Raw genomic sequence first — 1017137 nt, 5'->3', positions numbered from 1 at the left:
TGACGAGACTGTGAGAATGGGGTCCATTATTGCTACACGACAACGTCAAAAAGTGAGCGATATTACCCCCTCTCTATCTAAAAGTATCATAGCTTTACAACAAATATTAGCAATATCTGGGTAGAAGATCGTCTTCGCCATATTCTTGAGCGTTTGATCCGAAACTTATTGATCACTGTACAAATAGGTTAAAACGAATCAAAAAATGTTTTTTTGCTGGTAAATTTTCGTACTGTTATACCTATCTATCCGTGTCTGTGATAGGAACGACACCTTTTTTCTTACATCATGATGACCAGGCCAAGTCACATTCCGCAGTCAACGGTTTTTACTGTTCGATTTCCTGATTTGGACAAACGCCTGCGCGACTGGATCATGAAATCAATACAAAAGTCTTCAGAAATTGAAAGGATTTGAAACCAGTAGATATTGAATCATTTAAAACTAATGACGTAGATTACTGGTGGCCAAAATAGTTTCTGTTTTACAACATTTCTCTAATTCTAATATTGATTTTGATTCTTGTATATACTCTCCATAATCGCAAATCAGTCCTATGTTGTACGAGATAGGGTAGACGAGTCATTATTCATCTCATTAGTCAGGATGTCGCTGAGTTGCGCTTAAATAGGTTTCAACATTTTTTGCTTCGCTCCTAAGAAGCAATTGAATGAAAAATCTGGCCAGGAAAATATAAATTACTCGCGCTTGAGCGAAGTGAAAAAGCCGAGTTCAATTCACCCTAGCATTGAAGCTAATGCCTTTAGAGACTACTCTTACTGATGTGTTCAACTGGGTGGGATGAATAGGGGTGCTAAGATGAATTAAGGCACAGTTACCCTATAACGATTATGTAATTGACATTTTCAAACTTAGTGGACATAAGCAAACATTGAATCATAGTGTTCATGAATGGAAAAGATACGATTGCATCCCTAGATGGATTAAACAGGTTTTTCAATGCCTTACCCAATCTTTTCATGTATGTCGAGAAGAGTCCATATCCGCATACTTTATCCAACTACAATAGAAATAATATTATAGAATCCGCATTTCGCTACTATATAGCCGAGTCTTCTATCTCGCCCAAGCACATAATTGCCTAGAACTCATGTACCGAACTTATCATATCCATCCTACATATATAACATTCCTAACACTGGCAACGCTATATAGAGTCTGTCGTATTATTATGTTTAGGCCTATGATTTTACTGTTGTTATTTCAGCGTACGCTGGAAATCGTTGAAATGCGAAACCAGCTGTTCCGGTTTTAGACATCTTTGACGTCAATTGAAGCCGGGTTGACCTGAAACAGGTTTCAGTTGCTCAAATTCGAGAGTTCCGACTAGTAAGAAAGTTCATACACATACGGGTCAGACGGCGTTATGCTAATTTGCCGTGATGAGTTTCAATGTTTTACCTCTATAGCAGCGTAGACTGACCCAACGTGGTGTGCAGAATGCGTAGTCTTGACTTGTCGAACTGCGCTTGGAAATTAATTGATTGCAACGCCTCCTAAAACCAAAAATGTGCATCTCTTCCATCCATTTGGTTAACTTTCACATACAAACATTAACTCTTTAACTCTTCTTTCAAACTAAAATATGGTTCCATTGTAAACACGTGTTATTTCGTTGAATTCAAAGAATATTGCTGCTCGTATTTTAATTAGAGGTATGGTTGGCTTGTTTGATTTGAACGAAATGTTAGTTGCTCCCAAGTTTTTCGATGGTACGTAAACGTAAGTAAGAATCTCGCGGGGGTGATAGGATCATATTTGAAGGAAAATAATTCTGTAATTGGCTCCTCTAATTCAAAAAATGTACTTCGTTTTTTTTAGCATTGAAAATGCTTTAGTCGACTATATGGGCCTGGGTCTAGGTGTCAAACTAAAATTTGAAATTCGGTCCGCGTCACGAAAATGTGGCATAATTTTAAACGACTATAGGGTGTCGCAAAATGACATCATGTTGAAAAAGTCATCGGACTCACTTCTTAAATAAATGGTTAGGATATTAGAGCCACTTCTTCGGAGTGCATTTGCTAAAACCCTCCTTATTGGTGGCGACTTTTGATTTTTCGAAAAATGGGCCGATTGTGGGTAACATTTCAAATTTATGACTGTTGAAGTGCTCCTTGATTGTCTTGGATATCCAAAAGGAGAAGTTTGGTGATTTAGTTTGTACAATTCTTGGATTATAAGAACAGCAGAGTCATTAAAACTAAACTAAAAAGGTGCAATTTTTTGGTGTTTTTCATCAAAATTATGTACCTACAAAATTTTAAAAGTACAGGAAACATTTCATATAGTTGAACCGAATACAGGGGTGTAATTTTGTAGAGGAAGGTGTATAGCTACTGCTAATGGAATGAGTTAAGTTTTTGTTATATAACCTTTGACATTTCTAGCTGTTCATCAAAAATAACACTGTTCTACACAATAAAACAATTTAAGTGTGCTTATTCCGCATATTGTTTTTTGGAAAATGATGAAAAATTGCGTTTGGCGGTAAAACATGATGATGAACTCAATGACCATGCGGTAGACTTGGGTGCAACGCCCAACTCCTACTTAGCAGAAGGCAAAATACTCTTCACATTTCCTTTCGATCATGTCCATATGAGCATGTCTAGTGCTAGTTTTCCGTTAGCCAACAAAATCGATACAGTAGAACCTTGTGGCAATCAAAACATAGTAACACATGGTCAATAATTACCAAATGTTAAAATTTTCAATTCTGCCGCTACGCCCCTTATGTATACTCCGAGCGTATTGAAAACTTTTTTCTCGTGAACACATTTTTTAGGTAGGCCGGAAACGCAACTCGAACAAATCTCGACAAACATATGATTACGGTGTAAAAGCCAACTGTCAAAATTAACTTTGAGTGGAAATTTTGGACAAACCGTTACTCGCCAATCACAGATGTTGGGAAAAAAACAAAAGAGAAAAGTTTTCTTTTTCATGAACTGCTGTGAATTGTGTGCGACCAGTAATGGTTTGTCCGGAATCTAAACGACCGTAGCGGATTTGCGTCATTTATATACCAATCGATTCAGAAACGTTCAACTCAAAAATTGATTGCCCCTTTAAATTGGTACACTATTGAAACATCCGTATTATTGTAAATCTATTGCGAAAATGACAAAGTTTTCACTTACGTTTTGTTAATTGTTGATGGATTTTCATGATTCGAACACCAAAAAAATTTAGAATTTAGATTTAGAAAATTGCCAGTAAAAATTGTTATCAAATTTATCTGTGTATTTTATTAGCACACTATTGGAAAATCCATAAATTCGCAAAAAATAGTGAAAACATACAATTTTCACAAATTAGCACAACACTTTCCCTAACACAGACCTCATATCGACACTCATAAACGTCTTACACATTTCATCGCTTGATATAAAAAGAACTGAATTCCTTCATTGTCATACCTACTCTGCTGATAGAACGAGCTAGGTAATCGCGATAGGATATTTGTTATAGCTTTCATTTGATACGAGCCACGGAAGGGGAGCGTTTGTGTGTAGGGGAAGATGGGGTAAAACGCACCCCCGGGGCAAAATGCACCCCTTGATTATATCGAAAACCGCTGAAAATTTCTAGCAAACGGCAACACCCGTCGGAAGTCCGCCTTAGTAAACATACACTGTCAAAGTTTGATAACCGTACATCAATAGCAGCTCGAGAAATAAACAAAAACGTGCTCTTCTCATGTAATTATTGTTGCTCGTGCAACAAGGATTTTCCGCTCTTAGAAATACTGTTTTACTATTATATTAGAGCATTCCAGTTTTATTTCTACCGTTGTTCATTATTCTGTCGCACTGCATATGAAAAATCTACTAAATAATTCACTTTTTGCTAAAATAATATGTCTGCTCCATCGGGGGCAAAATGCCCTCTTCTCTGATTTTGCTGGTTTTTAATCGAAAACAGAAAAAATCGTTCTGAAAACCTACCAATTGCATAATCTAAGGCTATTTAATGGCACACTTTTGTGAAATCTCGTTAGAAAACAAAATTACTTGCTTGTTCGCCGAGCATTATGCCCCGTTGTTGCGGTGCATTCTACCCCGTTGTTATAGTGCATTGTGCCTCATTGTTGTGGTGCATCTTGCCCCCGCACAGGTGCGTTTTGCCCCGCTTATTTTTCAAAAAGTGATTTTTGATGATTTTGAAAAATTGAATTATTTTCATGTTTTTGAATATTTTGCAAAGCGTTATGGTTTTGATTACAGAGGAAAATGTTGGCTACACGATATCATTAATTAAATTCTCCCAATTGATCTTCTATAGCTTAGTTATGATCATATTTCCTTAGGGGGTGCGTTTTATCCCATCTTCCCCTACTGGAAGTATTTTGCTCGCAGTTCCAAGCGACGATGGCGGAACAAAAGCGAGATAGCGAATTGCTGGTTTATGCAGTGCGTTTAATCGTTCAGGTAAAGCTCAAATCGTTTCATACACTAAGAAAAAACTTATAGCGAAATTCATAAGATTTATCTTATGATGAATAGAAAAGTAACAAAACTATGTTTTCATAAGATTAATATGAAAAACATACGACTTTTATGATTACCTTAACATTTTATAAGTAATTGCACACGCCAGTCGTTTGAATTTCATACGAGCATCTTATGATTCTCATAATCATAAGACAAATGTATAATATTGTCTTATGAAAAATCAAAGATACCTTATACAAAATGAAGTCATAGCAAACTGATTTGATAAAATAAATGCCGTTTCATAAGACAATCTTATGTTTTACATACGTGCTACTTGTGGCCAAAAAATGTACGATATTCTTATGAAATTCGCTATATTTTTTGCCTGAGTGTAGGATTCTCGTTCTGTATCACAGTTATTAGCAAACCGGCGTTATTAGGACGAATACATAATGGAAAAAGAATTGATGAAGAAAATTGCTTTTATTAACTTGTATTAAGTTTGTGCTTGTTAATTCTGTACCTTTACCAGTAAATCTTAATATAAGCAAATATTCTTCAAATTAATAATGCACAAACTAGAAGGTTTTTGCAAAATGAATGAATGTGGCAACCCTGACACTAAGCGAAAGCCACACCAAAAATAATGATGAAAATATTTTTATTTGTCGCGCAAAAGGATGGTCTTTCATCTACACCAAAAAGTTGATAAAAGAGATCACCTTGTTTCACAAAGTGCTTATTTGACATGAGCTGCGAAAGAGGAATGTTCGTGTTTGTACGTGTGTGTGTAGCAGAAGCGAATCGCCGGCAAGGTTCGAATAGTTTCAAATGATTCTCGTCCCGTATCACAAAACATTGTTACCAACACATCGTCCTTATTAGGACGAATACATAATGGAAAAAGAATTCAATTAGAAAATTGCTTTTATTAATTAGTATTAAGTTTGCGCTTGTTAATTCTTTACCTCTACCAGTGAATCATAATATAAACAAATATTCACACATTATGCAAAAATCCCTTTTACTAGCTTGTTTTAAATCTGTGCTTGTTAATAATTAATTATGTATCTTTATCAGTGAACAATAACATTAAAAGTAACAACGTAATGTGTGTGTCCCCTGAAAAATAATGCTATATTGATGCGATGGTGGTGCACATAGTATTCGCTAGTCATGTCGCATTTTCAATGTCGGTGGTCGTGTCTGGTACACATCTCACTATTTTTTAATCAATTTTGTGTCGGTTTTTTGACATTTTCAGCGTTTTTTTTCATTAAAAAGGGCACCATTTCACGAAAGAAGAAAAAATAATATATAAGAAATCGAAAAAAAAATAGTTTTAAGCTCTAGGTTAAAAATTACGGGAGATAAGTTTCCGGCCATAGACCCTTTCCAAAAAAGGTGTCTACGGAAAAAGGCTGCACAGCCGCCATCTTGGGACAAAATTACATGAAAAAATTGTTTTTTGTGCGTTTAACATCTAGTATAATAAATCCCATTTGACAAGATCTCGATTAATTTTTTTAAGGACCATCAAAAATTACGTAACGCGTTTAGGGGATGGGGGGTTGTGACAAGTTGTGACATATTGTGACAGGTGGGGGAGGGAGAGTGAGCTAGAACGTTACGTAACATGTTTTAACCGAATAAAAAACTTTTTCAAGGAATTTGTTACATAATAGGGGAGGGGGGGATGAGAAATTTGTGACAATTTGTTACATCGGGGAGGGGTAGTCAATTTTGGGCAATTTTTGCGTTACGTAATTTAGGAATGGTCCCTTATTGAGTCCAGAAAAAACTCCTTAAGTATGTCTATTTTTTCGTGTTCTGTAGTGGTGTAACCCCTTATCCCTAACGTATGTAAGCCTAATGTCCTGCATCCCTTTGATCTAGGTCGAGTTAGCGCGTGGGTGCAATAAAACACCCTTCGCAATATGGAAAAAAAACTTATATGTTATCATTGTTATTTTTATGTATTCTTACCTTTTTCAAATTACTAATTCACCTTTACGCTAATATTGCCACCCTACAGAGTTTTACCCGCGCAAATTTGATATCAGACTCATGGTTCGCGCGACCATTCAGGAACACACGCAAATATGTTACAAAAGCACATCATCGTACAAACGTTAGAGCCCATCGCGATTTTCCAAAGAACCAACGCCTACGAACTCGCAAACATGATAAGGTGAACGTCTTAGCACTCATAAACTTACCAACGCGATCTCAAGCGTCAACCTACAAACTCCCGCGCTCGCGCCATCATGAGTCGGGATCGTCCGGAAGTCTCTACCCAACACCAACAGTCTAGCTCAATTAATCAATTAATAAAAAAATAAAATTGAAAATTAAGAAAAAACAACTCCCATATCCACTAGACAAAACGTTTCATGGCGACATGACCGGGAACTCTAGTGATATGGGGTAACTCACTCCCTGTCAGAATGTGATCCGTACACCGAAAACTAAATGAATGACGGTCCGCGAATATGTGAATGACCGCAGGGTTTCTTCAAGCGAAGTCACATACACGCGAGCACACGCGACAAACACGTTGACATACGAACGCTTAAGCCCTTCGCGATCATCCACGCACACCTACGCCCGCGATCGCACGTACTTGATAGCACTTTGGTAATTATGTGAACGTTTTAGTACATACGAAGTTACAAACGCGGTCTCAAACGCGAACCTGCAAACGCGCGAGATCATGAATCGGTCACGTCCGGAAATCTTTACTCTTCATTCTAGTAACTAGGTCCATACATCCAGTTGTACCAATCAAAATATAAAGCTCATATCCACTAGACCACACGTTCTACTGCGACATGACTGGGAATTCTAGTGATATGGAAGAACCCACTTTCTTCTAGAATCTGAACCGTACGCGAAAAAATAAGTATCAGATTCACGGTCCGCGCGCGATCATTCTGTAACACACGCGAATATGCGAATAGCACACGGTTATAAATAGAATTTATACACGCGAAATTACATACACGTTAGCACACGCGACATACAAACGCACACGCGATCGAACACGTTAACGTACAAATGCTCGAGTCCTTCGCGATGATACATGCTATCGCGAGTCCCTACGCCCGCACATACCTGAACCGCACAATGAATATCACATTCAGAATCACGGCCCGCTACAATTAGCCTAAAGCAGTGTTTTAGTGGGCACCATTCGCATGTCTCGTTTGCACATTGTAGTATGTGATTCTGACGGGAAGCCTAGCTCTACAGCTCCAGTAGGACAACTCTCGAAAAAAGTAGAGCCAAATCTGAATCGCAATATTCAACACCAGAGTTACAAATAATCGAAGCTCTATTTTGACGGCTGAAAATGAATCTGATACGACTCGCGGTGAATAGAAAAAATATTCATTCAAATATCCATGTTATTCATTCAGTTGAATATCGTACAATATATTCATTTCACTAATTATCAAGGAAAATGTTTTCAAATACCGGTAAAGCATATGAAACAACAATGAACATCGCATACATTGTGCCAGGGCCTACTTTGATGCGTTTGATTCCTTGCTGCACTGTCGCTTCGTGTAATAATCGGAGACGAATGAAAATGTGCATGGATGAATGGGCGGTTTGTTCGTTTGACGTTTTCAGCTGCGTCACTGAATATTGAAAATGAATGTGGCTGAATATGATCAATTTTCATTCAATGAATTTGAATATTTTTAACTCTGTTCAACACAACATGAATTGGCAAATTCTTTATTTTGATTCGGAATAAATAATGTCATCCTAACTTCCGGTTTCAACACAATGCAAATCATTTCAAATGTGACCGAATCGAAAGCGAAGAGTGTCGTTCGATAGAAGTGGGAACAAGTAGTACGTTTGAAAAGATCAATTCAATAAAAAAAGTAAAACTTTTTTGGGGAATGACTTTCTGGGAAATGGTGCGTTTTAGGGAATGAAGTTCTGGGGAATGTATATTCTGGGGAATGTATATTCTGGGGAATGTATATTCTGGGGAATAGTATATTCTGGGGGTGGTATTTTGGGGAATGATTTTCGGGGGAATATAATACAGTCGGAATTGACATACATTGAACGAAAATATTTACAAATCTTTAGCGAAAATTTTCCTGTGTTGAATAAGATTCACAACAATCAGCAACCGCAAACCACACGAATATATAGATAATGATACGCATTTCTCGTAAGCAAAAAACCTAATCAAAGAAGACTAAGTACAACATATACCTTTCTTTTGATATGTCATCCAAGTTTTGCATAAAATAAAGACCTGGTGTGATTCATTTTGAACAAGCGTTCGTTTATTTTTTTTAATTGCAACTTTTCCTCATTTCAGAATCACTCAATGTCATGTTGGAAAATTGTCGCGATGCCGCCTCATTGTTATCGAAGAACATCGTGAAACCGGAGTTCATTTTCAAATACCTGCAAAGTTATAACGTACAACTACCGCCAGAAAGTACAAAATCTAGTCTGATAAAGCAGTGCCTCCATTTCTGGCGGGTTAAATATGGAGCACCAGCAGAAGGTACATCCAGCTCCGATCCGCTAGCGGCCATCCTTCCGTCTACCTCAGCGGAATCCAGCTCGTCCAATAGCACTAAACAAAATGTCGGTAATCTGAAAAATCTCGTCGCAACGGGTGGACCAATGGGCAATAACACAAACGGGCCTGGATACGAGACCACTGAACCGGGACTGGAGCAGTACCCGGTAAATCTGTTGGCGTTAGATTACTCAATCTGGTTTTTTCTTAAATGGAACCGTAACTCACTTGATGAGAGTGCATTTTGGCCGAATGCAGTTTGCTCAGTAATGCTCGAAATCAGTGAATCCCAGCAAGGGGTAGAGGAAGTCCGAGGGCAAAAGGACATTATCAATTTAATTTTAAGCTTAAAGTTTCAATACAACTTCCAGTTCGTACCAAACATCATGTTCGATGGCTGTCAGGGACGAATTACGCAAACCGGAGTGCTAGTACTGACCGTCGGTGTGGTGTACACCAACCGAATAGGACCGGATAACCGACAAACTAGTCTAGGGGAGTTTGAAAGTATGATTGGACTGCGGAGGGATCCGCAAGAAAACAATAATTGGAAGATTACCATGCTTAAACTGTATATACGATATAAGCCTGTGGATAATTTACCTGCGCTGGCCAACAGTAAAATGCTTACCGAATGTTTGCTGATTCCACTTAGTCTGGATAGCGTCTGAGTGCCTCGGAGAGATATTGTCAACTTAGTGGTATCGGGGTGCAGTAAAATAAAAATCAAAAAAGTGAGTCGAAACGAATTTAAACCAAGTTTGAAAGGAATGTAAGTCGACAATAAATTTTGTGATCATGAACTAATGAATGTGTCAAATTAAAATGCTTCGAGTATCACATCTACCTGTACAACGATTTGCAAAAAAAGTTTTATTCTCTCCACTCTAATCTGCAAGAAACTGTTGTTGGTTGAACTCGATTATCTCGTGACTTGTATCTAAAAAGAACATAGCTCGACCAGTTATTATTTTTTTTAATAAACTAATGTTTCTTTCACTAAAAAATTTAGAAGGAAATGATCCGGATTGGCCAATTTGGCCACCCATAGCATGGCTGCCATGTAGATCTTTCATATTTCACAAAATTTCGCGTTTCTCAATTTTCGTGTGCGCTAGGAGCACATTTTGCTTCGGAGCGCTGTTTTGAAAAAAATGTGTGTCATATAACAAGATCTGTTTCCAACAATTAAATAAATCTATCCTTTCCTTGGATCAGCTAGATAATATTTTACCACAGATATCTGTGATTTTACTTTGAGTGAGGGGGCGGGCATAGCGTAGTTGGTAAAACGATTGCCTTGTACGCAGCTCAACTGGGCTCGATTCCCAACCCCGCATAGAGGGTTAGAAATTTTTCTTAAGAGATTTTTCTAACCCAAAAAGAGGCGAATGATATTAAGGTTAAAACCTCTACAATCAAAATAAAAATGAAAAAAAAAATACTTTGGGTGAGACTATCTACTATATTCGCTTAATCGGCGTGTGAATTGGAGAATATACGATTGTTCAATTTGAACCTTTAGCCATAGCTACAATCTGATACGAGATTGCGAAAAACCGTTTAAGAGGAAAGTGTGCGTAGCTGGTCAAGCTGTCAGGAAAACAATTTTTTTTGTAAATCGATTGACAGAACTCGATATTGTAGCTCATAGCCCACTTTAGGCTATTTGGGTCTGTTCTACAACTTTCCCCCGAAAACTAAAACACCGAAATTTTTTTCCCAGAAAATCATTCCCTCAGAAGCACCTAGAACACTATATTCCAGAATGTACCCTTTCCTAGAATGAACCAATGCCCAGAAATTTTTGGTAGGACGTAGAAAGCACCCATATTGCTTTGAATTGTGAAAAATCTTCATGAAATTCAATAATCTTATTCAGAATGTTGGCCATTTTACTTACTTTTTACAAAGTGTGCACTGCTAGTAGCATTAGACAATAACTATATTTTTCTATTTCTTTCAGTATTAAAATTTCCGGAAATGATCTAAAAAATGAATAAAAAACGCTTATTCTTGAATAAATTACTCCTAAAAGGTTACCTAAACTCATTAACTGAAATATGTTAGGATACCATTTAGTACGATACTTTCTTACCTTTCCACTAAAACTAAAAGATTTTAGATACAAAGTAAGCTTTTTAAGTTAGAGGTATTTAAAGACAAACAATTTATTTACAGAAGAAAATTAATAACTCTGTGACGGCTGAGATTCGAGGGATGCGTAGAGCAGTGGTGCGAAATTTCAAAATCAGTTGCCTATTTCTGCTTGTATTTACCAGGTAACTGGCATCCCTATCTCTACATACAGAGTTTGACAATAGGCAACATCGCTTTTCCACCGATCGATGGGGGTCAGTTTGACCTAAAAGAAGAGAGAACAACAGGCTTCTTGCTCTTCCTAATTTTATCTATCAGGCCCTGTCGTACTTCTAAAGACAACAAGCATCCATCGTTGCCAGATTCCATTTGCATGTTTTTCACAATTGCTGAAAATAATTGTTCTTCAAATATCGACCCTCTGTCAAGAATTCACAATAGTAGCTGCATATAAAAATTGAATTTTATGTTAATTCGTGTCTCTCTTAACAAAACACGTAGTTATATCGTCATTCAGAGTATTTATTCAATTTGCATGAAATGTTCATGTGTATGAAAAGTAGCCAAAATAAATTCAGCAGCACTGTTTTACATCCCGTTTGAAAATATTATGAACGCTCTTGACTGGCAATGCGACCAATCAGAAGCTGGTTCAATATTGAGGTTAGGACTGGATCAAATTGGCTACGCGATTGTCTTCTCTTCTTTTAGAGTTTTACAACGTCAGAATCGCTTAAAATGTCATCAACAAACAATAGTAGCAGTAAATAAAAGAAAACAATGAACACTTTAACTGATTTGATGTAAACTAAAGTGCTCCTCGTTCGTATTTAAAATTAATTTCGTTCATTTTGTTACAAGCAAAGTTCTTATGTTGACTACGAAAATATGACGTCACGTCACCCTCTTGGTATTTACCGAAACTAACATTCAATGCCTCTCCCATTCAGTAACTTCCCAAATGACTGAAATTTCATGTAGAATCGAATGCTTGAATGCAGAGGAAATATAAATTCCTTCACCAACCAAAGCATGCATTTGTTATTATGTTGATTTGATGGCAAAAATTGGTTGTGTGCACAGCATCGGGTATAATTTAGCACAGCACTAAATTATACACAAAATAAGGTTACGCTTACTTAGCGTACCTTTACAGAAAGGTAAATAAAAGGAAAAGGAATCGAGACGTCAGTCTAATGGCTCCTATGCACGAACAATCTAGGTTACAAGTGATCAATTTATTAAAAGAACTAGTCTTTTTGTAAGTTGTTAGTTCCTGCATGTAGTGATCCTGCCTGCCTCTGCTGGTCTGTGCATATTTTATATCTGGTGCACTTTGGCTCGATAAGCTCTCTCAGAGCTAGCATAGCAACAAAATTCAGAAACCGAACATAAGCGAACCTGAATGTGCTGCGAATTTTAAATTAGTTTCTACTTTAGATTCGTTCTAAATTCAAAATCATTCCAAACCTGATTCGACCATCAAAACTGATTTTATTCGAATCTTCTCGCACCTTGGAAACCGTGGCGCCTCGTTGCGACTTGAAACTACACTATCGGACCCTTTCCACATTACATCGGGCGTTTCTCAAGGGAGTCATCTCGAGCCTCTTCTCTGTGTGTTATTTGTGAACGACCTCGGCAGTGAATTATCGTCTTCTAAAGTCATGTATGCTGATGATCTGAACATCTACCGTGTTATAACAACTATGGTTGACTTTTGTGTATTGCAAATGGATGTCGATAGGATCATTCACTGGAGTGACACAAATGAGTGTGCATATTCAAAAATGCAGCACAATCCCGTTTACACGAGTACATACTCCAATTGAGTTCGAATCTCAATGTACCCTGCTCCCGTAGAACGAGCCGTATCCGTCAAGACTGTAGTTAAGCTACGGTTCACTGCACATTACTCTTCCGTTATAGCTAAAGCCTACGCTGTACTTGGACTTATCAAACGCAACACTCGCGATTTCAATGATGTGTACCCAGTATTCGAGAATATGGAGTGACTATTTGGGCTCCATATCACATCATACACATTAATCGTAGGTACAGAAGAACTTTATTAGGTTTGCACTTCGTCGGCTACCATGGCAAAATCGTTTCCAGTTTTTTCCATATGAAGATAACTGTACCCTCATCAATATCCCTGCGCTGCGAAACAGAAGAATCTTTCTGCAAAACTTGACCTCAACGTTCCGGGAAGATCTTTCTGGAGAATTGATTTTTTTTCCGATGCTCACCACATCGCACGCAGTATGGCCAAAATAATCCTATGGATGTTTGCAGTCAACTCTTCAACAGTGTCTATCATTTGTTTGATTTTAACAATAGTAAAGAATCGTTGATATTAAAATAGGTTAAAGTTTTTAGTGTAAGTCTGTGTGATGTAACATTGTAATCTAAGACTATACAATAGAATTAAAAACTGATTTTAATTGAACGAGGTTATTATATATTACGTATTGTACTGTGAATATTTAAAAATCGAAATTTCAGACCCCCTTCGCCTTTTTTTCTGGATCCACCCCTGCTTTTTTTAAGAGACTAACGTTCTTTGTTCATATATATATTCCTATCCTTGTTTCGTCTGAGCACTCTTATCAAAAAAATTTCAACATCTCAATGAGCTTTCAATTTACTCTCACTGATAGCAGAATTAGTTTTCTGATTGATGTCATAGGACAATTTTGCTGCTCTCCATAACGACCAAAATGACAACAACCTGAGTAATCATTTGTCGAACATCACAACCTCAAGTTTAGATTTCAATTTTTTGCAGACTGTTCGGTAATCGTTCGTCGCTTGCCTTTGCGAAAGCCAAATTGTATATCTGACAGTAAACCATTTGCTTCGACCCATTTTTTTCGAAAACCTTTCGGATACAGGACAGCATTGCTATCGGTCGATACGAGTTGTGGTCCGGGGTTGGTTTTTGGTTGGCCTTCAGCCTCCTTTCATGAGGGACAATGTCACCTTCAAGAAACTTATAAAATAAATTCACCAAGCGTCTCTTGGAAATCTGGCCGATTCTTCAACAAGTTAAATTTGATTCTTTCGTGCCTTGGGGCGTTATTGTTACATGATAAGAAAGCAAGTAAGAACTCCACCATCGAAAACGGCGTTTCGTTCGCGTTATTGTGAGGGGACACAGCGCTGTAAATCTTCTGTGCTTGGCGGAATCCTGACAAACCTTGGTGAAATCTAATATCAAATGAGTTTAATGTTCCACGCTCTCGTTAGTTGTTTTGGTTTCGTAAGCGCCGGGTCGTGCACCAAAGAGGATTCACCGATGTTTCTTTCGTTAGTCCGCCAACAAACCGATACCAGTAGTTACACTTCTTGGCTTTCATCAAACTCTTCATTCGCGTTTCTAAAATCGCGTACTATTGATAGTTAGCGGGCAGGTTTTATACGCGGCGGCCTTCTCCGCGTACACGTCTGAGCACTGTTTGTCGCACCATGGGTTGGGAGGACGCCCGCAGGAGTTCGCGTATGGTACGCGTTTAGTCTGAGTTGGATTCGCGGGATCGAGTATCAAGCCAGCCAGGAACCCGTACTCTTCCTCCGGAGGAAGCTCTTTTGTGGCATCGATTTTGCCGGATATCGCGGACGCGTAGCTCTTCCAATCAATATTTCGTGTGAGGTCGTACAAAACATTGATTGTATTAAGTGGCCCTGTGCGGTTAGCAATAGTAATTACGATTGTCAGATGATCGCTATCGTGAGGATCAGAGACTACCTGTACAGCGCACAGTAGTTTGAAACGCGAAAAACGTGATAGTTTGGAATAACTTCGAATAATATAAATTCATGACATTGGAACGCCCCACCTTTTTAAGTCAAAAGTTTGTTGATTAATCCTCCTATAATTGAGATTCAAAATTTATTTCTCGTGTAATTAGAGATAGCGAGTTGATATATTCTGCAAAGTTGTAGTAACTTCTACAAGAAACTTCACTGAAAGTAGGTCTTAGTCCATCTTTCATTATCTAAGATAAAGAGCATTATTAGTGAAAATACCGAAAAATCCATTTTTTTCATTATAACTTATTTCCAAGATTTTTTGGAAATACAGAATGTTCTACAGAACTGTCACAATTAATGGAATACAAGTAGGTATTGGTGAAGGAAGCAACTTAACATGTTAAGCAATTTCTAAGATATTTACGGTTTTGTTCGAAATGGCGTATTTTGTACTCAAATTACTCATGAGTCTTGAACCATTCAGCATGCATTTGAAAATACAAGAATAATGCTGCAAGATTCTGTATGAATTATTTGTATCCGGTTGGATCCGTGGCTTTGGTAGCAGGATTTAAAGAATATGATTTATTATTTAAAATATTGATACGAAACATATTCGTTATAGCTGTTGAGATGAAGTGGTGGTACCTTTAACGTGTTGGGGATGTTCTGACAAACATTGCCGAAGGCACTGATTTTCTGTCTTTACTATTTTTATAGATACGGAGCAATATTTATGGAAAACCTACTAAAAGCGATTTATTTGTTAATCGCGTATGCAAGGCGTATGGCAAGGCGATTTTTGTTATCATGTGATCATTAATAAGAAGAAAGCAAAGATATTGGTGCCAATTCATACGTATTGCATCAATTGTATTCCGAGTAATTAATAAAAGGACATCCATATGGGTCATTCCACGCGAAATGGTCAACGCACCTGTAATCGACCTTCACGGATTTGAACCAAATTTGGTGGAATTGTTCATCTAGGGCCAATATATAAAAAACCCAAATTTTTGTGTCAATTGAACCACCCCTCGGGTCATGAGAGCACCCCGCGTTTCGACAAATTGCCAAAACTCTAGATTTTCTTTTGATAATAATCTCTGGTTCTATTTACTCTAGAAGCAAACCGCAAGATGGCTTTTGAAAAAAATTATTCAAGGAGTCTAGAAAAAATATTAATTTTTGGCGGCAGTGCTGCCAACTATGCGATTTTTTCAGTTAAATATTAAAAATTAATTTTTCTCCCAATAGATATATTTTTATTTTTAAAATTCTAATGTCATCGTGGTCTTCAGACATGTTTACATAAGATACTTATAATACTTATAATCTCATTATAATTTGAGCGGATCCTGAGATACACCGTTTTGAAGGGAAAAAATCGCAATTCCCCATATAAAAGCGCAAGCGCACAACACTAAAAAACCAACTTGAGTATTCTGAGTTCAAACATGATTTTTCGTGAAGTGGACGAGAAATGATGAAAAACTACGTTTTTGGTTTGTTTCTAGCAGATCAGGGTCGATTTTTATGACCGTTTGAAGATTTTCTCAATTTCGGCTAATAAAAATGGATTTTTATATAAGAAAATGCGAGTTTTTCCCTTAAAAATAGTGTATCTCAGGATGCACTCAAATTATATTGAGATTATAAGTGTTTCTTATGTAAAAATGTTTGAGGAATACGATGGCATTAGAATTTTCAAAATGAAAATATATGTATTGAGAGAAAAATTAATTTTTAATATTTAACTGAAAAAATCGCATAGTTGGCAACACTGCCGCCAAAAATTTATATTTTTCCTAGACTCCTTGAATAATTTTCTTCAAAAGCCATCTAACGGTTTGAATCTAGAGTCAAAAGAACCGGAGATATGATCAAAAGAAAATCAAGGGTTTTGGCAATTTGTCAAAACGGGGGGTGCTCCCATGACCCGAGGGGTGGTTCAATTGACACAAAAATTTGGGTTTTATATATTGGCCTTAGATGAACAATTCCACCAAATTTGGTTCAAATCCGTGAAGGTCGATTTCAAGTTTGCATCTTTTTTTACCACTTCGCCTGGAATGACCCATATTCTAAAAGCAGCATTTACCCAAGTTTTTAAAACACTTCTTTTCAGCTAATTGCACATAATGCTACTTTCGGTACGATAAGTAACCACTAAAGACTGAAAAAAATTTCGCTCAGGTGCTCAACACCACCTTTAGGCGGGCAAAATAATTTAACAAAAAAGCTAAACTTTCGAATTATTCCACTAAACCAATTCACATCTACAGTGAAATGCTAGTACCAAATTACTCAAAAATTTTGTTTTAGTTGTTGAAATTTCCAAATATAGTTAAAATTTGTTTAATGAAGATCACCACTAAACACAAAATAGTTTTTTCCACGTTTTCCTCGAATTTTCAGCTTTGAGCTTCAATTGCCTTTGACAGAATGCTACGAATATTCAAACAATGTGTGTATAAGAAAAGTGTGAGCGTAAGGAAGAAATGCTAGTGCGGATTACAACATACAATCATGTTTTAGTAGTTTTATTTAGATTTTTATAGAGACCGCCTAGAGGCGGTGGTGGGAACTAGAGGGTTAATCTCTGTGTCTTGTGAGAACATTCCATAAAACCTTGCTGAAGATAGCACCACTTTATCTCTTCAGTTCACCTAATGTTTTTGTATCAAGATTTTAGACTAATAAATCGCAATTTATATTGGACAAACTAAGAGAACACTGGAAGTTCGGTTTAAGGAGCACATCGCTGAAATCGCAAAAGCTTCCAAGAAGCTGTTAAAGATGTACCATTTCACTTAAAATCTAAGGAAGCAGAACATACGTTTTCTGAATAACACGATCTAACTACCGAAGATATGAAAATTCAACGTCAAACTTGTAATCCATGAAAATTGGATGTAGTTGAGAGCTTGGAAATTTTCAAACAATCCCCTCCGTCTTTACTCAATCAAGATCAAGGTAACGGATATACATGGCTTTTCCAAATATTACCCGCACGCAAACGATCATCGTCACACTGCAATTTTGCATTTTTCATAAAAATAGTGGAATTCAACGGAAGAAATCGGAAAAGTGTTTAACAATAAATGGTATTATTTAAATCCACCTGCCAGAGCCATGAATACAACCGGATAAAAGTGATTTATAGAGAATCTTATAGCATATTTGTTGTACTTTCAAATGCATACTGAGTAGTCTGCCCGTTTTTGCCCATTCATGAGTAATTTGAATTCAAAGTAGACCATCTTCGAACAAAAAACGTAAATATTTCAGAAACTGCTCAACATATTAAGTTGCTTTTTTCATTGAAATTTGTATTTCATTAATTGTGACAGTTTTGTTCAACATTTTAAATTTCCAAAAAATCTTGAAAAGAAGTTTTAATGAAAAAAATGATTTTTTTCGGTATTTTCTCTAATAATACTCTATATATCAAAGATTATTTAAGATAGACTATTACCACCTTCAGTAAAGTGTCTTTTAGAAGAATTTAATACAACTTTGTAGAGTACACCAACTCGCTATCTCTAATTATGCGAGAAATAAATTTTGAATCTCCCTTATAGGAGGATTAATCATCAAACATTGTCATAAATTATTCATATATCGCTTTAACTAACCATTTCAAAACGATCACATTTTCGCGTTTTAAACCACTGTGCAGCGTTGTCGAGAAGGACACGTCTAAGGCGTTCGGACGCGCTTGAGGGGAAGAAATTCGTGTCATTTCACACTTGTTCAAAATGGTCATGTTGAAGTTGTCATAAAGCTCGTGGAGTGAGGTAGATTGATAATCATCATGAAGGCAACCCCATGCCGTACCGTGGGAGTTAAAAACCTCTACAGCTAAATGCACCGAGCCGGGAAGAGTTCAGCAATATCGCAAAGCGGTTGATGGCCAACTGAGGCTCTAGGGGGATGCAAATTGAGGTGGTCTTTACCTTTAATTCTGGTTTGGTAAGCGAGAGGTCGAATCGATTGCAACATTAGAACTTTTTGATCCCCAATACAAGCACTCCTCCGTAAAATAGTCTTCTCGATCCAAGCGAATAATATTAAAATCAAGGAAGTTGAGGTCTATTTTTGAAGTAAGCCATGTTTCGCATAATGCATCGCATTTCGAATTATTTATTAGAATTTTAAAAGAATCGGAATAACGCTTATGCTATTCCACTGTACAACAGTGATCAGATCCGCGAGCTCGTACGATGAATTAGCCATCGAAGGATACAATCGCTGAAAGGGTCATTTTGCAGTGAACTGCATCAAAAATGGTTTGGTTTCACTGTGGAAAGAAAGCTTATTAGGATGTCAGGGAAATTTATTAAGCCAATGCTGGTTTCATTCAGTGGCTGAGATATGGAACGGTTGGTGTTTTTGATGTTCCGGGTAGTACTGGCAACGCGTTTTCTGAGCTCAAGTTTACAAGACCGGGAGCGACATGTTTCGGTTTTGTACCTTCCTAGAGTAGTTATTTTCGGAGACTTCAAGACACACCTTCTGGCCTTTACAACGAAGCTTACGAGAGGAAATGTTTCTTCGGTTTATATTAATTCTAGGCATAGCAGAATATGTTTCCTCCTGGTGTTCATCACAGTCACCTTCATCAGTAGACAAGTTAGTATAGATGTTCGTAGAAACTGGTAGCATATCTATCTTTAACATTTCTGCCAGAGATCGCTTAGAGCATCTCTGAAGGGAATACCACAGATAACAGACGTTTAGGCTCGATTTGAATCGTGTGTAAATAGCCGCTACTGAAATTCCGAATAAATCAGGCGTCTGAAACACGTTTGGCAATCGTTTGTAGATGTCGCAGTGATCGATACAATGCAGTTAGAGTGCAGCTGTCAAACACGTGTAGCAAATAGTTGCGCAGATGGCAATAGTGAAACACGGATTTCCAACGTTTATCAATTTGAAAGTTTACACAGGTTTTTGAAGAAATTTTGTTCTAGCCTAAACGTCTGTTATCTGTGGTTCAGTTGAAGTTGATTGATTTCATTAATATACAAGGAATTGTTTGAACAGATTGAAACGATACGTGAAAGTTGTATCATTTTCAATATGAATTTATGTTCATAAAAGTTACATTAAAATGACAAAAAAATCGTCGCCGGTAGATGCTAAACATGTCTAGAATATGGTTTGTATTTTGTGTCGATGATTTTGTTAGAGGGAATCATCGCACGTTACTGAAAAAAGTCTGATTTGATCAAACTTATCCCGGTGATCAGATACCCCGTTTTACGGTACATTTTCACGCCGTTTGTTGGATCTTCATGAAAATCAACCAGCTTATGTAGAATATTGTTACAGTACCGCTGATGGATTTTCAAACCCGATTAATGTTCTTGTATTTCTTCGAGATTCGTGGAATCCTGGATCATATACGATCCCAAGCATCTTTTACTCCGACGCACAGTGGTCCCAAATTGATAGAAAAACGAATAGTATGCGTGTTTCGTGGCTTCCAGTTATGTTTTTGTGCTTTGAAAAGTTTTATAAAACTTTTTTACGGTTATTTTGAGTTAGACACCCTAATTTTTATTAAAGTTTAGTGCCAGTTTTTAATATCTTTTTATTGAGCCACCATTTTTTTTTCTTTGGTCAACTTATATAGAAATTAATTTGGAGTAAAGGGGAAATGTATGAATCGCTAGGCGTGGTGGGAAAACGCATATCCGGCACGTTAATATGCATGCAAGCAGTTGAGGATTCTACTTTACTTACCTGTTGAAACCATGCGCATACCAGCGGACCGTCAAGCAATGTTCACCACTTGCATCGGATCTGAAAAAAAATCGTAGAAGAAAAAACAGCAGAAGATCAATCGTTCACAACAAGTGCCTTTTGGAATGGCATTTAGGTTCATTCTCGGTTAGGACAAATTGAAACAGGTGAGATTGACGAAAATATAGGTCGAAAGGATGAATTTGAACGGATAGATGGAAATTTGGAAACTAAAGAACTAAACAAAAATAGCTGTGTTGAAAATGTCAATTATGTCACTACCTCTTTGGTCACCATACAAAATTGTTGGTACAGCTCAACCTGAACGTACGCATTTTACGCTCTGGATTGGTTTTGAGGGACCTAGGATATTTTTGGTCTAAGTGTTTTGCTTAAAAGATGAAATATTTGCTTAGAGCGATCGTGTGGGTTGGAATAGATAAAGAAAGGCAGATGTTGACTGCGCTGTGCGAGATTCTGGTTGAGCGGCTCGTTTGTTTCAGTCCCGTCCGCGTTCAGCCAGCCATGTGATCCAAGCGCTGAAACGAAGATGAAACAATGTAACAAACACCGAACTTTTCTGAGTTTAGCAATATTTTGTTAGATGTACTGTTTATTTCTTGCATATGTTTTATCTGATTTGAATAGATTTATCGTTTTCAACGTAAAGGAAATGTTTTGTTCTGTGACAAACAAAATATTTTCTAAGGTGTAGCAGTCAACCGTATTTCCCTCAAATACATGATTTCGTTAAAACATATTTAAATCGCTCAGAATTGTCTTTGGTGAATGGGTTTGATCGGAAGGTAGTACTGTTATTTATTATCGTCATTTCGTCACTCAACCGAGTTTGAAAGAACACGTAAACTCCTGATCAAGCGAATTCACCGTCAGAATCAATCACATACTAACTAATGCTTCTAATTAATTATGAAATATGTTAAAATCATAGTTTTAACGCTTGTGCTACAATAGTTTTGACATTCTTGATTTCATACTACAGTTTCGTTTGTTTACCTCTCTTATTTTTGCATCGTAAAAACAAGAGATCGTCAACGTGCACTTTAACGCCTATCATACACTGTTATTAACGGTACGAAAATACCGAGCATCCTTATCATTCGCAAATTAGCTCGTTCATGTTTGCTGTTTACATGATTTCCGAAGGATTATCCCGTTTAGATCTTATCCTGTATGAAGGGATGCGCCAGTGCGTGATTTAGTGAAATGCGCTTCGCTGAATCAAGCGCGAATACTTTGTCCAACAGATCCTTCAGCTGCGACACCTTGCGTATTTGGTCGTCCGGAAGGTTTTGCCCTGCTACAAGTTCCTGCTGTAGGTCCCTGTTCGGTTTGATCACCGAGACTACGACGACTTTTTCCTGCAAGTGGAAATTGAGTTTCAGTGATTGTGATGTAGTAACTCTTTGTTGATATTTAAGGTAAATTTCAGTTACCCACTGACTAGATTGCCGAATATAAGCAACATTTTACTAAACTGAAATTTTAGCAAAAATTCCATTCTTAAATTATTTTGCTGAAAACTTCGTAATTTAGAAATGCTCAAATTAGGTTTTGATTTACTATAGTTCAGCAAATTGTAATGTTTTTACTTATTGTTTGAGATGCCAAGTATAAATTTTTAACTTTCGACAAATTAACTGATAATTTAACTTTGAAGTATCAACTTTAGTAAGATATTGTGCTAAAATGGAATATACAAATAAATGATATGTATACTATTCCCCGAAATCATTCCCCAGAATTCCGCCCCCCAGAATATATTATTCCCCAGAATCTCATTTCCCAGAATGTACCATTCCACAGAATTCCATCCCCTAGAATGCATCATTTCCCAGAAAGTCATACCGCAGAAAAGTTTTGCTTTTTTATCGATTTCATCTTTTCAGGCGTACTACTTGTTCCCACTTCCATTGAACGACATTTTTCGCTTTCGATTCGGTCGCATTTGAAGTAATTTGCATTGTGTTGAAACCGGAAGTTAAAATGACATGCCGAAGTCTTTTCCCCAGAAAGAACCGTTTTCAAGAAAACAATTCCCTCGAAATCAACAATCCCCAGAAAGCAGTATTCCAGAATGTACCCTTTCTTAGAAAAGCCTTATCCAGTATGAACCAGTGCTCAGAGATTCATTCCCCAGATATAAAAATTTTCCAGACATTTTTTGGTGAGATGGAAAAGCACCCATATGGCTTTGAATTGTGAAAAATAATAGAGAAAATGAAAAATCTTATTCAGTATGTTGGCCATTTTGCTCCTTTCGAAAATCGCAATGCTAGCAGCACTGGACAAAAGCAATATTTTTACATGTAGGACAAATTGTAGAATTCAGTACAGTACAGGAAGCTCCCCTTCCTAATATCCAAAAGAATGGAAGTGTTATGTAAGTAATATTATATGGTGAAATCAAAACATGTATATTACCAAAGTCGAGGAACTGACGCGGTGTAAAGCTGCTGAAGATTAGCCGCCGAACTACTAGATAGAACCACTTATTTTAATATTAAGTACTTTTAAATATATTAAAGTTTTGTGGCCCGAAGCAGTTGACGGATGATGACTATGTAAACTAATCTGTAATTGCCATCGGCTCAGGCACTTTTACGCGTTATGCATTCACTGACTCACAATCGAAATGTGCCTCGACCAAACTGGCACAACGCGCTCATTCCCCTTACTAAGCAAAAGGGCAGGGAAATTAAACTCATAAGAGCAACTCAAGTTTAAAAGATGGGTATTTGCTTTATAAAAAGTATTCATTTTGCAAACAATCGGTACCAACAGTGCAACACAACCCAACAAACAATTTAGCTAGATAATGGCTTATATAGTTCTTGTTCAGCTTATTCTCTCTGATCAAATGCTTGTTCAGCTTTCGTTGTTTGTTGGGAAAACTTGAAAAATAGTCCCAACCTTTGAGAGACTTCAAAAGGAGAAATTTGATGTGATTGTCTTGTGGGTGGGCCTAAAAGTGCTTTTTCATACATCGTGTACACGGTTCAAGGATAAAATGTCGAGCTAGCAAACATTTCTGCGAATTACAGAAGGTTTACACTGGAAGAAAATTGCAACCAACTCAAGATCCACAATCCGAAGAAAATCAAGCAACCATCTGACAGACGTTTCCGGCTCATCTGCGGATCAAATGCGGGACATTTTCATCAGCAAGAGGGGACAACCCAGTCAGGATTGCAGATAAGTGAAAGATTTCCTATTTTTCTAACCTTTTTATGATTCTACTAGTGCCGTTTTTGCTTCAAAACTCCGATGCGAATCCTGGTTGCGCTGGGCTCGCTCTGTTTACAACAATTATATAAAAATGACTGTTTCGAGAGGCTCGTATCCAGAAGCGCAACCAGCATGTGTCAGTTTCAAGCAAAAATGACATAACAGTCAATGACCACTAGACTGGTTCAATTTTTGACTTTTAGCTCCACCAGACTCTACTGATTCCTTTTATGGCCCTTAGTAATTGTGCAAATTTTGGTACCGATCGGCTGTGTCTACGGACCCTCCAAAAATTTCAAAGTTTATATGGAAAATCGGTTAACATTGGAAATAAATTCTTAAAAAATCACCTTATCAATCAATTAATGAGAACACTATATATTTCCAAAGGTAAGCTTCTACTGAACACATTCGTGGAACATTAAAAGTTTATGAAAATTTGCTGAGAAAAGTTTTTAACTTAAGGAGGAAGCATGACTTCAAAACAAGTGGATTTTATTAATCATAGCAACCCTGTTTGAATAGCTGTATCTGCCATACGCGAGCGGTGGGTGGTAAGTCTAGTTTACACTGGTATAACGATGTAGCTATTCAAACAGGATTGCTATGGTTACTAATAAAATTCACTTGTTTTGAAGTCATACTGCTTCTTTTGTTAATAACTTTTCTCAATGAATTTTCATAAACTTGCAATGTTCCCCGAATGTGTTCAGTAGAAGCTTACCTTTAGAAATATATAGTGTTCTGATTAATTGAATGATGAGGTGATTTTTTGAGAATTTATTTTCAATGTTAACAGATTTTACATACAAACTTCCATATAAACTGAAATTTTTGGAGGGTCCGTAGACACAGCCGATCGGTACCAAAATTTGCACAATTACTAAGGACCATAGAAGGAATCAGAAAAGCCTGGTGGAGCTAAATGTCAAAAATTGAACCAGTCTAATGACCACATCATCCTTTTTTTTGTTTTCTCTAACTAAAATTTGAACCCTTTATTGATCTGCTCGCGAAGACCGTTTCAGGCAGCATCTGTACATCCTTTATACGTGCAGTAGATTTAATTCGCATTATTTCCACGTTCTATGCTTGACTCTTTACTCATCCAGACAGAAACCGTACGTAGGCCAATCTCGTTTTAGAGTCTGACAAACGAATAATCAATTCTGAATACTTCAGAAAGTGTTCCGTTTTCGGGGAATAATTGGCGGGCACATTGGCTGGGGAACCACAAATAATTTTTTAATCTCGTAAGTTATCCTTATTCAGCATTGCTCACTGGTGTTTCCAGATCCGAACAGTTACGCGAGTTGATCATCCGGCGATAGCCAATCTTTTTACCTCTGACAAAGCGTTACCAAGAAACCTCGGGAGTAGTAATCTTCCACACTCGTGCAATCACACCAAAACAGATAGGCATCCCCATGCATTGATGAGCACTGGTTCACAAAACACATACGTGGTGTAGTTTCTTCACTTCAAACTCCAGAGAAGGTTCCAAAACCCGTTGACCAACTTTGCAAGCCCTAATTTCACTTTGTTAGTCTTTACAATTAACACTAGATACCCAAATTCGAAAAAAATCAGACTAACTTACAGTTGTAGCGATACTTCCACGGCCGGCTGTTTGGAGTTCAAATTGCAGCAGTTTAGGGGCAAGTAAATCACTCTCGATGGCCGGCCATCCAGAGTTTAAATACAACAAAAACATTACTAAATATATCTTTCCTCTGAGTATACGTGTACTTCAAGACTAATCGCACCGCATAAAAATATATTCATTTCATGGTCGCATTGCCTGCTTGTGGCGAATCCTAGACCTATACCTGTCCTTTAATCCAACTCTGTAATACCTATGGAAGCGTCGCTGAGTCGGCGGCCTTCCTTAAGTAGGTCTTGAAGATGGTCGTGGCAGGCAATAACGATTCTCATGCTATTGGTTTACTGAACTCAAAAGAGATAAAGTTCATTCCCGATCATTTATCTTACAAGCAAGATGAGTTGAACCAGCTATAGGCAACATGATAATCGTTAGTATGCAATCTACGAATAGCACCGTGCTTCGTAACGCAACGCAACCCCCCTCTACAATTCATTTTGATTTTGATAGATTCAAGGAAATCTTGAAAGAAGGAATCAACACCTATGTTTGAATAAAGCGGGCAACCGAAAGGATCACAAGTTTGCGTGTAAGAGTTAATTGGCAAACACGTTTAAAGAACTGCTCATCTTTGAAAGAAGGAAACAATCCCTATGTTTGAAAAAACTGTTTATAGAAGTGGATGATTGACATGTTATCCGCCTGCAGAGACCGCCGCTTTCGATAACACATCCTCAGCAGCTTTACACCGCTTTAGTTCTTAGAATCAGGTAATGCGCAAACCTTTAGTTTCACCCCAAAAAATGAATAAAAAAATTACCTTTTCCGGGGAATGGGGTATTCTCAGGAATGACTTTCTGGAGAATAAGCATTCTGTATAATGGGTTTCTAGGGAATGGTACATTTTGGGGGATAAAATTCTGCACTCAAAAAAATTATCACTTTGATGTTATGTGAATGATCCTGTAAATGCCTACGTTCCAAAATCTTACAAACATTATGTGATTCCTATGAACGTCATATGGTAACCCGATAGAAGCTATGTGTTTGACACATAATATTTAAGTGATGAAACATTTATCGTTAAAATACAGTTTACGTGGAATACCTATAAGAAAAAATGTATAGGACAAAATGGTTGGGAATTGTTTGCTGTTATCCCAAATTCGTTCGTTAGAATTTCCGTTGTAAGTGTTACTTGTAATATAATTGAATGGTGTTCTAAAAGAATGTTTTCTTTTATTTCAGAGAAGTGTATTTTGTCAACTGATTTATCGGCCGTTTTCAAAACTACACGTTATTTCGTTGCTATTTAGAAATGGAACAACATTATAGCATCCAAATAGGAAAAAAACTAAGGTATAGCGACGATGGACGTTCTTGATCAAACCATCGCGCTGTCCGGCGAGGGGTATTGTCTTACAGGACCGGAAATCTAAAGCTTGAGGAAAAATATGATACGATCGGTGGACGATTGTCATTATATAACAGAAGTGCAAGCAAAAAATACCTTCAGGCACATACTATGACAAAATTATTGTATTTACAATTGTGATACTTCATTTGAATATTTCAATAAAAGGAAAAACTCGGAATATATACTGTTTACGAACAAAATAATTGCAAATACCCAAATTAAAGTTGTAATGATTATAAATAATACACATACAATGTATGTACGGTCTCATGTATTTGTTACATTTGGTTTCATGTAAATGTTACGTTTGCGGTCATGTAGTTGCTACGTTTGGCTTCATGTTATTTTTACGTGAATTTCATTTGAAAATTGTATAAAAATCACGTGACGCTTAAATGATGCATCAGATAATGAACCTGACTCTCATATACCGGACCATCCCATAGAATTTACGTGAAAAGTACGGTGGATGAGATCTATGTAAGTTTTCACGTAAAAGCTACGTTATTTATTTTTTGAGTGTGGTAAATAGCTTTCTGGGGAGTGATATACAACCGAAATAATAACGATTTCAAATTCGGTACTTACCCTTTCCGTAATCTTGTCGATTTCATGTGAGAGGAAGTTGCAGTTCTGATCGAAATGTTGATCCTTAAACTGTCCTTTCCGTATGATCTTGTTCGGTATCTTGCCCTTTAAATCCATGAAAAATTTAAGCATTTGATTATTTGATTTACCACTAAATAAGATTTTGCCAGTATACAATTCATAGATGGTGCAACCGGCGGACCACATATCGATTCCGTAATCGTACGGAAGGCCGAGAATGATCTCCGGTGCACGATAGAACCGTGATACCAGATACGGCGTGATGTCGTTGTCCGTGATCGACGAAGCAGAACCAAAATCGCACAGCTTCAGCACCAGATTGTTGTCGTTGACCAAAATATTGTCCGGTTTGATATCGGCGTGCAAGGTGCCAGATTTTTTGAGAAGTTTAAGAGCAAGTAGTAGCTGTTGTGTGTAGCTTCGTACGGCTTTGATGTGAAGACCCACGTTCTTGCCGTACTTTTTGAGAACTTCACGAAGATTCATGCTGAGCGGTTCCAGAACCATACAGAGATGCTAAAGGACAATAAAAAGTGAATCACAAATAATACACGATATCGGAGTGGTACTGCTAACCTGTTTGTGGAAAAAGTGCCTGTAAAGTCTGAGACAGTGATACCGGTCCTCGGGATCAGTATCGTTAAGTTTTTTCAGTGTTTCCAGCTCGCGAAGACCAGTTTTATGCCTATAACAGAATATAATGAATGAATAAATCAACAGTACAAATATGAATCAACAACTCACATTATTTCATTGTTTCTAATAATTTTAACTGCAACTAGAGCATTTCCACGCGCCTGATCTTTTGCTCGCACGACCGTACTGAAAACGCCTTGACCTGTATAATTAGCAACCACATAACGGTTGTCCAGTACTTCGCCAATTCGTACTCTATAGTATCCTTCCGCGTCGTCCCAATTGTCCGTGAGAGCCGGATTTTCGTTCCCTTGTTTATTAGCAACCACGGTGTTCGGTGAATCGAAATTCGAATCAATGTCCTGCTCGGCAAACATGTCCCATTCGTTCCGTTTGTATCCTTTGTCCTGCTTTGCTCGTTCATCTTCGCGTAAATCTTTATGTTCCTCCGCCGTTACTCTGGTAATCGGAATCGGTGGTGTTAGAGAAACGTTATGTTTGTCACTAGTATCTTTCAGAGTATCCGCTTTGGCTGGTTCTGCAATAACAAAGAAATCATCTGCCCTTTTACGTGGTTTGCTGGTATGATTGCTTGGTGGCTCCTGTTTGTCGACGGGTTTTGCATGAGTTTTGATTTCAGCGATAGGAGCGTGTTTAGCTTCAGGTGGTGGATTGCTGTCCTCATTAACAGCTCCGAGTTTCTGAAAATAAATAAAACTGTTTATTTTCACATTTTTTTTTCTCTGCGAAAAGCAGTCTTTCGTTCCCGAGAAAGGTTTCGTTTTTTTTACGCACAGAGAGTAGAGAACGTAATTAGACTAACTTTCAATTTATTGATCACAAAACTGGAGCTATCTGCAGCTTCTTCTAACGATATATCTTTTATAAACCATGATTTGGTAAGAATATATTGCAATTACCTTCAATAACTCCTCCCGCTGCTTTCTTCGTTTTTCGATAATTTTCTCCTCATCCTCCTCGTCATCTATATTGATGTCGCCAACCTCGCTATCACTGCTACTTTCTTTCTGCTGCTTCAGTCCTTCGCTGAGTGAGTCTTTGTATTTGTCATCTTCCGGTTTACGTTTCGTGCCACCGCGATAATCCCTACCATTACGCGCACCTCGATCTCGATCGTACCGACCACGATCGTCACGTTCTCGCCAGCCACCTCTATCGCGGCTGCGACTGCGGCTACGTCCGCGGAATCGATCTCTGGAACTCAACCTTCGTCCGGTAACGCCTCGTTCCGCAGAACGTCGACCTTCCCGACTACGATCCATTGATCCGCGCCTATCACGATAGCGCTCAATTGATCGCTCACGATCCCGCTGCCTGGCTCGAGCTCTATCCCGTTCGCGTTCACGATCGCGGTCTCGTGCTCTCTCACGATCATAGCGTTCCTGTGCCATTCGGCGGTTATGTTCTACATGCTCGCGCTGTCTTCGCTGATCTTCTCTAGTACGTTCACGTTCTATTTCCTGTTGTCTGGCACGAGCCTTTGCGTCAATCTCACCGCGGCTGGTACGCTTTTCTGACTCGGATTTTCCTTTTCCTTCGCGGCCGACTGAACGGCTTCTTTGTCTTGCTTTTTTGAGCAATCGATTGACATCTTCTGCACTGGAGTCGCCTTCGATGGTAATGATATCGTCGTCCACTTTCCGGCTTTTTCGTTTCTCGCTTGCAGATTTTCGTGATTCCTGTTTGATTTCGCCTTCGTCGTCATCATCGGAAACACATTCTCCAAGCCTTGCCTGAAGTAGTGCTTTTTGTCGCATCAAATCCTCCAGATTAAGTTCATCCTCGATAACAGCAACGTCGGGACTAGGAGCATCTTCCACCTCTGTGGCATCGCTATCGCTTTCTACGGAAACTATCTCCTGTTGAGTTTGTTCCTTGTTTTTATCTATTGATTTGGTCAATATAGCAACCAGCTTTTCCGGATCTGTTGATATCTCCGGTTGTTTTCTTTTTTCAAGAGAAGCTTTCAAATTGCCGTTATCTCTTGTCTTGCCATCGCTGTCTTTTGGTTTCACTCGAATGGCGTGCTCCAATTTGCGTATGTCGATCTTAGATCCATTTTTCGCATTATCCTCATCATCGCCATCAGTATCGCTGACTTCTCCTTCTTCACCACGATGTTTTCGTTTATGTTTTTTGTGCTTTTTAGATTTAGACTTTTCGTCTTTCTCCAAGCGGTTAGATTTTCTGTGTTTCTTATGTTTTTTATGCTTCTTGGACTTCTTTACCTCAGCTAATTTTCCCGGAGAAGCCTCTTCTACTGTAGACAATTCGCTATCCTCGGGCGCAATGCTGTGCAACGAAAAGAGTATTTAGTAGTATTTGTATTTTGTTTAGCACTAACTTATGGCCTTTAACAAAATAGCAAGAAAATTTTAAGCATTAACAAATTTTCTCTAGACATCTTTAATCCGGAACACCGTTACAAGACATCACAAAAGATGGAGTTTTGCATCACTACGCTTGAAAACGTATGTTACGCCATACTTTTAATCGCTTTTTTATACTCACACAACTTTTCTGGTAGCCATCGAGAATGTTTAAAATGATCACTGCAACAAGCGGAATCGTATTATTATAAAGTTTAGGTACTATGGAGTAGATTAGCATCCAAAAAACAATATTTTGTTGAATAACAAGCAAACACTACACGGCCAAGTCATCACAGCAAAATCACCTTGCTTTTTCGCTTACGCTTTCTCCTGAAATTTTAGCAATTTGACAGTTTCTCTACAAAGATAGAAGCAGGGTTGCCAAAAACAAATCTGTAACGTGTTTCATTGGAAACGCGCCTTTCTGTTATTTTAATTCCCAAAGAGAATAGGGAAAGAGACGAAGAGTGAAAATCAGTCAAAACGGCAACACGCCCTTTATGATGATTTCAACACTAGAATTTTGGCAACCGCTTCTATAGGCAGCACTTTAAATGACTCCTATTATATTTTGAAAACAAACCGTATGACGATCGATGGATTTGTTTATCAAACGATGTGCATTTCGAAACAGAGATGAAATAATTCTAAAGCTTATTTTTACTCATACATATACTCTAGAATGCACCTACAATCACGATTGAACTAAATTCTGATGAAAATTCAAATTTCTTTTTTGATAGAAGTACAATACTTATCTCCTCCAACTCAGGCATGAGTAATGTTTATTTACATTGCACGATTGGTCTGCTCAATAAGGTATTTTTGGCTTCACACTATTCGTCTCTTTCCCTATTCTCTTTGTTAATTCCCACTGAGAATCAATGAGGTATATATAGGTGTGGCAGAACACACGATTTGCTAGTGTTGGCAACCAAAAATATGTAAACAATCCACACTGAAACGAAGACCATGGTATAAACTACTATATTAGAGGTTTAAATTAAAAGGGCTGTACCAGTGAATTTTGGTAGACAATATATCATACTTGTCTTGAGTATGATTTCTGTCATTTGTACCATGTCCATTCCGACATGGAGACATGGTATTTCTTACCATTTCATGATGATATAAAGGTATTATTAACTATGCTTCTATTTTCGTACAACGGTTAGATTTACCATAAATATGGTTGTTTTGAAAACTGTTAGTTGGTTAAAAATACTATTGGTGTTTACTATGTTATAGTAATACTATAGTATATGTGATATATGGTCGGTGTTAAGTCAGACCGGACTAAGTCGCAAAACATCAAAAAATGAGTTAATGATAGCACTGGATAAAGAATTTCTTCATCTACATTCCACTTTTACCAGATTTGAAGTATGAAACAATAAACAAGAATTATGGCAAAAATTATTTTCCAATTATAATGTAAAGGATGCTGCGATTCAAACTTTAAACGCGTTTTTCTCGAAATCAATGCACGGTCACTTAGCCCGGTCTGACCTAACACCGACCATATGATCAATATTTCTTTGAATACATTTGAAAGGTTTTGTTTATTGGTTCGCTTATTGATTCGCGCATAAAAATATATGTGAAAAAATCGGGCATAAATATTAATTGTGAAGCTCCACGTCGCACTAGAGCTAGATGCTATTATATTTTTGAGCGCCTTACTTCATTGTTTCAGTATGGAACTGTAATATCGTGACCTAGAAACCAAAATCCATATTACAGAGTTTATAACAAACATATTATAAGATCTTACCGATAAGATTCCCGTACGCCTATTGCTTCTAGGATCAGGAAAATCGAGTTAATGAAGCTTGTTTTTTGTGGTTTTTAGTACATGGAAAATGAAATCATATTAAATCATAGAAATAACTTTTGTTATTATACTCACAGATGATAAAATGCGTGTTAGAAACGCAATCTTTTATTATTGGTTTCGATATTCACTTTCATTTCTAAAAAAACTAATTTCTGAAACAAACAAATGCTCTTGGAGAAACAAATCCTATTTTTCAACAACATGGCGGACACCATTTTCACTACTCGAAACATTACCATATTTATAGTGATTTTAAAATGAAGCCGTGTTCAGTTGAAAAACACTGGTAATTCCTTTTATTATTACCATGTTCATGGTAAAACAGATAGAAGTCTGAAGATCCATTCCAAATTGAAACCAGAATCACAGTAAAATTGACAATTTTAGAGCTTAAATCAAATACACAAAATAGTAAAAAACACATTGAGTGTTTTTCCGAACTATATGGTAGTTTCAAGCATTTTCTGGTAGACTAAACATTATTCATGGTGAATTTAACTTTTTAGTTCAAATGGTTTTTTCTACCATGACTCTGTAGTTAGAACTACCATATCGTTCTTTTCAGTGCAGAAGCACAACGGGTCGACGTCATAGCGGTCACACGATTCAATGGGAGCGGAACGACCGCTATGACGAAAGCAAGTCGATTTATACTGTGATCACTCACACCACTCATGTAAAATTCATCTTACGAATACCAAAGTGCCATCTTCGCCAGACCTGTATATACGACATTGACTGAGAATCACAAAAAATTGTTTCAAAATCGTTCAACACGGGTCCAACTTAAGAGACTAGAATAACAAAGAGACGCCTGATTAATCCAGTGAAAACAATTCAACTAGCAACCAGGCTACAGGTCACAGGCAACACTGCAAATGTGCAAGCCTCACCAAACTTGTTTGTTGCAAAGGCCTTAGCACAGATAACAGACGTTTAGGCTCGATTTGAATCGTGTGTAAATACACACTACTGAAATTCCGAATAAATAAGACGCCTGAAACACGTTTGGCAAACGTTTGTAGATGTCGCAGTGATCGATACAATGCAGTTAGAGTGCAGCTGTCAAACATGTGTAGCAAACAGTTGCGCAGATGGCAATAGTGAAACACGGATTTCCAACGTTTATCAATTTGAAAGTTTACACAGGTTTTCGAAGAAATTTTGTTCTAGCCTAAACGTCTGTTATCTGCGGCCTTAGTATAAAGGTACGCAAAGAGTGTGCAGAAAGTGAAGCCGAAAAAAGTCTACCTATCGAGCAAAATTAGAATCCAACTTTGCTGCAAAGGTATCAGAGATGGATTCCAATTGTGCTCGATAGGTAGACTTTTTTGACTTCACTCTTTGCGCAACTGTTCTTTATAGACTGTGGTTTGTTGTTATTCCGTTTGTTTCTTCTAACCAATATAAAAATCCGATGCGACTTCTGGTCTGCTGAGTTCCTCGACCAGCTAAAACATAGTTATATTCTCAGGAATCGCATTTTGCAGCAGCAAAAACATATTAGGCCAAAATTTATTATTTGCATCATTTGGTATTTGTTACTCTCATGCTGAATCTCGTGCTCCCGTAAAACCAAGCCCTTTCGCTTTAGCGTTTCTAAACACGATGGTATTGTAACAAATTTGGTTTGAGGATATAATTTTTATCTTTAAAATTTTTAGTAATTTTAATGAATTGCATAACAATACTTCCTTAAAAATAATGCAACATAATGCTAAACATTTACGATTGACAACTCTCTTGTTCGTTTGGAATGACATTGACAGTAAAATTGGAATTCCAAACGGAACATGGCGTCTTTTTGTTATTCTAGTCTCTTTAGGTCCAACGTTGACCATCTGTTCAACGGCTATTGGAACGTCGTCCAACGTTGGTCCAGCGAACGTTGCTTCATTGGACGATTTTGAAACTAATCGTTCTTAAGGCATGTTCAGGAGCGTTTTATTTTGTATAGGAGTTTCAAAGTAGAACTGAAACTGAGACATTCACATCCCCATCAGCAGAGCGTTTTGTTTTATAATTTCGAACAGTTTTGTTTTACAATTTTAAACTGTTATACGACGCCGTTCTATGTGTTGCTGATTTTAAAACATGTTCAGAACTGTGTTTTAAATACATACAAAGTTTTCAGCACAGGCACTTAGACCCGCTAGACTGGGGAAAAATAAATTTGAATGCAGTAACGCTGAAGGCATGGCGAGACATGAATTTTGAACTGAATAGAGCACCCGCTAAAACTGCTGCTGGGGACAGCAAGTTCTAGTTTTAAAATTTTCAGTTTTATATTATAGAACTGTCAAAATTTTGAATCTAGAACTGAAACACTTCAAAGTAGAACTGGAACTGAAACATTCACATCCCCAGCAGAGCGTTTTGTTTTATAATTTCGAGCAGTTTTGTTTTAAAATTTAAAACTGTTTGAGCATGTTCAGGAGTGTTTCAGTTTTAGATTCAAAATTTTGAAAGTTCTATTATATAAAACTGAAAATTTTAAAACTAGAACTTGCTGTCCCCAGCAGCAGTTTTAGCGGATGTTCTATTCAGTTTAAAATTCATGTCACGCCGTGCTTTCAGCGTCACTGCATTCAAATTTATTTTTCCCCTGTCTATCGGGTCTAAGTGTCTGTGCTGAAAACTTTGCATGTATTTAAAACACAGTTCTAAACGTGTTTTAAAATCAACAACAAATAGAACATGTGTCTAAATCATTTATCTATACTATTTGGCCACTTCGCAAGAGTTTTGAGGGATAAATTGAGTCTTCTTTTGTACATAATAAGAGAAAGTTAAAGATTTTGTATATAATTCGATCGTCAGCAGCAGTGATGCTATGAGAAGTAAAATTTTCATTAATCGTCAGGGCATCAATCGATTTTTGCTTAATAACTTTTTCCACAAGTGTAAGATCGTTTCGTAGTCTTCTAGACTTTGTTTGCTTGATAAATTTCCTATAAAAATTAGACACGTATTTATTTTTAGGAGGTAACGGGCGACTCTTGAAAGAATCAATTTGTAAACGACGTTTTCCCCATACGAAATCCCATATAAACTTTAAACCGTGGGCGCAAAAATATAGTTTTACCGATCAAACTAAAAAATTGCAGAGTTGATCTGGGAGCTAAATGGGATCCAAAAAGTTACTCGGAGCGAAATTTTATTTTTTTCATGTAACCATGTCCCACTCTATTGAACATGCCCTTAGGGTCTTCTGCAAATGGGTGACATGTGCATATCGGTTTAGATCATATACAAAACGCACATAGCTATTTAATGCAACGCGCATCCTGTCCATGGCGTTTGCATTTAGGTTGACATGTAGTATGTCCCCAAAAAGGAAATGGGGGACAAGATCAGACTCTTAAACAGCTTCAGGTGCGTGTCGATAGGAACGATGGAAGTACATCCATACAGAGTACGAAGGCTTGCATATATTTTGCCGCACTGTTGAGTTATTAGACTGTCCCATCCGCTCTTTGGCGCTTGGAGCATAAACCGGAGATTTTTCGCTGTATCCGTCCATTTTATAAGTTGTCCATCCATGGTGATTGGTGATAGTGGTTAATTCCGAGATAACCTTTCACGAACAACGCATTACTTTTCGACTGGTTAACGAATAGCTGGTTCCGTTGAGACCACTTGACAATCCTTTTGAGATCTTCATTCACCATTCTGATGAGCTCGTCCGCGGGATATCATGGCGACCAATATACAATTGAACATCATCCGCATAGAGTTGAATCGAGCAATATTTGAGAGCAGAAGGTAAGTCATTGATGTGGCAGCAGAATAGCAAAGGTCCAAGCACCGAACCTTGGGGTACACCAGAAATGGAATACCCAATCTCAGATTCCTGGTCATCACTATTTGGCTTCGTTCTTCCAAATAAGACTCCAATAGATCCACAGTAGATACGGAAAAGTTGAACTGCGTTTTCAGTTTAGAGCAAAGTTTACGATGGGGAATGGTGTCAAAAGCTTTCGAAACATCAAGCAGTAGCAATATTGCAATACCTTTTTTTGTCAATCGTGGCCGCTAAGTCGTCATGCACATGCAGTGCCGTAGATTGGATTCTCTGACCTTTCCGGAAGCCTGCTTGGTATTCTGTTAGCAGGTTATTTTCAGTGATGAAGGACGTCATTTGTTGCTTAAGTGCCTTCTCGACTTCCATCGACAGGGCGCATAGAATACTGATCGGTCTGAGGTTTGAAAACGCGTTTAGATGCGGCTTCTTACATAACGGCAAAACCTTGGCATGTTTCCAGCACGCAGGAAATATTGAGGTTTCGATGATCATATTGAACATGTGAGTAATTTGCTGCACAACGAATGTAAGAATGATTTTTATAAAATTGATTGGTGATCCATCGAGTCCAATCGCATTTGATTTGATATCGCATATAGCGTTGACTACTTCCCAATACTGCACAGCTCGAAATGAGAAGTTTGATGTTTTGCGACTTAGTCCGGTCTGATTTAACATCGACCAAGTATATGCTAAAAAATGCATACAAATCACAGTAGAATAAAAGAGAAGGGAATATAAAGTATGCTAACTATGCATATTTTTGTTTCTCAGTGTTGATACGATAAATTCAAGCATAATTTTTGAAAACAGCGAAACTCGAATTTGGCCCAAACGGAGAAAAAGGCGATGAAATTCTTAAAGTTTTGTTTTAAATTTTATTTAAAAACCACACCGATTTTTACACCAAGGATTCAGCTAAAATGCTCACCAAAGGTGACTTTTCATTGAATGGAACGAACATTCAAGACATTCAAAAAGCGTTATGAAGAAAACAAGTTACGATGTTATTAGTATTACGCTTACAGTTTCGTCATTTTAGTTTCGTTAGTTTTGGTATCTTTGTTGCATTTTCGCCATTTCAGGTTCGTCGATTTTGGTGACTAATCTTATCATTTTTTAATCAACTCTATGACTGAACGAAGAGGTCGTATTCCGATGAGGGGAACAATCTTCCAGACTACCAGTCTTCTAGTCTTCCAGTCTTCCAGTCTTCCAGACTTCCAGTCTTCCAGTCTTCCAGCCTTCAAGTCTTCCAGTCTTCCAATCTTCCAATCTTCCAGTCCTCCAGTCTTTCAGTCTTCCAGTTTTTCAATCTTCCAATCTTCCAGTCTTTCAGTCTTGCAGATTTCATTTAAGTTTGTTATGAATTCAAGTTTGTTATGCTGCGCCACGCCGCCGCCGCCGCCGGTAAGTTTTAACAAACGCCGACGCCGAACGGTACACCGGCGTCGCGCCGCCGACGCATTTTTCCACACCGACAATTCGCGAACTCGAAAATCGTTGACTCATAATTATATCCACATATCTAGGAACATTGTCTATGGTCCGAATATACGATGCTAACTGATTCATGATTTATCACATCTTGATCAAAATTGAAAAGTTTTGATATTTTCCCGACAATTATTACACGACACTCGGAATATAATTCATGAATCCATTCTTGCTTCGTGAACGGTTATGATTTCGAGCATATAAGTTACAATTCACCATTCGTTCGCGTGAAATGGTCCACAATTTTTTTTTAAAAAAACACTTCCACTTTCAAGATATAGTTAATGAAATTTATTATTATGTGTCTCATCTTAATCTTTGCACGTAAACAATTTCCCTGGAACACAGTGCATTAATCATGAATTTTTTAACTGATTCATAATTCCTAATAAGCTAGTCACGATTCATCAGATGAGCTCGTTAAACTGTTTATGATATAGGTCATGAAGTAACTAATTTCCCGCATAATCTTAATATATTTACGTTAACAATTGCAAGGAACTCAGACTGTTGGAACTGGCAGCACGGACATTGTTGGAACTGGCAGCACGGACATGGTTGGAACTGGGAGCACGGACATACACGAGTAGGATTTACACATTTAGAAAGAGGAAAGATTTAGAGTGTAGAGAGGAAGAAGTGTCAGAATCAGAAAAAGGAAAAGATTAACAGCGTGCGGAAGAATTTCTATTTCTAAACCTAAACCCTAAAACTTATTGGCTAGTGTAAAACTTATTAACTAGTTAAAACTTAATATCTAGTGTAAAACTTAACCTATCTTAGAACTACTGCGAAACACTGCTGTAAGTAAATTTGATAGAATTGCAATAATTAAAATATAAGCTAATTGGAAATTTATCCTAATCTAGATTCGCGTACGATAGAGTTAGTTTGCACTAAAAGCGGGAGATAGCGTATGCAATTGAACGGATACCGATTTATGTAAGTCTTTATTGTATAACTGCATAAATTTAATCTAAACAAATATAATTACAGCTAAAAGCTGAATCGAAATCACAAATTGTGATTTGTTGTTTGAGATCTGCTAAACAGATTTCGGATCTTCACGCGCCCCGTCTTCTTGTTCTCCGGAACAATACTTTTAGATAAATCGACCAACGGATCGATAATATGGCAACAAATGGTAATAACGAGACCCCACAGAAGCCAACCGGATGTGTTGCTTCGAGCTGTACGAATTGCGACCGTCCGGATAGTGCGGATAATTTTGTGCAGTGTGACAAATGCGACGCGTGGTGGCATATGTCGTGCGCTGGTGTATCGGAGTTGGTTGAAGGTCGTCCGTGGTCGTGTCGTAAATGCACCCCAGATAATGTAAGCATCCGTACGGTACGGCTTGAAGCGAAACGAGCCTTGGAAAAACAAATGTTGGAAGCGGAAAAACGACATCTGTCACAAATGTTCCAACTTAGAAAGGCCCAACTGGAATGTGAGGAAGAACACACGGACCGCAGCCGGATAAGCAAGCGGCAGAGTATCGACCAGGTGCGTCAGTGGATGGAAGAATGCGCTGAACAAGCAGAAGGTGCCGTTAGATTCTCGACCAATCTAGAAACAGCCTCGCTGTCAATGCCAAACATCCCAGTTCGAGGGGAACACGAAAGACAGTTGCTAGCCCGGTAGGACAGTGATGCCACAGGTAGGACAAGTCCAGAGTCCGCTGAGGCATCCTTCGTTACCAAACGTACTTCAGCGTACGTCATTGTCAGCAGTAAATGCAGCTGGCCAATACGGCTACTCCGTTCCAGGTGCCGGTAATTATAAGCAAATCCAACTGGTGGATACCGGTGCGATCCCCAAGGGAACCAACGTTGAGCAAGCCGTAGTAAGCGTTACCCACAACCCCGCAGGTAACCCTTTGCCCCCCGTAGTACCAGGTAAGCCACCACATAGTAAAAATAAAGTGAAAGCCCAACTGTGTTGCGAGGATAATATTGCTCAATTAACCGAGCAGTTCGGGAACATTCGAATTCCCTCAGCATTACTAATGAACCAAAAGAGTGATGCTGTATTCCCAAAGAATCTAACGAGGAATGTGTGTATAGAGCAGGTACAACCGAACCCTTCGTTTGGAACAGTCCCAGTTCCTCAAGGGCTTTTGAATATGTCTACATTTGTTCCAACCCCTTCGCAGTTAGCAGCCCGACAGGTGATGACGAAAGAATTACCGCCCTTTTCGGGCAACCCAACCGAGCAAGCAGCTTTATGACAACTACGCTTGCTTGTGGATATTCGAGTGCCGAAAATTTAACACGTTTACAACGCTGCTTGAAAGGTGCTGCATACGAAGCTGTCCAGAGTCGTTTGGTTCTACCTGAGTGTGTTCCCCACGTGTTGGAGGACCTGCATTTTCTCTTTGGTAGGCCTGAGCTTTTAATCGACGCACTTCTTGAAAAGGTTTGTTCTGTCGCTGCACCGAAATCCGAAAAATTGGAATCCCTTATCGATTTTGGTATGGTGGTACGAACTCTTTGCGACCACTTGGAAGCTGCCGGTCAACGTGAACATTTATCGAATCCTTCCTTGTTGACGGAGCTTGTCGGGATGCTTCCCGCTCACGTTAAAATGGAATGGGGTGCACATCTGAAAAACTGCCGAGAAGTCAATTTGAAAACTTTCGCCAGTTTCATGTCCAGTGTGATGATTTCTGTGGGTAGAGTGACAATGACAAAAGTGAACAAGCCGCCGGAGAAAACGAATCAAAGAACTAGAGGATCGATTAACACACACGCTGCTAATCCAGTAGCCGCCGTTGTTCCGGATAGGTTGTGCTATTCGTGTAGAAAACCTGGTCACCGCATTCAGGATTGTGGAATGTTCAAAGCGCTGCCTATGGAAGAACGTTGGAGGTACGTGAATACGAACGGACTTTGCCGAAACTGCTTGAATGCCCACGGGAAACGTAGCTGTCGCAGCAAGGGCTCGTGTGTCATGCAGGGTTGCGAGTATCGTCGTCATCCTCTACTGCACGCAGCACGAAACAATCAAGTCTTGAACGGCCAACACCAACATTCAGCGGGAAACTTCACGCATATAGTACACGAACAACTCATCCTGTTTCGTATTGTACTTGTGGTGTTACGCGGGAGTAAAGCTACCATTAACACGTTCGCTTTTCTCGACGAGGGATCGTCACTGACGCTTGTCGAAGATAAACTAGCAAACGAGCTCGGCGCTAACGGGATTACGAAGCCTTTGTGTCTGATGTGGACCGGAAACGTGACGAGGATGGAATCAGCATCAAGACAAATTTCTCTGACGATTTCGGCGGTGAACGGAAATAAGGAGTACGAGGTAGAAGATGCACGTACAGTGAAGGAGTTGTCTCTTCCAAAACAAACATTATCATTTGAACGCTTGGTAAACCAGTATCGTCATCTCCAAGGTCTTCCGATTGCCAGCTATGAAGATGCAACACCCAGACTGTTGATAGGAGTAAATAACTTGAATCTGATTATTCCACTACGAACTAAAGAAGGCCTACGTTACGAACCCGTTGCTGTCAAAACCAGATTGGGCTGGTGCGTCTACGGCGGAAAGACGGGTGATGGAACAACACATACAGTGAACTGTCATTCATGCGGTTGCACTGTAACTCAAGAGCTGCATAACACAGTGAGAGATTATTTCGCGCTAGAGGATGTCGCGGCAAAGGCGGTGACCGTGCTTGTGTCAGAAGAAGAGAAGCGTGCCCATCGTATCCTGGAACAAACGACAACTCGTATTGGCAAACGCTTCGAAACGGGGCTGCTATGGAAGTATGACCATATTGAGTTCCCTGATAGCTACAATATGGCTATAAGCCGACTGGAATGCCTGGAGAAGAAACTGTCACGAGAACCGAAGCTTAAGGAGATCGTTCAGGAGCAGTTGACTGCATACCAAACAAAAGGCTACGCCCATCTCGCTTCAAAAAAGGAACTACTCAATGCGGACCTGAAACGAGTCTGGTATGTGCCACTAGGACTGGTGACGAATCCTCGGAAGCCAGGCAAAGTGCGAATAATTTGGGATGCAGCGGCGAAGGTCAGCGGAATTTCTCTCAATACGGCGCTTCTGAAAGGTCCCGATCAACTGACTTCGTTACCAGCGGTCCTGTTACGTTTCCGCCAGTTCAAAGTTGGAGTTACCGCAGACATCAAAGAGATGTTCCATCAAATCTCCATACGCAAAGAAGATCGCCATTCTCAGCGATTCCTCTGGCGCTCGGATCCTTCACACCGTCCGGAGATCTTCTTGATGGATGTGGCGACGTTTGGATCAACGTGCTCACCCGCATCAGCGCAATTCGTGAAAAACAAAAACGCTGAAGAGTTTCGGAAACAATATCCTCGCGCCGTGGAGGGCATAGTTGAAAACCATTATGTGGACGACAGCTTGGAGAGTTTTGAGAGCGCTGAAGAAACCTTGCGCGTCAGTCGAGAAATGCGAATGATACACGATGAAGGAGGCTTCGAACTGAGAAGCTGGCATTCGAACAGTGCAGAAGTGCTAAATGGCTTAGGCGAAACCAAATCAGCTGAAACGAAGACCATCGTTCAAGGCGGTGGATTCGAGCGCGTACTAGGACTACTGTGGAGTACGGAAGCAGATGAACTTCACTTCTCTACAACGATGACGAACGAGATCCAGAACTTGGTGGAAGGCAACCAACGTCTTTGACCCACTGGGACTTATGGATATCCATATCCATGGTAAGATGCTTCTGCAAGACGTCTGGCGATCGGAAATCGAGTGGGATGATGTGGTCAGCGATAGTATCTTTGAGCGTTGGCTGAAATGGACAAGACTCTTCAGCGAAGTTAGCGTAGTGCGCAAACCCAGGTGTTACTTCCACGAAGCGACCCTAGAACACTACGATGGACTACAGCTGCACGTTTTTGTGGATGCTAGCGAGGTAGCTTATTCCGCAGCTGCTTATTTTCGAGTAGTGAATCCTCACGGTGTAGGCGAATGTGCGTTGGTCGCTGCGAAGGCGAAAGTAGCTCCGTTGAAGCCCCTCTCAGTGCCTAGGATGGAATTGCAAGCAGCTGTTTTGGAATCGCGGTTGATGAAATTCGTGGAAGAAGCTCATAGTCTCACCATAGCGCGAAGGTACTTGTGGACCGATTCGGCTACTGTGCTGTCGTGGCTTCGAGCGGATCATCGCAGGTATAAGCAGTTCGTGGCCTGTCGTATTGGAGAGTTAATTACCACAACGGATGTCGGCGACTGGCGAGGGGTGCCTTCGAAATTTAACCCTGCTGATGCCGCAACCAAGTGGGGTAAAGGACCAAAATTGACAACGGACAGTACGTGGTTCAAAAGTCCAGATTTCTTGTGCGAACCGGAGACAAGTTGGCCTGTTCAAAGAATTCGTTCCGTGGACACGGAAGAAGAGTTGCGCCCTTGCTATGCGCACCGCGGAATCATCCTGCCAACGCTGATAATCGATTTGGATCGATTTTCAAAGCTTTCTCGGGCGGTGAGGACCATCGGCCACGTGCATAGATTTCTGGGGAACCTGAAACGGAAGCGACTCAGCGAGAATGCGGTAAATGGAAGATTCAGTTCGGAGGAGCTCAAATCGGCAGAACGCTCATTGATACGGATGGTGCAATGGCAGGCATTTCCCGATGAAATGGCGATAACAGTGCGAAATCAACAGAAATCAGCTGAGCAGTGGGAACCTCTGGACAAGAGCAGCAGAATTTACCAGCTGTCTCCGATCGTGGATGATTATGGGGTGCTCCGGATCGGCGGACGCATTGGGAAAGCCCCTATTATCGACCTAGATGCGAAGTTTCCGGTCATACTCCAACGAAATCATAGGTTTACCACACTATTGGTGGACGACTACCACCGTAAGTTTCGTTATGGTAACCACGAAACCGTGACAAATGAAATACGCCAAAAGGATTATGTGCCGAGATTGAGAGTAGCAGTGAAGCAGCAAGCAACAGCTTGTCAATGGTGCAAAATAAATAAGGTCAAGCCGCAAACTCCGCAGATGGCTCCATTACCGGCAGCACGCATGGCCGCATTCACTAAACCGTTCACTTATGTGGGCCTCGATTTCTTCGGACCGCTACTCGTGAAGATCGGGAGAAGCAACGCAAAACGTTGGATCGCTGTGTTTACATGCTTGACCATTAGAGCCGTTCATGTTGAAGTAGCGCATAGTCTCAGCACCGACTCGTGCGTGAAGTGCGTACGGCGTTTCGTTTGTCGACGGGGTTCGCCGGCAGAGATACACAGCGACAACGGCACCAACTTCCAGGGTGCTAGCCGACTGTTGAGGGAACAGATGCAAGAAATACAAGGAGAGCTAGCAGCAACCTTCACCAATACGAGCACAAAATGGTTATTCATACCACCCGCGACCCCTCACATGGGTGGATCGTGGGAAAGAATGGTGAGCTCTATCAAAACCGCGATGGAGACGGCCTACAACAACTGTCGTAAGCTGGACGACGAAGCTTTGGAGACGTTAGTCGTAGAAGCGGAGGCGATCGTAAACACTCGTCCCTTGACGTATCTGCCATTGACTTCCGAAGAAAGTGAAGCCATTACTCCGAACCACTTTCTGTTGGGGAGCTCAAGCGGCGTTCGTCAGCCAACGGTTGAACCAACGGATTCATCGGCAGCCTTGCGGACCTCCTGGAATCAGATTCAGTTTCAACTAGACGTCTTCTGGAAAAGGTGGACTCGGGAATATCTTCCGACCCTCACGAGGCGCACGAAGTGGTTCGGGGATGTAAAACCTGTCGCCGAAGGAGACTTGGTGTACATCGTGGACGGAGACAGAAGAAACGGCTGGGAACGAGGTCGCGTGCAGTTAGTCATCAAAGGAGCAGATGGGAAGATTCGTCAAGCGATTGTACAAACTGCGAGGGGGGTTGTGCGTAGACCTGTCTCGAGGTTGGCTGTCTTAGAGGTGGATCGTAAAACTGAACCTGGTGGCCAGTGTTACGGGGGGGAGGATGTTGGAACTGGCAGCACGGACATTGTTGGAACTGGCAGCACGGACATGGTTGGAACTGGGAGCACGGACATACACGAGTAGGATTTACACATTTAGAAAGAGGAAAGATTTAGAGTGTAGAGAGGAAGAAGTGTCAGAATCAGAAAAAGGAAAAGATTAACAGCGTGCGGAAGAATTTCTATTTCTAAACCTAAACCCTAAAACTTATTGGCTATTGTAAAACTTATTAATTAGTTAAAACTTAATATCTAGTGTAAAACTTAACCTATCTTAGAACTACTGCGAAACACTGCTGTAGGTAAATTTGATACAATTGCAATAATTAAAATATAATCTAATTGGAAATTTATCCTAACCTAGATTCGCGTACGATAGAGTTAGTTTGCACTAAAAGCGGGAGATAGCGTATGCAATTGAACGGATACCGATTTATGTAAGTCTTTATTGTATAACTGCATAAATTTAATCTAAACAAATATAATTGCAGCTAAAAGCTGAATCGAAATCACAAATTGTGATTTGTTGTTTGCGATCTGCTAAACAGATTTCGGATCTTCACGCGCCCCGTCTTCTTGTTCTCCGGAACACAGACTATTATTCATAGATTCGAGAACTGTTTCATATATTATATTTCCTGATTATATATAATATTAACATGATTTAATCTGTTCCACAATATTTCGCCACGTCACTCGGTCAGTTGCTGCTTGTCTCCAACCTCTCAGGTGCCCGATACTCGCCAGGCTCTGCTCCACTTGGTCCAGCCACCGGGAACGCTGCGCTCCTCTCCGTCTTGTACCTGCCGGGTTGGAGGTGAAAACCAACTTGGTGGGGTTGTTGTCCGGCATCCTCATAATATGCCCCGCCCACCGTGCCCTTCCAGCTTGAGCTATTTTCCGGATACTTGGCTCACCATAGAGTCGCGCAAGCTCGTGGTTCATCCTTCTCCTCCACACGCCATCCTCCTGCACACCACCGAAGATTGTTCTCAGCACCCTTCTTTCGAAGACTTCGAGTGCTTGCAGATCCTCCTCGAGCATTGTCCACGTTTCGCGCTCGTAGAGAACCACCGGTCTAATCAGTGTGTTGTATATGGCGCATTTCGTGCGGTGGTGAAGCTTCCTGGATCTCAAAGTTTTGTGGAGACCATAGTAAGCACGACTTCCAGAGATAATACACCTTCTGATCTCCCGGCTGGTATTATTGTCCGCAGTCACCAATGAGCCTAGATAGATGAACTCGTCAACCACCTCGAACTCGTCGCCGTCGATCGTAATACTACTGCCCAAGCGTTCCCTATCGCGATTGGTTCCGCCAGCCAGCATGTACTTCGTCTTAGACACATTTATCTTCAGTCCTACTCGTGCTGCTTCGCGCCTCAGTCGGGTATACAGATCTGCTACCGTCTCCTTGTTTCTACCGATTATGTCCACGTCGCCAGCGAAGCACACGAACTGTCCGGACCTCGTGAAAATCGTGCCCCGCATGTTGAACCCCGCTCTTCGCATTACACCTTCCGGCGCTATATTGAACAGCAGGCAGGACAACCCATCGCCTTGTCTTAGTTCCCTGCGTGTTTCAAACGGACCCGAGAGGCTGCCCGAAATTTTGACACAACACCTTACACCATCCATCGTAGCCTTAATCAGTCTTGTCAGCTTCCCAGAGAAGCCGTTCTCGTCCATCATTTTCATGTTCCATGTGTGCTTTTAAATGCCGCTCTGCTCTTTGGTTTTGAAATTTCTATTTTCTGTATGCTATTGTGTACAACTGCTAGCAAGCAGTCTCATAGGCGCCAGCATTAGGTACAAGGAAACTACTAGGACATGTAACCCTGTTATTCTTTTGTTAAGATTCAGTGTAATGTTCTAAATGAAACGAAACTGCGCTAAGCACCAAAATACATTACCTAGCCACAATTCATGTCCGTGAAATAATGAAGACAACTATAAGACACGTGACTCTGTGTAAACAATCCGACGGTGAGCTCAAGACTAAAATATCACGATAACTCGAAGATAATTTACGAAAATCGTTGCACATCGTTCAGTTTATGACTTTTTTAGTCAATAAAGTTAATACAAATCAATGTATCATCAAGTTATGAACTAGAATCATAAAAATATTAAACATATTCAGACACCACCACTTACTAAACATTCGAGTATAATGCCGTCTTTGTTTTTTTGCGTGAACTAGATTTGTGAAAACACAAAAATTATTTTTAACGCGAGGTTTATTTACCATTGATTGAATCGTGACATATTTTCAAATGTTTTTATCGATTAAAAATTGGGCAGAATGATCTTGACTTTTCGCGACGCTGGTGCACTGATGTGGTGACGCAGAGGGTAAGATTTCTAGTCTCATAAAATATTCGTCGTGTGATCTAGCCCTGCTCAGGAAATATTTTCACTGTCAGTTGCATCAGCCCGGTATCACAGACAAATAAGACAAATACAGGTGCTATGAAAACTAGTGATACGCTCAGACCATTTTCAATCAGACTTGTTTAGTGATCCGTTTCAACCCAACAGGAGCTAAAAAATCAATTCGTGGAATTATTATGAATGATAGTAACTGTATATTTTGGTTTCGTCAGGATATATATCTGTATGATTCCAGCACATCGAGAATACTTTGCACTCAAGAAAGAAGCAAATTTTACGTTGAAAGAAAATGTAGTGCCACGGAATCGTATGCCTTATCATCGCGGCGATTTTGTACTTATAAGAAGTAAAAGTAAACGCCAGCCTGGAAAATGAAGTAATGTGTATACCTTGAAAGGTGTCCGTACATGATCATTAAAAGTGACATTTCTGCGCAGTAATGCCATTAATAACAGCTCGTGTTAGGGTACCTGATGTCTGCGGAATTCTAAAAGAGCGACGGTAAAGAAGACTAAATAGAAACAAAAAACAATAAAACGCCAACAAGAATTAATTTCCTCAAACAAAACAAAAACTATTTTACCGATGCTGAAATATAGAAAACAATGAATAATTATTATATTAATTAATATAGAACAATGAATAATTATTATGGGTCATAGAAATACAGTCGTTACTCTGCATTCTTTAAATTTGCCCATCGCAATCATTATTTCATGGGAAGTCGTAGTATGCGACATCGAAGTTTTTTTCTATTTCACTGTTCAAATTTTACAACTGTAAAAATAGTTCTACTTTTCATTTATCATCTTGCATTTGGCAAGTGGGCACTATTAGAGCTTCAGTTGAGAAAATAAAAATGATATGGTTGCTAGTAGGTACATCGCATTTTGTGCAATGTGTTCAACAGATGTCGCTAGTAGGTACATTGTGGGCGATGATTTTTTTAGAACTTTCTTCAAGCTGTAACGTCTGTTTGTATGTGCAAGGAAAATTTGGGAAAGGAATTGTACTGCCAAGATTTTTTTTAGTTACATAGACGTCAATATTCGGCACGCCGACACATGCCGGCGCATCGCCGCCCATAGGGTCCAGTAGTCCAACGGCGCGCATCCTGCTAAAAATGTCGCTTACGTCGCCTCCTGCTAAAAATATCACTTTACGTCGCCGCCGATTAAAAATGCATTGGCGCACATATCTAGTGTAGATAGGGTGATGATCTTTGTTCAACGCATTGAGTCAAATGGTAGCGCAACAATAGGGGCACTCTATTCGATTTTTTGTTGTGCTCAAACACGAGAATTTTACTGTTTTCTGCGTATTTCTGTTATTATATTGGTTCTTAACAACGAAGCAAAGCTGTTGATGTCAATTTTCACGCATTCCATTGATTGTAGGGCGAGAAATTAACGAATTAGCGAGGCACCTTGATTAGTATGGTGAAAATAGGCACTTTACCCTATTGTATTTCCCCTAGCACCGCTGAATAAGCAAATTCTGAAATAATTTATTAAGCGTCGAACAGAACTCGACCCGCTGATGAACATTGCCGAAGACACTATCTTTGTAAATTGTCATGATATCAAGATACAGAATAGCTTATTAGTGCCACCTGACGTGACGTGTTAATCTTTCCTTAATCGGATAGCTCTAGAATATTGTTTTTACTAGCGCAGCGCAGTGAGAGTACCTAAAAGCATCGGTCCTTGGCCTTACGAGCAGCTTTGCTAAAAAATCACCCTTCGAAATTGCCATATTATTGAGTCACAGACATTAAAACAATTTGTATGTTCACTAGGGCCACCTAAAGAGTGAAAAAAAATTTAATATATACATCATCAAATATCAAACAGTTTTTTCTTGAAAACTTTACGGAAAACATAATTTTTCTAATTTATCTAACTTTTAATAATAGATAGCACTTAATCTATCACATACTAGAAATTGTAATATCCCTAGCGCCACCTAGTGGGTGAATTCTAAAATGATCTGTTCGCCATCGGGACTAACTAGATCTGCTGATGAACATTGCCGAAGTAACTATCCTTCTAAATTATGAAGACTCTAAGATACATATATAGAAAAATCTCACCTGCTAACTAGCGCTGTCTAACGGGTCTATTCCAATTCAATTTGTCCAAAATCCGGTACCCTTTATCTCTTCAAAGGCATTGATGAAAACATTATCGTCCACATTATTTGAATTTTGAAATACATGATAATCTACCAGAATCCTGTAACGCTTCATTTGCTAGCAATGGATCCTCCGAGCACTCAGGCAAACAATAACAACCCACAAAATGAGGCTATTCGTTTGTGTTAAATTAATTAAATTGTATTAAATTAGTTAAAGTGAAAATTATTTGTATTGAACGAATTATTTTCCAATATGGTCGACAGTGCATCATTCTGAAAAGTTACAACTTCTAATAATTCAAGAACATCTTAAATATATATACTACCTATATCATTCTACCTACAAAAAGAAACAAGTTCGACAACGTATCTATAACGTTGGCTGAATCGGAAAGACTAAAAACGGCATATGGCCTATGACCCAATTTAAAAGTATTCTATATATTGTAGGCTCCCCAGCAATGTCATAATAGGCTCATTACCCTATACATAAGGTACAAGTTGGTGAATACTCAAAATCAAAATTTGCAACCGCTGTTATTTGTCATAATAAGCCAGTTCAACTGAATTCTTTAATAATCCCTTGAGAGGTAGCTATGGAATCAACATAACAACCGGGGGCACATTCCTTCATCTCGAATTTCTTTCACCATTACCCACGCTTCGCTGAAAAACTCCTCGCAGTTTTATTGTTGAAAATCCCACTCAACCACAGGAAATATTTTTTTTTTATTTCGAAGAAAGACTGCTCCTATTCCGATTTCTAATCCCCTTGAGAGCAGCATGTTTCTTTGCCCTTTGTTTCAGCTCACTTTTCAGTCTCATCAATGTTTTGCCTACCCGATCAGATCTGGTGAATGAATAAAATGGAAAACAAAATGGTGCTGCAGTGATGATAGATTGCTGAAACCGCATAGCACTCTTATACAGACTATTTTAACAAATCCATACTAATCCACCTAATGGAACATTATATCAATTTTTTCATTTTGAATTCGATTTAATTTGATAATTATATCCCCATAGAAAATTTGACAGCTGCGAAATTGCATACTCGACCGACGAAATCGGGGATCTTCAAGATCGACCTATTAATTTACCGAATAAATCGGATTACGTCGGATGTATTTGCGAATTAACATATTAATCGGCAGATTTAATCTGTGTAAATCTGGTGCTCGATTTAATCGACTGAGACATCGGTTTGGAACATAGAAACATGATTTAATTGACATATTATTCAACAGACGAAATCGGTTTGCTTATTGACAGCGAGGTTGACAAAACCAGTGGTCTGAAGTTTTTTATTTCAAATATTACTTGAATTGCACGGGCAAAGGAAAATATTCCGATTATAATTTCGGAATACAAAAATTATTCGGTAATCGGCTAGTTTTGGGTAAGTTTCAGTTGCATTGTTTTCCGTTTGTGTTTTTATAATATTCCGTATTCGTATTAGCAACCGTCGAGATTTTGTGACTTCCTCTAACAGCGGAACAGATACTAGACTGTCTATCGGTTATGCATTCAAACGTAAGTGTTTTGACGTTGCCTATTTAAGACTGGTGGAGCTAATTTTTATTTTGTTTTCCAGTGAATAGCTTCTGCAGTGAATGCTGGTGCTAATTGCTAGTGCTAGTTCAAAATACGTACTGACCTCCCTTCATAATAGCTAGCGAGAAAAAAATCACCAATAAATTCTTCTATTCCAATATTCTTTTGTGCTTATTTACAGAAATTCCCGAAGCAAACTAGGTTCCCTTTATTTATAAGTATCGATAAATCGACCCATTAAATAGGGACCTTTAATTTGGAAAAATTGTGCCAGTTTTTCATATGTATTGGTAGCGGGTGTCCTTACGAGTACACTCATATCATTCTTAAACCTTAATTATTCTTTTATGATTTTTAAATTTAAAAAAACCAAATTAAACTCAACCAGCAAACTGACAGTTGTCCTACTAAATGACGTATCTGCAAATATCTCGTTCGCCTCATTGTTAACTGGGACAGCACCCCACACAGCATGATCTGGTACTTTGTCAATCCGCTAGCAACCTGCCATCTCAAGTTTCATCTGCAAACTATGGTAGATCTGATAAGGCAACCTATAGGGTCGTGCAAGTCGCATGGGTTTGGATGTGTTATTGTCCTAAAAGGAAACAAACTAAAAAATGTTTTTTTCAATAGTTTCGGGCCAAAAAATTGAAAAAGGACTGAGATATTAACTCACGGTACTAATCTGCATCAGAATATGTCTTAACCCGCACACCCCTAAAGATCCCTATTGTTTTGCATCCACCGGTTTTGTCGTGTTACGTCGACTGATTTCGTCGGTTGTTTCGTTGACATACGCCCATGTCGAACTCTCATAAGAGTCGGTGCAACAATCTATAAATTCGTCGGTTTTAAAGTCGGGCGATTCAGCCGACGAAAACCGATTTCGTCGTAGGGAAAATCGGGAGGATTTTTTATGGGGTTGTTGCACCGACTCTTATGAGAGTTCGACATGGGCGTATGTCAACGAAACAACCGACGAAATCAGTCGACGTAACACGACTAAATCGGTGGATGCAAAACAATTTAATGGGTCGATTTATCGATACTTATAAATAAAGGGAACCTAGTTTGCTTCGGGAATTTCTGTAAATAAGCACAAAAGAATATTGGAATAGAAGAATTTATTGGTGATTTTTTTCTCGCTAGCTTTTATGAAGGGAGGTCAGTACGTATTTTGAACTAGCACTAGCAATTAGCACCAGCATTCACTGCAGAAGCTATTCACTGGAAAACAAAACTAAAATTAGCTCCACCAGTCTTAAATAGGAAACGTCAAAACACTTACGTTTGAATGCATAACCGATAGACAGTCTAGTATCTGTTCCGCTGTTAGAGGAAGTCACAAAATCTCGACGGTTGCTAATACGAATACGGAATATTATAAAAACACAAACGGAAAACAATGCAACTGAAACTTACCCAAAACTAGCCGATTACCGAATAATCTTTGTATTCCGAAATTATAATAGGAATATTTTCCTTTGCCCGTGCAATTCAAGTAATATTTGAAATAAAAAACTTCAGACCACTGGTTTTGTCAACCTCGCTGTCAATAAGCAAACCGATTTCGTCTGTTGAATAATATGTCAATTAAATCATGTTTCTATGTTCCAAACCGATGTCTCAGTCGATTAAATCGAGCACCAGATTTACACAGATTAAATCTGCCGCTTAATATGTTAATTCGCAAATACATCCGACGTAATCCGATTTATTCGGTAAATTAATAGGTCGATCTTGAAGATCCCCGATTTCGTCGGTCGAGTATGCAATTTCGCAGCTGTCAAATTTTCTATGGGGAATCTATAAATTCGTCGGTTTTAAAGTCGGGCGATTCAGCCGACGAAAACCGATTTCGTCGTAGGGAAAATCGGGAGGATTTTTTATGGGGATATTATTACAAGGTGTCACCGCTCAAACGAATTATTGGTTCCATAAATCTCATGCCAAATAAATCTTTAGTTTCTTCTGGTTTACTCCCTAGAATTTATACGTTTTTATTTGACAATAGGGGCAAAACTTACAAAAATTAACATCTTGTACATATCCTTAGAATATGATATTTTCAAACATTCTTGAGTTTTGACGTTAGATAATTTTGTCTGGCAAACTTTAATCAATTTACAATCTTCAAAAAAACTAAAATCAATGAAATTAACAAAATGAATGAAAAATGTACTGAATTAAATAAATGATTGAAATGCCGAAATGACGGTTTAAATAAAGTAAATAACTAAAACGTAATAACGAAATTGAGAACCATTGTTATATAAAATTCTGAAATGTTTGTGCAAATTCCATTATTCGCAGAATGTGTAATTGATAGATACTTTCTAGTGTTTCTATTCTGTTTTCATATTTTCGTTTTCGTTCTCCTGTTCCTGAGTTTAAGGCTTAAGGTTTTTTGGCGTTTTTACTTTATTGATGGACCTACATTAGTTATCTGGAACCCGGAAAGTTCATCTTGTATTGAAATTCAAAGATGTAAGTTCGGCTACAGTTTACTGAAACAAATATTTATTTTGCGTCAAAAGGCCAATAGTAATATCTAACTTTTGTGCGACGGTTGAGAATTAACCATACTTTGCTATTAATACTACTGTAAAATCACGCTAACAATTAGATATATGGTAGACTGTTCTTTCAAAAAGTTTCATACATATCCATTAGAATTGGCGGCGTCTTTCAGCATTATCACACAAATAGACTTTTGTTTATTTTGACGTAGGACTTACGTCTTTCTTTACTATACTGGGTGTCATTTCAAATTTTTCAAAACGGATGCGTTACGTACACTTTGAACTCTAATAACTTTTCTCCTACTAAAGGAATTACTAATTTTGTTTCATAAATCGAAAGGAAAACGTTCAACGCTTGCTATTGATACCTTGTTTGCTATGTAAAACTTGTTTAAAAAGTTCAAAAACTACTTTTAATGCGAATCAACATTAATGCTAAAACCTATAAATATGGGTGTCACAGTTTTTCTTAAAGCCAGACGTGTGTAAGCCACAGAGCAGAACACACGTACGTGTGCTGCTCAACGAGAAGCTGCATTTTGACCACCAACCAAATCATAGCTACTGCCTTATCGCTGCCAACCAAGAACAGTCGTCGCCCTGCGTGAAATTCATTGCTCTCAGAAGTGGACAGAGTTACTAATTCGCAAGCTGCTCTTCCAGTGCCTGGTCCGTGAGATTGCACAGAATTTCAAAACCTACTCTTCCGGAGCTCAGCCGTAATGGCCCTTTAAGAAGCCAGCGAGGCCTGCCTGGTTAGTTTGTTGGAAAATACCAATCTGTGCGCTATCCATGCCAAGCGAATAATCATCATGCCGAGCGGGAAACGGCGAAATAATATTCACAACAAACGGTCCTTATTAGGACCACAAAATCGTTCTCAGAAGAATTACAATTGAAATTTCCATTTCGTGCTTTGGAAAATAACTTCCCTCTTATCGGGTTGGTTATTTTCTATAATAATATCCGAAAAATGTGCGATAAAACCAATAAACTGACCAATTGGACGGAAGCAATAAAATACCTACAACAATTTGAGTCAGAAAAGTGATATTAACGGAAAAATGCTTCGATCGTTTCTAAGTGTTTGGTAGCTGAAGTTGCCGATTTGTTTTCCAACGTCAATTATTTGCGCTGTGCTGTACGGAACAGATTTTTGCGCGATTTGTTGGGAAATAATGAAAACAATTGTGTAGTAGATTCCGTAGATTTTACCGTAAATTTTGATAGAAATGATTTTGTAAAAGCATTAATTAGCCGTGCTTTGAATGGTGGTTTTTGCAAATCTTTCTAGAACATTAGTGAATGTGGAAACCCTGCTACTAAGCGAATGCCACGCCAAAAAGAATGATGAAAATATTTTCATTTGTCGCACAAAGGGATGGACTACCATCTGCACTAGGAAGTTTATAAAAGAGATCGCATTCCGATATACAATGCTCATTCGATGTGAGCTGCGAAAGGGGAATGTTCGTGTATGTACGCATCTGGTGTATGCAGAGCCGAAAAATGTTTTTTTCGTTTACCAAAATCCGACGAAAATGACGAGCGAGCGATGCTACTTTCTAAACCACTAGAACATTACGAAACCGAAAATAAGACAACGGCCTACGACAAAGCATGCGGGTAAATTCAATTTCATTATTTCCTTCACACATTCGTTTTCGCTTCGAAATTGAGAACGACATTAGTCTCTTCGATATTGCACATAGCGCTGGCCAAACGAAAAGAAACTAGTAATGATATTTATTTGTCGTTGTTCGATTTGGGAGAATAACAAGCTAGCGATGATATTGGACGACTGAAGGGGCAGTGGTGTGCGTATTTCCTGTGTTTGCGGCGTTCTAGTTGCATTTTATGATGCACATTGCTATAATTTCATTTAATGAAAATTAAAATAAAAATCAAAATTACTGATTTGAAATTAAAACGAGATTGAATTTTCGTATTGTCATAAGAAAACGAAAGTCACTACTTCTGCTACTCGCATCCATAGAATCGAAAGAAGAAGGGCGTTGTCTTTATTGTTTCGCTTTGTGTGAATTTAGTAACGAAGGAGGCAGCGAAAAGACGAAGGTGAATTCAGTGAATTTCATCGTTCATTGAATGGGTATGAGAATTTTCGGCCCTGGGTGTATGTAATCGTCTGGTATCACCAAAAATAGTTATCTGCAAACCGTTCTTATTAGGATGAAAATATAATGGAGAAAGAATTTATTTAGAAAGCTCCTTTTAATAACTTGGATTGAGTTTGCGCCTGTCAAGTCAGCTGTACTTTATCAATGACACATATAAACCAATGTTTATCGAATTAATCTACAATGCAAATCTTTCTAGAACATTAGTGAATGTGGCAACCCTGCTACTAAGCGAATGCCACGCCAAAAAGAATGATGAAAATATTTTCATTTGTCGCACAAAGGGATGGACTACCATCTGCACTAAGAAGTTTATAAAAGAGATCGCATTCCGATATACAATGCTCATTCGATGTGAGCTGCGAAAGGGGAATGTTCGTGTATGTACGCAGCAGAAGCGAATTCGGGCAAGGTTCGAATCGTTAGCAAGGATTCTCGTCTGGTATCACCAAACATAGTTATCTACAAACCGTTCTTTTTAGGATGAAAACATAATGGAGAAAGAATTGAATTAGAAAGTTCCATTTAATAACTTGAATTGAGTTTGCGCCTGTCAATTCTTGTATACATTTACCAGTGATTCATATAAGCAAATGTTTATCAAATTAATCTACAAACCCGAAGGTTTTTGCAAGTCCTAGAAAATCAGTAAATGTGGCAATCTCATTCGACATGAAATTTCCAGTAAACATTCATTCAAAAAGTGCATTGGCTCAAATTATCCATGAATGTCATATGATATGCCCAAGTTTAGTCCTACGTCAACACCGCGGTTACGTCCCGGACATTACCCACTCCTAGTTTTTTTACCATAAGAGATTGAACAATGACAACATAACCTCTAAAAATCACTATTTTCCATTTGTCAGTGCATACTTGATTTAAAGTAAATACTTTGTTCACAGAACTTTTAGAACGTTGTATGGCGCACATTTTTGTTGCACTTTTTATCTCGCATATTTGAAAAGTTTTGAACGATTGTATTATTTTTAAAGATATATTATTTTTTCAAAGAAATAATCCTCTCGCAATTTTTTCACTAAAAATTAATAAAGTTCCATTTTTTTAAATTAAATTGACAGATTAAAAATTCATTTGTAATCTTAGACGATACATAGCGTTGAAGAAAATAATTTTTGTTTGGAAAAACGCTTGTAACTGTGCAATCAAAAGAGATAGAAACTTCGTTGCTTCAGCAAAACTGTGCCTTTACAAAAGTTCTAAAAATCTTTAGAAAAAAAGTATTTGCGAGAAATTAACACATAAAAAGATATTAAAAGAAAAGCAATTTCAAGAGTCACTCTACCTCAAATATTTCCAAAATTATAACGCATGAACAATTATGTTTAGTACCTTCACCAACAGGCCCCTTGGCCCCAATGGTGGTTGCTTAAACTAATTAATTAGAGACAGTTATAGGGTAGACGAGCCCTTATTCATCTCATTAGTCGGGATATCACACTCTTTCGCGGATAGCTCGGCTTCCAGTGATTGGAATGGTCTTAAATCGGTATCAACATCTTTGCTTCGTTCCTAAGAAGCGGTACAATAAAAAATCTCGCCTGGAAAATGTAAAATACTCCCGTTTGAGCGAAGCGAAAAGTCGAATACAACGCACCCTTATTCGTCCTACCATTTGAGCCAATGCGTTGAATAGAGAGAGCAGATACTGCTCTGACTAATGTGTTCAAATGGATAGGATGAACAGAGGTGCTAAGATGAATTAGGGCACAGTAACCCTATAGTTTATTCGGAAAAGTTGCTTTAATTTAATTGTTTGATAACTTTGTAGAACATTACCTAGCGTAATTTTACATATCCAAAAAGTTGATACTTTAAACACCTTAATCACAAGGACCACCTTTGTTGCAGCACCCTGCCAGAGCCCGCCACATTGCAACTGTGTTGGCGTCCTAGACGGCAAATAAGTCAATAGGGCAGCAGCATAAACGTCAGTCGTAGAGAGGAAGAAACCAGAGTGTATTTAAGGAGAGTGAATACAACTGTCATGATTATCTGTCAGTAATATTCCAAACGAACCAAGAGGGTGACGTGACGTCATATTATCGTAGCCAACATAAGAACTTTGCTTGTAACAAAATGAACGAAATTAATTTTTAATACGAACGAGGAGCACTTTAGTTTACATCAAATTAGTTAAAGTGTTCATTGTTTTCTTTTGTTTACTGCTACTATTGTTTGTTGATGACGCTTTAAGCGATTTTGACGTTGTCAAACTGGCCCCCATCGATCGGTGGAGAAACGATGTTGCCTATTGTCAAACTCTGTATGTAGAGAGAGGGATGCCAGTTACCTGAAACGAACAAACGACCTCTCAAAATACATGGATTTGACTCGTTTGGAATGACACTGACAAATAATCATTGTTCCAATTTTGACAGTGTCGTCACTCTCCTTATATGCACTCAGGAAGAAACCAGATTAAAGTTTTATCATATTGAATTGTGAGTGAATTATTAGGAAACTATCGATACTTTACTGTGTCAAGTTACCTTTTCGGAGATAGAAGATAAAATACGGTGCAGTGCAGGTAAAAATTAAAACAAAACACGAATTAAAATATTATATGAAGAAAACTGGATTTCACAATTAAATTTCTTGTAATTTAGATTCCGACATTTTCTAAACGTCGTTCAGGTTTCATGTTGTTGATCTAACGTGAGTAAAATACTTAAAATTACAATTAAAATCAATTAAAACTAAATGGCTTAAAATTAGGTGTTTAGTACGGTCACGGTATTACAGATCTGATTGTATTGAGGATAAAACACAGCAGGAAGGAGTAAGCTAAGATTTCTATTGCTAAAACTTAAGATTATTTGTAACACTTTAAAATATAATTCCAGTTTGATCTGTTAAACTAAAAACTAGGAGTGGGTAATGTCCGGGACGTAACCGCGGTGTTGACGTAGGACTAAACTTGGGCATATCATATGACATTCATGGATAATTTGAGCCAATGCACTTTTTGAATGAATGTTTACTGGAAATTTCATGTCGAATGAGATTGCCACATTTACTGATTTTCTAGGACTTGCAAAAACCTTCGGGTTTGTAGATTAATTTGATAAACATTTGCTTATATGAATCACTGGTAAATGTATACAAGAATTGACAGGCGCAAACTCAATTCAAGTTATTAAATGGAACTTTCTAATTCAATTCTTTCTCCATTATGTTTTCATCCTAAAAAGAACGGTTTGTAGATAACTATGTTTGGTGATACCAGACGAGAATCCTTGCTAACGATTCGAACCTTGCCCGAATTCGCTTCTGCTGCGTACATACACGAACATTCCCCTTTCGCAGCTCACATCGAATGAGCATTGTATATCGGAATGCGATCTCTTTTATAAACTTCTTAGTGCAGATGGTAGTCCATCCCTTTGTGCGACAAATGAAAATATTTTCATCATTCTTTTTGGCGTGGCATTCGCTTAGTAGCAGGGTTGCCACATTCACTAATGTTCTAGAAAGATTTGCATTGTAGATTAATTCGATAAACATTGGTTTATATGTGTCATTGATAAAGTACAGCTGACTTGACAGGCGCAAACTCAATCCAAGTTATTAAAAGGAGCTTTCTAAATAAATTCTTTCTCCATTATATTTTCATCCTAATAAGAACGGTTTGCAGATAACTATTTTTGGTGATACCAGACGATTACATACACCCAGGGCCGAAAATTCTCATACCCATTCAATGAACGATGAAATTCACTGAATTCACCTTCGTCTTTTCGCTGCCTCCTTCGTTACTAAATTCACACAAAGCGAAACAATAAAGACAACGCCCTTCTTCTTTCGATTCTATGGATGCGAGTAGCAGAAGTAGTGACTTTCGTTTTCTTATGACAATACGAAAATTCAATCTCGTTTTAATTTCAAATCAGTAATTTTGATTTTTATTTTAATTTTCATTAAATGAAATTATAGCAATGTGCATCATAAAATGCAACTAGAACGCCGCAAACACAGGAAATACGCACACCACTGCCCCTTCAGTCGTCCAATATCATCGCTAGCTTGTTATTCTCCCAAATCGAACAACGACAAATAAATATCATTACTAGTTTCTTTTCGTTTGGCCAGCGCTATGTGCAATATCGAAGAGACTAATGTCGTTCTCAATTTCGAAGCGAAAACGAATGTGTGAAGGAAATAATGAAATTGAATTTACCCGCATGCTTTGTCGTAGGCCGTTGTCTTATTTTCGGTTTCGTAATGTTCTAGTGGTTTAGAAAGTAGCATCGCTCGCTCGTCATTTTCGTCGGATTTTGGTAAACGAAAAAAACATTTTTCGGCTCTGCATACACCAGATGCGTACATACACGAACATTCCCCTTTCGCAGCTCACATCGAATGAGCATTGTATATCGGAATGCGATCTCTTTTATAAACTTCCTAGTGCAGATGGTAGTCCATCCCTTTGTGCGACAAATGAAAATATTTTCATCATTCTTTTTGGCGTGGCATTCGCTTAGTAGCAGGGTTTCCACATTCACTAATGTTCTAGAAAGATTTGCAAAAACCACCATTCAAAGCACGGCTAATTAATGCTTTTACAAAATCATTTCTATCAAAATTTACGGTAAAATCTACGGAATCTACTACACAATTGTTTTCATTATTTCCCAACAAATCGCGCAAAAATCTGTTCCGTACAGCACAGCGCAAATAATTGACGTTGGAAAACAAATCGGCAACTTCAGCTGCCAAACACTTAGAAACGATCGAAGCATTTTTCCGTTAATATCACTTTTCTGACTCAAATTGTTGTAGGTATTTTATTGCTTCCGTCCAATTGGTCAGTTTATTGGTTTTATCGCACATTTTTCGGATATTATTATAGAAAATAACCAACCCGATAAGAGGGAAGTTATTTTCCAAAGCACGAAATGGAAATTTCAATTGTAATTCTTCTGAGAACGATTTTGTGGTCCTAATAAGGACCGTTTGTTGTGAATATTATTTCGCCGTTTCCCGCTCGGCATGATGATTATTCGCTTGGCATGGATAGCGCACAGATTGGTATTTTCCAACAAACTAACCAGGCAGGCCTCGCTGGCTTCTTAAAGGGCCATTACGGCTGAGCTCCGGAAGAGTAGGTTTTGAAATTCTGTGCAATCTCACGGACCAGGCACTGGAAGAGCAGCTTGCGAATTAGTAACTCTGTCCACTTCTGAGAGCAATGAATTTCACGCAGGGCGACGACTGTTCTTGGTTGGCAGCGATAAGGCAGTAGCTATGATTTGGTTGGTGGTCAAAATGCAGCTTCTCGTTGAGCAGCACACGTACGTGTGTTCTGCTCTGTGGCTTACACACGTCTGGCTTTAAGAAAAACTGTGACACCCATATTTATAGGTTTTAGCATTAATGTTGATTCGCATTAAAAGTAGTTTTTGAACTTTTTAAACAAGTTTTACATAGCAAACAAGGTATCAATAGCAAGCGTTGAACGTTTTCCTTTCGATTTATGAAACAAAATTAGTAATTCCTTTAGTAGGAGAAAAGTTATTAGAGTTCAAAGTGTACGTAACGCATCCGTTTTGAAAAATTTGAAATGACACCCAGTATAGTAAAGAAAGACGTAAGTCCTACGTCAAAAGCAGAATTACAAACGAGTTTTTAACGGCGATTCCGAACAACCTTAATTTAACTAATGCGAAAAAATTGACAAAAAGTACTAAGAATGTTAACCGAAGACACCTTATGTCCGCGTCCAATCGCTTTTGTCTTCTTAAATACGGCTTTGGGACCATAGCGTAATGCTGTATCTCTCCAGTTATCCTTATAGCTTATGATTTTTTTTTCGTCAAAGCAGTATTCAAATTCTTGGAAAAGCAAGAGGCCATTGAAAGTTAATCCTCTCAAGACAGATGTCTTCCGTTTAATTCCACTATGATATAATATTACAGTGGAATTGAAAGGAAGGCATCTATCTTAAAAGGATTAATTGTGATATTCTACTAAGTTACTCAAAAAGTTCTGATTTTTGTAACGAAAACATTGAAAGTGTCCCAACCACTTGAAAATGGCTTTTAAGGAATGCACATTTTTGAAATTACAAATTACAAATAAATATTTTGAGTCACATTGGTCATGAAAAAGGTACCTTGTAGTCGGGTCTATTATCTGTCCAATGCATGAACTCTGATTGTAATCCACTCAAACGAAACGAGTATTGAATTATCTACAACCTCTCTACTAATTGTGACTGCCATTGAAATTTCAATTACAGCGTTCTCAGCATAGTACAAATATGGACAACTGGAGCCTACGCTTTAAGTTAGAATAAATATCATACTCGCATCCCCCATCGAGAGGTCTGGGGACTTTTTTCCCGAATCTAATCTGTAGATGTTTTTGGACTTTGTTACGTTATTTTTCACATAAGTTTATACCAATACAATAAATATGCATTTTTAATAATAGCATAACAGAAGAGGTATTTTTAGTTGTCAAATTACATATTTGAACATATGTTTTATTCAACATTGAATAGAGATCAGAAAAGTTTAAAAGACACATGTGGAATGTCTTTTTTTAAATTTTCATCTTCAAGCACCCATTTTATCCAATTAGGCTAAATATTTTTGTGGGATACCCAAGGATTTTATTAATTATGGTGTATGTAAACAATCAGTATACATACAGTATATCAGAATTGAATTAAATTAGAGTTGATGTAGTTTTCATATTGCAACATTTGTAGGGATATTTCTTCATCTTCACTGTCGGGGAGCATGTCATAGTCTCGACACCGGCGCTGAAACAGCTGGGCGTAATGATAGATGACCGACTGAACTTCAACAGTCATGCCGACTATGCCTGCGAGAAGGCGACTAAAACTTTAGCCAGAATCATGTCGAACATCGCCGGGCTAAGCAATAGTAAGAGTCATATCATCGTCGATACTGAGGTACAGAGTCCCGGTCTGGAATGCGGCGCTGGAGATACAGTGGAATCGACTAAAGCTGAGTAGTACGTTTAGGCTCATGGCCATGCGGCTCACAAGACTATCTCATCAGAGGCTTTCTGCGTTATTGCTGGAATGATCCTTATCGGCATCATCCTAGTAGAAGATGACGAATGCTATGAGCGGAAGGGGACCAGGGGAATACGGAAAACAATGAGAGTTGACTCGATGGTCAAATGGCAGCATGGTTGGGACTTATCGGAAAAAGATTCTTACGACCTGGGTAAATAGGAGACATGGTGAAGTAACCTTCTATCTGACGCAGTTCCTGTCTGGTCATGGTTGTTTGAACCAGTACCTACATAATTTCGGATACGCTGTGTCACCCTTTTGTCCGGAGTGCATAAATGTCGAGAAAACGCCGGAGCATGTGGTCCTCTTCTGTCCTAGATTCAACGTAGCGCGAAGGGAGATACCTTCGCTTAACGTAGAGAATATTGTGGCAGAGATGTGTCGAGACGAGGGCACACGGGATACCGTCAGCAGAGTAGTGACACTAATACTGTCGGAACTTTAGAGAAAGTGGCGAATAGAACAGTATGCTAGCAACACCAACTAGCAGGATACAAGCGATGTGGATGAGTGGTTGAAGTCGCGAGCCAGGTCTTTTGGCTCCTCCAGATCGGTTCACGTCCCAACGGGTTCCAGCGCGGCGACAGTCGTATGTATGTGGGCCGACTACGTAGCGAGAAACGAGCACTAAGTTAGCAACACCAACAAGTAGTTTCACATCAGTTAAAAAGTGGCTGGGAAAAGATGCGACTATGTGAGTCCAGTTTTAGCATCTCCGGATCGGAGTCAAGGGGAACTAGAAAAAATAGGTGCAAGAGCACAGTCCCCTTCCGAAGTTATACCCAAAAGTGGTCCCGGGAGGAAGAGGATACGGAGATACAGGAGGTTGAGGTTTAGTCGGAAGGTTTACCGGAGAACGAGCTGCAGTAAGAATCCGACAGTACCACGGCCAAGTCGGTAGTGGTCTCTTTTGAAGATTCCCCCTACGTAAAAAACAGACATTGTCCTAATGTTTCGAGCTTAGTTGATTGGTATACGAGACGCGGCCCTCCGGGCCTCGCAAACAGTTTTCAAATTTTGAGCGAATCCTATACATTTTTGTCTTTCTCATATAGAAAGGTTATGCAATCACTCTGAAAAACGTCAACGTAATCCCGGCCCGGAGGGCCGAGTGTCATGTCCCATTCGACTCAGTTCGTCGAGATCGGAAAAAGTCTGTATGTGTGTATGTGTGTGTATGTATGTCTTCAAGGTGCATGAAACGTCGAGATTTGATGCAAACTCGAAAAAAAATTGACGACGATTCACTTTTTTGGGTTTTGGCACATTTTTGCCTTTCTCATATAGAAAGGTTATGCAATCACTCTGAAAAACGTCAACCTAATACCGGCCAGGGGCCAATTTTTTTTTGACTCTCGTAAGGTTTCTGAATTTTAACAGGGGCGCAGTTGATGGTTTAAGAAGAGGGGTTACACCCCCCCCTCTACTGTTCACTCCCCTCCCTTAAAAATCTCCTTAAATCACCCCTCAGACCACCACCCCATCCAGCCCTCATACCCCTCCCCTTCAACCCCATCGTCTTTAAACCACCACTATATCACAAAGCATACCGTCGTTCGTTCATGGGACTTTCGCCTTCCTCACATACCCACCCCCGCATGACAAAATGAGTAAGCAAGCAGAAGTTGAGAACACTGATCTAATGCTGATTAGGCTAATGAAGTACGATATTTTTTGTTTCAAGTGTTTCACCGTCGACACGTAGCTCATCAATTTCGTGGCTGGCAAGCCATTATGTATAAGTGCAAAGTGTACTAAGAATGTAATGGACATTTACACAATTTTGTTGAACATAAAAAGCCTCCGTGCCATAGTTTAGAGAAATGAGAAAGGCACAATTGCACCGCTAGGTGGATTAAAACAGGTTTTTTAACATTTTAACGACATCCAATTAGCTAGAGATTACTGGGTAGGGAAAGTTATGAAAATTATAGCCATAATACTCAAGTGAGAGCAAGGATGTGAAGTATACAGATCGGAAAACTAGAAGTGGCAGGGTCATTAGAACAGGTTTAATATCTTATGGGCTTAACTTTTGTCTTCTCCTGATGAGGGTCGAGCTTAGGCAGCATAACCCAGTAATCTCTAGCTAATTAAATGTCGTTAAAATGTTAAAAAGAAAATGTGACTAACATAGTTGAAATAAAAAAGGAAAAAAAACCTACACATTTCTTGTGTAAGAAATGTAAAACTGTCTCTTAAAGCCGTTATTGTATATAAACAACATTAGCATGAAGCGGTTAAAAACACATGGTAGGCCGTGGCCGTCTTTCTCACCCCGCCGTCCTCGGCAAATAATTTTCTGTGGGAAACCATCTAATGACAACGATACAGATGATAGTTATAGCGCTACCGCCTATTGAATGGTCGATTTCAGAATGGAGTGGCGAAACATCAACAAATTGTAAATCATCGCGTGAAAACCGACTAAACACGTGCCGAGAAGGGTTGCTGCACAGGCGCGAACCATCAATAATTCGTATGCTGAGAGTCCAAATAGAGAGTGAGCGGTTTGTTTCGTCCAGTCTTTCAGTTTTCCAGTGGTTGCCGTTTTCGTGGTATTTCGCAAATAGAGATTAGTAATACTTGTATCGTTCGATCAGGCACTATAATTAATACAACGTACGTGAGTAAGGCATACACTCAAGTTTTTTTACGCGGTTTTTTTGCGCGGTATTTTTTTACGCGGTTTTTTTACGCGGATTTTGAAATTTACACGGTTTTCATTTACGCGGATTTTGAAATTTACGCGGTTTTCATTTACGCGGATTTTGGAATTTACGCGGTATCCATCAACGAGGTTCCCTTTATCGCGGGCTCTTAAATTTAAGTGGTCTTCATTTACGCGGATTTTGAAATTTACGCGGTTTTCATTTACGCGGATTTTGAAATTCACGCGGTTTTCATTTACGCGGATTTTGAAATTTACGCGGTTTTTATTTACGCGGATTTTGAAATTTACGCGGTTTTCATTTACGCGGCCTGTATCCCCCGCGTAAAAAAAACCTGAGTGTAATCGCATGTCCATTTTTTGGGTATGATCCCATTTCGACACATAGCATGGGACAAACGTTTCGATCTAATATAACTGGTAATCCCCGTTGGTTTACAGTAGAGCATGGTAAAAAGTACATATATTTTTTTGAAATATGCAAATGCACCAAATATCTGTTATTTTTGCAATGAAATAAAAAAACACTGATTGTTTGTACCTTCAGAACATCGGCATATTAAGATTACATTAGAAACTGCGTTTTTTTCTTTTCTAAGTTTCAAATAAATACAGCTGCGTTGCTCATACGAGCGAAAATTACAATGTCTGATCTTTGGCTAATTGTCAATCATTTCTAAAAAGTTTATTAGAAAAATGATATGTAACGAATATCAAAGATTAGATACTGCGTGGACATGATTTTGCCATCCCCGGATTAGTCTACACCTGATTTTGTGAGCTTTTTGATCCGATTTGGTCGGTATTTAGAATTGAGCTTGAGCTTGAGCTTGAGCTTGTGCGACCACCCCTGGCTGCTACTCCGTTATCGATCGGGACTAGCTGAAGTTGCACAGGGAATCAGTATATAATTATGCTTGGGATTAGCGAAACATCTTTCAATGTGCAACTCCTGGTAATCCTAAAGTGTTTCTGATCAATACCGGGAAGGAATTGTTAATCCGATACCTGCTTTTGCTAGAGGCCGTATATACTATTGCGCACTCCACAAGTATCACGGGAGGAGGATATTTTTGTTAGTAGAGTATCGAAGTTGGATATACTTCTTCTTTACCAACGCCAGAGAGGTGACTCCACTACCTGGACTAGATATCGATCCACCAATTTCATGGACCGGGGACCAACGGCTTTACTTCCCTTCCGAAGGAAGACGTTACCACAGATTTTTTTACTTCAGAAAAATCTCAACGACCTCGGCTGGAATTGAACCCAGGCCAAGTGGAATGAGTGGCGGTCACGCTTACCACTCAACCACCGGCGCCGTCGATTTGGTCGGTAGTTAAAAATAGTCAAAAATTGATTTAATACACTATTGAATGATCTCGATTTATTCACATTAGTGTGAACTTTGGAACCCAACCGCTTGTTTGGGGTATGCATATACAGAATATTTTGTGGGTAAAACATATGTCAGGAGAAAATTGAACTTTCCTCTCATAATCATTACTTATTTTCAATCTTTTGACCTTTTACCACATCTATAAATTTGGAGTTATACACGGATATTAAAATTTTAAGAACATGTTGAAGAATAGTTGAGATATAAGAACTTAAAGTAGGCATTCCGACCAAATTTAAGACTTGGTACTTGGGCTGTTAAAAATATATATTTTATTTATTGTTAAATTTCGACAGTCCATTTTACTACAATATGGTATGTTAAAGTTTTGGCAGTTCCGCGAATTGTAGCACTAAAATTTTACAGTCTTAAGAGGACTAATATAGTGTACAAAAGTCCAAAATTCTTCCTAACATAAAGGGTGTTTTTTATCACTATTTTTTAAATTGATTTTTTTCTTTTTCATTAACGACTAAGAGTGAGTCAATTTTTCTTTTTTTATGTTTTTAACGACATACAATTAGCAAGGGACTGAAAAATGAAGTTTATTTTTCAATATTAAGAGCCATAATTCTCAAGGGAAAGCAAAGAGTTGAAGGAAGAAAGTTTAGAAAAGCGTGGAAAGGGTCATATGAGTAATCTTAGAGTTTACCGGCGACTTAACCATTTGTCTGCTACCGCAGGAGTCAGGATCTTTTGGCATTAGAAATGCGAATCACCTGAGTCTGTGGCATGTCCGTACGAGCGTAAAGTAACTTGTTGCTTCATACTGCCGGAATTGAAATAAAATGTGCAAAAAGCTCAGTCGCCTGTTGCACGTATTTGACAATGTATTTGACCGAAAAAGCTGGCCGAGAGTCAAATATATATCATAATGTTCTCTAGTAATTTCTGCATTAGTCAGCACCCATGTTGCGTGTATTTGCTAAAGTTTGGCAACAATGTTAACTCTCAAAGGTAGAGTTTTTTTTAATTCTGCTTGGCTTATTAAAAGTCGCGCGTTGAAACAAAATATTCAGACATTGGTGATTCGAATTGTTCCGACTCAAACATCCTGTGTTTTTAATAAACCGGGGTCGGGGTCATATTTTGGCGTAGATTTACTCATGTATTATGAACAAATATCAGTTTTATAGAACTTAGATACAAAGAAATAAAAAATCCATGATTTTCTTACTTTTCAAAATTAAAAAAGTTCATGTTCCTTATCCGTCGCAGCGAAAACTCTTATATCCTGATACTACCAGACCGGCGAAAAAAAACTTGCGTATAATTGCGCCATTTTGAATGTGAGCTATTTGAATTATTTGATATTTTGGACATTTTTCTCATTTTACTACATTGTCCGTGCAAAGTTCAAACTATTGCAACGATATTGGAAAGCTGGAAATAATGCATAATTCTAGGCAAGATTCTGGTTTAGTTACCTGGGAAATAAAATGATATTTTATTAAACCAGAGCGCTCCAAAGTGCTTCGACACCAGCTGATTCATTTCGAAGCATAGTTGAAGCAAAATATGTAGTTCAATTCTGCACGAAAAGAAATCGATTCATAACGGCAAATAGAGAATGGCTTCAGAAAACTATTTTATTCGCCTGGAAGGTTCCATCGAACGATGGACGTCCTGATGAAACTTTGTAGCGTACACGCTACCAGAAAATAACCTACAGAATAAGTTCTTTTAACTTAAATTTAGGTACTTTTGAGCTGTGCGTCGCTTTCGCACTTATTAGTGTTGTCAAAAACAAAACGAGAGATTCGACTCGGTCGAGGTCTTCCGTGCAGTAAGGTACTTTTAAGTTTTTTGGGGTATACTCAAAATTAGGTAAATTCAACTTATTTTTAAGTAAATTAAACTCAAGGTTGAGTTATTATTTTTGCCGTAGTTAAATGGAAACTACCTTCAACACGGTTTACCTAATTTTACCTTCCTGCACGATACCACGAGATTGAGTCAAAAGTACTGAATTTTAGGTAGTTTTTCGGTGGCGTGTATGAAGCAAAACAAAAAAATCAAAATCAAATAGGAATGGGCGATGTCGATGCGATTGTTTTAAAATCGATTATTCGATTTCGAAAAATCGATTTTACTGATTCAATAATATCGATTTGGAAAAACCAATTTTTCATCCAAAATTCCCACTGAAAAAGGTGCGATTTTTGTAGCACACTCGATATTTTACCTCGGAAAATCTATTTTTTCATCCGATCTTTTTCGGTTCGATATTTCACAACTTCGATTTTTTTAATTAATAAGATCGATGAGGCAAAATCGAGTTTATTTTTCAAAATGCCGATCACTACTTGTCGACCAATTTTGTTCATCAAATAGTCGATAATGTCGTTATTCATTGAAACGAAGCGCGTTAGGTACATAAATCGTGTCGTGTCCCAAGTCTGGGAAGCGCTACCTTCTCTGTGCAAATGCGTGGTATTTTGATCCATCTATCTATCCATATATAAATAAAGGTCAATGTTTTTTTTTTCATAAAACGTTTATTTGACACGGCATTTGCAAAAGCTTTTTTACGCCGGGGTTTTTTTTACATAACATGTTACAAAGGTTCTTAAGACTATCACGTTATAAAAAAAAATTCACTTTCTAATGCTAACACTGAGGATAATCATCATTTTGAATGTTTTTAATTATACTCTATTTTCTTGAATTTCATTGTAAACCTATTGATAGTTTTTCTGTAATCTTTGTTTATTTTTTTTCTTTATTTATATCGTTTTATCTAACTTAACTGCGAAGAAATCTAAATTGTTTGTGGGTAGCAAGGGAAAAAACTAGAAACATTGTGGGGATAATTATATTTGAATATTTATTGTTTTCAGGAAATGATAAATATGGCCCATGTATGGAAGATTTCGTAAAGCGAGGACATCACGAACAGGTACATAGGGTGGTTTTCTTCTGGCTCGTAAGGAGTCTATTAATTGGGATCTGGCTTCACGATATTCAGTGCAAGACCAAACAACATGTTCAATGTCTTCGTAACCCTCTCCGCAAGCACATTGATTATCTTCTGCGATCCCAATACGGCGGAAAAGGTCAATGTTTGTATGTATGTGATTTACGGACTCCCAAATGACTTAACCGATTGCCGTAAAATTTTGTATATAGTAGTCCATTGTTATGGAGCGTGTTTGTGAGCTCTTGGTTGGGAATTATCTACCCGCCAGATGGCGCTTTGGAACAAATTGTGTTTTACTCCTACTTCGTTGAAAGTCGCAGCAACGCGCGACGTGTATTAGCTAGTGTTATATATTATTTTCATTTTTAATGCCATGATGCCAAATATCTACGGGTTATGGCTGAATTATATGCGTTTAAAACCTAATCACTTTTCGTTACATATCAGTTTTGTTGAATTTGCAAAATGCACCCCCTCATCAAAAACAAAGACCCACGTCAAAAATTACAGGAACGTAAAATCTCAAGAACACGGCGGGCAATCGACATTTCCGTTTTTCGATAAGATTCGTCTATCTAACATCGTTTTCAATAAACCGTTGGTTACAACGGTCGTATGATTTGCTGCCTCATCTCATTTAGACAAAATAACACTTAGAAGCATCCAGTCCTCAACCGTGTCCCGATATTACTCGCAAGTGATGTTGAAGTTGTCTCTTTCATCATTGTTGAAGAAAAATGGACCCAGCATGCCATTCGTCTACAAACTGCACCACATAGTAACTTTCATTTTTGATTGAAAATTCCAAAATGTCAAGACATTGTTCAAGCGTATATTTTTGGTATGATATAGTTATTGAGAAAGCTGAACAAATTTCAATAAAAATGATGCAGATGCAACTCAGTCATTAAAAAAGCGTTATCCAAAAATGATAGAAACATCCTTAATATTCAGCTAATTCCAACATTTTGACGTAGGACTTACGTCTTTCTTTACTATACTGGGTGTCATTTCAAATTTTTCAAAACGGATGCGTTACGTACACTTTGAACTCTAATAACTTTTCTCCTACTAAAGGAATTACTAATTTTGTTTCATAAATCGAAAGGAAAACGTTCAACGCTTGCTATTGATACCTTGTTTGCTATGTAAAACTTGTTTAAAAAGTTCAAAAACTACTTTTAATGCGAATCAACATTAATGCTAAAACCTATAAATATGGGTGTCACAGTTTTTCTTAAAGCCAGACGTGTGTAAGCCACAGAGCAGAACACACGTACGTGTGCTGCTCAACGAGAAGCTGCATTTTGACCACCAACCAAATCATAGCTACTGCCTTATCGCTGCCAACCAAGAACAGTCGTCGCCCTGCGTGAAATTCATTGCTCTCAGAAGTGGACAGAGTTACTAATTCGCAAGCTGCTCTTCCAGTGCCTGGTCCGTGAGATTGCACAGAATTTCAAAACCTACTCTTCCGGAGCTCAGCCGTAATGGCCCTTTAAGAAGCCAGCGAGGCCTGCCTGGTTAGTTTGTTGGAAAATACCAATCTGTGCGCTATCCATGCCAAGCGAATAATCATCATGCCGAGCGGGAAACGGCGAAATAATATTCACAACAAACGGTCCTTATTAGGACCACAAAATCGTTCTCAGAAGAATTACAATTGAAATTTCCATTTCGTGCTTTGGAAAATAACTTCCCTCTTATCGGGTTGGTTATTTTCTATAATAATATCCGAAAAATGTGCGATAAAACCAATAAACTGACCAATTGGACGGAAGCAATAAAATACCTACAACAATTTGAGTCAGAAAAGTGATATTAACGGAAAAATGCTTCGATCGTTTCTAAGTGTTTGGCAGCTGAAGTTGCCGATTTGTTTTCCAACGTCAATTATTTGCGCTGTGCTGTACGGAACAGATTTTTGCGCGATTTGTTGGGAAATAATGAAAACAATTGTGTAGTAGATTCCGTAGATTTTACCGTAAATTTTGATAGAAATGATTTTGTAAAAGCATTAATTAGCCGTGCTTTGAATGGTGGTTTTTGCAAATCTTTCTAGAACATTAGTGAATGTGGAAACCCTGCTACTAAGCGAATGCCACGCCAAAAAGAATGATGAAAATATTTTCATTTGTCGCACAAAGGGATGGACTACCATCTGCACTAGGAAGTTTATAAAAGAGATCGCATTCCGATATACAATGCTCATTCGATGTGAGCTGCGAAAGGGGAATGTTCGTGTATGTACGCATCTGGTGTATGCAGAGCCGAAAAATGTTTTTTTCGTTTACCAAAATCCGACGAAAATGACGAGCGAGCGATGCTACTTTCTAAACCACTAGAACATTACGAAACCGAAAATAAGACAACGGCCTACGACAAAGCATGCGGGTAAATTCAATTTCATTATTTCCTTCACACATTCGTTTTCGCTTCGAAATTGAGAACGACATTAGTCTCTTCGATATTGCACATAGCGCTGGCCAAACGAAAAGAAACTAGTAATGATATTTATTTGTCGTTGTTCGATTTGGGAGAATAACAAGCTAGCGATGATATTGGACGACTGAAGGGGCAGTGGTGTGCGTATTTCCTGTGTTTGCGGCGTTCTAGTTGCATTTTATGATGCACATTGCTATAATTTCATTTAATGAAAATTAAAATAAAAATCAAAATTACTGATTTGAAATTAAAACGAGATTGAATTTTCGTATTGTCATAAGAAAACGAAAGTCACTACTTCTGCTACTCGCATCCATAGAATCGAAAGAAGAAGGGCGTTGTCTTTATTGTTTCGCTTTGTGTGAATTTAGTAACGAAGGAGGCAGCGAAAAGACGAAGGTGAATTCAGTGAATTTCATCGTTCATTGAATGGGTATGAGAATTTTCGGCCCTGGGTGTATGTAATCGTCTGGTATCACCAAAAATAGTTATCTGCAAACCGTTCTTATTAGGATGAAAATATAATGGAGAAAGAATTTATTTAGAAAGCTCCTTTTAATAACTTGGATTGAGTTTGCGCCTGTCAAGTCAGCTGTACTTTATCAATGACACATATAAACCAATGTTTATCGAATTAATCTACAATGCAAATCTTTCTAGAACATTAGTGAATGTGGCAACCCTGCTACTAAGCGAATGCCACGCCAAAAAGAATGATGAAAATATTTTCATTTGTCGCACAAAGGGATGGACTACCATCTGCACTAAGAAGTTTATAAAAGAGATCGCATTCCGATATACAATGCTCATTCGATGTGAGCTGCGAAAGGGGAATGTTCGTGTATGTACGCAGCAGAAGCGAATTCGGGCAAGGTTCGAATCGTTAGCAAGGATTCTCGTCTGGTATCACCAAACATAGTTATCTACAAACCGTTCTTTTTAGGATGAAAACATAATGGAGAAAGAATTGAATTAGAAAGTTCCATTTAATAACTTGAATTGAGTTTGCGCCTGTCAATTCTTGTATACATTTACCAGTGATTCATATAAGCAAATGTTTATCAAATTAATCTACAAACCCGAAGGTTTTTGCAAGTCCTAGAAAATCAGTAAATGTGGCAATCTCATTCGACATGAAATTTCCAGTAAACATTCATTCAAAAAGTGCATTGGCTCAAATTATCCATGAATGTCATATGATATGCCCAAGTTTAGTCCTACGTCAACACCGCGGTTACGTCCCGGACATTACCCACTCCTAGTTTTTTTGCAGAAAGGAAAGTTGGTATGAACCAGAGGCCAATATTATTTTCAAAAAGAAGTGGAACAATTTTCAACAAAAACTGGATGCTCAAACATGAAGCTATTTTTTCTTTAATATGAAAATATTAAGGAAAAATATATCTTAGTTATATTAGTTATTTGAAAAAACAACAACCATCGTTTTAATTCAAGATATAAGCTGTCACTGTTCTTCATGACATATCAATTTCTAAAGTCAATAAAGTGGTTCTCAAGATAGTATGGTCTCTGTTGTATGAAAAATACACTCACAACAAATACAGTAAGAATCACTTATATCAATGTAAGAATTGCTAGCACAAACTGGAAAACTACTGGCAATGTGCAAAAAATGCTAGTTGCTTCCTTGCATTTAATACATGAAATAGATAAAAGGAATTTAACTCACGGTGATATATAGTGAATTAGTGACTAAAATGCATTTTAAAAAAGTCACCGTTGGCATTGAAACCATGAATGGATAACACTGGCATATAAACTCTTGGACGATTTCACATTGAATGAAGAAAAAATAACGGATTCACCATGATTCGAACTTGTGCCCATACGCATCCTAGGCACTGATTATTAGCACTGTTTAATTCCTGCAAATGAGAGCAGAGCGTTTAAATTCGTACAATATACAGAACGGAAAACTATAAGTGTAAGGGTCATTAGAAACAGGCTTAAAATCTTACGGACTAATCTTTTGTCTTCTGCTGGCAGGAGTCGAGCTGCCTTTTTACGAAACGCTCATGTCTACCAACCTGTTTAACGGCAAAGACAAATTTGTCCCTCTTTGCCACGAGAACCGACAGTCGGTTGTCATGGTAAAGAGGAACTTTCCACCATTTATTTATTTGTTATTATCATGAGTAACATATTCAGAGTGAATAATTGTCATTAAAGTTAAGAGTAGTCACTTCGATGAAAATGAGTTTAAGTGTATTTATCAGCTTCTTTTTAATTCTTCTCTCCTCTAAACTTCAGTTATGTACATTCTCTCGGAAATAGTACAATTAGAACTTATTCAATACATGAACTACATAAAAAAGAAGTGGAACAATTTTCAACAAAAACTGGATGCTCAAACATGAAGCTATTTTTTCTTTAATATGAAAATATTAAGGAAAAATATATCTTAGTTATATTAGTTATTTGAAAAAACAACAACCATCGTTTTAATTCAAGATATAAGCTGTCACTGTTCTTCATGACATATCAATTTCTAAAGTCAATAAAGTGGTTCTCAAGATAGTATGGTCTCTGTTGTATGAAAAATACACTCACAACAAATACAGTAAGAATCACTTATATTAATGTAAGAATTGCTAGCACAAACTGGAAAACTACTGGCAATGTGCAAAAAATGCTAGTTGCTTCCCTGCATTTAATACATGAAATAGATAAAAGGAATTAATTAAATTAGGAAATAGATAAAAGGAATTAATTAAAAAGGAAATTAAACTCACGGTGATATATAGTGAATTAGTGACTAAAATGCATTTTAAAAAAGTCACCGTTGGCATTGAAACCATGAATGGATAACACTGGCATATAAACTCTTGGACGATTTCACATTGAATGAAGAAAAAATAACGGATTCACCCTGATTCGAACTTGTGCTCATACGCATCCTAGGCACTGATTATTAGCACTGTTTAATTCCTGCAAATGAGAGCAGAGCGTTTAAATTCGTACAATATACGGAACTACATAAAATCTGAAAATTGTTTTTTTCATCATCGGTCAAGTTTTTTTTACCAATAGTGTACATTTTTTTTAAAGTTTGTAAAACAGGATAAGGTTTTCAGCAATGTTGAAAAACTTGTTTTTGGTCATAGTACATTCGAATCTATAAACCGTTGATTGTGAATGACACTTATTTTTTTAACATAGCTTCTTAAATATCGGGGATAGAGCATTGGCATTATCCAGTTAGCGATCCAGTTGATTGGCGAAAGTCTCAATATTAATAACTTGTGATTGGGCAAAAATGGGCAGTCAGTTCTAGTTGAAAATTGGAATCAATTTTTACTTGTCGGATGTGTCTCCAGTAGAGTTATAGATGATTTGAAAAAAACAATTGTTTATCAATTAAAAAGTCCAATATCTTTGAATATACTCGAGATAAAAAATGCAGTAATGAAAATTGTATATTTTCACGATCGGAATAACTTCATAGAATATATGTAACTCGTAGGAGTAATATTTGTAAAGATATCCTAACAAATAAGCTGGGGTCATCCAAATATAACATGCTATAACTTAAGTATTGCACGAAGAGATATAGTGTATTTACCAAAGGTATTCACGAAAGTAATCTTCACAACTTTACCAAAGACGCAGGCTCATTACGTCTACAAAAAAAGAGAAATCTTACCTTTAGGAGGATTATTCACCAAACTCATAGCAGTCAATGATAGCTAGATTTTTGATAAGTATTTCGAAGACGATATTGACGTAAACTCAGCCGTCAACGTAAATAACCAATCACTGTTTGAAACACTATTTTTTATTTTTTTAAATTGCTGAATTATTTCGAAACTACACTAGATAAGCCATGGATGTGATATAGAAAGTTGATAATTTTACGGAACACACCGTGTCAAAATGGTATTTAAAAAGTTATGTTAACCTTTACAGTACCAAGTTAAATTTTTTCTGAAAATTTTGTTTAAATTTTGCTCTCATTTCGTCAATTTTTGACCGAATTGGATGGAACCGGCTTTAAAAGATCTGGAATTTAGTTCAGTTTCTATATACCGAGTAGCGTTCTAATCCGTGGACCGGTTCCGGAGTTAATCCGAATTTCCTTGGGGTATATCCGGCATCCAAGTGGGGTGACGGACGAGTTTTGAAGAAACATCCCATAAATTTAAGTAATTGTGTTTTGAAATGTGCTACATATAACTATTTTCCATTGATCCTTCACAATAGACATGAATTGGACCAATCTTGGCCACCGGAGAACTGTTCCGGGAGAACCTAAGAAAATGTATATATTTTTCTATCATTCCAGCGATTTGGGTTCATAGCTTTATACGAAATGCGAAGTTCTTCCAATCATACGGTTCTACAGCTCCCTCAAGGCCATTCCGGCACCGATTCCGTACGGATGGACATTTGGCGCCATTTTGAAAACCAAGATGGCGGCTTCCGGTTACCACAAAACAGTGAAAACCACAATAAATATGGGTGTTATTTGAAAGAGAACGGTCAGCAAAAGCCGGAAATTGATAATTGACGCCATTTTGAAAAGCAAAATGGCGATTTCCGGTTACCACAAAACAGTGAAAAGCATCATCAATATGGGTGTCATTCGAAAGGGAGTGGTCAATAGAAGACAGAAATTGATTTTTGACGCCATTTTCAAAACCAAGATGGCGGTTTCCGGTTATCACAGTGCAGTGCAAACCACCACCAATAATTGCGTCATTGTAAAGCGCTAGCGATTAGCAAAAGCCGGAAAATGGTTTTTGACGCCAATTCGAAAACCAAAACGGCGGGTTCCTGTTCCAAAGAAACAGTGAAAACCGTCATCAATATGGGTGTCATTAGAAAAGAGATGGTCACTTGAAAACCAAGATGGCGGCTTCCGGTTACAAAACAGTGAAAACAACCATCAATATGGGTGTTATTTGAAGGAGGAAATTTATAATTGACGCCATTTTCAAAACTAAGATGGCGGTTTCCGGTTACCACAACAGTAAAAAGTATTGTCAATATGGGTGTCATTCGAAAGGGGGGGGGGGGTCAATAGAAGACAGAAATTGTTTTTTTCGCCATTTTCTAAGCAAAGATAGTGGCTTCCGGTTTCCACAAAGCAGTGAAAACCACCGTCAATAATGGTGTCATTGTAAAGTGGGTGGTCAGCAAAAGACGAAAATTTGTTGTCCCTAGCGACGATGGCGAATTATCGCCGGATCTACTCGCTCCCCGCGAGAGATCCCAGAAGTCACCGCAGTGTACTTCCCAGGGAGCACCTTTGGCCACCCTGCTTCGCTCTCCTTGACGTTTAGATGTGAAGGAGAGCTAGGCTCGTTCGATTGATCCCTCACAGCGAGAGCGGAAAGGCGTCTTCTGGGTCCTTTATACTTAGCCTGGGAAGCGAGTTGCTCCTTGGCGCTTAGCTTCCTTTTCCGGTGACCCGACACCAAAACACTTGAGTACCCGAACCACGGGTCGGCACTTTTCGAACGGGATTGTCACCGTCGCACACGCGCACTTCACCGCACTGGTTATTGTGGCGGGAAACTGTCCCGAAAAAACAAAAACACTCGGGGCGTCTGTTCGATGCCGTGGTCTGTCACTATCTAAAAACCTCGATGGCCGCCTTCTCCACGACACGAAAAAACAAACACCAACACCAAAAAAACCGTACCGCCGCATAGTTATGTGTAGCATATCCAGCACACTTATTGCAGGAAGAGGAGAGCGGTTGCCTGTCCAAGCCCTATGTTTCTTGTATACAAACATAAAACAAAAATTAGTACACCTATCTGATTACACAAAACCGTTCGACGATTGTAAGGACGTGACCCCTATCGGCCTACCCCTGAGTCGATTCCTAGTCCCACCAGGAGTACTTGCACCAAATTTGAAGCAAATCGGACAAGTCTAGCTACCGGACCAACGTACCTGAAGTTTGTATGGGATTTTTCGACAATTTATATGGAGAAAACCCACTAGCTCGCATTTTCACCGCTAGGTGGCACAGTATGCATCGAATTATCACTGTAAGTGAAAATAAGAAATATAATTTAATTGTGTACAACTTTGTCGAAGACTGCTAGTCAATTCGGCTTTGTTAAAAGAAGTTATTAAACTTTTAGCGAAGTGGTGTCTGAGTCAGTTTTGCATGGGGCCTAGCAGTGCATCAGAATATATTGGCTCAAATGGCACGTTTCCCGTACATAGTCGGGGATTTGTGCCTTAGTGTATCGGTACTAGGTTCTAACAAACTAAACATTTTTGTGGAATAATGAATAGTATGTTCGGAAGAATTGCAATACATAATACGAGTTATGTCTTGGTTAGAAAATTTTAGTGCCACCTGTGACCGCATAGATGGCGCCAACACTAACTTTTCAACGGAGAGAGATAGAAATTAGGTGTCTTCTACAAATATTTACTATAGAATCCATTCGAAAAATTGTTTTTGAAGAAAATTGTTCAAGGAGCTTAACTTTTCGCGGCAGTTATGCCAACTATGCGATTTTTTCAGTTAAATATTAACACTCGGAATACCAAGGGGGTAAAAAGTTACGCGGACTACCAAGGGGGTCTAAAAAAATGGGAACGCTTATTTTGACCGGTCATATCTCAGCCGTTACATAATCGATTTTAAATCTGTCTTCACCAATAGAAAGACATGTCTTTTGTGAATACGTCGAATTAAAAAAATAGAAGAATAGATTTGTCTACCGTAAGTTACAGTAAAAAGAGTATAACAAAGTCAGTGAGAAAAAAAATGGGAACGCTTCTTTGACTTGCCATATCTTAGCTGTTTGCTCACCAATTTTAATTCTTTCTTCACCATTGGATAGGTAAATCTTTTATAAAAACAGTGAAGAAAAAATGATGGAAAACAAATTTGTATATCTGAAGTAATTGTAAAAACAGTAATTGAGAGTCAGTACAGACGAAATGAGTTTTTCTGTTCAAACAATCGTATCACGACCGTTTGTCAACCAATTTCAATTTCCCTTCACCAATGCAATCCTTAGAGCTTCTAGACTTGTAATATATGCAATAAATAGTAGATTTTCAAAAATTACTATACTTTTTCGAGTTTTTAGGAGATAGGATTTTTACAATGTACGTGGCATACGGTTGATTGAAATTCTTTGCGACTTGTTAGTTTTACCTGTTTACTCAATAGTTCTACATATTATACATGGATATCATTATATCAAAATTTTTGCACAAACGTGGAGAAACACAATATTGTATGTAAGTTACTAAATAATAGAGTGTGTTAGGACGATTCAGTAAATACGAAGAAGTTCAGAATTTTAAAATATTCGTCATATAACTTTAAATTTGAAGCGATGACCTATACATTTTAATACAGCAATCGATTGTAATTGATGGTGGCTACAATTTCTGGAGAACACATTTTTATATTTTCTCAAAAAACAGCCAAAAGTACGTAGAAGTACGGAAATTTCATTTAGTTGGCAAATAACGTCAAATTAAAAGTGATGAACTATACCTTTTTATATACCAATCGATTGTAATTGATTTTGGCTACAATTTCTGAAGAGTAGAAGAAAGTACAGCAATTTCAAATAGTTGGCATATAACTTTGAATTCATGTAACATAATTTGGGAACTACTCTCTTAACCACTATTCTCATCAGACCTTACTCCCTCCGATTTTGATCACTGTAGTCATTTCTAAGAGGAAAAAATTCATCGCAATAATACCCTCCATATGGTCGCCGATGGGTCTTCGGTCTTCAACAATGAGAAGTATCATATCAACTGGATTGAAAAATTATGCGTTTCATCCAAGACGAAGAGAATCAAAGGTGGGAGCATTTGTCACTTTTAAGTGTATTAGTTTTTTTAGTTGTTAAATTAAACATGGTGTCCGGGACCCTGGAAGTAAACATAACCATCAGGACGAGTATGTTTAAAAAATTTCTGACATCAGGATCGGTAACAAAGTCGATTATGTCATTTGTTAATGTTTTTCTTCTTCATGTTCTCCGATATAGCGGTTTTATCGAAGGAAAATGATAACCGTACTCATTCATAGAAAAATGTGGCCACCTGGCAGTCTTGCGTTTCATAGATGTTAAATTATTCGGTTGTATTTGTGGCATCGACAGTAGTGTAATTCTGGGTTAAATTTTCAATAGAACCTCATGGCGGGATTTTGTTTTGTTTATAGAGGTTTTAACTTTAGAATCATTCGCCTCTGTTATCGGGTTAGAAGATTCTATTTTAAAAAGATCTCAAAGCCTATGTACGGGGTGCGGAATCGATCCCAGTTGAGCTACGTACAAGGCTACGTACAAGACATTCAATTTACCAACTACGCTATGCCCATCGCCATGATGAGATTCTCTTTGCCTACAATCGTCTTAGGGCGCCAGCGGGTGCTCGTTCAGTGAGCCATTTGCGCGACTTCCCGAGGGATAACTATCAACAGCTGAGATAACAGTATGTCCAGATTTTCCACTCAAATACATTTTGATAGTTGGCTTTTACACTGTAATAATAATGTTGTTGAGACGTTCTATTCGGTTAAGGACTAAGTCTTGTTTACATTTATCCTTTTGCTCTTTGTATATTATGCTAGTCAATACCGTAATCTTTTGGTCTGTACTAGAAAGGTAGAGGAAAATTTTATAGATATGTTGTAATATTCGAAAAATAGAGCAAAAAAATGGAGGCTGTCAATGTTTCTTAGGTCCTTCTGAAAATTTTCCCTCGAAATACAAAATAAGTAATTGTATCTGAAATCAATTACAATCGATTAGTGTACAATAAAGTATTAATCATACCTTGGAATTCGACTTTATTTGCAAACTATATAAAATTTCCGTACTTCTACGTATTTTGGGCTAATTTTTGAGAAAATATAAACAATTGTTCTTTCAAAAATTGTAGCCGCCATCAATTACAATAGATTGGTGTGTAAATAGTGTAGGTCACCCTTTTTAATTTGCAGTTATTTGCCAATCAAACGAAATTTCTGTACTTCTACGTATTTTTGTCGTTTTTTAAGAAAATATAAAAAGTTTATCTTGCAACAATTGTAGCCGAAATCAATTACAATCGATTGGTATATATAAAAGTGTAGGTCATCACTTTGAATTTGACCTTATTTGCCAACTACATCAAATTTCCGTACTTCTACGTATTTTGTCTATTTTTTGAGAAAATATAAAAATGTGTTCTTTCGAAAAATTGTAGCCGCCATAAATTACAATCGATTGGTGTATAAAAAAGTATAAATCATCTTAGAATTCGACGTTATTTACCCACTAAATGAAATTTCTGTACTTGTGCGTATTTTTGGTTATTTTTTGAGAAAATATAAAAATTTGTTCTTTCAAATCAATTACAATCGATTGGTGTATAAATTGCATAGGTGATAGCTTTGAATACTTGAAGTTATTTGTCAACTAAATGAAATTACTGTAGTTCTACGTACTTTTGTCTATTTTTTGAGAAAAAATAAAAATCGTTCTTCCAGAAATTGTAACCAAAATCAATTATAATCGATTGGTATATAAAAAAGTATAGGCCATCGTTTTGAATTCGACGTTATTTGCCAACTAAATGAAATTTCTGTACTTCTACGTACTTTTGGCTGTTTTTTGAGAAAATATAAAAATGTGTTTTTTCAGAAATTGTAGCCGCCATCAATTACAATCGATTGGTGTATTAAAATGTATAGGTCATCGCTTCAAATTTAAAGTTATATGACGAATATTTTAAAATTCTGAACTTCTTCGTATTTACTGAATCGTCCTAACACACTCTATTATTTAGTAACTTACATACAATATTGTGTTTCTCCACGTTTGTGCAAACATTTTGATATAATGATATCCATGTATAATATGTAGAACTATTGAGTAAACAGGTAAAACTAACAAGTCGCAAAGAATTTCAATCAACCGTATGCCACGTACATTGTAAAAATCCTATCTCCTAAAAACTCGAAAAAGTATAGTAATTTTTGAAAATCTACTATTTATTGCATATATTACAAGTCTAGAAGCTCTAAGGATTGCATTGGTGAAGGGAAATTGAAATTGGTTGACAAACGGTCGTGATACGATTGTTTGAACAGAAAAACTCATTTCGTCTGTACTGACTCTCAATTACTGTTTTTACAATTACTTCAGATATACAAATTTGTTTTCCATCATTTTTTCTTCACTGTTTTTATAAAAGATTTACCTATCCAATGGTGAAGAAAGAATTAAAATTGGTGAGCAAACAGCTAAGATATGGCAAGTCAAAGAAGCGTTCCCATTTTTTTTCTCACTGACTTTATTATACTCTTTTTACTGTAACTTACGGTAGACAAATCTATTCTTCTATTTTTTTAATTCGACGTATTCACAAAAGACATGTCTTTCTATTGGTGAAGACAGATTTAAAATCGATTATGTAACGGCTGAGATATGACCGGTCAAAATAAGCGTTCCCATTTTTTTAGACCCCCTTGGTAGTCCGCGTAACTTTTTACCCCCTTGGTATTCCGAGTGTTAAAATGCGATATGATGGATTTTCTCCATGTTAATTGTCGAACAATCTCATACAAACTTCAAGAACGGTGGTCCTGTGGTCCGGTAGCTAGACTTGTTTTATTTGGTTCAAATTTGGAGCAGATATTACTACAAATGTACTCAAAGGTAGGAGTAAATTTTTATCTACCAAGAATCCTAGAAGGAATCAACAGATCGTGGTGAAGCTTCAATTGAATCTAATCTTATATGCACGTATCGAATTATTATGATTAATAATATACCAATGATTTTTTGTTATGGTTTTGTCGTATAACATGTTAGTTATCCGGACACAAATTCCTGGCAGCATTGCTTCTGCTGATTCGTGCTTAACGAAAATTTGCTCCCGTTCGTTTAGTAAGCAGACAACAGTTGGTTGGTGAAGTTTGTTTGCCGCGGATTGTAGCCAACTGGTTGCTGGAGCCGGCAGAACGTGATTTACGAGTTTGTCTGCTGAATCCTAGGACCCAGCTCCTCGCCAGGCTATCGTGACTTGGTCAGTGGGTGGTGGGTGAACTGCCGTGATTTTCGTTACGCACCTGAACAAAACAAGCTGCACGATGGATATTTCATTCAGTTTCCCTGTGGATTTGGAAAGGAGCAGTTCAGTTGGCTGAAGATCGAAAGGAAGTAGATTCGGAAAAGTTGGTTTTTCCTTTCGTTCATCTTTCTACACGGGCCTCGTGGCGTTCGCGAGTGTTAGTTGTTCGGAAGCTTTAAGGTGCTGGCGTGAGCTCTAAATTGCTAGTCAGTGGTGTTGCGGTCAAATCTGATATCGTGCTGTATGGTGTGCTTAAATCTGAAATCAACGCGTGGGTGGAAGGGAGGTATCCTGCTGTAATCGTTACAACAGGTTACCCGGCTTATTAAGTAGCTGAGAGTTCAGCGTTCCAATGTTTTCGTGTTAATATATCCTAAAAGCGCCGATAAATAATTTGGAAGGCATTCTAATTTGATATATAAGTGAGGTGAAGAAAATTTCTTTTATTGCTAGGCCGAGAAATGAAGTCATAAAGAGGGGAGCGTAGATCTGTTCGCCCGCTAGCTATGTGATTAAACGCGTGTGGTGGGGGTTGTATAAAATATGCCATTAAACACATGGCTGCGTGAATTGCGGCATTGTTTGAATGGAAGAAGAGAAACTTAATTTTCTTGCTGACGGGTTGGAATTTGGTGAGTAAATCTTAACTCTGTACTGGCGAATTTTCGATTCAATCAATTTTAGGTTACATGTGATTACTTTTTGATAATTGTGTTTTTTAAATGTATGCGACTTTATTATATTTTCTAGCAGAAAAAAATGATGGTATGTCAGTATACTTTTAAAATTTGTTATCTATACTTAAATTGTACAAGAAAGTTATTTTTTTAAAGCGAATGTCTAAAAACGATGGCTCGTGTTCAGTAAGTTTTTAAAAAACTTCGTGGGATACATATTTTGCGGAAATGATTCATACACGGGCCACACAGGGTAATTCATAAATACCATAATTTATTCGTAGCGGAAAAAAAAACAAAAAAATGAAACGGTTTTACGGATTCTTTTGGTTTGCTTATTCTAGTGTAACACATTTTTTGTGCCCAGTTTTTTTATATTTGAGTAAGTGTTTCCCTGTCAGCTCGCTTTTATTCTCAGCCCTCAACGAGCTCGCTATTAGTGTACGGGCGAAATTTCTTACAAAGAACTCTTATGCTGGTCGTATTCATAGCAGTGTACAATAAGATAAGCATCTATAACAAAGAATCACTATACCGGTTGTATTCTTATTTCTATAGCGATGAACATGTGAATTGAAAATGAACAGGTATCGTAATTTTCGCACATATGAGTAACAGAGCCGCATTTATTTTCCATTGTGAAATTGAAAAGTTCATCTAAAAAGATATCACTCGCATCAGATGTCACACCAGATAGAACCACGCAATGTTTCACTACATCTAAGAGTAAGTGCTGATACGGTTTTCTTCCTTTTGTGCTTGCATTGCTGGCGTTTGTAACGAAGATTAAAACTTCTATATTTTTGCTTTGTTATCATTGAAGTGTTAACATTTTCTGATTTTCTTTAAAAAATACGAATATGGAAATCTCACTAAATTTGTGAAGAAGGATAATTAGTTCGAAACATTAGTGTATTGAATCTTGAGTGTATTGTATATTTATAATATTGAAAAAGCCACATTTTGTCAAGTGAATTTTATCAAGTGGCATAGCTGTCTGCAATACGTATTGTATTTAAATAGTGTTGATAGTGTTTCTATCTGTATCGCATATATTTGACCTGATAGAGTTGCTGATTTTGCAAAGCATCTATTGAATACGGCATTCACGTAAACGAAGTGGTTGAAAGTAATTGGTTCTTGGGTATATCAGTTGAATTGAAAGAGATTAGTAGTTGTGGTTATACCGTTCTCCAAGTTCAAGTGATTGGCAGGTTTCAGGAAAATTGGAAAGAAAAACTGGTGGAAGTATTCCGTTGATTAAAATCAATTGAAATGAATGAAATTACTGGTGCTCTCATCATTGATTGGCTGAAATAAATGATTGGAATTGAAGAAGTTGCGTTGTTTTTCAAGTTTAAAGAAATTGTTGAAGAATTTATAGCAAACTGCAGATGCAGTAGAATTTTAATAGTTAACGTGAACCCGAATGGCGAATGATTATTATGATTAGGATTTTTTCGTAAGTGTACGCCGATCGGTAAATTTCAAACCTTGAGACTATTCATTTTTCTGGAGTATGACACTGAATACGCAAAGAAAATTGCCCGTGGCTGCTACTTCGATATTGACTAGGACCAATCGAGATTGCAAAATCATCGTTAGAAGCAACACATTAGGGAATAACATGATATTTCACATCGCGCAATCTGTTGCTTATCAATAACGGCGCCGACTACGGCTGAATCAAGTTTTGCTAAGAAACAAAGGATTGTTAGTCCGATTTATGCTGCCGCTAAAAAGTGAGGAATCATTGCATCTCCACATGCATCACGAGTTTGTAGAATTCCTCAGTAAAACTGCCAATTGCATAGGCGGCTCCAGCTGGCTAGCAAAGGAGGGGCACGCCTTCCTGACAAAATAGTGTCAAATTTTGGAAACCCCTTCCTTCACACGGTTCGAATTTAGAGATTGACGAATAGTTGGACATACCACATCATCCTTGAATGCAATCAATATTGTTTTTCCTTTGCTAATCTCCAGGGAATCCATTTCGACATTACAGAAACAACGAGATAACATTTTGATATTAGATTCAAATTCAAATGTTAATTTAATTTCAAGTTTTGGTTACCATATAAAATATGAAAGTTTGTTCTCATTTTGCTGCGCCAATGCGTTTATTTTTATCTTTTTGGCGAAACACCAAATTGAATACTTACTTTATCACAAGAAAACTCAACATCTAAATTAGTTTTTATTTTACTTTCACTGATTGCATAAATAGAAATTCTGTTTGATATTATAGAGCAATTTTCTAGTCACGATTTTGCATTTTCTAAATTTATAACGACAGAAGTGATAACAACCAGAGTAATCATTATCTGCAACATCACAACCTCAAGTCGAGAGAGTTTTAAATTCCGCATGATTTTGTGAACGTATTATGCTAGGTAGATGCCATTTCAAAAATTCACACTAGAGGCTCTTCCAGGCAGATACAATCTTCGCAAGAGTAAACAACAAGGTAGATTTTCTGGTTACTTGCATAAACTACTTTACGCCCAACACCACATATAAACTTTGCATTCTTGAAGAAGATCGTGTACAGAAAAGTACCCATACTGCTTCCTTGTGTGACACCTGATTTGTTACTAAACTGAGAAGTTTACTAAAACCTAGCTACCATTATGCTTGACAAATAAAATGCAAGCAGTAGTAGTTAGTAGTCGTTTTAGGGATCATCCATAAATCACGTAGCATTATATGGGGGAGGGGGAGTATTGTATTTTGTGATGATGTGTGACGACAGGGGGGTAGGGGATCATGTCATGCTACGTAGCTTTTTTAAAGGGGAATAACTAACATAGTTTCTTATTTTTTTAAATTTTTACGGGGACAAGGGGGGGGAGAATTACCGTCAAGCTACGTAATTACCAAGGCAGGTATTTAGAGGTTTGTGACGAAATGCTACGATGGGGGAGGGGGTGTTAAAATCACTCAAAAATGCTACGTCATTTATGGATCGTCCCTTATTAAAATGTTCTAATGGTCCATTAGCTCGAAGTCCACTTTTAAATTGGCATTGTTTACATTTCACCGCTTTAAAAAAATTTATCGTTCCACGAAAATTAGATTCCTGCAAAATTAAGGCAATTTAAGTTCATCCTTCAAGGTAAATAAAAAAAAACAACTCTGGATAAACATGTGAAAAGGGCATATCGAAAATGAGAGCCTCTCTGTGTTTACTTTCTCTTCCGTCAATAACTAGGCCGTTTTTACGTTTGCTCCTTAACTCTTAGAATAATATGCTAGACGATATTAGAGTCAATGTTGGAATCGAAAGAGAAAGTAAACACAGAGAGGCTCTCATTTGCGATAGGCCCTCTTCACATGTTTATCCACATGTTGATTCAGTCGTTTGCCATTTGATTGAAATTCATGAAGGCTGGTACATCAGGCTCTGTCTTAGTTCAAATACACATATAATGTTCAAAATTTATACAAAAACGTTTCTTAGGGCAACTGATCTTTAGTTTATTCGTCAAAAATGTGCGGTAAATCCGTCTCCGAGAAAGCTGCAAATGTAAACAAGTGAACCGAGCAAGTAAACAACCTAACAATAGCCTCAAACAACACAAACCTATGCGAAAGCTAATTTCACATAAATCTCAGGTTTCGAATTTTACAATACTACGCGGTTTCTAGCAGATTGCTTGGGTTAATTTATATAATTCTCGAAAAAATGATATGACAAAGGAATTGTTCCTATGGCAAGAAAATCTGCAGTTTTACGACAGATAACACTAACTAACGGAAAAAGGAACTAACTAATATAAAAGGGTTTGTCTCAACAAACGGATTTTACTCTTTACTAGGTTCCACGATGCTCAAGTTACGTTATGGCCAGATCTAGCCTGTATAGTCCATAAGGGGGTGTCTCTTGTGAGTCAATGATTGTCGGTTCAAGTCTTGGTATTATTTAACGGATTTTTTGATATCGGTATCGTCACCAACACATACGTAAGTTACTTATAGTACGATTTGTGGCCAATGTAAAATTAATCACTCGCATAATTTTGCACTGTTGGTCGCGTTTCCTTTATGTGCAGCATAGTTAGCATAATTTTGAATGATTTGTTTTTATCTGTGTGCAGCTATAACTACAAGGACTTGTTTTAATGGTAGAACGACAATGGGGTCCAGCTCATCACAAAAGAGCTGAATTCACAAAATTAGTCCCAGTTCCGCCCACTAGAGACATATTGGACGATACTGAAGTGGAAAGTGAAGAGTAAGGGAGCAGTTACCAGTGACATTGGAAGCATCTTTTCGGGATTGCGATAATATTCCTGACTTATGAGAACTTTTCAACAGAAAAATCTAACTTTCGCTGTCGTGAATGAAATTTTAATTTATGCTATTAATTTCTCACTCAAACAGAAAGGATAATGAAATACGGTATTGTAACTGTAACTGTAACAAGAACTATTAATTAAATTTAGAGATATAAAATGAACATTTGCGTGTAATAATTAACCATTTAGTAGAATGTTGGTTAGTTGTTTTAGAAACTACCACATCATATCACATTTTTTATGTTTATGTTTGTTACCCTTGGTCTCAATGGTGGTTGCTTAAACTAATTACGTTTCAGAACAGTCAATATTTTAGCTTTCATCGATTTCTTCGTCAAGTCCAAAGCGTATGAATCGACGTTCGACGGCCTCGATTCTGTCAATGCCGTTCTGGTAGTACGAACTCCAAACAGCAGAACCATATTCTAGTGTTAAGCAAACCCGTGCGCAATAGAGTGATTTTAAACAGTATACGTCTCTAAATTGTTTCGCTATTCGGAAGATGAAAGCAAACTGTCTTGATGCCTTATCCACGATGTATGAAGTATGTGGTTTGAACGTTAGTGCCGAATTCTTTATTAATCCGAGTTCCTTGACGTGAGAGTGCCTTGGAATTCTCGAGCCGAAGAAATGGTAGTTAAACGGAATCGGATAGCATTTCCGCGTGAACATAACGATTGACCATTTACTCGGATTTAAAACCATTCTGTTTAGAAACTCGGCATCGGTTATATCCCGCATTTGTCGTAATGTTTTCATGTCATCGGTGAAAGAAATGCGGGGTCCTTGTAATTTGATATTGACGCCATTAAAGTATAAGAGGAATATTATTGGACCGAGATTGCTTCCTTGTGGGATTCTGGATGTAGCGAAGAATGGTGCAGATAGACAGTCTTTAATGCTAATTTGGAGTTGCTTTCCATCGAGGTAGGAACAAAACCAGCGCTAAAGTTGTCCATGAATACCGAGTTTGTCCAGCTTTGCTATTGCGATATCATGGTTGATTTAATCGAAGGCCGCAGATAGATCCATGTAAATAGCAACGGTTTGCAATCCGTCTGCGAATCCATCAAGTACAGATGATGTGAACGAGAGCAAGTCGGTCGTTCTCGATCGCTTAGGAATAAAATCATGTTTATTGTCGGCAATATAGTGTTTCTGTTCTATTCTATTCTAACCCTTACACAGCCAGTATTGAAAAGCATCCGGGAAAACAATGCAGATATTCTTTAGTGTTTTTCTTGTCAACATTAATATTTGAAGCATATTATGTGTAATATGTCGCAAATATTAAAACGGCCAGGCCTACTGTGCAGAGTTTGGTTTAAAGATGTTTCAAAATTATACGGCAATTAAATTATTCATTTAATGAATAATCTAACTGACGAATCATTTTGAATCTTGAAGGAGGAAGAAACGAGGACAACCGTACCGACCGTTTCAGTGGTAAAGGGATATGATAAGTCGTTGGGAGTGACTAGGCGAAGAAGGTTAATGTCATTCCTTTGGTCTTTTGGGATGCGACAGAGGTATTTACACCTTGCCTTGGCTAATGAGCCTAGGTTGTAGCGCCTTTAATCGCTGTTATTGTCGGCAATATAGTGTTTGCTGTGAAAGTAAATAGGGTCTAAAATAGCCAGCTCGAATAGTGTTGATACGGCACTTCAACACGAGATCTCCCGATAAATGTCAATGTTCGAATTGTTTCCTTTTTTATGAACTGTAAGCCTGTGCGCTGCTTTCCAGCAGGATGGGAATGTTGAAGTAGTGAGTGATCGCACGAAGACTCGCCGAAGTGGTTCAAGAAGCCTGCTGATGCACTTTTTGACAAAAATGGAAAGAACGCCATCTGGGCCCGGGGAACTAGATGCTTTCAGCTTGGACTCTGCAAGAATGGCAGTACTGTCGACACAAATCCGGTTGATGGTTCGTCCTAGGGAAAGAGTAATATTGGCGGCGGCAGCGACTTGTTGTGGTGGAAGGCTCTCGTCGGAAAAAACGCTTGAAAATTTGTCGGAGAACAGTTGGAAAATTTCCTTAGTGTCAGTGTCTAAAATTCCATTTAATGACATACAAGATGGTAACCCATATTCTTTTCGCTGCTCGTTTACATATTTACAAAACGACTTGGGCCTAGATTTCAGTTGACGCTGGTGTCTAAAAAGGCGCTGTTTGTATTCGTGGTTGAGTTGAAAGTACTGATTTCGTAATGCAAGTGTCTTATGTTTAGAGAATTCTTTATATGTAGCTCGTTTGACATTTTTTAATCGTCTAAGGGCGATGCCTGGGATTGGTGCCAATTGTTTTGGCACATACGGTCGATTAGGTAGTTGAGAATCCAATCGTAGAAATCCATTACTTACCTGGCACCATGTCACGCCAGGGAAGTTGAACTCGCCCAGCATAGCAATATCATCAGACGGGATCGTAGTGATGAAAGAAATGGAAGAAAAATGTGCATCGATCAGGCTGCAATCACGCATTCTGTCAGGTGGAAAACACACGACATACGGGAACAAATTGCGATCGGCAAGTTTCACTTATATCCACTGATATTGCCCACCGGTCATCGTCGATCACTCGTGCTTTTATACCATGACGAACGGCGATAAGCACACCCTCATCTGATGTCTTTTGGCTGTTGGGGGCGCTGCGGTCACATCGAATGATGAACTAAACACCTGGCGAGACGGAGTACGGTTGTCGAACCACGTCTCGGTTAAGGCGATGACGTTATAATAACAGCCCGTGGTCGCGAGAAAATAGCTGTCCGTTGATGAATTTAAGCCACCAACATTCTGGTAGTAAACCTCGATGTTGTTGGAGGACGGATCAGGTTCAGCCCAAAGCGAAACCATGTTTTGAGCGCGTTGGAAGGTCCTTTCATCAATTTCATAAACAGTACTGGAGCGGTTGACAGTCATTTGGTCGACTGTGGGGGGGGGGGGGGTATCGGAGGCATCCCGAATCAACTGCGTCGCGCACTAGAATACGACGATCGTCATCGGCCAGATGCATGGTTCACATCTGGTTACAAGATGTAGGAGCAAAAGGTAAATTACTGCGAAAAATGCATCAGCGCAAGAAGTATTCGGATCAGATGTATACTTGTCATTTGTGGCGGGTTGAAGGAACCTTTCACCCAACCCACACACAGGACCGGAACGAATGATGATCGCTGGCTGCAAGTACTCGACTGTGGTGGGGGATCGAATGCTTCCATAGTGCCAACTGCGGTGCGTCACAGTATGCATTGAGCCCCGATGGCACGATGCTCAAAATATTGACGGTGACAAAGATGTTGCACTAAAGAGATTTCATTTGAGATTTAAAAGAACTTTTTCCCAGATGTTCTTAAAGGTGTTTCGAGTGATGAGGAAGCGACAAGCCTGACCAATAACTTACTACCATTGCCAGACCTGAAAATATCAAATTATTAGTTCTTGTTATTGGTCAGACCAAGCTACGTACGCCAGATCACGAGTCAGGCCCCCCTCTCCCCGCCACACTTGCTTCTAGAATCTAGAATCATCTAGTACTATCAAAATCAGAGCACAACCACTGTGTTGAGCGTGAAATTGAAATAGCAAGATCGCCAATGTGATAATCATGTGCTCTTTCTGACATTGCATAGCCCAGGAATGGCTTAGGAGATTTAAACGATCAAAATCATGCTTTTATTGATCAAATTGTGTATGCTTAGCAAATATGTTTATGGGTCACTTACTTTAGAACGGTATCTCACATTTTACCACAGGATTTTGTTTGATAGGGGGGGGGGCGGGGGACTGTATAGAAAATTTTACAGTACGTATAACTGAACAAACAATTCCCTCTCTGCTCAAATTATCACAGTTTCCGAAAGACGAAGCAATCATTATATTTAATGTTGGTGAGTTAGTTATTCATTCAAATATGTGCCCGTGCTGCACTATGGCCCATACAAACTGGTATGCATTGAAGATCTAAGACAAACGATAACAACGTTACTGTCGCGATTTGTGTTTACTTATATTGCGATTAATTAGATTATTGCAGGGGGTGAATTATGCGGGACAAATTCAATATTCGGAAAGGGGTACATGGAATGAAAAAGGTTGAAAAAACTGGAATATCGAGTGCATTGTTAATTTTTTATTTAATGGAATATTGGTAAAAAACGAGTAAATCATTTAATTATTTCGTTGCTTTATACCCCTGATGAACGACAATGATTGGAGAAATAAATTCTAGGCGTGGGCATAGCGTAGTTGATGAATCGACTATCTTGTACGGTTCGATTCCTAACCCCATATAGGGGTGGAGTTTTTTCTAAAAGGGATCCTTCGATCCTGAAAAGAGGCGAATTACCCTTAGTTTGAACCTTCTATGGTTGTTGAAGTTCACCCATTCAACCGATTATATCCATTATATCCAAATACACGTTACTTCACCTCTTAATACTGTTGTACAACTTTTGGGCCAATTTGTTTTTGTGAGGAAATCCATTTTTTTTCTCATTTCTGCTTCCAATTTTACTTCTTCAAGATGCTCCCGAAGTTCCTGCTTCATGATGGTCCCGTAGTAAAAACTTAAAAAAGTGCGTTCGGGGGATTGAGATCATTTGGCGCGAAATTGACCATCTTAGTCTTGTACCACTCCAGAACATCTTTCGAGTATGGGTGCGTGGCTAAATCCCGATAGAACAGCGTAGGGCCATCGTATCACCACAGAAGTGGAAGTTGACATTTTCGGAAGCATTATTTCAACTTCCTTCCCATTGGCCGTTCGGGTTGTCACGAACGGAGTGCTCCGCATTCCACACTAGCAGATTGCCTGCCAAATCATGTATTTTGGGCATACCTAGACATTTTCTGCTTTCTAGCTTCTTCAGGGACGTCGACCTTATGACGAACAGTGAAGAAAAGGTGCCATCCATAGCTAGACAATGCGTCAACAGCTGAGTGTTCCGCGCATGTAATTTCCCCACTGTGCTCCGGCGTTCATCAATATTGCGGGCTTTTGAACTTTGTGCACAGGTAATCCTTCACATTTTGTTGCAACTTGCACAGAAGGTATAATTAAATGCAATCTTTTCACCATATCTCTCACTGAACTATTGGGATTCCTGTTGGAAGCTTCGATTAACCGCTACTTATTCTTCACACTATAAGGAGATCCATTTTGACCACTTGTTTCTTCCTATCGACGGTCAAACTTTCATTGTGCCGTTTCAACGTACGACTTAGCGTAGATTGGATCATTTCCAGCTTCTTGCAAATGACGCAGTGAAAGAGATCCGAAGATGTCTGAGTCATTGACCCGTACAAACATCAAACATGTTGGTTCTGTAGTTAGAGTTGCCTGATTTGGCTCAAATATGGAGCGGACTCGGAATTGACTCAGAGGTGGGTCGATGGGGGTTATGATTTTGTCTTGTCACTCTACACCGCGATGATTGTTTTTAATTTCTTAAAACTTTAACTGTATTTGATAAGCTGACACCTAAATTTAATTTGTGTTAGTAAATAGACTATGATCAACACTGAAACGAAAATTTGTCTTATTTTCTCTTCCGACGTGCGTAAAAATAAAATGCCATTTCATATGTAACCAATATGAGATTTTATCATTTACATATTAATCAGTTACAGATAGCCAGTGCTAAGCCAAACTAATGTTTTGTTTTCACTAGTTCTCGTCAGTTTAAAATTGAACTCCTCAATCCTGCGCTAGCTTAGTCCTGTCATTAAGTAAGTGTCAGATTCTGATGAGACGAAGTCAAAACGGAAATTGCAAAACTACTTAACACTCGAGAGAAACTCTGGGTTCCAGTCAGTGTGTTATGAGTGAAATTGGCGCTACTATTTTGTAATTTTGCATTTTGTTATATTCTCATCGAGATATGCAGCACACTGGTTTACACATGATTGTATTATGATTTCGTTGGTTTAGAATCGATTTTGAGTACTTTCCGTAGGCATGAATTCACATCGTGAACGGAAAAAAACTAACTACGAATTTAGTTACATAAAACTAGGTACTATTAATGATTTTTATGTTCCCCAGTGATGTCACTCTTATGTTGTAATATTCTGAAATTAAAAAGTACAATGATTTAACCCAGTCATTCTACCATGCTTCTTTCTTTAAGACTTTTAAAATTAATTAATTTCGAACAGCTGCTTGAATAATAAATATTTGGAATTATATTTAGCTTATGTCTACAATGCTGACTTTCGCAATGAAAAATATAGACGGGGCAACTGCTATCAGCATACATTCATCTCCATACTGTCAAGTCTGCGGATGTCAAATGAAATCATCGATTAAATTGCTTTGAAATGGAAGTCAAATAGTTCCACCCAGTGTATGTAGTCCCCATAGGTTAACGTTCTGATTTCACTTTCCACCAGATTACGTATTTTCAGTTCGATCGACAAGATAAAATCGTCAGATACCTCTAGGGGACACATCCATATCGATTTATTTATAAGTTGTGCTTCAGCCTTTTCGAAGCGTGATATTTCGTATGTATAGCGGAACTGACCTACTCATACTTGCAAATTTGTGTACATGCGTGTAATGATAAAAATAAGCATTCGGGTAATAGAAAAAACTAGGAGTGGGTAATGTCCGGGACGTAACCGCGGTGTTGACGTAGGACTAAACTTGGGCATATCATATGACATTCATGGATAATTTGAGCCAATGCACTTTTTGAATGAATGTTTACTGGAAATTTCATGTCGAATGAGATTGCCACATTTACTGATTTTCTAGGACTTGCAAAAACCTTCGGGTTTGTAGATTAATTTGATAAACATTTGCTTATATGAATCACTGGTAAATGTATACAAGAATTGACAGGCGCAAACTCAATTCAAGTTATTAAATGGAACTTTCTAATTCAATTCTTTCTCCATTATGTTTTCATCCTAAAAAGAACGGTTTGTAGATAACTATGTTTGGTGATACCAGACGAGAATCCTTGCTAACGATTCGAACCTTGCCCGAATTCGCTTCTGCTGCGTACATACACGAACATTCCCCTTTCGCAGCTCACATCGAATGAGCATTGTATATCGGAATGCGATCTCTTTTATAAACTTCTTAGTGCAGATGGTAGTCCATCCCTTTGTGCGACAAATGAAAATATTTTCATCATTCTTTTTGGCGTGGCATTCGCTTAGTAGCAGGGTTGCCACATTCACTAATGTTCTAGAAAGATTTGCATTGTAGATTAATTCGATAAACATTGGTTTATATGTGTCATTGATAAAGTACAGCTGACTTGACAGGCGCAAACTCAATCCAAGTTATTAGGAGCTTTCTAAATAAATTCTTTCTCCATTATATTTTCATCCTAATAAGAACGGTTTGCAGATAACTATTTTTGGTGATACCAGACGATTACATACACCCAGGGCCGAAAATTCTCATACCCATTCAATGAACGATGAAATTCACTGAATTCACCTTCGTCTTTTCGCTGCCTCCTTCGTTACTAAATTCACACAAAGCGAAACAATAAAGACAACGCCCTTCTTCTTTCGATTCTATGGATGCGAGTAGCAGAAGTAGTGACTTTCGTTTTCTTATGACAATACGAAAATTCAATCTCGTTTTAATTTCAAATCAGTAATTTTGATTTTTATTTTAATTTTCATTAAATGAAATTATAGCAATGTGCATCATAAAATGCAACTAGAACGCCGCAAACACAGGAAATACGCACACCACTGCCCCTTCAGTCGTCCAATATCATCGCTAGCTTGTTATTCTCCCAAATCGAACAACGACAAATAAATATCATTACTAGTTTCTTTTCGTTTGGCCAGCGCTATGTGCAATATCGAAGAGACTAATGTCGTTCTCAATTTCGAAGCGAAAACGAATGTGTGAAGGAAATAATGAAATTGAATTTACCCGCATGCTTTGTCGTAGGCCGTTGTCTTATTTTCGGTTTCGTAATGTTCTAGTGGTTTAGAAAGTAGCATCGCTCGCTCGTCATTTTCGTCGGATTTTGGTAAACGAAAAAAACATTTTTCGGCTCTGCATACACCAGATGCGTACATACACGAACATTCCCCTTTCGCAGCTCACATCGAATGAGCATTGTATATCGGAATGCGATCTCTTTTATAAACTTCCTAGTGCAGATGGTAGTCCATCCCTTTGTGCGACAAATGAAAATATTTTCATCATTCTTTTTGGCGTGGCATTCGCTTAGTAGCAGGGTTTCCACATTCACTAATGTTCTAGAAAGATTTGCAAAAACCACCATTCAAAGCACGGCTAATTAATGCTTTTACAAAATCATTTCTATCAAAATTTACGGTAAAATCTACGGAATCTACTACACAATTGTTTTCATTATTTCCCAACAAATCGCGCAAAAATCTGTTCCGTACAGCACAGCGCAAATAATTGACGTTGGAAAACAAATCGGCAACTTCAGCTGCCAAACACTTAGAAACGATCGAAGCATTTTTCCGTTAATATCACTTTTCTGACTCAAATTGTTGTAGGTATTTTATTGCTTCCGTCCAATTGGTCAGTTTATTGGTTTTATCGCACATTTTTCGGATATTATTATAGAAAATAACCAACCCGATAAGAGGGAAGTTATTTTCCAAAGCACGAAATGGAAATTTCAATTGTAATTCTTCTGAGAACGATTTTGTGGTCCTAATAAGGACCGTTTGTTGTGAATATTATTTCGCCGTTTCCCGCTCGGCATGATGATTATTCGCTTGGCATGGATAGCGCACAGATTGGTATTTTCCAACAAACTAACCAGGCAGGCCTCGCTGGCTTCTTAAAGGGCCATTACGGCTGAGCTCCGGAAGAGTAGGTTTTGAAATTCTGTGCAATCTCACGGACCAGGCACTGGAAGAGCAGCTTGCGAATTAGTAACTCTGTCCACTTCTGAGAGCAATGAATTTCACGCAGGGCGACGACTGTTCTTGGTTGGCAGCGATAAGGCAGTAGCTATGATTTGGTTGGTGGTCAAAATGCAGCTTCTCGTTGAGCAGCACACGTACGTGTGTTCTGCTCTGTGGCTTACACACGTCTGGCTTTAAGAAAAACTGTGACACCCATATTTATAGGTTTTAGCATTAATGTTGATTCGCATTAAAAGTAGTTTTTGAACTTTTTAAACAAGTTTTACATAGCAAACAGGGTATCAATAGCAAGCGTTGAACGTTTTCCTTTTGATTTATGAAACAAAATTAGTAATTCCTTTAGTAGGAGAAAAGTTATTAGAGTTCAAAGTGTACGTAACGCATCCGTTTTGAAAAATTTGAAATGACACCCAGTATAGTAAAGAAAGACGTAAGTCCTACGTCAAAAAAGTTTTTTGAAACGATTTACGGCCTCAGTACTTATAACCATATACACATGATAGCGTTTATTGTGCTCAACTGCCACACCAATCTAACGATACATTCGGGATTAAATATTTATACCTGGAAAGACAGTTCCGGCGAGTTGCAGTTCAAGGCAAACTGGCGTTCTGCGGCGAGGAAAATGATGAAGGAGGCTATGCAAAACTTGATGGAAGGAATCAAACGAAAGGCCCGAGCATTCACATTCGCTGTAAAGAGAGGTTCATAGAATATTTTTCTTTATTCTGTATGAATTGAACTTGTAAAAGAAACACGATTTTAATTTTTAATAAAAAGTTTGACCGATTTACACACATTCTTGTTTGACCAATTTATGATCGTAACACATTTAATAAATCAAGCGCCATGGTACGCTCTTGGCTCAGGTAGAAACCTTTTCATGGCATTATGCACATTCACTGAATGCTTCGCGTTGCACTGTCCATGCGTATGGAATTCGAGAACTTATTTTACGGCTTGATCTGTAGGGATATCGCAGACTAATCGTAAATTATCACACAACCACAGAAAACGGTGAAAAACGAAAAAATATGTTTGTCACATCTTTATCCGCCATATTGGAATAGCCATTTTGATTTTTTTGATTTTGATACAGATTAACTGAAATTCGTGTTTATAAATCACAAAACCTTTTTTCTCGATTATGGCTGAAATACCAATTATATTTAGTGGAAGTTCGCCAAATTGGATCGGTCATTTTGAATATCGAAACACTTGAGATTCGTAATCAGCGATATCCAAAACCCATATTTCTATGTAATTGTAGCAAAATATTGACATTCTACATCGAAAGTGTTATCAAACCTTTAAATGCGTTTATCTCCAAACATGATTTTTGAAAACTGCGTAAAATCTCATTTGAGAACGGGTCAATTTGAAGACTTTTTCTTTTGACCTCTCGAAAGAAAACCTTTTTCGTTGGAGGAATGACCCAAAAAGTTTACAAATTCTTTGCACTCGCTATTTTTAGTGAAGCCTTAAAGTGAAAAAAGGGCTAACGAATCGATCTCAAAGTTTGAGATCGCATAATGTTCAATTTTAAGTTTTTTTCCGTTTTTTGACATTTTCCAACAAATTTACAAGCCTTGATATTAGTTCTGTGTTTTAGTTCGATCCTGAGGTAGCAGGCTTCACGCAGTTTAGGAATTCCACGTATACCTAGCCTTAGACAGTACGTTACCATGGGCGCCATTTTGTTTTATCGGCTTTAAAAAAATGATAATGAAGAAATATATAAGCTTTTTTTATCCTCAAACTGTTTCCTTCTATGTTTTTTCATCGGATCACGAATAAAAAATCCAAATTCAACTTACTTTTTGGTCATTTGAATGAGAATTTTCTCTTAATATCATCAGTTAGCACGGAGATAACATGTGGCACGGTGTCTTTGTCGAACAACTTTATTCAAAAAAAAAATCGGCATCTCTAAAACTTCGGGATATGAAAGAATGGACCTTTCCCTTTCATTTGAAAGTAAAATTAAAATATTCTGTCTGAGGGTCTAGAACAACTTTTTATTTTAAAGTTTTTTGATTGAAAACATAAGTTTTTATAATGAAATTAATTCGCATTTTTGCTACTAATTGCTACTATAGACATTCAAAAAATACTAAAAGTGAGAATCTGATGAACGATCTCATTGTCTACAACTTCGTAGGATGCTATAAATCGATGTAAAATCACCCGAGAAAGTTATTAAAATTTTATCAATTTTTAGGTGTGCCTATGGATTAAGACAAGGACTTACAAAAAATGTTGGGTTTAAATGAACAGTAAATTCAGATAAATTTCAATGTATACAAAGTCTCATTCTCAGCAGAAATAATATATTTTCAGATTCCTCCGGGTCTTGGACGAAAACGACACGTTATGAACAAGGAGGTATGGAAAGGTGTTGACCAAATTTATTCGATAATCTTATACCTTTTAAAGATGTGGTAACAGATTTTATCATGCCTTTTTCTTTTCTTGTCTCGCTCTAGGAGATAGCTAATGTAAACTAGAATGACTCTTCTACATGATCCTATCCTGCCTGGTAAAATACAATTGGCTTCAATGCAAAGCTTTTTATTTGAATGAACTAAAGTAGACAGTTCGAGTCATTGTAATAAACGACGGATTTTATTGCAACTTTGGGTTGAGAAACCTGTTTGTCTTTATCAACATTAAAAGAAAGATGATTTAAAGAGAAAAAAGCTCTTCGAGTTTTGGATCCATGTTTTCAGCGATTCCCAAAAGTTAACAAACTTGAACATAAATCTCATCGAATTATTTTTCTATCCTTCATGAAACTGTCAATCAGGACACTACTTTATGTAAGGTATGTGCCCTCATGCACAAAAAAATGGTCTTGTCCAAATTTTTTCCCACTTGGGAATTTTGCATAATTCCAGGCGTTTGGTACTTATACCAAAAGACAGTTTCGGTTCATATTCCTCGTCGGCAAACAGAACCTCTGTGCTTACTATCGAGACATCACTCGGTATAAGCCAGTGGTTTAGTGTTCACGCAAGACGTGTGACTTTTTGGAATTTAGTGTCTAACTAGTGCTAATTTGGATACTAGTTCAGATACATAGTCTAACTGGACACCCAGATGGTGCTAGTTACTGACGAGGAGAATCCGAAACACTCAAACAAAAAACCATACTTTATGTAAGGTATGTGCCCTCATGCACAAAAAATGGTCTTGTCCAAAATTTTTCCCACTTGGGAATTTTGCATAGTTACTTCTAGTTATTTAGAGATCTTTGCGAATACACCATGTTTCGTTCGTTTTTATATCTGCGAAGGAGACACCGAAAACAGAATCTTATATGAAAAGAAATAAAGTGTTGTTGACTGGTATGATAGAATATTGAAATTTTCCTTGTAATTTTTCGTGCATTCTGGATTTTCAAGAAACCATTATAGGTCTTTCACCGAAAATTAAAAACATCTGTCGAAGGTTTTCCATTAGTTGTGGTAATATTTACTCGGTGCACTTCTAGCATTACGACAAAGTATAGAAACTTATTTAACGATATACATTTTGTTCGTGATATACTTAAAAACTAATTTTTAATTAATTAAAACCATTAACAGATGAATTCATTAAAACCATCAGCACAGAAAATTTACAATTTTAGCGGGGGTTAAAATATTTCGGTAAAATAAAAAAAAACCTTTTTTAATCTTTTAACAGACACAGAGAGTGTTCAATCAATGTGCATTCGGCGAATGACCTTCAGTGCTAAAGCCCAATAAACAAGCAACAGAAACAACAACACAAATGTGCAATCAATTTCCATTAACAATGTATCATTTGAATAAAATTTTCCTAAATTTTAATTGTTTAATATTGAAGACTGTGCCAGTGATAGTGAATATCCAGGGTCTGCAAAAATTCGGTGTGCAGATAACTCTAAGTGCGCTTGACCAATCCCCTGAGTTCTGATGTAAACATCAAAGCCACTTTTATTCGTAGATCTTCTGGAGATTCGCTGTCACGACATGATATCCTTTCAAGTTATGATTTTTTGAACTTAAGTTTATTAAACTGAACATTTACAAATCATCAATAACTCGGAAACCGTTCGAAAATTGGAAAAAGATGGATAAAACAATTCCGTTTTCGTATGAGCTATACGAAGCACTTTTGACACATTTATTTTGTTATTTAACTTATGTATTATGGAATTGTTATAAACAAATTGATATTTTATTTTTCAAATATTTAAAAGCATGTTGAGTAAAAATCTTAAAGTTGATCTCAAAATACTTTTTAGATATTAGAGTTATGACATGGTAACTTGATACTAAACAACCTGCGGTAGGTCTGTTATAATTGAAATACACTCAAGTTTTTTTTACGCGGTTTTTTTTTGCGCGGTATTTTTTTACGCGGTTTTTTTTACGCGGATTTTGAAATTTACGCGGTTTTCATTTACGCGGATTTTGAAATTTACGCGGTTTTCATTTACGCGGATTTTGAAATTTACGCGGTTTTCATTTACGCGGTTTTTGAAATTTACGCGGTTTTCATTTAGGCGGATTTTGGAATTTACGCGGTATCCATCAATGAGGTTCCCTTTATCGCGAATTCTTAAATTTAAGTGGTCTTCATTTACGCGGATTTTGAAATTGACACGGTTTTCATTTACGCGGATTTTGAAATTTACGCGGTTTTCATTTACGCGGATTTTGAAATTTACGCGGTTTTCATTTACGCGGATTTTGAAATTTACGCGGTTTTCATTTACGCGGTTTTCATTTACGCGGCTCGTATCCCCCGCGTAAAAAAAAACCTGAGTGTATCTTGTAAAGTACTTCGAGATTCATTCCGAAATTGTGGTCTAAGACTAAAAAAATGTTTCTAGCAATTGCAGAATTCATATGTTAAATAATAAAAAAAGATTACATATGTCCTTCCGGTGAGCTCATGCGAAAACGTAACTTTTATTATTAATTGTTTCACGCGTCGAATACTTTCGAAATATCAGCGAGCAAAAAATCGATCGATTATCTTTCGCTAAAGAAATGAGGTTGAGACACGCAAGAAAAAACTTTCGAAAAAATTAAAATTTGGTTATAAATCTGATATGGAATGACTCATATGTAAACTTTGCTGAATATGAGCTACCATTACCCTAGAAATTTGGTCAATATCTGATGAATACATGAGATTTAATAGTAGATTTGCTTTGTTGCAATAATTTCATGTTCATCCTTTATACCGTTGTGTGTCGTGGTTCGCTGTGCTTCGTAAACGTAGGTATTCAAATTTGCTGTGCAATCAATCATCTGGAATTGAATTATACCGGGATGTGGGCGGGAGTTTTTGGTGTTTATGTTCTATGACAAGGGTTTGACGAATAGCACTTGGCACTCCTATTTCTAGGCGTTGCACGGACAATACAAAACAAGTCCTAACAATTTGGCTTTGAGTGTATTACTCCAACATGATTGGCCGACTTTGAAGTATCAATTTTCCAATTGTTTTGCTCAACAAAATCATCGGATATTATTCAGACACGCTGCGGACTAGTGGAATATAAAACCACAATTTTCATATCTGGGCAGCAGCAGCGGTAGGAGTAATTTCTTTGTTCAAACAAAAACTCTTCCGGCACTTAGAAGCTTCGGAAAGATGGAGTAATACATTATTTATCTTCCTTTACTATATGAAGCAGAATATAATTTTAACGAGTATTAGATCCTTTTTTACTCCTGCAGTCGTGTTGCGTTATCAGAAAATGCGCAATTAAAATAGTCGGTATAAAGAACAAACCGATTGTTCCATGTTTTATCAAGTGCGTTTGTTTATAGAACGTGATTTTCAATTAATTGAAAGTTCATTTTATTAGTATGTAAAAATGAATGAGGAGAATTAACGCACGATAGAAATTATGAACCAGTGGCGTGAATTCGTGTTACGTTGTCTATTGCGACGAAATTCGGTTTTATTAGCTTGAGTATTAATTGCAGCATCAATTATTCCGCCAAAGAAAATCTATAAAACGAATGAAATCCAGAAACCAAAATAACAAAATAAATAACATCAATGACGCATATATATATATATATATATATATATATATATATATATATATATATATATATATATATATATATATATATATATATATATATATATATATATATATATATATATATATATATATATATATATATATATATATATATATATATATATATATATATATATATATATATATACTCAAGTTTTTTTTACGCGGTTTTTTTTTGCGCGGTATTTTTTTACGCGGTTTTTTTACGCGGATTTTGAAATTTACGCGGTTTTCATTTACGCGGATTTTGAAATTTACGCGGTTTTCATTTACGCGGTTTTTGAAATTTACGCGGTTTTCATTTACGCGGTTTTTGAAATTTACGCGGTTTTCATTTACGCGGTTTTTGAAATTTACGCGGTTTTCATTTACGCGGATTTTGGAATTTACGCGGTATCCATCAATGAGGTTCCCTTTATCGCGGATTCTTAAATTTAAGTGGTCTTCATTTACGCGGATTTTGAAATTTACGCGGTTTTCATTTACGCGGATTTTGAAATTTACGCGGTTTTCATTTACGCGGATTTTGAAATGTACGCGGTTTTCATTTACGCGGATTTTGAAATTTACGCGGTTTTCATTTACGCGGATTTTGAAATTTACGCGGTTTTCATTTACGCGGTTTTCATTTACGCGGCTCGTATCCCCCGCGTAAAAAAAAACCTGAGTGTATATATATATTTAAAGGTAACCAAATTAATAAATTGAGTGCAATTATTGCTATAAATCATACTAATAGAATAAATCAAGCAGGCAAAAAATATAAATACAATCAATGTAATGATATAATTGTTTAAAATGAATAAAATCATTAAGTGTTGTGTAGTCTATAAAACGGAAATATTCAAATATGAATAGGACAAATGAAATAAAACAATTTTATGAGCAAAGGTTTTAAATCATAAACAAAAAAGCAGTTTTTTTGTTAGATTTCAATGACACCCAATAAGCTTATGAAGAATATGAAGAGATATTTTCATTAATTTTCTTTTATGAGATGATGTCTTCAGTAAATTTATAGCTCTTCCTCTTTCTTTTCGCGAACAATTTTACTGAAGACACTAAGTGTCTATCTCGTATGCTAAGTATATACATTCATTGTTCACTATAGTAATGATCCGTTTAAATATACCAGCCGAATTTTATTACGATGTAAATGAAAAGGATGATATCAGGATATATTAGGTACTTCATTTTCTATCTACCACCGCTAGAAATAAACACCAAACAATTTCAAGTTGTCTGATTGTGTCTTGATCACTTATCAGTGTGAAATCTTTCATTTGCCAGAGCATTCGCTAATTTTTTAACTTATAATCCTTTGATCGATCTAGGCCATATCTCAGAAAACGAGATGCGAAATAAATGATTTCAAGAAAGTGTAAACAAAGTCATTATAAACTCGAGCACAAGATACCTCTTCGAATATTGTACACTTGGGGATTATTTTTGAGGATTGAGAATATCTTTTTTCTATTGCATCGAAATACACCAACTACACCATTTTCGGTAGTTTGCTAAATAATTTCGCTAAGGGGATAGGTGTGTTCATCCGTTCGGGATTTGCCATGATGGTAGTAAGTCTTCAAGCATTCAACCGCATCGTGTTTCAAGTCACAAACCAACGATAATTTCAGGTAGCAGACGGTAGTCGAAACAACACAAGATGAACACAATTGCCTGGAGCTGTTTTAATCTAGGGGGTGTTATAGTTTCCAAATGCAAATTGAAATTTGTTGAATTATTGTCTTTTTCAGAAACTGTTCTATTCCGATAAACCAGTATTGTGGTAGTCTAATACGTCATTCATTGTAATAAAAGCCCAATTTCTGCGGTAAATACGGAACCAAATTATTTCCAGAACTCCGTGGAGTGTACCGTCATTTCACTGATTTAATTATGCATGAATAAAACATTCGTAAATTATTCTATGGCATATCTATTGACTCGAAATGTTGTTACCATAAACAATTAAGGTTTTCGTTGCTCAGATTTCAATAACAACCAACGTGATAGATATATAGGTGGGAGGACCGTGCGTGATGAATCGCTGTATCGAGCTGATTATAATGCAAATTGTTACTATTCTCTGCATTCCTGCATGCCGTAGTTGGCCGATGCATTGTCATTTTATTGATATCAAACATCAGTGATGATGTGTCCGGTGGCACTTTTAGCATCTGCTATAGGTATAAAACAAATGCTTTGCGCCATACAAAGCATAACATTTAATGAGTCCTATAAGGGACATCGGGGCAAGTTGAAAAGCCCGGAGGAAATAAACATTTACTAAGTTGTTCCAAATCTATTGATAAATTAGTCTCTGATATATTTTACAACTCAGTGCAAAACTGTTGGGAATCCGTCGGAGACGAGTTATAGGGGATAGCGCGCAACCATGTTCAAAGTTTCCGAAAAACTAAACTAATGCGTATTCCGTTAAAACTTGTTGGGAGTTAAAAGCAGAAAAATAAAAAAAACCATTTTTTGAAACCACGTTTGTAGAGGACCTCCTCAACTGCTCTTACTTTTATTTTTTTTAATACAATCTTAGTATTTAAATGGACGTTCCTATGCTCGTTTCCCGTTTAAAATCCCTATTTAAAAAAAACATTTCTGGTCTATGCTGCAAATCCCACATTTTTTGTTGCTTTTCTAACGTAAAAAAATCTTAGGAAGTACGGAACCTTAGAATATGATGAGTCGGGGTTTTGATTTTGATTAGAATATGATGAGTCGGGCATTTTGTCTTTTGTATCCAAATTTATCATTTTTGCATGCATATATCTATTGAAAAAACTCTTATTTTTGGAGCAATTTTTGTCATACGTGCCTAGTTGAACGTGGGAAATCGTCAGGAATAAAATAAATGTCGGTTCGTTACACGGTGCCACAGTGATTTTGTACTGTTCAAGTGACCTAGTGTAGGTTGTATGTTCATCTCATCAAATGAAACACAAAACAATGCACTCTTACACAAATTGACTACTTCTCAGTTGATTTTACCATAAAAGATGGCAGCATATTGTCGGAAAACATAACCCATAAAAATCACTGTTTTTCATTTGTCATTTTATAAATATTGATTTTTCGTACTCAAATGCTTTGTTTGAATGGATATGTTGTGTACCCTCAAAATCTTGATTTATAGGAACAAACGGTTTCGGGACTTTCGGCACTAAAAAATCCTGGAATGATTTTTTATGTTGTGATGATTGGACTGGAATGGGGTGAAGTATTTTAGATATTAGGCGCCATAGTACTCTAGAACGAGCAAGGATGTGAAGCAAGAAAGTTTAGAATAGCGTGAAATAGGGTAATATGAGCAAGCTTAGAGTTTTCCGACAATTCAACCCTTTGCGGGCGCTTTTATAATTTGGGTAAAAATTAACAATTTTGCCATTTTCCTATGTTCTCTCAACATATTTATTAAATCAAAGACGTTTAGTCATAACAATGTTGAGCAATTTTCATATTTTTAATGAAAAAATCGCAAAATAATTACAATTTTTGCATTGTTCTCCAAAATTCGCGTAGTACAAAAAACAACGTGACATACCGTTGGAAAGGTATTTTTTCTTCTCTTTAACACAATGAAAAATTCGAAATCGGTTGAAAAATGATCGCGTAGCTAATTTTTTAGGGATGAAAGTTCCGAAAAACAGTTTTATTTACAGTAAATCAAGATTTTGAGGGTATATTAAGTTGACTAAAGGTGGTTTTGCGTTGTGTTTGATCACAAGTTTTAGTACATTCAGTGTAGCGTGTTAGCGATAAAATTCAGAAACAATATAATTTATTTGAGTTGATATGAATGAAAATAAGTCATATAACCCAAATTTCTTGTATTCTAACTAGCATCGTAAAGATTTCATTAGATTTCTAAGATTTTGAACATTTCCTACAAAAAATATGAATAAAATTTCTGAGCGCTAGTTCAAAAGTTATAGAAATTAATGTATTTTGCCCTCACCCGGAAATGGCAAAAATGTCAATCGAAACTTGACCAAATTATATGAAATTTGAAAATTTGAAATTTTTTTTTGAGGTTACTTTGATATTTGTCACAAAATGAAGGATTAAGGCTCAAGAAACCCTTTTTTGCATGTTTAAGAATTGAACCCTTGATAGTATGCGTAGGAAAAATTGTGTTGAGCTTTACCACCGGTTTATCCATATAAAACCTTCTCAAAACTCTAAAAGAAGAATATCAGTCGAATCTCGAGCAAATACTCATGCGTGCAAACACCACATAGCCCCTTGAAAAGACCTTAAACATGGTCCGTGCCAAAATTCACAACCATCAAAACACCATAAAATGGTCTCAAAAACCCATAAATACACCAGCATATGGTATTTTATATGGGATCTACCGGACCATGGTGATGGTGTTTTCATGGGTTGAACCCATTTCAAGCACCCATGTCAAATCCCATGAGCAGGGGGGTATTATGGGCTTTTCGTTTGCTCGGGATCATTAGATCACCATAATTTAAATTATGCCAAAAAGTTTCTGTAAAAACGGACGAATAAACTACATTAAGAATATAATTTGAAACCATGTCCAAGCACAATGTAAGATGCTGATACTCTGAAAACGTGATGTGCCGCGAGACTCACCGTAAAATTAGCAAAACTTTTAAATTGAGCATCAATCATACACTAAACTGACCTATTCAATCAGCTGTCTATTAATAATAACAAGCCCTTAGTATACCAAAATGCGTTCCGATCTGTGTTATATGAGGTGACTTTTTGTATTTAGTGTCAAGGCTTATGCTTTTTCAGAAGTTGCTAATGTGTGTTTAATTTTGTATTGGCCGGGGGAGTTTGGATTTCGAGGGACTTGCTGTGAATTGATGGTTCTACTGTACTAGGTAAAATTGTTCAGACAGGGTCAATCTGGAGGCCGTGTAGTATCCGGAGGCTGCACCGGGAGTTGATCGAATCGGTTTCTGGTCCCATGTCGTAACCGGTTAATCCATTTGATCACTTCATGGTGTTGGCACCGGATGTCGCATTGCCTCTGGACTGTCTTTGTCCGGGGAAGCATGGTGGGATTGTCAGCCTACGGTCGGTCTTTTGGAGTATGTACGGTCGGAGCCGTGGCATGGATCAGGGTTCTTTTGATCAGCATAGGGTTAAACTGGGAGGGAGAAACAGACACTACACACGAAGTGTAAATAATAGCACTTGTCAAGAAGCAAGAAAACTTTCGACAGCCAAAATCAATCAAGGTGGGCGACGCATAAATGAGCAAATTTCTTTTTGCGTGTCATTGATGCAAGCGTGTTACCGGCACATGACTTCAATCGTGTGATGGAAAGGATCTTGGGACAGTATAAAATCAGTGAAAGTTTTTTTTTCCCGGGTGCTTTACATTGATTTGAAGATAAAGTCAGACGACAGTTTGCTTCCAGTACTCGAGTGAAATGGGACAAATTTCGGAACGATGTGTCTAATCTTATACTTTTAAAATAGGATTTTTGTGCCGTTCTTCTCCTTCATTCTACCACGGTTTCCTAAAAAATTGCTTAAACTGAATATTAAAAACCGATACAACATTAAATTCAATCTGAAAAATAGAATTTAATTTTATAAAAATTTAACTAACAGAATCCTTGAATAAGGAAACTCGCCGGTAGAGGCATGTTTATCTGATTTGTGAAATGTTGACCAATGCATAGGTATTTGATAGGTAGATATATATATAGGTACGGCTGCAGCCTTGGAACGTAAATATCCATATAATGAAATAAACGAAAAAACGTTTGATATAACATGTTTTCGTTTTTATATTTCCCCTTTATTTACTACTGAAAAATATTGCCATCCTAAATAAAGTACAGAAAACTGTTTCCACCTTTCTTTTTACATCATCAAACAATTTTAACCGTCGAACTGTCAAATTTAGCCTAGGTTATTTTGCAAATAACTTTCGAAGTGTAAGATTTTAACTAATAGATAGAAATGGAATTTTTTCATGATTCTGATCATCAGATTAAGCTGCATGAGCACCCGAACATTAAAAATATTATGTCGATGTCAAACTTCACGTCGAAGTAACTTGCCAATTTTTTTCGAAACTTTGTTTATATTTATTAGCATGCATCTAAGCCGTTGATGATTTTCATTTTCGCAGTATACTCTCAAAAGAAACTTTAAACTGGAGAACCATCAAATCTGACTAGCAAGGTGTCACTCATTCTAAAATTGTTAAATCAGTCACAAATTTTTAAAACTTTCTTCGCACGATTTACACCATTATTACTTGTCTTTACTATAGATATGAAAATAGCTTTTATGACATGTTTTAAATAGAAAGATGATATAAATTATTTTAAACCAAAAAGTATTTTTGAATTACCAAAAAACGTGCACGTCACAGCATATTTTTTGATTCCATATTCCCATTTCTTGGAGTAGAGAACATTTACAGCGTCGTCACATTTCCATAACTGGTTTTATAACAAGCATAAAATATATTTTAGGCGTAGTTCATTGAGCTTAAAATGTAAATATTATTTGAAATTTTCATATAAAATTAGCGTTTATTTTACATTATAGCAAGATCGCAATATTGTCTTAAAACGATGCTCGAAACTTTTCAACACATCTAAATTCTTATTCATCATTGAATACATAGAAATACAATTTATTTGATTGTGGCAGCACGGATTACCGAAAAATCTATCTGGCTAATTTCAAAATGGCATTAAAATCACAAAAAAACTTTAATAATATTTACTGCTACACCCAATCTAGACAAAAAATCAAGGAAATTCATCGTTCGGAAACATTTTCAAGCAAGCATATGATAACAATACTCTCATTTCCTCGATGAACACTTTTTTGTGGCTCGGAGTGACAGTTTCGTTCTGGCTGGCTATGACATTCACATTTATTGAGTCTGTTTCTCCCTCCCAGGGGTTAAATATACGTGGGTTGTAGCATCTTGTTTTTCCAAATATTCAGTTATTGACATATTGTTTTATTAGTGTAGCATATATTAGACAGCAAACTAAGTTCGTCTTATACAACATGCAAAAATAATCATTTTCTATTTTTTCTTTCGTTGAATTTATTTTCATGCTAACCAATTCATTTGTTATTTTTTGATGATCAACATGAGAATGGAACATATTCATCGTATTTATATAAAAAAAAATTAAAAAAATTACGTTTGTTCTTCGAAATATTAGTAACAAAACTATAATACCAGTACACAGCAGAACTGAAATGATGTATTAAATCAGTTAATGATCTAGTCTGAAAATTCTTTCGTTATTATTTGCCAGTATAGCCATAATTTCTCTGATTCTATTCGACACGGAGTGAGCCAAAGGGCGACGTATAGTAATTAAAACTAGGGACCATGCTACTTGTATGTTTTTCCTAAGCAGCCTTTGTTAATTACGAATCAAGATGCATAAGGTAAAAAGTTAGGATACCTAACAAACGTATACATTAAACCCAAGTAAATTAAATTATATGATGCGCCTAATACGCGTCAATTCCTTGCACACGCAATCGTGGCAATGAATCGAAAGTTTGATTACAATAATGGTATAATAATAGTACACGTATTATAGCTGAACGGGGCTTGCCGACGGGAAAAGTAACCTCAGAATGTACCGCTAGATCTTTGTCATTTTGCAATGGGTCATTGGAAAATTGGTTAAGCTAACACCTACTACGTCCCGAGACTAAGTTGTTTGCATGCGGTGGTTGGACCAAATGCAGACAAGTTTTTTGTTCATGATACCACTGCTGGCCAGTGGGATTTAGAAGGTTAACACACACACACTACTTATTTTCATTTCTTTCTTGAACGTATTTCACGGCTTGATATCTGTAGATGTATCACAGACTAATCGTGAGTTATTAAACAACCTCAAAAAACGGTGAAAAACGAATCATTTTGATCAAAATTTGTTAGTCACATTTTAGTCCGCCATATTGGAATCGGCACTTTAATTTTTTTGATTTTGATATATTGTAACTTAAATTATACATGTTAATAAAACACAAAACCTTTTTTTATTTTGTCTGAAACACCACTTTTGTTATTAGTGAGGGTACGCCATATTGCATCGGCCATTGGGATTTTCGGTAAAAATGTCTTCAGATTCGTAATCAGCGATGTCCAAAACTCATAATTCCATGCAATTGTTACAAAATATTGATATTCTACCACGAATAATTTATCAAATGTGTTCTGAAAACTCATTTATCTCAAAACATAATTTTTCAAAACTGCATACAATCTCATTAGAAAACGGTTCAATTTAAAGACTTCATCTTTCGATTTCTCGAAAGAAAACCTTTTTCAATGAAAGAATGAACTTTAAAATCTCTCTTTGTATTCACTATTTTTAGAGAAGTCTTAGGGCATGTTCAGGAGCGTTATATTTTGTATAGGAGTTTCAAAGTAGAACTGGAACTGAAACATTCACATCCCCAGCTGAGCGTTTTGTTTTATAATTTCGAACAGTTTTGTTTCAAAATTTAAAACTGTTATATGACGCCGTTCTATTTGTTGCTGATTTTAAAACACGTTTAGGACTGCGTTTTGAATATATGCAAAGTTTTCAGCACAGACACTTAGACCACATAGACTGGAAAAAAACAATAAATTTGAATGCAGAAACGCTGAAGGTCTGGCGAGACATGAATTTTAAAATGTATAGAACATCCGCTAAAACTGCTGCTAGAGAGAGCAAGTTCCAGTTTTAAAATTTCCAGTTTTATATTATAGAACTGTCAAAATTATGAATCTAGAACTGAAACACTACTGAGCATGCTCTTAAGGCTAAAAAATCGATGTCAAAGTTTGAGATCGCTCCATTACGTCAAATTTGAATTTTTACCCATTCTTAGGTCATTCTTCCAATAAATTTAATTTACTTTTCAGCCTTATTATTAGTTTTGTGTTTCGTGTCGATCCTGAGGCAGCAGCCTATACGCAGTTTTCAGTGGCGGATCCAGGAGGAGGGTTCTGGAGGTCCGGACCCCTCCCGAAATTTTTTAACTTGTTTTGACGTAGGACTTACGTCTTTCTTTACTATACTGGGTGTCATTTCAATACTTTCAAAACGGAAGCGTTACGTACACTTTGAAACTTAATAACTTTCCTCCTACTAAACAAATTGCTATTCTTGTTTCATAAATCGAAAGGAAAACGTTCAACGCTTGCTACTAATACCTTATTTACTGTGCAAAACTTGTTTAAATAGTTCAAAAACTACTTTTAATGCGAATCAACATAAATGCTGAAACCTATAAATATGAGTGTCACAACTTTTCTCAAAGCCAGACGTGTGTAAGACACAGACCAGAACACACGTACGTGTGTCGCCCATAGAGAAGCTGCATTCAAATCACAGCTACTGCTCTATCGTTACCAACCAGGAACTGCCGTCGCCCTGTGTGAAATTCATCGCTTTCGGAAGTTGACTGAGCTACTAATCCACAAGCTGCTCTTCCAGCGTCTGGTCCATGAGATTGCGCAGGGTTTCAAAACCGATCGACGCTACCATAGCTCAGCCGTAATGGCCCTCCAAGAAGCCAGCGGGGCCTATCTGGTTGGTTTGTTCGAGAATACTAATCTGTGCGCTATCCACACCAAGCTAGCGATCATATGCCGAAAGACATCCAACTGGCTCGCCGCATCCGGACCTAAATTCGGTGCATCCCCCAGAACAAAACAAGCGGTCCTTTTCAGTACCAACCAATCATATTTTAGTAAGAATTTTAGCAGAAATTTTCCCCCAAAAGTGTATTTTCTTGGAAAGCGAGGGGGTATTTTTTCCAGCAACAACTTATCGACCTTGTATCGATCAACAGTAGAATGTGAAAAACTCGCATTGAAAAGTATTGAAGAAAAGCTTACGACTGATTTCAAATATTTAAGATGGGCTTGAAGTCGTCGTATGCATGCAATAAAGGCGATCACAGCACCAAATCGAAGAGTGAACTTTTGTTCTGCAGAGTGGTGGAGCATGGTTTAAATTAAATCGTCAATAAAAATTGTCATTCAATCAAAACAGGGATTTTTGGGCCTCGTATTACAAATAGAAAAATAGCAAGCAAGGGGGCAGGATACATATAAGAGAAACTTTTCACATTCCAGCTATAAGGACTGTACGTTAATTTAGACTAGCGGAGAACATCAAAGTAATTCTATATATGACGAAAATAGTTGCCCTGATAAGGGAGGATTTTTCATAGTTTCGACCAGAAATGCAATTTTGGTTGCGAATACCTTCCATTCGCAAAACACAGTACATCGTCCACTAAAAGGGCGGGCCAACGAACGAACGAAACGCGATAAATATAAAAAGGATGGACTTTCGTTTCGCTACGGTCGAGTATAAAAGATAGGTACAGCCGATTTTTTCATCAGTTTCAGTTCGCACCTAGCGGCAGCAGCGTCACGTCATCATCGCCACTATGACACCGAAAGCTAGCGGTAAGGCAAGGCGCAGAAGAACATCGTGAAAGGAGGAGGCTTCATGAAAAGGATATCTTCGAGTGTATTGCGAACGAGGTCTCTCGTCTGGCGCAAAGTACAGACTAGACTGCCGTTCGTTTGAAGTTGCCGGATGAGCTGGCCAAACATGTCGTATCGGAAGGTACCAATACCCTTAACAAGTGTGCCAGCTCGGAATAAGTCGTCGCCGAATGATACCCACACCCCACCACCGGCCCTTTTCAGGGCCACCAAAATAAATCCTGGTAAAGAATTGAATTGAAAGATATATATGCTGTTTGTTTGCTTCATTAGAGCTAAAAAGATAGGTGACTAATATCTATGACAACCGGGGTTCCGCGACTACACTTCGGAGTTATTTCAGTTTTGACGTAGGACTTACGTCTTTCTTTACTATACTGGGTGTCATTTCAAAATTTTCAAAACGGATGCGTTACGTACACTTTGAACCTTAATAACTTTTCTCCTACTAAAGGAATTACTAATATTGTTTCATAAATCGAAAGGAAAACGTTCAATGCTTGCTATTGATACCTTGTTTGCTATGTAAAACTTGTTTAAAAAGTTCAAAAACTACTTTTAATGCGAATCAACATTAATGCTAGAACCTATAAATATGGGTGTCACAGTTTTACTTAAAGCCAGACGTGTGTAAGCCACAGAGCAGAACGCACGTACGTGTGCTGCTCAACGAGAAGCTGCATTTTGACCACCAACCAAATCATAGCTACTGCCTTATCGCTGCCAACCAAGAACTGTCGTCGCCCTGCGTGAAATTCATCGCTCTCAGAAGTGGACAGAGTTACTAATTCGCAAGCTGCTCTTCCAGTGCCTGGTCTGTGAGATTGCACAGCATTTCAAAACCGATCTACTCTTCCGGAGCTCAGCCGTAATGGCCCTCTAAGAAGCCAGCGAGGCCTGCCTGGTTAGTTTGTTGGAAGATACCAATCTGTGCGCTATCCATACCAAGCGAATAATCATCATGCCGAGCGGGAAACGGCGAAATAATATTCACAACAAACGGTTCTTATTAGGACCACAAAATCGTTCTCAGAAAAATTACAATTGAAATTTCCATTTCGTGCTTTGGAAAAAAACTTCCCTCTTATCGGGTTAGTTATTTTCTATAATAATATCCGAAAAATGTACGATAAAACTAATAAACTGACCAATTGGACGGAAGCAAGATAATACCTACAAAAATTTGAGTCAGAAAAGTGACATTGACGGAAAAATGCTTCGATCGTGTCTAAGTGTTTGGCAGCTGAAGTTGCCGATTTGTTTTCCAACGTCAATTATTTGCGCTGTGCTGTACGGAACAAACAGATATTTGCGCGATTCGTTGGGAAATAATCAAAACAATTGTGTAGTAGATTCCGTAGATTTTACCGTAAATTTTGATAGATTTTGTAAAAGCATTAATTAGCCTGCTTTGATTGGCGTTTTTTGCAAATTTTTCAAGAACATTAGTGAATGTGGCAACCCTGCTACTAAGCGAAAGCCACACCAAAAAGAATGATGAAAATATTTCCATTTGTCGCACAAAAGGATGGACTTCCATTTGCACTAAGAAGTTTATAAAAGAGATCGCATTGCGATATACAATGCTCATTCGATGTGAGCTGCGAAAAGGGAATGTTCGTGTATGTACGCAGCAGAAACGAATTCGGGCAAGGTTCGAATCGTTAGAAAGGATTCTCGTCTGGTATCACCAAAAATAGTTATTTGCAAACCGTTCTTTTTAGGATGAAAACATATTGGAGAAAGAATTGAATTAGAAAGTTCCATTTAATAACTTGGATTGAGTTTGCCCCTGTTAATTCTTCTGTACATGTACCAGTGATTCATATAAGCAAATGTTTATCAAATTAATCTACAAACCCGAAGGTTTTTGCAAGTCCTAGAAAATCAGTGAATGTAGCAATCTCATTCGACATGAAATTTCCAGTAAACATTCATTCAAAATTGGCATTGGCTCAAATTATCCATGAATGTCATATGATATGCCCAAGTTTAGTCCTACGTCAACGCCGCGGTTATGTCCCGGACATTACCCACTCCTAGTTTTTTTTTATTTCGTTTATTTGACACGGTCCATAGCGGTAGCTTAACGGAGCCGTGGATCTTTTATGTGTTTACAATGTGTAAAAAATAAAAATAAAAACAAATATTATTGTTTGTCCGTTGAATCTCGTGCGCGCAACTTTTTATTGCAAGCGGAGACCTTCTTTCGCGGTTCGCCTACTGCGTCATGGGGACCGTTTAATTCTCTCCTGTCCTCCGTATCAAGGTCATCATCGTTAAAAGTGCCTTGGTGCTCGCGACCAGATTTTCTTTCCTGCTTATTGCACTTACGACCAATGTAAATCCGTCGTCATTCTTATTATCTTCATCACCGATGTGTTTTTAGTGTTATATAGTCAAGTGGGAGGGGATAGGTCTTTCGATCCGCATCCTCACCACAAGAACACCGTTAGGTGTACCCGGGAAGAAATTTCTCCACGTATCACGTGTAACGGATTCTACTTCTCCGTATTGCGACATGTATTTTGCGATTAGATCAGGAGGGGTACGTGGTGATAGATCATGTAATTTTACATCTACATAGTCTTTTTCTATATACACGGGAATCTTAACACTCGGAATACCAAGGGGGTAAAAAGTTACGCGGACTACCAAGGGGGTTCAAAAAAATGGGAACGCTTACTTTGACCGGTTACATCTCAGCTGTTACCTAATCGATTTTAAATCTGTCTTCACCACTGAAAAGGTATATCTTTTGTTAACATATTGCACTGAAAAAATAGAATAATAGGGTTGTCTACCGTAAGTTTTAGTGAAATGAGTAAAACAAAGTCAGAGAAGAAAAAAATGGGAACGAAATACTTTGACTGGCCATATCTTAGCTGTTTGTTTACCGATTTCAAATTCTTCTTCACCATTGGACAGGTATATCTTTTACAAAAACGGCGATCAAAATGTAATGGGAAACTGATTTGTATATACGAAGTAATTGTAAAATAGTAATTGAAAGTCAGTACAGACAAAATGAGCTTTTCAGTTCAAATAATCGTATCTCAGCCGTTTGTCAACCATTTTCCATGTTTCTTACACCAATAAAATTCTTAGAACTTCTAGATTTTTAATGTATGCAACAGATAATAGATTGTCAAAAATACTGTGCTTTTTCGAGGTTTTAGGCGGTATGGTTTTCACAATGCACGCGGCACAAGGTTGGTTAAAATTTTATCCGCCTTGTTTAGTTTTACGGTTTGAAATGTAACATGTTTACTCAATATTTCTTCATATCACATATGGACACTATTATATCAAAATGTTCGCACAAGCGTGGAGGAACTCAATATAGTATGTAAGTTACAAAATAATGGTGTGTAGTAGGAAAAGTTTAGTAAATACGAAGAAGTTCAGAATTTTGAAAATGTTCGTCATATAACTTTAAATTAAAAGCGATAGCCTATAGTTTTTTGTACACCAATCGATCGTAATTGATGGCAGCTACAATTTTTGAAAGAACAAATTCTTATATTTTCTCAAAAAAGTAGACAAAAGTACGTAGAACTACAGAAATTTCATTTCATTGGCAAATAACTTGAAATTTAAAGCGATGACTTATACTTCTTTATATACCAATCGAATGTAATTGAATTTCGGCTACAATTTCTGAAAGATAAATTTTTATATTTTCTCAAAAAATAGACAAAAATACGTAGAACTACAGAAATTTAATTCAGTTGGTAAATGTCGTCGAATTCCAAGCGATGACCTATACCTTTACATGTACCAATCGATTGTAATTGATTCCGACTACAATAACTAAACTTACAATTTTTATATTTTCTCACTAAAATAGACAAAAATTCGCAGAACTACAGAAATTTTATATAGTCTGTTTTCTGTGAAAATATTAGAATTTGTTCTTCCAGAAATTGTTTGCTGAAATCAATTACAATCGATTGGTACATAAAATAGTATAGGTCAACGCTTTGAATTCGAAGTTATTTACCAACTAAATTGAATTTCTGTACTTCTACGTATTTTTGTTTGTTTTTTGAGAAAATATAATAATTGGTCGTTCAGAAATTGTAACCGAAATCCAATTACAATCGATTGGTGTATAAAGAAGTATAAATCAACGCTTTGAATTTCAAGTTATTTGCCAAGGAAATGAAATTTCTGTAATTCTACGTACTTTTGTTTATTTTTTGAGAAAATATGGGAATTTGTACTTCCAGAAAATGTAGCTGCCATGTTGTATTGGTGTATAAAGAACTATAGGTCATAGCTTTTAATTTAAAGCTATATGACAAATATTTAAAAAATCTGAGATTCTTCGTATTTACTGAATTTTTCCTTACACGCTATTTTTTTTAACTTACATACAACATTGCGTTTCTCCACGTTTGTACGAACATTTTGATATAATAATATCCATATGTAATACGCAGAATTATTCAGTAAACGTGTTACATTTCAAACCGTAAAACTAAACAAGACGCAAAAAATTTTAACAAAGCGTGTGCCACGTGCATTGTGAAAATCAAACCGCCTAAAACATCAAAAAAGTATAGTAACTTTTGAAAATCTACTATCTATTGCATGCATTACAAATCTAGAAGCTCTAGGAATATCATAGGTGTAAGGAAAACTGAAATTGGTTGACAAACGGCTGAGATACGATTGTTTGAACTGAAAAGCTCATTTTGTCTGTACTGACTTTCAATTACTATTTTTACAATTACTTCGGATATACAAAATTGTTTTCCATTATTTTTTGATTACCGTTTTTTTGAAAGATATTCCTATCCAATGCTGAAGAAAAAATTGAAATCGGTGAACAAACAGCTGAGATATGGCCAGTCAAATTAGCGTTCCCATTTTTTTTCTCTGACTTTGTTTTACTCATTTCACTAAAACTTACGGTAGACATCCCTATTATTCTATTTTTTCAGTGTAATATGTTAACAAAAGATGTACCTTTCCAGTGGTGAAGACAGATTTAAAATCGATTAGGTAGCAGCTGAGATAGTACCGGTCAAAGTAAGTGTTCCCCTTTTTTTGACCCCCTTGGTATTCCGAGTGTTAATTCCAACTTTATCACTTTCAGCCACGTACTTCAAGTTGTTCTGCAAAACGAAACGTTCGGCTTGTGCTATCGTGTTGAATGATATGAGCACTACATTGCGAAGATGATGATACTGTACATACATAACCTCCTTGAGCTTTAGCTGCATCTTCACCTTCAGCAGGTATTCCACTTCACGAAAACTCAATCTTATTGAACAGAATTTAAAGTCAAAGACCGCTGTGTTGGGTCGGAGCAGAGATTTTTTGTCAACTTTACTGGCAAGAATAAATTAAAAGTTTCCTTTGTTCTCGAGACAATGCACACTAGATCGAGAGGTTGCTAGTTGTTGTTCACTTGGTTCGATTGTACGTCTGACTTGGGCAGAAGTAGAAAGTAGACTGTTTTTTTTAACTTGTTGAAACATTTTAAAATAGTTTCTATTTTAATTCGTTCTAAACTCAAAATCATTCCAAACCAGATTCGACCACCAAAAATGGTTTTAGTTAGATAAGGCTACTACATATTTCGTACTGTACAATGAACATATCAAAATCGAAATTTCGAACCCCCTCCGAATTTTTGTCTGGATCCGCCTCTGGCAGTTTTGGATCTCTACACGCACCTAGCCTTCGACAGGACGTCACCACAGGCGCCATTCCGTTTTTCGTCTTGAAAAAATTGTAAATGAAAACGAAAAATTCTCAATTTTGCTTACTTTTTGGTCACTTGAATGCGAACCTCCCTTTAAAACAAGTTTTAAAAAGCATGTTCTGTTCTCGCGACTTTTATTTTTGATCGTTCAAGTACTAAGCAATTAATTTCGCTAGCAGATTTGAAATGGGTTATAATATGATTTTATTCTAATGGTTTGTATTCCATCATTGAAAACCATAATTCAACTTGCCCCGTTGTACCTTTAAATGTTTTTCTGTTTGCTGGTGCGATTCCTGGCATTTTCTGTAATTAATAATATTTGTGTAGTAAATCCAAATATACCGGCATGTCAACAGTACTGTACCAGTACTAATACGATGTAGGAGCATTTATAATGGTACTATAACGAAACACACTAGGCTTTTTGCGGGATACCTTATTATTTCGAAATTCACACTAATCACACTTCAGAACAGATCAAAGTGAAATACACATAGCTACATATCTAACAAACTTTCAAATTATTTTATTCGTATCGTTGATATGGTGCCATAGTTCAATTTATTCCTAATTCGCGGTCATGCTGTGACAAAAACTTAAACCCCTCTCGGTATTTTTCATTGCATAACTTGGATTAAAAATATGTTTACCTTCATGATATGCACGAATGGAACTTCCACTTTTATTTACACTAAACAGTGCCGATCTGCTAGAATAATGAGCTTGTTTTATCTCTATTTATATTGTTAACATTGTTTAGAGAAGCATCTGTTATCTTTATTCATCTCATTATCTCAAATGTTAGAGTGGCAATTGTGGCACATTGATAACACAGGACAAGGCACACATAGAAAAAGAGACTCTACCAAGTTACCTCCTCCGCCAACTAGGTCCGCGCTTTGCTTAGCAGTAAAAATCAATTAAATTATAAAGCCGAAGTTTTCGTGTATAAATATTCAAGAGAAAGTAAATCCAGATTTTACGTTTTACGATTTTTCAATGAAATTGTTGAAAAAAACGCCGTATCCTCTCTTCTTCCCATGCATTTCATCCAACTATGCTAAGCTTTTGGATAAAGTAGACATCGTGATGGTACTAGGGTAAACGAACCCCGATCCATCTCATTAGTCACGGTGCTGCAATATTTCATTATTAATTCGTCCCTCTTGCCATCCTTCCATTTCGTGCAATGTGTTGAACAAATATTCCGAGCTAATTGAACCACAAGAAAATCGGAATTATATTTTGATATCATCGTAATATTTTAATTTGAATTCAATTTATGATTGTATCTAACAATTGAATATTGGTTTCATTCCCAACTACTCACTGCAAATCTTATTTAATACTTCTTTTGCTATCAACCGTGAAAGTACATCTGATGGTGTTTTCAATTTGCTCTCATTGATAGCAGAACATTTTTCCTTATAATGTCGTAGTACCTTTTTGTCTCTCTCCTATATTTTATTTCGAATGGGAACTAAAACCAAAACGGTAACAAACTGTGTAACACCATAATGATGAATTTAGTTTTTATTTTGACCTCTGACCAGTGGCGTAGTAAGAAAATTTTTCGGGGGGGGATATGAAATTTTTTTTGTATATATATGAAAAAATGTTCAAAAACATTCTGAGCAGGAAAAAAATGTTCAAAAACCAACAACTCAGGGAACAGGTTTGGGTAGTCAAGGTAGGAAAGCTAGCTGTTGGTATAGAATAAATGCTCTTCCCCTACGAGGACAATCTAAGCGGCAAACTTCAGACTGTCTAATTTACTGAGCCCTTCAGTTCCCTTGTGCCATTCAGTACCACTTCCTCGTTGAGCTTCCGACTGATTCGCGAACTACTTGGTCTAGTCCCCGACAATAGATCTTGCCTACTCCGACGAAAAGTTCCCCGGCGAGAGAAGTTCGAGCCAACCAGCCAGGTGCTAGGTCAGCTCAACGATTCGGGTAGAGTGGGCATCCGGTTTGCTGGAGCCCCGGCGCGACTGGTGGTTTATCGTCGCGGTCTAAGCGGTCTCGTTCCCGGCGGTGAATCTGACTGTAAGCTAAAGGAGAGGTCCCAGACGAAAGAAGTTCTCCCGATACCGATTCTTATTTGATTTCAATACCACAACTTCTTGAGCCCTTTGACTCCGTAACCGGTGCCATTTAGCACCGCAACTCCTTTAAGCCTTTTAGTTCTCTTCTTGGGCCATTTAGCACTACTTCCTTGATGGTCCATTCAGTCCTCGACTTGTTCGCGAACAACTCGGTCTAGTCCCCGACGATGGACCTGACCTACTCCGACAGAGTATTCCCCGGCGAGATAAGTTCTCCCGAGATCGAGCTAATCAGTTAGGTGCCTAGTTCGGCGATTCTGGTGAAGCAGGGTATCCGATGCACTGGTGCGCCGATGACCCGCGACTAGCGGTGTCTCGTCGCTGTCTATTCAGTCTAGTCCCCAGCGGTGAATCTAGCTTACGCTAACGGAGAGTTCCCTGGCGAAAAAAGTTTTCCCAATATCGATTCTTCTTTGGTTTTCGCTATTTTTCTATCGGAACAACCGGTGGGGTGCCGTAGTCGGTCTGGCAAATCTGCATGGAGCGTGACATCCGGTTCGCTGGCGTTTCGACGACTCATACTCGCTGCTTTGCTGCAGTCTAAACGACTAGTCCTCGGCGGTGGATCTAGCTTATACCTGCGGAGAGTTCCCTGGTGGTGATTGCTCTCCCGAAACCGTTGTTCGATGTCCATTTCGCTGTAAGGCAGTCATGATCTACATCAGCGGTGTTCAACCTTTTAAGTAGCTCCCTGCACGTCACTTCAAACCTCGGACATTCAAAGACTCTCCTCGGACATTCAAAGACTTCAAACCTCGGACATTCAAAGACGCTCCAGGCACAGTGTTGACGTTGCGTGCCCACACCGATGAAGATACTCCTTAAGCAGCCGTGGCTCGGTAGAAGCTGTTTCAGGTTGAAGGTCATCTCTCCGTGCATTCTATTGACCCACGTCGACAGGTTTGGATGAGCCAGTTGGTCCACTTTCCTTTCTCCGTATTATCCTATGCCTGCAGCTACGTCATCATCGAATCGATTCTCATCATCTTCATCACGTTTCTGACATTTCATTGATTGTAGCACTTGATATCCTCCGTCAGGGTAATGCAGATGGGGATCATCTCGGTATCAAGGCATACTGCCTCCGGTACGCAATCGCAACTCGTACGACCAGTAGTCGAAGCGTCCTGTTCAGCTTTTCGCGGTTTCACTTGGTTTTCAGCGCCGCGCCCCAAGCAGTATCGATGACGAAACACTAGATAAAGACCCGACATTTCGCATGTGTAATCAACGTGGTTGTTTAAGCTCAATCAGTCGTCGATTATCACTCCCAATTGCTTCAGTGCACGCTTCGATGCATTCACGTGCCCTTCGATGGTGATCTGTACCCGCTGAACCGCTTTTCAGTTGCTGTCCAACAACAAAACCGTCTTGTAGTGAGCTATTTGCAGCTTGACCCGTTCATCCAGCTCTCGATCGCATCGATTGTCTCCGTCATCGATTTTCTTCAAGTGTCTCACCGTTAGTGACACATCATCCACGAAACCAACGATTTTCACTTTCCTTGGCAGCAGCATTGTTAAGACCCCACACTGATAGAATATATTCGTAAATCGCTAGGAATTTATTTCGTACAAACAACTTTAATAAAATATACGAATTTTTCGTATACATGATGTAGTTCTATCGAAACCCTTTTATTTTTTATTACGAGTTTTTCGTGAAAACCACGAAATGACTTTCGTTGGCTTATTACGAAACAGCTTCTTTCAGCAAACGAGTCGTTCGCTGTTATATACGAATATCTTTATAATATTTACGAGCACCATTCGTCAAACCGTCCACGTCAAAAGAGCAATATGGAGCCATTGTTGCTATTCGTCAGATAATTGTTGTTGTCTGACTATTTAGTAGTCGTATCCGTGTCCGCCGGTTGCAGGAAGATTTCCTGAACCTCTTTCGCTTCCAGTTGATTCAGAATCTGGAGCAGTACAGAATCAGTTGAGCCGTCGTGAACTGCTCGTTGATTTTGTATGAATAATTTTGAGTTTTTCTCTGCCAGATCGGTGCTGTCAAACATCGATCCTAAAAGATCGAATGCGACCAACGAAATCGTTTGTAATATACATAAGCGTTTATTAAAATAAAAGAAACTTTCGTTCATCAAGCGGCCATTTCTTCGTATTACAATAAAAGCGATTTGGCCACATCGATTTTTTTAAATAAAAAAAAAACATCGATCCTAAAAGATCGACTGAAAACAATAAGAGGCCAATAAATACGAAAACTTTTCTAAGATAAACGAAAAGATTTCATGCGACCAACGAAATCGTTCGTAATATACATAAACGTTTATTAAAATAAACAAAACATTTCATTTCATTCACGAAAAATAATGTCGTTATCAACGATAAAATTCGTGCAGTGTACATTAAATGTGTAAAATTTACGAAAACTTTCGTTCACCATACGGCCATTCTTGTTCATGAAATGAACGAAACTGACTATTTACAATGCACGAAAATACTTCGTTGCAGAAAACGACGAATGAATTCGTGCATTGCATGATTTATTATATTCACGAATTTATATTATCAGTGCATCTTACATCCCATTCCAAAGTGTTTGACAGAGAATGGAGCCCTGAGTAACGCCCGCTGCGACTCGCATTGCCGTCTGGTACAGCAGTGCTCTACTCTGGAAGTAGCTCTTCAGGATCTGGCTCATTCTTTTATGGCACTCTGCGGCACTGGTCTATTCGAGGCTGGATGGCTCGGTGACTTCACTGACTTTGGCAGCAACATCAGTTTCTGCACCTTCCTTATTTTGGGGATTACTTTCGTCTAAAGACGTCAGCAGTAGCATCCTGAACATGTCCGGATATGCCAGGATCGCAGCTTTCAGCACCACGGTTGGTATTCCATCCGGACCGAGGGTTTTCTTTGATTTTAGTCACATCGACGCGTCTTTGAGCTCGTCGTTAGTCACTTGCCACTCGACTGTGTTGCCTCCTTCTTCTTCGCCGTACGGTGTCGGTGACCAGGTAGTTGAATCGTGATTCGGGAAGAGACCCTCAACGATTATCTTTAGCTTACCCGGGCATATTTCAGCTCGTGTCGACGGACCCTCGTCTTCGTCATGACGAATCAGTACGCGTCCCCCAAGGATTGGCGTTTATTTCTCAGCACAGCTACTTATGGCAATTGGCTTGCTAAGCTTGATCTCCCGTTTTAAAAAGTCCCTACCTTCTAGATACGTCGCTTGCGCTCCTCCTTACTCTCCGATCTTGTGCTCTGAACCTGCCTTCTGGATCTAAGACAAGCAGCGCATAGCGTACTGAGTTACTCATTTAACCAGTAAGCTGCACGCCGTCTACTACATGGCCCTAGTTTTCGTGATGTTGTAACGTCACAAGCCGTCACAATCCTTCTAGCCGTCAGCCGTATCAACGTACTTGATTCCGTTGTTCGCCGAAGTAACTCAACAAAGAGGTTTTCGTTAAAGGCTTTCGTCTTCCACTTTAGCTTGCCGCCCCACAGTGGCGGCTCTTCAAACAAAAGTCGGACAAAACCTCAAATGTTACTTAATTAGGCTGAAAATCACAATTTAAGCTAATTTTGAGGTGATGAGCTCATTTTTGATGTCAAAAGTCGTAAAATATTAAATGCATTTTTCCATACAGTGTCATTGAACCTTTCTTATAACTATGATCCCGTTTTCATGATAGATTTTCCGTTACAGTTCACCAATGTCAACAATATCATAAAAAATGAAGAACACTACTTAAAAACCATTGTTGAACGTGTTGGTTTACTGTAGATTGTGTAACTATTTTACACAAAACACCATGCGTCTCCATATCAGCAACAAAGCTTTAAAATCTGCTTAAAACTTTTTGCGCACCTGGGCGCAGAACGAGACCATGATATTCGAAAAGTAGAGGTAATTTCACATAGAATGTATACTATGTGACCGTTCCGAACTGATTCCGAAATTTGTACAGAATACATTAGTGAACAAAATATTTTTGATCTGACCACCTTAAACATATTTAAACTAAAAAGTCAAAGTTCCAAGCAAATTTACCGAATGACTTTTACTTACTAACCAAGTTCTTTCGTTCCTCTACACAATGAAACTAGTTGTGCTAAAATCGGACCAAAATCAAAAGAGCAACATGCATTTGAAGTGAACAGAGCAATGGTGGTTTCGAGAATGAAAATCAATAAAATATCCGGACTTTGGTACGTTTAAACTCGTGTTAAAAATCGTGTTCTTATGCAATGATCATAAAATTTTGAATATACATCATTCAATACATGAGAAATTTAGGAAAAATATAAAATATCAATATTTCAAAAATAAATTTTTGAGGTTTTGGCCAGCCTCCGGCCACTGTGCGCCCGTCCTTCTTCGTGCTGCAGCAGGGTTCCATTGGCCGATATGGTAGGGAATCGCCTGGTGGCCTCCATGGGGATACTTCTCTCACACTCTCCAGTCCATGTTCGCCGTCAGTCAAGGACTACATAATGTGGCGAAATTTCTCTCGGTACCTATATCAGTTTCGTGAACTATTAAGCTCCTAGCTCCTCGCTTCGCCGCGATCTACTCGTTATAGTCCTCGGCGGTTGAGCTAGCGTCCACAACGTGCCGACAGGTAGGTGTCCAGTCTGCAGCCAATTTTCACTACAAGGAAATATTTTCACAAGATAACTTTTGCAATTGAAACGTTGAGAATTTCATTTAAAATATTAGGCATATTTTTGTTTAACATATTCATTTTTTTCAAATTTCTCCAAAATATTTCGGGGGGGGGTTTCGTCCCCAAAACCCCCCCCGCTACTACGCCACTGCCTCTGACACTGCTTGGAATAGCAAACGCTTGCTCTTATTAAAGTGTTCAAATATGTATAATGATCAGAGGGACTAAGATAAATTAGAAACCAGTTACCATTGGGTTGTTCATAATTTACTTCTCTTTAATGGATCTTAATCCAGGCGACAACTAAAGTAGGCAACGACTGAGGAAGCTCAGATCCTAATGAGATGAAGTATACGAGAAATGGAGCTGAACCGAAGAAGTGGGTTGCCATTTAATCGGGCATGAAAGGTGTGCAAGTCATAATTTAATTATCTTTTAAGGCTTTCTGGGTGGTTTAACGAAAAAAAAAACGCTTGTCATTTGCGAAATTTCTGCACCGCCAGCTGGTTAGAAAATAAAGGTAACGGAGTCATTAAACTTCGCTTTGTTTGAGAACATTTAGAAGACTGTTAAAACACACATGAATCGAGTAGAAGAAAGTGTTCTGTACTGGATACTGTATGAAAGATGATAAATTTGCGTAGCTCAAATACCGTAAAATTGAAATAAAGGTAATGACTTTAGCTTTTCTGGTAGCTTTCTTAGTTAAACTGCCATTATCCTAAACGCAAAGGCAAATTACCGATTTTTTCGCGAGACCGCTTTAGAATAAAGAGTGTTATGACTAAAACTAGGTCAAACAAGAATGTCAAACTTTCTATTAAAAAATCAAATAAAATTTTCCTAAAAATGGCCATTCTTCTAAATCGCATTTGCGGAACCTGATTTGTTCTACATAAGTGCTTTAAATATCTTTCATACTAGAGTTGAGCACGACGACTTTTCGAACATCGATTTTTTTTGTACAACCTTGTGTGCAGGCTGTTTTAATGAACGATGAAACAAGTGCGTCAGTTGAAGTCGAGGATTTTTTTTTATCGTAACACCTTTTATCAATGATTGACATTAGAGAATAAGATTTAATCGTGAGAATAGTTCATTACTGCTTATTTAACACTTAACTGTTCAGAAAAATGAACATATTCACTTAGGATTCAAGAATATTACCTAAATTTAACATGTTAAGTCAAACAGAATCACTAGGATAGAGAAAGAGGTACAGATCGTAATTGCATAATCTTGGTCTACTTTTTCTATCATAAAATTGTTTGCATCGAGCAAAATTTATCGATAGTGAGGCTGCTCATCTTTACTTATGCCAATTGCCACGTGGTAATTTGCCAGATGACAGCTTTTCATCTTGTCCGGCTAAATTTGAAGTTAGATTCTGTATCACATATTTTTATTTCATAGTTATTCATTGAGCCTTAAATCACAGCTTGAGGCCAATTTGCGAAAATGCATTAAGGGATGAGTAGCATCTGTGATTTACTCACCCACATCCTCGAAACTCCTGATTATCCCTCCGACAGTCGCGACATTATTTACAGTTAGGCTACAGCCAGGAAACGATTTCGCTAAAACTTCATAACGATGTGCACTGAATGCATTGCATTTATGTGCAAAAACGACAATCTGATCGATCATTGCCGCGTTCGTGTACACATAGGCAGAAATGTAATACATTGCTATGCTCATTTTATTCTTATTCAAATCGGAATATTTTGATATCGTTCCACCAATGAATTATGGCTGGCATAAAATTGAATTGCAGCTGTGTGGAATCGGAGCTCGATTGAAATTTGCCTTCCCCTGTCCAATACTGGCGGTGTTCAGACGCCACCGGTTTAGGGTAAATTTTTGCTTGTTCAATTGAGTGTGAACTATAACAAGTGCTAGTTGGAATTTTTATTGGCCATGCACATGAAATGTTTTGCTGATGTCTGACTGGGATGTGTCTCACTCTTACTACAATTTTTCTGACTTTAAGGAAACCCTTGGTAAGCCGCTGGTTATAACAGTCAACATCGTGCTGCAAGTTTTTCCGTGAAACAGCCGATTCTGCATCGGTGCTCTTGAACAAAATCGATACTGTATGAATTGATGGATGTGATGAAAAAAAGATTGTGTTGACTGCAACACAGATTCCAATATGGTATTCCTCGCCTGCACTAACAACAGGATAGCACGACAGGTTAGTTCGATTCCGTACAAAAACTCATTACTCATTGCGATACTGTTTTCGATCTTGAGAATTGTCCAGCGACTGCTGGTTTGCTGAAGACTGTTGATAGTTCGATCGAGCTGGCGTATACCCACCTTCTTTCCTGAGATCTGTCGAAAATGTGAGGTGAAGTCCATCCTCTGATCCAATGTTATGCCGAGGGTATTCGACTCTTTTCTGCACGGAATATGTATTTCGTTCACAGTCACAGGGCCGATTCGCCGATGGTGCCTATCGCGCATATGAACAAAATTAGCATTTTTTAATTGTCATGCTGGAATCGACTGAATGAGCTCGCTTAGTAACGTGTCGTGTAGCACTACGCATTCGGATTCGTACTCAGGCTTGTAAGATGAAGGGTTATGTCATCTTCATTATTCAAAAATGTATATTTCTTTGGCAAGGTATCCCGATCAGAACACGAAACAAAAAGAGCTCAAAACTATATCTCACGTTGTTACTTGTTATATTGTGTGTTATTTTGACAAATAACGAGACCTAATTTATAATAGAATATGTTACGAAAATTGATTCTGTGATAATCTTATTATTTCATTTTGATCGGGATGTGATGGGTACTAACATAAACCCATAATTAGGGTTGGAAAAACCAAGGCATTTAAAAAACCGGTATTTTCGATACTGGTAATGAAAAAACGGTAAAACCGGCAATCTAAAAAAGTAAAACAATAACAAGTGGTATTTACAAACGATAACAAAGTTATCATGCAACACACGTTACTTGAGTATTCCTCGCGTGACGCGGCAGCTTGTTTCTGCATCAGACACATTCCACGCCCTTCTATTGCTTACCTCATTAAAATAAACCTATTGATAAAAGTTGTTCTAGAATATGTTGGTATTGGTTAAGGGTTTCCAAATCTTGAGAATAATAATATTTTTCAGAAAAATATTGCGACGATTACGTTTAATATTCTATTGAATTGACGGGAAAATTATTGAAACATACCACGGTTTGTCTTTTCAGAATTGAATATTTTCTTCTACATAAACTAAAAATCGTAGTTTAACGCTACCTGCTATTTTATAGCACGCAAAAGCCAAAATTCTATCTTGAAAATATGCAATTCTCAGAAACCGCAAATAAAATACACAATTTCGCAAATTTCTTCAGTTTTCCATCATTTAGGTAGTTTAATGACAAGGCGCCTAGTTGATCCATATGACCGCAAAATGTACGAAATTTTTCTACGAAATTTTTTTTGTACTGTAATATTCTTAAATGTTCAAAATGCTGTGTTTCTACTTTCTTTTCCAAAAAATCGTGAAAAATGGCTACTTCTCTTGAGTCATGATTAAGTGTCGCCAGAGGTTGAATTAAGAGGGTAATATACATTGTCAGTTTAAAAATTTGCTAACTATTTGGTTGTGTGGAAATTACCGAAATGAATTTGTTTCGCGCTACTACTAAAGTTTTATCGATGGTTGTCTGGATAGATTTTTTCATTCGTTCACCATCATGTTGAAGATATATTCAAGGTTGTTTTGGTCACTGGAAAGCTCCAGTCAACAGTCTACTCTTCTATGCAACGTATTCTTTTTTACACGAACTATTTAAATTGAGACGATAAAAATTATAAGTGAAACTATCGCTAGCAGGCCCTGGACTCCCCTATTATAAAGTAGAAGTCTAGTATTAAACAACCAAAGCACTAGAAAAATACTCCTTACAGTTTAATAAATTTGTATTCTAATCGAGTCTAAAATATAAGCAACCATTTATATTCGCTAATGTTGAATTAACTAGAAGAAACAAATTTTTAATCGCTTAATTGCCTAACCCCGCCTTTAGCCGGTCTACTTATTTTAAAGCTTAAATGAAAAATCTATTAGGGTAATTTCGGGTGAGATGCCGCGTCAGGAGAGATGCCGCACTTTCTATATCTCGTATATAGGGTCACTTTTATACGGTAATATGATATTGTGAGTTTGTCTTTTGAAGAATTACAACACTGGAGATGTAAAATAATCCTTATTATTAGCTTACAAAATTTTTATTAATTATTTTTTTAGTTGCATCACGGAGTTTCGAAAGTTTTTCAGTACCACATTAAAATTTCGTTTTTTTTAAATTGTTCGATTTTTTTGGTAAATCATGTTTCGGTTGAGTAGCTGGGACCTTTTAGAAAGCATTCTGATCATGAGCACGGTCATCCATAATTTCAGAGGAAAATGTCGTCTTGCGGCATCTCTCCCATACAATTGGGAGAGATGCCGTATCAAAATTGCGGGTGAGATGCCGCACTCGATGGCGGAGGATACGTAGCTAAAATGTATTTTACTTCGAAATGTCATTAAATGATCATTTGCGTCAGGTATGGATTATTAATAAGGTATATACACAACCTAAACGGACCTAAAATAGTGGCATATAGGAATATGTGTCTATTTATTTATATATTTGAACGGGCGATATGTATCTAAGTATTAGTGACTTCGGTTTATTTTTTAAAGTGTCAGGTACTGATTTTAGTAATCGCATTGATTTGTAGTGATGTCAATCTTGGGATAAAAATGAAAATTTCGACGAATTGATGCTTTTTAAAATGAATCTTTCAAGAACAAACCAAAGTTATATAAATACATTGTTGGAAGAAACAACCAAAAACTGCTTTTAAGGAACCCACACCAACATATCACTCGTAAAAACATATAAATAAATAGTACCCTTAATTATGTTACTCCAACTTAACCGTTACAGAAGGTTGCAAAGGAAAAATATTTTTAAAATCATGAATAAAAAAATGTTTCTAGAAACCCCCTTAAGAAAAATGAAGGCGTTGGTCGATTTATAGGTGCAATCAAACTTCATGAAGCTGAAGACCCCTAATCACAAAAACATCAACGATAGTTAAAAAATACTTTTGTTCACCTTTTTTCAGTTTGTGACCAAGATGCGGCATCACAACCGCACATGCGGCATCTCTCCCGCAAAGACCTTTTTTTAAAATTGTTCATGGAAATTTGATGAATTTTTTTTCATGAATAAAGACATTTCACAGTATTTTCGAAACTTGTCGCAATTGATAAAAATGATTTTATCAAATATTGAATGATTAACTTCTATGCAGGATTAATTTTAAGAAATGTGCGGCATCTCTCTCCAAATTACCCTACTTACATGAATTATTAACATTATTTTCTTCACAAAAACCATCTACAAAAATTCTTTCAAGCAAAAAATAGGCACTAAAGGGTTAATGTGAAGCAATGGAAAACAAATAACTTGTAACGTGACAGATCGAAAATTGTAACAAGCTTTTTATGCCACACCAACAGATTGCATAGTAAGTCTAACCTAAAGATTTTCTTACTACTTTGAATCTGCTTTTTAAAAAAGTTTTGTGAAAATCTTAAACATCACACATTATACACAGTTAAACTTATGTAACGTGACACATATTTTCTGCTGTAGAGCAATCCCATCGAGATTGAACCAATAACGTCAAAAATGGTGACCATCTTAGATTATGATGAAACTTTTTACGTTTCATCTGTATTGGTGACTAAGGGCCGATTTATTCACCCTCGTTTAACTTTTAATCCAGGTTCACCAGTCAGGGGCGGATCCAGAGAAAAAATTTCGGGAGAGGTCCGAAATTTTAATTTTGGAATGAATATCTTATACGTCAAAGCCTCATTTAATGAAAATTAGTTTTAGTTGTCAAATTGGGTTTGACATTATTTTTAGTTTGAAACTAATGTAAAATTGAAACTAATTTAAAATTTCTCAACAAGTTGAAAATTTTCGGGAGGGGGGGGGGGTCCCGAGCAAAGTCCAACATCAAAATTACAGCAAATATACAACATATTTTGATATCAAGCATCAAATTGAAATCTTATTTTGATATCAGTTTAAACTTTTTCAGATATGACATATTTTGATCTCATTTTGATGTGCTTACATTTTTAGAAAAAAATGTTTGTTTCTATTTCTTTGACAAACTTCAAATTGATTACTCATTTTGTTATCAATGAAATATTTCACCATCTCAATTATTTGCTTTCACTGATTTCAATTTCAATTTGCTTTCACTGATAGCATAAATAGTTTTCTGTTTGATGTCATAGTGCAATTTTTCTGCTTTCGATTTTGATCTTTTAACCGTTAAAACGACCAAAATGATAACAACCTGAGCAATCATTCCCTACTACATCACAACATCAAGTTTAGTTCTCAATTTGATATCAGACTCTAGTCGGGCCTCCGAACCCCCAGGACCCTCCCCCTGGATACGCCGCTGTCACCAGTACGTTTAAACCTGGCTTAAGTGTTAAGCGAGGGTGAAGAAATCGGTTCTAAGTCAAACAAACCAGTTTTATTCAAGAGTAATATTTTAAAAGGGCGTATTAAATCTTGAATAAACTACTTTAAACAATTATTTCTCGAATATCGCCATTTGTGCAATAAAACTATATTATCTTGAGTTGTAGGGAATTAGTTCTTCTGTGTGAATATTTTTTGGTGCAATTTTCCAAAAAAATATCAAAAAAATGTAAATACGAAAAACCTGCACATCATAACAACTTAATTTTTTTATAACTAAAACCTATAAATCGAGGACTGTTATTGTATTGTGAAGAAGCTGTATTTCAACAACAACTTTAAGTATGCTTTCAAATTTCATAGTATTTGCCAGTCAAAAATATAATTTAATTAAACAATATAATACTGAATATCATTTCAAAGCAAAAGAGCTCTTAAGAAAAATCTTGCAAAATATTTTGATTTTTTCCAACAAAAATATTAAGTAGGGGAATGTGTTCGGTTGTCGGCACACTTTTGTTTTTGGCTCACAACATTACTCCAATTGAACAATATATGAGAATAAGCATACCAATGGAAAGCTAGAGGCCTCAGCTAACAACTTATGAAAGAATTTAATTTATTCTGTCAACTTTAAAAAAAATTATTAACAATTTAGTAAAATGATAATTTTTGACCATTTTGAAAACTGTGGTCGGTTGCTGGCACCCTAAGAAAATTAATTAAAAAGAGAAAAATATGAATAATAATCATCAACATTCAAAGGGAAAAGGAATTTTATTCATTTCAACAACCATCAAAGGCATTATGAACATTCTTCACCAGAGTCACAATATGTGTATGTGAAAAATTAGTGCGAATATTATGCACTGCTAATGCATTGACGGATCGCATTCTTTGCAATTGAGTTCGTTTCAGGCAGTCCATTTTTTACCAAAGTTTCAGATCAGATAGAAGTCTGCCAAAGATGAAGTACTACTACCTAGCGGTGAAAACACGACCAGGTGGGCTTTCTTCATGTAAAAGTAAAACGCTAAACCGGAAGTCGCCTTCATGGTTTTCAGAATGGTGCCAAAGGTCGATCTCTGGTATCTATTCGTAAAGCCCGTTCAAAAATACCCATACTGATTAGGTTATTGAGAGCATTTGCCACAAAAATGGGGTGCCGACAACCGACCATATTTGGGTGCCGACAACCGATTTTAGTAACCTTTTTGAAAACTGATCAAACAAAATTTTGTGGCGAACATTTCGGTGCCATTCAATGTTGAATCACAAAATAGAATAAATTCACATCGTAAATATTCAATGCGCATACTTTTTCGATCGATTTACTTCTTTCTATAACACTAAGTAAATCATCAAAGAAAACTTTTAAGTAGAGTTTCACTTGTTCAAAAACTATATTGGTTGTAGAACAGAACATTCGAGTCTGTTTGCTTCAGCAATCGGCACAAAAATATCGTGCTAATATAACACACAAATATTATTTATCAGAATGTCCATGTCTGGTTTCTGTCAAAAGTTACATAGGGGGCCGGCAACCGAACACTTTCCCCTAGTTAAAATACGCTTTGAACATAATTATCCAACATAAACATTTGTTTTAAATATAATTGCAGTAAAGAAAGTTTTAAATATTGAGGAGAATCTCATTAAAAATTTTTGAAAATTAAATCTTTTTCTTTGCATTTTTTGAAAGGCATATAGGTAGGGTTGTGGTACCGGTAATACCAGTACCGAAAATCCCGGGAATACCGACCCATTTTTGGTACCGTAATACCGGTACTGAACAATTGCCAGTACCGGTATTTTCGGTACCATACAATTTTTTTTTATGAAAATAATGTAGACTCTCTCGGTGGACCTGGTTCAAAATATCGGTCTGCAAGATGACTTTTAATTATATTAATTTCCTTCTAGATAAATCGTTGAGCTAACACCTTTGTGAGCGAATGAGGTGGGGCCATCATCATAATAATTCTAGAAGTTAAATATTACTAGCTCCCGTTGTACTGAACGGTATGTTTAAATTCCTGCTTTATTTTGTCGAAATTAAATTTTAACGATGTTGTACTAAATTTAAAAATATTCACATCTAGTGTAAGAGACAGAAAAAATTTCTATGCATTTGTTATTAGCGACATTCTGATTGGTTTCCATTATTCACTGGGTGGCGCGTAATAAGACTATGGTCTAAGTCATGTCTGTATTTGGTTTGCTCTTTAAACTTTATTCATAAATGAGCGAACAGCGATTTAGTAGCTAACAAATTTAGACTTGGTGAACGACTTCAAATGGGGCGATTTGTAATTATTGGTGATCAGAAAATTTAGCAAAACTCTTACTTACAGGAAAGCAAGGGTTGAAACCAATTTACAGAAAAGCAAGAGAGGAAATGCGAGCAACCTGCTCGGATTTACTGCCATTCTCGCTTTGATTTACTGTTGTTAATAGGGTTTCTTATATTTACACATCTGTTGAAGTCGACATAAGTCGCACCGCTCAGCAGTTAGTGTTTTCAAAGTTTTCAATTAAAAACAATGAACATGTTTTTTTGATCAGCACAAATCAATCATCTAAGAATAAGGTCATCAGTTTGAGCATTCAATTTCACTTTGAAGCTTTTTTCGAATTTAAAAAAAAATCGAGTACCGGTACTTTCCCGGTACTACCGGTACTGAGGGCTTCACTACCGTAGTACCGGTTCTCGCCAAAAAGGGTCGGTACTGCGAACCCTACATATAGGTCTACTATATTGTGTTTAACGGGTTTTTCGATCTGCGCATCAACCAAGTTTCTACAGGCCATTGTTCGAAGCAGCGTTCTGGCCGTCATGGGAGCTCTTGGCTCGAGACGGGCGCCTCAGATAGAAACCATTTTTTGCTGTGGCGTAAACTTGTAACGTGACAGAAAAAAGCCTTGACTATAGGGAGCATATCGAGCTACAAAACAAAATATATGTTCTAGTCGATCTTCACCGTTATCGCTCTGTTCTCATACTTTACGCATGGCCCTGTTAGGCGATTGGTTTGCGGTACCCTTTGAAATTATTACAATATACATACCATGGCTTAACTACAGTTAACTACATCGTACCAGTCCAGTACCCGACTGATAACTGTACATATTCGCTTTAACAAGTTTCGCTGCTTATTCCCGGATCATCGCACTCAGATGTGATAAAGTCAACGCGCGGTTAACTAAAATTCAGAGGGAACGCATGGTAACTCACTGTTCAATGTGTTTGAAGATCGGGGTTAATTATTTGCATGGAAACGCACGGCTGTTCATTCTTGAAAAATGTCAAAACGCTCTCGTAGAAACAGCGGTGATGGCCTCAGGTGGCAAGAGCGTTAAAGTTTGAGCTTTTTCTAAGTTGTAGAATCACTCTGGAAGCTGATCGAACTCGATCAACTTTTTATTCTTCTGTATATTTTTTTGGTCAAATAAAAGAAGCATACCGAACGCTTGGAATGCGTTAGCTTCTCGACGTACTACCGATAAAATCTACCAGAACTCCCAAGTCATTTACGGGCGATTCACGTTGAAGAATACTCTGAGAAACATTGTAGTCGAATTTGATCATGGAACATTTGCGGGTGAAAGAGATGACTGAGCATTTAGAAGCATTCAGTTGCATCATGTTGACCCGACACCAATGTATGAAAATATCTAATTGAGACCGTCAGAATTCAGCATCGGTGGATGTTTTAATGAGGTGGAATATTTGAAAGTCGTCGGCAAATGATAATTTCATACATTTTGTCGAGAGATTCAAGTCGTTGAGGTAGAGCAAAAATACGGAAGGTCCAAGATAACTACCTCGAGGTACTCCCAATTTCTACAACCTTTTCTCATCCAAATAGATAGAAGTGAAGTCAATTCTAAAAAGTGCCGCCGAATCCAAGCCTGTCTAGGTTAGAAACATTATGCCAAACGTCCGTATGCCTAACGTGTTTATGCCTAATGGGGTCCATCCATATATATGCGTGGTGCAGTCATCCAATATGAAAACATGTGGCTTGATGAACAGCTCACGAAAGAAAGAATGGTGCATTTGTTGCTTCTAGATTGATTATCATATTATTCAGTTTAATGATTATATTATTGATGTCATCAAAGATATACGGAAACTGTCGGGGTGGGCGTAGCGTAGTTAGTAAATCGATTACCTTGTACGCAGCGCACCTGGGTTCGAGTCCCGACCCCGCACATAGGGTTAGAAATTTTTCATAAGAGAGATTTTTCTAACCCGAAGAAGCGAATGACCTTTAGGTTAAAACCTCTATAATCGAAATAAAAAAAAACTACGGAAACTATCTGATACGACTGAGAGTTTTTTCGTGTACTGTGACGAGTTTCCTACACAAAATAGGTATCGTCACAAACGCAGCATCCGTACTCTAATGCTGATGCTGGTTCCATTGATACCAAAACTTAATATTTGTTTATTATTTTGCTTTATTTTTCAATATTTGGATGCAATTGTATTGGTAATACATCTAATAGGCTTGAAATGTGTTTGAATCAAAACTGTTCACTTGAATGAAGAAAGTATTCAACTCAACCACGGATCTACACTTGTAAGGAATAACTATCTCGCAAGGTGTTTTTCATTTTGCGGTCTCTCGTTGAAGACATACGGAGGTATGCAATTGTATACAGCACAGCGTAGTTTTTTTGAAGTAGAATACTTCTAACGTTTTAATATGGGGTCCCGTTTCAAAAATTTCAGTTGAGAAATTTTCCCAGGTTTGAAATGCGAATATCTTCCGTTCTACTGGACGAAATCGCAATATTTTTGCACTATCTGATCGGAAATTTGTGCACGTATTTCGTATTAAATTTCGGAATTACTGCTACTACCATAAATAAACCAAAACAAGGATTTTCATAAAATCCTTCGAAAACAGCGAAGAAAATGCGCAATTTGCCAGCATATCCCACGCAGAGTCGTCAAAAAGGAGCATGTAAGCGTTTCAGTACATACGGGAATGTTATATATACAGGTCACGCAAGCTTGTTTTGTATCAGTGGGTGCTCGCTTACCACACGAGCAACATGCTCGTCCGGACGGTACAATGAGCGGTATCATGTTTGCGTTCCCGTACCAAGCGTCATCGCAAGGTTCTTCGTGATAAAATCTAGGGAATCACCAAATCCGCAATTTGGCGTCTGGCTCGTCGTGGTGGTGTAAAATGCATCTCCGATTTAATCTACGAATGCTGATGGTGTACAGGAAAATGTCACCCGAGATGTTGTGACCTACACTGAACACGCCAAGCGCAAAACCGCAATGAATGTCGTCTATACTCTGAAACGGCAGGGACGCACTTTGTATGGATTTGGAAGTTGAAAAGGTAGAACTCACTTGTATCATTATAAAAAAGGCCCTTTTCAGGGCCACCAAAATCATTTCAAAGAATAAGTTTGCATTTTCTGTTTCATGGACTGTTTCTCCCTGGAGAGCAATTTGATTTAAACCCTAAATTATGATTTATTTCAGTACGCAAATTGCAAATATGGTCAGAAAGAAACTGGAGTGAAGTGGAAAACATTTTTACTAGGCGCATTCAAAAAAGGTTTCAATTATCAAACATTTTACCAAAGTGCCGTATTACATTACTCTCTTTACCCTGAGTGTTCGATAATCTCCGTATTGGAAACACAATTTCAATTTTGTTCTTTATCAAAAATATGTGGTCGACCAACGAAAGGGTGGAGCTACGAAGAACACATATTGAGGACAACACAAAAAAGGACGAGCTTACATTGTGCTGTAGTCAAGTATAAAAACTGAGCATGCTGTTGCTCACGCTCAGGTCGTTTCCAGCATCAGCATGCAGCAGTTCGTTTGCAGCATCTCCCGCAAAATTCAAACCGCCGTCCGTTTGCTGCTGTTAGAAGAGTTGGCCAAGCACGCCGTCTTCGATGGCACCAAAACTGTTACCATATACACCAGCTCCAAGTAAATTTCGAACACTGCCCAAACAAAAGGTCCTTTTCAGGGCCATCAATTTATCGACAAAGAATGAAATTGAAGTTTTGTTATTACAAGCATCGGAAAGTGGCTTGTCAAGAGCGTTGTATGGTAAGTGACCAACTTGTGAACGATACCGTCGCTTTCAAGTAGAATGGCACAAAATCAAAAGTTATTTGTGATTTAATGATTCAATTTACAAAAATCGAACGTTTTCTAACCTGCTCTGCTGTTGTATTGAATGAAAACCTTCGATTTTTGCGCTGATTGGAAATAGTTGTGACTAATTCTGTAGAATGTACAATTACTGAAAATAACGGATTTTGTGAAAGCAGTGGTTGGTCCGTACAATTCGATTCCAAGCAAGCCAGACTAGTTTTCGTTGGAAGGTCCACCTCTGACAATAAGTAAACTATTTTATTTTGAATTCAACTACAACTTCCTTGAAAACAGCACAGCTAAAAAACTTTTGGGAAAAACGCGCAAACCTAAATTTTCCACTATAATGGAAGCTGCCTGTGCCCCGCCGCACAGCATCATCAAGATTGATAGTAATTCAAGCCGGGTGGAAAGAGGTTGTAAGGCAATGGAAAACGAAAATTTCATTTATATCTTACTAGAATATAATTGGCTGGTCCTGAAAAGAACTTGTTGGTTTGTGGTTTATTTTGGGTCACAATTTAGGCCTGCTCGATTGCTGATAGCTGTGAATTTCTCGCAGGGCGACAGTTTCTGTTCAGTAGTGATGAGGCTTCCTAACGCCAACCGTGACTGGGGCACTTTTACACGGCCTTCGTTGCTTACTGCTTGCGGGGAGGCTTTCCTCCGGTGGACTTACGAGCGGTATGTTTGGTACGGGCCATTTATCAACAATGAATCGAATTGAAATTTTGTTATTACAAGCATCCGAAAGTAGCTTGCCAAGAGCGTTCGATGGCAAGTGAGCTACTTGTGAACAATATCGTCGATTTCACGTAGAATGACACAAAATAAAAAGTTATCATTTGTGTGTTTGTTTACAGTTTCGTGTTTACTAGGCGCATTCAAAAAAGGTTTCAATTATCAAACATTTTACCAAGGTGCCGTATTACATTACTCTCTTTACCCTGAGTGTTCGATAACCTCCGTATTGGAAACACAATTTCAATTTTGTTCTTTATCAAAAATATGTGGTCGACCAACGAAGGGGTGGAGCTACGAAAAACACATATTGAGGACAACACAAAAAAGGACGAGCTTACATTGTGCTGTAGTCAGGTATAAAAACTCAGCATGCTGTTGCTCACGCTCAGTTCGTTTCCAGCATCAGCATGCAGCAGTTCGTTTGCAGCATCTCCCGCAAAATTCAAACCGCCGTCCGTTTGCTGCTGTTAGAAGAGTTGGCCAAGCACGCCGTCTCAGATGGCACCAAAACTGTTACCATATACACCAGCTCCAAGTAAATTCCGAACACTGTCCAAACAAAAGGCCCTTTTCAGGGCCATCAATTTATCGACAAAGAATCGAATTGAAGTTTTGTTATTACAAGCATCAGAAAGTGGCTTGCCAAGAGCGTTGGATGGTAAGTGAGCCACTTGTGCAGCGATGCCAGATTTAGAGACATGTCTGTATTTTACAGACTTTTGATGGCTCATACAGACGTAGCCAGAGATCTACAGACTTTTAAAAGGGTAATAGTGTTTAGTAAAATTTCACTAGAATAACTGTTTTCGAATACGAGTTATTCCTCCACAATAGAATTCTACTTTCAATCTATTTTTAAAGTTAAATTTTAGTGTAACTAGGATTTACACAACCATCTACAGACTTTTACAGACATTTTAGTTATTCTTCTACAGACATTTCAAAAAAACATGTGGCATCGCTGCACTTGTGAACAATATCGTCGCTTTCAAGTAGAATGGCACAAAATAAAAAAGTTATTTGTGTGATTTGTAGACAGGTTAGTGTAATGATTCAATTTATAAAAATCGAACGTTTTCTAACGTTTCGATATAGGTGCTCCGTTTCAAAATTTTCGGCCAGAATGTTGCCTGTTTTTCTAAAAGTGAAAATCTGCTATTGTACTGAATGAAAACCTTCGATTTTTACGCTGATTGGAAATAGTTGTAACTAGTTGTGTAGAATGTTCAATTACTGAAAATAACAGATTTTGTGAAAGCAGTGGTTGGTTCATACAATTCGATTCCAAGCGAGCCAGACTAGTTTTCGTTGGAAGGTCCATCTCTGACAATAGAAATAAATTATTTTATTTTGAATTCGATTACAACTTCCTTGAAAACAGCACAGCTAAAAAAATTTCCACTGTAATCAAAACTAGTGCCCCCGCCGCACAGCACCATCAAGATTGATAGTAATTCAAGCCGGGAGGAAAGAGGTTGTAAGGCAATGGAAAACGAAAATTTCATTTATATCTTACTAGAATATAATTGGCTGGTCCTGAAAAGAACTTGTTGGTTTGTGGTTTATTTGGCGTCACAATTTAGGCCCGCTCGATTTCTGATAGCTGTGAATTTTTCGCAGGGGGACAGTTTCTGTTCGGTAGCGATGAGGCTTCTTAACGCCAACCGTGACTGGGGCACTTTTACACGGCCTTCGTTGCCAACTGCTTGCGGGGAGCCTTTCCTCCGGTGGACTTACGAGCGGTCTGTTTGGTACAGGCCATGTAGCGAAAAATGCTGATCTGCTACTTCTCTGATGCTGGTAGTAGGACGACGGTTAAACGCTCGTTTGCGTGCCTTCATTCATAAAAGTTCAACAATATTTTCAAAGAATGTTGCAAATTGTCAACTGATAATTCAAAAAATACTCCAAATAAATTATGAATGTGCTAAAGTCGACAAAATCGCATAGAAATTGCTTATTCCAGAGCAGAATTTACCGGTCTAAAGTGTATTCTACTTCACTCCGGTTATGTCTCTGACATTACCCACCCATCTTTTTTCTAACCCGAAGAAAACGGGCATACGGTTGAAATCTTTACAATAAATAAAGCCCCTGCGATTATTTTTATATTTTTTGCGAATTTTGCCTATCGTTCATCATGCCTAATGTCTATTATGCCAATCGTTCATTATGCCTAACGTCCGTCATGCCTAACGTACTTACGCCTAACGTCACGCACCCGTAAATTCACATATTTCACAACTATTGAAATTTATGATATTTTCTGCGAAGTCTTTGATCAGGTTCTTGATTTTACGATTTGATAATAATGGAATACTGAATAATGTATAAAGAACAATGTCAAATATTTTTTATTAGTTTAGATGAAAGGGGTAGATTAGGGTCATCCGTTTCTTTTTTCGCGTTAGAAATATCTTTAACCCTAAATGTGGGGAATGTGAATAGAATCCAGGTGAGCTGTGTATCAGAAAATCACTTGGAACCTCTCTCACCCACAGTAGACAACTGAATAGAGGCAAATCGTGAGATAGTGAGATACACCTCCATCGCACAATTTGTCACTAGAGGATATCTACTCCACACAGTAGGTTTGTTTGAGACGCCGAAACGACAAACACACCAGACAACGAGCGCCTATTGTCGTTTTTGGAATGCGTTGATGAATCTTTTGTGTAGCTACACCACCCTTTTTGGGAAGCTCAGGCGAATTTCCCGTGTGATCACATTTCATTCCGCGGTTGAGTTATTTGTAATGAAAATCCCCCATGGTGTTTATTATTTGTTTGTTCTGAGATCACATTTCACATTGAATTATCGCAGTGTTTCTTCTCGAAAACCTAGACGCGTCAAAAGCTCTTGATACGCATCACCAAGCAAGGTTGGTAAACTTCTATAGACGGTGAGCGTAACTGCATTCCTATATCGTCGCTGTTGTGCTATCTTATGACAAGCGCCATTTAGCACATGTCGAGAAAAACGGTTTTTAAAGATTGAAGTTGAAGATCTTGAAACTTATAAATGGTTAAAACAATTCAAAGAAGACAATTGATGCTTCTATCTATTCTGCTATCTAGTCTCTCAAATATTACGAAGATCGGTTGACTATGTTGCGAGTTTTTATTATGTACATAAACACCAGTCGCACTCACACGTGTCATATGTGTGTATTGATGACAAAATTCGTATGGCGTATCATAATCGTGCATGGAAAATTTTCAACAAATAAAAATATCAATAATTAACTTTTATTTTTATCTTTGGCTTCATTTGGTCTATACACAATCGGTGAAATGCATTTTGAAGGAAATGAGTCAGGGAATCTAGAAAAAATAGCTATTTTTGGTTGCAGTGTTGCCAAATATGCTATATTCCCAGTTTAAAACTTAAACTGCATTTTTATCACGATCCGTGTATTTTTATTTTGGAAATAATTATACCATTGTGTTCCTCAGATAGTTTTACACATACATACATCAAAATATTTTGAACCAAACCCCAGACATAGTCATTTGAAGCAAAAAAATAAAATTTTCTCAGCACTTTTCTCGCTATATCTCAGTAACAAAGCAGAATGTCAAAAATCTGAAAACGTCACTTCGTATATATTTTTTAAACAAACGATGTGGCATATCTAACACAGTTTACCCCAAACTGGCGTTTGTTATAAGATAGCACAGCAGCGATGATATGGGAAAGAATCACAGTTGTGTACACCTGACAAAATGACAGCGTGCTTCGAGTGAATGTTGCGATGGCTCGGTTTGCTGTAACAGACGGGAACATACTGAGAAACCAATGGATGAAATTACCTTTGATATGTGGTCGTACTGTTCCAGCACAATGTATGGCGTATTTATCATGCGTGGATTGAGTGGATTCCGGGAGATATATTTACATTTCGCATGGACTTTGATGTTTCTAAGAATGTGACATGTGGTTAATTCCGGTAAACAGTTATATTTGCTGCTCTGATAATTATCATCGTATTCGCTTCAATAATTGATTGATTGATTGATAACAAGTTATAATCCGATTCGGTGCAGCGATTTCAACTGGGTACTTATTGCCTTCCTGTCATATAACAATTTATTAACTTGGTCGCTCATCCATTTGCAGTGCATACTGTAATGCGCATATATGTCACTTTACGTAATTCCCATTTTTAATAGATACAAGTCGTGTTGAAGCCGGATTATTCTTGCTGCACCAGCAGGTAGTCACGTAAAAATATAATACGATTAATTATTTATACTGGGTTGTCACCCCTTATCTGTAATAGTTAATGAAGCTGGCTGCCTGGCAGCTGAACGGTTGACTACATGAAATAGTTTTGGCGGTTGCTGTGTGAGAACACCATCCATCTACATCGTTAATGTGTTTTCTTAGAAGTGTCGAAGCTTGTAATTACCTATGTTACCATCTGGTGTCCATTATTTCAACAGTTCGGAGATATAACGTCGTTACTGGAGCAGTGTTCCGAGCAATTCTCTGACGCTTCGTAAAATTATCGAAACAGGCTTGGTGTTGCCTCAGCAAAGTAATTGTATGCCTTTATAATATTATGTTAGCATATTCCAAAGAAAATACTAAGATGGCACGTTTCACAGATTATCAAAAGATTTGTGCCATTTTCTTCCTTAGCTTTCTTGCTCTGGGAAGAAACAGACGAGAAACGAATGAATGTTAAAGCCCAAATAAATATGTACATAGAGAAAAGGATATATGCATATTCGCTCAATTCAATTTTGCAGAACCAGAAAGTACACTCGACTGAAGAGCGACTTTTCCACCTTTCATTACTGTAACATATGTTTTCTGCTTGTGATTTAGTATGCTTCGTCACCCATCTTAATGAAATAAAAATAATCGTTTGACTGTATCTTGTAAAATTTAAAACTTTGATACATAGGATGGTGGATCACCGTTCCATCGTGCGTTTCTTCAGGCGTTTAATTTCTTTTTCGCACAAAAAACATTACTCTGGAGCAACGCCATCACAGTGCACTGGAAAGTTGCTCGAGGGAGTGTCAGTTACACTAGTTTACAAGTTTTGCATTAAGCTAAGAAAAATGATTACAGTAGGTATGATTTTTTTAAAGCTGCATTTAAAAAGTAAGGAGCAATTTTTAGACATCTTAAATGCGAGTAAAATTTCTATACCATCTTAATTAGAAATAAAGTAGTACATAGGGAATTAATCACTAAGACTAAAAAGAGAGGGGAGCGGATGTTAACTAAATATAATACGTTACTATGTTTTAATTGTCGTAAGGTTCTACTGTATTGATTTTGTTGGCCATTCGGTTTAAGACTAAGAGAAACGAAAGCAATGAAATTGAAAGACAGATAGGTATTCTAGAGTGAATCAGTTATAAACTTAGAACGGAAAACTAGGACTAGGCATGCTCATATGGGCATGATCGAAATGAAATGTTAAGAGTCCTTTGCCTTCTGCTAAGTAGGAGTTAGAGGAGGTGTTGCACCCAACTCTACCTCATGGTCTTTGATAGAACTTTGTGAAGAAACTTCACAAATCCTCGCCTAGAACGACCATGCGATCATTCTATGACACTTCTGCTAGCATCAAGTCGTGACGTGTGCATTCAATCGACACGAAGCTATCAGTGCCGTGCCAATCCTATTGTGATTGAACTACTTGTTGATTTTTTCATTCTGCACACACGGATGGCTGGTTGCAACTGTACTCGGTGCACGTCAAGACAATATACTTGATATCGTGATAGCCGTCGCCACAAGCGCAGATTGCACTATCCACGAACCCTATACGCCGGAGATTTGCATCCAGCATGTAGTAATTTTTCATTAGTCATCATACGAATGAAGTCACGACCCACATCTATCCCCATGAACCAAGGATTCGTCGATACCTTCGGGACTATCGAATGTTCCTAGTTCCCCATCGCTCCACGAAGTTTAACAACGAGGGTTCTATGACAAGTAAAACTGAAAAAATTGTTTAAAGCAAATTGGTATTTCATAAATGCCACCTTCCTTAGTTAAAGAGCCCGCCTTCTCATTGCCTGGAATGGAGTAATAAGAAGGGCCCCATACCAAGGAATCATGGTCATTGAGTTTACAAAAAACGGTGAAGTTTTGATTGAAAATATCGAAGCCAGTGCACCCTTCGAGGTTTGATTCTTCAGTATAAATGATCTTAGAGCAGTTTGCGTCTCGGAATTTATTACGAACATTGTTTGGTATGTGGTCCGGAATTCCATGAATCTCGTCTTTCATTAATTTCATGAATATGTCGAAGAAAACAATAGATTCAGAAGTATTTGTAAAATGGACATAGGAAAAAAAGGTTTAATATTCTGCGCCATGTCGTCAAAGTATAGGGACATGAAACGGGTCTGAAAATTGAGCTTGACAAGCCTTTCGAAATTTTTGAATAACAACCGGGTTCAAGATATCGCTTCGAATGAGCAGTCGACATGAGATTAATAGAGGCTGTCGTTAGACTATATCACGCTTCCTAGAAAATACAACTAGCTCAGTTTTCTCCGTAGAGAATTCGATACTCAGCTGGAGAGCCCATGCAGATAAACTGTCCAAATTATTCGGTAATGGTCCTTGTAAATCGACAGCTTTGGGTCCCGTAACAGAAACCACGCCGTCGTCTGCAAGTTGCCTTAACGTGCATGAATTGTCAAGACATGCATCAATGTCGTTGACATAGAAATTGTATGACGGGGGTATTTGACATGAGCCCTGGTGAAGTCCCGTGTAGCTAAATCGTGATGTCGATAAATCACTATACGAAAAATGCGTGTGCTTTTTCAACATCAAGTTTAGTAAAAAGTTGTTAAATGTCGCTGAAAGACCATGCTGGTGTAGCTTCTTTGGAAGAATGTTGAAAGAAATTGAATCAAAAGCCCTCTTAATATCTAGGAACACTGATGCCATCTGCTCTTTGCTAGCATAGGCCATTTTTTTTTTTTTTTTTTTTTATTTCAATTATAGAGGTTTTAACCTTAAGGTCATTCGCCTCTTCGGGTTAGAAAAATCTCTTAGGAAAAATTTCTAACCCTATGTGCGGGGTCGGGACTCGAACCCAGGTGCGCTGCGTACAAGGCAATCGATTTACCAATACGCTACGCCCACTCCCCGTCATAGGCCATTTGAATTTCGGTTGAGAGCAACGTAAGGCAATCGTTCGACTCTTTATTTTTGAGAAAGCTGAGTTGTGTATCTTTTTTCATTCGTTTATTTGGCACGGCTCAAGGCGTTAGCTTCACGGAGCCGTGGGTCTTTTATATATTTACATGATATAAAAATAAAAATAATAAACAATTAATACTAAGAGTCTATCCATACGCACGACTTGACATTGCGCGCGGAGATCCGTTTTCGTGTCGGGGAAATATTTGCATCCACGTTAACTGTATTATGAGGGTCATTCATATCTCCATTGTCGTTGCACATGTCCGGGTCATCATCGATGTTACTGCCTTGATGTTTGCGATCAGGTGCTGTTCCTAACTTCTTGCTTTTCGGATCACGAGCGTGAACGTCATTGCTAGTAACTCCCTCTTTGATGGTATTAGCTGTCGAGTTTGCGGTACTTGACGCGGTTTTCTCAGTTGTTATTATTGCTTGAACAGTAGCCACAAATTTGACAACCGTTTGTGGCCCAGGGAATGATATTGGAGACTGAGTGTTGACATTTCTTTCTGTAGATGTGCTTTTCTTAGCGGTTTCTGGGCAGGGTTGTCCGTAATGTGCCGTTTGTTCTGGCACGAAGTGGCACGTGTTAGTTTGTCCTTGAAGTGTATATAGAGTTCGCTGTATAATGGTATCACCCTCTTCTGTTTTGTACTGCAGGGTAAGGTAGGAGGGAATGGGTTGGTCTACCGCATTCTCACTACAAAAACACCATTTGAAATACCTGGAAAGTAGTTCCTCCACGTGTCCTCCGTAATGGATTCCACTTCTCCGCAATACGACATGAATCTTGCCGTTATCCATATACACAGGGATCTTGATTTTAGCGGTGTCACAATCCAGCATGTGTTTCAAGTTGTTTTGCGAAATGAATCTTTTCGCCTGGGCGAATTTGTTGAACGTTATCAGCACCGCGTGTCTGACGTGCTCCAACTAGATGAAGCTGACTTCCGAAAACCGAAGCTGCATTTTCACCTTCAGCAAATGTTCCACATCACCAATACTCGGTCTTATGCGGAAAGACCGGAAGTCAATGGCCACCGTGTTATCCCGAAGAATCACATTTTGTTGATGAGACTCATTCTTGATAGATATCACCACACAAGAATAATAGTAACGGTTCCCTTTGTTATTCAGAAAATGCACACAAGAAAAAAGCAACTGTTGGCGCTGGCTTGGGTAGCAGCAGAGAGCACACTGGTATTGTGACTGATGCCTTTGGTGGTTGAGAATAGACTGTGAGTTGTGTATCTGACAGAAAGACATTTGTTTCGACCCGATTGTCGAGGCGAAACAGGATCATTTTCTCGCACAACTTCCGGATGCAGGATAGCGTTGCAATCGATCGATGCGAGTTGTGGTCGGAGGCTGGTTTTTTCTGGTTTTTGAATGACGATGACTCTCACTTGTCTCCAATCGTGTGGGAAAATGTTACCCTGAAGAAGCTTGTTAAATAAGTTCAACAACCGTCTTTTGTCATTCTTCTTCTTCAACAAGTTGAATTTGATTCTGTTTAGCTCTGGAGCTTTATTGTTATATGATAAGAAGCGAATGAGAACTTCACCATCGAAAAAGGTGTTCCGCTTACGTTATCGTGAGGGGACGCGGCGCGGTAGATCATCTGTGGCAGTGCGAAATCCACACATACACGCAGATATTTGCTTAATTTGACGAACTGGAGCGATTGCCCTGCCTTTCCATAGGAGAAAGACTACAATAAATAAAATCAATAAAATAAATAAAATGAAAAATGAATCAAACGCATAAAGTGAAAAAGGTGAATAAGATAATGAAGTGAATTAATTTAATAAAATAGTGGAAATGAACAAACTGATTCTACAGAATAAAATGAATGCGCTTGAAAAATGAATAAAATTAATATAATGAACAGTATGAATACTGGATGAGGCAAATGAATAGAATGAAACGAATTGAATTCAGATCATTTAAATCAGTGGTTATCAACTTTTTCGTACCATGGACCCCTTAGAAATCATCCTGGGTAAATGCGAAACGCCCATGGATAAACATCGATTTTGTATGCTATCAATATATTATTTTCAGTATGCAGCCATAGTTTTATGAAATACTTGTTATACGTTTAGCGTAGTACAATGTCCAATTTGCAAAATCCACTTGAAAACAAATATTCATAATTGCCGAAGTTTCAGCAATTTTCGAATAACGCGTTTTTTTTCAAAGAGGTTTGCCATGACTACAATTCCAGTCCAACAGATCAACTAAAAGCATAAAACTAAAAACATCATTAGTATATGTACCTGTGGTGTCCTTGAACGATTGATTAAAAACACTATTTTCACCTGAAAAAAAATATTAAAAAATTCATAACATTAATATGAAAATTTTGACGAAAAAATGGAATTGTTCAAAGACACGGCTGTTAATGGGTTACATACCTTTTTGTGCGAAAAATGTCAAGAAAATTTGAATTTACGTAAAGGCATAAAGCAATGGTCTCATTACATCAAACTTATAGTATTTTGGTAGTACATTTTTCAGTGAAATAAGCAAGCATAAGTTTATAAAAATATATTGACAATTGACGGAGTTATAGCTTTTTCCCCGAAGCCCTTTTTTATTTAAGAGGTTTGCGATGATCACGATTGAAGACCAAAAGATCAACTATAACTCCAAAACTTTAAATATTCCATTAGTATATCAGTATACCTTAACGATTACTTGAATAAATAATATTTTTTCCTGCACTCGGGAACGTTTTTCCTAGAAAGAAACTCACAGTTTTAAGCTCTAAAAATTGTATTAAAAATTCTCATCTACAAAACAAAAATTTGTGCATAAAAAGGAATCGTTAAGGTACGCGAAAAATTAATTATGATCAATTGAAAAAGAAAATCGGTTGAATGGTTTTTCGGCAACCGCGATCACGAATAAACCATTTTTGGAAAAACGAGACTTCGAGAAAATCGAGTTTAAAATTTCAAGTTACCACTGCTCTTGGTAGACGAAGTGCGCTTGGATGCGCTGGAATTTTGGATCTATTTCTCGGATATCTATACAAATTTGAGGAAATATTCTCAAGGAGTTTCAGATAAAGTAACTAAAAATCGATTTTTTTTAAATGAAAGGTATGTAACCGCTTAAACGACGAACAAGCTAAAAAAAAAGTTTTGAGATCGGTTGAAAACTTTTTCGGCAATCGTAGTTACCGCAAAGACGTTTTTGGGAAACATCATTTGGAGAAATTCACGTTTAAAGTTTCAAGTATAAGCCACGCCTCCATAAGGGAGCAAGATGAAAAACGCTGTAACTTTGTGTCCACTGCTCCGAATGTTATCCGATGAGATAACATTCTTAAGAACCTGAAGTTTATTATAGAAGAATAAAAAAATCGATTTTTGCCCGACCTGAACATATGTAACCCCTTAAAAGCAAAAATCATTATTTTTTTAATTAAATTTAAATAATGTATAAAATCAAGTTAATGAATAAAATCAAAAATTTTAATGCCATCGTGAACACCCCATTATTTTAAGATGTGTTTACCAGCATCTGAAGAAGTGTCGAAATAAACAATGAACCTTCCAGTGCCTCCTAGGGTTCGCAGTACCGACCCTTTTTGACGAGAACCGGTACTACGGTACTGAAGCCCTCAGTACCGGTAGTACCGGTAAAGTACCGTCACTCGAATATTTTTTTAAAAAAATTCGAAAAAAGCTTCAAAGTGAAATTGAATGCTCAAACTGATGACCTTATTCTCAGATTATTGATTTGTGCTGATCAAAAAAAAAAACATGTTTATTGTTTTAATAATTGCTAAGCGGTGCGACTTTTGTAGACTTCAACAGATGGTAAATGTAAGAAGCACTATTAACAACAGTAAATCAAAGCGAGAATGGCAGTAAATCCGAGCAGGTTGCTCGCATTTCCTCTCTTTATTTTCTGTAAATTGGTTTCGGCCTGCATACCAAGGCTCCTTGCTTTTCTATAAACTATGGAGTTTTGCTGAATTTTCCGATCACCAGTAATTACCAATCGCCCCATTTGGAGTAGTTCACCAAGTCTAAAATTGTTAGCTACTAAATCGCTGTTTGAATCGCAGTATCCTTTACATTATAATTGGAAAATAATTTTTATCATAATTCTTGTTTATTGTTTCATATTTCAAATCTGGTAAAAGTGGAATGCAGATGAAGAAATGCTTTATCCAGTGCTATCATTAACTCATTTTTTGATGATTTGCGACTTGGTCCGGTCTGACTTAACACCGACCAATTAAAAGTCATTTTGCAGACCGTTATTTTGAAACAGGTCCCCCTAGAGCAGTGGTTTTCAACCTTTTTCGTTCCATGTACCCCTTTCCGAATATTGATAGTGCCATAGTGCATAGCATTTCAATTTGAACTCTGTTCTTGTACTCTCTCAGGCAACATTTTTATTCATGACTCACTGAACCAATATGTAAAGGTTTACTACAGGAAAGTTAAAATTAAAGTTAACAGTTACCCCGCATAATTCACCCCTTACATTATTCTAATTCACCCCTGGAGGTGAATTCATCCCCGGTTGAAAACCACTGCCCTAGAGAGTCCACATATTTTTCATAAAAACATTGTACGATAAGGCCGTTGGGAAGGGCGGAATTCCGGATGAATTTCTAAAAGTCTAAGAGACCTGTGAGAAGCAATCCACTCCGTTATCGGGATGATCTGCGTGGAAGAAAAAAAGATGGGTGGGTAATGTCAGAGACATAACCGGAGTGAAGTAGAATACACTTTAGACCGGTAAATTCTGCTCTGGAATAAGCAATTTCTATGCGATTTTGTCGACTTTAGCACATTCATAATTTATTTGGAGTATTTTTTGAATTATCAGTTGACAATTTGCAACATTCTTTGAAAATATTGTTGAACTTTTATGAATGAAGGCACGCAAACGAGCGTTTAACCGTCGTCCTACTACCAGCATCAGAGAAGTAGCAGATCAGCATTTTTCGCTACATGGCCTGTACCAAACAGACCGCTCGTAAGTCCACCGGAGGAAAGGCTCCCCGCAAGCAGTTGGCAACGAAGGCCGTGTAAAAGTGCCCCAGTCACGGTTGGCGTTAAGAAGCCTCATCGCTACCGAACAGAAACTGTCCCCCTGCGAAAAATTCACAGCTATCAGAAATCGAGCGGGCCTAAATTGTGACGCCAAATAAACCACAAACCAACAAGTTCTTTTCAGGACCAGCCAATTATATTCTAGTAAGATATAAATGAAATTTTCGTTTTCCATTGCCTTACAACCTCTTTCCTCCCGGCTTGAATTACTATCAATCTTGATGGTGCTGTGCGGCGGGGGCACTAGTTTTGATTACAGTGGAAATTTTTTTAGCTGTGCTGTTTTCAAGGAAGTTGTAATCGAATTCAAAATAAAATAATTTATTTCTATTGTCAGAGATGGACCTTCCAACGAAAACTAGTCTGGCTCGCTTGGAATCGAATTGTATGAACCAACCACTGCTTTCACAAAATCTGTTATTTTCAGTAATTGAACATTCTACACAACTAGTTACAACTATTTCCAATCAGCGTAAAAATCGAAGGTTTTCATTCAGTACAATAGCAGATTTTCACTTTTAGAAAAACAGGCAACATTCTGGCCGAAAATTTTGAAACGGAGCACCTATATCGAAACGTTAGAAAACGTTCGATTTTTATAAATTGAATCATTACACTAACCTGTCTACAAATCACACAAATAACTTTTTTATTTTGTGCCATTCTACTTGAAAGCGACGATATTGTTCACAAGTGCAGCGATGCCACATGTTTTTTTGAAATGTCTGTAGAAGAATAACTAAAATGTCTGTAAAAGTCTGTAGATGGTTGTGTAAATCCTAGTTACACTAAAATTTAACTTTAAAAATAGATTGAAAGTAGAATTCTATTGTGGAGGAATAACTCGTATTCGAAAACAGTTATTCTAGTGAAATTTTACTAAACACTATTACCCTTTTAAAAGTCTGTAGATCTCTGGCTACGTCTGTATGAGCCATCAAAAGTCTGTAAAATACAGACATGTCTCTAAATCTGGCATCGCTGCACAAGTGGCTCACTTACCATCCAACGCTCTTGGCAAGCCACTTTCTGATGCTTGTAATAACAAAACTTCAATTCGATTCTTTGTCGATAAATTGATGGCCCTGAAAAGGGCCTTTTGTTTGGACAGTGTTCGGAATTTACTTGGAGCTGGTGTATATGGTAACAGTTTTGGTGCCATCTGAGACGGCGTGCTTGGCCAACTCTTCTAACAGCAGCAAACGGACGGCGGTTTGAATTTTGCGGGAGATGCTGCAAACGAACTGCTGCATGCTGATGCTGGAAACGAACTGAGCGTGAGCAACAGCATGCTGAGTTTTTATACCTGACTACAGCACAATGTAAGCTCGTCCTTTTTTGTGTTGTCCTCAATATGTGTTTTTCGTAGCTCCACCCCTTCGTTGGTCGACCACATATTTTTGATAAAGAACAAAATTGAAATTGTGTTTCCAATACGGAGGTTATCGAACACTCAGGGTAAAGAGAGTAATGTAATACGGCACCTTGGTAAAATGTTTGATAATTGAAACCTTTTTTGAATGCGCCTAGTAAACACGAAACTGTAAACAAACACACAAATGATAACTTTTTATTTTGTGTCATTCTACGTGAAATCGACGATATTGTTCACAAGTAGCTCACTTGCCATCGAACGCTCTTGGCAAGCTACTTTCGGATGCTTGTAATAACAAAATTTCAATTCGATTCATTGTTGATAAATGGCCCGTACCAAACATACCGCTCGTAAGTCCACCGGAGGAAAGCCTCCCCGCAAGCAGTAAGCAACGAAGGCCGTGTAAAAGTGCCCCAGTCACGGTTGGCGTTAGGAAGCCTCATCACTACTGAACAGAAACTGTCGCCCTGCGAGAAATTCACAGCTATCAGCAATCGAGCAGGCCTAAATTGTGACCCAAAATAAACCACAAACCAACAAGTTCTTTTCAGGACCAGCCAATTATATTCTAGTAAGATATAAATGAAATTTTCGTTTTCCATTGCCTTACAACCTCTTTCCACCCGGCTTGAATTACTATCAATCTTGATGATGCTGTGCGGCGGGGCACAGGCAGCTTCCATTATAGTGGAAAATTTAGGTTTGCGCGTTTTTCCCAAAAGTTTTTTAGCTGTGCTGTTTTCAAGGAAGTTGTAGTTGAATTCAAAATAAAATAGTTTACTTATTGTCAGAGGTGGACCTTCCAACGAAAACTAGTCTGGCTTGCTTGGAATCGAATTGTACGGACCAACCACTGCTTTCACAAAATCCGTTATTTTCAGTAATTGTACATTCTACAGAATTAGTCACAACTATTTCCAATCAGCGCAAAAATCGAAGGTTTTCATTCAATACAACAGCAGAGCAGGTTAGAAAACGTTCGATTTTTGTAAATTGAATCATTAAATCACAAATAACTTTTGATTTTGTGCCATTCTACTTGAAAGCGACGGTATCGTTCACAAGTTGGTCACTTACCATACAACGCTCTTGACAAGCCACTTTCCGATGCTTGTAATAACAAAACTTCAATTTCATTCTTTGTCGATAAATTGATGGCCCTGAAAAGGACCTTTTGTTTGGGCAGTGTTCGAAATTTACTTGGAGCTGGTGTATATGGTAACAGTTTTGGTGCCATCGAAGACGGCGTGCTTGGCCAACTCTTCTAACAGCAGCAAACGGACGGCGGTTTGAATTTTGCGGGAGATGCTGCAAACGAACTGCTGCATGCTGATGCTGGAAACGACCTGAGCGTGAGCAACAGCATGCTCAGTTTTTATACTTGACTACAGCACAATGTAAGCTCGTCCTTTTTTGTGTTGTCCTCAATATGTGTTCTTCGTAGCTCCACCCTTTCGTTGGTCGACCACATATTTTTGATAAAGAACAAAATTGAAATTGTGTTTCCAATACGGAGATTATCGAACACTCAGGGTAAAGAGAGTAATGTAATACGGCACTTTGGTAAAATGTTTGATAATTGAAACCTTTTTTGAATGCGCCTAGTAAAAATGTTTTCCACTTCACTCCAGTTTCTTTCTGACCATATTTGCAATTTGCGTACTGAAATAAATCATAATTTAGGGTTTAAATCAAATTGCTCTCCAGGGAGAAACAGTCCATGAAACAGAAAATGCAAACTTATTCTTTGAAATGATTTTGGTGGCCCTGAAAAGGGCCTTTTTTATAATGATACAAGTGAGTTCTACCTTTTCAACTTCCAAATCCATACAAAGTGCGTCCCTGCCGTTTCAGAGTATAGACGACATTCATTGCGGTTTTGCGCTTGGCGTGTTCAGTGTAGGTCACAACATCTCGGGTGACATTTTCCTGTACACCATCAGCATTCGTAGATTAAATCGGAGATGCATTTTACACCACCACGACGAGCCAGACGCCAAATTGCGGATTTGGTGATTCCCTAGATTTTATCACGAAGAACCTTGCGATGACGCTTGGTACGGGAACGCAAACATGATACCGCTCATTGTACCGTCCGGACGAGCATGTTGCTCGTGTGGTAAGCGAGCACCCACTGATACAAAACAAGCTTGCGTGACCTGTATATATAACATTCCCGTATGTACTGAAACGCTTACATGCTCCTTTTTGACGACTCTGCGTGGGATATGCTGGCAAATTGCGCATTTTCTTCGCTGTTTTCGAAGGATTTTATGAAAATCCTTGTTTTGGTTTATTTATGGTAGTAGCAGTAATTCCGAAATTTAATACGAAATACGTGCACAAATTTCCGATCAGATAGTGCAAAAATATTGCGATTTCGTCCAGTAGAACGGAAGATATTCGCATTTCAAACCTGGGAAAATTTCTCAACTGAAATTTTTGAAACGGGACCCCATATTAAAACGTTAGAAGTATTCTACTTCAAAAATGCCGTTGGATTGGTTGAATGGCCTCATATGTCCTATCTTCAAGAAGTGCTACAAACTCGAACATAATATCTTCTTAGGCATAACTCAATGCCGCCTACAAGGTAGTCTCTCGTGTTCTATTGAGGACCCTGCGCCTGTTGGCTGAATGCTTTGTCGGTCGATCAACGATCAACGACAGACCATATGTTTACCCAGCGACAAATTCTGAATATATTCCGGGAATACAACTTGCGGACTCACTATATGATTGAGCATGGTTTCCCGACAAAACTGATTAAGCTGATTCGTATGACACTGGGCAAGATAAAATCAAGCGATACAAAGATCTGGTGTGCAAAAGGAACATGACATCGACATCATTGGCGTTGATGGCAGAGCAGTGGAGGAGGAATTGATGCCTTTCATCAGTCAAGCTGCAAGAATCGAACTGACTATAAACTCTCACAAGACAAAGTACATGATAGCTGGTAGAGAACGTGACAGCACGACGTTGGGTTCGAGGTGGAAATCGATAGGGTACGGTACGGTACAAACAAATTCATATATGTTAGAACACTAGTGTCATATGATAACGATGTTAGCCGCGAAGGAACAATGCATGTTGCTTCTGCGAATGTGGTTTACGTAGTCAGCTAAAGCCCCACAGTCTAAGAATAGCACAGTCGCATGAACCCCTAACGGTGCCAAGTATACAACCATGGCCAGCATGGTTGGAAGGCTGATAAAACACGGCACACTACAATGAGCTGAGCTTGTATGACAAGAGAGAACCAGCTAAAGTTATGATCAGCAGAGAACCTGGAAGAGGTCGTGGACTGCGTGGTATACCCCGCTATCGCTGGCGGTGCATTGAGGAAGATGCGCGTGCTGTGGGCGTCCATGGAGGTTGAAAACCGGCGATTCAAGATCAAGTAACCTGGAACTCTAAAATATATTCAATTATGATTCGGTTATCCGGATTATTCGGTCACTAGGTCACTAAGATAATGATGACGATTATTAATTTGTTTACGCAAATTTGGAATTATGGTAGAAGCTTCTTGGCCGCCCTTTCATCTGGGGTCATTTGGGAGCATATATATAGGACTCAAATTGTGACAAACAATTATTTACAAAGCTGAGGCACGAGGTAGAATCTGGCGAGCACATGGAAGTATACATAATTCGACGACCTTGTTATTAGTATACAAATACTACAAATACTACAAATACTACAAATACTACAAATATTACAAATACTATAACAAAATTGTCGACTCTTGTACCATAATGAATAATTACAAGGGGGTTACAAAATAAAAAAGAATGTACTTTTCAAGTGATTTAGTAAAGGTTAGGTTAGGTCAAATACAATACAAAGCCACATTTGATCAAATTAATATACCCTCAAAATCTTGATTTATGGCAAAAAAACTATTTTTCGGGTCTAAAATATTAGTTTCGCAGTTCATTTTTTTGAGAATTCTGTAACGAGGAAGAAATGAGCCTATCAACGGTATGCTATGTTATATTCTTTTGTTAAAAGTGTTATGCGGTATTTTCAATCACAATTGGTTGAAAAATGACAGCGTTTCCAAATTAGAAACTTGCTCGCATGATCTTTCAAGGGGCCGTCCCCATAAAAAAATTCGATTTTTTTGCTCGATTGCGTATACATTTGGAAGCATGTGTATAAACTTTAAAGTGAAAGTTTGAAGATTGTAGCCGAATTTGGAGATAAACAGGTCGTTAGATGCAGAATTAAATCTCTAAATTTTTAATAAAATTGTTGAGTAATTTTCCTAATTTTCATAAAAAAATCGCAAAATATTGGTTGTTTACGATTTGCTGTCCTAAACCCCCAGAGTATTTTAAACAAAAGAATATAACATAGCATACCATTGGAGAAGTCTTTTCGTCTTCTTTGTAGAACACAGAAATTGAAATCAGTTAAAAAATGACCGCTTAGAAAATCTTTCAGCGGCAAAGGTCCCGAAAAATATGAAAACTTTTGGCTATAAATCAAGATTTTGAGGGTTTACAGCATTTCTCATACATTATTTTATGTTGCATTTGATGAAATCTATAACCCAGGTCACTTGAAAAGTACAGAATCACTATGGCACCGTGTTATTTGTAGTACTCCAAAGGCATTAAAAAAGTGAACATTGCGATATTTTAATATGAAAAGTTAATATTTAAAAAACATGCATTAGCCCATTCATGTTTTACTTTTTCCCTGGTGCATATAGGGCTCCAAAACAATTTTTCATCAAAACTGTCGCGATCAAGGAGCATAAAAACCTGTTTTAATTAAGATAGGTTCTTCTTTCGCCGTGCTAAAAGCTGCTCAAAATTTAACATCCGATGCTCAATACAATTCCCTTACAATGATTACTATAATCAAATAGTAAGGAAAAGGTAGTCAAAGACGGTCTTAATTGAGTCTATCAGTTTTCAATAATAATTCGAGCCATCATAAAGATATCAAAAATTTATGTTATGCCCACTGTCCTTGGCAGCACTGTTTCACCGGGATCTATCCAGTCAAATTGTAATTACATCAGTTCTATGAATATTACTTATATGTGCTAGTGCTCAAATGAAATTTAATAGTCTCAATAATTAGTTTTGTAAGCTAGTCTTTCCTTAGCTAAAAATTGATAAACGTTATTGTTTATAAATTAAATGGATTTGATAGGGGTTAAAAGAAAATTATGCTAAACGTTTAGCTAGAGAATTTTAAAAAAAGGTTGATTGCCAGTATCTCACAAAAATAATATTTTAAAATGATTTGTCCAATTCCTTGATCAGTTTTTTTAATATGTAATATTTTATAGAAGGTGTACCAGTAGTCATAAACCAAATGAAGAATGCCCTCTCTTTGCTCAAACAAGGAAATTTTAGGCACCAATTATTGTCATAATTAAAGGACATGAGCGCGGAGCGAACATGTGAACGGAGTCGTAGCCACACCTTTCGCGAGGAAATTTATGCGTTTTTTTTCATTTTTGTGTAGACACTTTCTAATACCTTTATCATATTCGTTTCATGTGAAAAGGTGTGACATAGTTGAACTTTTTTGAAAATTCGTTGTAAAAGGGGCGGCAAATTTAATGTTTGGCCCCGAGCGACAAAACACCTTGCGCCGCCACTGAGGGCAGGTGTGCGGTAAGTTCCTCTAACGTCTATACTAACATCTAACTATACAAACATTTAAGAATATTATTATGCTATGATAAAGGTTAGTCAGATAAATACATAATGCATTTTAATAGGTTTTTATTTATGTGTAAATAGCGAGTCTGATTATGTACGGTACGCTAACTAGGATGAAAGTCATTTTTGGATCATATTCATTTGCAGTAACACCAGACGTCACTTTAAGTAGTAGATGAGTCCTAGGGTTAACGTGCCCTTATTCATCTCATTAGTCACGATGTCACACTATTTCGCTGATAACTCGGCTTACACATATTGGATTGCGCTTGAATAGGTATCAACATTTTTTCTTTGTTCTGAAGAAGCAGATCAATAAAAAATCTGGCTTGGAAAATGTAAAATACTCGCGTTAGAGCGAAGCGAAAAGTCGAGTACAACGCACCCTTATTCATCTCACCATTTGAGCTAACGCATTGAAAAGAGATAGCAGACACTGCTCTAACTAATGTGTTTAAATGGGTGAGATGAATAGAGGTGCTAAGATGAATTAGGGCGCACTAACCCTATTAGGTAATTTCATGTCACCACCTATGTTATATTTTCGGCTGTGAGACTGTCGTTGACCTTGATTGATGACAGATAAATAAATATGAAATCAATGCTTCGGTCGTTCTTTATACATCCAGAGAAATAAAATGAAAAATAGCTTCCCGTAATGGATTCGAGAGTCACTAAAGAAATTTAGCAAAGTTCAGAAGTTATCATCAACTTCAACTTCCATTTTCAGATTGTACTGTAAGAGCATGACACGATGTGCAACTTTGCTAGGAGGTTGGCTTCCATTAGCATAACCAATAATGGATTTGTCAATAATCGTTTAAAGCTTACCCGAGTTGATAAGCTAACAATACTGTTGAACTGATGAATCTAAATGCCATCAGTGGTTCAACATCAAAAAGATTTTGTGTCTTCATGATTGGACTGGATAAGACACGAATAAACATGGCTGAAGTGATAATTGATGGTATGTTGGCATTATCGTAGAGGATTTGTAAATATGGCGTGGGGAATTAAGCTTGTGTCAGTAGGATAAGCACCTCCAAATATAAATAACAAACTGTAAACGTAATTTTGCATCGTTTTCATTCTGTTTTATAAAAATAACAAAAACTTAATTGTTATTTTGTAACATTTAGTGTTATAATTGCAGAGATTTCATGAGAAAGCGCCCAATCATAAAATATGACCATTCGAACAAGTGTTAAAAAATCAATGTTGAAAAATTAAATTAACCATTTTCTTATTTTTTTGTTTTTTTTTGTCAAAAGAAGCCTTGAATGAAAGGAAACATTATTAATGCCATTGCACCATCAACAATCAAATGTTTATTGTTTTAACAAGAAAACGTTTTTTTAGTTTATCGTGAAAAAACTATCAGTGACGAAATTTTTCTATTAACTTTTAAGTTTGCTAGCGAACGATCTCGGAAGCTGTACAAGATGTTGATTGATGTGTTTAGAAATTTCATTTGAAGCATTTTTAGCTTAGGGAAAACGTTGGCAACCAAAGCCTTCACTAAGTTAGAAGATACATTATACTTGCATCTACAATGTGGTAAATCTAAAATATATGATGTTATTTTGGTATGCTGTATGAAATTTCATTGGTACATCCGCAGTGTTGGCAACAAAAATAATTTTTGGCATTTAATTCGATCTATCGAACTTTGAACAGCTATAACTTGTTTTAGAGACATTCCAACACCATACATCCTTCGGCAAAGTTGTTCAGCATATCTTGAGTTGCACTGCTGTCTAATTGTTGACATACTTCAGGAAGAATTGAAGGCTGTAATAATGAAAATGCAAAAAGGTAGGTTTTCCCATACTAATTTCCATACAAATTTCATACGCAGTGCGCTACGCCGGGTCAAAACCAATTGATCACAAATTTTGCACAGTTATTTGGGACCCCAAATGGAACCAAGAAAGTGCTGTACTGAAAAAATGATCATTCAGCCCCACCCCTCATTTAACTGGGCATTGATGTTCTTGGCGAACTTAATGTTAATCACGTCACAAAAAATCCCACATCAAAAATCAGTCTATATGTTTTAATACTAGTAAACAAAGTTAGCAGTAATATGGCTCATTGTGTGACGTGTGAACATGCAATGTAAGTAGTACAGTTAGTATTTACAGTCGAAATTTATGAAGTGTAGCCATTTTATTTTTTTAAGGATCTCGATAATATGGAAAAAATGGATTACAGTATGTTTTATGTCATTATTTTTTGTTATGATTTTTCAACATTCTCTTGGTCAAGTCTCCCCAGGCCTTGGTCAAGTCCCCCTATAAATAACAATAGTGACAGCTGTTAGTGTAGAAAAGTTACTCTTTGAAATTCTTTACTACTGTATGATTTCGCTACAAACTATGATAGCATATGGAAATGAGAGCTGAGTACCGAGTATCTTGAGTAACTTTCTTTGACAATTCAAGCGACCATAATAGTACTACTTGAACCATGGAAAATCCTTACGTTCTCCGTCTTAATTGGTATCTGGTAAAACCAGTTCGCTGGGACACTTGTTTAGCTGCACTCAGATTTTTCCAGAGGAAAAAGATTTCATACGCCCCAAAAACCCAAAGTTATATTAAGTGCAACCTTGCACTGAGCCAATTTCAGCTGATTCCTGATTGCTACACTCTATTTTATCATGCTTCAAATGCAAAGTTGTGGTTAGAGCTCGTGACATTTTATCACAGTCGTTAGCATCTACATCCTATAGTTACTGAACATGTTGCTTCCGCTAAATTTTTGTATGTTTGTAGTTCACTCTTACCTCCTCCTGTCCATTCAAATTGTCTGATACCATAAGCCAGTTTCACCGGAAAACTTTTTTCAATCAATTTCCCAATTTATACAAGTTGTAATTTGCAACTTGTCTGCAGGTAAAATTCATTCCTGACACGTACATTTGGCTTCGTTCTATCGTGTTCGTTGTTTGTCCTCTTTTCGGAATGTCCATTTGAGTTTCCCTTGCTAGTACATATTTAGATCCAGAATATTAGGTAGGGAATTATGCTAGGTGTGTTTTGATCTATTTTTCCAATTCCACAAGGGTAGATGGTTTAGATTAAAACCCGATACGATGTTTACGTGAATAACAACTGAGAGTAGGTACGAAGAGAATTGGAGGCGACAACGATTCTTAGAGGAACAAAATTCGAGAACAAATATGAAACCAACTCAAAGAATGCTTACCTTTCACAAACTTAGCGTAAAATTGAAGAAAATAAGCACAATTGATGATCGCAATGGACGGTCCTGAAATCAATAGGGTAAAAAATGTCTTAAAAAGTTCCATTACTTTCGATAGAATCGGATCTAAAGCGTCATGGTCCATAGACGGCTCCACAGCCCGTTGATTAAGGGGGTGGTAAAGCGCCACCATGACAAAATAAATCAATTTTTGTTTCGATTATAGAGGTTTTAACCTTCAAGGTTCTTTCACCTCCATATCTCTAACAATGTGTGGGTTGGGAATCGAATCCGGGTGACCTGCCTACAAGGCGATCGATGTTCCAACTAGGTTATGCTCGCACCTAATAGAAAAATATATCTTATAAATAATTTAGAATAGAAAATATTGTACATCCTATAACATAGCATGGGTAGAAGAAAAAAATTGTTTAGACTATTCTAGTCTTCAGGGATTAATAAATATGGTGAACATGATGGAGTGTATTAAGATGCTAAGAACACTTTTTGCCCAATCATAGTAGTCATGCCATAGCTAAAATAAATTTAAACTTTTTTCCTATTTCAATGAAATTTTCAGCATGTTTTATTTATTCATTAAAAAGGGCCAGTTCATGAAAAATCAAAATGTCGTCCAAATTTAGGATATTGGTTTGGATACGCACCCGCTTAGGGGGTTACACCTCTGCATTGCACGGAAAAATAGACACTTTTCGGGCATTTATTTTGAGGCAACGAAGAGATAATCCGAGATCTAGTAAAATGAAATTTAAAAAAATAATTATCAAGTATTAAAATTGTTTGTTGAAGTATCGCAAGTTGGTTGCTGTACAGCATTTTTTCGGTAGGGCTTTTTGGTTTCAGTGTTTCGAAAAAAGTCAATTTTTTATCGGTTTAATGACTATACATTGCTAACAATATGCTGAATAGCGCTGTGTAGCAGATGGCATTTGTTCTTTCCCCATTGTGTTTCACAATATTGATAGCATGGCCTATTTAAAATTCATCGCATTTTGAATCTCCCATGAATGGAGTGTCATTGACCATTCCTCTATTAGCTCCGATTCTGGTGGAAACATGAGTAATGTTTTATATTGCTGCTGGAAGTGAGTTTGCAGTTCGTAGCTCCTATCGACGATTGGGTAACAAATAAGGAAATGCTGAAAAATCGGCTGACGATATGTTTTGACACGGAGCATTGTCACCCCGTGCCACAAGCTCTAGAAATACTTCGTATTATCATTCAAAGCTAATCATCGGCAAGAGAATGATATGTGGGCTAATATGTATAGTCAAGAATAAGAGGAAGAGCTCTTTTGCAAAATCCATATTCTTTTCAGAACATATAATTATTTTCGAATTAATGAATGAACATAATTACGATAAAGTCGAATCGAACACGCGTATTTGATTTTTTTTATTTTCCATATACACGGGGATCTTGGTTCTGATGCTATTATTACATTATATTTCTTAAAGTCGATCGAAATTGTGTTATCCTGCTCACTTTTGATTCCTTTGGCTGAATTATATCACTGCGCAACCAGGGACAATGATACGGTACTGTTTGTGCACTGGATACGGAACAAATCTATTGCTTAGCGCTAAGACGTAGCGATTTTTGTTCTTCTACTTTGTGCGAGTTCGGAAAACTGACTGACACATACTGGATTGAAATTTATTGTATTTTTTCATTATGTTGTAGAAAGAAAATTGAACATTGTAGAGCTTTTTGAGCTTAGCGAATTTTTGCAATATATTCAAATTCAAGATTTGAAGAAATTATCTCTTCTTACAGGATTGCAGTTTATATGCATATATGATGATTCGATGCTACGCGATGACATAGTATTTTTTTCGAAAATAAAAGATTTTCGCCTCAATATAACTATAATTAGAATCATTAGGATATCTGTTCGCTATGTATAACGAGTGCAATTTACAAGAATAATATTTCACTATAAACGACGTCGTGTTTTATTGTTCCTACTCATGGGGTGCTCTGGTAAATTTTAGCACCGACTGTTTATTATCAAAAAAAAAAATGTTTCCTTTTAATTTAACAGTTAAAAAAATACATGCATTAGTTATTGGAACTATGTATGACCTTCGACTACACAAGTAACATGTATTCTCATCAAATATAAATAGTGAAAAATGTGTTTCACTGTAATCTCCTCTCCCCTACTTTTTGATTTTCGAGTCATCTATTCAATGGATGTTTCTACATCTTTGATTTTCATTTTTCCCGTAACGCCACCAAGCGATTGTTTGTTAATTCTTTGTCAAGTTAGTGTTTGTACTTATGTTAGTTGTACGGTAGCAAAATTATAGTATAAGTGTTACTTATAGAAATAAATTATGTGATCTATTATTTGGATGTTTGTAATCTGCTGGATTTGAATGAAATGTAGCTCCAGAGTGCTTTTCCCTGCTAAAAACGATAAAACCAATGATACAATGAAACGGACACCGATTGTGAAATCAGTTCGTCAGATATATGATTATAATTTTTGTTAATATCAAAATTATTTAATGCAAGAGATCGTTCTATAGGAAAAATGGTTGTTTATTTGATTCATATTTTGTGAAGCTATGTAGATATGAAATAAATTATATTAAACTTTTATATAATATCACACATTATCTTTTCGGGCAAATAAACGTTCCTACTCATACTTAGCGAAACGTTAGAGTAAATACGAAAATTAATATTGTTAGTTTTATGGTGGAATTGTCCTATCTATACATATACAAGTCAATGTTTGTATGTATGTGATTTATGGACTCGCAAACGGCTTGACAGATTGCCATAAAAATGTATACATAGTAGGCATTTGTTATGGAGCGTGATTGTGTGCTATTGGTTGGGAATCATCTTCCCTTTATTTTTCATAACAGTTGATTTGACCCACCGAATCGTGTATCGGGACATTTTTTAGTAAATTTGTTGTTCTGGTTAAAGGATTTCGGGAATCCAGTCGTTTATACCATTTCAAAGGACATGTAGTGCATCCATTGTTACGACCATTTTTTTTAGCTTTGAAAATGCTTTACTCCTCTATATGGGGCTGGAACTACGTGTAAAACTAAAATCTAAAATTCGATCCGCGTCACGAAAATGTGGCATAATTTCAAACGACTGTAGCGCTGTTAATTGTTGATGGATTTGCGTCGTTTATATACCAATCGATTCAGAGAAGTCCAAAAATTGATTGCAACTTTTAATTTGTATTTCAACTGCACACTGTTGAGAAATCCGTATTATTGTAAATCCATTGAGAAAATGTAAGGAAACAGACAAAGTTTTCACTTACGTTTTGTTAATTGTTGATGTATTTTCATGATTCTAACACCAATCGATTCAGAAAATTGCCAGTAAAAATTGTTATCAAATTTATCTGTCTATTTTATTAGCACACTATTGAAAAATCTGTAAATCCACAAATTATAGGGAAAACTTATGAAATTTTCACAATTTCGCTAACACAGGCCTCATCTCGACACTTATAAACATCTCACACATTTCATCTCTTGCGTAACGAATGATTTTTTTTAGTCACGTAAATAAAAATTAAGAAAAAAATTATCGCTTGATATAAAAGGAAAGTTTCTGGCCGAATTCTTTCATTGCCATACCTACTCTGCTGACAGAACAAGGTAGGTTATCGCTACTGCTGGAAGTATATCTGTTATATCTTTCATTTGATAGGAGCCACGGAAGAGGAGTGTTTGTGTGCACTGGAAGGATTTTGCTCGCAGTTCCAAGCGACGATGGCGGAACAAAAGCGAGATGGTGAATTGCTGGTTTACGCAGTGCGTTTAGTCGTGCAGGAAAGGCTCAAATCGTTTCATAGGATTCTCGTCCTGTATCACAAGCTAGTTATTAGCATTAGTATGGTACAAGCGAAAGAGGGCACTTCTGAGAATGATAAGAAAAATAAAAGGGGCAGTTAAATTTGTATACTGATGGTTTTTAGGAAGGCGTATACGAGGGACATATAGAGGAGATCGCGGATTGCCAGTTAATTTCGAACTGGGACGTTGGTTTGTCTTCCTCGGGCCCGCAGGGTATCCATTACTCGAGAACTAGCAGAACTGTACTCGGTGCACGTCCAAATAATGTGCTCGATGTCGTGATAGCCGATACCACTATCTAATGAAAATATTTTTATTTGTCGTACAAAAGGATGGTCTTCCATCTGCACCAAAAAGTTGATAAAAAAGATCACCTTGTTTTAAAAAGTGCTTATTTGACATGAGCTGCGAAAGGGGAATGTTCGTGTGTGTACGCAGCAGAAGCGAATCGCCGGCAAGGTTCGAATCGTTTCAAAGGATTCTCGTCCCGTATCACCAAACATAGCAAACTGTCTTTATTAGAACAAATACATTATGGAAAAAGAAATCAATTAGAAAATTCCTTTTCTGAATTTGTATTAAATTTGCGTTTGTTAATTGTGTACTTTTACCAGTAAATCATAACATAAATAAACATTCACACATGATGCAAAAAACCCTTTTATTAGCTGGTCTTAAATTTGTGCTTGTTAATAATCAATACTGTATCTTTACCAGTGAACAATAACATTAAAAGTAACAACATAATGTCGCATTTTCAATGTCGGTGGTCGTGTCTTGTACACAACCTTCTAATTTTTGGTGTTTTCCAAACGAATCTAGATCCATCAGGTCGCTTCGGAACAAATTGTCTTTTCCTCCTATTTCGTTGAAAGTCGCAGAAACGCGCGATGGGTATTAGCTAGTATTCTATGAAATTAGATCGATAGGATCTAGATTCGTTTGGAAAACACCAAAAAATGGTCGTAACAATGGATGCACTACATGTCCTTTGAAATGCTATAAACGACTGGATTCCCGAAATCCTTTAACCAGAACAACACATTTACTAATAAATGTCCCGATACACGATTCGGTGGGTCAAATCAACTGTTATGAACAATAACTGGTATACTGGTATATGTTTCGTACTAAAACGAAATTTCACATAGTGTAAATTCGGAATTCCATGAACATTTTTAGTATTTGCCACATTAAAATCGATCTTCATGCCCAAAACATTATTTGAAATAAAGCACTACGTTGAAACACAAGCTAAGTTTAGGCAAGGATATAGTACATACCCAAAATATCGACAGGAAACATGTGGAATAGTTGCATCGTACACCTACTATTACCGCCAGTGCTCGTGACGAAGCTTGAGTATGAAGCTTAGTTATGCAGGTGCTTTTCCCGGTATTTTCAATAGCTTTCCATATTTGCGGGAACAGGTGGGAGCCATACAAAAACACTTTTCAATTTGCACGTACACGCATGTAAGGCACGTCAACTAGGCTAATATTATTCAAATTATGTAGGTGCACTTTGTCCACATTATTCATTCCAAAGAGTGCAATCGATAATCTGTCAATCCACAGCATGATGTAGGGTCCAAGGTATCCCTCTATTTTTCATGTTGACATGTCTTAAACAGGTGGATTCACTTAGCCGAATTGTACACGCCACACATATGCGCAAGCTTTCTCGACTTCAAAGAGCTATCGAATGAGGGGTCTACTCCTAAAGTTAATGCAACATGACCAACGTACGCCGTTGGTTCAATTGAAATTCGAAACATCACCCTGATAGAATGATGTGAAACTATAAGGTGATTTTTTATTCAGTTTGTTAATTTTACAAGACAATAGTTCAATCTGCTTTTCGTATTTATGAACACTAGGATTCCAGGGTTTGTCATCCCGCATAGTTAAAAACCATTTGTCGCATAGTCCGAACAATAATCCTATGTTATGGGATATAGTAACCATTAGAGTTGATACTTTTGTATTGTTCCTACAATTCCTACAAACTTTTATTTTATTTAATGAATATAACCATAGTTCTACAATATCCCCAATAGTAACAACGAATTAAATGGTTAATTTATGGAAGAACAATATCTAGTACTGTAACCGTATGTGATATTGTGCATGTTGCTGGTAATGTTAATAGTTCGAATGTTAAACAAACAATATCTGAGATGGCTTCGCTTATTAACAAAACAGTAAATAGACCTTATGTGAAATTGTTGCAATATATTGTAATGTGTTGGGATCCCTTCTCTTGTAAATACAGTGAAGACCAGTTTTTCTCAGACCCTTGGTGAATTTTAGGCTCATAAAACGTGGACATTGATAAAATCGGGACATATATTTTTCTTTCTTTTTGAGAAACCGAATCTCTTAAGATATTCTTCTTTAGTCCCTAGATATAGCCTCATAATTTTTCCTGATTATTTAGCTTAAATTTCCCTTAAGGGGGTATGACAGCTCAAAATTAAAAACAATTTTTTTGCATATTTCGAATCTCTAAGATAAGACACGGTGTATTTATTAGAAAAACTTTATGCAAAAAAATTCAGCATCTCTGAAACTTCGGAATATGAAAGAATGGACTTTCCCCTTTCATTTGAAACTAAGATCAAAATGATCCGTCTGGGGGTCCGAAGTAACTTTTTTTTAAGTTTTTTTCGTTTTACTACTCGAGCTAGTTCGTATTTCTGTCCCTAGATGGTGCTTTAGACATTCGAAAAACACTAAATGTTAGAATTTGATAGAAAATTTAATTGTCTACAAGTTTGTTGACAACTAAAAATTGATCTGAAATCACCCGGAAAAGTTGTTTAAGATTTTAACGAAGTTATATCTAAGATAGGCCTAGTGGTTTGGAAATATATTTTCTCGCACTTATTTCACTACCAAAAAAATAATTGGGTTTAGTGACATGAATATATTTGACGGGATTCATTACAACTTCTACGTTGACAATTCCAATTGACCTTCTGAAAATTAGGATGTTTGACAGAGAGAGAAAACTATTTGTGCTTTTTGTTCAAGTTTGTAATCTATCCCGATAAGTTCGAAGGAACTACCATTCATCGGAAGGTATTGCTTGGTTACAAGGGTTTGCTTACATTTATGTTTTAGAAAGGACCATACGTCGCATAATTTAGGTTATGATCTTTTAAGTCAGCTATTATAATTCTGTTCAAGACGAAATGTTGGGACACATAGTTTATAATTGAACGCAAACCACAAAAGTAACAGTCCAAATTAGTGGTTAGCGTGAAAAGATTTATTCAAATTTTTCCACAGAGTATATTGTGGCAGCTGGATTTTACGGCCATTTCCTATCAATTATGCGAGAAATCGTTAATAAATTGACCCTAGATTATGTGAAATGTATTACTTTTGAAAACAAAATATGATTTGAGTACAAGAAAAACCTTATATACATACAAATCCACGAATATATCCAAAAAAATATCTTGTTCCAAAAACTCAACGTTTTTTATTCACTGTTTGTCACATTGAGTTAATTTTGAAAAAGATAATCATCGTTTTTAAACAAGCATTGCAATAAAATTCGCGAAATATTGAAATGGTGTTAACAGTTTCATTGAGTTTGTTCAAATATAAAGGTTGAAGTTCAGGACAAGTGAATTTTATACGAAGATGTGAACAAAGTAGGAGTTTCATGTAAGAATAGTTATCAGCCATCCCAGAGAACAATCGAAAAAAAGAAAAAGAAGGCATATATCATGGAAAAAGCTGTTTCTGTGGGAGGAATCACTCACCATCTTGAAAAATAATATTAATGTCATACTAGTTTCATCAACACTTATCTAAGACTTTTCATCCCAAAAATATCAATGGTGCCCTATATCAGGTGGAATCTAGAACTTTAATTTTCAGATAAAAGATGAGACTTTCCAAGCTCTCAAATTCTGCTGAATGCACTGTTCAACTAAACACAAGTATTTGGCAAATGAAAAAAGTGCGTGTGAATTGACTTACAAATCACTAGGGTTTCTGTGAAACTAACTTAGACTTAGACTTCGTTAAAATATTAAGCAACCTTTCCGGATAATTTCAAATCGGTTTTTAGTTGTTAACAAAGTTGCAGACAATTAAAATATCTATCGGATTCTCACGTTTAGTGTTGTCCGAATGTCTAAAGCACCATCTAGTGACAGAAATATGAACTAGTTTCATTGCAAAATCTATGTTTTCACAAAAAACTTCAAAAAAAAAGTTGCTGTAGACCCCCCGACGGATTATTTTGATGTTGGTTTCAAATGAAAGGGGAAAGCCCATTCTTTCATGTCATGAAGTTTCAGAGATGCTGAATTTTTTTACATAAAGTTGTTAAAAAAAGACACCGTGAAGAAAAATATGCTCAAGAAAGGGTTTACTCGAATTCAACTTGGTTCGTCTGTTAGAGCCCATCAAACTATCAACTATCAATTTTCATATGAATCTGATAAAATCGGGTCAAAAACCTGATAAAATCGGGGGTAGATAAATCGAGTTCTGATGAAATCGGGTCTTCACTGTATTTAGAACATAATTTTATTATTTCTATTGTAACCATTTACATAAGTATTCTATATATTTACAATATCAGATAATAGTTCTATCCCAGGTAATAGTTAGTTCCTTCAATTTGCAAAAATATTTCGGTCAAACATATGTAAACGATAGCAATAGAAATAAAAAGCTTTATGTTCTAAATATTTACACGAGAGGGATATATTTGAACAGTCCCACATAATGTCTATTTACTGTTTTGTTCACTAGCGAAACCATATCAGATATTGTTTGTTTAACATTCGAACCATTAACATGGCCATCAACATGTACAATATCACATATGGTAATAGATAATGTTTTACTATAGTTTAACTATTCAATTCGTCGTTACCATTGGGGATATTGTAGAACTATTGTTATACTTAATGAATAAAATAAGTTCATATTGTAGGAACATTTCAAAAGCAACACCTCTAATTTTTTTTATTTCGATAATAGAGGATTTAACCTTAAGGTCATCCGCGTCTTCGGGTTAGAAAAATCTCTTATGAAAAATTTCCAACCCTATGTGCGGGGTCGGGAATCGAACCCAGGTGCGCTGCGTACAAGGCAATCGATTTACCAACTACGCTACGCCCATCCCACCTCTAATGGTTACTATACAAAACAACACAGGTTTATTGTTCGGACTACTTCAAATGGTTTTTAGCTATGCGGGGTTGCTAAAATAAATGTTCAGAATGTTAAGCACATAATTTACGTTATGGTACGAGCACAAAAAAATGAACAAATTAGGTAAATTAATGGTACAATCTAGGGTACTACTGTATTACCTGATGATTACATGTTTCTTTGGACATAAAATTAATAAGTTCACATCCTGTATGGCAGTTTCAAGCATATGCGATATATGTTTTTATTCTCCTATGATCATTATGCCACTAATAATTATCGGTGCTAGCTAATTCCGATTTGCCCAGCTCAAGATGGTGGAATGGGCTCACAATAATATGAAGCAAATTGTGTTCTTTGCTCGATGGAAATAACTCAATTGGATAAAGCGGCAGTACCACTGATGTCAACATACAACTCGACACTTTCCAGATGGCAGGTAATCAATTCCCAAATATTTAATATCGATGTAGCTGAAACCATACGCGAGCATTACAAATGTGATAAACTATGCGGAAAATACCAAAATTGTAAGGCCCTTTACTTTTGCCTATCCTTTTTACAGCGTCGATAAAGTAGTTTCTGCATGCTTCTACTAAATTGATCATTTCACATGTTGCATAAAAGGGTAGACTGTTGGCAACATCCATAAATTTTATCAAAATGTTTGTTTCATTGTCTTACCCCGGCCCCGGTCTATATGTGCACGCTAGAAAAATAAAACAATCAAATAAAGATTTAATTACTTCTGGGGTACTTGTGGAACGTACTGAAAACCTTTTTAACAAAACTGTATATTAACCGTCATTTATATTTCAGTTTCTACCCCGGCATTTTGACTTCGACGCGTACTCCATATTCAAAAGCAAATTTTCGAAATTCTTCAGGCGATTGGCCGAAGTAAATGTCCTCTGCATTTACGCGATACACAAGAAAATGATTTTCTTTCTTTGAAGGGAATTCCAGAAATAGAAATATATGATGGCAATTTTTGCACTGTAAGTAGTACTGACAACTTGCCCCGCGTGCATCACAGCCAACTTACCCCAACTGCATATTTCATAAAAATACATTTAAAAATAACTTTTGTTGATAGGTGCAATATCTATACGGATACTGAAAGCTCTTTTCGTGCACTATCGAAAAATATAAGCATTCGTGGAATAGATTAAAAATTACCTTAAATAACACAAAATAACTCAAAATTAAGAAAATTAACTTAGTATGCTCGAAAACATATTATCTCCCACGACTTCTACAAAACAAAACGTTTTGCAACAAAAACACATTGAATGATATCTGTCATTTTGCTTGAGGTGCATAACGAGAAGCAGCGCTATATATCTAATAGAAAGGGGAAAAAAGGGATTCCGCCAACTTACCCCAACCGCCAATTAGCCCCTGGCTCCCCTATAATAAAATAGAATAAATTGGAATGATTTAACGAAATTTACTTAGCTGGTCTGCAACAGATACACGCTTCAGGCACTAACGTTCAGCGACTTCTTCAGAGTATTCCGCATAGCTGGGTAAGCACGAAAATGAAAGATGTAGTTGACAAAAAGGACAGCGACATGGATCTGTATGACGAGTCTGACTGCAAATCAGTAGGATACTGATACCGTAGATTGAAGATAATGTTTCCACTACGCTGGCTATATTTTTTACGCTCGAACATTGCAACAGTACTTTACAGTCTACAAAATGCACGGTTCACTTCATCACGAGCAAAAAAGATAAAGATTGCAGCGCGAAGGATTGTTTTTTAGCGAAAAACGCGACATTTCTCCACCAGAGCAGAATAACAACCGACCATATTTTATATGGTTGAATATTCTCTCCGATCGTTATTAACTAGAGTAGCACAAATTGAGCTCTGGTATCTACCTCTGGTCTTAACGAATCTTCGTTTGTTTGAAAGCTACTGGTACGTATACTAGCCATCATAACGAGACCCTGGCGTATACTAGCTCTTCTTCCTAAAACATACTTGAGGAACGAGCTGATCCTGGTATAGCTAGAATGTGCTATCGATTCGAAAGTTTAGTTCAATGAATAATTAAATCGAAATAAGTATTTTCTTCCCTAGAGTTTTTAATTGCTTTGCATTCCCGCCTGAAGCAACATTGGATGTATTGTTCAATCTTATTTGTGTATACTCAATCTAGTGCCAGATATTGTAGTTTTTTGCTGAAAATGATTATTTTTATGGATGTATAAATATTCATCATTGAGGAACTTTGTCCTTCAATATGACCATTAATGATGCATATCCACACATATTGATGTAAAATTCATTTTATTATGCTAAATAATGGGTGTTATCATTTTAAATTTTGACATTGAAAATGTCTTACTGCACTATCTGTGATTCAGTGTCATTCTAAAATCTAAAATCAACTAATTTCACGTTTATGAGTAATTATTTTAAACACTAATATATCTGTTACTTGTTACTTGAATTTCCATCTTTTTGCTATCAAACAATTCATAATTAATTGAAAATTATGTTCTATTTCAATATAGTTTATGTATTTCAATAGTACCCTATTGAAAAACTCGTAAAAATGAGTATATATCGAAAAGCGTGACAACTCTTATGAATGAGTCACTCTATTCAGGGCAAAGCCGTCAAAAAGGAGACACAGCGTCTCAATCAAATACCACGAGATTATAACTAGAGGTGCCGCGTGTCTGTTTCAGTTAGTCGATGCTTGCATTCCAAACGAGCAACATCACGACCAGGCTTGTTATTTGCTCACACAATGTGCACAGAGAGCGAAATGCACAGATGAAATACACAGCCCCAAAACCCTGCGATATGCTGAATGACCGCACAAAGAGAAACTTGAAAACGAAAATGAGAAAGATCTGTGCACCAAGAGTTGCATAATTTCGTGCAAAGAGTCGCCTTGAAGAGCTACTTTTTTGTGCCTCCCCTCACTGGCAAGCAGGTAGGAAGGTGTATTTCTGCAATTCGCACACAGTTAAACCGTGTACAACTTGAACCCGTTTCCTTGCTGTGTGCAAAGTTTGTCGCACGCAACGCGACTTGAAACTTTGCATTCAAATGCGATAGGTTCAAGTCGTGTACACACAATGAGTAACAATGTGAGTGGGGAGGGAATGTTGGTAGGGTGGGTTTGGATTGAGTTCAACACTGTAGGATGATTGTGAGTTTGGGAATTGAGGTAAATTTATTTTGAAGCTTTTGTGTGCATTGGGTTGACGGTTTTGAACTGTGTTTTGAATACATAAAGAGTATGCAGCACATGCACTCAGGTTCGATAAATTGTGGAAAACTATTTCGAGTCAAGTAACGACATAATGACACGTTCTGAAGTGGTTCATTTTTAGAATAATAATTTTGACAACTCTGTACCAAACAATGGAAATTTTTAAAAGTGGAACTTACCTTTGCCCAACAACAGGATGTGCGACTTCAAGCCACCTCATGTCTTAAGCGTTTGCTGGACTCGAAATTAATTTTCTTCAGTTTATCCGGTCTTTGATATGTATAGTTGTAAACGGGTTTTAAATTAAGTAACAAATGGAACGGCGATGTAAACCAATTTAAATTTTGATACAAAATTGTCGAAATTATAAAATTTAACGCTATACTAGGAATGTAGTGGTTTTAGTTCTATTCCAGATTGAAATAGCTATATAAAATATAACCCTGCAGAACGTGCACTAACCTTGGTTTTAGTTTTAAATTAGATCAGGTTTAATTTTAAAATTGTCAAAATTTAACCTATTATTGCCCAACCTACTATATATAGTAGGTGCTAAGAATAACTCCTATTACTCAATTAATAACGCAGAACAGGCATTATCAACGAGTTAATATTGTTCATATACTCTTGCAGAATATGTTTAGAGAAGTTAGAGTTGTTTTGTTTATGTTTTGATTTTAATCAATTTTCCCTTAAGGGGTTACACATTTTTGTTAGGATGAAAAAAATCGAATTTTTGCAAATTAGATATTCTGAAACTACATACGCTGAGGAAATTTTTTCTCAAAGTTTCGTTAAGATCGGAATACTACAACTTGAGTTACAGCTATTCATAGACCGCTACCCATTGACCACTCGTAGGCGGTGCGTAGTGTTTGATACGCTCGACCGTTGACTCGCTGCACCGACAGTAAAACTCGATTATCTCGGAGTTGTATTTTGTTGAAAAGTTCACCCGCGGCGATCACGATATCTCAGGAACCGATTAACCGATCAATCTTAAATTTTCACTGGTTGTTCCTTATCATTTCAGCTGCTTTGAGTACAAAAATAATTTTACACAATTTGTGATGCGCGTGAAAAAATTGTGATGCGCGTGAAAAAAAGGTTGGGCAATAATGGGTTAAGATGTGCACGGTATTAACGCAATAATTTATTAAATAATGTTATTTGTTTATCCATCAATCAGTTAAGAAATAAAAAGATTGTTTACCTAAGATCATTAGTACATTATTGAAAATATAATTGGAATTTAAATCATATATTTTGTGGAAGAACTGAATATTTCCTTTGGTGAGCGTAGGCACAGTTCTCAATATGGGTTGCTAGATTGATCAGCTCAATAATGTCATTTTTTCAGTGGACCGATGAGTAGCAAATTGTCATTGTTGTCTTATGACAAGCGCCTTTTAGCACTTATCGAGAGAAACGATTTTTATAGATTGAGATTGAATATTTTGACATTTATATATGTTAGAAGCTTTTCGGAAAAGACAATCGATGCTCCTACGTTTTCTGTTATAATCTCACGATTGATGCGAAGATCGGTAGACTATATTGACAGTTTTTGATTAAAATTTAAACCAAAATCGTTCGCATACGTATCATAAGTGTGTATTGATGACAAAATATGTAGGGTATGTCGCAAATGTGCACAGAAAATTTCATATAAATAAATGATTCGTAAAATTATACGTTATAGATCACTATGCCCAATGTTATACTTTCACATGCGGTAGCAGCAATACCAGGCTATAAAATAAAGGTATTGGATCACCAAGATTCCACAATTTTACTCCTTTATTCGGGAAAAATAATAAATAAAAGTTGGTTTCATTAACACTTTAGAGACAATATATATCAAACAATATTATTATTCACAAGCTACTAGACAAAAAATATATTTTGGTATACTTTCCAAAAATAGTGCAAATCTTAAAAGGATTTTTTTTCAATAATATTGAAAACACATGCCAACAAAGCGCAAATAAAACTATGGTGGGAAAAGTTAGTCATGTTTTGCCTTTCTCCTATAGAAAGGTTATGTAATCACTTTGAACATCGGTAACTTAATCCCGGCCCGGAGGGCCGTCTGTTGTATACCATTCGACTCAGTTCGTCGAATTCGGCAAATGTCTGTGTGTGTGTGTTTTTTTCACAATGGAGAAGACCTTTACGTCCTAGCCCAGTACACGTGCTATTGGTAGGGTCCAATCTACCACACGGGGTGCACTGGGGGCGTGTCGGGCTCGAATGGTGACTAGCCATTAATACCGACTAAACTCCATTGGGCTCCGCCATCATTCCTCCCAGGAACTACCTCTCGGTATTACTTCTGGGGGGATGGCTGTACTAAATGTACTCATTCACTCTCACTCACGCGTTCATACATCCTGTATGAGGCTTACTTGGGTGCTCTCTCAATCGCACTTTGATTCACTCTCAAACACTCCCACATGAGGCTGACTTTTGTGCTCACCTTTTACGTTCCATGCGAGGCTGACTTGTGTGCTCACCTTACTCATTCCTTGCTAGGCTTACTTTTGTGCTCGCCCCACCCATACCATGTGAGGCTGACTTGGGTGCTCACCCTATCACCTGATTCACTCTCAATCGTGCCACTCTATTGTACCTTTGTCACTCCCTCTGGCATCCCATGTGGGACATTTTTCTTAGGCCCCACTTCTGACATACCATGCGAGGCTGACTTGTGTGCTCACCTTTTTCATTCCTTGCTAGGCTGACTTTTGTGCTAGCCTCTACCATACCTGTGAGGCTGACTTTTGTGCTCTCCCTTAACATGCCGTGTGAGACTGACTTGGATGCTCACCCTTTCATTCCTCTGCCACGCCATGAGGCATCGATAGCTAAGTTCCAACATACTACGCTACGACCCTCCCGTCTTGGCATGAGGCAGTCCACTTATACGCCTATACACTCACTCTTCTGTCTTGCTTCGGGGTGGCTGGGTTTACCCCTTACGCGGTTGCCATTCGCTGCGCCAAACCTGCCTCGGCATGAACAGACCATTCACTCCCTTTTTTGCGCTTGGCCTTTTTCGCTCCAGCTAACCAATCACTAGTTAGCCGTGCCCGTCGTCTGTTGCTCGGTTCGCCAGATTACCTGTAGCCTACTGGCAATCTGGATGGTAGCAGCCGAGACTGCGTTCCACTTCTCCACCGATTGACACATCCGCTGAATAAGGGTATCAGGGGTTGTGTCCCAGCCACAGACGTCAAGCATTGCTCTTCTTTCGACGACAAACCGATGACATACGAACAGTATGTGTTCGGCAGTTTCGTCTACACCTGGGCAGTCCGGGCAGACTGGGACCTCCGCGTGCCCGAACCTGTGGAGGTACTGTCGGAAACAGCCATGGCTTGACAGGAATTGTGTCAGGTGGAAGTGAACTTCCCTATGGGGTCTTCCCACCCAGCTCGATATGCTAGGTATCAGCCGGTGGGTCCACCTACCTTTCGAGGAGTTGTCCCACTCACGCTGTCATCTGGCGACCGAGGTCACCCTGGTGCGCTCGCGGGCTCCCCTATTTCCACGTAGCTCAAAGCACTCCTCATCTTCCCGAATGACCAGCCCGACTAGCATCATGCTCGCTATCACGCAGGATGCATCGTGTGATACCGTGCGGTAGGCAGATATCACTCTGAGGCACATCACGCGGTAGGTGCTCTCCAGTTTCTGTAGGTAACTGGTTACCCTCAGTGCTCTTGACCATGACGGGCCGCCGTACCTGAGGATAGATACGGCAACGCCTGCCAGTAACCTACGTCTACTGGCGCACACCTTTGAGCTGTTGGACATCATTCTCGATAGAGCCGCAACAGCAGTCGACGCTCTCTGGCATGTATAGTCGACATGGCTGCCGAAGGTCAGCTTGTCGTCTATAATGACTCCGAGAGACTTCAGACTTCGCTGTGAAGTGATTGCGACTTCTCCCACATGGATAACTGCATGTTGTGCCGACTTGCGGTTGTTGACGATAACTACCTCCGTCTTATGATGAGCGAGCTCCAGGCCCCTCGCGCTCACCCATTCCTCCACCGTGCTACTCGTGTGTTCTGCGGTTAGTTCTACCTCAGGAATTGACTCCCCGTAGACCTCCAAGGTTACGTAGTCAGCAAAGCCGACGATCTTGACTCCAGGAGGCAACTTCAGTCTCAGAACCCCGTCATACATGAGGTTCCATAGCACCGGGCCTAGGATCGAGCCCTGCGGGACTCCGGCGGTAATCGAAACCCTTTTCTGACTGGCGGTCTCGTATAGCAGTACGCGGTTCTGGAAGTAACTTTCCAAGATCCGGTACATACCCACCGGTAGGCTAAGCCGGTGTAACGAGAGCGCGATGGCATCCCAGCTTGCGCTGTTGAATGCGTTCTTCACGTCGAGTGTCACTAACGCACAGTATCGAATACCTCGCCTTTTTCGCTATCTCGGCAGTATTTATCACTGAGTTGAGAGCGTCCACTGTGGACTTACCCTTCCGAAAGCCAAACTGGTTGCTTGACAGACCGTTCGTACCTTCCGCGTACGGGGTGAGCCTGTTGAGGATGATCCTCTCAAGCAGTTTGCCAGTCGTGTCGATCAGACAGATTGGTCTGTACGCCGATGGGTCGCCTGGTGGCTTCCCGGGCTTCGGCAACAGCACCAATTTCTGCCTTTTCCATCTATCGGGGAAACGGCACTCGTCAAGGCATCTCTGCATAGCTAGCCTGAACATGTTCGGGTTCGCTATGATCGCTGCCTTGAGAGCGTTGTTTGGAACTCCATCCGGCCCTGGAGCTTTGTTCATTGCTAGGGATTTAGCCACTGCGAGTAGTTCTTCGTTCGTCACTGGAGCCACCATTTCGACCGTGCCCGCACTGTCTCGTAGTGCAGGTGGCCAGGGGCTTGTGGCTCGAGACGGGAAGAGTACTTCGATAATCGTTGCCAACCGGTCCGGAGACCGTTCTGGGGGTGAGGAGCCCCCTTTGGTCTTGGCCATCACAATCCGGTAGGCGTCACCCCACGGATTCGCGTTGGCACTCTCACACAGGTTGTCGAAACACGCTCTCTTGCTGCTTTTAATAGCCTTGTTAAGGGCCAATTTCGCAGCTCGAAACACTTCACGGCGGTTCTCTCTTGCATCCTCGGTGCGAGCTATTTGCATCCTACGTCTAGCTCTGAGGCAGGCTGACCGTAGAGCTGCAATCTCGGCACTCCACAAAATGGAGGAAAGGAAATGTCTGTGTGTGTGCGCGTATGTATGTATGTGTATGTATGTATGTATGTATGTATGGGACCAAAAATATGCACATCGGTTACTCGGAGATGACTGAACCGATTTCATCAAACTTAGTTTTAAATGAAAGGTACAACATTCCCATAGGCTGCTATTGAATTTCGTTAAATTCCGAATTCCGGTCCCGGAGTTACGGGTTTAAGAGTGCATACATACAGCAAATTCACATTTTTGACTTTCTCCTATAGAAAGGTTATGCAATCGCTCTGAACATCGTCAACTTAATCCCGGCCAAGCCATTTTTTTTACTTACATAGGTTTTCTGTATTTTAACAGGGGCGTAGTTAGGGGCATACGGTTAGGGGTACCTCCACATCACTCACACTCCTTCCCTTAACCGCCCTTCCCTTATCATATATCATGTACCCGAATAAAATTTTCTAGCTCTTCCAGAATAAATTTTAAAAATTAGTGGGTCTGGAAAACCAGTGAAAATTTGGTTTGAAATGATTTTGAGTTGAGAAAGTAATTTAAAACCGAACCCTCCTCCTGGATCTGCCGCTGGTTTAAGTGTTTCAGCGTCGACACATAGCAACTCAAGTTCGTAGCTGTCAATTCATTGTACGTATATGTAAATCGCACTGAATATGTAATAGACATTTCCACCATTATATTAAACATAACCAGCCATGGAATCGTAGTTTGGATAAATGAAAAAGGCACAATTGCACCACTAGGTGGATTAAAACGGTTTTTTAGGAACATGTCCAATGGAAAATAGACTGAGAAAAAAGGACCGGAACGGTCTATTTTCCATTGGACACGTTCCAACAAAAACATAACAGTCTGGCGGTATCTGAGCTAGCTAATGGGACGCAAACAGTGATAATAATATCTCAAGCTTCAACGCGACCCACTGGCGATAAAAATGGATAACGACCGAGATCTGCCCGAGAGGGGACGGTGACTATTTACTTGTAGGAGGTCGAAGAGTTCATTGGTTGGCTATGGCAGTGATCATGATACTGTAGGGAATCTGTGATGATATCATCACCACTCGATAGCAGAGTGGTTAACGCTCCCAACTAGAGACTGGTAGATCATAGGTTCGAGTGCTGCTAAAGGACATATTTTTTTTCAATGTGACCAAAAAAGGTGAATTGTCATCGATGTGGTCATTTTTTCACTGTCTATTTTCCATTGAACACGTTCCTAAAAAAAACTAGAAAAAGGGAAAAACATGACTCACGTCAAATCAAGAAATATATGTAAATTCCATCAACGGCTGAATTTGCTGTTACTAACTGCCGATAGGCTTTGAGGGCAGACTTCAAGATGCTTCTCCATAGCTTTCTTCATCGCCAAAGTCTGACGGTGTTTGAGCTAATGGGACGCAAACAGTGATAATAATATCTCCAGCCTGAACGCGATCCAATGGAGCCAAAAAATAGGTAACGAGTGAGATCTACCTGAGAGGGGGCGGGAACGACTTGCTTAGGAAACGATGAGGGTCGATGGGTCCATTGCATTGGTAGGTATTGGGATGTGGTAGTGATCACGATACTGTTGGGAATATGTGAGTACTGATTGAATTTCTTGAAGATTTTTCCAACGGTGCTAAAAACTGCTTTTTTTCGTTTTCAAAGATGAGTTTTTTCGTTTTTTGAGGCTTTCTCAATTGAACCTTAACAGCAATAGCATCAATTAAGGTGGTCACCAAACTCTGCGCTTGTCTTGGCGAGTATTTCATCAGGTCGTCTATTTTTGCCTTTCTTCTATAGAAAGGTTATGCAATCACTCTGAACGTCGTCAACTTAATCCCGGCCCGGATGGCCGTCTGTCATGTACCATTCGACTCAGTTCGTCGAATTCGGCAAATGTCTGTGCGTGTGTGCGTGTGTATGTATGTATGTGACCAAAAATAAGCACAACGGTTACTCAGGAATGGCTGAACCGATTTCATCAAACTTAGTCTCAAATGAAAGGTACAATGTTCCTATAGGCTGCTATTGAATTTCATTAAGTTCCGAGTTCTGGTTCCGGAGTTACGGGTTTAAGAGTACGGACACACAGCAAATTCACATTTTTGCCTTTCTCCCATAGAAAGGTTATGCAATCACTCTGAACATCGTCAACTTAATCCCGGTCAATTTTTTTTGACTTACATAGGTTTTCTGTATTTTAACAGAATCGTAGTTAGGGGGATACGGTGGGTCCCTCCCCCTCCCCCCCCCAACATCACTCATCACCCTTCCCTAAACCGCTCTTCCCTCATCAAGTACCCCTCTACGATTCCTCTAGAATAAGTTTTCCTAGTGGGTCAGAAAAACCAGCCCGAAGTTTGGTTTGAAATGATTTTGAGTTGATAAACTAATTTAAAATTTCTTAACGTTTCAGCGTCGACATATAGCGACTCAAGTTCATAGCTGTCGATTCATTGTGCGTGTGTGTTATTCGCACTGGATATTTAATATTTCCACCATTATATTAAACAGAACCAGCCATGGAATTGTAGTTTGGATAAATGAGAAAGGCACAATTGCACCACTAGGTGGATTAAAACGGGTTTTTTAAGATCCAATCGTTTGCCCGGAATTCGATCATAAATCGAGCTGGCTAATCGAAATTTTATCTGGGGAATATTGCCCTGAAATAATAAACACGACACAAAAAAGGAAGTTGAGCGGAATAATTCCATTCTTAGCTGACAGTTAATGAAATTTCTCAAGCTGAATAGATTTTATTTTGCTAGTAAACCATACCATCATATTACAATCCCATTGATTCAAGATAATTGCCAACTATTGGGCGTTTTTTGACGAAATATTCTTAAAAATCTATTTAAAACGGGCACGTTATCAGATAAAATTCTAGTTAATCATACCAACAAATTTTCATCTTCACGTTGAATAAACGATAACAAGAAAGCCGGTTGGCGAAATCATTGCATTAACATCCTTCAGTGTCGTTATTATGCACAATAACGTGGTGGAATTTTTGGGTCTTTATATCTTTCCAACACCAACCAGATAGTGATTGCATTCCTTGTTAATTTCATTGAGGATTGACGGGGTACGGACACGGGAGGAGTTCGACTACCTTGTCGCTGCTCACAGTATCCCAACAACTTACCAGACGATGAAACGTGCCTTTGTCGGGTCAGGTGTCATGTCTGCCATTTGTCAGTTTTCTCATCACCCGCTGGTTTGGGTAATTGACATCAGTTGAGAGTGAGAATGCGTATACCACCTAGAGCTTTGCACTAATGACAAAATCATGAGGATGCCAAATAGGGTTACTGTGCCCTAATTCATCTTAGCACCTCAATTCATCTCACGCATTTGAACACATTAGTTAGAGCAGTATCTGCTATCTCTATTCAACGCATTAGCTCATATGGTAGGATGAATAAGGGTGCGTCGTACTCAACTTTTCATTTCGCTCAAACGCGAATATTTTACATTTTCCAAGCTAGATCTTTTATGGAACTGTTTTTTAGGAACGAAGCAAAGATGTTAATACATATATAAGCGTAATCCAATCACTGTAAGCCGAGTTATCAGCGAAATAGTGTGACAACCTGACTAATGAGATGAATAAGGGCTCGTATACCCTATGTACATAAGACAATGGCAATCGACTGCGATACTAATAATGCTTAGGTTACGGAGGATGTTTAATTCGACATTTAATTAGACAATCCCTTCCTAGGAATTTGTTATTGAAAAAAATTGATAAATACAGTTTTTTTAAATACTAGTCCTCGATCTAGAATTCTATATTGGAGGAGCGGAGTTTTGTGCAATTCTTTGATCTTTCAAAAATAATAAAATTGCCTATGTATCTTCGATGAAATATCGAATAAACAACAGTCTGTTTTCAAAGCTAAAATGTTCAACCGGTGCTGGGAGCTTACTTTCAGTGGAAAGTTCGCTAGAGTTATCTTAGCGCTAAAACCGAGAAAAGAGCAAAGCTTCGCGAGAAATCAATCCAAAGCTGAATTCTTTTTTCGCGAATGAGCATAGTGTTTTCTTCGAGGAGCATTTTGAGTTCCGCATCGTTTTTAAACTGCATAGATACAATTTCCCTACGTATCTGATCAAGATCATCAAACATTCACCCTTATTCTTGTTTACGACGAACGCCAGATTCGTTCGAAAGATGTTTGTATTCCCATTTACGACAGCAAAACCAAATGGGCTTACTATTCGATTATCTTTCATAAAGCGTTCCGGATTTCTCTGCAAATTCTTTCAGAAAAAATTCCATTTCAGCAAGTCTGTCCCAACGATGCACTCTGGAATCATTCTCATACTCATACCCATCTGTGCTTGTACCCGCTGGTATGTAGACCGTCTAAACTGACTGAGCTTGAAAAATCGGAGAATCAGATGGCTGTCTACAAACAAATAATCTACCCGACCATCAGACATATAAACTGAGACTCCAGCGCATACAAAATGAGATCTTACAGATAATCCTAAATCTACCGCCTGTACGAGAGCCAGTGAGGTACACGAATTGGCCTCCCGGGGTACCTTAGAAGTTAAATTCCAACAATATTGTGAAGGTTTGGGGGAAGGTGCTTCACCTCGGAAATAGAAACAATGCGCAATCTGAATATGTTAGGTTAAATTTAGTTTTGAAGATAGTACTAGGAAGGATTTTTTTTAATAATTAAAATTACCAACATGCTTGTAAGACAAAACATGACACAAATCTAACCAAACAATAAAAATTATAATAACAAAGGTAATAACATAGAAAGCCAAAGGGATGATCACTTAAGCTGTACAACATGTAAATCGACACAAAATACAATAATAAATGAACAAAAATTCAATAAAAAATCCGTTGAGTATTATTGGTGTCTTGCATGCCAAACGAGCAACATCCCAACAATAATGTCCAGACGGTACAACAAGCGTTGGACGCAATGTAATTTCAGCAGTGTTGGTATTAAACTAAATGTAGCTTCTTATCTTTTATAACCTTTATATATCCGAAATATGAAACGTGTGTGCTACGTTTCATATTTCGGATATACGTGTTACGATTTTTATCACTAATGCATCTGACAGCATGCTTCTACAGTCATTTCTAAAGCACGGCCAGACTCGACTGGGTGTTTGCCTACTGAAAGGCGGGGGTTGGTTGGGGATTTTGATGGGTGGGGACATTGCGTTATGTTAGAGCAATTTCACCATAGCGATCCTTGGTAGTCAACCCAAAATTAATGCTATCTTATCAAGAGAATGCATTGATTGGTTTTGATTTTCATCGCAGGTTTGCGAGTATTAGTATTTTTGATTGATCAAAATTCATTAGGACATGTCCAGCAGCGTAGTATTTCGTATGGGAGCTATGACGTAGAATTGGAACGGAAATAATCCCATTCCCAGCAGAGCGTTTTATTTTATATTTTCGAACGGTTTTGTTTCGAACTTTAAAACTGTTGTACGCTGCCGTTCTTTTTGTTGCTGCATTTGATACACGTTTATATAAATAGTATTAAGCATATACACTATGTAAACAAAGTTTATCCACCAACGCCAAAAAATCAGTATTGGCACAACATTCATGGCAAAAGCGTCAAAGCCTACAATGTTATTTGCATGTTTCATTGTTTATGCACTTAATTATCCAGTACATTATAAAAAATGCTTGCATTTTTTTTGAGAATGTGTACCGTACAACACCCATCTACCGATCAATTAACAGCGATTTCTACTTCCAACGCTCTTTAAAAAACAATGGTAAAAGGCATTTCAATTCGATCTTCGTTTTCAACTAGAATATTTAATCAACTATCAAGAAAAATACACAAATTTGTAAATGAATTGGCAGACAGTGCAAAATAGCCGAAAAGCCCAACAATTCTAGAGTGCCATTCACCGATCACTACAAGTAATAGATATCCATTTGCCGAAAATTCTAGGTTTATAATTTTTTATTACCGACAAATCAGCTCCAAACATGTGTTACAGACTTTGTTCATTCGGTTTGTGTATAATTCACTTAGAAATATTGTCCTTACACAGTTTTATTAACAGTTGGCTTTGAGTTAAGAGAAAAAAAGCGGTAAAATTGCAACGGATTTAATGCAGCATTCAAATATAATTATTTGGAAAAATACGAAAAGATGAATAATGAAAGTGTATATTATATTGATGTTCTACGTACTATTTCCATATTTCACTTTATTTATAATTTCTAAATTCCGTGCAATATTCGAGTCAAAACAATTTCGCCGTCAAATTGATCGGTAAATGGAGGCCTAGCGGTGGATGGGCTCTGCACGGTACTTAGTAGTAAAAAGGCGAGAAAAGTTTATTAACAATTATGTATCTAGTAACATTTAATCGACGGCGCCGGTGGTTGAGTGGTAGGCGTGGCGTGACCGCCACTCATTCCAGTTAGTTTGGGTTCAATCCCAGTCGAGGTTGTTGAGATTGTTCTGAGGTGAAAAAATCTGTAGTCAAGTCTTCCTTCAGAATGGAAGTAAAGCCGTTGGTCCCCGTTCCATGAGTAGATGGATCGACATGTAGTCCAGATAGTGGAGTAACCTCTCTGGCGTCTGGCACGAAGAAGTAGAATCCAACTTCTATACTTACTAACCAATATCCTCCTCCCATGATACTTGTGGAGTGCGCAGTAGTATATAAGGCCTCCAGCAAAAGCAAGTATCGGACTTACATTCTTTCCCTTTCCTTCCGCGATCTACGTTTGGGCCTGGCCGGCGCACAGTGGCTGGAGGCTGGCCAAAACCTCAAAAATTTATTTCTGAAATATTGATATTTTATATTTTTCCTGAATTTCGTATATTCAAAACTTTATGACCATTGGATAAGAACACAATTTTTAACATGAGTGTAAACGTAGCAAAGTCCAGACTTTTTAATGATTTTCATTTCCGAAACCACCATTGCTCTGTTCACTTCAAATGCATGTTGCTCTTTTGATTTTGGTCCGATTTTAGCACAACTAGTTTCATTGTGTAGAGGAACGAAAGAACTTGATTAGTGGATAAAATAAGTTTGGTAAATTTGCTTGAAACTATGACTTTTTAGTTCAAATATGTTTGAGGTCGTCAGATCACAAATACTTTTTTCACTAATGTATTCTGTACAAATTTCGGAATCATTTTGGAACGGTCACATAGAATACATTCTATGGGAAATAACCTCTACTTTTCGAATATCATGGTCTCGTTCTGTGCCTAGGTGTGCAAAAAGGTTTAAGGAGATTTTGAAGCTTTGTTGCTGATATGGAGGTGCATGGTGTTTTGTGTAAAATAGTTAAACAATCTACAGTAAACCAACATGTTATACAATGGGTTTAAATTAGTGTTCTTCATTTTTTATGATATTGCTGTCATTGGTGAACAGTAACGGAAAATCTATCATGAAAACGGGATCATAGTTATAAGAAAGGTTCAATGACACTGTATGGAAAAATGCATTTAATATTTTTCGACTTTTGACATCAAAAATGAGCTCAGCACCTCAAAATTAGCTTAAATTGTGATTTTCAGCCAAATTAGGTAACATTTGAGGTTTTGTCCGACTTTTGTTTGAAGACCCGCCACTGTGCGGCACCAGTATTGATCAATAAGCACTTTAGGATTACCAGGAGTTGCATATTGAGAGATGTTTCGCTACGCCCAAGCATAATTATCTACTGATTTCCTGTGCAACTTCAGCTAGTCAGTCTATTCTCAACCACCAAAGGCATCAGTCACAATACCAGTGTGCTCTCTGCTGTTACCCAAGCCAGCGCAAACAGTTGGTTTTTTTTTCTTGTGTGCATTGTCTTGAGAACAAAGGGATCCGTTACTATTATTCTTGTGTGGTGATCTATCAAAATGACTGAGCCTCATCAACAAAATGTGATTCTTCGGGCTAACACTGTGGCCATTGACTTCCGGTCTTTCCGCATAAGACCAAGTATTGGTGATGTAGAGCAATTGCTGAAGGTGAAAATGCAGCTTCGGTTTTCGGAAGTCTGTTTCATCCAGTTGGAGCACGTCAGACACGCGGTGCTGATAACGTTCAACAAATACGCCCAGGCGAAAAGATTCATTTCGCAAAACAACTTGAAACACATGCTGGATTGTGACACTGCTAAAATCAAGATCCCTGTGTATATGGATAACGGAAACGTGGAAGTACTTGAACGTACTTGCAAAGTGGCCATTAAAAGATTCATGTCGTATTTCGGAGGGTGATACCATTATACAGCAAACTCTATGTACATACCAAGGACAAACTAACACGTGCCAGTTCTGTGAACAAACGGCACATTATGGACAACCCTGCCCAGAAACCGCTAAGAAAAGATCATCTACAGAAAGAAATGCCAACACTCATTCTCCAATATCATTCCCTGAGCCACAAACGGTTGCCAAATTTGTGGCTGCTGTTCAAGAAATAATGACAACTGCGAAAGCCGCGTCAAGTACTACAAACTCAACAGCTAATATCATCAATGAGGGAGCTACTGGCAATGACGAAGGGTTCACGTTCGTGACTCGGAAAGGGAAAAAGGAACAACACATGATCGCGAATATCAAGGCAGTAACCCCGCTGATGACCCGGACATGTGCGACGACGATAGAGATATGATTGACCCCCATGATACAGTTGACGTGGATGCAAATATTTCACCGACACGAAAACGAATCTCCGCGCGCAATGGCAAGTCGCGCGCACGGGATCGGGGGTGGTCGCACAAGCTCAAGCTCAAGCTAATGTACCTAGTTACATTTTATCGTATACAAACAAGTTGCTGTCATTTAATTCCAAGTGCAATATTCATATTCAGCTGGAAGAAATCCCATGGTTTCAAACTACAAAGCTTCGTTCCAATTTGGCAATGAAATAAAAATTTTAATCCAAGATTTTTTTTCGAAAAATTTGGAGTTTGTGGATGACGGCGCTGGTGTTGAGTGGTAAGTGTGACCGCCACTCACCCCAGTGGGTCCAGGTTCAATCCCAGCCGGGATCGTTAAGATTTTCTGAGGTGAAAAATCTGTGATCATGTCTTCCTTTGGAAGGGGAGTAAATACGTTGGTTCTGCTCCATTTGTTGATGGGTCGATATCTAGGGTCGAGATAGGGGAGTCACCTCGCTGACGTTGGTGATTGGCACTCAGTGCGGACAGAGGCCGATGGAAAGTAAGTAAAAGAAAACAATTCCTTGGAACGAAATTTTGTTCAACTTTTTGTCGGTTTGCCTTTGTTTTGACTAGATGTTGACGTTTCTTGATACATTACCCCCATTTGAATAGAATATCAAATTATGTCCGATTAAGTTAAAACATTGCTTCGGTTTCTTTTTCGAAGCAATAAACGTTTAATTGATATCTTGCTTATTGAACAGCACTAGTTCTCCAAGCACACTTTGGTTTGAAACTGTGAAACCCAGTTCCAATATTTTTCAAAAATATTTTCAGGGGCGCCAAAGTTCAGCTAGGTACTTTCGTTTTTCTGCTCTCCGATATAAAGTAGAAAACAAAACATTTCTAGCATAGCGGACACTTCTGATTCCAGAAGGGATGATTAATATTCAGCTGGCTGTCTGTTATACTGCTAGATAATGAAGCAATGATCTCACCACTTTTATCGAATAGTCCAATGCCATCGCTCTCGTTCAGCTGGTCTTTGTATTTAGTGAGTTTTGTACGAACATTATTTTAAAGCTAACCTTTATTTATTGCTAATTTTGTCGATTTTATCACGGATTTTTTATCTTTGAACTTGGTTGCAGTGATTTTGTTCTCTTTAATCTCTTTAGCTCTACAGAAGCTGAGTCAGGTTCAAAGTCGAATCCCAACCGCTGACAGTTCATATATTTTAACAACAGTGTGGGTAGGATCCTCACTCAGTTTCGCCTCGAGCAAATACAAAGATTAAAACATAATTTTCGTTCAACCTCCACCTTACAGTACGGCTCTAACGGCAATATTGACTCACCCCATTGCACAGTTCTTCATACAAAACCACCACCATAATGCTGACGCCAGTCGAATTCAAGCACGATATTGGAATTCTAATGTTCTAAATAATCCCATCGTATTTATCTTCCGATCAGCTGTAGATAGTTTGTACCATCAGGCGAACTAAATGCAGAGTGTCCGATGAAAGTGTATGCCTATATGATAAATAATCTGCTTTAGTCTTTGATTTATGGACCAAATAAAACCCCGTCTCTTGACAATAATTGTTGCACTGATATGCAAACATAACTTTTTCCATAGTTGAAAATATTTGTAGGTACCCTATTTAAAAAAGCACTAGAGATATCAGTATTCCATTCCGGTATGTGTAGAAGCAAGAATCAAGCTATGTATTTTCTTTTGACCTTTCTTATAAAAGAAAGGAAGAGAGACGAGTTGGTTGAAATCAATAATTTGGTGCTATTGTTCAAATGCTGTCAACGTCAGCCTGATCACAAACGTCCAAGCTTGAGACAATCTGTAACACAATCGTTTCAGCCAGAACACAAACAATTGGGATTCAACTGAGTTCATTTAAACTTGTTTGTCTTCAAAAATATTAATAAATTTCAAAATAATGATTTATTGCGATTGACGTGGAAATGAGGGGAGAAGGGTTACCAACTAGCAGTCTTCCCATGAACATCGTCAAGTTTGCACCCGTGTACAAAATTTCGTGCACGCGTTCAACCTCAAACAAGATTTGCCTTTGTGTACAGGTTCGCATCGAACACCGAACCCAAGCGAACGATGTGCAAACTTAGGTTTAAACATCGTGTACGTACACCGTGTGCGTACATAAGAAAAGCACACACACACAACAGAATGAGTCAATGCTAGTGATAATGGGTGAGAGAATGAGAAAACTAGTATCAAGAACCTGTGTGTACGAACACCGCGTACGTACATGGGGTTCGGTTGTGCAGACCAGTACCGTCTTTACGAATGGGCACACTGGATGAATATAGAATCATTCTGAAGGCTGTGTTCCAAAAAATAGTAACCCTCAATTGTTTATAACTCTTCAGCGTGTGGGTAACAATGGATCAGTTGCTCGGATTCGCACGTTGCACCTTATCCTATGTGACTTTTAAAGAGCGTCAGACAATCACTGTACACAAACTGAAAGAAGATGTTGAAATGTGTACCGAATTTCAACATCTTCTTTCAGTTTGTGTACAGCTTCGTGCTAATTTTGCCACCTTGTTGGTTGCCGCTTCTGCTTGGTGCCTCTCGAACTTTCTATCCTTATTTGGCAAGCGATCCGCGCATGTGGCAAGTTTTCATTTCTTCATCACATCAGATTGCATCTTCCACCGACACCAGAGAGGCGACTCTATTATCAAAACCTTAGACTTGCTACTTATCAGGAATCAGTAGCGTCTGGCTCAAATGGCACGTTCCCCATGTTGATCGGAGATTTGTGCCTTGCCAAGCATCGTCTTTTCATCATTTTCCTGATGGGAAGGATTGGGGAAGTGGTAAGGTTAGGGGTAAGGAAAACAACGATACAGAACAATTAAAACAGAGCATTCTGCACCTCCGGAGTGATGCTGAACGATCTGCAGGTGCTACAACAGCAGGAATAAAACTTCCAACCCCCGGAGGGATTTAGAACCTCTACTCAAACAGTGAGCGGATATATCAACACCCCCGAGGGGATATTGAGATAACAGAACGACAACACCCCCGAAGAGATATTGTCATTCAAATACGGCTAAAAAACTATAGCTCTTTACCACACTGGGTTAGGAACAAAAGCATATCCTTAAATTTCAGCTCTCTGTACATAGGTTCATCTATGTATGGAGAACCAAAAAACCGGATGCGCAATTGCATTAATACAGGGCAATTGCATATCAAATGATATGATGTTCCGTAATCGGATTCACAAAGATCACATGAATAATACTCAGCGCGCTGAATAGTAGCCATGTGATAATTGAGTTTGCAATGTCCAGTCAGTGCCCTGACCAGAATACTGCAGTTGTGCTTGGAAAAAATGCAACAAATTTCTTGACATTTTCGGACTCACATCCGGCAGAAAAGCCTTTGTTTGAACGCAAGTTTGCAAGCTAAGCCAATGGTTGGCATGTTCGAATGCAGCCTAAGAGCGAATCTTGTGCTTTATCCAACTTATTGACAGTGGTAGAACTGGTTCTGGACCAACGAGATCAGTCGCAGCGCCAGCTCTGGCCAATTCGCCCGCCCATTCATTTCCAGTAATACCGGAATGACCGGGTACCCATAGAAGGTAGATAGCATTTGAAATGCTAAGTTCTTCGATTTGAGTTCGACATGCGATTACTAATTTCGATCTCGAATCTGCCGAACTAAGTGCTTTCAGGGCAGCCTGACTGTCAGAGCAAAAATAGATTCTATTACCGCAAATTCCCTGTTGAAGTGCGGATTGTACGCCACACAGAATCGCAAAGATTTCTGCTTGGAATACGGTACAGTATCTACCAAGCGAATGAGATTGGTTTAATCTCATCTCATGACAATAGACACCAGCACCGGCTCGGCCCTCCATCAAAGAACCGTCCGTATAACAAACTACGTATTCTTCAAGTTGTCGCTCCATCCAGCCAGACTGCCATTCCTCACGAAGAGGAATTCTCACATTGAAAGTTTTAGAAGGAAAACTACATGTGAGTGTAAGGTTACTGGGAGCAAGTGTATATTCATCCCAAGTAACCATTTGGGGCCACAGTCTTATGTGGCTAGTTACACGATCTATTGGGTTACTGTTCCAGAGCCCAGTAACCTTAAGACGGTATGCACAAGAAAGTGCTTCTTGTTTCAGAAACACATGTAGTGGTTTTATGTTCAAGAGTGCCTCGAGAGCAGCAGTAGGTGTTGTCGAGAACGCACCAGTCATCGCCATCAAGACCATCCTCTGAAGATGGTTTAACTTTGATTGGATTGTCATGACTTCTCCCTTCTGCCACCAAACAAGGCACCCGTATGCCAGTATTGGTCTAACAATTGTTGTGTAGATCCACTGAATGTACTTGGGTTTGAGTCCCCAAGATTTGCCGAAAGCCCGTCTACATTGGCCAAAGGCCATGCAAGCTTTCTTGATCCTGAAATCGATGTGAGCTGTCCAATTAAGTTTTGAGTCGAGAATTAACCCAACGTACTTAACTTGATCTTCGACAATAATTTCAGAGTCAAAAAACTGCAATGGACGAGTTCCGGTTGTAATCCTTCGTTGCGTGAAAAGCACCATTGAGGTTTTATTTGGATTAACTGATAGTCCAACATGAAGACACCACCGCTCAACAACACATAAGGCTTGTTGCATCAAATCAAAAAGTGTGTTAATGCAAATACCGGTAATCATTATATGATATATCATCGGCGAAACCATACGTCGGAAACCCAAGCTCATTTAGTTTTCTCAACAAGCTATCGGCGACAAGGTTCCATAGAAGTGGTGACAGCACACCACCTTGAGGACATCCGCAGACACTCAGTTTCCTCATCTCTACTTGTCTTAACGATGAGCACAGATGTCGGTTGCTAAGCATTGCGTGTATCCAGTTCGTGATATATGAAGGTACTCCATGATCTCGTGCTGCTTCCAAAATGAATTCGAAAGACACGTTGTCAAAAGCACCTTCAATATCGAGAAAAACTCCTAAACTTGATTGCTTTTGTGAAAAAGCTTTTTCAATGTTGTAGACAACATTGTGTAACAGGGTGGTAGTAGACTTCCCCCGCTGATATGCATGTTGCATTGCATACAGCGGGTGCTCGCCCAAGCTACCATCCCGAATGTAGTGGTCGATTAAACGTTCCACTGATTTGAGAAGGAAGGAGGTCAGACTGATCGGTCTAAAGCTCTTTCCCTCCTCATAAGTAACGCGGCCACCTTTGCGAATGAATTTGACAGTTATTTCCATAACTGACATACTTCAAACCCGCCGGATGCCACGCGGCCTCTAGGCTGGTTTTGTTCGGAGAAAGATAATAGAGTTATCAACCTCCTAGTGGACCACAGCCAGTTACTGGGGAGTTCGCCCGGCTCTTCCCAGGCTCCGTTCGCCATTGAGAATATTTTAAACCCCCTCAACAATTTTACCCATAGCACGGGTCGCATGACACTATGGAATTGGGGTTCCCTGTTTGGTGTTACCACCGGAACAGGTAGTCCGTAGTGTAATTCTTAGCCGGTTGAAACAACCACTACCGACACTACACGACTTATCTAGGTTGTTCGCAGAAAGAAGCTGACATTTATGGACAGCTCCCATAGATGGCCGAACAGCCATTGACGTGGAAATGAGGGGAGAAGGGTTACCAACTAGCAGTCTTCCCATGAACATCGACAAGTTTGCACCCGTGTACAAAATTTCGTGCACGCGTTCAACCTCAAACAAGATTTGCCTTTGTGTACAGGTTCGCATCGAACACCGAACCCAAGCGAACGATGTGCAAACTTAGGTTTAAACATCGTGTACGTACACCGTGTGCGTACATAAGAAAAGCACACACACAACAGAATGAGTCAATGCTAGTGATAATGGGTGAGAGAATGAGAAAACTAGTATCAAGAACCTGTGTGTACGAACACCGCGTACGTACATGGGGTTCGGTTGTGCAGACCAGTACCGTCTTTACAAATGGGCACACTGGATGAATGTAGAATCATTCTGAAGGCTGTGTTCCAAAAAATAGTAACCCTCAATTGTTTATAACTCTTTAGCGTGTGGGTAACAATGGATCAGTTGCTCGGATTCGCACATTGCACCTTATCCTATGTGACTTTTAAAGAGCGTCAGACAATCACTGTACACAAACTGAAAGAAGATGTTGAAATGTGTACCGAATTTCAACATCTTCTTTCAATTTGTGTACAGCTTCGTGCTAATTTTGCCACCTTGTTGGTTGCCGCTTCTGCTTGGTGCCTCTCGAACTTTCTATCCTTATTTGGCAAGCGATCCGCGCATGTGGCAAGTTTTCATTTCTTCATCACATCAGATTGCATCTTCCACCGACACCAGAGAGGCGACTCTATTATCCAAACCTTAGACTTGCTACTTAACTACTGGCGCTGTCGTTGAGGTACTAATTGTTGAATATGAAAATGTTAATATTACTTATAATGTACGTGTTTGCTATCCTCGCCTCTCCACAAAACTTGTATACCAAAAATCTACCTCACCAACAATTTGTGCATGTATTTCAAAGAATCTTTCTATTCCTGTAGCAAAAATGCGACTAATTAAAATGAATGAACCTCAAATCGCGCACTTAGATTCGGCATAATATCGATTAATTTCAATGGCTGCAATAATCAATATTGTCATCTGTAAATGTAGTTGAATTATGATTGAGAAAAATGTGGTCTCTTAAAGCTGGTAATTGACTTTTTCCAGTTGCATCATATCAGGAACAGTAAAAAATTCAGAACAACATTGTACGAATTAACGTAACTATTCTAAATCACGTAGTCGTTATCTATTAACAAGTTGAACTTGGCATATTGCTAAAGATTTTTCCTAGATTTTCATAGTGTAAGGACAATTATTGAATGAATCGTCGACATTGTAGTGTTGACGTTTAACCTGCCTTACATAATCATTCCTCATTATTGATGGAGGCACTCTTCAGCCTCAAACAACATCTTACAACTATGAAGGTCAGATTATATCATATGGGAGGGAATAGCGCAGCTGGTAAACCACTTATAATGATAGAAATCTAAATTTTTTTCTCCATATATTTTGATCCCTACAGTAAATAATTCCACATGGTTAAATGATTTGGCTTAAATTTGAAAAATAAATCTCAAGATGACATATAGGTAGCAGGGAGCACCCTGATGCTGGGGATAATTTTTTTATCATCCTACTCTACAGCAGCTTATACTTTATAGGGGCCCCTCAGATCAGCTGTGCCCAGGGGCCCCGAGTGGTCTTAAGACGGCCCTGGTGCAGACGAATATGTGCTCGTGTTTTGGTACGCATTAGCGCGTTTGAGTTTGCCCACGAATTGATGGTGTAGGATGAGCACAGAACTAGAGCGAACATGGTGTTCGATGTTCATTTGGGAAGACTGCCAACTAGTATTGAACAATATTTTGAAAAATATTGATACTGGCATATCGATATTTGAAAAACTAAAATATCGATACACTACAAGTATCGAGAATAAATTATCGATACTCCCGGGAACGATTTTAAAATCAATATTTTTGGTTACATTTTATTTTGTCTCATCGGATTACGGAAATGATTATTGTACTTAATAATTTGAACTAGTATTCAGCAGAAAAACATCTGGAGAAATCGCTATGCTTTGGACTAAAATTAAAAAGCCCAACCATTCTGATTTTTTAACAAAACTTCACTTATTTTACAAGGCAGATTAAGATTTCTGCAACCACCAAGGTTACGCACTTGCTACGAAACTGTTTATAAATATTAGCAATGGAAGAGATTTTGATGCCCTCTAAATTTCTTATGAATTTTACATGCAATGCTGTCATCATTCTTATCAGGTTTTTGGCTACAATAAAACTCAGTTTATGGATAAGGCTTCGTTGTTGAAGACAAACGTAATAATCTGGCAACATTTTGGACAAATTTGAGTTTTTTTTGTATTTGCAAAGTTGTGCAAATTGTTCTTTTTCGTGAAAATGGAAAGATCGAAAAAAATATCGGAACAGAAGTATCGATACCATAAAATATCGACCTGGTGAATATCGATTTAAAATCTCGATCTTCTGGCTCCACAGTATCGATATTTTTTGTATCGATACAGTATCGCCCAGCACTGTTACCAACCAACCAACATAGATATAGCTTACTGGAAGCTGGACTATGCAATGAAGGCACTAGGAGCAATCTTTGTAGCCCATCACTGGTAGCAAACATGAATTGGAAAGTTCGTATCGACTACACGCGTTGTGAATACCTGGTAATCCGGTACGGTAGTAGACGGCGAAACCATGCAACATTACAAAGGGCGAGAACCTGCGTGTGGGAATAGTTTTACATACTTTAAAAAGATAGTGGCTTTTTCACTTGAATGTAGAAGAGTTACCAGAAATATTAGCGAGAACCAGTGACACAACAATGCCAAGAAAATTGAAGTAAAGGAACAAATGGCGCCCAGCTTAGTCGCAGAAAATACTAAGAGTAGTCCGCGCTAGTAGTTTTAGAACCAGAAGTCACGTTTAGAGAACATACCTCCTGAGAATCCTTCATCGTATACACCAGCGGTTCTCATCCTTTTCGTACCACGGACCCTGGGTTGTTGCGGACCCCCACGGATAAACATCGATTTTGTATATCAACACTTATATATCGATATGCACTCGGAAAGTATTTTTTTCTTCGCGGACCCTCAGCAACGACTTCACGGCCCCCTAGGGATCCGCGGATCCCAGGTTGAGAATCACTGGTATGGATCAATATGCTTACTGAGTCCACTCTAGAAATTCTTAGAGAGGATTATTCTCAACATTTACAAAGAGTTATCTGGTGTCTGTAGTTCATTAGGAGGTTGAAAACAGCCTATTTTCTTTCTCCGGACAAACCCAGCCAAGAGGTCATGTGGCATCCAGCGGGTTGAAGTATATCAGTCAATAATTGATACACTCCCTTCTCCCATTACGTAAGCGGTGACTGAAAACAGGTCTCCAAATAAAAGGTGTTTCTCCATGCCGAGGACTGAATTTCAAGCAGGATTAAATAGGCTAGTCGCGCACGAAATGGCGTAGGTTCTACCCTTGCTGTGTTAAGCGAATTTCTGACACAGTGAACGCTTGTTTTTTCGCCAATCGTGAGATTAAAATGATGGTCAGGTCTCTAATACCATCATTTTTCTAGAGTAACACAAATTAATCTTCAGCATACATACATCATCAACTATGTACAGGAAGGAATTGACCTATGTCTTATATCTGACCTCAAAACTCGTGATATTTGTGTACTAGTACTCGACGTGACTGCTGATAACATAAACAGAAAATACATCTTTTATTCGACATGTTTGCCCCATATTGGATATTCACCTCCTGATGATTTCAAAACAGCTGTATTATACTCTGACAGAAATTGGCTTTCTCGCATAATTTACAGTGATGCAAAAACCATCACATAGTTGGGGGCCTTTCAGATTTGAGAGGTGCCGAAATAACAAAATACTTAATTAGTTTAAATCTGCATATACTTATTGAATGAAATTGTCCAACATTTGCACGTTCTCGCACGGAAGAGGTGTTAGATGTAATTCTCTGTCCTGACGGTATTAAGTATGAGTTGGCAAACCGGTTCATTATCTGATAATAAGTACTTCGGCTTTGTCCATTTAAACGTCTCACTAGATATCGTCACATATCGTAACCCAAAATCTACGAACTGGGAGTTTTACGAGGGTTTTGCGACTAGGTTTCAAGCGTATTTTATAACTATTGATCCTCCAAGTGACTTGAATGAGGTCATGCATAAAACAAACACGCTCATAGTAGCAGCATATCAAGAGACTTGTTCGTTTCGAGATATGCGTGCTTCTAGAGGAACCCCTTGGTGTAATACCGCAATTGTGCGGCTGAAAAAGTTATATAGAAGAGCCAAGAACCGCAGAATCAGGTACGGGTATAGGCATTTAAGTTGGCTCGCAAAGTATACATAAATGCCTTTCGATCCTCTAAGTACGGAGCCATCACTACCGACTTCCCCTAAGTTCTTTTCAAATAGTTCTACTTCTTGGGTATTTGCTCGTAGAGTTGTGACTACCGAATCGATCGAAATGGCGATGGGAAGATTTGCTCTGAATAAGTTTCCGGGCAAAGATGAAATCGCTTCAATTCTACTTCAAAGATGATATGAACACTTCAAGCATATTTAAAAAAAAATAATTCGTACTATTCCTTCAGTCTGGCTAAAAATAATTGTAAAATTCATTCATTTTGATGCGAGGTCACGGAGTACCTTAATATATCACGAACTGGATACACACAATGCTTAGTAAACAACGTTTGTGTGCATCGTTAAGATAAGTAGAGATAAGTAAACGGTATGAGTGCGGGTGTCCTGAAAGTGGTGTGCTGTCACCACGTGTATGGAACCTTATCGCCGATGACTTGTTGAGGAAACTTAATGAGGATTTCCTTCATATGGTTTCGATAATAGCTATCATATAATATTAATCATATAATGTATTCGCATTAAAACATTTTTTTGATTTGATGCAGCAAGCCTTATGTGTTTGTGGGCAATGGTGTTTTCGTTTTGGACTATCAGTGAATTCAAATAAAACGTCAATGGTGCTCTTCACGCAACGAAGGATTGCAACCAAAGCTCGCCGTTGCAGTTCATGGAGTCCTAAATTATAAATATTGTCGCAGATAAAGTTAAATACGTTGGTGTAATACTTGACTCAAAACTAAATTGGTTAGCTACAGTCGATTTCAGAATCAAGAAAGCTTGCGTGGCCCTCGGGAAATGTAGACGGGCTTTCGGCAAATCATGGGATTCAAACCCAAATACACTCAGACCCACACAACATAGTTATGTTAAGAAAATCCAATCAAAGTTAAACCATCTTCAGAGAAAATGACCCTAAGGTTAAAACCTCTATAATCAAAATAAAAAGAAAACAAATCTTTCTTAAATGTTCATTGCGAAATGTCTAATATAGTGTGAGTCACAGTGATACATTATTCTCTAGGCGCCTCCGGGGATTCACAGTCACACGCTTTATTTTTAATATTTTCAATGAAAATTCGATAAAATATTGTTCAATTGTTGCATTGTTCTTGGACATTTAATGACTATTCTATCACTCACTGTATCGCCAAAACATATTTAAAAAATGTATCTTTTTATCGGACTAACCTTACTCCGCCCCCCTCCTTTACGTCCTATGGCGAGAATTTATTTTTACTTCTTCGTGGTATAGACACTGCGTCCACAAGTTTGTATAGCTAAATACACTGCTTTTGCGTCATAATTACAGCGTACATAGCAACTAAGTTCCATATTATACGGTACAATTAGTTTATCTTTAGACAGATTATCTTCACATCAAATTAGCAGATATCATATTTGTGTTGTGTGCGGTCACGGTACAACACCAAATAAACTTTGCCCGAAATAAGTAACACGAAACAAAGTTTCAACCTGTCCAAACGGTTGTCATCATAAGCAAAGAAAAGTCCGAGAATAGATTATCAGAATTAGTACACTACTTGCTGCTTCACAACCATAACTTTATTGTGATTCCATTTTCACCAAGATATAATATTCATGTTTTAATCTTCATATCTATTACGCGCTCGGGACTGGTCTCCCGGCATCAGCGTGCAGCAAATAGCAGGGGGCTGGAGTTCTATTTGGTTGAGCCTCGTTATGAATCATATTTGTATAGATTCACTGGTACTGGGATGATTTAGCTGTTGGTTAGGTTTCACCTTGGGACCACAAAAGATGAAACTGAAGATGAAGTTTTTACTCTACTTTCGACACGAGCGAACTGAGATTCGTAAATGCGGAAGATAAAAGTTGCTGGTACTTTATATATCACGAAATACCGGTTCTCAATTGCTGTTTTCCCTAAAATACAACGGATGCTCACGACGAAGGGGTATGAATGGTAGCATCGTTGCGTAAACAATTCGATGGAAATTGCGTTGGTACATGCACCAGCAAAGTTACAAGCAGGGGATTTTGGCAGAAAAGAACAATATATTTAATTTATCGTAAGCGACTTTCGGGTTTTACGATTCTAATTTGAATTGATAGATATTGGCGCTTGTAATTATTTGTAAATTTACAAATTGATGAAACCGAATCGATTTTATCCAGCTAAAGCAACAGAGTGTACCTTTTACTGTGACCTATCAAATATTTAAGACAAAACTTTTTAATCCTTCTATTGGTGTAATTGTTTATTTCGGCCAAACAAGGGCTCTCGAATTTACCCAAATGTGAATCCAATGGATTTTTCTCTCTGGGCGAATTTGGAGAGCAAGGTTCGAAGTAAAAAATACACCACGCTGAAGAAAGCCATTGTCCGTGAGTGGGTCAAAATACCGGCAAGTCACATTCGGGGAGCTTGCGATTCATCTTTTGAACTTCTGTGGTGTGTAATCCACAAACAACAAGCCATAACTGTTAAAGTATTCAAAGTAGATACTTGATATCTTCAGTAAAGTTATTCGCAAAAGTAAGAGCTACAAATTTGCAGAAGGCATCATTTCAATACAATCACTCCCAAGAAAATTTATGAAAATATCTCACTCGTAGGGGGATTAATCAGCAAACACACAATACCAAAAGAAAGGGAATATTGTCTCCATTAAATTCTCCGAAGATACTATTCACCTGAAATTAGCCGTTTTAGCGTTAATAATAGATTACATGTTTTTGGTCATATTTCTGGCAATGGGAAATGATGAAAATCTTTCGTCCGTATTTAACCTATTCATGCCCATGTTGTTTGTGGACAACAACATTTTTAAACAGCTATAACTTTTGATGGTGGCGAGATTTGCTCACAAGAACAAGTAAAGCTCATTAATGTGATTATTACCTTTAATTTGAGTATTAAAAGTTACAAGGATCAGCTCTAGAACTGAAGTTATTGCAATTAGTCTGATTGAATTCCGATGGAGAAGTGCTGCCAGGGACAGTTTACGTTGACAAAGAAAAATGATTTTTTTATATATCTTTGTTATGGTGAAATATTATTGAAAACTGATAAAACTTACCAATTTAGACTGTCGTTGGCTACGTTTTCCACGTAATTGGACTATTGTAAATATACTAGGAGAATTCTATTGAGCATCAGAAGGTACAAATGGACCCGTTTCTAGCACTGCCATGGTAGCACCTATCTTTATGAAAACAGGCTTTTCGTATTTCTTGACCCCATCGTTTTCAAGGAAAAATAGTTTTGAAACCCTACATGCACTAGAAAAAAGTTGGGCATGAAAGGGTTAATGTTAAATATCTCTTTTGATAATAGTCCGATTTCAACAATCAACAATAGCTTGTTCAAAAGGTATTCGTTGAAGCTATCTAAAAATATATAAAGTGTTAATCTATGTTGTCAATTTCGGCAGATAATTCGAAAAAACTGCGAAAAACACCATTTTTACACATTCAAACATTCATATCTTTGAAACTAAACATTAGAATCAAAAACAAATTAATAGTGATAGGACTTTCATTTAAATTTGGTTTGGATAAGATCGGTTCAGCCATTGCTGAGAAATACGAATGAGAGTTTGTCCGTTACATACACACACAGACACACACAGACATTGTCCCAAATCGTCGAGCTGAGTCCATTGGTATATAAGACTCGGCCCTCTGGGCCTCGGAAAAAATCTTGAAAGTTTCAGCGAATTCTATACATTTCTTTTATAAGAAATGTAAAAACAAACTACTAAATTTACACCAAAAAACAACCTTTGACATACACTGCTAAAACGGAATCAAAAGACCTGATATATTTTGTATCTCAAAACCTACTGCCAGCACTAACTGAATAGAAGCAAAGATTTTACTCAGTACCTCCAAAGCAACAACCAGCAACCCCAACAAAAAAAGCAAACGTCGATAATACAACGACAGATAGTGCTGTCATGCTCATTGTGGTAATCACTGACAAAATATTCTATCAATATGACCTTGTCTACTAGACAGAATACGGAAGAGTAGCATATATAGACAAAATAGCGAAGCTTTATATATCGATAATTATTATAGTCGATAAGTCATGACGCTATCTAACCATGCAAACTTTTTCATCTATCGTCATGTTTCGTGCCTTTTTTCAGCTCCCGAATATCATTTTACACTGACACTAGTGCGCCAATCCATAATTCTTATTGGGGTTTTCGATTGATTGACACCGGTGTAGTGGAGTGCACTGGTTTTGCACCATTTTTACGCTTTCTAGCAGTAGTGCAGAAAACTGGGTTTGTTCTATTGGCACTTCTGCTATAAAGTACAAATCCAGTGCACTTCACTACACCGCGGTGCACATCAATCGAAAATCCTGTAAGCCTTATTCTGTTGGTGTACATTTGTCGTTTTATAACTCAAAGTGTTTACTCTTATGTAATCGATCAACAGGTGCCCGCCCTGGTCGTTGATTTATTTATTTTTATTTTATAGGTTTCAACCTTAGCGTCATTCGCCTCTTTTCGTTGGTTGAGAAATCTCTTTTGGAAAAATCTCTAACCCTATGTGCGGGTTTGGGAATTGAACCCAGGTGAGCTGTGTACAAGGCAATCGATTTACAAACTACGCTATGCCCGTCCCCTCCGGTCGTTGATTATCAGGGGAAGATGGGGTAAAACGTACCCCCGGGGCAAAATGCACCACTTGCTTATATAGAAAACAGTTGATAATTTCTAGAAAACGGTAACACCAGTCGAAAGTCCGACATAGTAAACATATACTGTCAAAGTTTGATAACCGTACATCAATAGTAGCTCGACAAGTAAACAACAAACAATAACGTGCTCTTCTCATGTGATTATTGTGGCTCGTGCACCAAGGATTTTCAGCTTATATAAATGCTGTTTAACTATTATATCAGAGCATCCCAGTTCTATTTATACTGTTGTTCTTTATTTTGTCGAATTACATATGAAAAATCTACTAAATAATTCACTTTTTGCTAAAATTATATCTCTGTTCCATCGGGAGTAAAATTGATTTTGCTGGCTTTTTAATCGAATACAGAAAAATCGTTCTGTCATAAAACAAAACTAACTTGCTTGTTCGCCGAGCATTCTGCCCCGTTGTTGTAATGCATTATGCCCCGTTGTTGTGGTGCATTTTGCTCTCGCAAAGGTACGTTTTGCCCCGCTTATTTTTCAAAAGGCAATTTTTAATGATTTTGAATAATTGAATTATTTTTATGTTTTTGAATATTTTGCAAAGCGTTATGATTGTGACTACAGAGGAAAATGTTGGCTAAACGACATCATTAATTAAATTCTCCTAATTGATGTTCTATAGCTGAATTATGATCATATTTCCTTAGAGGGTGCGTTTTACCCCAGCTTCCCCTGTCGGTGCCGAGTACTTTTCTTCTTCAAGGCACGTTTGCGTCAGAGTTGAGAGTGCCATTTTCTTTGATCTACATTTTAATTTTTTTAACACTACGGGATTACAAACTGGACTTTTCAATCTGAAATTAAGGTAATTTTACAACTATATTGAAGTTAGATTTGAATCTATAAGAGGAGATAATTGAATTTTATTAATATTAGGGTTATCAATTGTAGCTATTTTCACGAGTAATAATACAGTTTATTACTTAAGCAAGAAAGATTATTGAAGCAATTAATTATATTAAACTAAGGAGGATAATTTTACAAACTTCTTGAAACTAGGGATGCAGCTCGATATACCAGAGGAAATGATTAAATTTGATTAAGATTAGGGGGTCAATTAGAATTATTTGTTATGAGTAGTAATCCAGTGCGACATTTTTGAACGAGATTAAATTTAGCTATTGAAACTAAGAAAACACATCAGGGAAGGGGTTGAATTCTAATATCTGGGTAGCAGCAACCATATCGAATAAAAATACTGAGAAACACCCTTTAAACTACACACTTCGTTTAGTTTTATATTGTTAAGAGGTAACTTAGGAGTTATTCGTATCGATTCACACCGCATATGGCATAAGCAGGTTTCGTTCACCCTCAATTTAGAAAGATTATCAATTGTTTAAACTTTACATTAAAATATCCCCTTCCAAAATCATTTCCTTCTGTTCTGCAACAACAAAAAAAGTTGAGAAATTAAACAACTGATTAGAAATTTACATCAAGTCACTTTACAATTTTCGAAATGGACTAAATTTAGGTAATTGACTTTTTTTCGTAGCGAAGTTAGCAAATTTTGATCATTCAGAACATGTTGAATGAAGCTAGGTTATGCCACTTTACAAACTCTAGGAATTTACTCGTGAAAAATTATATTTTTGCAAACGTTTCAAAAAGGTTATACTCAGCTATAAGTAATAGCAACCTATCAATATTCTTCCTTGGGAAAAACGTGGGAGAAACGAGATATCCGGCACATATATAGAACAGCGCTAAGATGAACTTTTCAAATTAAACTAAACAATGGGCTTTCAAATTGTAAAGTGTAGTAGCAATTATAGTCGCTACGTTCATAGTCTGGTCGAAATTAAATCCTGGACACTAGCAAACTGATAATTCCGAAGCAAAAACTCCGCTATTCCATTTTAGCGTCACCAGAAATTTTGGTTCCACACACAACATAACTATTTTAAATATGTTAAGAGTTTTTATAAAAATATAGCTTGACTTCATTTGACACTGGAGCTTGAAATTTTAAATTGTCTAACATCATGGTATCGGCTAGTCTATGAATATACGAACTGCAGCAGCAATGATAAAAACTCTCCCTCTAGAGTTCGACTTTAACTATTGTTTTCGTTTCTCTTACAGCCAGTAGCTGCCGCAGTGAACGACTGGGATAATCATTTCAATATCAGAAAACGGAAACAAGTCCGGATGGATCCCATCGGGTGCCTTATCGATGGTTTCATATGCATTCGTATATGAAAGCATACGGTTAGTGTTTAGTTCCGGTGCCAAGACAGCAGTGTCATTCCGAAAGAAGTGTATGCATTGTTTAAACGGATAATTGAAGTATCGTTTACACATTTTTGCTTCTATCAGATTATTGGCGCCGCAGAACGGATATCACTTGTTGTCGTACCACATGGTTGGAAATCTTCATATCCTCCGGCAGTGTGACTTGGTGAGTATATGCAGAAAGATGATTCAATTTTGTGTTCAACCTTGCGAAACAGTTTTAATTAAGGAATGTGGTCGAAAGCTGATTGTGTTATTTTTGTGAAAAAATGCTTCAATCGAGCGACTGTTATTTAAGAGGATAGCCCACCTTGGGTACCGAAAACTAGTTTTATCTTTCAATTTTCAATCGTTTTAAATTCTTTTTATACTCTTTTGGGCGGCCATCTTAAGACCACTCGGAGCCTCTAGGCACTATTGAACCAAGGTACCCTCATAATTGAAAAGTTGTGAACAGATGTATATTAGTATGACAAAAAATGATCCAGCGCTTCAGCCACTTACCCCTTATATCACCTTCTCAAATCGTCGAGATATATAAAGTAAACATATGGAAGCTTGCAGTTTATGGGAGATCACCGACGGTACGACCTGTATGCCTGTACTGCCAGGACAGCACGAAGCGGGACATCGGGTGGTCCACGTAGGTCCCGTGGGAAAAAATTGGTCAGATCTTCCGGTCCTTTCGGCTCCAATTTTGATTTATGCCTGAACAAAGGTGAGAGTGAAGAGCGCTGTTAGTCGGCGTCACAAAGCAGTACAGGAGACTTCTGAGAACGAGAAAGAAGAAAATGAGGGGCTAAATTCTTATATTGATTGATTTTACGAACAAATACATAAGGGACATATTGGGGAGACGCGGGTTGCCATAACATCTCGAACCGGGTCGTTGGGTGGTCTTCCATTAGCCGAAACTTGGCGGAACTGTACTCGGTGCACGTCCAGACAATGTGCACGATATCATGATAGCTGTCGCCACAAGCACAGATACCACTATCCACGAGCCCAATATGCCTTAAATGTGCATCTATCGTGTAATGGTTTGCAATGAGTCGGCACAACACACGAATGAAGTCTCGACCTACATCCATTAGGGTGGCACGAGGATGTTTGAAAAAAACGGAATACCGCAGAACCAAGTTAGAAAAATTCGTATTTCTTCAACGAACTCCTACGCCAAATCTGAATCATATCTGTTGGAGCATGTTTTAGCACAAATGATTCTAAGTTTGTAAGGAGTTTACTACGGGAAAATAATATATTTTCATTGAATTTATAAATATGCCGCGTGGTGCCCCTGAAAAATATATTGTATGCTACATTCTTTAGATTCAGTCACGTAGAACAACTTCTTCTAAAGACACTTCATAGCTATGACAACTGGTTCATGAGTTATTGCAAAATTAAACTTTCGTTGCCCTGAAAGTTATGAAAATAGTGCTGTCTCTGGCTACTCGGCGAGCTGAAGCTTCAATCAAGTGAACCTTGACGTATTTGTTGTGGTCACTAGTTGTACCGTTGGCGATAAGCGGAAATATAGTCCAGATGGTATCATCCGACACATGTGATCTAAAGGGCTTGGGATCGAATTATAACAGAATTCTTTTTATGTATTTTTTTTGTGTACAATAATATACGTTGAGCAAATTAAAATTGAGACGAGACTGAAGTGGGAAAGATTCCCGTTATTTTGAAGCTCAACTGATGTTCATCACATCCCTGTGGAGCTGGAACTGCTATAGAGTGCCCCGTGAACTTAAGGCGGGTTAATTGAGTAAGTGGCTAACAGGGCCGGCGGAAAGCGTGGGTAGTATGGTAGTTCTACCCACTCGAAAATAACCGAGTGGATAATTACCCACTCGAAATTTTGAACCATTTCAAAAAATTTAGATGCGCAACGCATGTATCTCGCACTACACACATTTGAAAACATCGTTGTACTACAATTCCATTTGCATAAACGAACGTGATTTAATGTGAATTTAATGTAAGCGTGTGCATTGCGAAAAGGGAAAAAATCCATACAAATGGACCCCTCACCCTATGCTTTCTACCCACTCGGGCGTAAAGTGTTTCGCCGCCCCTGGTGGCTAATATCTGTCACTTGGGCGAATGACCTATAGGTTAAAGCCCCAATAAACAATAATAATAATAATAATATCTGTCACTATACGCCAGCAAGAGTGTCTCCGGCCATGAAGCACGATTTGATTTTGACCAAAACTTTTGAATGGATCATCCAGGGATTAAGATTGGAGTAGCATCGTGAATATAACGTTAGAACATAACTTTGCCAAAATCAAATAACACGTCAGAAATAACGCCCTTATTACTTTATTTGAAACTAAGAATTCGACATAATAACGTTCCCGCTTTACAAGCATTGAAAAAAAATTAAAATATCAAAAAAATTAAAAATCGAACTCATGTCCTTCAGATTATCTATTTACGACGCTCGCATCTGAACTATAAAACCGCCTATGTTGACAGCTGCCCAATTCGGTTTATAACTGGCATATCACGGTTAACTTGATTGAAGTATCAGCCAGAGTATCCAGATAAATTCAATTTCCACCAACGACGTAGACACTTAAGCATTGTATAAAGAATAACTTTTGAACCAGAAGTTGTAGCCTATTACACTCTTCGGGGAAGTTGTACACGGTACCCGTATCTACCGAAATTAGCATAGCATATATTTTTAGAATACATGGGAACGTGTCTACGAAATATTGAATAATGTGGATCGTTTATCCATGTTAAATCACATACAAACTTTAAACCATTTGTGCTAAAATATAGTGCAACCTATCAAATCAACATTTTGCATGGTGGAAGGAGGTCGTTTAGCGAGTAGTTTTAGATCGGTTCCACTGAATTCTAAAATTTGTGCCACCCTAACATCCATACTCTTGAACCAAGGTTTCGTCGATACCTTAAGGGCTATCGAATGTAGCTACCTTCCTAGTTCCCCATTGATCCACGAAATTTACCCGCTTTCAAGAGTTCTCTGATGAGTAATACTGAAAAATTCGTTGAAACAAATTGGTTTCATAAATGTCATCTTCTAAAGCACCAACCTTAGCTAAAGAGTCCGCCATCTCATTGCCCAGGATGGAGCAATGAGAAGGAACCCACGCCAAGGTAATCTGTAAAGATTTGTCAAATAAAGCATTCAATAGCTCCTATATTTTCTCCAAAAAACACGAGGAGTGCTTCTCATGTTTCATCGAGCGAATAGCGTCAATGGAACTGAGGCTATCCGAAACGATGAAGTCTGCGGGTAATGTCTCAATGACTCCAAGAGTACACTGAATAGCAGCTAGTTCTGCGGCGTAAACTGAAGCAGGTCCACTGAGTTTATAACGAGCAGTGAACTTTTGATTGAAAATACCGATGCTAGTGCACTGCAGTGGACCCTTCGAGGTTTGATCCGTTTGTATAAAAAGTCCTAAAGCAGTCGGAATTTATTATAAAAAATGTCCTGGAACCACTTGTGGGTGAGTGTGGTTCGTGTGTTGAAGAAAACAGTGGATTCAGAAGTACTTAAAAAATGGGTACGGTTGGGATTGTAAGAAGAAGGATTAATAGTCTGCGCTACGTAGTCAAAGTACAGGGACATGAAACGGGTCTGAGAATTGGGCTCGATAAGCCTTTTGTAATTTTCAATCACCACCGGGTTCGAGATATCGCATCGAATGAGCAATCGATATGAAAGTTTCCAAAATCGATTTTTCAGCACGCCCGACAGGACTTCGAGAGTTATCGTATGGGTCGACCGCATGTTCCCTAAGGCGATAGGCAAACAACGATACTGAATTATTTCGAGTTTGACAAAATACATATACGCAGCGGAGCGAAAGCAGAAGCATTCGTATTGCAATTCCGACAGTATCGTTGTTTGATACAACTTAATATGGTCTCCTGGGTGGGCACTTCACCATGTTGTGGTTATTATATGAAGAAAGTTTGGTGGCACTTCTGTTTCTGTTTTAGATACCATAGATACCTTAGATTAGATTACCTTTCGAGTCGAACCAGACCCCCAGATATTTTACTGTGAAGACCTGACCGATATTTTAACCTATCAATAGTAGCTGTCGTTGTGATGGTTCACGCTTCCTAGAAAATACAACTAGCTCAGTTTTCTCCAAGGAGAATTCGATACCCAGCTTAAAAGCCCAAGCAGACAAATTGTTAATGGTATTATGTAATGGTCCTTGCAGATCGACAGCTTTGGGTCTCGTAACAGAAACCACGCCATCGCACAGTGGTCACAATGTGTAAATTCATGCCTTTAATTATTTAGCGGAAAAACTATAAGGTTCTGTGTTTTGGTGACTTCGGAAAAGTTGTTGGGGCTACCAAGGCGGATTTTCGGAAGTAGACAGCCATGTTCCAAAATACAGTGTTAAGACGTTTCTGAAATCTAACTTTTTACTAGTAGCAGATAGACAGTTTCAGTCTTCGGCAATGTTGTAGAGAATATTAATTGTAGCAAATCTTTCATAAGAACTGACTCTCTAACTATAGCCGTTCCAATGTTATGCGGTGTTTTCATGAGGACCCCCTTCAAAATTGGTTTTTTCATGATAACTCTTGTCGTATTTATTTCTCCACGAATATGTGTTCCGAAATGTTTTAGATATTATGAAAATGCACAACTTTGTTGAATATTTCAAGACGATATTATGTTTTTGGAGAGAGTTACAGCTTTTTTATGATTAATATTATCAAACTTCATAGCCAGTTTTCTCAAAAAGTTGCAAAAATATGCAGATAAAATATTGTTATTTTGAAACTATCATAAATCCCCTGTAAAATCCTGAAGGAATGGTTTGTATCTGATAGTATCCTAAGATGTTATGATCGAATGAAATTGTGAGTATATGAGTTTTTTCGGCGACACTCCGATGCCTGGTGCTCATGGAAGGCGTTACACAAATATACAAACTCATTCTGAAGAAGCGTTTATCTGTTACGTAATAAAAGAAAAAATTTAAAACAAAGGAACCTGAGTTATAAATCAAATTAGTTTTCAAATGCTGAAAAAATCACTTACATTTTCTGATCACGCGGTGCGGTGTAATTAATTTGAAATATGTATTCAAATATTGATGGTTACCATGAATATTTGTTTAGTGTATTGTAATCTGTGAAAGTAATGCAACATTTTATTTAGGCAATTTCGTTATCTGTTATTGATTAGACGTTTTATTTCTATTCTATGCTCGAACATTTGTCGCTGTTATTTAATGTTCTGTGAATTAGACATTTCAATATAACATCTTAATGTTTCAAATACCCTGATGTATCTGTTTGTTATTCAACATAAATTTTCTTTTTTTGTGTAGTCGAAATCAGTAAACGTCAGCTGTTTCAGCTTTGGAAAAAAACCAAAGGTGATCATAGTAAAAATTACATGAAATCTGCCAGGCAATTTTCAAAGCTTATCGCATAGTTCCTGATGATATGCCATATGTTGCAAGCGAAACTGAAAGAATTGCCTCCACTGTCTGCAAATATTTCAATAAGTTATGGCTTAGATATCATCGAAGTGAATCTATTGTTCTAAAATACAATACTGATTACTTCAACAGTTCGTTCAGACTACCCGGATACATTTTAAGTAAAATAAACACAAAGCCTATTGAAACTTGTCGAGGAAGAAAAACTCTGCCCTTTTTGGAAAGCACTGACAAAGTGAAGCGCATCAAAACATCAATCTTGCGATCAAAATATTCCTCTGATGAGTTAGCTTTTGCGACACAGATGAAACTTCGAGAGTCAGGGGATTTATCAGCAGTTTTGGTTGTTAAAGAGGCAACGCAAACAACTCCCACTCGGGCTTCTAAAATGCAACGTTCATGGAAGAAAGCACAAGAAACCCGATACACTGAAGCTGAAACATCCTTGATCGTCGAATACAATCTTACGAAAGCGAGTTATATAAAAATTCAGAAATTCATACACTAAAGTTATCGCCGAGAAACAAAAATGTTACCCCGATGAATCATCCATAACTGTTACCGAGTTTTCTGTCGAAGTTGACTTACAGAAGCTTCTTGATCATACGTCAAACCGCATAGTAGAAGCGAACAGCGAAAACCTACAGTATTTCTCGGATGATGAACTCCTAAGGATCGAACTGACCTTAAAGTGAGGATTTGATGGCAGTTATGTTTATCTTATTTTTAAATATTCAATATAACACATAATACGATCGCCCCGATTACTAGCACTTTCATTCGATCATAACATCTTAGGATACTATCGGATACAAACTATTCCTTCAGGATTTTGTAGGAGATTTATGATAGTTTCAAAATAACAATATTTCATCTGCATATTTTTGCAACTTTTTGAGAAAACTGGCTATGAAGTTTGATAATATTAATCATAAAAAAAGCTGTAACTCTCTCCAAAAACATAATATCGTCTTGAAATATTCAACAAACTTATGCATTTTCATAACATCTAAAACATTTCGGAACACATATTTGTAGAGAAATAAATACGACAAGAGTTATCATGAAAAAACCAATTTTGAAGGGGGTCCTCATGAAAACACCGCATAACATTGGAATGGCTATAGTTAGAGAGTCAGTTCTTATAAAAGATTTGCTAAAAATAATATTCTCTACAACTTTGCCGAAGACTGAAACTGTCTATCTGCTACCAGTGACAAGTTAGATTTCAGAAATGTCTTTACACTGTATTTTGGAACATGGCTGTCTACTTCCGAAAATCCGCCTTGGTAGCTCCAACAACTTTTCCGAAGTCACCAAAACACAGAACCTTATAGTTATTCCGCTAAATAATTAAAGGCATGAATTTACACATTTTGACCACTGTGCATCGTCTGCACGTTACCTTAACGTGCAGGAACTGTCAAGACATTCATCAATTTCGTTGACATAGAATTTGTATAACAGGTGCCTTGGACCTGAGCCCTGGGGAAGGCCCATGTAACTAAATCGTGATGTCGATAAGTCATCATGCGAAAAATGCATGTGCTTTTCCGAGCTTAGTAAAAAGTTTTTTTTTTATTTCGTTTATTTGACACGGTAGTAAAAAGTTGTTTAAAGTCGTTGAAAGACCATGATGGTGCAGCTTCTCTGAAAGAATGTCAAAAACCCCATTAATATCTAAGAACACTGCTACCATCTGCTCTTTCCTAGCATTGGTCGTTTGAATTTTGGTTGAGTGTAACGTAAGACAATCGTTCGTCCGCTTGCCTTTGCAAAAGCCAAATTGTGTATCTGACAGTAAGTCATTTACTTCGACCCATTTGTCTAGGTGGGATAGGATCATCTCCTCGAACAACTTCTTGCTATCGGTCGATGCGAATTGTGGTCGGAGGCAAGTTTTCTTGGTTTTTGGATGGCGATGGCCTTCATTTGGCTCCAATCGTGTGGGGTAATGTTAGCCTCAAGATGCTTATTAAATAGGTTCAACAAGCGTCTCTTGGCAGAGTCTGACAGATTCTTCAACAAGTTTAATTTGATTCTGTCTGGCCCTGTAGATTTATTGTTACATGATAGGAGAGCGAGTGAGAACTCCACCATTGAAAAAAGTGTTTCGTTCGCGTTATCGTGAGGGGAAGCGGTGCGATAAATCTTCTATGCCGGGCGAAATCTGGACAAACCTTCTTGGCGAAATCGAATATCCAATGGTTTGAATATTCCACGGTCTCGTTAGTAGTGTTTCGGTTTCGCATACGCCAGGCTGTGCCCCAAAGAGTACTCATCGCTGTTAATCAATCAACGAACAGGCACCAGTAACCACGTTTCTTGGCTTTCATCAATCTCTTCATTCGGGTTACTAACATCGCGTACTGTCGATAGCTAGCGGGTAACCCATTGTTGCGGTAGGTTTTATAAGCGGCAGCTTTCTCTGCGTATACGTCTGTACACTCTTTGTCCCACCACGGATTGGGCGAGCGTCGTTGGATGTTCGCGCCCGGTACTCGTTTCGTTTGATATTAGATCGCGGTGTCGAGTATCATGTCGGACAAAAATTTGTACTCTTCCTCCCAAGGAAGCACCTGCATCGAGTTGATAGTTTCGGATATCGCCGCAGCATAGTTCTTCCAATCAATGTTCCGTGTGAGGTCATACGAAACATTGATTGATATCGATGGCCTTGAGCTATTGGTGAAAGTGACTACAATCGGCAGATGGTCGCTACCGTGGGGATCAGGGATTACCTTCCACGCGCAATCTAACTGTAGCGGAGTCGAGCAGAGGGATGAATGTAATGCGCTTGGGTGCACTGGTGGGAGAGGAATCCGTGTCATTCCTTAGAATTGTCATATTGAAGTTGTCGTAAATACTGTGAATTATGGAAGAACGGTTATTATCATTAGGCAAACCCATGCCGTACCGTGAGATTTAAAGTTTCCTAATACTAGTCGCGGTGCAGCCAGAGATTCTATGATGTCATGTAGCCCTCGGTGCCTAATCAAGGTATTGTGGGGAATATGTATGGTGGTTGTGCCTTTGGTTGTTACTTGACAAGCGGTAATTTCAATGCCGGGTATCGAGGGAAGGTTAATTCTGTAGAACGAATAGCACTTTTTAATCCCCAGTAGTGCTCCTCCCTAGGGGGTATCTCGATCCAAGCGAATAGTGTTTAAATAAAAGAAGTTTGAGTTTATATCGGAAGTTAATCAAGTTTCACATAAAACGAATGCATTGCATATCAAGCTATTTATTAAAAATTCAAAAGAATCTAATGTTGGGATGATACTTTTGCAATTCCACTGTAGAACAGTGATCAAATCCGTTATCTCGTTCGATTAGTTAGCCATCGAAGGATACAATCGCTGAAAGGAGGGGTCATTTAGCAATCAAATGCTTCAAAAATGTTCTTACTGTAGGGAGAAATGCTAATATAAGACATTTAATAGGATCAGAAATATTGAAAGTCTTTATTATCCAGTCCACTATATCCGAGAGTTTAATAATTCCAGTACTGAGAATCTTCTCGTACTGAAACAACAGTTCAGATTTTTGATGTTCCCGGAAGTACTGGGAACTCCTTGTCTGAGTTTAATCCTCCGAGACCAGGAGCTGCTTGCTTCGGTTTGGTTGCAATACTTCCAAGAGATGTCACTTTCAGAGCCCCGTCTAGGGACACCTTCTGGCCTTTACAAGGAATTTTAGGAGAGGAAATGTTCCCCCTTTTCCTATAACACCTAGGCACCCTATTAGATGTATCCTCTTGTGGGTCATCAACCATGCTTTGTTAGGAGGCAAGAGAGCGCAGCGGTTCTTTGAGGATGGTGGCGTAGCTTTCTTTAACATTTTTGCGAAGGAATGCTCGGAACGTTCCGCAGGAGAACTTTTTAGTTTATCCCAGCGTAGTCTGTACGCGGAACATACCGAGATATCATGCAGAATCTCTGCACAGTAAGGACACTTTGAAGCATTCCTACTGCACGAATCATCCACATGATTCTCGCCGCATTTTCCACAGCGGGTCTTATTGCTACAATGGGTGGCTGTGTAACCCAATTGTTTACACTTAGTGAAATTCATGACTCGCGGTACAAATAGACGGACAGGCAATCAGACCTTGTGCAAGAGGATGTAGTTCGGTAAGACGCGGTGTCTAAAAGCCAACCCCGTACTGCAACAGATCTGTAATATACACATAAGGGGTCTGCGTAAGCCGCTTGCAGCAAGTAATATTGTTTGTCTGTTTTGAATTAGTCAACACGACCCTGACCTTGTCTGAATGGACCATTGTTATTTCGGCCACAGTGGAGAAACGTTCTGTCAGATCTTTCGAAATCTGTAAGAGATTCAGCGATTTTGTTTTGGGCCGAAAGAAGATCACAAAGGAATCGTTCGAGAGCTCTGGATATTGTTTGGATCGGTGGGGAGTGGGTAGCCTTGGGAGTCGATTCGACCTTCATTTGACCATCCGGGGAGGGATGCATAGACACCGTCAACGCACGGGGTCAGACGGGAAAAATTAGTAAATGTGTCAAGACAGGTAGATATCACTTATCCATATATTTGTTTCCCACGATGCACCAGTCCAGCTCACTGTGCGAACAAAAAGCTGAGGAATGCGGCCTTGAAAAACAAAACACAAAGCGAAACCGAGACAAAGCATACAGGGTAGACGTGCCCTTATTCATCTCATTAGTCACGATGTCACGCTATTTCGCTGATAGCTCGGCTTACACTGATTGGATTGTGTTTAAATGGGTATCAACATCTTTGCTTCGTTCTTAAGAAGCAGATCAATAAAAAATTTGGCTTGGAAAATGTAAAATACTCGCGTTAGAGTGAAGCGAAAAGTCGAGTACAACGCACCCTTATTCATCCTACTATTTGAGCTAATGCGTTGAATAGAGATAGCAGACACTGCTCTAACTAATGTGTTCAAATGGATGGGATGAATGCATTGGATAGAGATAGCAGACACTACTCTATCTAATGTGTTCAAATAGGTGGGATGAATAGAAGTGCTAAGATGAATTAGGGCTCAGTGACCCTAATTACAGCCCGCACCGAAATGAAAAAAAAAAAACACCCGAACTATCCGTGAGTCATGGTACGTAGGTCAGTACAAAGCTATTGGAAATGCACCATATAATAGTAATTTTTTATTTGAAACCCAAGACTACTATGTGCAATTCCAAATGAGAAACATTTTCACTGCAGTAAGGAAACTAGATATCAGGCTTCCATTTTTGAAAGTTCTAACGCAAAAACTGTTATTTCACAAGAAATTACAAATTTATTAACGCAATTGAAAATCTTTACTAATTCGATGTGCTCTCTATTTCATCACGACTGGCGGTGGAATTAGCTATGCGGTTTATATTTATAGATTCAAGTAATTTTGATTCTTCTCAATGACTGATACCTCTGTGATAGAGCTCGAGTTCAGCAATGTTTGCCTATCGGTCTGAAATTTGGCATCACTGCCATAGAATAGCTTAGATGTTAGGGACTCCGCACAACTTGAAGTATTCACGAACTTATAAATAGGCAAATGTTTTGCAGAAACAGCAAAAAACACCACTGCAAAGTTTTGTAGCCCAAAACACTACTATGTGCCTATCACTGCACAAAGTGAAACTTGAAAACCAAAAAATGGGAATCACACACAACTAAATGAAGAGGAATAAAACAAATGAGAAGAGTGGTACTTTGCACGGAAATAGCGAAGAGCCTTTGCAATTTTTTTTTCATTTTGTCTAAGGTGCATGTCATTCCAGCTTGTAAATACATAATGAAGTTAAAAGAATTTCTTGCTAGCCTGGATAACGCAAGTCGAATGGTTAATACGTGTTTACCTGCTATACTCCTTTTAAAATTACTAATGTCTCATATGAAGAAGATAAGTATTGTACACACATCAAAAGCGAATCTTAATTTTTTGTTAAAATTTAGTCAAATTGTGGTTGCTAGGTGCGCATTATAGGGTATATCTATAAATGAAAGCTAGTTTCAGATTTAAAGGGGGGGGGGGGGTGGAATAAGGGTTTCAGCGTGAAAAAAAAACTAAACGTTTTCAAAATATAATTGGAGTTATCCAAAGTGCTACCAGGAAGCGGATGCCAAAATGCTAGTGTTGAAATTTTAATAAAGGGAGTTTTGCCGTTTTGGTTAATTTTCACTATTCGCCTCTCTCTATACTGTCTGCCACAACCATGAGAAATTGCTATTTGAAACTAACTACAAAATCGTCATTCATCCTGTAGTAGTGAAAGTCATTGACATTACGTGCCATTTATTCCATGCCATTTTTATACATTTTTAGCAAAACCACATTTATTGAGGTATATGAAGAATGCTGTCTCATTGCAAGGTGCATTTAATAGTCTTATTTTATTATTACCGAACCATGTTTTTGCCTTTCTCATATAGAAAGGTGATGCAATCACTCTGAAAAACGTCAACCTAATCCCGGCCCGGAGGGCCGAGTGTCATATCCCATTCGACTCACAATGGAGAAGACCTTTATGTCCTAGCCCAGTACACGTGCTATTGGTAGGGTCCAATCTACCACACGGGGTGCACTGGGGGCGTGTCGGACTCGAATGGTGACCAGCCATTAATACCGACTAAACTTCATTGGGCTCCGCCATCATTCCTCCCAGGAACTACCTCTCGGTATTACTTCTGGGGGGATGGCTGTACTAAATGTACTCATTCACTCTCACTCACGCGTTCATACATCCTGTATGAGGCTTACTTGGGTGCTCTCTCAATCGCACTTTGATTCACTCTCAAACACTCCCACATGAGGCTGACTTTTGTGCTCAACTTTTACGTTCCATGCGAGGCTGACTTGTGTGCTCACTTTACTCGTTCCTAGCTAGGCTTACTTTTGTGCTCGCCCCACCCATACCATGTGAGGCTGACTTGGGTGCTCACCCTATCACCTGATTCACTCTCAATCGTGCCACTCTATTGTACCTTTGTCACTCCCCCTGGCATCCCATGTGGGACATTTTTCTTTGGCCCCCCGTCTGACATACCATGCGAGGCTGACTTGTGTGCTCACCTTTTTCATTCCTTGCTAGGCTGACTTTTGTGCTAGCCTCTACCAACCTGTGAGGCTGACTTTTATGCTCACCCTTAACATGCCGTGTGAGACTGACTTGGATGCTCACCCTTTCACTCCTCTGCCACGCCATGAGGCATCGATAGCTTAGTTCCAACATACTACGCTACGACCCTCCCGTCTTGGCATGAGGCAGTCCACTTATACGCCTATACACTCACTCTTCTGTCTTGCTTCGGGGTGGCTGGGTTTACCCCTTACGCGGTTGCCATTCGCTGCGCCAAACCTGCCTCGGCATGAACAGACCATTCACTCCCTTTTTTGCGCTTGACCTTTTTTTGCTCCAGCTAACCAATCACTAGTTAGCCGTGCACGTCGTCTGTTGCTCGGTTCGCCAGATTACCTGTAGCCTACTGGCAATCTGGATGGTAGCAGCCGAGACTGCGTTCCATTTCTCCACCGATTGACACATCCGCTGAATAAGGGTATCAGGGGTTGTGTCCCAGCCACAGACGTCTTCTTTCGACGTCGAACCGATGACATACGAACAGTATGTGTTCGGCAGTTTCATCTACACCTGGGCAGTCCGGGCAGACTGGGACCTCCGCGTGCTCGAACCTGTGGAGGTACTGACGGAAACAGCGATGGCCTGACAGGAATTGTGTCAGGTGGAAGTGAACTTCCCCATGGGGTCTTCCCACCCAGCTCGATATGCTAGGTATCAGCCGGTGGGTCCACCTACCTTTCGAGGAGTTGTCCCACTCACGCTGCCATCTGGCGACCGAGGTCACCCTGGTGCGCTCGCGGGCTCCCCTATTTCCACGTAGCTTAAAGCACTCCTCATCTTCCCGAATGACCAGCCCGACTGGCATCATGCTCGCTATCACGCAGGATGCATCGTGTGATACCGTGCGGTAGGCAGATATCACTCTGAGGCACATCACGCGGTAGGTGCTCTCCAGTTTCTGTAGGTAACTGGTTACCCTCAGTGCTCTTGACCATGACGGGCCGCCGTACCTGAGGATAGATACGGCAACGCCTGCCAGTAACCTACGTCTACTGGCGCACACCTTTGAGCTGTTGGACATCATTCTCGATAGAGCCGCAACAGCAGTCGACGCTCTCTTGCATGTATAGTCGACATGGCTGCCGAAGGTCAGCTTGTCGTCTATAATGACTCCAAGAGACTTCAGACTTCGCGGTGAAGTGATTGCGACTTCTCCCACATGGATAACTGCATGTTGTGCCGACTTGCGGTTGTTGACGATAACTACCTCCGTCTTATGATGAGCGAGCTCCAGGCCCCTCGCGCTCACCCATTCCTCCACCGTGCTACTCGTGTGTTCTGCGATTAGTTCTACCTCAGGAATTGACTCCCCGTAGACCTCCAAGGTTACGTCGTCAGCAAAGCCGACGATCTTGACTCCAGGAGGCAACTTCAGTCTCAGAACCCCGTCATACATGAGGTTCCATAGCACCGGGCCTAGGATCGAGCCCTGCGGGACTCCGGTGGTAATCGAAACCCTTTTCTGACCGGCGGTCTCGTATAGCAGTACGCGGTTCTGGAAGTAACTTTCCAAGATCCGGTACATACCCACCGGTAGGCTAAGCCGGTGTAACGAGAGCGCGATGGCATCCCAGCTTGCGCTGTTGAATGCGTTCTTCACGTCGAGTGTCACTAACGCACAGTATCGAATACCTCGCCTTTTTCGTTGGATCGCTATCTCGGCAGTATTTATCACTGAGTTGAGAGCGTCCACTGTGGACTTACCCTTCCGAAAGCCAAACTGGTTGCTTGACAGACCGTTCGTACCTTCCGCGTACGGGGTGAGCCTGTTGAGGATGATCCTCTCAAGCAGTTTGCCAGTCGTGTCGATCAGACAGATTGGTCTGTACGCCGATGGGTCGCCTGGTGGCTTCCCGGGCTTCGGCAACAGCACCAATTTCTGCCTTTTCCATCTATCGGGGAAACGGCACTCGTCAAGGCATCTCTGCATAGCTAGCCTGAACATGTTCGGGTTCGCTATGATCGCTGCCTTGAGAGCGTTGTTTGGAACTCCATCCGGCCCTGGAGCTTTGTTCATTGCTAGGGATTTAGCCACTGCGAGTAGTTCTTCATTCGTCACTGGAGCCACCATTTCGACCGTGCCCGCACTATCTCGTAGTGCAGGTGGCCAGGGGCTTGTGGCTCGAGACGGGAAGAGTACTTCGATAATCGTTGCCAACCGGTCCGGAGACCGTTCTGGGGTTGAGGAGCCCCCTTTGGTCTTGGCCATCACAATCCGGTAGGCGTCACCCCACGGATTCGCGTTGGCACTCTCACACAGGTTGTCGAAACACGCTCTCTAGCTGCTTTTAATAGCCTTCTTAAGGGCCAATTTCGCAGCTCGAAACACTTCACGGCGGTTCTCTCTTGCATCCTCGGTGCGAGCTATTTGCATCCTACGTCTAGCTCTGAGACATGTGTGTGTGTCTGTGTGTGTCTGTGTGTGTCTGTGTGTATGTGTGTGTATGTATGTGCGTATGTGTCAAATAATGTCACTCATTTTTCTCAGAGATGGCTGGACCGATTTGCCCCCTTCCCATCGGCTGCTATTGAATTTTGGATCGATCGGAATTCTGGTTCCGGAATCACGGGTTTAAGAGTGCGGCCACACAGAAATTTCTCATATAAACTATAGGAAAAATTAAAAATAGAATTTTTATTTTTGATGCTAAATGTGTTCAAGGTGCATGAAACGTCGAGATTTGATGCAAACTCGAAAAAAAGTTTGACAACGATTCACTTTTTTGGATTTGGCACATTTTTGCCTTTCTCATATAGAAAGGTTATACAATTACTCTGAAAAACTTCAACTTAATCCCGGCCACTTTTTTTTTGACTCGCATAAGGTTTCTGGATTTTAACAGCGGCGTAGTTGATGGTTTACGGAGAGGGGTTTCACCCCCCCCCCTCTACTGTTCAATCCCCTCCCTTAAAAATCTCCTTAAATCACCCCTCAGACCTCCACCCCATCCAGCCCTTATACCCCTCCCTTTCAACCCCATCATCTTTAAACCGTCACTATATCACAAAGCATACCAATTTAAGCTGGGGAGTCGTTCGTTCATGGGACTTTCGCCCTCCTCACACACCCACCCCCGCATGACAAAATGCGTTAGCAAGCAGATAACATTGATCTAATGCTGATTAGGCTAATGAAGTATGATATTTTTTTATTTCAAGTGTTTCGCCGTAGACACGTAGCTCATCAAGTTCGTGGCTGGCAAGCCATTGTGTATAAGTGCAAAGTGTACTAAGAATGTAATGGACATTTCCACAATTATGTTGAACATAAACAGCCTCCGTGCTATAGTTTAGAGAAATGAGAAAGGCACAATTGCACCGCTAGGTGGATTAAAACAGGTTTTTTTCTGTTTCAAACTGGAAATGAAACTGGGTGAGTAGTAGAATGGACGATTCAACTGTATGTTTTGCCCATACTATTGGCAAACTCACACGGGAGCTGGAATGGACGGTCTTTAGAGATGGAAACGATTGCCCGGAAATTGCGGAGCTCAATTCAATCGGTCTGAGCCGCAAATAAAATAACTTATTTATAAGCATTGCACTGTGTATGAAAGAGTGTTCTGCTGGATTTCTTAGACACGACGGCGGAAATGGTAAGTGGTGGTGTATCACGAAACCCCGAGTAAGGTAAAATCTCAGCTTTGTTATTTTATGTTATAGTTTTACCTTTCTCATATGTTCTTGTACAAGAAAGAAATAGATTAAGTCCCAACTTCGCAGAATCATTCCAGTGCCAAACGGTTCAGCTCGATGAATTGAGAAACGTACGGTAGTATATTTGCGTGTATGTACTACATTGTCATTCAAGGTTTCATTTTGTTTTGTAAATTAAAATTGAACGTACACTTGGGATGAGAGTTCCCTCTTTAATGTACCAAATTTTAGCGCACGTTAAAGTTTATCGAAATAATTAGCCTTAAGAATAAACTCGTAATAAATTAGCCCAGTTGTCATTTTGAATTGGCGATTGTAAACAATTAGGTATCTGCTGGTTGGGTATTAGGAATAATTGATGTTTTTGCGATTTACCTGTAATTTAATCGGAATGGTGGACAAGTAGAGGAAAATAAGTCCTATTATTCAATTTATTGCTATATATCTATGATACCGTAATTGTTTTTTTTCACATATATCGCCAGAAACACTGTTTTGACAGTACAAAGAAACAAAAATAAATCAAAATATGGGAACAGAGGGGGTATATGCCGAAACCAAATATTGTCTCCTACTGTTTAGCGAGAAACAGCGCGTACAATAGGAATGTATCCAACAACTAGTATTTTAAAATTGGCTGTAAAAGCCACTGACAATGTCGAAAGTTATAACATTACATAAAATTTTTTGATATATATAATTTATTTCCACCCAAAATAATCGACAAAAAAATTATCACAAGTGTTTGTTCAATTTGGGAGTTGACCGTAAATGACAACTAGAACAACATGCCGAGAAACTTTCAGTTTTGTGCAGATGCCATGGATGTTTAATTTTTCTACCAACGCTGTTTATTTGCGTTTTCCCCAAAAGCTGAATACGATGCGAATTGTAAATGGAGCATACAAAATAAATTTTCCACCCAGCGTTAACACTACTAGAGGTATTGCAGCCAACTGATGCGACTCATTGCAATATTTCTGGTACTGCTGCTGTATAAATATGTCCAAATTCTTCGCCAACCAAGTACGTGCATTTCACCTTTTTGCTATCGGAAACGGTTTACTGCCGTATCTTGGCTCTTTATTATAGGAGTGGTGTGTTGGGGAAGACGGGGTAAGACCGCCGCCTTAAGCTAGGATATTTCTAACGCAAAATGGGAAAAGAATGTTATCTTGTAACAAAAATAAAATATTTTTGTGCTTTTCAAGTGAACTAGTATCGTTTGAAGGTCTCATCACATCCAATACAAAACGGTATTTGAAAACTTTTGTACACCCTCAAAATCTTGCTATATAGTAAAAAACATTTTTTGATAGATCCTCAATTAGATTGTTGCAAAGAGCTATAACGTTTTTAAAATTGTTATTTTTCAATGTAAAATCTGATGGTTTTTAAAATATCGATTACAAATCGAAAAGATGTATTCTATTTTCAACCCATCCCAAAGTTTTTATTGACTTTTAGCAAGTTAAACCATAGTTAAAGATTTTAAAATTGCGACCTTTCTTTTCGGATTAATTTATTTTGAATGCCCCATTTACTCCATATTTCCTCAAAATATTATTTGACTGATATCCATCCCACATATGCACAAACAAACGGTGAAATCTTCATCAAAATCGAAGAACATCAATGTGACAAAGTTTTGAAAAACGGGCTTCTAAGTTAAAAAGTAAACGAATAAGAAAGATAAGATGAAAATAATTCTTTGTTGATATTTGTTCTGGGGTTGGTTGAAAATATGAATTTTAATACGAAGTCTATCGTGTAAATTTTCTAGCGGGGGACCACTCCAACAATTATTACAACCCAAAGGAAGCTGTTTTGATAGATATGGTGACGATCACTGATTTGACTTTATTAATCGGTTCTACGGATGTGATGTATATGCTTCAAAAGCCCCATTTTATGAAAAATCTAGGTTAACTTTTTAACAATTTAGTACACAATTAACAGGGTGCCCCATTTACTCTGTCTGAAGTACCTCTGTAGACGTTCTTCACCTCATTACTTATTTTCACATAGGTTACTTATAATAAACTGAGATCTTTTTTACTAGCTTTTTACGAGGAATCAACGCGGATTTTTGAATTACGTGGTTTAGCGGAAACACAAATTCGTTTTCGTTTCCGGAGCTAGCGTCAATCCGGCGCTAGCTTAATCCTGTCACTAAGTAAGTGTCGCATACTGATGAGACGAAGCTCAAACCCCAAATTCCCTAACTAATTTAGTTGTAGGTTTTGTGTCCGTAACGTGTAAATATGGTTTTAAACATGTTTCTCCATTGTAGAGAAAAAATAGTTTTTATCTGAATTTTTTCTCCACTTAGGAGATACACACCCACAATCCGACGGGTATGGTTCATTTACTTTTAGGTAAGATTTTATCGTCTTTTTGGTAGCGGGCCACGAAATTGCGCATTGCTGTATTAACCCTATATTACCGCAAATGTAGTAAACGGTGGAATGACGAATTTCAGTTGCTGTACATGTATGTGCATCATCCTAGTAACAATTTCGGTTTTATGACGTACTTGAAGCCCTTGTTAAAACTTATAAATCACTTGTATTATGCAATAAACTAGAAATGCTACTTGGGCACAACCAAACACTTTTTCATTATGTGAATGTGTCAACCTCAGATCTGTTCGTATGTAGGACAATTTGGTCGATTTCTATGATAGTATTAGAATCGAGTCAAACAAACCGGAATGCTTGCGAATTTCTACCCGCATTTAGTTTAATATTGAATTGCGGATTTTTTTTACTGGGTACCTTGTATAGTGAAATATAAATTATAGGCAGTTTCCGGATCTGGCACAGTTCTCGAGCCGGACCAGTTCACGAATCTGGACCAGTCTCTGGATCTTGCTGTTCCCCTTATCATGTCTGGACCTGAACCAGGCCCAGACTTAGTGCTTAGATGCAGACAAGTGACTGGATCCGGAACCTCGGCTCGGATACGTGGATCCAAATCGTAGGTCTTGCTTCCCGCACATGGCGGGAAGGATTGTTCATTTTTTATATTTTGATTATAGAGGTTTTAACCTTTCGGTCATTCGTCTTTTTTTCGGGTTAGAAAATTCTCTAAACACTATACGCGGGGTTGGAAATCGAACTCAGGTGGGTTGTGTATAAGGCCATCGATTTACCAACTACGCTATGCCCGCCCCTTGTGATGACATTATTGGAAATGCATATTAATTGTATTGGTATGCACTTTTATGACAAATAAGGGATCAAAGTTCAAAAATATCCACAAATTAGATCCGAGTAAAAGTCTCCCAAAGACTCCTTATACTTTCGGTGGGAGATACAAATATAATGATTCTTTTAACTTATAGCGAAGGTTCCAGTTGTCCACATTTGCTCTATGCTGAGAACGCTTCAGTTGGAGTTTCAATGGCAGTCACAATTAGTAGTATTTTTCGTGGTTTTGGTTTGTATAGAACTCATTAATCCATATCTCCGAAACAAGAATTCCAAGCGAAACAATTCTCTTACTTTGTAGAGAATTAGACGACTGTTCATGATGAAAATGAATAGTTGTTGGGAAATAAGCTCCAATAAGACTTTAATTTGACTAGTATCGATGATCGCGGGTCAATACGTACTGAAAATCGTCTGTTTTAATGAATCTAATTTCAAGTTCCGTTATTGGTAACAAGCCCGTGCATCAGGTTAACGATCCTCTGTATTTTCCTTTAATGTTCGATATAATCGTTCGTATACGTGTATTTCACAAGCAATCCGATATTAAAAATAGGAAATACTTTCGTTGATTTATAACATCTCGAGCTATCATAACTCTTTGTCTGTATAACGTGTTATCACTCGGTAGTTTGCAACCCAAAAATATATCGTGGAGAAGGTATAGCGAAATTAGTCTAAATAATGTCGCAATAAATAGTGATCCGGCCAATTACGCAGATAAGATTAGCTTTTCTAGGCAATACTACCACGAACGGCTGTGTGGAGTTTAAATTGCTTTTGTTTAGAAAACATAGGATACTCTCGGTAGCCGGCTACCCAGAGTTTAAAAAGAACCAAAAACTAAACAAGATCTTTTTCGAGCGATCGTGTTCTCGAAAACTTACTAAACTGCTACGTAATAAACTATGTACAGGTCGCATCGCTTGCATGGAGCGAATCCTAGAACACCAACTTCGCGACACCTATGAAAGAGTCTGATGAACCTTCTGTATAAGATTCCTCAAGCGATCGCCGGGTAAAATCAGCACCGACACGATAGAAACCACGAAAAAATTCGTCGCGTGATTGAATATTATTAAGAAATACAAGCAGTGCTCCTTATAGCCCGCTATCCGGAGTTTAAATTGCTTATTTTGCTAATCGTATTAATACAACAAATGTTAAATTTCCCAAATTCTCGGCAGCCGGCTGCCCAGAGCAATTATTACATGATAACGCTATTGGCACACTTACTAACAACTCTCCCATTCCCGTGATACATGTGGAGATGCAGAGGATTCCTCGGTCTCTAGTAGCAACATGTATCGGACTAACATTCCTTTCTTTCCCAGAAGATCTGCATTCGGACGTGGCCGGCGTCGGTATTGATCAGCATGCAGGGATCAGAATAGATTGTACAATGTGGCTCATCATGTTATTCCCAAGCATGTTGTTCCAATGAACATTTTGCAACCTAATTTGGTTCTGGTCAATAACGGAGTAGCAGCTACGGGCGATCTCTTATGCTTATGCTTATGCTTATGCTAATTAGACGACTGTTCATGATTTGTGCAGTTGCTACCTTGCTGTTGACGTGCGGGATAGAAAAGAAATTTCAATTTCATACCGACGTGTTAATATTTATTGTATAAGAATTGATGAAACATGAGCGCGACGCAGATTTAAATGTGTTCGTATTGCCGTTTGGGAAATTTTTTGTTGGACCGTTTTAGTATTAAACGTTTTGCTATTAGAGCATTTTTCCTTATCACCGTAGAGGTATTGCAGGCGAGTTTTATGGTGCATATCTTGCTGTCTTCATGAAGTACAAGAAGTATTTCGAATATGTTCAAGCCAGGCCCGTGCGCAGGAAATTTTCAAGGGAGGGGGGGGTTGAGTTTTTATCGTCTATTTTAAAAGAAACGTAATGAAACTCTCAAACTTTGAAGATTTTTTCAGAGGCCCGGACTTAGTCATGTAAACCAAACGATTCAGCTAAAATTGGGTAAATGTTTGTTATCGAGAAGGAGTCATCAAAAGATACCGCTGCATAGTGGTCGGAAACCCCAAAAATGTGAACTTAATTTACTAGAGGCCAAACCATCGAATATATTCACAGGGTATCTTTGGACGAATTGTTCGTAGGAATATTCCCCATAACCTGATAAAAATTACAATTAGGCATGACTTACTACAATCAAACTAAAAAAAAACTTTTTATGCTGACGAGGTAGAAAGTTGATGTCTTCGACAAAGTTTTAAAAATGTTTGTAATGAAGAATTTTGTTGAACAACTTGAACTTGTAGGACTTAAAGCTATCGAGTTATAAAGTGTTTTCTATGGCAACACCCTTAAATTTAGTTTTAACATTTTCCATTGTGACTTTTCTTGCAAACCATGTTCCAAACAAATGTGGAGGCATTAAAACCACATAATATGTTGAAGACTGTAAGTAAAATACTCATTCGTTTCAAAGTTATTGAAGATTTTAGCATTTTTTACCAATAATTATAAAATTTTACGAAAAAAATCGTTGATTTTTATATGGAAAAGTAAAAAAAAATATTACAAAGTGAGCTTACCCTTTTCATAGGGTTCTAGAGTGCCACGCATGAAACCCTCTTACCTTTATTATGCGTAGCCTGGACATTGAAAATTGTACCTGCTCGTCCATTTTGGTTTGCACCTTTCTCTCATACGCAGTTGCAGTTGGTGTAAAAAAATTAAAACTCTTTAATAGCTCTAAAACGAATTTTTACACGAGGTGTGCGCCGCGCCGTCGATTTCAGGTAAAATTTTTGCGTTTAACAATATTATATGGTTTTAATACCTCAACATTTGTCTGGAACATCGTTTGCACGAAAAGTCACAATGAAAAAAGTTATATTAAAAAACTAAATTCAAGGGGGTTGTCTTAGAAATCGCTTTATAAATTGATAACTTTAAGTCATATTATTATGGAAATATGGAAAAAAAAATATGGAAAGCTTATGTCACCAACCAATAAATGGCGCCGTGGTTTTTACCAAGTTGAAACTCGATCTTGATATTCTGCATTCGATGGCAATAGGAAAGCCGTCGGTAAACCTGTATGGTTTTGCACAACAATAAAAGAAAAAGCGTCTAGTTTGCTTACTGTGGGAGGGATAATCGCATACATACTCTCTATTTCTGAAACTCTGTAGCTTATTCCCATCTCGGTATAATGCCAGTGTTTCTTCTGCTCCGTACCTTTATAAAGACACTCACATCCACGCGGCTATGTTAGTTCAATATTTTACATTTCTTATAATATATAGAAGAAATGTAAAGAATCCGCTCAAGCATCAATAACTTTTTCCGAGGCTCAAAAAATCGAGTCACATATATCAGCCGGCTCAGCTTGGCGAACTGGGACGATGCATGTAAGTGTGTGTATGTATGTGCACTAATGTCTTTTAAATATTTAAATATCTCCGAAAGGAGTGAACCGATTTTATTGAAATAACTTTTGAATGAACACACACATCTGTCGATTGGTGCATCATGTGTTTTCTTTACTGTGACGTGTGCAATCGTCTGCGTAGCTGCAAGCCGCTGAACGGTGGTTGATGGAATAGGGGATCCGAAAAGGCCAGTACCCTGATTTCGCACAAAAGTAATGAGCGTCTTGAAAATACATATCTGTGTTTTCACCCAATTAAAATCATTCCATAAAATAGGAGCCTCAAGATTTCTAAAATCACGGTTTTACCATTATAATGTTTTTTTTTTCTTTTAAGGATGGCAAAAATGAAACACGTTGAATCTCCTTTCTAAAAATACAAGGAATTGGATTTAGCTGTCAAAATTAATGTTTTAGAACAGCGGTTACATAAATATGTACGATAGTCAGAAAGTCTTACGATTTTCTGTGAAATCGAAGCACTATGGGAAGGTTCCATACAAACAGGTGGCCAAAAATTTTTTGTCTCATATTCTTTCGCGAAAAGCTTGTTTGAGTTGTTAATAATGAACGAAACTTATAATGGACGTATTCAGGTTTAAAAACCTTAAGGGGGAGGAGGAGGGGGAGAGGTGGGGGGTTTGGTGTAAAGTTTCCAAGGTAATTTTTTTTAAATAAAAAAGAGGCACAGTTTTAGTCATTTCAATCACTTTCCATATAATGATACAGTATTTGAACAATATTTTCTTAAATTTTCATTGGTCAAGTGACAGTGAATTTCCGAAGGCACCTCGAAAAAATGCGGTGTGCATCATAACTCAAAATTTACTGGGCCAATCGATTCGAAATTTTTCACAGTTCTTCTTCACATCATTCTTCAGATAACTACAAGACCTTTCGATAAAATTATTATTTCAACTATTTTTACAAAAAGTGTTAGTAGTTTTTTTTAGCGAAAATGGCACTTTGGCTTCAAAGTGTTACAAAAAACTCAAAAAGCGAAAAAAAGGAAAAACTCAGATAACATGTGCTTTCTAACCCTCAAACCAATAGTAACGGAGAGAGAATGCATGTCGCAAAAGAGACATAAATATTTCAATTTATTTATCAAATAGAAGTAAATAGAAAGTAGTTTGAAGTGCATAGGCTATTCAGTGATCATTTCAATGTTGAAATGACCAATGAGCTTTAAAAGAAACGTCGCTCTTTTAGTTGATTGCTATGCCAATATATCTTCTTCATATTTATAGTTTGCGATTAATTGTTGTTTCATTTGGAACTCTTGTTCCGGAGATATAGTATAATGAATCCTATATAAACCAATATCACGAAAACGAAATAGTTAAAACTATCAGAATAGGTATTGAAATACATTTTTTATATAACGAGCGGCCATAAAAAAATTTCATGGTCACAAAACCTGCTTTTGACGATTCCGGGGCTCATTATTATAAGCATGAACATTTTCGAATTTACAAATCATGCTATTTAAAAATTTCAAATATTTGGTTACATTGATCGTGTTAACGGTAAGTTGGAAATTCCACTACAACTCAGTACCATTTATTGCTACACAGTAATGTTGAGTAGCAAAATGTAGTCAGATGAATTATCTTTTCAATAAAAATTGTAGTCCACGCTCATTTCGTTGTGGAATATGAAGCACTCAACCGAAACATGTACTGAAGTATCCTTTTCTGGTCGACTAGTTGAGACTGCCTTTAAAACTTCAAGTGATGCGTTCTCAGTTTAGGGCAAATTCGGGCAACTAAAATCTTCGCTATAAGTTAGAAGATGCATTATCCTTGCATCCCCAATCGAGAATTCCGGGGGACATTGGGGGACTTTTTTCCGGATCTAATTTGTGGATATTTTAGGACTTTGAATCGTTATTTTTCATATAACTCCATACCAATGCAATATATATGCATTTCCAATAAAATAATCACAAAGCTGGCATTCTTAGCTATAAAATGGCGTATTTGAACATATGTTTCATTCAAAATTCAGCAAAGATACGAACAGTTGAAAAAACGCACGTGATATTTCTATTTTCAAAATTTTTATCTTTAGACATCCATATACACAGTTAAGTCAAATATATTTCCGAGATACTCTAAGAATTTCTTAGCTAGAGTATATATAAACATACAGTATAGAATTAGTTTGAATTGGATTTGATGCAATTTTCGATTTTTGGCCACATGCCTCCTCATAGTGCGAAGGGGTCTGAATTACCCCCAGGGTTTTAATAGCCCCGGGTCCCCCTACTTATTGTGGTCAACCTTTATTTTCAAATATGTAGTAATTATACTACTTACACAACAAAATGCGTTTTTCACCGCACCCAGTTGGTCAAATAAACACTAAACAAGCATATCTACATACTTGGATTTGCGAGTCCAGATCACTAATGACCAATTAAAATAGCTTTGACCACATCGGCTACTTATGACGGTTCTTGATGCCCCAGGGAACTCGTCAAGTTTCTAAACTAATATTACACCAATTTTGAACTCTTAACCGATTTTAACAAACTTGATTTTAAATGAACGGTATAATACTCCCATTGACTGCTATTGAATTTCATTCAGCACTGACTTTTGGTTCTAAAGTTACAGCTTGGTTATTGCGGTTACATAGGAATTTCTCATAACCGGTGTAATCGTAATACCTTATTGGTTGAAAATCTATTGAAATGAACATCAAATTACTTCGATTCGCAGGCCTAGATCACTGATGGCGAATCAAAAATTCTTGGAATGTGTTGTCCACTATCGATAATTCGGGACGTCCTGGGTTCCGGGCATATTCTAGAACTAAAGCTACTTCGGTGATGGCTTAACCAATTTTAACACACCTATTGTGTTTTTTTTTGTTTTTTTTTTTTTTACAATGGAGAAGACCGTTATGTCCTAGCCCAGTACACGTGCTAACGGTAGGGTCCAATCTACCACACTGGGTGCACTGGGGGCGTGTCGGACTCGAATGGTGACCAGCCATTAATACCGACTAAACTCCATTGGGCTCCGCCATCATTCCTCCCAGGAACTACCTCTCGGTATTACTTCTGGGGGGATGGCTGTACTAACTGTACTCATTCACTCTCACTCACGCGATCATACATCCTGTATGAGGCTTACTTGGGTGCTCTCTCAATCACACTTTGATTCACTCTCAAACACTCCCACATGAGGCTGACTTTTGTGCTCACCTTTTACGTTCCATGCGAGGCTGACTTGTGTGCTCACCTTACTCATTCCTTGCTAGGCTTACTTTTGTGCTCGCCCTACCCATCCATGTGAGGCTGACTTGGGTGCTCACCCTATCACCTGATTCACTCTCAATCGTGCCACTCTATTGTACCTTTGTCACTCCCTCTGGCATCCCATGTGGGACATTTTTCTTAGGCCCCACTTCTGACATACCATGCGAGGCTGACTTGTGTGCTCACCTTTTTCATTCCTTGCTAGGCTGAATTTTGTGCTAGCCTCTACCAACCTGTGAGGCTGACTTTTATGCTCACCCTTAACATGCAATGTGAGACTGACTTGGATGCTCACCCTTTCACTCCTCTGCCACGCCATGAGGCATCGATAGCTTAGTTCCAACATACTACGCTACGACCCTCCCGTCTTGGCATGAGGCAGTCCACTTATACGCCTATACACTCACTCTTCTGTCTTGCTTCGGGGTGGCTGGGTTTACCATTTACGCGGTTGCCATTCGCTGCGCCAACCTACCTCGGCATGAACAGACCATTCACTCTCTTATTTTGCGCTTGGCCTTTTTCGCTCCAGCTAACCAATCACTAGTTAGCCGTGCCCGCCGTCTGTTGCTCGGTTCGCCAGATTACCTGTAGCCTACTGGCAATCTGGATGGTAGCAGCCGAGACTGCGTTCCACTTCTCCACCGATTGACACATCCGCTGGATAAGGGTATCCGGGGTTGTGTCCCAGCCACAGACGTCAAGCATTGCTCTTCTTTCGACGTCGAACCGATGACATACGAACAGTATGTGTTCGGCAGTTTCATCTACACCTGGGCAGTCCGGGCAGACTGGGACCTCCGCGTGCCCGAACCTGTGGAGGTACTGACGGAAACAGCCATGGCCTGACAGGAATTGTGTCAGGTGGAAGTGAACTTCCCCATGGGGTCTTCCCACCCAGCTCGATATGCTAGGTATCAGCCGGTGGGTCCACCTACCTTTCGAGGAGTTGTCCCACTCACGCTGCCATCTGGCGACCGAGGTCACCCTGGTGCGCTCGCGGGCTCCCCTATTTCCACGTAGCTCAAAGCACTCCTCATCTTCCCGAATGACCAGCCCGACTGGCATCATGCTCGCTATCACGCAGGATGCATCGTGTGATACCGTGCGGTAGGCAGATATCACTCTGAGGCACATCACGCGGTAGGTGCTCTCCAGTTTCTGTAGGTAACTGGTTACCCTCAGTGCTCTTGACCATGACGGGCCGCCGTACCTGAGGATAGATACGGCAACGCCTGTCAGTAACCTACGTCTACTGGCGCACACCTTTGAGCTGTTGGACATCATTCTCGATAGTGCCGCAACAGCAGTCGACGCTCTCTTGCACGTATAGTCGACATGGCTGCCGAAGGTCAGCTTGTCGTCTATAATGACTCCGAGAGACTTCAGACTTCGCTGTGAAGTGATCGCGACTTCTCCCACATGGATAACTGCATGTTGTGCCGACTTGCGGTTGTTGACGATAACTACCTCCGTCTTATGATGAGCGAGCTCCAGGCCTCTCGCGCTCATCCATTCCTCCACCGTGCTAATCGCGTGTTCTGCGGTTAGTTCTACCTCAGGAATTGACTCCCCGTAGACCTCCAAGGTTACGTCGTCGGCAAAGCCGACGATCTTGACCCCAGGAGGGAACTTCAGTCTCAAAACCCCGTCATACATGAGGTTCCATAGCACCGGGCCTAGGATCGAGCCCTGCGGGACTCCGGCGGTAATCGGAACCCTTTTCTGACCGGCGTCGGTCTCGTATAGCAGTACGCGGTTTTGGAAGTAACTTTCCAGGATCCGGTACAGACCCACCGGTAGGCTAAGCCGGTGTAACGAGAGCGCGATGGCATCCCAGCTTGCGCTGTTAAATGCGTTCTTCACGTCAAGTGTCACTAACGCACAGTATCGAATACCTCGCCTTTTTCGTTGGATCGCTATCTCGGCAGTATTTATCACTGAGTTGAGAGCGTCCACTGTGGACTTACCCTTCCGAAAGCAAACCGGTTGCTTGACAGACCGTCCGTACCTTCCGCGTACGGGGTGAGCCTGTTGAGGATGATCCTCTCAAGCAGTTTGCCAGTCGTGTCGATCAGCACTCGTCAAGGCATCTCTGCATAGCTAGCCTGAACATGTTCGGGTTCGCTATGATCGCTGCCTTGAGAGCGTTGTTTGGAACTCCATCCGGCCCTGGAGCTTTGTTCATTGCTAGGGATTTAGCCACTGCGAGTAGTTCTTCGTTCGTCACTGGAGCCACCATTTCGACCGTGCCCGCACTGTCTCGTAGTGCAGGTGGCCAGGGGCTTGTGGCTCGAGACGGGAAGAGTACTTCGATAATCGTTGCCAACCGGTCCGGAGACCGTTCTGGGGGTGAGGAGCCCCCTTTGGTCTTGGCCATCACAATCCGGTAGGCGTCACCCCACGGATTCGCGTTGGCACTCTCACACAGGTTGTCGAAACACGGTCTCTTGCTGCTTTTAATAGCCTTGTTAAGGGCTAATTTCGCAGCTCGAAACACTTCACGGTGGTTCTCTCTTGCATCCTCGGTGCGAGCTCTTTGCATCCTACGTCTAGCTCTGAGACAGGCTGACCGTAGAGCTGCAATCTCGGCACTCCACCAGTATATCGGGCATCTACCGTTTCTTGGCAGTGTTTTTCTCGGCATAGTGGCGTCGCACGCGCGTGATAGAACAGCTACCAGCGCATCCCCGCTTAGACTGTCGGTGTTGGCCTCCAGTCCCAGGGCCGCGGTGAAAGCTTCGCTGTCGAAGTGATTGGACTTCCACCCGCGTACCTGACAGGGATCTCCCGCTCTCGGATGCTGCACACCATAGTTGATCTTAAAGCGGATTGCTAAATGATCGCTATGGGTGTAGCCTTCGTCTACCCTCCATTCCATGCCTGGAGCCAGACTCGGGCTGGCAAAGGTCAAATCAATCCACGCCTCCACTCCGTTTCTACGGAATGTACTAGCGGAGCCATCATTAGCTAGCACAGTATCGAGTTTCGCAAACGCTTCCATTAGCGCTTGACCCCTGCTATTTGTACAGCGGCTGCCCCACTCCACTGCCCAAGCGTTGAAGTCTCCCGCTATTACTACCGGTTTCCGGCCCACGAGGTCCGACGAGAGCCTGTCGATCATCTGGTAGAACTGTTCTATTGGCCACCTTGGTGGGGCGTAGCAGCTGCAATAGAACACACCATTGATCTTGGCAATCGCCACACCCTCGGCGGAGGGGTGTATTACCTCTTGAACCGGGAACCTTCCCGTTGTACAGATTGCCACCATTCCAGACCCGTCCGACACCCAATTGCCGTTGCCGGCAGGGATGCTGTACGGGTCTGATAAGAGGGCGACATCTGTCCTCGACTCCGAGACCGACTGCCACAGCAGCTGTTGGGCTGCTGCACAATGGTTAAGATTTAGCTGTGTGACTCTCACGGCTTCTTCTTATTTAACTCGCCGAAGGGACACGAAGGTCCGCCCATAGCATGTTTATGGGCCTGCTTCTTAGCGGTGCAGATAAGGCACTTATATGCCTTAGTGCACCCCCGCTCTTTATGCCCCTCCTCGCCGCATCGACGACATAGCTTGCTCCTATCTATGCCTTTGCATTCGTAAGCTTTATGGCCGGATTCTAGGCACCGATAGCACCTGTCCACTGAAGGCGGCTGGGGTAACTAATAGGGCATACCGACCAGCCGATCTTCAGCTTCCCTTTCTCGGTTACCTTTTTGGCATCCGCATTCAGTAGCCTGAGGTAGGCTACTTGGGTGCCAGAGGGTCCGTCCCTCAATCGCACAGAGGCCCGCTCGATTGTGACGCCGCAGTGCTCCTTGACGGCTGCGACGACGTCTTCTGCGGTCGTGAACTCGTCCAAGTGCTTGCACTGGAGAGTTGTTTCCGCACCTAGCGACCTGATTTGGGCGCCCTCACCAAGGACACCTATTGTGTGTAATATGCAGTTGGATGTTGCACCCCCCCCCCCTCCACCCCTCCTCTCCTTCTTCTTACACCCCTCTCCCAACTCTCTCACTTCCCTCCATCTCAGACCAACCTCGCACCCGCATTCCTTCCCCGCATCTTCCCCTCCAACTAATTATCCTCCTAACCCCCCCCCCCCCACCACCCGCATTTTATAATATGTTAATATAAATATTTTCACAATGTTATGTTGAACGTGAGAAAGGCACAATTGCATCGCTAGCTGAATTAAAGCAGATTTTTTTTATTAGTTTTCCATTCGCAATATTGTAGATGGGTAAGAAATTGGAACACGAATATACACCAAAGGCAATACTGTTCCTAGAAGCTGGTCCTGATGTAATCCACTTTTTGATAGCAGGTGCCATGCAGCAAAAAAACCCTTTATCCATATAATGCCTTTTTCATTTATGCGATTATAATGGTTGGTTGAATCCAAAATAACTTTTAAAAAGCATGCCTATTATGGTGGTACTTATATACGAAACACATGTGGATTGATTATTCGAAGATGCAGTTTTACCTCTTTATTATCTAGGACTATTTCCGCAAAGAGCTAGAATCCAGAGTTCCTATGATTTTGTTAGGATTAGGTATTAAAAATGCCTTTATTAGAATGCACCTCCTTCGCTTTGTACAAGTCTATGATATAGCAGAGTAAAAATACAAATTGGTGTTCATGATTTAACCTTTCATTGTGGAAAAAACATTTTTAAATTTTCATTTTTTTGTTACCATACTATTTATAAAAGCGAATTATAGTTATTGATACAAATTTATACTCAGTCCGCTGATTGCAGGTCGAGTAGGATATTGTGTGGTATGCTAGCTAATAGGTTCAAATTAGGGTGGTTGAAAATAACTTCTCATTTCCATGAATAGAACAACAAACAACAATTTGACAATCTGAAGTAAAATTCACCAACTTTTTTAATTTCTTCGGTATGCTTTTCTTATTTAATTTAAAGATTTTGTGCGCTTTTTCCGCTTTTTGAAATATGTAACAGACTGAGAAGGAGCTCATACAGAAAATGCGTATCTGAAAATTTAATAGCTTGCTTATTCCCAAAGAAACTTATTACTATTCCATGTACATGTACAAGTACAAGGTTATTTGTTCTCATTTCATATCTTGTCAGCTCAAAAACAGACCTGCCATGTTCTTGGATGATGTTAAGTAAACTTTAAACTTCTCTTGTTGATCGACTGGAAATGTATGTGCAAAGGCTAGCCGAGAAAGAAGGAGCAACGATTACTCAACTGCTATTTCCGCATGAAAGCTCCTCCTCGGATGTATATTTGAACTTCATATAATAGTAAAAACGAGTTTCAGCATAAACAAAGAAGACGTTTTAATGAAATAAGTTCTATAACAAAAAGAATCATCATTTCGTTTGCTCTTTGGCTAAAATTGAACAGTAGTTTCATACTGCCCAAAATGTCCGTAGGTTGAAATAGCGGCATACATACCTATCAATATGTTGTCCGTTGAAGTAAGTAGGTATGAGCATATCATAAACGCGGTAGAGGATGTGCTACTGAATGAAATGGTAGAAGATGACCCATTCAAATAATTGACGACATCGTGAAATTTGTTTTTTTTTGCATAATACAGTTAGTAATGTAGTTCTGAATTAGTTGGTTGAGTTCTAGATAGACTTTATTCCACATTGTAAGATCCCTTGCCGATGCCTTCAGATAGGCTTTCAGTAGGGGACCGACGATCCAGTTTCCCCCTTACATAGGAAGTAAGAAAAAAACAGATTAGACAATGTTGAAAGTACATACATGAAGCTCTTGACACACCATGCACTGAGCCTGACACGATGCCATAAATAATTCACAGCTCGAAACAGCACTTAACGGAAAAAATGTCATTGCTAGTTATTGACATCTCGCTTGTTTATCATTCTATAAATTGGAAATGTGTTGCATAATGGTAATGCACCAAATTCGTTTGCTACCCGATTTAATGATAATTTATGTGGAGCAGAGTTTTGAGTAATTATCGTTTTCACTAAGGCGGGCAAAATGGCGACAAAATCGAAACATATGTTATGTTTCTTATATAAAAACAGTGGCTGTTAAAATGACTTCTAGTTACTATACATAATCGCATTAACATTTATTATTATTTAGTATAAATTTCTCATAGGGGGGTTTTTCAGTGCAAGAAATTTAAATAAACGATTTCTTCTATAAGATAATAAAAATATGCGCAAGAAAGAATTCAACCAACTTTGGCTTGGCTCGTCAGCTAAAGTAAAAACTAAAGGAAACTTGCCGCTACGAAGTAATTTGGGTAGTTGCAAGTTGTTTCAATTGGACAACTTTAAACGCAATGGTAAGACATTTCCACGGTGTTCCTAAAACCGTTATTAACAAAAAAATGACCATAAATTTGTCATACGACATTCGAAAGATACAGTATTCAAGCATCTTCTCAGTGAATTTTAAAATGATCCATCGAGAGATTCGAGAGAAATTGCGATTTGAAGTTTTATGACACGTTTCATAAGGCTACCAGCAAACACCCACGGGTTTGGTCCTATCTCTATAAACAAAAAAAAATTTGTCTACTTATTTAGTACATAGCACTAAAAAGATATAGTAATCAAGTATATCCCCTGCAAGTTTGGAAATATTTCATTGACGGAATCGAAATTTATATAGGTTTGGATGTGGTATGCGGTCATAGATGGGTTTTTTGTCAGACTTCAAGCGTGAATCCATGTTTGTCCATTGAATATTTAGATCGTTTATACGTGTCGGAAAACGTAAGGAAAACCTTACCATTTTATTACATAAATATAATGTACAAAAGGTGTTATTTATATGGTATACTGAAAAAATATGAAAATAGGGTTGTCTACCAAACGTTAAATATAATGCTTAAATTTAAAAAAAATGAATAAAATTGGAATGTTTACTTCAAAAGGCCATATCTCAATGGTTTGTTGACCGATTCTAATTATTTTTTTCATTATTGAACAGGTAGACGTTTCATCGTTAATTTTCATTAAGAAGAATATAAAATAGAGTTGTCTACATCAATAAATAGACAATATAATAGATCTCAACTATAGGTATTATCACTTTTTCGTGAATATCTTTATATTAAAAAAGACAACCTATCAATTTCTATACATTAGTTGAATGCAACGAACGCAAACTACAAATCATGGAAAAATAAAACCATAAATTTAAAAAATATGAATGTATTTGCTGATTCAGTTTTTGTTGGATAACTTTGCGGTTTTTGTTGGAAACTTTGTACAATCGTGATTCGCTGGTTGGGTTGACAGATGTTAAAACTGGTCAAAAGGGATGTTATTAGTACAAGTTCATCTGCTCATATCTCTAACTATTGTCAGTTTTATTGTCGAATTGAACTTATCATGAGAATTTGATATTCAGATGTTTATACAGCAATTGCAATTAACTAGTGTATGAAAATGGATAGGCCGCTATTTTTTAAACAAAAATATTCACCAAATAATGATAATACATCTAGTTGAGATCAATTATATTGTCTATTTATTGATGTAGATGACTCTATTTTATTATCTATATTATTTAATGAAAATTAACGATGAAACGTCTACCTGTTCAATAATGAAAAAAATAATTAGAATCGGTCAACCAATTATTGAGATATGGTCTTTTGAAGTAAACATTCCAATTTTCATCCATTTTTTTAATTTACACATTATATTAAAAGTTTGGTAGACAACCCTATTTTCGTATTTTTTCGGTGCACCATATAAATAACACCTTTTGTACATTATATTTATGTAATTAAATGGTAAGGTTTTCCTTTAAAAACCGCAACACGTATAAACGATCTAAATAGTCAACGGACAAACATGGATTCACGCTTGAAGTCTGGTAGAAAACTCATCTATGACCGCATACCACATCCAAACCGTTATAAATTTCGATTCCGCCAATGAAATATTTTCAAACTTGCAGGGGATATACTTGAATACTATATCTTTTCAATACCATGTACTAAATAAGTAGACAAATATTTTTTGTTTATGGAGATAGGACCAAACCCGTGGGTGTTTGCTGGTAGCCTTATGAAACGTGTCATAAAACTTCAAATCGCAATTTCTCTCGAATCTCTCAATGGATCATTTTGAAATTCACTGAGAAGATGCTTGGATACTGTATCTTTCGAATGCCGTATGACAAATTTATGGTCATTTTTTGTTAATAACGGTTTTAGGAACACCGTGTTTCGGTATTTATGGATACACTATAATACACACCAATCAACACTTCAGTATGCAAGTACCAGTCCATGGCAATTTGAATGTAGACCTTTTAATACGGGTGTACCCCACTAGGCATAAATACGTTAGGCATAACGGACGTTAAGCATAAATACGTTTGGCATAATGGATGTTAAGCATAAAGACGTTTGGCATAATGGACGTTTGGCATAATGGACGTTAGGCATAATATACGCTATGCATAATGGACGTTAGGCATAATGGAGGATTGGCATAATGGACTATAGGCATAAATTATCATATTGAAGTATCCTTTAAGGAAATAACTTTTTGGTAGTGACAGCTTCGGTTGGTTCTTACCACCGAATGTTAGAATTTTTTTTAATTATTCTGGAAGCTGATAAAACTCGATCAACATTTTATTCTATTGTATATACCTAAAGAAATATTGACTCAAACAAAAGATGCAGAACGAATGAACATCGAATGAACGAATGAACAAATTGCACATCTCTAAAATAGGCTAAATACTCTTGTTTAAAATCAATCTATTTTGTATTAAGATATGAATAAATCACATCAACCCCTTCATGCCCATGTTGTTTGTAAACAATAACATTTTAAACTGCTAAAACTTTTGATTTAGGCAGAATTTATTCACAGAAACAGGGAAGACCAGTAACTGGGACTATTATAACTTAGAACTGAAGTTATTGCTATTAGTCTGATACAACTCTGCTAGAGCAGTACCACCAGAGATATTGACAGTTGTCGTTGATAAATAAAATTTTGATATAGCTTCATTATTTTCCATTATTATTGAAAACTGCTAAAGCGTATCTTCGACTATCTTTTACGAGTATATATGAATTTGTTTTTAGGAGAAGGGGTTGAGCACCGGAAGGTAAATATTTGGCAGCTTCCAGCACTGCGAAAGAAGCATCTTTCAAAGCGAGTTTTTTCGCGTTTCTTGAACCCTATGAACGCTAGAAAAAAGTTGGGCATGTAAGGATTAACTTTGATTAGTTCTTCATGTATGCAAGGTGTAATTGTTCAATAAGAAAATATATAACCTAGAAGAACAGCTCATGAAAGAAAGAATGATGCATTTTATTATTCATTCAACGAATATGCGAATATTGCTGGTTCTATGTTGATTATCTCCCATATTCTTAAGCACATCGACTGTATTCTCGAGGCCATCACAAATAGAACTACGGAACTCTTTGATGTGTGTGTGAGAGAGAGTTTATTCCTGTACTGTGATGAGTTATCGAAACGAAAAAGGTATCGTCACAAACGTTGAATCCGTAGCCTAATGTGGATCCTGTTCATAACACTGCCAGTTTCCATTGGATCCAAAACTTAATGTCTGTTCATTATTGTTTTCCCACTTTTTTGTTAACAACTTATTGAGTCAACTTGTTAACGGCATTCAATTAGCAAGGAACTGGAAGGTGAAGTATATTTTTCAATATTAAGAGCCATAGTACTTAAGGGAGAGCAAGGAGTTGAAGGAAGAAATTTTAGAAAAGCATGGAAAGGGACACATGAGCAAGCTTAGAGTTTCCCGGCGACTTGACCCTTTATCTGCTATCGCAGGAGTCAGGATCTTTTAGCATTAGAAATGCGAATCACCTGAGTCTGCGTCATGTCCGGACGCGCGTACAGTAATTTTGTATTTCATGCTGTCGGAACCGATCTACAACTCTTTGCTCTCCCTTGAGTACTATGGCTCTCAATATTGAAAAATATACTTCACCTTCCAGTCCCTTGCCAATTAAATGCCGTTACAACATTCTGTTCATAATTTTGCTTTCTTTTTAAATATTTGGATGCAACTGTATTGGTAATACATCTTAAAGGCTAAAACTTGCTTGTATCAAAACTGAATGGATATTTTCTTCATCTCGTCTAAAGAATAGAAAAAAAACCTAAACCTTTTAAGGGTTAAATATCTCGCATGGTATTTTGCATTTTGGAGTCTCACGCTAAAGTTATGCTAAGGTGTTGGGTGTTGTTACGACTGTGGTTGTTTCTCTGTTGTTACGACTGTGGTGTTTTACCTCCGTGCCCGAAAATAGTGTTTCCTCCGGTGACAAGAAATTTTTTTCCCGAGTATCAAATGAAACAGCGCGACCAATTTTTAGCGCCAAATCATTGGAAGGCTGTTATAATGACAATAGATTGCTTTGAAAAAGCGAGTAACAAGAACATTATAGAGAATCTCCACTGAAGAAGACTGGAACCAACGGTCGAAACGTTTGGACATTACCAAAATTAGTGCTCGCTAAATTTTACATGTCTGAGCAGCCGAATAAGTTATGCTAAGGTATGGTATAACAAAGCGTCATTTTTTCCTAACTTGAAAAACAAGCGAAATCTCTAACAAAAGCCTTGCGATTATTTTTATATTTTGTGAAATATGCCTATCGTCCATTATGCCTAACATACGTTATGCCAATCGTCCATTATGCCTAACTTATATTATGCCAATCGTCCATTATATCAAACGTCCATTATGCCTAACGTACTTATGCCTAACGTATGTATGCCTAACGTACTTATGCCTAACGTATTAATGCCGAACGTCGCGCACCCTTTTAATACTCTATGAACATCAGATTTTGTTAAATTCATTAGGCTCAAAATTTGGGCAAAAAGCTAACAAATTGAGGGGTAGACAAAATCCAAACAAAATGGAGTTATTTTCCTAGTTTAAGTGCTCAATTTAATAATATCTCTTGTTATGAGCCGAAATTACTAGTACTTAAATAGAACTAATATTTCCTATTTCCTCTTATTATTGTTCCTCTTTTTATATAATACTGTATACCTAGTTTAAGTGGTGTAAAACTGTTCCTCTTAGATATAATATAAAAAATCGAAATTGTAATGCCCTAGTTCTAAGAAATTTGAAATGTAAAACAATGAATTTGGCTCTGTCACGTTGAAGCAAACGTGTCCATAAATAAACGAACTGAATGAAAAAGAAGTCAAGAATTGATTCACTGAGTTCGTGCTCAAATTCCGTAAGAAACGACGAAAACAGGACTCTCTTCATCATTTACTGCATCTTCTACACAAAAAAAATCCGTTCATAAATTCATGAGAGCAAGATCACGATTTCGTGAACTAAAGGATTTACGAAAACCGTGACCAAGTTTCTGAAATTATGATTAATAAACCTCGTATTGATAAAATTATTTGTGTTTCCAAAAAACCAGTTCGTGTCGAATATATATATATATATATATATATATATATATATATATATATATATATATATATATATATATATATATATATATATATATATATATATATATATATATATATATATATATATATATATATATATATATATATATATATATATATATATATATATATATATATATATATATATATATATATATATATATATATATATATATATATATATATATATATATATATATATATATATATATATATATATATATATATATATATATATATATATATATATATATATATATATATATATATATATATATATATATATATATATATATATATATATATATATATATATATATATATATATATATATATATATATATATATATATATATATATATATATATATGGCGTTACATTCGAATGTGTGGCATGGTTCCTGTGGTTGTTCCCTGGACATGTTTAGTTTTTGTTGTGATCATTTTTCACAATTTTGGCAATACACAACCGACAGATAAACAATGTTCAGGATGGCAGGAGCTTATCCGCGAATTTTGTGATTTCTCATCAAGTTACCGTGATATTTTATTCATGAGCATCAATAGCAAAATCGGATTTTTCTGTCAGAGTAGCGTCATTTATGTTCATGATTGCAGGTACCATGTCATACCCTCTGGCCGTCTCCTCTGGGTGATTCGCTGGAGGAACGAAAACTTGCAACCACATTTAACCGTGCAATCTCTTCGTTCTTCATCTCCGCCTCTGACAGCCAGAATGTAGGAAAATGCAACTGCGATCTAGTATAGCTCCGAAACAGCTCGGGGAGTCAACACTTTTGACTGCTAGACCACTGCACACATTCTGATTTTTTTTTCATTCTCAGGCACCAAACGAAAACCGAAAAAAAACCTAATCTTGGAACATTTTCATATTTTCTCTCAAAAATATACTTGAGCGAAAAAAATACTTGCGTTCTTCGCGCGTGGTTACTACGATCTTTTTCAGGAGTATTTTCTTAGTTGTTGGACCGAAAACGGGTTCGGTGCGCATACTTTCTCATTGTACGTTTTCCTTGTATGAAAGTTACGATGAGGATTCATGTTAAAAATGAAGAACATACCGTTACGGTTATCAAATAAAAACATACTTGCAACATGGTTCCTCGCCTCAAGGATATGTGAGTTTCAGTAGATTGAGAAAAACTCTTAACAAATGAAAACTTTAAAAGGCCCTTGAAGTGATTAGTTCTCGCCTAAAGCTGGGTCACCGTTGCCATGGTATGCCATCCTTTGGTAGCATGTAACCAACGTTGATGTAACCAGGGCCGTCTTAAGACTACACGGGGCCCCTGGGCACTCTTGAGCTAGGAGGCCCCTACAATTGAAAAGCTATAAGTAGTACGCTGTAGTAGTACGATGATAAAAAATTCCATACCACCCTGAGGCTCTTTTGCAAATTTAAGCCAAATCTGTGAACCGTGTTGACATTACTTTAAAAATAAAGTGGGATTTAAATTATACTGAGAACAAAGACGATTTCAGATTTCCACAACCTGGTGTCGTTGCCGATGTCCAAATATCGTCATGGACTTGTTAACTACGCTATAGTATTCCCAGACGGTGTAATCTGACCTTCATAGTTGGTAGACGTTGGTTGAGGATATAAAGTGCTTCCATCAAGACGAAGAAATGTTGGGGTTGGGTAACGCTACCAAATGTCCGAGGTTCTTCAAATACTCTCAAACACACGCACATTGCCGAGACTCATTTATTCAAATCTAGGGGAATGTCAGGGTTTATGTGTGTAAACACTTTAAAAAGGCCATTTTCAACTTTTTTTATTGGGATTTCATGACGTTTGTCTACACGATGGTTTATTTTTTCTAGATAAGGCGGATGCATTACAGAGCATCATTATTGGTATTGTGTCAGTCTAAGATTGACCATGCAAAATGAAACTTGCCAAATCCGACCAAATAGTGCCGAGTCTTCGTAAGACTTCAAGAAGTCACTTTTGGGCATTTCCATGTGAATTTGTTCATTTACAGACTCAAATATGACATAGAAATAAATATTTTTCCACATCCGCAAATCGCTTGCCAATCAAAGTTTTCAATTTTCTAGTTGGTTGGCTAAGGTTCGGTACCTTCCAAATTTTTTACACTTGGTGTGCCAAATGTTTGTTTGCTGTAGTTAAAAATAAATTGAAACTTGAATCGAAATGTGGGATTGACGTTTCAACTGGTTCAATAGTCATGCAGAGCCTCGTTTTTTACCGCTCTGATGCCCTTTAAACAACTTGATCACATGGGATACGGTGCAATGGGCGATTCCAAGCTGCTACAGATCTATCCTGCCGCTTTACACATACCAATCAAATTGGACGGGTCGTTGACCTAGTTTTCTGCTCGAAGGAATATTGTGTATTTCGGTCGAGAAGTCAGTATCCCCCTTCTGCAAGTCGACACGCACCACGCACCGCTAGTTATCATGATGCAATCGCCTGGTTGCCCGGTTATGCCGGTAGTTGTTCCAGCTAGCCAACTGCTGAATTATCGTAAGATTGATTTTTCCGAGCTGTGTGACTATTTGCTCCATCTGGACTGGTCAACGCATCTAGGTAACAGCGATGCAGATGCAATAACCAGAAACTTCTGCCGAGTAATTCAGGACTGGTTACAGAATAATCTCCCAGTAAACGGGAGTGTTTCCTCGGCATGGAGCACATCGGCGCTGCGAGTCCTTCGCAGAAAACGAAATGCATGCTAAAGCAAACAATCGCCCGCCACGAATCACGACTTTCACGTTGCCAGTGAAGTATACCGGAATCTCAACGCTGTTCTGTATAGATCGTAAGTACAACGAGTTCAAGTAGGCTTACGAAGTAATCCTAAAGGTTTTTTGAACTTTGCAAATTCAAAACAGTGTTCCTTCCAATGTGTACCTCGATGAAAAGGCAGCGTCGTCCACTGCAACAGCTTGTGAATGGTTTGGCAATCATTTCGCATCCGTCGTTGCTCCCTGTTTAGCATCTGATCAGGAAATCGATATCGCATTAGTAACTGTTCCGAAAAATATCACTGTCTTAAGCACCTTTTCGATTTCACCCGACATGGTAATAGCAACTGCAAGAAAGCTAAAAGGCTCTTTCTCCCCTGGACCGGATGGGATTCCAGTTGCTGTCTACTGTCGCTGTGCCGTGGCTTTTGCTGAACCTTTGTCCCGCATTTTCAACCAATCATTTGACCAGGCTAAGTTCCCCAACCTTTGGAAACAACCCTACATGTTCCCGGTGTTCATGGAGGAGAAAACACAAGTGAACACTATATACACAGATTTGAAATCTGCTTTTGGCCGAATTGCCCATGAAATTCTTCTCAAGAAGTTGTACAATTTACGAGCGCCCGACAAGCTTACGTTGTGGCTAAGCTCCTACTTTACGCACAGAACGCCTTGTGTGAAATTGGGCTCTTGTATATCGGCTCCGTTTACCAATAGATCAGGTGTACCGCAGGGCAGCAATCTAGGCCCACTGCTTTTCTCACTGTTTTTAGTGTTAGATTCAGGGTACAAGCTCATATTTTCCGACGATCTTAAGCTGTACTTAGTCATCCAGTCAGCCGAGACTTGCCACCAACTGCAAGCACTATTTGACCGCTTTGTGAAGTGGTGTGGAATGAATTAGCTTACTGTAAATATTGCCAAATGCTCCGTGATAACGTTCCACAGGAAGAACGATCCGTTAATCTTCGATTACAGTATCGATGGGGTTGCGCTACAGAGAGTCGATGCAGAATATGACCTGGGTGTAGTTCTTGACCACAAGCTGTCCTTCAATTCTCATATGACCAACATAATTGCGAAAGCAAATCGCCAATTGGGACTCATTTCGAAGATTTCACGGGATTTTACGGATCCGTACTGTCTAAATTCCCTATACTGCGCATTGGTCAGACCAATCCTCGAGTTCGTCTTGCCGGTTTGGAATCCTCATCACCTAACCCAAGCAACATATTTTATAGTAAAAGAATATTAACAACTAATAATGAAACCAAATCATGTGTAATAATCTAGCCGAGTGAACATGATCTCAACTTTTTCATCACCAAAAAAGCCCCAAGGCGGAGTCAATTTGTAACATGTCATTAAAACGTACGCTGTATTGCAAATCAATTATGCCATCTAGTTTCAAATCGAGTTCCATTATGTTTGGAAAATTTTCGGTGTTGGAATAATGCGATGTTATTTGGGCAAGATAATTTGGAATATTTGAAAGCAAATATTTTGCTCTTCTATACTTAAATTTCACCGACGCATCTAGATTTACTGTGAATTTTTCAATTTTACGTTTACATTTTAAATGTGCCCTCAAATAAAATCAGAAATGAATGAAAATATAACAACAATATATAGCGCTCCAGGCAAATGACGCAGTTTTCGATTGCGCCTACCAATATGCAATTCGAATATGGTGCACAAATTTATGAAAGCATCATGGCCGCCTTCTCGTTGTGGCTGATTCGTTGACAGAAGAAAAATAACAAATACAGATGCATCGATAACGCCATCTCGTTGTTGCCATTTTTTTAATTGTCGGCAAGTATTTGACGAGTTTCCAAGTGTTTTGGTCTTTATATGATACTTATTGCAAACAAACACTGACAGCTGCTATCCACTATAGCATTCAGTTACTTTCAACTAACAGTTATCAAACATTATAAGCTCCACCTACTGAATATCGTTTAGAATCGGAGTAATAAAATGGAAAATAAATCTTTTAGTCAACAAACCTACTTTTTACGGTTTGATTAGTAGCAACAATCTTGTTTGTAGTCTATTAGCAACAAACCACTATCTAAGAAAATGCTTTTATACTTTTTTACAACTGATATTCAACCAAATAGGCTAAATTTTTTCGTAGACTCGTTACATATGTTGCTTGGGTAACTTGGTGTTTAAAATTGGAGAGAGTACTGAAAATGCTCTTAGGAACTTGTCTTGCCGTGAGCCGCAAAATTTACCACCGAGTTGTGACCGTTGCCAGCTGCTCAATTTTGAGACATTAGAATGTCATCGTAGTATCCAGCAAGCTACTACCTTGGTGGCAATTTTAAACGGAGAATGTGATGCGCCTGAATTGCTGCCCGGCTTAGATTTCCGAGTAGTGAGGAGAACACGAGATACGTTATTATTATTGTCGAGGTTCCATCAGACATCTTTTGGATTCCATGAACCAATGATTCGAACCTTTTCTCGTGCTAATTATGCCTTTCAGTTTGGTGACTCCTCGGAAATATTTGCAAACAATATAAGAAGATTGTGTTTACTGTGATTATTATGTGAATTAGTAATAAGAATCAGGTCAGGTACTTATAATTTTACTTAACCCATTATATCCTAGCGTATGAAATTTCATACGCAGATCTATCTGTCGTTTCATGCGTATTTACTGTAGAATTTTGACATCTAATTGCTTCATTATTGCACTAATGGGATCATTGCTCCTCATACTTCATTGTGAAACAATACAGCAGCCAATTTTTGTCATTTTATTTACATTTTTGAAGCGTGTATAGTTGAGGAAAATGGCAGCTGGAAAATAAGCAATACATTTAATTGAATTTTATTGTTAGAATTAGTGCTAATAATTCCACTATGTGACAAAACGTTGTCACAGGTGTAAAAGAAAAAATGTGTGAATTTTTTGCATGAGATATTTTCATTCTCAAAACCATTTTAAGCGGCGATTTTGTGTTTCCCATAATCTTTGATACACTTTATGATGAAATTGAGGATATCACTGCATTTGGCTCACTTTTGAAATCCCTGGGTTATAATGGGTTAATTTTGTTCATTTAACCTTACAACAAGATAGTGGTTTTTACGCCCATTTGAGGGTGGCGCCTGGTACGAGGAGGTGAACTCGAACGGACTTTTGCCCACCCAAATCATTTGAACTATTATGTCCGATGATAAATAAAAGCTGCCCCATGTGCTATGGGATTCCCAATACACACGATACAAAAGTTACAAACATTTTTTTGAAAATTAGTCTATTGAATGGTTTTATATTCATCCTACGTGCGGGGCCCCCAAAATCGCGGGGCCCCTGGCCCAGTGTGCCCATGCGTAAAGACGGTACTGGATGTAACGGTCATTGGATAGCACGTTTTCCATTCTGAATACGCTGATCGACTGAGATGAGTGACGCAATCAATAACATGCAAGCTCAATTAAACAGTGAAACATTGTATCATTGCACAATCACCAATTTAAACAGAATGATACGTGATACCTGCAAGAGTTCAGCACAAAAAGAATAGAAAAAATAAAGTCTTCAAATAATAGATTGAATGTCTTGCCCTTGTAGAATGGTTGGCCTGGAATTAATTCGTTCGAATAGCAATATAGGGTGATGTGCCTATTATAGCAGTATAGCCTGTGCTCTCTTCCAGGCTTCGATTATAAGATAACGGAAAAATCAAATTGGTCCAAATATTGATGCTGTGAATTGATCAGCTTATTTTCTGTACTAATCAATAATACATTTGTTCAAAACTATCACTAAACACTAACTTTTAGTTTAAACAAAATTACCTTCTTGAAATATCGTCTGCTATATAATGAACAGAAACGGCATTCGAATGCGTCATTGAAACTTACCCATATATGAACTAGAGTGACCAAACCATATATGAAAAATTCACAATTAAAGCACTCGTTAAACGCTAAGATAAACCTAGTGTTATTATAGGTTATTCAGAAATACAGCAGTATCAATTGGAGTTGTAAATAAACGAAACTCTATTTTGACTGTTGAGAATGATCCGAATGTGAATTAAATATGTATTTAAATATTATTATCACTTACATTGTTCCAAGTGGGCCCACTTTGATTCGTTTGATTTGTTGTTGCATGTTGGCTGAAGATGAGTTCGGGTTAATATGATGGATTTACATTCAATGAATTCAAATATTTGTAACACTAATATCAATTACCACGATCAAAACATTAAGTCTGCATCCAACACGCAGGAAAGAATCAGCAGTGCGAACAAATTTAAACATATTTAGTGTAATATAATTTTTGGTGTGAGTTATCAATTATTTCAAGTTATCTAACTGATTGCTGATTCTGGACCTGCTGGTAACTTTTCTTCTAACACTCTTTAGGCAATGCGAAATTTCTCAGTCGATCGCCGAAATCGGGTGTTTTGAGATCGACTGATTAATCAACCGACTATGTCAAGAAATTGTTCAAACCGTTGACTAATAGAGTAAAAATATACTCATCACCTTTTGTACAAAAGAAACGAGAAAAAAGTTGCGAATGCACCCAATCTGTCGTATCTTCTTGTTTAATTTTCCGATTTAATTCACACGTTCCATTACTTGTTTCTCTCAATCGATAATTAAACTATTGGTGGTTAGATGGACTGGAAAAGGTGAAGGGACGGTGCTATGTCTCGATCTGAGTAGGAGCGAAAAAACTGGCACACACTTTTTTGTAATTCGTTCTGCTTAAATAGTAGGGTCGAAGAGTTTTTGAAATATTTATAAAAAAATAAATATAAAAATGCAATGTAGGTCTGTTGGATTCAGCGAAGACAGTTGTGTTCCTGGAATCTTCAATGAGAAAATAATAAATCAGGAGAAAATTTGCATTAGGACGTAAGTAACAATGACAGATTCTATTTGGGGACTTTCTTTTCTGTTCATTACTCGTTCATTTCAACGATTACTACTCAACTCTTTGCGTAATATTCTAGTGAAACCGCCAGCTTTCGATATGTATTGGAAAATTAGAGCAACGTGTTATAGCGACGAAAGAGCAAGTAAACAAAGAGAGGCTCTCAATGTTGCTTACGATTCCATTCCATCGAACTGAAAAAATGGAAATCGGTCAAGAATTTTCTGAGGATTAGGTGTGAAATTAACTTTTAACATTGGCAATACCTCCGGGGCTTTAATACTGTAACACGTGGCCAATGCGGCTACAGGCCTGCAAATCTAAATAATTTAACACCCATTTTAATAGGTTTTGCATCAGCTAGGCATCATGGTGGTAACAGTTTATATGGGGATTTATTGCATGACCGCATTTCTCAACCGGTAACTTCGGAACCGGATGTCGGATCAGAATTAAATTCAATAGTAACCTGTGCTGTTCATTTGAAACTAAGTTTAAGAAAATCGGCTCGGGCATCTCCGAATAACCGATGTGCGATTGTTAGTCACATATATACACACGTACACACACATACGTGCACTCACTTTTATCGAACTTGACGAAGTAAGTTGAATGGTATAAGAGTTTTGGCCTCTGTTGAAGAATCGATTTACAGAGGCATAACCTTTCTATAGGAGAAAGGCAAAAAAGTTTTTAGGGAAAATTCACATGTGATCGGATTCTTTTAATCATAACTCCGAAACCAATACTTCGTTCAAATGAAATTCGGCAGTAATCATTATAAATGCTATACTGTTCATTTGAGACTAAGATTATGAGAATCGGGTCATCAATTTATGAAAAACAGGTGCGAATTTAATTTCGGAGCTTGGCCATTTGCTCGAATCTTCCGAAATCTTCAACAGTTCCCAATGTGGTCAATGAGACTTTGATTTGCAATAAGTGATCTGGTCTAACCATTTCCGAGCAATTTAGGACTTATTTTAAATAGTTTTGCATCATTTAGGTATACCGGGATCATATCGGTTTCTATGGGAATTTCGCATGTTACTGCGTACTTCAACGTGATACACAGGAATCAAAACTCCGCTCTCAAAGGAATTTAATATCAGTCAATACGTATACGGAAGATTCCATTTGAGACTAAGTTTGAGAAAATCGAGTCAGACATTTATGAGAATCAGATGAAAATTCAATTCAAGAATTTAGACACTTTGCCGGAGCTTCAAGTTCCGCCGAAGATGTCCTAAGTGATCAATGTGGGTTTGATGAGCATGAGCATAAGCTGAAACTATAAACAAAAGCAATAAAGAACATATTATCAGAAGTTTTGCATCTCTTAGATAACTTCCTAATTTCGATTTATATGGAATTTTCATGCGTGACCACACTCTTCCACCCGTAACTCCGGAACCGGAGATTGAAATTAAATTAAATTCAATAGCAGCCTATGGGAACGTTGTACCTTTTATTTGAGACTAAGTTTAAGGAAATCGGTTCGGCTGTCTCCTAGTAACCGAGGTATATTTGTTGGTCACATACACACACATACATTTGCCGAGCTCGACGAACTGAGTCGTATGGTGTGAGAGACTCAGCCCTACGGGGCTCGGTTACAAAGTCCATTTTTAAAGTGATTCCATAGCCTTTCTATATGAGAAATGAAACAATGCTAGAGCAAACAAAATAATTAAATGTGAATGATTAGTGTCATAAGAAAGGCTATCACTGTTCACACTGTAAGGTGGATATAATCGATTTTTCAATGCGAAATTCGGATTCAGCGACCCAAAATTTAGAAATGTAGTTTTTTATCGATACAGTAAGATTCCGTTTTTGGCATGCTCCCAATTTGGCACACTCCGATTTGGCAACACATGGGTTTCGTTTTTTCCAACATTGTACACAATAGGTCTTTTAAAAATATGCAATAGCTGTTTTTTGTATCAATTGACATCACATTTAACTTTATTTCCAAACATGGGAGTCATATTAACCCTCAAAGGCGCGAATCATTTTTTTTCAAATTTTGTTAACATTGTCTCATAGTTTCAATACATTGCTGTGATATTTTTGAGATGTTTTTCGCAATGTTATTTTAAAACAGCTTTATGCATTTAAGGGTTAATTATATTTTACACTATACACGTCGTATTTAATGATTACAATAAGTATTGAAATGTATTATTTATGTATAATATAACTGGTTACAGTGTAACTAGTTTCCGACGGTGTTTTATAGTAAGACCCAGAGCCTGAGATTTTAAGAGTCAAGTACAGAGGAATGCGCTACACTGCACAATAAGATTAGTTCTGGAGAAAATTTTCAATTGAACCTTAGTAACATTGCGAGCCTCTTTCCCTTCCAATTAATTCGACGTCACTACAAAACTTGGCATTAAATTTTCAGTACATATCGAACGCTGACCATAGTGCGTCCCAAAGCCGTATTTAAGAATACAAAACTGATAGCTCCCAAATAACTTGGTTCAGCTTTATGTAGTCTTTGGTAAATTTGTTAGTTTTTCCCGATTTTTTCAAATGAATGGAATTAGGGTGGCCCTTGTGGTTAGGGTGTTCAAAGTATCGACTGTTCAGATGTGTGAAGTTTACCTGCGCAATGCCCTACATTTTAATAACACAAATAAATTGAAGCAAGTTTGCTGAATAAACAAGGCTATCTATAATATTTGATTTGTTATGATTTATTTTTAAGATTTGAGGTAGGGTGGCTCTTGAAAAATCGGGTTACTTATATTATCTTTTGATGTGTTGATTTTTCACAAATGCATTGTTCTAGAGATTTTAGGAACATTCATTGGAGTACATTTTTACCGTAGCACTGATGTTTCAATCCCTTTTTTTGACAGTTGCAAGTGATTTTTACAAAAAAATGGTTTTCTTCAAACCTAAATATCTTCAAGCATTGTAATTTGATTTTCAATCTATCAATTCAACATGAAAGACAAACGATTGGTTAGCTATGGAGAGTTGATAAATTTATTTAACAATTTAATATTTTTCTCTGTTTGTAAACAAGTTGAATAGAGTATTCCCAAAATATTAAGTCTTGAGGACAAAAGATAGATTGTTTATAGAATGTGAAAGGTGAAATTGATGATCAATTCTCGAAAAAACTATGTTCAAACCTATGATATTCAAATGAATATATCGTTTTAGTCAAGACTGCGATTAGGTTCGAACTGATTTCATTGGTAAGGTTATTCGCTGGACTTATATTCGCAATTCGATTTAGTCGGTACAAGGCTTTCTTCACACTCACTCTTTCTGAAGAACAAATAATAAATCGTGCATCAAATTAAAATTATAATGTTAAAAGTGCCTGTACTTTTTTTCGAAACAGTTTCTGAAAGATCGCTTGTGGTTCATGACTCTTGAAAATTATTTTACTTTTCGAAAATAAATGTATTGTTTTGCCCCTTTCTGTCCCGAGATATGAAAAAAGGTGATTTTTCACGATATGTCAGAAGGTGACGCATGGTAGTTTTTGATTCAACAGGATTCGCAAAATAAATTAATAAAAGTCTCTTAGCATTATCAACAATTGAAAAAATGTGTATTCTGCTAAAAATAGTGCACTTTATATTGTTGAATTTTCAAACCAGCCTAGGTGCCAATATTTTGAGGTAAAAAATAATAAAAAATTAACACCAAATATGAATTCAGCAACGTAAAATTATCCCAATAAGAGATTTTCATCAAATTCGGACCCCTTTTGAGGTTTTGCCCTACTTTTGTATGGAAAGTGATCATTATGCGACGACTGAATTTGCTAAAAACATGAATAAAATTGAATTTTCTTATTTTTTTTCTTTCATCTCATTCCATTTCGCACATGATTAAAAATCCTTGAAACATTTTTGAAGTTATAGATTGAGAATCCAACCTTTAAAAATAAGGTTCCTTTTTTGGCACGGTTCCGGTTTTGGCAACTGGAAAAAATAAAATTGTTGCCAAAACGGAATTCTACTGTATTTGCATTGCATATATCGATGATCGCCTCTCTTAAAAAATGGCGCTACAGTGCGTTGCAGCGAAATAAGATCAGGAAATCACAGAGTTTATATTAGCCTCCAGCACAGTATAGGGGAAATGTGCCCAAAACAGACACGTTAAAGTTTATTAGCAAATTCGACTAATTGATGCTCGCAAATTGAACGCAAACCATGATTTAAGGGGTTATATACAAAGTTGAAACTCAAAAAATCAAAAAAAATTGAATATTCTGAAAGTGCATGCTTTTGAAAGTATCTGTGCGAAATTTCATCCAGATCGGAGTACTAGATTTCAAATTACAGCCATTTACAGCGAGTTGGTTCTTCCACGAATGAAGTTAACACGAAACTTTAAACGCAATTATCTCGGAATGAAATTTTTTGAAAAGTACCGTTGCGGTGAACGTGATTTTTCGAAAATTATTCATCCGATCATCATAATTTTTTTTTGAATTGTTGTATTTACATTCTCGTGTACTTGAACGGTTCCTTCATCATCAAAAACTTTTCTATTCTTCGCAATGAATTTTTGTTTAAAATTTGGAACTCCAAAGAACTTATTTTTTTTGTCAACATGTTTCTTTTGCAAGAAAAATTTTTCTATTGGGAAACCAATCCGTTCAAGTACACCACAATGCATTTTTCTTCCATAATGCTTTTAGTTTTTAGATTTCAGTTAAGCGGTTCGGCTTGGAGAGCGTTCACCGCAAACCTCTGCCAAAAAAGAAACAAATTTGAAACAGAAAGATGTTTAAAATGATTGTGAAAATGAGGCACAAAATCGGCATTTCAAAACTGGGTTGGGAAAGACGGACACCTGGCATGGGTAATATGGACATACGGTATTGGTAACGATGAACATATGAGAAGTGGAGAGTGAGACGCTTCTCGAGTTTTCGACCAATACATTTTGTTTGCTGTTGGTACATCACAATCTAGCGATAATAAAAAATAGCCCAAGGGTACGCAATTTGACGGCATTCTGGTTTCTATTCGCGTAATAAATATGTCCATCTTTTTCCACCGTACTGCATCCGTCGTACCCAACATGATACGAAATTTTAAAAATGTTCCTAAATCATGAACGCCGCATCGAAATTTCTGTTTTTTCAACAGTCAAGTGCTAAATAGCCAGTACATCATGTCAACCTAAAAATATTTTCCGAGATCAACAGCTTTCAGGATTAAATCGTTATTTTCTGGTATCAAACAATCATATCCGTTAACGTGCTCTCGAGATTTTTTTTGTTTTGCTTAAATATCTGATAATGCGCGTATTAGATAATAGCAGTCTCTTTCGGAATCATTTGAAATCTTCTGAAAATCATATAGTATCAGTACCATTCAACTGAATTTTTCACTTTGTGAGAAACGCAATATGTCCATCTTACTCACAGTGTCCGTTTTCGACACAGTTCCCCTACTATACTTATCTGAATGATCACCAGTTTGGCAAATGGCACTCACAATATATTCAACTAAAATCAAAGTATTTCACACGAAATTAAACGTTTAGGTTTGCATTCTTTGACACACTAGCTACCACGCTCACAATCACAAAAGTAATTTATCAGAATAATTTTAGTAATATACTAGGACGGGAAGAACACATCAGGAGGATCAACCGACAAATGGTCCGAATTTGACCAACGCATATTCTACAATTAACAATCAGTTGAAAGTGTCATCCAACGCAAGATATTAGATGAAAGATGTTATCCGTCAACAGATCCAAAACCCGATAAGGCACTTATTGCGAACAAAAATATTGTTATTTGGTACACACATATTACAAAATAGCGCCTCTAAGTAACATGTGCTCATCAAGGGACTGCCCTTCCAATGATCATTCCTAGGGATAGACCGTTTCCATCATCAAATTATGGTCTTGTCAAACTACAAATGGCACACAGTGAGACCAATCCAAAAATGGTGGGACAGATAAGGTGGGACAAAACCTATTTGAGGCCTTAGATGTCATTTTAGAGTAAGCATTTTTTCGTAGGATATGTTCACAATATTATTCTGAAATTTTTTAAATGGAATATGCTTTGGTTGGACTAAAGTTGAGTACCCAAAAGCAGAGCAAAAAAAAATTTCAAAAAGTTTTTTTAGAGGGTCGATGTCTTTGTCAAAGTTGTAGAATATTATGTTTTGAATAACTTCTTCTAAGATACTACAGACATCAGACCTCATTTTTAGGCAAAATTGTTTTTTTTTGCAAATATGACCCAAAAATTAGGTTTGCTAAAAACCTTAATTGATTACTTTAATATGTTCTACAAACTTGCAGGTATCACTAAAAAAACTTTTTTTACGGAACTAATAACGTAAAATCAATCAATTTTTGCTTCTAAAACTATTTTTCATATAAATTTGCTCTATTTTCATCAAATATTTCTGTTTTTTGTGCACTTTTATGCAGCCAAGTTTTGGCAATTCCGATACTCTATTATTCCTAGAATAAATTTAATATTACATAGAAACAGAATATAGTTGGACGCATTGTTTGGATGACCATTCATGTATGTTACTTCGGGCGACACCAGATGGGTGCCGCTTAACGACCTCGATCCCTGGTCAAAGCCACGGGGATCTAGTGAGGGTGGGCTCTACAACAGCCTCTTTTAGGGCGACTAGCTCGGCCGTGAGTAGCGTGCTCGCTCTCAGGGTCGGCTTTTACAGGGATGAACCGATCAAGAGATCAATAATCACGGACGAAGTTCAATTGGACAGATTTTTATTAATTAAACTAACTTACAATGGGTGTGTGTCGTGTGTGGTGTGCCGGCCGGCGGGTGACGGGATGCTGATGCTGCTGCTGCTTCTGCTGGCGATTAGACGGACGATGCTGATGCTGCCGACGTATTTGTAGGTGACGCCGATGCAGTCACGGTTTCTGCTCTCGAGATTGGCTGTCCGAATGCGGACGCCGATACTGCCGACGCTTCGGCGGACGATGCTGGCGATGATGATCAGCAGACTGCTGCCCGTGCGGGGTGTTTTGCTGGTCTCAAACGATGCACCGGCGAGGTGCTTGCGAATGGTGACGATTTCTCCGATCGTTCTTGCCACGTGCGGGGACCTTCGGGTAGCGCACTGTGTGCTATTGTGCTCCAACGCTCCAACGATACCTCTGCGGACAGGCGGGTGGAATCGTAGCGTCTCTGTTCGTGGGTATTGGGAAGCCTCATCCACGGTCATTTAACCGCTTGCACGTGGTTACAGCGGTATACTGCGGCTTCGGTGTAGCTAAAAACTGCGGGTCCTGGTAATAAAATGAAGCGAATTTCGGGGAAGGCGATATTAGAGGGCTACTGGGTCTTTATTCATAAGTTAAATTCGAGGAATTAAATCGTTAACCACGTATGGTTTTCGCTTGCGTTCATACCTGATTCGGGATACCTATAGGCACAAACTATTCTCTTCTCAGGATCACTATTGAACACTTTAAACTTTATCGTGTGGTTTACTTGACGTCTCAAATGTGAAAGAACTTTTACTTTCCCTCGACCCAGTAGCTTAACCTCTTCTCTCTTTTCCTCTCTTTTGATTTCCCTTTTTTATCCTCGCGACAATAATCTCTTTTGGTAGCAGCATCAGAGTAGTGTGCAGTGTGATGTGTAGGATATAACAAATTTTGTTCTTGAAATTACTAATTTTAATCTGTCTTGGAGTGTATCTATTATTTATTAATTATTTTTAACCTAAGCTAAGCTCTTTTTAACGTATTTGTCTATTCAATATATTTATTTAAACCTTTTTTAAGTATCATTCCTTAAACTCTAAACAAACAAGCAACAATAATACAAAATAACGGTCAATTCAAATACGGTTACCATGAGAGTTGTGCCACAACGGTAACACTACCATATACTCTCCCCAAAATTAATTAATAACAAAGGTATTAATTAATTTACAAACTTAAACACTTACGAAACTTACGAAAAACCAGTCCAGGGTTGAGTTGCACCTTTCATGCACTCGATACAAACAAAAACGAACAATTTTGCGTTAGAACATCAAATAGTTGCTTTCATTCCATAAATGAAAGGCTATTATGCGCTTACTCCCGCGGATTCATTAACGAACCTTTTCTTCTAACCAACAACCAAAACAAAGAATTGTTTTGTGGTAGAGGAAAAAATCCTCATCCTACACCTTTAGCGAATAATTAGCGAATGATCTTTTAATTAAATTAAATTACTCTTCTAAGCGTTCATCTCCAGGAGTGCATTTACAACCCAATTCGAGTGCGCAGTCGCAGATAATACCGGTAGAAAAATATCTGCATATCGCGAAAGAAAAACTTTCATTTCTTGTTTTTATTTCACCGATCAGTTATTTCTTCAATTCGCCTCCTGCTCATTTGAAAAGTGTCATTTGACGATACTACTACTCCCCCTTATGATAACATGAGACGATCGAAAAGGCTTTTAATTCGTGTATCATCCATTCGCTGCTCTCTCTCTCACACTAATTTTGATAAAGGTACCTACAACAATGAACAATCATTACTCTCTAAACGACGCGTTGCTTCACAATGGTTTTACAAAGCCTCATCGTATATCAGAAAATTTCAGTGCTTTACGAGTGAAATCACCCTTGAAAAGTGCGGAAAACTATTCTCCGAAAATCTATTTGTCAGGAATACCCGGCTTCAGGTCGGCGGCCGAAAATATTCCGAGATTCTTACCCTGCTCGTCAACCAGCTCATACGAACTAGTGCCACGACGTGAGATAACCTTACACGGGACGTACGCTGGCCCCAACTTGGCATTATACGACTCACCGGCAGAAGATTGGACAAAATTACGTTTAAAGACCCGCTGTCCCACCTGATAAACCGGTGCAGGCTTACGGAACCGCAGATTATACGCTCGGGCGCTTTTCTCATGGGCTTTTTGCAAGTTTTTGCGTACAATGTCATAAATAGCTTGATCCACCTTACATTTTTGTGTATTTCTATCTATTTCAGAAAGGTCATTCGAGTCAACATCTCGCCGATGTTCATCTCCGCAACGAATATGCTCATGACCGAACAATATTTTATACGGAGTCAAACCAGTAGACGAATGCGAAGTGTTATTGATCACGAGCTCTACCTCGGATATTTTCGTATCCCAGAGTCGCTGATCGGTTCGCACATACGTCCGTATGGAGGCATTTATACTGCGATTCAGGCGCTCAACAGGATTGGCCTGGCTGTGATGCCGCGAGTTGGCCCAATGCTTCACCTGATAACGCTCTAGAAAACCTTTGAACTCTTTACTGAGAAACGTTGACGCATTATCACTAATGAGGATCTCGGGAACCGAAAATCGTCGGAACCACTGTTCTTCGAGAATTTTTACAACTAGCGGGGTTGATATTTTTCTCACTGGCACTAAAAGAGTCCATTTCGAGAAAAGATCTAGCAGCACAAGCAGATGCGTGTTCCCTGCTTTCGATCGTGGCAGCGATTGGATAAAATCAATTGCCAATATTTGAAAGGGTTTGGTAGCTAGACGTGGATTCCCCATGGTTGGATGCTGTGACACATTGGACGGTTTGCATTCTTTACAAACTCGGCAATTCTCGACGTATTTCCGAGCCGACGTAGCCATCTTCGGCCAAAAATATCTTGTTCGGATCTTGTCCAAAAGTTTATCGTAGCCGACATGAAGCGCTTTATCGTGTTCGTTTCGGAGAATATCGGTTCGTGATTTCTCCGGAACACAAAGCTTCCACTCGAAGCGATAATCCAACACTTCTGTTTTGGTGGGTATAAATTTATACAACTGTCCCTCTTCAACTTTGTAATCCAAATTGTCCTCGGGAGACGCACGGACTTTGTTGTACATATCAGAGTACCAAGCGTCCACTCCTACTTCAAGCACATCAGTTTCCCGCGAGCGCGATAATGCATCGGGAATGATATTATCTTTCCCGCGCCTGTGCTTTATTTCGAAGTCATACCCCTGTAACTCTATGCTCCACCTACTCAACCTAGATGATGTGCGCCACTTACCCTTCATAATATGGGTAAGAGCAGATGCATCCGTTACGACAAGAAAGTGAGTTCCCTCAATGAAAGGGCGAAATTTTTCAATGGCTGATAGTACAGCTAACCCCTCTTTCTCTGAGGCTGCATACGCCTGTTGTGCCGGAGAGAGCTTTTGCGAGTAATAAGCAATCACTTTCTCCCCATCCTCATGCTGTTGTGTTAAGATAGCTGCGATGGCACTATCACTCGCGTCTGTCTGTACTTGAAAGGTCAAGTTGAAATTTGGGTTCGCCAGTACGGGCGCCGCGATCAAACCCTCCTTTAGTCTGATGAAAGCTTGCTCGGCTATCGGATTCCAAGTGAGAGTTTTCGGTTTCTTGCGGAGAAGATCTGTGAGTGGAGTGGACATTTCGCTGAAACTGGGGATGAAGCGTCTATAATAATTCGCCATCCCCAAAAAGCGACGAAGCGATCTAAGTGAAGTGGGACGCTCATAGTTTATGATAGCTTCCACTCTATCTGGGTTCGGACGCAAGCCCTCCGGAGAAAGAATATAGCCAAGGTATGGGAGTTCGCTCACACAGAATTTCGACTTCTCCAAATTAATTGATAAATTGGCCAATTTTAATCGTTTGGCCACTTCTGATAAGGTTCGGAGGTGTGCTTCGAATGTTTCGCTCACGACAACGATGTCGTCGAGGTACACGAACACATTCGGTTCCAGTTCACCATACCCCAGGACTTGATCCATCAGTCGTGACAAAGTCGCTGGACTGTTGACTAGTCCAAAGGGTAGCCTGGTGAACTGGAACAACCCTCTGCCCAACACCGAGAAGGCCGTATACTTTCGCGAACTGGGTTCAAGTGGTATTTGCAAAAAAGCTTTTGTCAAGTCAATTGTTGACAAATAACGACTTGCTCCCAGTCGGCTCAGTATACGGTCCTGGTGAGGAAGAGGGTAAGCGTCCCTCCGAGACCGGTCGTTCAATCGTCTCGCATCTAAGCACAGACGAATTTCACCTGTCGGTTTGATCACTGGGACTGTGCTAAGTGACAAATCGCTTCGGCTGGGTTCAATAACCTTTTGGGTTAGCATTTTGTAGAGCTCGACATTAATCTTCTTCTGCATCTCCGGTGAAGTGGGATACGGATTGATTCTCACCGGTGGTGAGTTACTAAACTCTTCTTGCAGTTCAATTTTGTGTGAGATAAGAGGAGTGACATCCAGTACTTCTCCCTCCTGAGCAACCTTGAACTGAGCTTTTACCTTGTCGAGCAGCTCTCTCTGCTCTTCCGTGAGAGTAGCAGTACCTTCCTCTTCCCTCGCTATACTCACTTCCTCAATTATCCCCTCATTCTCACTGCTTGATTCCTCTCTCTCCATTCCTTGCTTATCTTTCACTGCTGGCTGAATTCGAAATGCTTTCCAGAAATCTTCATACCCCAGTATCAATCTACGTTTCAACTTGGGGGCAACGAGAGCTGGAATAATTTTATTTTCGTTGTTGAAGGTAACAGGTAAATGTACATACCCTTCAACTTCTATTGATGTTCCTGACGCAGTTTTAACAGACACATCGGTAGGAAAAATTTGAAGTTTTAGGGATTTAATAAGATTTTTACAACCGATTCCCAGCACTGTTCTTTGAGCTCCGCTGTCCAATAACCCTACGATTTCTTTACCCATGACAAATATTCTTGCAAATGGGCGATTGTCAGAGCCGAGTCGAATAAAAATCTCATCAATATCCATGTCGGAATAATATTCTTCTTCCAGGAACGGTTTGAACCCATTCGCCAGTAGATCGTTTACAACATTTTTGGGGTTGGAGGTTGGAGGTTTTGTCGGTGGCAATTCAACTTGCCTCCTCAAGCTGAATTCTTTTCGTTTTTTTGACAGTATGGACAGAGGTGCGTTAAAACCTCGGCAAAACCACAGATTCGACAGAATTTTCTTCTATTTTCTGGACATTCTACATAATGATGCCCTGCTACCTTGCAATTATAGCAAGTGCCAATTGGCGGTCGTTTGTAGTTGTCAGCCAACGCATGCAAAGTACCCTTTGTCGAACCTTCCATTGGATCTCCCGAATCCACATTTTTCCCCTGTCTCCCCTCCTTTGAGTCCTTCGCCCGATTTTGTTCCCTTTCTTCAGCTTTGGGCTTATTTTTGAAATTATTGTTTGCTTTTGGATTGAGTTGATTATTAGAGGAAATTTCACAAATTTGGTTTGTTTTTGCCCGATTCGCAGTATCGGGAGGCTTTTGGAACATACTCCAATTGTTCTCGTCGATAATTCGTCCGAACTTTTTTAATTTGCTTAGGTTTTTGATATTGGTTCCCGTCATTGCATTTTTGTAATCAAAACGCATATTGCGCCATATTATTTCGAATCTCCGACGTTCCGAGATCGGCCTCGTCATCGAATGAAAAAGTTTTTGCATTTCGTGGAAATAATCCACGAACTTTTCCCCCCGAGCCTGCCGACGTGCAGTGGCCTGTATCTCGATTTGAAAATCCAAATCAGGCGGTAAGAATTCGCGTTTGAGTTCGCGTTTTAGCTCAGACCAATTTCGAAATTCGCGATTTTCATAACCATCTATGAACCAGTCCTTAGCGCGACCAGAAAAAAGGTGAATCGCACTTCGGAATAGCTCCCGCTCTGTAATATCTTCCGAATTGCATCTCATTTTTATTTCTTTTAGAAATTCCGCGAGTCTTCGCCCCTGTTCGCCCCTGATCTTTCCCATCATACTTAATTTTCCATTCTGCTACTGGTATTCTCTTTACCTTATCATATTTCCCTTTCCATTTTCTATGCTGTCTTCTCCCTCGCCTAGCTTTACTCGAGTCTCCAGAGCTTTCAGCACTCGAACTACAACCTTTGGAGCTTTCCGAATAAATAGATTCATTTGACGAAGTAGAGGAAAAGCTCGCTCTACGACTCTTCTTTTTATTTCGCCCCTTTGGAAATATTTTCTGATATTTCATTTCCCTCTTCCCCCCTTTTTCCTTACCCCTCAATTTAATTTTGGGTTCCCTTATACTTGCTTCAGAAGCACTCTCTGAGTTCGATTCGTCTCGACTCTCCGACGACGATCTCTTCACGGCATTCAATTTTATAGCAGGAAAGTTTTTGGGACTCAGTTTGAGCGAATCTACTTTCTGCGCAGCTGATAGTGACTGGGTGATTTTTTGTTTCTTGCGTTGCGTTGCGTTGCGTTGCGTTGTGACGATGATTTTGGCGGATTGCACACTGACTTCATCATGTTTGACTGCTGATTATCTAATAAGAGTTGCTTAGGAAGTGGTAAGTAGGAATTCATACCAATCCGACCCATATTAAAACCTCAACAGCATGATAGCCATCATTGCCGGCCGCCCCCATCTCCATCGTTCACGGGGAAGGATAAAGGATAAGGTAGACAGGAAGTGTTGATGCTCCACCTACTTAACGGAAGGACGACGATTCATCAGACTCTTCCATAGGTGTCGCGGAGTTGGTGGTTTGGAAGGGTATCAGGTCTAGGATTCGCTCCAAGCAAACGATGCGACCTGTAAAGCATATTTTATTAGGTAGTTGTTTAGTTAGTCTTCGAGTGCACGATCACTCGAAAAAGAGATGATCTTGTTTAGTTTTTGGTTATTTTTAAACTCTGGGCAGCCGGCTACCGAGAGTATACTATGTTCCCTAAACAAAAACAATTTGAACTCCACACAGCCGATCGTGGGAGTATTGCCTGGAAAAGCTAATCTTATCTGCGTAATGGGCCGGATCACTATTTATTGCAACAGTATTTGGACAGAACTCGCTACTTCTTCTCTACGATATATTTATTGGCTTGAAAACTACCAAGTGACAGCATATTATACTGGCAAAAATAGCGCGAGATGTTATAAATCAAGGAAAGTATTTCTTATTTTCCATATCGGATTGTTTGTGGAATACAAGTATACGAGCGATAATACCGAACACTGAAGGGAAATATAAAGGATTGTTAATCTGATGCACGGGCTTGTTAGCAATAACGGAGCTTTAAATTAGGTTCATAAAAACAGACGCGGCGAATTTTCAATACGTATTGAGCCGTGTTCATAGATACTAGTCAGATTAGTCGTATTGGGGCTAATTTCCGATCAACTATTCATTTTTACGGCAATGTTTTCTCGACTAGATCTGTTTGCACCCTCTCATTCTGTTCGCACCCTCTCATTCTGCGGTCTAAGGACCAAATGTCATCAATAGACTTAGAATCGCGTGGAGGCATGAGATAGGAAACTTGTAAGAATTTTGCTATCCCACCGTTTGACTACCAGAATGGATGGGAGAACAGTAATACTAGCAAATACCGACTACCATAAGAGCGGTGCAAATTTGAACGAGTGACGTAGAGTACTGCACTGAAAAAAGGACCAGGAGTGCGATTTTACGAAGTTTTAGCTTCCGATGGCCCTACATTTTCTGACAAAGTGAAGTTCTTGAATGTTGAGATTTTTATTACTGTTTAGAAAAGCAAAAGTATCATAAAGCTAGTGTCAGGCCTTCATGAGACCTCAAGAAGTCACTTTTGGAGGTATTCGTAAATGTAGATTTGTCGGTAGACGGTTCCAAATATAATAGAAAAATACCTAATTTAACACAACTACAGATCACTTGCAACATAAAAAGCTTTTTGTGAAATTCGACAGCTCCATCTTAGGCCAATTCAATAAATTTCCTGCATGAAAGTTTCCATTTTTTAAAAACGGTTTTTAAGCCAAAGCTTTGGAAGTTAAACCTTGGCGTGGAAGTGCCGGTATATTAATATATTCTGTTACTTAGTGTAGAATTAGATTTCGTCATTTACGGCTAATATACAACCGCCAGAAGAAACTTAAAACGTTGGTACACAATCAAGAAAGGCGAATCAGAAAAGGTATATGTCAGTGATTCACTAAATACAGACTGGAAAGAGGGTAATATGGAAAACCTTAAGGTCCGCCCAGATTAAGTCTTCGGTACGGAACAAAACCTCGGCCTAGGAACTCCTAGCATGTTGTTAGTCGCCTCTTACGACATGGGAGCAGTTCCCAGAGGTTCTATTCTTGGTTGAAATAGTGCAAAAAGATTTCAGCCCGCCGGACACCACACGGCTTGTGACTGGGTGATTTTTTGTTTCTTCGGTAAATCCGCCTCAATTTGCACTCTCTCATTCAAATCTATTAGTAGTTTTTCTAGCTTTTTTCTCCTTCTCATATTCTCTTCCGCTTCCCTAATCCTTTTTTCATCTAGGGCTATTTCCCTCTCCCTCATTTGCTTCTGTTGTTCCGTAGTTTGAACAAGAAAGTCTTTGAATAATGCTACTAATTCTGTGGCATTTTCCCTCTTTCCATTCTCATAATCGCTCAAAACCTTCATTATCTCTTGGGATCTCTCTTTCGAAGATTCCATTTCCAATTTCTTAAATTCCAACGTTTTTCTCACCACTCCTCCTGTTGCTCCATCCACTAACATTTCCTCTTCAACATCTTTCCCTGACACTGTTTCATTGAGTATTTCTATTTCAGTTCGAACTTCTTCCAATGCAAGTGAAATATCCACTTCTAGTGGCTTTGGATCCGATAACCCCTCTTCCGGCAACTTCAGTGCAGGAAACTGTTTCTGAAAAATGTCATTAGCTTGTTTCCCCAATTTTATGATCTCAGTCAAGTGCCTGTGAGCTCCTGACGACTTTGAGAGTAAGAAAATTCGCACGCGGTAATGAATCAAACGTGTCTTTAATTTTGACCGTTGGCGGACATCAGCTTTGGGATTATCCAACACACCACCAATGACCGTCAAAGCTGGACCGATTATAGCAAGCTCTTCCCTTACCCCTCTTCTACTAGGTGACACACTAAAAGCTTCTGTAGCCCTCTCAATTTTCATCTTATCTTTCAACTTTCGTCTTTTAATACTTTCGTGTTCGTCCGTTGCAAACGGAACGTTACGAATCGCAAGCTCGTGCTCGACCTCCTGAATGGAGAGGTGGGACACATCTAAATTTCTGTAAAGCGTTTGTAAATCCATTGTGCTTCTCTCGCTCTTATTTATATACGAAAATTAATATCAATGAACTAATCAATTTTCTAGGGTGTAACCAAAATCACGCAATATCAAAATAAATTCGCTTTTATAAAACAATTCACTGTTTAGATATATTCGTCGAATCAAGACCCGTTAATCAATATAATTTTATCAATCCGAAAATCTCCCGCTATTTGATGTAATCACTGCAAAACTTGTTCGCTTTCGTAAGCGTACGCGCACTAGTAGAATGATTTCTAGTAAATCGATCCCTATTTAATTTTAAGCGGTAGTATGCTTCGTGTTACTATTTTAGCACTTCTCTCAGTTCCCTGCTAGAGCTTTTCACCACGTGCCCTAACTCCTTATACACTCCAGAAATCTCCACTTGTCCGTTCGCTTGAAATCTTGATCAGAAGCTGATTTTAGTTGGGCGCCATTTGTTACTTCGGGCGACACCAGATGGGTGCCGCTTAACGACCTCGATCCCTGGTCAAAGCCACGGGGATCTAGTGAGGGTGGGCTCTACAACAGCCTCTTTTAGGGCGACTAGCTCGGCCGTGAGTAGCGTGCTCGCTCTCAGGGTCGGCTTTTACAGGGATGAACCGATCAAGAGATCAATAATCACGGACGAAGTTCAATTGGACAGATTTTTATTAATTAAACTAACTTACAATGGGTGTGTGTCGTGTGTGGTGTGCCGGCCGGCGGGTGACGGGATGCTGATGCTGCTGCTGCTTCTGCTGGCGATTAGACGGACGATGCTGATGCTGCCGACGTATTTGTAGGTGACGCCGATGCAGTCACGGTTTCTGTTCCGGCGAGGTGCTTGCGAATGGTGACGATTTCTCCGATCGTTCTTGCCACGTGCGGGGACCTTCGGGTAGCGCACTGTGTGCTATTGTGCTCCAACGCTCCAACGATACCTCTGCGGACAGGCGGGTGGAATCGTAGCGTCTCTGTTCGTGGGTATTGGGAAGCCTCATCCACGGTCATTTAACCGCTTGCACGTGGTTACAGCGGTATACTGCGGCTTCGTTGTAGCTAAAAACTGCGGGTCCTGGTAATAAAATGAAGCGAATTTCGGGGAATGCGATATTAGAGGGCTACTGGGTCTTTATTCATAAGTTAAATTCGAGGAATTAAATCGTTAACCACGTATGGTTTTCGCTTGCGTTCATACCTGATTCGGGATACCTATAGGCACAAACTATTCTCTTCTCAGGATCACTATTGAACACTTTAAACTTTATCGTGTAGTTTACTTGACGTCTCAAATGTGAAAGAACTTTTACTTTCCCTCGACCCAGTAGCTTAACCTCTTCTCTCTTTTCCTCTCTTTTGATTTCCCTTTTTTTATCCTCGCGACAATAATCTCTTTTGGTAGCAGCATCAGAGTAGTGTGCAGTGTGATGTGTAGGATATAACAAATTTTGTTCTTGAAATTACTAATTTTAATCTGTCTTGGAGTGTATCTATTATTTATTAATTATTTTTAACCTAAGCTAAGCTCTTTTTAACGTATTTGTCTATTCAATATATTTATTTAAACCTTTTTTAAGTATCATTCCTTAAACTCTAAACAAACAAGCAACAATAATACAAAATAACGGTCAATTCAAATACGGTTACCATGAGAGTTGTGCCACAACGGTAACATGTACGACGGTTTTTTGTAACTATTACTTACAAATTTTGAAATTAAATTGCCAATGTATAACGGTTTCGGCTTAAAACATAAATCTACAGTATGTATAAGGAACAAAAATGTTCGAAATTAAATATTATACAACTTTGCTGAAGTCCTCGATCATCTAAAAAATAGAAATTATAGCACATGATAGAATTATATTGCGAATATTCTTCCAAAGATACTTAGGTTCTATAATATCTAAGGCCTCAAATAGGTATTGTTCTACTTTTATGAATTTGTAGAACTAACTTTAATGGTTAAACTAAAGAAGAAATCCCGGACTAAAAAAAACAAATTTTGTTTAAATGGTTAAGGTCTTCAGCAAAGTTGTCAAATATTGTATTTGGAACAATTTTGTTGAAAATACCATATAGATACTCTAGATTTATTTTTCATCGTTGAAATCGTTGTTTTTAGGCAGTTTAATTTCAAAATTTATATTTTTTTCACTTTTCCTTGTTGTACCCGCAATTGATCCACTCAATTGTTCTACATAACATATATAAATTAAAAATAATATAAACACACTTTATGTTATAAACCGTCGTACATGAATGGTCACCCAAACAATGCGTCCAACTATATCCTGTTTGTATTTAATACTAAATTTATTCTAGGAATAATAGAGTATCGCAATAACCAAGGTTTGGCTGCACAAAACCAGAAATCTTTTTACATTTATATAAAAAAAAAATTTAGAAGCAAAAATATTGATTTTACGTTATTAGTTCCTACATAAAAAGTTGTATTTCAGTGATACCTGCCAGTATGTTGAACATATTAAATTAATCAATTAAGGTTTTTTGCATGGAAAAGTCGAAAACTGATTTTTAGGTCATATTTACAAAAAACAATTTTGCCTCAAACATGAGGTCTGATGTCTGTGGTATCTTAGAAGAAGTTATTCAAAACATAATATTCTACAACTTTGTCGAAGACATCGACCCTCCAAAAAAATTCTTGAAATGTTTTTTTGCTCCAGTACTCTACTTTAGTCCAACCAAAAAATATTCTATTTAAATAGTTGCAGTATAATATTGTGAACGAAGAAATGCTAGCTCTAAAATGACATCTAAGGCCTCAAATAGATTTTGTCCCACCTTTTTTGGATTGGTCCCACTGTGTGGCGTGATTACCCAAGATGACACCAAAGCTATTTACATACATATCACGACAGTTTTCGGTTTACGATTGGCAGGAGCGACATTGCGTAAATACTACACCGCTTCTCAAAAAGAGATTATGATTATTTTTTAGGTTTCCAAGGTGTTCGCCACCAATATTATTATTGTGCACATACAGTGACACAATCTCATATTCGTACACCTCTAGTGGATATGTTTAATATTGTTTGATAAATGTTTGCGCTATTTAATATAGGTATTGTTTCGTAAATGTGGTAGTAGAATCATCATCTGTCATTTTCTTAACATATGTAATCTAAAGTGTGCAAGTTTCCGTACACTACACATAAAAAATCATTACTTTGTGTGAAAATGGCACAATTCGTACACTTTTGTAAGTCAATTAATTTGCATTTTAAGACCTTTATTTTTTGTTTTACTTAGAAAAATAGATTTTATGACTACAGAAAAATGTTCAATGGTACAGTTTTCTCTATACTAGTTTAAGAAATTCTCTCAAATTAACGTAATGGCTAAAAAAAGTAAACTAACTGCCATTATGGGACGAAAACTAATTATTACTTACAAAAATGAAGCTAAATCACTTCATGATATCTTTGAAATTGTTTAAAGATTGCGTCCAACTATTTTAAATGTCGTTAAAAACTTTGATGTGACGAAACGTAGAGCAGATATTACGAAAAACGAACTGTAAAAAAATTACGATGAGGGATAAACGATTTTTATTTTAGTTTGGGAAAATAGAGTAATTAATGTTATATACATGGTAAATAAATTGAATCATAGCTTTTAAGTATAAGTGTGCTCTGGTGCGGTTAGTAATGTATGGAGAACGGACAATTACAATGCCTGGCTTCTGAGCAAGAAGCCGTTCATCAATGAGAAGAACAAAGAATGGTTTATTTACTAAACAACATTGAAACATTTTATCAGAGTGTTGGAAAGATTGTAAACTTCACCTACGAGTCCAAATTCAACATCTTTAACTCAAATGGGTGTTGTTTCGAGTGGAGAAAATGGAACTGAGACCTGGACGTAAAAGCCCTATAACAGCAGCCAAGCGCAGAGACAGTGGAGTTATTGTATGGGGTATTATATGTCCACTAGAAGTGGTAGAAATTGGGTCTTCATTGATCGAATGATGGATCAGAATGTCTATTTTAATATGAATAACTTAAAATAAATTTTAAAGCAAAGTTTCCGTAAAATGGTACTTTTATTAAGAAATGGTGGATATTGGAAATTCGATCAGGAGAAGAACCTAAAGCATAAGGCGTGCATAAAACGTTTCGAGTAAATTTATATGTTTGAATGTTATGGATTCTCTACTGCGCACCCCGATTATTAACTGATTAGAAAAATAAATGGGAGTATTTGTATAAAAGTTCGAAACTATCCGGATTATAAAGAAAATGATCTTAGAAACTACTATTTAGAAGAATGGAATAAAATTTAAGTTGAATGCACACAAAAACTAGTGGTCAGCATTCCAATATGATTGATAACTTTAATTACAAACAAAAACTACTACATTTAACATTTATTATAGAAATTTCAGTTGATTTTTGAAAAAAATATTTGTGCTGTACGAGATTGCGTGTATATTTGACTATCTTTAGAATTATGATTTATTTATGAAAAAATGAGTTTTTATAGTACAAAGATAATTATTGTATCTTCCCTATGCTGTCTAGCAAACTATTTCCACATAAATAAAATGTCTCGTAAACTTATTTTTTTTCTTGTAAAAGGCATATAAGCAATTCGCATAGCGGTGTACGAAAATGAGATTGTGTCACTGTATGCATATACCGTATGCAGATTATCTTGAATTTAATTTATGTTTGCCAAATTTGTCATACTTCGCATTCTTATTTGGACACACTCTTCTTCCCCTTGGAGGTAAACCCCCGGTGCCTTTAGCGCACGCATACGAAAACTGAGAATCGCCAAATTTTGTGAGCATCAACAGAGCTTCGTGATAGCCACAAAAATGGTATGTAAGCGCTTTTCATAATATTACCATAGCAGAAAGCAGATGTGCCTTGGATTAGAATACGTGAAGCGCCAGTCCTTGATCAAAAGATAAGGACACCTAATTTTAAGGAAATTTTTCTATTTAAATTTTTATCTGTCACAACACGGCAGTTAGGCGTGCTATTTTCATACAAATCAGGTGGTGCTTTGAAGAGCAGTGTAAAGGGCGCTGTTCAAAGGGATGCTTTATATTATTAGATGGTGATTGGTTGTCCCTTGGGACTATCCCTGCGTTGTGAGATGTAGACCATCTTTGGTGATTTATACAGCGATAAATTGAAAGTTGTTCGCATACATAATTCTGACCTTGCTGTTAAAGGCAAATGGAACTACTAGCTTGGTCCTTTCACTGATGATATCTGCCACACATCATCATCATGATCAATACTTAACTTATATATTCTGAAAATTTATTTATCTTCAGATTCAGAAAGGCCTTTGAAAAAGTGGTTATCAATTCAAATTTAAATGTAATTTAATTTGGAAACGATGCATATGGTGAAAGAAAAATAAACTGAAACATAAAACAGTTTAGTTTTTAAGCCCATGGCCTCTGTTTAAAAGGATTCAAGCCCATGGACCGGTAATGGGTTGCGAAACAATATGTAATCAAATGAACAAAATCAACTACTTAATCATAATCATTACTACAAACTGCGTTAATAATCACCTCTTGGCATGGTGGTATAGCTTACGGCGATGACTCCACTATAATTAGATGGCGAACTTTTGTTTAATCATAATGCTACCTAAAACGCAATCATTAAAAGGATAAAATTACATTAATTAAGCCTTACTGATGCGGTACACACACCTCAAACGAAAATTTACGGTGCCGTCCGTTGGTGCTGGTTCCGCTCAGGGCTCACTGCCAGAAGCTGTTTTGTTGGGGCGGTTGGCATGTAGGTAGTATGAATTATGAGCATTTAGATAATTGGTAGCTGTATCGTGCACAATAAAAGCGACGGTGCCGTGATTAAAATATAGCCGTGGTGCAACTCAAATTTGCTGCACGAAAGCAAGTTATTTTACGTGCGGTGTTGTGCTAAAATGTTTGCGCAGCGTGGATGACTGGCAAACCTTGGGAGTAATCTGGTTTTTGTCCCAAAAGTTTTTTTTCTTTCAAATATTATTGCATAGCTTGTGTTGTAAAATAATCTTTCCTCGAACACGTTTTCAGGCATCGTTTCGTGGGTAGGTGAAAATTATTCTTTATACCATTCATAAGGCACACAAATTTACCCTCGTTATAAACGAGTTGTTTGTGATTTGACTCACTGATTTCTTTTGAGGAAACTCAGAGTGGTAGGCTTCAAAAAATTGCTGCTTGGCCGTTTCTTTTAGGATGGAAACGTGTCCTTTTTTGGATAGTATATTATGGCACATTCAAAATGAGGAGAATGTGTACTCGAGCCACCGGGGAATAATTACTTGAATGAAACTTAGCAATAATTGCCAAAGTGTTGAATTTTATGGTACAGATATTTCTTGATAGTCATGCACGCTTCCTTCTTTATATATTCTTTCCTCCTTTACATCTACTAAATTTACAGATTTTGTACCAAATTCAGGCAATTCCAGCAAATTCTTTTTAATTTATAAATCATGGGCGCAGATAGTGATAGCTATTTAAAGATTCATTATATGTGCCGGACCTAGGAAGATCCTGGGGTTTCGAACCCCCAACGAAATTTTCAACTTGTTGAAAAATTTTAAGTTAGTTACAATTTTATATTCGATTCAAACTCAAAATCATTTCAAATCAAATTTGACAACCACGACTGATTTTTATTAAATGAGGTTTTTACGTATTACGTATTGTACAATGTTCGTTTCAAAATCTAAATTTCAGTTCCCTCCCGATTTGTTTTTCTCCTGTATATATATATATATATATATATATATATATATATATATATATATATATATATATATATATATATATATATATATATATATATATATATATATATATATATATATATATATATATATATATATATATATATATATATATATATATATATATATATATATATATATATATATATATATATATATATATATATATATATATATATATATATATATATATATATATATATATATATATATATATATATATATATATATATATATATATATATATATATATATATATATATATATATATATATATATATATATATATATATATATATATATATATATATATATATATATATATATATATATATATATATATATATATATATATATATATATATATATATATATATATATATATATATATATATATATATATATATATATATATATATATATATATATATATATATATATATATATATATATATATATATATATATATATATATATATATATATATATATATATATATATATATATATAATTTCGCGCCAACTCGAACAAATGTTGGCAGCACCCTCTCAGATTTTAATGAAACTTTCTGAAGAACTTTGTCACAAAAAGCCACTTTGCATACTTTGTTTTTCTAAAAATGATCTAGACTATATTTTGAAAAGGGTCAAACTTTTTTACCATTCTTTTCGAATGGCTATAGTCTAAAAACGACAAATCCTACAAAAAAGTTTGTAGGAGTGATTTTCACAAAATTAGTCCTATTTTTGAATAAAAATATTGAAATTCTTCATCGACTCCTACACTGAAAAAATCGATTTTAAAAATTCAAAGTCGATTTAAAGATAAATCAGCTTTGAAAGATATGCAAGTTGGGCACTTTCAAGGAAAAAAGTTATTTGAAAAAAGCTTCCTGTCCATACTGATTTTTTTTTCAGTGTATTTTTATCGAAAACTAAACCAATAAAAGTAATAATCATCTCAGAATCCAAAAAAACTGAGTTTGTGAGAAGATATAGTCTATTTTTGCAACTACGTATATTTTTAATAATCAAGAATCCCATTGAAAAGAGTTTCATTAAACAAATACTTCAAAATTACTTCTTTATTTTCTTATTTAGTTCTGAGGAAGGATCAGGGAAAGAAATAACCACCACAACATTATGTATTGAATTTTACATAATAATTTATTTATTTTTATATATAACATTTGTTTTTAAACTATGTTCACGCATGCTATTTTGAACTATTTCTATACAAGGACAATATTTTTGGTTCATTTCTGAATTAGAATACCTTTTCGCCTCTACTTTACCACCAGGAATAGGCACAAAACTGTGGAATTTCCAAGTGCCAGATATTGTTTTGGCGTTATTATGCAGTTCTTCGAGTTCTTCCGACATTTTGTTGTACTGTTCAGTGGATATGTAGCAAAACTTTAATTTTGTTATTTTTGTCAGTTATAAAACTCTCGGGGAGTTGTTATGGTATTTCCATAGTCGCGAGCAAGACTCTTCTTGCCATTCACTTGAGACTGCCACCAGTAGCATCATAGGGACCTTTTCCATGGGATGTTGCAAAAAATGCCATTCTGCGCTTAATTCATACTTTGACTGAATTAAGAAATTTAGAGTGCCCTAAAGTTCTTATACCGCAAGCTTTACGCACCACGACTTCGTTGCATGTGGCGTGTGCAGGTGCTATATACCGAAAGAATTTAAAAAAACTAACATTTCTGCAATGTAGGGGAGCCCGGGACAAGTTGCGGTTGCGGTAAGTTGCCGGAATACCTTTTTCTTCGTTTCTACTAGACATACAGCGCTGCCTGTCGTTGTGCACCTCAAGTTATGTGAAATTATCCAATATATTTTTGTTGACAAACATTTTATTTTGTAGAAGTTGTTGGGCAATATTGTGTTTTCGAGCATACCAAGTAAATTTTCTAAATTTTAAACACTTATTTAGAGTGATTTTCAATCTATTTCTCGAATGTTTATATTTTCGATAGTGCGTGAAAAGAGTAGTATCCGTATAGATATTACATCTATCCATGAATTAAAGTTATTTTTTAAATAGTTTTTTATAAAATATGCGGTTGGGGTCAGTTGGCGGTGACGCACGTGGGGAAAGGTGGCGGTACTATTTACAATGAAAAAATAGTCATCAAATACTTTCATTTTTGGAATTTACTTCAAAGTAAGAAAATCTTTTTCTTGTGTATCTTGTCAATGCAGGGGTATTGATTTTGGCCAATCGTCTGAAGAATTTCGAAGATTTGCTTTTGAATATGGAATACGCGTCAAAGTCAAAATGCCGAGGTATTGAGACTGAAATATATTGGCAATTGTCGGTAATATACAGTTTTATTGAAAAGACATTCAGCATGTTTCATAAGGACCCTTGATGTAATTGAGTGTCCATTTGATTGCTTATTTTCTGGCGTATCCATACATACCGCCAACTTACCTCGGGGCTGGGGTAAGTTGGCGGGTTTTTCCGCGTCGCACATTTTTGTCTATAAAAACAAAGACAATGCAACAAAAACTTTGAAAAAAATTAGGGGGCTTGCCAACAGCCTGTTTAATTCTTATAGCAAAACGAAATAGAAACCCAAAAATGTTAAAAAACAACCTGAGCAGGAAAAAATGTACAAAAACCAACAACTCAGGGAACGGATTTTGGTAGCCACCCGAGCCGCTAATGCAGCTACTCTTGCACGCAACCTGATTCCTCCCCGGCATTACCTTACGGTATTACTTCGGATATAGGTTTTTTTATGTGCACAGCACACACTCGTTGTGCCATTTAATACCACCTCCTCGTTAAGGTTCCGACTTGTTCGGGAACTACTCGGTCTAGTCCCCGACGATGGATCTAGCCTAACTCCGACGAATAGTTCCCGTTACGAGAGAAGTTCGAAAGCGAACCAACCAGCCAGGAGCCGTGGTCAATTCGGCGATTTCGGTGGAATAGGGCGTCCGGTTTGCGAGCCCTGGCACGACCGGTGGTGTCTCGTCGCGGTCCACTCAGTCTTGTCCCTGGCGGTGAATCTGACTGTACGCTGACGGAGAGTTCCCCGGCGAATGAAGTTCTCCCGATACCGATACTTCTTTGGTTTCAATACCACAACTTCTTAAGCCCTTTTGCTCCGTGTCCTTAAGTCCTTTAGTTACCTTCTTGTGCCATTTATAACTACTTCCTTGATGAGCTATGATAAGGTCTAGTCCTCGACGATGGACCTGACCTACTCCGACAGAGAGTTACCCGGCGAGAAAAGTTCTCCCGAAACCGAGCCAATCAGCTAGGTGCCCAGGTCAGTTCAGCGATCCCGGTAAAGCAGGGCGTCCGGTTTACTGATGCCCCGATGAACCGTGATTTGTGGTGTCTCGTCGCGGTCTACTCAGTATAATCTCCAGCGGTGAATCTATCTTACGCTGACGGAGAGTCTCCTGGCGAAAAAAGTTTTCCCAATGCGGATTTTTCTTTTGTTTTCGCTATTTCTCTATCGGAACAACCGGTGGGGTGTCGTGGTCGGTCCGGTGATTCCGGATGGAGTGTGATGGCCGGTTCGCTGGCGTTTCGACGACTCATACTCAGTACTCTGTTGCAGTCTACTCGACTAGTCCTCGGTGGTGGATCTAGCTTATTCCTCCGGAGAGTTTCATGGCGATGATTGCTCTCCCGAAACCGTTGTCGATGTTCATCATGCCGTTTCCGCTGTAAGACGGTCATGATCTACATAATAACTCTATTTACTGCGTTCCACGTCTTTACGTCGCTTGTCATTCTGTAGGCTACATTATCCGGGTTGATGTCCGGTCCTCCCATTTTAAGTAGCTCCCTGCACGTCACTTCCAACCTCGGACATTCAAAGACCACATGCTCCGGTGTCTCCTCGACGTTCTCACACTCCGGGCATAGTGGTGACGTTGCTTACTCGAACCGATGAGGATATTTCCTGAAGCAGCCGTTGCTCGGTATGAGCTGTTTCAGGTGGAAGGTAATCTCTCCGTGCTTTCTATTGACCCACGTCGACAGGTTTGGATGCGCCGGTAACTCCACTTTCCTTTCTTTGGTCAGCTTAATATACACCCAAAATCTTGATTTAAAACAAAAAATCCATTTTTTGGGACTTTCTGCACTAAAAAATTAGCCGAGCTGTCATTTTCCAGCCGATTTGCGATTTTTTAACCATTATGGAAAAAATACCTTTTTAACAGTATGCTAAATGAAGAAAAAAATAATGCGCGATTTATGGACAACAATGTGTAAATTTCCATTTTTTGCGATTTTTTCACGAAAAACACGCAAAGGGTTCAGCATTTTTCCGAAAGTATGTTCTAGTTCTAATGACACTTTGAAATAACTTTCAATTCCGCTTCTAATAACATAATTGATCATCAAAATCGGTCGGGAAATAACGAAACTGTGCAACACTTGAAGAGTCCCTAACAGTATAGCATGGATAGCGGCAATCTGTACAACGAGACGGTTCCCGGTTATAGAGGTAATACACTCCTCCGCTGAGGGTGTTGCGATTGCCAAGATCAATGGTGTGTTCTATTGTAACTGCTACGCTCCACCAAGGTGGCCCATAAAACAGTTCAACCAGATGATCGACAGGCTCTCGTCCGACCTATTGGGCCGGAAACTGGGGGCCAAGCGCTACTGGAGGCGCTTGCGAAACTCGACGCTGTGTTAGCCAATAATGGCTCCGCTAGCACATTACGTAGAAACGGGGTGGAGGCATGGGTTGACGTAACGTTTGCCAGCCCGGGTCTGGTTCCAGGCATGGAATGGAGGGTAGACGAGGGCTACACCCATAGCGATCATTTAGCAATTCGCTTTAGGATCAACTATGGCGTGCAGCATCCGAGGGCGGGAGATCCCTGTCAGGTACGCGGGTGGAAGTCCAATCACTTCGATATCGAAGCTTTCACCGCGGCCCTGGGCCTGGAGGTCAACACCGACTGTCTAAGCGGGGATGCGCTGGTAGCAGTCCTATCACGCGTGTGTGACGACACTATGCCGAGGAAAACCCTGCCAAGAAACGGCATACGCCCGGTATACTGGTGGAGTTCCAAGATTGCAGCTCTACGGTCAGCCTGCCTCAGAGCTAGACGTAGGATGCAAAGAGTCCGCACCGAGGATGCAAGAGAGAACCGCCGTGAAGTGTTTCGAGCCGCGAATTTGGCCCTTAACAAGGCAGCAAGAGATCGTGTTTCGACAACCTGTGTGAGAGTGCCAACGGGAATCCATGGGGTGACGCCTACAAAATCGTGATGGCCAAGACCACAGGGCGCTCCCCACCCCCATAACGGTCTCCGGACCGGTTGGCGACGATTATCGAAGTACTCTTCCCGTCTCGAGCCACAAGCCCCTGGCCACCTGCACAACGAGACAGTGCGGGCACGACCGAAATGGTGGCTCCGGTGACGAATGAAGAACTACTTGCAGTGGCTAAATCCCTAGCAATGAACAAAGCTCCAGGGCCGGATGGAGTTCCAAACAGCGCTCTCAAGGCAGCGATCATAGCGAACCCGAACATGTTCAGGCTTCAGCTATGCAGAGATGCCTTGACGAGTGCCGCTTCCCCGATAGATGGAAAAGGCAGAAATTGGTGCTGTTGTCGAAGCTCGGGAAGCCGCCAGGCGACCCATCGGCGTACAGACAAATATGTCTGATCGACACGACTGGCAAATTGCTTGAGAGGATCATCCTCAATAGGCTATTCCCATACTCAGAAGGTACAGACGGCCTGTCAGGCAACCAGTTTGGCTTTCGAAATGGTAAGTCCACGGTGGACGCTGTCAACTTAGTGATAAAAACTGCCGAGATAGCCATGCAACGGAGAAGGCGAGGCATTCGATACTGTGCGTTAGTGACACTTGACGTGATGAACGCATTCAACAGCGCAAGCTGGGATGCCATCGCGCTCTCGTTACACCGGCTTAGCCTACCGGTGGGTATGTACCGAATCCTGGAAGTTACTTCCAGAACCGTGTATTGCTATAAGAGACCGATGCCGGTCAGAAAAGGTTTCCTATTACCGCCGGAGTCCCGCAGGGCTCGATCCTAGGCCCGGTGTTATGGAACCTCATGTATGACGGGGTTCTGAGATTGAAGTTCTCTCCTGGAGTCAAGATCGTCGGTTTTGGTGATCAACACGGTGGAGGAATGGATGAGCGCGAAAGGCTTGGAGCTCACTCAGCATAAGACGGAGGTAGTTATCGTCAACAACTGCAAGTCGGCACAATATGCAGTTATCCATGTGGGAGAAGTCGTGATCACTTCACAGCGGAGTCTGAAGTCTTTCGGAGTCATCATAGACGACAAGTTGACCTTCGGCAGCCATGTCGACTATACGTGCAAGAGAGCTGCTGTTGCGGCATTATCGAGGATGATGTCCAACAGCTCAAAGGTGTGCGCCAGTAGACGTAGGCTACTGGCAGGCGTTGCCGTATCTATCCTCAGGTACGGTGGCCCGTCATGGTCAAGAGCACTGAGGGTAACCAGTTACCTACAGAAACTGGAGAGTACCTACCGCGTGATGTGCCTCAGAGTGATATCTGCTTACCGCACGGTATCACACGATGCGTCCTGAGTGATAGCGAGCTTGATGCCAGTCGGACTGGTCATTTGGGAAGATGAGGAGTGCTTTGAGCTACATGGCAATAGAGGAGTCCGCGAGCGCACCAGGGTGGCTTCGGTCGCCAGATGGCAGTGTGAGTGGGATAGCTCCTCGAAAGGTAGGTGGACCCACCGGCTGATACCTGACATATCGAGCTGGGTGGGTAGACCCCATGGAGAAGCTCACTTCCATCTGACACAATTCTTGTCAGGCCATGGCTGCTTCCGGCAGTACCTCCACAGGTTCGGGCACGCGGAGGTCCCCGTCTGCCCTGACTGCCCAGGTGTCGACGAATCTGCTGAGCACATACTGTTCGTATGTCCTCGCTTCGACGTCGAAAGAAGAGCAATGCTTGACGTCTGTGGCTGGGACACAACCCCTGATACCCTTATTCAGAGGATGTGTCAATCGGTGGAGAAGTGGAACGCAGTCTCGGATGCTACCACCCAGATTGCCTGTAGACTACAGGTAATTTGGCGAACCGAGAAACAGACGACGGGTACGGCTAACTAGTCATTGGTTAGTTGGAGCGAAAAAGGCCGAGCGCAAAAAAGGGAGTGAATGGTCTTTCATGCTGAGGCAGGTTTGGCGCAGCGACTGGCAACCGCGTAAGGGGTAAACCCAGCCACCCCGAAGCAAAGCAGATGAGCGAGTGTATAGACGTATATGTGGACTGCCTCATGCCAAAATGGGAGGGTCGTAGCGTAGTATGTTGGGACTTAGCTATTGATGCCACGTGGCGTGGCAGAGGAGTGAAGGGTGAGCATCCAAGTCAGCCTCACACGGTATGTTAGGGGTGAGTACAAAAGTCAGCCTCACAAGGTATGAAAAAGGTGAGCACTCAAGTAAGCTTCGCATGGTATGTCAGAAGTGGGGCCTAAGAAAAATGTCCTACATGGGATGCCAAGGGGAGCGAGAGGGGTGTAATAGAGTGGTATGATCGAGAGTGAATCAGGTGATAGGGTGAGCATCCAAGTCAGCCTCACATGGTATGTTAGAGGTAAGTACAAAAGTAAGCCTCGCAAGGTACGAAAAAGGTGGCACACAAGTAAGCCTCTCATAGCATGATAGAGGTGAGAACAAAAATAAGCCTCATGTGGAGTAGTGTTAGAGAGTGAATCAGGGTGTGACAGAGCGAGCACCCAAGGAAGCCTCATACAAGATGTATGAACGCGCGAGCGATAGTGAGTGAGTACATCAAGTACAGCCATCCCCCCAGAAGTAATACCGAGAGGTAGTCCCTGGAGGGACCGTCTGCTGGTCGAAGATTATTACTTTTTCTACGAATTTTTTCTAGAGAAGTTTCCAGATAAGATTTCAAATTCATTTAATACACATTAAGGTCCGGTGATCTGTTAGTCAAATGTTCGTCCACCATTTGCAGCTGAATTATGCACACAATCACGGTATGAATATGAACACAGGTTGCATCGCAAATTTTAGCAGCCCAAAAAGCCAGGCCTACAAAATATTGCTGAAGATTAGTCGGTAGCTGATCAACCATAGTGAATATATCATCACAGTTAGAAAAGTTTTCGAATGCTATCCTGAACAATGGCATATTTTTTCTTCGTCGGGACCGTAGGTAACGGCTTCAGGTAACAAAATGTTTTCGAAATTAAACCATTGATATTTTGGAATTTGTTCGACCCGCGTTAAATACCGAAAAATTTTACCCCTTGTACTTTTCAACAGAGCAAAAATATATTGTAAAAGGACAATATTGTAAAACCTCATAGCAAATAGAATTGCTGTCTGGTCTAGTTATATCCTTAACCTGCGGATAATTTCTGTACTGACTAGAATAATAAAGGTCTATCACGAAAGTGGAGTCAAGCAAGATAACTTTCCGGTAACCAAGGGTCCCATTTGAAGAAAGTAGAGCTGATCAACTTGTTTAACTTTCTTCATGCTCCCCTTCGTTTGATTTTTCATCTACCTTGTCCTGAAGAAAATTAGTAAAATTAATATACTGCAGTTAGCAAAGCTCGCATCAAACCACTTACGGACTTTTCCTCGTCATCGCTCGTTTATCTCATCGATCACAGTACTCTTCAGAAGCTTATCTGCTTCGGGCGTTTCCAGGTACTCCAGAAACTTCTCAGAAATACAATCGGCTATCTCCTCCTGTTGCTCCTCGAATCCAAAGTATTCATACGAGCTGCATGTCTTGCAGTTATACCCGTACATTGCACCTCGAAGCTGTAGCGTCAAACCTTCACGACTCTTCTCCCGCACATGACTGAGTACGGCTCTAGTGGCTGACTTTACCGAATGATGCTGCAGCTACTGTAGTATCGCCTCAATCCATCGTTGTGGGGCAACTTTTCGGCTAGTTCTAGCCACCTTCATTGAAGTGTAGAACCTGATCAGAACACGCTTTTCGATGTAATCATTACCAAGCACGGCGGCAATCAATGGTCGCATCCCCGGTTTGAGACGTTTACTAGGACCGATCAAATTTTGTCCAGGTAGCAGTAAGACTCTTTAATAAAATCAATTTGGATTTCATCTTCACCCCGTTTAACCAAAAATCGATGCTTACGTTTGTTCCTACGACCCACGAACTCTATCGCATAATGCTGATCATTCTCTATAACTTTTCGATAGATCTTATGTGTCACCGTTACGTACGATATAGCTCAGTACAGGACAATTGCGCTTCCTAGCCAAAACTGCAATCTCATTATCCGCTTCAAAAAGACATCGCATGAAAAGAACTTTTGTCGCTCGCAGTGCATCCACAAAAACTTCCCGAATCAACAACGGAATAATCGGTCGATTGGAAACAGCTTTCACGTGCTTGATAATTTGAATCCTGCCCAGGAAACGTTCGCACACGGTTTTTAGTTCGTTCTTTCATATCCGTTGTCCACAAGCACAAATGGTTGCACGTGTCACTTGGAAAGCAATTCGAAAAAGCTACCACAGCGCGGAAATAGTGGTCATAATTTCCTCCGTAGGCCCGGTTCTGCCTTCCGAACGGACAAAAAGCTGCATGCACAGGTTATCACCGTCGATTACCAGTTCACATTCGTTTAGTTCGAACGGTTGCAGATAGCGCTCGGCATTCGTACCGATGTATGTTGTCAAAGCTTGGACACCCATGTTCGCTTCTGATAATAAAATAAAACTTTGGTAATATAGTTCCAATTATTAAACATTTGAATATTTACCGAATATTGTCCAGACGAACTATTCCCTTTGCGCAAAACGACAATATCGCGATCTTCTCCGGCACACCAATCCTGCAGCATGTTGTATTGTTTTTTTTTTTTTTTTTTTTTTTTTTATTTCAATTATAGAGGTTTTAACTTTAAGGTCATTCGCCTCTTCGGGTTAGAAAAATCTCTTATGAAAAATTTCTAACCCTATGTGCGGGGTCGGGACTTGAACCCAGGTGCGCTGCGTACAAGGCAATCGATTTACCAATACGCTACGCCCACCCCATGTTGTATTGTAAGATTATTCGACTGTTATTATATAGGTTCAAATTTTTGTTTCATTATAACAAGCAAACGGATACCAAGGATACCGGTTCGGAAACGAACGAAAACAGCGTTGCCAGTTTCATTTTTTTCGCGATATCGGAGCTGTCAAAACGAAACAGACGAATTGGGTTGTGTAATTTGTTTGTTCGGTGAGCCAAAAATTGATGACCCTTTTGTATGGAACCTTGGCGTATTTAATTTGTATTTGGGTTAATGTAGCATTGCTACTGTAATCAACGTTGCACTACAGCAGTTATCTCGAAATTGCATTTTTCGTCTTAAGTGTCCATGCACGACAATTCCTAATTTGGGAATGTTTGACTAACTTTTCAATTTCGCGTTCGATTACTGTGATCAAAATGTTATTGGACGCGAAATTAAATGTGCTTTCGAAGTATCATTAAAGCTAGGAAAAATGTTGAACCATTTACATGTTTTCCATGAAAAAATCTCGAAAAATAGGCAATTTTAATATTGTTGTCCATAAATCGCACATTGTTTCTTATAAAACAGCATCATATAGCATATCGTTAGAAAAGTCTATTTTTCTTCTTTCTAAAATAATTAAAAATTCGCAAATGGGCTAAAAAAATTCGAGCCCAGCTAATTTTTTAGTACCGAAAGTCCCAACAAATTGATTTTTGCTATAAATCGAGATTTTAGGGGGTTTCTGTCCCATCCCAAAGGACCAAAGGAGTGACATTAACTTTCTTAGCCAAGTCACTCCCAACGATTTATTATATCCCCTTTAAACTGAAACGGTCGGTACGGTTGTCCTCGTTTCTTCCTCTTTTAAGATTCAAAACAATTCGTTAATTAACTTATTCATTGAATGAATGATTTAATTGCCGTCTAATTTTGAAACATCTCCAAACCCAACTCTGCACAGTAGGCCTGGCCGCTTTAATATTTGCGACATATGTAAATATGCTTCAAGTATTAATATTGACAAGAAAAATAATACAGAATTACTGTAGTGTTTTCCAGGATACTGGCTGTGTAAGGGTTAGAATAGAATAGAATAGAAATCGAGATTTTGGGGGGTTTATAACATTTTTCAAACAATTTTTTGTATTGAATTTGATGCGCCCTACCACCTATACTAGGTCTCTTGAAAAGCTCAAAATCGCTGTAGCACTGTGTTGTCACTCCCAATTGCTTCAGTGCACGCTTCGATGCAATCACATGCGCTTCGGCGGTGATCTGTATCTGCTGAACCGCTTTGCAGTTGCTGACCAACAACGCATCCGTCTTGTGGTGAACTATATGCAGTTTGACCCCGTTCATCCAGCTCTCGATCGCATCTATTGTCTCCGTCGTTCTGTGCAGCGCTGCGGTATTGATCTATATGAGGGTGGATGGCCCGGTGACTTCCCTGACTTTGGCAGCAACATCAGCTTCTGTACCTTACTCATTCCTGGGAAATTGCCATCATCTAAAGACTTCAGCAGTAGCATCCTGAACATGTCCGGATATGCCAAAATCGCAGCTTTCAGCGCCACGGTTGGCATTCCATCCGGACCGCGGGTTTTCTTTGATTTTAGTCACATCAACGCTTCTTTGACCTCATCTTAGTCGCTTACCACCTCCTTTTTCTTCGCCGTACGGTGTCGGTAACCAGGTAATTGAATCGTGCCTGAAGACCCTCAGCGATTATCTATAGCTTACCCAGTCATATTTTAGCTGGTGTCGACGGCCCTCATCTTCGTCATGACGACTCAGTACGCGTTCCCCAGAGATTGGCGTCTATTTCTCAGCACAGCTACTTATGGAAATTGGCTTGCTAAGCTTGATCTCCCGTTTTAAAGAAGCCCGCAAGATACCCCCCCCCCCCCTCCCCCTATAAATTCTGCTATATGTTTTTTCTCGCTACCGAATACCTGTGGAATTTTGCAAGGAATGTTCGAACAGGAGGAAACTTCAGCTTGAAGGGGGTATTTCATTACGATTTGCTTAGGTTTTTGCACAACTGATCCGATCACCCTAAGGTAATTGGAATCCCAGTAAGTTTAAGCACATTTTTCGGCTAGACTTACTGGGATGCTGCTGACTGGTGTGCTACATTGAGTTTGGTTTAAATAACAGCTCAGAAGACAAATGTCTTTCGTTTAATTCTGTTATAATAATAAAATGCACTTGTGTTTCATCATCAAACCATATATTTGTATTTTGACTACGGCATACAGTCTTTTTCAGTTTTAATATTAGATTGATATGGACACTGATGAAGACAATACGTCGTAGTCGAAATGCTATTATCTGGTTTGATGGTGAAAAACAAGTGCATTTTATTATTACAGAGTTTCGATTTTATCAATTGTCCAACAAAGGTTTACCCCTAGTTTGGCGTAATGGCATTAGTGTTTTAACGGGTATTATATATGCTTCAGTCATTCCTTTTTCGATAGGGAACTATACCTTAGCTGTGGAACGCAAGCGATCGAATTGTTAACTGATATTCCTCTATTGTTTTTTTTAGACAACGATAATAAACTCTTATCAAACTCGTAGTGTCAGCTATTCAATTTAATTTGAATCTAACAAATAGATAATTAACTTTCAGTGATGAGTGTTAAATTGGTGTAAGGAGGCTTAACAAAAACACTGAATTTATTACAGAATTATATATAAAATGGCTTAAAATTCAAATGATAATGCAAGCGACCGTGCCGAGCGGTTTGCGATTAAAATTGACTGTTTTGCAAATAAATTGTTTCCAACAACTTCCAACGGCTTCCAGGTGGCAGATTTCGGAATTCAAATTTATTCAGGAAACTTTATGAAAACAGACGCCTCGACCTTGTCAAAAACACATCCAAATGAAAATATAACACGCTGTTAAACGGCGTCAATGTTGACTTTATATTAAATTGCTTCAAACACGTTCGGTCTCGGCTAATGGAATATATTCATTGTGTCGCTGTGTTACGATCCCACGTTCCAACTCGAATTCACACATAGAGGGGAACTTTTTTGCCTTTTGCATGACCGGTAGTAAAGTTCATCAATTTTCTTGCTCTCAGGAGAAGCAATATTTTTCCATCAAGCTGATGATTTTTCGGCGAACTGCTACACACCTTTCATTTTGATATGTTTACGAGCACGTGCGTTGTGTACAAGATCAAAATATGTAAGCGGCTTTGGACATCATTTAACGAGTTACTGTGTTGGGATTGAAAATTAATATCGTTATTGTTGAGTTTTTACACGTTAATGGGGATATCCCTATACCACGTGGACACTTTAGGGGGCGTAAGGAACTTGCCAATGGAGAAGGGCCTTATAGACTAGGTGGACTCTTTATCATTCTTTTCTCCTTTCTAAAAAGCTTGCTTTTTTCTTCAACTTTTTTCAATAATATGAGAGACTCAAAGTGCACATAGAAATAACTGTTAAAATTCCGTATCGCTTATGTTGAAAACAGTTATTTTTAAAATGGGTTGCTAAAAGGCGTCACGTAAAACATAGAGAAATTCTGGCTTTAAATAAGAAAATACCTATAATAATTTAGAACAGAAAAGAGACCCTTGCAGAAAAATGCTTCTACTGTTTCTAAATGTGCAAAACAGTTGATATTTTTTGGAGTTGTTTTTAAATGTCAATTATTGCCACTGTACTGAATAGAATACATAGATTCGGGCGCGATGTTTTAGTAAAACACTTTACAATTGTGTAGCACAATCCTAAGAGGATACGATTACCATAAATTTCGATGAAAATGATTTTGAAAAAGTATTCATTACCTATGATTTGATGCGTGGTCTACTTCTTAGCACAGCCCATTTAATGATAAACTACCTCTGGGAGCACAAACCGGAAATCGCCATCTTGGATTTCAACATGGAATCAAACATAAATTTCTGGTACCAACTCGTTAAGACCATATTCCGAAAATATCCATATTGCATGGGTTGTAGAGAATTTCAGCTAAACCGGAAGTCACCATCTTGGATTTCAAAATGGCGTCAAAAATCAATTTCTAGCACCTACTCGTCAAGACCATTCCGAAAATACCCATATTGATTGGGTTATTGCAAATTTCGCTAAATCGGAAGTGCCATCTTGGATTTTAAAATGGCGTCAAAAATCAATTTCTGGCACATACTCGTCAAAACCTTTCCGAAAATACCCATATTGTTGAGGTGCGGGCCATAAGGAGTTTTCCAGACCCCTCTCTTCCATCTTTCCGAAAATCTTCCAAGTCTTTTGCATTCAAATGGACTTAGAATTAATTTCGTTAATTGCGAAATCCGCGCAAAAAAACTTCCAAAAATATTCGAAGTATTTTGCTGAGGGTTTTTACGCGGATTTTCGAATTAGCGCTGTTTTTTACGCTTATTTTCGAATTAACGCAGTCTTACGCGGATTTTCCAATTAACGCGGTTTTTTACGCGGATTTTCCAATTGCGCTGTTGTTACGCGGATTTTTACGCTATTTTTTATGCGGTTTTTTACGCGTAAAAAAACCTGGGTATACATATGAGACAGGTAAGGCCAATTGTCTATAGGAAAACAGCGCTGTTGTTGTAGAATATTTGCTGGTTAGTCGCCAATTTAAAGCTGGGGCGCAACGACTTGGATAGGGCGCAACAACCTGGATGGGGCGCAACTACATTGATGGGGTACGAAAACTATAACGCCACTATACGTAAAGTGGACCGGAAAATGAGCGGCGTGAATGCAAACATAACGAAAAGTACTAAATTGGTGCTTTTTGCTATGAAGGGTGCATTCCACATAAAAATTAATATCCGATTTCTTCGAAAAAAATTTCTCACACCCTTTAACAAAAAAGTGTGTCAATTGTTATTTGTTAAGCTTATTATTCAATAAATTGTACATATACCATAATAACCATAATGATAACTCGTAAACTTTACAATATATGGAAAGAAATTAAAATTAAAGTTGGATTTTTTATTGAACTTAAGAGTTCGGAAATTAGTGTAAACAAATTGAATATTTTTATATCTCGATCCATTTTTTACTTTCTAAATATTTAGAATCATGTTGGAAATATGGTGTAAAAGATTCATATGGGAGTCTGAATACTTCATGAGATATTTCAATAATACCAATAAAGCAAGGCTACTCTATAGTAGACACCCTGTGATAGAAACTTACAAAATGGTTTGTAAATCTGATGTGAATTTTGTTTGGTGATGGCAATGCCCTGTTTTTAAACATACGCCCTAAACGAACCCCCTGGAACTGTTACTGTTGAGGTATTGGGGCGGTAGTCTAGTACATAATATGCTAACTCTTAACATAGGCTTTGTTCAACATGCTGAGCCACCCTAGGGACTGAAATATACCTCTATGAAGCGGTTATATACAAAGTTGTGGCGAAAAAGTGAGCTAAGTTCGTGATTTTTTTAAAGTGCTTAATGCAAATTAAGCACTTTAAAAAAATCAAAGTTCCCGAGAGATCCGGTAGCGCGGTTATCGTGCATTCTGTTCTTTGTGCAGAATAATGCGGAAATGCCTCTTTTCGAAATCAACAGGATGTGTAGCGAAAGTATGAAAATATTTGGAACTTCATGTAAAAATTGTCTTTGTTCCAGTACCGAGTAAATTGGAAGTACTGAGCAAACAGGGAGAAAGTTATCCCGGAAGTCGCTTCTTGTTCTTCCTTTGGTACTATCGATACAGTTGAATTTTACAGTTTTCAACTGAATCGATCATCGGTGTAAATAGGAGCGTGTATTTTCTACTGCTGTTTTCTCCGAAACGATCACATGTAGTACTGGAACAAACCTATACATTGCTCCAAAACAAAAATTAAACCTTGCAGAAAAGTAGTTTTAGAATATTTAAAATAAATCCGAACAGAGAAGATTATTCTTGTGACAGAGGTTGCTTGACTCAGAAAGCAACTTACAAAAATGAAGAGGCATGAAGATATTTTTCGTAATGTCCAACAACGAATATATATTATTTTGTTTTGCTGTATTCCGATGGAAAAAACGTTATGATCGTTTAAATGCGGATATAAAGACTAAATCTTTGATTTTTCCAGAAGCATGAAATTGGTACATAATATAGAATATTTTAATCAGAACAAATATACGACCGAAACAAAACCAATATTTTGGAAACATTGGTAGAGTGGGGGTTTGTCGTTTTCAACAGGGATTAGTAAAATATAAGAAGAAGCCAGCTGGCGGATCCTATCCTAGATCGATACCACAACGGCATCTGCAAGCTGCCCTAGCGTGACGGAATTGACAAGACATTTGTCAATGTCATTCACTTAAAAATTGTAGAGAAGGGGGCTTAGACATGAGCCCTGGGGAAGGTCCACGTAGCTAATTCGTGATGTCGACAAATAACTTTGCGAAAAATACATATGTTTTTCAGACAACAAGCCCCCTGAGTCAGTAAGAAAACTGATGTCATCTGGTCTTTGCTAGCATATGCCATTTGAATTCCTTTTAAGAGCAACGCAAGGCAATCGTTCGTCTCTTTGCCTTTACGAAAGCCAAATTGAATATCTGACAGTAAGTTATTTGCTTCGGCCCAATTGTCGAGACAGAACAGGACCATTTTCTCGATTAACTTCCGAATAGAAGAGAGCATTTCAATCCGTCCATACAAGTTGTGATCGGAGGCTGTTCTTCTTGTTTTTTTTTTTTGATGGCGTGGACCTTCACTTGCCTCCAGCCATGAGGGACAAGGTTACTCTTAAGAAACATACTAAATTAATTCAACAAACGTCTCTTGGCAGATTCTTTAACAAGTAAAATTTCATTATGTCTGGTCCTGGGGCTTTATTGTTACATTATCGTCCGCGGGGGGAAGCGGCGCGGTAGATCTTCTGTGCCGGGGCGGAATCCGTACAAACCTTCTTGGCGAAATCGTATGTCCAACTCTCTCGTTAGTACTGTTTCAGGTTCGGTTTCTCTCATTAATCAGTCAACGAACCAGCGACAGTAAGCGTTTGTTGGCTTTCATAACAATTTTCATTGGCTCAGGTAACCCGCCATTCCGGTAGATCTTGTACGCCGGTGGCCTTTTTCGCGTACACGTTTCAACACTTTTTGTCCCACCACGGGTTGGGAGACCTTCCACGAGAGTTCGCGTTTGGTACACGTTTTCTGAGCTTGAATAGCGGTGTCGAGAATAAAGCCACCTAAGAAGCCGTACTCTTCCTCCGGAGGAAGGTCTTGCATGGACTCGAGTTTACCGGATGCAGGATGCTTAGCTCTTCCAATCACTATTTCGTTTGAGGTCAGACGAAATATTGATTGTACTCGTTGGCCTTAAGCCGTTAGCAATAGTGATTAAAATTAACAGAGGATAGCTGCCGTGTCGATCAGGAATTACCTTCCACATGCAATCTAACCGAGTCGAGCAGAGGGACAAGTCTAAGGAGCTTGGGCGCGCTGGTAGAGCAGGGATCCGTGTCATTTCACCGGTGTTCAAAATTGTGAATGGAGTTATCACAAAGTTTTGGAGTGAGGTAGATTTCGATTATCATTATCATGAAAGCAATCCCATGCTATGCCGTGGGAGTTAAAATCAACTAAAACTAAGTTCAGTGCGGGAAAGAGTTCTGCAATGTCGCAAGATCTTCAATGCCTGGTGTCGAGGGAAGGTTAATTCTATTGAAAAAATAGCACGTTTTGATCCCCAAAAGTACTCTTCCGTAAGAGTGTTCTCGATCCAAGCAAATAAAAATTAAAATCTATTTCTGAAGTACGTCATGTTTCGCATAATAAATTTTAAAAGGATCGAGTTTCGGGATAATGTTTTTTTTAATGCTACTGTTAAACAGTGATCAAATCCGTGACCTCGTTCGAATTAGCTATCGAAGGATACAATCGCTGAAAGGAGGGGCTATTTTGCAGTCAACTGCATTAAGAATGTTTTATTGCAGTGAGAAAGCTTACCAGGATGCTTTTAAGAGGGTGTTCTGTAACAATACGGTCCACAGTGCTGGGAACTTCTTTTCTGAGCTCAGGTTTCGGAGACCAGGAGCTGTTTGCTTCGGTTTTGCACCAGTAAGTACTGTTATTTTGGAGGACATTGAAGAGACACCTTCTGAACATTACAACGAATCTTAGGAGAGGAAAAGTTCCTCCTTTTTCTATTGCTTCTAGGCGCAGCAGAAGATGTTCCCTCCTGGTGTTCATCAGAGTCACCATCGTCAGTAGACAAGCCAGTATAGATTTTTGTAGAGACTTGTGGCTTAGCTATTTAAAGCAGCATTTCTGCGAAAGATACCTTAGAGGGTCCCTGAAGGGAACTCTTCAGTTTCTCTCCGCACTGTATCATCATGTCGGGAGATTATGTTGATTTCCCCCACTGTAAAGATACTTTTCGACACCCCTCCCCCAGGAGTCATCCACATGATTCTCATCGCATTTCCCACAACGAACCTTATTGCTACAATGGGAGGCTGTGTGTCCTGATTGTTTACAATTTTTGCATTTCATTACCCGTGGCACAAAAAGGCGATCATTGTCAAAGAGGAGGTAGGTAGAGCAAAACCGACGAAGGTCGCCCGATAAGAGTCTAAGTTGACGTATGACGTATTCCTGTCAGCTGCCACTGATGTTGAATGCAAACATCCTGTATCTTCCCTGACTGAAGCATGGGGTCTTTAACCCTTGATAAGGCCGAGAGTTTGGGGCTAATAATGAATGTTATATTAATAGAAACACGGTTCTTTCACTTAGTTTAGAATCTACATTTATTTCGTAATAAAAACTGTTTTGAAAAAGGTGGCGATATAGTTGCCACCGCCCGGTAAACACATTTTATGAAACTCTATTTCTTAAGGATACTATAGGAAGAAATCCAAACGAAAGCTTAAGCTAGCTACCGTTATGCCCGTTTTTATGTAACCATTTTTGTTATTGCTAGATTCACTGTTATTACCTCCATCTCTGTTCAGGCCAGTGCTCAGGACTTTTTTAAGGGGGTTGGTTTTATTCGTTTCTTACAAAAGAAGGGTATAGCAACCCTCAAACTTTGAAGATCTTTTCTCAGGTCTGGAGGCCCTATTCTTTTGTATCAATCGACTCAGCTCAACAAATTGGGACAATGTCTGTTATCGAGAAGGAATCTTGAACAGACAGTGCTGCCTGTGGCTCGTGGCAGTGCGGATTACTGCAGTGATTTGTAGTAAGCTTACCGACTAAACCTAAACCTCTTGTTCCTTCCAGCCTTCAACTTACGCAGTCACCGTTAGGTATTACCTCAGTAGGGATTGTGTGTTTACTCTTTTTATATTGTGTTAATTGTTCGTAGATTTCCCATTGCTGTTGTTTTTTGCTTGCTGTCCAACTTTCGCGCTATATCTAACTTGCTGATGTCTACTGTAAATATCGTCACCAGCCGAGACACGAAACGATCCAGAGGTGCTGACCTTAATGACCGACATGTATTTACAACTACCTTTCTTGGTGCTAGTCGTTTCGAATTATCCTATTTAGCTGGTGCTGAGCGGGGTACTCTCACAGGAATAGGAATTTTTGCTTACCGATTCCCGTTTTCGTAAACCATTTAGCTCTCAGGCACTAGGACAGATCACAGGCGGTGGTATTTTTTTGGATGATCTTATCCCGATTTCTCTGACTTAGTGTTGTTTGTTTGTTGTTTTTCATCCATAGCTGAAGTTGCAAGCTCAAAAAGAAGGGAAACATTTCAAAAGTAATTCAAAGCCTTCATTGGAATGGGTTTGAGACAACAATATTGCCACCTATTTAGATTCATTTTATTTTGATCTTTGTATTTTTTGCAACTCAAGAACCGCGTTTTCGGATAAAAAATACTTGTTTTTACAAATTTTGATCACCAACTTAGGTATAGAGTATTTTATTCAAAATCGAGTTAATTGTATTGTCCATGCAGGAAAAGAAAAGGTGACTATATAGTTGCCACTGTCTTATAAAGGGGTAAAACAGCTAACATGAGGACGACCGCGTCACATTCAACCCGATTAGATGGTACATATACACTATACTCCTTTGCAAAAGCAAGCCAGCAATATAATTTGCGTGCTTCAAATTATTTTCCTCCACCAGAAGCTTATCAGGGCTAATTATTGATGTTTCTGTCACCGCCGAATATTGCTTCATCAGAACTCGAAAAATCTGCAATAGATCCAAACATTTCTTGTCTTCGGTCCGGAAAAGTTTACAAATGGCCCGGTGGCGGAGGGTGGGTTCATTTTTAGTCGGGGAGGTGATTTTATTGCGACATCCATCTCGCCTTGAGGCAAACCATTATCAACGAAAGCCGTTTTTGCACGGGTTGTATTATAGTCATGAATGAGGAATATACAGTCGTGATTCACTGGTTGGCCCGCAGCCTATGTCCAACTAACGAATTTGATTCGCTAGTTGGACCAACTGACAAATGTCAAAAACTCTCCAAAGAAGACGTTAGTAGTGTAAAAGATTAATAAATAGATTGTCAAAGCAAATTTGACATGAGATTTTGGCGTTCAGATGTTTTTCAGTTGGACAAAGGTCCAACGGCACGGCACGAAATATTATCTGTCATTCTGCCCGAGACTTGCGCGCTATTCATTCAACTTTCAGCCAAAATATCTTATGAAGGTTGCAATGATGTTCGGAAGGATTATTTGAAAACATCCATACCATGAAAAAATCATATAGGATGAAATACTCTTGCTTATAACACTAAACTTTTGCACTCTCTTCCTTTTACTACGTGATGAAGCTACAATATGCACATATTTGTATCACATATACTTATCTATACATCACACTTACTTTCACTTTGAACACACGTACATATTACATTTTCAATGATAAAGGGCAGCGAAAATTATTTTTTATTAATTTTTTTTTTGAGGACCTCACAAAAATAGGTCTTGCCAAGAACCTTCCAAACAAGTATTCTAAACAAAAAATATTATTTTATTGGTTTTGTGACAACTCAGAAAAGGTATCTAAAGCTCTTGGTATCGGTTTTAATCATACTTCTCCTACAGGTTAAACCATTTAAAATTTTATTAGCCAGAAAATTACTATAGATGTTGTTCCTCTGTCATAATAATAATTTTATAATGAGAGGTTGGTTAACTTGTTTGCAATATCAGCCAGGGTATTCAGATAAATTCAATTTTCTTGAACGATATAGACACTGTGAGTATATAGAATAACTTTTGAACCAGAAGTCGTAGTCTATTACTTTTCTTGGAAAAGTTGTACACTGTACTAGTATCTGCCGGAGTTAGCATTGTACATTTTTTAGAACACATAGGAAACTGTCTACACAAATTTAAATATGAAAATTTGTGCCACCCTAGTAGTCATATGTTTGTTAAACATGTATGTGAAAATAGTTAAAACTGACGAAGCTACGGCATTTATCTTGAAATGTATCCAGTGAAAATGTAATCGTGCACAGAGCATTCGCACGATTGATCTGTTTAGAAATATTTCCTAAATTATGAACGAAGGGTTTTGCATACAAAGATGAATAACTTTTATAAGCATAAAACATTATTTTCATCCTAATTATTAGCGATTTTCCCCAAAATTCCACGCGGCCTTTCCCGCGCTCCATGATACGCCGCGCTTAGCCCATCTGTCATAATATCGCGATTTTGCATAACGAAGGGCTAAATAAATGTGAACCAACAGGTCTGTGCCACAAAAGGAGAAGGGCTAAAGGATAACACATATTGTTCCAGAAAACAGCACTGCGTTATGCAACGTTTTGTGCAGGTTGATTATACCAGGAGCAAGTGGTGCCAAATTCACAACGTTCATTCTGAATTGAAAAGTCCTTTTAGATTACAGAATTGATAAAATTGGTTAAATGAGATAAACTAATCAATCAAATTCTGTTTTAAAAATTGTGCTTGCGTTTAAAACAAAATGGGAGGCTTGTTATTACCGCTACATACTAAATTTCAAGCGCAAATAGCAAATACAATTGCTAGTTACACCAAAAGCTTACTGGCAACTTTACAGCGGCATTTAAGAAGCAGTTGGTGCGGCGTGTACGTTTCAGTGAATCTCTCAATAAAAATTCCAACGTATAGGACGATCATGCAAACGTAGTTAATTTAATCGTGCGTGCAAACGCGAAAAAGACGGGAGCGGACTTGGTGGGCACAATGTCAGAACCACCACAACGAATTCTCTAGACTATAAATGGTATTGGTTTTAAATTTCAAAGCAAAAACGTGATTGGAACACTTCAGCGAACCACCTGTTTTTTTTTCTTTTTTCCAATGCGGGGGGGGGAAGGGCATGTCATGTTTGTTCTTGAACGACTTTTTTCTTCGCTCCAAAGAGCGTTGCAGTAGTTCTGTGTAAAAGTTTGAGCTTAGAGCTGCAAAGAGGCATGAGTTTTGGGCTTCCGAGTTTTGTTTTTTTTTTATCATGAGCTGTATTAAGTATAGTCAAACATTAAATTTCAGAAACAACTAACATACCGCGAGCACAGCACCGGCTGGCTGGCTGGCTTGATTGCCCGTGATTCTCATAACAGTTCGATATGGCTTAAAGCCGCAGGCAAATTACTCTTACGTATGTGTTGGTGACCATACTGTCATAAAAAGAAATTCGCGTTAAAATAATTTACCTAAGAGACTTGTGAACCGACAATCATTGTCTCACCGAAGACACCCCTTTACTAACTGAGCTAACGCGATACATAACAGCGTGATGGCAAAGTGGCATACATAAGTTTCGCTTGAGCGTGAACGATCTAAACGCAGAGCTTCTGCTCGTGCATGCATGGGTATGGGACATTGCAAGATGACGTATGAGTAAAAATGCTCGAAAAATGACAGCTCAGCGAGCTTGTTTACATGGACTTCGAAGCGTGTCATATCTTCGAGCATTTTAACTCATATGACGTCAACTTGCAATGTCCCATACCCATGCCATGCACGGGCCGCAGCTCAATACGCTTGAATCGTTCACGCTCAAGCGAAGCTTATGTATGTCACTTTGCGAAGACACTATCATGTATTGCTATAGCGCAGTTAGTAAAGGGGTTTCTTCGGTGAGATATTGATTGTCGGTTCAAGTCTTGGTAATTGTTTAACGCGAATTTATTTTTATGTTAGTTGGTCATACGTAAGAGTTATTTACCTGCGACGTCAAGCCATACCGAACTTTTGAATGAGAATCAAGTTCCGGGCCAGAGAGCTCCTTTCCCCTCTGCAATCAAGCCAGCCAACCAGCCAGCTGTGCTACTAACGGTAGGGGAGACCGGGGCTAGTTGGCGGTGTTTTCAGTTTTCATTTTTTACTGCTTTGACTTTGGTAGATCTTGCAAAATAGAACACGTTGCATGAAATAGTAGACTGTTGGCAACATCTCTGAATTTTATTAAAATGTTTGATACGTTGTCTTCATTTCTAGAGACAAAAAAAGTAACGCGGAAAAGCCGCCAACGTACCCCAGCCTCGGGGTAAGTTGGCGGTATGCATGGGGTAAGTTGGCGGACTGCCAGAAAATAAGCAATTCATTAGGAATACAATCACATAAGTGGTCCATATGGAATGTGTCGATTGTCTTTTCAATAAAACTGTATAGTATTCGGCATATCTCATTATATTTCAGTTTCAATACCCTGTCATTTTGACTTCGACGCGTACTCCATATTCAAAAGCAAATTTACGAAATTCTTCAGGCGTTTTACTGAAATAATTGTCCATTTCATTGACGAGAGACACAAGAAAAAGTTTCCTCTTACTTTGGAGTGAATTCCAGAAATAAAAATATATGATGACTATTTTTGCACTATCAATAGTACCGCCTACTTACCCCGTGTGCGTTACCAACTTACCCCAACCGCATATTTTATAAAAAAGAATTTAAAAAATTACTTTTGGGTATGAATAGGCATAATATCTATACGGATGCTGAAGCCTCTTTTCACGCACTACCGAAAAATATAATCGTTCGGGACTTTAAATTACACAAAATGTTTAAAATTAAGAAAATTTACAAATTATGCACAAAAACACAATTTCGTCCACAGCTTCTACAAAACATAATGTTTCGCAACAAAAACACATTGGATAATGCGTTTCACATTACTTAAGGTACACAACGAGAGACGCTTTATGTCTAATAGAAACAGAGAAAAAGGGGTTCCGCCAACTTACCCCAACCGCCAACTAGCCCCGGGCTCCCCTATATTATTTGTTTCTGAAATTTTACGTTTGACATATAAGCTGATGAAAAAAATATTAACAAAACTCGGAGGAGCGAGAACTCATGCCTCTTTTTATCTCTAAACCCCAACCCTTACACAGAACTACTGCAACGCTCTAAGGAACGAAGAAAACAGTTGTTTAGGGACGATTCATAAATTACATAACGCTTTTAGGGGGAGAGGGGGTACGACAAGTTGTGACATGTTGTGACATAGGGGGAGGGGGAGGAAGCTAGATCGTTACGTAATATGTTTTCACCGAAGAAAAAAAAATTTCAATGAATAACATAATAGAAGAGGGGGGGGGATGGAGACATTTGTGACAATTTGTTACATGGGGGGAGTCAATTTTGGGCAATTTTTACGTTACGTAATTTATTAATGGCCCTTATCCACAAGCATGACATGCCCGGCGCATGTGCACCGTATTGTCTAAAAGTAAAAAGAGAAGAAACAGGTGGTTCACTGAAGTGTTCCAATCACGTTTGTGCTTGGAAATTTAAAGCCAATGCCATTCTCAATGATAGGTAAGGGACCATTCATAAATTACGTAACGCAAAAATTGCCCAAAATTGACTCCTTCCTCCCCCCATGTAACAAGTTGTCATAAATTTCTCTATCCCCCCTCCCCTATTACGTAACAAATTCCTCGAAAAAAAATTGTTTCGTAACGATCTGGCTTACTCCCCCATATGTCACAACTTTTCGTACCCCCTAAACGCGTTACGTAATTTATGAATGGCCCCTAATCACCAGATGGAATTTTTTAAATGGAGCCTAACTTTGCAGGGATGATTGCTTTCGACGATAGCATGTTTTTGTTACAGCTCAGCAAAACAAAAAAAAAGTAAAATGCTACAGGCTACCCAAAAAAAAAATTTGTTGTTAAAATTTCCAAAAATAGTTAAAATTTGATTACCACTAAACACAAAATAGTTTTTTTTCACGTTTTCAGCGAATTTTCAACTTTGAGCTTCAATTTCCTTTAACAGAAAGCTACGATTATTCAAACAATGTGTGTGTATGAAAGGTGTGAGCGTTGGGAAGAAATACTAGTGCGGATGACAACAGACAATCATGTTTTAGTAGTTTTATTTAGATTTTTAAAGAGACCGCCTAGAGGCGGTGTTGGGAACTAGAGGGTTAATTTGATTAAAACCATAACATCCACCAGCAAAATCTAACATCCGGACGATTAACATTGCTGTCGTTTGTTTTGTTTTTTTGTGACATTTGACGTACTAATGAAAGTTTAATTTGTCTTCAAATGCTGTACATAATCATATACAAATAATAACCTGTCATAATAAAATGAAGAAAAAATTTATTTATGGAGAAAGTCGCAGGGGATCGGTTTTATTCGTAATTCCCCTAAAATTACTAGTCGTAACTCGGTGAACTTATGACACTCAGAAGAAGTTCATGTATGTTATATTTCAACCAAGTGACTGTCTGTTGGTACGGTATGGTTTGAAAACGCGCTACGGAGTAAACAAATGGTTGGCCGGTTCAAGCCCATTCCGCTACCTCCCTGTTTTTTCTGGTTCTTTTTTTTTTTTTTCTAATTACGATATGATGTTCATATCGCGATGTTATATTTGAAAGATGCTTTTTGTTAGATATATTTGAACGACACGTTTTACTACATCAGATTCAATGAAAATTTACAGGTATCTTTCAAATTGTTGTAAAATGACTTATGCAACTAGCATAGCAACATAAGTGGCCTTAATGTTCAGATGTTATCGTCATAAACAGCCAAATTTGAAGGTTAGTTTTGGCTCTTGATTTTTTTGCTGCCTGTAAGCGGAATCGATAGTATTAATTAATAAGGGAAAGTTCCCGGTTATGGCATATCTGTTATTGCATTTTTGACAAAGTTATATTCTAAGCTTTTAGGTTTATGATGGTATTACCAAATACAAATATGTTTTGTGAATTTGTATTTGGTATTACTATCATTATCGCTGGATGCTCCGTTCAAACATTTTTGGGTTCAATCAAAATGCGCTCCAGGTCCGCAGACTCTGTCTTTCTGGTGTTTAATGACAGATATCGCCAAACTTACTCACCTGCAATATACTGCTCATGATCACATATTTGTCATATATTTGGGATTATTAATTTTTATCTAAATGATTTGTGATCATGGGCAGTAGAACTTGCTGCAGTTTGGCTGAATTTTCTATTGAATACTCATTAGCTCTGAGATACTTACTATATCTGAAATTTTAAGCAGAATAATATTTTTTCGAAATTGCTTATGGTAAACGAAATTGTAAACTTTTGGTTGGTTAGTGAACATAAACAGTGTTGAGTTTTAAAATGTTATTTTTGTGCTCTGTATTAATAGCGTCTAAACCATTGGTTTTGCGGTTAGTTCGGAAAATTTTCGTTATTTCCTAACGCGTTTTTTCGATTCCAAACAAATTCAAATAGAGACTTTCTCTATTCCGTAAAGTTGTAGCTTATTCTAATACCAACAAAGGAATTTGTTGAGAACACTTGTAAAGTCATGAAGAGGCTGATCATGGTATGTTGATGTCGAGATTCTATGTATGAATAAATGTTGGGTTAACCAAATCGGTTAAAATATTGTCATGATTTAATCACTGTAGTGTAGTGAGCAGCGTAATGTTTTGTTTGATTAGAAGCACAAGTTCCAGTTTTCTAGCTCCCACTCCCTCAGACCGCCAAAGCTTTAGGGCTTTATGACAAAATCATGATTTTTTCAATATTCAAACCGCAAGTCAATATATTAATGTGATGTTATGTAATATATTTTTGCATTTGCGAAATTGTTTATTAATTACAAATACCTTCAAACTGATCTAATTGACTGACATTGTACTTTGAGGAATCTAATTTTTCGAATTTGCCCAGTATTCTTTTTGTTAACTTCTAATTTTATCAGATTGTCATATCACAATAATTAGTCTACAGTATCGAAATAGTAGGCCTAGGTCGTATTTAATATTCCAAATAACAATTGACTTATTAAATAGAATCAGTCACTAAAAATGATTTTATGGAAACATGATTTTGTGAGGCTAAAAAAGTCACCTTTCTCCTAACGTTACTAGAGGCAAACACTGATTGTCTACCTTTTGAGATACTGCGCGCCATTTGTGGAATTCTGCAGAAACGGTTAGAGATACGATCAAACCGACTAAAAATTCACCCTTTAGGGTAACAAAATTGCCTATTCACCCTGAAAAAAAATTATATTAAAAATTTTTTTTTGTTGGTCGTTATTGGGATTCAATCGCCCTCACCTTTATAATTTTAGCGCGAACATAGCGTTGCTGTCTCTAATATGTACCGTTCGAACCGTTCTGTCCCGCTCCAACGCCCCGTTACCCATACCATTAACTTATAGGGTAATGAGTTTATTTTCACCATGTTTCTATTTGCCATCTTTGTTCAACGCATTGGGCGACAATTGAGGCACTAAATCCGAATTTTCGTTGCGCTCAAACACGAGCATTTCATTGTTTTCAGGGCATTTGTGTTATTAGATTGATTCTAATCAACGAAGCAAAGCTCTTGATGCCAATTCATACGCATTCCATCGATTGTAGGCCGAGTAATTAATGAATTAGTGAGTTACCTTCCTTAATAGGGTGAAAATAGGCAATTTACCCTTTGTAAAAGTGATGGTAGTGGGCCTTCTTGTAGATGGATATACTGGATATATTTTTCCTAGAATTCATTTTACATTCAATATGTTGAACACCCAGAATTGGAACTTAAAATCGCAACGAAAGACGTTGTAACAATGGGAAAAATTGACAAGTGCTCTAAGCATCAGATGCTCGAGAAAACATGAAAACCGAGTGACTGTCGATCGAGCCAGTAAGAGACAAAACTATTCTGTAAGAACAACATTGCTGCATTGCCTTACAAGTTGTAAGTTACAATATTACATCATCACAAAGTGTGAGGAAGTTGATAGAACTGCTGATCATCGGCAATTGTCGCGTCTTCGCGTTTGAATAACTAGATACTTTTTTCCTTTTTTTTATTTCGACTATGTTAGTCACATTTTCTTTTTTACGTTTTAACGACATTCAATTAGCTAGAGATTACTGGGTAGGGAAAGTTATGAAACTTAGAGCCATAGTACTCAAGTGAGAGCAAGGATGTGAAGTAAACAGATCGGAAAACTAGAAGTGGCAGGGTCATTAGAACAGGCTTAATATCGTGCGGGCTTAATTTTTGCCTTCTGATAATGAGGGTCGAGCTTAGGCAGAATAACTACGAATCACCCGAGTTCACTATCATGTGTCCTTGATAAAGGTAGACGTATCTATCTTTACCGTGACAACCGGCAGTTTACTTCACATCCTTGCTCTCACTTGAGTACTATGGCTCTAAGTTTCATAACTTTCCCTACCCAGTAATCTCTAGCTAATTGAATGTCGTTAAAACGTAAAAAAATAAAAAAATAACTAGATACTTCAATGGTTATCAAAGTTGCTAAACTTTCGTATTCTTTAGTTGCTGTTACTATTCAGCTCTCCCTTGCCGAACACCTGAAATGAATGAATGATAAAATACTTTCATACTTTACTTGATGGGCTATATTGTGTCGATTTCGAAATGTATATATAGTTTATTTAGTAACGTTATAGCAGATCAACTTAAAGGACGTGAGTTCAAATCTATGTTTTCTCTCCTTTTTTGTATATTGCGATTTTTTTTAAAGCTAAAATAGCTCAAGCCAGTTTACTGTGCATCTCTCCTTTTTTATGTGTCCATTGCAGCAAATTAAGTTTTCAAGTGCCGCCCACGCATCATTGTGCAGTCTATTTTTTCTTTGGACAGTCTTAATCTTCAAAAAGTAGGGTGACCATATGTCCTGGTTTCCCAGGACATGTCCTGGTTTTGCATTTAGTGTCCTGGTGTCCTGGGAAGTCGAGGAAAATGCTTGATTTGTCCTGGTTTTTCTACTGTAAGCCTACGCCTATATATTTCTATTTGTTCAGTCTTCGATTTTCACTACGCTCCAGAGCGCAGTGACGACCGACCACAACTATAACTGCAACGTATACTTATCCTCAATCGGAATGTGCGACAAACAAAACTTAATACAGTCGAATCTCCCAATTGTACCTTCCGATGTTTTTTTTAATCTTAAGAGTGCCTCGTCAATATCGATGAAACAATGGTTACCAGCGCTTCTTTTCGGCTTAAATCGTCTTTCAATCCGGGACCCGAAGAATTCCCTTTGGTACCTTTCAAAAGACACATCCGCGTTTCTGCTTCTAATTGAGTTATCTTGCTAATGGCTTTTTTCGTCTTACTGGAAATCCATTACATAAAAAAATAACAACTATCGTAGAATAATTTCATTGAGCGCACTCTCGAGCTGGGGATCATGCAATTACTATAGGGTCGATACCAATACCTAATCAATCGCTCTGCTTGTTAACAGTGCAGTGAATCAAACGAACGTTTCTACCTAAAGTCTGCTGTCTATATGTACCGTGCCAGTACTATAAACAAGCAAAGCAGTCGAATAATAAAATTCGTCCCAAGCCAGTGTGAGCAATAAAGCACCGTTACTTTCATTGGTGCGATACCGATCAGTCATTTCAAGATGTTTGAAACTCAACAGCAAAATTGAACAGCAAATTTTCAAATGTAGTTTAAACTATCGGAAGTCGTCGTTATACAAGCCCATACTCGTTACTGATAACGTTTAAAACTTTGGCCATAACGGAAAGCTACGCTATGGAAGACAATCTGCAACACGTCGTTGAGCATGATAATGTTAGGACCAAGGTACCCGTTTATATTGACAATGATAAGATTGATATGCGTCTGCACGATCTACACTTGGGTACTATTAATAAATTTATTACAACCATCATGTCGGAATACGTAATACGTCCTTTAAGTTTGAAACCTAGAGAAATTTTTTCTAGATATTTCCAACGATGTTTGTTGCGTGAGAATACGAGTGACGGAATCTATTCCTTCATATCTGAACATTCAATTCTAAGCAAAACGCATGACCAAATCTCAAATCACGCTGTTCACGTATAAAGGACAGACTCCTGCGTGCCTTACGTTGTTACACAAGAAGACACACTACGAGAAACAACGTACACAAACCTCTAACGAAGCAATATCAACTGCAAGCATACCCATCACACAGAACTTCATCAACATCAACTAAATCACAAACCACCGGAGTTGCACCAACGAATACAGAACCAACGCACAATGTGAACGATCATTGTGATGCGCCTACTACTTCCCAATCCACTGCCAGCACCACTGATAATAAAGTAAATAACAAAGAACACGGATACGCGATCGTGACCCATAGGCCCCACAAACAACTCAAACCAGGTAATCGTGAGAGCCCATACAACATTAACAGCGAGGATAGCAATGGAAACGATAAACCGAGAGAAAGCGGACTAAGTGATCCACAAGCAACAAGAGGCTATGAAGTACATAAATATATCTTCAACAAGAAATAAGATCTTTGCGCAAAGTAACACACGCGTACACAAGATCCGATGGATATACTTTAAAATTCGATTTATTTATTTTTATTTACACATTGATAATATTATAAGACCCACGGCTTAGGTAATGCATTGAGGCGTGTCAAATAAATGAAATAGCTAATGAACGATTACCATGCCTTCACGCCTGGACACTGAACAGCGACTAACCGCCGAGTCTAGCATCCTACATAACAGGGAGTATGGAATGTCGGGCTCAAACCAGTACTGCGAAATTTCAAAATCAGTTACCAACAGTTCACCAACGAAAGCATTTATTTGTTTTTATGTGGACAGTTTGTAGGCAGAAACTGGCTTCTTCTACATTTTCGAGCATAAGTGAACTGCATAATCTATATCTGGTGCACATTTGCTCAATAATCCCTCAAATTCTGTTTGATGAGGGAAACGAACCAAACATTTCATTCATCGCGACGGACATGAATTGAATTTTGTTTTCTTTCAAGTTCACGCAGGGATGTCAATTTTTTCAAACTCGGGCTCAAACTGATATTATTTACTCCAAACTATCCGCAGTTTTCATATAACAATCGTTTAAACGGAGATATTTTTGGTAACAATGGTAGGTTTTGCAGCTCTCAAATCGAGAGATAATGGTTGACATTGGAGATTGCCAGGCATAGCGCAGGGAAGCTACTTGGGATCGTTAATGTTTCTGATTTACGTCAATGTCGTGTTTTTAGTATTGAAAACTCCTCTCCGGTCCTGCACAGACCATCTCAGCATGAAACGTTTGCTGATGGTGGTGTAGCAAGAACTGTCTTTGTGTAAATCCGAAAAAGGTTATCGGTAATCGAATTCCGATGAAAGACGAGCTCTTCCTTCCAGCCTCCCAGAACTTTTTTACTGTCGAAGCTCTGCCTGCCAGACCCCAGAACTTTTTAACTGCCGAAAACATGCGGAAAAGGCAATGTCGATTGAGAGGCGATGGGGGGATGCAGCACCCTTTCGACTGTCCTGGTTTTTTACTCATCTGATATGGTCACCCTATCAAAAAGGCAAGCTAAAATCGTGGCTTCAACAAGCATTGCTCCTAAGACCCGGTGATTTTAAGTCTTTTTTGGCTTTCTATCAGTGAGAGAATTGAAAGCCCGAAAAAGCTCCATCATTTCTGTTTATAATTACAAGTTTATTCAAATTAGAGGATAATTATTGTAACCAGCCGTGCCTCTGAGACCACTTGCCTTTCTGAGGGTTAAAGAATATTATTAATACATATATTTTAAACATGGTATACAACACATAAATGATATGATAGAACGTTTGACAGATGAGTAATTATTGTATTCATCATTAAAGTTGTTTTGAAAAAGGGATATTTTGAAATCAGTGTATCAGTGATTATGCAATGAGAGCAGATGCGTGCCTTAAGAGACATGATCTTCTACAATTAACAAAAAAATCAAAGCTTTTTGAGCGATTTAGTGGAGGGGCTAAGACATGGTCTTTATTAATCACATAATAAAGGTTCAAGTAAATTTCATTAATACCTCGGCATGCAAAAAATGGATTGCGTTAAAATCGTTATCAATATGATGGCTTCATTCGTCAGTACAGTATTAAAATTCGCACAAAAAACGGGTGTTACACGCAAGCCAATGATTAAATTTTAAAAGCATTTATAGTAGGGTAGACGAGCCCTTATTCATCTCATTAGTCGGGATATCACACTCTTTGGGGGTAACTCGGCTTTCAGTGATTGGAATGCTCTTAAATCGGTATCAACATCTTTGCTTCGTTCCTAAGAAGCAGTACAATAAAAAATCTCGCCTGGAAAATGTAAAATACTCCCGTTTGAGCGAAGCGAAAAGTCGAGTACAACGCACCCTTATTCGTCCTACCATTTGAGCCAATGCGTTGAATAGAGAGAGCAGATACTGCTCTAACTAATGTGTTCAAATGGGTAGGATGAATAGAGGTGCTAAGATGAATTGAGGCACAGTAACCCTATGTTTATAAAAGTGCACGACAAACCTACATGATGGTTGAATCAGTTTATTTGTACCCTGCGTGTTTGGCTAGCGTATCATCTACTGGCCCCACAAACATTCAAACTATTCACTATGAACACCATAAAAGCACCTAACAAGAATTATTTTTAATCAGTTTGATTTTTCATTGCGCCTGAGCTAGAAAATATACCACAGAAATACGCCATATGCACCTCAGAGAGCTTGGAAGCGCCCTACGAGTTAGGATAGACTATCCACTACCATCTCATGAGCTCAAATACTCATACCAACGCCACAAAGAGATACAGTATATGCGCCCCAGAAAATCTGAAAGCGCCCGGCAAGTTAGGATAGACTATTCGCATAACGCCCCATGAGCATACTACCTACCCGTTAGCTCAACATACTCATACTACTGGCCCATAGAGCCTGAAAACGCCCTGCAACTTAGGATAGATTATTACCGCCTCATAAGCTTAAATACTCATTTATATGCGTCTCGGAGTGCCGTGCGAACTATGAGAATATCGGACTTGCGCCCTAGGTAGTTTAAGAGAGCCCTGCGGCCTATGCGAATATCAAACTGGTGCCCAAGAGACTCTGAGAGCGCCCTGCGAGCAATATGCATATCATGCTGGCGTCCCATATAGTCGCTGTGAGCTATGAGAAGCACCCCAGCGAGTGCGGAAGCGCTCTCCGAGCTATGGGAATATCATACTAGTACTCCAGAGAATCTTACAGCGCCCTACGAACTATGAGAATATTAGACTAGCGTCCTAGCGAGTTTAAGAGCGCCTTGCGAACTATGTGAAAATGGTAAAAGCACTCGAGAGAATCTAAGAGCACCCTGCAATCCATGAGAATATTAAACTAGCGCCCCAGAGAATTTGTAAGCGCCCAGTAAACTAAGAGAACATCAGACTAGTAACCTAGAGAGTTTGAATGCGCCCTGCGAGCTATGGGAGTATCATACTAGTGTCCCAGAGAATCGAAGAGCGCCCAGCGAGATATGTGAATATCATACTAGCGCCCCATAGAGTCTCGGAGCGCCGTGCGAACTATGAGAATATCGGACTTGCGCCCTAGGGAGTTAAAGAGAGCCCTGCGACCTATGCGAATATTAAACTGGTGCCCGAGAGAATGAGAGCGCCCTGCGAGCAATGTGAATATCATGCTGGCGCCTCATAGGGTCATATTAGCGCCATAGGGAGCTTTAGAGCACCCTGTGAGCTATGAGAAGCACCACAGCGAGTGCGGAAGCGCTCTCCGAGCTATGGGAATATCATACTAGCGCTCTAGAAAATCTTAGTCTCGGAGCGCCGTGCGAACTATGAGAATATCGGACTTGCGCCCTAGGGGTTTTAAGACAGCCCTGTGACCTATGCGAATATCAAACTGATGCCCGAGATACTCTGAGAGCGCCCTGCGAGCAATGTGAATATCATACTGGCGCCCCATAGAGTCATATTAGCGCCCTGTGAGCTGTGAAAAGCACCCCAGCGAGTGCGGAAGCGCTCTCCGAGCTATGGGAATATTATACTAGCGCTCCAGAGAATCTTAGAGCGCCCTACGAACTATGAGAATATTAGACTAGCGCCCTAGCAAGTTTGAGAGCGCCCTGTGAATTATGTGAATATCGTAAAAGCGCTCGAGAGAATCTAAGAGCGCCCTGCAATCTATGAGAATATTAGACTAGCGCCCCAGAGAATTTGTAAGCGCCCGGCAAATTAAGATAACATCAGACTAGTAACATAGAGAGTTTTGTGAAGATCATCTTAGCGCCCTGAAGAGCTTGAGAGCGCCCTGTGAGCTATGATACTACGTATCACACTGAGGCCCTAGCGAGCATGGAACCACTCTTCGAACTATGGGAATATGATACTGGTACCCCAGAGAATCTGAGAGCACCCTACGAACTATGGAAATGTCAGATTAGCGCCCTAGCGAGTTTGGGAGCGCCCTGCGAGCTATGGAAATGTTATACTGGCGCCAGAGAGAATCTGAGAGCGCCATGCGAGCGCTGAGAATATAAAGCTAATCTAGAGAGTTTGAGAGCGCCCAGCGTGCTATGGGAATGTTATGCTGGCGCTCGAGAGAATCAAAGAGCGCCCTACGAGCTATGTGAATATCATACTTGCGCCCTATAGAATCATACTAGCGCCTTAGATAGCCTGAGAGCGTCCAGCGAGCTATGAGAATATCATTATAACACCCCAGCGTGGAAGCGCTCTCCAAGCTATGTGGATATCACAATAGCACCCCATAGGGTCTCGGAGCGTACTGCGGGCTATGAGAATATCAGACTAGCGCCAATGTGAGTTTTAAAGTACCCGGCGAGCTATGGGAATATCACACTGGCGCCCCAGAGAATCTGAGAGCGCCCTGCATACTATGAGAATATCAGACTACCCTACAGAGTTTGAGAGCACCCTGCGAGCTATGGGAATATCATGCTGGCGCTCGAGAGAATCTGAGAGCGCCTCGCGCGCTATGCGAATATCATACTAGCGCCCCATAGTCATACTAGCGCCCTAGAGAGCTTGAAATCGATTTGCGAGCTATGAGAATATTATACTAGCGCCCTAACGAACATGGAAGCGCTCTTCGAGCTATGGGACGAGCGGCCCAGAGAGTGTGAAAGCGCCCTACGAACAATGAAAATATCAAACTAGCCCCTTGTGAGTTCGAGAGTGCCCTACGAGCTATGGGAATATCATGCTGGCGCTCGAGAGAATCTGAGAGCGCCATGATATGCTGGCTGCGAGATATGTGAATATCATTCTAGCACCCCATATAGCCATACTAGCGCCCTGCGAGCTATAAGAATACCATACTAGCGCGTCCGCGAGTGTCAAAGCGCTCTCCGAGCTATGGGAATATCATACTGGCATTTTAGAGAGTCCGAAAGCGCCCAGCGAACAATGATAATATCAGACTAGCGCTCTCAAGAGTTTGAGATTACCCTACGAGCTATGGGAACAAAATGCTTGCACCAGAGAGAATCTGAGAGCGCCCTGCGAGCAATGGGAATACCATACTAACGCCCTAGAGAGTTTGAAATCGGCCTGGAGCTATGAGAATTTTAAACTAGCGCCCTAGTAAGTTTTGGAGTGCCATGCGAGCTATGGGAATATCGTACTGGCGCCCCAGAGAATCCGAGAGCGCACTGCGAACTATAGGAATATTAGACTAACGCCCCAAAGAAGCTGTGAGCGCCCTGCGAACTATGAAAATATCGAACTACCGCCTGAAGAGTTTGGGCGCGCCCTGCGAGCTATTGGAATATCATACTGACGCTCGAGAGAATCTGAGAGCGCCCTGCGAGCTATGGGAATACCATACTAGCTCCCCATACAGTTATACTAGCGCCCTAGAGAGCTATGATAATATCGAACTAGCACCCTAGTGAGTTTGAGAGTGTTTATGCTAGCGCTCCAGAAAATTCATGAGCGCCCTGCAAACTAAAAGAATATCGAACTAGCGCCCAAGAGAGTTCGAGAGCGTCCTGCGAGCTATGGGAATATCATGTTGGCGCTCGAGTGAATCTGAGAGCGCCTCGCGAGCTATGTTAATATTTTATTAGCGCCCCATAATCATATTAGCGCCCTAGAAAGCTTGAAATCGATCTGCGAGTTATGAGAATATTATACTAGCGCCCCAGCGACCAAGGATGCGCTCTCCGAGTATCATGTAGCGCCCCAGAGAGTCCGAAAGAGAAGAATCTGAGAGCGCCCTGCGGACGATGAGAGTTTCATAATATCCTAGAGAGTTTGAGAGCGCCCTGCGAGGAATATCATGCTGGTGCTCAAGGGATTCTGAGAGCGTCCTGCGAGCTCTGTGAATATCATACTAGCGCCCTGAAGAGCTTGAGAGCGCCTTGTGAGCTATGATATTATATATCATACTGGGGCCCTAGCGAGTATGAAAGCATTCTCCGAGCTATGGGAATATCATACTGGCACCCCAGAGAATCTGAAAGCGCCCTACGAACTGTGGGAATGTCAGATTAGCGCCCTGCGAGCTATGGAAATATCATACTGGCGCCAGAGAGAATTTGAGAGCGCCCTGCGAGCGATGAGAATATAAGGCTACCCTAGAGAGTTTGAGAGCGCCCAGCGTGCTATGGGAATGTTATGCTGGCGCTCTAGAGAACCTGAGAGCGCCCTGCGAGCTATGTGAATACCATACTTGCACCCCATAGAGTCATACTAGCGCCCTGGAGAGACTGAGAGCGCCCAATGAGCAATGAGAATATCGTAATAGCACCCCAGCGAGTGTGGAAGCGCTCTCCGAGCTATATGGATATCACAATAGCACCCCATAGGGTCTCGGAGCGCCCTGCGAGCTTTGAAAATGACAAACTAGTGCCCTTGCGAGTCTGAGAGCACCCTGCGAATATCATACTGGCGCCCCATAGAGTCATATTAGCGCCCTGTGAGCTGTGAAAAGCACCCCAGCGAGTGCGGAAGCGCTCTTCGAGCTATGGTAATATTATACTAGCGCTCCAGAGAATCTTAGAGCGCCCTACGAACTATGAGAATATTAGACTAGCGCCCTAGCAAGTTTGAGAGCGCCCTGCGAATTATGTGAATATCGTAAAAGCGCTCGAGAGAATCTAAGAGCGCCCTGCAATCTATGAGAATATTAGACTAGCGCCCCAGAGAATTTGTAAGCGCCCGGCGAATTAAGATAACATATTAGAGAGTTTTGTGAATATCATACTAGCACCCTGAAGAGCTTGAGAGCGCCCTGAGAACTTTGAAAATGACAAACTAGTGCCCCTGCGAGTCTGAGAGCACCCTGCGAGCTATCGGAATATCATACTAGCGTCCTATGAGTTTTGCAAATATCATATTGGCGCACCAGAGAGTGTGGAAGCGCCCTGCAAGCGATGGGAACATCAGACTATCGTCCGAGAGAATCTGAGAGCGCCTTGCGTGACTTGTAAGTATCAAACTAATGTTGAAACGCTCTGCGAGGTGTGGGAATATCATACTAGTGCTTTCAAGTATCTGAGAGTATCCTATGAGCATATCATACCAGTGCCCCATACAGTCTGGGATCGCCATGTGAGTTATGAAAATATCATACTAGCGCGGCAGGGAGTTTGACAATACCCTACGAGTTTGAATAGATTCACAAAATTCCAATTAGTTGGGATCATTAAATTTGCCTTCCAGAATGATAAGGCCAATGGAATTTTTATTTTTTGGCTCAAAAAAAATTTTTTTTCGGTTCCAGGAGCTGGTTAGTCGCCGACTAACCGTGACTAACCGCAACTACAGCACTGGGAAAACTTTCCCAGTTTATGTTTCACCGCCGTAGAAGCCACAAGCATTTTGCTATTGGTGACCCGCTTTGTTATTTTCTAGAAAGAACGTTCCCCGCTAGCAGGATCCAACGGAAAGCGTTCTCAAAATTGCCTCCGACACGAAACATGAAGAAGCAGTACTGTTACAGTCTATAGTACTTTAATGTGCATAACTTCGCTATTTTTCGACAATTTTTTATGATCGAATTATCATCGGACGCGGACGTTATTTTGAATTATTATTAGAACTGGGACGTGTCTTTGGAAAAATGTTTAACCATTTGTATATTTTTCTTGAAAAATTGCAAAGAAATGATAATTTTAATAATGATGTCCCAAAAGCTTACAAAACAATTGCATACTATTCGAAAGGTCTATTTTTCTTGATTGCGAGATCGAAAACCGGCTGAAAACGGCTATTGTAGGTGATTTTCTGGTACTAGTCGTTCCAGAAAATGGTTCTTTGATATAAATCGAGATTTTGACGGCATACAATGCCTTTTCAGACATTGTTTTATGTTGTCTTATATAATATGAGACCTACAATCTATACCTACTAATTCACTTGAAAAGTTTGCTACGTGTAAGTTTGTTTGCTGCAATAATTAGAACATGTTTAGTACAGGTATACCCCGATAGTACGTACATTTTGCCTCGATAGTATGTACAGCAACCGATTTTTGATTGGATACACCTCTCAATCATGTCCAAATTAAGTCATTTTTGGCGAAAGTTTTTAAATTCACACTTAGAACAAAAATCTGAGCTGACCCATGTATATTTCAAAACTTTTTCAAAATGTGGAGAGGTCTAGTGATTAGTTTTACACAGTTTGCACACAAATCTGCACGCAATAGACCATCGCTGGTCATCCGGTTCGCAGGGATGCCAGATACGGCAGAAAATTATCTCGTCTGCGCACAGTGGCACGACGAGTAACATAACCCCAAAAATCAATGTCTTGAAATTCTTTTGTAAGTATTAAATCGGTTTGAATAAAATTATTTATTTATTTATTTATTTATAAATAAATTAATAAAATTATCTCAAAATTTTATGACAATCGGATGCAAAATGAATTTTTAATTCAATTGAAAAAAAAGAATTATGGAATTTAAAACTGATAGCAGAAATGAATTCAGCCACGTAAAATTAGTTAAAAACCCAATTTTTAGCAATAAAAACCAATTTTTATAACTTTTCCACAACTTTGTATGGACAGGTGCCACTGTGCTGCGGGAAGAGCATCCGCTTTGCAGAATTTTCGTTGCAAAGTCACCCAAGGCAAGGAAAGCTAAACTATATCGCATTTATGCCGTGCTAAACTCAAATGTGACGGCTTACGAAAATTGCAATCCAGAGCGTCGACGCTAGCACCGCCATCTTGTAAGAAAGCCGACAAAGAACACCCAATGCAGACAATAACTTTATTGCATTGTTCTTCTAACAGATTGCACCAAACAATTCAAAAGCATGTATTTTAAACTGATTTAAAATTGAAACCACTCTAAAATTGCTAAACAAATTAAATATTTCGAAGGGATGGGTAAACCCATAGAATCCCACCCCTGATTTCGCCACTGAGTGAGTTAGTTATAAAGTTATTATAGTTAAAAATGTACCAAACGTTGTAGTAAAGAAAGATGTAAGTCTCACGTCAGAAGCACTCCTGTAGCACTGAAGTATGGAAGGTTAATTATTTGCCAAGCAGCGATAAAAAATCATCTCGCTTGAAGTAATGAGACTAGAATTACATTCTTATTCTAGTCTCTTTAGCATAAAGCATTTCTTTGATATTTTATCTTCCACTGATCAATATTTTTCGATTGGCTTTACTAAATAGGAGTCCGGAAGTGCTTTGAGGATACAATCTTGGTTATTTTCTTTCTTCTCTCTTCATGGCTTTGGTCAACCGTTTTGTCTACAAGGGGAAACTTTCGCAAATTATTCATCTGCTCAATTCGGTTTCGCTTGAAATGGCAACATAGCTTAGGGTAACTTCTGTCGAATGGAAAACCAGTATTTTGCAGAATAGAGAATTGAAATGAAATGATACCTACCAGCCAGTTTATACAGAACAGATTGTTGACTCATCTCTAATAAAAAATTAGCAAGATCCAGCGGAATGAAAAAAGGCAAAGGTAATTTGCATACAAAAAGCACTTTGTAGAGCGCGCATTGAAAAAAAGGGTTGAATATTCGACCTCAAAAGTCCACCAATAACATTGTGGAGAAATGTTTGAGTCATCGAAATAAAACCGATTGGACTATTTACTTTAGAAACATGTAAATTTCGCAAGGTTTGTAGAAGTTTGCCCGAATTTGTTGTATACTTTGTATGATATGGTTTGGCCTCTCTAGCGATACCGTAGACTATAATACTATCACAATACATTCATACAAATTAAAGTTTGAAAAACTGTTGTGTTATGAAACTTACGACTTTGCTTTAACTGCAAGTCGATGTAGTTACACCAGTCATCGAAACAAATATGTTCATAAATTCATGAACAAAATTACGATTTTTTAAAATGAACCATTTGCAAAAATTGTGACCAAGCTCCGGAAATCATAAATGATAAATCTCGAATTCATGAAGCTATTTGTGTTACCACAAAACTAGTTCGCGTCAAAAAATACTTGAAGATACAACCTAAAGTTTGGTACTGTGGCTGTTTCCTGAAGAGATTTAATTCTTTTATGAATGTAGCTCATAATTATCGGATGAGCCGACAACTAAACGATGTTCATGATTTCAGGAGGTTAGTCACAGTTTTCTTGATTTATGTTTGTTTTTTCGTGATATTTTGTGCAATGTGTCATCTTCACGATTTCGGGAACTTTTCGTAATTTCTTTGTGCGTCGTCGGGATATTTTATTCATGAGCATACTATCGAATTTAAGTCACGTGACAATATGAACTGGATAATGAAACAGTAACCGATCGGCGGTATCTTATGGTGTCTTTATTACAAACACAAATTGTGACCCTGTAAGCGACCATTCATAAATGACGTAGCATTATATGGGGAAGGGGGAGTGTTGTATTTTGTGATGATGTGTGACGACAGGGGATAGGGGGTCATATCATGCTACGTAGCTTTTTTGAGTGGGAATAGAGGTTAACCTGATGTCACGACAACCTTACCCGTTTCATCCAATTAACATCGTTTTTTATTTTTTTTTTTAATTTTTTCGGTGACAAGGGGGGGAGCATTTGGGTCGTTTTACCGCGCTCTCCTAGAGAATTTCACTGGGTGGACTGTCATACCTAAATACTGGATGGATTTTGCAAAATAACATTTTACATTTATTTAAACAAAAATACTTGTGCATAGTATATACACTTCACTTCGTGCAGAAAATCGTTGCGCCCGGGACGAACCTTGGTCGACTTGCTGCTTCGATTAATTTCCGGGATTGGATGACGACGAACTAGAACAGGAACAGCTGACGGGGGTGCTTTCGTCGGTCGGGTTCCAGTTGCGGCGGCAACTCGGCCGTGTAACGCGTGGTGTGCGTTTCGATTAAAGGTCCGGAAGTAGTACCGTGTACACAAACATTCGTGCGCGACTGTGCACTATCGAGTGGGGTTTACTGTCTAGATTTTGAACCAGTCTTTACGACACAATTTGGTAATAGCGTCATTTGACCATAGCTGGCACTCGCGTCACTTCAGTGAACAATTTTTCACAGGACTGGGCCAGGGTAGCCCCACACTATTACCCCACTCGATTGATCCAGCCAGAAATTAACAGTCGTGTAGTGTAGTGAATCGGGCGGATCGTGCTTCGGTTCTTTCGGATCCCACTTAAACTTTCAATCAGACAGATGAAACGCATAGTCCCGGTATTGCGATGGGACGACGCTGCCGCGGGTCTTCACTCCTTGGACTCGGTTCTGCTAATTGATCTGATCTCCACGCGGGGAAATCCTTCTATCCCCTCCTTGCCCCGGAAACTATCCCCACTCCCAATCGATGATATCTCGTAGCATATAGTGTAGCACGCGAAAACAGTTTTTACAAATATGTAGGGGTTGGTACCCCGGTTAAAAGTTTACCTGTTTTTTAGATCGGATTTGTTGCATGCATGACCTTTACATTGTATAATTTTAATGTTCATCTAACCAACAAAAAATGTAAATAGACTATCTGATAAATAATATGGAGTCGATAAAAAATTTAAATAAATAAATAAACAAATAAAAATGAAAAAAATTAGCAAGTAAATAAATTTAAAAAAACAAGTAAAAAAATAAATAAATAAACAAGTAAATAAATAAATAAACAACAAATAAATACGTAAATACTGACGGGCACTAAACGACTACTAAATTTGAAATAAACATCCTTTAAACATATAAACACGGAAGCTATGACATATATTTCACATTTAGATATTTACTTACAATACTTATGAATATTACAAAATTTTCAAGGGGTCTATATCAAGCTGGCCCAGCGACCACGGATTTATCGTGACCGACGAAACACAGGTCACACTTTCCGGACATCACACTGAACTTTATCAAATGAATAACGACTTTCGAGGTCAAACAATTTTCTTTAATCTAATTCTTGCACTTGGCATGATTCCAGTACTAGCTGGTCATGTTAGTTTGATGGCCTCAGGACCGTCACTTCAATCCTGCTGTTGCGCAATCCTATGCTTCATGAGCTCCTCTCTGCACAGACCAATTGGATGCCGGGGTCGATCCAGCAATTCCGGTTGGAGGGTGGCTTTTGATTCACTGGGGCCCCAACGACCCTACACTAGTAGTTTGTCGCGTTTGGTGATTCTTAGTGTAGTCCCCGACGGTGAAGTTAGCTAACCTCTGGAGAGAGATCCACGACGAAAGAAAGTTTCCCGAAACCATTGACGAGCGCGTTATTCTAGCTTCGATGCTATCCGGCTGACTACCGAGGTTCAGTCTGTCCAGTGATTTCGGGTGGAGGATTGAGACCGGTTTACTGCTACCCTGGCGATTCCAGCCAGTAATTCGCATACGGCATGCTCGGAATGCTCCCCGATGGTGAATCTTTTCTACTCCGACGAACAGTTACTCGGAAGTGGAATATCTTTCGATACCGATGTTACTCAAGCAGATACTGAGGTCGATCTTGAAATTCTGGGTGAGGGGTGATTTGCAGTATAGCCAACAAGTGCTCTCGAAACCGTTATCTTGATGCTGATGGTCCGTCAGTAACCCGGCGGTGGTGTGTTTTTACAGAGCAGAAATTTTTCTCAAAAGCACCTTGCACAGAAAAAAATGATCAAAGTTCCTGTTTGGGAACGGGATTGGGTAGAAACCCCGACCAGCTACAACAACGCCGTACCTGGTTCCTTACGACATTACTTCAGGGAGGGATTTTTATGTGTATTACACCCACTCTATGCACTATTTAGTAGTTAGTTCCTACAGTAGGGTGAGCGCCAGTCTTCACAAATGAACATCGAACACCATGTTCGCTATAGTTTTGTGCTCATCTTGTACCCACATTTCGTGTGCAAACTCGAACGTGCTAATGCGTACCAAAATACTGCACAACCGAACCCCATGTATGTACGCGGTGTTCGTACACACAGGTTCTTGATACTAGTTTTCTCTTTCTCTCACTCATCATCACTAGCATTGACTCATTCTGTTTTGTGTGTGATCGTACACAGTGTTTAAACCTAAGTTTGCACATCGTCCGCTTGGGCTCGGTGTTCGATGCAAACCTGTACACAAAGGCAAAGCATGTTTGAGGTTGAACGCGTGCACGAAATTTTGTACACGGCTGCAAACTTGTCGACGTTCATAGGAAGACTGATGAGAGCACCATTCTTCGACACATCAACAGTTTTCGGCCACCCACATAAAGTTCCTATTTCTGTTTGGCTGTACGAAAGCTAGCTGTGATTCGAGAATTAGTGCTCTTCCCCTACGAAGACAATCTGGTCAACAAACTTCAGATTGTCTAATTTATTGAACCCTTCGATTCCCTTATGCCAATCAGAACTACGACTCGGCTCCCTTGTGTCGATCAGTACAACAACTTCATGAGGCCTTTTGGCTGCCTGTTTAGTGCCATTTAGTACCGCAACCCTTTTAAGCCCTTTGGTTCTCTTGTCGTGCCATTAAGCACCACTTCCTCGGTGAACCATTCAGATCCCGGCTTGTTCGTGAACTACTCGATCTAGTCCCCGACGATGGTTCTAGCCTACTCCGATCCAACTAGGCAGGTGCCGAGGTCAGTCCGGCGATTCCGGTGGAGCAAGTCGTCTGGTACGCTGGTAATCGGACGACTCGAGACTGGTGGTGTTTCGTCGCGATATACTCCGTCCCCGGTGGTAAATCTAGCTGACGGTAACAGAAAGTTCCCCGGCGAAAGATGTTCTCCCGCTACCAGTTCTTCTTTCGTTTTAGTTTAGTTTCTCTTGAGCCAACAGGTAGGGTGCCATGGTCAGTCCGGCGATTCCGGGTGGAGCGTGGCATCCAGTTCGCGGGCCTCTGGCGATCCGCATCCGGTGCTCTATTGCGGTCTATTCGGCTAGTCCCCAGGACTCTTTGCCTACTCCGGCGGAGAGTTTCCGAGAGATCGATAACATCTTTTCTAGAACCCTTGAGTTCCCAGCTTTATCGAGATCTACTCGGATGTTTTCCGGTGGTGAAACTTTTCTACTCCGACTGAGAGTTTCCTGGCTGCGGGATTCGACTCGGTACTGTTGTCTGTTTCGTGAGTATGTTAGCTCCCAGCTTTGTCACACCGGTGAATCTATGGTGCATTTGTCCAAATTGCGTGAGCCCGTTAGCTTTCCGCTTCGTCCCGATCTACTCGATATAGTACTAGTCTACTTATTGGACCAACCAGTAGGTGTCGAGGTCAGTCCAGCGGTTCCGGGTGAAGCGTAGCTTCCGGTTCACTAGCATTGCAAAGATCCGCAGCTGGTTGTTTAAAGCAATCTACTCGACATAGTCCCCCCGCGGGCTACCCGGTGGGGCGAATAAGTCGGTTCGATTATTAAAATAATATTGAAATATTCGCGTTGAAAATTTTAAGCTTGCACGCATGCACTAAATATTAAATAGTTTTCCCGATTTTCCATGAAAAATGAATTGATTAAAGAGCACAAAGCATTAGTAGTAATTTGATTGTCCGTCTGGTTCAAAGGCAATTTTATTGCACTTCACCAATAATTTGATTTGACTTCGGCAATTCCTCACGCTGATGTTGTCCTATGTTGATTTGCTCATTTCTCTAAGTCCCTTCACTGTCCCATGTAGTATGTGTGATCAAAAACATCGCAAAATATCATGTGCTAAATGTCCTCAATCGATACAGTCGTGATTCGCTGGTTGGTCTCTTTTTAACCTTATTTAGGTGTTAACTTTTTGTAACGAATAAGGTGTTAGCGGGTCATATTGATCCCGATTTCGAACTCAGTTTTAAGACATATTTTCAACCAAATCTATATGAATTGGCACTTAAACTGTTTGTTAGGGTGTAAATTTTCAGTATCTGTTAAAAATTACCGTTTTTCACCTGGTTGGTCAGCGGAAATCGGTGCCGAATGGGGTCATGTTTGGCCGAATCCGGCGGTATACTATTGTACCCCTGGAATCGGCATCGGAATTGTAGTCCGGGACATCCAAGATCGGTCGTCTCATGTACAAATTTAATATATACATTCTCATTTTTGTTTCGTTGGTGTTTATTATTAGTATTCTGTCGATAAACCTGTGATTTATGATGACGGTTCTGCATACATCTATAGATGCCAAACATGACCCCATTCGGCACCGATTACCACTGATCAATCAGCTGAAAAACGGTAATGTTTACCAGAAACTGAAAATTGAAACTCTAGCAAACAATTTAAGTACCAGTTCATATAGATTTGGTTGGAAATGTGTCATAAAACTGAGTTTGAAATCGGGGTCAATATGACCTGCTAACACCTTATTCGTAACTTTTTTTGTACAGCCAGGAATGAGCGAAAATTTTGAACTCTATTGAAAATCGTTACTCTCCATGAAATAGGAAAAGTCAAGAAATTCTGAACTTCTAAGTGCAAAACTTAAAAAGTTATCGCATTTTGAAAGTTCATTTGGGGTCATATTGACCCCAATACCTAAAGAAGGTTAACTGGACCATTTTTTAGTTGGACCTCTGCTAGTTGAACCATTGTTCAACTAAAAAGCATCTGAATGTTAAAATCTCGTGTCAAATTCAATTTGTCTATCAATCTGATATTAATTAGAGATGTAAGATACATTTTTGGTCCAACTAGCGAATCAAATTCGTTAGTTGGACACAGGATGTGGCCCAACCAGCGAATCACGACTGTATAATATCCGAAAAGAGAGTTTTAAGAGTTATAAGAAATGTGTCATCACACTGTTAGGCGGATTAAAGGTGTTTTTGTCTATTATTTGAGTGGAAATCATTACATTTATTTTGTATGTAGTGTTAACTAATTCATTCGTCTAGCTCTGAGTACCGGCGAAGTTAGCAGAAACCTTACTTAAAGTTTTGTTTTATTTCAAATCATTCCAAAACATGCCTTTTTAACATGTCAAATTTGAGCATACCTTTTATAGTTTATCGAAATATTTCACCTTGCTCGCACACCAATTGCTAATTAACATTATTTTCATTGCTACGATTTTTTTGCGATTTGAATGTTATATATTCAAAATGTTGAACAAGTATGAAATTTAATTTTAACACTCAATTTATGATAATATATTTCAGATGTCGTAGTTTTTTATTTTCGATGAATCGCATATTTCGCTAGACGCATAGTAGTGCAGACGATCAAAATTAAGTCAAAATATGAGGGATCAATGAGAACCGATCTAGGGGCAGATCACTCTAGGAATGTATAACAAATTTGCATCAAATCAGCAAAATTGCATTTTATTTTCATTTTTACATAAACTTTGCACTTCCTCGCAGAAAAGTTTGTTTATCAAACGTCCTACGGTGATCCACTTTGTTCGACGTTTTATTGAATATAGGGCTAGTTTTTTTGTAGTGTGTGGACGCCTTCTACGCAACGCAAAATACATTATGAATTTCTATTTGTATGGAAAGAAATGCATTTAATTTCGCCAATTTTTAAAAATGCCTCAAGAGTGATCTGCTCCTAGAAACCGAGCCAGTATAAGACAAAATTGAATAATGAGTCCTTCTGTTTCGCGGAAAACAAAGCGTAAAATACGAATGTATCCATTTAATCCAGTGATAGCAACAGCTAGAGACACATACAACAATAATATTTTATCGCCATTCCGTGATTCCGCAGCTCCGAGAATGTTGAACATAATTTCTGTAGGTTTTATGCGTTTCTGTGAATTTTACATTTCTCATATAGAAAGAATATACAATCACTCTAAAAACCGATTTCTTAACCGTGGCATGGAGGGCCGAGTTTCATGTACCATTCAACTCGGTTCGTCGAGATCGCAAAATGTCTGTTTATGTGTCTGTGTGAGCGTATGTATTTTTTAATGTGAATTATTTTTCTTAGAGATGGCTTAGTTACACAAACTTAGTTTCACATGACCGGTACAGGGTATCCATAAGCTGCTATTGAATTTTTACTTGATTGAACATCCGGTTCCGGAGTTACCGTTTGAAGTGTGTCCCATATAAGCAACCTTCATAATGCCTTAATGATGTAGCACATATTACAATGGGTGCAGAATTAGTTGAATTTGCGGGTCTAGATCACTAATGACCAATCAAAGTAGCTTTGACCACATTGGCCTCCTATGGCGGATTTGATGACCTCGGAGAACTTGCCAAATTCCTAAGTTAATGTCCCATCTCTTTCTCAGCGAATTCCTTACCGGTCGTCAAACGGTGGGATAACGAAGTTCTCACAAGTTTCCAATCTCATGCCTCCACGCGAGTCTAAGTCTATTGCTGACATTTGTTCGTTAGACCGGCGACGACTGGGTGCAATCAGCCTTCTGCCGCGTGTTTTTGTGAATCTAATTTCAAGTTCAGTTATTGCTAACGAGCCCGTGCAACAGGTTAACAATCCTTTATATTTCCCTTCAATGTTCGTTAGTATCGCTCGTATGCGTATATTTCACAAACAATCTGATATGGAAAATAGGAAATACTTTCCTTGATTTATAACAACTCGCGCTATCATAACTCTTTGGCTGTATAATCTGTTATCACTCGGTAGTTTTCAAACCAATAAATACATAGTAGAGAAGAAGTAGCGAAATCTGTCCAAATACTGTTGCAATGAATAGTGATCCGGCCCATTACGCAGATAAAATTAGCTTTCCTAAGCAATACTCCCACAGTCGGCTGTGTGGAGTTCAAATTGCTTTTATTTGGGGAACATAGGTTACTCCCGGTAGCCGGCTGCCCAGAGTTTAAAAAGAATCAAAAACTAAACCAGATCTTTTCTTTTTCGAGTCCTCGGGTACTCGAAGTCTAGCTAAACAAATACCTAATAAACTATGCTTTACAGGTCGCATCGCTTGCTTGGAGTGAATCCTAGACCTTATACCCTTCCAAACCACAAACTCCGCGACACCTATGGAAGAGTCTGATGAATCATCGTCCTTCCGTTAAGTAGGTGGAGCATCAACACTTCCCGTCTACCCTATCCTTTATCCTTCCTCGTGAGCGATGGAGATGGGGCGGCCGGCAATGGTGGCTATCATGTTGTTGAGGTTTTAATATGGGTCGGATTGGTATGAATTCCTACTTACCATTTCCTAAGCAACTCTTATTAGATAATCAGCAGTCATACATGATGAAATCAGTGTGCAATCCGCCAAAATCATCGTCACAACGCAACGCTATTTCTCAGCAAATTCCTTACCGATTATTACAATCTTGATTTTGAATGACAGCTACAATATTCAAATTGAGTGCTATTGAACTTCAATCAGATCGGACATTTGGTTCCGGAGGTATAGGTTGGTTAGAATGGTTACATAGGGATTTTCCATAAAAACCGATACAATCGTAATATTTCAAAGGATCAAAATTCATTGAAATTGACATCAAATTACTTCAATTTGCAGGCCTAAATCACTGATGATAGAGTGTTTGAATATATTGTCCTCTATCGGTAATTCTGGAAGTCCCGAGCACCGGGCATATTCCAGAATTAAAGTCACATCGATTCTTCGGTGATGATTGAATCAATTTTCACAAATCAAGTCTCAATTGAATGGTATAATATGCGGTTGGGTGTTGCATTTTCCGTAAACAATTTTAAGCCTTTAGATCATTTGTATTTTATTACACGTGGGGCGAACCGTATCCTTTTTTCACTCACGATGATCGCACTAATTTTCAAACCACCGATCTCTGGTCACTGATGATCCGAGTTTTTGATTAAGTTCTTCTTCTTTTACTAAAACTCAGAGCTCCAATATTGATTCGTATTCTTGTACTTTATAATAAAAATGTGATATATTCATTTGAATATTTATATTGATCATAATCAACAATGAAATCCGACTGTTAATGATTGAGAAAGGCACAATTGCACCGCTAGGTGGATTAAAACAGGTTTTTTTTCGTAAGGGCTGCAAGCGCGAAATTTACTGGTGCACTTACGACCACGTAGATAACATTGGGGAATCATTCCATTCTTTCTTGAAGCATAACGAGTTATACGTGGTATTTATTTTATATCCCCTGCACTCGCTGCAGCGAAGCTGTCGAAATTTTAATGCCTTCTTTAATCACCTCGAACCATGCTTGGGGATCGTTCACACAATACCCTAGATGCCTAATACGCGCTTCTCGCTGCAGTTATCGGAAGCAAAGAATTTTTTTCTCGGCTGCTTTCTCGAAGTGTATTTGAATAAAAAATTGCTCGAATAACTTTACATTTCATGTTTATTGTGTATAGAAAACTATATTGCTACACGAATTTGCAAATTTTTCAACGCCCAAGGTAGAATTGTGATAAAAGATGACGAAAATTGAGTCTCAGCGACGACGTGAAAAGTGGGCTAATAGGAAACAATAGACAATTCAAAAACAAAAAAATAGAGCGTTTATTCTGTTCGTTAGAATTGATACGTGATTGATGAATCAACATTTGAAGTTAAACTTTTGTACAAAACTTTAACTAAAATGGAAGGCTGAAAACTGATGCACTTGTTTCGAATTCGGAATATGAGTATTTCAAAATTTAACGTCAGCTTGATATTCGTGCTGTTTCTTAGCATCGAAACAACGATATTTTTACAAATATATAAGCAATTAATCAATTGTAGGCCTAGCAATTAACGAAATAGTGTCTCACCTTGCTTAATAGGGCTAGAATCGGCGTTCCACCACGTGATGTATCAGAGAGTCCTGGAATGGTCGTATTGGCACTGAATCTATAAAGCATTTTGTAACCATTGTAGTAAAATAACGGTTTTATTTGTTCTGCAAAGTAAAGGAGCTAGCAGGAAATATTTGAAAAATGTTCGTACTAACATAGTTTCGCTCGATACACGATGCAATCAATGCAAAGAAAGATTTTTCAAACTGGACAATGACGCTGACCCGTCAGTGGCACAGGATTCTGTGTGTGCCTTATATAAATATATCCACACCCGTTGGCAAGACATTAAATATAAATTATTTGCAATTCATTAGCCTCATCTGTAGTGAATTGGTTCTGGTGGAATCCGAGTAACGAAGCAGCAGGGCACAGAGGTTCGTTGATCATGTGTCTCGTTACACGACAAGGGCCAATAATATTATTCTTGATGTGATAGACCGTGGATAAAATTATGCAGGATGGTAATTTTTAATGTGTGTCACTGCAGTTAGTCCGCACGACATCCATAAAATTTCAGCCTTACAATAAATATTAAAGTTTCATGACATATCATACATAATTTGACTTGTGATATTGTCCAAACAACGAGACACAGTTCGTGACAGTTGAAATAATAATGGTGCGAAAATTTCACGATTGCCATACGGCACATCATTAAATTAATTCGTTGACTACAGATACACTCGATTCAGCTGTGAACCTTGGTTGGTATTCACGGTAGTACCCAAAAGTAAATGGTGATACGAGAAAAATTGGTCAACTTCAACTTGACGCAATTTTTCATTGTGCATTAAAAGTCTGCACACTCCTCATTTTTTAAAGATTTTTGTGTGTAGCATCATGCCTATTGTTTGATTTCTATTCTTCATTTGTGAAAATAACATCCAAGCAAGAGGAGCAACGGGGTAAAATTTTGCTCTCATTTTACGAAACTCTACTCGAAGTCTGAACCGGAGGAAATCGGAAGCCGGAGGCCGCAAACACGACGAAAACAGTGACCCGCTAATTCAAGTAGAACCCCAACCTCTCGATCCGAAATATCGCAAGTAAGCTGGGAGTGACAAGAAGCAAAACGAGTCGGTCAGAGGACAACAGCGGAAACTGTACATGAAGATGCTGATGAATTTTGATTGCGTGGTACAGTTGGAAGTCAAGGCAGGTTTTAAACAGCTTCTGGACTGAAATATTGTACATCGACTGAAAAACGAAAGGTAACAGAGATTTTCAAACACATAAAGCTGTCGAAGTTCGCAAAGAAATATCTCGCACGGCAGGCTATCTCTTCCTGTGCCTTGAAGAGCGACGTTTACCGGGATCATCAGCTAGAACATTTATGTGAAGGAGGGCTTGGAACGTCTGTTGCCTTTCCTCAAGCAACACAATTATTTTGTTCTGTTTTGGTAGGATTTGTCATCTTGCCATTACGGAAAAAGGCTACAGGGTAATATGCCGCGAACAGCGTCCCAATGTTGCCCAAGGACATGAACCTTCCAAACACGCATGAGCTCCGCCCAATAGAAAAATATTAGGCAATTATCAAACGGAATCCATTTATTTATTTATTTATTTCGTCAAGCATATGTAGACTACATAGAATGGTTTTACAATATTTACTTATATACTATACATTATTTCTACGGTTTAGTTCAGATTTGATTTGTTTTCTAGACATGGAAAGGTCAATTATTACACAATTTTCTTTATAATGACGCATCATTCTATTGATGGGGCTATTTTTAGCATAGTTTGTCCTAAAAGATTGTTCTTGGAATAAATTACGAGTTCTTAGTTGTCGGCTAGGTACATAAAATTTTATTTGCGAAAGTAATGATGCGGATTGTACACGTTGAGAAATAATGTCGTTGATAAAGTAAAGCATGGCAAATTCGCGGCGTTCTTTGAGTGTTTGTATATTAATGAGCATGCAACGCGCTTTATACGATGGAAGAGGAAATGTCGTCCAGTTTAGTTTACGAAGCGCGTACAAAATAAATTGTTTTTGGACTGATTCGATGCGTTCTTCGTACAGGACAGTGTATGGGTTCCATACTATGCTGCAATATTCCAAAATTGGCCTGACATATGTACAGTAATGTTTCGATTATATCACGGTCGGTCTGAATTTTAGCGTGATATATTTGAAGCGTGATATATTCAAAACAAAACAAAAAAATTACATTCAAGCATTAATCCATGTATTTATATTAACAAAAAGTATTAAAAAGATAAAGTTAGTCAAAAAGAATAAATCATAGTAGGGTAATGAGCCTATTTTTGCCATGTTTCTATTATCACACTACCCATTTGAAGTCGTTGGTTAGAGCAGCGTTCGCCATCTTTGTTCAACGCATTGGGTCAAATGGATAATTGTTTCCCACACAGTTTCACTTTTCGTATCCCGTACTGTTTATTAAAATTGTTGAACCACCCAAAACTAAACTTGAAAAAATCTGGCGCGTTAAGATTTTGAGCAAATACCTTGACTATTAAATCAGTGTATTCGGAGGGCCTACGATTCAGTTCTCGTTGTTTCAACATCCATAGAAATAGTCCCATATCCAATCGTTGATGTTGTTTTTGCAAAAGAAAAGTATTCACATCAATTCAAGAGAAAACGCATATCTCGGCATACCTACCATATCTTGCGTAACTTGTTTTTTATTATTTTGTTAGATTTTCCTGCGGATAACTAAAAATTAAGCGAATAAAAAAGAAGTCGATTTTTTTACCCGCTGCACCAGACGCCTCCTTAAGGACACGGCAAATAAGTTACGAAGAATTCAAAACAAAAATTGGAATCAGCCAAAAGATGTTTGGCCTATCCTAGTCATTGCAACAACGCTTTTGGTAAAACATGATTTTGAGATTATTCACGTTTAAAGCTTCGCGCCACGCCCTCTGCCCACGGTGAACAGCGTCATAACTTTGCTTCTACTACTTAGGCCTCTATAAAAATTTAAGATATATTCTAAAGAATCTACACTTTAAGATAAAAGAATAAAAAAGTTTGACTTTTTAACCGACCTCATCATATATAAACCCTTAACGCAATAGTCCGAAACCCAATAATAGGCTCATTACACTACATGTAAATCAGCAAATCAATTGTAAAAATATCTTAAAAGTGCCAGGACACAACCTGTGGCTTCAGTGGATCAAAACGTAGTGTGCCTTGTCTGTTTTTCAAAAAGCGTGATATAATCGAGATAAAACCGTGATATAATCGAGGGTGATATAAACGAGTATTGATATAAACGCATAGTGATATAATCGAAACATTGCTGTATTGTATAATGATTTTATTGTGTAAGGGTCTTCAAAATTGTAGGTGAAACGTTTAATAAAGCCCAGCATACTATTTGCTTTATTTATTATTGTATTATAATGTTCATCAAATGTGAGCTTGGAGTCTAAGATTACACCTAAATCTCGTACAATTTTGCATTTTTCTACAAGTTGGTTGCCTAAGTGTATGTCTATGGGAACATTTGAAATTTTTCTGCTGAAGGTTATTGAGTTGTATTTCTTTACATTAAGTTGGAGTAGACTTTTGCTACACCACGTGTGGAATATATTTATTTCGTTTTGGAATATTTCAGTGTCTTTGACATTTCTTATTTCCATGAAAAGTTTCATGTCATCTGCATATATAAGCACTTTAAGATGTTTGAGTATAAAGGTAATGTCATTAACGTACAAAATAAAAAGAAGAGGGCCTAAGTGGGAACCCTGGGGTACGCCAGAGGTGACAGAAATTGGTTCCGAGAGTATATTCTGAAAGCGAACTGTTTGTTGACGTTTCGTTAAATACGATTCGAGCCATTTCAATAGTTTATTTTCTATGCCATATTTTTGCAGTTTGAAGAGTAATAAAGGTATGTCAATACGGTCGAATGCTTTACTAAAGTCTGTCTGTTTCCACATGGTTGCCATTGTCTATTGCATTTACAGTAAATGTTACAAATTCTAAAAGGTTTGATGTTGTTGAGCGGCCTTTATAAAAGCCATGCTGCTTGCTTGTTATTTGATTTTTGATTTGCTGAAATATTTTGTCATTTACTAGTTTTTCGAATAATTTTGGAATGCATGATATAATGGCAATCCCACGATGGTTTCGGATGTCCGATTTAGCGCCTGATTTAAAAATTGGCACTAAAAAGGATGATTTCCATATTTCTGGGAATGTTCCATTTTTCAGTGATATGTTGAAAATATGTAGTAGTGGTAGAGTGAATTCTTCTGCTAGATTTTTTAAAAATATTGGTGCTATTCCGTCCGGTCCAGGTCCTTTTGATGCGTCCAAGTTTTTTAGTGCAGTGGTAATTTCGTGTTCAGATAGTTCGTGGACGGCAATGTCATTTGAAAATTCAGGTATAAATGAAAAGTAGTCGCGGTCGCGGTCTGTTTCGGAATATGAAGTATAGACTTCTTGAAAGAATTTTCCAAATAAATTGCAAATTTCAGTATTGTTATTTCCTACATGTCCGTCAAAATGCATTTGGGATGGAAAGTTGCTACTTTCGTTTTCACGTAATTGAAGAAATTCTTTGGATAGGTCTTGATTTCTGTCTCGATTTTACGATTATATTCTTCATGTGCAGTGTTAATGGCTATGTCGAGTTGGGAGCAAATATCCAGATAGTTTTGCCGATTTGTAATGCTATGTTCTTTCTTGTAAATTTTATGTGCCTTTTGCTTTCTATTTTTTAAATTTTTTAGATGTTGGTTGAACCATACAGGCTGCTGACATTTCCTTCTATACTCAATACAGTTTGCCAATTTATTCTACATAGTCTACGTTTGACTTCTTCGAAGTCAGTTTTATGGTATTCCGGCACTTCCTCATACTTCAAGTCGTTCGGGGAAGAGTTTTGATGAATAAAAATTGAATATTCGATTGCTGTGTGAAATACTTCATTTTTCCATAATGGAGTTAAAGATGCATTAACCAAAAAGTCTTCAGTGCAGTTCGTGAATAAGAGGTCTAAATATGAATTTTGTTTATTTTTTACATGGTTGATTTGGTGCAGGCCCAATTCAGATATTTTGTCAAAGAAGTATTGAAGTGTTTCATTTTCGCCTACGACAGGGAGTAAGATATATTCGTTTTCAATGTCTACGATGAAGTTGGTGTTACGTTGATTAAAGTCGCCATAAATATGCAGTTTTACTTCAGGTTCCATGTTTGACATGATAGATTCTACAGTTTGAAAAAATAGTTCAAATGATTTTTTGTGAGCATTTTCAGGTGGAAAGTACACAGAGGAGAATATGTGCACTTCTCCTGATATTACTGCTTTTGCCCATATATGTTCAAATTCTATATGTTTAATGGTTTCTATTTCTTCTGAAGGAAAGTCTGCGTTTATGGCTATAATGACTCCTCCTCCAGACTTTTTATTACAAAGAGACAAATTACGGTCATGCCGAAATACATTCAATTGATTTCCAAAAATTTCTTCGCTTCTTACGCTTTCATCCCAGCTACTTTCTGTTCCAAGAATTATATTAAAAGAAGATGAAATTAGTTTTTGTTGGATTTCTTTCATTTTGGCTGGGCTTTTCATTCGATTAAAATTTTGGCAATAGACCAAAATTTCAGTCGAATTCTGTTGTGGATGCGAAGAAGTTTTTGGAATATTTAAATTACTTACAGTTATATTTTCTTCCTCTATAGAGGGCGTCGTTACTTCCGAAAATTCGACGTTCCAAATTTATGCATAGCTTCGCGGAGTTGTTGAAGGCGCCTGGTTCTTTCGCTTGATAAAAATTTTCCATAAGAGTCAAGGTCTGCTGCTGCTTCGTCTGGGTTTAGCCCATATTCCTGATAGACTTCGATGAAAATGCGCAGGAGATGGTCAGGAGTGGTCGGTAGTTCTTCGGATGCAAGCGTCATTTTGATGCTGGTCGGCGTCATTCCTTCCACGCAAATAGATGGGTGTTGGTTCTTCATATATGCCAGGTATAGGCGTACAATGTTCATTATTTTTGGTTCGCGAAGTCTAGCCTTTAAAAAGCGACCGTCGCCATTCGTTGATTGTGACGTGAGGCGTACGATTGGAGGGTGCAAGGGGTCCAGTTCAAATTGGCTGTCTGTGTTCGAATGTTGAGATGTGGTTGCCAATGTGTTTAAACTATTTTCGCCGCTGGTAGGTGTCACTTTCATTTGTTTGGGTTGAATGTTTTCGTTAGCTGAACGGTACGGGTTGATGGTGTCACCTTTTTTAAAATTTATGAAATTTGATTTTACTGTTGGTATTGCAAGACCAGCAATCGGATGTTCGGTGGTTGTGGGAGGAACGGAAAATTGTTTTTTCGCCGTGGCAAGTAGTAATTTGTCTGACGTCTTACCACTGTCGTTATGATGATGAATTTTGGCGCGATCGTTGTCACGTTGACTTGACTGCTTACGACGTTTTCGGTTGCGCCTTGCCTTATCAGCAGCTTTCTCCTGAAGTCGTCGAATGCGTTGTTTGGCGTCATATTTTGTCCAATCCTGCTTCCATTGCCATTTATCGCCCAAAAATCGCCAGCCTGGAGACGTATGATCTATTTTCTGTTGGATTACTGTAGCGTGTGATTTTTCCGCTAATTCTTCAGCCAGGGATTTTGATTGATTCATGCCATTTTCTGGTATTGTCATGTTGGAGATTGCAATAGAAATAGCTTTCACTTCATCCTTCAATTCCTCCAATAGGTCGGAATTGCCGAGAGGGTACGGCTCAGAACATTTAGTGGAAAGCAGTTCGTTCTCGAGGTGTGATAGCCGTTCGTCAATTTTATGATTCATATTGTCCGATATTGTTTTGGTCGATTTGCTGATGGTGTCGATCGAATTTTGCAACAAATTGTCACAAGAATGAAAATGCTGACCTAGTTTACTGCATATGTTTTCGTTCTTTTTATGGACGACTTGCATTGACTGCTTTACGTCGTTAAGTAATTGTTCGATGCTACCGAACAATTCAAGACTGTGGCTCTTTAGGTCAGCTGTGGTTCGATGTTGTGTGTCCGTATGTGATTTCATCATTTTTAGCAGCTGATCTTGTAGATAGATCATTTTGCGTGTGTCGACCTCTGTCCTAATAATGTGCTGGCAGTCCGCACACACAGGCACCATAAATGCCCCGTTGACTGTTCGAGCGTAAAAAAAGAAGGCAGTTATTTGCGAGATGCAGTCGAAGGAAAACTGACGTTATGCGGCAAGGAAGTGACCAAGTCAAACGGGCAATTCGCATTCGCTGAAAAGAAAGCTTGAGTGAATATTTTGTCTTTATTTTGTTTGAATTGAACTTGCAAAAGAATCAAAAAAACGCGATGCAAGATAGGATACAACACTTATTATTCTTACAAATGAAAAAAGGATTTAAAATTACCTTGTAGTCGATCGTTTTCGTGCTCGATGTTGCCCATCTACAGGACAATGTCCGACTGATTACTTAAATAGTGCACTAACATTTGTATACCGCGTGTAGTGCTTGTCGAGAAGAGATGAAAATTGAAATCTGCGCAACTTTCCACACTGCTAAAAATCCAGACTATAATTTTATTTATTCCACACACATGATATGAATATGCACAAAAATGTGCTAAACTATAAATTGTATTAATCACACACATATATTTTATGTGAAATCTGCTATGAAACAAATTCCTATGTGGCAAACTTTTATAATTTTGATGTACACCACGAAAATTTCAATAGTTTTCACATGATATTTATGTGCGATAAATGCTGCTACAAATTGCAAAAAATCATGTGTGAAATCAATAGATTCCAATATAACGGATTTTATCAGTGTATGCATAGCATTTTGTTCATATCCTGGAAAAATGAGATACAAGCGTTTTACCAAGAGTTCATTTTTGCTATTTTCAAAAGTGGTGGAGTAAACCCGACCGCCTATGTTTTTGGTTGATTTAGCACAGCTATTACCTAAATTTAATGGTTTTGCCATTCTCATATAAAAAGGTTATTTATTTATTTATTTTGAGAGCAGGGAAAAGCCTGCTGTAGTTGCGTTTCATTCATTCAAACTTTTCTCCAGCAGGCATAAAACCTCCTCATCTTTTGCATCAACAGATTACAAACATCCAAATGATACATATTAGCGCTTATTTCTACAATTAATAGTAACATTAGGCAATTGCTAAATTATAACTAACACTAATATTAAAGCTAACTGGACAAAGAATTAATGAACAATCTCTTGGTAATGCTACGGGACAAGTAAAAGTCAAAAACATCAGAACAGCGATTCAATAGACGACGCATACAGGCGAATGGTTCATTATAGCCGTAATTGGTTCTGGCAAAAGGAATGTGGAAGAAAGTATTATATCGAAGGGTATGACGACGGATATCGAAATTTGACATCTGCAGAAGATCAGAACAATCGATTCGTGACTGCAGTAGATCTGCGATGAACGTTGAAACACTTCACTTTGAAAATCATCAATCTATTCCCAATTACCATATACCATTCGACTCAGTCCGTCGAGATAGGAAAAAGTTTATATATGTGTATGTGTTTTTAGTGTATGTGTGAATATTTTTTCAAAAAAGACCTTAGAATGCAGGAAAAAATGTGTAAAACACATCGTTCAGACAGCGGGTTTAAACAGCCACCACCCGATCCGCTAAAAACCAATGCTCTTGCCCAGAGCCTGATTCCTCCCCGGCATTACTTCGAAACGAGGTTTTTTATGCCAATCGAACTTAGTAGTTTCTTCTAGAGATGGGCCATTCGTTCGCGAACGGTTCAAGTGAACTGGTTCTTCGAAGAGAATGAGCGAACGGAAGTTCTTTTTAAAAGAACGGTAGTTCACAATTCTCTTCAAAGCGAATGAACTGAACCTGACCCAAAGCCGTTTGGCGAATTTCTCAGACCGATTTTTAGGTGAACGAATGAAAATGAACCGACTTGCCGTCCCACAAACCGCTCTCTGTGCTCTCCGAGAATGGAACCGGCGAAGAACGACTCATCACATTCTCTATTTCTCTAGTTATACATCATGAAGAAATCGCTACCCTTGATGAACTTGTTAAGCATACAGGGGTATAATAGTTTGGGCACCATCTGTTTGGTTCCTCTCCAAGAATCGAATGTTTTGAGAGACATTCGCTAGATACAAGTAAAATATCAGCTGAACGGAAGAACGGTTCATCTGAACTAGTTCTTTTTACAGAACTGTTCAGTCGGGAATGGTTCTGCGAAGTGAACTGTTTCGCCCATCTCTAGTTTCTTCCTTCAGTAAGGTTACAGCAGCACTCCTCCTCGATCTGAAACACATAACAAAAAGATTTCAAAACAACATCTCGCGTTTTTTCTTGTTATAATTTTTTGATATTTTAACTACTAACGAGACCAGATTGGTAAGACAGCTTAATACGAAAATTGCGTTCTGTTATAATTTTGTTATTGCTTTCTGATCGGGGCGATACACCACCAGTTCTCCACCATCCACACAAACTTGCAATTTCTGCATGGCAGTCGGAAAGCTAGCTATGGGTCGAGACTTTGTACTCTTCCCCTACAAAGACAATATGGGCGGAAAACTTCAGATTGTCCAATTAACCGAGCCCTTCGGTTCCCATGTGGCATTCAGCACCACTTACTCGTTGAGCTCCCGATTTGTTCGCGAGCTACTCGGTCTATTTCCCGACGATGAGCCTAGCCTACTCCGATGGAGAATCCCCCACCGACAGAAGTTCTCCCGAAACCGACCTAACCAATCAGGTGTCGAGGTCAGTTCGGCGATTCCGGTGGAGCAGAGTATCCGGTTCGCTGGTGCCCCGACGAACTGTGACTGGTGGTGTCTCGTCGCGCTGTACTCAGTCTAGTCCCCGGCGGTGAATCTAGCTTAGGCTGACGGAGAGATCTACGGCGAAAGAAGTTATCCCGATACCGATTCTTCTTTGGTTTTAGCAGCACAACTTCTTGAGTCCTTTGGTTCCCTGTCCGGTACCATGTAGCACCGTAACTACTTTAATCCCTTCCATTTCGCTACTCTTCCCCGATGAGCCATTCAGCTCCCGATCTTACTAAAATCTTGTTTGCGAACTACTCGATCTAGTCCCCGACAATGCATCTAGCCTACTCCGACGGAGAGTTTTCCGGCGAGAGAGGTTCTCCCGAAACCGAACGGTAGATTTCTGCCGATATCGATGTTCATTTCCGCTCCTCGCTTCGTCCCGATCTACTCGATCCAGTCCCCGGCGGTGGACCTAGCCTACTTAACTGACCAGCCAGTAGGTGCTGAGGTTTGTCAAGCAATATTGGGTGAAGCGTAGCTTCCGGTTCACTGGTACCCCAACGGCAACACTGCTGGCTATTCGACGCGGTCTACTCGCTTTAACACCCGGAGATGGATCTAGCCTACTCACGAGTTACCCGGTAGGGTGTCGAGGTAGGTCCGGCGATTCCGGTGAAGCCTGACGTCCGGTTCACTGGCACCTCGACTACCCGACGTCAGTGCTATGTCGCGTACTACTCAATTGATCCGCAGCGATAGACCTAGTCTACACCAATTTGAGAGTTCCCCGGCGGCGGAATTTCTCCTTAAACCTGATTTGTTGTTTCACGGCGCCTTTCTTGCCAATGACGCTACTTTATTGGTCCCTTCGCCACGTCCTCTGCAGCTCGGAGAGTATACTCGTAACCACTATATTGGCAGCATCCCAGATATGCTCGTTGCAGTACATTTCTTCGAAGATATTGTCAATTGTCACACCAGGCATAGCCCTATGAACTTCTTTGAGCCTAGGGCACTCAAAGACCACGTGTTCCGGTGTCTCTTGCACGTTCTCATACTCCGGGCAAAAGGGTGACGAAGCATGTCCAAACCGATGCAGATACTTTCGGAAGCATTTGTGCCCGGACAAAAACTGCGCCAAATGTAAGTTCACCTCTCCATGCTTCCTATGCACCTAAACCGATACATTTTGAATGAGTCGGTGGATCCACCTTCCTTTCTCTGCGTTGTCCCACTCTTGCTGCCCTTAGCTAACGATTCCGCTCGGACCAGTCTCCTTGTATTTCGTACATTTTTCCGCTGGAAGCATTCCACGTCCTCAGCCAGAGTGATGCAGATAGGGATCATCCCGACAATTACGCATACCGCCTCTGCTTGTCAACTTCCTCTGGATCCGCTTTGGGTTCAGCGCAGCAGCCCAGGCCAGTACGCCATACCTCAGTATTGAGGATGAGACACCCGCCAGGAGACGTCTCGTGCTGCCTCGTGCTACTCTATTATTCGGCATGATCCTTACCAATGAGTTAGTTGTTAACTCATGCAGTCACGCATGAAATTCCAATATATATCTGAATCAGCATGTTATCTAAAAGATGCGAACCTTCAGAAAATGTGTTCTAATTTTCTTGAATTTGTAGCTTTAGTTCTCTGGTGCCCAATCACACCTACATTGACCACTTTGAATATCTTCAGTGGAAGCTGAAGCTTCGCGGAAGTGGCCAAGTTCCTGAATAAAATTCACTTCTGTCAAAAAAGTTATACTCGATTTTCTCAAGTTTAGTCTTAAATGAAAGCTACAGAATCCATATTGACTGCTATTAAATTCCATTGGAATCGGAGTTTTGGTTCCTCTGTTACGGATTGAAGTACGCGGTCACGTACGAAGTTCCCATATAAATTTTAATTAATAATTAGGCTAATGAAGCATGATTTTTTTTTGTTTCAAGTGTTTCAGCGTCGACATATAGCTTATCAAGCTCATGAATGGCGAGTTGTTGTTTATAGGTACAAGGTGTACTAAGAATGTAATAAACTTTTCCACAATTTTATTGAACATAACCAGTCATGGAATCATAGTTTGGAGAAATGAGACAGGCACGATTGTACCACTAGGTGGATTAAAACAGGTTTTTCTCTCGGTGAAATTAAATTCGGAAATAAACATTTATATCTGTTTTCAATTAGAAGATCTCATTGTTTAACATGAGAAGAAATTAGATTACCTAGCCTGAGATAAACGTAAATTCCCTTAAAAAGCTTCATCAGATCCTTCAAATCACGCTTACCCTATAAATAAATTTAAAATTTAGAATGTCATTTACACTTACACTGCTCGCAGTAGTTTCGAGAGGGACACCTTGCATGAATTGCATTTTTCTCTTTGATGGATTTATCTACAACGGTAAGTACTGTTCATGCTTTTTATTTTTCTGACAACGTTAATCTTAATGTTCTTTTAATTACGTTCTCCTTTGAACTTGGTCGTACAGGAATCTAATTTCCAGTCCAATTTACGCTGTATCACATCTCAACAAATGCTGCAGTATTTCTATTGCTTTTTCGTAGTAAATAATTAATTTGTGCTTCAGGTTTTCTCCGAAAAAAAAAAATTGATGCGTAGCCAATCGCATACTAAACAAAAGTTCCACGGCACGCGGACGAAAACTTTAATATGTGCGACAAAGGTGTAGGTAGGTACCCCAATGTGCTGGAAGGTATCCATATGCAAACCGTTCATGGTGTGGGCTGCATCTCGGCGCTATTAGAGAGTATTTAGTTGAAGAAGCAAACACCTGAATCACGTACGGATTACACTGTTCGACAAAAAATTAACTTGATTGTTCCGAGAACCGCATATTGTTTTTCGGAAAGAAAAAGGAAAAATGACGATTTCCGTTTGTCTGTATTACATCAGATTTGGTTACTATCAGAATTTGAAGATTTTCAACAGTATCGCTTATACCGTAAACCGGGGTGACTTTGATCACTCGAAACTTTTTTCGTAGATCGCTTATTAAACCAGAATAGTCTACCGAATCATTTTAATTTGAAAAGATTTTTACTCTAAACTTATAAAATACTGATTTGTTATACTTTTTGAGTATATTATTCGGTTTTTGGGTACAAAAACTACAAAAAACTGAAATTTGACTTTACCTTATTTTTAACGAAGCTTCGTAAAGTGTCTATTTTTTATAAAACAAATAAATCTCAGATTTGAGTAAGAGTAATAAATTACAAGCGAGTTTTTATTTTCCTTTAAAGTGGAATGTGCCAAATTTATTTTTAAGAGTTTGCTTAGTTTAAATACAATTTTTTGTGAAATTATTTCAAATTATTTCAAGCTAAAATTCGCAATATTTTTTATTGTTCTATAGTCCAACATTTTAAAATGGGTGGAACTGTGTGTACATTGATAAAGCACTGAAATAATAGAATTTCAGCAGTTTTAAAGGTTTTCAGAATCTTTTATTCTAGTTGAACACAAATTATACGAATTTTGGTTATTCGAATTTTTCAGTATATTGTTGAAGGACTTTGTATAATACCAATTATCATCTATTTAACAATGTGTATCTTTCCAGAATTAGTTTAAACGAAAATTTGAATGAAATTTTTTTTTAATCCACCTAACAGTGTGATGAGACATTTCTTATAACTCTTACCACTCTCTTCGGATATTATATCGTTTGAGAACATTTAGAACTTGATGCTTCGCGATGTTTTTGATAACACATACTACATGGGATAGTGGCAGGACTCAGAGAATCGCTCAAATCAGCATAGGACAACATCAGTGCTAGAAATCTCAAACCAAATCAATGGGAAAGCGAAAAAATGGCCCATAAAATAGACATACAAACGAATAATTGTTAATGCTCTGTTAATAAAATATCTAAATTGTGGTGGGAAAACTGAATTTTCCTGAATTGTACTGAGCCAAAAAAATCGATTTTTTTTTTGAATCGATTTGAAGTTTATACTTTACTCAAATTTCCAACGCGACTGAAAACTAAGAAATCAACGCTTTTTGTTGAAAAGGGCGATACTAGCAGTGATACCATTCAAAGAAAATCAACAGTGAATATTTCCAGACTTGGCTTTGTTTTCTATTTAAGAACTATTGTTGCGTTTCAAAGCCCTCATTCGCATGTATGAAAAAAACCTTATGTTTACATTTGTAAGTATCGCCTTTTTCACAAAAAAGCGTTGAAATGAAATCGCAGCTTCTGATATCACGCTATCTCTGAAGTGCATACGTACTTCGACATAGACTTTTTCTAAAGGTGACTTCCCAGTAGTATCCTTGATTTGAATTATTATCGCTAATCCTAATGCCAAAGAACAAATAAAGACCTCTCGAAAACGAACCGTTTGGGAAAATCATCATCATTACTGGAATTTTCATTTTCAGGAATCCTTGCGATAACCTTCCGTCACCTGCGTTAATGCACTGGGTGCACAGTGCTCTGAAAATCTAGCGAAATCGTCTTAGGGCACCAGCGGGTCTAATTCAGAGCCATCTGCGTGGCGAGTTAAATCTGTAAAGGATACTAAAAATTAATTTCTATTCCATAATTTTCAGTTCAGCAATTCGAGAGATCGTGCTCACCGCAAGCCATGAAAAATAGACTACGTTGTGAAGCGATGGTCACTATTTATTAAAAAATCACGGGTAAATAAAAAATAAAACTATTAAAAAAATTCAAATAGTTTATAATTTTCACAAACTTATTAGGAAAAATTGTTCGTAAAAGCTTTCGTAATATTGTGTAGGAAAAAAGCTGAAAATTTCAGTATTTTCTCTATCTGCAACATATAAACCCTTAAGTATACCAATTAATTGGTATACGAATTGGAATTGGTTCGCCAAATTTTGAAAGAAGTCTTTAAAATAACCCTTTGAAAACTACCTAAAAATTGTTGTAGTTCGATGCAATAAAGAAATCTCCAAAAAAGAAATGTACCTATTAATGTGAAACACAGCGAATAATACATACAATAAAGACCCATTTTTATCAGTCTCATGGTGTATTTTAGGCTGACAAAATGGGGACATTGACTAAAGCGGGCAATTTTTTTCTTTATAATAAACTGAAGCTGTTAAAATATTCTTCCCGTCCCTTGATGTAGTCTGATAACTATTTCTGATTATGATGAATTTTTTATTTTTGCATATTTCGCATATCTTCATGATAAGGAAAACATGCTCAAGAAAGGATTTACTTGTTCGTCTGCTAAAGCCCATCAAACATATGTTCATATTTGGCTGATAAAATCGGGGTTTCAATGTATTATAATAGATATTCAGCATTCGAAAAAGTTTCTTGTGAACGAGTGTAGAACGACTTTGTTTCTATTTACTTGAAATCAGCGGCGTAGCCAGAAATTCGGTTTGGTGGGAGTTTGGTGAAAATCGATCATACTGTCCAAACGGCATAATTCCGAAACCGTAATTTTTGAAGCTTTAAAATTATGCAGAATTAATTTTTCAGAAAATAGTAACAGAGTTCGCGTCTTTAGCGAATTTGTTGAGACTTTATTGTAGTCATGAATATTAGCCTGAGAAAATTCACCATAAATACTTCTTGGACGATATACCGTCAAAATTATTTTATCAAATGAATTCGCTGTTTAACGTTTGTAAAACTCATCGAAGATACTAAACATCCGAAATTGGCGGTTTCAAAATGATGCTATCTTGACCTTAAATTACTGTTTTTAAACATTTGACCTATACATATAATTGGTCATACAACAAAAATCAAATGCTCATCAAAATCGATGAGGACCTGCTAGAGTCGAATGGAAATCGTCATTTTTCATAAATTTCTCTCTACATTCAGAAAGTGTTATCCTCGTTATAATCATAATACGTTTTCGTCTCAACTCGACGAATTCCCAAAAAAACCTGTCTTAATCCACCTAGTGGTGCAATTGTGCTTGTCTCATTTGTCCTGACTACGATTCCATGGCTGGTTATGTTCAATACAATGGTGGAAATGAATATTACATGTTAAGTACTATTTGCACATACGTACAATGGATCGACAGCCACGATCTTGAGATACTATGTGATACTGAAACATCGCTTGAAACCAGCGGCGAATCATGGAGAAAGATCCGGGAGGTCCAGGTCCTGCCGAAAATTTTCAACTTGTTAAGAAATTTTAAACTAGTTTTAATTTTAAAGTAGCAACCCCTCACTGCATACTCCCTCCGGGCCGGTATGATTGTCGATTTTTAGAGTGATTGCATAACCTTTCTATATGAGAAAGGCAAAAATGTACCAAAGTCCAAAGAAGTCAATTTTTGTCAAACATCTCAATGTTTCATGCATTTTAAAGTCATTTGGCATCAAAAATACAAATTTGATTTTGAAAATTTTTCATTTCAGTTTATATGGGAATTTGCTGTGTGATTGCACTCTTCAACTCGTAACTCCGGAACCGGAAGTCCAGTCAATAAAAAAAATCAATAGCAGTCGATGGGAAGGTTGTACCTTTCATTTGAGACTAACTTTGTGCAAATCGGTCCAGCCATCTCTGAGAAAAAGAGGTCACAGTTTTTTTCCACATACACACATACACACACATACATACACACGCAGACATTTTCCGATCTCGACGAAATCAGTCGATTGGCATATGACACTCGGCTCTCCGGGTCGGGATTAGATTGACGAATTTTAGAGTGAATGAGAAAGGCAAAAACATTTTTAGCAAATGTTGAAAGTTATGCATTTTTTTGGTGAGCAGTTCTATGTTTCATAGACATTAAATCAATTTTAACTTCGCTTCCTATTAAATAAAGACCTTTATTACAGTACATTTCTACAAAAACGAGCTCAATTTGAAAAGAAATCTGAGGATTATGATTGATTACAGAACTCTGGAATTTTCTATTGGAATGTTTTCAGGCAGGAATTTGATATTGATGCTATTAAACAACTGTGAAATCAAGACCAATAGATCAGTTACATATCAGGACCCCATTTCGACAATTTATCAAAAGTCCTCATGACGTTTACAACAACAGGTTATCTACGGATCAGATAATTGTTATTGTAATATTGAATTAAATCAGTCTGCATCAATAAATTTTCAACTTCAATCCAATATTTTTTTGGGTGTGGTGGGGGGGGGCGGTGGTTGTATGGTGTTAAACCCCAAAACCTTCTCTTGGCTACGCCGTTGCTTGGAGTTATTTATTTCGCTTTTCATTTTCCGATATGTTTCAGTTCGATCCGATGGTTATAAGTTAGAAAAATTGCAGTCAGAAGGTTCGCACAAATGAACATTTTTGTACTGATAAGTTATCAAGTTCCTTCCAGACAACTTGGAAGTGTTCGGTAATTATTTCTAGCGGTTGTTGATGGTAAAATGAAATACAAAATTCGTTTTATCGAAATAATGTTTAGCTTATTTCAATGGATTATTACTATATTGATCAATAAATAGGCGACAAAGAGTAATCAACAAACAACAACTTTTAAAGTATTCAAAATAGATATTTAAAGTCTTTAGTAAAGTTATTCGCAAAAGTAAGAGCTACAAATTTGCTGAAGACATCAGTTCGATATAATCACTTCCAAGAAAATTTGTGAAAATATCTCACTCATAGGGGGATTAATCAGCAAAAGCACAATACCAAAAGAGAGGGCATATTGCCTCCATTAAATTCTCCGAAGATACTATTGACCTAAAATAAGCCATTTTGGCGTTAATAATAGATTACATGTTTTTGGTCATATTTCTGGCAATGGGAAATGATAAAAATCTTTCGTCCGCATTTAATGTTAAATATTTCTTTTGATAATAGTCCGATTTCAACAATCTATAGCTTGTTCGAAAGATATTCATTAAAGCTGTTTAAAAACATATAAATTGTTAATCGCTATTGTCAATTTCGGCAGATAATTCAAAAAAACTGCAAAAAACGCCATTTTTACGTGAAACATTCATATCTTGGAAACTAAACATCAGAATCAAAAACAAATTAATAGCGTTCATACTGTTTTTAGTTCTTTCATTTAAAATTGGTTAGGATAAGATCGGTTCAGCCATTGCTGAGAAACACGAATGAGAATTTGTCCGTTACATACACACACACACACACACAGACACACACACACAGACATTGTCCCAAATCGTCGAGCTGAGTCGATTGGTATATAAGACTCGGCCCTCCGGGCCTCGGAAAAAATCTTGAAAGTTTGAGCGAATTCTATACATTTCTTTTATAAGAAACTAGCTAATTCCCATCGCGCGTTGCTGCGACTTTCAACGAAATAGTAGAAAAACACAATTTATTCTGAAGCGCCATCTGGCGGGCAGATAATCTCCAACTAATAGCACACAAACACGCCCCATACCAAATACCTACTGTGTGCAAATTTTTACGGAAATCGGTTTAGCCGTTTGGGAGTCTATAAATCATATACATACAAACTTTGACTTATATATATATATATATATATATATATATATATATATATATATATATATATATATATATATATATATATATATATATATATATATATATATATATATATATATATATATATATATATATATATATATATATATATATATATATATATATATATATATATATATATATATATATATATATATATATATATATATATATATATATATATATATATATATATATATATATATATATATATATATATATATATATATATATATAGATAGATAGATAGATAGATAGATGTAAAACATTGACATCAATAACTTAATGTGGGTGAACATGCAGGTTATCAAAGTCACCCCGGAATACGAAAACGGACTTCGATTTGAAATCATTTTTGGAAAAATAGCTGGAAGCGAAGAATTTTAGGTAAAACCCTCCAATCTTGTTCTGCATACATCAGTACATGGTTTAAAAATATTAAACTTGAAAAAAATGTGTTGCATCTAAAAATATGTAATGATTACTTCGAAAAGTGATCAATGTCACCCCGGTTTACGGTACAAATAACCTCCTGTAAGATTAAAAATATATTTATATTTGAAATGAAAAGAAAATTCAATTGCTCGAATGACGTGGTGGGGCAAATCCGACCTCTAAATAGTGGGGTAAATACGACCGCTTATTTTGCTATAAAAATGTTTATTTATCTAATTGATCTATATTTTTATTATTATTTAGCACAATGGTAATGTGCTTTTATTATTTTTTTTTGCACAATGGTTCATAATTACAAACGAAAGACACAAAATCGTGATGAATATAGTATTTGTCGAGCAATTGCTCCGATACAAATGAGAATATCTTTACGTGCTACTGCTCGTGATTTTGACATCCCAAGATTGATATTGAATTTCATTTTCTTCATGTTACAATTCAATAACTTAGCATTCATTGATTTATCATTGAAAAACCATAAAATTTGGGTAATATCTATACTAAATCAACCAAAACTGTAGGCGGTCGGGTTTACCCCACCATTTTTGAAAACGGCAAAAATGACATTTTTGGTGAAACGCTTGTATCTCAAAATTTTTAAAGGTGCGAATAAAATGCTATAAACTGAAAGTTGCCCAGAAGTCTAACCTTTAGTTTGGTATATAAAACGACTTGATCCGATGTAAAATAAGCATTTTACAACCAAAACCCTTTACTAGGTTGGATTTGCCCCACCTTTCCCTACTGAATTTTTAATAAAATTTTATTCCATTTCACATATTCGTATATAATTATTGTTCTTGTAACATTTATAATGTCACGAATTGAAAATAAAATCTTTTAAAGGAAGATTCCATTTTTGGCACGGTTCCAGTTTTGGCAACTGGAAAAAATATTGTTGCCTAAAACGGAATCCTACTGTAATTGAAAAAAGAATTAGGATCGTACGTCAACTTAGTTGTCAGAAAATCTCACTTGACAAACAAAACTTCAAAAAACAACCTGAGTCAAATGGAAAACGCTATTTTTCAAAACTTTCCGTCTACTTCTTCTTTTTTGTGCGGTCTCAGCACACTCAAGTTGTTTTTTTTGTTGAATAGTGTTATTCATTCGAGCAGAAATTAAAAGCATAGTGGAAGAGCAGGTGCTGGTTGTTTTCAAACCGTTGAGCAATAAATCAGCTCCAGCGAATAGTTTCCGTTTCCGTATTGTCAAATATCGGACATCACGTGTTGCTCGCGCAGTTTGGTCTGGTGGTTGGGATACGGGAAGAAAAAAGGGATGTGCTATTTGAAAGTGCACTTGAAATGGAGATTAGCCCATGTTATGGCTGAAGGCTAGTGTCTGTATTTTCTGTATAAATATCACGATACATTTGATTAGGCCGTGCGATCACAATTGGAATACACTGATATCTTCAGGTGAGCTTGAAAGAACAACGAAATTTCATTTATAACCTTCCGTGTTCAAGGTAATATTATGGTTGTTTCATTACTCCTTAAGTTGGTGAGACCAGGTCAGGCAAGTAAAAACCCAGAATTATATCAAACCGCTCCGCCTCATTCAAACTCAACTTGACGTTAACTTGAAGTGATTTCTTCTTTACTTCAAAATTAAATCAAATCTGGAGCATTACTTTCGGCACATCCAGAATCAATTTTGGTTTTTATTTGCTCTCAACTGCAGACATTCGATTAGTTAAATCGTTAGTACCCGGCAAGCACAATACGTCTTATACATTTTTTTTTTCAATTTATCCAATCAATTAAAGCAAATTGAGTAACTTGAGCTTTAAGATAATGAATACATTCCTGATAGAAAAACCCGACTTAATCCAATCCAGCAATGAGATTAGGCATTTTTGATACATATCACTGTTTTAAAGTGTAATTGAAATGAATGTGTATCATAAAATGTGCTTGAGTATTCTGAAGTGAATGTGTGTTCTGTGTAACACAGACACGCATAATTTTTGAAGCACATTTCAGTTTTCACATCATAGTGAAATTAAAATAGTATACATTCCAAAGTTATGTAATTTGGGCATTGCACTAAGTCACCCAAACCAGATGTCTCTTCGCTACCCAAATCATAGTTCCTTCATCGTTTAATAAGCATAATGTTATAATTTAAAATCCTTCAAATCAAATAAACATAATTTATCGATTGAAATCTATCAAAAGAGATCACTCTTGAGCAATACCCACAATCGTGTTAGGCGATTTTTCACGACACGAATCGCAGCTACATGCTGAGGCCGATTTCGTCACTGTGAATAACAGTGTCGAGGGTGAACTGAAATCCGTCCAGCAAACGAAATGCCTACGCTTCGGGACAAATTGATAGCAAGCATACAGAATTCCCAGTTGTTCCCTTTTCCAAAACGTAACGATAGAACAAAGTTTTCCGAATGGATTTCCCATCAGCAAACTTCGATACCTCGAAATTGGACCAGATTGTGTCCTTGGGGATGGAATTGAAATTTTTTATCGATTGTAGCGCCTATGAATGCTTTACAAGCTACATCGGTCGGTCAAGTGTGCATCCAAAAAGAGATGGACTATTTGGGTTTGGCGACAGGCGACCCTTCCTACCTTCTCTCTATACGAAAGTTTTTATGCCAGCTATATACATATATTTATCATATATCCTTTTGGGATCGCTTGTTCTACCTATATCCGACACTCCGATTGCTAGACAATTTTGCCCGAGGGAAGATGTTCTTCGTTTATTCTAGGAATGGGCCTCTACATCACAATTTTATAGAAAAACGTTTTTGGTCGGGCTATTATTATTGATTCGAAGCTGTTTAAAATAGAAGCTGTGAGTATGGTTGGACGTCAAGAGTACGAAGCCTAAAAAAATAAAATAGTTTCTATTCGTCATGATCCCGCGATATACTGCTTGAAAATGGTGATACTGTTTCGGACGAAATGCCGACTAAACATCTAACAGTTTTGTGGAGATAAGTTTCGATGATTTCATAATATTTGGGCATTAGGCGAATGACCATATTGGTTAAAGACACGAATAAACAACACCAACAACAACAACAAATTTTAAGCATCTTTGATCTCGAGTTTCGTTGACTCTGAGCGTGAAACTTCGATACATTGGAAGCTCTAAAATTAGCACATATGAGGGAAGAGAAGGTAACGATGGAACAGCAGGAATTATGAAACATGCACAATTAAATCATAGTGCTTGAGCAGCATCATCTCATTCTCTCATATTTCATGAATTCTAATTATTTACACGTGTTGCTTTATTTTGGAAGACTTCTGATAACTTTATCATTTTTAATGGATATTTGTTTGTTTTATAACAACCAAAGTAAATTTACAATGAAAAATGCTATTTCTACAAAACCCAATCTGATCTGAATCTGAATCTGATCCTCAATTTAACCTTCCGTTGAAATTAGCAAGCCTTATAACAACCCACGAATCACTGTTATATTTGGGTTTGAGGGAATGCCGGGCTCATAATATACCTAAACATCGCCCAAACGATTCAATGATTGACGTGAGTTGCTCTCTGTAATATGAAGTAGGCTATGCTATCGGCGAAAATGAAATAAGTTCCGTAAGCATGTTTTAATATTTTTAGAACACGAGTCACTTATACACACGCTTACGAGTAAAGGTTAGAGTGGCTCGACATATGACATTTTTCAGCACAGCACTTTTTGAGTTTTTTTGTGGTCCCAAATGCATGTGAAAAATTTGGGAGCGGTCGGTAGCTTCCCAGGTTTGCGCATTGCGTTCAAAGTTTGTATGGGATTTTACATGGGGAAATCAATTATTTTGCATTTACATTAAAAAAGGATCGCTATTTCACTGAGTATGAAAAACCAGTTTTATATATCTATAATTCAAACCTTGGTTAACCATTTTGACGAAGACGGTAACTAGTTACGAGCTTTCAAAAAATAGTTATAACGATTTTAGAACTTTTGGCTCAATCCAAATGCAGAAATTCATTATTTCTTCCAACACTGTCAGTACACCACCGACATCGATATTTAAAACCTAAATAAATGAGAATATATTCATCGCAGAGACTTGGTAACTTTAAATTAAATGTTCAGAATGAATTGCTGAGTAACATAGACGTAGTTAGAAAATGAAAAGAAGAGAGGTGGGGGAGGTGCTTGTGTACTTCCCAGTCCACTTTTTAGATAGTTTAGTATAACATAAGGAGTACATCTTCAACGCACGTTCATACCGCCGAAATAAAGGCTAATTAATTAATTAAAAAAATAACTATTAAATAAATTTAAGGGTTCTACTGTAATCTGATTTAAAATGGTCCAACAATTTATAAGTTTTACATATTTTAAAACCCCTATTTCTTAGCCGTTCAGAGTCAGATCCATAGATTCCATAGAGTTTCGGAATTGTTTCTATTGAAGTTTTCGTTTAAGACTCTAGGAACGAATAGGATAGTTACTTCAAACAAACGTATTTGATTAAATTGGGTTAGGGTCACGCAAAACAGAGGTGATGTTAGAAAAACTGAAATTTACTTCAGGTTAGAACCCAAGGCGATTTCAAGAACTAAGTTAGCTTTAGCCTCAAGCACGAGTAACACATAAGTCTTTAGGTGTAAATCCTAAATGTTGTAAATGTTACTTCCCACAGCAACAATTGTAGTATGATTCAAATTTGTGTCTATCAAAATATTAAGCAAGTTCAGTCGCTTACATTTACAAGGACGTAATCATTTATTGTCTTATACAAAAGAGAACTGCGGAGTACACAAGCCCTCCCCACCTCTCTTCTTTTCATTTTCTGACTACGTCTATGTTACTCAGAAATTCATTCTGAACATTTCATTTAAAGGTACCAAGTGTGTGCGAAAAAATAATACATTTCTGCATTTGGATTGAACATTAAGTTTTGAAATCGTTATAACTCGTAGCTAGTTACCGTCTTCGACAAAGTTGTTAACTAAGGTTTGAACTGTAGATTAATAAAGCTGATTTTTCATATTGAGTGAAGTAGCGATCTTTATTAACGTAAATGCAAAATAATTGATTACCCCATATAAAATTCCATACAAACTTTGAACGCAATGCGCAAACCTGGGAAGCAACCAACCGCTAACGAATTTTGCACATGCATTTGGGACCACAAAAGAAACTCAAAAAGTGCTTTGTTTGCTAGTTTCAATCGTTTTGAAGTTTTCCCATACAACCGCGAGCCACTCTGGAAGGTGTCTTTTGCATGTGTATTAGTGCAGGCTTGTTTTAATACCAATACTCTGATAACGTTGAATTCATTTCCAATTGTGGGATTGTGTAGGTTTCTGTGGTGTAATAGCAGCATAATGCATTTTTGTCCTAGACCAATAACGCTTTATATGCCTTATGCCAGTTATAATGCATATTTCACATTAGAATCTTACGCATTAGCATGTAAATCTTACGGCTCGCATTTTGGGTGCATAAATGCTCGAAAATAATTTATTTGTTTAATGGCTTTGTCTAAGTAGTATGAGATTGCTGATGAATGTTTTTGTCTTTGCAGGTACCAAATCATCGGGTGAGTATTTGAGAATATTTGGCAATGTTAATTTTTTGGATGAATTCAATTCTTCGATTTCAGAAATTATAAGGGCATCTTTCAAGAAATAATTGAGATTAACCTTTTTAGTCCAGGAAATGCGAAACGAGGTCATCTGTTATTTTCTTCTGTCGAGTTACAGCGTTTGGATTAAATGGCCACAAACATCTTATTGGAATCTCATGAAGAAGTTTAATTCATATCATTTCATGTGTATAATGTGTACAATACTTCTCCTCTCCACACTCAACCCTTCGCCCTTTTCATACCATACCAGTTCAGTGAAATAAAAAACAACAAATTTGTTTCAGTTTAAAGTATGACTACCAATGATATACTGGCAGTGTTGTCAAAATAAATGATTTTTGCCACATAGCTCGAACCATCGAACTGTGAGCAGCTATAGCTTAATTCGGAGACATTCTAGCACTATACTTTATACAGCTATACTACAACTGTAAAAAAAGTGCACAGATCTTCGGGTCCCCAAATGGAACCAAAAATCTTTGTGCTAAATAAACGCTCATTTTGCATATCCTTATAACCAACCATGGAATCCCAGTGTGTTTGCGATGTAAACTTGTTTGTTTGATATTACACAACATAAAATTATTTTTACAGCTTGAGCTTGTGCGACCACTCCTGGCTGCTACTCCGTTATCGATCGGGACTAGCCGAAGTTGCACAGGGAATCAGTAGATAATTCTGCTTGGGATTAGCGAAACATCTTTCAATGTGCAGCTCCTGGTAATCCTAAAGTGTTACCGGCGTCGGCCAGGCCCGATCGTAGATCGCGGAAGGAAAGGGAAGGAATTGTTAGTCCGATACTTGCTTTTGCTAGAGGCCGTATATACTACTGCGTACTCCACAAGTATCACGGGAGGGGGATATTTTTTGTTAGTAGAGTATAGAAGTTGGATATACTTCTTCTTTATCGACGCCAGAGAGGTGATTCCACTACCTGGACTAGAATATCGATCCACCAATTTCATGGATCGGGGACCAACGGCTTTACTTCCTTTCCGAAGGAAGATGTGACCACATATTATTCACCTCAGAAAAATCTCAACAACCTCGGCTGGAATTGAACCCAGGCCAACTGGAATGAGTGGCGGTCACGCTTACCACTCAACCACCGGCGCCGTTACAACATAATATTATATTTATAGGAAGACTAAGTGGAACAATATTACAGCTATCTTAAAGGAATACAGGCCGATGTAGAACAACGAATAAATCAATTTGGATTTGCATTTTGGAGTAGTAGTACAATTTGGAATTTTTAACGCGAAATATTGAATTGAAAACACATTAAAATATACTTTTCCGAGGGAGGCATATGCTTTAAGAAAATATTCTGAAGGGGATAACATAGTAATTTGCTTCAAAACACAAAAAAACTGTAGTACGAGATTTAAAAATGCAGAACCTAAAGTTAGCCTAGCCAGTACTCATCAAACAAAATATGGGAATATCGATGAAAAAAATCCTTTACGCTGTACCTACCGGTACATCGCTATATGCTATCATGTGTACTGGGATTGAAAAAAAAACGCCAATGAACTTTCAGTGTCTACCCATCCACGCAAAAAGGACTGTTGTTTGCTCCACTGGACGTGAAAAAGGTTGGAATAAGAACGACGTGAAGAAGGTTGGACGTGAAAAAGGTTCGAGGAAATCGATCCTACAGTGCCTGGTCACGGATCTGGCTAGGAAAAGTTGAAATAGCAACAGCGGGCTCAAAATAATCCTGTATTGTGTTCAAGACAGCCGCCGGCAATTGCACTGCAAGCTGTTATCGGCAGTCGATGTCCGACCTTAACGAAGAAATTGATTCCATTAGTTTGGGATGAATTTCACAAGGATGGTAAGGTGCATTATTTATTTCAAAACAATGCCAAAGTTCAAGCGAAGCATGCAGTTCGATGTGATGCGACATGTGCTCGGGTAGATACTTTAAAGGATGATTCAGACGATACATCACCTTCCGTCAACGTCAACGGAACGTCACCGTTCCGTCAGGATAAGTCACATGCAGTTAAATAGAGGTATTCACACACAACATCAACGGCACGGAACGGTTTGACGTACGGCACCTGTGAACGGGCACAAGAGAAAAGTATTAAACTTATCCTGACGGAACGGTGACGTTCCGTTGACGTTGACGGAAGCTGATGTATCGTCTGAATCGTCCTTAATACATAGTTATGGTGGTGGAAATGTATGTTGCAGTACAGATAGATTTTTTCGTTAGAAAATTTCACACAGAAAATTACGTATGGATCAGTTAGGCGGATCATCATTAAATTACCTATATGATGGAAAACTGGAGAAAATCGTTAAATCGTATCTTTTATTTGTGGTTTCGTATTATCAAGGGAAAATGACTAACATGCCGTAAAGACATTAAATAGCAGTGTTAACGCATGTACGGTAGGCAAATTAGGCTCGATGTTTGATCAAAGACATGTTGTCTTGAATTTATACGCATTTAGAACAACATCAGTTGTTGCTTCAAGCTATTCTCAACTCTTATTCGACAGTTTTCACGCCGCCACTCGTGTTATGGCTTGATAAGACCGAAGGGGTTAATTGTGGTTGTCTGACGTATTCTTGATGGTCACATCATTAGCATTTCGGCTAATAATCGACAGACAGCCTCAATTGATTATTAGAATAGAATATTCATGTGCAATGAAGGTATTCATACATTTATCGTTTCATATAATAGGATACCGTCATCGGGGGTTACTTTGCGCCAAAAATAGAACCTTCTGTACATTACACTCAAGAACTACGATCACGCAACTTCAAATCTGAAACTGTTTGATGTTCTACATATTGCAGAAGTACCTCCAAGGTCAGTGAAAAGATCTTTTGGAAAATTGAACATGAGATATAAAGAACTTAAAATTGGCGTAAAGCCGCCTCCACAGGGGGTTACTTTACGTCAAAAAGTTTTTTTTTCCAAAATTATGTTAACTTCTTGATTTATTGTTATGGATTATGCTTGTTATTTATGTGTGAATGCAAATGAATGTCGCTCTCGTAAAAATAAAATGGTATGTTCAAAAACTGCGTACCACGCATCCAATAACCTTGTTTTGAAGCTTAGCTTAGTTGACCGCCCGTGAGTTTTCCGTGACTGATCAAAGCCTGTTGAAATTGCATATTGAACCAATTGTATGATACTTGGGAGTAGTTTATCATACTCAACGTGCAATCTAAAGAGACTAAGATTATAGTATGATCAATAACGTAGATGACCACGCCCATGCAGGTCAATTTTGGGATGGGAAGGAATGTTAGTTCAACACTTGTGACTATTATGACCGAGGAATTCTCTGCATCATCCACAAGTGTCACAGGATTGGATTGGTGTTAGTAGGTAGGGAGATGAATCAGGATATATCTTGTTAGATATTGTGATTTAGCTAAGTACTCACGCGCTTTGTCTTTTCATTTTAGATCAAAGTTTTCAGGTGTGCGACCTCCAGTAGAAATATGAATCCATTCAAATAGCCATTTTAAAAATTATTCTTCCGTGGGGCATAATGAAAGGATGAAGCCGCGTGGAATATGATTGAGGTCTATTCATCTACAGACAATATGATCTTAGCAATATGTACGAAGTCGCTTGCGATCAATTTCCGAGAATTCGAAACGAACAATTTGAACTCCGAACAGCCGGCCATCGGGAGTAATGCTACTTATTATCACTTCAATAATCATTTTCAAAGTTTGCAGTACAAAGAAAGCGTACAAATGTATAAAAGATATCCCAAATGACTGTGAAAAAATTCACTGCGAAATGTTAATGACAAGTTGGCATCTCCACTTCCTATCAGACACGTAATTGGGTTAAATACCAATTGCAAACGACATGTTTATTATGCGTAACAAATATAATAAACACTACGACAGGGGATCCCTCGATGATCCAGAAGAAGAATAGATGGGAGAACAGCAATACTAGCAAATACCGACTACCATATGAGCGGTGCAAATTCGAACGAGTGACGTAGAGTACTGCATTGGATGATTTTGAAGAAAAGACCAGGAGTGCGATTTTACGAAGTTTTAGCTTTCGATGGCCCTACATTTTCCGATAAAGTGTAGTTCTGGAATGTTGAGATTTTTATCACTGTTTAGGAAAGCAAAAGTATCATAAAGCTAGTGTCAGACCTTCATGAGACCTCAAGAAGTCACTTTTAAAGGTATTCGTAAGCGTAGATTTGTCGGTATACGGTTTTAATAAAACAAATACCTAATTTAACACATCTACAGATCGCTTGCAACATAAAAAACTTTTTGTACAATTCGACAGCTCCATATTAGGTCAATTCAATAAATTGCCTACATGAAAGTTTACTTTTTTTAAAAACGGTTTTTAAACCAAAGCTTTGGAAGTTAAACCTTGGCATGGAAGAGCCGGTATATTAATATATGAACCAAATCGCGGACTATTACGTTACATTCAGACGGATATTTCGACATGAATTTCTCTGGTCTAAGCATGGACTGTTACGTTACATAATTGTGGAAGCAGCTTTTAAAGTTGATTTGCATTGTCGAAAAAGTCTGCTCTCCTAGTGAACTATTTTTTAACAAATGTTACATATTTTCTAAGCTTTGGGATGAAAGCTGAAAACAAAATGTCGATAATCATGAAAACCAGCGAATAATACTAAGTTTCGCTTTTGTCAAAATATAACGTTAAATTTCAACTAGAAGCTCATGTATCATTCTTTAGTTTTGGCGTAAAGTAGCTCCCGTGGCGTAAAGTAACCTCCGATGACGGTAATGCAAAAATACGCTGCCAAATTGGTCTCTTTCTAATACGAAAAATCATTGTTGTGTTCCTAAACCTAATGTGAGGAAACAAAATTAAGAAAGAGGACAAGATAAAAGGAATACTATAAAAGTGATAAAAACAATCTGGTAAGATCCCCCTAATATAACATATTTATAACAAAAAAATCAAATAAGTACACTTTCTGTAAGCAATCCAATTTTTTTTATAATGTTTAATTCCATTTAATGGACACATCACATTAAGGCGGGGCTGGTTGATGGAAAGAGGGCTTCGGAATACGGTTTTTCCTGTATAAGAACCTATTAGGGAGGCTGTCATCGGAACTCAATCGAGCTAATACCTACCCAAAACCTAAAACTAAGTCATTTACATGAATAGATACATGTGGGAGTTGGGATGTTTAACACACATATGTAGAAGATAACTAAATTCTGGAAAAAAAAACAAACCGTGGCTACCGTTCTACTTCGAAAAAATCTTTGAAAATTTTCCATGCATCTAAAATTTGGGAACCATGAACCCATACCAACACATTCGAGAACAAGTTTTACTTATATTAACAGATTAATTTTAATGAGGTAAGCGATACAAGTACGTTGAATGTATCCAATTTGTCGTGCTCAGACAATTGGTATATAATATTTGGCACTCTGGGGCTCGGAAAAATCGTCAAAGTTAGAGCAATTTCTTTTTCTTTGTTTTATAAGAAAGGTAAAAGGTTAAACGAAATTACCAAGGAATGATAAAACAAGGCAGGATTGTTCCGAAACCACTTAATTTAACACATTTGTTTCAGTGCACAGTTTAGAGAGATTCCTCTCTAGCATCGAGCTAGGATCAGCTTAGAAAATATCTTGTTTATGTCTGGTTTTAACCCAGCATTCGTTATTTATGTTTGTGATTTACCTGTTTCAGTTGGCGCTCGAATTCGAACAACCGAAACATGGAGATGACTAAACGAGTGAACCAAGCTCATCGCGGACGACTGTTTTAAATCTAAACAAAACGCTCGTAATTTTCGTACACAACAACAGGAAATTGAATTGCATGAAAAATCAAACAAACCGTACCGAAAAACATCTGTTGAACTTGAGACCGAAATAGTACTTACAGTCCGCAATGTCAGTACAAATTGTAGAGAAGCTGGAGGCTTGGCGGGAGAAGGAAGTCGTTTTTTCTACATTTCGCATTTCATTTTACCTTATAGAGGATGTAGTCGTTATAGGGTTTTCATGTGCGTTAAGTAATTGCACAATTACCTAGGGCAAAAGGAAAAATGAAAATTGAAAACACTGCAAACTAGCGCCGGGCTCCCCTATACTTCCACGTTTTCTGACACAATCTAAACAAACAAATGTGCAAATCTTTAAAGTTTTTTTTATCATCATGTTTTATTCAACATTTTTCCTATATGCACTGCTGGTGCCAAGGTCACTTATAGCAACGTAATCGTTTCGGGAACTATTAACACAGAGATGCTCTTCTTAGCACCAAACCTCAAAATCAGCCGGAACGCCAATTTGAATTGCTATATCTCCATCGTTCTCCAACGGATCTTAAACATTATCACGCTCATGGTTATACCCATGTTTGTAAATGTATTACGACGCCGCAATCTTAAAAGTTGGTTAATCTTCCGGAAGTCGCGCTAGTGCACTGAGTGCACGCTGCTCTGAGAATCTAGCGAAATCGTCTTAGGGCACCAGCGGCTGCTCGTTCAGTGCGCCATAAGCGCGACTTCTGGAGGGTTAATATTACGACATGAAAATTCAATTTTCCCGTGACATTTTTATTTACGCATGAAATGTCCAATATGTCTGCTATGCTCATATTCTGCTGGGACATTAGCAATGCTGAAAAAATTCAGCAAAAATAACGCATCAGCGCATTTAGGATAAACAGGTCCAATACGCCCCCTTATGCAAAAATAGCTACATTTTACCATTCGACACTATGATCTCCGCACCAACTACTTTTATTTATTGTTATATTAGTTAGAAATTAGTACCCGTTTCATTTTTTATTAAAAACATCCAGATACAAGTATTATTAAACATTTTTCAAAGATTCCTAAATTCTAGTTTTTTTCTTTCACCCAGGGCAAAATGCCCCTGGTTACAATGAAATATGCCCCACAACAAGAGGATGGTATGCCCCACAGCAATTGGTGAGTATGCCAAACAACAATGCATGGGGTGTTTTAGCCGGGTATGAGCTGCTGTGAATGCATGATTAATTCTACACGCACACATAGTTTTAAGCCAAGTTAAAAACTAAGTAGTAACTATAGTATTCTAGTAAGCTACTTGAAATATTTCTATTAAATCCGACTTTTTCTAATTGGTTGTAATGCTATTGGAAAAGTGGGAGCTTACATCAAAATATCTCTTGTGAAACTTTTGTGTATATTGTTATTTTGCAACATATTAAAAATACCAAACTAACTTAGTATGTTGATTTCATGAAAGGTTATTGTCATCAGTCATTTTAACTTTTTAGATCATTCGGGAATCCTGGGAAATGAAACGAGGGGTTTTTCCCGGTTTGGCGTATTTTACCCTTTTGCCCTGTAGAGAACGTGTGAAGGTAAAAAAAAAGTGAAATTATAGTAGTTATCGACGAAAACTCAACTCCCTCCCTCCTCGTCTATCCAAACCTGCAAGACTTGAAGAGATGTTGAACAAAGACTCATAGAGGAATGTTAACGTTATACACTTTTCTTGAATATACAGTAGTAGAGGAATTGGGGGAAAAACCGATACTATGGGTAAAACCGACACCCCACAACTTTCCCTAGAAATCAAACTTTTGTTCATTTCATAATGACACTTTATTATTAATACGATTATGTAATGCATTTCAAGACAAATTGGGTTTGCGTTAGTTCGCCGAATGTCAAAAAAGTAAACAAATCATACGACAGCAGCGTTCATACTCGTCTGGATGTAAAATTTTGATGGTACCTTTTAAGGTTTTAACAGAACAAAAGCATTTCAAATCACCACATTTTTCAGTACCTAATATTATCGGCTTTTCTTTTGATCAACTGGGTGCATTGAAGACGAGTTTAAGAAATTCAATATTTTTAATTGCTTTTTAATAAAAATGTGCGCTGTTGGTTAGGGTAAAACCGACACGCTGCACAGTGGCTGGAGGCTGGCCAAAACCTCAAAAATTTATTTTTGAAATATTGATATTTTATATTTTTCCTAAATTTTTCATGTATTGAATGATGTATATTCAAAATTTTATGATCATTGGATAAGAACACGATTTTTAACATGAGTTTAAACGTAGCAAAGTTCGGATTTTTTAATGATTTTCATTTCTGAAACCACCATTGCTCTGTTTTCTTCAAATGCATGTTGCTCTTTTGATTTTGGTCCGATTTTAGCACAACTAGTTTCATTGTGTAGAGGAACAAAAGAACTTGGTAAGTGGATAAAATACATTTGGTAAATTTGCTTTAACTATGACTTTTTAGTTTAAATATGTTTGAGGTGGTCAGATCAAAAATACTTTTTTCACTAATGTATTCTGTACAAATTTCGGAATCATTTCGGAACGGTCACATAGTATACATTCTATGGGAAATAACCTCTATTTTTCAAATATCATTGTCTCGTTCTGCGCCTAGGTGCGCATAAAGTTTTAAGGAGATTTTGAAGCTTTGTTGCTGATATGGAGGCGCATGGTGTTTTGTTTAAAATAGTTAGACAATCTACAGTAAACCAATATGTTATACAATGCATTTAAAGTAGTATTCTTCATTTTTATGATATTGCTGACATTGGTGAACAGTAACGGAAAATCTATCATGAAAACGGGATCATAGTTATAAGAAAGGTTCAATGACACTGTACGGAAAAATGCATTTTATTTTTTACGACTTTTGACATCAAAAATGAGCTCAGCACGTCAAAATTAGCTTAAATTGTGATTTTCAGCCAAATTAGGTAATATTTGAGGTTTTGTCCGACTTTTGTTTGAAGACCCGCCACTGTGCGCTGTTAAGATGGTTGTGTTTACATGCGGTTCATTACTAAAGGCTGGGGATCTTTGTGACACTTGAATTAAACTATTAGCACACTATAGTAATAGCAGAAATAATTTCTGTGTATTTCTTTTATTATGTTTATTTCTTATTAATCTCTTTAAAAATAAAAATTGGAATTTTTGCTTATCAGATTCTATCGAAGCTTTTGCTCTTTCTGCAAAAAGCTCATTAAAGCGAAGTTCTAGTGTTCTCTTGGTTTGTTATAGACTAACTTTATCACAATGAGACAATGATCTTTTGTATACCCCAGTAGATCGTTGATGATCAGAGCCCGAAAAATCAAGTCTGAAAAAGGTAGTTTTACTAAGAAGTGTGTGTCACTTATAAGTGAATGAATCAGATTAGCAGAATGTAGAACGTGTGCAAATTTTTTCTTACGAAATAAAATGACACTGAAGGTTGCAATGATATGCGTAAGGATTATTTGGAAATACCCTTACCAAGAAATTATGCTATAGCATAAAATACTCCGTTTTATAGCAATACGCTTTCGAACGCTCTTCCCCTCACTACATGATGAAGCTACAAAAAGCACATGTTTGCATCACACAGACTCACACTTATACACACTACACAGTCACGCATATAACACATTTTTAATAAAAAAGTGGATATAAAATAAATTAAAGGATCTTACCCATATGGGGTGTGGGTTTTACCCGCAGTGCCTACAAAAAGTCACTTTGTTTTCCAAGTTGTGCAACCAATAATTTTTAATGAAATTCATTTTTTGAAGCGCTGACAAAATTAAGCCTTGTTAAGAATTTTCTGAAGAAGAATTCTGCGTATAAATTATAATTTTATTGGTTTTGTGGCAACCCAGAAAAAGTGTTAAGCTTAAGGGGTCGGTTTTAACTATAATTCCCCTACATACTTCCGAAAAAAGTTTCATTCCTAATCCTTGACGAACAGAAAGAGTGTTTTTTTGACATTAAAAATGTCTTACTCCACTATCTGGGGCTAGGTGTCATTCTAAAATCTAAACTATCTCCCATGTAACGAAACTATGTAAGGTTTGCACGCTTATAACTCCGATATTACTAGATGGATTTTAATCATTCATACACCAACCGATTCAGAAACACCTAACTTAAATATTGGTAATAATTTAATATCTCCCCAATAAAAGTAGACTTTTGGAAACTGGTAAAATTAAAAAGTTCACAAAAAACGGGAAAAATACCATTCGTGAGGCAGATTTCTCAGACACAGCCGTCAAAAGAGGGCAGCTTAGTTGCTCAATGAAACACGAAAAGTCATAAATAGAAGCAACGCATGTCCGTTTAAATCAGTTGTTGCTCTTATCCCACACGAGCAACGTCGTCTCCGGGCGATGCAATAAGCGCTATCGATTTTCGGTAACGTTGGCATTTGCACACACTCGCACCTAAGTGACTAAACCATATACCATATTAGTTTATAAATAGAGGTGACGCGTACCCGTTTGAATCAGTTTTTGTTCTTATGTCGAACGGGTAAGATCATGGCTGCAGCGTCTGGGCACTACAATAAGCGGTAGACGCTATGCATTTTCGGCAGCGGTGGCCGTGTGCGGATTTGTCGGGTACCAGCATGGTGTCACAGAATGATTTGCAAAGTGGGTGGGCGGGGTGGTTTGGATTTAATTCAATACGGTGTGTGCTGCTTAAGAGTGTTGCGTTTGAAAAAAATATATTTATTTTTATGCATGCGTGTGCGTTGTAACTTGTTAATCCATGTTTACGGCGCTTTGTAGCTGCGTAGGGTAAAGAGCCAATTGGTTTTCATGTTTCATATTTCGGTTACATGTTTTTTATCAGTAAGGCATCTGACAACGTGCTTCTGTAGTTATTGCACTGTTCAGCAGCGTAGTATTTTATATAGGAGAGTACACTCAGGTTTTTTACGCGGATTTTGAAATTTACGCGGTTTTCATTAACGCGTTTTTTTTTAAAATTTACGCGGTTTTCATTAACACGGCCTGTATCCCCTGCGTGAAAAATCTGAGTGTATTTGCATCGGAAACAATCACATTCCCTGCAGAACTTTTTGTTTTCTAATTTCAAACACTTTTGTTTCGTACTGCACACAACGGAAAATTTTAAAACAGAACTTACCGTCCCAGCAGCAGTTGAAGCGGGTGTTCTTTTTCGATTCAAATTCAAGCCATGTCTTAAGCGTTACTGGACTTAAAATTGTTTTCCCAGTTTAACCAGTCAGAATATCTGTCCTACCCTATGTATTTAAAACACAGTTCTAATTGCGTTTTAAGGTATACAACAAATACGGTTGGGTATACTAATTTAAATTTTAAAATAAATCTGTTTTAAATTATGAAACAAACCGCTGTACTGAAGATATAATTATGTCAGTCCTATTACCACATAAAACACCTATATAACATAAAACGCTGCAGAATTGGTTTAATAATACAATGTTTACACTACAGAGTTATAACACGTTTTAATAATTAGCAACAAGAAAAATGTCACCAAGATAGCATAAAAACCCGTTTTAACTGGTAGTGCGAACGTTGCATAACAATGTAATTTATCAAATAATTTCATTTTTCCACCACTAATCGATCAAGAAATACTTACACTTAAGATTGTTTACTTAAGTTCATTAGTACATTATTGAAAATTTAAATGGAAAATGAAATTTCATATTTTATGGAGAATCTGTATATTTCCGTTGGCGGGCGTGGGTTTCCTCATCACAGCTCTCAATATGGAACTTTTCTTTTGAATATATTTTCTGGACAGACCAGCCTATTTTTACTACATGGATCAGCCAAATAATGCCAATCACCTAGTGAGATACTTGATTAATTAATAGATTACCGTTAAAAGACCTTCAATAAATTATGTTTTAATGGGGAGGGTATATAGCAAATTGTAACATATGAAAACAGGCGAGTGAACAAGAACGTGTGTCGATATGTGTGATAGATAAAAAAGCTATATTTTTAATGTCACCGTGGTCGTGTCCTGTACACAACCCTTTAATTTTTTAAATTTATTATGTATAAAGAGAATGAGATTGCCCAAGTAATTTTCTTTCTACGTCGACTCAAATATTTTTGGTCCGACTGCAATCCGCACATATACTCCTCAATTTTTGAATAAAACATACATACATAAAGACGAACAGCATTGTTGCGACTGTAATATTGAATGCATATATACAAAGCTGCAGTGTCTACATATCCAGTTAAAGATCGTCTCCTTTAAAAGTATTACTTTTTGATTTGAGAAAAATAACATAACAAGGTTCCCAATATCAAGACAAATATAATAAAACAAGTTAGAAAATTGTCCTACAAATATAACTAGAGCCACCATTCACAGTTAGGTTTTTGACGAAATATTAGAAAAAAAAAACAAATTTTTACACTGTTAGGTGGATTTTTGACGTAGGACTACGTCTTTGTTTTCGATATAGGGGTGCACGTTGCAAATTCTACAAAAATGGTATGTAACGAAAAGTGGTCCAATTTTAAACGCATATAATTCAGCCATCTCACGATAAATTTTCAAATTTTTTGCACAAATCGCCCCTAAATACTTCTAAGAATAGATTCCAATAGATAAACCCAAAGATTTTTGATATCATAGCATTAAAAAATTAAATAATATACAACCTTGTCAAAATATCGCGCATTTACACACAGAAGATAGCGCTTCCCAAGCCCTGTACGACAGATTGGTGTACCTAGCGCGCTACGCTTCTATGAATGACGTCATCATCGACTATTTAAAGAACGGACTTGGCCAGACACGCTCAGTTCCCTGTTGAACGGCTGGCGAAGCAGATCACTGCGCTGTGTTTTTTGCATCCAGTGTAGCTGAGTTAGAAGTCCGTTACACTGGCTGTGGAGGGACGCTACACTGTGTCGTCCAACAGGCGACCGCTCCAACTGCTTCCTAAATCCTGCTGTAATGTTGCCAGTAAATTTTTGGTTTAACTAGCACATGTATTTGCTATTTGCGCTTGAAATTAAGTAATGTAGTGGTAGTAATAACACCGACAAACTGACATGACAACTAGAACGATTTCAGTGAAAATTTTTGGCAAATAATTTAAACTCGGAACAGTAACTCCATCTGTATAATGAGTTACACATCATTACTTAACGTGTCTTTCGTAAAAGAACACTAATGTCCTCTAGTAAAAGTCTGGACAAGACATATTCAAACGAGCAGAAGTTTTTCGAATTCAAATGAGCGGAGCATCGTATATTAACGTTTTAAGTAGAAAGTATTGCACGTTTCATTGGAAACGAGTCGTTTAATCATTTTGAGGCGACGCATTGAATTGGCGCATTTGATAATAAATGCTGAAAACGTCAAAAAATATGCATTACCCAAGTTTAATGTATGCTAATTATTTACTTTAACTGAATTTCTCAATAAAACTGACTAAAACTGTGCTTCTAAAGTTTCAGGTTTTTGTATGTTTTTTACACAAAATTGCACCACCTTTTATTAGTGTCCTTCCATAAGAAATACATTGCGATGAATCGTGCGCCGAATAGCGCTGCGAATCTTGCTGCGACGAAAAATAATCGTCGTGTCTCCTTTGGAAAAGCACGGGCAATATTGCGGTATTGACTGGCTTTGTTCTCTGGAGACTCCATGAAAAGTGAATCGAAAAAATTGAATCAACTTCAAGTCGGTTCCGACAGCATGAAGTAACAAGTTACTTTACGCTCGTCCGGGCATGCCACAGACTCAGGTGATTTGTATTCTAATGCCAAAAGATCCTAACTCCTGCGGTAGCATGCAAAAGGTTAAGTAGCCGGGAAACTCTAAGCTTGCTCAAATGACCCTATTCCACGCTTACTAAACTTTCTTCCCTCACATCCTTGCTCTCCCTTGAGTACTATGGCTCATAATATTGAAAAATATACTTCAACTTCCAGTGTCATGCTAATTAAATGCCGTTACAACAACTTCGGGATTTATCATCACATTGCTTAATAAACTATTCCATTTCCGAGAATGAAACGATTTACGATCGGACCGTAGATCTTTCGCCGAAAATGCAGTGTATGTCATTTGCCCTGATTTACCTCATATTTTGTCAAATATTGTTTATATATATATATGTTTACAAAATTGATTCAGCTGTTTATCAAATATTCAACAAAACTAGAACATATATTTCTAAGGTTATAGTTTCCTTTAACTATTTCAAGTATAGCCAAACTTCTTTGAGCCAAGTGCCTTGAAACTATGGTTGTCTATTTTCTCTTGTCCAAACTTCTACTGGAGGAACTCTAGTTACACAGAGTAGCTTCGATGATTATTAGAGAGTTGACTGAAAATTTTGAAACTCTTACTGTCAAACGAACGTCCGTTTGACAGTACGAGTTACAAAATTTTGCGTCGACTCTCTAATAATATCTTGCCAAATTTGAAAATACAGTGTCATGTCAGTTTGTCGGTGGTAATAAGCTTCCCATTTTGGTTTAAACGCAAGGACAGTTCTTAAAACAGGATTTGATTAATTAGTTTAGCTCATCTAAGCAATTTTATCAATTCTGTAATTTAAAAAGAATTTTACGGAACTTGGTGAATTTGGCCCCACTTGCAACTGGTATAATCAACCTGCACAAAGTGTTGCATAACGCAGGGCTGTTTTTTGGAACAAAATGTGTTATCATTCAGCCCTTCGCTATGCAAAATCACGATATTATGGCAGATGGGCTAAGCGCGGCCGTTCCTTTCAATCGGGAAAGGCCGCGTGGAATTTTGGTGAAATGCGCTAATAGTGTCGTGGTGGTACTAGTTGTCTCATTCGCTCTACCCATCATCATCAGCGTTGACTCATTTTGCATTGTACGCTTGGGATCAATGTTTGGGGCGAATGTGTTGGTAGGTAGGGGAACTGGCGGTAAAATGAACACGTTAAGCAAAGTTATTATTTTCTAACTAATAAGTGAATGAGATATTACAATCACCTTATGTTTTTTGTTAGACATGTTTTGTACATATCTGGTAAAAATACTTCGTCATAAACACATTTTTTCAAACATGATTCTTGATTTCTAAACATGTCCAAAAATGAGACACGCTATAAACATGGGTAAAATGAACATGTGGCGGTGGTAAAATGAACAGCTCCTGGTGACCTGCAAAATGTCCTGTATGTATGCAATGCGCAGCGTTGGAAAGCATTTTCCGATCAATGCTAATATCCCAACAAATCATGAGCTTTGCATACACACCTGTGCATTTTGCAGGCAAAAAAATTGTCACGGAAGAATTGAATTTTCATGACGTAATATTAACCATTTTACAATCCTGTGGCATCGAAACACATCTACAAACTTGGGGTTATCCATGGGTGTTTTAAATTTTAGTATCTGTCTGAGAGCAACTAGAAAGCTTGTTCTTTACATGAGATGTGATTATATTGTCTAAAATTTGATTTTTCTTCACCGGTCCGGGTGTTTTTTCCCACACACTAAATACTAAGAAAATAAATATTTTACATTACGTAGTATAGTCCTACGTCTACAGTTCGTGCAACCCCATAGGGCTGCCCCTTGTAGTTTTTTTATGGAAAATGTGCTCAACATAAATTATTTAAGCTTTCCTTCAATTATAAATGAAAAATAATACATAGAACAGCAGATATTTTTTCAGCTTTTTGGCCTAGTTACGCTATAGTGCAGCGTTGATATTAAAATTCTTTTGTGCATGGAACGCCCACTCCCCCTAGGCTACTTGTAGAATACATGTAGAAATACAGAGAGGTAGAAAACGATTAAGCTGCTCGGGAATTGCGGGCCTCCAACGATTTTTTTTCGATTCGACAAATTTATCGACTTTCCATTCATGGATGCAACCGGACTCCACTAATTGCCGAGCCTCACTTTTTGGTCATTAGTTATTCCATATTAATTTACTGTGGTCAGATACTGGTCCTCCTGGACAGCAAGCGTTTTGTTGCTTTTTCGCGTGAGAGAATTATTGTTGGTTTTATAATTACCGTTGCAATTTCCCAAATAAAATGCATGGTGTCAACCAACAAAGGGGAACAGCTACGATAGAAAAATAATGGGGAAAATGAAACAAAGACGGATTCCCTGTTGTCAAGTATGAAATCCACATCGTCGAATGCAAAATCTACAGCATCAATCGCTTTATCAACGACACAAATGAACCAAATTTAAAGTCACGTAAACAAAACAGACAAATAAGCTTCATCATCATCTACGAGCTAACATGAAATTATTTTCTTTTGGAGTGTACGGATGCTACCGACAATAACATTTTCTTTGGTGATTGGTGATTTCGCGGTAGATTGTCGATACATCCTCAATTTCTGATATCGGAAGTTGATTGATACCAAACTTTTACTAAGTACAGGATCTGGAAATTGGCTGCTATCACTATTACAAAGATATACTATAATGCAACTTTCATCACTTCTTAGTTCACTATCATTCTTACCAGAACCAATTTGTATCTCTAAAAGAGAATTAGACAAAAAGCGTTGTATAGTGATTGCTTTATTTGGGAAAAGGATTCAATATAACCTCATAATTTTGCTTTCTTTTATTGTGTTACTTTGTACGATCAATTTTCAGCATTAAGTGGCCGAAAAATTTACTAGATTTTGACCCAATGGGTTATTATGTATTATTATTCAATTCGTTTATTTGATAAGGCACGTTTGCGCTACCCGACCAGGAGGAAATAACACAATTATAACTCATGCTGATATTTTGTTGCGAAAAATTTCCTATCAAATTTTGTTATAAAGCAGAAACCATTAGGTGTTAAAATAACAAAAATTCTATCAAAAAATTCTCTACGAATATCACATTTATAACAAACGTTGATATCAATATAACACGATCATAACAACATGAGATAGCATAATTGACACCAACATAGCTTGTATTACTTATTGTATATTATCAACGATTTTAGCGTGCACGTCTAATAATAGAATGCGAGAAAAATAAAGCATACATTAAGGCGCTTTTTGCTTTGGAAGCAAAAAGCTTCATGCATCAAAAGCTTTTATAGCATTGCCAAATGATTGCATACCTGCTGGCTGATTGTTATTGTGAATATATGACACGCAGATTATTATTTGTCGATATTGGCTACTTTGAACCTGGGTATTCTGAGTTTGATGGGGAAGTTTCCTGCATGAACCAACGACGTTGTTTTCGACTGATGTTTAATGTTAGCATAATATTCCACGCTTCCGTTAAGGGCAAAACGATGATAGATGCAGAAGACGTTTCCAGAACGCACAAATTGAACTTTGCCCAAGCCTAAGTGCTCTTTGTTTTCCTGGTGTCATACGCTTTGTTTTTATTTAGTTTTACTCACCAATACTGTCCATATGACGATAGACTGAATAGCTTTATAATATCTTTTCAGATTAGGAAAGAAGCTTTTTTTAGATTCTAAATAGTGCGCTTTGGTGCTTTTCTTGTACGTTAACGTGTTTTACGTGGTTTTTAGAAATTATGTCGATGCGACATGGTAACTTTGAGCGGATATTTTACGTACATTATTTTACGGAGAATACGACAAATCTTATTTAGGATTCCGCATAGATTCAAAGCAACAAATGTGTTTTGAGGTTTCAAAATATGTCTCTTTTGGGGATTTGTTATTGGCATTTTCGAAATGGGGAAGACTAAACAAACCAGTACAATTATCTCGCACCTAATAAATTGCTAGAAATTGAAATCTTTCACAGAAGTTATATCTATTAACTGCGAATATAACAGATTTATCAGAAAATTCGAGAAATTGTTGATGTTTCTTCGATGGGACGGATTCTTGAATATTTCATTTTTCTATTACACATTTTTTTTCCAAGTTTGATTAAATTTTAAGGAGGAAATTAACAATATCTTTGCATTAAAGTTTTTAGATATTTCAAGGATTATCTAAAACACATTCAAATCACTTGTCAGTTCAACCATTAAATATACTCAAGTAAACTCAAACACTTTTTATGCGGAGGATAAAATAAAAAAGTCGCGATAATTTAGAAATTCAAAAAACGCGCAAAATAGAAACCCACAAACTGGATAAGGTTTAAGTGATCATAAAAACCTGCATAAATTGGAGAAATCGCACTGAAAGTCTTATCACGATCCTCAAAACACACTACGAAAATTTTGGAGATCAGAATAATATATCAGATAGTTTTTTGTGACCTGAAAATTTGTTTTCGCAATATGCAGCATAGATTAGAGGAAAATTAATTATATACTCATTAGAGTAAGCCATAAAAACTAGTTTTAAAATGCTTTTTGATTTCAATTCACGTTTCTTTATTTCATCTGGACTGCTTAATACTTTCTGCATATTCTTCGAAATAAGTTTTATAGGAAAATTATAATCTTAAGAAAAGTTCTTTGATAACTTCACGATTCCAAAGCTTTTTATGATAATGGCTTTAACATTTAAATCATTCGCCTCCTACTCGAAGTTATGTGTCAGACGAGTGTCTCAGAAAATAGGCTATGTCATCTCTTAATCCAACTACAACCAAGTAAGTCAATCAAACACCCCACTGACAAGTTCCCCGACCAATTGCATCTAAAACTTGTCTATGCTCAAAAGGCGGAATTTTGAAAATCTAAATCAAAAAAAAAACAAAAACTTCGAAAATTCGCTTTAAAAAGTTGAATTACGACGCATAAACAGAGACTTCAGTGTATAAGCAGATATACTGTCATTTGTGTAACCGTTAGCGTTCAAAGATATATAACATACTGTAACATCATCGTTGTATGCGTACATTAATATCATATTATTAATCCAATGATAGCACCAGAAGATATAATCTTGATATAAGCTTTCTTGCATTCCTGATCGGTATATCATAAAGATAACACAGAGAGTAATATATATCAACATGAGATATAAATTTGATAGCTTTCTGTTACAATGTTCTGATCGGGTAGCTTAGAGGTGCCAATTTTGTTTTGCTTTTCATTTTAAATTTCTTAAAACTAGGGGATTACATATTGATATTTTGACCTAGGACTACGTCTTTGTTTTCGATATAGGGGTGCATGTTGCAAATTCTACAAATTCTACATACAATTCTGGTATGTAACGAAAAGTGGTCCAATTTTAAACGCATATAATTCAGCCATCTCACGATAAATTTTTAAATTTTTTGCGCATATCGTCCCGAAATACTTTTAAGAATAGATTCCAATAGATAAACCCAAATATATTTGATATCATGGTATTAAAAATTTAAATAATGAACAACTTTGTCAAAATATCGCGCATTTTCACACAGAGGATAGCGCTTCCCTAGTCCAGCACGACAGATTTGTGTACCTAGCGCGCTACGCTTCCATGTATGACGTCATCATCGACTATTTTAACGGACGGATTTCGCGGAACACGCTCAGTTGCCTGTTGAGCGGCAGGCGAAGCAGATCACTGCGCTTGTCCGTTCAAACACTATGCTATCTTTTGTGTTGTGCTCGTTTACAGCACACTTTTATGTATAATTATTCGTACACAAAATAGTTTGTACATGCGAGCTCCATTTGCAAACACGGTTAACATCGTGTCGTGGTATTAGTTGTCTCTTTCGCTCTACCCATCATCATCAGCGTTCATTCATTTTGCTTTGTGCGCTTGGGTTTAATGTTTGAGACGAATAAATTGCACAACGAAAGTTTATTATTTACGTTCGATCAATTCATTGATTCATTTCCCCATCACGTGATTCATTTCCACTCAGCCTATAGTATTTTGATTCCACTAATAGGTACATACTACAAAGCCTATTTATGAATGAATACACTGCCACTTGAAAAACCGTTGCAAAAACGCATCTTGTCCATATATAAAATTGTTTTCTATATTTATAGTTTCGATATATGATTAAGACCACTGCATTTGCTATATTTGTATGCGTACTTTAGGAAAGTAATAATAAAATATAACTAGAATGTTTGGTCTATACATGATTATATTGTCTAAAATTTGATTTTTCTTCACTGGTCCGGGTTTTTTACCACACACAATCGAAAAGTTTTTACAAGCTAATCTTGTGCTATAAAGATTTAACACCAGATATTAGTTCGGTCACAGTTTTCTGTCTTCTTGCTTCAGATCTTCTTAAATAAGTTTAATCGGATTCGATCACCTACTACAAATGAAATGACCTGATAACCAAGAAGGTTTGGTTCAATATGTAATATTGATTGGTTGTGATTAAACCATACGTAAGAAATATGTTTGATTTATTATTACTATAAATGTACTAAGAAAATAAATATTTTACATTAAGTAGTATAGTCCTACGTCTACAGCTCGTGCAACCCCACCAGCTAAAAGCAACGGTGACTAATGTAAATAATATCACCTGCGCGAAAGTTGATTATGCGGTGTCAACATTATCGCGCACTATGGAAAACAACGCGGTCGATAAGGCCGATGAGCTCATTGTTTTAAAAAATCATATAACATCATCATTCAATATATCTATGGAATCCACACACTGATAATATAACTTCGTAAATATAATGAAATCGATCATGCAATGCACGAATTCATTCGTTGTTTTCTGCAACGAAGTACTTTCGTGCATTATAACTAGTAGGTTTCGATCATTTCATGAAAAAGAATGGCCGCTTGGTGAACGAAGGCTTTCGTAAATTTTACACGTTTAATGTACATTGCACGAATGTAATCGTTGATAACGACACTATTTTCCGTGAATGAAACGAAATGTTTCGTTTATTTTAATAAACGTTTGTGTATAATACGAACGATTTCATTACCCTCGTAACAATTGTGGTTTTATGATAGTTTTATAGCCACTGATAAAACCTAGATTGCACTTGTAGCGTGCTAAAAAACTTCAATTGTTACTTGGGTACTCACACGAATTTATTTCGTTCATCTTAGGAAAGTTTTCGTATTCATTATTTTTGCAATCGATATTTTAGGATCGATGTTTGACGACTACCTAAACTAACTAAAAGAATCGATCTGGCAAAATCGATTTTATTTCAACCTGCTCACCTGTATTGATGACTAGAAAGATTGTGGTTTGATGAAATGGACTCTTGATGAACACAAGTTTAAGTAAATTTTACTTATCTAGAAATGATTCGTTTGTTTCAATAAATGTTTGCGTATATTACAAACGACTTCATTGGTCCCACGAATTCATTTCGTTTATTTTAGAAAAGTTTTCGTATTTGTTAGCCTCTTATTGTTTTCAGTCGATCTTTTGGGATCGATATTTGACAACTTCGATTTTTTTAATTTAAAAAAAATCGATGTGGCCAAATCGATTTTACTGTGGTGTGAAGAAATGGCCGCTTGATGAACGAAAGTTTTCGTAAATTTTACTTATTCAGTGTACATTGCACGAATGTTGTCGTTGAAAACGACATTATTTTTCGTGAATGAAACGAAATGTTTTGCTTATTTTAATAAACATTTGTGTATATTACGAACGATCTCGTTGGTCGCACGAATTCATTTCGTTCATCTAAGAGAAGTTTTCGTAATCATCTTCCATCGTTCATCTCTCGTCATTCTCGATTAGTTAAATTTTGTGAGGAGTGAAGTGCATAACGTTAAAAGTTAATTAAGTAGTTAATTTCTCCGGGAAAATTAGTGGCCCTGTTACTAGAATCTTCATCTAACCGATAGCAGCGCAAGAAACCATACAGCATGGCTGTTAAAGCAATCTCCGATGAAGCTCACTTCCAAACCGAACTAGCCGCAGCAGGAGGAAAATTGGTCGTTGTGGGTTTTACTGCAGCTTTTGGTGTGGACCGTGCCGAAGCATATCGCATTTGTTCGATCAGCTTCCGGCGAAATATCCAAAGGCTGTGTTTCTCAAGGTGGACGTCGACAGATGTACCGAAACGGCGCCGTCCCAGGGCATGTCGACCATGCCAATGTTTATTTTCTACCGAGCCAGAACAAAGATTGACAGGATGCAGGGTGCAGACATGAATGGACTTGAAGCCAATATACAGAAACATTACATCGCCAGCTTGTATGAATCTGGAGAAGATTACGGTCATGGAATGTTGGACTTGAACACCTTCATCCAGAAGAACCAGTGCGAATGTTTGAACGAATCGAACGACCACCCGATGGTGAGTGCGCTCAGTTCCAGCGGTGGTCATCTGGTGTCCGATTGTGACGAACAGTTGGTCATTTCGATTACCTTCAATCAGCTGGTCTAAATCAGTGCCATCAAGTTCAAAGCACCGCCCTCTCACGGACCGAAAAAAGGTGAGAATCTTTATCAATCAACCAAGCACCATCGGTTTCAATATGGCCGAATCGCAAGTTTCGGTGCAGGATCTGGTACTGGGGCAGAAGGATCTTGTGTCGGGATCGCCGATTCCGTTGCACTTCATTAAATTTCAGAACGTGCAGAATATGCAGCTGTTCGTGAAGGATAACCATTCTGGTGACGAGACGACCATTATCGATCGTTTGGCCTTCATCGGGTCACCGATTGTAACGACTAAGATGGATGACTTCCAGCGGGTGGCTGGGAAGAAGGATGAAAGGCACTAGATTGTTTGAGCCACCGGAAGAAGGATGGTTAGAAGGCGGTGGATAGGTGCGATGACGAATATGTTTGATCGTATATTTAAAGGTATTTTTATAAATTGTTCAATAAAATAATGAGCAGGAAAAAATGGCATATTATTTTGATATTGCTCCGGCAGAGAAAAACTCAATCTTATTCATACAAAACCAACGAGCAGTTCGCGATGGCTCAGCTGAATCCGTACAGCTCCGGATTCTGGATCAACTGGAAACGAAAGAGGTTCAGGAAATCTTCCTGAAACCGGAGAGCACGGATGCGGCTACTAAATAGTCTGACTGAGACCGTCGTGATGAATTGTTGACGTATTCTACTTCTATTGAAGCTTTTTTGATGTTGACGGTTTGACGAATAGTACTCGTAAATATTACAAAGATGTTCGTATATAGCAGCCAACAATTCGTTTGCCGAATGAAGCTGTTTCGTAATAAACCAACGAAAGTCGTTTCGTGGTATTCACGAAAAATTCGTAATAAAAAATAAAAATGTTTCAATAGAACTACGAACGATTCATCATATGTACGAAAATATTCGTATATTTTATAAAAATTGTCTGTGCGAAACAAATTCCTGGCGATTTACGAATATATTCAATCAATGCAAGGAAGCGCATTGAGGAGTACGTGGTGGAGCTCACAACTGACCTGACTCGTGAGCTAAAAAAATATGCTGCGAAGTTCAGAATTTAAGCTTAATAACCATTGACACGGCGTCTCAATACAACGAACATACCGGTAACCAGTCGTTTTCTGCTCGTGATGCTCTTGACGAAATAAAATCACAAGCCAGCGCTGTTGGCGACGATATTTTAGACGAAGTAAGGGCAATTGCCGCGACAATTAGTACCCTGGAAACCAGTGTTAATAATGCTCGTTTGAAACCTGCGGTGTCTCCCCCCAGTCTGATGGACGAATTGACCGTCGTTTCAAATAAAACTGCTATCTCAGGTTCGCAGCATAATCAAGTGGCAAAAGATGGATGGCGCACACTTGGTTCGAAAAGAGTGTGGCGCTCCGACTGGTCAGAATATGACTTACGTAAACAGCGTCGTATTAAACAACAAAAAGAGAAAGATAAAGCAGCAAAGAGTAAAAAATCGAGAAGAAAACAGGGTACAAGATACAGCAATATCAACAGTAATAACAATAACAACTACAACAACAAAGATAGCAAGTGCAATAAGAACAGGAACCGCAATAAGTACAACAATAACAATAATCACAACTACAACCAAAATAGAAACAACAACAATAGCAACAAAAACAACAGCTACAAGTCCGATAATACCACCAACAACTTCAATAGAAACAGGCACAACATAAACAATAACGACCACAACGGAAACAGAAACAACAACATTAACAGCAGCATTCGTTTTCGAGCTCTCCATCGAGACAGAGGTTTTTTTTTCTAGTCCGTAGTGCTGTGTGAGGCGATAAAGAATAGTGTTAATCCGCATTCAAGGTTATTTTGCCAGTTCGGTTCGGTCCTCAGTCTTTTGTTCGCGTGTGAGGATTAAACAATAGCCAGCTGCATAAGATGGATCGGTTCGTCGTTGGACACCAGTTTAAAGCTAAGTGGTTTTTGTCTTTTGTAACACATTTATTGCTTTCTTCCGTCTGCGCGGGCGCTGACCCCGTGCGTTGACGTTTTATATGGTTCCCTCTCAGGACGGTCAAATGGAAGTTGAATCGGGTTCAACTTCTAAGGCTCCCCCCCGGCCCAAATGCTATCCAGAACTCTCAACTGGTCCATTTGTGGTCTTTTTTCGGCCCAAGACTAAATCACTGAATCTTCTTCAGATTTCTAGAGACCTGAGGGAACGGTTCTCGGCTGTGACCGAAATTTCAAAGGTCCGCTCAGACAAGATAAGGGTGTTGCTAGCCAACTCAAAGCAGGCAAACGATATTGCTTGCTGTGAGCACTTTACGTGGGATTATAACGTGTATATTCCAGCTGTAAAAGTACAATCCGAAGGCGTCGTAACCGATGAGAGTTTGACGTGCGAGGATCTGCTGAAGTACGGGGTTGGCCGTTTCAGAGACCGCTTACTTCAGCCAGTCAAAATACTTGAGTGCAAACGTTTGCACTCAGTAGTAGTTGCGGGGGATGGTTCAAAAACGTACCCCCAATCAAACTCTTATCGGGTGACTTTCGCTGGTACCGCTTTGCCAAATTTCGTCCTCTTGCACAAGGTTCGTCTGCCTGTGCGTCTGTTTGTGCCGCGGGTCATGAATTGCACAAAGTGTAAACAACTGGGTCACACAGCCACCCATTGTAGCAATAAGGCCCGCTGTGGAAAATGCGGGGAGAATCATCTAGATGATTCGTGCAGTAGGCAAGCCGAAAAGTGTCCTTACTGTTCGGAGAGTCTGCATGATATCTCGGCATGTCCCGCGTACAAACTACGCAGGGATAAACTGAAACGTTCCCTTGCGGGACGATCCAAACATTCTTTCGCAGAAATGTTAAAGAATGCTACGCCACCATCCTCAGCAAACATCTATACTCACTTGCCTCCTGACGAGGGCGAGGCTGGTGACCCACAAGAGGGAATATCTACTAGGGTGCCTAGAATTTATAGGAAGAGGAGGAACATTTCCTCTCGTAAAGTTCCTTGTAAAGGCCAGAAGGTGTCCCTTGACGGGGCTCCGAAAGTGACATCTATTGGAAGTGTTGCAACCAAACCGAAGCAATTAGCTCCTGGTCTCGGAGGATTAAGCTCAGAGAAGGAGTTCCCAGCACTTCCAGGAACATCAAAAATCCCAAGTGTTCCTTTGTTTCAGTTCGAGAGTAATCACAGCACTGGAATTATAAAACTCTCGGACATAGTGGACTGGATAATAAAAACTTTCAATATTACTGATCCTATTAAAAGTCTTATGTTAGCTTTTCTCCCTACAGTGAGAACATTTTTGAAGCAGTTGACTGCTAAATGGCCCCTCCTCTCAGCGATTGTATCCTTCGATGGCTAACTCATCGAACGAGGTCACGGATTTGATCACTGTTCTACAGTGGAATTGCAGAAGTATCATCCCGAAAATCGATTCCTTCAAAATTTTAATAAATAATTTGAGTTGCGATGCATTTGCATTATGTAAAACTTGGTTAACTTCCGACGTAGATCTCAACTTCCACGACTTTAATATTATTCGCCTGGATCGGGACACCCCCTATGGAGGAGTGCTTTTGGGGATCAAAAAGTGCTATTCCTTCTACAGAATTAGCCTTCCCTCGATAACAGGTATTGAAGTTGTCGCTTGTCAAGTAACAACCAAAGGCAAAAACCTTTGCATAGCTTCCATATATATTCCCCCCAACACCGCGGTTGGGCACCGACGGCTACAAGATATCTTAGAATCCCTGCCAGCACCGCGACTAGTTTTAGGAGACTTTAACTCTCACGATACAGCATGGGGCTGCCTCTATAATGATAACCGGTCTTCCTTAATTCAGAATCTTTGCGATAATTTCAATTTGACAATTTTAAACACGGGTGAAATGACACGGATTCCTGCTCCTCCAGCGCGCCCGAGCGCCTTAGACTTGTCCCTTTGCTCAACATCGCTGTGGTTAAATTGCACGTGGAAGGTAATTCCTGATCCCCACGGCAGCGACCATCTGCCGATTGTAGTCTCATTCAATAACGGTTCAAGGCCATTGAAATCAATCAATATTTTGTATGACCTCACACGAAATATCGATTGGAAGAGCTATGCTGCCACGATATCCGACAACATCGAATCTACCCAAAAACTTCCTCCGGAGGAAGAGTACAGCTTTTTGGCTGGCTTGATTCTCGACAGCGCGAATCAAGCTCAGACTAAGCCAGTACCCGGCGCGAACATACAAAAACGTTCTCCCAATCCGTGGTGGGACAAAGAGTGCTCAGATGTGTACGCGGAGAAGGCCGCCGCGTATAAGACCTTCCGGGACGACGGGTTACCCGCTAGCTATCGACAATATGCGACGTTAGAAACGCGAATGAAGAGTTTGATGAAAGCCAAGAAACGTAGTTACTGGCGCTGGTTCGTTGACGGACTAACGAGAGAAACATCGATGAGCACTCTTTAGGGCACGGCCCGGCGTTTGCGAAACCGAAACAGTACTAATGAGAGTGCAGAATATTCAAACCGTTGGATATTCGATTTCGCCAAGAAGGTTTGTCCGGATTCCACCCCGGCACAGAAGATCTACCGCGCCGCGTCCCGTCACGATAACGCGAACGAAACACCTTTTTCGATGGTGGAGTTCTCACTTGCTCTCTTGTCGTGTAACAATAAAGCTCCAGGGCCAGACAGAATCAAATTCAACTTGTTGAAGAATCTGCCAGACTCTGCCAAGAGACGCTTGTTGAACTTATTTAATAAGTTTCTTGAGGCTAACATTGTCCCACACGATTGGAGGCAAGTGAAGGTCATCGCCATCCAAAAACCAGGAAAACCAGCCTCCGACCACAATTCGTATCGACCGATCGCAATGCTATCTTGTATCCGGAAGTTGTTCGAGAAAATGATCCTATCCCGCCTCGACAATTGGGTCGAAGCAAATGGCTTACTGTCAGATACACAATTTGGCTTTCGCAAAGGCAAAGGGACGAATGATTGTCTTGCGTTGCTCTCAACCGAAATTCAAATGGCCTATGCTAGTAAAGAGCAGATGGCATCAGTGTTCCTAGATATAAAGGGGGCTTTTGATTCAGTTTCTATCAACATTCTTTCAGAGAAGCTGCACCAGCATGGTCTTTCAGCGACTTTAAACAACTTTTTACTAAACTTGTTGTCGGAAAAGCACATGCATTTTTCGCATGGTGACTTATCGACATCACGATTTAGCTACATGGGCCTTCCCCAGGGCTCATGTCTAAGACCCCTGTTATACAATTTCTACGTCAACGACATTGATGAATGTCTTGACAATTCCTGCACGTTAAGGCAACTTGCAGACGATGGCGTGGTGTCTGTTACGGGACCCAAAGCTGTCGATCTACAAGGACCATTACAGAATACCTTGAACAATTTGTCTGCTTGGGCTATTAAGCTGGGTATCGAATTCTCCACGTAGAAAACTGAGCTAGTTGTATTTTCAAGGAAGCGTGAACCAGCACAACTACAGCTTCTATTAATGGGTCAAACTATCGCTCAGGTCTTCACAGTAAAATATCTAGGGGTCTGGTTCGACTCGAAAGGTACTTGGGGATGCCATATTCGGTATCTGAAACAGAAATGCCAGCAAAGGATCAACTTTCTTCGTACAATAACCGGAACATGGTGGGGTGCCCACCCAGGAGACCTAATTAGGTTGTATCAAACAACGATACTGTCGGTAATGGAATACGGATGCTTCTGCTTTCGCTCCACCGCGAACATACATTTCATCGAACTCGAAAGAATTCAGTATCGTTGTTTGCGTATCGCCTTAGGATGCATGCAGTCGACCCATACGATGAGTCTCGAAGTGCTGTCGGGCGTTCTCCCGTTGAAAAATCGATTTTGGGAACTCTCATATCGATTGCTCATTCGATGCGATATCTTGAACCCGGTCGTGATTGAAAATTTCGAAAGGCTTGTTGAGCTCAATTCTCAGACCCGTTTCATGTCCCTGTACTTTGACTATATGGCGCAGAATATTAACCCTTCTTCTTACAATCCCAACCGTGTGCATTTCATAAATACTTCTGAATCTACTGTTTTCTTCGACACATCCATGAAAGACGAGATTAGTGGAATTCCGGACCACATACGCCCACAAGTGGTTCCAAACATTTTTTAGAATAAATTCCGAGAAGTCGACTGTTCTAAGATGTTTTATACTGATGGATCAAACCTCGAAGGGTCCACTGGCTTCGGTATTTTCAATCAAAAGTTCACCGCCTCCTACAAACTCAGTGACCCTGCTTCAGTTTACGCCGCAGAACTAGCTGCCATTCAGTATACCCTTGGAGTCATTGAAACATTACCCGCAGGCCATTACTTCATCGTTTCGGATAGCCTCAGTTCCATTGACGCTATTCGCTCGATGAAACATGGAAAGCACTCCTCGTATTTTTTGGGGAAAATACGGGAGCTACTGAGTGCTTTATCTGACAACTCTTTCCAGATTACCTTGGTATGGGTCCCTTCTCATTGCTCCATTCCGGGCAATGAGAAGGCAGACTCCTTAGCTAAGGTGGGTGCCTTAGAAGGAGACGTTTACGAAAGACCAATTTGCTTCAGCGAATTTTTCAGTATTACTCATCAGAGAACCCTCGAAAGTTGGCAAACTTCGTGGAGCAGTGGAGAGCTGGGAAGGTGGTTACATTCGATAATCCCTAAGGTATCGACGAAACCTTGGTTCAAGGGGATGGATGTGGGTCGTGACTTCATTCGTGTGATGTCCCGACTCATGGCAAACCATTACACGCTGGATGCACATCTCCGGCGTATTGGGCTCGTGGATAGTGGTATCTGCGCTTGTGGCGACGGCTATCACGACATCGAGCACATTGTCTGGGCGTGCACCGAGTACAGTTCCGCCAGGTCTCGGCTAATGGATACCCTGCGGGCCCGAGGAAGACCAACCAACGTCCCGGTTCGAGATGTGCTGGCAAGCCGCGATGTCCTCTATATGTCCCTTATATACACCTTTGTGAAAACCATCAATATACAAGTCTAACTGCCCCTTCTTATTTTCCTTATCATTCTCAGAACCCTCTTCCACCTGTATCAAAGCATCTGTATCGAATGAGCCAACAAACACGGGACCTACGGCACGAACATAACACGCTTAACTCGAAATGTAGCCGATCCACATCTGAGCCGTACTACGAAATCGTCTGGAAAAACCCCTGCCATCTTGAGGAAGACCACCCGGCGTCCCAGTACATGATTCCTCTGATGAAGGCCACCCGAGTTTGTAATCCATCCGTTGATCTCACGATGCCTGAAACTGAAATAATTTTCTCTCCCCTGCCATCTTTGTCTACCCGCCCTCCCCTGACTCTTATACCCAGAAGTAACACCCCTACCCCTCCCCCCCCCCAATATCATCACGAAGCATTTAGCTCTTCTTGTCTCTTCTAGTTTTAACTATTATATTATATAATCTCGTTGAAAATTCCCAACTCTACTACCCACAAAAATAACTATAATTACGAATCTTTACAAAATTCAATCATGCCCTCTAGTTATTCCTACTTTTAAGGTAGTCGTAAAAAATTGTTCCCCTTAGTTAAACATTATTTGCTCCAATAATCTCACTGATAAAAATGTCAAACCATATTGCCACAAAAACTAAATGAAATAATCTTACGAAAATAATATTATCCCCTTGTGTAGATATATAAGATAGCTATAAAATCGCATTAGTTTCATTTTAAAAAAAATCAATATGTAATCCCCTAGTTTTAAGCAATTTAAAATGTAAAACAAAACAAAATTGGCACCTTTAAGCTAACGCAATGTGCCTTATCAAATAAACGATTTGAATAAAAAAAAATATTAACAGCAGCAACAACAACAGCAACAACAACAATAATCACAGAATAAGCAACTACAATAGAAACAGCAACTACAACAGCAACAACAACTACAACAGAAATAACAACAACGAAAACAGAAACAGCAGTTACAGCAACAACAACAACAGAAACAGCATTTGCAATAGAAACAACAATGGTCTTAACAACAATCAACATAACAATCAACATTATTGTTCATCTTGCTCCTGTGAACGTTCGTGTTTTCGCCAAGTTTAACGCACTTCTCAGAGGCAGACCAGGACAAGCATGACGCAGTTGGTAACAGTACAATAGTTTTAAACAATATTTCGAAAGCCACTGAAATTTTGGTTTACTGTCAAAATTTTAATAGAATGAGGAGCGCCGTAAAGATGAACGAAATCCATAAGAATATATTAGGCTCCTCATTTTTGATAATTCTAGGTACCGAAACAAGTTGGAATGAGGATGTAAAAAGTGAAGAGGTTTTTGGTAGTGACTATAATGTTTTTGGAGATGATCGTGATTTACGACTAACCCAAAGAATGTCAGGCGGAGGAGTTCTCATCGCAGTTTCATCTATATTTAATTCCGATCTTATTGTCTCACCAAAATTCAAAGAATTTGAGCATGTATGGGTTAAAGCACATATCGCTGATGAAATCCACATTTTTGTCTCAGTGTACTTTCCACCGGATCTAGCTTGCAAATCAACATATGATATTTTCTTTCAAGCAGCTGAAGAAATAATCTCTAATTAGGGAGTGGGCGTAGCGTATTGGTAAATCGATTGCCTTGTACGTAGCGCACCTGGGTTCGAGTCCCGACCCCGCACATAGGGTTAGAAATTTTTCCTAAGAGATTTTTCTAACCCGAAGAGGCGAATGACCTTAAGGTTAAAACCTCTATAATTGAATTATAAAAAATCATCTCTAATTTTCCTCCAGAATTAAAAGTTCATATTTGTGGTGATTTTAATCAGCGCAACTTAGATTTTATTCCTGACTCTGAAAATGAGAGCATTCTACTTCCTGTCGTTGGTGAAAACGAAACATTACAATATATGTTTGAGAAAATTGCATTGCTAGAACTCAATCAAATAAACCATATAAAAATCAACACAATCGTTATTTAGATCTGCTATTAACAAACATTAATGAAGATTTCTGTGTTGATGAATCTCATTCTCCCTTATGGAAAAATGAACCGTTTTACACAGCAAAAGAAATTCTCTATTTTTGTGCACAAGAATCATAATTACATTGATTGTGACTTCGAGGACGTCTTCGATTATAGAATAGCAAATTATGAAAATATTAAATATAAATTAAGCAGTGCTAATTGGCAGTCCCTTTTAAAGAATCAAGTGAACATTGAATGTGTAGTGGAGATCTTTTATAATATTTTATGGCAAATAATACAGGAGGAAGTTCTACTCACGAAAAGACGACGAAATCATGCATCCAAAAATCCACTTTGGTTCAACAAGGAAATTATTAATTTGAAAAATCGGAAGCAAAAAGCTCATAAAATTTACAGAAAACACAATAATCAGGATAATTTGGAAAAATATCTTAACATTCGTGACCAACTAACTTTGGCTATTTCTTCGGCACTAACTGTATATAATTCAAAAACTGAAAATGAGATCAAGTCATGCCCAAAAAACTTTTTTAATTACATCAAAACTAAGTTGAATTCATGCAACTTCCCATCAAAATGTCTTTAGATGAGAAAGAGGGTGAAACTTCAAAAGATATTTGTAATCTCTTCGCAACATTTTTTCAAGAAACTTATTCCAACTATTCAGACAATGATCGTGACTTTGAATAATTTTCTTATTTTCCTGATTATTCAAGGGATGTTGGTGTCAGTCACATTAATGTTCAAGATATCTTGTCTGGTCTCAATGATCTAGATGCCACTAAAGGCTCAGGACCTGATGGAATTCCACCTGCTTTCATAAAGAATTTAGCAACTGAGTTTACGTCACCTTTATTCTGGCTGTTCAATAAGTCACTAGAATGTGGCATTTTCCCAAAAGATTGGAAAAAATCTGTTTTTAATACCTATTTATAAATCGGGTAAACATATATCAGATATATTCGCAATTATCGTGGAATTGCCATTCTGTCTTGGTTTCCCAAACTTTTCGAATTCATCATAAATAAAACCATTTTCAACCAAGTCAAACATAAAATAACAAATTCACAACATGGGTTTTTTAAAGGCCGTTCAACTAGTACAAACATTTTAGAATTTGTTGATTACTCGTTAAATGCCATGGATAAAAGAAATCATACAGAAGATCTTTACATTGACTTCAGCAAAGCTTTCGATAAGCTGGACATTCCCATGTTAATATTCAAACTTGAAAAATTGGGAATCGAGATGAGACTCCTCAAATGGATTAAGTCGTATTTAACAGATCGTCAGCAAATAGTAACATTCCATGAGATGAAATCTGAAATAATTAAAGTTACTTCGGGGGTTCCTCAAGGTTCACACTTAGGACCTCTTCTTTTCATTTTATATGTCAACGACATCTCTCTTATTTAAATAAAACGTTAAAATTCTCATATATGCGGATGATATGAAGATATTTTGGGAAAATAGAACTAATAATGACTATAATGTTTTTCACAATGAAACACAAATCTTTTATACATGGTGTTGTAAATGTTTACTGGAATTAAATGTTAAAAAATGTAATCTCATGACTTTTAGCAGAAAACAAATCACGGCTTCCGTGTCAATTACATTAGGTAATCAAACTGTTCAGAAATGCGATAAAATAAGAGATTTAGGAGTTATCTTAGATAAAAAAATAAAATTTGTGGAACATTACAACACAATTGTTCATAGAGCTAGTAATATGCTTAATTTTATAAAACGCTTCGGATATCACTTTCAAGATCCTTACACAATTAAAACTCTTTACGTAGCATATGTTCGGTCTATTTTAGAATATTGTAATATTGTTTGGTCACCATTCATAAAAAAACACGAAGTGAGAATTGAATTAAATACAAAAACAGTTTCTATTATATGCACTACGCAAGTTAAGATGGACAGCATTCCCTCTTCCATCTTATGAAGCACGTTGTATGTTGATAGATATTCAAACATTGAAAGAACGTCGGGACTATGCTATGATCTCGTTTCTAAACGATATCGTCATGCAGCGTATTGACTCATCTTACAGATTGTCAAAATTAAATTTATATGCTCCTACTCGTCAATTACGCAATAGAAATTTGTTCGCGATAGGTCATCACCGTACAGACTATGCTAAATTCGGACCACTAAACCAGATGATGGCTGTGTATAACGAGCATTGTGAAAGTATTGACCTTACCATGCCCCGAACAAGTTTAAAACAGTTTTTCTACTCTTTACAGCATCATAGTACATAGAAATAGTATACAGGATAGAATATAAGCAATTAATATTTGTATAATGTAGTCTACACTTGATTGACGAATAAATAAATAAATGGCGTTGTGCGACGCTACCAGTTTTTGTAACGATAATAAGGAGATTTTCTAGCTATCTTATACATATATGTACAGGAGGGGGTAGTAATATAATTTTCGTAAGATTAGGAGGGCCATTTAGTTTTTTTGTTGTAGTAATACGGTTTGACTTTGAGCAAGGAGATTATTGGAGCAAATAGTTTTTAAATAAGAAGGGGACAATTTTATAGCCATCTTAAAACTAGGAATAACAAGAGGAAGTGATTGAATTTTGTAGAGATTCGGAGAGATACATTATTAGAGCTATTTTTATGAGTAGTAGTAGTAGTAATGTTTGGCATTTTCAACGAAATTATGTAAAATCGGTGGTTAAAACGAGATGCTTCGGGAAAATATTTAGGGGGGTGGGTGAAGGGTGATACTTCTGTGTATCAGAGTCAGGGGAGGAAGGATGCATAAAGATGACAGAGGAGAAAAAATTATTGACTTTCAAGTTCAGGCATCGGAAGATCAACGGCGTAGGGTACAGACCTGCACACCTAGAAAAAATAGTGTAAATTTACGTCTCCTGACCATGACATATACGAGCATCAAAAATGACTTAGTTTTACGTTTGATTTTAATTTTACATGACGTTTAATTTCGTAAATCATGTAATTTTACTCCACATACAGTGTTTGTTCTGAATGGTAGGAAGTGTAATTTTATGTCATTGCGCATGTAAAGTATATGTTTCATGTAAAATTAAATGGAACACGGTAATGTTCTGTCATTTCGTAAATTACGGTTTGTTGAATTGTGTCATGTTTGCAATTACGTCAACGATAAAATTCAGATTTTTTTGGTGTGTGGATGGCCTTTATTAGAAAGAATCATGTACTGAGACACCGGGTAGTCCTCCTCCAGCCGATATGGGTTCCTCCAGACAAGTTTGTAGTACGGCTCAGATGTGGATCGGCTTCACAAATTACGCGTGTAATGTTTGTGCTTGGGTCTCGTGTTTCTTGGTGCATTCGACAGAGATGTTTTGTGTCGCCTTGGTGTCGCATCAAACCATCGTGGGTGAACGGTATTGGCGGAAGAGGGCACTTCAGAGAATGATAAGAAAAATAAAATGGGCAGTTGAATCTGTATATTGATGGTTTTACGAGGGACATATAGCAAAATTTGTTGCAATTTCTTTAGTGAGCAACGCAAGACAATCGTTCGTCCGTTTGCCATTGCGAAAGCGTGTATCCGACAGTAAGCCATTTGATTTGACCCAGTTGTCGAGGCGAAACAAGATCATTTTCTCGAACATGAACAGCATCGCAATCGGTCGATACGAGTTGTGGTCGGAGGCTGATTTTCCTGGTTCTTGAATTCCGATGACCTTCACTTGCCTCCAGTCATGAGGGACAATGTTACCCTTAAGAAACTTATTAAATAAATTCAACAAGCGTCTCTTGGCAGAGTATGGAAGATGCTTTAACAAGTTTAATTTGATTCTGTCTGGGCCTATGAGGCATTATTGTTACTTGATAAGAGAGCAAGTGACAATTTCACCATCGAAAACGGTGTTTCGTTCGCGTTGTCGTGAGAGTACGCGGCGCGGTATATCTTTTGTGCCGGGGTGGAATCTGGACAAATCTTCTTGGCGAAATCGAATATCCAACGATTTGAAATTCCACGCTCTCGTTAGTACTGTATGGGTTTTGTAAACGCCGGGCCATGCCCCAAAGAATGCCCACCGATGTTTCTTTCGTTAGCCCGTCAGAGAACCGGCGCCTATAGCTATGTTTTTTGGCTTTCATCAAACTCTTTCTGCCATAGCGTACTGTCGGTAGCTGGTTGGCAGCCCGTCATCCCGGAAGGTCTTACATGTGACGGCCTTCTCCGCTTACACGCTAAAGAGTGCTTTGTCCCACCATGGGTTAGGAGGACGTCCGCGGGAGTTCGCGTCTGGTACGCGTTTAGTTTGAGTTTGAATCGCGAGATCAAGAATCAAGCCAGCCAGGAACCCTTACTCTTCCTCCGGACGAAGCTCTTGTGTGGACTATAGATATCGCGGACGCGTAGCTCTTCCAATATATATTTTGTGTGAGGTCATACGAAACATTGATTGTATTCGGTGGCCCTGGACCGGCAGCAATAGTAATTACGATTGGCAGATGGCGATGTCGAGTAGAGGGATAATTCTAAACCGCTCGGACGCGCTGGAGGGGCAGGAATCCGTGTAATTTCACCCGTGTTCAAAATAGTCATATTGAAGCTGTCACAAAGCTCATGGAGTGAGGTAGGTCGATTATCGTCTTGAAGGCAACCCCATGCCATACCGTGAGAGATAAAATCACCTAAAACTAAACTAAACCTCGGTGCGGGGAGCAGTTACGCAATATTGACAAGGCATCGGTGGCTAAGGGTTGCTCTAGAGAGGATGGACCTTTAATTCTGATCGATTCGATTAAAGGAATAGCATTTTTTGATTCCCAAAAATACTTCGTAAGAGTCTTCTTGATCCAAGCGAATAATGTTAAAATAGCGGAAGTTGAAGTCTATTTCTGAAGCAAGCCATGTTTTGCATAATGCAAATGCATCGCACTGTACCATCGAGGATACAATCGCTGAAAGGAGGGGCTGTTTTGAAGGTAACTGCATCAAGGATGTTTTCAATGTTTCAGGAAGTGCTGGAACTCCACTTCAGAAGTCAGATTTCTGAGACCAGGAGCTACTTGCTTCGGTTTTGCACTTGTATTTCCACGAGCTATTATTTTTGAGGGCATTGAAGGGACACTTTCTGGCATTTACAATGCAGCTTGGGTGAGGAAATATTCTCCTTTTTCTATTGCTTCTAGGCACAACAGAAAATGTTCCCTTGTGGGAATCAGTGTCGCATTTGTCTTTAGACAAGTTAGTATAGGGGAGATGACCCAATAGTGGATGAACTATGCCAACGCCTAAGCAATTTTAAAAGTAAACCAGTTCAAATTTACTTTTATATACTTTGTAATTTTATTTATATGAAATTTTTATTTATAAATTCTACAACTAAAAAATCCGTACGTGTGAGTTTACTGTTTATTACACCCCAAAACTTATTAAGGCGAGTTTTCGATATTTATGTCACAGCCGAATATCATTCAGTTCGGTTTTGATACTTCTACAACAGATTTAATTTTTTTTGTACCGGAAATAGATCACAAAGGGCCCAATTGAGGAGCCGAGGAATCGTTTTAATTTCGACCTCCATTTCACCTTGCGGTGAATCATTGTCAGGGGAAATTATTTTTGCGCGAGCCTTGAACCCAATGCAGGATAATAGAAGAGACAATAATGGGGAATGTAATATAATAGCGGTACCTAATTGCAGTCGAATGTGCCAACATCAGATAGGGAAACACCATAGCACTATGGGAAGGTTCCATACAAACAGGTTGCCAAACATATTTTGTCTATTTGTCTAATTTTTTCGCGAAAAGCATGTTTGAGTTAATGATGAACGACACTAATAATGGACATATCAATGATTAAAAACATTAAGGGGAAGAAGGGGGGAGGTTGGTGTAAAGTATTCAACGTGATTTTGTTTTCAAGAAAAAAATTGGCGCTCTGGTAGATTTTTTTGGGGAAATTGGCATTTTTGGCTTCAATGTGGTACGCAAAACTCTTTGCTATTAGTTAGAAGATACATTATCCGTGCATCCCCCATCGACATTTCAGGGAGACATTGGAAACGTTTGTCCCGGATCCAATTTATGCATATTTTAGGACATTCAATGGTTATTTTTCGTAGAACTCCATTCCAATACGATATGTTTTTCTAAAAATATTATCACAAAATAAAAGCATTCTTAGCTTTTAAATGGCATTTTTGAACATATGTTTCATTCTAAATTCAGCAATGATACAAACAGTTGGGAAAACACACGTGATATGTCATTTTTTTTATAGTATAGTCAATGTATAGTATAGTACATTCAGTATAGAATTGTGTTAAATTGGAGTTGATGCAAATTTCGATTTTTGGCCACATGCCTCCATAGTGCATAGCCGATAAAATCAATCGAAGCAACTCAGATATTAGATGTAAAACTTCTTGCTTCCTGGCCTGCTACTAACGGTAGGAACCTTTCCGGTAATTTTTTGTGGAATACTTAAACAAACTTGTCCAAAACTTGTCCAGGAACAAGTTCACTGAGGACAAAGCAATATTACCGTGTGTGAAAACGCACTTTTTCTGTTGAACGTACGGAAGAAACTGAGAGAGAATATGCTATAATATGTAGAACGTACGGAAGAAACCGAGAGTGAAAAAGCGTCCTGTCATATAGCAGAGCCTGCTACGATATAGGAAAGTTACATAGGCAAACTGGTAATATTTTTGTTTGGTTGCCTTGAGGAAAAAATACCAGCTGAACTATTTCCGCCGCCTGCAGTGATGAACCACTTCACTGACTGAGCCATAAACCCGCCATGCTGTGAAATTTTCAGCGAAAACATCAATTTAAGCTTTTCAAATATGTCTACAAATAGTCCTAAATTTTCAAAAATGTTTTATTGATATATTAAAATATTCACACAACATTAAAACACAATTACACTGAGCTTTTTTCGATGCTCTTAGTGGAATTTCCTCAGCACACTTAATACAGATATTTTCTTATGTCTATGTCTGACATAGTGGAATTAAAAGTATAGAAGGAAGAAATTTGTGGTGTGCGCTGGTCATTAGAACAGCCTTCATATATCGATGTGGCATGGTATAATAAAGCACGAATATAATAAAAATTCACAATTAATAAATACCAATTCATAATAAATTATTACACATATATGAAGTGATATGAGAAAGATCTTACCACACTCCTAGGTGAATTAAAATTGTTTTTTAACAATTTATTTTTAAAGTACCGTTTAATCACCATCACTTTAACGGATGTGTCTGTATAAGGTGTTATAATCACCATTCAGCTGTAAATTGAATTTTTCACTATTTTCTTTATATGTACTGTGCCCGTGGCTGCTGCATTAGTCGCAATCAGCTAATTACCGTAGGTGCTGTGGATGCTCGTTCTATACGGGAAGTTAGGTCATTTTACGTGCTCTTTGGATCACATTTCCTGGCATGGGAAACCTCACATGTCCATTTCATCCCGAACTTGAATGATGAAAAGTGGCCCCTGGCATCACTCACGGGTGCAAGCGAAAACTTGCAAACGGAAACAAAGCGGTTGTCTGTATCGACTCCATCTGTTCCGACACCGGTAAGTGATCATTGAGCCCAATTTAACCTCACCGAGCTGCTACACGTCCTCGTGGACTCGTATTCTCATTATATGCATCTGACGCCAGTTCGGTTCAAATCAGACAAAGGAGAAGGAGGTAGTATCAATTCCAATCTGTGTGAAACCGCGAAATATTATATAATGTTTCTTGGCGTAACGAGTGAAATGTTATTTTAAAGTCACGTTAAAAAATAAAATAAATAAGTACAATGTTTCTCACAACCTCACCACTCATTAACCCTTTTTGCCTTTCTCATATAAAGAAAGGCTATGCAATCACTGTAAAAATCGACTTTTCAACCGAGGCCCGGAGGGCCGAGTGTCATACACCATTCGATTCAGTTCGTCGAGATCGGCAAATGTCTGTGTGTGTATGTATGTGTGTGTATGTGTGTGTGTATGTGTGTGTCATTTAAACTCACACAATTTTCTCAGAGATGGCTGAACCGATTTTCGCAAACTTAGTTTCATCTGAAAGGTATAACGCTCCCATAAGCTGCTATTGAATTTTTAGTTGATCCGACTTCCGGTTCCGGAGTTACGGGTTGAAGAGTGCGGTCACACAGCAAATTCCCATATAAACTGGTACCACCATGATGTTCAAATGATGTAAAACATATTAAAATTGATGTAACATTACTCTAGTTTACGGGTCTGGATCACTAATGATCAATCAAAGCAGCTTTGACCACATTGGCCACCTACGACGGTTCATGACGCCCCCGGGGAACCCGCCAAGTTCCTAAGCTAATATCACACCCATTCCCCAACGAATTCTCTACCGATTTTTACAAACTTGATTTCAAATGAAATATACAGTAATGCCATTGACTGCTGCTGAATTTCATTCGGTTCTGACTTTTGCTTCCGGAGTTACAGGGGTGTTAGTAAGGATACACTGGAATTTCCCATATAAATCGGTACAATCGTAATACCTCAGAGGCTAAAATGGTCACCAAATTACTTCTAATCGCAGATCTAGATCACTGATTGCCAATCAAACATTCTTTGAATATATTGTCCACGATCGACGATTCCGGAAGTCCGGAATTCCGGGCATATTCCACAATTAAAGTCACATCGGTTCATCGGTGATGACTGAACCGATTTTCTCAAACCAAGTCTCAAAAGGAAGGCAAAATATGGAGTTGAGTACTGCGTCGCAGCTCCTCCCCCCGCCTTGCCCTTACACCTCCCTCCTTCATCACTCCCCTTCTCTTGGACCACCCTCACGCCCGCATTTCCTTCATCCACCCCGTATACCGAAATAAGATGAAGGATTTCTGACGCATCCTCCACTCCCACTCTACTAACCCCCCATTCCCTACACGTTCAAACCCATTCCACCAACCTTTCCAAATTATAATCACATGAAGATAACATTGAACTCATGCTTATTAAGCTAATTAAATATTATTCTTTTGCCTTTCTCATATAGAAAGGTTATGCAATTGCTCCAAAAACCGACTTTCTAACCGAGGCCCGGAGGGCCGAGTCTCATATAACATTCGACTCAGTTCGCCGAGATCGCAAAATATCTGTGTGTATGTATGTGTGTATGTATGTATGTATGTATGTATATATGTATGTATGTATGTATGTATGTGTGTATGCATGAATGTATGTATGTATGTATGTATGTATGTATGTATGTATGTATGTATGTATGTATGTATGTATGTATGTATGTATGTATGTATGTGTGTGTGTATGTGCGGATTTGTTAACAAAATGTCCACATCGGTTACTCGGAGATGGCTGAACCGATTTTTACAAACTAAGATTCAAATGAAAGGTATAATATTCCCATAGGTTGCTATTGAATTTCATTTTCAACCGACATCTTGTTCCGGATTACGAGTTGAAGAGTATGGTTACAAAACAAAATTTGTTGATTTGTCCACATCGGTTTTTTGGAATTTTCTGATCCGATTTTGACAAACTTGATTTTAAATGAAAGGTCCATCAGCTGCTGTTGAATTTTGTGTGGATCCGAGTTCTGGTTCCTGAATTACAGGGTGATACGTACGATCACGCAGCAAATCCCGATTCTAACGAATTCTGCGATGAATGTAAAAAGGTGATTTTTTTCCAAAATGTAAACACAACTGTTGAATTTGTAGATCTAGGTCCCCAACAGTCATTCAAAGTCTCTTTGGCCACACTGGCCACCATCGACGGATACGGAAGCATCCAAATTCAGAATAACGGTTATATTGGTTTCTCGAAAATGGCTAGACCGATTTGATCAACTTAGTCTCAAATGAAAGGTGTTGCGTCCCCGGAAACTGATATTAAATTCCATCTTCATCCGACTTCCAGCTCCGGAGTTACGGGTTGTGGAGTGCGATCACATAGAAAACTCCGATTCAAACCGATACCGCCATGAATGCAAAAAGGTGCTCTTATATATACTTACCAAGTGTAATAAGAATGAAAGACATTTCCATAATGTTATATTGTACGAACCAGCTATTAAATCATAGTTTGGAGAAATGAGAAAGGCACAATTGCACCTCTAGGTGGATTAAAACAGGTTTTTGAGCTACGGTGCTGCTCCTGCCTCTACTCTGCTTTCGGTTGGTTGTTCTGACAAAAATCAAACCCACGGGCCTGAGGATGGTTTTAAAACAACATGACTATCCATCTTTTCCACAGACCAATATGTCTCAAGAGTATTTTTTAAAGGGAGTATGTTTTTGCGCGCGCCATTTTCCAAAAAAATGTGGCACACGTTGTTTGTAAGCATAACGTACCGATAATATGTTGTAGAGAAGTAATCCTAAAATCTTTCAAAATTTCGTTTACAAGATATTTCAAGTTTTGCCCGTCTAGTTTTCCCGTTATCGATCATTTAAACTATTTAAATGGTCTACTTATTTTTGAGTGGCGGATCTACGGAAATTCAGAACGATATGTACACGGATGTGCAAATTGCTGCATATATATTTCATAGACTGGCCCAGAACCCAAAAAATTAAAATTTTCGGAACCCCATTGGGCCCTCCCCGGCGTCGATTCCTAGTGTCCTCCAAGATATACCTTAAGTTTGAACCAAATCGGACAAGTATAGCCAACGAACCAACGAACATGGAGGTTTTATGGGATTTTTTTTATGAAACACGTAAAAATGCTCTAAATAATCAGTGGACCAACATGGTTTAATGTTTGAAGTCAGGTAGAAAACCCATCGATGTCTAGTCTAGTCTAGTCTAGTCTACACATACACAGCCAATACATGTAGGGATCCTGGAAAATTGCAGACGTTCGCCCACAATTTTTCTTGTCATTATTAACGTTTATGGCACATATGGAATATGACACAAGCATTAAAGCGGCCAGGCCAACTGTGCAGCGTACAAAATAAAGATGATTCAAAATTATACGGCAATCAAACTATTCATTTAATGAAGAATTTAATCAACGAATCATTTTGTACCTTGAATAAGGAAGAAACGTGGACAACCGTACACAACCGTTTCAATTTGATAGGGGTTTGATAAATCGTTGGGTGTGACTTGGCTAAGAGTGTTAATGTCACTCCTTTGGTTCCGGGTTCCTGGGATGGGGCAGAGGTTATTAGCCCTGTCCTGGCTGATGAGCCAAGGTTATAGCGCCTTTACTCGCTCTCTGAAATAAAACATAAAACATAAAATGTCCGACGCAATTAGAGACATCAGCAAGAAAGTGAAAGTAAGTACCAATATTCTAGAAAAAAAGATTTCAGGAAAATATGGACAAAACAAAACTGCTAGAGTACATAGTTTTGTTTTGTCCATATTCCCTCCGAAAGACCGCCCTGCTAAGAACAATGGTACCCACCCTCACACTCCCACTTATGCCTCCAACCGCGCTAGACACCTCATGTTCTATTTCATTTCATCGCTTATATTTTGCAAATAATTATCGTTTTTGGGAATAGAATTCTTACGTATAAAATCTAAATTCGTTAACTCCAATTAAGATTACATATACCAACTGAACACAATATGTGTATATTTGAAATACACTGAGCTATACTCTTCTTAGATTGATTTTGCATCAGCAGAAGTATCATTTTTGTTGTCTATTACCTTTTGTCACTTTTGTCAGAAAGTTTGTTAGACACTTTTGTCAGAATGTTTGTTATTTCATACTTTATAAAAATATTTCACAGAAAAAAACCATATCAAACTATCTGCATGAGTTGTAATTCCGTTATTTCACTCTGATCCGGGAGTGCTCAGAAATACAGGCAACCGACATGGGACCAAACTTCGTGGCCTATACCGTGACCCGCTCTAACTCCGTGAAACACCCAACAACGATACAGAATATAGCAATGCTATGTGCTATTCGCCTCGTAGTCGTAGGAATTATATCTACTATCCTAACACTGAATATTCGGAGAAATGGCTTTAAAGTCGATTATATAAATATTCAAAAAATAAATTGCATGGATCTCACCAGCGTGTTAGGACACCCAGCAGCCCGTATAATAGTCTGCGCACCGACATCCCTCCGGTCGCCTCTTCCGGGTAGTCCGCTGTAGGACGACGGCCTGTAACTGAATTTGATTGTTCGTTGCGTGCCCAATCCGGCTGCTTTCCATTGTCGTCTCTTTGTTTGCCAGGGCGGAGAAAAACTCTAAGCAATCGCGATCCCGCAAGATTCCGGAACAGTCTGTGACGCCAACACCTGTGATTGCAAGAACACCCATTGCACACGTACACACACACACACATTTTATATTTCTTTCAGTATCAAAAGGATATTTCAATACCACACTCCGACATTAAACGAAAATTGAAAAAGACCCAATTTTCTGCAACACCTCAGATTCGGATGACCAAGTGTTTCATCAAACTCCGGAAACGGTTTCAAAATCCGTTGATCAGTTTTCCGTGTCGTAATTTCACTACTCTTCAAAATTATCGCTTGATAATTTCGGAAAAATGTTGACGGGAGCGAAAAAATCGACCACCATCGTCAAAGGTTGCTGTGATTCTTCCAGGTAGAAAACCCATCGATGTACACAAACAAATTCAAATCGCTATAATTTCGATTCCGCCAATGAAACTTTTCCAAATTTTAAGAGGAAAAACGTGAATACTGTATACTTCCAATGCCGTATACCAAATATATAGGGGAACCCGGGGCTATTCGGACCTACTTAAGCAAATCGCCCTTTTAGGTGGATAGATGTGAAAAAAGTTACCGGTCAAAGGTCCTAATCGTTAGTTTCAAACCTCAGCTACTTTTTAGTGCCATAAAAGATTCATTTACACTACTCAATGGCAGCGCTAGGCGATGATTTGCAAACCTCTACGTTTTTCCATCCTTTTGCAATGTAGGGGTAATTCGAACCTCCCTACGGGGCCATTCAGAGCGTCGTTTTTCTTTAATTTTTTACAATGAAATTATGTTTACCTATGAAATAAGCAGCAAAAAAAATTAAAGGGTTGTGTACAGGACACGACCACGGTGACATTAAAAATATAGCTTTTTTATCTATCACACATATCGACACACGTTCTTGTTCACTCGCCTGTTTTCATATGTTACAATTTGCTATATACCCTCCCCATTAAAACATAATTTATTGAAGGTCTTTTAACGGTAATCTATTAATTAATCAAGTATCTCACTAGGTGATTGGCATTATTTGGCTGATCCATCTAGTAAAAATAGGCTGGTCTGTCCAGAAAATATATTCAAAAGAAAAGTTCCATATTGAGAGCTGTGATGAGGAAACCCACGCCCGCCAACGGAAATATACAGATTCTCCATAAAATATGAAATTTCATTTTCCATTTAAATTTTCAATAATGTACTAATGAACTTAAGTAAACAATCTTAAGTGTAAGTATTTCTTGATCGATTAGTGGTGGAAAAATGAAATTATTTGATAAATTACATTGTTATGCAACGTTCGCACTACCAGTTAAAACGGGTTTTTATGCTATCTTGGTGACATTTTTCTTGTTGCTAATTATTAAAACGTGTTATAACTCTGTAGTGTAAACATTGTATTATTAAACCAATTCTGCAGCGTTTTATGTTATATAGGTGTTTTATGTGGTAATAGGACTGACATAATTATTTCTTCAGTACAGCGGTTTGTTTCATAATTTAAAACAGATTTATTTTAAAATTTAAATTAGTATACCCAACCGTATTTGTTGTATACGTTAAAACGCAATTAAAACTGTGTTTTAAATACATAGGATAGGACAGATATTCTGACTGGTTAAACTGGGAAAACAATTTTAAGTCCAGTAACGCTTAAGACATGGCTTGAATTTGAATCAAAAAAGAACACCCGCTTCAACTGCTGCTGGGACGGTAAGTTCTGTTTTAAAATTTTCCGTTGTGTGCAGTACGAAACAAAAGTGTTTGAAATTAGAAAACAAAAAGTTCTGCTGGGAATGTGATTGTTTTCGATGCAATTACACTCAGATTTTTCACGCAGGGGATACAGGCCGTGTTAATGAAAACCGCGTAAATTTAAAAAAAAACGCGTTAATGAAAACCGCGTAAATTTCAAAATCCGCGTAAAAAACCTGAGTGTACTCTCCTATATAAAATACTACGCTGCTGAACAGTGCAATAACTACAGAAGCACGTTGTCAGATGCCTTACTGATAAAAAACATGTAACCGAAATATGAAACATGAAAACCAATTGGCTCTTTACCCTACGCAGCTACAAAGCGCCGTAAACATGGATTAACAAGTTACAACGCACACGCATGCATAAAAATAAATATATTTTTTTCAAACGCAACACTCTTAAGCAGCACACACCGTATTGAATTAAATCCAAACCACCCCGCCCACCCACTTTGCAAATCATTCTGTGACACCATGCTGGTACCCGACAAATCCGCACACGGCCACCGCTGCCGAAAATGCATAGCGTCTACCGCTTATTGTAGTGCCCAGACGCTGCAGCCATGATCTTACCCGTTCGACATAAGAACAAAAACTAATTCAAACGGGTACGCGTCACCTCTATTTATAAACTAATATGGTATATGGTTTAGTCACTTAGGTGCGAGTGTGTGCAAATGCCAACGTTACCGAAAATCGATAGCGCTTATTGCATCGCCCGGAGACGACGTTGCTCGTGTGGGATAAGAGCAACAACTGATTTAAATGGACATGCGTTGCTTCTATTTATGACTTTTCGTGTTTCATTGAGCAACTAAGCAACTCTTTTGACGGCTGTGTCTGAGAAATCTGCCTCACGAATGGTATTTTTCCCGTTTTTTGTGAACTTTTTAATTTTACCAATTTCCAAAAGTCTACTTTTATTGGGGAGATATTAAATTATTACCAATATTTAAGTTAGGTGTTTCTGAATCGGTTGGTGTATGAATGATTAAAATCCATCTAGTAATATCGGAGTTATAAGCGTGCAAACCTTACATAGTTTCGTTACATGGGAGATAGTTTAGATTTTAGAATGATACCTAGCCCCAGATAGTGGAGTAAGACATTTTTAATGTCAAAAAAATAAATTTCTTTACAAACTTAATCTGGTATGTCACATCTGTCGATTTGCGGCCTATTTATTTTCTTTGTTGTGGCGTGTGCAATAGTGTGCGTAGCTGCAAGCCGCTGAACGGTAGTTGACGGAATAGGGGGTCCGAATAGCCCCGTACGATCATTTCGCACAAAAGTTGTGAGCGTCTCGAAAATATCTGTGTTTTCACCCAAACAAAAATCATTCCATAAAATAGGAGTCAAGCTTTCTTTTATTTATTTACTTTTAATTGTTGCTTTAATTTCGGTTAAGCGTTTCCACGAATATGTGCGAAAGTCAGAAAGTCTTGCTATTTTCTAAGAAATCGAGGGGGTCCGAATTACCCCCACTGTCCTCATAGCCCCGGGTCTCCCTAAACTAATATGTTTGGTTATAAAGATCAGGACAAAACTATGGGTGTATGTTGAAGCCTTATGAAAATTGACGTAAAACTTCAAATCGCAACATCTTTCGATTCATACTATTGATCATTTTGAAATTCACTGAGAAGATGTTCGGATACTATACCACTCGAATGACGAATTGATGGTCAACTATATGGCCCGGTTGTTGAAAAACGTTGTATTTTTAATATCACTGTGGTCGTTGAGGCATCGCAATTTTTTTTAATTCTCAAAAGCTCTTTTATATTGTGTCAACGTAAGCTCAGACGCCAAATTTCACATCATTTGGACAATTATAGACCCCCGACATCTCGCTTGAAATTTTTTGAAATTGGTACTATGGGAAAATATGGAGAAAAATATATTAAATGTTATAACTTTTTAGGTGGCACACGGTGCCTTTGTCGAACAAATTTATTCAAAAAAATTCGGCATCTGTAAAACTTCGGGATATAAAAGAATGGACTTTTCCCTTTCATTTGAAAGTAAAATGAAAATATTTTGTCGGGGGGTCTAGAACAACTTTTTATTTTAAAGTTTTTTGATTGAAAAAAAAAACGTGAATGTTTTTAAATGAAATTAAAACGCATTTGTGCTACTAATTGGTACTATAGACATTCAAAAAATACTAAAAGTGAGAATCTGATGAACAATCCTATTGTTTACAACTTCTTAGAATGCTATAAATCGACATAAAATCACCCGAGAAAGATATTAAAAATTTATCAGTTTTTAGGTGTGCGCGGGGCCCATGGATTAAGAAGTCGATTAACAAGGACTTACAAAAAAAAGTTGGGTTTAAATGAACAGTAAATTCAGATAAATTTCAATGTATACAAAGTCCTATTCTCAGCAGAAATAATATATTTTCAGATTTTTCCGGGTCTTGGGTGAAAATGACACTTTATGAACAAGGAGGTGTGGAAAGGGGTTGACCAAATTTTTTCGATAATCTTACATCTTGTTGGTTAATGTAGTAACGAATTTTAGCATACCTTTTTCATTTCTTTTCTCGCTCTAGGGGATAGCTAATGTAACCTAGAATGACCCTTCTTCCTGATCCTATCCCGCCTGGTAAAATACAATTGGCTTAAATTCAAAGCTCTATATTTGAATGAACTAAAGTAGACAGTTCGAGTCATTGTACTAAACGACGGATTTTATTGCAATTTTGGGTTGAGAATCCTGTTTGTCTTTATCAACATTAAAAGAAAGATGATAGGAAAAGAAAAAAAAGCTCTTCGAGTTTTGGATCCATGTTTGTTATCTTTTGGGGTAAATTCATTTCATCAGAATTTATAGATGCAGAGTTTTGCTTGTCCTTAAATTTTATTTCCAAATCGAACACACTTCACATAATCTTAGAAAAAAGATCAAAACCAAGTTTCATAATTTCCTTTAAGAAGAAATTCCGGAGTCGTTACTCGTTGAACACGGATCACAACAGAAAACAAACAAGAAAATATCAGGTTGGACCATACATTCAGTAAATTCTCAAAGTAATACAAGTTTATTGAAGATTTCTCTCATAATATGGGATAAGAACAAAGATAACATACCAAGAGGACAGAGTTGCCAGTTCAGTTCAGAATCTGAAGACATAAACAGCAACACGTCTTTCGAGTAAAGCTGATACTTTCTATATCTACTTTTATATTGAGATCGCTATCTTCGTACAATAGACAACACCTTTATTTCTCATTTACTATTGCGATTTCTGTTCAATGTACAGCCATTCCCAAAAGCAAACAAACTTGAACATAAATCTCATCTATTTTTTTTTCTATCCTTCATGAAACTGTCAATCAGGATTCTCAATCGAAATCAAATCAAATGACTGAATATCTAATCGAGTTTGATTAAATATAAAGTTAAAATTTAGGCCAAATATATCCCACAAGCTGGTAACAAGCAAAAAGGTTGATTCAAGATTACATCAAGCATACTCTAGAATGAGTGAAGAAAAAAGAAGAAGAAACAAATATATCTGTGACAGAAAAAACTGTTTCATTCTGCTGCATTACCCAGCATCTTTCAAAATAGTCTTAATTTCGTTCAAATTTTATCTACTCTTCGCTATATCTCCATGCTCCTAAAATATCATTCGTGCGCATAAAACGGTGGAATCTAGAATTATGCTTTTTACGCTTAAAGAATTAAAGAAATATTATCCCAATTTAACAATAAATTCTTATTTAATTTACTACTTTTAGTTAAAACTCGCTTAGGGATTTCATTAGAAAAGTTTCATTCCTGGAAAAATAGGAGAGTTGAGGTACTAGGACGTCTAATGAAAAAATGAGATTTGTAGAGTTAATGTAAAAAAAATAATGTTTCTGAATTTTACCAGTAACGAATCGATTTTTGTTTTGTTCCTAAGATTTTTCCACATTCAACAAGTTACATTTTAAGAAAATTGATTGAAGAATAATAGAGATATATGAACGAAAAATTATAAAATTTAATAAAAATGACAAAAGGCCATATAACCCTAACTTCTCATATTCGGAGAAAAATCAAAAAGATTCCGTTCAATTTTTGAGATTTTTTCACAAGAAAAACTGCAAAATATGTATGATTTGCATCACGGAGCAGAAAAATTATTGAAAATAGGCGATTTTGTGGACAAAATGACCCAGTACCCAGTTTTCTCATATTTTTCGAGAATCAGAGATATCTCCATTTAAATACTAAGGTTATTTCCGTTAAAAAGAGGTATGAATGGTAATTTTCAGAGTAATACTTCAATAGTCATAGAAGTTAATATATTTTTTCTCCATATTATCCCATAGCATCAATTTTAAAAATTTCAAGCGTAGTGGGCGGGTGTCTAGAATTGTCCAAATGATGTGAAATTTGACATCTGAGCTTACATTGACATTTGTCACAATAGGAGAGGGGGGCCTTTTAGAATTCGAATTTTTTTTTTTTTTGCAATGCCCTAGTGGTCGTGTTCTGTACACAACCCTTTACTTTTTTATTTCATTACATATACTAAGTCACTTGGTAAGTACAAAATCACTGTGGTAATGTGTTTTTATATATCAATATATAATTTCTGAGTTAATATGCTATCGTTTAATATTGGAACAATAATAAGCCTTATACATTCTTATACGTACCGTTTATATCCAGAAAATTATGCAATGGCCTTTAAATGGTGCAGACGCTACCGGACGCCCAAAAAATACTGCATTTGATAACTCTTTTTGCATCTGTGGGTTTATAGTATCCCAATGCTACTGTCGGTGTTTTGGTTTTCTCACTATTAAGAAAATAAAGTGTTTTACTTCCTATTATTCTAATCTGATATCATGCCATTTATTTACTTCCGATTACTGTTGGCATAAGCAGGTTCTCAAAAGAAGGATATCAACATAACATACCATATCGCATATGGCTGAAACTCCTATACAGGATGTGCGCTCTTCCATACATTTTAATTAATCTTTGCTATAAACAAAGCTCTATCACAGATACAAAACATCCGTTACGTCTTTATTTTACACATCCATGTAAACTTTATTGAGCTCGTGTTTGCGTTGCGTTAGGAAGTATAGGTTTGTTCGATCGGATCTCAGAAAGCAATATTGTTTGGAGCCAAATTCGTCGAAGTCGGGAAGGCCAAAAGACAATATCTTTTATCTATCTTATAAATTTTATGGTCTATCTTATAAATTTTATGGTTTTTATAAATTTTATGGTTTCGAGGTCCTTTTTTTTACTTTATTTTTATTTACGTGACTTTAAAAGTATTTTTTCATTCGTCACGCATTTCGAGGTCCGGAGTTCTGAACCTTGTATTCCAATCAACCCCACTCGATGAATTAGGACAATAACTGTGTATGTACGCATTACTCAAACATTATCCCATCAAATCTGATGTCAGTTGACCCGAGTCTTTTTCATTTTGATGTTTTATTCTGTAAATATGAACAATTCAAATATTTTTGGCATATTGTTGCTAATAACTTTCATTAAAGTTAACCAACATTCATAGCATCATGGGACAACTTGAACAATCTTTTCAACGACTCCAACCCCCCCCCCTCTACTTAGCCGAAATACTTTTGTACCAAACCAGCATGGTTTCATTTTCGGGTAAACTGTTTTTGCGTACCCGCTTGAATTTACGTCAACTTGCATCAATTGTATGGAAAAGAAAAATCCAAGTGGACGCTAAATATTCGGATTTGTAAACAACTTTTGACAGAATCGACCATGAGATTCCGCTCAAGAAGTTTTTTTTTATATAATTAACTAAGGTGGAATCCCAGTGGAAATAGATTTCCTGTTAAGGGATCCACAGTATAAATTAAATTAAAGTTTAATACTGCTGACGGATGTTTACATTAAATTACAAAACAATATCATTAATTAAATATTTCGTTAAGCCTATGTTTAAAGTACTGTTTCAATCTAGCCTTGAAGATGGCACGATTGTCGATTCTCTGCATGTCAAGTGGAAGTGCATTAAATTTGGTAGGGCCAATAAAAAGAAATTCCAAATTGAGAACGACAAACAAGCTTGGATTCTTGTGTACCGGCTCAGTTTACCAATAGATCATGTATAATGTAGGGCAGAAATCTGGCTCCACAGCTTTTCTCACTGGTTTAATGATATAACTTTAGTGCTAGGTTCCGCATGCAAGCTCATATTTGTCAGTCGAGGACTGCCGCCATCTGCAATCACTATTGTTGTCGAAAGTATCAGCTTACTGTAAACATTTTTAAATGCTCCGTGATGATGTTCCAGAGGAAGAACGATCCATACGTCTTCAATCGCAGTATTCGATGAGGTTGTGCTAAAGAAAGTCAATGAAATCTGTATCCTGAGTGTAATGTTTGACCACAAACCGTACATAAATTCTCATGGGACCAACATGATTGCGAAACCAATTCGTATAGAATTTCAAACGTCGCCTTGAGAACGTTAATCCAGGCATTCTAGAAGAGTGCTCCCAAGAAATTTAAGTCTTACTAACAAACGGAGAAGAAACCTTCTACCTGACGCAGCTTCTGTGGGGTCAGTGTTGTTACAGACAGTGCTTACAGTACAGGTCGGCAGGATCACTTTAAGACCACTCGGGGCCCATGGATACTACGGAGCTAAGGGACTCCATAATTCAACATGTATAAACTGCCGTAGAGTAGGTTGATAGAAAAGTGAACTGCAGAAAGGCCATTCCAACTCCATACAACCCACAGATTTTTTTTTCAGATTTAAGCCAAATCAGTCAACCATGTTAAAATTATCAAAAAAAGTGTATGAATCGAAATATATGTAGAAAACACGCAATACCAGATTTCCATCACTAGATGTCGTTGTAAATATTCAAATATTTTTGACGTTAGTGCCAATACGTTATTTAAGTCTTTTTTGGTGGTATCCATCGGGGAAAACAGATCGAAAAGGTGATTTAAGCGAAAGCAATTGTTTGAAAAAATTCCTCCAGAGGCAGGATTCGAATCTACAACCATTGGGACTCCAGCCCAATGCACAAACCCGTGCTATCCCTGGGATAGGATGGCGTCCCAGAAAAAAATATGATTATCGCATTGGCGATAGTGATCGTACCCTCCTCTAAACTGCATACCAAGCCTCAGGTTTTTATTATCGTCTGATGTCCAAATTTTGCTAATTACTCATCGTACTTGGGTGGGTGCCAGATATAATTGAGACTGTCGATTTCTGGTTCCTTGCCCAGTTAACAGAGGTATGACGGGAGTGAACCCGCCATTCGAATTAAACCATTAATTCATTTTTTTGGTTTCGACGTATGTGCCAACCCGAGCAAACCAAAAGTCCCCTTCTCTATTTAACCTTGTGAAATGCCTCTCCACTCGGTTATACTACCTGCTTATTCAATTCACAATTTCAATATATTACAACTAAATCCCAGAGAACAGAAAATATACTTCTCTTCCAAGCATATTGCAAATTGTTGTTGGTTTTATTACTCCCGCTCCATTAGTTCGTCACAAATTCATTTTTAGTTTTAATCACAGTAATTCATGTATATCATGCTTTTTCCCAACTATTAATACGCGATATGATTAGATATATACTGTAGGGGAGAGTGAGGACACTTGATCTTTGGGGATATTTGATTCCTAGGCCATATCTCATTATCTACACACAAAAAGTTATCACAACATAAAAACAAAATGAAATATTTGGTCGTTTATTATGTTTAAAAAACAAATATAATGTATAACATTTGGTTTGGAAAAGTTGTATAATATTTTAGAAAATATGTGTTTAAATCCATCTCAAAGATCTTTTTACAAATTTTGTGAACGGTTGTATGAGATCGTCGAACTAATTACATATAAATATTTTCTAGCACGATTACTTTCTAAGGGTTTGCCTTTCTCCTATAGAAAGGCTATGCAATCACTCTGAAAACCGACTTTTTAACCGAGGCCCGGAGCGCTGAGTCTCTTATATCATTCGACTCAGTTCGTCGAGCTAGGCAAATGTCTGTGTGTGCGTGTGTATGTATGTATGTGACCAAAAATAAGCACATCGGTTACTCAGGAATGGCGAAACCGATTTTTTCAAACTTCAAACTCTCAAATGAAAGGCTGCTATTGAATTTCATTAAATTCCGACTTTCGGTTCCGGAGCAGGGTTGTTAATACGATACATTTTTCACGCTACTTTATCGGCGTTACTCGTTAACGAAAATGTATCGTCATCGGAAACTCCGTTAACGATAATGTATCGTCGCCTTCATCGTCATCGTCGATAATTGTATCGTCGGATTCATCGTCATCGTCGGTTCATCGGTTATCGCGATACATTTTGCGTTACTTTTCCATTTATTGGAGTTGAAGTTGATCCGGTTAACTTTCAATTGTTCAGAAATAAATACCTATTGAAGGACATTTTTTTTATTTTGATTATAGAGGTTTTTACCTTAAGGTCATTCGCCTCTTTGTCGGGTTAGAGAAATCTCTTTAGAAAAATCTCTAACCCTATGTGCGGGGTTGGGATTTGAACCAAGGTGATCTGCGTACAAGGCAATCGATTTACCAACTACGCTATCTCCACCTCTCTTGAAGGGCATGTTGTTGGCAGTTGAAAATCAATAGTTTTGGACATTTTCTATGCACAGCGGGGTCCAACGATGCGTCAAAATGAAATTATTTAAACGTTTCGGGAAAGTGTATTATATTGAAGGGAAAGTTGTTGGCAATTGAAAATCAATAATTTTGGACATTTCAATACGCAGAAGGGTCCGACGATGTGTCAAAATTGAATTTTTCAACTTTTCGAGTAAGTTTGTGCACAGAAGAGTCCCAGGTGCACAGTGTTTCCAAGCGGCAAAAAGTTGATCAAAATTGTTTTGACCATGAAAAAAACAAATTTTGAGCTATTGTGTAATTAGTAATTTATAGCACGCAAAATTGTAGTGTATTGAAAAAAACTTCTAAACCACTATTATTAGGCCATTCACAAATTACACTACACATTTTAGTGGTGTGGTGATTAACAGATTTTATTATAATTTTAATTTAAACTAGAAGATTTCGGATTTTAAAAAAGAGAATATACATACATATTTCCAATGTTTGATTATCTTTTCTAGTTAGAAAGCTTTTAGCCCCCTCCTCCGTTTCTTCTCTACACTATGTCACAAGATGCTTCATTCTTCCTTCTTTTACCCTTAAATATGTAGTGTAATTTATGATCGGCCTCATAATAGAGTTTTAGTCGTTTTTTTGAATACAGTGAAGACCCGTTTTTATCAGCCCCTTGGCGAATTTTAGGCTGATAAAACGATGACATTGGCAAAATCGGCACATATTTTGTCTGGTTCTGAAGAGACGAAGTCGAAACACAATCATCTGGACTAACATATTTTTTCCTTCTTTTTAATAAATCGGAGCGGTTAAAATATTCTTCTTTAGTCCCTCGACAAAGCCTCTTAACCCTTAACTGATCATTTAGTAAAAATTTCTCTTAAGGAGGTCTTACAGTACAGTATTATTATTTTTGTAAATTTTGCATCTCTAAGATAAGAAAAATATGCTAAAGAAGGAATTTACTCGAATTTGACTTGAACGTAGGCTAGAGCCCACCAAACGATTTTGATAGTGTTTGTTTTACAGATTCGTATTGGTATTCGTCTGCGGAAATTTGCAGCTTCCATACCAAAGTATTGCTTTTTGGGCACTAAAACATTCGATAACTTCTAAGTTGTAAGAGATACAAATAAACTTACATTACAAAAATTCTGTATTTTCTTATACTGAACAAAATCTTGGAACATTTTGAAATTCTACAAAATTACCAGGAAAAGTATTTTTAAAAAGCAATTTTCAGGGGTATATCAAAGAAATCTCTACAAATGTAATTTAAAATCGACAGATAGACACATAGTCTCTTCAGCGAAGTTAATACTTAAGATATTCTCAACAACTTTGCCAAAGAAAGTTTTTTTATTTTCATAAATGACCAAACAAAAACTTGCTGGGATTAATCACCCAACTAATACTTTTTGAATACAAAAAAATATAAATAAACTTTGCTGAAGACACTATGGCTAAAAATGTTTTTCGTGGTTCAAAGAATTTCTTTCACCTTTTTGCCACTTTGGAAACACTGTGCACTGGTGGATCCTCCTGTGAATTGAAAATGTCCAAAACTATCGATTTTCAACTGCCAACAACCTGCCCTTCAATATAAAAAGTTCGCGAAAAGTTGAAAAAAATTGAAAAAATTTCTATTTTGACGCACCGACGGTACATTGAAAATGCCCAAAACTATTGATTTTCACTTACCAATAACTTCTTCAATATAATAAACTCTCCCGAAAAGTTGAAAAAAAAATCCATTTTGAGACATCGTCGGACCCCCCTGTGCATAGAAAATGTGGCTGGATGTTGTTGGCTCGAATCAAAACTTGTCGAAAGTAAACAAAGTTCATTTCATATCGTCAACCTGGCGCCCAGGTGGTGAAATCAACGGGGTGCTGGAGCGTTGCCAAAAAAAATTATTTTCCAGATTAAATTTTACTAAACTTCCCAGTTTAACTCAGCCGGAATGCTGGCTGGTTCTAATCCGTACTCCAGCTCCGGTGACACAACCGATTCAAGTTAGAATGTTTAAGGGGTACCATTTCGATGCGGCTTAGCCGCATAACCGAGGCCTAGGAACCGAAGCGACGCAAAGCCGCTGAAGATCCGCCGGGCGAGGTGGCCACCTACCCGCCGCCGGAAGCAAGCGAACCTGTGATCCACTCGTTTGCCCGGCTTACTCAAAAATAGGGGCTATCCCTAGTTTAAGTCCGACTGAGCGGTAGCGAAGTCGGACAGCGCGCACAAAAGTGATGTGGCGTAGCCACATTGGGTGCTGGACACAAAATAAAATTGGCAGCGCTAGCAAAATGTAAACACAAATGAACACTCCGGATGAACCTATCGTCAATTGACATTTCGACGAGTTTTGATTCGAGCCAATAATATGGGCCCGAAAATGTCCAAAACTATTGTTTTTCAACTGCCAACAACATGTCCTCCAATAGTTATTTATTTCAAAACAATTGAAAGTTAACCGCATCAACTTCAACTCCAATAAACGGGAAAGTAACGCAAAATGTATCGCGATAACCACCGATGAATTATCGACGATGACGATGAATCCGACGATAAATTATCGTTAACGGAGTTTCTGATGACGTTGACGGGTGGTTAACGTTATCGACGATGACGATTAATTATCGATTAACAACCCTGTTCCGGAGCTACAGGTTGAAGAGTGGGGTCAAGCATGAAATTCCCTTATAAATCGGAATAAGCATGATATTTAAAAGATACAAAACTTCATAAAATGTGTTCGAAAATGTTTGAATTTATAATTTCAGCTCACTGATGCCCAATCAAATCCACGCTTCGGGAAAGGTGTTACATTCCTGAGTTGAATTCACATCTGTTTCTCAGAAATGTCTGACTCGATTTTAATAAAATCAGTTTCAAATGAAAGCTAGAATATTCCTATTGAATGCTTTTAAATTTCCTTTGAATCGGAGTTCTGGTTCCTGTGCTACGGTTTGAAGTATGCGGCCACATGCGAAATTTCCATATGAACCGGTAATCGCAAAAATAATTAAAATGAGTTACAAATTGCTTGAAATTGTTGGCCGACACTCTTATACCATTCGGCTCACTTCGTTGAGTTCGGAAAACGTGTGTATTCGTATGTGTGTATGGCTGTGTGTATGTGTGTGACCAACAATTACGCATTGGTTACTCGGAGATGACCGAACCGATTTTCTCAAAACAAGTCTCAAATGGAAGGTATAATATGCAGTTTGGTGTAGTATTGCCCCCCACTTACCCTAACACCTCCATCTCGCACTCGCATCAAGGCATTGCAAAAAACACTCATTTTTGAAATCTCAAAGACCTCCTATTGTGACAAACAGCAAAGTAAACTCAGATGCCAAATTTCATATCATTTGGACAATGTTAAGCCTCCGCTCACTTTGCTTGAAGTTTTTGACATTAGTTCCATGGGAAAATATAGCGTGTACCACATTTAAACGTTCACCCTAATTTTTCAGAATAACTTTTTCTCTATACAAACAAACTGCACCAATTTTTTAGCTTAATCAACGATGTTTCTCGAAATTTAGAAGCCCTGGTGCGTTTTGTTTGTTTGTTATGGTAGTTTTAGTGAAAAAAGTGATGTCCCCTATTTATAAGTTCACCTTACTTTTTTGCCTTTCTCATATAGAAAGGTTATGCAATCACTCTGAACATCGTCAACCTAATCCCGGTCTATCCCCCTATCACACACCATCCTTCCCTAAACCCACCTTCCCTCATCATGGTATAAGTTATTGAAGGTTGGAAAAGCCAGCATTGATTTACTGCAAATGCTTGTCTTGCAAGGGGTGAGTCGCTTAGCACAAATCGAATTGTGCTAACAAACAAACAGCATGGTAGCTTGTGCTGCAATGTGCCTCGATGTGCCACGATGTGCCATGGTGTTCAGTAAAACAAAAGCAATGGTTGCTATGATCATTTAACTACACTTTGTTGATAGTTTTTGAGTTGTCAGAAGTGTGCCTAAGTGTGCCACACATTGTGGTAACGAGTGAAATGATCGTGTATTACTGTGAATCGTAATCTTATAACGTGTTATCGGAAGTGATACAGTGTGTATGGCAAATTGTTCTAAGCGACTCACCCCTTGTTGTCTTGTCTTTGTACTGTGATTGAAGTTTGTCGTGCATTTAAAAAGGTAGTCTTATTAATTACTTCGTCAGGATAAGTGGTCAGCTAAACTTTCGTGTCAATTAGTCACAGTGTGCTTTGTTACTTTAGTCCTAGTAGGCAGGGGATCAAGTTACCACATGTTTTTACAAAAACCTCGTTTTGGTATGATTTTCAAAACTGTTCATATTACTGACAGGACATATTATTCGGGTATATGCACTAGAGATGGGCAAAACAGTTCACTTCGAAGAACCATTCCCGACTGAACAGTTCTGTAAAAATAACTAGTTCACAAGAACCGTTCTTGCGTTCAGTTAAAGTTTAACTTCTATCTAACGAATGGTTCTCAAACCATTCGAATCGGGGAGAGGTACAAAACGAATGCAATACAATTTCTGACCAAGAGCTCTCGCAGAACGTTTGCTGCTTAAATTGGTCTATCTCTGCTAGCCCGGAAAACAACTTGACAGCTCCCATATATTGAATTCATAAGCAAATTTTGTGGTGATTTGGTGACGTCATGGCGGCTCGAATGGAGCAAAATTTGAAAAAGGCGCATCCCATTTACTATTTTCCATATTTCGCTGTTCACATTAGAAACTGTCCTCATTCTCCCTTACTTAAACAGAAACATAGATTCCATTTGGAATTTAAAAAATCCAAAAGAAAATAAATCGATTTTCGGAAATACAAAAAGATGACTTTCAAAATCAAGCCACTACCACTTATATTCGAATTTCCGAAAATCTAAACTAAAATAAACTAATCAACATCTCCTAAGGCATGAAATCCTCCGGTAGAGCCGAGGAAAATGCCAGAATAATTTCGAAAGGATCCATACCAAAACCATCGCAACATCTTCCGGACAGAATTATTGCAAAAGTCGAACAAAACTCTGGCCAAAGTCGAACAAAATTGTACATCCTACATATCTTGTTTATTCTCCCGATCAAAATATTAGAATTCTTGATGTTCTTAATGTACTTGAAACAAGATGTTACAGGTTCACGAATTGTTAAGCTTGGTGATTTACTTTCATTGGCCAAAATATTTACCGATTACAAACTTCACACAACAAGAAAACCAAAATATTTGTAGGGAGGAAGAGAGCCTGTTGCTAAAAACAACGACTTCCAGTTAAATTTATAATAAGATTTATGTAACTTTGCTGACGGTTTCTAATCAGGGATAAATTTATTCTCTAATAATAGTTTTCTTTATCCACATTTTGGAATACGCTTTTTCTAAATGTTGTTCTAGCCGCATTGACGGCGTTCATAACACACGTAACGAAATACGCTTTTCTCTTGAAACTTTTTCGTGTCGTTGTTCGTGGTAGTCGTACTGAGAAGGCATACTAGCACCACCATCAAATCGGTGGTACATATATGAAACAAGCACTATCTGTCAAGTTGTCCCTGGGTTGATCTCTGCATACTAAACGGAGTAGCGCGTTTTTTACGAAGAATAACGACAGAAATAGAAAATATTTTTATTTTGTTTATGTATCGTTCTTCGCCCGGTTCCCTACTGGAACAACACCGAGAGCGGTTTGTGAAACGGCAAGTCAGTTCATTTTCATTCGTTCACCTAAAAATCGGCTCGAGGAATTTGACAAACGGCTTTAGATGATGTACAGTTCATTTATTTTGAAGGGAGTTGAGAACTACCCTTCTTTTAAAAAGAACATCCGTTCGCTCATTCTCTTCGAAGAACCAGTTCGTTTGAGCCGTTCGCGAACGAATGGCCCATTCCTAATATGCACTCTTACTGTTCGACTTGACTATAAAATGGCGAATTTTGCAATTAAATTTTTATTTCATTGAAAAGTTATGAAAAAAAAACAAAAGTGGGATCAAGTGTACCCACTCTCCCCTACTGTATTCCAAGCAGAAATCTTCGCGGTTATGTGCGGGGTACAATCGGCCCTTCGACAGAGCTTGTCCGGCAAAGTTATAAACTTCTGCTCCGATAGCCAGGCTGCCATCAAAGCCCTTAGTTCAGACAAATCACGGTCCAAACTAGTGATCGCGTGCTAAACCCAAATCGAAGAACTAAGCATTGACTACACTATCTACCTTGTCTGGGTGCCCGGACAGTCGGGTATTACTGGAAATGAATGGGCTGACGAATTGGCCATGGCAGGTTCAGCGTTTGACTTCGTTGGCCCTGAGCCCACCCTGCAGATTTCGACATGTTCGATAAGAGCACCGCAGTTCGTCGCTGCTGTGCTATCTTATGACAAGCGCCATTTTGCACATTTCGATAAAAACGATAGAGATTGTTCAAACAAGCGATGTGGCATATCTAACTCAGTTTACCCCAAAATGGCGTTTGTCATAAGATAGCACAACAGCGACGAGTTATGAGAGAAATCTATAGAAACGTGTCGCCAAAAATACGTTTCTAGAACAACCGTGCTCAGGGATTTCGAGAAATCTCCTACATTATTCGAAACTCCACTATGGCATGCTGACCAGCACGTTAACCCGCCACTGCAAACTCAATTATCACATGGCAGATATTCAGCGCGCTTAGTCATTTTCGTGTGATCTTTGTGAATCCGACTATGGAACTTCATATCATTTGATATGCAACTGCCCAGCAGTAGCGCATTTGCGTTTTCGAGCTTTCAGCCGTCCTTGCATAGATGACACCGTGTTTGAACGAGTGAAACTCAGCAACATACTAAACTATGCTATATTTCACCCTAAGGAGAAAAATTCGGTAAACACCAAAATTTCTCACCAGGGCGATTTTTTTGGTAAAACCAGTCTTTGCGCGTGAAGGGCACAAATCCTTACTTATTACATGGGTGCGTTTCGACTTCGTCTCATCAGAAACATCAGGATTTGTGCCCTTCAAGTGCAAAGACTGGTTTTACCAAAAAAAATTTCCCCCTGGTGAGAAATTTTGGTGTTTATCCAATTTGGCGTAGTGCTTTTGCATAGGTCTTCTAAGCCAAGACAAGTTTCGGCTTCACTGTGTCTTATCGGCATAAACAGAACTTCTGCTCAGACAGGACAGGATCAGTAAAGTGGGACATGGTTATATGAAAAAATAAAACTTTGCTCTGAGTAACTTTTTGGGTCCCATTTAGCTCCCAGAACAACTCTGCGAATTTTTAGCTCGATCGGTGAAACTATATTTTTGCGCCCACGGTTTAAAGTTTACATGGGATTTCGCATGGAGAAATCGTCTTTTGTAAAATAATTCTTCCAAGAGTCGCCCGTGACCTCCTAAAAATAAATTGATGTCTGATTTTTATAGGAAATATGTCAAGGAAACAAAGTCTAGAAGATCGCGAAACGATCTGATACTCGTGGAAATAGTTATTAAGCAAAAACCGATTGATTCCCTGAAGATTGATGGAAATTTCACTTTTCATAGCATCGCTGCTTTTGACGATCGAATAATTGCAAAATTTTTAATTTTCTCTTATTGTGTACAAAAGAAGCCTCAATTTATCCCTCAAAACTCTTGCGAAGTGGCCAAACTGTATAGATAGATGATATAGACACATTAAGAGAAGATTAAAACAAAATTGCTCATAATTGAACAACCAACAGCAGTGGTGCTATAAAAAATGAATATTATATAAATGAATGAATTTTTGACTTTGTTTCTTTGTTAAATTTTCTATAAAAGCCACATAACTAATTATTTTTAGAAAGTAAAGGGCGACTCCTGGAGGAATTATTTTGTGAAAGCTAATTTTTCCATACAAAATCCCATGTAAACTTTAAACAACGGGCGCAAAAATATAGTTTCAGGGTCGAGCTAAGAATTTGCACAGTTGTTCTAGGACCCAAATGGTACCTAAAAATTTGCTCGGAGCTGGAATCCAATTTTTGTCCCACCCTATTGATCAGTCGTTCGATTGAAACACAAAGTGTGTTTTAGTTTTAGGGATTTGCGTCAAGCGGCGCAAAGTTAGTGTCGGTTCCTGATGAGACGAAGTCGAAACGCACCCATGTAACGTATTAAAGTCTCTTAGCCAATGTTGTAAAGAGCTTTAGGCTTATTTGCAGACGATTTGATCTACACGTGAGTTTAACTTACAGGCTGTTTGTTTTTTTGTTATTTTTCTCTCCCTTCCAATTCCACTTCCTCCCTCCTCCTTCTCCTTTCCTTCCTCTCAGGAAATAATTAAAAGACACGGCAAGGCACAAATCCTTGACTACATACGAGGAACGTGCTATTTGAGCCAATATATTCTGCTTCCTGATACGTCATGATTTTTCCCAACTTTCAATATGCAACATCATCTATAGACGGCCCCTTAGAGATATATTTAGAGCAGACAATCAAATGAAAAACAGGGTTCACAGGATTTTAAGATCTTTTTTTTTGTTATACATACTAAGAATATCAAATTATGTATTGCGATGACTAGAATATTAGAGAACTACCATCCCCTCCCCAATCCCCCCAACTTCATCCACACATTTGTCTGGATGATAATCTAAAAGATGCGCAGCAACAAATAATAATATAGGAGTAGATTGTTTCTAAATCAAAAATATCGTGGTGATATCTTTGTTATGAACTTATGAAATTCTCAAGTTGAACATTTACTCTTATAGGGTAATGACCCTAAATTTATCATATTTCTTTAATCAAACTATCCATTTAAAGCCGTTGGTCTAAGCAGCGTATGCTATCATTGTTCAATACATTGACTCAAATACTTTGTCAATATACTAGTTCCTAAAAATGAAGCTAACATATTCATTCCAATTTGTAGACATTACAGAGATTAAAAATCGAGTAATTAACGAAATAGAGCGAAACAATAACTAATTATCCACAATAGGCTCATTACCCTACTTATCGTTTATTCCGTCACGCACTTGCTGGTGCTGCTGCAAGTTTGTCTTGAGAAAAACTGACATTTGCGAAGGCAAATTAATTTTCATTATTCATAGCGTCATCGGGCGTCAGCTGTGGGTTGTGCTGGGACGTAATTAATTATTGAAACTTTTATGAAATCTTAAGTGCGATTCTAAAAAGAACCATGTTTTACGGGAACATAAAAAACAATGTTTGTGCATTCATTATCTGCACCGTAACGATACAAAGCAAAAAAAGCGTTGTCGATCACAATAATGTTTAGATCTAACGAGCCACTTCAAACTCCGAATTACATTCTGGAAGCTGGTAAATTGATCCCGAGAATTATTGATAATGAACAGCAAATGGTGCAAGAAAAGCATTGTGTGTCTAGCATTCCCAGTATCCAAGCTATTCACAACGAACGGCAGTAACATTTTGCAATATTAAAATAACAACGACTGAACACACACCATGATTAGCATTGTAAGAAATGCGTAACGTACTCATCCAGGTACATACTCGATAATTAAAAAGTCATTCCGTATAACCTATCCCCGAGAATAAAAACATACGAGCTTTCCTCATCAGCACACTGTGGGGAGGTATGAAGCACTATGCTATAACTGGTCATAACCAACATTTAATTTATTCCCATGTACAGTATTTATGTAGATTAATTTAAAAAAAATTCTAGAACTCATTGTGGTATTGTGGATACTGCTTGCGTTAAGCCCCATCGGTATACTAGATGTTCTCGGTTTGGTGCTTTTAAAATAAAAAGTAGTTGATAAGATTCAGTAACATTTATTCCAGCCGATGGCTGCGTTTTACTCGATGACACACGGCAAGGTTCAGGAACAATAAATTTAATGAAACTAGTGAAATGTGAAATATTTTTCATTCTGAATTAAAATGACATTTCATCGACGATTATTTCGATTCGTAGCGTATTTTAGCATTCGTTCTTTTTAATTTCCTCTATGCTTATACTGTTGCACGGTTTTATGCCCGAAAGGAATGTGCTTACATGACACAACGAATTTCGCGCCAACTCGAACAAATGTTAGCAGCACCCTCTCAGATTTTAATAAAACTTTCTGTATATGAGAACATTGTCACAAAAAGCCACTTTCCAAAATTTGTTTCTCCGAAAATGATCTAGACTGTCTTTTGAAAAGGGTTAAACGTACCTTTTTTTAAATGACTGTAGTTTAAAAATGACAAATCCTACAAAAAAATGTTGTTGGAGTGATTTCCACAAAATTAGTCAAATTTTTGAATAAAAATTTTGAAAAAATTCTTCTTCGGCTCCTACACTGAAAAAATCGATTTTAAAAATTTAAAGCCGATTTACAATAAAAAACATTTTTGATTTGGATTAAGATAGCTCTATTAAGTTCCCTACCTACAGGTTGGGCACTTTCAAGAAAGAAAAGTTATTTGAAAAAACCTTTTGCTTGCCAAACTGAATTTTTTTCAGGTTATTTTAAACGAAAACTAAACCAATGAAAGTCATAATCATGTCAGAATCCAATTCCCCAACTGGTAGTTGCCTGATACATGCAAAAGTATCAGTAACGAATTTGGTATATATTCATATCAAACCTAAATTATGACTGGAAGGCTAGAATACTGGAAGATTGGTTGACTGGAAGATTGGAAGACTGGAAGATTGGAAAAGTAGAAGATTGGAAGACTGGAAGATTGGAAGACTGGAAGATTGGAAGACTGGAAGACTGGAAGATTGGAAGACTGGAAGATTGGAAGATTGGAAGACTGGAAGATTGGAAGACTGGAAGATTGGAAGACTGGAAGACTGGAAGATTGGAAGATTGGAAGACTGGGAGACTGGAAGATTGGAAGACTGGAATACTAGACGACTGGAAGACTGGAAGACTGGAAGATTGGAAGGCTGGAAGACTGGAAGACTTAAAGACTGGAAGACTGGAAGACTGGAAGTGTGGAAGACTGGAAGATTGGAAAAGTGGAAGATTGGAAGACTGGAAGATTGGAAGACTGGAAGATTGGAAGACTGGAAGATTGGAAGACTGGGAGACTGGAAGATTGGAAGACTGGAATACTAGAAGACTGGAAGACTGGAAGACTGGAAGACTGGAAGATTGGAAAGTTGGAAGACTGGAAGATTTAAAGACTGGAAGTGTGGAAGACTGGAAGATTGGAAGATTGGAAGACTGGAAGATTGGAAGACTGGAAGACTGGAAGATTGGAAGACTGGAAGATTGGAAGACTGGAAGACTGGAAGATTGGAAGACTGGAAGATTGGAAGACTGGAAGATTGGAAGACTGGAAGATTGGAAGACTGAAGATTGGAAGACTGGAAGATTGGAAGACTGGAAGATTGGAAGACTGGAAGATTGGAAGACTGGAAGATTGGAAGACTGGAAGATTGGAAGACTGGAAGATTGGAAGACTGGAATACTAGAAGACTGGAAGACTGGAAGACTGGAAGACTGGAAGACTGGAAGACTGGAAGACTGGAAGACTGGAAGACTGGAAGACTGAAAGACTGGAAGACTGGAAGACTGGAAGTGTGGAAGACTGGAGGACTGGAATACTGCAGTTCAGTTATTCATCCCAAAAACGATAAATTTTATGAAACAATTGACAAACTTTTCTAAAATTTATTTTATGTCTGATGCAGTAGCAGCACAATACGAAATTAAGAAAAACTTCGCAAGCTTGTGTAGATTCCAGTCAAAGTACGAATTAGGCGCAGAATGGCATTTTTTGCAACATCCCATTGAAAAGGACGCTGTGATGTTATTGGTGGCACTCTCAATCGAATGGCAAAAAAATCAGTCCTGCTCGCGGTAATGGAAATACCATAACAACTCCCCAAGAGTCATATAACTGGGCAGTTGAACAATCTAAAAATATTACAAAATTAAACTTCTTCTACATACCCACTGAACAGTACAACAAAATGTTAGAAGAGCTCAAAGAACTGTATAATAACGCCAAATCAATATCTGGCACTCTGTTACCGTTCTGGTACTTTTGCCCTATAAACCGATCACGAGCAAGCAAGAGTGGTGAGAGATAGAGAGAACTTATTTACTCTCTATCGTGGTTACCAATATTATGGCTAGCTAAATGGAATAAATATATAGATATGTATCTACTTATCGTCTAAAATCACGTCCATTTCCTTTGCTATGATTAAATGTTATATTGTATAGAATATTTTGTTTGTATCTAAAGTATGTTAAAATAGGAAGCACTAAAAATAAAACTAAACGGTCTAATATGATAAAATAAATAAATATTGTAACAACACTTACACAAAACACACAAATTGGAAAAATTCGCGGAAACAGGAAACGGATGGGAAAGCCGCGGAAAAAGAGCACTGGAAGGTGAAAGGGTTGGAAAAATGAAAGAGAGAGAGAGAGTGAGACTACTGGGCCTCTACAGCAAATATTAAAATCACTTTCGATTATACCATCAAAGAGCTCGGATAGACAAACGGATAGAGTTAAAGTTCAACGGAAAAGTTTTAGTTAAAAAGTTAAAGTTCAACGGAAAAGTTTTAGTTAGCAGGAGAAAATAGTTGCGTTGGTAGAAACTACAACGCCTTACGAAAGGATCAAGACCCAGCAAGTGTTACCCAGCAGCCATTGGAGTGGCTTATTGTCCGGGATCAGCGATTCCCCACAGGGTCCACGGCGTATCCTCAATCAGCGAAAAGCCATTATACGTGGCGATCATCTCATCGAGAAACCGAGAGATACCTCGACGGTTTGCGAAAACCCCACGAACGCGCGGTAGCACCGCGAGGAGAAACCCCAGCAAGCGAGGTCGCCCAGCACGCGGGGCCAGCCAGGCCCGAGTAACCCACCTTAGGGGGCAGCAACGACGAGTCCGTTACGAGTCCACTGACAACGAGTCAACCGTCAACGAGTCACCGCCCACGAGTTTCCCACCAACGAGTCCACCGTTTCCAACCGCAATCCCGCATTCGCCGGCCGGCCAGTTTACTATTCTACATACCCACACATACACACGATTGTAAGTAGATTAAAATAAAAAAGTGTAAAAGATAAGACCGTGCATTTTGATCCTTTGATTGGTGTCCATGTCCGTGAGCCGACCTTGAGCCTCCGAACCTCAAGCTCGTGCTAGCCAGCAAAAGAGACCTTTGGAGTCCACCCCAGACGGTCCCCGTGGCTCTGACCAGGGACTAGGGGCAACGTAATAGCGGGTCCTTCTGATCCGCCAAGTAACAAATGGCGCCCAACTAAAAGACATACCAATCAAGAGGTCAAAACCAAGTGCTTTAGTCAGGGAAAATTAGATTCTTGTGTTAGGGAACACTCAAATTGCTCAAATCGGTGGAAGGCAAAGTGCTCGAGGGGGAACACGTGCACACTAGTTTTTGGGGGAATAGCTTGTGGTTTTCCGTGTTTACTAGTGCGCGTACACTCACAAAAGGTACCATTCGTAATTGTGAATTTACCATTTAGCGGGTTTTCAATATACTTACCGATAAAAACAAAATTTCTTTAGTGGGTCTTGATTCTGCATAATAATCGAAACACAGCGAAAGAGTTTAGTTAAACGAAGCTTTATTCATTATTTATTAAAATAATACTTACTATTGACGTGAACTGTTATTCAAAACACTCAATGAACGAAAGCTCATTCAACATGGATTTGCATTCAATGTACAAGAACTTAAATGTCGCTCATCTATCTCTTGATGAAGTAGAGCATGAATTATTGATCAGGAACATAGTTTGCGCACCCAACGAACACGAGAGTATAAAGAGAAGAAAGCTTAAAGATAGAATGAGGGAAGAGAAGAATTTGGATGCCTTTACGGTAACTTACTCGCCGACTTGGAGAGAAGTTGCGGGGGAAGTTTCCATTATATATTCAAAATCAATTATAATCAACGGATGACTAGATAATCCGAAGACTGATGCTCGTCAGAGAGAAAAGCTCAAAACGAGATTAATACACTACAGGGTAAGAATTTTTCTACTCTCTCGTGCTCCCGAAGCTCGTAGGCATACGCTCGAGATTATGAATATTAGCAAACACATTACACAGACTTTTGAAAATCATTTCTCAGACAGTGCGGTTCGTCATAAGGATGAAAATGAGAAACCAGAGCAGCTAGAACACGACATTAGCCAAGCCTTGGAAGAGGTTAGGACAGAGATTGAAATTTTGAACGAAACCGTTTGTGGAAAGGAATCTGAAGTAGAAGAGGAAGCTAGAGGGGGAGTACAAAAGAAATCGATGGAAGATAGAAAATCTGAAATGGAATCATCTGTTCACAGATCCAAACTAATAATGGAAGAATTATCTAAATATGAACAGGGAAATAAGGAAATAGCAACAGATCTGATTACACACTTCAAAGCCTTTGTAGCTCAAACTACAGAGCAAGAAAAACAGCAAAGGGAAAGGGAAATAGCCATAGAAGAGAGAATTATAAGGGAGGCAAAAGAGAATTTCGAAAGGAAGAAAAAGCTTGAAAAATTACTTTTGGATTTAAACGAAAAATTGAAAATTACACCAGAACCAAAATCACTGGACTTTCCCGACCCCCTTAAGCCGGTCGAGGATAGCAAGGATACAAAGGTTACTGGAAACACAGGCGTGAACAAAGTTAGCGACAGGGATAAACCGACTAAGAAGGAGAAACATAAGGTTTCGTTTCCTTCAGTTTCGGACGAGACTAGTAGTAATTCGGAGGAAAGCTTTAACGAAAATGAACACTATACAAACATTAAACCAAAAAAAGTGCATAGAAAAGTAGACAGAGATAGAGCAAAATCATCTTTCCATACGAAAAATAAATCTCTTACGAAAAGCTCTTCTTCGGATACGTTCGATGAACACTCATCGACCGAAAGCTCAGAATCATATAGTTCTTCCGGACGGTCATTAGAAAAAGAGAGAAGGAATCGGAGAAAGTATAGGAATACGCATCTGAAATCGTTAAAGCGAGTGCCAATTTCAGACTGGCGACTGAAATACGATGGCAAAGACAATGGACGTAAACTAGCAGAGTTTCTCAAAGAAGTCAGAATGAGATGTAGGGCTGAGGAAATTTCAGAGCGAGAACTTTTTCGGGGAGCAATCCACTTATTTGCTGGAAGAGCAAAGGATTGGTTTATTGAAGGGATGGAAAACCGACAGTTTCATAACTGGTCTAAATTGAAAAGAGAACTGAAGCGAGAGTTTCTCCCTCCAGATCTAGATTTTCAGTTAGAGATCCAGGCCACCAATCGGAGACAAACGAGGGGAGAAAGGTTTGTCGATTATTTCCACGACATGATCAAATTGTTCCAATCAATGACACGTCCGATTTCTGAAAGGCGTAAATTTGAAATCATATGGAGAAACATGCGTTTCGATTATAAGAACGCCATGACGGGAGCAGGAATTAAATCGTTGTCCAAATTGAAGCAATTTGGTAGAATTGTCGATGAAAATAATTGGAACAGCTTCCAACGACCCTCAGATAATATTAACAAACCTCGATTTAGTCAAGTTAATGAAATTAACACAGACGCACCTACAGGTAGTGCTGGGAAAAATTTCAAAAATTTTGCAAAGAAAGCCAAGTTCAAAAACGAGCAGAATCCACCTCCAAAAACAAATAAATGTCAAGACGAAGGGAAGGGGAAACAAGAAGGTAGCATCCATCCTATGGAAGGATCGAGCCAAAGTACACTCGATAAACTTGCAGAGCAGTACAAACGTCCACCAATTGGCGTCTGTTACAACTGCAGAGATAAGGGTCATCACTATGGGGAATGCTCTCAAAAACGGCTAAAGTTTTGCCGTCTTTGTGGGTTCCCAGATGTACTCACAAAAACATGCCCTCTTTGTCAAAAACACGAGGAGAGCTCAGCTGGCAATGAATCCTCAAACCCTCTCAATTTTAACGACATGTCAAACAATCTACTGCAAAATGGTTTTGAACCAGTAGCAGACGATGATTACTTAACCGATCATGACGTAGAAGAACTTTTTATTAAGTTTGATGGAGACGCTAGGCCTTTTGTAAAAGTCAGCATACTAGGCAAAGATATTATCGGTCTTTTGGACAGTGGTGCTCAGAGAACCGTACTTGGTATAGGCTCAGAAAAATTGATCAAAGATCTTAAATTAAAAATATACCCATCTGAAATTTCCGTAAAGACAGCCTCCGGAATGCCCATTGAGGTAAAGGGATATGTTAATTTACCTGTCTCATTCAATGAGCAGTGTCACATAATTTCAGCTTTAGTAGTGCCAAAGCTCAAGCGACGACTAATCTTAGGATACGAAGATTTTTGGCGAGCTTTTAATCTCCATCCTTCGTTGTCCGTAGAGGAGTTAGAGCTGAGTGAGATAATGGAAGAGAGTAGCCTAGAAGAGAATGGAGAGACAGTTCTCACCGAAGAACAGAGAAGGAAGCTAGAAGAGGTAAAGAGGATGTTTAAAGTTCAGGTGAAAGGGGGAATGCTCGATATCACTCCTGTGATATCTCACAAAATTGAGATCAAAGAAGAGTTCATGAAAGCCCCGCCGGTGAGAATTAACCCATACCCGACTTCCCCAGATATGCAACGAAAAATTAATCTAGAATTAGATAAGATGCTAGAACTGAAAGTAATAGAGAAGAGTAAAAGTGACTGGGCTTTGAGTACAGTTCCCATTTTGAAGCCCACTGGGGAGGTACGCTTATGTTTGGACGCAAGGCGTTTGAACGAACGGACGAAAAGGGATGCCTATCCCCTCCCACACCAGGATCGTATTCTGGGCAGGTTAGGATCAAGTAAATATTTGTCGACTATTGACCTTACTAAGGCGTTTTTACAAATTTCACTTGATCCTGACTCGCGCAGGTATACGGCATTCTCGGTGCTTGGGAGAGGATTGTTCCAGTTCACCAGGCTACCCTTTGGACTCGTCAATAGTCCGGCTACCCTGGCCAGGCTGATGGACGAGGTCTTGGGATATGGTGAACTGGAACCAAATGTATTTGTTTCCCTCGATGATATTGTTGTGGTGAGCAATACATTTGAGGCACACCTTGAAAGTCTTCGTGAAGTCGCGAAGCGGCTAAAAAGGGCAAACCTTTCGATTAACATTGAAAAATCAAAGTTTTGTTTAAATGAGCTTCCATATTTAGGCTATATTCTCTCACCCGACGGCCTCCGACCAAACCCGGAGAGAGTTGAGGCGATTGTCAACTATGAACGTCCGTCGTCGATACGCTCTCTTCGTAGGTTTTTGGGCATGGCCAATTACTACAGGAGATTTATACTTCACTTTAGTGAGTTCACTTCTCCATTAACAGATCTCCTTAAGAAAAAACCTAAAACGATTAAATGGAATGATTTAGCGGAGCAAGCATTCATTCGTATTAAAGAATGTTTAATAAGCGCTCCTGTTCTATGCAATCCTAACTTTGACTTACCGTTTCAAATTCAAAGTGATGCGAGCGATACCGCCATAGCTGCGATTTTAATTCAGGAACATAGTGATGGTGAGAGGGTGGTGGCATACTTTTCCCAAAAGCTCTCTCCTGCTCAGCAAGCCTATGCTGCGTCGGAGAAGGAAGGGCTTGCGGTGATTTCAGCCATCAACAAGTTTCGTGCTTACATTGAAGGATCCCATTTTGTTGTCGTGACCGATGCTTCGGCTCTCACACACATTATGAGAGGAAAGTGGAGAACTTCTTCAAGACTTAGTCGCTGGAGTATCGAGCTGCAAGCTTATGATTTAGAAATACGACATCGGCGCGGGAGGGATAATATTATCCCTGATGCTCTCTCGCGTGCGGTCGACGCACTGGACGCAGTGGAGACGCAAGATAGCTGGTACTCCACTCTCCTACAGAAGGTGCAAGATTCGCCTGATGAAAACCTAGATTTTAAAGTAGAGAATGGGAGTCTTTATAAATTTGTTCCTTCCAAAACGGAATCGCTCGATTATCAGTTTGAATGGAAACTCTGTCTGCCAAAGGAATCACAGGAGCGAGTTTTGAAAACCGAACATGAACGGTCCCTTCATATCGGATACGAGAAGATGTTAGACAAGATCAGAAAAAAATATTTTTGGCCGAGAATGGCCACCACAGTTCGAGAGTTTGTTGAAAAATGTACGGTTTGTAGGGAGTGCAAGTCTGCAACTACGTCACAGCATCCCGTGATGGGAAAGCAAAGAATTTCCACAAAACCTTTTCAAATCTTAGCCATTGATTTTATCCAATCGCTTCCTCGTTCCAAATCTGGCAATATGCATTTGCTCGTCCTGATGGACATATTTTCGAAGTGGACTTTACTGTTCCCGGTGAAAAAGATTAGTGCTGATCTAGTTATCAAGACATTAAAAGAACAGTGGTTTCGGCGGTATTCTGTACCCGAAATCCTAATAACGGACAATGCTAGCAGTTTTTTGAGTAAAAATTTCAAAGATTTCTTGAGAGAATATAACGTGGTGCACTGGGCCAATGCTCGCCACCACAGCCAAGCAAACCCAGTAGAGCGGTTGAACAGAACCATAAATGCTTGCATCCGGACTTACGTTATGTCGGACCAACGAACATGGGACTCAAAAATCTCCGAAGTTGAGTGTACACTAAACAATACACTGCATTCATCCACAGGGTTCTCACCATATCGAATACTCTTTGGTCACGAGATCGTTGCTAGTGGGGACGAACATCGGCTAGATGTGATCACCACTGAGATCTCTGAGCAAGACAGGCTGAAAAAAAAATTACAAATCGATCAAGATGTCTACGGCATCGTGATCAAGAATTTAAAGAGAGCCCACGAGAAAAGCACAAAAACTTACAATCTTCGCTTTCGGAAGCCAGCGCCAGTTTACACGGTGGGCCAGAAGGTATATAGAAAAAGCTTTTCACAGTCTTCGGCAGGGGAAAACTTTAACGCAAAGTTAGGGCCATCGTACATTTTATGCAAAATCATCTCTAAGCGAGGAACGAATTCCTACGAGCTTGAAGATGCAACCGGGAAGAATATAGGCATTTTTTCTGCTGCGGATCTAAAACCGGGAATCCCGGAATAGGAATAATAAACAGCATCACTCTCATTGTTATATATGTTCATTATGGTTTTCTGATTAATATTCAATGTTATTTGTCAAGTAACGTTTTTTTGTAAATTATATCAGTCTCAAGGTCAAAGTCAGGTCAAAGTCAAAGTCGATGAAACAAATGAAGTTCAAATGTACTGTTGTGGTCCGTCAATTTAAAGTTTCATTGTCTTAATCCTATTTTCCGTAAACTTTAACGCAATCTTTTCCAAAAAGTAATAGCGAGATTAAAATCACACCGATCAATGCAAACTAAACAAACAATGCAAAATTATAATCTTCGCGAAGCAGACTTTTTCTTAAACCGGTTATGCCTGCGTTACCCTCTCGGAAATCGATTAGCCTATTTACGATAGTAGCTACAACCACTTATATTCACTATGGTTGTTTTCCACAATTTAATTTGCCAATCTTCGCAACTAAATTCACTCTAGCTCAGGACAATAGATCCCAAGCCACCGTACATCAGCCATTACAGTTCACGTTTGAGTAGCAGCTTCATTTAGTACATCTCATGCCAGTGGATCGAAGAGAGATCGAGTCTCTTTCTCTGAACAGAAGCAGTTTAGATTATGGGAAGAAGACAAGATCAATTAAAGAGATCCGCGATAGAGTAAATGTCGCAAAACGGTTTATTTATGACCACAATAAACTATTTTGGTAAATTGACATACGAATGTCCCCTTTTGGAGATAATTTCAAAAGCTTTCAAAGAAGCGGCTCAACCCTGGGCAGGGTTAACCACAAGAAAAAAAAATAAATAAATATGATTGATTCATTTTTTTTAGAGGGAGTGTGGGGTGGTGTTTCCGTTCTGGTGCTTTTGCCCTATAAACCGATCACGAGCAAGCAAGAGTGGTGAGAGATAGAGAGAACTTATTTACTCTCTATCGTGGTTACCAATATTATGGCTAGCTAAATGGAATAAATATATAGATATGTATCTACTTATCGTCTAAAATCACGTCCATTTCCTTTGCTATGATTAAATGTTATATTGTATAGAATATTTTGTTTGTATCTAAAGTATGTTAAAATAGGAAGCACTAAAAATAAAACTAAACGGTCTAATATGATAAAATAAATAAATATTGTAACAACACTTACACAAAACACACAAATTGGAAAAATTCGCGGAAACAGGAAACGGATGGGAAAGCCGCGGAAAAAGAGCACTGGAAGGTGAAAGGGTTGGAAAAATGAAAGAGAGAGAGAGAGAGTGAGACTACTGGGCCTCTACAGCAAATATTAAAATCACTTTCGATTATACCATCAAAGAGCTCGGATAGACAAACGGATAGAGTTAAAGTTCAACGGAAAAGTTTTAGTTAAAAAGTTAAAGTTCAACGGAAAAGTTTTAGTTAGCAGGAGAAAATAGTTGCGTTGGTAGAAACTACAACGCCTTACGAAAGGATCAAGATCCAGCAAGTGTTACCCAGCAGCCATTGGAGTGGCTTATTGTCCGGGATCAGCGATTCCCCACAGGGTCCACGGCGTATCCTCAATCAGCGAAAAGCCATTATACGTGGCGATCATCTCATCGAGAAACCGAGAGATACCTCGACGGTTTGCGAAACCCCCACGAACGCGCGGTAGCACCGCGAGGAGAAACCCCAGCAAGCGAGGTCGCCCAGCACGCGGGGCCAGCCAGGCCCGAGTAACCCACCTTAGGGGGCAGCAACGACGAGTCCGTTACGAGTCCACTGACAACGAGTCAACCGTCAACGAGTCACCGCCCACGAGTTTCCCACCAACGAGTCCACCGTTTCCAACCGCAATCCCGCATTCGCCGGCCGGCCAGCAGTTTACTATTCTACATACCCACACATACACACGATTGTAAGTAGATTAAAATAAAAAAGTGTAAAAGATAAGACCGTGCATTTTGATCCTTTGATTGGTGTCCATGTCCGTGAGCCGACCTTGAGCCTCCGAACCTCAAGCTCGTGCTAGCCAGCAAAAGAGACCTTTGGAGTCCACCCCAGACGGTTCCCGTGGCTCTGACCAGGGACTAGGGGCAACGTAATAGCGGGTCCTTCTGATCCGCCAAGTAACAACTCAGAAATTGCACAGTTTTGTGCCTATTCCTGGTGGCTAAGTGGAGGCGAAAAGGTATTCTAATTCAGAAGATGAAAAATATTTTCCTTGTATAGAAATAATACAAAATAGCATGCATGAAGATAGTTTTAAGACAAATGTTATATAAAAATAAATATAAAAATATAAAAATAAATAAATAATTAGTAGGTATGTAAAATTCAATACTTATTGTTGTAATGGTTATTTCTTTTCCTGATCCTTCCTCAGAACTAAACAAGAAAAACAAGAAGTAATAATGGAATATTGTTTAATGTCATGAACTCATTTTAATGGGATTCTTGATTAATACAAATATAATTATTTAGCAACTAATAGACAATACCTTCTCACAAACTGAGTTTTATTGGATTCTGATATGATTATGACTTTCATTGGCTTACTGCCTATGATCGCAAATCAGTCCCATAAAGATGGGAAATCCCATATAAAATGGGACGAATATGTGATCATGGGCAGTTTAGTGTACGATAAAAATACACTGAAAAAAATTCAGTTTGGACAAGGAAAATTTTTTTTCAAATAACTTTTTTTCCTTGAGAGTGCTCAACTTGAATTTTTGACGGTAGGTAGAGACCATAATTATCTATCTTGGAACAAAATTTCTTCAAAATCAAAGGTAGGGTTGACCCTTTTCAGAAATTCTAGATCATTTTTGGAAAAACAAGATATGCAAAGTGGCTTTCTGTGACAAAGTTCTCATGTACAGAAAGTTTCATTAAAATCTGAGAGGGCCAACTCTGAATGCGAAATTCGTCAAGTATCTTAATAGATGGATACATTTTGACCATCTAATTGAATGGGGTGCTCCCACAGTACAGGCAGCTGGAATGCTAGTTTCGTCAGTTTCACCAGCATCTATTGGACAGTCAAACTGCTAAAACATTACCATATTTCTTCGGTTGCATGCATATTAGTGTGATTCATAGTTTGAATCGAAGAATACGCTTTGAACTATAGATGTGGAAGTTTATAGTCATCAGATTACGATTCTAATATAAATATATTACGATTGTAACTATGCATGAAAAACTTCCAAAACCAGACACCACGAAAGTACACTTTTGTTAATTAGAGTACATTGACGGTAGATTATCGTGCTGTCATAGGAAATGCCTTGTGGATTTCACATTAATGCGCGCTTTTATTTCCAAATATTATAAGTGAATCAAAATGTACATGCTACATCTGTAATTTATTGACTCATATGACGTTGCTATACCACAAATGCTGGTTAATTATTAAGCAACGATACCCCAGTGACAGTTATAAGGCGTATCTTAATAATGAATCGTATAATAATCTTAATTGCCCATCGTGCTCTTTTTGACATTACCCGGTCACGAAGTACAAAGTTTCTATTATTTTTCAACAACAGTTTTCAAACCTCCCTAATTCATATATGCACAGGTCAACATCAACGCAATATCCGTTATGCTTCAGCTGCCTTTTGTACAATGTTATGGTAATTCTCGCGAATACCATCCAGGGTGTAAAAAGTTAATTGGCTTGGCTTGGCAAGGAGTAATTTTAATGAGTAGTTTTTATTCCTTCTTGAAACCCTGGACACCCACCATCTGTTGATTGGACCAAATATGCATGATGCACGCATTTTACTTCGTATATATACGAGGCACGTGCCATTTGCGGTTATATCATTTACAGGAATCAGATTAGTTTCTGAATGCCAAAATGAAATGCATCAGCATTTGGTTGAAGTTTCAAAGTTATTAAACCTTCAGCACTCACGCTGTGGTGCTTTGTACCGTCCTTGGAGATTTTCCCTTATCGTCTTGGTGCAATGACATTTATCAATGCCAAACTACTCCTCAGATAACACGTTCTAGGCAAGATATAGGGATTCTGAAAATATTTGTAACAATCGATTTAATCCACCTAATAGTGAGGTGAGACATTTCTTACACATATCACTGTTGAATCATTAATTAGTTTGAGAATTCAGGCAAAGTGTGATGAAGACAGTTTCAAGTTCTGCTCGTATAAAACCTCCAATAAACTAAGGGCATGTTCAGGAGCGTTTTATTTTGTATAGGAGTTTCAAAGTAGAACTGGAACTAAAACATTCACATCCCCAGCAGAGCGTTTTGTTTTATAATTTCGAACAGTTTTGTTTCAAAATTTAAAACTGTTATACTACGCCGTTCTATTTGTTGCTGATTTTAAAACATGTTTAGAACTGTGTTTTAAATACATGCAAAGTTTTCAGCACAGACATTTAGATCCGATAGACAGAAGAAAAATAAATTTGAATGCATTAACGCTGAAGGCATGGCAAGACATGAATTTTAAACTAAATAGAACACCCGCTAAAACTGCTGCTGGAGACGGCAAGCTCTAGTTTTAAAATTATCAGTTTCATATTATAGAACTGTCAAAATTATGAATCTAAAACTGAAACACTCCTGAACATGCCCTAAATAAATTAGGTAAGTGGGGAATAAAAACATAAAATGTTTGATATCATTACCATTCGTAGATGGATTTTGACAATCTTCTTTCTTATATGTTTATATGTACATATCGTGTATGTATTTGCAATTAGTCTCAAATAAAAGGTACAATCTTCCAATCAACTGTAATTGAATTTTTTGTCGAACGGAAATCTGGGTGCGGAGTTACAGGTTGAAGAGAGCACATAGCAATTTTACTTATAAACTGGTACCATTATGATATCAAAATATATTAAAATGGATGCAAAATGAGTTGGATTTGCCAGTCTAGATCAATGATGACTAATCAAATTCGCTTAGACCACATTGGCCACCCAATGACGGTTCTTGATTCCATGTGATGTTGATACCAAATATCTTTTAAATTCATGGAACGTAGAATGGAAATTTTTTCGACGAAAATTGATTTTTCCTTTGGTACCATAAACCGGGGTAACATTGATTACTTTTCGAAGTAATCAATATATATTTTAGACGAAACAAATTTTTTCAAGTTTAATATTTTTAAACCATGTACTAATGTATGAAGAACAAGATTGGATGGCTTTACCTAAAATTGTCCGCTTACAGCTGTTTTTCCAAAAATGATTTCAAGTTGAAGTCCGTTTTCGTATTCCGGGGTGACTTTGATAACCTGCGTGTTCACTCACATTCAGTTATTGATGTCAATGTTTTTCATTCAAATGTTTGTTAAAACTAATTCCGGAAAGATACACATTGTTAAATAGATGTTAATTGGTATTATACAAAGTACTTCAATGTACTGTAAAATTCGAGTAACCAAAATTCGTATAATTTGTGTCCAACTAGAATAAAAGATTCTGAAAACCTCTAAAACTGCTAAAATGGTTTTATTTCAGTGCTTTATCAAAGTAAAAAAAGTTTCATCCATTTTAAAACGTTGGAATATTGAACAGTAAAAAAATGTTGCGAATTTTAGCTTAATATAATTTGAAATAATTGCCAACTAGTTTCACAAAAAATGTATTTAAAATAAACAAACTCTTAAAACTAAATTTGGCACATTCCAATCTAAAGGAAAATAAAAACTCGCTTGTAATTTATTACTCTTGCTCAAATCTGAGATTTATTTGTTTTATAAAAAATAGACACTTTACGAAGCTTCGAAAAAATACGGTAAAGGGGGTGGGCGTAGCGTAGTTGGCAAATCGATTGCCTTGTACGCAGCGCACTTGGATTCGAGTCCCGACCTCGCACCATAGGGTTAGAAATTTTTCATCAGACATTTTTCTAACCCGAAGAGGTGAATGACCTTAAAGTTAAAACCTCTATAATCGAAAAAAAAAGATAGTCAGATTTAGTTTTTTTTGTAATTTTTGTACCCAAAAACCGAACAATATACTTAAACAGTATAACAAATCAGTATTTTATGAGTTTAGAATAAAAATCATTTCAAATTAAAATGATTCGGTAGACTATTCTGGTTTAATAAGCGATCTACGAAAAAAGTTTCGGGTGATCAAAGTCACCCCGATGATCAAAGTCATCCCGGTTTACGGTACTATTTTTTCGGGATGAATGCGATACACCCCTCTTGTTAAGGCTTCATATCACAGATTTGGGTATGTTGCCAAATGGCAACGGCATTTAAGGGTTAAATAGGTTTCAACATCTTTGCTTCGTTCCTAAGAAGTAATACAACGAGTGAAGTGAAAAGTCGAGTACAACGCACACTTATTCATCCTACCATTTAAGCGAAGACTACATATCAAGATGACTTACATCTCTTTCCTTCTCCCATATTAATGAGAAGCGACAGAGGTTACAGCGGCTCTGTTGTATGAAGGTAGGAAGCTCAACGTAAAAGTAAATATGTGTGCGTGTATCACTATGGAAAGTACTACCTTTACCTGGAAGAGGTGCTGCTGCTCCTGTCTTCAGATTCTGGACAGAGTTGCCAGTCTTCTTGGTATGTAGTCTTCGATTTAAGATATTGCGTTGAATAGAGATAGCAGACACTAGTGTGTTCAAATGGGTGGGATGAGTAGAGGTGCTAAAAGGAATTAGGGTACAGTTACCCTATGTAATATTTTTTTGTTTGAATCGTTCCAGTGTCGACACGTAGTTCATCATGTTCGTGGCTGGCGGGTCATTCTATATAGGTACAAAGTGCTATATGAATGTCCTAAACATTTTCACAATAATATTGAACATAACCATAGTTTGGAGAAATGAGAAGGGTACAATTGCACCTGTAGACCGATTAAAACAGGTGTTTTATATGAAAGATAACAAGTTAAAATTTTCAGGTGTTTAGTCACCGAAGACATTCCCCTACCTAGTTCATAGATGTATAGCTGAGCAAAGATTTAAGGGTGAATATAATTCTTTTTAGTTTACAATAGCGAAAATTATTTCAAAAGGGTGCTTACAAATTACACAAACTTGCAGATAAAGATTTCATTCATCGATAAATTAAATCATCATCAACGCTTCCGTAGTTAGAACAAAACTTTTCCTTCTTGCATCGTTGCTCGTATTTATGCATCGTCAACTTAGTTTGTCATTGTACCTTTTGTTTCTGCGCAAGCCACGAGTGCCTATACCGCAACGATACCGCTAACAATGCAGAATTCCATCCAAGTTTTCTTACAGTTCTAGGATATGAATCTTTCAGAACAAGGATGCTAACTTCTTTGATTCGTAATTGAGCTGGTGATTCGTTAAATGGGCACCGTCAATTAAAGCAAAAAGTCATGAAGCACAAAGTTTCTATTAATTATCATACTATTTCCACGTAAGAGGTTGAGAAATATTTAGTAGAATCGTTTAACATCCCAGGTAACCAACAAGCATTAGTGTATGCAGTAAAGTAGCGTAAAATTTGCATTTCAAATGCTTCTTGCAGTACGATAGCATTCGTTATGCATAACTGTTGTTAATCAGCATCCAAAAAACTTGTTAAAAACTTCTTGCCAGTAAGCAGCATTCTGAATGCACAACAGCAGTAAAAAAGCATTTTCATAGCACAGCAGTAATGTAGCCGTATATTTTGCCAAAGGCGATTTTTAAATAGCATTTAAAAAGACTTAAGTGCTTATCAAGTTGCCGTTAAGACGCATTCAGCATGCTTATTGGTTACCTGGGATGTATTGTATTTAAACTTAAACTTGGTAGGATGGTTTTTCTAAAGGCGTTGTTAATTATGTAGAGGCACGCCTAGAATGAAACCAAATCTACCGATCGAGCATGTCAGCGGCTTCCTGTCGTGCAAAGTAAACCAACATTCTTCTTGTTTAGTTCATGCATGCTCGCATACATGGAAAAAAAATTATCCCCAAAATCGTGAATAATCACGTTTTACGTTACGAAAACAGGATCATTAACAAAAATCATGTGTTTTATAATTAGGTTCAATTTCCCTTTAGTAACGCCCGCATAACGATTTTATTAGTGGAAATATTTGTTTTTTTTTGTTTTAGTTGATTCATGATTTTATTCATAGATTTGGGAAAATAATTTCACAAAATCAAAACATTCTATATGTTTTTTCGTGAACTATTTCACGAACCTCGGAATTTTATTCATGAATTCCCCGTGATCTAATTCATGACTCCCAATATATTAGTCACGATATCCAATATCCGTGCTCGTAAAATAGTTCACAAAATCATAAAATATTATTCATGTATTCGTGAACTGGTTCATGATACTAAGTACAATAGTCACGACTTACGATTCGTGATGGTGAAATAGTTAACAAAACACAAAACATTATTCATGTATTTGTGAACTAGTTTATGACACTTAGTATAACAGTCAGGAATGACTGCGTGCTCGTGAAATAAATCACAAAATCATCAAATATTATTCATGTATACGTGAACCGGTTCATGATTCCTATTATATTATTCAAATTTTAATATTCGTCTTCGTGAAATAGTTCACAAAATCATGAAATATTTTCCATGTATTTGTGAAATCGTTCATGATAACTAGTATATTAGTCATGATTTATCGTTCGTGATTGTGAAATAGTTCACGAAATCATAAAGTGTTATTCGTGTTTTCGTGAACTAGTTCATGATTCCTAGTTCATGATTTACGATCTAATTTGTGTGCTTGTTATATTTAGAATATATATTTCTTATCTTTTTCAATTTGATGTAACATGGTAGTGATAACTTTTTCACAAAATTGAGGGTAGTATTCGTGGAATCATTTTTGTTCTACGTAGTTTTTCATGAAATATTCAGCTGCTAACAATCAGTAATAGGAACGAGCAGTAGATATAAGAAAACCATTCGGACCTCGAAACATCGTTATTCATTTGATAAGGTTCAATGTAGTCTTGACAGAAAATGAAAACTGTGTTGAGCACCCCGAATCGTGTTCGTGTTATAGTTCACAGTATAAAACTTTTGATATCATGAACATGAACTCCACCTGTCCAATTCAAAAGTAAGTTTTAGAACAAAATATCACGATAACATGAACAGGAATTACGAAAATCGTGACTATGATTCCTGAAATCATGAACAGAAATCACATCACTCGTTATTAAATTATTAAAAATATGACTAAAATATGACGAAGAAATTACGAAATATGCCATCAAGATCCCAAAATAATGAACATTAATCCCAACCGATCTGACAGAAAAATCCGATAGTTAACTCATGAATAAAAATCACAAATATCGCGAATAAGCTTCGGAAATCATAAACATCGTTTGACTATCGGATGTGTATTCTCAAATTATGAACAAGAATCATAACAGTAACCCAACCAAACATTCGAATGTAACGCTATGTAGCGAACTAGTTTTTTGGAAACACAAATAGTTTCATGAATACGAGGTTTATTATTCATAATCTCAGAAGCTTGGTCACGATTTTCGTAAACCGTTCAGTTCACGAAATCTTGATCTTTTGTTCATAAATTTATGAACGGTTTTTTTCCGTGCAGAATGTATTTTTTATCGGTAGACAAAATATTTCGATGTAAAGGCGAAAAGCTATTGATTTATGTATTTGGCCTTTGAATGACAAATTGAATGAAAAGAAACCATCAAAAGCGTTACACATGTCTTTGCCCTATGGTTGGCTCGATTTTTTGAAACAACTGAAATCACGGTTCATTATAAATAATGTTTGCTACAGTTGACAGTTTCGAATGGATGTGATCGTGACCGTAAAAAAATTACTTTGCTTCACTCTTAAAGCTCACAATATGAGAACGAGTCCTCAAGTATACGATACGAAATCTACGAGTATGCAAATCTTATTACCACAGAAAACAGACATATGAAACAAACTTTCCCGAAAACCTGTGTAAACATTTAAATTAAAATATGTTGAAAATTACCATCGCATACAGGTTCGCATACGTGAGTCACCATTGTATCAAAGTTTACACACAAGTCCCGTATAGCGATTGCTGGCTATTATTTTTGTTTTTCGATATGTTGTTTACTTTCCGAGATATGGGTGATTTTGTCAAAACAAAACGCGTTTTAAGCGAATAACTTTCGAACAAGGCGACCAAATCGCGCAAACTAGATAGAACTAGAAAACTTATAAAAATATCTAACTAAATGCCTTATGAATATTTCTAACAAGCTATAGATTGTCAAAATCCCTTCACGAGCGACGAAGATATTAAACATTTTGTATTTTTATTCCTCGCTTACCAATTTTCACTATCCAAAAATGAAACCGTTACATACAGAGTATTGCTTTACTTGTGTTTTAGGGGCTAAACTAAACCGATTTTGAATATCGGGGTATGGAAACGCATCCACGTGATTCAAGGAATTCATTTCTTAAAACGTTTTGTGAATTACCTCAATAATATATCAATTATTTCTCAAAAATAATATGTAAGTTTTCTTCAAAGGAAAGGTAGATGTTGGAGGGTACATTAATTCATAGATCACCAAGTTATCAACCTAGTAGTGAGATAAAAGATTTCTCATATAATTATATTCGTAGCATCACCGAGAGCAACTGAATCTTTGAATCCCAACATTCTTGCGAAAATTTGGCTTCTTTCGTAAGATTTAAGTTATACAGGTCATGGCGCAAAAATGACTTGTTACGTTATTTACAATTAGGGTGTAAAGAAATATATCGCATAATATACCTATTAGTATAAGGTCACGGCACTAAACATCATTTGCCATTTCTCACACGCCGCCCCTTTCTCACTTACTCTCTCTCCCTCTCTTTCTCTCTCTCTCTCTCTTCTATCTCTCTCTCTTCTATTTCTCTCTTCTATCTCTCTCTCTCTCTGTCTCCCTTCCTTCGTGTTCCTGGTAACTGTCACGACTCACATCTTTCTTGCTTCTCTATCCATTTCTAAGTTGTGTGATAAGATCTTCTGATCATCTGAAATATTTATTAATGTCCAATCACGTGTGCGATGTAATTGTTGAGGTTTGAGAAGACAATACTATTTTTTGTCTGCCGCTATTCTGTAAATAGTTAATTTGCATTTTAGCGTAGAAAAAAAAACAAGTTTAATATTACATTCTACTTGGTAAAAAAATATTTGTAGTCCTGAGAAAATTTTCAAAATGTTTGTATTGTAAGAAAACTATAACTGTTTTCAAATGTTCACACCATCAAGATGAAAAGATGTATCTTTCCGAAACGTTGAACTATGGGTAGGCAGGCGACCAAAAATCGAAAACTTCATCAACTCAAATGTAATTCAGTTCTATTCAGAGCTTTTATATACACTATAATGAAGAAAATTCCTGGCTATCCTGGCCTGGAAAATAGCGCTATTTAAACTTTTCGTATCTCAATGATCTGATTTTAAATTAATCATATGCTCAAATATGTCATGTGAAAAGTAAGAACATCTTTTTGCCTTTCTCAATAGAAAGGTAAGGATAAAGGATGTATTATTGCAATTGCTCTGAAAACCGACTTTTTAACGGAGACCCGGAGGGCCGAGTGACATATATCATTCGATTCAGTTCGTCGAGTTCGGCAAATGTCTGTGCGTGTGTATGTATGTGTATGTAAGTACGTGTGTGTATGTGCGTCTGTGTGTATGTGACCAAAAATGTCACTCATTTTTTCACTCATTGGCTGAGCCGATTTTGACAAACTTAGTCTCAAATGAAAGGTACAACATTCCCATAGGCTGCAATTGAATTTCTAATGGATCCGACTTCCGGTTCCGGAATTACAGGGTGATGAGTACGATCACGCAGAAAATGTCGATTTTAATAAATTCTGCAATGAATGTATAAAGGTGAAAATTTTTCCAAAATATGACCACAACTGCTTCTATTTGTAGTATTAAGTCACTAGCATCCATTCAAAGTCTCTTTGGCCACATTGGCCACCATCATCGGTTCCGGAAGCCCCGGCGGAAGCATCTCAATTCAGAATAACAGTCACATCGGTTTCTCGGAGATGGCTAGATTGATTCAACCAAACTTAGTCTAAAATGAAATGTATTGCGCCCCCGTAAATGACTATTAAATTTCATCCCGACCCGACTACCGGTTCCGGAGTAACGGGTTGTGGCGTGCGATCACATAGCAAATTGCGATTCAAACCGATACTCCGATGAAAGCAAAAAAGGTAAAAATTTCACTAAAATGTCTCTCAAACAACTTAAATTTGCAGTTCTAGGTCACCGACGACTAATCAAACTTTCGTTGACTACATTGACCACCATAGACGGTTCCGGAAGTGCCCGGGAAAAGCGGCCATCTTTCAAAATTAACGAACTCACATCAGTTTCCCGGAAATAGTTGGGCCGATTGTCACAAACTTAGTCCCAAATAATAGCTATAATATCCCCACAGATGTCTATAAAATTTTGTACGGATCGATTCATTCTGTGTTCCCTCCGACCGGTTGTTTGTCAGCTGAGCTGCTTTCGATTTTTCGTGGAAAATAGTCGTGCGATCCATTCCAAATCGTTTTTTTTTTGTTGCCATTCGCTTTTGTCAGTTATAGTGCACTCAGGCATTGTGATTCTCTCTCACTCACGCGAGAAGTAGCTTATCCGATGTCCAACTTTTTCGAGATAAGATGAGTCGCAAAATTCTCCGTCTCCACAAATAGCGTGACAATAATTTTCCGGATAAAATTTATTTGACTTTTTCCTTCTCACCGGAGAATGTGATAAAATTTTAATTTCGTGGAAATCAATTAAAACTTCAAAAAATACATTTAATTACAAAGAAAAGCGGCAAAGAAGTATGATAGACTTGTTTTCCGTATTTTGGAATAACGACAGCAAAGCAGTTAACGCAAAAAGGATACCGTGATAAACTCATTTACTCATTCTCCGGCTGTTTTATTTATCCGGAGAAATAACACGTTGTATTTATGCGGAGAAGTTGTGTGAGTGCCAATAACTTTTCGTGTGAAAATGTGAGTTTTTATTGTCGCAGTAGAAAACTATCCAGGCGCATTTACTCATATGAGCGATAAATGCAATGCCTGAGTGCACTGTTTTCGGATCACACATTTTACATCACTGGTGATATTATAGATAAAAAGCCGATTTTTCGCCCGATTGAACGAACTATCCGTTTGTTCTATCATTCGGTACTACCGCTTCTATACAGTCGAAAACAATAGAACTTCATCATACCAGCTGTATTGAACAAAAGAAAGTCGTGCTGATTGAAGATGTTTTGCTGCGAATGTGCCTTGCCTATCATGCCTGGAGAGGTAACCATTTCTTGTGAAGGATTTTGTCAGGATAATTATCATGCAGAATGTGCTGTGCTGACTACTGCAGGGGTCACCTGCTGCAACAGGACAAGAATATCTGGTGGATGTGTACCCCGTGTACGACGATCATGGACGGCGTTCGCAAGATGCAAGCTTTTCGAAATAAACGCGAGGCGATCACCGATGCTACTTCATTTACCTCTGCTCTTGCGGCTACTGTTGCTGTCGATGTGAATACTGTGACAGACAAATACAGTACTGAAATAATCAAAGAAGTGTCGAACATGAAACACGAAATCCCTGCAATTCGTGAATCAATTACCGAAATAGCTGGTTCGCGTTTTTCTTGCACGGGAACAAGTTCACATCTAGCTCAATCAATCCCGCAAATGTCGTCCACTCGATTGAAACAAGGGTGTAGGGTTGCTGGTTCTTTGGAATCAAGTAATTCTACAAATCTTTGCTGGCTATTCTTTACGCGTGTCAAGAACACAGTGAGTGAGAAAGATATTGCTACTTTGGTCGCAGAATCACTCGGAACTAATGCTGCAATTGTGAAGAAGCTCGTACCTGAATGGAAGGACGAGGCATTAATGCCGTTCATTTCATTTAAAGAAGGAATTGACGCGAGGCTTAGAACAATAGCACTCTCTCCATCAACATGCCCATTAGCACTCTGTTTCCGACAGTTTCACGAAATGTTTGACATTTGGGAGCCCCCCCAGCGCTGAATTTGTAATTAAATTTTGTTTGGAATACTGTATTGTTACCCTTGCATGTTGCTCGATTGTCTGTTTTGCTATATATTGTTATTGTATATGTTAAATAATTTTAAGTAACAGTCTGTATGGCAGAATTAGCCAAAGACGAAGAAATAAATAAATAATGTATATGGTTCCGGAAATATAAACTAAACCGTCCGGTCACATATGAAATTCCCATGTAAGCCGGATCTCATTTTTTTCAAAGGGGGGGGGGGGGCATGAAATTTCAGAAATCGAATTCGTATTTTTGATGCCAAACATCTTTAAACGTCGAGATTTTATATTAAATCGACATTTTGGGACTTTTTTGCTCCTTTTTTCAATTCAAGATTACCGTGGCTGTTTTTTCTTTTGCAAAATTTTAGAACTCGAATAATGATAATTTTAAAACTAAAAAATTCTCGTGTTCATGATTGAGAAAGGCACAATTGCACCGCTAGGTGGATTAAAACAGGTTTTTGTGATGTATTATTGGAAATATATATTCATTGTATTGGTATGAACTATTATGAAGAATAAAGGGAAAAGAAGTCTCCCAAAGACTCCGCTCTCGATGGGGGATCCAAGTACAATGTTTCTTCTAACTTATTGTTGTCCATTTTTGCTCAATACTAAGTACAATTTTGTTGATATTTCAATGGCAGTCACAATTAGTAGAGAAGCGTTGGATGTACTGTGTACGGAAACGTTTGATCTGACTACATTTTTGCCATACACATTACTGTGTAACAGCAAATGAGCCCGAAGGTATACCCGATTTATTCGCCAACAATTAAGACATGTAATGTCAAGTCAAGTGACGAGATGAATTCGAAACACAAAAAAAAAACAAAACTTAATTAAAATTAGGTCTTGTGCCCTTAACGCGCAAAACGGTTTAGTCCAATTTTTATTGCATAATACCAGGCGTTTGGTTTCTTGAACCAAAAGACAAGAGTTCGTCTTCGCTTTCTCGTCAGCAAACCAGAGCTATATTTGGTTCCCGGGACATCACTCGGGACATGTGGCTTTAGGCGTTCACATATGTCGTGTGAACTGTTTGGAATTTTTTGTGTCTAACTAGTGCTAATTTGGGTACTAGTTTGGATACATCGTCTAACTAGACACCCAGATGGTGCTAGTTACTGACGAGATGAATTCGAAACACAAAAAAAAACAAAACTTAATTAAAATTAGGTCTTGTGCCCTTAACGCGCAAAACGGTTTAGTCCAATTTTTATTGCATAATACCAGGCGTTTGGTTTCTTGAACCAAAAGACAAGAGTTCGTCTTCGCTTTCTCGTCAGCAAACCAGAGCTATATTTGCTTCCCGGGACATCACTCGGGACATGTGGCTTTAGGCGTTCACATATGTCGTGTGAACTGTTTGGAATTTTTTGTGTCTAACTAGTGCTAATTTGGGTACTAGTTTGGATACATCGTCTAACTAGACACCCAGATGGTGCTAGTTACTGACGAGATGAATTCGAAACACAAAAAAAAAAAACAAAACTTAATTAAAATTAGGTCTTGTGCCCTTAACGCGCAAAACGGTTTAGTCCAATTTTTATTGCATAATACCAGGCGTTTGGTTTCTTGAACCAAAAGACAAGAGTTCGTCTTCGCTTTCTCGTCAGCAAACCAGAGCTATATTTGCTTCCCGGGACATCACTCGGGACATGTGGCTTTAGGCGTTCACATATGTCGTGTGAACTGTTTGGAATTTTTTGTGTCTAACTAGTGCTAATTTGGGTACTAGTTTGGATACATCGTCTAACTAGACACCCAGATGGTGCTAGTTACTGACGAGATGAATTCGAAACACAAAAAAAAAAAAAAAACTTAATTAATGTCAAGTATGTCTATCCATCAAGAGCAGTATTATGTCAAGTGACACTTTCATTGGCCGCTTGCGTTTCCAACAAATTAAATAATTATCCTGAAAATTAGAACCATTTCTTTTTCGAAGTAGCACTCATTCATCCACATTTTCTGAACGAAAATTCGGAACGAAATAATATTCAAGCTTTAAGGATGACTGGAAAGAGACTGCATTATAATCAACTGAATGGCTTTTGTGCTATCGACATAGCATAGCTTCACACTATTTACGTCAATGCAAATGAAAACTTTGAAATGTCTACCTTTCCCAAGGTCCACCAATAAAGTTGAAACACCAGATAATCTTATACGACGCCGCCAAGAAAAGAACAATGCAAACGAAAAGGTGAATACAAAAAAGAATGAATACTTTAGAAAGTTCATTGCATACTAATTAGCCATTTTTCAGATGACGGGATTTTCAAAAACAATTCATAACTTTCTGATACAATAGTTCTCAAATTAGCACGATTCGGTTTATTTATTTACTTTATTCAAAAATGATTTTTAATTTCATTCTAAATAGTCAATTTTTTCAGTTCCTTCATTTCATGGACTTTATTCGTCTTGTTTATTTTATTCATTTTGAACATTAGACTAATTTCTAGTATGTGATCTTTGTATTTTAATTATTTATATCATTCTGCATTCTTTTTATTCATTTTGTTCATTTGGATTCGTCTAATCTATTTTATTCGTTTCATTCTTTGGATTTGGATCAGTTTTTTTCGTAAATTTTATTCATATCATTTATTTAACTTATTTTATTCATTGTTTTCCTTTTATACATTCTATTCGGGATTTCCAGGTTACAAATGTTTTCAGTTTCTTCATATTCATAATTTGATCAATTTTTCAGAATTTTAGTATTTTTTTATTCATTTCGTCCAAATTATTTATTTGACACAATTTATTCTTTTCTATAAATTTATAACTTTTTAACAACGTTTAATTTTTCATTTCAATCAACTCATTTTCTTTTTATTTTTATTTATTTTATTAATTCTATACGTTTTGTTTATTTGATTCGTTTGTTCTATTTATTCATTGTATTAGATTCAGATTAGTTTTATTAGTTTTATAGTTTATATTTTATTAGATTTATCCTTATCATTCATTCCAATCATTTTATTCATTTTATCCATTTCATTCATTGTATTCACTGGATTCATTAAATTCATTATATCTATTTGATTCATTTGTTTCAATTGGTGCATTTGATTCATTCGAATCATTTATTCATTTGATTCATTAAATTCATTTGATTCAATTGATTAATTTGATTCATTTTGTTCATTTCTTTAATTTTATTCATTTCATAATCAGTCATCCCACTTATTTATTTCATTCAATTTGTTAGTTTGAGTCAATTTAATTTGTTCAATTAATTTTTTCAACTATTTTTAAATATTGCCTGATTTTTCATTTAATGAGCTAATCTAATTTGATTTATGTATTTTATTAATATGATTTATATTATTCATCGTTCATATTTAATGAATTTGAAAACATTTAGTTTTTTATTTTTTGCTTTATTTTTTATTTTGTTCGTTTTATTGATTTTCTATATTTTATTCAGCTTATTCGAGGTTTTATTCGTGCAGGGCTAGAAACTGCAAACTAATGAACGAGTTCTGCGAACTAATGAATGATCCAACATGTTACATGCATGTATAAGAAATGTCTCATCTCACTGCTAGGTGGATTAAGTTGGTTTTTTTGATAAGATGGAATTTAACAACTATGGGATCTCGGCTAAAATATCAGTTACAATCCCATAACAGTTTTTGCAACCGGCCGAGACGGTTGTGCCTCCAGGTGGAAGGTTTTGTTCTCGAGAGAGTGACGGAGTGCGAGACGCTGTATGCGTTTTTGTGGGAGAGAGAGAGAGAGACCAGTTTGTTAAGTGTGAGTCGACAGTTTATACGTCGGAGGCGTGGTCAACGGCATCCTCGGTGTTTTGACAGCAAACCGCGGGTAGACGAATTTGCCTACCGCGGTGGCAGAAATCGACAGTGATCGTGCCTGTACACACAGAAAAAATATATTGTATTGGTGTCGTAGGGCAATTCTAATCGACGAGAGGGGAAGCGTCACAGGTAGACCCATTTGCTCTATTCGTCTACCGCAGAAGTGGTACGACGAATAAGGAAAACAAGTGGCACCGAAAAGTGCCGCATCGACAGTGGGATTTTCTCAGCAAGCCACAGGTAGCCACATTTGTTTACCGCGGCGGTGGAAACGGAGAGAGCGCGCTTGTGGTGGTGATACCGACGAGCAGCTTAACCGGAGAGAGTTTTGAAGTGTTGCAGGTAGGCCTATTTCTCTACTGAAGAAGCAACGCGACGAAGAAGGACAGCAAGTGTCACATTGTCAAACAACGGGCACCGAGTTTACAACGTAACACATGAGGTGTGTTCTACAGGTATAACAGGTATATTTTTCATTCCTTTTTGTGATAGTTTTTCTTGCTAGGTAAAATGGATGAAGAGATGGGAGAACGAGTAACAGACCCTCCCCCTAAGCCTTATGCTGAAAATGTAAATCCGACTAGAATTAAAATTTACCCAGAGTCGTCATCGGGACCATGGATTGTATTTATTAGGCGTAAAGCAAAGGCGCTAAATATCATTCAAATTTCTAAAGATTTGACTTCGCGATTCTCGGATGTAAAAGAGATCGTCAAAGTCAATAAAGATAAAATACGCATTGTCGTTGGTAGTCTCAAACAAGCCAATGCAATTGCTTCTTGCGAGCTTTTTACGCGTGAGTATAGAGCGTATATTCCTTCAAAGGAAATTGAAATTGATGGGGTCATCACAGAATCGAGTTTGACTGTTGATGACATAATTAAGCATGGGGTTGGTCGTTTCAAAGACACCATACTTAAAGACGTAAAAATACTTGAATGCAAGCAATTGCATTCAGTATCACACGAAGGAGATAAAAAAGTTTATCGACTGTCTGACTCATTTCGAGTGACTTTCGCTGGGTCTGCGCTGCCCAACTATGTCATTATCGATAAGATTCGTCTCCCTGTTCGCCTTTTTATCCCTCGTGTAATGAATTGCCTTAATTGCAAACAGCTTGGCCACACAGCCACTTACTGTTCCAATAAGGCACGGTGTGGCAAATGTGGAGGTTCTCATCAAGAGGATACATGCAATGAAAATTCAGAAAAATGTTTAATGTGCGGAGAAAACTCGCATGAGCTCCCTGCATGCCCCATTTATAAATTGCGCGAGGATAAAATTAAACGATCCTTGAAGGAGAGGTCTAAGCGCTCCTATGCAGAAATGTTGAAAAATGCTACCCCTAAACCCATTTTCTTAGAAAACACTTACACATCTCTATTTTCGGAACAGTCTGACTCTGACGGAGCGTGCGAAGGTACATCATTTGTTTTACCCGGAAATCCCAGAAAAAGAAAACAGTCTTCTTTTCCCAAGCTGCCAAGAAAGGGCCTTAAAATTTCTCCACCAATAGATAAACTGCGCCCAAAACCGAAAAATTCCGATTCAAAACCGAAATCAATTCCGCCCGGTTTTGGGAACGTACAATCCAAACAGAACACCATTACTGGAAATAATAAAATTTCGACTTCCTCTGAGGCTCAGCCGGGGGTAGGATTATTGAAATTTTCTGAAATTGTTGATTGGATTTTTAAAGCATTCAATATTTCTGAACCACTAAAGAGTATACTTTCAGCTTTCCTCCCAACAATTAGAACATTTTTAGAGCAGCTGATTGCTCAATGGCCCATCCTTGCAGCGATTGTATCTTTCAATGGGTAATTCACCTCCTCCAATGAAAGATTCCATCACTGTTTTACAGTGGAATTGCAGAAGTATCATACCTAAAATTGATTCCTTAAAAATTTTACTGCATAATTTAAAATGCGATGCTTTTGCTCTATGTGAAACATGGCTTACCTCAAACATTAATTTCAACTTAAATGATTTCAACATTATTCGCCTAGACCGAGACACCCCGTATGGAGGAGTGCTTCTAGGAATTAAAAAGTGCTATTCTTTTTATAGAATTAACATCCCCTTGTTTGCGGGCATTGAGGCTGTAGCTGTCCAAACGAACATTAAAGGCAAAGACATGTCTATCGCTTCTATATATATACCTCCCAAGGTTCAAATTGGACAACGTCAAATTTTTGAGGTAGTGGAATCCATGGCTGCTCCGCGTCTGATACTGGGAGACTTCAACTCGCACGGAGTATTGTGGGGTTCCCTCTACAATGATAATCGATCCTCTTTGATATACAATGTTTGTGACGAATTTAATATGACAGTTTTAAATACTGGCGAAACAACACGCATCCCCAGACCTCCTGCACGTCCAAGTGCATTAGATCTATCTCTGTGCTCGACATCACTTCGGTTAGATTGCACGTGGAAGGTTGTACCTGATCCTCACGGTAGCGATCATTTGCCAATCGTTGTTTCAATTAACAGTGAATTAGGCCTTACGAATTCAATCAATGTTCCTTATGACTTAACACGAAATATTGATTGGAAAACATACGAAACATTAATTTCCACTTCTCTTGCTTCGACAGAAGAGCTACCCCCTACCGAAGAATATGAATTCTTAGCGGGTTTAATTATTGAAGCAGCAGAACAAGCCCAAACGAAATGCAATCCTGGAATGACAATAAATAGACGGCCCCCTAATCCTTGGTGGGACAAAGAGTGCTCTGATGCATATGAAGCTAAACAAGTTGCCTACAAAGAAATTATGAAACAGAAAGGGGGTATACGTGAGAACTTTGAAAATTATTTCATTTTGCAAAACAAATTTGACAGTATACGTCGTGCCAAAAAATCTAGTTATTGGAGAACCTTCGTTAATGGCTTGTCAAGAGAAACATCAATGAGTACTCTTTGGAACACAGCCAGAAGACTGAGGAATCGATACGTGACTAATGAAAGCGAAGATTTTTCGAATCGTTGGATATTTAATTTTGCCAAGAAAATTTGTCCCGATTCTGCTCCTGCGCAGAAAATCACTCGCGATGCTCCCACAAGTAACGATTTCATAGATTCGCCTTTGACAATGATGGAATTCTCAATTGCACTCCTCTCATGCAACAATAATGCTCCGGGACTAGACAGAATTAAATTCAACTTGGTGAAGAATCTGCCTGACCTAGCAAAAAGACGCTTGTTGAATTTATTCAATAAGCTTCTCGAGCAGAACATCGTCCCGCACGACTGGAGACAAGTGAGAGTTATCGCTATTCCAAAACCGGGAAAGCCAGCCTCCGATCATAACTCGTATCGACCGATTGCAATGCTATCCTGCATCAGGAAATTGTTGGAAAAAATTATCCTACGACGTCTCGACAATTGGGTTGAGGCGAACGGCTTGCTATCAGATACCCAGTTTGGTTTTCGGAGGGGAAAGGGAACGAATGATTGTCTGGCGCTACTTTCGTCAGAAATCCAACTAGCTTACGCAAAAAAAGAACAAATGGCGTCTGTGTTCTTAGACATAAAAGGAGCATTCGACTCAGTCTCCATTGATGTTCTCTCGGAGAAGCTACATCAATGTGGTCTTTCACCAATATTAAATAATTATTTATACAATTTATTGTCAGAAAAGCACATGCATTTTTCATATGGCGATTTGGCGACACTCAGAATAAGTTACATGGGCCTCCCACAAGGCTCTTGTCTAAGCCCCCTTCTCTATAATTTTTACGTGAGTGACATTGATAATTGTATTGTCAGCCCATGCACTTTAAGACAACTTGCAGATGATGGGGTGGTTTCTGCCACAGGACCAAAAGCTATAAATTTACAACAACCATTGCAAGATAGCTTGGATAATTTATCAATTTGGGCTTTAAAGCTGGGCATCGATTTCTCTACGGAGAAAACAGAGTTGGTCGTTTTCTCAAGGAAGCGTGATCCAGCTCAGCTTCAGCTGCAGTTGGTTGGTAGAACGATAGCCCAAGTCCTGACTTTTAAATACCTTGGAATTTGGTTCGATTCTAAAGGCACATGGGGAGGCCACATTAGGTATCTAATAACGAAATGCCAACAAAGGATAAATTTTCTGCGAACAATAACTGGATCATGGTGGGGTTCTCATCCAAGTGATATGATAAGATTGTATCAAACAACAATACTTTCAGTAATGGAATATGGGTGCTTCTGTTTCCGTTCAGCTGCGAACACTCACATTATTAAACTGGAACGGATACAGTATCGCTGTTTACGAATTGCCTTAGGTTGCATGCAGTCGACCCATACAATGAGTCTTGAAGTACTAGCGGGAGTTCTTCCTTTAAAAGACCGATTCTGGGATCTCTCTTCTCGTTTACTTATTCGATGTGAGGTTATGAACCCACTGGTAATTGAAAATTTTGAAAGACTTGTCGAGCTTCAACCTCAAACCAGATTCATGACAGTGTATTTCAATCACATGTCACAAGAAATAACGCCTGCTAGGTATGTTCCCACATACGTCAATATACTAGATATTCCTGAATCCACTTTATTCTTCGACACGTCCATGCAAGCAGAGATTCGTGGAATTCCGGATCATCTACGCTCGCGGGAGATCCCTAAAATATTCACAAGTAAATATCAACACATAGACTGCCTTAAAATGTTTTACACTGATGGGTCACGAATCAGTGAGGCCACTGGTTTCGGTATTTTCAACAATAATTTTTCAATTTCTCTCAAACTTGCAGAACCCGCCTCTGTTTATATAGCGGAACTAGCAGCAGTTCACTATAGTTTTCAAATAATTAATACTTTACCCCCGAACCATTACTTTATCCTCACTGACAGTCTCAGCACAATTGCAGCTCTACGCTCAAAGAGGATTGATAATCACGATCCATTCTTTTTGGGGAAGATACGAGAATCTCTGAGTAACCTGACAAGAAAATGTTATAAATTTACCCTAGTGTGGCTCCCCGCCCATTGCTCTATTGCGGGCAATGAGAAAGCTGATAATTTAGCCAAGATTGGTGCACTAGATGGTGAAATATACGAAAGACCCATCGCTTACAATGAATTTTATAGCGCTTCTCGACAGAGGACACTTGCTAGTTGGCAAACATCTTGGGACAATGGAGATATGGGACGATGGCTACACTCAATTATTCCTAAAGTATCAACGAAGGCATGGTTCAAAGGATTGGATGTAAGTCGGGACTTCATCCGTGTGATGTCTAGGCTCATGTCCAATCATTATACTTTAGATGCGCATCTCCGTCGTATTGGGCTCGCTGAGGGTAATCATTGTGCTTGTGGAGAAGGTTACCATGACATTGAGCATGTTGTTTGGTCCTGCACTGAATATCGTGAAGCCAGATCACAATTAGTAGATTCTTTACAAGTCCGAGGAAGACCAATCCATGTTCCTGTTAGAGACATCCTGGCGTATCGCGATCCTCTATACATGGAACTTATCTATCATTTTCTAAAAACAGCGTCTGTCAAAATTTAATTAAATTCATCTCCTCATACTCTCATCCAAGGCTAATCATTCACCAATTAAAGTGTCCTAGAATATTTAGTTTTTAAATTTAGACAATATCAGAAAAAAGTAAATAAATACACCCGAAAATACTAGATCATTATGAAATACAACAATGTAAGGAAAAAAGCAAACAATAAAGTGATTTCAGTGTTAGTTTTATACAAAGTACTAGTATAGTTAAAATTAGTCTTAAGGATTTTTGTAACGTGCTATGTAAAAAAAAGAAACTGGCGTAAAAAGCTTTTGCAAATGCCGTGTCAAATAAACGTATGGAAAAAAAAAAAAAAAAAAATCAGTTACAATCCCATTCCCACAATTTTTAGTGGCTTTTAACAACTACATATTAGATCTCGGCTAAGAGATCTTATTTCTACAAATTTCCATAAGCCCTCATGATGCTTAAAATAATAGGTTTTTAATGTAGTGATCAGACAATGCGCTTCCCAAATTGTTTTGTACAATATTTAATTAAGTTAGCATCAGTTAATTTATGAAATTTCTGAAAAAATATTCTGGACAAGAATTTTCCTAGAAGATATGTATTGGTCCACTTACAAAATGTTCTCTCACTTTTATAATGTTTCAGTGTGATTGCATAGCCTTTCTATATATGAAAATATCAAAACGGATGTAAATAACAACAAAAACACCGGAGCGAATTTTCAAATTTCCGATAAAATGTATGGAGCGCGTTAAAAAAAATCATGTCGTCATCGATCGTAATAGAGATAATGTATTTACATACATTTCCGGTTGAAAACAACGTTGATCAAACACATCATCATTTCACACGTCGATGCACATGTTTGATGCCAAAATGAATTGATACTTACTGTACAGAGAACTGATACTACTCACAAATCCATCTATCCGAAGCGGTACGAAAACAGTTTCGTTTGGTGTGGCTGATCGCTTGGAAGTTCATTAGTTAGCAAAACAAGCCAAAATAAGGGTTATCCCTCCAATTATTGGCCGCATCTATTGCTATGTGTATATTGCATTGCATAAGAAAATTAAACAATTTAAATTGATTTTCCAGGTTACCGAAGTAAATTTTTGAAGCAAGACACACAGAAAGAGGAAACTATTTTCCAATACAACCCACAACTAGTGCCAGTACCTTTATGATGCATAGAGACGGATGAAAATGATATTGCCTGCAGAAATTGATACCAGCTAGGGATTCGCCCGCTAATACAAACAAGTAAACAATAAAACACAATGCATTCAGGAAAGAGCCTACCTGATTGCGTTGTTTGATTGTTTGGAAAGCTATTGTTCAGAGTGCCGGAAGCTTAATGCTGCTGTTTCTGGCCGACTGGCAGATGGTACTCCTTTCGCGTGTATTTCCACGACTGCATATCCGTTTCGTGTAAAGTCGATGAGGGAATTTAATTTAGCCTGTAATTAACCTTGGACAGCCTTTTCCGCCCGCCAGCGCAGTATGGGGCCGTTCTGAATAGGCGGTATTGTTAAATCTATGCCATAGCAGGACACTGCTATTATTCGTCACATCCCGATTAGAAAGAAATAACAAAATTATAATAGAATGCAAATTTCGTTTCAAACTGTATTATAAATTTGGTCTCGTTAGTAGTTTAAATAACAAAAAAAAAAAATTAAAAAGTATCATCACGAGATATAGCTTTGATAGATTCTTATTATGAGCTTCTGATCGGGATGACTTCGCATTCAACAGATCTCTGTATTACAAGTGGAGGATGATTGGATTCGTTCGATTTACCGCTACCGAAGAGAACACATCGTGAAGATAGACGCAAGCAGTGTCATGGGTAATACTTTGTGTATAGGGTGATGAGCCTATTTGCGCCATGTTTCTATTATCACCCTACCCATTTGAAGCCGTTGGTTAGAGCAGTGTCTGCCATCTTTGTTCAACGCATTGAGTGAAATGGTAGCGCAACAATAGGGGCACTCGAATCGAGTTTTCATTGTGCTCAAACACGAGAATTTTACTGTTTCAACGCATTTGTGTTATTATATTGGTTCTTAACAACGAAGCAAAGCGGTTGATGTCAATTTTTACGCATTCTATTGATTGTAAGGCAAGAAATTATCGAATTAGTGCGGCACCTTGCTTAATATGGTGAAAATAGGCTCCTCACCCTATTTGTATGAGGTGCAATTCAGAAGGATACATTACGTTGAGAAATAAGAGATGGCGGTTGGTCACGATTTCCTAACGATTATTATTTTATTTTGACTATCACCTATCACAAAATCTTGATAAAGTCCTCCGCTTAATTTCACTCTATTCCTTTTACCACTCTACTAGCCGTTTGGAACCGTTGGTTAGACCAGCTTCTGTCATCTTTGCTTAACAAACTTGCTCATATAGAAGAACAAAATTTGAAGTTCTCGACTCAAGTTTTTGTTGTGCTCAAAAACTAATGCGGCTCCATTTCCGGAGTATTTTTGCTTTTTGTTATTGAATTCATTTATTTGATGAGGCACTTTTGAGTTAGCTTCTGTTTTGAATAAGAGATTACACTTTGATGTATTTTTTATCGTGAGATTAGGGGCTCATTTAGTTTTATTTTTCATAGTAACACAGTTTAGAATTTTTTAGCAGGAAGATTTTTAAATTTACACAGATAAAATATTTCATGTAGAATTTAGCATTTATACTGCACATAAAGGGTGTGGGACTGTGACTGGTATTACCGAGCTCATTGATGAGTTGCTTTGTAAAATTGACCAAAACAAGATCGTTGGAGGCTTATTCATCGATCTTAAGAAAACCTTTGATACTATAAACCACAGAATTTTGCTAGCCAAACTCGATAGATATGGAATAAGAGGTGTTGCCAACGAATTGATTAGAAATTATTTATCAGAACGAAAAAAAATTGTGGTGATAAATGGCGCTCGCAGCACTCTACGACCGATAGACATAGTAGTTCCGCAAGGGAGTAATATAGGGTCTATGCTATTCTTGATTTTTATCAACGATATGGAAAATTTGAAACTACATGGGACACCAAGACTTTTCGCTGATGACACAGCACTGTTCTATCCACATTCTAGTGTTCAGTCTATTATTAATGACATCGAATCTGGTATTGCTACCCACCTAGCATATTTTAACGGGAATCACCTCTCTATGAACCTGACAAAAAAGTACATGGTTTTTCTTTGACCACGGAAAAAAATTCACAACATGCGGATCCATGTGTCGGAACATAACCATTGAAAAAGTTTCATCATTGCAATACTTAGGACTTCATTTAGACCCATGTCTTTCGTGGGACGGTCATATACAGCATGTTGTAGCTACCAAAGTCTCATTATGCGGCCCTATGAGAAGGGTGTGCCTAATGACTCATTGCTGCGATTCTATTATGCATGCATTCAGTCAATAATTCAATATTTGATTATAGTCTGGGGTCATGCTGCTAAATCGAAATTGAAAAGAATCCAAACATTGCAGAATAGATGCATTAAAGTAATCTACAATCTGCCGCCCTTGTTTTGTACAGTTTCACTAATCACTAATTTACGCCATAGAATTATCCTCATTATAGTATACGCGACTCTCAGTCAATCACATTTGTACACAACACGTAACACAACCAGAAATTCCACCACAATCTTGTATTCGGGGCTCGGGTAGACATTCGGAATACTAGAAGCGCAAACGAAGTATTGAGAGGCAGTGCATGTACGAACCTTGGTCTTGCGAGCATCACATATCACGGACCATCAAAATTTAACGTACTTCCCATAGAATTAAAAGCTGTAACAAACAACATTCTTTTCAAAAGCAAGCTTAAGCAGCATATACTGAGGAACGTAAACGAATATGTCATTTAAGCGTAGCAACCATTCAAACCTGTAGGTTTTTCCAGAATTCTCCTAGTTTTTCCCTGCTTCACAAAATTAAATTTGCTTCAATTTCCTTTTTGTTTTCAACCACGTTATCATTAAGTTAATAATTAAACTTTTGATTTAAATTAGGCTTAATTTTGTGAATCCCTTCAAAGGAACTAAGTTCCACTAGGATTTCACATTATTTTTTCTTGTTTGTCGTTTTGATCTCCGCGTTTCTTTTGACATTAAAAATGTCTTACTCCACTATCTGGGGCTAGGTATCATTCTAAAATCTAAACTATCTCCCATGTAACGAAACTATGTAAGGTTTGCACGCTTATAACACCGATATTACTAGATGGATTTTAATCATTCATACACCAACCGATTCAGAAACACCTAACTTAAATATTGGTAATAATTTAATATCTCCCCAATAAAAGTAGACTTTTGGAAATTGGTAAAATTAAAAAGTTCACAAAAAACGGGAAAAATACCATTCGTGAGGCAGATTTCTCAGACACAGCCGTCAAAAGAGTTGCTTAGTTGCTCAATGAAACACGAAAAGTCATAAATAGAAGCAACGCATGTCCATTTAAATCAGTTGTTGCTCTTATCCCACACGAGCAACGTCGTCTCCGGGCGATGCAATAAGCGCTATCGATTTTCGGTAACGTTGGCATTTGCACACACTCGCACCTAAGTGACTAAACCATATACCATATTAGTTTATAAATAGAGGTGACGCGTACCCGTTTGAATTAGTTTTTGTTCTTATGTCGAACGGGTAAGATCATGGCTGCAGCGTCTGGGCACTACAATAAGCGGTAGACGCTATGCATTTTCGGCAGCGGTGGCCGTGTGCGGATTTGTCGGGTACCAGCATGGTGTCACAGAATGATTTGCAAAGTGGGTGGGCGGGGTGGTTTGGATTTAATTCAATACGGTGTGTGCTGCTTAAGAGTGTTGCGTTTGAAAAAAATATATTTATTTTTATGCATGCGTGTGCGTTGTAACTTGTTAATCCATGTTTACGGCGCTTTGTAGCTGCGTAGGGTAAAGAGCCAATTGGTTTTCATGTTTCATATTTCGGTTACATGTTTTTTATCAGTAAGGCATCTGACAACGTGCTTCTGTAGTTATTGCACTGTTCAGCAGCGTAGTATTTTATATAGGAGAGTACACTCAGGTTTTTTACGCGGATTTTGAAATTTACGCGGTTTTCATTAACGCGTTTTTTTTTTAAATTTACGCGGTTTTCATTAACACGGCCTGTATCCCCTGCGTGAAAAATCTGAGTGTAATTGCATCGAAAACAATCACATTCCCAGCAGAACTTTTTGTTTTCTAATTTCAAACACTTTTGTTTCGTACTGCACACAACGGAAAATTTTAAAACAGAACTTACCGTCCCAGCAGCAGTTGAAGCGGGTGTTCTTTTTTGATTCAAATTCAAGCCATGTCTTAAGCGTTACTGGACTTAAAATTGTTTTCCCAGTTTAACCAGTCAGAATATCTGTCCTATCCTATGTATTTAAAACACAGTTTTAATTGCGTTTTAACGTATACAACAAATACGGTTGGGTATACTAATTTAAATTTTAAAATAAATCTGTTTTAAATTATGAAACAAACCGCTGTACTGAAGAAATAATTATGTCAGTCCTATTACCACATAAAACACCTATATAACATAAAACGCTGCAGAATTGGTTTAATAATACAATGTTTACACTACAGAGTTATAACACGTTTTAATAATTAGCAACAAGAAAAATGTCACCAAGATAGCATAAAAACCCGTTTTAACTGGTAGTGCGAACGTTGCATAACAATGTAATTTATCAAATAATTTCATTTTTCCACCACTAATCGATCAAGAAATACTTACACTTAAGATTGTTTACTTAAGTTCATTAGTACATTATTGAAAATTTAAATGGAAAATGAAATTTCATATTTTATGGAGAATCTGTATATTTCCGTTGGCGGGCGTGGGTTTCCTCATCACAGCTCTCAATATGGAACTTTTCTTTTGAATATATTTTCTGGACAGACCAGCCTATTTTTACTAGATGGATCAGCCAAATAATGCCAATCACCTAGTGAGATACTTGATTAATTAATAGATTACCGTTAAAAGACCTTCAATAAATTATGTTTTAATGGGGAGGGTATATAGCAAATTGTAACATATGAAAACAGGCGAGTGAACAAGAACGTGTGTCGATATGTGTGATAGATAAAAAAGCTATATTTTTAATGTCACCGTGGTCGTGTCCTGTACACAACCCTTTAATTTTTTGTTTGCTTGTTGTGTCCATTACCAGGGGGCTCTCTGTGTGAGCTCTTTGGTATGGGGGATAGTGAATGATATTAAAAATAAAAGGAAACACGGCTAATAGTGTAAAATTATGCGTGTGAATAATTTTGCATTGGCCACAAATCGTGCTCTAAATAACTTACGTATGTGTTGGTGACCATATTGACATCGAAAAAAAGAATTTCGTTAAATAATACCAACACTTGAACCGACAACCATTGACTCACCAAAGACACCCATGACTGCAAAGTGGCGTACACAAGTTTTGCTTGAGCGTGAACGAGCCAAGCGCATTGAGCTGCGGCTCGTGCATGTATGTGTAAACGCAGTTAGTTTTCCTCTGCTCAACACCGTTTTGTACAAAATCGTGTAAAAATAAAGGAACATACAGATTTGCATGATTTTCAGGGTTCATGTTATGTGCGTAATATATAGCGTACATTCGTGAAATATAATTACACGAATAGTTTTTCTGCGATTTTATGAAATAAGCTTAAGTTAATTTTCATATTTTTTTGCTGCGTATGGTGAACAATTTTACAATTATCTTAAAACTAGGAATAACTAGGAGAGATTCAATTTTTTTAAAGACTAGCTAGTACCAATCGCGCATTGCTGCGACTTTCAACGAAATAGGAATAAAACACATTTTTTTTCGAAGCACCATCTGGCGGACAGATAACCCCCACCAATGGCACACAAAAACGCTCCACAACAAATGTACACTACGTATAATTTTTTACGGCAATCAGTTAAGCCATTTGGGAGTCCATAAATCATAGACAAACATTGACTTCTATACAGATAGATCGCCGGGATGATCTCCATCTTCATCACTCTGGCTGAGTACGTGGAATGCTACCAGCGGAGAAAAGCACGTAATGCAAGGAGACTGGCCCGAGCTGATTCGTTGGCTAAATGGCAGCAGGAGTGGGACAACGCGGATGAGCATACCTGGGACGCTGTCAACAGAGTGGTTAGGAGTATACTCTCCGAGAGGAAGTGGCGAAGGGACCAACAAAGTAGCGCCGTTGGCTAGAAAGCCACCGTATAACCACAAATCGGGATTCGAGAAATTTTGCCACCGTGAACTCCCCGATGGAATAGACTAGACTCACCATCAGGGACCAGTTGAGTAGTACGCGACGTAGCACTAGGGTTTGGGTCGTATGGGCACCAGTGAACCGGACGCACAGTGTCGCCTAGCCGGACAAAACCTCAAAATTTTATTTTGTATTTTTCACAATTTAATATTTTTCTCTATTTGTAAACAGATTGAGTAGACTCCTTTCAAAATATTAAGTCTTGAGGGCAAAAGTTAGATTTTTTACATAATTCCAAAGATGAAATAGATGATGAATTCTGAAGAAAGTGTTTTCAAACCTATGTTATTCAAATGAATATATCTTTTTAGTTAAGACTCCGATTTGAGTAAAACTGGTTACATTTGAAAGGTTATTCATTGTGCTTATCGTTGCCATTCGATTTAGTCGATACAAGCCATTCTTCTCGCTCAGACATTAAAAACAAATAATAAATCGTGCATTAAATTAAAGTTATATTGTTCAAATTGGCTGTACTTTTTTTTGAAACAGTTCGGAAAGATCACTTGCAGTTCATGCTACTTGAAAATTAGTGTACTTTCTGAAAATAAATTTCTTGTTTTTTCCCTTTCTGCCCCGAGATATGAAAATGGATGGAGACACATGGTATTGTTTGATTACCCAGGGTCCGTAATATAATTTTTAAATGTCTCTCGTTATTATCAACAATTGAAAAATTCACCGCACCTAATTTTTTGAAAATGAATTTCAGATACAGCTCACTTTGGATTCGTAAATGTCAAATTTTCGAACCACCCTGAGTGCCAAAATTTTGAACGTAAAACAAAATGAAAAATAAACATCAAATATGAATTCAGCGTCATACAATTACCCTAATGTGAAGTTTTCATCAAATTCGGGCCACTTTTGAGATTTTGTCCAACTTTTGTATGGAAGGTTATCACTGTGGGACGTCAGGTTTCACCGGGATCGCAGGGCCGACCTCGACACCCTACCGGTTAGCTCGTGAGTAGACTAGATCCACCGCCGGGGATTAGACCGAGTAGACCGCGTCGAATGGCTAGCAGCGGGTCGTTGGGGCGCCAGTGAACCGCTCCACTCTGAATCACGGGATGGATTTCACCACCTACTGGCTGGCCCTTTGAGTAGGATAGATCTATCGCCGGGGACTAGATCGAGTAGATCGGGACGAAGCGGAGAGCTGGCTCTCGGAAATGAACATCGGTGTCGAGAGAAATCTACCGCTCGGCTTCGAGAGAGCCTCTTTCCCAGGGAATTCACCGTCGGAGTAGGCTAGATCCATCGACGAGGACTAGACCGAGTAGTTCGCAAACAAGTAAGAGTGGAAGCTGAATAACTCATCGGAGAAGTTGAGTGAAATGGAACGAGAGGAAGCCAAAGGGCTCAATAAATTGTTGTGCTAAAACCAAAGAAGAATCGGTATCGGGAGAACTTCCTTCGCCGTGAAACTCTCCGTCAGCGTAAGCTAGATTCACCGCCGGGGACTAGACTGAGTAGACCGCGACTAGACACCACCAGTCGCGGGTTCCACCGGAATCGCCGAACTGACCTCGACACCTGGCTGGTTGGCATGGTTTCGGGACAACTTCTCTTGCTGGGGGATTCTCAGTCGGAGTAGGCTAGGTGCACCGTCGAGGACTAGACCGAGTAGTTCGTGAACAAGTCGGGAGCTCAACGAGTAAATGGCGCTGAATGGTGCGATAAGGGAGTTGCGGTGCTAACTGCCACAAGGGAGCCGTGTCGTGGTGCTGAATGCCACAAGTGAGCCAATCTGAAGTTATGAAGTTATGCACATAAAAACCCCTCCTCGAAGTAATGCCGTAAGGTAGTGTCGGGGAGGAATCAGGTTCTGGGCAAGAACAGTAGTGGTTTTTATCGAAGCGGGTGATGGCAGCCCCAACCCGTTCCCTGCGACATTAGGGTTTCTGTACATTTTTCCCGTCTCGGGGCTTTTTTGAAAGTTTTTTAGTGCTGATAGATAGATAGATAGGTTACGAGAAACCGAGCCCATATTCTATCGGAGAAATGTCAAAATAATATGCTAATAAATACGAAAACTTTTCTGAGATGAACGAAATGAATTGTTCGACCAATGACGAATTTGATCGTTCATAATATACACAAAACATTTATTAAAATAAACGAATCATTTTGCTTCATTAACGAAAAATTGTCGTTATCCACGATACCATTTGTGCAATGTACACTAAATACGTAAAATTTACGAAAACTTTTGTTCACCAACCATTCTTCAGTTCATGATATGAGCTAAACCTACTATTTACATTGTACGAAAATACTTCGTTGCAAAAAACGACTAATGAACTCGTGCATTGCACGATCAATTTTATTACATTCACGAATTTTTATTTTCAGTGCAAGTCTAGGGCACTTTGGCGCCCTGGGGGAGCAGGAATTCACGGCATTTTACCCGTGTTTAGGATTGTCTAATTTAGGCTATCGCAAAGTTCGAGAGTTAAGGAAAACTAACTGATCGTAAAGGTGATCCCATGTCATACCGTGAGAGTTAAAGTCTCCTAAAACTAATCGCGGTACGGGCAGAGATTCTACTATACCGTGAAGCCGTCGGAGCTTATATTGATTGGGTTCGTGAACAAGAATTATTAGATTACTATTTTTGACAATTTGGTACTACAATATCGAGTTACTTCACTGAATATCCCATAACTAGCTCTGCCATTTTATGATATTTTCAACGAAACCTATGAGTTTTTAAAATATGTGTACAGATGTACCTTAATTTTCAAAAGGTTCAAAAGGTCTTGTCTTTCCTTTCGGAAAATCGCGAAAATAACCTTTTTCCTCCTTAAGTAAGTACTTTTAATTTTATCACGAGCTAGAATCCTTGCAAAAAAAAATTATAAATATCTCAACGCAAGTGTTATGATGTTAAAATATCTTAATTATCTTTTCCTTTGATTGAGAAGCACGAGCGGTACAAATAATGTAACTCGATTGTTTCTGTTATAATGCGGAATTTAACGATTTTTCCCCATGATCAAAATGTCACTAACCATAAAGTAAAACCTCAAAAGCCCAAAGACCAAGAAAAAGAAATCGAAATTTGAACTTCAACCTTTGTTCATCTATTTCTGTCGAGTATTCAACCAGAACCATTTAAGCGCCAAATCCCATGAAGTGGAATAACAATCCACCCTTTCTGCAAAAGCGGTAACAAAAAATCAAAGTCAGCTTCAATATGCATTCTAGTACATTCCAGCAAATAGGTAGGGTGATTTGCCTATTGTACATATAAGGAAGAATGTTACAATATTGTAATGAACGATTCGTCAAAAATTTACACATTGTTTAGTATCAATCATTACGTTTTTTCCTAAGAATCTCTAAATGGAATTGAAAATGTAGATTCCAGTGCCTGAGCAATGCCAAATATTGACTGAAGCGCTTCTCAGTTTCAGGCTGAATAGGGTAATAAAATGATCATGATAGAAATAAGCTCACCGCTCTATCGACTTCCACTGAACCACGAATGCTGTGTAATACATATACGAAACATGTGTAGCTTGCCTTAGGTCGACAAATCCAAAAGTTGATTCCGTTCGCATATCCTTTGATAGAACGATTTGATGATGACATGTTGATTGCTCAGACTGCGTACAGACGACTTAATAATTCGTCGTGTACGTAGAAACGCAATAATTCCTATATGATCCCCGTAGAATTGACATTGATTGTTGGTCCATACCATGTTGAAAGCCGAAACAAATTGAAACTGATATCCGGGGTGGATATTTTGGCCTTTATCTAAAACTTTTAATTGAGTTTGGCGTTTATGTCATCAGCCGTAACTTGTAATATCTCTTTATCTGTGATTTTTTCTTTCCTGTCCAAGAGAGAGAGAGAGCAAAATCAAATATCTGGGAATGACAGACAAATAAGACGATAAAAGAGGTTTTCCAAGCATTCGATACCGCCCTACCAGATAGGTCACATTCATTGGCGCTTTATTTCTGGGCAAAGCCACTTGAACTATCGAAGTGAACTTTTGACACAGTCAAGTACATATTATTCTTGTGCGTTAATTATTCGTGGAATCTTGCAAATCGAATTTTATCCATCTAGCAGCTTTCTTTCAATATTATGTATTCATAATTCCCAATTATATAGTGTTTATTTTGCAGAACGTTTCTTATTATTTTGCTGAAACTTATATAGAACTTTTAGCTGCATTTTTATAAATCATCGCGTCAACCCGAAATTAAACGATATTACTGTGTGAATATTTTTTGTGACTTGTGTCCTTTTGCCTCGTGTGCAGGCAGCTTTAAACTGTGAGACATTTTACACCCCTTTGAATCAATATAAGTTTCTCAATAGAGGCGTGGAAAATACCACGCGGTTATCGAAATTACGATATAATCTTATCAGCCATCGCGAATAAGGGTAATTCTATTCACTAGAGACGATTGGAAAGGACACTATCTTAAAGGTTACCAGCAGGTTGCAAAAAATACCTTTTTCTGCCCTTGCCCAGAATAGTTTAAATTAATTATTTGAATCCCATTAGAAGCACATTCTAGGTTTATCCTACCCTCCTTTGGAAGTCGACACTACATTGTGCAATCAGGCACTTACGGTACTTGTGCTTTGCACCTGCCACTAGCACCATAGTTGTGGCTAAAGCAACAGTGGTGGCTATAGCGTTTCCACCGTGCTGCACTCAATGTTAGAGCCGTAACGAAAACCACGTTTCAAGTTATAGCTCATCCAGAGCTAAGTTAACATCTACCAACATAAAAACCACTGCCAGCAGCCTCCCATTTATTGTGGTCTATTATGGTTACTTGTTTCAAGATCGCTTATAATTGTTGTTTGGAAGTTTGTTAGAAAACGTTTTGTAGAAACTGACATTTCGTCATTCTCTACCATTTCTCTAGGCGTATATATGATTACCTGGGGGCAGGGCAGGAAAATTTCGAAAAATGAATTGATTGCTGTTCGAAGCTTCACTAAGCACCTTCTCAAGCATACCACATGCAATCGATGAGTTTGACACAATCGCTGCGAACATTTAGGGGTAAAACTTATCTCTGCTCGGACGAAGCGAGCTTCGCATCTAGTTCGCTCTTTACAATGTTCGAAAAAGTTCACATTAACCTTAGAAGCACACATCGTCGAACACGAGGTAAGCTCTTGGCTCGTGGTTTTTGCGTTTTTGGAACATTTCCACAGAGTTTCGAAGCGATATTCGGTGAACACATATAAAGCGAATGCCTCGTTTATTTGAGAATCGCGAACATCGAAGTTTTATATCGCTTCAAGCATCAGCATCATAAGGCCACCGCGAACATGTTCGCTACGTGACTATCTGTCTTAAAATCATAAACTGTAAATCTTATTTTGAGTATAAATAAAATGGATTATTTTAAGATTATAATTTAGGATTTAGGGATTAGGTGCGTCGCATACCTTACCAATTTATGAGCCACGAGTTTGAATGAGCGTAGTGGTAGTGAAATTCAAATTCTTTTTTTCGGAATACAATTATGTTTACTAGCTACTTTGATTGCAAACTCGTCTTTTCTTCTTCAATCGGAGTATATTTTCCCTGCCAAGGAGTTTAGGTGAAGATGTATAAAGTATGTTTAAGGGGGTAAGGGTTTCAGCGTGAAAAAATGTTTTTTGGTGAAATGACTCTTTTGGATGAAATGATACATTATAATGTACAAAAGTTTTGATCAATTCGCTTCGCCCAAATTTCTAAAAAAAATCGCAAATAGTGTTTTTTAACGCTAAAACCATTACCCCTCTCTTAATAATCTCCCTATCTAAAACAAATTCTTCCTAAAAAGAACAATTTTCGGATGGAATCTCACTGCTGACGTCCGAGTTCAGTTAGACGGCGAACTTCAGTTATTTGCATCCATTGAGGGGTAGTTAGGCGTAGTCCGTTGGCCTTTGTTTTCAACTTGTTGCGGTTTCTAACGTTCTTGCGCAACATTCCTAAATCGGCTAGTCATATTCACTCAATAATATGCGATGATTTGTGTGTTAAACGTTATTTTTAATTTTACCAAATGAATTTATTAACAAATACCTACATACTTGAATCCATTATTATTGTCATTAATTGAATTATAATTTCTTGGCATCTGTACCAAACCAAGAGGAAAGCTTCCAAATGATTTTTATAATATTGTTTTATAAGTTTATTGGTTGATTACCTAATCACAAGAGACAAAATATTTATTTTCAAACATTTTCGACGGAATCTGTTCACTTAATAAATGAAGTGTCAAACTTATTACATGTTCCACTTTTATGAAATTTATTTCCTGACTCCTGTACATGTGTTTTGTGATAAATAATGAGAAGGATATTCCAACTTGTTTGTATTGTATTTGTTAACTAATTACTGATGGAGAAACGCAAAGAACTTACAAACAATGTTCTAGTGATTTTTTTTTTGTTGGAAATCCAAAAACAATTCTGAAAAGGACAAAATTTGGTTTATCTTCTCCATGATGTAATCTTCCCTTATTTGACTTTTACTAATAAAAAATAAAAGAAAGAAATCTTTAGGGCCCCCTGTATTTTTTTTTTGAATCAGTTATAGCCGAAATGCTTTATGTAAGGGAAATCCCGGAAAATGAGAAGCGAAATAAATAACTCCAAGTAGAATGAAAATCGTTCTAAATTCGAACTTTTTCGAATACTGTCTTTCCATTATTATTCGCTTTTTGTCGCATTCCATATTTTGATATATTATTTTGAAGACCCATATTTAAGATCAATACAATAGTAATTCTTCAAAAGGGCTAATGAGACTTTTGTAAACAAACTTATTTCGCTCATTTTTCCGCTACAGAGTTGAATTTTATGAAAAATACACATGAATCAACATCTTTGCCCTTGGTAGAATCGATTTCAAATGTTTTCTGTGTTGAAATGATAACAAATTAAGAGAAATCAGCAAATCAAAAGTTTGTTCACAAATCTTATTAGCCCTATTCAAATGTTGATATGGAATAATAAAATCAATCAAGATCAATTTCGATTTTTTTTAAATTTTGCGGTGGTGTAATCCCTTAAGTGATTGATTTAACGGCTTCTTTCAAAATTTATCGAACCTACTCCCATTCGTTCATTCGTTAGAGTAGTTTATGTTAAAAAGAGTGTACTAAATTAATAGGAACACTTAAATTTAGAAAGTTATGACCCTCGCTCCACAATGCAGTTTGCGATAGAATTGCTCAACTGAAAATTATTAAATGAAATGAATGAAAACAAACATTAGACTATAGCATTTTGTACGCATGCACTTCAGAGGTCCAAGGGTTACAATTTCTGTTCTAGTTCTCGGATCGTCAACACATTTTTTTCGATTTTTTGGCCCAGTTCTCAAGGGAAATCCAGTTTTTAACTTTTTGCATACATATTGCATTGAATGAAGAACTTAGATAATGTATTCATAAAGTATTAGTAATAATTCGATTGTCCGTTCATTTTAAAAGGCTATTTTCTATAACTTTACAACTGATTTAATTTCACTTTCAAAATTTCTCGAAATATCATGTTCTAAAAGTTCTCAACCGATATAATATTCGAAAACAGTTATAAAAATGTCTCATTACACTGGTAGATGGATTCAAAGCGTTTTTTTAAATAAGTGCACGAAAAAACATGCGTCCTTCTAAAACATACTTCTGAATCAAAATGGTTTTACTGTTAGTCGAAAACAAGATTTACAAAACGACCAGAACTGCCAAATATGAATCGGGAATGGTCGAGTTTATTGACATTCCCTATTTATTTCTAGGATTCATCATACACATCATGACGTTATTTATTTAACTGATAATCGATTTTTTCCTTTGAATGGATATCGATATCTTTATCCTCAAGAAACTGACATAACTGGTAGGTGAGGAACATTGCTAAGATAAGCGAGCGACTCAATACGTTGTGTACATTGTGTTTAACTTCATTTTCTAGCCCTAATTTATTTCATTTGAAAATTTATCCCCGCCCTGTCACGAAATCTTGATTTTATCCCTACTGGTAATATATCAGTAGGGTATCTTAAATAAACTTGTTACGTCACTTTTCAGTTAACCCCAGCATCCATAAGCTACACATTGTCACAATTATTTTTCACCTATTCCACCCTTAATACAAGGCCTCTGTCTAGAATATACTTTTTTTTGCATAACTAGTAGGTAGGTATTTGAATAAAGAAAACTAATATCGTCCGGCGAACATGTTAGCGATGGCCCTCGCGATGCTAAATTGATATAATCCTTCGGTGTTCGCGATTCTGAAATACTTCGAGGTAATCTTTTTTCTGTGTTCGCGAACATCGCTTCGAAGCTCCGTGTAACTGTTTCAAAAATATCGATCACACGAACCAAGAGCTTAGCTCGTGTTCGTCGAAAACTATGCAAAAGCTTTTACATATCTTTCCGAACATCAATGAAATGAACAAGAAGCTTCATTTGTCCTCGCCGAAGAGCATGCAAAAGTATCGCCCAAATGTCCGCAATTACGATGGTAAGCGATTGTGATGCGAAGCTTGTGAATTCGAACCAGTAACGCAAAGCTTCGCGCTTTGAAAGTATTCGAACATAGGTTCGGTTCGAATATTTCCTGCCCTGCCTGGGGGTGCGTAAATTGAATTGGTTCGTTAAAAACTCATTTTTTCCGGGGGTGGGCGTAGCGCAGTTGGTAAATCGATTGCCTTGTACGCAGCGCACCTGGGTTCGAGTTCCGACCCCGCACATTGGGTTAGAAATTTTTCATTAGAGACTTTTCTAACCCGAAGAGGCGAATCACCTTAAGGTTAAAACCTCTATAATTGAAATGACAACATCATTGCGAGAAATTTTGAAATCCAAATCAGAGACAAAGCGAAAAAACTGTTCTTTAAATAGGTGGACAATCCCCTTTACTAATGCTTTGTGAATAAAATATTTAACTTTATTCATTCAATACATTTTGTATGGAAAAACTGAATTTTCCTTTAGGGACTATATATGTGCTAGACCAAAAAAAAGTGTAAAAGTTGTATTGCAGTACTTATCATTGATAGCGTTTATTCAAATTTTCATGGCGATCTGAGAACTAGAACTCAAATTGCAGCTCTTGATAACAGGCTACCTCAACGAGATTATTTCGAAATCGTCTTTTTCTAAAGATGAGGCTCACAATAGGTAGTGATTGTACAAAGGATTTAGATTTGAGCCATTACTACTAATCCTAATGCCGAAGAGCAAATTAGAAAGCTCTCAATACCTGAAAATCGTCACCATTGGTGTACCATTTTTTTTCTGCGAAATTCTTCGTTAAATCACTAATTAATGCTTAAAACTAACGTTCTTCAGTTGATTCAGTTACGTTCACCGCAAGCGACGAAAAAGCTACGTTGTAAAGCGAAGGTCATAGTTCCGTTGATTAAAAATGTTCATACGTTTTTGAAAATATTCTTATAAGTACTTTGTAACATTTTATTTATTTATTAACAGATTGAGGCCGAAGTGGCCTGTGCCGTATACAAAAGATTCCTCCATTCCACTCGGTCCATGGCCGCGCGTCGCCAGCCACGCAGTCTGCGAAGGGTCCGCAAATCGTCTTCCACCTGGTCGATCCATCGTGCTCGCTGCGCGCCACGTCTTCTTGTACCGGTCGGATTGCAATTGAGAACCGTTTTCACCGGGCTATTGTCCGACATTCTGGCTACGTGCCCGGCCCACCGTAGTCGTCCGATTTTTGCGGTATGACAGATGGGCGGCTCTCCCAATTGCTGATGCAACTCATGGTTCATTCGCCGTCTCCATGTGCCGTCTTCCATCTGCACTCCACCGTAGATGGTACGCAGCACTTTCCGTTCGAAGACACCAAGTGCGCGTTGGTCTTCACGAGCATGGTCCAGGTCTCGTGCCCGTAGAGAACTACCGGTCTAATCAGCGTCTTGTAGATGGTCAACTTCGTACGACGGCGAACTCTGTTCGACCGAAGTGTCTTGCGGAGGCCAAAGTAAGCACGATTTTCTGCCACGATGCGTCTACGAATCTCTCTGCTGGTATCATTGTCGGCGGTCACCAGTGAGCCCAAGTACACGAACTCTTCAACCACCTCGATTTCGTCGCCACCGATGCAAACTCGAAGCGGGCGGTTCTCATTCTCTTCTCGTGAACCTCTTCCTATCATGTACTTTGTCTTCGACGTGTTGATGGCAAGTCCGACGCGCTTGGCTTCTCTTTTCAGTCTGATGTAGGCTTCCTCCATCTTCTCAAAGTTTCGTGCAATAATATCAACGTCATCGGCGAAGCCAAGTAGCTGAACGGACTTTGTGAAAATCGTACCACTCGTGTCGATCCCTGTCGAACTCTCTTGCAATTGGTGATAGTCGACGGCATAGTATTTGGGAGAGTACCTTGTAGGCGGCGTTCAGCAGGGTGATTGCTCGGTAATTACAGCAATCTAGCTTGTCGCCCTTTTTGTAGATAGGACACACGACACCTTCCATCCACTTCTCCGGTAAAATCTCCTCCTCCCAAATCTTGGTAATCACCCAGTGCACCGTGTTTTAGTAGCTCGCTTGGTATTTGGTCAACCCCAGCGGCTTTATTATTTTTGAACCGGCTAATCTCCTCCTGGATTTCTTGGAGATCCGGAGCCGGTAGTGTAATGTCTTCCGCGCGTGCTCCCAGGTGCGTTACCGTGCCATCCTCGTCGTCTGCTGCATCGCCGTTCAGGTGTTCTTCGTAGTGCTGCCGCCACCTCTGGATCACCTCACACTGGTCCGTGAGAAGATTCCCGTTTGTATCTCTGCACATGTCGGCCTGTGGTACGTGGCCCCTGCGCGAGCTTTTCAACTTCTCGTAGAATTTCCGTGTGTCTTTAGCGCGGTACAGCTGCTCCATCGGTTCGCGATCTCGGTCTTCCTGCAGGCGCTTTTTGCTCCGGAAAACCGAGTTCTGCCTGTTCCGTGCCTTTTTATATCGCGCCTCGTTCGCCCTCGTGCGGTGTTGCAGCATTCTCGCCCATGCTGCATTCTTCTCTTCGACTAACTGCTCGCATTCGCCGTCGTACCAGTCGCTTCTTCGGTCCGGGCCCACCGTACCTAGTGCAGTGGCTGCGGTGCTACCTATGGCGGATCGGATATCTCTCCAGCCATCTTCAAGAGCAACTGCGCCTAGCTGCTCTTCCGTTGGTAGTGCCACTTCCAGCTGCTGCGCGTATTCTTGAGCCACTCTGCCATCTTGTAGCCGCTCGATGTTTAGCCGCGGCGTTCGGCTTCGACGAGAGCTATGCACTGTCGAAAGTTTTGAGCGTAAGCATACCGCAACCAGGTGGTGGTCCGAATCTATATTCGCACTGCGATAAGTGCGGACGTTTGTGATGTCCGAGAAGAATCTACCGTCGATTAGAACGTGGTCGATTTGATTTTTTGTTACTTGGTCCGGTGATCTCCAGGTGATTTTGTGGATATCTTTGCGAGGGAAGAAGGTGCTTCGGATTACCATTCCACGGGAGGCTGCGAAGTTCACACATCGTTGGCCGTTGTCATTTGATACGGGATGCAGGCTGTTAGGCCCGATCACCGGTCTGTACATTGCCTCCCTTCCTACCTGTGCGTTCATGTCGCCGATGACAATTTTCACGTCTCGCAGAGGGCAACCGTCGTATGTCTGCTCCAGCTGCATGTAGAACGCTTCTTTCTCGTCGTCGGGTCTCCCTTCGTGTGGGCAGTGCACGTTGATGATGCTGTAGTTGAAGAAACGGCCTTTGATCCTCAACTTGCACATCCTTGCGTTGATCGGCTGCCACCCGAACACACGTTGGCGCATCTTGCCCAGCACTATGAAGCCGGTTCCCAGCTCGTTGGTTGTACCACAGCTCTGGTAGAAGGTAGCCGCTCGATGCCCGCTTTTCCACACCTTCTGTCCCGTCCAGCAAAGTTCCTGCAGCGCCACGATATCGAAGTTGCGGGGATGTAGCTCGTCGTAGATTATGTTATGTTCCATGTTCCGAGTTTCCAATCGTGATCCTTTATTCATCGCCTGGGTCGTTGCCGATTGTTCTGGGTCGTATTCTATTCTGTATTGTTCGTTATGTGGGTATTTTAAGGGGAGGCTTATAGGGCCTACGCCAACCACCTGTCTCGCCGGTGGGCCATCGTGCCAGGACTGCTTAGGGTCCCACCTGGACACCAGGACAGGTTTACACCTTCCGAAGAAGGGTAACCCCCCCTTCCCTGCCAGCATACGACCAAAGTTCCCACCGGGGTTGGTTACCCGATCTTCACTAAGGTTACTCGTATCCCAGTCGACGCCACGAGGAGGCCAGGGCTAGGAGTTACTGGGCAGGAAGCTAAGCACCGCAAGTGGGGTCTATTTTATGCCTTCTGGTACAAGAGGCTTACGCACTGCCCAGTCATTGACGACCAAACTTTGTAACATCCATACTGTTATTAGTTTGTTTAACCTGCGCCTTAAAAAACGATTTTTTTATTAGTTTAAAGTATGCATTTGAGCCTTAAAAGTGATATAAAATTAAATTCTAAATATAGAAGGCGGCAATAACATATAAATATTCAAATTTTCAGCCATCTTTTTAACGGGCCTATTGTCCAGTTCACGTTAGTATGAGAACCAAGAAGGGAAAACGTATAAAATAACTGTACTTAACTGTGTGTATAACGGTATCCAGACGGCGTACTCGAAAAACTCTGCTTCACTGGTCATTGGCCGGCTAGTAGAGGTAGGCGGGTATAGATTTTTTCGCAGCCGGACCCGATTATTATTTTTGAAAGCTTAACCGAATCCGACCCGTACTCGGAGTTTATAAAAATACAAAACCCAAACCCGATCAGTACCCGGACATGAAAAAAAAAATCCGAACCCGAACTCGATCCGCATCCGACCCGCACCCAAATAAAAATTAATTAAAAACCGAACCCGATTTTCAATAAATAAAATTAACCTATTTGATTCTAAAGAGTAAAAAAGCCCGCTGCTAGCTGGCGGTATTTTCATGTTTTTTCTCTTCTATTTAAGTAGATTATGCATAGGGTTGTGGTACCGGTACCGAAAATCCCGGGAATACCGACCCATTTTTGGTACCGTAATACCGGTACTGAACAAAAACCAGTACCGGTATTTTCGGTACTTTACAATTTTTATGACAAATATGTTAACTCTGCAGGGGGATCTGTTTCAAAATATCGGTATGCAAGATAACGTTTAATTATATTAATTTGCCTTCTTGATAAATCGTTGAGATAACACCTTTGTGTGGGAATGAAGTGGTGCCATCATCATAATAATTCTAGAAGTTAAAGTTTTATTAGCGACATTTTGATTGGTTTCCATTATTCACTGAGTGGCGCGTGATAAGACTATGGTCTAAGTCATGTCTGTATTTGGTTTGCTCTTATACCTTTATCTATAAAAGAACGAACAGCGATTTAGTAGCTAACAGTTTAGGACTTGGTGAACTCCTTCAAATGAGGTGATTTGTAATTATTGGTGATGGGAAAATTCAGCAATACTCCATAGTTTACAGGAAAGCAAGGAGCCTTGATATGCATTAGAGAATAGTAGGCAAATGACATAAAGGTCGAAACCAATTTTCAGAAAATCAAGAGAGGAAATGCGATTAACCTGCTCGGATTTACTGCCATTCTCGCTTTGATTTACTGTTGTTAATAGGGTTTCATATATTTACCATCTGTTCAGTCGACGAAAGTCGCACCACTTAGCAGTTATTGATTTCAAAGTGGCCAAGAATTCCAAAATAAAGAAGGTGCGAAAAATTTCTTCTGTGGAATGAGTCTTGCCATTCCGAAGCAATTTAAAACAATAAACATAATGTTTCAAAGATTTTCTTCGATTTAATTCCACTATGGTTTTATAGTTAGATGCACTTGCACTTCACTATTTAACAGATACCGGTATGTCGATTACTACTTGTAAACTTCTTCAGTGTTTGTATCAGTCTATAGGAAATTACGGGATTGTAAAGTCGTTTTATCTAGGGAAGCGAGTAGGCTGTGGTCGGTGGGTACCTAGGTGCATGAAGCTGACCGTTTTTTGCATGTAGGTAAAATTTCGAAGAGCCATGAATATCCGTTACCTTGGTATCGATTTAATAAGAAAGGAGACGAATGTTTGAAAATTTCCGGGCTTTCAGCTACGTCTAATTTCCAAGGATTAGAGACTTGACGCTGAATTTTAATATCTTCTATAGTTAAGTTATGTTTTTCTGAAAAAGCGTGTTCCGCTACCTTGGTTTTGAAGTGGAATGGTAAATCTTTAGCAGATTCTCTAGAAGCTTTTGCTATTTCCGCAATATGCTCTTTGAATCGAATTTCTAATGTTCTCTTGGTTTGTCCAATATAAACTTTATCACAATGTGAACATGACATCCCCGATTTGCTCAGTGTTTCTATCGGATCCTTTGTGGATCCTAGTATTGATTTTAGCTGGTAATTTTTACTACTGAAAACTAGATCTACACCAAACTTTTTAATTTTTTTCTAAGTAGATAAGCCGTATTCTGGTTGAAATCTACTGCTATCCTTTTCAAATTTTCAGTTGTTTGAGTTAAGGTTGTGAGGTTTTGCTTATGAAGTATTCTAGATTTTTTATTAATTATTGATTGGATGGTTTGCTCTGGATACCCGTTGAGCTTACCTGTTTCGAAAATGAATTCAGTTTCTTTAGTTTTTGCTTCTTCCCCTAATGGTAGAGTAAGCATTCTATGGACCTAAGATTATAAGTAGTAATCGAAATACCGGTATCTGTTAAATAGTGAAGTGCAAGTGCATCTAACTATAAAAACATAGTGGAATTAAATGGAAGAAAATCTTTGAAACATTACGTACATTCCACTAAGACCTCCGTTCGTGTATATATTGTGACAATAAACATGTTTTTTGATCAGCACAAATCAATCATCTGAGAATAAGATCATCAGTTTTAGCATTCAATTTCAGTTTGAAGCTTTTTTTGAATTTTTTAAAGAAATATTCGAGTACCATACTTTACCGGTACTGAGGGCTTCAGTACCGTAGTACCGGTTCTGGCCAAAAAGGGTCGGTACTGCGAACCCTAATTGTGCACTATTGAAAAATATAATCATTCACGTAATAGACTAATCAGAAATAATACAAACTACACAAAATTAAGGAATTTGTTTTCTTACGTTCGAAAACTGTCTGTTATTTGATTTCTACAAAACAAAATGATATATAACATTTGAAAACATATTTTACATAATTTGTGGTAAATAACGAGAGATATCTAATACAAACGAAGCAAAAGGAACTCTGCCTTTCGCAAAGCTTTCATATTACACTAGTTTACCAATTTGAGTTAATTCGGTAAGCTTAGAAAAAGGCGTTTATTATGTTAATTTTGGGTCGTTGAACGCAATTAAATGTATATATTCTTTTTCAAAGAATTTACAACATTAATACATACTTCAAAAATGCTCGAGAAACTTCACAAAAAGCGATCAATATTTTCCTGTTTTATAGCGCAGAAAATTTTTTGACAATCAGCTTCCAGCTCAAAATCTATGGATAGTCCTATTCACCCGATACACGCTCACCTATAGGACAAAATTATGTTAAAATGGAACATTAAGCTTGTTGTAATATTTTTCTACGAGGATAAATTATCATTTTTTAATATTGGTAGAAAATTTTATCAAAATATTCAAAAACGTTTATATGGGTAAGTGCGAATAATGTCTCAATAAAAACCCGACCCGACCCGTACCCGGAATAAATATGTTTAATGTACGCGACTCGTCCCGTACCTGGTGATAACAAAACCTGAACTCGCCCCGATTCCTACGGGTACGGGTTCAGGTCGGGTGTCGGGTAAAATACCCGCCCATCTCTACCAGCTAGCGGTACTTAGAAACAGAAACACAAAAGAAGGAACAAAATACTGAAACCTCGTGGAGGCGAAGGGTGCGCAAGATAACCTTGAACGCGGATTAGCACTATTCTTTGTCGCTACACACTGCTGCACAAAATGGGAATAAAACACTTGTGTTTCGACCGAGCATTTGAAAACGAATGGATAATATAATATTGTTGGAGCTCATTTCAATATTTGCTTGCTTAGCCATGGTTTCCCTAACACAGACGACGGAGCTGATATACTGGCAGCGTGCAATCGTTTTAATGTGCTATAAAAGGAGTCGCGCTATATGTGCAGTTGTTCAGTTGCTTTCGGAATTTGTCCAATATAACAAGTAACCATCCAACGTCTTTCGTGTTCGAGTACCGAAAATTGTCCTTCAATCGACCTTCAAGGGAAGGCAATTTTGTAAAGAATTGTTTGAAATTATTCCACCACTGGCTTTCTGCTGGTGCTGCTGTTTCCACCTTTAAACCATTGCTGATCGTTAGAACATCGTGGGGTCTCGGTGAGCGGCAACATATTGGTGCCGTGACCAGGATACAATCGAACAGTGTGCTGCTCATCGTGCTATTGGATCACCCGTACTTCCTAGCTAACGATAACCACGCACATCAAACAAGGTGATACAAAGAAGCAAATTTTCGTCCGCTTTCGCACATTGAATTGAATAATGGATCAGCAACTAAAGGGTACGCTGCTTTCACGGAGGGACACAATGATAACTGCGCTCAGTCGGGCGGAGGCTTTCATAGCAGATTTCAACATCGAACGCGATCAAATTCAAGTAGCTTTGCGACTGCAGTATCTAGACAATATGTGGGCGACTCTGGAAGCCGTTCAAGGACAGCTGGAGGACATTGAAACTACTAATGAAGGTAAGAAGTTGCTTGCCGATGTTCGAGCAAATTTTGAGCCTCGGCTGTTCAAAACTAAAGCCAGCCTCATCACAAAACTCCCTTCTCAAAATGGGAACGTTTCTCTGCCGCCAGTTGCACATTCCAGTACTTCTCTAACGGGCATTAAACTACCAACGATTACGCTTCCCGAATTTGATGGCGATTACAACCAATGGCTTGCATTTCACGACACGTTTTTAGCCCTTATTCATTCGAATCCTGAGGTTCCAGATATGCAAAAGTTTCATTATTTAAGGGCCGCTGTCAAGGGCGAAGCTGCACAGTCAATAGAATCGATCGCTATTAGTTCTGCCAATTATAAGCTCGCTTGGGAAGCATTGGTGAGTCGATATGATAATGAATACCTCCTGAAGAAACGTCATTTACAGGCATTGTTCAGCATACCATGTATGCAAGTGGAAAATGCAGCAGAACTCCACAGATTAGTAGACGAATTTGAACGCCATGTCAAAATATTACATCAACTGGGTGAGCCAACAGACCAGTGGAGCACAATATTGGAGCATTTACTCTGCATTCGCTTACACGATGACTGTCTTAAGGTTTGGGAGGACCATGCGTCAACACTTACGGATCCCAACTATAGATGTTTGGTGGAGTTCCTGCATCGTCGAGTAAGGGTGTTGGAATCAATCAGCGCCAACCATCATGGATCTTCCTCTGGTTCTTATATACAAGGGCAACAAGAGCAGATACCTTTTCAGTTTAATTCTTCGTCATATGCTACTACATCTAACTTCCATGACTGCTGTTTGGCCTGCAACCAGCCGCATCCGCTAATACGATGTGAAGTGTTTCATCGGCTTTCGTTGTCCGAGCGACAGCAGTTCGTATACTCCAAACGCTTGTGTCACAATTGTTTGAGAGCTGATCACATCGTTAGAAACTGCTCGTCTAGTTACAATTGTAGGAAATGCAATCGTCGTCACCATACGCTCGTCCACCCAAATTCTTCGGACGGCCTGGCGAGTACAGATTCTTCGGTTCATCTCACCATTCAACCAACGACCAGCCCATCCCCATCTGCGGAAACTACTGTTGGACCAAATAAACAAGCGACGATGTTACAGTCCGGAAATCTCCCACACGTTGAGGTGAGTGCATCAATGCGAGGTCAAGCTGAAAATGTATTTCTGATGACAGCCGTTGTGACGATCATCGATTCACATGGGCAACACCATTCAGCTCGAGCACTGTTGGATAGTGCATCGCAACCTAACCTAATTTCCGCACGATTGGCCAGTGTGTTGCAATTGACGAGAAATAGTACCAACGTAACAATCCATGGAGCAGGTAATTTAGCAAAACCGGTACGTCAATCTGTCACCACTGAGATCAGATCGAGGCGTGGACACTTTTCATGTGTTGCCGATTTTCTCGTGATGGATGTTGTAACATCCAGCCTCCCAAAACTAAACGTATCCACAGCAGGCTGGAAAATTCCGAGTGACGTGTTTTTGGCCGATCCGTCGTTTAATCAAAGCCAGCCGATAGACTTAATACTAGGTGCAAAACATTTCTGTTCCTTTTTCCCCAGTGCGGCCCGTATGCAGTTAAACGAGAATCTTCCAAATTTGGTTGACAGCGTGTTTGGTTGGGTAGTATCCGGTGCAGTTAATTCAACCCACGCAGATGACAACTCATTATCGCAACCAGCCCATCAAATCAGTGAAAGAGCTTCGCCAGAGCTCAATTCATTCCAATATAATTAAATTATTTGTTCATGGCGCCGGATATCGTCATCGTCAAACTGTTCATGGTTCATCCTCCTGTTTCGACCACTCATTCTTCAGTGCCAGTTACTACTAGTTAATCGCCAGCGTTCCGTATATCGTATAAAGTCATTTTGGATTCAAAGTTTTGAATTAAATAATTCAAGGCGGCGGGCATGTTGGAGCTCATTTCAATATTTGCTTGCTTAGCCATGGTTTCCCTAACACAGACGACGGAGCTGATATACTGGCAGCGTGCAATCGTTTTAATGTGCTATAAAAGGAGTCGCGCTATATGTGCAGTTGTTCAGTTGCTTTCGGAATTTGTCCAATATAACAAGTAAACCATCCAACGTCTTTCGTGTTCGAGTACCGAAAATTGTCCTTCAATCGACCTTCAAGGGAAGGCAATTTTGTAAAGAATTGTTTGAAATTATTCCACCACTGGCTTTCTGCTGGTGCTGCTGTTTCCACCTTTAAACCATTGCTGATCGTTAGAACATCGTGGGGTCTCGGTGAGCGGCAACAAATATCTTTGTTCGCCTCCATTCTCAATATGTTGAATATATGAAAAAACGAAAGCCACAAGTTGTAACAATTATATGTTATTATTTTTGTTAAGCGGGAGGGGAGTAAAGGTTTCAGCGTGAAAAAAACTCTTTTTTGCGAATTTTTTTAGAACTTTGCGTGAAGAAAATTTATCAAAACTTTTATACATTATTGTGTCTCATTTCAATAACATTCTGTAATTTTTCTATGCAAAAATCAGAGTTGCACAAAATCATGACTATCACTTTTTCTTCAAAATGTACGCAAAGCTTCGGTCACAAATCAAAATGATCGTCTTTTTAAGTTGATAGAACTTGAGCAACCGAAACTGATCATAGTGAGTACCAACAACAGTGACGAGTAAGGATGCAAAATGCCTACCTTTTCTGCGGCTGTAATTTTTCTGCCTACATTCTCATTTCTCTTTCGTCGCTGCTGTCGTTCGCTATTGCAGGACGCCCAGTGCTGTACGGCAGTCTGTAACATGACAGTAACATGTACATGATGTACATGAAAGCAGTAACATGACAAAGAAATACTGCCCCCAGTACAGCCACCAGACGCGAGAGGTACAGCTTCTCTTTCCTTATTTTACACTTTTAATATTTTCTATCTATTCAATATTTTCAATCACAAACGACAAAAATAAATGCGGTTCGTTTGCGCCACGATCGGCATCAACGCTTTCGTGTGCGGGCCTCTCCCTTTGACTACGCAGAGAAAAATGTACAAAGCGAGAGAACAAACTTTACTACGTCACACTCTCACCGAGCAGTCGGAGTACAGCAGCAAAACAAAAATGTATTCTACTGCTCTACGGAAAAATGTACTCGGTTTGGCTACCGTTCTGGCAAGAGCTGTAGTGATGCGTTGCTGTAGAGGGCTGTACGGCTTGTGCAAATGTAAATATACCGAAAAAAATGTAGTTTACCAGTACCTTTGGCATCCCTGGTGACGAGGGAGAGAGAAAAAAAATTGATAAGACGCAGACAGCCGATTCAAGTGACAGCACAATGATAATTTCTCTTTCCTTTTTGTCTACCACGCCAAGCGTAGTTTATATTCACTAAACAATAACCATATACGATTCAATCACTAGACAGTGTTTATTGACCCTTTGCACTTGCTTTAAATTTGATCGAAATCAGTAACATATTGTTAGTTAAACTTGAAGGATACTTATAGCTTATATGCTCCTGAATTGGTAGTAATCCATGTTGTTTTTTGGCCTGGTTTACTGCTAAAATATTTATCAACAGACAGAGCATATTTTTAACTAACCGAACACATCAACATGATCAAAACACATCATATATTTCTTTAGATTTCCTTGCATTTTAACCCTGCCTACTGTTATTAGGGAATCCCATATAATACAGAATGAATATTATATTATTAAATATGACATTACATGAGCAATTTACGCGGCTCGCAAATCTTATCGAATCGGTGACGGAAAATGAAAATGAAACATTTCTCAACCAATTTTCGGTTAGCAACTAAACCAATTGTTTGATAGGTAACGTATTTGAACAGTAATATTGAATTCAAGACTTGCATCGCGCAGAATTTAAAATTTCCTTTGCTGGGCTTAATGATAATAATTTTCAAAACTGACTGTCATCGAGAGGCTACAGTCAAACTGAGTTAACAAAAGAGCGAAAAGACGGAACATTTTTTTCGCAAAGGCACTCACGTAGTGTGACTGACACTATATGTTGCTGTCACAGTGTGAGAACTTATACGGAAAGAGAGTCGAATATGAGTACTTGCGACCGTGTAGGAAGGTTTTCTGTTTACGGTTACCTAATGCAGCACTGGCAAAAATATCCACAAACGACTCGGTGACGGAGCGATGTTAACTGCCATTTAAAAACTACTCAACCGATTTCTTTCGAACTTTGCATACACATTCTATGTTGAAAATACCTAACCCCTACGTTGAGTTTTTGAGATAATTTTTCATTTTTTAATACTTTTACTTCTAGTGGTATCCTGTGATTTTACTGTATGTCGCAAATATCCCATTCTCAGAATTATGAGCGTTTTACCTACCGGACTGGCAGACACTTTGAGGAAATTTCTTCAAAAAAATTGATCTGCCGATTTTCCCAGAACACTATCTCCACCTTTTATACTCAGCCCCCATCACTCGTTTGGTAGTGGGTTACCCCTCAGACTTGGGAACAATTTTTCACTAGTGTTATATCCCCCACATGCTTGTTCATATGTCAGTGTCGCCATCATCATCGTAAATGCGGCCACAGTCCCAACTACAAATATATTTAAAATGACTGTTAAAGCGGGCGAAGCATTATTGTTGAGTATTATGTCTTTTAGTCTATGGTTTTACCCCCAGTTCCCAATGGTGTTCTCCTGTGACCACTGACCACCTCCTTCTACGACAAACTATCGTCTTGTGATAGTCAGTACGATTGGTAGCGGGCAGCTGCAAAATGGTTGATGCAAAGAAAATCGATTATTCAAGTGGCAACCGTTTGTCGCGCTCGAAGTGATAATTATAGTGGAATGACTTGAACAAATTGCTGAAGGATAGCTCATCAAAAACGGTGTCAAGCTCGTTAGATTTGTGCCGGCTATTGCAAAAAGGTAGAATAAAAGAAAATTCGTAAATGCAATAGTAGTAGTAAATACGCGTTTTAATTAAATCTATACCGTTTTTTTTTTCAAAACGTCATATCTAACAAAAGTAAACAAATCGAGATTATCATGCCAATTACAAGCTGAGCCTTTACTCTTTAACATCTGCTAACAAAAATTTGAAAAAATAACCGTAACATCCTTATTTAGTCTGATATCAAAACATCATATACAATTTTCCGCAGCAAAGTAATGATTCTGTAGCATTGTGATGTGTTGCCATGTCGATTGCAGTTAGTATCTTTTTCGAGCAGAATGTGACATCTACAAACGAGAAGCGTTATTTGACAGATGTAATTATACCCGTTTGATTTGTTGCTTCCTTCTTTACCGCACGCGATAGAAAAATCAAGAAAGTGGCGTGGGTTTTTGTAAAAATTGTCCCGTTCAATGTTTGATTGCCAATCAATATTAAATAAATTGTGAGCTTTATTTTAATCTTTGCGGTGGTGTTTTTTGGAAGAGCACGTAAGTATAAAATTTATTATTATTAGTTTGAGATGCCCAGCACAGATATTGGCTACATTATCTCCGAGGCTTTGCAATTTTACTCGGTGCTTGACTCGTAAGTTATGGCATTTCCTGCATTCGTTTAGTATATGGGGAACTGATATATTTACATAACACAAATCATACTCTGGTGTATTCTCATGCTTAAAAATATGCTCGTAAGTCAGTTTGGTATGACCAATTCGGAGTCTTGTTAACACAACAGATTCCGCGGTTTTCTATTGGACGTTTCCCACGCTCTTATGGTGTTTTTCATTTCCCTCATTTTGTTGCCCACGATATGCCACTGTGATAAGCTAGATGTTATAATAGCTTTGTTAATATGTTTCTACTTCAGCAAAGGTTTTTTGAACTGGATAAACAGATTGTTCAGGTGCTGTTTTTGGTAAGGCGGTATTGTTCTCTACGATTCCCACATGACTTGGGATCCAGGCGAACTTAACTTTGTCCTTAACTGGTGTCAACAGTACAATTCTTCGTGAATAATTTGTACTGATGGGTTATCTGAATACAGATTATCGATCCCTTTCAACGAAGCGGCTGAGTCAGAGTATTAGGAAGTTAGTGATTATGTCATGTGCGATGATGGTCATCACATCTTGCTGAATGGTCACTAATTCGGCGGAGTAGATGAAAGTTTGGGTTGGGAGATGGTGTTGGGTTTCGTGGATATTGCTGTATGTAGCACAGCCAACGTAATCATTAATTTAAAATCCGTTTGTATGCACAGGGTTGACGTTGTAGTTAGTTGGGGTTTTCCAGAATGGGACAGAAGGATTAGGCTAATGGATGGTTTTGATATCTGATCAAATCAATAGTTTCTCGTATCTTTTCGCGCAGTGGATGGTTTGGATTGGATAAAATTTTATTCTTACGATAAATGGAAGAAATTCTGATTCTGACAGAATACTTACTGTACTTGTGCGGAAAGCACCAGTCGCTAATCTAATGCCAAGATAATGAATTGAGCTCAGCTGGTTGAGTATTTTTTTGAAACCAGATGCGTATATGATTGATCCATACTCTAGTCTGGACAATACGAGAGTTTGGTGACGTTTAAGGAGAGCCTTTTTGTTGGATCCCCAAGTCGTATTGGAAAGAGATTTAATGATTTTTGAGTTTTGTGCTTTTGATTTTAGCCCTTTCACAGGTTGATGGGATTGACAGCATTGCAAACATCATCAAGCCACAATAGATCCAATGGAGTTATTTAAATATAAGGACATTCGCTCTTTTTAGTTTTTTTTTTGCACCAAGTTCTACTAAAGATTATGTTAATGTTAATAATCCACCAATCATGACTACTTTGGATTTGATTTATATAAGAAGCCCGATATTGATTACAATACGCCTGGATAGTGGTGTATCGAGGAGGCTGGGAGGGTTGATGTGAGCCTTTTTCTGTCCTATATTTTTCCTCTCGTTACCAGCTCACAAGTAACAATCAACCAAAAATAAATATATAATTGAGAAAGGATGAGCTATGTGTGACTGTTGGTTATTCTTGTATTAGTAGTGTTTGAAGTACTAATGTAAATTTGTCATGTGATGATCATAACTTCAGCTATATCTTGTACTTGCCTAATCTATTACATCTCTCATCTCTTCAGCTGGGTCAGTAAAAGATGACGCTCATATCCACCAGATAACACGTTCCATGGCGACATGACCGGGAACTACATTTGATACGAAGAAACTCACTCCCTTCTAGCAACTGAACCGCACACCGAAATTTAGTATCAGATTCACGGCTCGCGCGATCGGTCAGGACCACACGCAAATATGTGAATGGTACCACGGTCACAGAATCGAGTGTATACACGCGAAGTCACATACACGCTAGCACACGCGAAAAACATGTTAACATACAAGCGCTTGAGCTCTTCGCGACCACTCACGCATACCTACGCCCACGATCTCGCAAACATGATTACACCTCGGTGATAGTGAACGTCTTAATACTCATAAATTCTGAAACGCGGTCTCAAGCGGGAACAAAAATGCCCTTGCGCACGCGATTACGAATCGGTCCCGTGCGGAAGTCTGTCCTCGATCCTAGAAGCCTAGGACCATGCCTTCAGCTGGAACAATTAAGAAAATACGCTCATACCTATTAGACAACACGTCTCATGATGACATGACTGGGAACCCTAGTGATATAAGGGAACCCACTCTCTGCTAGAATCTGAACCGTACACCGATAATTATCAGACTCACGGTTCGCGCGATTATTCAAGAACACACGCAAATATATTACGAAATCACGTCAGCATACAAACGTTTGAGTTCCTCGCGATTATGCAAACAACCTACGCCCACGATCTCGCAAACATGAAAACACCCCGGTGATAAGGTGGACGTCTCAGCACTCATAAACTTACAATCGCGATCACAAGCGTCAACCTACAAACTCCCGCGCTGAATTGTTCCCGGCCGGATTTATGTGTGGAGAGTTTTAAAATACCGTGGTGGTTTCAGTATTTTTCCCTTCTTTTGTATTTCTGTTTTCAGTATTTTTCCCTTCTTTTGTGTTTCTGTTTCTGAGTACCATTAGCTGGTCAGTGACCAGTGAAGTAGCGTTCTCTAAGTAAGCCGTCTGGATACCGTTACATACACAAGTTCGGTATTAGTTTACGTTTCCCCTTCTTGGTTCTTTTACTAACGTACACTAGGTAATAGGCCCGTGCAAAAATGACTTGCCCCTGACGGCGGTTCATCTCAAGGTGAGATGGACGTCGAAACAAAATCGGCTCCCCGGCTCAAAGTATATCCAAGCTCAGACACCGGCCCCTTCGTGATGTTCTTCCGGACCAAAGAAACAGTGATATCGAAAATTCGGCCTGGTAAGCTTCGGCTGGTTGTTATCAGTTTGACTCAGGCAAACGATATTGCTGGCTACGGGCCCTTTGCGAAGGAGTACAGGGTGTATATTCCAGCTAACAGGGTTGAAGTCAGTGGGGTCGTTTCCGATTCGAGTCTGAATTGCTAGGACCTGCTAAAATATGGGACTGGCTGTTTCAAAGACCCCATGCTTAAGCCAGTGAAGATCCTGCAGTGCAAACGATTGCATTCAGTCGCAGATGACGGAAAGAAAACATACGCCAACTCAGACTCCTATCGGGTGACCTTCGCCGGTTCTGCTCTACCCAACTACCTCCTCTTTGACAAGGTTCGTCTACCTGTTCGCCTCTTTGTGCTGCGGGTAATGAACTGCACTAATTACAAACAATTGGTACACACGGCCTCCCATTGTAGCAATAAAGCCCGTTGTGGGAAATGCGGTGGGAATCATGTGGATGATTCCTGTGGTAGAGATGTCGAAAAGTGTCTCTACTGTGGGGGAAATCCACATGATCTCCCCTCATGTCCCGCGTACAAACAGCGCGAGGAGAATCTTAGACGTTCCCTTCAGGGACGCTCTAAGCGATCTTTTGCAGAAATGCTTAAGATAGCTACGCCACCCGTCTCTAGGAACATCTATACCAACTTGTCTACTGACGAAGGCGATTGTGATGAACCCCAGGAGGGAACATCTTCTGCTGTGCCTAGAAGAAATAGAAAAAGGAGGAACATTTCCTCTTCCAAGCTTCGTCGTAAAGGTCAGAAGGTGTCTCTTCACGGACCCCTAAAATAACTACTCAAGGTGCAAAACCGAAGCAAGTCGCTCCCGGTCTCAGTAACCTGAGCTCAGAAGAGGAGTTCCCAGCACTTCCAGGAACATCAAAAACCCCAAGTGTTCCCATATCTCAGCCAGAGAAAGAAAACAGCGCTGGCTCAATAAATTTCTCTGACATTGTGGACCGTATTCTTACAGCTTTAAATATTTCTGACCCCCTTAAAAGCATCTTGATTAGCTTTCTTCCCGCAGTTCTTGATGCAGTTCAAGAAATGGCCCCTCCTCTCAGCGATTGTATCCTTCGATGGCTAATTCATCGAACGAGGTCAAGGATTTAATCACTGATCTACTGTGGAATTGCAGAAGCATTATCCCGAAAATCGATTCCTTTAAAATCTTACTACATAACTTGAAATGCGATGCATTTGCACTATGCGAGACATGTCTTACTTCAGAAATAGACTTACACTTGCATGATTTTAACATTATTCGCTTGGATCGAGAAGACTTATGGAGGAGTACTTTTGGGGATCAAAAAGTGCTATTTTATCAATCGAATCGACTTCCCCTCGACACCAGACATTGAAGTTGTCGCTTGCCAAACCAGAATTAAAGTCAAAGACCTTTGCATTGCTTCCACCTAGATCCCCCTAGAGCCTCAGTTAGCCACCTACGGCTTTGCGATATTGCGGAACTCCTGTACACGGAGAAGGCCGCTGCGTATAAGACCTTCTGGGACGACGGGCGGCCAGCTAGCTACCGGCAGTACGCGATGGCGGAAACGCGCATGAAGAGTTTGATGAAAGCCAAAAAACGTAGCTATTGGCACCGGTTCGTTGACGGACAAACGAGAGAAACATCGATGAACACTCTTTGGAGTACGTCCCGGCGCTTACGAAACCGAAACAGTACTATCAGGAATCAGAATATATTGACTTAAATGGTACGTTCCCCGTATGTAGTCGGGGATTTGTGCCTTGCCGTGTGTTTTCATCATTTCCTGAGCGGAAGAAAAGGACAAGGAGGTGTGGGGAAGTAGAATTGGAAGGGTGGGAAAAATAACAGCACAAAAACAAAAATAAACAACAGGTAAGTAAAACTCACAAGTAGTTCAACTTGCCTGCGAATAAGCCTAAAGCTCTTTACCACATTGGATAAGAAACTTTAGTATGTCTCTGAGCTTCAGTCGTCCAAACATGGTTCGTCAGATGATATGAGGTTCCGTAGTCGGATTCACAAAGAACACATGAAAAAGACTCAGCGCGCTAAATATACCCGGTAGCAAAACTGGACAGCAAAATCTTTTTCAAGACATGTTTACGAATATCAAATCCCTTTTGGAGTATCACGGAAAGTATTCCATCTTTTCCGGGTGATTTGTATGGAGCAAAGCTGTCAACTGCCAACTTGACCGATTCAATGGAACCCAATGTGCGTGCTAATGCTCACGAGTCCGAATCACCAGAATCACCAGAATGAGATCTGTGAACATTGCTCAGCTCCGGGGCGATAAAACCTGGAAAGTGCGCGTCGAAGAGACAATTAAGAACATGTTTTTTGTCTGTCGCATAAACAATCTCTGGTTTTTAAGGAGTTGAACTGAAAAACTTTCGATTTCGGGAGAATTTTATTTAACCTGCTAGCCTCGTTCAGACTAGAGACATTAGAGACATTAGACACTCCTGCATGAGTCGAGATAAATTTCTTAGTTGCTGTACGTTTATGCTGGAGATTGATTTGTGCTATTCTAACCATTGTTGATTAGAGAACTGCACATTTCATTTCCAACATAATTTGCACAACAACTAGAGGACACCAAGCGAGTTGGGATATTAACGCATATAGCGAGCCATATCAGGTTTAAATGGGACATGATCATCTGATTCCCACGATTTGCGAAGAAAATAATGGTCCACTGTGTCAGAGAATCGCATAACACAGTAAGGGCAAAACCCAAAATGCTCCGTGCGCGACTGGCACATTTTAGACCCTCCAGTCATCAAGTCCTCGGCACGGAACTACACCTTGACTTAGGGTCTCCTACTTTCAGTTGCCTCCTACGACATGGGAGCAGGACCCCGAGAGCGTGGAATATTCAAACCGTTGGATATTAGATTTAGCCAAGAAGGTTTGTCCGGATTACGCCCCGGCACAGAAGATCTACGGCGCCGCGTCCCCTCACGATAACCCGAAAGAAACACCGTTTTCGATGGTGGAGTTCTCACTTGATCTCTTGTCATGTAACAATAAAGCTCCAAGGCCAGACAGAATCAAATTTAACTTGTTAAAGAATCTGCCAGACTCTGCCAAGAGACGCTTGTTGAATTTATTTAATAAGTTTCTTGAGGGTAATATTGTCCCTCATGACTGGAGGCAAGTGAAGGTCGTCGCTATTCAAAAACCAGGAAAACCAGCCTTCGACCACAACTCGTATCGACCGATGGCGATGCTGTCCTGTATACGAAACTTGTTCGAGAAAATGATCTTGTTTCGTCTCGATAAACGGCTTACGGCACCAGTATGGTCATTCACCGACTCTAAATAACGTTTTGTTAAACTTGCTGTCTCAAATATATATGCATTTTTCGCATGGTGATTTATCGACATCACGAATTAGCTACATGGGTCTTCCCCAGTGCTCATGTCTAAGCCCCCTTCTCTATAACTTTTACGTGAATGACATTGACGAATGTCTTGTCAATTCCTGCACGCAAAGGCAGCTTGCAGATGACAGTGTGGTCTCTATTACAGGACCCAAAGCCGTCGATCTGCAAGGACCATTGCAAGATACCTTGGACAATTTATCTACTTTAGCGCTCTAGCTGGGTATCGAGTTCTCTATGGAGAAAACTGAGCTAGTCATCTTTTCAAGGAAGTGTGAACCAGCGCAACTACAGCTTCAATTATTGGGTCAAACTATTGCTCATGTTTCAACTTTCAAATATCTCGGGGTCTGGATCGACTCTAAAGGAACCTGGGGATGTCAGATTAGGTATCTGAAGCAGAAGTGCCAACAAAGGATCAACTTTCTCCGTACAATAACCAGAACATGGTGGGGTGCCCACCCAGGAAACCTGATCAGGCTGCACCAAGCAACGATATTGTCGGTGATGGAGTACGGGAGTTTCCGCTCCGCTGCGAACATACATTCCATCAAACTAGAGCGAATCCAGTATTGTTGTTTGCGTATTGCTTACGATGAGTTTAGAAGTGCTGGCGGGCGTTCTTCCGCCGAAAATCGACTTTGGGACCTCTCATATCGATTGATCATCCGATGCGATATCTTGAACCCGTTAGTAATTGCAAATTTCGAAAGGCTTGTCTAGCTCAACTCTCAAACCCTAAATCGGGTCCTTGTACTTCGATTACATGGCATAAAATATCAATCATTCTTCATATTATCCCAACCGTGTCAATCTCCCCCATGCTTCTGATTCAACTGTATTCTTCGACACATCCATGAAGGACGAGATTCGTGGAATCCCGGATCACATACGTCCGCAAGTGATCCCAAGCATCTTTCATAGTAAATTTCGGGATGTCGACTACAACAAGATGTTTTACTCCGCCGGGTCAAGCCTCGACGGCTCCACTGGCTTCAATATATTCAATCAAAACCTCATCGCCTCATTCAAACTCAATGATCCTGCTTCAGTTTACGTCGCAGAACTTGCTGCTATTCAGCATACCCTTGGGATCATTGATACTTTGCCCACCGATCATTACTTTATTGTCTCGGATAGCCTCAGCTCAATCTTACTACACAGATGTGGTCACAGATGGTTACATGGTGTGAAGATATTCTTGCTCCCAGCTATATTACACTCACAAGTAGTTTTCCTTATAGGACATTACATGTGAAGATTCTTTCTCGAGAGGAGTGATTGTCTGGCTATATGATGAGTCAACAACAAACGCAAGTGGTCTGTTACACTGATGGTTCTCAGATGACGGGAGGGCTGGTGCTGGTGTCTACTGTCGTGAAATGAGATTGGAACAATCTTACTCGCTAAGTAGATCCTGTAATGTATTCCAAGCAGCAATCTGGGCTTCGTCCGAGCACCACAACCATTGAAGAAATTTACAAACGTGTCGCCAAACAAAGGCGTTTCTAGAACAACCGTGCTCAGTGATTTAAAAAAGTATGCATTTTTCGAAGCTTCACTAAGGCATGTTGACTAGAGCTTTAACCGGCCACTGCAAACATGATTATCACATGGCCACTATTCAGCGCGCTGAGTGTTTTTCATGTGATCTTTGTGAATCCGACTACGGAACCTCATATCATCTGATATGCAACTGCCCAGCAGTAGCGCAATTGCGATTTCGAGTTTTCGGCCGTCTCTACAAAGACGACACCATGTTTGGACGACTGAAACTCAGACATATTAAAGTTTCTTATCCAATGTGGTAAAGAGCTTTAGGCTTAATTGCTGGCGAGTTAAACTATTTGTGAGTTTAACTTACCTGCTGTTTATTTTTGTGCTAATATTTTCATCATTTCTTCCTCAGGAAATGATGAAAAGACACGGCAAGGCACAAATCCTCGATTCCTGTTTGATTTGTTTGTCTCTGACAGGAAAGTGGTCTTTCGGTACCCTGGTCATTCCAGTCCAGCAATCCATTATGTTGAGAGCCAAGGGAGACCGCTGGTCCCCCTTCTCTTCCAGGATCTTCTATCTTGGGAATAGCTCTTTCGAGAGCTAGCACCGAACGGTATAAAATCTATAATCTACTGAAACAAACGTCTACAATATCATTCACTGACATGCTTGAGCCAGTAATTCACGCGGTTACATCCTCGTCATCCGTAAATTTAATCTCTTCGTCTTCCTTCCGATTCCGTAGGGATCTGTTATTTCATCGCAATCACGATTGCTTGTAGTTTAAACGTTTTCCAAAATGGACTACCAAGGATTTGATTTGCTGCTAAGTGCCGCGCATCAGATAGAGATGGCACTATCGCCTTCAAGGTTCAAGGCTCCTTATTCGATGCCGAGCGTTGCACTGTATGAGGAAGTTGAAATATCGAACAACCGTGAACGCCACGTGAGCTATGCCGACACATGTGAATTACCGTCGACGTTGGAAGATGGTGCCGAGTTAGATCACAGAGATCGGAACTGTAAACGCCATGTGAGCTATGCCGACACATGTGAAAGTAGTGCGATCGACAATGGTAAGCTCAAATGACATCCATGTTCAAGTGCTATTTTTAATTATCGTTTTGCCTTTCTCATATAGAAAGGTTATGCAATCACTCTGAAAAACGTCAACCTAATCCCGGCCCCGAGGGCCGAGTGTCATATCCCATTCGACTCAGTTCGTCGAGATCGGAAAAAGTCTGTATGTGTGTGTGTGTATGTGTGTGTGTGAATGTGTGTGCGTATGTGTCAAATAATGTCACTCATTTTTCTCAGAGATGGCTGGACCGATTTGCCCAAACTTAGTCTCAAAGGAAAGGTGCAACCTTCCCATCGGCTGCTATTGAATTTTGGATCGATCGGAATTCTGGTTCCTGAATTACGGGTTTCAGAGTGCGGCCACACAGAAACTTCTCATATAAACTATAGGAAAAATTAAAAATAGAATTTTTATTTTTGATGCTAAATGTGTTCAAGGTGCATGAAACGTCGAGATTTGATGCAAACTCGAAAAAAAATTTGACGACGATTCACTTTTTTGGATTTTGGCACATTTTTGCCTTTCTCATATAGAAAGGTTATGCAATCACTCTGAAAAACGTCAACCTAAACCCGGCCAAATTTTTTTTCGACTCGCATAAGGTTTCTGGATTTTAACAGGGGCGTAGTTGATGGTTTACGGAGAGGGGTTACACCCCCCCTCTACTGATCGCTCCCCTCCTTTAAAAATCTCCTTAAATCACCCCTCAGACCACCACCCCATCCAGCCCGCATACCCCTCCCTTTCAACCCCATCATCTTTAAACCACCACTATATCACAAAGCATACCAATTTAAGCTGGGGAGTCGTGCGTTCATGGGACTTTCGCCCTCTTCACATACCCACTCCCGCATGACAAAATGAGTTAGCAAGCGGATAACATTGATCTAATGCTGATTAGGCTAATGGAGTATGATATTTTTTTGTTTCAAGTGTTTCACCGTCGACACGTAGCTCATCAAGTTCGTGGCTGGCATGCCATTGTGTATAAGTGCAAAGTGTACTAAGAATGTAATGGACATTTCCACGATTATGTTGAACATAAAAAGCCTCCGTGCCATAGTTTAGAGAAATGAGAAAGGCACAATTGCACCGCTAGGTGGATTAAAACAGGTTTTTTATAAGGTTTTACTGATGACACAATTCGTCGTGGTAGCACATCGAGTATTGAGATATCTTTTTTAAAAGCGTTTACATCGACTCCGAAAGAAAGTGCAAAGTTGAAAGAGTTAATGCGATCGGAGAAAGCTATTCGCTCGTGGGCAGCACCAAAAGAACGAGTTGGTTTGGGAAATATCCGAGAAAAAGATGCAGAGCACGAACAATTATTATATTGTAGACGTAGCACTCTCCAAGAAACTTGCGGTAAGCAACGTAATTCGAAAATGAAAATTGAAGGGATTGAAGCTGGCCCGTCGGGACCACGTATAGAGATCGTGGAAAATTCGTTGTATTCTAATTTTAATTATAATTTGGGAACCACGTCCTTTCTGGATAATCCGGCGTCACCAGTAGGTTCAGTCAACTTCATTGAAGATTGCGCTGTTCAAAATGTCTCTGCCGTTGCTTTAAATGAAAGCGATGAGATAGATGATGATGAGGACGAGGAAGATGACGATCCTACATATTTGAATGACCTTTCAATTTTTGAATATTTCGAGCACTACCGAGCAATCATGACAGATGAGGAGGAGTCTGATGATTCAGATCATGAAAAACCGCTTGAAGCGCAGAATTACGGTAATTAAATCATCCGAAATGTATTGAGTACTTTTTTCTTACAGTTTTGTTAATTTATAGATCATTGTGTAAGTCCTTTAGAAAAATCTATGGTTGACGTTTAGGCTAAAAAGGTTAATCTGCGAAAAATGAATCGCGAGCGTAAGGAAAAAGGAAAACAATATACGCAAATAAGTGGTAAGATTGTTCCCAAGAGGGAGATTCGCGCGGGATGCACCTGTCGATTGCGCTGCAGTGAGAAATTCAATGATTTTACACGGACCAAACTGTTAACAAATTTGCTACGTTTAAAACGATCCGGACAGAACCAGTTCTTATCGTCCCACATCAGTGTTGTCAACGTCTCTCGGCCAACGGTACGTTCAACGTTCTTAATTAAATAATGTAGAACGCAATTGCACACATCTTTAACTATTGTCTGTTCTGAAAATGATTAAGTATTCTGAGTTACCGTGACTCACACATATAAAACAGAAACATTAAATAGTATAACAAGTTAGTATTATCACCCTACCTATTTCAAGTCGTTGATTAGAGCAACGTCTACAATCTGTTCAACGCATTGGCTCAAATGGTAGGACGATTATATGCATATCACCCACGCGAATCTTTCTACTTAGTATTTAGTTTCATCAATAGTTGGTTAGTTGGATTTGCAGTTCTAAATGACTAATGACTAACGAGAGACTTTGACCCAAGCCCCTGCTAGGCAACCATTTTTTCCTAGTCAACATCTGCCTTTGTTAAAATCAAAACAGCCCGATGCTTATACGACAAGGGCCATAGAAGTGGCTAGGCCCATCATATGTTGACTACTGTCAAAATCTAGATCTCAGATTAGCAGAAACTGAAAAAGGTTCAAAACAAAAAAATTAAAGAATTTTTGCATTTTTATGCCAAATCTTAATTAACCCTTAAAGGTGAAAATCAATTTTTGACATTAAAAATGTCTTACTCCACTATCTGGGGCTAGGTGTCATTCTAAAATCTAAACTATCTCCCATGTAACGAAACTATGTAAGGTTTGCACGCTTATAACTCCGATATTACTAGATGGATTTTAATCATTCATACACCAACCGATTCAGAAACACCTAACTTAAATATTGGTAATAATTTAATATCTCCCCAATAAAAGTAGACTTTTGGAAATTGGTAAAATTAAAAAGTTCACAAAAAACGGGAAAAATACCATTCGTGAGGCAGATTTCTCAGACACAGCCGTCAAAAGAGGGCAGCTTAGTTGCTCAATGAAACACGAAAAGTCATAAATAGAAGCAACGCATGTCCGTTTAAATCAGTTGTTGCTCTTATTCCACACGAGCAACGTCGTCTCCGGGCGATGCAATAAGCGCTATCGATTTTCGGCAACGTTGGCATTTGCACACACTCGCACCTAAGTGACTAAACCATATACGGTTAGTTTATAAATAGAGGTGACGCGTACCCGTTTGAATCAGTTTTTGTTCTTACGTCGAACGGGTAAGATCATGGCTGCAGCGTCTGGGCACTACAATAAGCGGTAGACGCTATGCATTTTCGGCAGCGGTGGCCGTGTGCGGATTTGTCGGGTACCAGCATGGTGTCACAGAATGATTTGCAAAGTGGGTGGGCGGGGTGGTTTGGATTTAATTCAATACGGTGTGTGCTGCTTAAGAGTGTTGCGTTTGAAAAAAATATATTTATTTTTATGCATGCGTGTGCGTTGTAACTTGTTAATCCATGTTTACGGCGCTTTGTAGCTGCGTAGGGTAAAGAGCCAATTGGTTTTCATGTTTCATATTTCGGTTATATGTTTTTTATCAGTAAGGCATCTGACAACGTGCTTCTGTAGTTATTGCACTGTTCAGCAGCGTAGTATTTTATATAGGAGAGTACACTCAGGTTTTTACGCGGATTTTGAAATTTACGCGGTTTTCATTAACGCGTTTTTTTTAAATTTACGCGGTTTTCATTTACACGGCCTGTATCCCCTGCGTGAAAAATCTGAGTGTAATTGCATCGGAAACAATCACATTCCCAGCAGAACTTTTTGTTTTCTAATTTCAAACACTTTTGTTTCGTACTGCACACAACGGAAAATTTTAAAACAGAACTTACCGTCCCAGCAGCAGTTGAAGCGGGTGTTCTTTTTCGATTCAAATTCAAGCCATGTCTTGAGCGTTACTGGACTTAAAATTGTTTTCCCAGTTAAACCAGTCAGAATATCTGTCCTACCCTATATATTTAAAACACAGTTCTAATTGCGTTTTAAGGTATACAACAAATACGGTTGTGTATACTAATTTAAATTTTAAAATAAATCTGTTCTAAATTATGAAACAAACCGCTGTACTGAACATATAATTATGTCAGTCCTATTACCACATAAAACACCTATATAACATAAAACGCTGCAGAATTGGTTTAATAATACAATGTTTACACTACAGAGTTATAACACGTTTTAATAATTAGCAACAAGAAAAATATCACCAAGATAGCATAAAAACCCGTTTTAACTGGTAGTGCGAACGTTGCATAACAATGTAATTTATCAAATAATTTCATTTTTCCACCACTAATCGATCAAGAAATACTTACACTTAAGATTGTTTACTTAAGTTCATTAGTACATTATTGAAAATTTAAATGGAAAATGAAATTTCATATTTTATGGAGAATCTGTATATTTCCGTTGGCGGGCGTGGGTTTCCTCATCACAGCTCTCAATATGGAACTTTTCTTTTGAATATATTTTCTGGACAGACCAGCCTATTTTTACTAGATGGATCAGCCAAATAATGCCAATCACCTAGTGAGATACTTGATTAATTAATAGATTACCGTTAAAAGACCTTCAATAAATTATGTTTTAATGGGGAGGGTATATAGCAAATTGTAACATATGAAAACAGGCGAGTGAACAAGAACGTGTGTCGATATGTGTGATAGATAAAAAAGCTATATTTTTAATGTCACCGTGGTCGTGTCCTGTACACAACCCTTTTTTTTTGAAATTTTGTGAAACTTGTGTCAGCTATATCACGTTAGTGTGATATTTTTTAGACGATTTTCAGGACGTTGTTTAAAAATAACATTGAGCATTGAAGGTTTAACACGTCGAAATTTGATGAAATCTCTAAAATTTTTGAAGAAAACCTGTCTGATCATTCGGCACAGTTTTGCCTTACACAATCACTCTGATATGCAATCACTTTGAAAACCTACAAAACGTTATCACTCGAGATAGACGTCTGAACTGCCCAATTCAGTCTGTAATGTCTCAGTCCAATCCTTAATTCTGAACTGCGTGATTTGATATGGTTTCATTACTTTTTTTTAGGTAATCAGCTCGAGGCGTTGCTATACGCATATTTACAAGCTTCCAGCTATCGGTGGTACAGTCAAAGTATGCAAGAAAATGCTTGCAGCGACGTATGATGTGGGGAACAGCAAGCTTCGGGTCATGGCGCAAAAGAAATTCCTCGGTTCCGGGGTAGTGGCAGAAGACGAACGATTAAAAAATAGAAGCCAGATACAAATAACCGAAGAACAAAAGCTTCACATTAATCGGCATATAAGATCCTTCCCGGCCACGTCGAGCCACTATACTCGCGAAAGGACCGCAAAATTGTACCTTTCTAGCGATCTCAGCGTACAACGCATGTATAAAAAAAGTGTGCTGAGGATAATATCGCCCCAGTTCACCTGAGCACCTACAGATTGGCTTTTAAGAAAACTAATCTGTCTTTTAGAAAGCCAAAAGTCGATACATGCAGTACGTGCGATAAATTTAACGTTCGATTGAAACTGAAGCCTGAGAAACGCCAGAAAGAGGCTATTGAAAACGAAATAAACATACATCAAGCAGCAGCGCAGTGTGTATACGACGAGAAAAAACGTGATGTTGCAGTGGCTAAAATAAATTCCGAGGTACGAACTTTCTCTTTCGATTTACAAAAACAATTGCCTACACCCAAACTCACTTGCTGGCAAGCCTTTTACGCTAAGCAATTATATACATACAATTTCACAACATTTACAACTCATTTGGGAACAAATTCAGCGGAATGCTACATTTGGGATGAAACAAAAGATCGGCGTGCTCGCAAGAGATTGGTTCTTGTATTCTGAAGGATCTACAAAATATGCCGACATATGTACAAAAGACTGTTTACTATAGTGACCGGTGCACAGGTCAGAATTTAAACAAAAATGTTGTATTTCTTTTGACATATTTTACCGAACTAAGGCATGCAAAAAATATGGCTTTAGAAATACACCATAAATTTATGAAGACGGGGCATTCCCACCTTGAAGTGGACTCCGTTCATGGGGCAATCGAGCGCGCTAAAAAAAAGATAGCTGTAGACATTGAAACGCCACATGACTGGGCTATTTTCATTGGTGCTGTACGGAGATCGGTGCCATTGAAGGTGACGGAAATGGAGCGCGGAAGAAAGGCAATTGTAAAAATTCCAGATTGTTTTGATGCAGATTTAGATCCAACCGATGAGTGAGAATGAAAATTAAAAAAAAAACTTGTTGATAAATATTTTGTATTGTCATTTGTTTAAAATAAACATTTCACTTTGGTTTTTCAATTTCTGATATAATCCTCTGAAAGCATATCCTTGGAATCGAAGCTCATTTGGTTGATAATTTGCTGAACTCCCCCTTAAAGTCTTTAGGCTTAACTGGATCACGGGTGCGCGATCCACATTCAGAATGGCTGAGCTGAAGGCCCATTAATATAGAATAATGCTATGGCGACTATTAGAGGTAAGATATGTTCGCGTTGTTCTCAAATTTCCATGTTAGTTGTACAGTGGCACCATAGATGACTTTCCTTGTGTCCGGAAAATGTTGGGTAGTTTGCGATCCAATTAGGCAATCCATGAGACGTTTCTGATCAGCTGATTATTTCTTGTTTACTTATTCTGACGTTACTCCGAGGGGTGCGACGTCCGACAATATCGATGATTCGATCCAACATCAAACGAATCGGACTAACAAAGTTATTTGTCGGACGAGTTTTTCTGTTCGCAGGAGTAGACTTGTTGACAGAACCCACCGCTGAATTGTCAAACAAACGTCTAATGGATTTCCTAATTGTTCGTTGGTTCAAGCTAAAGGAAACTGACACGAAGTCTAAACACGAATAATGGAATACTTGCCTATGCCGCTAGCAAATTTCTTGTAGATTTTTTATCAACTGAACCGAATGGTACGTAGTTCACTATAGTTGGTTGGTGATCCGTTGAGTGTCCTTTGGTTTTGCTGCAATCGGCCGGCGCAAAAGAGCCCTTAGTCAACAGTATAAAACTCCACCAAATCCAGTTGAAAATTTGTTCGCCGTGTCGTGCCACTGGTCGCCCGACAGCATGTAATAATGATAGCTTAGGAGCGTAAAGCGCTTACTTGTAACATAAATAATATATATATAATGCACATGATTCAATTGATAACACGTTTAATTTAATCGTTTTTTTTTTAATTTCCTTCATGCGCCAAAACTTCACATCTACATTTCCGATTGATACAGAGCATAAGCAAAACATTATATCTACATTCCCGATTGGCAATACAGCATAGGCAAAATATCACAACTACTAATACAATTATCTCTAAAATGACGTTGAAATTGTGCGTACTACATATACACTATCGTACCTTCAGTAAATGTAGATGGAATGATCAAATATATAGACTTTTATATGCATTATCACTTAATTAAAATTTGAAAGTTTTATTGAAATGTTTGCTAGCGGTTTTCTCCGTTTGACGTCTATGTTAGATATGACGTAATGAAAAAACGGTCTAGAAATAACTTTAAGGCGAATATTCGTGATATAATTACTGAGCTAAAACCTACAGTTCCGAAATCTCCCTCGACTATAGGTACTGAAATCTGCAAGAGTACCCATTGATCTCGTGGAAGTTTTGGTACTCTACACATATTCCATTTCCAGTTAGTTCCCAACACACAACCACTTATCTTTCCAAAATACATAAATACAATAAATTCTTAACTTGATTAATTTGTTTTTGATTTCAATATTTAGCTTCCAAGATAGGGATGTTTGTATGTGTAAAAAGATGTTTTTTGTTGTTACTTGGAATTAACAACATAGATAAATACTTTGGAATATTAACACCATAGACAAATACTTTATTTTTTTTTGAGCAGCTTAAAGAAATACCTTTCATGCACAACTTTTTTCTTGGGCATAAAGGGATCCAAAACCATTTTTCCTTGAAAATGGTGGGTTCAAGAAACTCGAAAAACTTTTTTTCATAAAGATAGGTGCTTCCATCGCAGTGTTAGAAGCTGCGCAAGTTTTACCTTCCCATGCTTAATACAATTTTCCTAGAATTTTTACAGTAGTCCAATAACGTGGAAAATGTAGTCGAAGATAGGCTAAATTAATAGGTTTTATCAGTTTTCAATAATATTGCAAAACAACAAAGATATATTAAAATTTCATTTTTCGTCGTCAACGTAATCTATCCCTGGCAGCACTGCTCCATCGGGATCCAATCAGGCTAACTGTAATAACTTCAGTTTCAAAGCTATTACTTGTAACTGTTATAGCGGTAAGCTTGAAGCTAGTTGGTACCGCCACACGGTATTATCTTTGATTTTAGGCCTGAGTTTAGTCCGGTCTAAGACGTTAGTACTTGTTATAGACCTTTCACGTCAAAAAATTTTATAATTTTAATTTGGTGTCTCTAACTATTGAAAAAATCAAAAATTATTCGAACTGCCCATTTTACTCTGTATTCCCCTGTCCTATTTACCTCGATTCTCCATACTTTTACACCATTTGGATGAACTTCGAGTGGTGAATATGAAATAAAGTTACGGCGGGTAGCCTATAACAAAGTTCCAGTAGCCTACCGCTCGCCGGCATCTATTTTAATGTGGCTATTCGCCGTTTTGTTTACTGGGTATGAACTCCAAGAGTTCATTCCAATTTGTCAAAAACATTGTTTTGACGTAGATGAACCTCACAACAGTGTTGCAGAATATACCGATTCATCGATATCTAAACCGATTTTGAATTTCAATACCAATAAAGTTACTAAAATACCGGTTTCTTTTTTCTTACCAAAAAATAACGATTTTCATATAATACGATCAATTAATATTACGTATGGGCCTTTTTAGAAAATGTCTTCACATTTCCATATCAAATCATCCGGAAATTGATTCAGCAATCTGCCAGGTTACTATCAAAATTTCAAATGAAGCTCAACAACCGATTCTGAAATCGATTGAACTCGGTAGGTTTGATTACATAACATTAGAATGATCTATTATTTAAAACCAATAATTTGCAGATAACTTTTGGTTAGCATACATCTTCACACCGATAAATACCTATTTTTTATTTAGAACTATACCGATATTAGATTTGTTCCAGTACCAGTAGAAAGTGGAAGTACTTCGAAGCAAACAGAGAGAAAATCGTTCCTATGTTCTCTTCTCTTTTTTCTTCTTCCGTTAGCAAGCTGGAGTAAAAAGCAAGTATTTTTTGCTTCTGTTTGCTCCGGAGCAACTTCTGTGTACTACACGGAAACGAAAAACTACCTAAAATTCGAATCTCTCTTTTTGTTTTTGACAACACTAATAAGTGCGAAAGCGACGCACAACTCAAAAGTAAGTTAAAAGAACTTATTCTGCAAGTTGTTTTATTTAACCGTGTAGAACAAACTTATTATACAAAACCCTCTGACAACGCTGCTTTAAAGTGAAAAGTGCTCTTCAAACATCGATGACATCTTTTTTGTTTTTTTCCTGTTTTCTCTACCTACCTATCTGTTATGTATTTCATCCTGCCAAGGAATCCAAAAACATCAGCTGTCTCCCGTTTCCCGAGAGTTCGCCGACCAGTTTTGCTTTCAAACTGAAGAAAAAACTACAGTTTAACTTCACCGGGCACAATCATCAGAATGAGATGCAGGAAAATATTTTCATTTTACCGTTCAGTATGAGAAACATTTTACAAATGATAATCGTGTATGCCCAAAAGGTATTTGTGCGGATCTGCGAATCCGGTTTTTGTGGAATAATTCAACCAAGGGCTATGATGTAGCAGCGGTGAAGAGTAAGTCCAATCATACGGCTTCATCCCACCCCGGCAGCAGATGAGCGCTGGCGAATGTTCTCAGCCACCTGGAGGAGGAGGTTCAGCGCGGAAGAAATGTTACCAGACATTGCCGATCTGGTGTCTGGAGTTTCTTGATAATTTCATAGAGATTGGGAGTGCAGATGGGCGGTTGGAATTCTGGGAGGGAACGACTGGTAACTTTAAGGTAAATTGTATGGAGTCACTTGTTTGTTATTACAACTATTGACGGACGTTTCATTGCAGGGTATATATGAAGCCGAAAACACCCACAACAATGGGGTAACTAACATAAAGCTCGCCGGTGACAAAGTGATATTCGCACGGTTGAGTGGACGAATCGATTCTCTGAGACTAGAAACGTACACGCAAGGTTATCAGATCGATTGGGGTTTACGTCTGCATATGGGCGAAGTAAGTCCTATGTTTCAAGCAATTTTTTAAGCTCACGTAGAGCGCAGAACAGATAGATTTTATTTGCTATTTTAAAATACTGTATATTCTAAGTCATTTTATTTTCAGTCTGCAATAAGTATGTCATCAAGTGCCTTAATTCTTATTCTTTTTTAGCCCACGTACGCACCGGTTCGGCAGGAAGCATTAGTTTATTTCAGCAATCCGTCCACAACGTTGCCAGCTCAACATAACGCATCCGAGGAGGAGCTTCGATGTATTCTGGAGTTTCACCAGCCGGGTAACCGGTAACATGTTTGGATGTGGCGGGCGGTACAGTCATGACTGGCAGCCAGGGCCACACTGTTAAAGTGTTCCGACTCGATAGCGACCTAATGCAGTTCACCCTAAACGGCCATTGCGGTCCTATCACATGTATTTTCATAGACCAGTGGCAGGCCGAGATGGGCGCATCTGGTCGCCAGGATGGTGTGCTATGTGTGTGGGGCTTGAACTAGAACAGCTCCTACAAGACTATGGTTACGAGTGTTCAGCAGGCCGTTGGTAAGGGAGTGGATAATTTTTATAGTGTCGATTGTTGATAACAGGGCCATTTAATGGCGCCGCAATTAAATATAGAAAGTTACTAAATACATTTTGATAATAAACAAGACTTCTATTTACATAGCTTTCAATCAGATAATTTATGTTAGAACTAGCTTTTCCTCTTCTATTTTCCCATTACCGCCTTCAGTGACCGCGTGGATGCTTTCGGTCACGGTAGAATCCTTAATTTTTCCTTTTCGCCTGCTACCATTCCTTGACCTTTCGTGCAGCTTCTTGTGTCCTATCAAATGACTACGTTCAACGAATCTTTTTCCACACTATTCACAGCCATGGGGTCGTTCGCCAACATACCTGCGATTATGCTGGGTCAAATGTGCTCTTCGAAGAAACTCCTGCCCGCAGAGGTCACATTTGTACGGGCGTTCGTTTGTATGGATTTGCATGTGCCGAGTCATGTGAGAATATTTTTTAAACCCGCCACCACAGACTTCACATCTGAATTCTCGATCTTTGCTGTGGATAAGTTTGTGCTACGTAGGTTCTTTAGATTCAAGAAACTTTCTACCACAAATGTCGCAACTAAATATTTGATCCGCAAGATTCATATCGATGTGAACACGCTGGTGACGTTTCAAACTGCTGCTTTCCACGTAGCCTTTGCCACAGATATCACACTTATACGGACGCTCTCCAGTATGCATGCGCATGTGGCGAGTGAGTTCAGCACTAGTTATGAATTCTTTGCCACAAATATCGCACTCTCCGAAATCTCCGAAAAACGGGTTATGATCTCAAAAAATCTAACTTATTTTCGAAGCATATGAATTCAATGAAGCGGAATAAGCATATCATAACAACGTACCGTTCACTTATCTCCACCTTACCGTCCTATCACATGTATTTTCATAGACCTGTGGCAGGCCGAGATGGGCGCATCTAGTTGCCATTGCCAGGATGGTGTGCTATGTGTGTGGGACACATTTTGGTTCACTAGTCGTATGGGACGACAATACTGGAGATGTAGCTCGGGAAGTCAGGCTTGACTGTTCCAATTCACAACTAAGTCCGAAGATTATGCTACCTGCCAGTGGTTCGGTAATTTGTGACTACGGAAATCAAATGTGAATCGTTCGTTTCCCACTTGTGGCAGCGGAAAAGTGGTTCGGTCCGGGGAATCGTAATGGGCCAGCTAAAGAAAACAAATGTACAGCAGCAGCCTCTGAACGAAGCCATTGCTAGCACGAGTCTTTGATTTGGAAGGATAGTTGCTGAGGACCATTCTCAGAATAGTATAAAAGTTCTAAGTTCTAACCTCAAAAACAGACAACAATAAAATGTATTTCTTTTAGAGTTGATAATATCCATTACATGATCAAATGCGCTGATGGGTTAGGCTTTGGATTCGGCTATATTCCATCGTCATTGAAGCTAGATCATAGAATCATATTAATTTGACAGACTGCAAGTGTTATTAGTAGCACAAACAGCTAGCAGCCCAGCTAGTATTGTTCTTTCTGCTTGCAACCAACCTGGTTATATTGATGTCAATGCTAAATTCGCTGTTACAACTGTATGATCGCCATACTGTCCCATTTGTTATGGGAATCGCTATTAACATGGGACAGTTATGCTTAGAGCACCAGATTCTAAAAGCGACCAATTTTGGCCAATCACTGGAGACAAAATCACGCGTAACAAATAATAAATTAAATTATTGCTGAGTAATTTTTGTTGTATATGAATAAAACATATCTATTTTCTCGTTACCTATGGCTAAATAACCATTAGAAAGGTTATGAGTTTATGTTGTCGCATTTTATAATCATTTATACTACTTTCAAGCGATCGATTTTCAAGATACGACTCGCACTTTAACCACCCCTTCACCGCGCCATCAAAATATAAATAAGTCATACTCCTAATATTTATTAAAATATTTACTAAATAAAACATAGACCTGATAGTTCCTTTGCAAAAAAACACCGAAGCACAGTGAGTTGGTGTTAATGCTCTATCTTTGATCCTAGTGCTGCAGGATTTGGCCAACATTTATACTATTTTTATTCAATCAACTTCGAGGAAAATGTATCACGTGAACGCTATATATATGGACTTCCAAATTTGGTAATTGTTCCGAATCACACTCGACCTGGCCTTGGGTACAAGATATTTGCTTGATCTCCCACGAGCATGGTCCTGCCGGAGTGTTTGCCTCGCCCGATACCGGGGCAGCCTGCCCTAGCGAGGCTGCCTCTTGTGAATCGGAACCGCTGAACATTCCGATGAGGGCATGTCCAACGGTGTTACCGACGGAGCCGATTGCTACACTACCAGCAGTAGCTGCGATTTGAGCAATTAATCCAAAGGCCTGGTTGGGAGCTACCATTGGTGCAGCGACAGCCGAGTGTGACGCAGGCTGTACCATCGGCTAACTCGATTCCGGCGAGGTGGAGCGGCTGCAAATGGTGCGGACCTATATTGCGATGTATATAATTTCAAGGATTACTAGAGATTACCAATTATCAGAGATCATCACAATGTTTTGTGGCTAATGTTGTAATTCAGCAAAAAAACAAAACAAGTTAAATTGATCGCAACAAATAAAATCGCTTTCTTCAACGAATCGTGGACAAGAAAAATCCAAATGCCAAATTTAATGGAACATTGCCTAATGACGTCAAAACAAAATGAAAGCCTAGCGAGCTTGCATTTAAAAGTAAACCAAATCAAGTTTCTCATACTGTAGTCGAATAAAAAAAATTCTAAGTCTATGTAAACAAGCTCTGCGAAATGTCAAAAAAGTGAGGTTAAACATTTTCATCCAATGTTCTACAGCGAGAGGTTCATTTTAGTTTGTTTACATTAGGTTTGTTCCAGTACATGGAAGTTACTCCCTGTTGCTCCGGAGCAAAAAATTCTTGCTCCTTTTCACTCCGGTTTGCCACCAGAAGAAGAAAAAAGAGAAGAAGATAGTACAGGAACGATTTTCTCCCTGTTTGCTCCGGAGTACTTCCAGTTTCTCCTGGTACTGGAACAAACCTATTGCTAATGAATTTTGTACTGCGATTCACCACTTCATTTACCGCGTTGCCAAGAACTTAAGTGAAAATATTCAAAGCAGTGCTGCCCAAACGCACATTTTAAGTCCCACCATTCTTGCTGAGGTGAAAAAAATATTCAACATTCTTGCATATTTCAAATTTTAAAAAATCATTAAAAAATCATGATAGCTCCTAAAAATCTCATTTTTACGGAAATGTTCTTATCAATGTGTAATCTTTCGATTAAAAATAAGAAAAACAGGTGTTAGGTCGGACGAGAAAGGTCTATTGCAGAAATGGCTGCATCCTGAAGCCAAATGAAAACAGTGTAAAAGGCCGCCATGTTCCTCTTGCATACATCTCAATAATTTGAATCAACTTTTCGACCTTTATGTGCAATATTATGGCCCATGTTGCACACATACCATATGAGGCCAAGTAAGCAAGTTTTATCCCACACGAAAAACAGGTTTAATCGAGTTTTAAATGCCATTTTTTGATGTTCTTTATTGTCCTATCTAGAAGGTGCTACACGCTCATTTCAAAACGCCACATCAAAGAGTTATATTGCAAGTTAGCAGAAGTCAAATCATTTTGAAACAAACCGTAGAACGAAATTCTGGATGCAGAGCTGCATTGAATAAAAATTGTGTTCCTTCGTTAGTTTACTTATGGCTATCAAAATGAGTGGAACTGTTTAATTTGCTCAGCTCAGCAATTTGGATTTAACCCATTTGACAGATTTACTTCACCGAAAATCAGCTTTTGAAATTGTCAAATTCTCAGCTCAATTGCTGAACTTTTGGTATTTCACGCTTGATTAGGTAATCGTGCTAATAATTTGAATTACTTCATTTTCTGCAAAGTAGGTCTGCCAAATTCGATATGCATGGTTAGTGGAGTAGTTGGGTAGGATGGTATAATGAGCCCCACCAAGCTAAAATGTCAGATTTCTATTCCAACGACCACATAATTATCTGAAGCAAATAAATTATTGTATTTGACATTTTTCATGTGCTGCAGAACAGCAACTAATACAAACGTTTCAAAAGAGGTAAACTTCCGCTATTTTTCTATAAGCATTTGATTTAATTTGAAATAGTCAAATTTGACTGAACTGTCTGACTACTAAATATAATGCCCTTGGAGTGGCTAGAGACTAACAATACAATTCCATAACGTTCTCGATAGTATGCACCATTAATAGCAAAATAGCAAAAATAACGTTTTAGCCAATTATGGATCTTTAATAATTCTAATGTTACTTTGTTTAAGCTAAATCGAGGATTCCAAACTTGTTTTAAAAATATAAATCCATCAGACTAATAAATGGCAAAAACAGTGCATTTTCAATTAACCTCATTGTACGGTTTTTTAACATTGCCGTGTATTGCCGATCAGAACGCAGTAATGCAAATGGCAGCATCATGTTACCGGAAGAAGACAAAAATATGTAAAAATTTGTCATGCTCCTCTTGCGCATACTTCGTTATTTTCAATCCTCTCTTCGGCTTTCTTCTGGATAAAAATGGCTCTCTTTACTCACAATAAAGATGACAATAAATAAGCCAGTTTTATCAGGTATAGGAAAGACAAGCACCGTCGAACTATATCTATCCGCATTTTCGATTTCCTCGTTCTTTCCTTCTCTCTACACGCTTGATTCCAATTGCACATCAAAGAGTTACAGTAGAGCGCATTTGGATAAATTGGATCGATTCGAATCGCATTCAGACCAAAGTTATATTAATTTTTGTAGGGGATAGATCCAAATGACTGATAATCGGATATGAATCGTAAAATGCAGTATTTTATGAATTTTCCTATTTGCACTCGTGGTTAACAAATTGAATCATAGTGTTAACAGCTTACTAATTAGCTCCGCAAGTACCCTAAGCCAAGATTAAATATCAGATTTTAAATATGTGTATTGTTTCAATGATAATAAACTCACATAAAAAATCTTAATGCAAAATATTTTTAAATTGATCGCGAACGCAACGGTGATCAATATTTGTTTCGATTGTTGGCATATGCTTCAATTGTTCTGATCCACCGGTACATATATCTACTCTACTTCTCTACTTTTCCAAAATATACCTTGAGCCGCGAATCAGAAAATAATACGACATCAATTTGATTAAAATATTAATTAACTCTAGAAATAATTAAACAGATATAAGATTCTGTCAGTTGTTGTAATGATTATAAGTTTGTTTAAAGGGGAATTGCGTATAAATGGCACAAATAGGTACAGGATGTTCGTAAAAATATATTGCTAGGATGCTTAAAACTCTGATTTCTGTTTTAATGTACTTATTATTTTATTCATAAAATCGTAGAAATTTTATTAGCAACTAAAATCGTTCCAATCTGCATTGATGCATTACAGAAACATATCTAAATTCTCTGTCTGCCACAGTGCAAACAAAAATATGAAATATAACATTTGTGAATATAAAATGATCATTCTGTCAAAGTTTAATTTTTGGTTTGATCTTTGTTTACTTTTATTTAAGTCTCGCTGAAAAAACGCGTACAATTTTAATTCGCAGAGTGTGATCTAACCTTTATTTATAATTTATAATTATTCCGAACTTGTGAAAATTCGCTTCAAACGAATATAAATATTCACCCCCATGTCGACAGGTATCATGTTCAATTAGAATGACATTCACAGTTCATTTTGAATTCAAATTGATATTTCAATTTCAACCAATTTTTTAATCAAAGTTTAAAATTACTATCATGGCATCAGTTACAATCGATGGTTCAATCACCTCAAACTCGACGAGCGCGTATTCAAACTGAATGAAAGCATACATATGTATACCAATTTATTTTCTTTTGTGCATTGAATATTATGGTACTACAAAATTCTATACATCATCGGCCAACTATCAACTATCCAACACGTTAAAGTTCTAAGTTCAGAAGCATATCGGCTACAAGTTAACAAAATTGTTCTCACACGCTATGGAACGAGACATATGACGAAGAAAAGCTATTTTACTGCAAGAAAATATCCGAATGAAAAACAATTTACCATGCTGTCTAATTTACTCATTTTCTTTAACTTGAATTTGTTGTTTTTTAACATTGTCGTGTATCACAGATCAGAACGCAGCCATATAAATGACAGCATCGTTTGGTTAAAGCTTACCAAATATTTTAGGCCGGTTTAAAAGTTAGTTCGGTTTTAAAAGAGTTAGTACGCCTTTGAGCTTACGGCTATTAGTGTTCAAATGAAAGGTAATAGTCACATTTATTAGCCTTACTTGTTTTTGAGAGAAATTCTTGCCTAAACCAAAAGTTATATCTGCTTAAAAACGTTGTTGTCCGCAAACAACATGGGCATGAATGGGTTAAATACGGATTATTACCGTTTTCCTATATGGAGAAATGAGACCAAAAACATTCAATCCACTTTTAATGTCAAAACGGTTAAACTGAGGTCAATAGTATCTTTAGAGAATTTATTGGATGTAATCAGGCCCGTAACACGCTGTTGATCCCCGCCAACGCACGTGAAATCGGAAAAGCCGTTTTCGTTAAAAAATATTTCGAGATGATTGAAATTAAATTTTCAAGTTACCACTACTTTTGGTAGATGAAGCGCGCTTAGAAATGCTGTAGCTTTCGATCCATTGTTTCAAGATCCATGTTCTCAAGAATTGTACTTTCAGAGAAAGCAAAACATTTTTTCAATTTTTTTAAATACGATAAATGTATGCAACAACTGGAACTTAGGCATGGTTCGTTACTTGCAGAATCAAATCAGCCAGATATGCAGTGGTAATGGCAATTACGGTCTCCTTTTTCAATTAGTATTGCATGATAAGTCATAACGAATATTAATTGAATTCTTGTGACCTATCGCTGTCGTGAGAATTCCAAGCAGTAGCAATCGTGAAACCAGGAACGTTTATCAAATCATCAGCTCTTTTGGAGCAACGACTTACACCGCCAACGAGGAAAAAAGTCGGAGATGGTTTCTCGGGTTCTGCCCGCAAAACAAAAAGACGCAAATCAAAACAATCAACAATAATCTTGAAAGTACCGACCTTTGCAGATGATAGTATGAAAGAAAACGTCAAATAATGAAGTGGACTGAATGATATTGATACGTTGAAAATGTTCCACGGCACCGCTGCGCCGCACAGTGGCGGATCTTCAAACAAAAGTCGGACAAAACCTCAAATGTTACCTAACTCGGCTGTAAATCACAATTTAAGCTAATTTTGAGGTGCTGAGCTCATTTTTGATGTCAAAAGTCGTAAAATATTAAATGCATTTTTCCATACAGTGCCATTAGACCTTTCTTATAACTATGATCCCATTTTCATGATAGATGTTCCGTTACTGTTCACCAATGTCAGTGTTCGTTTAATATACCAACTTAAGTCCCGCTTCCGCAGGGACTGTTAAAACTAGAAGAAAGCTGAACTGTGGAATAGGCCCGCACCCTATTCCACTAACTGGACGTGATAGAAAATTGACTTATCACGTCGACCACAGAACAAGAACTAATCTTTATTTATCCAAATAATCTTACAGAGTTGCGTTTATGATTGGTGCAGTGTGCACCGCCTCATGGCTAGTCCCTCTTGGTGTCGAGTGCACCAGGATCGCTGACTAAGCGGGCGTCGGATGACGCCGCTCACCATTTAGACTGCTACACAACGTTTGGATTTAGGCGAGCTCGCCTCGTCGCGTCCTCCAATTCCTGGATTCTTTTGGCGTTTCGCCTCCATCGCCAAATGATGATGGCAATAATCACTGCCAGCACCAGCAGGCCGTCTATAGTGTATCCGGCCGCTTCGTGTGTGGATATTTCATTCTCCACGGTGATATCTGAGCTCGATCCGAATGGCCACATTGTTGTTGGTTGATGTTGCTATGAATGGCACCGCATTGCCGCGGTACAATCGAAGTAGACTCTGGGGTCGGATTCAAATAGTTGAGTGCGCATTTCTCACCGACAATGCGCTCGAATCGTTGCTGGGTGGTGCCTGCTTGCTGACGATGCTCGGGAGGGCACATTTTCCGCTGAGCTGGGCCTTCTTGTCCAGCATTTCGTCGTTGGGTTCGATTATAGCGAAGTTGGGATTGCTGACTTCTATTCGTGTCATGCAGCAACTAATGGATTTTGCAATTGGCTACTTCCATTTTCTCCCCCCTTTGGGGCGAAGGCGTAGGCGACCGTCCCAAATGGCTTGAGGTGGAAGGTCTTCTTCGTGCTCTGATATTTGGTTGACTGGCCTTCGTTCGATGCTGATGTCGGCTTCTGGTAATTCGAGTGGTAGTGGAGCCAATAGCCGAATATTGCGCTTGTACACGTTGGGTCCCACGCGAACCGTGGCGACTCGAACGATTCCGTCTGCACCCGGATGGGTACTAGTGACTATCCCCATAGGCCACTTTGCTACGGGGTTGTTGTCGTCTCCTATGAGGACAATTTGTCCAATTTCTAAATCAGGCTGCCGTTTGGTCCACTTGGCTACGCAGCGCAGGTGTTGCAAGTATTCATCTTGCCACTTGTTCCAGAATTGCAGGGTTTGGCGCTGAATGCGCTTCCAGCGTATTGAAAGGTTCCCGTTTTCGTTCAGTTTGATTGGTATGGGTAGAGCCGTCATGGGTCTCCCGATGAGAAAGTGACCTGGGGTTAGCGGCTGTGGCACGCTGGGGTCCGACCAGACCGCGGTTAAAGGACGAGAGTTCATTATGGCCGCAACCTGGTACAGCACAGTCTGCAACTCCAAAATGTTGAAACAGGCTCCACGGGCTGCTGCGGCAAACAAGCGCTTCGCGACTTTGATATTACCCTCCCAGAGCCCTCCAAAATTGGGGCTTCTAGGTGGAATGAAGGAGAAGTTTATTCCCTTGTCAGCTGCAGTTTCAACCAATTGGTTCTGGAAATTCTCATCATTATAGATTTTTCGGAGTTCAGTGAGCTCTCTGCTCGCTCCGACGAAGTTTCTTCCGTTATCGGAGTAGATTACCTCTGGCCTGCCGCGCAACGAAGTAAATCTCATTAATGCTGATATGAACGCATCGGCGGATTGGTTTTCCACCACTTCTAGATGCACTGCTTTTGTAGAAAAGCATATGAATATGCATACGTATACCGTCATCCTCGTCTTAGCCCGTGGGCTTGGTAAAACCTGGAACGGGCCGCATAGATCGACTCCGGTATGTGCAAAGGTAGGTGATGGAGTCACCCTTGCTCTGGGTAATTGGCCCATTTGTTGTTGAAGTTTCCGGGGCCTAGCACGTGCGCATAAGATGCACTTGTTGATAACAGCTTTGGCTGTTTTTCTGAGGTTTCGCATCCAGTAATACTGCTGGAAATCTGCAATGATAGTATCCATTCCTGCATGGAGGTTTCGCCTATGAATGTGGTCCAACACAATTTTTCCGAAGAAGTGTTCTCGAGGGATCAGGATTGGACTTCGTTGATTTTGGGGCAGATCAGCGAGGCTAAGTCTTCCCACGATCCGAATCAGTCCATCTTTGATGACAGGACAGAGATGTTGAAGAGGGCCTTGTTTGGTAGGAACCCCTTTATCTTCAAGGTGAGCGAATTCTTCCGGATAGCTGAGACGTTGAAGATGCTTGATGATCAGGCGTTCGCCAGCTTCTAACTCACTGGCAGTTATGGGTCCGTTTGAGAACTCCCTGATGATACCGCGGCCCCGGATAGTTGCAGATTTGGCCATGAAATTATTCAAAGTCCGCTGAAGGAAGGCAAAGTGCTTTCGCGTTCGTCGAAATGAATTGTGATGAGGATACCTTGCTATTAGGTCCTCGGCTTCGATGATGATGTTGTCGTTGGCAGAAGAACTAACGGTAGTCATTGGCAAAGCTACGAGTAGCTCGGCGGGTTGGCGATTTTGCAAAACGTAGGGGGTGGCATGCAACCACATTTCTCTTTTCATGTTCAGTAATTTTCTCACAGAGATGCCTCTGGAGACTATATCCGCGGGGTTCTGATCTGTAGGAATGTAGTGCCAATCTCTGGAATTAGTGAGGGACTGGATCACGTTGATCCTGTTTCGCACGTATACTTCGTTGTGGGGAGCATTCGAGTGGATCCAAGCTAATACGATTTGTGAGTCGCACCAAAAGCAAGTGTTTGTGGCACGAGATGGTACAATTTTGCTGATTCGGGCCATCAGCTCTGCTAGCAGTTTCGCGCCTAAGAGCTCTTTTCGTGGAAGTGTGACGTCCTTCAGTGGAGCCACGCGCGATTTTGCACACAATAAATTCATGGATTCTTTTCCTTGCTCATCCTGGGCGTAAGCATAGATCGCACACCCATAGGCCAGGTTGGATGCATCGGAAAACCCGTGCAGTTCCAAGTGCACTGGATTACTAGGAATTACTTGGCGTGGTAGCTCCAAGTCAGACAATTTCGGTAGCGTTTTCTTAAGCTGCAGCCATTGATGTAGTGATGCAGAAGGAATTTTGTCGTCCCATTTTAACTTAACTTTCCAAAGTCCTTGGAGAAGTATTTTAGCGGTGATGATTATCGGTTGCATGATGCCTAATGGATCGTACAGCCTCAATATCTCTGAGGCTAGTTGCCGTTTCGTCATGCTTTCTATTGTATTTACCTGATTATCTGTGATACAGCGGAATGTGTCGTCCTTTGGCGACCAAGCAACGCCCAGGGTTTTTATAATGTCATGATCTCCGATTCGTATTTCCTTCTCTAGATCCTCGTTCGACACGTCAGCGAGAATGTTGACATCATTGGATGCCCACTTTCGCAGGGGAAAACCTCGCTTCATCAAGGCTGATTCTACAGCTTTTCGTTTTTCCAGTAAATCGATTGTAGAATCTCCCCCCATCATAAGATTGTCCACATAGAAACATTGCTGAATGGTGTCTGCAATTTCAGGCTGTTCAGGTCGAATTTCCTGTCCGACCTCGTGAAGTGCTCGGCATGCTAGGAAAGATGATGCCGCTTCCCCGTATGTTACCGTTTTCAACCGGTATGCTTGAATTTCCTCAGACGGCGATTCCCGCCAAAGGATGCATTGCAACCATGAGTCCTCCTCGTGAATGTTCACCTGACGATACATCTTTACTATGTCTGCGGTAACTACCTTGTCGTGGCATCGGAAATCCAAAAGCAGATCAAATAATTCACGCTGAATCACGGGTCCACTGTGTTGGATATCATTAAGTGATAATTGTGTTGACGTTTTTGCGCTAGCATCAAATACTACCCGCAACTTGGTTGAGGTGGAATCTGGCTTAATCACGCAGGAATGTGGTATGTAGTACCCGATGCGGGAAGTGTCTCTAGGGTGGACAGCTTCCATGTGATTCATTGAGAGATATTCCGCAAGAAATGATCGATATTGCTCGTAAATTTCTGGGTGATAGGCTAGGCGATTCTCCAGCGAAAGCAGTCGCCTTTTTGCCTGTTCGAAAGAATGGCCTAATAACTGCGCCTCGCGCTTTAGGGGTAAGCGTACTACAAATTTTCCATCTGGCCCTATGGTTGTATTTTTTCGAAAATGGTCTTCGCAAATATTCACGCTGTAGCAGGGCTTCGCTTCCGCAGAAGTCACCTCTTCCAGCGTCCAGAATTTCCTGAATAGAACTTCTAGGTTCTCACCGTTGTCATTGGCCTCCGGTCTCGATTCGACATTTGGCATCTTTGTTGTATTCGGGTTGGCTGTAACAATCGCCACGGTAGCCTGCCGAAGAGCTTGCAAGGAGGCTAATCCGCCAACTAGCCATCCAAGCGCAGATTCCTGAAATATGGGTCCGCTACCGAGGTTAATAGATCTAGGTCCCATAATTTGAAAGAAGACTCGGGATCCGAGTAAAATTTCCACAACCGCTGCCTACGGGTGGCAGTAGGATTGATTTTTACGACTTTTTTTTCTCTCTTGGGTAATGCTCACAACACGCATGGTTCGAGCCAACTGCAATTAGATACACTATTTCTGGTTCACTACACTTTTCGCTTCGTGTCACTGGGACTCGTTATTCATTCATTCACTTCGATTGGGTGGTCTGATGCCACCCCGCACTATGTGTCGTATTTAGCCTCCTAAGGCTCACTTTCGTTTCTTTCGATAGCCGGCGGCGGCTGAGTGGGAATATCCCGCACTATATTCCACCCAATTTCATCGATGATTGAATTTCTTAAGTTCAACAGCGAGCTTTTGTAAGCGAAGCTCATTTTTCCGCGGATGGCCGCGCCGGATGCCATCTCGAAATGAGCCTCGGTCAATTTAGTAAGTGCCCACGCTTCAGTGGTGGACACGGGAGACGCTTTCACTCTGTTGAGAGTGTCATGCATTAGCAGCATGCACTTCGTAAAGAGCATGTTTAGATTGGCCTGTTCAGTCATTTTCACTAGCTTTCCGCAGTAAGCGGCCTTTTTCTTCACTTAATTTGTTTTTCACCGCATATTGCACTGCGGCTCACTAATTAGTCATTCGGATCACTTTTCTTCGCGCGCGAAGTGAACGAATTTGTACTTGACTTCTATCTGCGCAAATAAGGAGTGATCAGCCGGTGCTGATCACGTCGGGGTCACCAAAAAATGTTCGTTTAATATACCAACTTAAGTCCCGCTTCCGCAGGGACTGTTAAAACTAGAAGAAAGCTGAACTGTGGAATAGGCCCGCACCCTATTCCACTAACTGGACGTGATAGAAAATTGACTTATCACGTCGACCACAGAACAAGAACTAATCTTTATTTATCCAAATAATCTTACAGAGTTGCGTTTATGATTGGTGCAGTGTGCACCGCCTCATGGCTAGTCCCTCTTGGTGCCGAGTGCACCAGGATCGCTGACTAAGCGGGCGTCGGATGACGCCGCTCACCATTTAGACTGCTACACAACGTTTGGATTTAGGCGAGCTCGCCTCGTCGCGTCCTCCAATTCCTGGATTCTTTTGGCGTTTCGCCTCCATCGCCAAATGATGATGGCAATAATCACTGCCAGCACCAGCAGGCCGTCTATAGTGTATCCGGCCGCTTCGTGTGTGGATATTTCGTTCTCCACGGTGATATCTGAGCTCGATCCGAATGGCCACATTGTTGTTGGTTGATGTTGCTATGAATGGCACCGCATTGCCGCGGTACAATCGAAGTAGACTCTGGGGTCGGATTCAAATAGTTGAGTGCGCATTTCTCACCGACAATGCGCTCGAATCGTTGCTGGGTGGTGCCTGCTTGCTGACGATGCTCGGGAGGGCACATTTTCCGCTGAGCTGGGCCTTCTTGTCCAGCATTTCGTCGTTGGGTTCGATTATAGCGAAGTTGGGATTGCTGACTTCTATTCGTGTCATGCAGCAACTAATGGATTTTGCAATTGGCTACTTCCAGTCAGCAATATCATAAAAAATAAAGAACACTACCTTAAATTCATTGTATAACGTGTTGGTTTACTGCAGATTGTCTAATTATTTTACACAAAACACCATGCGCTTTCATTTCAGCAACAAAGCTTCAAAATCTCCTTAAACCTTTTTGCGCACCTAGGCGCAGAAACCAGGATATTCGAAATTTAGAGGTTATTTCCCATAGAATGTATACTATGTGACCGTTCCGAAATTTGTACAGAATACATTAGTGAAAAAAGTATTTTTGATCTGACCACCTCAAACATATTTAAACGAAAAAGTCATAGTTTCAAGCGAATTTATTAATGTTTTTTAATCGCTAACCAAGCTCTCTCGTTCCTCTACATGATGAAACTAGTTGTGCTAAAATCGGACCGAAATCAAAGGAGCAACATGCATTTGAAGTGAGCAGAGCAATTGTGGTTTCGGAAATGAAAATCATTATAAAGTCCGGACTTTGCTACATTTAAACTGATGTTAAAAATCGTATTCTTATCCAATGATCATAAAATTTTGAATAAAAACGTTCAATACATGAGAAATTTAGAAAAAATATAAAATATCAATATTTTAAAAATTTTTTTGATGTTTTGGCCAGCCTCAAGCCACTGTGCGCCGTGGAAAGCAATTTAATAAGATTATTTTTCTCCGATATCTGGTATTGCGCTACATCCTCCAGATAAAAATTAACGATCCATGGTGGAGATGTCGTTTAAAGCTGTGTGTATCAATGAACGCGTAGATTTTTTACAGCCATTAGTTTACCGTTTTGATAAACTTAAGAAAAATAATCAGTAGTAGGCATAAATTCTGAGGAAGGTTTCCTTCGCGAAGAGAATCAGTGCAACCGTGAAAGCAAAACCATCGAAGAAAGCAGGAAGATGATTCTATATAATTAAACATCGCGGAATAGTTGACATTCCAGTTTTGCATCTTCCTCGGGGCTAGATTTGAGCGAAATGGGAAGGTATTGAATGTCACTGGTTAAGCGTTACAAAATTGATATGATTGTTGATATCATTATCATGTTCATCTATAGCTTTTGCTCCACGTGCTTGAAGGGATTGCTTGAAGTGGGTTGTGTGATGTGTTTCGTCGTCACGCAAATGCTTGTTGTTACTCTTCTCATATGTCTCACAAGATAATATTGAAACTCAAAACCAGCGATATTATCTGGAAGCACATTGTAACTTCACGGTTCTAAGATGATATCAAATTCAAATTACGTCCAAAATATTTAGTATTACACACAAAAAGTATCATTACAGTTGAGGTGAACTAGAGTTACCAATTAAGCCTTGAACGAATTAAGGACATGTTGAATCTCGACCGAGACGGAGTTTTAATAATGGATTTAAAGGGTGTGCGGAATCAAGTTGAATCACAGGGTAAAGATAGTCAAAATTCACTCATTCAACCGATCGTTCAGGAATAAAAATAAAACATATGATTAAGGGAGGCGTCTGATGTAAAGTGCTCAAATCGAAAGATATTTTGTTTTGCGATAGTGATAGCAAAGCAAGTAATGATAAGATTTATGTATACATTCATTGCGTACGAAAATTGCGTTCAGTCAGGCAGAGCCACACATACGAACGTTCCAAGAGTAGACGTCCAACCATTTCAACGTTGAGAAGCGCCGCGACGAACACGATAACTCTTGATAAAATTGTTTGACAGAGGAAATTCAATATGATTTGTAAAGTTTAGACTTGTAGGGGGCCATGCATTAATTACGTAAGGGCATATGGGGGGAGGGGGAGTTTCAAAATATCTTACAAATTGTTATCTGAGGGGGGAGGGTTTCGTCTTTTCTTACGTAATATCATAAAACATGCATGACAAATGAAATCAATAAAAGAAATATTTTTTCATAGGAAAAGAAACTATTTCTTATTAGTGCCAGGAACATTTTGTATATCAAACAAAATGAGCACATATTGTACATCATGGTCAAGGAAAGGCGGACCTCGAATTGAAGTATTTTGCAGCGAGAGAATATGATTGTTAAATTAGTTATGGAATTTAATTGATTATTGCCAACGTGAGGAGCGGCTTAACCCTTTCATGCCCAACTTTTTTCTAGTGCATGTAGGGTTTCAAAACTATTTTTCATAAAAAACGGTTGGGTCAACAAACACGAAAAGCCTATTTTCATAAAGATAGATGCTTCCATGGCAGTGCTAGAAGCTGGTCAATTTTTACCTTCTTATGCTCAATACAATTCTCCTAGAATAATTACAATAGTCCAATTACGCGGAGAACGTAGTCAACGACAGTCTAAATTGATAAGTTTTATCAGTTTTCAATAATATTGCACCATAACGAAGATATATGAAAAAATCATTTTCCGTCGTCAACGTAAACTGTCCCTGGCAGTACTGCTCCATCGGAATCCAATCAGACTAATTGCAATAACTTCAGTTCTAGAGCTGATCCTTGTAACTGTTAATACTCAAATTAAAGGCAATAATCACATTAATGAGCCTTACTTGTTTTTGTGAGCAAATCTCGCCTCAATCAAAAGTTATAGCTGTTTAAAAACGTTGTTGTCCACAAACAACATGGGCATGAATGGGTTAATTGTCGATAGTTTTGGAGCAGTCACATCAATTTCTTGACTATTGGTGGTACATTGTCCTGATCGGGAACTGGAGTCACAATCTGCCTTACAAGTTAAAAAGTCGATACCCTTCGCGTTGTTAGGCCAACATCTTTATTTTCAAACTTTCGTTTCAAACACGCAAGGTATCTGGGACATTTTCTGTCATGTGATTGTCAAAGATCTTGTTGGTCGAATAGATCCAGAGTGTGAACTGTGTTTTACTTCAAGAAATTTCGAAGCTGGTCATGTCGGAGCTATGCATACGATAAGCGTTATAGTTGAACTCAGAAAAAATTCACACCAGAAGTGATTATAAATTCTTTTGAGTTCTACATCACAAGGAAATAGATTCAAAGGAAGTGGAACATAGCGAAGCAAATTTTGTGGACCAAATCGGAGTTTTTGAATATCTCCCAAAAGTTATTCTGAAATTTCTACTGGGCGAGATTAGGATGCAAATAAAATTACTGCAGATGATTATATTTAAATGCTGTCCTGAATTTAGTTTTTCTATAAGTATTTTCCTGTCCTGATTGCTCAGTCTGCTTGGGGTGTGCGCGGGGTTCTTCTGTTGTAGATTTGCGTGTTCTGTTTCCTGTTTAAATGTACAAAATAACTTGACTAAGATAATACTGTTACCGTTTTTTGCCCTGAATATAAAGGAGTATACCTTCGAAACGTTGGTATTAGACCAAATATAATTATTGTCGTATGAAAACCGTGACCAAAAAGGCATCTCTTGATTTGAAAATAAAAGTGGTCGTCCTTCCTACCAGAGTTCTATAAGTACCATTTTCGCCATCGTATAATTTAATGAATTACCAATACGATTTTTTTAACTACACAAATCATGTAGAAGAAGAGGGGGAGTTCACCACAATCTTACGAACTCTTATCTGGGGGGAGGCGGAGGTTGAAAAGTTCTAAAAAAGCCTTACGTAATTAGTGTACGGCCCTTACCTGTTCGTGGAACCGCTATTCTAAAACATTATTTTGGCAGCGAAATCTAATTCTTTGTTTTTTTAGAAAGGAGATACAATTCATTATGATGGTAAAACCGTGATTAAAACAACAACCAAAAGTGAAAATATAACAGGTAGGGTGGATGTACCAATAGTCGCATGCTTAAGGAAAATTTTTGTTAAAAAATCGATTAATAGACCTATGGGCAATGTTAATACATTAAACGAAAGCTTTCAGTCCCTACTTCATAGGAAAAATATAAAGATGGATTAATAACCAATTTATGTATTCAAAACCGCTTGTACCACTATAGGAACACATGTACCAATAGTGGTGCAATCGCTAATCTCGGTTCCTATTGTTGCAAATCCCATTGCTTTCTTATGGCACTTGCAACTATAGGTACATTACATCAACTATAGGTGCAAGGGAGCTCAAAATTCTAAGAAAATCATTTTTTTCAATAGTTATTTGAGCAAATTTCAAGGATAACAGTTTTATTGTCGCATAATTTTAGTGCGATGAATCGATAAAAAAATATTTGTTGATGGTTGGTACCTTAGTTAGGCGTATAACCCACTACTGCAACTATTGGTACACCTCAACTATAGGAGCACCCACCCTAAGTGTTTTGGAAAGCTTGAAGCTCCTTTTTTTACCATTTTTTTGTTAACCATTTTTGTTAACGGCCTATTGAGTTAATTTGTCAACAGTTTTTTCGGCATTTAATTAGCAAGGGACTGGAAGGTGAAGTATATTTTTCAATATTTAGAGCCATAGTACTCAAGGGAGAGCAAGGTGTTGAAAGGAGAGTCGGTTCCGACAGCATGAAGTAACAAGTTACTTTGCGCTTGTTCGGACATGCCGTAGACTCAGGTGATTCGCATTTCTAATGCCAAAAGACCTTGACCACTACGGTAGCAGACAAAGGGTTAAGTCGCCGGTGAGCTCTAAGCTTGCATATATGATCCTTCCACGCTTTTCTAAACTTTCTCCTTTCAACACCTTGCTCTCCCTTGAGTACTATGGCTCTAAATATTGAAAAATATACTTCACCTTCCAGTCCCTTGCTAATTAAATGCCGAAAAAATTGAAGCTCCTTCTTTTCGGAATGATTTTGTTTGTGTTAAAATACAAATATTTTCAAGATGCTCATGAGTGGCTATTCGGATCGCCAATTCCATCAGCCGCCGCTCAGCGGCTTGCGTCGGCGCACACGATTACCACGCCATAACAAAGAAAATACATGATGCGCCAATCGACAGCTGTGACTAACCAGATTAAGTTTTTGCAATGCATTTTATGACGGTCTGAATTACCCCGTAGGGAGGTCCAAATGACCCCTATATTGTAAAATGGTGGAAAAACATAGAGTTTTGCAAATCGTCGCCTAGTGCTGCCATGGAGTGATGCAAATGAACTTTTATGGCACCAAAATGTAGCTGAGGTTTCAAACTAACACTTTGGACCTTTGAACGATAAATTCTTTCACATATTTATTTGTTTTATTCATTTTATCCGATTTATTCATTTATTTTATTAATTCATTTCAAGTTTTATTCATTTTACACCTTCATTTATTTGAATCATTTCAACATTTTTATTCATTTTTCGTGCTTTTTTTTAATTTTATTCATTTCAATCATATTATTCGTTTTATTCAATTCATTCATTTTAATTATTTTATTTAGTTTATTCATTTGTGTTGTTCTTTTTTTAATTTTATTCATTTTATTAGTATTTTCCATTCTCTTAATTTTTTTAATTTAATTAATTTCATTCAATCCATTCATTTATTTGTTTTTTTTTTAAATTAACTAAATTTAGTCATCTATTTTATGCATTTTATTCATTTTGTTTGTTTTCTTACAATTTATTCATTTTATTATAGAATCGAGCCACGGTGAGTGAACGACGTCGTGTGTTTTTTCTGACCCGTTTGGACGTTTTTTAGCTGGACAATCCAGCCAGTTCTAATGTGCGGAAGAATATTCCCGCAAAAGTGCCGGCCCGTGGTTCGAGAACTAATGCTTTGATGTCGGGTCGTCGGAAGAGGAAGCTAAGCGCCAAGGTATCCGTCTATGGTCCTGGCATTCGGAAAATGTCGTGGTGTAGGGTCGCCGAAACAGGAAGCTAAGCACCAAGGAACCACTTGCTTCTCCGGCTTAATAAAAAGGAACAGGTAACATCAGTGCCCTTCTCCCTGTGGAGGATCAGCCGAACGAGCCTAGATCTCCTCCACAGATATTCGACAAGGAGAACGAAGCAAGGCGGACAAAGGTTCTCCCTGAGGTAGGTCACAGCGGTGCTTGCCTGGGTCATTCACGGGGAGTAAGTTGGCCCGGCGACTATTCGCCAGTCACTAGGGAGCAGAGTTACAAATATTCAAATTCATTGAATGAAAATTGATCAAATTCATCCACATTCATTTTCAATATTCAGTGACGCAACTTAAAACGTCAAATGAACAAACCGCCCATTCATCCATGCAGATTTTCATTCGTTAAGATTAGATTCCAACAAAAGAGCAAAACTCACCTTCCTAGCTAATTCCCAAGGACCGCTGCCGGAGCAGCCATCTAAAATCAGGACAACTCGGCCGATATGCTCCTGGCCGGACAGTCGCAGTAGACACCATCGGCCCTTCCGCCAGCAACAGCAGAGCGTCAGCATCAGCACCCATGGAGAGTAAGAGGAGAATAAAAGTCGGTGAATTAAAATTTATATTTGTTTGTTTATCCTTTTGTTTCATACGAAAATCCGAAATTCCGGTAAAAGCACCTAGGCCGTCCTGACAAAGGGTCTGTCGGGCAAATCAGAACCCGAGTAGTGGCCAAACCGCTACTTACATTTGGCTCGTTTTATTCATTTTGCTCATTTTACTCTTTATATAAAATTTGTTTATTTAATTCATTTTATCCACTTACTTTAGACTTTACTTCATTTATTTCATTATTTTTAATTTTCTTAATATTCTCTAATTTTGCATATAATGAGCTTAACTACTTTTTTTTTATTTATTTTATTAATTTTTTGTGTTAATCATTCTACTAATTTTAGGAATTTGATTTTTTTTCATTTCTCTTCTATATTTAATTTAATATTTTATTTGTTTTATTGATTTTGTATAATTTATTCAGTTTATCCGAGGTTTTATTCGGCAGAACTTGAAACCGCGTTTATCCTACTTCTAATTGGGTGCCTACTTCGCATGAGTTCTGCAAACTAGTAAATGATCCAACAGTGATAGGTGTACGAAATGTCTCTTTTCACTGATAGGTGCATTGCGCCGGTTTTTGAGACTAGTAATATTATTGAATGAGCATTTAAAACTATTGAATTGAGCAATTGGAACAAGGAAAACAAATTTAAATTTGCTATTTGTACTGGAGGCTTACGCTCGGAGAAGATATTCAGAACGGGGCTTAATTCCAACATCGAGGGTTGCACCAGTAGCAATCATATCAGGGGTAGTGGAGAAAAGACAAACAACGATAACTCATACGTCTCCCAACCTTTGAACGGAACGGATCGTTATATTTCACAGTGGTGTTCGGTGTGTAAATTTTAGTGAGTCAAGGTCATCCTTTGTTCGTTCGTTAGCTGTCGTTCTGCTGGTGCCGAAAGTAAATCCAGCACATTGTTTTCGCTGGTGCGGAACAATCGACGTTGTTTGCAGATAAGTTTTGCTTTATTTTTTTCCCTCGTTTGCTTTCTTTCCTTTTCCCTACTTTTACTCTACCTTGTAATCAAATAATAAGACACATTCCCGTTTATATAACGCTCTGCCCTCGTGCTTAAATGGCCGAGGGCGAAATACCATCTGATGTAATCATGGAAGTCCCTGATCCCCCTAATACTCGCATTGCTCCCCGTATAAAGCAGTACCCAGAAGGTTCCTCTGGGCCATGGGTGGTATATTTTCGGACCGGAGAGAAACCGATTAATATATTAAAACTTTCTCGAGATCTGACTGCTAATTACCCGGCAGTAGCTCAGCTAACACGTGTTCGGGCAAACAAGATACGTGTTCTAGTGAATGATCTCGGCCAGGCAAACGCGATTGCTTGCTGTGAGCGCTTTACACGGGAATTTAAAGCGTACGTGCCTTGTGTGGCCTGTGAAATCGATGGGGTAGTGTCCGAACCGGGCCTGAAATGCGAAGAACTGTTGGAGCACGGGGTTGGCTGCTTTAAGGACCCCTCTCTTGAACAGATTAAGATCTTAGAATGCAAACAATTGTATACCGCAAACACCGAGGGAGGTAAGACTACCTACTCTCTATCAGGCTCGCTTCGGGTGACATTCGCCGGGTCCTCTCTTCCCAACTACATCCTCCTTGACAGGGTTCGCCTACCAGTTCGCCTGTTTGTACCGCGGGTCATGAGCTGCAGCAATTGCAAGCAGTTGGGCCACACAGCCACATATTGTGGAAATAAGAAACGATGCGGCAAATGCGAAGGAGAGCATGAGGATGACTCTTGCGACAAAGAAACTGAAAAGTGTATTTGCTGCGGGGGCCCTTCACATGCTCTTAAATCATGCCCTGCGTACAAGCAGCGCGGGGATAAAATTAAGCGCTCCCTTAAGGAACGCTCAAGGCGTTCTTATGCAGAAATGCTAAAGAATGCTTCGCCATCTGTCCCTTCCGAAAATTCCTTTGCTCTTTTGGCTGGCGTTGAGCAAGAATCTGACGACCCACGAGAGGGAACATCTTTGGTTAACCCAGGGGAATCCAGGAAGAGGAGAAATCCAGCCTCCCCTACATTGCCTCGTAAGGGTGCCAAGGTGTCGTCCACTCAGAGTGCGCCATCTACAACCAATAAATCCAACGGAAGTGATGCACAAAAGCCGAAGCAATTTGCTCCAGGACTTGGAAATATTAATTCTAACAAGGAGTACCCACCACTTCCAGGGACACCAAAAACCCCAAGTGTCCCCTTTTTTCAAACAGATACTCAGTCCAGTAGCGGACTAATGAAATTTTCTGACATAGTGGACTTAATTTTCACAGCTTTCAATGTTACTGATCCTCTTAAAAGCCTTCTGATACGTTTTCTCCCTATAGTGCAAACATTTTTGAAGCAATTGACTACTAAATGGCCCCTCCTTGCAGCGATCGTATCCTTCGATGGCTAAGTCATCGAACGAGGTCACCGATTCGATCACTGTTCTACAGTGGAACAGCAGAAGTATCCTCCCGAAAATCGATTCCTTTAAATTTTTACTAAATAGTTTAAAATGTGATGCTTTCGCATTATGTGAAACTTGGTTAACTTCCGATATAAATCTCAACTTCCACGACTTTAATATAATTCGTCTGGATCGAGAAAACCCCTATGGAGGAGTACTTTTGGGGATCAAAAAGTGCTATTTTTTCAACCGAATTAACCTCCCTTCGACACCAGGCATTGAAATTGTCGCTTGTCAAGTTTTAATCAAAGGTAAAGACCTTTGCATTGCTTCCATCTACATTCCTCCTAGAGCCTCGGTAGGGCACCGAACGCTTTGTAATATCACGGAATCCTTACCGGCACCGCGGCTAGTTCTGGGAGACTTTAACTCGCACGGTACGGTATGGGGCTGTCTTCATGATGATAATAGATCAACATTAATCCAAGATCTTTGCGATAATTTCAACATGACCATCTTAAACACGGGAGAAATGACGCGGATTCCTACACCACCAGCACGCGCAAGCGCGTTGGATTTATCGCTTTGCTCGACATCGCTACAGTTAGATTGCATGTGGAAGGTGATCCCTGATCCCCACGGTAGCGATCATTTGCCTATCGTGATTTCAATTGCTAACGGTTCAAGACCATCGAAAACAATCAATGTCTCGTATGACCTCACACGGAACATTGATTGGAAGAGTTACGCGACCGCGATATCCGTTAAAATCGAATCCACTCAAGAACTTCCTCCGGAGGAAGAGTACAGGTTTTTGGCTGGCTTGATTCTCGACAGTGCGAATCAAGCTCAGACTAAACCAGTACCCAGCGCGAATACCCATGGACGGTCTCTCACCCTGTGGTGGGATAAAGAGTGCTCAGAGCTGTACGCGGAAAAGTCCACTGCATATAAGGCCTTCCGGGAAGACGGGTTACTCGCTAGCTATCAACAGTACGCGTCGTTAGAAAGGCGAATGAAGAGTCTAATGAAAGCCAAAAAACGCAGTTATTGGCGCCGGTTCGTCGACGGGTTAACGAGAGAAACAGCGATGAGCACTCTTTGGGGTACGGCTCGACGTATGCGTAATCATAATAGTACCAACGAGAACGTGGAATATTCAAACCGTTGGATATTCGCTTTCGCCAAGAAGATCTGTCCGGACTCTGTCCCGGTACAGAAAACGTACCGCGCCGCGTCTTCTCACGATACCGCGAACGAAACACCGTTTTCGATGGTGGAGTTCTCACTTGCTCTCTTATCGTGCAACAATAACGCCCCAGGGTTAGACAGAATCAAATTCAACTTGCTGAAGAATCTGCCTGACACTGCAAAAAGGCGCCTGTTGAATTTATTTAACAAGTTTCTTGAGGGTAACATTGTCCCTTATGAATGGAGGCAAGTGAAGGTCATCGCCATCCAAAAACCAGGAAAACCAGCCTCCGACCACAACTCGTATCGGCCGATTGCAATGCTGTCCTGTATTCGGAAGTTGTTCGAGAAAATGATCATGTTTCGCCTCGACAATTGGGTTGAAGCAAATGGCTTACTGTCAGATACACAATTTGGCTTCCGCAAAGGCAAAGGGACGAACGATTGCCTTGCGTTGCTTTCTACAGAAATCCAAATGGCATATGCTAACAGAGAGCAGATGGCATCAGTCTTCTTGGATATTAAGGGGGCTTTTGACTCAGTTTCTATCAACATTCTGTCAGAGAAGCTGCACCAGCATGGTCTTTCACCAATTTTAAATAACTTTTTGCTAAACCTGTTGTCTGAAAAGCACATGCACTTTTCGCATGGCGATTTAACAACATCGCGATTTAGCTACATGGGTCTTCCCCAGGGCTCATGTCTAAGTCCCCTGCTCTACAATTTTTACGTGAATGACATTGACGATTGTCTTGCCAATTCATGCACCCTAAGGCAACTTGCAGACGACGGGGTGGTCTCTGTTACAGGGCCCAAAGCTGCCGACTTGCAAGGACCATTACAAAATACCTTGGACAATTTGTCTGCTTGGGCTCTTCAGCTGGGTATTGAGTTCTCCACGGAGAAAACTGAGTTGGTTGTTTTTTCTAGGAAGCGTGAGCCGGCGCAACTCCAGCTCCTATTAATGGGTGCAACGATCAACCAGGTTTTCACATTTAAATATCTCGGGGTCTGGTTCGACTCTAAAGGTACCTGGGGATGTCACATTAGGTATCTGAAACAGAAATGCCAACAAAGGATCAATTTTCTCCGAACAATAACTGGAACATGGTGGGGTGCTCACCCAGGAGACCTGATCAGGTTGTACCAAACAACGATATTGTCGGTGATGGAGTACGGGTGTTTCTGTTTCCGCTCCGCTGCGAACATACACTTCATCAAACTGGAGAGAATCCAGTATCGTTGCTTGCGCATTGCCTTGGGTTGCATGCACTCGACCCATACGATGAGTCTCGAAGTGCTGGCGGGCGTTCTTCCGCTAAAAAATCGATTTTGGGAACTCTCATATCGATTGCTCATCCGATGTGACATTCTGAACCCGTTGGTAATTGAAAACTTCGAGAGACTCGTCGAGCTTAATTCTCAAACCCGTTTTATGTCCTTGTACTTCGACTACATGGCACAGAGCATCAATCCTTCTTCGTACAATCCCAACCGTGTCCGTTTCCTAGATACTTCTGATTCTACTGTATTCTTCGACACATCCATGAAGGAAGAGATTCGTGGAATTCCGGACCATATACGCCCGCAGGTGATCCCCAATATATTTTATAATAAATTCCGAGAAGTCGACTGCGACAAAATGTTTTACACTGACGGATCAAATCTCGATGGGTCCACTGGCTTCGGTATCTTCAACAATACTATCACCGCTTCATTCAAGCTCAATGATCCCGCTTCAGTTTACGTCGCAGAGTTAGCTGCAATTCAGTACACCCTTGGGATCATCGACACTCTGCCCACAGATCACTACTTCATCGTTTCGGACAGCCTCAGCTCTATCGAGGCTCTTCGTGCGGTGAAGCCTAAAAAGCAATTACCGTATTTTCTGGGGAAGATACAGGAGTCCTTGTGTACGTTATCTGAAAAATCTTATCAGATTACCTTTGTTTGGGTCCCCTCTCATTGTTCTATCCCGGGCAATGAAAAGGCCGACTCATTAGCAAAGGCGGGCGCATTAAATGGTGACATATACGAAAGACCAGTCTGCTTCAACGAATTTTTTAGTATTTGTCGTCAGAGGACGCTCAACAGTTGGCAAACCTCGTGGAGCAATGGGGAACTTGGACGATGGCTACATTCGATTATCCCAAAGGTATCAACGAAGCCTTGGTTCGGGGGGATGGATGTGGGTCGGGATTTTATTCGTGTAATGTCCCGACTTATGTCCAATCACTACACCATGGATGCGCATTTGCGGCGTATTGGGCTTGCGGAGAGTAGTCTGTGCGCTTGTGACGAGGGCTATCACGACATCGAACACGTTGTCTGGGTGTGCGCCGGGTATTGTGACGCCAGGTCTCAGTTAAAGGAATCCCTTCGGGCCCGAGGTAGACCACCCAATGTACCAGTCCGAGATATGCTGGCAACTCGTGATTTCCCCTATATGTCCCTTATTTATACCTTCATAAAAACGATAAATATCCCAATTTAGCCCCTCTCTTTTATTTCTCGTTTTTAGAGTTTCCTCCTGCCTTGTGGAACCGATCAGCTCCAGAGTGCCACTATGTAACCGCCATCGCCCTTACCACTACGCCTGCATAGAAGGAAACTGAAGCGAGAGCGACTCGAGTTCCGATGAGTTTTGAAGGATTCCCCGCGGGTCCGAAGAATACCATCCGCCAATCCGGTACTCGACGACTTACTATACTGAGGCGCAAATTTGATTCGCTGATCCCCCTCCCCCCCCGCCGTTCGAGCGAAAGTTGCAAGTTTTGCTCTTCTTTCCCTGTCTCTCCCCTGTCCTTGATACAACTGCTGCTACACTGATGCGGAAATAAGCCACCCTTTGAATATCTTGACCAAGCATAAGTTTTAGTTAAAAAATTCAAATTAGTATTCTGTATTCCTAGTTTTAAGATAGCTATAATTTTTACTCTTTATTGAAACTCTTGTCCTCCATCTTGTAAATAGAATTGAATCCCTAGTTTTAAGATTTCTGTGAAATTTCTCATAAATATTTGTTCCCCCCTTTTGTGTACTAAACTATATTGTTAGCTTTAAGATAACCGTAAAATATTTCGTAAAATACTATTACTCCCCCTCTTGTATATCAAAGTGAATCCCTTGTTTTAAATTTTTTCATAAAAAAATCTTTTGGCCCTCTTTTGTATATTGAATCTTATTTCTAGTCTTAAGATAGCTGTAAACTTTCTTTTCCTTTGTAAAAAAAAATATTTCAACATTGTAACCTCCTAGTTTTAAGATATCCAAATGTAAAAACAAAAGCATTTGGCACCGCCAAGCTAACGCATTTGTGCCTATCAAATAAACGAAATGAATAAAAAAAAAACAACGATAACTGATAAAGAAATACAACAGTGTAGGGCAAATGAAAAATCAGCGAAATCAATTACAGCCATGGGCTGCCATGACATCATGAATCGGATCGTTTCTACATGATTGATTGTATACTTTAGGGGAAACTGTGAGCTCTAGAAAAAAATTCGTTCTCGCTTGATGTGGTCAGGATTCATTTTTTCCATACAACACACCATAGTAACTGTGGAACCCACATTATTGGCAAAAATCACTGGAATGAAGATACCAATTGAAATGTGACGATTGGTTGTCTCTCAGAACAAGACAATTGGTAACCCTAGGTAAACAACATTGCATCGTATTTTTGTTTGATAATAAAACTTTACATGCTTTAATCTGTAGAATTACGCATCTGTCGGTGCATAGAATAGAGTAAGTAGAGACATACATACATATGATAATATAATTTTAATTTCCAACGTAAAAGTCTGGATCCCTTTGGTATTGCATTGCATTATTGAGTTGCATTGTTCCTGCAAACAGTGACAATTTTGGAAAGTCCGACCAGCAAACGCCAAGTTGTATTCTAGCATCACGTGTATATATTTGAATGATAGAATCTAATCAGTATAATCTCATTTATTCAGTAAAAATTAAAAAAAACGAGCTTCACTCAAAATTACAAAGCTAGGGTGGGTGCTTCTATAGTTGAGGTGTACCAATAGTTGCATTAGTGGGTTGTACGCCTAACTAAGGTACCAACCATCAACAAATATTTTTTTATCGATTCATCGCACTAAAATTATGCGACAATAAAACTGTTATCCTTGAAATTTGCTCAAATAACTATTGAAAAAAATGATTTTCTTAGAATTTTGAGCTCCCTTGCACCTATAGTTGATGTAATGTACCTATAGTTGCAAGTGCCATAAGAAAGCAATGGGATTTGCAACAATAGGAACCGAGATTAGCGATTGCACCACTATTGGTACATGTGTTCCTATAGTGGTACAAGCGGTTATGAATACATAATTTGGTTACTAAATCATCTTTATATTTTTCCTATGAAGTAGGGATTGAAAGCTTTCGTTTAATGTATTACATTGCCCATAGGTATATTCATCGATTTTTAGCAAAAGTTTTCCTTAAGTATGCGACTATTGGTACATCCACCCTACTTATATAGCAACGATGCGCATTCTTTTCGTTTCTACTTTGTGCTGGGCTATAAGACACCGATTTTCCATTGAACTCAGTCGGTCATTTGTCAGTTTTTTCCGGCCGACAGTCAGTCGTAGGTGAAATTTCAAAAGACCGCCAAGATATGCCTATGAGCGTGGTTTCCAGTCCAAAGCAAGCTGGTAATGCTTGAGACAAAATTCTTACGAAGGAGCACCGTGTCAACGTACCAGATCACAAAATAGAGATAAATAGCGTAGTCACCGATTCGAGTTTGACAGGCGATGATCTGCTGGAGCACAGGATTGCTTGTATTTCGGTAATTCCTTTCGACAAGATTCGTCCACCTGTTTGTCTCTTAATACTACAATTCATGAATTGTGCTAAATGCGAAAAATTGAGTCACACAGCTACCCATTATTGAAATAAAGCCCGATGTGACAATTGCGAGGGGAATCGTGTGGATGATTATTGCAGTGGAAATGTTGAAAATTATCCCTACTGCGAGGAAAGTTTACAGGATACTTTCCTTACAGTAGGTATAATTTCCAGTAAGCATACAAACAGCACTAGCAGAAATTGAAGAAATCTCTCTCTTTCTCTCTCTCTCACACTCTCTCTTTACTTTCCCAATTTCTACCAGCACTGATAAGTATAATTTAGTAATTAACATTCCATGCCCAAACTTTTTTCTTCAAAATTTAGCACAATTTTTGTGTAACTAGCTAACATTTTGTGTAACTTGTAACTGGAATGTCACCATACCCGGGAATAAGGGTTAGTGCATTGAGCCGGAGTCTCAAAGGTTGCGAGTTCGAGTCTCGCCTCTGGGGGGAATTTTTTCACATGATTGCTTAGCTTCACTCACCATTTCCGATCGTTGTTCCCCGTTGGATACCACCAATTAAACAATTTTTGTGTAACTACCCGAGCAAAGTCCAACATCAAAATTACAGCAAATAGACAACATATTTTGATATCAAGCATCAAATTGAAATCTTATTTTGATATCAGTTTAAACTTTTTCAGATATGACATCATATTTTGATTTCATTTTGATGTGCTTAAATTTTTAGAAAAAAATGTTTGTTTCTATTTCTTTGACGAACATCAAAATGATTACTTATTTTGTTAGCAATGAAATATTTCACCATCTCAATGAGTTTTCAATTTGCTTTCACTGATAGCATAAATAGTTTTCTGTTTGATGTCATAGTGCAATTTTTCTGCTTTCGATTTTGATCTTTTAACCGTTAAAACGACCAAAATGATAGCAACCTGAGCAATCATTCCCTACTACATCACAACATCAAGTTTAGTTCTCAATTTGTTATCAGACTCTGCTCGGGTAGCTAACATTTTGTGTAACTTGTAACATTCATTCCAACAGGCGCGATTAATGTTCAGCTTCTCACACCACCTAACCGGGCGAAATCTTTTAATCAGGGGCACTATATTTAAAGCCTAAATTATCACACATTAAAAGCTAGAGAATCGCTCTTCTTAACTGCACCAACACGCAGACCAATGTTTGTTTACAATAATTGAACACAAATAATCTTCGGTAATGGAAGCAACCACCAGCTCCTAACATCCACGAAACTGTTAATCATTGGGTGGCTTTCTACTCCAAACAGGCACGTAGCCAGAGGGGGGGCTAGGGGGCTAAAGCCCCTCCCGAAATTTTTCAAAAATGAATTTCAAAAACCGGCGATGTTTAACAAAATTTGTTGCTCATTTGGTTTGAACAAATCTTTGAGAAAAAGTTGAAGAAGGCTATTTCTAACCACCAAAGGCAATGGTCACGAAATTCAGTCACTTTATGCTTTTGCTCGAGCCAGTGCGACGCGAACGATAAAAATAGTAACTTTTATATTGTGTGTCTTGCCTAAAGAATAAAAGAAACTGTTACTATAATTGTTGCTGTAGTAATCTGTCGAGAAGCAAGAAGTGGTGCTCCAGCCAAATACGGTGATTATAAAATTATTGATGATTCGCTTAGGACCGAGTATTCATAATGTGGAACATTTCCTGAAGGTGTAAATGGAGGTTGGACTTTCGGAAGCGAGTTCTACCATGTCAGGCATTTAGCGCTCAACAAATTAGCCCAGATGAAACCATTCATTTCGAACAACTTAAAACACATGGTTGAAAGTGACAATGCTATAATTAAGATCCTCCTATATATGGACGATGAGAACATCAATGTTCCGCTACAAGATCGGATATCGCTTACTCGCAGATTAATGTCATATTTGGGAGAAATGGAATCCATTCGGAAGGATAATTATTGAGAGCGAGAAGCAAGGAACAAATCAGACATTCACAAACATAAAGTCAAAATTGACGAATTGACATAAAGTTTTGCAAAAGTTTCACAGGAAACGGATAATTTGCTGTGATTTGAAAACAGACAACTCTAAAAGAAAGCCTCTTTTGAAAATTAGATGTAAGTGCGATGTGTTCTCTTCCATGTGTCGGAAGCAAGTAATGCTGAAATTATTAAGCTCACTTGTGTTTATAGTTTCTAGTTATTTTGGTGGTGATATATTTACCTAATTTTACGTAAATTAGAAGCATTCAGAATCAGTGCTAAGTAATTTTCTTTCGATTAGTGAACAAGTTCTGAGCAGTTTCGCTCAGTAGATTAAATTCTGGGTAGTTTTCATTAGTAGATTAAATCATTGAAATATATATTTTACATTGTCCAAAAACCCATGAAATCCGAAATAATACCTTCAAATGTTCAAATATAATATTTACTTAATCTAGGTAATCTTCTCAAGTTCCAACGGTTTTGCAAAATTCTGAACGTCAATGAGCTAATGAACTTATTCTTGCATTGTAGTGGAATCAGTAGTTTTTTGCACTCACTTTACATTTTGACTTTTACTATAGTTTCAGGGATCTAGGAAAATCAGTCTACGATATTTTTAATTCGTAAGTCCAATGATATGAAAGTATCTAAAAAGAATCTACTTAAATAAATAAATAGATAGTTATTCTCAGTTGCCTGATAATATTGTCGAAGATAGCGTTTAACCCATTCCCCACGAGAGTCAAATGAAAAAACATGTGTTTTTCTCAGGATTATAATTACGCATACTTCGGATGAAGTCACAGAACTAGTAATAGTAGCCTGATCATGAAAATAGGAGTTGAAGTTCACTTTGTTCGGACATTCTTTGCAACGATAAACTTGGATTTCACACTGATATATTCCTATCCATGGAGACAACCTTGACGTTGGTTTCGTTCTCCTGTTTAGCAAATGCGTGTAAAGTTTCGTTAGGCGGGTTTTTGGATATTTTTGTACTCATTCCAATTTAGCGTCTTCTACACCTTGTAAACGTGTAGTCTAGAATGCGTAGCATTTTCAATCAGCCCTAAATACTTTGATCTCTTGATGAATCTTGAGAGAAATTTCTAACTTATAAACTAATAATAATCAAATTTAATTCGTCGATGCACTATAGCTTTTCTTGTAACAGACAACATATTTTTAGGGTTTTTAGTGTCTATTGTCTTAGTTATGGAATTGTTTTCACTAAGAACATTTCATAATTACATTCAGTTTACTGTGACTATCTCAAGTCATCAGAATTTATACATTTATGCAATAATTTTCAAGCCCCTCCCGAAACAAAATCCTGGCTACGGGCCTGACTCCAAATGAGGTTTCCGATAATCTGCGGCGAATCTTCTTCAGAAACAAATATTTACCACTTTGGATAGCTTTAAACGTCCACGGCGTACAGACATATCCAATATTATCGAAGTGGTTTCCGAGCAGGAAATTATCGCACGCTTTGGCATGCGGATGAGCTGTTTTCAACATTCACGTGTCAATTACAGCCTCTGTGGGTTCAACCGACCCTTGTCAGTACATATTTAATTAACACACTAGACTGGAAGTGCACATTGCAAAATTGTTTTAGTAATTTGATGTTTTCTACTTTTTTAATCCTGTATAGATTGTGAAAATAATTTTACTACCTGTTATTTGAACTGAATTTTCCTGAATTCTGTTTAAATTCGTTGTTGAGAGAACTGTTGACTAGTGATCTTGAACGGATTGATTATCTAACCCCTTTCTTTGAGCTGGTAAGTCGTTAATATTGTTCATATCTCTTTGAATTAATTTATAATCGTTCTAGGTAATATTTGGTTGTGGATCACAGAAATTAAAAATTATCTTTAATGATAATTGGGATTTCTTTTGTCAGTATTAAAATATTGAAAAGCAATGGTGATGTTTTTTACAAAAACGCGTTTAACCCACCAGGTTGTTTGATAGTTCTGAATGCATTCATTATTCGCGCTAGATTGATGTATTCTTTATAGTTGCAGGGACTATTTTTCAATTTTTTTTATTGAAAAAGCCTGGCCATTCGTTGATTTATAAAACTGTTCGAATTTTTTTTTTTGAAATACAAACATGCGCTGTAATTGAATTACGGTTTAATACTTCTGATATTATAACAAAACTTACATTTTAGCGTCCCTGATTCCTTATAACAAGTTACTATCGAATGTTCGCTTTGTATTTTTTAAACGGAGATTGGTTGTACTTACTGTGAAAAGTCAGTAACATGGAAGTACGTCTTACCTTTCCAGAAGCTCGACCACGCTAGCTTGCTCTGAGCGGATATCACACACACGTCTACATACGATTTGAGTTGCATTTTGTTTTTTAAGTGGTAGGAAAATGGGTAAATATGGCGTTTTCCATTGGTATCTAGCAAAAATGGTTGTTATGAGCCTTTGACGAACCTTTTTTATTTTCTAGAAAAGAAATGTATAGAGATCCAAGTTTCATATACCAACTCAGCTCGACGATTTGGGACAATGTCTGTGTGTGTATTAGAGTGGCTCGACATATCAACGCTTTTTTGTGAAAAGGGCGATACTTACAAATGTAAACATAAGGCTTTTATCATACATGCGAATGAGGGCTTTGAAACGCAACAAATTAACCTAAAAATTTGGATTCTACGATATTGATTTCTTAAATTACAGCAAAAAATACAACGGGCGAAATTGTATTCTTGTTTGTTTATTTAAAGTTCCGCTCTCCACGCTTCATGCAAACAAACAGGGCGATACTTTTTTTGCTAGCAGTTTAGAGGCGAAACTGTTTTTTCGTATTTTTTTAGGATTATCAAGCTGATACCAGCTGTAAATAGTAACAATGATCGCTATTGAAAAAACTCGGACGAAATCGGTGGTAGTTATTGTAAAAGAACGTAAGGGCGATACTTCAATGCTGATAGGTGGGACCGAAAAAGTAAACAATCGCCAAAGGGGCGATACTATCATTTTGTCGATTTAAATAGCAAAAACAAATTTTAATTTAATAATTTCAAATACTTTATGAAGTTTTGGGTTTCGATCACAGAATCATGCTATCTAGGATGTAAAAAACACAATAGTTCTTAAATTGGAAATAAAACCAAGTCTGGAAATATTCACTGTAGATTTTCTTTGAATGGTATCACTGCTAGTATCGCCCTTTTCAAGAAAAAGCGTTGATATGTCGTTTTTCAGCACAGTACTTTTTGAGTTCCTTTTGTATAAATTTGAGAATGGTTGGTTACTCCCAGGGTTTGCGCATTGCGTTCAAAGTTTGTATGGGATTCAATGTACGAAAATGAATTATTTTGCATTAACGATAATAAGGGTCGCTATGTCACTCAATACGAAAAACCAGCTGTATAAAACTATAGCTCAAGTCTTGGTTAACAACTTTGTCAAAGACGGTAACCAGATACGAGTTTTCCAAAAATAGTTAAAACGATTTTGAAAACTTATGGTTCAAATTAAATCAAATGAAGTGGTTTTTTGTGTCGTGGGTAGTTATACGTTAGGTATGGTCTAAGGGTTTGATTTATGTTATCGTTGTCGGGCATTCTTGTGTAATATGGTTTTGTCATGTTCGATGTGAGGTTTTCGGATCGTGGGAAGCTATCTGTTTGAGATTGGATGTAAGGTCGTACGTTGGGGACTGTGTACAATGTCATTTGCTCAATTAGTATTATTGCTTGGGGTACGGTTTAGTACGGGTATAGTATAGGTATAGTACAAAATCTTCAACAAATTTGAAGATAAGCGCTGACACCAATGACGATACAAATTTATTTCATTTTCTTATAAAAGACAAAAATATAATGAAAAGCCCACGTGGATATTTTCGACGCTCCTCATTTACAAGCGTGGACTTTCTCGTGCCCCTACCCTCCCCTAAATTTCCACGTGGTAGATGGATGGCCCCTAAGCAAGTGTAAAATATTTGTCGAAAGGTCAAGAATTGTGTAGCATTTTAAATAAGATATCAGCTGAGCCATTAAGACTTCTTCTCAATTCGACAATCTAAGCCTGCGATAACGATGTTCTCTTAATCTTATACCAAACATTCTAAAAAAGGAGCAGGGGAGTACACTGCTCCCGCATCTTTTTTCATTTTCTCACTACGTCTTTGTTAATGAGCAATTCATTCTGAATATTTCATTCAAAGGTACCAAGCCCAAGAATATACTCACATTTAATTAAGTTTAGAATGTCGATTTCCAACCAAACGGTGATTTCTGCGAATTGGAAGTAAAGTTAAAATAGGTTGAATGTCTAGGAAACATAGAATTGTTCACCAAAAATGCATAACTTTGAAGATTTTTTTTATTTTGGGAATGCGTAGAGCTCAGACGAAAACGAAGGTTTTTTTTAAATGGCGTTTTCCGTATGATTGTGGCAAGTCCTGATCGATTTTTAAGAGTATTTATTGTATTATTCATTATATGAATAGATAAACAAAATGTTCGAAAACAGTTTTGTTTTGCAGCGTTAAACAGCACTTCTGATTATATTATTTTGGCGTTAAATCCTGCTAGAAGTATTTATGGAGAATTAACTTACTAAAGAAATTTAGTTCGAATTTAATGTCAGCAAAGTTTTCGAGAGTACTATTACAATCCACTTTATTGAGGATATAAATGCTCCATGTGCTCAGGATATCGAAATATTTTAGGCTATTTGTTGAAGAAAACCCTTAAAATAAGTTATTATGATATTACTGTTTATAATAAATCTCTTCTAATGTTTATATGGCTTGAGTTTGTGTAGCTCACAATAAAAAATTTAATTTAAAAAAAAAACTAGGTTTAAGAAAATACCGTAAATATCATTTTATCGTTCGATATAATTCCGACGCGTCGTACTCATGCCTTCAACAAAGTTTGTTTACATGACAGTCTCAACAAAATTGCTAAAGACACGAAGTCCGATACTATTTTTTTGAAGAATTAATTCTCCATAACTACTTCTAGGATAATTAATTACTCAAATTATTATATCACAAAATGCGCTGATTTATGTTGGAAAATTTCATCGAAGTTTCAAAACTTCATCCAAGTTTCAAAACTTCAAAGATGACCGTTTCGGAATTGTCATTTTGTCAATAAGTTCCATTTTCACCAAATCCCCAGCAAACCGTCCCACATTAATAGATACATCCCAATTTTGAGAATATTTCGTTCTATAGCATCGACCTACACCAAGGGCTAATTTAACTTCTTCCGAAATTTGGCGAATCTACTCACATTCGTTGGTTTGTTTATGTTGAAAGGTTGTAAAGTACATTTAATGGCTTATATATGTTGCGGATCGAAAAAGTCGGAATATTCATCATTTTCACTAACCAATATTACTAAAGTTTATTAAACAAACTTTTCATAATTAGATTGTGAATAGTATTGAGTGTTTGAATATTTTCAATTGTACTTTTTAATCAACGATGTAGTGAACTTCGCTCCACAACGCAGTTTACTTTTCATGTCTTGTGGTGAACATGATGCCTCGCGAATCGTTGAGCTGAACATTATACTTAGGTTATCGAAGAGTTTCGCGAAAAAAAATTGTTCCAATCATGATGATTTTGAGAGATTTTTTAATTTGTTCTTTGGTATTAGGATTAGCAATAATGGTACGAATCAAAGAGACTAAGCTTGCACATCAAAGGTAGCGTGATATCAAGAGCTACAATTTCAGTTCTTAGTTCTCAGTCGCATTGAAAATTTGAGTAAACGCTATTGAGAGTATGCACAATGTATGCAATAAATTATTTTTCGATTTTTTGGCCCAGCGTAATATAGAAAAATCAATTTTTCCTGCCGAATGTGTTAGTTGTAGAACTTGGATATATAATTAACAGAACATTAGTAATGATTCGTTTATCTGTCTATTTTTATAGGCCAATTTTTTCGCTTTACCTTTTTATTTGGTTTAGCCTTTGAGATTTCTCGCATTGATTTTCGCCCATACTGATTTGAACGTTTCTCTGGGTCCTGCCACTATTCCATGCAGTGTGTGCTATCGAAATCGTCGCGAAACATCATGCTCTAAATGTTCTTAGTTGAAATAATACCCGAAGAGAGTAATTAGAGTGATAAGAAATATCTCATCACACTGTCAGGTGGTTGAAAAGTGTTTTCACAGATTAATCACTCTATAAGTGAGAGTTTTCATTAATTTTCTTTTAAGTGATTATATGGGATGATGTCTTCAAATTTGTAGCTCTTACTACTGCGAACAACTTCGCTGAAGACAGTAATTACCTATCTTTAATACTTTAAAAGTTATAGCATGTTGTTCGTGTAACGCTTCAGCGCCCACAGTTCAATATAGTAATGATTAATTTAAAGAAACCAACCGAATATAATTTTGCTAAAACAGAAAATGATGATATCAAAATATAACAAATATCAAATTATTACAGGAATGATCAATACTCCAAATGATTCTTCGGCAGTCTTCTACTAACACAAATTAAAAAATTTGTCCTCTTTTTGAAATTTCAATTAGCGAATACATATACTCAATACAAATACCTGTTAAATTCAGTTTTTCTAAAATTATATGTTGAATATCTAAAATGTTTGCCAAATGATATTGGCTAATCGTTTCGTTTTAATGAGTACTTTTAATTCTCTTCTTAAGGTCTTATTCCTCTCCCACATTCGAATGATTGGTTCGAACTAAGTCAAGAGACGTTCACCCAACCAAACATCGTACCGCCTTAGTAACAGGACAGGACAGTTGTCTGGAATAGCCGGAAGCTATATTTTATCGCAGCTTTATAGCCTGGGCGTACTACTACGTAGACATCGTTAATTAGTTTCAATCCAGCAGAAAGATATTTTCGCTAATTTTCATCAGAAACCGTTTCCTGTGGCAGTATTTCTGCTTTTACTGTTTGTTCTATGAAATGAGAAACATTTTTCGGCGATTTGAGAATTAATTTTTTTATCTGATTTCCGTAATTCCGTAATTCATTGCCATGAGCAATTAGTACTTTACCGGGCTGTTTTGTGGTGTGTTAGCACCATATCCCGTAGAGGCTTTTTTGTGAGATTTTTTACTTTCAATATTTGCTTGTGTGCATCATCAGTGCCATATTTCAAAGTGCTATTTACAAAGGGTGTTTTTATCATTTTTTAAAAATGAAATATAACACATAAACAATCGTTAATCACTATTGTCGTTTGTTAGCGTATGACATGCAATTTAATGTTTTAAAATAATTATAGACAAATGTCAACCGCGACTAATAATATAGTGATCGGCACTGTTGATGGTTTGACATCAATGATTTAGTCTGCTAGTTATGCAGTCATAAATAATTAATTTTAGTTGTTTGTTGTCTGTCGGTGGAGACGACAGACTTGACGTAGCACCATAAAAAATTTAAAAATGTCAAATCGCAAGAATTAGGCAGCCAACCCGCATTACTGTTTTTATTACAATTCGTCTATCGACTATCTTCTTCTTCTAGACTGTCCAATTTATACTTTATCGCAATGAGAACATGCTATTTTGTATACCCCCGATTTTTCCAAATTTTCTATTTGATCTTTTGTGGATCCAAATATAGATTTTAGTTGGTTGCTTCGACATCTAAAAAGAAGATAAATGCCATTTTTTTTTGAATTTTATGTTGAGTTCATGTACAGTATTTTTAGCATAATCGACAATTATTCATTTTAATGTTTCGGTTATAGGGGCTAAGGTTATGGAGGATTGTTAATGGAATAACTTCATTTTTTTAACAAATATCGATTGGATAGTTCTCTTTGGTTAACCGTTAAATTACATTTACATGTTTGCACACTCCAGAGATTTTTACTCTATTGTTTTATTGCTTTATGCAGCAAATCTTCAGTCAGAGTTATATAATAACGGTTTATAAAGGACTTTTAGATTCTAATTGAATTAAATTGCGTACACGAAGCATGGTCTGCCATTTCGACTTTTATTTTTGCATAATTCTTGTATGCGTATGCTCGCTTAGCATTATCCATCAAAAATGTTCATCCCTTTGATTTGCATTGATTTATCTTCGGTCCTGCTATGGGGTCGTTAAACACACCTGTATAAGGTTTGCACTTTTTTACACATTATCTCTCGCCAGTTGGATGTGTAAATCGCTTTGATGTTGGATGTGCGAATTAGTTTTTACGGCCATAAGCAGATTTGCATATGTAAATATTTAATTGGTGATTACCTATAATCATAAAGTAAATAATTATTACTGTGAGGAAAAGATTAATTAAAAATAATCAGCAGCATACAGTAAACAGCTTTTGTGATATTGTGAAGGATCCTTTTCGTTGCGTTGCCCTTTTCATCGGAAAGGGCGCTTGTGTTGTTATTGACTGTTCTTTAGGCAATCAGAACAGTCGGCGCTCTAGAAAATATTTTATTCGTATTGTGAAAAGGGCAAGAAGTTCTTGCAGGTACACCTGACATGTTTTAATATTATCATACTAAGTTCAAGTACAAAACCGGTATAAAAATTTTGGATTTTGCGTTATGCATAAATGTTTTGTTTCTAAGCATCATTCAAGAGGATGCTTCATCGAAACATGGAATTTCGTCTATATCAAGCATAACATTGGCTTCTCAAGCATTAACACGGTTAGGCTTGTCGGCATTGATCAGCGACTTGACATAACCCAATAAAATAATTGGGCGACTTCCGATCGCATGACCTTGGATCAAAACTACAGTCACTGTTTCCGCCATGTCATAACCAAATTGATTTTCTGTACGTGGAAACTAGGTCGCAACTTTATGAACATTATTCATAAAATCAAAGGTTGATTCGTGGTTTTATTCATAGTTTTAGGAACATTATTCATAGTACAACTAGAGGACGTGAGCTAGTTCATTAAATATTACATCTTGATCATGAGCTGGTTTTCGGGTCGTAAATTAGTTTACAAAACAGTCTTGATATTTTCTCGTGAACTATTTCACAAAACTTATTCATAAACCCTTCAATCCCCATGAACTGAATTATGATAGGAATATTTTAGTCACGATTAAAAATCCTTACTCGTGAAATAGTTCACAAAACTATAAAATATTATTCGTAGTACGTGAACTGATTCATAATGCTATATTTTTCCTTATTGGAGAAGAATCTGAGAAAAAACTATTTTTTCTCCATCAGGAGAAAATTGTTTAAAACCACATTTACGCAAGGGCACAAATCTTTAATTAAATTAGTTATAAAATTTACGGTTCGACTTCGTCTCTTCAGAAACCGACACTAACTTAGTGACAGAACTTGACGCTAGCTTCAAAAAACGAATACACGATTTGTATTTCTGAGCAAACCCCTAGTCCTGCGTTGATGTCGCGCAAGAAAAGGCGTCCAAGAAGTCGAAACCTAAATTTCATAACTTATTTAGATTTCTTGCGGGACGTCATGCAGGACTAGGGTTTTACTCAGAAACACAAATCGTGTATTCGTTTTTTGAAGCTAGCGTGAATCTGGCGCTAGCTTAGTCCTATCATTAAGCTGGTGTCGAATTCTAATGAGAAGAACTCAAAACGCAAATTCCATAACTAATTTGAATCATAGTCTCGTAAAATAGTTGTCAAAATCGTAAAACATTATTCATGGGTTCGTGAATTGCTACAAGATTCATAGTGATTATCATTCATACGGCCATTTACTTTCGAACAACTTTGCTGGAGGTACGAACTATGTAAACCAATAGAAAAATTAGGTTAAAAAATTCAAATGCTCAACTTCACATGCATATTAGCGCCACGTAGTGACAAATTTCTGATCCAAACCGCCCACTTATCGAACCCGTTTGGCCTTTAGAACCACTTCGCTTTGCAGGTAAGCAGGATTTCGAGTTACAGTAATGACCCGTTTTTATCAAACAACCGAAAAATTTTGGTTGATAAAACAGGGAAGTTGATAAAATCAGGATTTTTTTTTAACTTCCTTTTTCCATCCTACTTAATTAGAAGCAACTTGAGAATTGTCTCAAGTTGTTAGTTTGCAGAAAAATTAAACCTAATGCTGTATCAGTGCAAAAAATCGTATTCAACCGAACCGCTCGACAGTTGTCTAATCCAATTTCCAAGCAAAGCATCGATCTGAAATTAGACTCATTATGAATGACAATGCATTCTGTCAACGAAGTTTAACAGTTAATCTCCTTAAAAGTGAGATGCAGAAATTATTCTTTGATTAATTAGACACAGAGCGTTGGTAGTTAACTGCCATTCTACGCCTATGTTCTAAAACTGATAACTAAGAAAAACGCGATGGACGATGAAAATTAAATTAGTGATCTGGAGAGAAACGGTGGATCAAATGAAGCTTTACAGTCTAAAATTGCGTTCATAATCAACGTTTCTAGTGTAATTAGTCCAGTTTTTCATTAGAAAAAATTAATTTACGGAAGATTTTACGAAAAATGCTCAGTGGAAAAATCTGACAGAAATCGGATAATTCTGAGCATATTGGTCCATCTACCATCCACACAAATTATGTTTTCTATTCATTTTGTTTAGGAAAGTTTGCACTGAGAGCTTTCTTGTTAAGCGACTTCAAGTTTTACTAAAATCGGAAATGGATGAGTTCCCCATGTTTTAAGTTTTTGAAAGCGACGACAGAGATGAATAGTTGTAGGGGAACATGGGGAGACTTGTCCAGGTTTTCAGCTAAAACTGCATAAATCTCTAAAAAAACCTTCAACCCCTCAAAAGTCATTGAGATATAATGTGCAAAGTTATTTTGCGTCTTCATGTTTTTTTGCAGAATTTTTAATGTATTTTTTGAAAAGTTACATAAGTTTTTCTGTAATCGTTTGTTTTTGGTCAAGTGTCCCCACTGCGGGGAGACTTGACCAAGACGTGAGGAGACTTGACCAAGAGAATTTTGAAAAATCATAGCAAAAAATAATGGCATAAAACATACTGTAATTATTTTTTTCCATATTCTCGTGGTCTTTAGGTAGCAGTGAAAAATATAAAAGGGTTGCATTTGATAAATTTCGATTTTTTAAATGCATTGCTTTTTAAGGATTAACTGTACTGCTTGCATTGCATGTTCACACGTCACGAAATCAGTCCTACTATTGCTAACTTTATTTATTAATACTAAAATATAAAGACTTATTTTTGCGGTGGGATATTTTTATTGCGTGATTAACATTAACAGTACATACTAAAGCATAATAAATATCAGGAATTTTGTATCTTTCTTCAGCTAATTGTCACTTGGTCAAGTCACCCCATAAAATCTTGGTCAAGTCTCCCCAACTTTAGTTACTGCGTTCAATGCCATGCAAAATCTAGTAATAACTATTCCAACGTTCCAAATTATATAAAATCATTTCACTGCTTCACAAAGATTAAGATGGTACATTAGCATATTAATAGTAATTAGTAGTCGAGTAGATATGTCCATAGAAAGTTTGATAAAAAATTACATCATTTAATGCAAATTTAATAATCACGTAATATTTTCTGTAAGGAAAGGATTTTTCATTCCAAACTTTTAAAATTACCTTAAGGGATCGGAACAAGTTTAAAAATATTTTTGAAAAAAAAATTGAGAAACGAATAGAAGACGCCATTGCCGAAAATAGAATTTTGCGCTTGGTCAAGTCTCCCCATGTTCCCCTCCAGGATCGATCTCACTATTGCAGTTTTTAATATCGTACCCATCTCTTCGTTGACACACTTAATATTTACTTTTTTGATTATTTTATTTGTGGGACAGTTATGCGTAGGATTTCAACAGTGGGAAATACAGGCTTGTTATGTTTTAAGGGTTTTCATCATCAAACAATATTCCGTAACGGATATCAAAGAATTTGGAACCGGCACGCGTATTTATTATGGAGATATGCGGTTTGAGCCTAGGTCAGTGGCTTTCGACTGGCATGACCCATTCTCGTTGGTTCGGACTGGTTAGTTTGTTCCTACTTACAAGTGAATAGATCAATCCGCTTGGACGACATAGGAGATAACAATAGACAACAGGAACAAGAATCAGCTATTTTTTTTTTTTATTCATTTCGTTTATTTGATAGGCACAAATGCGTTAGCTTGGCGGTGCCAAATGCTTATGTTTTTACATTTTGGATATCTTAAAACTAGGAGGTTACAATGTTGAAATATTTTTTTACAAGGGAAAAAAAAGTTTACAGCTATCTTAAGACTAGAAATAAGATTCAATATACAAGAGAGGGCCAAAAGATTTTTTTATGAAAAAATTTAAAACAAGGGATTCACTTTGATATACAAGAGGGGGAGTAATAGTATTTTACGAAATATTTTACGGTTATCTTAAAACTAACAATATAGTTTAGTACACAAAAGGGGGAACAAATATTTATGAGAAACTTCACAGAAATCTTAAAACTAGGGATTCAATTCTATTTACAAGATGGAGGACAAGAGTCTCAATAAAGAGTAAAAATTATAGCTATCTTAAAACTGGGAATACAGAATACTAATTTGAATTTTTTAACTAAAACTTATGCTTGGTCAAGATATTCAGAGGGTGGCTTATTTCCGCATCAGTGTAGCAGCAGTTGTATCAAGGACAGGGGAGAGACAGGGAAAGAAGAGCAAAACTTGCAACTTGCGCTCGAACGGGGGGGGGGGGAGGGGGATCAGCGAAACAAATTTGCGCCTCAGTCTAGTAAGTCGTCGAGTACCGGATTGGCGGATGGTATTCTTCGGACCCGCGGGGAATCCTTCAAAACTCATCGGAACTCGAGTCGCTCTCGCTTCAGTTTCCTTCTATGCAGGCGTAGTGGTAAGGGCGACGGCGGTTACATAGTGGCACTCTGGAGCTGATCGGTTCCACAAGGCAGGAGGAAACTCTAAAAACGAGAAATAAAAGAGAGGGGCAAAATTGGGATATTTATCGTTTTTATGAAGGTATAAATAAGGGACATATAGGGGAAATCACGAGTTGCCAGCATATCTCGGACTGGTACATTGGGTGGTCTACCTCGGGCCCGAAGGGATTCCTTTAACTGAGACCTGGCGTCACAATACCCGGCGCATACCCAGACAACGTGTTCGATGTCGTGATAGCCCTCGTCACAAGCGCACAGACTACTCTCCGCAAGCCCAATACGCCGCAAATGCGCATCCATGGTGTAGTGATTGGACATAAGTCGGGACATTACGCGAATAAAATCCCGACCCACATCCATCCCCCCGAACCAAGGCTTCGTTGATACCTTTGGGATAATCGAATGTAGCCATCGTCCAAGTTCCCCGTTGCTCCACGAGGTTTGCCAACTGTTGAGCGTCCTCTGACGACAAATACTAAAAAATTCGTTGAAGCAGATTGGTCTTTCGTATATGTCACCATTTAATGCGCCCGCCTTTGCTAATGAGTCGGCATTTTCATTGCCCGGGATAGAACAATGAGAGGGGACCCAAACAAAGGTAATCTGATAAGATTTTTCAGATAACGTACACAAGGACTCCTGTATCATCCCCAGAAAATACGGGAGTTGCTTTTTTGGCTTCACCGCACGAAGAGCCTCGATAGAGCTGAGGCTGTCCGAAACGATGAAGTAGTGATCTGTGGGCAGAGTGTCGATGATCCCAAGGGTGTACTGAATTGCAGCTAACTCTGCGACGTAAACTGAAGCGGGATCATTGAGCTTGAATGAAGCGGTGATAGTATTGTTGAAGATACCGAAGCCAGTGGACCCATCGAGATTTGATCCGTCAGTGTAAAACATTTTGTCGCAGTCGACTTCTCGGAATTTATTATAAAATATATTGGGGATCACCTGCGGACGTATATGGTCCGGGATTCCACGAATCTCTTCCTTCATGGATGTGTCGAAGAATACAGTAGAATCAGAAGTATCTAGGAAACGGACACGGTTGGGATTGTACGAAGAAGGATTGATGCTCTGTGCCATGTAGTCGAAGTACAAGGACATAAAACGGGTTTGAGAATTAAGCTCGACGAGCCTCTCGAAGTTTTGAATTACCAACGGGTTCAGAATATCGCATCGGATGAGCAATCGATATGAGAGTTCCCAAAATCGATTTTTTAGCGGAAGAACGCCCGCCAGCACTTCGAGACTCATCGTATGGGTCGAGTGCATGCAACCCAAGGCAATGCGCAAGCAACGGTACTGGATTCTCTCCAGTTTGATGAAGTGTATGTTCGCAGCGGAGCGGAAACAGAAACACCCGTACTCCATCACCGACAATATCGTTGTTTGGTACAACCTGATCAGGTCTCCTGGGTGAGCACCCCACCATGTTCCAGTTATTGTTCGGAGAAAATTGAACCTTTGTTGGCATTTCTGTTTCAGATACCTAATGTGACATCCCCAGGTACCTTTAGAGTCGAACCAGACCCCGAGATATTTAAATGTGAAAACCTGGTTGATCGTTGCATCCATTAATAAAAGCTGGAGTTGCGCCGGCTCACGCTTCCTAGAAAAAACAACCAACTCAGTTTTCTCCGTGGAGAACTCAATACCCAGCTGAAGAGCCCAAGTAGACAAATTGTCCAAGGTATTTTGTAATGGTCCTTGCAAGTCGGCAGCTTTGGGCCCTGTAACAGAGACCACCCCGTCGTCTGCAAGTTGCCTTAGCGTGCATGAATTGGCAAGACAATCGTCAATGTCATTCACGTAGAAATTGTAGAGCAGGGGACTTAGACATGAGCCCTGGGGAAGACCCATGTAGCTAAATCGCGATGTTGTTAAATCGCCATGCGAAAAGTGCATGTGCTTTTCAGACAACAGGTTTAGCAAAAAGTTATTTAAAATTGGTGAAAGACCATGCTGGTGCAGCTTCTCTGACAGAATGTTGATAGAAACTGAGTCAAAAGCCCCCTTAATATCCAAGAAGACTGATGCCATCTGCTCTTTGTTAGCATAGGCCATTTGGATTTCTGTAGAAAGCAACGCAAGGCAATCGTTCGTCCCTTTGCCTTTGCGGAAGCCAAATTGTGTATCTGACAGTAAGCCATTTGCTTCAACCCAATTGTCGAGGCGAAACAAGATCATTTTCTCGAATAACTTCCGAATACAGGACAGCATTGCAATCGGCCGATACGAGTTGTGGTCGGAGGCTGGTTTTCCTGGTTTTTGGATGGCGATGACCTTCACTTGCCTCCATTCATAAGGGACAATGTTACCCTCAAGAAACTTGTTAAATAAATTCAACAAGCGCCTTTTTGCAGTGTCAGGCAGATTCTTCAGCAAGTTGAATTTAATTCTGTCTAACCCTGGGGCGTTATTGTTGCACGATAAGAGAGCAAGTGAGAACTCCACCATCGAAAACGGTGTTTCGTTCGCGGTATCGTGAGGAGACGCGGCGCGGCACGTTTTCTGTACCGGGACAGAGTCCGGACAGATCTTCTTGGCGAAAGCGAATATCCAAAGGTTTGAATATTCCACGTTCTCGTTGGTACTATTACGGTTACGCATACGTCGAGCCGTACCCCAAAGAGTGCTCATCGCTGTTTCTCTCGTTAACCCGTCGACGAACCGGCGCCAATAACTGCGTTTTTTGGCTTTCATTAGACTCTTCATTCGCCTTTCTAACGACGCGTACTGTTGATAGCTAGCGGGTAACCCGTCTTCCCGGAAGGCCTTATATGCAGTGGACTTTTCCGCGTACAGCTCTGAGCACTCTTTATCCCACCACAGGGTGGGAGACCGTCCATGGGTATTCACGCTGGGTACTGGTTTAGTCTGAGCTTGATTCGCACTGTCGAGAATCAAGCCAGCCAAAAACCTGTACTCTTCCTCCGGAGGAAGTTCTTGAGTGGATTCGATTTTAACGGATATCGCGGTCGCGTAACTCTTCCAATCAATGTTCCGTGTGAGGTCATATGAGACATTGATTGTTTCCGATGGTCTTGAACCGTTAGCAATTGAAATCACGATAGGCAAATGATCGCTACCGTGGGGATCAGGGATCACCTTCCACATGCAATCTAACTGTAGCGATGTCGAGCAAAGCGACAAATCCAACGCGCTTGCGCGTGCTGGTGGTGTAGGAATCCGCGTCATTTCTCCCGTGTTTAAGATGGTCATGTTCAAATTGTCGCAAAGATCTTGGATTAATGTTGATCTATTATCATCATGAAGACAACCCCATACCGTACCGTGCGAGTTAAAGTCTCCCAGAACTAGCCGCGGTGCCGGTAAGGATTCCGTGATATTACAAAGCGTTCGGTGCCCTACCGAGGCTCTAGGAGGAATGTAGATGGAAGCAATGCAAAGGTCTTTACCTTTGATTAAAACTTGACAAGCGACAATTTCAATGCCTGGTGTCGAAGGGAGGTTAATTCGGTTGAAAGAATAGCACTTTTGACATTAAAAATGTCTTACTCCACTATCTGGGGCTAGGTGTCATTCTAAAATCTAAACTATCTCCCATGTAACGAAACTATGTAAGGTTTGCACGCTTATAACTCCGATATTACTAGATGGATTTTAATCATTCATACACCAACCGATTCAGAAACACCTAACTTAAATATTGGTAATAATTTAATATCTCCCCAATAAAAGTAGACTTTTGGAAATTGGTAAAATTAAAAAGTTCACAAAAAACGGGAAAAATACCATTCGTGAGGCAGATTTCTCAGACACAGCCGTCAAAAGAGGGCAGCTTAGTTGCTCAATGAAACACGAAAAGTCATAAATAGAAGCAACGCATGTCCGTTTAAATCAGTTGTTGCTCTTATTCCACACGAGCAACGTCGTCTCCGGGCGATGCAATAAGCGCTATCGATTTTCGGCAACGTTGGCATTTGCACACACTCGCACCTAAGTGACTAAACCATATACGGTTAGTTTATAAATAGAGGTGACGCGTACCCGTTTGAATCAGTTTTTGTTCTTACGTCGAACGGGTAAGATCATGGCTGCAGCGTCTGGGCACTACAATAAGCGGTAGACGCTATGCATTTTCGGCAGCGGTGGCCGTGTGCGGATTTGTCGGGTACCAGCATGGTGTCACAGAATGATTTGCAAAGTGGGTGGGCGGGGTGGTTTGGATTTAATTCAATACGGTGTGTGCTGCTTAAGAGTGTTGCGTTTGAAAAAAATATATTTATTTTTATGCATGCGTGTGCGTTGTAACTTGTTAATCCATGTTTACGGCGCTTTGTAGCTGCGTAGGGTAAAGAGCCAATTGGTTTTCATGTTTCATATTTCGGTTATATGTTTTTTATCAGTAAGGCATCTGACAACGTGCTTCTGTAGTTATTGCACTGTTCAGCAGCGTAGTATTTTATATAGGAGAGTACACTCAGGTTTTTACGCGGATTTTGAAATTTACGCGGTTTTCATTAACGCGTTTTTTTTAAATTTACGCGGTTTTCATTTACACGGCCTGTATCCCCTGCGTGAAAAATCTGAGTGTAATTGCATCGGAAACAATCACATTCCCAGCAGAACTTTTTGTTTTCTAATTTCAAACACTTTTGTTTCGTACTGCACACAACGGAAAATTTTAAAACAGAACTTACCGTCCCAGCAGCAGTTGAAGCGGGTGTTCTTTTTCGATTCAAATTCAAGCCATGTCTTGAGCGTTACTGGACTTAAAATTGTTTTCCCAGTTAAACCAGTCAGAATATCTGTCCTACCCTATATATTTAAAACACAGTTCTAATTGCGTTTTAAGGTATACAACAAATACGGTTGTGTATACTAATTTAAATTTTAAAATAAATCTGTTCTAAATTATGAAACAAACCGCTGTACTGAACATATAATTATGTCAGTCCTATTACCACATAAAACACCTATATAACATAAAACGCTGCAGAATTGGTTTAATAATACAATGTTTACACTACAGAGTTATAACACGTTTTAATAATTAGCAACAAGAAAAATATCACCAAGATAGCATAAAAACCCGTTTTAACTGGTAGTGCGAACGTTGCATAACAATGTAATTTATCAAATAATTTCATTTTTCCACCACTAATCGATCAAGAAATACTTACACTTAAGATTGTTTACTTAAGTTCATTAGTACATTATTGAAAATTTAAATGGAAAATGAAATTTCATATTTTATGGAGAATCTGTATATTTCCGTTGGCGGGCGTGGGTTTCCTCATCACAGCTCTCAATATGGAACTTTTCTTTTGAATATATTTTCTGGACAGACCAGCCTATTTTTACTAGATGGATCAGCCAAATAATGCCAATCACCTAGTGAGATACTTGATTAATTAATAGATTACCGTTAAAAGACCTTCAATAAATTATGTTTTAATGGGGAGGGTATATAGCAAATTGTAACATATGAAAACAGGCGAGTGAACAAGAACGTGTGTCGATATGTGTGATAGATAAAAAAGCTATATTTTTAATGTCACCGTGGTCGTGTCCTGTACACAACCCTTTTTTTTGATCCCCAAAAGTACTCCTCCATAGGGGTTTTCTCGATCCAGACGAATTATATTAAAGTCGTGGAAGTTGAGATTTATATCGGAAGTTAACCAAGTTTCACATAGTGCGAAAGCATCACATTTTAAACTATTTAGTAAAAATTTAAAGGAATCGATTTTCGGGAGGATACTTCTGCTGTTCCACTGTAGAACAGTGATCGAATCGGTGACCTCGTTCGATGACTTAGCCATCGAAGGATACGATCGCTGCAAGGAGGGGCCATTTAGTAGTCAACTGCTTCAAAAATGTTTGCACTATAGGGAGAAAACGTATCAGAAGGCTTTTAAGAGGATCAGTAACATTGAAAGCTGTGAAAATTAAGTCCACTATGTCAGAAAATTTCATTAGTCCGCTACTGGACTGAGTATCTGTTTGAAAAAAGGGGACACTTGGGGTTTTGGATGTCCCTGGAAGTGGTGGGTACTCCTTGTTAGAATTAATATTTCCAAGTCCTGGAGCAAATTGCTTCGGCTTTTGTGCATCACTTCCGTTGGATTTATTGGTTGTAGATGGCGCACTCTGAGTGGACGACACCTTGGCACCCTTACGAGGCAATGTAGGGGAGGCTGGATTTCTCCTCTTCCTGGATTCCCCTGGGTTAACCAAAGATGTTCCCTCTCGTGGGTCGTCAGATTCTTGCTCAACGTTAGCCAAACCAGCATAGGGATTTTCGGACAGGACAGATGGCGAAGCATTCTTTAGCATTTCTGCATAAGAACGCCTTGAGCGTTCCTTAAGGGAGCGCTTAATTTTATCCCCGCGCTGCTTGTACGCAGGACATGATTTAAGAGCATGTGAAGGGCCCCCGCAGCAAATACACTTTTCAGTTTCTTTGTCGCAAGAGTCATCCTCATGCTCTCCTTCGCATTTGCCGCATCGTTTCTTATTTCCACAATATGTGGCTGTGTGGCCCAACTGCTTGCAATTGCTGCAGTTCATGACCCGCGGTACGAACAGGCGAACTGGTAGGCGAACCTTGTCAAGGAGGATGTAGTTGGGAAGAGAGGACCCGGCGAATGTCACCCGAATCGAGCCTGATAGAGAGTAGGTAGTCTTGCCTCCCTCGGTGTTTGCGGTATACAATTGTTTGCATTCTAAGATCTTAATCTGTTCAAGAGAGGGGTCCTTAAAGCAGCCAACCCCGTGCTCCAACAGTTCTTCGCATTTCAGGCCCGGTTCGGACACTACCCCATCGATTTCACAGGCCACACAAGGCACGTACGCTTTAAATTCCCGCGTAAAGCGCTCACAGCAAGCAATCGCGTTTGCCTGGCCGAGATCACTCACTAGAACACGTATCTTGTTTGCCCGAACACGTGTTATCTGCGTTACGGCCGGGTAATTAGCAGTCAGATCTCGAGAAAGTTTTAATATATTAACCGGTTTCTCTCCGGTCCGAAAATATACCACCCATGGCCCAGAGGAACCTTCTGGGTACTGCTTTATACGGGGAGCAATGCGAGTATTAGGGGGATCAGGGACTTCCATGATTACATCAGATGGTATTTCGCCCTCGGCCATTTAAGCACGAGGGCAGAGCGTTATATAAACGGGAATGTGTCTTATTATTTGATTACAAGGTAGAGTAAAAGTAGGGAAAAGGAAAGAAAGCAAACGAGGAAAAAAATAAAGCAAAACTTATCTGCAAACAACGTCGATTGTTCCGCACCAGCGAAAACAATGTACTGGATTTACTTTCGGCACCAGCAGAATGGCAGCTAACGAACGAACAAAGGATGACCTTGAATCACTGAATTTACACACCGAACACCACTGTGAAATATAACGATCCGTTCCGTTCAAAGGTTGGGAGACGTATGAGAATCAGCTATTGATTCAATTCGAAGTTTGTTTAGTGGTAACTCAAGTGTGCTGGCAGAAGATCGTTTTATAGGAGTAGATAAACTAGAGAACAGACAACAGAATTTAGCGCATATTTGTCTCTGAGACAAATATGCGCTAAATTCTACCCTCGGGACCGGTGTTTACAGATAGTCCGCAAAAAATAGTCTTTGGTTTGAATTTTGTTTGCAGTTTGTCATGAACTACTACATATTTAAGATATAATATTGCTAAATATACAATTTTTACTACATACGGTGTCTCTTCCAATTGTTATGTTTTCCACGCAGAATATGTAAAAGTGTGTTATTTTATCATGAAAACACACAGCATTGATTTTTTTTGAGAATTCAAGCAAAATGTGATTTTTGTTTTCAATTACCTTCAGGAATCAGGAATTTACATTTACATTTTGACTGCTACCTAACAATGCAAGACTCATTACCTTGATTGAATACAATTGTAAGATTGTAGGCCTGAATTGCTGGCATAAAATAATGAATTAACGGGAGGTTGATAAAATCGGGTACAAAAAGTTCATAAAATCGGGGGTGCATAAAAATGGGGGTGCATAAAACCGGGAGTTTATAAAAACGGGTCGAAACTGTATAGCATCGTGAACTTTCCCATTTAAGGGGGTGGGGTCATGTGTAAAGTGCTCAAACCGAAAGGTACATAGTTTACTTTACGATTTTGAAGGCAAGGATACAATTGATCTTATTTGTAATATTTTGATTTGCGACCGGAATTTTTTTTTTCGGTGTAGACGTCCAACCATTTCCACGTCGAGGAGCGCCGAAGCGAACACGATAACTCTGGATAAAGTTGTCTGACATAGGAAATTCATTAAGATTTATAAAGCTTAGACTTATGGTAACTCTATAAACCAAAAAAAGGAAAAAGTCGAGTTTCGGAGAATGGCTTTATGAAAACCGGTAAATCTCATATTTTACTGTAAAATTTCCTCACATTTCTTCAAAATAATAGGGAGAAAAACATTTTTATTCAGTTTTCTGTGGTTCATTGACAGGCTATCCATATTGTGCATTCTCAAAAAAAAAAATCAAGTCAATGCGTTGTTTCGGTTTTGAGTTGAGGTTCGGTGTTCGCCAATTGAAAAAACGCGGTTTTGAGAAAAACGCTATTAAAGGGTGCCCCACATCAAATTGCATCACGCAAAAAACGCTGTAAAAAATAACCCATTTTTTGGGTACAAGTAGTTTAGAGTGTACTGTTTATACTGTATTTTTATCGCTGTCAGTTTTTCGAAAATTGTTGCCGATAGATTGAAATCTGCATGTGTTACAGCAACTACGCGAGGCTGTTTAAAACAAAAGAAGTTCAGCGTGGCTACCTAGATTGCGGGAGAATATTCTAGAGGTTCAATACTAACAATTAAGCGGATAAAAAAGTCAATTTTTATGCCTGCTACACTAGACGCACCCCTTAGGTGATGATAAACTTTTCAAGATGTTTCAATATTCAGTATGGGTGTTGCAATGCTTTTAGAAACGATGCCAAACTTTTAACGGTTAGAGTGTATCAATTTCTTCTCTTTCGCTTTAGACTGGATGAAACAGCCACACGCTTTCTCGGAGAGTAGCTAAACATTAATTGATTAGTTTTTTTAACAGTTTTATGTACTCTGTTGACATCAGCCTCAAGTGTAGGTATGTGAAATATTTACAGAAAAATAACGTTTCCGAATATCGTATTGTCAACGTTATAATTTCTTGTGAACCCAATCACAATACTGAAGCACATGGAATAAATATAATCGTTTTATTATATTAAAAAAAAAAAATTTCAAAACAAGATTAAAATTATTCTCTAATAACTTCAAACTCATTTTTCTCTAATCCAACAATATGTCACTACCGCCTTTTAAAAATTCACCCTGGAATAGCACCCAAAAGCCGCTGAAATAGAACACAATTATTTAGCGAAAAAATAATTTGTTATTCAATAATTTGCGCTTAAAATTGTTAGTGATCCTATATTCAACACCTCCTGATAAACTTCACGCACCATCAATCATCCGTTCGCCGATGCCACGTGTTTACACTAAAATTGAAAACAAGATTATGTGCATGTGCAACTGCAACGTGAATCACTAGCTTATCGATTCTCCACACAAAGTTCAAATTCAGGAAATATAATAATACCAATAATAGATGCAGCAATAAATTGCATAACATAATTCCACCTGAATTGTGCCAAATGAACTAATCAATTGCGAATTTCATAAATCTACCGTAGTGCTACGAATCTGCATAACTGGCAGACCAAAACATTGATGTCAAACCATCAACAGTCCCGATCAGAAAATAAACGCTGGGAATTGGATTACACAACAGTCCATTGATACGGTAACGAAGGATGATAATGTTGTCATTATATTATTCTGTCGAATACTTTGTTAGGTACCTATTCAGCCACATGTGTTTTGCTTCGATGTAGCACATGATCTGTAATTGCATTCGATTGGCAGTAAAGGCCTCTGTAAAATGAAATTGTATTGCTACCACGAAGTAAAACGGTAATAGCCGATTCAATCGATTGCAGTTTCTTGTTTGTTTAGCAATAAATATGAAAATCAAGTAAAAGAAAGGTCAGTAAGATCGTGCTTCATGCCCATGTTGTTTATAAACAACAACGTTTTTAAACAGCTATAACTTTCTGGTTAAATAAGATTTGAACACAAAAATAAGTAAGTCTGATTACTGTCACTATTGGCTTTCATTTGAGCACTAACAGATAATAGAATTATCCGCAGAATTGAAGCTATTACAATTGATCTGAATGGATTCCACTGGAGCAGTGCTGCCAGGGACAGTTTCAGTTAACGTTGAAAATGAAATTTTGATATAACATCGTTGTCTTGAAACATTTTTAAAACTGTTATAAGCCATCAATTCGAACTGTTTTCGCTTACACTTTCCGTGCAATTGGACTACTGTAAATTTTCTGGGAGAATTGCATTGAATAATCGAAGCTAAAAATTGAGCTGCTACTAGAACTGCTAGAGATTGGTGCTTCTCTAGCAGTGCTTGAAGCTGCTCAATTTCTACCTTCGAATGCACTAGAAAAAAGTTGGGCATGAAAGGGTTAACCTGATAAGCCAGTGTTTCTTTTTTTGTCGGCTCTATATTGCATGCCTGGAGGCCTTTTCGAGGCTGGGTGTGCTTTCGTGTCCTCACTTCGGTAATCAATTTAAGCGAAACCACATTCGCAAATATTTATTTTTATTTTGCTAAGGAGTTATCTTTTTAGAACAGCTTTTAATGTATCGTTTGGGTTGCATTCGACCTTGTTCGCAGTATTGCAACAAACCCGAGCAGTACTTTTTGCCGAATAACGCTCAATAACAGCTCAAATGACTGTAAAAAACTGAACTAAATTAAATTATGGAAAAGAAAAAACAAGGCCAACTGGCGCCGACATGTTCTACTAAAATTTGACGAAACGCAGCTTTGAGATCAGTAGCCAGTGCACAGTGGCTCAAAACAGTGTTTTGAGGTACTTAATTCATTGGAGTCCAAACTGTTCATATTAGCAATTGCATATATTCTACAATGTTTGGGTGTGTGAAAAGCGCCATCTTTTGGCAATATTATTTTTGAAAAAAGTTGATCATAGTAGGCTATAGAAAATTGGTAGTCTTCGACAAAGTTCTAGAGTGTAAATTTTGCAGAAGACATGTTGTCTGTCACTCACAGTAGTTGTGATCACCCGGTAGAAAATCATTCAATATCGGTGTCAATTTTCCGACAGACGCACTAGTACACAGAGTGCGCGTCACTAAAAAAAACAAGCGAAAGCGTCTTCGAACACCAGCGTCTACTCGTTCAGTCTCAGTGAGACATACGCTCGACGCATATTCGCGAGTGTTCCTGAATGATCGTGCGCGGATCGTTAATCTGATTTTCAGTGTGCGTTTCACATACTAAAAGAGAGTTCCCCTATATCACTAGAGTGCCCGATAATGTCACCATGGAACGTGTTGTCTAGTGAATATATGCATAATTTTTTTTTGATTGGTCCAACTGAAGGTATGAGTCTAGGCTGCTAAGACCGAGGGTAAAGATCTCCGGACATGACCGATTCATGATCGCGCGTGAGGTTCGTTAATGCTTGAAACCGAGTTTGTAATTTTCCAGATGCAAAACCGGTTACTGTGTTTAACCTTCCGGAAGTGGCGCTAGTGCACTGAGTGCACGCTGCTCTAAAAATATAGTGACATTGTCTTAGGGCACCAGCGGTTGCTCGTTCAGTGGGCTAAAGGCGCGACTTCCGGAGGGTTAACCATTGACCAGATTGCGGGCGTAAGTATGTGTGGATGATTGCAGTTACCTATTCGCGTTTGGCACCAGGTTTGTGTTATCGCGATGATCACGAGCGTTTGTCCGTTTGGAATGGGAGAGTATTGTGAGCAGTGTCGTCACAATTAAATCTGCACCGGGAGTTGAAAAGTCTTTTCTATCTGCACTTTTATATACAAAAGTCTGTACCGGATTATATACCAAAACAACAAGGAACTGTTCATAAATTACGTAACTCTTTTATGGGAGGAGTACGACCAAATGTGACATGTTGTGATATATGGGAGAGAGGGAGTAAAGTAGAACGAAACTTAACATGTTTTCACTGAAGATTTTTTTTTTTTGAGAATTTGTTACGTACCATGGGAAGGAGAGGGAATAAGGGAACTTGTGACAATTTATTGCATGGGGGCAATTTTAGCGTTACGTTATTTATGAATGCCCTAACAAGTCATCTGCTGTACATATTTTTCATTCGAGCCGGCTAGGGTTGCAACCTCTGGAGAGTCTTTGACCCGGAGATTTTTACTGGCGAGGGGAGGAGGAGTGTCATCTTTAAGACAAACCATACAGAAATATGTACTCTCGCATTGCTTCTGTACGAGAATGGAATTTAGTACTGGGCGATTGGAAATTTACCAAAATTATCTCACAATCGCCGTATAGAGTGTTATGCTTTTGCAAAACTTATGCAAAAGCATCAGCCACTCTCGCTGTGCAGAATAAGCCGAACGAGCATTATTCTACCTCTCAACTAATAGGATAAGAAGAGCAAAGAAGCTAGGGTAGCGACGTCTCCTTGGAAACACTGTGATGTCGGTTATTCGTCATCAGAGGTCCCAACAAAGGGACAAAACTTACCTCCCTAGCCAACAGTTAAGGATCGCTGCAGGAGCAGTTACAACAAAGAATTCGATACGAATGTAAATAAGCATCACCAACAGTGAAGTCATTTAGTAAAATTGCAGAATTTGATTTAAAACCATTTTAAACGTCTTAGTGAAATGAAAAATTTAACTGTGCGTATAGCGAAATAGTAATTTTCAAAAGCTTTAATAAATTTGAGTTGTTTTTCATTATCCTTGTTTTGCGATCGAAATCAAAAATATTTTGAGGATTCATCTTGGCCACCTTGTAATGAAGGATTAGTCAGGCAAAACAAACCTGAACCCAAGCAATAGTGAATGCACAACTTACACTTTTTAAATATTTTGAAGAGAATTAATTACACAGTTTACAAAATAAAAATAAAAATCTGAACTTTAATATTCGAACATAATTTCTGATGCAAAATTTCGTGCTGAATCCGAAAATAAGGTCCAAAAAATTTACAGTAGAACAGTTTTCGAGTTACAGTGAAAAATGAATTTCACCTATAAAATTAAAAGTGCGTTCAGTAAAATCCAAATACCTTCGGTTGTAGTGCATCGATATGAAATATTATAATGTTGAATTAAAGGTAATTAAATGCACTTTCGATTGTTTGAATATTTTGTTGTAGTGCGACTACTGGTTCTGGCGTTATTTACGAATCTATTGAACTTTTTCTTGATTTTTCGCCATTTTTTGAAGAAAAATGAGCGTTTGGTCAATATTTTGGGCAAGATAATGCAATCCTAAAAATATATTTTTATGAGAAATTAAAGTCTACTAATAACCAATGAAAATAAGCGCTTATTTGTTTAAATCGGATGGAAATTGTGAAAGTTATTCAATTTTTGTAGAATGGAGATTTTTGAGTTTCTCTGGGTCAACTTATTAACAGGTATGCCACATTGAAATCTGTGTTTCTGACAAAAAAATCTTTTTACCATCTGTGATGACTAAAACAGGAAAAAAACTGTGAAAAGCTGTGATAAATTTCCAAAAAATCTGTGAAAAATCGTAATATTTCCAAAAATCTGTGAATTTTTTATCAAAATGCCAAAATTCTGTCATCTGTGAAAAAGAATCTGTGATAAAAAATTGTGAAAAAATCTGTGACATTACAGAAAAATCTGTGAATATGGTAACCCTGCTTATTAAACCGTCTCGATTCCAATTTTTTCTAGGCTTTGTTTCATAATATATGGGGACTATTTGTCAGAATTCTGTTAAACAAGTAAGTGGAGGAATTTTGAGAAAATTTAATGTGGGGTCATATTCGAACTCATTTATACAAATGATTCAAGACTTCTGATAACAATAATTTTAGGCTCAATGAAGTTATAAGTCATCGAATGATTGGTATGCAATACTGCGTGTAATATTTACAAGTGTATTACATAAAATAACACTCTTATGATACACACGTCATAAAATTCGTTTTTTTTGAAGCGCTAACTCCTCAATTGGATTTTGTACAATGTTAATACAAACTATATGAATCCGTAGAAATATTTGATACTACATACGTCAAGTATTATGAAATTAATAATTTGCAAAACTTTTAATTTGTTATCCTTCACATCTAGCAGTTCGTGTTTTGAAATTATGTAGGACATAGAATAAGACTTATTTTAGGTTTAAAATCTCAAAATCGGAACTTCAGAATGATTTGAAGAACTTAGAATATTTTGTAATTGCACATAAATGTTTTACACAATATATTGTAGTACATTGAAATTTTGTGAACCAGTACAGTAAAATCGGTACATCATAGAAGCCAACGTGAATCCCATATAATTTTAAATTGTGAACTCCAAGACGTTTTAATAACGTAAAATAAATTGTTGGTAGAACAAAACGTGACGAAATAGGTGGATAAGTCATCATTCGTGAAGATAGTGTTTGAATTTAACATTTTGCACCGTCATAAGCTTCCGATGTGTGTATCCAGGCGTTGTGGAGCGTGCAGTTTCCAACGTTTCTTGAACATATGCGATTCTGTATGACACATTTGAATTTGCGTTGTTTTTAATGCCAAATTTTTGATGACATTACTCCTGAGCCTGAACTTATTGTTTTAAGAAGTCTTGAATCATTTGGATAAACGAGTTTAAATATTACCCCACATTACATTTTCTCAAAATTCTTCTACTTAATTGTTTAACAGAATTCTGACAGAGAGTCCCTCATATATCATGAAACAAAGCATAGAAAAAATTGGAATCGAGACGGTTTAATAAGTTGACTCAGAGAAACTCAAAAATTTCCATTCTACAAAAATTAAATAACTTTGGCAATTTCCATTCGATTTAAACTAATAAGTACTTATTTTCATTGGTTATTAGTAGGTTTTAATTTCCCATAAAAATATATTTTTAGGATTGCATTACAGGTATACCTCGATTTAACATACATTTTCCGATTCATAAATGTACGTTAAATCGAATTTTATGTAAAATCGAAACACAAAAGAAATATTTGTTTTCGACTAGAATTATTTTTTTATTTATCACACAAAATATTTACGAGGATATTACTGATTGTATCCACCTAACAGTGACATAGAAACCACATATTCTCAATTAAACAATTAGATTGCACTTCTGAACATAAACGACATATTTAACTTAACCTTGCCAAGTATTCGCCAATTCTAACAGATATTCATTTCATAAAGTTCGTCGCAAACAACAAAGTTGGATTAACCATTGTGTGCATGAAGAGCACAATGCCTAATTTTAGTAAGTAAAAAATTTGTGTTTCTATTTTTTCTCATCTTTATCTTGGTAGACCAACCTGTCCGTCAGATAATCGCAGAACTCCAAATGAGAACACTACTTGAGTTCACGAGCAAACGACTAGTCACGAAGTTTTGTAAGCACAGAAGTTCTACTTGCAGAAAAAACAACCAAATCGAGCCATTGTAGCGCTATACTGCCCATGATCGCATATCAGTCCCATAAAGATAGGAAATCCCATAGAAAACGGGACAACTATGCGATCATGGGTAGTATGTATAGTTCTCCTCAAGGAAAAAGTTGGATTAAATCATTTTGTACACGACAGATACAATACCTTAGTTTAAAAGTCGAACTCATCAGAATGAATAAGATATTTTAATTACAATACAAAAATGTTTAAAAAAAAAGTTTAATCCTTATGTACGACGAGGAGGTGGAATTCACTGGAATGTTGATGTCACTATTATCGATCTCCAAAATAGCCGCGTAGCATGTGATGTCTAAAGCCAAGAATTGATCCACTGGTTTCCTGCTCCCACGTTGTAACAGGCGACAAAGACGAAAATCTTCTTTTCATTTTTTTGAATCTATCTCCTTTTTTACACATTTTATTAGCTTATTATTTATTGGATCTATCTCCTAGATTTCTATATAAACGTGAACATTTATTATGGTACTCCTGGCGGCCAAGTATCCAGAGTCTTCGATCATCTTAAATCGTACGCAAATGCCAGTACAGTTTATTCGAATCCCAATCTTTACTAACGACCATTCTCTACCCTTGCAGTTGTTGAGAGTAATATATACAGATATATAGAATACGCAGTAATATATGAAGAATATAATCACAAGCAGTGTCGGACTAACATTGCTTTTGTGTGCTTCCTCTGTTTAGATTAAGTAATGACTGGCACCGGTATTGATAAATAAACATCGTGACCTTACCAGGAGTTGTACATTGAAGGAAGACTTGTATCTTCCATCATTACCGTATATTGCATTTTTTGCAAGAGGAATCGATCCATAATGAAGTTGTCGACCCTACGTTCTTTCAAGCTCTAGTTGGGTGCGTTAACATCGAGGAACTGTCATGACTTCATTACAAATTTCCAACAGTTTCGTAATAACTGCTACAGCCCCAATGCCTATTAGTGGGACTCACCGTCCGCCAGTATCTCGTCACCGCCCTATACCTTCCATCAACCATATCTTTCCAGTTATCTATTTTTAGCTTACACATAAAAACCCATAAAACTATTATCAGGAAATAACTTGAACCACAAATTCGTGAACTTTACTGTGCGTTTTCACAATAAGAATGCTTTTGTATCTCAGAATCTTAAACTTAATCTAACGAAAAAATGAAAATAAATTATGTTTCTTTAAGCATTGGAAGTGGATCATAGAATAAAATTGATATTGATTCTTAACATTTCGTTTTAGTAACATTGACATTAAAATTTTTTTGCATGTATGTTAAATCGAGGTAAAAATTACGTTAAATCGAAATATGTTAAATCGAGGGTATGTTAAATCGTGAGTATGTTACATCGAGGTATACCTGTATCTTGCCCAAAATATTGACCAAACGCTCATTTTTCTTCCAAAGATGACGAAAAATCAAGAAAAATTTCAATAGATTCGTAAATAACGCCAGAACCTGTAGTCCCACTAAAACAAAATATTCTAACGATCGAAAGTGCATTCAATTACCTTTGATTAAACATAATAATATTTCATGACGATGCACTAAAACCGGAGATATTTGGATTTTACTGAAGGCATTTTTAATTTTACAGGTGAAATTCATTTTTTTACTGTAACTCGAAAACTGTTCAACTGTGAATTTTTTGGACTTCATTTTCGGATTCAGCACACGATTTTACATTTAAAATGACCACCAGCTTATTTAGTTCAGAAATGCTGTAAACTAGTGTTACATTCAAAAAAGTTGAAATTATCCATCATCCCACTCGACCCGGAGAAATAATTGTAAAACCCAGAGGCCTGGAGATCGCTACCGAAAACGGGAGTGCCCGGGTCAAACTCGTGGCCGACTGAAACTGATATTATGATGCGATATGTGAGATACCTGCTTGCAGCAAATCAAATGTATATGATGTCTGAGTGAAGGCCGAACAGATCTGCGCACATTGTCTGATTTAACTCTTACAAGCTCCATTTGATTTGCTGCAAACCGTTTTCTTACATCTCGTATCCTAATGTCAGCGAAGCGAGTTTACTAGGACCCTGATTCGTCTATTACACTACCTCCATAAGATAGATATTATGCACCAAAACTAATCTTATCACATAAATCTACAGGTTTAAAAAACCAGATTTTCAACTGAAATAAACATCGGTTTGTTATTTATGACTACAAACATTGCCGTGAAAACGCTGCCTGGATCGACGGTGATTGCTGTTGCGTAAAGCTACGCTTCAAGTCATCTGTCACTCTGACGATGAACCGTGTGCATCGCGGAGTAGAACTTCAGTGGTACACGGAAAATTCCTTACCACACTATCTTGAGTTTATCTTTGAACAATTTTGTTCTTCATACATCAGTACATGGCTTAAAAATATTAAACTTGGAAACCAGGCTAACCGTGGAGCATTTTCTGGTCGTTTGTCCAGAGTTTCAATACTTCCGAAACCTCCACCAACTACCTTAGAATGTTCAAAACAAAAACAGTTAATTTTTTATTTCTCGTGAACGGTCAAAAAAAGTAAAATTCATTGAGACTTGTTTTAATCATGTTAGAAGTATTTAGGTCAGTGTTTCAAATAAACCACACTTTTCACACCAAGGAGCCTGTTTCCAGAGGAGCGCACAATGGGAAAAACGAAGAAAAAAATACATTTAAATCAGTGTACCATTTTAGGAAGATCAAAATCTGAGAATTCAAATGGCTTATTCTTACATTCGGCAAAATAAGGAAAATTTGGGTTTTGGGGTATTTAAACCCCAAAATCACCTATTTTTAATAAAAAACCTTATATCTCTGATCCACGCTGGAAATCGTACATGAATTGTACTAATTATTACGTAAAAAACCTCAAGAAGCTAATGAAAGTATTTACATCCGTAAAATTTCGTAAATTTTAGTAAATTTGCGTAAAATTTCGTAACATTTTGTAAAATTTCGTAAAATTTGTGAAATTTCGTAAAATTTTGAAAATTTCGTAACATTTCGTAAAAATTTGTAAAATTTCGTACAATTTCGAAAAATTTGTAAAATTTCGAAAAATTTGTATAATTTCTAAAAATTTGTATAATTTCGAAAAATTAGTTAATTTTAGTAAAATTTCGTAAAATTTCGCAAAGTTTGTAAAGTTTCGAAAAATTTCGTAGAATTTCGTAAAATTTCATAAAATTTTGTAAAATTTCGTAGAATTTCGTAAAATTTCGAAGAAATTTCGTAAAATCTCGTAAAATTTCGTTAAATTTCGCAAAATTTCGTAAAATTTCGTGAAATTTCGAAAAAAATCCGTGAAATTTCGTAAAGTTTCGTAGAATTTCGAAGAATTTCGATAAATTTCGTAAAATTTTGTAAAATTTCGTGGAATTTCGTAAAATCTCGTAAAATTTCGTCAAATTTCGTAAACTTTGTAAAATTTTGTTAAATTTGTGATATTTCGTAAAATTTCGTACGAAATTTTACAAATTTCACGAAATTTTACAAATTTATCGAAATTATACAAATTTTTCGAAATTTTGCGATACTTTACGCAATTTTACGAATATTTACGATTTTTTTTTCGAAATTTCACGAAATTTTACGAAATTTTACGAAATTTCGCGAAATTTTACGAGATTTTTCCAAATTTTACGAAATTTTACATTTTACAAAATTTTATGAAATTTTATAAATTATTTCAAATTTTGCGAAATTTTACGAATTTTTTTTTCGTAAAATTTCGTGAAATTTTGAAAGATTTTGTAAAATTTCCTAACATTTTGTAAAATTTCGTGAAATTTCCCAAAAATTTCGTAAAAATTCGTAAAATTTCGAAAAATTTGCATCATTTCGAAAAATTTGTTAAATTTCGTAAATTTTGTAAAATTCGTAAAATTTGTGAAAATTCGTAAAATTTGTAATTTTACGAAATTCAGTAAAATTTCGTAAAATTTTTTAAAATGTAAAATTTCGTAAGGATTCGTAAAATTTTGTAAAACTTCGTAAAATTGAGAAATATAGTAAAGTTTGTAAAATTTCGAATAATTTAGTAAAATTTTTGTAAAATTTGTAATTTTTTGCAAAATTTCGTCAAATTTTGTAAAATTTCGCAAGATTTCGTAAAACTTCGTAGAATTTCGTAAAGTTTGTATAATTTCGTAAATTTTGTAAAATTTGTGAAATTCGTAAAATTTGTGAAATTTTGAAAAATTTATTAAAATTTCGTAAAATTTTTTAAAATGCAAAAGTTCGTAAGGATTCGTAAAATTTTGTAAAACTTCGTAAAATTGAGAAATTTAGTAAAATTTGTAAAATTTCGAAAAATTTAGTAAAATTTTTGTAAAATTTCGCAAGATTTCGTAAAACTTCGTAGAATTTCGTAAAATTGAGAAATTTAGTAAAATCTGGAAAATTTCGTAAAATTTAGTAAAATTGAGAAATTTAGTAAAACCTGTAAAATTTCGTAAAATTTGTAAAATTTTGTAAAGTTTTGTGAAATTTCGTAAAATTTGTTAAATTTTGTAGAATTTGTGAAAATTTGAAAAATTTCGTAAAATTCCGTAAAATTTCGTAAAACTTCGTAAAATTGAAAAATTTAGTAAAATTTCGAAAAATTTGTAAAATTTCGTAAAATTTGCAAAATTTGTAAATTTTTGTAAAATTGGTAAATTTTTGTAAAATTTGTAAAATTTCGTAAAATTTGTAAAATTTCGTAAAATTACGTGAAATTTCGAAAAATTTCGTAAAATTTTGTGTAGTTTCACAAAATTTCGAAAAATTCGAAATATTGCGTAAAATTTCGTAATATTTCATAAAATTTCGTAAAATTTCGTGAAATTTTGTAAAATTTTATAAAACTTTATATAAAAATTGAAAAATTTAGTCAAATTTGTTAAATATCGAAAAATTTGTAAAATTTCGTAAAATTTGCAAAATTCCGTAAAATTTGTAAATTTTTGTAAAATTGGTAAATTTTTGCAATATTTCGTAAAATATGTAAAATTTCGTAAAATATCGTAAAATTTCGTTAAATTTCGTAAAATTGAGAAATTTTGTAAAACCTGTAAATTTTCGTATAATTTCGTAAAATTTTGTGAAATTTTGTAAAATTCTGTGAAGTTTCGTAAAATTTGTGAAATTTCGTAAAATATCGTGAAATTTCGTAAAATTTTGCAAAATTTCGCAAAATTTTGCAAAATTTCGTAAAATTTCGTAAAACTTCGAAAAATTGAAAAATTTAGTCAAATTTGTGAAATATCGAAAAATTTGTAAAATTTCGTAAAATTTGCAAAATTCCGTAAAATTTGTAAAATTTGTAAGCTTTTGTAAAATTTGTAAAATTTCATATAATATGTAAAATTTTATAAAATTTTGTAAAATATCGTAAAATTTCGTAAAATTGAGAATTTGGTAAAACCGGTAAATTTTCGTAAAATTTCGTATAATTTCGTAAAATTTTGTGAAATTTCATAAAATTTGTGAAATTTGTGAAATTTCGTAAAATATCGTAAAATTTCGCAAAATTTCGTAAAATTTCGCAAAATTTCGTAAAACTTCGAAAAATTTTGTCAAATTTGTGAAATATCGAAAAATTTGTAAAATTTCGTAAAATTTGCAAAATTCCGTAAAATTTGCAAATTTTTGTAAAATTGGTAAATTTTTGTAAAATTTGCAAATTTTTGTAAAATTGGTAAATTTTTGTAAAATTTGCAAATTTTTGTAAAATTGGTAAATTTTTGTAAAATTTGTAAAATTTCGTGAAATTTGTAAAATTTCGTAAAATTTCGAAAAATTTCGAAAAATTTCGTAAAATTTCGTAAAATTTCGTGAAATTTCGTAAAATTTTATAAAACTTCGCAAGATTTCGTAAAAATTCGTAAAATTTCGTGACATTTCGTGAAATTTCGTAGAATTTTGTAAAGCTTCGTAAAATTGAAAAATTTAGTAAAATCTGTAAAATTTCGTAAAATTTCGTAAAATTTGGTGAAATATCGTAAAATTTGTAAAATTTGTAAATTTTCGTAAAATTTGTAAAATTTTGTAGAATTTGTGATATTTTGAAAAATTTCGTAAAATTTCGTAAAATTCAGAAATTTAGTAAAATTTGTAAAATTTCGAAAAATTTGTAAAATTTTGTAAAATTTGCAGAATTCCGTAAAATTTGTAAAATTTGTAGAATTTGTAGAATTTGTAAAATTAGTAAAATTTCGTTAAAATCAGTGTTTCAAATAAACCACACTTTTCACACCAAGGAGCCTGTTTGCAAAGGAGCGGTGGAAACCAATCATTGTTATGCACATTTCTGGGAGTGAGTAGAAAAATCAAAGCAATCCAAGTTGGTTTTGACTCTTAGGTTTTCACTCCTGGTTTTGGCTCCTCTTGTCCACTCCGGTTTGTGATTCTTGTTCTGGCGCCGCTTATAGACTGAATTATAGTCACCTGTTTTCACTCCTTGGCGGTTTTCACTCCTCAGGAGCCAAAAACCATGAGTGATGAAATCATGGATTTTAATGATTTGTCAAACTATGGTTTTATCAACGCCAGCTGATTGGAGTGATTTTTGAAACACTGATTTAGGTAGCACTTTCGGATGACGATGGACGATGTAACATACGTCATAGCGAATTTCATGCATTTCTGAGGTTAAGAAATTTAGTTTTCAAAAAAAAATATTATAGTACACGATTCGCACATGTGGACTGGAAAGTGAGCTATGGTAACTGGCACTATCAATCAAGATACACCGAAACCTCCATTTACGAACCAAACCGGGGGTTCGTAAATTGAATTAGTTCGTAAAAAAAGTGTTCGTTATTTGGGATTTAGCTCGTAAAAAAAAGTTTGCTTCACATTCTTATTAATATTCGTTGGTTGAGCAATATTCTGGATAACCCTGACAATATGGGTATTTTTGGTACGGGCTTGACAAGTAAATACTGAAAATGGACAATTGGAACCTCTTCTAAGTTCAATATGACGATTGCTGGTTAACCAATATACTTGATAATGAACAATATGGGCTCTATTTCCGTCATTCACTCGTCAACCCTATCCCTAAAATATGGGATTTTAGAGGTTATAGAGAATTGGATTCCGAAATAGTTCAAGACATCGATTTCCGTTATGCACTCGTCAACCCCATTCCGAAAATACCCATATTGTTGAGATTATAGAGAATTTATCAAAACCGGAAGTCGTCATCTTGGAATCCAAAATGGCTCAAGACATTGATTTCCGTGAGGCACTCGTCAACCCCATTCCGAAAATACCCAACTTATATTAGTAACAATTAACTAAGAATACATACGTATATAACTTCATGCTGTAATGTACACATTCAAACTTTCCAAAAAGAGTTCGTTATTTCGAATTCAGTTCGTAAAAAAGTTACGTAAATCGAATATTACGTAAAAAAAAGAATTCGTAAATGGAGGTTTCATTGTATTACAATAAAACAATATTAAACCAATTAATTGAATAAATATTGCAAGTTATAAAAAAATTGTAATTACATTTTTTGATGTTCCTAAAAACTACTTCATGAACATGATAATCGTACAATTTCCGTGATTGACCAGAACAAGCAAAATTGCACAGAGGATCAACGAATGCGGTGCGGAAGTAATTATCCGTACTTCAATATCAATTCTTCAAAAGGGCTAATGAGATTTTTGTAAACAAACTTCTTTCGCTCATTATTCCGCTGTCGAGTTGAATTTCATGAAAGATACACATGATTCAACATCTTTACCCTTAGTAGAATCAAATTCAAATGTCTTCTGTGTTGAAAATATAACAAATTAAGAGATATCAGCAAAATAAAAGTTTGTTTACAAATCTAATTTGCCCTATTCAAATGTTGATATGGACTTAATGTGCACGTTTCGAGAGTTCTAATATATCTGGATACCGGCCACGTCCTCAAACAGTCATGGGGGAAGAAAGAGAATGTTAGCATAACAAACGTTGTTATGGAGACCGAGTATAGCTCTGCATGTGCATTTTTGTCGAAGGAAGAAATTTTTGTTAGTAAGTGAGGTAAAGAGTTATACAAATCTGAACTCATATTGATGAGTGATACGATCTATGCTATTCTCAGAAATGTTATCATGTGTTTATTACTCTTGACAGCCCGCTATCGAGAATTTATGCCAACTGAAGAAACATGTCGACTTTGCGCGTATTTATAATAAAATCTTCAAAACAAACAAAAAAGTTTAGGCGCTTCACATGGAAACTTTTTTTCAGTATGATTTTGCCCGTTTATATGATAATCTCCCTTAAACAAAATAATTATTCACGGAAAAACTGAAGTGACCTATATTAATTTCGAGCACGAATTCTTTACGTAAAAGGTTGGCTATCGTGCTAGAAAATTGTCATTGAGAAATGTATTGAAGCGTCTAAATGTGGTGTCAGAAGCTTATTTCCTATGCTCTCGGTGAACAAATATGTGAGATTCATGCATGTTAGTGGTTTGATGCAGTTTATGGCATTTTGCTACACTTCATCGACACACTTCAGCTCCGTTGTTTTCTCTTTCGATGGTTATCGTTCAATCTTTTTGTCCTCTGTGGTACCATGCAAACATCCCACAGTGGTACAGAGCGCAGATTTATCAGGTATAGGTATTCATTTTCTTCTGGAGCTATATGCTCTTCGTATATTGTCGTAGGAAAAATCTATCGGGAGACTATAAACATATGAACAAGAGAATTTAGGTGTCTTCGGCGAACGGCTAAAAAGCCCGCAAATTTTGTATTTTGAACCACTATAGTACATGGTTTGCTTTCATTCACTCAGTTTTGTTTTCTATTTAACTGGGAATCAAGATTCAGTTATTTCACATCATCCAACGGCATATCATATAAGGTAATGAGTCTATTTTCACTCTACTCCTTTTATCAACGTACCCACGTAGTACCGAAAGTCAAAGCTGCGTCTTCCATCTTTGTTCATTGACTGAAATAGTAGGGTACCACACAATTCTAATTTTTGTTGCGTCCAGGTACGGGAATTTCATCATTCTCAAGCTATTTAATTACAATACTGATTGTTACGGGCGAAGTAAATATATTTATTTATTCTAACTTGTAGGCATTCCGTCTATTGAAGTTCGTATAATTAACGAAGCAGGACAACGCCCTCTCTAAAACGGCCAAAATAAACTCATTACTCTATTTTCCCAACTCGTCTGGATCTCGGTAATTTATTCCGTCACCTTCTCAGGTTATACCCACAGAGAATAGACGTTCACTCTCGAGCATTTGACTTGCGTAAATATTGTCTGGTTTTTGGTTTTTATAGTATTTTATACTTATTTGTTCGAACATGGAAGTCTATTCTCAGTGATAAACCCGAGTGAATGCAAAAGAGACATTTTTAGATTCTTTAAGCGTGTTCACAGACTGGAATAGACCACACTTTGAAGGCTCCGTTAACTGCTCAGCAGAGAGTAGCAATAAAGTTCAACGGTAAAGTACGGACGCCTCCATCGAAAATTGTTATTGTTTCTTCTTTCGCAGATGTGTGTCATTTTCAGACTGCAGAAAATTGTTTTTTATTTCACAAAGTTTTTGAGTCTAAATCGGCACAGTTGGGTTCTCGCGAGACAACCATATGGTGAATCAATTTCCATCTATATTAATAATGATATCGTATTACTAAACCCTCTTCGAGAAACGAGTAGCATTAAGGTTCGTCGCGGTTCGGTAAGATGTTTTTACCGCAGTGGCGGTGCGAAGAATGCGTGTTTACTTCATGATATTACCGCAACCGCAGTTTTTAATCTTCATATAATGAAAACCTGTATGCTTGATAAGCAAAGAAGAGTTAATTTTTAGGCCACACACAGAAACGTTTTTAATCTACCTAACAGTGTGATGAGACATTTCTCGTTTACGGAATTTAATATTAAATAAATCCAGCTACCAGAGCCATGAATACCAGCGGATACAATTATTGTAAAATATATGTAGCCTATGCAGGAATATTACAGGGTCTGGCACCCTGGCAGTGTAATAAGTGATATTTTTGCATGAAAATATTACAGAATGTTATTAAACTGATACATTATAGTATACAAACATCTTAATTAATTCGCTTTACTCAAACTTTAAAAAAATTCGGAAAAAGAGGTTTTTTTTCACTCCGAAACCCTTAACCTCCCCCCCCCCTTTAATTCAACCCCTAAAAGCACTCAACAAAATAAATCAACTAGATGTAATAGAAAAGAAAATATCCCCAAAAAATGGTGCACCCATTAATTAATGACCCAGTGTAGGTTATAAAAATAATCAGTAAGAAGCGCTTAAATGTGATGTTATTTGGTCATGGTTTGTTTATGCGATGGAACAAATGGGTTGGATGCATGTTAACAGTTTGATATAGGTCATCTTCGCATTGAAACCTAAATCAACTGATTGAGAACCGATCGAGGTGCCGCATTAGGATACACTTCATCGACAGATTTTAGCTTTGTTATCCTCTCTCTTCGATAATTATCCTTCAACCCTTCCGTTTTCGATGATAGGTTCCATGCCAGCATCGCACAGTGGTCCACAGCGCTGATTGAACATGAATATAAATTATTCTCTTCTGAAACTACGTGACCCTTATATAAGGTCCTAGGAATAGTGTTTAAGGAGTCTATAAACGAATGAACAAGAGTGCTTTGGTGTCTTCGGCGAACGCAAAAAGCCCATTTAATTTGTATTTTGGGCTACTGTGCATGGTTTACATTATTTTATCCAGTACTGTTTATCATTTTCCTGGGAAATGACATTCAATTATTTCACCATCCATCGGCAGAACATGTAGCGTAAACGGGTGTAATACGCTAAAATGATTATGGTTGGACACAATAATCTCCGCATCAATTAGGGGAGTGTCCCTGCTTGTGGGTCGGATTTAATTTGTTGTCAATAAACTTTGTTTCGTCGTTTTGTACGCTATGTTCAATATACCATACAAAAGGTGTGGCAAACTGCTAGCTTTCCACCGAAGCAAATATATTGATTCAGATTGAAAAATTAAGTTATTAGCTGTGACGGGACTACGTTATATTCCTGCTTAGAGGAGATTTTTTTTTATAAAAACAATTTTTCTGCATTAAGGAGAAAATTGTTTGGAACTATCTTTACGCGAGAAGAGCACAAAGCTTATAAATAAAATAGGACACTGCTGATAACTATGTCTTGGGATACGGACGAGAATCCTATGAAAAGATTTGAGCCTTGTCTGTACGACTCAAACGCACGGTATAAACCAGGACGTTTTCGAGTGTCGAAATGAGGTCTGTGTTAGAGAAAGTCTTGCGCAAATTTGTGAAAATTATATATGTTTTCACTATTTTATTGCAAATTTCCGGATTTTTCAATAGTGTGCTAATAAAATACACAGATAAATATTTGATAACAATTTTTACTGGCAATTGTTGAATCGATTCGTGTTCGAAATATGAAAATCCAACAACAATTAACAAAACGTTAGCGAAAATTTTGTCTGTCTTCTTACATTTTCACAATGTTTTTACAATAATACGTATGTTGCAACTGCTCGTTGCACCGCACCATACATCCAAATAAAATAATAGCCCTAATAAACATCTTATGATTCAAGAGCCTAACGACCTGTTCAGGGTATCATCCAAACAATATGTGGAATCATTGCACTATATGGGTTAAAGTTCGTGTATAATATTTTTTTATTTGGGAGTCCGCACCTATATGTGAACATCTTTCCCGTGCGATCGCCCCAATAAATCGGGCGCCGCTGGCGTTAGGAGATGATCGATGGAAAAACGTCAAAAAGAATTGCAAGTCAGCGAGGAAAGGTTGTGCTCTACTAAAGTTTATTTGCCATTTGTAATTCAGGATTAAATACTACAAGTACAGTGCAGTAGATTAATTATTCTAGCTAAAACCAAGTACAGTGCAGTAAATCTAAAATTATAGTTCTAAAAACAAGTGCAGTACGGTAAATTGAAAAATTCTAATTAAAAGCAGTTAATTCCTACAGCTATTAGTACGGCTGATTGAAATTGGTTAGTTCAGTGCTGTATATTGTTCCTAACTAAATTAAATTAAACCATAAAAATCCTTAAATCCACAATAGGAGGTAAAATATTCAGAATGAAAGCGTGGTGAAACTTAACCTAACCTACAAGCCTTATTTTAGCTTACCACCACCAACTGAACTACTGTAAAAGACATAAAAAAGACACTAAACGTAAGTTTCCTTAAATCTACTAACTAAAAATATGCAAACGTTATATCGAACCACTAACTAAAATATGTACCACCTACACTGAAAAATTATATATCCCTCCGGCAGATATTTTTAACGCTGTCATATACTGTAAAATACAACGTTCAGAAAATCGTTGTAATCGTTGCAATCGCAACAACGTATTTTTCAATAGTGTACAGATGAGAAACCAATTTTCGCATATTTCATCAATCGTCGTTTAACCCATTATGTCCTCGCGTATGAAATTTCATACGCAAAAACAATACATTTCTGGATCATGCTTGTTATGCAATGAAGGTGTTTTCAAACTTCTGGCCTTCTGTGAACGATAATTAGTCCCTATAATTTATAATGTGTATGCTCAATCATCTTTTTACATTTCTTACAAAAGAAATGTATAGGATTCGCTCAAACTTTGAAAACTTTTTCCGAGGCCCGGAGGGCCGAGTCTCATATACCAAACGACTCAGCTCGACAAATTGAGACAATGTCTGTATGTGTGTATGTATGTATGTACAAAATGTCATGTAATTATCTCAGCAATGGCTGAACCGATCTTAATGAAATTAGTTTCAAATGAAAGACCTAACGTTGCCATTTGACACTATTATTTTTGATTTTCGATATGTTGTTTACTTTCTGAGATATGGGCGATTTTGTCAAAACACAGCAGGTTTTTCGCAAACAACTTTCGCACAATACAATATTGTCCCACAAAATGCACATAAATAGAAAGCTTGTAAAAATACCTTTCTAACAAGCTATAGATTGTTTAAGTCCGTGCACGAGCGTATTGTATTTTTAGTCCTTGCTTACCAATTTCCACTACCTAAAAATGAGATTGTTTCATACAGAGTATTGCTTTGCTGGTGTTATAGGGGCAAAACTAAACCGATTTTGAATATCGGGGTATGAAAACACATCTACGTGATTCAAGGAATTCGATGTTGAGAACATTTTGTGAATTACCTTTATAATAAATGAACTGTTTCTCAAACATCAATATATAAGTTCACTTCAAAGGCAAAATAATGTGTTGATAAAGAAACAGTGAGTTCTAGTATTTATTCCTTGGATTAGGCATTGCGTTCAATCATGAGGTAAATGTTGGATGGTATATCAATACACAGATCAACAAGTAATTCACCTAGTAGTAAGATAAAAGATTTCTAATATAATTATACTTGTGGCGTCACCGAAAGGAACTGTATGTTTGAAGCCCAAAAATCTAGCGAAAATTTAGCTGTTTTGCAGGATTTAGTTTATACTGGTTATGGCGCAAAAATTACTACTTACATTATTTATGATAAGAATGTAAGAATCAATATATCATAATAATATACCTATAAAAATAATGTCACTGCATTAACCATCATTTGCCATTCCTCACACGCCCCCCCCCCCCCCCCATCTCTCTCTCTCTCTCTCTCTTTCTCTCTCTGTCTCTCTTCTATCGCATCTATCTAGCTATTTCTGTATCCATTTCTAAGTTGTGTGATTCTGTCAATCTGAAATACTTATTAGTTGTAATTGCGAAGGTTTGAGAAAACAAAACTATTTTTTGTCTGCTGCTACATCAACTCAAGTTTAATTCAATTGTATTCAAAGCCTGTATCTACACGATAATTAAGGAAATTCATGGCTATATCAAAAAAATATTTGGCTTAACTGGGTAATATGTAAGTTTGACGATGAAAATTTTCAAAAGAGACATTCCACGTGCGATATTTAAACTATTCGTATCTCTATTGAATTTTGAATGAAATATATGCTCAAAGACTGAAAGCTGAAGCCAGCAGGATTGGACTTGCCATCAACGTTTCGAAGACAAAATACATGAGAGGAAGAGGTTCTGAAGACGACAATGTGAACCTCCCACCCGAGTTCGGATTGATGGTGACGAAATCGAGATGGTCGACGAATTCATGTATTTGGGCTCACTGGTAACGACAATGATAATAGCAGAGAAATTCAGAGAGGGATCTTGGCGGGAAATCGTGCCTACTTTGAACTCCAGAGGACGCTCCGGTCGAACAAAATTCGCCGCCGCACGAAGTTGATTATCTTCAAGACGCTGATTAGATCGGCCACGAGACCTGGACTATGCTCGTGGAGGACCAACGCGCCGTTGGAGTTTTCGAACGAAAGGTGTTGCGTACCATCTATGGTGGCGTGCAGATGGAAGACGGAACGTGGCGCAGGCGAATGAACCATGAGTTGTATCAGCTGCACATTCGTTGTATTGGTACGACCTTTCATGAAAAATAACGGATCAAAGACCAAAAATATCCACAAATTAGATCCAGGAAAAGAAGTCTCCCAAAGTACCCACTCTCGATGGGGGATGCAACTACAATGTGTCTTCTAACTTATCGTCGTCCATATTTGGATATACTGAGTAGTTTGAACCATTTCTTTTTCACAGTATTGGTCTGTATAGGACTTATTTATCCATATTTCCTGCACGAGAATTCCGAACGAAACAATATGAAAGCTATAAGGAGGAATGGAAATAGACTGCATTGCAATCAACTGAATGCACGGCTTTTATGCTATCGACATATAGCCTAGACATTTCACACTATTTACTTCAATTCAAATAAAAACTTTGAAATATCTACCTGTCTCATTCACGAATCGCATTCTCCGTCGTTCTCTGTTCAAGGGGCTCGAAAGCACATGTGACCTTGTCTCACTTTACTACACACCAAAAAAATATGAATTTTATCGTTGACGTAATTGCAAGCATGACATAATTCAGTAAACCGTAATTCACGAAATGCCGAAATATAACCGCGCTCCGTTTAATTTTACTTTAAACATATACTGTACATGCGCAATGACATAAAATTACACGCACTGCCATTCAGAACAATATCCATGCGTGGCGTAAAATTACATGATCAGCGAAATCCAACGTCAAGTAATATTAAAATGAAACGTAAAAGTAAGTCATTTTTGATGCTCGTATACGTCAGGGTCGGAAGACGTAAATTTACACGACTTTTTCTAGGTGTGTATATTCAATTGCGCGTTAAAATACTGGACCAGTAAATTCTATTCTGTACATAAATCTTTTCCGCATCTTTTTATTCGTTTTGTTCATCTGCGTTCATTTTACTTATTTTATTCGTTTCATTCTTTGGATTTACTCTGATCAGTTTATTCTTTTTGTGCATTTTACTCATATCATTCATTTAACTTATTTTAATAATTTTTTTCATTGTATGCACTTTATTCATTTTTTCCAGTTTATTTATTTTGTTCAGTTTCTTCATTTTAATAATCTGACTACTTTTTCAGTTTTAATCATTTCATCCAAATAATTTATTTGATTCAATTTATTTCTTTATATTAATTCATAACCATTTACCATTGTTCAATTTTTTATTTTAATCAATGCATTTTATTCTGCTAATTTTCTTCTTTTTATTCATTTTATCACTTCAGCTCATTTTGTTTATTTGATTCGTTTGTTTTATTTATGCATTTCATTTATATTTTACTTTATTCATTTTGTTCATCCATTCTTTTTATTCATTTGATCCATTTCATTAATTTGATTCATTGTATTCACTGGACGAATTAAATCAATTTGATTCATTTAATTCATTTGATTAATTTGATTCATGTGATTCATGTGATTCATGTGATTCATATGATTCATTTTATTCATTTGATTCATTTGATTGCAGAACTCACGAGAAGTTGGGTGCCTACTTCTCGTGAGTTCTGCAAACTAATCCAATAGTGAAATGTGTAAGAAATGTCTCATCTCATTGCTGGGTGGATTAAATCGGTTTTTTTTATAAAATTCCATTGTGTTTTCGAATGTCAAAGTTGGACAAAATTCAAACCAAAATATGAACAATACATATTATTAAATTTCTCTTCTAAATCACTAATTCTTGTTTCGGATTGAGAACGAATGGCCATGAGGGGTGTGAAAGCTGTGGCTCAGTGCAAAAAAATGGAAAAAATGGTGAAACAATTGCAAAAATTCTGCTGGTAGTTCAAGGTATGAAATTTCATACGCTAGGCTGAACCGATACCTTTTTTTCTAAGGCAAAATTATTTCCTCTTTAGGACCTGGAGGAGATTCGCAACTTTTTCACTGATTTTAACGTTGAATCAGTGCATTCAAGGCTAACAAATGCTTAATACGTTGCAAATCATGCCTGGTTATGCCCAGAATATTTTTTATGTAAATTCTCGTAAGAAAATGTTCTTTTTCTAAAAATAATTAACAAGTTTGAGGGAAAGATGGTTTGATGCAACGAACCAATCATGAGACGAAACTGCACGAAAGAAGAGAGAAGTGTTAAAATCCTTAAAAAAAAGCTGCTAAATGAATGATCTCGCAAGGTTGAAGATATTATTAGATTTTATGTTAAATATTAGGATATTAGCCGAATTTTCTCTATAATGATTTTTGATACCCTATTAGCCCAGCGTATGAAATTTCATACGTTAGTTTTTTTTCACAACAAGACGTTCCAAAGTGGTTATTTTATTTTTCCCATGCTTAATTCAGCATAATAATAGGGCCCACGAAGTATTTTATAAATTACCAAAAGTTTTAACATAGCTGGGTTATAATGGGTTAACCAATGAAATCGATTCGTAATAGGCATACGAAAGTCGTTTCGTGTTTTTTACGAAAACCACACAATAAAAATAAATATCTTTCCATATAACTACGAATGATTCATTATTAGTACGAATATATCATATATTTTACAATAGTTTTCTGTAATGTTGTTATGTTTTATATAATGTTGTTATGTTTTATATATCCACTTTTTTAAAGTGTCTTTTTTTATTTTACGTCGTCCGCTATCCGCACTTAGTGTTTATCGCCGACGCCAAACATATGGATCGGGAACGGCTCTATTTCTCTTCTGAAGGAGGATGTGATCCCAAATTTTTCACCTCAGACAATCTCAATGACCTCGACTAGGATCAAACCCAAAGCGGGGTGTGAAGCGGTCCAGCTTACCAGTCAACCACGTCGTACCGGCGCCGTTTTTCCTAATTCTCTTTTGTATTGAATAACCTATTCTCCAAATTTCGTGATCACTGAATGGGCATCAGATTTTTAAGAGTAATTTAAATGTTTTTGGTATGATTTTTCACTACATAGTGTTTATGAATTACCAACAGTGATAAACGTTGAAAATATTTTTTGCTGAAGATGTTTTTTGGGGGTATCAAGGATCTATCATTAAGGAAGTTTTACTTCCAACATGAACATTATTGATGCAAATCGATGGGCATTGACGAGAATTTTTTTTTTCAAAATAATATACGTTTTCATTAATAAAGGTTTTTGATAAAAACTCAAAAATAGCTTAAAATAGAAATTTTGTTGGCCCTTTTCAACCATTGTACTACTTATTACAAACTAAGTTTGCATAAAAAAGTTTAAATAAATATAATTGAATGCATCATTGCAATTTTGTTGATATATTTTATCGATATAATATATTGTTAATTCAATGAAACTGTGGAAATTCCAATATTTTAATGAAAGAAACAGTTTAAATTTGTTGCTTTTGGTTATATTTTCAAAATCGTGTTCGGGCCTTATCATGCAAAAAACTGTTTTTTGGATCACTCCATTTTACATTTTATAGAAACTACCTTACTTTTCGAATTTCAACGTATTGTTCTGTTCATTTTTGCCCCAAAAGGTTCAAACAATATTTCAAATTTTTTTGGCCATGCAGAGATAAATTATAGGAAAATAAAACGCAAATAAACACTTTATATTGAACGAATCTCGCGCTGAATCGTATTCAGACTTGGCAGCACCCTCTCAGATTTTAAGGGATGGGTAAGGGTTTCACCGTAAAAAATCCGTTTTTTGTCCATTTTTTTAGAAAGATGGGTGAAGCGAATTGATCGAAACTATTGTACCTTATTCTACATCATTTCAATAACATTCTCTAATTTTTTCATGCAAAAATATCTACAAGTGACTTGGTGATAAAACTTTTTGTGGAACGTCTCTGGAAAAACACGATTTACGGTGTTCACAGCCATTCAAAAACTACTTTACCGATTTATTTCAAACTTTGCATACACATTCTATGTAAAAAATGCTTACCCCTACGTTGAGCTTTTGAGATAATTTGTCAACTAAGGGGGTTTTTACATTTCTTATAAAAGAAATGTATAGAATTCGCTCAAACTTTCAAGATTTTTTCCGAGGCCCGGAGGGCCGAGTCTTATATACCAATCGACTCAGCTCGACGATTTGGGACAATGTCTGTGTGTGTGTGTGTGTCTGTGTGTGTGTGTGTATGTAACGGACAAATTCTCATTCGTGTTTCTCAGCAATGGCTGAACCGATCTTATCCAAACCAATTTTAAATGAAAGAACTAAAAAACAGTATGAACGCTATTAATTTGTTTTTGATTCTGATGTTTAGTTTCCAAGATATGAATGTTTAAATGCGTAAAAATGGCGTTTTTTGCAGTTTTTTTTTAATTATCTGCCGAAATTGACAATATAGATTACCAATTTATATGTTTTTAGACAGCTTTAACGAATACCTTTCGAACAAGCTATAGATTGTTGAAATCGGACTATTATCAAAAGAGATATTTAACATTAAATGCGGACGAAAGATTTTTATCATTTCCCATTGCCAGAAATATGACCAAAAACATGTAATCTATTTTTAACGCCAAAACGGTTTATTTTAGGTCAATAGTATCTTCGGTGAATTTAATGGAGGCAATATGCCCTTTCTTTTGGAATTGTGCTTTTGCTGATTAATCCCCCTATGAGTGAGATATTTTCACAAATTTTCTTGGAAGTGATTATATCGAAATGATGCCTTCAGCAAATTTGTAGCTCTTACTTTTGCGAATAACTTAACTGAAGACTTCAAATATCTATTTTGAATACTTTAAAAGTTATGGCTTGATTACTCTTTGTCGCCCATTTATTGTTCCATATAGCAATAATCCATTGAAATAAGCCAAACATCATTTCGATAAAATGAATTTTGCATTTCATTTTTCTATCTACAACCGCTAGAAATAATCACCGAATACTTCCAAGTTGTCTGGAAGGAACTTGATAACTTATCAGTGCAAAAATTTTCATTTGTGCGAACCTTCTGACTGCAATTTTTCTAACTCATGATCATCGGATCGATCTGAAACATATCGGAAAATGAAAAGCGAAATAAATAACTCCAAGCGAAGGCGTTGCCAAGAGAAGGCTTTGGGGTTTAACACCATACAACGCTCCCCCCCCCACCACACCCAAAAAAAATATTGTATTGAAGTTGAAAATTTATTGATGCAGACTGATTTAATTCAATATTACAATAACAATTATCTGATCCGTACATTGATATCCTGTTGTTGTAAACGTCATGAGGACTTTTGATAAATTGTCGGAATGGGGTCCTGATATGTAACTGATCTATTGGTCTTGATTTCACAGTTGTCTAATTGCATCAATATCAAAATCCTGAAAACATTCCAATAGAAAATTCCAGAGTTCTGTAATCAATCATAATCCTCAGATTTCTTTTCAAATTGAGCTCGTTTTTGTAGAGATGTACTGTAATAAGGGTCTTTATTTAATAGGAAGCGAAGTTAAAATTGATTTAATGTCTATGAAACATAGAACTGCGCACCAAAAAAATGCATAACTTTCAACATTTGCTAAAAATGTTTTTGCCTTTCTCATTCACTCTAAAATTCGTCAATCTAATCCCGACCGGGAGGGCCGAGTGTCATATGCCTATTGATTCAGTTCGTCGAGATCGGAAAATGTCTGTGTGTGTATGTATGTGTGTATGTATGTGTGTATGTGTGTATGTGGAAAAAAATGTGACCTCTGTTAATCAGAGATGGCTGGATCGATTTGCACAAAGTTAGTCTCAAATGAAAGGTACATCGGCTGCTATTAAGTTTTTTTTATTGATTGGACTTCCGGTTCCGGAGTTACGAGTTGAAGAGTGCAATCACACAGAAAATTCCCATATAAACTGAAATGAAAAATTTTCAAAATCAAATTTGTATTTTTGATGCCAAATGACTTTATAATGCATGAAACATCGAGATTTGATGTAAACTCGAAAAAAATAATGCTTGACAAAAATTGATTTTTTTGGACTTTGGTACATTTTTGCCTTTCTCATATAGAAAGGTTATGCAATCACTCTAAAAATCGTCAATCATACCAGCCCGGAGGGAGTATGCAGTGAGGGGTTGCTACTTTAAAATTAAAACTAGTTTAAAATTTCTTAACAAGTTGAAAATTTTTGGCAGGACCTGGATCTCCCGGATCTTACTATGTGATAGTGAAACATGGCTTGAAACCAGCGCCGGTCAAGCAATGTTTCAGTATCACATAGTATCTCGAGATCGTGGCTGTCGATCCATTGTACGTATGTGCAAATCGTACTGAACATGTAATATTCATTTCCACCATTGTATTGAACATAACTCGCCATGGAAACGTAGTCTGGACAAATGAGAAAAGCACAATTGCACCACTAGGTGGATTAAAACAGGTTTTTATTTTGGGAATGCGTCGAGTTGAGACGAAAACGTAATATGATTAATATCGAGGATAACACTTTCCAGAGAGAAATTTATGAGAAATGACGATTTCCATTCGACTCTAGCAAGTCCTGATCGATTTTGATGAGAATTTGATTTTTGTTGTATGACCAATTATATGTATAGGTCAAATGTTCAAAAACAATAATTTAAGGTCAAGATAACATCATTTTGAAATCGCCAATTTCGGAGGTTTAGTATCTTCGATGAGTTTTACAAACGTTAAACAGCGCATCATTTGATAAAATAATTTTGGCGGTATATCGTCCAAGAAGTATTTATGGTGAATTTTCTCAGGTTAATATTCATGACTACAATAAAGTCTCAACAAATTCGCTAAAAACACGAACTCTGAACTATTTTCTGAAAAATTAATTCTGCATAATTTTAAAACTTCAAAAATTACGGTTTCGGAATTATGCCGTTTGGACAGTAAGATCGATTTTCACCAAACCCCCACCAATTGTAAAATGGTATTGTAAAAAAACGTAAGGGCGATACTTCAATGCTGATAAGTGGGACCGAAAAAGTAAACAATGGTCAAAGGGGCGATACTATCATTTTGTCAATTTCAATGGCAAACACAAATTATAATTTAATAATTTCAAATACTTCATGAAGTTTTGGGTTTCGATCACTGAATCATGCAATCTAGGATGTAAAAAACACAATAGTTCTTAAATAGGAAATAAAACCAAGTCTGGAAATATTCACTGTTGATTTTCTTTGAATGGTGTCACTGCTAGTATCGCGTTTTTTTTCAGAAAAAGCGTTGATTTTTAGGTCTCAGTCGCGTTGGAAATTTGAGTAAAGTATAAACTTCGATTTTTTGGCTCAGTACAATATACATTACCCCTTTAGGAAAATTCAGTTTTCCCACCACAATGCATTGATTGAGGAATTTAGATATTTTATTAACAGAGCATTAGCAATAATTCGTTTGTATGTCTATTTTATGGGGCATTTTTTCGCTTTCCCATTGATTTGGTTTGAGATTTCTAGCACTGATGTTGTCCTATGGTTATGCTGAGTCCTGCCACAATCCCATGTAGTATGTGTTATCAAAAACATCGCGAAGCATCAAGTTCTAAATGTTCTCAAACGATATAATATCCGAAGAGAGTGATAAGAGTTATAAGAAATGTCTCATCTCACTGTTAGGTGGATTAAAGGCGTTTTTACTAATAAAATGGCGGAATCGCTATTTTTAAAGAAAAAATTCGCCCTCTTGATTGAAAAACTATCCCAAAAACTCAACGTAGGGATTAGGTATTTTTTACACGAATATGTATGCAAAGTTTGAAAGAAATCGGTTAAGTAGTTTTTGAATGGCAGATAACACCGCAAATCATGTTTTTTCCAGAGATGTTCTACAAAAAGCTTCGTCACCGAGTCGCTAGTTGATATTTCGCATGAAAAAATTACAGAATGTTATTGAAATGATGTAGTATAATGTACAAAAGTTTCGATCAATTCGCTTCATCCATCTTTCTAAAATAGTTTTACAAAAAAAACTGTTTTTTTACGCTGGAACGCTTAGCCCCCCCCCCCCTCCCCCCCTTAATGAAACTTTCTGTACATGAAGACTTTATTACAAAAAGCCACTTTGCATACTTTGATTTTCCAAAAATGATCTAGACTGTCTTTTGAAAAGGGTCAAAATTGCCGATTACTTTCATATGGCTATTGTCTAAAAATGACAAATCCTACAAAAATGTTGTAGGAGTGATTATTACAAAATTAGTCAAATTTTTTAATTTTGTGGTTGGAATGTGATATATTCATGAGTAATAAAGTGTGAATTTTTGTGATGCAAACATATGCTTTTTGTAGATTCATCATGTAGTGAGAGGAGGGGAAGAGAGTTCGAAAGCGTAATGTTATAAACAACAGAATTTTATGCTATACGATTATTTCTTGATATGGATATTTCCAAGTGATCCTTACAAACATCATTACAACCTTCAGTGTCATTTTATTTCATACGAAAAAATTTGCAACCGTTCTGCATGCTGCTAATAGGATTAATTCACTTATAAGTGACACACACTTCTAAGTAAAACTACCTATTATCCACTATCCACTTCAAGAAGATGAAAATCGTCAAGACAGGTCCGGTTCGCAATGACAGGCCATTGCCGATTCGCGGTGACATTTATTTTTTCACTTTGCACGTCCCGTCCCAGGTTGTAGGGTGTCGGTTTTACCCTTTGCGTCGGTTTTCCCATAATTCCCTGACATTCTTTAAGCGTGTTCAAAGACTAGAATAGGTTAAGGTTGCACAGAGAATGCGTAAAATACGCAAACGAAAAAAGCAGTTTTTTTCCACACCGTATGTCAGATCTTCATAAAAATCAATCAGCAGTACTGTAACAACATTCTACATACGCTGATTGATTTTTATGAAGATCTGACATACGGTGTGGAAAAAAACTGCTTTTTTCGTTTGCGAGTTTTACGCATTCTCTGTGCAACCTTAACTGCTCAGCATCGAATCGAAGTAAGGTTTAACGGTAGAGCACGGCCGTCTTCATATGAAATAGTTCCTCCCTTCGCAGATGTGCGTCATTTTCAGCCCGTAAAAATTGTTTTAATTTCACAAAGTTTTTAAGGCTGGGTTGAAGGATAATTTTTCATTCTCGTGAGGCAACCATATGAAAAAATTAATTTTCGTCTATGTAAATAATGATATCATGTTACCAAACGTTCTTCAAGCAACAGCATGGCATTATTAGAAAATCACTCACAAAGCAATAATGTTGATTAATGTATTCTGTTGCAAATTTAAAGTATGAGGCAAGTATAAAGTATGAGGCAAGTATTTGTCGTTTATTTAATTATTTATCTTCTCAACGATTAGATAAATAAATTTAAAGTGAATTGAACTGCAATCCAGCGGTACCGTTTTTGACTTCCGGCTGCATTTATGCCGTTTTCTATGCTATCTGGAACGCACAAACATACCACAAACATTATTATGTGGTCTTTGTCGAGTAATTCCAAGTAGATTTAATCACTCCAGGCATGTTTTGAAAAAGAAATAGCAATAAGACCATCTCCTCCGGTGGTACAGCATCAAAGCGTTAGTGGTCATTATATTAAATTGGCATAGACAAGTGGCTCGATGGCCTCCGGGGAGGTGAGCCTATTCCTTTCATTTACATCTTTACCTTTTTCGAAGCAAGCATTTACGGTTAATCGTATTATCCATTCGAGAAAAGTACGGTGCTCCCTGTAGGCATTGTCAGTTATACAAAAGCCTACACAATTTCCCCGATTCCTCGAAAGAGCTCTCACCTAGATGTCAATTGTGGTGCATATCGAACGACGATTAATCGCTTTGTTCGTAGTCGTTGGTCGAAAATCCTATTATCATTATTGTTCACTGACTTTACATATAGCATGCTGAACGATTAGCAACAATGTTCGTCTAAATAATGCACGGTATTTGCTGTCAGTAAGCCGATTTGAGTTCGTTTTTCAGGTTGAACAGTTCAGTAGATACGCAGCAACAAGTGCTGCTAGTGGGCAGAATGCTCAAGCAAAAATTTTGTTTCTACATCTGTCGGTTTCTTCCGGCTGATCGACTTCGAAATTCGTTCACTAATTTTTGATCTCAAATAAGAATCATCCGACAACCGGAAAATGAGTTGGGTTTTCACAGATCTGGAATCTGGCTCAATTTCATGCGGAATGAATTGATTCACTGGAAGTAAGTAAGAATACCGATTAGATGGCAACATCACGTATGTATTGGGCCACAACGTAGTCATCTGCTCGGCTTCAGCAAACATCAAAATTCTACTCAGGGACAGTACACAAATGACTTAGCTTTTTTCGGCAATTTTAGAGATCTCACTCCCGCCTCGTAGCATTATGTCACAAACTTCTAACCTCCTCCTTGTAAATAACGTAGCAACCCGGCCGGTGATGAAAAAAATCAAACATGATTTACAATTCTTTTAAATACACTTCAAAATATTTGACGGCTTTATCGACATTTTCATTGTAACAGTAAATTGCGTACAAAATAAGCCCATTTCATGACAAATATAGTGATAGTTTTGTTTTGAATTTTATGTCAATGAATGAAGAGAATGCTGCTGGAGTAGGCTGGTACGGCTGGTACGGTTGTCCTCGTTTCTTCATCATTCAAGACTAGAGATGGTCGGGTCCGGGTTTTTGGACCCGAAACCCGGACCCGACCCGAACCCGACAGGTTTCGGGTCGGGTTCGGGTACTGTAAATTTAAACTTTTCGGGTTTGGGTCGGATTCCGAGTATTCAGATTTGAATTTGTTGGGTTCGGGTCAGGTCCGGGTTTTTAAAGTTTTTAACTTTCGGGTTCGGGTCGGGTTCGGGTTATTCGAATTTGAAATTTTTGAATTTCGGTCTTGTTCGGGTTTTGAACAGATCACATTTCTTAACACTGTTTACGTCTATACACAACACCCAGTCGCTTTTTGTAGTAACTTACTTTACTTCGTGATACGAATGGATGACACATATAATTGCACTAAATTTTACCACCTTTGAATCGCAAGAATTCGTCATATTTGCTAATGCTCAAATATTGTATTTTTTTATTCATGTGCAAAATTTTTAGATTCGCAAACAGTGCGACTTATTTTATTTTTTAAGCGAGCAGTCATGAGAGAGCATTCAACAATAAGTGTTTCGCATCTAAAATCTCCAAGCGATTTATTTTATATTATAATCATCAATAAACCAAGTTAAAGGAAATTTGTCAGAAAATATTAATTGAACTTTCCACTACGGAATATAATTTCGACATACTTTAAATGCCGTTGCAGCCCGGGAACCAACAAGTAGCGAAGGTGACGTCGTGCAAACTATCGAATACGAATTGCCAATTGAGTCATAAGGCTGTTTTTGATTCCTTCCGATGCAGTTGACGTTAAAGATACGTAGTCGAATTTAACACGCAAAACAAATAGAAATTATTTTATAAAATTGTTTTTATGACCCAAATTGCCAAGGCTTATTTAATACATGCAGTAACTTATACAAAACAACTCCTGCAGAAATGGTTTACGATAAAAATTTGGAAATTTTGGTTCAGTACGACGGGCAAGTTTGTTTGAAACTGTCATCATTTAGCTTTTAGTTTCCCTATTAGTCGACGATTTATCCTACTTTTCGGTTAAGATATCGACGATTTATAAATTTCTTAGAACATTACAAATTCGACGTTCATTAAGAGTAAATATAAATGCGAATTCCACTCGAGTAATTCCTTAACTATACGTGTCTGGTGCTACTTCAGGTTCGAATGATTCTATAATTCTTAGATGAGCCTAGGATCCAGTTCGGGTGCATAAAATTTAAAATATTCGGAGTCCTTGGTTGATTCTCCGTATTAAAAAGTTGGGTTCGGATCGGATCTCTCAAAATTATAAATTTTCTGGTTCTGCTCGGGTTTGGGTTTTTCGAATTTTGAAATTCTCGGGTTCGGGTCGGGTTCGGGTTTTACAAAATTTTCATTCTCGGGATCGTGTCGGGTTCGGGTTTTTCAATTTTAAAATGTTCGGGTCGGGTTTGGGGTTTTAAAGTTTTATAATTTCGGGCTCAAGTCGGGTCCGGGTTCTTCAATTTTCAAGCACTCGGGTTCGCAAAAATTGAAACCCGACCATCTCTATTCAAGACTAAAATTCGCGCGTTGGTTAAATGATTCATTAAGTGGATCATTTAATTACCGTTTAATTTTGAGTCATCTTCAAACCCAACTCTGTACAGGAGATCTGTTTGTTTTAATATGTGTATTATATTTCAATATACTGCAAATATTAAACTTGACAAGAAAAACACTAAAGCACAACTTTAGTGTTCCGCTTTATCCTAGGCTTATTAGCCAGGGCAAGGTGTAAATACCTCTGTCCCATCCCAAAGGACCAAAGGAGTGACAATAACCTTCTTAGCAAAGTCACTCCCAACGATTTATCATATCCCCTTCAAACGGAAACGGTTGGTACGGTTGCCCTCGTTTGTTCCTCCTTTAAGATTCGAAATGATTCGTTAATTGAATTATTAATTATTTGAATAATTTAACTGCCGTTTACTTGTTTATTTATGTCAATGAATGAAAAGAAGTTCTTTCAGCTTCAAACCCTCCCGAAATATTTTTTTTTTTTATTCAAATCGTTTATTTGATAAGGCACGTTGCGTTAGCTTAAAGGTGCCAATTTTGTTTTGTTTTACATTTTAAATTGCTTAAAACTAGGGGATTGCATATTGATTTTTTTTTAAAATGAAACTAATGCGATTTTATAGCTATCTTATATATCTACACAAGGGTATAATATTGTTTTCGTAAGATTAGGGGGGTCATTTAGTTTTTGTGGCAATATGGTTTGACATTTTTATCAGTGAGATTATTGGAGCAAATAATGTTTAATTAAGGGGGACAATTTTTTACGACTAACTTAAAACTAGGCATAACTAGAGGGCATGATTGAATTTTGTAAAGATTCGTAATTATAGTTATTTTTGTGAGTTGGGCAATTTCAACGAGATTATATAATATAATAGTTAAAACTAGAAGAGACAAGAAGAGCTAAATGCTTCGTGATGATATTGGGGTGGGGGGGGGGGGGGGGTAGGGGTGTTACTTCTGGGTATAAGAGTCAGGGGAGGGAGGGTAGACAAAGATGGCAGGGAGAGAAAATTATTTCAGTTTCAGGCATCGTGAGATCAACGGATGGATTACAAACTCGGGTGGCCTTCATCAGGGGAATCATGTACTGGGACGCCGGGTGGTCCTCCTCAAGATGGCAGGGGTTTTTCCAGACGATTTCGTAGTACGGCTCAGATGTGGATCGGCTACATTTCGAGTTAAGCGTGTTATGTTCGTGCCGTAGGTCCCGTGTTTGTTGGCTCATTCGATACAGATGGTTTGATACAGGTGGAAGAGCGTTCTGAGAATGATAAGGAGATAACAAGGGGCAGTTAGACTTGTATATTGATGGTTTTCACAAAGGTGTATATAAGGGACATATAGAGAACATCGCGGCTTGCCAGCACATCTCGAACCGGGACGTTGGTTGGTCTTCCTCGGGCCCGCAGGGTATCCATTAGCCGAGACCTAGCGGAACTGTACTCGGTGCACGCCCAGACAATGTGCTCGATGTCGTGATAGCCGTCGCCACAAGCGCAGATACCACTATCCACGAGCCCAATACGCCGGAGATGTGCATCCAGCGTGTAATGGTTTGCCATGAGTCGGGACATCACACGAATGAAGTCACGACCCACATCCATCCCCTTGAACCAAGGTTTCGTCGATACCTTAGGGATTATCGAATGTAGCCACCTTCCCAGCTCTCCACTGCTCCACGAAGTTTGCCAACTTTCGAGGGTTCTCTGATGAGTAATACTGAAAAATTCGCTGAAGCAAATTGGTCTTTCGTAAACGTCTCCTTCTAAGGCACCCACCTTAGCTAAGGAGTCTGCCTTCTCATTGCCCGGAATGGAGCAATGAGAAGGGACCCATACCAAGGTAATCTGGAAAGAGTTGTCAGATAAAGCACTCAGTAGCTCCCGTATTTTCCCCAAAAAATACGAGGAGTGCTTGCCTTGTTTCATCGAGCGAATAGCGTCAATGGAACTGAGGCTATCCGAAACGATGAAGTAATGGTCTGCGGGTAATGTTTCAATGACTCCAAGGGTATACTGAATGGCAGCTAGTTCTGCGGCGTAAACTGAAGCAGGGTCACTGAGTTTGTAGGAGGCGGTGAACTTTTGATTGAAAATACCGAAGCCAGTGGATCCTTCGAGGTTTGATCCGTCAGTATAAAACATCTTAGAACAGTCGACTTCTCGGAATTTATTATAAAAAATGTTTGGAACCACTTGTGGGCGTATGTGGTCCGGAATTCCACTAATCTCGTCTTTCATGGATGTGTCGAAGAAAACAGTAGATTCAGAAGTATTTATGAAATGCACACGGTTGGGATTGTAAGAAGAAGGGTTAATATTCTGCGCCATGTAGTCAAAGTACAGGGACATGAAACGGGTCTGAGAATTGAGCTCAACAAGCCTTTCGAAATTTTCAATCACGACCGGGTTCAAGATATCGCATCGAATGAGCAATCGATATGAGAGTTCCCAAAATCGATTTTTCAACGGGAGAACGCCCGACAGCACTTCGAGACTCATCGTATGGGTCGACTGCATGCACCCTAAGGCGATACGCAAACAACGATACTGAATTCTTTCGAGTTTGATGAAATGTATGTTCGCGGCGGAGCGAAAGCAGAAGCATCCGTATTCCATTACCGACAGTATCGTTGTTTGATACAACCTAATTAGGTCTCCTGGGTGGGCACCCCACCATGTTCCGGTTATTGTACGAAGAAAGTTGATCCTTTGTTGGCATTTCTGTTTCAGATACCGAATATGGCATCCCCAAGTACCTTTCGAGTCGAACCAGACCCCTAGATATTTTACTGTGAAGACCTGAGCGATAGTTTGACCCATTAATAGAAGCTGTAGTTGTGCTGGTTCACGCTTCCTTGAAAATACAACTAGCTCAGTTTTCTCCGTGGAGAATTCGATACCCAGCTTAATAGCCCAAGCAGACAAATTGTCCAGGGTATTCTGTAATGGTCCTTGTAGATCGACAGCTTTGGGTCCCGTAACAGACACCACGCCATCGTCTGCAAGTTGCCTTAACGTGCAGGAATTGTCAAGACATTCATCAATGTCGTTGACATAGAAATTTTATAAAAGGGGGCTTAGACATGAGCCCTGGGGAAGGCCCATGTAGCTAAATCGTGATGTCGATAAGTCACCATGCGAAAAATGCATGTGCTTTTCCGACAACAAGTTTAGTAAAAAGTTGTTTAAAGTCGCTGAAAGACCATGCTGGTGCAGCTTCTCTGAAAGAATGTTGATCGAAACTGAATCAAAAGCCCCCTTAATATCTAGGAACACTGATGCCATCTGCTCTTTGCTAGCATAGGCCATTTGAATTTCAGTTGAGAGCAACGCAAGACAATCGTTCGTCCCTTTGCCTTTGCGAAAGCCAAATTGTGTATCTGACAGTAAGCCATTTGCTTCGACCCAATTGTCGAGGCGGGATAGGATCATTTTCTCGAACAACTTCCGGATACAGGACAGCATTGCGATCGGACGGTACGAATTGTGGTCGGAGGCTGGTTTTCCTGGTTTTTGGATGGCGATGACCTTCACTTGTCTCCAATCGAGTGGGACAATGTTAGCCTCGAGAAACTTATTAAATAAGTTCAACAAGCGTCTCTTGGCAGAGTCAGGCAGATTCTTCAACAAGTTGAATTTGATTCTGTCTGGCCCCGGAGCTTTATTGTTACACGACAAGAGAGCAAGTGAGAACTCCACCATCGAAAAAGGTGTTTCGTTCGCGCTATCGTGAGGAGACGCGGCGCGGTAAATCTTCTGTGCCGGGGCGGAATCCGGACAAACCTTCTTGGCGAAATCGAATATCCAACGGTTTGAATATTCCACGCTTTCATTAGTACTGTTTCGATTTCGCATACGTCGGGCTGTTCCCCAAAGAGTGCTCATCGATGTTTCTCTCGTTAATCCGTCGACGAACCGGCGCCAATAATCGCGTTTTTTGGCTTTCATCAAACTCTTCATTCGCTTGTCTAACGTCGCGTACTGTCGAAAACTGGCGGGTAACCCGTCGTTCCGGAAGGTCTTAAACGCGGCGGCCTTCTCTGCGTACACGTCTGAGCACTCTTTATCCCACCAGGGATTGGGAGAACGTTTTTGTATGTTCGCGCCGGGTACTGGCCTAGTCTGAGCTTGATTCGCGCTGTCGAGAATCAAGCCAGCCAAAAAGCTGTACTCTTCCTCCGGAGGAAGTTCTTGGGTAGATTCGATGTTGTCGGATATCGCGGCAGCATAGCTCTTCCAATCGATATTTCGTGTGAGGTCATACGAAATATTGATTGATTTCAATGGCCTTGAACCGTTATTGATTGAGACTACAATCGGCAGATGGTCGCTGCCGTGGGGATCAGGAATTACCTTCCACGTGCAATTTAACCGCAGCGATGTTGAGCAAAGGGACAAGTCTAAGGCGCTCGGGCGCGCTGGAGGAGCAGGAATCCGTGTCATTTCACCCGTGTTTAAAATTGTCAAATTGAAGTTATCGCAAAGATCCTGAATTAAGGAAGACCGGTTATCATCATAGAGGCAACCCCATGCTGTACCGTGAGAGTTAAAGTCTCCTAAAACTAGTCGCGGTGCTGGCAGGGATTCTAAGATGTCTTGTAGCCGTCGGTGCCCAACCGCGGTGTTGGGGGGAATATATATGGAAGCTATGCAAAGGCTTTTGCCTTTGGTTGTTACTCGACAAGCGACAACTTCAATACCTGTTATCGAGGGAAGGTTAATTCTGTAGAAGGAATAGCACTTTTTGATCCCCAAAAGCACTCCTCCATAGGGGGTGTCTCGATCCAGGCGAATAATATTAAAGTCGTGGAAGTTGAGTTCTATGTCGGAAGTTAACCAAGTTTCACATAATGCAAATGCATCGCAACTCAAATTATTAAAATTTTGAAGGAATCGATTTTCGGGATGATACTTCTGCAATTCCACTGTAGAACAGTGATCAAATCCGTGACCTCGTTCGATGAGTTAGCCATCGAAGGATACAATCGCTGAGAGGAGGGGCCATTTAGCAGTCAACTGCTTCAAAAATGTTCTCACTGTAGGGAGAAAAGCTAACATAAGACTTTTAATAGGATCAGTAATATTGAAAGTTTTTATTATCCAGTCCACTATGTCCGAGAGTTTTATAATTCCAGTGCTGTGATTACTCTCGAATTGAAACAAAGGAACACTTGGGATTTTTGATGTTCCTGGAAGTGCTGGGAACTCCTTCTCTGAGCTTAATCCTCCGAGACCAGGAGCTATTTGCTTCGGTTTGGTTGCAACACTTCCAATAGATGTGACTTTCGGAGCCCCCTCAAGGGACACCTTCTGGCCTTTACAAGGAACTTTACGAGAGGAAGTGTTCCTCCTCTTCCTATAAATTCTAGGCACCCTAGTAGATGTTCCCTCTTGTGGGTTACCAGCCTCGCCCTCGTCAGGAGGCAAGTGAGTATAGATGTTTGCTGAGGATGGTGGCGTAGCATTCTTTAACATTTCTGCGAAAGAATGTTTGGATCGTCCCGCAAGGGAACGTTTCAGTTTATCCCCGCGTAGTTTGTACGCGGGACATGCCGAGATATCATGCAGACTCTCCGCACAGTAAGGACACTTTTCGGCTTGCCTACTGCACGAATCATCTAGATGATTCTCCCCGCATTTTCCACAGCGGGCCTTGTTGCTACAATGGGTGGCTGTGTGACCCAGTTGTTTACACTTTGTGCAATTCATGACCCGCGGCACAAACAGACGCACAGGCAGACGAACCTTGTGCAAGAGGACGAAATTTGGCAAAGCGGTACCAGCGAAGGTCACCCGATAAGAGTTTGATTGGGGGTACGTTTTTGAACCATCCCCCGCAACTACTACTGAGTGCAAACGTTTGCACTCAAGTATTTTAACTGGCTGAAGTAAGCGGTCTCTGAATCGGCCATCCCCGTACTTCAGCAGATCCTCGCACGTCAAACTCTCATCGGTTACGACGCCTTCGGATTGTATTCTTATAGCCGGAATATACACGTTATAATCCCGCGTAAAGTGCTCACAGCAAGCAATATCGTTTGCCTGCTTTGAGTTGGCTAGCAACACCCTTATCTTGTCCGAGCGGACCTTTGAAATTTCGGTCACAGCCGAGAACCGTTCCGTCAGGTCTCTAGAAATCTGAAGAAGATTCAGTGATTTAGTCTTGGGCCGAAAGAAGACCACAAATGGACCAGTTGAGAGTTCTGGATAGCATTTGGGCCGGGGGGGAGCCTTAGAAGTTGAACCCGATTCAACTTCCATTTGACCATCCGGAGAGGGAACCATAGAAAACGTCAACGCACGGGGTCAGCGCCCGCGCAGACGGAAGAAAGCAATAAATGTGTTACAAAAGACAAAAACCACTTAGCTTTAAACTGGTGTCCAACGACGAACCGATCCAGCTTATACAGCTGGCTATTGTTTAATCCTCACACGCGAACAAAAGACTGAGGACCGAACCGAACTGGCAAAATAACCTTGAATGCGGATTAAAACTATTCTTTATCGCCTCACACAGCACTACGGACTAGAAAAAACAACCTCTGTCTCGATGGAGAGCTCGAAAACGAATGCTCCCGAAATATTTTGAAGAAATTTGAAAAAAAATGAATATTAGGGCATTGCATTTTTTTTAATTCACAAAGGCGGAGCAAAAAAAAATATTAAAGATAGGGGATTTTGGTGCCAAAATGACCCAGTACCCCACTTTCCCGTATTTTTCTAGATACAAAAACATTTCCATTCAAATACTATGATTATTTTCTTTAAAATGAGGTAAAGATTGTAATTTGTTGAGTGCCACTTCAAGTTATATCATTTAATATATTTTTCCTCCATATTTTTCCATAGCATTAATTTTAAAAAATTTCAAGCGATGTGGGCGGGGGTTTAGAATTGTCCAAATGATGTGAAATTTGGGGGGCCTTCGAGAATTAAAACAAATATATTTTTGCGATTCCCTATTGAATATGTTCAACAAAAACATGCCCAATATTTTAAATGGAGTTCTCAAGGTTTATTATTGCAAAAGTTATCTTGTAAGAATATTTCCTTGTAGTGAAAATTGGCGATAGACCTCGACTCCTACCTGTCGGCTCATTGTGGAGGCCAGCTCAAACGCCGAGGACTACAACGAGTAAATCGGGGCGAAGCTGGGAGCTAAATGGCTCCTGGTATCGTGACAAAACTGGGAGCTTATTGGTTCACGAAACAGATATCGGTACCGAGTGAAATTTTGCCAAATTCTGTAGTCCTAGACTGACGGCGAACAAGGACTGGAAAGTATGCGAGAAGTACCCCCATAGCGACCACCAGGCGATTCGCTACCGCATCGGCCAATGGAACACTGCTACAGCACGGAGAAGGACGACCGGCAAGCTAAAGTGGAATGTCTTTAACAAAAACCTCTTTGTTGAGTCACTTCGGCGAACAGCGGAATCAAGTACGTTGATGCGGCTAATTTAACAAGAAGGATTGTGACGGCTTGTGATGTTACAATGCCACGAAAACTGGAGCCATGCAGTAGACGGCGTGCAGCTTACCGATTAAATGAGTAACTCAGTACGCTACACACTGCTTGTCTTAGAGGCAGAAGGCGGGCTCAGAGCGCAAGATCGGAGAGCGAGAGAGGAGCGCAAGCGACGTTTCGATAAGGTAGGGATTTTTTATAACGGGGGATCAAGCTTAGCAAGCCGATTACCATAAGTAGCTATGCTGAGAAATAGATGCCAATACCTAGGGGACGCGTACTGAGTCGTCTTGACGAAGACGAGGACCCGTCGATATAAGCTGAAATATTCCCGGGTAAGCAAAAGATAATCGTTGAGGGTCTCTTCCTTAAGCACGATTCAACTACCTGTTCATCGACACCGTACGGCGAAAAAGAAGGAGGTAACACAGCCGCGTGCAAAGCGACTAACGACTAGCTCAAAGAAGCGTCGATGTGACTAAAATCAAAGAAAACCCCCGGTCCGGATGGAATTCCAACCATGGCGCTGAAAGCTGCGATCCTGGCATATTCGTGCATGTTCAGGATGCTACTGCTGAAGTCTTTAGATGATGGCAATTTCCCCGAAATGAGAAAGGTAAAGAAGCTGATGTTGCTACCCAAGTTAGGGAAGTCACTGGGCCATACAGCCTCGTATAGACCAAGCGCTGCACAGAAGAATGAGCCAGATCCTGAAGTGCTACTTCCAGTGTAGAGTACTGCTGTACCAGACGAACAAAGGGAAGAAGTCAATGCGAGTCGCAGCGAGCGTTCCTCAGGGTTCCATTCTCGGTCCAACTCTTTGGAACGGGATGTACGATGGGGTCTTTACACTGCGGCTGCCCGGGAAACTTAAAATCGTGTCACTAACGGTGATGAGTGAGAAACTTGAAGAAATGGAGGTGTCGGTGACGGAGACATTAGATACGATCGAGAGCTGGATGAACGGGGTCAAGTTGCAAATAGCTCACCACAAGACGGATGTGTTGTTGGTCAGCAATTGCAAAGCGGTTCAGCGGTTTGAGATCACCGTCGATGGGCATGCGATTGCATCGAAGCGTGCTTTGATGCAATTGGGAGTGATAACTGGTTGAGCTTTAGCAACCATGTTGATTACACCTGCGAAATGTCGGTCTATTATGTAGTGTTTCGTCATCAATACTGCGATATGGGCCTCCTGCCTGGGCTGCGGCGCTGAAAACCAAGTGGAACCGCGAAAAGCTGAACAGGACGTTCTGGCTGGTGGTCGTACGAGTTGCGATTGCGTGCCGGAGGCAGTATGCGTTATCGACGATATGATCCCCATCTGCATCACCCTGGCGAAGGATATCAAGTGCTACAATCAATGAAACGTCGAGAACGCCAGGAAGATGATAAGAATTGATGCGATGATCAAGTGACAGCGGGAATGGGACAATACGGAGAAAGGACAGTGGACCTACCGGCTCATCCAACCCTGTCGACGTGGGTCAATAAAAAGCACTGAGAGATTACCTTCCACCTGAAAAAGCTCCTACTGAGCCACGGCTGCTTCTGGAAGTATCTTCATCGGTTCGGGCACGCAACGTTACCACTGTGCTCAGAGTGTGAGAACGTCGAGGAGACACCGGAGCATGTGGTCTTTGAATATCCGAGGTTTGAAGTGATGTGCAGGAAGCTACTTAAAACGGGAGGACCAGACATCAACCCGGATAATGTAGCATACAGAATGACAAGCGACGCAAAAAGGTGGAACGCAGTAAACAGTGTTATGATGTAGATCATGACCGTCTTATAGCGGAAACGGCGTGATGAACATCGAGCAACGGTTTCGGGAGAGCAATCCCCGCCAGGGAACTCTTCGCAGGAATGAGCTAGGTCAACCGCCGAGGACTAGTCGAGTAGACTGCAACAGAGCACCGAGTATGAGTCGTCAAAACGCCAGCGAACCGGACGTCACGCTCCATCCGGAATCGCCAGACCGACCACGGCACCCCACCAGTTGTTCCGATATAAAAATAGCGGAAACCAAAGAAGAATCGGTATTGGGAAAACTTTTTTCGCCAGGGAACTGACCTCGGCACCTAGCTGATTGGCTCGGTTTCGGGAGAACTTCTCTCGTCTGTTGGAGTAGGTCAGGTCTATCGTCGGGGAATAGACCAAGTAGTTCGCGAATAAGTCGAGGAGTTGAATGGCTCATTAAATAAGTATTAGTGTTAAATGGCCCAAGAAAAGAACTAAAGGGCTTAAAGGAGTTGCGGCGCTAAATGACACCGGTCACGGAGCCAAAGGACTCAAGAACTGTGGTACTGAAACCAATCAAGAACCGGTATCGGGAGAACTTCTCTCGCCGAGGAACTCTCCGCCAGCCTACAGTCAGATTCACTAGACTGCGTAGACCGCGACGAGACACCACCAGTCGCGCCGGGGCTCCAGCAAACCGGACACCCTACTTTACCGGAATCACCGAACTGACCTCAGCACCTGGCTGGTTGGCTCGCTTTTGAACTTCTTTTGTTGGGGAACTCTTCGGAGTAGGCTAGATCCATCATCGGGGACTAGACCGAGTAGTTCGCAAACAAGTCGGAAGCTCAACGAGGAAGTGGTACTAAATGGCACAAGGGAGCTGAAGCGCTCAGTAAATTAGATAGTCTGGAGTTTGCCGCCCAGATTGTCCTAGTAGGGGAAGAGCACTAATTCTAGACCCACAGCTAGCTTTCCTGCTACCATACAGAGGTTGCCATGTCGTGTGGATGGTCGAAAACTGGTAGTGTGTCGAGGATGGGTACTGTAACCCTACTGAACTAGTTCGATAGGAGTGTGTGCTGTGCACATAAAAAAATCTCTTCCCGAAGTAATGCCGTAAGGTAATGTCGGGGAGGAATCAGGTTTCGTGCAAGATTAGTAGTATTTGCGGGTCGGGTACTACCCAAACCCGTTTCCTGAATTGTTGGTTATTGTACATTTTTTCCCTGCTTCATACTACGCCACTGCAAGTTGGTTTAGAAGCTGGTGCACGAGTTTGTAGTTTTCGCTTTTGGCCAGCTTCAGCTTTTTGGCTCAAATACTCCTCTGTGCAAAGATTCTAAGAAGCATACGTTCAACTAAATTACTAATTTTTTTTTCGGTTCAACCCGAAGAAAAAATTTGATTCAGCTACCAAACTAAGTCTACTAGTTAATAAGATTAGCTAGCTAATGTAGCAAGTTAAACCGCATACAAAATCTTTTCGTGTTTTTTGCTAGCGTGCAATTCTGCGAATCGAAAAACTTTCCACGTGACAAACCGCGTGACAAGTACCTTGAGTGAATTCAAATTTATTTCTCTTAGGAGTGGAGGAACATTAAATTGTTTTTTCTAATCAATGAGTTTTTATGCTCGTCAAAAAAATCAAGTTAAAGTTACGTTGTATAACCTCAGATCTTACCCCTCCACCTCATCAAACTTCGTCACAATTTTGGTACACCCCCAAAATGCTACGTCATTAATGAATGACCCCTTATCTCGTTGCCTTGGACAACCAAGCTTGCTGTTGTGAAGACGTCCTCACAAACGTTTAGGGGGTTTTACACGAGGCGTTAGTAACGTCATTACTGAGCAGTAATGCCATATTTAATGATCATGTAAGGTGATTAATACGGAATCCCCATACGATTTCAGTAATATCATTACTTAGTAATGACACTTTCTTCCATTCTTAGTACCGGTTTTACGTTGCTTGCAGGAAAAAGTCTATAAATTTAGGAAAGTCATCTTCTAAGTAGGTATCTGCCAAAAAGAAAATTTAAAAAAATATTACATTTTTAAAAGGATTATTTGAAAACACAGTACCGTAAATTGGGGTGACATTGATCACTTTTCGAAGTAATCATTTCATATTTTTGGACGCATCATATTTTTATCAAGTTTAATATTTTTAAATCATGTGCTGATGTATGAAGAACAAGATTGGATGGCTTTACCTGAAATTATCCGCTTACTACTATTTTTCCAAAAATGATTTCAATTTGAAGTCCGTTTTCATATTCCGGGGTGACTTTGATAACCTGCATGTTCACTAACTTAAAGTTCTTGATGTTAATGTTTTTCATTCAAAGGTGTGTTTAAACTAATTCGATTAACCAAAATCCATATAATTCGAACTCAACTAGAATAAAAGAGTCTGATAACATGTTTAACTGCTAATTTTTTTTATTGGTTTAATAGTTAACAAAAAGTTTTATCCATTTTATTATGTTGGAGTATTGAAATACCTTGAACCTATCAAAAACTAAATATATGCTGTTTCGTTCATCTAGAAGAGCTATAGGCGTGCATCCAGACCCAAGAATGGGACAGTCTGTAATTCAGGAAACTAACTGCTTCAAATATTTAGGACCTCACTTAGATCCCACACTCTCCTGGATTGAGCATATAACATCTATAGAGAGAAAAGTTGCATCGTTATGTGGGGCTATGCGTAAAGTATGCTCTTTTGCTCCCCAGCATGTACTTCTAAAATTTTATTATGCGCAGATCCACTCATTGCTGAACTACCTTGTATCTGTGTGGGGCCGTGCCAGTATCTCGAATCTGAAAAAGCTACAAACGCTTCAAAACAGATGTCTCAAAATTATTTATAAAAAACCATTTATGTACCCTACTATTTTGTTCTACAATAATAATGCCCATAACATTTTACCTTTGCTTGGGTTGACTAACTACCAAACAATAATATACATCCACAATGCTTTGCATAATACTATTGCTCATAATAATCTAGAATTTACAACAGGCATTTGAGTTCACAGCACTAGACAAGCCAATCATTTATTATACTCCAGAGTATCCACGAACCTTGGTCAAAGACGCATTTCTTTCATCGGACCTAAGTTATTCAACCAGCTTCCTACTGATTTAAAGCAAATAACATGTCGCACTCGTTTCCAAGAAAAATTGAAACTAATTTAAAAAAATAAAATAGGAGAATTTTTAATATAAACTTCGTTCACCACCAATCGAGCTTATTACTTTAGCTATAATTGGTTAACATTTTTTTTAATAAAAACAATTGATAAATGCATTTTTTCTAGCAATAAGTAATAAATAAATTTAAATTATTATGAGCTTCCTGCAAAGCTACGATGGGACCCTTAAAAGGATTCTTTTCCGCTGGGTACTCGCCGTAGCTTCTTGTCAAATTTTGTGTTTTGTCGGTCTCGTATTGTTTTTTTTTGTTCTCAGCGTTTCCGCGATTCGTAACTTTGTTTTGTTGTGCTGACCTTTTTTTGTACGCTGAGAACTGATGTGTCCACTACCAGGGGGCTCCGTTTGTGAGCTTTTTGGTGTGGGGGTAAGAGGCGGGCTATTAAAAAAAAAAATATTGTGAATTTTGCCTTGAGGTTATTTGAAATAATTGCGAAATAATGTCACAAAAACTTGTTTTTGAAATAAGCAAGTTCTTTAAAATCAATTTGGCATATCCGACACTAAAGAAAAATAAAAACTCGCTTGGAATTTATTACACTTGCTAAAATCTAAGATTTTTTTGATGTATGAAAATAAACACATTACAAAGCTTCGTAAAAGTAAGGTAAAGTAAAATTTTGGTTTTTATAGTTTTTGTACCCAAAAATCGAACAACATACTCAAGAAGTGTAGCAAAGCAGTATTTTATAAGTTTAAAGTAAAACTTATTTCAAATTAGAATAATATTTTTCTTCTGCGTGTATATTTTTTTGGTTTGATTATAGAGGTTTTAACACTAGGGTTATTCGCCTCTTTTCGGGTTAGAAAAATCTCATTAGAAAAATTCTAACTTTATGTACAGAGTCGAGAATCGAACTCAGGTGAGCTGCGTACAAGTCAATCGATTTACCAACTACGCTATGCCCGCCCCTTGTGTATGAATATGTAAACACAAACATTATGCGATCTCTGTTAACTGATCCGAACTCAAGCCATTTCCTAAAATTAAAATTGATGGCATTGTCTTCCTTACATTACAACAACACTTTCATTTATAATTGATTTAAGCACGTTGAAAACTCTGTTGTTGCCAATAACTAAGTTAATGATTTCAAATTAAGGAACGCCTTCTTACCGTGGCAGTGGCCTTTTTATTAATTATCTTGCTGTTGGCAATAAATCTCTGCGCATCAGTGAAGTGTATACAATTTTGTCAACATCAAAACTAATTATCTTATGGGAGCATTTTTTACTTATATTTTTGCTATTCCCATATAACAATAAAGCTCACGTTACACGGAAGACTCAACTAAAATCGCTTCTGGCTGAATTGGTCGAGTATCCGAGTTTTTGCTTAGTTCCCGTTTCCACAACATTGCACCTGTAATCCATCTCTTTAACGTTATTCACTATCCCGTAGACTCATTGCTTTCTTTAGTGAATGTGACTTTCAGACCATCGAATTACTAAAAGAAGGTTTTGCTTCAGTTTATTTTGCTTGTATGATTCAACAACAAAATTAAAATGGAAATTGTTACTTCTCAGTCAGACGGACCTCGACAATGCTCCTAGTCCCTGGTCAAGCCATGGGGACCACCTGGGGTCGGCTCTCAAAAGGCGAGCTCGAGCGTGAGAGACGGAACTTTCAAGGTCGGCTATAGGGACACCAATCAGTTACAAAAGAATGCGACTCGATCAAATCAAACTTAACTTTATTACCTACAATGTGTGTTGTGTGTATTGGTGGCCGGCCGGCGGTGACTGGATCTGCTGCGGGTAGAAATTTTCCGATCGTCAGGTGCTGTGTGAATGGGGGTGGCGATGGGAGCTCTGATGGTCGGCTTTTTGGATGGATGAGCTCCGACTCGTTGGGCGTCCGCCGTCGTTCGGCGGAGGAGTGTTCTCGTCGTTACTATCACTGTACCGGATGATTACCACCGCTTAGCAGTAGAATTTGGTAGCAATCTAATCAAGCGCGCCTCGTGCTGGGAATTTAGCTGGATTTGGTTTTCCACGTGCAACTTTCCCACGAGGTGGCGATTTCTGAGACCGGCGTGGTCGTTCCGACGACATTGGTCACGTGCCGTCTCCTGGTTCTAGCAATTCGCAAACAATGCTCTTCTGCGAAGAACGTTTCGCAAAAGAAACCGAATGGGTCCTGGTTAGAGGGAAATTGGCGGATTGTTTAAGGTTATGTTACTGAGTTCTTGGGTTTGGCTTTTTGATATACCTGATTCCTTCTGTTATATTTCACGCTAGCGGTGTAACGTAGTTATTTTATGGATACAAATCAACGGATACTTACAAAGATTTGTCACTTGCTTTCAATAACAGCTTTTTCAGAACTTTTTCGATCTAATCAAACAGTGAATGTATGTGTTTGGTGTGTTAACCTAGGTGTGATGTATAATAAATTTTGTTCTGTAATGTTTGAAATGGCCGTATGACCTGCGCTGCTCTCACTCTCTTATTACTCACATCTTTGAGCTGAATAGGGCAAAGTACCCAAACGGTAACAAAATACAGTATTTAAGCCACACCAAAAGTAATCTTCGAAAATTCATTGGGAAGAGGACATGATGTATATCTTTTGGCATATACATGTCATTAAAATTTCGTTTTGTTTCAATTACCAATTGCAAAATTTTAAGGGAGCGGGGACCAAAAGTAAGCAAAATTTGGAATGCTTTTTTGAGCCAATGAAAAAACATAGAAGGAAACAGTTTTAGGATACAAAAAGTTTATATATTCAGGATTTTTGCTTTTTTTTGGATTTTTTGACGCGGTTTTTTCGCGTGGTATTTTTGCGCTTTTTACGCGGATCTTTGAATTTACGTGGAGTATTTAACAAAAGCGGTATATGTATCGTTCTAGCTTTGGAAACTTTATTTTTGAGGTATGAGTGATTTTGTCAAAACACGACATGTTCTAGACATATAACTTTCATACAAAGATTGTCGAAATCCGTTCACGAACGACGAAGATATTAAACATTTTATATTTTTGTTTATCACTTGTCTATTTTCAATAGTGAAAAATGAAGCAGTTACATAAAGAGTATTGCTTTATTAGTATTTTAGGGGCAACACTAAACCGAATTTGATCAAACTGGCATTTCGGAATTCGTAACCGAAAACATTTTGTGAATGTACTCGATAATGATTTAACTATTTCTCAAAAATTAATATAGGAGTTTACTTCAAAGGTAAAGAGCAAACTTTTCTATAGTTTAGATATTTGCCTTTTACGTTGGGCGTTGCGTTCAACCATTAGTTTGATGTTTGGTCGTATATGAATACATAGATGTAATCCACCTAGCAGTGAGAGAATAGCTTTATCATATAGTCCATATTGATATTATAGGGGAGCACGGGGAGATGCAAAATTCTATTTTTGGCTATAACGTCTTTTATTTGGTTCTTAAAATTATTTCAAAAATATTTTTATACTTGTTTCGATCCCTTAAAATAATTTTAAAAGATTGGAATGAAAAATCCTTTCTTTATAGAAAATATTCCGTAATTAATAAAGTCGCATTAAATTATGTAATTTTTTATCAAATTTTATATGGACCTATCTACTCGACTACTAATTACTATTAAAGTACTCATATATAATCTTATCCCTTATAAAGCAGTGAAATGATTTTAGATAAATCGAAACATTGGAATAGTTATTACGAAAATTTGAATGACATTGAACGCAATAACTAATGTTGGGGAGACTTGGCAATAAACTCAAGAAAGATACAAAATTCTTGATATTTACTATGCTTTGGTATTTACTGTTTATGTCATTCATGCCAAAAAATCCCACCTCAAACATAAGTCTATATATTTTAGTATTAATAAACAAAGTTAGCAGTAATATGACACAATGCAATGTGAGCAGTACAGTTAATCCTTAAAAATAAATGCATTAAAAAATCAAAATTTATGAAATGCAACCCTTCTATATTTTCTACTGCTTCCTAAACACAATATGGCAAAAAATAATTAAAGTATGTTTCATGTCATTATTTTTTGTAATGATTTTTCAAAATTTTCTTGATCAAGAAAATCGCCGGCGTCGGCGGTAAAACATGATGATGAGTTATGTTCTATCAAAGACCATACGGTAGACTTGGGTGCAACACCCAACTCCTACTTAGCAGCAAAGGATTCTTTACATTTCCATTCGATCATGTCCATATGAGCCTGCCTAGTCCTAGTTTTCCGTTTATAACTGATTCACTCTAGAATACCTATCCGTCTTTCAATTTCATTTGCTTTCGTTTCTCTTAAACTTAAATTTGCCGAAAATAGGCAACAAAATCGATACAGTAGAACCTTGAGGCAATTAAAACATAGTAACATAAAATATTTTTTTATATATGATCCTAGTTTAAATAGAGTTTTCTCAAATATTCAGTCTATAAGGTCAAGAATTGAATTTTTGCTGCAGTTCAAAGGAGAAATAGACGATCAATTCAGAAATAAGCTGCGTAAAAATCACTGTTATTCAAATGAATATATCTATTTACTTAAAAATCCTATTATGCTCAAACTTGCTTTGAAAGGTTATTAATTGGACTTATATTTATCGTTCAATTTGACTGCTACAGGCCTTTTTCTCTCTCTCATACATGCACAATAAATGATAAATTGTGCATTAAATTGCAAGCCACAATGTTCAAAATGAGTGTACTTCTTTTTGAAACAGTTCGGAAGGATCGTTTGTAGTACATTCCGAAAATTTATGACTTGGCCCCTTTTCGTCCCGACACACAGAAAAAAAATGTTGGTAAAAATAAGAGTTTTTCACTCTTAGCAAAAAACAACCAACGCATACTCTTTGTTTAAAAATAAAACTTTTGTTTTGAGTACTATTCTTCATTTGCTTAAAAGGAAAACTTTTACTTTGATTATTATTCTTGATTAATTTAAAAGTTTTACTTTCAACCTAATAGTTGGCGTTGGTTGTTTTTTGCTAAGAGCGGAACACTCTTACTTTTATTAATATTTTTTTTTCTGTGTGGAGGTAAAATATGAATTTTCATTATAAGTCCAAAGGAGACGCATGGTAGTTTTTTTACTACTTGGAGTCTGTCAATTAAATTCTGGATGTCTCTCAGAATTATCAACAATTCAAAAAATGGGTATTCTGTTAAAAATTCACTTGACTTCATTTTTTTCAATATTAATTTTTAGATATAGTGCATATATCTGTTTGTTGAGGCAATGAACCTATAATTCAAAATCGTGATTGGACTGATAAAGATTGGCATTGGTTAGTTCGGAATTGATTCAAATTTCCAACACTACTTGATAATGTTATAAAGTAACTCGAAAAGTGAAGTTTTCATCAAAGTCGGGTAATTCTTGAGGTTTTTCTCGATTTTTGTATGGAGGGTGTTCGCTATATGGCGTTGGCACTATAAACCTTTGAATGAGCATAGTTCGCTTCCCTCTCGACAGCTTGCAAATCATTTAACTTGGCCGTCTATTCCATCGAGGAAAGTTCAACCGCATTCTTTTCCTCTGTGGACGGATCATTACGTTCAAAAGAATTTATCTGGTTTTTAGAACCATCGGAAATCGTTCCATAGCGCACTTCTTGCTCCTAGTTGAATGTTCCATTCAAAGTAAAGTTAAATTTGCTCTTTTTGCCACCAGAAGAAGAAAAAAGAGAACAGGAGAAAACAGTAACAGTTTTTTTTTCGTTTTTGCGTCGTAGGATGAACAAACCTTATATCACAGATCATAGACGTTTAAGCGCGATTCGAAATATGTGTAAGCACCCACAACTGAAATTACGAATAAATCGGACATCCGAAACACGTTTGGCAAATATTTGCAGGTGGCGCAGTGACACACGTGTGTTGCGTAGATGTTTTCAAATTAGAAATTTTACACAGATGTTTAAATAAATTTTGTTCTAAACTAAAAGTCTGTTATCTGTGCTAATATTCAAAATATTTGTTTCCGGGGACAGCGCTATTTACGCACTAAACATAACACAACACAGTGTTACTTGGTCAAATTATAGACGAATGTCAAATTAGTTACGTCAATATTTTGAATTCTATCTGAACCAAACTGACGAAGAGCATCTTAGAACATTATTTGCACTTGAAAAAAAAACAAAATATAAGATGTTTTACGAAACAGCACAGCTTGAAAAATCCCTGAAATAGATATGACAAAGCTTGTGCATTTATTCCATAATACACATAATTAGCAGACTGTTACGGATGAACGTCAATGAGGTATTTTTAGAACATATTTCGACGAACCATCGAAACCAACCTGACGAAGACCGGATATACATCTCGACAGTTGGCTGTGCTTGCGTCCTTCGAGAGACATTTGTCAAAGCGCAAAGTTTTCCACTTTGTCAGTAAACATCTCCCACACCAATATTGAAGGCGAAGTTGTGCGTGTCGAAGGCGGGCATCAGGGCATCCTAGCGTAAACAGCAAAAATACAATTTACATCGCACTGTAAGTTTCAAGACTCTCCGGGTTTGTCATAACTAATGAAATGTAATTTATACTAGTCGTTGGCACTTACTGGTGTGCCGGTTGTTTTCAACATTAAAACTTTGATGTGTTTCAATTATTAGTTTGAGTTGGAATGATAATAAGGGAAGTTATTTTATTACTGAACATATAATGACATAGGTTGACTGCTACCAACTACATACAAGAACTAAAATTGATTGTTTGCATTATAATCTTGATTATAATCTATTTTGTTTTTGCCTTTCTCAATAGAAAGGTATTGCAATTGCTCTGAAAACCGACTTTTTAACGGAGGCCCGGAGGGCCGAGTGACATATACCATTCGATTCAGTTCGTCGAGTTCGGCAAATGTCTGTGTGTGTATGTATGTGTGTATGTATGTATGTGTGTGTGTATGTGACCAAAAATGTCACTCATTTTTCTCAGAGATGGCTGAACCGATGTTGACAAACTTAGTCTCAAATGAAAGGTGCAACGTTCCCATAGGCTGCTATTGAATTTCTAATGGATCCGACTTCCGGTTCCGGAATTACAGGGTGATAAGTAGGAACACGCAGAAAATGTCGATTTTAATAAATTCTGCAATGAATGTATAAAGGTGAAAATTTTTCCAAAATATGACCACAACTGCTTCGATTTGTAGTATTAGGTCACTAACATCCATTCAAAGTCTATTTGGCCACATTGGCCACCATCCTCGGTTCCGGAAGCCCCGGCGGAAGTATCTAAATTCAGAATAACAGTCACATCGGTTTCTCGGAGATGGCTAGACCGATTCGACTAAACTTGGCCTCAAATGAAAGGTATTGCGTCCCCGTAAATGGCTAGTTAATTTCATCCCGATCCGACTTCCGGTTCTGGAGTTACAGGTTGTGGCGTGCGATCACATAGCAAATTGTGATTCAAACCGATACTCCGATGAAAGCAAAAAAGGTAAAAATTTCGCTAAAATGTCTCTCAAACAACTTAAATTTGCTGTTCTAGGTCACCGAAGGCCAACCAAACTTTCGTTGACTACATTGACCACCATAGACGGTTCCGGAAGTGCCCGGGAAAAGCAGCCATCTTTCAAAATTTACGAACTCACATCAGTTTCCCTGAAATGGTTGGGCCGATTTTCACAAACTTAGTTCCAAATGATAGCTATAATATCCCCACAGATGTCTATAAAATTTCGTACGGATCGCTTATATGGGTCCGGAAATATAGACTAAATCGTCCGGTCACATATGAAATTCCCATATAAGCCAGAACTCAATTTTTTTTTTCAAAGGGGGGACCACATGAAATTTCAGAAATCGAATTCGTATTTTTGATGCCAAACATCTTTAAAATGCATGAAACGTCGAGATTTTGTGTTATCTCGAAAAAATTTTTTTTTGTAAAAATCGACTTTTTGGGACCGATTTCGCACCTTTTTGCCTTTCTCATATAAAGAAAGGCTATGCAATCACTGTAAAAATCGACTTTTTAACCGAGGCCCGGAGGGCCGAGTGTCATACACCATTCGATTCAGTTCGTCGAGATCGGCAAATGTCTGTGTGTGTATGTATGTGTGTGTGTGTGTATGTGTGTGTATGTGTGTGTGTGTCATTTAAACTCACACAATTTTCTCAGAGATGGCTGAACCGATTTTCGCAAACTTAGTTTCATCTGAAAGGTATAACGCTCCCATAAGCTGCTATTGAATTTTTAGTGGATCCGACTTCCGGTTCCGGAGTTACGGGTTGAAGAGTGCGGTCACACAGCAAATTCCCATATAAACTGGTACCACCATGATGTTCAAATGATGTAAAACATATTAAAATTTATGTAACATTACTCTAGTTTGCGGGTCTGGATCACTAATGATCAATCAAAGCAGCTTTGACCAAATTGGCCACCTATGACAGGTCATGACGCCCCCGGGGAACTCGCCAAGTTCCTAAGCTAATATCACACCCATTCCCCAACGAATTCTCTACCGATTTTTACAAACTTGATTTCAAATGAAAGATACAGTAATGCCATTGACTGCTGCTGAATTTCATTCGGTTCTGACTCTTGCTTCCGGAGTTACAGGGGTGTTAGTAAGGATACACTGGAATTTCCCATATAAATCGGTACAATCGTAATACCTCAGAGGCTAAAAACTATTGAAATGGTCACCAAATAACTTCTAATCGCAGATCTAGATCACTGATTGCCAATCAAACATTCTTTGAATATATTGCCTACTATCGACGATTCCGGAAGTCCGGAATTCCGGGCATATTCCACAATTAAAGTCAAATCGGTTCTTCGGTGATGACTGAACCGATTTTCTCAAACCAAGTCTCAAATGGAAGACAAAATATGCAGTTGAGTATTGCGTCGCCGCCCACCTCCCCCCCTCCGTCTTGCCCTTACACCTCCATCCTTCATCACTCCCCTCCCCTTGGACCACCCTCACGCCCGCATTTCCTGCATCCATCCCGTATACCGAAATAAGATGAAGGATTTCTGACGCATCCTCCACTCCCACTCTACTAACCCCCCATTCCCTCCACTTTCAAACCCATTCCACCATCATTTCAAAATATAATCACATGAAAATACTATTGAACTCATGCTGATTAAGCTAAATATTATTCTTTTGCCTTTCTCATATAGAAAGGTTATGCAATTGCTCCAAAAACCAACTTTCTAACCGACTCATAACATTCGACTCAGTTCGCCGAGATCGCAAAATATCTGTGTGTATGTATGTGTGTATGTATGTATGTATGTATGTATGTATGTATGTATGTATGTATGTATGTATGTATGTATGTATGTATGTATGTATGTGTGTATGTGCGGATTTGTTAACAAAATGTCCACATCGGTTTCTCGGAAATGACTGAACCGATTTTTACAAACTAAGATTCAAATGAAAGGTATAATATTCCCATAGGTTGCTATTGAATTTCATTTTCAACCGACATCTTGTTCCGGATTACGAGTTGAAGAGTATGGTTACAAAACAAAATTTGTTGATTTGTCCACATCGGTTTCTCGGAATTTTCTGAACCGATTTTGACAAACTTGATTTTAAATAAAAGGTCCATCAGCTGCTGTTGAATTTTGTGTGGATACGAGTTCTGGTTCCTGAATTACAGGGTGATACGTACGATCACGCAGCAAATCCCGATTCTAACGAATTCTGCGATGAATGTAAAAAGGTGAATTTTTTTCCAAAATGTAAACACATTTGTTGAATTTGTAGATCTAGGTCACCAACAGTCATTCAAAGTCTCTTTGGCCACACTGGCCACCATCGACGGATCCGGAAGCATCCAAATTCAGAATAACGGTTATATTGGTTTCTCAAAAATGGCTAGACCGATTTGATCAACTTAGTCTCAAATGAAAGGTGTTGCGTCCCCGGAAACCGATATTAAATTCCATCTCCATCCGACTTCCGGTTCCGGAGTTACGGGTTGTGGAATGCGATCACATAGAAAACTCCGATTCAAACCGATACCGCGATGAATGCAAAAAGGTGCTCTTATATATACTTACCAAGTGTAATAAGAATGAAAAACATTACCATAATGTTATATTGTACGAACCAGCTACTAAATCATAGTTTGGAGAAATGAGAAAGGCACAATTGCACCTCTAGGTGGATTAAAACAGGTTTTTCAGTTCAATATTACCGTGGCTGTTTTTTTTTCAAAATTTTAGAACTCGAACTCTTTTAATGAATATAAACAACGCACACATTCTCGTGATTCATGATTGAGAAAGGCACAATTGCACCGCTAGGTGGATTAAAATAGGTTTTTCTTGCAGGTTTTGAACGGTTTGTTCAATCGTCTTGGTGTGAACAGGTAAGTTTCTTGTTTATTAAAAAATCATTTTAACAGATGAGTTGTTTGGTTGAAATCATAAATAAATAGTAAAATTTTTCTTCAACGTAAAACGAAACTTCTCTGACATATAAGTTAACAAACACTTTGGCTGTAACTGCAACCAGCGTTTTGTTGACATGTTGAGCTACATTGATCTGATTGGAAAAGACAGATTTGATAGGTAGGGATAGGTTTTGTATGACGCATTCACAACACACGATGCCGAATGCCGAAAACACCTGAGAAGAAGTTCATCGAATGGACCGTAATTTGCATGAGTTATTTAATTACTTGATTATAGGTAAGTGGTGCCAGATCGTGCAGTCGTACTTTGAATAAATCATCATCAATATATACGGGAACTTTATCATTTTCGACGGTGTGCTGCATGTTATTTCGCTTGATTGACGACTCTGCTCGAGTAATGATCCTGAACATAATCAGTACATTATGTTTGAAGTAGTTAAATTACGAGGAGCGAACATCTGGCACATTGAGCTTCATATTCTCTTTTAACACTTGTTCTACTACCCGAATAAAAAAGCGAGCAGCTATTTGCTCAATATCATCAACACTCATTGCACATTAATAGGTAAGTAGAAGCAATGATATTTTTCTACTATAGAGTAGGCAAAGCGACACACTGATGGGTCAATTTGGCATTTATTTTTAGCGAGATCTGATGGCAGACTGAAGTTGCGTCATAGGTATACTGGCAGCAAAAAATACTGGGGATTACAACCAACATCTTCCCGGATGGCGAACACAATTCGTTATTGAAAACTTTGGCTGTCCATCGAACCATATCTGATGTGCTTTCTGATCAAAGATCTACCGCTAAGTAGCAGATATCTCGAAAGTACACCGAGATATTATCAGCTTTGTGGTATTGAAAGCAATTGGCATTAATGGTGACAAGTATTTTATGAAGGACTACCGCGCCTATATGCCTACCCACAAAGTTGAGATCGATGGTGTGGTTAACGATTCGAGTTTTTAATATGTGGAACTATTGAAGCACGGGATCGGTTATTTCAAGGACCCTTTGGTCCAGTGAGCGAAGATTTTGAATGGCAACCGCACAGTACGGGACAAAATAGTATGTTCCTAAAAACTCATATATAGTTATCTTTACTGGGACGCTTTTTCGTTTTACGTCTAGTTCGGTAAGCATGTGCCTATTCTGGGGAGAATACACATCATCTATCACCCTGCTCAGCATGCAAAAATCGCCTGAATGTTTTTAGGCGTTCCCTTAAAAGATACTTTAAGCTTTTCCATTCTCCACGACAAAACACGCTCTCTTAGCTCGGGAATAGTTGAACTCTAACGGTCCCTTTAGGGACATCTCGATAAATCTGAATAGGTGTGACAAGGCCGTGGCGTGGTCATCTTCAGTCTTTTGTGGAAACTCAGTTTTGCGCTGCCCTAAGGCTAGCGCCCTTGGCGGGGGCAACCTGGCCAACCGCACGCTACGCCCCTGTCAACGACACAAACATCAAACGCCTAATCCAGTGTAGCCGAACCGCAACTGAGCCGTACTACGCCGTACTACCCTACCGGCTCGTAGAGAACCTGGTATCTCAGTTCATTTTGCTTCCTGATGAAGATCGTCCGATTCTGAAATCATGACACTGATCTCCCGTTGCCTGAAACTGAAAGTTAAATGTAGGAATGAACCCCCTCTTTGAACATCTTCCCGAAACATATTTGGACACCCTGTCTTTCTCATTTTAATTGTTAAATTTCATAATCTCATTAAAATACCCAACTGTACTACTACTATTCATTAAAAGCTCTAATTGACCTGCCTAATCTCAATAAAATTATTTTGTCCCCTCTTGAATATCAAAATCTTTTGCTTTAAAATAACTAAGATATGCTTAATTCCATTACAAAAAATAGTACCATATGCAATCCTCTAGTTTAAAAAATAAAATAAAGCATAAAACGAAGAAATTGGCACCTTTAAGCTAACGCGAACGTGCCTTATCAAATAAACTAATTGATTAAAAATACCTCAATTTATTACAAATGTATGGATATTAGGATTTTATTTTCGACATCTAAGCGAGAAAGACGCGTGCCGAAGGAAAGCACGCACAAATTTTAACATACCACGTGCCTCAACGAAAAAAAAACTATTTATGGACTGCTGCTGCCATAGTTGAAATATTGCTGTGCCAGAGCCGCAGCCGGAAATTCTCCGGCACCACATCCGTTGCTCCAATCATCCCAGTCGAGCGTATAAATCGCAACTCCCCCGAGGGCATTATCCAGTACGTAGGAAAACTTCTGAATCAGAGTGTCAGCAGTTTCCGTACTAATCCAGCTCGAGTCTTTAGTGTAGTATATGGTTTGCGTTGCAACATCCGTCGTGTTGAAATAAGCGCCACTCAACGAACAAAATTCATACTGTGCCAAATAACCAGCCTGTTTGGAATTCGGTCCCATCGTTCCGGGACCACTTACCGCAGAGCCTAGAATATTTTTTGTGGCGTTGGTGAGAGTGTAGGTGCGAGCGTAAGTTGCAACACCGATGTTGATTTTGCTCTTCCTTACTTTGGTGGACAACCAATCGACGATGGATGAGTTCTGAAATAATAGGTAGAACTTTTAATAACATTTATTCAAGCAAAAGCATTTAATGCTAGTTTTGGTTGACTGAATCAGGTTCTGACCCAAATTGCTGTCAGTTCACACATTTTGACAGAAGTTAGAGTTAGACCCTGACTCAGTTTAACCTCGTGAAAAAACCACATGTCTCCTACCACACTAATCGGATTCGCTGAATTTGAGTACATTGGAGCCAAATTAGCTGTTTTGGTTTCTATTGTCTCGGTGAAATTGAAGGCGTAAACGTTTATCATATCAGCATATCTGGAAAAAAAAAAAACTAATCAAAATTAATCCCAAGCAAGTTCAAGCCAATTTTTTTGGCAACCTTTTAAGTTGCACGTTATATAAAAATAATCAAAATGAACGGAGCTACTTTGTCCCGAATTTCAAGGCAACGAACATGTATTAAAATTTAATTTTTAACTTATACGGATGTTCGGCTTTTTCGGTCTATAATATAAGAACGGCTGTTTTGTACTGCCCAACGTTTCGGCCACGGTTTTGGCCTTTTCAACCTTTACTTAAACTACCCCTGGCAGCACCAATCACACTGATTGTGATTTCTTTAGTTCTACACATTGTTGATGTTTAAAGACGTTGTTGTTTATAAACAACATGGACATGAAGAGGTTAACGATGCTTCGAATTTTATAGCGATAGACTGATTACACCCAAGTTTGAATCAGTGTAGCACCGCAGTGGCGGGAGGTCCTGTGGGGTCCGGAGCCCCTTTGATTGAAATTTTAAATTAGTTTCAATTTTATATTAGTTTCAAACTCAAAATCAATCCAAACTAAATTTGAACAACAAAAATGAATTAAGAATTTTACAATGTTCATGTTACAATCGAAATTTCAGATCTCTCCCGAAAAAAAAAATTATATCACCGATTACACCGGTGTAATGCGCAATGAAAAATGAAAAAAAACCATAACACACATATTGATTTTGATTGATGACTTATTATTAACAGTGCTGACAGAAAGGTCTGGCCTTCTTGTAAATATTTGTCCCACTAATCCATGCAGTCATTTCTTAAGGGATTATGTACTTTTTTATTTTTCAAAAAATCGAATATTTTTTATTACTTTATCTTATTACTTCTCGAGAATATTTTCCCAAAATTTCCATAGCGATCCGAGGAATAGATCGAATGTGATCACCATTGCCGAAAAACCTCTTTACCGATTTTCTTCATTTTCTTCAATTGATCGTAATTAATTCTTTTCGTACCTTAATGCTTCTTTTTATGCATAGATTTTTAGAGTTTTTTTTATAAAAAAACGTCCCCGAATGCAGGAAAAACATTATTGTTTATCGTTAAGGTACTAGAATTGCTCCTGTACTAATGAAATTTTATAAGTTTCAGGATTTTACTTGATCTATTGGTCTTCAATCAATTTCTTCAGCCTCCTCAATAACAAAGGGTTTCGGAGAAAAGGCCATAAGTCCGCCGATTATCAATATATGTTTTGAAACTAGTGCTTGATTGTTTCACTGAAAAATGTGCTACCAAAATACTATAACTTTGATGTAATAAAATCATTGCTTTATGCCTGCTTGCGCCTACTTCTAATCTATCATCGTCTGATTAACAGGATTTCACTGAGCCCACCCAAATTAGGTGATATCGCAATGTCGATGGAAGATCCAATTATTTGTTAGTATTTGGAATTGCAAACCAGAATCAGAATTTCATAATCCTAGTCACGATTTCCGTAATTTCTAGTCAGATTATGGTGATATTTTAGTCATAAGTAGAGATTTGTGTTCATGATTTCAGGATCTATGTCACGAATTGGATATTTTAGTCAAGCGTAGTGTGATTTATGTTCACGATTTCGGGATCTTAGTCACGATTTTCGTAAGTTACATGCGCGTTATCTTGATGTTTTAACAAAATCATCCAAATATTATGAAATATTATGAAATACTTCACGTGAAAATTTCATGGCCTTGATTAAACATGATTATGGATATCTTCTAAATATCACAAGCACTCAAGATAAATCGTATTAAATATCATGTACTAGGAAATATGACCAATTCACGAATCCATGGACAGTTTTGTGAACTTTTTCACGAGCTCGAATGGTCAGTCGTGAATATTATACTAGGAATCATGAAACAGTTCACGAATCCTTGAATAATCTTTCATGATTTTATTAACGGGCACGCATGGTAAGGTGCCACTATTTCTACTAGGTATCATGAACAAGTTCATGTTTACATGAATAAGATTTCATGATTTTGTGAACTAATTCACGAGCACAATTGATGAGTTGTGACTAATATACTAGGAATTATGAATAAGTTCATGAATACATGAATAATAATGTATGATTATGTGAACAGTTTCACGTGCACGAATGGTCATTCGTGACTGATTCGCTAAGAATCATGAATAAGTTGACATATACATGTATATTTTCCGATTTTGTGAACTATTACACGAGCTCGAACGGCCAATCATGACTATTATACTAGGAATGAGGGACTAGCTCACAAATACATGAAAATTATTTCAAGATTTTGTAAGCTATTTCACGAACACGAATGGAGCGCTGTTACTAATATAGTAGAAATCATGAACCAATTCACAAATATACAAATAACATTTTACGATTTTGTGAACTATTCGCGTTCGCGTCGCATAATTGGACTCTAAACAATGTTCCTAAATCTACGAATAATATTAAGAGACTACCTTTGGTTTTACGAATGCTGATAAAGTTGTGAATTAGTTCACGTACAGAAAATCAATTCGGTAATGCCATGGTGGAAACTGTGATTGAATTTCACAAAACAAAAACAAATATCTCCACTAATAAAGGCATTACTGAAGCGAAATTGAACATAATTATAAAACACATGGGTTTTGCTCTTGGTCCTGTTTTCGAAACGTGAAAACAACCAGCCTCAAATCTGCTAAACTGATTCAGAGTTCTATGGCAGTCTAAACTTTTCATGCATTGATTGAAATTTTCACGATACCACGAATACACAAAAACCCGCCAAACTTCCACCGAAGATAAAACTACATACTCACAAGCTCAACGTAATGCTGTCGTATGCTGCCGTAAAGATGCTCTTGGTCGGCGACACGGATATCACGAGCAACTTGTTTATCATGTTCAGTCTAGCTCGTAGCCGAATAACAAACTTCTGAAAATTGGCCTGCAAAGAGTTCAACATGTTGAAAGTAGAAACAGTAGCAGACAAGATCATGACAGTCAACACCAGCAATGGAGACAGTAGATACAGAGCACTAGATTGGTATTTTTACTAGTTCACATTTTATTGTCCATTATGACGAATTTTTTGAACTCAACGGATTTGAAACTAAATTGGTTTCACCAAACATATTCAGCTCACTTGCGAAAGTCGGATATGGTGAAAGCACAGAGAACAGACGTCCATCTCCAGCATTCAACTTGTGTAAAAATCTCTAACGGTTTCGAAGGTAGTTGGGATATCCAAACCAGGTGCGCTACTGTTGTCATATTTTTTAGCGATTTTCTTCGAGCGAATTGAATGGTTCACAAAAATTTTCAGTCCCTGTAAACAGTGCTAGTGAGCTGTGAAAAAAGTGTGGTTGCGTGTGTCCGTCAAGAAGCTAATAGGGTAACTGTATCGAAGACGGGCACCTCTGGTAAGATGAACACTATCCAGAAAAAAAATATGACAACTAGTGAGCACAACATTTTTTAAGTTCCTTTCGTGGTCTCAAACGACTGTGCTACCTAAGATCGATTAAATCCATTTATCAGTGAGATCGAACCATTCTGATAGAACTACCAGATTTTGTCTGGATAATTGTTTTGAAGATACGAAGTCTCTACGGTGAACATGTTCGGAGATGAATTTAATAAATGATATTTTTTTGCAATCTTACAGTCGCAAAAAATATTTTTGTTGAACTCTTTTTAGCTGTATTCAGCTCAACATATTGCGTTTGATTTTACATTTGAATGAGGTAGCGATCGGTATGGGCAAAGATTTAGAAAGTATGTTTTTCCATAATAGCTCCCATACAAACTTCAAAAGCAACGAGGAGCTCGAAAAAATCTGTACTGAAAAAAACCACTATTTATCCGCCTGCAGTTTAAATTTCTAACAAACAATTTGAAACCATGATTGAACCAGGTCAGGCTCACGAAAACAATTTGAATGGGTTGACAGCCGTCGCCGGTGCTTATCCTCATCTAGTGTTCTCTATCTACTTCTGGACAACATTATTACTTTATCCGCTGCTTTGCCTCCCCGACTTGCCGGATAGCGCCAGTCGATGTCGATACCATCGAAATTGTAGCGGTTCAAAAAAAGAGCAATATTGTTGATGAGGGTATCTGGATAGGTGCCGACAACCTAAGAAAACAGAGTCACGCAAAAAAAACGGAAATTCGGGTTATATATTAGAATTTGTGCGATCTCAGCAACGGTTCCGCCGGAAAGCGGTGACATGTGCATATTACATTGGAGAACGTTGAGCTGCTTTCGTAAATGCCACCCAGCAGGACCAATAGTTTCGCATTACTCGAGCGTAGATTTTGGAACGAAGAGAATCCGGCTGAAAAATGAATGATATATAAATTTCCTAATAACGCGTTATTAATTTTATGAACTTTATTTATTAACTTGAAACAACAAACAAAAATTGGTTTATAAGTAATTAGGTAATACTTTCATGAAAATATTTAAGAGATGGTGTTGCTTCGGTGGTGGCTAACGAGAATTAAAAAGTATGGGAAAGATATTAAAATTTGGAAAAACCTAAAACTATATATCAAAAAGAATGGCAACTCTGTCCAGAATCTGGAGACAGTGACTGCAACACCTCTTGCGGGTGGAGGTAATACTTTTCATAGTGATGCGCACACAATTATACTTTTACGTTGCGCTTCCTAGCTTCGCACAATAGAGACGCAGTAATTTCTGTCGCTTCCATTTGTATAAAGAAAGGAAAGAGATATCATCTTCTTGATATGTAGAGCAGGGATGCCACATTGAAATCTGCGTTTCGGTCAAAGAAATTTTTTTTATCATCTGTGATGCCTAAAACAAGAAAAAAATCTTTCAAAATCTGTGATAAATTTCCAAAAAATTTGTGAAAAATCACAATATTTCCAAAAGTCATCAAAATGCCAAAAATCTGTCATATGTGAAAAAGTATCTGTGATCAATAATTGTGAAAAAACTGTGATATTACAGAAAAATTTGTGAATATGGTAACCCTGATGTAGAGTAGAGTGGGGTCAAGTAGGTCAGTTTTTTTGGCGAGCTCGTGTGATGGTATTTTTGCACTGATTTTGACAAACAAGCGATCGTTGGAAAGGTTATATATCTGGCAACGTTTTGGCAATAATGATTTTATTCATGGCTAAAAAATTTTCAAGATAAATGCAATAAGGCGAAGGTACTTTTTTCGATGTTTTCAAAATCTGGGGGTACGATAGGTTACTATATTCAAGATTAAATAAAACGAAGTACATGCCTAGAAAATCATCGGTTCAATTTTTACTTGAAGAGTTTGAATACCGCAGATCATCTAAAAATTAATAACACATATTAAATGCAATCAATTGACGTCATTCAGGTACGAAAATGAGGAAGTGGCAAATGATATGAAAAATCATTAAACCGCGGAAGGAAATGTTGGAAAAACGTTTTTTCAGCAGCTGTGTCTAGTCTTGTACTTGCAAATTAAAATTCCGGCTGCATTCCGGCTAACGTGGTTGCTTAGCTGTGCGACAATCACGTTTGCGCTTCGCAGCATTTCTTTGGATTCCTTTTCCTTCTTTTTTTCAATCATGTCTTTTTTGGTTATCTACTTCACCAACATCTTAAGTTATTATACTGCTAACCCACGAAAAATATCTAACGCGCTTTCATTGTTCATGAGCACTTTCACAAGAGCACGTAATGTTTCGAATGGAACATTGAATTTTTCAGAGACTGATCGAATACCGGCGCCATCTTGTACAGAGGCAATTGCGTTCTTTATTCCCCACTCATCGCAGTCGCAATGTATCCTCTCAGAATTTCAACGCAAATGTAACAATCGATTTATTTAGAATGACTTGTTGCATTCAGGTTCGAAATCGAACATATATCAACCCACATTCCGAATCTCATTCCAGATGTAATTTACTGAGATAAGGTTAGTTAATAGTGCGGACATCTCTAGTCGTTTTGGATTGAGAACCTAAAAACTAACCCAAGTTAGTTGCTTCAAACAAACGTTTGTAATGAAACTCAGTTGGGCTCTCACAAAACAGCGGTGGTGTGAGCGAACCCGAAATATATTTCAGGTTAGGTTTCGTCTATATAAGGACGGCTGAAGACTCGAAATCGCAATTGCGCTACCACTGGACAGTTGCATATCAGATGATATGAGGTTCCGTAGTCCGATTCACAAAGATCACATGAAAAAGACTCAGCGCGCTGAATAGTTGCCATGTGATAATTGAGTTTGCAGTGGCCGGTTAAAGCCCTGGTCAGCATACCGCAGTGGAGCTTCGAAAAATGTAAGAGATTTTTCGAAACCCATGGGCATGGTTGCTCTAGAAACGCCATTGTTTGGCGACACGTTTGTAGATTTCTCCAATAATTGCGGTGCTCGGACGAAGCCCAAGACCGTATTTTTTCCCTAATCCACCTGGTCGAAATTGGCAGCGCGGGCTCAGGACCAACAAAGTCAATCGCTGAACCTGCCCTAGCCAATTCGTCAGCCCATTCATTTCCAGTAATACCGCAATGTCCGGGCACCCAGACAAGGTAGATAGTGTTGACAATGCTTAGTTCTTCGATTTGGGTTCGGCATGCGATCACTAGCTTGGACCGGGATTTGTCTGAGCTAAGGGCCTTGATTGCAGCCTGACTATAGGAGCAGAGGTTTATAACTCTGCCGGACAAACTCAGTTGAAGGGCCGATTGCACCCCGCACATAATCGCAAAGATTTCTGCTTGGAATACAGTACAGTATCTACCTAGTGAGTGAGATTGTTCCAATTTCATTTCACGACAGTAGACACCAGCACAAGCACGTCCCTCCATCAGAGAACCGTCAGTGTAACAGACTACTTGCGTTTGTTGTTGTCTTTCCATAAAGCCAGACAACCACTCCTCTCGAGAGGGAATCTTCACATGGAATGTCCTGTAAGGAAAACTACAAGTGAGTGTAATATCGCTGGGAGCAAGAATATCTTCACCCCATGTAACCATTTGTGACCACAATCGTGTATGACTGGTAGCAAGATCAACATGATTACTGTTTCAAAGCCCAGTAACCTGCACTCTGTATGCACATGATAGTGCTTCTTGTTTTAAGTGTATGTGTAATGGTTTGATATTTAGAAGTGCCTCAAGAGCAGCAGTCGGAGTCGTGGTGAAAGCACCAGTCAACGCCATGAGCGCCATTCTTTGCAGATGGTTTAGCTTTGACTGGACTGTCACCACCTCTCCCCTCTGCCACCACACAAGGCATCCGTATGACAGTATTGGACGTACAATTGTCGTGTAAATTTGACTTGATCTGCACACAGTAGCTCAGAATCAAAGAACTGCAAGGGACGAACCCCGGTTGTTATTCGCTTCTTCGTGAAAAGAACCATTGAAGTTTTGCTTGGGTTAACTGATAGTTTAACTTGTCGACACCACTGTTCGACAGCTCTTAATGCCTGTTGCATTAAGTCAAAGATTATTCCGATGCAAAATCCAGTAATTAGTATTTGGTAATCGTCAGCAAACCCGTAGGTTGGAAATCCAAGCTCATTGAGTTTCTTCAACAAGCCGTCAGCTACTAAGTTCCATAACAAAAGTGACAGAACGCCGCCCTGAGGACAACCGCAAATACTCAACTTCCGTATCTCAGCCTGTCGCAGTGACGAGCAAAGTATGCGGTTACTAAGCATTGCGTTTATCCAAACTGAGATACATGCAGGTATCCCATGACCGCGCGTCGCTTCCAGAATAGAGTGGAAGGACACATTGTCAAAAGCACCCCCAATATCTAGGAATACACCCAAGCTAGATTGCTTGAGCGAGAAGGCTTTCTCAATGTTGTAAACAACATCGTGAAGCAGAGTGATCGTGGATTACCCACACTGATATGCATGTTGCATTTTGTGCAGTGGATATTCAATTAAACTAACGTTGAGCGCCCCCCTTTGGGAATAAATCTAACAGTTATTTCTCGCCATGCTTTCGGGATATACCCGGTAGCAAGACTGGAAAGCAAAATCTTTTTCAAGACATGTTTAAGAATATCAAATCCCTTTTGCAGTAGCACGGAAAGCATTCCATCTTTTCCGGGTGATTTGTATGGAGCAAAGCTGTCAACTGCCCACTTGACCGATTCAGTGGAAACCAATGTGCGTGCTAATGCCCACGAGTCCGAATCACCAGAATGAGATCTGTGAACATTGTTCAACTCCGGATCGATACAACCTGGAAAGTGTGTCGAAGAGATAATTAAGAACATCTTTTTCGTCCGTCACATAAACACCATCTCTGGTTTTTAAGGAGTTCATCTGAAAATCATTCGATTTGGAGAGAATTTTATTTAATCTGCTAGCTTCGTTCAGACTAGAGACATTAGTGCATAGGCTTTGCCAGCCAGCCCGTTCTGCAGATCTAAGACATTTCTTATATGCACTACGAGCTGACCTGAAAGCCCTGGAGTCATCACGCTGACGCCGGTTCCAAGCTCTTCTCATAACTTTCTTCATTCTTTCAAGCTCAGCCCTCCACCAAGGGGTTCCCCTAGTCGATTTAACAGTACGAAGTGGACAAGCTTCTTCGTAGGATGCTAATATGAATGAGTTTGTCGTATCCACGACGTCACCTAAGTCGTCTAGTTGACTAATTGTTGGAAAATATCCATGAAATTTAGTCGCCAAGTTTTCCAAAAAGAGCTCCCAGTTTGTAGATTTAGGATTACGATATGTCACCACATTGAAGGTGACATCAAAATGATCGAAAACTATATATTTATGATCGGATAGAGACGGTTCAGTTTCATTTGGAACCTGCCAATTTCCCAGTTCATGCAAAATTCTATCAGAGCAAAGTGTTATGTCTAACACCTCCTCCCTCCCAGACCTCGCAAAAGTTGGTCGATTTCCCACATTCAGAATATGGAGATTTGTACTACTTATGTACTCCATCAGTTCAGAGCCTCTCAGATTGATGTCCGAGCTGCCCAAAATGATGTGATGAGCATTCGCATCACTGCCGATAATGAGCGGAAGCCCATTTCTGCTACAATATGATACAACGCTTTTGAAATCATCAGAAGGAGATGATTCGTTATGCGGTAGGTATGCTGAACAATATATAAATTTTTTGTCTACGTTTCCGACAGTCAGTGTAACTGTGACAACACAGATATCGCGAGTTGTGAGCTCCGATATGAGACACGCGTCAATAGCCTTATTAGCAAGAATGCAAGCACGAAGCATTTCACGTGGGTTAGTCATGCCTGTCTTGTTGTAAGCAATGAAAACAGTGTTAAGTAACTTTCCAAAATAGAAGTTTCCTTTATGGAAATACGGTTCTTGAACCAATGCTATGGAAGCTTTACCTTCCTGCATGAGTCGAGATAAATTCATAGTTGCTGTACGTTTATGTTGGAGATTGATTTGTGCTATTCTAAACAAACGGTTTGACAGCAGCTAGATCCGAAACTGAATGATTATTAGTTTCTGTTTCAAGCGAAAACGCCATATGTGTCGCACAAAAAGAAGCTCTTGTTTCACGTATATCGCCGCAAGATGTTCGATATATGGAAAAGGCGCACACTACCATCCCAGAGAACAGACGTCCATCTTCAGCATTCAACTTGTGTAAAATCTCTAACGGTTTCGAAGGTAGTTGAGATATTCAAACCAGGTGCGCTACTGTCGTCATGTTTTTTGTGGCTGAGTTCGACTGAATTGACAGCGGTTATTCCTTTACCCAGTCGAACTAGTCCAGAACCGGTTCGGATTTCCAGTATGAATTCCAGCTCAAATGCATCAACCGATAGAGTTGGAATCGGTTGTTTTCTTTGAGCAAGATTTCATACTGAATCCATTCAGGATTTCGAACCGGTTCCGGAATGGATTTGACGGATAGTTGGGATAAGTTGATGTGGCGGCGCTAGTGTTTATCGTATATTATCTTAAATGTTTACACACGTTTTTTTTAAATATTTTTGTTCGATCATGGATATCTGTTCTCTGTGCTAACATATAAGGTAAGCCGAAACGACATAAGCTACACAATACTGTAGTGTAAAATAAATGCACATTTGATGCAGAAAATATACTGGAATAGTTTGTAGAAGCTTGTTTAGATAAAAACTTGTTTGAAATTCTTTCTCTAGCAACTCTCCCACGGTAAAAAAAAACGTCACGTCTAATTCAAGTGCTTTCGCATTTGAGACTGTTTGTCATGCTTCAATTGATTTGCAATCTGAATCAAAATAATCTGTTTTTGAAAACTTTTCAGTAAAAATCACTTTTAAATTTAACATTTTATCTGTTGAATTGGTACCACTGTTTCCATCTATTGAATTAGAAGAGATTTGTTTACAAACGTCAAAAAACGCATGTCGTTATACTCATGAAGATTTAAAACAATCAAGCATTGAAGGAGCAAGAGCCAGACATTTCCGCTCGAAGCACTAATCCCAAGAGTAATAAGATATTCCAATGTGATATTATTCGGATTTTTGAACGTGAAGATTTTGTGGTCAATTTTCAATAGCATTTTTTCCAGGTCACGGAATCGACCGATGGACAAAGTTACTGCAGTAAATGCACTGATTCAACTGGGCGTAGCGAAAATGGAGGCATATCTAATTATGATCTACAACTAGCAAGAGGAAAGTACCGATAAAATTGATGTGATTATCGGTGCTAACGGGCCGACAAGGAGAATTGTGCCAGAATCGACAGAAGTTTCACAGCCCAATACTCATCAGGAGTCGGTTGTCATCCACTGATACAAAAGCCAGCGCCTTGCAGGTCCTTCTGTATCTGCCAAGACGATTTCTGATCTGACAGTAGGATTTTCATACTGCAGTAATGTAGGCTACGCCGAATTTCATTAATTAAGGATTTTTTTTATCATGTTCTTGCTATAAACATACCAGTTTTACAGTCTGTACAGAGTTTTTTGTATCTAATGGCAATTTCGTTTTTACATCGTGTAGTCAAACTTGGATATAATCAGTCTATGTAGAACAATGCTAAAACAAAAATGGCAAGCTGTCGGTTAAATAATATTAAAACCTGGAGATTTTCGGACTATTCAGTTGACTGTAGAATTAATAGATTGAATTTATTGAAAGTCGCTTTACCGTTCCTTCGCTGAGAGTGAATGACTTTTGGATATGACCTTAACCTATAAAGTAATTCTTAGCACTCAGCTATTCATAAAAAAATAAAGATAAATGATAAGTATTTCTTTCGAAAAAAAAACAAATTTTTCATGAAGTTAGCGATATTTAGTAAATGAAGGTCGCATTGTTAAGAAAATCTATATTAATAGTAATATAAATGTAAAATAAATAAACGAATATTATGACCCCTTTTCTTAATGTTGCTGCAATAAACAAATCCCAATCTAAATTATTTAAATTGAATGTTATAATTCAGAACTATACGTAGGGAAAGCAATCAGAATAATGCACTGCACGTCAGTAGTGATGTGCAAATCAGTCGCAGTTGTAGTGATTTTCTGTTCTGTTGTTCTGTTTGCGCTTCATGTAAATTTCCTGTAATTTTTCGTTAATTTACGAATGGAAAACAATCAGAGTTCAATGCATTGCAGATTAGCAGTGACGAGCAAATCAATCGTAATTTTTTGATTGTATAGTGCTTTTATATGGTTTCTTCCAATAGAGCAGTAGAGTGTAAACCTCAGAGCTGTCAGACGATTTTGTATTAGCCATGTTAGTAAAACGGTTGCAGGGAAGGTTCAACAATATCTTTAATAGAAGCTTTAATAGAATCAGAATAAATCCGTATAATGTATTAAAAGCCGTATAAAATCTTTATTTTGTATCAGATTTTTATCTGGCAGCTCTGAAAACCTTTTCCAAATGCTGAAAACTGCCTGATTTTATGTTGACAACCGGTGTTACCTGATAAATCCAAGATAGTGAAATAGAAAAAAATGTATCTTTCATGCCTATATTAATTGAGCTTAAAACCAAATATTTTTACACGGGCTCCAATTTTACCTTCAAATACAAGATAATACTATACTGTAAAACATATCTAAAAATTAGCTGCAAAAAGTTGCAAATTCAAACATAAAATTATGTAGAGAACCCGTATTTTTACTGAAATATTCTTTTATATCCAAAATTTCACATCAAATAGCATTGGTGTATTAAGGAATGTTATGCGTTTTACTCCTATCTAAAACTTTCAAGAAGATATCTAAGTGATTAATTCTGATCTTGCAAAGAAAACTTCAAAAATTTAATTCTAGGGCACAATTATAATCGCACAACTATATCTCGCCCACAAAAATATATAGATAAATTCAGTGAAGTTAAACCTAGGGGCAGATCACTCTAAGAATGTATAACAAATTTGCATCAAATTGAAAAAAATGCATTTAATTTCCATTTTTGCATCAGCTTTGCACTACATCGCTGAAAAGTTTGTTTAACAAACGTCCTACACTGATCCACTTTGTTCGACGTTTTGTTAAATGTAGGGGTAGTTTTTCTGTAGGGTTTTGACGTCTTACACGCAACGCAAACAACATTGCACGCAACGAAAAAACATTGCACACAACGCAAAATACATTATGAATTTCTATTTTGATGGAAATAAATGCATTTAATTTCGCTGATTTTTATAAATGCATCACAAGTGATCTGCCCCTAGAGTTAAACCTACTTAATAGTTATAAAACTTGACAGTAGGAAAAAAACTGAGGCTTTAATAAAAAAAAGTTATCCAAAACTGGTTAAAACACCTAAATGACAATTAAGGTGTCTACCTCAAAATATACGTAATCAAATTCTGCAAAACTTGTCTGAAAATACCAAAGCACAAATACGTAGCTGAAAACCAGGAAACATTTATGACCGTCTTTTTTCAATTTTGGACCACTGCGCACCGTCGTGAACAGTTGCACGAACAACAATTTCACGCTCAACTGGTAGGCCTATTTACACCCTCTGTTGGGGTTGCCACTTTTGGTAAGGTTTTCACCCGAAGATTCGAAAAGCATAAATATACGCTAAAATCAGACAGCAATTTGAATCAAATCGATTGCTCGACATTTTAAAGCATTTTAGGATTTTTTTTTAATACCTACTGAGTTGAAAAAAGACAAGTATAAACTATTTCATTCTTTTTTTAACTCATCAGAGTAGCAATTTAGCACTAGTAGCAAAATTTTAAAAATTTACTCACATTGCTGGGTACTTTGTTTTGGCAAACCATATTGCGCACCCCTGTTCAATGCCATTCACACTAGGTTTCACACATTTATCGCTTTTCTGATTAGTTCCCCGGCTAATTGCAAAGAATCCAAAAGCACCAGTCACTCTCGCTGTGGAGAATAAGTCAAACGAGCATTGCTTTTCGCCAATGCTAACAGGAAAAAGAAAGTGAAGCAGGCAAGAAAGTGGCATCGTCTAAGAAGCACACTGCGATGTCCAGAATTCTTTGTGGAGCTCGAAGAATCCGGTTAGACGACACCATAATCGCAAGGGAGAATCCAAAAAGGAGCAAACTTCTCCTCCCTGGCTCAAAGTTAACCCTCTAGTTCCCAACACCGCCTCTAGGCGGTCTCTATAAAAATCTAAATAAAACTACTATGTTGCCATCTGCACTAGCATTTCTTCCCAACGCTCACACCTTTCATACACACACATTATTTGAATATTCGTAACTTTCTGTCAAAGGCAATTGAAACTCAAAGTTGAAAACTCGAGGAAAACGTGGAAAAAAATTATTGTGTGTTTAGTGGTAATCTTCTTTAAATTTTTTTTTACTATTTTTGGAAATTTCAAAAACTAAAAAAAATATTTTTGAGTAGCCTGTTACTAGCATTTCACTGTAGATGTGAATTGGTTTAGTGGAATAATTCGGAAGTTTAGGTTTTTTGGTAAAATACTTTGCCCGCCTAGAGGCGGTGTTGGGCACCCGAGCGAAATTTTTTTTAGTCTTTAGTGATTACTTATCGTACCGAAACTAGCATTATGTGAAATTTTAGCTTAAAAGAAGTATGTTTTAAAAACTTTGGGTGAATGTTGCTGTTAGAATATGGATATTCTTATCATTTAATAATATTTAGGGGAGTCTGGGGCTAACTGGCGGAATATTTTTTTCTCCTTTTGTATTAGACATATGGTGCTGTCTCTAGTTCTGCACTTCGAGTGCTGTTTAATCCATTCTCCAATGTGTTTATGTTTTATTAAATTCTGTTTCGTACACGTTGTAAGTGATATTGAGTTTTCGAGCATATTAGAGTGAAGAGCCTACTTTAGTCGTATTAGGAAGAGTGTCTCACCATTACTCGGAATACAATTGATGCAATGCGTATGAATTGGCACCAATATCTTTGTTTTCTTCTTATGAACCATTATGATATCAAAAATCGCCATTTGAACCAATACGTTGAACAAAGATGGCTAACGCCGCTCTAACCAACGGTTTTACATGGTTAGGTCGAACATAGGCTCATTACCCTAGGTAAAGTTTTTAAATTTCAGCATTTTTGTTACTTAGGGCGAGTTCAAAGCTATTCCACGAATGACTAGATTTTTCGGTAGCGCGCGAAAACAACTTTCCGTGACCGTATATGTAACCACAAGCAATTTTTTTTTGTTGGCTTACTTCGGAATTTCACCTGAAGAATTTCGAAAATTTAGATTTTGAATACAAAATGTGCGCCGAAATTAAAATGCAGGAGCATTGAGGCTGAAAAATAATAACAAGTATCGATTGATTTGCAGTTCTATTCAAAAAGCATCTCACGCGATCCATACTTTATCATCAATATTCGAGATTGCCGCGTCACATATTAAAAATCCTGTAATGCAACTAACAGTCCGCTCTTTTATGCAACGCATTCACTTTTACACGATCTTCTTAAATTAAAAACATAAAACATGATAAGTGTAAACATCGCCAGCAGACCCTGGACTCCCCTACGATAAATTAGAAGTCAATAATTAAACAACCAAAGCACTAGCACTTACAGTTTAGGTATTTTGCGTTCTGATGGAGTCCAAAATATAAGCAACCATCTGTATTCGCTTATGTTGAAGTAACCAGGAAAAACAAGTTTTTGTTTTTATTCGCCCAGGTGCCCAACACCGCTTCTAGGCGGCTTACTTATTTTAAGGCTTTAATGAAAAATCCATTACTTTCAAGAATTTTTAACATTATTTTCGTTTTTCTCATCACGAAGCCCACCTCCAAAAGTTTTTTCAAGCCAAAAAAAAATTTGGGCACTAGAGGGTTAAGGGCGAGTTTTTTCGGTGCTAACACCGAAAAAACTCGTTAGAAACAAATAAAATTAGTACTAATAGTTAAAAATTATCCGTCGTCACACTAGACCAGGAGAAATCGATGTAAAACCCGGAGGTCCGGAGATCGCTCCAAGAAACCGGAGTCTCCGATCAAATCCGGAGAGGTGGAATCCCTACTCGGTGAAAATGAACGTGAACTTGATTTTTGCAATAAGTCGCTTATGGTGAAAATGGAACTAAACGATAATACATTATTATGCTTGGCGGATCCATGAACAATTATTCGATATAAATGAATCAATACAATAATATTTAATCCCCGATCATTTTCTATATTTCACAGTGATCTTTGGATATTTCCCTTGTTCACCGGGAGTATAAACGTGACGATGAGCGTAATCGATGGTGAAAATGTCATCGCTGTTCACGGTGAACATTCCGAGCCAGCCGAGATTGCATTCTGACAAACTGTAAACTGTCTGTTGAGCGTGAAATCGGTGTTCTCCTATGCAACTGTTCATGAACATCGTGAACAAAGAAATGTATTCAACACATGTTCATGTCAATTGTTAAGAGTCTAAATAGAGCTTAAGTGAGATATTGAAAAAAAGAAAAACAATTTGGTGCACATCAAGTTCACATTCATTTTCACCGAGTGTCTAAATAGGACTTAAAGCACTATTTAGGCTCTCCGTGAAAATGAACGTGAACATGTGTTGAATACCTTCCATTGTTCACGGTGGACGACGTCTTGAACAGTTTCAGCCGCGTACAGCGATTTCACGCTCAACCGGCAGTTTGTTAAGCACTATTTAGACTCTCCGTGAAAATGAACGTGAACAAGTGTTGAATACCTTCCATTGTTCACGGTATACGACACCGTGAACAGTTTCATCAGCAAACAATCACATCACGCTCAACTGGCAGTTTACAGTTTGTCATAATCCAATCTGGTATGTATTCGAAGGCAAACGTTCGTTGTGAACAGCGATGACATTTATATTCACCACTCCGCATCAATTCTGTCCATCGTCGCGTTTACACTCCCAGTGGACAAGTGAAATATCCACTGCGAACATATTTCACCGAGGAATATTAAAATGATCGGGGAATAGGAATGTTATTGCATTGATTCAATTATATCGAATAATTGTGCATGGATTCGCTAAGTATATTAATTTTCTATCGTTTAGATCCAGTTTCACCAATTTCTATGCACTAATAAGTAAGATATTGGAAAAAACAATTTGGTGCGCATCGAGTTTACGTTCATTTTCTCCGAGGGTGTAAATAGGCTTTTATATTCGAAGGTTCACCGTGAACAGCGATGACATTTGTATTCACCACTCCGCATCGAAAAGAGCAGAAACTTGACTGAATGTTGAATTATTCGGATTTGATGGATATTTTCATGTGACACTTGCTACGTGAGTTTTTTTAAACGCTGCTATTCGATCGATTGATATTACAGAAATATAGTCATTTGGGATTGTTGCTTTTATCATGTTTAAAGTCTATGTAATGAACTTACTAGTTTTGTCATAGCTCTCATGCAGCAGCCTTAAATCTCCTTTCGCAGTCAAGCCAAGGCCAATGTAAGTGTAATGAGTACAATTGGCTACACTCAGGTTCTCCGGCGTTAGAGGATTGTCAAGAGAGGCGGCACTACTGTCATAGTAACAAATGACATCTGTTCGAAAAAAACGATTAAACATTATTTATAAGCTGTACATTGAAAACGCACTAATAAAAGTCTAACTTTGTGCTGAACTTTCATGGAAGAAATTAAAAACTAGTAGCAGAAAAGAAATTCCAATCATTTTGTAGAATATATTCTGGTCTTCGTCAGCAATTCAACACGAATCTAACGATAGCTTGATTGATACTGATGATCCAAACTCTCATTTAAAACTTCAGCACAAGGGTTCATGCTCAATATTTACACAGTTTGAGACTGTTTTAGGCTGATTTGAACAGATGAAAAGAGTATCAATAAAGTGAGTCGATAATCTGGATAAGTTCTTTTTCGTGCATTTGGTGCATAAGTTACGATGTTGGCAGCATGTTCTTCACGTATGTATTCGCTTTTAACTTGGCCGTCGTGGTAATTGTTAGTATGTCAGCGCGGTTTGCCATAAAAGCATATTTAACAAAAGAGCATACTTCTTTCTTTTATGCCTCTAAGAAACGCCAAAAATGCGCCACCCCTCACTGTACCCACATTGACCGACTCGTTGAACAAACTAGTAATAATATTCACAATATTCAAATTCAAACAGAATACGTTAATCAAACATGATCACCGTGATTTTATTAGTGAATATACAACCAGGTGTACTCTTTCGGATGCAAAAAGATGAACTGCTTTTCTTACGTAGGAAGGTTACGCCGTCACCGAAAGTCAACAACCTAGTCCCGGTCCTGTTTCACATAGCATTCGACTTAATTTCTCAAGGTCATAAAATGTGTATCTTACTTGTAGAGGAAAAGGGTTTAAAATCTAGAGACCCTTGCAATTATAACTCAAGGGCTGGTGGCTTACTTGAGCTACCTTTTCTGATTGTGACTCGCACCATACCCCTCTTTCCGGTGCCACTAGATGCAACTACTTCGGGGAAGGGCTGTGCTCATGTAGTTATGACTCTGCCCTGTTTCTACTCGAACGCATTCGTTCTTGCAGCACGATGTGAGGAGTCTTGGCTATTCCCTTTTTCGTGGACAAACTGGTAGGATTCTGAGGTCGGTCTGATGATTTTGGGTGGAGCATGACTACCGATACGGTGGTGCTCCAACGATCCGAAACCAGTGCCTCGCCTCACATCATTCATCTAGTCCCAGACAATGGACAATAGTTATGGAATTTTTCGTTTCGATTTCGTCTCATCAGAAACCTTCACTAATATAGCGACAGGACTAAACTAGCACCAGATTAACGGTAGCTTCTAAAAACGGATTACACTTATATTCTTTGGCAAACCTCTAGTTAAACGCGATGTCGCACAAGAAAAGGAATTCATTTTGATCTGATGAGAGCTGGTGAAATCAAAAGATTTGGTTTGACTTAGTAAGCCAACGCGAGATTAATTATGCCATATTTCAGAGTGAAATTTGGATGAAAATCAATTTTCCTCCATTAGGGAGAAGATTGGATAAAGCTACATTTGCGCGTAAAGGCACAAAACCTATAACTTAATCAGTTATGGAATTTGCGTTTCGATTTCATATCATCATAATCGGACAATATCATAAAGGCAGGACTAAACTACCACCGGATTGACACTAGCTCTATAAAACAGAATTAATTTAAATTACACCAATTCTTCTGCTGCCTTCCAGTCTCGTCCAAGGGCTGCCGAGGTCGGTTCGGCGATTCTAGTGGTAGAGTCTAACGCCCGGTTCGCTGGCACCCCGACGACTCGAATCCTGTGTTAAGTCACGTATTATTCAACTGATTTCGACTTAGATCCAATCTAGAGTAAAAAAGATATTTTGGCCCAGTTTAGGATATAGTTTTTAAATTTTGCGAGTAAGACATATAAAGACTGCAAAGGTAGGTAATACAGTCGTGATTCGCTGGTTGGACATTTTTTAACTGGACCGCTTTTTAGTTGGACCTCCGCTAGTTGGACCATTATCCAACTAAAAAGCATCTGAATGTCAAAATCTTATGTCAAATTTACTTTGACAATTAATCTGACAATTATTAAAGATGTGAATAGATGCAATTACTCTACTAACATCATCTTTGGAGAGTTTTTGACATCTGTCAGTCGGTCCAACTAACGAATCAAATTCGTTAGTTGGACAGAGGTGTGGCCCAACCAGCGAATCACGACTGTACTCATGCACAGCATCGGCTTACATCTGATTGAAAAAAAAAAATCCGAAAATATGAATTATTTGTAATTATCATATTAGGCAATTAAGGGCGATTAAATGGAGCGTTCCGTGGGCGATTTAAGGGCGGGTGAGGCGGCAAAAAATGCCGGCGACAAATCGCCCAAATGTTGCATTTGAAATATCCACCAATTGCCAGAAATTAGCTGGCACATTGAAGAGCAATTGGCGCATCCGAGTTGGCAAATAGCCCCCCGTTAGCCAGCAATTTACCCTTTTTGACTGGGAATAGGGTGTTGAGCCCATTTTCGCCATGTTTCTATTATCACCCTACCCATTTGAAGCCGTTGGTTAGAGCAGTGTCTGCCATCTTTGTTCAACGCATTGAGTCAAATGGTAGCGCAACAATAGGGGCACTCGATTCGAGTTTTCGTTGCGCTCAAACACGAGAATTTCACTGTTTTCAGCGCATTTGTGTTATTATATTGGTTCTTAACAACGAAGCAGAGCTGTTGATGTCAATTTTTTCGCATTCCATTGATTGTAAGCCGAGAAATTAATGAATTGGTGAGGCACCCTGCTTAGTATGGTGAAAATGGGTACTTTACCCTACATTACATATGTACTCTAGAGCACTGTAGTTAGAGTGCGACCAAGACGCGTTTGACGTATCGAAACGAGCAAAAATCTGACGTATTTCTATTGTGAATACGTCAAATTTCATGTTCGTTTGGATACGTCATGGCCTCTTGGCCACACTCTAACTAGAGCCCTGTCAAAAAAATGCGGACGAACATGGTCAGGCGATTTAAAACGTTTGACGTTTAACTCAACTAGCCTGTGCTAATTGCCCCTACCCAAGTAACCAAAAGTTCGTATAAGGGAGCTGCATAAGCTTCTCATTTTAAGTAATTTTGCAATACGTTTTATGCTCTAATAGCGATTTAAGCAGCTTTCAAGTTCCAATAAAGATTAAGCAGCTTGAAAGTTCGCGTAGAACTTTATGTGAACTTTAAAGTGTGATTTTTAAGTATTATCCGAACTTCTGGTTGCTTGGGTAGGAACAAATGCAATTTGCGAATGCGATTTAAAGGCAATTTCAATACATAGACAAGTTTTCTGGCGGCTGAAATGGACTTGGTTGTTTTTGCGTTTTTCAAACATGGCGGTTCATGTTTGGCTTTAGCTTAAAATTGTTTTTTGAACAATTGGTGTGTTCTCACTTGTATTTTGTTTGTCTAGTGCACTTCATTTAGCCAACGAATGTAGAAAATTGTGGAATCGTGTGTAAGTATGGTAAAACAAGATCTCTGACCTAAAGTTTTAATGAACGTCAGATTGTGATAAGGTTTGGTGTGCAATACCAATTTCAGCTTTGATTCTTCCTATAAGTTGGTGGCGATTACCTAGTATACTGGTTTAGTTAAGTTTTATTTTTAATTTTCATATTAGGCAATTAAGGGCGATTAAATGGCGCGTTCCGTGGGCGATTTGGGGGCGATTTAAGGGCGGGTTAGGCGGCAAAAAAATGACGGCGGCAAATCGCCCAAATGTTGCATTTGAAATAGCCCTCAAATTGCCAGCAATTTGCTGGCAAATTGAAGGGCAATTAGCGCATCCGAGTTGACAAACAGCCCCCCGTTAGCCAGCAACTTGCCCTTTTTGACTGGGAGTGCTCTAACCCAGTTAAGCTCAGCCGGAAATGAACCGGAATTCTGGCTGGTTCCAGTTCGTATTCCGGCTCCAGTGACACAACCGATTCTAGTTAGAATCGGTTGTTGCACTGGAGCCGGAATACGAACTGGAACCAGCCAGAATTCCAGTTCATTTCCGGCTGAACTTTACTGGGAATGTACACTACACGGTAAAAAAAACTTTACCCATTTTATGTATTCAAATTGCCCATTTTCGGAAGCTATTCGAGCTGTCAAAAAATGGGTATTTTTTTGTTTCTAACAATGAGTACTTTTTATCCATTTCACAACTACTCGATGAGGTAATGTCAATGGGTATATTGATCATAACAATGGGTGAAAAATCCTTAAGAATTATTTCAAGCGAGTGAACCTGTAAACTAATGATCGTAGCGGAACCTGCAAATTATCAGCCTGTATCGGAGTCCGTGGTGGAAACGGTACATTTCGGCAATGCTCCGACAAATTTTAAACGAACAATATTAAAAAAATGTACTTCAGAATACTGAAAATGTTTTTCAATGCGTATCTGCATGAAACGCATGTATACTGATAAAATAAAGTACCCATTAATGCGTAAAAATAAAATAAATCAATAAAAGTGGAATGACCCATTAAATGGGTAAAGAGTTTGTACCCATAACTGAGTACAGACCTTGTACGTCAACCTGGGTATGTTTTACCCATTATATTTCGCAGAACTGTTACAACAAAATGCGTAAAAAATACCCATTCATGAAAATCGCGCCAGAATGAAAAATACTGTCAATGGAATTATTTCTGAATTAAACAAATAAACATAAAATAACATTCATTTCACATTATTGTTTCCTTATAAAAGTATAGGAATCTAGATAGAGATCCTATGCCAAAACTCCTTAACAAAATAAATCCGCCAAGTGGATATATTTTTGATGGCTGGATCTTTTGGCTGCTCTAAAAATGCCGAACTGGTGCATATTTGCAACATCCTAAGTAGTCTAAACAGCCGTTGTTTTCGGAGCATTGCCGAAATGTACCGTTTCCGCCACGGACTCCGATGCAGGCTGATAATTTGCAGGTTCCGCTACGATCATTAGTTTGCAGGTTCACTCGCTTGAAATAATTCTTAAGGATTTTTCACCCATTGTTATGATCAATATACCCATTGACATTACCTCATCGAGTAGTTGTGAAATGGATAAAAGGACTCATTGTTAGAAACAAAAAAATACCCATTTTTTGACAGCTCGAATAGCTTCCGAAAATGGGCAATTTGAGTACATAAAATGGGTAAAGTTTTTTTTACCGTGTAGTGTACATTAGAGCACTCCTAGTCAAAAAGGGCTGGCTAACAGGGTGCTGCTTGCCAACTCGGATGCGCTAATTGCCCTTCAATTTGCCAGCAAATTGCTGGCAATTTGGGGGCTATTTCAAATGTAACATTTGGGCGATTTGCCGCCGTCATTTTTTTGCCGCCCAACCCGCCCTTAAATCGCCCACGGAACGCGCCATTTAATCGCCCTTAATTGCCTAATATGAAAACTAAAAATAAAACTTATTTTCGGATTCATTATCTACTCACATATACTTACCAGCATACTAGGTAATCGCCACCAACTTATAGGAAGAATCAAAGCTGAAATTGGTATTGCACACCAAAACTTATCACAATCTGACGTTCCTTAAAACTTTAGGTCAGAGATCTTGTTTTACCATACTTACACACGATTCCACAATTTTCTACATTCGTTGGCTAAATGAAGTGCACTAGACAAACAAAATACAAGTGAGAACACACCAATTGTTCAAAAACAATTTTAAGCTAAAGCCAAACATGAACCGCCATGTTTGAAAAACTCAAAAACAACCAAGTCCATTTCAGCCGCCAGAAAATTTGTCTAAGTATTGAAATTGCCTTTAAATCGCATTCGCAAATTGCATTTGTTCCTAGGGGCAATTAGCACAGGCTAGTTGAGTTAAACGACAAACCACAGAGAACAGACGTCCATCTGCAGCATTCAACTTGTGTAAAATCTCTAACGGTTTCGAAGGTAGTTTGGATATCTAAACCAGGTGCGCTACTGTCGTCATGTTTTTTTGTGGCTGAGTGCGACAGAATTGACAGCGGTTATTCCTCTACCCAGTCAAACTAGTCCGGAACCGATTCGAACTTCCAGCATGAATTCCAGCTCAAATGCGTCAACCGATAGAGTCGGAATCGGTTGTTTTCTTTGAGCTAGATTCCATGCAGAATCCATCCAGGATTTCGAATCGGTTCCGGAATCGATTTGACGGATAGTTGGGATAGGTTGGTGTGGCGGCGCTAGTGTTTTTAGTATATTAATTCAAATGTTTACACACGTTTTTTTAAATATTTTTGTTCGATCATGGATGTCTGTTCTCTGTGGACAAACGTTTTAAATCGCCTGACCATTTTCGTCCGCATTTTTTTAGACAGGGCGGTATAGCAGATGCCCGCTTGGAAGAAAAACGGGCAACCAGCAAAAATCCGACAGGATTCCGGCAGCTGTCAAAATTATCAAAATGGCGCTGCCAGAATTCAGCTATACTCCTTCCAGTTATGGCAGGCAGATTCGCCTCGCCGGTTCTGGTTTGTTTATCGTTGTTTCATTTTCGCCATATTTACATTTTTCCAAGAAGGATAGTTTTGGCAGATGAAGAAATAAGGAGAAACAAAGATTTTGGTTTCAAACATGGTAAGTAATATGGATTTCATGTCTCCAGACATGTTTTTGTCATAAATTTACATATAATTTAAAAAAAAATTAAGAAAAAATGCAAGCAAAACCTGAAGCGGTACAAAACCGGTCCTGCCGGTGCGTGCCTGGCAGAAATCCGGCAGAAAAAAACCTTTAATAACCGTAAGGCGAAAAATTCTGCCAGAAACGGTTGTTGCATTTGAGCCGGTTGGCTGGGCAGCGCTCTGCCAGCCAGACCCCCAGAAATTCTGCCAAACTTTTTATTTCGCTGCCGGCTATCTGGGGGGAATTCTGCCATGCACGTCCGAGTGGGTGTGTCTTCCATCCCTGTTGTTTTTTTATAAACAATTGGCGCATTCCCGCTTGTATTTTGTTTGTTTAGTGCACTTAACTTAGCCAACGAATGTGGAAAATTGTGGAATCGTGTGTAAGTATAGCGGAACAAGATCTCTGAGTCTAAATGAAAGTCAAATTGTGGTAAGTTTTGGTGTGCAATACCAATTTCACCATCGATTCTTCCTATAGCCTGGTGGTGATTACCTAGTGTACCGATAAATTTATGTGAGTAGATAGTGAATCCGAAAATATTGCCCATCCTATGAATTTTAAGACTCTAGCGCGTAAAATTTTTGACAGCTAGTTTTCCTCGCTCACTAATATTCATGCATAATTTTGACAACAATGTCGTGTCATTTTTTATCGATTAGCATTGGAAATTTCAATTAAGATTAGTAGATTAGCTAAAGATAAGTAACATCTATGGTTGGTTTTATCATTAAACAACGCAAAATGGATGAAATCTTCCTCTTGCGGAATCGGCTTGGAGCTCCAAACAGGTATTGCCACTCCACTTTTGCCGCTTGTAAAAATAACTTCTCGTTTAAAAAAAAAATTCGCCAACAGCCAACAACTATGAGTGAATTGTTTGGCAGTACTTCCAGACTCCCCATTTACCCACTTCCTTGCCGGAATTATGGCCCTTAAAATCCCATACCGCAATCAGCAGTTAGCAACCAAGCAATCCTTCTATCAATTTGTTATGAGAAAGTCTGCTTTCAATTTGTTGGTGATCAACATTTTCTACTTTGCTGATATCCATCCCGGTGTCGGACAAGCTTAAGCTGTATTCAATCATTTCAGTTGACAATGCAGCACCAAGAGTCATCGTAACGCAAAAGATCGTTCCGAGAATATCCGAATCCGGGAGTTGTAAATCGTCCGTAATCATTTGCTGTTTTAATCCGTGTTTACCGAGGCTGAAAACGGTTTTGCAATAACATATTATCACATACATAATTTATTTAGTCTTTTGTTATAAAATTTTGAAAAAGTTCTACTTAATCTAGCAGCAGCAAATTGCAAACACAAAACAAAAAGAACTGTCAGATCAGAGATGCCAGGTACTTTTTTCAAATGTCTGCAATAATAATTTTAAAAGTCTATGAAGAACAAAAATGTCAGGAAAGCTAGTGTAATCAAAGGCCTCTACATTCAAAAATCTGTAAATATCTGCAAAAAAACTAAAAAATCTGCAAATATCTGCAACCAAACTAAAAAATCTGCAAATATCTGCGTCATCGAAGAAATCTGCAGCTTAAATTAAAAATCTGCGAATTTGCAGACTTGTCTGCAAATCTGGCATATCTGTGTCAGATAGGGTACGAGAATACAGAACGCATATGTATATGTGTAGTGAGGGGAATGCATTGTGCAAATATTTTCAACGCAGTAGTCTTGTTAGGTGCAAAATGCGCAATAAGTTTTATTTTTAATTTTCATATCAGGCAATTAAGGGCGATTAAATGGCGCGTTCCCTGGACGATTTAGGGGCGATTTAAGGGCGGGTAGAGCGGCAAAAAAATGACGGCGGCAAATCGCCCAAATGTTGCATATATAATAGCCCCCTAATTGCCAGCAAATTGCTGGCAAATTGTAGGGCAATTAGCGCATCCGAGTTGGCAAATAGCCCCCCGCTAGCCAGCAACTTGCCCTTTTTGACTGGGATAGAATGGAGTCAAGACGGATACAGATGTGCACATTTTTTTCTGTGTGTGAGTGCGGTTGTCATTTTTCTTTGATGAGCCGAAAAAACAAGAGGATATGAAGAAGAAAAGCACAAACAGTTGACGTAGCGGGCCCTTCTGTTGCCATAAGTTTTGTTTCGGTTCGGTCATAGTTAATTTAATCGGTTTTTTTTCGAGGTAAAAAGTGTCCATAAGTGTTCTAATCGATAGATCCGAAGTGACGCTCGGCCTTTTCTCACTTTTCATCGTGCGCCAAAGAATCAGGATGCTCGTTCGGATGTTGATGCCCCGGCCGCCATGCTTAATTTTGCAAGCATAATACTAATACACTCAAAAGTGTCAAATGTTCCCACCTTTCTCTCCATCTTGGAATGGAGCTATATCTGCCCAAAGGCCTTAGTATAAAGGTACGCAGAGTGTGCAAAAATTGAAGCCGAAAAAAGTCTACCTATCGAGCAAAATTAGAATCCAGCTTTGCTGCAGAGGTATCAGAGATGGATTCCAATTGTGCTCGATAGGTAGCCTTTTTTTGTCTTCACTCTTTGCGCAACTGTTCTCTATAGACTATGTCAAAGGCCTTAGTATAAAGGTACGCAAAGAGGGTGCAAAAAGTGAAGCCGAAAAAAGTCTACCTATCGAGCAAAATTAGAATCCAGCTTTGCTGCAGAGGTATCAGAGATGGATTCCAATTGTGCCCGATAGGTAGCCTTTTTTTGTCTTCACTCTTTGCGCAACTGTTCTCTATAGACTGTGGACTGTGTATCTGCCTAATCCCAGTTAGAATCGGTTGTGTCACTGGAGCCGGAATGCGAACTGGAACCAGCCAGAATTCCAGCTCATTTCCGGCTGAACTTTACTGGGATGTGGTTTTCGTTTGAAGCGAAACTGAGTCAGTTCCTAACCCCAACTGCTGTCAAAATGTATGAACTGACAGCAGTTGGGGTTAGAACCTGACTCATGGCGATTTCGCTTGAACCTGAAACTGAGTCAGGTTCTAACCCCAACCGCTGTCGGTTCATACGTTTTGACAGCAGTTGGGGTTAGGAACTGACTCAGTTTCGCCTCAAACAAAAACCACGTCAGTTTCAGGTTCAAGCGAAATCGCCATAACATAAAGCTCTCTTTGCGGATTTTTTGCTTGACATTTCAATAATGTTTAGTACTAAGATGGGAGAAAGGTGAGAACATTTGACACTTTTGAGTGTAATAGTTAAATACTTGCAAAATTAAGCATGGCGGCCGGGACCCTTGAAGTGAACGAACGAGCAACCTGATTCTTTGGCGCACGATGAAAAGTGAGAAAAGGCCGAGTTTCACCTCGGATCTACCTATTAGAACACTTAGGGACACTTTTTACTTCAAAAAACCGATTAAATTAACTATGACCGAACCGAAAGAAAACTTATGGCAACAGAAAGGCCCACTACGTCATTTGTTTGTGCTTTTCTTCTTCGTATTCTCTTGTTTTTTCGGCTTCATCAAAGAAAAGTGACATCCGTACTCACACAGAAAAAAATGTGCACACCTGTATCCGTCTTGGTTTAGTACCATTATTAGGCAATCCACCACGACGTTTGTTTGACAATTCAGCGGTGGGTTCTGTCAACAAGTCTACTCCTGCGAACAGAAAAACTCGTCCGACAAACATCTTTCGTTAGTCCGATTCGTTTGATGTTGGATCGCATCAACGATATTGTTGGACGTCGCACCCCTCGGAGTAACGTCAGAAGAAGTAAACAAGAATTAATCAGCTGATCAGAAACGTCTCATGGATTGCCTAATTAACAAATTTTGCGTCTGGGCTGCGCAGCGATGCCAGATTTACAGATGTCTGTATTTTACAGACTTCTGATGGTCTCCTACAGACGTAATCAGAAATCTACAGACAGACTTTTAAAAGAGTAACAGTGTTTAACAAAATTGTACTAGAACAATTGTATCCGAATTTGAGCGATTCCTGCACAATAGTTTTCTAATATCAAGCTACTTTTAAAGTAATAACCTAGTGTAAATAGGATTTACACAACCATCTACAGACTTTTACAGACATTTCACAAAAACATGTGGCATCGCTGGGGCTGCGTGAAAATTTTGACACATTTGTTACCGATGTTAAATAGATGACCCGACCGAAGGATTTATTGTGCTTTTCATCGAAGATTAGCATGCGACGGAATCAATTCAAAATAGCGAAAGAATTGAAAATATACCCTGTTAGCTCCATCTGCCCAGTTTAAAACAAACATCTAGCAATATATAGGCCCTGTTGGTCAGGTATCGGACGGTCATGAATTGACAGTTCATGGATTTATTCACCTCTTCACTACCTGGTTAGAGCGAAAATCGGAAATTATTTGTTACTATTTTTGGTACCCATTTAATTTATTGTTTAGTGTGCCTTTTTGATGCCTAACTCGATTTTTTTGCATCCTCCTAAGTTTTTCCTTGGTTCAAGAGCAATAGTCGCTCGAACACTTCATATAAAAATCAATTTTAAATTACATTTTTGTAGCCTAGCGGAATCTTAAAAATGGCGGTTTCGCAATCTTCTTCTTTTTCGCTTCTGTTTGGCTTGTTTGTGAAACAAAGCCCAAAATGGCACAGCATATAAAGCTATATTGCCAGTTAATTTTCGTTTATAGTCCAATGGACTTTACTTTTTGTGACTAACCGACGATAAACTCGCAGCGCCACAAAATTGGTCCACCACGGCACGAGTAATTCGCCCAATCAAGGTGAAAAAAGCGAATTATTGTGCTTTTCATCGAAGATTAGCATGCGACGGAATCAATTCAATATAGCGAAAGAATTGAAAATATACCCTGTTAGCTCCATCTGCCCAGTTTAAAACAAACATCTAGCAATATATAGGCCCTGTTGGTCAGGTATCGGACGGTCATGAATTGACAGTTCATGGATTTATTCACCTCTTCACTACCTGGTTAGAGCGAAAATCGGAAATTATTTGTTACTATTTTTGGTACCCATTTAATTTATTGTTTAGTGTGCCTTTTTGATGCCTAACTCGATTTTTTTGCATCCTCCTAAGTTTTTCCTCGGTTCAAGAGCAATAGTCGCTCGAACACTTCATATAAAAATCAATTCAAATTACATTTTTGTAGCCTAGCGGAATCTTAAAAATGGCGGTTTCGCAATCTTCTTCTTTTTCGCTTCTGTTTGGCTTGTTTGTGAAACAAAGCTCAAAATGGCACAGCATATAAAGCTATATTGCCAGTTAATTTTCGTTTATAGTCCAATGAACTTCACTTTTTGTGACTAACCGATGATAAACTCGCAGCGCCACAAAATTGGTCCACCACAGCACGAGTAATTCGCCCAATCAAGGTGAAAAAAGCGAATTATCTAGCACTCGGTGAAAACCAACATGTCGACACGTTGAAATTTTCACCGGAAGTCGTTTCGCAGTCTTGTCGCGATCTTGTCGCTATCTTGTTTTTTTCGCAATTTTTGCTAATTTCCAGTGATAACCACAATATCTAGCACTCGGTGAAAACCAACATGTCGACACGTTGAAATTTTCACCGGAAGTCGTTTCGCAGTCTTGTCGCGATCTTGTCGCTATCTTGTTTTTTCGCAATTTTTGCTAATTTCCAGTGATAACCACAATAATCAATGAAGCAAAATGCGCTACGTTACCCCAGTTAAGCTTAGCCGGAAATTAACCGGAATTCTGGCTGGTTTCAGTTCGTATTCCGGCTCTAGTGACACAACCGATTCTAGTTAGAATCGGTTGTGTCACTGGAGCCCGCATACGAACTGTGACCAGCCAGAATTCCAGTTCATTTCCGGCTGAACTTTACTGGGACATAGCGGTACGTTCCGAACCTCTGCTTGTACCGAAATGACTGCAACGTTTTTTGTGTACTTGGCTGATCAGCTTTTCTTTGTAAAATCTGTGATCAGCAACAGTAAACAAAGAGCGCGCAGTAACCCAGTAAAGTTCAGCCGGAAATGAACTGGAATTCTGGCTGGTTCCAGTTCGTATTCCGGCTCCAGTGCAACAACCGATTCTAACTAGAATCGGTTGTGTCACTGGAGCCGGAATACGAACTGGAACCAGCCAGAATTCCGGTTCATTTCCGGCTGAGCTTAACTGGGAAATTTCATTCCGGTCGAGCTGGGCTCGGAAAGACCCGCTATGTAACGTATCGTATTTTTCTTCATTAGAACCATCATTTCGATATTGTGTAACACAATGCTATCTTCAAAACACGTGAAATCTATTCCGTCGATAGTTGTGTGATCCGGATTTATACCGACTGGTGAACACAATATATAATTCGTTTTCTAGTGATATATATCAAATAATTTATGAGGTAAGTTATTTTAGCCTTTTCATTCCGCCATAATTTTCCGAAACAGTATACATACATGTTAAGTGTCGATTTTAGCGTATCTATGTTCAATCCAAATTTCGTGTCCTTGAGAACTATGTTCTGAACGTGAGTTCCCTCTAAGAACGGTTGGTTTCAAAATCGTCCAATGAAGGACGTTCGTTGGACCAATTTGGACAACGTCCAAATAACCGTTCAACAAACGTCCATCGTTGGACCCGTGTTGAACGATTTTGAAACAATTTTTTGGACGTCTCAGTGGGTTATTTATATCCGAGACACTTAACCCTTAAATGCATGAAACTCATTTTACATTGGTACTCATTTTTTGTGTGGATACGTTATTTACCTTTTGATGAGGCTTTATATCACAGACTTTGGTATATGAAATATTGCAATGCAATGCTAAAATAAAAAGCGACAGGTTTATTTCGTTTATGGATCTGAGTCTAGATTCGCTCCAATATTTACAGCATTGAATTTTCGTATTTGTATGCTTATTTGTCAAGATAGCCTGTTAGCGCATTTGCCTTACATCAGGCCAAGGAAATATTAGTTGAGATACATTTAATATTGTAATTGTAATGTATTGGTTTTCGATACCCTGTTGGTTACCTTATGTCAGGTCAAGGAACAAACTGTTAATATAACATTGGGATACTACAGAGTTACTGCTGCTTATTTCTAATAGCGAAGGTAAAGGTACTTATAAGACGAAATTTATCGTCGACAGCAGCTTTAATGTTGACATTTTGGGTTGTTTTCTATGTAAAGGTAGCCTATTCCATGTAAGAGGGCCAGCTATAAGCACACTTTTCCTTACGGATGTGGTGTGACGAGGAATGGTGAAGTTTCGAGCCCGTTCCAGTCATCCCTTTTGCAGGTGTTGAAGATACTCAGGCAGAGTTCCCATGTAGGGGAAAGAGGGTAACATGGGAACTATGAAAACAATACGTTTTCATAGTTCCGCTGTTACCCTCTTTCCCCTACCCTAGTCGCAAGAAGCTGATGATTCGGTTCTGGTAATTTGTTTCGAGCTCGTGACCGAGGACCCTGTTTCGCACAGCTGCAAAATTACAATTATTATTTATTAGCTCACGATACATTTGTACCCCTTGACCTTATCAAGACAAAGTTTCGAGGTACACAGGGGTAGGTTGTGGTTGTCAAATCACATATATTTTGCGCGTACCCAGCATCTCGCCTCGGTCCAGCCCTTTGGACCCCATTTTTTGGTTAGTTCACCCCAAAAAGAGAATACAGGGTAAGCGGTTTCGCATGTCTCGTGTACTAGTCGTTGAAAAATTCGTTAAAGGTATTATTTATTGCTGTTTAACCGTGATAATCAGGTCCGGTTCAGCTGATATTGGGTACGAAATACTTGCTAGATAGCGTTCCCCTGACACGGACCCTGATCCGAAAACATCTGTGTGAATTCGCTTGTTTTCTAATTGGTACAGAATAATCCAGTAGTATCGTAAATATTACAAGATCATGAATTGTAATTATTGGTTGACTTCCATTTTTGGTTATAGAAAAATTATAAAGTTTAGCACAATTATTAATCGTTTTCTACATGTACTAAGAACCGAAACGATGCACAAAACGACATTATTTGCTTATGTTGCTAAGCTTCCTGTACATTAATCAAAATAAGGTTCTAAAGCTTTCTTTCCCTAAATTATGCGCTTAGTTTGAAGTTGAAAACTTATTACTATTATCTGCTATTCTGAAACACTGTCAACCTCTATCCGTTAGGTGGTACCGCCAAAAGTGGTAGGGTAGATGAGCCCTTATTCATCTTAGTAAGAATGTCACACTATTTCGTTGATAACTCGACTTAAGTAACTGAATTGCGCTTAAATAGGTATCATCATCTTTGCTTCGTTCCTAAGAAGCAGAACAGTTAAATTTTTTGCCTGGAAAATGCAAAATGCTCGCGTTTGAGCGAAGCGAAAAGTCGAGTACAACGTACCCTTATTCATCCTACCATTTGAACTAATGCGTTGAATAGAGATAGCACACACTCACACTTAATTTTTTCTACCGAGTTTCAGCTTTTTTTCGCATTTTTTGCCGAAATCTCAACAGCTGAGATTTCAGTAAACAATTTTTTGGCTGAGATCTCAGTAAAAGTGACGTTTCATAGCTAGCACTCGGAAAATATTTCACCGAAAATCAGCTAACAAATCTCACTTTACTGAGACATCAGTTTTCTAAATTTGCTGACTACACGGCTGTTGGGAAATTGCCGAGCCGAATTGAGTGTAACTAATGTGTTCAAATGGGTGGGATGAATAAAGGAGCTAAGATGACTTAGGGCGCAGTAATCCTACTTACAGTTAGGGTTGCCACCCCTCCGGGTTTGACCCGGAGACTCCGGCTTTCGGGAGCGATCTCCGGGTCTGCGGGCTTTACGTCAATTGCTCCGGGTTTGGTGGGAAGAAGCATAGGTTCATTTTTTTGGAATTAATTGATTCTTTACAAAATATTTAAAAAGTCTAAATTAACTATTACATACTCTGGTTCAGATTTATTTTTCCCGACTAACCCTTCGTTTCAAGGTGGCGAAGAGTTCACCAAATATTGCTTATTTCTTTCACAAAGCAATGAAAATGAAAAGCAAATAAAATTTACTACAAATTAACCTTCCGGAAGTCGCGCTAGTACACTGAGTGCACGCTGCTTTGAAAATCTAGCGAAATCGTCTTAGGGGACCAGCGGTTGCTCGTTCGATAAGCCATATGCGCGACTTCCGGAGGGTTAAGGAGAGTAATATTTCGCTATTTGCTACAATTGAAATTATTTACTACAATTTTACCAAATCATTTCACTCTTAGTGGTGCTTATCACCAGCTGCACTAAGGTCTGGCAGATTTGTTCTAATCCAACTGACTAGGTCAACATCAAATGAGTTCTTGCGGTGTTGTTGCTACTCCAGCAGTGATCCTTAACTGGGCTAGGGAGGTGAGTTTTGCCCCTTTGTTGCAAAATTAAAATTTGTTGGTGATGAATAACCGACACCACATAGTGTGATGTCGCAGCTCTGCCTCCTTTGCTCTCCTTCTCCTGTTAATTGTGGAGGAGAGCAATGCTCGTTCGAACTCCACAGTGAGAGTAGCTGGTGCTTTTGTATTCTTGGCACTTAGTCGGGGAAGTGAGATACTACACACCTTAAACCGATAAAACCGTTCTCAAGCGTGAAAAATTTACAGTTTTACTTTAACATGGTAATAAAAAGCGATTAAAGTGCTCTAAAATGCCTAGCAATCGCTTTGATTCCAATTTCTGTCTCGTTCCACTCAAAATCCACCACCCCCAGATCAGTGAAAATCTCCGGATTAAAGCCTCTCCAGAGGTGGCAACCCTACTTACAGTATCCAGCTTTCTTAGGAATAAACGGCATTTTCCTTGACCTACACTGTCATTCTGCGCATAATTGTCCCATGTATATAGGGAATCCCATAGAATATGAGACAATTATGCGAATAACGGCAGTGCATTAGCTACAGAAATGTAACGAATACGGTATGGTGAGCTAATAAAATGACAATAGAATAGTGCTCATGCTACACACACAGTCAAAGCATCTATTGGGCACACATTGCGAGTTGACATTCTATGCAGCACGATTAAAGTTCAATCAAAATAAAATTCTTTTCAATAATATATCCAAGTTACATAATAATTATTGGTGGTTGTATGCCAATAAGTCAAAAGGATTATTTTAACATTTTTACATATAAATCCGTGTTTAGAATGTATGTAGTTCATGGTTGCAAGATGGACGATCATGATGGGTAAAAATGGTTTAGCTTTCCGCAGGGAGTTGATTTTCCAGAACAGCTCTGGTTAATTATACGCCAATGTACACTACTAAATGCACTGAAGTAGACCTACTTGGTAGTAAAGAAAATTGCGCAAATCTAACCATGTAATCGTACAAAACCGTTGAAGTATTACTGTAGAAGCTACCGACACTCTGGTTTTAGATATATTTGTTCACCTATAAGTGGGTGAATGGAGAACAGCGAGTGTAGTTATGTAACGAATGCACACTAGACTCGATGGAACTATCCAAGTCAGTCTTGGATATCACGTACATTTGGAGTAACATCAGATGTTACTTCAAGCTAGTCTCAACCCCTATTCGGCAGTAAGGCCAAACTGGTGTCGAAGGGGGTCAATTAAGGTTGTCTGACGTATTCTTGATGGTCACATCAATCGACAGACAGCCATAGTTGATTATAGGATTGGGGAATATATTTATTAAATAATGTCTTTCGCTTTAGATAGTTGATATTCGAGCCAGTAGAACTCCTTGAGCGTCCGATATACGAGTTCCGACGGAAATTGAGGATTCGATAAAAGAGATTTTTTCTATGAGACGGTCGACCGACAGCTTCGAAATGCCGGAAGAGATGAGCAGCGGTAAGCGAGTTTAACGAGAGGGAATGAGACACCTACTACTTATTGTAATGATATCTGTAAGTAGCACTAACAAAACTCTTAGTTTCAGGAACTGTATGAGATGGCGCTGGGCCTGTGGCCTTCGACTGGCATGGTCCTTTCTCATTAGTTCAAAAGTCTTCTTGGCTGGTTGGTAGATATGTGCTCCTGCTTGCAAGTTGATCAATTCGCTTGGGTGAGGGACATGTGGATCCTACTAGTAGACGACTCTTTTGACCACGGCTAGTTCAGGAAAAAAGTGCAGGACTGACACCTAAGAGATAGTTAATTATTCAGGACTTGTTCTTATGATTATTTAACTCGACCAAGCACACCGGCTCTCAGAAATGCAACTCTTTCGGGTCGGTGTGATCTATTTGAGTCGAACCAGGCGGACATTCGGTTCGAGCAAATTTTGTGGGGAACAGTGGATAAAAAATTCTTATGTCCTTTATGAGCAGAGATTCTTTTTACGAAAATCCAAAATGCCTTCACTCGTCTAGCTACTCAGGATAATAATATTAATTGAAAAAATGGGGGTTTCCCAGGTAGATAATGTAATGAATATGTATATTGACTAGAACAGGGATAATCGAATTCTGTTATAAGATAGAGATGAAATAGCACAGTTGTATTTGCGTAAGGACTAATACTGCTAGTATGTTTACCGTATCACTCAATAGTCCATTGATCCGTTTCGGACCTAGGTGGCAAAAAGGAGATTAGGAAGAAACAGATGCGAATTTGCCAATATGACGTTGACCCCAAGGCGATGGTAGAATGATTTTCCATAGGATTACACAGACTAGACGAAACGACGTTACACGCTCCAAACTTGTGCCAAATAGTATATATGTATGTATGAATGTAAGCCCTATGTATGCCTTTTTTACAATGGAGAAGACCTTTACGTCCTAGCCCAGTACACGTGCTATTAGTAGATGCCAAGCTACCACACGGGGTGCACTGGGGGTGTGTCGGGCTCGAATGGTGACGCTGCCATTAATACCGACTAAACTCCATTGGGCTCCGCCATCGTTCCTCCCAGGAACTACCTCTCGGTGTTACTTCTGGGGGGATGGCTGTACTTAATGTACTCATTCACTCTCACTCACGCGTTCATACGTCCTGTATGAGGCTTACTTGGGTGCTCTCTCTATTGCACCTTGATTCACTCTCAAACACTCCCACATGAGGCTGACTTTTTTGCTCACCTTTTTCGTTCCTTGCGAGGCTGACTTGTGTGCTCACCTTACTCATTCCTTGCTAGGCTTACTTTTGTGCTCGCCCCACCCATACCATGTGAGGCTGACTTGGGTGCTCACCCTATCACCTGGTTCACTCTCGATCGTGCCACTCTATTGTACCTCTATTACTCCCCCTGGCATCCCAGACCATTCACTCCCTTTTTTGCGCTTGGCCTTTTTCGCTCCAGCTAACCAATCACTAGTTAGCCGTGCCCGTCGTCTGTTGCTCGGTTCGCCAGATTACCTGTAGCCTACTGGCAATCTGGATGGTAGCAGCCGAGACTGCGTTCCACTTCTCCACCGATTGACACATCCGCTGAATAAGGGTATCAGAGGTTGTGTCCCAGCCACAGACGTCAAGCATTGCTCTTCTTTCGACGTCGAACCGATGACATACGAACAGTATGTGTTCGGCAGTTTCATCTACACCTGGGCAGTCCGGGCAGACTGGGACCTCAGCGTGCCCGTACCTGTGGAGGTACTGTCGGAAACAGCCATGGCCTGACAGGAATTGTGTCAGGTGGAAGTGAACTTCCCCATGGGGTCTTCTCACCCAGCTCGATATGCTAGGTATCAGCCAGTGGGTCCACCTACCTTTCGAGGAGTTGTCCCACTCACGCTGCCATCTGGCGACCGAGGTCACCCTGGTGCGCTCGCGGGCTCCCCTATTTCCACGTAGCTCGAAGCACTCCTCATCTTCCCGAATGACCAGCCCGACTGGCATCATGCTCGCTATCACGCAGGATGCATCGTGTGATACCGTGCGGTAGGCAGATATCACTCTGAGGCACATCACGCGGTAGGTGCTCTCCAGTTTCTGTAGGTAACTAGTTACCCTCAGTGATCTTGACAATGACGGGCCGCCGTACCTGAGGATAGATACGGCAACGCCTGCCAGTAACCTACGTCTACTGGCGCACACCTTTGAGCTGTTGGACATCATTCTCGATAGAGCCGCAACCGCAGTCGACGCTCTCTTGCATGTATATTCGACATGGCTGCCGAAGGTCAGCTTGTCGTCTATAATGACTCCGAGAGACTTCAGACTTCGCTGTGAAGTGATCGCGACTTCTCCCACATGGATAACTGCATGTTGTGCCGACTTGTGGTTGTTGACGATAACTACCTCCGTCTTATGATGAGCGAGCTCCAGGCCTCTCGCGCTCATCCATTCCTCCACCGTGCTGATCGCGTGTTCTGCGGTTAGTTCTACCTCAGGAATTGACTCCCCGTAGACCTCCAAGGTTACGTCATCAGCAAAGCCGACGATCTTGACCCCAGGAGGGAACTTCAGTCTCAGAACCCCGTCATACATGAGGTTCCATAGCACCGGGCCTAGGATCGAGCCCTGCGGGAATCCGGCGATATTCGGAACCCTTTTCTGACCGGCATCGGTCTCATATAGCAGTACGCGGTTCTGGAAGTAACTTTCCAGGATCCGGTACAGACCCACCGGTAGGCTAAGCCGGTGTAACGAGAGCGCGATGGCATCCCAGTTTGCGCTGTTGAATGCGTTCTTCACGTCAAGTGTCACTAACGCACAGTACCGAATACCTCGCCTTTTCCGTTGGATCGCTATCTCGGCAGTATTTATCACTGAGTTGAGAGCGTCCACTGTGGACTTACCCTTCCGAAAGCCAAACTGGTTGCATGACAGACCGCGTACGGGGTTAGCCTGTTGAGGATGATCCTCTCAAGCAGTTTGCCAGTCGTGTCGATCAGACAGATTGGTCTGTACGCCGATGGGTCGCCTGGCGGCTTCCCGGGCTTCGGCAACAGCACCAATTTCTGCCTTTTCCATCTATCGGGGAAACGGCACTCGTCAAGGCATCTCTGCGTAGCTAGCCTGAACATGTTCGGGTTCGCTATAATCGCTGCCTTGAGAGCGTTGTTTGGAACTCCATCCGGCCCTGGAGCTTTGTTCATTGCTAGGGATTTAGCCACTGCGAGCCACCATTTCGGCCGTGTCCGCGCTGTCTTGTAGTGCAAGTGGCCAGGAGCTTGGGGCTCGAGACGGGAAGAGTACTTCGATAATCGTTGCCAACCGGTCCGGAGACCGTTCTGGGGGTGAGGAGCCCCCTTTGGTCTTGGCCATCACAATCCTGTAGGCGTCACCCCACGGATTCGCGTTGGCACTCTCACACAGGTTGTCGAAACACGCTTTCTTGCTGCTTTTAATGGCCTTGTTAAGGGCCAATTTCGCAGCTCGAAACACTTCACGGCGGTTCTCTCTTGCATCCTCGGTGCGAGCTCTTTGCATCCTACGTCTAGCTCTGAGGCAGGCTGACCGTAGAGCTGCAATCTCGGCACTCCAGCAGTGTACCGGGCGTCTGCCGTTTCTTGGCAGGGGTTTCCTTGGCATAGTGGCGTCGCACGCGCGTGTTGGGACGGCTACCAGCGCATCCCCGCTTAGACTATCGGTGTTGACCTCCAGTCCCAGGGCCGCGGTGAAAGCTTCGATGTCGAAGTGATTGGACTTCCACCCGCGTACCTGACAGGGATCTCCCGCCCTCGGATGCTGCACACCATAGTTGATCCTAAAGCGGATTGCTAAACGATCGCTATGGGTGTAGCCTTCGTCTACCCTCCATTCCATGCCTGGAGCCAGACTCGGGCTGGCAAATGTTACGTCAATCCACGCCTCCACTCCGTTTCTACGGAATGTACTAGCGGAGCCATTATTAGCTAGCACAGTATCGAGTTTCGCAAGCGCCTCCATTAGCGCTTGACCCCTGCTATTTGTACAGCGGCTGCCCCACTCCACTGCCCAAGCGTTAAAGTCTCCCGCTATGACTACCGGTTTCCGGCCCACTAGGTCCGACGAGAGCCTGTCGATCATCTGGTTGAACTGTTCTATTGGCCACCTTGGTGGAGCGTAGCAGCTGCAAAAGAACACACCATTGATCTTGGCAATCGCAGCACCCTCGGCGGAGGAGTGTATTACCTCTTGAACCGGGAACCGTCCCGTTGCACAGATTACCACCATTCCAGACTCGTCCGACACCCAATTGCCGTTGCCGGCAGGGATGCGGTACAGGTCTGATAAGAGGGCGACATCTGTCCTCGACTCCGAGACCGACTGCCACAGCAGCTGTTGGGCTGCTGCACAATGGTTAAGATTTAGCTGTGTGACGTTCACGGCTTCTTATTTGCCTCACCGATGGGACACGAAGGTCCGCCCATAGCATGTTTATGGGCTTGCTTCTTAGCGGTGCAGATAAGGCACTTGTACGCCTTAGTGCAGCCCTGCTCCTTATGCCCCTCCTCGCCGCAGCGACGAAATAGTTTGCTCCTGTCTATGTTCTTGCACTCGTAGGCTTTGTGGCCGGACTCAAGGCACCGATAGCACCTATCCACTGAAGGCGGCTGGGGTATGCTAATAGGGCATACCGACCAGCCGATCTTCAGCTTCCCTTTCTCGGTTACCTTTTTGGCATCCGCCTTCAGTAGCCTGAGGTAGGCTACTTGGGTGCCAGAGGGTCCATCTCTAAATCGCACAGAGGCCCGCTCGATTGTGACGTCGCATTGTTCCTTAACGGCTGCGACGACATCTGCGGTCGTGAACTCGTCCAGATGCTTGCACTGGAGAGTCATTTCCGCCCCTAGCGACCTGACTTGGGCGCCTTCACCAAGGACCTCTTGGGCCAAGGCCTTGTATGCCGCACTAGATTGTGCGTCTCGCTTCAGCACCAGAAGCATTTCTCCCGTGTAGGTGCGTCTCACGCTACGCGCATCTTGCCCAAGGGCCGAAAGGCTTTCGGCCGCCTTCATCGACTTTAGGACGTCGGCGTATTTGTCCTTGTCGGTTTTTAACCACAAGGCCTCGCTTCTGACCTTGGCCTTCTTCGCGGGCCGCGGTACCTCCGGTGTCGGTGCCGGCTTCTTCCTGGTGACCAGCGTCCAGGGGCTAACGCCCCCTGCCCCGGTTGCGCAGGGTTGCTGGTACCAACGCTCTGCTCAGCGAGGTCACTCTCGCCCTCGCTTACCTTGGCCAAACGGCGTTTGCCCTTAACGGTTGCACGCCGTGTGGTGTCGGTTTTTGCACCCTCGCCTGGCGACTTCCTAGGGCACTTCGCGTTCGACGCCGTCTTACGATTGCCCTTGCCCTTGCCTTTTCCCTTCGAGGGGAACTCGGCCGTCGCTTCGAGCGACGTGGCTGCTCCATAGAAGGTGAAGGCCACTGTCTGAGTGCCTGTATCGACCTTCTCTTTTCCCTCCCTCTTGGAGGCCACTGTCTGGGTTTCTCTGTCGGACTTCTCCCGACATTCCACCCTCTTGGCATAAGCCTGCTGTTTCTGTCTTGCGACACGAACAGTTTTTCGGAGTTCCAGGAGACTCTGCTTTAACTCCTTGCTTATGTTTTGCTTTGCGCTAGTGTACTCGATTATTGAATCGAGCTGCTCCACCACTTTGCGCATCGCGGATAGTGGCCCGTCCAGTGCGTTGGTAGGGCTATTTCCAACCACTACTGGAGGGTCACTGGTGCTATCAGATGCAGCACTCGTCGCTCCACTACTCTCCCCACGGGGGGAGACCTCGCCAAACCACCTCTAGCAAAGGGGTTTGGAACCTCCGTTTGTTTGTTTTTGTTTTTCGTTGACTCCATGTTTGATCCCACGAGTAGCGCGAGAATAAATGTCCGCCACGCCAAAGCTCCGCATTAACGTGGTAAGGGATGCTTACTGTGGGGGTTGCCCAGGTACCCCACAGGCTCCGTTAACGATCGAGCATCTTTTTCACCCCCTCGGCACGGGTCGCTTCACGCCTTGGAATTGGGGTTATGACCTATCTTGCTTTACGTGGTGACCTCGGCCCAGATCATCACAACCATCCTCCTCTACCAGGGCTTAGGACCTGTAGCTCTGGTTCTCAATAGTTCCATGTACGTATATTATTACAGACATGCCACTATTGAGATCTGTCATTCGCTAGCGGAGTTAGCCCTATGTATGCCTGTATGCATGGATTTGTATAGGAGCAATGTATCCCTGAGAAACATGGAAGAACAGTCTCTGAGCCGCGAAAACGCTCATGGAAAACCGGGTGCGCGGTCATAGGTGTGACCATAAAGCACTGCACACACTGTCAAGTGCAACGGTGAAACGGTACGTGTGCGCATAGGTTGTTGAGACAGCCAGATTGCACACTGATAAATAACAATAATAACAATAACGATATTATATATATATATATATATATATATATATATATATATATATATATATATATATATATATATATATATATATATATATATATATATATATATATATATATATATATATATATATATATATATATATATATATATATATATATATATATATATATATATATATATATATATATATATATATATATATATATATATATATATATATATATATATATATATATATATATATATATATATATATATATATATATATATATATATATATATATATATATATATATATATATATATATATATATATATATATATATATATATATATATATATATATATATATATGATAAAGTTGAATAATCAGGAAATGAGATATTTAGAGGGGCTGAGATAAATAAGGGAGCGTCAACCCTATACAGTGATTCAAGGCGATTCTCAAACGATCCAAAATACCAGCAGATGCGTTTAAAATCAATTCCAGTCCATAGGAAAAGTGTGGCCGCAAGAGAGAATTAAGGAGCTTGATTTTAGATGATACTGGTAACATACCCGCCGTTAGTCTTAAATGACGTAGTCCAGCATAAATTTTTCCGCATTGAGAATTTACTTGAGAGTCCGACTCTAAATTATTTTGAACAATTGCAATGCGGATTGCAAAAGTACCAGATGATGCTGTATGGGGAGCTGTCCCGGTTAACGATAACTCGAACGAACATGTTTGCAGATACGTCATTTAGTAGGACAACTGTCAGTTTGTTGGTCGAATTAAATTTGGCATTATAAAATTTTAATTTTTTTTTTTATTATTTTTGAGGAATTGAGGTTTAAAAACAATATGGATGTACTCTTTAGGACACCCGCTATCAATACAAATGAAAAACTGCGACAATTTTTCCAAATTGAACATCGTCTGCGAACATGTGGAACATGCAGACTTGAAGTACTGATGGAAGATCATTAATGAACAATGAGAATGACAGTGGACCGAGTACTGATTCTTGGGGTACATCTGACAAAATCGTCTTAGGGCACCAGCGGCTGCTCGTTCAGTGGGCCATAAGCGCGACTTCCGGAGGGTTAATGAGATAATTTCTTCAGTAGTTTGTAAAGTAGTAAAGCTTTTGAAAAATCTAGCAAGAGTAAAAAAAAGCAACGACTTTTTAATCAATGACCTTGTGGATATCATCATGCAACTTAAGCAACAAAAAGGTTAAGGTATTCGTGAACTAGTTCATGATTCCTAGTATAATAGTAACAGCTTACCATTCGAGCTCATTTGCTCACACAATGTGCCACAAAGAGCGAAATACACCGATTAAAAATAGAACAGCACAAAAACACTGCGAAGTGCAGAACGACCCCACAAAGAGAAACTTGAAAACGAAAAAGAGTAAAATCTGTGCACCAAGAGCTGCAAAATTTTGTTCAAAGAGTCACTGTTTTGAAGTCCACTTTTTGTGCCTCCCCTCACTGGAAACCAGGTAGGAAGGCGAATCAAACCACAATTCAGATAAAGTTTGATCTGCAGAACGTTTCTAAAATGTTTTTTGTTGCCTTCTCTGCTTCCGTGCGCGTGGGACCAAGAAGCACACTAAAGAGCCTCTTTATTTGCACTCTTTGTGGTGTGCAGCCATAGAGTAGAATGCATGTATGAATGCAACACATTTCGGAGTGAAGAGGTTTATTGTGAAAGAGAAGAGCGGTGGTTCGCATGAAAAGTGCAAAGAGCGTTTTTTATTCTTCTCCTTATTTGTTCTGAGGTGCATTACATCCCTGGAGCTCGAGCAATAATTCACAAAATCGAAAAATACTATTCATGTATATGTGAACTGATTTATGAATCAGCGACTGACCATTTTCTTGCAGGTTCACAAAATAATAAAATCTCATTCATAGAAACGTGAACTGATTCATGATTCCTAATATAATAGTCACACCTGACAATGTGCGGCCGTGAAATAATTCACAAAATAAAAAAAAATCGTTCATGTGCTCGTGAACTAGTTCATGATTCCTAGTATAATTTTCACGACTCGGACGGAACGATTCGGAATCTTGAAATAGTTCACAATATTGTAATATATTAATCATGGATCTGTGAACTGGTTCATGACTCGTAGTACATGATCTATCTTGAGTGCTTGTGACATCCGTAATAATGTTCTATTTCATACAACTCTGCGCACGTGAAATTGTCATGTGAACTATTTCACAAAATTTGGGTTTGTCGTGTAATGTCATATATTTGTGTACAGCCTATAGCGACTAGTAATAGGTGCGAGCAGCAGATATAAGAAATCTATTAGGACCTCGAACGTCATTATTCATTCGATAATGTTCAATGTGTTGTTTTGAAAGAAAGCGAAAACTGCTCTGAGTATCAAAAATATATTATAGAGCCACGAATCTTGTTAGTGATGTAGCTCACAAAACAAGATACCGCTAATCGTCTACGGTTTTCTGAACCAAATCATATTCTCACGTTACTCCGGGCACAAAATCCGATAGTAATTAAACATGAACAGTAGTCATTCCTGTCTAATTCGAAAGTGAACTCAAGAATAAAATATCACGATTACGTCCATATAAATTAAGAAAAATGTGACTAAGATCCTGAAATCATGAACATAAATTACACTACTTGTGATTAAAATATCAAACATCGTGACTATGATCCTGAAATCATGAATACAAATCACTCTAAGTGAGACTAAAATGTCACGATAACGTGAATAGAAATTACGGAAATCGTGACTGAGATTCTGAAATCATGAAATATATATATATATATATATATATATATATATATATATATATATATATATATATATATATATATATATATATATATATATATATATATATATATATATATATATATATATATATATATATATATATATATATATATATATATATATATATATATATATATATATATATATATATATATATATATATATATATATATATATATATATATATATATATATATATATATATATATATATATATATATATATATATATATATATATATATATATATATATATATATATAACATTTGTAAAATAACATTTTACAAATATGTGTTGAAATACTACAACGGCTGGTCAATACATAAGCGCTTTGCAAGCACCCTATGGTCAGTTCTAAGAATGTCCCAGCAAATTTTCCCGCAGAGACCGCTCTGCTAGATTTCTGTAAGTCTTGATTTGGCAGCCCTATCAGATTTCTGCGCATATCCTGTCGGGTTAGTTGAGCTAGGGCGTTGCATTGCAATTTTTGGTAGGGCTACTGTGGTTTTGTTATGAGTCTTGTTCGTACTTTGGAGATACACTGGTTTATAGTATATCATCTAAAAAGTATATCATTTAAACGTCATGATTTCAGGCGCTTAGTCGCGATTTTCGTAATTTCTCATCACGTTACTGTGATATTTTATTCATGAGTTTATAATCGATTTTTTTCTGGTAGAGTAGCTCGATTCATGTTCATGATCTCAGGGTTTTAGCAAAAATATGCGTAATTTATACTCACGTTTTTGTGATATTTTATTCGCTGGTTTCGTGTTGAATATTTTTGACAGAGTAGTGTGACTTATGTTCATGATTTCAGAATCTCAGTCACGATTTCCGTAATTTCTATTCACGTTATCGTGACATTTTAGTCTCACTTAGAGTGATTTGTATTCATGATTTCAGGATCATAGTCACGATGTTTGATATTTTAATCACAAGTAGTGTAATTTATGTTCATGATTTCAGGATCTTAGTCACATTTTTCTTAATTTATATGGACGTAATCGTGATATTTTATTCTTGAGTTCACTTTCGAATTAGATAGGAATGACTACTGTTCATGTTTAATTACTATCGGATTTTGTGCCCGGAGTAACGTGAGAATATGATTTGGTTCAGAAAACCGTAGACGATTAGCGGTATCTTGTTTTGTGAGCTACATCACTAACAAGATTCGTGGCTCTATAATATATTTTTGATACTCAGAGCAGTTTTCGCTTTCTTTCAAAACAACACATTGAACATTATCGAATGAATAATGACGTTCGAGGTCCTAATAGATTTCTTATATCTGCTGCTCGCACCTATTACTAGTCGCTATAGGCTGTACACAAATATATGACATTACACGACAAACCCAAATTTTGTGAAATAGTTCACATGACAATTTCACGTGCGCAGAGTTGTATGAAATAGAACATTATTACGGATGTCACAAGCACTCAAGATAGATCATGTACTACGAGTCATGAACCAGTTCACAGATCCATGATTAATATATTACAATATTGTGAACTATTTCAAGATTCCGAATCGTTCCGTCCGAGTCGTGAAAATTATACTAGGAATCATGAACTAGTTCACGAGCACATGAACGATTTTTTTTTTATTTTGTGAATTATTTCACGGCCGCACATTGTCAGGTGTGACTATTATATTAGGAATCATGAATCAGTTCACGTTTCTATGAATGAGATTTTATTATTTTGTGAACCTGCAAGAAAATGGTCAGTCGCTGATTCATAAATCAGTTCACATATACATGAATAGTATTTTTCGATTTTGTGAATTATTGCTCGAGCTCCAGGGATGTAATGCACCTCAGAACAAATAAGGAGAAGAATAAAAAACGCTCTTTGCACTTTTCATGCGAACCACCGCTCTTCTCTTTCACAATAAACCTCTTCACTCCGAAATGTGTTGCATTCATACATGCATTCTACTCTATGGCTGCACACCACAAAGAGTGCAAATAAAGAGGCTCTTTAGTGTGCTTCTTGGTCCCACGCGCACGGAAGCAGAGAAGGCAACAAAAAACATTTTAGAAACGTTCTGCAGATCAAACTTTATCTGAATTGTGGTTTGATTCGCCTTCCTACCTGGTTTCCAGTGAGGGGAGGCACAAAAAGTGGACTTCAAAAAAGTGACTCTTTGAACAAAATTTTGCAGCTCTTGGTGCACAGATTTTACTCTTTTTCGTTTTCAAGTTTCTCTTTGTGGGGTCGTTCTGCACTTCGCAGTGTTTTTGTGCTGTTCTATTTTTAATCGGTGTATTTCGCTCTTTGTGGCACATTGTGTGAGCAAATGAGCTCGAATGGTAAGCTGTTACTATTATACTAGGAATCATGAACTAGTTCACGAATACCTTAACCTTTTTGTTGCTTAAGTTGCATGATGATATCCACAAGGTCATTGATTAAAAAGTCGTTGCTTTTTTTTACTCTTGCTTGATTTTTCAAAAGCTTTACTACTTTACAAACTACTGAAGAAATTATCTCATTAACCCTCCGGAAGTCGCGCTTATGGCCCACTGAACGAGCAGCCGCTGGTGCCCTAAGACGATTTTGTCAGATGTACCCCAAGAATCAGTACTCGGTCCACTGTCATTCTCATTGTTCATTAATGATCTTCCATCAGTACTTCAAGTCTGCATGTTCCACATGTTCGCAGACGATGTTCAATTTGGAAAAATTGTCGCAGTTTTTCATTTGTATTGATAGCGGGTGTCCTAAAGAGTACATCCATATTGTTTTTAAACCTCAATTCCTCAAAAATAATAAAAAAAAAAATTAAAATTTTATAATGCCAAATTTAATTCGACCAACAAACTGACAGTTGTCCTACTAAATGACGTATCTGCAAACATGTTCGTTCGAGTTATCGTTAACCGGGACAGCTCCCCATACAGCATCATCTGGTACTTTTGCAATCCGCATTGCAATTGTTCAAAATAATTTAGAGTCGGACTCTCAAGTAAATTCTCAATGCGGAAAAATTTATGCTGGACTACGTCATTTAAGACTAACGGCGGGTATGTTACCAGTATCATCTAAAATCAAGCTCCTTAATTCTCTCTTGCGGCCACACTTTTCCTATGGACTGGAATTGATTTTAAACGCATCTGCTGGTATTTTGGATCGTTTGAGAATCGCCTTGAATCACTGTATAGGGTTGACGCTCCCTTATTTATCTCAGCCCCTCTAAATATCTCATTTCCTGATTATTCAACTTTATCATTTATTATACAACACGACTTTAAAGAATCAACTTTTCAATAACGAAAAAAAAAAAATCTTTGGAACTTAACTTATATTTTACCATTTATCACTTTCTTAAAATAGGTACAGCAAACTTATAATAATTTGAAAAGAAAGCACTCATTAGACAATTTTCTTCATCGTTACTAGCTAAATCTTCGCAATACACACCGACATATTTCACTTAATTGCACAACAATTCGAACTTTACTCACTTCTACTGTTCCACAGAACGATTCTTCACCAAATTTCGAATAAAACACTCACTTCAGAAATTTAAAATAGTTTCTTTATGATATGAAAACTATGAGATGAATTTCTTCTAAATTTTATTTAGAAATTTTATTTGATTTTTCCTAAATTCATCTCAAAATACTAATTACACACACTATAAAGCGCGAACAATGTTGCCAAAACGATATATGCGATTGTTGATTTCCGACAAATATTTCAAACAGCATGTCGATAATTGACATAGTAATATGCATCCCAATTTTAATTAATCATAACGACTAATTTCATAGAGAATTTTGATTGGTAACTTTAACTTGTTAAGCCAAATTTATCAAATGTTGCATGAAATGGAAATCTATTACAATGTTGATCATTTTCCATGTTGGTTTGTTTGGTTGCACTGATTTCGGCCGGTGTACGTTCTCCCTCTATAACAATCTGTTTTATTGTGGTCTGATAAAGGTCTTCGGTTGGTCACCCGTTCCAATATGAGACCCGTGTAGGACGGTTTTCAAGCACTTGTTTGTGATTTCTCAGTGGGTGGCATTGGGCGTTTCCCCGTGCAATGATATTCATGAAAGGGCCTATGATAAAAAGTTTTAGATTGCAAGTCGCAATTTTAAACTTTTTAACAAGTGTAAACGATAGTTTCGGAGAATGTGGTTACTGATAGTGCTCTGTTTTGTTTTCTAGGATTCAAGTCAGAGCAAGCTGCTTCCTTTGTTTACGTAATTTACAGAGTGTATGTAAGGAGAGTGACGACAACTATGAAATAAGGAACAATGATTATCTGCCAGTGTCAATCTAATCCAACAAACGACTTTTCTAATCCATCTATTATTAGGTATTGTTCCGTGTATGATAGCTGTCATTCGCTTTACACAAACACACACTCATAATCCATATGAAAATGGGAGTTTCGTAGTTCGTGATTTATTATTGTGCGTCGAAAGCTTGATTAATTGATATGATTAATCGACCAAGATAATCTACTAAGATTAATAATCGAATAAATAGTAAATCCTAGTTTTCCAACCAACAAAAGGTAGCTGGATCTATTTGGATATTTTGGAGCGCTTGTCATTTTTTGGTCGGCGATTTTCATATTTAGCGTTAGCACATACATGTACACGGATACGAAAAACTACCAAAAGTTGAGCTCTTTTGACTCAATCTCGGGGTATCGTGGAATAAGGTAAAATTAGGTAAACCGTGTTGAAGGTAGTTTCCCTTTAACCACGGCAAAAATCACAACTCATTGAATGATTTTTTATACTCAATCTTGAGTTAAATATACTTCAATTTAAGTTGAATCTACCTAATTTTGAGTAAACTTCAAACAACTCAAAAGTACCTTATTCCATGGAAGACCTGGACTGAGTCGAATCTCTCTCTTTGTTTCTGACAACACTAATAAGTGCGAAAGCGACGCCAAACTGAAAACTACCTAAATTTAAGTTAAAAGAACTTATTCTGTGGGTTGTTTTACTTTTCCGTGTAGGAATATGGAAGGAAAATATGTGCGAACTAGAGATGGGCGAATGAATCACGAATCGATAAAAAAAATCGACTCTTTAAAAAGAATGAATGAACTGCTTTTTTTCTTAAACTACGATTAACTGCAAATGTGACTAATTATTATGAACCCAATGAGATCCAACAAGAACTGAATGAGCCGATTTGACAGTTTGCCAAGATTATGTATCTTTAGAGCGAATGAAACGAAATGAATGACAAACATTGAACACTGCTTCCCGCATAAATATATACCATATGCCAACCATTGCATCAAACGTTTAAAACCATTTTCAATATGGTTCGTTCAACAATAGATTAACCATTGCCTGGTATAATATCGAACATAACCATTATCGTTTTTCCATTCTTGACCATACAAACAACGGGTTGTTAAGAACAGTCACCATACCAAAATATGTTTTTTCCGTATACATTTTGACAACATACCATTCAAGAACCATACAGTTTATGGTGACATGCATATTTTAAATCTAGCGATGTATAAAATATTAAGTGGAGAAAAAAATCTCTTCCCTGCTCCTTCTCAATTCTATCGATTGATGAAGATTTATTTTGTTACGCGCCAGCTTCTGAGGAAAGCTAAGTAAACTGACGCTTTATCCAATTGAGGTATCGCCGTATTACTGAGAGGTTAGGATTTTTGGTCATGTTAAACTACAGGTTTTTGGAACAGGGTAAACAGATATGCGAATGACAGAGACCACCACAGCACTGGCACAAAACTACAAAGTAATATACAAAACTCTAAAATAGGATACATGGAAGATATTGGAAATGGTAACTAAACTGAGTACGGTAGTATACACGCAGAAAAATGTATTGTAGATATAACAATATTCTGGTTCAAACTCAATAATAATTATTATTATCTCAGGGCTAAAAATATTCAATAATTGATTTAATCCATAATATTATTTTTACAATAAATTCTGGTTTTGACGTTTCTAGATTTAAATCACATTGTCGGTTGAATCAACAATAAAATTGTTGAAACAATTGACATTGTTATTGATCGAATGATGTAAGCACGATTAGTTCAACAATATTCTGATTTTGAAGCAACAAATAATGTGGTAAACAATTCCTATTTAAATGTTTATTTTAAATAAAAATAAAACAATATTTTTATTGAATTTTTATTTATAATAAATTGTGCCAATATCTTACAGGTTCATTTGTCAGACAAGTTTCATCATTTCCGATTTGTTCTGAAAGTTAGAAAGATAATATGACTCAATATATTTAAATTATTTTAATATTGGCACTTACCCAGAGAGTTTCCTTTACGTCAGTATATAATTGTAGCACTAGCCCGGAACTGTCCTGTATGTTGCAACTGGGTTGGAAAGTCTGTGAAAACAGAAATTTTACATTTAGTAAAGAAATAATTATGATACGGTTTGCTTTGGTTTTCTTACTAACATTTATGAAGAAAAATACCTACGGTGCAAAGAATACACACAAAAATACACAATACACGCTGATATGCTACTATGCAAAACTAAGATAAAACACAATTTGGTTGAAGTAAAAATAATATTGTTAGTTCAACAATAAAACAATGTATACTTAACAATAAATGAGTTTTGAATCAATAATAGAGTGAAGATTTAAATCAAAAATGAATATTGTTGGTTTAAGCATTTGAAATTTCGCTGCGTGTAATATTTGAATTATAATGGTAAAATGTATCAATAGTATTCCCAATATGGTGAGTATTATATGAATAGTTAGGAAATGGTTCCGAAGATGGGGATGGTATTTATTTATACGGGTTATTTTCACGAAATACAACATCAACAAAACAGCTGTTATATCCAACATAATGTTAAAAAAAGTGTTTCAATCAACCCAAGGTGAAGCAAAGCCCTCTCATGGTTTCCAAATTGTCACAGCTGGCATTTGAAAAGATTTTTAAAAAATCACGTCTAAATGGGAAGACTCGTCAAATACAACGGTTGCAGTTATATTGGAGATTGTCAAATAATAACAGAACCTCCTCTCACACTCACATATGATCCAACTGTTTGATGGAAGGAAAGAAACTTAGTTTACCGTACTCTTTTCGAAATTATGCTAAAACGCCTATACTTGCCTTCAACGTCAACATTCTTTCTAATAGTATTTGAGAAACATAAGAGTCGATTTTAGTGAGTGAATCGGAAACGGTTCACTCACCAAACTGAATCGGTTTGCCCATCTCTAGTACGTACTGTACATTAATCTTGAAAACACCACCAAATGAATGAAACAGCAAGATACATCGAGTACATAATGATTGTTTTGATTTGACTTCTATCGCACGGAGGGTCACAATACTCGTAATCAGAGTTAAAAATATTCAAATTCATTGAATGAATCATTGATCATTGATCACATTTAGTCGCATTCATTTTCAATATTCAGTGACGCAATTGAAAACGTCAAACGAACAAACTGCCTATTCATTCAATACAGGTTTCCATTCATCTTCGATTATTGCACGAAGCGAACGTCCAGCAACGAATCAAACGCATCAAAGTATGCCCTGGCACAATGTAAGCGATGATAACTATTACTTTATATGCGATGATAACTATTACTTTATATGTTGCGTAGGGAACCAGAATCGCCAAAGTTGCTCACCCTTTCCTGCTTCTCGCTATCATAGGCCGAAATGCCACTCACTGAACGACAGATACCAAGTCAATTACACAGCGCAAAACAGTGAGCTGCAGCTGAGGAATTTGAATCGGGTAGGCTACCGTGTCAAATAATGACCAACTTGTCGCGGTTTGCGAACAGGAAAAAACTTGCACCTTTATTTAAGCCGAGAATACAAAATCGAATAACAATTTATTGATGCTACTTCTTCGATGACTTGGTTGTAACTAACTGGCTCTTATGAACTAAGTAGATGTGAAAGGCGGAGAGAGAATCATGAACCTTCGTCTTGAATCTGTGATGAGCGAGAGCAATGTCATGTATAGCAGTAATGGTGAGATGAGCTGCCTCACTAACGATTATTGATCTCATCTCTCATGTCGACTCAACTCGCTACCAATATTGCTCTGACATACAACAACCAACACTTGAAAACATTTATCTAGATAATTAATTAAATGAATATTATGGTACGATATTAAACTGAATGAATCACATGGATTTTTAAATGAATATTTTTTCTATTCTCCACGGGTCACATCAGGTTCATTTTCAGCCGTCAAAAATGGTTTCGATTATTTTTAACTCTACTCCTGAGAATCAGGGGTTCTATTCATGGCCTTTGTTATTATCGTATTCGATGAATTAAAAAGGCCAATAATGTGATAAAATACTTTGGAGGAAAATTACGGACAAACCATCACATTCATAGCACAAATTTTTCAAACGAGAAATAATTTCTACAAATTTTACGACTACTAATGTGATCTGAACTGTTTCTTCGCGAATATATTCTCCAAGCAGCTGGACAGTTCGCTTAATGATCATTTTAAAGAGTTGAGGTTATTTTGTTAAGGAGTAAACCTAAAGAAGAGAAGATTTTAATTTTGAAGAACTACGCTATCACAACCCATATGTGAAGTGAATGTCAAGAATGTCAAAGCGACTGATCAGCGTCTGGTTTATTAATGACTTTGGAAAATTACAAGATTTCTCCACTCAGCGGAACTAAATATTGTAACTAAACCCCATTGAATTTAGTCGGAATATAATTGGCTGATTTCTGTTAGAAACCGTGCTTAAATCACACAGCCGATCCCTACTCGGAATCGGTCGTTTCATTTTAGTTGGAATTCTGATGAAAGTCATTCGAAAATCCAATTCAAATTCCAGTTGAGTTTGACAGGGAGGTTTTTATTCTTTTTTACCTCCATTAATTAAGCCGAATTTGGGAACTGTAAGACGAACTCTTAGGAGCATTGAGATGAAATCAGGGGCACGATAGTGACAACTTTAAAACATTTTTTAATGAAATTAGTGTCAAAGTTTTAATTTTCAAGCTTTGTGGGTCATGCGTCTATATGTAGCTAGCTATGTTTGCCAAAAACTTTCATTATATGTCAATTATATGTATATTGCAGAATAATCGAATTTTTTCCCAGACGTGCTACTAATGAGATGAATAAGGGAGCGTCTACCCTACGTTGGGTCTGTAATTTATCAAGAGACGGCAGAGTAACACATTTACAAAAGCAGCTTTTGGGCTGCTCTTTTTATGAATTCTTTAAACTGAGAAGCTGTGTTACCTTATTCAAAACTATTGACCTGTTGGGTCCAAACTATCTGCGTTGCGTTGCGTTGCGTTGCGAAGCACGGTGCTATTCGTAGATTGCATACTAACGATTATCATGTTGCCTATAGGTAGCTCAACTCATCTTGCTTGTGAGATAAATGATCGGGAATGAACTTTATCTCTTATGAGTTCAGTAAACCAATAGCATGAGAATCGTTATTGCCGGCCACGACCATCTTCACCGATACTTAGGATAGGGTAGGAAATGTTGATGTAATACCTACTTAAGGAAGGCCCCCGACTCAGCGACGCTTCCATAGATATTACGGAGTTGGATTGAAGGACAGGTACAGGTCTAGGATTCGCCACAAGCAGGCAATGCGACCACAAAATGAATATGTTTTAATACAGAAATATCGTAGTTCAATAAAGGAAAAACTGATCGTTGCCAAATATTACTAATCTGATCTACTAATGACCACAAGCAACAAATTCCCCGCCTTTGCAGGAATTCGAATCTTGTTAGAATATAATTAAACAAGCTCGCACATATCCAACCGAGCGCTAATGTGTTTCAACATGCTTCATAAGTCAGATTCCTCAAATTAAAAAAAAACATGTTCTGCTTCAAGCCAACACACAAAAGTTCTAAGAATCCCAATGGAAAGCATGGTAACATTTTTTTGTATATGCGATAATATCCACAGACCGCCCGTAGAAACTGCCGAGTGTTGCAAAAGTAAACTATACACTTATCGGCATAGCTGCCAAATCGTTTGCTGCATAGTCATAATCCGATCCTCGAAAAATCCGCAATGAGCAATTAGCATTTTATGCACTCTTATTTACACTTGCAATTATGCAGGCACGTGAAGTTCTATCTCTTTTCGATCATTTTTTTAAAACTTTGCAATATACAAACGGTATTTGGATACGGTTACAACATTGAAATATATTTACACCATCAGCTGATCAGATTCTCACCATTTCACTGGGGTGCCCATGTTGGAGGCCGCCCCGGAAGCCCTAGACCTAGGGCTCGCTCGGGTACTCCTAACAGCGAACCGTGGCCAGCTTTAGGCCGTTACACCGTCCGCCGAAATTTGAACTCTTCGTCGTCACTGTCACCGAGCGTCTTGCACCCAAAAAAGAAAACCAACACTTGAACACTTTTTGCTACTTATTTTTGATGATCCCTTCACTAATTGCTCGATGTTTCGTATTCTCTTCAGGAGCCCTGGTTTGAACCCACAAAACTATGGGATATTTTTAAACGGCTTCCAGTTTTCGAGAGAAAAACAAAACAAATGTCAACACTAACACCTTGTATTCGATATTCTTGGCCCGTGTTTTCCACCACGGCCTCCCTACGGCTGACGAGACTTGACTAATTTAGGAACTTCACCAGTAATAATTAACTGGCAGTTCTGGTCGTGAAGTACATATTTTACTTCTTCATCCGCGAAGTGGCAGGAACGGCTCACTGGGCCAGTAACGACGAGGATCACAAAACTTCTCTCCTTCTTCTGCACTCTCGCTCGGTCGGTCAGTCGGCGCTGCGACGCGGCTACTTTCGATCTAGCGCCTCCGATCGTTCACAGCTTACTCCCTGTTGGGTCCAAACTATCTGCTTGAAAAACTACGGCCATTTAGAAGCGCTAGAGTAAGACACTACGTTGTACCGCAGCATAACTCCTCTCATTACGGTAGTACCACAGACGTTTAGGCTCGATTTGAATCGTGTGTAAATACCCGCTACTGAGATTCCGAATAAATCAGACGTCAAACACGTTTGGCAAACGTTTGTAGATGGCGCAGTGATCGATACAATGCAGTTAGAGTGCAGCTGTCAAACACGTATAGCAAACAGTTGCGCAGATGGCAATAATGAAACACGGGTTTCCAACGTTTATCAATTTGAAAGTTTACACAGGTTTTTAATTTTTTTTTGTTCTAGCCTAAATGTCTGTTATCTGTGGTAGTACCTTCTTCGTTCGGGCAATAATTCTATGGAATCAACTGCCTGATAATATTCACACTATTTTATCTACTGCAAGATTCTACAGTGAGTGCTTGAACTGCTTGAGTGGAGAAAATTAGATGGATTGGGATGAGCAATAGACTAAGGAACTTGATAACATATATAATTTTTTTTTATTTTTTTGTTTAATTTTTTGAATTTATTATTTGTGGTTTGTACAACATTATCACCAATTGTAGTAATTTATAAGAGAATATTCTTACTTTACAAGCATTTGAATCAATAAACATGAAATATGAAAAATATGAATGTATAAAACCTATTTCATGGTTTTGTAAACTAGTTCATAAATGGTGGGTTGTGATTAATTCACTAGCAATCAGGAATCAGCTCACGTATACACTCAGCTTTTTTGCGCGGTATTTTTTACGCTGTTTTTTTTACGCGGATTCTGAAATTTACGTGGATTTTGAAATTTACGCGGTTTTCATTTACGCGAATTTTGAAATTTACGCGGTTTTTATTTACGTGGATTTTTTAATTTACGCGGTATCCATTAACGAGGTTCCCATTACCGTGGCGGATTCTTAAATTTACACGGTCTTCATCTACGCGGATTTTGAAATTTACGCGGTTTTCATTTACACGGGTTTTGAAATTTACGCGGTTTTCATTTACGCGGATTTTGAAATTTACGTGAACTATTTCACGAGCACGGATATTGGATCGTCACTATTATTTTTGGAATCATGAACTATTTCACGATGATTGAATGAATTCATGAAGAATATTACGGGTTTCGTGAAATAGTTCACGAGAAAATATATTTTCAAAAAACTATGAATAAAATCACGATTCAAACTTTGATTTTATGAATGATGTTCATAAATTTGTGATCTAGTTCATGTACAGAAAATCGATTTAGTAATAGTACGGCGGAAACAGTGACTGAAGTTTAAAAAACAAAAACAAATATCTTCACAAATAAAAACGTCATCTAGGCGTTACTGAATGAAAATGGAACATAATTATAACACACTTGATTTTTGTTCATGGTACCTGTTATCGTAACGTGATTGTTTCAGAATTCATGGCACTTTATTCACGTCTTTGGGAAAACATTTTTTTGTGCAAATAAACGAATTGATAAGAAAAATGAAAAGCTGTAATTATATTCAATAGAATATTAATTGTTACTTTCCTAGCTAACACTTTCAATTGAGATTTACGAATAAACTAGTATTAATTGTTGATAATTTGTAATAAGTTTATTCAACGCGAAAACGAATTTGCTATTGTGCAAATACTAACAAGGTTGCTTTCGCCTATAATTAGGCATCGTAATCTTCTCTCATTCATGCGAGATGGAGATTAACCAATATCCAATTTTTTCAAGATAAGACGAGTCATAATTTTCCGTCTCAACTAAACAACGTGAGAATTTTAATATATTTGGAATTAGCGTCAGCCGGGTGTATTGGTCAAGTGCCGTGGTTCTGAAGAGACGAAGGCGAAACGCAAACACCTGGACTAATTATATTTTTCGTTTTTAGTTTAAGTTGTTCACACTGAAAGATGCGGATTTTCGTAGCATAAGTTGAAAAAGCAAAAAAAACACGCAAGGGAAGGTAAGGTATAGCGTGATATGTTTAGTTCATTCTCCGGTGGATTTATCTGTACGGAGAACTTGTGTGAGTGTTAATACCTTTTCAGTTGAAATTGTGAGTTTTTTTATTTTCGAGGTGGGAATTATCCGGACCCTTACTCATATGAACGATTTGTGTTGTTTGTTTGTTTTTATTTACGTGGTTTTAAATAAAGTTACATTCCTCACGTCATATGAACGATAAATGGAACGCCTGCCTTCCATTCACTTCAAAAGGGCACACAAGTAACACTGAAGTCAGCATCTTATTAGCCGTAAACTAAAATGAATGCAAGTGCTATCGTTTTCAATTATCAGATTGCACAAACGAAGCATGTTACAAAACTGATATACATAATGTTCATTGAAGAACAGATGAATCAACAGTTGAAACGTTGGTTAATCATAAATTATAAACGTTTCGTCAATTATAAATTAGTTATTATAAATAAATAATATTATATTCAGCCCATTGCATCGGAAATGTTTCGTTTTGTCAAAGTGAAATATTTCGTGTATTGTTCGTTGTCTTTATGTCTATCCTCCACGACGTTGGCGTCATGTTGTGAGCATGAGCAGAACCACTACACGCATATTTTTGTTGTTTCACTCTTGCTGATATCGGATTTAAAAATATTTGAATTGGAAAATAATGGCGAATCATAAAAACACAAAACGCTCGATAGATAAATGAGATGAACGATGTACTGATGCCACGTCAAAAGTGTGTGTAAGCAAAAAATTAGCGTTTCATTTATCTGTCCGCTGCTTTGTCCTACCCCTCTACCATCGTGTTATTTCTTCTTTCTCATTTCAGAGTAGCTGGCAGCCCGGATCATTTACTTTTATGTCGTTTGCTTCGCATCTCAGTTCCAATCCAACATGGCGGTCGAAAATTTCCGAAAGTTTTGTGTTTTGTTTCCACGCCGTGCTGTATGAAAGAGGATTTGGCTGTGTAATTCGTTGCAAATCCTAATAAAATTCATGCGAAAAGTTAGATAAAGTGAAGAACTATAAACTACAATAGTTATTTCGAGTTGAGATATAAATTCTGGTGATAAAATTAGCTTGTACCGCAAACGCGTCTGTTTTCCCTCTTAGTGGCTGGAAAAAGAAGAAGTTACGCGTAGCTTTTCCCATGTAAACTTCTGTTCAGTTTGAAAAAATACTCATTGAAAGAACTGGCGGCAAACGCGTTAAGTTACAGCATTGAGGAATGGACAGTTACAATATGATGAATAACTCCTATGGGAATATTGTGTATAGTGGCCAAACAGGTGAAATTACCGAGCTGCAAGGTGAACCACAGCCAGTAACTCACCAGACACATTACATTGAAGACCCAAATCATATTTATCAGCAACCCACTGAAGAGACGCAATCTACAATTGAAGTTCTGAAAGAAAATCACTTCCAGGAGCGGGACAGCATAATAGCGAATAACGTTCAAGAGCAAAGTGACATCGATTCGGTGGCCTATCAAGTGAATTCGTCAGACATGGAGCAACCGGATGCGACCAAGAATCACGATAGTGAAATCGAGGTAGCCCCTGAAAATACACAGTCAGATGAGCTACCTGAAACCGCGGAAGAACCGACGAAGGAGGAATCAAACGATGATAGCAAAACCGAAGAAGTGAAAGATGAGAATCCAGAAAACAACAATGAAGCCGGCACGGAACAAGATCAACCTGACGGAGAGTCGTCAAAAGATATTAAAGAAAACAAAGTTGCTGATGAGGACAGCAAAAAAATCAAAGTCTTTCGCAGAGATGGAGAACCAGCTGATTTGGATGTTTGCCGAGTATGTACGTCAAAAGATAATCTGTCTGATATTTTCGAGTTCGAATCTTCGGTTAGGATTTGTGATCTAATAATGAAAATATGCACAGCGGTTCGCATAACACAGCGGGATCATTTACCCCATAAAATTTGCAACGGGTGTGTCGAGAAAGTCAGAATCGCTTACGAGTTTAAAACAACCTGCGAGAATACTGATAAGGAACTACGAAAAACATTGAAGAGGGCTTATAATAAGAGTCGAAGAACAACCGATTTCGTTATTGTCAACTGTCCAATGTCCGACGAGGAAGAAAATGACGATGAACCGCAGGACGATGACGAGTACAAAGTTTCGCAGTCGGAAGTTGAATCCGAGCCAGTAACATCCGACGACAGTTTCGCACCGGCAAGTAAAAAGAAGAGAACCCCTAGACGAGGACGAGGTCGCAGGCCAAAGATAGAAGTTACTCCGCCGACCTCGACTGGCGTTAAGCGGCGACGGGGTAGGCAGCCTGCTGCCAAACCATCGCCTGCAACTCCTGCTGCGGCCACTCCCCGTCGAGGTCCAGGACGCCCCCCTAAAGCTTCAAAATCACCAGGAATTGCTAACGTGGTCTATATAGAAGCGCCGGAAGCCAGTTCGACGGACAGCGAAGATGATAAACCGATCAAACAGCGTAAGACTCACGATTGCACAAAGTGTGATGAAACTTTCAAGACAGGCGTTGAGCTGAAAGAACATCTTCAAACACATAAGGGCGATCTGTTCCCGTGCACAAAGTGTGAAAAATCTTTCAAGTCGAAAGTGTACTTGTCGAATCACTTGGAGCGGCATGACCAGGACGATAAGAAGCGTGAAGAGAGGATCAAGGCGAAGGAGCTCAAGAAACAACAGCAACGGCAGAAGGAGCTTCAGAAGCGCCAGAAGGAGAACGAGGAACGTTCCAAGAGACCGAAACTGCCAGCTTCTTCTAGCAGTGCGGAAAAGAAGAAAAAGGTGGAACCCGTACCCGCCAACAGTGGGAGAGATCTCTTCAAATGTGTGGCGCCGGTTACTTCTACATATTGGAGCGATAGCTTCTCGGATTAAGTCGGCAATAATGATGGGTTCGACTGTCAGTAGGTTCGAAACGGCTGCGAGCGTGAGGTGAGTTTGTTATTGATCTTGAGTTGTATTTTGTAATGCAAGATTCTGAGTTTTCGAGAGCCCTTTGAAAATGTTGACATTGACAGCTAAAAACTGAAGAAGTTACTGCATAGTGTTTTAAAACGTTGTTTTCGTGCTCAAAATAAATAGTGTCTAAACGTTAACTTTAGAAGTATAGTTTGTTTGGATAAGTTGTAGCCCTTATCATTGCGCATCCATAGGAGTATATCGTGATTAATTCACCTATAAGTGATACACGACATTTATTTTCTGAACCAATTGAGATGACTTCTCGACAAACATATGATTACGGCCTAAAAGCCAACTGTCAAAATCCACATTGCATGGAAATTTCGGACAAACAACATGCCAATCACAGATGTTGGTAGTAAACGAAAGCGAAAAGTTTTCTCTTTCATAAACTGTTGTGAACTAGTAACGGTTTGTCCGGAATTTCCATTAAAAGTGGATTTTGACAGTTGGCTTTTAGGCCGTAATCATATGTTTGTCGAGTCTTCAAAGCAAAGTTTTAGCAAATGTTACTACAAATTGCTGAAGACGCTACATATCTAGCTTTAATAGTTTACAAGTTATGGAACATAATATATAGAAGACCCCTTAAGATTAATGATTTATCTGCCTCACAATCTATGAATATACAAGCAGGAGCTAAACGAAGAAATGCGAACATATACCCTCCATACTAGCTGTTAAAAAGCAGCACTACCCTGCAGATGAATTTCTTACAGTTACGGAAACAGAAATTTAAATCAAGCTACAATAATTACATGATTTATCTATGAAATTTACTATGAAAAGATGAAGTTTCTTGTCGCAGTGCGCTTGAATATTTCATTTTATACCACTTCGATGGCATATTGTTCTGAACATAACACTCCGGGGAATCGCGTCGACTAACGATTAGGCCACTACATGACAGCATAAGCTTGTAATTTCAGTATTTTCTGACGTTGCTTGCTCCTTAACGAGTTATTTAAGGTTAAAGTTATCCTAAAAATTTCGCGAAATATGAAATATCTTTTTAATTTCAACAGATAGCAAGTAACTTTGTCCAGCAAAAATATGTGTTTCGATACCGCAAACAACTTTGTGAAAGGCTCTAAGAAGGTAGGAAAATGTCTAAAAAAGTTATCATGAAAAAGCTAACTTTAAGGGGTCTTCCATATAATATGTTCCATAACTTGTAAACAATTAAAGCTAGATATATGATGTCTTCAGTAATTTCTTTTGTAGTAACATTTGCTACAACATTGCCGAAGACACAAAGTCTCCATCTTAATTAGTTCAGAAAATAAATTTCGTGTATCACTTATAGGTGAATTAATCACTAGACAATATACTCTTGTAGATGCGCAATAATAAGGGCTACAACTTCTCCGAATAAATTATACTTCTAAAGTTAACGGTTTAGCCGCTACTAATTTTGAGCATGAAAACGACGTTTTAAAAAACTGTGTACTTGTACCATTACATTTCTTTACACTGATTTGCTTAACACCTTGTTAACTTAATAAAAAGTGCTAAATAAAAAACCATCTCATGAAAAGTGTTCATGCCATTGTTCAAATTTTGCCATAAGGTCCATTACGCTCAAATTTTTCATCTCCTTCTCAAAGTTATTACAGTTCCTTTCTTACCTATTTACGTAACGTATTCGAATAATCCTCCTCTTCCTAGCTTCAAATTATTTCCTGTTTTTGTAAGGGGTGTAGAAAAAGAAAATATCTAGGAATGAGATGAAATTCCTGAAACTGTTAGCAACCGAATACAGCAGCACAGCAGAAAACAAAATAAAAATCGTTTATCTTTTATCTACCAAAACATGTACTTTACGTAGAACGTCGAAAATTTCTACTAAACGTGTACTTCAGCAGTTTGCACTACAACTATAAGCATAAATCTCGACAAACATATGATTATGGCCTAAAAGCCAACTGTCAAAATTCACTTTAAATGAAAATTCCGGACAAACCGTTACACGCCAATCACAGATGTTAGTAGTAAACGAAAGAGAAAAGTTTTCTCTTTCATAAACTGCTGTGAACTGTGTTCGGCTAGTAACGGTTTGTCCGAAATTTCAATTCAAAGTGGATTTTGACAGTTGGCTTTTAGGCCGTAATCATATGTTTGTCGAGAAATCTCCTGTTCAATGGGATTCTCTATACACATGAGACAACTACGTGTAGAGCGGCAGTTAACACGTTCATCGTAGATAACAAAAACAAAATATTCAGATAGCAGATCATATTATGCCAAGTTATCTACTACCCATTGATACATAAACATTTTTATTTGCTCCGACCCCATAATGGGTGACATAATTTATGAACAACCCCTAATTAAGTAGCTATAAGTCCAAAGTACGATTTCGCAGTTCGTTATATTCTTCGGGAAAATTGAGAATACATTTGTTGAACCCCATGAGGACGAGCTACCATCGCGTGTGGAGCAGTTCTTATATGAACAATAGTAACGTCAATACTTGGAAAGTGTTGAAAATAGTATTGATAGTGTAGGGTGGATGTACCAATAGTCGCATACTTAAGGTAAACTTTTACCAAAAAATCGATGAATGTGGGCAATGTTAATACACTAAACGAAAGCTTTCAATCCCTACTTCATAAAAAAATATAACGATGGTTTAATAACCAATTTATGTATTCAAAAGCGCTTGTACCACTATAGGAACACATGTTACAATAGTGATGCAATCGCTAATTTCGGTTCCCATTGTTGCAAATCCCATTGATTTCTTATGGCACTTGCAACTATAGGTACATTAGATGCACTATAGGTGCAAGAGAGCTCAAAATTCGAAGAAAATCAATTTTTTTAATAGTTATTTGAACAAATTTCAAGGATAAGTTTTATTGTCGCATAATTTTAGTGCGATGAATCGGTAAAAAAATATTTGTTGATGGTTGATACCTTAGTTAGGCGTAAAACCTACTACTACTACCTACTATTGGTACACCTCAACTATAGGAGCACCCACCCTAATTGAAAAAAAGTATAACGATGATGTACATTCAGATGCAAATTCTATCATTACATCAAAAGCATTGATCGTGTTAGGCCCGCTTAAAACTTGCAAAGCGGTTTCTGAGATTACGTTAGCGGATTGTGTCTTCTTCATAGCATTGTTACTTGTTGTTAAGGGATTAGGGGCTACTAATAAAATACGTAACGATTTTAGGTTGAATCGTACCCCCTAGTACAACAAAATGTGACACGGTGTTAGCATATGGGAGATGGGGAGTAAGCTACGCAACATGTTTTCACCGAAAGCATATTTTACAGAATTTGTTACATGCTAGAGGAGGGGAGATGGGTATATAAAAATTGGTGACAAAATGGTACATGGGGGAGGGAAATGATTTTTGGGCAAGTTTTGAGTTACCTAATGTATGTATGGCCCATAATATGATATATCAAAACGACAGTTGCATTTAAAGATCACAAATTTTGAAAATTTGACAAGGGCTCCAAATAACACGGTTTCTTGCATTCAGTTATGTTTTATAATTATAATCCTTATCTACAAAGATTTCATTTCTTATTATTATACTTTAGGAGTGCTGCGAATGGAACAACTATATAACGGAGAGTGCCATTTTGATTGCGTGTGAAGTGTTACACTATTGTTTTCTTCGTTATTTTTCTACGAAAACAGTGATAATCACGAGACAGATGGAAAATCGAAGATGGTTTTGACATTATGAATCAGTAAATTGATACAGACGTGGCACTGCAGTGGCTTGTAAATAATGCTGATTTGTTTTAAAAGAAATAATGGACGGAAAAATCAATGTTGAGTAAGGTATTTTCAAAAAAACTTAGTCTATAAGTTACATTATCAAATCAATTGTTCATACTGAGGGCATTAATTGCTGGTACTTTGTAGCAAAAGAATACAATCACCTTTTTTTAGTTTTTCGGAGCGTAGGACATTATTTCTCCGATCGATAAAATGATTTCATTCACTGATATCTCGTGTTATGTTTTCACAGAGATCAGCAGTTTTACTAAACTCTATTTAATAAGAAAGTTGTGTGAAACACAAGGGCGTTTGCTTGTCGATCATTTCTTTGTACTATCTCAATATCCAGGATGCAGATAATTGTTTTCGTGCAATGTCCAACCGAAAAGAGAAAACACAGTGAAGTTCACAAATAGAAAAGCACTAGAATCACCTATAGACTAAACTTGTTTTATAATAGGATTAAATGCCGCCAATTTATGATTATCAGCAGTTGGAACTATCTTTAAAGACCATATTCAATAAAAGGAAGAATAGAGAAAAAATTGTTTTTCTTTGATCGTTAGAGAACATCCCTGAACAAGAATCTGCAAAAAAGTCAAGGTTTATTGCCTCTCAGTACATACTTCTTGTTAGGTTTGAACACGTATTAAGCTCCCGTCTTGGTCTCGTAATTCAAACGTCCAGTCTTAAGAGGGTCCTCTATTCGCGAGGTCTAAAATTGAGCACTTTTTGGGAATAAATTGTAAAGCATCTACTCAATGGATTTTGAAACTTTTTTTTTTATTTTGAAGATACATGTTTTGACTTTTCAATTTTACATTTGAAGACGAAAAGAAAAATCTCTCGCGACCTTGAATATTCATTGATGTTGAAACTTCATGAGTCCCGCTTAAGTAAAGTTTTGGCAAATTGGGTAATCTGTAATCAAAAAACTCACGTTGGCTATGTTTAGACGAGAGGGGTTTCTTGTATTTTATAAATTGTAAAAGTTATGTAACGATTTGTGAATATTTCCAATATTTACTTTATGTTTTGTCCTATTAAGGGACGTAAAAATGAAACAAATTGACATTTTGCAAATCTCTCTCGACCAAACATAGCAGTATATTTTCTGAGCAGTTGGAGACAAAATTATTGAAATCAGACCAGTACTTCTATGAGAAGTCTTACTTGACCGCTTAAAAACACTACTTCCGGGAAAACGCGTTTGAAGATAAAGTACAGTGTCTAACTCGATTGTAGTACCTTACTAGATAATCTATTATACCGGGTCCGCAGAGCTCACCTTCCTCATCATGAAAATGTTCATGGCTTTGCAAATTTTGCTCTCTCAGTTGAATTCGGGTTTGTTTTGCCGTGACACCCAATTTGCGTTCAGAACGAGGTATACGTTCACTGTCGAGTCAGTAGTATCTTTCAGCTTCAGTCCCCAAGGTAATTCCCATCACCTCCATAGCCTGTAAGATCGATGAAAATCCTTGGTTGAAGATGCTGACTGCCAAATAAGTCAACATTGACCGCCTGCCTACCAAAATTTGTGCGTTTTGGCGCCAAGGAACAGATTCCACTATTCAGAGACTCATTGATGTTTTGGGTGTGAGCTCCTAAGCATCTTTCTAATAAATCATTAGATGATAGACTTTCGTAGATCCTGACATGTTCGAAAGTTTCTAAAGTTCCTTTTACTTCAGTCTGACGCCACTTGCACCAACTGTCCTCGCCGGGTGAACACTTTGATTGTTGGGGATTTTCGTTCGATGACGAGCAGTGTTCGAGAGAAGCCCGGATTGCATTTCGCATATGTTCTAAAGAATTTCTCCGAATCTCCAGCCCATAAAATTTTGTTAGCTTGCCGATTGATTTGTCCCTCAACTTTCCCTTTCCTCGATTCGAAAAAAATCCATTTTTTTGAAACCTACTTAAACGTACCCTATACACGAGCAGAAATATTGTCAACAAATAAATTTTTGATCAACATATTGATCGGATCAACATAGAACTCAAATCGGGGATGTTTATTGACCCTTAAATATTGGTTTACCGATCCTTTTTGTGTTTTACGTTTTTACTAGCTTCCACACTGATCTAGACCGTCAATCCACCAATAAATGTAAAATAATGTATTTTTGCCTTTCTGTTATGTTATCGTTCATTTCTTTCATTAGGGATCATCCATAAATGACGTAGCATTATATGGGGGAGGGGGGAGTGTTGCATTTTGTGATGATGTGTGACGACAGGGGGTAGGGGGTCATGTCACACTACGTCGCTTTTTTAAAGGGGAATAACTAACATCGTTTTTTATGTAAAAAAAAATATGGAGCAAGGAGGGGGAGAGTTACCGTCAAGCTACGTAATTACCAGGGGGTATTTAATGGTTTGTGATGAAATGCTACGACGGGAGAGGGGTGCATTAAAAATCACTCAAAAAATGCTACGTCATTTATGGATAGTCCCTTACAAAATATTGAGTCTGCCGTCGTCTAAGAAAGATTCTCTCACAACCTAGATATATTAGGTTTGTTCCAGTACATAGAAGTTACTACCTGTTGCTCCGGAGCAAAAAATTCTTGCTTCTTTTCACTCCGGTTTGCCACCACAAGAAGAAAAAAGAGAAGAAGATAGTACAGGAACGATTTTCTCCCTGTTTGCTCCGGAGTACTTCCAGTTTCTCCTGGTACTGGAACAAACCTATTATATCTTTGTAAGAAAGTCCATCGAGGACGAGACAGTTGGCTTATCAAAGCATGATTGACTCACAGATGGCACGTGTGTAAAAATGATGATGGGAAAATTGGCATTTATCAAAATGCGGTGATTTTGTTTTGGTGCTTGAGAAATTTTTTCTAATATATTCAAACGAAATCCAAAATGGCAAAATCGTTAGGTAAGTTATAGAAATCTATCAAAGATAAAAGTGCAAAAATCTTTTGTTATTTAAATAGTTTTAATCGTTGCTGATATTGGTTATATTTCAGAAATAAAAAAATGTGTTGTTCCCGCGTGCCTGAACTATTTTGGTGCATCCGGAAGTTGTTGAATGGAAGCAGTTCATGCACTTATCCGGCAAGTAAGATTTCGCTTTTGAATTGTGTTTAAATATATATTTATGATCGGATATAAATATAAATATATATTTATGATCGGATAGAGACGGTTCAGTTTCATTTGGAACCTGCCAATTTTCAAGCTCGATCGAAATTCTTTCAGAGCAAAGCGTTATGTCTAACACCTCCTCCCTCCCAGACCTCGCAAAAGTTGGTCGGTTGCCCGCTTTCAGAATAGAGAGATTTGTTACTTATGTACTCTATCAGTTCAGAGCCTCTCAGATTGATGTCTGAGCTGCCCCAAATGATGTGATGAGCATTCGCATCACATCCGATACTGAGCGGAAGCCCATTTCTGCTACAATATGGTACAAATCATCAGAAGGAGATGACTCGTTATGCGCTAGATATGCAGAACAATGTATATATTTTTTGTCTACGTTTCCGACAGTCAGTGTAACTGTGCCAACACAAATATCGCGAGTTGTGAGCTTCGATATGAGACACACTTCAATAGCCTTATTTGCAAGAATGCAAGCACGAGGCGTTTCACGTGGGGGTATTCATGCCTGTCTTGCTAGCAATAAAGGCAGTGTTAAGCAACTTTCCAAAATAGAAGTTTCCTGGAGATTGATTTGTGCTATTCTAACCATTGATGATAAGAGAACTGAACGTTTCATTTCCAACATAAATTGCACAACAACTAGAGGACACCAAGCGAGTTGGGATGTTAACGTATATAGCGAGCCATATCAGGTTTAAATGAGACATGATTCCCATGATTTGTGAAGAAAATAATGGTCCACTGTGTCAGAGATTCGCATAACACAGTAAGGGGCAAAACCCAAAATGCTCCGTGCGCGACTGGTACATTTTAGACCCTCCAGTCATCAAGTCCTCGGTACTACACCTTGACTTAGAGTCTCCTACTTTTAGTCCCCTCCTACGACATGGGAGCAGGAACCCAGTGGCTCAGTGTGGCTTCTACCACACGGCCTCCGGGCAGGTTCGTCTGTACACATCGAAATTTGATAATCGAAACTTCACCGAACTACCATCAGCCGAGAGTCTCAGAAAACCCCCAGCCAACAGAAATGCGGCAAAATTAAGCGAATCATCGGTAAAAAACTTCGGCGTGTAGAGACGATACTGGAAGTTGAATGTGGATTTTAGGCGATATGGTTGTTCTTTTGCTAAATATTATATTTGCTAAATACATGATTTTAATTGTATTTGTATGTATACTACACTTTATATCTTTTAAGCATTTTATTATTTTTATTTTCACTATTTGAACGATATTCACTTAGATGCATTTTTCCTGACATTTGTTTTTTGCGCTATTTGGGCAGGGAAGGTGAATACGAACTGTGTCATGGATCGCCTGTCTCTAGTCAGAAGATAATAATGTATGCACTATTTTCCTAATTCTTCGGAATTATGTAGTTATTGTTATTATTCGTACCTGTCACGGCACGGTAAGTTTGACACGCTCTTCTCACACAAACTATCAGGCAGTGGAATTGTAAATGCCGCTATTGAAACGTCGGGGCTTTATTGTTGGAAGGAGATTCTTTGTCCCTATGCTCTGCACATAACTGCTTCTGCTTATGGATCCAACTCTTTTTAGACATTCATACAAGGATAAATTGAAAGTCGTTTGCTAGTAACATTCGGCTTTACTGTTAAAAACAACTGCAGCCACTGGCATAGCTCTTGCACTGATGGCGGGTGCACTACATCATCATCATCATCATCCTGTAAAAAATTGGAAATGGCTGATATACAACTTTGAATATCTATCCTTCACATGTACTACATCTTGCGTAGTATAATTCCTAATTTGAATAATCAGCTTGAAAACATGAAAAATACTAATAATTTATCTAAGTTATAAAGATTGCTGCAACACACGATTTTGGGTTCAAATAGGCAGGCCGTGTCAAGTTGTTTTTAGCAAACGAAGACGATTTTTCCAAAAAGGTTACTTTTTCATCTGGAGAACAACAAAATGTCCATAATATTGATATGAATATTTGTTCGAAAAAAAAGGAATCGTTTAAGAACACGGCAAAAAAAATAAAATCAAACAATTTAAAAAAAAAATCGGTCGGAAACAGTAGTAGCCCTTAAAAAGTAGCACTCAAACACGTAAGATTAATTTTTCATTCGGCGGTTTAAACTTGCGTTGAAGATGTGCTCCTTATGTTATACTAAATATCAACAATATTATTAACCCAAAAGCTTGACTTGGTGAAGTTCTAAGATGTTACAAAGTTTTAATTTCCAGCTATGGATAAAACATTGGAATTTCATTAACCCTAGAACGTTACACTTGCGTTTTCCACCCTAGGACGTTGCACTGGGGTACAAATGTACCCCACGCGGTTGATCGCAATTTTCGAAGTAAAAATGCAAACAAAAGAAATGTATAATACATCATTTTTTTCGTTTTTTAATTGCGGAAACAGCTGTATAAGAAAAAATACGGAATTTATTGAATGAATTATACATAAATTGTTTTGAACAAAAAAAAAAAAAAATAGAAAAAATCGTGGCTTTGATTTTTTTTACAAAAATTACTATAACTTTGTGAATTTTCAACTGATTTGAAAAAAATCAATTGATTCTAAAAGTTGAAAGAATGGTCTAGAAACGTTATAAAATAGAAAATCGAAATTTTTGAGAAAGTACAATTATTTGGAAGAGTGAAAGTTTAAAAATCCGGTTTTGCCACTAAATGGAGTGGAAATTGAAATAGAACGATTTTTTTCTACTTCAAAATTAAATTAAATTAATTGAATAAATGATTAAAAACGAATATATAATACTAATTGTTACATATGTAGTAAAACAACCAGTATTTAAACTGGTATTGTGACGAATCACATTTGCACTGACAGCACGAAACCTGACGAAACACTAACGGCAGCCGTACGCTGGGGTACAAATGTACCCCATGCCAACTTTGACACCTGCTTCTACGAAGGCTATAAGCAAACTGGCTATACCACCTTTTCCTACTCTTACTAGAAACTTTAAATTAAAAAATGGTTAGGGTCCCAGGTCAGTAATGCCGAATTCTCGTCTGAACACGGTTCCAAAGATGGCGGGGGTATATTCTACCCCAGTGCAACGTTCTAGGGTTAATTGAAATCTAAATAGGCACCTAAGTACCGCGTCGGACACATAACGGTTAAGTAGAAGCTTCGCTCCCGTAAGGGATCAGGATGAAAAACGCTATAACTTTACTTCAACTGCTTGGATCTCTATACAAATTTAGAATACCGTTATTAAGAAACTTAAGTTACAAGAATTAAAAAAATCGATTTTGGACCGACCTCAATATATATAACCACTTCACTGGAAATGAAACTAATTATTTTATCACTGTTCTCTTTCGTTTCACAGGAAAATGTTATTCCAAGATGCACGTGATGGAGCTTAAACCATCGACATTACTGCGGCCAGGGGAAATATCTATTGAAACTACGACAATCGAACAATGCTAAGCGTCGAAGAGCGCTCGCTGGAATGGTTGCACCATATATATCACAACGATAGCTCCACTGCCCTGATTTTGAACGCTACCGAGTTCCGACGCCGCCTGCTCGCAATTTTAGACTCCAACATGACTATCGCCACGAATGGCTCGAGCAAGTTTAACCGGCATGCGTTCGAGTTTCAGGACATTTCCGAGCACAATATAACACACGAGTATGTTAATGATTTCTTGGAAAAGCTGTTTCAATCGTTGAACCGGTTGAATAGAACAACTCCCACCAGCATTGCCGACGGTTGGGACGATGAGGGTGAAGAGCGTGGAAATTGTAGCGACTACTGCAAGGGGACCGTGCGGGATTTGATGATGGACTACAAGATCATGCATGGTTATATTGCCCTGGTGGTGAGTATTGATTACATTACAGCTCACATCTTGCTACAATTCGAATGATGGAATGATTCAACAAATGACAATAAACACATCTAAGTCGAGTAGAGCAATCATTTTACAGCCTCCCGGGGTTTCATGTTTTGTTAATTAATTTCAAAGGAATGACTTCGTTGGATATTACATTGAAATTGGCATTATTAACGTTGTCAGATGGTTTTATATTATATCGGCATACTGCCCATAAACGCATGGATTTCTGTCGAAAATGAGTTATCCGTTGGATTGTTTTCTGTATCACCACTGAATCACACTGCACAAATAAGATTTTCGGGTTTGTTCAGAAAATATCATAAAAATACCAAAACATGGTTGTCCCATCCATTTCGCTCAATGGATGGGACAATATTGAACAGCGTTTTCCTCGGCTTGCTGTTTTTCAACATGGGACTCTTATGCCGTTATGGGCAGCATAGCTCTGAAATAAATCGGTATTTAGCGGTACGAAGATGTGTACTAGCCAAAAGTTACCTGCAAATTATTGGTAGAAAATTATAGATACTTCATTCTAATTGTACGTAATGAAACTTACCGAGTTCAATCGCTCTCAGAACCGGTTATTGAACTTAATTCGAATTTTGATAGCAACCAGACAGATTGCTGAATCAATTTTCAGTCGTTTTGATGTGGGGTATCCTGGGGAAAGTTTTTAAAGACACACACACGTAATATTAAATAATCTTTTGACATGAAAATCGGTATTTATCGGCATGAAAATAGAAAAAATGGTAGGTATTTATAGAAGCTAATAGAATAAAATAATCCATAAATTGGTATATCTGGTAACGCTACTTGTGCAAGCAATTAGGGTAGATGATTATTTACCGTCCCTGGCCACAGTATAATACAACTCTTGCATTGCACACCTCATCACCAGTACTTATTGCCCAGTACCTAGAAGATACACTGAAACCTTTATTTATGAATTCTGTTTGTACGTAATATTCGAATTACTTAACATTTTTTTACGAACTAAGTTCGAAATAATGAACTATTTTGTTTACGAGCCAAGTTCGTGTTAAAAAGTTTGAGCTCATTGACTGCAGTATGAAGTTGCGCAATTTAACCTATTCTGAGCTAATTATTAATAATGAACGATATATTTCCGGTATAGGGTTAACTAGTACATGACGGAAATCCTGTACTCCAAGCATCATCACACGTTCAGGATGTCAGGTGCATGGAAACGCAGCAGTGTGTTTTGAAGAAAGTGCAATTTCTTGATATCCGTCATATCCGTGTGAACCCTTGAAGTCTGTTGCTTTTCCGAGGCAACTCGTAGCTGCTACGATACCTTCCCCAAGACTCGAATAGTGCGGCATACACAAATAGAGCAGGACTAAAAGGCGTATCATCTTTTAGTCGACAGAGATTAGTTGTGGAGAAGTCTCTATCCAATTACCTGGAATTGCTAACACCGGATTAATTCCTGTGCATTTGAATACTGTTCTTGGACACAATTTGCGGTAGACGAATACAGCGCATCACCTTGAAAACAATGGTTAAAACACTACCAGCTGAATACACAGATAATGTGGTGGAACGGTGGTGCCCGAAGCCTGTTCCCTTTGCAGGGCACTCAAGAAAATTTGGTGATATCAATCCAATTTATTGTTATTTTATTATTCATTATATAATTCATGCCATCCTAACATGCCATACTTCCATACTAACAAACTGAAGATTGCGTTGGTTCCCCGTATTTTCAAAGTAGGTATTCAACTAACATTTCCTTCCCTTTAGCGATCGTAAGGACATGGTCAGGTGTGCGGTGAACTATACCACATTTAGTATAAGTCATCGTATCAGCCACCCATGATGAGTGCGGTCATTTTTGCACGCTATACTAACTACACCCAAAATCCGACGGGTATATTCCTATTACTTTTGGGTAAGATTTTTTTGTCTTTTCGGTAACAGACCACGCTATTGTGCATTGCGGTATTAAACTCATATTCCCGCAATTGTAGTAAACGGTGGAGTGACGAATTTCGGTTGCTGTTCATGTATGTGTATCACACAACCAAACACTTTTTCAGTATGTGTTAATCTCGGCTCTGTTCGTATGTAGGATAATTCGGTCGATTTCTATGATAGTGTTAGTATCCCGATCAGAATGAAATAACAAGATTACAGCAGAACACAATTTTTGCAACATATTGCGTTATAAATTAGGTCTCGTTAGTAATTAAAATAACAGAATTTTATAACAAGTAACAATGCGAGATATAGTTTTGAAATATTTCTGTTATGTGTTTCTGATCGGGATCGGGTCAAACCAACTGGAAATGTGTGAATATTAGATGTTATTCGCAACATGAAATTCTATTTTGACGAAAACATTTGCGAACTATTGCGAAATTTTTCAAAAATCCTTTAATACAGAGAAAGTTAATTATTTTTAATACTTTTGTATATTATGAAAAATTGTTGTAACTCATGGTATGCGATCGAAGATTAAACAATTTTTTCCAACATTTGTGACTGCATAATTGTAAAAATAGTCAGGAAAAGCCATATACATAATTAGAGTAATTACCTCTTTTTTAGTTAGCCCTAGGCTTACTGGGCACAGAAGCAATATCATGGTCAATATCTCATGTGAAAATTGCCCGATCAACACAATCAATAAACTGTTCAAAGCATGTTCTCTTCCCAATAATATAAAATCACATGTAGGATTATAAGCGACCGCAGCTAAAATAAAAAAAATAAGAATGGCCAAAAATTATACTTGTTATAGCTTAGTCGCTTAAAACTTAATAAATTTATATTTGATCTACCGTTACAAATTTTGGGAGTGAACTGTGAGTCTGTTTCATCGGATTTTTTGAAGTAGAATACTTCTAATGTTTCAATATAGGGGCCCCGTTTCAAAACTTTCTGTCGGAATTTTACCCGAGTTTTTAGACGTGAATATCTGCCGTTGTACTGAATGAAAAATTAAGATTATTCCGTTATCTGATTGGAAATATGCACAACAATTTCGTATCAAATTCCATACGATGTACAATTACTAAAAATAACGAAAATAATGGATTTTATGAAAGCAGTCATTATCTGATCCATGATTGGTCGGTACAACTCGATCAAGCAGGGAGCATTGTTAGGACTGCCCCTTTATCATCGAGTGAACAGAAACAGGTATAAAAAGGAAACAAAAGAAATAAAAATCGTTAGTTTGTATTCTGACGTTGTAAGCGTAGCAGCTGCTGCGTTTCATGTCAGCTCGCATTCTTCGGTGGTAGATGGTAGGTAATACGTAGATAATACACACGGAAGATACAATGATGAATTGATGACACACCACAGAGAAAGCAGAAAGCTAAATAGCTTTTGGTGCGAGCGAACCGCGCTTTCTTTAAATTATATGTGGCGTAAGGTGCGTGTACAGATAAATTCACCACTGTGCGCGTTCCGGAGGTAAACTGGGAAAAAGTTTTACGAATCATCAATGTTTAAGTTTAGTTTATGTGCGGCTAGATGACGCAATGTGCATTTTACTTATTTTGTTTGCATATATCGCGGCTCAACAAGTGAAAAGTTCCATTAAAAGTATTGTCCTGGTACTGCATTCGTTGTCGATTATCATACGTGACAATTGCAGGGTTATTGAGAAAATTCCACTAAGAAACCTGCTTGGTTAAGGATTGAGCATATTATTATTTACGAAAAGATGGGGTGAACGCTTTTCTCTGTGATATAATTTTATAGAATGAATAAGCTGTACTTTGAATCAAATTTTCATTAGTGCACAATGCGCATGACATGTCAGGTAAACCGGTTCTCCGATCAATTATCGGAATCTGTACGGTCATCGCAAGTCGGATTAAGAATTGAGAATAACTCCGGATGCATCGGTTTACCTTTTAATAGATACATCGTTATCAATTTTGTGTTAAAACGATTTAACCAATTTATACAACTCTAAAATTAATTGAATTTTGATAAATTTCGAAAAGTTTCGCAAGCTTTGCGAAACAGGCAAAAAATTTCGCAAAATTTCGGTAAAATTTGCGAATTTAAACGAAATTTTCCTTAACGTTTCGTTTCGCAAAGCTTGCGAAAAAATTCGTTTCGTTTCGTTTCGTTCCGACAATTTACGAAAAAATAAATTTTCGCCCACCGTTACTGGATAGTGAAATAAAAAGTATAGGCAGTAGGGTTGCCACCTCTCCGGGTTTGACCCGGAGACTCCGCTTTTCGGGAACGATCTCCGGGCCTCCGGGTTTTATATCAATTTAACCGGGTTTGGTGGGAAGACGCATAATTTCAATTTTTATTCATTACAAAATATTTAAAAAGTCTAAGTTAACTATTACTCTGGTTCAGATTTATTTTGCCTGACTAACCCTTCGTTTCAAGAAGGCGAAGATAAGTTTACCAAATATGTCTGATTTCTTTCAAAATAAAATAAAAAAGAAATCAAATTTACTACAAATTAAGGAAAGTAATATTTCACTATATGCAACAATTGAAATGTTACATCCCACTAAGTCGCTCAAAATGGTGTAAAAATTTATTTTGCTGCAATTTTACCAAATCAATTCACTATTAGTGGAGCTGGAGCTGCACCAAGGTGTTGTAAATTTGTTCTGATCGAACTGGCTAGGTCAACATCAAACGAGTTCTTCCGGTGTTGTTGTTCCAGCGATTCGTAACAGTTTGTTAGGGAGGTGAGTTTTGCCCCTTGTTGGGACCTCTGGTGATAATCGACACCACATAGTGCTTCCTGTGTGATGCTGCTGCCCTGCCTCCTTTTCTCGCTTTTTCCTGTTAGTTGTGGAGGAGAGCAATGCTCGTTCGACTTGTCCTCCACAGCGAGAGTAGCAGATACTTTTGTATTCGTGGCACTTAGTCGGGGAAGTTAAATACTACACCAGATTAAATTACAGCTTCACTTTAACTTAGTAATAAAAAACGAATAAAGTGCTCTAAAATGCCGAGCAATCGTTTTGATTTCAATTTCTGTCTAGTTCCACTGAAAATCCATCACCCCCCAGGTCAGTGAAAATCTCCGGGACAAAGCCTCTCAAGAGGTGGCAACCCTAATAGGCAGTATCTGGATCCGGACCAGTTCTCAAACCCGGTTCTCCCGGATCCGGACCAGTTGCCGGATCCGGACCAATTGCCGGATCCGGACCAGCACCTGGATCTGAACCAGTGCCCGGATCTGGACCAGTACCCGGACCCGACCAGTCCTTTGATCCAGCCCAACCCCTTTTCCCCTTACCAGGTTCGGACCTGAACCAGGCTCAGACTTGGTGTTTAGATCCAGACAAATGTCTGGATCCGGACCCTCGGTTCGGATGCGCGGATCCAAACCGTAGGTCTTGCTTCCCGTACATGACGTGAAGGACTGTGCATGTTTTGTGCGGTCGCTACCTTGCTGTTGACGTTCGTCACAGAAAAGAAATTTTAATTTAACACCCACCGAAATACCCCACCACTATTTCGAGTCGGTTTTTTCTGACTGTGCTTTGAAGCTAGTCGAGTGTGAGCCGATCTTCAAATACGTAATGCGTCGTGTAGAGAAAATTGAAATTCGTCTTTATCTGGCAAGATGGGAGAAAGGTGGGAACATTTGACACTTTTGAGTGTATTAGTTTAATACTTGCAAAATTAAGCATGGCGGCCGGGGCCTTGAAGTGAACGAACGAGCATCTTGATTCTTTGGCGCACGACGAAAAGTGAGAAAAGGCCGAGCTTCACCTCGGATCTGCCTATTAGAACACTTATGGACACTTTTTACTTTGAACATAACCGATTAAATTAACTATGACCGAACCGAAAGAAAACTTATGGCAACAGAAAGGCCCACTACGTCATTTGTTTGTGCTTTTCTTCTTTATATCCTCTTGTTTTTTCGGCTTCATCAAAGAAAAATGACAACCGCACTCACACACAGAAAAAAATATACACACCTGTAACCGTCTTGTTTATCTGCATTGTGTTTGCTTCGCTTGATGCGCAATACAATGACAAGCGAAGTGCTACACACTACACAGATAATCCAACGCGTTAATATTTATTGTAGAAGAATTGATGAAACATGAGTGCGATGCAGAGAAGATTTGAATGTATTGGTATTCCCGTTTGGGGATTTTTTTTTGTTGCGACCGTTTTAGTATTAAACGTTTTGCTATTAGAGCATTTTTTTCTTATTACCGTAAAAGTATTACGGCCGAGTTTTGGGTGTAGTACAGTGGCGGATCCAGGGGGAGGGTCCTGGGGATCCGGACCCCTCCCGAAGTTTTTTAAATTGTTTAGAAATTCTTTCTATTGTAATTCGTTCTAAACTTAAATTTATTCCAAACCCAATGACCATTTGAAAATCGAAATTTCGGACCACATCCGAAATTTTTTTTCTGGATCCGACCTTGGTGTAGTACATGACGCAAATCGACGTTTGAATCAATTTTAACATCCAAGATGGCGACTTCCTGTTCAGATAAATTCATTATACCCTCAACAGTATGAGTATTTTCGGAATGGGGTTAACGAGTACTGTTTGAAGCCATTTTGAAATCCAAGATGGCGAGTTCCGGTTTAGATAAATTGGGGTTGACGAGTATTTGGCGGATATCGATGTTCGAACCTATTTAAAAAACCAATATGACGACTTCCGGTTTGAATAAATTCGCGATATCCCCAGTAACATCGATATTTCAAATTCAATATAAATCCTATTTCACATTCAATAATAGACTGGATGCACACGAAGGCAAACCATGAAATTCCCTATAATGTGACTGTAGCAAGCAGACATGTGTGGGAAACAGGTGGGCCAAATCTCCGTTCAAGCTCTATTGTTTTCTTTACGGATGGTTCAAAAATGAGTAGCAGTACAGGAGCCGGGGTGTTTGGATCCGGGATAAGAACAACTATCCCGATGGGACACTACCCAACTGTATTTCAGGCGGAGATTCAAGCAATTCTTGAGTGTGTGCATATCTGTCTCAAGAGGAAATATAGATTTGCGACGGTCTGTATCTTTTCAGACAGCTTAGCAGCTCTTAATGCTTTAAAAGCCTCAACTTGTCAGTCGAAGTTAGTATGGGAATGTATTACTTTACTTAAGTAACTGGCAAGGAATAATGAAGAAAACTTGCTTTGGGTGCCGGGTCACAGTGGAATTCAAGGAAACGAATCAGCTGATAGTTTGGCAAGACAAGGTTTCGAGACCGAGTTTATAGGCCCAGAACCTTTCTGCGGAGTCTCAACCTGTACTTTAAATATGGAACTTAGGAAATGGGAAATGTCTATGGTAGAATCGAACTGGAACGCCACAGATACTGCAAAGCATGCAAGGAAATTTATAAAGCCGAGTGCCAAAGCCGCTCGAACTTTACTTAATCTAAGTAAGAGGAACCTTAGCATAATAACTGGTTTGTTTACTGGTCACTGCCCTAGTAGATATCATCTACATAAAATGGGAAAAATTCAAAGTCCGATTTGTCGTTTCTGTCAATTTAAGAATGAGACAGCGGAGTATCTACTTTGTGATTGAAGCGCTCTTGTTAGTTATAGATATTCAATTCTTGGAAAATGGCTTCTACAGCCCTCTGAGATTTGGCAATCAAATCCTAGTAAGGTAATCAGATTCATAAAACGAGTTGATTCTAACTGGGATAATATGCAAAATCAGACAAGGCCCTTCGTATCTCAATTATGAAGGGAAAGCTGAGGTGCATGACATCAAATTGAGTCATACCACAATATTCCTTTAAATGTTCGCAGTGGAATCAAGGCTCTACAACTTAAAAAAAACATCGATATTTTCGACATGGGGTTGACGAGTGCATTATGGAAATCGATATTAAAAGTCATTTTTAAACCCAAGATGGCGACATCTTGTTTAGCTAAATTTACACTGACCCCAGTGATAGGGAATTTTCGGAACGTGGGTGACGAGTACATGATGGAAATTGATGTTCAAAGTCATTTTGAAATCCAAGACTTCCGGTTCGGCCAAATCCACTACATTCTCTCATCTCACTACTAGGTCGATTAAGTCGGTTTTTCATCCTTAGTAGACACGGACCCATCTTTTCCATGTGGAAACCCGACAATTTTGCGGATTAAAACCTCGTGATAAACCAAGTGCAGGGAATCCAAATATTGTAATACAATTAAGCAATTATAGTTCCATATTACAGGATTATTTTGATTCAACGAATTAGTATGAGCTCATTTTTGTGGAACTAATAGTCATACAACATTTGCAAAATGTTTGTATTATAAGAAAACTATAACTAATTAATGTTCAAACCCGGCTTTTACCCTGAAGATGAAGGGATATTTATACGAAACGTTGCACTATGGAGAGGCATATGACCAGTAATCGAACACAATGCCAACTTCAATTTAATTCAATTTTCTATTGAGCGATTATATATATACTAGAATTGAGAAAATCCTTGGGTATCTCAAACTGGGTATATGAATGTTTGAAGATAAAAATTTTGAAAAAAGACATTTTACGTGCGTTTTCAACATATGCTGAGAACGCTTCAATTGAAGTTTCAATGCCACAATTAGCAGAGGGGCGATCAGTATACGTTTCATTTGCGTTTTCCGTATACCACATGAAATGACTGATGATTAAATAATAGGGCGTTGCAAAAACCATTCATTTTTTAAATCTCAAGGGTTCCCCCCTTTCATATTGTGACAAATGTCAAATGTCAGATGCCAAATTTCACGACATTTGGTCAATTGTAGACCCCAGTTTTTGACATTGGTACTATGGGAAAATATGAGAAAAATATGTATTAGCTGCTGTAACTTTTCAAGTAGCGTTCGGAAAATTTCCGTTTATGCTTTGCATTTACATTCTTTGCATTTTAATAGTAATTTTTTCGAAAAATACCAGAAATTGGAGTTTGTGGATATTACGCCCCAAAAATCTCCTATTCATAATAACCATGCTGCTCTACACTTCGAATCATACATATTTTAGTTTTTCTAATGTAGAAAAAATCATCAATCGAATGATATCTTTACGATCTTTGTCAGAATACGAGAAGTTGAGGTTCTAGACCATTGCGTGATTCATATCAAATTTTACCATTTTCTCGTGCATATATTTCTATTATTCTTGAACCAAATTTTATTAAATAAATAACGCTTATAGCTGAGACTATTACCGTTTAATTGAGCGCTAACGCTTACTAGAATTATACGTGGAGCTGTTGTTATTGCAGTTGTTCTAATTGGATTCCATTGGAGCGGTGCTATTAAAGACATTGTCAGTTATCAGTGAAAAATTATAGTTTGATATAGATATCTCCGTTGTTGTAAAATATGTTTGAAATCTGATAAAATTTACACAGTCTTCTACTACATTTTACGCCTAATTGAACTATTGAAAATTTTGCAGATGTGTATTTAGGATCGCAAGGTAAAAATTGAGCAGCTTCACTGTTAGAGAAGCACTTATCTTGATCAAAACAGGTTTTTCGTGTTTCTTTATTCAAATAATTATAAGGCAAAACGGTTTTGCAACCCTATAATCGCTAGAAATAGTTAGGCATGAAAGTGTTAATTTTATCCATATTCATTTTATTTGTTTCATTAATTTCATTTGTTTATTGTGTTATTGATATTATTCATTTTATTAATTTCATTATTTTTTTATTTTTTTCCATTTGATATATTTTATTCAAAGTCTTCATTTTAAATTTATTACTTCTGTTCAGTCTTTCTTTTACTCATTTCATTCAATTTGTTAGTATGAAATAATTTAATTTGTTCTATGATTTTATATTTTTTTTATTTTGTCTATTTTTCATTTGAGCTCTACTAATTTGATAATTTGATTTTTAATAGTTTTATGAATTTGGTAACTATTTTAATTTTTACTTTATTATTTGTTTAATTTTATTTGTTATATAGATTTTCTATAATTTATTAAGTCTGTTCGAGGTTTTATTCGTGCAGGACTCGAAACTGTGTATATCTCACCTCTAGTTGGGTGCCAACTTCGCGTGAGTCCTGCAAACTAAAGAATGATCCAACAGAAACATCTCAACTCACTGCTAGGTGGATTAAATTGTCTTATTACGAACCAAGTCTATTTATGAACACCCGGTTTGGTTCGCGAATGAAGGTTCCAGTGTATTGTATTGATGTTCTACGTGCTACTTCCATGTTTCGCTTTAATTATGGCTACTAAATTCCATTCAATTTTCGAGTTATAACCGGTTTGATGTCAAAATGCTCGGTGAATGGTTTTGCATTTTTTCGTAAAGTATATTTGTGCCTATTTGCTACTCCAGCATACTTCAACTGTTGAATTGGTTGCAAAGCATATTGTTTTGTTCCTTTTAATGGAGAAGGTTGATGAAATAAATTAATTCTTTCAAAATAACTATGATTGTAGTACTAAGAAGAGGATTCATAATTTTAACTGAATTTATTTGTTTCAAACGAGTTCTTCCGGTGTTAATGTTGGCTGCAGCGGTGCTTAACGGTTGGCCAGAGAGAAAGACTGTTTCCTCCTCCTAGCGACTGTGATGTCGAATTGTCGAATTTCTTTGCGACGGTAAAAAAATCCGGAAGGCACCGCAATGTGCTTCCCAGACTTGCCGCTTTCCTGCCTGCTTCATTCTACTTCTACTGTTAGCTGTGGTAGAGGTAAATCCTTGTGCGGCTTGTCCTCCCCAGCGAGAGTGGCCGGTGCTTTAGGATTTTTTGTTGTTAACTGTGATAGTGAAATTCCACACCTATCTAAATCGAGAAAACGGTTAACAAACGCGAAAAAAATACAGCTGAAAAAACTCCAAGCAGTGGTATGCATTATGCTTTGCCAAAACAAAGCACTACACGGTGAATGTGAGTCAATTTTGGTAATTGATGCCTCGACGAGTTACAAAAAGAATGAAAAAGAATTTTACTAGTCTCATTCAAACTATGCAAGTAGGTCTGATTTCAACGTATACACGTACTTCCATAAAAGCTTATATCAGTCAGTAAAAATCGCCGGGTGAAAGCCTCGTCAAAGGCAGGCTTGTTATTTGCTCACACAATGAGCCACAAAGAGCGAAACACACCGATTAAAAATAGAGCAGCACAAAAACACTGCGATGTGCAGAACGACCGCACAAAGAGAAACATGAAAACGAAAAAGAGTAAGATCTGTGCACCAAGAGCTGCACAATTTCGTTCAAAGAGTCGCCTTGAAGAGCCACTTTTTTGTGCCTCCCCTCACTGGAAAGCAGGTAGGAAAGCGATTCAAACTACAATTCAGATAAAGTTTGATCGATAGAACGTTTTAAAAATGTTTTTTGGTTGCCTTCTCTACTAACGTGCGCGTGGGACCAAGATACACACTAAACAGCCTCTTTATTTGTACTCTTTGTGGCGTGCAGCCATGGAGTAGAATACACGTGTGGGAGCAACGCGTATCGGAGTGAAGAGGTTTATTGCGAAAGAGAAGAGCGGTGGTTCGCATGAAAAGTGCAAAGAGCGTTTGTTATTCTTCTCTTTATTTGCTCTGAGGTGCACAACATCCCTGGTCAAAGGTGGCAACCGTAAGTAAGAAATTACAAATTTCGTGAATTCAGCGAACCATTTCACGCATACGGTTGATGGTAAGTGTAATAACACCGTAAGATATTGTGAAATTTAAAGGCGTTATTGTTTATTTTTCATCTGACCTGTACTGGTCCGAGTCGAGTATTAGGCAATATTCTATACTTGCAATATACAGGACGTTGAGAATTAATGGGAAATTCTTGAATTAAGCAGAAAAAAATCAAATCCCATCAGGCACGTAAATTCGCCAAACGACACGTTCATAATTCAACTGAAAAACAAATTAAATAAACCAGAAAAAAATATTTCTCCTTGAGAGCCCAAAAAACCCATCAGCTTACTACTCGAGCATGAGACACGTAGTAATTGGTTTCACACTTCATTTGCATTTTTTTCAGATATGCGTTTTCGGCACGATAGCAAACATCCTGAACATCATCGTCCTGACACGGAAAGAGATGAGCAAAATTCCCATCAATCGGATTCTGAAGTGGCTCTCGGTGACCGACATGTTTGTCATGATCGAATACATCCCCTTCGCGTTTTACATGTACTCCATACTGCCAGGTGAGTAGGCGGCCATTTGACGATGGTAATATGGCTCTAATCGCCAAGTAATTTAACCTTGAAAGAAAATATATGAAAGAGCAGCGATTGTGATGTTATTATCTCGATATATTCCTCCATAACCGACACTTGTGGAAGAATGGTTACTATCTCGTATGGATGCTTCTTTCATAGAGTAGTTTATATCCCTATGACCTTAACTGACGTGCAAAGGTGGGAGTAAGGATATTTATTTGCAAACTATATGTCTATTATTGTTTTTACATTCATTGATGATGTTCTTCCGTTTTGCGCGATTAAGAATTTTATATGATGCTTGCTAATCAGACACTTCAATCACAGAGAACAGACGTCCATCTTCAGCATTCAACTTGTGTAAAATCTCTAACGGTTTCGAAGGCAGTTGGGATATCCAAACCAGGTGCGCTACTGTCGTCATGTTTTTTTGTGGCTGAATTCGACAGAATTGACAGCGGTTATTCCTCTACCCAGTCAAGCTAGTCCGGAACCGGTTCGGACTTCCAGCATGAATTCCAGCTCAAATGCATCAACCGATAGAGTCGCAATCGGTTGTTTTCTTTGAGCAAGATTCCATACTGAATCCATTCAGGATCTCGAACCGGTTCCGGAATGGATTTGGGGGATAGGTTGGTGTGGCGGCGCTAGTGTTTATCGTATATTAATTCAAATGTTTACACACGTTTTTTAAATATTTTTGTTCGATCATGGATGTCTGTTCTCTGTGCTTCAATTGTTTGTAATGCTTGTAGAATAATAATGGCAATTAACTTCAGAATAGCTCTTTTGAAACTTCTGTGTATATTGTTGTTTGGCACCTTTAAAAAATGTCAAACTAACTTAGCACGTTGACTTCATGAAATGATACTGTTATCAGTCACTTGTACGTTTCAGATAACTCAAGGATCGTAGGAATAGAAGTGGGGGCGTTTTGCCCTGGTATACTCTCTTGCCCTACTTCGTTTCCTTTTACACTGGAGTGTTGTTTCACAGTATTATGAACGCGTTGACATTAATACATTTTTCAGATTAGTGATTAATTAGTAGAGTTGTAGTTGAATCAATGCACAGCGGTCCGAATCCAGAATTTAGGATGACAAAAACATTTGTGACTAAACTACTGGTTCTAGAGATTTCATGTCTTCGGAACAAATAATCTGTGTCAATTGGGGCATCTTTTGAGATGGGTGCTATTAGGGTGGTCCTTATTGTTTGTACGATCTGAAAATTATTTTCGAAATAAGAAGAGATAGAATAATGAAGTGTTCCGCAAAATTGTATTACAACCTTTTTCAAGCAACTTTGCTGAGGACTTCATATTTGTAACTTTAATGGTTTTAATTTTACAGCTATTAAAATGTTGTGTGATAGGGTATCCCTAACAAAATCAGTTTTTTCGTTATAACTTTTTAAATAATTTTTTTCCATCAATGGCGTCTTCACAAAACTTTTAGAGCTTATTAAGACGAATATTATTTACCTAGACATATTTGAGATAGCTCATTTAGTTCAAAAGTTATGAGCATTTTTAGCAAAAAAACACAACCTTTTCAAATGTTGATATCTTAAAATGGAGCAAGTGAAATTGATCTCTTATTTTTGCATTCGAAAGATAACAATTGATAGTATGTTTTATGAAAAAATCTCAGAGGTCATTTTTGTTTAACTCATTTTATTTTAGTTTGAATATTGAGAATATTACTACTATTTGTAGCATTAAAAGTAAAACGGTCAGTGTAACCTAGCAACTATTTTTAAAATAAGATCATATAGATAAACAACATCCCAAATAAAACCTCTCGAGTGTGGCGAAGGGCCCGCTGAGTTGTTTCCGATTTATTTCGTTCCGCCTGAGCCGCGGAAAACCTTTCCAGCACTACGTCATAATGTGGCGAAGAGTCCGCTGAATTATTATTTTAGTCACAGCCTTAGTAGAATCCATTTGAGAATCGGAAAACCTTCCCAGCACCCTGCTTAAGTGCGGCGAAAGGCCCATGCATGCTGTTAATTTGGCACGAGTAATCAAGATCTGGGTAGCATCTGGAAGAGCTAGAAATCTGGAACATTATGTGGCCTATTTTTCAACAAGATCATAGAGTCCGAAGTAAGCAGCAATTTTTTTAATACATCTTCAATATTGGCAAATTTTCTTGAATGGTTTTCTCGAAACTTGCCGATAGACTTATTCCTCGTTTCTAATGCCTCAGTGAAAAGGCTTTAGAAACGAGGAATAAGTCTATCCGCAAGTTTCGAGAAAACCATAGAAATACAAAGAGTAGAATAGGGTCAAACAGGTACGGGTGTACAATAAGTATAGGGCAGTATCCTTGCAATGTTATTGCAGAGGTAGCTCGTGTTGCGTGAATTAGATACACGGTAGAGAGCATGAAGTAGCTGTATTAGTTACGACGTCGTTTATGTTTTCGCGTGTTGTTCTGCGGAAACGAATTGTCTTTCGTCCTCAGTACATTACATTTAATCAACGTAAAAAACATCAAGTGAGTTGTTTCTTACGTAAAAATTGATGTTGAACAAGAGTATTGTGTTGGTTATATTTTTGTTTTAGAAAAAGATTCGGACATCAACATTGAACATACGCTACCAACAGGAAGAAAAGCATGCTTGACGATAGACTAACCAAGTACCAAAAGTTTATGGAGATGGAGATAGAGGATCCAACCGTACTCGTGATCGTAAATCATTCTCGTTGCTTCCAAATAGCCTGCAAAAACTTGGGCGTTTATTTTTGCTTTGCTATTGATAACGGCGAGAATGATACGCAATCGTTCCAATAAATCTGCATTCAAACCCGTGATCTCACAAACTCCATTCAGCAAAAACTTTTCTTGTCGCGTTGCCATCATTGGAATTGCCTCAACTGGGTAATGGCTCATTAATTCGAAGGCTCGATCTTTTCTTTAACGATTTGTCGTCTTTCCAACACGCCACTTTGGTGTTTCCTTCTCAAAACGTCGTCATCGACCACCGATTCTTAACATTTCCTTTCGATCATGCCCATATGATCCTGCCTAGCTCTAGCTTTCCGTTCTAAGTTTACGAATGAATAACTTTAGAATACCTATCTGTTTTTCGATTGTAACATCTTTCGTTTCTCTTATTCATAAATTTTCCGAAAATAGCTAACAAAGTTGATACTGTAAATTGAAATATGTGTGACTAGGATGGCTAGCCAAACATCACACTACGTTCTCCGCCGTTCAGATGGATTGATACACGACTACATTAGAAACAACAACTCAGTGGACCCTTTGTCACACTCGGGCAGTTTTATTTGAGATTTTGTTTATCTATCTGATCTTATTTTAAAAATAGTTGCTAGGTTACACTGACCGTTTTACTTTTAATGCTACAAATAGTAGTAATATTCTCAATATTCAAACTAAAATAAAATGAGTTAAACAAAAATGACCTCTTAGATTTTTTCATAAAACATACTATCAATTGTGGTCTTTCGAATGCAAAAAGAAGAAATCCATTTCACTTACTCCATTTTAAGATATCAACATTTGAAAAGGTTGTGTTTTTTTTACTAAAATTGCTCATAACTTTTGAACTAAATGAGCTATCTCAAATATGTCTAGGTAAATAATATTCGTCTTAATAAGCTCTAAAAGTTTTGTGAAGACGCCATTGACGAAAACAAATTATTTAAAAAGTTATAACGAAAAAACTGATTTTGTTAGGGATACCCTATCACACAACATTTTAATAGCTGTAAAACTAAAACCATTTAAGTTACAAATATGACGTCCTCAGCAAAGTTGCTTGAAAAAGGTTGTACTAAAATTTTGCGGAACACTTCATTGTTCTATCTCTTCTTATTTCGAAAATAATTTTCAGATCTTATAAACAATAAGGACCACCCTAATGTCACCCACCTCAAAAGATGCCTCAATTGACACAGATTATTTGTAGTTTAGTCACAAATGTTTTTGTCATCCTAAATTCTGGATTCGGACCACTGTGCAATGATGGCTTGAACAAAAAAAGTGACTGCAAATTTTACCCCGTTTTGAAAAATTTCAAATGATTCTAAAAGTTGAAAGAATGGCCCTGAAACTGTATAAAAGGGAATTTCGAGATTTAAAAAAAAGAGCAATTATAATTATTTGGAAGAGTGAAAGCTGAAAAATCGGGTTTTGGAAAATACTACGAAATGAATTAAAATTGAAATGAAAAAATATTTCTGACGAGTAATACATGGGTAACACGCAACGCCACCGCTACAGCAGTTACTGTGCGCAAATTATACCTGCAAGCCGTTATTTGGAAAACTGTAAAAAATAGAAAATAAAAAGTAAAAATCAGCGTAAATGAGAACGAAATTTTTTTTACTTCAAAACTAAATTAAATTAATTGAATAAATGTACAAAAACGATTATATAATTGTTGCTTACGTAGTAAAACAACCAATATTCAAACTGGTATCGTCACGATTCACATTTCCCCTGACAGAACGAAATTTCACTAACGCAACCGTACACTGGACTACAAATGTACCCCACGCCAACTTTGACTCCTGATTCCACGAAACCCAAAAGTAAGCTGGCTTTATCACCTTTTCCTACTCTTATTAAGAACTCTAAATTGAAATAAGTCATTAATTAAGCACTCATTGTTAGAGGCCAAGTTGGGGGAAGATCAAGACAATTTAGTGTATACCTTGAAATGGCACACGTACCCTAACCTATTTTATGAAGCTGTAAAAGATTTCTGCGCCTCCGGGAGTCAACGCACCCAACCCCAACAGATCAAAAATGTAGGGGAGACCGGGGCTGGTTGGACGAGTTTTGCTATCGGAATATCTGCATTCATTCTGATTAGGGTTCGCAGTACCGACCCTTTTTGGCGAGAACCGGTACTACGGTACTGAAGCTCTCAGTACCGGTAGTACCGGTAAAGTACCGGTACTCGAATATTTTTTTTTTAAATTTGAAAAAAGTGTCAAAGTGAAATTGAATGCTCAAACCGAAAACCTTATTCTTACATGATTAATTTGTGCTGATCAAAAAAGCATGTTTATTGTTTTTAATTACTTCGGAATGGCATGACTCATTTCACAGAAGATATTTTTCGTATGAGGCACCTGCTTTTATTTCGAAATCAAGGCTACTTTGAAATCAATAACTGCTACGCGGTGCGACTTTCGTCGATTTCAACAGATGGTATATGTAAGAAACCCTATTAACAATAGTAAATCAAAGCGAGAATGGCAGTGGATCCATGCAGGTTGCTCGCATTTCCTCTCTTGCTTTTCTGTAAATTGGTTTCGACCTTTATGTCGTTTGCCTACTATTCTTTAATGCATACCAAGGCTCCTTGCTTTCCTGTAAACTATAGAGTTTTGCTGAATTTTCCGATCACAAGAAATAACAAATTGCCACATTTGAAGCAGTTCACCTAGTCTAAAATTGTTAGCTTCTAATTCGCTGTTCGTTCTTTTATAGATAAAGGTTTAAGAGCAAACCAATACAGACATGACATAGACCATAGTATTATTACGCGCCACCCAGTGAATAATGGAAAACAATCAGAAGGTTGCTAATAAAAAAGCATAGAAAAATTTTATGTCTCTAACGCTAGATGTGAATATTTTGAAATTTACTGTAAGATCGTTAAAATTTAATTTCGACAAAATAGTGCAGGAATTTAAACAAACCGTTCAGTACAACAAGAGCTAGTAATGTTTAACTTCTAGAACTATTATTATGATGGCCCCAGCGGATTTCCCCACAAAGGTGTTAACTCAACGATTTATTTAGGAGATATTTAATATAATTAAGTCATCTTGCAGTCATTTTTAAACAGGTCCACTAGAGAGTCCACACATTTTCCATGAAAATATTGTACGGTACCGAAAATACCGGTACTGGCTTTTGTTCAGTACCGGTATTACGGTACCAAAAATGGGTCGGTATTCCCGGGATTTTCGGTACCGGTATTACCGGTACCACAACCCTAATTCTGATTACACTTTTCGATAAACGGATTGTGCTGCCATGAAGATACATCCCTTGAGCACATATATATATATATATATATATATATATATATATATATATATATATATATATATATATATATATATATATATATATATATATATATATATATATATATATATATATATATATATATATATATATATATATATATATATATATATATATATATATATATATATATATATATATATATATATATATATATATATATATATATATATATATATATATATATATATATAAAGTTAGCATTTCACGAATATCAAAGTGCAGATTGCTCTAAGCTAAATTTACGACACGGCCAACCAGCCCCGCATAAAATATGACCAACCTACCCCAATCCATATTTTCAAGAAGAATCATGTTTTACAAAAACAAAAGTAAGGTTACATTGGAAACCTTTGTACTATTTTGTACTCACCAGCACCGGAAAAAGAACAAACCAGCTTCTGTACCAACGACAACAAAATACACATGAAATCACAACGACAATGGGCTACCTAATACCTCACCAAAATCACTATAGATGTCGCTACTGCATATAATAGCCTTTACATAAAAGATACTCGGCTAACTAGCCCCGGTTTTCTCTACATATTCAAATAAGGTGAATTAATTTACTTTTCCTTTATTTTTGCTTCCAGATCGCCAGGATTACCCTTTTTCGTGGGCTGTGTATCTAATGTTCCACATGCATTTCACCCAGATTCTTCACACCATCTCCATTCTACTGACAGTGACATTAGCCGTTTGGAGATATATTGCAATTAAGTAAGTTGATTTGACTGATTTCATTTTACATACGAAAAGGTGACTATTGCAATGTTTGCAATCGAATACAAACTATTTTATATTAATTAGGCTTACTTCCTGGAACATTCAAAGGCTCCAGTTATAGAACATGCGAAGTGAAAAAAGTAAATACAGCAAAGACCCGTTTTTATCAGGCCCCTTTGTTTATGTTAGGTTAACAGAATGGGGACAATGGCAAAACATATTTGTCTATTTCTTTTTAATAAACCGAAGCTCTAAAAACATTATTCTTTAATCCCTAGACATAACCTCATAATACTGGTTGGTCGATAAAATCGGGTCAAAAAACTGATAAAGGGCTGATAAAAACGGGTTTTCTATGTATCACCATGAACAATTTAGGGGAAGCTGTTCGTGGATTCTCCAGTTTTTCTTTATTAGAATGTAAAATATATTTGCGCCATCATTGGCAAGTGCGCTTACCAAATAGTAAGAAACACTTAAAGGGCACGTTCATTATACCGGAAATTTCTGTGAACAGTGTTGACGACTAGTATCGCATAATTTTGCTCATGGAAATACTTGATCTTTTTCCATGACACGCTATTGTGATGAATGATAAAAGCTCGCGATTTTACTCAAAAATGTTTTTTTTTTCAAACGTCTAAGAACTATGCTATATTTCAATCTAAGCATTTTTGGTAGTTTTGGTAGAAACCAATTCTTCTGCATTAAGAAGAAATTTAAGTATTTGGGCATGAAGGGAAAAACACCTACAACTAAATTAGTTATAGAGTTTGCGTTTCGATTTTCGTATCCTCAGAAACCGACACTAACTTAGTGACAAGAATGACGCTAGGTTCAAAGACGGAGACATAATTTGGGTTCTTGAGCAAACATCTGGTCAAGCGTGATGTTTAAGCTCACGAGAACAAATGAAGCCGAATCTTGCTTTGGCTTGGCAAGCCAATGTAATTAAGCACTATAGCATATTTATCGCTAAGGAGAATTGTTTTTCTTCATTTTTAGTGGTTTTATAACCTTAGGGTCATTCGCCTCTTTTTCGGGTTATAGAAACCTCTTTAGAAAAATATCTAACCCTACGTGCGGGATTATGAATTGAACACAGGTGAACTGCGTACAAGGTACCCGAGCAAACGAAAAGCTCATAATACCCCTATGGTCATGGGGTTTGACATGGGTGTTTGAAATAGCTTCAAATCATGAAAATACCATCACCATGGTCCGGTAGATCCCATATAAAATACCATATGTTGGTGTATTTATGGGTTATTGAGACCATTTTATGGTGTCTTGATGGTTGTGAATTTTGTTACGGACTATGTTTAAGTTCTTTTCAAAGGGCTATGTCGTGTTTGAACCCATGACTATTTGCTCGGGTAATCTATTTTTCTTTTTACATTTTAACGAAATTCAATTAGCTAGAGATTACTGGGTAGGGAAAGTTATGAAAATTTTGAGTCATAGTAATCAAATGAGAGCAAGAATGTGAAGTATACAGATTGGAAAACTAGAAGTGGCAGGATCATTAGAACAGGCTTAATATGCAACAGGCTTTTCTTTTGTCTTCTGTTGGTGGGGGTCGAGCTTAGGCAGCATAACTACGATTCATTCATGTCCACTAACATGCCATCTGCTAAAGACGGACTTGTCCCTCTTTACCGTGAGGACAGAGTTGGTGCATGCCTGTCCACAGAGGGGGGGGGGGGGCAAAAATCAAGGTTTTTTGCACCCGTGGTATATGAACTACTCCTAAATTGGAGCTGGACTAAGAATTTAATTGAACTATGTGTCGCAGTAATGTAAATTGTGGGATTATTTACGTTTCAGCAATTTAATGTTTAGCATTTCGCGTGACAAAACATGAGCTGGTTTGTATTCAGGTATTTTGAGTGTAGGAATATTTGATTTTAATGACCTTGAAGTTAGTTTTCAATTTTTTTTACCAAATAAAACAAATCCAACGACCAAATTCGAAATGAAACCTAAATATATTTGTAATTAATTAAAATGTGACCTGCTGGAGCGCTTGCCAAACTTCAAGAATTTCAACTTTACTAAAAGAAGTTTTGCCATTTGACAGATTTTCATTTTTCGGCTTTTCAGGGGCGGATCCAGGGAGAGGGTCTCCCCGAAAATATTCAACTTGTGTTGGGGTGATCCAAAAAAATCCTTGTGATGATGCAGAAAGTATTTGTATATTCTTCCAATCCCCATATAATAATGCCACAAATGAAAAATATTTTCTCTAAAATTCATTCCGAAATACTGAACATTGAACCAGTGACAGTGAATCTGAGGTTGCTCTTCGAAAACTTGTTTTGCGGTGTACATCATAAATCAACAACTATTAGACCAATTTTTCACAGGTAATGACAAGAGCCTTTTATTTATTGCTCCATTGCTTTGAATTTCGGAGCACTTTAAAACAGAAAACACGACATTCGTTAAAAAAGTTTACGTGTTATTGTAAAAATAATAATAATAATATTTTGTGAAAAGCTCCCGTCGTTTCCTGACAATTATGTCAAGAAGAACTGTGCAAAATTTCAGAACGATTGGTTAAGGAGAATTTGAGTTATGGTGCACGTCATAATTTTTCGAGGTGTCTCCTGACGATTCACTGTCACCCACACAATTTTCAAGATTTTGCAATGAAAATCTAGGAGAAAGTTGTTTAAGTTACATACCTCTTTATTTATCTGAAAGTGCAACATTGAGAATATTTTCTCAAATTTTCATCGTGATCCGATCAATAGATCGAAAGTTAGCGCGCTTTGAAGCGCGCCTCGTCTACCAAGAGCAGTGGTAACTTGATATTTGAAACTCGATTATCTCGAAATGTCGTTTTTTCCGAAAATGGCTTTTCCGTGATCACGATTGCCGAAAACTCAACCGATTTTCTTCAATTTGTTTTTAATTGTTCGTAATTTTCTTGTACATTAACGATTCCTTTTTATCTATAAATTCTTGTTTCATAGGTAAGAATTTTTTAATACAATTTTTAGAGCTTAAAACGTCGATTTTTTAGGGAAAACGTTCTCTAATTTAGGAAAAAATTATTATTTTTCAACTAATCGTTAGGCTATGAGGGATACTCCTATACTAATGGAATTTATTGAGTTTTGAGAGTTTAGTTGATCTATTGATCTGTCATCGTGATTACCGCAAAGTTATTAAATAAAGAAGGGTTTCGGGGAAATAGCCATAACTCCGCCAATTATCAATATATTTTTTTATGAACTAATACTTGTTTTTTTACTGAATTATGTGCTACCAAAATACTATTTTGATGTAATAAAATCATAGCTTTGTGCCTTTACTAAAGTCAAATTTGCTTGAAATTTTTCTCGCACCTTCTTAAATGAAGTTATTACCTATTAAGTATTGTGCAATGTTCATTTTAAAATCGATATTTGAGACTCCACACCCAGCCTGTTCCGAAATTTTTTCTTGATCCGCCTATCGGGCCCTTTACTTATATTCTCTGGTTTGAATTTTTTTAATGGCATCTGAATTTTTTTATTTAATTTAATATGATTATTCAAGAAAAGACACCTTTTCTAAAAGGTATTAGATATACTCGAACCATAATGATTTGCTTTGAAATGGTGTACACGTTTTCTAATTTATCTCAACTCCAGTATTCTCTTAATCCATTTAACTGTTATTTCTGTTAAACGCATTAGCTCTAATGGTAGGATGAAAATAATTGCGTTGGATTTGCTTTTAACCTGTACAAAAAATTTGTTCGGGATCAAAATATCGATTTCGGTTGGTTTCAATACTAGGCTGCTAAGATTATTTTCAACCATTCCCATCCCTCATTTTTCAGACGTCCGCACGGTTCGCTAGCTCTCTACGCCCAGACTAATTACACCTATGCGATCCTGTTCTGCTACATCCTGGCACCGATTCTGTGCATGCCCACGTATTTCGTCTTCACGATACGGCAGACGCCCGTGTTCGAGCATGACGCCTATGTGATGCTGTACCACCTGGATGCCGATGAAAATACCTCTGTTTACCGGTAAGTAGATTGGACATGCATACCTACATATAGGAGAGAGCAGGGCGAAAGCGCCCGGTGGGAAAATACGGATGCAACAAACGTAAATTTAAAAAATAGGGTGCTATTTAAATGTTCGGATAGTCAATAAAAAACTCTCAATTTTTTTGGCCTTAAATGATTCTAATTAAATGTATTATTTGTTAACCGTTGTATCACGTGTAATATCTGAATGAATCTTGGCGAATGTTCAGTGTAAATCTGACTCGACTACTGTTTTGCAGACAAGAAGTACGACAATCGATAAAGCGACCTCTCAAAGATCTCGGAGGAATTCTTGACGAACAAGTTACAAGTGTCTCGTAGTTTGGGATATATAATGAGAACTTTATAGATATTTACTTTTTAAAGTTTTTCAACTTGTTCGTTAATACTGCAATATTTCCCAATGGAACTCTCATTCCCTAAGCGGAGGTTAGCGAATTAGAATTGGACATCACAGATTTGTTCGTTTTGCCCTTGGTCTGCTGTCGTAGATCAACCGACACCAGTTGTCAGTTGCGAAAGTCGTGGGCTGCTAATTGGAATTGTTACATTGCAAGTACAATGGAATCTGCCACCTGCTATGATTAGACCTTTGGAACGATAATATCGAGTGCTCCACTTCGCGGTAAAAAATATGATCGAATGCTCTCGGCTGCAGTGACAATTTGTTTTAACTTCTAAGTAATTTGATTATTTTTTTTTTTTAATCAATTAGTAATTGACAAACTAAAATCATCTAAAAGTGTTCTTCGCAGTACGCATTTTTACGAATGACATTCTCAAAAATATTTTCCAAAAAATCTGAGGTTCATGAATTGGCCAGTTACACGGATGTTCCAGATCATCCGGAAGGTCAACATGTAGGAAAAAAACATACGTAGGTCGTAAGTACGAACTCGTTAAAATGAAAATTAAAGAAACGCTACAAAACACCTAGTTCTAAGACCAACTTTATGAATTGATTAGTTCAGCGAATGTTCCGATTTTTCCGGATGGTTATTATGGGACCAATAGGATCATTTTTTCACTCGGAACTATAAATTTATGCCAATTCAATGGGAACAAATGTCTTTGAAAAAACATCAGAATTCTAGAACTAGATTATTGAATAAGCCAGTTTTACGGATGTTACGGATTTTTCGGATGATTTTCACGTAGAACCCAGGGTCAGCAATTGAATCAGTGTATCGATATCGTTTTAGATGGGTTTTGATACAAGCATTTAACCCTTTCATGCCCAAGTTTTTTCTAGTGCATGCAGGGTTTCAAAATTATTTTTGCTTGAAAACGGTGCGGTCAAGAAACACAAAAAAACCTTTTTTCATAAAGATCGGTACTTCCCCTGCAGTGCTAGAAGCTGTTCAATTTTTACCTTCCATTGCTCAATGCAATTCTCTTAGAATATTAACAATAGTCCAATTACGTGGAAAACGTAGCCAAAGATAGTCTAAATTGATAAGTTTTATCAGTTTTCAATAATTTTGCAACATAACGAAGATATATGAAAAATTCATTTTTCGTCATCAACGCAAACTGTCCCTGGCGGCACTGCTCCATCGGAATCCAATCAGACTAATTACAATAACTTCAGTTCTAGAGCTGATCCTTATAACTTTTAATTCTCAAATGAAAGGCAATAGTCACATGTATTAGCCTTACTTGTTTTTGTGAGAAAATCTTGCCTCAATCAAAAGTTATAGCTGTTTAAAAACGTTGTTGTCCACAAACAACATGGGCATGTATGGGTTAAGAATATTACATAACTTTGGGATCAGCTTCATTGATTGACCTCATTGTCGCTTGTTCAGTATCATGAGAAATGCTATTTTACCGCCAGAATCGACATCTGAATCGAAATGCTGAACCTCCACGATCGGTCGTACCATGCTAAGACAAGTCCTAACAATAGGGGGCGTTTTTGTTCCAATTTTACGTCAGAATGGTTCAGCTCCTGATTGGTTGATTCTGACTTTTTGCACCGTACGCAATGTTACTGCAGGGATAGCGAAATGATGTCTGGAAATATTGCTATATTTATAGGAAAAGTAAAAATGACTAAATTGAACTGAAATTGTGCGGCAGAGTGAAACAAGTGTTTATCATGCATTTACCGTATACGTGGTTGATTACCTTTAACAAAAAATAAGACAGAAACCACAGTATAATCTAAACATATTCAGAAAATGGCTTCATCAAACCTTACTAAACACCCATGACATTGGAAAAACGATGCCCTTATTCAATATAGTGGATTCAATGAATAAGACTCCATTTTCATTAATAAAAATAGCAACACTGTTCCGAAGATTTCGGCAGGGTGAAAATGTGCGAAAAGAAAAATGCCGAAGGAAAAATAAGAAGGGGTTAAGTTGGTAAATCGATTGCCTTGTGCGCAGCGCACCTGGGTTCGAGTCCCGCACATAGGGTTAGAAATTTTTCATAAGAGATTTTTCTAGCCCGAAGAGGCGAATAACCTTAAGGTTAAAACTTCTATAATCGAAATAAAAAAAGAAGCCGATTGTCACGTCTTGTCTTGTCTTATCATGTACAAAACTGACGCATACATTCTCATTTTTGTTTTTTTGTGTTTATTATTAGTATTCTGCCAATAAACCTGTAATTTATGATGGCGGTTCTGCATACATTTATGCATGCAAAACATAACTCCATTCCAAGACGAATACAGGTGAGCACATTTTTTTATGTGTGAGTGCGGTTGTCATTTTTCTTCGATGAAACTGAAAAAACAAGAGGATAGAAGAAAAAAGCATAAACAAATGACGTAGTGGGCCTTTCTGTTGCCAAAAGTTTTGTATCGGACAGGTAATAGTTATTTTTAATCGGTATTTTCGAGATAAAAAGTGTACCTAAGTGTTTGAATCGGTAGATACGAGGTAAAGCTCGGCCTTTTCTCACTCAAAGAATCATGATGCTCGTTCGAATCTTTACTTCAAGGGGTTCTGGACGCCATGCTTAATTTTGAAAGTATAAAACTAGTTCACTCAAAATTGTCAAATGTTCCTACCTTTCTTTCTCTTCATCTTTACCCCATTCAGCACCTATTTCCACTGGCCAACCTGGTCAGAAACGATAATATTTACCAGAAACTGAACATTGAAACTCTAACAAACAATTTAACAACAAGTTCCTACATGGCTGACAATCTGTTTTAAAACTGAGTTCGAAATCCGTTTTTTGTACAGCCCTTCAGGAATGTCCGACAATTCTGAACTCTATCGAAAATCGTTGCCCTCCATTAAATAGGAAAAGTTAAGTAAATCAAAACTTCTAGGTGCAAAACTTAAAACATAAAGGTTTTGAAAATTCATTTTGGGTCATATTGACCACAACACCAAAAGAAAGTCAAATATATTAAAAAGTTACAATAGAATTTAGATTTAGGTGAGCTGCGTACAAGGCAATCGACTTACCAACTAAATATACCTGCCCGCATTTGTAAAATGGAATCGTTGCTTTGTATTGGGTTGCATTGTGACGATGATTTTGGCGGATTGCACACTAACTTCATCATGTTAGGCTTAGGAAATGGACATCTCAAGCGACTCAGATCAAAAGCACTACGATTGTATTGCCGTACACGCTGTCGTTTCGCCAAATATCGTTTTGCGCTAGCGAGTAATAATTATCGATCCTATAACCTTTTATTGTACAAAAGATACACCATTCGAACACAAGCAAACCTGTGCAATAATCCCCGACCGTTTTGGAAATTCGTGAACTCCAAGCGCTAGTCTGGCTTCGGAGAAGTGTGACCTATTCGCCACCCACTTTAAAAGCGCATTCAATGAAACTATTTCATCTGCTGATCAAATTGCGCGTGCTTGTAGAGACACTCCATTAAATATTTGTCCTTTGAGAAGCTTCACTGTTGCAGATCGCCAGGTTACAGTAGCAATCAGTAAGCTAAAATATTCAGTCACTTCTGGTCTTGATGGCATACCTTCATGTGTTCTCAAGAAATGCACGGATGCACTAATTTTGCCGTTGACAACTCTATTCAACAATTCCTTCAGGCAGTGTTGTTATCCTTTCAGCTGGAAAAGGTCAGTTATGTTTCCTGTATTCAAAAAACGAGATCGGCGAAATGTTGAAAATTACAGAGGAATTACATCGTTGTGTGCCTGCTCCAAAGTTTTTGAGATCATAATGAACGATGTGCTCTCTGCATCCAGTCAATGCTACATTTCTCCTGATCAACATGGATTCATCCCAAAAAGATCAACCTCCACGAATCTCGCTCAGTTTGCTTCATTCTGCTTGCGTAACATGGACGCTGGTGCTCAGATCGACACTGTATATACCGACTTGAAATCAGCATTTGACAGAGTTGATCACGCAATACTTCTGGAACGGTTGAAATTAATAAGAGTGTCTTTTGATCTGATTCGTTGGCTCGAATCATATCTGAGAGATCGAACACTTCTAGTAAAAATTGAATGTGTGTTCTCTGCCCCATTTTCGAACAACTCGGGTGTTCCTCAAGGAAGTAATTTGGGCCCACTCTTATTCACACTCTTTATCAATGATCTAGCTACAGTATTACCACCGGGTTGTCGTATATTTTACGCTGATGATGTTAAATTATACATGATCGTCAAGTGCATCAGGGATTGCTTAGCTTTACAACAGCTCTTGGAGACTTTCAATGACTGTTGCTTCTTAAACTTGCTTACAATTAGTATTCATAAGTGCAGTGTAATATCGTATCATCGCAAGCACAAACCAATTTTATACAACTATTGTATTGGAGAACAGCATTTTGAGCGTGTACTACAAGTGTGTGACCTTGGCGTCACTTTGGATTCTGCACTCACTTTCCGACCTCATTTCGACTATATTATTAACAAGGCAAACCGCCAGATGGGATTCATGTTTAAAATTTCTAATGAATTTAAGGATCCTCTCTGTCTCCGTTCACTTTACTGCGCATTGGTACGGTCAATATTGGAATATAAATCCGTAATATGGTGTCCGTATCAAACAACATGGATAGCAAGAATTGAGGCAATTCAAAGAAAATTCGTTCGTTATGCACTAAGACGCCTTCCGTGGCAGGACCCTATTAATCTTCCGCCATACGAAGACCGCTGTAGATTATTAGGTCTACACACGCTTGAAGCGAGAAGGAGAGTAGCCCAAGCTGTTTTTGTCGCTAGGATTCTTCTAGGAGAGTTAGATACGCCAGAATTGTTGGCCCAACTCCACATCTATGTACCGGAACGTGTACTCCGTCAACGAAACTTTTTGCTGTTGGAACTGTATGGTAGCCATGATCCAATTCGCTTCATGTCTGCCACATTCAATGAAGTGTTTGCGGATTTCGATTTCAACGTGTCATCTACTAACTTCAAAAACCGGCTATTAAGTAGTTTCTGACTTACCAGATATTTCCTGACGACATTTTAATCTGTATTTTTATTTGCTGCTTTTGTTAATATATATTTTTTACATTGTTTATTTTATTGTATTAGTTTGTTTTTGTTATATTTATTTCTGTATTCATTGTTAAGTTCTGTATTGTGTATTTGAAAAGATATGAGGTTTTTACGCCAATTTGAGTATAGTTAATGTTTCACTCAAATTGGATTTTCCCCATCCCTTCATATTCATTAAGACCAACTAGGTCAGATGAAAAATAAATAAATAAATAAAAAAAATAAAATATAGGGAGTTATCCCGACCAGGAGAAAATAGCTGGCAAATAACCTGAGCATACTATTTTCTGGTATCATACGAAAACCTGGTACTAATTGATCATTAATACCTCATTGATGTATTAAGCAGGTATTGAAGAAACATTTTTCAATACCTGCTTAATAGCTCAATGAGGTATAATATTTTATTTAAGTATTATTTATGTATTCCAGTGTTTTTAACAAATACCAAATCAATACCTTATTGAATACCTTCATACAGTGAATTTTGTTATTGGAAGGTTGAAAGGGTTTTGTATTTTTTTTAGATTATAGAGGTTTTAACCTTAAGGTCATTCGCCTCTTCGGGTTAGAAAAATCTCTTATGAAAAATTTCTAACCCTATGTGCGGGGTTGGGACCAGAACCCAGGTGCGCAGCGTACAAGGCAATCGATTTACCAACTACGCTACGCCCACCCCAGGTTTTGTAATTATTCAGGTATTTTAATAACTCGTTTCATTATCAACTAGTTATTCGAAGTACATGTCGCAGTTATTATGTCATGTATTTTACCTCTTATACAAGGCTCCTCAATACCTTATTGTGGTGTTCTAGTATTGGGTACAGTATACTTGAATTTGGTATTCTGAAGTTATTTTCTTCTGCTCGGGATACCAATTGGATCATTAAGCTATATATAGTTTTCCGTTCCATTGGATAAATTTTAGGTCCAATATACATAATATAACATTATTTAAAAAAAAATTCATTGCAATACGTAAAAATATTTTTTTGTTTTTCAAAATAAATCTTATGTTAACATAGACAACCATACATAGGAATACTGCGGTTGTTTACGTCTGGCATATCAAGACAACACCTAAAATGAAAAAAAAAAACTATATGCATTGCATGGTGTTTATGTCAAATCAAAATAACCCTGCGGGAAAACCGGGAAAACATGTATTCATTTTTTCTGACAGGGCATCATCTGTCGTGAAATTCGATATGTCAAATGCTTCTGATAGTGTCAAATCAAGACTGTCAACATATTTCTTTATATTAAATTTAAATTTTATTTTTTCGTTTCCTGAGTTGAAAAAAAATATTATGATCACGAAAATCATCTTTATCGTTGTATGTAAAAAAAAAGTTTGTTTTTTTCTCATTTAATGACCCAATTGGACCCATATTAGAACCTCAACAGCATGATAGCCATCTTTGCCGGCCGCCCCATCTTCATAGTTCACGGCGAAGTATAAAGGATAAGGTAGACGGGAAGTGTTAATGATCCACCTACTTAACGGCATGACGAAGATTCATCAGACTCTTCCATAGGTGTGGCGTAGTTGAGGGTTTAGAAGGGTATAAGTTCTAGGATTCGCTTCAAGCAAACGATGCGAACTCTGAAGCATAGTTTATCAGGTAGTTGTATAGTTAGTTTTCGAGTACACAATCACTCGAAAAAAATCTTGTTTAGTTTTTGGTTCTTTTAAAACTCTGGGTAGCCGGCTACCGGGAGTATTCCATGTTTTCTAAACAAAAGCAATTTTTGCCTAAAAAAGCGAATCTTATCTGCGTAATGGGCCGGATCACTATTCATTGGAACAGTATTTATACAGATTTCTCTACGTTATACTTATTGGGTTGAAAACTACCGAGTTACACGTTATATAGACAAAATCTCATGATAGATAGAGATTGTGAAATACACGTCTACGAGAAATAATAACGAACATTGAAAGCATTGTTAACCTGACGCACGGGCTTGTTAGCAATAACGGATCTTGAAATTAGATTCTTATAAAAAGACGCGACTAATTTTTAGTATGTATTGACCCGTGATCATCGATGCTAGTTAGATTAAGGTCTTATTGGGGCTAATTTCCGATCAACTAATCATTTTTGTCTTTCACATATAAAAAGGTTATGCGATAACTCGGAATTTCGACATTTACGGTAGTGTTTTCTTGATTAGATTTGTTCGCAACCTCTCATTCTGCTACTTTCGACAGAAAGCTGATAGCACTCAGTCGTCGCCGTTCTAAGGGCCAAATGTCATCAATAGACTTAGACTCGCGTGGAGGCATGAGATAGGAGACTTGTGACAACTGTGTTATCTCACATTTCGACGACCCGCTACTATTTGTAAAATAGAAACCGCAGTTTGCGTTTATAATTAATGTAGTACTACAGTAACCCTTTCACCGTTTTCGTTCTTTCGAATATAGTTATAACTTCTGGTTTCACTCAGTGATTATAAAGCTGCTACCATGTACGGTTCTCACCGTAATAAGCTGCGTGCTAATTCAGGTGCTCTGGAAGGCGAACAAGCGGAAACAGAAACTCAAACAAGGAGTGAATTACAATAGCAAGAATGGTGCCAGCATTGGGGTTGCAACATCTAGCAACGTAACTAGTCATAACAACGCTATGGCAAGCTCTACCACCAATTCAACAGCCGTCAGCAACGGAAGCAGGTGAGCTAATTTCTCGCTTCATTAAAATCATTGACATTCATTGCACAATCTGCAATCCTTGATGTTGATGAAAGGGTGAATAATCAAGTAGATGGTGTCATAATCGGGAAGAAAGATTTTATTCAACCCAGCGATACATATGGGCCGACTTCTCACGTGTTCCCGTCGAAGATACATCAAACTGGTTTATTTAAACAGTTACGATATATTCGAAGTCCACTGACGATAAAAAATGATGCTGTTGTGAAAATCTAATATAAAGCAAACTATGAATTATTTCGGTCTTGCCAATCTGAATCATATATAGTAACAGTAATAAACAGTTTAGTTATACCATAAAGTTTCTATACTACCGTTACCTAACTGCGCCGGACTTCATATTCCTCAGTTCCATCTACATATGTGTCGTAACTGCTCTCTGCATAATTTCGAACGAAGTTTATAAAAGTTCCTTCCCTTGCAGGCATCAAAAGACGGACCGGCGAGCGGACCGCACCACAACCCTGTTGGTGGCCGTGCTGATGCTCTTCCTGTTCACCGAGTTTCCCCAAGGCATTCTGGGGCTAATGAGTGGTATGCTGGAAAAATGTTTCTTCAAACGATGCTACACTCTGTTCGGAGAAGTGATGGACCTGCTTGCCTTAATCAATGCCGCCATCGGTTTCGTGTTGTACGGCCTGATGTCGAAACAGTTTCGCACTAGTTTTAAGTCGGTTTTTTGCAATGCTCCAACCCATAGAATCGAAATCACGAGGTTGACCGGTTTGAACACCACTTGTGTATGATAGAAGCGGGAAAATAGCAGACTGATGGATAAAACAGGGAAATGCTTAAACCGATCGCTTTTAGCATAGCTAATGCTTGTTTCTGAGTGGTATGTCTTGAATTTGAATTCCTTTTAAAAAAGGTTTTTGAATATTAGATTTTGCACTGTGAAACAATGCTTTAGTCAATCAACAATCTCTTTATTCAGCCCGGAAATACTCAATTGTTTGCACTGCTTTAGTAGTGGTAACTCGAGTGATACACAACTCACAACGAAATTAATAAAAATCAAATTACGGAATTTGAAATCCCAACTACTGTAGTTTGGGTTGGAGTAATATTGTTCATTGGGAAATTTACTGTGTAAATAATGTTGAATAGCTTTAAAAGTAAAGTGAGTTGAAAATTTCACTAATCTAAGCGATTGAATAATTTTGAATAGTTCAAAAAATGCAGCGTAGATTTATGGACCGTGTGTGTGAACCCAATCGCAATACGATTGCTGTACTTTAGGAAATGGACCAAAGCATTTCTGTTAACATTGCAATGGTAACAGATTATCTCATTTTATGTCCGTTCATTTACTTTAGTGTACAGCAGCGGTATATCAAAATACTACTTTCAATTTGTTACGAAAAAATGCTTGAAATTCCAACATACATCCGGAAAACATTCTTCTTCACGAGCCTCCAACAACTAGAGCTCCTTATCCCCAGATTCAGAATCGCTCCTATACAGATTTAAACATTGTTAGAGCATGCATTCGAGGCCCAGAGACATATTTTATGCTCAACTTGCTATTTGTTTTGTCCTGCATGCCAATGCCCCGCCAATATTACACACAACATTTCAGGGTCGTCGATGAAACAAGGCGCAAATGCTAAATCTGTGATGCAAAATTATGTTCGTGACTCTATTAAATACAAAACAATTAAACGAAACTGTAGATATGTGTTATAATTCTAGAAACGAGGATTTGTAACAATAATATGTGGTTTCAGTGTTTATATTTTTCTATGAGCCTGTACGATAGTGATTTGTAAGATGTTCGATTGGAAAGCTCATCACGGTGTTGACAAAATATAGTACTTCGATTATGACGATGTTTTCCTTTTGATGACAAGTCCCTGATTATAGTGTGCGGCGTGTTCTTTCAAATTCTTTTAAAGATAAGGTAAGTAAATCTGTAGGAATCTTTTCATAGACTAACGGTCAAAAGTTTAAGTTCACTCGCATTTTTTTGAATTTTACTTAATTGAGTGGATTTCTCAGTAGACTTTGGCAAGCACGTGCGTCTTGACTATATTATGTTACTACACGCTACTGGTCAGAGTGTAGGAGGGGGTTTGACGCCTTTGGGTGACACGTAGGTCACATAAACTTGTTATGACAGGTTGTATTCTTTTGATGCGTCGAGTACATAATACGTGTAACATCTTAATGCTTCTAGAGCTCACTGCAAAAATTATATTCCAAATTGTTTTTTTTTATATTTTTCTTTATTAAAAGATAAGTAGAAAGATTTTTATATTGAAAATCGTAACTGTCGAAATAAATATCTATTCAAATTGATCTAATTCGAAGATTATAATCTCATTATTGAAAAGTGAAAAAACTACATATTTTATGTGTCTATCGTAGGGAAATGGGTCGAAAAATAATTATAAAGAATAATAATTAATAACTATAAATGAAGAAAACCATAGCTTTCTGAATGTTACATTTACATTGTAGGGTGAACTTAAATTTTTGACCGGTAGTGTCCCGTTTTCTATGAGCTTTCCTATCTTTATGGAATCATAGGCAGTATATATCTGGGCTAATTATGTGTAGAACAGCAGAACAGAAGCGGATCCAGGGGTACTGGGTCCCACTGGAGAATTTCAACTTATAGGAAAGGTTTTAATTAGTTTAAATTTTGAATTAGTTTCATGCTCCAAATCATTTCAAACCTAATTTTCCGCTGAATTTCGTTAAATGAGGTTATTATGTAATAACCTCATTTAACGAAATTACGAGTTGTACAATGCTCATTTCAAAGTAAAAATTTTAGACCTGCCTCCACCGAAAGGTTTTCTGGACCCGGGTAAAGACCCCTATTAGGGAGAAAATCACACTCTTTTTTGAAAAACTTTTAAATCAAGCTATATCATCTATAGCCTTTCTTACAATAAAATACAAGAGTACAGTTTCTTAAGCATCTACATACAGTCGGGTCTCCTACTATGCGAATAACTGGGGGCGTGAATAAGGAATCCTCGTCATAGGAATCCCAAAGCTTTTGGGATTCTGACTAATTAGGGCTGTGGCCGAATATTTTGTCTGCGCAGTACCGTCTTTGCGCATGGGCACACTGGGTCAGGACCAGGGGCCCCGGAATGTTGGGGGCCTCACACTTAGCATGAATTTATAACCAGTCTAAAGAATTAGATTAGTAGCGACTCGGAATCATTTCATTCACATTTCACCGTATTCCATGTGATCAAGATGTTTAAAGAGCATCAGAGAGGCAGGAAACGAGGCACTACATGACTATTGAACCAATTCAAACGTAAATCCAATATTTCGATTCGATTTTCCATTTATTTTTAATAACAATGAAACGTCTAGTAAACCACGTATACAACATTTGGAAGGCACCGGACCTTAGCCAATCAACTAGAAAATCTTGTTTGGAACTGCAGATGTGGCAAAATATTTATTTCTGAATTGCATCTTTGACGGACAAATTCACATGGAACCGTCCAAATGCAACTTCTTGAGGTCTTACAAAGACAAGACACTTTTTTGGTCGGATTTCGTATGATTCTCTATGCCTGGTCAGTCTTAGACAGGTACAGCACCAATAATGTTATTTTTGCTCTACGTTCCGCCGTACCAAAAAAATTAAGCCGTCATGAAGGTGAACGTTCGTGAAATCCCAAAAAAGAAGTTTTAAAGTGCCCGTGTGAAAATGTCTCCGTGTATCTAACCTAGCTTTACCCTAGATTTGATTAAATAAGTCATGACAAATGTGCGTGCATTTTGAGGATACTTGAAGAACCTCGGCCATTTGACAGCGTAAATATTTTTATTAATATTCGTGTATTGTATTGTAGTATGTACGTCAGAGTGTTTCGTTCATGGTTACACATTATAGATGAAATTTTTGCTACTTTGGACAACGTTCCAATAACACTAGTTTACAAATTTTAGGGTGATTGCATGAAGTTAAGAAAAAAGGTGTTTTCTAAGTCAATTTTGGGTCGCTGAGCACGAAAATCATATCCATTTTCTTTTTCAAAGAACCGTGTTCGTGATTTTTTTTTGAAAAACGTGGTTTTGAGCAGTTTTTGCTCAATATCTCAGGAACAAATGGTCCGATTAACACAAACGATTCACCATTCGAAAGGTATCATTCCAAAAATGCAAAACACGTTAGGATAAAATATCAAAAAATTAGGGTTAAGAGCAACCAAAGTCGAAAAAAGCAATGTTTGGTGAAATTACTCATTTTTGGTTGATTTTTCATAAAAAAATAATTCAGCAAAAAAAACTTTTAAAATCTTATGTGACAGACAAACTTCCAACGTGAATTTTAAGCCCAAGATCATGAAAATCCGATAAAAACGGTGATGTTATTAAGCACCGAGTGAAAATTGCTCTGTTTTTCTTTTGGTCTTAAATAAGATTACACTAGTTTACAAGAAAAATAAAGTTACGAGAAAGAGTGTTTTCTAGATCAATTTTGGGTCGCTGAACACGAAAATAGTACTCTATTTCTTTTTCAAAGAAGTTCGATTTAAAAAAACAAAACGTTTTTCTTTTGCTTCCACTTTTTTGTTTTTGCTCTATTTTTTTGTTACAGAAAAATTTATTTTTCACATTTTCAGAATCTAATGTGACGGATTTTTACAATTTTAAGGTCATCACGATAAGCTAAGAAGAAAGGTATTTTCTAGGTTTATTTTGGATCGCTGAATACGAAAACCTAGTCCATTTTTTTTTTTTCAGAGAAGCGGTTTCAAGATTTCTTTGAAAAAGGTATTTTTGGGCACTATTCTAGTTATTTGTCAATATCTCGTTCAAGTAGGATCCGATCGAAACAGTTCGAAAGGTATTGATGGGCCCGTTCCGAAAATGTATAATATGCGTAGACCAAATGTACATTTATTAGATTGTAAGACCAAAGTAAAAAAAAGTCTAATGTTCGACCTTATTAAAAAAATGCATATTTCTAGTAAATTTTTTATAATAAATCAAGGACAGAAGAAAATTCTTTTAGAATCTAATGAAATAAATAATCTTTTTGCATAAATTTTAAGCCAATGGTCACAAAAATCGGATGAAAAATGTAAATGACATGAAGCACTGAGTGAAAATTGAAACTTTTTATTTTTCGCGCAATCATACTTTTGGCTGAAATAATCTTCTATACTTGATAGTTATTGTTTGTGTTGGGTACTATCTTCTCCAGCTTTCATCCATCCATCCTGCGGTATTTGAATGGTTTTGAATATTTCATTATTCAACTAAGAGCTCTTTTTAAAATGTGGAAATATTCGTTGAAAAAAATTTGTTTTGTCTGTGGTGAGTACATATTTAACACATTAAGGAATTTTCGCCTTCTGCTACAACAGGCTTCGCAGCAGATTCTCAGTTCACAGAACATTACGTGGCTAGTGCAAAGATCCCACTAAGGGATCATCCATAAATGACGTAGCATTTTTTGAGTGATTTTCAACACCACCCTCCCCCATCGTAGCATTTCGTCACAAACCTCTAAATACCCCCCTGGTAATAACGTAGCTTGACGATAGCCCTGCCCCCCCTTGTCACCGTAAATTTTTTTAAAAATTCTGTTCTATTCCCCTTTAAAAAAGCTACGTAGCATGACATGACCGCCTACCCCCCTGTCGACACACTTCATCACAAAATACAAAACTCCCCCATCCTCCATATAATGCTACGTCATTTATGGATGATCCCTAAGACTCCTTCCCGATAGGGACTCGAAGATTTGACGACCAGTGCTACACCCTCTAAACCGCCACACCAGGGCAGGGTCTGCTAAAATCATAAAATTTCCATTTCGCTCAATGTGCATAGCATCTACATTTTCCATCCGATGTTAGTGATATTAGGTTTAAAAGTAACGTAAACATATTATCTGTCATCTTAGATTCCAAAAGGTCCGAAAAAAAAATTGTTTTTCTGTAAAAAAATCATAAGTAACTTTTAAAAATTGTCGAAAATGCACTTTTTGCCTTTCTCATATAGAAAGGTTATGCAATCACTCTAAAAATCGTCAACCTAATCCCGGCCCGGAGGTCCGAATGTTATATGCCATTCGACTCAGTTCGTCGAGATCGGCAAATGTCTGTGTGTATGTATGCGTGTGTGTGCGTATGTGTGTATGTGTAAATACGAAAAAATGTCACCTCTGTTTCTCAGACAAGGTTGGACCGATTTGCACAAACTTAGTCTCAAAGGAAAGGTACAACCTTCCCATCGGCTGCTATTGAGTTTTTCCAATGATTGGACTTCCGGTTCCAGAGCTACGAGTTGAAGAGTGCGTCCACACAGCAAATTCCCATATAAACTAAAATGAAAACTTCTCAAAGGGAGGAGTAAGGGAAAATTTAAAAATCGAATTTGCACTTTTAATGCCAAATGGCTTTAAAATGCATGAAACGTTGAGATTTGATGAAATCTCAAAAAAAAAATTTTTTTTGACAAAAATTGATGTTTTTGGACTTTGGCACCTTTTTGCCTTTCTCGTATAGAAAATGCAATCACTTTAAAAAACGTCAACCTAATCCCAGCCACGATTTTTTTTGACTTATTTAGGCGTAGGTAAGAGCATGCAATGAGGGGTTGCTACTTTAAAATTGAAACTAGTTTAAAATTTCTTAACAAGTTGAGCCCTCCCCCATGAGCGTTTTGAATTACTATTAAAAATTTATTATTCTACTGTCCAGGAAAAAATATACTGCAAACCGTTTGGACACATAAAATGTCATTTGAGTTCGGTCACTTTAGAAACAAGACAATGAAGAAACCAAGGACGAATCTTTGCGAGGGTGGCTGGAAATTGATGTATGTCAAGTTGGACGGCTTCTCTGAAGGATCGGTTAACGTATCGACAAGCTTCGATATTATCAAAAGTTGTGAGTAGACAGCAGATGTCAATCAGAGGGCTAGTTAAGGAAGAAAAACACGAAGTTGGAGAAAATCGGGATATCCATGTCTAGAAAAATTTTACCGCCGATGATTATTCCGTTAGAGTGGCAGCGAAATGGATCGCGAAAATTGGCATCGGTATAGGGTGAAATACTGCCGCCAAGAAGTTCTCAGCACCAGCTAGCAGATAAATAGGAACGACTAGCACCAAGAAGGATAAGAAACCCGGCGAAGGTGGTTGTAAACAGATGTAAATCCTTATGCTCGACACCCCCGGACCGGTTCATGTCTCGACAGGGTACGATATTTGCAGCAGACCTGAGCAGGTGAGATATATCGCGAAGGTTTGACAGCAAGTAAGGAAAAGTAGCTATGGATAAAAACATGACGATTCACACAAAGCAAAATAAGCAAGAACACAATCCTTACTAAAGCAGTACTTATCGGTTGCCCCGGATGGATTAGGATTACGAGTTTAGTCGGTTGCGTAACAACTACTACAAACCAAACCGCATCCACCACGAGCCAGCATTCAACGCACAGTGGTCGGAAATGCCAAAAACGTCACTAGAGGCCAAATTATTGAATATATTCATAGGGTATCTTTGGAGGAATTGTTGGTAAGAATACTACCTACAACCTGATAAAAATTAAATTGAGGCGTGGCTTACTATGATTGAAATAGAAAAATTACCTTTTTTACTGACGAGGTAGAAAGTTGGTGTCCTCGACAAAGTTTTAGGAATGCTCATAATGAAGAATTTTGTTGAACAACTTGAGCTTGTAGCACTTAATGTTATCGATTTTTAAAGCGTTTACTAAGGCAAACCCCTTAAATTTAGCTATTTAATATAGCTTTTTTCGCAGTGACTTTTCGTGCAAACGATGTTCCAGACAAATGTAGCGGTATTAACACCACATAATATTGTTGAAGACTGCATGTAAAAATGAAATTATTGTTGAAGACTGCATGTAAAAAAATTTTTTTTACCTGAAATCGGCGGAGCCGCGCACACCTCTTGTAAAAATACTCATTCGTTTTAGAGTTATTGAAGAATTTTAATTTTTTTACACCAACTTCAACTGCGTATAAGAGAGAAAGGTGCAAACCAAAATGGACGAGCAGGCACTATTTTCAATGTCAGGACTACGCATAATAAGGGCAAGAAGGTTTTAAGCTCATTTTGTAATGTTTTTGCTTGGGTATTTTTACTTACTGTATTCAACAATATTATGTTTTTTTAATGCCTCCATATTTGTCTAGAGCACGGTTTGCACGAAAAGTCACAGTGGAAAAAATTATATTGTAAAAACTTAATTTGAGGGTGTTGCCATTGAAAACGCTTTACTCCGTTTCTATTAGACATTAAGTGCTGTCTCTCGTTTTGAACCTCAAGTAATGTGAAACGCATTATCCAATGTGTTTTTGTTGTAAAACATTTTGTTTTGTAGAAGCTGTGGGTGATATTGTGTTTTTGAGCATACTTTGTAAATTTTCTTAATTTTAAACATTTTGTGTTATTTAAGGTAGTTTTCAATATATTCCCCGAATGATTATATTTTTCGATAGTGCGTGAAAAGAGCTTTCAGTATCCGTATAGATATTACACCTATCCATACACAAAAGTAATTTTTTAAATCCTTTGTTATACTTTTTATAAATCGGTTGGGGTAAGTTGGCGGTGACGCACACGGGGCAAGTTGGCGGTACTATTTACAGTGCAAAAATAGTCATAAAATATTTTCATTTCTCGAATTCACTCCAAAGTAAGAGAAACTTTTTCTTGTGTCTCTCGTCAATGCAGGGGACAATTATTTCGACCAATTGCCTGAAGAATTTCGAAAATTTGCTTTTGAATATGGAGTACGCGTCGAAGTCAAAATGACGGGGTATTGTGACTGAAATATAATGAAAAGTGTCGAATAATATACAGTTTTATTGAAAAGACAATCGGCACATTTCATAAGGACAACTGATGTAATCGAATTTCCATTTGATTGCTTATTTGTTGACATTCCGCCATCTTACTCCACACATACCGCCAACTTACCCCGGGGCTGGGGTAAGTTGGCGGCTTTTCCGCGTCACATATTTTTTTCTCTAGAAATAAAGACAACGTATGAAACATTTTCATAAAATTCAGAGATGTTGACAACAGTATGCCCTTTCATGCAACGTGTTCTATTTTGCAAGATCTACAGGATAAAACGGGTTCATACATTGCATGCGGCCATACTGACTATCTGCAATCGTTTCGTTTACAAAAGCAATATAACTTTTGATCAACTGAAAGTAGATTCTTTCCGAAATATATTTTCATGTTTAATTTCCCTCTTGAAACTGGGAAAAATGGGGTAAAACGGATTCACACCTTGCCTGCGGTCATTCTATCTATCTCCACTCGTTTCCTTGGACTTTTTTGTATAAGAAAAACTTCTTTTGATCAGCGGCATTAGTCCTGCTTCCGAAATATAGAGTAAAGTTCAAATAAAATCTTAACATTTGAGGAGAATCGGGGTAAAGTGGATTAAAACGTTTTATGAAGACAATCATACTATTTTCTATAGAATATCTTTTGATTTTTTTGCTTAAGAAAATTCTGTAATTTTTCTATGCAAAAATATCGACAAGCGACTCGGTGACGAATCTTTATGTAGCGGTGTTATCTGCCATTCGAAAACTACTTAACCGCTTTATTTCAAATTTTGCATGCACATTTTATGTAAAAAATACCTAACCCCCCCATTGAGTTTTCGAGATAATTTTTCAATGAAGTAGTTTTGGAATGGCAGTTAACACAGAAAATCGTGTTTTTTTTTCTAGAAACATTCTACATAAAGAAAAATTACAGAATGTTATTGAAATGATATATTATAATATGCAAATTTCCAAAAAAACGCAAAAAGTGTTTTTTTTTCACGCTGAAACCCTTACCCCTCCCTTAAATTGCAAAAAAATCTAACGTTAGATATTTCTAAACCGATCGGCGTGAAAAAAATCAAGTGCATCATCAGATGATGCCCTATGAACAGCCGCGAATAGTGAATGCAAATTGAAAGTAGCAATGCATCACATCTCGCTTGATTAGATTTAGATCGAACAAATTTAGAGAACCGAGTAATTGAGCCCGATACTTGCTCATTCATGAGAGCTGAGTTGACGTTTGTTATCTTATCCTTTCATTGTGTAGACTGCCAAATTTCTTAGCACTCAGTACTACCCCGACCGTCGTTCTATTAACATCGCAAAATGTGGTACTCATTGATAGTGCTAATCATAGCTACAGGCTGTGTGACTAGAGCTGCAAACATTTTGTACATTGATGGTATAGCGTCGCCGAGCCACTTTATTTGGTGATTTTTGTTCAAGGTTAAACGGTTTAACTTATATAATAAAGCGCCAATTTTTCCACTTACAGGCATCGGGCCCTCATCTACGGTCTGGCAGCTAGAGGTCATAATGTAACGGCCTTAAGTGTAGACGTCGAGTCGAATCCTCCACCGAACGTTACCTTTATTAAGGTCGAAGGTGTGTATGAGGCTTTCTACGATAGCAATTCGGTAGTTACAGATTTTTTCTCTATGGGAGAACTCAACCCTTTTTCAATGCTTTTAATTTTTAATGAGTATACCATGCTTGGTTGTAAGTATTCATTGAAATCCAACGGACTTCGACAGCTTTTGGATTATCCTGATGATTTTAAATTCGATTTAATTATAAACGATTATCTGCAAGGACCATGTATGTCCGCTCTGGCACAACACAAATTCGGTCGACCTCCATTGATTCCCGCTACAGGGTTCCACGGTCTGACAACGACAGCTTCTTTATCCGGTGCCTATTCCTATTCTGGCACGATTCCAAACCATGAATTCGATGCACCCGAACGTATGAGCTATTCGCAACGTGTGATGAATTTCTTTTATAACCACTGGGAAGAGTTGCTGAAGCAGTATCAATTACTACCGGCAGTAGACAAAATGGTTCGAGAGATAATGCCAGACATTCCATACGTTGCCGAATTTGAAAAAGATGCTCGTATCATTCTGCTTAATTCTAACCCGGTCTTACAATACTCGGAGCCTTCCATGCCTAGCGTGATCTCAGTGGGTGGAATGCAAATAATCAAACCGAAGGAACTTCCGGAAGACTTGAAAAAGATCGTTGATGACGCTAAGGATGGTGCCATTTTGTTCTCGCTGGGAACAAACGTGCGCAGTGATCTGTTGGGAAAGGATCGAATTATTGAAATTCTGAACGCCATGAAACAGTTTCCTCAGTATCAATTTTTGTGGAAGTTTGAATCCGATACGATGCCGATTGAGGTGCCGAAAAATGTTTACATCCGAAAATGGATGCCTCAAAATGACCTCCTCGCTCATCCCAATCTGAAACTGTTCATCACCCATAGTGGTCTGCTGAGTACCCAGGAAGCAGTTTGGCACGGTGTTCCAGTTATCGGATTCCCTGTGTTTGCAGATCAGAATCGTAACATTAACTATTGCTCCGAGATGGGTGTTGGCAAACGATTGTCCATAGGTAAAGTTAAAAGCGGGGATTTAGCCAATGCCATTCGGGAGCTTATGACTGATAAGAGGTGAATGAAATTTGATAGCCTTATTTGGATTTGGTTTTGATTTCACTTATATTTTTATACATTCAGTTATCGTGACAACATGACGCGACTGTCCAAGGTTTTGCGCGACCAGAAGGAGCATCCCTTGGATCGTGCTATTTGGTGGGTGGAGTGGGTCCTACGGAATCCGGACAACATGATTCTACAATCGAATGCTGTTCATTTGAACTGGCTTGCAAAGTATTCATTTGATGTAATTGTACCGTTGGTCTTGGTTTCCGTTGCCTTAAGTGTAGTTTGCTGTAAACTTATAAAAGCAGTGATTGCTAGAAGGACAGGACAATCTAAATCAAAGCGCGAATAAATTGATGTAGATGAGCTTGATTGTGCTTGGAATAGAGGATGACAAAGTATATTCCTGTAATGAAAAGGCAAAGTTGAAATCTTATCGGTCATTTTAGCTGGACACAAAAGTGTACCTTGCAGAGGAATTATGTTATCAGTTCGATAAACATTATTATCTATTTTTAATGGCGCGACTATCTAGGTTTGTTTCTAAATACATATAATTTAAGGAACCGTACACAAATGGCGTGACTTTTTACCACTTTGTATGGAAAAGGCACAAAACCTAATTACATAGGTTCTTCGTTCCAACTTCGTCGATAGCGAGAGTTTTTACATTTCGTTCCTGAGGATTGCCGGCATTCAACAAGGTACATTTGAGAAAAATACCTTAATTCTTTTCCTGTCTGTTTGAAATGCTAGAAAATCGAATTAGCGAGCACTTAGAGTAATTTCCGGAGAGTTGCTTTTCAAAAATCAATCCTGCATCAAAGCAAATCATACAACATATCATTAAATCATTTTTATAAATTGTAAGTATTCAAAATTCACTGAAATGGTTTTGTCATGGATAAACCATGTGGCGTAGTAAGAAAATTTTTCGGGGAGGTGTGTGAATATTTTTTGTATATGTATATGTATATATATATATATATATATATATATATATATATATATATATATATATATATATATATATATATATATATATATATATATATATATATATATATATATATATATATACATATATATGTATATATATATATATATATATATATATATATATATATATATATATATATATATATATATATATATATATATATATATATATATATATATATATATATATATATATATATATATATATATATATATATACAATATATGTATGTATGAAAACTGTATTAAAAAACTGTTCAAAAACAACCTGAAAGGGACAACAAAATTTCAAAACCTACAAATCAGGGAACGGGTTTAAATAGCCACCCGACCCGCCAATAAAACTTCTCTTGCACGCAACCTGATTCTTCCCCGGCATTACCTTACGGCATTACTTCGAGAAGAGGTTTTTTAAGTGCACAGCACACACTTCTATTCAATGACGTAGTAGTTAGTTCTTTCAGTAGGGTTACAGCATCCATCCTTGACACACTACCAGTTTTCGACCATCCACACAACGTGGTAATTTCTGTGTGGTATTAGGAAAGCTATCTGTGGGTCGAGCTACGAGGACAATCTGGGCGGCAAACTTCAGACTGTCTAATTTACTGAGCCCTTCGGTTCCATTTTTTGCCAGCCAGGTGCCGAGGTCAATTCGGCGATTCCGGTGGAGTAGGGAGTCCGGTTTGCTGGAGCTCCTGCGCGACTGGTGGTGTCTCGTCGCGGTCTACTCAGTCTAGTTCCCGGCGGTGAATCTGACTGTACGCTGATGGAGTGTTCCCCGGCGAATGCAGTTCTCCCGATACCGATTTTTCTTTGGTTTCAATACCCAAACTTCTTTAAGCCCTTTAGTTCCCTTTTTGTGCCATTTAGCATTACTTCCTTGATGATCCATTCAGCTCTCTGACTTGTTCGCGAACTTCTCGAACTAGTCCCCAACGATAGACCTGATGGACTCCGACGGAGAGTTCTCCAGCAAGCCGTTTCTGTTGCAAAATGATCATGATCTACATCATAACTCTATTGACTGCGTTTCACGTCTTTACATCGCTTGTCATTCTGTAAGCTATATTATCCACGTTGATGCCCGGTCCTCCCGTTTAAGAAGCTCCCTGCACGTCGCTTCAAACCTCGGACATTCGAAGATCATATGCTTCGGTGTCTCCTCGACGTTCTCACACTCCGGGTACAAAGGTGACGTACCCGAACCGATTAAGATACTCCCTGAAGCAGCCGTGGCCCAATAGGAGCTTTTTCAGGTGGAAGGTCATCTTTCCATGCTTTCTATTGACCCACGTGGACAGGTTTAGGATGAGCTGGTAGGTCCACTTTACTTTCTCCGTATTGTCCCATTCCTGCTGCCACATCACCATCGAGTGCCGTGACGTATGCATTAAATCGACACCAAGCTATCGGTGCCGTGCCGATCCTATTGTGATTGAACTACTTGTTGATTTTTCGTTCTGCACATTGCGTCGCGGCTTGATGCTAGCAGAAAGTGAAAAGAATGATCGCATGGTCGTTCTAGGCGACGATTTGTGAAGTTTCTTTTGCCGGCGTCGGCGGTAAAACATGATCATGAGTTATTTTCTATCAATGACCATGCGGTAGACTTGGGTGCAACGTCCAACTCCTACTTAGCAGAAGGCAAAAGACTCTCACATTTCCTTCCGATCATGTCCATATGAGCCTGCCTAGTCCTAGTTTTCCGTTCTAAGTTTATAACTGATTCACTCTAAAATACCTATTTCAATTTCATTGCTTTCGTTTCTCTTAGTCTTAAATTTGCCGAAAATAGCCAACAAAATCGATACAAAAGATATTATTCTGAACGCAATCATACGACCACCAGCCGCAGCGTCCTGTTCAGCTTTTCGAGGTTCCACTTGGTTTTCAGCGCTGCACCCCAGGTTGGAACCCCATATCGCAGTATCGATGACGAAACACTAAATAACAGATCGACTTTTCGCTGGTGTAATAAACGTGGTTGTTAAAGCTCAAGTCGTCGATTATCGCTCCCAATTGCTTTAGGGCACGCTTCGATGCAATCACGTGCCCTTCAAGGGTGATCTGTATCCGCTGAATCGCTTTGCAGTTGTTGACCAACAACACATCCGTCTTGTGGTGAGCTATTTGCAGCTTGACCCCGTTCATCCAGCTCTCGATAGCGTCTATTGTCTCTGTCACCGGTACCTCCACTTCTCCAAGTGTCTCACTCATCACCGTTAGTGACACGTCGTCCGCGAAACGCGCGATTTTCACTTTCCCAGGCAGCCGCAGTGTTAAGATCCCATCGTACGTCCCGTTCCAATGAGTTGGACCGAGAATGGAGCCCTGAGAAACGCCCGCTGAGACTCGTATTGACTTCTGCCCTTCGTTCGTCTCGTACAGCAGTACTCTACTGTGGAAGTAGCTCTTCAGGATCTGGCTTAATCTTCTGTGCAGCGCTGCGGCATTGGCCTCTACGAGGCTGGGTGGTTCAATACCCTCTTTGCCTTTTGCAGTCACACCAGCTTCGGTACCTTACACATTTCGGGGAAATTGCCATAATCTAAACACTTCTGCAGTAGCATCCTGAACATGACCGGATATGCCAGGATCGCAGCTTCCAGCGCTACGTTTGGTATTCCATCCGGACCGGGGGCTTTCTGTGTTTTTAGTCGCGTCGACGGTTCTTTGAGCTAGTCATTAGTCTCTTGCCGCTCGGCTGTGTTTGCTCCTTCTTCTTCTCAGTGCGGTGTCTGTGATCAGGTAGCTGGGTCGTGCTTCCGGAAGAGACCCTCAACGATTATCTTTAGTTTACCCGGGCATATTTCAGCTGGTGTCGACAGGCCCTCATCTTCGTAATGACGACTCAGTACGCGTTCCCCAGGGATTGGCGTCTAGTTCTCAGCAAGTAGCTGTGCTGAGACAAACTGGCTTGCTAAGCTTTTTAAAGCGTTCCTGGCTCTATGACAAGCAGCGTATAGCGTACTGAGCTACTCATTTAATTTAGTAAGCAACACGACGTCTACTGCAAGCCTCCAGTTTTCGTGACTTTGAAACGTCACAAGCCGTCACAATCCTTCTTGTTAGATCCGCCGCATCAACGTACTTGACTCCGCTGTTCGCCGAAATGACTCAACAAAGAGGTTTTTGTTATAGACTCGTCTTCCACTTTAGCTTACCGGTCGTCCTTCTCCGTGCTGCACCAGGGTATCATTGGCCTATGGGGATAATTCTCGCACACTCTCCGGTCCATGTTCGCCGTCAGTCAAGGACTCTCGGTACCGATGTCCATTTCGTAAACCAATAAGCACCAAATTTTGTCACGATACCAGAAGCGATTTAGCTTCCAGCTTCGCCGTGATCTACTCGTTGTAGTCCTCGGCGGTAAACCTATCCTCCACAGCGAGCCGACCGGTAGGTGTCGAGGTCTGTCGCCAATTTTCACTACAAGGAAACATTCTCACAAGATAACTTTCGCAAATGAAACTTACCATTTAAAATATTAGGTATTGTTTTGTTGAGCATATTCAATTTTTTTTAAATTTCTTCAAAATATTTCGCTACTACGCCACTGGATAAAACTGTTTTAATCCACCTAGTGGTGCAATTGTGCTTTGCTCATTTCTCCAAACTGTGCTTCCATGACTTGTTATGTTCAATATAATTGTGGAAATGTCTGTTACATTCTTAGTACACACATATACACAATGGCTCGCTAACCACGAACTTACTAAGTTACGTGTAGACGCTGAAACACTTGAAACAAAATAACATACTTAATTAGCCTATTCAGCATTAATTCAATGTTATCTTCCTGCTAACTTATTTATGCATGTGTGAGGATGGTGTAAAGCGCACGAACGAACCATTCAATAGCTCAATTTGGTATGCCTTCTGATATAGTGGTAGTATAAACATGATGGGGGAGGGGGTATGAGGGATGGATGGGGTGGTGGTCCGAGAGCCTGTAGAGGAGTGATCTAAGGTGGGATTAAAGGGGTGATGTGAATAGGGGGCGGGTGGAGGGCCACCCCTCTCCGTACACCCCTAGCTACGCCCCTGTTAATATCCAGAATTCCTATGCCAATCGAAAAAAAATTTGGCCCTCCGGGATAAGGTTGACGATTTTCAAAGTGACCTGCAATTATATGAGAAAGGCAAAACTATGCAAAAATTCAACAAAGTCAATTTTTGTCAAATTTTTTTCGAGATTGCATGAAATCTTGACGTTTCATGCATTTTAACCCTTTCATGCAGGTAGGGTTTCAAAACTATTTTTTCTTGAAAACGGTCGAGTCAAGAAACACGAAAAGCCTTTTTTCATAAAGATAAGGGCTTCTCTCGCAGTGCTAGAAGCTGCTCAAATTTTAGCTTCCAATGCTCAATACAATTGAGAATATTTACATTAGTCCACTTGCGTGGAAAACGTAGCGTAGGAAATGCTAAATTGATAGGATTTATCAGATTTCAATAATACTGCAACATAACGAAGATATATGAAAAATTATTTTTTCCGTCATCAACGTAAACGGTCCCAATGTTCCGGTGGCCAATGTGGTCAAAGCGACTTTGGTTTGTTACTGGCAAATCCAAGTAATTTTAATTCAAACAAAAATTGAATCATTTTGATATCATGGTGGTACCAGTTTATATAGGAAGGGACACATTTCTAGAGACTGCACAAAGCAACCGAAATGCTTGCTCTGCACCAATGAGGGCGGAAAAGACCACATGACGGGAGGCTTCTTGTGCACAGAGTACAAAAAGGCGAAGGCAGGTCAATGGATGGAGATAACCCAGCTTAATCTCAATCATTGTGACATTGCACAGCAATTGTTGTGGCTGCCTACAATAGAAACGAAGTGCGACGTTGCAATTATTTTAGAGCCGCATCTTATTCCTTCAGAAAACGGCCAAGGTATAGAGGTGGTGGATAGCACACACGCAGGCTTCGTGATCGCCAGGATCAACGACGTATTGGTATGTAGTTGTTATGCTCCTCCACGGTGGACACCAGAGCAGTACAACCGGATGCTGGACGCACTAACAGACTCGTTAGTCGAGCGAACGCCGCACCGGTTGTTATAGGAGGAGATTTTAACACTTGCGCCGTGGAGTGGGGAGCAGGCTGACCAACGCACGAGGTTACAGCCTATTGGAAGCACTGGTGATGCTCGATGTAAGGCTGTGCAACGAAGGTTCCGCTAGCACATTCCGTAAAGGCGGCCGGGAATCCATCATTGACGTAACATTCTGCAGCGCGTCGCTCAAGGATAATATGAATTAGCGTTAGTGAGCAGTACCGGCATAGTGACAACCAAGCGAAATTGAACGGTAACGCCGAAAGTGAGGACTGGCTAGCGTAAATGGAAAATAAAGGACTTCGACAAGGACCTTTTTGTGGAAACACTTTGTGCTCACAGCGTCACTCCAAGTGACGATGAACTGTCGGAAACAGTAGCTAGGGCATGTGATGTAACAATGCCGAGGAACTACCAGCGTCCGACGCATTGGTGGAACGAAAGGCTAAGCATCCTCCTGGCTGCCTGCCTAAAAGCCAGAAGATGCGTTCTGAGAGCAAGATCTGAGGTAGTTAGAGAAAAGTGTAAGGTAACACGCAAGATAGTGCTAAGTAAGTCCACCTGCTACAAGGAGCTGTGCAGAGAAGTGGACGCTAACTCCTGGGACAATACTTACCGTGTCGTTATGGCCAAGATCAAGGATCCAATGACGCCAGTCGAAATGTGCGCCGACAAACTGAAAATTGTCGTGGAGGGCCATTTCCCGAGCATGACCCAACCGCATAGCCACCAGCAACGTACGTTGATGCAGACGGTGGAAATGCTGATGACAATCGAGTTTCCAACGACGAGCTCCTTATAGTGGCAAAAGGGCTAAAAACGAAGAAAGCTCCCGGACTGGAAGGTATCTCCACCGTGGTACTGAAAAGTGTGATTCTGGCGATTTCGCACATGTTCAGGATAGTTATACAGAAATGCTTGGATGATAACTACTTCCGGGATAGATGGAAGATCCAGAAGCTGGTATTGCTGCCAAAACTAGGGAAACCACCAAGTGATCCAGCATCGTATCGGCATATATGCCTTCTGGATACTCTTGGTGAACTTCTGGAAAGGGTCATCCTCAACAGGCTGACGATCTACGCTGAAAGTGAGAACGGATTATTGCAGAGTCAGTTCGAATATCGACGGTAGACGCCATCGCGATCGCGGAGAAAGCATTGAAGCAAAAGAAAACGAGTAATCGCTACTGCACCGTGGCTACGATGGACGTGAAGAACGCGTTCAACAGTGCTAGCTCGGGGGTGATCGCACAGAATACGGGTTCTGGACTATCTATGCAAGGATCTGAAAAGTTACTTCTCGAACCGAGTACTGGTCTACGAAACGAACATGGGGCAGCGATCAATTAGGGTCACGGCGTAAGTACCTTAAGGCTCCACACTCGGCCCAACGCTCTGGAATATCTGGAATATCATGTACAACGGAGTGTTAACACTGGAACCGCCCAGGGGAGTTGAGATCGCCGACTTTGCAGATGATGTTGTCCTGACGATAACCAACGAGACCTTTGAGGAGGTGGAAATGTTGACGGCAGCGATAATAGCCATCGCGAAAAACTGGGTGGCTGAAATCAATTTGCAGCTGGCTTACCACAAGACCGAGGTAGTGCGGGTGAGCAGCCGTAAAAAATCCAACACCTGGGTGTGATGGTCGACGATCAGTTAAAGTACAACAGTCATGTCGACTATGTATGTGAGAAGGCTGCGATGACACCTAACACATTTGCAAGGATCATGCCGAATAACGGAGGATAATGAGGCAGCACGAGGCGTCTCCTGGCGAGTATCTCATGCTCAATACTGAGCTAAGGCGTACCGACCTGGTCTGCTGCGCTGAACTGAAAGCGGAACCGGACGAAGTTGACAAGCACGTTTCGCCCAATGGCTGATCGTGTCGCGAGTGCGTACAGAACGATATCGTCGGAGGCGGTATGCGTAGCTGCCGGGATGATTCCCATCTGCATCACTTTGGTTGAGGAAGTGGAATGCTACCAGCGGAGAAATGCACGTAATGCAAGGAGACTAGTCCGAGCGGACTCGTTGGCTAAGTGGCAGCAAGAGTGCCAACTCATCCCAAATGTGTCTTCCTGGGTACATAGGAATCCTTTGAGGCAGTTTTTGTCCGGGCATGGATGCTGCCGGAAGTACCTGTACCGGTTTGGACACACTTTGTCACCCCTTTGCCCGGAGTGTGTGAACGTATTAAAGACGCCGGAACACGTAGTCTTCGAATGCTCTAAGTTCGAAGAAGTCCGAAGGGGTATGCTAGGTATAACAGTAGACAATATCGTCGAAGAGATGTACCACGACGAGCATATGTGGGTCGCTGTCAACAGAGTGGTTACGAGTATACTCTTCGAGCTGCAGAGGAAATGGCGAAGGGACCTACAAAGCATCGCCAATCGTTAGATCGTCGCCGAGTAACCACAAATCGGGTTTCGGGAGATATTTCGCCGCCGGGGAACTTTCGACGGTGTAGACTGGCTCCACTGCCGGGGACCAGTTGAGAAGTACACGACGTAGCACCAGGTTCGGGTCGTCGGGGCGCCAGTTAACCGGACGTCAGGCTTCACCGGAATCGCCGGACAATCTCAATACCTACCGGGTAGCTCCTGGGTAGGCTAGGTTCACCGCCGGGGACTAGATCGAGTAGATCGGGACGAAGCGGGGAGATAAATGGCTCACGAAACGAACATTGGTATCGGGAGAAATCTACCGCCGGGGAATTCGCGGTAGGATAGAACTACCCGACAGAATCGTGACGAAAAGGGGAGCTAATTGGTTCACGAAACAAACATTGACGCATACTGCCTCCGACGACATCGTTATGTACACACTCGGGACACAAATAGTGATTAGGTGAAAAGTGCTTGTCATCTTCGTCCGGGTCCGCTTTGAAGGTTTAGCGTGAAAAAAACAGTTTCTTTGCGATTTTTTTTTTAGAAATTTGCGTGAAGCGAATTTATCAAAACTTTTGTACATTATAGTATATCATTTCAATAACTATAATTTTTTTATGCAAAAATATCGACAAACGACTCGATGACGAAGCTTTTGTTAGAACGTCTCTGGAAAAACATGATTTGCGGTGTTACCTGCCATTCCAAAACTACTTAACCGATTTCTTTCAAATTTTGCATACACATTCTACATTAAAAATGCCTAAGCCTTCGTTGAGTTTTTGAGATAAATCCGGAATCACCGGAATGGGTCGTTAAGTTTCCTAGTGTGTCCGGATGACTTTAAATGTTTGCATTGTTCACAGATCATCTTTAAAGTGTCGCATGACAGTTATCTTCAAGTATAAATGTTTAACAGGTATGGGTAGCACATTTCGTAGTTCACTAGGTCTTCCAGTCCAGAACCGCTCCCACTTTGCCTGAAAAGGCCTACACGATAACAAAAAATAATAATAGTTTTCAAATGTACGATAATATATCCAGTATATTTCATTATAATACCAGACCTGCAGCTAAACCTTGAAAAATTAATGAAAATGCACTAAATGGCTTTCGGACATAACCCACGGAACATCCGTATAAACCAACCATCTGGCCAGACAACCACATGATTAATTGCAGGTAATTCAGTTGAAACGGTTGAAAATACACGACATGCTTTACTCGGCACTACTGGTTTGTATACGTACGTCAAAATTGCATAAAAACAGTGAAATGAAATTGCTATTTTTGAAAAGGTAACGTTAGTTACAATTTACAAGGTTTTCGCAAAAAAGGTTAAAATTAAAGCAATTGGCTATTAGAATATTCACATTTTGTACAGAATAGATACTTGAAACATTAATCGTGCTTTTGAAAACATTACGAAACAGAAAAATTGATTTCCTGACAAATGCTCCTTTTGGCACTAACGTCACAATTGCATAATAGGGCAGAGTGGCTCAATTCTCGGCCGGATACCACACGGCCACATCGAAGTTTTATAATCGAATCCCAGCAAAACTTCAACGAACTACCATCAGCCAAAAGTCTCAGCAAGCTTCCAGTCCACAAATATCTGGCAAAATAATGCCGATCATCAAATTCTGGCGCGTAATGCAGCATACTTGGCAGTTCTCCCGGCTCTTTCCAGGCTCCGTTAGACATTGAGCATATTCGTCGCTGTTGTGCTATCTTATGACAAACGCCATTTTGGGGTAAACTGAGTTAAATATGCCATATTGTTGGTTTAAAAAATCTCTACAAAATGGCGTTTTCGAAATTTTGACATCCTGCTTGGTTACTGAGATATAGCGAGAAACGTGCTGAGAAATTCTGTGATATTTGCTTAAAATGACTGCATTGGCACAATTTATCTTGATGTATTAAATGTTTTTCCATGTAAAAATGTCTGAGAAACACAATGGCAAAATCATTTTCAAAGTAAAAATACACGAAATGTGAGAAAAAAGCAATTTTAGTTTTAAACTGAAAATATAGCATATTTGGCAACACTGTATCCAAAAATATTATTTTTTCTAGTTTCCCTGACTCATTTCCTTTAAAATGCATCTCACTGATTGTTTATAGACCAAATAAAGCCAAAGATATAAATAAAAGTTAATAATTGATGATTTTTTTCTATGGAAAATTTTCCAAGCACGATTATGACACGCCATACAAATTTTGTCATCAATACACACCTAGGACACGTATGAGTGCGACTTTTGTTTACATGTTTAGCAAAAACTCGTAATATAGTCAACCGATCTTCATAATATTTGAGAGATTAATACAGAATAGATAGAAGCATCAATTGTATTCTCTGAATTGTTTCTACTATTTACCAATTGCAAGATATTCAATCACAAACTTTAAAAATCGTTTTTCTCGAAATGTGCAAAATGGCGCTTGTCATAAGATAGCACAACAGCGACGATATAACGCTATGGCATTGGGATTCTCTGTTTGGTGGGATTATATCACCGAAATTAGTACAATCTTAACCGGTTGAAACAACCACTACTGACACTATACGGCTAATCTAGGCAGTTTGGAGAAAGAACCTGACATTGAAGGGCAGCTGCCATAGATGGCCGAGCAGCCAACCTAGGAATTGTTTGACGTAAAAACATTTGTTTAAGAATATATGATCCTGCACGATACAATTAGTATTTTTGAGCCACCCTAATGAGCAATAAAGGTTATTTTCTAATAAGTTTTAATATCAAAAACGAAAATTAGTTTACAAAAATTCTAAGAATAGTTACGACAAAAAATATTTTTGAGCAACTCTAATGAATAGTAAATGTTTATTTTCAAAAGTATCCAAAACAAATTCAACGTACTAAAACTACATAAAACCATCTTATTTTAACCGAAATGTTTAGGTTTTGACTTTGGTAACATCTTATTCTAAGTTTCCTTTTACAGAGAAAGCATTTTATACCACACCCGTATTACCGGCGGTAGCAAAGGCATACCACCAACTCGTTAATTTAAATCCTTGAGTTAACGTTAGCCAAATTTTAATTGTACCACCTGTAATGATACCCGATGAGCAACCTTTTCACACCCACATTTCTCATCCATCTAATTTTGTTGATTTTTCCACTCGCTTGCACCACCTAATGTATCGCCTTGGTCAGTTTCATTTTTCCGGTTGCTTCTGTTGGCATCCGCTGAAAAGATCCTAGCACTTTCGGTGTGTAATCCGTTGTCCCAGTGTACCTTTGATGTTGAAGCCCCGCCGGGTGAGATAACATTTCCTGTCCCTGGCGAAGGTAATGAGGACAATGACAACGCTGCATTCAGCCTGTCTGCCATCTTTAAATACTGGAAAAGTTAAGAGAAAAATAAAAAAGGAAAATCGGTACATACTTTTTGGGATGTTCAATGGGAACGGAACTTTACCTCTCGATGAACGTTGGTATGTTGAGTCATTTCGAGAAAGTTGGACAAGTATAATACCGACTGGTCTTGTTTGTCGATTTCGAAACAATAGAGCGCAAAGTTCAAATAGATGAGTGGATTTTTAATGGCATCTGGTAGCATAGTTGATTTCTCCAGCGATAGGTACGCGTTTCCGGGATCATTCAGATGCCGCAGGCATGCTGTGTCAAGTGGATGGAATAAACGGCATTGAACATAAGATTATAATAAATAGTAAATTATCGTCCTTGTACGAATTGATTGAGTTTGCCATCAGTAAACGGCGTTCTAGTATATTTCCTGACGTATCGCTACGTACAAATAGATCTTTTAAATGATGCAGATAATTTTTGTCACTTGTTGAACGTCAAAAGTTGTGCTTCGTGTTAAACGATTCGTCGGGAATGTTAATGTTTACCTCCAATTAGGTACTACAGTAACCTATTGCTTCACTGAATAACTCCGAACTCCGTCATTTTTTCAAACAAAATTATTTTCGGCCTCCAGATATGTGGGGTATTATTCGCTATAATGTAATAAATTGATTGCTTTCCCAGTACTTTTTTATTACAGGAAATTATCGCAAGTTTATACTGAATTTACGTAATTTCTTGAATGATGAAAAGTTGGGTCGCTACCTAATAAGGAAGCCAATGATAGACTGCTTGTCGTGTAAATTATTGCATGTTTTAACCTCTGGCTACAGTTTTCAGCATATCAATACTTACTTCCCAATAGCATGTAACAGTCGGCATTATCTGGTCGGAGACTAATCGCTGCTGCTAGTGTTTGAAAGGCACTAACATATTGTTGAGCTGTATAAATAGAAAATAACGAAAAACATATTAGCTAGCCTACATACATAAAATTTTTCTTTTATGCACATGAATCAGTACGTTCAGTTCGAATCAATTCACTCTTTGATAATATCGCAACAATGCGTACCCATTTGCATTATTAGTTAGTAACATGTACGTGCTGATTTATCATTAGTTCGTACAATACTCACATGTTACTAATATCAGTCCTAGGTTATAGAGTGCGTTAAAATTCAGTGGAGCCACCCACACCGCTTTTTTAAGACAGGATATTGCCTGGAGTATGTTGTTGAATTTTCAATCAAGATATAGTTTTCCACAGTCAGTAGAGCCATGAAGGAAGAAAGTTAAAATAAATTATTGCGTTTTTTCGAAACCTTACAAACATAATTGCGAAGCTAAGCGTAACAAATTCTATTACCGGTTAAAACATTTATTTTTTTATGCTTTCATCTTAAGTATAGAGTGTATTGATCGTCACCCAAATTTTTTATAAAGATTGTATTTATTGTATTTGTGTACATGTGTAGCACTCTAAATCAACAAAAAATATAATTATAATAATTACAACAACAATTCATATCAAATACACAATCAGTAATATTTTTGAACAGTGAAACAATTTCGACAAGACAACATTAAATTGAAATCGGTTTAAGATCCAGCAGTTGGCATCCAAGGTTCATTATGGCGAAGATCCCGAAATTCCCTCAATCGTACTCCGTGTGGCCATGTGCGAGATGAAAGAGCGTGTTTTTTTTTCAAACTTGTGTCTAGCTCCGCTCCAGTCTGACGTACTAACGTCTTGCCTATTCGAGACGAGTTTTTTCACCTTTGCAGAACCATTTACGTTAAAGCATTCTTTTACCAGAATCGAAATTTCTTGCTCGCTGACGTCGTTTTTATTATTCGATAGGAATAGCGTGAAACTATCGTTCGCAACTCCTTCGGGATGCATTGTTTCCGAGCAGTTTAATGTTATTGGCGAAGAATGGTGGTATTTAACATTGACCACGAAACTTTCGTTGCACTGCAAAGATGAACTCGGTTTTGTGCAGTCTATTAGCTTAGCCATCGTAGAATTAATGACTCGATACTTTGCCACCTTACCGTTCAGGCTAGAGCGTTGCTGTCTCTTGCTGGATGAGGAATCCGTCTCCATTCCACTCGGTCCATTGCTGCTTGTCGCAGTCTCGCAATCTTCGAAGGGTCGTCCTCTATCTGGTCGATCCACCGTGCTCGCTGTGCGGTGCGTCTTCTTGTTCCTATATGGTCGCCCTTCAGAATCATCTTCACCGGGTCGTCGTCTGACATTCTTACGACGTGTCCAGCCCACCGCAAATGTCCTATTTTTGCGGTATGCGCGATGGATGGTTCTTCCAGCAGCTGATGCAACTCATGGTTCATTCGCCTGCGTCACTTTCCGTCTTCCATCTGCACGCCACAATAGATGCTTCGCAAAACCTTTCGTTAGAAAACACCAAGGGCGCGTTGGTACTCCACGAGCATAGTCCAGGTCTCGTGGCCGTAGAGGACCACCGGTCTAAGCAGCGTCTTACAGATAATCAACTTCGTGCGTCGGTGAATTTCGTTCGACTGGAGTGTCCTCCGGAGTCCAAAGTAGGCACGATTTCCCGCTGTCTCTGAATTTCTCTGCTGGTATCATTGTCAGCGATTATTAGTGAGCCCAAATACACAAATTCGTCGACCATCTCGATTTCGTCACTGTCAATCCGAACTCGGGATTGGAGGCTCACATTGTCGTCTCTTTGTCGTACTTTGTCTTCTAAACGTTGATGGGAAGTCCAATCATGCTGGCTTCAGTTTTCAATCTGATGTACGTTTCCGACATCGCCTCAAAGTTCCGTGTCATTATGTCAATGTCGTCGAAGCCAAGAAGCTGGACGGACTTCCTGAAGATCGTGCCACTCGTTTCTATCTCCGCTCTCCTTATTACACCTTCTAATGCAACGTTGAACAGCAGGCACGATGGACCATCGCTTTGCCGTAATCCTCTTCGAGATTCAAAGGGACTCGAGAGTGCCCCTGATACTCGAACAACACACATCACCCGATCCATCGCCGCTTTGACTAATCGTATTAGTTTATTTTTTTCCCCTTTTTTATTTCGACTATGTTAGTCACATTTTCTTTTTTACGTTTTAACGACATTCAATTAGCTAGAGATTACTGGGTAGGGAAAGTTATGAAACTTAGAGCCATAGTACTCAAGTGAGAGCAAGGATGTGAAGTAAACAGATCGGAAAACTAGAAGTGGCAGGGTCATTAGAACAGGCTTAATATCGTGCGGGCTCAATTTTTGCCTTCTGATAATGAGGGTCGAGCTTAGGCAGAATAACTACGAATCACTCGAGTTCACTATCATGTGTCCTTGATAAAGGTAGACGTATCTATCTTTACCGTGACAACCGGCAAAAATTAAGCCACGCAAGATCACCACTTATTAGTTTAACTGGAAAACAGTACCCGTGCATTATCTGCCATTTGAAATCGACGAAAAAATGATGTGTGGACACGTTGTATTCGCGGCACTTCTGCAGAACCTGCCAAATCGCGAATATTTGGTCCGTGGTGACGCGGAAACCCATGAATCCTGCTTGGTAGTGCCCCACAAACTCCCTTGCAAATGGTGACAATCGGCGGCAAAGAATTTGGGAGATGACCTTGTAGGCGGTGCTAGGTAGTGTGATCGCGCGGTAGTTTCAGCAATCCAACTTGTCACCCGTTTTGTAGATTGGGCAAATGACATCCTACATCTACTCCTCCGGAAGAATCTCCTCCTGCCAAATTTTGGCGATTATCCACTGCAGCACTCTAGCCAGTGTTTCACCACCGTATTTTAATAGCTCGATGGACAGTTGATCTACACCGGCAGCTTTTTTTTGGGTCGACCGATCTCCTCCTTGACTTCTTGGAGATCAGGGGCCGGCAGCCTATCGTCTTCTGCGCGTGCTCCAAGATCCGTTGCCATACCACCTTCGTCATCTGCTGCTTCACCGTTGAGGTGCTCGTCATAGTACTGCTTCCACCTCTCAATCACCTCACACTCGTTCGTAAGAAGGTTGCCGTTTAAGTACCTGCACATATCGGCTTGCGGAGCGCAGCCTTTACGCGAACTGTTCAGCTTCTAGTAGAACTTTCGTGTGTCGTTTACGCGGTACAGTTGCTCTATCGCTTCGCGATCTCGTTGCCTTAAACATCCAATGAATGAATGAACTGCGCAGCAATGGATAAAGCCTACCATCGATTTCCTGTTACGGGCGAGTATCTGGATTGCTTGATCTTATTCCTTCAAAAATCCTGCCTGCATCCTTGAAAGCGACATTCAAAGAGTTTGGATGCGCTTGATATTGGACAGCTACAGCATTATGTATTTCTTTTCATACATCCAAAAATTTACAGATATTACCGTTACGGTACAACAAATTAGACGAAATATGCATTCGATGAACCGACCAAATATTTCAGCAGACGTTCTAGAAACATTCCTTATTTTAAATAGCGTTTGCGTTAAGCATGATCACTACACTATCACTACAAACCACCCCAAGTTTTAAAACAAACACTCATAGATTTTTTAAGAAATTGCCGCCATTTCAATTACTAATTTGATTGCATTCATTCAAGATATTTCATTCAAGATCTAACTATTAAAATAAACTATTAAAAGAATTATTAGAAAATCTCATCAATCGGCTCATCGGTTTCAGAGATATCGTGCGCATCACTAACGCTAGTGTAAGGAAATGCTTCGGTGCAACGGCCGGCAAATAATCCATTTTTGCATGAAAATATCAACATATTTAGCAGAGTACCTGCGTCCACTGCTCACTCCAAATGTTTGCTGGTAAAGATATTTCCTACAGAATTTCTTTCGCAGAACTTAAGCCTTTTGGAAAAAATTAAAAATATTTTTTGAGAAATGTGAAAACACAATTTCCCGGGAATCGGGAATCCCGGGAAATCCAAATTCCCGGGATGGAAGTCCTAGCACCGTAATCACGAATTGAAAAATGGCGAACAAAAGTATTTTTTAGCTCTCGTAGATGTATTGTGATTAGGTGTCTTCAGCTGAGTTTCATGAAATTTGATTACACCTACAAATTGGCTAGCACCTTCACTGTACTACCATTTCGAGAATCTTTTTGCCTTTCTCATATAGAAAGGTTATGCAATCACTCTGAAAAACGTCAACCTAATCCCGGCCCGGAGGGCCGATTGTCATATCCCATTCGACTCAGTTCGTCGAGATCGGAAAAAGTGTGTATGTGTGTGTGTGTATGTATATGTGTGTGTATGTGTGTGTGTATGTATGTGCGCATGTGTCAAATAATGTCACTCATTTTTTCTCAGAGATGGCTGGACCGATTTGCCCAAACTTAGTCTCAAATGAAAGGTGCAACATTCCCATCGACTGCTATTGAATTTTGGATCGATCGGAATTCTGGTTCCGGAATTACGGGTTTCAGAGTGCGGCCACACAGAAATTTCTCATATAAACTATAGGAAAAATTAAAAATAGAATTGTTATTTTTGATGCTAAATGTGTTCAAGGTGCATGAAACGTCGAAATTTTATGCAAACTTGAAAAAAAATTTGACGACAATTCACTTTTTAGGATTTTGGCACATTTTTGCCTTTCTCATATAGAAAGGTTATGCAATCACTCTGAAAAACGTCAACCTAATCCCGGCCAAATTTTTTTTCGACTCGCATAAGGTTTCTGGATTTTAACAGGGGCGTAGTTGATGGTTTACGGAGAGGGGTTACACCCCCCCCTCTACTGTTCACTTCCCTCCTTTAAAAATCTCCTTAAATCACCCCTCAGACCACCACCCCATCCAGCCCTCATATCCCTCCCTTTCAACCCCATCATCTTTAAACCACCACTATATCACAAAGCATACCAATTTAAGCTGGGGAGTCTTTCGTTCATGGGACTTTCGCCCTCCTCACATACCCACCCCCGCATGACAAAATTAGTTAGCAAGCAGCTATCATTGATCTAATGCTGATTAGGCTAATGGAGTATGATATTTTTTTGTTTCAAGTGTTTTACCGTCGACACGTAGCTCATCAAGTTCGTGGCTGGCAAGCCATTGTGTATAAGTGCAAAGTGTACTAAGAATGTAATGGACATTTCCACAATTATGTGGAACATAAAAGGCCTCCGTGCCATAGTTTAGAGAAATATGAAAGGCACAATTGCACCGCTAGGTGGATTAAAACAGGTTTTTTACAGCATTTTAAAAATATTTTTCTTTTGTAACCTTGTGTAATGGTTAAATTGGAGTAACATTATGTTTGTACGAGCGATATATATATAGATATATATATATATATATATATATATATATATATATATATATATATATATATATATATATATATATATATATATATATATATATATATATATATATATATATATATATATATATATATATATATATATATATATATATATATATATATATATATATATATATATATATATATATATATATATATATATATATATATATTAGAGCAACTAGATTCCTTTTGAAAAAAGTTGAACCATTTTCTTATTCAGCATGACAAAATCGCAAAGAAATGGAAATTTTCATATTGTTGTTCCAAAATCGCGTAAATATTTCTTACAAAACAACATAAGAATAGTCAAAAATCGACTGAAAAATGACAAAAAGCTATTCTTTTCAGCTATTTTGCCGAAGGTCCCAGAAAATGTTTTTTTCTTTAAATTAAGATTTTAACGGTATATTAAACTGTTTGAACGTGGCTTTTTTGTTGTATTTCACTAGCCCCATAACCCATAATAAGTCACTTGAAATATTCTTAACGAATGTTTGTTTTTTTTATAGGACCGTGTAGTCATTTTTTTACTAACATAAAACTGATATTGCTTCAAAAACGTGTAGGTCTTTTAGGTCACATCAAACCTGACAATCATTCAGTCCCATCCTTCGTCTACTTTCTTCCGGCCTTCGGCTTGAAGAAGCCTGAGCAGGGAAATTTTTTTTGTTGTGTGTCTGCAATTGCTACACCAGTGTGGTACCGCTTAGGGAAGTATCTTCTATTACCTTACCGCTATGTATTTCTGCTTCTTGAAGAAACAAAGCCCAATGTTGCTCCACACTTCGGATCCCTCATCAGGCAGATTCGAAATTCTTTTGTATTTGTTCAGTGCTCCGTCGATATCATTTTTGGACTAAATAAGAATAAAACAAACAATGAACTCGAATTGAAATCTCCAAATCTATTCCCCTGTCAAAGACATACCTGAAGAATTGAACCAAGTCCTAACAAAGCGGTGGCACATTTATCGTCGATGGAAATTGCATCTAGGAGTTTTTCAAATGCCCTCTGATATTCATTGATCTTCAAATAGAGGATACCGATCTGAGTCATCAAAGCGACGTCGTCTTGAGTTAGTCTATAAATATTAAAATACACGATTAGTTTTAAGTTATAGGCCAATTGTCATCCTGTGTTACGTAAAATATGTAGAAAATTTGAAAACTCTTTCACGATAAACGCAAATAATCAGTTCTGATGGATTCGCAACGTTAAAAATGATACATTTATCGAATATGAAGAAAGTAGTAGGTACAAAAAACCTAAATTTCAATGAAATTTTTTGTTAATCGCTATAACTTTGCTAGCTTAGGTATCTTCACAATCTTCCCATAATTTTACCATACCAAAACAGCGAATCTTAATCGGGGTTCCTTGGACCCCTTGGTGTCGTGAATTAGTTACTGTGCTCCGCGAAATAGAATTCCGGGTTTTTTTTTTTAATAGCCCGCCTCTTACCCCCACACCAAAAAGCTCACAAACGGAGCCCCCTGGTAGTGGACACATCAGTTCTCAGCGTACAAAAAAAAGGTCAGCACAACAAAACAAAGTTACGAATCGCGGAAACGCTGAGAACAAAAAAAAAACATTACGAGACCGACAAAACACAAAATTTGACAAGAAGCTACGGCGAGTACCCAGCGGAAAAGAATCCTTTTAAGGGTCCCATCGTAGCTTTGCAGGAAGCTCATAATAATTTAAATTTATTTATTACTAATTGCTATAAAAAATGCATTTATCAATTGTTTTTATTAAAAAAATGTTAACCAATAATAGCTAAAGGAATAAGCTTGATTGGTGGTGAACGAAGTTTAAATTAAAAATTCTCCTATTTTATTTTTTAAAATTAGTTTCAATTTTGCTTGGAAACGAGTGCGACATGTTATTTGCTTTAAATCAGTAGGAAGCTGGTTGAATAACTTAGGTCCGATGAAAGAAATGCGTCTTTGACCAAGGTTCGTGGATACTCTGGAGTATAATAAATGATTGGCTTGTCTGGTGCTGTGAGCTCGAATGCCTGTTGTAAATTCTAGATTGTTATGAGCAATAGTATTATGCAAAGCATTGTGGATGTATATTATTGTTTGGTAGTTAGTCAACCCAAGCAAAGGTAAAATGTTATGGGCATTATTATTGTATAACAAAATAGTAGGGTACATAAATGGTTTTTTATAAATAATTTTAAGACATCTGTTTTGAAGCGTTTGTAGCTTTTTCAGATTCGAGATACTGGCACGGCCCCACACAGATACAAGGTAGTTCAGCAATGAGTGGATGTGCGCATAATAAAATTTTAGAAGTACATGCTGGGGAACAAAAGAGCATACTTTACGCATAGCCCCACATAACGATGCAACTTTTCTCTCTATAGATGTTATATGCTCAATCCAGGAGAGTGTGGGGTCTAAGTGAAGTCCTAAATATTTGAAGCAGTTAGTTTCCTGAATTACAGACTGTCCCATTCTTGGGTCTGGATGCACGCCTATAGCTCTTCTAGATGAACGAAACAGCATATATTTAGTTTTTGATAGGTTCAAGGAAAGAAGGTTTTCGTTGAAATACGTCGTTAGTGTTTTTAAATCCGATTCAATGTCGCGTACAATATCCAGGCAGTTGTTGTTCGGGTAGAACAACGCTGTGTCATCCGCGAAAAGACGAGGAGTCCCTTTTAACCCGAGTCTACCTAGGTCATTGATATACAATAAAAATAACAGTGGCCCAATATTACTGCCTTGGGGCACTCCTATTTCTATTGGTCTATAAGAGCTACACGAGTCTCCAATAGATACGAATTGGTTCCTATATGACAGATAGCTACGAATAATATGATTTGCTACTCCCCTGATACCATAGCATTCTAACTTCTTAAGCAGGATTGAGTGATCCAGAGTATCGAATGCTTTTTTTAGGTCCAGAAAAAGGGCACCAACAATTCTTTTGCTATCAATTTGACTAATGATGGAGTCAATTAGTTCGGTCATTGCAATTAAAGTGCTGCAGCCCTGCCTGAACCCATACTGGTAGTTGTAAATTATGTTGTGTTTGTTCAAAAACTCGAGTAGTCGAGTGATGAGCAATTTCTCAAGAATTTTATTGAAAACGCACAATGTTGAAATTGGTCTATAGTTGCAAGGTTGGTTTGGATCACCAGCTTTGAAAATTGGAATTACTCGGGCAATTTTCAAAAAAGTCTGGGTACCTGCCGGTTTGAATTATTAAATTAAAAGCTTTGGTTAGGATGTTTGCAAAAGCGGTACAGTTACTCTTAAGAACACTAGCGGGGATCTTATCAGGACCACAACTGTTATTTTTTTCGAGGTCTTTAATCAAAAGTATCACTTCGTTTATGGTTGCAGAACGCAAGAAGATTGTTTCTTGGACGTGTTGTATATTTGTAATAGGATTTGAGTTGGGACTCGTGGGAATATTGTCAGCCAAATTTTTGCCAATGCTAGAGAAATACTCGTTGAAAACATTACATACTTCTTTAGTCTCAGTGACTCTGATATCGTTGCAAATTAGGCTGATGGGAACATCCGACTTTGAACGACCAAAAATGGTATTAATATTCTTCCAAAGTTTTGAATGAGTTGTGTTGGATAGAAGGTTTTCAAAGTAGGCCTTTTTGCACCGCATTTTCATTACATTAACTTTTTTAGTTATGTGTTGCAGAAGAGCTTTGAGGTTTTCATCATTGGGGTTATTTTTTACTCGTTTCAGATAAGGGTTTATACTGCAATACCATTTTTTTCGTAACAAACCATGGGGAACCGCAACAATCCAGGTTGGTTTCGGAGGAGTCCGTTGTACAAAAGCGATTGAGAGCCACACTACAATTCATTTCCATTCTATTCTACTCTAACCCTTACACAGCCAATATTGAAAAGCATCCTGGAAAACACTGCAGTTATACTTTAGTGTTTTTCTTGTCAACATTAATATTTGAAGCATATTATAATATGTCGCAAATATTAAAACGGCCAGGCCTACTGTGCATAGTTGGGTTTGAAGATGTTTCAATATTATTCGGCAATTGAATTATTCATTTGAAGAACAATTTAACCAACAAATCGTTTTGAAACTTGAATGAGGATGAAACGAGGACAACCGTACCGATCGTTTCAGATTGTAGAGGGTTGTGTTAAAACGTTGGGAGTGACTTGACCAAGAAGGTCTTTGGTCCTTTTGGATGGGACAGAGGTATTTACACCTTGCCCTGGCTAATGAGCCAAGGTTAAAGCGACTTTTCTCGCTCTTGAGAGCCACACTCCAATCATTTACTAAACTTTGCCGAAGATGTCAAGCCTGCTGAATGCGCAATAAGAAAGTTAGAAAGAATGTCAGTGTACAGAACAATTGCAGGGCTAATGCTCCGATCCTACTGACACTGAGCATCTTTGCTTGTTGAATATATGGTAGTGATCTTTTGAGGTACTGTTTGGAAGAGTTTGCACTATTTCTTTAAATTATCGGCTTTCAATCAATAGGATATATACAAATTGATACAAACTTTTTTGGCCGTCGAGAGGAAACAGTATAATAACAAAAATAATCTCAATGTAGTGAAATTCTCGAATTTTAGGGTAACGAAAATTCGAATCGAGTACCTCAATTTTCACTCTATCATTTGAGCTAATGCGACGAATAAAAATGATGGACTGTGTTCTAACCAACAGTTCGAAATGAACAGGATACGGAATAAACCTTCTTTAATTTGACCAAACAGAAATAAATCTGTTTACTACATCAGCGTGTACCTACGGCTTATACTCACTGTAAACAGCTTTCAATCATCTCGATCGCTTTCACATTATCCCCTTCATCGATGTAAATTTCCGCCAGAATCTTGTAGCTATCGACATGCTTACCACACATCACGGACTGTTTTAGATACTCCTTCGCTTCTGCTATTCCCGCCTTCGGTTGACCAAAGTTGCGATGAAAAAGTTCACCGATGTAGTGATAAACTTCGTGATCCGGACGTTCGAGCAGGGTTTCCGCTTTGAGAAACACCTCCAGTGCCTGTTTGAACCGCCCCATGGCAAAGCTGCAAGGGAAGAAATCATAGCTCAGTCTATCGTTATGACGACAAGGTCGTTGAATGCGTACAAAGTCTTTGCAAGTTCGTTATAATTTTCTGCGTTCTTTTTGTTGGATATAATTGCCTGCTGGAAGCAATTGATTGCTTCGGTTGGATTTTCTTCGTCACGTAGTATCAGTCCCTACAAAACGGTGGCATTACGCTTTACAATAATTGCAGCGGTGAATCCCACCCAATCTGTTGGTGGAATAATTTACCTTTACATAAAATAGATACTCTTTGTCGTAGCTGATAGTGAGCTGCCTATCGATTAGCTTTCTACATAAAGAATAATCTTTTCTCGTGTACAAACAGTGGATGAGCCAGTTCATGTTTTGATTTGTCCCTGTCTTTGCTGCCATCGCTGCCGCGGGAAATAGACATAAAAGCAAATCGAACAGTTAATTAGCAAGCATTGCCATTGATCGATATGGAATCGGGGCGCTCGAGTTGCTATTTTCTTTTTGGGCAAAATCGTTGCGATTTCCACTTGATCACTCTGCCTATCCCAAATGGGTGGCGTACACGTACCTGACTGGGGTTGTTTGGGTGTAGACGAACCACCCGTTCGACCATTACAGTGTACGTACAGGTCCGTCATCTAGTTTGCGAATTCACGGCTTTCACAATTGACTGAAAGTTTTCTTTAGCATAAATAAACTGTATACATGTTATTCTATGAGATATAAGGAACTAGCATATTTGTTTGGTTTGTTCCGTTACTATGGTTGCGGGATTCGCGCAATTCTCTGAAAGTAACAGAAAGATTGGTCAACAGGATAGATACGTAGATTAAGCAGGTATTATTATAGCGATAAATATTTATTTTCTTGTGAGTTTACTTGGAAGAATATAAAATCAAATTTAAGTATAGTTTTGTTTCAATTTTTCAACCTGGCATTGTTTAACAAACGTTTCCGTTCAATAAAAGTCACGGAATTTTCGATGTATGAATTGGTTAAAAAGACCTTCTGCCCAAAGACTGACGTTCTATTCTATATGACAAAAATACTTAAAATATACTTTAAATATATGTACCCCGTTTGGAATATTCCTAGTGCAAAGAAAATTTTTAAACTGAAACTTGTTTTAAAGCTATCTTTAAGACGTTTTTTGGTTGCTAGCTATTAAAACGTATTTTATTTCTGTAGGATGAACGTAGTATTAGAGAAAACTAGTTTGTAAGTACTTGATATATTTTCTTCCGTTTAATATAATGAAAGCTTTTTTAAACGATTCAATCATCGAAGAGCTCCTGACTGGTGATTCATCGAAGACCTCCTCACCAATCAGTGTGAATATCCGATTTTTATCTTTACGATTTTACGAAGCATGTTTTGTTCTTGGGACTTTTATTTTCAATCATTCATATTGCATAACATCGGGTAACTGGTCATGGCATAAATCTGGCTTTAAAGACACTTTAAAAGACACTTTTTTATTAAAAATTTGCTTTGAGCATTTTTATATTTGAGTATATTAATTGAATTTCCACAATGCTATAATTGGCAATATGCCCTCAAAATTTTCATTGCACTATACGCAAAATTGGGCGAGTGACTGTGAATTTCCATACATGGATAAAATGATTCTCAACATCGTGAATAAAGTGCCATGAATTCTGGACCCCTCACGTTTTGTCTTTCTCGCATAGAAAAGTTATGCAATCACTCAGAACATTGCAAACATAATCCCGGCCCGGAGAGCCGTGTGTCATATACAATTCGACTCAGTTCGTCGAGATCGCAAAAATGTCTGTGTGTATGTGTGTATGTGTACATGTGGAAAAATGTCACCTCTATTTCTCAAAGATGGCTGGACCGATTTGCACAAACTTAGTCTAAAATGAAAGGTACAACCTTCCCATCGGCAGCTTTTTATTGATTGGGTTTTCGGTTCCGGAGTTACAAGTTGAAGAGTGCGACCACACAGCAAATTCTAATACAAACTGGTACCACCATGATATCAAAATGATGCAAAACTTATTAGAATGGGTGCAAAATTGATTTGCCAGTCTAGATCAATAATGATTAACCAAAGTCGCTTTGACCACATCGGTCACCTACGACGGATCTTGATCCCATATAAACAGGAGCTGAAAAAAAACCTCAAAGGGGGAGTAAAGGAAAATTCGAACTTGTATTGTTGATGCCAAATGGCTTTAAAATGCATGAAACGTCGAAATTGCATGTAATCTCGAAAAAAATGACTTTCGAACTTTTGAACTTTTTGCCTTTCTCACATAGAAAGGTTATGCAATCACTCTGAACGTCAACCTAATTCCGGTCAATTTTTTGGGACATATAGATTTTCTGTATTTTAACAGGGGCGTAGCTAGGGGTATGCGGTAAGCGGATACCGGCCATCCCCCCACATTACACACCACCCTTCCCTAATCCTCCCCACAAAGTCCCCTCCCAGCAAAAAATTGGTTTGAAATGATTTTGAGTTTGAAACTACTTTAAAATTGAAACTGATTTAAAATTTCTTAACAAGTTGAACATTTTCGACGGAGTCTGGATCCTTCACCTGGATGAAACCAACGGTGGTTCAAGTGTTTCAGCATCGACACATAGCATCTCAAATTTGTGGCTGTCGATTCATTGTGCGTATGTGCAAATCGTACTGAATACGTAATAAACATTTCCACCATTATATTGAACATAACTAGCCATGGAATTGTAGATTGGACAAATGTGAAAGGCACAATTGCAGCACTAGGTAGATTAAAACAGGATTTTACGTTACGAAAACAGGACCTTGAACAAAAATCATGTGTTTTAAAATTGTATTCAATTTCCTTTCAGTAACGCCCGCATAACGATTTTATTAGTAGAAATATTTGTTTTTGTCTTGTGAACTTGATTTCCGCCATCGCTTTGCCAAATCGATTTTCTGTACGTTATTTATAAAACCAAAGGTTGACTCTGGAATGTTGTTTCTTAGTTTTACGAACATTAATTATCAAAATCAAAACCTTCCGGATATTTTCCAGTGAACCATTTCCCGAAACCCGAATTTTTATTTGATTAAATTCTCGTGAACTAATTCATGATTTCTAATGTAAAAGTTACGATCCACTATCCGTGCTCGTGAAATAGCTTACAAAATCATGAATATTATTCATGTATTCGAGATCTGGTTATGATTTCTAATATAATAGTCACGTTCCCGTGAAATAGTTAGCAATATCAAAAAATATTATTCATATACTGTGTGTCCCACATTTATATGTTCACCATATTTTTTTAGGATAACTTTTTTCTATTCAAACGAACTGCACCAATTTTTTAGGGTTTGTTTTAAAACATAATCAACGATGTTTCTCGAAATTTGAATTACTTGAATAAAGCCTAGGAGGAACAACTTTTTTCATATAAACTGACATAATAAACATATAAAAGGCACCAAGGATTCCAAATTTCTAGAAACGTCGTTGTTTATACTTTAAAATAAACTCAGGAAATTTGGTACAGTAGGTTTGAATGAAAGACAAGTTATTCAGAGAAAATAGGGTGAACGGATAAATTTGGGACACATTTTTTCATTTAAATTGCCATAACAAACGAACAAGATGCACCAGAGTTCCCAAACTTCTAGAAACATCGTTGATTAAGCTTTAAAACAAACTCTGAAAATCTGGTGCAGTTTGTTTGAATAGAACAAAAGGTTATGAAAAAAAGTAAGGTGAGCCTATAAGTATAAGACACACCTTTTTTCACTTCAGGGTTTCCAAATTTCGAGAAACATCGTTCATTAAGCTTCAAAACAAATGCTCAAAATTTGGTGCAGTTTGTTTGAAAAAAGTTGTTCTGAAAATTTAGGGCGAACGTATAAATGTGGTACACGCTGTATTCGTGAACCGGTTCATGATTCCTAGTATAATAGTCACGACTTACCATTCGTGCTCGTGAAATAGTTGACGAAATCATAAAATATTATTCACGGATTCGGGAACCGGTTCATGATTCCTAGTACATGATTTGCGATCTGTTTTGTAGCATAATGTGATATTTAGAAGATATCCCTAACTATTGAAATCGAATTCATGCAACATGGAAATTAAATTTTCACGTGAACTATTTCACAAATTTTGTTATTTCGTGAAATCATTTTTGTTCCATTCTCTTTTTCATGAAATGTCCAGCTGCTGGCAACCAGCGTTATTCATTTGATAAAGATCAGTGAACAGAAAACGATAACGGCGATGAGCACCACAAATCGTGTTCGTGATATAGTTCACTGAACAGGATACCGTGAATCAATCACACTTTTATGATCCAGTGCATATTGTCATGTTAAGCCGAGTAAAAAAACCTATAGTAACCAAAAAATATCAGATCGCGATTGGGCGAAGGGCAGGAGCGAATCCAGAAAAAAATTTCGGAGGTGGTCCGAAATTTCTATTTTGAAATGTTCATTGTACAATATTTATTTATTTATTTATTTATTTCAAGTCGTCAATCAGATGTAGACCGGTTTCTTACAATAATTATTAAACTAACTTAACACTAGTTGAAATTTTGGTTTACTTTAAACTGCTGCTTAAGTTTTGTTTTCGACATAGTGAAGTCAATGCTTTCGCAATGTTTGTTGTAAATATTCATCATTTGGTTTAAAGGGCCAAACTTGGCATAATTAGTGCGATGGCGAATTGTACAAAAGATGCTGCGGTTACGTAGTTGTCGAGAAGGAGCATAAAAATTTAGTTTCGATAAAAGTTCGATTGAATCAATACGATGTGATACAATGTCGTTTACAAATGATACCATAGAAAATTCACGACGATCTTTCAAGGTTTGAATGTCAATTAGCATGCACCGTGCTTCATAAGATGGCAAATGTAGTCCAGTCCAACCTAGTTTACGAAGAGCGAACATCAAAAACTGCTTTTGTACTGATTCTATCCGGTTTGCATGCGTTGCTGAAAAAGGCGACCAAACTATACTACAATATTCTAGTGTTGAACGCACATAGGCCACATATAATGTTTTTATTGTGTAGGGATCTTGGAAATTATAGCTGAAGCGTTTAATAAAACCTAGTGTGCTGTTTGCTTTGTTAATTATTGTGTTATAATGATCTATGAATGTTATTTTGGAATCTATAATAACTCCTAGATCTCTTATTCTGTCACACTTTTCTACTTGTTGATTTCCCAATAAGATTCTATTGTTCTGTATATTATTCTTTCTACTCAATGTTATGGAATTACATTTTTTTACATTCAGTTTCAGCAGGCTTTTATTACACCATGTATAAAATATATTTACTTCGTTTTGAAATGTCTAAAAGTCTTCACCATTTCTTATTTCTAGAAACAGTTTCATATCATCAGCATATATAAGAACTTTAACATTTTTTAGAATGAAGGAAATGTCGTTAACAAATAAAATAAAGAATAGCGGGCCCAAATGAGACCCTTGAGGGACTCCCGAGCAAATGCTCAATCGTGACGTTCACGCGGAAACGCCAACCGACTCAGTTTAACTACCATTTCTTCGTCTCGAGCATTCCAAGACACTCTCACATCGAAGATCTCGGAGTCATCATGGATTCGGCATTAACATTCAAACCACATACGTCATACATCGTGGATAAGGCATCACGACAGCTTGGGTTCATCTTCCGAATAGCGAAAAACTTCAGGGACGTATATTGTCTTAAATCGCTTTACTGCGCGTTGGTCCGCTCAACGTTAGAATATTGTTCAGCTGTTTGGAATCCGTACTACCAGAACGGGATTGACAGAATCGAGGCTGTCCAACGCAGGTTCATACGCTTCGCCCTTCGTCATCTCCCATGGCGAAACAGATTTCAGCTGCCGAGCTATGAAAACCGTTGCCAGCTTATACACCTCGATACACTCAGCATTCGGAGGGACTGCTCTCGAGCCCTGTTCGTCTCGGACTTACTCTCTGCCAGAGTGGATTGCCCTACAATCCTCGGACGTCTGGATCTTCAAGCCCGCGTTCGAGGTCTACGTAATAACTCCCTTCTGCGAGTTCCGTTCAGAAGAACCAACTATGGTTGCCAGAGCGCTGTAACCGGACTCCAACGAATTTTTAACAGTGTGGCGACGGCCTTCGACTTCAACCGGACGCGGAATGCTATAAAAGCGAAAATGTTGTCAATTTTAAAATGTAATTAGTTTAAGCGACCACCATTGGGGCCAAAGGGCTTGTTGGTGAAGGTAATAAACATAAACATAAACTCCTGATGTAACTTGAATTGGGATTGATTTTATCCCTTTAAATCTAACAGCTTGTTCACGATTTGTAAGATATGATTGTACCCATGTAAGAAGTCCTGGCTCAAACCCCATTTTTTCTAATTTAAAAAGTAGCATGGGTATGTCGATGCGATCAAATGCTTTGCTAAAATCTGTATAAAGAGCTTCAACGTGGTTTCCGTTATCCATTGCTGTTAATGTGTAGTTAATGAATTCGAGTAGGTTTGTACTTGTAGAACGCCCTTTGAAACAACCATGTTGCACATGGGTAATTCTGTTCTTGATTTGGTGGAATAAATTTTCATTAACAATCGCCTCGAAAATCTTGGGAATGCACGAGATGATAGCTATTCCACGATAGTTACGCACATCGGATTTTTTACCATTTTTAAAAATTGGAACTAGGAAAGAGCTTTTCCATGTTTTAGGAAAACAACCTGATTCTAGAGACATGTTAAAAAGCCAAAATAAAGGAGCGGTTAGTTCAATTGACAAAGTTTTTAAAAACACCGGTGGAACGCCACCAGGTCCAGGGCTTTTAGAGCTATCCAAGTTTTTTAAGGCATCCATGATTGTATGTACTTTTATCTGTTTAATGTTAATATCTCTTGAAAGTTCTGGGAGGAATGAAAAGTATTCACGCTCTCGATCCTTCTCTGAAAATGTAGTGTAAACTTCCTGGAAGAATGTTGCAAAAAGATTGCAGATTTCCTCTGAGTTATCGCCTACCTTTCCATCAAGATGCATTTCTGTTGGGAAATAATCCGATTTTATTTTAGTTTTTACGTAATTAAAGAAGTTTTTTGGGCAAGTTTTTATATTGCGTTCTGTTCTTGCATTGTACTCTTCAAACGCGATATCAATGGTAAGGTTCAAGGTTTAAGTTATCTTCGCTGTTGTATTTTTTGTAGATTTTGTGTGCTTTCTGCTTACGATTTTTTAAATTTTTGATTTCTCTATTAAACCAGATGGGATGTTTTGAGTTATAGTGACGCCTTCTTCTTTTCAATGGTATATCTTCGTGAATGACTTCAAATAATATTTTGTAGAAGATGTCTACGGCAGCTTCAACATTTTCTTCATTTCTTAAAATCATTTGCCAGTTTATTGCATTAATTTTTTGCCTCAAGCTTTCATAGTTAGCGGACTCGTAATCAAATACCTCCTCAAATTCACTATCACCAGGTCTGTCGTTAACATGCAAGAATATAGAAAACTCAATGGCTGTATGATAAGCTTCATTCTTCCATAAGGGAGTAAGTGATTCAGTTACACAGAAGTCTTCGTCTATATTCGTCATTACTTGATATGTAATACCCTCATTTAATTAAAATCAGTTTTGGTGGTCGAATCTGGTTTGGAATGATTTTGAGTTTAGAACGAATTTAAAATAGAAACTATTTTAAAATTTCTCAAGGGGTCTGGACCCCAAGACCCTCCCCCTGGATCCGCCACTGGCGAAGAGAGATGACGAATACCATGTTTTATCATATTATTACAAATATTAGATATCACATTACTCCACGTATAAAATTCGAAAGTGAGCTCTACAATAAAATATCACGAAAGGGTGAACAGAAATTACAAAAATCGTGACTAAGATCCTGAACATCGTGAACATAAATCACACAAATCGTAACAAAAGTTTCAAAAATCGTGACTAAGATTTTCAGACCATGAACATGAATAAAAATAATTCTCTACATGTGACTAAAATATTATCACAACATTACTCGTTATAAAACTATCAAAAATCGTGACTAAGATCCTGAAATCATGTAAATTCGGAAACTTTCGCCAAAAAAGGCTTAATTTGGACATGATTATGTTTTTGCTGTTTCCATAGTAACTTCATGCAAACTCCAGTTTAAAAAGCCCTACATGCCCACAAATCATCAAAGATTGTTCCTTAGACATATCTTAACTTGTTTTAACAGGTGAACATAGTTTTAATCGCAATAAAAAATTTGATAACTGGAATTTTATATAGAAAAGTATATCAAAACCTAGGAATAATACTATTAAATTTCTTCTCCGACCCCTAATAGCAGGGTTATGAATAAACTTGATAAGTAATATGATTCTTCTGTACATGTTTCGTTCTTAAATCATTCTTCCATGCGATTCAAGGGTTTCAAGATATTTTCATATTTAGACTGTCAACCTCTTGAAACTGTTACTATTGCTCGTTACGGTTTACCGTTGACGATTCGAACCAATAATCTAATTATGAATCGAGTGGGCTCTGATTTGAGCAATATAATCAGCGATTCCAACATCGTTACCTGAATAGTTGATCAGTTCAGTTGGCAGCGACCATGTCAAGTAGTTCGGAAGTCTTAATATGATCAGGGACAGTCAATTGTTATTACCAAACAATGCTCCTAAAGTAGTCTGGCTGGAAATCAGAGTCATTAGGCTGCAATCTACGAAGTATACCGTGCATACGCAACGCAACGCAACGCAATAATATGACCGTCGGATTGTTGATCAACAGTGTTCCGAAAAATCACAGCACGAACCGGATAGCTTATTTACTACGAAGCGTGCGTCTCTTCTAAGTGAATGAGTCCTAGTAACAGCGTATCTAATCTGCTTGCAGAACAGCTCTTCCTCGTAAGAATGGCTATACAAGTGGCCATAAAGCTGGAAAGAATTACTTGAGAAAACCCGTACCATAATATAAACCATGCGTTAAACATTATTTATTCATAACACCACGCATTCGTATGCTCTTCCTCTTGCTTATATTTTGTTAGGAACCACCTAAACAAGGATTATGCACATAATATACAATTAGGAGCTTTGTGGAATTCTAGAAAAATTATTGCGCTTAAGGTGTCGGACTTGCCCTGCGTTCCCCTATAGTGGAACTAAATGGAATACATTTGTCGAGGGTTAACTGCATATACGCATTCCGCATAGCGGTGTACGAATTCGTATTTGAGTCACTGTATTAAAGAAGAGAAGAGAAAAGAAGAGTTCGTTTCCAACAATCAACTTTCACAAGCACAATGATGCACGAATATGATTTGCTGAATATCTTAACGACCCACAAAAACATGGCGGCTTGTCGGCCCCTCGTCTCTCGCGTGCGGTGAAATATTTCAATTTTGAACTGGACACATTTCGAAGACAAAATCACAAAGGAAACAGGTACACAAAACTTTTCCATAATTAAGTATTAGTGCGCTGCAGTACCAACACAGCTTATTTGCTTTGCACCGAGGGGCGATTTGTTTACATCACTATAGGTATACGTCTGATTTTGTTTTGCGCGCATGAACGTTTCATTCTTGACATTTTCTGCCGTCGTCTGCCTGCCAGCTTCGTTTGTCATCCGGCGAAGTTCGATATGGACGATATGTATGTTTGCATTAACGAAAAAGTGAAAATTTCCTAAACTGCTTGCTAAATCTTAATCGTGAATTGTGCTTTAGTGTATAAAAAGTCCGTGTTTTCCAATGGATGTACTTGATTTGAAGTGAAAACGTCAAAACCTTGTATACGGTGGTGTGTCATGGAGTATTTTGTTCCGAAAAGGTGTGTAGTGTTGTTACATACCTTCATATTGCTAAAAATAAAGTGCGATGCGAAGGAAGAAGATGTACCATCATGCTACTATGTGCTGACGATTTATTTACTTTTTTAATTTGGTTCAATTACCTCGCTTCAATGCAATCGGTGACGTAGCTCGAACGCCCCGGTAAAATCAAGTGACAATGCAGTGCTAAAATCCGTTTATAGCACTAACCATCGAATTATCTTGTATTCTGTCGAAAACATATTTAATTTGTCAGTCTCGATGGTGGAACAATGGGCCTTGTAAAGGTAGATAAGAATACAATGGGTACCATATGTAAACACCAGACCAGTTTGTGATGGACATTTATACTGACGCGTTTATTTTTAGGACTATGTACTATTTCCGCCAGAACGTCGACATCGAGTGGCCAGAAAGGTTTTTTTTGCTTACATTACATGATGATGCCATGGCTTACAATGTGATACGGCATATTAGTAGATACATAAGACTAGATTTGAATTGCCGTTGGTCGAATCTGCATTAGTGACTGTCTTAATCTTAATCTAGCAAACCTTAATCTAGTGTTTTGAATCTACATATTTCATGTTCGCATATATATTTGCTAGACTGTGTGATATATTAGGATGTATGTACATTGTACACGCGATTATGAGTTAGGGTGGACCTGAAACAATGCGTTATTCTACACATTAGTCGTTTCGAGGCGATATTTGTAAAATCCACCGTAAACTTATGTCGTTTTCGTTTGACTTCAAAACAGTTTTTTTCTTGTTTTACCAATTTTACTTAGTTATTGCAATTCGCGTTATTTAGTTTCTAAATTTGGCTGTTTAGCGCAAAATAATCAACACGTTTTTTGCAATGAATTGTTGAAGTTTGATTGACCATGTTTCAATCACTATTATTAAACTATTTCGTGCATGGAAATTGTTTACGAATAATTAAAAGACTTTTCATTTGGATTCGGTGGAATTCCGGGTAGTTTGGGGATCTCGTCCCACTCTCGGGGACGATAACGCCATTATCGCGGTACTGCTGTTGCTCATTCTTACTACGCTCCAAATCTGGTCAAAACTTGTTAGGGACCCACTGTGACCATATAAACCAATACACGTTTTTCAGATGTTCGTTGATGTGTAACTCGGTTTGTAGTGTTGATTATGATAAATCGGAGTCTTCCGTCGATAACTGCAGATTCCCTGCCAGATCATCAGCAAACTTGTCTGCAAAAAACAAATTCATATGCCGTTCTACTGATCGTCGGATTAACTCGTGAGATCTATGGATTTTTCGTAACTTCTTCAGAATTCTACGAAAGTTTAGTAAAAATATTATGCATTCGATGTTTTCAATTGAATTTACGCCCAATCATTGTTGCTTGGCTTTGCACTTAATATTGGTTCTGGTATTTTTTAACCCTGACATCAAATAGACAATAATGAGAGATTTGAATTACTTTTGAAAATTTCTTAACTTCCTGATTAAGAATAAAAATTTTATACTGCGAGTCGCTTTGGCACACAATGTCATTTTAGTTCGGTTGTTCTAGAAAATATTTGAAGAAACCCTGCTAGGGTGTTTGTAAAAGGATGTCTGTTAAGTTGGTCGGCATTGCTGGATCGGTTCATGTCTCATCAAGTTTCGCTATTGACAACAGTTGCGAGAAGATCAGTTACACATCAAAGGTCAGTCAGCGAGCTATCAACAGAAGATAAGGAGGATAAATACCGAATAAACAACAGGAACTCGGACAAAATCGGGCTATCATTGTCTACAGAAATTTAACCGCATGTGATCTCTGCTCCGAGTGTCTGAGAACTAAATGGATTACGAAAAGAGGCATCGATATCAGGAGAAATTCCGCCACTGGGAAACTCTCTGCACCAGCTAGTACATTCGAGTATCGCCAAGAAGGATAAGAAACCCTGCAAAGATAGTAGTACAGAGATGTATGTCGTTGTGTTCTGCTTTTCTGGATCGGGTCGCGTCTCAGTAGGTGACGATATTTGCGGCTGATCAGAGCAGGTCAGTTATTCCACAAAGGTTGACCAGCAAGCAGTTGAAACAGCATCATGAGAAAAATACACAAATGGTTAACACAAAATAAAGAGAGCAAATGCACAATCCCTGCTGAAGTAATACCTACGGGTGGCTGCGGAAGGATGAAGATTGGGAGAAAAGGAACAAGACGGTAGGCTAACTACAAACCATCACAGTAAGAATCCAATCATGGTAATGAGTCCGCAGTCGGTGGTGTCTGATCAAGATTCCTTCTTGATAACAGACATTGTCCCAATTCATTAAGCCAAACCGACACAAGACTTAGCTCTCTGGGACTCGGAAAATTTCTATCGTTCTCTGTATAAGGAAAGATAAAAATCGGAACCCCTCACTTTAGAATTTCCTGCGCCCGGACCTCATATATGTTTAGGTCGATTAGATTCCGAAACCAATTGAACCGAAATTAGAATACCGAATAATATTTGAATTAAATTTTTAGTCGATTTTCGGCTTTCACGGTCTAGCTATTCATGCAAATCAAAGTCAGATTTTTAGTCCTCAATCAGGTATTTGACACTCTGGAATGTTTAGTGCTATAGTAAATGTAAGAAACTGAAAACTCACCAGTGCTGTGCTTTCTGCTATCTTTACACGACTCTTGATTTCAATATTTGCTTCTTGGAAGACAAACCCTGGATCCTGAAATCACAACTTGCGAACTCATCATCTGTTTGTGGATTTCAAGGTAGTGTGCAACGAAACGAACAGTGGTGCCACATAATGCTTGACCATGCCTTTCCGACAAACTGAGTAGTATGATTCGTATATCGCTGGATGTGTCAAACCAAACGTCAGAATTGTCAAAGAGACATCCGACTCGTTTGTGACGTCAGATGATTTGAAGCAGAGCGATGTTTTTACTGATTTGTTCCTCAAGAGTACTCAAAAGTGCGAAGCTGAAAACTGGTGTGCAAAGGAACGGAACTATCATTACGAGATAGCATATGCTTTTTGGCTTCCGGGTGACGTAGACACCATTGCAGTCGATTGTAGAGCAGTGAGAGAGGCTTTTGCGCCTTTTAAAAGGGAGGCTGCCAAAATCGCCCGTAGAACCCAGGAAGCCCACACAGCGTTGGTTCCGATGTAGAAATGGGTGCGGTACATTGTTGTCTACGAGTTCATATATTGTGACACACTAGTGACATTAGTGACATGTGATAGCGAAGATATTACCGAGGTAAAAAGCGGTTTACATGGGATCTTCTGCAGTTTGCGTATTGAACTCCAATCTCTTAGCTTAAGGATGTGCATAAAACTTTTTCTGATAGAAGGAAGGAGACAATTTATCGCCTGGTTGGTGTGTACAAACATGCCGATCAAGTGTACAAATATGCTGCCATCGCAATGGTTATTCAGCACGGAAGACTACAATTGGCCGGACCTGTAACTAGAATGCCGGAAGAGAGAACAGCAAAAGCAATGTGCAGCTGTGAACCTGGATGAGGCTGTTGACGGTGGTTCAGATCCTGCAATCGAGAAACAGGCGCATTTTTCGAATTTTTTCGAACAAACGAGGAATATTCCACTTTTCAAAAAGGCATGTCCGTACTCCGTTCTCACGTAGAAAATTGTGTACTACATGTGGCCGGTGAACTTGTTTAGTTCACCGGCGACATGTATCAAAATGTATCGCAAAGTCCGTTAGCTTCGATTCTTTATCAATTTATCCGTCATTTAATGCTCCTGGTTTGTTTGTGTTGCAGAATTAGCTGGTGCGATGGTGGTTATATTCCATTATCCCTAAAGTATAATCGAAAGCATGGTTGGAGGAGTTGAAAGCAGTTCGTAATTTCAATCACTTGCTGTCCAGCCTCATGTCAAATCAATATACCCACTATACACATCACTGATAGTAAACTATGTGTATGGTTACCAAGCCATAGAGCACATTATTTGGGCGTATTCAGAATGTCGTGATGCCAGGTTCCGGTCTGAAGATTCCTAAAGTGTCTCTGGTAGACCTCCCACGTGATACCTTGGCCATTCGAGATCTGACGTACATGTCGTCGATCTATGATTCTTTAATGATCGTAAATATACCTACGGTTAGTCGGTGCGCAGTAACGTTCGGCGTGGAATAACTTAGTTATAAATGGCGGGCCATTTTTTGGAGCATGTTTCAGGTACTAAAAGTAGTATATGTGTTTTTTCGACTATTTAGGAGGTCCAGAATACCTTTTATTTCATTTTGTTCGTACGACCGTTCGTAGTTATCTTTGAATATAAACTTAGCTTAGCTTAGATAGACTGCCCGTAGTCGAACGCCGCAATCGACCGAGTGAGTGAAAATACACAAAACCATACCGTGCTTGGGTAATAACGGTTTCTCCAGTATTTCTCCTCAATTTTGACTATTTTGACATTTGGCTTTTGAGCCCTAGTCATATGTTTGTCGAGATTTGTTTTTGTATTAACAAGTGTATCCTTCAAACAATCCGGAACTTCACCCTATGGATAAATGTTGGTTCAACTTGAAGACAAATCTTCGCGAAACTCGAAGAGATTGGAAATGTATTTGAATTGAAGAAAGTTTAGCTGAAAGTGAATAAACTAATCTGCACTATCATTACATGAAACGTGATGAACGGCAGTACCGTCTTTATGCATGGGCACACTGGACTTGGGTCAGGGGCCCCGGGATTTTGGGGATCCCGCACTGAGGATTGATATAAATCCACACTAGTATTCGATAAAGGGTACACTCGAATATCTTTAGCACTTCAGTGCGTTGCTAAAAATGGCAAAAAATTGAATTGAAAGTCATTTACACTTTAAAGTTTGTACTGGAAATGTTTTATCAAAATCCCAATTCCTCATATCGATGAATCTGTTGCAGAACAGCTCGGAATTCCATGTGATCAAATCTGCAAAAAGTATGATGCATCACTGCATTGAACCAATTCAAGTGTCGCACAAACATTTCGGTTCAAGTTTAAATTTTTTTGATTATAACCATTGGACTACAAGTACACAAAGTTTGGAATGGACCAAACCGTAGCTACAAACAGAACACGATGGTCAACAAATCTGTGTCTGGCAAGCGTTCTGCGGATGTGAAAAAATGATTCAGAGTTTCATCATAATTAATTCTGTAATTTGTGCTCTTCGACTATGCCTGAACACTTTTAAACTGGTACGAAACGGATGTTGTTTTTTGATCTAAAATAGGTCAATCTTCGAACATTCCAGAACTTTGCCCTATGAGGTTAAAAAGGAGCGACCCCATTCTTTTTGTCACTAATAATATTTTTCCTGATTATAGAGAAACCTTGTGATACAGAAATAAAATGATTTAAATTTTAGAATGTAGTTTATATATGTTAAATTCAAAACTTCAGTTTACGGTCAAACTATGAACGCGAAGTCCAAATGTGACCCACTTTTGTTACAAAGTGATGCTTAAATTTTTCATGAAGCGAATCCTGACTAACAACTCACCCACTACCCAATCCGTGGTACTTATGGGAGTGTCACTGAGTCGGGCCTTCCGTTAAGTAAGTACCACATCAGCACTTCCTTTCTCATCCCAAGTTACGGTAAAGATGGTCGCGGCCCGCAATGGTGGCCCTCAGGCGAAAATCTCACTCGGACTGGATCAATTGTTATTCCCAAACAATGCTCCTCAAGTAGTCTGGCTGGAAATGAGAGTCATCAGTCTGTAATCTACGAAGTATACCGTGCTTACGCAACGCAGCGCAACGCAACGCAAAGTGATGCTTAAATTTTTCATCTCAGAAAATCCCAGTGACCTCGAATAAACTGAGAAGAAACGTTCGTTGAACTGCAGTGAGGCTCATTAGTTAACCACCAGCGCTCTATAAATTGTGAATATTGTTATTATTCAAATTGTATCATTTTGGTTTTTTTTCATACGTCTTTCCAAGCTGGTCATAATAAACGAGTGTTTGTCTATTGAATTTTTTAACAAAAATACTTATGTCAACAAAAATATTCAAATTTTTCATTCCAATGCTTGATGCAATTTTCTTAGAATTACAATAATCCAATTACGTGGAAATTGGAGCCGGAGACAGTCTAAATGGATAGGTTTTACAAGTTTTCAATAATATTGCAGAATAACGAAGACATCAAAATTTCATTTTTCGTCATCAACGTAATCTGTTCCTGACAGTACTGTTCCATCGGAATCCAATCAGACTGATTGTAATAACTTCTAGAGCTAATACTTGTAACTGTTAGTGCTCACAGGAAAGGTAATAGTAACATTTATTATTACTTGTTTTTTGGGAGCAATTCTTGCCAAAATCAAAAGTTAAAGCTGTTTAAAAACGTTGTTGTTCATAAATAACATGGGCATGGTTAATAAGAGTTGCTAGGATTCGCTCCAAACAGGCGACTTGACCTATAAAGCATAGTTCACTTCTCAACAAAAAAAATTTAAAAAAGGGGAAATATTGCAAAGAGCCGTTATTTCTATTTCTACAGCGAGGATGGAACATAAATTAACCTAAAGGCGATATGCGTGCTTAGAATCATCATTATATCGATTACTGTCAAAGATGGCAAGATTCGGTGAAGGGGAAGAGAATATGTGGCTTTCCCCGAAGTCGGATATCAACTCTGACCAGTTTCATCACATCAGGAATGTTGCACTGGTCACAATCAATTTTGCATAATATTCCCAAGCAACCAAAAGTTCTTATAAGGTAGCTGCATTAGCTTCTCGTTTTAAGTTATTTTCAAGTTCGATTAAAGCTTAAGCAGCTGGATAGTTCCCTAATAACTTTATGTGAATTTTGAAGTGTGCCTTTTAAGTATTATCTGAACTTCTGGTTGCTTGGATTGTAACTCCCGCAGCCCAAAAACTAGTTGACTTTATTTGACATTGAAGTTTATTGTTTGTGCCGTTGGACTTAACGTTTATATTGCGATCAAGCTGGCTGTCATATGCCGATCAGAAGAATTCGAAACGTTAAACATATCACGCACGGTCAAATCGTGTACTTGACTACTACTCCTTGGCAAACGCATTTCCATTGGAGATGCAGTTTCAATAGTTTTCTATCATTATATTCTGATCAGGATACTTAATCCTCTAAAATAGCAGCGTTCACCCATATATAAACGACATTTGGCAACTACAACCTCGATGTTAAGTTCAGATTAAAAATAATCAAGAAATACCATATTCCACGCTTTGTTTACGAAAGTCACTTTAAACTCATTACTGAATTCAAAGATTTTTTCTGGTCAAGACAACGTTTAAATTGTGGACGGTAAACTAATTCAGTATTCCCTTTCGCCAAATGAACTTTCAACCTCAAACAACGTCATGCAACTCTGTCAGGTTACTGTTACTAGACCTGTGCGCCGCCGCGCCACGCCGCCGCCGCTGGTAAATTTCAACAAACGCCGACGCCGAAAGGTAGACCGGCGGCGCGCCGCCGACGCTTTTTTCTCACGCCGACAAATCGCGAACTCGAAAAACATTAGCGCATAATTTTATCCACAAATCTATGAACATTGTCTATGGTCAATGTTAACTGATTCATAATTTACCACATATTGATCTTTATTTGGTATTAGTGGTTGTGAATTAGATCACTAAGTTAACAAAGTCTTGATATTTTCTCGAAAATCATTACACGACACTCGGAATATAATTCATGGATCCATTCTTGCTTTGTCAACTGGTTATGATTACGAGCATATAAGTTACAATTCACCATTCGTGGAATGGTCCACAAATTCAAAAAAAACATCCGCTTTCAAGATATAGTTGATTCCTTATATGTTAGACACGATTCACCAGTCGGGCTGATGAAACTGTTCATGATATAGTTCATAAAGTAATAAATCTTTCACATAATCTTAATATACTTACGTAAACAATTACAAAGAATTCAGACTATTATTCATAGATTATTCGCTCTACTCTTTGGTTTTGAAATTGTGTGAGCTATTGTGTACAACCGCAAGCAACAAGTCTCATAGGCGCGAGCATAAGATACAAGGCAACTACTAGGAACTGTAACCCTGTTATTCTTTTGTTAAGATTCAGTGTAATTTTTGAAATTAAATGAAACTTCGCTGCGCACCAAAAATACATTACCTAGCCACAATTCATGTCCCTGAAATAATTAACAAAACTATAAGACACGTGACTCTGTGTAAAAAATCCGACGGTAAGCTCAAGACTAAAATATCACGATAACACGACGAGAATTTACGAAAATCGTTGCACAATCGTTCAATTCTTGACTTTTTTAGTCAATAAAGTTTATATAAATCAATGTATCATCAAGTTATGAACTAGAATCATAAAAATATTAAACATATGCAGGTACAACCACCTACCAAACATTTGAGTATAATGGAATCTTTTTTTTGCGTGAACTAGTTTTGTAAAAGCACAAAAATTATTTTCAATACGAGGTTATGAATTTTTTTCTTGAAGAATAGTTGGGCAGAGTGATCTTGACTTTTAGCGACGTTGGTGCACTGATGTGGCGATGCAGAGGGTAAGATTTCTGGTCGCATAAATTATTAATCGTGTCATCTAGCCCCACTCAGGAAATATTTTCAGTGGCAGTTGCATCAGCCCGGTATCACAGACAAAGAGGACGCAACACGAGATGAATTTTCATCACTCGTAGGTAAAACGGTCGATTTAAATTACAAAAATGCGCCACATCAGCGAGCGTGGCGTTAGTGAAAAGAGTTTGACACAGAGCTAAATGCGTTACTTAGTTTCTGCACCCATCCGAAAACGTTACCGTCTTTTTAATCTCATGCAAACCAAAACAAATGGGCTGAAAATGTGAAACTCATTCTTGTCGAAGTGAGCAAGGCGGGAGTTGTTCACAACCATTTCTTAAGTTAAAACACGATGCCGATCTGTGAGTAAGCATATAATAGGATGTCAGTAAATTAATTGATTCGGTGTAACGAATCTGAATAGATGTATGCAATGGATTAGAATTTGAAGATCCCCGGAACTGCTGGAGAAATTGGCGGTGTGTAGGTGCAACGAAAACTAGAGATACGCTCAGACCATTTTCAATCAGACTTGTTTAGTGATCAGCTTCAACTCAACAGGAGCTAAAACATCAAGTCGTGGAATTATTATGAATTAGAGTAACTATATTTAGGTTTCGTCAGGGTGCAGATCTATATGATTCCAGCACATCGAGCATACTTTGCATTCAAGATATAAGCAAATCTTACGTTGAAAGAAAATGTAGTGCCATGGAATCGAATATGCCTTATCATCGCTGCGATTTTGTACTTATAAGAAGTAAAAGTAAACGCCAGCCTGTAAAATGAAGTAATCCCAGCAAAGTTCAGCCGGAATTGAGCTGGAAATCTGGCTTGTTCCAGTTCGTACACGGGATCCAGTGGCACAACCGATTCTAACTAGAATCGGATGTGTCACTGTAGCAGGAATACGAACTGGAACCAGCCAGGATTCCGGTTCATTTCCGGCTGAGCTGAACTGGGATGTGTCTACCTTGAAAGGTATCCTTACACGATAATTAAAAGTGATATTTCTGCGCAGTAATGCCATTAATAACGCCTCCTGTTAGGGTACCTGGTATCTGCGGGAGCGACGGTAAAGAAGACTAAATTGAAACAAAAAACAATGAAACGACAACAAGAATTAATCTCCTCAAACAAAACAAAAACTGTTTTATCGTTGCTTAATTTCCCAAATATAGAACAATAAATAATTATTATGGGTCATTGAAATACAGTCGTTAATCTGCATTCTTCAAATTTGTCAATTGCAATCATTATTTCATGCGAAGTCGTAGTATGCGACATCGACAATTTTTCTATTTCGTTCTTCAAATTTTACAACTGTAAAAATAGTTCTACCTTTCATTTATTATCTTGCATTTCGCAAGCAGGGTGGGCACTATTAGAGCATCAGTTAAAAAAAATTTGATTTGGTTGTGAGAATTACATTTTGTGCAATGTGTTCAACAGATGTCGCTAGTACATTGTGGGCGATTATTTTTTTAGAATTTTCTTCAAGCTGTAACGTCTGTTTGTATGTGCCTCATACAATAGAACCCGAAAATATGAGAAAGGAATTGTACTGCCAAGATATTTTTTTAGTTACATAGGTGTCAATATTTGTTACGCCGACACACGCCGGCGCGCCGCCACCGATAGCGTCCAACGGAGTGACGCCGCCAGCCAAATATGTCGCTTACGCCGCCGCCGATTAAAAATACATCGGCGCACACCTCTATCTGCTACATTATGCGACTGCTATTAAGAGAAACACCACGAAATATCTTTTATTTCTGGCCTTCAAATGTCCTGTTATTTTTCGAATAGCCATAACGATATGTCTCTTTTTGGATATCATTTTAATCACTAGTAACTCTATCTTGGGATGTCCGGTATTTTGCTGTTTTGGAAATCCTGCGCATGCTAGAGTCACATGCCAATAATTTTTTAGATCAACTCTGATAATCTTGCGTGTATAATGTCATCTGGTGCTGGACTCTATAACCATGTATTTTCTCCGTATATTTTTATGGTTCTTCCCGTACAAACTTAATGGAAGGCCCACTTGTCTCAAATTTGGAAGAGGCTTAGTGTGTCAAGGAGAACCATGCTACTACACATCTATTTACACCTGTACAATGATAGGGGCCCCTTAGTTCAATAGTGCCCAGGGACCCGAGTGGTCTTAAGACGGCCTCGATTAAAGGTCCAATAAATCAATAATGTTGCAACAAAAATATACTTAGTGGTACTTAATTTCTAGAAGATTTGAAGAGAATCGGAGCATTATTATTCTAACATATTCATTGATGTACCAAATCGGGTTCTTATAATTTTGGGAAAAAACCCAAGGTTTTTTCCCGGTTAAAACGGTTTTTTCGCGGGAAGATTGTGTTTTTTGCATTTTTTGATGTTTTGGTAATTGAACATTAATGTATTGTTATCCAAACATTTTTATTTTATTTATGAGCATTATTGTCATAAAGTTTTGCATGTATATGAATTCTGAATGGTTTCCCTCGGTTGAATCATTGTTATTGCGGTGATCCAACATTTTTTTACAAATATTGTGGTTAAATAAGTGATAAAACTTTTCAATGTTTGGGCTAAGTCGATTGTGCTTCTTACTGTGAATCCACCTAAACGAACTAAACATTTTTTCTACTGTTGCTGATGTAGCTGATAACGAAAAAATTCGGATTGTGATTTGTGAGAGTTCTGATTACGGTTCATACTAATGACGAATGTCAAGGCCACTCGCATTCTGCATATGACTCACTTTTCACCGAACTAAATAGGTATTTTCTAAATTTTGTGTGAATACCTACCTCATTTCGCTAAAAGTATAGCAACCCCTAAAATGAGTAACAAGCAGAATAAAAGTAGTTTGGGCATCACACGATTATTCTAATTTTCACTTGTCAGAGTAGCAATGACTATTGTTCCCAGTATTATTTGAAACCAGTTGGAATATTGAATGGACCGAAATTAAAGTCGCAGGAACAAAAAATGCTTCGTAAAACCCGTATTAAATATATTAGAATGTGAAAATTGAATTTAAACTTCAAGTTTCAAAATTGGACAGGAGCTTTTTGATTATGTCCTACAGAATAAAAAACGCAAAAAAGTATATCCATTTCTTGCAAAAGACTTTTCTTTATCCAACTTTTAATCTTGAATGTAACGTTGTACGGAATTTTCTCTGAGCGAATTATACTGGAGGTTCATCCTTGCCGACTTTTTCGGGTGAGAATATTCTAAGCGATTGTCATGCTCAAGGATCTCTGTCCGATTTTTACGCTTGATGTTTATATTCGATTTGTACATGCTAAGATATCTGGAGTGGATTCTACAAAGTATGTTTTATCCTTGCGACTTTTATTTTCGGTCTCTCAAATGTAAATGCAAGATTCTTTAACCCTCCGGAAGTCGCGCTTATAGCACACTGAATGAGCAGCCGCTGGTGCCCTAAGACGATTTCGCTAGATTTTCAGAGCAGCGTGCACTGAGTGCACTAGCGCGACTGCCGAACGGATAAAAAAAATTAAATGAACATTATACATTCGATAAAACGAAAAAACCCATATTTCGTCCGGGTTTAAATGATTTGGGAAAAAACCCGGTTAAAACTCAAAAATTAAAGCCCGGGAAGATGGAATTTTTCCCATCGGTACATCACTGAACATATTACAACACAGTTGATATAAGATCGTGTCTTGTAATTGCCCCATCAACATTACCATGTAGAATGAGTTTAGAGCAACCCCGTAGTTCAAATAAGTTCACCGCTTATGTGTATGTATAGTATCGGCGAGCAACAGCAGCCATGCTCGTACCCTTTGGTGTCCTACCTACGCTGGCCACAGCTGTGTGGGCTCCGCAATAACACGTTTAGTCGGCCGTTCCTTGGTCCCATCAGTCGTTCTGCATTTTGCCACTTATCATCACCTATCGCTATTCTTCCATTCAATGTCTGATGGATCAACACAAAAACCGCATACCGGAATAGACCAATAAATACAATTTTATTTGAAATTCCACACTATGAAGCATGAACTGACGACAATAAGTGTGCAACGAATCCGGGTTTGGTTTAAAGTGAGTTCCAGAGAAGACGGCAGTGTCAATAAATTCAATTACAATTGAATTTATTTCATGTGGGACTACATACGGTTGCGAAACCTGTGTGGTCGTCTGCAATCTAATGACGTTCTGTGTTAGTGCAAGAGCCCTAATAATAGACGAGAGTGTAAACAGGCACTGCCCAATAACAGCTCGATATCCTGCCGGATACGCGATTGTAGTAATTGCATTTGGTGTGGTAATTTAATATTTGATTGATATTCGAGTGCTTGTAGGTATGATAAAATATAATTATTGAGGAGCCGAATTTCGCAAACGTTGAATACATCACAGCAAGTTTATTTTGAATTATGATCACAAGAACTTTACTTCCGGTAGTGCTGGTTGGGCCTAAAAGGTATATTTGGCCCAGGTTCATTATACCAATGTTGGATATCGTACAATTTCGTCACAACACGTGCTATACATTTCATAGACAAATTGAAATAACTTTTTCATATTTATTCGCAGATCGTCATCTGAAATGTCATTCACCATGTAATTTCAAAGGTTATAAAATCCTCACGCATTCCACTGCTAGCAAGTTGATCGATTATATGTGTGATGTGATGTTCTCGAAACAGGACTACATTGCCGGTGATGGAGACGAAACTACCGAATACATGCGGATTAGAATTCAAATAACGAATGAGTCAAACGAAAGGCAAAGGCTAGCTGCTTCGAAGCAAAATTGAAGAGAACTGAGTATTTTAGGAAACACTAAAAAGCCAAAATTAAACGTTAATTAGCGAAACACAACACTTTATAAATTTTATCATCGGACGAAGACTTCACTTCTAGAGCACAAAAATCAAATTGAACAACTGAGGATTTGATCTCTTGCGTTATTGAAACTGTAGACTAATGAAATGTTAAATAAGGCACAAAAGCTAATATTGGGGATAGTTTTGTTGGTGCTTGTCGACATTATTTGGGTATCATCGAGTGAGTTAACGAAGGTTAGTAACAAATTATAAGAAAGCATTAGATTTCTTGTCAACGATCTGATTCTATTTCAGTTTTTGTACGAAAATGAGAACTACGATAAGCCATTCTTTTGTACATACTTTAAGGCATCAATGTTCACAGTTTACTTGGTGTTCCTGGGGCTTATTGCGCCATGGAAGGAGAGCTGCAATCGGAACGGGAACTATGCGGTACGTTTCTATCTGGGAACTTATGTAGGATGTTGTAACGCATTAAAGTTATTTTTCAGTTGATGGAAGCCACAGAAGAGGATGATAATTTCTACGGAAATGGAGCCTCAAGTTTGGTAAGTGTCTGATAGTTTTAAGAATATTTGAAAGTAACTTGGGAGGCTTGGTTTAGCTAGAATAATGAAATGTTGAATCGAGTGTTTTAATGTTGATGAGTGATCAACAGTACCTTGAAGATATCGAGGTAGGATTCAGGTCTCATAAACCAATCGTTATACGTTCGAGCCTAGAGCATGAATGATTATTTGAGGCAGTAGGATTGTTGTACTGGTGTTGTAATATAGGGTAGTTGACGGTAGGAGTAAGTTAGCGGAGTACGTTTATATTAGACATATGGCGCTGTAATTCGTTATGTACCGTCATAGGGGGTTACTTTCCTTTTTGTACATTACACTCAAGAACTACGATCATGCAACTTCAACTGTTTGTTGTTTTACATATGTCAGAAGTACTTCCAACGACAGTGAAAAGAACTTTTGGAAAATCAAGATTGAACATGAGAAATCAACTATTACGATTTTCGTCATATCGATACAAACACTAATGAAGGCTGTAGCCGAAATACGTATCTGTGATATGAAAATGCATTTTTGTATTTGCATAAAAAATAGTGGCAGTAAACAGAAGAAAATATAAAAAGTGTTTAATATAACATTCCGCTAAGTCGCTCAAAAACAGTGCTTTTCTAAAGTGTTATTGTTAAGGATTATGCTCGTTATTTATGTGTGAATGCAAATGAATGTCGTGCTCGTAAAAACAAAAAGTGCGTATCACACATCCAGTAACCTTTTTTTGGAGAGTCAATAAATCTTACAGCGAAAAACAGCAGGCCGAGATAAAACGCTGTCCAATATATACTTTTTCATTGAAGTCTACCCTAATAAAAATATTATACACGAACATTAACCCATATAGTCTTACGATTCCACATATTGTTAGGATGATACCCTGAACAGGTCGTTTGGCTCTTGAATGATAAGATGTTTATTAGGATATGCATTAAACAACCCTGTTTTAGTATTTTTGAATTGTGTTCGGAATGCAAAGGCATTTCAGACAAAAATACAAATGGGACTGTTATATATAAGGGGCAAGTCAGTTCATTCATCTTTGATCTGATATCCATTTCCATTATACATAGGACCTTTTTTGTTTGTTATGGTTTCAACCATAATAAACAAAAAAATATTTTTTTGCCTGCACTGCAGAACTATTCCCCGCTGCCCTTTCTGTCATTCCACAACCACAGATAACAGACGTTTAGACATTCGTTATCGAGCACTCAGTCGAGATAGAAGTCTTTTGTCATCGGTCCGTACACTCTATAGCGACAATAGTGTTAATCCGCGTTCAAGGTTATTTACACACTCTGCGCCTAGTTGAGGTTTCAGTATTTTTTCCCTTCTTTTGTGTTTCTGTTTCTGAGTACCGTTAGCCGGTCAGTGAAGTGAAACAGTGTTCTTCTAGTAAGCCGTCTGGATACCGTTACATACACAAGCTAAGTATTAGTTTTCGTTTCCCCTTCTTGGTTGTCTTAATAACGTGCACTGGGCAATAGGCCCGTGCAACAATGACTTCCCCTGACGGCGGTTCATCTCAAGGTGAGATGGACGTCGAAATAAAATCGGCTCCCCGGCTCAAGGTATATCCGAGCTCGGCCACCGGGCCATTTGTGATCTTCTTTCGGACCAAAGAAAAAAAGTGTTTGAATCTGTTGCAGATTTCTCGAGTTCTGACGGATCGGTATTCGGCCGTGACAGAAATATCGAAAATTCGGCCTGATAAGCTTCGGGTGGTGGTTAACAGTTCAACTCAGGCAAACGATATTGCTGGATACGAGCCCTTTACGAGGGAGTACAGGGTGTATATTCCAGCTAGCAGGGTTGAAGTCAGTGGGGTCGTTTCCTATTCGAGTCTGAATTGCGAGGACCTGCTAAAATATGGGACTGGCTGTTTCAAAGACCCCATGCTTAAGCCAGTGAAGATACTGGAATGCAAACGTTTGCATTCAGCATCAGTCGCAGCTGACGGGAAGAAAACATACGTCAACTCAGACTCTTATCGGGTGACCTTCGCCGGCTCTGCCCTGCCTAATTACCTCCTTTTTGACAAGGTTCGTCTACCTGTTCGCCTCTTTGTGCCGCGGGTCATGAACTGTACTAATTGCAAACAATTGGGACACACAGCCTCCCATTGTAGCAATAAAGCCCGCTGTGGGAAATGCGGTTGGAATCATGCGGATGATTCCTGTGGTAGAGATGTCGAAAAGTGCCTCTACTGTGGGGGAAACCCACATGATCTCCCTTCATGTCCCGCGTACAAACAGCGCGAGGAAAATCTTAAGCGTTCCCTTCAGGGACGCTCTAAGCGATCTTTTGCAGAAATGCTTAAGATAGCTACGCCACCTGTCTCTACGAACATCTTTACCAACTTGTCTACTGACGAAGGCGACTGTGATGAACCCCAGGAGGGAACATCTTCTGCTGTGCCTAGAAGTAGTAGAAAAAGGAAGAACATTTCCTCTTCCAAGCTTCGTCGTAAAGGCCAGAAGGTGTCTCTTCATGGTCCCCCTAAAATAACTACTCAAGGAAGTACTGGTGCAAAACCGAAGCAAGTCGCTCCCGGTCTCAGTAACCTGAGCTCAGAAAAGGAGTTCCCAGCACTTCCAGGAACATCAAAAACCCCAAGTGTTCCCATATCTCAGCCAGAGAAAGAAAACAGTGCTGGCTTAATAAATTTCTCTGACATTGTGGACCGTATTCTTACAGCGTTAAACATTTCTGACCCCCTTAAAAGTATCTTGATAAGCTTTCTCCCCGCAGTAAAAACATTCTTGATGCAGTTCACTGCGAAATGGCCCCTCCTTTCAGCGATTGTATCCTTCGATGGCTAATTCATCGAACGAGGTCAAGGATTTAATCACTGTTCTACAGTGGAATTGCAGAAGCATTATCCCGAAAATCGATTCGTTTAAAATCTTACTAAATAATTTGAAATGCGATGCATTTGCCCTATGCGAGACATGGCTCACTTCAGAAATAACCCTACACTTCCACGATTTTAATATTATTCGCTTGGATCGAGAAGACTCTTACGGAGGAGTACTTTTGGGGATCAAAAAGTGCTATTCTTTCAATCGGATCGACCTCCCCTCGACACCAGGCATTGAAGTTGTCGCTTGCCAAACCAGAATTAAAGGCAAAGAACTTTGCATTGCTTCCACCTACATCCCCCCTAGAGCCTCAGTTAGCCACCGACGGCTTTGCGATATTGCGGAACTCCTCCCCGCACCGAGGCTAGTTTTAGGTGACTTTAACTCCCACGGCACGGCATGCGGTTGCCTTCATGACGATAATCGATCTACCCTACTCCATGAGCTTTGCGACAACTTCAATATGACTATTTTGAATACGGGTGAAATGACACGGATTCCTGTCCCTCCAGCGCGACCGAGCGCCTTAGATCTGTCCCTCTGCTCGACATCGCTGCGGTTAGATTGCATGTGGAAGGTAGTCTCTGATCCCCACGGCAGCGACCATCTGCCAATCGTAATTAATATTGCTAACGGTTCAGGGCCACCGAATACAATCAATGTTTCGTATGACCTCACACGAAATATTGATTGGAAGAGCTACGCGTCCGCGATATCCGAAAAAGTAGAATCGACACAAGAGCTTCCTCCGGAGGAAGAGTACGGGTTCCTGGCTGGCTTGATTCTCGATACCGCGATTCAAGCTCAGACTAAACGCGTACCAGACGCGAATTCACGCGGGCGTCCTCCCAATCCATGGTGGGACAAAGAGTGCTCAGACGTGTACGCGGAGAAGGCCGCTGCGTATAAGACCTTCCGGGACGACGGGCTGCCAGCTAGCTACCGACAGTACGCGATGGCGGAAACGCGCATGAAGAGTTTGATAAAAGCCAAAAAACGTAGCTACTGGCGCCGGTTCGTCGACGGACTAACGAGAGAAACATCGATGAGCACTCTTTGGAGTACGGCCCGGCGCTTACGAAACCGAAACAGTACCAATGAGAGCGTGGAATATTCAAACCGTTGGATATTCGATTTTGCCAAGAAGGTTTGTCCGGATTCCGCCCCGGCACAGAAGATCTACCGCGCCGCGTCCCCTCACAATAACGCGAACGAAACACCGTTTTCGATGGTGGAGTTCTCACTTGCTCTCTTATCATGTAACAATAAAGCCCCAGGGCCAGACAGAATCAAATTTAACTTGTTAAAGAATCTGCCAGACTCTGCCAAGAGACGCTTATTGAATTTATTTAATAAGTTTCTTGAGGGTAATATTGTCCCTCATGACTGGAGGCAAGTGAAGGTCATCGCCATTCAAAAACCAGGAAAACCAGCCTCCGACCACAACTCGTATCGATCGATTGCTATGCTGTCCTGTATCCGAAAGTTGTTCGAGAAAATGATCTTGTTTCGCCTCGATAATTGGGTTGAAGCAAATGGCTTACTGTCAGATACACAATTTGGTTTCCGCAAAGGCAAAGGGACGAACGATTGTCTTGCGTTGCTCTCAACAGAAATTCAAATGGCTTATGCTAGCAAAGAGCAGATGGCATCAGTTTTCCTAGATATAAAGGGGGCTTTTGACTCAGTTTCTATCAAAATTCTTTCTGAGAAGCTGCACCAGCATGGTCTTTCACCGACTCTAAACAACTTTTTGCTAAACTTGCTGTCTGAAAAACATATGCATTTTTCGCATGGTGATTTATCGACATCACGAATTAGCTACATGGGTCTTCCCCAGGGCTGATGTCTAAGCCCCCTTCTCTATAACTTTTACGTGAATGACATTGACGAATGTCTTGTCAATTCCTGCACGCTAAGGCAGCTTGCAGATGACGGTGTGGTCTCTATTACAGGTCCCAAAGCCGTCGATCTGCAAGGACCATTGCAAGATACTTTGGACAATTTGTCTGCTTGGGCCCTCCAGCTAGGTATCGAGTTCTCCGCGGAGAAAACTGAGCTAGTCGTATTTTCAAGGAAGCGTGAACCAGCGCAACTACAGCTTCAATTAATGGGTCAAACTATTGCTCAGGTTTCAACCTTCAAATATCTCGGGGTCTGGTTCGACTCTAAAGGAACCTGGGGATGTCACATTAGGTATCTGAAACAGAAGTGCCAGCAAAGGATCAACTTTCTCCGTACAATAACCGGAACATGGTGGGGTGCCCACCCAGGAGACCTGATCAGGCTGTACCAAACAACAATATTGTCGGTGATGGAGTACGGGAGTTTCTGTTTCCGCTCCGCTGCGAACATACATTTCATCAAACTAGAGCGAATCCAATATTGTTGTTTGCGTATTGCTTTGGGTTGTATGCACTCGACACATACGATGAGTTTAGAAGTGCTGGCGGGCGTCCTTCCGCTGAAAAATCGATTTTGGGAACTCTCCTATCGATTGCTCATCCGATGCGATATCTTGAACCCGTTAGTAATTGCAAATTTCGAAAGGCTTATCGAGCTCAATTCTCAAACCCGATTTATGTCCTTGTACTTCGATTACATGGCACAAAATATCAATCCTTCTTCATACTATCCCAACCGTGTCAATCTCTTTCATGCTTCTGATTCAACTGTTTTCTTTGACACATCCATGAAAGACGAGATTCGTGGAATCCCGGATCACATACGCCCGCAAGTGATCCCAAGCATCTTTCATAGTAAATTTCGAGAAGTCGACTGCAACAAGATGTTTTACACCGACGGGTCAAGCCTCGACGGCTCCACTGGCTTCGGTATATTCAATCAAAACCTCACCGCCTCATTCAAACTCAATGATCCTGCTTCAGTTTACGTCGCAGAACTTGCTGCTATTCAGTATACCCTTGGGATCATTGATACTTTGCCCACCGATCATTACTTTATTGTCTCGGATAGCCTCAGCTCAATCGAGGCTCTCCGTTCAATGAAACCTAGAAAGCACATACCATATTTTCTGGGGAAAATCTGGGAGCGCCTGCGTGCTTTGTCTGTAAGATCGTACAAGATTACCTTAGTTTGGGTTCCCTCGCATTGCTCCATTCCAGGTAATGAAGACTCTTTAGCTAAGGCGGGCGCTTTACAAGGTGACATATATGAAAGACCAATTAGCTTCAGCGAATTTTTCAGTATTACTCATCAGAGAACCCTCGAAAGTTGGCAAACATCATGGAGCAATGGTGAACTGGGAAGGTGGCTACATTCGATAATCCCTAAGGTATCGACGAAACCTTGGTTCAGAGGGATGGATGTGGGTCGGGATTTCATTCGCGTGATGTCTCGGCTCATGTCCAATCACTACACGCTGGACGCACATCTCCGGCGTATTGGGCTCGTGGATAGCGGTATCTGCGCTTGTGGCAACGGTTATCACGAAATCGAACATGTTGTCTGGGCATGTGCCGAGTACTGTTCTGCCAGATCTCAACTATTCGATTCCCTTCGGGCCCGAGGAAGATCACCCAATGTCCCGGTTCGAGATGTACTAGCAAGCCGCGATATTCTCTACATGTCCCTTATATACACGTTCCTCAAAACCATCAATATCCAAATTTAAATGCCCCTATCTTTTCTCTTATCATTCCCAGAAGTGCCCTCTTCCGCCTACCGTACCCCAACGATGGTTTGATACGACTCCAAGACGAGACAAAACATCTGTCGAATGAACCAACAACACGAGATCTACAGTACAACATCACACGCGCAGCGCGGTGTATTCCCGATCCGTATCTGAGCCGTACTACGAAATCGTCTGGAGGAACCCCTGCCGGCTCGAGGAAAACCGCCCGGCGTCCCAATACTTGATACATCCGTTCGAATCTGTAATCCTGGCCGTTGATTCCTGATGCCGGAAACTGAAGTTTATATCCCCCCCCCCGTTCAGTCTTGTCCACCCTCTCTCCCATGTCTCTGATACACAGATGTATGTCTTCACCCCCTTCTCCCCTTGAATATCTTCCCAAAACTTATGTGCCCCCTATCTTCTAGTGTTAGTTGATCAATCCATTCGAATCTGTAATCCTGGCCGTTAATTCCTGATGCCGGAAATTGAAAGTTTATATCTCACCCCCCCCCCCCCCCCTTCAGCCTTGTCCACCCACCCTCCCATGTCTCTGATACACAGATGTATGACTTCACCCCCTTCTCCCCTTGAATATCTTCCCAAAATTTATGTGCCCCCCTATCTTCTAGTTTTAGTTGAACAATATTTAATCTCGTTAAGAAATGCGCAACAGTACCACTACTTTAAAATAGTCCTAATTAATTCCCCTTAATCTTGAACCACTCTTTCTAGTTATCTCTAGTTAATAAGCTTGTAAAATGTTCCGCTTAGTTAATAATTATTTTTTCTACAATCTCCCTTCTAAAAATCATAAAGTGAATTACTATACAAAGAACACACAAATGACCCGTCCCCCAAATCTTACGAATATTATACTATACCCTCTTTTATATGTATAAGTTAGCTGTAGTTTTTTTTAGTTTTATTATATAAAACAAAATAATATTGAAATGTGTATCCCACTAGTTTTAAGAAATTCAAAATGTAAAACAATGAAAAAATGGCACCTTTAAGCTAACGCATACGTGCCTTATCAAATAAACAAATTGAAAAAAAAAACAGACGTTTAGGCTCGATTTGAATCGTGTGTAAATACCCGCTACTGAGATTCCGAATGAATCAGACGTCTGAAACACGTTTGGCAAACGTTTGTAGATGGCGCAATAATCGATGCAATGCAGTTAGAGTGCAGCTGTCAAACACGTATAGCAAACAGTTGCGCAGATGGCAATAGTGAAACACGGATTTCCAACGTTTATCAATGTGAAAGTTTACACAGCTTTTTGAAGAAATTTTGTTCTAGCCTAACCGTCTGTTATCTGTGCCACAACTAATTGTTTCAATACACATAGTTTAAATACTTCTAGAAACGATAACGTATTTATATTTTTGCACTATTGAAACTACACTACTCAACTTGCAAATTATCGATCACAGCTTTTTTCAAAACTGTCAATCACAAAATATGAGTAAATTTTAGATTAAATAATCAGATTGTGTAATATAGACTCGAGTAAAGTTTGGCGTAAAGTGACCCCATTTTTAGATAAAATGGACTTATAGTTACCAATTAGTTACCAAACAATCAAAAATACGGGCAAAAAGTACGAACACCAATAATTGCATTATATTGCCAGGTTGATTATACGTAATCTAAATCCTCTTAACTAATTATTTGATTAGTATAACACACTTTTCCAAGTGGATTTAATGTCATTTTTCATTGTAAAACAGTGGGGCAGTGAATTGCATTGGTATTGCATTTTCTAGCAGAAGTGAGAATGAAACACGTCTAATGGCCTACTTTTCTGCTAGAAAATGCAACACCAGTGCAACCCCATAAGTTACATTGTTCTTGCGTATATTTTATGTTTCAGTTTCATCGCTTGCCATGATTACTTGGAAGCATTCTTTTTGACCTATACCCCAATTTTATATTTGTGTTGCAAATAATACTATGTTTTACTTTTGTCCAAATATAACCTAAAATTTGAACTAGAATTATTCTTTAAATTTGGTATAAAGTAGCCCACGTGGCTTACAGTTACAAATGACAGTACTTTAAATAATGGAAAAAACACATTTCCCATTGTCACTATGCTGCACTACATTTTGTTTGGTAGAAAGTGTTTTCGAACGTAATAAGTAAATTACATCTACAATCAAAACTTTTTTTTACATTTTGTTATAAAAAGTGGTGTTGATAAGTTGGTGGTGACGCACACGGTGCATGATGGGGGTGGTGGTTACAGTTTTAAAACTGTTATCAATATTTTCTTAAACTAATAGTTCACTTTTTGGTCTTTTGACTTAAGTGCCAATGCCTTATTTAGGACTGGTGGTGTCCAACAGAGAAAAACGATCGGAAATGGTGAGCGAATCTAAGCAATCATGTGGAAAAAATTCCCCCCAGAGGCGAGATTCGAACTCGCAACCTTTGAGACTCCGGCCCAATGCACTAACCCTTATGCTATCCCTGGGTATGGTGACATCCCAGAAAGATCATATGATTATCCCACTGGCGACGGTGATCGTACCCTGCCTGCAAAGCGAGAATCACACACAACGGCAGCTGAACATCCCAACACATTTGATCTATTTAATTTCCCCGCTAGATACCAAGGCCTGGGTTTTTATTATCGTCTTATGTCTAATTTTTAGTTCATTACCTACCATACCTAGGGATAGAATAAGGGTTAGTGCATTGGGCCGGAGTCTCAAAGGTTGCGAGTTAGAATTTCGCCTCTGGGGGGAATTTTTTTCACATGATTGCTTAGCTTCACTCACCGTTTCCGATCATTTTTCCCTGTTGGATACCACCAGTCCTAAATATTTTCTCTCTGGAATTCTCTCCACTGCAAGTCAATCTTCTTGTTGCGTATTTCGTCAACACACAGAAAAATATTAGTAAAAGTAACAGTGTTCCGCTCTTAGCAAAAAACAACCAACGCCTACTGTTAGATTGAAAGTATAACTATTAAATTAATCAGAATAATAATCAAAATAAAAGTTTTTCATTTAAGCTATTACAGAATAGTAATCAAAATAAAATAAATTTTCAAACTGAGAGTATGTCTTGGTTGTTTTGATAAGCGTTGCGTTGCGTTGCGAAGCACGGTGCTATTCGTAGATTGCATACTAACGATTACCATGTTGCCTATAGGTAGTTCAACTCATCTTGCTTGTGAGATAAATGATCGGGAATGAACTTTATCTCTTTTGAGTTCAGTAAACCAATAGCATGAGAATCGTCATTGCCGGCCACGACCATCTTCACCGATACTTAGGATAAGGTAGGAAATGTTGGTGTAATACCTACTTAAAGAAGGCCCCCGACTCAGCGACGCTTCCATAGGTATTACGGAGTTGGATTGAGGGGTAGGTACAGGTCTAGGATTCGCCACAAGCAGGCAATGCGACCTCGAAAAGAGCTTGTTTTTTAGCGGTGGGATGATTAGTCTCTGAGTACACGTATACTCAGAGCAAAAATATGTAGTTATGTTTTTCTTGTATTTAAACACTGGGTAGCCGGCCACCGAGAGTGATTTACTTGTTCCCTAAACTGCAGCAATTAAAACTCCAAACAGCCGGCCGTAGGAGTATTGCTGAAACTGTGAGCTAGCCTGATATCTATAATCGTTTGAGAATAGTAGGACCACGAGATAAGAGTATTTTTAACACTTTTCAATCAAACCGCCACTAAGTTTTCGTATATCGAGTCATAATACCCGTGACAACAACCCATATACACGTATATACAAGTACATACACATACATACATATATATACATATATACATATATACATATATATACATATATACATATATATACATATATACATATATATACATATATACATATATATATATATACATATATATATATATATATATATATATATATATATATATATATATATATATATATATATATATATATATATATATATATATATATATATATATATATATATATATATATATATATATATATATATATATATATATATATATATATATATATATATATATATATATATATATATAAGTTACCGAAGTGTGGACTTCGAAGACGTTTTTAAAAACTAAACTGCTCGATTGAACGATTAAACACGGACTGACTATCTTTATTCAAATAATTCATGCAAAGGCCTCAGTCTGCTAAAAGCCCTAGACTCAGCTAATTTTGGGTGCACAAAGTATGCACGAAACTTGCTGCGCTGGACGTCCGGCGATATGGGTCGACGTCGGCAGGTTACACTGGTTTACTGTTTCCAAGCCGTCGCCGGCTGGTGCAATTAATGCTGATGTCGAGAACTTCGAACTTAGCGCGTGGAGCGTGGTTGCTTCTAAATGTTGTCTCGCGGGATCATTTGTAACTATTCCCCTGCGAAGATCCGGAAGTCCCTTTCCGGATGAGATCCTGTTGAATTGAAATGTAGGGGTTTTGATGCAGAAGACGATGATGAGAACAATCGTGATTATAGTTGTGAAGGAATAGCTTCCGAGTAGCGTCCAGAACTTAAAGCTGGTTGTATTGTTGTAGATAGACATGTGCTAGCTTTCTACGATTCTGCAAAGTCTCGTTACTGATGAATTTCAGGTCATGGTGTTCCCGTGGTTTCCAATTGACCATTACGTTATGGTATGCTCTTTGTATGATGATTGCTTCCGTTGTAATCTCTTCGCTTCTAAACTGTTGATTGTTGAAACATACTGTATAGTTTGAAAACTCGACAAGGAAATTTCCTTGCAGTGTACGATTGTCAATTTGTACTTAGCGTTTGGTTCTTTGCATTTGTTATAAGTAGCATGTTATCGTTTACCAATGTCTGAAACGTTTCGTTTGTGAAAGTGGAATTGCATTCCGATTGCTTCCCGAAAATAATACTTTTAATACAGTTATCGTTGATTTGTCTTAGATGAGTTTGTTTTTGTACGAAATCTCCTGGTTTGTCGATGGTAAAGATGATATTTTCGTAGATGATCACATTATTTGGGTAACTAGAGATAATTTGGTTGTTGATTGCTAGGGGATATACCCTTGCTAAAGTAGAAGTTGTGTTTTCGAGATAAGGAACGTGCAGAATATACAGTAACATTTGATTATTGATAGCTATTTTTGGTACAACAAATTGTAATGCCTCGTCGGGAAATTGGACGGTTATTCCCTGGTCCTGTAACATTGTTTTGATGATAACCATTTCCCGGATTGAGAGAATCTTCTGGCTTGTTAATGATGTTCTGGAGAATGTAATTGCTTCTAGTATGTCTTCTAGGATTTGATTGATGGTGTTAATATTAAGTATGATGGTGAGTATATCAAGATCCTCCACAATGGATTTTTCTTGATTAATTTTGAATGCGATTTCGTTGATGGAGTTAGTGAGTAGTTGTAATTTTTCATTCACGTGATTGTTGACTGAGATTTGCGAGTTGTTTTCGTCGATTAGATTATTCATCGTTGAGTTAATGATACGCAGGTCATGTGCATCTGGTGAACCAGCTACCCATTTCCACGTTGTCCCGAGGACGTCCCAGCGTTTAGCCCGATGGTTTGGTAGAGGTGTTCAACCGTATAAATTTGTATATAATTTCTTGATCCTAAATTTAGCTATATCTCCTAAAGGCTTATTTCCAGCCGTCCTGTTGTAAACAGCGGTTGTAAGTGCTTCGGCTGCTTCCTCCATCATAGTTAAATTGAGAGGGTGAACTATCTTCATCGTACCAACTTGAATTTTACAATCGTGTTGTTTAAGCAAAAGAAGAGGGTCTTCAAATAAATTTCGGATGGTGAGATATTCTGAGTTTACCAAGTTGACTAGTGTTATTAGGGTAGCAAGGGATAGCAGTATGATGAGAGCGTTTGTTGGTTCGTCCTAGGGTTTTGATCCTGATCCTTTTTGAACCACGTTGGTTTTACTTTTAATGGATTTTCACTCTCCCCTAGCACTTAGACTGCGCCAGTTACCGAAGTGTGGACTTCGAAGACGTTTTTAAAAACTAAACTGCTCGATTGAACGATTAAACACGGACTGACTATCTTTATTCAAATAATTCATACAAAGGCCTCAGTCTGCTAAAAGCCCTAGACTCAGCTAATTTTGGGTGCACAAAGTATGCACGAAGCTTGCTGCGCTGGACGTCCGGCGATATGGGTCGACGTCGGCAGGTTACACTGGTTTACTGTTTCCAAGCACATACATACATATACACATATACACAGGGGAGTGGGCGTAGCGTATTGGTAAATCGATTGCCTTGTACGCAGCGCACCTGGGTTCGAGTCCCGACCCCGCACATAGGGTTAGAAATTTTTCCTAAGAGATTTTTCTAACCCGAAGAGGCGAATGACCTTAAGGTTAAAACCTCTATAATTGAAATAAAAAAAAAAAAAAAAAAACATATACACACACATGCTCATACATATAGACACATATATACCCATAAGCAGTCAAAAACAAAACTCTCTCGGTCCAACTCTTTGGAACACACAAATGAGATGTTCGAATTTCCACGGCTATGGCACCACTGTCATATTTGGTACTCCTTTCCTTGGTCCATTCTTCAGAATAGCACTACCACCAATTCAAATAAGTGAAGATTGACGTCTGCGTGAGTTCCTCTATCTTGCCATATTCCACTAACCTTCAAGATTTTTCAACTAGTACACTCACACAATCTTCGAACAGCCACCATCTTGATTTGGTTTCACTTTCGCAGTAGACACGTTTACAATTTTATCAGTTTTCCATAAGAATAAAAATGAAGCCTCTTCCGGTGCAAAACGATAAAAGTGTGTTTCTTCGAAAAGATGTTGGTGTGACAATTTTACGGATACAGGCCATACCTGGCGATGGCAATTGCCTCTATGGTAGTCTGGTCCATCAGATCTTGCGGATACACCCTTCAGATTGTGCGTTTGTTAGTGAGACGTCACGAATGCGTGCAGTCATCGTTGCCCACCTTCACAGACATCTAGACCGTTTTCACCATTATCTGCTGCCTTACGCTGCGGATTATATTCAGGCTGGCTTCCCTGCTGTCGAGGAGCGTCTTGACATGTTTCTGGATTTATTGGCTCAGAACGGATTTTGGGGTGGAGAAGAAAGTACATATTTCTGCTGCTGCCGAGGTGTTTAATGTGCGCGTTACTGTATGGAATGAGCTGACCCATCAGTCCCATAACTACCCACACGACGACCGCGGAAATCTACAACCTGTAATGCTGTACTACACTGGGTCACACTCGTCTTGGTTGTTTTTGATAAGAGCGAAAAACTCTTACTTAACGCCAACATGTTTTATCTGAATATATATTTATTTATAATTTATTTTATATTTTAACTTCTGAAGTAATTTTATAACCATTTGTTTGCTTATTTCCTGGAGTACCGCCAACTTATCCGTACATTATTTATATCTTTATATCTATAAAAATGAAAACTTTTATAAAACCGTGAGGCTTGGTTAAAAATCGGGTTTTTTCATGCATCGTGATCTATTGTGAATGATCTACCTAAATCAAAGAGATAGAAAATGATTATTGAAATCGCCACCAACTAGCGCAGAGCTCTCCTACACTGTGTATTAGAGTGGCTCACCAATTGCCATTTTCTGTCATGACACTTTTTGAGTATCTTCTGTGATCCCTAGGGCATCGCATTTTTTTTATTTTGTAAACTCAAATTACCCCCTTTTATATTGCAACAAATGTCAAAGTAAGCTCAAATGCCAAATTCACATTACTTGGACAATTGTAGTTCGCTTCAAGTTTTTGACATTTGTATTATGTATTTGGCGATGAATGTAAAACCGTGACATTTTTTTCAAAAGGTGAAAATTTTTCCACAATCTGACCACAACTGCTTGGATTTGGAGTTCTAGGTCACTAACAGTCATTCAAAATCTCTTTGGCCACATTGGCCACCATTGACGGTTCCGGAAGCCCCGGCAGAAGTACCCAAATTAAGAATAGCAGTTTCATCGATTTCTCAGTGATGACTGAACCGATTTGACCAAACTTAGTCTCAAATAAATAGTTACGTCCCCAAAACTGTTATTAAATTTTATTTTGATCCGACTTTCAGTTGCAGAGTAACGGGTTGAGGAATGCGGTCACAGAGAAAACTCCTATTCAAACCGATACCGCGATGAACGCGAAACGGATTTTTTTATGCTAAAATAGGAGCCAGCCAAACATCTTGCATTTACTGTTCTAGGTTACTGACGGCCCATCGAAATCTTGTTGGCCACATTGACCACCATAGACGGTTCTGACAGTGCCCGGAAAAGTTGCCATCTTACAAAATTAAAAAACTCGCATTAGTTTCTCGGAGATGGTTGGGCCGATTTTCACAAACTTAGTCTCAAAAAAAAAGGTATATTATTCCTATATGCTGCTATGAAATTTCGTATGAATCGGTTTCATGGTTCCGGAAATATAGAATTAATCGTTCGGTCGCATAAGAATTTCCACATAAGCCCGAATTAAAATTTTTATTTCAAAGAATTTTCAGAATTCTCAGAAATCGAATTCGTATTTTTTATGCCAAATGTGCTTAAAATGCATGAAACGTTAAGATTTTATGTAATCCCAATTTATTTTTTTGAGAAAAATAGACTTTATGGGAGTGCTGATTTCGCACCTTTTTGTCTTTCCCATATAGAAAGGTTATGTAATCGGACGGAATCTCGAAATTTTTAACCGAGCCCCGCAAGGCCGTATCTTGTACTATTCGATTCAGTTCGTCGGAATCGCAAAATTTGTGTGTGTATATATGTGTGAATGAATGTGTGAGTATGTGTGTGGCAAATAATGCCACTCAATTTCCTCAGAGATGGCTGAAGAGATTTGCACAAAATTAGTTTCAAATGAACGGTATAAAGCAATCATGAGTTACTACTGAATTTTTAGTAGATCCGACTTCCAGTTTCGGAGTTACGGGTTGAAATCACACAGCAAATTTCTTTATAAACTGGTAACACCATGGTGTCCGAATTGTGTAATACATATTCAAATAGATTCAACATTACTTGGATTTGCGGGTCTAGATCACTAATGACCAAGTAAAGTATCTTTGACTACATTGGCTACGCCAAGTTGCTAAGATAATATCACACTTATTTTACAGCGAACTCTTAACCGATTTTTAGAAATTTCATATGAGAGATGGAATGGAAATATTATCCATTCGGGAGTTACCGGTTGGTTATTGCGGTCACATAGGGATTTCTCATATCAACCGGTGCAATCCTAATACCTCATAAGTTTAAAATCTATTGAAATTACTAATTAAATTACTTCGATTCGCTGGTCTAGATCACTGATGGTGAATCAAAGGTTCTTAAAGAATAAATTGTCCACTATAGATAATTCAGGAAGTCCAGGGTTCCGGACATATTCCAGAACTAAAGCCATTTAGGTGACGACTGAACCAATTTTTACTAACCTAGTCGCAAATGTAAGGTATAATATAAAGTTGGCTATTGTATTCCCCATCCACCCTCCCCCTTTTTTCTCTCCACGTATCCCAAACTTTCACCCCCCCCCCCCACCTCACACCAACCTAGAACCCGCATTCCATTTACCCACTCGTATACAAAAATATGTCCCTAGATCTGCTTATAGGAGACATTGGGGGTCAATGGGTCAATTGGGAAGAATTGGAGGCTGCCGCGGTAATCACGATAGTATTGGGAACTTGTGATGGCATCATCACAGTTCCTCGATGGCGGACTGGTTAACACACCCAACTAGAGACTGGGAGATCGCAGGTTCGATTCCTGCTTGAGGACCTATCTTTTCTCGGTGTTTCCAATAAAAAGGCGAATTTTCACCGTTTCTTCATTCTCACCATTCCGGTCATTCTTTCTCTGTCTGTTTTCCAGTGGACACGTTCATAAAAAATCCTTAAGAAAACAAAAAAAAACAAAGACACACATCAAAACAAAGGAATGTATGTTAGGTTTTTCCAAACGCATCCTCCTCTCCAATTATATATAGCCCTCACAACCCCCCCCCCTCCACACCGCATATCGGAATATGTTAATATGAAGACACCATTGAACTCACGCTGATTAAGCTAGTTAAATATGCTATTTTTGTTTGTTTCAAGTGTGTCAGCGTCGACATGTTGTTCATCAGGTTCGTGGCAGCTGTGCACTCATATATACCAATTGTAATAAGATAATAATGTAATAATTTCCACAATGTTATATTGAACGAAACCTGCTATTAAATCTTTGCTTTGATAAATGAGAAAGGCACAATTGCACCACTAGGTGGATTAAAACATGTTTTTTTTAAATTTCCAGAGCGATTCATCCTTTGTTCCTATCAAAACGGAAGCTCAGGTGTCTGGCACCGAGAGTGATGATTCCAGCATACGTAGCGTTCGGTTCAGCAAGGTAGCCGAAGTTCGCGAGATGTCTCCCCATGAGGCAACAGAGGCGCTCATGTCACGACTCTCGTATGCTGCCAGTTTGCGTGTGCGACGCCAGAAAACACACCACAAAACTGCACGAACGGCACTAATGTTTTCGATTCTGGTAAATAAAATAAATAACTCCAATCGAGTGCGAGATTAATGTTCTATTATTTCTAATTTCAGTGGTTTATTGCAAACTACATGTTTCAGCTAGCATTAGAACCAAGTGAAACGGCCATGGTGACGTTGCTGAGTTCCACTTCCAGCTTTTTCACGCTGATTTTGGCCGCAATGTTTCCATCGTCATGTGGCGATAAGCTCACCGTGTCGAAAATATTCGCTGTGCTGTTCAGTATCGCAGGGGCTGTAAGGTTAAATTATTACGTAAAATGGTTCATCGTCTAAAAATATACATTTTTCTTGTAGGTCATGGTTTCAGTCTCAGAGATCAATGAACCCAAGATGTCCCGAGGAATCGTATTGGCAATAACGAGCGCGTTCTTCTATGCCTCGTATTTGGTGCTAGTCAAGCGGAAGAGTGACACCGAGGAAAAGATAAATATTCCATTATTCTTCGGTTTTGTTGGAATGTGGAATCTTTTACTGCTGTGGCCACTACTTTTCGTACTTAATTTTTCTCAGCTGGAAGTATTCGAACTACCTACGCGGAAGCAGTTTTTGGTACTGTTTCTGAACGGGCTTATCGGAACTGTGCTATCCGAAGCCCTGTGGTTGTGGTAAGTGTATAGCCGATAACTCCAATCGCGTTGGTAACAGGTGTGCTCAATCTGTTATGTTCTTAGGGGATGTTTCCTCACTTCGTCACTCATCGGCACGGTTGCAATCTCGCTACAAATTCCGATGGCGATGCTGTTCGACATGGTTCTGCATGGGAAGACTTACCCACTGATGTTCTATCTCGGCTCGTTGCCGATGTTTCTGTCGCTGGTGTTTGTAGCCTTCCTGGTGAAGTTTGATGACTCGGATCCCCTGCTCAAGTTTTTCAAGATGATTTACCGACGGATTCGACACTGTCGGAAAGCGAACATTGTACGAATTCCTGACCTAGAGGAACAGCATGAGTCGTTGATTGACGATAGCCACGAAAACTAGCCGGAGGAGCCGGTTTGTTTGGAGTCATTCCAGTGAACGTTATGTACAGTTCGAAGTGGGGTAGGTATGTAAATGTCTTTCCATAATGGATAGAGTGACAATAGGAATTGCAGAAGCCGTCTGTGTTTTAGTTTTTTTTATGTTCTGATGATACTGTTATTGTTTTAGACGTATTAAGTTAAGTGAAATATTGATGGCTTTCGAACAATTAAATTGAGAGGCATATTCACGATTTGTTTTCTTTTCTATAGACTGTTGATTTTCATACCCTTTTGGATAACAGAACAAATATCTTCGTTGATTATTATAACACTTCTAACTGGTTTTGTTTGATACACCGTCCGCGTTTTGGAAAAAAGCAATGCCGTACAAACTGTTAGCCCTCAATTGCATTTACATTTACATAGTTTTGCAACTTAGTACAAACTATTCTTCGGAATTCTCTATTGCCCAGTATGAGAAAGCAAACGGCATACAAAAATTACTTTTTTTTTCGGAACATAATTGAATCGAAAGGTGATTGGCTCTACAAGCCTTATGACAAATGAACTTGTTCGGTTGTTTCTGGTTTACTCACAAGAAGTTTTAAGTTTGTATGTGATATATATGAAAAGCCGGTAATGAAAAAAATGAAGGCAGTAAATTATGCTACTATCATCTTGTGCATCCCAAAATTCTTAGACGAATATTTGAAGGAGTAAGGATCAACATCACCGAAGACTGTGAATGGATCCGATTTTGTAGTAAAAGACTTCTAATTGAAACTTGTATAATGTAAAGTTATATATCTTTCTTGCGCATGCTCAGAATGTAATATTTTTAAAATTCTTTTGACCCTCGAAGGTAACTCCGGCAACATCCAATCAATATGCACATTCAGCAAAGCTATTCGTAGTAAAATAAGATAGGCGCCCTTTAGTTCTGAGGCATGTAGAGTCACTGTGGGATTTTTCATTGAATTTTGAATTAAATTTCAGATTTCCATATATTACCCATGTAGCCTTGAACACTCTTGTGAGTGAACTAAACGTATCGTAAAAAGCTCATATTAGGCATATAGTTTGTGGAGCAAATCACCATTAGCAATATTCCGAAAAAAGGCATGAGCGTTGCTGAAAGCAGCAAGGTAATTCGAATATAGGCTAACATGTTTATAAAAATTGAAGGACGTCAAGCTTCAGGAAAGTTATCTCCCATTTCGGCCCGTTTAAAAAATTTTCGTCAAACGTTTCGAAAACGAATTACAGTTCCGCCAAAAAGTCTTTGCCCACCCACCAAATATGATAAATTGAACACAATATTTTTCAAATTGCTTGTTCAAAAAAATCAGTCACTAGATTTAGAATGGAGTTGTAGATTCATCAAAATGTTTAATTCTTATAAGGACATTTTAAAACATCGGCGTTTTTTGATAAATTATTGAAACATTGTCAGCCTCAGTAAGGAGCAGTAATATTCTGTGACAATGTGAAAAGATAAATCGTGGATGTAATCAAACGCACTACAGAAATCGTATCATCAAATTCCAATATTCTCCAGGAGTTTGTTTGCTAAATGTGGTTCACGTATATAAATAGGACCATTACCTTGCTATTAAACATGTACCTGTCGTCTGGATGATGAAATGCGATGATCAAACTAATTTGCATTCAACCATCGATCCATCATATTACAAACGTTTACTAGATCACCGACTTCAAACAGTCATCGAACTTCCTCTGCGTTTAACGAAAGGCACACTATTCTACTCTTTATTTAACCTGCGTCAACGTGCGGTTTAGATCTGAACTCCTCATATTTAGACTAATTGATTCATAAACACTTAGTAGTACAGTATTTTATTTACGTGGCCTTCGATTTAAATTCTTTCATGATCTTTTACACTGACTCAATTGTTCAAGGTGTGGCAACGCATTTTCTGGCGGTACTGTATTTGATTAGAGACTATCAGGCTACTTGCTTTCGTTGGTTTTTTTTAGGATCCTTGGCTTTCAGTTTCAATTGGTCTTAGATCTTAGAGATAAATGTAAAAAATAATTAAAAGAGCCTTTTCTTTATACACATAAGAACATCAAGTTGTCAGTGCTAGTTATTACTTTATATATGATATATGTACAAGTCTTAGATAGATATAGTTTAAGCACAAATGACGCATTTCAGAAATGTTTTCTTTGAAACTTAGTAACTAGGGTTTGATGTCTACAGCAAACATGATAACATAGGCAAATCTTAGCCCACAATTTAGGCACCATACGAGTATTCGAATACATCAAATGTATATTTTTGTGCAAAAGAAATTACCTATTCTCCTATAAATGTGTTTCCCTATCATTCCGTTGTCCAATTTCCTCAGTTGACTAAACTATTCCTATTGGCCATTGAAGTTCACTTATTACGATAAGCACTTATTCCCATACTTATGGTAATTATGTCTACAGTTCTCTAGGCAATACACTCGAAATGTATGCAACTGTCAGTACATATTGAGTAAAAAAGCAAGTTTAACCTATAGCACGTAGGAACTTCACATTATACACCCAGCCACATTCCTATTTAGGTTAGGTTCTCGAAAAAAGTCTTATTTGTGATAACCTAGGTATGATATACGGTAAATAGAGTATTATTCTAGCGAATAGATAATTTGGTTTTACCCGTGCTAGCGAGAGTTAACTTATACTCAAGAAACAAAAGCTGATGATGGCAAAAAGATCACCCAAAGTGTGTCTCTCACTGCAAAAGACTAATGATTCACGAACAATAATATAACAGAACCCGATTTGCAAATAGAGAATCTGAATTAAAAAAAAATCCACACAAGAACTTTCAGATCTTACACCAATAAGAAGCATTCGTTTTATTCTGTTTGAACTGAAGCATCCGAAAATACCCCGTTTGAGCGAGTAGAGTCTTCAAAGATTATTATTTGTTTTTCGTTGAGTAAATAGGTACCGTGGTTGTTTGCTTGTTGCTAGAGTGATAAAAGAACATGTCGTTGCACAAAAATCGTAGAAGACGAAGGTAAGCTCTACATTGTGAAGAACCCCAACACCTTACGACTTTTTTACAAAGTTCAAATTTGAATTCATTCGATAACGACAGGAAATTAATAGCATATTATTTTGAGCGAAATGCTTCGATGTCATATAAGTTTAACTAATGTCAAAAAATAAAATAAACAAATCACAGCGTAAGCAAGTCATGCTCGAAAAGACAAGAATATCCATACCATGATAAAAATCAAGCTTTAAACTTTATTTATTTAGAAGCACGGAATCGTATTCTCTTCCTCCTGCTAACGCGAAGCTTATATTTGCAGCACACATACTCATTGCGCACAAAATTTGACACTCGCCATGCTTTTTTAATAAAAACGTGGAGAAAATGCACCCAAAACTCGGCCATAATACTTTTACGGCAATAAGAAAAAAATGCCTGAACTTGGACAGAAATTTGCCACAGTTCCGGTTGGTTTAACCCGATACTAACACTATCATAGAAATCGACTGAATTATCCTACATACGAACAGAGCCGAGGTTAACACATACTGAAAAAGTGTTTGGTTGTGTGATACACATACATGAACAGCAACCGAAATTCGTCATTCCACCGTTTACTACCATTGCGGGAATATGAGTTTAATACCGCAATGCGCAATTGCCTGGTCAATTACCGAAAAGACATCTTACCCAAAAGTAATAGAAACATACCCGTCGGATTTTGGATAGGATAGTCGAATAGGATGTCGGTCTTGCCTATTCGGGGTGTCGGATTTACACTTGGCATTTCCTCCATTTTTTACAAACAATAAATTTTAACGAAAATAATTTTTAAATGCGCTGAACTATGTATGATATACATGAAACAAAACTGTAGTAGAGTTGTGGTATTTTAAGAAAATGATTACACTTAACGGTCGGACTTGCCCCCGAATTGAAAATTGAATCGTGAATCAGGATGCTATTAAATGCATCTTACATAGTTTCCTTCGTTTTCATACTGATAACAGGACTAAATAGAACGAACATGTCTATTCAATGTACGAATTTATTCGTCGATTTCTGCTACGAAGCATTTTCGTGCATTGTAAATAGTTGCTTCGTTCATTTCGCGAACTGAAAAAATGGAGACACGAACAACGAAAATTTTCATAATTTTACAGATTTTGTGTACGTTGCACTAAATTCATCGTCGAAGACGAAACTACTATTTCGTTATAGAAACGAAATGTTTCGCTATTTTAGTAAATGTTTGCATATAGCACGAATATTTTTGGAAAGGGCGAATTCTGTTTCGTACATTGAACGATTTCGTTTGTCGTGCGATTTCGTGGATGGACTCAAGGAATGTTGAAATTTCAGATGTTTTTCTGTGACACAATTTCTGAGGAACACAAGCAAAGTAAATATACATTTATGTATCGAGGAATTCCAAGAAGATCCGTCCGAAAAACTTTAAAATAGTAACTGACCATCTTAGATTCCGATGCAACTACACGTTTCACCGGCATTGAAGACTAAATATTTTCCACAGTCAATAAGATCATTTTTACTCAATAGCAATTTTTTAAAAGGGCGTAAAAATATCTACATGTAGCATTTTCGAAAACAAATTGTTTGATTAAGGGAGCCCGGGGCTAGTTGGCGGTTGGGGTAAGTTGGAGGAATCCCCTTTTCTCCGTTTCTATTAGACATAAAGCGCTGTCTCTCGTTGTGAACCTCAAGTAATGTGAAACGCATTATCCAATGTGTTTTTGTTGTAAAACATTTTGTTTTGTAGGAGCTGTGGGCAATATTGTGTTTTTGAGCATAAGTTGTAAATTTTCTTAATTTTAAACATGTGTTACTTAACCCTCAAAAAGGCAAGCGGGTCTCAGAGGCCCGGCACGTTACAATTTTTAGTTACAAAACATGAGTATGTAGGGATGTCCGATTTTTTTCAATTAATCGATTAGTAGCTAATCGATTATTTTTTACATCGCTATTAATCGTAATCGATTAAAACCAAGAAATAATCGATTAATCGAAGTAATCGATTAGTTTAAAAGTTTTACTGAGAGCAGTCCCAGAAATCAAAAACGTCCATCTCGAGCGTTAAAGTTGTGTAAAAGTTAGCATCTTATTTGAAAGTGAATGGAATATCACTGTCAGGTGCGCTAGTGAACTTGATTGAATTCGCAGCTGATCGCATTGAAATTAAAAAACAATAAGCTAGTAGCGATATGATGATATGGCAGCGCTACTGTTTTAACGGATGTTCATTCAATTGTTTACACAAATATTAAAAACTTATTTGTACGAACATGAATGTTTTCTGTAGCTAGGATTTTGTTATTGTTGAGTGATTGTGATTATGACGATCGTATTGAATTCGGTATATAGTAGAATTTCGGCGAATGGCTGACGCTAGCTTCACAATATTCTGCCCAGGGCTGTCTTTAGACTATTCGGGGGTCCTGGGCACTATTGAGCTAAGAAGCCCCTTTTATTGAATAGGTAAAAAAACTGTCGAGAATGAGTATGATCCAAAACTGATTCCCAGTATTAAGGAACCACTTCTATCTTATGCCATGTTGAGACACTCTTTCATGTTTGACCCAAATCAGTCAACCGCGTTGAACATATTTAACAAAATATGTGGTATTCAAAATATATGGAGAACAAAGACTCTTCCAGATTTTCACAACCTGGTGTTGCTGATGTCCAAATATCGTCTAAAAATAAAGATAATCTGAGTGCATCTTAAAAAGATATTTGTCTTCCTGACTGATCTGACCGGTAGTGGCAAACAGCTAAACACACTATATGCGATGGTGGGAGTTCAAACTCGGGTGAGCCGCGTACAGTGTAGTTGACATACCAACTACGCTATAGTCTTCCCAGACGGTGTAATCTGAACATCCAACCACGTATTCCACGTCGTTTACAGATGGCCGAATGTTATATACTAATAACAGTATCCCTATTCAACAAACTGTTGTGCCGAAGACAGCCATAATATTAGAAGAGGTCAATACTGTAGTTGTCGCGTAAAGTTTGTTTAAAATTACTTTTAAAACGAAACATAAAAATTACTCGAATCTATCAGTATGATCGGTATCATTCCCTTCAATGGCAGTAATGTAATACAGTCGGAATATAAGAGATGCTGAGTGTCCATAAACGGAGGTATTGAATTTAGCAAGGGAAGCTAAATTAAATACATTTTATTTCAGCACTACAAGAATATTTTGCTTGTGTGAAGCATACTTTCAATATTTATAAAAATATTTACGCTACCAAATGGCCAAGGTTTTTCAAATATCCTCAAAATGCACGCACATTTGTCATGACCTATTTAGTCAAATCTAGGGTAAATCTAGGGTAGATACGTGAAGACCCTTTCACAAGGGCTCTATTTAACTTCTTTTTGGGATTTCACGAACGTTTACCTTCATGACGGCTTTTTGTACGGCAGCGTTGAACAAAAATAACAGTAGTGGTACTGTACCAGTCTAAGACTGACCGGGCAGAGTGAAACATGCCAAATCCGTCCAAAAAGTGTCGAGTCTTCGTAAGACCTCAAGAAATTGCGTTTTGACGCTTCTAGGTGGATTTGTCCGTTGAAAGACCAAGATGCGATTGAGAAATGGATAGTTTGCCACATCCGCAGTTCGCTTGCCAAGCAAGGTTTTTTGTTGGTTGGCTAAGGTCCGGTCACTTTCAATCTTTGTATACGTGGTGTACCAAACGTTGCATTTTTATTAAAAATAAATTGAAACTTGTACTGATTTTAGTGAGACGTTTTTTTAAAATATAGTCTTTAGAATGATTTTATATTCATGCTAGGTGTGGGCCCCCAAAATCTCGGGGTCCCTGGCCTTGACCCAGTGTGCCCACGCGTGAATACGGTACTGCTTCTACCAAGTTTAATTTAAAAAACCCTTTACCAGAATTCATAGAACTGCTCATAGATATAGCGTCTGCTGGAAAACGCATATAGTGTATCTAAACCTCTCCTTCTCCTTAGACCGTTTACTGGCGATACTGTTTTAAGCCTTTCCTTGCTTGAACTCAAGACAACCTAAGAGTAATTATAGAGCGAGTCCGGTGCGAATGCCAACGTTCAATTCGTAATCCCGCGATGGATCTAATCTTTCCAACGGATTTATTCAAATTATTCAAACATATGATCGTGAATGTAAAACGCAATTATAAAAACCTGTTTTAATCCACCTAGCGGTGCAATTGTGCCTTTCTCATTTCTCTAAACTATGGCACGGAGGCTTTTTATGTTCAACATAATTGTGGAAATGTCCATTACATTCTTAGTACACTTTGCACTTATACACAATGGCATGCCAGCCACGAACTTGATGAGCTACGTGTCGACGGTGAAACATTTGAAACAAAAAATATCATACTCCATTAGCCTAATCAGCATTAGATCAATGTTATCTGCTTGCTAACTCATTTTGTCATGCGGGGATGGGTATGTGAGGAGGGCGAAAGTCCCATGAACGAACGACTCCCCAGCTTAAATTGGTATGCTTTGTGATGTAGTGATGGTTCAAAGATGATGGGGTTGAAAGGGAGGGGTATGAGGTGGTGGTCTGAGGGGTGATTTAAGGAGATTTTTAAAGGAGGGGAGTGAACAGTAGAGGAGGGGTGTAACCCCTCTCCGTAAACCATCAACTACGCCCCTGTTAAAATCCAGAAACCTTATGCGAGTCGAAAAAAAATTTTGGCCGGGATTAGGTTGACGTTTTTCAGAGTGATTGCATAACCTTTCTATATGAGAAAGACAAAAATGTGCAAAATCCAAAAAAGTGAATCTTCGTCAAATTTTTTTCGTGTTTGCATCAAATCTCGACGTTTTATGCACCTTGAATACATTTAGCATCAAAAATAAAAATTCTATTTTTAATTTTTCCTATAGTTTTTATGAGACATTTCTGTGTGGCCGCACTCTGAAACCCGTAATTCCGGAACCAGAATTCCGATCGATCCAAAATTCAATAGCAGCCGATGGGAAGGTTGCACCTTTCATTTGAGACTAAGTTTGGGCAAATCGGTCCAGCCATCTCTGAGAAAAATGAGTGACATTATTTGACACATACGCACATACATACACACACACACATACACACACATACATACACACATACACACACACATACAGACTTTTTCCGATCTCGACGAACTGAGTCGAATGGGATATGACACTCGGCCCTCCGGGCCGGGATTAAGTTGACGTTTTTCAGAGTGATTGCATAACCTTTCTATATGAGAAAGGCAAAAATGTGCAAATCCAAAAAAGTGAATCTTCGTCAAATTTTTTTCGTGTTTGCATCAAATCTCGACGTTTTATGCACCTTGAATACATTTAGCATCAAAAATAAAAATTCTATTTTTAATTTTTCCTATAGTTTTTATGAGAAATTTCTGTGTGGCCGCACTCTGAAACCCGTAATTCCGGAACCAGAATTCCGATCGATCCAAAATTCAATAGCAGCCGATGGGAAGGTTGCACCTTTCATTTGAGACTAAGTTTGGGCAAATCGGTCCAGCCATCTCTGAGAAAAATGAGTGATATTATTTGACACATACGCACATACATACACACACACATACACACACACACATACACACATACATACACACATACACACACACATACAGACTTTTTCCGATCTCGACGAACTGAGTCGAATGGGATATGACACTCGGCCCTCCGGGCCGGGATTAGGTTGACGTTTTTCAGAGTGATTGCATAACCTTTCTATATGAGAAAGGCAAAACGTAAGTTTTTGGTGTTAAAAAACCCCTAAAAGTTATAATTGGCAGCACAATATTGATATTTTACACGTTTTAAAAAAAAGTAATCGACGCTAACTAATCGATTATCCGATAATCGTTAAATGCGTTAATCGATTAATAATTAATCGATTAGTTTCCATAATAATCGATTAGTTCGATTAATCGAGAACTAATCGGACATCCCTAACAATGCTCATTCGATGTGAGCTGCGAAAGGGGAATGTTCGTATATGTACGCAGCAGAAACGAATTCGGGCAAGGTTCGAATCGTTAGAAAGGATTCTCGTCTGGTATCAGCAAAAATAGTTATTTGCAAACCGTTCTTTTTAGGATGAAAACATAATGGAGAAAGAATTGAATTAGAAAGTTCCATTTAACAACTTGCATTGAGTTTGCGCCTGTCAAGTCTGCTGTACTTTATCAGTGACACATATAAACCAATGTTTATCGAATTAATCTACAAACTACTAAGCGAAAGCCACACCAAAAAGAATGATGAAAATATTTCCATTTGTCGCACAAAAGGATGGATTTCCATCTGCACTAAGAAGTTTATAAAAGAAATCGCATTGCGATATACAATGCTCATTCGATGTGAGCTGCGAAAGGGGAATGTTCGTGTATGTACGCAGCAGAAGCGAATTCGGGCAAGGTTCGAGTTGTTAGAAAGGATTCTCGTCTGGTATCACCAAAAATAGTTATCTGAAAACCGTTCTTTTTAGGTTGAAAACATAATGGAGAAAGAATTGAATTAGAAAGTTCCATTTAATAACTTGGATTGAGTTTGCGCCTGTCAATTCTTCTATACATGTACCAGTGATTCATATAAGCAAATGTTTATCAAATTAATCTACAAACCCGAAGGTTTTTGCAAGTCCTAGAAAATTAGTGAATGTGGCAATCTCATTCGACATGAAATTTCCAGTAAACATTCATTCAAAAAGTGCATTAGCTCAAATTATCCATGAATGTCATATGATATGCCCAAGTTTAGTACTACGTCAACACCGCGGTTATGTCCCGGACATTACCCACTCCTAGTTTTTTGGATACAACATAACCTAACTCTGTCGTTATTGTCTATTTTTGTTGTCTATTCTGTGTGTTATAGTTGTCGTAATTATTCAAATTGTAGGATCTAAAAGCAACAAAAAATTGAAATGGCTATAAGACGATATACCCGTGTTTTCAATCGTCTCAAAGAATCTGAAATAATGGAAGAAATTTGAGCAAATTCAACAGCAGACGATTCCGAAACTGATTTGCAAAGCGAGGAAGAAGATGTGAATGATATTGCTTCCGACGATGAATCTGATGCAGACTCATGAATGCAGCAAAATCTGAATATGTACTCCGGTTATGCATCAGAAGAAATTAATAGCAACCCAGAAACATTTTTTGTTCGTGTTCAAACGAAATGGAGCACAGAACCAATCGACAGTCGACGTGATCTTCCGAGTACTCACCTTTTGGAAAAAATTGACCTTTTTACATCCATCGCCTTATACGCTGAAATCGGGATTTGCTGCGTGTTCGTACTCATCATCCTGTAATTCCGGAACCGGAAGTCGGATCAATTTGAAATTCAACAGCAGCCAATGAGAATGCTGTACCTTTCATTGGAAACCAAGTTTGTAAAAATCGGTAAAAAAATCGCTGTGAAATAGGTATACATTATCTTAGGAACTTGGTAAGTTCCCCCGGGGCATTAAGAACCACCATAGCTGGCCAATGTGGTCGAAGTGCCTTCGGTGGGTCATTAATGATTTAGACATGCAAAGCCAAGTAATGTTGCACATATTTTAATATATATTGCATCATTTGGACAGCATGGTGGTATCAGTTTCTATGGAAATTTGCTATGTGATTGTACTCTTCAAAACGTAACTCCAGAACCGAAAGTTGGATCAATAAAAAAATCAATAGCGACCGATGGGAAGGCTGTAACTTTCATTTGAGACTAAATTTGTACAAATCGGTCCAGCCACCTCTGAGAAAAATCGGTGAGATTGTTTGCCACATACAAACATCTATACATACATACACACATACAGACATTTTACGATCTCGACGAACTGAGTCGAATGCTATAAGAGATTTGGCCCTGCGGGTCTCGGTTAAAAAGTCGAAATTTCGACCGATTGCATAACCATTCTATTTAAGAACGGCAAAAAGGAACTTGAATTTAGACGGGCCTGAGAGGCCCGGCTTGCCCTTTGTTAGGATTTTAGCTTGCCGTCACAAGGGTTAAGGTGGTTTTCAATATATTCCCCGAATGATTATATTTTTCGATAAAGCGTGAAAAGAGCTTTCAGTATCCGTATAGATATTACTCCTATCCATACACAAAAACAATTTTTTAAATCCTTTTTTTTTTATAAAAAATGCGGTAAGTTGGCGGTGAAGTTATCAATAAATAAGTTTTCCTAATAACAATTTTTGACATATTTTTATAAATTATACTACAGGTCGGACTCGATGATCCGGGGAAAATAATTCAATTATCCGAGCACTTCAAAAAAAAAAATTCATATTTCAGTTAGAATATCTGACTATAGTGCTAATTCGATCATTGCAGTCAACTTTTTTCGCTGAATGGGGATCTCCTCTTAAATTTTGGCCTACCTCAAAAAAAAGCTTTTATTCCGTGCAAAGAGACCAAAAAATCAAACGTTGGAATCGACCTTCACACATTGGAATCAGTTTTGAAAAAATTGTTCGTCTAGAGCCATTACAGCCTATTTTTTAAATTTATTTATCTGGGTTTTAACCTACTGGTAATTCGCCCATGAGATCAAGAAATATACAAAACATGAGGATTGCATTTCGATTTTGTTGTCTTGGGATTATTTTTATATTGTTTTTTGCTAGCGATGAGGTCAGCAAGTGCTCTGTTGGTACAGGTTAGCGTCCTTCAGGAATAGGAGAAGTGCCTCCTCCCCAGCCGGATCGTTGTACAGGATATCTTGTATTGACCCGGTTAGGTCGTGCTGTTGCCGTAGGTCATCTGGCTCCCGGCAGTGGCGGTGAGCCGGCTGTTACATGATGCGCATTCTGATGGAGGCACGTTGAACATAATGTGGGCGTGGGTCACACGGGTGTGCCCCAAACGGAGTCGGGAAAGTATTTTCTGTTCGGGATCTCTGCCAGTGGTTAGTAAATTCATGCTTTAGACTCGTATTGAATTCCTTTAATATGTCCACTCTTGGGGTGTCGGCTGAGAGATGGGTTCGGGCTCGTCTGCCGGAGAGAGCTAAACGATCGGCGTCTGTGTTGCTCCTGATACCGCTGTGGCCCGGGTCCCAGCAGATTGTGACCAGTGGGTCTCGGTGAATCTCGACGGCCTGAACGAGCGGGTGCTTGGAGGTTCCGCTCTCGACATCTCTCAGTACCGAGAGCGAGTCGGTGAATATGACCGTCGGTGTGTCGGAGGTTGCCACTGTAATGGTAGCCGCTTCCGCTGAGAATATTGAGCAGGAGTTGGGTAAGCGGAAGGAGAGACCGCTCCCCAAGCCACTGATTTTCGCGCCTACTCCGTCGTCAGCCTTGGAGCCGTCGGTGAAAATTTGGTTGTGCCGTGTGTAGTAGTTGTCGGTACTTTATCATTATACTGCTCTGATGGTCGTCAACCCTTATTATACGGGCAAGTCGTCGAAATTTGGTCCGGAGTCGTATCAGGCTCCGGTCACTCACTCACTCGGGGTATCCGGGCGATGGGTGGGAGGGGTGTATCGGTAAATTCATGGTGTATGTTACTTGCGATGGTAAGCAGGAGACATTCGTCGCCCGATGTCTTCTCCAGGAAACTAAGTGCATGTTTGAGAGTCAGCCGGGCTGCTTCCCAGCGTCAGGATAGTACTCCGGCCACAACACAGGCTGTTTCGGTATGGGTACTCGGTAATAGCCCGGAAGCTAACCGCACCGCTCTGTGGTATAGGGGCCCGAGAATGTTGGAGAGTCCGTCCAGGTCTCGGTATGTCATCTCGATCCCGTAAAATATTCTACTGTGTATTAGGTATCTTCCGGCGTTCAGTGCTGCTCGGCGAGTGTTCTTAGAGTGGCGGGAGCAGATTGTACGGACCAATAACCTAAATTTTTGTGTCGTTTGAACCACCCCTCGATCCATAGAAACTCTTAATTTTAGCAAATTATTTAAAAAATTGTTTTTCTTCAGAATATATTTCTGGTACTGTTTGCACTAATATCAATCAGTGAGATGATTTTTAAAGGATTTGTGCAAGGAATCTATGAAAATACTAGTTTTTAACGGTAGTGTTGCCAAATATTCAACTACTAAAAGTACAATTTTTTCGTAATACACACATCGGTTACTGCAGGTCTTTTTTACACATAAAATGTCATTATACCTACTTTGCTTGGCCGGTTTCTGGAACTTTCTTGGGATAGTGATGACATTGCTCTCAGGATTCTACTTGGATACTTTCCAGGATTCTGATCGAAGTTTTCTTTGCATTCCAATGGAATCTACATCAGAATTTCGATTGAATCCTTATCCGTATTTCTACGGTTCTTTTCTATGAATTTTGATACAGGATTCATAATAAAAGCTTCTTAGAGTTCTGATGGAATCCTTCTCAAGATAAAATTCAGCGAAGATTATGATTTATTAAAGATCCTGATAGAATTACGAAACAAATTCTTTGAAAACTTTTTTTTTTTGAGAAAACCTGTTACGTAACGTATTGGCTAACTCTCCCTACCGCATATGTCACAATTTGTCGTACCCTTTCCCCCTTAAAAGCCATACGTAATTTATGAATGGTTCCTAAGGATTCACCGGGCGAGGTGGCCGATGATGCGCCGTCGAACGCGGCGGCCCCTCGCGAGCAAACCACTGATCAGCTTGCTTTCCTGGATTCCTCAAACGTAGGGACTGTGGATTAGCTAAAGCTTGACGGAGTGGGAGTGATGTCGGACAGCACCCGACATGAAGCAATGTGGCGAAAATATTTTATGCATGAATGTTATTTATTTACTCCAATAGTAGTGCAGCGAGTGAAGTGACATGAATACATTAGTGTTCTAAGATTTAAAGAAAATCTTAAAATGTGCGCTTCATTGAAAACTGATCATGCTTTTAAATCATATCACTCTCTTTGGTTCATTCGGCTTTGTGACCTTAAATCTATATGCCTTTCGGTGTAATGATTAACTGTACTTTTTGTTATTTAATCAATTTATGGTTTTTAAGTAATCGGTCAGAAATGCAGTCAAGCCGAGCAGATGAAAATCTTGTATAGTGCTACTCATTTGGATTGCTCAAATGGGTGGTTTCGAATATTCGAGCCACCTATAGATTATAAAACCTTTGTTCATGCAGAATGCGAGTGTTCCCAGCCACAAGGCCCCTATAACACTGACTGTGTGCAATCAAGTAAGGTAAGCAGGCAATGTCGATGGTCTCTGTCAGGTTCTCTGCTTAGCTTACTGCTCTACTAAAGTAAGTTAGACTAATAGTGTATTCGGCAAATTAACGAATACGGACTAATGACCTATTCGGCCTAATAACCAATTCGGCATAATGACCCACTCAACACAAAGACCCGTTTGGCCTAACGGCATCCGGTCGAACTGCATTCGGCCTAACGGATATCGACCCAATGGCCCAGCAACACCCATTCATAGCTAGAACCTGGGTAAACCAAGAAAGGCATTGTTTCAAGCGAATTAGAATTGAAAAAAATCCAGGATGAGTATGCCACAGTTCATATCACTTGAACTCTGCCTAATTGATGGCAGTTTGACAGTAAGAAACACTCTGTGCCATTATTCGCGAAGAGTTGTACCGTGTGCTGGAATGAAATTGAACGATTTGATCTTTCATTAGACACGGCCTTAGCCGGAGAGCCGCTATTTTCACATGATACATGGCTCATTAAGACCAAGCAGTGTATCCACAGCAGTGGAAATATGTTTGACCTAATCGACACTTAATGTTCGACATTGGAAGCGTGTCGGGTTTCATCCGTCGTGCCATAAAATTAGTTTCGCTGCCAGTCGTGGAAAACACTTGATTTGCGAGAGGGGTTCGGATATCTGTATGTTGATGAAAAAATATGATGGTCGCATTTTTTCGATTAACTATTATCTTACATTACCTTACATCAATGTTTCAATGTAATTGAAATGTTGTAGCATTTTTATAATCAGTAATTTGGTCGTAAACAAACTAATCATCCGTTTATATTATTGTATGAATGACGAAACGTCTTATCTACGTACTTCCCATTCTCATGAGCATTTGTCAACAAGCAATTTGAAACACTAACAATCGCTTCAGCTTTAAATAAAATTTACATAAAAGCAAATCATTAAAAAATGCATCATCATGAGCTCATTATAGTTCCTCAATGACCTACCTCACGCCAGTCAGTATTCATCTGAAGTATGCACGTTGCAACACCATACAGACACAGTCAATACAATAAATCTAATTTCAAAGCTGGACCGGAAAAGCAAAACAAAAAACTCCCACAGCAAATCACAATCGCATTCGTACAGATCCGTTCTGCAACGAATCCTAATTAGAGTTTGTAGCGCAACACGCGTAAAAGCGACACGAAATAAATCATTTTCAAGGGCTTTAAACGCTTCTATTGCGGACGAGTGATGAACCCGATGTTTCTGTTTTGTTGGAGGCAGAACCAATCTCGAGATCAGTAGTAAATTACTATCATCAAAGCTAGTTTCAACTGTCGATCACTACCTAAGTAGTCGAGAAGAAGGTTAAGTATCCCTCCTCGCTCCCACTGCGTTTAAGCTCATTATCGGCATAGCCGCAAAATCGCACAAGGATCGACAAGTGATTCACTCTTGATGCAAATTAGTTTAATCGATCAAAGCGAGAACTTTAAACAGTGTACTATAAACAGATTTAATGTTATTCGAGTTGACAAGCAGCAGATTGGCAATTTAAACCGCGGCTTGGGAATTGGGCAAATGTGAATGCAATATCAATTCTTCAAAAGGGCTAATAAGATTTTTATAAACAAACTTATTTCGCTCATTATTCCGCTGTCGAGTCAAATTTCATGAAAGATACACATGAATCAACATCTTTACCCTTGGTAGAATCAATTTCAAATGTCTTCTGGGTTGAAAATATAACAAATTAAGAGAAATCAGCAAAACAAAAGTTTGTTTACAAATCTTATTAGCCCTATTCTAATGTTGATATGGAATGAAAAGATTGCCGAATCTTCGCTGCTCGTATGCGCATGCATGTTTTGATCGAAAGCCGCAATTACCACAAGAATTGAGCTTCTTGATTTGTATAGTAGTTTGTGTAAATAAACAAATCTTCTTACAATCCTTCGAATTGATAATGAATCGACTCCATTAACCCTCCGGCACTCACGCCAAATTTTGTAACACGAGCACTCGCGCGTTGTGCTTTGTACAACACAGATAGTCTTTAGAATACCTCGTGATCTGTATCATACACTACTTTCTTCTGCAAACTTGGACAGTAGATAATGGCCTTTCGGATGGGCAAATGAATAGGATGAAATTCTACCGCCAGGCGGCGCTAGTGAACAATAATATTTATTTCGATCAACTGTATCTAAACCCGATCAAAATGAAATAACAAGATTATAACAGAACACAATTTGTGTAACATATTGTGTTATAAATTTGGTCTCGTTGGTAGTTAAAATAACAGAAATTTATAACAAGTAACAACGTGAGATAAATTTTTGAAATATTTCTGTTATGTGTTTCTGATCGGGAAGTGTCTGATTTTTTAGCAGATATGTGTCATCGGCAATGTTGTTCTGGTGATTAAAACCTACGAGGTGGAATGCGAAATAGTTCGATATTCTGCCACTAAGTGGCGCTAGTGATGGTTCCATTTTTGGCCTACTATATCTTGAATTCCTGATTTGTTAGCAGGACGGTGTCTTCGATATAGTTGCGCAAAAGATAAAAACCTACGAAGTGAAACACTGAATAGTTTAGGATTCTGTTACTAGGTAGCACTAGTGAACATGTACATTCATGATTTCTGAATCTCAAGATTGCGACTATTTTGAAGTACAATTTCTTTGCCAGAGTTGTTGATTCAAGAATTTTGAAATTATGGCACCATGCGAAACCTGTGACAGGACATGCGATGCGGAAAAAGTAAATGTCACCGCGAACCGGATCCTAGTATCCTAACCACATCCAAAGGGTCTTATAAAAATATTTTAGACATTTTATTCAGATGTACATATTTAACAACCAAATAAGTAAAAGGATCGGATACACATAAAATTGTTTTATTCAATTTAATAGTTATAATCAATATTGTTCTACACAGTATGATAGCATATAATTTTTTTTATAAATGTTTTAACCTTAGGGTCATTTGCTTCTTTTCGGGTAAAAACTCTCTTTTAGAGAACCTCTAATCCTATAAGCGGGGTTGGGAATCGAACCCACGTGAGCTGGGTACAAATTGAGGAACTATTGTGTTTGTTTAGCATTATTCTGTATTTAGGAAGGTTGTCATTATTTCTGTGCGTGTTGTAGGCTGCCTCTTTTACCGATCACCATCGTGAGTGGTTGAATGGTGTTATAGAAATGGTTCACAGGAGTTTTACGACTTCCAAATCATAACTTCTTTGCGTACATATTCCGAAATCACGAATAAAAAAATTAGTGTAGTTGAGTAAGAGGAACGTCATGTGAAAATTTGGAACTTATTTTCGGAATATCATCGATTTATTCCTTCCCTTGGCGACATTCACCATTTTCGGTTTTAGTTCGAAGAAAAAAGAGAACAACAACCTTCCAAAGAGTCAGGAAAATGAGATACAGTAGGTCGAAAAAATTATGTGTTCAAGTTCACTGCGCCTCCTAGTGGAAGAATCCCATACTATTCGATATACCACCTCGAAGGTTTTGATCTCGTGAGCAACTTTGCCGAAAGCACTGACTCCCTAAAAAATCAGGAAATTGTGATATTATAAGGTTGAACAACTGACATGCTCACTAGCGCCACCTAATGGTAGTTCTCTGAAGTAGCCATTATACCGCCTCATACGTTTTGATTTGCTTAGCAACTTCAACGAAGATACTGACTTTCTAAACAATCTAGATCTTGAGATACAATAAGCTGAAAAAATTACATGCTCCCTTGCGCCCACCTAATGGCAGAATTTTATTTCAAACTATTTTATCTTCCATTGACTAGCTCTTGATCTTCTGAACAAGTTTGCCGAAGCAAGAAACCCTTCACATAATCGAGATCACGAGATATATTTAACAGCATATTGTTTGGTCGAACTTCCAACATCGCGCGTTCTATTGATCTGGATTCATCAAACAATTTCAGATTGTATTGTTGCATTTAAGGTATACCAAAGCACAAAAATGACTGTATCTTATCCAAACATGCTATCTGAGGAATACATAGGGGTTTGGCATTGATAAATGTCTTTGCAACAAAATGATAACGAAAGTTGTACAAAGTAGAACAGCGCGAGTGCTTGAGGGTTAATTTTTGTGAATCGATCAGATACGGATCAATCTGGGTGCGAGTGGACTAATCCAGCTTATCTATACATATGGTTTTTAAAAAAAGGTTAATTCAGGTGAGATGCCGCACCGTGGTCATAAGCTAAAAAATTATAAACCAGAGTACTTTTTAGCCCTCGTTGATATTTTCGTGATTAAGTGTCTTCAGCTTAGTTTCATGAAGCTTGATTGCGCCTGTAAATCGGCCAGCACCTATTCTTAAGGGGGTATTCCAATTTCTAGAAACATTTTTATCTAACAATGTAAACATATATTTTATAAAGGGTTCCAAAAATATTGATTGAGTTTTGGAGACTTCCACTGAATTGGAGGTCGTCATCTTTCAAAATGGCCTTAAACATCGATATCGACCGTTAAAAATTACTCATTTTGATTGGGTTTTAGAGAAATCCACTAAACCGGAAAACGCCATCTTGGATTTCAAAACGGTCTCAAACATCGATATTTGGCGTCCACTCCTCAAGCTCGTTCCAAAAATACCCATATTGATTGGATTTTAGAGAAATCATCGAAACCGTAAGTCGCCATGTTGGTTTTCAAAATGGCCACACACAGACATTTGGCGTCTACTTGTTAATACTGTTCCGAAAACAACCATATTGTTGAAGAGCGGGTGAGAAGGATTCTTCAAGATCTGCCTTTTCCATTTTTTCAAACATATTCTAAGTTCTTTGTACTCAAATAAATCCGTGCAAAAAAGTCTTTTGGCTTTAAAAGGACAAAAAACCATGTTAATAACGAAAACCGTGCAAAAAACGCGCTAGTTGCGAATTCTGAGTAAAAAGGCCGTGTAGAAAACCGTGCAAAAAAGATTAAAAAACCTTAGTATGCACTGGGTCTAGAATGGCATACCCAAAAACCTGATATTGCGGGAATTCTTTGGCAAAAGTCTTGAATAGCGGTAGATAAATTTCTTTGGTTCGAACAAACAAGAATTTAACAAGAATTGTTTGATAAAGTACACGAAACATCTCGTAATATTTACGAACATCTTTCGTAGTGATGGGCATTCGAAAAAAAATCGATTTAACCGATTTATTTTTCAAGTAAACAAGAACTACACACAAAGTAATTTTGGTTAGCGGACTACGAATTTATTGCACAAATATTACGAATATCATTGAAAACTTAAGCTCTTTTTAATTTGTTTTTATTTTCTTTGCTATTTGCATAGTAGTGCAAAATAAGCTATATGGGATGAAAACGAACTGATTACGTAAATTGTATTAATCATTTAATTAAAAAGATGTAATTTTTTTATGCAGTAGTGTGAGTGGCTTATCATCTGTCTTGCTGGGAATGCTATCATTTGCGGTGCTTGCCTTACTATTATACAAATAGCTGTTGATGCGAGTGCTGTGTATATACCCGGTGAAAAAAGGCGGACGAATATTGGTCAGGCGAATTGAATATTTTGACGTTTTACTCTACGCGCCTGTGCTAATTACCCATTGGAATAAATGCAATTTGCGAATGTGATTTAAAAACAATTTCAATACTTACACAAATTTTCTGGCAGCTGAAATAGACTTGGTTGTTTTTCGCGTTTCTCTAATATGGCGGTTCATTTTTGGTTTAAAATTAAAATTGTTTTTTTAAGCAATTCGCGTGTTCTTGCTTACATTTTGTTTGTCTAGGGCGGAATTGTGGAATCGTGTGTTAGTATAGTAGTACAGCAAACAAGATCACTGACCTAAAGTCTTAACGAACGTTAGATTGTGGTAAGCTTTGGTGTGCAATACCAATTTCACCATTGGTTCTTCTTATATAAATTGGTGGTGGTGATTACCTAGTATGTTTAATTTAACTGCTCTATGCTGATGATCTGAAAATCTTTCGTTCAATTGCTTCAGCACTGGACTCTGCTGTGCTCCAAGACGATATAGCCAATATAGAGGAATGGTGTTTGCTGAACGGTATGCAGATCAACATTGATAAATGTAAGATGATAAGTTTCGGACGTTCGGCAAATATAAGGCGTTGCGAATATACTCTTCAAGCCTGTGTCATCGAGCGGGTGGATTCTATCCGTGACCTGGGAGTGTTATTCGACAGAAAACTTCGTTTCGCCGACCACATCACTGCAACAACGGCGAAGGCTTTTGCAATATTGGGTTTTCTAAAACGGAACGCTGTCGATTTTGTGGATTTCTACGCACTTAAATCTTTATACTGCGCACTGGTCCGGAGCACTTTGGAGTATGCTGTACAAGTATGGGCGCCATACAACGCTGTTCAAAGCAGCCGACTGGAGCGCGTTCAGAGAAGTTTTGTACGATTTGCTCTCAGAAAATTGCCTTGGAACGACCGTCTTCCGCCGTATAATAATAGATGCATGTTGCTAGATTTGCCAACGCTGGAGTCTCGCCGCACGTTCTTGCAAAGAATGTTCATTTTCGATATGTTGTCGAACAATATTGACTGTCCCGACATTCTCTCAAGGATTCATTTATTTGTACCCCCTCGTGATATAAGGAATCGTCCGCTTCTGTGGATTCCCAGGCACCGCACAGTATATGGCCAGAACAATCCACTAGACAGATGTTGTAGCAGATTCAACGAAACTATTTTAGCTTATGACTTCCATACCACTAAATCTAATTATAAGTTAGCAATTAGAAATTTTTAACATTGACACTAGCAATAGCATTAAGTGTAATCTGTACGATATAAATCGAAGATGTAATAATAATAAAAATTTAATGTTATAATTCATTTTCTCGAGTATTTCTTTTAAATGTCATTTAGTGCCATCTATATAGGTTATAGAGAACAAGTGTCTTTGGTACATATACTGAAAATACCGAAATAAACAAATTTGCTAAAGAAAGTTTTTTGATAGAACATCTCTGTCAAAAGATAGAACTGATCTAGATCAGTTCCTACTTATCTAGATCAAAACCAAAGTTGTCAAATTAGTTCTCATTTCTATTTATGATACTTTTCAGAAGACACTAATCCCACAGGATACATACTAGGGTGGGGCATTGTTATCAGTTATCAGGACATCAGTTGATTCATTCTGTAACTTTACTTCTATTGATATAGTTCAATGCAGAGGGATACAGTATGTTTCGTTTCATCGTTACTATTACGCATAGAACATTGTGCAAATGTTTTAAAATCATTCATCTGAACATTACAATTAGACAATATTTCAGTTATTTCAGTTCCAATTTCTATATATTAAAGCCTGCCCCCTCCTCTCCCCTCACTGCAGCCTATTGCTAAACTATCTACGGCTTTTGAATTATTCATCCAAACATGCCAATGTAGTAAATCTTAAATATATGATCTTATTTTGGTGTGCTACATGAAATATCATTGGTACACCCGCATTGTTGGCAAAAAAATGATTTTTGGCATTTAATTCGTTCTATCGAACTTTGAACAGGTATAACTTGTTTAAGTGACATGCATCCTTTGGCAAAAATGTTCAGCATATCCTGGACTACACTTCTATCTAATTATTGGCATACTGCAGGAAGAACTGTAGCTTGTAGAATTGAAAATTCCAAAAAGTAGGTTTTCCCATACTAATTTCCATACAAATTTCAAACGCAATGCGCTACGCCAATCGACCCCAAATTTTGCACAGTTGTTTGGGACCCCAAATGGAATAAAAAAAGTGCTGTGCTGAAAAAACAATCATTTTGCTCCACCCTATTATCCATGGGTTAATGTCGTGCACAGGCCCGTGTGCAAGGGGAGGGTTTTTGGGGTTCAAACCCGTCCCATGAGAGTTTTGAGCGACTTTTTAAAATTTCTTAACTTTGTGATCAGGAAAAAATATATAGCCGTTTTGACACACACAATGTCATATGAGTTCAGCCTTTCTAGAAACAATACTTTGAGAAACCCTGCGAGGGTTGCTGTAAAAGGATGTAAGACAAAAAGGTCGGCATCGCTGGATCGGTTCACGTCTTGACAAGTTTCGGCATAATAACAGTTGTAATTGGATCAGTTACACAACAAAGTATTGTACGAACAATACTCGGAGAAAATCAGGATCAAAATCGTAGGCTAGAGAAATTTCACCGTAAGTGATCTCTACGCCAGAGTGTTTGAGAAATACGAAAATAGGTATCGGTATCGGGAGAAATTCCGCCGCCGGGCCACTCTCAGCACCAGCTAGTAGATAAATAGGGTCGAGAATCTCCAAGAAGAGTACGAAATCCTGTGAATACGGCTGTAAAGAGATGTAAGTCATTATGTTCGGAAACGCGGCTCGCTTCTCGGCCGACCTGAGCAGGTCAGTTATACCACGATGGTTGGATAGCAAGTAAGAAACAACATCCATGCATAAAACACGATCGATTAACACAAAATAAAAAGAGCACGAGTAATATCCTTCCTGAAGTAATACCCAACGGTGGCCTAGGAATGATAAGGATTTGGAAGAATAAGAGGTTTATGTTTAGTCGGTAGACTTACTACACTACTATGAGCCAGAAGACGGTGGAATCTGATCAAGATTCTTGCTCAATAACAGACTTTGTTTCAATTGGTTGCACCGAATCGATACAAGATACAAGACTTAGCCCTCCGGGTCTCGGAAAAAATCTTGAACGTTTGAAAGTTTCTTTCCTTACAAGTTAAAGTGATTAAACTGGTGTTAATGTTTTGTCTTGAATTGATTTTGTCTTACGGGATTACAAATTTTTGTCAGAGGGACCATCCATAAATGACGTAGCATTTTCTGAGTGATTTTTAACACCCCCCTCCCCCATCGTAGCATTTCGTTACAAACCTCTAAATACCCCCCCCCCCCTGGTAATTACGTAGATTGACAGTAACTCTTCCACGGTATTTATTTTTTTTTAAATAAAAAACGATGTTAGTTATTCCCCTTTAAACAAGCTACGTAGCATGATATGACCCCCTACTCCCTGTCGTCACACATCATCACAAAATACAAAACTCCCCCATATAATGCTACGTCATTTATGGATGGTCCCAGAGGGAAAAAAAACGAATTTATAAAATTTAGATACTCCAAAATTGTATACGTTGAGGAAAATGCCCTCAAAATTTCATTAAGAATGGAGCATTACAACTTCAGTTACAGCTCTATATAGACCGCTACCTGTTGACCAATCGAAGGGAGCGCGTAGTGTTCGATACGCGGCACAGTGGCGGATTTGCCTAAAAACCTGTCCAAAAGTCGAAAATTGCATGGTAGTACTTTGGGTTCTAGTGTATATATTGTCCTTCAGATAATGCAGCCGTATGCTTTTTTAAGTGAAACGCTCCAAAATTTCCATATTTGAGGTGTTGACACATCCAAACAGTTTAAACCATCGCGTTTTGCTCATATTTTCTATCGAGTGCTCGAAATGTCAGTATTATTCAAGTGCATCTGGATTTTGATAAAGGTGCCGATTTCGAATTTGGAATAATGGAAAGTTATGTTGACGGTATGTACTTTATTTATATGTATTGATGTCAAAAGATATTATTTTGATTGTTTATAGAAAATGTCAATAACTTTGACGCTTTTGTAGTAGACGGTTTTAACACACATTGTTGCAAAATTATTGAAATACTTTTTTTTCGTCCACATATGCCCACTACGTTTCAAGGCAATTTGTGTTCCTTGAACGATTCTCCATTTGGAAGATTATAGAATTCTTGCTTGAATTTGCCCATTTTTAAGTAATCTTTGTTTAAGTGGAGACGGAGAGGGATTATACGATTTTCAGCTTAAAATTTGGACTCGTACTATTAATTACTGCTGCACCTCCGGTTGTAGTAGCGAATCACACAATACTGCATTTTGATCAGGAAGAACTTATTTAGTGGTGAAAATTTCATTGAGATTCATAAACATGTTCAAAAGTTAACAAAAGTGGAACGCAAAGACATAAATAATTTTGTTTGCTCATTTTGAAAACCAACGAGGTCAACAGAAGTGATCATAAAAGGTTCCAAATTTCAAAAATCGATTATGAACACCATGCATAAACGTTACTGGGAAACACTGACGTTTGATCTTGCAAAGCAAAGCCACAAAACTCATTTTGGCGTACACTCCAGCTTGGCGAATTCGTTTGTGTCGTAGTATGTCAGCAAGCATGTCAACAAAACGTGGTTGCTCAAAACTATACCAGGAAGCAGCACAAGCATGTTCTGACCAAGTATAATGCATTAATTTAAATGGACGCTTTATCGTAATAATGGACTTTGGAGAAAACCTCGATCTAACAATTTAAATAAAACTATGAATCTTGTTTTCGTATTTTTGTCTTTGTAGGTCAATCAAAACCATTTTCAACTGTTGACCAGATTTTTAGGGAATTCCGCCACTGTGGCGCGGGACCGTTGACTCGTTGCACCAACCGTTCAAAGAGAATAGGGAAAGAGACGAATAGTGTGAAGCCAAAAATACCTTATTGAGCAGACCAATCGTGCAATGTAAATAAACATTACTCATGCCTGAGTTGGAGGAGATAAGTATTGTACTTCTATCAAAAAAGAAATTTGAATTTTCATCAGAATTTAGTCCAATCGTGATTGTAAGGTGCATTCTAGAGTATATGTATGAGTAAAAATAAGCTTTAGAATTATTTCATCTCTTTGTTTCGAAATGCACATCGTTTGATAAACAAATCCATCGATCGACATACGGTTTGTTTTCAAAATATAATAGGAGTCATTTGAAGTGCTGCCTATAGAAGCGGTTGCCAAAATTCTAGTGTTGAAATCATCATAAAGGACGTGTTGCCGTTTTGACTGATTTTCACTCTTCGTCTCTTTCCCTATTCTCTTTGCAACCGTTCAACTAAATTAGGGTGATGAGCCCATGTTTCTATTATCACCCTACCCATTTGAAGCCGTTGGTTAGAGCAGTGTCTACACGCAGAAAAAAGATTTGTAGGTTCAATAAAAATATGGATTAAATTCAATAAATAAAATTATTGGTCGGGAGACAATAAATTTATTTATTGAATCCAATAAAATTTATTTATTGTTTCAATAAAACAAAGTTATTGTTCCATTTTTTAATAAATATTTTATTGAAATTAAAACAAAATAACTGAAATTAAAAATGTTTTTATTGAAAGCACAAATTTATTGTAATTGCAATAAAGAAATATTTTCAGACCAATAAGTTTGTTGTTCGAAGTACTAAACAATAAATGATAGGATTCAATAACACATATTTTTGGTTTAAATATGCTCAATTTTTCTGGGTGTACCATCTTTGTTCAACGCATTGAGTCAAATGGTAGTCAAACACGAGAATTTCCCTATTTTCAGCGCATTTGTGTTATTATATTAGTTCTTAACAACGAAACAAAGCTGTTGATGTCAATTTTCACGCATTCCATTGATGGTAGGCCGAGAAATTAATGAATTAGTGAGGCACCCTGCTTAGTATGATGAAAATACGCACTTTACCCTATCTATTTTTTGAAAAGTTTCTTTGCGGTGATTACGATATCTCAAGAACCAATCGGGATTAACTGAAATAGCACAGCGAATCAATATATAATTCCTAAGAATACAAATCATTCAATGTACACTTCCAGGTAATCCCAAGTTGTTTATTGATTAATACCGGCGCCGGCAAGGTCACGAATGTAGATCGCAACGGGAAAGGAAAGTTAGTTCACACTTGCCTATGCTGCGTTAAGTAGCAAAATCTCAAAAAGCGAAAAAATGATAGCGTAAGATCAAGAGATTCTTCTGAAACATTTAACTTTTGTCAGATTTGAAAAGTTACGGTATAAATTAATTTCGTTTGATAACGTAAAGAATGCAGCGATTTTAAATTTAATTTCGTTTTTCTCAAATTCAATACAATAGGTATCACTTGCTTCGGTCTGACTTAACACCGAACTTTTGATAATAGGTAGGTAGTTTTTATACGCGTTTATTTTAAACCTTGTAACCTGTTTTAATTCTTCGGTGCTTTTCACTCTTCAGGTGCCAAAAAACCTACAGTGCAAGAATCTTTAAGCTAAAAGTTGGTTTTTTCGCCGCATGCTAATTGGGATGATATTGCAAACACTGGACACGACTAAACGTTGGAGTGCTATCGCTTACCAGTGACTATAAATACAAGAAATATTCATATGGTGTATAAAATTTATTCCAAAAAAGGGAAATCACACCAACTGAAATATAGACACTGATGACCTCTGACAGGTGAATTTGACTAACCACTTCTTCTGTTCTCCTTCAGTGCGATGCAAAAAGGGTGAACTTGCAACATCGTGAAACCACTCAGCAGAAGACAATTGATGCCGCTGGAAGCATAGACAGAAAAAAAATAAAATAAAAGTCATATCGCGTGGGTGATCTAATAGCAATTCAGCTGCCATGCAAGGGTGAGACGTACCGAGCACCGCTCCGTTGCATGGTTTTTATACGTTTCCGGATGTTCGTTCTGAGCTCGAAAGAAGTGTGAACTTCTCACGCTGCCGTCAAAATTTTGATGGTCTTGTTTCTGCTGATGCAGAAAGGTTACGAGCCATTTTTAAAGAGCGGATATCACGCCAAGTGTTCAATGCAAGGGTTTCCAATTTATTCATTTTTGGTAGGAAAAGTAACCTTTTGGTTGAAGACAATAACACAAAAAACAGCTGGTTGGTTCCACTAGATCAAGGTATTTTCAGATCCATTTCATAAACAACTGCTTCTCCTTGTCGGTTTTTAAAAAAGTTTGCATTGATATTTGAAACGCGAAAATATAGCTACAAAATAAACTATGCGCATTGAATGGTTAAGTATCTTACGTGCGTCCATTTTAACGATCTGTTTCTGTACCGTGTTAGTAAACTTGCTCCGTTCGTTGGCTATGTAGAATCTAAAGTGGGTTTTCATTGGTAGAATGCATAACATTGCCTTCACAAATTTCAGGTGCATTCAGTTGAAAGGTCAGTTCTGCTATAATCGTCGTGCTTTGCAAACTCTCGAACTTTATGTGTGTGACGTTATCATGGTTCTGGCCTAGTCTAACTAGTCGGTAAAGTGTATCATATGCTTGAACTGCGAGTAGAGATGATTCATTGAACTAGCCCTATACAAGAAAGGGTACAAGAGTGAAATGCATTTTTTCTACGATTTATTTTTGTTGAGAATTGATTTTTTATGAAGCCGAACGTGATATAAAGCTCGATGTTAACTAATACACATATTTTTCAGTTGTTTTTTCCGAAACCCGGAGGGCCGTGTCTCAAATACTAATCAGCTCAGCTTGGCGATTTTTTATAGTAAGGTTTGAAAAGCTTCAAAAGCGTGGCCTGAAGTGTATTGGCAGAGTATGAGACTCACTTACGCGCATTCCCGATCAGAAACACATAACAAAAAGATTTCAAAATTATATCTCGCTTTGAAACTTGTTCTATTTTCTCTTATTTTAACTACTAACGAGACCAAATTTATAACACAGTATGTTACGACAATTGCATTCTGTTATAATCTTATTTCATTCTGATCGGGTTACCACTAAAAACAGCCCTTACTCTTTTTTCGCCTTTCTGCCCCACGGAACTACTTCAAGGTATTACTTCTAGGGGGGGGGGGGGGGGTGTAGTCTTGTTGTACTTTCTTAGCATCTCTGTATTTTAATAACGAGTTCGAGTGGACCGGTATTTTCGTCACAAACCGTGGGAATCAAATTATGATCATACCCCATTTAAAGCTGATATGGCTCGCTATATGCGTTTACATCTCAACTTGCTTGATGTCCTTTAGTTTTTTTTCGGAATATATGTTGGAAATGAAATGTACAGTTTGCCAATCAACAATAGTTATAATAGCACAAATAAATTTCCAGCATAAACCTACAGTAAGTATAAATCTATTTCGACTTATTCAGGAAGGTATAGCTTCCATAGTATTGGTTTGAGAACTGTACTTCCATAAAAGAAACTTCAATATTGGAAAATTATTTAACACTACCTTCAGTGCTTACAACAAGACAGGTATGACCAATCCATTTGAACTGCCTCGTGCATGTATTCTTGCGAATAAGGCTATTGACTCCACTCTCATATCGAAGCTCACAACTCGCGATATCTGTGCTGTCACAGTTACTCTGACTGTCGGTAACATAAAAAAGTATATCTATACTGTTCGGAATATTTGCCGCAAAACGAGTCATCGTCTTCTGATGATTTCAAAAGCGTTGTACATATCATATTGTAGCAGAAATGGCCATTCGTGCTGGTGCTGGTGTCCACTGTCGTGAAATGAGATTAGAACAATATCTCTCACTAGGTAAATACTGTACTGTATTCCAAGCAGAAATCTTCACGATTATGTGCAAAGGAAAATTGCCCCTTCGACAGAGCTTGTCCGGCAAAGTTATAAACTTCTGTCCCGATACTCAGGCTGTAAACAATGCCCTTAGCTCAGACAAACCACGATCCAAGCTAGTGATCGCGTTTGAGCGAATTCTGTACATTTGAATAGCTGGCGTCCAAAATGGGCTAACATTTTGTATTTTTTACAGGAAATGGAAAAAAAAACTTCCGCATTTCCAAACTAACATTATAATTATTGTTAAAATACCCTATTTTATTAGTAGTTCGTTGACCCATGTTCTCTAGAAAAAATAAAAGCATTACATGAGCTATCTTTCAATTCGCGAGCATTTTCGTGGTTCGAGGGTGTAACCCCGGGGGTACCTAGCGTTCAAAAGAGGTAACCAAAACAACTCACACGTCCTTTCCTTATCTTTCGTTTTAGAGTTATGGTGTCTTTGGAAAAGTTGTTGCACGGCATCTAGCGCTTTATTTGACCATTTCATATTAGTTCGGAATTCAGTCGCTCGGCCGACGCTGTTCTCAACTGCGTAATGGAACGATATAGAAAGATGGTGTCTACGATAAAGTTATAGGTCAGGTAATTATAAGTATATCTTCTGAAGAGGTCCTACAAGTTTCGAATTATGGCGCATATTTGAAAATATAATCTGCGAGCAATATTTTGAACCAAAACTTGGTCTATCTCGAAACATACCTACAAAGTTTGCATCTTCAGAAGATATATTTAATATGATAGCACCTACAACTTTCTCGAAGACACCAAATTTCTATCTAGCTTCATTGAAAAGTTGATAACAGTGCCGCCCTAGTGACTGAAATCCGAACTTGTAGGCTTCAACCAAATAGACCAAATAAAGGCGCCGAATAGAAACGTTTCCGTAGACACCATAACTCTATAACGAAAGATAATAATTGATTCCACTTTTTTTTCCGACCACAATGTACGGTTTTTCTCTTGATCTCTTATTGCTAGGTCAATTTACAATGTAGAGACGTGACACTTTCACTGTAATTTTCGAAAAATTGCGCTCAGCAATATATATTCGTATAAGAATATATATTTCTTCTAGATAGAAAAAAGACATACATTTCAAGTATGTGAGCGGTACTTACCTTCAGGAACGACTGATCGACGGGCCGAAACGTCAACGTACAACGCAATTCAACTAAAAAGAGTATTATATCGGGTTCAATGATCAAATGACGTATTCACGCACTTAGAGCTATTAAAAATTCAAAAAAAGGTCATTTTTGGAAAATGTGGGTTAGCCCATTATAAGAAATGAAAAACGATAGAAATATTCTAAAAAACCTCGTGTTTGATAGAGCATTTACCGGTCGCTCTTCACAACAACAAACAATTTTAGATTGGTTAGACTCATCTTAGAAACGAGAAAGAATAGATTCAGGTCCGCTGCAAGTAAATTATACAATATGAGCTGCCGTCCACTGTAAAGTAATCTTGTTCTGGCCTAAGTTTCAAACGCGCTTTGAAATTACACCTCAAGTTCAACATCAGCCGATATCTTCAGTGAGCTTTGTGTTTGACCAATTTTAATGCAATCGTGTTTCTCTGTTTCCAATTCGCCTCCAGGTACCGCCGCCACCTCCACTAGCCACAATCATCCGCCATAGCCACCCACAATAACTGCAATTACTCAACGCTGTCCACCACAACCAGTGCACACTCTTAATACTTAGTTATTAATAAATTAGGTTCTAGTAGTGAATAGTGTAGCACTCCCTTTAAAGAACATGCTTAGTTCATTGGGAAATGCAATTATACTATATCATTTTTTGTCATATGTTTAAAAGCTGGAGGTTATTTTGCCGCACATTGAGGAGAGAACATGAATGTCAACCTCAATCCTATAGCTTATTGCCTACCTAGAAGGAAAATAAATATAAAAATATTTAAATATAAATGCAAATTATTTCCACCCATCAGAAATATTTCAATGTCCAATCCGATTTTAGGTGTGCGGGTTAAGTGTGTAATTTTTTGTCTCAATCTGCTCCTATTGGCGATTCTACGTTGAAACCGCTCGCAGATAGCGCTGGAAGGAAATTGTTGCTGATTTTATTCTGTTCTGTCATAGTGCATATATTTTATGTAAACATTGGTAAAAAATTACTTTTAAACACCAAATTACCGATCAATTTGTTGATAATTGTTTATGAAAATGAAGGAAAACCATAATTTTATAAGATGATGAGTAAACATCTTGCGAAAAGAGTGTAAAACATAGTGGTTTCTAACATTATTCGCAGAGCTATATGCGCGCTGTTTTGAAATGTAATTTGTTGAGCACCGTAGCCGCCGCAACAACATTTCCCGTTCGTCCTAAGTTAAGCTAAACCTTCATGAGATGGTGTAAATTCATGAAACTCTCCAGATCAGGCGAGGAAAGAATATATCCGGCTAATAGGAAAGTGTCAGCTTTGTATCATGCACAGCCGACCCTTCTCTCCGATAGTCTTCACTGAATCTCCTACGTAGTTCAAAATATGAAGGAGTTCGACATTGGTACTGATTGGGTCTCCGTTTCGAGTTGGAACTTTATTTATGGAACGATTTTTTATAACCACAATAATACCCCGATTACATTTCGAAGAAATATATGAGTGAAATAGTTGCAAATGGCTGTAATTTCAGAATAATTGCAAATAAAACTAAATTTCTTACTCGTTTCATTCATATTTTGGCAGTGGTAAGCTTTTTCCGAGAAGATAATGAAGATTTTGTTGTAAGCTACGACTCACTTACGGGAGAAAAAAAGCAAACTGTATCACTTTGCCAGTTCATGAGCTGAATCATAGGTGTCGCATGACTAATTTTGGCTTTGCCGCAAATCGCCAATATAAATAGCATGTGTTTTTAAGTGTAGAAGAGAGTAATCTCATTTTTAAAATCTAGTTCCAGTTTTCTGATTATTAATTAGGACCCTTTTGTTAAGTTGGAGCATCAGATTAATATCAACAACGCCTTCCAAAAAAGAAGTATGAAAACGAAAAAGCGAAACAAAAATAATGGAAATGCTAGTAGGCTCATTGTATCTTTATTTACCCATTTCTTCTGATGCTGATACATCATCAGCAGATGTCGAAGGCTGTTTGGCTGCTGTAGTAGATAAGGTTGTCACGGTAAAGATAGATTCGTCTACCTTTATCAGGACACATGTTAGTGAACTCGGGTGATTCGTAGTTATTCTGCCTAAGCTCGACCCTCATTAACAGAAGGCAAAAATTAAGCCCGTACGATATTAAGCCTGTTCTAATGACCCTGCCACTTCTAGTTTTCCGATCTGTTTACTTCACATCCTTGCTCTCACTTGAGTACTATGGCTCTAAATTTCATAACTTTCCCTACCCAGTAATCTCTAGCTAACTGAATGTCGTTAAAACTTAAAAAAGTAGTAGATAAGTTTTCTTTGATTGTTTTGGCATATGTCTTACATGGCCCTTTGTTAACATCTTGAGATTATCTACCCTCGAAAGTCAAGTTAGACGGTATAGGTTGGTTCAGCCGCATTAGCATGCTAGTACGAGATGCCAAATTGTGTTGGCGAATTTCCGTCAGATCAAGGTTCATATAAACGGAGATCTTGGTTTTGACGTTTCCATATTCGACATCGTATTGCATGTTGTTCTTCGCTGAGAAGCTTTCTACTTCGGTTAAGGAGTTGAATGTTATTAGTAGTTCTTGTCTCGTATGATGTAGTTGTATGTGTGACATTTCTGTATGCACAAGTTCCATTTTTACCGTTTTTACCTCGCGCACTGTAGGTCTAAGACGGTTTATGCAAAAACTCACTCACGATTGTGTTTTCCCGTAATGGATGAAGTTTATTTTGTGGTTCACTCATTTCACTCGCAGTTAGGTGCAACGAAACTTTGCTGTTTCTATATGGCCTGTGATAAGCCAAAGAGCACCAAGCGCCATTTTGAAATAAATGCTCTAAAAACGCTATTGCATCCATCATAACACCAGCAACACCCACATCTATTTATTTTTGGGAACATAAGTAGTAGACGAAAGCAAATAAATGTTGCTTAACTTGCTTTGCTAGTGGTAAGTTATCTAAAACACTAAACGAACTAAACATTTTTGTGAAATATTGGTTAGGTTTAGCTCAATAGCATGTTCAGAAGAATTATAGTAAATAATACGTGTCATGTTTTGGTTAGAATATTTTAGTTCCGCATGTTACCGCATGGAGAGCGCCACTGTTCAATGGAGAGAGATAGAAATAAGATGTCTTCCACAAAGTTGTAGAACAGGGAATAATTCTTCCGGACATTTCGATATTCGATCTCTCTTCTATGAAAAGTTAGTGTTAGCGCCATCTATGCGGCCACACGTGGAACTAAAATTTTCTAATCAAAACATAACTAGTATTATGTACTACAACTCTTATGAACATACTATTGAGCTAAACCTAACCATTATTTCACAAAAATGCATAGTCTGCGAGAATCGAGTACTGATACACAACCGTGTACTGCTAGGCCCCATGCAAAACTGACTCGGACATCACTTCGTTAAAAGTTTAATAACTTCTTTTAACAAAGCCGGATTGATTAGCAGTCTTCGACAAAGTTGTAGACAATTAAATTATATTTCTTATTTACGATGCATGCAGTGCCACCTTGTGGTGAAAATGCGAGCTATTGGGTTTTCTCTATGTAAATTGTCGAAAAATCCCATGCAAAATTCAGGTATGCTGGTCCGGTAGCTAGACTTGACCGATTTGCTTCAAATTTGGCGCAAGTACTCCTGGTAGGACTAGGAATCGACATAGGGGTGGGCCGATCGAGTTTTCAAAAATTCATTATTTTTCTGGGCAGTCTGCAGTCTAGTGATCACGAAACAGCGAACGTAGGTTGCCGCAAACGAAATGATAGAGCCGTCACTTTTTCTATGCACAGCCTACTTACATTCATTGATAATTCATCGGTTGACCGTTACCACAGATCGAGATATAATTGTGATTGAGAGATTATCCGGCAACCGAATTTCTTTCTACGTCAGGAACAGACCAGGGAGGCTACTTGGGATCGTTGATGTCTCTGCTTTACTTCAATAACGTATATTTAGTGCTGAAGGCTCTTCTCCGTTCCTTCGCAGACGATCTCAAAATAAACGGTGTCCCATATCAAATTGCTTCACGAAAAAAAAACGCTATAGAAAATTATCTAGTGGACCGATGCTTTTCGAACTTTCGGACAATAAAATATAACCCATTAGTAAGCTTTTAGAATATTTATTTCTTTCAACTTCAATACCATAACCGTACGCTCGCCCATTGCGCTTAACTTCACTCATTAGGTTCTGTAAGAGATCTGGTTGCAGCTTTTTCTGTACGGAAATCCACTTTTTCTTCATGTCTTCCTCAGATTTGACGTCCTCGTAGTGCCTACTTCATAATTGCTGAGTATTTTTCGATGGGCCTTAGCTTCGGTGCGTAGGGGTGGCTTGTGTCCTTGAGTACGAAAGTGGCCCCGTTGAATGTATAAATAAATTTTACATTAAACAAGAGGCGCATTGTTGCTTTATTTTCAAAATCGTAAAACAAAATTACTTACAATTTGGGTAGATGACCATCAAGTTAAAACCTATAATAAACAAATTACTATTACAATTGCTTTCGGTTTGTCTAGTCTAGTTTAGTCTACACTTACGCAGACAATACATATAGAGTAGGCTGTCCCAAAAAAATCGATGTTCGAAAAGTCATGGTGCTCAACCCTATAATGAAAGATAAGCATATTTTAAGCACTTTTGTAGAACAAATCAAGTTTCTAAAAAATTCTCTAGAGGTTCCGCAAATGCGATTTATGAAAAATGGTCATTTATTAGCAAAATTGTTGTATATGAGTGGTTTTCGCAATTATTTTTAATATATTTTTTCATTTTTCTATGAACCTTAGAGAATAAATCTTATTTAAAAGTTTTTTACAAAAAGTCCTTATATTAATTATAGAACCTCTTAATCACGGCGAAAAAAATATTTTTTTGGTTAATTTTGAAGAAAATTCACACAAAACGAATGTCAATATTTTTTTTTCAATAAACCAAAGGCATGTTTTGGAAAGTACTGTTCACTGCAAAAATTTTCGTAAACAAATGTTGTGAAAATTCGGTCGAGGGGCTGAGTTATAACATTTTTAGTAAATGCTTTCAAACCATGAAACTTTGTTACACTTTTTAAATTGATCAATATCTCAACTGTAACTTGACCAGTGCAGGCATATTGGGTGCCAAATAAAACGGATTTCTCTCAATCTTACAAAACATTTTGATATGTGGAATCTACTGTCTTATTCTAAGGTAGTTATTGAGAGATTTATGGGATTGTGCATGATCAACAACTTTTTCGAACAAGAAGTGATAACACCAATGATGCTATAACCTATGTAACATTCACGATTGATTAGATTTATTTATTAATGTGAATGTATGCTAAGTCTTGTATGTTTAATGAAGAATTTAATCAACTAATTATTTTGACCATGAATAAGGAAGAAACGTGGACAACCGTACTGACCGTTTGAATTCGATGGGGGTTTGATAAATCGTTGGAAGTGACTTGGCTAAGAGGGTTAATGTAACTCCTTAAGTCCTTTCCTGGGACAAATGTATTTCGCCCTGCTCTGCCTAAAATAAAATTACTTTCGGTTTGAGCACTTTACAGACGCCCTCCCTTAACAAACTTACATTAGATTCTCATAGATAGTTGGGCAGGTTTCACAAACTTAGACACAAACATTATGTACATTTTCTCGACAGATTGCTGTGAAATTTCGCACGCATCGGTTAAATGCTTCCGGAAATATAGAATGATTCGTCCGGTCACATAAGAAATCCCCATATAAGCCGGAACTAAAGCTTCCGAAACATGAAATTTCAGAAATCGAATTCGTATTTTTGATGCCAAATTTCTTTAAAATGAATGAAATTTCGAGAATTTATATTACCCCAAAAAAATAATTTGAGAAAAATCGATTTTTTGGGACTTTTGGGAAAGGTTATGCAATCGGTCGAAATTTCGACTTGAGTTAACCGAGGCCCGCAAGGCCGATTCTCTTATACCATTCGATTCACTTCGTCGAGATCGCGAAATGTGTGTGTGTGTATGTGTGTATGTATGTGTGTGTGTCAAATAATGTCACTCAGTTTTCCTGTACTGATTTGTACAGTTTCAAATGAAAGGTATATCGCTCCCATAAGCTGCTATTGATTTTTATTTTATCCGACTTCCGGTTCCAGAGTTACGCGTTAAAAGTACGGTCACACAGCAAATCCTCATATAAACTGGTAACACCATGGTGTCCGAATGATGTAATACATTTATTCAACATTACTTGGATTTGCGGGTCTAGATCACTAATTTGCGGGTCTAGATCACTAATGATCAATCAAAGTAGCTTTGACCACATTGGCTCTCGGGGAACTCGACAAGTTCCTAAGCTACTGTCCTATTTTCCACCGAGCCCTTAACCGATTTTTACAAATTGGCCTAGACCACTGATGGTGAATCAAAGATTCTTGGAATATATTGTCCACTATCGATAATTCCTGGGTTTCGGGCATATTCCAGAACTAAAACCACTTCGGTGATGACTGAATCAATTATCACTAACCTAGTCTCAAATGGAAGGTATAATATGAAGTTGGGTGTTGCACTCCCCATCCATCCTTCTCACACCCCTCCCCAACGCTCTCACCCATCCCTCTCAGACTAACCTCACGCTCACATTCGCTTCTTCCACCTATATACCAAAATACGTTAGGTTGTTCCCGACGTATCCTCCCCCTCTCACTATTTATCTCCCACTTCCTTACCACCCCGCCTTTTAAAATATATTAACATGAAGATAACATTGAACTAACACTGATTAAGCTAATTTAATATTAAATTTTGTTTGTTGGAAGCGTCGACATGTTGCCCATCAGGTTCGTGGCAGTCGTGCACTTATATATACTTGCCAAGTTCAATAAGAATGTAATAGACATTTCCACAATGTGACATTGACGTACCCAACTATTAAATCATAGCTATGATAAATGAGAAAGGCACAATTGCACCACTAGGTAGATTAAAACAGGTTTTTACTTGTTCGTTTTTATCTGCTCTTCTTTAACTCGCTGTTAATTCTACCTAATTTTGTATATTTATTTCAACCATTTTTTCTTTATTGTAACATCATCAAAATATTGCTTATAGACTAGTCGCAACAAACGATAATTTAGTATTGTTTTGTGATTTACGTTTACTTGTTTGTGAAAAGTTTTATCCTAATAGGATTTTGCGATGTTGTCGATTCAGCAGGCTATGCAATCAAATCATATTAAGATGATATCAACTCAGCATAAAACATCCATAATTTGTTCCCATTTGTAACCTTGACACCTGGCAACGTATTGAAATGAACAAGAACAACCTCTTTCCTTGGATACTGGGGGGATTACTGTCTCATCTACATTTTAAATTCCAGAAGGCTCAAACATGACTTCCAGTAACCGTTGGAAGCAGAACTTTTGGGAGATTTGATAGGTACACACGGTGTTCCTAAAACCGTTATTACCAAAAAAATGACCATAAATTTGTCATACGGCATTCGAAAGATACAGTATCCAAGCATCTTCTCCGTGAATTTCAAAATGATCCATCGAGGGATTCGAGAGAAATTGCAATTTGAAGTTTTATGACACGTTTCAAAAGGCTACCAGCAAACACCCACGGGTTTGGTTCTATCTCTACAAACAAATTTTTTTTGTCTACCTATTTAGTACATGGCATTCGAAAGATATAGTAATCAAGTATATCCCCTGCAAGTTTGAAAATATTTCATTGACGGAATCGAAATTTATAACGGTTTGGATGTGGTATGCGGTCATAGATGGGTTTTCTACCAGACTTCAAGCGTGAATCCATGTTTGTCCATTGACTATTTAGATCGTTTATACGTGTCGCGATTTTTAAAGGAAAACCTTACCATTTAATTACATAAATATAATGTACAAAATGTGTTATTTATATGGTGCACTGAAAAAATATGAAAACAGGGTTGTCTACCAAACGTTAAATATAATGTGAAAACTAAAAAAATGAATAAAAGTTGGAATGTTTACTTCAAAAGGCCATATCTCAATGGTTTGTTGACAGATTCTAATTATTTTTTTCATTATTGAACAAGTAAACGTTTCATTGTTAATTTACATTAAGAAGAATATAAAACAGAGTCATCTACATCAATAAATAGGTGATATAGTTGATCTCAACTATATGTATAATTATTATTTAGTAAATATTTTTGTTTTAAAAATAGCTACCTATCCATTTTTATATACTAGTTCATTGCAATTGCATAAATATCTGAATGTCAGATTCTCATGATAAGTTCAATTCGACAATAAAACTGACAATAGTTAGAGATATGAGCAGATGAACTTGTACTAATAACATCCCCTTTGACCAGTTTTTACATCTGTCAACCCAACCAGCGATTGTACAAAATTTCCAACAAAAACCGTATCATAACATAAATTGATCTGAATCAGCAAATACCTTCATATTTTTGAAATTTATGGTTTTATTTTTCCATCATTTGTAGTTTGCGTTCGTTGCATTCAACTAATGTATAGGTCATCGTTTTGAATACAAAGATATTCACTAAATAGTGATAATACATATAATTGAGGATAATTATGTTGTATATTGTTTGAAGTAGGCAACTCTATTTTATATTCTTCTTAATGAAAATTAACGATGAAACGTTTACTTGTTCAATAATGAAAAAATAATTAGAATCGGTCAACAAACCATTGAAATATGGCCTTTTTAAATAAACATTCCGACTTTTATCTTTTTTTTAATTTACACATTATATTTAACGTTTGGTAGACAACCCTATTTTCATATTTTTTCAGTGTACCATATAAATAACACTTTTTGTACATTATATTTATGTAATTATATGGTCAGGTTTTCCTTTGAAAACCGCGGCACGTATAAACGATCTAAATAGTCAATGGACAAACATGGATTCACGCTTGAAGTCTGGTAGAAAACCCATCTATGACCGCATACCACATCCAAACCGTTATAAATTTCGATTCCGTCAATGAAATATTTTCAAACTTGCAGCGGATATACTTGATTAATATATCTTTCGAATGCCATGTACTAAATAAGTAGACAAAAAAAATTTGTTAGTAGAGATAGGACCAAACCCGTGAGTGTTTGCTGGTAGCCTTATGAAACGTGTCATAAAACTTCAAATTGCAATTTCTCTCGAATCCCTCGATAGATCATTTTGAAATTCACTGAGAAGATGCTTGGATATTGTATCTTTCGAATGCCGTATGACAAATTTATGGTCGTTTTTTCGTTAATAACGGTTTTAGGAACACCCATTTACCCATTACCTTCCCGAATTTTTTGCATCTTTTTAGGTGGAATGTCCTTGCCGGTCCATAAGCAATGCTTTTTGACATTTTCTAGAGTGTATAGTTTGTATTTCTTGTTGGGCGTGACTACAATATATACGAGCGGATTTAGGTTCGCCAGAATTTAGTGCACCTTTATCTGCGCACTGCAATTTCAGCGATAATACCTATTCGCTGGCCATGTTTAATCTTATGAATTGTTATTTAACACACTCCTTTCATGTTGGTATTTATAAAAGTATGATAATGAAAATCAACCGTATCACTTCAAAATAAGTTATACTGTCCACATTACGGTCTTAACGCAACCGCTAAGGAAATGTTCAAACATGGCGACCACAAGGACGAACGTTCTACTTTATTATTTTGCAGGTATATAAGCCACCAGCAGAAAATAATTTTTTTCTCAGTGGGTATGGATGAACATAAGCAGCATATGTGTATTACATGTTCAATCATTTTAACAAGCCTGCTTGTGCAATTTCACAGAGTCCGCGGAATTCTAAACTGCGCGGAATTTTTTTTTATTCAAATCGTTTATTTGATAAGGCACGTTGCGTTAGCTTAACCCATTCATGCCCATGTTGTTTGTGGACAACAACGTTTTTAAACAGCTATAACTTTTGATTGAGGCGAGATTTGCTCACAAAAACAAGTAAGGCTCATTAATGTGATTATTGCCTTTAATTTGAGTATTAACAGTTACAAGCATCAGCTCTAGAACTGAAGTTATTGCAATTAGTCTGATTGGATTCCAATGGAGCAGTGCTGCCAGGGATAGTTTACGTTGACGACGGAAAATAATTTTTTTCATATATCTTCGTTATGGTGCAATATTATTGAAAACTGATAAAACTTATCAATTTAGACTGTCGTTGGCTACGTTTTCTACGTAATTGGACTATTGTAATTATTCTAGGAGAATTGCATTGAGCATTAGAAGGTAAAAATTGACCAGCTTCTAGCACTGCCATGGAAGCACCTATCTTTATGAAAATAGGCTTTTCGTGTTTCTTGACCCAACCGTTTTCAAGGAAAAATAGTTTTGAAACCCTACATGCACTAGAAAAAAGTTGGGCATGAAAGGGTTAAAGGTGCCAATTTTGTTTTGTTTTACATTTTAAATTGCTTAAAACTAGGGGATTACATATTGATTTTTTAAAAATGAAACTAATGCGATTTTATAGCTATCTTATATATCTACACAAGGGGATAATATTGTTTTCGTAAGATTAGGGGGGTCATTTAGTTTTTGTGGCAATATGGTTTGACATTTTTATCAGTGAGATTATTGGAGCAAATAATGTTTAATTAAGGGGGACAATTTTTTACGACTAACTTAAAACTAGGAATAACTAGAGGGCATGATTGAATTTTGTAAAGATTCGTAATTATAGTTATTTTTGTGGGTAGTAGAGTTGGGCAATTTCAATGAGATTATATAATATAATAGTTAAAACTAGAAGAGACAAGAAGAGCTAAATGCTTCGTGATGATATTGGGGGGGGGGGATAGGGGTGTTACTTCTGGGTATAAGAGTCAGGGGAGGGAGGGTAGACAAAGATGGCAGGGAGAGAAAATTATTTCAGTTTCAGGCATCGTGAGATCAACGGATGGATTACAAACTCGGGTGGCCTTCATCAGGGGAATCATGTACTGGGACGCCGGGTGGTCCTCCTCAAGATGGCAGGGGTTTTTCCAGACGATTTCGTAGTACGGCTCAGATGTGGATCGGCTACATTTCGAGTTAAGCGTGTTATGTTCGTGCCGTAGGTCCCGTGTTTGTTGGCTCATTCGATACAGATGGTTTGATACAGGTGGAAGAGCGTTCTGAGAATGATAAGGAGATAACAAGGGGCAGTTAGACTTGTATATTGATGGTTTTCACAAAGGTGTATATAAGGGACATATAGAGAACATCGCGGCTTGCCAGCACATCTCGAACCGGGACGTTGGTTGGTCTTCCTCGGGCCCGCAGGGTATCCATTAGCCGAGACCTAGCGGAACTGTACTCGGTGCACGCCCAGACAATGTGCTCGATGTCGTGATAGCCGTCGCCACAAGCGCAGATACCACTATCCACGAGCCCAATACGCCGGAGATGTGCATCCAGCGTGTAATGGTTTGCCATGAGTCGGGACATCACACGAATGAAGTCACGACCCACATCCATCCCCTTGAACCAAGGTTTCGTCGATACCTTAGGGATTATCGAATGTAGCCACCTTCCCAGCTCTCCACTGCTCCACGAAGTTTGCCAACTTTCGAGGGTTCTCTGATGAGTAATACTGAAAAATTCGCTGAAGCAAATTGGTCTTTCGTAAACGTCTCCTTCTAAGGCACCCACCTTAGCTAAGGAGTCTGCCTTCTCATTGCCCGGAATGGAGCAATGAGAAGGGACCCATACCAAGGTAATCTGGAAAGAGTTGTCAGATAAAGCACTCAGTAGCTCCCGTATTTTCCCCAAAAAATACGAGGAGTGCTTGCCTTGTTTCATCGAGCGAATAGCGTCAATGGAACTGAGGCTATCCGAAACGATGAAGTAATGGTCTGCGGGTAATGTTTCAATGACTCCAAGGGTATACTGAATGGCAGCTAGTTCTGCGGCGTAAACTGAAGCAGGGTCACTGAGTTTGTAGGAGGCGGTGAACTTTTGATTGAAAATACCGAAGCCAGTGGATCCTTCGAGGTTTGATCCGTCAGTATAGAACATCTTAGAACAGTCGACTTCTCGGAATTTATTATAAAAAATGTTTGGAACCACTTGTGGGCGTATGTGGTCCGGAATTCCACTAATCTCGTCTTTCATGGATGTGTCGAAGAAAACAGTAGATTCAGAAGTATTTATGAAATGCACACGGTTGGGATTGTAAGAAGAAGGGTTAATATTCTGCGCCATGTAGTCAAAGTACAGGGACATGAAACGGGTCTGAGAATTGAGCTCAACAAGCCTTTCGAAATTTTCAATCACGACCGGGTTCAAGATATCGCATCGAATGAGCAATCGATATGAGAGTTCCCAAAATCGATTTTTCAACGGGAGAACGCCCGACAGCACTTCGAGACTCATCGTATGGGTCGACTGCATGCACCCTAAGGCGATACGCAAACAACGATACTGAATTCTTTCGAGTTTGATGAAATGTATGTTCGCGGCGGAGCGAAAGCAGAAGCATCCGTATTCCATTACCGACAGTATCGTTGTTTGATACAACCTAATTAGGTCTCCTGGGTGGGCACCCCACCATGTTCCGGTTATTGTACGAAGAAAGTTGATCCTTTGCTGGCATTTCTGTTTCAGATACCGAATATGGCATCCCCAAGTACCTTTCGAGTCGAACCAGGCCCCTAGATATTTTACTGTGAAGACCTGAGCGATAGTTTGACCCATTAATAGAAGCTGTAGTTGTGCTGGTTCACGCTTCCTTGAAAATACAACTAGCTCAGTTTTCTCCGTGGAGAATTCGATACCCAGCTTAATAGCCCAAGCAGACAAATTGTCCAGGGTATTCTGTAATGGTCCTTGTAGATCGACAGCTTTGGGTCCCGTAACAGACACCACGCCATCGTCTGCAAGTTGCCTTAACGTGCAGGAATTGTCAAGACATTCATCAATGTCGTTGACATAGAAATTGTATAAAAGGGGGCTTAGACATGAGCCCTGGGGAAGGCCCATGTAGCTAAATCGTGATGTCGATAAGTCACCATGCGAAAAATGCATGTGCTTTTCCGACAACAAGTTTAGTAAAAAGTTGTTTAAAGTCGCTGAAAGACCATGCTGGTGCAGCTTCTCTGAAAGAATGTTGATCGAAACTGAATCAAAAGCCCCCTTAATATCTAGGAACACTGATGCCATCTGCTCTTTGCTAGCATAGGCCATTTGAATTTCAGTTGAGAGCAACGCAAGACAATCGTTCGTCCCTTTGCCTTTGCGAAAGCCAAATTGTGTATCTGACAGTAAGCCATTTGCTTCGACCCAATTGTCGAGGCGGGATAGGATCATTTTCTCGAACAACTTCCGGATACAGGATAGCATTGCGATCGGACGGTACGAATTGTGGTCGGAGGCTGGTTTTCCTGGTTTTTGGATGGCGATGACCTTCACTTGTCTCCAATCGAGTGGGACAATGTTAGCTTCGAGAAACTTATTAAATAAGTTCAACAAGCGTCTCTTGGCAGAGTCAGGCAGATTCTTCAACAAGTTGAATTTGATTCTGTCTGGCCCCGGAGCTTTATTGTTACACGACAAGAGAGCAAGTGAGAACTCCACCATCGAAAAAGGTGTTTCGTTCGCGCTATCGTGAGGAGACGCGGCGCGGTAAATCTTCTGTGCCGGGGCGGAATCCGGACAAACCTTCTTGGCGAAATTGAATATCCAACGGTTTGAATATTCCACGCTCTCATTAGTACTGTTTCGATTTCGCATACGTCGGGCTGTTCCCCAAAGAGTGCTCATCGATGTTTCTCTCGTTAATCCGTCGACGAACCGGCGCCAATAACCGCGTTTTTTGGCTTTCATCAAACTCTTCATTCGCTTGTCTAACGTCGCGTACTGTCGAAAACTAGCGGGTAACCCGTCGTTCCGGAAGGTCTTAAACGCGGCGGCCTTCTCTGCGTACACGTCTGAGCACTCTTTATCCCACCAGGGATTGGGAGAACGTTTTTGTATGTTCGCGCCGGGTACTGGCCTAGTCTGAGCTTGATTCGCGCTGTCGAGAATCAAGCCAGCCAAAAAGCTGTACTCTTCCTCCGGAGGAAGTTCTTGGGTAGATTCGATGTTGTCGGATATCGCGGCAGCATAGCTGTTCCAATCGATATTTCGTGTGAGGTCATACGAAATATTGATTGATTTCAATGGCCTTGAACCGTTATTGATTGAGACTACAATCGGCAGATGGTCGCTGCCGTGGGGATCAGGAATTACCTTCCACGTGCAATTTAACCGCAGCGATGTTGAGCAAAGGGACAAGTCTAAGGCGCTCGGGCGCGCTGGAGGAGCAGGAATCCGTGTCATTTCACCCGTGTTTAAAATTGTCAAATTGAAGTTATCGCAAAGATCCTGAATTAAGGAAGACCGGTTATCATCATAGAGGCAACCCCATGCTGTACCGTGAGAGTTAAAGTCTCCTAAAACTAGTCGCGGTGCTGGCAGAGATTCTAAGATGTCTTGTAGCCGTCGGTGCCCAACCGCGGTGTTGGGGGGAATATATATGGAAGCTATGCAAAGGCTTTTGCCTTTGGTTGTTACTTGACAAGCGACAACTTCAATACCTGTTATCGAGGGAAGGGTAATTCTGTAGAAGGAATAGCACTTTTTGATCCCCAAAAGCACTCCTCCATAGGGGGTGTCTCGATCCAGGCGAATAATATTAAAGTCGTGGAAGTTGAGATCTATGTCGGAAGTTAACCAAGTTTCACATAATGCAAATGCATCACAACTCAAATTATTTATTAAAATTTTGAAGGAATCGATTTTCGGGATGATACTTCTGCAATTCCACTGTAGAACAGTGATCAAATCCGTGACCTCGTTCGATGAGTTAGCCATCGAAGGATACAATCGCTGAGAGGAGGGGCCATTTAGCAGTCAACTGCTTCAAAAATGTTCTCACTGTAGGGAGAAAAGCTATCATAAGACTTTTAATAGGATCAGTAATATTGAAAGTTTTTATTATCCAGTCCACTATGTCCGAGAGTTTTATAATTCCAGTGCTGTGATTACTCTCGAACTGAAACAAAGGAACACTTGGGATTTTTGATGTTCCTGGAAGTGCTGGGAACTCCTTCTCTGAGCTTAATCCTCCGAGACCAGGAGCTAATTGCTTCGGTTTGGTTGCAACACTTCCAATAGATGTGACTTTCGGAGCCCCCTCAAGGGACACCTTCTGGCCTTTACAAGGAACTTTACGAGAGGAAGTGTTCCTCCTCTTCCTATAAATTCTAGGCACCCTAGTAGATGTTCCCTCTTGTGGGTTACCAGCCTCGCCCTCGTCAGGAGGCAAGTGAGTATAGATGTTTGCTGAGGATGGTGGCGTAGCATTCTTTAACATTTCTGCGAAAGATTGTTTGGATCGTCCCGCAAGGGAACGTTTCAGTTTATCCCCGCGTAGTTTGTACGCGGGACATGCCGAGATATCATGCAGACTCTCCGCACAGTAAGGACACTTTTCGGCTTGCTTACTGCACGAATCATCCAGATGATTCTCCCCGCATTTTCCACAGCGGGCCTTATTACTACAATGGGTGGCTGTGTGACCCAATTGTTTACACTTTGTGCAATTCATGACCCGCGGCACAAACAGACGCACAGGCAGACGAACCTTGTGCAAGAGGACGAAATTTGGCAAAGCGGTACCAGCGAAGGTCACCCGATAAGAGTTTGATTGGGGGTACGTTTTTGAACCATCCCCCGCAACTACTACTGAGTGCAAACGTTTGCACTCAAGTATTTTAACTGGCTGAAGTAAGCGGTCTCTGAATCGGCCAACCCCGTACTTCAGCAGATCCTCGCACGTCAAACTCTCATCGGTTACGACGCCTTCGGATTGTACTCTTACAGCCGGAATATACACGTTATAATCCCGCGTAAAGTGCTCACAGCAAGCAATATCGTTTGCCTGCTTTGAGTTGGCTAGCAACACCCTTATCTTGTCCGAGCGGACCTTTGAAATTTCGGTCACAGCCGAGAACCGTTCCGTCAGGTCTCTAGAAATCTGAAGAAGATTCAGTGATTTAGTCTTGGGCCGAAAGAAGACCACAAATGGACCAGTTGAGAGTTCTGGATAGCATTTGGGCCGGGGGGGAGCCTTAGAAGTTGAACCCGATTCAACTTCCATTTGACCATCCGGAGAGGGAACCATAGAAAACGTCAACGCACGGGGTCAGCGCCCGCGCAGACGGAAGAAAGCAATAAATGTGTTACAAAAGACAAAAACCACTTAGCTTTAAACTGGTGTCCAACGACGAACCGATCCAGCTTATACAGCTGGCTATTGTTTAATCCTCACACGCGAACAAAAGACTGAGGACCGAACCGAACTGGCAAAATAACCTTGAATGCGGATTAAAACTATTCTTTATCGCCTCACACAGCACTACGGACTAGAAAAAACAACCTCTGACTCGATGGAGAGCTCGAAAACGAATGACTGCGCGGAATTGTGTGCCTTCACGGTACTTCCAAAATTATTATTGCGCAATATTCCATTAAATTAGTCAGCATCAATTAATTTGTTTTTTTTTTCAATCCAACTAATTTAAGTTTGGGGAGGAGAGGGGGGTTTACGCCCCAAAAACCCCAACTGGCTACGCCACTGATTGCAGTTGAGGTAGATTTCGATATCTATTTTCTAGAAAAGATGCACAAAAAGGGTTTAAATATGGTTAAAGTTTTCAGTACACCAAAAGACATTACCGCTAAATAGCTAAATTGGAGATTTGGATTTATTATTGTGGCCTTCCATTTTTAGAATATAATTATCAAGATAGATGCTGATCAAACCAACGGCTTCAAATGGGTGAAGCTATTATATGAATAGGGTGATTATAATTTCATTACTTTATGTAAACAATGGAACCATGGTTGAAATATTTTGCGAAATTATGTTTACCATCAAATGGCTTAGTGTTTTTCAGATAGGTTGTTTCTACGATCGCTGGATCAGGGAGTGGTTTAATCTAGCTTTAAAGTTAACAGATCCAATTAGGTTATTATTGAAGATCAATTACAATCGATATTGATTTGCGCTTTGTTGGAACAGCTAACATAAGCTCGGCGTTTCAGTACTTGTCATTATGCAACAAACGGAAATTTTGAAATCTTTATCTCGTTGCTTTCGTACCAATATAAAAGATTAGTGAAACATTTTAGATTTAATTATAGCTCAACAGCTTTAGTATGCACTTCAAACAAATTTACTTCGAGGTGTTTCAATTATGCTTACCGTATCGATGAATCATTCCATTTACCAAAGCTTCAGTGAAGATTAAGATTTTCGTTTCTCGTATCTGCAATGGACTTTGTTTTTTTACATAATCATACAGCCTGAAATCAGTCCTATGAAATGGATTTACTCGTCTCAATTGATTTTAGGATACGTGTTCATAATTCAGTTCAAGTGTTTTATTTTTAAACCTTTGTACTTTAAAAAAAATGATAAACATTGGTCAGTCTCTACACTGTACTACATATTTGTAGGCAACGACATTATGGATTTGTTTGAAAAAGCACCATGTACCATCAAAAATGCAAATCAACACAAAGAACAGCCTCGAAATGATTGGCAGCTGTTTTGTTCACGATAATTGATCTTTAGTTATCGATGATGAACAAATCAACCGAACCAATTAGGGATTCGCTTTAGTTTTCGAGTACAAACCAAATTTGACTATAGATTTTCTGATGTCTACGAACGGGTTTGCAAACAAGTTCTCGACTCGTGATTCATGGCAGTTTGAGTAGTGTGATTCCCACCCGCTGCCAATATCGGAAATAATTATAGCCTGGATGGAATACTGTCCATGCAGCTGTGCGGCAAAGTGAGCCCGAAATCAGTGCCTTTATGCTGCTTTTCGTTATGAAATTGCTAAAGGCAACCTCGCGTACACTTTTCTGTTGGGTCGGTCCGATTGGAGTTCCACGAGTTTTCCATTTCTCAATCTATGCCTAATTACATACATTAGTGCGAAGATAGTTGGTGGGCTACATTCAATTTTCAGAACTGAAAAAATGTTCCATGCTGCAAACTAACTGCTTATGTTCATATAATTACCAATTAAATTCGTATCGGGGCCATTCTATTTGATTTATTACACATTTAATTCTTCGCAGTTTACCCTGTTAATATAAGTAATGGTGTATATTTAGTAAGACGGTTTCGGATCGATTTTGATTTGTTCTGTTTTTTTTTAATTTGCTCAGTTTGGGTTATGTTGATAATAAGACCAAATTAAAGTTGCCAAGTGGTGAAAGTAGGGCAAACAAGAGAGGCTTGACAAGGTTTTCTAAGATGCCTGGCATCGTTTCTTTCTAGTCAAGGCTTCCCATTTCAAAGAGCTTCGACCAAGCACATAATTTTGTTTTGATACTTAATGTGTGTTTATTTCAATTAGTTTTCATAAAAAGAATACATTCAGTGGAAAAAAAACTAGATAAATTTCAAAGTAATCTTTCTGGTTGATAGCTATTTTGTAACAATTTTCATCAATATACGCGGAAAACTGCATTGAGGGCGGCAAATTTAGTTTTTTGTCCCAAGCGGCAAAAAGTCGAGCGCCGCCACAGAAGTTTTGTGATTTTTTTATTCCCCTCTAATGAAAACTTGAACTTAGGGCTGGAGGCGTGTCATCGAGTTTTGTACAACCTTCTGCTTTTTTCAGCATCTGGCTATTAAAATAGCATCCTTTTCCCAGTCTTCTTGAGTATAACTTTAATGACACTCCGATAGTTTTCTATTGGTTGGAATTTCTGACATATTGGGGGTTAAACCCTTCTCAATTGCGTCTACGCCATTATTGCGATTCCGCTATTGTGCATTCTTACTTTACTTCGCCAAATCTGGCCATAACTTGACGCAGTCTCAACGGGGCCATATGGACAGTAATAGGCATATTTTTCAGACATTTCTTGATGTATAGGTCTGTCCATTTGAAGCATTCCAAATTAGCCTAAAACTCATTTTTGAAATGAGCCAATGTTTACCGAATTGTTGTTATTTAGATATGTATATAAACCATAAATTAAATTTTTTGGAGCGGATTTTATATTTCAACTTTTGAACATATTCATTTTTGCACTGATAGAATATATTCGTAAATCACTAAGAATTAGATTCGTGCAGAAAATTTTCATAAAATATACGAATTTTTCGTACATATAATGAATTGTTCGTAGTTCTATTGAAACACTTTAATTTTTTATTACGAGTTTTTCGTGAAAACCCGAAACGACTTTCGTTGGCTTATTACGAAGCAGCTTCATTCGGCAAACGAATTGTTCGCTGATATATACGAATATCATTGTAATATTTACGAGCACCATTCGTCAAACCGTCAACGTCAAAAAAGCTTTGATATGGAGTCATTGTTGCTATACGTCAGATGATTGTTGATCATTACGACGGTCTCGGTCTGATTATTTAGTAGCCGTATCCGTGTCCGCCGAATTCAGGAAGATTTCCTGAACCTCTTTCGCTTGATCCAGAATCCGGAGCAGTACGGAATCAGTTGAGCCATCGCAAACTGCTCGTTGGTTTTGAATGAAGAAGGTTGAGTTTTTCTCTGCCGGAGCAATGTCAAAACAATATGCTATTAAATACGAAAGCTAACATGAACGAAATGCATTCGTACGACCAACGAAGTCGTTCGTAATATACACAAACATTTATTGAAATTAACATTTTGCTTCATTCACAAAAAAAAAAATGTCGTTATCAACGATAACATTCGTGCTATGTACACTAAATAAATAAAATTTACGAAAACTTTTGTTCATCAAGCGTCCATTTCTTCACACCACAATCTTTCTAGTCCTCTGTAGAGGTGAGCAAGTTGAAAAATCGATTTTGCCAGATCGATCCTTTTGTTTAAAAAAAAACTCGTTGTTGCCAAACATCGATCTTAAAAGATCGATTTCTTTTCTAAGATAAACTAATGAATTCGTGCGACCAACAAAATCGGTCGTAATATACATACACGTTTATTAAAATAAACGAAACATTTCGTTTCATTCACGAAACATAATATTGTTATCAACGATAACATTCGTGCAATGTACACTAAATAAGTAAAATTTACGAAAACTTTCGTTCTTCAAGCGGCCATTACTTCACACCACAACCTTTCTAATCCTCAATAGAGGTGAGCAGGTTGAAACAAATTCGATTTTGCCAGATCGATCCTTTTGGTTAGTTAAAAAATCGTTGTTGTCAAAAATCGATCCTAAAATATCGATTGAAAAAATAATATGCTAATGAATACAAAAACATTCATAAGATGAACGAAATAAATTCGTGTGAGCAATAAAATCGTTCGAAATATACATAGACGTTCATTAGAATAAACGAAACATTTCGTTTCATTCACGAAAAATAATGTCGTTATTAACGATAACATTCGTGCAATGTAAACTAAATAAGTAAAATTTACGAAAACTTTCGTTTATCACGCGGCCATTTCTTCGTACCACAATAAAATCGATTTGTCTACATCGATTTTTTTAAATCAAAAAAAAAATCGATGTTGTCAAAGATCGATCCCAAATGATCGACTGAAAACAATAAGAGGCTAATATATACGAAAACCTCTCTAAAATAAACGTAAAAAAATCATGCCACCAACAGAGTATACATAAACGCTTATTAAAATAAACAAAACATTTCGTTTCATTCACGAAAAATAATGTCATTATCAACGATAAAAGTCGTGCAGTGTACATTAAATGTGTAAAATTTACGAAAGCTTTCGTTCACCAAGCAGACATTCTTGTTCATGAAATGAACGAAACCTACTATTTACAATGCACGAAAATACTTCGTTGCAGAAAACAACGAATGAATTCGTGCATTGCATGATCGATTTCATTATATTTACGAATTTATATTATCAGTGTGGTAGTGTTGAATCCCGCACTCGGTCAAGTCATCTTAATTTTCTCCTACTGTACTCTATAAGGTGCAATAGAATTTTCAATTCGTTCAAGTCATCCAATAATAAGCTAACATCCGCGAAACTAGGAATCGTTCAAACGCGAGCACATTTGTACCTTATTATTTGCACGTGTATCCCATAACCATAGGTATCCTCTTCTAGGATGTACAAGTGTCTGCCTTATAACTTCAGTATAATTAATGACGCAACTATCCAACAACAATTCATCCTAATTCCGGGTGAGGTGATTGTGTGTTTTTTCCCCTTTTTATCTTGTTAACCTCCGTACGAGTCCACGCGATTTATTATACCTTCCCAACCCAGTAACCGCTGACTGATGTAAAAAGAAGAACCCGAGATAATTGAGATTAGCAGTGCACGGTTCAGCTTAAGCCGCGTGTGCCCACGAGCAGGAATCTACCAGGAGATTATCGAACACATAAAAGTAGGTACCCTTCGTCTTCAACTCCTTTCCGAACGCATTGAATGGTGCATTATTGGTATTCATTATTTTTGCTCAAAAGGCAAGCTGTTCCGTCTCCGATAGTTTTGGAAGCGAGTCATCAAGTACATCATAAACTGAACGTGTGAGTTTTTCTATTCAGAACAATCCTGGATGGAGATGTTCAAAAAGTATTTGAAGCCGCTGATTTTACTGCTGCCATATCCTAGAAGACATTCTACTATGATAATGGGCTAAGCAGAGTCATTTGTGACATTCAACACTACTACTCGGCACCCTTGTACCATTCAGAAGCGTAACTTTTTGATCACCACAACTCATTTAGGCCGTTTGGCTCCCTTCTTGTGCCATTTTAACAGCACAATTTCCTCGATGAGCTTTCGAATTGTTCGCGAACTACTCGGTCTAGTCCCAGACTATGGACTTAGCCTATCTCATAGAGAATTCCCTGGTGAGAGAAGTTCTCCCGAAACCGAGCCAAACAGCCAGGTCAGTTCGGTGATTCCAGTGGAGCAAGGCGTCCGCTTCGCTGGTGCTCCAAAGACTCAACGCGATTTACTCAGTCAAGTCCCCGGCGGTGAATCTAGCTTACGCCGATGGGGAGCTCCCCAGCGAAAGAAGTTCTCCCGATACCGGTTCTGCTTTGATTTTCGTTATGTATCTCTCGTGCCAAACGGTAGGATGCCGTGGTTGGTCCGGCGATTCCAGGGGAAACGTGGCGTCCAGTTCGCTGGCGCCCCGGTTAAACATACCTGGTGCTCTGTCACTGTCTACTCGACTGGTCTCTGTCGGTGGATAGTGCTGTACGCACTCGCGACCCGAATGGCAATGAGACTGAACCTACTACTCAGTTTTACTCGATTCCGTTGTGTATCCAGCGCCGCAACGCTATAGCACTTTACTGTTGCTGACCAAAAAGCACCTCCGTTTTGTGGTAGGCAATCAGCAACTTCATTCCTTGCATTCACTTTAAACCCCTGTCGATCGCCTCCATCGCCAACATTTCCACCTCTTCCGACGTCTCTCCCAGTTCCATTATTACGATGTCGTCCGCGAACCCGACGATCTCTTCATCCCTAGGCAGCTTAAACATCGGCACACCGTTATACATCCAGTTCTCAAGATTAAGCCTTGCGGGACACCTGCCGTATTTCTAATCGATTTTTGCCTCATGTTTGTCTCATAAATCAGGACCCAGTTCTGGGAATAACTGCTTAGAATTCCAGGCAGGCAGCTATGGGCCCTCATTTTGTGCAGTGATTCCCAGCTTGCGCTATTGAACGCGTTTTTGACATCTATCTTTATCACGGCACAGTATTGAGTTCCTCTTTTTTTTTTCGCGCCATATCGAACCGTAGAATTGTCCTTCCGGCATCCGACCTAGTTTTTCGACAATCCGTTATCGCTTTCCATAAATAATTTAAACCTGTTATGGACCAAACTCTTCAAAAATTTCTCGAGCGTATACAGCAGGTCTATATGTGTATATGATAAAGGATCCTATGTGGGCTTACCTGGTTTAGGCAATGGCACTAACGGCTGTCTCTTCCATTAATCAGGAAGTGGTCCTAATCTAGAAACTTTTGAAGTACTTTTTCGAACATACCCGGGAGTGTCTGGATTGCCGTACTCATTGCGATGTTGGGGATTCCACCTGGTGCAGGCGCATTCTTCACCTTTAAACCCTTTGCTAATGTACGAGGTCCTGGTTAGAGCTTGTATCACTTCGGCATAGTCTCGCTCTACCTTGCCATACGGTATAATCGATCATACCATTGTTCGAAAAGAACTCTTCTAAGATTACCTTCAGATTATCATGGCACATTTCCAGAGGCGTCATGAACCCTCTGATCTTCCCAATGCTGCACGGTATGTGTCAGCACCTTGGCACAACACTTTGAAGTAAATCGATTTGTTTTACTTTATCTCACGTTTCAAGGCGGATCTTGCGGCGTGGAACACGCACCTCTCTGTCCGCTTCGGTGCTAGCTCTCTGAGCGTATCTTCTAGCTCTACGGCAGCTATCGCGGAGGACTCCGAGCTCCATATTCCTCCAGTACGCCGGACGCCGTTTGTTCGTTGGACATATTTTTCTTTGAATTGTGATGTCGCATGCTCTTACTAGCGTTTCTATTAACGCTTCCGCGTTCGTGTCAAAGGAGTCGCACGCTGCCTAAAGTGCTTCCACAAAGAGTTGTTAAGTGACTTCACCTTACACTCTCGCTCGTGGGATCTCGCCCTCTGTATTGCCACTTGGCATCGTTGGCCAAAACTGCACCGGATTCCCAGGTGGTCATTATCCATATAGTCTTCGCGGACTATCCAGTTCATGTTTGCTACTAAGGACAGGTTACAAAAGGTAGCGTGGATGATGGATTCCCGTCCTTTTCTTTGAAAGTTGTGCTGGGTCCCTCATTGCATAGTATAACATCCAGTTTGGCTAGAGCTTACAACAGCTATACCCTCATGTGTTGGTATGTCTACTCCACTCCACTGCCCAAGCAAAGAAAACTCCCTTGATGACCACCGGTCTTCATGGAACTGCTCTACCCTCTATCTAAGGGATGTGCAGCAGCTATATATAAAGATTCCATTAATTTTGGCAATCACGAAGCCTTCGTACGAGTTCGAGACCACTTTCCCTATGGGGTATCTTCCCATGACATGAATTGCAGCGATTCCTGTTATATCCGCCACCCAGTTACCGTCAGCGATAGGGATTAGATACGGTTCCGCAATAATTGCCACATAACACTTCGTTTCTGTTGTCGACTACCACAACAGTTGCTGTGCAGTGTCGGAATTGAAGTTTAACTGGATCACCTCCAACTCTTCTGGCTCTCCATCGCCTTTCTGTACGCTGGACATATGAAGCCTCCCATCATTTGGTCTTTCTCGTCCTCTTTTGTGCAGAGCATGCACTTGGGTAACTTCGTGCAATCTCTTGCAAAGCGTTCCTTCTCCCCACATTTTCTGCACAGATCAGATAATTCCCGCCTGGTTGCATTTGAAACATATCTTCATTTGTTTGGAAACTCTAGGAACATCCTTCAGTGAGCACACTGACCACCAATTCTTGTTTCGGCCTATTTCCAACAGTTTATTAGCTACGGTTGTGGAAAGCCGCACCGACGCCGTCTGTGTACCGCCGTACGCCTTTCTCATCCAGATTACCATTGATGTATCTCCCACATCACTTCTCAACTCATCTCCTGTTGTTATCTCGTCCAGATTCTTGCACTCAATCACTGTCTCGTGTGATGAAGCTCTTACGGTTGCTTGCTCGCCTAGCAACTTTTGAATGAGTGTCTTGAAGGTGACGCTCTTGATCATCGGGTCTTTTTCAGTTCGAAGAACATCCACTTTTTTGAGTGCGATTGGTTTTCACCACATTTTCTTCCAACTGCTTCAACGCTGGATCATCTCTCACTTTCTGAAGAAGCTCAGCGTACCTCATTCCTTCTATCATCTTGACGATTGATGCTTTGTCCCTATTTTTCCCGAAGGGCTTATGCATCTCTTTCTTTCTGCTTTTTTTTTGTTTTGCCTTCTCTTTTACGACTGTTCGCCAACTGCTTGCTTGTTTCCGATCGACTTCTTGCTCATTCTATGGTTTCGTCTTCTCTTCCTCCTTTTCAGGTACCTTCCTTTTCCGTGTCTCCGAACGTGGATTCTGAGAACTCTTCTGTCCTTTATGAACCCGTAGAACTCTTCTATTTTCTTCTTGAGCTTCACCGTGTTGGCCTTCCCCAGCTGCAGTCCTACTTGGAGTGTGCTATTACCTGTTTTTGGTGCAAACGTCAACACAAAGCCTGAAGCTCCTTAGAGGTTCTGCTACGTTCCATGACGCTTGTCACTAGTCGAACTCGAAGTGGACACCTGTTTCGATACTTGCAATTTCGCTAGTTTTCCGATTCTTGCGAACACGATCGCCTCTCCGCCCCTGCCGGTTTTGCCGTGGCACTGTCGGATTTTTACAGTAGCTCTTCCTCCAGCAAGCCTACCAATTATACATAAACCTCCGTATCTTCGCAGCCTCTTCCTCTCGGGACCGCCGTTGTGTATTACTTGGGCCTGCTGTGTGTATGTGTGTGTAATTTAAACTCACACAAAATTCTCAGAAATGGCTAAACCAATTTGCACAAACTTAATTTCAAATCAACGGTATAGCGCTCCTATACCCAGCTATTGAAATTTTAGTTGATCCGACTTCCGGTTCCGGAATTATGTGTTGAAGAGTTCGCAAATTCCTATATCAACTGGTAACACCATGATATCCGAATGCATATTAAAATAGGTGTAAAATTACCTGAATTTGTGGGTCTAGACAGCCAATGATCAATCAAAGTAGCTTTGACCACATTGCCCACCTATGACGGTTCTTTTAGCCCCTGGCAACTCGCCAAGTCCTTAATCTAATGACTCATCTATTTATATAAAACGGTATAATACCTCAAAGGTGAAAATTCTACTGAAATAGTCATCAAATTTATTACAATAGACATGACATTCGATCTGCAGAACTAGATCGCTGATACCTATTCATAGATTCATTGAATATTCACCCGCATCAAAACTTCCTGCCTGTGCTCTTTTATTAGTGAAAATATTTGTTTTTGTTTTGTGAACTTCAATCATGTTTTCCGCCATGTCATTACCAAATCGATTGTTTGTACAGGAACTAGTACACAACTTTAAGAACATGATTCCTAAAACCAAAGGTTGACTTATGATGTTATTCATAGATTTAGGAACATTAGCTCACAAAATCAAGTGATTCTGGATGCTTTCTCGTGTACCATTTCACGAAACTCGGAATTTTGTTTATGAATCAATACAATGCTCGTAAACTAATTCATGATTCTTAATATATTATTCACGATCCAATATCCGTGCTCGAGAAATAGTTTACAAAATCATCAAATATTATTCATCTATTCGTGAACTGGGTCAGGATTCCTAGTATAATAGTAGCAACTTATTCGTGGTCGTGAAATAGTTCACGAAACCATGAAACATTTTTCATGTATTCGTGAACTAGTTCACGGTTCCGAGTATAATATCCACGATATTCCATTCGTGCTCGTGAAATAGTTCACGAAATTATAGAATATTATTCATGCATTCGTGAACTGGTTCATGATTCCTAGTATTGTACTCTCGACCAACCATTCGTGGCCCTGAAATAGTTCACGAAATCATGAAATAGTAATGTTTTCGTGAACTGGTTCATGATTACTAGTATTATAGATACGGTTTATCATTCGTGGTCATAAAATAGTTCACGAAATCATAAAATATTATTCATGTATTCGTGAACTGGTTCATGATTCCTAGTACAATAGTCACGACTGACCATTCGTGCACATAAAATATTTCACAAAATCGTGATATATTTTTCATGGGTTCGTGAACTTGTTCATGATTCTTAGTACTTGACCTTGGATCTATCTTGCGCGCTTGTGATATTTAGAAGATATCCCCAATCATTTTCAATGTCATGCAACATGGTCATGAAATTCTCACGGGAGCTAGGGTAAAGACTTAATTTTCGCCTCATTAGGGAGGGTGCCACACTATTCTATTAATTACGCAGTCTACAGTCGATGAAATGCACATAAATAGGCATCAGTATCCTTGCTTCGTTCCCAAGAACCAATTTAATACCAAAAATGTCCTGTGAATGGGGAAATACTTCTGTTTGAGCGCCACGAAAACTCGAATCGATTGCTCCTATTTTCGCACTACCATATGGGCCAATGCGTTGAACAAAGATGGCAGACGCTGCTCTAACTAACGGCTTCAAATGGGTAGGGCGATAATAGAAATAGGGCGAAAATAGTCTCCACACCCTATGTCACAAAATCTAGAGTATTATTCGTAGAACCATTTTTGTTCCATGCACTATTCCATGAAATGTCATAGCTAGCGACCAGCAAGAGGCAAGAGCAGTAGATATAAGAAAACTGTTTGGACCTAGAACATCGTTATTCATTTGATATGGTTCAGTATGATGTCTCGACAGCAAAATAAAACTGCTCTGAGCACCAAAAATACATTATAGAGCTACAAATCGTGTTCGTGATATAGTTCATGGAACAAGATCCCGCTTATTAGTCACACATTTATAGTCCTGTTTATATTGTCGCGATATTCCGAGTACAGCAACCGATAATACCTAACTAAAATATAACAGATCGCGATAAGGCGAAGAGAAATTACGATTCATAATAAAACTGCTCATTTTATGCATATCAGTCACATCACTCCACGTGTCAAATTTGAAAGTAGGCTCTAGAATAAAATGTCATGATAACGTGCCAATAAATTACGAAAATCGTAATTAAGATCCTAAAATCAAGAACATAAATTATACTATTCGTGACAAATATATCAAAAATTGTGACTAAGATCCTGAAATCATGAACATAAATCACTCTACTCGTGATAGAAAAACCAAGATAACGTGAATAAAAATTACAAAAATCGACCCCGAAATCATAAATATAAAACACATTACTCGTGATGAATATGTCAAAAATCGTGACTAAGATGCTGAATTCATGAGCATAAATCACTCTGCTCGTGACTAAAATATCATGATAACGTTAATAGAAATTATGAAAATCGTGACAAAGATCCTGAAATTCTGAATATAATTCACATTACTCACACTAAATTCGTGACAAGTATCCTGAAATCATGAGCAGGAATCACTCTTCTCATAACTAAAATACCACGAAATAGAAATTATGAAAATTGTGATTAAGATCCTGCAAGTATGAACATAAATCATGCTACTCAGACTGAAAAATCCGATTGCAAACTCATGAATAAAATGACACGGTAACTTCATAGTAAATCACAAAAATCGCGAAAAGCTTCTGCAATCATGAACATCGTTTAACTGTCGGCTGTGTATTCCCAAATTGTGAACAAGGATCACAACAACAACTAAACATGCCCAGGAAACAACCACAGTAACCCTACCAAATATTTGAATGTAACATTCGACGCGAACTAGTTTTTTGGAAACACAAATAGTTTCATGAATACGAGGTTTATTATTCATAATTTCAGGAACTCACGGTTTTTGTAAATCCTTCAGTTCACGAAATCGTGATCTTGTTTTCATGAATTTATGAACGGATTTTTTTCCATGTGGCGACTAGGTTTCGTGTGCATCTTTTGGCGATTAAATCTCCAAGTGACTTGGATGTGACCGTGAATAAATCAAACTCACTCATAGTAGCGGTATATCAAGAGCGAAACGATTGAAAATTATCTGCACAAATATCTCTAGTCTCAGCGAGAACAGCAGATTAAATAAGTTACTTTCGAAATCGAAAGATTTTCATGTCAGTTCAATTAGAACTGCTAATGGTGAACACTCGTCTGACGAAGATGTAGTACTCAACTGTCTTTTTGGCAGACACTTTCCAGACTGTACGGAGCCAACGCTGACGACTGCCCCTGAGATCTTTTCAGGTGACTCTGATTCTTGAGTATTTGCTCGTAGAATTGTGAATCGATCAAATGGGCGATTGAAAGTTTTGCTGCGTATAAGTCTCCGGGACAAGATGGAATCATTCCAGTTCTGCTACAAAGAGGATATAAAGACTTCAAGCATATTTTGTAAAATGTTCTTTCGTTAGTATTGCAACAAGATTCATTCCATTGGCGTGTACTGCCTATAATCGCAAGTCAGTCCCATGTAGATAGGGATCCCATAGAACATGGGACTGACTTGCGATTATGGGCAGTGTAATAATTGTAAAATTCATTCCCAAAGGTAATGCGGCTAACCTATGAGGAGGCAAACAGATTAAGACCGATCAGTCTGACCTTCTTCCTTCTCAAATCAGTGAAACGTGGACCACTAAATTCGGGATGGTAAATTGGGCGAGCACCCGCTGCATGCAATGCAACATGCATATTAGCGAGGAGATTCTCAGGAAGATTCGATTCATTGTCGGTAAAAGTCAAAAACATTTTTTTTAAAATTTGGTCTTAAAACTGCATTTTTGCCTTTCTCATATAGAAAGGTTATGCAATCACTCTGAAAACCGTCAACCTAATCCAGGCCATTTTTTGACTGGCATAAGGTTTCTTGATTTCAACAGGGGCGTAGTTGAGGGTATACGGAGATTGGTTATCCCCCCTTCTACTGTTACTCCCCTTCGTTTAAATCACCCCTCAGACCATCACCCCATCCAGCCCTCATCCCCCCCCCCCTCTCAACCCCATCATCTTTAAACCACCACTTTATCGCAAAGCATACCAAATTAAGCTGGGGAGTCGTTCGTTCGTGGGATTTTCGCCTTCCTTACACATCCACTCCCGCATGACAAAATGAGTTAGCAAGCGGATAACATTGAACTAATGCTGATTAGGCTAATAAAGTATGATATTTTTTGTTTCAAGTGTTTCACCGTCGACACAAAGCTCATCAAGTTCGTGGTTGGCAAGACATTGTGTATAAGTGCAAAGTGTACTAAGAATGTAATAGACATTTCCACAATCATGTTGAACATAACCAGCCCCCGGACCTATTTTAGAGAAATGAGAAAGGCATAATTGCACAGCTAGGTGGATTAAAACAGGTTTTCTATTTTAAGATAAATTTAGTTTGCACTCTTTACTTACATACATGATATAACTTCCGTTTTTGTACCTAAAATTGTTTATTTAGTTCTCAAAATTATATTGTTTCTGTGACATTGTTTGACATAGGAACTAGGACCCAGTGGATCAATTCTTGGTCGGATTTCTCCAAAGAAAGATTAAATTACTGGAATAAAATAGAACTTCCCAGTGAATCACGGCCAATCAAATGAAATGTTTGTTGGTGGAATCAATTTAAATGGTAGAAGTAGAAAATTTTTACTGTGCAGGATAAGTTAGTTCCAGGTAAGCTCCCTTTTACGTGTTAAGAAATTTAATTGTAATTATCTAAACGTGTATACGGATGTAAACAATATTTACTTTAAATTGCGCATCTAAACAGGAGTACTCATTGTAAGAATTCGTTTCCCGCGTGGATTACAATAGCATATTATTTGTGTGCCAAACTTGGCGGTAATTCAAAAAGTAATAGCCAGTACGTGAACATATAGGCGAGACTGGGAATGTGGTATCATCGCACCATTTGGTCAATGGGTTTTGTGTGAATCGTACAACTGAAATTCTCTTGGATTGACATTCAATCAAGAAGCAACCTGTGTCTCTAATCATTGAATCTCATCTCAGATCAATGTTACTTTCGATTATCTATTCAAGACACGTAACAAAACTGAACCAAAGCAGTTGCAATTCTAATCGAAGGTCTAAATTCTCCATTACCGAAAAAATCAGCTAACCAAGAGCGCATACTAATCTCCGAAACTGATCACCCCCAGCTGTGGCGCTCAAGGAAGAATTGGCCAACCGTTGACCGCATACCGCCTCCAGAAGCCACTGCGCGCTATTCAGTAGAGGTGACGTCGCTCGCATACTTATCAAAAGTACATCCTCGGCTATTAGTGCCCGCTCGTTCGCGCAACAAACTTCTAGGCGGCGGCGAAAGGAAAATCGGTTTTAGCTTCTATCTCAGGGGCGGAGGAAGAAGACGCATTGCACTTGTCGGTCGGTGGTGCGCTCAACTTCTCGCAGATGATTGGATGAATGGAATAGGCGGCAGGCAGGTGGTAGACCCCAGAAGCCAAGTAGCATGATGCGGATCACTCTCGGTTTTACTTGTTGGGGGCCTAACTGCATGGGTGGTGGCATCGTGGTGTTTTTTTATCATATGATTGTCTTCTCTCCTTTATTTTAGCTAGGGGTTGGTTGGGCAGCAAGTGGGTTATGTTTTTGCACTCGCTTTAATATAAAAGCCACGAGAGTTCTTAACCGCCGGTACAGTTTGGATCGATAAGCCAACCCAAGTGTGCGTCTGAATAGAATAGTTTTGCCGGTTGTTTGGTGGATCCGTTTGTTTTTTCGAGTACCATGCTCAAGGTGTGTAATTTTATCTGCGTTTGATATCTGTGTCAGTTTTTATGATTGCAAATGGTAAAACTGAAAAGTGAATGATGCGGCTTTTGCGGTTTATTATCGTGATTGATTCTTGCAAAATATTGTGTTTTGGTAGTTTTGTCTAGAATTAAGTCAAACATATTGATAAACTGTGAAGATGTTCTGTGAATTCTTTGTAGTACCACAATGAAGAGAGTGGAGATTTTTCCTAGTGATTTATTTGCGCAAGTTTAGTCAGATAAGCAATATTCGACTTCTTATATCTGGAACTATTAAACAAATGGTTTACATTGAATTCCATTGCTGCTGAAATGAAAATTAAACGAACCTGTTAGGTTTTTTTTGTTATTTTCTCTTGTTTCCAAAACTTATAGAAACGTTTTCATTAATTCATTCATTAATAAGCATATTTAGTTCATCATTCTCTTGAATAATATCTGATTGTAATATTGCCGTCAATTTTATCGAATTTTGGGGTGAAACCGTAAACCTTGCACTGAGATCTGAATTAACTTTAGTAACTATTAAAGCTTTCAAATAATTGAAAATAATTCAGATTTGCAGAATAATAATGAACAATTCAAGAAATACAAGGAACATTTTTCAACACATAGTACAAAAAAACAATACAATAACGCTTCTTTAATATTCGTTCAAGTAAAAGTTCTAAATTAGGAACTGGCAGAAGAGAAGGTTAACATAGCGTACATATGCGATGAAATTGGCAGGTTAAGCAATCCCCAACGATCTTGAAAGATACAATTCCAAATCCAAGATGCGCTTTAATTTTGTATGCACGGCGGTAACAGATTTATAACAGGTTTTGTTTTAAATTATACTCAAATGATGGCACGAATAGATTGTTTCAAATTGTTTAAAAATGTGTTACAAAATCCAAGCCTTCCAACTGAGAAAAAGATTAGTAACAAAAAAGGGAAGCAATCTTCTAAGTGCAAATTACCCCTTTAAGCAACTTTTCAAATATTCGGAGTACAATCGGTAACGTCGTGTTTCAGTTCTTTTATGAACAGTTTTAAAGAACGCTTGCCATTTTAGAACAAATTTGCATCTCAGCATTGTGTACAGCCTAAAGCCAAATGATGCATAGTATGAATCAGAGATAATAATACAGTAGATACAGAAGAGTGGCTCGGGTCTGGTATGCTTTAGAAGCATAGGAGTGGTTAAGCTTCGAAACTTAATTGAATACAGGTTTTCCTTTTTGTAAATTGTAATTATTCATTACGTTTGTTTTTCGTCTTATGAATTCATAGATTATTGAGATCATCAGATAAATGAATTAGTCACTTTTCATTATCTTTCAATGTCTTAACATCCGGAAACCTGATTCATAAGTACAGTAGGATTCCGTTTTGGCAACAATTTTAATTTTTCCAGATACCAAAACCGGAACAGTGACAAAAATGCACGTTTATTTTTAAAGTTTAGATTTTTAATTTAGGGCTTCAAAAATGTTTCAAGGATTTTTAAGCATATGTGAAATGGAATGAAATGAAAGAAAAAAGTAGAATTCTCACAAACTTCGCACACTTCTCGAGTGCAATGCCCCTCATTACGGAAGTGTGAAATATCATTTAAATCGAATCACTTTTCTGCGGCCCACTAGACGTCAAAACTCAAACAATTCACTACATGGTAGTGTTGATTTCGCTCATGGGGTTATCTCTTATTTTTGAAAATTAATGAACAATTTTGTTTAAAAAACACAGCTCTTTTAACAAACAAATAAATTTATTATTTCTCAATAACTAATCAATCATTGATCTCAATCGTTCAAATGGAATCGAAAGATTGAAAACCGAATTGCAATACTTGAAGATATTTAGGTTTGAAGAAAACCATTTTGGTGTAAAAATCACTTGCAACTGTCCAAATAAAAAGAATTGAAACATCAGTGCTATGGTAAACATGTGTTTCAATGAAAGTTCCAAAAATCTCTAGAACAATGCATTTGCGAGAAATTGACACATCGAAGGATAATATAAGCCACCCGATTTTTTAAGAGCCACCCTACCTCAAATCTTAAAAGAATCTTCACAAATTAATAAATATAGAAAGCCTTGTTTATTCAGCAAACTTATTTCAATTTATTTGTGTTATTTAGGACATTGCGCAGGTAAACTTCACACTTCTAAACAGTTGAAACTTCGACCATCCTATCCACAAGGAGCACCCTAATTCCATCCATTTGAAAAAAATCGCAAAAGATGCTAATAAATTTGCCAAAGACATCATGGAGCTAAAACAAATTATTTGGGGGCTATCAGTTTTGTATTCCTACATACGGCTTTAGGACGCACTATAGTCAGCTTTCGATACGTACTGAAAATTTAGTGCCAAATTTGTAGTGACGTAATAATCAAAAGAGAAAGTGGCTCGCAATGTTACTAAGGTTCTATTGAAATTTTTCTCCAGAGCTAGTCTTATTATGCAGTGTAGCGCATTCCTCTGTACTTGACTCTTAAAGTGCACAGACTCTGTGTCTTACTATACTAACTGATTTCGTCAGACACTAGTTACACTGTTTCCAGTTATATTATACATAAATAATACATTACTATACTCATTGTAATCATTAAATATAACACGTATAGTGTAAAATATAGCTAACCCTTACATGCATAACGCTGTTTTAAAACAACATTTGCGAAAAGCATCTCAAAATTATCACAGTAATATAATGAAACTATGAGACAATTTTCACAAAATTTAAAAAAAAACAAAAAGATTTGCGCCTTTGAGGGTTATTATGACTCCAATGTTTGCAAATAAAGTCAAATATGATATCAATTGACACAGAAAAATATCTATTGGACATTTTTAAATGACTTATTATGTACCCATTTGCTGCCAAAATCGGAGTGTGCCAAAAAGGGAGCATGTCAAAAACAAAATCTTACTGTACAATGAGTAGCCAAAATAAATTCTCTATTCTCTATAAGAATGACAAAAGAATCGAGAACTACGTAATTTTAATTTACCAAAATTCGATAAAATCATTTTTTGCGAAATTCAAGCTGCGGGAATCCACAGCTGGGAGGCGATGTTTTCAATTTTCGTTTTGCATTTCTTATAAAAGAAATGTATAGAATTCGCTCAAACTTTAAAGATGTTTTTAGAGGCACGGAGGGCCGAGTCTTATATACCGATCGACTCAGCTCGACGATTTGGGACAATGTCTGTGTGTGTAAGTAATGGTCAAACTCTTATTCGTGTTTATCAGCAATGGTTGAACCGATCTTATCCGAACCAATTTTAAATGAAAGACCCAGACCCATCACCCAGACAGTACGCTATTAATTTGTTTTTGATTCTGATGTTTAGTTTCCTAGATATAAATGTTTGAATGTGTAGATTGGGCGTTTTATCCAGTTTTTTTTTTTAAATTGAAACCTGAAATTGACGAAATAGATGAACACTTTATATATATTTAGACAGCCTATATAAATATCTTACGAACGAACTATTGATTGTTGAAATTGGACTATTATCAAAAGAGATATTTAACATTAAATACGTATGAAAGATTTTTATCATTTCCCATAGCTAGAAATAAGACCAAAAACATGCAATCTATTATCAACGCCAAAACGGCTAATTTTTGGTCAATAGTATCTTCGGAGAACTTAACGAATGCAATCTGCTCTTTCTTTTGTTACTAGGATTTTACTGATTAATCCCCCTACGAGTGAGATACTTTCATAAATTTTCTTGGAAGTGACTGGACTGAAGTGATGCCTTCAGCAAATTTGTAGCTCTTACTTTTGCGAATAACTTTACTGAAGACATCAAATATATATATTTTGAGTACTTTAAAAGTTATAGCTTTTTGTTTGTGGATTACCGCCTATTTATTGTTTAATACAGTAATAATCCATTTAAATAAGCCAAATATCATTTCGATAAAACGAAATTCGTATTTAATTTTTCTATCTACAAATGCTAGAAATAACCACCGAACAATTTCAAGTTGCCGAGATGGAACTTGATCACTTATCAGTTATATTTTCACTTGCGCGACCCTTTTGACTGCAAATTTTCTAACTTATAACCAATCGAATCGATCTGAAACATATCTCGGAAAATGAAAAGCGATATAAATAACTCTAAGCAATGGCACATCGAAGCGAGGAGGCCTTGGGATCTACACCCACCCTACTCACCCAAAGAAATTTATTCATGCTTACTAATTTAATTCAACATCACAATAATAGTTATCTGACCAGTACATTGATTAATTATTGTTTTAATCATCATGAGGACTTTTGAAAAATTGTGGGAATGGGATCCCGATGTGTAACAGATCTCACACTTGTCTAATCACATCAATATCAAATACCTGCATGAAAACATGCCAATAGAAACTCATTCCGGTGTTCTGAAATCAATCTTCAGATTTCCGGATGTATCGAAATATGGATTGAGGTCAATTTTTTGAATAGGAAGCGAAGTTGGAATTGATCGAATGTTTATGAAACACCGACAAATTGTATAACTTTCAACATTTGCTGAACATGTTTTTATTTTGGAAACGCGTAAAGTTGAGATGAAAAGATAATATGATTAATAACGAGGATGACACTTTCCGAAAGTAGAGGAATATTTATGAAAAATTGTGTTTTCCGTTCGACTCTAAAAGGTCCCGATCGATTTTTATGAGCATTTGATTTTTCTGTTGTGTTATCAATTATATGAATAGGTAAAATAAATGTTCGAAAACAGTAATTTAACCACAATGGGCATTTACACGTTAACTTGTTGCATAACATACTAGGGAACACAATCATCTATAGATCAGTACTAAAAATTCAATGAAAAGTGTTGGCGCCAAATGCAACACATAAATATAATCGTCTAAATTTATGAGTTTGAACCCTAAAATAATGTTTTTACACTCTGTGCGTTAAATAATTATTGAACACACACATGTTTATGGTGAGACAGCCTAGATTATTGATGGAGACAGAAAAGTAATGAAATAAACAGAAGGTGGAAAAAACCGCAACCGCGAAACTCGCCAGTGTTTATAATCGCAAAATTTGTGTTTTAGATTCCGTTCCGAAACATCGCGACCAATTGCGGAGGTTCAGTATCTCCGATGAATTTTACAAACGTTAAACAGCACATCATCTGATAAAATAATTTTGGTGTTATATCGTTCAAAAAGTATTTATGGATGATGAGGGGAGGGTAGTGTGATATAAGGGGCTTAACCTCTCGCAGCACTAATTTAGCCACGCCCATGTTAATATCCAGAAAATCTATTAATAAATTAGAGCGATTAGGTTTATGATTTTCAAAGTAATGGAATAACCTTTCTGTATCAGAATGGAAAAATGTGCCAAATCAATTCAAAAAAGTCAAACTTCCTCGACTTTTAGTGAACTTTGATGACATTTGGCATCAAAATTGCAAATCCGTTTTTCGCAATTTCCTTTAACTCCCCTAATTGAACATTTTTTAGTTCCTGCTTATATAGGATCAATAGCCGTCGTAGGTGGCTAATGTGGTCAAAACGACTTTGGTTAGTCATTATTGGTCCAGGCTAGCAATGCACACATTTCAATATATTTTGCATTATTTTGATATCACGGTGGTTTATATAGCCGCACTCTTTAACTAACTCCAAAATAATATAATAGGGTATGTCCCGGGTTGTAGGTCGGTACGTCACCCGCCCTTTTCAATATTTGCGTTTTGCTAGCACTGTGGAACTTTGGATAGCGTCACGTCTTAACATAGGGGAAGATGGGATAAAACTAAGGAAATATGATCATAACTCAACAATAGAAACATAAATCGGAAGAATTAAATTAATGATATCGTTTAGCCAACAATTTCGTCTGTAATCACAATTATAACGCTTGCAAAATATTCAACTACATTAAAATAATTCAATTCTTCAAAATCAATAAAAATTACCTTTTGAAAAATAAGCGGGACAAAACGCACCTGTGCGGGAGCACAATGCACCACAACAACGAGGCACTACAACCATGTCTAAAAGCAAAAGGTCTGGCAGATGATTGTACCTATCACCAATACGCAGAAGAAATGTTTAATAGTGTATGTGATTTTTCCGTTTGTTTACATCACCGATAGCAAAAGTGGAAGGTGCTGACGTCACTCCGTGTGTTTTGATTAATGTTCGCCTGCTGCCATTTTGGAACTCAATGACGTCATCACTGGTTGCTTCGGGATTGTTTACCTTTTTTGCGTTACTAGCACAGGCAAATCCCTTTATCTGCCAGACCTTTTAATTTATGTCATTGGCACTACAAGAATGGGCAGGATTACAGACACTTTATACACAGACTAGCGAAATGTCAAAAATTGCAGCCAAACGGACTGTGCAAGAGGAAGCCCATGCAAAGCTTATGGGAGCTTCCGTGATGCCAGTTTACATCCATGGTTGCTAGTTTTACTGTTTTTCTCTTTGCTAGTCTGTTATATAAAGTGTCTGTAGGCAGGATGCACCGCAACAACGGGGCAGAATGCTCACTGAACAAACAAGTAGTTTTGTTTTCGGACGGGAATCGCAAAAGTGTGTCAATAAGTAGCCTTAGGTTATGCAATCAGTAGATTTTCAGAACGATTTTTCTGTTTTCGATTAAAAAATAAGCAAAATGAAAGAAGAGGGCATTTTGCCCCGATGGAGCAGAGATATAAACTTAACAAAAAATGAACTGTTTAGTAGATTTTTCATATAAAGTGCGATAGAATAATGAACAAGAGTGTAAATATAACTGGAATGTACTGATATAATAGTTAAACAGCATTTATAAGAGCTGAAAATCCTTGTTGCACGAGCTACAATAATTACATGATAAGAGCACTTACAGATTTTTGTTAATTTCACGAACTGCTATTGATGTACGGTTATCAAACTTTGACAGTGTATATTTACTTTGACGGACTTCTGACTGGTGTTACTCTTTTATAGAAATTTTCAACAGTTTTCGATATATGCTAGGGGTGCATTTTGCCCCGGGAGTGAAATTTCCCTACTCCAAATAAACATGGTGTTGAAAGATCAGAGCAAAAGTGATTTTACATATTTCAGAGATTGGTTTTTCCCCGTTAAATCATCGAAAGACGGGGAGTAAAATATGCAAAAACTGAGAATTAGAGGCGCACAAAAAGGGTTATGTGATATCATCGAGTGGAAATGATTATTTTTTGGATGTATTGAAGATACATATCGAGTTGAAATAACTATTTTTGGATGTATTGAAGATACATATTGATGGGTGTTGATGAGAAAATCGTATTTTTATGAAAAATTACGGGTACTCCTAATAATAAAAAATTTCCCATTAAAATCATTTGTTTAGCAGTTCACAAAGATATGTGCCAGTTGAAGATTACTCGGCTACAAGGAGAATGTTTCAAGTGTCTGCGAAGAAACATGAATCCAGCAAATATAATATTTGCAAGGATAATTTTGATGCATATCTTTTTGATAAATCCACTTATTTGGCAGAAATCTCAATCAGCAATTTTCTAAAAGCTGTAAAGAGTTGTAATCCCAAAAATGGCACACGATGCGTTTCGATCTCGTTGTTATTTCTGTAAAAACTAATAGAGGAAGGTAGTCCAAGTCGGACACTGTGGGTAAGATGGACAACTTGCGCTTCTCACAAACTGAAAAAATCCGTTAAAATTTACTGAGACTACATGATTTTTAGAAGATTTCAAATGATTCTGGAAGATAGGACTGCTATTATCTAATACGCGGGAATTATCAGATATTTAAGCAAAGCATTTTTTTTTTCTTAAAAGCAATGGATATAATTTTTTGATGACAGAAAATAACGATTCAAACCTGACCTCGGGAAGAATTTTTAGCTTGACATGATGTAGGGTAAAATGCCTATATTTACCATACTAAGGAGGGCTCCTCACTAACTCATTTATTTCTCGGCCCACAATCAATGGAATGCGTAAAAATTGACATTAACAATTTTGCTTCGTTGTTAAGAACCAAGATAATAACACAAATGCGCTGAAACCCGTAAAATTATCGTGTATGTGCGCAACGAAAACTCAAATCGAGTGCTCCTATTGTCGCGCTACTATTTGACTCAATGTGTTGAACAAAGATGGCAGGCGCTGCTCTAACCAACGACTTCAAATGGGTAGGGTGATAATAGAAACATGGCGAAAATGAGCTCATCACCCTACTAGTTATTTAGAACTTGGCTGTTAAAAAAAACAGAAATTTTATATTTTTATATTTTTATATTTATTACGCAATCACAAAGCAAAATACGGTTAAATTGTATACCTTTAGGGTAACTTTTACTATAGCAACATTGTGATGTTCCGACAGAAAACAAAATTTATTGGTTGAGAAGCGTCTCCGTCTCTACCCTTGTCCTATGTTTATCTTTACGATGCCCCATGCCCATCTTACTCATCCCAGTTTTGAACTGACGCATCCATACAAAACTAACAATAAAGACAATTCCCCTTCATCATTATATTCTACGGAAGCGATTAGAAGAAGTAACATCTTTCGTTTTCCTATGACAAGACGAAATTCAATCTCGTTTTAATTTAAAATCAGCATTTTTTTATCCTTATTCTTATTTTCAAAAGAAGAAATTATAACAATGTTCATGATAAAATGCAACCATGCCAATATGCCAATACCAATAGTGCTTCAGTCTTCCAATATCGTTTGCCAAGCACTATGTTCAATATCGAAGGGACTGATGTCATTTTAAGGGGGAGGGGGGTCTGAGTAAAGGGTTACAGCGTGAAAAAAAAAATTTTTTTGCAGTACTTTTCAGAAATTTGGATGAAGCGAATCGATCGAAACTTTTGTTTATTTATATGAAATAAATCGGTTAAGTATTTTTGTATTTGAATGGCAGTTAACACCGCAAATCGTGTTTATTTCCAGGGAAGGTCCACAAAAAGCTTCGTCACCAAGCCCGCTAGTTGCTATTTTTGCATAGAAAAATTAGAGAATGTTATTGAAATGGTGCAGTATAATATACAGAAATTTCGATCAATTCGCTCAATCCAAATTTCTTGAAAATTCGCCAAAAAAAATTTTTTTTCACGTTGAAACCCTTAACCACTCCCCCCTTAAGCGAAAACGAATGCGCGGAATAAATTAAATTTACACGCATGCTTTGTCGTAGACCGTTATCTCTTATTTCCGTTTTCGCTATGTTCTGGTGGTTCAGACAGTAGGGTCGCATTTTCGCCTAAGTTTTGGTAATTTAGAAAAACATTTTCATCTCTGCTTCTGTATCACCGGGAAGTCAGTCCTGATTAATCGTTTTAACCGTCAAGTGAGTCTGTTAGCAACTCAAGGAATGCATTAAGGGAAAAAAGATTTCTACATGACCTAAGTTACATTGAGAGCCTCTCTTTGATACATTATCTTTTGATTATTACGGTGACTTAAAACTTTTTGATCATGCTGGACCTTTATGCTGCCGGTTTCCTTCCTGCTTATATCTTGCGACGAAACAAAATCTGATTGCACATGAAACACAATACAATTCAGCGGAGCTAATGATAATTTCACGATAAGAACGGTGATGGAGTCGCGATTTTTCGGAGCGGAATCTAAAACACAAATTTTGCGATTATAAACACTGGCGGGTTTCGCGGTTGCGGTTTTTTTTCACCTTCTGTTTATTTTATTACTTTTCTGTCTCCATCAATAATCTAGACTCTCTCACCATAAACATGTGTGTGTTCAATGATTATTTAACGCACAGAGTGTAGAAACATTATTTTTAGGGTTCAAACTCATAAATTTAAACGATTATATTTATGTGTTGCATTTGGCGCCAACACTTTTCATTAAATTTTTAATACTGATCGATAGATGATTGTGTTCCCTAGCATGTTATGCAAGAAGTTAAGGTGTAAATGCCCAAGTTATTAACAGAAGAGAAAGTAAACAAAGAGATTCTCTCCATTTTTGCGCTCACGGTTTGTTTAATCTAATTTTGTATGACGTACCTAATTGGGCTTTACAAGTTTACAAATTATTGAACATTGCTTGTGATACGCGCGGTGTGCTTCTGTTGGTTATTTTCGTGATGGGTTTCCTATTTAAATGTTGACTTTTCAATATTGTCACTGTTTGTTTCTCCGAAGAAGGCGCAGATGTTCAAAACGTTGGTATTAAACGAAATTATTTTATTATGGCCAAATAATTGAAGTGAGTTGTTAGATTTCTTCACAATAATTTGTGTGTAACATGAGGTTCTTTTCTTTCAGAGTGGACGACCATGTCCCAAATAACTCTGTAAAGACGCTTGCTAACACAAAACATTCATTTGGAAGAGATGCATTTTAGAAGATATCCGTTTGTTAGGGGATTGGGAATCACACCCCAGGCGGGCTGCGTACACAGTAATTGGTTCACCAGCTCACACCAAAAAATAATGAAATTTAAACGACATGTAAATCAATACGAATGTAAACATACAAAGATTGAATCAAAAATTTGATTGAAAATTACGTTAAAATCAATTGGAGCATCAAACAACATACAATTTTACGCTTTCATTCGTGTAATATTACATGTCGTTCATTTTACAGCAGTATTCGAGTAGAAGTACATTGAAGTGGATTGGTTTTCCGTTTAAAGAAACTGTAATTTTCAATCCACGTGTATAATTATAAGAAAATTCGTAGAAGAAAGCACGATAAGTCGTGTGTATTTATGGTGGAACTTCATTTTACATTTATATTCATGCTCCAAATATGTGCATGAAAATGAACTTAAAATTACAAAATATTTTTTTCTGTGCTTCTCTATGCCTATTGTTGCAATTGACGAAACATTTATAAGTTTTTGCTTTGATTCTGTGAATGCATTGCTTTCCTAGCTTTTTTCAAATGAAGAAGCAAAGTCTAAACATAGAGCAAAACATTAATATTACGTTTAACATAAAAAACATCGCGACTATTGTTCTGTCTGCTATGTAATGAAATTTTGATGTATAAAATATTGCTTGTTTTTCAATGCAAATAAACCAATGAATTGTGAACGACCCACATTTTTACATGTTCTCACATGTAAATTTATGTGAATTTCGATGCTTCTTATATGCGAATATAAAGTCTTCTAATCAAGAAATCATGAAGACGAAAATTGATTTCGCCAATCGACTGCTTCCAAGATATTAATCGATACTATTTCGTGCTATTTTTTCCAGTTTACCATTCTGGCTAGCTGCCTGGTAGCGGCCGCAGTCTGCTCGAATGATCTGCAGGGAGCCGAAAGCGGTTGGAGTGGCTGGAGCTCCGGCGGTGGAGGCGGCGGTTATGGTGGCGGCCATGGAGGTGGTAAAGTAATCATCCTCTCATCCGGTTCTGGAGGTGGATGGCCATCGTCCAGTGGTGGGTGGAGCCAAGGTGGTAGCTCCGGTTGGCCCAAGAGTGGTGGTTCTGGATGGTCCAGTGGAGGCTCGGGATGGCCACAGGGTGGTTCTGGGTGGAGTCAGGGCGGCGGAGGATGGTCCAATGGTGGAGGATACGCCAAGTCTTACAGTAATAGCAACTCTATCAGCCATGGATCTGGACGCAGCATCGGTGGTGGTTGGCCATCCGGTGGATCCAGTGGATGGTCATCTGGAGTATCTGCGTGGCCATCAAGTAATTCCGGCTGGTCTGGTAGCAGTGGAGGCTGGAGCAAGGGAGGCAGCAGTGGTTGGCCAAGCTCATCGGGATGGAGCTCCGGTGGAGCTGGAAAGGGTTGGAGCTCGGGAGGTTATGGTGGCGGCAGTGGAGGTAATGGTTCATCATCAAATGCTTGACAAAATCGATGCGAATATATTTTTATATAATCCAAAGGTTACGGAAGCGGCAGTGGCTGGGCTACTGGAGGCAGCATTGGAGGACATTCTGGTGGGTGGAATTCTGGTGGCTCATCAGGCTGGAAAAGCTGGTAAAGCTTGACACGACCTTCTGAGCATTATGATCGCCTGTGTTCAACTAAAAAATAACAATTCAACTGTAAAAATGTACAACGACTTCTCCCTCTCAATATATATGTAAATAAACTTTCTGAAGGTAATCTATCAGTAATAATCATTTCGTCATAATCACAATCTTTAAGGCAAGCACTGAACGCTAACCGCTGACTTACTCCTAATACATCACTTAAATCACGGTAAACAAATTTGAACTATTTTACTCAAAATAAAGCGTGTAAGGTACATCCAAAACAAAAATTTCTTGCATTACTTGCACACGACAATCACTTGCAATTACTGTTAGCCTCTCTTGCAGTCTCTCGAGCCAAAGTTCCTTACAGTTTTGTAGTTGTATGAAATCAGTTTATCTCTTGCCATCACATTTGCGCCTATTCTGATTGTTATAGCAACGGAAGGCGAGTTTTTATTTTCCGTCTGTTTTTATTCATTCCTGACCAGCATCGTTTAACGCAACGGTTCTAGGTCAATATTTTGTTTTGCCTTTCTCATATAGAAAGTTTATGCAATTGCTCTAAAAATCGTCAACCTAATCCCGCCCTGGAGGGCCGAATGTCATATGCCATTCGACTCAGTTCGTCGAGATCGGAAAATGTATGTGTGTGTGTATGTATGTGTGTATGTGAAAAAAAAATGTTACCTCTGTTTCTCAGAGATGGCTGGACCGATTTGCACGAACTTAGTCTCAAATGAAAGGTACAACCTTCCCATCGGCTGCTATTGAATTTTTTGTTGATTGGACATCTGGTTCCGGAATTACGGGTTTAAGAGTGCGACCACACAGAAAATTCCCATATAAACTGAAATGAAAAATTCTCAAAGGGGGGAGTAAGGGAAAATTTGAAAATCGAATTTGTAGTTTGGATGCCAATTGACTTTAACATGCATGAAACGTTGAGATTTGATGTAATCTCGCAAAAAAATTTTTGACGAACATTGACTTTTTTGACTTTGGCACATTTTTTCCTTTCTCATATAGAAAGGTTATGCAATCGCTCTATAAATCGTCATCCTACTCCCTTTTTTGGCTTGTATTGGCTTATGTAGGAGTATGTAGTAAGGAGTTGCTACTTTTAAATTATAGCTAGTTTAAATTTCTTAACGGATCTTCCTCCTTGATCCGCCGTTGGTTTCAAGCGTTGTTTAAGTGTCGACCAAGGGGTGAGTCGCTTAGAACAATGTGCCATACACACTGTATCACCTACGATAACAGGATATAAGATTACGATTCACAGTAATACACAATCATTTCACTCGTTACCACAATGTGTAGCACAATGAGTCACACTTTTGACAACTCAAAAACTCTCAACAAAGTGTAGTTGAATAATCGCACAGCAACCATTGTTTTTGTTTTACTGAACATCATGGCACATCGTGGCACATTGCGGCACAAGCTACCACGCTGTTTGTTTGTGAGCGCAATTCGATTTGTGTTAAGCGACTCACCCCTTTGTGTTGACACATAGTATCTCAAAATCATGGCAGTCGATCCATTGTATGTACTATGTGCAAATCGTACTGAATATGTAATATAGACTTCCACCATTGTACTGAACATAACCAGCTATGGAATCGTTGGACAAAGACTATTTAATTGAATGTCACAACTTTATCGATTTTTTTATTGGAAGCATTGTATCGTTTCACTGAATGTATTGTAGCAGTGGGATCGAAACAGTATCGATATCGGATGGAAGAAAATACTATAATTTCGATAGTACAGTTGTACAGTTGTGAAGTAACCTACACATATTGTATTTAATAAAAGTTGTAACTATTTTATGGACTATGAAAAACAGTGCATTATGTAAAAAAGAAAGATGCAGTTAGAAATAAATTGCAAAATGTACTGTTTAATATCATATTTAATATATTGATTGTCCGTTTGTATATATCGATGTTTAGGGCCGGATAATGGACAGGACCGAGGATGCCGCTGTCTGAGGTCCCCAAAAGATTACAATAAAACAAAATTTCTAGAGAAAAACCTTTTATTGTTTGGAGAACTTTATATTCTTCATTTTTGTAATTTTTTCCCTTCATTGGATACTTAATATGATAGAGCCAGCAGACCGGAAAAATATTTTTATTGCAATATTTTTTCTTGTTTTTCTATAAGTTCGAAATGTTCTACAAAACTATCACAAATAATGGAATACAAAATATTGTCGAACAAAGCATCTTATTATGTTGAACAATTTTTGAGATATTTGCAGTTTTTTCGAAAACGACCTATTTGCACTCAAATAACTCATGAACGGGCAAAAACGGGCAGGCCACTCAGTAGGGGAGCACGGGGCTAGTTAGCGGTTCGGGTAAGTTGGCGGAATTCCTTTTTCTCCGTTTCTATTATACATGTGGCGCTGCCTCTCGTTGTGTACTTATGTATGTTATGTGAAATCCATTATCTAATGTGCTTTTGTTGAAAAAAAATTGTTTTTGTAGAAGTTGTGAGCGATATTGTGTTTTCGAGCATACCATGTAAATTTTGTAAATTTTAAACACTCTGTTACTTCGGGTGATTTTAAATCTATTTCCCGAATGATTATATTTTTCGATAGTGCGCGAAAAGAGCTTTCAATATCCGTATAGATATTACATCTATCCATGAAATGAAGTTATTTTTAAATTGTTTAATTAGGGTTTCAGCGTAAAAAAACACTTTTTTTTACGAATTTTTAGAACTTTGCGTGAAGCAAACAGATCAAAACTTTTGTACATTATAGTGTATCATTTCAATAACATGGTGAGATTTTTATATGCAAAAATATTGACAAACGACTCGGTGACGAAGCTTTTTGTAGAACGTCTCTGAAAAAAAAACATGATTTGCGGTGTTACCTACCATTCAAAAATTACTTAACCGATTTCTTTCAAACTTTGCAACTCATGCTTCTCATAAAAAGACGGAATTTTTCGTGAAAAATGGAAATACTTCCAAATTCGCAGTCTTATCAGTCACAAAAACGCTGGTTTTGTTTTCACAGGAACAGAACCCTTGCCAAACCATAATTCATTTTCGCGAAAACAAACTTGTATTTATCAGGAAATTTGCTGCGAGCAAGAGCCTTGTAAAATTTGAACTACAAGATTTGTTTAAAAGTGGTTTTTCGAATGTGATTCATCGTAGATGAAGACACACCCTGTGGACTTTTTCAGCACCTGGCTCGGGCTCGGATTTTGACCGCTGTTTGTTGTTTCAGGCTTCGATTGGGTTGTTTATTTTCTCGGTAACATTTGTAAACCTTTTCGGAGACAAATTCATGTCCAGTACAGCGACTAGCCGCCAGTTTTTTCGCCAAATCATGATCAGAGATGTTGGGATCGGCTTTGATTTTTCGAATGACCTTGTATTGCTCGGAAAGTGCAGTTGCCGGCAGTTATGAGAGTTGCATTCTACTTTTTAGTCGCTTGACTCACAGTTCTCTTAAAATAATCTAGAAATTTCTTCTAATGCTCACTCGAGAATAGACGGGATAAATTCGTTGCTTGCAGGAATGAGAAAAATCCAAGAGGGTGAATGTTTTGTCGTTTCTTTGAAAAATGAGTGAAGCCAACATAAGCTGGCTTCCTGGCTCGGATAGTTGCCAAAAATGACAGCGAACGCGCTTTAAGCAACGTTCACATCACTAGGAGCCAATGTTGTTAACTCGAAATGAAACTTATCGAATACAAACAAACTTCATTTTGATGTGCTTAACTGGTACTGAGGTGATAATAGCATTCGGATTTTGTGGAGGAACAACGATGAAAGAGAAAGCGTGATTTCTCATATATTGTTATTAATTACATGTTTTGAATTCAACTTTTAAACAGTGTCGTACAGTTCATGTGAACAGATCTTGAACATTTGAAGCGTAGCTAGCGCTACCGGCACTTGGTGGCAGCTTCAGGCAACAAACAGTTTTCACGGGGCTGGAAAAATCGCCCATCGAACCGTCCGGTCGCCATTAATAAGAAAGCTTTCTTCAACTATGAAGCATTCTGCTTGCCTTTCCAACATGGATGACTCTTGTCCAATGACTTGTAGTTTGCTTTGGGTTTGTTTCCAACAATGTTACTTTGATAACATTTTGACTGGCAACCCTGGACCGGAGTAATGAAAATGTACGCGTCATTTACCGGCCGCAAATTATCAGTTTTTAGCAGGAAATATAAAGTTAAAGCTCTAGAAAAGTGATAGTAATGTAGTGCTAATGATTATTTATTGGAAAAATTGTGAAGTTAAGTGAATTTTCCATTTGTCTTAAACCGTGTGTTGGTGTGTTGATGAGCTCATGGCTCATGTGAGTAATGAGAGTGTGAGATGGGAGAGAGCGGATTTGCCAGGCGGAATGTCATACGCGTATTGGTCGGAAGAATGACATAATTTATTAAAATGGATATTGGAAAAATCGGTAGAATTTCACAGAAGATAGTATAGTTTCTAAGTTGCGAAGTGAAAGGTGCGTCGGACGTGTTGTTATAGTGGTCATTTGAACGAGGAATATTTGTTGAAAACTAACTGAATGCAGCATCAACCGCTTTGCACTAGATAGTGTTTTCAAAGGACATCCGATTAAGCTAAGTATCTAGTTACGGTTTGTAGAATTTGTTGATAAGATTAGAAGTTTGAAAGATATTTGTGTTTAGTTTTTCAGTTCGCCGCATCACATTAATCAGCAGCATTAGTATGAATGTGTGAGTGTGATTTGTTGATTGGCGAGAATGGATGAAACTAGACTTGCTACCTATGAGGACGATATGTAGCTTGTAAAAAAATCTCATGAGGTTCAGCACTTTTTTGTATTGTATTGTTTGTATCGTCTCAGATGGAATGCACCACTGATTGATACTTAAACTTTTGTATTGTCTTACATATTTGTGGGCCTTTACTTTTGGTGAATATACGCGAGTAAATATTAGTGTCACCGTATTGGTGATCGTTTACAAAGATTTGAATCCGGGAACCAGTGACACCCAGCGATGCCAACCTTCCAGTTTGAACTGGATTCTTCCAGTTTTTTTTACAACATCCTGGCAAACAAACAATCGGAGGAATCTTCCAGTTTTTTTGAAATTTGAGCCAGTTTTCCAGTTTTTTTATAAATGTTTATTTAGTTTTTTCTCACAAATTGTAACTTGATTCATAGAATTTTCAAGCAAGCGATGGGGTGATGCCGAGTGCCCCAGAATAAGATTTTAATCCACGTCGTCGCAGTATGTTTATGTTTATCTTTCTCCTTTGACTTTGGAAACCGAACGCCGCGCGTAGTTAGCTTGCAAGATCGCAATTTATTTTGCTTTTCGGCGCGTCTATCATAAAATTTTAGAAATGTGAATTTGCCGATATATTCGGGTACGGAAACATCATAATAAACGTCGATCAGTGTTGTCTCCGGCAAAAATCGTACTTATATAGACGTTGTTTTCATTCACTCACACGATTCACTCTAAAATGTCACAAACTGTTTATTCTTGATATTGCTTCTCGATCATTTCCCACTTTACTTAGTCTTTCTCCAACCACGCGCTATTGTACCGAATATCGAGTATAGATATAAGATTAACTCACAGTTTTAGCAATACTCCTATGGCCGGGTGTTTGGAGTTCAAATTGCTGTAGTTTAGGGAAAAAGATAATTACTCTCGATGGCCGGATATCCAGAGTTTAAACACAAGAAAAACATAAATAAATGTCTTTTTGCTTTGAGCATTCGTATACTCGAAGACTAACCATCCCACCACATAAAAACATTCATTTCGTGGTCGCATTGCCTGCTTGTGGCGAATCCTAGACCTATACCTGTCCTTCAATCCAACTCCGTAATACCTATTGAAGCGTCGCTGAGTCGGGGGCCTTCTCTAACTAGGTATTACATCAACATTTCCTACCCTATCCTAAGTATCGGTGAAGATGGTCGTGGCCGGCAATAATGATTCTCATGCTATTGGTTTACTGAACTCAAGAGATAAAGTTCATTCCCGATCATTTATCTCACAAGCAAGATGAGTTGAACTACCTTTAGGCAACATGATAATCGTTAGTATGCAATCTACGAATAGCACCGTGCTTCGTAGGGTTCACAGTACCGACCCTTTTTAGCGAGAACCGGTACTACGGTACTGAAGCCTTCAGTACCGGTAGTACCGGTAAAGTACCGGTACTCGAATATTTTTTAAAAAAATTCGAAAAAAGCTTCAAACTGAAATTGAATGCTCAAACTGATGATCTTATTCTCAGATGATTGATTTGCGCTGATCAAAAAACATGTTTATTGTTTTTAATTGCTTCGGAATGGCAAGACTCATTTCACAGAAGATTTTTTTCGTATAGGGCACCTTCTTTTATTTCGAAATCTAGGCCACTTTGAAATCAATAACTGCTAAGTGGTGCGACTTTCGTCGACTTGAACAGATGGTAAATGTATGAAACCCTATTAACAACAGTAATCACATTTCCTCTCTTGCTTTTCTGAAAATTAGTTTCGACCTTTATGTCGTTTGCCTACTATTCTCTAATGCATATAAAGGCTCCTTGCTTTCCTGTAAACTATGGAGTTTTGCTGAATTTTCAGATCACCAATAATTAAAAATCGCCCCATTTGAAGCAGTTCACCAAGTCTAACACTGTTAGCTACCCAAGTAACCACAAAGCATTATTTAGTGACTCGAAGTATGTTTTATATTCGCATACAGAACATATGCTTTAAAGCTTCATAGTTCTATATGATACATTAGAGCACACTTAAAGCCGAAAAAGGCGAAATAGCGTGCCAGTACAGAACACCTTCAGGCACTTTATTGGCTATCAGTAATGCGGACAAAGAGCACTACGAAATTGAAAATAGTATTAGATAAAAATAACTTTTCTTCTATATCGATTTAGCACATATTTAGCAATATATTATATATTATACCAATCTTTTTCAAGCGAGCCAGAAAAAAATCTTTCGCTAGTGTCCTGTAGATGGTGTTATATGTTATTAATACTTCCCAGTAAGTCCATCCGGAAAATGAGCCGGAATTCTGGCTGGTTCCAGTTAGTATTCTGGCTTCACTGACACAACCGCTTCTAATTAGAATCGGTTGTGTCACTGGAGCAGGAATACTAATTAGAACCAGCCTGAATTGCAACTCATTTTTTCGGGCTGAACTTTACTGGGTCTCTTGACGCTTGATTACACGCTATTACTCTAAGTGATGTTTATTCAACAGATTATTTTATTTACATTAACAAGTTGTTTACCTGGAAGAGCAGGGTTCGATCCCAGAAATTTATAAGTTACACACTCGCCTTTGTCAACTTACCTGTGGAAACATATGTTCGTGTAATAGATTTAAATCGAATAGCAGCTATCTTGGTCGACGGGGTCGGAGAAAAAGGTAAAAGGTGAGCAGCACATTTCTAGCTCGTGTATTTGAAATGGATCAGATATTTTAAATATAAATGTAAATCATGATTTGATTATAAGATTTTAATTTCAGCAGTTATGATGTCGGATCATTATTCGATCGTGCAAACAACTGAAGAAGATGAAACTTTGTTGTCAGTTTTACCTAGCGGATGGCTAGTAGGGTGTCCCAAAATGACATCATGTTAAAAAAGTCATCGGGCTCACTTCTTAAATGAAAGGTTAGGGTATTAGGACCACTTTCTTCTTCGGAGTGAGTTTGCTAAAACGCTTCCTACTGGTGGCGACTTTTGATTTTTTGAAAAATGGGCCGATTTTGGATAAAATTTCAAATTTATGCCTGTTGAAGCGGTCCTGCACTGTCTTAGATATTTTTTCAGCATTTTTTATTTTTTGGAGATCCAAACGGAGAAGTTTGGTTAATTAGTTTGTACAAATTTTGAATTATAAGAGTGGCAGAGCCATTAAAACTTAGTAAAAAGTGAAATTTTTGGTGTTTTTCAGTATTTTTTCTTCAAAACTGGGTATCTACAAAATTTTAAAAGTACAGAAAACACTTTATATAGTTGAGCCGAATGCAGGGGCGTAATTTTGCTGAAGAAAGTGTATAGCTACGGCTAATGGGGTATAAGTTATTTACGTTTTTGTTAAATAACCTTTTGACATTTTATGATATTCATAAAAAATAACACTGTTCTACAAAATAAAACAACTTAAGTGGGCTTAGTCCGCATATTATTTTTCGGAAAATAAAAGGAAAATGATGAAAAATGGCGTTTTTCGCTTGTCTCTAGCACATCAGAATCGGTTTTTATGAGCATTAGACGATTTTTTTAAAAAATATTTTCTATACTAATAGCCACCTAGCGGGTTTGAAAATCACTAAAATTAAACAAATATGTCGAGTTAATAGCAAGTTATGGCGTATATTTGAAGGCTGAATTGATTAACGTACTTACATTTTACATATAAAGTCTTATTTTCATGTTAGGAACTTTGAAGTGGAGAAAAATGCAGAAGAGTGAGGTGAGTGTTGAAAAACTGATATTTACTGTTTAGATCACATAATTCTGAAATAGTCAAATTTGGGGCAAATATCCTCGAAAAAGTTTTACAACAGAATACAGCGCATCTTCTGACACAATCGTTTTGTTGAACATGCCTCCTAGAAGTAATTATGGAGAATTAACTCTTCAAAAAATAATTAGAGACTTGGCATCATTAGCAAAGTTATTCTTTTTATAATTTAAGTTACAAAAAAAATCATCATATGCTCATTAAACCTCGTCCTGACATACTAAAGACGTACAAAAAACGTCATATTTCATAATTTTCCTTCTATTTTTCGAAAAACAATGTGTGGTCAAAGCACATTTGAACTGATTTACTTTTTGGAACAGCATTATTTTTGATAAATTGCTCAAAATGTCAAAGGTTATCTAACAAAAACTTAAATAACTCATACCCCATTAGCCATAGCTATACACTTTCTTCAGCAAAATTACGCCCCTGAATTCGGCTCAACTATATAAAGTGTTTTCTGTACTTTTAAAATTTTGTAGATACCCAGTTTTGAAGAAAAAATACTGAAAAACACCAAAAAATTTACTTTTTACTAAGTTTTAATGGCCCTGCCGCTCTTATAATTCTAAATTTGTACAAACTAACTAACCAAACTTCTCCGTTTGGATCTCCAGAAAAATAAAAAATGCTGAAAAAAATCTAAGACAGTTCAGGACCATGCCTGTTGAATAAATTTGAAATTTTATCCAAAATCGGCCCATTTTTCAAAAAAATCAAAAGTCGCCACCAGTAGGAAGCGTTTTAGCAAACTCACTCCGAAGAAGAAAGTGGTCCCAATACCCTAACCTTTCATTTAAGAAGTGAGCCCGATAACTTTTTTAACATGATGTCATTTTGGGACATGTCTAGTGAAAAACGGTTGGGATGGTGATAGAAGTTTGACGGAAGGAAATCTTTGCTATTGGCCAAAGAATCTCTCAGGTTATCGCCACTTGGAAAAGGCTAAAAGGAATCCGAATGTTCCGATTGACAACAAAATGTTGCGACCGTACAGGTGCAAAATAAAGAGGAACAACTTTGCGACATACCTCGAGGTAAGACGAAAATGGTGAGTAGTATTAAGTTAATTAAGAGTTTGTTTATTTTTAGGCATTTAAGGAGCAAAAATGTATGGAAGTTTCGTCCGATACAGATGAGTACGAGCATAGAAATAATCCGAGAAACAACAACACTGCTGCTGCACTGTTTGCATCTATCCAAGATTCCAAGAATACCACAGCTGAACAAAAAATTCCATTGTGCACAACACCTTCGACATCTGAAAATACCCCAATGACCCATTCTTCCACTCAAGAAAACCCAGCTGAAAACGAATTTAATCTCCAATCATTGAGTAACAAAGTGGAAGAAGTTATAAAGGAACAACTCAACGCTCAAATTCAGCTGAATAGATGCGTCATATTACTTTCTCAATTGAATGCAAAATTGGATGTTTTAGCACAAAAACCACAGCTCTCGACAGAAAATAATGAAGTGCAACTAAGATCCTTTTCGCTATCTCCAGTACGTAGCTTGGATGAATTGGAGGCATTGGAAGAAAGTGCGAGAAACAAAGAATTCGTCATGTGTGCTGTTAAATTGCTCGGCAGTATCCTTGGAAAAGATCGTCATGTCGGTAACGGGATAACAGTTTGCTTGCAAATCGTTGATTATTTCTTCTCAAGAGAGTTTATGCTGTCCTGTTCGTGGACTGGCATTAGCCGTTCAAAATCGAACGATGAAAACATGATTCCAAAAATATCGTTCAAGAAGTATGATCGAGTCATAAATCTGTTTTATCAGTGTTACGTCTAGTGGCCAGCGTTGTCGGAAACCGAGCTCGAGGGGTCTTGGGTCCGATATGCTACTCACAGACACCGATTATATCCAAAAATGTACCGAACAATAAACCACCGAATATTTCACCAAAACCGCATATCACAAACGGTAGGAACTCTTCTTCCACGAAATTAATTTATTTTCTATAAATTGAAACTCATTTTATTGGGTATTAATGGAGATTTCTATTACGGAGACACTTTATTCCAGAAATGCGTCTGGTCGCTAAGACGGCTTGGGATCTGAATGCTGACTGTAACAATCACCGCGCGCAATTGTATATCCCCAAGTATGAAGATCTAAACCCACCTTAAACATAAAATTTCGTCTAGATCAGTTGTCTTAACTACAGTAAAAATGCGCACCTAAACATAGCCGCCACCTTGAAACAACGTTTCAACTAATACTTCTACTATTGCTATTTCTACTACAATACTAACATCTCAATCAAATCTGTCACTTATCACAATACAAATACATAACACAATATAAAAATGCATAAAAATTATTCAGCATATCCCGTTGGTTTATCCACCTCATTGTCCGCATTCTCCAACGCTCTGTCGATAGTCGCTGTCATAGGTTGTTGGCACAATTGCTGATCATCCGCAGGTAGGAGACATAGTTGTGAAGCTGGACGTTTGACAACTCCGCTACACGTTCGAAGAACAACGACGCGCACGACGCCATCCTCTCCAGGGTTTGCTTCGATTATTCGTGCTAGAGGCCATCTTGTTGGGTGCAGTGAATCATCCCGAAGAATAACCATAGTGCCGGGTTTTAGTGGTGTGCTTAATCTTCGAAAAGGCTTTGAATCTCGCTGCAACTCCTTCAAATAATCGCTCCTCCATCGGTGCCAAAATTGTTGTGCTTTCTCTTGCAGTCGCTGAAACCTGTCCAGCCGGTTGAGTGGAATGTCCCGCAGATTGGGGTCCGGTATTGAGTGAAGGGAGCAACCGATTAAAAAATGGGCTGGTGTTAGTGCAGAAAGGTCACTTGTGTCTTCTGCCAAAGGTGCCAGAGGCCTCGAGTTCATGCATGCCTCGATTTGTGCTAATACCGTCACCATTTCCTCGAAATTTAGCAAGGAATTCCGTAGCTGCCGTTGTAGATGACGCTTCGCAATCTTCACCGCCGACTCCCAAAGTCCACCGAAATTGGGTGCTTTCGGAGGAATCAAATGCCAACGGATGCCTTCCGTCGCGCAGGTGTTAGTAATGTGATTCAGCTCCGATTGGTTTTGCACACGCCTGTAGATCTCATGCAGCTCATTCCGTGCGCCGATAAAATTCCTCCCATTGTCGGAATGTATGTGCGATGGTTTTCCCCGACGTGCGATGAATCTTCGTAGTGCCGACATAAACGCTGCTGTCGAAAGCAAGAGGGTGAATGTTTTGACGTTTCTTTGAAAAATGAGTGAAGCCAACATAAGCTGGCTTCCTGGCTCGGATAGTTGCCAAAAATGACAGCGAACGCGCTTTAAGCAACGTTCACATCACTAGGAGCCAATGTTGTTAACTCGAAATGAAACTTATCGAATACAAACAAACGTCATTTTGATGTGCTTAACTGGTACTAAGTTGATAAAAGCATTCGGATTTTGTGGAGGAACAACGATGAAAGAGAAAGCGTGATTTCTCATATATTGTTATTAATTACTTGTTTTGAATCCAACTTTTAAACAGTGTCGTACAGTTCATGTGAACGGACCTTGAACATTTGAAGCGTGGCTAGCGCTACTGGCACTTGGTGGCAGCTTCAGGCAACAAACAGTTTTCACGGGGCTGGTCGAAAGGTCTCCCACAAGCTCGAGATGTGTGGCTTTAGTACTGAAGCACACAAAAACACAAATGTATGCCTTTGTGGGTGCTGCTTTCCTATGAGGGGCTCGCAGGTACACAGGACCACAGTAATCAACTCCAGTATTGCTAAAGGCTCTGCTTGGTGTTACCCGTGCGTAGGGAAGCTGGCCCATAGGCTGTTTAACTGGTACAGGATTGGTTCGCGTGCAGTTGTAGCAACTTCTGATGATTCCATGCAACAGTCGTTTTCCGTTTACTGGCCAGTATTGTTCCCGAATAACTGCTAGCATTAGTCGCGGTCCCCCGTGAAGAAGTTTGTGATGGTAATGTCGAGCCAACAGTTTGGTGAAGGGATGATTTCCGGGTATTAATATTGGATGTTTGCTTTCATATGGCTCATTAGAATGCTGCAGACGACCACCTACTCGGAGCAGTCCTTGCTCATCTTGGAATGGGTTTAAAGCGCGTACAGTGGATCTTGGCGAAACGAGTTTTCCAGTGTGAAGATCCTTGATTTCCTGTAAGTATGACTCCGACTGAACTAACCGCAGGAGTAGACCTTTTGATTGTTCCAGCTCCTCCACCGTCAAGGTAGCGTTCAGGCATGAAGGTTGACCGAGACGACGCGATTGGCAATTGCGTCGGAAGCGAGAAATCCATGCAACTACGCGTAACATCTTGTTGAAGTGCGAATATCGTGTGAATATTTCGTTGTATTTTCCAGAGCACGTTGCCCCGGCCGCCACCGTTTCCCTCTCCATCAGCTCTTCTGGTACTGGCTCCAAAGGGCTTTCACGTGGCCAGTTTTCCTCCGACTTGCTCAACCATTCCGAACCGATACTCCATAGCTTGCTTTCCAAAAATGCGTTGACGTGCATTCCTCTCGAGACAAGATCCGCAGGATTTTGTAAGCCAGGAACGTGTCTCCATGTGGCATTGCGTGTTGTTGTTTGGATTTCGCTGACCCTATTGGCGACGAATGTTTTCCAGTGGTAAGGTGGGGCTCGTAACCAATTTAGCACAACCGTTGAGTCCGACCAAAGGTGAACCGAGTTGAATTCCATTCCGAGTGCTTGGATGACCTTGTTGTATAAACGAGCGGATAGCTGGGCGGCGCAAAGCTCTAATCTTGGGATGCTGAGTCGCTTCAGCGGAGCAACCCGGGATTTTGATGATATTAATTGTACCTTAACCGTTCCGTTCCTGTCCACTGTGCGGGCGTAAAGGCAGCAGCCATAAGCAACCTTGGAGGCGTTCGCGAAGCAATGAAGCTGTGTAGATATTGCATCTGGGAGAAAAACAAATCGATCCACCTTGAAGTACGATAGTTGCTCTATTTGAGGTCGAAAGTCTTCCCATAATTCCTGTAGATCCTTGGGAACTTCGTCGTCCCAGCCGATGGGAATAAGCCACAAACGCTGCATAATTATTTTTGCTGTTATTACAACTGGTGAGATTAATCCCAATGGATCGTATAGCTGAGCGATGCATGACTGAATTTTACGCTTGGTGAGTATACCATCCCTTTCCTTAATGCTGAGATTGAACCTTAGACAATCTGACTCAGGCTCCCATATGATGCCCAAGGTTTTAATCGTTTCATCTGGATTGAACTTAACAGAAGACTGGGTCCCAATTTGATCCGAGGGTAATCCTTGAAGTACCTCTAGCCTATTGGACGTCCATTTACGCAGTGGAAAACCGCCGCCTGCCATTAACTCGTTCATTTCCTTCCGCAATTCTATCGCTCCTTCCACCGTGTCATCGCCTCCAATGAAGTCATCGATATAGTATCCTTTCGAAACCAGCGGCGCTGCTTTGGGATAATGCTGCCCTTCATCCTCTGCCAGTTTTATTAGCGTTTTTGTAGCCAAATATGAAGATGGTCCTAGTCCATAGGTAACGGTGCAAAGCTGGTAGGTTTGAATTGGTTCCGAAGGGTCAAATCTCCACAGAATTTTCTGTAAGGGTCTGTCGTCAGGGTCACCTGACGATACATTTTTTCAATGTCGCCTACCAATGCAACAGCGTATTTTCGAAAGCGAATGACTATTTGCAGCAGCTCGTCCTGCAACACCGGCCCAACTAAAAGCGAGTCGTTTAATGAATTGCCAGACGACGTTTTAGCTGATCCGTCGAAAACCACCCTTAATTTTGTTGTTGAACTGGATGCCTTCAGCACTGGGTGATGCGGCAAGTAAAAACTCCTCCTCGTCTGATGCTCTCCATCCGGGACTGGTTCCATGTGATGTAGTTGCAGATATTCCCTCATGAAACTATGGTACGCAGTTTTTAAATCCTCATTCTTTTCAAATTGCCTCTCGAGCAAATTGAATCGATGCAAGGCAGCTGATTTTGACTCGCCTAACATTTGGCCAATCTCCGGTTTCGTCGGCAAACGAACGATATACCGTCCCTGCTCGTTTCTGGTTGTCGTATTGTAGTAAAGTGTTTCGCAATCCTCCTCTTCGATGGACAGGGGTTTTCTATCGGCCATTTCCTCCACCTCCCAAAATCTTTCCACCAAGCGGTTCACCGATTCGATGCTAGCACAGTTCGTAACAGTGATTCGAGAATGTGGTTGAAAGGAAGAGGCTCCAGCAATAACCCATCCAAAAACAGTTTCCACCACTAGTGGCAAATTATGTCCCAAATTAATCTGTCGGTTTGGCCGAAAGAAGGAAAAGAAGTGCTGTATTCCGAGTATAATATCCACCTCCCCACACACGTTAAATTTCGGGTCCGCCAATGACACGTTATCCGGGATGTTCCAAGCATTCGAATCGATGTTGTTGAGCGGTTGTTTCGATGTCACCTTGTTGAGCACTAAGAATTCCATTGTCACCGCATAGTCCGAGAGTCTGGATCGTACCTCTGTTGTAACCATTTGGTTGCATTTTATAACACCCGTGCCAACACCATGCACATTGATATCCATTTTCCGTCCCTTCAAACGCAGCATCTGAGAGAGCCTTTCTGTCATAATGTTCGACATTGAACCACAATCCAGCATGGCTCGCGCCAACAGTTCATTACCGTGTCGATCAACCACCTTTACAACCGCCATCATCAAAAAGGTGTTCAATCCAATCGCTGCAGTATTTACAAGTGTTGAGGTCGATGCGTTCTGGCCGGCGGCTTTCCGATCGAGCTCAGCTTCCCGTGATGCCGATGCAGCTAACGTGACTGCTTTCGTTGTATCCTTCGAGCTAGGAAAACCTGGATGGATAATTGTATGATGCTTTCCTTTGCAGGTACGACATCGGAATTTTGATGGGCAGTTCTTCACAAAATGGTCGGACCTAAAGCAGTTGCTGCACAAGCGATTTGAGTTTACCAGATCCAACTGCTTCTCGTGTGACATCTTGGGAAAATCCTGACATTCAACTAACCGATGATTATGCGAGCAAGCTACACATTTAAATACGCGTTCTTCCGCAGCTGCATGTGCATACACCTTTGCTGGGCCAAGTCGCTTGAATGGTTGCGCCGGTATTGGTGTTTGCGATGAGTGTGCAATGTTGACCTGAAGCGATTCGAGTACCCGTGTCCTTCGTTGCAAAAACTCGATAAGCGCACCATAATTTGGATCCAAAAGAGTCGATGCATGATCTTCCCATAATTTTAATGTGGCGTCATCTAGACGTGAACAAAGCAAATGCACCATAATCGTGCTCCAACTATCCACAGGCTCTTGTAGCTGTTTTAAAATTTTGCTATGTCGTTCGAATGTGTCGATCAATCCATGTAGGGCGCTAGCTGATTCTCGCTTGATTTTCGGATGATCCAACATGGTATGCATGTGCCGTTTCTTGAGAAGGTAGCTGTTTGAGTAACGGTCAACCAAAATTTTCCAAGCCACTGGATAGTTCATGCAACTAATTGTAAGGGACTCGATGAGTTGGGCGGCTTCGCCTCTAAGTGCTGCCCGGAGATAATGAAACTTCTGTACGGTTGAAATTTCATTCGATGAATGGATCAAAGCCATAAAGGTGTCGTGAAACGTCAACCATTGATTATAATCTCCGTCGAATTCCGGTAGGGTGATGGTTGGAAGCTTGACTTCAGGAGCATACGATGAGTTCGATTGCTGAACACGGTCGGCAGGAAGTTGCTGTGATGGCGCATCTGGTATTTTCGACAATAAAGCTCCCTTCACACGAAAAAACTTTGTTTCAAATTTCTCGCGCGTGGACATGTGTTGTGATTCCGAAACGAGCGATTCCTCGTGGCATTCGATATCTGTTTGCACTTCCTCAAACGTACTCCAAAGTTTGTCCATGCTATTGAGGCGAAGGTTGATTTCATGCCGGTCTTCTTCACTGTTGCAGCGTTCTGAGTAATCCTCGCATCGATCCAGTGAGGCGAGAATGTTTGTTCGCTTCTGCTCGAGTTGTCTGATCTTTTTCTTCGTCATGGTGGTGGACAGTGTTACTGGACCAAGGCGAAATTTCCCTTAAAACAAAGATCCGGTAGAGACGTACGGAGAGAAGTAGGATTTTGGAATCACACTCACCTTTTGTAAGGCGGAATATGCCTTGTATGTTTATACAATCCGGAAGAAACAACCTCAGCGATGTAAGCAGTCCGATCCGAGAAGATGATTCAGTGTGTAAATTGCCTTGAATAAAGACCCGGTAGAGACGCCAACCAAGAATATGTTTATTGGAACCGCACTCACCTTGCTAAAGGCGAGATATGTCTTGTATATTAAAATACAGCAGCTCCAGGTACATGCAATATGGCCCGGGAAGTAGCCCGTTACCTCCAATGGAAATTTGGGATTGGGGTTCAGTCCTTAGCCTAATAACCAGTAACAATGGGACACGACGCTCCAATTGTTCAGTACAAAATGGCGACGATTCTCATCAAATAATAGCATATAATGGGTACAATGTCCAGAGCCTTTGGGGTCCAAACGCCGGGATCCTGGTCACGGCACCAATTTTGTGTTACGTCTAGTGGCCAGCGTTGTCGGAAACCGAGCTCGAGGGGTCTTGGGTCCGATATGCTACTCGCAGACACCGATTATATCCAAAAATGTACCGAACAATAAACCACCGAATATTTCACCAAAACCGCATATCACAAACGGTAGGAACTCTTCTTCCACGAAATTAATTTATTTTCTATAAATTGAAACTCATTTTATTGGGTATTAATGGAGATTTCTATTACGGAGAAACTTTATTCCAGAAATGCGTCTGGTCGCTAAGACGGCTTGGGATCTGAATGCTGACTGTAACAATCACCGCGCGCAATTGTATATCCCCAAGTATGAAGATCTAAACCCACCTTAAACATAAAATTTCGTCTAGATCAGTTGTCTTAACTACAGTAAAAATACGCACCTAAACAATCAGGTTGTTATTCATTCTGATCCGACATTCTCAATTGATGAGTGTCATAAGTTTTTGCATCGCTGCTTGCGAAATGCTAAACAAAGATTCGAAGAAGTTAAAGGTACTCGCACGGCTGCAGCCAGGAAGAAAAGGAAATGTAACATCACTGGAGTAGGTACGAACAATGAAGACGTTACGTATGAGACTTTTGGCAAATCAGAAGAAAGTGCTGCAATTACAAATTACATCTCTGAATCAGACGAAAATGCTGCAGACGCTCAACAGTTCCTTGATACTTCCGATCAAAACGATCAGATTTTTTACGAGAAAGTTCTATATGAACCCATTGAATAGTTGTTTTGGTAGCACAAATTTCTTTTATTCACACCTGATTTACACATGTTCATGATTTTTGCAATAAAAATTTTCCTACATTACTTTGTTTCGCTGCTCTACAAATATTCATCTGAGGGAAAAGTATGTAGTAGTGGGATAAAAGCAGTCTCATCGTAAATAGTAACAGCCACTAGCTTACATAAAATTTGTTCTAATTTGTACGTGGTAAGTTTGTCTAGCTTTGTGCATTCTGATGTTTTGAAAACATAGATGAAGTCAGCGGAGTGGTAAAACAAAGATGAAGTCAGCGGAGTGGTAAATAAATTATCATAATTTACCAGTTTTGTGCCCTGGATGCCAGCCAGCCAATTTCTGACTGTTTTGTAAAAAACCATTTATCAGATTCTTTTATGTTCAAAACAACCTCTTTGGCTAATGATATGCTTAAAAATTTAGAAGGATCAATTTTTGATGCAAATTTTAGTATAGGATATTTGGTTATTGATTCTGTTCTATCATTGTTGAAAGTGTTTTTCTCAGTCACTCTGTTTATAATTTGCTGCAACGGAAGCTTTCCAGACCTAATCATTTTCTTGATTTGGAAAAGGTGGTTTTCAAATGGGTATGATGAAATTGAAGGAAGTGGGCCAAATTTCGCTACTTCATCAACAACATGTACTAAATTGTGAATATTACTTGTAATCGAGTTAAACTGTCTGTAATAGTTCATTATGAAGTCTTCGAACAAATTCTGAGCAACTGGCAAAAACCGCTTATAGTAACTGGTCGAACAGATTGAAACTGCACAAAACAATTTAGTAAAATTTTGAAAATGATCATCATTAACAAAATTCTTCAAGAGGACAATACCGATATAGTGTAAAAAACTAGCACATTCTGAAGCCTTCCAATGCGTTAAGCAGTCTATTCCACGTACTGCTCGATGGATTTCAGTGGGTAGTTTAATAGTTGTCAAGACGTTGGATATTGCATCGATTTCAGTTTTAGTCCACTTGTTTTCCTCCAAACCGTTATGACCGTCTTTGTATGAAAGTAACAACCTTTTTGTAATACCAAGATGTAGAAGGTGTAAAGAATCCGATACAACAACGTCTGCAATTATATCAATAGGTAACCGTATTAAGGGTGTAACAACAGGAACTTTTCGCAATTTTCTACCGTCTCGAATTTTATATACTTGGTAATGACCGTCATACAAGCCGTTCCTAAAATCTATATCTGTTCTTTTTGGAGCAATGGTCTGCGGAAATATGTTGGTTCTTAAAAGTGAAGTCCAATCGTGCAACATTTTAAACAACCATGTAGAGAGTTGAAATTAACTGTACCTATAATACCGTATTACAATATTAAATATGCAACAGCTATACATATATTCACCACCTACCTTTCACAAAAGCTCTTGCAGGTGAATCACATATTAATGCACGAAGTTTGACTGACAGTTTAAAGCCATTAATATTGATTCCGGATTCCAAAATAGGTTGAATTTCTGAGACAAATGGTTCTAAAAATTCTCCACTCTTTTTGGTTTGGTTTTCCCGTGGAAAATACCGATAATCATTGGTTTAATATCGGGCCTTTCATGTATATTGTATAAAATTGGCCATACTTGGTCTGTACCATTTTTAAATAACGGTAAACCATCTATATTAACATTTATGCTGATCATGGCTGATTTTGCTAAATCGATAAAGCTAATGCGGATGCAGTTTTCTGAAATTAAAAATAATTTAAAGGTATAGTTTCAAAATGACTTTAATGCATTATTACCAAAACCAAATTCCAAATCGTCTTTCTCACGTTCCGATTCCTCTTCATCTGGATTGTATTCTTCTAGGTCTTCATTGGAAAATACGTTCTCGAAATCACTGTCTACACTGACTTCCAAACTGGCTACAACTGAGTGCTGGGAACATGATTCTTTTTCGTGTTTTTCCACGCCGAATAATGACATTGAACCTGAATAGCTGCAACTTGGTTTAGTAGCTGGGACGATGTTTTTATACTTATTGACTTTACGACGGAAACTGCCACTTTTCAAAACTTTACGCCACTTATTTGAAACATTCAGTATAGCTGTTGGTGTGGATGCAGCTGTTTGTTATTGTTCGGTGCTTCAAAGCTTGATATGAAGGTTCTATATAAACACTTGATGCTATCATTTAGAGCTTCACAGCATCTAGTCTCAGAAGCTTTCAAGCACTATGTGTAAATTCTATAAGCGAATATAGTGCTAAAACAAATGCTTTACAGTTTAAGTGCATTGAAACATTGAAAATGCGTGTATGTGACTAATTGACATTAGAAATGCTAACTTGTTATCAATATAGAGCTTTAATTTAGTGCTTATGGTTAGTTGGGTACTGAATCGCTGTTCGTTCTTTTATAGATAAGTGAATAATGGAAACCAATCAGAATGTCGCTAATAAAATACAATACAATAAATAGTCTTCCTGGTTGTCGACAAACGTTTTCCGAATAGTTTTTTGTTATTGGTGACAGTTGATTTAGGCCCATTCAACAATTTTGCCATCTTGGCGTGCGTGTACCTCGGAGTTCCGCGATGCTCTAGAAAAAATATTCCGTTGCTGCTCTTGTTTCAAAGCTATTTCACAACTGATGAGCAAATGTCAACATCAAACACTAGGCCTGATACAGGCTTCACACATACATCTTTAGAATGAGGGCTGTGTAGGTTTTTAATGCATCATAGAAAAATGCATCAAGTTGAAGTTGACCAATTTTTGATCGTAACACCCTGTGAATTCGTATGTGATCACAGTAGCTAACCTTTTTCTCCGGAACAAAAAGTCAAATCTGAATTAATTTTAACAGCAGTCAAGAATTTCAATTGGTGGTCAAAGGCGCCAAAGCTACTTTGATTGGTCATTAGTGATCTAGACCCTCAAATTTAAGTAATGCTACATCCATTTTAATATATCTTGGATCATCTACACACAGTGGTTGACATTCAGCCGTCTGGGCCTCGGTTGGAAAGTCGATTTTTGCAGTGATTGTATAGCCTTTCTTTACATGAGAAAGGCAAAAATGCTAGACATTACTATTCCCAATTACTTCAGATAGGAATTTACTCGTTTGTTATAGCGTACATTAAAAATGAGATACATCGAACTTAGTCAATTTTATTATGTACGCCTCTTCTAAATCATTTTAAACATTGCTAATTGTTGGGTTAATTGCACTTGCAAGTAAATTAACTATTATTATTATTTATGTCGCAAGCCAAGAACAGAAAGTGTTAAACTCAGTGCTACCAGTGACTGCGCAGTAGTCCCACCCACAATTCCGACCACCACCGGTGAGTATTCAACAGCTCTGAAGCTAAAATTTATTGCCTCTATTCGCATACCAACTAGCTTATGCCATGGAACCAGTTCTAACAAATCATACTAACATATTAATTATCGATTCCGATGATGTTCGCACCGGGCACGTTTGTTTATATGACAGAATTATGCCGTTCTGTCACTATCACCTTGAGCATAGCACCGGGGGTATTAATGGATGCCATCTGCACTTAAACTCCCAACTAGGACAAAATTGCATCTTTAAACCGGCACTCGTAAAAAGATGCATTGAAGCGAACCTTGGGTCGCTTTTGCATCTGATTGATTGCGATAATAATTTGAAAATGCGCACTCTAGCTGCACTTACTTCACCACCAACACGTACCCAGTTTATTGTCACTATTTCTTGCCGGATATATCAGCAAAGTGAAGTAATTTTAAACAAATTGGTAGGGTAATGTTTTATTTGTCGCAGCTGATATGCGTCATCAACAGCCACTCTCGCACTGATATACGAAAAGACATTTGCATCACTGCTAGGTGAATCATTTTGCGGTTTGTATGCACAAAGATTAATGATGTTGGATTAGCTGATACGGTTGTGGGAACGACGCATTCACTTGTCTCTACTTGTACTTGATTCAACGAAGAGGAAGCTTTCCGCGGTATCTTTGAATGGAAATGTGATACAAACTGTTGTTAATGATACACACTCATGAAAGGTTTCACATTGCTGATATACTACTTCCCGATAAATCCGCCTGCACCGACTCCAACCGCCACACCAACTCCAACACCCAATCCACCACCAAGTCCGGGACCAAATCCACCTCCATATCCTCCTCCATAACCACCTCCGTAGCCATATCCTCCCCGATAGCCACCGTACCCGTGATGATGATGATGGTGGTGGCGATGGTATCCACGATGAGCGGTCTCAGCCGTTTCTAGTTCATCCGAAGCATCGCCGGTTTCGGCCTGCACAACAACAGCACTGCCTTTTACCTCAGGCACCACAGCTACGATTTGTTCAACTGCGGGAAAACTTACGCATAAGGCCACCAATGCACTGAATACTAGTAGCTCCTGTCAAATATATGCACAGTTTTATTACGATCGGGATATTTATTTGTCTCAGAATCAAACCTTAATCATTTTAGGGTTTCTCGAATGAATCGTTCGTCAATCTGCAAAGCACTGAAATTTGTTTATATTTTTCTCCTTGCTTTTATACACATTCTAAATGGGTTTTGAAGAAGCAGACTTGGTTTCCAGACAATGCCCGAAAAGAGAAGCATCGTTCCTTGGCACACGAAGAATTCAAATTTTATCCAAACAGGTTTATGCGAACTGGAAGGGAAATCCCCGTGATTAAGTCTGGCTGAAATCTTGGTTTGCAAATGTTTTCAATCTTTCCCGTCACCCCACATAACAGTTCATGCGAAACAATATCTATTACAATTCTTTTTGGTAACACATGAGCCGGTTGCTGAAGTTTTATGTAGCTACACTGAAATTTTTTCTTGTTATCCCTTTTCCATTTGATGATCAGTGTGAGATTTGATGCTACGGCAGCGTTGTTCCGTGTAGGAATGAAGAGACGAAACAAAGTAGTTTATTTCGATTCCAAACACGAATATTTGACATAGAGGATGAGGCATGTGACATAAAATGCTATAATTGTTTTTTTTTTGCCATTTATAAAACATAACGTTTGAATTTCTGATTTGGGAGATTTTCTAAATTTAGAAAACATTAGCAAACATTGTTAACTAAACGAAATACGTATTTATCTGAAAATCACGCAAACACAATCATCCGGTCATTATAATAGCTAGATTGAGCTTATATTGAGTTAAGTGGCCGTACACAAATGAAGTAACTTATTTCGACACCTCCCTCCCCCTTGCAGCATTTTGTCACAAAATTAAAACCTCCTCCTTCTAAATAACGTAGCATCTTCATTAAAAAACCTGTTTTAATTCACCTAGTGGTGCAGTTGTGCCTTTCTCATTTATCAAAGCTATAATTTAATAGCTGGTTACATTCAATATCACATTGTGGAAATATCTATTACATTCTTCTTACACTTGGTAAGTATATACACACCTAGAAAAAATAGTGTAAATTTACGTCTCCTGACCATGACATATACGAGCATCAAAAATGACTTAGTTTTACGTTTGATTTTAATTTTACATGACGTTTAATTTCGTAAATAATGTAATTTTACTCCACATACAGCGTTTGTTCTGAATGGTAGGAAGTGTAATTTTAAGTCATTGCGCATGTAAAGTATATGTTTCATGTAAAATTAAATGGAACACAGTAATGTTCTGTCATTTCGTAAATTACGGTTTGTTGAGTTGTGTCATGTTTGCAATTACGTCAACGATAAAATTCAGATTTTTTTGGTGTGTATGAGTGCCCGACTGCCACGAACCTGATAAGTACCATGTCGACGCTGACACACTTGAAACAAACAAAAATATAATATTTATATAGCTTAATCAGCGTGAGGTCAATGTTGTCTTCATGTTAACTTCATGGTGGAGAAGGGATAATTAGTGGGAGAGGGAGGATGCGTCGGGAATCATCTAACTTATTGTAGTATACGGGGTGGATGAAGGGAATGCATGTGGTTGGTTGGTCTGAGAGGATCGGGGGTGAGAGAGAGCTGGGGGTTGAGAGGTAGGAGGTTGAGAAGTAGGATGTGGAGGGGTAGTTGGACGGTTCAATACCGAACTTCATATTATACCTTCCATTTGAGACTAGGTTAGTGAAATTTGGTTGTCATCACCGAAGTGGCTTTAGATCTGAAATTTGCCCGGAACCCCGGGACTTCCGAAATTATCGATAGTGGACAATACATCCCAATATAAATTTTGATTCACCATCAGTGATCTAGGCCTGCAAATAGAATTCTACTGCCCCGGTGTATAATGAAAAACTACAAAAGATTTCAATAGAGTATTCGCGACTACGAAGCTAGGTTTGACAGCTCGTTTGCGTGAAGTCGATGTAAATCAAGGTATTTGTAGAAATTTTCCAGCAACAGAAATCTCTGCCATAAATCCGAAGCAAACAGTAGCTGGTCTTAGACAATTGAGAAGAAACAACGAGTTTTCAACTTATTCAGCTTAGTGTAGGATTAGTTGGATCTTGGTTTGGAATCGGCAACTTTGTGATATTGCGGAACTCCTCCCGGCATCGAGGAAAAAATTTCCATAGTACGGCATTGGGTTATCTTCTCGATGATAATTGACCTAGCTTACTTTACGATCTTTGCTTTACTTCCGTTTTCCTTGTTTCTACACTCTTAAAAAAAATGAATTCTACATGTGACGTAAATCTTATTTCACTCAAATATTTTGGGACTGAAACAGAAATATGACATAATTATAAGTTTCTTTTCATGTAGTTTAAATCCCCAATAGACACGATTTAAAAATACATAATACTTCATTGAGAATTATGTCTCATAACCCAGTTTTACACCAAAATCTGAAGTATACATCATGACTCTAAATATAGGTGAGTAAAGCTGTAAAAAATACTGCACAAAACTCAATTCTGTGACTTGTTAGCCGTAAATTTACATGTTCTTTGACTTGGGTGGCAGCATCAAGCAACCCGCATTAGTCTCAGTTCAAACTTCTATAGAGCTGTTTGCCACGGTGATATTTTTTTCAAAAAAGGTGAAATATGGGTGTTCAGTGCAAAATTTGCGAACTTGTGTGCGGAAATACAATTGCTTACCAAAAGCACATACGAATTCATCGCGGTCTTAAAATATTCAAGTGCGCTTTTGAATGTGAAGTGACCTTTAAATCTTTCGTTGCTTATCGTAAGCACCTCAGACAACGCCATTGCGAAAAAGCAAATGGGCAAAGTTACCAATGCACAATGATTGGTTGTGATTTTGAAACAACCGAGTTCAAAATAATAACAAAACATGCTACGCAACACATATCTGCCGGAAATCCAATTTTTTGCCCCCTGCTGTGTAGAACCGGAAAGCCTTTTGCTACCACTAATAGTTTGAGGATCCACAACATGTATTTTCATCGGGTTGTTACCCAGAAGAAAATTGTGAAATCTACTGAGTTTGCAAGCCAAAATAATAGGTTCTCATTTCCACAACAAGATAATAGTGATGTGGAAAATATCAATAATCTTGACGACGAAGAATCTTTGACGGACATCAGAAAGTCACTAGAAAACATTTTTGGAAGACTTTTTATAAAATTAATTTCTCAAAACCACGTAACCGAAACCGTTGTGCAGGAAATTGTATCTGCATTGGAAGAAGTCACGATCACTCAAAGTAAACTCTGGCAAATTAAATGTGCATCAGTTGCGGATGCTTTGAATCTTTCAAAGGACGCAAGAAATGAGTTGATTCGTACAATTAATTCAGAAAGTGTTTTAGATCAAATGTTCGGTTCTGGTGGTGTATTTCGTTCTACACACATGCGAAAGAAGTATTTTCGTGAATTTTTTTCATATATTTCATTTGAAGAAATATCACTACAACGCGATAATAACCATAAAGAATGTATGTACCACTACGTTCCAATTTTAGATACATTGAGAGCAATGCTCAATGATAAACTTATCTATGAAGCACTGTTCCGTGAAAAACCTGAGGTTCCCGGATATTTTAGAGATTACGCTGATGGATTGAAATTCAAGGGCAGTAGTTTCTTCTCCCAAAAAACGTTGAACATATTTTTGTACCAGGACGCACTCGAAGTTGTGGCAAATAGCTTAGGGAACGCAGTTGGACGTCACAAGATACTGTGTGTATACATGGTTTTGGGAAACTTTGATCCCCACCAACGATGTCTAACGGATAATGTGCAGCTAGTTCTAGTGTGCAAAACAAAAGATTTCTCTTACTTTGGGGCACAGATTATCCTTCGAAGATTAGTTGAAGATTTGAAAGAGTTAGAAGAAACCGGAATTGTGATTAGCCACGGAGATTCAGAAGAGAGGATTTTTGGTTCAGTGTTCACTACTATGGGTGACAATTTGGGAGCACATCAGCTCTCTGGATTAACTGAAAACTTTTCAAGAAGCTCATATTTCTGTAGAACTTGCTATATTGATCACAGTACTTTCCAACACGACTATACGAAACACGCAGAACTAAGAACACCAGTCTCGAACGATGAGGATATTTCCGTCATAACAAGCCAACCTTTGAAAATTCCTTACCGAGGAGTTAAAGCTGGTTGTATCTTAAATGAGTTGAAATATTTTAATATATTTAGCAACGGTGCTCCCCCATGCATTGCACATGATCTCTTCGAAGGGTGGGTCAACAATGATCTATTTTTGGTGTTCCACAAACTGGTCAAGGATAAAATTGTATCTGCCAACTATTTACAAGCAAAAATCAATAGCATTTGCGTGCAACTTAAATTAAAAACGAAAATAAGTTTTGATTTTTCGAGGAAATCTAAAAATATCAAAGGCAGGGCTTGCGATATTTGGCATTTAATTCAAGTTCTACCATTTGTTTTTATGAGTATATCGATTGATAGCTGTAACCCATTGATGATTATGATACTTCTCATTAAGCAAATCACTGATATTGTAACGGCTCCAATTGTGTCTGATGACCAAGTGAATTTATTATTAACACTGATTTATGAATACTTGGATGCCCGGACAAAAGAATTTGATGTGCCACTACGCCCAAAACACCACTTCACATTACATTATCCTAGGTTTATTAAGTGGCTAGGCCCTTTAATGAGCTATTGTACTTTATTTTGTGAACGCAAGCATAGTTTTTTCAAAAGAGCTTTAAGAAGTACACTTAATTTTAAAAACGTTACGAAATTTTGCGCAGAACAACACCAGTATTATCAAGCATTATTATCCACGAAAAATATTCGATTCGAGAACCAGTTACTGGTTGAAAAATATGTCGATAACTCCTCAGATCTTCCAGCTTCATTGAAGAACATTCTTTGTCAATTAGGGCTAATAGACAAAGATAACATATTTGCCGAAGAAGCATCATTTCGCGGCTATTCTTACAGTAAAAACTCCTATGTATTCTTGAATCACGATGAATTCGGCGAGTGTTTCTTCGTATTAAGGATTGAATTAGTCATATACAAGCGAAAAGAGAATAGAATTTTCTGTCTGGGTAACAAGAGAAAGGTATATAATATACATGAAAAAGGCTTGCTGTTGATTGATCCAGAAAGCATTGCACTTGAAATTTGCGATTTCGAGCAATTAATCGATAAAACACCACTTACTTCATTTATCAATTTAAACAAGGAATATTTGTTTATCAAACACGCAATACCTCTCATCAACTAAGACATATAACAAAATAAATACGTAGAACATAATCACATCAATATGGACGAGATAATTGGATTCAAAATCTGTGATTCTTCGCGATTGTACCGATTCGTAACACCTTCGTATGGAAACATTCAAAGTCTATTAGAGCAAGGTAATTTTGTGATACTAAACTTTTACAAAATATATAACTATTCATCGTTCTAGGATCAAACATATTGGGGAAGCAAATTGCACGAATTGTGACAGAAAGTGATGGTTGCCAACTGACAACAGACCTAGCATTAAAGGTGTTTAAGGAAAGTGTTTTAATGCTGCTTGCACCCGATGAATCGTGGACTGCACTGGATACAGTCCAATCATCACATCATCTCCTCCAAGGATCAGCGAACATTAAACGGTATGTACTCTCGAAAAAATTTATTTATGTATATTTTCCCTTGATAAATATATAACCATGGTGCATATAAAAGCTTTTCTAGTCGTTCCTAAGTGTATTGTACACATTGATTATCGCAAACCAACACCACCATAAATAAATTATCTCGCACCTGTAAGTGAACCACTTAGAAGTAGTAACAAAAATCATTTTCCAATGCCTCTGCAAATATTTATCGTAATATCTGATTTTGTTTATTGCCGTTCCTGGCAGATAAATCATTTGAAGGAACCCATTCGATCATACTCAGTTTCTGAACTGTACGAGGCATTGTCGCACACAACCACAGCAATGATTTTATCCTGCAGTGAAAAAGAACTTGATAAGTTATTCACCCATTCTTTAATCTTTCAACATACATCTTACCTCTCACATATAAAATCCAAGGAATGTTTAACGTCAGATGGAATGAAAATTTTGGGGTGATAACGAGTTACGGGTTATTTTTTGTGCACTAAATTTCGTAGCTTCTGCCAACCGCTCGAACTCACAATAAAAACAATCGATGTTATTCAGAAAGATAGCATAGAAAGCAAGAACTAAAGACGCTGAATTACTGAATAGAGAATCGACGGAGTCGACATATCAATCCTTTTTTTTACCACTTATCTGTCAGTGTCATTTTGAGATTCAGTGTCAATGCAGTATATACAGGTGTGGTAGAACACACGGTCAGTTACCCGGTTACAATATGCTGGATTCTAAGGTGTTTATGTTTTATGTTACATTGTTCTCTCGCTCAATTTCTGTGAATTTATTGCGTAATAAATTTCGACTCCATATATTTTCCATATATCTCCATGTGCTTTACAGAGATCGAGGGAGGGAGCAATAGCATTGACACACCTTAGAATCTAGTACATTGACCCGGTTAAACTCATTCCGCAACCAGTTCAGATTTCTGAATGGAGTCAGTATGGTTTCCAACTCACATGCAACAACCGATTTCGACTCAATCGGTTTTAGAATTGGTTGTTGCATTTGAGCTGGGATCCATACTGACTCCATTCTGGATTCCGAATTAAATTCCGAATAGTTTGACCGGGTAATATTGAAAACCAGAAATCTAGAGCCTTTTTTAAATACATAATATCAAACATAAACGTCAAACGGGGGAAAATCGCATGTTACAATGCCAATATAACTTGTTTTTTTAACAATCAAAGGACATAGAAGGCTATTAATTCTACAATTACCTCTGCATTTACATATTGCAAGATGGTATAAACATATCACAGGTTTTTCCCGAGATAATAATAGAGATAATAGATAAATAATTATTTTATTATATTTTGAGATTCGCTTTTGCTATTATGCTATTTTGCATATGCGGTCTTGGCAACACCGTTTGTGGATGGCACATTTTATTTAGTTATCCTCATAGTCAGAGGTGTGCGGAGCAAAGAACAGATAAATTGAAAATAAACCATTCATTCAAAAGAGATTATAACTACTAGAGGTCGCATGTCGCTGTTAACATTGGAAATTTATCATCTCGCTCTTATATATGCTAGGCCCATTAGTTTTACACATATTGCCCCGGGTATACACCTGTCAAAGTAATGGGATACAATATGCTAGAGCGAGACCCCATGCTTCAGTCCGTGAATGCGTACTGCCCAAGTAACAATTGAGGTTTTAAGGTAGTTTTATAGCCGCTCATATAACTTAGATTGCACTTGTAGCGTGCTATAAAACTTCAATTGTTACTTGGGTGTAGCTGTAGTGCTTTGCTCCCTCTAGTAGCTATAATCTCTTTTATTCATTCCCAAAATTTGACAGTTTTGCTGACTCAATATGGCGTCTTTGCATATCTCTTCCTAGAGGATGACTAATTTCACTATGACGTTTGGCCAGGTGGTGTGGCAGGTATCATATATTTTCTGGGCTGTATTGAAATTGAGTGTGTAGATATGAGGTGTGGCATTTGAAAAACATACTAACTACAGTCCACATAGCAAAATATCAAAATGCAAAATATCCCACCTACAAAATTTTAGCATGTGACATTCAGTTTTGAAATTTTTTTATCTATTATTCTATTATCTATTATTTTTAGACGATGAAGAGCTAATTTTTAGTTTGTATTTGGCATAATAAACTTAGTTTACATTTTTTAGAAATAACACATTGAATAAAAGGAATAGAAATATGTAAATAATCCAAAATCACAACGGGTCGATGTCATAGCGTCCATCTAAGAGAAGAGAAGACAATCGCGTAGCCAATTTGACCCAGTCCTAACCTCAATATTGAACCAGCTTCTGATTGGTCGTTTTGCCAATCATGAGCGTTTATTATATTTACCAACGGGAAGGGAAACAATGCTGCTGAAACTATTCTGGCTTCTTTTCATACACATCAACATTTCATGCAAATTGAATAAAAGTCCTGAATGACGATATAGTTACGTCTACTGTTAATAGAGACACGAATAAAAATTAAATTTTTTAAATGCACCTTATACATTGTAAATTGTTGATTGAGGTGCGATTTTCGAGGTACGATTATTTTCAGCAATTGCGAAAAACAAAAGGAATCTGGGAACGATGAACACTTGTTGCTTTAGATTTACTGCAGGGCCTAGTCGGGAAAATTAAGAAGAGCAAGAAGCCTGTTGTCGTCTCTTCTCTTAGGCGTTCATACGATCCAAGGGAGCTGGACGAATAGTATGACGTAATCTAGTTAATTTGTTCATGTTAGAATCCAGTGGTGGATGCAGGGAGAGTGCCCTGTGGGTCCGGACTCCCTCAAAAATTTTCAGCTTGTTGAGAAATTTTAAATTAGTTTCAATTATATACTAGTTTCAAACTTAACATAATTTCAAACCAAATTTGACCACCAAAACTAATTTTCATTAAATGAGTTTTTTTACGCATAACGTATTGTACAATGCTCATTCCAAAGTCAAATTTCAGACCCCTCCCGAAATTTTATTCTGGATCCACTCCTGTTAGAATCTAAGACAAGACGAGACAACTGGTTTCTTATTTTTCCTTTTCTGTTAGTGCCCTATTGCAATATTTTTGACATTCGGAGAGGTTAGCAGTGCAGTTGTTTTTGGTAGTGTGAATAATACGATTTTTTAATAATCGTCCAATAAAAAAACGAAAGCGCTGTAAGGTTAGATTCATCTTAAGAATACCAAAATGACATCACACCCACACTACCTGTACAGTAAACGGTATGGTCGTCTAGTTTAATCTGCCTAACCGCCTGTTCGTTCACTGGGGCGTCCCACCTGTGTATATTACATTGATTCAGCGTCTGATATAGAACCAGAGATGCTGGTTTAATAAAGATGCGTGGAATTTGAAACCAATCGAACCTAGCACTTCGTAATCACCCAGTTAAGCTCTGCCGGAAATGAACCGGAATGGCTGGTTCCTGCTCGTATGCCGGCTCCAGTGACACGACCGATTCTAATTACAATCGGTTGTGTCAATGGAGCCGGAATACGAACTGGAACCAGCCAGAATTCCAGTTCATTTCCGGCTGAACTTTACTGGGCAAGAAAAGAAATCGAAAGGTGTGAACATTTTTCTGTGCGTGAATGCGTTTATTTTATTGAATCTAACAAGATGTGATTAGAAATATTAGAAAAGGGCCTCCTACAGGAAGATAAATCTATATTTTCTTTTAAAAATAATAGAACTCAGCACGTACATAACGAAATAATTAATTATAAGGAATTATAAGGAAATACATTTTAAATGGGTCTTATTGATTTTTATGATTGTAAAACAACCTAACTGATTATGAAAACGCTTAGGGCCTAACTGATTTTAAAAGGGCCGAACTGATTTTAAAGATATAAATGATTATTATATTTTAACTGATTATAAAAGAATTATTAAAGCAGCGCAACGATGTGATTAGAAATATTAGAAAAGGGCCTCCTACAGGAAGATAAATCTATATTTTCTTTTAAAAATAATAGAACTCAGCACGTACATAACGAAATAATTAATTATAAGGAATTATAAGGAAATACATTTTAAATGGGTCTTATTGATTTTTATGATTGTAAAACAACCTAACTGATTATGAAAACGCTTAGGGCCTAACTGATTTTAAAAGGGCCGAACTGATTTTAAAGATATAAATGATTATTATATTTTAACTGATTATAAAAGAATTATTAAAGCAGCGCAACGAAAGTTACAGCAAAAACTATAGGTTCCAGGAACAAAGAATTAGACAACATTTTATGCAGTATTGCGTATTCCTCCGTACGACCTGTCGGTCAATTCAGCCAGAATTCCGGTTGGAATCGTTTTCGTCATTTAAGCCGGAGTTTCTGCAGAAGTCAGCTAAAATGGCGAGCCGCGAGTTTAAATCATGGTGTCTTAACATAAACAAAATCAATCAATGCCAACGAAACTTGTAATCAAATAGTCAACTTGCAGCGCTGGAGTTCACAAAAAGTAGTTTACACTGATAAAATCAAGTACCCATTAATGCGTAGAAAACTACGCATTTTCAATAAAAGTGGAATAACCCACTAAATGGGTAAAGCGTTTGTGCACATAAATGAGTACAGACCTTGTACGTCAACCTGAGTATGCCATGCCCACCGATTATTTTTCGCAGAACTGTTACAACAAAATGCGTAAAAAATACCCATTCATGAAATTCGCGCCAGAATCAAAAATACTGTCAATAGAATTATTTCTGAATTAAAAAAACATAAAATAACATTCATTTCACATTATTGTTTCCTTATAATAGTATAGGAATCTAGATAGAAATCCTATTCTAAAACTACTTAACAAAATAAAACCGCCAACTGGATATATTTTTGATAGCTAGATCTTTTGGCTGCTCTAAAAATGCCGAACTGCATATTTTCAACATCCTCAGTAGTCTAAACAGACGTTGTTTTCCGAGCATTGTCGAAATGTTCCGTTTCCGCCACGGACTCCGATGCAGGGCGATAATTTGCAGGTTCCACTACGATCCTTAGTTTGCAGGTTAACTCGCTTGAAATAATGCTTAAGGATTTTTCACCCATTATCAAGATCAATATACTCATTAACATTACCTCATCGAGTAGTTGTGAAATGGATAAAAAGTACTCATTGTTAGAAACAAAAAATACCCATTTTTTGATAGCTCGAATAACTTCCGAAAATGGGCAATTTGAATACATAAAATGGGTAAAGTTTTTTTACCGTGTACATCCAGTCCGAATAAAGTATGGCACCACGGATTTTTGTTTTCTTCTTCACATCTTCCTGTTCATTCGAGAAAAAAAATTACAACCTCATTCACGAAAAGGGAAATGTGCCAACCTTTCTATTATTATATCTTGACTAAAATCACTAGAGTTTAGCAAGCAACTGTTTACATTTTGATCTAAGAGAAGAGAAGACAATCGCGTAGCTAATTTGATCCAGTCCTAACCTCAATATTGAACCAGCTTCTGATTGGTCATTTTGCCAGTCATGAGCGTTCATTATATTTACAATCGGGATGGAAAACAGTGCTGCTGAATCTATTCTGGCTATTTTTCATACACATCAACATTTCGTGCAAATTGAATAAAAGACCTGAATGACGATATAGTTACGTGTATTGTTAAGAGAGACATGAATAAATATTTAATTTAATTTTTAAATGCAGCTAGCATTGTAAATTCTTGATAGAGGTGCGATCTTTTAGGTACAATTATTTTCGGCAATTGTAAGAAGCATTCAAAGGGAATCTGGCAACGATTAACGCTTGTTGTCTTCAGATTTCCGGCAGGGCCAAGTCGAGAAAATTAAGAAGAACAAGAAGCCTGTTGTCGTCTCTTCTCTTAGATTTTGATTAGCAACGCTGAGTCGCTGAAAAGTCATTTCTTGTCGATTTATCAGTCGACTTCGCCAGCGTACACAGGCAATTGGTTCTGATATTTTAAGGTAATTGCTATATTTAGAGTGTTGTTTATTATCGATTTGTGTAGTTTATTCGCTTTGATTACAAGTACATATTGCGTAAAATTAAAAAAATATGCAAGATTTTTATTATTCTCATATTTCCAGCAAACAATCAGCATATTCCCAACGTTAACAGCAGCGACGACGTCTCCGAAATGCAAGATCCGCTGTTCTGCCAACCTGTTCGAAAAATGCCGAATATCATTGCTGTTGTTTCTTGCGCTCAACAATCGAGTTCGACATGCCAGTCCGACGACAATACTTCTGTAGTACTTCAATCCATTCAGCATAAAGCGGAACCCATCAATGTAATGTTAAATGACGATCAACCATCAACATCATCGCTTCAGGATCTGATACCGTATACAATGACAGTTATCGACCACAATGGTAATGGTGATGCAAATCAGGAAGACGAAGTTTTTATAGAATCGTCCGATTTGAATTCTCCGGTTCTACTGTTTAAACAGTCATCAATGAGAGATGATGACGATTTTTCTACGATTGACGATGAAAATGTATCCCCGAATACGTCACGCAAAAGGTCAGGGCCCATAAACGATATTAAGCTGACGAAAAGCGAAAAACGATATGCATCATCGGAAATGAAATTTCGGGAGTTTAGTTTTAACTGGTCGAAAATCAGTGATAATATTATTGGGCGTTTGAATCGTTTGCAAGACTACCGAGATGAAAATCCAACAAAAAATATTCCTTTAAGCTTGCAGTTACCTAAAGCTGATACAGCAATTTTGACAAACACAATTGTCGAGCAGTTAAGATGCATTGACACTGAAATACCCGCATGTACTATGGAACGGGTAGCACGGCAGATTTATTCGAAATATACCGGGCTAAAATTCGTGGACGACGACGGATACGTTAATCATCAGAGCCATGTAGCACTGAAGCATAAGTTAATTAACAGAAATTCATACCTAAACCGATTCAAGAACCCAGATGGACCAAAAATATCAGCTCTCGATATTCGCAGAAATAAAAATGTAAAAGCTGGTACATTGAAAGAGTATTGGGTGGCCTCATCAACAAGTTGTTCCAAGGACATTCTAAGCAAATTGAATCGAGATGATCCAAAAATATTAAACGAAGAATTTTTATCAGCTTCGCAGCCCTACTTGAGGTTTAGATTGGATGAACCGAAGCTTCTCAACGAGATCGTCATTGGGCTCCCCATACTTCGTCGTCGACAGCTCATTAGCTTTCACTTTGAAAAAGCCACAGGTGTGTCCATGCTTTCATTGGAGAAACTGTTTGTAGCAAAGCGCTTAAAAATCGTCGATTTTTTGAGAAGTCGACCTAAAAACTTATTGCCTGAAGCACATTCCGACTACGACATCATCGCGGCCTTGTGTGCCTTGTTGGGCGAAAATGTTGCAGAACTCATCGTACAAAAGGAGGTAAGCCGATACGCTCAAATTACTGTGGCAAGTTATACATTTTTCATGATTACAGATCGGAACCCAAGTCTCGGAAATAACTATTGAATGTACAGGACCGGTCATTGTTGCTGTTGGTATGTATGCACTGTTAAACAGCACCGTGTCATAGAGTCCAAAGGTGGTGTGTCACAACATCTTGGACATTTTGTCATTAAATCCTTGACTATGTGATGCAATACCTCGTCATAACTTCTAAATATCAGTGAGCGTCATAAGTTACCGCAGATTGTGTATGAAGTACTATTCCGGACGTAGTGACACTACAATTTGGGATATTTTTACGCATTCTTGTATGTCGTGATGTCATGGGTGATGCGATACAACCTTTTTGGACTTTATAACACGGAATCCTATGAAATGGTTTCAATTTTAACAATTGCGATGAGTAAAATCCTTTTTATGCATGTAGATTGCAACATTGTATAGATATGCCATCTTGAAAATTATTATGCAATAGTCTTTTCAAAATGTATACAACATTACGATGTTCAATGGATGCTAAGTTGAATTAATATAATCATGAAGTCCTCATTTCCACCAAAGTTGCAATTGTAACAAGTATTTGATGAAGATAGTATACCAAATTCCAATAATTCTCGTCTAAGCTAACAAAAAATAATTTCATTAGACTAAGTATATGCTCCAGATTTTTATAATGAAAATCAAAAACAGTAAAAACACTGCTCATGTTTCGTATAATTTCAGATCTTGGAAACGATAGTCGTGTGTTTTACGTTTTCGCGGAGCAAACTCAAATCACTGAGGGAACCAACTGCGTTGTCATGGCTATATCTGATTTGGTAGCAGTGCATTACATATATAACTTCATGTATATGAAAAACATCTCGAAATTTTTGGAGTTTGTCCAGACATACTTCTTCAAAATTATTCCTACCACAGGATCGAAATCGAAAGCAACAAGGAAAAGCAAACAACAACGTCTTGTTCAGAGCGTCATCGAGGCGATCTCAAATCATGTACCGAAGTCGAATTAATCCAACAAATAATCTTATCAAAAATAATCGAATTTGTGCGGTTAATGTTCAGAATACAAATGAATTTGGAGATGTTTCCGAACTGGAATGTGTGGTTACGTGAGTTAAATAAGCCAGAAATATTTTTATTTAAAATATAAAAACAAAAATTTATCGTAGTACAATATATGACAATGTTTCCGAAATCCTCTTGTTTGTTGTGAACATTGAAATTTACTGGATTATGTTGCACTGTTGGAAATTAAATTTATGCTCGAAATAAAGCACCTTTAGTAAAAGGCTCTGGTCTGAAGTCCGTACAATGAATTCGCTGAAAGGGTTAAGATAATTTTCCAAGGAAAGAATGCAACGAAAACAATTTAAAGTTACATCTACATTGACAACATCTCAAAGTGTAATTTTTTGTCATTTTCTTAATTTTACATCATCTCATGTAAAATATCATTTCGTGTTTTCAATGTCATGTAAATTTTAGGACAGACGTAGATTTATGTCAATCAGGCCGCTCCCTTTATGTGCATCCAAGTAGATTTAAAATTACATGAATTTTTCTAAGAGTGTATGAAATAGAGAAAACGAGCGGAAAAAATTTGCAATAATTTTCGCTATTTTTGTTTGAAATTTGAACTCTTTGTCTTGTTCGTTGTTTATTCTGGACTAACAGGACCGTAGCGTAGTTTTCTGGCACCTTTGGTGGCGTCTCAGTTATGCGCCTCTTTGCTCTCAACTTTGGCTTTGTTTTTCAGTTCGACTTTCAAACAGTAATTTTGTGTGTATACTCAGGTTTTTTTATGCGGAGGATACAGGCCGCGTAAATAAAAATCATGTAAATTTCAAAATCCGCGAAAATGAAAACCGCGTAAATTTCAATTTTTGCGTAAAAGAAGGCCGCGTAAATTTAATAATCCGCGTCGATGGAAACCTCGTTAACGGATACCGCGTAAATTCAAAAATTCGCGTAAATGAAAACCGCGTAAATTAAAAAATACGCGTAAATGAAAACCGCGTAAATAAAAAAAGCGTTTAAAAAAACTGCGTAAAAAATACCGCGTTAAAAACACCTGAGTGTACTTGGGAATGATACTCCTATCCTGACTTATTTTGTGGTTTAACCTCACTTATACTATAAAGCAGATCAAGATTTTAGTTCCCTCTAAGGTTGGCGCCCTTGGCGTGGGCCAAACGCAAGCTATAGCTCTGCGTATCTGCTGCTGAGATTGGAAGCAATCCCTCTAATGTCTTTCTTATAGCCCATGTTTCTGTTTGTTTCAATTTTTAATCAAATAATTACTGCCTATGATCGCAAATCAGTCCCATAAAGATAGGAAATCCCATAGAAAATGCTACAGATATGCGATCATGAGCAGATCATTCTTGTTAAAAATTGCAAATTGTGTATCTAGTCTTTACACATATTTCTAAGGGCATCCTTTAGTCTGAATAAAATTGCATTAATATTTTTTGTATATCAATCTGAACTCTTTGTTTTAAGATGTAGATGTGTCAAAATGTATTTCCCTTAGCATAAATAAAACAAATAATTTCAAATTTCAAACAAATCCTAAATATTATCCCACATTTTCAAGAAATTTAAATTGTAAAGCAAAGAATCTGAATGTGAAATTGTTGTGCATCGAGAAATTCAGACACATGCGCGAGACACATACGTGGTTAATCTCAGGTTTTGGTTCCCTCTCGATAATTTTCAAGTGGACAGTACTACCCAAAATAACCATGTTTTCCGCCGGCACTGTATACAACCAGCAAATCGAAATATAAAACAATATTCACGAAATTTTCTTTAATCTATTTTCCATCAATATAAGTTTTATTGTGAGTTTTGGAGTCATATCTTAGAAAAATATTTAAATAAATTACTTCATTATTCTTAACGGTTTTACAGAAGGTTAAGTACGTGATTAGAGTATTAGATCAACTTGTTTTACAGGGGTTTTCCGCAAATAACCAAATATATCTCTATAATCTGAATACATAGAGCTTTTTCGAAGACACTGAATTTACAAATTTAACGGTGCGTGTTAAGTAAGTTTGAGTATTTATTTCAGCTTTCTTGACTTTACAAGTGCTTTACTTGAGAACGCGACCTTGTGTACAAAATCTACGTCATTCAATTCACCAGTCAAATGTACACTATAAACCAAGGCTTTTTGGTAGTTTTCTAATTTGCAATGGAACTGCGTGTTTATTTTCATAATTAATAATAAAACAAAAATCTTCAAATGCTCATAAAAATCTGATCATGACTTTCCGGAGACAAACGGAAAAAGCCTTTTCTCATCATTTTCTTTCTACTTTGCGAAATACAATATGCGGTTTAAGCAGTCAGCACGCCCAAAACTGGTTGTGTTTTTGTCGAAAAGCGTTATTGCTAACAGTTTAACAGTTTTAAACAAATCTACTAAATAGGGAGACTGAGGAGACTTGATCCCCTTTTTTATTTTTCAATCCTACTCCGTGGAATGATACAAAAATTATGTATTTTTTGTAGTTTTATATTGTTTCTAGGGTTGACTGATAATCATAAAAAAAATTACATGGAAATATTATACTGGACATGAGCTATGAGTATTTTTGGAAAACAACAAAAAACTGGAAAATTCTTTGATTAGCGGAGACTCGATCCCTTATTTGGGGACACTTGATTATTTTTTGAAAACGTGTTTAAAAGAGCATGTAGGGTAATAAGTCTATTTTTACCCTTTTTCTATTATCATCCTACCCATCTGAAGCCTTTGGTTAGAGCAGCGCGCCATCTTTGCTCAACGCATTGGCTCAAATGCTGTTGCGATAATTGGGGTACTCGATTAGAGTTTTTGCTGCGCTCAAACAGAAGATTTTCACCATTCTCAAGACAATTTTGTTATTATATTGGGTCTTAATAAGAGCCGAATGACCTTAAGGCTAAAACCTCTATAATCGAATTAAAAATGGCTCCTAATAACAAAGCAAAGAAGCTGAAATAATAAAATTAATAATGAAATAATGTGGTAATAGAACAAAAATAGGTACCTAACCCCATTCAATGTTATAAATGTAATGTGGTATTGATTAAATTGTTGTGATTACATATTACTATTTTTGTTACTACATATTACGCATCTCTCACAAGTTTTTTTTTACGAATTCCCCAAATCTCTGTGCAATTATTTGAAAGCTGTCGTTATTATGGTTGAGGAACATCAAATGTGGGACGCATGGTTTCTACGTATACTGTAGTAAACAATTACAGTTAAGTTTCTGTACGATGGAGCGTTCATTTTTGACAGTATTTTTTTGTTATTTCATGGCAACAATGACTTCAATTGTTCTGGTGTGAATTTGGTTATTTTCAGTGGTGTGTATGAAGAATTACGAAGGGGATCAAATCTCCACGAATTTGAAGGGATCAAGTGAACCCATAGCATCTATTTCAGCAAACTTTAGTACAAGTATAATTGAACAAAAAATCAGCTCAATCATAACGTATTCATATAATTGACATTCTCCTGTTATTCTGTATGCAAAAGTATAGTATGTAGTGGGTGACTTTATCAATTGTATAAAAGTTTGAAAATTTAGAAAATAAATTTTCTTCAGTTCTTCTGAGATTTTTTTCTTTGAATCGGTAAAAATTCGGTAACACATGTCCAATTTATTTTTTTGTGTTAAAGAAACTTATGTTTAGATAAAGCTGCGCAACTTTCTAGTACATTCGATTAATGTATTCTGATCCGCCTTTGAGTTACAATGATGGGATCAAGTCTCCCCGGGGATCAAGTCTCCTCAGTCTCCCCTAACTAATTTGCAAATAAAAACGCGTAAACGTATTAACCAAAAGTACATCTCACTATTAGATCGTTCAAATCCCTTTTTTGTAGACTAGTGCAAATCAATGGAATAAAGCATGATAGAAAAACAAATTACTCATGTTCCATCCGAGTAGCGTTGTTTGTCTCATTTCTGTTTTGATTCGAGTTCGTTTCTTCTCACAAAACAGGTTTTCTGAGCCAGTCTGTGTCAAAAGATGATGATTGAGGTTAATTAAAGCGGGACGATTCATACACGGTTGTTTTTAGTTGGGAATTCGACGAGAGTTTGGAATTCCACAACCGGAGCATTAATTAGTCTAACAGAGTTCTTGATTTGTTTTTTCGCCAATTTTTATTGTCAGTTCCGTTGTTGGTAAGGACTGGCGAAATTCACGCTAATTTAGTTTGTTATCATTTTCTTACTAATTTCGCACTACCAACGCGAAACCTTATCTGAAGTTGTTCTTAGTTATGACAAAATGAGTTTATATAATTACTGTACACATGACTATATGACACATCACGAAAGAAGCTATGTCATAATGGATATTGAATTAAACCACATTGTCATTAACTCCACTGCGCATTAGACATGTTGTTCAATATATCGTTTAGCGTTGCGGATTTCATCCAGACTGATGTAGGAAGAAATTCGTTTTTACAGCGTCAAAAAGTGGGTATTTCCTTTCGTTTCAAAATCACAGTTCCGTCTGGAATTTGATCAGCTTAGCGGTCGATTCAAAAGCACCGGCGTAACAAATTTGCAAAAGGACCCTTAATTGCCCACTAATCGAACGTTTGTTACCTTCATCCGGATTTATCCCCGCCAGCGATTGGGAGTTCATTGTGATGCTTCTGGAATAATCACCTGACGATGATAAGTCGAAGCAGAGGCACGTGAAGTTGATTGCAGTGGGGTTTTTATACTTTATATGTTATTATGTTTGGGAAATTACCTAATCATTGCTCTGTGCTAATGATTCATTTCCATTTGGAAACATCAGGTATGGGCCATACAAGAACTTATCTGATTGCAACGCTGGACATCGTTCCCTGAAAAGAAAAGAAACTTGGCGAGACAGAATACCTATTAAACTTTTTTGCACTATAACTGCCGACCAACAGAAAGGCACACGTCTTGCTAATCGTTTATTGACCTTGAGTATGCATGCACAAGTTGAGGAAATTCCCATTGAATTTTAGATTTATTCCGGGAGAGATGGGAAATACGCTAAATCGTTTTGTTGGATGAACCATCATAATACAGACTAGAGATATTTATTTCAATTGCATGGTTAACTATCGCTCTGATATTCGAATTTGGCGCATAAGGGATCGTCCACCGGGCCTTACGTGATCTTCTTCCGAGCCAAACAAACAGTGTTTGATTTTAGAGTTCTCGAGTTCTGACGGAACAACATCGAAAATAGGCCCTAGTAAGCTTCGGGTGGTGCTAAATAGCTTAAACCAGGCAAATTGCTGGAGGCGTGCCTTTTACGAACAAGTACAGAGTATATGTACCAGCAAATTGGGTTGAAGTCTGTGGAGTCGTTGCCGAGTCTACGTAGACTTTTATTTTTTGTTATTCTCGTATTACTAATTATAAATGGGATTTAAAGAGAGTTGTATTCAAAATATCGGTCTATTCAGTATTTATGCAGACACTTCAAAGCTAGTACACTATTGAGGTAACTACTCGTTAAGCGACCACTCAACCCAGAACCCACGATTTTTTTTGGACAACCTCACACAGTGTTGTTTCTTGCGAATATTTCGATATAGTTTTGATCTAGGAATAATACAAAATGACAGTTCCAAAGACGATCGCCTAAAATTCCTCTCGACGGAAGATTTTGACTGTGAAATCATCTGAGACATCACTAGTTAGCAGACATGCATGGACCATTAAATGTATGAACCATAAAAACATAAAAAATGGTCAAAGTTAAGCATTGTAACAGCAAAACACCCGATATTTAACAATAAGTGGATTAATTTTATTTTTTATTTATTGATTTCGGTGGTTAAAGCAGTAGTGTAGTTTAACTTCTACAACAAAGTGTTTACTCGAGTTAATCAGTTTCTCTTGCAATCATTTACACTGATTTCAAAATCTTTAAACACCCGTTAAATTTTACGTCTATATATTGAAATTTGTTCACGAAAAGTGAAATTTGTGTGCATGTTTGGTTTATTATTTTAGTCTAGATGATAGTACACATCGACAGTATTATTTCGTAAATGTTTCTTATAATTTAACAATTTTGAATGCACCAGTAAGGCTCAAAAAGTGTTTAGCAATTCTGCATTGTTCGCACACTTCGGCCAAAATTTAAGCTAGTTATAGCAATATATCTTTTTACATATATTTGAGTGACTAACCTTGAAAAGAAGTATTCCGAACGTTGAACGAAAGAAGTACACAAACGTTGGAAAGCACCTTGAATTGGTACTAATTGATTTGATCAATCATAGACAAAAAACCAATGTGAAACACCTTTCTTTAATATTTAAAAAGCTTGAAATAAATCTGAACGCTAATTTTTAATTGAACATTATAATGTGCTTCTTGCTAATTACACATTTCCCGCGAATAAAAAAAATTAAAAGTCTACGTAGACTTTTGATGGAGGGGGGGGGGGTTTGGTAAAAGTCTACTAAGGTCTACTAGGGGGGAGGGGGGGTTAAAAATTCTCAAATTTCTGTCTACGTGGTTTATGAACGGTCCCTAATGACGATAATAAATCTACCTCACTCCATGAGCTTTGCGACAACTTCAATACGACCGTTTTGAAACCGTGTAAAATGACACGGATTCCTGCCTCTCCACCGCGCCGAACGCCTTAGACTTGTCCCTCTGCTCGACATCGCTGAGTTTAGATTGCATGTGGAAGGTAGTCTCTGATCCCCACGGCAGCGACCATCTGCCAATCGTTACTACTATTGCTAACGGTTCAGGGCCACCGAAAACAATCATTGTTTCGTATGATCTCACACGAAATATTGATAGGAAGTAATACGCGTTAGCGATATCCAGTAAAATCGAGTCCACACTGCACTATGGTCCCAAAGCTGTATTTAGGAAGATAAAACTGTTTGCGCCCAAATCGTTGGTTGAAAAAAACCATTTTTGTTTTGAAAATCGCCTGTAACTATGCAAACAAAAGAGATAGAAACTTCATTGCTTCGGTAAAAATGTGTATTTACAAAAGTTCTAAAAACCTCTAGAACAAAGCATTAGCGAGAAATTAACACATAAAAAGATAATAATAGAAAATCAATTTTTAAAGAGCCACCCTACCTCAAATACTGCAAAAATCATAGCACATGAACCATTAGAGATGGCCACATAGTTTCTTCAAAAAAGTTGCTTCAATTTGATTGATTTATAACTTTGTAGAACACTATGTAGCTGAATTTTACATATCTAAAAAGTTGATACTTTGAACACCTTAACCACAAGGACCACCCTAATTCAACTAATATAAAAAATTGGCAAGAAAGTTCTAAGAAAGTTTGCCGAAGATACTATATATTTAAAACCAACGGTTTGGGCGCAAACAGTTTTGTCTTCCTAAATACAGCTTTTTGACCATAGTGCACTGGAGCTTCCTTCGGATGAAGAGTACGGCTTGATTCTCGGCACCGCGATTGAAGTTCAAACTAAACGCGTACCCGACTTGAACTCTGCCGGACAGTCTCGTGGTGGGACAAAGTGTTCTTCAACGTGTACGCGGAGAAGACAGCAGCGTATACGACCTTCCGAGACGACGGATTACTTGCTATCTATCGACAGTATGCGACGTTAGAAACGTGAATAAAGAGATTGATCAAACAAAAAACGTAGTTACTGGCGCCAGTTCGTTGAAGGATTCACGAGAAAAACATCCGAGCCCCTGTCGAAGCGAATAGCTTGCTGTCAGATACACAATTTGGCTCCCGCAAAGTCTTGCGTTGCTCTCAACAGGAATTCAAATGGCCTATGCTAGCAATGAGCAGATGGCATCAGCTTGCTTGGATATTGAGGAGGCTAATGATTCAGTTTCTATCAATATTCTTTCTGAGAAGCTAAACAACTTTTTGCTAAACGTGTCTGAAAAACACATGCGTTTTTCGCATGGTGATTTATCAACATCATGAATTAGCTACATGGGTTTTCCCAGCGCTCATGTCTTAAACCCTTTCACCACTTTTCTTAATGAATTTGAATGTGTGAATGACATTGACGAGTTTTGTATTGTCTTGTCTTGTCAGTCTCTGCACGTTAAGGTAGCTGGCAGATGACTGTGTGCTCTATATTACAGGTCACAAAGCTGCCAATTTGCAAGGGCCATTGCAAGATACCTTGAACAATTTGTCTGCTTATACTTTGAATACATTGCACAAAATCATCATCAATTCTTCAATTAATGTCAACCGTGTCAATTTCTTTCATGCTTCTGATTCAATTCTATTTTGTGGCACATCCATGAAAGATGAGATTTGCGGAATCCCGGATCAAATACGTCCGCAAGTGATCCCAAACATCTTTGACAGTAAATTTTGAGAAGTCGACTGCAACGAGACGAATTACATCGATGGGGCAAGTCTCGTCGGCTCCACTGTTTTTAGTATATTCAATCTAAACCTCACCACCTCATTTAAACTCAATGATCCTGCTTCAGTTTACTTTGCAGAACTTACTGACATTCAGTACACCTTTGGGATTTTTTTTTTATTCATTTCGTTTATTTGATAGGCACAAATGCGTTAGCTTGGCGGTGCCAAATTCTTTTGTTTTTACATTTTGGATATTTTAAAACTAGGAGGTTACAATGGTGAAATATTTTTTTTTTACATTTTGGATATTTTAAAACTAGGAGGTTACAATGGTGAAATATTTTTTTTTTTAAAAGAAAAATTTTACAGCTATCTTAAGACTAGAAATAAGATTCTATATACAAGAGAGGGAGCAAAAGATTTTTTTTTATGAAAAATTTTAAAACAAGGAATTCAATAGTAATAGTTTTTTAGGAAATATTTACAGTTATCTTAAAACTAACAATATAGTTTGGTACACAAAAGGGGGAACAAATATTTATGAGAAAATTCACCGGTGTTTTAAAACTACACACCTAGAAAAAATAATGTAAATTTACGTCTCCTGACCCTGACATATACGAGCGTCTAAAATGACTTAGTTTTACGTTTGATTTTAATTTTACATGACGTTCAATTTCGTAAATCATGTAATTTTATTCCACATACAGCGTTTGTTCTGAATGGTAGGAAGTGTAATTTTATGTCATTGTGCATGTAAAGTATATGTTTTATGTAAAATTGAATGGAACACGGTAATGTTCCGTCATTTCGTAAGTTACGGTTTGTTGAATTGTGCCATGTTTGCAATTACGTCATCGATAAAATTCAGATTTTTTTGGTGTGTAGGGATACAATTCTATTTACAAGATGGGGGACAATAGTTTTAACAAAGAGGTAAAATTACAACTATCTTAAAACTAGGAATACAGAATACAAATTTGAACTTTTTTAGCGGAGACTTATGCTTGGTCAAGATATTCAGAGGGGGCTGTAGAAGCAGTTGTATCAAGGACAGGGGAGAGAAAGCGTAGATGGTGACCGGGAGAGAAGAGCAAAACTTGCAACTTTCGGGCAAACGGGAGATCAGCGAGACAAATTAGCGCCTCAGTCTAGTAGGTCGGATTGGCGGATGGTATTCTTCGGACCCGCGGGGAATCCTTCAAAAGTCATCGGACCTCGAGTCGCTCTCGCTTCAGTTTCCGTAGTGGTAAGTGCGACGGCGGTTACATAGTTGCAGCCTGGAGCTGATCGGTCCCAAAAGGCAGGAGAAAACTTCTAAAACGAGAAATAAAAAGAGAGGGGCTAAATTGGGATATTTATCGTTTTTATGAAAGTATAAATAAGGGACATATAGGGGAAATCACGATTTGCCAGCATATCTCGGACTGGGACATTGGGTGGTCTACCTCGGGCCCGAAGGGAATCTTTTAACTGAGACCTGGCGTCCAAATACCCGGCGCATACCCAGACAACGTGCTCGATGTCGTGATAGCCCTCGTCACAAGCGCACAGACTACTCTCCGCAAGCCCAATACGCCGCAAATGCGCATCCAAGGTGTAGTGGTTGGACATAAGTCGGGACATTACACGAATAAAATCCCGACCCACATCCATCCCCCTGAACCAAGGCTTCGTTGATACCTTTGGGATAATGGAATGTAGCCATCGTCCAAGTTCACCATTGCTCCACGAGGTTTGCCAACTGCTGAGTGTCCTCTGACGACAAATACTAAAAAATTCGTTGAAGCAGATTGGTCTTTCATATATGTCACCATTTAATGCGCCCACCTTTGCTAATGAGTCGGCCTTTTCATTGCCCGGAATAGAGCAATGAGAGGGGACCCAAACAAAGGTAATTTGATAAGATTTTTCAGATAACGTACACAAGGACTCCCGTATCTTCCCCAGGAAATATGGGAATTGCTTTTTGGGCTTCATCGCACGAAGAGCCTCGATGGAGCTGAGGCTGTCCGAAATGATGAAGTAGTGATCTGTGGGCAGAGTGTCGATGATCCCAAGGGTGTACTGAATTGCAGCTAACTCTGCGACGTAAACTGAAGCGGGATCATTGAGCTTGAATGAAGCGGTGATAGTATTGTTGAAGATACCGAAGCCAGTGGACCCATCGAGATTTGATCCGTCAGTGTAGAACATTTTGTCACAGTCGACTTCTCGGAATTTATTATAAAATATATTGGGGATCACTTGCGGGCGTATATGGTCCGGGATTCCACGAATCTCTTCCTTCATGGATGTGTCGAAGAACACAGTAGAATCAGAAGTATCTAGGAAACGAACACGGTTGGGAGTATATGAAGAAGGGTTAATGCTCTGTGCCATGTAGTCGAAGTACAAGGCCATAAATCGGGTTTGAGAATTAAGCTCGACGAGCCTCTCGAAGTTTTCAATCACCAACGGGTTCAGAATGTCGCATCGGATGAGCAATCGATATGAGAGTTCCCAAAATCGATTTTTTAGCGGAAGAACGCCCGCCAGCACTTCGAGACTCATCGTATGGGTCGAGTGCATGCAACCCAAGGCAATGCGCAAGCAACGATACTGGATTCTCTCCAGTTTGATGAAGTGTATGTTCGCAGCGGAGCGGAAACAGAAACACCCGTACTCCATCACCGACAATATCGTTGTTTGGTACAACCTGATCAGGTCTCCTGGGTGAGCACCCCACCATGTTCCAGTTATTGTTCGGAGAAAATTGATCCTTTGTTGGCATTTCTGTTTCAGATACCTAATGTGACATCCCCAGGTACCTTTAGAGTCGAACCATACCCCGAGATATTTAAATGTGAAAACCTGATTGATCGTTACACCCATTAATAGAAGCTGGAGTTGCGCCGGCTCACGCTTACTAGAAAAAACAACCAACTCAGTTTTCTCCGTGGAGAACTCAATACCCAGCTGAAGAGCCCAAGCAGACAAATTGTCCAAGGTATTTTGTAATGGTCCTTGCAAGTCGGCAGCTTTGGGCCCTGTGACAGAGACCACGCCGTCGTCTGCAAGTTGCCTTAGCGTGCATGAATTGGCAAGACAATCGTCAATGTCATTCACGTAGAAATTGTAGAGCAGGGGACTTAGACATGAGCCCTGGGGAAGACCCATGTAGCTAAATCGCAATGTTGTTAAATCGCCATGCGAAAAGTGCATGTGCTTTTCAGACAACAGGTTTAGCAAAAAGTTATTTAAAATTGGCGAAAGACCATGCTGGTGTAGCTTCTCTGACAGAATGTTGATAGAAACTGAGTCAAAAGTCCCCTTAATATCCAAGAAGACTGATGCCATCTGCTCTTTGTTAGCATAGGCCATTTGGATTTCTGTAGAAAGCAACGCAAGGCAATCGTTCGTCCCTTTGCCTTTGCGGAAGCCAAATTGTGTATCTGACAGTAAGCCATTTGCTTCAACCCAATTGTCGAGGCGATACAAGATCATTTTCTCGAATAACTTCCGAATACAGGACAGCATTGCAATCGGCCGATACGAGTTGTGGTCGGAGGCTGGTTTTCCTGGTTTTTGGATGGCGATGACCTTCACTTGCCTCCAGTCATGAGGGACAATGTTACCCTCAAGAAACTTGTTAAATAAGTTCAGCAAGCGCCTTTTTGCAGTGTCAGGCAGATTCTTCAGCAAGTTGAATTTGATTCTGTCTAACCCTGGGGCGTTATTGTTGCATGATAAGAGAGCAAGTGAGAACTCCACCATCGAAAACGGTGTTTCGTTCGCGGTATCGTGAGGAGACGCGGCGCGGCACATTTTCTGTACCGGGACAGAGTCCGGACAGATCTTCTTGGCGAAAGCGAATATCCAACGGTTTGAATATTCCACGTTCTCGTTGGTACTATTACGGTTACGCATACGTCGAGCCGTACCCCAAAGAGTGCTCATCGCTGTTTCTCTCGTTAACCCGTCGACGAACCGGCGCCAATAACTGCGTTTTTTGGCTTTCATTAGACTCTTCATTCGCCTTTCTAACGACGCGTACTGTAGATAGCTAGCGGGTAACCCGTCTTCCCGGAAGGCCTTATATGCAGTGGACTTTTCCGCGTACAGCTCTGAGCACTCTTTATCCCACCACAGGGTGGGAGACCGTCCATGGGTATTCGCGCTGGGTACTGGTTTAGTCTCAGCTTGATTCGCACTGTCGAGAATCAAGCCAGCCAAAAACCTGTACTCTTCCTCCGGAGGAAGTTCTTGAGTGGATTCGATTTTAACGGATATCGCGGTCGCGTAACTCTTCCAATCAATGTTCCGTGTGAGGTCATACGAGACATTGATTGTTTCTGATGGTCTTGAACCGTTAGCAATTGAAATCACGATAGGCAAATGATCGCTACCGTGGGGATCAGGGATCACCTTCCACCTGCAATCTAACTGTAGCGATGTCGAGCATAGCGATAAATCCAACGCGCTTGTGCGTGCTGGTGGTGTAGGAATCCGCGTCATTTCTCCCGTGTTTAAGATGGTCATGTTGAAATTGTCGCAAAGATCTTGGATTAATGTTGATCTATTATCATCATGAAAACAGCCCCATACCGTACCGTGCGAGTTAAAGTCTCCCAGAACTAGCCGCGGTGCCGGTAAGGATTCCGTGATATTACAAAGCGTTCGGTGCCCTACCGAGGCTCTAGGAGCAATGTAGATGGAAGCAATGCAAAGGTCTTTACCTTTGATTAGAACTTGACAAGCGACAATTTCAATGCCTGGTGTCGAAGGGAGGTTAATTCGGTTGAAAGAATAGCACTTTTTGATCCCCAAAAGTACTCCTCCATAGGGGTTTTCTCGATCCAGACGGATTATATTAAAGTCGTGGAAGTTGAGATTTATATCGGAAGTTAACCAAGTTTCACATAATGCGAAAACATCACATTTTAAACTGTTTAGTAAGAATTTGAAGGAATCGATTTTCGGGAGGATACTTCTGCAATTCCACTGTAGGACAGTAATCGAATCCGTGACCTCGTTTGATGACTTAGCCATCGAAGGATACGATCGCTGCAAGGAGGGGCCATTTAGCAGTCAACTGTTTCAAAAATGTTTGCACCATAGGGAGAAAATGTATCAGAATGCTTTTAAGAGGATCAGTAACATTGAAAGCTGTGAAAATTAAGTCCACTATGTCAGAAAATTTCATTAGTCCGCTACTGGACTGAGTATCTGTTTGAAAAAAGGGGACACTTGGGGTTTTGGATGTCCCTGGAAGTGGTGGGTACTCCTTGTTAGAATTAATATTTCCAAGTCCTGGAGCAAATTGCTTCGGCTTTTGTGCATCACTTCCGTTGGATTTATTGGTTGTAGATGGCGCACTCTGAGTGGACGACACCTTAGCACCCTTACGAGGCAATGTAGGGGAGGCTGGATTTCTCCTCTTCCTGGATTCCCCTGGGTTAACCAAAGATGTTCCCTCTTGTGGGTCGTCAGATTCTTGCTCAACGCCAGCCAAAAGAGCAAAGGAATTTTCGGAAGGGACAGATGGCGAAGCATTCTTAAGAATTTCTGCATAAGAGCGCTTCGAGCGTTCCTTAAAGGAGCGCTTAATTTTATCCCCGCGCTGTTTGTACGCGGGGCATGATTTAAGATCATGCGGAAGGCCCCCGCAGTAAATACACTTCTCAATTTCTCCACTGCAAGCGTCATCCTCATGTTCTCCCTCGCATTTGCCGCACCTTTTCTTATTGCCACAATAGGTGGCTGTGTGGCCCAGCTGCTTGCAATTGCTGCAGTTCATTACCCGCGGTACAAACAGGCGAACCGGTAGACGAACCTTATCCAGGAGGACATAGTTGGGGAGGGAAGACCCGGAGAAAGTCACCCGAATCGAGTCTGACAATGAATAAGTTGTCTTATTATTCTCAGTTTTTGCTGAATACAATTGCTTGCATTCCAGAATCTTCACATGTTCAAGTGAGGGGTCCTTAAAGCAACCAACTCCATACTTCAACACGTCTTCGCACTTCAAACCCGGTTCGGCAACGACCCCGTCGATCTCCACTGCCAAACAAGGTATATACACCTTAAATTGCTTTGTAAAGCGCTCGCTGCGAGCAATCTGGTTTGCCTGGTCGAGATCATTCACTAATATGCGTATCTTATTAGCTCTAACACGTGTTATCTGAGCTACGGCCGGGTAGTTAGCAGTCAGCTCCCGTGAGATCTCTAAAATATTAAGCGATTTCGTAATGGGCCGGAAATAGACCACCCAGGGCCCAGTTGAACTGGGTGGGTATGTTTTAATACGAGGATGACTGTGGGAATCAGGGGAGGGAGTAATTTCGGGTTTATCCGGTATATCCATGGGAATATCATTCCCATCCAATGTTACTTCGCCCTCGGCCATTTAGGCACGAGGATAGCACGTGGTGTAAACGAGAGATGAAACTTATATTCAGGGGAAAGGGATCTAAGAAGTAGCGACAGATCGGGGGAAAGGGAAATGAGAAAAAAAAAGATACTTAGCTTATATAGCAGCTTGTCCGGTTATTGAACTATTCACTTCACCAACCTAGGCACCGGCGAACAAAGCCTGCCGCAAACAATGACTGGCCTTCACAATGTATATATTTATATTGATCCACTCTATGCACAGCACAAGAAAACGATCTGCTTCGATCGAGAGTTCAGACGATTGTGTACCTTTGGGATTATTGATACTTTGCCCAACGATCATTACTTTATTTCACATTCATTCTTTTCGTGAGAAAATACGAGAATCTCTGCGTGCTCTGTCTGTAAGATCATACAAGACTGGTATAAAGCAATAATGTCTTCGACAAAGTTCACTATTCTGAACCACTTCGCTTAAGTTGGCTCTGAGTACTCTTTGAAAGGTTAGTTCTAGATAATTTATTCTAGGATGCTTATTATCATAATTATATTTCCAGCAATTACTCTAGAACTTCTTTAACTAACCACCAAAGTTCAAGGTTTCGAAATTATGTAATCTCTTAGTTTTCTTTATTTTAAAGTGCTTTAGAAGGATAACCTATATATGCATCATATTACGCCATTTGGCACTTAAATGCACACCGTAAATAGTCGTTTACTTGACATTTTAATATCCTTTAAATTTTTTATCCATCCAGTGATTACTTTTGCAATTCATAATACGAGAAATTTGCAAATGTTTATGAAAACCGATGCTTGCGATAAACGGAAAACTCCACTTTATATTGATTCTACTTTTTGAAAAATAATATGCAGGCTCAGTATATAAAAGTTGTTGTTTTGTCGATCAGTGCAGTATTTCAAATCCTTCTATTTGCAAAATGCGTCATTACGAATAAAGGTTACACAGTTATCGCTATTAAAATGTCAGTACCATAATGCGGTATATCTCGCTTGCCACCGATAAAGGCTGCATTCGAAAAAACTGCACCCGAATACTTTTCTCCAGTTCGATTCTCCGGACAGAACAATTGGATGCCAAATCCAGTCAATGCACAATGTTTCCAAATAAACAGAAACGTGATCGAAATTATTTTGACCATGAAAATTCGATTTTGTGCTGTGCAACTTCCTTCCCAATCGTTTCTAAGCGTGATGTTGTAGCAGAACTATGTTTGGAAAAAGTATCCTGTGGCCTATTCTCATCTACTTTCAGCTTTTTGATTGTCTTGTAGATTAGAAACTCGTAACTTCAACAGTTTCAGAATCGATTTTGAATACCGTAAAACGGGGGAACATTGATCACTTTTTCAAAAGTTTTTTGAATAACTATCTTCACGTGCTATTGGTAGGGTCCAAGCTACCGCACGGGGTGCACTGGGGGCGTGTCGGGCTCGAATGGTGACGCTGCCATTAATACCGACTAAACTCCATTGGGCTCCGCCACCGTTCCTCCCAGGAACTACCTCTCGGTATTACTTCTGGGGGGATTGCTGTACTTAATGTACTCATTCACTCTCACTCACGCGTTCATACGTCCTGTATGAGGCTTACTTGGGTGCTCTCTCTATCGCACCTTGATTCACTCTCAAACACTCCACATGAGGCTGACTTTTGTGCTCACCTTTTTCGTTCCTTGCGAGTCTGACTTGTATGCTCACCTTACTCATTCCTTGCTAGGCTTACTTTTGTGCTCGCCCCACCCATACCATGTGAGGCTGACTTGGGTGCTCACCCTATCACCTGGTTCACTCTCGATCGCGCCACTCTATTGTACCTCTGTCACTCCACCTGGCATCCCATGTGGGACATTTTTCTTAGGCCCAACTACAGACATATCATGCGAGGCTGACTTGTGTGCTCAACTTTTTCATTCCTTGCTAGGCTTACTTTTGTGCTAGCTTCTACCATACCATGTGAGGCTGACTTTTGTGCTCACCCTTAACATGCCGTGTGAGACTGACTTGGATGCTCACCCTTTCACTCCTCTGCCACGCCATGAGGCATCGATAGCTAAGTCCTAACATACTACGCTACGACCCTCCCGTCTTGGCATGAGGCAGTCCACTTATACGCCTGTACACTCACTCTTGTGTCTTGCTTCGGGGTGTCTGGGTTTACCCCTTACGCGGTTGCCAGTCGCTGCGCCAAACCTGCCTCAGCATGAACAGACCATTCACTCCCTTTTTTGCGCTTGGCCTTTTTCGCTCCAACTAACCAATCACTAGTTAGCCATGCTCGTCGTCTGTTGCTCGGTTCGCCAGATTACCTGTAGCCTACAGGCAATATGGGTGGTAGCAGCCGAGACTGCGTTCCACTTCTCCACCGATTGACACATCCGCTGAATAAGGGTATCAGGGGTTGTGTCCCAGCCACAGACGTCAAGCATTGCTCTTCTTTCGACGTCGAACCGATGACATACGAACAGTATGTGTTCGGCAGTTTCGTCTACACCTGGGCAGTCCGGGCAGGCTGGGACCTCCGCGTGCCCGAACCTGTGGAGGTACTGTCGGAAACAGCCATGGCCTGACAGGAATTGTGTCAGGTGGAAGTGAACTTCCCCATGGGGTCTTCCCACCCAGCTCGATATGCTAGGTATCAGCCGGTGGGTCCACCTACCTTTCGAGGAGTTGTCCCACTCACGCTGCCATCTGGCGACCGAGATCACCCTGGTGCGCTCGCGGGCTCCTCTATTTCCACGTAGCTCGAAACACTCCTCATCTTCCCGAATGACCAGCCCGACTGGCATCATGCTCGCTATCACGCAGGATGCATCGTGTGATACCGTGCGGTAGGCAGATATCACTCTGAGGCACATCACGCGGTAGGTGCTCTCCAGTTTCTGTAGGTAACTGGTTACCCTCAGTGCTCTTGACCATGACGGGCCGCCGTACCTGAGGATATATACGGCAACGCCTGCCAGTAACCTACATCTACTGGCGCACACCTTTGAGCTGTTGTACATCATCCTCGATAGAGCCGCAACAGCAGTCGACGCTCTCTTGCATGTATAGTCGACATGGCTGCCGAAGGTCAGCTTGTCGTCTATAATGACTCCGAGAGACTTCAGACTTCGCTGTGAAGTGATCGCGACTTCTCTCACATGGATAACTGCATGTTGTGCCAACTTGCGGTTGTTGACGTTAACTACCTCCGTCTTATGATGAGCGAGCTCCAGGCCTCTCGCGCTCATCCATTCCTTCACCGTGCTGATCGCGTGTTCTGCGGTTAGTTCTACCTCAGGGATTGACTCCCCGTAGACCTCCAAGGTTACGTCGTCGGCAAAGCCGACGATCTTAACCCCAGGAGGGAACTTCAGTCTCAGAACCCCGTCATACATGAGGTTCAATAGCACCGGGCCTAGGATCGAGCCCTGCGGGACTCCGGCGGTAATCGGAACCCTTTTCTGACCGGCATCGGTCTCGTATAGCAGTACGCGGTTCTGGAAGTAACTTTCCAGGATCCGGTACAGACCCACCGGTATGCTAAGCCGGTGTAACGAGAGCGCGATGGCATCTCAGCTTGCGCTGTTGAATGCGTTCTTCACGTTAAGTGTCACTAACGCGCAGTATCGAATGCCTCGCCTTTTTCGTTGGATCGCTATCTCGGCAGTATTTATCACTGACTTGAGAGCGTCCACTGTGGACTTACCCTTCCGAAAGCCAAACTGGTTGATTGACAGGCCGTCCGTACCTTCCGCGTACGGAGTTAGACTTGAGGATAATCCTCTCAAGCAGTTTGCCAATCGTGTCGATCAGACAGATTGGTCTGTACGCCGATGGGTCGCCTGGCGGCTGCCCGGGCTTCGGCAACAGCACCAATTTCTGCCTTTTCCATCTATCGGGGAAACGGCACTCGTCAAGGCACCTCTGCATAGCTAGCCTGAACATGTTCGGGTTCGCTATGATCGCTGCCTTGAGAGCGCTGTTTGGAACTCCATCCGGCCCTGGAGCTTTGTTCATTGCAAGGGATTCAGCCACTGCGAGTAGTTCTTCATTCGTCACCGGAGCCACCGTTTCGGCCGTGCCTGCACTGTCTCGTAGTGCAGGTGGCCAGGGGCTTGTGGCTCGAGACGGGAAGAGTACTTCGATAATCGTCGCCAACCGGTCCGGAGACCGTTCTGGGGGTGAAGAGCCCCCTTTGGTCTTGGCCATCACTATCCTGTAGGCGTCACCCCACGGATTCGCGTTGGCAATCTCACACAGGTTGTCGAAACACGCTCTCTTGCTGCTTTTAATGGCCTTGTTAAGGGCCAATTTCGCAGCTCGAAGCACTTCACGGCGGTTCTCTCTTGCATCCTCGGTGCGAGCTCTTTGCATCCTACGTCTAGCTCTGAGGCTGACCGTAGAGCTGCGATCTCGGCACTCCACCAGTATACCGGGCATCTGCCGTTTCTTGGCAGTGTTTTTCTCGGCATAGTGGCGTCGCACGCGCGTGGTAGAACAGCTACCAGCGCATTCCCGCTTAGACTGTCGGTGTTGGCCTCCAGTCCCAGGGCCGCGGTGAAAGCTTCGCTGTCGAAGTGATTGGACTTCCACCCGCGTACCTGACAGGGATCTCCCGCCCTCGGATGCTGCACACCATAGTTGATCCTAAAGCGGATTGCTAAATGATCGCTATGGGTGTAGCCTTCGTCTACCCTCCATTCCATGCCTGGAGCCAGACTCGGGCTGGCAAATGTTACGTCAATCCACGCCTCCATCCCGTTTCTACGGAATGTACTAGCGGAGCCATTATTAGCTAGCACAGTATCGAGTTTCGCAAGCGCCTCCATTAGCGCTTGACCCCTGCTATTTGTACAGCGGCTGCCCCACTCCACTGTCCAAGCGTTAAAGTCTCCCGCTATGACTACCGGTTTCCGGCCCACTAGGTCTGACGAGAGCCTGTCGATCATCTGGTTGAACTGTTCTGTTGGCCACCTTGGTGGAGCGTAGCAGCTGCAATAGAACACACCATTGATCTTGGCAATCGCAACACCCTCGGCGGAGGAGTGTATTACCTCTTGAACCGGGAACCGTCCCGTTGTACAGATTGCCACCATTCAAGACCCGTCCGATACCCAATTGCCCTTGCCGGCAGGGATGTTGTACGGGTCTGATAGGAGGGCGACATCTGTCCTCGACTCCGAGACTGACTGCCACAGCAGCTGTTGGGCTGCTGCACAATGGTTAAGAATTAGCTGTGTGACGTTCACGGCTTCTTCTTATTTACCTCGCCGAAGGGACACGAAGGTCCGCCCATAGCATGTTTATGGGCTTGCTTCATAGCGGTGCAGATAAGGCACTTGAGCGACGATATAGTTTGCTCCTGTCTATGCCCTTGCACTCGTGGGCTTTGTGGCCGGACTCAAGGTACCGATAGCAGCTATCCACTGAAGGCGGCTGGGGTATGCTAATTGGGCATACCGACCAGCCGAACTTCAGCTTACCTTTTTGGCATCCACCTTCAGTAGCCTGAGGTAGGCTACTTGGGTGCCGGAGGGTCCCTCTCTAAAACGCACAGAGGCCCGCTCGATTGTCACGTCGCATTGCTCCTTAACGGCTGCGACGACATCTTCTGCGGTCGTGAACTCGTCCAGATGCTTGCACTGGAGAGTCATTTCCGCCCCTAGCGACCTGACTTGGGCGCCTTCACCAAGGACCTCTTGGGCCAAGACCTTGTACACCGCATTAGATTGTGCGCCTCGCTTCAGCACCAGAAGCATTTCTCCAGTGTTGGTGCGTCTCACGCTACGCACATCTTGCCCAAGGGCCGAGAGGCTTTCGGCCGCCTTCATCGACTTTAGGACGTCGGCGTATTTGTCCTTGTCGGTTTTTAACCACAAGGCCTTACCTCTGTCCTTGGCCTTCTTCGCGGGCCGCGGTACCTCCGGTGTCGGTGCCGGCTTCTTCTAGGTGACCAGCGTCCAGGGGTTTACGCCCCCCTGCCCCGGTCGCGCCGGGTTGCTGGTACCATCGCTCTGCCCAGCGAGGTCACTCTCGCCCTCGCTTACCTCGACCAAACGGCGTCTGGCCTTAACGGTTGCACACTGTGTGGTGTCGGTTTTTGCACCCTCGCCTGGCGACTACCTAGAGCGCTTCGCGTTCGGCGCCGTCTTACGATTGCCCTTGCCTTTTCCCTTCGAGGGGAACTCGGCCGCCGCTCCGAGCGACATGGCTGCTCCATAGAAGGTGAAGGCCACTGTCTGAGTGCCTCTATCGACCTTCTCTCTTCCCTCCCTCTTGGAGGCCACTGTCTGGGTTTCTCTGTCGGACTTCTCCCGACATTCCACCCTCTTGGCATAAGCCTGCTGTTCCTGTCTTGCGACACGAACAGTTTTCCGGAGCACCAGGAGGCTCTGCTTCAACTCCTTGCTTATGTTTTGCTTTGCGCTAGTGAACTCGATTATTGAATCGAGCTGCTCCACCACTTTGCGCATCGCGGATAGTGGCCCGTCTATGGCGTTGGTAGGGCTATTTCCTAGCACTACTGGGGGGTCACTGGTGCTATCAGATGCAGCACTCGTCGTTCCACTACTCTCCCCACGGGGGGGGGGGGGGGGAGACCTCGCCAAACCACCTCTAGCAAAGGGGTTTGGCACCTCCGTTTGTTTATTGTTATTTTTATTTTTGATCTCCATTTTAGTACCCACGAGTAGCGCGAGAATAAATGTCCGCCACGCCAGAGCTCCGCATTAACGTGGTAAGGGACGCTTACTGTGGGGGTTGCCCACGTACCCCACAGGCTCCGTTAACGATCGAGCATCTTTTTCACCCCCTCGATCACTCATCCCTCGGCACGGGTCGCTTCACGCCTTGGAATTGGGGTTATGACCTATCTTGCTTTACTTGGTGACCGCGACCCAGATCATCACAACCATCCTCCTTTACCAAGGCTTTGGACCTGTAGCTCTGGTTCTCAATAGTTCCATGTACGTATATTATTACAGACATGCTACTATTGAGATCCGTCATTCGCTAGCGGAGTTAAACATGAACGTCCTGTATGAGTTTATAGTCAATAACATTTGCGTTTTTGTCATTAGAATACATACCACCTATGAAAATCTTGAAAGTTAACCCTTAAAGGCGCAAAGCAATTTTTTTCAAATTTTCTGAAAATTGTCTAACAGTTTTAATACGTTACTATGATAATTTTGAGATGGTTTTCGCAATGTTGTTTTAAAACAACATTGCGCATTTAAGGGTTAAGATGCTGATTTTAGAAACGATTCGCAATAACAGTCCAACATTACCCAATCATCTTCTGCTGTTGATGGTAGAGCAAAATCAAATTCAGCTCATAACGATAAGTAGTAATTTTTAGAGACTAATCCAAGTATGTTGACTCCCATATTGCTGGGTTCTTTCAGGTAAGTTTTATTCACCCCGATAATCTGCGATGTCGGATGCTGTTTTTTGCTTTATTATGGACTTCAGGATTTTTTTATTAACGGCAGAAGGATTAACGGGTGTAATTTGAACAAATTCCCCAATTAAGCATCTGCTGATACTGAGGAAAATTGTGACAATTGGCATGCTCATAAAGTTATCTAACGGGGAAACCACCACACAGTTCATTGCTACAAAGAATCGTAGAAAAGACAACGAACAGAAAACGTCAAACACAAGTTTTCCATCTATATGTATGAAAGATAGTGCAATGGAAGTTCAACTACGTTGACGAAAAACTTTATTAAAAAAAATCGGCATCCACGAAACTTCAGGATACGAAAGAATGGACTTTTCCCTTTCGTTTGCAACCGATCGCAAAATAATCGGTCGGAGGATCTAGAACAACTTTTAATTTTAAAGTTAATTTTTTGAAAACTTTGGTTTTACAAAGATACTAGTTCACATTTTTACCACTAGGTGGTACTATAGACATTCAAATAATACATTTCATTGTCTACAACTTTTTAAAACAATATAAATTGTAATAAAATCATCCGAATCATAACTCTCCGAGCTCTCGATCGAAGCAGTTCGTTTTCTGGTGCTGTGCATAAAGTGAACAAGAATATATATTGTCAGTGAAGGTCAACCATTGTTTGAGGCAGTCTTTGTTCGCCGGTGCCCAGGCTGGTGAAGTGAATACCAGAATAGCCGGACACGCCGCTATATAAGCTAAGTATTATTTTTCTTTCTTTCATTTCCCTTTCCCCGATCGGTCTCTACTTTTCCCTTTCCCCTGAATACAAGTTTCATCTCTCGTTTACACCACGTGCTATCCTCGTGCCTAAATGGCCGAGGGCGAAGGAACATTGGATGGGAATGATATTCCCATGGATTTACCGGATAAACCCGAAATTACTCCCTCCCCTGATTCCCCCAGTCCTCCCCGTATTAAAACATACCCAGCCAGCTCAAATGGGCCCTGGGTGGTGTATTTCCGGCCCAACACGAAATCGCCCAATATTCTAGAAATATCACGGGAGCTGACTGCTAACTACCCGGCCGTAGCTCAGATAACACGTGTTCGAGCTAATAAGATACGCGTTTTAGTGAATGACCTCGACCAGGCAAACCAGATTGCTCGCAGCGAGCGTTTTACGAAGCAATTCAAAGTGTATGTGCCTTGTAGGGCAGTGGAGATCGATGGAATCGTCGCCGAACCGGGTCTAAAGTGCGAAGACATGTTGAAGTACGGGGTTGGCTGCTTTAAGGACCCTTCACTTCAAAAGGTGAAGATTCTGGAATGCAAGCAATTGTATTCCGCAAAAACTGAAAATGATAAGACAACTTATTCTCCGTCAGACTCGATTCGGGTGACTTTCTCCGGGTCTGCTCTTCCCAACTATGTCCTCCTGGATAAGGTTCGCCTACCTGTTCGCCTGTTTGTACCGCGGGTAATGAACTGCAGCAATTGCAAGCAACTGGGCCACACAGCCACTTATTGTGACAATAAAAAACGGTGCGGCAAATGCAAGGGAGAGCATGAGGATGACGCTTGCGGTGGAGAAACTGAGAAGTGTATTTACTGCGGGGGCCCTCCGCATGCTCTTAAGTCATGCCCGGCGTACAAGCAGCGCGGGGATAAAATTAAGCGCTCCCTTAAGGATCGCTCGAGGCACTCTTATGCAGAAATGCTAAAGAATGCTTCGCCATCTGTCCCTTCCGAAAATTCCTTTGCTCTGTTGGCTGGCGTTGAGCAAGAATCTGACGACCCACAAGAGGGAACATCATTGGTTAACCCAGGGGAATCCAGGAAGAGGAGAAATCTAGCCTCCCCTAAATTGCTTCGTAAGGGTGCTAAGGTGTCGTCCTCTCAGAGTGCGCCAACAACAATCAAGAAATCCAACGGAAGTGATGCACTACAGCCGAAGCAATTTGCTCCAGCACTTGGAAATATTAATTCTAACAAGGAGTACCCACCACTTCCAGGGACACCAAAAACCCCAAGTGTCCCCTTTTTTCAAACAGATACTCAGTCCAGTAGCGGACTAATGAAATTTTCTGACATAGTGGACTTAATTTTCACAGCTTCCAATGTTACTGATCCTCTTAAAAGCCTTCTGATACATTTACTCCCTATAGTGCAAACATGTTTGAAGCAGTTGACTACTAAATGGCCCCTCCTTGCAGCGATCGTATCCTTCGATGGCTAAGTCATCGAACGAGGTCATCGATTCGATCACTGTTCTACAGTGGAACAGCAGAAGTATCCTCCCGAAAATCGATTCCTTTAATTTAATAGTTTAAAATGTGATGCTTTCGCATTATGTGAAACTTGGTTAACTTCCGATATAAATCTCAACTTCCACGACTTTAATATAATTCGTCTGGATCGAGAAAACCCCTATGGAGGAGTACTTTTGGGGATCAAAAAGTGCTATTCTTTCAACCGAATTAACCTCCCTTCGACACCAGGCATTGAAATTGTCGCTTGTCAAGTTTTAATCAAAGGTAAAGACCTTTGCATTGCTTCCATCTACATTCCTCCTAGAGCCTCGGTAGGGCACCGAACGCTTTGTAATATCACGGAATCCTTACCGGCACCGCGGCTAGTTCTGGGAGACTTTAACTCGCACGGTACGGTATGGGGTTGTCTTCATGATGATAATAGTGTAGCCGACGCTGGTCGATCTGTGAAGCGCGTAGTTTTAAGCGCCACTCCTTTCGGAAACTACCGCCAAGTTTTTAATGTTGCCCGGATGAGACTGCTTGAATGCGAGTCAAATGCATAGGATCGATCCAGCTAGCCACACAAACTTAGCCCCAGAATGAGGTACAATACCCTAGTTAGCTAAATTTTCCCTGAACCAAAGCTCTCCTTCAAAACACCACGGTAGAAACTCCCCATACCTAAAAGCTTCTCATCATCGGCAGGGTTAATGTTCGTCGCCAGACTGCACTAACCGAGTGGAAGAGAATTTCGTCAGATTTAAATGTGCCACGCGGCAAGGGAAAGCGGACCTAACATAATCGGAGTGATGTGGCAATACTTCAACAAGCTAAAAACACTATTTCACTACACTAACAGAAAACATTTATTTAGGACTGAATCAGTTTTTTTTTAATCATACGGAATTCATTTCAATAACTAATTTTATATTGTACGGTAAGCATGCTTTAATTTTAATTTTACATTTCTGTATTCTATTGGTCTATTGCGTGCGTTTCTTCTCTCCCTATCTTTCTTCTGTGTGCTTTTATTCTACTCTACCCCGCAGCTACATTCGACCGGGCGGCAAGCGATGAATAGCGATAGGCCTGTACACCCGAGTGGCTTCAAACCATGTGCGTTTGGATGGTGCTTCCGAAAACGCAGTAACACGTGCACGTGGATCGAATGGATAGCTTTTTGGGCGCGCCCCGAACAAAAGCGGGATCCGAAAAACTGACCGGATGCGGTCTTAGATTTATTTACGGGCCGTCTTCTCTGGACGCCACTTCACCAATACTGGTATAAAAGTACGGACTCACCGAATCTGCTGCGGATGAATGGTGATGCTGCTGATGTGTACGGCTAATGAAATTGACGGCTACCCGTCGTTGCTGGTTGCCTGGTGATTAGAGTTGCCGATAGTGCGATTTTCCGTGTTGGCACGTGGTTCCAAGATGGCCACTGGAAGATTGGAAACTTCCGACGAAGCGATTTCCTTGCGTCTCCACTTCCTTCCGGCGGAAATAACGTGTGCCGGGATGGTTCGTTCCTTCTATTGCGGCGAGCAACGCGAAAGTGGTAGAGTGTGGCGATCGTACGTTTTCCACAGTTTTTGTGCCTAGTGGAGTAAAAATGATAGCCTAGTGTGGCTATTCGAAGGATCGTTAGCTGCGAGTGGGGTCATTTAATAGCGCACATGTTTTACCTGATCTTTTCGATTCGCACACAGAATCGGCACGCACTACCTAGCTTTTCTAGCTCGCACTACTTCTCCTATTAGCTATTAGAAAAAACAGACATTAATAGCTCCCTAAAATATCTACCACATCACTAGTACCTGGTTTTCAGGTTTTTCCACGGAACAAACTCGCGTTACTTCCACACTGTTGAACGGTTTGGAACGAAGTGATTAAGCCCTGTAATCCTCAGTTTAGAGAAGGGAATCTCAATGTACCCGGAAGTACGTCATTTCCCGAGGATTCTTCGGGATTACTCGGGATCCCGGAGTATTCAACTGTCTAGCTCATTCTGCCGCGAGTAGGTAATCTAGCTTTCCCTTTCCCTTAACCTAACTGAAAGGATTCTTCTTAGAATCAGTATTCGCGCAATCTCACTCGGGCTTGAGAGAAACGGATTTGATCGTTGGCTTTAGAGAATGTTGGACTTATCGACATTGCCTAGATTTTGGCGGATTCTTTTTTTAGATTGGGTAGAAATATGTGAAATTTTGTAGGTATGGATTCTATTCATATGGTTTATGGCTAACTACCCCGTCGTGTGTCTACATCGATCATAGGGTTACGGATGAATTGATTGTCTATAAATATTTGAGTTTGGTAATGTTATATTTACAACTACGATTGTACAACTGTTACATCACTCTATGCTTAAATTACGAAAATTTAGTTGCATTGGTTCAACTAAATTTTCGTAGAAAAAAAATTTCTTATACTACAGATACTTCTAGAAAATTAAGGACACTCAATGTAATTCAATGTAGTATCAAACTATTTGGAGTCATATGTGTTCATCGTTAACCCAGTGAGTTAACTCCACCTCTATTTCCAGATAATCTGCCATTACAGATGATCTCTGTCACTGACCTTCAACGTCGCGAGACTCGGGTCTTCAACAAATGTTTGCAATACTTCCGTTAAATTATCTGACAGTCCTGCATAAAAAAAAACAATCGGATGTTTTCTGACATTTTAGCGAAGGATGACTGAACAGATCATAACAAGCAATCTGACAAGACCACAATTGACGTTCCTCATTCATTCAACCAGTCACTCAATTCTCAAATCAATAACCCCAACTAAAACATACTTTCAGTTGAATAATGTTCCATATTCAGTGAAAGTATAACACAAAGTTTTAAACTTATTTTCCTCAAATCAACTGGCTTATTCAGATTCAGAATCAACCTCAATCATTCCGTTGAACAAACGAAACCTCCTCTGAATTCGCCGCAACAATCTATTTTGCGGAGATCTGGCCCACCCCAAAGCTATACTTCGGGCTAAATTGTCCGTTTCTCCAGCAAAACGTAACCTAATTAAAATATCTTAATTGAATTTCAACTCCAGAATCGACTCTGGTCACCCGAAATTCAAAAAGACAACTGAACTCCACCACATGGGTTCTTCAACTCTAACATTCAAAAGGCTTCACACTAATCTTCATACATACTAGACTGTCACGAGGTCTGGTCAAAAAAGCTCTGCTACGAAACGTCAAATGAAAGCTTAGTTAAGATGGTAGCAAATGTGTCCGTATTTTTTTTGTATCGCGACTATTTTAAATTGTTTGGCCGGATTTTGCTCACGAATGAGCCGAAATTTACTGCTGGATCCTTTTACGGGGGGAGTATTTACTTTCCTTAAAATTATTTTAAGAGTTAATGTGCTTTATGGTCTTTTCTACAGGAGCTGCGACGTGGGACGAAATGTGCTGATATATGAGCTAATTGTTATGGATGGGATGTCAAAATTACTATGGATGGAATATAAAGCTATGTATGGAATGTAATGAATTGATGCGGAAAACTGCTGAAGGTGAAAACACAATGTGAATGACTACTATGTTGCTGATTGCGACCAATTTGAAGATGCTGATTGGATCTACGATAACTATTTTACCAAGCGGAAGGACTATACACCATCGAAGAAAAGAGCAAAAAAGAAATCTAACCATAAAAATAAGTACTAACATAAAACATAAGTATAGGGTCGCGACTAACATTTAACATACCTGTTCAAGTAGGTAGGGTACCTGTCCCTTTCCTTTATCCTATCCTAATCCTAAATTATCTCTTCAGGGGCATGTAGGTAATACACTCGGTTGTCATGATTTTGTCCGAGGTTTCGTGGAATTCTTGCTCTATTTCATTCAGTCTGTCACCAGTAGTTAATTTGTTATTGTGGGACGCTCGACTCGTTTTACGAGGAGGCTGAATGAATAGATATTTTGTTTAGTTCTTGTTGACTCTAAAAGAGTTTACATAGCTTGAATTTTGATTGCAACAAAGTGTTGATTTTTGTGCATCTCTTGATGTGTTGTCATCCCTAACGTTTAGAGGGTACATAGCTCAGAAAAATTCGGCCAACTTCTATTTCAACTGGTCGAAACTAACCGCGATGTTGGTTGTTCTAATTTGACGCAATTTGGTGACATTTCTTAAGGTACTTGCAGTTAAAAATCCCTAATCTTTTCCCTTTCTCGTCTTCTAGTTCGTAGCAATGGTCCCCCACAACTCGCTTGACTACAACCGGGACATATTTTGGAGCTAACTTGGCGCAGTAACCCTTATCTTTGTTGGACAGCTCTGTGTTCTTTTTCAGAACTTTTTCGCCAATTGAATACTGGGGACATTTTGAGTTGGACCTAAGATTGTAGTATCTTGAATGTCTTTCAAACGCCTTCTTCAGATTTTCCCTTACCTCTGCGTATAACTTCTCCCTCTCAGCATTACCCAAATCACCACTATCCATTGACGTGTCGCGCATACATCGATACTCCCTTCCGTCCGAAACTATGTTTCTCCCAAATAGGATGAAATATGGAGTGTATTTTGTAGACTCGTGCACCGAGTTTCGAATGGCATTTGCGATAGCCTGTATATTATTCGCCCATTCTTTGTGGTCCTTTTTAATAGTGGCCCGAATGGCAGTTGTAATGACCCGATTAACTCTTTCTGAGTCATTGATTTGTGGATGGTAACTGGGTGTTTTCCAATGTGTGACATGATTTCGACTCAACAGGTCCTGGAACAATTTGGAAGTGAATTGAGTCCCATTATCTGTGAGAATTACTTCGGGGACCCCAAACAATTGAAACAGCATGTTTTCCACAAACGGAACGAGAGATTCAGCAGTCGCCTGCCTGAAAGGTTGTACCAAGATAAACTTGCTGAATACATCCGTCAGTACTAGCAAGCAAGTGCTTCTAGATCTTCCCGACATTGGAAGTGGACCAACATAATCCATGGTCACAAATTGCCAAGGGTATTCCGCTATTTTCCGTTGTATTTTGAGTGGCGCAGTGGTGTTGACATTAGTTGCTTTGCTAGTTTGGCAAATAATGCAGCTTTGGCAGAGACGTTTCGTCTCTGAGTTCATCATCGGCCAGAAAAATCTTTCCCGCAGTGCTGCAAGAGTTTTTTCAAAACCTAAATGAGCTACTCCGTGAATTCTTTGCAAGATTTGCTCTCTTTCTTGCTTCGGTGGGTACATTTTCCAACAGAAACGGTTATCCTCCACTTTCCCATGGTTTCTGACGAATTTGTAAACTTGGCCGTCTACGACTCGGAAGTCTGAATAGGCTTGAGGGTCAACTGCGATCTGCTTGATCAGATCTTGATAATCCGGATCTACGGGGGTCGTTAAGATTGAATTTAATGAACGGCTCAAACAATCTGCGGTGATGTTTTGCTTTCCCTTCCGATACTCCAGCTCAATATCGTGGGATTGTATCTTGAGTGCCCACCTGAGGAGCTTGGAATTACCGGACTCAACACCAATCGTAAAAAGCCAAAGTAGACTTCGTGCGTCCGTTACTACCTTGAACCTGCTTCCCTCGACAAAATGGCGGAAGTGTTCAATAGCAAGGAGAACGCCCAAACACTCCTTTTCTACGCTAGCATATCGCTTTTGTGTGCTGCTTAGTTTTTTGCTGAAGTATGCAATGATTCTCGGTTCTCCGTCCAGTTTTTGAATCAGTGCGGCCCCAACTGCATTATCAGACGCGTCTGATTCGATCACAAACGGTTGACTGAAGTCTGGGTTAGCAAGGATGGGAGCGGATACCAAAGCGGCTTTTAATTGCTGAAATCCCGCCTCAGCAGCCTCTGTCCACTGAAATTTGTTTTTATCTTTCCGTAACAGGTCCGATATCGGTGCAACAATTTTACTGTAGTCCGATATAAACCGTTGATAAAAGCCTGCTAGACCGAGAAGCCGACGAATGTCTTTCACGCTTTTGGGTCTACAGTAATTAAGAATTGGCTCGATTCGTTTATTGTCGATTGAAACACCCTGTCCAGTCAACAGGTAACCCAGGTAGTTTACCTGTTTCCGACAAAACTGAGATTTGTCAAGCGAAATAGTGAGTCCTGCTTTCTTTAAACGATCCGCAACTATCTCCAATAAACGATAGTGTTCGGTCAAGTCCTTGGTCGCTACCACAATGTCATCCAGGTAGACGAACACTTGGGGTTCCAGGTCAAACCCGATGACTTTGTCCATTAATCTACACATCGTGAAAGGTGCATTTGTGAGACCAAATGGACAGACCTTGAATCTGAACAACCCTTTTGCTGTTCTAAACGCGGTATAATCGCGGCATTCCTCCTTAAGGGGTATTTGAAAATACGCGTCCTTTAGGTCTATGACCGAAAAATACTTTGCGCTCTCCAATCGGTGAAAAATGCCTTTCATATCACGCATTGGATAAGAATCTTTCTTCGTGATGGCATTTATTCTCCTGGAGTCTAAACAAATCCTCAGTTTACCATTTGCTTTACGGACCGGAACTAAAGGGTTCGCCCACTCACTTGAGCATTCCTCGATTGCATCTAGTAACTTATATCGCTCTATTTCTTTGTCCATTTCCACCTGAATGGAAGGAGAACAGCGGTACAACGGCTGTCGTCGCGGTTTAGCGTCCTCTCGAAGTATGATTTCGTGTTGTAATAGTGTCGTTCTACCCAGATAACCTTCTTTCGTGCATGGGAAAGTCCGGATTACGTCTGCTAACCGATTCCTATCCACTTCGGTTAAAGTGTGCTCTGTCTTGATTGTGTCCGGCGTGACTATCGATGGTTCTGGTAGGTCTATGCCAGGTATGTCCAGAGACTCGTCAGGTGGTGATCTTTCGATGACCGGAAGTGCCTCAACCGGATGTATAAAAAAATGGAACAACTCTTCAGAAAGATTTCGTCCTAGAGCGCTGATTTCGGCTATCTCTTCTAAGCCCGATTGTCCTTGCATCATTGGTTTGATTCCGAAAGTTTTCCAAAAGTTGATGCCCAGAATAAATTCTCTTGTTATCTCTGGAACGATTACGACTGCTACTACTTTCGTGATGCCTCGAAAAGTTATTGGCATATTCACGTAACCTACACACGAATACTGTGTATGATCGGCTGTGCAGATTCGAATTGGGGAAGGCAAAATTCTCAATCCGTATCGGTCAGCAATATCTTTCGAGTTCATCACGCTTACGCTGGCTCCTGAATCTAACAGGGCTTCGAACTCCGTCTCGAAAACACGAATTTTCACGTGTGGACACAAATTGGTTTGAATTTTAATTTCTAGTAAATTTTGAAAAGGGTCGAAAAATGGTTCTGAACTGGGAACTTTGTCTTTGCTAGGAATGCTTGAGTCCCCATCATGGCACTCCAAGTTTAGTTTCCCGATCCCTGCGTTGCCTGTGCAGACTGAGCAGGTGCGTGTCTTCTAAGGTGAACATCGCAGGTCGATGAAATCTTCCCTGGGTTTCCACATACATAGCAGAACGTTACTTTAACTTCGCGACATTCTCTCCAAAAATGTCCGTGTTGTCTACAGTTCCAACACAATGGAAGCCTGGTAGTCTCCGGTGAACTTTCAGCTCCTGTCCTTTGTCTCGCTCGGTCTTGGGGTCTCAGTTGCCCATTCTGTGGTCTCGATGGTCTGTTATCGTGTTGTCGCTGGTGTCGTCTATCCATGACGTTCAGTTCATCATCGCTCTCGATCTCTTGGTGATCCTGTTCAGCTTCAACGTTATTTACCATGTGTCTTGGTCCTACCGGATGTAATGAAGGGTCACTAGCATCGATACGGTGACTAAGCCCGATTAGTTCGTCGAGATTGCTCACCGTGAAACATGCCAGCTTAGAACGATAGCGCTGTTGCATATTCTCCCACACTATCTCAAACTTTCTTCTCTTTGAAAACGGCTTCGTCAGAAGTTTGTTCATTCGTTCGATGTCTGAAACAAACGCAATGAACGTTTCTCCTTTCTGCTGCTTGCGGTCGTAGATTCGCTGCCGGTTACCTTGATCTTGGTTAGGATTACCAAGGCGAAAACGAATTCGTGCTTCGAAGGTAACCCAATCCCAATGCGATTCATAGTAAGTGAAAAACCAGTTAGCTGCCTCTCCTCTCAGTAAAAGGTGTATATGGCTGAGTAATCGAACGTTTGAAATGAAGTTCATCTTCGCAAGCATTTTTGCCTTGTAGATGAAGTCTTCGAGCGTGATTGAACGTGCATCACCAGAGAAAAAGAGATTCCATTTCTCAATCCGCCTATCGTAGTGATTTCCACTTTCTCGAACTGTTATCGCTGGAGCTTCAGAAACTTCGGCGCTCGCATCGCTGTCTTCTTCCGATTCTTGGCTTGCCATCCTTCTGGGACTTGGTACACCCAATCCATTGTTCCTTGTGTTTCCCTCGAATGCTGGCGTTTCCAACCGATTCGCCTGCTCATTGCTACCGGAAGCTGATATACCTTGGATGTTCTGCTGGTTTCCCCATACTGGACTCTGATTTCGTAATGCATTTAAATTAATGGTTTCCAAGCGGTCTGTTAGTTTGCTCACAATCCTCCGCATCCCGTTCATTTCCTTCTCCATTTCGCGTATTTTTGCTTTTAGTTGTTCTGATGTTGGTTCGAGCATACTAGGAGTTGGATTTGGTTGCGGTTCAGAATTCCTTGGGTTTTTTGGAATAGCTCCTGCATACGTAGGTTTGTTTAGAATTGGACTGATATTCACGTTGTCGAAATCTCCAAAGCTTACGTTTGTAACATTGCTCTTGCCCTGCCCTTCGTAGTTCATTTGCGTATTTTGTTCCATTGGAGTCAGTGCCGTTGCTTCCTCACCACTATCCTGCCCCGACTCTGCCATCGGTCGCATTTGAACACCTTGGTTTGCGAGAAGGTCACAAATCTCTCGCACCAGTGAATCTCTTAGTCCCTTCGATTCTGATGAGATTTTACTATTTCTCGCGCGCAAGTAATAAAATTTGAGACGCGAAATTGACCGCGGGTCCTTCTTATTTTCTAACGTCGCCTCAATCGAAGTCACGCGCGATAGTATGAAGTCAGAGTCCTGTTCGATAGTGTAAATTGATTGGTACTCGCGTTTCTCCTGACAGTCATCGCGATATATTTGCTGTAAAATATTTTGTTTAGATTCTAAGTCTAATTTCAGCTCTTCTGTATAGTTTCTTACTCTAAGTTCGAAATCAACTTCATCATTTAGCAGATATTTAGCGTAGGGGTATTTGAAGCTCATCATTATTATGTTTTTTTTGTCTCAACCGACTAAACAGTTCATTCAAAAGATTTCGAGCCAAAGCGATATTTATAAACAAAAATCAGAACACATTTGTAACCGACCACAAATATGTGAATAAATCTGTACATATATTTTGTATAGATCTGAAAAAATAATTGTATAATAACAGCATGAACATATAGAAAAATAATAAATGTAAATAATTTGGCAATAATAAATAACTAAATTATTAGAATAATAAATAATCAACAGAAGTATTTTCCTCATCAATAATCGCAATATCTCCAAAAACCGAAACAAAAATTCTCCAGAAAAACCGTTGTTCTAAATAAGCATAGGAAAACGTTTCGAGTTGAAACGCTGTAACTTTCTGCAAACTTTGCAAAACATCCGAAAACAACTATAATCATTCACCCAAATTAGACCCTAAACCAGAAAAATCCACATTACAATTGTTCGTTTGCAGAGTTTTACCCGAGACTGTTGAATTGGGTCTTACAAGAAAATAACGAACATTACTGGCCTATATAGAACCATAATCATAAACAGAACCGACATAGAATATTTTAATAATTGCATAACACAATCTCCAGAAATGTGAGCTCATACCTATGGTTTGGCCATCACGAAGCATACGAGAAATTATAACTTAAGAGTTCGTCCAAAAAAAATTCCCAAAAATTGTAGGTTCGTACATTTAGTTGGGCGCCAATATGTAGCCGACGCTGGTCGATCTGTGAAGCGCGTAGTTTTAAGCGCCACTCCTTTCGGAGACTACCGCCAAGTTTTTAATGTTGCCCGGATGAGACTGCTTGAATGCGAGTCAAATGCATAGGATCGATCCAGCTAGCCACACAAACTTAGCCCCAGAATGAGGTACAATACCCTAGTTAGCTAAATTTTCCCTGAACCAAAGCTCTCCTTCAAAACACCACGGTAGAAACTCCCCATACCTAAAAGCTTCTCATCATCGGCAGGGTTAATGTTCGTCGCCAGACTGCGCTAACCGAGTGGAAGAGAATTTCGTCAGATTTAAATGTGCCACGCGGCAAGGGAAAGCGGACCTAACATAATCGGAGTGATGTGGCAATACTTCAACAAGCTAAAAACACTATTTCACTACACTAACAGAAAACATTTATTTAGGACTGAATCAGTTTTTTTTTTAATCATACGGAATTCATTTCAATAACTAATTTTATATTGTACGGTAAGCATGCTTTAATTTTAATTTTACATTTCTGTATTCTATTGGTCTATTGCGTGCGTTTCTTCTCTCCCTATCTTTCTTCTGTGTGCTTTTATTCTACTCTACCCCGCAGCTACATTCGACCGGGCGGCAAGCGATGAATAGCGATAGGCCTGTACACCCGAGTGGCTTCAAACCATGTGCGTTTGGATGGTGCTTCCGAAAACGCAGTAACACGTGCACGTGGATCGAATGGATAGCTTTTTGGGCGCGCCCCGAACAAAAGCGGGATCCGAAAAACTGACCGGATGCGGTCTTAGATTTATTTACGGGCCGTCTTCTCTGGACGCCACTTCACCAATACTGGTATAAAAGTACGGACTCACCGAATCTGCTGCGGATGAATGGTGATGCTGCTGATGTGTACGGCTAATGAAATTGACGGCTACCCGTCGTTGCTGGTTGCCTGGTGATTAGAGTTGCCGATAGTGCGATTTTCCGTGTTGGCACGTGGTTCCAAGATGGCCACTGGAAGATTGGAAACTTCCGACGAAGCGATTTCCTTGCGTCTCCACTTCCTTCCGGCGGAAATAACGTGTGCCGGGATGGTTCGTTCCTTCTATTGCGGCGAGCAACGCGAAAGTGGTAGAGTGTGGCGATCGTACGTTTTCCACAGTTTTTGTGCCTAGTGGAGTAAAAATGATAGCCTAGTGTGACTATTCGAAGGATCGTTAGCTGCGAGTGGGGTCATTTAATAGCGCACATGTTTTACCTGATCTTTTCGATTCGCACACAGAATCGGCACGCACTACCTAGCTTTTCTAGCTCGCACTACTTCTCCTATTAGCTATTAGAAAAAACAGACATTAATAGCTCCCTAAAATATCTACCACATCACTAGTACCTGGTTTTCAGGTTTTTCCACGGAACAAACTCGCGTTACTTCCACACTGTTGAACGGTTTGGAACGAAGTGATTAAGCCCTGTAATCCTCAGTTTAGAGAAGGGAATCTCAATGTACCCGGAAGTACGTCATTTCCCGAGGATTCTTCGGGATTACTCGGGATCCCGGAGTATTCAACTGTCTAGCTCATTCTGCCGCGAGTAGGTAATCTAGCTTTCCCTTTCCCTTAACCTAACTGAAAGGATTCTTCTTAGAATCAGTATTCGCGCAATCTCACTCGGGCTTGAGAGAAACGGATTTGATCGTTGGCTTTAGAGAATGTTGGACTTATCGACATTGCCTAGATTTTGGCGGATTCTTTTTTTAGATTGGGTAGAAATATGTGAAATTTTGTAGGTATGGATTCTATTCATATGGTTTATGGCTAACTACCCCGTCGTGTGTCTACATCGATCATAGGGTTACGGATGAATTGATTGTCTATAAATATTTGAGTTTGGTAATGTTATATTTACAACTACGATTGTACAACTGTTACAATAGATCAACATTAATCCAAGATCTTTGCGACAATTTCTACATGACCATCTTAAACACGGGAGAAATGACGCGTATTCCTACACCACCAGCACGCGCAAGCGCGTTGGATTTATCGCTTTGCTCGACATCGCTACAGTTAGATTGCATGTGGAAGGTGATCCCTGATCCCCACGGTAGCGATCATTTGCCTATCGTGATTTCAATTGCTAACGGTTCAAGACCATCGAAAACAATCAATGCCTCGTATGACCTCACACGGAACATTGATTGGAAGAGTTACGCGACCGCGATATCCGTTAAAATCGAATCCACTCAAGAACTTCCTCCGGAGGAAGAGTACAGGTTTTTGGCTGGCTTGATTCTCGACAGTGCGAATCAAGCTCAGACTAAACCAGTACCCAGTGCGAACACCCATGGACGGTCTCCCACACTGTGGTGGGATAAAGAGTGCTCAGAGCTGTACGCGGAGAAGTCCACTGCATATAAGGCCTTCCGGGAAGACGGGTTACCCGCTAGCTATCAACAGTACGCGTCGTTAGAAAGGCGAATGAAGAGTCTAATGAAAGCCAAAAAACGCAGTTATTGGCGCCGGTTCGTCGACGGGTTAACGAGAGAAACAGCGATGAGCACTCTTTGGGGTACGGCTCGACGTATGCGTAACCGAAACAGTACCAACGAGAACGTGGAATATTCAAACCGTTGGATATTCGCTTTCGCCAAGACAGATGTCCGGACTCTGTCCCGGTACAGAAAACGTGCCGCGCCGCGTCTCCTCCCGATACCGCGAACGAAACACCGTTTTCGATGGTGGAGTTTTCACTTGCTCTCTTATCATGCAACAATAACGCCCCAGGGTTAGACAGAATCAAATTCAACTTGCTGAAGAATCTGCCTGACACTGCAAAAAGGCGCTTGCTGAACTTATTTAACAAGTTTCTTGAGGGTAACATTGTCCCTCATGACTGGAGACAAGTGAAGGTCATCGCCATTCAAAAACCAGGAAAACCAGCCTCCGACCACAACTCGTATCGGCCGATTGCAATGCTGTCCTGTATTCGGAAGTTGTTCGAGAAAATGATCTTGTTTCGCCTCGACAATTGGGTTGAAGCAAATGGCTTACTGTCAGATACACAATTTGGCTTCCGCAAAGGCAAAGGGACGAACGATTGCCTTGCGTTGCTTTCTACAGAAATCCAAATGGCCTATGCTAACAAAAAGCAGATGGCATCAGTCTTCTTGGATATTAAGGGGGCTTTTGACTCAGTTTCTATCAACATTCTGTCAGAGAAGCTGCACCAGCATGGTCTTTCACCAATTTTAAATAACTTTTTGCTAAACCTGTTGTCTGAAAAGCACATGCACTTTTCGCATGGCGATTTAACAACATCGCGATTTAGCTACATGGGTCTTCCCCAGGGCTCATGTCTAAGTCCCCTGCTCTACAATTTTTACGTGAATGACATTGACGATTGTCTTGCCAATTCATGCACGCTAAGGCAACTTGCAGACGACGGCGCACAGTGGCTGGAGGCTGGCCAAAACCTCAAAAATTTATTTTTGAAATATTGATATTTTATATTTTTCCTAAATTTCTCATGTATTGAATGATGTATATTCAAAATTTTATGATTATTGGAAAAGAACACGATTTTTAACATGAGTTTAAACGTAGCAAAGTCCGGACTTTTTAATGATTTTTATTTCCAAAACCACCATTGCTCTGTTCACTTCAAATGCATGTTGCTCTTCTGATTTTCGTCCGATTTTAGCACAACTAGTTTCATTGTGTAGAAGAACGAAAGAACTTGGTTAGTGAGTAAAATACATTTGGTAAATTTGCTTGGAACTATAACTTTTTCGTTTAAATATGTTTGTGGTGATCAGATCAAAAATACTTTTTTCACTAATGTATTCCGTACAAATTTCGGAATCATTTCGGAACGGTCACATTGTATACATTCTATAGCAAATAACCTCTATTTTTCGAATATCATGGTCTCGTTCTGCGCCTAGGTGCGCAAAAAGGTTTAAGGAGATTTTGAAGATTTGTTGCTGATATGGAGGCACATGGTGTTTTGTGTAAAATAGTTAGACAATCTACAGTAAACCAACACGTTATACAATAGATTTAAAGTAGTGTTCTTCATTTTTTATGATATTGCTGACATAGGTGAACAGTAACGGAAAATCTATCATGAAAACGGGATCATAGTTATAAGAAAGGTTCAATGACACTGTATGGAAAAATGCATTTAATATTTTACGACTTTTGGCATCAAAAATGAGCTCAGCACCTCAAAATTAGCTTAAATTGTACTTTTCAGCCAAATTAGGTAACATTTGAGGTTTTGTCCGACTTTTGTTTAAAGACCCGCCACTGTGCGGCGTGGTCTCTGTTACAGGGCCCAAAGCTGCCGACTTGCAAGGACCATTACAAAATACCTTGGACAATTTGTCTGCTTGGGCTCTTCAGCTGGGTATTGAGTTCTCCACGGAGAAAACTGAGTTGGTTGTTTTTTCTAGGAAGCGTGAGCCGGCGCAACTCCAGCTTCTATTAATGGGTGCGACGATCAACCAGGTTTTCACATTTAAATATCTCGGGGTCTGGTTCGACTCTAAAGGTACCTGGGGATGTCACATTAGGTATCTGAAACAGAAATGCCAACAAAGGATCAATTTTCTCCGAACAATAACTGGAACATGGTGGGGTGCTCACCCAGGAGACCTGATCAGGTTGTACCAAACAACGATATTGTCGGTGATGGAGTACGGGTGTTTCTGTTTCCGCTCCGCTGCGAACATACACTTCATCAAACTGGAGAGAATCCAGTATCGTTGCTTGCGCATTGCCTTGGGTTGCATGCACTCGACCCATACGATGAGTCTCGAAGTGCTGGCGGGCGTTCTTCCGCTAAAAAATCGATTTTGGGAACTCTCATATCGATTGCTCATCCGATGCGACATTCTGAACCCGTTAGTGATTGAAAACTTCGAGAGGCTCGTTGAGCTTAATTCTCAAACCCGATTTATGTCCTTGTACTTCGACTACATGGCACAGAGCATTAATCCTTCTTCATATACTCCCAACCGTGTTCGTTTCCTAGATACTTCTGATTCTACTGTATTCTTCGACACATCCATGAAGGAAGAGATTCGTGGAATCCCGGACCATATACGCCCGCAAGTGATCCCCAATATATTTTATAATAAATCCCGAGAAGTCGACTGTGACAAAATGTTCTACACTGACGGATCAAATCTCGATGGGTCCACTGGCTTCGGTATATTCAACAATACTATCACCGCTTCATTCAAGCTCAATGATCCCGCTTCAGTTTACGTCGCAGAGTTAGCTGCAATTCAGTGCACCCTTGGGATCATCGACACTCTGCCCACAGATCACTACTTCATCATTTCGGACAGCCTCAGCTCCATCGAGGCTCTTCGTGCGATGAAGCCAAAAAAACAATTCCCATATTTCCTGGGGAAGATACGGGAGTCTTTGTGTACGTTATCTGAAAAATCTTACCAGATTACCTTTGTTTGGGTCCCCTCTCATTGTTCTATCCCGGGCAATGAAAAGGCCGACTCATTAGCAAAGGTGGGCGCATTAAATGGTGACCTATACGAAAGACCAATCTGCTTCAACGAATTTTTTAGTATTTGTCGTCAGAGGACACTCAACAGCTGGCAAACCTCGTGGAGCAATGGTGAACTTGGACGATGGCTACATTCCATTATTCCAAAGGTATCAACGAAGCCTTGGTTCAGGGGGATGGATGTGGGTCGGGATTTTATTCGTGTAATGTCCCGACTTATGTCCAACCACTACACCTTAGATGCACATTTGCGGCGTATTGGGCTTTCGGAGAGTAGTCTGTGCGCTTGTGATGAGGGCTATCACGACATCGAGCACGTTGTCTGGGTATGCGCCGGGTATTTGGAAACCAGGTCTCAGTTAAAGGATTCCCTTCGGGCCCGAGGTAGACCACCCAATGTCCCAGTCCGAGATATGCTGGCAAATCGTGATTTCCCCTATATGTCCCTTATTTATACTTTCATAAAAACGATAAATATCCCAATTTAGCCCCTCTCTTTTTATTTCTCGTTTTTAGACGTTTCCTCTTGCCATGTGGAACAGATAAGCTCCAGATTGCCACTATGTAACCGCCGTCGCCCTTATCACTACGGAATCTGAAGCGAGAGTGACTCGAGGTCCGAAGGATTCCCTTTGAAGGATTCCCCGCGGGTCCGAAGAATACCATCCGCCAATCCGACCTACTAGACTGAGGCGCAAATTTGTTTCGCTGATCTCCCGTTTGCCTGAAAGTTGCAAGTTTTGCTCTTCTCTACCGGTCACCATCTACGCCTTCTCTCCCCTGTCCTTGATACAACTACTTCTACACCGATTTTGGAAATGACCAAGCATAAGTATCCGATAAAAAATCAAATTTGTATTCCGTATTCCTAGTTTTAAGATAGTTGTAATTTCTACTCTTTGTTAAAACTATTGTCCCCCATCTTGTAAATAGAATTGTATCCCTAGTTTTAAAACATCTGTGAAATTTTTCATAAATATTTGTTCCCCCTTTTGTGTACCAAACTATATTGTTAGTTTTAAGATAACTGTAAATATTTCCTAAAAAACTATTACTATTGAATTCCTTGTTTTAAAATTTTTCATAAAAAAAAATCTTTTGCCCCCTCTCTTATATATAGAATTTTTTTTTCTAGTCTTAAGATAGCTGTAATTTTTTTCTCGTTTATAAACAAAATATTTCAACATTGTAACCTCCTAGTTTTAAGATATTCAAAATGTAAAAACAAAAGAATTCGGCACCGCCAAGCTAACGCATTTGTGCCTATCAAATAAACGAAATGAATAAAAAAAAATCATCCGAAAAATTTATTACCGTTTTATCAGTTTTTAAAAAGTCGATTTGCAAGGACTCACAAAAATGTTGGGTTTAGTGAATGTTGGGCGCCATTGATATTTTATGAACATAGAAGTACAGATAAATATTGACCAGACTTATTCTATACTCTTACCTTCTAAAGATGTTGATTAAAATAGTAAACAGTTTTTCTATCATGTATTCGTGTCATCTTTATAATATCTTTTTTTTCATTCTAGAGGTTAGCTATTGTAATCAAGAGTTACCCCCTTCCTGATCAGATCCTGCCTGGTAAGATAGAATTGGCCTAAATTCAAAATTTTCTATTTAAATGAAGTTAATCAGACAATTCGAGTCATTACAACAAGTGACGGATTTTATTGTAACTTTTGGTTGATAATCCTGTTAGTCCTTTTCAATATTAAAATAGAGATGATTAAAGGAGAAAAAACTATAAGTATATGTTTGGTAGTTTTTGGGGCAAATTCCATTCATCAGAATGCATAAATGCAGGGTTTCGCTTGCACTCAAATCGCATTTTATTCCCAAAAGAAACACATTTCACAAAGTCTTAGGAAAAGGCATGAAAACCAAGTTTCATAATTTCCTACTCGTAGAACACGGATTACACCAGTAAACGAACAAGAAAGCATCGCGCTGAACCATATATTCAATAAAGTAATTTAAGTCTGTTTATTAAAGATTTCTCGCATAATATAGGATAAGAGCGAAGACCGTATATCAAAAAAACTGGAAACTCTGTCCAGAATCTGGACAGTTACAGCAACACCGCTTTAGAGTATAGGTGGTAGGTTCTATATCCACTTTTGTATTAAGCTCGCTATTTTTGTACAATATACAAAACAAATGAAAAAGAAAAAAGAAGAAACGAATATAGTTTTGACAGAATTAAACTCCCGCAGAAACTCTCAAAATGTTAAGGTGCGTTGTTTACTAGATCTTTTGAAGTAGCAGAAAGAGAACGGTCCCTTCAGTTCTGCCAATCTTTGCGAACCAATCTTATGATCTGCCATTCTTTGGGGTTCTTAAAATTGGTGGTAGTTATTTATTGGTCGTTGCTAGGCTCCCCCCTGCATGGTTCGAAGATGCGTTAAGTAGAACTTAGAACATGCCATGTCTGGTAGTTTCAAACATTTTATTCTGAGCATGTGTTCGCGGATGATAATGACTCAGATAAAAAAAAACACAAAGCATATGCTTAGCAGATAGTATGCAGCATTGTATCCGAAACTATTAGTGCGTTAATGCCCGTAAATTCCATTGCAACATAGAATCCGATACGGTATTGAGCAGATATTATTCATGATAACTTGAACCATCTCTTTGGTATTCCGTTAAAACTTTTAATGTTGGAACCGTCTAAACTTACAGTTGGTAAGAACCATACAACATAACATACTGTTCAAAATAAACAACCGGTAACTAGTTACCAGGAAAAACAACACACATCAAAAAATTGCAAAGCATCCTCGACTATCAGGGACCCTCTAGTTCAGCGTGAGTTAGTGCCTCTTGAGCCATGGGAAACTCGTGAGTCCGTCGTTTCTATTAGTCTCCGGTTAATTCATATTGCACATCCACGGATATCGTGCCAGACAGATGAATTTCGACAGCTTCTTATTCCGTGGTATACAAATCGGGTAAAGCTATATATGATAGACCGAAAAAATTGTATGAATGGCGGTAAATGGATTGCCCGCACCGCAACCGCCCAAAAAAAATTAAAATAAAAAACCGCACCACTTACTGCAACCGCACTGCATTTACAGCACCGCGCGGTCAATTTGTGCATTTTAAGACATTCGCTGTACGGACAATTTCTGTGCCAAGTGTAACTTATAAATAGATGCGTCGATGGGGCTCTATTTACCACAACATTAGGCATTCTAACACCAATTGGCTGTAAATCGCCGGTACCTACGTCCTACTAACTGTCTGCCTGATTCAACAATGATGAGTTCAAATGAATTTAGTCGACTTCATCACGGTTGGTTCGTCTTCAGAATTAAAATTTTCAACGCTGAACCGTGAAGGAACAGCAGCAAAGCACCATTGATGCTTTAGTTCTATTGGGACCTACTCGCTTCCACTTTTTTCCTTCGCCGATCATACCTGTTGGTTTGGCGCAGTAAGAATAAAACGGGATGATTCCATACCCAGCGCGGACACTAGATTGGAAAAAAAGTTTTAAACTGATAGAATGTTTATTCTTTTAATATTAATCCGAATATGTAGGAAATGTATATTTATGTAGCAATATTTCACCATCAATTTGGAGATTCGAACGCATGCTTTAAAAATTTATATCATTTATTTAAACACGGTAATTTACAATTCGGAAAAAATAGAATGAAGAGTTTTAATCCTGTTAAGACAGATGTCTTCCGTTTAATTCCACTATAATATATTACAGTGGAATTAAATGGAAGACATCTGTCTTAACCGAATTAATTATGACATTCCACTTTAGTGGAATTAAGGATTTATCCCTCAAGAAGTTTTGAATTTTGTGAAAAATTATGATGAGTTTATTTAAGGTTGAACAGAGAATGGGCAAAAATCGAAAATGAAAAAAGCTGTTCTTTCCACACCGTGTGTTATATCTTCATAAATATCAATCAGCTTATGTAGAATGTTGTTACAGTACTGCGGAAAAAGTGAATTTTTGTCCATTCTCTGTTCAACCTTAAGAGGAATATTTTTATCGCGGGTATTTCATGATTTTCAATCCAGAAGAAATGATTTTTCCACTATGAATGCCAATAATTATGCTACGAAAATTCCACACAATCTTCAGTTCCTGTGCAGTGTGTGACTGAAAACAGGAAATTGAACATCCAGCACTCTTTCTTGTCTCATGCTTTGTTATTTTTGGATCTGCAGGAATTGCTTTCTATAAATATGCATCGATTCCAAATTTTAGCAACAGTTTTAAACTAACTCGCAATCAACGAAGTTAACAAGTGACGTTAAATAATCGAGGTTCCGTAACACAGTGTTTAAAATTATTTTTATTACCAACAAATATGATTAAGGTGTGTTGAAAAAAATTATTATTTTGACTTTATAAAGCAATGTATAATCGAGAAGTGACACGTGCTTAGCTAATATACATAATATGTGTACTTCAGCTCGTTTGTCTGTTCGGGAACTAGTTTACAATTTTACAAACATTACTCGTAAATCAAATGTTAACTCGTGATTTTGTTCATAGGTTTAAAAACATTGTTTGATTATATGCCGTGAACTGATCCATGATTCGTTCCTTCTTGATCATGATCTGGTTTTCGTGGTTGTAAATTTGTTCACAAAATCTTAACAGTAAACTATTTCACAAAATTTAGAATATTCTAAATTAGGCTCGTAACTGCCTCGTGATTTGGATCCTGGTTCATAACATATTGGTCACAGTTCATCATTCATGAACATTACTTATTTCACAAAATCGTAAGATGAGTGTTTCGCAATACTGTTCATAGAGTATGAAATTTTGTACATGTTTACAATATTTTCACGTGAAAAAATTTAAAAAACTTTAAATATCCGTTTTTGCTTTGTGGACTGTTTCCAGATGTATAGTATATTATCTACGCATTTAGAAGATATCCTTAATAATTTTCACTTTCATGAGATTGTTCGTAGTTCAAGCCATTTAGGCCATTGAGTTGATAAATTATTGCACACAATTCAATTATTATTATTATTGGAATTATTGGAAATTATTGCACACAATTCAGAATTTTATCAATTTTGTTGCGTGAACTGATATTCGGACTCACGTATAGTAGGGGACGGTGGGGAGTTGTAAACATAGTTTTGTTTTCGGGGCATATCTACCGTAAACATTGATCGATTTTCAATATTTGAACTGGTATTTGTATAGGACACCTTAATACATCCACAGGGTGAGGCAATTTTAAATAATCGTTATCTTGCTTGAGATATGGCAGATTGTGTGAAAAGCGTGGAATCGGCATTTTTTAGTTTGGTGGAAAGTTGTGAATCTTCGCAAAAAGTAGGAGAAATGGAATATTGTTGTGGATTATTTTTATTAGAGCTTTAGAACATAAATTTCAAGATATTTCTAAACCGGTGTTGGGAAATTATCAAAAAATCAAAAATCGGTAACGCATAAAATTACTACTGTTTCTCTTACTCGATATTTATTATCAATAAAATCACGGATGAGTTCAGCAATACAATGAAAGTGTAAAATCCATTACGCCTTCTTCGATCTCATTATCATAAGTTTTTCTTTCACACGTACTCATAAAATCATCTAAAGAGAAAATCAATCTCACTAATTATACTAGTTTACAAAATAAAAATCTGAACATCAATATTCGAACACCATTTCTGAAGTAAAATTGCGTGCTGAATCCGAAAATGAGGTCAAAAAAATTTACAGTAGAACAGTTTTCGAATTACAGTAAAAAAAATGAATTTTACCTTTAAAATTAAAAGTGCGTTCAGTAAAATCCAAATATCTTCGGTTGTAGTGCATCGATATGAAATAGTATTATGTTGAATTAAAGGTAACTTAATGCACTTTCGATCGTTAGAACATTTTGTTTTAGTGCGACTACTGGTTCTGACGTTATTTACGAATCTATTGAACTTTTTCTTAATTTTTCGTTTTTCGAATAAAAATGAGCGTGTGGTCAATATTTTCGGCAAGATGAAGCAATCCCAAAAATTATAATTTTATGGAAAATTAAAGCCTGCTAATAACCAATGAAAATCAGCATTTGTTAGTTTAAATCCGATGAAAATTGCGAAAGTTATTCAATTTTTTGTAAAATGGCAATTTTTGTGTTTCTCTGGATCAACTTATTGAACCGTTTCGATTTCAATTTTTTCTAGGGCTTGTTTAATAATATATGAGGGACTCTCTGTCAGAATTCTATTAAACAAGTAAATGGAAGAATTTTGAAAGAATTTGATGCGGGGTAATATTCGAACTCGTTTATCCAAATGATTAAGGACTTCTGATAACAATAATTTCAAGCTCAATGAAATTATCAAATAGTTTGTATGCAATACTGCGTGTAATATTTACAAGTGTATTACTGTCGTTATACGCACAATTGTCCCATGTATATAGGAAATGCATTTTATGCAAATATGCATTTAACGGCAGATTACATAAAATAACTCTCTTATGATACAGAATTCGTTATAAACTAAACCCGCACACGTTATAAAATTCGTATTTTGAAACACTAGCTGCTCAATTGGGTTTTATACAACGAATACGAATCCGTAGTAATATGTGATACTATATACGTCAACTATTATAAAATTAATAATTTGTAAAACTTATAATTTGTGTTCATTCCTAGAACATCTAGCAGTTCGTGTTTTGAAACTATGTAGGACATCGAACAAGACTTATTTTAGGTTTACAATTTTAAAATCTGAATTTAACAATGATTTGAAGAAAGTAGAATATTTTGTAGTTGCACTTAGATGTTTTACGAAATATATTATAGTATGTTGCAGTTTTGTGACCCAGTACAGTAAAATCGGTACATCATAGAAGCCAATACGAATCCAATATAATTTCAAATTATAAACTTCTAGACGTTTTAATAACGTAAAAGAAATTGTTAGTAGAACAAAACGTAACGAAATAGGTGGATAAGTCATCATTCGTGAAGCTAGTGCCCGAATTTAGCATTTTGCACAGTCATAAGCTTCCAATGTGTGTATCAAGGCATTGTGGAGCGTGCAGTTTACAATGTGTTTTGTACATATACGATTCTGTGCATGTAAATATTATGCGTATTTTTAATGCCGAATTTTTGATGACATTACTCCACTGAAGCTGAAATTATTGTTATCAGAAGTCCTTAATCATTTGGATAAACGAGTTTGAATATTACCCCACATTAATTTCTTTCAAAATTCTTCCATTTACTTGTTTAACAGAATTCTGACAGAGAGTCCCTCACACATTATTAAACAAGCCCTAGAAAAAAATTGGAATTGAGACGGTTCAAGAAGTTGATCCAGAGAAACACAAAAATTTTACAAAAAATTGAATAACTTTCGCAATTTTCATCGGATTTAAACTAACAAATGCTTATTTTCATTAGTTATTAGCAGGCTTTAATTTCCCATAAAAATGTAATTTTTGGGATTGCTTCATCTTGCCGAAAATATTGACCACACGCTCATTTTTATTCAAAAAACGACGAAAAATTAAGAAAAAGTTCAGTAGATTCGTAAATAGCGTCAGAACCAGTAGTCGCACTAAAACAAAATATTCTAACAATCGAAAGTGCATTAAGTTTATTTCATATCGATGCACTACAACTACAGATATTTGAATTTTACTGAACGTGCTTTTAATTTTAAAGGTAAAATTCATTTTTTCACTGTAACTCGAAAACTGTTCTACTGTAAATTTTTTGGACCTCATTTTCGGATTCAGCACACGATTGTGCATTGAAAATGACCACTAGCTTATTTAGTTCAAAAATGCTGTAAACTAGTGTTATTAATGATGTGTGATATTGATTATTTTATTATGCACATAAACTGCTATATCAGTTTCGTCTGCCATTTTGCAGTAATTGCGATTGAACAACTAGAGCTGAATATAACGGGAGATGCGGGAAGTTATTTAGGGCCCAACACATTTGTTTAGGGGGGAAATGTTCTCGTATGCAGCGAACCAAAATATTAATTTAAAGTTATAGTACATGTCCCTATACTATTAAACATGTTTGAGTGTTAGGATTTTAGTTGACCTGTTGGGCTTACATCGTGATTACCGGAGCCGCCAAAACACTAGAAACCAGGAAACTTCACACTGTTTCTCTGCTGTTAGGGAGTTTGAGTGAGTGTAACACCGACTACTCCAGTGTAGTGCATTGTCAAAAACGAAAATGCCATTAGCTGTGTCTTCTAATAATAGAGCCTACAAAATATGATGAGAGCGTTTAGCCAGAGACAGATCATCCAACGCTGAGAAAAATTGTTCACGATTTTTTAATAAAATTTCTTCTACTCAAATGTGTAGCAATCACGTGATGATTTTATTTTGGTTACCGTTGCGTGCACAGTAATGGGTGACAACGGGCACATAAAATTAAAAACGAGAATACTAGATCAACATCACTCTCGGTATATCAAGTTATAAGGTTTGTGATGTCAGGTTGTAATAAAGAAAACGATTATCATCGATGATTTTTTTCGACGGTGATCATTGATTTTTAATTTTTTGATTATGATTATGACAACACTGTTCTAAACTAATAGTGAAATGGAAAAATTATCTGATTCGCATTGAACAGGTGACAACATGATTCGCGCCAAGCCACTTGAATACGCGGTTGCAGCACATGGCGATCAGGAACATAAGTTAATGCAACATTTGCTAATGAGAAAGTGACGTCATGAGAGTAGAAATATTTAACAGTAGTTACCACATTTTTTAACCCATTATTGCCCAACCTACTATATATAGTAGGTGCTAAGAATGACTCCTATTACTCAATTAATAACGCAGAACAGGCATTATTAACGAGTTAATATTGTTCATATACTCTTGCAGAATATGTTTAGAGAAGTTAGAGGGGTTAAACCGGTGTTTATGTTTTGTTTTTAATCACTTTTCTCTTAAGGGGTTATACATTTTTGTTAGGATGAAAAAAATCGAATTTTTGTAAATTAAATATTCTGAAACTACATACGCCGAGGAAAATATTCTCAAAGTTTCATTAAGATCGGAATACTACAATTTGAGTTACAGCTATTCATAGACCGCTACCCATTGACCACTCGTAGGCGGTGCGTAGTGTTTGATACGCTAGAGCGTTGATTCGCTGCACCTACAGTGAAACTCGATTATCTCGGAGTTGTATTTTGTTGAAAAGTTCATCCGCGGCGATCACGATATCTCAGGAACCGATTAACCGATCAATCTTAAATTTTCACTGGTTGTTCCTTATTATATCAACTACTTTGAGTACAAAAATAATTTTACTGGAATGACCACATCATTTTTCTTCGATCGGAAAACACAATTTGCGATGCGCGTGAAAAATAAGTTGGGCAATAATGGGTTAATTTATAGCTTAGCGGGTATTGACAACTCCCCATGGTTCACAACTCACTCCGTTCCCTAGTTGTGTGCTCACAAAAACATGATACTGCCGTTCAACTTCAACTTCATGATCCAATTCATATATTATGCATTTTTGTGAATGACTATTAAATTTGAAAGGGGACTGGTCAACGATTCCTAATGTATTAGTTACGATACAAAATTTGTGCTCATAAAATAGTTCACAAAACCACGAAACCGTATCCATTTTAATGTTACAGTCAATAAAATATCAGCATAATTTTCTGCATGAGGAGCTTTAAAAATTATTGCATAAATCTTTGGCGCCGTTCATATACCACGTGGAAAAAAATTTCGTTTTTAACCCCATCTTCCACGTCCGTGGACAAACGTGGATAATTCCTGTGCCCCTACCTCCCCCTCCCTACGATATCCACGTGGACTTTCTATTTTTTCGGGTAATTTAATGAAAAATGGGTTATCATAATTTTTTTCTATGTGTTAGACTACTATGGCGAAAAGGGACTTCAAACTTCAATCAAAAAATACCATACACTACATTAGTCTTTTGTGAATTTTTCATGGAAATAGCTCATTTCTGTGAAATATTCTGATCTTTTATATTTACGTTTTGAAGATTCCTCATAATAACATAAAATTGAAGTAACTTTCATGAATTGACTCGTAATTTCAACCATAAGCTCTTAAATAAAATTAGTACAATTTGTTTTCAGTCACACACTGCACAGTGTCTCTGGTAGAACAATATTTAAACAAAAAAATCAGTATCGCTGAAATATTCACTAATTGAATGCGTAGGTACTGCTCTTTCATCTGAGACTAAATTTGAAATGTTCTATCGGGGGGTCTAGAACAATATTTTTTTTTTTACATTTTGATGATTATTTTTTGAAAATTGCGTTTCAATTAAAAGCTCTCAGAAGATATATCACTTTTAGGAGGATGGATCTTTGGACATACAGTATCAGAAAGAGGGGCTTGTTACGTTAATGAATGCCTCCAAAGACAGCAATGTCCGACATTTAGCCAATTTCGGGATGATTTAAATTTAAAATTTGAATAATATTTTTACTCGGGGCATTTTTTTTGTCTCTGGCAGAACAATATTACCACAAATAAATCAATATCACTGAAGTACTCACTATCCGGAGACTTGCTTCTATTTTAAACGAGACAAGTTTTGAATTATTTTTCCTAAGGTTCTATAACATTTTTTAATATGAAAAATAAATATCTATGTTTATATATACACGGACACTTCATTACTCGTTTATATGTCGATATATGAAACTAACTTTTTTTTTTGAAAATTGATGAATAATTAGTATCAGTAAATAATTTCTTAGTTAATGATTTGTTTGTGTTCTTTGAATTCAATTAGTTATGTGTATGTATTGTTTAATACTTAAATTTAGAGCTTTTTTCACATACGTGCATCCCTTTGAGCGAGAAGTCATTTTGATGTGTACCAATTTCAATGATTACAGTGTTTGTTAGTACACTTATTATAAGTACATTGGCCTAATATCTGCTGCCTACTTACTAATATCTGCTTCCAACTTCCATGGTAAGTGAGATGAAACTGTCTTTGTAGATTAATCTTCTGAAATTGACTGAAATTTTGTATACTTTCTTCTTGGATTTACGATCAATGCACTAAAAATTATTATATTTTTCCTTAAAAAATGCTATGATATAGAAAACGTTGTAATTTTTCGCATCTACCAAGTTGTGAAAACGCACAATCGTCTGAGCTCTCGATCGAAGCAGATCGTTTTCTTGTGCTGTGCATAGAGTAAATCAATATAAATATATACATTGTGAAGGCCAGTCATTGTTTGAGGCAGGCTTTGTTCGCCGGTGCCTAGGTTGGTGAAATGAACAGTTCAATAACCGGACAAGCCGCTATATAAGCTAAGTATCGTTTTTTTTCTCATTTCCCTTTCCCCCGATCTGTCGCTACTTCTTAGATCCCTTTCCCCTGAATATAAGTTTCATCTCTCGTTTACACCACGTGCTATCCTCGTGCCTAAATGGCCGAGGGCGAAGTAACATTGGATGGGAATGATGTTCCCATGGATTTACCGGATAAACCCGAAATCACTCCCTCCTCTGATTTTCCCAGTCCTCCTCGTATTAAAACATACCCAGCCAGTTCAATTGGGCCCTGGGTGGTCTATTTCCGGCCCATCACGAAATCGCTTAATATTTTAGAAATCTCACGGGAGCTGACTGCTAACTACCCGGCCGTAGCTCAGATAACACGTGTTAGAGCTAATAAGATACGCATATTAGTGAATGACCTCGACCAGGCAAACCAGATTGCACACAGCGAGCGTTTTACAAAGCAATTTAAAGCGTATATACCTTGTTTAGCAATGGAGATCGACGGGGTCGTCGCCGAGCCGGGTTTGAAGTGCGAAGACGTGTTAAAGTACGGAGTTGGTTGCTTTAAGAACCTGAACATGTGAAGATTCTGGAATGCAAGCAATTGTATTCCGCAAAAACTGAGAATAATAAGACAACTTATTCATTGTCAGACTCGCTTCGGGTGACTTTCTCCGGGTCTTCCCTCCCCAACTATCTCCTCCTGGATAAGGTTCGTCTACCTGTTCGCCTGTTTGTACCGCGGGTAATGAACTGCAGCAATTGCAAGCAGCTGGGCCACACATCCACCTATTGTGGCAAAAAGAAAAGGTGCGGCAAATGCGATGGAGAACATGAGGATGACTCTTGCGGTGGAGAAACTGAAAAGTGTATTTACTGCGGGGGCCTTCCGCATGATCTTAAATCATGCCCCGCGTACAAACAGCGCGGGGATAAAATTAAGCGCTCCCTTAAGGAACGCTCGAAGCGCTCTTATGCAGAAATTCTTAAGAATGCTTCGCCATCTGTCCCTTCCGAAAATTCCTTTGCTCTTTTGGCTGGCGTTGAGCAAGAATCTGACGACCCACAAGAGGGAACATCTTTGGTTAACTCAGGGGAGTCCAGGAAGAGGAGAAATCTAGCCTCCCCTAGATTGCCTCGTAAGGGTGCCAAGGTGTCGTCCACTCAGAGTGCGCCAACTACAATCAATAAATCCAACGGAAGTGATGCACTAAAGCCGAAGCAATTTGCTCCAGGACTTGGAAATTTTAATTCTAACAAGGAGTATCCACCACTTCCAGGGACACCAAAAACCCCAAGTGTTCCCTTTTTTCAAACAGATACTCAGTCCAGTAGCGGACTAATGAAATTTTCTGACATAGTGGACTTAATTTTCACAGCTTCCAATGTTACTGATCCTCTTAAAAGCATTCTGATATATTTTCTCCCTATGGTGCAAACATTTTTGAAACAGTTGACTGCTAAATGGCCCCTCCTTGCAGCGATCGTATCCTTCGATGGCTAAGTCATCAAACGAGGTCACTGATTCGATCACTGTCCTACAGTGGAATTGCAGAAGTATCCTTCCGAAAATCGATTCATTCAAATTTTTACTAAACAGTTCAAAATGTGATGTTTTCGCATTGGTAAACTTCCGATATAAATATCAACTTCCACGACTTTAATATAAATCGTCTGGATCGAGAAAACCCTTACGGAGGAGTACTTTTGGGGATTAAAAAGTGCTATTCTTTCAACCGAATTAACCTCCCTTCGACACCAGGCATTGAAATTGTCGCTTGTCCAGTTCTAATCAAAGGTGAAGACCTTTGCATTGCTTCCATCTACATTCCTCCTAGAGACTCGGTAGGGCACCGAACGCTTTGTAATATCACGGAATCCTTACCGGCACCGCGGCTAGTTCTGGGAGACTTTAACTCGCACGGTACGGTATGAAGCTGTCTTCATGATGATAATAGATCAACATTAATCCAAGATCTTTGCGACAATTTCAACATGACCATCTTAAACACGGGAGAAATGACGCGGATTCCTACACCACCAACACGCGCAAGCGCATTGGATTTATCGCTATGCTCGACATCGCTACAGTTAGATTGCAGGTGGAAGGTGATCCCTGATCCCCACGGTAGCGATCATTTGCCTATCGTGATTTCAATTGCTAACGGTTCAAGACCATCGAAAACAATCAATGACTCGTATGACCTCACACGGAACATTGATTGGAAGAGTTACGCGACCGCGATATCCGTTAAAATCGAATCCACTCAAAAACTTCCTCCGGAGGAAGAGTACAGGTTTTTGGCTGGCTTGATTCTCGACAGTGCGAATCAAGCTCAGACTAAACCAGTACCCAGCGCGAATACCCATGGACGGTCTCCCACCCTGTGGTGGGATAAAGAGTGCTCAGAGCTGTACGCGGAAAAGTCCACTGCATATAAGGCCTTCCGAGAAGACGGGTTACCCGCTAGCTATCAACAGTACGCGTCGTTAGAAAAGCGAATGAAGAGTCTAATGAAAGCCAAAAAACGCAGTTATTGGCGCCGGTTCGTCGACGGGTTAACGAGAGAAACAGCGATGAACACTCTTTGGGGTACGGCTCGACGTATGCGTAACCGTAATAGTACCAACGAGAACGTGGAATATTCAAACCGTTGGATATTCGCTTTCGCCAAGAAGATCTGTCCGGACTCTGTCCCGGTACAGAAAACGTGCCGCGCCACGTCTCCTCACGATACCGCGAACGAAACACCGTTTTCGATGGTGGAGTTCTCACTTGCTCTCTTATCATGCAACAACAACGCCCCAGGGTTAGACAGAATCAAATTCAACTTGCTGAAGAATCTGCCTGACACTGCAAAAAGGCGCTTGTTGAATTTATTTAACAAGTTTCTTGAGGGTAACATTGTCCCTTATGAATGGAGGCAAGTGAAGGTTATCGCCATCCAAAAACCAGGAAAACCAGCCTCCGACAACAACTCGTATCGGCCGATTGCAATGCTGTCCTGTATTCGGAAGTTGTTCGAGAAAATGATCTTGTTTCGCCTCGACAATTGGGTTGAAGCAAATGGCTTACTGTCAGATACACAATTTGGCTTCCGCAAAGGCAAAGGGACGAACGATTGCCTTGCGTTGCTTTCTACAGAAATCCAAATGGCCTATGCTAACAAAGAGCAGATGGCATCAGTCTTCTTGGATATTAAGGGGACTTTTGACTCAGTTTCTATCAACATTCTGTCAGAGAAGCTGCACCAGCATGGTCTTTCGCCAATTTTAAATAACTTTTTGCTAAACCTGTTGTCTGAAAAGCACATGCACTTTTCGCATGGCGATTTAACAACATCGCGATTTAGCTACATGGGTCTTCCCCAGGGCTCATGTCTAAGTCCCCTGCTCTACAATTTCTACGTGAATGACATTGACGATTGTCTTGCCAATTCATGCACGCTAAGGCAACTTGCAGACGACGGCGTGGTCTCTGTTACAGGGCCCAAAGCTGCCGACCTGCAAGGACCATTACAAAATACCTTGGACAATTTGTCTGCTTGGGCTCTTCAGCTGGGTATTGAGTTCTCCACGGAGAAAACTGAGTTGGTTGTTTTTTCTAGGAAGCGTGAGCCGGCACAACTCCAGCTTCTATTAATGGGTGCAACGATCAACCAAGTTTTCACATTTAAATATCTCGGGGTCTGGTTCGACTCTAAAGGTACCTGGGGATGTCACATTAGGTATCTGAAACAGAAATGCCAACAAAGGATCAATTTTCTCCGAACAATAACTGGAACATGGTGGGGTGCTCACCCAGGAGACCTGATCAGGTTGTACCAAACAACGATATTGTCGGTGATGGAGTACGGGTGTTTCTGTTTCCGCTCCGCTGCGAACATACACTTCATCAAACTGGAGAGAATCCAGTATCGTTGCTTGCGCATTGCCTTGGGTTGCATGCACTCGACCCATACGATGAGTCTCGAAGTGCTGGCGGGCGTTCTTCCGCTAAAAAATCGATTTTGGGAACTCTCATATCGATTGCTCATCCGATGCGACATTCTGAACCCGTTAGTGATTGAAAACTTCGAGAGGCTCGTTGAGCTTAATTCTCAAACCCGATTTATGTCCTTGTACTTCGACTACATGGCACAGAGCATTAATCCTTCTTCATATACTCCCAACCGTGTTCGTTTCCTAGATACTTCTGATTCTACTGTATTCTTCGACACATCCATGAAGGAAGAGATTCGTGGAATCCCGGACCATATACGCCCGCAAGTGATCCCCAATATATTTTATAATAAATCCCGAGAAGGCGACTGTGACAAAATGTTCTACACTGACGGATCAAATCTCGATGGGTCCACTGGCTTCGGTATATTCAACAATACTATCACCGCTTCATTCAAGCTCAATGATCCCGCTTCAGTTTACGTCGCAGAGTTAGCTGCAATTCAGTGCACCCTTGGGATCATCGACACTCTGCCCACAGATCACTACTTCATCATTTCGGACAGCCTCAGCTCCATCGAGGCTCTTCGTGCGATGAAGCCAAAAAAACAATTCCCATATTTCCTGGGGAAGATACGGGAGTCTTTGTGTACGTTATCTGAAAAATCTTACCAGATTACCTTTGTTTGGGTCCCCTCTCATTGTTCTATCCCGGGCAATGAAAAGGCCGACTCATTAGCAAAGGTGGGCGCATTAAATGGTGACATATACGAAAGACCAATCTGCTTCAACGAATTTTTTAGTATTTGTCGTCAGAGGACACTCAACAGTTGGCAAACCTCGTGGAGCAATGGTGAACTTGGACGATGGCTACATTCCATCATCCCAAAGGTATCAACGAAGCCTTGGTTCAGGGGGATGGATGTGGGTCGGGATTTTATTCGTGTAATGTCCCGACTTATGTCCAACCACTACACCTTGGATGCGCATTTGCGGCGTATTGGGCTTGCGGAGAGTAGTCTGTGCGCTTGTGACGAGGGCTATCACGACATCGAGCACGTTGTCTGGGTATGCGCCGGGTACTTGGACGCCAGGTCTCAGTTAAAGGATTCCCTTCGGGCCCGAGGTAGACCACCCAATGTCCCAGTCCGAGATATGCTGGCAAATCGTGATTTCCCCTATATGTCCCTTATTTATACTTTCATAAAAACGATAAATATCCCAATTTAGCCCCTTTTTTTTATTTCTCGTTTTAGAAGTTTTCTCCTGCCTTGTGGGACCGATCAGCTCCAGACTGCCACTATGTAACCGCCGTCGCACTTACCACTACGGAAACTGAAGCGAGAGCGACTCGAGGTCCGATGACTTTTGAAGGATTCCCCGCGGGTCCGAAGAATACCATCCGCCAATCCGACCTACTAGACTGAGGCGCTAATTTGTTTCGCTGATCTCCCGTTTGCCCGAAAGTTGCAAGTTTTGCTCTTCTCTCCCGGTCACCATCTACGCTTTCTCTCCCCTGTCCTTGATACAACTGCTTCTACAGCCCCCCTCTGAATATCTTGACCAAGCATAAGTCTCCGCTAAAAAAGTTCAAATTTGTATTCTGTATTCCTAGTTTTAAGATAGTTGTAATTTTACCTCTTTGTTAAAACTATTGTCCCCCATCTTGCAAATAGAACTGTATCCCTAGTTTTAAAACACCTGTGAATTTTCTCATAAATATTTGTTCCCCCTTTTGTGTACCAAACTGTATTGTTAGTTTTAAGATAACTGTAAGTATTTCCTAAAAAACTATTACTATTGAATTCCTTGTTTTAAAATTTTTCATAAAAAAAAATCTTTTGCCCCTTCTCTTGTATATAGAATCTTATTTCTAGTCTTAAGATAGCTGTAAAATTTTTCTCTTTAAAAAAAATATTTCAACATTGTAACCTCCTAGTTTTAAAATATCCAAAATGTAAAAACAAAAGAATTTGGCACCGCCAAGCTAACGCATTTGTGCCTATCAAATAAACGAAATGAACAAAAAAAAAGTTGTGAAAATATTTAAATTAATATTTTTTTACATCTTTTATTTTAAATAATTGAGTTTTTGGGCCAACATAGGGTTTAAACTTGTTATAATAACTTTTAAGAATTTCTTCAAATCCGCAAAACAATACCCTTTTGTTTATATTTTATGATAATGGATTTTTTTTGCTCGGGATTCTTTTCCGACCCTTGTCTTGCTCAAAATTATATCATTTTTGGATTCCTCAGAACATTTTACCTTTATTTCATGTGTTTAGATTTTTTGTTTCGTTGACTACTCAAATCAAAATACTTGATAAAGCGCGCTTCAAAATTTCTATTTTCTTATATTTGCTATAATAGAATTGCTACTTTGAACCAATAAACAATCCCTAAAACACCCTACTGCTTTCAAACATTTTCACGCCTCCTCCAAATCAGATAGTATGAAATGATTTTGCGGAAAATATAATTATTTGCTAAAATGTGGACCACTGCTCCTCGTAATTTTCAAGGAAACTAAAAACTAAAACAAATCAAATTGAGCTAAAATTGTTCAAAGAAACCATATAACAATGATAGAATTTGAATGTAACATTAGTTACAAAGAAATCCCGAGCAAAAATATACTACGAAGAAAAATAAATTGAAGGAAACGATTTGTTTTGCAAATTTCAAGACCCCTTAACACCAATGCGAAGCTGGCTAAATGGTGTCTTCGAAGCATTTCATTAACGTTACAAGTCCGTTCCTCTGACGCTCACTGATTCAACCACCTAAAAGGGAGATGTATGTTATGAGCTACTCATTGAAAAATTACCTAAAAATTCATAAAAATGTTGAAACAAATGTTCCAGATCCCCCGATAGAACATTTTAAAGTTATGCTCAGATGAAAGAGAAGAATCTAAGCTTTCGATTAGTGAGTATTTTGGCGATAGTGATTTTTTTGTTTTAATATTTTCTACCAGAGACACCGTGTTTGTCACAGAAAATTGAATCAAACGATTCAGACAGATTTTTTTCTCGGATTTTGTTTTGCACGATTTCCTCTGATTTTTTTTATGGTAGTTGCCATCACATTGTGCTGTTATAGGTAATTTGACTATACCAAAATTACGCGCTCAAACCAATTTCTTATAAAAGACAAAAATATAATAAAAAGTCAAAATGGAGATTTCCAATACCCCCTCCTCCTCCCAATAGACAAGCGTCGACTTTGTCGTGACCCCTCCCCGCTCCTAAATTGTCCACTTGATATATGGATGGCCCCTTTTCAATCTGATGACTTGAGATAGTCACGAAAACTGTTTGATGTTTTGAAATGTTCTTAATGAAAGCAATTCCAAATCTAAGGCAATAGAAACTAAAAATCCTAAAAATATGTTCTTTGTCACAAGAAAGGCTTTAGTACATCGACAAATTATTGATGTTGGATTTGATTTTTATTATTTATTATTTATTAAAGTGTTTTTGCGCTAATCGAATATGACAATCCTTGACGGTGCTAGAAAATACAAGGTACAACGCCAAATCGAAATGAGTAGAAAAATGTCCATAAAATGTTCGAATGTAGAGAATGTCGAAATTTGCTCTAAATCTTTTGATTTAGCAAGCGATTTGTAGATGCCCAGAAACAGTTAAACTTATATTTTCTTGACCTGGCGCCTTCAACTATTACCAGTTCTATGGAATCGATTTTTTTATATATTCTAATTAAATGAAACTATTATCAAGACTAGCCTTGGCCTAGCAGATCAGAGGCCCAGCCAGGAAGGATTATTGGGGATCAATAAGATCAAAATGTATATTTCAATGATTTAATCATCTAAGGGAAACTACCCAGAATATAACATATTGAAGAAAATTGCACAGAAATTGTCCACAATTCGAAAGAAAACCACTTAACACTGAATACTAAGTTAAGAAAAATTTGTCAACTATTTCATTGATAACACCACCAAAATAACTAGAAACTTTAAATATATATGCTAAATAATATCAGCATCTTTTGCTTCCGACACATGGAATACATCGTATTTACCTCCCCTTTCTATGACGATTTCGGTTACACTTTCTAAGTCACATCGTCACTTCGTTAAACAAATATTTTGACACTAATCTGTTCAGTAATTGGTTTGTTTTTTTGAATACAACTAATTTGCTCTAAGTTTTTCCACGACTACCACAAATATTGCAACATGTTCGACTACTTGAACAAAGGTGTAGTGTGTGCTTGATTACAAGTTCTGTAATTTGAACTTGTAATCAAGCAGACACTACAGCTTTGTTCAATTTGAGAAAAAGTTTTAATTAAAGCTTTTGCACCTAACGCATCGAAGTGCTACGGATAACGAAGACGAAAGGGTCTTTCAAAAATGAGGGGATCAGGGCGCTAGTTACAACATTTTAGTCGCTCTCCATGATTGTCTACTAATATCTTTTCGCTGGTTCGTCACTTTGTTTTCAAACATAGATATTAATTGTTTCAAACCATAGAAAGCGACTAAAATGGTGCTACTGGTAGCAACATTAAATTCATCATGATTGATTGAATAATATGTGATTTAGAATCAATTGACACCCAATGGAAGGTAAGGACAAAATCACAACTGTTAGTTCAAAAATCACAACTGTTAGTTCTATACTGCTCCATAACTGTTTGGTTTGTTTACTTTTACACGTTTTACATTTCTTATAAAAGAAATGTATAGAATTCGCTCAAACTTTCAAGATTTTTTCCGAGGCCCGGAGGGCCGAGTCTTATATACCAATCGACTCAGCTCGACGATTTGGGACAATGTCTGTGTGTGTGTGTGCCTGTGTGTGTGTGTGTATGTAACGGACAAATTCTCATTCGTGTTTCTCAGCAATGGCTGAACCGATCTTATCCAAACCAATTTTAAATGAAAGAACTAAAAACAGTATGAACTCTATTAATTTGTTTTTGATTCTGATGTTTAGTTTCCAAGATATGAATGTTTGAATGCGTAAAAATAGCGTTTTTTGCAGTTTTTTTGAATTATCTGCCGAAATTGACAATATAGATTAACAATTTATATGTTTTTAGACAGCTTTAACGAATACCTTTCGAACAAGCTATAGATTATTGAAATCGGACTATTATCAAAAGAGATATTTAACATTAAATGCGGACGAAAGATTTTTATCATTTCCCATTGCCAGAAATATGACCAAAAACATGTAATCTATTATTAACGCCAAAACGGCTTATTTTAGGTCAATAGTATCTTCGGAGAATTTAATGGAGGAAATATGCCCTTTCTTTTGGTATTGTGCTTTTGCTGATTAATCCCCCTATGAGTGAGATATTTTCACAAATTTTCTTGGAAGTGATTATATCGAAATAATGCCTTCTACAAATTTGTAGCTCTTACTTTTGCGAATAACTTTACTGAAGACTTCAAATAACTATTTTGAATACTTTAAAAGTTATGGCTTGTTGTTTGTTGATTACTCTTTGTCGCCTATTTATTGTTCAATATAGAAATAATCCATTGAAATAAGCCAAACATTATTTCGACAAATCGAATTTTGTATTTCATTTTTCTATCTACAACCGCTAGGAATAATCACCGAACACTTCCAAGTTGTCTGGAAGGAACTTCATAACTTATCAGTGCAAAAATGTTCATTTGTGCGAACCTTCTGACTGCAATTTTTCTAATGACCATCGGATCGATCTGAAACATATCGGAAAATGAAAAGCGAAATAAATAACTCCAAGCAACGGCGTAGCCAAGAGAAGTTTTTGGGGTTTAAGACCATACAACGCCACCAACCACCCCCCCCCCCCCCACCACACCCAAAAAAAATATTGGATTGAAGTTGAAAATTTATTGATGCAGACTGATTTAATTCAATATTACAATAACAATTATCTGATCCGTAGATTGATAACCTGTTGTTGTAAACATCATGAGGACTTTTGATAAATTGTCGGAATGGGGTCCTGATATGTAACTGATCTATTGGTCTTGATTTCACAGTTGTCTAATAGCATCAATATCAAATTCCTGTCTGAAAACATTCCAATAGAAAATTCCAGAGTTCTGTAATCAATCATATTCCTCAGATTTATTTTCAAATTGATCTCGTTTTTGTAGAGATGTACTGTAATAAGGGTCTTTATTTAATTGGAAGAGAAGTTAAAATTGATTTAATGTCTATGAAACATAGAACTGCTCACCAAAAAAATGCATAACTTTCAACATTTGCTAAAAATGTTCTTGCCTTTCTCATTCACTCTAAAATTCGTCAATCCAATCCCGACCCGGAGGGCCGAGTGTCATATGCCAATCGACTGAGTTCGTCGAGATCGGAAAATGTCTGTGTGTGTATGTATGTGTGTATGTGGAAAAAATGTGACCTCTGTTTCTCAGAGATGGCTGGACCGATTTGCACAAAGTTAGTCTCAAATGAAAGGTACAACCTTCCCATCGGCTGCTATTGATTTATTGATTGGACTTCCGGTTCCGGAGTTACGAGTTGAAAAGTGCAATCACACAGCAAATTCCCATATAAACTGAAATGAAAAATTTTCAAAATCAAATTTGTATTTTTGATACCAAATGCCTTTAAAATGCATGAAACATTGAGATGTTTGACAAAAATTGACTTTTTTTGGACTTTGGTACATTTTTGTCTTTCTCATATAGAAAGGTTATGCAATCACTCTAAAAATCGTCAATCATACCGGCCCGGAGGGAGTATGCAGTGAGGGGTTGCTACTTTAAAATTAAAACTAGTTTAAAATTTCTTAACAAGTTGAAAATTTTCGGCAGGACCTGGACCTCCCGGATCTTTCTCCATGATCCGCCGCTGGTTTCAAGCGATGTTTCAGTATCACATATTATCTCAAGATCGTGGCTGTCGATCCATTGTATGTATGTGCAAATCGTACTGAACATGTAATATTCATTTCCACCATTGTACTGAACATAACCAGCCATGGAATCGTAGTCTGGACAAATGAGACAAGCACAATTGCACCACTAGGTGGACTAAGACAGATTTTTTTTGGGAATGCGTCGAGTTGAGACGAAAACGTAATATGATTAATAACGAGGATAACACTTTACGAATGTAGAGAGAAATTTATGAAAAAAGACGATTTCCATTCGATACTAGCAGGTTCTGATCGATTTTGATGAGCATTTGATTTTTGTTGTATGACCAATTATATGTATAGGTCAAATGTTTAAAATCAGTAATTTAAGGTCAAGATAGCATCATTTTGAAACCGCCAACTTCGGAGGTTTAATATCTTCGATGAGTTTTACAAACGTTAAACAGCGCATCATTTAATAAAATAATTTTGACGGTATATCGTCCAAGAAGTATTTATGGTGATTTTTCTCAGGTTAATATTCATGACTACAATAAAGTCTCAACAAATTCGCTAGACACGAACTCTGTTACTATTTCTGAAAAATTAATTCTGCATAATTTTAAAAGTTCAAGAATTACGGTTTCGGAATTATGCCGTTTGGACAGTATGATCGATTTTCACCAAACCCCCATTAAACCGAATTTCTGGCTACGCTGCTGACTTCAAGTAAGTAGAAACAAAGTCGTTCTACACTCGTTCACAAGAAACTTCTTCGAATGCTGAATATCTATTATAATACATTGAAACCCTGATTTTATCAGCCAAATATGAACATATGTTTGATGGGCTCTAGCAGACGAACAAGACTGAATTCGAGTAAATCCTTTCTTGAGCATGTTTTCCTTATCATGAAGTTGGAAATATGCAAAAATAAAAAGTTCATCATAATCAGAAATAGTTATCAGACTACATCAAGAATATTTCAACAGTATTTTAACAGCTTCAGTTTATTATAAAGAAAAAAAAATTGCCCGATTTAGTCAATGTCCCCATTTTGTCAGCCTAAAATACACCATGAGACTGATAAAAATGGATCTTTATTGTATGTATTATTCACTGTGTTTCACATTAATAGGTACATTTCATTTTTGGGGATTTCTTATTGAATCGAGCTACAACATTTGTTTGTTTTTATTTGTTCTTTGGCATTAGGATTAGCGATAATAATTCAAATCAAGGATACTACTGGGAAGTCACCTTTAGAAAAAGTCGATGTCGAAGTAAAATTTGGAACTATGCACGCATGCACTTCAAAGATAGCGTGATATCCGGAGCTGCGATTTCATTTCAACCCTTTTTTTGTGAAAATGGCGATACTTACAAATGTAAACATAAGGCTTTTTTCATACATGCGAATGAGGGCTTTGAAACGCAACCAATTAACCTAAAAATTTGGATTCTACGATATTGCTTTCTTAAACTACAGCAAAAAATACAACGGGCGAAACTGTATTTTTGTTTGTTTATTTAAAGTTTCGCCCTCCACGCTCCATGCAAACAAACAGGGCGATACTTTTTTTGCTAGCAGTTTAGAAGCGAAACTGTCATTTTCGTATTTTTTAGAATTATCAAGCTGATACCAGCTGTAAATAGTAACAATGATCGCTATTGAAAAAAACCCGGACGAAATCGGTGGTGTAGAACGGTAGTTATTGTAAAAAACGTAAGAACGATACTTCAATGCTGATAGGTGGGACCGAAAAGGTAAACAATCGCCAAAGGGGCGATACTATCATTTTGTAAATTTCAATAGCAAAAACAAATTTTAATTTAATAATTTCAAATACTTTATGAAGTTTTGGGTTTCGATCACTGAATCATGCAATCTAGGATATAAAAAACACAATAGTTTTTAAATAGGAAATAAAAGTCTGGAAATATTCACTGTTGATTTTCTTTGAATGGTGTCCTTTAGGAAAATTCAGTTTTCCCACCACAATTTAGATATTTTATTAACAGAGCATTAACAATAATTCGTTGGTATGTCTATTTTATGGGCCATTTTTTCGCTTTCCCATTGATTTGGTTTGAGATTTCTAGCACTGATGTTGTCCTATGCTGATTTGAGCGATTCTCTGAGTCCTGCCACTATCCCATGTAGTATGTGTTATCAAAAACATCGTGAAACATCATGTTCTAAATGTTCTCAAACGATAAAATATCCGAAGAGAGTGATAAGAGTTATAAGAAATGTCTCATCACACTGTTAGGTGGATTAAAAGCGTTTTTCTTGTTTATTATTCGATTGTTAAATATATCAAGGCTTTTCCGCATTAACAATAACATTCCCATCACGAATACTTTATGCGTCTTATGCGAAAAGGTAGGACGTCAATAGCCTCCGTATTCACCGAAAAACATGTTTTCTTAAATCTATTTTTGACTAATTTGGGGGGGGGGGGGGGTAAACAAGTGTTCTACTGCGAAATTATCCTTTAATCAGTCCTGAATTGTTGGAGCGAAAAAACAGCTCCTTAAAAATTCTTACTCTTGCCTTATTATATAACCGATTTTTAAATTCACAGGAAATAACTTTTATCAGCTGCCTGGTGGCTGCAGCGCTAGCGATGCCAGCTGTGGAATATGGAGCTTTGAGTCCAAGTTTGTATCCAAACGATGATGCCGGCATTGTGATTCTCCAGCCAGCCGAAGACGATCTGGAAGGTGCTGAAACGGCTCACCATGGAGGTTATGGAGGAGGTTATGGTGGCGGATTTGGCGGTCAAGGAGGAGGCGGTTTCGGTCGGGGTCATGGTGGTTTTGGTGGAGGATTTGGAGGAGGTATATTAACCATTCAAAATATTCGAAATCAAATGTAAACTTTGAAAAAACCGCAGGTAGAGGTTTCGGAGGTGGCTATGGAGGTGGCTATGGAGGTGGCTTTGGCGGTGGCCACGGAGGTTTCGGACGAGGATACCATGGCTAAAAATACAAGTGGTGGAATTCTAGTGTACATTGAAGGCTTAGATGATAAATAAAATAATTTTATGTACTTAGAAGACAATATTTACTTGAAAAGAAATCAAGGCAATTGGGATTTGAATCTGGTTTAATAGTCGTGAACAACAATGATGTCTTCTAGTATGATTCATGATGATCCAAGAGTTTCATTTTGGTGATATAGTCACAGTGATGAAGTAAGATATTTGTTACATGTTTATAAAAGTATGAAAAGCAAGATGGAATCTTCAGAAATGTTGAAAAGCTTGTTTTCGCTAACATCTTCACTGAAGACCAAACATCTCTATATATAGAACACTCGTAGTTATAGCATAGACTAACAGACATAACACTCGAAAATAATGCCTCGCCCACTTTAACGGTTATTTTAAATATATTTGTAGTTGGAACTGTGGCCGCTTTTGAAATTATGGCGCCACTAACATATGAACAAGCATGTGGGGGTAGACCACTAGTGATAAATTGTTCCCAAGCCTGAGGGGTAACCCGTTAGCAAATAAGTGTTAGGGACCGTGAATAAAAGGTGGAGCTAGTGTTTTGGGAAAATTGGCGGATCGATATTTTTAAGGGAATTCCCTCATAGTGTTATGTCTGTTAGTCTGTGGTTATAGGCCGTTGTTTGTGAGTGACGCCTCAAAACTTTTTTAAAATAACTTCCTTAATATCATAAGTAAAACATCAGCATGTTCCGGGAAGTTGCTTGTCTTTGCCAAGATACATATAATTTAAGAAGAAATCATTGATGTGTTGATAAACTAGCGAACGCTTCAATGGGAATAGCTTTTGAACGGTAAAAACGGCCAGGCTGCAGTAGTGCAATATGTACTTGCAATTTAAAGCACTATATCAATATAATAAAAATAAATCAATTTTAATTGTCTCTCATTGTCTACAGTAGAGTTATCGATGATATGAAATTCGTAGGCACGATATTTGAAAACATATTTAAAAAAAATTCTAGGGGTCATTCAAATATAGCGAACTATAACTCCTAAAGTATGCCGCGCTCCTCCATAAGCTTTAAATATTCTTAAGAGAGACTTTCCAGAATACACTGTCAGGGGAATATTGAAACAAAGAGTAGACAGCATGTACAACACTCTTCAACACAACTACAAAACATATACAGAACACAAAACTCTCATATTTGCCTCAATTCTGTACATCCATTGCCTTAGTGAGACATCAGTGTAGCCTTGTGACATGATCAAAACGACAGTTTCACAATGCTCAGAGATGTCATCCCTAAAATGCAAGAAATAAATGTCGGATATAGCAGCCCATGCGGTGGATGCGAGTCAATGGCGTAGTAAGAAATTTTTACGAGGGGGGCGGATTGCATATTTTTTGTATATATATGAAAAAATGTTCAAATCGGGAACGGGTTTGGGTAGTCACCCGACCCGCTAATACAACTAATCTTGCACGGAACCTGATTCCTCCCCTTACGGCATTACTTCGGGAAGAGTTTTTTTATGAGCACAGCACAAACTACTACTCAACTAGTTATTTCATTAGTGTTACAGCATTCATACTCGACATACCACCAGTTTTCAACCTTTCACACAACGTGGCAATTTCTGTATGGTAGTAGGAAAGCTAGCTGTGGGTCTAGAATTAGTGCTCTTCCCCTACGAGGACAATCTGGGCGGCAAACTTCAGACTGTATAATCTACTGAGCGCTTCAGTTCCCTTGAGTCATTTAGCACCACTTCCTCATTGAGCTTCCGACTTGTTCGCGAACTACTCGGTCTAGTCACAGATGATGGATCTAGCCTACTCCGACGAAGAGTTCCCCAATGAGAGAAGTTCGAAAGCGAGCCAACTAGCCAGGTGCCGAGGTCAGTTCGGCGATTGCGGTAGAGTAGGGTGTCCGGTTTGCTGGAGCCCCAGCGCGACTCGGTCTCGTCGCGGTCTACGCAGTCTAGTTCCCGGCGGTGAATCTGTACGCTGGCGGAGAGTTCGCCGGTAAAAGAAGTTCTTCCGATACCGATTCTTCTTTAGTTTCAGTATCACAACTTTTTGAGCCCTTCGGCTCCGTGACCGGTGTCATTTAGCGCCACAACTCCTTTAAGCCTTTTTGTTCTCTTCTTGGGCCATTTAGCGGTGCTCTGTTGCAGTCTACTCGACTAGTCCTCGGCGGTGGATCTAGCTTATTCCTGTGGAGAGTTCCCTAGCGGTGATTGCCCTCCCGAAACCGTTGCTCGATATTCATCACGCCGTTTTTGCTGTAAGACGGTCATTATAACTCTGTTTACTGCGTTCCACGTCTTTACGTCGCTTGTCATTCTGTAGACTACATTATCCGGGTTGATGTTCGGTCCTCCCGTTTTAAGTAGCTCCCTGCACGTCACTTCAAACCTCGGACATTCAAAGATCACATGCTCCGGTGTCTCCTCGACGTTCTTATACTCGAGCACAATGGCACATTGCGTACCCGAACCGATGAAGATACTTCCCGAAGCAGCCGTAGCTCGGTAGGAACTGTTTCAGGTGGAAGGTAACCTCTCTGTGCTTTCTATTGACCCACGCCGCAGGTTTGGATGAGCCGGTAGGTCCACTTTCCTTACTCCGTATTGTCCCATTCCTGCTGCCACGTCACCATCGAATCGATTCTGATCATCTTCCTCACGCTTCTGACGTTTCATTGATTCTGATTGTAGCACTTGATATCCTCCGCCAGGGTGATGCAGATGGGGATCATGTCGACGATAACGCATACTACCTCCGGTATGCAATCGCAACTGGTACGACCACCAGCCGGAACGTCCTGTTCAGCTTTTCGCGGTTCCACGCGGTTCCACGCTCCCCAGGCAGGTGCCCCATATCGCAGTATCGATGACGAAACACTAGATAATAGGCCGACATTTCGCAGGTGTAATCAACGTGGTTGTTAATGTCGTCGATTATCACTCCCAATTGCTTCAGTGGACGCTTCAATGCAATCACATGCCCTTCAACGGTGTTCTGTATCCGCTGAACTGCTTTGCAGTTGCTGACCAACAACACATCCGTCTTGTGGTGATCTATTTGCAGCTTGACTCCGTTCATCCAGCTCTCGATCGCATCTATTTTCTCCGTCACCTCCATTTCTTCAACTCTCACTGATCACCGTTAGTGACACGTCGTCCACTCACGATTTTCACTTTCCCGGGCAGCCGGAGGGTTAAGACCCCATCGTACATCCCGATCCAAAGAGTTGGGCAGAGAATGGAGCCCTGAGGAACGCCCGCTGCGACTCGCATTGCCTTCTGCCCTTTGTTCGTCTGGTACAGCAGTACTCTACTCTGGAAGCAGCACTTCAGGATCTGGCTCATTCTTCTGTGCAGCGCTGCGGCATTGGTCTATACGAGGCTGGATGGCCCGGTGACTTTCCTGACTTTGGCAGCAAATTTAGCTTCTGTACCTTCCCCATTTCGGGGAAATTACTATCATCTAAAGACTTCAGCAGTAGCATCCTGAACATGTCCGGATATGCCAGAATCGCAGCTTTCAGCACCACGGATGGTATCGCATCCGGAACGGAGGTTTTCTTTGATTTCAGTCACATCGACGCGTCTTTGAGCTCGTCGTTAGTCGCTTGCCACTCGGCTGTGTTACCTCCTTCTTCTTGCCCGTACGGTGTCAGTGACTAGGTAGTTGAATCGTGTTTCGGGAAGAGACCCTCAACGATTATCTTTAGCTTACCTGGTTATATTTCAACTGGTGTCGACGGGCCCTCATCTTCGTCATGACGACTCAGTACGCGCCCCCAGGGATTGGCATCTATTTCTCAGCACAGTTACTTATGGCAATTAACTTGCTAAGCTTGTTTTAAAGAGTCCCTACCTTCTCGAAACGTCGCTTGCGCTCCAGTCCATGTTCGCTGTCAGTCAAGGTCTACAGAATGTGGCGAAATTTCTCTCGGTAGCAATGTCCGTTTCGTGAACCAATAAGCTCCCAGTTTTGTCACGATACCAGGAGCCACTTAGCTCCTCGTTTTGCAGCGATCTACTCGCTGTAATTCTCGGCGGTTAGGCTAGCCTCCACAATATGTCGCCAATTTTCACTACAAGGAAATATTCTCACAATATAATTTTTGCAAATGAAACTTTGAGAATTTAATTTAAAATATCAGGCATATTTTTGTTGAACATGTTCAATTTTTTCAAATTTCTTTAAAATATTTCAGGGGGTTGTCGTTACTACGCCACTGATGCGAGTATAGTGAGTATGTTGGACGAACCTATCAAACACTAAAAAACGGTGAAAACTAACACAACATACGAATGATAGCTCCATTTCGATTCCTGTCGCACAACAATTCTCGAGAGAATCAGCAATGAGTGCAACAGAAATTCTCCACATCAAACTGAGAGAAAAATCTGCGGCCAATCTCCAGCGAGAAGTGATGGAGTTATCGTTCACTTACAACGGCTTACTCCAGAAACTGGAACGACACTCACGGTGTAAGACAACAGCTGTTCAGGGAGAGGTGGTCATTTGCATTAGTTTGCATAGCTACCCAACAAGGAATAGAGGGTGAAATAGCTAGGTGTGTGAATTTGTAATTTGCATTTATTGTTGCGAAGATTGACGAAAGTAAACACAGCGCGAATTCGTTAGTTGGGTGTTCGCTAGTTGGGGCATGCCCCAACTAAAAGACACTCTTATGTCAAAACTGAAAATCAAAAACTGATTGACGTTTGAATGTCATTGATTTCAAGGGGTTCATTGGTTGATTTCTGTGGAGATCTAAGAAAAAAGCATACTTTGAAATTCAATAGAATTTTATTTTTTGAATTCATATTCCGGAATGTTTTTAGTGAAATAGATGTGTTAAATATTTCGCTTCTTCCATACAGCATCAATTAGTTTGTGTCGCAGAGAGGTTAGTTTACTAACTTTTGAAGGTCTGATGTATTCAATCACATTATCCAATCTTTTTTAGCTAGTGGCAACGTAGTATGTTTATGCTTTTGTAACGGACTTACTTTCTAGCATCACAAATTATTCCCACAAAACCAATCCCTACACCCAAAACTCGGCTGTAATACCTTTACGGTAATAAGAAAAAAATGCTCTAATAGCAAGACATTTCATGCTAAAACGGTCACAACAAAAAGTTCCTCAAACGGCAATACCAACACATTTAAATCTTCTCTGCGTCGCACTCATGTTTCATCAATTCTTATTCAATAAACATTATCGCGTCGGATTGTCTGGAAGTGTGTAGCACTTCGCTTGTCATTGTATTGCGCATCAAATGAAGTGAACACTATGTGGACAAAGACGAGGTTCGATTTTCTCTACACGACCTATTCCGTATTTGAAGATCGGCTCACACTCGGTTAGCTTCAAAGCACAGTCAGAAAAAAAAACGACTCGGAATAGTGGTGGGGTATTACGGCTGGTGTTAAATTGAAATTTCTTTTCTATCACGGACGTTAACAGCAAGGTAGCGACTGCACAAAACATGAACAGTCCTTCCCGTCATGTACGGGAAGCAAGACCTATGGTTTGGATCCACGTATCCGAACCGAGGGTTCGGATCCAGACACTTCTCTGGATCTAAGCACCAGGTCTGGGTCTGGTTCAGGTCCGGACTTGGTAGGGGGAAAAGGGGATGGGCTAGATCCGGGTACTGGTCCGGATCCGGGTACTGGTCCAGATCCGGGAACTGCTTCGGATCTGGGCACTGATCTGGATCCGGGAGGTCCGGATTGGAGGACTGGTCCGGATCTGGCAGCTAGGCCGGATCCGGAAACCGCCTAAACTTTTTATTCCACTATCCAACCTACCCAGTAAAAAATCCATAATTCTGGCTGATTTCTGCCAATATTGGGGCAGATTCCAGCCTGAATTTGGTCAGAGATCCGCCAGGATTCCGGTTGGTTTGACTCGGTACTAATACTATCATAGAAATCGACCGAATTAACCTACATCCGAACAGAGCCGAGGTTGACACATACTGAAAAAGTGTTTGATTGTGTGATGCGCATACATGAACAGCAACCAAAATTCGCCATTCCACCGTTTACTACCTTTGCGGGAATATGAGTTTAATACCGCAATGCGCAATTGCGTGGTCTGTTACCGAAAAGACAATAGAATCTTACCTAAAAGTAATAGAAACATACCCGTCGGATTTTGGGTGTACATGCACCAATGTGAATCCTTCTCAGGTCACAGGTCATAAAAACCAAATTTAACATATCCTTTAGTCAGGCCACTTGAAACGAGGCTACACTCATATTTTACCACAGATCGTAAATTTACTTGAACGATCGTTTTCAAATCCAACTTGCATAACCAGATGGGCGCATTCCAGTTAAACCATTCTGGGTCGCACCACTTGTTATAGCAACATTCTCACTAGGTCATTATTATGCAGAGGCGACAAATAAACAGTGTATTCAAACAAAAGCACCGATAGCAACCAAGGCACCCATACTTATTCATTGATTTGTTTTCCCTTTTTTTACGCTACCCGTACATAATTATGTACTTTGAAATTGTAACTGACTCCTCCCATTTTGATGTACATAGAATAGTTTAAGTCAGGTTAGCTAGGTTAGCTCGTAAGATTTTTAAATGGAATAAAGCAGATTATGAAAGACTACCAACAAGGGAACAACCCTTTTTTAAATCATCAAATATCCAAAATGGCGACCGTGAAAAGTAAAGTGAAGGCAGCACAAGTGATAGTGAATTTTCGTCGCTCTCGATTTATTGGATTACTAACCTGCAAAAAGTTCTTCAATTCACCGGTACATTTCTTAGACAATAGCCCGTACTAAACGGACAGCTCGTAAATCTACTGGAGGTAAGGCTCCGCGTAAGCAGCGTGTTACCAAAGCTACCTATAAAAGTGCCCCATCCACTGGTGGTGTCAAAAAAAACACCCCACTGAAGAACTCGAAATATGAAGTGAAAATGGACATCTAACACCCACTAGTAATCGTCAGAACGAACTCAAATTAGTGACAAGAAATCCAGAAGAATTCACACAAATAACAGTTATCTATCCACCCGAATAACACCATGAGGAAGTAAAGCAGCTGTACGGCAACAGTTTGGTACCGATGCCACCACACCCACCACAGGCCCACGAGTTGTTGCAAATTAAGCAGTTGTACGGCAACAGTTTGGTACCGATGCCGCCACACTAGCCACAGGCCCACGAGTTGTTACAAATTAATTCGACACGTAGCAGTATCTCAACCTACTCGGACGGTTTGCATGACTGACGGAGAATGACGGTGATACTAGCAACAGCAGCAGAGTCCGGAGGTAAGAGTTCGATGAATGCGCATGCAGTAAAAAGTGAAGAGTTTGTACAATAGTGAAAAGAATCGACACAAATAGTGTCTTGTACCGTTCCAATTGTCTTTAAATTAAAATAGAACAAAAACTAACCTGTCAAAGCCAACCAAGTGCAGCTATACAAAGGTTGTTATTTGTTATTATTTTATTATAGTATCGATTGTTTAGATTTATGCCTCAGTATCATACAGTATGATCTACTTAACCAAAACCTAATTTATGCACTACACAATCAAACAGTGAACAGGTTTTAGCTAAAATCCAGGCTAAAATTGTCTACAAAAATAAAATTATCAACTGAAGTATCCGCCCAATAACCCTAAAAGCATATATCACAGGTGGATATTAAATTATTATATACTGTATATTAAATTTTAATTATTAGATACTAAATTACTATATATTAAAGTTCGAAAAAATGGGGTCTAGAAGAAGTAAATCCCCGACAGTAAGCGGAGATCCGCAAATAAATATTATCAATAGCTTGGAACAGCACGCAAATTGGCAGGATAACCAAGATACGAAATACTGGTTATTACTGACCATTTGCTCCATACAATTAATATTTACCATCTACCAAACGTACACAAGATACGTCAAGCGCCAAGCGTTTAAGAAGACAAAGAAATCGCTTGCAAGTCTAGATCAGATCTAGAATGCACATACATTAGACATAAAACAATAAATTTAACAATACAAAAAAAAACATATGGAAAAAGCACTAGAAACATTAATAAAGATCGACAATAATTTAAAAAAATCTATCACCAAGAAATTTTCCTATCCCAATTTAATTGAAAAAGAAAAATTATGCAAAGCCAATTACAGGGCAATACAAGAATATCCACTAATAAATGAGGATACATTAACCTCAGAGAAATTATTTTATTTTGAAAAATCATCGAGAACGTTAAATTTTGATATTACAACTGCAATAAACAAGAGATTGCAAAAATTTAAAATAAAATTTAGATTAAAAGGGATAATTTTAGCTATCATTTTCACGAATCGGCTAAATAAATTAAAAATTATGGCAAATTTCGACAATTAAACGGCAGTGAAGCTAGCCTCTTTAATTCCACTATACGATGGTAATAAAGAAGGAGCTAAAGGTTTCATAGATGCTGTAAATTTTATAAATACGATCGTGACCGAAGCTCAGAAACCCACGGCGGTACAGCTAGTACTCACCAAGCTCACGGGCAAAGCGAGAGACCTTTTTACAACGGTCCCAGCCAGCCTAGTTGAGATCGCCCTGCAAATTCAATTGAACTGCACAGACAAAAGCAGTTCGGATTCCGCAGAAAACAATTTAAAAAATATAAAGCATAACAGTGACCCGCGAACTTTTGCTAAAAGCGTCGACGAACTGAGCAATCAGCTCGCCAACGCATACATCCGAGAAGCCTTTCCGGGTGAAGTAGCCAAAAAGAAGGCACAAAAGGCGGGTATACAAGCACTGATAAGCGGCTCACGCCACCCCGAAACTAAGATGATGTTAAGGGTCGGCAAATTTGATACATTAAGCGACGCAATCGACTTAATGGTTGAAAACGAAACTTGTAATGAAAAAGAATCCGCCACAATACTAAACATAAATAAAAATACGTACAGATGGGACAACCGAGTTAAACGAAACTCTTTCCAAAACCCCCCAAGTTACTATAACACACAGCAGCACTACCGTTCCCAAAGAGGAAACGGGAGGAACGACGCAATTCAGCGAAATTTTAATACCAATCAGCGCTATAACGGTCCACAGCGATCGTATAATAACAATTATACTTATCCACATAGAAACGTGTATAATAACCAACGAGGCCGTGGTCATTACCAACCTCAACAGACTCGATATGGAACAAATCGATTCCCGCAGAATCGACAAAACATGTATTTAGCAAGTACTGAACCGCAATCATGCATGGCTGACCAAGGCCAAGCACAAACAGCTGTGCAGGTCCCTGCACCGAGCGAACAGCAGCAACAACAAATGCAAAACCATTTTTTCGGGCCAATGTGTTGACTCTTAATGTAAGCGCTTCTAACTTCATAAAAGTTGGAGTGCGTATGGCCAATTCGATCTGTACGTTGATAATAGATTCTGGTGCAGATATCTCTATTTTTAAGAGTAATAGAGTAATGCCCAAACAATTAGTAAATAAGAATATCAGAGTAAAATTATCTGGAATAACGGAAGACGAAATAGAAACAACAGCACTGACCGAAACTGAACTAAATTTCGGAAATAACATAATCATTAAACATAACTTTCATCTAGTTAACGCAGACTTTCCCATTCAAACCGATGGCATTTTGGGCAGAGATTTTTTCTCCTCCCATAAATGTATAATCGATTACGAATGTTGGTTATTAAATTTCTCAGTAAATAATACTAACGTGTCCGTACCTATACAAGACAGCGTAAACAACAATTTCATAATACCGCAGAGATGCGAAGTGATTAGAAAATTAAGTAACAACAATCTTAAGGAAGACATGGTAGTCATCTCTACAGAAATTGCACCTGGAATTTTTGTAGGAAACGCTATCATATCTCCACAAAATCCCTATGTAAAAATAATGAACACAACGAAATCAACTGTAAATATATCCAACTTAGAACTTAAACCTGAAGTGGAACCCTTAGCAAACTACAATATAATGAAAATTAACAATAAAGATAAGAATAATACGAGAAATAAAAAAGTTTTAAATGAGATAGACATGAAAAATGTACCAAGCTACGCACAACAAGAATTAAGCAACCTAATATTAAACTATTCAGACATTTTTGCACTCACTGACGAACCACTGTCGACTAACAATTTTTACAACCAAAACATTAACTTAAAGGACAATACTTCCGTATACATACCCAATTATAAAACAATCCATTCTCAAAATACAGAAATAGAAACTCAAATTACTAAAATGCTAAAAGACGAAATAATAGAACCTTCAATATCATCCTATAACAGCCCAATTTTATTAGTACCAAAGAAATCAAATGATGAAACCAAGAAATGGCGACTAGTAATAGATTTCAGACAACTCAACAAAAAAATCCTGGCAGACAAATTTCCCCTACCTAGAATCGACACAATTTTAGATCAACTTGGCAGAGCCAAATACTTTTCAACATTAGACTTAATGTCTGGTTTTCACCAAATAGCGTTAGAAAATAACTCTAGAAAATTTACCGCTTTCTCAACACAGAGTGGTCATTACCAATTCACACGCTTACCTTTTGGATTAAATATTAGCCCAAACAGTTTTCAGAGAATGATGACAATCGCAATGGCTGGACTAAAACCAGAACATGCATTCGTCTATATCGATGACATAATTGTTATTGGATGTTCCATCCAACACCACTTGCAAAATCTAGCAAAAGTCTTCGACAGAATCAGAAAATATAATCTAAAATTAAATCCCCAAAAATGTAAATTCTTCAATACAGAACCCCATACCCAAAAATAGTGACGACTGTAGACGATTTGTAGCTTTTTGTAACTATTACCGCAAATTTGTGCCAAACTTTGCAACAATAGCACACCCACTAAATCAACTTCTAAAGAAAAATAAACAGTTCGTTTGGACAAATGAATGCCAAAACGCCTTTGTTTGCGCCTATGTCCAATTTCTTATCAACACAGTAATAGAGTTTCACTGTACCCACAACATAAGTGCCATCGGCATGCACTTTAGATCAGATTGATTCAGCGTAGTGGTAGTGAGGATATTTTGCCTTTCTGTCAGTCATATATCGTCGTCAGTATGTGTTTCCGGTCAGAAAAGGGTTTCCGGTTGAACTAATCTACAGTCATCAAAGGGTACAGCAGGACTATAAAAGCCTAGCTCGCAGCAGGTCAGGCACGTTTTCACGTTTTCACGTTCTTTACGTTTTATAGTTCTTTTCGTTTATACGTTTATACGCTTGTAAGTTACAATGTGAATACAGTTTAGTTAGTACAGTCATTCGTTATTCCGTTTGCGTTAGTCCGTCTATACATGTTACATTACAGTCTAAGTTCGGTCGCTAACCGTCCTCCGTGTTCTCCGTGTCTGCCCGTCTGATATAATCCGGTAAAATAAACAGTAAAAGAGTAAAACAGTAAGTCCCAGAGTTTTACTAGGCAGATAAAGAATCTTCACCGACAAACCATACAGACGCTTTGATGTGCGAAAACATTTTGGTCCTTCGAGCCGGATCGTCGGTGTAAGATTTCGGAAATGTATTGGTTCCCCGCGGTCGCGACGCGAAAGAAAAGAAGAAAAAATCGGTCAGTACAAAAGTGATAAATCGGCCTTCATTGCCGTCCGCATTCGGTTGGCAAAAAGAAGCCAGTGTTGGTGACGACGCGCGTCACTATAAACTCTTCTGTGTGTGAAAATCTGTCTTGGTGCGGTAGTTGCAATGATCAGAAAATCGACGAAAAAAAACTATGTACGGAACACAGAAAAAACAGATCAGTGAAAATTACTCCAAAACGCCGCCGTGAAAACTGCTGAAAAACAGTATGGCGACGCCGCCATTGCATTCCAAGTTGGTCGTGATCATGCGGCACGCAAATTGCAAGTGCCACAGTGGGAAAAATCAGTTAAATTATCAGTATATAAACTGTTGCAATCAAATGTGCTCACCCGCAATTTATATTGTCTTGGCCCAATCTACCGGGCGAAATTCAGTATAACAGTACAGCTATCTAAGAAACGTCAAACGGTATCACTCGACGAATAACAACAGTAATCATCCATCGTGCTCGACCGTGTGATTTGATCGGAATTACAGTGCATTTTGTACGTTTAAGACGGAGCCTTCGTTTAATCAGATTGGGCATATCTACGGCATTTTGTAATTCGATGTTATTGTGAATTATGATTACTCGGTTGTGTGTTTCGTGCTGCCCACATCCGACACCTTGGACAAATTCCGGCACCAGAATACTGCGGTCAAAACAGTCGTGAAAAAACCGTAAGCAGTAGAGAAATGCCTATGCAGTTCTAAACAGAAATCGGTGTACCAGTAGTTAAAGTGCGAAGTTTTTGGAACTTCAATTTACTGACCGTGTCGGCAGCCCTACAAAAGTGGTATTCTGGATACGGTTCACTCTAACCAGAATGGATAAATAAGCGTTACTGCGGTTGCACAGCGCGTGCACATTGTTGTTGGGAAATCGTGCTAATTACATCGTCAGTATTGTGTGTAACAGCAACATTGTTACATCTCAGTGAACGGAGACTGTTGGAATAGTGCAGGCAGGGGAGCGGCCCTTCTGCTACGGCAACGAATTTCGGTCGTCGATTCGTTGCAGCTTCATGACATCCAGCCTGCTTACAATAAGTCAGGCGCTCCTATGGCATTAGGGGTTACATCAAGGTCCATTCAGCAGAATGGCAATGACATTACTGCGGTGCGTGCCAGTAAGTCATTCGGGCTTGTTCACATAACAAGCACAATCTTTTCCGGACATTCGCGGGAATGATTGCTCGGCTGTCTGCCCATCTTTGGGAGATAATTCTTCGCCGCATGCGAAGACGGATCAGGTAGCACCTTGATCCACGCACGGTGGATAAGGATTCTGTTCATTTCGTCGGCTACTCTGAAATACAGCGCACAAAGTCGTCATGAAGCATCAGTCAAAAGGCTCGCAGCAGCCAATTCAATCCAGCAGTGAGTCCATCCTATACAATGCAGCAAATCAGAATGGGTTTCGCATTCGAACCAACTCAACAACACTGAAGTAGAAACAAATACAATCGGATCAAGGAGCAGTTATTGTCGGAAGAAACAAGTACATCAGATGCTACGAATATCGAGTCATAAGGAAGGAAGTGTACCTGCAACTTTGTTAACGAACTTCGGTCTTCGGTTCGTTTGAACATCATTACAGTTCAGGTCGCTGGAAACCAAGCAAGGTCAATACCAGTTTAAACAACAGACTGGTCTAAGAAAAGAAGGTATGCAGACGGTACTACAGCGTTGGTGGTATTTGTCCTCATCCATCTCGGGTGCATTTTCACGGGTTGAATTTAGCGCAATTCAACCATGTTCGGTGTCGAACCATTTCGGCTATGAATGCCCCTGCAGTCCGTTGCACATGATGTGTATCGGAGCTGGACTGAGTTCCAGTAAATTGGAAATGCACCCCCAATACCGCCAACGTATACATCGCATCAACAAGTTACTGTTGATGATTCCAACACAGAGGAAACGTTGGGATTGAGTCCGGGGGTCGAGACCCGCCGGAGCTCGTTCGGAAGGTAACACAGCAGCAGTCCAGTGAACACTTTCACTGGAGCCTTCGCGAAAATCATCGTAGTACAGCAACCAATCTAAACACCATCGTATACAGCAACAAGTTTGGGGTTGAACCCCTTCGGATCTCTTCGTGGTCAATACCATTGGAACCTTCATGAAATCGTCGTAGCACAACAATATACCATCGAGCGCAGGAAAATCAGCAGAAATCGAATTATTTAGCAGATGGACAGCAAGAACAAGAGGCAGATCAGGTATCAGTCCTACTTAGTTGGACAAGTTTCAGCACAGTCGTCGCAGCAGTCAACGTCGCCGAGAGCGACCGCGGAGGCCACGAGGCCTCCGTTCCAGGGAAGTCCTTCTATTATAACCTTTTACTCTTTAAAAAGCACCCTTTCTTATATTCCAGCGAATATAACGTCATCAGCCAGTCAGCTGGACAGGATCACCAGAAAATCAAATACGGAGCTAGTCGGTATTAGCCCACTGAAGCTTGGACACCAACGTCAGCCTGTCAGCGAGACAGACCCACTGAACAACCAGAAGGCGACCAGTTGTTTCTAGCATAACGGCATCCAGTACAAGTATCACCAATGACGCAACCATTTCAGCCGAATAATCCCGCGAGTACACAACCAGACCAGCAACTCAGCAGTAGTAACCAGCCAACAGTCATGCATGCAAATCAGAAGCATCGGAATATAGATACCACTCCATCCCTCCCCCGTATCTACTCGTCGTACTCGGTCCAGTTAAGGTGCAATACCAAGCACAGCCAACGTTTGTCAGTTTATAACCACACGCTAGAAGTGGTTTCGAGGTACCAGCAACAAGGCAATTAGGGATGGCGCGGTTCTGGTTGAAGTGACTGGAACTGCCATCCCAACATAAACCCAAGCTAAGTATTTTCAATCGGTACCAATACAACAGGAATTTATCCGCCTTCCCATATAGGTACTGATGCAGATTACGACACATCAACCTACAAGAGCAAACAGCAGAACTACGTAATCACTGTCGATTCAGTACATGGATCTTCACTGCGAGGGGTGGAGGTGGCCAACGGAAGGAATCAACTGCGAATAGATTCTTGAATCATCAAATCATCCAGATCCGTCTAGTATGAAGCCCAGCGGAGTTCAACATATAGCATGCGAGGTCGTCAGGTCGCTACCGTGTGGATACGGCAGGCGTCACAGCTAACATCGGCAACGTGGTCCACTGATTACAGCGTCCAGCATACAACCAACACAATCATCAACCAACATTAGCAGACTACGAGTGGTGGGACCAGCGGAGTCGCTCGGGTCTTGTCTTATCGACGCCGGCTGCATAGCAGTTGACGGAGTCGAATTCAAGTCTCCCGTCCTCGACGCCCATGGTACACCACTGAACATCGAGCACCAAATTGCAAGGCCGGCAACTTTAGCTCGACTTCGGAACATTGATCACAGGATCAGCATATAGAAAATAAGTACAGCATTCACATAGAAATATATTAGCAGTAAGGTTAATCGTACAAGTCAGGTTAGCAATATGTAGTGTTGAAAGTAACGTCTTTCAAGGCGGGCGGTATGTTTGCGCCTATGTCCAATTTCTTATCAACACAGTAATAGAGTTTCACTGTACCCACAACATAAGTGCCATCGGCATGCACTTTAGATCAGATTGATTCAGCGTAGTGGTAGTGAGGATATTTTGCCTTTCTGTCAGTCATATATCGTCGTCAGTATGTGTTTCCGGTCAGAAAAGGGTTTCCGGTTGAACTAATCTACAGTCATCAAAGGGTACAGCAGGACTATAAAAGCCTAGCTCGCAGCAGGTCAGGCACGTTTTCACGTTTTCACGTTCTTTACGTTTTATAGTTCTTTTCGTTTATACGTTTATACGCTTGTAAGTTACAATGTGAATACAGTTTAGTTAGTACAGTCATTCGTTATTCCGTTTGCGTTAGTCCGTCTATACATGTTACATTACAGTCTAAGTTCGGTCGCTAACCGTCCTCCGTGTTCTCCGTGTCTGCCCGTCTGATATAATCCGGTAAAATAAACAGTAAAAGAGTAAAACAGTAAGTCCCAGAGTTTTACTAGGCAGATAAAGAATCTTCACCGACAAACCATACAGACGCTTTGATGTGCGAAAACAACACTAAAAACACACCTAATCTCACCAAAACTACTTCAATACCCCGACTTTGCTCAACCGTTTATACTAACAACTGACGCATCAGACGTAGGATGCAGAGCAGTTTTATCCCAAATTAAAAACGGAAACGACTTACCCATAGCATTCGCAAGCAAAAGCTTCACTCCAGGAGAGAAAAATAAATCGACAATACTAAAAGAACTAACAGGAATACACTGGGGAATAAATTATTTCAAACCTTACCTATACGGAAGAAAATTTACGGTCAGAACAGACCATAGACCATTAGTATTTTTATTTAATATGAAAAACCCAACCTCCAAACTCACTAGAATGAGACTAGATTTAGAAGAATTCGACTTTAATATAGAATACATTCCTGGTAAAAGCAACGCTACAGCGGATGCCTTATCCAGAATTGTTGCAACTTCAGACGAATTGAAAGCCTTAAACGTACTTACTGTCAACACTAGGTCCATCACAAAAAAAATAAATAATAGCAATAGCAATAATAATAATTCCAATATTAATAATAATATTAATGATAATATTAATGATAATATTAACATCAACAATAATAGTAATACCTATAATAATAATAATATTAACGATAATGTAAAGAATAATATTACCAACAATAATAATATGAACAACAACTATAAATTACTTAACCACAATGGACAAAAGACGAAAGGTAGAGAGACTGATCACCTCACTATCTATACGACTGAAAACCCGACCGAAACAAGAAACTTACCTAAACTAAGAATAACGGTAGAAAATAACTATTTAATATTCAATATATACAAAGACGCGCAAATGAAAAAAATGATAAACAGAATCACAACATATATAAGTGGAAGAAGAACTCTAGAGTTCACACTTTCAGCATTGGAAAAAGAAATGAATAAGATGCAAATAAAGAAAATCGCTATAGCAAACAACGAAACAATATTTAAAGAGGTACCCATAGAAACATTTAAAGCGCTAGCGAAACAAACAATTAAAAATATACAGATAATAATGTATCAACCACCCAAGTTCATTAGTGATCCTGGCGAGATACAGTACATATTAAAAAAACCACCATAAAACCCCTACAGGAGGACACATAGGACAGCATCGACTGTACCTGAAAATAAGAGAATATTACAATTGGAAGGACATGAAAGGATCTATTTCTCGATTCATAAAGGCCTGTGAATCGTGCAAAAAGAACAAAATAATAAAACATACCAAAGAAAAACAAATAATAACCAATACACCATCAAAACCATTCGAAATAGTATCCATAGATACGATAGGTCCATTACCAAAAACAATCAACAATAATCGTTACGCAATAACGATACAATGTGAATTAACTAAATACATCGTAGTAATACCCACACCAACCAAAGAAGCAAACATAATAGCAAAAAATCTAGTAGAGAAATTCATATTAATATACGGAAAATTTCTGGAACTCAAATCAGATCAAGGAACCGAATATAAAAACGAAGTACTTGAACAGATTTGTAAATACCTACAAATAAAACAAACATTCGCTACAGCATACCACCCCCAAACAATCGGATCATTGGAGAGAAATCATAGATGTTTAAACGAATATCTACGATCATTCGTAAATGAACACCATTCCGATTGGGACGAATGGATACCATATTACGCATTTACTTATAACACTACCCCACACTCAGAACATAAATTCACTCCATATGAACTAATTTTTGGCAACAAAGCAAAATTACCACAAGAAAATTACCCAACAACAATAACACCAATGTACAATTTAGACTTAGGGGCCGTACACAAATGACGTAGCTTTTTTCTGACGATTTTCGACCCCTCCCTCCCCCTCGTAGCATTTGGTCACAAATTTCTAACCTCCCCCTTGTAAATGACGTAGCATTTGCCTAACCCCCCCCCCCACGCAACGCGACCGGGAGATGAAAAAATTACATGTTTTTCAATTCTTTTAAATATATGTCCTTACAAAATGTTTGACGACTTTTATCAAAATTTTCATTATAATGGCAAATTTCCTACAAAACAAGCCCATTTCATGACAAATATTTTTTGTTTAGAATTTTACATGTCATAAAGCATGAAGAGAAGTTCACAATCCTGCAGCGGCCAACGATTTTAGGAAGCATAAGCTCAACTAAATTACTAAATTTTCTTTGATTGAATCCGAAAGAAAATTTAATTCAGCTACCAAAATAAGTCTACTAGTTAGCAATATTAGCTAACTAATGTGGAAATTTAAATCCGCATGAAAAATCTTTCCATTTCTTTGCGAGCCTGCTATTCCGCGAACAGTAAAATTTACAAAATGAAAAACCGCGTGAAAAGCAACTTGGGAATGGAGGAACATTAAATTATCTCTAATTAATGGGTTTGATGCCCGCCAAAAAAATTTAAACTTAATGCTACGTCGCACAACTTCTGACCCTACCCTCCCCCTCGTCACACTTCGTCACAAATTTGGTTTACCCCACCTACCCCCTAAAATGCTACGTCATTTATGCATGACCCCTTATATAGCACAGAACTAAAATACAAGTTAGAAAAATCAAACGCAATAGCGAAACAAAGATTAGAAAAGGATAAACATTCAAGACAAGAATTTATACACATACCAACAAACCCATTAATAATCAACATAGGAGATATAGTATATTTAAAAAACGAAAATAGAAAAAAATTAGACCCATTCTATATAGGTCCCTACACCATTATAAAAATACTAGATACAAATTGTGAAATAGAAAACAAAATAACTAAACAAAGAAACATTGTACACAAAAACAGACTTATTAAAGGAGAATTAAAAAAAAGCAAAGCAATTTTATTTAGACTACTCTAGCAACAAAGCACAATACTAACTAATATTTGTAATATCCATTAGAATTGTAAGAGAGTCAGTTCTTTCACATGAATAATTTCACTTCGCTACATTATTCAACCAAAAGGGGGATGATGTAGCGGACTTACTTTCTAGCATCACAAATTATTCCCACAAAACCAATCCCTACATGCACCAATGTGAATCCTTCTCAGGTCACAGGTCATAAAAACCAAATTTAACATATCCTTTAGTCAGGCCACTTGAAACGAGGCCACACTCATATTTTCCCACAGATCGTAAATTTACTTGAACGATCGTTTTCAAATCCAACTTGCATAACCAGATGGGCGCATTCCAGTTAAACCATTCTGGGTCGCACCACTTGTTATAGCAACATTCTCACTAGGTCATTATTATGCAGAGGCGACAAATAAACAGTGTATTCAAACAAAAGCACCGATAGCAACCAAGGCACCCATACTTATTCATTGATTTGTTTTCCCTTTTTTTACGCTACCCGTACATAATTATGTACTTTGAAATTGTAACTGACTCCTCCCATTTTGATGTACATAGAATAGTTTAAGTCAGGTTAGCTAGGTTAGCTCGTAAGATTTTTAAATGGAATAAAGCAGATTATGAAAGACTACCAACAAGGGAACAACCCTTTTTTAAATCATCAAATATCCAAAACTTTATCGGCTTTTTCCCGACGGTGTATTTCCAAACCATTTCCTGTTTTATGTGAAGGATTTTAACAAAAAATAATTGATGGCAAAAAGAACACTAATGACATACTTTGTCACAAAAAAACAACTTTAAACTGGAAGGAAACAGCCATCTTTTGTGAACCGTAAAATATTTCTGTTTGTTTTTTATGAAAGAAAACAAAAAATTAGCGTTTCCCTTGGGTAATTTCTGTCAGCTGTCAGTTGCCCCAATTAACGGATACGATTCGCTAGTTGGGGCGCAGTCGTGACCCAACTAACGAATTTGCGCTGTAGTAGGCCAAAGCGACAATAGATCATCATTTAATGTTATTACTTTTTGTCATTTTTCTACGCAAAAATATCGACAAGCAACTCGGTGACGAAGCTTTTCGTGGAACGTCTCTGGAAAAAACAAGGTTTGCGGTGTGACTCGTCATTCAAAAACTACTTAATCGATTTATTTCAAACTTTGCATACATATTACACATTCTATGTAAAAAGTACCTAATCCTACGTTGAGTCTACGAAATAATTTTTCAATTGAAAAGGCTTTCTACTTATAAAATGGGGGAATTGCACTTGAAAAGTAGCGATTCTGCCGTTTTATGAGTATAAAAATTATCTCGAAAACTCATCGTAGGGGTTAGGTATTTTTTAAATAGAATGTGTATGCAAAGTTTGAAATAAATCGAATAAGTAGTTTTTAAATGGCGAGTCACATCTCAAATCGTGTTCTTCCAGAGTCGTTCCACAAAAAGCTTCGTCACCGAGTCGCTGGTCGATATTATTGCCAAAGGTGGGTAAGAAAACCAAGCGGTACGAACATTCATTGGTATGGTTCCGAAAATCTCAACACGTGTAAACGAGTGATGTACATCGTATTCGGTTTGGATTTCGTTCACACGGTAAACGAAAGAAAAACCTCCACCGAGTCTCAGTTTCTAAAACCAAACCGAGCCACTCAGCACCGTTTACATGTGTGTACGAATTGCAACTTGTGTTGATGTATTCTCAGCAGCGGTTTCGGTTTGGCTTTAGAAAACCGAGCCTGGTTTTTTCTGTACACGGTGCTTCGGTTGAAAGAAGAAGCAGTAAATTCGTCTGCAGTGCTGCCGAATAGACAACTGAATTGAGTTCAATTAGTTGTTGAGAATCAATGGGGTAATATCGAAATGGCTAGTTCTGAGCAGTTGTTAAAAGTTCAACAATTGATGTTTGTTTCAATGTTTGATTTGGCAAAGTTGTCTAGAGCATACAAATTGATGTTAAGGGACCATTCATAAATTACGTAACGCATTTAGGGGGGGGAGGGGGTACGACAAGTTGTGACAAGTTGTGACATAGGGGGGAGGGGGTGTTAACTAGATCGTTACGTAACATGTTTTCATCGAAGAAAAAAAAATTTTCTTGGAATTTGTTACGTAACAGGGGAGGGGGGGATGGAGAGATTTGTGACAATTTGTTACATAGGGGGAGGGGGGAGTCAATTTTGGGCAATTTTTGCGTTACGTAATTTATGAATGGTCCCTAATGTCAAAATGTTTAAATTGAAATTAGAGAAAACAATGAAATCAGCGATGTGCGCGGGAGTTTGTAGGTTGACGCTTGAGATCGTGTTGCTAAGTTTATGAGTGCTGAGATTTTCACCTTATCACCGGGTCGTAAACATGTTTGCGAGTTCGTGGGCGTAGGTTGCTTGGAAAATCGCGAGAGGCTCTAACGTTTGTGCGCTGACGTGATTTTGTAACGTGTGTTCTTGAATGGTCGCGCGAACCGTGAGTCTGATATTAAATTTTCGGTGCGCGGTTAGAATTCTAGCAGAGAGTGGGATCGTTTATATCGATATGGTTCCCGATCATGTCGCCATGAGACGTGTTGTCTAATAGGTATGGGCGTATTTTCTTAATTGGTCCAGCTGAAGGCATGGACCTAGGCTTCTAGGATCAAGAATAGACTTCCGGACGTGATCGATTCGCAATCGCGTGCGCGAGGGCATTTTTGTAGGTTCCCTCTTGAGACCGCGTTTGAGAATGTGTGAGTGTTAAGACGTTCACTATCACCATCTATTACGTCTCTCATATATTGTCCTTTATTTCTTCTTTTCGAGTCCTATACTGCCATTCTACACCCGCCTTCAGCTGGGTCAGGCTGAAGGCGGGTGTAGAATGGCAGTATAGGACTCGAAAAGAAGAAATAAAGGACAATATATGAGAGACGTAATAGATTAGATAGGTACAAGATACAGCTGAATTTATGATCATCACATGAAAGACATACATTAGTACTTCAAACTCTACCAATACTTGAATAGCCAACCACTACACATAGCACATCCTTTCTTTTTTATGTCGATAACCGTGCATTGAAGAATGCCTAAAACTCTGAACTAGGCCCCGTCGAGTCCAGTCCGTCATCTGTCCGTCTCGTCCTGTCGTGTCTGGGGCTTCCAGGTTACATGCATTCACCAGACGAGACTAGCTTATGTCAGCTTAATTGTGCACTGGTTTCGTAGAATCGAGGCGATCATCGAAATGATAAATCCTACGAGTGAATACGAGTCACCTGTTGAACATTTGAATATTTGCGAGTTTGAATGTTTACGTGTGTATGGGAAGTGTTGTGTGTTGAGATATGTGTGTTACCTGTAAATAATAAGTTAATACAAATAATATTTAATGTGTTAAAATAAGACATGTGTAATATGCTACTTGCAGTTTTTGATCGTTCCTACTTATCTGATTCAATTGAGTATGAGAGTACATCTCAATTCTTCTAAAACCTGGCGACGTCTGATGGTAGCGAATAGTCATTGTTGGCAGCAATGTTACCCTTTTTTGATGAATAAACTCGGAGAGGGTCATCATAGGAATGTGACGCATGAAACCGAAAATAATTAAAACAAAATTAAATAAAGAGAAGAGTTAGTATTATTATTGAGTATTATTTGAACAACACACATGTAACATGCAATAAAACTACTTGGAATCGTCTTAATGCCAGAAAATTATATATATATATATATATATATGTACTATTAACGACAATTGCATTCCGTTAAAAGTTTCTCATGCTATGCTGACCGGGAATGGATGATTGATGTGTGTCGGTAAATTAATCGTACCTTCATTTATCCAATCCGAATGAATCGAATCGAATGCACGAATTGAACACCGGTAAAAAGTGATCCAAAGAAGGATTACCCACTATTCTATCATATAAGCCAGTTCTGCATCCATTCCCTGACCCATATGTCAAAAATACTCAGACGAACACATACACAGATAGACATACGACTAGCACATAACAATTTTATACTAGTACTAAAAACTACAACTATTACAACACAACACAACTAATAGGGTTCAACTGTTATTTTTTTTAATGCGCCTGTGCACGTTGACGAGGTCGACCGATAAATCGACACATAATGACTCCCACTGCAAGCCGTGCTCAAAAAGACAGCCGTCAAGCTGTTGAACAATGTCTGCAAACACAGCCCACAGAAAAAGTCAATCCACGGCGACCCGCCAATCGGCCACGCCAGTGTGCACAGGCTCTTAGCTAACTGTTAGTTTGGGCTGGTGCAGAGTATGAAATAACAAAAAAAACATAAAAAAGGCCCATAAGCCCTCTCGGTCTCCTCGATGCACCACTATCAAGGCGTAATGCAATAACCATCTTAAAGCAGGTGTCTGCTCAAATATGCTTGAAGATGTTTGCAATACCGTCAAACCCGTCAACCTAGGAGAGGGAGTAATTGAATGTATATGAATTATAATTAAAACCATATTATAACCATTAGTGTTAGTTGGATTGGAGGTTAGGTTTCCCGGTCAAAGCGAGGTAATCTACCCACGAGGGAACACTAAACGTGAGTGGACTATTATTTACAATAATGAAAATGATATCATTAAAATGCTTGCAGGAGATTTTTAACAAATCCAGAATAAATTTGGTACGATCACGGAAACACTGTTTTCTTCGCAATTGTAAAGTTTTTCGAAACTGTAGGCCAACTTTCCACAACGAGATTACCGTAGTTTGTTCTTTTAATCTTATCAAAAATTATATTTAGAAAAAAATGTCGCTGAAAAAGTAAATTTATTTGTTTTATTAACAATCAATAAAGAAGCAAATTTGATAGTAAAACATCTCGCATAGTTTTTAGGTCACACTATTTACAACATTGTTTTCAGCATGATGTTCGCCAAAAGAGACATTCGAATTATAAATGTATCACAATTCTCTTGCACTGCTCATTTGCCCCAACCATAATGTCTTCCTCCTCGCCGACCGCTCCACTTTTTATGGGATTTCCAGCGACTTTCAGCACCCTCCATATCATCCAGATCTAGATTAGGCTCTGCAAATCCGGAGTCTTTGTTAGACACCACAGCTGCGAGCCCCAAGCTGGACCCGTGCCCTTCCTCGCCTCCATCGTTACTACCTTGTGCAACAGATACGAGGAAAACCGCACTAATAAGAAGAAGCACTGCAAACTGAAACGAATTGTGGTATTTAATTAGTTTAATAATACACTAGCTTTATAGAGTTTGGAATCATTTCAATTTTCATCCGTTCAAATATCTAAAACGGCTCACGATTCACAGACATATTCAACATTTAGATTAAAACCACTGTATACGTGTGCAACAATGTATACCTTCATGATTACTTAAAAAAAACCTGGGGCAGAGTATTCGATACTATGTGGAATAGAAATGGTGATTAGAAGACAACTGACACGATCAATGATGATCGTCACGGTTTTATAGGCATCCGATTAGGTCGCCTGTTTACCACAACACCACACCAGGATGCCACAGGAACTTGTTTAGTGGATTTATCATTCCATACTAAAATGAACTATGACACTCAGTTGAGAATGCAATTGCATTCTGCCCTTTGGTTGTAATTTCAAACCGTCTCGAGATATGATAGCTCCATTAAAAGGGTGTTCATAAATTACCGATGTGGGAGGGGATTTTTCGAGATGTGACGGTTAAAAATACGGATGCATTGATTGATATGATTGGAAACTGTAGGGGAGAGTGGGTACGCTTGATCCCAATTTGTTTTTTTCTCAAAACCTTTCAATGAAATAAAAATTTTAATTGTAATTTTCGTCAGCTTGTAGTCAATTCGTATTGTAAAAGCTATGAATAATGTTTAAATGTGAAATAAAGTAACTGTCACCGCGAACCGGGCCTTTCTTGATGATTTTCATTTTCTTGTGATAAACAGTGTCTGGGTAGTATCGTAAATTCTGGCTATATACAAGGTGTTTTTAGAAAATATATTTTACATGTTGCTTAGATGCATGTACATGCACAGAAACAAATATGAAAAATGCAACGACGGCAAGTGCAATTTTATTATTCTGCTCAACAGTTATGGTTAATGTTGTTTTACATAGCACAGAGAAACGATAACATAATTCATGTCATGTATGAGCTCTATTATTTTCGGCACAAATCTGTACCTCATCGGCAGAGATCTATGCCGCATCGGCACAGCACTATCATCGACATTTGCTTGAAATTATTTTGCAAGCTGATTTTCCCCTGCAAAATAACATCAATATCGGGAAGGAAAAAGAAGACCGTCTTCGCATGTCCCGTCCCAGGTTTAAATCAAGGGGTGAGTCGCTTAGCGAAAATCGAGTTGTGTTTGCAAAGAAGCAGCGTGATAGCCTGTGCCTAAATGTATCGCAATGTGACACGATGTACCATGGTGTTCAGAAAAACAAAACACGGATTGCTGTGATCATTTACACTTAGTTACACTTTCTTGACTTTCTAGTTTATAAAAATGTGCCTCAATGTGCCAAACATGTGATAACGAGTGAAATGATTGTGTATTACTATAGATCGTCTTCTTATATCGTGTTTTCGTTGCTAATATAGTGTGTATGGTACATTGTTCTAAGCGACTCACCCCTTGGTTAAAATCTACTATTTCCTGTCAGTGATAACAACAATTTTGAAAATCATGTCAAAATGAGGTTTTTTGTAAAAACGTGTGATCCCCCGCCTACTAGGGCTAAAGAAACAAAGCACACTATGACTTATAGGCACGAAAGATCAGCTAATTACCTATTCTGACAAATTAATTAATAAGACTATCTTTGTAGATGCACGACAAACGTTGACTACAGCAGAAAATCATGACAAGTATTTGCGGTAAATCAGTGCTGTTTAACTTGTTTTTCTAGTCTTCAATAACTTATACCATATATGTTTACGAAAAAAAAACTTTTTATATCAATTAACGGTGCCAGGTACTTTATGGAAATTATGTTTTTAAATTTCTATACATTTTGAAAGTGTTTGAGAGAACAAATGATAGGGATTCAAGAACACCCAGTGTTACATGGATCAAATTAAACGTAGACTATGTAGAACAAATTGGCAAACTGTATTGAGTATAGAAGGAAATGTCAACGAAGCAGTGACTAAATTCTATTTAATTGTAATGAATTTAATCTCTGAAACAGTACCAGTAAAAAGAAGAAGAACTCATGACAATCAACAGCCTGTGTGGTTCAACCAACATCTGAAAAACTTAAAAAATAGAAAAAAGGCACATAAAATTTACAAGAAAAAACCTGTTTTAATCCACCTATAGGTGCAATTGTGCCTTTCTCATTTCTCCAAACTATGATTTAATAACTGGTTCGTACAATATAACATTATGGAAATGTCTTTCATTCTTATTACACTTGGTAAGTATATATAAGAGCACCTTTTTGCATTCATCGAGGTATCGGTTTGAATCGGAGTTTTCTATGTGATCGCACTCCACAACCCGTAACTCCGGAGCTGGAAGTCGGATGGAGATGGAATTTAATATCAGTTTCCGGGGACGCAACACCTTTCATTTGAGACTAAGTTGATCAAATCGTTCTAGCCATTTTCGAAAAACCAATATAACCGTTATTCTGAATTTGGATGCTTCCGGATCCGTCGATGGTGGCCAGTGTGGCCAAAGAGACTTTGAATGACTGTTGGTGACCTAGATCTACAAATTCAACAGTTGTGTTTATATTTTGGAAAAAAATCACCTCACCAATTCATCGCAGAATTCGTTAAAATCGGGATTTGCTGCGTGATCGTACGCATCACCCTGTAATTCAGGAACCAGAACTCGGATCCACACAAAATTCAACAGCAGCTGATGGACCTTTCATTTAAAATCAAGTTTGTCAAAATCGGTTCAGAAAATTCCGAGAAACCGATGTGGACAAATCAACAAATTTTGTTTTGTAACCATACTCTTCAACTCGTAATCCGGAACAAGATGTCGGTTGAAAATGAAATTCAATAGCAATCTATGGGAATATTATACCTTTCATTTGAACCTTAGTTTGTAAAAATCGGTTCAGCCATCTCCAAGAAACCGATGTGGACATTTTGTTAACAAATCCGCACATACACACATACATACATACATACATACATACATACATACATACATACATACATACATACATACATACATACATACATACATGCATACATACATACATACATACATACATACATACATACATACATACATACATACATACATACATACATACATACATACATACATACATACATACATACATACATACATACATACATACATACATACATACATACATACATACATACATACATACATACATACATACATACATACATACATACATACATACATACATACATACATACATACATACATACATACATACATACATACATACATACATACATACATACATACATACATACATACATACATACATACATACATACATACATACATACATACATACATACATACATACATACATACATACATACATACATACATACATACATACATACATACATACATACATACATACATACATACATACATACATACATACATACATACATACATACATACATACATACATACATACATACATACATACATACATACACACATACACATATACATACACATATACATACACATATACATACACACATACATACACACAGATATTTTGCGATCTCGGCGAACTGAGTCGAATGTTATATGAGACTCGGCCCTCCGGGCCTCGGTTAGACAATCGGTTTTTGAAGCAATTGCATAACCTTTCTATATGAGAAAGGCAAAAGAATAATATTTAATTAGCTTAATAAGCATGAGTTCAATGTTATCTTCATGTGATTATAATTTGGAAAGGTTGGTGCAATGGGTTTGAACGTGTAGGGAATGAGGGGTTAGTAGAGTGGGAGTGGAGGATGCGTCAGAAATCCATCATCTTATTTCGGTGTACGGGGTGGATGAAGGAAATGCGGGCGTGAGGGTGGTCCAAGAGGAGGGGAGTGATGAAAGAGGGAGGTGTAAGGGCAAGGCGGTGGGGGGGAGGGGCGGCGACGCAATACTCAACTGCATATTTTGCCTTCCATTTGAGACTTGAGAAAATCGGTTCAGTCATCACCGAAGAACCGATGTGACTTTAATTGTGGCATATGCCCGGAATTCCGGACTTCCGGAATCATCGATAGTGGACAATATATTCAAAGAATGTTTGATTGGCAATCAGTGATCTAGATCTGCGATTAGAAGTTATTTGGTGACCATTTCAATAGTTTTTAGCCTCTGAGGTATTACGATTGTACCGATTTATATGGGAAATTCCAGTGTAACCTTACTAACACCCCTGTAACTCCGGAAGCAAGAGTCAGAACCGAATGAAATTCAGCAGCAGTTAATGGCATTACTGTATCTTTCATTTGAAATCAAGTTTGTAAAAATCGGTAGAGAATTCGTTGGGGAATGGGTGTGATATTAGCTTAGGAACTTGGCGGGTTCCCCGGGGGCGTCATGAATCGTCATAGGTGGCCAATGTGCTCAAAGCTACTTTGATTGATCATTAGTGATCTAGCCCGCAAACTAGAGTAATGTTACATCAAGTTTAATATGTTTTACATCATTTGAACATCATGGTGGTTTATATGGGAATTTGCTGTGTGACCGCACTTTTCAACCCGTAACTCCGGAACCGGAAGCCGGATCAACTAAAAATTCAATAGCAGCTTATGGGAGCATTATACCTTTCAGATGAAACTAAGTTTGCGAAAATCGGTTCAGCCATCTCTGAGAAAATTGTGTGAGTTTAAATGACACACACACACACATACACACACACATACACACACACACACACACACACACATACATACACACACAGACATTTGCCGATCTCAACGAACTGAATCGAATGATGTATGACACTCGGCCCTCCGGGCCTCGGTTAAAAAGTCGATTTTTACAGTGATTGCATAGCCTTTCTTTATATGAGAAAGGCAAAACATACCATTACAAATCGGCAAAACTATTGGGACATTTGTTCCCAATTCGAAATAGCCATTAACACTGTACATGAAGAATATAATCGTAAAATCGAGAATGAAATCAAAACCTGTCCAAAGAATTTCTTCAATTACGTGAAAACGAAATTGGAAATAGCAACTTTCCATCCCAAATGCATTTTGACGGACATGTAGGAAATAACAGTACTGAAATTTGCAATTTATTTGGAAAATTCTTTCAGAAGTCTATACTTCATATTCCGAAACAGACCGCCACCGCGACTACTTTTCATTTACACCTGAATTTTCAAATGACATTTCCGTCCACGAACTATCTGAACACGAAATTACCACTGAACTAAAATACATAGACGCATTAAAAGAACATGGACCTGACGGAATCGCACCAATATTAATAATACCAATAAATACCACAACGGAAAAATATGAATTTGGAAGTATATTAAATTACTTAAATAGAATAATGCGTATTTCTCTTTCCTTTTCGACATCTGAACGCTCACGAATGTGTTGAACTCAAATATATGGTTTCTTCGCCTATAAAAATGGCCAGCACGATTAGTGCACCGCAACCGACAGATAAGTATATTGTTAAAATGTTACAAATCATACTGAAAATTCTGAGAAGATTCTCCTAATTACAACTAACGACGGGAACACCCCTGTCGAAATTTTTTTTAGTGAGCACCTACTATTGCTAATGAGCACTAATTACTTGGCTTCTTATATCCCACCGGACGGATACGAGCAATCAGTTCCAGTCCATTATTAGAGAAGATAACAAGTGATAGATTCCAGTTTGTGCTTAAACGCAGAATTTTCTGTTTATTGAAATGTTCAAGGTATAATGGAACCGATGGAGAACTAGCGAGATTGTGTTAATTGATGGAAAAACATTCTAAGAGCAGACAGTTGAAAAGGAATCTCATTGAATAGAACAGTTCCAGCCAAATTGAGACGAGATATGACAAAAATCGATACAAGTGCAACTGTTAGGCCATTTTTTCATTCAGTTTGTTTATTTGATCCGGCCAGTGTGCGTTAGCTTGACGCTACCATGTTTAGTGTTTTACAATTTATATTTGCTAAAACTAGGGTACTACAATATTTTTCTTTTGATTAAAATAAATAAACCTAGAAAAAATACCATTCGGCCTTCTGGCAAATTAATGGTTGGGATAGATATTCAATGGGGAGGCCAATTCCAATATGACACTAGCAGAGACCATATCTGGGGCATTGAAGAAGAATTAGGAATCAGTAGCGTCTGGCTCAAATGGCACGTTCCCCATGCTGATCGGAGATTTGTGCCTTTCCAAGAATCGTCTTTTCATCATTTTCCTGATGGGAAAGATTGGGGAAGTGGTAAGGTTAGGGGTAAGGAAAACAACGACACAGAACAATTAAAACAGAGCATTCTGCACCCCCGGAGTGAAGCTGAACGATCTACAGGTGCTACAACAGCAGGAATAAAACTTCCAACCCCCGAAGGGATTTAGAACCTCTACTCAAACAGTGAGCGGATATATCAACACCCCGAGGGGATATTGAGATAACAGAACGACAACACCCCCAAAGAGATATTGTCATTCAAATACGGCTAAAAAACTATAGCTCTTTACTACACTGGGTTAGGAACAAAAGCATATCCTTAAATTTCAGCTCTCTGTACATAGGTTCATCTATGTATGGAGAACCAAAAATCCGGATGCGCAATTGCATTAATACAGGGCAATTGCATATCAAATGATATGATGTTCCGTAATCGGATTCACAAAGATCACATGAATAATACTCAGCGCGCTGAATAGTAGCTGTTACCGCGGTTGTAGCTGCTGGTCACCCTAAACACAATTACTTGTCAAATGTGTACTTATAGCTCAGCTAACCCTAACGATCATGAACGATCGAGTGAACAAAGGGTGAAGATCTTCTCTTGATTGATTCAAGTCTTATATCAAACATTATTAAATTAATTGAAATTATTTATTTATTTATTCATATTATTATTGGTTCGAGACCAAAACGCCGAGCGTAATCAAACACTGAAAATTGTAAGTGGAATATTAATTTATTGTACATTTAATCATACTGATCACAATATATCGCACAGTTGAAGCTGATTAATACATAACCAAAAACAACATCTTTAATCTGCTATCGAAACTCAGTGCGTTTGCACTCGTTCGACGTAACAATCTTCAAAATTTTCATTTGACCGTTTCGGTCACTTGCGAAGCAGGATGAGCAAAGAACAAAAAACCGGTGATCGTACATCAAATACCAACGATGATGAATTCATAAATCAGAACTCTGTATCTGACTCAAAATCAGATGATCCAGCTATTGATTGGGACGAGTCGTGTGTAAATATAACACCCTTGCAAATTAAGTTGCATCTGGACCATCTGCATGAAATTAGACGCATCCGCATGAAGGCTATTGATGAGCGTGAGGTTTTAGAGCTATCAATGGCTAATGAGGAATACAAAATAAAGAAAGCGCAGCTACATTTTTCGCTGAAAGTGAGATGTCCTGAAGAAAAGGAGGATATTTGTGAGTTGAGCCTTTCTGACACATCACTGCTACCAGAACCATTTGAATATGCTTCTAGTAATGAAGAGAACACTTCGTTTCAGTAACAGAATAATCCACTAACTCCTCAGCAGATCGCATCTCGGCAAGTACTTACAACAGATTTGCCTTTGTTCAGCGGAAACCCAGAAGATTGGCCATTGTTTTATAGTCAATACAAAATTTCTACGGAAGCTTGCGGTTATACGAATGCTGAAAATTTAGTTCGTTTACAACGCTCTTTAGGAGGAAAAGCTTTGGAGTATGTTCGCAGTCGACTTTTACTACCGGAACTGGTTCCTCGTGTGATGGAAACACTTAAAATGTTTTTTGGGCGTCCAGTGTTAATCGTGAACACATTGTTGAATAAAGTGCGCGGAACAGCCTCCCCAACAACAGAGAATTTGCAAAGTCTTATTAATTTTGGGATGGAAATACAAAACTTATGCGACCACCTTATAGCAATGGATCAGAAGGACCATCTCTCGAACCCAACACTTTTGCAAGAGCTCGAAGAAAAGCTTCCAGGGCAAATTAGGCTTGAATGGGCTCGATACAAACAAAGGAGTCAATCTGCATCACTAATTTCGCTGAACAATTATATGCAATCTTTAGTGAAATCGGCTTGCCAAGTTACACACATTGAATGTATTCAAAATACAGAAAGTCACAATTTTTACGACGATAGTAATGACAATGTGCTGAATATCCCAGTATCGTCCAGTGAGGCAATAAGAAACTGTTTGATTTGTCGTGGGAATCATCGTGTTGCAGATTGTGATACGTTCAAATCTTTCGAAGTCGAACACCGTTGGAAATTGATTGGAGATCGGAAACTGTGTAGAAGCTGCCTAAACCAACATAACAGCAGAATGTGCAGGTTCACACGGCGATGCGGAATAGAGAGATGTGAGCTGTTACACCATCCCTTGCTCCACCAGTTACAAAGAGCTTCCAACTCCCGCGGTAATGAATAAACTGTAACACATCTTTATCACGTTGTATTACGGGGGTGGGGATGTTACCGCGGTTGTAGCTGCTGGTCACCCTAAACACAATTACTTGTCAAATGTGTACTTATAGCTCAGCTAACCCTAACGATCATGAACGATCGAGTGAACAAAGGGTGAAGATCTTCTCTTGATTGATTCAAGTCTTATATCAAACATTATTAAATTAATTGAAATTATTTATTTATTTATTCATATTATTATTGGTTCGAGACCAAAACGCCGAGCGTAATCAAACACTGAAAATTGTAAGTGGAATATTAATTTATTGTACATTTAATCATACTGATCACAATATATCGCACAGTTGAAGCTGATTAATACATAACCAAAAACAACATCTTTAATCTGCTATCGAAACTCAGTGCGTTTGCACTCGTTCGACGTAACAGTAGCCATGTGATAATTGAGTTTGCAATGTCCAGTCCCCTGACCAGAATACTGCAGTTGTGCTTGGAAAAATGCAACAAATTTCTTGACATTTTCGGATTCACATCCGGCAGAAAAGCCTTTGTTTGAATGCAAGTTTGCAAGCTACGCCAATGGTTGGCATGTTCGAATGCAGCCCAAGAGCGAATCTTGTGCTTTATCCAACTTATTGACAGTGATAGAACTGGTTCTGGACCAACGAAATCAGTCGCAGCGCCAGCTCTAGCCAATTCGTCCGCCCATTCATTTCCAGTAATACCGGAATGACCGGGTACCCATAGAAGGTAGAGAGCATTTGAAATGCTAAGTTCTTCGATTTGAGTTCGACATGCGATTACTAATTTCGATCTCGAATCTGCCGAACTAAGTGCTTTCAGGGCAGCCTGACTGTCAGAGCAAAAATGGATTCTTTTATCGCAAATTCCCTGTTGAAGTGCGGATTGTACGCCACACAGAATCGCAAAGATTTCTGCTTGGAATACGGTACAGTATCTACCAAGCGAATGAGATTGGTTTAATCTCATCTCATGACAATAGACACCAGCACCGGCTCGGCCCTCCAACAAAGAACCGTCCGTATAACAAACTACGTATTCTTCAAGTTGTCGCTCCATCCAGCCAGACAGCCATTCCTCACGAAGAGGAATTCTCACATTGAAAGTTTTAGAAGGAAAACTACATGTGAGTGTAAGGTCACTGGGAGCAAGTGTATATTCATCCCAAGTAACCATTTGGGGCCACAGTCTTGTGTGGCTAGTTACACGATCTATTGGGTTACTGTTCCAGAGCCCAGTAACCTTAAGACGGTATGCACAAGAAAGTGCTTCTTGTTTCAGAAACACATGTAGTGGTTTTATGTTCAAGAGTGCCTCGAGAGCAGCAGTAGGTGTTGTCGAGAACGCACCAGTCATCGCCATCAAGACCATTCTCTGAAGATGGTTTAACTTTAATTGGATTGTCATGACTTCTCCCTTCTGCCATCAAACAAGGCACCCGTATGCCAGTATTGGTCTAACAATTGTTGTGTAGATCCACTGAATGTACTTGGGTTTGAGTCCCCAAGATTTGCCGAAAGCCCGTCTACATTGGCCAAAGGCGATGCAAGCTTTCTTGATCCTGAAATCGATGTGAGCTGTCCAATTAAGTTTTGAGTCGAGAATTACCCCAACGTACTTAACTTGATCTTCGACAATAATTTCAGAGTCAAAAAACTACAATGGACGAGCTCCGGTTGTAATCCTTCGTTGCGTGAAAAGCACCATTGAGGTTTTATTTGGATTAACTGATGGTCCAACATGAAAACACCACCGATCAACAACACATAAGGCTTGTTGCATCAAATCAAAAAGTGTGTTAATGCAAATACCGGTGATCATTATATGATAATCATCGGCGAAACCATACGTCGGAAACCCAAGCTCATTTAGTTTTCTCAACAAGCTATCGGCGACAAGGTTCAATAGAAGTGGTGACAGCACACCACCTTGAGGACATCCGCAGACACTCAGTTTCCTCATCTCTACTTGTCTTGTCGATGAGCACAGATGTCGGTTGCTAAGCATTGCGTGTATCCAGTTCGTGATATATAAAGGTACTCCATGATCTCGTGCTGCTTCCAAAATGGATTCGAAAGACACGTTGTCAAAAACACCTTCAATATCGAGAAAAAACTCCTAAACTTGATTGCTTTTGTGAAAAAGCTTTTTCAATGTTGTAGACAACATTGTGTAACAGGGTGGTAGTAGACTTCCCCCGCTGATATGCATGTTGCATTGCATGCAGCGGGTGCTCGCCCAAGCTACCATCCCGAATGTAGTGGTCGATTAAACGTTCCACTGATTTGAGAAGGAAGGAGGTCAGACTGATCGGTCTAAAGCTCTTTGCCTCCTCATAAGTGACGCGGCCACCTTTGGGAATGAATTTGACAGTTATTTCCATAACTGACGTACTTCAACCCGCCGGATGCCACGCGGCCTCTAGGCTGGTTTTGTCCGGAGAAAGATAATAGAGTTATCAACCTCCTAGTGGACCACAGCCAGTCAATAAATAAATAAACCTAGAAAAAATACCATTCGGCCTTCTGGCAAATTAATGTTTGGGATAGATATTCAATGGGGAGGCCAATTCCAACATGACACTAGCAGAGACCATATCTGGGGCATTGAAGAGAGTATAGACAGCGATGACAGGGAAGAGGAGCAGGAGACAAAATTGTCGCCTCATGGCAAATGGAAGATCCCCGCCAGGACATCACGAACCGCAACGCCGGACTGCCCACCTTGAACCCGCACGGAATCTTTTTGGATCAGGCTTCCAGACCGCAGCCAGGGACATATAAGAGACATAACGACATACCAGAACATCCCGTACCGCTAAGAGTCTTCTTCGGACCCAGAAGGAATCAATTAGTGCACCTTCAGACATTATGTTCGATATCGTGATAGCCAGCATCACAAGCGTCCACTAGCCCAATACTTTGGAACTGAGTATCCTGTGTGTAATGATTTACTATGAGTCGGGACATCACACGAGTAAAATCACGACCCACACCCACGAAACCTTCAGGATTACCGAATGTAACCACCTTCTTAGTTCTCCATTGCCCAATGAATTTTGCCAACTTTCGAGAGTCCTCTGATGAGCAATAGCAATGAATTTCTTTTAAGCAAGTTGGTGTTTTAAAAAATGTCACCTTCTGAGCGATAGTTTTACTTATTAATAGAAACTATAGTTGTTCTGGTGCACGCTTCATGGAAGGTATAACTAGCTCAGTTTTCTCCGTGGAGAACTCAATATACCCAGCTTACGAGCCAAAGAAGAAAAAATATCCAAAGTATCTTGTAATGATCCTTTGGGTCCCATAACGGAAACCACAACATGGTCTGCAATTTGTCATAGCGTGCAGGAATTATCAACACATTCATCGATATCATTGACGAACAAATTGTATAGAAGAGCACATATCACGATTAAATGGTCCCTGTAGCTAAATCGTGATGTCGATGAAACATCATGAGAAAAATGCATATGCTGTTCCCACTCCAAGTTTAACAAAAAGTTGTTTAAAATCGGCGAAAGAATATACTGGTGCAGCTTCTCGGAAAGAATGTTGATAAAAACTGAATCTAAAACCCCCTTAAGGTGCAAGTAAACTGATGCCATTTGTTCTGTACGAGCAAATGGCAATTTACATTTTTGTTGATAACAAAGTCAAGCAATCGTTCGTAAACCGATCGCTTCAACCCAATTGTCGAGACGAAATAGAATCATTTTTTCGAACAACTTCCGGATACATGAGAGCATTCCAATCGGACGATAGGAGTTGCGATCGGAGGCTGGTTTTTCTGTTTTTTAGATGACGATAACACTCATTAGTTTCCAATCGCGTGGGACAAGGAACCCTCATGAATCTTATCAAATAAGCTCATTAAGTGACTATTGACAGAGTCAAGCAGATGCTTCAACAAGTTGAATTTAATTCTGTCTGGCCCTGGTTTTTATTGTCACAAAATAAGAGAGCACGTGAGAAGTCCACTATCGAAAAAGGTGTTTCGTTCTCACTAAGGTGAGGGGACACGGCGCGGTAGGTTTTATGTGCCCGGGCGGAATTCAAACAAACTTCCTTGGCTTGGCGAAATCAAATAGTCGACGGTTTGAATGTATCACGTTCTTGTTTCGGTTTCTCTCCTTAATCTGTCAACGAACCGGCGCCAGTAACCACGTTTCTTGGCTTTCATCAAATTCTTCATTCGCGTTTCCAACAACGCATACTGTCGTTGTTACGCGTACAACACACGCGGTTGTCTTTTCTGTGTACACATCTGAGCACTCTTTGTCCCACCTCGGATTGGAAGAACGTTTTTGGATGTTCGCACCGGGTACTCGTTTGACAAAAACTGTTACTCTTCCTCCGGAGTCGATAGTTTCGGATATCACAGCAACGTTACTCTTCCAATCGATGTTACGTGTGAGGTCATATGAAACATTGATTGATTGATGACCTTGAGCCGTTTATAATATAGACTTCGATTTGCTGATGTTCGCAACCATGGGGATCTATCTGTACAGTGCGCGATATCAGTATACCGTAGGGGAATTGTGGGTAAAACCGACACCCCACAACTTTCCCTAGAAATCAAATTTTTATTCATTTCATAATGACACACTATTATTAGTACGTTTATGTAGAGCATTTGAAGACAAATTGGATTTACGTTAGTACGCCGAATGTCATAAAAATAAACAAAACATACGACAGCAGCTTTCATACTCGCCTCGATGTAAAATTTTGTTGGTAGATTTTAAGGTTTTAACCGAACAAAAGCTTTTCAAATCACCACATTTTTCACTACCGATTATTATCGGCCTTTCCTATGATCAACTGGGTGCATTGAAGACGAGTTTGAGAAATTCAATATTTTTTATCGCTTTTTTAAAAAAATGTGCGCTGTTGGGGTAAAACCGACACCCTTTGGTTAGGGTAAAACCGACACGCTGTTAAGATGGTTGCGTTTACATACGGTTCATTACAAAAGACTGGGGATCTTTGTGACACTTCAATTACACTATTAGCACACTATAGTAATAGCAGAAATACACAGAAATAGTTTTATTGTGTTTTTTTTGTTTCGATTATAGAGGTTTTAACCTTAAGGTAATTCGCCTCTTCGGGTTAGAAAAATCTCTTATGAAAAATTTCTAACCCTATGTGCGGGGTCGGGACTCGAACCCAAGTGCGCTGCGTACAAGGCAATAGATTTACCAACACGCTACGCGCGCCCCCTATTGTGTTTATTTCTTATAAGTCTTTTTAAAAATCAAAAACTGGTATTTTTGCGCATCAGATTCTATCGAAGCTTTTGCTATTTCTGCAAAAAGATCCTCAAACCGAAGTTCTAGTGTTCTCTTGGTTTGTCATAGATGTACTTTATCACAATGAGTCAATGATCTTTTGTATAACCTGGTAGATCGTTGATGATCAGAATTCGAAAAATCAAGGCTGGAAAATGTAGTTTTACTAAGAAGTGTGCGCCACTTATAAGTGAATGAATCCGATTAGCAGAATGTAGAACACTTGCAGATCTTCTCTTACGAAATAAGCACTGAAGGTTGCAATGATGTGCGTAAGGATTATTTGGAAATATCATTATCATGAAATAATCATATAGCATAAAATACTCTTGTTTATATCAGTACGCTTTCGAACTCTCTTCTCCTCACTACATAATGAAGCTACGAAAAACACATATTTGTATCTCACATACTCACACTTTATTACTCAGGCATACATCACATTTAAAAAAAAATACAATCATTATAATAAAGTGGAGAGAAAACAAATTAAAGCGGGTGTCGATCTTACCCCTATGAGGCGTCGGTTTTACCTGCAGTGCCTACAAAAAGTCACTTTGTTTTCAAAGTTTTGCAAACAATACTTTTTAATGAAATTAATTTTTTGAAGCGCTGACGAAATTAAGCCTTGTTAAGAATTTTCTGAAGAAGAATTCGGTGTAGATATTATAATTTTATTGGTTTTGTGGCAACCCAGAAAAAGTGTTAAGCATAAGGTGTCGGTTTTAACCATAATTCCCCTACACCATCAAAATTTTAAAATAATAGTTCTACGCCCAAATCAAAGTGAAATTTTTTGTGATACTTTGGACCGATATAAGTAACATGGATTATATCTTGACATTATTGTTATACTTCTTATTTTTAAATGAATTAATTTACAAACAACTCATACGAAATAATTCTACCGTACCAAACCGAACCAACCATTATTAATCAGAAATCAGACTTCTTTTGAGAACTTAATACTTTTTCGTCCTCCTAAAGCTCCAATAACATCTACTATACGTTGCGCTGTGAAGCCGACGCGGAAAAAGTAAAAAATCTGCCTTTCAATTTCATTTCATCGCTATTTTTGCATTATTGTATACTAGGGTAATTTCGGGAGAGATGCTGCGTCAGGAGAGATGCCGCACTCTCTATATTTCGTATATGGGGTCACTTTTATACGGTAATATGATAATGTGAGATTGTCTTTCGAAGAATTACAACACTGGAGATGTAAAATAATCTTTTTTATTAACTCACGAAAATTGTATTAATGATTATGTGCGTTCAGTTGCATCCCGGAGTGCCAAAAATTTTTTAGCACCACATTAAAATTTCGTTTGTTTTAAATTGTTCGATTTTTTGGTGAATCATGCATCGGTTGAATAGCTGAGAACTTTTAGAAGGCATTCTGATCATGAGCACGGTCATCCATAATTTCAGAGAAAAACGTCGTCGTGCGGCATCTCTCCCCTACAATTTGGAGAGATGCCGCATCAAAATTGCAGGTGAGATGCCGAACTCGATAGAGGAGAATGCGTTGCTAAAATGTATTTTTTTTCACCTCGGAATGTCATTAAATGATCATTTGCGTCAGGTATAGGTTCTTAATAAGGTATATCCACAAACTAACGGACCTAACACAGCGACATAAAGGATTATAAGTTATATTTAAATGGGCGATATGTACCTAAGTATTAGTTATTCGGTTTGTTCTTCAAAGTTTCAGGCACTAACTTTCGTGAACGCATTGATTTGTAGTGATGTCAATATTGGGATAAAAATGAAAATTCCAACGGATTGATGCTTTTTCAAAATGAATTTTTGAGGAGCAAAGTTATAGAAATTCATTGTTGGGTGAAATCTCCAAAAACTGCTTTTAAGGAACCTCTACCAACACGTAGATATATATTGGTCGTAAGAGCATATAAATAAACTAGCTGTAACCCGGTGCGCTTCGCTACACCCATCAGGACTAAACGAAATATTTTAAAAATACTAAAAATAACCAATATTTTTGTTACAAAGAAGAAACTTATTGTAATTCTCGCGGATAGACAATGTTCTTAGTTTGACCACCTGGAGCACAATTAAATTAATTGCTCTGTTTTCCTACACACAATCGTTTGAAATCCCTTGGTATCATTCGAATTCGAGGTAACAGTACATCTGCTTCTTTATATTTTCTAGTTACAATGGTCGCTTAAATGAAATTTTTCAACCAAAGCACAGTTGTGGTGGGTCGATGTTGCGCAGTAACTAATATAATAAGCACACAAAGTTTCAACTGCAACACATGCGGTGCGCAGTGTTGCAAAACGACGTTTTCACGATCAAAATTAAATAACTCCTGAACCATTGGTTTTGGAGAATGGATTTTTTCAAAGAAGTTTATGGATATAAATAGATGCATCTTTTGATATAATGAATTGAGTTATTAATCCCCTCAAAGTGAGATAGAAAATTTATTTCCCCGAATAATTTAGCTAGAAACTCGCTGTCTTCAGTAAAGTTCTAGAAAATATTATTGTGAAAATCTTTACTGAAGTTACTAAAGCTCTGTATAGTAACAGTAGCGAGATATGTAGGTTTGCTTGGGATAGACGCATTCAAAACAGTTTTTCGAATATAACTTTTTACGATTACTTTTTATTATGAAAAGTGTCTTCTACAAAATTGTTAAAAGCGATAAAATACACATTTTTTAAACAACGAAGAATCTGTAGCTCTCGAAACAACAAAGTTATTGTCAATTTTCGAATATTTTTTGATCAATTTACACCTTAAGCAACTTCCTTAATAGCAAAAATTCGTACTACGCTATAAAAAAATTCGTAGAAAGAACTTTATTCTTTCGTTTAAATATAAAAACCTCCGTCTGACGGAGACTGCTGGGTAGGTTACGTATAAAACCAATACTCCTGAAAGCATGGTGGATCGACTGAATTAAATAATTCAACACGTAAATCGATAGATTTATATGCGTAACAGAATTACCATCGATTTTACTTTGGATGGAGTAGTGCATGAAATTGAAGTCAATATACGCAATCGATTGATTCTTCAACAGTGTATTATTTTACAAAATCATGTGGAAATGTGGTGCAATTTATTTTTGCATCGATTAACATTTTCCCAATCCATATATCTCACTTTTTTGGCGAATTGGCCTACGAAGGTGACTATAAGAATCATTCAATAAAAGTATGCACATATAGTGAAAAGTTCTGTTTTCGAAACATATTTACAATGATACGAAGACATAACGGTGTTGATGGACGTGGGTAAAGTTAATTCATAAAAAATGGCACATTTAAAAAAATATTTTGGCGATACAGAGAATGTTAGTATATTCATTCACTTTCCATATAATCACTGCACAATTGAACAATATTTCTTCGAATATCATAGCAGAATACTGAAAATTGAGCCAGTGACAGAAAATCTCTGGAGGTATCTCGTTGAAAACTTGCTTTGTGGTGTACATCATAAATCAAAATATATTGGACCAATCGTTTTCAAGGTTTGCACAGTGCTTCTACATATCCACAGGTATTGATCGAAGCTTTTATTTTTTTCTTGATATTCGAATTTTTCGTAGCATTCTGCAGCTAAAAATGCAATTTTCGTTTAAAAAATCATGAAACTTATTTTTGTGAACAAAGTTATGATCTTTAATGATGTTATGATATGAAGGAGAACTGTGCAAAATCAAACAATTTGGTTCAGTAGATTTTGAGTTATGCTGTACATCGGATTTATTCGAGGTGTCTCCTAAAGATTCACTGAAACTCACCCAATTGCTTAAATGTTGCATTATTGACTGAATAGACTAACACTCTCGGTATCGCCATTGTTTTTTTTGAGTACGATATTTTTTCAACAATAATCCTACCCCCTTAAGCAAGAACTGATTTCATCAGTAGGTGTCGACTAACGGGTAAAATTTGACGAAGATCGCCGACCACGCCACCAACTATTCGATTAGTTCCTTTTATAGGTCATCGTGAATTCGTCTTATATAACAATGTACATTCTTCCAGAATTTTGCTTATACCCGAATTTTGATTGATATTGTAAGTAACGTTTTCCGCAAGCGCAAGATTTAGTAGTTATTTTAGGGCAGAGCTGTTCGTCCATCATCCAGCAATGTTGATTTAACTTCAGATGAAGCGATCACAAGTGCAATTTTCAATTTAATTTTCAATTTAATTTTCAACAAATTCATGCAATTCATCAGTATTATATTGTCATTCGCGTAATAGATCTCTATCAAATAAATTTTTGCCATTCCATTTATGTTCTGGTAAACATACATGCAACAAAATTTTAAATTTTTGAAGTAATTTATAGATATTGCATCAGAAACCCTCCCTCTCCTTCAGATTCCGAAACCAACAATCATGTCCACTGTCTTGGTGGAAGAAATACTTATGCCAAATCATATTATATATATATATATATATATATATATATATATATATATATATATATATATATATATATATATATATATATATATATATATATATATATATATATATATATATATATATATATATATATATATATATATATATATATATATATATATATATATATATATATATATATATATATAAAAAGGGTTATTCAGTACACCCCCCCCCCCTCTTCCTTTCCTCGGCTTAGGTACTTCTCACCCTCCCCATCGAGCACAAAAACCACCCCATGACCATCTCCTTAGTGGAAGGAATACTTATGTCAAAATTGAAATCATCGCTAATAATCACATTGAATGAATAGATAAGGATTACTACATTCTTCGCCCCCCCCCCCATTTCGTGGTCCACTCCCATCAACCATTGGTTGAGTGGGAGAAATACATATATCAAATACTAATAAATATGGAGATATAAATAATTCTTTGCCTAAAAACAACCCCCCCTCATCAAGCTCAGTCTACCCCCCCCCCCAAAAAAAAAAAACCATACCATGAACATCTTCTTGGGGGAAAGAATACGTATGACAAATTTCATCAAGATCGGACTTGTAGTTTAGAAGTAGTTAGCGGACATACATACAAACATACATTGATTTTTATATATAAATAAATAGTACCCTTATTTAAGTTACTCCAACTTAACCGTTATACAAGGATGCGAAAGAAAAATATTTTTAAAATGTTAAATAAAAAAATGTTTCTAGAAATGGTAGTACCCCCTTATGAAAAGCGAAGGTGTTAGCCGATTTATAGGTGTAATCAAACTTCACGAAACTCAGCTAAAGACACTTAATCGCAAAACATCAACGAGAGCTAAAAATAGTTTTGTTCACCATTTTTCAGTTTGTGACCACGGTGCGGCGCACAGTGGCGGGTCTTCAAACAAAAGTCGGACAAAACCTCGAATGTTACCTAATTTGGCTGAAAATCCCAATTTAAGCTAATTTTGAGGTGGTGAGCCCATTTTTGATGTCAAAAGTCGTAAAATATTAAATGCATTTTTCCATACAGTGTCATTGAATCTTTCTTATAACTATGATCCCGTTTTCATGATAGATTTTCCGTTACTGTTCACCAATATCAGCAATACCATAAAAAATGAAGATCATTACTTTAAATCCATTGTATAACGCGTTGGTTTACTGTAGATTGTCAAAATATTTTAGATAAAACACCATGTGCCTCCATATCAGCAACAAAGCTTCAAAATCTCCTTAAACCTTTTTGCGCACCTAGGCGCAGAACGAGACCATGATATTCGAAAAGTAGAGGTTATTTCCCATAGAATGTATACTATGTGACCGTTCCGAAATGATTCCGAAATTTGTACAGAATATATTAGTGAAGAAAGTATTTTTGATCTGGCCACCTCAAAAATATTTAAACGAAAAAGTCATAGTTCCAAGCAAATTTACCAAATGTATTTTATTCACTATCCAAGTTCTTTCGTTCCTCTACACAATGAAACAAGTTTTGCTAAAATCGGACCAAAATCAAAAGAGCAACATGTATTTGAAGTGAACAGAGTAATGGTGGTTTCGGAAATGAAAATCATTAAAAAGTCCGGACTTTGCTACCTTTAAACTCATGTTAAAAATCGTGTTCTTATCTAATGATCATAAAATTTTGAATATACGTCATTCAATACATGAGAAATTAAGGAAAAATATAAAATATCAATATTTCAAATATAAATTTTTGAGGTTTTGGCCAGCCTCCAGCCACTGTGCGGCGTCTCACCCGCACATGCGGCATCTCTCCGCAATGACCTTTTTTTTGTAAAATGTTCGTGGAAATTTGATGATTTTTTTTTTTTCATGGCAAAAACCATTTCACAATATTTTAGAAACTTGTCGCAATTGACAAAAATGATTTCATCAATTATTGAATGGTTTACTTTGATGCAGGATCTATTTTTAGAAATGTGCGCCATCTCTCCTAAATTACCCTATATGAATAGTTATTTGCCAAAGATTCCGGAGGTTTGGGTACATTAAAGTTCAGTACGCTCATTGTTCGATTTTTCTTGTAAAATGTGTGGAAAAACGGAAACCAACTCGATTTTCAAATAGGACTTTCTCGCATATCAGACAGGGCCCAATTTAAGGTTTTATAAGTTTTTCGAATATCTCTATAACATCTTGCGCAAACCATACCTTTTTGGTATTATCAATGTACAGGTATGCATACATTTAACATACTTTTTTGGTTAAAAAAACTTGTATACTTGAATCGTAAATTAAACCGAAACACGAAGAAAAAGGTTTTCATGAAATATCTTTAGTTGTTTATAGACAACAAAATGCATATATGTCATTAGCAAGTCCCCATTCCGCTCAAACATAATATATACTTTAAACCGGCAACAATTTTGACCTTTTTTCGGAACACTGCTAATTCAAATGGTAATTGGATGCACAGATCATATGCTAAATATGAGCCTTTTCCGATAGCTCTAATTAACCCACAAGAGGTTTCAAGATTCTATAGCAATATCTACGGAAACTCGGAAATAAAAACTTAAAATCCAATAAAAAATTCCACAGTAACTCTGCATACCTCAAAACTTATGGTCGCGTAGCTTATTTTATATCGAACAGCTTTGTTGAAGATTGCATATTGATTGATAAAGTTATAAGACAAACTGTTTTTTTTTTTGAAAATTCTTATTCTAAGCATGTGCGAGAAATAGAGGCAACATATAACTTTATATGACAATATCTTTTTACTGCAAAATCGGATCAATTTGCAGTCTTCGGCAATGTTGATCCTTACACCTTAAGCTATATATCTGCAGATTTTGGTATGCACAAGATTGAATTTATTGTTTCTATTGCCTATTTTTCATATATTTTCACATACAAAGTTCAAAACTCTTGTGAGTGAACTAGAGTTTTCGGAAAAAGCTCATATTGGATAAATGCTATGTGAAGCCAATTACCGTTTGATTTAACAGTGTTCCGAAAAAAAGTCAAAATTGTTGCTGGTCTAATATACATCTATCAATTCCATTAGATTTACCCTATGTTCTTTCAGATGCCACAGGATTTTAAATCTTTTTCATTTTATCAATATGTATTATTTTCTTGTTTCATTGAAGGAAATAACTTTACTGTTAGCGATTCTATCAACCGTTGCCATATGCTTGCCAGCGCATCAATCAAATCTCGGATTAGAATCTCAGTCCCAAGGTGACTCACCTGCGCACGCAGTTCACAATGACCAAGATGATCTAGTTGTCGCCGAATCGGCTCACCAAGGCGGTGGGGGTGGATTTGGTGGTGGAGGTGGAAGAGGATTTGGTGGTGGAGGATACGGCGGTGGAAGAGGGTTTGGAGGAGGGGGCTATGGTGGTGGTCGTGGTGGTTACGGCGGCTATCGCGGTTACGGTAGATATGGTGGAGGTGGATATGCAGGATTTATAGGAAACAGGCGATATAGAGACTATGGAAGGTACAGAGGTTACGGGTATCCTTATGTAGGAACGGGAATAGTAGCAGTTGGAATATTGGGTCGTTGAAGATTTTCTTCAATAACGCGAAATCAATACTATAAATATTAATGTAAATAAAAATAACAATGATGTTAAATAATGCTTTCAACACACAGTTGTTTCACGTGAAATTAAATTGAATGGATAATAATACGAGAATGCCTTAGGAATCCCTTGGAAAAATTTTTGCTAAAAATCTTTGAACACCGAATCAATAATAATAATTCGTCAGTATCGTGGGGCTCAAAAACTCGACACGAGACACGACACAATCCTTATTGTGCGTATTAAAAATAAAGGGATTAAAAAATTACCTTTTGGTCTACCGGTTTCGGAGTCGATGTTGCCCATCTACAGGACGACAGATTACTTACTCTGGCGACACATACATTCATACTGCGTACATAACTTGTCGAGAAGAGATTTAAAAAAAAATTTACTCAATTTTTAGTTTTGTCAGCTTCAGTGAAAACATTTTTAATCTCTTTCTGCTAGTACTGCAACTTAGGGAAATTGTGCAGTTTGTGACTTATTCGAAATATAACAAATATCAATGTTGACACCAATTGTTGAATTTTCAATGTGATTTAATATTATTTATAATAATATACGTTTTAGTAATTGCAACCATTGAGGGAGCGGTGTGTGATTAGTAGATAAGAGGGTTTCGTCTATATAATCTATAAATAATCTTTCGAGATAACAGAAAACCTCCAATTTTGAATTTAACCCTCCGGTACTCGCGCCGTTGTATTTTGTGCAACACCTTCCAAAACTCGAGCGAAATCTTCTCCTAGCACCAGCGGCTGCTCATTCGGGGAGCCATTCGCGCGAGTGCCGGAGGGTTAAAAGACTTTTGTCATCAGAAAAGCGAATTCGATTTTTGAAATATCATGTGATCGCCACTTTAAAAACTTTGATTTGTTGTTCCAGTTTATAAGGGAATTTCATATGCAACCGCACGATTCAATCTATATTTCCATGTAACTGACCCGTACGAAATTTTACAGCAGTCTATAGGGATAATATCTCTTTCATTTGAGACCAATTTTGTCAAAATCGGATAACCGTTTCCGAGAAAGTGATGTGAGTTTGTAAATTTTGGTAAATGACCATTTTTTCCGGAGCTGCCGGAACCTTTAATTGTGGTCAATGTGTCCACTGAGACTTCGGGAGAAGGTGGGGGGAGGTATGTTCGGTTGATGAGGGGTGCAACCAATCGAATTTTACACCTTTCATTTAAGACTTGGTTTGTGAAAATCGGTTCAATTAACACAAAATAACCGATGTGACTTTATTTCTAGAATATGCTCAAGACAAGGGACTTCCGGAATTGTCGATTGTGGATAATAACTTCAAATAATCTTTGATTGGCCATCAGAGATCTGGATATGAAAATCGAAATGATTTGATGTTCATTCCAAAAGATTTTTAACCTCTGAAGTATTACGAGCATACACACTAACCTATAACTCCGAAACCAAAATTCAGATCTGAAAAAATAGTTGTAAATTGGTGTCATATCGTTTGTAGTTTGTAGAAAACGGTAAAGAATTCGCTAAGAAATAGATGGGACATTAATTTAGGAATTTGACAAGTTCCCCGGGGCATCGCGAACTGTCATAGGTTTACAATGTAGTTAATACTTCGATTGGTCAATAGTGATATAGACGCGCAAATCCAAACAAAGAAATTTTTCAATCATCACTTTAATTGGTCATTTCAATCAAGCCCTTTTTGTCAACAAAGTTACTCACATGCATTCCCTTCGCGACTCATTGCAATCAAATGCTCTTTTACTCAAAAAATGAGTGAATTCTGCTTCACCTAAAATTTGGACACAATATTTATTCTGTAGCAGTGCAACTAATGAGCGTAATAGCGGTCTTATAAGAACATGATCCAGCGGTACAAAAGTTGAACAAGATGGATGCTTGAATCAAAAAAATAATCCTGCGCACTCATTTCGAAAACCCGATACTGTCAAACACAGCGGCAGGCTGCGTCTTGAGTGGTTTTTCCAGTTTTATTTAACTTTCTCTTGTCAATTTCCCATATACTTTTCGATTAGGAGGAATTGCGGCAGAGTGCTTGTGGACGAAATCCACTTTATAGTCTTAGTACTGCTGTAGCACCTCCCGGCTGTGGAGTCAGCTTGCCAAGTCTAGCTAGAACTTCACTGCACATTTGTGAGCCTTAATGAACGGTAATATATATTTTTCCAGGCAACCATACTTAAAGTTCATCGTTATTTGGAGATAAAAAACTAGATTTTGAGTCCGCAGGTGCAAATTTCTTGCCAGATCATCAGTTTCTGGGCTAATTTTTCAGTGAAAACAAGCTTAAATTTGCTGGGTATGCTGGGGACCACGTGATATAGCTATAGATGTAATTTTTGTGCGGGAGCTTGCAGAAAAGTGTTTTCGATGTGTGTGTGTGCAGGATCAAGTTTCTATTCTCGTCTTCCATCTAATGTGTTTACTGCTAATCTGCTGTTTTCACATTTTCAACAATTAAAAAAATCGAAAAGTCTACGTACAATTTTGGAGAGGTGGAAGGGGGGTTGCACAAACCTACTCAATTCCACAAGAGGAGCAGAGGTGAGGGGTCGAAAAGTGTCGGATTTCGGACTACGTGGTTTATGAATTGTCCATAAGCCGATCGAAAGGCACGCGGAAAATTTAGAAAGGATACGCGGCTGCCTATCATCAAAGCTGAATGAGTAGAATTTCATGCACTACCAATAATTTAAAAAAACTTCACAATTTTCAAATCATTTATCTGTGTTTGAAGTAGAGATTATTTCACAAGATCACAAGATCATTATTTCACAATGATCGAATAAACTTATTAGCACATTTACTAATTCTACTCGATAGGTTTGTTATTTATAGCCCATTGGACTCACATGCGCCATCAGTTCTAGTTCAATTTTCAAGAAGATAACATCACATTATTATAGTTCAACCTGTTTAAAGTGCTGGAGATTTTGAGTTTACAGGAATGTTTAAGGTATGCTCTGCAATTTTTCGCTAGTTAACGCAGTTGATATAATTAAAAGGTGTATAGTTGTATAGTTTCAGTGAAAAGAATGTGTTCCATATAACGAAATTACAATTTGAGAATGAATAGTAATAGAACAATTTTGTTGTTTCGAGCGTAAAATTGTAATTCGAGTGATAGAAATTATCTTAGTCATAGACACATACCAAATAAGGTGTAAATCTGCAACGACATCAAGCAAAATGAATTAGCACTTGGTATTGTATCGGGTCTCCTGGCCAGGCGTCTTTGAGTAATTTGCCTATTTTAGCTTTATAAGGGAAGGTGCTACAAAATGGCGGCAATTTCAGCAAACTTAATTAAATGGCTCTATGTGCGAATGTTAACCTCTCTTTGGTTGCATTTTCTTTCGAATAATACGGCGGTATTATCAATCTTTAAATACCTTATTAATACAAATCGAACATTATGATTTGGAACTTTTATTAAACAAAGTGTTCAACATAATTAAAAACGACCGAGCTGTGAACCGAAGAGAAAGTAGATAAATATGGGTGGTTACCTCACCTATTATTTAAATTTGCAAAAATTATGTAGCCAGTGATCTACAAATCACTTATTAATCCTTTACTTTGCACACCTTTGCTAGGTTTACAGGAAATAGAACAGGGGTGACATTCCGCATCTCGATTCGAGTGACTCGATTCGAAACGTTTTGAAGTCGTTTCGACTAAATCGCGGCATTATGTATCGCATTCGACCAAGCGTTCGAGCTTGTTAGATTGCGGTACTAGATTTCGACTGCCTGTTCGAGCGCAAACTGTCAAATAAGAGTATACACTGAGAAAAAATATTTTTAATTCTGGTACGAATAAGTTTCATAAAACCAACTTTGGTAAAATATAGGAATGGTTTTAACTTATTTAGTTTTTAGTTGCTTGTTATCGAAATATATATGGATAAGTTTCGCAAATATAACATTTTTTTCTAGTATACAATAGGGGTGAGCACTTTGAAATAAAATCGATGTTGTCAAACATCGATCCAAAAAGATCTGATGTAATATGGACATACGATTTTCTTCCTTTTATGTACGAAAAATAAATTTACCCTTTCCAAAAATATTTATACTATATAAACCAATTAATAAAAGAACGAATTAATTCGTTTCATTCACGAAAAATGTTTTAGACATCGATGATAACTTTTATGCACTGTACGGGCCAATCAACGTCAGATTTGCAAATAAAACTTTAGTTATTCTAATTTTGTTCTTGTTTTCTTTAGCAAAAAATATTTGACAGGTATTTTTGTTATGGCTGAATATAATATTTACTTCAAGGTATGAGCTATCAACATTTGAAGTTAGAAAAATTGAACATGTTTCAATCGCTGATAGCTCGGAAAGTATTTGATGCATGGAAAAAATATTAAATACAAAAAGTTGCATTTTCACATGAGCTTTCCGGAAAAATTGAGATTTTTTTTAAAAGTAGGATATTTTTTTGCTTATTTTTTCTTCAAATAATAAAAATCATGTTAAAAATATTGTATAAAAATTTTGCGGTGGATCTCAAAATGTTTTGCGAAATATTACAATTATAACATTAGAAAGGGCAATTTTACATAAAACGTCATGTTATGGGCCAGCTTTAATTGAAATATCTCGTAAAGTAATAAGGTCTCTCAATATAATTATAAATGTTTTCATAGAATAAAACACTTATTAGTCCAAGTTTATTTTTTCAATATGTTTCTAACATTTGCAGAATTCATAACATAAATAACAAAAAAAATATGTCTGATTTTTATTGGTGAGCTCATTCGAAATCGCACTTTTTATTATTAATAATTTTTTCCGTACAACTAAGAGTTTCCGAGTTATCAGTGGTTAAAAAATGGTCCAATTCATAAAATTCAAAAACTCATAACTTGAAAAAAAAAAATCTATCGTCAATTACTTTGTGCTAAGTATGCAAGAAATTTGTTTAGTAGGAATTGAAATTGTGGTTGTAAATTTGACGTGGAAAAACCCGTACATTAAATATGTAAAACTACTCAACTACGTTCATCAAGATGCCATTTTTCAGTTCGTGAATTAGACGAAACGAACTATTTACAATGCACGAAAATGCTTCGTTGTAGAAAACGAGTAATGATATTGTTCATCGTATGATAACATTAATTCCATCTAAGAATTTTTTTCAGTGTAAACAAAATTGCAGTTTGTTTTTTTTCCGATGAGCATCAAATTCACAGAATAAAAATAGTGATAGTGGTAAATAAATTGACTCAAACATGTTCATAATTTGTTCACGTCACTCACCCCCGGTAAAGTTCAACCGGAAATGAACTGGAATTCTGGCTGGTTCCAGTTCGTATACGGGCTCCAGTGACACAACCGATTCTAACTAGAATCGGTTGTGTCACTGGAGCCGGAATACGAACTGGAACCAGCCAGAATTCCGGTTCATTTCCGGCTGAGCTTAACTGGGCCCTCATCACCTTTTTTCAATGCCTGGGCATTATTATAGTTTGATATGACTGTATTCTTGAACTTCTTACCACAAAAATTTAATATATCTCGCTGTTTAAGTTGAAGCACCGAAACATCGAAATGCCTAGCTGGTAGTGTCTCTTATTCGGACCTCAGTCGCATGATGGAATGTATTATCTGCAGAATGAGTTATTCACAAATAGTTGAAATAGTCAAAACAAAAATTCGTTTTCATGTTTGCGGGGTTTTCCGTGTGCTTGTTAGTTAATTATTTTGTTATAGCACACAGCTAGAGATAGGGAGAACACAATCAAAATGAAGTGTTTCCAGAAATTTAACATGGCATAATTTTTAATCGGTTGATGCATTCAAATTTGTTAGTAATTCAATTTGATTCAAAGTTCTTTGCTATATAAGATAATATTCTGTATTTTCATGCATTTAACACAAATGACGATATAACACCTAATTCTTTTGGTGTATAAAACGCACATTATAACATTGAATTCAAGGCTATATTGTGATATTGAAAACAATTAAGGTATTGTCGGGAACAAATGCATCAATTAGAATATAAAATTGTTTAAATCACCACTTTGAAATCAAGAATGATTGTGATTCTATACATCTATCAAATAGCGATTAGACAAGTCAAGGTGTCTTCACTTTGCTCCATCGATTTGTTTTAACACTTTTTTATTATTACTTAGTGTAGGATAATTTATTATCAATATTTAGTATTACTTTTTCCAAAAAAAATATGTTCCTGAAGGTGAAAATAGATATAACATAGAGTAGCTCAAAGTACGTGGGAGCTTTTTACACCTTCTGGTAATTTTTTTTTCGATTAGAGAGGTTTTAACCTAAGGGTCATTCGCCTCTTCGGGCTAGAAAAATCTCTTATGAAAAATTTCTAACCCTATGTGCGGGGTCGGGAATCGAACCCAGGTGCGCTGCGTACAAGGCAATCGATTTACCAACTACGCTACGCCCACCCCCTTCTGGTAATTTTATATCCTCTAAGTATTCCGATTGTTAACCAATTTAAAGAATGACATGATATAAAAACACAAATCATAATCTCGAACGACAGTCGACAGCAATAAAACTATCGAGCAAATACGTTCGACTCTAGTCGCTTTCGAGTTCGATTGTTATGGTTCCATAATGCCAACACTTCTCGATAATCTAGTACTTCTTCGAGCGAACTCGAACGAAAATTTACTTTCGAGCTCGGTTCGAAATACATAATGCGAAACAAGGTCGAGTCGATAGAATTTTGATCGAATCGAGATGCGTAATGCCACCCCAGTATCAAAAGAGATGTGACAAGTGCCATACTATTGGCTGCGTGAAGTGAAAGTTCAAATCGATTGTCTCGGTTTTCAGCCTACTGTTTGAGATAGTAGACACTGAAACAAGTTACAACGGTGGCAATAGGAACATGGCTAAAATAGACTCAACACTACATGCTGAATTTAGCGTGAGAAGCCAATATAACCTAGTATTATCGTGTTGATAATGATTTTGTGAATATTTTGGTCGTAGAGTTTTGACCCATATTCATAATTGTTCTACTAAGACGTTCAACGTTTTCATACCGTGTTTATTATTAGACTGTTTCTTACAAAGAAAGAGGAAAGATTAACTCCGGTTTATAGTGATTGTACATAGAGTAATCCCAGAAATAGTGCAAAGCCCCTCCTAACAGAGCGGATACGGGCGAATCATCCAATATCGAACATTACTAGCCTATTTCGGCAACTGAGCAGAATTTGATTATTTAGATATACAGGTAGTCATAGCGAACGCGAAAACTTTTCCTGTCTAGTAGAGTATGCCATCGTGTTGTTGAATTTGAACGAATCCCTAGAATAACGCGCCATAGCTTCGATCTGAAACGTGATAGATATAAGTGCTAAAATAGTTGAATCGAAGTAGTATAGCGCTAAGTGATGCTAATCATTTTAAAAATAAATACAAGCGTCAATAATAATAATAGTCGAGTAATACGTTTTGCAAATGAGTGGTCATCCAATTTTCCATCACGTTTAGTTGAAAATGTATTTTGTATGTGAAGTGTTACTAGCCGGGTTTCGCTCCGAAGCAATATAGTTATTCTTTCAATATAAATACTGGCAAAAAAATAGAAAACCAAATCATTGTCATCTCTGTGCACCATTCTGAAAATAATTCTTTGTCTATTCTATTGCAGGAAACAATATATCTACTCATCGTTTTAGCAACTGCTGTCCTATGCATGCCATCGGCTCAATTTGGTTTCGGCGCAGGATACGGGGGATATGGCGGTTACGGTAGAGGATATGGCGGAGGTGGATATGGCGGATATGGAGGATACGGTAGAAGTTATGGAGGAGGATACGGTGGATACGGAGGCGGATATGGGGGTGGCTATCGAACCCCTTATGTAGGTTTCGGAGGGCTCGGAATTTTGGGTCGTTAATAATAATGTTGACCTCATGGATCGCTTCAGTTAGAAATTCAAGCAATCTTATACCAAAACTTTTGTAGCATAAATAAGATCATTATTACAATATTTATATACATTGACACTTTTTGATAACACTGGAAATATATTAAAAATTTAAAAAAAAACATATTTTGTACTCTTTGCTTTCATTGTTTTTTGGCCCGATTACCTTTCTTCTAAAAATATGTAAGGAAACAAATCTCATTTCGAGGCTCGCTGTAGGCGATTATAAACCAACGTGTTTGCAGAGCAGTATCGTGCGGTTGGCCGGATTGGCTCTTGCTAAGGGCGCCAACCTTAGGGGGCGCTGAAATCCTGATCTGTTTTATATAAAAGATGATGAATATTAAAACAGACAAACTAAATTTTTGTTCGCAAATCTAACTGAAAAAGAAAACCAATGTAAACATCAAAGAAGCGCACAACTGAGAGTCCACCAAAGGTGTCAAAAGATTACCCTATGATCGTGTCAGTCTCATCCAGATGTATTCATAATCAGCCTTATTCTTCATTACGACGTATCACATTTTCGAATGGATGTGGTTCGATCGAAGTAGGCTCCCGTTTGATTTTGTTGTCGTTATTGAGAATGCGAACCACATTCGTTCGAAAAAGCGATACGCCGTAATGCAGAATAAGGCTGAATATATTATGATGTTTTTCTCAAAAGAAAAGTGAATAAAGAACTAAACAATGAACGTGCTCGAAAATGTCAACTACAAAGTCAACAAATAAAAAAAAAAATAGCGATAATATTGCAAACTTTATCGCTTGATTACTCAGTTTCATAGAAACACAATGAGATAAATTTGTGGTCATGGGTAATGAAGCAGCCCCTCTCCTTAAAGCTGTAGCAAAGATCGTGGAGTAAGCTAAATCAATTGTAATCGAGAAGACAACCCTACGTTACCTTAGTTTCGCAAAATGCACTAAGTTGAGTCACCTGAGATTTTTGGTGTTCTTGGAAGCGCCGAAAACTCCTTCACATATCTCAAATTCCTAAGATCAAGAACTGTTTACACTGGTATATTTCGTGGCCTCTCAAGAGAAAAATTTAAGCTTTTGTAAGGAATTTTATCAGTCTACAACTTTTGGAAGCAGTAAAATATTTGGAGCAGGTAAAATATGTCCCCACATGGGTATTATCAAAATCGCACTCCTCAGGCAAAAGAGCAGAATAATCTGTCGTGGTGAGTGGCGAGCTATTTTTAATATTTCTGCCAGTCTTCCCTGCTACACGCGGTACAAGGGTACGAGCAGATTTTGTGCTTCGTTTTACACCCAGACTTCGGGTTCGTACCGCATTCAGCAATTTGTGCCTAAACTCGTACCCGGAACACGAATGCGATACACTCATAGGGAACTCAACCTCTAACTTGTATCGGGTACAAAATTTTCGTTTTCTGTTTTGCATCTCGTTCTGCTAGTTCAGCACCGGACTCCTGCACTCACTCTGTTCAGGTATACAGTAAAAACGACACCCAACTGAACGCAGCACGGCCTCGGTGTTGTATTTCGTTTTGTGTCTTTGCTTCGTACTGGTACCGTCCATCCATTATTATATAACTTATAACTCGTTAAAATTGGCAGCTTGAAAAAAGGTGTGCAGAGAAGCTCCGTACGACGGTTCTTAAGTGCATTTCAGTCCGTGTATATATCTAAATTTTTATTACCGGTCTGTTCTATGTGAAAAGAAGTTGTTTTTTCTTCGAAAAATATATTAACATACGTGTTTACACCACCGGTAAGTCTCAGCTCTGTTGTTAAACGCATTGGCACTAGAAATAAGTTCGAATTCGTTATCGCATAATTGGCAACCCCAACAGACCTCCAACCTCCTCAGGTGGCATGTTACCTTTTTTTTGAGACGAGTGAAGATAGGGTATAAGATAGGGAGTGCCGCACTATTTCATAATTGACGCGGCCTACGATCGATGGAATGCGAATAAATTAGCATCAGCACCTTTTCTCCGTTCTTAAAAAATGCCATGTTACGATTCTGTTAAAGCTCAGCGAAAACTCGAATCGAATAGCCCAATTATCGCACTACTATTTGAGCCTATCCGTTAAACAAAGATGGCAGACGCTGCCCTAACCAACAGCTTATAATGGATAAGGTAATAATATGTAGAAACATGGCGTAAATACACATCCTACTATGTTGTTAAAATTGCATGATCTACATAAATCAAAACGAAATATTTTGATTTTTTTCAAAATACGAACACGATCAGCATAAGGTTAGGGTTAGTAATCTCTACTGCTCTACTGCTCGTCATATAGTTTTTTTCGGTTTGGTTGCTCCCCGGCTTTTCGCATAACGTTGAAAGCCTATATGAAAATTAGCGAGGGAGATACAAACTACTTTTTTGTATCTCCCTCGCTAATTTACTGAAAATAAAAACAAAAGCAATCTCATGGATAGTTTTCCCGGAAAGTGAATTACTAATTTTCCGGAAACAGTAACTTGCTAGACTTTTTAATAAACATGGCATTACGAATCGATTTAATGATCGAATGGTTAAATTAATGTCAAATGTACCACGAGCATCAACATTTATCATTATTTATCAAGTGAATTGGTCTTGTAGTAATAATTATTCAGAATGATTTGCTAAATCACAAATATGATCGGTGTTAAAGCAGACCAAACTAAGTGACATTTTATTGATTTCGAGAAAAACATGTTAAAGTTCGAACCGCAGCATTCTTTATAATACGGAATGAATTTTTGCCATAATTCTTGCTTATGGTAAATAATCTGGCAAAAGTCGAATGTAACTCAAGAGAATTTTTATCCAGGGCCATCATTATCTCACTTTTCGATAATTTACGACTTAGTCCGGTCTTACTTAGCACCGACCATATATAATTCGGAAATCTTAAAATCGATTCACGATAGCAAAATTAAAACTTACGGGTATCAATCATCACTTTTTTTGCACTTGCTCAATCAATTACCACTAATTCTACAGACACAAAACTATGACCAAACTCAAACATATAGTGGCTTAAATATGAACCTGTCGTTAAATTTTCCAACTACGTTTCTGAAATTCGGTGAATCATTTTGAATAGTTTTTTTTTTATTGAAAACCAGATCTTCGCAATAAAGATGTTCTGATATATTATGATATGTTCACAAAATCAATAAATTTCTGCAACCACTTTGATCCTTTTATCCATACATCATCAGAACATTGACGAGCAAGTTACTGCTTTCTGAAAAACTTAGCCACATTCTAAACTACACTTTTATTTGTTTTTATATTGTTGGTTTTCACAATTTTAGTAAACCGCGATGTGTATGAGCAAAAAAGCAAAAAAAAGACTTTCCATACACATTTCTATTCAAACTTAAGCGAGCGAAAATTGGAAAAAAAATAATCGCCCCCAAAATTTGCAGTCTTTTGAAACCACAAAATGAACGTAAAAAGCACTGTGATCGGTCATTAGGATTATTTTTATTATAAAACCACGAGCAAGCCTACTGTATATTTTTGGCGCGAGCTAGGGTCTGATTGTATTGAAAACGAACTTATATGTTAATTTATTTTAAAGCTTGTCTAAGATATGCATTTGTTTTGAATGAATTATTAGGTAAAATGAATAAGTTGGTAGTGAAGGAGCGTTTTTTCACATACAACAGGGAAGAAAATGTATATGAATGTACAGTAGATGGCTGTAAGAGCAAGTTAAAGGGTCCTGAGAGCAGTTTAAAAAGACATTTATCAAATCTACATCCAACGTTAGCGTCGCAGATCGGTATTCAAGGCTATAAAAGAAAATCCGAGTCCAGTCTTGAAGAGGGAACCAAGACTAAAAAGTGTAAAACATTTACAGTAAATGTTGATCCAAACGATTTCTTTTGTGGACTCATCGAAATGGTTGCAATCAATTCGATTTCCTTCAATTTTTTCGACAGTCCGGCCTTTCAAGAAACAGCTGGTGTACTTGCCAAACCACTCGGAATCTCTATTAATGCTGACGGTATGGCGTCGTCTGCTACGGAGGTAGCCAAATGTATTCGAGGCCTCATTGCCAACGAGCTGAAACAGAAAATGTTTTGCTTGAAGTTCGATGGAGCCGCGCGACACAATAGAAAAAAATTGGGTATAAATGCACAATATTTGAACAACGGAAAACTTATTATTAGAACACTATCTATGGAGGATATGACAATACGTCAAACAGGCGAAAACTTAAAAGCACGAATCGATCAAGTTCTTCAGAAATACGATGTGGATATAATGAACGTATACTCTGCGACGACAGATAATGGGAGAAACATGTTGAAATGCACAGAAAGCCTTCGAATGCAACAAAATAAAGAGCTGACTATGAATTTGATGGAATCTTTCGAGGCGGTAAATGATTCGGATCAAAATGACGATGAATATACTTTTGAGGAATGGGATCAACACGAAATTGAGAAGGACGATAGTGTGGATGACATGCTCAATTCATTGGAGAATTTGTTTCACAACGGCGATGAAGGATGTGTTGAGGCTATAAAATGCGGAGCACATACGTTCAACCTGATTGTGAAAGATGCATTGCGTGTTGAAAAAGACGATTCTCTAAAAATGATAAGAAAAGTTGTCAAAATCTCTAAAAGGATTGAATATCGCACGTTCTTTGAACTGGCCAAAATACCTTTGGCGAAAATTGATGTGGAAACAAGGTGGAGTTCGACTTGGGAAATGATACAAAGCGTGTACACATACCAATCGTTTTACAATGATATTGGCAATAAATGCAATGATCTGAAGCTAACTGACGAAAATTGGAAATACATGGGTGATTTCATTGCTGCGTTTGAGTCAATCTTCAGTGCCATCAAGTCTTTTCAGTACAACAATTTAGTGATGGGAGATGTATTGAAGATTATAAAAATGTGCCAATTTAAGATCTTCTGAAAGCATTCGAAAATCGGGTGCAATATTTGTTTGAAAACAACGCTTTTCGGGCCGCTATGATCTTTGATCAGCGATGGTGTTTCCTCGATTCACCCTTTTTTTTTCTAAAGAAGATAAGCTTCTTGGTATAGTAAGTAATTTGAAAGAAATATATTTTCAGCTCGTTACAGAATTCTTCATTTACAGGACCACTTGCTTAAAGTTTCCAGTTTGCTTAAAACGATTAAAAAGACAAATGAGCCACTGTTACCGGTACAAGATGCTTCGCTTGAGCATCAAAATGATGATTTTGAAGCAGTGTTGGCTGAATCATGTAGAAATGCTACGACATCCATCGGAAGGAATCAGATGGATCTTAAGTTAAAATTGATTCATTTGGCGAATACTAAAACGCGACTTCCGGTATCTACTGATATTATCAAATATTGGGAGGCAAAAAAATTCGAAGATGACGAGTTATACGAACTTGCGTCTGTCGCTTTGTCTTGTCCAGCGACGCAAGTATCAGTTGAAGGATGCTTTTCGGCAGTAAAACTGCTACTGGAGCAACATCGCTTAAGAATGTCCTCGAGTCGGCTGGATGATCTGATGATGATACATTTCAACCAAGATCTTCTTCCAGCTGCAATAGTAAAAGTTTGTGGAAAATCCATAGATTAGCACCTACCGTTTCTTTTTTAATTGCTAAGTTAAACGTTTAATACAAAATACGAAAAAATAAAATTTGACTTTTAGTAATGGAATAGCTGCCGAAAATAGCTAACCTCATTCACGTCACTAACAGTAACAGTTACGACATAAAAGTAGAGTGGATTACATGTTGTGGTTAAATGCAAATTTCTCTTACATGAAGGAGCCAATAAGCGTCAAAATAGCTACTGATGGTGCACAAATGTAGCTAATCAGCCTTAATCTGTAATACTACAGATTGTTTTTTTTTCTAATAAATGAAGACAATTTGCATTATCAATAACGACAGCAACATTAAACGTGAATTTTATTTGATTGAACCGGGATAAGGCTGAAAACTCGCAATGATGATGTCATCATCACCAGTCAAGAAAAACTTTTGTAGGGTAAGGTGGGGTAAATCCGACCTAGTAAATGGTTCTGGCTGTAAAATGCTCATTTTACATTGGATCAAGTCGTTTTATATACCAAATTAAAGGTTAGACTCCTGGGCAACTTTCTGTATATAGCATTTTATTAGGATCTAAACAATATTTTGAGATACAAGCTTTTAACGAAAATGTTCATTTTTGCTGTTTTCAAAAATGGTGGGGTAAACCCGACCCCCTATGTTTTTGGTTGATTTAGTGCAGATATTACCCAAATTTTATGTTTTTACATTTCTTATAAAAGAAATGTATAGAATTCGCTCAAACTTTCAAGATTTTTTCCGAGGCCCGGAGGGCCGAGTCTTATATACCAATCGACTCAGCTCGACGATTTGGGACAATGTCTGTGTGTGTGTGTGTGTGTGTGTCTGTGTGTGTGTGTGTATGTAACGGACAAATTCTCATTCGTGTTTCTCAGCAATGGCTGAACCGATCTTATCCAAACCAATTTTAAATAAAAGAACTAAAAAACAGTATGAACGCTATTAATTTGTTTTTGATTCTGATGTTTAGTTTCCAAGATATTAATGTTTGAATGCGCAAAAATGGCGTTCTTGGCAGTTTTTTTTAATTATCTGCCGAAATTGACAATATAGATTAACAATTCATATGTTTTTAGACAGCTTTAACGAATACCTTTCGAACAAGCTATAGATTGTTGAAATCGAACTATTATCAAAAGAGATATTTAACATTAAATGCGGACGAAAGATTTTTATCATTTCCCATAGCCAGAAATATGACCAAAACATGTAATCTATTATTAACGCCAAAACGGCTTATTTTAGGTCAATAGTATCTTCGGAGAATTTAATGGAAGCAATATGCCCTTTCTTTTGGTATTGTGCTTTTGCTGATTAATCCCCCTATGAGTGAGATATTTTCACAAATTTTTTTGGAAGTGATTATATCGAAATGATGTCTTCAGCAAATTTGTAGCTCTTACTTTTGCGAATAACTTTACTGAAGACTTCAAATATCTATTTTGAATACTTTAAAAGTTATGGCTCGTTGTTTGTTGATTACTCTTTGTCGCCTATTTATTGTTCAATATAGTAATAATCCATTGAAATAAGCTAAACATTATTTCGATAAAACGAATTTTGTATTTCATTTTACTATCTACAACCGCTAGAAATAATCACCGAACACTTCCAAGTGGTCTGGAAGGAACTTGATAACTTATCAATACAAAAATGTTCATTTGTGCGAACCTTCTGACTGCAATTTTTCCAACTTATAACCATCGGATCGATCTGAAACATATCGGAAAAAAGCGAAATAAATAACTCCAAGCAACGGCGTAGCCAAGAGAAGGTTTAACACCATACAACCCCCCCCCACACCCAAAAAAAAAAAAATTGGATTGAAGTTGAAAATTTATTGATGCAGACTGATTTAATTCAATATTACAATAACAATTATCTGATCCGTAGATTGATAACCTGTTGTTGTAAACATCATGAGGACTTTTAATAAATTGTCGGAATGGGGTCCTGATATGTAATTGATCTATTGGTCTTGATTTCACAGTTGTCTAATAGCATCAATATCAAATTCCTGTCTGAAAACATTCCAATAGAAAATTCCATAGTTCTGTAATCAATCATAATCCTCAGATTTATTTTCAAATTGATCTCGTTTTTGTAGAGATGTACTGTAATAAGAGTCTTTATTTAATAGGAAGCGAAGTTAAAATTGATTTAATGTCTATGAAACATAGAACTGCTCACCAAAAAATGCATAAATTTCAACATTTGCTAAAAATGTTTTTGCCTTTCTCATTCACTCTAAAATTCATCGATCTAATCCCGACCGGGAGGGCCGAGTGTCATATGCTAATCGACTCAGTTCGTCGAGATCGGAAAATGTCTGTGTGTGTATGCATGTCTGTATGTATGTGTG

At 38.4% G+C, this 1017137-nt stretch overlaps 18 protein-coding genes, 2 long non-coding RNA genes and 1 pseudogene across 29 annotated transcripts in view; 12 read left to right on the top strand and 9 right to left on the bottom strand.

Moving 5' to 3' along the window:
* LOC131693399 (uncharacterized) overlaps window positions 1-9825 on the top strand; it is a 19614-nt gene extending 9789 nt beyond the window's left edge. The window contains exon 2 of the mRNA XM_058981177.1: window positions 8809-9825. Within this exon, the coding sequence (XP_058837160.1) occupies window positions 8809-9689 (881 nt within the window). The 3' untranslated portion in view covers window positions 9690-9825. The remainder of the gene's footprint in view (window positions 1-8808) is intronic.
* On the bottom strand, window positions 8752-30854 carry LOC131693397 (serine/threonine-protein kinase PRP4 homolog). Of its 4 annotated transcripts, XR_009306240.1 has the most exons (9): window positions 30669-30854; window positions 29057-30449; window positions 28245-28837; window positions 28077-28185; window positions 27480-28016; window positions 21640-22004; window positions 20905-21161; window positions 20623-20682; window positions 8752-9712 (listed from the first exon to the last, which is right to left on the bottom strand). XR_009306240.1 is itself a non-coding variant. In XM_058981176.1 (7 exons), exons 1-7 carry the CDS (start codon window positions 30686-30688, stop codon window positions 21989-21991), a joined length of 2598 nt encoding a protein of 865 aa, XP_058837159.1. In that variant the 5' UTR covers window positions 30689-30854; the 3' UTR covers window positions 21855-21988. The 4 variants fall into 4 exon arrangements, 2 of the variants coding, with proteins under 2 accessions (XP_058837158.1, XP_058837159.1); XR_009306239.1 differs by having other exon boundaries at window positions 20623-21161; XM_058981176.1 differs by lacking the exons at window positions 8752-9712; window positions 20623-20682; window positions 20905-21161 and having other exon boundaries at window positions 21855-22004; window positions 27480-27584; window positions 27655-28016.
* Window positions 30855-38799: 7945 nt separating this feature from the next.
* Window positions 38800-39312, top strand: LOC131687944 (uncharacterized). Its single transcript, XM_058972044.1, has one exon. The coding sequence runs from the start codon at window positions 38800-38802 to the stop codon at window positions 39310-39312; it is 513 nt and encodes a 170-aa protein (XP_058828027.1).
* Window positions 39313-42388: 3076 nt separating this feature from the next.
* Window positions 42389-44734, top strand: LOC131687943 (uncharacterized). The gene has a single exon (XM_058972043.1). It carries the CDS (start codon window positions 42389-42391, stop codon window positions 44732-44734), a length of 2346 nt encoding a protein of 781 aa, XP_058828026.1.
* Window positions 44735-82817: 38083 nt separating this feature from the next.
* Window positions 82818-706639, top strand: LOC131690904 (G-protein coupled receptor dmsr-1). Of its 3 annotated transcripts, none has more exons than XM_058976981.1 (9): window positions 82818-83614; window positions 204802-205117; window positions 600647-600684; window positions 673134-673629; window positions 685611-685779; window positions 692468-692594; window positions 696433-696627; window positions 704539-704787; window positions 705251-706639. In XM_058976981.1, the coding sequence occupies exons 4-9, from the start codon at window positions 673228-673230 to the stop codon at window positions 705570-705572; spliced, it is 1464 nt and encodes a 487-aa protein (XP_058832964.1). In that variant the 5' UTR covers window positions 82818-83614; window positions 204802-205117; window positions 600647-600684; window positions 673134-673227; the 3' UTR covers window positions 705573-706639. The 3 variants fall into 3 exon arrangements, with proteins under 3 accessions (XP_058832964.1, XP_058832965.1, XP_058832966.1); XM_058976982.1 differs by lacking the exon at window positions 600647-600684 and adding an exon at window positions 347630-347644; XM_058976983.1 differs by lacking the exons at window positions 82818-83614; window positions 204802-205117; window positions 600647-600684 and adding an exon at window positions 633277-633405.
* LOC131690906 (thioredoxin-like protein 1) lies at window positions 368750-370082 on the top strand (annotated as a pseudogene).
* LOC131687942 (hemiasterlin resistant protein 1-like) lies at window positions 494958-495314 on the bottom strand. The gene has a single exon (XM_058972041.1). The coding sequence runs from the start codon at window positions 495312-495314 to the stop codon at window positions 494958-494960; it is 357 nt and encodes a 118-aa protein (XP_058828024.1).
* LOC131687941 (uncharacterized) lies at window positions 501090-504743 on the bottom strand. Its single transcript, XM_058972040.1, has one exon. It carries the CDS (start codon window positions 504741-504743, stop codon window positions 501090-501092), a length of 3654 nt encoding a protein of 1217 aa, XP_058828023.1.
* On the bottom strand, window positions 602748-620689 carry LOC131690905 (chitotriosidase-1-like). Its single transcript, XM_058976984.1, has 7 exons — window positions 620571-620689; window positions 620343-620501; window positions 607800-607894; window positions 607567-607692; window positions 606374-606501; window positions 603477-603585; window positions 602748-603300 (listed from the first exon to the last, which is right to left on the bottom strand). Exons 1-7 carry the CDS (start codon window positions 620629-620631, stop codon window positions 602851-602853), a joined length of 1128 nt encoding a protein of 375 aa, XP_058832967.1. The 5' UTR covers window positions 620632-620689; the 3' UTR covers window positions 602748-602850.
* Window positions 653275-657970, bottom strand: LOC131690908 (uncharacterized). The gene is made up of 3 exons (XR_009305652.1): window positions 657321-657970; window positions 653390-653470; window positions 653275-653328 (listed from the first exon to the last, which is right to left on the bottom strand). It is a non-coding gene; the product is annotated as an uncharacterized LOC131690908 (long non-coding RNA).
* LOC131690903 (calponin homology domain-containing protein DDB_G0272472) lies at window positions 660595-667228 on the top strand. Its single transcript, XM_058976980.1, has 3 exons — window positions 660595-660692; window positions 660780-662891; window positions 666486-667228. The coding sequence occupies exon 2, from the start codon at window positions 661179-661181 to the stop codon at window positions 662832-662834; it is 1656 nt and encodes a 551-aa protein (XP_058832963.1). The 5' UTR covers window positions 660595-660692; window positions 660780-661178; the 3' UTR covers window positions 662835-662891; window positions 666486-667228.
* Window positions 706640-714915: 8276 nt separating the features above from the next.
* LOC131691200 (UDP-glucosyltransferase 2-like) lies at window positions 714916-716669 on the top strand. The gene is made up of 3 exons (XM_058977424.1): window positions 714916-715068; window positions 715134-716312; window positions 716379-716669. The coding sequence occupies exons 1-3, from the start codon at window positions 714965-714967 to the stop codon at window positions 716653-716655; spliced, it is 1560 nt and encodes a 519-aa protein (XP_058833407.1). The 5' UTR covers window positions 714916-714964; the 3' UTR covers window positions 716656-716669.
* A 10990-nt stretch (window positions 716670-727659) lies between these two features.
* On the bottom strand, window positions 727660-761761 carry LOC131688613 (Bardet-Biedl syndrome 4 protein homolog). Its single transcript, XM_058972980.1, has 11 exons — window positions 761692-761761; window positions 740052-740269; window positions 739739-739884; window positions 739550-739662; window positions 739215-739487; window positions 735365-735518; window positions 735171-735293; window positions 729253-729337; window positions 728972-729058; window positions 728226-728425; window positions 727660-728147 (listed from the first exon to the last, which is right to left on the bottom strand). Exons 2-11 carry the CDS (start codon window positions 740119-740121, stop codon window positions 727905-727907), a joined length of 1494 nt encoding a protein of 497 aa, XP_058828963.1. The 5' UTR covers window positions 740122-740269; window positions 761692-761761; the 3' UTR covers window positions 727660-727904.
* On the top strand, window positions 749063-784140 carry LOC131688614 (solute carrier family 35 member F5). Of its 5 annotated transcripts, none has more exons than XM_058972985.1 (9): window positions 761991-762140; window positions 762199-762320; window positions 762434-762921; window positions 762982-763119; window positions 763179-763235; window positions 780070-780303; window positions 780366-780548; window positions 780609-780919; window positions 780986-784140. In XM_058972985.1, the coding sequence occupies exons 3-9, from the start codon at window positions 762832-762834 to the stop codon at window positions 781293-781295; spliced, it is 1323 nt and encodes a 440-aa protein (XP_058828968.1). In that variant the 5' UTR covers window positions 761991-762140; window positions 762199-762320; window positions 762434-762831; the 3' UTR covers window positions 781296-784140. The 5 variants fall into 5 exon arrangements, with proteins under 5 accessions (XP_058828964.1, XP_058828966.1, XP_058828968.1 ...); XM_058972982.1 differs by having other exon boundaries at window positions 761991-762143; XM_058972981.1 differs by lacking the exons at window positions 761991-762140; window positions 762199-762320 and adding an exon at window positions 749063-749295.
* Window positions 784141-842336: 58196 nt separating this feature from the next.
* Window positions 842337-854560, top strand: LOC131691784 (uncharacterized transmembrane protein DDB_G0289901-like). Its single transcript, XM_058978417.1, has 3 exons — window positions 842337-842469; window positions 853701-854274; window positions 854338-854560. Exons 1-3 carry the CDS (start codon window positions 842461-842463, stop codon window positions 854433-854435), a joined length of 681 nt encoding a protein of 226 aa, XP_058834400.1. The 5' UTR covers window positions 842337-842460; the 3' UTR covers window positions 854436-854560.
* Window positions 854561-865280: 10720 nt separating this feature from the next.
* On the bottom strand, window positions 865281-870994 carry LOC131687940 (uncharacterized). Its single transcript, XM_058972039.1, has 3 exons — window positions 868595-870994; window positions 866798-868538; window positions 865281-866143 (listed from the first exon to the last, which is right to left on the bottom strand). The coding sequence occupies exons 1-3, from the start codon at window positions 870992-870994 to the stop codon at window positions 865281-865283; spliced, it is 5004 nt and encodes a 1667-aa protein (XP_058828022.1).
* Window positions 870995-875323: 4329 nt separating this feature from the next.
* LOC131692019 (uncharacterized) lies at window positions 875324-876878 on the bottom strand. Its single transcript, XM_058978844.1, has 2 exons — window positions 876731-876878; window positions 875324-876670 (listed from the first exon to the last, which is right to left on the bottom strand). Exons 1-2 carry the CDS (start codon window positions 876737-876739, stop codon window positions 876326-876328), a joined length of 354 nt encoding a protein of 117 aa, XP_058834827.1. The 5' UTR covers window positions 876740-876878; the 3' UTR covers window positions 875324-876325.
* Window positions 876879-888180: 11302 nt separating this feature from the next.
* Window positions 888181-890726, top strand: LOC131687939 (uncharacterized). The gene is made up of 4 exons (XM_058972037.1): window positions 888181-888317; window positions 888377-889689; window positions 889745-889805; window positions 890437-890726. Exons 2-4 carry the CDS (start codon window positions 888427-888429, stop codon window positions 890724-890726), a joined length of 1614 nt encoding a protein of 537 aa, XP_058828020.1. The 5' UTR covers window positions 888181-888317; window positions 888377-888426.
* Window positions 890727-934854: 44128 nt separating this feature from the next.
* Window positions 934855-955757, top strand: LOC131692496 (keratin, type II cytoskeletal 1-like). Its single transcript, XM_058979579.1, has 3 exons — window positions 934855-934955; window positions 955291-955546; window positions 955603-955757. The coding sequence occupies exons 1-3, from the start codon at window positions 934947-934949 to the stop codon at window positions 955689-955691; spliced, it is 354 nt and encodes a 117-aa protein (XP_058835562.1). The 5' UTR covers window positions 934855-934946; the 3' UTR covers window positions 955692-955757.
* A 23330-nt stretch (window positions 955758-979087) lies between these two features.
* Window positions 979088-979897, bottom strand: LOC131692486 (uncharacterized). Its single transcript, XR_009305985.1, has 2 exons — window positions 979663-979897; window positions 979088-979498 (listed from the first exon to the last, which is right to left on the bottom strand). It is a non-coding gene; the product is annotated as an uncharacterized LOC131692486 (long non-coding RNA).
* A 5223-nt stretch (window positions 979898-985120) lies between these two features.
* LOC131690186 (uncharacterized) lies at window positions 985121-1001329 on the top strand. The gene is made up of 2 exons (XM_058975758.1): window positions 985121-985218; window positions 1000812-1001329. Exons 1-2 carry the CDS (start codon window positions 985210-985212, stop codon window positions 1001229-1001231), a joined length of 429 nt encoding a protein of 142 aa, XP_058831741.1. The 5' UTR covers window positions 985121-985209; the 3' UTR covers window positions 1001232-1001329.
* Window positions 1001330-1017137: the final 15808 nt, after the last annotated feature.

This window comes from Topomyia yanbarensis, chromosome 3, assembly GCF_030247195.1.
Source record: "Topomyia yanbarensis strain Yona2022 chromosome 3, ASM3024719v1, whole genome shotgun sequence".
Lineage (NCBI taxonomy): Eukaryota > Metazoa > Arthropoda > Insecta > Diptera > Culicidae > Topomyia > Topomyia yanbarensis.
This window is presented reverse-complemented; position numbering and strand designations above follow the sequence as displayed.

Excerpts from the sequence above, each read along its gene's own strand:
- LOC131693397 (XM_058981175.1), bottom strand. The coding sequence starts at position 30,688 with ATGGCTACCAGAAAAGTTGT. Across the intron at positions 28,186-28,244 it reads ATTAGAAACAATGAAATAAT|GCATAAAACTGGTCTTCGCG; the intron begins GTGAGTTGTTGA and ends ATTCTGTTATAG. Across the intron at positions 28,017-28,076 it reads GGCACTTTTTCCACAAACAG|CATCTCTGTATGGTTCTGGA; the intron begins GTTAGCAGTACC and ends ATTGTCCTTTAG.
- LOC131687944 (XM_058972044.1), top strand. The coding sequence starts at position 38,800 with ATGGCAACAAATGGTAATAACGAGACCCCACAGAAGCCAACCGGATGT.
- LOC131687943 (XM_058972043.1), top strand. The coding sequence starts at position 42,389 with ATGCTTCTGCAAGACGTCTGGCGATCGGAAATCGAGTGGGATGATGTG.
- LOC131687942 (XM_058972041.1), bottom strand. The coding sequence starts at position 495,314 with ATGGTACAGCCTGCGTCACACTCGGCTGTCGCTGCACCAATGGTAGCT.
- LOC131687941 (XM_058972040.1), bottom strand. The coding sequence starts at position 504,743 with ATGGGACCTAGATCTATTAACCTCGGTAGCGGACCCATATTTCAGGAA.
- LOC131690905 (XM_058976984.1), bottom strand. The coding sequence starts at position 620,631 with ATGATTGGAATTTCTTTTCTGCTACTAGTTTTTAATTTCTTCCATGAA. Across the intron at positions 607,693-607,799 it reads GCAGCTCAACGTTCTCCAAT|GTTGTCGGCACCTATCCAGA; the intron begins GTAATATGCACA and ends CTGTTTTCTTAG. Across the intron at positions 603,586-606,373 it reads GACAGCATTACGTTGAGCTT|ATATGCTGATATGATAAACG; the intron begins GTGAGTATGTAG and ends TTTTTTTTCCAG.
- LOC131690903 (XM_058976980.1), top strand. The coding sequence starts at position 661,179 with ATGGACAGTTACAATATGATGAATAACTCCTATGGGAATATTGTGTAT.
- LOC131690904 (XM_058976981.1), top strand. The coding sequence starts at position 673,228 with ATGCTAAGCGTCGAAGAGCGCTCGCTGGAATGGTTGCACCATATATAT. Across the intron at positions 673,630-685,610 it reads ATGGTTATATTGCCCTGGTG|ATATGCGTTTTCGGCACGAT; the intron begins GTGAGTATTGAT and ends CATTTTTTTCAG. Across the intron at positions 696,628-704,538 it reads GAAAATACCTCTGTTTACCG|TTATAACTTCTGGTTTCACT; the intron begins GTAAGTAGATTG and ends TTTCGAATATAG.
- LOC131691200 (XM_058977424.1), top strand. The coding sequence starts at position 714,965 with ATGTGGTACTCATTGATAGTGCTAATCATAGCTACAGGCTGTGTGACT. Across the intron at positions 715,069-715,133 it reads TCGCCGAGCCACTTTATTTG|GCATCGGGCCCTCATCTACG; the intron begins GTGATTTTTGTT and ends TTCCACTTACAG. Across the intron at positions 716,313-716,378 it reads GAGCTTATGACTGATAAGAG|TTATCGTGACAACATGACGC; the intron begins GTGAATGAAATT and ends TTATACATTCAG.
- LOC131688613 (XM_058972980.1), bottom strand. The coding sequence starts at position 740,121 with ATGACGGACCTGTACGTACACTGTAATGGTCGAACGGGTGGTTCGTCT. Across the intron at positions 729,059-729,252 it reads AGGACTGATATTAGTAACAT|CTCAACAATATGTTAGTGCC; the intron begins GTGAGTATTGTA and ends CTATTTATACAG. Across the intron at positions 728,148-728,225 it reads ATACCAACGTTCATCGAGAG|TATTTAAAGATGGCAGACAG; the intron begins GTAAAGTTCCGT and ends TAACTTTTCCAG.
- LOC131688614 (XM_058972981.1), top strand. The coding sequence starts at position 762,832 with ATGTTAAATAAGGCACAAAAGCTAATATTGGGGATAGTTTTGTTGGTG. Across the intron at positions 762,922-762,981 it reads CATCGAGTGAGTTAACGAAG|TTTTTGTACGAAAATGAGAA; the intron begins GTTAGTAACAAA and ends ATTCTATTTCAG. Across the intron at positions 763,236-780,069 it reads GAAATGGAGCCTCAAGTTTG|AGCGATTCATCCTTTGTTCC; the intron begins GTAAGTGTCTGA and ends TTAAATTTCCAG.
- LOC131691784 (XM_058978417.1), top strand. Across the intron at positions 854,275-854,337 it reads TTATGGTGGCGGCAGTGGAG|GTTACGGAAGCGGCAGTGGC; the intron begins GTAATGGTTCAT and ends TATAATCCAAAG.
- LOC131687940 (XM_058972039.1), bottom strand. The coding sequence starts at position 870,994 with ATGACGAAGAAAAAGATCAGACAACTCGAGCAGAAGCGAACAAACATT. Across the intron at positions 868,539-868,594 it reads GAAAATACGCTGTTGCATTG|AAAATTCTGTGGAGATTTGA; the intron begins GTAGGCGACATT and ends AGACCCTTACAG. Across the intron at positions 866,144-866,797 it reads GTTGCATGGAATCATCAGAA|CAGCGTTTATGTCGGCACTA; the intron begins GTTGCTACAACT and ends TGCTTTCGACAG.
- LOC131687939 (XM_058972037.1), top strand. The coding sequence starts at position 888,427 with ATGCAAGATCCGCTGTTCTGCCAACCTGTTCGAAAAATGCCGAATATC. Across the intron at positions 889,690-889,744 it reads AACTCATCGTACAAAAGGAG|ATCGGAACCCAAGTCTCGGA; the intron begins GTAAGCCGATAC and ends TCATGATTACAG. Across the intron at positions 889,806-890,436 it reads ACCGGTCATTGTTGCTGTTG|ATCTTGGAAACGATAGTCGT; the intron begins GTATGTATGCAC and ends GTATAATTTCAG.
- LOC131692496 (XM_058979579.1), top strand. Across the intron at positions 955,547-955,602 it reads TGGTGGAGGATTTGGAGGAG|GTAGAGGTTTCGGAGGTGGC; the intron begins GTATATTAACCA and ends AAAAAACCGCAG.